The sequence below is a fragment of the Canis lupus genome, chromosome 23 (assembly GCF_011100685.1).
Source record: "Canis lupus familiaris isolate Mischka breed German Shepherd chromosome 23, alternate assembly UU_Cfam_GSD_1.0, whole genome shotgun sequence".
NCBI classification, from domain to species: Eukaryota; Metazoa; Chordata; class Mammalia; order Carnivora; family Canidae; genus Canis; species Canis lupus.
Window position 1 is genome coordinate 33,204,769 of NC_049244.1, and position 1,038,633 is coordinate 34,243,401.

Genomic DNA, 1,038,633 nt, shown 5'->3' on the forward strand with positions numbered 1-1,038,633 from the left:
TGAATAAATAAATAAAATCTTAAAAAAAAATAAATAGAAAACTGATACAACTGGTATGATTTTTGTGACTCCTTTTTTTTAAAATAAAGATTGTATTTATTTATTTGACAGAGAGAGAGAGAAAAAGAGAGCGCGCCCAAGCAGGGGGAGCAGCAGAGGGAGAGAAGAAGCAGGCTCTTCACTGAGCAGGGAGTTTGATGTGGGGCTCCATCCAGAGTCCTGGGATCATGACCCGAGCCAAAGGCAGATGCTTAACCAACTGAGCCACCCAGGCACCCTGATTTTGTGACTTCTGCCAGCAACTGTGGGTGTCTCTGAATAAAATCACAGCAATTCAAAACAAGGGTTGAGCCTTGGCATGGTGATGTTAATGGAAATTCAAAGGATTGAGAGAGGCCAGAGTGCTAGAGTGGGGAGAGTTTAAATACTTAAACTGAGGGGTTTAAAGGGTTATATTGAGGGCCTGGACCTGTGCAGTGGGAAGAAAGGGTGTGGAAACAGTAGGAGGAATGAAGGTGGTAGAGAAGACTGCCAAGTTCTAGCTTGTAGAAGTGGAGCAAGTCTTAGTGATTACAAGGCCCAGTGTGTTGGTGGCTGAAGTAGAACAGAGTTGAAGAACCTTCAACTTGAGAGAGCTGAGGAATTTTGAGGCCACAGAGTCAGGACATACCAGCATGATGGCTTTAGGAGTGGTGGTGGTCATTCATCTTTTCCTGTCCTAGGACATCCGTTCTCCTAATTCTAATACTTTTGGACTCAGATGCAGACTTACACTATTAACCCTCTAGCTGCCCTTTCTCAGACCTTTAGATTCTGACTAAATTGCACCAGAGGCTTTCATGGTGCTTCTTATTTATTTTTTAGATTTTATTTATTTGACTGAGCAAGGACCCTGATGACTTGAGCTGAAGGCAGATGCTTAACTGAGCCACCCAGGTGACCTGGTTCATCTACCTTTTTTTAAAAAATAAAAACATATAATCTTTAATATTATATGAAAACATATGCAGTATATATGAGAAACATGCAATAAAATACAAATATTATAGAGCACTTTAAAATTGAGGTATATTTGACATATTAGTTTCAGGTATACAACATAATAATTTGATATTTATATAAACTGCAAAATGATCACTAAAACAAGTCTAGTCACCAAACATAGTCACAAAATTTTTTTCTTGTGATGAGAATTTTTAGGATTTACTCTCCTGGCAAGCTTCAGTAATGCAATACAGTATCATTAACTATAGTCTGCCTGCTGTAATTACATCCCCATGAGTTACTTATTTTATAACCAAAATTTTTTGCTTTTTGACTCCCTTTGCCAAATTCACCCATTCCTCACCCCCCCACACCTGTAAAAACCATCAGTCTATCTGTATCTATGAGCTTGGTTTCTTTCCTTTCCTGTTTTTTTTTTTTTTTTTTTGATTCCACATATAAGTGAGATCCTATTTTCTCTGTTTAACTTATTTCACTAACATAAGTTGCCACAAATGGCATGTTATTATGTTGTCACAAATGGCAAGATTTCATTCTTTCTCATGGCTGAATAATATTTATCTATCCATCTCCCGCAACTTCTTTATCCGTATATCTGCTAATAGATAGTTAGGTTGTTTCCATGTCTTGGCTATTATAAATAATGCTGCAAGAATATGGGGGTGCACATATCTTCCTGAGTTGATGTTTTCATATTCTTTGGATAAATATCCAGAGAGGGAATTGCTGTATCATATGATAGTTCTATTTTTAATTTTTTTTGAGGATCTTCCATACTGTTTTCCACAGTGGCCCCACCAATTTACACTCCCATTAACAGTGTACAAGAGTTCCCTTTTCTCCACATCCTCACCAGCACTTGTTATCTCTCATCTTTTTGATATTAGCCATTCTTACAGATGGGGGATGATGCCTCATTGTGGTTTTGATCTGCATTTCCCTGATGATGAGTGATGTTGAGCATATTTTCTCATACCTGTTGGTCATCTGTATGTCCTCTTTAGAAAAATGTCTATTCAAATCTTCTGCTCATTTTTATTTTTTTAAGATTTTATTTATTTATTCATGAGACACGCAGAAAGACAGGGGCAGAGACATAGGCAGAGGGAGAGGGAGAAGCAGGCTCTGTGCAGGGAGCCTGATGTGGTGCTAGATCTCGGTACTCCAGGATCATGCCCTGAGCTGAAGGCAGACACGCTTAACTGCTGAACCACCCAGGCATCCCATCAAATCTTCTGTCTTCTGCCCATTTTTAAATAAGATTGGTTTAGGTTTTTTTTTTTTTTTGCTTTTGAGTTGTATGAGTTCTTTATATATTTTGAATATTTGTGCTTTATTAGGTATATGATTTGCAAATATTTTCTTCCATTTAGCAGGTTGCCTTTTCATTTTGTTGATGGTGTCTTTTGCTGCTTGGAAGCCTTTTGTTTTGATGTAGTCCTACTTATTTGTTTTTGCTTTTGTTGCCTTTACACTTGGCATGAATCCAAAAAGTCATCGCCAAGACCTATATCAAAAAGCTTACTGCGTATGTTTTTTTTTTCCTAGGAGTTTTATGGTTTTAGGTCCTACATTCAAGTGTTTAATCCATTCTTAGTTAATTTTTGTGTATGGGTTTATGGAATTAGATAGTGGTCTAGTTTCATTCCTTTGCATGGGCTGTCTAATTTTCCCAACACCATTTACTGAAGATATTATCCTTTTACCATTGTATATTCTTGGGTCTTTTGTCATGAATTAATTGATCATATGTGTTGGGGGTTACTTCTGCGTACTTTATTCTTTTCTACTGAGCTGTTTCTGTGTTTATTCCAGTGCCATACTGTTTTGATTACTATAACTTTGTAATACAGTTTGAACAGGTTTTTTTTTTAAAATTTTTTTTTATTTATTTATGATAGTCACACAGAGAGAGAGAGAGAGGCAGAGACATAGGCAGAGGGAAAAGCAGGCTCCATGCACCAGGAGCCTGACATGGGATTCGATCCAGGATCGCGCCCTGGGCCAATCGCAGGCGCTAAACCGCTGCGCCACCCAGGGATCCCTGTAATACAGTTTAAAATAGAGTATGATGGGATCCCTGGGTGGCGCAGCGGTTTGGCGCCTGCCTTTGGTCCAGGGCGCGATCCTGGAGACCCGGGATCGAATCCCACGTCGGGCTCCCGGTGCATGGAGCCTGCTTCTCCCTCTGCCTGTGTCTCTGCCTCTCTCTCTCTCTCTCTCTGTGACTATCCTAAATAAATAAATAAAATATTAAAAAAAAAATAAAATAAAATAGAGTATGATGCCTCTAGCTTTGTTCATCTTTCTCATGATTGTTTTCACTAGTTTTTTTTAAATGAGTCCACAAAAATTTAGGATTGTTGTATTTCTATGAAAAATGCCATTCAAATATTGATAGGGATTGCACTGAATCTGTATATTGCTTTGAATGGTATGGACATTTTAACAATATTAATTCTTCCAGGGGCACCTGGGTGGCTCAGTCGGTTAAGTGTCTGCCTTCAGCTCAGGACATGATCCCAGAGTCCTGGGATTGAGCCTCACATTGAGCTCCCTGCTCAGCTGGGAGCCTACTTCTCCTTCTCCCTCTGCCCCTCCCCCCACTTGTGTTCTCTCTCACTCTGCTCTCATTCTCAAATAAATAAATTTTAAAAAATCTTTAAAAAAATATTAATTCTTCCAACCTAAGAGCTTGGGATATTGTCCGCTTACTATGTCTCCTTCAATTTTACATTAATCTCTTATAGTTTGAAGTTTACAGGTCTCTTTTCTTGATTAAATTTATTTTTAGGGTGCCTGGCTAGTTCAGTTGGTTGAGCAAACCACCTATTTATTTATTTATTTAGCACACAACTCTTAATCTCAGGGTTGTGAGTTCAAGCCCCACACTGGGTATGGAGCCTACTTAATTTTTTTTTTTTTAATTTTCAGGTATTTTATTCTTTTTGATACAGTTGTAAATGGGATTGTTTTCTTAATTTCTGATAGTTCACTATTAGTATAGAAACACAACAGATTTTGTATATTGATTTTATCCTGCAACTTTACTGAGTTTATTAGTTCTAATGTTTTTTTCAGTGGAGTCTTTAGGGTTTTCTTTTTCTTTTTGCGGGGGGGTTTCTTTATATTATTTCATGTCATCTGCAAGTAGTGACAGTTTCATTTGGATGCCTCTTATATATTTATTTTTTTTCCTGGCTACTTACTCTGGTCTATCTTTCAAATAGCATCTTTCTTAGCCTTCATAAGCACATAAGCCAATTCTTGTAATAAATGTCTTTATATATCTACATATATATCCTAATGTTTTTTCCCCCCTCTGGAGACTCCTGAATAATATAGCAGGGAAGAGGAAGAAAGTAAGCCTGATGTGGAAATCACAGGAGAAGGTGGAGGGGTGTGTTGTGGAGGTCAGAGAATGCTGAAAGGTGGTACCAACCCCACAACAAAAACTTCAAAGGAAGAGCAACTCAGCAAGGATGGAAAAATGGTCTGGAAGTGCTTCTGGAAAAAGGTACAGAAGAGCTCTGCTCATTTATCACAGAGCCAAGGAATCAGAAAAGATGAGGATTTTCCAAGATGGCTTGGAAAATGTGTGTGGTATGGGGAAAACCAGGTTCCAGTTCCTAATAAAAGTTTTAACTGAAATTTAAGACAGTTTAAATGACCCAATGTTATCAATCAAAGAGATTCAGTTGAGGAAAAAAAAGTAAATTTAAAGTAGTTCATTTTTGGGGCGCCTGGGTGACTCAGTTAAGCATCAGCTTTCTTCTCAAATCTGATCTCAGGGGCCTGGAATAGAGCCCCACGTTGGGCTCTCTGCTGAGCGGGAGTCTGCTTCTCCCTCTCTTTCTGTTATCTGCTTTCTGTGCTCACCCTTGCTCTCTCTCAAATCTTTAACATTTTTTTCCATTAAAAAATAAAACATTAAGGAGAGAAGAACATCCATAATGCATAAGAAACATCTTAAAAATCCTCTCTTCTCAGGCGGATGGCAGCTGCTCACCAAAATTTCCTCTCTCTCACACACTTCTAACCACTCCAAACTTAATAAGGTGGCAAGACTCCTGGATTGCATTAAGGGTAGTTGACTGAGAGCCCCAGATGTTCTGAAATTAATTGCCAAATTTTTACTGCACCAGCCAAACAGGAGCAGGAATATTTTGACTCTAGGACTCGTTGATAGCCTTGCTGAACTTTCCTTAAAAGTGCACAGTAGTCTAAGGAGTTCCCAGTCACCTTTCTTCCTTCCCTCTCCTTGAATGAGTTTCAGACTTGCATTGCAATCTGATAGTTCTCCCAGCCTCTCCCAGCTGCTGCCCCATTTTCTTTCACAGGTTGTTTCCCTAATTGATTTCTTGCACACTTAATTCCTCTCTTGGCAGCTGCTTCTCAGAAGATCCAGATAACACACTCTCCCAAATATGTGTGATCTCTTCCAAATTTACTCCTTCCTTCCATTTCACCCAACTTTGCTGACAGTGATCGCTAACTAGGATAGAATAGCCAGATGGGTGACTCCTGTCCCCAAATGGAGAAATAACTCCAGTATAGCAATCCAGCAAGGAGGACTAGGGGCAGGAAACAGCCTGGAGCACGCTAGGATTCCAGAGGACAATTACTGGGTAGTTTAACCCTCCTCCTCCACCTCCACTTCCTATCCCATCTTCACCCATCCTAGGCAGGTACTTGCATCCAAGATAAAGAATAACAGTATAGGGGATCCCTGGGTGGCTCAGTGGTTTGGCGCCCGCCTTCGGCCCAGGGCCCGATCCTGGAGTCCCGGGATGGAGTCCCGCGTCAGGCTCCCAGCATGGACCCTGCTTCTCCCTCTGCCTGTGTCTCTGCTTCTCTCTCTCACTCTCATAAATAAATAAAAATAAAATCTTAAAAGAAAGAATAACAGTATAGATCTCTAGGACTATAAATGGAAGACCCACAATAGGGCACTAGAATGAGGTGGAAGAATGAGAGGAAGGGAAACAGCAAGTAGAGAAAACTACTTGGAAGGAGCACTTAGTTTAGTCTAACAGTTGTTTATAGATCCCTCCTGGGCTTTCTGCTAAGCACTGTTTATTGAAAGTTAAATATGAAAAACTTTCTTGCTTTGCTAAGGGACTGATATTTTCTCTACCCTAGGCAGAAGGAGGATCAGAGTAGATGCCTTGAGGAGATGATACCTGAGCAGAGCCTGGAAGAATGAACAGATGTAGAAGAAAATCTCCTGAGCCACATGCAAGTGCCTATAATATGCTAGCTCAGTTCAATTCCACAAATACATTCTGAAGGCTTCCTATGTATTAGGCCCTGTTCCAGGTGCAGGGGCCACAGTGGTGAGCAGGTCGGCCACCATCTCTGCCCTCTGGCTTGGGAAAGTAACTGAGAAGAGAGCTAAACAGTCTTACTACAGTGTGATATGTGCCACAGAGGAGGGATCTGCAAAGCACTTTAGGACAAAGGGGTCTCAAAGCCCCAAGCCCCAATGAAGCCCCAATTTCTGAACATGGCAAAATCTTTCACACTCTAACTCCATTATTGCTTTGCAGTCTTATTTACCACCATTCCCCAAAAGTTGGGGATACAATCGTGTGTGAATCTGAATATGCCATAAATCCTGTTCCCTGGCATGCAGTTACTTCTTCAGAGATTTTTCCTTGACCCACCTCGCCTTCCCAAAATTCTACCCTGTGCTACCAGGCCAGTTTTTTGTCTCTCTCCAGGTTGATGAATTTCTTAAAACAAGGACCCAAATGCAAGGCCAACAACATCTACCATGCAGTCAGGTGAGCTTTGTTCAGCCACATGACTTCAGGCTTTGGATCCTCAACTTCCCTGGATATTCAGGCAAACAATTCCTACTCCAGGAAATGTAATAAACATGTAATAAACTACTTGTGGTTAGTTCTTGGCACATAGTAGGTGCAAAAATATTTGCTGAACTGAATTGCATTAATATTAAAGTCCCAAGGGCACATGGTGGCTCAGTGTTTGAGCATATATCTGCCTTTGGCTCAGGATGTGATCTCAGGATCCTGGGATGGAGTCCCGTAGCAGGCTCCCTATAGGAGCCCGCTTCTCCCTCTGCCTATGTCTCTGCCTCTCATGAATAAATAAATAAAAGCTTAAAAAAATAAAAGTCCTTTAAAAAATATTAAAGTCCTAGGCCAAAATTTAGACTTTATGAAGCCTCTGGCTGTGAGCTGGAGCTTGGAAGGGTTAAGGATCAATTTCAGCAGTTTTCTGTGGCTAAGAATGCAAAAATATATACCTTGTTCTTTGCTTTGAAGACCTGCTTGTTAGCTTGGGAAACAGACAGACAAGCTCCTAAGAGTTCAGTTCTAAATTCCTAGAGCAGTGGTTCTCAAACTCTAGCAAGCATCAATATCACCTAGAGGTCAAACAGGTTGCTGGCCACATCCCCAGAATTTAATTCTGTAGTTCTCAGGTGGAATATGAGAATTTGAAAGTCCTTGCTGGGCCCATACTTTAAGAACTGCCCACTAAAAAAGAAAAAAAAAAAAAAAAAAAAAGAGAAAAGAACTACCCACTAGAGGCTAAAAGCCCTGTGCTCAACACGCAGCACAAGGCGAGTTTGTGTCTGAATCTGGCCCCACCACATCTTTAGTCTTGGCTCTTGATCAAATCACTCTACCTTTCTGGATTTCATTGGTGTCACCCGTAAAATCAAGATAATAAGGTAACGCAAGTCAGTGCTGAAGGCCACACCAGGCAGAATATTTATCTAGTAAGAGCTCCTATTATCTACGCTTTTTCTGGAGGGGGTGGGACGACCAAAGTAAGGGTCTAGGTAGCCAGAGAAGAGCAAGGACTAAGTTCACATCTTCCGTGCAGCAAAGACAGCACAAGAGCTGAGGGACCAGGGCTATCCCTCTGAGTAACGACCTAGCGCGGTCTGGGGTCTCGAACTCCGGTCCTCAGCGTAAGCGCGTTCAGATGTCCAACCCCTACGCTCCCTACTTCCCACAGATGCTGCGCAGGCGCAGACCCCAGTGTGCCACGCTTGACGCACATGCGTACTCAGGAGAACCGGTTGGGGGCTGGCCGCAGAGCAAAAATGGCGGCGGCGATGCGCGTGGTGGCGGCTGGAGCAAGACTCAGCGTTGTGGTGAGCGGTCTCCGCGCTGCAGTCCGCGGCCTGTGTAGCCAGCCCGTCTCGGTTCATGAACGCATCGAGAACAAGCGCAGCGCCGCGTTGGTGGGAGGAGGCCAGCGCCGCATCGATGCGCAGCATAAACGAGTGAGTCGTGCGGGGGCCCGGCCATCCCCTCAGCATTCGCGACCTATCACAGCGTGCGCAGCTCGCGACGCCCCAGTCCTTTCAGCCAATCAGCGCGATGCCGGGGAGGGGCGGGTTCACCTTGAGTACCTACCTGTTGCCTTTCACCGAGGGGCAGGTAGAACGGGGAGAATAAGTACATTGTGCTTTATTACTCTCCGCTTCCCCTCTGGATTTTTGGTGGGAGCTGCCCGGGTCCCAGACGGCTCACCATTGAACATCTATAAACTTTAGGACTAGTTACTTAATCACTAGGAGTCAGTTTATTGTAAGAAGATAGCAGTACTTCTCCCCTCACAATCTTATCGCTAGAACTACGGAAGTGATGATAGGCCCTTAATTGGGGGGGAAAAAAAATCTGTTTATTCTTCTCATGCCCCGTAAAAAAAAAAAAAAAAAAAAAAAAAAAAAAGGTTTATTCTTCTCATGCCCCGTAAAGTTTAAATTACTATTATTACTTTTTAAGATTTTATTTAATAATGAGAGACACAGAGGCAGAGACCTAGGCAGAGGGAGAAGCAGACTTTGCGGGGAGCCTGACGTCAGACTCGATCCCAGGACCCCAGGATGACGACCTGAGTCAAAGGCAGACGCTCAACCACTGAACCACCCAGGAGCCCCAAGAGTGGTAAATTCTTGCTCCATTATGGAAGCTGGAAAACAGAGGCATATGGCAGGGGAAGTAACTTGGGCAAATTCTCACATTAGTCTGGGACTGGTGTGTGTGGGAAATTTGTGGAACCTCTACCCCACAATGCTGACTGAACGCCTTGAGGGTTTTAGTGTGCAACGATGTGCTGGATAGGAAAGGTGAGCGTTGGAGGCAGGGAGGTTTCGGAGGCGAGACAGCTGGCCTTCAGAGATATGCTGGGTGGACCATTTAGCAGCAGGAGAAACTGAGACCCAGATCCGTGACCCAGGACTTGAAACTAGGCTTAGGCGGTGCATCAACTGACGTGTGTGTGAATCTGGACCAGTGTGCTGGATGAGTTAAATAAGCAAGCTGGAAGGTGCAGAAGTGAAATTCTTAGAGGTGAAGGGCGCCAAGGCACAACTGCCAAGTGTGTGGGGGTGGTGAATGGAGTGGGAGGCTCAGGTCTTCAGTGAGGAGATTTGAACTAGCCCTTTGGTGAAGTCTAAATTGAGTGTTGATTTTGATGTTATAAATTGGAATTTGACAAGAACATGGTGACCGTTCCTTTTTGACAAGTTAATCGCTCGGAATCAGTTTATTCTAAAGAGAAGATAGTAATAATTCTTGACCCTTGGGAGTGAGATATAAATTTTGTTGAGTATGGGGCCACCTGGGTGGCACAGTCCTTGAACCTCGGACTCTTAGTTTCAGCTTAGGTCGTGATCTCTGGTGGTGGGATCAAGCCCCAAGTCTGGCTGCATGCTCAAAGGAGGGACTGCTTGATGTTCTCTCTTCTTCTGCCCCCCACCCCCCACCCCATTGTGTATTCTCTCTCAAATAAATAAATCTTAAAATTTTTTTTTGATTGAGTATGTGGTGCCAGGAGTGCTTTCCTTCCCTCCCCTGGGGTGGTTCTGTCTGGGTTGAAGGAATATTTACATCATCCTTTGGAAATGCCTGTCAGTGCTCTTGTGAGCTCTTTCTATTGGGGCTCATTGCTGAATTCCTCCCTGGAGCATCACCCCACCTCTTCCTGGGTAGACCCTACTGGCTTTAGATGCAGGCTCAAGAAGCTATTTTTCTTCTGCCAGAGCTGACTTAGGAGGCTGACTTTATTTAAATCACTCACTCCACCCCCTTTTAAACAATTTTTTGGCACTACTTCCATAGGACAGATTCCCAGAAATGGAATTACTGGGTCAAAAGATAGGAATATATTTAACACTCTAATATGTATTGCCAGATTGCTTTGGGGAAAACTTAATTCTACTTTACACAACAGTGTATATGATTGTCTATTTGTTTTAAAACAACCTCACTGGCTTTGGCTACTTTCTTATGAGAAAAAAAAGAGCCAATTTGAGGTGGTTTTTCCCAAGGGCAGAAGGAGGGTGGAAGACCGTGGGCCTGGGTGTTTAGCTTGGTCCAAGGGTTTGAGAGTCCAAGCAGCAGAGGCTCCTGATAAGTTGAAGGTTCCAACCTTACCCCCTCTAAGCAACTTTTTTTTTTTTTTTTTTTTTTTTAAACTCCTCTCAAGTGAGCTCTTTACCTCGCTCTGTCCCACTCCTTTTCTACTCAGCCACTACCTGCTGTGGGGCTGTCTTGGTATCATAGTTTCATTGTCAGTGTGGGGACCCTAAGCAGAGCCTCTAATGTGGGATAGTAGGAGAAGCCCTTGGAGGAAGCAGAGAGAAGAACCAGGAAGTAGCCCTGGAAGTGTCCTTGGGGTTGGACACTAGTGAGGTGAGTTTGTATGGAGTTCCCTAGAAGAAGCTTTGTGACTCTGGGGGTGTAGCCTCAGACCCTTCACTAAACCTACTTTAGTTTTCCACCTACTTTTCCATTCTTTTTTTTATTGCTCCTTAAGTCTCCAGTGAGTGTGGAACTAGTTATCTTGTTCCAGGGTCAGGTTCTCCCTACCCCTACTTTTCTCCACCTTTTCCTCCCACTTCTTATTTGCCTTCCCCACTTGGTGACTTTTGGAGCACTCTGCCCTGATTTCCTTACTGACTGAAATCTACCGATCCTGTATTTTGGGCAGGTTGAGGGAATAGAGGCTTTCATGATGGGTGAAGGAGCAAACCCTGTCTTCCTGGCCCTCTCAGCGCTCCTTGCTTACTGACTTTGCCTATAATGACTTCACTGAATGGTTTTTTTTGTTGTTGTTGTTGCATTTTAGGGAAAGCTAACTGCCAGAGAGCGGATCAGTCTCTTGCTGGACCCTGGCAGTTTTGTGGAGAGTGACATGTTTGTGGAACACAGATGTGCAGATTTCGGAATGGCTGCTGAGAAGAATAAGGTATCTTTTCACAGTGGTGGTGTGAGCCTCTAAGTTGCATTTTCCAGCTGTGGACCTACTGGCCTTACCCACTGGATGAATGAAGGCCTTCTGGAACTCAGAGCACATTTAATAATTTTCAAGTCTGGAGTCTGAAGTTGCAGGAGTGCCTTTGGAGAAGCATTATTGGGCCTCCAGGTTCCCCTAGTTACCTTTGTCTACAGAATCACCAACATTTCTTTTTTTTTAATTGGGTGTTCTTCACGGGTATGCAGAATTCTTTGGACTCCCTTGTGATCAGTTTTCCTCAGGTCTGCATATATTCTGTTAGTGATCAAAGATTTATGAACTTGGCAACAAATCAGCTGGCTCCATTTGAGTCATTATGGGCCACACAGTATTCCTGGATTCCAAGCAAAATGATAGGTTTGCCTTAAGCTTTGGGGGTAGGGTATGTGGCTTTGTAAAGTTACCATGTGTCATTCTATGTCCCTTCTCCTTCTCGTGGCATTGGGTATTGGCAGCTCTAAGGGAATCTTGATTATTTTGCTTTTAGGAAGGAAGATGACCTCTAAATATAGTGCCCTTCACTGCTGTTCATGAAGCAGTAGCCTTGTGATTGCTCTTGCATACCTGAGCAGGGAAAGGGGAGATTCCTTCATCTTCCTGATTCATATTGAATTTTAAGAAATTTTGGGTGGGCAGTTGTGTTTTTGTGTTTTTGTTTTTGTCTTTCACTGCCAAATTCGTTAAAAGACATATTTGGGTATTTGTTTTTTTTTTTTTAACTCTTGTTTTTCTATTTTTCTGCTAGTTTCCTGGAGACAGTGTGGTCACTGGACGGGGCCGAATCAATGGAAGATTGGTTTATGTCTTCAGTCAGGTATTTAATAACTCCCAATAGGCTGAGTTTTCCTGGAGGGTAGAGCCAGGAGCAAAAGGCATGAGAAGAATGCAGTTTTGGGGAATGAAAACTTGCTTGTAGTAGGGGCAGATGAGGGATTTACTTTCTATTTTTCAGTGCATATGTCCAGAGTATTATAGTATGTGTTTTTTCTTTTTCTTTTTTTTTTAATTTATTTTTTATTGGTGTTCAATTTACTAACATACAGAATAACCCCCCGTGCCCGTCACCCATTCACTCCCACCCCCCGCCCTTCTCCCCTTCCACCACCCGTAGTTCGTTTCCCAGAGTTAGCAGTCTTTACGTTCTGTCTCCCTTTCTGATATTTCCCACACATTTCTTCTCCCTTCCCTTATATTCCCTTTCACTATTATTTATATTCCCCAAATGAATGAGAACATATAATGTTTGTCCTTCACCGACTGACTTACTTCACTCAGCAGTATGTGTTTTTTCTTAGGGAGAAATAGAATTCTTTCCTTGGAGATGATCACAGGGCAGGAATCATGTAAAGAGTACCAGGAATCAGGAGTTTATTCCAAGTGAGTGAGATTCCTCTTGGCAGGTTGGGTGTGTGCCTGGAAAGGAGCCATGTCCTGGGCAATGTGTGAACTGAGAGAGTGCTGTGAATGTAGCCTGGGTGAAAGGGACTAGACTCCAGGAACTGCAGGTTTTGGGTTTCCATGAAAGTGTTAGAATAAGTTTTCATTAGGCTGCATAAAGACAGATATGGTTCCTTCACACTGAGACCATAGGAGAATATAGTATAGTAGGCAGAATAATTGCTCCCCAAAATTTCCAACTCCTTATTCCTGAAGCCTATGAACATGTTACCTTACATGGCAAAGGGTAATTAAACTGCAGATGGAATTAGGGTTGCTAATTAGCTAGCCTTAAAAGAAAGGAGCCTGAGTTACACAGGTGGGCACAGTATAATCACAGTGGTCCTTAAAAGAAGGAGAGGTAGAAGTGGAGTTCCAAACAATGTTCTGTGGGAAGGGCTTGAGCTGCTGTTGCTGGCTAAGGAGATGGAGGAAGGAGGTCATGAATGAAGGAATGCAGTTGGTCTCCAGAACCTGGAAAAGGCAGGACAAAAGATCCTCCCTTGGAGCCTCCAGAAGGGCGACTACCATGCTAACCTTGCGTGTATCTCAGGAGGCCCATGTAGGACTTCTGAATTACAGAACTGTGAGAGAATAAATCTGTGTGCTTTAAGCCACTGAATTTGTAGTAATTGTTACAGTAGCTAATAGTTAACTAGCACTATACTATTTTGGGTTTAATTGATTACTCTCTGCCCTCCCAGGAGGTGGACATATGCATATAATTCTAAATGTTTAGTTCTTTTTACAGATCTAAATTTATAAAGGTTGTTTAATATTACGGGTTTAATATTAAAATAACTGTTTGGTGAACTTTAAATGTATGGTACTTAGACAATACTCATTTACTTAATGAATTACCTTTGAAATGCTTTAAAACTGTGTTATAAATGGGTCTACCAAATGCTTAACTAGAAGAAATGATCCCTCCTTTTTGTAATTTATGAGAGCTAGGCAAAAACTTGTACAGAAGGAACTATTAATAAGATAGCTAGAACAAAGAAAGTTATTGCGCTTTCTGGACTCAACCTTCTAACTATTGAGCAGATAAAAAAATTCACTAAATTGATACTTTTGATCACCTTTTATGCCCATAGGATAAGGTAGAGTGGGGAGGGGGAGAAGGCTGAGCCAGAGTTTCTGCCCTGAAGGAGCTATCATTTTGTAGATAGAATGGGGCAGGAGTATCTTGAGTAAGATAGGGTAAGAGACGTTCTGGGCAAGTGCTGTGGGTTCAGGACAAGGGATAATCATGTTCAGGCTTGAGGGATGTTTTAGGGGAAAATGGAGCCTTTGAAATAGGCCCTGAAGGATACTAAGGGTGGGGAGTGTTGAGCCAGTTTTCATGTAGTGATCCTCAAAATGTTAATATCCACAGTTACTTTTTCTGGGGAACTTCTGCTTTTCCAGAGAGGCAGCCTCAGTCTTTTGCTTGATAATTGGCCACAGGTATGTTCAGGGCGAGAGGAGTTGGGGGAAAGGAGGGGCCAGTGCTGGCTCATCATTCAGTGTACAGATTCCTCATTTCATCTGTTATTAGCCTTACTTTCATCTTCTTTTGCCGCTGGGGATTGTGAATCAGAGCCCCTCTGGTGAAGTTGCTTTAGAGAATAAACCTTCTTTCCTCTTCTTAAGGTGAAGGAGAGGCCCTGTGGGGTCCAGCTGCTCCTAATTGAGACCTTCCATCAGTCTGCTTTTCACCTCTCCTCACTCCCCATTTTCCATGGTTCCTGGGTTGTCTCCTCCTTGTGGTTACTCCTGCAGTATATAGGCTTCCATTTACTCCCTCTAAGTCATATATTCTTCTTATGCTTTCGTTCCCCCTCGAGATTGTCTAGTCTCTCCTCTGCCATTGTTTCCTCTTTCCTTTTTGTCCTCCTGGGCTAAATCTCTTTTTAATTCCCTGCTATCTTTTTTTTTTCCTCTTTCTTTTTCTTTTTTTTATTCCCCCGCTGTGTTTTTGAGATAGTTAGGAAGAAGGTCCTTCCTACAAGAAGCCCTTTACATCAGAAGGTAATGAAACTCCATAAGCCAGAGGAAGAAGTGAAGGCTCTGATTGACTTTTTTCATCTCCCTTGTCAAATGATAGGTGCTTTCTAGTAATAGAAATGCCTGACTGTTTGACATCTATGTAACCTGATTTTTCTGGTTAATTCTTCATGAAAAATTTTCCTTTCCTTAGAACTGTGACTCATTTTTGTAGAGCAAAGACTGTCTTTTGCTTTTGACAAGATATGAAATCCCTTTAAGATATAAATTATTCCATAGAATAGTGAATAAAAGAAGACTATTTCTAATTTTTTGCACTTCTGAAAATCCTTCAAAAACTTTTGGTTAAGAGTTTCTCATTTCCTCCTCTGCTCTTTGTCCCTGGCAGTCACTGTATTTTATTTGTTGATTTATTTTCTTTTTAGGATTTTACGGTTTTTGGAGGTAGTCTGTCCGGGGCACATGCCCAAAAGATCTGCAAAGTAAGTATTTCATATTGAAAATGTAGTTCTTTCATCAGTCACATGGTATATATCAAGTATTGAGGTGCAAGACACTAAGCTGTGTATGTGGGATGGATGCTAACACAAAGATCCCTTCAGTTCAAGGCAAAAGCCAGTAATATTTTTTTGTATCATGGATCCCTTTGGCAGGCTAGTAATGATTTATGTGCATGAAATATGTAGGATTACAAAGAATTAAAAATATTTTTTAAAAATCACATTTGTAATATACATGCCTTCTAATTCCTCAAATTACAAGATTTAGTTGTGGATCCCAACTGCTATAATTTAGAGTAGGTATGAGTGAAAATGCTATTTCAAGATATCTGCAACAACTTTAATGTGATATAAAAATATCCGTGGTTTCTATGATGAAGTCACAGGTATTTCTAATAATGTGGATTTTTTTGCCTGTATTCATTTTTTAAAAGATTTTATTTATCTATGAGACACACACACACACACACACACACATACACACACACACACACAGTGGCAGAGACACAGGCAGATGGAGAAGCAGGCTCCATGCAGGGAGCCTGATGTGGGACTCCATCCTGGGTCCCTAGGATCATGCCCTGAGCCAAAGGCAGGCGCTAAACTGCTGAGCCACCCAGGGATCCCCTGCCTCTATTCATTTTTAAAGGAAATGCTGAAGATCAGCTAGAGTTAATAAAGATGTAAATTTTTTCCCATTCAATGTATGGATGAAATCTATTCATAGACTTCTTGAGGTTCTGAGGACCCCAGGTAAAGAGCCTATGGTCTCAGTGGAGAATTCAGGTACTAAAAGATACAGAGCAGTGCAAAGATTGATTACATCATGGCATTTTAAAAACACAGCTAGTGATGAAATACTCTGGAGATGAATAAAGGTGTAGATCATATTTGGAGAATTTTGTAATAAAAGGAAGACTTGAGTATTAGTAGCTGGGGAGAGCTTCCCTGTATAATGGAAAACCTGGATTTTAGACATGGTCTTGTCATGTACTTCTGAAACCTTTGTAATTTTTCTTTTTACTGCCTTTGTTATCATGGTTAAATGGATAATATGGAAGTGAAAGTGGTTTGTGAACTGGCAAGAGTTATTAGGAATGTTACTTATTAGGCTCTGAACTACTGACCCATGAGGAAAATATATAGGTCAGGGATCCCTGGGTGGCGCAGCGGTTTGGCGCCTGCCTTTGGCCCAGGGCGCGATCCTGGAGACCCGGGATCGAATCCCACGTCGGGCTCCTGGTGCATGGAGCCTGCTTCTCCCTCTGCCTGTGTCTCTGCCTCTCTCTTTCTCTCTCTGTGACTATCATAAATAAATAAAAATTAAAAAAAAAATTAAAAAGAAAATATATAGGTCATTACAAGTAAAAGCAGGCCTGGGCCTGGCCTCTGGTTAAGAGATGGATCGACATGTACTTTCACAAAAATAATTACTTTGCTATTATGTCTACTGTCAGTTCTTTCAAAAGAGTAATGGGGTCTAGGACGGAGTGGTGGAGGTGGTGGTGGTGGCAGTGGTGGTGGTGGTGGCAGCGGTGGCAGTGACGTCTTGTCTGGCTGGCTCAGTCAGTAGAGCCTGTGCTTCTTGATCTCAGGTTCATGAGTTTTAGCCCTATGTTGGGCATGGAGCCTACTTAAAAAAAATTGGGGAAAAAGTTGGCTACTGGAAAATACTATAGCTGGGCCTGTGGCTCTAGAAATGGTTGTCATGTGCAGTCTTCCCCCTGATAGTGGGAAGTTGTTTGGCTCTTGGATGCCTGAAAGGCTTTAATCGGCCCTTAAAGTTTTGGTTGTCTATCTTCAATGAAGGTACTCATCATGGGAATGAAGCTGGTGTAAATGACTCCTGTTTTGAAAGTGCACTTAGAACATTTACCAGAAAATACCATGGTACTTTATAAATTCTGTTTTTGATAACAGGATTAGTTGTTTCATAAAGGATTTCTTTTTTATCTCAGATCATGGACCAGGCCATGACAGTGGGGGCTCCAGTGATTGGACTGAATGACTCTGGGGGAGCACGGATCCAAGAGGGAGTGGAGTCTTTGGCTGGCTATGCAGACATCTTTCTGGTGAGAAACCTATTAATAGAGTATAGAGACTAAAATAGTACAAGGCTTAGTTTTCTAAGCTGTGTCCTGGCCACAGCTTCCCTATCTCTACTCCTTGTTCTCTGCTGTGTGTCTGTTCTGTGGCTTCTTCCTGTGTCACTGGGGAAGGCATGCAAGGTGGATGAAAGGCAAGAGAGTAGGAGAGGTTTTTTTTTTTTTTTCTCACAACAGAGAGCCACTCCGGGGAAAACAAAATTAAAGATCACTTAGAAATTCACCTGATTTTTTTTTTTTTTTTTTCAAAAGCAAGGGACATGGAATATAAAGTGTTAACATGAATTGATTTGCTAGAATTAGGAATTAAAAAAAATGCAGTGCTTTTTGTTTTGGTTAAAACACAAGGTCATTGTATGAAGTTCAAGTTGTCATACAAAGGAGAAAAATTAGCCAAATCCCACCATTCAGAAACATTTGATGAACATCATTTCAGATATCTTTCTGCTTACTTACAAAAATGAGAAAAAAATGAAAAACAGAAAAGTAAATTAAATGTGTTAATTGAAATAGGAAGTATAAGAAAGTAATTGAGATTGAGGTGAGGGAGAAAGACACTGCCAGATGGAAACTTGAGAAAAAGGACAGATCTGCATTTCTAGGGAGGGGAGGAAAAGGGGGAGAATGCAGGAAAGAGACAAGCAGACGTTTTTTCTAATCAGGCCAGCTATTCTTGTCATCCCCTGACCTGCAGGCTTATCAGTGTTCTATCCCTGTCTGCTACCCTTTACAATCCATCAGAAGAGTGTGTATTTATTTTGTGTAAGATCCTCTGCTAGTTGTGGAAATACTTATATTCACTGGGATGCCACTTTGTAGATCTAAAACCTACTTTTTAATCTTTAATCTTGAGCTCCAGGAATAACCCACCGGGGAGAATTAGCTCTTTGGGTGGCATGGTCAGAACAATTTAGGCTTGGAAGATCTCCATTGGCCCCTGCCTGGAAGTCATGCCCTGTGTTAGAAATGAAGGAAAGGAAGCATGGCGCTAAGAGAAGTCGCAGTAAATCACGTTTTAGTGCTTATCAGGATTTGAGAATATCTCCTACTCTAACCAGTCTTTATGAGTACAGGCTGCAGGAGTTGGGTTTTATTTTGTTTTTAGGAGGTGTAGGCTTCAGTGACTCTAATAAATTATTTACTGAGGTGCCTGGGTGGCTTAGTCTGTTAAGCATCCAACTCTTGATCTAGTTCAGGTCTTGATCTCAGGGGTTGTGAGTTCAAGCATTGTGTTGGCTTTGGAGCCTACTTAAAAAAAATCTGCTGATGCTGCTTGTCATTTCTACACCTACAGCCACCTCCTTCTGCCTGTACTGTTATTTAAAATTTTTTTTGTAACTTTATTTTGATAGAATTTCAAACTTAATATAAAAATTGCAAAATTAAAAAATTAAAAAAAATTGCAAAAATAGTCCATATGTCCTTTACCCAGATTGATCACTTGTTTACATTTTGTCCATTTGCTCTATTATTTCTCTCCATATGTATATATTTGCAGCATATATCCCTTGGATTTAGTGTTTTTGTATTCTTTAGGTAAATACTGGCTAGTATAATTACTAGATCATAGAGTAGTTCTATTTTTAATTTTTTGAAGAACCTCCATACTGTCTTTCACAATGGCTGCACAAGTTTGCATTTCCATCAGTGGTGCACAAGGGTACTTTTTTCTTTATATCTTTGCAAACACTTACTGTTGTGTTTTTGATTCTTTTTAAAAGAGATTTATTTATTAGAGTGTGTGCGTGCATGTGCACAGGCAGGAGGGGCAGAGAGAGAGGGGAAGAGAATCCCAAGCAGACTGTCTGCTGAGTACAGAGCCTGACATGGGGCTTGATCTCATGACCAGAACTCCTGACCTGAGCTGAAACCACGAGTCAGATGCCCAACTGATTGTGCCACCCAGGTGCCCCTGTTGTTTTTTTTTTTTTTTTTTAATTTTCACTACTGGATAGATACAAGGTGGTATCTCATTGTGGTTTTGATTTGTAGTTCCCTGATGAGTGATATTGAGCATCTTTTCATGTGTCTCTTGGCTATCTGGATATCTTCTTTGGAGAAACATCTGTTTATGTCTTCTGTCCAGTTTTTGATTAGATTATTTGTTTTTAGGATGTTGAGTTGTATCAGTTCTTTATATATTTTGGATACTAACCCTTTATTGGATATATCATTTGTAAATATCTTCTCTCATATCTTCTTAGTTTTGTTGGTTTCCTTATTTTGGTATAGTCTCAATAGTTTACTTTTGCTTTTGTTTCCCTAGCCTCAGGAGACCTATCTGGAAAAATGTTTCTATGACCAGTATTGGAGAAATTACTGCCTGTGCTCTTTTCTAGGACTTGTATGGTTTCTGGTCTTAAATTTAGGTATTTAATCCATTTGAGTTTATTTCTATGGATGGTGAGAGAAAGTGATCCAGTTTCATTCTTTTACATGTTGCTGTCCAGTTTTCCTAACCCCATTTGTTAAAGAGACCACCTTTTTCCCAGTGTATATTCTTGCCTTCTTTATTGAAGATTAATCGACCATATTGAGTTTATTTCTGGGGTTTTTGTTGTGTTCCATTGATCTATGTGTCTATTTTTGTGTCAGTAGCATACCATTTTGATTACTACAGCTTTGTAATATAACTTGAAATCTGGGATTGTGATACCTCCAGTTTTGTTTTTCTTTTTTTAAGATTGCTTTGTCTACTTGAGATTTTTATGATTGTATACAAATTTTAGGATTATTTGTTCTAGTTTGGTGAAAAATGCTGTTGGTACTATAATAGGGATTACATTAAATCTGTAGATTGCTTTGGGTAGTATATGGGCATTAACAGTATTTGTTCTCCCAATCTATGAACATAGAATATCTTTCCATTTGTGTTTTCAATTTCTTTCATCGGTGTTTTATTGTTTTTAGAGTATAAGTCTTTTACCTCCTTGGTTAAGGTTATTCTTAGATATTTTATTCTTTCTGGGGCAATTGTAAGTACACTATGTTCTTAATTTCTCTCTCTTTTTTTAAATTTTTTTTTTTTTAAGATTTTACTTATTTATTCACGAGAGACACAGAGAGTGAGTCAGAGACCTAGGCAGAGGGAGAATCAGGCTCCCTATGGGAGTTTGAGAATAGTTACTAACTCCTCTTTCAGTGTTTGTTAGTATTCACCTGTGAAGCCATCTGGTCCTGGACTTTTGTTTGTTGGGAGTTTTTAAAAATTATCTATTTAATTGCATTGCTGGTGACCGGTCTGTTGAAATTTTCTATTTCTTGTTCAGTTTTGGTAGATTATATTTCTAGGAATTTATCTATTACTAAGTTGTCCAGTTAGCATGTAATTTTTCATAATATTTTGTTATAATTGTATTTCTTTGGTGTTGATTATTGTTCATTTCTGATTTTTGAGTCTCTTTCTGATAAGTCTGGCTAATGGTTTACCAATTTTGTTGATTTTTTTTTTTTCCCAAAGAACTAGCTCTTGGTTTTAATGATCTGTTCTTTTTTTTGTTTGTTTGTTTTATTTCATTCATTTCTGCTCTAATCTTTATTTCCTTCTGATTTTGAATTTGTTTTGTTCTTTTCTAGCTCCTTTAGGTATAAGGTTAGGTTATTTGAGATTTTTCTTGTTTCTTGAGGTAGGCCTGTATTGCTATAAACTTCTCTCTTAGAACAGCTTTTGCTGCATCCCAAAGATTTTGGACTATTTTCATTTTCATTTGTCTCCCTGTATTTTTTAAATTTTCTCTTTGAATTCTTGGTTGACCCATTTATTATTTAGTAGCATGTTATTTAACCTCCATGTATTTATGTTCTTTCCAATTTTTTTCTTGTGGTTGATATCTAGTTTAATAGTGTTGTGGTTGGAAAAGACACATGGTCTGACTTCAATCATTTTGAATTTGTTGAGACTTGGGTTTTTTTTTTTTTTAAAGATTTTATTTATTCACGAGAGACACAGAGAGTGAGTCAGAGACATAGGCAGAGGGAGAATTAGGCTCCCTATGGGGAGCCTGATGCAGGACTCGATCCCAGGATCGTAACCTGAGCCCAAGGCAGATGCTCAACCACTGAGCCACCCAGGTGCCCCTCTTGTGACTTGTTTTGTGGCCTAATATGTGATCTGTTCATAGAATGTTCCATGTGTGCTTGGGAGTGCCAAATCCTAGTCAGTAGGCCACAGGGATCCATCCATATGTACTTGAAAAGAAAGTGTACTCCGCGTTTTAGGATGGAATGTTCTGATTATATGTTAGATCCATCTGGTTCAGTGTGTCATTTGAAGCCACTATTTCCTTGTTGATTTTCTGTTTGGATGATCTATCCATTGATGTCAGTGAGGTGTTAAAGTACCCTACTATTATTGTTTTGCTATAGATTATTTCCTTTATGTTTGTTACTAGCTTCTTCATGTATTTGGGTGCTCATGTTGGGTGGGTAAATATTTACAATTGCTATGCCTTCTTGTTGGATTGTTCTATTTATGATTATGTAGTGCCCTTTTTTGTTTCTCTTGTTACATTCTTTTGTTTTATTTTATTTTATTTATTTTTGATTTTTTTTTTCATTCATTCTTTTGTTTTAAAGTCTATTTATAGTGACTGCCACCATGGCTTGCTTTTCACTTCTATTTGCATAATAAATGCCCTTCTATCCCTTTACTTTCAGTCTGCATATGTCTTTACATCTGAAACGAGTCTTTTGAAGGTAGCATATCGACTGTTCTTGCTTTTTTATCCATTCTATCACCCTATGTCTTTCGATTGGAATGTTTTTAGTCCATTTACAAAGTAATTATTGATATGTATTTGTTGCTGTTTTGTTACTGCTTATATGGTTGTTTTTGTAGTTCTCTGTTCTTTCTTGTTCTCTCATGGTTTGCTGGCTTTCTTTAGTGATACTTGGATTCCTTTCTCTTTATTCTTTGTATATCTGTTACTGGTTTTTGATTTGTAGTTACCATTAGGTTTGTATATACCATCTGCATATAGCAGTATATTAAGTTGATGGTTGCTTAAGTTTGAACTCATTCTTTATTCCTCTGCCCCCCATGTTTTGGGTATATGATGTCATACTTTATATCCTTTTATTTTATGAATACCTTGACTGATTTTTTTTTTTTTTTGTAGATATACTTATTTTTACTGCTTTTGTGATTCCTACTTTTCTTACTCTTACTTATGATCTCTCCTTTTTACTGAAAGAGTTCCCTTTAACATTTCTCACTTAGTTTTTAAATTTTCCCAGCTTTGGGGCATCTGACTGGCTCAGTTGTTAGAGCATGTGACTCTTGGTCTTGAGGTGGTGAGTTCAAACCTCATGTTGGATAGAGAGGTTATTAAAAAAATAGGATTAAAAAATATTTTTCCCCACCTTTATTGAGTCTTGTGATGACTGTTACTGTTTTTTTTTTTTAATTTTTTATTTTTATTTATGATAGTCACAGAGAGAGAGAGAGAGAGAGAGAGAGAGAGAGGCAGAGACACAGGCAGAGGGAGAAGCAGGCTCCATGCACCGGGAGCCCGACGTGGGATTCGATCCTGGGTCTCCAGGATCGCGCCCTGGGCCAAAGGCAGGCGCTAAACCGCTGCGCCACCCAGGGATCCCAAGATTTCCATTTTTTATGGCTGAGTAATATTCCATCGATCCTATATATACCATATGTTCTTTATCCATTTATCTGTCGATGATCATCAGGGCTCTTTCCGTCATTTGGCTATTGTGGACATTACTGCATGAACATTGGGGTGCAGGTGCCCCTTCAGATAACATTTGTATATTTGGGTAAACCCTTAGTAGTGTGATTGTTTGGTCATAGGGTAGTTCTATTTTTAACTTTTTGAGGAACCTCTGTATTGTTTTCCAGAGTGGCTGTACCAGCTTGCATGGAATCCTATTGTATTAATTTGTGTTTTTGTGAATGGCTTATTTCACTTTGCTTAAGGTCTTCATGGTTTATCAATGTTGTAACGTGACAGGAAGTTTTTCCTTTTTAAGACTAAATAATATTCCACTGTACAAACCACATTTTGCTTATTCATTCTTCCATTGATGGGTACTTGGGTTGTTTTTGTGTTTCAGTTGTTGTGAGTTATGTTGCTTTGAATGTCAGTGTAAGATATCTCTTTGAGATTTGGCATAAACCAAAAAGAATGGAAACTAATAAGTGGAATTTCTGGATCACATGATAATTTTTAAATTTTTGAGAAACCTCTGTGCTGTTTTCCACAGTGACTATACCAGTTTACATTCCCATCAGCAGTATGCAAAAGTTCCAGTTTCTCCACATTCTCCCTGACATTATTTTCTGTTTGGTAGGAGCCATCCCACTGTTTGTGTTGTGGTACCTCATTCTAGTTATGATTTATATTTCCCTAATAATTAGTGATATTGAACTGGAGGGGCAGGGGCTTGCAACAATGGGATGAGGAGGTACAATAAAAATGGCTGCCTGCCTCTCTATATCTTTGTAACCAGAATCAGCAGTGGGTGATCCCTCACATTCGGAGGACAGAGTGCTTTTCACCTACCCTGGCTCCTGAAAGCTCTATGTAAGCTGCTCTAGGAATATATATGTACAGCTGCCTGCCTTGTGGCTAGGGGGCAGCAGATGAGTAGCTGCTGTTGTGCTAAGAGCTAAAATTGATGGAAATTAGCCACAGTTTATTCTCAGATTTTCTGCTGGGAGTTGGAAGCCTTTAGTAGACTCTAGAATTTCAAAAAGTTTTACCAGACAGATTATGTCAGTGCTGTTGTCTAAGTGAGGGCAGATTCCTGGTGCTTCCTACTCTGCCATCTTCCCAGAATCCTCTACAGATGGCTTTTGTAGTGTCCTCAGCTATGTTCCATGATTTTTAGAAATTGGGCTCAGAGCCAAGACATGGCTAAAAGTGGACATACTTCTCTTACGCTGATGGAACCTAAGGGAAGGAAAAAAGTTGGGGGTTGGGCAAGGAGTCATCGGACTTTATCATCTTGCCTGGGACTTCCAGCCCCCATTTTTTTCTTTCCCGGGAGGTGACCCTTCCCATAGCTCTGTCCCCATGGAGCCATTGTGGCTTCTGCTACCTCCCTTTCCTCATATGCCCTGCCTAGAGGTGGGCAGACATTGAAGACTCAGAGAAAGTAGCACTTGCCTCTTGGCCTTGCCTTGCTGGGTACCCTCTGTGGTGGGTGTGAAGGGACACTAAATAGAGGTCACAGCTCCAGGGTAAGTGTTGGCCTTGTATATTCTGCCTAGGGTTTTCATTCATTGTGTTAGCCAGCTTTGAGGAGATAAGGGTGCTTGGCCTGAGGTGTGTTTGGAGCTGAGGTGAGAGAGAACAGTCTCTCTGAGCTTATGTCCTGATGGAGTTTTTGAGAAACTACTTCCAAGGAGGAGAGAGAGAGTATTTGCCACACAAAGTAATATGCCAACTATGCCACCTGTTATGGGGAGAACTTGCATATGTAATTCTGGAAGAACCTGTACTGATTAGTTTTCTTGCCTCCAGCATAGAATTTCTGTGACTAAAAGCCCAATGTAATTTTATTATTGCCTTTATCTTTCTGTATGTAGTGCCTTGAACACCTCTGTAACCACATGCCTTGCCTTTCTCTTTTGGCAGAGGAACGTCCTGGCATCTGGAGTTATCCCTCAGATTTCTCTGATCATGGGCCCATGTGCTGGTGGGGCTGTGTATTCCCCTGCTCTAACTGATTTCACATTCATGGTAAAGGTAAGAAAGAAGGGCCTGTTTTTCCTGCCCTTTGAGAGTTGTGCAGTAACTCACCTACAATAAAAATAGTTCCTGACCTAGATCTGGTTATCTGCATTATCACTGCTCTCAGCATAGTAATGATAAGGTCTTAGCGGAGAGAATGTTTTGGCATGAAATCTGTAGCTTGTGGGACTTGTGTGGCAGAACGTGCTTGTGTACTTCATTGGTGGGTGATTTTACTTGTCTATTTGAATTGCAAATGATTTTCAAGTAATCAAAGGATTCTGTCTTCTGCCCAGACAGATGATCATTTACTGAATCCTATTAAAAAAGTTTCTTAAATTATTTTTTAAAATATTTTTATTTATTTATGAGAGAGAGAGAGAGAGAGAGAGAGAGAGAGAAAGAGAGAAAGAGAATATGAGCAAGAGGCAGAGACACAGGCAGAGGGAGAAGCAGACTCCATGCAGGGAGCCTGACATGGGACTCGATCCCGGGGTTTCCAGGATCACGCCCTGGGCTGAAGGCGGCGCTAAACCGCTGAGCCACCCGGGCTGCCCCTATTGAAAAAGTTTCTAATGGGGGCACCTGAGTGGCTCAGTTGGTTGTGTCTAACTTGATTTCAGCTGAGTTTGTAGGATCAAGCCCCGTGTTGCACTCTGTGCTGGGCATGGAGCTTGCTTGGGATTCTCTCTCTCTCTCTCTCCTGCTGCCCCTCCCCAAACCCTCCTATTTTCTCTCTTTCCCCTCCCCCTAAAAAAACGTTTCTCATGAGAGTCTTTTTTGTAATCTAGTTTCTTATGTCCCACCTTTATTTCTTCAGCTGTTTGCTTTTTCATTACATATTGTCTATAATGGTAAATCTGATCTCTAACTTCATTTTGAGAGGTGCTTCATCTTTAAGCACACAATTAGTACATAATTTTGGTAGATTTCTCATTTTAAATGAAGCCTACTTGTATTTATACATGGTTTATTATTTGATACTTTTTAAGAAAATTAGTCTTTTCTTCATAAAATATGTTTAATAATAATCAATAAGTGCTAAGACCTATTTGGAGGGGGGTTAGGTAAAAATCCTCCAATATGAGAACACTGTAAACAGGGAATGTAAATAGAGAGCACCTTTTCCTTGAGAATAGTTTGGCAGTACGAATTGAAAAATTTTGAAAAGTGCTTACCCTTTGATCCAGATATCCTGTTCTTTGTGACAGACTGAAAGCCACCTATATGTTCAACAGGGGTGGGTTTTATTTTTTTTTTTAAATCAAAAATACTAAAACATTTTGTTACCTTAAATAATTACCATTTCTGTTTTCATGGCAAGAACATTTAAGAGCTACTCTCCTAGTAATTGTTAATTATATAATATAGCATTAACAATAAGAATCACTGTGTTGTACATGAGATCCCCAGAACTTATTCATCTTACAGCTGAAAGTTTACACCATTCACCAGGACCTCACATTTCATCTGGTCCCCAACCCCTGGTAACCACCATTCTATTCTATTTTTATGAGTTTAGCTTTTTAGATTCCACACATAAGTGAGATCATTATCTGTCTTTCTACCTCTCTTTTCTTCTTTAAGATTTTATTTATTTATTTGAAAGAGAGCTACAGAGGGACACATTTATTTATTCATGAGAGACCACAGAGAGAGAGAGAGAGAGAGAGAGAGAGAGAGGCAGAGACATAGGCAGAGGGAGAAGCAGGTTCCATGCAGGGAGCCCGACGTAGGACTCAATCCCAGGACTCCAGGATCACACCCTGGGCTGAAGGCAGGGGCTAAAACATTGAGCTACCCAGGGATCCCCAAATCCTGCCATTTGTGACAACATGGATGGACCTTGAGAGCATTTCACTCATGGCTAATTATTACCCATGCGTAAATGCATGTGCTAAGTGAAATAAAAATCAGAAAGAGAAAGACCGAGGTGCCTGAGTGGCTCAGTTGGTTAAGTGTCTGCCTTCAGTTCAGGTCTTTCTTTCTGTGTCTCTCATGAATAAATAAAATCTTTAAAAAAACAAAAGAAAGACCCTGAAGATGACAAAAATAAATGGAAGAGATCCCATGTTCCTGGATAAGAATAATGTTAAAATGTCCATACTACCCAAAGCTACCTATATATTCAATGTAATTCTTTTCAAAATTCCAGTGGCATTTTTGACAAAAAAAAAAACAAAAACAAAAAAAAAAACCTAAAATTTGTATAGAACCACAAAAAATCCTGAATAGCCAAAACAATCCTGACAAAGATGAATAAAGTTGGAGATACCATACTTTCTGATCGCAAACTCCACTACAAGGTTATAATAATCAAAACAGCATACTACTGGCATAAAAACAGACATACAAACCAACAGAACAGAATCAAGAGACCAGAAGTAAACTCTCATATATACTGTCAGTATTTGAATATTGGCCAAGAATATTCCATGAGGAAATGCTAAGTCTCTTCAATAAAGGATTTTCAGAAATGGGATCACTACCAGGAAAAGAATGCAATGAGACTCATATATTTGACCAGTCACAAAAATTAACACAAAATAGATTAAAGACTTAAAGACTTGAAGCCATAAAACTCTTAAAAGAAAACATAAGGGGCACCTGGGTGGTTTAGTCAGTTAAGCACCCGCCTTTGGCTCAGGACATGATCTCAGGGTCCTGGGATCAAGCCCCACATCAGGCTCTAGAGCAGGGAGCCTGCTTCTGCTTCTCCCTCTGCCCCCTCCCCTGCTTGGCTCTCTCTCCCTCTCTCTCAAATAAAATCTTTAAAAAATTTGTTTTAATCTTAAAAAAAGAAAACATAGGGAAAATGCTCCTTCATACTGATCTTGGCAACAATTTTATGGATATGACACCAAAAGCACAAACAACAAAAGCAAAAATTAACAAGTAGGACATCAAAGTAAAAGGCTTCTGCACAGCAAAAGAAAATCAACAAAAATGAAAAGGCAACCTACTGAATAAGGGAAAATATTTGCAAATCATATATCTGAAAAGGGGTTAGTATCAAAAATAGAGAGTTCTTACAACTCAATAACTACTACAACAAAAATCTAAAATGGTAATTCTGAGATGAAAAATGTGTTAACCTTATTGTGATAAATATTTCACAATATATGCATGTATCAAGTTATATTGTACACCTTAAACTTACAAAGCATTACATGACGATTTTATCAATAAGGCTAGAAAAAAATTTTATTGAACAGAGGATCTCAAAAGACATTTTTCCAAAGAAAATGGTCAACAAGTGTATGAAAAGATATGCAACATCATTAATTATCAGGGAGATGTAAATCAAAACCAAAAACTATCACCTCAACCTGTTAGAATGCCTATCATCAAAAAGACAAGAAATTAAGTGTTGGCAAGAATGTGAAGAAAAGGGAACTCTTGTGCACCATTGGTAGGAATGTAAATTGATACTATGACTATGGAAAACAGTAGGGAAGTTCCTCAAAAATTAAAAACAGAATTATCATATGATCCAACAGTCCCACTTTTGGATCTATATCAAAGGAAATCATCAACAAAACTAAAAGACAACCTGCTAAATGAGAGAAGATATTTGCAAATGACCTATCTGATAAAGGGCTAGTAACCAAAATATATAAAGAACTGGAACAATTCACCCCCAAAACAACCCAAACAAAAAATGAGAAGACATTAACAGACATATCTCCAAAGAAGACACACAGATGGCTAACAGACACATGAAAAGAAACTCAAAAAAAAAAAAAAAAAAAAAAAAGAAACTCAACATCACTCATCATCAAGGAAAAGCATATCAACTATAATGAAATATCACCTCACGCCTGTCAAAATGGCTGAAATCAAAAACACAAGAAACAAGGGTTGGCAAGGTTGTGGAGATAAAGGAACCCTCATGCACTCACTGTTGGAAGGAATGCAAACTGGTGCAGCCACTATGGAAAACAGTAAGGAGGTTCCTCAAAAAAATTTTTTTAAATACCCTATGATCCAGTAATCATACTACCAAAGAATACCAAAACACTAATTCAAAGGGATACATGCACTCCTATGTTTATTTTTTTTATTTTTATTTTTTTTAAAGGAGATCTTTTTTTTTTTTTTTTAATTTTTATTTATTTATGATAGTCACAGAGAGAGAGAGAGGCAGAGACATAGGCAGAGGGACAAGCAGGCTCCATGCACCAGGAGCCTGATGTGGGATTCGATCCCGGGTCTCCAGGATCGCGCCCTGGGCCAAAGGCAGGCGCCAAACCGCTGCGCCACCCAGGGATCCCCACTCCTATGTTTATTGCAGCATTATCTATAATAGCCAAATTATGGAAGCAGCCCAAGTGTCCATGATTGATGAATGGATAAACAAGATGTGATACACATAACACACAGGAATGTTATTTAGCCATAAAAAAGAATGGAATCTTGCTATTTGCAACAACATGGGTAGAGTTAGAGTATAATGCTAAGTGAAATAAGCCAGAGAAAGACAAATAATGTGATTTCACTCATATGTGGAATTTAAGAAACAAATCAACAAAGGGAAAAAAAGACAAACCAAAAAAACAGACTGTAAACTATAAGGAACAGATAGTTACCAGAGGGGATGCGGGTGGGAGATGGGTGAAATAGGTGAAGGGGATTAAGTGCACTTATCTTGAAGAGCACTGAGTAATTGCTGGAGTCACTATATTATACACCTGAAACTAAGATACTACTGTATATCAACTACACTAGAATTAAAAATTTTTAAAAAGGAATGAAATCAGGATCTCAAAGGATATTTGCACTCCCCTGTTCACTACAGTACTATTTACAAAAGCCAAAATACAAAAACAATCTAAGTGTCCAAAAAACAGATGAATGGATAAAGAAAATGCAACACACATACAATATTCAGTCGTGGCAAAGAAGGAAATCCGCCATTTTTTTTTTTTTTTTAAGATTTTTAATTTATTTATTCATGAGAGACACAGGGAGAGAGAGAGGCAGAGACACAGAGGGAGAAGCAGGCTCCATGCAGGGAGCCCAACGTGGGACTGGATCCCGGGTCTCCAGGTTCACACCCTGGGCTGAAGGCGGCACTAAACTGCTGAGCCACCGGGGCTGCCCTATCTTTAGTGTCTTTCATCAAAGTTTTATAGTTTTCAACGTATAGATCTTTCACCTCCTTTGTTAAATTCATTTGTAATATTTTGTTATGTTTGATGCTTTTGTGAATGGACTGGCTTTTTTAGGTATTTTATTAGTGTATAGAAATGCTACTGATTTCAGTGTTTTTTTGTTTTTTTGTTTTTTTGTATGTTTTCTCATTAGTTACGCCAGATGATAAAATATAAAGTGAAATAACAAACTGTGTCATCAATCTGTAAATAAAGAGACCAGGGGAACAGAATTGAGAAATAGATGTGAATATGCTTGGATATTTAGTTTCTGATGAAATGGATATTATTCTATTCAGGGTCACCCATAATGTCAGTTTTTTGTATCAAAAACGTCAAAGGTTCCAGCATTACTAAAACCAGTTGACATTTCTCAGTCATCATCTTACTTGACCTTTCAACTTTTGACCTACTGATCACTCCTTCCTTTGAAACTTTGAAGCACCATCATTTTGGTTTTCTTCCTCTAGCTCTTCTCTCCTTCCTTGGGTGATTTTCTTATCCCATCTCAAGACTTTAAATATCCATCTATGGGCTGACAGCTCTCAAATCTGTGTCTTTGGGATGGAACACTCCTGAACTCTAGGATTACACATTCAGTTGCCTACCAGTGTTTCCATTTGGACGTTAGTAGGTTTCGGTCTCTTACATGCCTTTTCTAGAGTGCTTTCCTGTAAGCCTTTCCCATCTCAATAAATGGTAAGTCCAGACTTCCAGTGGCTCGGGTAAAAACATTGCACTATTTTAACTGCCCTTTTTTGTCACATGTTAAATTCAGTTCCATATCATATTCACTCTACTTTAGGATGTAATCTAAAATCAAATTGCTGCATACTTCTTACTACTTAACACTGCTACCATTTTGATCCAAGCATCCCACCTGGATAATTGCAGTATCCTGACTGGTCTCCCTGATTCTGTCTTTGCCTCCTCTCATTTAATTTAGAAATTTTGAAGCACTGTTAATTGTCTCATACTCAAGGAAGTATGTAAAATATGTACAGTTTGGCAAAAATTAAGTGCAAATCTGTGTAAATAACATTGTGTTCAAGAAATGGCCTCCAGGAGCCCTGCTCCCATTACCTTTCCCAATCACTATTGCCTTCATTCATCCTATCCAGAATATTTTATGATCTCAACTTTTATGGTATTATTTGTATTTGCTTTGCTTTACAGTTAAAAGCTATGATTTAGTGTCACCTATTTTGACCCTTAATGTAAGGAAAAATCCTATAATATTTATTCTTTTGTTCATTTTTTTTGTGCATGGCTGTGACTCATTATGTTTTTAAGATTTATCCATGTTCTTTGTAAATACAGTTCATTCATTTTAATAGCTCTGTAGTAAATTATCTTAACACATTCATCCATTCTACCACCATTTGTGTTTAAAGATTTTTGTCATTGCTATTGATGCTGTTCTAAGCGTTTTTATACCTTTACCTTTGTTTTAGGTTCTGAGGGTAAGGGCATAGTTATGTCATAGGAGGTACATATCTTCAGCTTTTTTAAAAATTTTTTTTATGATAGTCACAGAGAGAGAGAGAGAGAGAGAGGCAGAGACACAGGCAGAGGGAGAAGCAGGCTCCATGCACCGGGAGCCCGACATGGGATTCGATACCGGGTCTCCAGGATCGCGCCCTGGGCCAAAGGCAGGCGCCAAACCACTGCGCCACCCAGGGATCCCATATCTTCAGCTTTTTTAAATAATGCTTAACTGTTCATTAAAGAGGTTGCAGCAATTTACACTTCTTTTTGCAGTGCATGACAACTTCACTTGTTTCACATCCTTGCCAGCACTTTTTAAAATATAATTTAATTATGCCAATTCACATGTGATATGGTTTCTTATTGCATTTCCATGACTAATGAGGTTTGGCACCTTTTCATATGTTTCTTGTTTTGTGGTATGCCTGTTTATCTATATTGCCCATTTTAAAAATAGTGGTTTTTTCCCCTTGTTTTTAGGAGTTCTTTGTATATTCTGGCTATCAGTTGGATGTTGCACCTGTTTTCTCCCACACTGTGATTTGCAGTTTTCCTCCTCTTAGTGCTACCTTTTGCACAGAGTTTTTGAAAACTCTTTATTTTGAAATCTCCAATTTGCAGAGTTCTTAACCATTTGTGAGTGGATTATGTATATCATGTCTCTTTACACTTAATGCTTCAGGGTATATTTCTTAAGAATTCAGGTGTTTTTTTACACAGTCAGTTGTTAAATTCAAGAAGTTTAGCAATGATGTAGTACTTTAAAAAAAGTGGTAGTAAAATGTACAAAAAAAGTTTGAAATGGTAAATTGCAGTTGTAGTTCTGTGGCGTTAGGTACTTTTACATTTTTGTGCAACCATCACCACCATCTATCTCCAGAACTTTTTCATGTATCCCAGCTGACACTATGTACTTATTAAACACTAGCTTACCATTCCCCACTACTCCTAGCACTGTTCTGTCTCTATGAATTTGTGGAATCATACACTATTTGTCCATTTGTGACTGGCTTATTTCAGTTAGCATAATGTTTTCAGAGTTCACCCATGTTGTAATATGTGTCAGGATTGCCTTCCTTTTTAATGCTGATTAATATCCCTTGTATGTATATACCGCATTACATATCTATTCATCTGTCAGTGAACACTTGAGCTGTTTTCACCTTTGGCTATTGCAAATAATACTACAACAAATATAGTGCACAAGTATCTATTTGTTTTTTTTTTTTTTTTTTTTTTTTCCCCGTGGGGAGGTTTTCCGGTGAGGACCGGAAAACCTGCTAGACAAATTCTAAAAGAGCTGTAACACTCCAAGTATCTATTTGAATCTCTGTTTTAGTTTGTTAAGGCATACACCTAGGAGTGGAATTACTGGGTCAAATGTTACTTCTCTTTAATATTTTTAGGAAGCATCCTACTGTTTTCCTATACTATTTTCCACAGTGGCTGCTCCATCTTACATTTCTCCCAGCAATCCCAGAACAAGGGTTCTGGTTTCTCTATATCATCATCAACACTTATTATTTTGAGTATCTTGAGAATAGCCATCCTAATGGATGTGAAGTAGTAGTTCATCTTAGTTTTCATTTATATTTCCCAAATAACTAGGGATGTTGGGTGTCTTTTTATACTCTTTTTTTTAAATAAAATAATTTTTATTGGTGTTCAATTTACCAACATACAGAATAACACCCAGTGCTCATCCTGTCAAGTGTCCCCCTCAGTGCCCATCACCCACTCACCCCCAACCCCTGCCCTCCTCCCCTTCCACCACCCCCAGTTCGTTTCCCAGAGTTAGGAGTCTTTATGTTCTGTCTCCCTTTCTGATATTTCCCAGACATTTCTTCTCCCTTCCCCTATATTCCCTTTCACTATTATTTATATTCCCCAAATGAATGAGAACATACACTGTTTGTGCTTCTCCGATTGACTTACTTCACTCAGCATAATACCCTCCAGTTCCATCCACTTTGAAGCAAATGGTGGGTATTTGTCGTTTCTAATCGCTGAGTAATATTCCATTGTATACATAAACCACATCTTCTTTATCCATTCATCTTTCGAAGGACACTGAGGCTCCTTCCACAGTTTGGCTATTGTGGACATTGCTGCTATAAACATCGGGGTGCAGGTGTCCCAACGTTTCATTGAATCTGAATTCTGAACCTCCACGTGTTTGAAGTCCTTCCAAACTTCTTGTTGTGATTTAGTTCTAGTTTCAAGGCATTATGGTCTGAGAACATGCAGGGGACGATCCCAATCTTTTGGTATCGGTTCAGACCCGATTTGTGACCCAGTATGTGGTCTATTCTGGAGAAAGTTCCATATGCACTTGAGAAGAATGTGTATTCAGTTGAGTTTGGATGTAAAGTTCTGTAGATATCTGTGAAATCCATCTGGTCCAGTGTATCATTTAATGCTCTCGTTTCTTTGGAGATGTTGTGCTTAGAAGACCTATCGAGGGTAGAAAGAGCTAGATTGAAGTCACCAAGTATACGTGTATTATTATCTAAGTATTTCTTCACTTTGGTTATTAATTGGTTTAAATATTTGGCAGCTCCCACATTCGGGGCATATATATTGAGGATTGTTAAGTCCTCTTGTTGGATAGATCCTTTAAGTTTGAGATAGTGTCCCTCTTCATCTCTCACTACAGTCTTCGGGGTAAATTCTAGTTTATCTGATATAAGGATATAAGGATGGCTACCCCTGCTTTCTTTTGAGGACCATTCGAATGGTAAATGGTTCTCCAACCTTTTATTTTCAGGTTGTAGGTGTTCTTCTGTCTAAAATGAGTCTCTTGTAGACAGCAAATAGATGGGTCCTGCTTTTTTATCCAGTCTGAAACCCTGCGCCTTTTGATGGGGTCATTAAGCCCGTACACGTTCAGAGTTATTATCGACAGATACGAGTTTAGTGTCATCATGATATCTATTCAGTCCTTGTTTTTGTGGACTGTTTCACTGAACTTCTTCTTAAAGGGGAATTTTAAGAGTCCCCCTTAAAATTTCTTGTAGAGCTGGTTTGGAGGTCACATATTCTTTCAGTTCCTGCCTGTCTTGGAAGCTCTTTATCTCTCCTTCCATTTTGAATGAGAGCCTTGCTGGATAAAGTATTCTTGGTTGCATGTTCTTCTCATTTAGGACCTTGAATATATCCTGCCAGCCCTTTCTGGCCTGCCAGGTCTCTGTGGAGAGGTCTGCTGTTACCCTAATACTCCTCCCCATAAAAGTCAGGGATTTCTTGTCTCTTGCTGCTTTAAGGATCTTCTCTTTATCTTTGGAATTTGCAAGCTTCACTATTAAATGTCGAGGTGTTGAACGGTTTTTATTGATTTTAGGGGGGGATCTCTCTATTTCCTGGATCTGAATGCCTGTTTCCCTTCCCAGATTAGGAAAGTTTTCAGCTAGGATTTGTTCAAATACATATTCTGGCCCTCTGTCTCTTTCGGCGCCCTCGGGAACCCCAATTAAACGTATGTTTTTCTTCCTCAGGCTGTTATTTCCCTTAATCTTCATGATCTTTTAATTGTCTTTTTTCCTCAGTTTCCCTCTTTGCTATCAACTTGTCTTCTATGTCACTCACTCGTCCTTCCACCTCGTTAACCCTCGTCGTTAGGACTTCTAGTTTGGATTGCATCTCATTCAATTGATTTTTAATTTCTGCCTGATTGGATCTAAATTCTGCAGTCATGAAGTCTCTTGAGTCCTTTATGCTTTTTTCTAGAGCCACCAGTAGGTGTATAATAGTGCTTCTGAACTGGCTTTCTGACATTGAATTGTAATCCAGATTTTGTAATTCTGTGGGAGAGAGGACTGTTTCTGATTCTTTCTTTTGAGGTGAGGTTTTCCTTCTAGTCATTTTGCTCAGTGCAGAGTGGCCAAAAACAAGTTGTATTGGGAAAAGGAGAAAAAGAGAGAGAAGGAAAGAAAAGAGAAAAAGATAAAAGAAAAAAGAAAAGAAGGAAAAAAGAGAAGAAAAAGAGAAAGAAAAAGAAAGAAAGGTGAGAAAAAGGGTGGGGGAAGCAATCAGAAATCAAAAAGAAAGAAAAAAAAAGGAGGAGGAAAAAAAAAAACGGGGGAGTATCTTCTGATTCTGTATACTTTAAGTCCCTTGACTTCCCCTGGAACTTGGCCGTCTAGCTGGTCTTCTGGGGGAGGGGCCTGTTGTGCTGATTTTCAGGTGTGAGCACTTGGGTGAGCTGCTCTGCCCCCTGCCTGGTGCAGGGTTCAGTGGGGGTTGTTTACCCCGTGAGGCCCCAGGAGGAACAACCCCAGTGGCGGGGCCAGCTCTGCAGCCCTGGATTCAGCTCCCGCAGTAGCTCTGGAGGTCTCCGTCTGCAGGACCTGGAGGCTCCGGGGCGGGGCCGCTGATCTGCTCAGCTCGGGGCAGGAGCGTCCTTGCTCTCCTGGGCCCTCCGGGCCTCTGCCTGTCCCGGGGGGAGGCTGGATCCTGGGCTGTGTCCCAGCGCACTGTACTCCGGGTCAGCGCTGTTGGATTCGCGCTCCCGCCCCGCAGCCCCCTCCGCGGAGCCGCTGCTCGAGCCACTCCGAGCTGCTCCCGCCCCGCAGCCCCCTCCCCGGAGCCGCCCCCCGAGCCCCTCCAAGCTGCTCCGGGTCCCGCCGTGCGCGCTGCAGCCCTTAGGGAGCTCGGCGCACTCTCCCGGGGCGCAGTTGCTCTGGTAGTGTCCCAGGGAGCCCGAGGGCATCCCCCGGGCTCCAACTCCCTGCGAGCCCCTTTCTGCCCGGGAAGGTTGGTGCAGGTCCTGAATCTCCGGGTCGGAGCTTTCCTGTCCTGGGGACACTCGCCCCGGCCTCAGCCCGGCTCCTCGTGGGGCTCCTCCCCCTTGGAGGCCTTTTGTTTCTTTATTTCTTTTTCCCCGTCTTCCTACCTTGATAGAAGAGCGAACTCTTCTCACTGTAGCATTCCAGCTGGGCTCTCTTTAAATCTCAGGCCGAAATTTGTAGATTTTCAGGATAATTTGAAGGTTATCTAGGTAATTTGGTGGGGACAGGTGATTTGGGGACCCTACTCTTCTGCCATCTTGCCCCTCCTCCACCCATCTTGCCCCTCCTCCACCTCTTTTTATACTCTTTTTTTTAACTTTTATTTATTTATGATAGGCACACAGTGAGAGAGAGAGAGGCAGAGACACAGGCAGAGGAAGAAGCAGGCTCCATGCAGGGAGCCCACTTAGCCAGTGAGGAGTCTTTTAAGCTGGCTTCTGTGCCCTTTTGATGGGAGAACCAAAGTGAAATGTATACTTTATGGGTAGTGTGTCTTAGTTAAACTTTTTTCAACCCCCAAAGTCATGAAGATCATTTCTATTTTATAAAAGCTTTATTATTTTAATTTTACCTGTCACTAGGGGTGGTGGAAGGGGAGGAGGGCGGGGGTGTGGGTGAATGGGTCACGGGCACTGAGGGGGGCACTTGACGGGATGAGCACTGGGTGTTATTCTGTATGTTGGTAAATTGAACACCAATAAAAAATTCATTTATTAAAAAAATAATTTTACCTTTCTACACTTACGTTTAAATCTTGTTGGAATTGAAGTTTATACATAGTATGAAATAGAAGCTAGTTTCTTTTCTTTTCTTTTCTTTTTTTCAAGAAAGTTACCTAGTTGACCTAGAGCCTTTTAGTGAAAAAAAAAAAAATTCTTTCCTACTCTGTAATGCCACCTATATCATGAATCAAGTATATATCAAGAATGTTTTACTGAGCTCTTTTGGTCTGTTCACTTATCCTTGCACCAGCGCCACACCGTCTTCATTACAGTGGCTGTATGATGAATGCTGATGGCTGGTATAGCAAGTTGTCCCTCTTTATTCTTCAAGTGGTATGAGATATTCTTGGCTCTTTGCATTTCTACATTTTTTACAACTTTGAGTTAGAATTCTATGATGAACTGCACATATTTAAGTTGTGCAGTTTGAGTTTTGACACATACATACAAATGTGTCATGACCCATTTGTCATGAAGCCATGACCACAGTCAAGATAATGAACATAGGCACCACCCCCAAAAGTTTCCTCATATATCTTTGTAATCCATCCTTCCCTCTCAGCCCTGTCTCTAGGTAAACATTCATCTGCTTTCTATCACAATAAACTAATTTACATTTTCTAGAGTGTTATCTACACAGAATCATTCAAAATGACACTATATAAAACACATACAAAAAGTGTATACTTTTTTTTTTTTTCCTTTTCCATTGGGTGTGGAATGGGTGGATGCTGGCTCCTTTACTTTGAGATAATTATTCTGAGATTCACTTGTTGATGGACATTGGGTTGTTTTCCAGTTTTTGAATATTATGGATAATGCTATTGTGAACATTTATGAGTCTGGATTTGGAAGAAAGACCTTTCTAGCTAGACCTTTCTAGCAGGATTCCAAGCCAAGGACCCATAAAATTGACTGCTAAAACACATATATTAGTCTAAGGACTAATTTCTTCACCACACAAAAATAAATATCCAATAGAAAAATGGGCAAAGAAAATGAACAGTGAGCTGCCAGAGATGACTATAGTAAGATGTTGGCTGCAGAATTGCTTGTTTAGCAAAATACTGAAAATAATCTTAATGCCTATCAGTATGTGACAGTTAAATGATTATATATGACCTACTTATACAGAACGGTCTTCAAGAAGTTTCAGAGCAATGCATGTAGGACACTGCATTAGAAAGAAAATAAGAGGACAGATGTATGTATTAATGCTCACATATGTGTGGATCTCTTGCAAGGAGAGAAATTGACAGTGGTTGCCTTTGGGGAGGGAAATTGGAGGCCTAGAAATAAGGGCTTGGATAGATACTTATGTTCTACTGTCTCTCCTATTTTAAAATTTTTTATGATACGCCTTTATCTTTAAATTACAAACAAAAAAATAAAAACTAAAAATTAAAAGTCTGTCACACTCTTAAAACACTGAAGTATTGATTGTTATGGTCTCCAAACGGCTTAATTTAAGGTGGCTGGTTAATTTTAGGTAAACTATATTTACTGTGTCAGTGACTCACTTTCCCTGTTTATAAATGGGAGTGATAATAGTACTGAGGCTTACTGACACAATCCCATGAAGTAATTTAGAAAAATGCTTGGTGTACAGCAAGCTCTGAATAAGGGCCACCATAATTAAGGTGTTTACAGACGGATGACCCTGAAACATTAGGCACACTGCACATAATTTTGCTGAGGTAGAACCATGCAAGGAAGATTTTCTTAGTAGTGAGTCAGGGAAACCTTGGGTCTTTAGTTTGGATAGGTATCTTTGAGCAGCATCCTAACCTGCTTCTGTTACCACATCACTAACTTCTCTGCATTTGTCTTGGCTGTGTCAACTCTAAGATGCTCTGAGATTGATCCATCTGGAATTCTGATTTCAGGATACTTCTTACCTGTTCATCACCGGCCCAGATGTCGTGAAATCTGTCACCAATGAGGATGTTACTCAGGAGGAGCTTGGTGGTGCCAGAACGCATACCACCATGTCAGGTTAGAGTCCTTCAGGCTCACCTTACTATTTTTATTATTTTTTTATTTTTTTGAAAATTTTATTTATTCATGAGAGACACAGAGAGAGATTGGCAGAGACACAGGCAGAGGGAGAAGCAGGCTCCAATGCAGGGAGCCCAACGCAGGACTCGTTCCCAGGTTTCCAGGATCATGCCCTGGGCCGAAGGCAGTGCTAAACCACTGAGCCTCCCAGGCTGCCCTCACCTTACTATTTTTAAACTCTGAGACCTGGACACTGCCAAAGAGAATGGCAATCTTTTATTAATATCACTTAATTGGCTGAATTTGAGAGGACAGTAATATGGAATATTTACTACAAATGTAATAAGATAGATTTAGTAGCTCAAATTTGTTAAAACAAAAATAGGCTACTACTAAAGTCTCAATGTTCTTTAAATTTTTAAAACCAACTGAAATGATAGTTACAAGAGGTATGATTTATATACACACACACACTCTTTTGAACCTTTAAAAATATGCTATACTGTGACTTTTTTTTAAAGATTTTTTAAGATGGGCTTAATCTCAGGACCCTCAGGATCATGACCTGAGCCAAAGGCAGACACTTAACGTACTGAGTCACCCAGGTGCCCCTGTGAGTTTCTTTTAATCCAAAGTTGAGGTATGTCTTAGATGGCAGTATTAGCAATTGCCATTGGCCAGGTACAGTCATAATATGATGGTCATGGCCCACATTTTCACAAACTTGGTTACAGCTCTTCTTTGAGGTTATGTGCCACACATGCAAAGTTCAGAATGTATAAAGATTATTCTGTACTTTGGACTGAAACAAAGATTATTGTTTTTTTTTTTTTAAATATTTTTTTACTTATTCATGAGAGATACAAAGAGAGAGGGGCAGAGACAGAGGCAGAGGGAGAAGCAGGCTCCCTGTGGGGAGCCTGATGTGGAACTCAATTCCAGGACCTTGGGATCACACCCTGAGCCAAAGAGATGCACAACCACTGAGCCACCCAAGCATCCCAAGGTTATTGTTTATATAGAGAGGCACAGAAATGGGAATAGGGCGTGAATTGACATTAATGAAGACCTTTGTTATTAGAGGAATGATGAGAATTCCATATATTTTTGGAAAGAGACACCAGATTGTGAAAGGATTGACTGTGATAGAATAAACAGTGTAACTGAAGGCAAGAGAAATTGCCTCTCTGAAATTGAAAGATTTTAATTGATTTATACACTGATTTTATATACTTCAGTGTACTGTGATTAAGACATTGAGTCATCACTTAGTTCTCAGCATTTTTTTCTTAGTCACACCTCCATTATATGTGTGAAATCTTCCAATTGATGCAATATCTTTTTGTTTTTGTCTTTTTAGAGATAGAGGGAGAGGAAGAGAGGGAGTCTAAAGCAGGCTCCACACCCAGTGCGGAGCCTGACTCAGCACTTCATCTCGTGACCCTGAGGTCATGACCTGAGCCAAAATCAAGGGTTGGATGCTTAACTGACAGAGCCACCCAGGCGCCCCAGTTTTTTTATTTTTTTTTTAAATCAGGGGTCTTGACCCCACCCAACCCACAAAAGTTGTTCATTTTCACCTTGGGTTGGCATCAGCTTTAACTCATTCCTTGCTCTCAGCTCCATCTCTAGCATACAGCTAGAATAAGAACTCTTCTCATTGCTGACTCCACCACAGTTGGTCCTCACACTCTTATCTCATGGTTTAATTAGCAGCAGTTTTTCTTTTTACTGGAATCTAAAATAATACTGAATATTTGTGACATCTGATGTATTTAGCTCTCCAGAGCAAGACCTAAATGATGCTCTATACATATTTTTCCTTGTTCTTAAAACAGCTTTATTGATATATAATTTATAAGTTATACATGTGATATACTCAGAGTATATAATTCAATGATTTTACGTATTCAGTGTTTTTCAGTTACCACCACAATTTTAGAACCTTTTCATCACTCCCAAGAAGCCCTGCATACATTAGCACCATTTCCCCCAAATAGTCCACCTGTAGCCAGTCAGTGATCTTCCTTCTGTTTTCTGTGGATTTGTCTATTCAAAATATATGTGAAATGGAAATAAATGGAGTCCTGCGATATATGGTCTTTCGTGAGTAGTTTCTTGTACTTAGCATACCATTTTTAAGGTTAATCCATGTTGCAGGAAGGAAAATATTTCAGTGTATGATTGTACCACATTTTATTTATTCATTGATCAGTTGGACATTTGGATTGCTGCAACTTTTTGGCTGCCATTAATATGCTGCTGTAAACATTCATGTACAGGTTTTGTGTTTCATGTTTTTGTTGCCTCTGTATATACCTAGGAGTGGAATTTCTGGGTCAAATGCTAACTCTCAATATTTGAGGAACTGCCACACTGTCCTTCAAAGTGGCTACACCAATTTATAAGTTTTTTTTTTTTTTTTTTAAGATTTTATTTATTCCTGAGAGACACAGAGAGATAGAGACATAGGCAGAGGGAGAAGCAGGCTCCCTCCAGGGAGCCTGATGTAGGACTCGATCCCAAGACCCTAGGATCATTCCCCTGAGCCGAGGGCAGACGCTCAACCACTGAGCCACCCAGGTGTCTCTATAAGTATTTCTTGAACAAAAGAATTCTGTGTTGAGCTGAAACATTTATTCAGTGGATGTTCATCTCATGCCTGTGTGTCAAGCATTGTCCTATGTGCTAGGAATACCTTTGTGAAAGAAAAAAGATCCTGCCTCTGTGGCTCTTATATTCTAGCACAAGAGATAGACCATAAACAACTTGATAAATAAAGACCATTGTATAATATGTTAGAAGGTAATCTGTGCTATGGAAAAAATACAACAGGGTAAAGGGACCTGGGATTTTTATAGTTTGAAGTGGGGTGGTAAGAATAGGCCTCACTCTGAGGGTAGCAGTTGAGCAGATCTGAAGGAATTAACTGCATGACTGTCTAGGGGAGAACATTGCAGGCAGAGAGAGTAGCCAGTGCAAAGGAGGGAGGGAGAATGGCTGGCATGTTCAGTGAACAGCAAGGAGGGTGGCTGGAGACATGACATAATCTGGCTTAAAAAGTTGTTTGGCTGCTGTGTGGAGAAGAGGTGGTAGGAGAAATAGTGGAAGCAGGGAGTCTGGAAGAGAGTTTCTGGCCCTACTTCCTCCATCATGTCTGTGGCGTTGTTTGGCTGTTCTTTGATTTCAGAATATTCTTGAGGAATGATGGCTTTCTTTCTCACCAGGCTCACGTGGTTCTGCTCCTTCCCCTCCACCATTCCTGAGGACCATGACCGGGTCCATTATTCTTTTTTTTTTTTAATTTTTCAGCATTTTTGAAAGCTAAGGGAATCTATAACTAGGTGTGATTCTTGATGTGGGACTATAGTGGTTAAGATGGGCTGGGTTCTACTCTGCTAGAACTGATATTCTAGGGGAGATGTCATGCAGACAGCAGGGAAATGGACAATAGGTATTGTGGAGAAGAGAGTGAAGAAAACGCCCATATAGGATGACGATGGCACATGAGGGCCGTGGGGAATAAAGAAAGGCATGACCTTGCAGAGATGTGTGGGTATAGAGCAGAGGGACCAGGGTGCACAGACGAGGGGGTGTGGTGTGTGCTATCTCATCCTCACAGAGCTATGAGTAGTCTGCAGACACGCCTTAGGAGGGGCAGGTGCATATGAAGCAGCACCTTTAGCCTGACAGGTGGCCAGGCCATCATAGCTTCTCTATTTTCTCAGGTGTTGCCCACAGAGCTTTTGAAAATGATGTTGATGCCTTGTGTAATCTCCGGGAGTTCTTCAACTACCTGCCGCTCAGCAATCAGGACCCAGCTCCCATCTGCGAATGTCATGATCCCAGGTGAGTTGCAGGCAAGCGCACCGACTCTCATTGCCCTTTTCTGGCTTCTCTGCCCTGACAGGACCTCCATGGTCTGCCTTATTGGGCAGCTTGGAGTAGACTGTGGAGTGGAGCCAGTGAGGCTCCCAGGTGTTGGCACGGTGGTGGCATGTTTGAGTACAGGAGCAAAGAAAAATTTTATTTGTATCCACTTTTTTTCCTGTAATATCTGATAAATAGCTTGGGAGTAAAAAGCCTCCTCTCCCCCAATTGACTTCTGTCAGTCCTGATTTGTCCAGAATTGGAAATGAAAATGTATTTTGTTTTGATGTGAAATGGTACAGATAATGCGCCCTTAGGAAACATGCTTGTACACATCTGCTTGTGGCAGCGTAGGGGAAGGGTGAATTGCTGGCTTCCTAGGGAAGACTCTCTCCTTCGTGATATTGGGACTACTGCCTGATGTGGGGGCACCACTTAGTAAGCCAGAGGTTCAGCTGGGGAACTACTGCTTTAGATCTCTGGGTGCTTTCTTCTCCATTTTGTTTCCACTCTGAGATTCAAACTTCAGACTCAAGCTACTTCAAACTCACTTGGCCTGGCCTTTGTTTTGCAGAAGGGATTTAGAATTATATCTCACAGTAAGAAGCCATTAGTAGACATTGCTCCATGGGATGGACCTGGGCTCCCACCTGCTCCAGCCCCACTCCTTAGAGGACCTAAGTACTGGTGTATTATGTATAGTCATGAAAGGGAGGGTGTTCACAGGCCCATAATGATGGACACAGCCTCTTTTTCTGAGAATCTATACTGTTTGGGGTTCTTGAAAAGTTTAGGACACCATTTGAAGGTATTAGAGCCCAGGGGCCTAGGAATGACTGAATAGCCTGCTTAGGCCCAGCCATATCTCCTCTCCATGTGATCCCAGAGTAGCTTGTGTATAGGTTGCAAATGAAAAGTAAGGGGGAGGACTTTATCCAGTAGGGCTATATTCAATACCCTAGTGTAGAGTTCTCTGGGAAGCTGAGCTTAATGGGGCATGTGGCTATACCAAGGCCAAACCTCAGCTCAGGTATATACCTCAGGGCCTGAATAACCCTTGCCTGCCTGTCTGGGCCAGGAGGAGGTGAGAGCATGTGGGAGAACAGCATGTTGCTGCCAAGTCCTCATGTGGTATGGCAGTGGGTCGTGGCGGGCTCCTTCCTCAGCCACGTAGATGCATGAGGAAGCAGAGAGCCATGAGCCTAGCTCTGGTTGGTCCTCAGTGATTCTCCCCACCAGAGGGCCTGGAGTTTACTTTTTTGGTAAAGGAGCTCTAGCAGGTTTATTTTCCAAAAGGAATGTGAACCCACAGTGTTCAGTAGCAGAATTCTGACTTTGCATTTCCAGGTCCTTGTTCTTTTATTTTTAATGTCTCAGGAAGTGAGAGCAGGACTTGCTAGAACAGTATTGTCTTCACTGCAGTCCTGTAGCACCCCACACCGTAGGAGGTGTTCAGAGAGGATAAATGATAGAACCACATTCAGGAGAATAAGCTCATTTTTCCCCAGTAAATCAAAACAAAGATCTTTTGGGTTAATATCAAACTCAAGTTCAGTTTGACATGGTGGTAAGAAAGGAATGCATTTTTCAGGATACTTTGCAAGCCCAATAGGGACAGAATCTGCCTAATCCTCTTGATGTCTCTCCCATCTCCCAGCCACTGGCTCTTCCCATGTTGATTGTATTTGCTTTTTTTTTTCTTTTCAAAGTGACCGTATGGTTCCTGAGCTTGACACAATTGTCCCCTTGGAATCGACCAAAGCCTACAACATGGTGGACATCATCCATTCTGTAAGTGCCACATCTGCTGGCCTTGTCTGTGCTAGCTCAGCCATGACCAAGGTCCTTGTGCTTTGACGTAGGGAGGAAGTGCCAAGCCCACAGGCTTTAATGTTGGGCAACACAAGCAGAGCATGGCGGGCACAGGACAGGGGCCACTCAGTAGTGAGTTCTAGGAAGAGCTGGTGGTGGTAGCCGTGTTACGTGTTACTGGCTCTCCTGGACTTGGCGGGGGAGGGTGGCAAGCCAGTTGAACAAGGAGATTTCAGGGGTCTTTAGACAGGACTGTGAGGTGCATAGAGAAGGGTCTATGTCCCCAAAGTCTGGAGTTTAGGTCAGGGAGACTTTTGGTTAGGAACCTTTGGACCTTATGCTCAGTGGGCATTTGTTTTTCTAGAGAAATGAGAGTACACAAGTTATCCTATGACAAGATAGTAGGGGTATGTATAGGTCTGGAGAGGACAAGAGTCATTTTCATTTTTACCTTTTTTCTCTGTGTAGCAGATTCCTGGATCATTAAGTGAAAAAGTCAGTGTTGGGGCAAGTTGGAGGCATGACCATGTCTCCCACATACTCTCATGTGTACACTGTGCTCTCTGCAGTCCTTGCCTGATTGAACACAGGTGGCTCTGTGGGCACAACCTTTCCCAGAGTCCTGGTTCTCCCAGTGGCCTGTACCCTTCTCCCCTATTCTGGGGAGCCAGCATGAACCAGCAGCCATGGCTAGACTCCGCTCCTCCTCATTGCTGGATTCTGTAGCCTGTTGAATACCATTTGAGCTGTGGAGAATAGATCTTGATAAGTTTGCCTTTCTCTGACCTCAGCTTGAGGGACTCTCTATACCCTCATACTTGTGCCTGTCTCCCACTGCCTCGGCTCCTTGACTCTCCAGCCCTCAATCTTCCCATTCCTCTGGAGCCCTCAGCCCTCCTGGCCTCTACCTTCTTGGCTCAGCTTAGAATCTGCCTTTCTGCCAGGTACCAATGGCCAGGCACTGTTCTTAGTACTGGAACTATGGGATACTGTGACGGAAAATCCCTGCCTCAGGGACCTTTATATTTGGGTGAGAGAGATGGAGAGCAAACGTGTACATGGCATGGGTAGTTTTAGGTCCAAAGAAGGTAAAATAGGGTCTCTGTCGTTAGCTCCCCTGATTCTTTTGCTCTGTAGAGCCTCATCTGCTTCATCTGTGGTTGCTAGAGGAAAGCCCAGAGCCCTACTGTAGCTGGCCTGGGCACTTAGGGTGCCTATCTGGCCTCCCCTCAGCACCTGTTCTTATCTTCTTCACTTCCTAAGGCTAGATCTGACCCTTCCTTTCTCTGCTCCCACTCTGGTCTGATGACTTGGGCATTTTCTCCTTCATGGAGAAAATTGAAAGCATCAGGTTCCTTACTCCCTGTAGGTGAGGATTTCTCCATCTCGCCGTCCCTCCATGTTTCCCCAGACTTGAAGAATGAGGTACCTCTACCTGGGCTTCTGACTCCATCCTTCCCCACCTGGTGTCTTGCTTTCTTGACCGGTTTTTGTAAATCTCTTAATTTCTTCTTCCTTTTACTCCTCCCTCTAGCAATAAATATGTATGAACAAGCTTTGATACATATATATATCAAATATATATATATATAAAATATAGTTATATATATATATATATATTTTTTTTTTGTCTGCTAAAAAAGAAAAAAACTCTTCTTAACCCATATCTCTGTTTAACTGCTGTCCAAATTTTCTCCCTTTCCACTTAAAGCCCTCTTGTCTCTTCTTTCCTCCTCACTGGAATGTGGCCTCTGATTTTCTCTTTCTTGAATGATAGACCTGCTAATGACTTCTCTAGTTGCTAAATCCAGAGGATTAAGTCTTTAAATAGATATAGTTAGAGGTAACCATTATGAAAAAATACTTCCTTAAGTAACAGAAAAACGTATGTAGAACAGATCAAATGAAATGCATCACATAGAGAAACAGAAGCCTGCCTCCCTGGTGATCTCATGCCAGTCACTCTTTCTATGCAAGCCTCTAGAGAAACTACCATACTGACTTTTGACAGTGTAGATTAGGATTTTTTGTTTTTCTCCATTGTATAAACAGAATTCTATGGCTTCCTGTGTCTGGTTTCTTTGACTTAACATTGTGTTTGTGAGATTTGTTCATATTGTTCTCATTGGTCTCTCTTTAGTCTCTTGTATGAACAGACCACAGTTAACCTACTATTGGTGGGCATTTGGGTCATTTTTAGTTTGGGACTGTTAGCGATAATTCTGATATGAACACTTTGTTACGTGATTTATTAAGTAAATTACACATTTCTGTTGGAGCTCTACAGTGAAAGTACCACGTTGTAGGATGTGCTTGTCTTTAGTGGATGTTGCCAAAGTGGCTTCCAAGGGATTATGCCAATTGGCACCCCCACCAGCAGCATCTCAGGGTTCCAGTTGCTTCACAGTCTCTTCAACACTCAGCCACAATCATGGTGCCTTCATTATTGACAGTTTATGGGATGCTTTTACATCTGGCAGGAATAGTTCCTATTGATGACTATTCAGAGTTTTCTTGCCTAGTCTTGCTTGTTTGCTTTTCCACGTGAACTCTAGAGTTTGTCTTGTTTTGGGGGCAGTGACAGTGCAAATAGGGAATCCTGTTGCTTTTATTGAGATCCTGTTAAAATCATGTTAAAAACTAACTTTGGAGAATTGACATCCTTATGTATCTGAAACAATCTAAAAACATAGGTTGCATTTTTGCTTGTTAAAGTGTACTTTCCCCCCCTTAAGAATTCTTCTAAAGATTACCCTGTATAGGTTGTTCATATTTTTTGGTTAAGTTTATTCCTAAGTATCTAACCTTTTTATTGTAAATGGAGTCTTTTCTATCTTCTAATTATTTTTTTAAGGTATATATTGATTTCTGCTGTTTTCTATCCTGTTGCCTATTAACTTCTCATTATTTGTAATTGTTTTTTACTGTTAATTTTTGGGGAGTTTTGAAGTGTAATAGTATACTATCTACATGAAAATAGTTTTTTTTTTTTTTTTAAGGATTTTATTTATTTATTCATGAGAGACAGAGAGAGAGAGAGAGAGGCAGAGACACAGGCAGAGGGAGAAGCAGGCTCCATGCAGGGAGCCCGACGTGGGACTCAATCCCGGGTCCCCGGAATCTGGCCCTGGGCTGAAGGCGGCGATAAACCACTGAGCCACCGGGGCTGCCCTGAAAATAGTTTTTTAAATTAAGTTTAAAATTTTAATTCTAGCATAGTTAACATACATTGTTATTTTTTTTAAAGAATATTTTATTTATTCATGAGAGAGGCAGAGACATAGGCAGAGGGAGAAGCAGGCTCCATACAGGGAGCTCAATGTGGGGTTTGATCTCAGGACCCCAGGATCATGCCCTGAGTCGAAGGCAGATGCTTAACTACTGAGCTACCCAGGCATCCCACAGTGTTATATTAATTTCAGGTGTACAACATAGTCATTCAGGACTTTCATATGTTAACCAGTTCTTATCACAAATGCCTTTCTTAATCCCCATCACCTATTTCACCCATCCCCCACCCACCCCTCCTCTAGTAATCTTCAATTTGTTCTCTACAGTTAATAGTCTGTTTCTTGGCTTCTCTCTCTCTCCCTCCCTCCCTCACTCTCACTCTCTCTCTCTTTTCCCTTTGTTCATTTATTTGCTTTCTTAAATTCCATATATGAGTGAAATTATATGGTATTTGTCTTCTCTTATTTTACTTAGCATTATACTGTCTAGCTCCATCCATGTTGTTGCAAATGACAAGATTCCATTCTTCAATTGATGGACACTTAGGCTGCTTCCATATCTTGGCTATGAGTAAATAGTGCTGCTATAAATAGAGAGGTGTATGTATTCCTTTGAATTAGTGTTTTTGTATTTTTTTGGTAAATACCCTGTAGTGTGATTGCTGGATTGTAGGGTAGTTCTATTTTTAACTTTTTGAGGAAACTGCAGACTGTTCTCCACAGTGGCTTCATCAGTTTGCATTCCCATCAATAGTGCAGGAGGATTCCTTTTTCTCCACATCCTCACCAAAACTTGTTCTTGTGTTGTTGATTTCAGTCATTCTGACAGTTGTGAGGTGATATCACACTGTAGTTTTCATTTGCATTTCCATAATGATGACTGACGTTGGGCGTCTTTTCATGTGTCTGTTAGCTTCTGGATATCTTCTTGGCTTCTTGGTGAAATATCTATTCCTATCTTATGCCCATTTTTGATTGGATTATTTGTTTTTGGAGTGTCTAAGTATATCATTTGGGTACTTACCTTTCTCAGATATGTCATTTGCAAATATCTTTTCCCATTTTGTAGGTTGCCTTTTAGTTTTATTGTTTCCCTTGCTGTGCAGAAGCTTTTTATTTTAATGAAGTTCCAGTAGTTTATTTTTTCTTTTGTTTTCCTTGCCTCTGGAGACCTATCTAGAAAAATGTTGCTATGGCCAATGTCAGAGACATTGCCTGTGGTCTCTTCTAGGATTTTTATGTCAATTTATTTAAGATTAATTGACCATATTGTGAGTTTATTTCTGGTTTTTATATTCCGTTCCATTGATCTATGTGTCTGTTTTTATGCCAGTACCATACTACCAGTGGCATTATGACAAATTTGTAATATAATTTGGTCTGGAATTGTGATATTTCCAGTTCAGTTTTTCAAGATTGCTTTGAATATTTGGGGTCTTTTTTGGATTGTTTGTTCTAGCTCTGAAAAATGCTGTTGGAATTTGTTTGTTCTAGCTCTGAAAAATCTTGATAGGAATTGCATTAAATCTGTAGATTGCTTTGGGTAATATAGAGATTAAAAAACATTTTTTAAAAATATAAATTCAATTAACATACAGTATATTTTTAGTTTCAGAGCTAGAGTTCAGTGATTCATCAATCTTACATAATACCCAGTGCTCATTAAATTATGTGGCCTCCTTAACAGACATTTTAACAATATTTGTTCTTCTAGTCTATGAGCATGGAAGGTCTTTCAATTTCTTTCTATTGTCTTGAATTTCTTTCATCAGTGGTTTATAGTTTTCAGAGTGCAGGTCTTTTACCTCTTTGGTTGAATTTATTCCTAGGTATTTTATTGGTTTTGGTGTAGTTGTAAATGGGATTGTTCTCTTAATTTCACTTTCTGCTGTTTCACTATTAGTGTATTAGAAATGCATCAGACTTCTGTACATTGATTTTGAATCCTGCAATTTTGTTGAAATTGTTTATCAATTCTAGTAGTTTTTCAGTGGAGTCTGTAGGGTTTTCTGTATGAAGTATCATATCATCTGCAAGAGTGAAAATTTACTTCTTGCTTAGCAGTTTGGGTGCCTTTTATTTCTTGTTGTTTGATTGCTATGGCTAGCAGCTCCAGAACTATGTTGAATAAAAGTGGTGAGTGGACATTCCTGTTTGTTCCTGACCTTAGGGAAAAAGCTCTCAGTGTTTCCCCATTGAGTATGATGTTCACTGTGGGTTTTTCATATTAGGCCTTTATTATGTTGAGGTATGTTCCCTCTGAACCTACTTTTTTTTTTTTCCATTTTTCATTTTTGTTTTTATTATTTTTTTTTAGAGAGCATATGCATGAGTGGGGAGGGGCAGAGGGAGAAGGAGAGAGAATCTTAAGCAGGCTTCACACTACTGGATGCTTAATTAACTGAGCCACCTAGGCACCCCTGAACCTACTCTGTTGAGGGTTTTTATCATGAATGCATGTTGTACTTTGTCACATGTTTTTTCCTGCATCTATTGAAAAGATCATATAGTTTTACCCCCCTCCTTTTTTTTTTTTTTTTAAAGATTTTATTTATTCATGAAAGACAGAGAGAGAGAGAGAGAGAGAGAGAGAGAGAGGCAGGCAGAGACACAGGCAGAGGGAGATGCAGACTCCATGCAGGGAGCCTGATGCGGGACTCCATCCCAGCACTCCAGGATCATGCCCTGGGCCAAAGGCAGGTGCCAAACTGCTGAGCCATCCAGGGATCCCCTATCCCCCCCTTTTTTAAAAAATTTTTTTAAATGATTTTATTTATCTATTCATGATAGACATAGAGAGAGAGAGAGAGAGAGAGAGAGAGAGAGAGAGAGACAGGCAGAGACACAGGCAGACGGAGAAGCAAGCTCCATACCAGGAGCCCGACATGGGTCTCGATCCCGTGACCCCAGGACCGCACCCTGGGCCAAAGGCAGGCGCCAAACCGCTGAGCCACTCAGGGATCCCCATCCCCCTTTTTAAAAAGAAGATTTTATTAATTTATTTGTGACAGAGAGAGAGAGAGAGCCTGAGTAGGGGTGTGGGGCAGAGGGAGAAGTAGAAGCAGGCTCCCCATGGAGCAGGGAAGCCTCATGTGGGGCCTGATCCCAGGACCTTGAGATCATGACCTGAGCTGAAGGCAGACACTTCACCTACTGAGCCACCCATCTTTTCTCTTATTGATGTGACGTATCACACTGATTATTCTACAAATATTAAACCAGTCTTGAATCTTGAGAATAAATCCCACTTGACTGTGGTGTTAGATTTTGTTTAATATATTGTTGGATTTGGATTGCTAATGTTTTGTTGAGAATTTTTTTCATCGATGTTCATAAGGGATATTGGCCTATAGTTATCTTTTTCGGTGGTATCTTTAACTGGTTTTGGTATCAGGGTGATACTGGTGTCAAAGAATGAATTTGAGTTTTCCTTCCTCCTCTGTTTTTTGGAATAGTTTGAAAATAGGTATTAACTCTTTTTTAAATGTTTGGTGGAATTCATCTGTGAAGCTCTCTTGTCCTGAATGTTTGTTTTTTGGGATCTTTTTGATTACTGACTCAATTTCTTTGCTGGTAAACAGTCTATTCAAATTTTCTATTTCTTCACTTTTGGTAGGTTATAGGTTTCTAGGAAGTTATTCATTTCTTCTAGGTTGTCCAGTTTGATGGCATCTAATTTTTCATAATATTGTTACAATTACTTGTACCTCTGTGCTGTTGGTTGTTATTTCTCCTCTTTCATTTGTTATTGAGTCCTCCTTTCCTCCTCCCTCCCTCCCTCCCTCCCTCCCTCTCTCTCTCTTTTTGCTTTTTAAAGATTTATTTATTTAAGAGTGAGGAAAACAGTTGAGGGAGAGAGAGAAGGAAAAAGGGAGGCGGAAGGAGAGAATCTCCAGCAGACTCCAGGCTGAGCGTGGGGTGTGATCTCACAACCCTGAGATCGTGACCTAAGCCAAAACCAAGAGTAAGACACTTAACTGACTGAGCCACCCAGGCACCCCTCTCCATTTTTGTTTTTAAAGATTTTTAAAGTTAATCAATTAATTTGAGAGAGAATGCGTGCATGTGCATGAGTTGGGGAGGATCAGAGGGAGAGACAAAAGCAGACTCCACACTGAATGTGGAGCCTTACATGGGGCCAATCCACCACCCTGAGATCATGACCTTAGCCCAAACCAAGAGTTGGATACTCAACTGACTAAGCCACCCAGGTGCGACCCTCCCCCCCCCTTTTAAAAATGAACCTGGCTAGTAGTTTTTGATCTTTTCAAAGAACTGGCTCCTGATTTCAATGATCAGTTCTTTTTTTTTTTTTTATGGTGAAAAAATTTATATTTAGATTTATAGCTGACTGGACTCAGTTTAAATTATCCCAATTTTGTTGGCAACATCCAAAGCATCACAGTCAGGAGCCAGTCGAACATATTCTTTCTTCTCTCCATCAGGCCTGATCAAGATGTTGACCTTGGCCACATCAATGTCATGGAGCTTCTTCACAGTCTGTTTGATCTGGTGCTTATTGGCCTTGACATCCACAATGAACACAAGTGTGTTGTTTTCTATTTTCTTCATGGCTGACTCAGTAGTCGGGGGAACTTGATGATGGCATAGTGATCAAGCTTGTTTCTCCTGGGGACGCTCTTTCGAGGATATTTGAGGTCCCTTTGGAGACACAGGGTCTTGGGTCATCGGAATGTAGGTGACATATGGATCTTTTTTTTTTGTGACTGTGTAGGCCTTTCAGCACCACTTTCTTAGCTTTCAAAGCCTTTGCTTTGGCTTCAGCTTTGGGAGGGGCAGAGGCTTCCTTCTTTGCCTTCGGTGCCATCTTCATGAAAGGCTCAATGATCAGCTCTATTGTTTTAGTTTCTGTATCATTTATTTCTATTCTAATCTTTGTTATTTCTTTCCTTCTGCTGGTTTAGAGTTTTGTTTGTCCTTTTTCTAGCTCCTTCATGTGTAATGTTAGGTTGTTTATTTGTTATTTTTCTTCCTTCTTGAGATATTACTATCAGCTTTCCTCTTGGAACTGCTTTTGTGGTATCCCAGATTTGGAACTGTTGGGTTTTCATTTCCATTTGTTTACATGTAATTTTTTATTTCTTCTTTGATTTCTTGGTTGACTCATTTATTGTTTAGTAGCATATTATTTAACCTTCGTGTATTTGTGTTCCTTCCAGGTTTTTTCTGTGGTTAGTAGCATTGTGGTTGGAAAAGATGCATGGTATGACTTCCATCTTTTTGAATTTGTGAAGACTTGTTTTGTGGCATAAGGAGAGGTCTATTCTGGAGAATATTCCATGTGCACTTGAGAAGAGTGTGTATTCTGTTTTAGGATGGAATGTTCTGAATATGTCTGTTAAATCCATCTGATCTAGTGTGTCATTCAAAGCCACTGTTTACTTGTTGATGTTCTGTTGGGATGATCTGTCCATTGATGTAAGATATTAAAATCTCCTGGTATTATCGTATTACTTTGATTATTTCCTTTAGGTTAGTAACTTTTATGTATTTGGGTGCTCCCATATTGTATGTGTAAATATTTATAGTTGTTAAATCCTCTTGTTGGATTGTTGTTTTAATTATTATAGAGCTGTGCTTCTTTGTCTCTTGTTACAGTCTTTTTTTTAAGTCTGTTTTGTCTGATTTTAAGTATTGCTACCTCAGCTTGCTTTTGATACTTGTTTGCATGATAAGTGTGTTTCTGTCCCCTTACTTTGAATCTGCAGGTGTCTTGAGGTCTGAAATGAATCTCTTGTGGGCAGCACATAGATAGATCTTGCTTTTTTGTCTATTCTGTCACCCTGGTCTTTTGATTAAAATGTTTAAGTCCATTTACAAAGTAATTATTATTATTAGTTTTAAAATTTATTCATGAGAGACCCAGAGAAAGGCAGAGACACAGAGAGAAGCAAGCTCCCTGCGGGGAGATCAATGTGGGACTCGATCCCAGGACCCTGGGATCACAGCTGGAGCTGAAGGCAGATGCTCAACCACTGAGCCACCCAGGTGCCCCAACAAAGTAATTATTGATAGATTTTTTTTTAAGATTTTATTTATTTATTCATGAGAGACATACAGAGAGAGGGAGAGACAAGGGAGAGAGAGAAGCAGGCTCCATGAAGGGAGCCCAGTGTGGGACTCGAGCCCAGGACTCCAGGATCATGCCCTGGGCTGAAGGCACACTCTTGACCGCTGAGACACCCAGGCGTCCCAATAGATATGTATTTATTGTCATTTTGTTTCTTGTTTTATGGTTATTTTTGTAGTTCTTCTCTGTTCCTTTCTTACTTTTTTCTGTCACAGTTTGCTGGCTTTCTTTAGTGATATACTTGGATTCTTTTTTCTTTATTCTGTGCGTATCTATTACTGGTTTCTGATTTGTGTTTACCATAGATTTGTTTATACCACCTGCATAGAACAGTCTATATAAAATTGATGGTTGCTTAAGTTTGAACTCATTGTTTATGCCTCTGCCCCTCATGAGTCAGGTATATGGTGTCATACTTTACATCCTTTTATTTTGTGAATCCCTTGACTGATTTTTGCAGAAGTACTCATTTTTATTGCTTTTCTTTTTTCTCATACTCACTTATGGTCTCTTTTCCATTCAAAGGGTCCCTTTAATATTTCTCGCAGGGCTTGTTTAGTGATCATGAATTCCTTTAGTTTTTGTTTGCTTGAGAAACTCTTGATCTCTCCTTCCATTCTGAGTAATAGCTTTGCTGGATAGATCATTCTTAGCTGCAGATTTTTCCCTTTCAGCACTTTGAATATATGAATATATCATACCACTTCTTGCCTGCAGACTTTCTCCTTAAAAATTCACTGATGGCCTTATGGGGTTTCCCCTTGTTTATAACGGTCTTCTTTTCTCTTGGTGCTTTAAAATTTTTTTTCTTGTCCCTTTTTTTTTTTGTTGTTGTTATTTTTAATTACTATATGTCTTGGTGTGGACTGCCTGGTGTTGATTTTTTGAGGGGAAGGTTCTCTGTACCTCCTGTATCTGGATATCTATTTTCTTCCCCGGATTAGGGAAGTTTTTAGCTATTATTTCTTCAAATAAATTTCCATCACCCTTTTGTCTCTTCTCCTTCTGGATCTCTGTGATGTGAATGTTTTTATGCTTGATGGAGTCACTGAGTTCTCAAAGACTGTCCTCAGTTTATGTATTTTTTTCCTTCTCATTTGCTCTGCTCAGTTACTTTCCATTACTTTGTCTTCCAAGTCATTAGTTCATTCCTCTACTGCATCTAGCTTGCTTTTTGTTCTATCAAGTTTACTTTTAATTTCATGTATTGTGTTCATCATCTCTGATTGGATCTTTTTTATCTCTTTGTTAAAGGTCTCAATGATGTCCTCCACTCTTAGGTCTAGTGAGTATCTTTATGATCTTTACTTTAAATTCTCTATCAGGCATATTAGTTATATCCATTTCGCTTAGGTCTCTTGTTATGGTTTTGTTCTCTTCTTTCATTTGGGACATACTCCCCTGTCTCCTCATTTTGTCTAACTCTGTGTCTATTTCTGTGAGTTTGGAGACAGCTATATCTCATGCTCTTGAAGGTAATGGCCTTATGAAGAAGAGGTTTTGTGGTGTGCCCTGTGATGTAGTGTCCCCCATGCTCCCCAGGGCCTGTGCTTCAGGGAGTATCTCCTATGTGTGCTGCGTGTGCTTTTCTGTTGAGTCCTGACTTTTTCCTTCAGACCAGTTGTCTGCAGAAGCTGTCTTTGTTTATTGTGGGCAGTGGGGGTGTATCTTAACCCACATGTGGACTGATCTGCTTGGAAGACGAGGCCTGCCATTGTTGCCAGAACTGAGGTCCTGCAAAATGTGCTGGTTGGGAGATGAATTGGTGGGGTTTGTGCCAGTATTCTGGGAGACTAAGCAAGCCTGACTGGGATGGGTGGATCTACTGAAGCATAGAGGGGACAAGGCTTGGTGTAAGCACGTTAGTGTTCACTCTGTGCTGGTCCCTGCAGGTGGCCTGGTGTTTATGCTGGGGAGTGGGGGAGGGAAATGGCTCATGATAGCTTCTGTGTTCCTGGAGGAGTCTCTCCTTGATCCCTACCTCTCTGGGCCATGCCCTGAGATGAATAAATCACTCTCCCTCCTGTCTCCCCAGTGTTTTACAAACTTCTGCTACCAGACTGTATCTGCTCTGGTTGTTTGTTGTGCTATCTTGTTAGGTTGGAGACTCTGTTTGCTAAGGCCCTCTGGGCTCTCTAGAGCCCAGTCCTCCAAATTTTTTAAATTCCAGGTTTTAAGTTCTGCTGGTTGTAAGAACTCAAAAAAATTCAGCTCCTCTCAATTTCAGAGCTAAATATTATGGGAATTCATCTTCCCTGTGTGGGCTCCTCAGGGTGAAAATCTGTTTTTTTCCTCCTTCTCTAGCCACTGGCTACCTCCTCACCATGGATGGCCATGGTCTTTCACTTTCAACTGTGTCTTTGCCCTTCCTACCTTCCTTGATGTTCCTCTTCTTTACCTTTAGCTGTATGGTTTGTCTGCCAGTCTTCAGATTGTTCTCTGGGTTACTTATGCTGATATGTTATCTTGTATCCATGGGACAAGGTGAGCTTAGGATCCTTCGACTATGCCATCTTCTCCGAATAATAATTATATGAAAATGGTTCTTTTTCTTTATAGTTGTTTTATGCCCTTTTTTCTCTTGTCCAGCTGCATTGTCTATAGCTCCATATTTTATCAAATGCAGTGATGAGTAATGGTCGTGATAGTGGGCATATTTGTCTTGTTCCTAACTTTAGAGAGACTGCCATTAGTGTTTTCTAATTTTATCTTTTTTTCATGTTAACAAAGCTTCAACTAGTTCCTATTTAAATTTTTTTTTGTTTACTTTTTTTTTAAGATTGTATTTATTTATTTATTCATTAGAAACAGAGAGAGAGAGAGAGAGAGAGGGAGAGAGAGAGGCAAAGACACAGGCAGAGTTGGAGAAGCAGGCTCCACGCAGGGAGCCCGATGCGGGACTGGATCCCGGGACTCCGGGATCACCCCTGGGCCAAAGGCAGGCGCTAAACCACTGAGCCACCCAGGGATCCCCTGTTTACTTTTTTTTTCTGAAATCAAGGATGTATTTTGAATATCTTTAAATGACCTTTAAAAAAATAAATAAATGACCTTTAAACATTTATGGAAATGATTTTTTCCCTGAGTCTGTTTATAAATCTATCTTAATAGATTTACGAATATGAAACTGTACTTACATTCCTGAAGTAAACACTATTTGTTATGTTTTGTTAATATTTTATTTTGGATATTTGCATCATTATCATGTGATATTAGCTGGGTTTTTGTTATGTTTTTGTTTTTTGTTTTGAGGGTATTTTAAACTCAATTTTTTGGTGTCCATGGTGTGCTTGTTTCATGTATTAGTCTGTTAGGGCTACCATAACAATACCAGAGACTGGATTGCTTAAAAAAGAGATATTCATTTTCTTAATTTTCTGGAGGCTAGTAATCCAAGACCAGGGTGCCAACAGGCTTCATTTCTGGTGGAGCTTGTCTTCCTGGTATGCAGAAGACATTCTTGTTGTGTCCTGATATGGCCTTTCTCTTGTGTGTTCAAGGCAAACTCTGTAGTGTCTTATAGAACTGATGTCTTCATAAGAAGAGAAACAGATTAGGGGACCACTCTGTGACCTCAGTTAAATAACTTTAAGTAGATCCTTATAGGCTCTACTACCAAATGTAGTCACACTTGGGGTTAGGCTTCAATCTATGAATTTGGGGTGATAGGTCACAAGTCAAAAAAATTTGCAGGTTTTCTTTTTTTATGCTCTGAAATTGTTTATTTATTTTTAAAGATTTATTTATTCACAAGAGACACAGAGAGAGAGGCAGAGGCATAGGCAGAGGGAGAAGCAGGCTCCCTGCAGGCAGCCTGATGTGGGACTCGATCCCAGACCACAGGGTCATGCCCTGAGCCAGAGGCATATGCTCAATCGCTGAGCCACCTAGGCATCCCTCTCTCAAATAATTTAAATGGCATTAGAATTATTTGCTCTTAAAAGATTTGGTAGAAATTCTCTTGTGCAACTGAAATGTCAGGACCTAGTGTTTTTTTTTTTTTTTGTCTTTTTTTTTGGTCAGGGAGGAATGGCTTTTTGATAGTTTCTTGTTTTTTAATGTTAATGGCTCTTTAAACTTTATCCTTGGAGTCAGATTTGGTAATTTTTTTTTAAATTATCTATTTTTTCCAGGTTTTCAATTTTATTTGCATAGGATTATGTATGGCAGTCTCAAAAGATTAGTGAAATATATTTTACAGTGGTTTTTCTCCTTTGACATTTCTTATTTTAGCTGTTTTTTTTTTAAATGTATTGAAGTATATTTGACACAATGTTACATTAGTTTCAGGTGTACAACAGTGATTGGACCGCTATGTACATTATGCTGTGCTCACCACATGTGTAGCTGCCATCTGTCACCACAGAACACTATTCCAATACTTTTGACTATATTTTCTTTGCTGTACTTTTGATCCTCATGACTTATTCATTTCATATATAAATGGAAGCCTGTACCTCCCACTCCTTTTCACCGATTTGGCCCATTCCATATGCCCCTCCTCTCTGGCAACTACCAGTTCTCTGAATTTATAGTTCTGTTTCTGCTTTTTTGTTTGTTTGCTTTGTTTTTTTGGATTCCACGTGTAAATAAAATCCTATGGTATTTGACTTTCTTTGTCTGACTTAATTCACTTACTTCCTAGGTCCATCCATACTATCATAAATAGCAACACTTCATTCTTTTGTATGACTGAATAATATACCATTGTATGTAACATACCACATCTTTGTCCATTCTTGCTATCAGTGTCTTTGGGTTGCTTCCATATCTTGGTTTTTGTAAATAATGCTGCAATAAACATAGGATTTATCTTTTTTGAATTAGTGTTTTTGTTTACTTTGGGTAGATACCACTAGTGGATTTACTATACTATATGGTATTTCTATTTTTAATTTTTTGAGGAACCTCTATATTTTCTTTTTTTTTAAGATTTAAATTCAGTTAATTAACATATAGTGTATTATTAATTTCAGAGGGTAGAGTTCAGTGATTCATCAGTCTTTTATAACACCCATGGCTCATTATATAACATGCCCTCCTTCATGTCCATCACCTAGTTACTCCATCTCCCACCCTTCTCCCTTTAGCAGCCTTCAATTTGTTTCCTATGATTGAGTCTCTTTTGTTTTGTTTCTTAAATTCCACATATGAGTGAGATCATATAATTGTCTTTCTCTGATGGACTTATTTCACTAAGCATAATATCCTCTAGTTCCATCCACACCATTGCAAATGGCGATATTTCATTTTTTTTTTTGGTAGCTGAGTGTATATATATAGTCCATTGTATGTGTGTGTGTGTGTGTATATATATGTATGTATGTGTATATATATGTATATACATACATATATATCTTCTGTATCCATTCATCTGTCAGTGGACATCTGGGTTCCATCCATAGTTGGGTTATTGTGGAGATTGCTGCTATAAACATTGGGCTGCACGTTCCCCTTTAGATCACTATATTTGTATTGTATCTTTGGGGTAAATCCCCAGTAGTGTAATTGCTGGATCATAGAGTACTCTATTTTTAACTTTTTGAGGAACTTCCATATTGTTTTTGAAAGTAGATGCACCAGCTTGCATTCCCACCAACAGTGTAAGAGGGTTTCCTTTTCTTTTTTTATTTTTTTGAGGGTTTCCTTTTCTCCACAGCTTTGCCAACATCTTGTTTCCTGACTTTTCATTTTAGTCATTCTGACTGTTGTGAGATGGTATCTCATTGTGGTTTTGATTTGTATTTCCCTGATGCTGAGTGATGTGGAACATTTTTTATGTGTCTGTTGTCCATGTGTAGGTCTTTGGAGAAATGTTTGTTCATGTTTTCTCCCCATTTCTTGACTGGCTTATTTGTTCTTTGGGTGTTGAGTTTTATACTAGCCCTTTATCTGATAAGACCTTTGCAAATATCTTCTCCCATTCTGTCGGTTGTCCTTTGGTTTTGTTGATTGTTTCCTTTGCTGTGCAAAGGCTTTTCATCTTGATGAAGTCCCAGTAGTTCATTTTTGCCTTTGTTTCCGTTGCTTTTGGAGACGTGTTTAGCAAGAAGTTGCTGTGGCCAAAGTCACGGAATTTGCTGCCTGTGTTCTCCTTTATAGTTTTGATAGATTCTTGTCTCACATTTAGGTTTTTCATCCATTTTGAGTCTATTTTTATGTATGGTGTAAGAAAATGGCCCAGTTTCATTCTTCTGCATATGGCAGTCCAGTATTCCTAACACCATTTGTTAAAGAGATGATCTTTTGTACTGTTGGATATTCTTTCCTGCTTTGATGAAGATTAGAACTGAAGGTTCATTTCTTGGTTTTCTATTCTATTCCATTGATCTATGTGTCTGTTTTTGTGCTAGTACCATACTGTCTTGATGATCACAGCTTTGTAACAGGTAGAAGTCTGGAGTTGTGATGCCTCCAGCTTTGGTTTTCTTTTTCAACATTTTTTTGGCTATTCAGGGTCTTTTCTGGTTCCATACATTTATTTGTTCCAGCTCTGTGAAAAAAGTAGATGGTATTTTGATAGGGATTGCATTGAATCTTAGATTGCTCTAGATAGTATAGACACTTTAACAATATTTATTCTTCCAATCCATGAACATGGAACCCTTTTTCCATTTCTTGGTGTCTTCCTCAATTTCTTTCATGAGTATTCTATAGTTTTCAGAGTATAGATCCTTTGCGTCTTTGGATAGGTTTATTCCTAGGTATCTTACAGTTTTTGGTGCAGTTGTGAAGGGAATTGACTCCTTAATTTCTCTTTCTTCTGTCTCATTGTTAGTGAATAGAAATGCAGTGGATTTCTATGCATTGGTTTTAAATCCTGCCATTTTTCTGAGTTTCTATGGGAGTTCTAGCAATTCTAGGGTAGATAGAGTCTTCTGGGTTTTCCACATAAAGAATCATGTCATCTGCAGTGAGTGAGAGTTTGACTTCTCCTTTGCCAATGTAGAAACTTTTATTTCTTTTTGCTGTCTGATTGCTAAGGCTAGGACTTCTACTACTATGTTGAACAACAGTAGTTATAGTGGACATCTCTGTTGTGTTCCTGACCTTAGGGGGAAAGCTCTCAGTTTTTCCCAATTGAGAATATTTGCTGTGGGCTTTTCATATATAGCTTTTATGATATCCAGGTATGTTCCCTCCTTCTCTACTATGAAGAGTTTTAATCAAGAAAGAATGCTGTAGTTTGTCAAATGCTTTTTTTGTGTGTGTCTGTTGAGAGGATCACATGGTTCATGTCCTTTCTTTTATTAATGTTGTGTATCACATTGATTGGCAGATATTGAACCACCTGTGTAGCCCAGGAATAAATCCTACTGGGTCATGGTGAATAATCCTTTAAATGTACTGTTGGATCCTATTGGCTAGCATCTTGGTGAGAATTTTGGCATCCACGTTCATCAGGGATATCGATCTGTAATTCTCCTTTTTGGTGGGGTCTTTGGTTTGGGGATCAAGGTAATGTTGATTTCATAGAACGAGTTTGGAAGTTTTCCTTCCATTTCTATTTTCTGAAGCAGTTTCAGAAGAATAGGTATAAATGCTTCTTTAAATGTTTGGTAGAATTCCTCTGGAAGCCATCTGGCCCTGGACTCTTGTTTTTTGAGGGGTTTTTGATTACTACTTTGATTTCCTTGCTGGTTATGGATCTGTTCAGGTTTTCTGTTTCTTCCTGTTTCAGGTTTAGCGGTCCATAATGTTTCTTGGAATTCATCTTGCCTAATTTTTTCCAGATTGCCTAATTTGTTGGCACACAGTTCCTCATAATATATTCTTATAATTGTTTGTATTTCTTAGGTGTTGGTTGTGCGCTCTCCTCTTTCATGATTTCATTTATTTGGGTCCTTTCTGTTTGCTTTTTGATGAGTATGGCAAGGAGTTTATTGATCTTAGTAATTCTTTCAGAGAACCAGCTCTTAGTGCTGTTGATCTGTTCTACTGTTCTTCTGGTCTCTATGTTATTGATTTCTGCTCTAATCTTTATTAAGCTGGGTTAGGCTTAATAAAGATTCTCTTGCTGGGTTTAGACTTTATTTCCTGTTCTTTTTCCAGCTCCTTTAGGTGTAAAGATAGGTTGTGTATTTGAGACATTTCTTGTTTGTTTGTTTGTTTGTTTAAAGATTTTATTTATTTATTCATGAGAGACACAGAGAGAGGGGCAGAGACATAGGCAGAGGGAGAAGCAGGCTCCATGTAGGGAACCTGACGCGGGATTCGATCCCGGATCCCCAGGATCACGCCCTGGGCTGAAGGCAGCGTTAAACCGCTGAGCCACATGGGCTGCCCACCTTTCTTGTTTCTTGAGAAAGGCCTGTATTGCTGTATACTTCCCTCTTAGGACTGCCTTTGCTGCATCCAAACGGTTTTAAATAGTTGTGTTGTCATTTTCATTTGTTTCCATGAAATTTTTTTAGTTCTTCTTCAATTTCCTGGTTGACCCATTCATTCTTTAGTATAGTGCTCTTTAAACTCCAGGTATTTGAGTTCTTTCCAAATTTCCTCTTGTGATTGAGTTTGTGTTTCAAAGCATTGTGGACTGAAAATATTCAGGGAATGATCCCAATTCTTGGTACCATTTGAGACCTGCTTTGTAACTCAGTATATGATTTATTTTCCATGTGCACTTGAGAAGAATGTGTATTTTGTTGCTTTAGGATGGAATGCTCTGAATATATCTGTGAAGTCCATTTGGTCCAGTGTGTAATTCAAAGCCCTTGTTTCCTTGTTGGTATTCTACTTAGATGATCTCCTTATTGCAGTAGGTGAGGTGTTAAAGTCCCCTACTTTACATACCTAACAATGTGTTTCTTTAGTTTTGTTATTAATTGGTTTATATAACTTGCTGCTCCCATGTTTTTGGCATAAATATTTATAATTGTTAGATCTTCTTGTTGGATAGACACTTTAAGTATGATATAGTGTCCTTCTTCATCTCTTACTACAGTCTTTGATTTAAAATCTAATGTGTCTGATATGATGATTGCTACCCCAGCTTTCTTTTGATGTCCATTAGTATGATACATGGTTTTCTCCCCCCTCACTTTCAATCTGGAGGTGTCTTTGGGTCTAAAATGAGTCTCTGGCAGACAGCGTATCAATAGGTCTTGCTTCTTTATCCAATCTGATACCTCATGTCCTTTGATTGGGGCATTTAGCCTTTTTTCATTCAGAGTAACTTGAAAGATATGAATTTAGTGCCATTGTATTACTTGTAAAGTCAGTGTTTCTGTATATTGTCTCTGTTCCTTTCTGGTCTATGCTACTTCTGGGCTCTCTTCACTTAAAAGATTCCATTTAATATTTCTTGCAGGGCTGGTTTAGTGATCACAGGTTCTTTTAATTTCTGTTTGTCCTGGAAGCTCTTTATCTTTCCTTCTATTTTGAACGAGATCTTAGCTGGATAAGGTGTTCTTGGCTGCATATCTTTCTCATTTAGCACCCTAAATATATCATGCCAGTCCTTTCTGGCCTGTGGATAGGTCTTTTGCCAGTCTTATGTTTCTACCCATGTAGGTTATGGACTTCTTGTCTTGAGCTGCTTTCAGGATTTTCTTTTTGTCTCTGAAATTTGCAAGCTTCGCTATTATATGTTGGGATGTTTACCTATTTTTATTGATTTTTGAGGATTCTCTGTGCCTCGTTGAATGCCTATTTCCTTCCCCAGATTAGTGAAGTTCTCAGCTATAATTTGCTCAAATATACCTTCTGCTCCCCCCCCGCCCTTTCTTTTTCTTCTGGGATCCCAATTCTAATATTGTTCATTTTATGGTATCACTCATCTCTTGAATTCTCTCCTCATGATCCAGTATTTGTTCATCTCTCTTTCTCTCAACTTCTTTCCTCTCCACCATTTTGTCTTGTTATGCCTCATTTATCCAAGCAGTTAGAGCTTCCGTTTTTTTAAAGATATTATTTATTTATTATAATAAAGACACAGGAAGAGAGAGAGAGAGAGGCGGAGATACAGGCAGAGGGAGAAGCAGGCTCCATGCAGGGAGCCCGATGTAGGGACCCGATCCTGGGTCTCCAGGATCAGACCCTGGACTGAAGGCGGCTCTAAACCACTGAGTCACCCAGGCTACCCACTTCCATTTTTTAAAATTGCATTTTACTAATAACCTTTTTGATTTTGACTTGATTAGATTTTAGTTCTTTTATTTCTCCAGAACGGGATTCTCTAGTGTCTTATATGCTTTTTTTTCAAGCTCAGCTAGTATCTTTATAATCATTATTCTGAACTCTAGTTCCAATGTCTTTTTTATATCTCTACTGATTAAGTCCCTGGCAGTCAGTACTGCCTCTTGTTCTCTTTTTTGAGGTGGGTTTTTCCATCTTATTCTGTCCAGAGAAGAATAGATGGATGAGAGAATATAATACTAAAATAGCAACAATGACCCCAGAGAAATAGACCCTAAATGGAGCAGAAGAGACTGCTGAAGAAACTGAAAAGAAAATATTCTCTCTCTCTTTTTAAATTATCAGACAGTTGAAGAGAACAGAATAATATGCTAGATCTATTAGAAAGACTAGACCCCAAATTTGTAATGAAAGTTAAAAAAAATGCATATATATTCTTTACTTTCTTTACAATTTACTATATATACATACACACACACAAAATTAAATACAATGAAAGGATACAATGTAACTGTTAAAATGAGAATTAAAGATAAAAAAGAAAAGAAATAATAAAATGAGACAAATGAACGGAACTAAACAATACAATAGGTTCTGAGTATATTTTGATTTGTTTATTAGAAGAAATTACATCCCAAAATTGTAAAGAAAGAAACACACGGTTAAATACAATCAAAGGACGACGGAATGTAATTGTAAAAATGAAAATTAAAAAGGACTTAAGATGGGATCCCTGGGTGGCTCAGCTGTTTAGTGCCGGTCTTTGGCCCAGGGCATGGTCCTAGAGTCCCGGGATCCAGTCCCACATCGGGATCCCTGTGTGGAGCCTGCTTCTAACTCTGCCTGTGTCTCTGCCCCCCCCCCCCCCCCCCCCGTGTGTGTGTGTGTCTCATGAATAAATAAATAAAATCTTAAAAAAAAAACAACTTAAGAGTGGATAAAATAAGAAATTGGTTGAAAAGGAAAAAAAATTGATATAATGAAGATCATGATTAAAAAAAAAACTATGACTTCCATATAGCATTTTACCCTAGTGCTGGGGTTTTGCAGTTCTGATTGGTAAATTTGTTCTTAGCCAGATGTTCTTGTTGATCTTCTTGGGGAGGGGCCTGGTGCACTGATTCTCTGGTATCTTTGCCAGGTATAAGCAGTTCTGGATTGCTCTAGGTGGCTTTTGTTCCCTGAAGGCTTTCTGTGCGCTGTAGAGGATGAGAGTGAAAATGGTGGCCTCCCAATCTCCAGCCTAGAAACTCAAAGCTTGTGCCTCCCACTCTTCAGTGCTCCCTCAGGGGAAAGCAGTCCATTGCTCTTACCTCACTGGTCTCTGTTTGTACTCTATGTTCACCCAGCAGTGACCAAACATGTCTATCTCAGGCACGTGGCCCCGTTTGAGTCTCCCAAGCTTTGCAGAAACCTGTGGTATGCACCCATCCTGCTCCTCCTGGGACATGGGAGAGGGAGGGGTCTCACTGTAGTTCTGCCACTTATTGGGCCCCTGCTCAGAGAATGGCTGCCCAACTGAGCCACAGTTTGAGGTTTATGGCAACCCCTAGCTGAAAGCCCACTCCTGGGTCCCCTGATTACAGCTGGCTTCCCCACTCTGACATCTGGTACTCTGCCACATTGAGGCACCCCCATTCTTTCTGTGACCATGGGGATCCTGAGACTACACTGTCCCACCTAGGATTCTGTCCTATTTCACCACCTGAGCACCTTTGAGGCAGGGATGCCCTCACTGGAGCAGACTTGTAAAAGTTGTGATTTTGTATTCTACTGCTATATCACTTTCTGGTAGCTGGCTGAGAGGCGCTCCCATTCCCTGAGGTTTCTCTTTCCATATCAATTCGGATTCACTTTTCTGCACCTCCTACCTTGCAGAAAGTGGTCATTTTTCTATTTGTAGGACTGCAACAGTTCTTTTCTGAGATCTCTGGTTGAGTTCACAGGTATTCAGAATGATTTGATAGCTATTTAGCTGAATTCTCAGGACCAGACAAAACTAAGATCACCCTACTCCTCTGCCATCTTCCTCCCTCCTCCTCTATACTATTTTCTACAGTGGCTGCACCAATTTACATTTCCATCAACAAAGCACGAGGGTTCCCTTTTCTCCACATCCTTGCCAACACTTGCTATTTCTTGTCTTTTTGATAGTGTCCATTCTGACAAGTGTGAATTGATACCTCATCATGGCTTTGATTAGCATTTCCCCGAATAGTGACATTGAGCATCTTTTCATGTGTCTGTTGACTCTATGTTTTCCTTGGAAAAAATGTTTATTCAGGTCTCTGCCCATTTTTGGATTGTTTGATTTCTTGGTGTTATGTAAGTTCTTTCTAAATTTGCATATTAACCCCTTGTTGGATATATAAATTGCAAATGTCTTTTCCCATTTGGTGGATTGCCTTTTAGTTTACTTGATTGTTTCCCTGGCTGGGCATAAGCTTTTTGTGTGTGTATATGTGTGTATAGTCCCAGTAGTCCCACATAGACAAATGTTGTTAAGGCTGATGTCTAAGAAATTACTGGCTCTATTTTCTTTTAGTAGTTATATAGTTTCAGGTCTCACATTTAGGTCTTTCTTTAAGTTTATTTTTGTCTATGATATAACAAGTGGTCCAGTTCATTCTTTTGGATATAGCTGTTCAGTTTTCCCAGTACCGTTTGTTGAAGAGACTGTCTTTTCCCCATTTATCATAGATTGATTTACCATATAAGTGAGAGCTTAGGGATCCCTGGGTGGCGCGGCGGTTTGGCGCCTGCCTTTGGCCCAGGGCGCGATCCTGGAGACCCGGGATCGAGTCCCACGTCGGGCTACCGGTGCATGGAGCCTGCTTCTCCCTCTGCCTATGTCTCTGCCTCTCTCTCTCTCTCTCTCTGTGTGACTATCATAAATAAATAAAAAATTAAAAAAAAAGAGAGCTTATTTTTATGCCAGTACTGTACTGTTTAGATTATTATAGCGTTGTAGTATAGTTTGAAATCTGGAATTTTGCCACCCCCAGCTTTGGTCTTTTGCAGTTCCATATGAATTTTAGGATGATTAGTTCTAGTATTGTGAAAGCTACTATTGGTATTTTGATAGGGATTGCATTGAAACTGTAGATTGCTTTGGGTAATATGGTCATTTTAACAATATTGATTTATCCAATCCATGGGCATGGGATATCTTTCCATTTGTTTGTGTCATCTTCAATTTCTTTTATCAGTGTTTTAGTTTTCAGGGTACTCATCTTTCACATCCTGCTAAATTTATTCTTGGGCATCGTATTTTTTGTAGTGCAGTTGTAAATGGAATTGTTTTCTTAATTTCATTGCTACTTCATTATTAGTATATAGAAATAGAGATTTCTATATGTTATTTTTGTATTCTACAACTTCACTGAATTCATTCTAATTTTTTTTTTGGATTCTTTAGGATATTATATGTGTAGTATCATTTTATCTGCAAATCACGACCATTTCACTTCTTCCTTACCAATTTTGATGCCTTTTATTTCTTGTCTGATTGCTACAGCTAGTACTTTCAGAATTATATTGAATAAAAGTAAGGTAGAGATCTTTGACTTGTTCCTGATCTTAGAGGAAAAGCTCGCAGTTTTTTACCATTGAGTATGATGGTAGCCATGGGTTTTTCTTATATAGCTTTTATTATTTGAGGTATGGTCCCTCTAAACTCATTTTCTTGAGAGTTTGTATTATGAACAGTTGTTGAATTCTGTCAAATGCCTTTTCAGCATCTGTTGAGATGATCATCTGATTTTTATCCTCTATTTTGTTACAACGGTGTATCATGTTAATTGGCTTTGTGCATATTGAATGATTGTTTGTTCCCAGAATAAATCTCACTTGATTGTGGTGAATGATTCTGTTAATGTATTTTTAAATGAGGTCTCCAAATATTTTGTTGAGAATTTTTCATCCATGTTGATCCGAGATATTGGCCTGTAGTTTTCTTTTTTTTGTGAAGCCTTTGTCTAGTTTTGATATGAGGGTGATGCTGGCTATAGAAAAGGTATTTAGAAGCTTTCCTCTTTTTGGGGGGAGGGGAGTACTTTGTGGAGAATAGGTATTGATTCTTCAAATGTTTGGTAGAATTCACGTGTCAGTCCATTTGGTCCTGGACTTCTCTGTTTGTTGGGAGTTTATTGGTTATCAGTTGTTTTGTTATTAGTAATTGATCTGTTCAGATTTTCATTTTCTTCCTGATTCAGTTTTTAAAGATTGTGTTTTTAGGAATTTACCCATGTTTTTCTAGGTTGTCCAGTTTGTTGGCACGTAATTTTTCCTAGTAGTCTCTTAAAATCCTTTGTATTTCCATGGCATGGGTTGTTACTTATTTCTGATTTTATTTCTTTGGGTACTCTTTTTCTTTTTCCTTGATGACTCTGCTTAAAGTTACCTATTTGTTTATCTGTTCAAAGAATGAGCTCTTGATTTCATTGATCTTTTCAATTTTTTTAAAAGATTATTTTCAAATTTTTCCATTTATTTCTGTCTGATCTTTGTCATTTTTTTTTCCTTCTCTAACCTTGGGCTTTGTTCATTTTTATTTTTTTAAGACCCTTTATGTGTAAGGTTAGAGTGTTTGAGATTTTTTGTTTCTGAGATAGAATGGTATCCCTATAAATTTCCCTCTTAGAATTGCTTTTGCTATGTCCCAAAGATTTTGGACCATTGTATTTTCAGTTTTCTTAATGTATTTTTTGATTTTCTGTTTGTTGTTGTTGACCCATTGGTTGTTTAGCCTCCATGTATTTGTGAATTTTTTCTTCCTTCTTTTTTTTTTTTTTTTTAAAGATTTTATTTATTTATTAGCAACACACAGAGAGAGAGAGAGGCAGAGAGACACAGGCAGAAGGAGAAGCAGGCTCCATGCAGGGAGCCTGACGTGGGACTCGATCCTGGGTCTTCAGGATCACACCCTGGGCTGCAGGCGGCGCCAAACCGCTGCGCCACCGGGGCTGCCCTTTTTTCTTCTGTTCTCCTCTCTTCTCTCCTCTCTCCTCTCTCCTCCTCTCATCTCTCTCCTCCTCTCTCCTCTCTTCTCTTCTCTCCTCTCTTCTCTCTTCTCCTCTCTTCTCTCTTATCCTCTCCCCTCTCCCCTTTCTCCTCTCCTTTCCTTTTCTTCCTGGTAATTGATTGCTAGTTTCATACTGTGGTGGTTGGAAAAGATGAATGATATTTCAATCTTGTTCATTCTTAAAAATGTTCCATGTGGGGGCAGCCCAGGTAGCTCAGCGGTTTAGTGCCGCCTTCATCCCAGGGCGTGATCCTGGAGACCCGGGATCGAGTCCCCCACCTCAGGCTCCCTGCATGGAGCCTGCTTCTCCCTCTGCCTGTGTCTCTGCCTCTCTCTCTCTCTATCTCTGACTATCTTTTATGATAGTCACAGAGAGACTATCATAAAAAAAAAAAAAAAAAAAAAGCTGTGTTACCTACTTTTATATTCTGATTTCTTTCATTTTATCCCCCCCCCTCAAACTTTTGAGTTTATAGTTTAATACATATATTTTATTACATTTCTTTCATTTGTGATATTGTAATTAAGTCCATTATAGAGAACATAGTCAAATAGCCACATCTAACTGCAGGGGAAGGCTGGGAAATGTAGCCATTTGCCCATCATTTGTGGTACAGTAATAGAAATGGAAGTTGGATTTTAGATGGATACTTAGCAGTCTCTGCTATACTCTTAATGCTTTAAAAATAAAAGCAAGTAATATGTATATAGGAAAACTTTAATTACAGAAACATGTAAAATGAAATGTACATCTTTTTCTTTCTCCTTTCTTCATATCAGCCTTCTTTCCCAGATGTAAACGCCATTAAGTTTTGTGTTTTTCCAAAAAAAAATTATTACATTCCAAATAATATATCCATATACTTAACTTCTAACTCAAAAAATTGTATTATATACGCTTTCACATTTTGCTCTTTTTCACTTTCTTTCCCTACCTGGTAATACAGATTTACTTCATTTATTGTAATGATGGTATAGTATTTGTTTTATGGATGGAACATTGCCCTGCTGATAGGCATTTAGATCCTCTAAGTTTTGCTTTTACAAGCAGTGCTGCAATAAACATCTGTGTGTATATTAGTATATTTTTGTGAGTATATCCAGTGGATTGGAGCCCAGCAATGGAATTTGGTCAATCAATATGAATATTTAAAATTTTTGAAAAAAAGTTTTCTGGATAGTCAAGCTTCTAAGTCCAGAACTCCACATATCCTCCAAAAACTGTATAGGTCAATAAGAACAACAATTAAAATTGTCATTTTCTTGGCTTCAGTTTCTAGTAGGTCTGTTTCTTGCATTCCTACTTACAAGTCTCTGTGGAGAATTGGAGTGTTGAGAAATTGCACAGATAAAAGAGAAAGGAATTTGGTAGAATTGCTTTCAGGAAGAGGAAGTCGCCGTTAAGTGAAAATAGTGGAAAAGAGTCCTTTTGAGTCACAGCAGTGACTTCAGGGAAGGGACTTAAACATATAGAAATCAAGAAAGCAGTCATGGAACGGCATTGCTTCTGGGGAAGACCTATTAGAAGGGAGATCATCTTTGAAAATTGTGAAGTGAAGGAAAAATGAAGCAAGGTAGCTTGATATGTCTACAAGATAAAAACAATAAATTTTGAAGGTGGTATTACCCCTTTGCTTGTCCTTTCCAAAAATCAAGATGTGCATTAACTAAATGGCACTTTGCTGTACCGACAGACAACGGGAGCTCTTGAGCTGGGAGTCATGTTTGTCATCTCACTGCCAACTTGGAGCACAAAATGCACAGATACAAGTCGTTTATATAAAGCTTATTAAAATAAAAAGTAAGAATAAAAAACTTCAATTGAGAAAACACCCTTTGCTATAAAGTCAGTCATGAAGTAGATGATCATACTGCAGTCTGAATTCAGTACCTTCAAGTAAGTATTTGAGGTTATACAAATCAGAAATTTAGAAACTCATGACAAAAGCACATGAAATAGAAGTAAAGTTAGAGCTGATTGAATTAAAATAGGGGGGTAAAATTGTTTATCAGAAATGAAGATAGAAGATGTTTTAAGGAGAATTCACTTGAATGAAATTTAATAAGGAACATTGAAGAAAAGTGAGAAAACCAGGAAATTTAAGATAAAAGGGTAAAAAAATGACTTAAGTAGATAAGCAAAGAGTGAATTTACATGTAATTGGAGTGTCTGAAGAAGAAAAACCAAACTTGTATTAATATTTAAAACTGTGTTCTAAAAAAACACATATAAAATAAGACCTAGAGTTAAATAATGAAAAAGCCATTTCCCAGAACACCTGGGAAGATTAACCTAGAATGATCAAAGCTGAGTAAATATTGACTCTTAGATTTTTAAAATAAAAAAAATCTATTTGATTTTTAAATGACTATTAGATTTTTAAAATAAAATCTTCAGGACTTGGAGGCAAAAACTTCCTATAATTTACAAAGATGAGAGACTGAATAGCATCAAATTTCTCAAAAGTAACACATAAAACAGGGCAACAATGGAAAAGTACTTTCAGGAGACTCGAGATTATGAGACTAAGGATTTTATATCTGGCCAAGCTGATGTATTAAGTATTATACTAAAGAAAACCAGTATTAAGTGTTAATACTTAAGTATTAATTAGGTATTCAGACTAAAGAAAACCAGTTTTAACTATGAGACAACTGAGGGAATACTGTGTTCCCAGGCTTTTTTTTTTTTTTTTTTTTTTTTTGAGGAATCTTCTAGCAGATGAACAAGCAAGAGATGACTAGAGAAATTTCAATGAAAGGATTGATGGTGCTTATTTAATAATAATTCTAAGACTAAAACAGAGCTGGAAATGAGGGTGGAAGACCCTGTATAAATGCTATGTTTTTAGTTGCAGAAAAAATGCAACTGAAAAAATGGGAGGAGAAGGAAGAGAAAGAGTAGTAGAATAAGTTCACTGGTGTGAGTCAACAGATATTATTACAAATAGTTTTATTAACCCAGTTAATAAAACGGCAAATAAATAGATGAAGGCCTATTAAATAGGTATAATTATAAAAGTACACACTAGATAAAAATAGAAACTTAGTAAATAACAACATAAACACACAAACAGTAAAATAACATGGTTCACAAGGAGTAATTATAAAGAGTAAAAAACCAAATGTCTTTTATGTGAATAAATATGAATGGCTTAGCTTATTAAACTCCCGTTATCTCCTTTATTAAAAGAAAAAGAGGTTTAATTTGCCTCATAAAGCAAGACCAAGTGCTTTCCGAAGTCATTCAGGAAAGTTAAAAATAAGGGATGGGCAAAAGGTATACCAGAGAATGGAAACAATGTAGTGTTTGTGATCCTAACATCGGATGACATAAAGTATTGATTATGGCAAGTAAAGACATTTTCATTTGCTAAAAGCCACAATTCATAATGATGATAAAAAAAAAAAAAAAATCCGTGTCCCTAGGGCACCTGGCTGGCTCAGTCAGTTAAGCATCTGCCTTCGGCTCAGGCCATGATCTCAGGGTCCTGGGATCGACCCCCACATCAAGCTCTCTGCTTACGGGGAGTCTGCTTCTCTCTCACCACCCTGCTTGTGCTCTCTCTCAAGTAAATAAATCTTTTTTTTTTTTTTTTAAGATTTTATTTATTTATTCATGAGAGGCACACAGAAAGAGGCAGAGAGAAAAGCAGGCTCCCACACATCCCACAAATATTTAACGTAAACACACAATTAAGACAAGTCAAGGGGATCCCTGGGTGGCGCAGCGGTTTAGCGCCTGCCTTTGGCCCAGGGTGTGATCCTGGAGACCCGGGATGGAGTCCCACATCGGGCTCCCTGCATGGAGCCTGCTTCTCCCTCTGCCTGTGTCTCTGCCTCTCTACATATATATCTATCATGAATAAATAAATAAAATCTTAAAAAAAAAAATGACAAGTCAAATGGCCAAAAAAGAAAAAAAAAAATCTAAGAGATCTCAGTCACACTATTGGGTAGATCTTCTAGATGTATTTCAGACTTTACAACCTTGTACTAGGCATTAAATCATCCCTTCCAGTATGCATGGAACATTTACAAAAAGATGATTACATATTAGGTCAGAAAGAGAGCATTGGTAAATTCCATAAAACAAAAATATCACAAACAACACTGATTGAAGCAATCAATTTATAGCCACAGAAACAAAAGCACTGTTTCATTTGAAAATCTATTCTTGACTGAAAGGAGAAAATATAAGTCCAAATGACAGAACTCTTAAAAAAAAAATTACATATTAAAATCTGCGGAATACTTTCAAAACAATGAGCAAAGGAAAATATATGGCTTTAAGTGCTTAGTAAAAATGAAAGAAGGAGAATGAACTAAATTCCCTGCTCAAGAAGCCAGGAGGGAAAAAACAACAAAAACAAAACATTTTGGGCAGCCTGGGTGGCTTAGCGGTTTAGTGCCACCTTCAGCCCAGGGCATGATCCTGGAGACCCAGGATCGAGTCCCACATCAGGCTCCTTGTATGGAGCCTGCTTCTCCCTCTGCCTTTGTCTCTGCCTCTCTCTCTCTGTCTCTATGAATAAATAAATAAAATTAAAAAAATATTTTGAAAGAAATCACAAAGGATTTGAGAAGGATAAAAGCAGGAATTTCATGATTTAGGAAATTTCATATGGATATGAAATTCATATTTCATACAAATATGAAAAGAAGGAATAGCCGTAGAGATATAAACTTAAAAATCATATGAGATAAACTAGATAAATTTGTTTGGAAAACAACATTTTACCAGAAATTGACCCCATTAGAAGTAAAAAGCTTACGTGGACTAAAATCCATTGAAGGAATTACTTCGCAGAGAAAGTGTATGACCCGGATAGTTTCATTTGGGAATTCCATGAAACATTAAAAAACCAGAGTCATAGTGCTACACGTATTGTTTAAGAGCATAGACAGTTAAAACAAAACAAAACAAAAAACCCAAAAACCCAAAAAACCAAAACAGAAAACCTTCCTCTCTCCCAATTCTTTTTATGAAGCAAGTATGACATTAATATCTGGATCTGATAAAGACAACTTAAAAAGACTTCAGATCAGTATCACTTATCAGTATTGGCATTACAACACCAAGTAACTGTTAGCTAGTCGACTCCAACACTATATTAAAATTATACACCATGACCAAGTGGGATTTACTGTAGGAATTCAAGGTCCTAGGACATCTAGCAATGTATTTTATTAATAGATAGAAGGGAGAGAAATCATACGATCATTTATATAGATGCTAAGAAAAGCTTTTAAGAAAGTACACCTGTTCCTAATAGGAGCACTCAGGCAAATAGGAATTGATGGGTACTTTAAAAAAGTTTTTTTAAATTTAAATTCTAGTTAATAATCCAGTATCTTAATAAAGAAAAACCTAGTTCCACTAAGATCAGGAACAAGACAAGGAGGCCTACTGTTTACACTATTAATATTTCATTAGAGATACTAGCCAATGCAATTAGACAAGAAGGAGATCAACTAAAGGCAAAAGCCCTGAAAACGAATTTAAACTGTTTGTATCTGATACAGTGTAGTATGAAATGCTAGAGAGTGGTGAAACAAACAATAAGGAATAAGATATAAAATTAACATAGAAACTGTCATAAACACAATAACCCATTATATTATGGTAACAAACAAAGAAGATAAAATATTTAGTAACACCCTATGGGATGAATTTAAAAACTTATGAAAAAAAAGAAAGGAGGTTTGAATAAATGAAGAGGTATTGTCTATTCTGGTTATTGGGTTAATATCATAAAAACTCTTCCTGAGTTAATTTGTAAATTTAAAGCAATCTCAAAAAATTTTTTAAAAGATTTTATTTATTTGACAGAGCACAAGCAGGGGTAGTGGCAGGCAGAGGGACAGGGATGGGGAGAAGCAGGCTCCCGCAGAGCAGGGAGCCTGATGCGGGACTTGATTGCAGGACCTAGGATCATGACCTGAGCCAAAGACTGACACTTAACCAACTGAGCCACCCAGGTGCCCCTCAAAGAAAATTTTTACGATACTGCTAGACAAGTTTATACAAAGGTTCTTAAAGATTAATCTCAAATTGTTTTTAAACTAGCTTGATTTCAAAAGAAGACTAAAGATTCCCTTAAGTTTAAGAAAAATATGTTCATATGGAAAAATAAAAGTGCAAGAATAACTAGCAATGTACTACAAAAGAAAGACTATGCCATATCCTACAATAAAGCATACTATAGTTAAAATAGTGTGGTGCTATTCCACAAACAGACCAGTGGGATAGAATAGAAAAGCTAGAAGTAGATACATGTATATATAGAATATAGGTAACACGGAAAAGGTTTTACCTCAAATTCTAGGGGTGAAGATAACTTTTAATTTATTTACTATTTATTTATTTATGATTTTATTTATTTATTCATGAGAGACACACACACACAGAGAGGCAGAGACACAGGCAGAGGGAGAAGCAGGCTCCATGCAGGGAGCCCAATGTGGGATTTAATCCCAAGTCTCCAGGATCACGCCCTGGGCTGAAGGCGGTGCTAAACTGCTGAGCTACCCGGGCTGCCCAAAGATAGCTTTTTTTTTTAATAAATGGTGGACAACTGGATAGCTAGCTGGTTAGTACTTTACACAAAAATGAACCACAGTTAGACCAGAGAACTAGATATAGTAAGTAAAATCCATGTAAACACTAAAAGTGTAGATGAATTTCCCTAACTTCAGGGGAAAGTAATGAAGATTTTGGATAGAACTCAAAATCCAGTTTCAGTTTTTAAAAAAATTGGTAAATTTGACTAGGTCAAATGTTTAAAAATCCCATTCTGCATAGCAAAAATTTATAAAGAAAGTCAAAAGCAACAAAGTGGAAGGACATATTTGCAATGTAGATCCCAAATGAGATTAATATCTCTAATATGTTTTTTAAAAACTCTTAAAATTTGAAATAAAGACCAAAATTGATAGAAAAACAAGCAAAACCATGGGTAGCTCACAAAAATATATATAAAATGGACCTTAAACATTTGGAAAGATTTTCAAATGTTTTCATTTGAAAACATTTTCATTGTTTTCATTTTCATTATGTTAGGAATGCAAGATAAATTATACTGAGTCATCTCTCATCTATCAGATTGGCAAAAAATACAAAACTTGAAAACATTTTCCATTGGTAAGTCTAGCAAAGCAAACTCTTATAAATTGCTGGGAAGGGCATATGGTAATTTCTAAGACTAAGTGGATATTTACATGTGAACCCAGCAGTCCCCTTTTCAGGTATTCACACTGAAGATACACTTTTCGTCATCCAAAATTATAGACGTACAAGGTTGTGTTACTTGCAGTTGCAAAATATTCTAGGCAACCTGAACTTAAAATAATGTAAGCAAAGCATAGATTACTTGAGTAAACTTTGGTACATCCACACAGTAGAGTACTAGACAGGAAAAAAAGTGGGCATGATGTCTGTGAACTGATAGGGAGTGATTCTTGAGAAAGATTAAGAAACCTGAAGTGCTAAAGAGTACCAGTAGTAGGGTTACTTTCCTTCTTACAAGTGGGAATTAGAAAGGTATACATGTATCTGTTCATTTCTGTAATACACCCATGAGAGAGAAAATGAGATTAATGACAGGGTGGGTGGAATTAGGGTAGAAGGGATGGGGAGTGGTATTAAACTATGTTGAGTTTATATATTAAAAAAAATAAAATAAAAAAAATCAAGTCTGAGGGAAAACCTTTAAGATGAAATAAAAACAAATGAACCTGCATTTCAAATGAATAACTTTTGAACATGATATTTTGACTATATACCTTTAGTCTAGCAACAAATAGTTGTAAAGCAATACTGAATTTTAGTGTTTTTGTTTTTGCAAATAGGGGTGTGTGTGTGTGTGTGTGTGTGTGTGTGTCTATGTGTATGTATCTGTGGTTTTCTTAACTCTGCTCTCTGAAGGAATCTGAGCCTTTTGGAGAAATGGCCGATTCTGGGCTTGGGCCAAGAAAAAATATAAGATGAGCTTGAAAGTAATATAATTCCAGAATGTAATGTAGTACTCAAAGAGCGATGGAGAAACATCAGAGTGGCACAAGAGCCCTCTTGAATGAGCTCTTACTGGCAACTCTGGGGCAATTTAAACATAAAATAATGGTGGTAAAGATTATAATCCATATAATAAAACAAGAATTGCTAAGTTCATACTTGTGAATGATGTAAAGAAATGGGAAAGGCAGAGACTTTTCTGACAGCAGAATGCTAGCTAATGGGGTGAGGGAAGTCTCCATTCAGCAGCTATGGTGACAATAATTGGGTCAGGCAAGAATTATGAATGCTAAAGTAGTGGGTAAAAGTTCGATGAATAGAATTTTTACATACTCTCTAAGTATTTTCCCGTAGTATACTTATTAAAAATGGAAAAATGGTAATTTTACAGGGAAGAAACCTGGCATATATCACCACCATTAATGGCCAAATTGACATCATGTATCTTTTTTTTTTTTTTAAACCACAACACCGGGCTCGAACCCACCATCCTGAGATCAACACCTGAGCTGAGATCAAGAGTTGGACACTTAAGTGACTGAGCCACCCAGGAGCCTCCATTATGTGCCTTTTGATAGGATTTACTGAGAGGGTCACTTCTGTGATACTATGCCAAAAATACCCTGAAATTAAATATAAAGAAACATTAAACCCAAACAAGGCAAATAACTAAATGACCTGTCTGGTCTTCAAAGATGTCATGATCATGAAGAAAGGGACTGTGGGGGGAAATTAAAGGAGGCTAAGAGATGTGACTGCCAAAAGCACATGGTGCTCTTGGGTTAGATTCTAGAACCAGATTTTTGTTGCTATAAAGGGTATTGAATAAATGGCAAAATTTGAATAAGGTTTTATAGTAGTATTAGTTTCCTGATTTTGATAATCTCACTGTAGTTAGAATGCCCTTGTTCTTAGGCGGTATATACTGAGGTACTTAGCAGTAAAGAGGCATCGTTTTTGTAACTTACTCTCAAACAATTTAGGAGAAAAATTGTGTGTATATACATACATATGTAGAAAGAGAATATATATTTAGTCACAGGTATATGGAGAGGAGAGAGAAAGGGGAGGTGGGTACAGAGAGGGAACCATAAAGCATATATAGTAAAATGTTAAATGGAGAATCTGGCTGAAGGATATATACTCCCCCCACCCCCCACTATTCTGGAAATTTTTATGTACGTTTGAAATGATTTAAAAATAAAGTTATGTGAGTAAAAAATATTGGGAAATTCAAATGGAACCTTTAAAAAGGCTGTACTGGTTTATCCTCCCCAGCTGTGTGCAGGAAGATTTTCCCCTCCCGCAGGGTGGTGGTGCTGCCATTCCAGTTGTCCTGCATCCTTGAAGAACCTGTGGTGAGGTGGGGGCTCTCCAGCTCTGTCATTCTGTAATGGAAATGCCTGGAATTCTGTAATATAGTTGTATCTGGTTCCTTATCATTTTGAGCTCTGGTGTAAATTTATCCCTACAGGTTGTTGATGAGCGAGAATTTTTTGAGATCATGCCCAATTATGCCAAGAACATCATTGTTGGTTTTGCAAGAATGAATGGGAGGACTGTTGGAATTGTTGGCAACCAACCTAAGGTGGCTTCAGGTAGGTGGGAGAAGCTCTCACAAACCTTGGGCGGCGGTTGGGGGCGAGGGCTGCCTGGGTTCATGGTGTCTCCCTTCTGCCTTTTCCTCAGATGAGCCCTCCATTGGCCAGAGAAGAAACTCAGATGTTGCTGTAAAAGCTCTTTTCTCTTTTAATGTTTATATCTCAAACAGCTTCTTTTGTACTTTAATTGTTTAAGGGTTTATAGATAACTTTCCTCAAGTTAAGAAGTTCTTTACTTTTTCAGATGTCTGCTTTCTTTCTCCCCCTAGTTAGATTTATGTCTCACACACTAAAACTATGAGCTCCATGAGGGCAGGGGTGTTGATATTTTAGTCATCATTTTATTTCCAGTGTCAGGTACACAGTTGGTGGGTGATGAGTTAACAGGATCTTCCTGTGTCTGTTTCCCACAGCCTTCTGGTGGTATGGCCAGAGCTGAGCCACGGCCAGCCAGGTCATGGGGACTTGGCCATGGCTGTGCTCTGGGTGCTGTTGGAAGTCTGGCATGAGAATGGTAGACACTGCTTTCCTCTTATTTTCCTTCTTAGGTTTATTTGGAATCCCTGTGTAGGAAAATTGTGCCCTCCCTACAGGCCCAGCCTCATCTTTTATTTCTGTCATGGCAATTTTACCTTGTCTTTAGAAAAGCTTTTTTTTTTTTTTAAACAACATTTTTTATCATGGTAAAAAATATATGTACATATAATGTAAAGTTTGCTGTTTTAACAACTTTTTTAAAGTATATAATGTAGTGGCATTAATTACATTCACACTGTGCAGTCCTTACCACTGTATTCTAGAAATTCTTCAAGTAGAAAAAGACTCCCTTTCTACCTAACCCTTAGACCTTGATGATCTAAATCTACTCTCTACAAATTTACCCATTCTAGATATCCCTTGAAAGTGGAATCATGTAGTAGTAGTCTTTTTGTGTCAAATTTATTTTACTTAGCATAATGTTTTCAAGGTTCATCTATGTTGTAGCATGTAACAGAACTTTATAACTTTTTATGGCTAAGTGATATTCCATTGTAGGTATATGCCACATTTTGTTTAACCATTCTTTTTTTTTTTTAAGTTTTTTTTTATTTATTTGTGATAGTCATACAGAGAGAGAGAGAGAGAGGCAGAGACACAGGCAGAGGGAGAAGCAGGCTCCATGCACCGAGAGCCCGACGTGGGATTCGATCCCGGGTCTCCAGGATCGCGCCCTGGGCCAAAGGCAGGCGCCAAACCGCTGCGCCACCCAGGGATCCCCTCTTTTTTTTTTTTTTATAATTTATTTTTTATTGGTGTTCAATTTACCAACATACAGAATAACACCCAGTGCTCATCCCGTCAAGTGCCCCCTCTCAGTGCCCATCACTCATTCACCCCCATCCCTGCCCTCCTCCCCTTCCACCACCCCTAGTTCGTTTCCTAGAGTTAGGAGTCTTTATGTTCTGTCTCCCTTTCTGATATTTCCTACCCATTTCTTCTCCCTTCCCTTCTATTCCCTTTCACTATTATTTATATTCCCCAAATGAATGAGAACATATAATGTTTGTCCTTCTCTGATTGACTTACTTCACTGAGCATAATACCCTCCAGATCCATCCACATTGAAGCAAAAGGTGGGTATTTGTTGTTTCCAATGGCTGAGTAATATTCCAATGTATACATAAACCACATCTTCTTTATCCATTCATCTTTCGATGGACACTGAGGCTCCTTCCACAGTTTGGCTATTGTGGACATTGCTGCTATAAACATCGGGGTGCAGGTGTCCCGGCGTTTCATTGCATCTGTATCTATGGGGTAAATCCCCAACAGTGCAATTGCTGGGTCATAGGGCAGGTCTATTTTTAACTCTTTGAGGAACCTCCACACAGTTTTCCAGAGTGGCTGCACCAGTTCACATTCCCACCAACAGTGTATGAGGGTTCCCTTTTCTCCACATCCTCTCCAACATTTGTTGTTTCCTGCCTTGTTAATTTTCCCCATTCTCACTGGGTGAGGTGGTGTCTCATTGTGGTTTTGATTTGTATTTCCCTGATGGCAAGTGATGCAGAGCATTTTCTCATGTGCATGTTGGCCATGTCTATGTCTTCCTCTGTGAGAGTTCTCTTCATGTCTTTTGCCCATTTCATGATTGGATTGTTTGTTTCTTTGGTGTTGAGTTTAAGAAGTTCTTTATAGATCTTGGAAACTAGCCCTTTATCTGATATGTCATTTGCAAATATCTTCTCCCATTCTGTAGGTTGTCTTTTAGTTTTGTTGACTGTATCCTTTGCTGTGCAAAAGCTTCTTATCTTGATGAAGTCCCAATAGTTCATTTTTGCTTTTGTTTCTTTTGCCTTCATGGATGTATCTTGTAAGAAGTTACTGTGGCCAAGTTCAAAAAGGGTGTTGCCTGTGTTCTCCTCTAGGATTTTGATGGAATCTTGTCTCACATTTAGATCTTTCATCCATTTTGAATTTATCTTTGTGTGTGGTGAAAGAGAGTGGTCTAGTTTCATTCTTCTGCATGTGGATGTCCAATTTTCCCAGCACCATTTATTGAAGAGACTGTCTTTCTTCCAATGGATAGTCTTTCCTCCTTTATCGAATATTAGTTGCCCATAAAGTTCAGGGTCCACTTCTGGGTTCTCTATTCTGTTCCATTGATCTATGTGTCTGTTTTTGTGCCAGTACCACACTGTCTTGATGACCACAGCTTTGTAGTACAAGCTGAAATCTGGCATTGTGATGCCCCCAGATATGGTTTTCTTTTTTAAAATTCCCCTGGCTATTCGGGGTCTTTTCTGATTCCACACAAATCTTAAAATAATTTGTTCTAACTCTCTGAAGAAAGTCCATGGTATTTTGATAGGGATTGCATTAAACGTGTAAATTGCCCTGGGTAACATTGACATTTTCACAATATTAATTCTGCCAATCCATGAGCATGGAATATTTTTCCATCTCTTTGTGTCTTCCTCAATTTCTTTCAGAAGTGTTCTATAGTTTTGAGGGTATAGATCCTTTACCTCTTTGGTTAGGTTTATTCCTAGGTATCTTATGCTTTTGGGTGCAGTTGTAAATGGGATTGACTGCTTAATTTCTCTTTCTTCATCCTCATTGTTAGTGTATAGAAATGCCATTGATTTCTGGGCATTGATTTTGTATCCTGCCACGCTGCCAAATTGCTGTATGAGTTCTAGCAATCTTGGGGTGGAGGCTTTTGGGTTTTCTATGTGGAATATCATGTCATCGGCGAAGAGGGAGAGTTTGACTTCTTCTTTGCCAATTTGAATGCCTTTAATGTCTTTTTGTTGTCTGATTGCTGAGGCTAGGACTTCCAGTACTATGTTGAATAGCAGTGGTGACAGTGGACATCCCTGTCTTGTTCCTGATGTTAGGGGAAAGGCTCCCAGTGCTTCCCCACTGAGAATGATATTTGCTGTGGGCTTTTCGTAGATGGCTTTTAAGATGTCGAGGAATGTTCCCTGTATCCCTACACTCTGAAGAGTTTTGATCAGGAATGGATGCTGTATTTTGTCAAATGCTTTCTCTGCATCTAATGAGAGGATCATATGGTTCTTGGTTTTTCTCTTGCTGATATGATGAATCACATTGCTTGTTTTACGAGTGTTGAACCAGCCTTGTGTCCCGGGAATAAATCCTACTTGGTCGTGGTGAATAATTTTCTTAATGTACTGTTGGATCCTATTGGCTAGTATGTTGTTGAGAATTTTTGCATCCATGTTCATCAGGGATATTGGTCTGTAATTCTCCTTTTTGGTGGGGTCTTTGTCTGGTTTTGGAATTAAGGTGATGCTGGCCTCATAGAACAAATTTGGAAGTACTCCATCTCTTTCTATCTTTCCAAACAGCTTTAGTAGAATAGGTATGGTTTCTTCTGTAAACGTTTTTTTTTTTTTTTTTTTCTTTAAACGTTTGATCGAATTTCCCTGGGAAGCCATTTGGCCCTGGACTTTTGTGTCTTGGGAGGTTTTTGATGACTGCTTCAATTTCCTCCCTGGTTATTGGTCTGTTCAGGTTTTCTATTTCTTCCTGTTCCAGTTTTGGTAGTTTGTGGCTTTCCAGGAAAGCTTCCATTTCTTCTAGATTGCCTAATTTATTGGCATATAGCTGTTCATAATATGTTTTTAAAATCGTTTGTATTTCCTTGGTGTTGGTAGTGATCTCTCCTTTCTCATTCATGATTTTATTAATTTGAGTCTTCTCTCTCTTCTTTTTAATAAGGCTGGCTAATGGTTTATCTATCTTATTAATTCTTTCAAAGAACCAACTCCTGGTTTTGTTGATCTGTTCCACAGTTCTTCTGGTCTCGATTTTGTTGAGTTCTGCTCGAATCTTAATTAACTCTCTTCTTCTGCTGGGTGTAGGATCTGTCTGCTGTTTTTTCTCTAGCTCCTTTAGGTGTAAGGTTAGCTTTTGTATTTGAGTTCTTTCCAGTTTTTGAATGGATGCTAGTATTGTGATGTATTTCCCCCTCAGGACTGCTTTTGCTGCATCCCAAAGATTTTGAATGGTTGTATCTTCATTCTCATTAGTTTCCATGAATCTTTTTAATTCTTCCTTAATTTCCTGGTTGACCCTTTCATCTTTTAGCAGGATGGTCCTTAACCTCCACGTGTTTGAAGTCCTTCCAAACTTCTTGTTGTGATTTAGTTCTAATTTCAAGGCATTATGGTCTGAGAATATGCAGGGGACGATCCCAATCTTTTGGTATCGGTTCAGACCCGATTTGTGACCCAGTATGTGGTCTATTCTGGAGAAAGTTCCATGTGCACTTGAGAAGAATGTGTATTCAGTTGAGTTTGGATGTAAAGTTCTGTAGATATCTGTGAAATCCATCTGGTCCAGAGTATCATTTAATGCTCTCGTTTCTTTGGAGATGTTGTGCTTAGAAGACCTATCGAGTTAGAAAGAGCTACATTGAAGTCATCAAGTATACGTGTATTATTATCTAAGTATTTCTTCATTTTGGTTATTAATTAATTTAAATATTTGGGAGCTCCCACATTCGGGGCATATATATTGAGGATTGTTAAGTTCTTTTGTAGGATAGATCCTTTAAGTATGATATAGTGTCCCTCTTCATCACTCACTACAGTCTTCGGGGTAAATTTTAGTTTATTTGATATAAGGATGGCTACCCCTCCTTTCTTTTGAGGACCATTCGAATGGTAAATGGTTCTCCAACCTTTTATTTTCAGGTTGTAGGTATCCTTATGTCTAAAATGAGTCTCTTGTAGACAGCAAATAGATGGGTCCTGCTTTTTTATCCAGTCTGAAACCCTGCGCCTTTTGATGGGGTCATTAAGCCCGTTCACGTTCAGAGTTATTATCGACAGATATGAGTTAGTGTCATCATGATATCTATTCAGTCCTTGTTTTTGTGGACTGTTTCACTGAACTTCTTCTTAAAGGGGAATTTTAAGAGTCCCCCTTAAAATTTCTTGTAGAGCTGGTTTGGAGGTCACATATTCTTTCAGTTCCTGCCTGTCTTGGAAGCTCTTTATCTCTCCTTCCATTTTGAATGAGAGCCTTGCTGGATGAAGTATTCTTGGTTGCATGTTCTTCTCATTTAGGACCCTGAATATATCCTGCCAGCGCTTTCTGGCCTGCCAGGTCGCTGTGGAGAGGTCTGCTGTTACCCTAATGCTCCTCCCCATAAAGGTCAGGGATTTCTTGTCTCTTGCTGCTTTAAGGATCTTCTCTTTATCTTTGGAATTTGCAAGCTTCACTATTAAATGTCGAGGTGTTGGACAGTTTTTATTGATTTTAGGGGGGGATCTCTCTATTTCCTGGATCTGAATGCCTGTTTCCCTTCCCAGATTAGGAAAGTTTTCAGCTATGTTTTGTTCAAATACGTATTCTGGCCCTCTGTCTCTTTCGGCGCCCTCGGGAACCCCAATTAAACGTATGTTTTTCTTCCTCAGGCTGTTATTTCCCTTAATCTTCATGATCTTTTAATTGTCTCTTTTCCTCAGTTTCCCTCTTTGCTATCAACTTGTCTTCTATGTCACTCACTCGTCCTTCCACCTTGTTAACCCTCGTCGTTAGGACTTCTAGTTTGGATTGCATCTCATTCAATTGATTTTTAATTTCTGCCTGATTGGATCTAAATTCTGCAGTCATGAAGTCTCTTGAGTCCTTTATGCTTTTTTCTAGAGCCACCAGTAGGTGTATAATAGTGCTTCTGAACTGGCTTTCTGACTCTGAATTGTAATCCAGATTTTGTAATTCTGTGGGAGAGAGGACTGTTTCTGATTCTTTCTTTTGAGGTGAGGTTTTCCTTCTAGTCATTTTGCTCAGTGCAGAGTGGCCAAAAACAAGTTGTATTGGGAAAAGGAGAAAAAGAGAGGAGATAAAGAAGGAAAGAAAAGGGAAAAAGAAGAAAAAAGGTAGAAAAAACGGAAAAAAGAGAAGAAAAAGAGAAAGAAAAAGAAAGAAAGGGCGAAGAAAGGGTGGGGGAAGCAATCAGAAATAAAAAAAAAAAATAAACACAGGGGATTATTTCTGATTCTGTATACTTTAAGTCCCTTGACTTCCCCTGGAACTTGGCCGTCTAGCTGGTCTTCTGGGGAGGGGCCTGTTGTGCTGATTTTCAGGTGTTAGCACTTGGGGGAGCTGCTCTGCCCCCTGCCTGGTGCAGGGCTCAGTGGGGGTTGTTTACCCCGTGAGGCCCCAGGAAGAACAATCACGGTGGCGGTGGCCAGCTCTGGAGCCGTGGATTCAGCCCCTGGAGCTCTCAGCCTGCAGGGCCTGGAGGCTCCGGGGCGGGGCCACTGATCTGCTCAGCTCGGGGCAGGAGCGTCCTTGCAGTCCTGGGCCCTCCCGGCCTCTGCTTGTCCCGGAGGGAGGCCGAATCCTGGGCTGTGTCCCTGCGCCCTGTGCTCCCGGTCTGCGCTGTTGGATTCGCGGTCCTATCCGGGAAGCCCCCTCCGCGGAGCCGCCGCCCGAGCCCCTCCGAGCTGCTCCCGCCCCGCAGCCCCTTCGGCGCAGCCGCCCCCGAGCCCCCCCCAGCTGCTCCCGCCCCGCAGCCCCTCCGCGGAGCCGCCCCCGAGCTGCTCCGGGTCCCGCCGGGCGCGCTGCAGCCCTTAGGGAGCTCGGTGCACTCTCCCGGGGCTCAGGTGTCTGTTAGTGTCCCCGGGAGCCCGAGGGCATCCCCGCCCTCCTGGGTCCTGCTCCAACTCCCTGGGAGCCCCTCTCCGCCCGGGAAGGTCGGTGCAGCTCCTGCTCCTCCGGGACGGGGCTCTCCTGTCCTGGGGACACTCGCCCCGGCCTCAGCCCGGCTCCTCGCGGGGCCCCTCCCCCTTGGAGGCCTTTGTTTCTTTATTTCTTTTTCCCCGTCTTCCTACCTTGATAGAAGCGCGAACTCTTCTCACTGTAGCATTCCAGCTGGTCTCTCTAAATCTCAGGCCGATTTCGTAGATTTTCATGATAATTTGAAGGTTATCTAGGTAATTTGGTGGAGACAGGTGATTTGGGGACCCTACTCTTCAGCCATCTTGCCCCTCCTCCTGTTTTATTCTTTTAGATACTATTGTAAATGGAATTGCTTTTTCAATTTCCTTTTTGGAATGTTCATTATTAGTATATAGAAAAACAACTACACAACTGATTATTGTTTGTTGATTATGTGGCTTACAACTTTTCAGAGTTTATTAGCTTTACTAGCCTTCTTATGGATTCTCTGGAATATTATGTAGAATCGTATTTTTTGCAAAAAATATATTTTTACTTCTTTCTCTCCAATTTGGATATGATTTTTCTTGTCTAGTTGCTCTGGCCAGAACATTCAGCACACTGTTGAATGGTAGCAGTGGTGAAAGCAGGCATCCTTATTTTTAATTTTGGAACGAACATAGATTTTGTCAAATAGCTTTTCTGCAACACTTGATGATATAATTTTTGTCCTTCATTCTATTAATGTGTATTATATTGATTGATTTTTTTATGTTCAACCACTTCTGCGTTACTGGAGTGTATCCGACTTGGTCATGGTATATAATACTTTTTTTAAAAAGAAATTTTATTTTTTAGTTTCACAACAAAATTAAGTGGAAACTACAGAATTCTTATATACACTCTGCTATCACACATGCACAGCTTACTTCACTATCAGTATCCTGAACCAGAGTGGTACATTTGTTACAATTATGAATGAACATTGACACACCAGGAGTTTCTTTTGTTCTACATCCTCACCAGGATTTGGTGGTGTTAGTGTTCTGGATTTTGGCCATTCTCATAGATGTGTAGTATCTTATTTTGATTTGCATTTCCCTGATGACATATGATGTGAAGTATCTTTTCTTTTTCTTTTTAAAGATCTTCATTTATTTATTCATGAGAGACACACACACAGAGAGGCAGAGACACAGGCAGAAGGAGAAGCAGGCTCCATGCAGGGAGCCCTTTGTGGGACTCCATCCAGGGATTCCAGGATAACACCCTGGGCCAAAGGCAGGCCCAAACTGCTGAGCTACCCAGGGATCCCCTGTGAAGTATCTTTTCATGTGCTTATTTTCCATCTGTATGTTTTTGTTTCCTTTGGTGAGGTGTCTGTTTAGATCTTTAGGTTTTCCCCCCTCATTTTTCTTTTATCTTTTGCTATTTTTTTTTGGAGTTTGATTTGCCAACATATAGCGTAACACCCTGTGCTCATCCTGTCGAGTGCCCCCCTCAGTGCCCGTCACCCAGTCACCCCATCCCCTCGCCCGCCTCCCCTTCCGCTACCCCTTGTTCGTTTCCCAGAGTTAGGAGTCTCTCATGTTCTTTCACCTTCTCTGATATTTCCCACTCATTTTCTCTCCTTTCCCCTTTAATCCCTTTCGCTATGTTATATATTCCCCGAATGAATGAGACCATATGTTTGTCCTTCTCCGATTGACTGACTTCACTCAGCAATAATACCCTCCAGTTCTATCAACGTTGAAGCAAATGGTGGGTATTTGTCTTTTCTAATGGCTGAGTAATATTCCATTGTGTATATATATATGACATCTTCGTTGTCCGCTAATTTTTTAACCAGATTGTTTTCTTATTGTTGAGTTTTAAGAGCCTTTTGTATATTTTAGATAGCAGTTCCTTTATCAGATGTATATTTTACAAATATTTTCTCCTGACTGTGGTTGTCTTCTCATTTCTCTAGACAGTGTCTTTTGCACAGCAGAAGTTTTAATGATAATGAGGTCAGCTTATCAATTATTTTTTTCATAGATCATGCCTTTGGTAGTGTACTTAGAAAGATACCACCATACCCAAGGTTATTTGTTTTTCTCCTGTGTTATCTTCTAGGAGTTTTTTAAAGTTTTGTGTTTTACATTCAGGTCTCTTGATCCATTTTGAGTTAATTTTCCTGTAAAGTGTAAGGTCTGTGTCTAGATTGATTTTTTTTTTTTTTTGCTTGTAGATGTCCAGTTATTCCAGCACTGTTTGTTGAAAAGATGATCTTTATTCCATTGTATCGCTTTAGTTTTTTGCTTTTCTGTCAAAAATCAGTTGATTATATTTATGTGGGTCTATTTCTGGTTTCTCTGTTCTATTCTGTTTTTCTGTTTGTTTATTCTTTCACCAGTACCACATGTTTGTTTATTCTTTCCCAGTACCACATGATTACTGTAGCTTTATAGTAAGTCTTGTGGTTAAGTATTGTCAGACCTTCTACTTTATTTTGTTTTTCAATAGTGTGATAGCTGGCCTGGGTTTTTTGCTACTCAATGTACTCTTGAATAAATCAGTTTGTCAACATCCACAAAATAACTTGTTGGGATTGTGATTGAAATTGTGTTAAATGTAGAGATCAAGTTGGAGATACCTGGCCTCTTGAGAATATTGAGTCTTACTCTCCACAAAGGTGGAATATGTCTCCATTTATTTAATTCTTCCATTTTGTTCATCAGAGTTTGTTCATCAGAGTTGTGTAGTTTTCCTCATGTAGATCTTATAATGTGTTTTGTTAGATTTATGCCTGTGTATTTCTTTTTAGGGTAGTGGGTGCTAATGTGAATGGCATTGTGTTCTTAGTTTCAAATTCACTATGTGGTAGATAGGAAAGTGATTAACTTTTGTATATTAGTATTCTGCAACTTGTTATAATTGCTTATTAGTTTCAGCAGTATTTTTGTCTCTTCTTTAGGATTTTCTACATAGATTATTATGTTATCTATGAACAAAGACATTTTGTTTTCTTCCTTCCCAGTCTGGGTACCTTTTGTGTATTTTCTTGTTTTATCAGATAAGCTAGGACTTGCCATACAGTTTTGAAAAGTAATGGTGACAGGACATTTTTGCCTTGTACCTCATCTTAGTGGGAAAGCTTCTAGTTTTTCACCATTATGTATGATGTTAGCTGTAGATTTTTTGTTAGATGTTCTCTATGAAGTTGAGAAGTTGCCCTTGCATTCCTAGTTTACAGAGTTGTGTTTTGTTTTTTACTGTGAATGTTGGATTTTGTGAATGCCTTTTCTGTATCTACTGATATGTCCATGTGATTTTTCTTCTTTAGTCTGTTGGTGCAATGGATTTCATGAATTGATTTTCAAACGTTGAATCTGTTTACCTGTGATAAATCCCACTTGGAAGTGGTATATAATTATTTTTGTAAAATTGCTGATTTGCTAATATTTTGTTAGGTCTGTGTTTAAGAGAGACATCGGTCTGTTTCCTTGTAATGTTTTTTCTGGTTTTGGTAATAGTATAATCCTGGCCTCATAGAATGAGTTAGGAAGTATTCCCTCAGATTCTGTCTTCTGGGAGAGATTGTAGAGAATTGGTATAATTTCTTAAATGTTTTATAGAATTCACCATTTAAACTTTCTGGGCTGTATTTTTTTTAAATCACGTAAGAAATTAAAAAATGGTATTACAAACCAAAAATATAATAAGGCTTTTGCATTTCCTCACGTAGGTGACCTTTACAAGAGGTCTTTACTTCATACAGTCGTGTGGTACTCTAATATCATTTTAATTTCAACCTGAAGGATTCGCTTTACCATTTCTTGTAGGGCAGGCCTAATAGGGCAGGTAATGAACTCATCAGCTTTTATTTGTGATGTCTTAATTTGTTCCTCATTTTTCAAGGACAGTTTGCCAAGCATAGGGTTCTTGGTTGACAGTTTAATTCTTTCGGTGCTCTAAGTCATCCCATTGTCTTTTGGCCTCCATGGTTTTTCTTTTTTAAAGATTTATTTATTTATTTATTTATTTATTTATTTATTTATTCATTCATTCATTCATTCATTCATTCATTCAGAGAGAGCGAAAGAGAGGCAGAGACACAGGCAGAGAGAACGAGAGAGGCAGAGACACAGGCAGAGAGAGAAGCAGGCACCGTGCAGCGAGCCCGACGTGGGACTCGATCCCGTGGCTCCAGGATCACACCCCGGGCTGCAGGCGGCGCTAAACCGCTGCGCCACCGGGGCTGCCCCTCCATGGTTTTTCTACTTAGAAATCAATTGAAAATCTTACTGAGTATCTCTTGTATATGGTGAGTCACTTCTGTCTTGCTCCTTTCAAGGTTCTGTCTTTATCTTTTAATCATTTGATGATATTGTGGCTCAGTGAGGTCTGTTTGTGTTTATCCTCCTTAGTTTCTTAGATTTGTCTCTTCATGTGTTACATTAAATTTGGGAAGTTTGGGATTCCTGGGTGGCATAGCAGTTTGGCGCCTGCCTTTGGCCCAGGGTGCGATCCTGGAGACTCGGGATCGAATCCCACGTCGGGCTCCTGGTGCATGGAGCCTGCTTCTCCCTCTGCCTATGTCTCTGCCTCTCTCTCTGTGTGACTATCATGAATAAATAAAAATTAAAAAAAATAAAGTACCTTATTAACTTAAAAAAAATTTGGGAAGTTTTGGGACATTATTTCTTCAAATAGTCTCTGTCCTTTTTTTTTCTTCCTCCTCCTCCTGGTATTACCTTGGTACATATGTTGGTTCAAATGATGGTATTTCATAGGTCCCTTAGTTTCTATTCACTTTTTTTTTTTTTCTTTGCTTGGACTGGATAATTTAAATTATCTTCAGGTTTCCTGATCCTTTCTTCTGTTTTCTCAAATCTGCTATTGAACTCCTGTAGTGAATTTTAAAATTTCAATTATGGCAGTTTTCAGCCCCAGAATTTGTTCGGTTCCTTTTTATGATTTCTTTCTCTTTATTGATATTCTCATTTTGTTCATACATTGTTTTCCTGATTTTTAAAAATCTTTGTTCATGTTTTTCTTTTACTTCTTTGACTATATTTAAGACAGTTTTTTATTTATTTTATTTTATTTTATTTTATTTATTTTATATTTTATTTTATTTTACTTTATTTTATTTTATTTTTATTTATTTTAGATTTTATTTATTCATGAGAGACACAGAAAGAGAGACAGAGAGAGATGACACAGAGAGGGAGAAGCAGGTTCCATGCAGGAAGCCTGATGTGGGACTCGATCCTGGGACTCCAGGATCACACCCTGAGCCAAAGGCAGATGCTCAACCGCTGAGCCACCCAGGCATCCCAAGACAGTTATTTTAAAGTCTTTGTCTGGGGGTACCTGGGTGATTTAGCTGGTTAAACATCTGCCTTTAGCTCAAGTCATGCTCCCAGGATCCTGAGATCAAGGCCCAAGTTGGGCTCCCTTTTGTGCTCGCTCTCTTGCACTCTCTCTCAAATAAATAAAATCTTTAAAAAAAAAAAGAAAAGTCTTTGTCTAGTAAGTTTAGTGTCTGGGCTTCCTCAGGGACATTGCTGTTTGAGTAGCTATTTTCCAGTTTCTTTGTTAAGCCTTGTTATTTTTTGTTGAAAACTAGATGTTTGAATATTATAATGTGGTAACTCGAAATCATATTCTTTTCCTTTTGTGGGTTTTGTTGTTGTTGATCATTGAATGCTGTAATAGTCCATTTGTCTACTGACTTTTCCCAATTATTTTTTTAGACTACATTCCTTGCTGTATGTGGTCTTAGCTTGTATCCAGCTAGTGTTTTGGCAGAGAGATCCTTGAATACCAGCTGCTAAAACAGACAAACAAGAAAACACCTCTTCTAGTCTTTGAGAATTGGCTCTGTGCTGGAGCTCTCCTTCAGCACTTAGCCAGATTTAAACCGAACTTAGAGATCAGTCCAAGGTTAACTCTTAAGGTCTTCTTAGGTTATTTGTTTTGTAATGTGTTTTCATTTTCATTCATCTCAAAATACTTTCTAATTTCCTTTTCTCAGGTCTTTTCTGAGCATGCATCTGGTTCTAGGCATGTCTATGTCTTTCTGAAATCCCCTATATACACAGGTGTTCTTGAGTGCCCTCATTTCCCAAAGAAACTCAGTTTTTACCTCCTAGGCCTTAGGTGATCTGAAGCATAATCTTTTCCCCAGACATCTGTAGGTTTTGTTTTTGAGCAGTGTCTGCCACTTTTCTGGCCTGAGTGAGTTCCAAGCTAGGTGAAACAGATGCAGGTCAGTCTTTCAGACAAGTTAGAACAGACCTATGTGATAATTTGTGACTAAGATCTTCTTTGTTCTCTCTAGAACTAGAGAGAGTGTGGGGCAAGTGTAATTAAGAACATCAACAAGTCTTTCCTACTATTTTTAAGTTGCCTTTTTCTTTCCTTTTTTTTTTTTTAAGATTTTATTTATTTATTTATTTGACAGATATATATATAGTGCACAAGCAGGGGGAGCAGCAGAGGGAAAGTTTAGAACACCACTGAGCAGGGAGCACGATGTGGGGCTTGATCCCAGGACCCCAGGATCATGACCTGAGCCAAAGGCAGACGCTTAATTGGCTGAGCCACCCAGGCACCCCTCTTCTTTCTTTTATTAAGTAGGCTATCCACTCCCGTTATGGGGCTTGAACTCATGCTCTGGAGATCAAGAGTCAGATGCTTTACTGCCTGAGCCCCCCCCAGGTACCCATTAAGTGTTGCCTTTTCCTTGATTTTGCTTTCTTTTGATTGTTTTAAATGTTCACTTATTCCAGAGTTTCTGCTTGTTTTGTGATGTTTCTTTTGGAGGATAGGAGCTTGGAGCTGCCCACCCCACCATTTTGTTGTTTAGAAAACGTGTATAAAGTCAGGAATTCACACCTATTGAAAATGTATTTTGTTCCTCCAATAAGTTCTTAACTGCTCATATATCCCTTTAGTTTCTCCTTTGAGCTGTGTCAGTCCCTGGCATGGATTTCACATGATTTCTTGTGTCTGCTTTAAGATCTTTCTCATCCCATGACTACCTCTGCAGGTACTATGTTCTACAGCACAGGTTGACTTTTATAAGCTCACTTTTTAAGAAGCTGCTTGTCTTATCCTGGAAATTTTCTCTATAGATATCTAGGATGTCTATCCCAGGGGCCCTCCTCAGCTCTGGCTGGAGTCTCAACACTTGATTCTATTGTGGTTCCTTGACTTCTCTTTTTCTTGGCTTAAAAATTCTTTGTGATGTTTATGGAGTGGTAAGATGTGGAAGTTCAGCAGGTTACTGCTTTTTTGAAGAAAGTTTCATTTTATTGACTTATTCATTCCCTAACCATTACTAAAGGCAGCTTCAGAGGCTCAGATAAGGAGCTTCTGTGTTCTGGTTCTCATTTTTTCTTGTAGGAATTAGCCATAGTTCCTTGGTCACTCTCTGGGTGCCAGGTTCTCTGTATAGCCCTGGGACTAGGCCTAAGATGCGAAGACCAGGCCTCTGGACCTGGAGCCCATTGTGTGGCAGCTCAGGACTGTAGGTTTTCCATGTCTGTGTTCATTTCCCCAGTGATTGCATCTTGTTTTGCTTGTCAGTGCTCATCTTTCTTTTCAGTATGATTTTGAGTGTAGCCTCTGGGTACTTTTTGCAGTTTCTTAATTTAGAATTGTTTTTTTTTTTTTTTTTTTTCTGGGACTTTCACTCAGATTCTTTATTTCAGGTCATTAACATAGATTTTGAGTAGAGTGGAGGGAAGGGAGATTTAAAACATTGTTCTTATATTGAGCTATAATTTACACATAGTAAAATGTACAGTTTTCAAATGCTCATTTTGATAGGTTTTGACAATTTGACAATTTTATATAACCATATCATCGTCCAGAACAAAATATAGAACATTTCTGTCATTTCAGAAAATGCATTTACCAAGAGGGAAATTTTGCCAATTTTTTCTTTTCTGAGTTGTTTCTTTTTCGATGACTTCTTCCTTTTTTTTTTTTTTTTAATTTAAATTCAATTTGCCAACATTGATGATCTCTAGCATTCTTTATACATTTTGGCTGTGAGTCCTTTGTCAGATATGTGTATTGCAAGTATTCTTTTCGTGATTAGTGACTTGCTTATTCGGTAAATTAATGGTGTCTTTTGACTCACGTTATTTTAAATATTTAATGAAGCACCATTTATCAGTGTTTATTTATGATTAATGCTTTTGTGTCCTTTTCAACAAATCTTGCCTACTACAGGTTGCAAAGATAGTTCAATATTATTTCTTAGTTTTATAGTTCTGGGTTTTATATGAAGGTCTGTGATCTATTTTGAATTGACTTTTGTGTATAGTTTAGAGTGAAACAGTCAAATTTCATGATTGTGTGTGCATTTTAATACAGGTAGTTAATTGTCTCATCACCATTTTTTTTTAAAGATTTTATTTATTTATGATAGACAGAGAGAGAGAGAGAGAGAGAGAGAGAGAGGCAAGCTCCATGCCAGGAGCCTGACGTGGGACTCCATCCCGGGGCTCCAGGATTGCGCCCTGGGCCAAAGACAGGCACTAAACCGCTGAGCCACCCAGGGATCCCCTCATCATCATTTGTTAAGAAGACTTCCTTTCCACACTGAATTGTTTTGATCTAAAATCAGTTGTGTGGTTCTATTTCTTCACAGTCTATCCTGTTTCATCATCATTTTATCTACCTTTATGCCTGTGCCATATTGCCTTGATTATTGTAGCCTTATAGCTCTCAGTAGTTCTCAACTTGGCACTTTCAGAATCCTGGAGACATTTGACAACGTCGGAAACATTTTTGGTTGTCACAGGTGTGGATTCTGGGGGGAGTGTGTTCTACCGGCATCTATTGGGTGGAGGCAATAGATGATGTTTAACATCTTACACACACAAGACAAACCCCTACAATGAAGAATTATCCAGTCCAAAATGTTGATAGTGCTGAGGTTGAGAAACCATGTCTAATAACTAAGTTTTGAAAAGTCAAAGTGTAAGTCTTCCAATTAAAAAAAAAAACCACACAAAACTATTTTAACTGTTCTGTCTCCTTTGTATTACCATATGAATTTTAGAATATGCTTATCAATTTCTGTAAGAGAATATCTATGATATTGGTAGTAATATTTTGCTTGAAAATATAGGTCTGTTTAGTATGCTAGCTTAGTAGACTTTAAGATAATTAAATAATATATATAGTTAAAATTGAATAAAACTAGAAACTTAGTTTCTCAGTTGTACTGGCTGTATTACAAGTGTTTAATAGCGGTAGTGGCTACCATGTCAAATAGTGCAGTTGGAGAACATTCATAGAAAGTTCTTTTGGCCAGCAGTGGTGTAGATCACTTTGGGAATTTATCCATTCTTCTGATCCATGAGTGTATAAGGTTTTTAATTTTTTAAACTTTTTTTTTTTTTAATTTTTATTTATTTATGATAGTCACACAGAGATAGAGAGAGAGAGGCAGAGACATAGGCAGAGGGAGAAGCAGGCTCCATGCACCGGGAGCCCGATGTGGGATTCGATCCCGGGTCTCCAGGATCGCGCCCTGGGCCAAAGGCAGGCGCCAAACCGCTGCGCCACCCAGGGATCCCGGTTTTTAATTTTTTTAATAGATTCTCTATCAGATTATGAAAATCCCACTGTACTAGTTTACTGCTAGTTTTTTTTTTAAGATTTATTTATTTTAGAGAGAGAGAGAGAGAGTGTGAGTTGAAGGAGGAACAGAAGGGGAAGGAGAGAGAATCTCAAGCAGACTCCACTCTCAGTATGGAGCCAACAAGGGGCTTGATCTTATAACCCGGAGATCATGACCTCAGCTGAAACCAAGAGTTGGATGCTTAACTGACTGAGCCACCTAGGTATCCCACTACAATTTTTGAGTTATGGTTGTATATTGAATGTTAGGTTTCTCTGTTGAGAAGACTACATGGTTTTTCTCTTCTATTTAGTGTAGTTTTTGTTGGTTTTCATAAGTTAGATCAACCTTGACTTCTTGAGATAAACCCCATTTATTTGGTCAGAAGGCATTTGTATTTTTATACACAAATGCTCTCTAAGAGCAGCCCTTGAATGATACCTCCTCCTACTGGTTCCATGAGGGCAAGTTGGGTTGTTCCCCTGGTGGCAGCAGTCCTTCAGGCAAGACTGCCTGTAATAGGCTGTGCTCCCAGCAAAGAGCTGAGACCACTCCTAGACCCTCTTTGGCCCATGCCAGGTGTGTTCTCCTGTTTTTCCTGGAGTGTAACAGTTCCCCTTTACATTCCCGGATGAGAAGACTGATGCCTCCATAAAAATCAGCCCTGGATGGTTGCTGAGGGTACATTCCATGTGGGTGGAACTAAAAATTGCCCTGAAGCTCTCAGCATGGACAATCTCTCTCATTCTAGGATGTTTGGATATTAATTCATCTGTGAAAGGGGCTCGTTTTGTCCGATTCTGTGATGCGTTCAATATTCCACTCATCACTTTTGTTGATGTCCCTGGCTTCCTGCCTGGTAAGTCATTGACAGAAGTGGGGGCTAAGGGAGATGGTTTTGCCCAGTGAGACACCCACTTTATTTGGAAGTTTTCTTGCAAAATTCTCTAAGGATTTGTGACATCTCTGTATTCTAGGTGTATTTGGAAGATGGGCCTCTCGGGTTGAGGGTGGCTCTCTCCTGGCCCTCTGGGGAGCAGGGGAAGACCTCATAGCTGAGAGTGGCAGTCAAACTTCGTGAGGACTTTTGTATCTAGTAACTCTTCCTCATGACCTAGGCACAGCACAGGAATATGGGGGCATCATCCGACATGGCGCCAAGCTTCTCTACGCATTTGCTGAAGCAACTGTGCCCAAAGTCACAGTCATCACCAGGAAGGTGAGGAACTTGTATCAGAGGCTGTGAGCCCACTCCTAGCAGCATAGCCATGTTTGGAGGTCTGGCCAAGAGTTTCAGGAGGGCTAGGAAGAGGAATACACCATGCTAGCCCTTAAAAAGATCTTTCGAGGATAGCATTTACAGCCCTATAGACACACCCTGCAGATACATTGGGTCATTTCTGGGAACTGAAAGCATCAGTGGGGAAAAAGCCAGGAAAAACCGTTCACGTTAACTGTGAAAGGCCTCTGGGTTGTGTCTAGGTATTCTCTGAGGCCAGGAAGCCTGAGCAGAGACATTGGGCCTTCAGTTTCTTTTTTGTCCTCATTTCACTTGGCTTCCTAGGATGTTTCAGGGACAGATCTGTTTGATTCAGGCTCTAACATTCAGTATTTGGGTCTGTTCTAGGCCTATGGTGGTGCTTATGATGTCATGAGCTCCAAGCACCTTTGTGGTGACATCAACTATGCCTGGCCTACAGCAGAAATCGCAGTCATGGGAGCAAAGGTGAGGCCCTCTAGCTTTCCCTTTGCTTGGGTCCAGGTACCAGACTCTCCCAGCAGGAGCTCATAGGTGGCAAATGTTGGAGAGAGACCAGGATTCCAGAGATTTGGGGCCTTGACTTTGGAAAGTCTCCCACGTGAGCCCCAGGGACAGCTCTGGCTCCTGTCCTGCACTGTCACTTCAGACACATGCTGGTATCTTCATGATAAGTGTGGGAGGGCCCCTGAAGGGGATTTGATGTTATCAGTAAAGGGGAAAGGGTTGAGTCAGCTGAACTAGCCTTTGGGAGGATTGGACATTCCTTGTAACTCCATCTCATCTCCAATGGAGGGCCCTAGAGCCATTCCTTTTAGCCTATAAAATTTGAACTGTAGTTCTGACCCTGGTGACTTTGGGCAAGGTATAGCAGTCCACCCTTTATCCATAGGGGATGTGCTCCAGCACTCTCAGTGGAGGCCTGAAACCAGAATACCCAACCTTATGTGTGCTGTCTTTTCATATGCATACATACTTATGATAAAGTTTAATTTATAAATGAGGCACAGTAAAAGATTAACAATAGAATGATGATAATATGCTGTCATAAAAGTTGTGTGAATGTGCTCTCTCTCTGATAATATCTTGTACTCACCCTTCTTGTGATGTGAGATGATAAGATGAAGTGAGGTGAAGAGCACAGGCATTGATGTCAGATGGAGGTTCACCCATCTGCTTCTGGAGTGTGATAACTGAAGCTGCAAATGAGCAGGGACTATTGTACTTCCTGTTTCTTAGCCTGATCCCCACTCCTTTCCTGCTTTGAAACAGCTATTGGGATTGCACCAGGTAACTAACTCCCTTGACTCTTCCCATAGCTGACTTTTAGGGCTTCTGAGGTCAGGACTCATATTTTAGTTTCCAGTGTTTCTACATTTGCAGTTCAGTCTGCCTGCCTGTGGCCACTGAATTGTGTACTCAGGATAAGAAAAAAAGAAAACAGCATTTTGCTTCCCTTGATGCAGGGAACCACAGATTTAACAGTGGAAAAAGAGGCCAAACATCTCGGTCTCGAAGGATAGATGCAAGTGGAAGGAGTAGGATGGAATGTGGGGACACAAGCTGCTTACTGGCTTTGCCTGAGCTGCCTGTCATTGGGCTCACAGCTGAATGTCCCATCACGTCCCGTGGCTTCATGACGGTTGACCCCAGCAGTGCTTACCTCTGTGCCCTGGCACCTGGAGCTGGCACTTCTCCCCAGGGCACTTTGATTTACCACAGAGTTCACGACCACACACTGTGGTAGTGAGTTGCAGGAGGTCTACCCAGTTGGGATTGTCAGTTGAGTTTGACATTAACCTCTCTCGTGACAGGGTGCTGTGGAGATCATCTTCAAAGGGCACAAGGACGTGGCAGCTGCTCAGGCAGAGTACATTGAGAAGTTTGCCAACCCCTTTCCTGCTGCAGTGAGAGGTAGGAACTGGGGGTGGGGGGTGGGGGCAGCAGGGTCATTCACTGGGTCACTTGCTCATTCTTGTATTTTGCAGTCTCCTATAACTGCCCTTTGCCCTGACAGTTGAATCTGCAGGAATCTGCAGACAAGTGAGGGGTGGTTATGTCCTGGGCGGTCTTCACTTAGGGACCGCATGTGCACTGCTCTGGTGACTAAGATAAAAACAGCATCACTGAAATGGTTGAGTTTCTTAGTGTTGTTCCAGGCACCTAAATATCGTGTAAATACCCAGCCACTTTTTGTTTGTTTGTTTTGCTCATGTTTCTGAGGGTCATCAATGTGGGCTGGGCTCAGTTAGATGGTTCTTCTGGTCTTGCTGGGACCAATCATGCAAAGACAGTCAGTTGGTAGTTTGGGGCTGGATAGTCCAAGATGGCTTCACTTATGTAGCTGCTGTTGGCTGTCTGCTGGACTTTCTGCACATGGGTCCTTATTCTTAAGGAGGCTACTCCACACTTGCTGGTGTCCTGAGGGCAGCAAGAGGGTGGGGGTGGGGGGGCAGGCTGCAAGGCACCTTGAGACCTAGGTTTGGAAATTGCAGTGTCACTTTTACCACATTCTGTTGGCCAAAGCAAGTCATGAGGCCAAGTGAGGACATTTAATCCTTGATGGGGGAGGAGAGGTGAAATTACATTGCAGAAGGACTTGTGTTACAGGGATAGGAGGAAGTATAGTGATTTTTGAAAATACAAATGTATTTTTCTAAATTTTTATTTCCTGTTGAAATCTGGTCCCCTCCCTGTCAAGATGAAGTCATTTTCTTGCCAAGTGCTCCTAGGCCAGAAATTGGGGCCCTGCCAGAGGAACAGGGATGCTCCTAGGATGCAGGGGAAGGCTTACTGGGCCCATGCCCCGTAACTTGGGTTCCTGCTCACACTATCGACCCTAGAGATGGTGCCCAGTCTTAGCACAGATTGGGCGCAGGCATTATCTGGAGATGCCGATGATCTACTTCCTTTTCTGTGCTTCACCAGGATTTGTGGATGACATCATCCAGCCTTCCTCTACACGAGCCCGAATCTGCCGTGACTTGGATGTCTTGGCCAGCAAGAAGGTACAGCGCCCTTGGAGGAAACATGCAAATATTCCATTGTAAACAGATTAAAGGAAAATAAACCAAGAGGCAATTACTGCCTGGCCATTCATACCCATTCCTGCCTTTTGCAATCATGATACTTGGAATTCTAAATACCAGTAATAACTTGAAATGGCTGTTTATTAAATTCTACAAAGATTTCATGTATGCCTTACTGTAAAATTATTTGCTTTATTAAAAACTTGTTTTAACCAGTATTTTTTGAGCACAAAGTTCATTTTTTTATAGTAAAAATCTGAAAAATCAAGAAGATAATACATATAGTAATAGCGTACTGATACTTAAAGCTGACCCTTATTTGACACCTGTGTATTTTTTCTTTTTCCCCCCAATAATTGTTTTCTCTGTAGGTGAGATGATGGGCTTTTAGGGCAAAGTACTTACCATTTAGGCCTCAGTTTCCTTTTTTTTTTTTTTTTTTTTTTTTTATGATTTATTTATTCATGAAAGACAGAGAAGCAGAGACACAGGCAGAGGGAGAAGCAGGCTCCATGTAGGGAGCCTGATGTGGGACTCGATACCGAATCCTGGGATCACTCCCTGAACCAAAGGCAGGTGTTCAACTGCTGAGCCACCCAGGCATCCCAATTCCCTTACTTTTAAATAATATTTAATAATGTGCTCTTAGTTCCTCTAGGAACTGTTGAGGATTAAATGAGACATTTGCAGTTATGTCTGGCAAAGTAGATGCTCAGTAAGGTATAGCACCCTATATTAAGTGCTTTTCAGAAATGTGTTCACATTTTTAAAAACTTATTTTGAAAAATTTCAAACCTATAGAAATGTTGCAAGAGTATGGTATTTGTACACCTTCACTTAGATTTTCTAGTTAATTTTTCTACATTTGGTGCATCTCTTCCATAAATATATAACTATTATTATTTTTATTGACCCACTTGCGAGTAATTTGCAGAATCATGACCCTTTATCCCTGGCACCACTAAACATCAGTGTTTATTTCCTAGGAAACAAGGGTCATTGTCCTACAGTCTTTTATTACATTGACATTTGGAAGAATGGTTGCCAGTTATCTTGTAGAATTATCCCTCCATTTGGGTTTGTCTGATTGTTTTCAGATGTTCAGATCTAGGTAAGTGTAAGACACAATAATGAGTCATGTATCACATTAGGAAGCATCCTATGCTAGTTTTTCCCATTATAGATGACATTGACTCATCACTTGGTTAAGGTGGTGGCTGCAAAGGTTGCCATTTTTTCTTTGTGATTTATAACTGATCTGGGGGCATTCTTTAAAGTTGTCAACAAACTTTCACCTAGTACTTTTAGTGTCCGTTGATGATTCTTGCCTCAATCGGCCATCCTGTGTGGATTCTAAAATGTTGCATTTCTAACCCTATCATTATGTCTGCATTTGTTAGTTGTTACTTTCCTGAAAGAACTTTTTTTCTGTTTTAATTTTTTTAGTATCTGTTTAGATTCATGGATTCATTTTTTTAAAAACAGTTTTTCCTGAAATAGCTTTTCTTACTATGCTGTCACTCTTGTCAAATTTTCAGACACACATTATACTAGTTACATTTTTTTTCCTTCCTGCTCAATCCCAACTCCACCCCCAGGAGATGAGATTGGGAAGTTTATAGTAGTTGAAATCTGGTATATAGTAGGTGTTTCATAAATGTTTATTTTACTGAATGAATACATCAAAGCAAGAAAAAGCAGAGACATGGATTCTTTTAAAATTTAGTGTTAACTTATATTGACACTTAAAATTTCAATGGGAGCTTCTTTAAAGTTGGCTCTTTGATCCTTTTGATACGTCCCAATAGTTTTTGGCACACTTCCTTATTTTTTTTGACACAGAATAATTTACCAGGCTCATCATCTATTTTCCTTGCCCAGCCTGGTTTCTCCCCAGTCCTGGTTTATTTTAATAGATGTCATTTAGAAGCTAAAATTGGCAGATGTTCACATTTATGCTGGGGTGTCATTGCTTTTTGGTATTTTCAGGAGACTAGGAAATAATTATACAAATTTGTGAACATGTGTATATATTATATATGTTCAAAATCATGAATTCATATTGAAACTTTTAATTCTAATCCAACATACAGGTGGTTCTTTGCTTTCCCCTATTCTATATTTATGGATTTCTTCTCTCACAGTGATAAAACTGGCTCCCATTATCTTCAAAATAATTTACTCATATGCTCAATCCTACACTAAATACAAAAGTTTGAGAACTTTTTTTTTTTGCTTTTTTTAAGATTTATTCATGAGAAAGAGAGAGAGAGGCAGAGAACACAGGCAGAAGGAGAAGCAGGCTCCATGCAGGGAGCCTGATGTGGGACTCCAGGATCACGCCCTGAGCTAAAGGCAGACACTCAACTGCTGAGCCACCCAGGCGTCCCAAGTTTGAGAACTTTTAGAAGTTCAAGACTCCTTTGTAATTATGTTATCAGTTTGAAAGAGAGTCCTTTTTTAAGGACTTTGTGGGCCACTGTAGATCTCCCCCCCCCATCTTTGTTGACTTAATGCTTTATGCATTCAGCAAAATAAACAGTTATACTAGAGGGCAGCCTGGGTGGCTTAGCGGTTTAGTGCCGCCTTCAGCCTAGGGCCTGGTCCTGGAGACCCGGGATCGAGTCCCATATCGGGCTCCCTGCATGGAGCCTGCTTCTCCCTCTGCCTGTGTTTCTGCCTCTATCTCCCTGCGTCTCTCATGAATAAAGAAATAAAATCTTTTAAAAAGAAAAGTTATACTAGAAATGGAGATTTTACGTGGTTTCAGCATAAAGGTCAACTACAGAGTGCTATTTCAGAGTGCCCCACAGGGTGTGCTTTTCTCTGTGGTGAGAGCCCTAGGTCCTCCCACTACTGACTTTCCCTTGTCCCAGATCCTTAGCTCCAAAGGAGCTTGAATGTTCTTTCAAGGTCAACTTGAGTTAAATCAGTATGTGACTGTTGTCTACCTTTCCCATTTCTACCAGCCACTCCATCATTCCAGGTAGCCAGACTTATGGCCTTAGTTACTTTTTCTTGGATGTCTCTCTTCCCTCTCCAGATGATTGTGAATCTCCCATTCTAGTCAGACTCTAGGTGCGTCTTCCCACTGGTGTTTCTCTGTGACCTACTCTTAATGCCAGAAATCATGTTCTGAGCTAATAGACTAATTCCCGATCTATATTTTATTGCATTTTTCTGCTTCAGCACTTCCAGTACATAGTACCCTGCTCTCCAAAGTCAAGTCTTTAGCCCACACAGAATGTCCCTCCCATGCTTACCAACTGAGTTTAAGCCTACAGCTCCCTGGAACACACCCTCTTGTTGAATAGCTCCAATTTGCTCATGCTGAAGGAAGGACCTGACTTGGTTCATCTCAACCTGTGGGCTTGAACTGATTTTGCTCACTGCAGCTGTTTTTTTTTTTTTTTTTTTTTTAAAGCATCTGATCATGCATATTCTCCCCCTGTATATATATTTTTGTCTTCCTAAGTAGATGGTGAATTTCTAGGGGGCAGAAACCGGCCAAAGGTTCTTTATACTCCTGTTTGGCACCAGCAGAAAGACTATAAACCAGGGGAAAGGAGTGATGGCAGACTTGTGGGCTTTTAGAGGCCTCTTAATAAGTCATGCGGGTTGATTTGCATGTGACTGAGAATCTTAAAATTGCTTGGCTAGTCCAATTTCTGGGGTCAGCTAACCTAGGATTTGGACTATATGAAGGGTGACTGCTGTAGTCTATATAAAAATACAAGCTTATGAGTTTATTTTTGAGGAAGGGGGTCCAAGATGTGCTTTACCAGGTTGTGAAATCTGGGCACTGAGAAGGGCTTGTTTTGGGACTGCTCTAAGAGGTAGAGGAATAAAGCATTTGGGCAAAGTGACTTCTGGGAAGTCTTGGCATGATAAACCAAGATCTGGTGGCCAAGGAAGCACAGAGCTGCAAGACCTCGCAAAGGAGACCAGCATCTATGGATGACAATGCCTGGAGAATGGCGGCAGATTTATTCTCCGGTGGCTGCTGTTTAGAAAGGCCTTTCCCAACTGGAATTCTTAAAGATGAGCTACCACAGAGACCCTTCCTTATTACCTTCCTCCTTGGCTGCCTGGAGAGTTTATCTTGCATCCCTGCTCTTTCTGCACAGACATCTTAGGCCATGTAATGAACATGGCCCAGAGAACAAGGGCAGGCTCATAAAGTGTAGGGCATGAGTTTTTATGAGTGATGTCTGGCACCAATGTCAAGAGAAACTCTAACATGGCTTTGTAGAATCCAAGTGATCTTTAAAGGGCTGCTATGTTGGTGTAATCATGCATAAGTCTAGGGGCTAGATCTCGGGCAGGAGAAGGATCCAGGCTACAAACTCCAAATACATCCTTCAAAACTCAGCCTGTAAGGGACCTCCTCTCAAACCAGTTTCTCCAGGGAAATCCACAAAACGAGAGAAAATGATTGAACTAGTCCTAAATTTAAAAAAAAAAAAAAAAGTGAGGGGGAACACCTGGGTGGCTCAGTGGTTGAATGTGTCTGCCTTTGGCTTATGGTGTCATCCTGGGGTCCTGGGATCGAGTCCCACATCATGCTTTCACAGGGAGCCTCCTTTTCCCTCTGCCTAGGTCTCGTCTCTCATGAATAAATAAAATCTTAAAAAAAAAAAAACACCTCCCTGATATAGTTAACAAATTATAGGAATAAGCAAGCTCTCAAGAGCAGGGGGACAGAAATCATCTCTTTAACACTTTACCTATTAACAACAATAGGATGACTACCACAGGCCTGATTTTGAATAGTTTATTAAAGGAAAGGTGAAGCATCAGTTTCAAATTGTACAAAAGGAAAAAAACCTCATATTGCAAATGTACAATTTACAGAATTACTAGCAAAACCAATCAAGGAGACACTGAAAATACAAAAATTCGATTGACTTCAAACTGAACTGCAAACCCATTGGAGTAGATATTAAGCCTTTTTTTTGTTGCATGGTAGTCTACAATTCTAAGTCAGCATCTGTTTTCCACATGAAACTGTCAAGCAAAGGATCACTCTGTGCATGTGCCAGGGCACCTCCCAGCTTCCTCCTTGGCCAGAACTGTAGGCAGGGCTGGCAGTGATGGACAGTCCAGTTATTCCTGCCCCTTCATGTCCAGTGAGGCCCACATTTCTGGAAGAAAGTGAGACCCCAGCCCCTCAAACTGGAGCCCAGGAATTGCTAAAATTAGCAGATGTAACATTTTTGGTGACCAGGTTTTTCAGAACTGTACAAATATTGAGAAAATTTCGTTTTGTGTTTACTAAAAGAATGAATAATCCATTTGCTTTCCCAGCAGAAAATAATCATTGGGTGCACAGAGTAGTAAAAAAAAAAAAAAAAAATGCTTTTCATTTTTGGTAAGAAGGGAAAGCCTCATGATTCTGTTGCAGCTACTTTAAAAACCAGCCCAGAAACAGGTGTGGATGGATTAGTTTGGAATTGAGGTTTACTTTGAAAAATCAGAAAGGTAGAAACTAACTGGGCTTTTTAAAACAATAGCAGCAAGTCATAAAAGTCTAAGTAGACTGTAACTCTAAACCATTGAAGGCTGTCCTGAAGATTCATAATTTCTTTCCCCAAAATAATTAATATGCACATTTAACACTGAAATGTAGCTGTATTTCAAGGTAAGCTTAGGAACTTCACCCTCTAAGCACAGACTTCTATGCAGCACATACTTCTATAATTGGTAAACTTAATTCACAAAATTAGCGCATAAGGTATTAAGTGCATGGGAAGTAGACACAGTTATGTTACACTTAAAATTATTTTTGAATGGCAAAGAAGTTCTTCATGATTATCTTTTTAAGAAAACGGAGGTCTATGTAATTTGAATTTGGCAGGGCATGAAATAAGTAGTAAAAACAGCAAACTGATAACTTGAGAACCATTTTTGTTTTTCTGAGAATACTTTATTTGCTGGTAGAAGTTGCTAAAAATGCACAGAACAAATACCAATAGAAAATGTACTGTATCTGAATCTCCCTATTCTATATAAAATGAATGGTGTACAGCATCTGTTGGAAAATGGCTGCATGGACATTTCTTATTTTATGCCCCCTTATAAATAAAAATAAACCTTTTTATTCAAGAGTATATAAAATCAGGGAATCCATATCCACAGAGGGTGTGTGGTTTTTGGCAGAGATGCACTGTCAGAATTTCATCTTAGCTTGTCAATATTCTGCTCCTCCGTATTTCTGTATTCCACAAGGTCAACCAAATCCAGTGAGCTCCAAAACACTCTTCGGCAATTAGGATGAGCTGCTTACTCATAGGTTTAATAAAAATGGTTAGCTTTTAAAACATAAAAAGGCAAAATGTTAAAACGGTTTTTAAATTGTACAACAGGAAAATAAAGTTAAAAATATTTTTTTTTTTTTTTTTTTTTTTTTTTTTTTTTTACTCAATGCTGAGTTTTCATAAAACAGGTGTATAACAGTGTTTATCTTGACAGCGGTTTTAAAAATTTAAAATTTTTTCCTCCCTCCAGAAAAACACACACATCTGTATTGGGATAAGTCCAATATTAGGACACAAATGATTTTTCAGGTCAGTCTTTCTGAGGTGACATTCACCAACATTCCCTTGGGTAATTTACATGCTCCTCTTCTGTCACTACAAAAAGGGATTGACCTCAATCATTTGATTAAAAAACAAATCAGATCACATCAAAAGTGTTTTTTCCCCCATACAAGCTATCACAGTATATAGGCCTCTAGCTCTAAATAATAGAGTTCCAGATTTGTAAATTTTCTTCAGACTTCAGAACATAGGCATTCCAAATCCCTAGAAAAATGAGAAACACAATTAACTTTGTGCATAAACAAGACCCAGAAACCATAAATAAAAAGCAGTATTAATTTAACATTTACTGAATCATCTTCTATGATAGCTGCAGAATCAAAGAAATCTGGCCTCAGCTCAGCTCTCTCTCGCCGATTTCTTGATGGGGGCTGGAAAGAGAAGCCAAAATATATTTTTTTTCAATACATAAAGACAATGAACTGTGATAGTAAGCAGCTAATATTTCTGATGGTATCATAAAATAGAGCTGTTGAAGATCAACTTTTGAAAGAAAAAGAATGTGGCTTTTACATGGAGCATACACTTTAAAAAAAAAAAGGATTTCAAATTACAATGAATAAACAATATGTAGATACATATATATAATTTTGGGGCCTACAAACATAGAACATGCCTTTGAATCATGGAATGATTATAAAATTGATCTCTCAATTCCCCAAAGCAGGTAGATGGAAAGCTACAGATAGGAAGGGAGAGAATGGAGTGACATGATATCCTTTATATTTCTTAGAAAAGCTTTTCATTATAGAAGATTTAAAACCTACAAAGCAGAACATTATGGACTAAATTACATCCCTCCAAATTCACATATTGAAGCCCTAACTCCCAGTACCTCAGAATGTGACCTCAGAATGTTATTTGGACATAGGACCTATAAAAAGATACTGAGTTAAATAAAATGAGGTCATATGAGTGGATTCTAATCTGATTTATATCCTTCTAAGAGGAGACACATAGGAAAGATCATATGAAGACCAAAGAACTGACCATCTACAAGGAGAGAAGTCTCAATGAAATCTCTGAGAAGCCTCAATCTCCCCGATACCATGATCTCAGACTTTTATAGCCTCCAGAAATGTTAGAAAATTTTTATTGTTTAAGCCACCTATTCAGTGGTACTTGTATAGCAGCCCTTGCAAATTAATACATAAAGAAGTTCAATCAACTCCCATGTACCCAGCACCTAGCTTCAACTGTCAAACCTTTGGCTAATCTCATTTCATTGAGTCTCCACACTGTTTTTTCTTATCTATGTCATTTTACCCAAAACCGCTTCAAAATGAATTTCTGATGGAAATTCCAAAACAAAAACAAAAAAACAACCCAAATATAACCACCATGTATTACTATTCCTGACAAAGTCAGTAATTTCTTAATATCACCTATACCTAGTCCATATTCAGGTTTCCTTATTTCAAAGATGTTTTTTCACACTGAACAAATATGGTTCATATTCGGTGCTGGAACACACTGTATCATCAGATTCCAAGTTTAAGAGAACAGATGCACACTCTATATGGAAAGATATAGTGTGAGCCCCTTCTCCAGAAGGTAATAAGGAACTAGTTCCTGTTATTGCCAGAATTTAAAATCTGACTACTAGGAAAGCAGGCTTGAAAAATACAAGCTCATCCAAATGTGCTAAGCATTACACTGGTCCTGCCTGCTGCCATGTTTACAACCTTCACACCTCTCCTTCCCATGGGATTCTGAAAACAAGAGCATCATCTTACACCAACACTTTCACATATTTTAAGAGAATGAAATGTATGGAAATTTCCTTACCAGATCAATAACCATGGTGTCTTCAAACTCTTCATTCATATCTTCTAACTGGCTCCGGGATGACATCATCACATCTTCAAAGATGGGCTCAGCATCTTCCTCCATTAAGCCCCGACTGATAAGGAAAAAGCATGATCAGGAAGATGTTCAGACTCCTGGGATTTGGAGTCCTGGCTCTTTCTTACAGTAGGTCTTCTAACCAATGAAAGCATAGGTCCCAGTCACAACCCATAGGCTGCATAATCTATGAACCTGAACTCCTAAGGTAAATAAGGATCATTTATTTGTTTCATTCAAGATTTTTTTAACATTTACTTAGCTATGTATCAATTCCCACAAAACTCTGATTGGTATCATTATCCCAAATTTACAAATGCAGAACCCGAGGCATTGAGATTTTAGAGCTTGCCAAGGCCATGGAGCTGACAAGTGGCAGCACTAGGATATAAATGGTGAAAGCCTCAAAAGTTCACACCCTCTATTTCTATCCTACATTGCATGGCATATACTGAATTATACTAATTACAATTAACTCCTCTTCTGAGTCCAAATGTCTGAGGAAAGCTGTCATTCCACAAAATGACCAGCATCACATAGTCATGTTCTTGTGATACTTGATGATAGCACTTACACGGCATGCCTTACTCCAGTTCTCACTTTCATGTAGTTCATTCCTGTTCTGTCCTTCCGATTTAAATCTTCTAATTTCGGTTGGCCTAACCAAGAAATCTGCATCTGAGGACTAAGAGAATACATTATTCATTTTGTGACAAAAGATAAATTTAGCTAATCAGTCCCGTGCTAAGAAGGCCATAGTTGGTTGGCCTACTCGCAATGTATGAGGAGTTACCTGGACTTATAGAGTCAAGGGTGAGTCAAATCATTGTTGAAGGATCTACCTTTGCAAAAATGGCAGTAAGTTGCCCAAAGAGATGCCTAAGTCTCCAAGAGATGCTGGTTGTGGCTGCTTGTTAGGTGTAAAGGAAACCAAAGTATGTCACTTCAAAATACTGGCTCTATGGTACAGGTTATTTTGAGCTGAAGGCATTTAAGAAGGAGTGAACACAGAAAAAGCTCCTCCTTTTCTGCCTTAAGGCAGGAAATAAATTCTCATTTTATGGGAGACAGACTCTTACCAATCCAGAGATGGCACAAGAGGAATCTGCAAACAAACCTTGTTAAATCAACCTTATCTTCTTAATTAATTAAAGAAGATATGGACTACATAGTCTCAGTTGAGAGTACTCGTAGTCCAAATCCCCTTGGTCTTATCAGTTCTTCATAAACTTATTCTTTGTTTCAAATGTATAAGAGCTCCCTGCCTTGGTAACTTTGTCAGGTTTTCATTCTATGGTAAAAGCTCCTATGTACATGTAAAGAATTCAATAAAATGTGTATGCTTTTCTCCTCTTGATCTGTCTAAATCTTCAGACCCAGTCAGGGACCCTAAGAGAGGTGGGTAAAATCTTTCCCTCCCCTACCAGTGCTTAATTTATCAGCTTCATTCCCCAAAATCTCTGCCAAACAAGAGTTCCTACTTGGACAGCCAGGCCTCTAAGGGGCAGAAATGATCCTGGTCCTGTGGCTCAGAGCTCTCTAGAGTTGAACAACGAAAATTAACACATTTTTTTCTCGCTCCTTCTTGAACAGATTTGGAGTGAGGTGCATGCTGGATTAAATTTTCACTTGCTCTCTATACTTACTGGCACATGGACACTTGCATAAACACATGCCTCTTGGGGATTTTACAGGATGTAAACCTTAATGGTTTTTGGTAGATAACATCTGCCACATGAAGTTCTCTCTGAGCAGCTGTCTTTATATCATGTGGGGTTAGCACTTTGATTTAATGGATAAACCTATAGCAGGGAAAAGTAGATCACAGAGGGGAGGAACTAATAAGTGGTAAAGTCAGAGAAGTAAGGTAGGGTGCTCAAATAAGGAAAAATCCGGCCTCTAGGAAGTAGGGTGGGAATGCTGGTTATAAGGCAAGTTCTAAGAATGCTGTTATGCAGTGGCTGACAACGACTATCCTTTTAGCTTTGAAGAAATGCAGACGCTCTGAGCAAAGATGCTTTATGAAAACCCAGGATCTGAATAATTCTAACACTGCCTCTTTTCATTTTCAACCTGCTAAATTTGTTGAGTTCAACTGGAAATTCTCCCTCATCCATCAGAGTAATTGAGAGCATTTCCCCAATGTGAACAGAAACACAAGGAGATAGGACAACTTAAAAGTCGGATGGAAAACAACAAAGAAAAAGTTAAGGTTGTTTTTTTTTTTAATGTTTTTTTATAGCAGAAGTCATATCATCATCTTGCCTTCTCCAAAATTTTGGGGGCCCCGGTACTAGAAAACATATTAATTACTAGTGTGGGTAAAGGTAAGGCTTTCTTTCTTAGGGAAAGGGCAACTGTTCTCAGAATTTATCAAATATCTTGACAAATACCTTCATCCATAACAGTTTAAAATATAATCTTGACCCAGACAAAGTACTGTTAATTAAATGGATGATAAAAGCAGTAGTCTATTTATTTGGTGTCCAGACTAGTAACAACCTTAGCAGAGACTCTTAGGGAAATAACCTGCATGTGTCTTTCATAAGTCTCGGAGAAGAAACAGACCAATGAATACCTAAACTTCAACTGAAATCAGCACTTATTGAGGCACCATGTTTAGTTTAAAGGTCTCTGGACTTTGATTAACTGATATCCACAAGTGCTGGCAGACTTATTATGTATCTTCTAATATAAAATACATAGCCTCTGCTTGTGGTTTTTTTTCTCACGAACTAATCAATAATATTTTAACAAATAAAGTTTTTCTTTGATAGCTTTTCTTTAACAATTAAGAATTTTATAACAAGAAAATGAATCTTTACTACTTACTTATGTAAAAAGTCAGGTTCAGAACCATGTTCAGACTCAGGTTCCTGAATCTGCTCTCCCATGGGCCGGCTATTCTCCCGCAGTACAGTGGAAGTGAGCTGTGGTGCTGGCAGAGGGCCAGGAGTCTGAATCATGGTGTCAGTCCTGTTTAGCCATGTATTATCCAGACTTTCATCTGTAAAATTCCAGTTAGAGTCACAAAATGTCGAGTGGAGTGAACTCTGGTAGAAGTCACAGCACAGACTTGCAGAACATGGCTCCTGGGTTAGATTGCCTCATTTGAATTCCACTTATACTACTTACTTGTGTGACTTTATGAAAGTTACTGAGCTTCCAAAACTCAGTTTTCTCATATACAAAAGGAGGATATCAATACTCAACCTTATAGAGTTTTAAGGATTAAATGGACGTAGGATATAATAATCAAACATGTTATCCTTACCTTTTCCTCGCTTTCAAGTCTCTCCATCTCTAAGGATTAATTCACTGCAGAAGGGGAAGAATTAGGCCAGCTAGAGACCCCTCTAACCTCCTTTGCTCAAGCAATAAAGGGCCTATTTGCTAGGCTTTTGCAGGAGCCCCAAGTAGCAGCACTTAAAGTCTGGCAGGCCTTTACTGAGAAATCAGTAAATCCCACTGCACAACTCGGACACTGTCACCAGAGAAATAATTCTTTTTGCTAGGTTGTACATGTGGGGATGGGTTAAGAGGCTGTTTTCATGCTTCTAAGTTCTACATCTTTCAGGAAGCCCTCCTTAATCACCCTGCCCAGCCCCTGCTTCCCATTCTCTTTTAACCTCTAGAGGAAACAATTATTCCTACTTACTTAGGATTTAATTACACCTTGGCTTGGAATGGCAGGTGATTTGTCAAGTGTATAGGTTATCTCTGTAATGAGAATTAAATTTCTTCAAGGGACCAAGAGCTGTTTCTTCCTTCTTCTGAAGATCATTTACAAAGATGTGAATATATTAAAGCAGTATTTATGTATCTAAACTATAGGTGGATATAATCTTACATAATTATAAAGCTCCTACTATAAACATTCTAAGTAATTTTCTTAATATGTAAAGACTTAAAAGTATTACTACTATGCTTACTCTTCTGAAGAATTTAAATGAAAAAAAAATTTAAATCACAAAGTACACATACTTTCATACTGAATCTGTTTTTCTTCCTCCATTAAATCTCAGAGATTTGTGCAGCATGTTAGATTCCTCATTTGCTATCAAACATTTCATCTCTCAGTGTTTCAAAAATTGTCAGACACATGTGTATGTTCTAGATCAGCTTTTTGGTTCCTGGAAATACTTACCTAAGGTCATTCCACTGATCCAAAGATCACTATTTAATCCCTTCTTTAGTTAATCAGCAAAAAGAGGTTTCATCTTCTTTTATTCATATCACTTTTCATTCAATATTTAATTCCTAATTTTTATTTTTTACTACACTTAAAATTTTATAAGAATGGTATCACTTATGCTATTAACTTGGTAAACCTATCTTTCAGCTCTACTACATGTCATCTTTTCTAGAAAATCTTTCCTGATTTGTTAAGAGTTTGATCACTCCCCTTATATTCCAGAAAACCTTTTGGCCCATCAGAGCACTTCCCAATTGGTACTAAAATTGCTTGCTTCTCTGCCTTCCCATGTGCCTATCTGGACTGTGAACATTTTTATTAATACCTAATCTCCAGCATTTCCCACAGATCTTAGAAAGGTGCTTGGTAAAGACTTAATGAATAACTTCAAGAACAACTCACTCTTCTTGAAGAGATCCCCCTAACCCTTCAGGGTACTTCAATAAAAACACTTCTTGCAAAGCTTTCTCATTTTTATTCCAAACAGATAAAACTGCTGCCTAAGGATTCTGGGCACATGACCTACCTTAGTCTCTTGGTAAATTTCAATCTGACAAAAAGCAAGTTTTCTTTTTTGCAATTTAACAACAACCAAATTATCTGGTCCATATATGCTTTTCTTTGTCCTGAAGATAATACTGACTGCCCCATTAGTGAATTTTATATGGTTAAATTCTCTAAGCTTTAGTTTCTTCTGTGTGAAATACAGATAATAGTGTTGAACTCACAGTTCATTCATAAAACATTTATATAGCATTTACTGTGTGGCACGGACTGACCTAAGTGCTTTACAGATGTTAGTTAAGTAAATGATTAAATGCTAACACATTCCTGGTACACAGCAAGAATTTAATGAATGTTGGCTAAAATGAGTATTACCTCTAAGAAAAAGCTAAAGGAATATCTATATATCCAGATTTAAATCCAGATAGATGGGATTGATGGATGGATTGATTGATAGATGGATGGATTGGGTGGGGGGGGGGGCATCCTGATAGATGATGCTCTAGAAGGCATTTTCAAAAGCAAGTGACTGGAGTCATTATTTAGAGAAAAGTTTAGGAACCTATACTACAAAGATAAAGTTTAGTATTTTCATTCTCTGGACCAAAAAGATTTTCAGTCCCAAATGTAAAACTTGAAAGAAAATCTTTAACATTAATTCTGTAAATATTTTCGTATCTTTTATTCTCTTTGAAGTATTGATATTCTGACAATAGTAGCTAACATTTACTGCAAGCTACCTATGTACCAAGCTCTTTGCTAAGTAACCTCTCTGTGTATATACTGTCTTATTTGGAATATCTCATTTAACATTTACAATATTTACAAGATAGGTACTCTGATCATCCCTTATTTGATCAGTGATTGAGGCTTAGGGAGGTTAAATCACATGCTCAAAAGTCATACAGCTTAAAACTAGAAAGCCAAGTATGAATTCTAGAACTCTAATTTCAGAGTTTGTGCTCTTCATCGGTGGTCAGTAGTGCCTCCCTAATGATGAAAGAAACAGATTTAAATTCTAATTAATTTTGCTACAGGTTGTAGCAAAATCCTTCATGAATCACTAGTTTTTAGGAAGCAGAGGTGAGATGCTGAAAGATAAACAGAAGGTTGTAAAAGGAGCAGAGGAATGGGATTCAGATCACTGCCTTCCTCTCTCTTGGTCTGGAGAACATTTATTAAGAAAAGCATGGAGATGGTGGAAGGCTCTTTCAGGGAATAGCATGTTTACTTTGAGTTTTCTTAGTTTAAGAGTAATGCTCTAACAAAGCAATTTTCAGTCTTTTTTGGATACATGAATAACTACCAATGATCACACATTCATGACAACTCAGCTCCCTGTTTCCCACAGTCCGTGAGGGTTATAAAACCAAAGTTGGCTATCATTATTTTAACGCACAAAAATATTCATCCATGGGGTAGAAATTGAAAGTTGTTTTGGTATATTCAATTTGCTGCAGAGGTCTACTCTCAACTTATTAGAATCCCTTCTACATTAGAATGAATTTTGATAACTGACATTATGACTCTCTTCTTTTAAATTTTAATGTATTACAGGGTCTATGACATGGGAATCAATTTTATAAATCTTTAAAACTGTTTGCTCTTTTTCTCTGCACCATCTTCCTCTGTGTTTCATGCTCTTCCAACTTCTTTTTCCTTGACCCTTTTATGTTCCATTTTATGTTTTCCAACTTTTTGCCTTAACCTCTCAGTATGTGTCAAATATACAAGGATATAATCTGCTTAACAGTATTACCCTGCTTCAACAAATCTGCCACTTTACTTACCTCTGCAACAGTAAGCAAACTACTTGTCACACAGAATAAAGGCAGACTTACCTTCTACTCTTTTTTTGTGAAGTGGGGGTCGTCCTTTCTTATTCCTCACTGAGGACGTTTTACTGCTGCTACTTCCACTGTTCACAGACATTCTATCATCTTCACCTCCAGTGACTAATGAATTTCTATAGGAAATGAGTGGAAGCCATACATCTTCTCGCCTTTCCATCATCTGCTCCGTAAGGAATTTTTCTAGGTATGAATGACTAGAAACACAATAAAAGAAACAGTGATTTTCATGATAGCACTTCATGAATCACTAATTTAATTGTTTAATAAAGTGAGGCTCTCTCTTTGAAAGTTCTGAAGAATCCCCAAGGACATACGTTATACTGTTAACAGTAGTTACCTCTCGAAAAGAGGGAGGAGAATGTAAGGTTTTGCTTCACATATTCCTGGAATACGTTTATTGTTCCAATTTTACTATATATGCTGCTGAAGTGAGCACTGGAATGCTTTTGCATAGGTGAATGTATTACTAAGGTTGTGTGTGTTAACAGTGTTGTTTTTTTTTTTTTTTTTAAGATTTTATTTATTTATTCATGAGAGACACAGAGAGAGAGAGACAGGCAGACACAGGCAGAAGGAGAAGCAGGCTCCATGCAGGGAGCTTGACGTGGGACTCAATCCTGAGTCTCCAGGACTAGGCCCTGGGCTTAAGGCGGCACGCTAAACCGCTGAGTCACCCGGACTGCCCTATATCAATGTCAAAAAAAAAAAAAAAAAAAAAAAAAATCAGTTTAGCTCAAAAGATTATTGAATTTTCTTTTAAAGTGTTCAAACCAGGGCCAGATTTCTATAATGGTGGAGGGAGAAGCTTTGCATAACAACTTTTTAACTGGTGAAAACGATAAAAGACAATTATTTAAAGTATTTATAAATTGCCCTAAGGGCATAGAGAAATATGTTCTAAGAGAGAAACATTTATTCAAGAAAATCTACTAAATCTCAGTAAAACAGTTTATAGCACTTTTGAACCCTTCCCTTGTCCATTGTCCCATCCCCCACCACTGCTCTGTGTTATGGAGGTATTATTCCAGGAGCTCTACTCTAGACAGACACAGATAAGATGGGAGCTCCTCATCTAGACCTACCTTGGAAGAAGTAGGAGGCTCCCCCCTTCCCCATTCCCTACTCATCGGGCACTAACTCCCTCTCAGGCAAAACAGGCTAAGGGACAAGCTAAGAGCTAGGGGTTACTCCTCGACACCTGCCCACAGAAAAGGGGTGTTATTCTGGGAGAAGAGGGATGTTGTCACACCCCTAGCTCCTGCTGAGTGGCATAAAAGTTCTACCCATCAACCAAACAAAGAGTAGAGCAGTCAGAAATTTAACAGAGAAAACCAGGGAAAAGATAGCCAAGAAGAGCCCTCCTGGGATCACAGATGATCCTAGATGTTGGCAAGGATCTGCACATATGCTTAAGCTGCACCCACTCATGGGCAAAAAGAACAGTGGATGAGGGCAGTCTTGTTATCATTCCCAATGCCCCACATCGATATATCAACATAGGGAGGAAGCCTCCCTGGCACAAAGGGCTCAAGTACAAACCTCTACCCAAACACTGGTTGAAAAATAAACTATGACCCACAAGCAACTCTTAGAAAGGCAGACTTAAAGATAAAATCATAGTAGACTGGTTTCCAGTTCTTCATGTAAGGAGCCTGGAAGTTGTCACTGCATCCCTATCAAGTAAAGAGCTCAACAGACTAAAAAATCAACAACTTCCTGGATCCACAGAGAGGAAAACAGCTTTCCTCAAGACTGGAAGACACAGGAGGTAACAGCTTATTGGAACAGACAGAAACAGAACTACCTACCTTGAGCACCATGGCTGGGGCAGGAAATTTTGCCATAATTCATAAATTGTTAGAGGTTCTCTGTGGACAAGTCTGAGAGTTCCAAACTCAGGGGACTCAGTGATAGGGAGACCTCTTCATAATGTGAGATTTACCTCCAGAAGCTCAATCAGATTTCCACAATAAAATATCAGAAAAAACTCCCTGAACTTAAGGCAGGGGGAGAGGAAAAGGAACCATTTTGAAATCTGCCAGAGTATATTATTCTTTTTTTTTTTTTAAGATTATTTTTGGATTCACTCATTAGAGAGAGAGCGAGAGTCAGAGAGAGCAGGGGCCTCAGAGGGAGGGGGAGAAGCAGACTCCCTGCTGAGCAAAGAGCCTGATGCAGGACTTGATCCTAGGACCCTAGGACCATGACCTGAGCTGAAGGCAGATGCTTAACTGACTGAGCTACCCACGTGCCCCAGAGTATATTATTCTTAATAAAACCTCTTTTCAGGAGAAACAGGTTAAGTAGAGCACAACTTGCAGGGAAATACCCAACTCCAGCCCACTCTACATTTTGTCCCAACTATGGGTAAAGAAAAAAACTAAGAAACACTTGTGAAATTTATGTCCAGGGGCATAGGTTCACTAACAGATTGAGACCTATAGGACTACAGAGTGCTTCCTCTCTTCCCATGCTTCATCATCATATTACTAAAGGTTTATAGTACATATTACTGCAAATGTTTACAGCAGTTCCTTTTATCCAGTACAGCATGTCTGGCTATCAAGACAAAATTGTAAGGCATACCAAAAGGCAAAGATATATTTTGAAGGACAGAGCAAACACCAGAATCAGACGTGGCAAAAATAATAGAATTATCAGACTGGCAATTTAAAACAACTATCAATATGCTAAAGGGCTCTAATGGAAAGAGTAGACAGCATACGAAGACATGAACAATGAAAGAAGACAGATGGAAATCCTAAGAACCAAAAAGAAATGCTAGAGATGACAACTGTAAAGGAAACAAACAATGCCTCTGGTAAGCTTATTTGTAAGACTAGACACAGCTGAGGAAAAAAACCTCTGCTCTAGGGGACATGGCAAGAGAATCCTTGAAAACTGAAAAGCAAAGAGAATATAGATGGAGAAAAAACATAACATCTGACTACAATAACAACTATAAAAGGTGTGAACATAATGGAATATCAGAAGGAGATACACGACAATAATAACAATAATTTAAAACAAAAATGACAGCGAATTTTCCCAAATTAACATCAGATACCAAACCTTAGATCCAGGAAACTCAGAAAATACCAAAAAGGATAAAAATGACAAAAGTACTACATTTTCATAAGCTCAATCAGATTTCCACAATAAAATATCAGAAAAAACTCCTGAAAGAAGCCAGAAGAAAAAGACATACTTTATGGGGTCTAACTTCTCCTTAAAAACCATGCAAGCAAGAAGACAGTGGAGTAAAGGATTAAGAGAAAAACTCCACCAAACTAGAATTCTGTGCCCTGTAAAATTACCCTTTATTTTTTTTTTTAATTTTTATTTATTTATGATAGTCACACAGAGAGAGAGAGAGAGGCAGAGACATAGGCAGAGGGAGAAGCAGGCTCCATGCACCGGGAGCCCGACGTGGGATTCGATCTCGGGTCTCCAGGATCGCGCCCTGGGCCAAAGGCAGGTGCCAAACCACTGCGCCACCTAGGGATCCCTAAAATTACCCTTTAAAAGTGAAGGAAAAATAAAGACTTTCTCAGACAAATAAAAATTGAGAAAATTCTTGCTAGAAGACCTGCTTTGCATGAAATGTTAAAAGAAGTGCTTTAGAAGGGCACTTAGGTGGTTCAGTCAGTTAAGCATCAGACTTGGTTTCAGGGTTGAGATGAGCCCTGCATTGGGCTCCATACTCTGAACAGTCTGCTTGAGATACTCTCCCTCTCCCTCTGCCTCTTTTCCCACACATGCACTCTCTCTCTCAAATAAATAAAATCTTAAAAAAAAAAAGAAATGCTTTAGAAGGAAAATAATATAGGTCAGAGACAATCTGCATAAAGAACACTGAAGAAAGAAATATAAAAACGTTAATTTTTCTTAACTGATCTAACAAGTTTTTGCTCAAAATAATACCAACAATGTATTTGATTATGTATGCTTTGTATATATCATATATATGCATATATATTTGGATATATATATGAAATGAATGACACCAATGATACAAGAGATAGGAGGAATGAATTAGGATTATTCTGTTATTATAAGGTACTCATACTACCCATGAAATGATAGAGTATTATTTAAACGTGGACTTACATTAGCTGTAAATATATATTGTAAACTCTAAGGCAACCACTTAAAGAGTATCAACATGCTGAGAAAAGAGAGCAAATGGGATCATAAAATGCTCAATTAAAACTTTTTGCAAAAGGCAGAAAAAAGAGTGGAAGACAAAATAAAAGCAAAGAACAGGGCAACAAATAGAAACAGTAAGGAATATGTAGGTGTAATCCAACTATATCAATAATCAATTTGAATATCAATGTTATAAGTGCACCAAGTAGAAGACTGTCAGAGTGGATTAAAAAAACAAGACTCAAGTATAGGCTGTCTACAATAAATCTACTTTAAATGTAAAGACACATATAAATTAAAAGTAAGTAAATGGACAATAATAATTATCAAAAGAGTAGTTACATTTTAGACAGAGCACACTTCAAAGTAAGGAAAGTTATCAGAAATAAAGGGCATTATACAGTGATACAGGAGTCAATTCTCCAAGAGATATAATAATCCTTACCATGTATGTGCTTACAACAGAGCATCAAACTATATGAGGCAAAAACTAACTGCAAACAGAAACTGCAATTAGAAATAGATGAATCCACTATCACAGTTGAAGACTTCAACATCCCTCTAATCAGAAATGAACAGTTTCAGCAGCCAGAAAATCAGTAAGGACATAGTTGAACTCAACAACACCATCAGTCAACTAGATAGAATTAATATCTACAGACTAACTACAACCAAAAGCAGAATACACATTTCTCTCAAGCTCACCTGTTAACATTCATCAAGAGTTTACATTCTAGGTCATAAAACACATCTTAACAAATTTAAAAGAACAAAAATCATACAATGTTTGCTCTTAAAATTAATTAGAAATTTAATTAAAATAGAAATCATTATCAGGAAGATACACAGAGATTAAACATTATGCTTTAAAATAACACATGAGATAAAGAAGAAATCCCAAGGGAAATTTAAAAACATTTGGAACTAAATGAAAATAATAGCATACCAAATTTGTGCAATGCAGTGAAAGCAGTGGTTAAAAAAAAGTTATAGCACTGATGCACATACCAGAAAGGAAAAAGATTCAAAATCAATAATCTAAGCTTCTACTTTAGAAAACTAGAAAAAGATAACCAAAATAGAGTGAAAGAAAATAATAAAAATTGGAGTAGAAATCAATGAAATTAAAAACAGAAAGTAATATAGAAAATCAGCAAAATTAAAAGCTAGTTCTTTGAAAAGAACAGTAAAATTGATTGGTCTCTAGACAGCCCTCAGGGGGTGGTGGAGGGAGGAAGAGAGGGTAACAAACTACTAATACCAGAAATTAAAGAGAACACATCATTACAGATCCTATGGACATTAACAGGAAAGTAAAGGAATACTACAAACAACTCTATGCCCACATCAAAGAGACCAATTACTTGAAATACACAAACTGTCAAATTTCACACAAGAAGAAACAGACAATCTGAATAGGCCTGTATCTATTAAATGAATTGATTCAATAATAAATATAGTCAAACTGATCTCTGACAAAAGGAGCAACGGCAATAAAATGGAAGAAAGGCAGTCTCTTCAGTAAGTGGTGCTAGAACAACTGGATGTTCATAAGCAAATAAATTAATCCAGACAGACCTTTTGTCTTTCACAAAAATCAACTCAAAATGGATTAATAACCTAAATGTAAATCTATAGAAAACAATATAGAAGAAAACCTAGATAACCCAGGGTATGGCAATGACTTTTTCTTTTTTTAAGATTTATTTATTCATGAGAGGGGGAGGAGGAGCGGGGGCAAAGACATAGGCAGAGGGAGAAGCAGACTCCATGCAGGGAGCCTGATGTGGAACTTGATCCTGGGACTCCAGGATCACACCCTGGGTGGAGGGCAGGCACTAAACTGCTGAGCCACCAGGCATCCTGGCAATGACTTTTTAGATACAACACTAAAGGCAAGGTCCCTGGAATAGTAATTGTTGATGTGGGAGTTAAAATTAAAAACTTTCGTTCTGCAAAAGACACTGTCTAGAGAAAGATGATAACTACAGACTGGGAGAAAATATTTGCAAAATACACATATGATAAAGGAACTGCTATCTAACAAAGAATTCTTAAAAACAACCTGATTGAAAAATGGCCTTCAGATATGAATAAATACCTTACCAAAGAAAATATACAGATGGCAAATAAGCACATGAAAAGATACTCCACCTCATATGTTATTAGGGAAATGCAAATTAAAATGAAATACCACAACACAGAATGACACTATCCAATTCTGGTGAGGATGCAGAACAGAAACTCTCATACATTGCTGGTGGGAACAGAAAATGGTATAGCAACTTTGGAAGACAGTTTGGCAGTTTATAACAAAACTAAACATACTCTTACCATGTGATCCAGCAATCACACACCTCAAAAGACCTGACAAATTAAGTCCTCACAATTACTTATACAGGGATGTTCATAGCACTTTTATTCATAACTGCCAAAACTAGAAAGTAACTAATAATGTCCTTCAGTAGGTGAATGGATAAATCATTTGGGGGTACTTCTAGGCAATGGAATATTACTCAACACAAAAAAGAAATGAGCTATTAAGCAATAAAAAGACACTGAGGAACTTTAAATGTATATTACTAAGTGAAAGAAGATTATCTGAAAAGGCTACATACTCTGTGATTCCAACTATATAACATTCTGGAAAAGGCAAAATTATAGAAACAGTAAAATGATCACTGCAAGGGATTAGGGAGGAGAGGAAGGATGCACAAGCAGAACAGGATTTTTAGGGAAGTGAAAAAAATACTCCATGATACCATAATGATGGAGGCATGTCATTAGATATTTGTCTAAACCCACAGAATGTACAACATCAAGAGTGAACTTGATGTAATGTTGAACATGTAATCATGTAATCATGAACATTGGTGATTGTGATGGGTCAAAGGTAGATTGATGAATTGTAACTACAGTATCACTTTGGTGGTAGATGTTGACAATGGGGAGGCTAGGGTAGGGGGATATATGGGAATTCTCTGTATCTTTCCTTTAATTTTGCTGTGAACCACAACTTCTCTAAAAATTAAGCTAAATCAAAAAAAAAATTAAGCTAAATCAAATAAAACCAAATTGAAATACATTAATTTAAATCACATACTTCCCTGGTCTGGAAGACTGCACATACCCAAGGCTGCCCTTCTCAGGAGCAATCAGAGAGGGAATTTCCAAGCTGCTAGTCTGGTTGACCATGGGACAAAGTAAACCCCCTAACTGTGATAGCAGCCTTCAAAAGCCACACATATCTCAAATAGTAAAAAGTAAAAATCTAAATGACCCAGGAGGTTTAAGTGCAACTTTTGATTAATGAGTCTAATGCTGATATAGGGGTGACTCCTAGGTATTTAAGCCAAATGATAAACAAGAGGAAAAAAATCTGAGTAGGGACAGCAGAGACTGCATGCACACTGCAAGAGAAACAGACTTCAAAGAGTTTGTTCATCCAAGTCTTTAAACAAATGATCAAACAACATCAATATCTAGGGGCACAGCAAATCAGTATCATGAGTAGCTAAATTATTTCACAATATATCCTACGTGCAACATTATCAAAACTGTTCAGTTTTCAACAAAAAATTATGAGACATTCAAATAAATAGGGAAGTGTGACCTATATAAAGCAGTAAAAAATGAGCGATAAAAATGGTGGTCCATAAAGGTTATAAAGCTATTATTTAAAAATATTCAAAGAACTAAAAATATATATAAAGAATGAAGAGGGAGGGGCAAGATGGCGAAAGAGTAGGGTCCCCAAGTCACCTGTCCCCACCAAATTACCTAGATAACCTTCAAATCATCCTGAAAATCTACGAATTCGGCCTGAGATTTCAAGAGAGAACACCTGGAATGCTACAGTGAGAAGAGTTCACACTTCTATCAAGGTAGGAAGACGAGGAAAAAGAAATAAAGAAACAAAAGGCATCCAAGGGGGAGGGGCCCCGCAAGGAGCCGGGCTAAGGCCGGGCGAGTGCCCCCAGCAGAGAAAAGCACCGTCCCGGAGAAGCAGGAGCATCACCAATCTTCCCGGACAGAAAGGGGCTCACAGGGAGTTAGAGCAGGACCCAGGAGGGCAGGGATGCCCTCAGGCTCCCTGGGACACTAACAGACACCTTCGCCCCAGGGAGAGTGCACCGAGCTCCTTAAAGGGCTGCAGCAAGCGCATGGCAGGACCTGGGAGCAGCTAGGAGGGGCTCGGGCGGTGGCTCCGCGGGGAGGGGGCTTCCCGGCCGGGAGCGCGAATCCAACAGCGCAGACCCGTGAGCACAGGGCGCCGGGGACAACGCCCAGATCTGGCCTCAACCGGGACAGGCAGAGGCCGGGAGGGCCCAGGACAGCAAGGACGCTCCTGCCCAAGCTGAGCAGATCAGCAGCCCCGACCCCAAAGCATCCAGGCCCTGCAGACGGAGAGATCCGGAGTTACTGCGGGAGCTGAATCCAGGGCTCCAGAGCTGGCCGGTGCCACTGCGGTTGATCCTCCTAGGGCCTAACTGGGTAAACAACCCCCACTGAGCCCTGCACCAGGCAAGAGGCAGAGCAGCTCCCCCATGTGCTAACACCTGAAAATCAGCACAACAGGCCCCTCCCCCAGAAGACCAGCTAGACGGCCAAGTTCCAGGGGAAGTCAAGGGACTTAAAGCATACAGAATCAGAAGATACTCCCCCGTGTTTTGTTTTTGTTTTTTTTTTTGCTTTTTGATTTCTGTTTGCTTCCCCCACCATTTTTCCTTTCTCTTTTTCTTCTTTTTTCTTCCTTTTTTTCTTTTTCTCTTTTTTTCCCTTCTTTCTCTCCTTTTTCTCCTTTTCCCAATACAACTTGTTTTTGGCCACTCTGCACTGAGCAAAATGACAAGAAGAAAAACCTCACCTCAAAAGAAAGAATCAGAAACACTCCTCTCGCCCACAGAGTTACAAAATCTGGATTACAATTCAATGTCAGAAAGCCAGTTCAGAAGCACTATTATACAGCTACTGGTGGCTCTAGAAAAAAGCATAAAGGACTCAAGAGACTTCATGACTGCAGAATTTCGATCCAATCAGGCAGAAATTAAAAATCAATTGAATGAGATGCAATCCAAACTAGAAGTCCTAACGATGAGGGTTAACGAGGTGGAAGAATGGGTGAGTGACATAGAAGACAAGTTGACGGCAAAGAGGGAAAATGAGGAAAAAAGAGACAGACAATTAAAAGACCATGAAGACAGATTAAGGGAAATAAACGACGGCCTGAGGAAGAAAAACCTACGTTTAATTGGGGTTCCCGAGGGCGCCGAAAGGGACAGAGGTCCAGAATATGTATTTTAACAAATCATAGCTGAAAACTTTCCTAATCTGGGAAGGGAAACAGGCATTCAGATCCAGGAAATAGAGAGATCCCCCCTAAAGTCAATAAAAACCGTTCAACACCTCGACATTTAATAGTTAAGCTTGCAAATTCCAAAGATAAAGAGAAGATCCTTAAAGCAGCAAGAGACAAGAAATCCCTGACTTTTATGGGGAGGAGTATTAGAGTAACAGCAGACCTCTCCACAGAGACCTGGCAGGCCAGGGTCCTAAATGAGAAAAACATGCAACCAAGAATACTTTATCCAGCACGGCTCTCATTCAGAATGGAAGGAGAGAGAAAGAGCTTCCAAGACAGGCAGGAATTGAAAGAATATGTGACCCCCAAACCAACTCTGCAAGAAATTTTAAGGCGGACTCTTAAAATTCCCCTTTAAGACGAAGTCCAGTGGAACAATCCACAAAAACAAGGACTGAATAGATATCATGAGGACTCATATGAAACTCATATCTTTCAATAGTAACTCTGAACGTGAATGGGCTTAATGACCCCATCAAAAGGCGCAGGGTTTCAGACTGGATAAAAAAGCAGGACCCATCTATTTGCTGTCTACAAGAGACTCATTTTAGACAGAAGGACACCTACAGCCTGAAAATAAAAGGTTGGAGAACCATTTAATATTCAAATGGTCCTCAAAAGAAAGCAGGGGTAACCATCCTTATATCAGATAAACTAAAATTTACCCCAAAGACTGTAGTGAGAGATGAAGAGGGACACTATAACATACTTAAAGGATCTATCCAACAAGAGGACTTAACAATCCTCAATATATATGCCCCGAATGTGGGAGCTGCCAAATATATCAATCAATTAATAACCAAGGTTAAGACATACTTAGATAATAATACACTTATACTTGGTGACTTCAATCTAGCACTTTCTACACTCGATAGGTCTTCTAAACACAACATCCCCAAAGAAACGAGAGCTTTAAATGATACTCTGGACCAGATGGATTTCACAGATATCTACAGAACTTTACATCCAAACTCAACTGAATACACATTCTTCTCAAGTGTACATGGAACCTTCTCCAGAATAGACCACATACTGGGTCACAAATCGGGTCTGAACCAATACCAAAAGATTGGGATCGTCCCCTGCATATTCTCAGACCATAATGCCTTGAAATTAGAACTAAATCACAACAAGAAGTTTGGAAGGACTTCAAACACGTGGAGGTTAAGGACCATCCTGCTAAAAGATGAAAGGGTCAACCAGGAAATTAAGGAAGAATTAAAAAGATTCATGGAAACTAATGAGAATGAAGATACAACCATTCAAAATCTTTGGGATGCAGCAAAAGCAGTCCTGAGGGGGAAATACATCGCAATACAAGCATCCATTCAAAAACTGGAAAGAACTCAAATACAAAAGCTAACCTTACACCTAAAGGAGCTAGAGAAAAAACAGCAAATAGATCCTACACCCAGCAGAAGAAGAGAGTTAATAAAGATTCAAGCAGAACTCAACGAAATCGAGACCAGACGAATTGTGGAACAGATCAACAAAACCAGGAGTTGGTTCTTTGAAAGAATTAATAAGATAGATAAACCATTAGCCAACCTTATTAAAAAGAAGAGAGAGAAGACTCAAATTAATAAAATCATGAATGAGAAAGGAGAGATCACTACCAACACCAAGGAAATACAAAAGTTTTTAAAAACATATTATGAACAGCTATACGCCAATAAATTAGGCAATCTAGAAGAAATGGACGCATTCCTGGAAAGCCACAAACTACCAAAACTGGAACAGGAAGAAATAGAAAACCTTAACAGGCCAATAACCAGGCAGGAAATTGAAGGAGTCATCAAAAACCTCCCAAGACAAAAAAGTACAGGGCCAGATGGCTTCCCAGGGAAATTCGATCAAACGTTTAAAGAAGAAATCATACCTATTCTACTAAAGCTGTTTGGAAAGATAGAAAGAGATGGAGTACTTCCAAATTCGTTCTATGAGGCCAGCATCACCTTAATTCCAAAACCAGACAAAGACCCCACCAAAAAGGAGAATTACAGACCAATATCCCTGATGAACATTGGATGCAAAAATTCTCAACAACATACTAGCCAATAGGATCCAACAGTACATTAAGAAAATTATTCACCATGACCAAGTAGGATTTATCTCTGGGACACAAGGCTGGTTCAACACCCGTAAAACAATCAATGTGATTCATCATACCAGCAAGAGAAAAACCAAGAACCATATGATCCTTTCATTAGATGCGGAGAAAGCATTTGACAAAATACAGCATCCATTCCTGATCAAAACTCTTCAGAGTGTAGGGATACAGGGAACATTCCTTGACATCTTAAAAGCCATCTACGAAAAGCCCACAGCAAATATCATTCTCAGTGGGGAAGCACTGGGAGCCTTTCCCCTAACATCAGGAACAAGACAGGGATGTCCACTGTCACCACTGCTATTCAACATAGTACTGGAAGTCCTAGCCTCAGCAATCAGACAACAAAAAGACATTAAAGGCATTCAAATTGGCAAAGAAGAAGTCAAACTCTCCCTCTTCGCCGATGACATGATACTCTACATAGAAAACCCAAAAGCCTCCACCCCAAGATTGCTAGAAGTCATACAGCAATTTGGTAGCGTGGCAGGATATAAAATGAATGCCCAGAAATCAGTGGCATTTCTATACACTAACAATGAGACTGAAGAAAGAGAAATTAAGGAGTCAATCCCATTTACAACTGCACCCAAAAGCATAAGATACCTAGGAGTAAACCTAACCAAAGAGGTAAAGGATCTATACCCTCAAAACTATAGAACACTTCTGAAAGAAATTGAGGAAGACATAAAGAGATGGAAAATTATTCCATGCTCATGGATTGGCAGAATTAATATTGTGAAAATGTCAATGTTACCCAGGGCAATTTACACGTTTAATGCAATCCCTATCAAAATACCATGGACTTTCTTCAGAGAGTTAGAACAAATTATTTTAAGATTTGTGTGGAATCAGAAAAGACCCCGAATAGCCAGGGGAATTTTAAAAAAGAAAACCATATCTGGGGGCATCACAATGCCAGATTTCAGCTTATACTACAAAGCTGTGGTCATCAAGACAGTGTGGTACTGGCACAAAAACAGACACATAGATCAATGGAACAGAATAGAGAACCCAGAAGTGGACCCTGAACTTTATGGGCAACTAATATTCGATAAAGGAGGAAAGACTATCCATTGGAAGAAAGACAGTCTCTTCAATAAATGGTGCTGGGAAAATTGGACATCCACATGCAGAAGAATGAAACTAGACCACTCTCTTTCACCATACACAAAGATAAACTCAAAATGGATGAAAGATCTAAATGTGAGACATGATTCCATCAAAATCCTAGAGAAGAACACAGGCAACACCCTTTTTGAACTCGGCCATAGTAACTTCTTGCAAGATACATCCACGAAGGCAAAAGAAACAAAAGCAAAAATGAACTATTGGGACTTAATCAAGATAAGAAGCTTTTGCACAGCAAAGGATACAGTCAACAAAACTCAAAGACAACCTACAGAATGGGAGAAGATATTTGCAAATGACATATCAGATAAAGGGCTAGTTTCCAAGATCTATAAAGAACTTCTTAAACTCAACACCAAAGAAACAAACAATCCAATCATGAAATGGGCAAAAGACATGAACAGAAATCTCACAGAGGAAGACATAGACATGGCCAACATGCACATGAGAAAATGCTCTGCATCACTTGCCATCAGGGAAGTACAAATCAAAACCACAATGAGATACCACCTCACACCAGTGAGAATGGGGAAAATTAACAAGGCAGGAAACAACAAATGTTGGAGAGGATGTGGAGAAAAGGGAACCCTCATACACTGTTGGTGGGAATGTGAACTGGTGCAGCCACTCTGGAAAACTGTGTGGAGGTTCCTCAAAGAGTTAAAAATACACCTGCCCTACGACCCAGCAATTGCACTGCTGGGGATTTACCCCAAAGATACAGATGCAGTGAAACGCCGGGACACCTGCACCCCGATGTTTATAGCAGCAATGGCCACGATAGCCAAACTGTGGAAGGAGCCTTGGTGTCCAACGAAAGATGAATGGATAAAGAAGATGTGGTTTATGTATACAATGGAATATTACTCAGCTATTAGAAATGACAAATACCCACCATTTGCTTCAACGTGGATGGAACTGGAGGGTATTATGCTGAGTGAAGTAAGCCAGTCGGAGAAGGACAAACATTATATGTTCTCATTCATTTGGGGAATATAAATAATAGTGAAATGGAATATAAGGGAAGGGGGAAGAAATGTGTGGGAAATATCAGAAAGGGAGACAGAACGTAAAGACTGCTAACTCTGGGAAACGAACTAGGGGTGTTGGAAGGGGAGGTGGGCGGGGGGTGGGAGTGAATGGGTGACGGGCACTGGGGGTTATTCTGTATGTTAGTAAATTGAACACCAATAAAAAAAAAAAAAAAAAAAAAGGACAATATAATTGCATATTTATTCTTTTCACCAATTTAAATAGCAATTATATAAAACCAATATGTATTACTATATTGTTGAGCTAATAACAGAGAAATGTAATATATTTGACAGTAAACACAAAAGGAAGTAGGTGGGAGCAAAGATGTATTAGCATAAGGAAATGATGTCAGATATTTCAAATCCACAGGAAGAAATGAAGAGAAATGGTAAATAAGAAGGTTATTATAACAAACTCTATAATAAATATATACTTGACTCCATTTCTTCTTTCAGTGTATTTAAAAGACATACAATTATATCAAGTAAAAATTATAATGTATTGTTGGGTATATAACATATTTAGATGTAGTTTGTGTAACAATAATGACACCAAAGGGGGAAAACAGAAATGGAGCTATATAGGAGTAAAGCTTTTATACTTCCTTAGAATAAATTTAAAGAAATTTTGGTAAGATGCACATTTTAAGGCCTACCCCCCCCCCCCCAAAAAAAAAGAAAACAAATACAAAAAACCCACTAAGGAAATAACTAAAAAAGTATAATTAAGTATTTTTTGAAGAAAGTAAAATGTTATGCTAGAAAATATCCACTTCATTTAAAATAAAGCAGGAAAGGAGGAAAAAAACAAAGAGCTATAAAAAACAGTATAATGGCATAAACTGGATTAAAAAAAACACACACAAAAAATGATCCAACTACATGTTATCTATTAGAAACACATTTTAGATTCAAAGATAAAAAGGCAGAAAGTGAAAGGATGGAAAAAAAGGTATGCCATGCAAACAGTAACTGAAATACAGCTGGAATGGTTACAATAGTATCAGACAAATATATATATATATTTTTAAAAGATTTTATTTCTTTGAGAGTGAGTAAGAGAGAGCGAGAGTGATTGGGCATAAGCAGGGGGAAGAGCAGAGAGAGTGGGAGAAGCTGACCCCACTGGGCAGGTAGCCTGATGCCAAGCTTGATCCTGGGACTCTGGGATCGTGACCGGAGCAGGGGAAATCAATAGACTGAGCCACCCAGGCACCCCAAGACAAAATAAGTTTTAAGACCAAAGTTACTAGAGACAGAGAAGGACATTTTATAATGATATCTAAGAGTCAATCCATCAAGAAGACATAACAATTATAAACATGTATACTGAACAACAGAGCTAGCTCCAAAATATACGGAGCAAAAAGTGACAGAATTGAAAGGAAAAATAAAATCTCAGAAATAATAGTTGGGGAGACTCCAATACCCCACTTTCAATAATGGATAGAACAACTAGACAAAATATTAACAAAGAAATAGAAGACTTGAGCAGTATTAAAAAAAACACCAAAATTATAAGCCATGTGACCTAATAGCTATCTCAATACCGTAACTCAACATCAGCCGAAAAATACATATTACCAAGTATACGTGAAACATTCTGCAAATATGTTGGTCTGTAAAACAAGCCTCAATAAATTTGAAAGGACTGAAATTATACAAAGCATGTTCTCAATCACAATGGAATGAAATTAGAAATCAATAATGGAAATAAAATTGGGAAATTCACAAATATGGGGAAACTAAACAAAATATTCCTTAATAACCAATAGATAAAATAATATACAAGGGAAATGAAAAAAAAATACTTTGAGATGAATGAAAACAAAAATGCAAGCTACCAGATCTATGAGATGCAGTTAAGGTAATGCTCAGTGTAAAATGTATACCTGTAAATGCCTATATAAAAAAAGTTTTCAAACCACCTCACCCCCACAAATCCCAATATCACTTGTTCTCTATTACATTATTCTATTTCAGTGCCTGAGACTCTTGTTCCTTTTTTTTTTTTTTTTAATTTTTTTTAAATTTATTTATGATAGTCACAGAGAGAGAGAGAGAGGCAGAGACATACGCAGAGGGAGAAGCAGGCTCCATGCACCAGGAGCCCAATGTGGGATTCGATCCTGGGTCTCCAGGATCAAGCCCTGGGCCAAAGGCAGGCGCCAAACCACTGCGCCACCCAGGGATCCCGAGACTCTTGTTCCTATATTTATGTTGTGTCTCTCTGCATCAAATCAAAAGCTTTCTAGGGGCAGACACTTTGCATTGTTCACTGTCTGGCCTTACTAGAACAACAGCCATAGAACGTTACTTGACCAGATGAGGGGCTTAATAAATATTTTCTGACCAACATGAAGTCGACATCTTTCCTTAGAATTAGCACTCATATTTATAAAATTTTTCACTGTCGCTCCAAATTTCTGTTCATTTAGCTTATTATTACAACTGACTGACCCTCCTACCAATTTTTAAAATTCAGGATCCCATCAATATTTTTTTTAATGAAAAATTGCATATATTATTTAAACTGCTGAAAAAGAAAATCTTCTTGAACCAAGTCAAATAAAAAATGCGGTTTACCTTTGAATGTGAGTTTGAATTGTGCAGGTCCACTTATATGTGGATTTCTTTTGAAAAATACACCATGCTAATATATTTCTTTCTTCATGACTTTAACATTTTCTTTTCTCTAGCTTACTTTATTGTAAGAATATAGCATATAATATGTGTAACATGAAATATGTTGACTGTTATCAATAAGGTTTACAGTCAGTAGTAGGCTATTAAAGGTTAAGTTTTTGGGAAGTCAAAACTTACATGTAGTACAGCAGAGAGGACATAGTCAATAATACTGTAATGATGTTGTATGACGACAGACATAACTATTACACTTATTATGGTGAGCACTGAGTAATGTATAGAACTGTCGAGTCACACTGTGTTGGTACTCCTGAAACTAATATAACATTGTATGTTAACTATACTTCAATAATAAAAATTTAAAAATGAAATAAAAAAAGAAGTTTGAAATTTAAAACCTAATGAATACGCTTTTCATTTATTTTAAATTAAAAAAAAAGTTCTATACGATTTTCGATTGTGAGGGGGTTGATGTCCCTAACCCATGCTGTTCAAGGGTCACTTATAAAATTAAAATATGTTAATATAAAAGGAAGAAAGAATGGGTTACACAAAGGCTAAGTCAATGTCCTTACTTCTTTGAGTTGTAGAGTAAGAAATCATTTCCCTTATTTAATTCCAGAGTACTAAAGGCAAGCAAAAAAAGAACTGTATAAACGCTTGAAAGAAAACTATAGTTCCTTAACTATTAGAGCTTATGCTATCAACAGTAATTACATCTAGATGATTAACATTTTTCAAAAAAAAAGATTAAAATTACAAGGGTATCATGATAAAAACAACTTACACAGTCTTTTTGTCCTGCCGAAGAAGTTTAGAAGAGAATTCACTCAGTACTTCCAGGAAAGCCAGATTAGGAGGCGGATATTCTTGTCCTTTCTGATTTTGGTATTTAAAGGCAAATTCTATGCCATCCCTGAAGTAAAAGATAAGTATCACCTTATTTTTCCAGGTAGGTGGTATAGTTCTCTAAATGGACTAGAATTTCAAAGTTGGGTAGGCAGGAAAATCATCACTGAATATAATAAAATCTAATAAATTTGATAAATTTGAAGTGTAAAACAATGTTAATTTGTAGGACATATGTACCTAATAATATTTCTATTATTTATAGTAAAAAACTTTAAGTTGTTAAACAAAGCTAAATTCTTATGTGCACCTTGTAGGGGTAGCACAATATCCTGGAAAGGTAGTTAGATTATCAGCAAATTTGGTTCTCAGAATTGGTCATGGTATCAAACAGCTGTGTGAGGTATTTAACTTTTTCTGTCATTCAATTTTCAGTTATGAAATAAGTGAAAGACCAAATCAGTATTGCACAGTGTTTTTAAACCCTTGTCTCCCATAACATTCTGACAGCCTAGATAAGAATATTTTGTTAAACTTTAATTTCTTTACTTTGTAAGTTGAAAAAATAGGCAGCAAAGTGTTTTTCAAATTAAAAAGGCCCTCCCAGTTGAGACTCACCAGACTACACAATCTGTAAAGTACTTATAACTTAAAAATTTTATCATTTTCCACTATGGGTCAAATAACAGCTATTTCAGTTAAATTCAGGAAACCAGATTCTCTAAAACAGAAAGTATTTATTCAGCTCACTCACTTGTGAAGTGTGGCAACTGCTTCTCGTGTCTTGATCTGATCCAGTCCAAATGTTAGGGCAAAGCGACGTGCCAACTCTTTAATGCCGCTGACATGGGCAGATGTCCTATCTAGGTTGGGACCTTGCTCTTGAACAAGTTCATTAAACAACTGATTGAAAGAAAAAAAGAGGAAAAAACCTACAGCTAAGAAATATTTTATTTATTATTAAAATAGGTAATATAATTTAAAAATATTTAAAAGGTATATGGTAAAATATTTATTTCCCTTCTAGCATTGAACTGTAGCCACATTGTTCCCTTTCTCCAAAATCTCCAATTTTCTTTTTAACAAAAGATAATATATTTTGGGCTGGGGAAAGGAAATATGTTTATAGAAATATATTTGTATTCATAAACATGTATTCTTTTTATTGTTTTTATAGGGACAGCAATATATGAAATATAGGGTTCAGAACTTTATTTTTTCACTTATTATATCTTAGACAAGAACATTATGTAAAAGAAGACATTTGGATATATGGGGTGGTTTTCCCACCCCAAATCAAAATATACAAAAAAGTTCTTAAGCTGGATGGAGGAGTTTTATAAATTACACACACATTACATATATTGTGTCAAAATAACAACAACTGAATATCCTTAAGTACTAAAGAATATAAAAGCTATCATTCTACCACCAAGGTCAGAAACTTAAATTTATCTGTACACATCTCTCTTCCCTCCTATTATGAGAGATTAATAGTCCAGGCTTTCCTCTAAAGCAACTCCCTCCTTATGTACTAGATCTCATTCCATTTTACGTATTCAGCAATTTAGCTCCTGTGCTTACTGCTCTGCCCTGATCCTTAACTATTCCTTCTACTACATGCATGCATCTTAAACACACCCCCCCAATACAAAAAACTAACTTCTTAACTCAATCTTCTATACCAGCTATCAATACATTGTTTTGAATATTTTTGGCAAAAATCCTGAAAAGTATTCTTTACATTTGTTTTTTTCACTTCCTTATCTTCCATCTCTCAATTCACTTTTATCATACCATTCCATTAAAATAATACTTCTATTAATTATGTTGTTCATCTTTTCAGTTTTCTTCAGCAACATATTGGCCTGAACTACTTACAGTGCTGTAATTAGAAACAGCAGTTCTTCCAAACATTTTCAAATTTATTCACAGGTAATTATAAATTCTTCACCTTCTAAATGTTTTCAGAGATGGTTGTACACAATAGCCTTAAATTTTAAAATTTACACTTACAATGAATACAAAGAAAATATATCTCTGTGCAAAATTAAAGGAATATAAAAAATAAAAGTTCTTCTTCCTCTTTCCCATTAGCATTCTTCTCTCCAAGTAAACAATGTTTAAGTTTCAAGGTTTTCTAGACCAGTTTAGACGTATTAATATATATATGTAAGACTTTTAATATAAATGATACTATACTATGTATTTTGTCCTGAAACTTGCAAATTATTTTCTTTTTCAAAATTTTAATTAAATTCCAGTTAGTTAACATACAGCGCAATATTAGTTTTAGGTGTAGAATTTAGTGATTCATCACTTACATACAACACCCAGTGTTCATTCCAAGAGCCCTTTTTACTACCCATCACACGTTTAGCCCATCCCCCTGTCCACCTCCCCTCCAGTAATTCTCAGTCTGTTCTCTATCGTTAAGAGTTTGTTTTTTGGCTTGCCCTGTTTTTGTTTTTTTCTTTTTTCCCCTCTATATTCATCTGTTTTGTTTAAATTCCATATATGAGAGAAGTCATAGGTATTTGTCCTTCTCTATTTTCACTTAGCACAACAGTCTCTAGGCTCCTTCCACATCATTTTGCAAACAGCAAGATTTCATTCTTTTCGGAGATGAGTAATACTCTGTTGTGTGTGTGTGTGTGTGTGTGTGTGTGTGTGTATACCACATCTTCTTTACCCATTCATCAGTCAATGGACATCTGGGCTCTTTCCATAATTTGGCTGTTATTGATAATAATATATAATATATATAATATAGATATCAGGTTACATGTATCTCTTTGAATTAGTATTTTTATATTCTTTGGTAAATACACAGAAGTACAATCGCTGGGTCATATGGTAGTTCTATTTTTAACTTTTTAAATTTTTAAAAATTTTTAAAAATTTTTAACTTTTTGAAGAATCTCCATAATACTGTTTTTTCAGAGTGGCTGCACCAGTTTACATTCCCACTAAGTGTAAGAAGGTTCCTCTTTCTCTGAAACTTGCTATTTTTCACTTAATATTTTGTTTTGAAAATCTTTTAGCTATTTCAGAGTATCACACTTTAACCATTCCTCTGCTAATGGACATTTAGACTGTCTCCAATTTTTCAACATTACAGACTTCCTGCAATAAAACATCTTTTACATACATATCTCTGTTGTACCTGCATGTACCGATGCAGATACCTAGCAACAAGAATAGTGATTTTTAAAAGGAGTATATATCTTCAATTTTGAAATAGCCTGCAAAATTATATTTCAAGAAGGTAAAAGCAATTTCTTTTACAAATGATCTTTTTCTCCACAATTTTATCAATCATTGGTATTTTTTTTTAAGATTTTATTTATTTATTCATGAGAGACACAGAGAGAGGCAGAGACATAAGCAGAGGGTGAAGCAGGCTCCCTATAAGGAGCTCAGTGCGGGACTCTGATCCCAGACCTCAGGATCACGCCCTGAGCCAGAAGTAGACACTCAACCGCTGAGCCACCCAGGCGTCCCAATCACTGGTTTTAACAATCATCTACATTCATGCTAATCTGCCCATAACTGATAAATATCTTTGTTTCAACTTGTATTTCATTATTAATGAAATTATGCCTCTTTTCATATGGTTATTGGTTTTTAAGGTTTCCTCTTCTGAAAACTGGCTTTTCATATTCCTTTTTTTTTTTTTTTTTAAGATTTTATTTATCTATTCATGAGACAGAGAGAGAGGCAGAGGGAGAAGCAGGCTCCCCACAGGGAGCCTGAAATGGGACTCTCCTGGGACTCCAGGATCATGCCCTGAGCCAAAGGCACTCAACTGCTCAACCGCTGAGCCACCTGGGCATCCCGCTTTTCATATTCCTTGCTTACTTTTCTACAGGATTTATCTTTGTCACTGATTTGTAGGATCTGTTACATAAGATTGAATATTTCCCTGAACTCATTTAACATTTGTTCAGTGTGTTGAAGTATAAATGTATTTAAGTTTATTTTTAAAGATTTATTTATTCATGAGAGAGACACAAGAGAGAGAGAGGCAGAGACATCAGCAGAGGGATAAGCAAGCTTATCCCTGCAGGGAGCCGGATGTGGGGACTCCATCCCTATCCCAGGATCATACCTTGAGGCAAAGGCAGATACACTCAGCCAGAGCCACCCAGGAGTCCCTGTATTTGTTTATATACTCATACCTATAGCCCCACCCATCTCTTGAAATCTCTGTATTAATTCACTAGGCATTTATTAGGGACTCTTATTTACATAACATACGTGACTTATTTTCTTATTTGAATGCTATTTTTGCCCTTTATTCATTAAATATTTTTAAAATAAATATTTAGATTTTTCTATTTAAATGATTACTTTTTAAGTTTGTTTGGCATTTCATCTGGTCCAAGAATAGATCACTTTAGGATTTCACCTATTTGAAATGTGAACTGTAAGATTATCTTTCAACAGAAAAGACCTGTAACACATGTCTTTATATCATAAAGTATCCATAGTAATGTACTGATACAATGACCTAGTTTAAATGAGTAAGACATACTAAACACATAAAAGTGTTAAATAACATTAATTGTACTCGTTAACTCTTTCTTTTCATCAGATTTCTTACCTGCTGTAAACTGAGAATGAGGGTCTTGGCACACTGAATTTTATCAATCTGTCTGGTTTTACTCAGTGTTTCCTTAATAATATCACCATAGTCATTGTAATACTGTGAGAAAAAGAAAGAAAACACAGATTTAAAATTACTGAAATTTCATGAGACAAATAGTGAACTGGTGAAAGAATGTAAAGGGGGAGCTCAGAAGTGTTTAATTTCTTCATCTTAAACATATCAGAGATAAAAGATACTGTCTAAAGTTGAAGGAATACACATTTGATATTTAAGATTATTAAGTAACTAACATTCACTGAAAAACTAGGAATTCCAGGAGGGGAGGAAGTGACATATGTAAATAAAATTCCTTATTCTTTGTAACATGGCTTCAATAGCACTTTAAAGTTGACAAATAAAGAAACCGAATGTGGGTAGAAACTTCATAAAGAACTAAAACCAAAACACTTATTTTTTTTTTTAAAGATTTTATTTATTTATTTATGAGAGACACAGAGAGAGGCAAAGACATAGGCAGAGGGAGAAGCAGCAGGGACTCCAGGATCACGCCCGGAGCCAAAGGCAGACGCTCAACCGCTGAGCCACCCAGGTGTCCCAAACCAAAACACTTAAAATTGCTTGTCTGTGGGTAGTGGACCTAAATAAAGGGGAAAGGTAGATTGGTGTAACAGACCTTTCATTTAATACCTCTGTGTACTATGTCATTCCCTGCTCCCCAATATGTCTATATATTACTATTCTAAGATAAAAAATTAAAACACTGACTTCTTCAATAGTGACTGAGAAGTATTTAATTTCTTTATAATTCAAATTTTTTTTGACACAGGTTTTAAGAATTTTTCTTGTGAGTAAATAATTAGGAAAAACCTTATTTAAAACCACTAAATCTGGATATTATTTCCAAGCTAAAGCCTAAAAACCTATGAACTAGGTGAAGAAGTGAGTATATTAGCTTGGCAATTGGGCTTTTATAATTTTCAAAAAGATGGGTATGTTTCCATGATGTGAGGTGTAAAAAAGAAAACGATATCTTAATATACTGAGGTGGTTCAACAGGCACATCTCCAATAAATTAATATTTGCAGTGGTCACATGGAAAACTGGGGCAAAAAGCCTCATAAACTGAGGATATAAAACAAAGAATAGCAAATAACTATTAGAATATTCTCAAAAAATTAAAGCTTATAATGAGCAGAGGTGCAAAAATTGCTAAGGATGATAATAAGTTTTGGATAAAGCTCATTTCTTGAAACCAACACAGTACTGTTAAGGGATAAAAAGGAAAAACCATTGTAAGGTCATATTCATGCACTCAAACTGTGTTTACACATTACTTTAGGAAGCCTTCTCAGGTGTCTTTCACTTAAGTCTCTCTCTCTGTTTTATGCTTACTTTGTAATTTGTACATCTACTACTATAATAATCATGCTGAGGCTTTATGGTCAAATGGGAAGAGCTAAGCTTTGAAGCTAGACAAACCTAGAATCAAATTTCCGTCTTTGCTACTTATAATAGTTAAATGACCTTTGAAGGTTACTTAACCTCTTGGAGCTTTAATTACCTTATCTGTAAATGATGATATTTCCTACCTAAAAGGATTACTGAAATCAATGAAAATATGTACAAGCCTTAGAACAGTGTCTCAAACATAAATGGCATAGAACACAGGCAGCCACTCATTATTACCATGCTACATAATATTATGTTTGTATTTCAGTTTCTCTATCATTCTATAAGCTCCTTAATGCAGAAATCACATTTTTTAAAGATTTCTATCAGCACAGGGCTCATACTGCAGTTGTTCAGCAAAATATGATGAATTAGTTACTATGTCACAACTAGAACTGGACTGTAACTAAACATGGATAAAGACACAAATGAGTGAATCAATGCGGCTTGCGGGCAATATTCTGAACATGGGCAAAACACTATTTGTGACAGAAGAACAAGGCAAAAACAGATGTGCCTGTCATAAAGATTTTTGAGCACTACTTTTTTGGAGGGTCAGAAACAAAATGGAGCTTAAGGAAAGCAGAGCAAACAGCCAGGAAGGTAGGTACCTATCAAAATCCCGTCCTATAAAGAATGGTTTAAAACCTTCAACACCTTCTTAACGCCCCTCAAGAAAAAATCTAGGCTTCACACAGCATATAGTTTAGCGACACATTCTTTAAATCTCACCTCTGGCTCCAATCTCATAAGCAATCTATCTGGCTACATCAAATTACTTGCATTTACTCCCAAAAATTCACATTCCTTTATGTCTTTGTCCATGAACTTCAATCTGCCCACAAGTCCTCCCACTACTTCTTTGCTTACTAATTTATGCTTATCATCTTGGACTTAGTTCAGAAGTCACTTCTAAGCAGTTTCTATTAATCCTTCTATTTCTTTAGAGTTGGGTGTCTCTTATGTATTTCCCGAAACCCCTATGCATACCTCTATTATACGATATAATACAATTGTCTAATTGTTGACAATCTTCAGCTTTAGACTACTTAAGAGCAGGAATTTTATTATTTTTTTAAAGATTTATTTGAAAGACAGAGAGTGCAAGTAGTGGGAGGGGCAGAGGGAGAGTCTTCAAGCAGACTCCCTAGCCAATTGCAGGGCTCAACTCCAAGACCCAAGAGATCATGACCTGAGGCAAAACTAAGAGTCAGATGCTTAACTGACTGCGCCACCCAGGTGCCCCTAGAGCAGGAATTTTAAAAATCTTTGTAACTTTAGTGCCTGGCAGGCGGCATGGTACTTAGCAGACATATTTATAAAAATGTCTTGAAGAGATGTCATAAGAAAGACTAGGTTTCTTCCATGTTGATCAAGAGGCTTTATACCTCATGAAAATAAGATGTTCTTTCAATAAATGTGAAGATATTCTACTTCATGGGGTTGATATAATAGTATAGACTGACGAAAAGCTTATAAGCTATAAAAGAGAGAAATCTTATATATATCAGAAAATCATCAACAATACATAGTTACCTGTCAATTTAGTTTATTATCTTTTCATTTTTAAGTCCAGATTTCTGTACCACTTAGATGGAAGGAAAAAAATAAGACTATGAAACTATACCTTCATGTAGTGTTTAAAGATGTCTGCAGCTGCATGCATGTCAACAATATCATAAATGATAAGTTTGCTGAAGGCAGCAAGTAGATTCCTTCTTTTATGTAAGGCCTCAATTTTATTAGCTTCATCTTCTTCATCACCCTCTAACCACAGAAAATAAATTGGTTATGAACTTTGGCTCTTCATCCAAGGTAAAACAATGTAGACAATCTGTATAATCAAATACCAACTTATAACTTTACAAACAGTACTATTCAGTTTTAAGTAAGATAAAAACTGTTACCTGAACTGATTATTTTAGGGTGCTATTGTTATACACTTAAAAAAAAAGATTTTTTAATTTACTCATTTGAGAGAGAGAGAAAAAAAGAGAAAGCATAAGCAGGAAGAGGAACAGAGGGAGAGGGAGAAGCAGACTCCCCCACTGAGCAGGGAGCCTGATTCAGGACTCGATCCTAGGACCTTGGGATCATGACCTGAGCTAGAGGCAGACACTTAACCAACTGAGTCACCCAGGTGCCCTAGTTATACACTTATTAAACATTTAGTAGGTACAAAGGTTCTTACCATCTAGGAAACTGTCATAACAAAGACTAAGATAAGCAAACCACAGATAAGTTTTTTTCTTATATTTTTATAATATACTGTTGTCTGTTTACCTTAAAAATGCTATCTCTTCTCATTTCAATATTCTTTATATGCTACTAGCTGTATTTCAACAGAGAAGAAATTTCTGGAAATTTTTAAGATATAGGGAAAGGCTTTCTTTTAGAAGGAAATATGTGGGGAGTGATGGAAATAAATAGAGATGTTAATTTTCAGTGCTTGTCCTTAACATGGTTACATTATCAGCATGATATATTTTGCAAACCATTTATATCTACACACACACACACACACACACATGCACGCACACACACACACATATATTTTAACTGTAGGCTCCACACTGGGTGAGTGGCAAATACAGGGCTTTAATTCATGACCCTGAGATCAAGATCTGAGCTGAAGTCAAGAGTTGGACGCTTAACTGACCAACTGGGATGCTAAACCACCCAAGCTGCCCCTACACATACACAATTTTTAAAACAAAGCTTTCTATTAAATTCTTTCAAAATGAGTAGTGTTTCTTCCTCAGGTGTTTTTTTTTTTTTTTTTTTTTTTTTAATTCTCAGGCCCTACTGGTGTGTCTATTTTAAATCCTAGAAAAAATTTCTTCACAAGGCTTCAGATGTTGACACATTTGTTAAAATGTGCACTTTCTCACGTCTTGGCTTGCCCTTAGTTGCAGAGTGTTCTTTCTTTCCCTCTTCACATGTGTATAATCATGGAAGAACTTACTCAACTTCTCTCTTTCCTTTTTACTAATTGGTCCTGCTGTGAAGCACCATTGCTTTGAGAAGTTGGAAATCTTTTTGCTTAAAACAAGTAGTAAATAAATTTTATCTCCTGAGATTAAAATGGACCCTAAATAGAGACTTTGTTTCACAATTTAGTGTTTTCTAAAATGTTCTGTTAAGTAAAAAATACTCTAATAGCACCAAGTAGATCCACAGATCAGATATGCTACAGATCCTAACTCATCTATTTCACAAATAAGCTAAGCAACACTTATTTACAATTATTTCTATTTGGTCTAATTATGCTACATTATTATTATGCAGGTTTGGCAAAATTTTGACTGGTGAGGTTTGATAACAATCTTTTAATACTTAATATCTTATATTTTGTTAATTTAAGTAATATATGATGACTATTCAGGAATAGAAAGGAACTTGGATGTTTTCCTTTAGAAAAATTATGAACCTGGACATAGTTCAATTAGAAACATAACTATCTGCATATATATTTTACATATGTGGGAAATAACAAATGTACACAATTACTCATTATAGCATAATTTGTAATAGCAGAAGACTGGAAATGAGCCAAACATCAATAGGAGGTGGATAACATAAAATATGCTATAAACAATAAATTACTTTGTAGCTATTGGAAAAAGAATAAAGAAGCTCTATATGTAGTGTCAGGGAAAGACCTCTAAGGTACTGTTCTAAAGGAGGGAGACTTCACTGTGTACATTTTCATTCTTGTTGGTTTCTGAACTACAAGAATGTAGTAACTCTATTTTTATTTATATTTTGAGAAAGAGAGAGAGAAAGAGAGAGAAAGAAAAAGAATCTTAAGCAGAGTCCACGCCAAGCATGGAGCCCGAGGCTTGCCTGATCTCACGATCCTGAGATCTTGACCTGAGCCAAACTTAAGAGTCACTTAATAGACTGAGCAACCCAGGTACCCTTTTAAAAGAGAGAAATTCTACTTTTTTAGAGCTGAATTTAAATTATTTCCTGATATCTTTTGGGGTTGGTAAAAAAAAGGTCAACATTGACAAGATAAGAGCTACAAATACCCATGCTCTGGTTCTCCTCATCTTGGTCAATGAAAACATGATCCATTACAAAACTGAGGAGTTCAGACTGGAGTCCAGTATCTGGATTAAACACCAAAGGCTGAAGACCTTCTCTGCCACCTGTCATTAATTGGTGGCTAAATATCATCAGAAGATCACAGAGTAACATGAATGCCTGCAATGCAAAGGGAATTCATCAGTAATATATAAATACAACTACAAGTCAGATCAATGTTAATGAAAACATACTAAATTAAGTGCACCTCAATAACAATACCATAGCACAAATAGAATACTTAAATTTCAACTATTTAATTTCCAAACTTAATGAAATTACTTTTTCTCATTAAATACTACTAGTCCTATTTAAGACTTTTTCTCCCTAAATATAGTCTATTTCTTTTACTTGGCTGTATTAATTCAAAATAGTCAAGAGATTCTGATTTCAACTTAAAAAATAAATGACTTAAAGCCAACTCTGGAAATATGAAATTAATATAATAAATTATGACAGAGGTTAGAAATCAATCATATATTGCTTAATTAAATAATAAGTATAAAACTTAAGACAAACTGTATTATCCAAACAAATTACAATGCAGTACTCTAAACCTTAAAGCTACTACTTAGGATTCTTCTTCTTCTTCTTTTTTCTTAGGATTCTTCCTTAAAAAAATCGAATGCAAAACAAACAAAACAAAACCCCTCTAACATTTAAAACTGAATTTAAGACCATTCATATAGAAACCAGGATCTGAAAGCTTGCCAACAAATTTAATCACAGAAGGGAACTTTCAAAACATTTCCCTAAAAAAAAAAAAAAAAAAAAAATTTCCCTAAAGAAAAGTATTATAGTTAATGTTGTCAAATTTGCCCTATTTAATGAATAGCATGAAATAAGCCTATGTCATCAGTTTACTATAAATGATTTTGTTGTGGGATAACTGTGGACTCTGATAACTCAAAATCATTCACTTACCCCCTTCTAAATATTGATATCCATGGGAAAACATAATTTTGGTATGTATTTGGAGATGGTTGTATACTAGGCTATCCATCTCCAGTGAGAATCATGGCAGTTCATGCTCTGATTACACAATCATGAATTACATAAAGATACTTAGAAAGAGCCATTTGAAAAGGGGAGCATAAAGAGAATCCAGGAGAAAGTGTATATATATTTTATGGAGGCCACAGTTTGAAGTATCACCAGTGATGATGTAGAAACACTGAATTTTTGGTTTAAATGTCCTGAGCTAGGTACTTTCAGATAGCTCTGATGGGGTTCAGAAGGTTTAGAGAGTAAGATTTAGGGAAGACCATATCTGTTCTCATTTAAAGTTATATCCTGATAACTTTAATAGAGACCTGTGATAACCTACTTGTAAGAAGGGATAGCAAAGGGTAAGTACTACAGTATTCTTTAACTAGACCAACTAGCCATTTTCTATCCCAGTATTATTATAAAAAAAATGAAAAAAAGTATCTTGTTTTATATAATAGTACTTTATATAAAAGTACTTCCAACAGACTAGTATAATTAAACAGCTCACAAAATCACTTCATGGAAATGGTATTGCCTTGGGCTGTGCTGCCCTACCCAAGGAATGAAGAGTCTATTGAATTGATGGGATAAACCTACTTATACCCCTACTTTTCAGGTGCAGGGACTCAGGGATTCCTTGCGCTAAGAGACCTGATTCTGCTACCAAAGCCTGCACAAGTCTCTTCCCTACGCATACTGTATCACCTGTGTGTGTACTTGTTGGCCCCAGGGCAGATGTTTGAGGAGATAATGACAGAGTTTGGACATGTGGGCTGAAGTGTTTACATGTGTGTGTGAGAAGTTCTTCCAGCTCCCCAAACCTCCCTGTTTTAGGACAGAATTCTTAGGAATCTTAGGAATTATGGAACTACATCATTAGTACAGTATACTTGTCTAGGTAAAAAGACCTGTAACAAGTTAGTTAGCTTGCTTTGTTAAATTAAATATTCATTCATCTATACTCTTTTCCAGATTCCATAAATGTTAGGGACAGATTCGTACACTAAACTGCCATTAAAAATTACATCTTATTATTCAGTATATTTGTTTTTTATTGAGAGCTCTTAACTGATAATTTCTTACCTGTTCCTTCACTGGAGTATTAACATTAGATAGGCACTGTTGGCAAACAGCCAAAAAGGATTTCACTGTTTTCCTCAATACCAACAAATCCTCCTGTAAGACACATTCAAATTTGTAAACATGAATTACAATCTCCTAGAAAAATGATCCAGAAGAAATAATAAATGGAAAGTAGCCAATTGGTTTATTGTTAAGGAAATTCATAAAACCAACTTTGTTGTTGGGAACCAAATTATATAGTTATTTCCTAGTTATCCTAATGGAAGGGGCAGCAAAACTGATAATCCCAAACACTCAATTCTATTTAGCTTAGGAACGCTCAGTATAGTTTCTCCCAACATATTTTCCTTTATAAGTATGGTTTACTTGGGTTGATACTAAAATTATTAATCTTCCTAAATACATGTTAGTTGGTAGTATGGTGAGGGAGCACAGCAGCACACTGAAAAAAATCAATTAAGCAACAAATATATATTGAATTTCTCCCATATTCTTAGCACTCTGCAAAATACCAATGGGAGAAAAATAATTTTAAGACCGTCCATGCCTTCAAAGAGTTAACATCCTATCAGGGTATTAGACCAATCAGAGAGTAATTAAGTATTCAAAATTTTTGGTATTTACTGTAGCAAAGAGAGCTGAGATGGAGGGACCTTCATAATAGGATGGGCTCTAATTTAAAATTGAATGAGTGAACAGAATTTAATTAGATAGCCATATAACATTCAATGTGAAACATTTGAAAAGTATAAAAGGAAATTTAAATTTATCAAGCACCTAAATGTGTTGGGCACTGGTTTGAAGGGCTTACTGTTACATAATTTAGTATTTGTATTGATTAGAAGTAGTCATTATTAGCAAGGGTTTGAAACCAGACTGTCTGATGTCAGAGCTCATATTTGTACTAATGAGGAAGACACATGAAGATAATTCAGAATGACATAGATATTTAAAATAGTAATGAAGAGTTATTAAATTAGCAAAGGCGGATGATATAGAAATCACTTTTAAAGAGTACTCTATTAAACTAAAGTTCTTGAAGCTACTTTTTTTTTTTTTTTTAAACAGATGGCAGAACTCACTCCCTTTTGGGATCTTCACATCCCAAATAAAGATACTTAAAAAATTACACACATTTATTTCCTCTTGCTAAAATGAGTGTAGTATTTGGAAGAATAAGCTCATTTTTTTGCAGAACAGTAAAAAGAACACTGTCTTTAAAACCTTTATTGTTCCTGCAGATGAACATCCAACAACCAAAACTCAACATTCTTTGACCTTCTCTAATTTCAAAGATTCATTATACATTAGGGGAAACAGACAAGAGAACAGGCAGCTGCAATAGGATATAAGGAGTACTATGTTGGAAAGCCTAATCCAGAGTTAAAAGTAGTCACAGAAGGGTTCCCAAAGATGGTAACATGTAAGCTGAGTTTTGAACAACTAAAACTTATCTAGCTATAGTGAAAGGTATCTGACGGCACAAAATGTTCAGAAGCCTGAACACACTTTTGAGAGGCTGTTAATTTATTGCAACTAGGGCACAAATAGGGAGGAGAGAGCAAAAGAGAAAGCTGAAGAGGAAAACAGGATCCATTTCCATTTAAATAGAAGATCATTTAAAAACCCTTGTTAAGTCATCTGGGTATTATCCTAATGGCAATAAAGAACTACTATAAAAGAATTCTTTATCAGGAGAGTGCTAGAATTTTGTTTTAAAGAATCATATTCTAAGCAGAATGGAGAATGATGTGGAACAGGGAGGCTACTTAATGGTAAATACAATCTTCTGCTGAATGCTTATTATGTACCAGGTACTGTGTTCCATGGGCCATAAATTTAAATCTCACAATCACTGTATGAAGTGCTACTATTCAGATGAGGCAACTTAACTTCAGAACACCCATAGATTCTAAGTAACAGAGTAAGGATCCAAATATGGGGTTATCTGACTCTTCTGTCTAAAATCCATGCTCTTTAATCACTATTCTATGTTTCCTTACATATTAACAAAAGCCATAGGAATAATTTAGAATAAAGGCCTGAAAATAAAATGTTGGCAGTAAAGATGTGAGACACTTTTTTTTTTTTTTGACGTGAAACAGTTTGAGGAGAAATTAAAACAGCAGCATAGAACTTATGCACTAATCAGAATGGGGGACATTGATTAATCCTAAAGTTCTAGGTAGTTACCTATTAGGTGGATGATGGGTAAATCACCGAAATAGTTAACACACAAAAAAACATTGACCTAACAGTTCAATTTGGAGATGATGATCTGATATTCCTGAAAAATATCCTACTGGAGATGTGTAGTAGGAAGTTCATTACAGGAGTTCAAAGCCCATGGGAAAGAATTTATTAAGCAAGAATTAATATCTGAGAGTCCTCGGCATTTAGATGGCAACAGAAGCGATGGAAGTACACCAGATTACTCAAAGAGATTATGTAGAGAAGGTGGACAAAAGTATCTTGGGAAACAAAAATATATAACATGGCTGAGAAAGAAGAGCATGTGAAGAAATGTAAGAAATGGTCTGAGTAGGAATAAAAACCAGAAGAATATGGCATCTTCTGCAAAGAAAACACTAAAAAATGTTAAGAAAAAAATTAAAAAATGGATGTAGTAATTTAAATGCCACAAAGAAAAGACAAGCTAAGGATTAGAAAGTATCTCATATCAGCAATGATAAGGTTGTGAGTGACCTTGAGGAGAACACTTTCAGTGGAATTAAAAGGGCTGAAGTCAGATTGCAGTGGGTTGAAAGAAAAAGAAGTCAAACTCTTATAAAAAAGTTGGTCAAGACCCCCCCCCCAAAAAAAAAAAAAAAGATGGCTGCTAGAAGGGTCTTTTGAGATTGATGGAGGATTTTTTTTTATCTTTTCAATAGAAAAAACAAATTGAGAATGTTTGCTGAATAACTGAAAGAAAAACAAAAAGCAAGCCAGGCTACTGACTAGTTACGTGACCTTAGAAAACTTACGTCTCAGGATTATAGAGTCAAAAAAACTATAACTGAATCTGAATGATGAGGTTCTATGGCATTCTGTGATTCTGTTGAATTGACTCCTAGGCATTCCAATGAGAACAGATAGGTGCTAACTGGTTAAAACTCCTAGTATTCAAAGGATGAATGTTCACTGTTCCCTTGCTAGTACCTAGAATAGTGCTTGGCACATGGTAGGTGTTTAATAAATATTTACTGAATGAAATGTTAAGTATACATAATATAGATGATACTACAATCCTAGGGTTAAATGTGTAATGTGTTTGTTTTACCAAACTATGAACAGAGTTCTAAAAAATGATGCTAGGAGGTAGTAATGCTTATTTCCTTAAATTTCTTGGTTAGTATGCAAAGAAGCTGTCTAGGGAGCTATCTTTGGAGTTGGAGGCAAGTATTCCTTTAAAGGTCAATCATAAAGCAGATATGTCTTACACAAAATGACAACTTGCAAATTCATTTGAAAAGTTGTATACTTAACATTGCAAATAAGTAAGCAACCTACCAAAACTAATCAGAAGTATTTAAAGAAGAAATGAATGAGAAGGAACCAAAAATTAGAAGCTAAAGGCCTTTAGCTGTAAAGTTTGGACTAGATTTGGATGCAACCTAAATATTATTTGAGTGCTCAAGAAAGTTAATTGTAGTCAGATTCCATTAAAAGAAATACAAGTAACAATAGGTTTAGGTAAATGGAAAGAGAAACTGTATATTTTAACTAATCTTTATATGGTAAATCCCTTTAAGCAGCTGAGAGTAGAATTTAGGTTCTTGTGGATTTCAGAATATAGTGCTTTTTATTCACTGTACAATTTCCCACTTCATTATGCAGGCATCTTACTATATTTCATTTGATTTAAATAGTTGGAATTATGATTCCCAAGACTGTGATTGTGCTCAAGTTAACAGCCACTACTGGGATACATGGTAGTAAAAATCTTTAGAAATTTTCAGGATGTTAAACCAAAATTTTAAGAGGTTCAGAGTCTACGATTTTAAAATTCCAGCATTAAGGTAAGTTTCAGAGTTGGCTTTATTCTTAATGTCCTTTGAAAAGCAAGAATATATGATATTCAAAAGGGTAAGAAAAAGTAAGAAAAAAATATAAGAAGATGCTTAATAGGGCCAATAATGAGAGCTTAAACCACAAAACTTAGCACATTTACTTGAACTCCTTTTAAAATAAACTGTTGGCTGTTAAAAATTTTTTTTGGATAGATTTTATTTATTCATAATGTCCTTTGAAAAGCAAGAATATATGATATTCAAAAGGGTAAGAAAAAGTAAGAAAAAAATATAAGAAGATGCTTAATAGGGCCAATAATGAGAGCTTAAACCACAAAAATTAGCACATTTACTTGAACTCCTTTTAAAATAAACTGTTGGCTGTTAAAAACTTTTTTTTTTTTTTGGAAAGATTTTTGAGAGACACACAGAGAGACGCAGAGATACAGGCAGAGGGAGAAGTAGGCTCCCTGCAGGGAAGCCTGATGTGGGACTCAATCTCAGGACCCAAGGATCACACCCTGAGCCAAAGGCAGATGCTCAACCATTGAGCCACGGTGGTTGAGACACCCAGGTGCACCGCTGTTTTAAAGTTTGAGGAAACTTGTTACATTCCATATATTCTGGAATGAAATACCTTTTCTCCTGCTGTAATAGCTGTAAAGTCATTATGAGAAAAACTAAACATGCTTAACTTACACTGAATAAACAGGAATATTTTTATATGTAGTATTTTTTTATGGGCTAGAATTCAATAATAATAAAGTTAACATTTACTGACACACACTATGTATGTACCAGGCACTATTCTAAGCTTTTTGTGAATTAACTCAACTAATCCTCCAAACTGTGATGGATATTGGTATTATCATCACTCTCCCATTTTACATACAAAGAGGCACAGAGATGTTAAATGCAGTCCCAAAGACCAAAGCAGTTTGCCTCCATTCTGTGCTCTTAACCATTGTACTATAATGACTTTTTTCTAATAAGTGGGTAAATTAATATGTTGAGGAAAAAGACATTATGGATATAAGAAAATTGAAACTCAAAATACTCATATATATTTATATATAAACAAAAAAGATGGTCAACTCAGAGGACACTGAAAAACAACAACCCAAGAGCAAGATATGCTAGTTATCCAGACTGTAATTTTAAGAAACTAGAATGTTTAGGGAGTACCTCTACAACTTTGAACACTTACTTTACTTATAAAATCACCTTTGTAGCCAGAGTACCTAAATTATAGAGGTGAGAACTAAAGGCAGAGAGTGAAAAAAAGAGTAATCTCAGTACAGTATAAGCTATAATATGAACTAACTATATAGTACTTGTTTTCAAATGCTTTTTCCTAAATGGAACCAGTGTTTTCTTTTATTTTCAAAAAGTAGCTTGGCATCAGGACACTTTTCCCAAGTAGCTGTGGAAAGAATTTGAATGGTTTAGGTGATAAGATTATCCTGAGATTTAAGTTTTAATATCTTGGGACTACATTCTTTTTTATCCATTTTGGAAGTTGTCTCACTAGCTGGGCCCAAGTTTTTTGTTTTTGTTTTTCTTCCTGGTAGATTTTTTGAAACCAAGAATTTCAAGTAATTAAGATGTTTTACACTCTGGCTGGCAAAATCTCAACAATGAAAAACCCTGAATAAGGCTGGCATAATGAAGACAGTGAATTTATCATATAACTCATATAAGAAAGGAGTTTTCTCAAAGGCACAAAGGCTCTAACATCCTAGAAAAATAGATCTTAAATGTAGACTGTTCCTTAAGAACCAAGTATCTCAATATGACTACGATCAGTGAAGAAAGGTCAGAGTTTAGGTCCTATACACACACAAACATGTATCTAGTGTAGGTCTGGGATACAGTATACCAGATTTTGTCCTACAGTATAGCAGATTTTGTCCTCCGTCTTTATTTTGGAATAATAATGAAGGAAGTCAAGTTTCTCAGTTTGGTCACTATTTTTCTTCTGTACTGACTTCTTTAGCTTCCTTCATGTTTGTACATTTTTTTTATGTATCACAATTTTGTGTGTCTAGAGAAAAACCTAATTTAGTTGTCTACTTATCTATAGATATGAAATACCATTAAGATAATTACAGCCAGAAAACTGAAGCCACCGAAGAACTAGTAGTACATACACAAAACCAGTTCAACACTATCAATATATAACAAATACATATTTTAGAATGGGCAGCAAAAGAACAGAGAAGTTGTAAAATGAGGACCAAGACCAGGTCAAAGATGTTAGAATATGAAAATAAAGCCTGTGAAGAATTTAGTGATCAATTTTCATGATAAAGAAGGGGCTCAAAACTACTTACCCAGAATAGAAAAACAGGATTATTGACAAAGTCTCGTAAACAAGAGCAAGGGGTTACTTTGTGAGGTCAGGGATTGGCAAACTTTTTGTGTAAAGCGTCAGTCAGACTGTAGTATTTTAGGTTTCATGGGTCGTATAGTCTCTGTCCCAACTATTTTGCTACTGTAAGAAAAGCAGCCCAAGACAGTACATGAATGAACAAGCATGGCTGTGTTCCATTAAAACTTTATTATAAAAACAAAGGTCAGGGTATGGGTCCATGGGCTGTAGTGTGCCCAGTCTATACTGGGCTATAAAGCTCTTTGGAACATAAACTGTGTTATGTTTACTTGTACTTAGTGCCATTACTAACACATAATGAGGCTCATTATATTATTTTTCAGCCCAATTAAGTCATTATCAACATTAAATATGATAAAAACAAATGGAACTAAATTCATTCACTTGGGACACATCAGTAAGCAAAAGATGTAAAAACCATCACCACCGTGGAGAAGTAAACCCTATATAATATTTTAAAAATTGCTTTCTTCAATGAATAGCTGCTACTAGCTTCTCTTTAGGGTGGGGGAGAGGGTGTGCCACTTTTGTCAGTATACATTAAAGTAACTATTGAATATTTAAACCCTAGTTGTAATACCTAGTTTTCAGTGTTGCTGTTCTTGGTAATTTGAATCCCCATCTTCTGACTTTGCCTCAAACTAATCTACTTATGATCCAGGATTCCTTCAGCTGCCTATTGTAGTTCCAAAATATCTGACTTATTTCCTGTAGTGTACAAAGATGAAAGAAGCTTAAGGAGTGAAAGGAGCAGGGGAAAAATAGTGGCTGCTAGGACCAAAGTGAGAGACTTGAATTTCCAAAGATACAGGTGAAGAACAAAAATCTACCATGTTCTTTCTCAAACCTACACTAGCTACTAAGCATGTTTACATACTCCCATAGCCTTAGAGAACAGTTCGTTTAGTATCAATTCTTGATTTTGAAAGGGGAGATTAGGAAGGCATAGGCTAGGACTGCAATTTAATGCCATCAAAACAACAGTTGTTGCTTGCTAAAACATTTCCTTCAATTCAATCTTCCCCAAAACCCTATCCCACAGTGAATATCACATACACAATAGGAAACTGAAGTTCAAAGAGGGAAGTAACTTGCTTCTTTGCCACAGGTGGTAAGAAATGGCACCAAAATTTGAACTTAGATTTAACTCCAAAGATCATGATCTAACACAAAAATGCTGGAAATAAACCCTACTTATAAGCTAGGAGTTTCTTATATATATAAATTGGGTCTGTAACAAGAAGTCCTTTAACAAATACCTGGCAACTTTAGAATGGCTGCTGGAAAAAAAATACATTTTAAAACAAAAAAACCTACTGTAGGAAGGTATGCATTATGTTATCAGAGGTATTTATTTTTTATTTTTTTAATTTTTATTTATTTATGATAGTCACAGAGAGAGAAAGAGAGAGAGGCAGAGACATAGGCAGACGGAGAAGCAGGCTCCATGCACCCGGAGCCCGATGTGGGATTCGATCCCGGGTCTCCAGGATTGCGCCCTGGGCCAAAGGCAGGCGCCAAACCGCTGCGCCACCCAGGGATCCCTATCAGAGGTATTAAGTAGAATATGAAACACCCATTTCCTTTCTATTCAAATAAATGGACAGACAGGAAAGTACACTTTTATCATTAATTCTGGTGAGGCAAATCCCAATCTCTGTACTAGAAAGTGGGAAGTGTTCTGTTTTGTTTAAATATTCTAAATATTGCTTTAGAACTCTGAAAAGCTCAGTTTAAACATACTTTCACATTATAATAATTGGTACTTGGATAGATCTTCTCAGTCCTGGCTTATTTCTTATATCATAAGGTATTAAATATGTTAAGGAGTTTCAGTATTTATAAAATCTGCACCTATAAAATAGGTACTTTAAAGACCACTGTCCCTGTATAAGTAAAAACAGCACCTTACTGAATAGGCTAATAAAACTGAGGAAGCCTTATACTGTCTTTCCTTAACAGACAGCAATTTTTAAGAATGGGGCCCCAGGAATAGGGTTGCAAACAGCATATAATTATTAATGGAATGCTAGACTCATAACTTGTAGGTTCTTTTATAATTGAACATATTTACTTCTGGTTTTCAGAGGCTTTTAGAATGTTAGAGTTAGATAAAATTCTGGAGAAGTTCAGATTTTGGTATGAACCTACTTCAGTATTTCAGATTTTTTTTTTTTAAAAGAACATTCTGAGAGCTGAATAAGAAATGGCTATTAATCAAGATCTGGATCTTTCTCCTTAAACTCTCCTAGACCAGCCAATCAACACTTGAGATAGGACTCTTGAATGACTCTGAAGTCATGGAACAATCAAAAGGAAAGGCTTTAAATAAACTAGATAGTTACTAAGGATAGAATTCTCATAAAATAAAAGGTAGGGGGGAAACATTCAAGAAAAAAAGAATGAAGTAAAATGGTTACACACTACTAAAAATTTGTTCCTAGAGGAAAAGCTATTACTTTTCACTATTGGCCGCATTCCCCTCCCCCCACAAAGTAGTTAATTCTGCAAATAGAGAGGTGCTATCTGTATTTTGTTCTTACAGGAAATTTGGGGTAGGTCCCAGGTGAGCTATCTTTCTTTCTTATTTATTCTAAAGGACTGGGAAGGGAAGAGAAAAGAAAGGTGTAGAAAGCAGCCTGTAGATTTTTACATATTTGAGCCTATTTCTAATACACTTGTAAAAAATGTATATTTCATGAAGAATAGCAAGGTTAAACATGTCTCCTCACTGGGTTGGCCACCACCAGTCCCATCTTCATCCTAACCCTTCCCTTCTTCAGTCTGTTTGGAGGTAAACAAGTTGGAGTTTGTGGAGGAGACCCTTCAGTCAAGAGGGTAATGGAGGAATAAATTTTGCAGCTAAATACTTCAATAATAAATTCACTTGCAGCTACCTGAGGGATGTTGACTTTCTTTTATTTAAAAGACAAGGAATAGGGCCAGGGCCCAGAAGGCAGGGATGTTTTCCCCAGGCCCTCCCTACTGCTATCTATAATAGGAACATGCAGGGTAAGGCTGAGAGCTACAAATTTAAGATTATAGAGAGTAGGACAGCTCCTCCTAGGAGGAAAAAAAAATATTGAGGATAAATTCTACATCCCCAGGCCAAAAAAGGCAACAGGGGCATTATATTAGCCCTAACTCTTATTTACCTGGCTCTTTACATGTCTTTGTATATGTCCAGAAGGAGCTGAAGGAAGAAGGATGTTTTCTGTTAGAGAAGAGAAACTGAAGGCTGCTTCTACAGGACCAGCACTAGGGGGCACCGGAGCAAAGTATACTGAGCATGACCTGTGTGACTGCCAAAGAGCTTCAACTCTGGAAATTAGGGGAACAGAGGAAATACCCATTGGTAAAACCCAATGCACTTCCAATTCAAATAAAGATCTAATCCTGTTCTTGATATATAGTCTTCTCATATACTTTATTTTATGAAAGTGTTCACTGTTGTGTTAAATTATAACTTGAATTTAAACTTCAAATATAACTACCATTCATAATTTTCTGAATGATATATTTATTGTCATAAACAATAGAGAAAAAAATAAATTTTAGAAAGTATTCTCTAAAAAGCAATGTGGCAATATATATCAAGACTAAAAGTATGTACCATCTCTGACCCAACAGTTCCATTTCTAAGAATATAATACAAGATGAAACAGTGTAAAACAGAGAACTTTTGCATCAGAATGCCCATCATGGCATCATCAATTTTATTAACATGCTTAAACAACCTAAAAATCCAAGAGGTAAGAGTGGTAAAATAAATTATGGACTATCATCCATACATTAAAATATTATCTACAAACACTTCTTAGTAGCTAAAGGAAATGCTGATTGAAGAGGAGACACAAAACTTTGTAAACTGTAAATACATTATGATCTCAATAAGGCTGAAATATGTGAGAAGTACTGAAAGAAAATACACCAAAATATTAACAGTGGTTATCCATAAGTGGTAAGATTCAGAAATTTTATTTATATATTTTTTACAATGAACAAATAGTCAAGTAAGAGAGCCTGAATTTATGAAAACCATTCTACTTTATATTTTACATCCCAAACTAATAAGCATAATTGATTAATCAAAAACATGACTTCCTCAGAGATTTAAAGGAATTTCTATAAAAGTGAGTAAAGAAAAACTGGTTAGCCGGCTAGTTCAGCTCGCTAGCAAAATGGTTCATTTCACATTAACATAATAATTGCTCAACAACAAAAACTGAAAATAATTCAAATAAGAACACTTTCAAGTTGTCTCTGAGTGATCAACATTACACATTTTAAATACATAGACCCCAAGGGGCTACAGTATCAAATTTAAGTTTCAGGGAACAAAAAGAAAAAGGATAGATTGCATTACCAAAGTCTTTTGTATACTTCAACTGTAATCCACTGGCATTACAAACTGAGGCATTTAAAATCACAGCAACTTCTCATTAAATATATCCTACTGGGGATACTGAATGATGAAAAAAACCTGGCTATATGACATAACTTACCTAACTTTTTGGTACCCAACTGATTAACATTGTTAGCTTGTGTTCAGAAAGGAGTCAACCAATGTGCCCTTAGAAAATTTATTTATAAAAAACAAAACCTTTTAGAACTAGTTGTTTTAAGAGGAATGAAGAATTTAAAAAGTGCCAACAGAAAAACTTCTAGATTGAGATTCAAAAGACTTGTGCTCTAAGTTCAGATCTTAATCAAGTCCCAATGTTTCTAAGTATCAAGTTCCTTATTTGTACAGTGGGATTATCATAACATCCATTTTATAGAATTATTAGGAATATTTAATTAAGTTAAAGCACTTAATTCAAGTGACTTACAAAATGTAAAATATCAGCAAGGTAAAAATAATAACAATGTCCCTTTCTAGGTCTTACCTAAAACAAGCAGGTCTCATCAGATCACTTGCAAATTTCCTTATAGCTTTAATATCACACTTATAAACAACAGAATAATACTGCTACAGCAAATAAGATACAGAACACACTAGGCATTTTTCTAGTATTTATCCAAGCTCAACAACTCTGAGTTATATGTGATAAATCAAAATCTAAGATTAGGATGAGATAATCAGGATGTTTCTGTACTAGCAGCTTTTGAAAGTTTTTGTGATAAAATTATCACTGTTAGATATAGTCATCAACAAAAACAATCCCTCAGACAGTAACAAAAGCTATAAAGCAAAAATAAGTTTCTCTCCTTCTTATGCTTGACCCCAAAGAATTTCTCTTTCCCAGAGTTAACCACTATTAAGATTCTTGTATACCTACCCAGACATCTACAGGTAAAGCAGTTATTAACCTTAGAAAACTGAAGAATTTTAGAGCTAGAGTTGACTGGCCAAGTACAATTTTTAATTTTACAAATAAGTAATCTGACAATGATAAGTGATTATTTTAGTTGTTACTAATATCTGGAAAGCATTTCACAATAGATAAAATGCTTTGACATACATTATCTGTTCTATCAAGTGGCTTGCCTCAAGGTTATTTGTACAACAAGCTAATGACGTGGTTGAAACTATAGTTAGGGAGTTGATATCTTATCAGATGGGATATTAATAATAGAGATTAAACACATACAAAGCTTATTTATGCGGATCTTCAATTTTCAACAATATCCCACATTACATGGGATTAGAAAACTGGCAATTACTGATCTAGTGATTATTACATACGAGTCATTACAATAATTGCTTTTTAAATTTTTAGAAATTTTTTATAATAATTGTTTTAAAAGGATAAATCTTAGCAATGAGAGATTAATTTTTAAAGTTTGCTTGTGTCTTGAAAATTCATTCTTTTCAAGATTATCACTTAGAGAATAACTTTTAAATGATAGATATAACCAACACTCAATGATTATTGAATATACTTGGGTTAAAAAAATTACCAACAACTTCAAAATGAGAAGAAATAATCTGAGAAACATTTTAGTAAGGAGAATTTCACATACAGTATGTATACACGCAAAACTATAAACAGAAATCAACTGAATAATAATGCACCTAAAAGATGCTGCAGCATTTTCTGGCATAAAGAAAATCAGTGATGACCACAAAAGCTGCACTGCCACCGTGACAATGACAATTACGAAATCTGTATTATGACAAATGATAAAAAAATGAAGATATCTTTTATTAGAAGAATGAGTCAGACCAAAATTAAACAGAAAGCTAAGGAATTTCAAAATAATTTTACTGTAACAGGTTAAAAAATGGAATACCAAAATCAACTAGATGAAAACATCAAAACAAAAGTAACTCTGTTTGCAACATATAAATTCTTGCTATCAAATTTTAACTTATTTTAACTATATTCAATCTCCTTTGTCATATTAAGGAACATTTCAAAAACATGAAAGCATTATACACTTTAAAGTGACTTTTGTTACTAATAAAAGGTTAATTTTGATTTCTGCTTTTCAAGACTAAAACTGTCAATAAAATATAAAAAACACGATGCTAACCAATTATTCTTGCTCTAATTGAGAATAAATAAAAAACCCCAATTTCTTTCTAAAGGCAGAGAAATCTTCAAGTTATTAATTAGGAAAAAAGGAATGCTGTATATCATGCTGTTGGTTCTATAATGTATCATTAACCTTCTTTACTGGTTGAATATCTTCTGTTTTGTTAAGATGAGGATATGTAAACATTGTGGTATTTTGACTTGGTTCTTTATCAAGTGTTTGCTCTTTACAAACATATGTTAAAGCCTCTCTCGCAAAACTGTAATATATTTATTTTATATTTGTATCAGATAATTTCAACGTATAAATAGCATTTTTTTGGTCTGATTCTCTTCATGGTTCTGTTCATGGTTTCTTTTCTTCTGAGTTGTGTAATCTTAACCAGGAGCTAATTTTTCTTAAAATTTTATCTGCCTCTTTGAGGCAAGTTCCTTTAGAAAGGATTTACACTTGATTGTGTTAGGTGCCTGGAGATAATCACCAAGACAGAATATTTTAAATCAAAATCTTAACTTTTTAAATTTTTTAATGGACCACTAAAGTAGTATGAATTTAGGATGGAAATCTACATGAAAGCTCATTCATGGTTATAAACTTTCAATGAAAGACCTACTTTCTCCCTTTTATTCAATGACAAATTTTAAGACAGGCTATTTTCCCTATATTCCCCCATGAATGGAGCTGGCATGGGTTTATTTCTAATTTACCCTTGTGCTGGAAGTAACTCTTTAGAATCCCAACTTGATCAGGGGAGATGTGCTACTTATTAGATAGTCTACGCCGGAGGGCCTTGGGATTTGTCTACATTACAAAATGTCCTCAAGTTTAGTAGGCTTTAGGCTCTGTTTGACTCTCTTGGATCCTAGTTTAATTTAATCTAACTTGTATTTTCCTTTTTGTTTTGAATGGTCATGGCTAGATTAAAATGAAAAAAAAATTACTAGATAATTTTTTTTTAACAAGAGTGTTTAGTTTGGACCCCAAGGTGCTATAATTCCAAAACTAAGACTTACATAGCATTACATTCAATATTATTCTTTTTAATAGCATGTCACCTATCAGAGCTCTTGTGGTTTCTACTATAGTGATTTCTGGTAAGACTTTTAAATTTGTGTATCTATACAGTTCTGCATCTATTGCTTGAAGAACTGGTTCTTTCAAAGAGGTAAAATATACTTACTCATAGGATAAAGCAAGAATTGATAATAATTACTATATACTTCATTAAAAATTATAATTTATTGTAACTGGTAAGAATAAATTAATAAGTAATGATTTAAGCAAGGTATTTTATTTTAGTAATAATAATAACCCTTCTGCCTTCAGAAACTCTTACTTACTTTGGAAGGAGAACCATCAGTAATTTTCACCAACTGCCAAAGAATCGAGTAATGGGAACACTGCAGTGCCTGTACGACTATCTGTATCAAATAAAAAAATTCAAACAAATGAGACATAATTTATGTTTGTACAGTATTAAGAGAACAATGTTTATCATAGTTTTTTCTTATAATAAGTTTTCAAGTCCAAATTTTTGTAGAAAGTTAAAATGTGTAAAATAATATTTAGGTAAAAAAAGACAAACCAACATATCAGTCTAGAGAATAAAAATATAATGTATGTCAATAAATATGGACCCAAATAACACTATGCTTTAAACAAAAATCTGTTGTATTTGCTCAGATTTTTAAAAGGGATATTGAAGAAATTTTTATCCAGATTTTATAATAAATGGTTATTTTGTTTTAAAATATTTCTACTATGAATAGAACATTTATACAGAAATGTGCATAAAAGAAAAATACCTTCATGAACACTACCCAAGTCAAGAAATAGAACATTGCTAGCACCTTCTCCCAATATAATGTCTTCTTGTCTCTTTAAAGGTAATAGCCATTTTGACTAATCAGGCAGTCAGTACATTTTAACTACCTAAGTCTACGTTTCTAAATACTGAGTTTATTAACACCTATTTGTGAACATTATATAAATGAAATCATGCACTATGAATTACTTTGAATCTGACTTTTTTCATTTTAACATTTATAGTTAAGATTTATATATATTGTTGCATGTAGCCGTGGTTCATTATTTTTTGGTCTTGTATCATATTTAGAATATCCTATTTATTCATTCTATCATTGAGCTTTTACAATGCTTCTGATTTTAGGCCATTATGAAGAATGCTGCTATGAACTTTCTTACACATGGCTCCTGCTGTTCATGCATGCACCTGTCTAGCTCAGAGGTTCTTGAAGTTTTTAGTTCTCAGGACCTCTTTACACTCTTAAAAATTACTAAAGGGTGGCTCAGTGGTTGAGCCTGAACCTTCGGCTCAGGGTGTGATCCCAGGGTCCTGGGATCGAGTCCTGAATGAGGCTTCCTGCAGGGAGCCTGCTTCTCCTTCTGTCTATTTCTCTGCCTCTCTGTCTTTCATGAATAAATAAAATCTTTAAAAAAATTCTAAAAGATTACTCTAAAAAAAAACTAAATTGCTTTTTTTTATAAGGGTTATTTAAGAGATTTATCATGTAAGAAATTAAAAATAATAAATGTTACAAATATTTGTTCATTTTAAAATTAAAGTAATTTTAACAAAAAAATGTACTTCTGAAGAAGAACTAAACTTCTAAAATGAAAAATATTTAGTAGGAAGAATTACACTGTTTTACATTTTTACAAATCTCTAAATGTCTGGTTTAATAGAAAACAGTTTCAATGTGTTTCTGCATTTTAGTAAAATATGCTGTTTCGATTGAAGTATATGAAGAAATCCAGTGTCACTAGTCAGTTGGAAAAAGAAGGTATATTTTTAGTGGTCTTTGCAGGTAAATGTGGCTATTCTTTGACATGACACCAATATTCCAATGTACATTTGTGAGAGAACAAATGAAGAAAGCAAATAACATCTTCCTCTTATTATGAAAACAGTCTGGGACACCTGGGTGGCTCAGTGGTTGAGTGTCCACCTTTGGCTCAGGGCATGATCCCAGGATCTGGGATCGAGTCCTATGTCGGGCTCTTTGCATGCAGCCTGCTTCACCCTCTGCCTGTGTCTCTGCCTCTGTCTCTCATGAATAAATAAATAAAATCTTAAAAAAAATTATTAAAAAACAAAACAGTCTGACCTCATAGATGTGCCCTGGAAATCACCAGGGCTCTTCAAACTATACTTTAAGGACCACTGCTCTAGGAAAAGGATTGCTGGATAATATGTAGTATATGTATGTTTAATTTTTTGGTAGATAGTACCAACAGTATTATTTTATTTAAGATTTTATTTATTCATTTGAGAGAGAGAAAGAGAATGAGCAGCTGGAGAGGCAGAGGGAGAAGCAGACTTCCCAGTGATCTGGGAGCCCAGATGTGGGGCTTGATCCCAGGACCCTGATATCATAACCTGAGCCGAAGGCAGACACTTAACCATCTGATCCACCCAGGGACCCCCAAGAATACTATTTTAATGTAGTATTAACCTATACTAACTTCTCTCTATCTCTTACTAATGGAGATGGGCATGTTTTCATTTTTTATTGGCAATGAATTCTCATTTTGTGAAAATTTGTCCCGATTTTTCAGAGACAACAGAATTCAGGAAAACAAAACTGATTAAGAATTTTAACTAAAGGAGAATTTCATTTTGGATAGGCCCTTTATTACATTTTTGTTTGAATACATGGTTTATCTTTATTGCAATAAAGAATAATAACATATTACATTATTATAGTATCTCCATTATCTTCCCCACTTGATAAACTAAAAACCATAAGAATATATGTAGAAAATGAAAAATATATAAAAAATAAATATGTAGATAAAAATAAATATATATAGATAATAAATCAAAAGAAAAATCAGTAAATGCAGAAAGAAGTAGTTAGAATTCTAGCTAGTTTTACTTAAAAAATTTTAGGTTTTAGATCACATAAACAAAAGATATCTCCAATGCTCCTCCTCAGCACTAAAAATAAATCATTAGAGGGATGAGTAGTGCTGCTTTTGATGCAACACCAGTGAGATGATGTCAGGGTTTTACAAACATAATAATTAAATTACTGACTCATGTCAGAATGCCAGAAACAAGACTACTGAAACATTGTCAAGTTATAAATTTTAATGCTGAAGAAATCACCTTACTATACTTAGAAGATGCTCAATATAGTACATGTACTAATCCTGAGACATTTTTTGATAACCTCTAATTTAGTAGATATGAGGTAAAGTGATTTGTGTGGAAGGAAAAGAGAGTATTAAAATTTCTCTCTACTTTGAAACAACCTGAACTGTTAGATTACTAGAAAAGTAATATACAAATTAACATTATCAATGGAAAATTAGGATATAAAAAAAGTAATGTTGAAGAATTGTTTAATTTTAGTTACCATTTCTCCTAATCATCACAAATATAATGTCCTTTCCTAATACATTTCTATTGGCCTATATACTAGGAAGTTATTCAAACTGTTCCAAAGTTTTGCAGAAGTTTCTTGGAGGCCATGGTTATGATGGGAGGAGACACTTGGTCACTCCAATACATATTTCAAATAGAGCATCCCCATTTTAATCTGTCATATATTGACATTCATCATAAATTCACTTTAAGGGATCCACCACATTATTTTAAAATAAAAAGTTTACTTTCATTGACTAGGAAGAATTCTGCCTTCTCATTGGTATAATTATATAACAATACAGCTGACCACATTTCAAAAGAATATTTAGAACACTTCCTTCTGGGCTTTATATCAGTCATACTGATATTTTATCCTGTATAATAAGTGATGTTATCCCAACTTGTCCAGAAGTCATTTATCAGCAACTTCATCTTTCTGTAGTACAGATAAAACAAGGACAAACAATAAAAAAACTGAAAAAGGTAAAAGAGATTGTTTTAACCGATGAGGACCACAGTTCTTCTGCCTTTCCTTGATTAACACTCTGAAACCAGAGAGGACCTTCAAATAACATAACAAGTACTGGGCTGATGACAAAGAATTTCTTCTGACCCTACTCCTCTGTCCTCCTGTTTCCATGAGCTATCACTATTCCTGGGAGGACAACGGTAATGTGTACTGAACATTTCTGGGCAAAGTAGTTAGGAAGCAGGAATGCCTTTTCTATCTTCTACTCTCCTACCTGCCTGCAGGATATCAATAACCCAGGAAGCCTTGGTTTCTTGAATGATTGGGTGGTGCAGTGACACTCCACTCCTCTTAACTGCACTTTATAGTCATGGGGGTGAGAAATAAATTTCTATTGTGTTAAGCCACTAAGGTATTGAGATTAATCTAATTATAGCAGTTAGCATTATCTTAACATAAAAAATTTTAGTCTTTCCCTTAGTAATTACTTTTACCTATTTACAGGAACCATAGCTCTATTTTTGATTAACAGATTGAATTAATGAGAATCATTCAACCTCTAGCTAATGATATCACACATCTTGAAGATGAACTGTAGTATTACATGTAAATAAAGACCAAATGATAAGCTCCTAGAATGCTTATGTTTAGAAAAATTGACTTTTTAAGGAAAATAAGACTATAGAATAAGGAAATATGACTATGCAAATGTAATATATACATGTATAGATACATTACATCTACATATATAGGATATGTTTAAAATACTAAAAATCTATAGAATAGCTGTGGGATAAATTGGGAATCTTTCACTTTTCTGTTTGCAAGAGATGTTAAGGGAATGGAGGATCAATTTTTTAGTGGTTAAGTATATGACAAAAGAGAAGAACTAAACTTAATACTATTCTGCTTCTCACATCCAATATTGACCTATCATGCTTAGAGTAGGTTAATATGAGTGACAATATCCTTTTTAAAAAAAGCCTTTAGATGCAGATTAATGAAGTAATATTAATTATTACCAAGAAGAATGTAAGGCTGGCAAATGAGCACAAGAAAGGATGTTTAACACCATTTGTATCAAGGAAATGTACATTAAAAGCACAATGAGATACAACTGCATACCTACTAAGTTAGCTAAAATAAAAACTACTAATAATATCAAGTATGTGGATATGGAACAACTGGGATTCTCATACTGGTAGCAGGAATGAAGAATGATACACTCTGGAAAATGGTTCGGCAATTAAGTTAAATATACACTTATACCCTAATACCTGCAATTGCAGTTGTGGGTATTTACTTTAGAGAAATGAAAACTTCTGTTGAAACAAAAAGTTGTACACATATGTTTAGAGCAGCTTTAGTAGTGAGAGCCAAAAGATGGGAACAATCCAAATGCCTGTCAATAGGCGAATGGATAAAACAAACAGGTGTATCTACACAATGGAGGAAAGTTGAACCAACTATTAATTTAAAAACAAACAAACTATTGATTCAAACAATTTGGATTAATCTTAAAGGCATTATGGTCAGTGAAGACATTATGCTCACTCAAAGACTTCATGCTCTAAAGGGTTTTACATACTTTATGATTCCATTTATTTGGAAATCTCAAAAAGATAAAATCATAGCAATAAAAAGTAGAGCAGTGGTTTCCAGGAGATGTAGGTAGGGCAAGCATCTAATAATATAGGGACAATATGCAGAAAAAAGGGATAATATGAGGAAATTTTTTTCTTTATAAAATAAAATTTTTTTTCTTAATAAAAAGGAGTATATTTTAAAGGTGGATGGTGAAAGGGGATTTTTTTTTTTTCTTAAAGATTTTATTTATTTATTCATTAGAGACAGAGAGAGGGGCAGAGACACAGGCAGAGGGAGAAGCAGCAGGTTCCATGCAGGGAGCCTGATGTAGGACTCAATCCTGGGACTCTGGGATCATGCCCTGAGCCAAAGGTGGATGCTCAACTGCTGAGCCACCCAGGTGTCCCGAAAGGGGATATTTTAAAAAGGAATGATGAAAACTGTTCCATATCCTGATTGTGGTGGTGATTACATAAATCTAGACACACGTTAAAATTTGTAACTTTACATAAAAGGAAAATAAGTCGGGGATCCCTGGGTGGCTCAGCAGTTTGGCACCTGCCTTTGGCCCAGGGCGCGATCCGGGAGTCCCGGGATCGAGTCCCGTGTCGGGCTCCCGGCATGGAGCCTGCTTATTCCTCTGCCTGTGTCTCTGCCTCTCTCTATGTATATCATAAATAAATTTTAAAAAATCTTTAAAAAGGAAAATAAGTCAATTTTACTGTGTAATAATTAAAAAAATAGTAATATGGCAAAGAGTAGAGATTGTAGTAATATTTTTTTGAGAAAATGCTAAGAAAAGCACAAACCTTAAGGTAAATCATAAGGATAAGGTAACCTCTTTAATAAGAGGAAAGATTCCTAAATTCTACATATGCTTTGGGAATGAAGGATCATCCAATGTGTTGTATTATCAGAAAGCATAGTATATTATAAATTATTATTATTTTTTTTAAATATTTTTTTTAATTTTTTTTTTTATTTATTTATGATAGTCACAGAGAGAGAGAGAGAGGCAGAGACACAGGCAGAGGGAGAAGCAGGCTCCATGCACTGGGAGCCCGACGTGGGAATCGATCCCGGGTCTCCAGGATCGCGCCCTGGGCCAAAGGCAGGCGCCAAACCGCTGCGCCACCCAGGGATCCCTTTTTTTTTTTTTTTTTAAATATTTTATTTATTTATTTATTTATTTATTTTTAAATTTTTTAAATTTATTTACTTATGATAGAGAGAGAGAGAGAGAGAGAGGCAGAGACACAGGCAGAGGGAGAAGCAGGCTCCATGCATCGGGAGCCTGATATGGGATTCGATCTCGGGTCTCCAGGATCACGCCCTGGGCCAAAGGCAGGCGCCAAACCGCTGCGCCACCCAGGGATCCCGTATATTATAAATTAAATAAAAAATCCATTAGAAGGATAAAATACGGAGGTAAAAAAATTCATATAGTTAATTTCTGTAACTAAAAAATTAAAAGACTTCCCAAGGAATGCGTTACATAGCAGGCTAATGCACATTAACCCCTGGCAGTTTTGTACACCAGAATTTTGCTGTTAGGTTTTCACAGAAATTCCAAGCATTTTTTAAAACAAGAATATGAAGAAAAATGCAGTTTGTCAATAGTAAGTCCAGTGTGAAATATTAGGTCTTTTTAGTGATATCTCTTCATACTGATCTCCAAAAGGGGGCTTTGTATATAGTGGAAAGCACACTGGACAGGGAGTTCACATCATACCACTTCAGGCCTACTTTTAAACAGTTCATGTGTACTAGCCTTTTCTCCCCCAAACTATGGAGGCTGTAACATCAAGAAAGAGCTTGCCACTTTCTATCTCAGTGATCTGCCTAAAAGACTCAATGAATAATTTTTGCTAATGACCTTGAAATGCTACAATAATACAAACAGCTGTCCAAACACCGAATATATAGCATCTCAACCATTCCTTACTCATTAAGAAACAATAACCTAATACTTAGTGTTGAGAGAATTATGGTCTTTATGAAAGGGTGAAAGTAGGGGACATCCATAATTCCAAGCAAAGAATAGTCACTTAAAGACATACACAAAGTGAAACATATGGTGAGTATTTAAATGACTTGGAAATGTATGGAAAGGCTTTCTAAGCAAGACATCAAAGAAAAAAAAAACAACAGAAAACAACTAAGAATTCTGATTATATAAAGAATATTTATATTCCAAGCAGCAAGATATATAAAATTTAAAAAGTTCCATTGATAAATTACTGTAACAAATGACATCAGGCTAAGAACATTAATATAGAAAAAAGCTTATAAATTAATATGACCTAGAGATCTACTGTACAACACTGTGCTTATAGTTAACAATTCTGTATTATACACTTAAAAATTTGTTAAGAGAGTAGATCTCATATTATGAGTTTTACTACAACAAAAACATGTAACAACAAAAAGATGGGAAAACATAAAGGTAATTTTATAGAGAGATATAATAATCAGAGATAGAACTGTACAATTTAAAATAGTAACATGAAAAAATAACATTGTTACCAAATGTTCACTACATGAACTCCATTTTTCAAGTAGATGTTTACTCAGTATCCTTTTGTTAGAATAGGAGCTTAAAACAAATATATTCCCTGGATCTCAGAGATGAATCTAATAGGAACATAAGTATCAACTATAACAATTTAATAACTGGTTTGACTAAGAATACATACAGGTGCTGAGGGGCAAGAAGGACTCTGTGTTAGCTAGAAAGGAGTGATAATGGTTAGGGAAAACTTTCTAGGGAAGCAAAAGTGTATTTTAAAAATTAAGAAAGATGTAAGATTTAATCTGGCAACAAAGGGAAAATGTAGGTTGAAGGAATAGAAATTTCAAAAAAAGCTTCACCAATAAACTCAAAAGGCTAGTTCAGTTAAGTGCATACTGAGGCTAGATCCGCAGAAACCAAACCACAGAGGGCCTTCCTTGTAGGAGAGTGACTATACATCCAGCTTTATGCATAAGTCTTGGAATAATTAAGAGTAACTCCTTTCACTTTCAGAAGAACACTTGTTTGGACAATAACAAGGTCACCTCACTATGACAAAAAAAAATATGGATGTTATCCTAAGAGTGCTAGATAATGTGCAGATAATATCATGTTCATATTTGAACAGAAGAGTTGACATGATCAAGTGTTTCAAAAATACCCACTTGTAACAGCAAAGAGAAGTGCTTCTATCTGTTCTTTAAGATGTTTTAAAGTAATATTTGGTACTTCAAAATAGATGTATGAAGTGTAATAATAAAATTAACTTTTGAACAGACAACCAAATTTAAGAACTAGTGTGATACCAATAACTTTGTATCTACCTATGATCTCTTCCCCTATTCCTTAGGACTGATAAAACTTCTACTAAATTTCATATATATAATGTCCTGGCTCTTTAAAAAAAAGTTTTATTATATATACATATCACTGGACAATACACTGTTTAATTTTTCTATTTTTTGGGCTTTTCAAAAAATGGTGTAACACTGATATTGTCCTTTGAGGAAACAGATGTACTTCACCCTATCCATGCCTCTGAAGGATCTAGGAAGATTAAAAAAAAAATACAAATTTTCATGTTCCAATCCTGAAGATTTAGTCAACAGGAATAATTCAACAACCTTTTTAAACAATTAATTTTAAATCATTATATCCAACTTTGCTAGAGAGCTGAAAAATAATAAAGATGATATCAATCGGTGGTTCTTTAGTTCTGAAATTTCTACCATGTGATAAACGTCTTTTGTTCTTGTGGTTTGGTCTGGAGTTTTCTAAACCTCAAAATATACATTGGTCAGGCTTTGAAATATCCTTTAATAAGTATGAGACATACCTACTCTTATTTGTACCCTTTTGCATTTGAAAAAAAAAATCGAAGTATAATTTATATATAAAGAAAAATCTGTTTTCAACACACGTTCTGCAGTTTGACAAATGTGTAGCCAGGTAACCAACAAAACAATTAAGAAATAGAATATTTCCACCATCCCTCCAATTCTCCTTTGCTCTTCTGTAGTGAGGCCCTTGCCCCATTCTGGATACCTGTTTTCTGACATATAGTTTTGCTTTTTCCAGAATGTATAATAAAATTGTACAGCATGTAGCTTTGTGTATCTGGTTTGACTCCATATAATGTTACTGGGGATCATCCATATTGTTACATGTAACTGTAGCACCTTCCATTTTATTGCTGAGAATTATTTAAATTTTTTTAAGATTTTTATTTATTTATGATAGTCACAGAGAGAGAGAGAGAGAGGCAGAGACATAGGCAGAGGGAGAAGCAGGCTCCATGCACCGGGAGCCCGACGTGGGATTCGATCCCGGGTCTCCAGGATTGCGCCCTGGGCCAAAGGCAGGCGCTAAACCACTGCGCCACCCAGGGATCCCTATTGCTGAGAATTATTCTATTGTATGGATGATAACACAGTTGTGTGTGTGTGTTTTTTTTAAAGATTTTATTTATTTATTCATGAAAGACACAGAGAGAGAGGCGGAGACATGGGCAGAGGGAGAGGCAGGCTTCATGCAGGGAGCCCAATGTGGGACTCGATCCCAGAACTCCAGGATCATGCCCTGAGCCAAATGCAGATGCTCAACCGCGGATTTTACTTACTTACTTACTTATTTATTTATTTATTTATGAGCGATAGAGAGCATGAGCAGGGGGAGGGGCAGAGGAAGAGGTAGAGAATCTCAAGCAGGCTTCCTTACCAAGTGCAAAGCCAAACTTGGGGCTTGATCTCATGATCCTGAGATCATGACCTGAGCTGAAATCAAGAGTTTGAAGCTTAACTAATGGAGCCACCTAGGCACCCCTCTCATATAGGTCTTTATGTGAACCAAAGTTTTCATTTTTCTTGGATAAATACTCAGGAAAGGGGCTGCTGGATCAGATAAGTGTCTATTTAACTTCCAAAGAAACTGCCAAACTGCTTTCTGAAGTGACTGTACCATTTTGCATTTCCACCAACAATGTATGAGTTCCACTGCTCTCTAAATGATTTGTAGTATTATCTCATCATGCTTTTCACATTCATTTCACTAATGGCTAATGATAAGTTGTTTTTCATGTGTTTGTCATCTATCTTCTTTAGTGAAGTATCTGTTGCTTTTCTTACCACTGAATTTTGAAAGATCTTTATCTTTTTGAGTACAAGTCTGTTACCAGATATGTGATTTATAATTATTTCCCAGTCTTTATGATTATCTTTTCAATTCTCTTAATACTGTCTTTCAAGGGCAGAAGTACTTAATTTTGCTGAATGCGTACTTTCAAAATTTTTCAATGATGGATCATGCTTCTTATGTATTTAAGAAATCTTTAACTTAAAGGTCACAAAATGTTTAACTCTTGTGTGTTCTTTTAGATGTTTTATACTTTCAGGTTTTGCACTTAGGCTTATAATCTAAATGGTCTACTTTGAGTTACTTTGTATATGTGTGAAGTGTGAAATTGAGGGTTTTTTTCATATGTATACTCAACTATTTCAAAACCATTTGTAAAAAGATTCTTTTTCCCAAAGAACTCCCCAGCATCTTTGTCAAAAATCAACTGACCAGATATATATGAGTGTATTTCTTTCTGGAGTCTCGATATTGCTCCTTTGTATATGTCTATCCTTTCTTTAGTACCACACTATTAAAGCTACAGTTCAGTCTTGAAATCAGGTATTATAAATATTCTAACTTTGTTATTCTTTTTCAAAATTCTTTTGGTTATTTCTTTTGCTCTTCCTTCCATATAAACTTTATGAATTAAGCTGTCAGTTTCTGACAAGAAATCCTGCAGAGATTTTAAATGAAAGTATGTTAATCTAAGATCAGTTTGGGGAAAACTGACATCTTAACAATATTGAGTCTTCTAATTCATGAATATGATATATCTTCATTGATTAAGATCTTCAATTTCTTTCATTAGTTTTCTGTAGCTTTTTGCATACAGATCTTGCACATATTTTGTTAGATTTATACCTAACTATTTCATGTTTTTTGGTGCTATTGTAAATGGCACATGTTTTTAAAATCTCAATTTCCAGTTATTAAACAAGTGATTTTTAAATTTAAAAAGCAATAGTTGTACACAGTACAGTATCCAACAGTATAATGGTGTTCTATTCAAATTAAGCTTCTTGGCCACTAGAGATCTCATCTTCCAATGACAAAGTCACTGTTGAACAGTTCCTTATGTATCATTCCAGAATAATCTGTCAACTAAAAAATATCCATTGATGGAGATTTTATCACTTCTTTAAATTTATATATCATTCTGCTCCTTGCCTTTTCATTAAATTCCTTCTTACACAGAATATTTAACATCAATAATAATAACTTTATTTAAAAATTTATAGTTATATAGCATTGCACAGAATCAAAACTTATACTACCAAAGTGAACAGGTTTTCTACTGATCGACACTTTGGTTATTTTAAGTTTTAAATTATAAATAATGTCACAATGAACATCTTTGTACCTACTTCTTTTTACACATGCCCAAGTATACATCTGTAGTCTAAATTCCTAATTTATAAATGTCAGTTAAGGATATGTTTACTTTTAATTTTGACAGATTGACAAATATCCTTCTAAAGTGATTAACACAATTTATTCTTACAATGGTATTTAAGAGTATGTCAGTATTTAAAAACAAAAAACCCAACAACTCTGTTAGGTTTTCAGATACATACATATAGTTTAAAATTACTGGAACAGAAGCTACATTAGAAAGAGGCTGAAACTAAGAAAAAGGAGATAACCTAGTCCTATGATTCACAAGAGAAAATACGAAGGTTAAACTATGGAAATGATAAGCTGAGGTTAAGGAAATGACAGAAGGGCTAAAAGGATGATGGCAAAAGAAATACTGAGGAGGTAGAATTTGAAAAAAAGATAAGTCTCTTGAGATTAAGGACTGCTTTAATATACTGTTATATCCTCAGGATCTGACACTCAAACACATTTTTGGTTAATTATGAATAGGTAGGTGGTAGTCTAGATGTGTGTGTGTGTGTGTGTGTGTGTGTGTGTGTGTGTGTGGTGGCAAATTTTTGATACACCATCCCAAAAAGAGTCAGAAGTGGATAACTGAAATAATTTCTAAGCTCAATCAAAGAAATAAATATTTAGTCTTCTAAGGAAAGTAGGAAAGTATCAACATGCTTCTAAAGAAAATATGACTGCATTATTTATGTAAGTCATAATCTATCCAAGAGTAATAATGTGACTGAAGTTAAACTTAACCCCTGTATTACAGTCAGTTTCAAGAAATGTGTCGATTGTCAGTTCACAATGACAGATTCAGTACCAGCATTTAATCTCTTCCAATTCCCACTGAAAAAATACAAAAGATGTTTACAAAAAATGCAAAAAAAAAAAAGAGTTTGATGTGGGGCAAAAGGGATGGGATATTGTAAAGAATGGTACCAAATTAGCAGCAAACAATGTGAAGAGACAACAAACAGAATTTAAAAGCTTGGTTTGAGTGGGTATGCAATAGCTATCTGACATTAGGCAAATTATTTATTTATTTATTTTTTTTCTTTAAATTTTTATTTATTTATGATAGTCACAGAGAGAGAGAGACAGAGAGAGAGAGAGAGGCAGAGGGAGAAGCAGGCTCCATGCACCGGGAGCCCGACGCGGGACTCGATCTTGGGTCTCCAGGACGACGCCCTGGGCCAAAGGCAGGCGCTAAACCGCTGCGCCACCCAGGGATCCCGGCAAATTATTTATTATCTGTGTTTCAGTTTCATCATCAATAAAAAAAAAATGAGTAATGATACATATTCCATAGGGTTGTCATAAGCTTAAACAAATGGATACATGTAAAGACTTAAAGTATTACGTGGTATATAAGGAGTACAAAACAAGTTTTCTGTTATTGATGCCTTGAGAGGCCCAAAGTTAGTGATATATGATTACATTTCCTTCTTTATGGGTTTACTCATATGGTTTTGTTATATAGCAAGTATTTACCAAAACAATTTACAAATATAGTTTATTGGTTTTTAATTTTTAGAATCAATTCAGATAACTGATTCTAAAAATGTAATATATAGACAAACTATATATTAAAGCAGAAGTTTAATATTTTATTTCTTCTTAGATATTACCTAACACAAGATATAAACTTTTAAGTATATCAACAGGAAATAGCATAAAATCACAAAAAAGAATAAGGAGAATTTTTTTTTGCCTTTTTTTTTTTTTTTTACAAAAAATGGTATGAAGAAATAATAAGTTCTGAAATGTGGGTTACTAGTTAATAATCACTGAGTTATGGAACTGTAGTAACTTTTAATACCTATCATAGGTTAAAAATTCATTAGCATATGGGAGAGCACAAGCAGATGCCAAATAGCATATTCTTATTCCAGAAAGAAAGGAAATGCTCACAAAAATACTGAAAAGCACACAGGAGAAGTTTGAAAGGAATTCCCTCTGGCTTATTCTACAATAATTTGAGGACCAAAATAAATAACAAAAGGACTCAATTTTAACCAATTAGACAAAATAGGAATAAAGTAGCAATCCATAAGTCCATATGAATTTTAAAAAATGAACGAATAAATGGGGAAGGGCACTATAGCAGAGGGCCAACAAATGACATAAATATATGACAGAATATCACCATTTAATTTACCATTTTGTGACCATGACAGAAATAAATGACTCAGGCAGGAATCAAAAATAGATGCTAACATTATATCAAAGTTTTGTAAGAAATAGGAATATTTACATAGTCTTGAGGAATCTTTCCACATGTAACAAGAAAATGAAAACCACACAGGACAGACTTGATAGACTCTACCTTACTAAAGTGATCAAAGTTAATGTCACCATAACGAACAAATTGGTATCAAGTGCCTCCTGATATGATACATTGAAGACAAATATCATTTGTTATAGCATTCCCATCAAGAATTCCTTATATGGATGAATCTAAACATGTAGATTAGACAGATCTAAGTTAAATACATTCTATAAAATAACTGGCCTGTATTCTTCAAAAAGTCATCAAAGAAAAGCACAAAAAGAAAAAAAAAAAAAAAAAAAAGAAAAGCACAAAAAGTATTCCAGATTAAAGAGACAACAAAGAAAAAGACATAACAACTAAATGTAATGTGTTACTATTCCTTGAATTCTGGGCTAGGGAAAAACTGCTATGAAGAATGTTATTAATATGTTTTACATAGGCATATTTATATAAAATAAAAACATATACACATATAGATAGAGAAAGTGTGCAAGTAGGCAGTTGTGGAAAACTATTATGACAGTGTATGAAGCAGATGAAAGGGGAAGAGTTCATTTTCTACAATAACTTTTCTATAATTTGACTTTAAAAAATTATTAGAAGGGGCAGCCCAGGTGGCTCAACGGTTTAGCGCTGCCTTCAGCCCAGGGCATGATCCTGGAGACCCGGGATCGAGTCCCATGTCAGGCTCCCTGCATGGAGCCTGCTTCTCCCTCTGCCTGTGTCTCTGCCTTTCTCTCTCTCTGTCTTTCATGAATAAATAAAATCTTTTAAAAAAATATTAGAATAGGTAAATTCTTTTAAACATCAGTCATATTCTGAAGTTCTAATAGTTAAAACAGTACTGGCATGAAAAAAGATCAGAAAAGAGGAAAGAAAAAAAAGAATTCAGTTAACTCTGAAGAGTGGGACAAAGAAACTTGTAGATAAATGGTTAGTTACCATGGAAAACAAATAGTCAAGCATATGGACAATAAAAATCAGACATCCAGAAAATAAATTTTAAACTACCTTCAGAATGTGAAACATAACTAAAGGTAAATATTCTGGTAGTTATTTGATATGCTTGCCCTAAAAGAGTATTTTCTTTGAATTTTAATTTAAAGTACAGGCTGGCAATCTAAAGAGTAAGTGTCCATGGTCCTATGAAGAACTGGTCGAATCCTGTATGCTTTTTGGATTTTCAGTATTGTGTATCTAAAGACATGATTCTAAAAGCTGCTAAATAGTTTCTATTTTTTTTAAATTTTTAAAAAATTTTTAATAGTTTCTAATTCGTAAAGTAAACAAGGGTATAATCTAGTAGTGATGCACTAAAACTTCATATACACGACTACAGTTTTAAGGATGCATCTAAGGACACAAATAATAAGATATGATCATGGATTGGAAGAACAAATACTGTTAAAATGTCCATAGTACCCAAAGCAAGCTACAGATTTAATGCAATCCCTATCAAAACATCAACAACATTTTTCACAGAACTGGAACAATCTTAAAATCTGTGTGAAACCACAAAAGACCTTGAATAGCCAAAGCAGTCTTGAAAAAAAGAACAAAACTGGAGGTTATCACAATACCAGATTTCACTATATACCACACAACTGCAGTAATCAAAACAAAAGGATACTGGCACACACACACAAAAAATATATATATATGTGTGTGTGTGTGTATATATATACACCCACACACACACATCAATGTAATAAAACAGAAAGCCTAAAAATAAACCCGAAATTATATGGTCAATTAATCTTCAATAAAGAAGGTAAGAATATGCAATGGGAAAAAAGGCAGTCTCTTCAACTAATGGTGCTGGGAAAGCTGGATAGCAACATGCAAAAGAATGAAACTGGACCATTTTCTTACACCATACACACAAAAATAAACTTAAATGGATTACAGATCTAAATGTGAGACTAGAAACCATAAAATTCCTAGAAAAGAGCAAAGGCAGTAATTTTTCTGACATGGGCCATAGCAACATTTTTCTAGACAGATATTCTATAGCAAAGGAAACAAAAGCAAAAATAAACAACTGAGACCACATCAAAATAATAAGCTTCTGTACAGCAAAGGAAATAATCAACAAAACTTAAAAGGCAACCCACTGAATGGGAGAAGATAATTGTAGTTGACATCTCTGACAAAGGGTTAGTATCTAAAATATGTAAATATCCAAAATATGTAAAGTTGCATATGTAAATATGCAACTCAACACCTTAAAAACAAATAACACAATTAAAAACTAGGCAGAATACAGGAACAGATATTTCTTCAAAGAAAACATACACATGGACAAGACACATAAAAAGTAATCATTATCGCTCATCATCAGGGAAATGCAAATCAAAACTATAGTAAGATATCATCTCACACTTGTCAGAATAGCTAAATTTGAAAATACAAGAAATAAGTGTTGGTGAGGATGTGGGGGGAGAAAAGAAACTGCTATGCACTGCCGGTGGGAGTACAAAGTGGTATAGCCACTGTGGAAAACAGTATGGAGGTTCCTCAAAAAATAACAAATGATCCCGTAATTCTTTTTTTACCCAAAGAGTACAAAGATATTAATTCAAAAAGATATTTGCACCCCTATGTTTATCGCAGCATTATTTACTATAGGAAAATTATGGACGCCACCTGTGTCCTCTGATAAGATGAATGGATAAAGAAGAGGTGACGTTTATGTATGCATATATACACAAAGGATTATTACTTCACCGTAACAAAAATGAAATCTTGCCATTTGCAACAACATGGATGGAGCTACAGAATAGCATGCTAGGAGAAATAGTCAGAAAAAGACAAATTATGTATAATGTGGAATTTAAGAAAAAACCCCAAATGAACAAAGAAAAAGAGACAAACCAAAATATAGATTCTTTAACTATAGAGAACAAACTGATGGTGAGTGGGGAAATGGGTGAAATAGGTGAAGGAGATTAAGAATATACTGATCATGATGAGCACTGAGTAAAGTATAGAATTGATGAATCACTATATTGTAAACCTGAAACTAATGTAATAACATTGCATGTTAACTATAGTGGAATTAAAGAAAAAAGAATATGTGCCTAAGACTAATAGAGTTTAAGCAAATACCACATGTATTGTTCTTTTACTCACAAAAACTAAAATAAAATGGGAGGAAATAATACATATACAGTAAAAATAAGTAGCAGAAAACCAAGATAACCAAAGAAGACAACAATGTAAGACTATTACAAGTTCTATGACAATAAATGATAGTGTAGTAAGTTAAAACAGAAATTTTGACATAGTTACAATTTCCAGATGAAATAGAGATATGCTATTCTCATTATTTTCTTGAGGAAAATGAGGTAACCAAAACAAATGAGTATCTTTATCATGCCCTTTCAACTTTGAAGAACAGGTTGGGAATATTAGTGAATAGTATTTAGGCTACTGAAAAATTTGAGATGAAGAGAGGATGAAAGCTGAGGAGTTAGCAATAAATGAAGTAAAACAATAAAAGTTAAATATTTAGCTACTTTCCAAAAACTACAATAGAAACACCTAACATAATCAAGGACATTTGTTATTATTTCTTATATAGAATTAAATGGACTATTTTAAATCCCCTCTAGACTAAAAATTTGGTGAATGTCTGCTCTTTCCATCCCAAATTGAATTTAAATAGAATACATAAATTAAATAAAATCTGCTAAAAGTCCCAAGTTTACTTAACTATGGTTCTACTACAAAAAGTAAGCCATATCTAAGGCTTACAATTACCAATCTCTAGAACAGTGCCTGGAATACAGCCATAATCAGGAATTTTTTCAAATTGAATTAAACAAGTTCTGAAATTACTACTGCAGTAATTACTGGTATTTTTCCCAAAAGAGTAATAATGCTTACTTTAGTATTAAATGTTTGAAATATATTATAGCAGAGATTTTCCACTTTTTTTTTTCTCAAACCTGAAGATATATCTATCAGTAACATTAATCACTATGGCAATAATTCTCAAAGGAAACAGCTACATTTAAGAATTATCAACTACTTTCTACACAGATAGAAATCCTGTGTGAATCCTGATTATCCTTTGATAATCCTGTGTGATCTCAGAGAACTTTAGCTTTCTAAAATGACAAAGAAGGAGTATCAATAAACTCCTACCTGTTCTGGCATAGCTCCATGTTCAATTCCAGTCTTCAATAATCTGTAGCAATTACCAAATAGATCCCATTTTGTGAGATCATGAGCACTAAAATAAACAAAAATGCATTAACTTTATTCTAGAGTAGAAGAAAATTTAAATTTGAGCTCAGTTTCAGTGGGTGGAAATATAAAATAACTTTGTTTTCTTATAGAATTGAAAAAGATTGATAAAGAAATATTCTAAGTTCACCCAAACTAGAAAGAAAGAAAGAAAGAAAGAAAGAAAGAAAGAAAGAAAGAAAGAAAGAAAGAAAAGAAAAGAAAAGAAAGAAACAAGGAAAGGAAAGGAAAGGAAAGGAAAGGAAAGGAAAAGAGGAAAAATGAAGAAGGGACAGGAAAAATGAGAGGAGGAGAGGAGACAGAGAATACACAAGCAGATACTATGAATTAATGAAAAGAAACCAATTAACAAAAATATTCATACCTTTAAATGAAGATTATTACTACACAGTCAACCTAAGCCTGTATTACATTTCATTCTTCCTAGTATATTTTAAAATACATTTTAACAAATCCATCTACAATTTCAAAATAAATACAGGCATTATTTTTGAAAAGGAGATTGTATTTACAAGAAAGGTAAAACTAGGAGAAAGGAAATATGGCAAAGCTATAGGCTTCTTAATTGAAATAATGCTAACATTTTATTTTCTCATGAGTTCTACAGTTAAAATAGTAGATCAATGGCTGTTAACTTTTATTTTGAAACGTCAAAATATTTTCAAAATGAAGAGTTTATTTTTCCACAGAATTCCAAACAAAGTACTTGTGTATAAAGGAAGGTCTTGAATCTGAAGTATTCATTAATTTAAGGGCTATACTTAAAACATTCTTTTACCAACAAAGATCTCTATTTTCCTTTCTTTATGGAGAAGCATACCTTCTTATTAACAAGGGACATGTTAATTACAATTTTAAAAAGATACTTCATTAATCTGAGTCTTTTTTCCTCATTCAAGCCTAGCTATTCTGTCTACACAATAAGAGCACAATAATAAACAGACAAACAAGAACAATTTAGGACAAAAAGATCAAAATATAACTTTCATGGCCTTTCTCAAAATCTTTTTTCTTATTTAGTAAGATTTCCAAAAGTTATCAACTGAAAATTATACCTATAAAACTCTAAGCCTATAAAATAAGCCCATCTAATTTGTTACTAATACTGATTAACAAATTTGTACATTTGTAATGCTAAATGGTAAATCTTATGATAAATCTTACTCCTTAAGTAATCAATAAAACCTCATTATGTATCTGAAGAAAATCTGAATTTTTCTTTATGAAAAAAAATCACATCTTGTCTAAAATTTCCCATTGCTATAAGGATGTTAAATATCATAACGGTCTACTTTTATGTTGGCAATTATAATGTTATTAACCAAATCTAAGTAAAATGACATACTTATGAAAAGAGGTTAACCGCTTTAATGTGGAAAGAACATTGTAAATGTCATCATCATCAGCTTCTTCTCCCTATAAATAAAAAAACAGACATTATTTCATTACCATAACTTTAATCTCCTGAAATTCACATGAAAGTCTATTAATATTTACTGCCTAAGAGAATTATTTTTTTTTATTATCTAGAGCACATATTCACAATGGTAAATAAGAAGGTACAAATAAGCAAAAAAACACAAAATAAAAAACACCTATAATCATAACACTCAGAAAGAAGAACCATTTTTGCATTTTAAACAATGTTGTAAACATTAACATTGCCCACTTTTCTGATTAATACTTTAGAATAAATTCACTGAAGCTGCTGAGTGAAAAGGTACATACTTCAAAGATTTTACTGACAGTTTGTTACTTTTGCAGCTTAAAATCACAATGAGAAATCAAAAATTGTTGAAAAAAAGTAAAGGTTAAGATTAAAAGTTAGAAGTAGGAAAAAACTGGTTACGTGGATTAAAAAGAAAATCCCATCACCCTGGCCATCAGAACACAGACAACAGTGGAGGTTCCAAATTGCTTCACAGTGATTGGAGGGAGAAGGAATCATAAAAATTATTATAAAAATAATCAGTTGGAGATGTTTGTTGTTATCCTGGGCATACAACTTAAAAGGGGCTGTCCCTTACAAGCACACTTATTTTTATGTTCTATTCATTAGCACATCATAATAGTTTAGTAATATTAAAATGTAAATTAGGTTCCAGGAAAAGAAAGTTAAAAAATGAATTAAGAAAAGCCAGACCTTAAAAAGATTTTTCTTAAAAGAGAAAAAAATTTAACTTTTTTTTTTTTTTTTTAAGGAGGAGGGGAAGGGGTGGGAGGAAGTGAGAGAGAGAGAGAGAGAGAGAATCCTAAGCAGGCTCCATGCATAGCATGGAGCCTGATGCAGGTCTTGATCTCACAAACCTGAGATCATAACCTCAGCTGAAATCAAGAGTCTGACGCTTAATGGATTGAGTCACCCAGACACCACAAAACAGGTTTTTAAAATAAAGTATAATCATGATTAATCATTACAGGATGAACAGTTGTAATAATGCTGCTAAGATGTGAACAAGGTAGAGAATTCCACTAGATTTTACTTTAAAATGGAAATGATTTGCACATTCAACTTTGAATCATTAGCCAAAATTATCACATACACGTGTTAACTTTAAGACAGACCTCTTGCAGCAGATCTTCCACAGAATGATTGAATCGATCTACAAACTCGTCAATCAGCTGACTTCGAGCTATGTCAACTCTGTTTTGAATGGTGTATTCTTCACTGCATAAGATGCTATAGGTTTTACTGCAGGCTTCTAGAACATCTGATTCTACATGTTTCTCCACAACAAACTTGATCTGTTTTAATAAAGCATCCAGATGCTGAGGAGGAAAAAAAGAAACACTATGATATTTAGACTTATAAAAATAAGCATCTGTCAAATAGTAAGCCTAGATTACATGAAAATGAAATAATCCAGTTAATTAAACTGACTATAATAGAATTAATTTCATGGTATCTTACCTTTTCCATTCTACCTGTGCTATAAATTTCTAGATCAAAATACTGTGGGATTTGTAGCAAGTTTGCTACCTTCTCTGCATCTGCAGAATACTAGAAGGAGGAGAAGCAAAGAAAAAAGAAGTAACTACTTTAATAGTTCAGTCTAGTAAGCAAACTTAGTGGCATATTATCAGAGAAACATAAATGAAACTATACCTTTGATAGCAACATAGGAAGTGTGATAATAAAATGCTCAGTCAATTTGTTTCTATCATCAATTTGAGTTTTTCTTTCTTTGGCAGTTAGCACCTAGAAATAAAATGAAATGGGCAAAGAATATAATGTCACATAATAATTTATAAATCTAGAATGTTACACAGAATGATGAAGCATTAGTGAATAATGTATTCGAGAATTTTCAGGAGCTTAACAAACTAATTACGAAAATAAATATCTCTAGTTTTATGCTTATTTCTATCACCACAACATTAGAAATACTGTAATAATTACTTTATTAAATAGCTACTTATTTAAGAATCACCACAGTTTAGATAAATTACTACTTGTTTAAATAAAAACAAAAATAAATATTTCTATAAAACCAGTCATGAATACAAAAATATTGGAACAGTGAAATAATTTTTTCTGGGGTTTTAACCTCAATATGTTAACAGTAATCTCCCCTATGTTAAACACACTTTTCTAAAAATACTTTAGAAAGTAATGCTTTTTTTTATTGTCAGCAGCTAATAAATTTTCACTTATTTTTAAAAGCATAACTAACAATGTCTCTGGACTCATTTATATTTAGTTGTCCTTCTAAGTTCATAAGTCTGTTAGGCAATAATCAAGACATAGGGGTACAGACTGATATCACTGAACAAACTGAAGCTGATAATGCTCCTCACCTTGTCCCATGTTCAAACTAGTTAAACCATAAATGGTTCCAAAAATAAGATATTAAAATGCAAGTTCAGTCAAAATAATCATTTCCCCAAGGTATTTTGCATTTTGTTATTATTTCAAAGAAGAAACTTAGCACCATAATGTTGAACAGTTTATAGAAAAGAAGCATTCCAATATAAATTATCACTTTATAAATATAAGCTCTAATTTTAAAAATCAATATAGCTTTTATTACACCTTTAAGATATCCCAAATAACTGAAAAATCTGGCACCTTGTTTCTGTAGCAGGACAACTTAGATTTTACTCATCAGCCTGCTGAGCTGTTTCTTTTTCAGAAACTGATACCTTTCCCAAATTTTCTGAGATCCTTTTTTACTATTGTGGTTTGCTGAATCAAAATAGCTGAGTTTGATACAAGTTCACGGTCATTTCCTTCAAGAATTAACTCATCTTTCTGGGCCTGAGATAATGAACAAGCAACACCTGGCTTCATCCGAACCCTGTGGATGTATTTTTTACCCAAGAAATTTTGGATTTCAATATGAGAACCACTGTCCTGAATAACAATGTTGATGAGGAAGTGAGCATACACAGACCTCATCTTGTAACAGAAGCCCAGTGCAATGCTCTTGATAATGTTCTGCATGTGGCTATACCTAGCCATTTCTTTTCTATTTCTCTCAAGTTGGAGCCTCTTCTTTTTCATTCCAAGGAGACTTAGTTCTACAATGATGTGATTCAAGTCTCTTCTCAGGTCTCCTTTGGGGCTCTTTACGATAATAGTGCATCCCTTCAGTGGTGATGTTGACATAATAGTCTGATTGCTAAGAATGGTCTTCATCATTCTCACAGATGTTTGAGAATATGTGAAAGAAGTAATAGGGTCTCCTATCTGATTTCTCTTCCAGGAACTTTATTGTTTTTCAACCTCTTAAAACACAAAATAATCACTTTGGAATGATGTACAATATCGCATTTAGTTTTGCACAAAGTAACATAAGGGACTACATATAAAGTGGAATATATGTCTAGGAATATATTCAGGGTATTGCCATATCATGAAATTCATCTGGCAATGTATGAAAGGTCTAAAGATACTGATTTTAGAGAGATAGCTGTCTTTGATTAAGTGATCATATGTTAGGCAGTCTATATGCATGAACTCACTTAATCCTCAAAACCTCTGATGGGATGGTAAAAATGGCATACTACCTATGAAGGAGAAATTTGCCAGTATCTAACAAGTTTGTACACACAATTTTCCTCTGACCTAATGATCCCACTTTTAAGTAATCTACCTCACCAATACAAGTGGTACAGGTACGAAATGATACAATATTACTCACTGTGAATTATTTTTAATAGTACATTATTTCTAGTAGTAAAAGATTGGCAACCCAAAAGACTCTTAATCAGTGTATTCACATAATGGATACTACGCAGCCATAAGAAAAGGAGGATCTCCAAATATCGGCATAGAGTGATATCTAGGATATACTGTTAAATAAAAATGTAAGGTACAGAACTCTATATAAAATAAGCTATCTTTTGAGGGAGAGGAAAGAGGACAGAGTACATGCATTTATCTGTGCTTGTAAAATGAAACACTGGAAGGATATCTGAAAACAAATAAAAATGCTTATTCGTAAGAATGGGGTGTAAAGGGAGAAATAAAAATATGAAAGATTTCTCTGAATGTATGTTTTTACATGGTTTTGACTTTTTAACTATGTAAATATTTTATGTATTTCCAAAAAATAAAAATGGGAAAAAATACAAAATCAAAGATGTAAAATACCTTGTTATGCTAAATTTAAGTCATAAATAACAATATGAATATGTAATTTAAATACAGATATACAGAGAAATATATACATGTTTCTTAGCTCTGAATACTCAAAGTGTCCATCAGAAATAATCAATTGACAATCAATTGAGAATACTCTTAGTGACAAAATTTTAACTTTAAATACTATTCCATTAAAAGGCACCACAGCTTGGAGATTCCTGTGCTAGGGTAATATAAGAATTAGCCTTCAATGTGACTTCCAGGGACCTCTGCCTCCTGGTATTCATGTTCTTATATAGTCTATTCGCATACTGTCTAAGGTTGACATGTATAAACAATAGGAGACCATGGAAATGATGTTAATGTGACTTTTGAGAACTAGCTCATAAAAGAAACAGAGTCTACCTTACTCTCCTTTGGATCACTCATTCTGTTTTATTCTTGCTTGGATCATTTACTCTGAGGGTGGGGGAAAGGGGAAGCAACCATGTCATGAAAATATTCAAAGTTCTACTGAGAGGTCCAGAAGTTGAGGACCTAAGTCTCCCACTAACAATCAACACTAACTTGCCAGTCACAGAAGTAAGCCATTATGGAAGTTTTTTTTTTTTTTTTTTTTTTTATGGAAGTATTATTAACAACCAGATCTTCAGAGGCTAAAGCCCTGGTTAACATCTTAAATGCAACCCTATGAGAACCTTAAGCCAAAAAAACAGCTAAGGCACTCCCAAGTTTCTGACCCACAGAAACTGTAAAATAATGAAAGACTACTGTTTTAAATCTTTAAGTTTTAAAGTAATTTTTTCCATAGCAATAGTCAACTAATATAAACAGTAAAGGTAGAAAGTGAACTTGGTGAGAAAACAAGAAAGCACACAATAAATGATTAAGATATGTCAGAAGAATAAGAAATGTTTAGCCTGGACAGGCTCTCATCTCAGTCAAAGTTGGGACAACACATATTTTCAAAACTTTTATTTTGGAAAATTTAAAAACTAATAATTTATCATTATTGCCTCTTTAAGTCCCTACAGTTCGTTTTTTCTTTAACATTTTAAGGCAAATTCTTGGTATATCATTTCACTTCACCCATAAGTGTATATTTTTAACAATGAAGACTTAAGAATAATAAAACCTGGAACCTCCAACAAAATGAAACAATAACGTCTTAGTATCTTTTCATACCTAGTCCATAGTTTTCTCAATTTCTATTTTTCAGATTTCTGTACATATATACACACACATAGATAATACACATATATGTACACATATATACACATACACACATATGTGTGTATATCTGTCTATCTATCTATCTACCTACCTACCTACCTACCTATCTATATATAGAGAGAGTGCGTGCGTGAGCAAGCGAGTGCATGGGTGCTAGCATGCATGCAAGCTGGAGGAGGAGCAGAGGGAGAGGGGCAGAGAGTATCCTGAAGTAGATTCCCTGCTGAGCATGGAGCTTAACACCAGGACCTTGAGGACACGACACAAGCCGAAACCAAGAATTGGATGCTTAACCAACTGAGGCACCCAGGCACCCCTCTCTATATCCATATTTAATTAAGTTTTGATATGGTTGAATTCATGTCAGCCATTTTGCTATCTTTAATCTCATGGGTTTTTTTTCTTTTTTTCCCTGTTCCTTCTTTACTACTTTCTTTGGGGATTCTAATATACTCTTTAATTTATAATAATCAACTTTAGGCTGATATTTAATTACAGAAAATATATCCATTTTGCTCCAACATAATTCTATTTCTCTTACCCTTTATTTTATTGTTGTCACATAATCTACATATCTTATAATCTTAATACCTGAGTGCTATAATTATTGCTTTAAATGATCTTATGTCCCTTTTAATAAAGAGAAAAAAGAAAAAATGTATTTGTATTCACCCACATATTTATCATTTCTAGTACTTTTCATTCCTTCCTATGGATTAGAATTACCATCTGGTAATTATTCTTTACAGCTTGAAGGGCTCCTTTTAGTATTTCTTTTAAGGCTGGTCTTCTAAGCAACATGTCTGTGAATCTTTGTTTATCTGGGAATGCTTTTAATTCACCTTCATATTTGAAAGATAGTTTTGCTGGATTTAGAATTCTTGGTTGGCGATTCTGTTTTCTTTCAGTGACTATGGTATTCTATCAGTTTTCTGGCCTCCACTGTCTCTGATAAAAAATTAATTGTTAATCTGATTAAAACTGCCCTCTACATGACTTGTTTTCTTTTTGTTGCTTTCAAGATTTTTTGTTTTTGGCATTAGACAGTGACTATCCTGTCTAGAGATGAATCTTTTGTGTTTACCCTACTTGAATTGTGTTAAGTTTCTTGGTTTGTGGATTAATGTTTCTTATCAGATTTGGAAAGTTTTGGCAAATATTTCTTTGAATGTTTTTCTTTCCTGTTTCTTTCTCTCAATTCCTTTCTCTCTGGAACTCTCATTGCACAAATTTAATTAACTTAATGTTGTTTCACAAGTTTCTTGGGCTCTGTTCTTTTCTTCAATCTTCTTTCCTCTTTGTTCTTCAGAATGAATAATTTATATTTAATAATTAATTTAAAAAAAGATTTTATTTATTTATTCACGAGATAGAGAGAGAGAGAGAGAGAGAGAGAGAGAGAGAGATAGGCAGAGGGAGAAGCAGGCTCCATGCAGAGAGCCCAATGTGGGACTCAATCTCAGGTCTCCAGGATCACACCCTGGGTGGGCTGAAGGCACACTAAACCGCTGAGTACCCAGGCTGCCCAAATAATTTTTATTAATCTATCTCCATGTTCAATGTTTCTTTCCTGTCATCTCAAATTTGCTATTAAGCCCATCTAATGAATTTTTAATTTGTCATTGTACTTTTCAACTCCAGAATTTCCATTTTTTCCTTATTTCTGTTATCATATTGTCCTGTAAATCTTTGAACATATTTTCCTTTGATTCTTTCAACATATTTATAAAAAAGGCTCTGAAGTTTTTGCTAAATCCAACAATTAGGCTTACTGAGAAGCCATTTCTACTCTCTGCTTCCTTCTCCCTCCCCCCATGTATGGTCATATTTCATTGTTTCTTTGCATGGCTGTGTTTTTTCTGGAAGAGTCAACATTTTTAGGTAGTATATTATAGTAATTATGAATTTTTAACTTATTTTTCTAAGTTTTATATTTAAAAAAGTAATCTTTAAATTTCAAATCTATAAGGGTTCTCCCCTCTGAGACCAAAGTTAAAAAGCATATTCAAAGTTCAACCAGTTCTTCAAAAAACAAGAAGTGTCAGTGGGAATGTGGAGAAAAAGAAACCCTCGTGCCACTGGTGGAATGCAAACTGGTGCAGCCACTGTGGAAAATAGTATAGTGTTTTCTCAAAAAGTTAAAACTAGAACTATGCCACAATCCAGTACTTACACTACTGGGTAAAATACAAAAAATACAAAAACACTAACTTAAAGGGATACATACACCTTTATGCTCATTGCAACATTATTAAAATAGTCAAATTATGGAAGCAGCCTGGTGTCCATCAATAAATGAATGGATAATGAAGATGTGGTGTTTATATATACATATATATAATGCTCCTATTATATATATATAGATATACTGGTATATTTTCAGCCATAGAAAACAATGAAATCTTGGCAGTTGTAATGATGTGGATGAAGCTAGAGAGTATAATGCTAAGTGAAATAAGTCAAAGAAAGACAAATAGCGTATGATCTTAATCATATGTGGAATTTAAGAAAGAGAGGAGCAAAGGGGGTAAAAAAAAAAAGAAAAAAAAAGACCCACAAACCAAGAAATAGACTCTTAACTATAGAGAACAAACTGATGTTACCAGAGGGGAGGTAGTGGGGGGTTTGGGTGAAATAGGTGATGGGGATTAAAGAGTACACTTATGATGAGCACTGGTAATGTACAGAATTGTTGAATCACTCTATTATATATATGAATGTATATATAAATGTAACAATGTAACATATAAAATAGTGATGTGTGTGTGTATATATGTATCATAATGTTAACTATACTAGAATTAAAAAATAAAAACAAAAATGACAAAGAGAAAACAAAGTCTAGTCAGTTCTTAAGTTTGCTTTTGAATTTTATTTTCCATTGGGTAATCTCAGGTTTCTCAGTAGCCAGTGATGTATGGAGAGCTCATCTAATTCTTTTTATGGCTTTCTCATTCCCAGGATTTCTTAATTAGATTCTTGGTTGGTCTACTGTTCTTCCCATCTGGGACCACAACCTTTGAATATCACAGCTGTGGGTTTTTCCTTGGTTGTTTCTATCATGTTTGCCATTTCTGGTTCACAAAGCTCTGGACTTTTGTCATTTGTACCATGAATCTGCCCCCTATGAGTGCAAAGCTTCTGGTTTCTGCCGATGTACCACTCTTGTAAAATTATATCGAGTCTGCGGGGGTGCTGTGTGGATTATAACCCTAGACACAAAGGCAGTAGACTCGTGTTGCTTTTACCTGAAGCTTTGGTAGTTTTTAAAAAATAAATGCTTCTCGATGTGTTTTTTCATCTTTGGTAAATTTCCAGAGCCCTTTGATATGTTTTTTGGACAAATTCTGAAGTTTCATGCTTGCTTGCTTTCTTTTTTTCGTGCAGAGAGGAATTACCCACCTCTGCATACTACCAGAGTTGGTCTCTGTATAGTGATTATCTCAATTTATCTTTAATAGCACTAAAACCTGTATTAGCCCCATATTACAAATAAGGGAATTAACACACAAAGAAAAATTACCTATCCAAAAAAAAAAAAAAAAAAAAAAAACAGTTGCTAAATGCAGGAGTAAAGATAAGTGTTTGCTTTCAGAACTTTCTGCATTTTTAAAAGATATGAACGTGAAAATTATTATAATACTAGAACAAAAGCAGGTAGAGAGAGGTGCTTTGGGAACATGGAAGAAAAGAATTTATTTCTGAAACCTAAGTAGTAGATAGGATATAAAGACAAAGCACCACAGCATATATCATTTACAAAAATACCATGTTTTATGGATACATATACCACTAAAATTTTGAAATATTTAAGATAGTTAAATACATTAAAAGTCTTTTTGTAGACTTCTCACTAATACAACTTACTCTCTTGCCAGTACCCCTTCCCACTGGAGGATGTGCCTCGGCAGCTTGACGAATTGTACAAACCATTAGCTCTATAAGAGCACTCTCTTGACGGTCAGACATTGCTAAAGTGAAACAAAACGCATTAGTATGAGTAGATAGTTCTACAATAACCATGTATTAAAGAGAACACAATTATAAAAAAGTACAAACATATTCTATTACTGATTAAGGACTGAAGGTAAGCTCTATCTTTTGTATTTATTTTGCTTTTTTATGAAGTAGTATGTACTTATCATAAGTCAAACAAGAAAGAGATATAAAAAGGAAAAAGAGGATACCCTCTGGTTTCTTCTAATACCTAAGTCTTCTCTAAGATCATATTTATGAATTAAGCAGTACCAAGATTTTAACTGTCTTTCCTTCTAGATCATTTTAAGGCTCACAACATAGGATGTCTTTTTTAAATAAAAAAAAGCGCTATACATATTTTTGAAAAGTAATAAATTTTGATTATCTTTCAAGTCACTATATCTACATATGAATAATTTTCTTAAATAATTACAAGTTATTACATGAGTGTTCCTCAATTTAGTTCCACAATTACATGAGTGTTCCACAATTTACTCAAATTGTTTCCATATGTTGTTACTATAAACAAAGCAGTAATAAATATCATTAATACTATATATTTATGTAACTGATATTTTTATTTTTGTAAATAAATTCCAAAGAGGGTAATGGGTCAAAGGTTAAAATTTTGATATTGATAAATATAAAGTTATTTACTGTAATCCAAACCTCCAGCTGCAATGGTGATGTTTGGTTCCTCATATCCCTGGCTAGCAGTAGATGTCATAATCCTTTCTATTTTTGCCAATTCAGTGACTGAAAAATGGTATTTCACTCTTATTTTACTTCTTCCTTCCTACTAATTAGTGAAATGTATTTTCTTGTTTATTGACTCAGAATTTTTTTCTGAGATTTTTCTATTTATTCTTTGCCCATTTTCTACTGTTATTCACCTTTTTTGTACATAAGTAGTAACTTTGTCTCTGGATGAGAGAGAACTCTCCCAGTTTTTCCTTTTGATGTCAGATTCTTCATGGTATCTTTTGTCAGACAGAAATTCTTTTTAATAGAAATTGTTAATTTTTACAAAGTCAAATCTGTACTGAGTTGTTTTATATCTTCTGGCTTTTTTTCCTTTCCAGTTTAAATGAGACATAATTGACATATAACACTTTGTAAATTTAAGTTGTACAGTATAACGATTTGACATATATATTGTGATATGATTATCACAAAGTTAACCAATATCCATCATTTCGTATAGATACAAAAAGACTTCTGGATTTCTTGTATTGATTTCAAAGATTTCCTTTTCTGAGAGATTATAGAAATATATTTTCTAATTTTTTTCTCTTTCTCTAGCTTTTATATCTTTACTCTGGAATTTATTTCTGCTGATAGCACGAAGTTATGGGCCTATTTATTCTTACACCTAAATAGCCAATTAAGCCTCCACCACTGTTAAGTAAACAGGCTTTCCCTGCTGAATTTAAATGTCACATATAAACACTTTAGAAGTGTTTTAGGTTCTCATATATAATTAGATTATTTCTGGATTCTTTATTTAGTTTCACTAATCTATATATCTATTCCTATTATAATGCCACACTTTTGATGATAGCTGCTTTAATCTTGTTCAACTAAATGTTCAAATTAGTTGAATTAAGTTATATATTAGTCTTTTTTCTAAATATTTTCTAATTTCTATATTGCTAGTAGCAAACAATTACGCATTCTTTTATGTGTAAGGTACTGTTATGATTTATATGTATTAACTTGTTTTATCCTCAAAGCAATTCTAAGAGATAAGGGCTAATATTTTCACATTTTATAGGCAGGGAAAATGAGCTACAGAGAGGCTGAATAACTTCTGAAGTACTTAGCTAGTGGTAGAGTCAAGACATGAACCCAGGTAGTCTGATTCAGAGTCTGTGCTCTTAAGCACTATGCTATACTACCTTTTAAACAGAAGGAAAAAAATTCTATATAAACTTTGAAATCATTTTGCTGAGTTCCTCCTCTCACATCACCTCCCAGAACTCTCAAACCCATTGGATTTGAACTGATATTTTATTCATTCATTCATTCATTCATTCACTCAGAAAGAGAATGCAATAGGGAAGTGGGAGAGGCAGAGGAGAGGAAAAGAGAGAATCTTAAGTAGGTTCCATGCCCAGTGCAGAGCCTGATGTGGGGCTGATCTCAAAACCCTGAGATCATGATCAAAGAAAAATCAAGAGTCAGATCCTTAACCCACTGAGCCACCCAGGCACCCCTTGAACTGGTATTTTTAAAAAGTCAGACATTACATGGGAAGAACCGACATTTTAATAACATTTTCAGCCAGCAACAATACATAGCTCTTTATTTTTGAGATTTATCCAATGTCATTAAAAAAAAAAAAATTATGGTTTTCTTCACACTATCTTGTACTTTTCTTATTGAATTCATTCCTATATATTTTTAGAGATAGGTTTTTGGCACTAATTTAAATAGCTTAATTCTATCTCTCTCTCTCTCCCCCTTTCTTTGTATACTTATTTAACATTACAGGCCAATAGATATGGGAATTATAGAACAGATTTAGGTATAAATTAAAGAGATTAAGCTTTAGAAGTTTATGTTATTTAAAAAAATGGGCAACAACAATGAAAAGGCAAAGGCATAATAATACTGTCCTTTTTATTCTAAAATCACCTTGTATAAGAATATTTTTGTTCATCCTAATTCAATCATTTTTGGTTTTAACATTTTAACTGTTTTAAGAGAAACAAATGAACTTCAGCCTTTCTTAGGGAGCCACATGAAACAGTTTCAGCTTTTCCACATTATACTCCCTGGTTAAAAGCCTAATAATAGGAAAAAAGCTTCCTACTCAATGAAACAACTAGGTTTCTATTTTTATAATTCTAGAATTTAATAATTTTTCACATTTGGCTGCAGATAAGGCTCCTTCTAAACCTTCAGAAACCACTGCACATCATCTCCATTTTCTCACTATTGATTTTACTCACATCATCTTGAACTGTGGCTTCTCTCCTTGCCTACCACTGAAAAGAAATGCTTTAAAGTCACCAACAACCTGAGTCATCACTAAAACTAATAATCTTTGCATAGCCCTTCTTCTCCTCTGCAATATGTGATATTATTAGCCATCGATCTCTTGAATATTCTCTTTACTGAGCTTCTAAAGGGTATAATTCTCCCTTATCTTTTTTATTTTTTAAAAAGGATTTATTTATTTATTTACGAGAGACAAAGACTGAGAGAGAGAGAGGCAGAGACATAGGCAGAGGGAGAAGCAAGCTCCTCACAGGGAGCCCAATGTGGGACTGAATCCAGAACCGAGGATCACGACCTGACCCGAAGGCAGGTGCCAACCACTCAGCCACCCAGGCATCCCATCTCTTATCTTTTTATATAGCTTGCTAAGGCTCTTACTCTTTTTCTCTTCCTGCTTTTGTCCCCTATCCATAATCTTTAAAACTTGGCCTAAGTTCTTTTCATAATCCATCTTCCTCTTCCATATTTTTATTGTCATTTCCCATAGAGACCATTGCCACAGTTATCTAACTGGCCTTCTGCCTATTCCAAGCATGTGTATGAATAGCATTTTTCTTAAAATACAAACAGGATCATATCACTCCCTTGTTTAAAATCCTTCCATGTGTTCAAATATAACAATTATAAAGATATTAGCAGACTTGAAAAAAGCATAGAAGACTCTAGAGAATCCCTTAGGGAGAGATAAAAGAATTAAAATCTAACATTCAAAATCAAAAAGGCTATTAATGAGTTGCAATAAAAAATGGAGGCTCTAACTGCTAAGATAAATGAGGCAGAAGAGAGAATTAGTGATCTAGAAGACAAAGTAATGGAGAATAAAGAAGCTGAGGAAAAGAGATTATAAGCTATGGGATCATCATGGGAGAATTTGGGAGATAAATGATACCATAAAGTAAACAATATTAGGATAACTGGGATCCCAGAAGAAGAGGGGTGGGCTGAAGGTATATTGGAGAAAATTATAGCAGAGAATTTCTCTAATTTGGGAAAGGAAACAGGCATCCAAGTCCAGGAGGCACAGAGAACTTTTCTCAAAATCCATAAAATAGGTAAACACCTAGACATATAACAGTGAAACTTGCAAATTTCACAAAGAGAAAACTCTGAAAGAAGCTCAGGATAAGAGGTCTGTAACCTACAAGGGTAGAAATATTAGAATGGCAGAAGATCTATCCACAGAGACCTGGCAGACCAGAAAGGACTGGCATGATATATTCAGGGTGCTAAATGAGAAAAATATGTAGCCAAGAATACCTTATCCAGTTAAGATCTCATTCAAAATAGAAGGAGAGATAAAAAGCTTCCAGGACAAACAGAATTTAAAAGAATTTGTGATCACCAAACCAGCCCTACAAGAAATATTAAAAGGGATGCTTTAAGTGAAGAGAGCCCAAAAGTAATATAGACCAGAAAAGAACAGAGACAATCTCCAGAAACAGTGACTTTACAGGTAATGCAATGGCACTAAATTCATATCTTTCAAGTTACTCTGAATGTAAATGAGCTAAATGCCCAATCAAAAGACATGGGGTATCAGATTGGATAAAGAAGCAAGACCCATTGATATGCTACCTGCCAAAGAATTCAGTCTAGACCCAAAGAGACCTCCAGATTGAAAGTGAGGGGGTGAAAAACCATTTATCATGCTAATGGAGATCAAAAGAAAGCTGGAGTTGCAATCCTTACATCAGACAAATTCGGTATTAAACCAATGACTGTAGTAAGAGATGAGGAAGGACACTATCATAATTAAAAGGGTCTATACAACAAGAAGATCTAACAACTATAAATATTTATGCCAATAACATGGGAGCAGCAGCCAGTCATATAAACCAATTAATAACAAAATTAAACATATTGTTAATAATAAAATAATAGGGGACTTTAACATGCCACTTACAGCAATTGAACAGATCATAAGCAGAAAATCAACATGGAAACTTGGGCTTTGAATGACACACTGGACCAGATAGACATCACAGATATATTCAGAGCATTCCATCCTAGAGCAACAGAAAACACACTCTTCTTGAGTGCATGTGGAACACTCTCCAGAATAGATCATATACTGCACCACAAATCAGGTCCCAACTGGTACCCAAAGACTTGGATCATTCCCTGCATATTTTCAGACCATGATACTTTTTTAAAAAAAGATTTTATTTATTTATTCATAAGAGACACAAAAATATAGGCAGAAGGAGAAGCAGGCTCCCTGTGATGAGCCTGATGTGGGACTTGATCCCAATACCGGGATCATGCCTCAAGCCAAAGGCAGATGCTCAACCACTGAGCCACCCAAGTGTGCCCAAACCACAAAACTTTGAAACAGGAATTCAATCACAAGGGGAAATTTGGAAAGAACTCAAATACGTAGAGGTTAAAGAGCATTCTACTAAAGAATGAATGCACCAATGAGAAAATTAAATAATTTTAAAAATTCATATAAACAAATGAAAACGACAACAGAATTGTTCAAAACCTTTAGGATGCAGCAAAAGCGGTCCTAAGAAGAAAGCATATAGTAATACAAGCCTTTCTCAAGATCTCAAGATCTTAAATATACAACCTAACTTTACACCTAAAGTTGCTGGAGAAAGAACAGCAAATGAAGCCTAAACCCAGCAGGAGAAGAAAATTAATAAAGATTAGAGTAGAAATCAATTACATATAGAAACCAGAAGAACAGAACGGATCAACAAAACTAAGAGTTGGTTCTCTGAAAGAATTAGGATTGATATGCCACTGGCCAGACCTGTCAAAAAGAAAACAGGACTGAAATAAATAAAATCATTAATGAAAGAGGAGAGATCAAACCAACACAGAATACAAACAATTATAAGAATATATTATGAGCAACTATATGCCAACAAATTAGGCAATCTGGAAGAAATGGATAAATTCCTAGAAACACATAAACTACCAAAACTAAAACAGGAAGGAACAGAAAACCTGAACAGAACCATAATCATCAAGGAAATTGACGCAGCAATCAAAAATCCCCCAACAAACAAGAATCCAGGGCCAGATGGCTTCCAGGGGAATACTACCAAACATCTAAGAAGAATTAATACCTATTTTTCTAAAGCTGTTTCAAAAAATAGAAATGGAAAAAAACCTTCCAAACTTGTTATAGGAGGTCAGCATTAGTTTGCTCCCCAAACCAGATAAAGATCCTACCAAAAAGAAAGAATTACAGACCAATATCCCTGATGAACGTGGATGCAAAAATTCTCACAAAGATACCAGCCAACAGGATCCAACAGTACGTTTAAAGAACATAGGCAGCAACCTCTTTGACTTTGGAAGCAGCAAGTTCTTGCTAGACAGGTCTCCAAAGGCAAGGGAAACATAAGCAAAAATGAACTATTGGGACTTCATTAAGATAAAAAACTTTTGCATGGCAAAGCAAACAGTTGACAAAACCAAAAGGCAATCTACAGAATGGGAGAAGAGATTTGTAAATGACACATCAGACAAAGGGCTAGTATCCAAAATCTATAAAGAACTTATCAAACTCAACACCAAAAGAACAAATAATCCAATCAAGAATGGGCAGAAGACATGAACAGACATTTCTCCAAGGCAGACATATAAATGCACAACAGACACATGAAAAAACGCTCAATATCAAACGGCATCAGGGAAATACAAATCAAAACCACAATGAGATACCACCTCATACCAGCCAGGAGCCAGGATGGCTGTAAGTTAACAAGTAAGGAAACAAAATATGTTGACAAGGATGTGGAGAAAGGGGAATCCTCTTATACTTTTGGTTGGAATGCAATATGGTACAGCCATTGTGGAAAACAGTATGGAAGTTCCTCAAAAAGTTGAAAATAGAGCTGCCTTACAATCCAGCAATTGCACTACTGGGTATTTACTCCAAATATACCAATGTAGTGATCTGAAGGGGCACCTGTACCCCAATGTTTATAGCAGCAATGACCACAATAGTCAAACTATGGAAGAAGCCCAGATATCCACTGACAGATGAATGGATAAAGAAGATGTGACATATATAATGGACTACTACTCAGCCATAAAAAAAAAAACAACAACAACAAAAAACAACAACAAAAAACCTCGCCATTTGCAATAATGTGGATGGAACTAGAGAATATTATGTTAAGTGAAATAAGTCAATCAGAGAAAGACATTTATCATATGATGTCGCTCCCATGTGGAATTTAAGAAACAAAACAGATAATCATAGGGGAAAAGAGGAAAAAAATAAAACAAGAGGAAATCAGAGAGGGAGACAAACCGTAAAAGACTCTTAATCATAGGAACAAACTGAAGTTTTCTGGAGGGAAAGGGTGGGGGTACAGGGTGACTGGGTGATGGATATGAAGTAGGGCGCATGATGTAATGAGCACTGGGTATTACAGAAGACTGATGAATCACTGACCTCTATCAATATAATACATTGTATGTTAATTAGTTGCATCTAAATAAAATTTTTTAAAAAAGGAAAATCAAAACAAAACAAAACATTAGACTGGACCTGGCATTAGCATAAGAACAATCTTTAAATTAAATACCTTTAGTTTTTTGGAAAAAAAAAGTCCTTCCATGTCTTCCTATAACTTAGAACAAACTAAATAAATCTACTTACAAATTAAAATGTTCTACATTATCTGGGTTCTGCCTCTATTTCATCTGTGCCACTGGTTCACTGTATTCCAGCTATTGCAGCTCCTGGAACATAACAGTATCATTCATGCTTCATATCCTTTGCAGTCGCTATCTACCTAGATAGCTCTTTAGACACTTTCTACGCCTAGCTTCCTCATTCTTCAGATTCTTGGTGCTCATATGTGGCTTCCTCAGAGAATCTTCCTTTAAGGATTCAATCTAAAGACAGACCCTCTCCTTTCTTATCATTATCATCCATCCCACTTATTAATTCTTGAAATTATTCTGTTTACTTGGTTTTGATCTGCCTCCCAATGAGAAACAGTGAGCTGACCTTATTTAAGACTGAACCCTTAGTGTTTAGTGTGAACAGTCAGCATACAGAAGGTGATCAATACATATTTTTAAATCATAAATAAATTAACGATTCCTTGCTTTGAAGAATTCCACTTATCTGTATTTACTTTATATAGTACTGGATCACAGAAATGACCACAGAAAATTACCTACATTAAATTTTAGGGATTTTCTTTTTCATAGATGCAGAAGCAGAGACTCACATAAATTAAATGGCTTACTTATGGTTTTGTTGCCTGGTTACCTATTACCAAGGCCCTAATATTATACTAAAAATTTACTCAGTAATTTGATTTTGCTATAGCATACACACAATCACCACTACCACCACCACCAGCAAAACCCTGTCCCTTTAAAACACTGAGGCAGTTTTTACGTTGCTACTGGTTAATAAGTCTTTGACAAGGTGTTTCCCCCAGTTTTAGACCTGTTTCCAACTGCTAACTGAACTTTATCCACTGGAATATCTATCATTTTCCACCTACATAAAATATAACTTAATTTCTAATCAAGTCTCAAAAATAAGTCAGTTACTGGCAGCATTTTGTTATGATAAAATTCAGCAAAATAACAGCACAGAAAATTGCTTTAGATGCCTTTCCATGCCAGAGCTAACACGTGGCACAACATGCATATGAACAAATGTGTGAAAAAAGCTGAGTCACAATACAAATACAGTTCTGTACTTGTTATTCTTAATTTTCTCAGTCTTACTTCCCCAGGTTCAATCATATCCTAAAACTATGGTTCACTTAAGAACTTTTTCCCATTTTATTTTATTTTTTTTTCTTTTTCCCATTTTAGAACTCACTTTTCTAGCTAAGATCAAACCAACCAAACCAAATTAAACCAAACCAAATTAACTTCTTCACTGAAGTTAAACCCAATGCCAACTAAATTTGAATCATAACAAAATACCTAATAGTACATAGTTATATCAATAAGGTAAAACCCATGCAAAACACCTTGACAAGACAGACTTAGTAATTACTATTTACTAAGTAATACTAAATAAGTAATACTAAATAGTATTACTATTTACTGTCTGGTACATCTTATTTAAATGAGTAAAAAGTTAACAATACCAAAGCATAGCACTTTGGCTCTTCTACCCTTAATTTATATCCCTTGCCTCCATTCTCCTCCTTGGACATATCCTTTATACAGCATGGGATGACAAAAAAAAAAAAAAAAAAAAAGGCATGGAATCATGACAACAAGCTCTAACTTGCTCTGATAATATGCTGATTCTATGGTGACAGTCAATGGTAAAAAAAATGAATGGAATGTACTACTAAACACTATGCCAGACACTTTGCTCAAGTGTTGAGTGGGCTGTTGTGATCAGAAGGAGAACTGATTTTATTAGAGAAAATATTAAGATTCATTAGAAATAGAATGCATAAAGTCAGTGAACCTAGCAGTGAATATGTGTAAGTAAAATAAGGAGAAAATGTAGAATGTGTGTTCATATTTCTGTGATCACAAAAGTAAAAGAGATTTGGAGTAATGTTGCGAGTTTGACCTAGTGAGCAGGAGGCCCCATCAATTTAGTAATAGAGCCATTTTCTTATCAAGGATATCCAGAGGGAAAAAACACATGCAAGTAAAGTAAAGTGGGGTCAAATATACTCTAATAATCTCAACCTTAAAAGAAAGTCTGGGAAATTTTAGGGAAGAATTTGTGTTACAGATTAAGAATGAGGTTATCAGGCAAATATTTTGAGTTTAAAGGAGGCAATTTGGGCCCCTTTACTGGAGTATATTTGTGTATGACGCATACCTGTTGTTTCTGTCATTGAATTTGTCAAAGCCGGAGTAGATAATACCAATTAGCATCACTGCTTGGAAAGAACATTGGGGGATGATCCCTCTCCTATAGTGACCTGTTTGGTCCACTGCACTTGATGACTCATTTTTGTTCTTATATCCCAGAGGGTTGAATCACACAGAAAAATAGGTGAAACAGAAGAAGGAATCAACAGTATTTTACTTAATCTTTACAAAATCTAAGTAAGATATATAAGGAAAATAACCTTTATATTATAAAGAAAAGGAAGCTAAAGATCAGAAAAATGAGAATAGTATTCACAAAGAATAGAGAGTTAAAAGTCTGAACGTATTTCTTCTGATTCTTAAGTCCAGGTTTAGTTCACAAGTGTTGCTTACATCAAAGTATCATCTATATTACAGGTTTGTTGTATGGATTAAGTGAAATACAAGTTCTTCAAAGTACTACTATGTGTTAGTTTGAAAAACAAACCATTTAGGAAAAAGCATTTCTAGTTTTAAGAAACTAATTTTCAAAAAAAAAAGAAACTAATTTTCACATAAACTTTTAGAATTAGAATATAACTATTTTATTAAATATACATATCCATTTTGCTGCTCATGTTATTATGTAACATGTAATAAGATACATACTTCAGAAATTATCATATAACAATTATTTCTCCCAATTTCTTGAAGCTCAGTAAATAAATTTTTTAATTTTCTGGTTTTAATAATTAAGAAAATATAACAAAAGGGGATGGTTATGGTCTATTAAGTCCTTGAGTGTCAAAGGCTTTCCCAAGTTCACACATAAATATAACAACATTCTGGGTGCATATTATTTTTTACGTTAAGTACATCAGTATTTTGTGTCTCAAATCGGCATAAAGAAAACTTTTTTTGTCATTACATAACACATAGATTTTTAAGAATTTGTGCAGCTGGTAGCATTCCTCATCTAAAAAGATGTAATAGACTCTAAAGATATCCTTACTTATTTCAGGAAACAAACTATTCTCTTTGCAAAAAGACACACAGCATGTTTACATGTATTTAATGTTAAGGAGTGACCTATACAGAATGGTGTGTTTATGGGAACCCCAATCAATATGTAAAAAGCAACTTGTCAAAATACTATACCTTCCTCTCCTTGAACAGGTTCTTCTAAAAGCAACTCTGTCATACATTCCCAATCTTTCAATAGTTCTTGAGAGCTCTCCCACAAACTGTCCACCAAGTAGGCTGCATGTTCGTGTAACTAAAAATAACAAATCAATTATGATTAAAGAATATTTACTGAAGAAATTACTAATATGTCAATTTAATAAACCATTTTCCTTATAAATGAAATGGCTTGGTCACAACATTTAAAAGAGCCACTTAGAAAAGAATAAATATATTTGTATGCCATTGTAAATAATGGGGATGTAATACATAAACTTGATAAATTTTTTTTTTTTTGCAGTAGCAATGTTAAGGATCTCCTAGTCCAATGACATCATTTATAGATGTGGAAAATGAGAATATAACTAGTTAACAAAATTCCCGAAATTACAAATTAGATCAAGGTCACTTTTCATTATTCTTGGTTTGTTTCTATAATTAGCTTTTTTAATTTTTTTAAAGGAAATCAATTCCTTTCTCCCAGAATTCCTTTGAAAATTTGGTACCAGTATTACTTACTTTACATCTCTGTCATCTTGGTCAAGGTCAAGATGTTAAGTTACTCTATTTCTTCTTTTTTGTATTCTCATTTCCATTTAACTCACTGTGTTCCCTATCTTACCCCATATCAACTTTTTGCTGCTCATTACTCTTGCCAATTTCTTTGGCTCATGTTCCTTATCAAACACTTCACACCAAACTCTCTAACACTTGTTAGTTATTACATCATGAAGAATATTATACAAAAAACTTTTCAGAGAAAGTAAATAGAGATGTTGGTACTGTTTTAGTTTCTGAATCAACTAAGTTCTCCACCTTTATATAAAAGTTCTTCTACCTTCGAGGCTTATGACATCTAGATAAACCAGTTTCTAGATTAGTGTTTTTCAAACTATACGTTTCAATCTATTCATTGGTTGTTAAAATAACAATGCATTGAGACCAACGTTTAAAAAAAAGTATATAGCACATAGAAAGTTAAGTACTATTTCATACAACTCTTATTTCAGTTACATGTGCTTATACTTGTGAGAGAAAACACTTTTTGCATCATGAATAGTGGCCCCAAATAAAAGTCTCCTTTCTAGATCTACTGGTTGTTTATCTACTGGCATATTTGATAAGTGAGTTGGTTTTCTTCTTCATTCCTGATTCTATCATTAATTCTTCTATGTGCATTTTGATGATATTTAAAGTTCTGCTTCATCTGCACTCCTAATTCTATGCTTCATTGCATTTTAAATCTTACATTCTAGCTCCTCAAATGTCTCAGGAAAACCACACATACAAGCATATGCACACATAGAGTTTTCCAGTGATTTTCTCCAGAGTAGAAAAGGTTATTAGCATCTCTGCTTAGAAAGAACACAAGCAAAGATTTATAGCAAGATACATTCAAACTTTCCAGATTTACATATCCTACGAAACTACTGTTCTCAGGTCATCAGTAACATCATTCCAACAATGATAGCTACAAGTGATGTACGACCTGGTTTCAAAAATGCAAATTAACAGCAGAAAACAGAAAAACAAATAGTTTCAAAGTTGTAGCTATTAAAACCTATGTTGGAATGGAGTTATTATTTAATGGGTATAGAGTTTCAGTTCAGGAAGGTTTTTAAAGTTCTTGAGTTGGATGGCATTGAAATTTGCATAGTTATGTGATTGTATTTAAGCCAATGAACTGTATACCTCAAAATAGTTAAAATAACTGATTTTGTCATGTCTATTTCACCACAATTAAATTAGCCCCTATGTCAAATGTTAAATAAACTAGCTTTTATGCCTATGTGTACATGTTAAGTATACCTATAAAACAGGTAGAAAAAGGTTCACAATTATATTTTTGGTGGATTAGACTTATACATATAAAATATCTCTTCTCTGTTTCTCTTAATATTTTTGGTTCTCAATTCTGGTTTATCTTACATGATACTGTCTCCTCAGCTTTCTATAAACATCTGTGATCCCTAACACATTTATTTATTTCTCTTCATTTAATTTTACATTCCACTCCTACATTTTAAGAATAATTTTTAGGCATTTGCAGTAAGCTTCACAGCCATATTATGTAGGTTTAGTTTTAAGTTTTTTCAGATTTATTTGTTTGCCAATGTTACTCATATTCCTTGTTTTCCTTTTATGGTATTTTTTTATTTTGCTAGGAAACATCAAGTAGTATTTTCTATAAAGGGTACATGGTGGTAAACATTTTAACTGAATGTCTTTTGTTTAGTTCCTCCTCTCTAAGCTCTCTTTACAGAACTCCTACTAGATAATAAAACTTATTAATCTGTACTTCCTTTTAGTTTCCTTCTCACACTTCTTTTGTACTATCTTTTGGAAAAATCCCTTGGTTTTTAATCTACAACCAATCTTTGGTTGTGTTCAGGCCATTTAATGATCTGCTTCACTCCTAAATTTTGGAAATCATGTTTCTAATTTCTATGAATGCCCTTCCTCTTTCATAATGGCTTCTTACATCTGGGGGAATAAAAAATTTTCACTGATGTTGGATTTTGTGCTTCAAGTTTTAGTGATTCTTGGTTGTTAGTTCATATAATGTTAATATTCTAGATTCAAGAATACTGGTAATGCTAATCCTGATTGCAAGGCCCTGGGTTCCTGGGCTATGCAGGGAAGTGGAAAGAGGGAAATCTATAATCAGGCAGGCTTTTCCTTTTAACATGTAGGTATTCATGTCTTTTGAATGCCTAAGTTCCCTGTACCTCCTGGTGGCCATAAATTATCTGGGGCATTCATCAACTCCTCTGCTCCTCAGACCAATGTCTACATCCTAAATATGTTTCCAAAGGGAAGAATAAACTCAGCTAAAGACAGCCACTTACTTACCTGTAGCTTAATCCTTTTAGCAGCCTGTGCTGCTCAGATATTTGGTTTACTTCAGATTTCTACCAGAAAAATCTGAAAAATGTTCCTGCTATTTTTTTTTTTTTTTTTGCCTTGTATGGATGGTGCTATGGGTTAATTCTAATGGAATTAGAGTTAATCATTTACTTTACAACTTTGACAAATTATCCACAGTTCTCTTTCATTTTGACTTATTCCAGCCTAGGGTTTTTAGGTGAATGAGTTATTGGCACAATTCAAGGCTTTAAGTAGTATAATTTCATGATCATTGGCATTTTTAAAGATGACTTCTGTATGCCTTGAACCAAGGCATATTAAAAATCAGGCATGTTGTCATTTTTCCAGAAATTTTTTGTATGTGATAGCCAATGTTTTCAATGGAGATGCTAATTTCTTTGACAATTTCTTCATCTCTTTGATTAGTTAAGGTGGTAGCTTAGTAGACTCCATTATGTTAATACCAGTAACCAGTTTTTTCAAACTCAATGCTTATACCAGAAGGACATGATTATGTGTTGGTCCATTTTCTGATTATGAGTTTCAAATTCACCAGTATGAGCAACAACAATCAATATTAACAAGGTCAGTCAAGACATGAGCTTGACATAATGTTTATAATACAGTCTTTCTGTCTTGGGGCATATGTGATGACCACATAACTTGCTAGTCTCAAATCTCTACAAGAATATCATGTGAATCCATGTTTCAGAAAAAAAAAATTCTAACATGGCTAAAAAGAGTAAAAGGTAATAAGCATCTTTCAGAAACTTTATACCAATGACCTTCTATTGGTAGTGAAAGATAAAGCTATTGGAAGGAAGGCCCTGAAACATTCTCAATGGCTACAGAAAATCCTGGAATACCTGGAACACTAATAATGAAACAAAAATAAATTTTCTAAGAATAGTTTTTGGTATCATGATTTCATAAAAACAGCATGAAAATCAAGTATCTGCAAGCATTCTTCAGGAATTAGATCGAAAAAAAAAGGTAACCCAATAGATAGTCACTGTAAAATAGATAAAGTTACATTTAAATTTATTTACAAATTTCATATAAAGTTATATGTAACATTATATTTATATCTAGGTGGATTTTACTCTGCTGTATCTGAATGTAATTTATTTTATAGGGTCTCTCCTAAACTTGTATGTAAGGTAAATTAAGCTCATTTTCCTAGAGACTTTAATTACAATTTTCTGGGTACATTCTGATTCATCTTTAACTGGTTTCAAAGTTACTCGTAATATTTTACCTGTTTTTTCTACCTATTGACCTCTTCGTCAAGTAGTTAAATACACTAACAGACTTGACTGCATAATAGAACCTTACTTGATTTTTATGAAAAATTATTTATAATGCAAATAATCACCCTAAGATACTAAGCTTAAAATTCTAAATACTTCTATACTAGGTTTTATTCTCTGCTAAGACAGAGCCAGTTATTGGTGAATTTTGAAGAACATATGAAAGTAAAGGCGAAAAAAGTTATCATTCATATACTATCATTAATGAGCATTATGGGGAGATTTCCTGGATATGTTAATAATGTCTGTTAATCTTCCATCTTAAATGACTATTTTTTTTTAAAATTTATTTATGATAGTCACAGAGAGAGAGAGGCAGAGACATAGGCAGAGGGAGAAGCAGGCTCCATGCACCGGGAGCCCGATGTGGGATTAGATCCCGGGTCTCCAGGATCGCGCCCTGGGCCAAAGGCAGGTGCTAAACCACTGCGCCACCCAGGGATCCCTTAAATGACTATTATAATTAACTCTATCACTTCATATGCCTAGAAGGAAGGTGATCATACTTCTTTATCATCAGCAATGTTTTGGGTTATGCTTATTGCTTTGGAATAATTATTAATAATATCTTTGTCACTCTGAAAAGCATCAGTTTATACAGTAAGTTCTATGGTCACATTAGATATAGGGAAATCTAGGCTCACCACATTCAAATACTATTTATCTTACCAATTGTCACACATTGAAACCACACAAGGCATTTTATCACTGAAATCAATGACTGCTATAAAGATTGTGATGGCTTTAAAATGTTATTTTGGCATAAAAAGGAAAGAAAATTAACTAGTTTAGATATATATCTTAATCTCCATTATTTTACCTATAATTCATATATAAAAGAGAGAAACTATATATCTTAATCTCCATTATTTTACCTGTAATTCATATATAAAAGAGAGAAACTACTCTATTGACTATAAACCTCTTTTGCTACAGTATTTCAGAATTCTATCACTAAAATGTTGTTCTTAACGTCCAGTAAAACAAAGAAAGAAAGATGGATAATCACTTCAGTTAATCCTAGTTAACTGACTGGTAATTTATCTATAAAGCTATACTTATTCTACATTATGACTTCTAAAGTTTCTTGCAATTCAACTTTTTTTTTATGAGTCTATTTACTAAACTATTACTAACATGTGCTATAATAAAGAGGAATTCAGAGTAGGACACAAACAGAATCCCACCATAAGAATATGGCTTTAACAAGCATTCAGCTCTTGGTGTACACTAGTTTTACAGGATAAGAAAAGAGATTTTAACCAAAAATGCTTATTGTGAAATGCTGGTGACTATAAAGAGCAATATTACTATGAATTAACTAAAACCTTTTAAACATGACTTGTAATTGCTTCTGCAGCTGACATGAATGCTATAGAGGGGAACTGGGAAATATATTTTAATATTCTTGTAACACTTTAGTAGATAGCAGCAAACACAAGAATATAGTAATATCACCTGCAAACAGAGTGGCAATACACATTACAAATTACTGCTTTAATTAAAAGATGAAACTGTGTAAAACTAAGTCCTTATGCCTTTTAATATACCAAAAAGAAAAGTCCTCGGGCTTTCAGAGACCCAAAAAGTTTTCTTTCAATGAACAATTTCAATTAGTTTAGATCGCCATATTCCTTAAACTTTTCAACAATCTAAATATTATTTGAATGTCTCATCTCTATCAATTTTTGAAAGTATTGTTGCTATTAAAGTAAAATTTTCATACAGGATTTGACTTTGCATAATACTTTTAATCCTGGTTCCTTTAAAATCTAAGGGGCTAAAGATAGAAGTTGAAATGGTCTATCACAGTATATTTACTGAGTATTTAGTGTTTTATCTTAAACCTCACAAGCATTTTGAATTTTATTCCATAATAATCCATACTTACTTTTTAAGAAAATAATGTTTTAAACCCTTACAACATAAAGTATGGTCGGTCCCTGGGCCAGGGCAGACATAAATACATAAATACACATCTAAGAGCATTTAAAATGCAGCCTCTCTGACCACATCCCAGAAGTACTGAATTAAAATTTGCATGTTATTTAACAAGATCCTCATGTAATCGATACATATTTAAAAATACTATTCCTAAACACATCCTCTACTCAAATGCAACTCCCCAGACAGTTTTGTTCCTGACTTTATTCGTTTTGTTCTTTTCAATTTGCTTAAAAAATAAAGGTGACTCTTTTGCCCTGCTTCGTCCAAACTTCACTTATTCTACTGACACAGCTCCTAATTCTCTGATCTCAATTTTCATATAAGCTGCCTGTTTGTCTATTTCTCATACCTCTAGCACTTTCAAATTTGAGCAGTCAGAATTTTGAAGTTTCTTACCTTCTTGGACATTCTAGCACAAACTAAAAATATTTTTCTGGGTAAAATTAAGGGTCCGAGATCTCTAGATTTTTTCTGGGCAAACCAAAGTTCACTTGTACAAGCAGATTCTGATAGATACTATATTATGAATGTTAACTGAAAAATTATTTAAGTGATAACTAACACCAAGATGTCATATGGAAATATTACTAATGGAGATTGTACATCTATTAATTAAACATTTAAATTCATATTTTATTTCTCCTTAAGAAATGTAATTTTCAAACAAGTCAGAACTAATGGTTTTAACTGCTTGACAAATTTTACAAGCTCTTTATGTAATTTAAAAGTTATCAACAAAAATTCAAGAAAAATAAAAAGCAACAATTATGTAGTATTATGATATTCTAAGTTTAAAAATTGCTAGCCTATATTCAGTGTTGAACTACACCTGCATATATACTCCCATAAAAGGCAGAATACAGATTCTATAATCAGATAGACATGCAGTCAGTTTTGTGAGAAACAGGCTTATTTTCATAGGATTTAAAAATAATCAATTACAATGAATTAAATGACACTTTTATTTAAAATGTAATCTAACACAAAAAAATAAAATAAGGACTTATGTTAAAATTTACCTCACTTTCAAGAAAGAAAAGAACCAGCATCCTAATAAGGTTCCCATTTGGACTATTCCTTCCTCTCCTCTTTGCTAATGCTTCTTCTGCTTGTGGGTCATGTCTGCTAAACAGCCTACAAATTAAGTAAAACAAGAGCATTATGAATTGGCATGGATATCAATTTTAGTCTTTTCCTTCATTGTACAAATTATTTTAGTGTTTAAAAAAACAGTATCAGATATCAGCTTACTGATTTATTTCAAACCATGTGACTGATGCTTTTATAGGTTAAAAAATTATTGGATCTAAAAAATTTTGCATAATTCAATCATATACACAGTGTAAAAGGAGGCTTTTTGACTAATCAATGTTTAAGTATTTACAAAGAATATAAACTATTTTCATCCTATGTGATAAACATTAGAATATATATAATTTTAAAGAGTTCTATTTTCTCTTAAATATTCAGAATGAATTAAAGAATTTAACTATATGTTCTATCAACAATTATAAAAATTCATTCTTTTAATGATTACTTCTAACATTTTCAGCTTATTACCTAAAATCAGTACTCACTAATCAGTACAGAATAAAATGACATAAACACTATATTATTAAAAATATCACTTAATGATAAAACTTCTAAATTATGATGAAGACATGATTCAGAAATTTTAACTTGCTAAGATTTATTCTAAAATATTTTAAGGAATGCTCTAGGTGCTTTATTTCCAGGTATTGCTCTGGGAAAATGGGATGTAACAGTGGACAAAGACAAAATCCCTATTCTCACTGAGCTCTCACTCTAACAGAAATAAATAGTAGATAAATATATACTATCTTGAGTGTTATAAGGAAAAACAAGTAGGAATAGGAATATAGTGTGTGTTGGTTTAGATATGGAAATTACAGTAAGCCTTTCAGATGAGAGGCTAAATAAATGAATAAAGAATAATTTCATATGACATAAAAATAAGCTGATCTCAAGCAGAAAATGAATACAGAAAAGTGGAGTATTTTGGGGGTAGGGGAAATTATATGGCAAGAGGAGAAGATGAGAACATTACTTTGAAGCTACATCAGTATAGCTACTGGACTGGTTTAAGAGAAAATTCTGTTTACTTAGATAGCTTTCAGAGGAAGGAACAAATGGAAAAAAATAAGTGTCCTTTATAACTGAAATGTACAAAACTGGATAATCATACTTACTATATATAAATGTAAGGTACTTAGGAATCAGCCTAAGTTTTCTAAAACTAAACTGTAGATTTTTGATGACTATTAAAATACTCATTTCAGATATATTTTACTATTTTACAGACGTGTGATTGAGCTTGTGTACAGCATATAAATTATACTACAAAGCAGACAACATCTGTATGTGCACCCTTGCATGTTTTTCTTTTAAACTTAATCACAGAACTCCTGAAGCTATTCCAAAACTTACTTGTTAAGATTTTAAAACATGACAATATTAAATGATAGGGGAATGCTCAAAGACATAATTAGGCTTCAAAAGTTCTCAAACTGTGAATCTCCTGGGCAAGGGCATTAAAACAAGCTTATGGAGTGAACCTTCCATTTGAATAGAAATTTATTTCATTTTCACAAAGAAATAAAGGCGTATATTTGTGGATTTTTATGTAAAACATTCCAATTTTAAACTTGCTGAGCAAGTATCTCAAACTTAGAAAAATACAATGTAGATAAAATAAGATATATCCAAGGGTCTTTCTGACCTGACCCCAGTGCTGCCAGTTTATGGCCCCCATTCTATACAAAATCACTCTATGTAATCTTTTTCATTGAAACTATAAAAGTAATAAATTCTAAAAACACAAAGCTTTTTGAAAAGTTAAGTAAAAAACAGAGACTAACTAGAATATAACAGTCCTGGAAAAGGAAAAGACTACAATACACCCTTGATATTTGTGACAGTCAACAACTCCAGATAAATATGGAAACAACACTATTCTATTAGCCACAGATGTCAGAATCAGTGGAAAAGTCAATATATTACTTTAAGAGTCATGCCTGAAAAGTTTGACTTTCTCCCTTACTTTCATTACTAGCATGCACTCACTAGTAATAAAGGTAGCCAGCTTCCTTTATTTTTTAAAATATTTTATTTATTTATTCATGAGAGACAGAGGCAGAGACATAGGCAGAGAGAGAGATGCAAGCTCCCTATGGGGAGCCTGATTTGGGACTCGATCCCAGGACCCCAGGATCACGCCCTGAGCCAAAGGCAGACACTCAACTACTGAGCCACCCAGGTGCCCCAGTCAACTTTCTTTTTAAAGAGATTTTTCACACAGAATCAACATTTCCTACATTGAAAGGTACCACACCAAGTAGAGAACAGTTTGTTGCTGCAGCATGGAGATGCAGATGCTGAATGGAGGGCCAGGCCATTATTAAAGTTAATCACCCATGTACAACCATTATGCTCAATGCATGATTTATGTCTGTGCTGAATAATAATCACAAATTACTACATGTAGTAGACTTCTAGATTCACCTGCCTACAATTAAAGTCACTAAGTTAAATCTATCAACAAAAAAAAAGTAAATCCCCCCAGATGTTTAAACTTTAAGAATGAATTAATTTAATAATAAATTATAGATCATACAAAAGATCAACATCAAAACGTATTTAATAGAATATTTAATTATATTCATAAACTCTCATTAACTCTATGCTTTGTCAAAAAAAAAGAGATGAGGTTTTGCTTTTTAATTAAACTGCAACAGTATATATAGCTTTCAGAATCACTATAGATTACTGCCTAAAACAATCCTCACTCCCCATAAAAAAACCATGAAAAGTTGGGAGGCATTTTGAAGGCGATTTTAGATTACTAATATTGAGAAGTTAATATGAGAACTAAGAATTTTAAAAAGGAAAAAAAATGGTGAAATGAAATACATTATCTGTGGAAACATCTATAAACTTCATGTACTTCCCCAATCTCCACTCACATCCTAGTTGAGAACCATCCTTTTAGATTTCAGGAAAAAGGAGTATGTCATAAAGGACATCGTTCTCAGGGATTTAATTTATGATGTGCACATAGACTAAAAGGATATTACAGCCCCCCAAATTTGAAGTGGCCACTTCTAACACTATTCTTACTATTACTCTCTTCTTCTAACTCTAAAACAACAACAAAACCAAAGTAGAACCTGGTTTCAAAGATAATTAACTCACTTTTTGTGAAGGAATTCTCCAGCTGCCACAGCAACAGGGCGATGTGCTGAGTACACCAAGTGGTAAACATTTTCACAGTCTTCATTGGAAAGAGCTTCTTCACTTCCACTGAAAAATTCACAAAGCAACATCTGAGCCAAAATAAATGTTTACTTTCAGTTCTATCTTTATTTACATTTTATAAAGTTCATTATAAAAGCTCAAGGCATATTGATTTTATTTTCATCTCTATTCAATCTTACTTTAGAAGTAACTTTCTCCAATTATAAAAGATTAATTATTATTTTTTTAATTTTTATTTATTTATGATAGTCACACACACAGAGAGAGAGAGAGGCAGAGACATAGTCAGAGGGAGAAGCAGGCCCCATGCACCGGGAGCCCGACGTGGGATTCGATTCCAGGTTTCCAGGATCGCACCCTGGGCCAAAGGCAGGCGCCAAACTGCTGCGCCACCCAGGGATCCCTAAAAGATTAATTATTATATAAAATTCAGGAAACCGATAAAATGTCCACATTTCTTCCCACACAAAGGACATCCATGGTACCCTGGGATCATATATATAGCCCAAATTAGCTCTATTTCTTTTAAGTGTACAAAACATTTTTGTTGATAGGCACTGGGAATATATCTGTTTCACAGTTAAATTATTATTATAGTAGATAAACTGCTCCTTATAGAATTGTCTTATTGATTTCTTAGCTCTATGCCCAATATGGGGCTTAAACTCAAAACACTCAAGATAAATAGTCACATATTCTACCAACTGGGGCAGTCATGAGCCCTGGACAAATCTGTTTTAAATTTTTAAAAATTTTTTTTGTTTTATTTTACCACTATACTTAGAATACCATTTAGTCTCTTTCTATATAAAGTGGATTCAGAGGTCACAATAATTCCTTTATACTAACACAAATTTCCCATCTTTCCACTCATGTATTCTTAAAGTTTGAGTCATTTCTTACTTTGTTAGAATGTGTTTTTAAGTTTCTTCCCCTCCAAAAGGAACATCTATTTCCTATTAACATGCTTATAAATGTCGGATATGATTAGAGATTAATAATATTAATAATAAGTAGATAAAGTGTAGAATTGTTGGGCTGTACAGGGCTTTTCATTCCTCAGAGTTCAATCCTAGAAATGTCTCAGAGGAGGAGGTTGAGGGATCTCTCAAATAAACATAAAATCAGAGTGACCTCTGCAGCAAAAGAAGACAGTTGCAGCATCACAGTATAAGGGACTATAGTTCTGAAGGAAAGGAACTGGATATCAAGGACTCTTTTTAAAAGAAAAGAGCATTTTTTAAAAGTACACTTTATTCCCCCTCTCAACACTGCTGGTTCTAATTCTGTGAAGCAAAAAAAAAGTAGCCAATATAGTGTGAGAAGGTATCAATAGGGTCTTACTGGAACCAAGAGGCATTGAGAAATTAATAACAAGTGTAGGCAGAATGGCTAGCTCACAACCTACACTGTCCCTGTAATTTCCCTTCCATATCCTGAAGGTCATGAGATTATCAAGACAGTTGTTTTTTTTTTTTTTTTTAAGATTTTATTTATTTATTTGAGAGAGAGAGAGTGAGCGAGAAAGAGAGCATGAGCACAGTGAGGGGTGAAGAGGGAGAGAGCCACAGATTCACTTTGCCTCAATCCCAAGATCTGAGCCAAAGGCAGATGCTTAGCCGACTGAGCTACTCCCTGAAGGAGACAGTTTTAAGACTACTGAAGAAGAATTACAAACTACAACCAGAGGCTTTCTGTCCTAAAGCAGAAGTGTTTTTGCCTATGCCCAATTCTTACCCCTAACAAATTATGAGGCACAAGACTAAGGTCTAAGTTTTATTCCTTCACCTAATTATACAACATCAGCTAAATTAGCTAATACCCCCAAGGAGAAAGCTAAACTCCTAAAGAAACAAAGTTTAACAAGATATTTCAGGAACTCAAACTTATAAGTGAAAAGAAAATAATCTATGCCAAAAGAAGAAAAAGAGAGATGGAACAAGATGTTACACCTGACTTTACCTGTTGTTTTGATAGAGATCACATAAGCCAAGAGAAATAAGGCCAGATCATTTCAAGTAAATGCTGTAAAACACTAGAAAGCTGGTTTTGTGATACTCAGCTCATTAGTCACCAAAAGAATATATAAATTAGGGGACTGAGCAATACAATGGATAGAGAGGATTTGTTTCAAGAGAAAAATGTTAGAGTACTGTGTAACTTTGAAACCTCCGCGAGCAAAACTAGAGCACGAACTTTCAGAGAACCGCTGTAAAAACTTTATAAACATCCCTTTTATGAGGAGGTTTAGGAAAAGTGCAGAGCTTAAAAAAATATAACTGTGAAAAGCTGACTGGAGCTACCCATGGTAATAAATTAAGAAGAGAAGTGGTAGAAGTGTATCATCCATAAATAGGCTGTGTTTTCTGTAGACCAGATATGGAACACTTTAAAAGAGCCAGTCTGAAAAATTTTAAAAGACTTTGTCCAACAAGACTACCTACAGGGCAAGCAATTACAATAGAGGAAACCTGAAGGTCAGGAGCTGAGACCCAAAGTAAACAGAGGAGGCACTGTCTACTCTGTGGAACTGAAGTCACAAATACCTAGAGTGGGGAGAGAACTCTGAGGAATCCACTTAATGAATCAGGAATATCTGACACAACTGGAGGGCCATAACTATACCCTCCTAAAGAAGACATGTTCTGCCCATATCTCCTCCAATGAAAATGTAGAAACGAACCTTAAAAACAGACTTTTGAAACAAGTCAAACCATTTTCTAAACTGTTATGAAAGTAGGATATTTTAGCCAACAAGATCTCAGATGATTTGAAAACACTCTTATAAATTAGCAGTAGAAATAATCTTGGAGAAGTCTATGAGATATTACTCTTACCTTGAAAAAAAGGAAAAAGAAATATCAAAGGAAAGCTTACTCCTCTCTGTATGAGCAAATATTAAAACATAATAAACAAGGACACACATGTGTATCATTAACAATAGAGATCTTAAACACCAGACAATTCTGACAAAACAGATGGGTAAGTGGAGAGTGTCAAGTATTTTTTTTGTTTGAGGGAAAGATACTTGCAAGTTTGTGAAATTTACAAGTAAACATTGACTAGGGGGTCAAATATTTTTAAAAAGACTTGAAAAGGAAAAACTTCAAAGGTATAGTAATTTAAATTCAAAGTAATGAATATAAATACATAACTATATATACAATTAGGGTTTTTAAAAAAGATTTATTTATTTGAGAGAGAGCAAGAGTGCATGAGTGGAAGGAGGAGAAGGAGAGAGAATCTCAAGCAGACTGCTCGGAGTGTGGAGCCCAACATGGGGCCCAATCTCTCAATCCCTTGAGATCACAACCTCTCCAAGAGGCTGGGGATCCCTGCTCAGTGGCTTAGTGCCTGCCTTTGGCCCAGGGCATGATCCTGGAATCCCGGGATCGAGTCCCACATCGGGCTCCCTGCATGGAGTCTGCTTCTCCCTTTGCCTATGTCTCTGCCTCTCTCTCTATGCTTCTCATGAATAAATAAATAAAATCTTAAAGAAAAGAAAAGAAAGAAAAGAAAAGAAAGAAAAGAAAAGAAAAGAAAAGAAAAGAAAAGAAAAGAAAAGAAAAGAAAAGAAAAGAAAAGAAAAGAAAAAAGAAAAGAAAAGAAAAGAAAAGAAACCAAGAGACTTAACCAACTGTGCCACTCAGGTGCTCCTAGTTAATTAAACATATTTAGAAAATTTAGAAAATGACCAAATCAATCAGAACACATTCTCAGACAATACAATAAAAAAAACAACAGCTTGAAAAAATCTGATTTAGAAAGAACAGAAAAATACTACTGAATAATCCATAATTAAACCAGTAACCATAAATGTAATAAAAATATTTATCATTGAATATCTATGAAAACACCTGATGTCCAAATATTTTGGAAAGTAGTAAAGTAGTGCTTAGAAGTATATTTAATATGTTAAGTATAATTATTAGAAAACAAGAAACAAATGAGCCAAAAGACATTTGTTCTCTAAAAAGAGTAGTTAAGACAAACCAAACTTCTGACATGATGATCAAGAAAAAGAGGATACAAAAAAAGAGAAATTAATAAGTAATAGCACAATATTGTGAATAATATCAACTACAAAATTTAAAAACTGTGATGAAATTGATATATTAAAAAATTTATTAAAAGTCAAAATTATTATAGTAAGAAATAAAAGATAATTTAGATAGATAACCAATGAATAAGTAAAAATGGTAATCAAAGACCTTTCCCTTAAAGGAAATTCAAAATTAACATGGCTTTAACAAGACAATTATTTCAAAATTTCAAGAATTAATCTCTGCCACAGAAAATTTGTTTCAGACCAGAAAGATGACAAACTAATGAAGATAATTTTACAAAAAAATATAACCTTGATTTCAAAGTTGGATAAAGGACAAAAAAATTCCATCAAATTTACACATAAGCTACAAATAAGAAAATCCTAAATAAGATCTTAAAATAACATTGTATTCAAGCAAAGCACAATAAAACCAAATGTGTTATGTTCAAATAGGATTTATTCTAGAAATGTAAGTGTGGTTTACCATTAGACAAATAATCAATTTCATTCAAGCTCATCCACAGATGAAAAGAAATTCCCAGAAAACTCAGAATACAAAGGAACTTCTATCTTGTATCAAAAACTGATCTGTCTGGGACACCTGGGTGGCTCAGTGGTTGAGCGTCTGCCTTTGGCTCAGGTTGTGATCCTGGGGTCATGGGACTGAGTCCCGCAACAGGCTCCCCATCTCTGCCTGTGTCTCTCTTGAATAAATTAATAAAATCTTAAAAAAAAAACAAAACAACCTATCTCTGAAATCACAGCAACAGAGAACTTTAATTATCTTCTTAGAATAAGGACAAAAAGATCCATTCTCAATGATAAATTTATAGTGCTAAATGTCTTGCTTAATGCAATTACATAAGAGAATGAAGCAAAAGTTTTAAGGTTAGGCAATGAGGAGACAAAACTGAAATTATTTGCTTGTAACATATAATAATCTACATAGTAAATTCAAGAGAACCAACAAACCATCAGAATATATAAGAGTTCTAATAGGTTGTGCACATATAAGACTAATATATAAACATTTTTATGTCCCAGAAATGATCAAGTAGAAAGTATCCTGAACAGTAAATACTCATCATATAACAAAACCAAGAAGTATTTTAGAATCAACCTAATACATGCCTTTTGAAAAAAATTAAACCTTACATAGAATATCGAATGATATGAATCAAGAAATGCATCATTTAAAAAAACTTTTTTTTTTTTTTATGATAGTCACACAGAGAGAGAGAGCGCGAGAGAGAGAGAGGCAGAGACACAGGCAGAGAGAGAAGCAGGCTCCATGCACTGGGAGCCCGACGTGGGATTCGATCCCGGGTCTCCAGAATCGCGCCCCGGGCCAAAGGCAGGCGCCAAACCGCTGCGCCACCCAGGGATCCTGAAATGCATCATTTTTATGCCTAAATGACATATAATTGTAAAGAATTGAATTCTCTCTTAAATCTATCATAAAATTCAATGCTTTAGTGAGCCCTGTTACTCAGCCATAGACCCCAACAGTTAAAACCAGAAATAGGCAAGATAGCTTAATTCTAACCAAAACTCACTGCCCTGATTTATTGTACTTTCTTGAGGCCCTGATGAAGGTGTTTTGCAATGACTGGAACATCCCTTATAGCCAAACCAAAAAAGCCCTGTTAGCAACAGAATGCCTGGAAGACACCTCTGCCCATGATGAGGGGCTAAACACAAACTGAACTTCACCTGTGATTGCATGCTCTCTTCCTCCCCTCTTGCACATACCCCTCTAACCTCTTTCTATAGGATTCTAGGTGTCCATTAGCTGGGGAGGTTGGCTGTTAAAACTTGTGCCTGCCAGGTCTCCCAGCTCCATTTCTTTTCAAAACCTTCACCTCTTGAGTTACTGGCTTCTCTTGAAATGAATTTATCTGAGTTTGTTCATTAACAGTGTTGCTAAGCCTAGCCAGGAGCTATGCCTTCAATTTGTCCAATCTCTTCATTATTCCCTGGGATGGAGTAGTTTGGCTATGGGAACATACCAAGGTTTACCCATTTGTTCTGAGTTAGAGGCTATGGCAGATCGTTCAGTAACAAATGCATTTTCTAATATTTAAAATCCTAGCCATAGTTTTTGAGAAATTAGATGTACTTCAAAAGATATTCATATGGAAGAAACATAATCCACAAGTAGCTAGTAGGTTTTAAAAAGAAAGGCAAAGAAGAAGGAATCTCCCAGAGGCGTCTGCCTTTGGCTCAGGGTGTGATCCCTGGGTCCTGGGATGGAGTTCCCCTCGGGCTCACTGCAGGGAGCTTGCTTCTTCCCTTGCCTATGTCTCTGCCTCTCTATGTCTCTCATATATAAATAAATAAATTCTTTAAAAAAAAAAGGGGGGGAAGGAATCAACCAAGAAGGAGGGCTATGGATAGCATATACTATATTATAAAGCTACAATGATAAAGAGTAAGTACTAGATTAGGAAGGGGTAAAAAAAGATCAAAACAATGGCCTGACATAGATGGTATCTGGTATATGACAGATATAACATAACAGATTATGAGGAGAATTTTTAATGATTTTGCTAAGGCCTACATTTTTTCATATATATTCTGCCCAGGTTTTAGTCAAAGCTCTATGGATAATTATTGCTATGTTAAATTTCTATCATATGAATGACATAATATAAATACCTTATTTTCTTTCTCATAGTTCTATACCATTCCAAAGAAGCCTATTTGAAAAACCTATCCCTTTAAAGGCCTTCTCTCTTTCTTTAAATAGAAAGGTTAATACTTTCTTGATATTTTCTCTGGACTGCATAAGATAACTTTTACATAGAAGAAACAAACAATAGTCAAAATAAAAAAGCAAAAGAAAGAAAAACAAAACATTGTTTCAAACCTAACCTTAAAAGTAATAGTAGAGCCTAAAGTGATAATATATATTAGGGCTAAATATGTGAAGTACATCAATAATACCAGGAGAAAGATATTAAAATACCAAGATTATTTTAAAAAAATAACTTTTTAAAGTAGGCTCCACACCCAGTATGGCGCCAAATGCAAGGCCTGAGCTCGCGACACTGAGATCAAGATCTGAGCTGAGATCAAGAGTGTGGCAAATATTATACTTACTGAAGTATCAGGGTAACCAATCGAATAGCTTCAACAGCAACGTCATATTCCTTATCAAGTGTCATTGATACAATGCGATCCTGAAAAATAATTAAAAACCAAGCAAATATGAGCAGAAAATAAAATGGGAAGGATCTAAAGCACTATCTTTGGGTAGTATATGCAAGACTAATGGGAGGTTAAATAGAATGCTTTAAACTCATATTATCACAGTCTTACTCAAACAAAGGACGTGTTAGTATAAAGGTTCATAATCTAAAATCTTTCTCTTCTCATTAACTGACGTACCGTAACACTGAGACAAACTTTAACGTGTAAAATTAATATAACTATAAAAAGCTGTATATAGAGAAAATCTTATTTTAAGCAGAAGAACCTTCTGTTGAAGGCAATAAATAACCCATGTTGGTAATATCTTTTGTAAAGCAGGGATTCACTCATCTATTTAATACAGGTTTATTTAAAGAATATGCAGTAAAGAATATGAACTAAATACTTATTATGGTAATGTTATTTACTAAACTAGCTATAACTAGCATTTTAAAAGTAAAAAAATAAACTAAGCATTCTTGATGCTTACCTTGAATCGGTTAGTGAATAACTCCAATTTGGGGAATAATTCTCTATTGGTATATAGACTCTGTAGAGCTTTCAAACATTTCAGTCTGACTTCTCCTTGCTTCAGATATACAAATAAAAACATAACAAAAGTGGTAAGCTTCCATGCCACCAAAGTTGAAAAGAACAGCCTATGTGAAGGCTGAAGTAATGTTCAGCTTATCCATTCAAATTTACATCATATTTTAATTTAACATAGGGTGGAACTAAGCAGTTGTACAGTCTGTGTTGCATTTTATTTAATTAAAAATGCACTGAAAACCCCTTAGTTACTTGAGAGTAAGCTACACCTTTTTCAAATATTTACCAATTCTGATTCAACATTGAGTAATTCTGTGTTGTACAGTGGCATTCTAAGAAAATTTTTAACCTATGATTTTAATTAGAGAAAGGTAAGATAATTTGCCCTTTGTATAGTAACTACTAAATACTCCTGTAGAAAAAACTAATGTCATATGATAGGGTCATCATTTATTCATTTAACAAATATTTTCTGAGTGCCTTTTATATTCCAGAAAGAGGGGTTAGGAAAAAAGGTAAACAAAATATTTAAAACAGGGAAATTAATAGAGTGAAATGGTTTGGCTATTTATTAGTGGAGTATCTTTAATAATGTCATTAATTTAGAGTAGAAAATGTTGGGGATCAAAGTACAGTCAGGATCATCTAGAAATTTAGCCAATTCTCTCAAATTATTCTAAGGACACTGAAATTTCTCTTAAAAAAAAAAAAGTAATGTGCTATAACAGAAGTCTAAGTTCTAGAATCAAACACAACTAGATTTTATTTCCAATTCTATAGCTTATTAGCAATATGAGAGATAGCAAGTATATTAATCATTCTGATACTCAGATTTTTCATTTATAAAGTAGTGATAACCAACTTCATACGGTTGTAGCAAGGATTAAATGCAGACGTATGCTGGTTAAGGTTTATTATTATTTACTTTTTTTATTAAAGGAAGGCGAAGGGGGCAGGGGGGAGAGAGAATCTTAAGCAGGTTCCACATCCAGCAGGGAACCTGAGTCGGGGGGGGGGGGGGGTTGATCTCAAGACCCTGAGATCAAGACCTGAGCTGAAATCAAGAGTCAGACACTTAAGTGACTGAGCCACCCAGGTGCCCCGCTGGTGAGTTTTAACAACCAGTTCTGAGGGATGGGGTCCTGAATAGTTGTATTTGTGTATTTCTGTATTTCTGTGATGTAAATACTCCATCCACAGACAATTTTGAGCTACCAATGAGATATTATTGAATTCATATTACTGAAGTCATATTTGCAAAGGGATGTGCATAATAAGTGTCTTGCAATCTGATTCAAGTTATCTCTAGTATACCACTGAATGAGATGAGATTTGTTGGTAAAGTCACTAGCACATAGGAGGTACCTGGAATACCTATAGTAGATGCTCTTGAGGCCCAATCCAGATCCCCATATTCTAGTATACAAGGCTACTCGGCTACTCTTTCTGCTTGCTCCCATGTTGACTGCCAATGGTTCATACCTGCACCTCTTTCTGAAGAACTGATCATGGTTGAGAAAGAATCACCTGGCACAGAGATTCCTGGAAGGTTGTGCTCCACAATGCCCTCCTGTTTACATCCTTTCCCTCTTCTAGGATGAGGCCCAGAGTGGATAATGATATAGGATAAAACAGCCTAACCTTCTTCTTTCAGATCAGGACAACCCCTAAGATAGCCCTTTAATATGAAATTAGTAAGTGAATATATGTGACAGAGTGCTGTAGGAATGGTAATCTGAACCAGAAAGAACCAGGAGAATATGCTGGTGGCTGCTGAGGATGTGGGAAAAGAAAACAGGGTACGGGAGAGTTCTTGGATATAGGGTACTCTCCTCTGAAATAGGATGTAAGACCCTGTAAAGGCCCCTGGAAATGGCTTAACATCTTGTTGGATAGTTCTAAAAAGCAATGGTGCATATTAAATGAAATAGAGGAGCCAAAATCATTGTGGCAGACTGTGATGGAAGGAATTTAAAGACACATGGAAAGCATGCCAGAAAGGATCTATTATAAAGCTCAGAAGACCTCCCAGTTGAATATGCTCCCCATAAGGGCTCAGAGAATAGTCTGTTTACCAAGGTAATAAGGAAAACACTGGTGATGGGGGTACACACATTACTGAGAAGATCTGTAGTAACTGTATTCTGTAGTCTTAGGCTGACAGGAGACACTCAAAATTTAGTTTCTGACAGCAATGGAGATAAGAATAGGAGCGCAGAATAGCAGAGACAATGTAGAATCTTATAACTATTAGATGCTGGGGGGGTGTGTGTGCTAATAATTTTAATGGGCAGCAAAGTCAAAGGGCAGTCCACGGAAATGCTCACAGGACATCGTCTTACAGGAGGCAAGACTGGGGAAAGGCAACAAAAGTATTATATGATAAAATATACTCACGAGGAATCAATGATGGACGAGCAAAAGACTAAGGACAGCTGTCCCAAAATAAAATCACAATCCCAGATCTAAGACAGCATGTGCAGAGTTTCCTTACTCCTCTCGAATTATAGATTTGAAAATAAGGCTGTCAAAGATGAAATGACTCCATCTATCCAAGTTCACAAAGCCAATTACAGGTAGAGAAAAGACATTAATTGAATTTTATCTTCACTTTGTCCAGTGATCTCTCCCAAGTCTTGGTTCTTTATTTATGATATGCCCTGCCTACACTACAGGAACTTAACAATTAAATAAGATGATACCCATGACAGTACTTCAAAATACTGAAATAACTTAGATGAAAACTCTAGTTGCCTTTTTGGTAAAAAAGTTCTTTCTGGGGGCTCTACTATACACTGTAAGTTATTTCTATTATACTATCTAAAAGCTTTGTTATTTGTCCATTACACAAAATCTTATTCAAAGGTAAATACTGCTTAACACAGTGCCTAACATATAGCTGCTGCTCAATAAATAATTTTTTAAAAGATTTTTACTTACTTAGAGAGAGAGACAAAATGTAGGCAAACTATATTCTGGCTCTTGACTGCCTTTCTGTTCCCATGCCACCTTCCAACTTATGGTGTCTTAGGGGTCACAAATAATTTCTGAGAGAAGGAAAGGGGTCCCATGCAGGAAACTTCTCCTGATCCAAGTTGCCTGCAGGCCTCATGTAAGATTGTTTTCACTCACTGTGAAACCATTGATGGCGTTGCTGAAAACAAAACTGTTGAATGAAGTCCTTCTCTGAAAGTGAAGGACAGATGTGGGCAAAAGTCAAGGGGAGCCTCATGCAGCCTGGCTGATGCATATGTCTGATGAAGGGGGCACTGTAGACTCAAATGTTTATAGCACAGTTACGGATGGGGCTAATGTCTCTGGGTCCCCACTGGAAATTCTATGCCTCTGTCAGATAGAATGTAATGGGGAGGTAGAATTCAGACTTTTATCAGGGCCCTTGAGTATTAGTGCCCCAATAACAATAATTCTAGGGTCCCTTAGGGGTATGATTGAAAAAGTGACTCTGACAGCAACTTCTTGCAAGATACATCCATGAAGGTAAGAGAAACAAAAGCAAAAATGAATTATTTGGACTTCATCAAGATAAAAAGCTTCTGCACAGCAAAAGAAACAGTCAACAAAACTAAAAGACAACCTACAGAATGGGAAAAGATATTTGCAAATGATCTAACATATAAAGGGCTAGTATCCAAGATCTATAAAGAAGTTCTTAAACTCAACAGCAAAAAAACAAACAATCCAATCATGAAATGGGCAAAAGACATGAACAGAAATCTCACAGAGGAAGACACAGACATGGCCAACAAGCACATGAGAAAATGCTCTGCATCACTGGCCATCAGGGAAATACAGATCAAAACCACAATAAGATACCACCTCACACCAGTGAGAATGGGGACAATTAACAAGGCAGGAAACCACAAATGTTGGCGAGGATGTGGAGAAAGGGGAACCCTCTTGCACTGTTGGTGGGAATGTGAACTGGTACAGCCACATTGGAAAACTGTGTGGAGCTTCCTCAAAGAGTTAAAAATAGATCTGCCCTACAACCCAGCAATTGCACTGCTGGGGATTTACCCCAAAGATAGAGATGCAGTGAAACAATGGGACACCTGCACCCCGATGTTTATAGCAGCAATGTCCACAATAGCTAAACTGTGGAAGGAGCCTCGGTGTCCACCAAAAGATGAATGGATAAAGAAGATGTGGTATATGTATACAATGGAATATTACTCAGCCATTAAAAACGACAAATATCCACCATTTGCTTCAATATGGAGGGACCTGGAGGGTATTATGCTGAGTGAAATAAGTCAATCAGAAAAGGACAAACATTATATGGTCTCATTCATTTGGGGAATATAAAAATTAGTGAAAGGGAATAAAGGGAAAGGAGAAAAAATGAGTGAAAATATCAGTGACGGTGACAAAACATGAGAGACACGTAACTCTGGGAAACGAACAAGGGGTAGTGGAAGGGGAGGTGGTGGAGGGTTGGGGTGACTGGGTGATGGGCACTGAGGAGGGCACTTGGCGGGATGAGTACTGGGTGTTATGCTATATGTTGGCAAATTGAACTCCAATAAAAAAATTTAAAAAAAATAAAAATAAAAGTTAAAAAAAATTAAATTAAAAAAAAAGGAAAAAGTGGCTCTGGATGGTTTTGAGGAGGGTAGTTACCCATTAAAGATAAGTTCACATGTGTTTGTGGTTGGGGTACTTTGGACCATTTTGGATGCTGATGATTGTGGTTCCCACTACTGAATACATAAACAGGTATTAACATTTTGGCTGTGTACAGTACTGAAACACCATACTGAACATCATCACTATCTACCTCAAGGGGTATGCACAACAAGGACAGACTCAAGCATAATGGACCAGTTAATTCCTTGCTAACTCCATGTCCAAACCATGGTATACTATTCCAACAAAAATACTGAATCCATTATGGGGGAAATTCTGTTAATTCAAGACTTAAGACAAGCAGAGGTGCTGATAACCATACTGTTATAATTTAATAGCCCAGTCTGGCCAATCAGGAAGGCCTCTGGAGCTTGGAGGCTGACAGATCATCACAGATTAAACGCAGAAGCTCCAGCTTTGGCCCTTGACATTATCATCATTACTGCAATGGTGGCAATCCATATGGGAAACTTGTAAGTTTCTAAGGGAAAAGGCTAATAACTTTTACTTGGTCCCCCTTTTTGTTTTTTTTTTTAAGATTTTTATTTATTTATTCATGAGAGAGAGGCAGAGACAAAGGCAGAGGGAGAAGCAGGCTCCATGCAGGGAGCCTGATGTGGGACTTGATCCCGGGTCTCCAGGATCAGGCCCTGGGCTGAAGACAATGCTAAACCGCTGAGCCCCTTGGCTGCCCTACTTGGTCCCTTTGTAGTATGAGGATCAGGACCAATTTGCATTCACACAAAACAACCTGCAATACACTTTCACTATACTTTTTGCAATATGCCATTACTTCAATAAGCCTAATAATAAGCCTAAGCCCCCACTGACATTTTAGTCATCCATTATATTAATAACATCCTGACAGTAGGGCTAACTGAAAAACATGTTGCTACAGTGCTGTACTTAGTCACTGATGGAATGATTAGTGCCGATTTGACTATAAAACCAGATAGAGTCCTGGACCTGGCAGAGCTGGTCCAATTCCTAGGGGCTACTTGAGTGGCAAACCAAAGAAGTATACCAGAGATATCGAACAAAAAATATAGGCCCTGGCAGCATCTACTAATAAAATGGAAGCCCAACAGCTAGTAGGCCTCTTTGGATAATAAAAATAGCATGTGTCCCTCCAGGTTGCTTTCTTGGTTCCTTTCATTGAGATGACCCACAAAGCAGCCAATTTTAAATGAAGCCCTTTGCTGCAGCAGGCCTTGGAAGCTGTTCAACAAGCCATGGCCCAGGAACAGCTTTGGGACCTTTGAAACTTGCTAGCCCGATGGAACTGCAGGTTTCCACAACCCACCTGTCTGTGGCAGCAGGAAATTGTCACTGGGACTCACAGGCCTTACAGCAATTGTTTTTCGGTTTTTCAAATATTTTATTTATTTATTCATGAGAGATACAGAAAGAGAGAGGCAGAGACATAGGCAGAGGGAGAAATATGTTCCATGCAGGGAGCCCAATGCGGGACTCGATCCCAGGACTCCAGGATCATGCCTTGAGCCGAAGGCAGATGCTCAACTGCTGGGCCAACCAGGCACCCTGCCTCATAGACTTTGAATCTGCAAACCTCCAAAAGCTGAACCCAATACCCACCCCTTTTAAAAGATTCATTTATTTGAGGGGGCAAGGGCAGGACCCCCGCCCCCTACAGACCTTTTAAAATAAAACATAAACAGCACTCTTGTGCCAATCTAGCTTGTGCCTAGAAGGCTTCAACAATTTCCCACTGGGTACATCTACGGATTGGACTTGGGAGTCCATCACAGATGCAAAAAATGTGATAAAGTCCCCCTCCACACCCCAAAATTTGATAAAGCCCAAGGGATGACCTTGGAAGACACTAAGACTAAAGATACAGTGCAATCTTGTGATTCTTCTCAATATACTTAGATCATGCAGGGAGGAGAACTGGACACATTAACCAAGGCCTGGGACTTACCTAGATCTGGCAGAATGATCACACTGTACATCCCACCCACACCCACGGACACAGATGATGCCTCATTGCCATTAACACATACTCAGGCTACACCACTGCTATTCTACTCTGACATTTGGATGCTGGCTGAAACTATATAGCTGGTCCTTGAACAAAATTTATGTTGTATTTTTGGATACCCTATAAGATTTTGCTCTAACCAAGGAATATCCTTCATTACCCAAGTAAGACAACAAATGAGCATATTCTCATGGAATATGTAGTTTCCATGCACACTAGCAGCAGCATACCAATGGAGCCACTCAATGAATGGCTGACTCACACAGCAACTAAAAAAGAATACCAAGGCAGCCTGATAGTGGACTGATACCCTCATCTGACTAGGGTTGTATGGCTACAAACAATACACTGCAGTGCAAGGGAAATATGGCATTACAATGTGTATTGGGAAACACTGAGTTTGGACGGGGTGGAGATGGAGTAGGCAGCGATGTGTTTAGGCTGTGCCTGTAAAATCCCAATCTCAGGATACTAATCATTCTTTTTTTTTCCCTTGGAGTGTATGCCTTTGGGGTGGTTTATCGTTCCGGCTATCATAGCACACTGGACATGGCCCTCTGATGCTTCTCTTGGGCACCTCCCTTCTATGGGAAACCATAAGATGGGAGACAAAACCAAGAAGTACCATGGTGCTAGGGTCCTTCTAGTAGTGCTGGGAACATCTGACCCTTCAAATCAGGTGGGGGACGTTACTGGACATGTCAAGTGTGTGCAGCACATGACCTCCTTTTTGGGACTGGCCAACTGAGGAGAATAAGTCTGCATCAAGCAACAATGCACTGGGTGCTCAAAAAGGCAGTAGCATCAGGACTGGGACAGACAGCCTAGGTTGTAATACCCAGGCAGCTAGCACCCCAAGCAGAAGACCAGGGCATCTCTGGCCTCAGGAGGTTCATGGAGTGAAAGATGGGCAGAAATTTTACTTTCTTCTCATTTCTATAGAATCCTCTGCTATACAATGCCTGGTACAATAACACCTTGATAAAGATTAATACAGCCATAGTGAAAGAAGGCAAACTTAACCAATGCTGGATTTGTCATTCCAGAATAAAGTCCCTCTTATCCTGCACTCCCACTGTAATGGCCTGGTCAATACACAACTATTCAGACTTTCCTCAAGCTATCAATGAATCAAATCACTAGGCAAGTCCTTCAATACAGGTTGAGATGCAGGCATGCTTTGGAGTCCCCTACTTATCTATGATGTGACAGAAAAAGATCCTTATACCAGAATGGTTATCACTAATCTATGCTGACATTTTGGAATTGCAAGTCCAATATGTAACTTTTCTTTCTCTGCAACCACAAGGCAAAAGCAGGCTGGGAACTGTGTATTATCTGACCTAGTCAGCATTATGAGAACAAATCCCTGGCAGATGTCACCTGCACCCTTCTGGGTTATGTATTTCTCTGTGGACTCCAATGGACAACAGAATGTATGCGCCCAAGGGAAAGATTTTATTGCCTCACTATGCCACAGAGGGCTGGAAAGGACCCACTTTGCTAACACACCACAGAGTAGTACCCAGTTCCCTCCTGGGAAGACAAATTAACCAGGCACTAAAAAAAACGGTATACAATCTGTTCTTAACCATGGCAGAAAGTTAATGCTACTGTTTAAGCATACCAGATCAACAAAACTTACTGACTCACTAGCCTATGTGGTATTGGTAAGCCCTCAGCCATCTAGTGGCAGAAGAGGGTGGTGTTTGTGTGACTGCCAGCATTTCTTGCTTTGCATACATCACCAATTCAGGTAAGTTAAAAACTGAGCTGGTGAAATATCCAGACTCAGGTGGGATGGTTATTAACTGTACATTCACAATTCCCTTTGAATCATTTTTTAACCTTTTTAGTTGGCTTAATTCAGGTACGTGGGGTTCCTAGTTGAAGATTATCTTCCAGAGAAGCCTGATCATCCTCCTGGGTCTGGCTCTCTTAATCACCATGGTAAAGTGCCATCTCCAAGTGACAGGGAAGCTTTATGAGCAATCCACATTCCTATAGGTTGTTCAAAGACCCTACTAAAACCAACTCCATCTTAAAGTTTGGGGTGGGCAATGGTCATACAGGATTTGATATGCTTTATTTGCCACTTCAGGGGCCAAGCAGAGGTGAGGTATGGACTGCTGGAAAAGGCAGTCCTCTGCATGTAGTCTTTTGACCTCTACTTAGCTACAAAAGAATGGGCCATGCTCCTGGAACATTTCCTTATCAAGAGATGAGCCTTTGCAATCACAGCTGGGGTAAGTGCCTTGTGTGAACAGCTTTCCTATTTCAGACTCAATGTGGGTCCTCTTGTTCTGCTTAAGCATGTGAATCACATATGGCACTTGGCTAAACTCATTATTAAATCTATCTCCTGAGGGGAGGGGGCAGGGTCCTTAGTTCTGTAGCATAAGAGAGGTGCATGTAGGGAAACTGCCCTGCTGGCCCTGGAGGACCAATGCCCATTAATGAAACCACTCTTGCTCTGTCCATACTTACATGAGTAAAGCATTGTTTCACCCAGTGCTTGACTGTCTTGTGTTTTCCTCCGCAAACCTGTTTTTTTTTTTTTTTTTGCAAACCTGATTTCAAGATTCAGTGGGCACAAGTGTTTGAACTCCTACCTCTGGTGATAGGCATCAGATATCATTTGCTTGGCATATACAGAGCCAAAAAAGTTTTGGGGGAACTTAAAAGAAATAGGATATGGGATGAGTCAACACAGAGAAGAGAAAAGGGGGTGGACTAACAGAAAATAGACTCCACCCAAGCACTACAGAGATTCTGATACCAGGGATCAAGAGAGGAGAAGAACTAGAGGTGCCTGGGTGGCTTAGTCCGTTAAGTGTCTAAATTGTGATTTTAGTTTAGGTCATGATCTCAGGGTCATGAGATCAAGCCCTGTGCTGGGTTCTCATATGGATGAGAATCTCTCTCCTTCTGCCCCTCTTCTCACTCCAAAAAAATAAAAATTTTAAAAGTAGAAGACTGTACACATAAGCTAATAGTGAAAGCAATACAGAGCAATACTGACAAACTAACGAAAGAGAAAGGTAATCAAGCCTCATATGCATAAATATAAAGAGATTAGGATAGTCCAGAGAGAGATTACTATAGTTGTATTTAAATTAGACCTATTATGTGTCATCATCTATGAAAGAATTAAAAAACCAATGGGTAGAGAGTTTAGAAATAAGTTTTGGTCAACAGAAAGACACTGAATTTCTAATAAATAGCTCTTTTAGTTGTTAGAAATTGTTTGTCTTTCTACTGACCAAAACTTATAAAATTTATATAAATTGGCAGTATCAAAAAAACCAACAAAACTGTCTTACTGAGGAGGGGAGACCAATATTCTGAAATCAAGACATGGAGTATCAAATCTTTATGTTGTACACCTTAAACTAATATAATGTTATATCTCAACAAAACTGGGGGAAAAAAGCAATTTACAATTACAATGTAACCTTTAAAAAATATTTTATTTATTTAACAGAGAGAACGTGTGCAAGCAGGGGGAGCAGCAGAGGGAGAAGGAAAAGCAGGCTCTCTGCTGAGCAGGTAGCCAGATGTGGGGCTTGATTCCAGGACTCTGGAATCATGACCTGAGCCAAAGGCAGATGCTTAACTGACTGAGCCATCCAGGTGTCCCACAATGTAATCTTAAGGAAAAAAAGACAGGAATTTCATCAGCTCATTTGAAAAGACACAGGACAGTCTGAAGGCACAGGCCATAGCCTATAGAATAAGTAATTTCAAAAGGATGTTTAAGGAGAGACAGCAATGACTACACCCCTCAGAGGAAAAGAAAAAGTACAAGATTATGGTGACATCAGAATGAGAAAAAGGAAAGCTGAGAAGGGATTAAAACAGCTTTTCTAAATGAAGTAATGGGAGATTATAAAAGAGGTTTAATAAAAACATACTACTGAAAACAGTATCTTCATATCCTTTTATTCACAATGAACAAAACCAACCCCCTTCTTTCTTTATCTGGACAGAAAATTTATATAAACACAGTTTAATGACTTATTTTAAAATAATGGTGGTTTGTTTTTTGATAAGCCACAACAAATGTATGTTTTTCCCAGAGGAGGAAAAATGGTATGGTAGTGGTGGGAAATAAAATGCAGAACTTTAAATGTATTCCTACTAAAAAGTTTGTCTTGTTGGATTTAGGCATGTGTATACACCTCTGAGGACACATTGTTTAATTCTACTTTCTCTCATAATGTATAAAATTTAATTGGATAAACCTGAGATGAGGCTTAGCTGTGAAAGTCCTGAATTTCACATGAGGATTAGAAAAAGAAAACATAGGATCAAGTCTGGGATTTATTAGCACAAAGGAAAGAAGTTTAGATTGCTAGGGAAGATAAATATTCAGGAAAAATTCACCATGAACTAACTGGCTGTTCCTCCAAATAAAGTAGGGAATAAGAGCCCCTTTTAAAAATCATCAATTAAAAATAAGTAATTATGAAGTTAAACAGCCAACTTGTAATGATCTCCCTATACTCTGAACTCTTTCTTGCAGCAAAAATGGCTTGTATAATTCTCCTGGGCTGTTTTATTACATGCAACTTTGTGGTTTTCAAAATATCTTGGTAATACTTAGCATGCTATTTGTTTATTTTTAAAAGATTCATTTATTTATTTTAGAGAGAGAGAGAGAGAGAGAGAGAGCGCGCGCACATGTGCTTTAGGGGGTCTGAGGAGAGGAGCAGAGGGCAAGGGAGAGGAGAATCTCAAGCAGACTCCCTACCAAGTGCTGAGTCTGATGCAAGGTTCCTTCTCACAACCCTGAGATCATGACTCCAGCAAAATCAAGTCAGACACTCAACCAACTGAGCCACCCAGGCGTCACTAGCATGGTGCTATTTAAAAAGTAAATGCTCTACAGGCTGTTAATGGTAATACATAGAAAATAAATCTTAGAATATTATGAAAATTGTCTTAAAAGTCTAAGAATATAATTGCATTAAAAATGTCTTCTAATTGCTATTATACTTTTAACAATTCAAATAATGGAATACAACAATTTAAAATAAATTGTTGTAAGATTTCTATACTTGTGAATATCTGACAATTCAAGTTATAGAATGTCAAGTCATTCAATATAAAAGTTCCAAAGATCTGTCACTCCTACCCTTGGTTATTTTGAGGATACTTATTCAGCATTCAATAATGTGGGATTCCTTTTAAAATCAGAGCCTTTTCTAAGGGCATAGAAATAAAAATAGATTTTTAGATCAAATATTCTAGAATCCAATAAATCTATTCATCTCTGATAAAATACTGTGGCATGACCTTAACAAATTCAAAAGAAAGAAGTTTTTTTGTTGTTCATACTTTTCTAGTTTTGATTCCAAACTAGAAAAAAGATTATAATTAGCTTCTTACGATGTTATATCCTCTTAAAACTTTAGATATGCCAGGTTGCCAACTTGGTTTTAGACATTATTATAACTAAGTAAGATAGAGCTTTCACATGGGCCAATGTTTCAAGTTTTGTCATGGCCATCAAATAAAAAGTTATTCGGGTGGATGGTCTTAAAATTCCATATTATTACAGCTATTAAAAAATCAACCACTGCCATCTTAACTCCTAGCATTCTAGCACGGAGACAAAAATATCTTCTATGAAAGCCTAGAACAGAGTAACTTACCCTATCATGAAGAGTCCAGCCAACATATTTTAGGTAACTGTCATTGAGGAAGGCATCACTATACATTTTCATCCATACTCCAATTTCTTCAATACAAATGGCTCTAATCTCAGCAATAGCATCACTAGAGGAGGGAAAAAAAAAAAAAAAAAAACACCAGGCAAACCTCAGATTAATATCCAAAACTAGAATGTACTTCATACTAATTTTCAGGAAGAAATAAATATTAGTCCTAATACTGTATTTACAGCTACACTCTCAAAAGTCCTCTAATTTGAGTATCTTCTGTCCTTTAGATGTTTCCTATAAAATAAAAATTACCAATACCAAACTGAAAAAAATACATCTGGAAATCATCTAATTTTCACTGGAATAGGAAATGGCACTTAGAACTTTCTGAAAGCCTCACAACTATTATGGAGTCCACAAACATGTTAAATCTGAGGAAAACCAGCATACCACCATCCAAATATAGAATAATGTAGAATTCAAAAATTGTCTCTCTAAATAATTATAAATTTAAGCTAGCATACATCTTTTGAGTTAAGAGAAAATAAATACGATAAAAACACAAATTAGTATCTATAAGGGTAAATGTCAGAAGCTTGTATTATGTGAAAATATACAATAGTTTACAAAACCAAAACTTTGAAGTAATTGTACTAATAATTCACATTTAGTCACACTGGGAACAATCTTGGACTATATTGTTAAGGTACCAAAAGTCAGGTTTTTGGCTCCATGCCCAGATGGCTTTTCATCTCACTATAAGCATCTAATATAACCCTCCTGGGATGATTTTCCTACTCTAAAATATATGAACCATGAACAAATACAATTTTAATATTTTTACCTGATTTTGCAACAGGTTATAACTATAGTTTTTTAAAAAAAATCATATTAAATATAATAAGGTAAACCTTAACTTTCCTTTGTAGATTGATCTTCAAGGTTTCTAATTTACTATATATAAATAAGCTAAAATTTTATGTAATTTTTAATTCTCCAATTTATATAAGGTAATCATCTGTCAATTAATTGTTAATCTCGTAATAATTTAGCTAGAATCTTTTTTTTTTTTAAGATTTTATTTATTCATGACAGGCACAGAGAGAGAGAGGCAGGCTCCATGCAGGGTGCACGATGTGGGACTCGATCCCGGGGCCTCCAGGATCACACCCCAGGCTGAAGGCGACACTAAACCGCTGAGCCACTGGGGGCTGCCCCTTAGCTAGAATCTTAATTAAGGAGCTTTTCTTAGTTTCTCTCTTGTGACAAAATAGGTGAGTTTGTAGCATTCTGGTATTTAATTCTCTATTTTAATAAATTTCAGTTCCTTCTAAGTCCCTGTTATTGCTCAAGAATAAAAATGTGAGTAATTTTCTCTTTCAAAGCCATATTGCTAAGTCATAATCTTTAGATTGCCTACATTTTGAAAATACCTTTTTCTTTTTTCTTTTTTTAAGAAAGAGCACGAGAGAGCAAGCACACAGGAGCTGGGGTAGGGGAAAAGGGCAAGCGGGGAGGGAGAGAGAAAATCTTAAGTAGCATGGAGTCCGATGAGGGACTCGATCTCAGGGCCCTGAGATCATGACCTGACCTGAAATCAAGAGTCAGGGGCTTAACTGACTGAACCACTCAGGTGCCCCAATGCCTTTTCTTATGGAGAGATTCTAAGCATATGAGCTAATGGTATAGGCTCTGGAGCAAAACATACTAAGTTCAAATCCTAGCTCCACTATTTACTAGCTGCGTAGCTTTAGGAAAGTTACTTCCTTCTTTCTTAGATTTTCTCATTTATAAAACAGGAAATAATAACTATACCTAGCCTAGACCTCACAAAGTTACTGTGAGATGAAATCATTTAATAAAAGTAAAATACTTAGAACTATGCCTGGTATCTACTAAACCTTCCATAAATGTTTATTATTATAATCTTTTAAAAAATTATTATAATCTTTTAATTAAGCATCATCAATCTAGACATTTACAAATAATACAGTAGAAAAAGTAGCTTTCCTACAACTGGAAAGGATGTTCCTAAACCATTATAATACTGAATATACAGAAGACAATATAATGAATTTATATGTATGTACTGTTCAGGTAAGAAATAAAATACTATAGTGGAAACTTCCAGTATACCTTTTGTTGATGCATGTCCCTCCCAAATAGTGTATGATTATCCTTGGTTCAATGACTATCATTCTTTTCTGTATCTTTATGCTTTAGCTTCATATGTATAGTTTTACATATCTTAAAACTTTATATATATCTATCTTGTAGATATCCTCTCCAACTTGCTTTTTGTACAAACCATGTACCGCAATTCACACAAACTGATTTATATAGCAGAGCCAATAATTAATTTTAACTGATGTTCAGCTTTCCTCTCTGCATATAGAGAAATTATAAACCATTTACATATTCTTTCACTGGCAGACATTTAGATTGTTTCCATGTTTTTACTATTATTAACAATGAATGTCATGAACATTCTTATCTATGCTTACTTTTGCATATGTATGAAAGTTTACCTAAGCAGTGTTTTCAAATAGTATATCACTATCTATTAGCATATTATGGAATAAAATCATTTAGTGGCAACAAAAAATATTTAGGAGAGAAAATGCAAATAAGCTTTGTGTGTTAAGGCAAGTAAATATATTGTTTTGTTTTTTTAAAGATTTTATTTATTTATTCATGAGAGACACAACACAGAGAGAAAGGCAGAGACATACGCAGAGAGAAGTAGGCTTCCTGTGGGGAGCCCAAAGCAGGACTTGAGCCTGGGACCTTGGGATCACACCCTGAGCTGAAGGCAGACACTCAACCACTGAGCCATCCAGGCAACCTGGTTTTTGCTTGTTTTTTTTTTTTTTTTTTTAAGATTTTATTTATTTATTCATGAGAGACAGAGAGAGAGAGAGAGAGAGAATGGCAGAGACATAGGCAGAGGGAGAAGCAGGCTCCATGCTGGGAGTCTGATGTGGGATTTGATCCTGAGGCTCCAGGATCATGCCCTGGGCCGAAGGCAGGTGCTAAACCGCTGAGCCACCCAGGGATCCCCTGGTTTTTTGTTTTGTTTTGTTTTTTGAACTACTGTGTATCTAATGGTGGGACATGGTCAACTAAGTCTGTAAGACACTATTTTTATACCTAACAGCGAAATTTATAGGTAAGAAGGAATATACATTTTCTGTTTTATTAATTAACAATTTTTTCCATAAATTATTGTGTGCTTCATATCTTTGACCAACATTTGGTATTATTCTGCTATTTAATATGTTTCCGTCTTTGTGAACTAACCACAAGTTCATATACTTTGTTTTTTCTTGAGTTGATCAAATAAAAACAAATGATCACAACAGCAAAAATAAAACAGCCCCCCTCCAAACACAATTACAAAATGCCCCAAATCATATCACTTTAGCTTTACCAGAGACCTGTTAAATTTACTCTCTACTGTATTACCCTTGTAAAAATCAATCCAAAAAAATCCCCCAAACCAAAAAAGCAACAAAGCAAAAAAAAACCCCCAAAACCATAATCCCCAAAATACAAAAAATAAACAAACAAAAAAAACCAAACCCAGGCTTTTTAATTAAACAGCATCAAAAATTAGGCTGAGGACCAAATGAATAGGTACGGTATGTATGTTGATGAAAACTACAGACTACTAAAAAAAAAAAAACAAAAAAAACAAAAACAAAAAACCAAACAAAAACCCCAAAACTACAGACTACTAAGTCTGACAATTGCATATATACACAGTTAAATCATTCTGTTCATTACCACTGGTATTACCACCATTATGAATACCATTACATTGGAATTGAGATTATGAGTCTCTAATTCCTAAGGCTAGAGAATATATAGGCCTAGCTTTCAGTAAAGAAATCTTGTTCAAAACCTTTTTTTTAGGGGATCCCTGGGTGGCGCAGCGGTTTGGCGCCTGCCTTTGGCCCAGGGCGCGATCCTGGAGACCCGGGATCGAATCCCACGTCGGGCTCCCGGTGCATGGAGCCTGCTTCTCCCTCTGCCTGTGTCTCTGCCTCTCTCTCTCTCTCTCTGTGTGACTATCATAAAAAAAAGAAAAAAAAAAAAACACCTTTTTTTTAAATAACCACTTCTATATCCATGCCAAATTTCTAATGACTTTTAGTTTTGCTTAGATTCTGTAAAGCTTATGTTCTTAGAACACAGATCCTCTCTGTTGCACTGCCAAAGTTTTGATACAACTTGTCTTTTGGAATCACATTCCTTGTCTATTTCAGATGTCAATCTGACCCTTAAATTTAAGGGGCATCTTAACTTTAAAATTTTTATATCCTTTTTAGACTTACAATTTGACTATGTGTAGTCAGGTAATAATACATTCTGCTATTATTAAAAGTCCCTAGGTGATTTGTCTTCTGTTTAGATTTTAAAACTCCAATCCCAAAAAAAAAAAACAAAACAAAAAAAAAAAAACTCCAATCCCCTTTGCCTTCATTCTCTACAAGTAATTATATTCTATAATCACAGATCATAAGTACAATTAGAACTACTTTGTGGTAGTTTTAAAATATGTCCACACATTCTTTGTTAATAGTTTTAATGCAGACAAGTTCTTATTTTGTAAAATGTGGCTGTACTTAGTAATTTGTTTCTAACAGACATAATGTAGTAGTAATGATGGATTTTGACTCGAGTTTAGGTCAAAAAAGAGATTGTGACTTATGCTTTGTTTTCTCTCTTGGATCACTCCCTCTGAGCCATGTCTTGAGGACATTCTAGCTGCCCTACAGAGAACTCCATGTGGTAAATAACTGGTACCAGCCATGTGAGTAAGTCATCTTAGAAGCAAATAGTCCAACCCTACTCAAGTTTTCAAAGGCCTGCAGCCTGGACCAAAGTCTTGACTGCAATCTGATGAGACAGCTTATGCTAAATTATGAGATAATAACTGTTCATTGTTTTATATTACCAAGTTTTAGAGTAATTTGTTACATGGCAAAAGATATTTTTACTTTCTACTATTATTGAGGGTCCATACCAGTAACTAATCTTCTTATAGTGTGGTCCATGAATGAGTTCTTCCTTAATCCATATAGCTCAAGCGCATCAGTATCTATGTATCTGTGGTCATCTCTATGCTTACAATGCCTTCTTTCTGCTCTAACAATTATTCTTTCAAGCTCCTATGGTGTTAATTCTGTTATTTATATCTTTTTACTACCAGATATAGCTTTTTTACCCTCTATGAACTAACATTCTATTTCAGTAGATGAAGTATAAAATAAAAATGCAAGATGTTTTGAAATATTCTTCTAATCCTTGATTTTCATATTAAACTTTTTTTTAACACCTTAATCTCTATTTCCAACAGCCTCAGTCCACTTAGAAAAGTAATGTTTACCTGCAGATGTTTGGGAGATTCCAAAGCAAAGATTAAAGTAGGGGATTAAAATGTTAATACAAGGGGAAGGTATAAAGACAATCATTAAGATGAACTAATTTTCATAATTCTGGTAAAGGCCTTGATCTAAACAACTAAATTGAAGTCAAGATACATTTTACTTTTGAAGTCAAAAAGGAAAAAAAAATCCTAGAAAATAATTAACCCTTTGTTATAACTCTATTTTGCAGCATAAAATTGATTATGTTCATTTCTATGAAAAATTTAATTTACTGATTCTCGTAGCTAGTGTTCCCTTTTGGGAGATGTGACCCTTTAATATCTGGACTTAAAATTTTCATTTTGGATCACTTTCATGGCAGATGGAATTCAAATTATTTTCTGCTTACAACAAAATGAAATTTAACTCTAGTGAATTTTAATGAAATGTTTCTTATACTACTCTTACAGATGCTTTCCCAATAAAGAAAGTATACTAAATTAAAATGACTGCAATATAAATTTTGGAGAATAACTCTTGGCTAATATGGGCGTTTTGACACTTACAATTATCTCTCACATACAAGGAATCTCATGAGAGCTCTTGAGTGAGAAATAATTACAAGTGCCAAGAAGGCTGCTATCTAAATTGTAGCACAAAATGAATTCATGTCTCAACCAATTCTGTTATTAATATTTGGCTTAAAAATTATAATTTCCAAAATAGAACTATAGAGAATTTTTAAAAAACAGCCCAAGGGAGAAAAGAACAGCTTAAGAATTACTGAAAAGATACACTGTATCCATTATTAGACTGAGAACAAGAATTTAAGAATAAAGACCTTAACTTATGGAAAGATGATTAAAATAAGTTATCTTAGCAAATGTTAAATGTTAGTAAAGTGAAGTATAGGGAACAGAGGCACATAAAGTGATGGAGGGGAGAAGATGGGGTCAAGGAAGGCTTCTCTGAGGCAGCAATGTTTAAAAGCAGACCTGAATAGCTGAAACTCTCCTGTTTGCTAGTTAAATCCAAGTCTTTCAATTAATTATTCCAGGATGATCAGTTACTTAAAATGGATTAGAAATGTAGTAGCTATATAATAAAAAAATATAATAAAAAATCGGAAATGCTTTCTTTCTTTTTTTTTTTTTTTATTTATCTACGATAGTCACACACACAGGCAGAGGGAGAAGCAGGCTCCATGCACCGGAAGCCCGACGTGGGGTTCGATCCCGGGTCTCCAGGATCGTGCCCTGGGCCAAAGGCAGGCGCCAAACCGCTGTGCCACCCAGGGATCCCCGGAAATGTTTTCTATCTCATTTTTGTTGCATTACCTATTTGTGAAAATAGTAACAAAATACAGAGCAGGTGACATGGCTATCTGCTACCCTGTATTACTCCTTAATATTTTACTATTAACAGAAGTTTAGGCATAAGTTTACAAGTTGAATGTCAAGAATACATTAACTTTTAAAGAACAGTATCTTTAATTTATATTCACATTTTAACAATCAACCTGACACACAGGTTAAGTCAAAAATGAAATATGAGGAAGATGACTAAAATTTAAAAATGGCTATTGGTTCAGAATAAATCATACCACAGTATTGTGTAACAATTGCTCTGAAAACATTCTAAAATGTTTCATTGTAGTATAAAAAGATGAAAGACAACTAGAAAACAACAGACATCCATTTTTCGTTTCAAAATTGTTGAAATCTTTCCTCTTTTACCTCTTCTTCCATTATTTATTTGCTCTTATGGCCTAATAACTTTTTAACTCTTTACCATCACTGAAATAACAGACACTCTTTCCTTTTTGGTTGCTTCTAAGACTTTCTCATAATTTTTGGTGTTTTGTACTTTGACTATGGTATGTCTAGACATGAAATATTTTTCTTATCTTCAATACTCGTTAAGTCTTTCCAATCTGACAATTCTACCTTTTTAAACCAATTTTATAAAATTTCAGTTATCTCATTAACACTACTTCTTTCTAAAACTCCTTCTTCTTTTAAAATCATATGTAAAGACTTATGAAGCCTCTCAAACAATCCCCCATGTATTACAAATGTTCCATACCTCCTTTGCCTCAGTTAATTCCTCAGTATTATATTCTAATTCACTAAATGCCTCTTCAATAGTCTGAGAGTATATCTTGCTGACTAAATATTTATGTACATATCGCAATATATTTTTCATATCCAGTATTTTAAGCTGTGTTTTTATATCTACTTGTTCGTATTATATGCCATTTTCTTGCTGAAGGAATTGGGTCATTTATGGTCTGTAGAATTCATCACATTCTGGCCTAAAACAATACTGTGAAGAGTGAGTCAGACAAAAGGCTGTTCTATTTTCCATATTTCCTATAAACTAGTAGTTAGATCAAATAGCATATAGATTAATATTTAATTATTTATTTGAAATTAAGGTGGCAGGTGAGACTCAGTGTTAAAGCATCATACTGCTGCACAGCACCTCCTACTTCTGGTATGTACATGCAGTAACATCATCCCTTAATCAATAAAGTAGATTAACCAATACTTCTGGAAAAATCAGTGATTGGTATCTCTACTGATAACTTTGGAAGGCAGGTCATATTCTTAACTGTTTGCAATCCTCTTATGACTAGTTGAAATTTTAACGTATCAAAAGTAAGCTGGTGACGGATCCAATAATAGTTTATTTAAGGCTTCATTAAAAAAAATCAATAAAGTAACAGAAAATCAAATAATTGTTTCTATGAGGATAACAAGTTGAAAACTTCAGCTAGACTCAATAAGGTTGAATCTCTAAAATAAGAACTATATTATTTTAGTGTTGAAGACTGAACTAAAATAGCAAGAAAAATGTGTATTTTGCACTCGTTGCATGGCTGAGTCATGATGGGCAGAATTTATATAGCCACTTGAAAAAACTAAAAAATGCATAATATACATAAAATAATGTTTTTTAAAAAAATGTTGGCTATTAGGCAGAGAAGAAAAGTAATCTTTGAGAGGTAATAAGGTAATTCTTAAAACGAATAAGGTTATTCGTATTCGTTTTGGGGCATCTGGGTGGCTCAGTCAGTATCTGACTTCAGCTCAGGTCATGCTACTTGGTGCCTGCCAAGTAGCAGTATCAGCAAAGAAACATAGGCAGAGTTGTGGTATATCCGAGTTGAGGGTAAATAGCTGGAACTCTATAGGACAAAGTGGCTAGACTTTTACAAGGCACAATAAAAAGAAGGGAGAGATGCACAGAGTGAGGAAGCTCTGAGGATCTGCACAAAGACCCTATCACCTCTTCAGCTGAGTACTAAAGAGCGTACACATGTGAACAAGCTACCCAAGCCTAGGGACAGAATGAAAGAGGAGACAGCGCAGAGTGCTTGGAATATTTTGTGTTCCAATGAGCCTGAGCAAAAGAACTCATAATTCATAGGGCATTGAGTAGAATATAGAAAATATTATCTTAGTATCAGGAGGAAATTAGTCTTAGACAAAATGCTGGTCTGGTCTCAAAAAAGTGGATGAATATTTGTAAGAACATTAAAACAGGGGCGCCTGTGTGGCTCAGTGGCTGAATGGCTGCCTTTGGCTCGGGTCATGATCTCAGGGTCCTGGGATTGAGTGCCACATCAGGCTCCCTGCAGGGAGCTTGCTTCTCCCTCAGCCTATGCCTCTGATGAATAAATAATTTTTAAAAAATTTAAAAAGAGTATTAAAATGGTTGTTATAGTAGGTATATACATATGTTCAAGAGGCCAGACGAGAGCATGAAAGAGATAAATGAAACATTAAGCAAATGACACCAAAGAAACTAACAGAATTGGTTAAAACTAGTTGTAGGAACAAAACGCTTAAATGCAACTACAGCAAAAAGATAAATTAACTATAAAGTATATTAGAAAAGAATGACAGATTTCTTTCTAGTTGGAAGCAAGGGAAACTACAGTAAGTGGATCAATTCCTTTAAAGTGCTAAAAAACCCAAAAATGTCAACTTAGAACTCCATACCAAGAGAAAACACCTTTCAGAAATGAAGGTTAGGCAATGGGAGAGTGAAGTGGTTGGGAAACATTCTCCCTCCAAAAACAACTAAAAAAACAAAAACAATCATTTTAGTTTTCTCACAATTAATAAAAAAAAACCGGAGAAGCATTTATTCATAAAAAAGTTAACTTCTGTGTTAAAACAGCAGAAATCTATGGCAGTCTGGCATGGAATTTTTTTTTTCAGTAATGCAACTGGTTGGGGTAAAAATAAGTCCCATTAAAGGTAAAATGACTGAAATCCCTTAAAAGTATGCTTGGTAACCACAACAAAATTAAATTAGAAATTAACAAAAGAAATTAAGGGAAACCTCCAAATATTTGAAAATCAAAAGACTTAACTCCATCAAAGAAATCACAATAAAGAAGTAAGGAAATAATTTGTATGGAATAAAAATTAAAATACAGCGTATCAACAGTCCTGAGATGTCATGAAAGCAGTGCTTTGTGGGAAATTCACAGCTTAAAATGCTAGATAAGAAAGAAAGAAGGATATAAGATCAGTAATCTGAGTTTCTGTCTTAAGAAACTAGAAAGAGATGAATAAATTAAAACGAAAGCAATCAGATTAAAGGAAATAATAAAGATTAAGCAAAAAATCAATGGGAATAAAAAAATATGTAATGTTAACGGAATCAAACATTCAATCTTTTAAAAAGAGCAAAAAAACTGATAAACCTTTAAGTAGACTAACCAAGATAAAAAAAAACACGACACAAATTACAAACAAAAAATAAACAGACATCACTGACAATCCTGCAGAGATGAAAAGGATCATGGGGTTCCTGGGTGGCTTAGTCAGTTAAGTGTCTGAATCACGGTTTGAGCTCAGGCTATGATCTTGTGGTTGTGAGACTGAGCCCCACGGCTGGCTCTGCATTCAATACAGAGTTGGCTTCAGGTCATCTATCCCTCCGCCCCTCCCCCTGCTCATGAGTATGGGCTCTCTCTCTCTAATAAATAAATAAATAAATATACAAATAAAAATCGTTTAAAAAAAGAGATAAAAAGTTTGGTAAGGAAATACCATGAGCAACATTATGCCGTCAAATCTGCAATATATATGTAGTGGACATATTGTCTGAAAGACACAAATTTCTATAATGAATCAACAAACAGAAAAACTGGGATAGATCTGTAATAAGATAATATAATCAATAATTGAAAATCTTCACCCAAAAAAACCCAGAGGTTTAAAAGGCTTCACTGGTGAATCCTATCAAATTATAAAAAAGAAATAGTATCAATCTTTCATAAACTGTTTCAGAAAATAGAGAAGGGAACACTTCACAGAGTATTTTATAAGGCCAGTAACTAGATTAATGCCCTTCCCTATGAAAGTAGACACAAAAATCCTTAACATGGCATTAGCAAACTAAATCCAGCAGCATAAAAATAGGATTATGTATCATGATCATGTAGAATTTTTTCCCAGAAGGTAAAACTGGCTTAATATCTGAAGATCAACTAATAGAATAAAAAAGGAAAAAGTCTGTATTTTCATCTTAACCGAAACAGAAAAAACCCAAACCAATCATGATAAAAACAAGAAAATTAGGCTAGAAGGGAATTTCCTCATCCTGTAAAGGATATCAATACAAAACTTAAAAGCTAGTAACCTTAAAGATTGAATTGTTTTCCCAAGATTAGAGAAAGATCAGAAAAAACAGAACGCTGTCCTCTCTTACTACTTTTATTCAGTTTTGTACTGGAGATTCTACAGCCAGTGCAATAAGGTTATAAAAGGAAAGGAAGGGGAAGGGGAAGGGGACGTAAGCCAAGACACAGAAAAAGTCTTTAGACTTAGAAAGTAAAAATAAAAATGGTCTTTATTCACATATGATATGATCCGTATAGGCAAAATCTTAAATAACTTGTAAAAACAAACAAAATCTCAAAACGACACAACAAATGAAAGTTACTTGTCATTCTGGAGGAATATAAAAAAACCCCTGCAATTTTATATATTAATAAGGAAGAATCTAGAACTGAAATTAAGAAGACAATTTCATGTACAATAGGATAAAAAAATGAAAAGACTTAGAAATAAATTTAACAAAAGGAGTGTAAGACTTGTACCTGGAAAATCATAAAAAACAGCTAAGAGAAATAAAGCATATCTAAACAAATTGAGGTAACAATCTATATTCATAGATTGGAAGAGTCAATACTGTGAACAATGCAATTCTCTCTGAATTGGTCTACAGAGTTATCATATTCTCCATCAGAATTCCAGTAAACTTTTTTTTTTTTTTTTTTTTTTTAAGATTTTACTTATGTATTCATGAGAGACACAGAGAGAGAGGCAGAGACATAGGCAGAGAAAGAAGCAGGCTCCCTGCGGTAAGCCTGATGTGGAACACCATCCCAAGACCCCAGGATCACAACCTGAGCCAAAGGCAGACCCTCAACCACTGAACCACCCAAATGCCCCTCCAGTAAAATTTTATGTAAAAATTGACAAGCTAATCCTAAAATTTATACAGAAATGCAAAGAATCTATAATCGTCATAATTTTGAAAAAGAACAAAGTAGGAGGATTTAACACAATCTAATTTTAAAAACATATCCTAAAAGACAAACACTGTATGTTCTATTTATATGTGGAATCTAAAAAAGCCAAACTCCTAGAAATAGAGTAGAATGGTTTGCCAGAGACTGGGCAGTGAGAGAAATGGGGAGATGTTAGTTAAAGAGTAAAACTTCCAGTTATAAGATGAATAAATTCTGGAGATCTAATGTATAGCATTGTGACTACAGTTAATAAAATTGCATTTACTACATACTTCGAAGTGTCTAAAAGAGTAAATCTTAAAATATAATCACCACCACAAAAACTAGTACTAATGTGAGGTGACTGAGGTGTTAAATAACCTTATAGTGGTAATCACTTCAGAATATATATGTGAATCAAATCATCACACTGTACAACTTTAACTTACATAATCTATGTCAATTATATTTCAAAGACTTAAAAAATTACTCTAAAGCTACTATATAATCAATATAGATGGTCTGGGCATAAGGATAAAGAGATCTGAAATTCCATAAATTAATCTTTGCATTCATCATCATTTGGTTTTAAAGAAAAGCTTCAAGGAGGGGTACCTGGTTGGCTCAGTCAGTAGAGCATGGGACTCTAAACATAGATGTCATGATTTGAGCCCCACACTGGGTGTACAGATTACTTTAAAAAAAAGGGAGGGGGTGGGCCTGGGTGGCTCAGATAGTTAATTATCCCACTCTTTATCACAGCTCAGGTCTTGATCTCAGGTTTGGGAGTTAAAAATCCCTTGTTGGGCTTCATGTTGGATTTGGAGCCTACTTCCAAATAGAAAAAAACCTCCAAGAAAATTCATCAACTGGAGCAAGGGAGCATTTCACCAAATGGTCCTTGGACAAATGAATATACATATGTAAAACATAGAGTATATCCTTGTATCCAAAATACACAAAAATTAACTGAAACAATGGTCCATATACTTTTATTTAAAAGCTATTAAATTTCTAGAATAAAACACAAGGAGAAAACCTGGGTTTAGGCACAATGTTCACAGATATAACATCAAAAAGAAAAAGAGATAAATGACTTAATCAACTGAAAACTTTTGCTCTTCAAAAGGTTGTCATTAAGAAAATGAAAACAGAGCCACAGGCAAGGAAAAAAACCCTGCAAATCATTTACATAATAATGACTTGTATCAAGCACACAAAAGTACTCCCACAAAATCCCTCTCAATAATAGTAAGTATAAATAGACAAAATCAGTAAAGGATAGAAAAGACTTCAACACTACCAAATGATTTTGACCTAAAATCAGCAGCACAGTATGTACTTTTTCCTGAGTAAATAGAATGTTTATCAAGATAGACCCCATTGCCGGTCATAAAACAAATCTTAAAACATTTAAAAGCATTCAAATTATATAATGTACGTTCTCTGACTACAATGAAATTAAATTAAAAATCAGTAACAAACATTCAGATATGTGTAAACTAAATACTACATTTCTAAATAAACCATAGGTCAAAGAAATAAGTCAAATGGAAATAGGAAGCATTTTGAAATGAAAATGGAAACACACCATATCCAAATTTAGGGGAAACAGCTAGAGCAGTACTAACAGACTTATAGGAATAAATTCTAGTATTAGAAGATAGGACTCAAATCAATTGCCACACTTTTCAACTTGAGAAAAAGCAGAGCAAATGAAAACCAGATTAAGCAGGAGAAAGGAAATAATAAATAAAAACAGGAATCAATGAAGCAGTAAACAGAAAAATAAGAGAACTTCATTGTAAACAAAATCTAATTTTTCTTTTTCAAATTTTTATGTAAATTCTAGGTATCATACAGCACAATACTGGCTTCAGGAGTAGAATTCAGTGATTCATCAATTACATATAACTCACAATGTTTATCATAACAAGTACACTTCCTAATACCCATCACTAATCTAGACCATCCTCAACCTACCTCCATCCATCAACCCTCAGGTCTCTTAAAGTCTCTTATGATCTGTTTCCATCTCTCTTTTTGTATTTTTTCCCCACCCATTTGTTCATCTGTTTTGTTTCTTAAATTCCACATATGAGTGAGATCATATATGGTACTTGCCTTTCTCTGACTTATTTCACTTAGTAAAATATACTCTCTAGCTCTATCCATATCTTCCAAATAACAAGATTTCATTCTTTTTATGCTAGAGTGTGTGTGTGTGTGTGTGTGTATATATATATATATATATATATATATATATATATATATATATATACCACATTTTCTTTTATCCCTTTATCAGTCAATGGACAATTGGGCTCTTTCCACAGTTCGGCTACTATTGATAATGCTGCTATAAACGTCAGGGTGCATGTACTCCTTCGAGTCTGTATTTTTATATCATTTGGTTAAATACCTAGTAGTGGTTATTTCTGGATTGTAGATGGTTCTATTTTTAACTTTTTAAGGAACCTACATACTGTTCTCTAGAGTGGCTGCCCCAGTTTGTGTTTCCACCAACAGTGCAAGAGGTCCTCTTTCTTTGCATTCTCATTAACACATGTTGTTTCTTGTGTTGTTAATTTTAGCATTTCTGACAAGTATAAAATGGTATCTCACCATGGTTTTTATTTGTATTTCCCTGATGATGAGTGATGTTCAGCATCTTTTCATTGTCAGTTAGCTATCTGGATGTCTTCTTTGGAAAAACATTTATTCAAGTTTTCTGCCCATTTCTTAAATGGGTTATTTGGCTTTTGGGTGTTGAGCTTGGTAAGTTCTTTGTAGTTTTTGGATACTAACCCTTTAGCAGATATGTTATTTGCAAATATCTTCTCTCCCATTCCATAGGCTTTTAGTTTTGTTGTTTCCCCCATTGTGCAGAAGCTTTTTATCTTGATGAAGTCCCAACAGTTCATTTTGATTCAGTTTCTCTTGTTTCTGGAGATGTGTCTAGTAAAAAGTTGCTACAGCCAAGGTCAAGGTCAAAAAGATCGGTGCCTGTGTTTTCCTCTAGGATTCTGATGGTTTCCTGTCTCACAGTTAGATCTTTCATCCATTTTGGGTTTATGCTCCAGTATGGTATAAGAAAGTGGTCCGGTTTTTTTTTCCATATTGCTGTCCTGTTTTCCCAGCACTGTTTGTTGGAGACTTTTTCCCATTGGAAATATTCTTTTTTGTTTTGTCAAAGATTAACTGACCATATACCTGTGGGTCCATCTCTGGGTTTTCTATTCTGTTCCATTAAACTCTTTTTGTGCCAGTACCATACTATATTGATGACTACAATTTTGTAATATAGCCTGAGGTCCAGAATCATGATGCTTCCAGCTTTGCTTTTCTCTTTCAAGACTGCTTTGGCTATTTGGGACCTTCTATGGTTCCATACAAATTTGAGGTTTGTTCTAGCTCTGTGAAAAATGCTGTCGATAGAGATTGCATTAATTGTGTAGATTGCTTTGAATAGTACAGACATTTTAACAATGTCTGTTCTTGTAATCCATGAGCATAGAAAATTTTTTTCATTTCTTTGTGTCCCCTTCAATTTCTTTCATAAGTGTTCTATAGTCTTCAGAGTACATATCTTTTACCTCTTTGGTTAGATTTATTCCTAAGTATTATATTGTTTTAGGTGCAACTGCAAATGGGATTGATTCTTTTATTTCTTTTTCTCTGTCTTCATAATTAGTATATAGAAATACAACAGATCTCTATACATTGATTTTATATCCTGTGACATTGCTAAATTTGTGTATCGGTTCTAAAAATTTTTTGTTGGAGTTGTTTGGGTTTTCTACATAGACTGTCAAGTCACCTGCAAAGAGTAAGTTTGACTTCTTCCTTGGTATTTGTATGCCTTCTATTTCTTTTTCCTGTCTGACTGCTGAAGCTAAGACTTCCAGTACTATGTTAAATAGTAATGGTGAGAGTGGACATCTCTGTCTTACTCCTGACTATAGAAGAAAAGCTCTCAGTTTTTCCCCATTGAGTATGATATTAGCTGTGAGTCTTTTGTATATGGACTTTATGACAGTTGAGGTATGTTCCATCTACCTCTACTTTGTTGAGGTTTTTTAAAAAACAGTTCACTTTTTTATTAGAGAGAGAGAGAGGGAATCAGCAGGGGGAGAGGGAAAGGGAGAAGCAGATCCTGCTGAGCAGGGAGCCCAATGTGGAATTGATCCTATGATGCTGGGATCATGAACTGAGCTGAAGGAAGATGCTTAACCAACTGAGCAACCCAGGCACTTCTTGTTGAGGGTTTTTAGGAATAGATGCTGTATTTTGTCAAATTCTTTTTCTGCATCCATTGAGAAGATCATATGGTTCTTGTCCTTTCTTTTATTAATGTGGTGTATCACAGTGATTGATTTATGAATATTGAATCATCCTTGCAGCACAAGAGTAAATCCCACTTGAATGTGGTGAATAATTCTTTTGATGTACTGTTGGATTTGATTTCCTAATATCTTGTTGAGAATGTCTGCATCCACTTTAATCAGGGATACTGGCCCAATTCTCCTTTCTAGTGAGGTCTTTGTCTGGTTTTGGAATCAAGGTAATGCTGGCCTTGCAGAAGGAGTTTGGAAGTTTTCCTTCCATTTCTATTTTTTTTTTTTTTAGGATTTATTTATTGATTTTAGAGAGAGAGAGAGAGAGAGAGAGCAAGCATGTGGGGGGGGGAGGACAAAGGGAGAGAGAGAAGCAGACTCCCCATTGAGCATGGAAGCCTGATGCCAGGCTTGATCTCAGGAACCCAAGACCATGATATACAGTGAAACCAACTCAGACTCTTAACCAACAGAGCCACCCTGGTACCCCTTCCATTTCTATTTTTTGAAATAATTTGAGAAGTATTAAATTTGTCTTTAAATGTCTGGTAGAATTTCTCTGTGAAGCCATCTAGTGCCAGACTTTTCTTTGTTGGGAGATTTCTGATTACTGATTCAATTTCTTTGCTGATTATGGATCTGTTCAAATTTTCTATTTCTTCCTTTTTCAGTTTTGGTAGTTTGTATGTTTCTAGCAATTTGTCCACTTCTTTCAGATTGCCCATTGTGTTGGTATATAATTTTTCATAATGTTCTCTTATGATTTATTTGTATTTCTGTGATGTTGGTTGTGATCTTTTCTCTTTCATTCATGATTTTACTTGGATCCATTGTCTTTTCTTTTTTAGTTAGTCTGGCTAGGGGTTTATCAATTTTATTAATTCTTTGAAGAATCAGTTCTTAGTTTCATTGATCTGTTCTACTGCATTTTTTGTTTCTATATCATTTATTTCTGTTCTCATCTTTATTATTTCCCTACTTCTGCAGGCTTTAGGCTTTATTTACTGTTCCTCTTTTAGATTATATATTTGAGACTTTTCTTGCTTTTTGATGTAAGTCTCTATTACAATACACTTCCCTCTTATGATTGCCTTTGCTGTATCCCAAAGGTTTTGGACTGTTGCCCAAATACTTTTTAAAATTTCTTCTTTAATTTCCTGGCTAATCCATTCATCCTTTAGTAGTATGCTCTTTAACCTCCATGTGTCGTGGTCTTTGCAAATTTCTTCTAGTGGTTAACTTCAAGTTTCATAGTGTTTGGTGTGAAAATATGCATAGAATGATCTTGATGAGGGCTGATTTGTGATCCAGTATGTGATCTATTCTGGAGAATGTTCAATATGCATTTGAAAACAATGTGATCTGCTGTTCTAGGATGAATTGTTCTGAAAAATATCTGTTAAGTCCACCTGGTCCAGTGTGGCATTCAAAGCCCTTGTTTCCTTGTTGACTTTTTTCCTCTGCTGCTTTTAGGATCCCTTTGTGTGTTTTCTGAATTTGGCTATGATACGCTTAGGTGAGGGCCAGCTTTTGTTGAATTTAATGGGGGTTCTCTGTGCTTCTTGGATTTTGATGTCTGTGTCCTTCCTCAGATTATGGAAAGTTTTCAGCTGTAATTTGCTCAAATAAACCTTCTGCCCCTTTTGCTCTTTCTTCAGCTTCTGGGAGTTGGAATGTTATTACGTTTTAAGAAGTTGCTAAGTTCCGTAAGTCTACCTTTGTGATCCAATACCTTTCTTTCCCTCTTCATTTCGGCTTCATTATTTCTCATAATTTTATCTTCCATGTCACTCATTCATTCATCTGCTTCATCCATCCCCATTGTTATGATATCCATTTGGATTGGTGTCTCAATTATAGCATTTTTAATTTGGGCCTGACTAGATTTTTGTTCTTTTATCGCTGCAGTAAAGGATTCCCTAGTGTCTTCTATACTTTTTTCCTAGCCAGTTAGTATTCTTATAATTGTTTTAAATTCTAGTTCAGATATCTTACTTGTATCTGTATCGATTAAGTTCCTAGCAATTATTTCTACTTCCTGTTCTTTTTTTGGGGGGTGAATTCTCCATCTTGTCATTTTGTCCAGAAAAAAAAAAAAAAAAAAAAAAAAGAAGGAAAAAAGAAAAAAGAAAAAAGAGCTAGATCCTCGGTGTGTTTTGGTCTGCTTGTTAAAGGAAGCTAGATCCAAAAGATAAAATTAAAAATATATGTATTAATAGGGCAGCCCTGGTGGCTCAGTGGTTTAGCGCTGCCTACAGCCTAAGGTGTGATCCTAGAGACCCAGGATCGAGTCCCACGTTGGGTTCCCTGCATGGAGCCTGCTTCTCCCTCTGCCTGTGTCTCTGTCTCTCTCTCTGTCTCCCATGAATAAATAAATAAAAATCTTTAAAAATAAAAAATAAAAAAATAAAAATATATGTATTAATAAAAATAAAATAAAAAATTAAATTAAGAAAATCATTAAAAGTCAATCTTTCAATCATTTTGAGTCTATTTTTGTGTATGGTGTAAGTGGTCCGGTTTCACTCTTCTGCATGCGGCTATCTAATTTTTCCCAAAACTATCTGTTGAAGAGAGTTTTTTCAATTGGATATTCTTTCTGGTTTTGTCGAAAATTAGCTGACCATAGAGTTGAGGGTCCATTTCTGGGTTCTCTATTCTCCATTGATCTATGTACCTGTTTTTGTGCCAGTACCATAGTGTCTTGATGATTACAGCTTTGTAATATAGCCTGAAGTCCAAAATTGTGATGCCCCCAGCTTTGTTTTTCTTCTTCAACAGTTCTTTGGCTATCTGGGATCTTTTCTAGTTCTATACAAATTTTAGGATTATTTGTTCCAGCTCTATGAAAAAAAGTTGATGGTCTTTTGATAGGGATTGCAGTAAATGTACAGGTTCTTCTACATAGCATAGACATTTTAACAATATTTATTCTTTTCATCCATAAGCATGGGACTTTTCCCATTTCTTTTTGTCTTCCTCAATTTCTTTCATGAGTGTTCTATATAAACCAAAAGACAACCAATAGAATGGGAGAAGATATTTGCAAATGATATATCAGATAAAGGGCTAGTATCCAAAATCTATAAAGAACTTACCAAACTCAACACCAAAAGAACAAATAATCTAGTCAAAAAATGGACAGAAGATATGAACAGACATTTCTCCTTATACAAATGGCCAACAGACATGCAAAAAAATGCTCCACATCACTTGGCATCAGAGAAATACAAATCAAAATCACAATGAGATACCACCTCACATCAAAATGAACAGTTCAGGAAACAACAGATGTTGGCGACTATGTGGAGAAAGGGGAACCTGTTTACACTGTTGGTGGGAATGCAAGCTGGTGCAGTCACTGTGGAAAACAGTATAGAGGTTCCTCAAAAAGTTGAAAATACAGCTACCTTATTACCCTGCAATTGTAACACTACAGATTTACCCCAAAGACACAAATGTAGTGATCCAAAGGGGCACTTGCACTCCAATGTTTAAGCAGTGATATTTATAATAATCAAACTATGGAAAGAGTCTAGATAACCACCAACAGATGAATGGATTAAGAAGATGTAGTATATATACATAATGGAATACTACTCAACCAACAAAAAGAATGAAATCTTGCCATTTCCAACAGCAGGGATGGAACCAGAGGGGATTATGCTAAGCGAAATAAGTCAAAGAGAGACGATCATTATATAATCTCACTCATGTGGAATTTAACAAAACAGAGGATTGTAGGAGAAAGAAGGAAAAATAAGATGAAATCATAGAATGAGACAAATCGTAAGAGAATCATGGGAAACAAACTGAGAGTTGCTGGGTGTGAGGGGCTGCAGAGAGCAGGTAACTGGGGGTAATGGACATTAAGGAGGGCATGTGATGTAATGAGGACCAGGTATTATAAAAGGCTGATGAATCACTGAACTCTATCTTTGCAACTAATAATACACTATATGCTAATTGATTTTAAATTTAAACAAACTTAAAAAGGGAAAAACAATAGAAAAAAATTTAAATAAAAATGTAATGGAAGCTACAGCCAATTTCCCCCAGAGCTGAAACTTTCTAGCACTCTATGATGAGTAGACTTGGTGTGGGCAGGGGTTGTGCTGGTCTTGGGGAGGGGCCTGCTACTCTGATTCTCAGGGGGACCTAACCTAGTAGAGATGCACCTATAGGACACAGGGGACTGCGCTTGGTTTAAGAGGCTCAGGCCTCCCCGGGGTGGCAGTTTTTTTCATTGAAGTAGATCAGTGCTGATGGGTGTGGGGTGCAACTGGGTTCACCCTGCTCTCTTGTTTCAAGAGTAGGGAGCTCATGCCCACCACTCCTCAGTAACTCCTTACAGATGAGCAAAAAATCACCCCTGCTGTGTCCTCAGCTCTGTGAGACCCCTGCCTTCACCCTGTCTATGTCCGAGCTCTCTGCCTGCCAGGTGGCATCACATTCCTGGATTTTACCTCAGGCGGGGCTGTTTTGAAACTCCAAACTTCAGAGACCACCTCCCCACCCCAGGCAGGAACCTGTGCTGATCCTCTGAGGGAGGGTGTCATTGTGCTATGGCCAGTTCTGGCTTGTCCCAGAAAATATCACGCAACCACGCAACAGTTAGGAGTTTACGGTAAATCGGAGCACAAAGCCAGAGCTAAGGTTTGCTGCTCTCACCTGCCATCTTTGTTCCTTTGCTGGGGAAGGTGGCAGCTCATTGGTACCTGCTAGGTCTTTTGCCCCTGAAGAGGGTGATCACCTGTACCAAATGCACTTCAAGTAGGAAAACTTTCTCCCCCCGTGAACCACAGATCCCGAGACCATGCTGCCTGCTCCTCCTGGGTTTCTGCACTCCTTCCTCACAGAGAACCACTAAGGCAGATGACAGCCTCCTAAAATTTCAGATTTTACACTCCACTGCTTTTTATACCTTTCAGTAGTCTCCATAAGCAGGGCTCCCTTTCCTCTGTAGCACCTGTAGTTCTTATCTCCCCCAAATCAACCTTCCATAGCTCCTACCTTCTACAATTCTACTTGTAAGACTTTTAGTTCTGTTCTCTCAGTCCTCAGATTGACTTCTTGGGTGTTCATAATGATTTGGTATTTGTCTAGCTGCATTCAAGGGAGGAGGCAAGCTTAAGGTCTCCATACTCCTCCAGCATCTTAACTCTTCCTCCTCAAATCTCAATTTTTAAGAAACGTAAATACAACTGATACAAGACATGTGAAACCACCAATATTATAACCAACCTTATGCTAATACTTGTGGAATATAATTCAGTAACTTAGATCAATGTATCATTTTCATGTAAGATATAAAATGAACAGACTTGTATCTATTAAAGAAATTTAATTTGCACTTAAAAATATCTTATAAAGAAAATTCTAGGTCTCAATAGAATACCTATCTATCTGAAGAAAAATAGTAATGATACTATTAAACTCTTACAGAAAATTAAAAAGGAGAGACTATATTACAATCCATTCAACAAAGCCAGCATTACCATGGTACCAAAAGCAGTGAGAGCCATTCAGTAAAATAAAGAGATTTATCTCTCTTGAACACAGAACCAAAATTCTTAGGAAAATTCAGGAAATGATATGTAACATTATATAGAAAGAATAATATATCATGACTATGAGGGTTTTATCCCAAGAATTTAAGGCTAATATCTGAATGTCAACCAATTTAATTCATATTAACAGTCTTCCAAAGAAGAAAAACTGCATTTACTGATCTCAACAGATATAGAAAAGCATTTGACAAAATCTAAGATCCAATTCTAATAAAATGTCTTAGAAAACTAAGAAAAGAAGGGAAATTTCCTCAACTTGATAAAGGGCATCTATGAAAACCTTACAATTTAACAGTCTTAATGATGAAAGACAAATTTTGCTTAGTGAAAAAAGTCAGATGAAAAAATAACAAAAACAGCATATACTTTACAATTCCAAATTTATGAAATCCTTAAAAATGAAAACAAATCAGCAAATTAATAGCTGCTTGAGTATGGGGGTGGGGCTGACTGGCGGAAAGCAAGATAGGGAAGAATTACAAAATGGCAAGAGAAAACTTTTGCCATTTATCTCCACCCCTTGCTTTAGATGCCAGTCGCAAGACCTAGGCTTTTTATTACCTGTGCTTCTGACCCACAGGCTACAGATAGGAGGTTCCAATCACCTCCTCCTCCCTTAGGTTCTTTTTAAAAATATATATATACTTCTTTATTTAAAAAGAGTGCGGAAAGGAGAGAAAATCACATGTAGATTCTGTGCTCAGCACAAAGTCTGACACCACGAGATCACAACCTGAGCCAAAACCAAGAGTCAGAAGCTTAATGACTATGTTACGCAAGTGCCCCCTCCTTAGCTTCTTTTAATATGCTAGAGTGGCTCAAAGAACTCAGGGAAACAAATACTTGCATTTACCAATTCATTAAAGGATATGATAAAGGATTTGAATCAACAGCCATATAAAGAGATACAAAGATAAGAGATGGGATAAAGGAAAAAATTTTTTCACGCCCTCTATAGGTGTGCTACTCTCCTTGCATCTCCATGTGTTCAATAACCCAGAAGCTCTCTGAAACTATTCTTTTTAGTTTTTTATGGAAGCTTTACTGCATATTTATGATTAACCAAGTCACTGCCATCAGCTGATTCAACCTCCAGCCCCTCCACCCCTGCCAACTTCCCAGAAGTTGGGGGGTAGGACTGAAAGTTCCAAATGACCAAATATATATTTCTTATAAATCTTTATTGTATGACTGCATGACAGGTATATGGAGGTTCTTAATTTTTTATAAATTAATTTTTTAGGGTGATTATCTGAGTGGCTCAGATGATTAAGCATCTGCCTTCATCTCCGGTCATGATCTCAGGGTCCTGGGATAGAGCTGGTGTTAGGTTCCCTGCTCAGTGGGGAATCGACTTCTCCCTCTCCCTTTTGCCCCTCCCCCTGCTTGTGTGAGCTCATTCTTTTTCAAATACATAAAATCTTTTTAAAAAATTAATTTTTCAATAATTCATTTCAAAAATATGTATTTATGTAAAAAGAAGATATGAAACTTCAAACAATTCATACTTGAAGTAAAAGTCTTGGACCCCCCCCCTTTTTTTTAGGTGAAATAAAGAATTTTTCACATAAAAAATAAAACAGGTTGAAGTAAAATGTTGTAAAATGAAGTAAAATGTAACAGACAGAAACTCAGGAATGAGGAGAGCTGTATATGGTACATTTGTGAGTAAATATAAGCAGTTTTATTCACTTATTTTGAGGTTTCCTAAAAAGATAAGTGGCTTTATTTTTTTATTGGTTGACCTAGTTCCCCAAATCCCAAACTTCTTGAACTTTAGGATTTGTGTGTGTGTGTGTGTGTGTGTGTGTGTGTGTGTAGTGGTTGTGTAGTATGTGTAGTCTGTATCCCTATCAGGTTGCATAGTGTCTCTCACTGTCTTTTTTTAATCAGCTCTTTTTTTTTTTTTTTTAATTTTTATTTATTTATGATAGTCACACAGAGAGAGAGAGAGAGAGAGGCAGAGACATAGGTAGAAGGAGAAGCAGGCTCCATGCACCGGGAGCCCAACGTGGGATTCGATCCCGGGTCTCCAGGATCGCGCCCTGGGCCAAAGGCAGGCGCCAAACCGCTGCGCCACCCAGGGATCCCTTAATCAGCTCTTAAACAGATTTTTCCTGTGCAATTTTATTATTCAGGTTCTAATAGTTCCATTACCCATGAAGGAAGTTAAGTTCAAGTTTATTAAATTTGCCTAAATTTCCTAATAATATAAAAGGCACAATTTACTAGATAACAGTGAACTATTTTCTGGGTTGTTCAGTAGGGCACCGTATTTTTTTCCTTTTTTCTTTTTGACCTCCTTCACTCATTTTTCCTATCTATTCTGCTCTGGCAATCACCAATCCGTTCTCTGCATCTATGAGCTTGGTTTTGTTTTGTTTTTTAAGATTCCACATATATCAGCACAATACTTGTCTTTCTCTGGCTTATTTCACTTAGTATAATGCTCTTGAGGTCCATTTATATTATTACAAATGGTAAGGTTTCAGGATTTTTTAATGGCTGAATAATATTCCATTGTATATATACTACAATTTCTTTATCTATTCATCCATCTACAGGTTGTTTTTATATTTTGGCTATAGTAAGGCTGCAATGAGCATGGGGGTGCATATATCTTTTTGAGTCAGTGTTTTTCTTTGAAAACCAAAAAGATCAAAAGTTATTTTTATATTTTGAATTAATTGAATTCAAATTCAAATTAATTGAAATAACTGAATTGAACAAAATGTTTAAGTTAAAATGTGAAAGTTACGTTTCTTTTTTTAAAAACGGATTTCCCTGTTTTAACTAACTTTTTCAATTAACTGGTCAATTAAAATCTCAAATTTGTCTAAAAACAGTTCTCTATTATCTATCTACCTTAACACATATCATACCATGCGTAATTAACAGAAGGTAACAAGTATATGTATATAATTAATTCTCCATGAAGTACGCTGTTTAATAATGTAGTTGGTAATTTAAAAGTTCACAGAAAGACAAATTAAACTTGTTTGTTATGGAACATACCAAAAATACTTTGCTTCTACTTTCATGTATATAGCTGAAGGTAAAAAAGTGCTGTTGATTATTTACAGAGGTGCCCTTTTCTGTCAACTTTTCTCTTATCTTCACAGAGGTATTTTTAAAAGATTGTTGATTAATCTGACCATGGAACAAGATAAGTATCACAGGGCAAGAAGTAGGACATTAAAATGTTTTCAAATACCAAGACAGTCACATTTTATTAAAGGCCATGTTAACTTAATGATTATCATATTAATTAATATTCCATCAGTACAAATGCAAGTATACTGAATGTCTCTAACAATATATGTTCTGAATTTTTAAAAATGTGGTAATGGTACAACTTCCTTCACAAGAACAGTATGACATTTATTTAGCCTTTTCATTTTTATAATTATCTAGGTCTACACAGAAGCAATAAATTAAGTTAAAAATCTAAAGTGATTTATAAAATTCCTTACCGGTATCTATGAACAAATATACCCTTAAAAATAGAGTTCATCATATTTTCAATTTCATCCTGGTTTTCCTGCAGCTGAAATTAAAAAAAAAAATTAATCTTGATTTTATTTGAAATGCACAGTTTCAGTTATTTTTAATTCCCGGTTCTTCTTATTCTTAGTAATTACCAGTTCTTTTTTCTCACTTATTATTCAACAGATGTCTGAAATTACTTACTTCAACAGCTTTACTACACTGATGTTAGAACCTTTGTCTCTCTTTACAAATACACACAGTGACTAACAGGAGTAGTGTTGCTGTGGTCCCAAATACAACCCGCTTTGGAAAGAAGCCCCTATTTCTATACCTCTTCTAACAAAGTCAGGTCCCTGGCTTGTTTTGCCTCTTTTTGTAACAGATCATCCTTGATTGTAACATTTGCCACAGTAAAAGAAAATATTCTATCTAAAATATCCAAACGTTACTCTCATCTGTTTAGCTCATAAATGAGAGTAGGCCAAGTTTCCAATTTAGAAGGTAGACTAGAAGATAGGAAGGACCCTCATTAGTGGTGGAACGCACGGAAAAAAACAAACAATACAGTAATGATATAAGATTCAGGTAATACTACTGAATAAAGTTTGAGCTTATTCACTGCTCAACAGGAATAAAAGCAATGATATAAAATTACATTCCAAGTGATATTTTTTATAATCTGTTCTGCAGTTAATACTCAGTGAAATATTTGCTTTTATTACATACAAGAATGTGAAAATAAAACTCCTTCTCCTTCAGACTTCTTTCACTATATGCTTTATTTCAGGTTTATGAAAATAAAGTTGGGAATCCTTACACAGTAAAAAATTCAAATTACTGCAACTTATTTTAAGTTTTAAAAATTACTTTTCCTGCATTTATTATATAAGAAATTATAAGAGACATACAGTTTGGTTAGTAGTACTTAGTAATGTACAACTCCAAATTTTACTTTCACAATATTTCAAGTATAGTATTTATTATCATTTTAACTGTGTTCCTTAGAAACTCATATGATGAAGTCCTAATGCCTCAGTACCTCAAATCTTATTTGGAAATACGATTGTGGCAGATGTAATTAGTTAAGATGAGGTCATTCTGGATTAAAGTGGGCCCCAAATCCAATAGGATTGGTTTCTTTATAGAAAGGAGAGAGTTAGAGACAGATACACAAGGAAGTCATAGAAAAAACGGAGTTATCCTCCACTTCTAGCTTATAGAACCATGAGACTATAAATTTCTGTTCTTTTAAGCCACTCAGTTTGCTCTATTTGTAACAGTAGCCCTAACACCCTAATAGACTACAAATGATAACTTAGACATAAGTTTGCTGCTTCCTGTTGCCTGTACAACCCATTATTCATTGATAATTTACTTACAGCAATATATTATTCTTTTTCCAAGTTAAAATACAGACTAATACTGTACATTTAAAATTTTATTTCCTAATGGACAGATTAAAAATGTTATCTACTAAAAAGCCAGTTTAAAACACTTTCAGCATATATATGAAAATCTCAGTGTAAAACTGGGACCAATTTTATTCACAGAAATACTTTATTTATCACCTAGTACGAAGTCTTTGGCTTCCTTCTGGAAATGCGGCTTTGCTGGCCCCCAGCTCTGATCTTAGTATTTATTATGCTTTATGAACTCACAGCTTGATAATCCTTCTGAGTTACCTACCCTCCAGATTACCTTCTTTCAAAAGTAGGATTGTTTTAGGATTTTCTTCTGTCATCAGACAGCATTTAGATAATAACTGGCTGACCATTCCAGGTTAATTTGAAAAGTCTGAGATCACATAATCTAACTTAAATAAATTTAAAAAATGCACATATGCCTTTTTACAGATAGTATGAAACATGAAACTTACCTCTTTGCGTTTCTGAAGAAGTAGCTCCAACCTTTCATTGGCTCTCTTCCCAATCATTTTATTTCTTTCAGCTTCATACTGTCTTTGTGTATTATCTTGATGAATACTGAGGTTTAAGGCAACATTCACCAATGCAGTCATGAGCTTCATGGCTATGAAATTAAGGAAGATGATGGTATTCACCTATTAATCAGATCTTTATCCTAAGATTACAAATTTATAATGGAAATGGATGAAGGAAAGAAACGACTCAGTTTCTATGTTTTATAACTCAGTCATAAATTAAAAAATGAAACTTATTTTACAGAAATAAAGTCATCATCTTAAGCTGTTTTTCTGTGCCTCAGTGTCTCTATAGTGTCTTCATTAATATTTCCCATTTAAAAACAGCCTCAAAAATAAAATAAAATAAAATAAAATAAAATAAAATAAAATAAAATAAAATAAAATAAATAAAATAAAAAAACAGTGTCATCCTAATTATCAGTAAGAAAGATTTACAACTCCTCTTCCCCACCATCAAATATGCATACTTTAGTAAGGGTGTACTAATCATGTCTATTAGAACTCTCTTCTGACCACGAATTCTGTGTATACACAATCGTTTTTTCAATACCTTTATTTAGACACTTCAAAGATGCCTTAGATGTTTACAATCAATTCATGATCTTTACTCAGAAAGATGGGTTTTCTGCTTGCTGTTCCTCACCTCTGTGAATATAGCATAACCTTCAAACCCTGAAATACATATTCTATCAAACTCATTAATTAAAAATTTATCCTGTGAATTTCTGATTGACCTATTTTCCCCACACTGTTAATGTACTTTTATTTTTAAATTTAAATTCAATTAATTAACATATAATGTATTATTGGTTTCAGAGGTAGAGGTCAGTGACTCTCAGTCCTATATAATACTCAGTGCTCATTACATCATGTGCTCTCAATGTTCACTTGTATTCGCAAATCTTTAAACACTTTCAAACTTCTATTTCAAGTCATCTGAGAAACAGGTATGACACAAACCTTAAACTTTTCTCTATTCATATTTATTTTCATTATTGAAATGATGATAGTGTAGAAAATATCGGAAAGGAATAAGAGAGTTTGTGCAGGTAAAGTAACTTCCCTTTTTGTTTCTTCTAGGTTATTTATTTATCTGCAAATATGAATGAATGTACAGTTATAAAAAAATGAACCAGTGTTTTAGAATACTGATCTGATTATCTGCAAACATACCCATCACTATATATATAAGCATGCATTTCTCTTAAAACTTCACTATTTCCCTTTAATTACACATAAATATACATGTTATCTGTATCTATTACCTACACATACACACAATTGTTAACCTGAAACTATCTGTATTTTTGCCAATTCCATATTAATAATGACTGCTGCCCTTCAGCTATAATAGAAGATATAAGCAAATGTATTTAAGTTAGTGACCACTTAGAAATACATTTAATTAAAGTATTTCTTAATATACAGTGTCTCAAATAGTAAACAAGAAATATTCTTGCTTCAAAATACAGTCTACTGATTTTACAATATTTCACACATTGTCAACAGGATATCTGATGATACTATGAAAGTTAAAACCACTTTTTAAACTAATCTGTATGAAAAAGAGAATAGCTCAAAGACAAGAGGGATCTGGGCCATTCACACTACCCAAGTCAGAGATAATAATGTGACAGAGTTTGCCCTGAGGATACAAAATCATACCAATGAAGAAAAAAAAAAAATCATACCAATGGAGCTTAATTCAGTAAATACTTCTAGATCCCCAAAACAAAATGACTTGTAGATGAAGGAGTCAGAAAGCATTAAAATTAACACGAACCCTAGCTGGGATTCACTAGAGGAAACCAAGACACAGAATTCTTCAATTTAAAGACTTTTGCTTTTGGTGTGTCTTGATGAACTCAGTAGGTAAGCATCTGCCTTGGCACAGGTCATGATCTAGAAGTCCTGGGATCAAGCCCTGCATTGGGCTCCCTGCTCAGCAGGAAGTCTGCTTCTCCCTCTCTCTTTGCTCTTCCCCCCAACTTGTGTGTGCGTGTGCACGTGCGCGCGCTCTCTCTTAAATAAATAAATATTTAAAAAAAAAAAAAAAAAGGACTTTTGCTTTTAGCTATTTATCTCCTTGTAATCCCAGATCCCAAACTCCCAATTGCCATTGTGTGTAATGACCCTCCTCCCATCCTAGATACAAATCAACATACTAAAGCAAATAAAAATGCAAAATGATCAATAAATTTTCACAGAAGTATTAGGATAGAACACTATTTACTGAGATAAAATGCTTATTGATCTGTAAAACTTAAGCTTTGGAAATTTTCATTTCACATACCAACATACTAGCAAATAAATAGCTACTGAAGAAAAGACTTCTAATTTAATGACACAGACATCACATGGGGATTGTGATATCTGACTGAGTCCAGTGATAAGACTCCTTCCTGCACGGAGGGAACACTAATTAAATTTTACTGGTATTTCTAAAGGAACTATTTTATAAATTAATAATCCTACAGGAATTCAGCCTGGATTCTGTGACACCGGCTTTGAAATAGTCTCTACTTGTTTACCAAAGAGAAAAAATACTGTTTTAGCCTTTGAATTTTAACTGGTGGCTACAGAATGACAAACTTAAGTGCTGTGCTACTCATAATATGGTCTGGAAATAGGTGCTGACCACAAATACTTTGTTAACAGTTCATTATCAGTGCAAATTTGCAAGTAAGCTTTTAGAAATTTTTATAACAATCTGACAGTGATCTTATGTCCACGGACTCCAATAATAAAATGATACTAAGAAACATATACTTCATTTTATTCCATTTCACAAAAGTATTAGGTTGTAACAGATTGGTAATTAAAAAACTAGTCTTTTACCACAGAGAGTTCAATAAACACTAATTTAATGCTTCCTTACTCATTTATCAATTCAACATGTACTTAGCACTGTTCCATGAATTAGAAGTACAAAAGTGAATGAGACAAGAGTACCTGCCTCATGATTATTATATTGTAGTGTGGAGCAGACAATAAACAGATACAGAATATACAAATGGAAGAAAGTATGTCAGCTAATGAAAAATCTATAAAGAAAAATACGAGATGATTTTTTAAAAGTATAGTAAAAAAATAATTAGAGTAAAAAGGGTAGTCAGGTAGGAAGCCTCTCTGCAGAGCTCACATATCAACATTGAGGAAATGAGCATATGATTATATGACACAAAAGTGTTCCAGGGAGAGGGAGTAAAAAGTATGAAGGTTATGAGATAAATTGTTATGATGAGCGCACTCATAAAAGAGCAAGGGATTTGGTGTGGCTGAAGCACAAAAACAAGTGAGGGTGTAAGGAAGAAATCAAGAGGCCAGGTTACGAGAGTTCTACTAGGATCTAGTTATGACTCAGGAATTAAATTTAAATGAGGTTAAGACCCACTGGAAAATATAGTGTGAGTGGGGAAATAGTCTGATTTACATTTCAAACTGTTGTGTGAACAGATTATAGAAGAGTAAAAGTGGAAAAGAAAAAGGGAGACCAAATAGAAGAACATTGAGAGCTGAAAATATTTTGCCAAAAGTCTGCAATGATGATTCTCAAGTTGTTGGCTTTGAGCAACTCAGTAAAGCAATACTGGCTTAGATTAAAATGGTCTCATTTTGGTAGAGAGATTTTGAAGGTAGAGCTAAAAAAAAAACCATGACAGATTATAATGTAGGAAATAAGATAAAAGAAAAAGCAAGGGTAATTAGAAAGCTTTGTGCTTATTAGGTATCTAAGTGGAATAACATTTGGAAGCCATCATCAAAGTCATTGTTATTGGGGCTCCCAGATGGCTCAGTCTGTTAAGCGTCTGCCTTTGGTTCAGTCATGATCCCAGGGTCCTGAGGTCAAGCCTGAGAACAAGTCCCGAGTATGGCTCCCTGTTAAGGGAGGAGCCTGCTTCTCCCTCTCCCCTCTGCTTGTTCTTGCTATCTTTCTCTCAAATAGAAAAAGTCTTTTAAAAAAAGACATTGTTACTTAGAGCCATAAAACGAGACAGTACATCTGACCAATGAATAAACTATTCAGCCATCAGAAAAAATGAGCCATAATTTATTTGATATTTGTTATATTTGAAGGTATTTGGTTTTTTTCTGTTTTGGGGTGTGTTTTTTTTTTTTTTTTTTTTTTTTAGGATTTTTAAATTTATTTATTCATGAGAGACACAGAGAGAGAGAGAGGCAGAGCAGAGACACAGGCAGAGAGAGAAGTAGGCTCCATGCAGGGAGCCTGATGTGGGTCGATCCTGGGACTCCAGGACCACACCCTAGGCAAAAGACAGGCACTAAACCGCTGAGCCATCCAGTGATCCCCAAGATATTTGTTGATGAATACTTCATTATATACTTCACAATTCTATCAAGTATATTCTAATTATTCCTTTTGTACATAGAAGAAAACTGAGCCCCAGATCAGCTAAGAGACTTGCCAGTTACACAGCCAGTAACTGGCAGAGACAGAATTTGATTACAGGCAGTCATGCTCCATAGTCCAAGTTCTTAAGTACTACATCATACTGCTCTCAATGAATATGTATGTGCCATTATATTCATAATCTCTGGAAAAAAATATATGAGACTGGCAACTTTGGTTGCCTTCAAGGAAGAGAATTTGATGGCTGAGAGCCATGGGTGGCTCTATAGTTTACTATAGAGTTTTTTATTCTAAATAAAAAATGTTTACTATATAGTTTTTTATTCTGAATTTTAAATCATGTGGCTGTATTACCTCTTCCACTGTCATTTTTTGGCAGAAATAGTAAAACTATGGAATTGGTTTTCACTTTATTCAGTAAAGAGTGAGAATAAAAACAAAAGATTAAAGGGCTTAAAACTTGAGTTCTGAGATAATTCAATCTTTACAGTTTAGCTTTCAAAGATCCACTCAGACAGTGTATTCCAGAAAACAAGTGAAGATAGTGATTTCAGATGGAAGCAATAACTATGTCTACTGAGAGAGAAAGATGACGTTTGGGAGCTTCCCAGTGATTTGGACAATAAGAGGTAATTGCTGACTGCAACAAAAGCAGAGGCAGTAATATGGCAGAAAAAGAAAACTAATTGGAGTGGGTTTAAAGAGAACAGGAGGAGAGTAAGTAAAGATATCAATTGATGATGAACAGAAATAGTTAAAGATTTGCCATAAAGAACAGCAGAGAAATGTGAATGTAGCTAGAAGGGAATGGGGAAACAAGGGAGGATGTAATGGTCAGTCTTACTGTCAAATAATTCAGTTATTTAATCAAACACTAATCCAGGTATTATTGTGAAGGTATTTTGTAAATATGGTTAACATCTATAATCAGTTGGTTTTAAGTAGAGGAAATTACCTTCAATAATGTGGTGGGTTTTCTGTAGTCACTTGAAAACTCTAAGAACAAAATACTGAGGTTTCCTAGAGAAGCAATTTCTGCCTCAGGACTGTATAACTCCAGCCTGTTTCTAGCCTGCTGTTCTACCCTATAGATCTCAAATTTGCCAGCTCCCATAACTGTGTGAGCAAACTCCTTCAAATAAAACTTCCTCTCCCCAAATATATCTTGGTATATACATACATACATACATACCAAGATATACATATCTTGATACACATACACATCTTGGTATGTATGTATATACCAGTAGGTAAATATATCTCCTATTGGTTCTGTGTCTCTGGAGCGCCTTAATAGAGAATGTTCCTAAAAGATAAGCGTTTAATGCCATATTAGTATAATGATGAGAATTATCTAATAAAAGTGGGGAAACTGAAGTTGGTAGAGAGAAAACATTGAAGAGCAAAGTTCTTGGGGGTGGAAACCAGGGGTCAGATCCACTTCACCAGGGCAAGGATCGACCTTAGAGGTTAACAGTAGTAAGAGAAAACGTAGGGTATATGGGCAAAGCTGCACCTAGGTAAGTAGGTCTAATCCTTGAAGAATTCTGTTGTCTCTATTAAGCAAGCAAAATAATCAGCTAAGTGTGAAAGTAAGAAAATAGGGGATGTTACAGGTTTGAGAAGAAGGTATGAAATAATTCGTAAGTATGAGTATCTACATAGTAGAATACTCTAATAGGATTGCTAGGCAACATTAAAGGCCCACTTAAGAGAAAAATCTAAAACCCAGCCATTATGATTTTTATGTTTTTCTTAACTTTCAGCTGCTCTGGTACAGATATGGAGGATAGGGTTTTCCAAGGAGGTATGATGGAGGGAAAGAAAGGCAAAGATATTGAGGGTGTGAGAAAGGGACATGACTGTAATAAATCTGGATGAAAGGATCTAAGCTAGGGAAGTGGGGGAGGTGAAGATATGAAGGGTGTGAAGAACACCAAAAATATAGCATCAAAAGATTTAAAGTTTCAACAGAAGAAAAACTATACTGGAATTGGCAGCATAAAAGGAAAACACCAGAACAAAAAGAAGTGGTTACTGGCAAATGGGATGGATGAAATTAAGATTGTAGACTCTTTTAATCAACAATTTACATTTACATGTTCCTAAACATAAAAATGAAAACTAAAAAACACCATTTATATATAATGATACCTACTATACTTCTGAAAACTATCACTGTAATGCCTTAGAAGTATGTTTAATAATGGGACAAACTATATTTTTAAAAGAGGGACGATATACTACTCCTTCTTTAGTTTTATAAAGCTATTTTAACAAACAAAAAGGCTTACAACAAACATCTACTTTATAAATGATCAAGGTTTTTTTTTAATTTTTAATTTAATTTTTAAGTAAACTTTATGCCCAACTTGGGGCTTAAACTCAAAACTCCAAGATCAAGAGTCACATGTTTTACTGACTGAGCCAGCCAGGTATCCCAAAATGGTAAGAGATTTAACTAATCCCTCTCTCTCTTGAAAATCCAATCAAAAGAACAAAGAGAAAACAAATAGAGAAAAATATTTGTAAATCCAAACCACAATATATTAATATATGTGGATGCAAAGGAGAAGGATGAGCAGAGAGCATACAAATCAAACCCAATGGTCAAAAAAGTAATTACAACTATGTATATCTAAAAGAAAAAAAAATAAAAGAAAAAAAAAAGAAAAGAAAAGAAAAGAAAGAAAAGAAAAGAAAAGAAAAGAAAAGAAAAGAAAAGAAAAGAAAAGAAAAGAAAAGAAAAAAGAAAAGAAAGAAAAGAAAAATAGGGGCACCTAAGTGGCTCAGTAAGTTAAGCATCTGCCTTTGGCTCAGGTCATGATTCCAGCATCCTGGGACTGAGCCCTGTATTGGGTTCCCTACTCAGTGGGAAGTCTGCTTCTCCCTCCCTCTGCCCTTGTGCACACAATCACACATGCTCTCTCTCCACATAAACAATAAATTCTTTTAAATCATAAACAAATAAATTCTTTATAAAAAAATAACAGAAAGGAAAAAAAATTTTGTTTTTTAGGAAAAATTTTTTTAAAAAAGAAAAATAAAATAACTATTTTGCTCTGCAGAAGCCAGAGCATTCAGGAATTAGAAGTGCAAAGTTCCACAGAAGATGGAGGGAGGTAAGCTCTAAAAATAGTTTTATTTCAAAGTCTGTATAGTAATTTATTAAATCCCAAAATATCTACTTCAACCTCGGGAGTCAAGCAATTTCTCCATCATACACCCATCTTGGAAATCCAGAAAGTTTATTCCCCCAATGAAATGAACCAGAGATTTGGAATCATCAGATACAGAAGAGGGATATATGTGAATTGCAGAGTGCCCTGGATGCTGCTTCACCCTGCCCAACTCCCAAATGGTACAGAGCAACTGTACTGAAAGATCCTTCTGCAAAGAAGGTGAACTTCTCCATGGAAAATAATTATCTATAGCAACAGTTTAGGGTCTACAGTGAAAATGTTAGCTGACCACAGGACCGTCCTATAGTGATGCTAACTAAAGAAGACAAAACCACTGTCTGTCTCTGTCAAACACAACACATTCTTTTTCTCTCTCACACACACACACCTTCCTTCTCTGGTCAGTGCCTTTTTCATGTCTTACTCTTAGCAATAGTAGAGTACCAAGAAGCAAATATTTGAGGAAAGTCTCCAACATGAAAGAGAGGGATAAGAGTAGAGAATCAGAAGATAAGAGTAGGGTGCAGAAAAAAACTTCAGAATAATAATTAACATTGTCAAAGATATAAGAGAATAATTTACATCAATGAAACAATGTTAAAAAGAAAAGAGATGGAAAATGAGAAACCACAAGAGATTAACAATCCAAGCAATAAATAATGATCAAAGAGTGGTAAGTATAATGTATGGGAAAAAATATATACACACATCAGGGTATATCACCATGATATTTCAGAATACCAGGATAAAGAGAAAATTTAAAAGCTGCCAAAGACAAGAAAAAGTCTCACTATCGAAAATTGAAAAAGCACTGGACTTCTCAACAGAAACACTGGAAGCTAGAGGAAAAATTTTGAAGAAAATTAAAAAGGAGGATAAAATATACTTTTCAGGCATGTAAAGTCTTAAATATTATACTTCCCAAAAAAAACCCTCCTCAAAGCTATCAAAAAAAATAAAATAAAATAAATAAATAAATAACCAAAAAGGAGAGAATAAATTAAGGAAGAAAGCAAAAGATGATAGGGACTCCAATAAAAGACAAAGGATCTGACAATGTAAAAAGTTAAATAACTTAAAAGACATTCAGATTGTGGAAAATGAACCTGCCATATCAGACATGATTATAAAAAATAAAAGCACAGAAAATGCATGCTACAAAATTAATCCTATTATTTGTTTTAAAATAAAACAAAAGTGGGGGTGCCTGGGTGACTCAGTCAGTTAAGTGCCTGACTTCTGCTTGGGTCATGATCTCAGGGTCCTGGGATTGAGCCCCACGTTGGGCTCCCTGCTCAATGGGAGGCCTGCTTCTCCCTGCCGCTCCCTCTGCTGGGTTCTCTCTCCTCTCTCTGTCAAATAAATACATAAAATCTAATTAAGTAATTAAATTTAATTAAAACAAAGTGGCACCTGGGTGGCTCAGTCAGTTAAGTGTCTGACTTCAGCTCAAGTCATGAACCCAGGGACCTGGAATCCAGGCCCACCATCAGGCTCCTGGAGTCTGCTTCTCCCTCTCCCTCTGCATGCTCATGTGCTCTCTTTCTCTCTCTCTCAAATAAGTAAATAAATCTTAAAAGAAAAGGACTCCTGGTGGCTCCGTGGTTGAGTGTCTGCCTTTGGCTGGAGACATGATCCCAGGGTCCAGGGATCAAGTCCCACATTGGGCTCCTCGTGGGGAGCCTGCTTCCCTCTCTGCCTATGTTTCTACCTCTCTCTCTATGACTCTCATGAATAAATAAAATCTTAAAAGAAAAATAAAACAAAAATCCTCATAAATATGCATATGAGAAAAAAAACTTAAAGGAAATACCACATGTTCTGGGTACAATGATGAGGTGATATAATTATGGCTAGTTTTATTTTTCTATCTTCCTCCTTTTCTGAATACTCTATAATCAGTATAGTAATTTTATATGCACAGAAAATGTTTAAATGTACAATAAGGAAATGTCAATGAAAAATACACAAAAAATTTTCTCAATTTCTCTGCCCTCTTTAAAACTAAACCAAGTAAGCTTTGTCATTCTATGGCAGTTATAATATCAGACAACTACTGAGTGACTTGTATATATTAAATACATAATATGAATTCATTTATGCCTTACATTCCTATGGGATGAGACTATTAGTATAGTAGTATACAGATGAGGAAAGTAAGGCACCGAAGTTTTTTGTCTAAATCACCAAGCTAATGAATAAAAGATATGCCATGTTTGTAAAGTGATTTTAAAATCAAGATTTCTTTACTGGTCCCCAAAAGAAAGCAAATTTTCATACTTTGTAACAGAAAGAAATAAATCTAAGAAAATGAAGGTTCTTTAACTAGAAAACACATTACTAAAACACATAACTAGAAAACACATTATATTTACATATTTGAAAGAAATATTTACAAATTTACATGAATAAATTTAAAGCATTTTAAAGTTTATTGTATTTTATGAATACCGTTATAGATATAGTGGCATTCATGAATTTGGTCAATTATTGGGCATTAATCCCATAAGAACACCCAAAGTCTACAATATACAAATCCTGGAAAACTAGAAAGTATTATCTCTAGAGTAGAGATAAGAAAAACAAAGGTAATAAAGTTTTTTAAAAAAGTAAAAGTACAAAGCAATGAGAAATTAAGTCTTTAGAAGAATAAAATAATGAATCATAAGAAAAAAATATGTAAAAGATTATCCTATAATCTGCTTTTTTAAAAAATTTTTATTTATTTATGATAGTCACACACACACAAAGAGAGGCAGAGACATAGGCAGAGGGAGAAGCAGGCTCCAGGCACCGGGAGCCCGATGTGGGATTCGATCCCGGGTCTCCAGGATCGCGCCCTGGGCCAAAGGCAGGTGCCAAACCGCTGCACCACCCAGGGATCCCTATAATCTGCTTTTTGATGATGCCAAACTGACCTAAATTTTTCAGGTCCTAACCATAGAAACCAAAAATATTCTGTCTAGTCAAGAGATTAATTGAATTAATAAAGAGAATTTGGGACCTACAAGCTAAGTAAAATGAAAAAGCATGCTACTAGTTTTCTCAATAGTTTTTGAAAGATCTAATTTGTTTCTGATTTCCCCACCTGCAATGTCTTTTATTACTAAAACAGAGTAGGTCTTCAATATATTCTGAGTAAAAACATGAATGAAGTGAAACATTGCCAATGCTATTAGCTCTTCTTGTCATTACAGAATAATAGGAGCAGCTTACTAAATGTCAGGCACTGGTCCATGCCCTCCTGATCTCTTTTAAAAAGGTAGCTATCATGATCTTCCTCACTTTGCATGTGAAGAAAATGAGGCCAGGTAGATAAAAGGATTTGTCCAAGTTACCCAACTAGTGAAAGACAGCAAGAGATATGGATCCGGACAGTCTGGCACAGAACCCATTTTTTGAACCACTGTATTATACGGTTTCAGCAACTGAAAGCCAAAGAAAAGATGCCTATTTACTGAAGCAAAATGATTTTCAGTCTATGACTGGAGAACAAAGCAATTTCATATACAGTATCTTTCCTCAAACTACATAAGTCCAGAGATTCTGACGTGGTTAAAAATATTAACAATGAATCATATGTCAATATAAAAATCAACTATATGTAAACACAATAATATTAAACAATAAAGAATAAAGAAATGTTTACTTCCTCAAGGGTCTGAGAATGACCTATTGTTAACTACTAGTGAAGCTGGGCCTCTCAGCATACTTAGGCCACTTGACTATTATATGATGATCTTAACTACATTTTCTAATTTTCCCAGAATTCACTTTAGAAAAAATTAGAATCAATTACCATGCTATTATTAACACAAATTTTGTATTCTTAATCTCCCTTTGTTGAAATTATCATTTTCACCTTAACAGTGAGTGGTAGTCAATATTAATCTATTTATAACATCATAGAAAATGATATAGGTGAGGAAACAGCAAAAAATTAAAAAAATTAAATCAACATTACTTAACCTGTAAATTGCCATCTACCAAAAATTTAAAATCAACACTCTGTAAAGTATTGGCAAATATTTTTAAAGCAAATGTCTAAAACTGATTTAACTATAGATCTGAAAAAACAGACTCTGAGAGTAGAATTATCTTCATAATACCAAACAATGAAATGATAAAACAGGAGGAATCCTATCTAATTTTGACCTTGGTGGGGAAAGAAAAGAGATTATTTCCTCATGAAAATTTTATCAAACTGGGGAATAAAGAAATTGTGCCCAGTCTCAGATTCTATATTCACCAAAATAATGACAAAATGTTACTTATATAAATTGTATCCACAGTAAATCCAACTGAGGTGCTATTTAGAACAGAAATAAGGGCACTTAATTCTATAAATTAATAGTTAATGAAAACTGTACAGCAATGTGAAGCACTAGGTCAAATGCAAGAATGTTTTAAAATTCCAATTAAGATAACAGAAAAAAAATACGGAAAATATAAAATGTAATAGCTAGCAATCTGTCTCAATTTAATGACAGAAAGAATTCTAAGAAAAGGGGAAACATGGTTTACTTCCAAAGGAAAAATGAGACTACTGTTAACTGTAGAATAAACAGACCTAAACAACTACCGAATGATGAAAATTTTTAATAAAAATATGATAAAAGTATACAATTAAAAACAATGCATAAACACTGATAATAGGGACACATATTAAACTGAATAAGCAAACGAATTATTTGGAAGATCAATTAAAAGTACTACTAATAGGACCACTCTGATGACTTATGAAGCTCTGGAACTCATCGCATCTGTACCCTACAGAACAACTAACCTGATTGTCTCTCTTCTCAGCTAAGATATAAGCAATGTCAAGGAGCATTTTATTCCAAAGCCGATAATCATATCTGGCCATAACTGCCTTGTAACTGTCCATGCACATAGTCTTTGAAGCAGAGGATTAAATGTTCCTGCCCATTTTATCTAGTCCCCAAGACTCGTCCTGCAAAGTGAATAAAAATGATTATCTTTTAATCTACCCCTTGCATACATATCATTAAAAAGAGAGAGAGAGAGAAAAGATGAGAACAACAACAACAAAAAATTCCTTAAAAATATGGATAATTTATTATCCAGTCAGGTCTTAAGTTCTCAGCAAGATCTCTGTGCTTTGTTAAAGGTGACTGACAAGTCCTACATTTTATGAAACTGAGTCTTGAAAGATATAATAACTGTAGACATAGCAAGTATAGTAATATTTTGAAGTAAATTGGAGAATCACTTGAGAAATGTTTCCACTTTTTAAAAGATCAGTATAAACATGTTGATTTCCTTCCATTTTTCTTGATATGTGATCTAAAAAAATAATTTCAAATTCAAATAGGCTAGATGATGATATACAAAGCAGTTTAAAAAGCTATCATGAACACTGATAAACTGTGGGAAAAAAAGGCAGAAAAATACTGGAAGGAGGAGGAAGCTACTCAAAAGGGATAAGAGGAAAGCTACAATTAAAATATATTTAAGTATATGTAAAATAAGCATATATAGATTGCCAGAAGATAAATATAGGGAAAACAATACAACAATAAAAGTCAGTGAAAATGGGCCAATGGAAAGGAGAGGTGAAATGGACTATTATAAAATCAGTAAAATACAATAATACTTCATTTACATGGCAGTGGAGGACAAATGCAAAAGAATCTTAGAGTGCATTTTTCAGGAAAGACATTTTAAAAGTAAAAATATTCTAATTATTTCTACAATATGTTATTCTTTCTTGTGCATTTACTATCCATCTGACAACCAGCTAAATGGGCATTACTGTACATAGAGGAAAATAAGATGAAAACTCAATGGAATATATGAAGAAAAAGAAAAAAGCAACTCAAATGGAGAAGATACTAAAAAAGTCATGAAATTAGAAAGAAAAAATTGTGTAATTATCATATAATTTAAAATAATAAATAGTGTATTTGCAATACCTTTTAAAGAATCTTGGGTACAAGATCTCTTTTTTTCCTAATAACAAGCAAGAAGATACTCTCAAAACACAGAATTTAAACTGTTTGATGTTTGTTCTGTATAGGAATTTTTTCAGCAATAAACTATTTTTATTTTACCTTTTGAAAAAGATAAAATTGGGTAGATCTTCCTCTTTTCCTAATACTAAGGAAAATGTTACTCTTGAAAATGTGGTTCATGTTTATTTTACATAGACATGTAACTAAGAAGATAATGGATAGGAATATGGATTAAATAAGGGGAAAAAAGGAAATGAAAAAAGTGGAATGGAAGAAAACATGAATGACCATAGGTAATATTATCATATTGGCTTCAGGCAGCAGATTAAGCCAGAAAATGATAAGATTTTTAAACCACGGGTTATCAATGTGTATTCCCCAAAATATCAGGAAACCTAAAATCTGTTAAACTCTGGAGGTAAGGCCATGCAATCTGTTTCAATAAGCCCTGCAGATAATTCTGATACTTGAGAAAGTTTGAGAACCAAAGATTTAAATATATTTGATAAATGAGAAATTTAATTTAAATGCAAAATGAAATACAATTAATGAAATTAAATCTGGTATTTGTCATTGTAATGTGTAAGATGAATACAAAGTTACTGCTACTAAAAAGGATGTATTCTGGGAGTATTTACACAAATGTGCATGTATACACGTGTGTGCTTGCTCTACATCACAGATGAAAAAGAACAGTCATTTTCAGTAAGCACAGTTAAAGCAGTTGAGGGAAACCAGAACAATTGCTAAATTATTGAAATTGACTTGTTATGGAGAAACAAGGAAAAAATACATATACTTGGCTGAGAAGTTCTCTAGATAATTCCAAAATGAAATAATAGTGAAAACTAATCTGTCAATTCTTCAGATTATCTAGCCTATCTAAATGAACTGATTTCAGAGATATTACATCTAGATAAACTTAGGTTATTATTACATCAGTAGGAATAGGAATAATGTTGCTATGTAGCAATTGTAAGTAGGTAGAATTGTTTCAAATATATAAACAAATACTTATACATTTATTTATAATAATGAGCAATAAAACAATATAATAAAGTGAAAAAAACACCACTATGAATTTAGAATTTCAACTACTCATTTTGGGGTTTACCGAAGAATATGGTCTAGTGGACTCCTAAAATCTCTTGGACTATAATATAATGATGTATTAAAATTATTAAACATTAAGAGAGAGATTTGCTGAAATTTGCCAGAAATTTTCAGTTTTCATTCTCAGGCCATAAAATGCCAGTTATCAAAATAGTCATACATCTTACCTAAACAGATAACATAAGCCATTCAGATGAATTTGGGGGAGGGGAGGGATGGTATTTTTCAAGAGCACAGTAAAATTAAATTAATATTTAATCTAAATACATTTTAAGTGCAATAGAACATATTTAACAAAACTAAATAAAACAGAAATAAAACATTGGTTACTTACCAGCAAGGGTACTTGTATGCCTAAAAGCTCTGACCTGGGAGTCTGACAAACCAGTCAAAAGGGAGATTACTGTGTCCATCATATACTCATCATAAATTATGCTATACTGACACTGTCGAATCAGGACTCCAATAAATTCACAGAAGTTTGAACGAAACTTTTTCCATTGAGGTCCAGGCATGGTAAGGGGATAATCACCACTGTCCTAAAAGGAATAAAAAGAACATATTAAATTTGACATATGATATCAATTTGATTAAAGCCTTTTTCCCTACCTACAAAGTAACTTTTTTTTTTTTCAAAAGTAGATGTGGATATTGAAGGTGACTTACATAAGTACACGGATAGTTTTGTATCTATTGTTTCTTTTGATCTTCCACAATTAAATAATTCATGCAGTGCTCATAATTATTATTTAGAACCAAGTATTTAATTCATTATTTTAAGCCAACATTCAAAAAAGAATAGTTCCGATGTTGTTACACTTGGGTCCTAGTTGAGATACTTTGAAGTATAAACAACAACAACAAAAAATTAAAGAAGTTTAGACTAGAAAAGGTATTTGCTACTGAATTCAGATCAAACTAATCAGCTTCTTTCAATTATTTAAAATAGAATTTTTAAGAACTGAGAATTTCAAAAGTGTATTTCATTATGAAATACAAAAATAGTATTTTGTATCTGAAACTGCAACTCTATTTCTTCCAATTTTATGAAAAATGTTCTATTAATTTTCTTTTATAGAGCAGATTTATTAACTTTTCAAAGAAAATAAATCTAATATGGGTTCTTGGTATTATCAGATTGTATCATTTTGTTTAAGCATGAAACTGGATAGGGTAATGGGGTGATGGGCAGTAAGATGGCTACTTGATGTAATGAGCACTGAGTATTACATGCAACAGATGAAACACTAAATTCTACCCTGAAATCAATAATACGCTACGTTAACTAACTTGAATTTAAATTAAAAACAAAAACATAACATGAAACTGACATTGGATCCAACTGGTTAGAGGTGCCCTACTCTAGACTAAAACATCTTGGTAGAAAAATATAAATTGACAAAGCATTGAGAGATTCTTTGAAAATGGTATCTGAATATTCCCAATTTATCGCTATTTGCTTTCTCTAGACCAAAGTGCTTCAAATGAATTAGGTATGAGTAAAGACTTGGGCTGTGTTTATATCTCAGGAAAGAGAACGAGTATGATACTTAGAATAATAGCAGGAAATCCCAAGAGCAAGGAAAAGAAATCAGAAATAAGTAAGAGTTTACTTAGCACTTGGTCAAATACCTGAAAAGGAAGTCAAAATTTTGGTGCTATATGAGTGTTAGAGAGTTAACTAAGCCTCAAAAAGATCAAAAAGGAACTGAAGGGGCTGGCTGAATCCTAGTCCTTGAAAGTGGGAGTGTCAGGGGTAGACTGGAGAGGGTAAAAGAGTGGAAATGTGAGATGCTTCTCAAAGGTATCTCAACAGGCTGCTGTTGCTTCTGTATCATAAAAGCTCATAAGAGTAGAACTTCTCTTGCTTTATATCAACTGTGAGATTCAGTCATTTAATGCTCAACAACAAAGAATATCATTCATCTAAATAATCTAGGAGCGCCTAGGCGGCTTAGTTGGTTATGCATCTGCCTTCACTCAGGTCATGGTCCCATCAAGCCCTGCATTGGGCTCCCTACTCAGTGGGGAGCCTGCTTCTCCCTCTCCCTCTGATATTCCCCCTGCTTGTACACACCCTCTCTGTCAAATAAATAAGTAAAATATCTAAAAAAAATAGATAAATAATCCATCTAAACAAGCCCAACAGCAAGCAAGAGGAAGGGCAGGAAAATAAGCATTTACAAATAAATAATAAAAAACTAAGTATAGGGATCCCTGGGTGGCGCAGCGGTTTGGCGCCTGCCTTTGGCCCAGGGCGCGATCCTGGAGACCCAGGATCGAATCCCACATCAGGCTCCCGGTGCATGGAGCCTGCTTCTCCCTCTGCCTATGTCTCTGCCTCTCTCTCTCTCTCTCTCTCTGTGACTATCATAAATAAATAAAAATTTAAAAATTAAAAAAATAAATAAATAAAAAAAAAAACAAAAAAACTAAGTATACTTCAAAGGATTCAAATGTAGCACAAAACAAATCAAAATTTAAAAACAAACAAACAAAAAACCTTGGGACGCCTGGGTGGCTCAGCAGTTGAGTGTCTGCCTTCGGCCCAGGGCGTGATCCTGGAGTCTCGGGATTGAGTCCCACCTCGGGCACCCTGCATGGAGCCTGCATCTCTCTCTCTGCCTACGTCTGCCTCTCTCTCTGTGTCTCTCATGAATAAATAAAATCTTAAAAAAATAAATAAATAAAATTTAAAAATTAAAAAAACCTCTAGGGAACTAAAATATTTTATTTACTGATTTATAATTCACATATAACATTGTATTAGTTTCAGATATACAACATAATGATTCCATATTTGTATATACTGTGAAATGATCACAATAAGTCTAATTAATATCTGTCACCATACAGTTACAGAAAGTCATTGATTTTTTTTTCTTGTGATTAGAACTTTTAAGAGCAACTCTCTTAGCAACTTTCACATATGCAAAACAGCATTATTTTTTCTTTGCAAAACAGCATTATTAACTATAGTTATCATGCTATACATTATATTTCTAAGACTTACATATTTTATAACTGGAAGTTTGTATCTTTTCACCCCTTTGCCTGCCCCCAAACCTCCTACCAGTGGCAATTACTAATCTGTTCTATGAGTTTGTGTGTGTGTGTGGGGGGGGGGGTACTTTTTTTTTTGATTCCGTAAATAAGTGAAAGCATATGGTATTTGTCCTTTTTTGTCTTATTTCACTTAACATAATACCATCAAGGTCCATCCATGTTGTCACAATGGCAAGATTTCCTTTATTTTTTAACAGCTGAATAATATTCTTTTGTATATATTATTCATATATATACATACATATATATTCTGTTGTATCTCATATATATATATGCGCCACATTTTCTTTAACCACTCATCCAGTGATGAACACTTAGGTTGTTTCTACATCTTGGGTAATATGCAATGAACATGGAACTGCATATATCTAATATTTTCTTTCATATTTAAACAATTCAGTTAATGAATTGAAGGAAAGAACAGTACTACTAATGATAAGAGATACATTAGTAGCCTGGAAAATAATGTGCAAGAAATATCTGAGAAAAAAACTTGTTAGGGATCCCTGGGTGGCTCAGTGGTTTAGCGCCTGCCTTTGGCCCAGGGCGCGATCCTGGAGTCCCGGGATCGAGTCCCACGTCGGGCTCCCAGCATGGAGTCTGCTTCTCCCTCCTCCTGTGTCTCCACCTCTCTCTCTCTCTCTCTCTCTCTCTCTCTCTCTGATAAATAAATAAATAAATCTTAAAAAAAAAAAATAACTTGTAACTTGCTAGGTATAGGGCTTCTGGAGAAGCCTTTTAAAATGGCCAGACTAAACAAGTATGATTTCTTTAGTCTTTGTCACTTCCTCTCTCAGTGACCTAGAACTCATGTGTAGTCCTGGATGCTCAACAGCAATTTTACACCACAAAAGGACAAGAATGCAGATAAAAATTATGGATGGAAGAAGTCTAGGTCTTTGCTCTGCTGAGATGCAGTACCAACCATGTTTTGTCTACTCTGAGATTTATTTTGCTAAGACAAATTTACTCCTGTGAATTCAAGCCATTGTTGGTCAGATTTTCTGCTACTCACAGATAATTTCAGTCCTACTGTTATAGTAGCATTACAAGCAGTGAGGAAAAATAAATTATTCAGTAAATGATTTTGATACAACTGGCAGTTCATTAGAAAGAAAATTAGATTGCACCTTACCCCAAAATTAATTCCTAATGAATCAAAACGCTTAAAAACATTCAGAAAAGTAGCAGAAAACATGGGAAATATTCTCAAGGTGAAGAAGTCTTTTACTAAGTACAATACAAAAAAAAGAAGTCATAGAAGACTAACAGATTGACCTACATAAAAAGTAATTTTTGTATTTAAATAAAATTAAAAGCAAAGTCAAAAGCCTAACAATAGGGTTTGGCTTCCACTTAGAATGTAGTAGGCTACCAACAATGAGAAATAGCTGAATCCACACACACACACACAGAGAACTTTTCTTGAGCCCATCTTGAGCTGAATTAACTATAATTTCTAAAGAGTAAGTCTCTCCAAGAAGAGGTGAAGCAAACAAGCTCTATTGTTTGTGGCAGAGCCTAAGAGGAAAAGGTCTCCACAAAAAATGGGTAAGAAATGAACTTAAAATTTTAATGAACTGTCAAAGATGAAGTGCGGGCTAGTCTGTCAAAGTGTGGACTAGTTTGTCAGCGTGGAAGGACAAGAAGTTTGCACTCATTCAAAAGCTCTTTTACACATATCTCAATTGGGTATTTAAAACAAATTCTGAGAACGGAGAGCATCTCACATGGTGGTGTAATTCTGCAGGGCAGGATCTTCACTTGCTGGGGGAAAGGTAACAACAGTCTAACTCACATCTCCAGACTTTTGTCTCCTGCAAATTAAAAGACTTAATCTGATGGAGATGGGTCAGTAAACTGAGTCACTACCACAGCACAGGCAAAGACCCACTGCAGCTATGAGAAGGTGAAAGAAAAAATCTCCACCTGGAAGCAAGAAAAAGACAAAACATTGTCCTGGACCCTGAATCCTAATACTAATATCAACAGGGATCTGCTAGCATTGGGAGAGACGGAAAACTCTACCTGAAACCAGCCACAGACATAACGGCCAGGAAAGCTGAGAAGGTCCCTCAGTGGCTCCAGGCACAAAAACCATGTTTAAGACTTAGCAGTAGGACAATGAAGAATCGCCCTCATTATATAAGTACCAGGCCATAAGCAACACCACTTGAAAGACGGGCAGGAGCATGGAGTAGGAGTGGTCTCTGCCACACAAGAACAGAGAGAGCTGAGAGTGCAACACGAACACTGAAAAAACCCCTCTGGGTATCCTATGAACAAGACAAAAGTAGCCTACCACTAGAGGAATCTGAACTGTGGTTCACTAAAGACAATGACATCAACAACAGAACACAAAACTAGCTCAATTCCTAATTAAACCGACCTTTTGTCCTTTTACATTTTTGTACCATATGGAAATACTATGATTAAAAGGAAAAATCTCTATGGGGGCACCTGGGTGGCTCAGTCAGTTGAGCAACCAACTCTTGATTTGGTTCAGGTCATGATCTCAAGGTCTTGAGATCTAACCCCAGCCCACCCCAGGCTCCTTGATCAGTGAGGAGTCTGCTTGAGATTCTCTCTCTCCCTCTCTGTCCCTCCCCTCCTGCTCACACTCATGTGCACACATGCATGCACTCTCTCTAAAATAAATAAACCATGGGGCATCTCAGTGGCTCAGTGGTTGAGTGTCTGCCTTTGGCTCAGGGCATGATCCTGGGCCCTGGGATCAAGTCCCACATCAGGCTACCCATAGGGAGCCTGCTTCTCCTGCCTATGTCTCTGCCTCTTTCTGTGTGTCTCTCATGAATAAATAAATAAAATCTAAAATAAATAAAAAATAAAATAAAATAAATAAGCCGTTTTTAAAAAGGGAAGAAATTCTTAAAAAAATCTTGGGGTGCATAGGTGGCTCAGTGGTTGAGTGTCTGCCATCAGCTCAGGTTGTGATCCCGGGGTCCTGAGACCAAGTCCCATATCAGGTTCCCCATGGGAAACCTGCTTCTCCCTCTGACTGTATCTCTGCCTCTCTCTGTGTCTTTCATAAATAAATAAATAAAATCTTTAAAAAGGGGGTTGGGGAGAAAAAAAATCTCCTGTATCTACTTCAAAAGGCAGTTTCCTGCTTTATTCTAATACCAGTTATAAATTTCTATTTGTTAGACACATTCTACATGTCAAGTAAAAGAACGGTGTAGTGGGACACCTGGGTGGTGGAGTTAGTTAAGCAGCTGACTCTTTGTTTCAGTTCAGGTCAGATCTCAGGGTGATAGGGCTCCATGCTAAGCACTTTCTGCTTTAAATTTCTCTCTCCCTCTGCCTCTTCTGCTTGTGTGCTCTCTCAAATAAATAAATACATCTTAAAAAAAAAAAAAAGAAGAAAACTGTCTAGTTAATGAAGGGCAATGTGATATTGAAAACTAACTTTTTTCACAAAACAGTAATTTCTTTTTTTTTTTTTTAGGAGAGCTAAGAAAACAATATAATGATACCAAAATAAAGATAATAATCAAATAGCCTAAATAATCAATTGTCCATAACTAATACTTAAATTCTTTGAGCGCAGTCTTACCATGATGCTTTGCCCAAGAAATTTATTGAATAAACAAATGCAAAGGTAAATCATATCAAATAAATAGGTATAGAAAGGCAGAGAGAAGCTCAGAGTGGGAAGAATATCAGGCAGAAATCTGCAAGGATAATACAGAGCAAACAAAAAAGGTCCAGTAAGAAAGCAATTTCTCCAAATACATTCAGATGAATACAAGGGGAGAAATTCTCATGTACAAGATATAACTAGCATTTATATGGCATGTACTTTTCAAATCCATAATTTTGCATTATTTATATACTGTGGTAACTACTAGTTATGTATAAAGATGAGAAAAATAAGATCTTAAACACACTGTCCTAGATCACAAAGCTACAGGATTCTGGTCCTGGGATTTTAAGTCCATGTATTCTTAACTGTCAGGAAAAAGTTAAATGACACCATGAAGGAAAAAAAAATCTAGGATACTTTAAAAAATAACTAGGTTGTTGTCAACTGAAAGTTAATGTCATGCAAAGAAAAAACTGTGGAGGAAGTATTTCATATTTTGAAAAAGTACTGACAATAAAACAATCAAATGCAATCAATATATAAATCAACATGCTTTAGCCACACTGGCTTCTTTGTTGTCTCTCTAATATCCTAGGTATGTTTCTATCTCAAAGCCATTTATGCAGTTTAAATTTTCTCTTCCCCTAGATATACACATGGTTCTCAATTACTTCCTTCAAGTGTTCACTTAAGGTCACATTCTTAGAGAAGTTTTCCTGACCATCCTATGTAAAATCATCCTTCCATTCCCAATCTCTTTCTCCTTCTCTACTTTATTTTTCTAATATAGCATTCACTGTCATTTATCATATTTATCATACTATAATATTTTGTCTAGGTATTTTATTCACTGGCTTTAACTCCCAAATAAAACATAAATTCCATGAGGGAAGGGATTTTTGGTTATTCATTGCTATGTCCTCAAATGCTTAGAATGTTTAACAGGCACTCAACTATTTCTTCAAACAATGAATGAATCACCATAAAAATGATACTGTCAATATGGGACAAAAATAATGGGAAGGATGATATCTAAATGATCCCTATATTTTTCTCCTTTATCTATCATTAATGTTGACAATCTATGTTTCCTTAGCCACAAATAGAAATGAGGAGAATATGTAAAGTCAAAGCAGCAGTGAGACTGCCAATCAGTCCTTTTAAATATGTTCTGCCCTAAATTGGTATCAAATAACAGTTATGGAGTACCTCCAAATGTCTGGTCCCTACTCATCCATGAGTCCTCACAAACATTTCATTAAGCAGTAAATGATTTATCAGTAAGAAAAGGTTACAAAATTCAAGATAATGATTACCTCTCAGGAGAAGGATTGGAATGGGAGCGTGGAGGAACACATAGGTATTTCAGTAGTATTTCACTGGTATTTGAGTTCTTAAGTTGGGGACGTCAGATTTACATACCTTCTATATAATATGTTACATATATTCTTTATGTGTATCAAATGGCACATAATTTTTTTAAAAAGAGTATATTAAAGTATTTCAAACTACCAAATTTATATCCTTGAGGATACCAAGTTTCTGAAATCACTAGGAGAAATTCCAAATTCTGGAGTACCATTATCTAAATTATCACAATGTTATAGTTAGTATTTATGATGTAAAATCATATTTATGCATTTATATATCACAGTTTTTCATTTTTATTTTCTCTCAAAAAGTCAGAATGCATAAGAACCGTGTGTCAAACAAACAAAGAAAATGGTATTACTTATCCTTGGAAAGATCCAGTGGAAAACATTTTTATAAAACAAAGCTCTGAGTGGGCTAAATAAAATGTATTATTAACTAATATTGTTTGAACTTCTGTTTTTAAGTTTAAAAAGTCATAAAGATTAATTATTTAGATAGAATATTTTGGCTGACTTCCATAAGGCAAACGAGAAAATATTCTTTACTATCAGACCTCTGCTAATTGAGTCTAAGATAATTCTCAATTCTGACAAACCTCAGCCTTAAAGTATTAGGAAATTGAACTTGCATACATACACCAATTAAAGAAATTATGTAAAAATACATCTGGAAAAAAAACTTCCACAAGTGAATGCTATAAAAATTTGTTGTATTTTTCAAACCCCTCTCTTATCTCTTTATCTCCAGCATTTATCTTGGGCACTGTCTAGTACACCTAGGAGAACAATGGTTTGGGGATGGTTTATTTTTAAGTATTAAATACAATATTTTAGTCTAATTTCTCTAGCTTCGTACCTCAGTTTTCTGCTATATATCCTAAACTCTATCTTCTCTATAAACTCCTTCCTGGTTTTTCTGGTGAACTTCTATTCATCTTTAAAAACTTAGTTTTAGGACTAAGTAACTTGTAAAGCTCTCACATCTCAGATAATTACCTCATCCTCTGGGATCTCACGGGGTCTTTTATTTCTCAACTACTGAACTTCTCAAAGCATTACTGCTATTAGTTCATAAAGCTCTTTCCCCATTTAGGATACGAAATCATTTTCTAGAGCTATATAACCTTGTTAATCTCTAAATATATAGTTCTTAAGAAAATGTCAAACAGTAAGTGTTCAATAAATATTTACTGAATAAATACAAAAATAAATCCTGTATAAATAAGTTTGAAAGACTAAATAGTTCATTTGACAGTGGTTAAAATAAAAAGTTATACCTAAAATCAATAATAGAAAACAAATACCTAGCTTTAGCTAGATAATTTAAAAGATCTTAATGATTAGCAAATATAAATAGGATTCATTTATATCATCATAAAATCATGCTTTATAGATATATTTTAAAACTGAAAAATAAAAATCTTGAAATGACCAGGGTATAGCTATAACCTAAATATACAGTTCATCCTATCTAATCAAAATCAGATGGGGATTTAAACCAGTATCCACTGATAAAAATGTTACTTTTGGCTTATGAGTATCTCATTTACACATTTCTCATAAGGAGAGATGTCTCAAATAATATAACTGAATGGGTTAAATCCAAAAAGATTCAACATATGTCAATAGAATATAACTGGTCCTTTAAAAAAGATACTAATTTAATTCCATAACTTATTTGGTTGGCCATAAGACATCTGGTAACAAAAATAGCCAGAAGTGTATTATATGATTGAAGGTGTCTAAGTGGAGTCTAAGTGTAAACAGTACAATTATTACTTGAGTGATTTTCTCCGAGTTACTTCAGATTACAGACTTATATTGTATACTAGGCACAACAGGGTTGTAGTTATGAATATGAACTCAGGAACCAGATGTTCTGGGTGTCATTCCTGACTTTATCATTTACTAATTGTGTGATCTCAGGCAACTTCCTTAATCCCTTTTGCCTCCATTTTCTCATCTGTAAAATGGAGATAATAGTAATATATAAGACCTACTTCATAAAATTAGATATGTGTAAAGAACATACAGTGTCAAGCACACAGTACACATAAGTATTTGCTATTATTACCATTCAACAGGTTTCCTCTGGTCTCCAATATTTTGCACTACAAAGTTCACAGGTGTATTATTTCCTATTTTGTACCTTTTCACATTACAAATGATTACAATTTCTTGAGTCTTCATGAGTTTTTCTATGTGATTATTTTTTTTTTCTTTTCGGCACTTCTTACTCCCAACTTTGCTTCCTTTCTTTAATATTCTTGTTTACCTCCTTCAATTATGAAGTGGTTTCCAAAGTGATATGTACAACACCAACTGAGTGGTGTACTGCAAGAAAATATTAAAACTTCTCTTTATTTTTAATTAAATTAAGAAATAAATTATTACTAATATTTAGTATATAAAATAAGCTTTGTAGGCCTTCACTAGGTTAATATTTCAGATTGTATTGTATCTGAGGTATTTTAAGAGAGTAAGAAGAGCTCAATGCTCAAGGGTGTTGGTAAGTGTATGCATTTAATCTATAAATAAGTATATGCTGCAAATTACACTATAAGTGTAATTTAATAAATATTATAAATATAAATAAATGTAATATGATAATATAATGATTTATATTTTTATTTATTATTTGATCTGATTACCAAAGGTAGAAGGAAAAAAAAACCTTTGTCTATTTTTATTTATCACATATTTAAAAAATAAGACAATTCAAACTAAGAAAGTCTGAAATGATCACCAGGCAGCTACTCCTTAAGCACTCTACCAACATAAGCCTTCTGAGAAGGAGCATAGGGAAGATGAAGAGGAGAAGAGAATTGTTTAGCTTTATCATAGGTATTCACTATTATTAAGACAATAGGCTGAAAAATATTTTATTATGGAATATAACATTTTTAAAAATTTAGACTTTAATTTGAGACTAGAAGTAATTTGAGTTTTCTTCCACCATATCCTTGGCATTTCATTTATATTTTTTCCGTTTGTATAATACTTAATCATTTTTACATTTCTTAAAATTTTTAATCTTTTAACTAATAAATGCTCAAATGGATAAACAAATGAGAAGTTCTATACTTAAGTCTACGTAAACAAATTCATAGAAATGCATATGATTAGAAACAAGAAGAGAAAAAAGCCATTGGGTAAGTTGTAATCATTATAGAAGAGCACAGTGTAAAAAATTCTGTAATTGTGAGCAATACAAAATAACATAGACAAGAATTAAAGGCACTAAGTGAATACATTAATTGTATTGTGTTGCAAAATATCGCTATCTAGATGTCCCATTTCAATGCATGAAAACTATGCAAAGTGACCTTTGGAAAACATACTTAAGAGTTTACATTTGGAGATGTGACTCTAATAACCTGGGGAAGAAATGCTACTACATTTTGCTTTATGTGTCAGGGGCTGTCTCTAACAGGAACTAAATTTATCTACTGACTGAAGAGCCACAGACTGCTCTGAGAATTAATATATTTCTAAATTACGTTGATATTACAATTATGTAGCACTTTTGGCTGTGTGCAGGCCTATAAGGTTTTTTTTGAAAAAGAAACAAACATTAGACTCAGTTTGTAATAAGGAATAGTAGCTACTATACTTTCTCAGGCAATAATATACTCTTGGACCACCTTGTCCTAACATAAACACCTTCAATCTAAGCTACTTCTAACACATCTCACCTTTATTTTGCTATAATACAATGCATCAATTCATCTAACAAAATTTTAATAGTTACTCCTTGTAAACCAGACATTGCTCTAAGCTCTTGGGATCCAATGGATCCTGTCATCAAATCTTTCCGAATTTTACCACAAAATACAATTTACCAAAACTAACCTCCTTCCACTCACAGGGGCTAAAAGACCTATACAGTATTTTGAAGAAACAAAAACAGTAAAAATACTGTACAGGTTTTTGCTAAAGAGCTTACTTAACGATAAAATAGCCTTAGTAATTAATATAATTCTGCTTTAAATGAATATATTCTAATAAAATTGTGTTAGCTGTACTGTCAAATAGGAAAAACAGAATGTTTTATTTTAGAATCATCTATCTATCTATCTATCTATCTATCTATCTATCTATCTATCTATCTATTTATCTGAAGTACAGCTGACACAATGTTACATTAGTTTCAGGTGTACAATACAGTGATTGGACAAGGTCAGACATAATGCTATGCTTACCACAAGTGTAGCGACCAAATGCCGCCATACAACACTATTACAATACCAATGACTATATTCCCCATGCTGTCTGTGTATCTTTTATCCTTATGACTTATTCATTAAATGGTGGTTTTTAAAACATTCTTTTTTGATGTAGTTAGTATTCTCAAATATTGGTAGATAATATTTAAGAATATGAAATAAACACCTGGGATCCCTGGGTGGCGCAGCGGTTTGGCGCCTGCCTTTGGCCCAGGGCGTGATCCTGGAGACCCGGGATCGAATCCCACATCAGGCTCCCATTGCATGGAGCCTGCTTCTCCCTCTGCCTATGTCTCTGCCTCTCTCTCTCTCTCTGTGACTATCATAAATAAAAAAATAAAAAATAAAAAAAAAAACTTGAAAAAAAAAAGAAATAAACACCTTTTTAAATAATTTCATTTCCTATATTTAACTCATTATCAGTTTTGGTACAGTTTACTATTCTTCTAATACACTTGAATATTTGAAAATATTCACAAGAATATTTTCTTAGATATATCATGATCTTCCTTTTACTGAATTCCTCATCTACCCCTACTTATCTCAGAATCTTACTACAAAGCAATGATATCCTGTTTTGAAATTTCACTGTGTATTCACATTGTATTTCCCCTCATTCTATTCTCTCATATAAAGTGTTTTTAAAGCTTAAACCTTGGTTTTCTCTCAAAGTTTCTCCTAAAGTTTGTACATTGGAGTCACCTGGTGAACTTTAAAAATCCCAAGACCAGATTACGTGCCATACAAATTAAATCAGAAAGTCTGGGAATAAGGGAGAGAGCCAAGCATCAGTTTTTAAATATCCCCAAATGATATTAATATGCAACAAAGTCTGGGAAATACCATCTTAAACTCTTAATAGTGTCCTTAAGGTCCAAGATACATACTACTTTTTAATCTGTGACCTCCATCACCTGTGTTGCAAGCCTGACATGGTTTTTAGTACAGTATTTGGTCAGAAAACCTACCACTTGAAGGAGCCTCGGTGTCCATCGGAAGATGAATGGATAAAGAAGATGTGGTTTATTTATACAATGGAATATTACTCAGCCATTAGAAATGACAAATACCTACCATTTGCTTCAACGTGGATGGAACTGGAGGGTATTATGCTGAGTGAAATAAGTCAATCGGAGAAGGACAAACATTATATAGTCTCATTCATTTGGGGAATATAAATAAGAGTGAAAGGGAATAGAAGGGAAGGGAGAAGAAATGGGTAGGAAATATCAGAAAGGGAGACAGAACATGAAGACTCCTAACTCTGGGAAACGAACTAGGGGTGGTAGAAGGGGAGGAGGGCGGGGGGGTGGGGGTGAATGGGTGACGGGCACTGAAGGGGGCACTTGACGGGATGAGCACTGGGTGTTATTCTGTATGTTGGCAAATTGAACACCAATAAAAAATAAATTTATTATTAAAAAAAAAAAGAAAACCTACCACTTGCACCTTTATTTGGCTTTATTTTCTATTTGTCATATATAAACTCATGAAGTTACCAAAAAAAAAAAAAAAAAAAAAAGCCTTTTAAAAGAAATGAAAAGTAATTTCATAGAAATGTTTCAGAATCCATAAATTTTTGAATTTTGGAACCTAATATAGTACATATGCTTTATATTCCATCATAACCCAAAAGAATCTGGGGCAGCCCCCTGTCATCAAGAACATTCATATTTCACCAGCAATACATATAAATATTCACACTGAGATAAATAAAACATTTAATAGCCTCAGGTTAGTCAGGGCCAATTCTGCAACCATTAAATTGAAGGAAAAAATCATCCTTTGGAATTTCAGAATGTTTTGGCCACCAGAAATGAAAACAAGTAATTATGGACATTATATATAGATGGGTCATAATGTAAGGTCTCCCTTATCTCCCATGGAATGTGACTAAATAGTCTGAAAGCCACCGACAGAATGTTTCTGTAAAGATGCTCATGAAAATGCTTTTGTATCACAAGAATAAAGGTGAACACTTCATGAGAATGAAGTGTATTTTACCATGTATTTGTAGTACTTTTTAAAGTCAAATATAAATATTCCTACTACTACAAAAAAAAAAAAAAAAAGGCTATGCCCATCCCACTGAAAGAGTAAACTTGGGAAAAAAAACATCTTTGTCGTTAGTGTTGAAAGTCAAGAAAAAAGAACATCTACAAAAAATAGAAATCTTATTTAAATCAAAAGGCAGAATATTAAACTAAAATTAATGGTCACCTAAAGAATGACATAAAATGAGTTCATCATAAACAGAATACAAAAATAAAATTGTCAAACTGTTTCAAAATTTACAATCAGTGTAAAGCTGATTAATTCATGAAGACTAGCAAAGAAAACATGTATTCTAAGTAGAAATCAGAATATTCTCAAGTAGACTGTCCAAATAGAAACGTATTTATACACGAAATGGGGATGAGGAGGTGGGGAGCGGGCAATAGAGAGAGATCTACATAAAATAATTTTAGGAAACATGGATTAAATGCAGTTAGGCAGGTTATTTTTCCATCAGGATTTCTAAGAACTTTAAATAAGGTAACGTGTTTTGGCCATCTCTAAAACAGAAATAGGTATAATATTCAGCCTACTCACACTTCTTTGACCCCCAAATCCTTTTTACTTTAAAACATTTAACATGACTAACTCTATAGAACATAAAACTACTGGAGATGCATTTTTAATTTGGGGCATTTTAGGTGGTCTTCAAGAATGAATGTCAAGAATCAAATTCTACTTCATACCACTAATTTTATTATCTATATCAGTTACCAGTCTTTATTAAGTGATACCTCCATGCAATGTAATGAAAGTGCCAAAGATCATTAACTTTGGAATTAGTAACATGGATTATCATATAAATGAGGAAATAGTGTATCTTCTTTTAAACTAAATACCAAACTAAAATAAAACTTAAAATAATCAACATATACATCATTTTAAAATAATATAAATATTGTGTATTGTATAAACGTATAAATATTGAAGTCTATACCTCATCAAATTCTTCAGTCATTTTTCTGATGATTTCTGCATTCTGCATATTTCGAAACATCTCTATTCTCACAGTACCTGTGGAACAACAGATTTTACAGTTAATCTTTTTCTATCCCATGCTAAACATTAAATTTAAACTGACCAGTGTTTGAAAATTTTATATCAAAGTTTTTGGGTTTTTTTTCTTCCCCCCGATTCCTAATGGAATCCCTTGTTCAAGAACTTCAAAGTTCTTCAGACATATTTTTTAAAACCTAAATATTCAAATAAATAAATAAACAAACAAACAAATAAAATTGAATAAAACCTAAATATTCTGTGAATTAGCTAAGCAGGGGGAAAAAACTGAGAGGAGTGTTTGGGAAGGAAAAGATGATGAAGACATAAAATAATAAATTTATATTGTAAGGAGGGCCCTAAGGATTGACTGGTGCTATCCAGACACATAGATGATTACCTTAGTATGAATAACACCCAAGTATAGACAATATTATCTCTCTTCATGTCTCTTTCTGATATTCTTTATCATCAGAATATCCTATAAGTTAAAACTAAATGTTCCTTAATCTAATGATACCTGTCAGTTAAATCTGTTCTATCTGAACATGAAAAATAGCTTGATAACTTCAACATAAGTATCAAAAAAAAGTTAACCCCTTTCTCATCTCATTCTTTACTATTACTTTTATATTAGCTACATAATTTTTATCTCAAAAATTATATAAATACCATCACTCTTAAGTGGTTTATATCAAAAACTTGTATTAAAAATTAACATAATTTAAATAAATTAAAATAAAGTTCAAAATCAATCTGGAGTTACAGAGAATACTGGTCTAATAATGTAATTACATGAGATTCAGTTTTAACTGTATACATGTAAAATATTCAAGTTGAAAATCATGAGAATAAGACTCAATGAATCAGTAAGAAAATACATTATAATCTCTGACAGGTTCCTTGCCAGTGATTACCAGCTCCAATTCAAACCGTATTTAGGAATACAAGAGGGAAAAGTTTCTAATGTGTACTATACTCTTACAGGAAAAAGCATGGAGCAGTAGACAGCCCCCAGAAGTAATCAAAGTGTACTCTTAATTCAGAGTCCCAATAAAAAAACTGCAATGACACATTAGGCATATTAAACTTAATTTGACTTAATTTTTATTAACCTGCAAAATGAGAAAAATGATCTCTCCCATATTTTTAATCACAACCATTTCTAAGCATGTTTTAATTACTTGATGTATAGCTCTCTTGTTCATTTTCAGGATGCAGAATTCATTAATTATCACCAACAGGTATCCCCTACATCCAGGTGTAGAGGATAGATTGAAAGGTGAGTAACACAAGGGAAAATATTTTTAGAGTTCCTTTTCAATCTGCAATTTCCTAAACAAAATGGGAAACTTTTATATTGTGACTTCATTTTTTATGGGAAAACTAAACAATATTTATAGCATTGAAGACAGGTTATTTATACTATAATCTGCCTTAATTTTCAGAGTTTTTTTAAAAAAATGCTTTGGATTCTAGTTATAAATTATCTCAAGTAAATATAACTTTCTGCCAAACATTCTTTAAAAATCACTCAAATTAGGAGCACATGGGTGGCTCAGACAGTTGAATATCAAACTCTTGATTTAGGCTTGGGTCATGATCTCAGGGTTGTGGGACCAAACCCTGCATCAGGCTTCATGTCAGGTATGGAGCCTACTTTGGATTCTCTCTCTCTCTCTCTCTGCTCCCCTGTCCTCCCCAAAATAAATGAATAAATAAAAATCACTCAAATCACACACAATTGTTTTAACTATATTTAACCTTGTTTGTGTCATTAACTATTTTTATCAACCTGAAATAGAGTCCTTTATATAAAAAGCATGGAATTTCAGGAGTTTTTTCATGGTACTCTCCATAAGCAAAATTATTTTCATTAAGTACTAATCAAACAAAAGTAAGATTAGATTTTTAAGTTATTAAACGTGAGAAGAATTAGTTGTTCTTAGATGGAAATATTTTATATTTTGCTTGGGGTATCATTAAATGGTTATATGCATTTCTCAGAAGTCATTTATCTGTACATTTAAAACATGTATATTTTAATGCATATAAACTATTATCTTGGTAAAATTGATTTAAAAAAAAATCCGGACGCCTGGGTGGCTCAGCGGTTGAGTGTCTGCCTTTGGCTTAGGGCATGATCCTGGAATCTGGGATCAAGTCCTGCATTGGACTCCTTGCAGGGAGCTTGCTTCTCCCTCAGCCTATATCTCTGCCTCTCTCTCCCTGTGTCTCTCATGAATAAACAAATAAAATCTTAAAAAAAAAAGTCCAGAGAAAGAACAAGACTAAACCCATTGGTTCAGTAAAAAGTTACATGTCAGTAGTGCCTGGCTGGCTCAGTAAATAGAGCATGAGACTCTTGAACTCAAGGTCGTAGGTTTGAGTCCCACACTGGGTGTAGAGATTACTTATAAAGTTACATGTCATTGGTAAATATTAGTATAAATAATGTTCAATTCTACTTCCATGACTGATATGGTGGTTTTCATATACAGTGAAATCTTAACTATAACTTCAATGGACTAGCAAGTTAGTTCAAAAAGGGAAGACTATTTTGCTGCATTAATTTAGTATTATAGTGAAAGGCAACAAAATAGTAACTAGTATTAAAAGCAAAATAAAAACCAGTCCCATGCTTAGCATCTTTAAAATGACTATCATATATAAAATAAAATGAGATGTTTAACGCTGTATTTTTGAAAATGAACAGAAACTTGTCATTGAGGTTTTTTTTTTTTTAAAGAGTTAAATCCTTCTGGTGCCACAATGACTATTCAAAACATTAGCCTATTTACTTTTTGCTTGCTAACTGTTCATTCTTCTTCAGTCTAGTCCCACAACTCTTCTGTAACTGCTTCTTCACACCTATTATCTGCTAATTGTTATATCAAAGTCTTTCTTAGTAATACCCTATTTAAAATATTTGCTTATTATATTGGTTTCTGTAACACTATATCCTTTTACTATATTCTCTGATGACTAACTTTGATTTTTTGCTTACTATTAGTCATTTACCTGAATAAGTATTTATTCTACAGGTAATTTCCAAAGTTCTGTCTCACATATTTTTCTAAAACAAAACAAAACAAAACAAAACAAGAAAAACAACAACATATTTTTCTGTGTCCCTTTCTACATTTTCTAACCTGGATATGGTCTGCATTTAACTCACCCACTAGAAAAAAGTATGGCAGGGACTACTACTTATTAATCTTTGTATTTCCCCCAGTTCCTCAAAAAATGCCTGACACCCTAAATCTTCTGTCTCCTATATTAAGCTTTGACAATGAATAATAAAAGTAAATTAAAGATATGAAATAACCCAGATTCACAGAAACATAATTATCTGAAAATAAGGAATGAAAAGATTATGTTCCACTCTCTGAAATACTATCTGTGAGAATCTTCAGATAACCTACCAATATACATATTCTGTATAAAAAAATAAAAGGTTGTTTAAACAGGCCCTCCTGACAGGATTATACTTCTAATGAATATAATGAACTTTCAAAATGGTCATATTTAACCATGAATAATTCCAGAAACAGAATAACATCAGAAAGCTACCATCAAGCTCTTGATCATTTAAATTATGTCAAACTGCTGGAGAGAACTTGAAACAATTCCTATAATACGCACTTTAGCAAATGTTTACTGAAATTACAAATTTACACACTCCTTGGACTTTATATTCTACTTGTTGCAAAGAATGCATAAACTCACACACATATGAGATAATGAAAGTACAACGTTATTCCCTGAAGCACTGTTTGTGATAGCAGAAGGAAAAATCCATATACCCACAAGATTCTGATTAACAACTCAAAGTGTTGGGATCCCTGGGTGGCGCAGCGGTTTGGCACCTGCCTTTGGCCCAGGGCACGATCCTGGAGACCCGGGATCAAATCCCACGTTGGGCTCCCTGCATGGAGCCTGCTTCTCCCTCTGCCTGTCTCTGCCTCTCTCTCTCTCTCTCTCTCTCTCTCTCTCTGTGTGTGTGTGACTATCATAAATAAATTTAAAAAAAAAAAAAAAAAAAAACAACTCAAAGTGTTGATGATAATGACAGTGGTGGTGGTGTTGGTGGCGGCGGCTAACACTTGAGTGGCTCATTACTTGGCAGGCAGGCACTGTTCTAAAAAATAAGCCCCTTAAGTTTACACATTTAATCTTCACAACAATACCTATGAAGAATGTACTATTTTTCTTTCATTTTACAGAATAGAAAACTGAGGCACCTAAAGATCTAGCAATTTGCAAAAGGGGTTTCCCAGTAGCAGATTCATGGTCTATATGCATGCAGTCTGGCTATAGGGTCCATGACTAACCACTACTGACTAAAATCAGTGGGATCTATGGTGCTGTTGATAATAAACATATCTGTATTTGATATGGAAAGATCTGTAGGATATATTCATACATAAAAAAAGGGATATATATGCATTTGATTGTATGTGCTTTAAATATTTCTGGAAAGACACAAATATCGGTTGCCTCAGAGAAAGAAATATGTGGTTGAGGTTTAGGGATATAATGGAGATACTGAATTGTATAGGCTTTGCATTTCCTGAAATTTGAACTCTGTGTATGTATTACTCAAAATAAGTAATGAATATATTTCAAACAAAAAATGTTAAAAACTAAACTAAAAGACAGATTGCTATTAAACTTTGCCTATTAAGCATTTGTGTAGTCATTACCAATACGGACTCACTGGAGGGTAGTCGAAGAATTCTTGACATAAGTTTGCCAGAAACACAAAATTTTATGTTATTCTTACCAGCTATTATAGAATACAAAAAAAATGGAGTGGAAAATAGGGCTGGAGAACATATCTTTGGTATAATTAGTGATATGGACAACAATGAAAACTGTAATTGTGGTTACAGTAACCACAACAGTTAGCAAAACCCTCAAGAAGTCATCCTAGGTGGTTTAAAATCTTTGGCATCAGATATAGTAGGGTTTAAATCTCAGTTCCAACAGTTACTAAGCTACAGGACAATGAAAAAAATCAATTGTCCTCTATGAAACTCAGATTTCTAATCGTTAATTGGTGAGAATACTACTTTAGACTAGGAATTTTTGTTCCATGCTGTAATTACTAGTGCCTGGAATAGCGCTTGGTACATAGGAGGCACTAAAAAAAATGTGTATTAGACAAATTACGAAGAACAGATGAGAACTAAATAAAATAACAAATGTGGGATCCCTGGGTGGCGCAGCGGTTTGGCGCCTGCCTTTGGCCCAGGGCGCGATCCTGGAGACCCGGGATCGAATCCCACATCAGGCTCCCAGTGCATGGAGCCTGCTTCTCCCTCTGCCTGTGTCTCTGCCTCTCTCTCTCTCTCTGTGACTATCATAAATAAATAAATTTAAAAAAAAATTAAAAAAAAATAAAAAATAAATAAAATAACAAATGTAAAGAATTTAGTATTGTACTGGTAGCATGTACGATGCTCACTTACTATGAGCATTCATTTTTTTGATAGATTATCCTGCCAATTTTGGAGGGAAGCTAAAAGTTCTAGTTTCTTAGTTGAGCTCTACTGAAAGCCATATTCCTAACTATCCATGTTGCCAGGTTAATGCCATTTGAAGAATGAGACAAGTAACCTAGTTTATTCCAAAACCAGGCAGAGTCATTCCAGCAGTTTTCCCATCACCCAGAACAAAGCCTCCACTCCCAGAGTGGAATCAATCACATACATTAACACTAAACATCTATCCAAAATGACTAGAACCCATCACGGAGATGAGTTAAGGTGATAAAGAAGTCATTGTCAAAGAACCAAGAACCCCAAAACTATTTTTCTCCATTTACAAGAACCACATGGTTTAGAGAACTGTCTCACCTCATCTTTCTCATTTTCAATTCTACCCTTCCTCTATTCTATGATGACAGCCTAAGCAAGAACTCTAGCCTTCTCGGTATCCTTCCAAATAGGTACAGAAGACAGAAGAGAAAACTGAAAATATACAAAACTTTATTTACTAGCAAATCAATTTATCCAAATATGACAAAGGCTCTTTTGGGTTTGTATCTTCTATCACATTCTGGCTCCTTCAAAATTACTGAACCTGGCTGTGGGTAAAATATACCAACATTGCCTAAGAACACTTAGCAAAGAACCTTCCTCATAGCTTTCTTACTAACTGTTCCATACAGGAAACAACAGCTTTCTATTTTAAGAATTTTCTTTTAAAGATAGGATTATACAAAAATAAAAAAAAAAAAATAAAGATAGGATTATAAAGTCTTAGTAAATAAAATCTAATCTGGTGATGGATGAGAGAAAATCTAAGCATATAACAGATGATTTTTGGTAGTCTCATTTTCTGTTTTTTACTTTACTGGACAGCAGGTTGTAAATCAAAATAAAGAGAAAGACTGAAAGTAAATACAGACAAATTACTAAAGAAAATCTAAATCAGAAAAGGAGAAGAAATGCTGAGGCTACTCAAACTGAGAAATATTTACTAAAAGAACACTGCATACCAGAATACAGAATTTAACAAGCTATGTAAGACTGCAGTGACTGCATACATTTAAAAGTCCTTCTCAAGATTTGAGAAGAGGGATGAGAGAAAGGTAGAGAAAGAGACAGATACTTTGGCTGCTTTTTAGTGAGCATTTCAAGCTTAGTTATAAATATCTTGTGATACATGCAGTTTGTCTAGCTAGTATGTACACAAATAGAGAAAAATTACCTCATAGGTTATTACAAATATACACGTTTAGAAACTTGTCGACCTTTTAGGATGCCTTAAAAATAGAAATTGTTGAGGTAGGCTGGGTGTCTCAGTTAAGTGTCTAACTCTTCATCTCAGCTCAGGTCTTGACCTCAGCATGAGGAGTTAAAGCCCCACGCTGGGCTCCACGCTGGGCACGGAAACTACTTAAAAAAAAAAAATTTGAAGTTGTTATATAGGTTTCCGCATGCAACCCATATGAATAAAAAAAATAAACTGTTGTGACTATATCTTCAGTGAATAGTCTGTCTCTAGATGGCAGACTGTACTTGGTAACATTCCTTATAAAAAGCTTAAATCCTTCTTCCTCTGTAAAAACAAAAGGTAAGTGAAACATCAAACTAAATGTTCAAAAAGAAAACTCACATTTTGGCACATGATATGGGAGTACCAACTGGCTGCTCTTTCAATGCTGCATAGGCTACACTTCATTTCAAGAACAGATAAATTTACTAAATATTAGAATTTCAAATTTTGGAGCTTGGTTGAGCCCTGCTAGTAGCCCAGTGCCAAATGTAAGCATTGTCCTAGGGCTATAATCTTTCAAAACACTTTCACCAAACCTTCAGCAACTATTAAAATAACCTCATCTTCAGTCCACATAAGACAAGAATTAAAGGATGAAGAGAAAAATAAATTTACTTTTTAAAACGTCCATATCCTCCCTCATCCACTACTACTAATATTAATATGATTCAAGAGAAGCAGGGTTTCTTAATCTGTGGCACAAAGATTCTTAAATATCTATGGACTTTTTGAAACTGCATGAAAATTTAGGTCTATGCACTTTTATGGAGTAAGTCTCAAATTTCCAGGCTATTACTACTAAAGGAATTTGAGAACTCCAAAATGTAAAAATTAAACATTACGGGAAAGATATCAAAGATTTTTAGTCTTGGGGGATCCCTGGGTGGCTCAGCGGTTTAGCGCCTCCCTTTGGCCCAGGGCGCAATCCTGGAGTCCCGGGATCGAATCCTGTCAGGCTCCCTGCATGGAGCCTGCTTCTCCGTCTTCCTGTGTCTCTGCTTCTCTCTCTATGTCTAAAATAAAATTAAAAAATCTTTTTTTAAAAAAAAAAAAAGATTTTTAGTCTCAGAGAATTGAAGAGAAAAAAATGCTACTGGCTCATTGCTAATGGAATTTTATTTCTTTTAGGCCCTCTCAGCTTAAAGAACAGGAAATATATTGGTGTGTATACAAACATAGCTGTAAATATTTCTCCATTACCACATGGAATATTGTAAAGTCTCCCCCTTGTTTTTAACCACAATTTCCTACACTGAAATCTCCAACAGTGAAAACTCTGATTCCCACCATCAACCATCTATTTACTTAATTTTTCAATTCCTGTACACATGTATATAGTGACTTTAGAATTGGTAGCCAATACCCCTGTGGAAAATAACTGCAACTAGAATGCCATGCTTTTATACAGTTCCTTTTGCCTTTAATGTTACAGACTCCACTCTTCAGTTATTTAGAACAGTACTTTTCCCCCAAACCCTTTCAGTAGGGCTATTTCATGTATTTGTAATACAGTTTGATTCTTTTGCCACAGTCTGAATTCATCCTGGAATGACCTCATGAGGAATTTTTTAAAAATGTGTAAATATCATTGTTTATTCTTTGTGCTATAAGTTCCATTTGAAACATGCATAGTATCATATATCTACCATTACAGCACCATACATAATAGCTACACCACCTTAATGCCCTGTGATTCACCTAAAACCCTGTCAAACACTGATTTACCATCTCTACAATTTACCAATTTCCAGAATGTGACATAAACTGGAATCACAGTATGTTGCCTTTCAGACTGGATTTTTTCACTCTGCAATACCTATTAAGATTCATCTATGCTTTTTGCATGGTGTGAATGCTCATTTCTTCTTATCTCCAAATAGTATTCTACTGTATGGATGTACCACAGCTTATCCATTTCATCTACTGAAGGACATCTTGATTTTTTCAGTTTTTGCTAACTAATGAATTACTATAAATATGTGCAGGTGGACATGTTTCAAATTAGTTGGTTAAATACCTAAGAGTGTGATTGCTGGATTTTACAGTAAGGCTACGTTTAATTTTGTAAGAAACTGTCAGACTGCCTTCCAAAGTGGCTATACCATTTTACATTCCCACCGACCATGATTTCCTCCCTTCACAGTGATTGCTACTGTCAGGTTGTTGTGGGGTTTTGTTTTTGTTTTTTAAATTTTAGTCATTCTAATAGTTGTGTAGTACTATCTTTTTGTTCTATTTATTATTTTTAAGATTATTTATTTATTTATTCATGAGAGATAGAGAGAGGCAAAGACATAGGCAGAGGGAGAATCAGGCTCCATACAGGAAGCCCCATGTGGGACTGGATCCTGGGATTACAGGATCACGCCCTGAGCAGACAGACACTCAACCATTGAGCCACCCAGGCGTCCCTCTTTTTGTTGTTTTAATTTGCACTGCCCTTCTGACAAATGATGTGGGTATGTTTTCTTTTTTTTAATTTTTTTTATTTATTTATGATAGTCACACACAGAGAGAGAGAGAGAGGCAGAGACACAGGCAGAAGGAGAAGCAGGCTCCATGCACCAGGAGCCCGACGTGGGATTCGATCCCGGGTCTCCAGGATCGCGCCCTGGGCCAAAGGCAGGCGCCAAACCGCTGCGCCACCCAGGGATCCCATGTGGGTATGTTTTCAAATGTTTATTTGCCATCTGTGTACCCTCTTTTGGTGAAATGTCTGTTTAGGTCTTTGCCCTTTTTTTTAATTGGCTATTTATTTCCTTATCATTCAGCTTACAGAGCTCTTTGTATATTTTGAACACAAGCCCTTTATCATACATGTGTCTTGTAAATATATTCTCCCAGTCTGTGACTTTTCTTTTAATTTTCTTAACAATGTCTTTTGCAGAGCAGAAACATTTAAATTTTTTTATTTCAATTTCAATAAGGTCCAACTTGCCAATTGCTCTTTCATGGTCTTGGTTGTTACAGCTTTAAACCTCAAAACTTCACCACTTCATGCCCTTAAGTTTATAAGGTCATACAGACTTTCTCTTATGCTTTATTTTAGAAATTTAGAGTCTTACATCTTACATGAGTTAAGTTTTGTGCAAAGGGTTAAGATCTGTGTTTAGTTCAGTTTTTCTACATGGATATCCAATTGTTCATGTAACATTTGCTGAAAAGATGATTATTTCTCCATTTAACTGCCCTTGTGTCTTCATAGAAAAAAAAAAACCAGTTGATTATATTTAGGTGATTCTTATAATACTTTTAAAGACTAAGTTAGGGTACATAAATTCGATATATATAAAACTCTTCAGAAACTCACTGGATCTAGAAAAAGAAGGATAAAATATGCCAAAATATTTCATGTTCCACTCTCCTCTTATTTTAATAATTTTTATCCTATACTCTGTACATACAAAAGTTTTTCCTAAATGATAAACCCATCAGGATTATCTGTGGTTATCACTGTCTTCTTCCTAAAATGGATAACTATGTCTCTACATTTGAAAGCCTTTCCAAAAACATTGAGAATACTGAGAATTTGAGACTTTTAATTAGTCCCAAGAGATGATAAATCTATCAAATCTATGAAAGTAGAAATTATCTTACAACAATATAAAAAACCCCCACAAATAAGCAAAATATGTCCAAAGTGTAAAATTTTCAAAATTATGACTTACATTTACACACACACAATTATACAAGGGAAGAAATCACTTTAAATTGATACATAAAGTTCTGATTAGGGTAGTATTATATACAATATTATTTGTATAAACCTTCCTGAAATATGAATGAAAATATGAAAAACATTTTGAAAAGCATTTGAAACCTTATGAAGTAGTGGGAAATCAGTATAATAAAAACAAATTAAAACCAGAAACCAAAATACAGAAAGAGCATTAAAATCACTTTTTCTCTGACAATATTTACCGAGACTATAATATACAAGTTGGGACTTCAGAGGTGAAGAGCCTTAAAGGAAATAACTCTTATGAAGTGGGGGCTCAAAGGATTTCATTTGTAAGTTAAGGTTAAACCAGTAGTAAGTCTAACACCTCATATCCTGTGGTCTATAAAGCAAGCTTTTTTTTTAATATGGTGTAGAAGGAGACAGATACCTGAGAGGTAGTAATCAAACACTGGTGCTCTCACAAATATCCTAAATTCACTTAATCTGATACAGAAAACTTCAGACTGGACTTAGTTGCAAATAGTCCTCAATTGGTAGTACTTCTGGGCACCTGTCAAGCAAATGTTGAATCTTCTCAAGAGGAATGGACCTTTATCCTAGGCTTTATAAATTTGAGAGAAAATGTGGAGCTTAGAATAAAAAGTAAGTAAACATATCAAGAAGAAAGGGGATATGCAAAGGAACAAGCCAAAAAAACAAAACAAAAAAACCCCACAGAAACAGACTCATTAAGACTTGTATTAGAATTATCAGATACAGATAATAAAAAAAATTCATCATGTTAAAAAAGGAAAATACAAGACTAAATGAAAATTCACAGGGAACAATTCCATGGACTTCTTTTTCTGTAAAAGACAGCCACATGGGGCACCTGGGTGGCTCAGTTGATTAAATGCCTGCCTCCAGCTCAAGTCCTGATCTCGGGATCCAGGGATCAAGCCCCAAGTTGGGCTCCCTACTCAACATGGAGTTGGCTCCACCCTCTCCCTCTACTCTTTGCTCCCACTTGTGCATACAAGCGCTCTCCCAATCTCTCTCTCTCAAATAAATAAATATTTAAAAGAATATAGGGTAGTATTATAAACAGTATTATTTATATAAACCTTCCCGAATTGCGAATGAAAATAAGAAAAACATTTTGATAAGCATTTGAGACCTTATGAAGTAGTGGGAAATCAGTGTGTGTGTATGTGTGTATCAGAATAAATATATATATAACCATGTTAAAAAAGAGAGATATCCATGTTAACTATTGTTTCTAGAAAGGACCAATATAGTAACTGAAATAGATTGCCACAGATGAAAAAAAGTAAACAAAGAAAGGAAATATATTACACAGAAAGCTGCCCAGATATTCAAAATGCAAAAATACATAGAAGACCATATGCAAAGTTTAAACAAAGTTACTGGTGGAGAAGAGAAATAAAATGAGAAGGAGCAATATGTAAAAAGGTAACTGATGAAAGAAACCAATCCAAAGAACTATGTTTTTTGAAAAAAGAAAGAGAGAAAAAGCCCATGAACGGGGGGGCGGGGGGGGGGGGCAGAGGGAGAAGGAGAAGCAGACTTCCTGCTGAGTGAGAAGCCTGAGGTAGGGCTGGATCCCAGGGTCCTGGGATCATGACCAGAGCTAAGGCAGCAGCTTAATTGACTGGGCCACCTCAAACAATTATGTTTTATACATAGAATATAATATAGTCAGACAGAATACTAGAAACAAAAAGAAATCTTAAACTTTGGGAAATACAAGTATTGAAAGAGAAAATTATTATTCCTATTTCTCAACAACAATACAAGCCAGAAGACAATAAAATGTCTTCAATGAACTAAAGAAAATAACTCCCAATATACAATATAACCATAAATATATATTTTAAGAAACAGAAGACATGTTATTCAAATCTTCAGACAAAGTTATATAAATCTTCAAAGTCTACAGAATGTCCAATAGAATCTCATTAGATTTTCTAAATGCTGCACTTTAGGCAGATGTGATCTCAGACACATATAACATTTTTTAAAAAGAACAAATAAAATGGCATGTATATGGGTACAGCTAAAACAACAATAACCTTATTTTTTTAAAATAATGACTATGGGAAAATGAAACGGATTTAAATTACAACACAAAGAAGGAAGTAAATGGAAGTCCTTGTACTGTCTGGGGAAAGGGTGAAGATAGTAATTACCTTTGGATTGTGCTACATTAAGTATGATTTTTGTAATCTCTAGGGTAACCATTAAATGCATGTAAAGAGTACAAAAATGTCCAAATAAGTAGGGTGGGGGGATGAATTCTTATGAATTCAAAGAATCTAAAGACAAGAAAGAAAAACAAAACAAGAAAAACATATAAAGCAGTCAGGACAAACAACAAACATCGGTTCAATATAATCCAAACACCCAATATTTACATTAAATGTAAAAATAACTCAATGATACAATTAAAATAGTTTTCAGACATTAAAAAAGTACAATCTGTCTATATGTTGTTTATAAAAGGCATATAAGAGGTGAGGATACAAGAACAATGAAAAGAGAAAAAGAGAAAAGAGTGGGCCACAAAAACCATAAAAGGAGTTTCATTAGTATTCAAATAAATAAAATTTTAGAAAAAGCACTGCCAGAGATAAAGAGGACCATTAAGTAAATGTAAAATATTTGAGTTATAAGAAATATCTGAATATTTTATATGTACCCAATAACAAAGCACGTGATGGGGGAGGGAGAGGACATGAAAAAGAGGATGAGGGAAGGGGAAGGCCTTCAAAGAGAAATCAAGAAGAAATATATAAATCTACAGTCATGATGTAAATTTAAAAACTTTTCTCAGTAACTACTAGAAAAGTAAAGATTAAAAGGATATAAAGTATTCCACACAATTATAGAACGATCTTAACCTGATGGACACAACTGCATTTAGCAAATACATAATACATACAGATTTGAGGCACACATAAAACGTTTGCAAAAACTGACCACATGACCTACACAAACTAAAAAGGACTAAAACCATACAGACCATTTTTTCTGGCATCAAATTCAATTAAGCTAAGAAGAAATCAATAATAAAATTTACCCCAAAGATACAAATGTAGTGAAACAATGGGATACCTGCACCCCAATGTGCATAGCAGCAAGGTCCACAATAGCCAAACTGTGGAAGGTGCCAAGATGTCCTTTGACAGATGGATAAAGATGTAGTGTGTGTGCGTATGCATGCATACATACACAATGTAATATTAGTCAGCAATCAGAAAGGATGAGTACCTACCATTTACATTGATGTGGATGGAACTGGAGTGTATTATGCTAAGTGAAATAGCTCAATCAGAGAATGACAATTACCATATGGTTTTACTTATATGTGGATAATAAGGGAAGGAGGGGAAACTGAATGAGGAAAAATTAGAAAAATTAGAAAGGAAGACAAACCATGAGATACTCTTACTTCTGGAAAACAAAGGATTGCAGAAGGGGAGGTAGGTGCGGGGATGGGATAACTGGGTGATGGGCATTAGGAAGGCACGTAATATGATAAGCACTGGGTGTTATACTATATGTTGGCAAACTGAATTTAAAATTTAAAAAAAGTTAACCAGAAAATTTCATGTTTGGAGGTTAAGAAATAGGCCTTTAAATAATCCATGAATCAAAGAAAAAAAACAATTAGAAAATATTTTGAACTAATGAAAAGAAATATCACAAAAAGATATACACATTAAAATATAAGGGGTGGGTGCCTGGATGGCTCAGTGAGTGAGCATCTGCCTTTGGCTCAGGTCATGACCCCGGGGTCTTGGGATTGAGTCCCAACACCAGGCTCTCCACGGGGAACCTGCTTCCCCCTCTGCCTATGTCTCTGCCTCTCTCTCATGAATAAATAAATAAAATCTTTTTAAAAATAAAATAAAAGGGGCTATTAAAAATAACCATATTAAATAAATTTGAAAATTCAAATGAAATGGATAATTTCCTAAAAAATAAGCTTGTTAGAAGCAAACAAGCCTGCATAGTGCTAAATTAAAGAAATTGAATCAGTAGTTTAAAATCTTCCAATAAATAAAAAAACTAAAAAAATTCAAGTCCATATGGTTTCAAGAGCAAATTCTACCAAATGTTCTGGAAACAATTCCAATCTCATACACTCTTCCAGGAAAACAAAAAACAAAAACAAACAAAAAGAGGATATTTTCCACCATTCATTTAGTAAAGACTTGATAATAAAATCTGAAATGGAAAGAATGGAAAGGGAAAATTACAGGCCAATTTCATTGATGAATACAAATACAAAAAAAAAAAAAAATCCTAAACAAGGTATTAGCCAATCAAACCAAGCAATAATTTTAAAAATATAATGCATCATGATCAAGGTGAATTCATTTCAGGAAGGCATGTTAGATTTAACATTAAAAAATCAGTGGTACCCAGGAATGAGGAGTAGAGAGTTAGGGGTGGGTAGGGATATTCAGAAGGAGCACAGTGGGGATTTTTAGGGCAGTGAAACTATTCAGTTTGATACTATAATGGTGGATACATAACACTATTCATTTGCAGAAACCCATGGAACTTTGAAACACAAAGAGACAACCCTAATGTAAGCTATGAGCTTTAGTTAATAACGAATCAATACTGGTTTACCAATTGTAACAATATACCAAGCTAATGCAAGATGTTATTAACAGGGGAAACTGGCAGAGAGAAAAGGAACTCTCCAAATTTTGGCCCAATTTTTTTGTATACCTAAAACTCCTCTAAAAAATAAAATTTACTTTACAGAAAGACACTGTTTATAATAACTTTTTTAAATGTTTAAGTCCAAAACTACAGATTTTAATAGATGTACAAACCTTTTCACTCATGCACAAAAATACCCTCTGAAACGAGAAAAATAAAGATCTAAATAAATGGAAACATATATACAATGATCATGAACTTGAAGATATGATTTTATAAAGATGCAAATTCACCCCTCCTATCCAGCAGTAGTTCTCAACTTTAGTTTTCCACTCCCCACAGATATGAATAATTGCAGGTTAGGGTGGGACGCTACTGGCATTTAGGGATAGAAGTCAGAGATGCTGCTAAATATTCTACAATGCAGCAAAGCTCCCCTCAACAAGTAATTACCCAGCCTTAATGGCAATATTATGATAGTTAAGAAATTTACAAATTAAATTTTATTCTATTCAAAACTCCAAGTTTTTTTTTTTTTAATGGAACTTGACAATCCAATTCTAAAACATACATGAAAATACAAAAGGACAAGAAATTTCTACAACCACTTCAGAAAACAGTCTGGCATTACCCTAGAAAAGTTCCATCTCTTTTACTTCAGCAATTTCACTTCTCAGTACACAAACTACAGCACCTTGTGTTACATGGATATTGAATTAACATGTACTAAAGACAGCTTAGAGTAACACTGTTCATCCTATTCAAAAGCTGGCAACAACCTAATTTCCTTCAAGTGTGGGTAATTTAAATTAACTTGTATATTCACATAGTAAATACTTGAGGGTAATTCTCACAGAATGGCAATTTTGCACCCACAGGGACATTTAACATTATCTGAAAACATTTTTGGTTGTCAAAACAAGAGAAGGGAGTGTAGGAGGAGAGACAGGAATGTGCAACTGGCATCTGAAGGGTAGAGACCAGAGATGCTGTTAAAAATTCTACAATGCACGGGAAAGACCACCACATCAAAGAATTATTTGCTTTACATCAACAAAAATGAATAAAATATGGCATAGGAAACATTAATGAATCTCAAAGATAGAATATTTGAGCAGAAAAAAGACAAAAGAGTAAGTAGAATTAATTATGTACAAAAGAGAACAATTAATTATCTAAAGAAGAAAGGAAGGCAAAACTAAACTGTTTAAGGATGGATCCACTCATGGTAAAGTTATAAAGAAAGGCAAGGAAATTATTATCACAAAAATCAAACTAGTATTTTTATCTCTGTGGAAAATGGAGGTGGTCATCATGATAGAGAAGTCTTCTGAATTCCTGGCGATGTTATTTTCCTTGAGCTGAGTACTGGTAACACTGGGATTCATAATATAATTACTATTTAACCTGTACATCTACACTTTATGTACTCTTCTGTATACATACCACAATTAAAAAGAATTTAATAAAAATAGTACTGAACTATCAATATATATACACTGTGTTATAAGGAAAGAATTTATGAAAGCAGACTTTGAAACAGTATTAACTGATTAACGATTAACTGATTAAATAATTATTATTAATTAAACCATAATGAACTGTTTCTATCTTCTAAAGAGATTGAGACAGTTATAATATCAGTAAAAGTAGTTTATTTTGGGAAGAGATCCCATATAAAACTGGTAATGGGAGTGAGAAATAAAACAAGTTTAAAAAGCAGATAATAATAAGTGTGTTATGTAGCCAATTACTACCATGGATAACTGGAGCCTAATTAAACTCCTTGGAAAACTCTCAAAGTCTGAGTAGGCCATGCACTTCAAAGTTATCTCACCTGAGCGACAAAGGAGTTGGAGTATCTATATACTAGCTCTCAGTCAGTCAATGGTTAAAGCTATAGTGGCTAAATTGTGTACTGAGATGCTCTTGGCCATGAAGCAAAATCAAAAAGGAACTGTGGGGGATCCCTGGGTGGCGCAGCGGTTTGGCGCCTGCCTTTGGCCCAGGGCGCGATCCTGGAGACCCGGGATCGAATCCCACATCAGGCTCCCGGTGCATGGAGCCTGCTTCTCCCTCTGCCTGTGTCTCTGCCTCTCTCTCTCTCTCTGTGACTATCATAAATAAATAAAAATTTAAAAAAAAAAAAAAAACAACAAAAAGGAACTGTGGGGTTATTTTAAAATTTCAAAGGGAAATACAGCAATGTCAAGTATTTGTCAAGCAAGATAGGAACTATTAGCATGAGGTAATTCACAGTCTCAACATCAGATGATACTTTATTCATTATACTTTGAGTTCTCACAAATACTGCTGGAAAACCAGCATAGAACAGGAAAGGTGAGTGATTCTAAAATTTAAGAAACTGTACAATGTCCAACGGGTATATATACCCTTTAGTAAGTAATTATGGTTATATAAGAATAGCATGCAATGTTTCCAACGAACTCCTAAGTTGTTAGGACATAAATAGATTGGTTGAAACTAACTACCACAAAAAGGAATTGCTAAGTTTTGTTTTGTTTTTGCATACAGATACCATGAAAACATTACTGAGACACTAACTGGCCCACAAAATGGGAAAGTTCAGGAAACCCTAGGAGTAAGCATTCCTTAGGATATGGTCTCTCATAATTCTCCAGCAATCCTGCACTCCTAGAAGACCCTCATGCATTTGGAAGTCCAGTGGTAGTCACAAACACCACAAAACGGAGTCATTACTTGTTACAACCAACTAAAAAAGACGGTGCTTCTAACCTAAATCACGTTTCATAAACGCACCCTTTATTAAGTAAAAACAGGCACATTTGTTAAAAAAAATCTATCAGTACCAATATCTGTGATATGTATTTCTGAAATATGTTATATACTGGCATTAGGGTACACCCAAATATATATGCCCATTATCAAGGATGCATTAAATATTTTAAAATAGGGATAACATATCGTTATTTTGTCATGCAGAATATTATAAAGATATCCTATCATTCCGTTTTGTCTTAGCTTCCTTAGAATTTATTCCTATGAAGTTTATAAAGTTACACAGCATTAGAAAAGCAACTCTTAAGTGAATTTTATGTATGTATGTATGTATGTATTTAATGAGAGTGAGAGTGAGTGTGTAAGCTAAGGTAGGAGCAGAAAGAGAATGACAAGCAAACTCTGTGCACAGAGCACAGATGATGGGTGACATCTCATGACCTGGGCGGAAATCAAGAGTAGGATGCTTAACTGACTAAGCCACCCAGGTGCCCCAAGTCAGTAGTATTTAAACCAACTTTTCCATCCCCATCCTTCCTACTCCACTGATACTGAATCCATCCTTTATTACACAATGAATTAGTCAATTAATTCTAACTGAGGATTCCCAGAAGTAAATACAATTCACTCCAGATGGTTCAAATGAAGAGATTTTTTAATGAGGAGAATACAGATGTGTGGGCAGAGTGAAGGAAACAAATAGGGGTACTGATCCAACTTAAGACAGCTAAAGTAGGAAATCAATAACATCTACTAGACTCCAGGGTAAAGGTAAGAAAATAATGATACGAGAGCTACAAAAAAGAGGAGAGCTGCCCAGACTCTTCACTCACGACAATACAATTCGTCATGTTACTGGAAGAGGTGTCCCTTTTAGCCAGGAACTAGAAAAGAAAGGTTTGTGTTTTTTCATTCCTTCTCTGATTCTCTTCCCTCTTCAGTGGACTGTTTTAATATCATTTTGTTTTTAACTATTACATAGCTTTAGAAAAAATGGGCTGATACAACCAAATAGCAATCTAGATTTGGGAAATGCTTTTGAACACAAGAGGTCTAACACAGGATTTCAACACAAGTCTTACTTCAATATAGAATAGGGAGATTGTAATAAAAAAAATTCACCCCATTTTTCCTATCTTTCAACTTTCCCTATACTCTGCACTCCATGTATAGTTTGAAGTACATTTTTTAGTGTTCTTTTAACTTACTAATTTTATTTATAAATTTTTAATTTTCATTTACAAGTTCTGAGTCAGAATTAATTTTGAGTCACATTAATAAAAGACCTTCCCACTTAGTAAAGGAATTCTTCCATATTTACTTCTAGTGCTTTTATTCTTTCTTACTGGTATTTACTATTTCCTTTTCTGTTTCTGCTATTTGTTGACTTTATACTTAAATTGTTGATGCACTGGAAATTCATCTTCATATATACAATCAAGTGAGGAATACAATGGAGTAATTTCCAACACTTTCCCCATCTTAATCTTATAAAGGGGGTCTGGGGCACCTGGGTGACTCAGTTAAGCATCTGACTGTAGCTCAGGTTGAAATCTCAGGGTCACAGGATCAAGCCCTGCATCAGGCTCCCCCACTCAGCAAGGAGTCTGCCTGTCCCTCTCTGACCAACCCCCCCCCCCCCCCAACCTGGCTCATGCACTCACACACACTCTCTCTCTCAAATAAAATCTTTTAAAAAGGAGGAGGGGTCTATTACCTGTACTCTGAAAATTATAAAACACTGATGAAAGATACTGAACATGACACAAACAAATGGAAAGACATTCCATTCCATGCTCATGGATTAGTGGAACAAATATTAAGGTAACTCCAAAAGTCAGGACTATTCCAAAGTATATTCTGGGAGCTTGAGAAGATGCCAAAGTAAGACAATCCTAAGCTCACTTCCTCCTACAGACATATCAAGGCTAAACTATGTATACTACAACTCACTCTTAAAATGACCTGAAGCCTAAACAGCTAAAGAAATAAAGAAAATGCCACCTTAAGAAGGGTAGGAGGGGCAGAGATTCAATCAGAAATAAACAATAATAAACCAACAAAAAACACAGTGAAAAAGTACAACAAGCAAGAGGGATATCACAAACACAGAGGATTACCTGAGGAGTGAGGAGATCAAGCCCCACATCAGGCACAAGCCCCACCCTGGCAATCTAAACCAAGATGTGGCCCCATTTGTGTCTGGCTTTGAAAATCAACAGGGCTTAATTCTAAAAGAGCTAGAGTGCTACAGGAAATTGAAACAATGCTCTAATGGGCTAGTACACAATATCACTCATTCTGAGATCCAGCAATGAAATAGTTTGCAAAGCACCTGCATCGCAGAAACGACTTATTGACTAATTTTAGGGCATTTGCCAAAACAGCAGGGATCTGGAGTAATTTTCTTCAGAAGTTGAAGTGCTGGCAGGCACCATTTTTCCGGTTCTCCTTCAGCCTAGGTTGACCAATGAGATGACAAGAGCCAGTTCTGACACTCTCCATCTGTCTTGTTGGCACCCCTTGTCATGCCTTGGTGATCCCTTGGGGACCAGCACCAGCTGGCATCTACCAAAGCGGCTCTTGCTCACTCATACCCAGTAAGCAACCTCAATTAAAACCAACATGCCCACAAAGTGACTACTGCCCTGTCACCCTTGACAGGCAGCACTGGCCAGGACTGGCACTCTTCAAAAGGAAATCCTGCAGTCAGAAGGGGGAAACAGCCCCACCCACCACTACTAACACAATACCTATAGCCAGGCCTGTCCGTCAACTATGGCTGGGGGCTAAGCACACCCAACAAAAACAACTGCAGAAGCTTCAGACAGAACACTCAGCCAGCCAAGTCAAGGGACATCCTTATCTACTAGTGTGGCCCACAGTAGCTAAAAATGCTAATTGCAGCCAGCTGGGCTAGAGGCCAGCCACTCCAAAAACAACCACAGCAGACAATACACAGTCACAGTAGGGAGGCAACACACAACCTATGCAGGGGAAACCCCTGAAGTACCTAGTTTTGGTGACCAAAGGAGATTGAGCTAATAAGGCCCACATATATAAGGTCACTATTTTCAAGACCAGAAGATTTCCCTGACCTATACCTAATACATAGAAACAAACACACAGAGTAAGACAAAATGAAGAGACAGAAAAACAAAAAATTAAGATAACATCTCAGAAAAATGACTAAATGAAATTGTGATAAACAATCTACCTGATAAAGAATTCAAAATAATGGTCATAAAGATTCTCACCAGACTTGAGACAAGAGCGGATGAACTCAGTGAGAACTTCAAGAAAGAGATAGAAAGTATAAAAAAGAACCAAAAGAAAAAAGAATTTTAAAAATGAGAATAGGGCAAGCCCAGGTGGCTCAGCGGTTTAGTGCCGCCTTCAGCCCAGGACCTGATCCTGGAGACCTGGTGATCAAGTCCCACGTCAGGCTCCCTGCATGGAGCCTGCTTCTCCCTCTGCCTGTGTCTCTGCCTCTCTCTCTCTCTCTCTCTGCGTCTCTCATGAATAAATAAATAAAATCTTAACAAAAAAGAATAAATTAAGGCAATATCAAACATGGAAGCAGTAGAAATGTAATGCTTTTTGAATGTGTTCAAACTTAAGCAACCATCAATTTAAAATAAATTTATATGCCTAGGATGTTACATATGAACCTCATGATAACCACAAACCAAACTTTAAAAAGATATAAAATAAAGAAAAAGAAAAAAAAGCATAATGCTAAAGAAAGTAATCAAATCAAAAGGAAAGAGAGTAAGACAGGAACAAAGCAGAACTATAAAAACAACCAGAAAATAGTTAATAAAACAGCATTAAGTAGATACTTATCAATAACCACTATGAATGTAAGCAGACTAAAATGATCTAATAGACAAGACAACTCTATACTAAAAAAAGACCCATCCATATGCTGACTACAAGAAACTCACTTCGGACCTAGAAACATCTACACATTCAAAGTGAATGAAAACCTATTCAATGCAAAGAGAAGCCCCCCCCCCCCCACCAAAAAAAAAGCAGCAGTAGCAATACATACATAGATCAAACGAAATAGACTTTAAAACAAAGACTGAAGCAACAAAGAAAGGCAATACCTAATGATTAAGGGAAAAGTCCAGCAAGAAAATATAACAATTTTAAATATCTATGTACTGAACATAGGAGCACCTACATATAAAAGCAAATATTTAGAAACATAAAAGGAGAAAATGACATTGACACAATAATAGTAGAGGACTGTAACACCTCACTTACATAACTGGATAAATCATTCAGCCAGAAACTCAAGAAGGAGACACTGTCTCTGAACAACACAAAAGATGAAATAGACTTAACAGATATATACAGAACATTCCATCAAAATTTAGCAGAATACACAGTTTTCAAGTGCATAATAGAAGATTATCCAGGATAGACAACATGGTAGGCCACAAAACAAGTCTCAATAAATTTATGAAGGTTAAAATCCTATCAAGCATCTTTTTAAAATCCCAACACTATAAAACTAATAGTTTTAAGAAAAAAAACCCACAAACACCTGAAAAAGCTAAAGAATATTCTAATAAACCACCAATGGGGCAACAAAGAAGCCAAAAAGTACATCAGAAAATATCTGAGACAAATGAAATTGGAAACACAGCAGTTCAAAATATTTAAAAAACAAAAATCAGTTGTAAGAGAAGTTTATAGCAATACAAACCTACCTCAAGAAACAAATAAAAAGCTCAAGTAAGCAATTTAACCTTACACCTAAAGGAAACAGAAAAAGAATAAACAAAGCACTAAGTATAAAGAAAAAATAAGAACAAAGTGGAAAAAACCTAATTACAGACTAAATCAACAATAGAAAAGATCAATAAGATCTAGTTCTTCGAAAAGATCAAGAAAATTGATAAGCCTTTAGCCACAGTCATCAAAGGAGAAAGGACATAAAAAACTTACAAATGAAAGACAAATTATAGCCAACACCATAGAAATACAAAGAATAAGAGATTGCTACGACAACATTATACACCAACAAAATGGATTTCTAAGAGGAATGGATAAATTCCTGGAAACACGCAATCTTCCAAGAATGACTAGGGAAGAAAAAGAAAATCTGGACAGGTTACTAAGTAATATAATTCAATCAGTAATCAACAACTTCAACAAACCAAAGGCCAGAATCAGATGGCTTCACAGGGAAATTCTACCAAACATTTTAAAAAGAATTAATAACTATCCTTCCCAAATTACTCCAAAAAACTCAAGAGGAAAAAATGTTTTTAAAGTCATTCTCCAAGATTAGCATTACATATATACCAAAACCAGACAAAGACACTTAAAGACAATTACAGGCCAATATCCCTGAGATATATAAGCAAAAATCCTAAACAAAATATTAGCAAATTGAATTCAACAATATATTAAAAGGATCATTTACTATAATCAAGTGGAATTTATTCCAGGGATGCAAGCATGGTTCAATATCTGCAAATCAATGTGATACACCATATTAACAAAATAAAAGAATAAAAACCCTATGATTATCTCAAGACATGCAGGAAAAGCATTTGGCAAAATCCATCTATGATAAAAATTCTGAACAGAATAGAGAAGAAACACATCTCAATATAATAAAGGTCAAATATGAGAAATCACTTAACGTCACAATGGTAAACAGCTGAAAGCTGTTCCTTCAAGATCAGGAGCAAGACAAGGATGTCTACTCTCACCACCTTTATTCAACATAGACTTGAAGTCCTAGCCACAGCAATCAGACAACAAAAAGAAAGAAAAGGCATCCAAACTGGTAAGACAGGGTTAAAGTGTCATTATTTGCAGATGACATGACACTATATATAGAAAACCCTAAAAACTCCATCAAGAAACTATTAGAACTAATAAACACAATCAGTGTTTACTGATTGTTTACAATCAGTAAAATTACAGGGTATGAAATTAATATAAAGAAACTGGTTATGTTTGTATACACTAAAACTAACTAGCAGAAAAAGAAATTTATAACTGCATCAAAAAGAATAAATATTTAGGAATAAATTTAACCAAGAAAGGTGAAAGACTTGTACTCTAAAAACTATTAAGACACTGATATAAAAGAAACTGAAGACAATAAAAAGATATACCATGCTCACTGATTAAAAGATTGAATATTGTTAAAATGTCCACACTACCCAAAGCAATTCACAGATTCAATACAAACAAAAACAAATACATAGATCAACAGAACAGAGACTCTAGAAATAAACCAATATATGCATATATAGTCAATTAATCTATGATAAAGGAAGCAAGAATATACAATAGTGAAAAGACAGTCTTCAATAAACCATGTTGACAAAACTGGGCAGCTACATGCAAAATAATAAAACTGGACCACGTTCTCTTTTTTAAAAAAAATTTGAAGATACATTTATTTGAGAGAAAGAGAGAGAGAGAAAGAGAGTGAGAGAGAAAAAGCTGGACCACTTTCTTTTACCATATAGAAAAAAAAAACTCAAAATGGATTAAGACTTCAATATAAGACCTAAAAACATAAAACTCCTAAAAGAAAACAGGCAGTAAACCACTGACCACCAGTCTTAACCAATATTTTTTGGGTTCTATCTCCTTGAGTAGGGCAAAAAAAGCAAATATAAACAATTGGGGCTACATCAAACTAAAAAGCTTTTGCACAATGAAGCAAACCATCAATAAAACAAAAAGGAAATGTAACAAACAGGACAAAACATTTGAAATCATCTATCTGATGAAGGATTAATGTCCAAAATACATAAAGAACTCATAAAATTCAACTCCCAAAGAACAAATAATCTGATTTAAAAACGGGCAGAGGGCAGCCCAGGTGGCTCAGCAGTTTAGCGCCACCTTCAACCCAGGGTGTGATCCTGAAGACCCGGGATCGAGTGCCACGTCAGGCTCCCTGCATGGGGCCTGCTTCTCCCTCTGCCTGTGTCCCTGCCTGCCCCCCCCCTCTCTCTCTCTGTCTCTCATGAATAAATAGAATCTTTAAAAAAAAAAAAAAAAAAAAAAAAGGAAAAAAATAAGAGAAAAAAGGGCAGAAAACATAGACATTTTCTGCGAAGATTACATAAAGATGGCCAAAAGACACATGAAAAGAGCTCAACATCACCTATCATCAGGGAAATGCAAATCAGAACCACAATGAGGTATCACTTCACACCAGCCAGAATGGCCAGTAACAAAAAGCAATAAGTATTGAGAAGAGTGTGGAAAAAGGGAGGAAGCTTTATGCACTGTTCGTGAGAAAATAAGTTAGTGAGCCACTAAGGAAAATAGTGTGGAGGTTCCTCAAAAAGATTAATAAAAGAAATACATTATAATCCATTAATTCCACTTCTGGGTATTTACCTAAATAAAATGAAAACACTAATTTGAAAAGATATGCACACCTATGTTTACTGCAGCAATATTTACAATAGGCAAGATATAGAAGCAACTTAAATGTCCATCAATAGAATGTGTGTGTGTAAACACACAGGCATGCACACTTAAATATTACTTGTTCATAAAAAAGAATAAAATCTTGCCATCATCACAGCAAATTGATGGGCATGCATATGACATGGACAGACCTAGAGAATACAATGCTATGTGAAACAAGTCAGACAAAGAGAAATACCACGTTTTCACATGTAAATGTAATCTAAGAAACAAAACAAATGAACAAAGAGAACAGAAACAGACTCATATATACATAGAACTGATGGTTGCCAGAGGAATGGAGGAAGGAACTGGGTGAAATAGGTAAAGGGGGTTAAGACATATAAAGTTCTAGTTATAGGGCAGCCCCAGTGGCACAGTGGTTTAGCACCGCCTGCAGCTCGGGGCGTGATCCTGGAGACCCAAGATCGAGTTCCATGTCAGGCTCCCTGCATAGAGCCTGCTTCTCCCTCTGCCTGTGTCTCTGCCTCTCTCTCTCTCTCTCATGAATAAATAAATAAAATATTTTTTTTAAATGTAGTCAATAATGCTGTAATAACTTTGTATGGGTGAGAAAATCACTGTGAACATTTCATAATGTATATAAATGTGAAACCATTACGTTGTATACGTCAAACTAATACAGTATTGGATGTCAACTATACTTCAATTTAAAAGAAGGTATACTCAAGTATCATCCTTTTACCCCGATTCCTTCTAGACTTTATATCTCATTTATATATACAAACGCACCCTGCAGGTAACCAGCCGATATTCTCTTTTGTCTTTCCTCTTTCCTTTTGCTCAAAAGGGGAAGATATATGTATATAGTCCATTTTCCCCTTCTTCCTTCCCAAGAAAGTTGCATACTGTAGATGCTCTTTTGCACTTTGCATTTCACCGCTAAAAACAAATCCTGAAAATCTCCCTGCATCAGTCCACAGAGATCTTCCTCATTCTTTTTCACAGAATTTTTTACAAAATTCCATTTTGTACCTTTATGATAACTTACTTAATCACTCTCCTATATACAAGTATTTAGATTGTTTCCAATATTTTGTATTAGCAAATAATATCGTACTGAGTAACCCTGTGCCTTCATTTTCTTAATTCTGGAGCTGTATCTTCACGGCAAATTTATAGAAGTACAATGACTGGAATAAAACAAATGTAGTTTTGGGAGATACTGCCAAATCTATTTCCATCAGAGATGTATCAATTTTTATTCTAAGAAACAATGCAACAATGGGGGAAAAAAGAGACAATGTAAGAGTGTCTATTTTCTAATAGCTTAACCAACAGAGTGTTGTTGTAATTTTTGTATTTGTTGTTGTAATTTTTAAATTTACCAATCTGATAAGTGAAAAATGAGATCTCAGTGTAGTTGCAATTTGTCTTTCTCTTCTTTCATGTTTTAAGATATGCTTACTAAAGTTTCATTTGTACTTGGGTATATTTCTGGATTTTTATTATATTCCAATTGTGAAAATGCATTCTTCGTTAATCATATTATAAAAATATCATTCTATAACTTTTATCAAAATGTTTTAAAAATCCATTTTTTCAAATGCCTCTTCAGAAACTAAGAAGATACCAGAAAGGAAAATTGGCAAAGGATAGGAACAGAGAATTCAAGAAAAAAGAAATAGAATTAGCTCTCAAGTCTCACTCCTAACAGAAATACAAATTAAAATCATCCATATACAAAAATTAACCATGATCAACAACCTAATTATACGGTTAAAAGTATAAAACTACAGATTTTCCTTCACTTATGATAGGGTTACATCCAGATCAACCCATCATAATTAACTGAAAATAAGTCAGAAATGCATTTTATACATCCAACCCACTGAATATCATAGCTTAGCCCAGCCTCCCTTACCTGTGCTCAGAACATTTCGTTAGCCTACAGTTGGGTAAAATCATCTACTACAAAGCCTATTTTATAATACAGTGTTGAACACCTCATGTAATTTACTGAATACTGTACTGAAAGTGAAAAGTAGAATGATTATAGAGGTAAAGAATGGTTGTGAGTGTTTTGCTGTTTACCTTCATTATTGTGCGACTGACTGGGAGGTATGGCTCACTGCTTCTGTACAGTATCAGAAGACAGTATCCTATCACATATCTCTAAGCCCAAGAAAAGGTCAAAATTCAAAATGAGAAGTGCAGTTTTTATAGAATGTGTATTATTTTTGTACTACTCTATGTAGAGTTAAAAAAATCACAAGTTGAGGGGCATCTGGATGGTGCAGTTGGTTAAGCATCTGACTCCTGGTTTCAGTTCAGGTCGTGATCTCAGCATAATGAGATCAAGCCCCACTGGGCTCTGTGCTCAGCAGGAAATCTGCTTAAGACTGTTTACCTCTCTCCCTCTGCCTCTCCCTACCCCCCACTCTCTCTAAAATTAAACATATAAATCTTTAAAAATAAATTTTAAAAAATCACAAGTTGAACCATAAGTTGGGGACTGTCTCTATTTGAAAAAAAATACAAATCTTTATTTGTTATTTTTACAAATCTTTATGCCCTTTTATTTAGCAATGGATTCTTAGATTTGAGACTACCAGCATGAGCAAAAAATAAATAACATATAAAATGGACTAAATATCTAATAAGTGTTTAGTATTCAGAATATATACAGAACTCTTAACAATGCACAACAAAAGGAAAACTAATTTAGAAGTGAACAGGGACTTGAATACACATTTTCTTAAGATATACAAATGGTCAAAAAGCACAGGAAAATATGTTCAAGATCACTGATAATTAAGGACACAAATCATACCCACTAGGATACAATGAATAAATGAATGAATGAATGAATGAATGAAAGAAAGAAAGAAAGAAAGAAAGAAAGAAAGAAAGAAAGAAAGAAAGAGAAAGAAAGAAAACAGCAAGTGTTCACAAGGATGTGGAGAAAAGGGAATCCTAGTGCATTGTTGGTGGGAATGTAAACTGGTGTGGTCACTGTGGAAAACAGTACGGAAAGGAGGGAAGAAACATTTTTTGAAGGAATATATGCTACAACTGCTGTAGAAAATAATCTGACAGCTCCCTAAAAAGGAAAATAGAATTACCCCAGGATCCAGCAATTCCTAGGTATTTATCCCCCAAAATCAAGAAACAAGTACTCATACAGAATTTGCTCATAAATGTTTATAGTAGCAATATTCACAACAACCAACAAAAGATGGAAATGATCCAAATATACGTTAACAAATGAATAAATTTAAAAACTGTGATCTACACCACAATGTTATTCAGCTATAAAAAGGAATTAATTATAGATACACGGCACTACCTTGATAAACCTTGAAGACATTTTGGTTAAGTGAAAAAAATCAGACATAAAAGGTCACATGTTATATAACTGCTTTATATAAAAGGACTAAAACAAGCAAATCTATACAAACAGATAGCAGATTAGTATTTGTCAAGGGTTGAAGGAGAAGAATGGGAATGACTACTTAATAAATATAAGATACTCTCCTGGAGTGATAAAAACATTTTGATAATAAGAGAAGTGGTCACACAACATTCAACATTGTGAATGTACTAAAAGTTGCTGAACTGTTACAATTTAAAATGGTTAATTATAAAAGTAAATAGATAAAATGGCTAATTGTACGCTAAGTGAATTTCACCTCAATTTAAAAAAGAAATCACACTGACACATAATTTTTAAATCATTTATAAGGCTGACCTCAAAGTTTGATAAAAACCCTGTTGTAAAGACTGAGAAGAAATACTCATGTACTACTAATGGGATTAAAAATGGGCACAATTCATATAGCAGAAGTTTGGCAGTATCTGATACAATTTTACAAAAACATTTTCCCACATTCTTCCACAAAGAACAAATAAGGTATACACAAAAATACTCATTACAGTACTGTTTGTAATAGCAAAAGATTACAAATAATGTAATGGTCTTAATAGAAGACTAGTTAAACTAAATTATTGTACATACACACAAAGGAATGCTGTATTAAAAAAGCTCCCTATACATCAATAGCTTTTGTGTAACAGTGGTGGGAAAGGATATTCTTACTTATATAAACAAAATTAGATTAAAAATGCTAACAGATGAATATAAAACAAAACAGTTAAACGCGATTAACTCTTTGGAGATAGATGGGAAGGCAGGAAGTGGTAAAGACTTTTTGCTTTATATATTCTAAAGCTTTTGAATCCTGGGAATGAATTACAAAAGGGAAAATTTTAAAGACTATCAGTTGTTTTAAACTCAAAATCGAATCCAACAGAACACTTAGATACATAATACATTTAAAGTATCAGTGATTGCCTTATCCATTTTAAGGCTGCAAAATCAAAGTCACGTTCCTCCAAATAGTACAATCTCCTGTCACTCTTCACCAATCAATGCTCTAGGATTCAGGTTCAAACTCCATTTATGTCCAAGAGTGTACCCTGCTTTCTTGTCTTCAGGTATTTATACATAGTCTGTTAACCTTGGCCCTTCTCATCCTCTTTAACTTTCTTATCCCTCAGCCTCAGTCTCATCACAGTTTCTTCCTCTGAGATGTACTTTCTTACAAATGCTCCAACATTCACAAATACATAGAGATACAAAGCCTGGGCTAGATCAGAAGCCCTTCTCTATTGGTCCCATAATATCTTGTCCTTAGGGACCCAGACTCAGATTAATAAAAGCCGGACTCTGAATCTTGAGTTTGGCACTTAAACTAACTGTATGATGTCCAAAAACTTACCTAAGCTCTTTATTCTTAGTTTCCTGATCTATAAAAATTACAACTGCTTGATCTATTAACCAATAGATTAAAGGGAGCAAATACAAAGTTTAGCACATATTGTTATTAAATTGTAAACAGTATTATTCTTAAGATGGCACTGATGAGCACTTTATTGAACTGGTAAATTTCCCTTTCTGTTCCTTGTATGTAATAAAGCCTCCTTTGAAAATTACACATACTCTAATACTTACTGGGGCAGAGACTATCTTGGTAACGTTTGTATCCTCTGGAAGAGTACTTAGTACAAGATAGGTGTTCTGTAAATATCTGATAAACTACTTGTATCAATACTGTTAGTGACAAATAGAAATAAGAAAGCCTTCAAGAAATCAACTGTAATAGTGATCTCAATAAAAGATCACTGTACTTTCTGTGCTAAAAAGCAAAGGATGCTGATTTATCAATTGGCTGCCCCCATGTAGCACTTTATCATCTGTTAAGATTTATCTATTCCCAAGAAAAATATCAGTTAAATATTAATGTAAAAATAAAATTACATTTTAATTTTTAAGTTTTCTTAAGATTTTATTTATTTACTCATAAGACACAGATAGAGAGGGAAGCAGAAACATGAGGGATAAGCAGGCTCCTGCATGTGGGACTCGATCCCAGGACCCCAGGATCATGACCTGAGCCAAAGGCAGGTAGTCAACCACTGAGCTAGCCAGGTGCCCCTGCATTTTATTTTTAAAAATTGCCTATGGATTTCCAATGGATGATAAACTTAAGAAATCTGATTCTGGTACTTATGTTACCTAAAACAAATTACTGAAGCTTCAAGTACTTCATCTATACAATGAGGACCAAAATACTGACAATGATACAAGATAATGTTAGCAACTAGCAAAATTCTTAATATGGAGCATAGCTACTAATAATATCAGGAAAAGCTTATAATCTAAAATGTCAATTCACAAATTCATTAAATGAATTTTAGATTTCCTTCAAAATTTCATGAAATTTCAGAAATCTGTTATTTCATAGCAAAAGTGAACAGAAAGATGAAGTATCCTTAAATAATATTTTTCTTTATCAGAAAAAGTTTAGCACATAGTTCTAGGATGGATTATATACAACTAAAGAAAGATGAAATAAATTTGACACTGACAGAATCAAAGCACATTATTTATCCCAATATTATGTACCTCGACATCCTGAACACTGGATAAAAAAGTTGATTAAATCCAGAAGTGCGATGTCCCTGTCTTGTTTATATGATTCAATCCAGTCATCCACCACGGACTGTAGGAAAAAAATGTATAAAAATGAAAACTTCAAGAAAACTGAAAATACAGTAAATAAATATTTTTAAAGTTTGTGATTTTATCTGTGTGTCTACTTAAAGAAATTATTTCTCTATAGCCAAATAAAACTAAAGGTTCCTTTATTTTTAAAGGTAATTAGAAGATGAGTTACTAAGTTTCAAAATTTGTTTAGACCAAAATACAAATCTGATTAGTCCAATAATTAAACAATTTTAGACAGTAATATTCAAACCACATTGTGAAAATAACACAAAAGCTAAACTACATTTAAATATAGATAGAAATTAAGTATCAAAAAATCTCTTCTATTAGTAATGCATAAAAAGAGTACACACCATGTATAACCAAATTCATTTTTGTCAGGAATACATAAATGAATCAATACTAGGAAATTTAAAAATTCAATTTATGAATGAAGGAAAGAAATTAAATGATCATATTACTAGATCTCAAAATGGTATCCAATAAAATTGTGCAGCCAAACTTAACAACTTTTAGAAAAACTCAACAGATGAAATGTATATAAGCAAGGTAAAGACAAAGGTATATTTGTTAAAAAAATATATATATATTGTTGAAATGCTCAAGACATTTCAAACCAAACAGGACCAAGGCAAGGATGTATCCCTAACTATCTGACACAGGTTTTAAGTTTTTAGTTAAGAGTAAAAATGAGTAAAGTCTTAATAAGGAAAATTCTCCCTTTCCAACAGTTGAAAAAAAAAACACCTAACAGTCTCTACTAAAGTGACTCAAAAGATTCATGATAGAAAAAATTTGACAAGTAAAAAAAAAAAAAAAGAAAGAAAGAAAGGAAAAATTTGACAAGTGACAAAAGATAAATGTACAAAATAACTTTTAGATATTGGCAATATATAAGAAACATAAATGAAAAAAAAGAAACATAAATGGAGGAGAAGCCTGTTCATAACTATAATTATCTAAGAATAAGCTCAAGAAAGGTATAAGTGTTAATGTAGAAAACTTATAAAAACTCACAGGATGCAGAAAATCACCTAAATAAGTTTCACATAATGAGTTAAAAAAAAAAAAAAGCCTTAGTGCTCTATCAATAAAGTCTTTCCAAATTATTAGGCAATTTTACTGTGATTCCAAATAGCACACTTGAAGGCAATTTTGTTTGAGGTTTCCTCGAGTAGGGTAGGTTATCAGAAAAAAATGTATAAAGATCATTTTAAACACTTTTAAGATAATTTTTACTTTTATGTGGAAAAACAATTCTATACAGCAAGATGTATGAAATTTAAGTTACACCTTGATAAAATTTTACAAATACATAAACCTGTGTAATCATAACCAAGATGAAAATACAAGACCTTTCTTTCTAAAACTGAAACAGCTCCTTGATGCTCCCTTCCAGTCAATAACCATCCCCAGCTAAAACGGTTTACTATTATTCCTTAACACAGGACAATTTTTGAAACTCATATAAATAGCATCATCTTTTATGTTTGACTTCTTTTAATCAAAATTGAACCATTGTTTTGTGTATCAGTACTTCCTTTTTTTGCATTGCTGTGTAGCCTCTAATTGTATTAACATACCACAATTTATTTGTCACTTTACTATTTAAATACATGACTATTATTTTCATTTTAAGGCTATTATGAATAAAATGGCTATTAACATGACTGTATAAATATTTTGATGGACATAAACTTTTTTCTGTTGTATATATACCCAGTAACAAACATATTAACACCTGGAACACATGCGTGTAGATGGGTAGTAGACAAAGTCAAAAACTTTTCCAAAACAGGTGTATTAAATTATACCCCATAAGTAGTATTATGATATTGGGTGTTCCATTTCCTTACCAATACTATATATTATCAGTCCTATTAATTTAACCATTCTGGTTGAACATATGCCTTCTTTAATGACCTCTTCTACTGAAGAGCAATCTTATTCCCTTCTTCCATGAAAAAGAAAGGACTTTTATTATTGTTTTTTTACTTCTGATGTATATAACACTGTTTCTCTGTCTCATCACATTAGTGTCTGGAAGGTTTTACTTTAAAAGTAAACAGAAAATTAGAATATTATGGCTGTATAAGAGGGTAAAAAGAAAAAGAAAGCATGTCATGCTATTTGTTCAAGGTTCAGCTCTGCTGAATAATGTGTCAAGAACATGTTGACTAAGAATGGTGGATAAAGCAGGTCAAGTGATTTTAAGACTCATGGCCCAAGCAGAAAAGTTTTCATGCTTTGTGGCCAAGGTAAGGAAGTATGACACAAAACTAAACAGGCCCAGCACTGTGAAAACACTCTGAAGATGGTGAACAAATTTTAACTCCCAAAGTGACAATATCAATTTTTATTATCCCACTAGTTATGTGTGAGGAACCCAAAAACATTCTGAATAATACGAGTGAACAACAGATTTGCATTATAAATATTAAAATTCAACACAAAGATACTGAAAACAATACAGATTGAAAATAATGCAGGATTATAAAAGTAATATAAGAAAATAGAGCACAGAAATTAATCCAGGTATATATAAAACTTAAGCTGTGACAAAGGAGTTACTTCAATTTCTGAGGAAAAGCAGTAGTTAATTTAATAAATGATTCTGGTATAATTGGTTATTCACCTGAAAGGAAACAAAGTTATACCTTTTAAAAGTTATCAGAGAGGGGTAAAAGCAAAAGAATCTAAAGAACTAAACTCCAGAGAGATAAATCCTTCTTAAATTGGCAGACACTGGTGCTTGTTAGAGGCATTGCCAAGTATGGGCATAGTTGGGTGGATTAAATAGTATTTCATAATATATAAGACCTTGGCCTAGGGGGCAGGATAAAACTACATAAAACACATCAAAATTAAATTGTGGGGGGCAGGCCGGGTGGCTCAGCGGTTTAGCGCCACCGTCAGCCCAGGGCCTGATCCTGGAGACCTGGGATCGAGTCCCATGTCAGGTTCCCTGCATGGAGCCTGCTTCTCCCTCTGCCTGTGTCTCTGCCTCTCTCTCTCAAATAAATAAAATCTTAAAAAAAAAAAAAAATAGTATTTCATAATATATAAGACCTTGGCCTAGGGGGCAGGATAAAACTACATAAAACACATCAAAATTAAATTGTGGGGGGCAGGCCGGGTGGCTCAGCGGTTTAGCGCCACCGTCAGCCCAGGGCCTGATCCTGGAGACCTGGGATCGAGTCCCACGTCGGGCTCCCTGCATGGAGCCTGCTTCTCCCTCTGCCTATGTCTCTGCTTCTCTCTCTCTTTCTGTGTCTCTTATGAATAAATAAAGAAGATCTTTTAAAAAAAATTAAATTGTGGGAAATCTTCACTAGAAAAAATATTTTTAAGTAGCCATAGGGTACATACAAGGGGCCAAAGGATAAGAAATATGGCACACGTCTCATCAAAAAAATGAAAGCCAATGGATATTAGAAAGACATATTTAAAGTATTGAAAGAAAAAAAACCCTACCATCAGTTCCCTGTGGTCCCACAAAGATCACCTTCCTGGACCCACAAAGATCAACAACTGGACAAACAACAGATTCAGGAGACCTCTACAGTCCACTTAGCATGTTTTAACAATAAGTGAAAATCATCACACAAGAGAAGGAAGGCTACTTTACTTTGCCCACATAATCCTATCCTCCATAACACATTTCATGGTGCTCTGAAGGAACTCCCTAGTTAAAAAGAGTTTTTCTTGCTAGGAAAGTAGGAGTGTGGTGAGCAACTGGCTCCCCCCAGCCTTGCAGGGCACTGTGCAGAGGTCCACTTTTGGTTTCACCCCATCTAGATCAGTAGCCCATAGATGTACTGAGCCAGCTAGAACAACAGTAAAAGAGAAGCTATTAATAGCAAACAAGCACCAAGAGCAATCGTGGTTCACAGAGATCTGCTCTATACACAAACTCTGCATATTTTACCACTGACAAAGCCAAAGGTTAGCACAGCCACTGTGGACTCCTGCAGATCTTGCCAGCTTTCTCCCCATAGGTATTTTTGTTAGCTGAAACCAGCTGCCTGAGTCTCTCCCAGAAACCTTCCCCTACCACCAACCTGATCTGCCCCACAGCTGTGCAGGATCTCTATAGCTACATACGCATAAGACACCAGTCCCTTTTACACTCCCACAGGAGGGAGGCAAGGAGCTGCATAAGCAGCCAACTTGAGATTCTACAGCTAGGTGAGTATGAGACACCAGCCTAACACCACTCCCTCATCAATGAACACTGTTGCCCACACAGAAGTAGGCCCTCTCTAACTGTGCACCACTGACCTAACACTTATCACTGGCCTCCAATGCAGCATGCATGCATGCAACAAGGCTAAGGAAATATGCAGCCACTGTTAAGTGTACCAGAAGTCAAGAAATACTGCAGCTGCTGGTAGGCCCAGATCAGGCCCCACCTTCTGTCACTGTCTGGTACCACTTTGCCTACCCATACCTAGCTCCTCCAGGCTGTGTGATTACATACCGACCCCCGACCCCCACCCCCCAACTCAAGCTCCAATCACAGTTGAGTGTGTGCACACCACTGATTCTGGCCACCACCAATGTCTTCCTTGGTCCCTAGCTACCAAACCTGTAGGTATTTCTAAGGACCAAAACAGCCCTTTTAGCCAGTGCAGATCTTCCACAGTCCTCACTAAAGACCACCCAGTGGAAACTGGTAGCCTGAGCCAAAAAGATACCACACCTTCCTGGACCCAGTGCCACCACAAGCCACATTTCTCACCTTACCCCAGCAGACCAAGGGTCACTGCATAATTAAAAGTGTGCCCTCACACACAGGTGAAAGGTTTCTCTTATGGAAGTCAGTCTATGAGTTTGGGAGATGTAACTGATTCTTCATGCACTGAGATGAAAACACAACTTCAGGATTATGAAGAATCAAGGAACTATGTCTCCACAAAAGGAATACAGTTCACCTTCAGTAACTGGCCCAAAGAAATGCAGATCCAGAAACTGCTGGACATAAAATTCAAAATAGTTTTTTGTGCTTGCTTCTGCAGCAAATATATTAAAACTGAAATTATACAGAGAAGATTAGCATGGCCCTTATGCAAGGATGACATGCAAACTCATTAAGCATTCCATATTAAAAAAAAATTATGCAGCTACTCAAGAGAGCTATAAGAGAACACAGATAAACAAAGATATCAGGGGATCCCTGGGTGGCACAGCGGTTTGGTGCCTGCCTTTGGCCCAGGGTGCGATCCTGGAGACCCAGGATCGAATCCCACGTCAGGCTCCCGGTGCATGGAGCCTGCTTCTCCCTCTGCCTATGTCTCTGCCTCTCTCTCCCTCTCTCTCTGTATGACTATCATAAATAAATTTAAAAAAAATTAAAAAAAAAAAGATATCAGAAAAAAATACCTCAGAAAAAAATAACAAAATGAGAAGTCCAACAGAGAAAGAAAACATAAGAAAGAACAACAGAAGTTTTGGAGCTGAACAATACAATGACTATAATGAAGAATTAAATAAGAGTTTCAACAATGAATTTGAATAAGCTGAAAGGAGAATCAGTAAACTAGTATTCAGATCAAATGAAATTATCTAAATACAGGAGGAAAAAGAAGAGTGAAAAGAAATGAAGAAAGCTTATGGGAATTATGGCATACCAACAAAAGAAATAACATACACATCATTGAAGTCCCAAAGAGAAATGAGAAGAAGAAAATGTAGGAAGCTGATTTTAAAAAATCATGGATCAAATTATTTTTCTATTTCTCTTTTGATTTCTTTTGATTGTTAAATAGCATGTTGTTTAATCTCCACAGATTTATGGATTTTTCAGTTTTCTTCGTGTAATTAATTTCTAGTTTCATACTATTGTGGAGGTAAAATAAATATGTTTGCTGTGACTCTGACCCTCATTAAGACTTGTTTTCCAGCCTAACAAAAGATCTATATTGGAACACAGTTCCATGTGAACTTGAGAAGAATGTGTATTCTGTTGTTTTAGATGGAATGTACTGCAAATATCTGTTAGGACCATTTGGTCTAACCTGTCATTTGAGGTTTCCTTATTGACTCTGTATAAATGATCTCTGCATTGATGTAAGTAGGGTATTAAAGTCTGCCATTATTGTACTGCTGTACATTTCTCCTTTAGGTCTCTTAATATTTTCTTTACATATTTAGCTGCTACTATGTTGGGTGCATAAATATTTACAAATGTTATCTTCTTATTGGATTGGCCCCTTTATCATTCTGTAACACGATTTCTTGTCTCGTAACACAATCCTTGTTTTTTTTTATTTTTATTTTTTTTACAATCCTTGTTTTTAAAATCCAATTTGGATGGGATAAGTATAGGTTTCCTCCAGTTTCCATTCGAATGGGATACCTTTTGCCACCCTTTCAGGCCATATGAGTCCTTACATCTAGGGTGAGTCTCTCATGTAGATGGCTCTTCTTTTTGTTATCCATTCAGCCACCTCATGTCTTCTGATTTACAAATTTAGTCCATTTATATTTAAACTAATTAATGATAAGTATGTACTTAATGCCATTTTGTTAATTATTTTCTAGCTATCTTTTTAGTTCTCTATTCCTTTTCTTCTTCCCTTGAGACACAGGAAAATGGAAATTTAATATACCAAAATTTATGGGATGAAGCAAAAGCAGTTCTAAGACAGAAGCTCACAGTGATAAATGCTTACATGAAGAAGCAATATAAAACTTAAACAACCAACTTTATACCTAAAGAAACTAGGAAAAAAAAAAAAGAACAATTACAGCCCAAAGGTAGAAGAAAGAAAATAACAAAGATGAGAGTACAAGTAAGTGAAATAGAAACTAAAGGGATAATAGAAAAGGTCAATGGAACTAAAAGCTGCTTCTTTGAAAAGATAAACAGGATGACAAAATTAGACTCATGTAGATGACTCAAAATCAGAAATAAAATATGTTAAAACTGATATCACAAAAATAGAAAGGATCATAAGATACTACTATAAATAATTATATACAAACAAACTGGACAATTTAGAAGAAATGGATAAATTCTTAGAAAATAAAACCTCCCAAGACTCAATCATTACCTAATGGAAAACCTGAATAGACCACTTACCAGTAAGGGGACTAAATAAGTTACCAAAAGCCTCCTAACAAACGACATTACAGTCAGCTTCACTGATGAATTCTACATTCAAACATTCAAAGAATACATACAAATCCTTTCTAACAGAAGAGGAGGGAACTTTACCAAATTCACTTTATGAGGCAAGCATTACCCTGATGCCAAAACAAGACCAAAATGCCAAAAGAAAAGAAAATTACAGACTAATATCCTTGATAAACACAGATGCAAATTGCTCAAGAAAATATTAGCAAAACTCAACAATATATAAATATATCAAATGAAAGTTACACACTTTAAACTTACAGAATGTAGTATGTCAACTATATCTCAATAAAAGTGGGGGGAAAGAAAAATGCAGAATTTTTAATCTAGAAAAAACTCTTTCAAATAAAAGCAAAATAAAAACTTTTCAGACTAAGGAAACTAAACAAAGCCAAATAAATGGACTAAACATTCCTCCTGAATGACCATTCAGACTGGAAAAAAGACCCAATTACATGATATCTACAAGAGACACACTTTTAAATACAAGAGAACAGATAGGCTGTACTAGAAGAATGAAAAAATGTTACTTGCAAACTTCAACTATAATAAAACTGTTTATGACTAGGTTTGTATCAGACAAAAGTAGAAATCAAGAGAAGGAGTATCAAATATAAAAAAACATTTTATACTAAGGTGATAAATTCATCATGAAGAACACATCATGAAAACACATCAAAATGTGTAGTATATAGCTAAAACAGTGTTTAGAGAGAGGTATATAGCTTTAAATACTTACAAAAGAAAGGTCTAATTCAATGATTTAAACTTTCACCTTAAGAAACTCATATTACATTTCAATATGAGCGGTCCTTATTTAAGTAGTAGGGAAAGATAAGTGCAGTATAATTGCAAGATTAACAGTAAAAACACTTCTTGTTTCTTTAATCTCTACACCCAATGTAGGGCTCAAATTTATAACCCCAAGATCAAGATCTGCATGCTGTATTAACTAAGCCAATCAGGCACTCCCACAAAGAACACTTATGATAACATACCTACAGTCTGTCAAAGAGAATATCACAGCTTCTCAATATCTAAATTACAAGTTATAGTCACACAATCATTGTGGGACCTAAGTTGACGGAAGCTCTATGATCCTCTATAAGAAGCTTCTACGGTTGACCCTGAAAAATCAATATCCAGCTGATGGAAGAAGAACACACAGAAAAGCATAGTAGATTTTTACAATCCAAGCTTGGGAATCATACATATCACTTTGGGTAACATACTTCATTGGCATGAACTTGTTAACTAGCAACATCTCAATGCAAGGGAAGTAGAAACATGGAGTCTCCATTTGCCAGTACCCTCCTTGGACTTTCTCTACTATGAGAAGGGAAAAATAAATTTTCTTAGGTGGCCAGTCATGTCTGCCAAAAGCTGTCCCTCTGGCTACAACTATTTATATATAGGTTTCTTCCTTCATAGAAAAAATACTCACCTGCATGATATTATAGTACTGTTTACTGGAGCAAAAAGGCTAAGTAATCTAAATGACTGCAAATGAATGTTTTGCTTAATTATGATATATACAGTTAAATGAAATACAACTATTAATACAAATGAGCTATATCTATTTTAGCACTGATAAAAGGTTTTTATGAGTAAGTAACAAAAGGAATATGCATAATATGATTCTACATTTAAAATATTTTACATATACATTTATAGTAATATAAAAGGGAAAAGGTGTGAAAAAATTCAAACTGTGACACTGATAGGTTTGCCCTCAATTCATTCCAAAACATTTACATCTAAGCCTTACCTACAAAGAAAATCTCTAAGAACTTAGCCATAAGTTCTCAACAAGAAAACCATATGTAGCATTTGAATCACAGTTTAGAGTAAAGAAAGAAAAATCATTGCATTTGCTATAACGATTTTATCATATTATAATAAAGGAGAGTATAATAAAAATTTGAGGTAGTTAGAAAAATAACATTTTAAAAATTGGGAAAAACTAAAGTGAAAACAATAAAAGGTCAAAGTTCAAAGAGAAAATACAAATATGTGGCACAGAACAGTCAATGTTACAGTTAAAAATGAGTTTTAAATCTTCTAAGCATTTTATAAGCTAAACCTAAAAGAAAGCTCAATCAATTCAATCCGGATCTCTACACAGTACATGAGTGCTTATTATTCAAACTGTAGTAGATAAATATGCTTCTTTCAGCAGGCCATTTGATAAGACCTTGGTTAAGCAGACAAGGACACAGAGAATCAGTATTCTATAGTGTTACTTAAGAGGAGATTCATTTGCTTCAGAGGAAGACAAGCAGATGGCAAAGATAACATGCTACATTACATTGTAAACTAATGACCCTAACTAGAAATCTTTTTTTTTTAAATAGTACACATGCTACACACCAGTTTTTTTTAATATTTTATTTATTTATTCATGATAGACAGAGAGAGAGAGAGAGGCAGAGACATAGGCAGAGGGAGAAGCAGGCTCCATGCAGGGAGCCTGACGTGGGACTTGACCCTGGGACTCCAGGATCACGCCCTGGGCCAAAGGCAGGCGCTAAACTGCTGAGCCACCCAGGAATCCCAACTAACTAGAAATCTTAAATCAAGGGCCTTTCCTCTTTCAAACTGAGAGTGATTATTTAATAATTAATATTTAGATTATTTTTTTCAGTGTAGCTTATAGCAATATCATATACATGTTTTCTGTGAATGTAAATACTCCACAGGTAGACTGAGAGTTCTTTATTACTCCATGAGACTAAACTGTTATTTTACCCTCAGGTATAAGGTAAATTGTTCTTGGTTTTTAGAGCTCTCCAAAGACGGGTTTTTCCCCTGTTGTTGACTTTTTTTTTAAGTTAATACTTCAAGGGAAAAAACTAATCTTACACATGTAATGCTATTTCATTGTTACTCTTATTCCTACTATACTGACTAACTGCAGTTTCTGGCCAATGTGAACCCATGACTGCCCTTTTACTCAACTGCATTATTGCATAAATTCAGAGAAATTTGTTTTTAATCTCAGACAAATGAAGTGACCTTCAAGTAACAGGGTAGATTTTATTCCATAGTTAGGAATGGAATCACAGATTACAGTATCACTTCAATGCTTTTTCAGACAAACACAATGTCGCATACACAGCATATTTAATACTTTCACTTGGTACTAGTTTTTTATCATCTGCTTTTTGAAACTGAAAGACTACCAGCAAGTATATAAGCCTGAGTACTGTAATGGTGATGCCTAAATAAAATGGTACAGAAAAATTAAAATGAAACTTTTAAATATTTCTCTTAACGTCAAGCTTTTATAATATTTCTCTCCAGTTCATAACATGTGATATTTATCTTGCAGAAGCTCTCATCTGAGGGATTCTGGCAAATGATGACCTGAATATGAATTTTTTATATACTGGCCATCACACTTTCATTCAGGACAAAACAACTGCTAGGGCAGGCAAGGCAGCAAAGCCTGCAGGATGCAAGCAAGGCTATGGATTCTTGTAGGGGTTGGTAGAGAAAAGAAATAGAAAATTAAGTACTTTTCTGAGCTAAGCATGAGATGAGTAGATACCAGACCAAAAACAACCAACCAACCCTGGAAAGACTGCTATTTCTTCCTTCAAAAACTGGACCCTTCAGAGATTACTTAATCTTCTTTAGGGTAGGTAGAAGCCCTGAGGCATGTGGTCCAAGGAAGACCCACCATAAATTCTTGGCCTCAGAGAAACTGCAGGGGGACCACTAGGATAAGTTGAGCTGACTCCTATACTCACTGGTTCTTTTTTTTTTTTTTTTTAAGATTTTTATTTATTTATTCATAGAGACACAGAGAGAGAGGCAGAGACACAGGCAGAGGGAGAAGCAGGCTCCATGCAGGGAGCCTGACGTGGGACTTGATCCAGGGTCTCCAGGATCACACCCCGGGCTGCAGGCGGCGCTAAACCGTTGCGTCACCGGGGCTGCCCACTCATCGGTTCTATGAAAGAATAATCACTATGGAAAATGAATTTAACGTCCTAGAAGTTCAGTGGGGGAAATAAACCTCAATATAAAAGAAAAATATAAAAATGAATTCATAAGGAAAGGGGTATAATACTTGGCAGATGTGTATATAGGAGATCTAACATATATAAAAGTGTTTAACAAGGAACAAGAAGGAAAAAACACAATGAAGCTGATCATTCTAAGAGGAAAATCTACCTGATCAATAAAAGACTTAAATCTGAATATAAACATGACTTACTTTCTTCCTGCCAGAATTAATGGGAAATGATATATATAACTACAGCTAGATAAAATTCATGAATTCCAAGGAAAAAGAGAAAATCTTATAAATATCAGGACCAATAATTAAACCCAACATATACAAACTCTACTTCCATATACAAATCACTCATCTGCATTCAATGTCTCTCTCTTAAGATAAGCATATAGCTGCCAACACCAGACATTTGAGGAAAACCTCTGCACATCAATTACCAATTTATTGTGCCTCAGCACCAAAAGTACCCTACCAGTATCTGCTCTATAATAATGGACTAGACTTTACAAGTACCCCTCCTTCACAGTAAACACTAAGTTAAGCTTTATTAGCACAGAGCTCTGGAAGGACACTCAAAGAGGAAAAGGGACTTCTCTTCCTAGTTTTGATATGTTAGATTTTTGTTTTTTTCACTTTTTTTTAATTTTTATTTATTTATGATAGTCACACACACACACACACAGAGAGAGAGAGAGAGAGAGAGAGAGAGAGAGGCAGAGACACAGGCAGAGGGAGAAGCAGGCTCCATGCACCGGGAGCCCGACGTGGGATTCGATCCTGGGTCTCCACGATCGCGCCCCGGGCCAAAGGCAGGCGCCAAACCGCTGCACCACCCAGCGATCCCTGTGTTTTTCACTCTTGCTGCACAGTCGATCAGTAGTAGTTTATCTCATCCTCATGCTAAGAGTGTGCATTTCTTTTTTTTTTTTTTTAAGATTTATTTATTTGAAAGAGAGAGGGCAGGAAAAGAAGCAGAGGGAGAGGGAGAGGAAGAGTGTGCAGTTCTTTGGCATTCTTGTGCTACAGCCTGGGACTGGTGGTTACCCTCTTGATGCAACCCTCCTAACACAGACACTGGCATGCTCCAATTCTCATCTGGCAGCAGTGCCTCATCTTCCTCTGTCTACCACTGGCAACAGAACTAGATCTCAGAATTTGTTTCCTGCTGCCTAGCAAATGTGAACCAGCTCTGGCTAAGACAATCCAGTGAACCTCTCTGCCATTCAACAGGCTGCAAATTCACTTTCTCCAACAAGGTCCAAACCCAAGCCTGGGGAAGAGAATCCCCACATTCAAGTCTCCCTTCCCTTGAGAAATCTCTTTCAACTAGAGAGTCTCTTTAGTGTTATCTTTACATCTTTATAGTTATTCCTTTATCATAATTTATTAATTATATGTGATTTTACCAAATCAAATAACTGTGTGGTTTCTGACTCTGGATTAAATCCATTGGTTCAAAATTGGTCCCAGGAGTGGTTCCAGAAGATAAACCAGTAAAGATTAGATTTGGGAAATGGTTTGGTCATGCTCTTGGGATTAAGCACAGGGCAGAGCTCCTCATCAAAGAAAAGGGATACTAGTAATCTATTACATGGAATAGTTTCAGAAAACCAATCAAGTTATCACCTGTGGCACACTATGATGAAGCATTAAATCAAGCACATTCTTTGAAAGCTTAAGTGGCTACTCTATTTGCCATTACGGCAGTAATGATAACTGTAAGGACAGTAGTATAGTATAAATCCTTTTGTACATACTTGAGCACTTAGAAAATGACAAGCTCAGTCCACAATTTCTCAGCTTAAGTCACAATGAGAGAACCAGATAACTTCCAACATTCCCCAAGAAGAATTATCTTCTTTCTTGTAGGTGTGGGAATGATACTGCTGACAATCAAGGCAAAAATTCAATTGTGTAGGTTGCTGAGTTACAACAACAGTTTAATTCAGTCTCATCAAGTATTTCATTTGAAAATTAGGAAGTGGAACAGGAAAAGAATGGGATTCTGAAGCTAGGAACAGAGATACCTGGTTTATCCTACATGGAACTTAACAATTTTGACCCTGTCCATATTCCCCCCTCCCAAAAACCCCACTCATAATTGGGAGCCTCCAATATTAGTGAAAGTAGCTTGCTTTCCAGTATCTGAGAATACTAGCTAGCCTTCCCTGTCTTGAAAAATCTCTGATAATCTTACATGGGCAGATACCCTGAAAAGGAATGCTCATTTTTAGGACCCACAACCTGCTCTGTTACCACTAGATCCATAACTACAGTCAAATCTCAACATTTGACAGGGAGACAAGTACTCAAAATGTCCCAACAGTGAAGAGCTTTCATACCCAACAGAACCCTGAGGGCCACATGTGGGACTGGATTCTAAAAGTATCTAACTAAGGAGGACGAAATAGAATTCTACCTCAGGGCAAACTAATGGATATAAGCATACTTACTGGAGAATCCAGATTTAACGTGTCAGTTCATATAGCTAGAAATTACTGTAATTTCTTATCTGGTTGGTGAGCTAAGAGTTGCATTTAAAGGTTAAGAAAACAGAGCTTCCCTGGCATTGATATGGATGGAGTAAAGAATCCTAATGATTTAGGGATTTAGGAATATGGGACTGGATTTATCAGGTAAGAACTTCATATCCCTACTCCTCAAATGTCTTGCATAAGAGGGACCAGAAGGCAATGAGAACCACACTGGTAAAGGGAGAATCTACATCCTTATGAAGGTCTGTGGTTAGTCTCCTATGTAAGCCCAATATAAGGTATGTGGCCATTAAGAAAACCTCCGAGGTTTCAATGGACAAGATGGCATCCAAGGTAACACGACTCAAGTGGCCATATTTAATCATGAAAGATAAGGTAGGAACATTATCTGTTAAAGGCAGCAGGGATCTACCGGTAATCAGAAGGTCTTGCCCTATAGAGAGATCTTTGGCAATAGAGTACTCCTAGAAACAATAGAGGACAAAGCCTACCATAACATTATTTGATTTATGCAACAGAAAAAATTCTGGATCTGGTAGCCAGAAATCTAACAAATCAACCAACACATTGGAGAGTTATAGCCTTCACTTGCTGCCAATCCTGAGTTAGTTTACAGACCCAAAGAACATCAAATGATATGGAAACAAGGTAGGTCCCTTGAAGAAGGGACACCTGGGTAACTCAGTGGTTGAGCCTCTGCCTTCAGCTCAGGGCATGATCCTGGAGTCCTGGGATCGAGTCCCCCATCAGGTTCCTACATGGAGCCTGCTTCTCCTCCCTCTGCCTATGTCTCTGCCTCTCTGTGTGTCTCCCATGAATAAATAAATAAAATCTTAAAAAAAAAAAAAAAAGGTAGGTCTCTTGAAGAAAAACCTTGCATAACTATTACAAGCACACACTATACACCCTCTACTCCTTCCTCAATTTGTAGCCATTAATTAGAGGTATGATGCACTGTGAAAAGGAAATATCTAAACATTTCATGTATAAATAGACACTCTCTCTGAACTGATCTTAATTCCTAGGGATTCAAAATGCTACTGTAGTCCACCAGTTAAATTAGAGACTTAACTGTGGTCAGGTGATATATGGAGTTATAAATCAAGTCTGACGGATAGTGAACATAAATAGTTGAGGGACCCCTCTGTGGTTATTTCCTTGGTTTCTAAATATACACTTGGGACAGACATACCTGACAACTGGAAGAACCCCATGTGGACTTTCTGACCCCTGAGGTAAAGGGGCATAATGGCAGGGATGTCTAAAGTTCATGGAACTTCCTCTCCTTATCAAAAACAATAAACTAGAAGCAATGTTATATCCCTGGAGTAAGTGCAGAGTTTAATCAGACTTCAAAGAAGCAGAGGTGGTGAAAACTATTACATCCCAGTTAAACTCAACAGTTTGGTATACATAACAGATCGATCCTAGAGAACCATGGATTATCACAAACTTAATCAGATGGTGACTTGCAACTTAATTGCAACGCCTAGCACTTGATATGCAACTACTGACCAAGCTAATGCCTTTTTCTACAATTAAAAATCATCTCTTAAAGTAAGACATTATTGCCTAGAATAGAAGAAGGATACCTTCCCACTGTTGCTTCTGCACTGTTAATACTCCTGCTCTCTGCCATAATATAGCTGTCTTGGCCATCTATTCTCTCACAATTTCTGTGAGTCAGGAATCTATTTTTTTTAAGATTTTTTTTTTTATTTATTCATGAGACACACAGAGAGAAAGAGAGGCAGAGGCACAGGCAGAAGGAGAAGCAGACTCCATATGCAGGAAGCCCAATGTGGGACTCGATCCCAGGACTCCAGGATCATGCCCTGGGCCGAAGGCAGGTGCTAAACCGCTGAGCCACCCAGGGATCCCTGGAGTCAGGAATCTAGACACACCTCACCTAAATCTGTTTAGGGTCTCACATGACTGCAATCAATGTGTTTACTGTTCTATATTCTTATTTGGAGACTCAAATGTGAAAAGAATCCACTTTCAAGCTCACTTATATTGTTGGAAGAATTTATTTCCTTGTGACTGGTTGTAAAACTGAGGTCCCGGACCTTCTGTTGGAAGTGGCTGGAAAGAACTCTCCAGCCCAAGAAGATATGAACAGTTCCTTGCCACATGGGGTTCCCCAACATCACTTACTTTGTTAAACCAACAAGGAAAAGTCCCTAGAGCAAATGTGCTAATAAAATAACATCTCACATAATATAATGTAATCACAGAATTGCCCCCCCCTCCCCATCATGGTGGCTATAACTGATGGTTAGAAGTAAGCCACAGGTCTCACACAAGGAAGGAGTCAAGAACATGAATACCAGGAACAATTTCTGAGGGGCCACACTTATGTCTGTCCACCACAACAATCCTCAGACACCTTCACCATCTTTACATTACACAAAACATCATCTTACTTCACTATCTGTTTAAAAAGATTTTATTCATTTATTCATGAGAGAGAGACAAAGAGAAGGGCAGAGACATAGGCAGAGGGAGAAGCAGGCTCCCTGTATGGAGACTTAATCCCAGGACCCTGGGATCATGATCTGAGCCAAAGGCAGACACTCAACCACTGAGCGACCCAGGTACTCTCTTATTTCACTATTTTGATGACATGTCCCAGAAAACAGAATGGCCAGATACTTTAGTAATATAACCACTGGCTCCTAAAGTTTTTAGGGGATTATCTCCCAATCTCTATTTCACATATATCTTACTAAGCCTTTAAATGTATCATCCTGTTCTATTACCATAATCCTGTCAAAAAATTACGTAGAGTAAATAACAGAAAAAAAACTGAAATGAAACTACTCTAAGAAGCAAGACGGGGGGTGGGGAAAAAAATAGGGGACTGCTGTTTTGGTCACTATACCATTTGATTTAAAAAAAAAATCATGTGCATGTATTGCTTATATAAAAATAAAATTTAATTTATAAAAATAAAGACGTAGATCAAAAGATAAAAAGAAATGCTAAAATGGCAATATTAACATCAAATTAACATTGAAGTTCAGAAGCACTAAACAGGAAATATTTTATAATGGTAAAAGGGTGAAATATTAATGGTATTGAAAGAAGGAAAATATTTAAATATGCTTTTATAATTTTATAATTCTCAAATCCAACAATATTCCATCTATAATGCTTTCTAATTATTTTATTATATTATTTTTTATTATTTAATTCTTTGCTACATCTAGACTTTGGTATATTGTATGATGCAACAGATCTTTTTCCAAATTGTTAATCAACTGTTAATTATGAAGAGAAAGGACAGAACATAATTTTTAACAATTACTATATATACTTAGGTCTTTTTTTGGTCAACTGATCCATCTGCCAGTTGTTGAATAAATGATTTACATTAATATTATCTGTAGCTTTACGAGATAGTCTACTATTAGAGTGGGCCTCTCATTACTTTTCATTTTGGGAATTTTCTTGGCTAATTAAGTTTAATTTGTACTTTCCAATCACTTTCCAATTGTTCACAAAACAATCCCTAAAATTTTTATTGTTTCTGTATTATATAAATGAATGAATTTTTTTATACTTTTAAAGGAAATGTAACTGGACAATAAATATTTCAGAAAAAAATGTAACCTGAGTTACTTCGAATCAAAGAAAACTTATAATCAAAGAAACATTCAAAATGCCACCATTTTTGTCTTTCAAAATGACAAATACTATTATAAAATGAGAAGTCTTACTGTTACCAGGGCTTTGGTAAATGAATATTTTCTTTAATTTTTAATTCAAGTATAATTAACATAGTGTTATATTGGTTTCAAGATGTAAAATACAATGACTCAAACGTTCTATACATTTCTCAGTGCTTATCAAAACTAAGTATACACTTATTCTCCTATATGTACTTCACACCCCTGATACAATCCAAACCCCCTCTGACAACGACCAGTTTGTTCTGTTTTTAAGTCTTTTCTATTTCTTCACTATTCTTTGTTCACTTGGTTTTTTCATAAATACTACATGACTGAAATCATATTTGTTTTTCTTTGTGTTTTACATAGCATTATACTCTAGGTCTGTCCATGTTGTTGCAAATGGCAAGATTTAACTCTTCTTTATGGCTGAGCAATGGGTGTGCATGTCTGTGTGTGTAGCACATTTTCTTTATTCATTCATCTATCACTGGACATTAAGATTGCTTTCATATCTTGGCTATTGTAAATAAAGCTATAATAAACATAAGGGTATACATATCTCTTCAAAGTAGTCTTTGCATTTTCTTTGGGCAAATACACAGAAATGGAATTACTGAATCATATGAGAATTCTATTTTTAATTTAAGGAATCTCCATACTGCTTTCCATAGTGCTATACCAATTATTTCCTACAAACAGTGCATAAGGGTTCCTTTTCTCTACAATCTTTCCATCACTTATTTTTTTATTTTAGACATTTTGATAGGTAAAAAAGAATATCTCACCGTGATTTTTATTCCATTGCCCTGATAGTGATTTGAGCATCTTTTCATGTGTCTTTTGGTTGTCTGTATGTTTTTTTTTTTTTTTGAAAAATGTCTATTCAGGTCCTCTGCCCATTTTTAATTGGATTTTTTGCTCCTTTACAGTGTAGCTTAATAAATTCTTAATGTATTTTGGATATTGACCCCTAGTTAAGACATATTATTTCCAAGTATCTTCTCTTATTCAGTAGATTCCCTTTTGTATTTTTGTTTCCTTTGCTATGCAAGCACTTTTATTACAGTGTAGTCCCAATAGTTTAGTTTTACTTTTGTTTCCATTGACAGAGTAGACATATCTAGTATTTTTGTAGCCAAGGTCAAAGAAATTACTTCCTGTTTGTCTGCAAATTTTATGATTTCAGGTCTTTAATTCTTTTTGAGTTTATGTGTATGATGTAAAAAAGTGGTCCATTTTCATTCTTTTGCACGTAGTCATCCACTTTTTCCAAAATCATCTGTTGGAAAGATTTTTTTTTGCCACATTGTACATTCTTGCCTCATTTGTCATAGATGACCATATAAGCATGGGCTCATTTCTAGACTCTATTCTGTTTCAATTATCTCTGCATCTATTTTTGTGTCAGTTTTATAGTATACATTTAAATCTGAGATTGGTATCTCTGGCTTTGTTCTTCTTTTTCAATATTGCTTTAGCAATATTGGGTCTTCTGTGTAGAACTGTGGTTCTATACAAATTTTAGGATTATTTGTTCCAGTTCTGTGAAAAATGTTGTTGGCATTTTGATAGGAACAGCATTAAATCTGTAGATGGTTTTGCGTAATATTGACATTTTAAAAATATTAGTTCCTCCAATCCATGAGCATAGACTTATTTTCCCATGTGTTTGTTACCTTCAATTTCTTTCATCAATATTAGTTTCCCAAGTATAGGTCATCTCCTGGTAAAGATTATTTCTAAGTATTTCATTCTTTTTGGTGCAACTGTAAATGGGATGGGGACTGTTTTCTTAATTTCTCTTTCTGCTACTTCATTATTAGTGTATATTTATGCAACAGGTCTGTATACTAAGTTTTAATCCTAGGATTTATTGAATTCCTTTGTCAGTTCTGGTAGTTTTGAGTGGTCTTTAGGATTATGTATATATATATAGGACCATGTTATCTGCAAATACTGAAAGTTTTACTTCTTTGCCAATATGGATGCCTTTAATTTCTTTTTGTTGACTGACTACTCTGGCCAGGATTTCCATTATTATGTAGAAAAAAAGTGGTAAGAGTAGACATTCTTGTCCCGTTTCTTATCTTAGAGGCAAGGGCATCAGTTTTCACCATTGAGTATGATATTGCATGTGAGTTATTCATATATGGGCTTTACTATGTTGAGATATGTTCCCTCTAAATCTGTTTCTCTTGGGTTTTTTTTTTTTAATTTTTATTTATTTATGATAGTCTCACAGAGAGAGAGAGAGGCAGAGACACAGGCAGAGGGAGAAGCAGGCTCCATGCACCAGGAGCCCGACGTGGGATTCGATCCCGGGTCTTCCAGGATCACGCCCTGGGCCAAAGGCAGGCGCCAAACCGCTGCGCCACCCAGGGATCCCTCTCTTGGGTTTTTATCATGACTAGATGTACTTTCTCAAATGCTTTTTCTGGAGATTGTATGGTTTTAACATTTTCTCTTATTAACGTAATGTATCACACTCTTTGCTTGGTAAATACTGAGCTACTATGTATTCCAGGAATAAATTCTTTTTTTTTTTCCAGGAATAAATTCTACTTGACCATGGTGAATGAATTTTTTTAATGTATTGACAGATTCGGCTTGTTAATATTTTTTGAAGATTTTTGCATCTATGTCCATCAGAGATACTGGGATTTAGTTTTCCCTTTTGGGGTAATATCTTACCTGCTTTGTGAATCAGGGTAATGCTAGCACGATACAATTAATTTGGAAGCTTTCCTTCCTCAAAAATTTTTTGGAATAGATTTTAAGAATAGTCATTACCTCTCCTTTAAGTGTTTGGTAGAATTTGCCTGAGAAAACATCTGGTCGTGGACCTGTTGTCATCAGTGGGAATTTATTTATTTTTTAATTACTTATTTTAATTTTATTGCTAGCAAACAGTCTGTTAACATTATCTTATTTCTTCCAGATTCGGTTTTCAATGTTTTATATTTCTAGGAATGTCTCCATTTCTTCTAAGTTGTCCAATTTGTTAGCATTTCAAAATAGATATTTTCAGAGGAGGAATTAAGATAGCTAAGAACTAGGGGACCCAGACCCTAACTGCAGCTAAATAGTTGGTCTCTAGAATTCAGCTAAATAGTTATCAAGTCATTCTGAATGCCTGTGAAATTAACCAGAGATCTGAGAAAAAAATGAATTGCTGCAATTCTACAAATAGAAAAGCAATCACATTTTGCAAGGTACAAGGTGCAGAGATGTGAATCTGAGGTGAAATAGTGGAAATTAAACCACAGGATAAGGGGGGAGAGTCTACGTAAGCCAACTCTTGGAAAGTGTAATAAGCAACGGAATTCAAAATCAAACTTTTAGAAGTCCTCCTGAAAAGTGCTTGGGGGGCAAAGTGAGGTGGAATCCCAGATGGGACCACGTGGATTCAGGATTCTCAAGGTGCCCAAGGGTGGCAGAGTTCCCAAGCATCAAAGCAAAGACACTGCCTGCAAACAGCAAGTGTAGGCACCTCCTTTCTGCTTGGTACTGCCATAAACCATAAACCACAAACCACTGCATGGACAGGCACTTATTCTCCAGAAAGAGGTGGAGCAAAATGCAAAGGTGTTTGGAGATCCCCCCTTCCTCCCCTGGGAGGAACAGCACAGATCTGCATTGCAGGAGTAGATATAGTTTGGAGACTCAAAATGGGTTCTGTGCCTGAGATAAAAATGCTGAGTAACAGGCTAGGTGAACACCCAGGTCAGAGGGATAGAAGGGAGACAAGACTGATTGCTTTTCTGTGAAGGCTCACTGAAGAGTGGGGGACGTGAAATTTCAGCACCCCTGCTAGAAATGGGAGGCTTTGCCATTTTCGTTAGCCCCCCACAAATGGATGTGAAAACCCTCAGGGAGCAGAACAGCGTGACACAGTGAGATCCTGAGCCACTTACACTGACCTCAGCTCCCTGGCAAGGGGGGTGCAATTCCTTCCAGGCAGGGACACTTGGAAAATCATGCAACAGGCCCCTCCAATAGAAGAACAGCAAGAACATCGAGCTAATACAAAGTTTACAGGTCACAGAGAATTACAAAATTTCAGCTCTTGAGGAAAACGAACGGTATCTATGGTTTTTGTCTTATTATCTTTAGTCTAATTTATTTATCTATTATTTACTTATTTATTTTTTACTTTTCAACTATTTTCCTATCAATTCTTAAAGTATTTTGAAATTTTAATTTTATGTTTATGTTATATATTTATTTTCTTAATATTTGGTTTCTTTTCGTTTATTTCAATTTTATGTTTTCTATATATAAAAGTTTTAATTTCTTAGCTATTTTGTATTCTACTTCCTTCTTCTAACAAACAGACCAAAATAAACAAGGATATAGTTAATAGTTGTGTTCTGTTCTACTTATAGTTTGATTTCTTTTTTTTTTCGTTTCTATTATCCTCTGATTAGTGTAGATATTTTTTGTTTTTGTGGTTTCTATTGTTTTATTTTCCCTCTCCTTCATCTGTTCCTTTCTGCACGTAATGACAATGCAAAAGCGATCACCAAAAAAGAAAGAACAGGAGCCAGTACTCACTGCCAGGGATTTAACAATTACAGATATAAGTAAGACGTCAGAACTAGAATTCAAAACAAGGACTATAAAAGATACTAGCTCACACCAGTCAGAATGGCTAAAATTAACTCAGGAAACAACAGATGTTGATGAGAGTGTGGAGAAAGGGAAAACCTCTTATACTGTTGGTGGGAAAGCAAACTGGTGCAGCCATTTTGGAAAACAGTACGGAGGTTGCTCAAAAAGTTAAAAATAGAGCCACTTGAAAACCCAGCAACTGCACTACTAGATATTTATCCAAAAGATAAAAACAATGAAGAGCACATGCACCCCAATGTTTATAGGAGTAATGTCCACAATAGTTAAAATATAGAAAGAGCCCAGATGTCCACCAACAGATAAATGGATAAAGATGTTTCTCTCTCTCTCTCTCTCTCTCTCTCTCTCACACACACACACACACACACACACACACACACAATGGAGTATTACTCTGGCATCAATAACAATGAAATCTTGCCATTTGTAACAAGGTGGGTGGAGCTAGAGGGTATTATGCTAAGTGAAAGAAGTCAGAGAAAGACAAATACTGTATGATTTCACTCATATATGGAATTTAAGAAACAAAACAAGTGAACATAGGGGAAAGGAAGGAAAAACAAGAGGACAACAGAGAGAGGCAAACCATAAGAGATTCTTAACTACAAGAAACAAAATGAGGGTTGCTGGAGGGGAGATGGTTGGGGAGATAGGGTAACTGAGTGATGGGCTAAGGAGGGCACTTAAAGTAATGAGCACTGGCTGTCATATATAACTGATGAATCACCGAATTCTACCTCTGAAGCTAATAATACATATGTTAAGGAAATTTAAATAAAAAACTTTAAAAAGGAAATATGAGTGGATATGATGACAGAGTATTTTGACAACTATAGTGTAAATGTGCTTATCTTGTGGTTGCTGCATGAATTGTCATAAAGTTGGCAAAAACTCTTTCAAAGCATTGAGTTCTCTTTTATGTGTCATCTGAAATCAAGATACCTAAATTACAAAATATTAATATATTCGTAAGAAATAAAGTTAGGCTATGGATATAATAGGTAAATGAGTTCCTATCAGATCATGCACAATAACCTTGTTCAGTCCTATTAACCATATTCTTCCTTGTTAAAATATGGAATAAAATAGGGGCAGCTGGGTGACTTAGTAAATTAAGCATCCAACTCTTGATTCTGTCTGGCTCAGGTCATGATCTCAGGTCGAGATATGGAGCCCCATGTCAAGCTCTGAGATCCGCGCAAAGTCTGCTTGGGATTTTCTCTCACCTTCTCCCTCTACATCTCCTCCTACTCATACTCTCTCTCTCTTTCTCTAAATAAATAAAATGTCTGAAAAAGACATATACAGAGAGAGTAAAATATATTTTTAATAAAAATATAGTTTAATATTTGTCAGATCTACTTACAACACATGAAAAGAAAAAACCTAAGCATAATCAAGTTTAATATCACACGATGATAGAGTTTACAAGAAGCCAGCAAAGAATATAACAAGGTAAGTATCTCTGAGTGATGGGTAAAGGTTGGAATTTTAAGAGGGGATATGGGGTTTTTATCCTTCCTGAAGTAGATTCAGCTGAGTCCTTTCTGCACCCAGTTAAGAGACAGTCATATCCTATCCTAATGATGCTGCCAACAGCACAATATCTACAAGATATTTTCTAAGATTATCTATGTCAGATCAGTCTTTGTTTCAACTAATTCAAAACCCTCAAAAGACTATAACAACTAAAAAGGAAGTCCCTCACACCAATCACAACCTATGTTTCTGTTCTTTATACGGAACAGGAAATTCATATTTCTAATATTTGGTTAAAGAGCTCCAGGAGGAATATCAAACAGTTAAATAATGTGACACTGCTACAAATTTAATCTTAAATGTCATTAACAATTCTTTTAAATATCCTAGATTGGCTTCCTCTTATTTCTTTAAAATCAATTCCAAATCTTTTACTATTTTTTCTCATTTATGTTCATGCCTGCCAAAAATTCTAGCACTGACTCCAGGTTAACAAATCCTATACTAGATCAAAGGTCCTCACCAGAAGGAAAGAGATCTCCTCCATCTTTCTATCTCAAAGTCTTAGGACAAAAGCTTATCAAAATAAGGAACTATATTAACAGATATATATAATTTTCTTCAGCAGGTTGAAAAGAAATTTTAAATATTTTTGGTGCAGGAGAAGGGGTTCTACTTTATATATGATTAAAGTTAGCATACAGAGTAAGAAATTGTACAAGTGCACTCAATCCAAATTTACTGAGGTGAAAAAAGGAAGAAATCTCATTAATACCTCAATTCCTTTATTTAAGCATGTTTTCTGTATTTAAATTACTGAAAGTATAAGTAACGTATTTCAGCCAGAAGCATTAATATAAGTTAGGTTCCCTCTTTAGTAATAAAGCCAGTAAAAAAAACAACCTATTTTATATGTATTTAAATAGTTATAACCAATAAGACAAATATATACAACTATGTATGTACATAAAGGCCATTTTAACTAAAAATGACTTCATAAAATAAACTATTATACTGATATATAATCAAATATATGTATACACAGATAGTAACAGTCATATCTTTACTTACTTGATCAGTCCTTGAACATCTGTATAAAAGATGATATAAGTGGATGATGCCTTTGAAAGATTAGGGGATATCATGAAGAAAATTAATAATATCTGAAACACTCAAAGCCACAGCTTGATATCAGCAAGTACTAGAACAATATAGCAATGTATTTTTCCCAAAGCTAAACATGTGCGTAATTGTAGGTAACTTTGGATATGACTCAATAGAGGTTGTAAAAATTCCTAATTAGAGTTCCTAGCTTCCTTTAGGACTTTAGTTCTAAATAATTTATAGGCAGTTAATGCTCTTATCCTAACACTAAACAGCATCTTTTATAATGTACTGTCTTCTAAAGAAATTAAAAACAAATATATGTAATAATACCTCTGCTCTAATCATCTATAAGTAACTGTGGCATACAAATTTGTGTTCTCCTTTCCACAGTGTGTACTAAAATAGGAAAGCAGGTACCCAGTCACCAACTGTATTACCCAGATCATTTTAGTATGCACTAAGTTCCCATTAATGGAATGTAAACAGAGGGGCCAAAAGCTTCTAAGAAGTAGGTACTGTTCTATGCTCTCTTCTATTCTAACATCCAAATGGAAACTACATTGAAGCTCTAAAGGAAAAAAGAACCAGAAAATGGAAGGAGAGTGATCCCTGAATCATCACATGAAGAAAAGATGAGTACCACTAATTCTGGTATAGAATGGTTAGAGAATGAGAAGTTAAAGTCTATCATGATAAGCCACCAGTATTTGTAATTTAATTTTTAGAGCTACCCTACGTAGCTGCTAAAATTTTTGAGAACAAGTTAAAAGATCCACAGTTAATTTCAGAGAGACACTGTAATTATGTAAAAACCATTAAAAAAATAAAAACCCCAAAACCACTTTTAAGTAAATATTAACCTATCATTTGAAGATTTTCAAATACCTATGAAATACACAATTTATATCTTCTGTCCTAAAACATTCTGTATATTCTATATATTACTACTTTTCATTCTAAGAAAGTGGAGGACTAGAGTGCTTAAAAAAAAACTTAATAATTCAAATACTACATAATCAAACACAAAGAAACTAGGAGAAATGAAGTTTATGTTTAGAACTTCCTTACTCTTCTCAAATAACCTAAAAGTTTTAAAGCACTAAGCTGACTGTGAAATATCCTGGACCAGTTCCAATCTCAATTTAAAATACGCACATGATAAGACGTGACCATGGTACTTAAACAATGAAGGAGTTTAAAGGTAATTCAGCCAAATCTCTAAAAGGGACTAACAATGATTACGGTATAAAAATATATAATCATTTCTATGAAAATCCTAGGCTATAAAATCTGAAGGTTTCTGAAGATCAAATTAAGATGCTATGATTCTAAGGTATGTGCCTTGGTTTGATAATACTTGACTGATGTAATGATTTCATTCATCCAATTATTATTTGTGAAGTTCTATTTATTTCCTTTGCCTCTTACATACATCCTCCTCTAGGATCCAAAAAACAAGCTGTTTGTGGTTTTGGGAGGCATAATCTATACAAATTCAAACTTTTTCCTTATGTCTTCTTCATATTTTATTAAATTCATTATATTAAGAAATTCCCCCAAATTACCAAAGACCAAATATGTACATTTTTATATAATATTACTAATATCAGCTATAATAACGGTGAGCTAAAGAATAAACACTGACAGTTTCTAGACAGTCTGCTTGCTCCCCCCCCCCAAAAAAAAAGTGTTTAGGCCACTAAAATAAGATCCCCTTTAAGCGAGAAATATATCTGGTGGTGGTAATAACAGAGTGTAATATGGCTATTATGTAAGTCCAAATTTTCTGCTTATCAAGAAGACCACATGACCTAGCAGATAATCCAGGGTTAAGCTGCTAATCTTTCCTCTGTAATGAGATATAGCAAATAAAAGTAACCTAAACTCAAAAAAGAAAAACAGTTTCTCACCTAATTTCATTTAAGCCTTCAAAAGGTATTCCATCACTTTTAAACAATCCTGGGATATCATCTTAACCTTTTAAACATAATCAAAGATACCATTCAATGAAAACTTCTTGTGTCTGCCTTTACTTCTCTCTGGACCAGGATTTATTTTCTCTGGACCAAGAGGAAAAAGGAATATTAGAAGAATTCTTCAAAAGAGGATGGGACATAAAGCCAGAAAGAGAGATGGCCCAGGGACCACAACTGTTCAGATGGAGGGGACAAGAGAGAACAAAAAATAGCAGTAGAGGAAGTACCTGCTTTAGGCCAAGAAACAAGTTTTACCCTGATGTGGTCCTGAATCCTATCCTCTTACCCATCCCCACATAGACCTATGTTGGACTATATAGTTAACTCCCCAGTCCTTGATTCCAATCTTCCCCTTCTTCTTATTGATAATGAGCACCAGGATTTCAATATTACCAACAATGGCCAAAAGGACCACCACAATGATAACACGGGGGCTAGTTGTCAAATGTCCATAAGGGATGAGAGGGGATTTCTTATTCATGTAAAAATTACCAGCAAGGGACTTCCACAGAAGTGTATATTGAGAAGGCTATCATCCTGGGAGAGTAATTCATCCCTAGCCCTCATCTCAAAATAGGCAGAGCTGGGGCAGCCCCAGTGGCGCAGTGGTTTAGTGCCGCCTTCAGCCTGGGGTGTGATCCTGGGGACCCGGGATCGAGTCCCGTGTCGGGCTCCCTGCATGGAGCCTGCTTCTCCCTCTGCCTGTGTCTCTGCCTCTCTCTCTTTCTCTGAATAAATAAATAAATATAAATAAATAAAGATTCAAAATAGGCAGAGCTAGCAATGTCCATCTCATCAAGGATTTTCCCAGAGGTGTTCTACTGCTGCTTAATACAGAATGAGCTGCCTATAGTGTACCACCAGCATGTATGTGGAATGTTATCAAATAACAGTCACAAAAGAGCCTCTGCAGCTTAGCTTCCCAGCCTACCTTTAAAAGGCACAGGCATCCTAGCAGGGATGCTATTCCAACAAAGATGCTATGTTGTAGGATCAGGTCTTCTTTTTCCAAATCATGGATGACCATCAGGTTCACCCACTGGCAAAATAACATCTGGTTGTACTACTGGACCTTCAAATACCATTTCTGTCACATTTGAGGTTGTACAGGTAATCAATGTCCACAAAGGTACAATTGTTAGGCATTACCAGGCTCTGGCCACTCTTGTTTGCCTTTATCTGTAGGAACTAAGAGGTCTAGAATGGAGAGTTCACCTCAAGAGCCCAGGGCCTGGCACCAGTAGCACTCCTCCCCTTCCACCTCCACCCCTAAATTATCAACTCAATCATGGGACATGTGAAATGTAATGTGGCTGACTGTCATTATTAATGTAAACTCCTCATTAGGATCAAGACATAGGAGTAAGAACTGGATAGGACAGAAAGATACTCATGGGGCTTTGTAACAGAACCCAAAGTGTGCTGCATGGGTGAGTATCTACAACTGTGCTGCCCACAGCTTCCTTTCATATACAAATTTCATTTTTTAGTAATATCAAAATATATAGCTACTGAAACTGTGATTATGTACATTTTGACTGTTAAAATATTAACAATTTCAATTATTAGACAACTTCCTGCTACCGTGGGAACTATCACGTATCTATGCTATTTTATATATGAGAAAAATAAACTTCTGTCTTGTTTAAACATCTATTTACAGTTTTCTACTTCAGCTAAGCTTATTCTAGATGTTTATGTTAAATTTAAATTTTTCATTATGATGTTAAAAATCAGATTAAATGTATGACTCAGCAATTGCACTACAGGGTATTTACCCCAAAGATACAGATGTAGTGAAATGATGGGACACCTGCACCCCAATATGCATAGCAGCAATGTCCACAATAGCCAAGTTATGGAAGGAGCCAAGATTTCCTTCAACAGATGAATGGAAAAGAAGATGTGGTGTGTGTGTGTAAAGGAATATTACTCAGCCATCAGAAAGGATGAATATCTGCCATTTACACAGACGTGGATAGAACTGGAGGGTATTATGCTGAGTGAAATAAGTCAATCGGAGAAAAACAATTATCATATGGTTTCATTCATCTGTGGGATATAAGAAATAGTGCAAGGGACCATAGGGAAGGTGGAGAAACTGGGGAAAAATTAAGAGAAACCATGAGAGACTCCTAACTCTGGAAACAAAGGGTTGCAGAAGCAGAGACGGGTAGAGGGATAGGGTATCAGGTGACAGGCGTTAAGGAGGGCATGGGACAAGATGAGCACTGGATGCTATACTGTATGTTGGCAAACTGAATTTAAATTTTAAAAATCAGAATAAATGTTTTAGTATTTTTATATGATTTTTATTTTTTTATGATTTTTAAATCCTTTATCCAATATCTTACAGCAGTAGTCATAGATATAAACACGTATTTCTTATGTTATATTTTGACTAATTCTACTAATCATAGCTAGTATTTATATCTGCTTAATTCTCTAAGGTTTTACTCCTCACTATCTTCGTTGTAATATTTCCTTCCTTCAATATCTTCTGGCCATCTTTGTCAGATTCATTTCAGTCAGTGACATACTTGCTCTCTCCTAATATCTCATTAGAATTTCTTTTCTAATTACACTTCTTCAATATTCTCCAGCCATTTTAATACTTATTGAACCTTTTAAGTTTTGCAATGAACATTTAGAAATTCAGTTGTTGTTATGAAACACTTTTATCCATTTTATTAATGGCTCAGTAATGTATGCAATTTCTATGAAATCATAACTATGAGTTCAAACACAAGTTAACAGGTGACATTTAAATAAACTCACAGGTGCTTTTCCACTTTCTTTAGTGTAGTCAGTAAAATGCACACAGCTAAATCTTGAGGAAGAATTTCTCTGTATTTTATATGTTGAGATTTTGGCAACATCATTTGTATGTGGGGGACTAGAAGAAATCAATGGCGTTTAAAAATTCAAGTTTCCTTTACATCAGAACAAAGCTTCCTCTCTAAGGGAGAGAGAATGACTGATCACAGACTATCCCCTAAGACATCTCTCCTTTTCCAATCATACTGAAATGGACAAAACCAGTTTTCCCTTCAGAGTCACATGTCAAAAGCAAACAGAAGACTAAATTGTGTCAGGAGGTACATCTCATTTATAGTCTAACTCCAATTCCTATTCACAGAAGTTATTATTAGTAAGTAGTACACTAAGACAATTAGTATTTATCAATGGTTTGTGATGGTATATTAACAGACCATTTGATTAGTATGGAGGATTTCCTTTCCCTTCTATGATTAGAAAGTTTAGGCAGACAAGGATCAGACAAGTTTAGTTCATCTGTATCTCTTGCACCTAACCCCATGCCTGAAACAATCAGCTTTTAATGAATTTTTGTTAATGAATAACCTATATAATCCAACATTTTAGTTGATATCTGAGGGAACAGAATTCAAATACCAATGGATTACAGAAGTTCACTCAAATGCTAATAAGCTCATAACTACAACAAAAAAAAAATACCAGTTAGATTAAGTAAATAACATGAATGTTCCAAAATTCAACATGCATTCAGTGTCACATATCTAAAAGTAAGAATGTCCAAACCAAATTATTTCCATATCCATCCTCCAACACCTATCGTCATGCAAATTTTCTTTGGTGAACACCACCAAGTCAAACTAGAAATCACCTTAGATTTTTTCCTTTTTCTCATCTTTCAGAATTACGCCATAGCCTTAATATTTGTAGACTCTGTCACTTCCTCTTCATCCTCACTGACACTCTAAATTTAAACATGCATTTCTTCCTAATTGATTAATAAAAATCTGGATCAGTAAAAAGATTCTGATTCCAGTCCTACAACCTCCAAATCATTATCTAAACTGCATCCAGGAAAGTATTTCTAAAAATGCTACCATTCATCAATAAAGTCCTTTTCTTTCTAAAATGCCATCAATTTTACTAAAAGGTCTTCTGTAGCCAATATTTTTGGAAAATTACTACATTCTTTCCCCTGTTGGAGGCACAAAATGTGAAGATTTTGAAAAGATTTGTATTAAAGAACCTGATTTTTTTGTTTGTTTGTTCAGCATCCCACAAACCCTTGATTCCTACAATTATGTATGGCTTTTCTGTCTTCTTGGTTTTTTTGCCTATCAAAACACTCAATGTACAGAATCTAACCTTTCTCTTAGCTCTATTTTTACTAGAGCATTGTATGCCCTCTACAGTAAAAGGTATAGATCTCATCTTTTCATGTCTTGTTTCTACCATAAGAAATACTCTTTGCTGCCTATCTAATTCCCACCCATCATTCAAGTCACAGTACAAACTTTATGTATTTAGGCAAGCCTTCCATAGGCCTAAGTGAATTTTTCATGTTTTCAACCCACCCTGTGTATCTTCTTACTAAAGTATTCTACAATATGCTTCCCTGAGGACAAAACTGTGGTTTTAGTTCTGAATATACAGCCTCTGGTTACAAGAGGTGCATAAGTACCTATTCAGCTAGTGAAATGGATTCTTTACAATTCTGATAGGGAGAAAAGACAGGAAAGCCATAAATAGTTGTAGGAATCAAGGGTTTATGGAATGCTGAATAAACAAAAGTAATCAGGTTCTTCAATACAAATCTAATCAAAGCTTTCACATTTTGTACCTCTCCAAAGGGGAAAGGATGCAGTCATTTTCCAAACATACTGACTAAAGAAGACCTTGTTTGGGGAAGCATTTCAGAAACACTTATTTTTATTTCAGATAACACAATAAACACGATAGACAAGGTAAAGAGGACCCAGCTTCAACAACACTTAATATTTTACGACCACACTTGTTTCTTTTTCCTTCTTCTGCAGTTTCAGTTGCAGCACCCCACATAGACCTATCTGATCCCATTCTCTTTCTGTCTTCTAGGTAAACAATATCATAAACTTGATTTGAACTTATGTGTTTACACTTTACCATAAGTGGTACAATATAGTATGTATCATTCTGTAGCTTTGCTTTGTTCTTTAAAATGCATTTCTGCATTTCTGAAATAATGCATAACAGTACCTACCTATAGCTCTAGTTCACTCATTTCAATCACTACAGAAAACTTAAGTTTCCAAATACCACATTTTATTTATCGATTATCCTATTCATATACATTTAGGTTCTAAATGTATTTTTTGCTATTATATGCAAAACAATAAAAAGAATTGTATTTGCCTCCTTTATATACACAAAAAAATTTCTAGAGGTTACATCTAGGAAATGAATTGCTTTTCTTCAAAGTAGTCACAATTTTTTTAAAAAATCAAAGAAGAATAAAAAGATGGCTTCCACAGTGTAGGCACTCATTAAATATTTACAAAATGAATGAAAAATGGATAGGTCATCCAACTTTTCTTGATAATGCCAAGTTTTTTCCAAAGGGTTTAGACAGATTTGTACTCCCAATAGTTGGCACTCTATAGCTTTACTTACCCTTAGTATCTTCTACTATTTTAATGCTATTCAATCTGATGAGACACAGTATTTTATAGTGTTATAGCCAAAATTTTATTATTTCATCTTTAGCACTTTATTTGAATGAGCTCTTGCCTCCTATTACATATTCTAATAGATTATTACTGCTGCACAGAAGGCTGATTTTTTAATGTCAATTTTCTTTCTAGGAATTTCGCCGAACACTTTCGTTAGTTCTAATAGTCTATAATTTATCCTGAAAAATCTGCAAAGACAGTTCCATATTCTATAAGTATGTATAATTTTATATCTTCCTTACCAAGCTAAGGAAATTCCCTCTTGTTCCTATTTCACTAAGAGTTACTGTTCATCACAAACATCACCTAAACTTTATCAAATGCTTTTTTTCTAAACATTTCACATAAGGATAAGTTCTCCCTTCTAAAACATGTCTATCTGGTATATTATAGTAAAATATTTTTTAATAGTATAATAGTTTACTATTAAAACTATTTTACTATCCTTGGATAGTAAACCACCTTTATGCAGATAAAATTTCTAGGTTTTAAAAATGTATTGACCCCCAATCATTATTATTTTTATTTAATTGGCCTTTTCTACAATTTCTTTCTCTATTTAATTTCCATTTCTACTTTATCCCTTCCTTCCTAATTATTTCTCTTTCTTCTTAATTTCCTTAGGTTTGCTCTTTTTCTAGTTTCAACTGCTTTTGCTAATATTAATACATTTAAGACTGTATATTTATTCAATTAGTGCTTTAACTGGCCTCAATATTTTTACTAACAGTATTTTAATTAACATTCACACATCAACTCTTTATATAACCTCTTAACCATATCTGTAAGTATAATTCAGAAGAATCTATTTTTTGTATTTCAATGTTATTTGCACTGTGGTCAGACAATAGGATCAAATATTCCTTGAAATTATTTAAAGATTCCCTTTTAATCCTTCATGTTCTGCAGCTATACTCTACTATTTAAAAATAAGTAATTATTTTTACTTACATTGCTCACTCCTGAGAACAAACTCTGGATCTGAGGAAATATGCCTAAGAAATTTTTCTAAAATTATCTCCTAAAAACCATGTCTCTTCTATTCCCTTTGATTTCTTCCTCTAGCATATTTTGAGCCCTTCAATACATACCAAAGTCACGCAACTGCTCTTTCACATTTACTTCTTTATTTCTCCGGACTACATTCTAAACGAACGCCTAATAAATGTCAATTTTTGAATTCTCCCTTTGATGGCATCTACTGTAGTTTCTTTCCCTCAGTAAAACTAATTAAATTTATTCCCTTTTTTGTTAGATACCATTTCTCCTTTCATCTCTCTAGTACCTTAAATTGCTATTTATTTCTTTTACTATTCATCCCTCCCCATCTGAAGTTTTGTGATTATCTCTGCTTATCCTGGTCATTCCACTGCAGAACTAGATCATATAATGCAGGTTTAGAGTTTACAGCTTTAAAATAATATGGTGAATTTTTATAGACCCAGTCACCAACTTAGTTAAGCAGACATTTCAATTCTGGTCCTCATTTTAAGAACGATGCCTGTCTTCTCCCTTTTCTCAGCTCTTGATTTCCCATAAATAAAGTTTTAGATTATTATCCAACCAAGGACCCTCTTGAGTATTAAGAGTCTCTATTAATAACTACATAAACAACAAGCATAAACTAGGAGTCTCAAAGGTAACCTGGGATACACAATCCCCTAAACATATGCTTTAGCTTATGCAACAGTTATCAGTGCCTTTCTTCAGTCTCCTTAAAAGTATGGAGACTAATGTTAGGCCCTGGCTTCATGTACTAATAAGCCTGACTCTATTCCTCTGTTTCATGGAACAATTTGAGTCCTTTTAACACACAAAAACCAAATTCTTGGCTGTAAGTACCTTCTTCTCTATGCTAAACCCAATCCTCTTCATCATTGTAGACTATCTTCTACTTTAAGCACACAAACATTTAATTTCTAAACTCATTAATGTCTGTATTTTCTTTTTAATATTCATCTATCATTAGAAATGAGGAGGTAATAAATAGTGAGATTAGTGAGATTAGTGTGCCACCTTCAATAAAAGAAACATCAATTTTTTAAATATGCATTCCCTCTACTCAGCAACTACTTTCAGAAATTTATGTTACAAAAACACTTCCACACATACATTTTAGATAGATATCTGACTATTTAAAGAAATATTATGGTTAATAAAATAAAACTATTCTGGTTTATATGAATAGTAAACTAGTTTTAGTAGTGTAGTTTATATTTTAAGAATAAAGCACGTGAAATAAAAACTGTTTAAATAAATTATGGCCCAGTAATGTTAAGGAATAGTATAAAAACATTAAAAATTAAAAAGTAAATTCAGAGGAAATAATGCCCATAATTAGAATCCTGAATGAAAAAAAATTACAAAATAGTCATTATTTGGTTTCAAATTCTAGACCAGATTTTGTTACATTAAATATTGAAGTTATTTTTCATATTTTAAGAAGCTGGTATTGAGATTTAATACAATATACATTAAAATTACCTTTATAAATACAAAGATCTTATAAAATCTTACATGAAAAAAATGAAAGCAAATACTGAAATGCAATGTTTAAATTTATACATAAAACTAAACCTCCTTGGGGTGTCTGAGAGGCTCAGTCGGTTAAGCATCCGACTCTTGATTTCGGCTCTGGTCATGATCTTGGGATCCTGGGATCAAGCCTCATGTCAGGCTCTGCACTCAGCAGGAAGTCTGTTTGAGGATTCTCTCCCTCTGCCCATTCCCCTGCTCAACACTGGCATGCTCTCTCTAAAATAAATAAATAAATCTATAAAAAAAATAATAAAAATAAAAAATAAATTTCCTTCATTTTTCTGCTTAAGTTTCCACCTAAAAGTGGAAAGCCATAAAATACCCTTCAAAAATAAAATATTTATAGTTTGCTAACAATTTTTCTACTGAAGTATAATAAAGAAACTATCAAGCTTTGTGGCTAAAGGTCATTATTTTAAAATTATACTTATGTATCTTAAGAGTCTGACCATTGCTTCAAATTAACTGGAAATTTTGTATTTCTTTTACCATTAGCATCATCACACTACCCCACCTCCCTCTCTTCCCACATGAATTCCAAGATCCTTGAACATATCAATTTGGTAACATACATAAAAAGGAGTAAACACCAAACTCCCTTAAGGAATGCAAAAGGAAATACAGGTTAAAAAATAAAAAGTATACTAACGAAAAGTTCTAAAAGTAAACCTGTTTCATAAGTTACCTAAATTTTAAAGAAACTGAAAATTAAGTATAAAAAATGAGCAAATAAATAGTGAATAAAAAGGCTGAACTTTTATTATTGGTGATCAAAGAAATGCAGATTAAAATAATGAATTACAGTGACACCTAGGTGGTGCAGTCTGCTGAGCCTCCAACTCTTGGTTTCAGCTCAGGTCATGATCTCAGGGTCATGAGATCAAGCCCTGTGTGGGGCTCTATGATTAGTGTGGAATCTGCTTGGATTTTTCTCTCCCTCGATAAATAAATCAATCTTTAAAAGTAAATAACTAAGTAAATAAATAAAACAATGAAATACAATTTTCACCGATGTTACCAAATAGATTCTAAATATAAAGTATTCAGTTGCTAGGCAGACTCTGGTGAAAGATATACTAGTAAAATTTTTTGGAGAGTAGAATGTATTTATGTATTACACAGTTAAGAAATAACCTTTCACCAAATAGTTTTACCTCAACTATTTTAAAACGAAAATAAGAACTGAAGAAGTAAACATGAATGACTTCTGTTAACAGTAAAAAAAATGTAAAGATGCACTAAAAGAATAGCAAAATAATTATGGTTTACCTTACACTAACTTAGTAAGAAGCCAATAATTATGAGCTCTTGCAAAATATTTAGTAATTATGTTAAGTGAATGAGGAAAGAGAAGGGAGAATAAGAAGTTTATAAAAGATCACATACACAAAATAATTATGGAATATTAATTATGGTTATTCCTAGTTCACTATTTAATCCTTTTTTATACCCTTTCTTATTTGAAATATTCTTCAGTACACATATTACTTATTTTAAGCCTGATTCTAAAAAAAATACTATGGCAATAAAAATTTTCTTAGGTAGCTATTATACAAAAGTCATTTTACTCAGTACACTGTAATCTAAAGTGCCTTTCCTAATACTATTTAGAAAACAAAAGTTTTTAAGATAAATTTCTCAATGTTATACAATCAGCAAGATGTGTAAAATGTCACTTAAAAGGATTCACATAGGTGTACTGCTTTGTAAATAAAAACACTTAAAATTTACCTGCATTGCACTTTTCCCCAATTTCACCACTTCAAATAATGTGACAGGCTCCCCTTCACCATTCTGTTGAGGGTGCCCATTAGCTCTTCCACGACCTGTTCCTCTAACAGTAGATTCAATTCTACTCTTCTCTCCTGGAGATTTTCGAGGTTTCTTATTTGTAGACTGATAAAAAGATGAGGGAAACATTAAATTAAACACAGGTACACTTTGCTTTATGCAGAATACCTCAGTTATGTATGACCCTGTGATAAATACTTAGCACTACCTACAGGTAAGAGATACAATTCCTGACCAAAGGAAGCTTTACAACTTTTAGTAATTAAAAACAAACTGCAAACGGTAAAGTGTAATTTATATAAGACATGAAAATTTAAAAAGAAGTTAGTGTTTTACACAACAATAATGCCAATGCTGAAGATTTTAACCATGCCTCCTTTACATCTCTTTCTTTATACCTTCCTCAATAGTCTATTCCCTCAGAAACCTCATTCAATAAAATTTAACTTGGAAATACTGCATATTCAACTTCTCTATATAGATCCTCAAGTATTTCTTACCACTCATGTAACAAACATACACTGAACATATTTAAAATTGTTCTAGGTTCTAGAAATACAACAATAAACTATACAAACACTCCTGCCTTGACGGAATTGATACTCATCCCATCTCCCCAATTTTTTAAAAAAACTCAACATTAGCTACCACTTTATGTCTAACCTTTAAGCCATGGGCAATTTGATAGAATCACCAGCAGTCACTATTATTATTCCCATAAATTTCATTCATATATAAACTCATCACGGTTGCTGCTTCACCAAACTTACCAATGAAAATAGTGTTGCCAAATATAATACACACGTTTTGAAACTCTATCAATAAGCCACATGGATTTTGTCCTTTCAGATATTTTTTGCCTCCCTATATTTCTTACCTGTTAGGTAGGTCTCTGAGACTCAAGTAATCTTGACAGTTGTGAGGATTTCTGGCCAAGTGTTTTATAGAATGTTCATCAACTAGGTTTTGTCTGATGGTTTTTCTCATCACTACACTGAGATAAGGGTTTGGAGAAGATTTTTTTTCACCTCATATCAAAGGTATACACTACCAACATGATTTATTACTGTAAATGCTGACTTTAATCAATTGACTAAGGTGGTGTTTGTCAGGTTTCTCCATTGTAAAGTTACTTTTCCGCCCCCTTCCATAGTGTACTTTTGGAGGAAAGATACTTCATACATCCCACATTTAAGAGGTGGGGAGTTATTCAACATTTTTTTCAGGCAGAAGTATTTACATATATTTAGAAATTCTTTAGTATGGGAGACATGTCTGTTCTCATTCATTCAATCATTTAAACTAATGTGGATTCATTAGAATTTATTTTATCCTCTGGGTTATAATTCAACACAGTTCTACTATTCAACCTGCTTCAGCTCTGGCCATTGGGAAATCTTTTATTTGGCTCTTACATCCATTTCACATACGCCCATCTGTGTGTGTACTTATGTGTCTTACTAATTACGTTCTGACAGCATAATATTCTGCAGGCTCATCTTATATATTCCCTTCCTCAATTTAAAAACCAGCCAATACTCCAAGGACTCTAGTTCCTTTTATTGGAGAATGATATCAGAAGAAGATCTGGGCAATAGGTTTTGTTTCTTGATATTGAGTGTCCTTTCTTCTAGGCTCTAAAGCAAAGAAATATGTGCTCTCTCTATATACATGTAAATATATTCATTTATATTTTATTTATTTATTTAAATAAATAAATTGGTATGGTCCCAACCCAACAGTGACAAACCTGGCACCCACTAGTATGCAGTATTAGAACTGTTCAATCATACCCCAAAAGAAACAATTTCATTAACCAGATTATATTGCTTATATATACAACGTAGTTTCTTTGATTTTAGTATTACAAATTCATTTCCAAAGTTACTTAAGTCAGCAACTTCCTGCCCAACTCCCTCCAGTGACATGGTTTCAAATACTTCAAAAAGAGGTAGACTGCTTTGTCACGTGCTACATTCCATCCTAGTATCCACCTAACCTCCTAAATGAATTTATAAAATCTATACTTATAAAATTCACTTTTTCAGTGAAGTTCAATGGGTTTTAACAAATGTACAGTGTCATGTATGCACAATATAATATCAAAGAAAAGTTTTCATCATCTGAAAAAAAAATCCCCGTGTTTCTCCTACTCTACCCTCCCACTTCTCTTTGGCAAACAATGAATTCTTTGATCCTAACTATAGTTTTAGTTTTTACAGATTCACATAGTTAAATCACACAATATGTAGCCTCTTTAGGCTGTATCTTTCACTTTAACAATATACATTTGAGTTTCATCTATGTCTTAGTGGCTGAATAGCCAATTTCTTTTCATTCCTAAATAATATTCCATTGTATGAATGCATCACATTTTGCCATTCACTTACCTAATGATGGACATCTTGGTCACCATTTCTTGACAGGAATAAAGCTGCTATACACATTTATATATAGCATTTTGTACAGACATAATTTTCAAATGAGTTACGTAAAAATCTAGGATGATTATTTTTTTTTTAAAGATTTTATTTATTTATTCATGAGAGACAAAGAGAGAGAGGCAGACACATAGGGAGAGCAGGCTTCCCACAAGGAGCCTGATGTGGGACTCGATCCCAGGACCCTGAGATCACAACCTGAGGCAAAGGCAGATGCTCAACCACTGAGCCACCGAGGTGCCCTGGATGATTATTATTGAATCATACGATAAAACTACATTTAGCTTTGTAGAAAAACCTGCCAGAATGTCTTCCAAAGTAGATATAATTTTTGCATTCCCAATGATGAATGAGAGTTCCTAATGCTTTGTAGTCTTGACAGCTTTGTCAGGTTTTTGGATTTCAGCTATTCTAATAGATATACAGTTATTATCTCATTGTTATCTTAATTTGCAATTCCTAAATGACACATGACTAAGGATTTTTAATAATTCTTCACAATAAAGTTTTCTGTTCCAATTACTAGAATAGATACTATTTCCTGACTAGGCCTCGATTGTCTACACTTGCACTAACATGGTAGCCCCTACTCTCATGTAGCTGAGAAGGTGAAATAGGACTAGTCAAAAATAAAATGTCTGGACAGTAAGCATAAAATAGTCACAAGATTGTAAAGATTTAAAATGAAAAATAACATATATAATATCTCACTTATAATGTTATATTAATTACATGAGGAAATAACATATTAGATATATTAATTTTATTACCCATTTTTGGGGGATCTTAGTAGAAAATATGAAGTTGCAGATGTGGCTCACATCTTATTTCTGTTGAACGATCCCACATTATTCCAATACTATACCCACAGTAATTCTTATACTACAAAAGTAATTCCATCACATCTCTAACCTTTAGTGACCCTCCTAACCATCAATTTAAAATCCAAACTCTTCAGCATGGCAAGTAAGGCTATTATTTACTATCTGTTCAGTCACCTACCATACCAAATCCCTCTTTACAGGCTAATAAAGTTGCCTAAAAACATTTCATGCATTCATTCTCTGTAGCTAGACTCTTGATTTTGGCTCCTCCTAATAAGTCTTGTATCTGGGCTCACTCTTCAGAGTAACAAATATTTTCTCAGTATCATGCAAGCACATGTTTCTGTGTGTGTGTGTTGTGTATGCATATATGTATGTTTGAAGAGAGGAAACAAAATGTTATTTTTCCATATTAAATAAGTTATACACTCACATGGCCTAAATCAAAAGGTGATTAACGTTTTATAATGAAAATTTGCCCACCCCTACCCTCAATCCACAATCTACTTTCCTAAGAGACAAACACTACTACTCAGTACTTGTATGTCATATAAACAAAGAAATGCATATGAAATTTAAAAAGAAACCAGGGCACCTGGGTGGCTCAGTTGGTTAAGCGTCTGCCTTCAGCTCAGGTCATGATCTCAGGGTCCTGGGATCAAGCCCCATGTTAGGCTCCCTGCTCCATGGGGAGCCTGCTTCTCCCTTTTTCTCTCTGCCCTGCTCCTGCTCTCTCTCAGTCTCTATCTCTTTCTCAAATAAAATCTTTTATAAAAAAGAAGAAATAAATGGAAATCCATTCTATGTTCATGGGTTGGAAGAATATTCTTTTTTTTTTTTTTTTAAAGATTTTATTTATTTATTCATGATAGTCACAGAGAGAGAGAGAGAGAGAGGCAGAGACACAGGCAGAGGGAGAAGCAGGCTCCATGCAGGGAGCCCGATGCGGGACTCGATCCCGGGTCTCCAGGATCGCGCCCTGGGCCAAAGGCAGGCGCTAAACCGCTGCGCCACCCAGGGATCCCCTGGAAGAATATTCTTAAGAGGTCAATACTTCCCTAAGTAACCTACAGATTCAATGCAATCTCTATCAAAATCTAAATTACCCATTTTGCAGAAATAGAAAAACACTCTATAATTCACAGGGAATCCCAAAAGGAACTAAAATGACCAAAACAATCTTAAGGGGGGAAAAAAAAACAGTGGAAGACTCACACTTCTTGAGTTCAAAACATATTACAAAAATACACTATGAAAACAGTGTGGTGTTGGCATAAAAGCAAACATATAGATCAGTAGAATATAAAAGAGAGCCCAGAAACAAACTCTCATATGTATGGTTTAATGATTTTTGACAAGGGTGTCAAAACCATTCAATGGGTAAAGAGCAAAAGGCAACCCACGGAATGGGAAGAAATATTTACAAATCATATCTGATAAGGGATTAATATCCATAATATATTAAAAACTTATTAACTAGACATTTCTCCAAATAAGATATGTAAATGGCCATTAAGCACAGGGAAAAGATGATCAATCTCACTAATCATTAGGGAACTGCACATTAAAACTACAATGAGATGGAACTCCTCAATTATTAAGATGACTATGGGATGCTTGGGTGGCTCAGCAGATAAGCAGCTCAGGGCGTGATCCTGGAGTCCCAGGATCGAGTCCTACATCAGGCTCCCTGCAGGGAGCCTGCTTCTCTCTCTGCCTGTGTCTCTGCCCCTCTCTCTGTGTGTCTCTCATGAATAAATAAATAAAATATTTTTAAAAATTATTAAGATGGCTACTATCAAAAAAAGAGAAAACATTTCTTGGAGAGGATATGGAGAATTCTGATTTCTCATCAATCAGAATTCTCCACATCCCATCATGCACTGTTGATGGGAATGTAAAATGGTACAGCCATTGTGGGAAACAGTATGTCAGTGCCTCAAAATATTAAAAATAAAAGTACCATAAGATCATCCAATTACACATGTAACTATATAACCAAAAGAACGGAAAGCAGGGTCTCAAAAACTTATTTGTACACCCAGCAACATTATTCACAATAGCCCACACTTAAAAGCAACCCCAGTATCTACTGATGGATGAATGGATAAGCAAATGTGGTATATACACACAATGGAATATTATTCCACTTTAAAAGGGAAGGAAATTCTAACATAATCTACAACATGGGTAAACCTTGAGGACATTATCCTAGGTAAAAGAAGCCAGTCACAAAAGGCAAATACTACTATTATTCCACTTATATAAGGTACTTATTCAAAATCATAGATAGAAACTGGTTCCAGAGGGAAAGCAGAAATAGGGCATTATTGTTTAATGGGTATAGAGTTTTACATTTTTGTTTTTATTAAAGTATATCAATTTTATAATAGTTTCAGGTATACGACATAATGAGTCAATATTAATATATATAATGAAGTGACCACCACAAATAATCTAGTTATGTTACTGTACAAAATTCTTAAAATATTACTAACTATATTTTCTATGCTCAACATTGTATCCTCATGTCTTATTTATTAGAGTTACAGTTTTAAAATAAGAAATTTCTAAAAAAATAAATAAATAAAATAAAATAAAATAAAATAAAATAAGAAATTTCTGGAGATGGTGGTGATGACTGCACAATATTCTGAATGTATTTAATACAATTGAACTGTACACGTGAAAATGGTTAAGTTGGCAGATTTTTAGGTGTATTTCACCAGAATAAAAAAAAATGGGGAAAAACCCAAATATATTATATACATATATATTTCTTATATATTTCTACATATCTATTATACTTTATGTTACTTATGCACAGTTCTGCACCATTCTATTTTCACAGATTTTTAGTCAATCTATAGTCTGTCCTAGAGAATACCTCAATTCTTTTCTGAAAGCTGTAGTGTTGCATTGAACAGACATACAGTAATTTTTTTAGACATTAACTTGCTGATGGGCATTTATTTTATTCTGGATATTTTACAATTACAAATAACACAATGACAAGTAAGCCTGTGTATGTGTAGAAATGTTTCTGCGTGTCACATAGACATACATTATTATACATATATAGTATATAGGTAATATGAGCTAAACTCCCTAAGTAAAGAGGAAATAAGCCAGAATTCTCACACCTGGGATCCTTTAGAATGGATCATAAAGGGGGGAAAGATCACAAAAATCCATTTCATCTAATCTAAGATCCATCAATTTTATTCCCATTATCCCAAGAGTGATTTTCCCATATTCCAAATTCGGACAGTAATAAACAGTAAAAGATGCTCAGAAAGACTGTCCCTAATAAAGGTTAAGAAGAGAGGAGGTAATAATGCAACACAGGATACATACAATCAATCTTCAGGTTATACCCAAAGGATACAATTTTGCAGTCCTGAGAAGAATCCCCATCTCAGACATATAAACTACATTTATCCCACTCAAATCACATGTTTGCTTGGAGTCTGGCAGGGGGCCAGAGATGTAGGGGGAATTTAAGAATTTTGACAGTTATTTTAACAGGTAATACTACATATGTAACCCTTTATTAACTTGTGACTTAACAGGCTCCCTTCCCTACTCATTTTTGCCACAAAGGTGAGACCACCTGTAGGTGTATTCCCATTCCTAAACAAGGATCCAAAGTGCTCAGATGAAAGAAACAGATGATGTTCCACATCAAAGTTGCTTAGTTGTTTCAAGAGTCCTTGCCTTAATTCACAGATTACTAATACCTTAGTAACCTAGCCAGTAAACCAGTTCCTCTGGAACTAGAGTTCCATCCTACCATTATCAGTTTACCCCAGGGACTGACTGAAGTCCTATCCTTGAATCTCAGGCCATTAGGTATGTCTCCCACAAGAGGCTGCCAGACCACAGATACGGCAAAGATCTAGCTAAGAAGACATCTCTAAATGCTTACTGATTCTGGACACACATACACACACATCTTCCTGACAAAACGTGATCCACTAACCCCATCTACCCCAACTACTTCTTGCCTAGGAAATCTTTCTTAAATTTTTAAAAAATATTTATTTATTTATTCATGATATACATAGAGAAAGAGAGAGGCAGAGACACAGGCAGAGGGAGAAGCAGGCTCCATGCCGGGAGTCCAACGTGGGACTCGATCCTGGGACTCCAGGATCGTGCCCTGGGCCGAAGGCAGGCGCCAAACTGCTGAGCCACCCAGGGATGCCCATCTTTCTTAAATTAATAGCAAAGTGGATCTCCTCCCAAATACCTGTCTCAACCCAGGGGGCATGTCTAATTTCTAAGTCACGTCTTACAGAGTCTCACCTACTTTAACCTTCCAGAATTCCTGCTTAAGAGCTCAAGTGATACTTAAGTGGTATTATAGCCAAATATGCAGAACCTGAATCTAACCATTAGCAAAGACAAACTAATTCCATCTACAGAACACAAGGTTCGAGAAGAGAGACTTTTTTTTCACTATTCAACACAACTTTTATTTCTTTATTCATCATGCAGTTACTATGTACCAGATACATTAAAAAGTTTATCCTTCCATACACTACCACACACGGTTTTCAAAGAACTTACAGTATTTAAGATGTATTTTTCAACATCCCAATACAATGCTGTCAACTGGTGGTGGAGGAAGATTCATGCTTCGAATCCCATTAAAAACAGTTTAAATGAGATGTCCATGGTTCATAGGGTTACTACCAAAGAAACCTAGAGTCATGTGTTCATTGCTGGAGCTAATTCAAAGGACACGGGGCGGGGGGTGGAGGGTGGGGAGTGGGATGCTAATAAATAATTACATGTAGGAAAACAAAACTACCCAAAATAAAGCCTGCCTAAAACTATTAAGTAATGACTTTCACAGAAAATATGCTCATGAAATCATTAAGCTACACACTCTTCACTGCATCTTTGCGAAAATGATGTAATCAAATGTCAGAGTTTAGAACAAATGCTTTATGAAAAAGTGTCTGTTACTTAATTTAAATGTGTATCTATACTTCTGGTAAACTGTTTTAAGTTAGCACTGCTGTGCAGGAAAATTAACAACCCTAAACTACGCTATCGCAACAGCTTTGTATAAAATGAACTGCACTCTGAATATGCAATGACTTTTCTAGAAACTTTAAGAGACACAGATTTACCAATATTGTTTTTTAGTTTGGTGCCTTACCTGAATTTATCTGTACTCTGTGCTCTGAATGTGCAGTAACACCGATCCTTTCACAATCGTGTATATAAACATACTTGGAATAACTTAATACAAAATCATTACATAAAAATTATTTTTTAACAACCAGGAATACAAATAACTGCAACATAATACTGCAACTGTACACTACAGTCTATAAAAAATATTTGGCATAGAAATTTGATTTAAGGTAAGTGCTCCAAGTGTTCTATGAACAGACAGAGAATTTCCAGTAACAGATAACCAGAGAAAGTTTCACAGAAGAGATGAGCTGCCAGTTGGAACTTAATGGATTAGTAAAATTGGTATGATTACCATAAATAGAATTCAGGAAACAAGGTTTCTAGAAAGGAAAAACACCATGAAGCACAAGACACCCACACATAGAGAAGGGTAAAGAAATGTATCTGATTGAATGAAAGTTTATAAATAAGGAAACACAATAAAATATTAGGTTGTAAGGCAAAATAGAAGACCATAACTCACAACAAAAAAGCACTTCTTATTATCTGAACAAGTTAAATAAAAAAGTCAACTTGGCACTATTTTTTTTAATGTAATAAAAAAGGGAAAAGACTAAAGGCAGGAAGTTAACAGTTCAAACTCCCTATAAAGTGAAACCTAAAAAAAGGAAATTGGGGAATGTAAAAGAAGAGACAGATGTAGAAGACACTGTGAAATAAAAATTTACCAAATCGGATCTAATTAGATATAGAAGGGAGGGAATGGAATGTGGGATGAGGAAACTGAATGGTGATTCACATTTTAATTGTGAGTTCCTGGAAGAATTATGCTATGCTTTAACTAAATTAAGGAACTCCAAACTAAAAATTAGTCTATAGAATATTAAATGAAAAATTAATAATAAAATAGGAAACAAAGTTGGTTTGAGAAAGGAGATAGAAGTCCAAATGATGAATACATTTCAAAAAGTGATCAGAAAAGTGTGTAGGCTTAAGTTACAAAAAAATCATTTTATAATGAGATTACTGGTTTTAGAAACATAAAAATAGGAAAGTGCTATAGAAAATGATAAATGGGCAATTCAAAAAAGAAACAACGATCAATATTTCAAAACATATTGTTAAAATTTACATCACTTAAAAATAAGCACATTTTTAATAATTAGTATAATCAACAGTAGATGGGCAATGCTATGTATTTTGCTGTGTGAAAGGCAAACCAGCAATACACCTCCAAAGCTTTCAAAACATGGCATACCTTTCTGGCTGACCAACTCCACTTTTAAGAATTTAGGATTTAAAAAAAGATCAATGGATCTATAGCAAAATTTGGGAAATAGTTTGTGTCAGTATGGAAAATTTATTTGTGATAGTTTATGCCAGTATGGTTTAGATTAATGAAGAATTTTTAACATAAATGTTCAATAATAAGGGATTAATTAATGTGGTACAAAGTACATAAAGCCTTTAAAAATTATATAAAATATTAAACGTCAGGAAATTCACAATATTCTACATAAAAGTATCAAGGAATTTAGGAGATCCAACTCTCACAAATTTACCTGTTCTTCCAATGCTTGTTAATATTTTCATGTGTATTCTCCATCTTCTATGGGTATGAATATATATAAATTAAAATAAAAATTGTATCTTTTGATTTAACTTTCCATTTCAGCCAAGGCAAATATAAAAGTTAAATAATTCTGGGAATAGAAGTTCAGTTTTCATTTAAATAGAACAAAGAAAACAAAATCCTTAATAAAACTTTAAACTAGAGACTCAAGATAGGTTAGTTTGCAGATGAGTTCACTTACATGACAAATGAAATTCTGGACTGAATTCTGACCCAAAGGGAAACCATTTTTTTTCCTTTGCTTAGGGAATTACTAGGACAACTGGCAAAAGTGGAAAGAAGGATACAGATAACAGTATTATATCAATATTATTTTCATAATTGTGCTGTGATTGTGTAAGAGAATATCCTTGATTTTAAGGAAATTCATACTAAAGCATTGGGAGTAAAGTACCATGTATGTTCCTCTCAAACAGTTTAAAAGTAATAATGGATAAATAATATAATAGACCTCTTTATCCACAGGTTCACCTTCCTCAGTTTGAGTTACTTATAGTCAACCACAGTCCAGAAGCAGGTGATCCTCCTTCTGAGTTATCATTAGAAGATCAATAGTAGAGTGACACTATGACACAATGCCTACATCATTCACCTCATGTTATCTCATCATATAAGCGTATTCTCATCTCACATCATCACAAGAAGGGTGACTACATAACAATCAGATATGTGAGAGACACCACATTCATGTAATTTTTATTACAGTATACAGTTTTAATTGTTCTTAGTTCTTGTTGTTAATCTCTTAATATGTGTAACTTGTAAATTAAACTTTACTGGGGCACCTGGGTGGCTCAGTCGATTAAGCAATTCAACTCTTGATTTCAGCTCAGGTCATGATCACAGGGTCGTGAGACTGAGCCCCGCATAAGGCTCTGTGCTGAGCATGGAGCCTGCATGCAATTCTGCCTCTCCCTCTGCCCCTCGTCCCCAATTGCATGCACACATGATCTCTCTCAATAACTAAATAAATAAAATTAAACTTTATCATAAGTATGTATATAGAGGGTAAAAATAGTATATATAAAGTTTGTTCCCATCTGCAATTTCAGGTATCCATCAGGAGTCCCTTGTAGATAAGGGGGGAGGGCTACTATACAGGTTTACATATATAAAAATATATATTTACATATATATGTACATATATAGAGAAAATGATAAAAATAAACATCGCAAGATGCTAACATGTGGAAAATCTGTGTGAAGAATCTGCATAGAAATTCTTTGCAGAATTCTTACAAATTTTCTGTATCTGAAATTATTTCAAAATAAAAGAATTTTAAACACCAGGAAAAAAGAGTGACAATTTGACAAAATTAAACACCATTCATGTATTTAATGAACACCTAATGAAAGTCATACACTACTACACAGCACTCCACAAACCAGATAAAAATCCCTATCTTCAGTCCCTATCTTCATGAAGCTTATCTTCTAGTAGGGGGGAGACAGACAGTACATAAGTTAAATGTATACTACATTAGATGGAAATCAAGTATTGTGGAAAGAGGGAAAAAAACACACACATACATACAATCACCTTCTTCCATGTGTATAAGTCTCCTTGGGTAGGAGTGAGGATTTGCAATTTTAAATACCACTTTTAGGGGAGATGTCAATAGGAAGATGAGACACGTCCTAAGACAAGGAACAATCCTGACAGATTTGAGCAAAAGTATCTGACAGTGTCTTAAATCAGTTTTTCAGTAAAAAAAAAAAAAAAAAAAAAGACACAATCTGAAAATCGATTAGACAGCATTTGCTGATATACCGAATACAGGTGAGAAAGAGTCAAAAATGACCACAGGTTTAAAGCCTGAGCAACAGGGAGGGTTGAAGTTGCCATTATACAAAAGAGGTGGGCAGGGGATAGACAGCTTAGCAGTTTGATTTTTTAAACATCATGGCCCCATTAACTATCTAAAGAAAGAAACTCAACAGACATGTTAATGACTTTGGAGTCCAGAGTAGAGTCCAGCCTGGAGATATAAATCTTACTAACATAAACTTAGACGTGGTATTTAAAGTCATGAGACTAGATATCATCACCAAGCGAGTAGTGTGTGTAGACAAAGAAAATGATACTATTATTTGTTAATACAATCATAGTGTCAGTATAAACACGATATAGGGTTTGTTTAGAGATTGTTAATCAATTGGCTAGAGAGTTACAATAAAAAGTACTGATTAGGACAACTACAAAATATAAGTGTTTTAATAACAAACAAGGTCTCTGAAATATTATACCAAAAAGAAATACCAACAATGAGATGCCTTGTAAGAATTTAGAAATGAAAAGAATACTACCCATAACAGAAAGTCCTTATACTATTTGTTTTCATATGGCTGAGTAAACAAAACTAGAGATCATGAAGTCTTCTTTAAAAATATAAATATTAAAACAGCACAAAGTATGTATCAGTCACAACTTAGAATTGTCCAAAATGGAGCCAGCTGACTGAAAATGTCCAAGCAACCTTCAGAACAGGTACTGGAGCATATGTCAAACCTGATCACTCTGACAATTACATCTCTCAATATGAAATAGAAAATATAAAATCTCTCAACATAAAATATAAAATCTCTTAATATAAAATAGTTTGGCACTTTGGCATTCTCGATAGACTTTGGGAGTTTAAAATGCAAGTTCAAAACCTAGCTTTGCCACTTAAATACTGTATGTGACCCTAGGCGGATTAGTACTTCATACTTTTGTTTTCTATTTTGTAAACTGCACATAAGACTATGTCATTATACTGATGTTACAATTAAATGACATAAATACCATCAGGTTACTGCAAAGCCAGAGGAGAAATTCAGGAAGTTGTGTTCTTTCCATGGTCAACAAACAGGCTTAAGTCAAGTGGATGTGAGTATAGATACCAATGTGAACTAATGAGTGTGAAGATATGGACTAAAATCTAACACAAGTCTCTGGAATGCACTATCCTATCCTGGTAAACTCATTTTCAATTTTATTAACATGGGATGAACATGTACTATTTACCTACTAGATTACGGAGTAGCAATTTTAGTACAATTAAATCATATTTTAACCACAAAAGAGCTCAGTTTGAATATGCATACTTCTCAACAAGGAAAACAAAAATATTATACGAATGCAGCTATACACATATCAAAATTAGCCAAGTTCTAAAGAATAACACAACAGCCTGCTGAAGGGATGATAAATTCTCTTCAGGAAAAAAAAAAAAAAGTTTTTGAAGAAGGAAGCACTTAATTGGAGTCTTATAAAGAATTTCAACTGAAGGAAAACAAATTCAAGTAAGCAATCATATAGGCAGTTCATTCTCCAACCTTCAAGCAAGTTTAGTCTTATTTACAATTTGCACCTTTAACTCATTTGGATCCTAGTGAAAACAATGTAACTTGCCTATAGCCTGAGAAATAGTAAGGGGAACTAGATCAGTGTCTAAGTGTAGAGCTCTTGAACTTTTCCCAAAATGCTTCATAAGGAATTCTACCACCAAATATTCTAACAAAATTGAGAAGTATTATAAAGACTAACTTTAGTGTATGTCTTTTCCTCTACATTTTTTTTCCTTTTAAATAAAGGTGGAATATAAGAGTGGAGAAAATGGTAGAAGTCATCCCTCCAACTTTTTTAAAAACTAAGATTATGCTAGAAAATTAAAGGTTATGAAGATTCATTGAAGCTAATTAAAAACTGAAGCAAAGAAACATGGATAGAATACCAATAATACACAAAAAAGTCTTAAGTCACAAGGACATATTTATAATAACTGGTTAATATGACAATCAATTCCAACAAGTAGATTTTATTTGCATCATAATTCAAATCAACAAACTATACTTTAAAAATAGTAACATTTATGAAATAATTATAAACTTTAAAGTAGTTAATTTGATGATGTTTATACAATGTTTTTATTTTGAGATATGATAATGATATGTATTGTTAAATAAAAATAAATCAAGCCTTGGGCAGAGGAACTAAATAGACATTTTTCCTAAGAAAACATACAGATGACCAACAGACCCATGAAAAGATGCTGAACATTAATAATCATCAAGGAAATGCAAATCAAAACCACAATAACATATCACAACAGTTAGAATGTCTAGTATCGAAAAAAAAAAAAGAAACAACAAGTGCTAGCAAGGATGTGGAGAAAGGGAACTTTCATGTACCATTAGTGGGAATGTAATTGGCATAGCTACTATGAAAACCATTACAGAGATTCCTAAAAAAATTAGAAATAGAAATGCCATATGACCTAGTATTTCCTCCACTACTGGGTATTTACCCAAAGCAAACAAAAAGAATAATTCAAAAAGATATATGTACCCCTATGTTCATTGGAGCATTATTTAAAAAGCTAAGATACAGAAAAAATCTAAATTGTCCACTGATAGATGAATCGATTAAAAAAGATGATACACACACACACACACACACACACAAATATTATTCAGCCATAAAGAAAACTGAAATCTTTCTATCAGTATGGCAAATGGATGGACATTCATACATGATTGACCTATAGGGTATTATGCTAAGCAAAATATGTTAGATGGAGGAAAACAAATACCATATGATTTCACTTATATGTGAAACCTAAAAAAAAAAAAAAAAAAAAAAAAAAAGAAAGAAAGAAACAGATTCATAAATACAGGGAACAAAGTAGTGGTTGCCAGAGGGGCAGGGGAAGGGGTGGGGAGGGGTTCGAGGAGCAAAATAAGTACAAGAGATTAAGGGGTACAAATTTCCACTTAGAAACTAAATTAGTAACAAGTATTAAAAAATACAGCATAGGGAATATAGTCAATAATATTATACTAACATGGGACACTTGGGTGGCTCAGCGGGTGAGCATCTGCCTTTGGCTCAGGGTGTGATCCGAGAGTACAGAGATCGAGTTCCGCATCGGGGTCCCTGCAGGGAGCCTGCTTCTCCCTCTGCCTATCTCTGCCTCTCTGTGTCTCTCATGAATAAATAAAATCTTTTTAAAAAAAAATATTGTACTAACACTGTATGGTGACAGGTAGTAATTATACTTATCACGGTGAGCACTGCATCATATACTGAATAGTCAAATCACAATGTTGTGAACCTGAAACTAACAAAACATTTTATGTCAACTATACTTCAATAATAAAAGTTTTTAAAAGAAAAGGCAAGCATGTGTCTTTTAGAAATGCATTCTGAAATTTTTACAGGTGGAATGATGATGACCTTGAAAATAAAATGGGAAGGAAATAAGGGATGGAGAAATGAAACAAGATTAGCAATGACTTGATGGCTGTTATAGCTGGGTAATGATTATACAGAGAGTTCATTATAATATCGTGCCTTTCACAAAAGGAGACTGAAACTTTCCAAAAGAATATTCACAAAATAGAAAAAAAATTGCTAATACCAAATCATATCATAAAAATGAGTGTAGAATAATATAAACCTTAACCCTTGACATGGTGAGTGATACTGTCTCTGAGAGCTTATGCTACCTTAAACTGAATAATGACTGGTGTACACAAAAATATATAAAGATACCCTTCTAGAATAAGGATATCCAGAATTCTTCTTAACTTCTCCATCATGTATCAATGAGAATATATTCTGACACTAGGCCCAAATCCCAAACTAATACTACCAAAATGCATGCTTAGGAGCTCACAAGAAAGCAACAATTCCCTTTAAAAATCAGGGAAGTCATAATTAACTACATCTCATTTCATATTAATCATCTTCTCCATGTCTTTACATGGATGGCAATTTATTTACAAGTGCAGCATGGAGAGCAAAAAAGATGAAAATCAAGCTCCTTTTTCTGATCACTGTCAATCCAATTCATAAAACAAAAGTTTTCAAGAATTTCTAATAAGCCACCAAAATTTTTTAAAAGTATTAACAGAACTAGAATTAACAAGCAGCTTATATGAAGCCCCTTTACTCAGTAAACATTACAAGAACAAAGACAAGTATAATACATACTGGAGGCCGACCAGGACGACCCCTTTTTCTTTTTCCTTTGATCTCTGTCTCTTCAAGTTCGCTGCCAGCATCAGAATGGGCAGTAGTTTCATTAGTTGAATCCCTAGAAAATGTGATATATTATTTTAGCGAACAAATTAATTCATACAAACAATGCAGTTTTGTTCTACTATTTTCCTTACCTCCTGGAACATGGCTGTTAAAAAGGGTTTTTTCTTCCACTTCCAGAAAAAAATCCTGGAAACTGAAAATGTTATCCTTCCTGCCTGTATCACATAACAATGAGTGACAAGAATCCTCAAATTGACAGAGAAACAAAGAGAAAGAAATGATTGTGGAAATGGCAGCTGCTACACAAAATATAAATGAAAATTCAGTTGTAAAAGATGAATTTATCAATACAAAAAAATGAAGTCTTAGGAAGAATATTATTCATTTTATAAAATGAAAGTCAATAGAGTACTAGTAACAGTTTAACAACCGGCTCTTCAAAAAAATATGCACATACATGATGAGAAATGTTACTGATATAAAGGATATATAACAATGTACTGACAATTTAAAAATGTACAGTATTCTTATTGTAAATTCCATATAACTAATCGATTAATATAAAATTATAATTTGTCACTCTTGTATCCATACTTAATGTTTGGTTGAAACCAATGAACACACACAGTTCTGACATGAAAAATCATTGATATTTATGTTCACTTAATGAACAGGAATACATGGAATGACAGACTTTTTTGAGAGCTTCACTCATTAGTCAATGCCTGGGCAATTTCTTACTTAATCAGTAACAGTTCTCAAAATACTGGAAATACAATTCTTAACTATGTGTGTTATTATACTGTAATGGCTATAAATGTGATATACCTTTAATCTACAATATTAACAATAATGTCATCACTTTAAGTCTATAGACAAATGAAAAAACAATAAATTAAGCCCTAATCTGTAGTGTTTGCTGATTTTCTTTTTTTTTTTTTGTTTGCTGATTTTCATAATGTAAATACTCCTACCATAATTTCAAACTACCAAAGGGCTATCAACAGAGTTGAGAAGTAATAAACAGTAGTACACCACTAAAAAGTATTTTTACCATATAGATATAATAGATGTAAATAAAATATTCAAGAGCATAGAAAACAGTAACATGTAAACTAATGATAAAGTGGTGAGTTTTGAGAATTTATTACTTTTATTTTTAATATGATTTATTTAATTTTAAGTATATAAAACTTAACTTTTTATAATGACAAGGTTAATTTAACTGGGTCACAAAATTCCTGGAAATTTAATATTCAGCTCCCCAGGACAGTACAGGTTGGCTCCACCACATCACTGAAAAGATATAAATAGTATGAACAACTTCTTCTCTAAATCTTGTTACTAACAGTATAAAGAATCTGCATTAAAATTGCAAATACAAAAAAGAGAACACAGCAAAGGGGAATATGACACACAACTTACTATTTCTCCATCTGCTTCACTGAAAGCTCTCAGTTCCATTTCCTCTTTGTGTCAATTGCCTAAAGCTCAATTCTTTAATATCTGCCACTCCTCCCTTTATACCATACTCTCTGGAAGATCTAATCCACTTGATGCATAGCTTCTATAACTTCAACATTATCAATAGACCTTTTCACCCATTTCTCCATAGACAGACAAAGGGCTAATAGACACATGAACAAACACTCAACATTACTCAGCATCAGGAAAATACAAATCAAAACTAATGAGATGCCACCTCACACCAGTCAGAATGGCTATAATTAACAACTCAGGAAACAACAAACGTTGGTGAGGATGCGGAGAAAGGGAAACCCTCTTACACTGTTGGTGGGAATACAAACTGGTGCAGCCACTTTGGAAAACAGTATGGAGGTTCCTCAAAAACTTAAAAATATAACTACCCTACAACCCAGCAATTGCACTACAAGGTATTTACCAAAAGGATACTAAAATAGTATCCATGCTGGGGCACATGCAACCCAATGTTTATAGCTGCAATGTTCACAATAGCCAAAATATGGAAAGAGCCCAGATGTCCACCAACAGATGAATGGAAAAGAAGATGTGGTGTGCGTGTGTACACGCACACACACACACACACGCACACACACTATAGAATATTACTTAATTATAAAAAAGAATGAAATCATGCCATTTGCAAAAAGGTGGATAGAACCAGAGGGTATTAATGCAAAGCAAAACAAGTCAGTCAGAGAAAGGCAAATACCATATGATCTCACTCATATGTGGAATTTAAGAAACAAAACAGAGAGGGGAAGGAAAAATAAGATATAAAAACAGAATGAGAGACAAACAATAAAAGACTCTTGATTCTAGGAAACAAACAGGGTTGCTGGAAGGGAAATGGGTAGGAGGATGGGGTAACTGAGTGATGGGCATTAAGGAGGGCACTTGATGGAATGAGCAGTGGGTGTTATATACAACTGATGAATCACTAAATTCTACCCCTGAAACTAATTATACTATATATTTATTAAATTAAATTTTAATCAAAAGATTTTTGAAAATAGACCTGATCATCTATAATTCAATATTTTTAAATCATGTGTAGCAAGCACTCTTCTTTGCATACCACATCAAATTCTCCAAATATCACAAATGAAGTTAACTCCAACACTAATTTATTTCTAGCTGTCTGCTCATGGCAATACAATTAACTGATTTATTTAGTTAATGCACAACTGTACTTTAAGTTGTTATGCATATTTATCATGGCCACCATTACCCTGTCTTATTCATGTACCTAGAAATGTATCAATCTTCCTCTTGTGCCATTAGCTAACAAGTGCTCCCAAGTTGTCCTCAATATAATAATTCTACAATTCTTTCCATGATTATTACCATAGCCATCACTTCCTGAATTAATCTCAACTAATCTATTTCTATTTCCCTCATGCAAGGCATTCTACCATGACATATTGCCAGTAAAATTCTTAACATCACAATACTTCCTTACTGGGCAGCCCGGGTGGCTCAGGGGTTTAGCGGTGCCTTCAGCCCAGGGTGTGATCCTGGAGACCCAGGATAGACTCCCACATTGGGCTCCTTGCGGGGAGCCTGTGTCTCTGCCTCTAACTCTCTGTGTGTCTTCCATGAATAAATAAATAAAAATAAAAATCTTAAAAAAATAAAAAAACAATACTTCCTTACTTGCAAATCATCAAAGGTGATCTGGTGTTTAAAACTGTAAACTGAAAAAAGATTGAGATTTCTGAAGAAGATGGTAGAGTAGAAGGATCCTAGGCTCACACCAACCCATCGATACACTGAGATAACACCCACAACACCATATATAACCCAGAAAATGATCAAAAGACTGTCACAACAGACTCCCTACAAGTAAATGTAGAGAAGAGGCCACAAGGAGGGTAGAAGGGCAGAGATTTGTTGGGAGCTTAACAGACCCACAGGACTGTCCATGGGAGGGCAAGAAGCCACAGATAACAAGAGAGTAGAAGTAAGACCACACCAGGCACCCCAGGCACCCCATGGATGGAGGACCTGCACTAGGAAGACTAATCACCATAACATTTGGCTTTAAAAACCAGAGTGGCTTAATTTTACAAGTCCTTACAATCACTGGAGCTTAACACCAGGAACTTTAAAAATAAACAGGCTGCCTCTGGGAGAGCTAGAGGACAAGAGGAAACAGAATCCCTGCCTTAAAAAGAAAAAAGCATAAAACAGCATTAACAAACAGCCCGGGAAATACATAACAGAAGCAGCAGTCTGAAAGATGACTTGGGTTAAGGGAAGGAAATTTGTTTACTAATCTCAGAGCATATGCTGGAGAGGTAGGGATCTTTGGGAAACTTCTTCAAGAACAAAATAGCTGGCAGGTACCAGCTGCCATGTATCTTATCCTAGATACATGGACACCTACAGATGTGGTACAAACACATTATCTAGCTTGCTAATAGGGTCCTTGCCTCCATGCTCTCCTGTGGAACTGCCCGTCTAACCCGACTCCACAGGAGACTATCCAAAGCTGTACCACAAGCATGGCAGTGTGCAAGCACCTCCAACATAGACTAGTACACCCCAAAGTCACTCCTGCCTGGGGCACAGGGAAGAAAACCACACACGCCAGTTTGACTGCATGCCTGGCAATGGGCAAGATACTCCCCACCAATGAAATGGGTGGGCAAAAGGAGAGTGCCCTGCAGGATGGTGCTACTATAGCTCTGGCAAATGCCTGGTCTGATCTAACTCAGTCCCAAGGACACCCAGACAGGCCCACTAATAACAAAGGAACCAAACAGTGCTCAGAATAGACAAAAAGAGCCATTACAGAGGACTAAAATAAAAGCAAATGAGGCTCAACCACAAAAGCAAGATACATAAGACACTCATAGAAGACACCCCTGAAATGAAAGGTTCAAGTGAACAGGGGACACTGCACTGTAGGGAACTACAGGACCTCTTACTCATAAGGCCATTACTTCCAATGGGAGGAGATGTAGCTGACTTTCCTGAAACAGAGAAACAGACACAGAGAGAAAAAATGAGACAGAGGAATATGTCCCAAATAAAAGAACAGGGCAAAATCACAGCTAGAGAACTAAATGAAATGGAGGTAATATACCTGAGAGAGGATTTAAAGTAATAGTCATAAAGATACTCACTGGACTTGAGAAAAGAGTAGGGGACCTCAGAGAAAGCTTTAACAAAGAGATTAAAAAATATAAAAAAGAACAAAACAGAGACGAAGAACTCAATAATTTAAATTAAAATACCCTAGAGGGCATAAACCGTAGACTAGAGGAAGCAGAAGAATGTATCAGCAACTTGGAGGACAGACTAATGAAAACCAATGAAGCTGAACAAGAGAAAAAAATAATGAAAACAGACTTAAGGAATTCAGTGACACAAGTATAGTAACATTTGCATTATAGGGATCCCAGAAAAAAAAAATGGAGAGAAAAGGGGGTGTGAAATTCATTTGAAAAAATAATAGGTGAAAACTTCCTGAATATGGGGAAGGAAACAGAAATCTACATCCAGAAAACACAGAGAGCCCCCAACAAAATCAAGCCAATGAGGTACATGCCAAGACACCGGGTAATTAAAATGGTAAAAGTAGTGATGAATTTTTAAGAGTAGCAAGAGAAAGGAAAACACATACAAGGAAAACTCCAGAAGGCAATCAGCTGATTTTTCAGCAGAAACTCTGCAGGCCAACAGAGAGTGGCATAATATATTCAAACTGCTGAAAGAAAGAAACCTACAAGCAAGAATACTCAATCCAGCAAGGCTATTGTTCAGAATAAAAGGAGAAAGAAAGAGTTTCCCAGACACACAAATGTTAAAGAAGTTCATGACTACTAAACCAGTCTTACAAAAAATATTAAAGGGGACCCTCTGAATGGAAAAGAAATACCATAGAGCAAGAGTAAGAAAAATAAGCAGTAAAAATAAGTAGGTTTTTAAAATTTAGTCAAGGATTCACAAAAGCATTGAATCACTACACTTAACCCTGAAACTACCATAACAATGTATATTCATTATACTGAAAGTTTTTACAAAACTTATTAAAAAGATAAAATAAAGTTATAAATAATATTGATCTAGTCCAGGGTTACACCGTAAATATATTGGGGTTGGGGATCTGAAAATCTCTCTACCACTCAACTCTAGCATCATAGCCTGAATACAGCCTACCTAATATGTAAGTGAATAGACACGGCTGCAGTCCAATAATATTCATAAAAGCAGGAATCTGAGCCACTAACAGTCAACAATTTCTGATCTAGTTCATCTTATTCATCTCTGCTAAAGAACAAGTCATACTTTCTTCCTCAATATAGACCAAATAGATTATGTTAAGATATACCGTGTGCTACTTGTATCTATAGTGCATATCTAGAATATGCACAAAAACCTTGTAAGAAAACATTATTATATCAATACAGATAAACAAATGAAAGATCTGAAAACGTGATAATCTTGTTCATAGTCACATACCTAGGAGATGGCACAGTCCACTTAGATCTCAAGGTAAACTTGAATTCTCTATCTCCATAACAGAATACTAGACCGCAAATATTGTTTTCCTTTTGCTCATTTGTGGACAAAATCTACTAGTGCTTTTGATACTTTAAATCACAAAGCAACTATAAGAACAGGTTTGTTCTAGCATATAATATGTAATGTGTTAGTGAAATAATTTATCCTTGAGCACTACAGTTTACTGATATGAAAAAGATACAATTTATTTTCTAATTCTGCCAACTGCCGCCAATTTAAAAGTGATGGCTATTACCAACAACTACTAATACATTCCAATTAGTATGAATGTTTATTAGAATATGTAACACATATATAATTTTTTTTAATTTCAAGCAATAGCAAGTACATAAGAATACAAGGAAGAGTTTCACATTACCACAAACTAACTCTGAATCCCAACCTGCAGCATAACATTTTTAACAGTCTGAGCACTACCCTGCCCTATTTATGTTTTTGCATATATAAATACATATCAAAATATTGTATTTTATTGTTTTTACTTTCTTCTAACTATATTTCAGTTTTAAATTTTTTAATTAATAAGAATCTTCCATACCAATACACAGAATTCCTGAATAGTACTCCATGATACATAGGAAATTTATTTAATTACTTCCCTATCAGTGAGCACTTAGACTATCTCTAACTTTATTTTACTTTAAAGATTTTATTTATTTATTTAATAGCGAGCAAGAGAGGGAGAGAGAGCACAAAAGGGGAAGCAGACTCCCAGCTGTGCAGGGAGCCCAGTGCTGGCACCCTGAAATCATGCTCTGAGCTGAAGGCAGACACTTAACTGATTGAGCCACGCAAATGCCCCCCCATCTGTCTCTAGATTTACACTATTACAGAGCTAAAACAATTGTCCTTGTACAGTAACTCTGATTACACAGTAACAAATTTCTCTCTAGAACAGACACAGAATGTTCGATGAAAATTTCAAATTTTCAGGGCGCCTGGGTAGCTCAGTAATTGAATGTCTGCCTTTGGCTCAGGTCATGCTCCCAGAGTCCTGGGATTGCGTTCCGCATTGGGGTCCCTGCTGAGAACCTGCTTCTCCCTCTGCCTATGTCTCTGCCCCTGTGTGTTTCTCATGAGTAAATAAATAAAACCTTTTAAAAAAAAATTCAAACTTTGACCTACTGCCACAAAAAACCTACAAGGTCCTGTTACTGACTAATGTTCACATTTATAAGACTACTAAAGAGTAATTAAAAGAATTGAAGAATCAGATAAAAAAATAAATTTTATTCCCTAAAACTCTCAAATTCTGTCTACATCCCTCCATTTGCACTGTAATTACTTCGGTTCAAGTTGTCAACATAACTGGCTTGCATACTACATATCCTCCTCCTAATAGGTCTCCTTGCTTCAACTATTGCCAAATAATCATTATACTACCCTAGGAGTGATTTTCTAAATCTCTCCATGCATCTCTTTCATGCTTAAAATCCTAAAGTGACTTCTTACTGTCCCTAAAAAGAAAAACTCAAAATTCTTAATATCATTTAAGAAGGTTCCTGTATGATACAGCCCCACTCTACTCACAAGCCTTAATCTCATGTCACTCTCCATCCCCAACCCTGAAGAAAGAAAAGAAAGAAAGAAGAGCTTTGTTTCAGTCTCTCAAACATACCATGGTTTCTCCTAACTCAGGATCTCTATACATGCCATATCTTCAGTCTAAAATTAATACCCTGATCCCTTCTTCTCAAACCTTTCATCTGCTTCAGTTAAGCTCAACTGTCTTTTCCATAGAACAGTAGCTAAATCAAGGCACATGGAAATTTTTCAAAAAATTCTCTAATTTACCTTCCTAGCACCCACAATAGCAGATCTATATATTTATGATTATGTCATTTATACCTATTTATATAAGCTTCATAACACCACAGACTGAATCTCTACTACATGCTCTTTCTCCCCAGAAACTAACATACTTTCAGGTACTATACTATGTAGGAAAATATAAAAATATGTGGTAACTGATAATATTTCACAATGCCTAATAGTAAAAACATCACTAAGGTGACAAATTCATCAGTGATAATAATATCTAAGTAAGCCAAGAAATAACAAGGTCACTCACAGGAATTACCTTTCTTGATCCACTTATAAAAACCATTACTGAACTAAACATTAAGAACTGAGTCAGAATATTTTTGTTTTTAAGGACACTGTAGACATCAATTTCTTTTCTTTTTCTTTTTCTTTAAGTAGGCTCCACGTCCAGCATCGAGCCCAAAATGAGGCTTGAATTAACAACCCTGAGATCAAGAGCTGAGATCAACTGAGCCACCCAGACACCCCAAGACTGATTTCTAATTTATTGTCTTCACTTTACAAATGAAGGAAACTAACATTTACAGACACAAAGAAATACATCTCCGTTCACTTATAATGCAGACACAGTATTGCCGGCTGGATTAAACAAGATAACATATGCTGCTAAAATATCTGTCAAAATCCTCAAAGAACTGTATGCCCTCAATAAATGTTCCCTAGATCTCAACATGGCCAAGAGTACTATCTCCCACTGACAGACTGAAAGCAAAGTTCATTTACCCACCTAACAGATCACAACTACGCACTATCCATAATCATAATACAGGTTTATATTCACAAGAAAATGATGTTAAATACTACTGTGCTGATACATCTCTTTAAATACAGTATTTACTTAAATACAACCTCTGTCCCATATTTAATTAAAGACATATTTTCTAATGGGCCTACCTAATACTCAATGGTATAAGATTAAAAAGTGCAGTTTAGGCAGAAACTAGGGTTATTCTGTTAAGTGTAGTGCTAGAAGAAAAGCAAAGAACATTAGGAAACCGACCCCAACTCTGAGGGGAAAGAGGAGCTTTACTGGAGGCATGGCACATCAGCTAAGACCTACAGGATTAGTGAGCTAGCCAGGTAAGAGTAGAGGTAAGTAGGCACTGCAGGTAGGACAAAGATTAAAAAAAGAAGAAGAAGAAAATATTATGTGGAGATCTCCAAAATTCTTCAAGTTAGAGAGTATTAAAACACGTGAGTTAACTAATTAGAAAGGGCTTAAATTTTATCTCCTATATTTGGGTGGAAAAAGAAACATAGGTATGGATACTTTTTCTTTTTTTTTTCTTTAAAGATTTTATTTATTTATTCATGATAGACACAGAGAGAGAGAGAGAGAGAGAGAGAGAGAAAGGGAGGCAGAGACAGACAGAGGGAGAAGCAGGCTCCCAGCAAGGAGCCCAATGTGGGACTTGATCCCGACCCCAGGATCATGCCCTGAGCCAAAGACAGATGCTCAAGCGCTGAGCCACCCAAGCGTCCCAGGTACTGATAGTTTTTCAAGCAGGTAAAGAAATTTAGACAGCTGTTCTTTGTCTTAGATACCTGGAGGAAAAAAACAAGGCCAGGTAACCAATTAAAAAGGTGCCTATGATCTCTTAGGAAAGAGGTATATAAATGAACTGGGACAAAAAAATATAAATAATTACATAAACTGTTAAATCATTTTCATTATATTTAAACCATTTTTCTCATAGAAGATCACAGTATGCAGATTCCTAATTTGCATCTTGATGAAATCTACAAAAGGAAAAGTATCTGCTACTACACTGAATTTCCCAATGAATACAAAATAAAACCCAATTCTAGATCTGTCCTAGAACTCCAACAAATCTAATGAGATGCTACCAGAAATGCCAATGCAACCAGAACGGCCCAACATCATCAATCTAAGGAAAAGAAGGTGGGAGAGTATGTGTCAGAGAAACAGTATGATGTAGGAGTTAATAAACTTCTATAAACAGTCCAAAAAAATATTTACATTTTGCAGGCAATTCACTCTCTATCACAACTTCTGGCACAAAAGCAGTCAAAGAATTTGTAAAAGAAAGAGAGTAGCTCTGTATTGGTAACACTTTATTTATAAAACAAAGAAAAAAAAAAAAAACAGACAGCATTCCAGATTTGGTCCGTGGGTCATTGTGTGGAGACTCCTGATAAGGACAGTAACATCTTCTTTATTCAATACCACAAAAATACTGCTATTACAATAGCAAGGGTCATGCACAGATATGGTAATTGTACAATCTAATAGCTGTTTGATCTCAGGCATATTGGTCAAATATCAGAGAACCTATTTGATAGGTCTTATTAAAGAAAGCATTTCATACATAAATGTCATATTTTTTAAAACATATGAAAACTGTAATACTTACTGTAACACTGGTAACTCTGAAGTAATCATTGCTGAAGAGGTCTTTCCACAATGGAGCAAAAGAATCAAGGCTGTACAATTCAAAACTTTTTAAATAACCTCAAAGTCAATCCTGTTAATTAAAAAAAGAAAAAGACAATTATTTTATTTCCAGCTTTACTAAGATATAATTGATAAATAAAACCGTACAATATTTAATGCATATGTGATGATTTGATACACGTACACATTGTGAAGGGCTTACCCAACAAATTAATATATCCATCACCTCACATATATACCTTCTTTTCTGACTGTGAAAACACTTAAATTCTACTCTCTTAGCGAATTTCCATTATATAATTCAGTGTTATCAACTGTATATTACCACATTACACATTAGATCTTCAGACCATATTCATCTGAAACTGAAAGCTTTACCCCTTAACCAGTCTCTTACTATTTCAAACACCCCCAGCCCTTGGCAAAGACTTTCTACTCTCTTTCTATGAATTCGACTTATGTAAGTGATGCCATTTGATATTTGTCTTTCTCTGACTTATTTCACTTAGTGTAATGTCCTCCAGGTTCATCCATGTTGTCACAAATGACAAGATTTCCTGTAAGACGAAATAATATTCCATTGTATATAAAATATGCACCAGCTTTTATTTATTCATTCATCAATAACCATTTAAATTTTCTGTAACTTGGCAACTATAATGTTGTCATAAACATGAGAATACAGACATGTTTTCAGGATGATAATTTCACTTTCTTTGGAAATGGACTCAAAGTAAGACTGCTGGATCACATGGTAGTTTTAATTGTTTGAGAAACCTCCATACCATTTCCTATAGAAGCTTTCTTAGTTTATATTCCCACCAACACTGTAAAAGGTTCAGTTTTCTCTACCTCACCAGCATTTATCCCTAACTTTCTGATAACAGACATTCTAACAATTATGAGGTAGTATTTCATTGTGGTTCTGATTGCATTTTGCTGATAATTAGTAATGTTAAACACCGTTTCATCTACCCATTGATCATTTATGTCTTCTTAGAGAAAATGTCTACTTAAATCCTTTGAAAAAAAAATATTTTAAAGTAAAATGAATACAGAATATACAGACTATGATATGATCAATCAGTACCTACTGTCATACACAGTCCTTGATATTTATCCAAATAAATTAAAAGCTTATGTCTACACAAAAATGTACACGAGGATGTTTATAGCAGATTTATTTAAAGTTGCCCCTAGGGGCACCTGGGTGGCTTAGGCAGTTAAGGGTCCAACTCTCAGTTCTGGCTCAGGTCATGAATCTGGGATCTTGGGATCAAGCCCTGCATTGGGTTCTGCGCTAAGCATGGAGTCTGCTTGGGTTTCTCTCTCCTCTCTGTATGCCCCTTTATTAAAACCCATAGACTATACAACGCGAAAAGTGTACCCTAATGTAAACTATGAACTTCAGATGATAATGACATGTCAATGTAGGTTCACTGATTATAACCGATGTACCACTCTGGTATGAAAACTTGAAAGTGAGGGAGGCTGTAGGCATGTAGGAACTAGGGTATAGGGGAAATCTCTCTACCACGTGTTCAAGCCTGTTGTGAACATAAAACTTCCCTAAAAAAATAAAGCCTATCAAAGAAAAAAAAAAAGGGGAGGGAAAGTGGAACAAAACATAGCATCCAAGATGAGCTATGATACAGTATCAAATAGAATAAAATAAATATATATGTTTGGAATCCCAAGAGAGAAAAAAAAACAGAGTAAAAGAGATTAATAGAGAAGAACTTTTCAAAAATAATGTAAGATATTAAAACACAAATGGAATCAGAGAATTCCCAACTAGAATAAATATCCTGAAATATATTTACTGCTAAAATCTGAAGTTAAGGAGACAATTAAAAAGAGAGCTAAAGAAAAAGATTCTCTCACATATAGAAAAACAAAGATAAGAACTTCATGAGACTCTTTTTGAAAACTATATAAACTGAAAGTCAATGGAATAACATCTTTCAAGTGCTGAAAGAAAAAAAGTAAATACTGATTTATATACTTAGTGATAATTAATCTTCAAAAATGGAAGAAAGGATTGATGTTCTGGAAAATGAAGAATAGAAGCTCCAATAACCAGCCTCTCAGTAAAGCAAGTCTCAGGTTTGCAAAACTGACAAAATCAAATTTTACAGACAACATCTGAAATCTAATAAAGACTATAACAAAGTGTACGTAATAAAGAGCCTACTAAGTGTGGAAAGAAAGCACTGTAACATTTTTGTGTATTTATCTACCAACTCCCCTCCCCCAGATCAACAGTGCCCGTAAGGATGACAGACCAAATTCCTGATTCAGCTTAATGGTAGCAAAGAAAGCAACATGGATCTTATTCCCAAAAATTATAGTTGTGTCTTTTGAAGGGCTTCTCAGATGTCATCTTTCCAAAGGAGCTGAAAACATATACTACAAGGCAGCTGCCTGAGGCAACAGACAGTGGGAGTATGAAAAACAGCAGACAATCTGAAAAGCTTTAGAATAAAGAGGATAGAAGGAAGATATGATGGGGCTCAAAAGCTTTAAATCATTAATCACCTATACCAGGGACAGAAGCATATATAACACAAGATATGAGAGTACTACAGGCTTGCAACTCTAGCTAATCACTGGGCCTCTGTGCAAGCATAAGGTGAAGACTAGGGCAAAGAAGTAAGCAGCATGGCTAACCTTTGAGGGAATAACTCAGCAAACACCAAAAGATTGGTTTTTTTTTTTTCCCTTTGACTCCTACTGGCTTAAAAAATCAGTAAGTTAACTGCTGAGTATGGAAATCACAAAATTTCAGTTACCACACACGACACGGAGTACAGTCATTAAAAAAAATACTTTTAAAAAGTCACTAAGCAGATGGCTGCAGATCTCAAGAGGAAATAAACCCTGGGGAAAAAAAATAATCTAGTGTCTAGTATTATCATATTATAATACTGAAAAGGTCCAGTTTTTAACAACAACAAACACAAAACATACAAAGAAAAGGAATTATGGCCCATTAACAAGGAAAGAAGAGGTTGACAGAAACCATCTCTGAATAAGCACAGATATCGGGCTGAGACTTTCAGAAGAAGAAAGGTAGACTTCCAGAAGAACATAAAGAAAGAGGAGTTGAAAGACTGTCTGATAGTGGTGAAAAACTTACCAATTTTCACCAAATATAGAAATCTGCAAAATCAAGAATGTCAACTCTAAGTAGGACAAATGCAAAAGAGATTCACAGATACAAACTACAATCAAATAATAAAAGGTAAAGACAATAAGAAAACATTGAAAGAAGTAAAACAGAAATGACTCATCACATACAACTAATCTTCAGTAAGAATAACAGACAATTTCTCATCAGAAACCTTGTAAACTAGAAGGCAGTTGGATGACAGACCTAAAGTGTTGGAAAAAATCTGCCAAACAAAAAATCTATATCTAGCAAACTATCCCTCATAAGTAGGGAAAAAATGAAGACATTCCTAGAAAAACAAAAGTTCAGGAAACTTTGTTGCTAGACCTCACCTAACCTACAAGAATTGCTAAAGGGAGTCCTTCGCAGAAAAATAAAAAGAAACAGGCAATAACATGAAGCCATCTAAAGAAAAAAGAACACTGGTAAAAATTAACTACAGAGGAAAATACAGAAGCCAATATTACTGAATTTTTAGCCTATAATTTACATTTTTATTTCTTCTAAGACTTATACACACACACACACACACACACACACACACACACACAATAATTATGTAACTATGTTACTAGACATGCAATGTATAAAGATATAATTTACAGTTTTGGGAAAATTGGACAGCTACATACTTAAGAATGAAACTGGACCACATTCTTACATCATACAAAGAAACAAACTCAAATAGATTAAGTACCCAGATGTGAGATCTGAAATTTAAAAGAAAAAAAAAAAAAAAAACCCTAGGACAGCAGACAGGAAATAATTTCTATGACATTAGCTGAAGCAACATTTTTCTAGATGTTCCCTAAGAAAAGGGAAATAAAAGCAAAAACAAACTATTAGACCTATATTAAAAGGAAAAGTTTCTGCACACTGAAGGATTAAAAAACATCTTACTGAATGGGAGAAGATATCTGCAAGTGACGTATCTGTTAAAGGGTTAGCATCTAAACAAAATAAACAGAAGACATGAAGAAACATTTCTCCAAAGACGACATACAGAAGGGCCAAAAGGCACATGAAAAGATGTCCAACGTCACTTATTATCAGGGAAACACAAATCAAAATGACAATGAGATAATACCTCATACCAGTGAAAACAACTAATTCAAAAACACAAGAAACAAGTGTTGGTGAACATGTGGAATGCAAACTGGTGCGGCTGCTGTGGAAAACAGTATGGAGGTTCTGCAAAAAAATTAAAAACAGAACTACCATATGATCCAATAATTCCATACTCAGCATTTACCCGAAGAATATGAAAACATTAACTCAAAAATATATGAGACCTTTGTGTTTACTACAGCATTATTTAAAGTAGCCAAATTATGGAAATAGCCGAAGTGTCCATCAGTAGTTAAATAAATAAAGGGTAAGTGGTATATACAAGTATCACTCAGCCATAAAAAAGAATGAAATCCTACCACTTGCAACAAGGATAGACCTAGAGAATACAAAATAAGTAAGAGAAAGACAAATACCATGTGATTTCAATCATACATAAAAACAAAAAATGTAAAAATAAAGGAAAAAAGAGACTGAAAATAAAGAAAGAAAGAGACAAACCAAAAAAGCAGACTCATAAATGAAGAGGTTTGTTCGTATACAGAACAAACTAATGGTTACCAGAAGAGAGGTGGATGGGGGTGGATAAAATGGGTAAAGGAAATTAAGCGTAACCTTATCACGATGAGCACTGAGCACTGAGAAATGTAGAGAACTGTTTAATCACTATATTGTACACCTGGAGCTAATATAACACTGTATGTTAATAATACTGGAATCACACACAAAAAATAAGATATAATTTATAACAGTAACATAAGGGAGAGGGATGGCTATAGTATCAGAATTTTATGTTATTAAGTCTAAGCTATTATCACTTCAAACTAAATGTGTATAAATTTAGAATATTAATTATAATCACCAGGATAATTATTAAGAAAATAATTTTAAAATATAGTGAAAGTAAAAATGAAAATGGTACATTAGAAAAAGATCAAATACAAAAAAGGGTAGTGATGGAGGCAGTGAGCAGCAAGAAGAAATAATACATAAAGAATACAAACAGTGAAACACAACTGTTTCACTAGCAAAAGTCCTTCCTTATCAGCAATCATTTTAAACATATTTGTGAAATTAATAAAAAGAAACATCATTTAGAATGGAGTTGGGAAACCAGCAAAAGATATTCACACACAGTGCTCAACATTAATTGTAGATCCAACAGAAAGAGATGAACATTACATGTAAATACTGCTTTACTATCCCAGCAGGACAAAGGAAGGTTACTTACTCTACCTGCAATAGACAAGCCAATCAGAGACAACACTCAGCCAATGTGAAGCCACTATACTTAGATTTCTGAGTTTATACCAATGAACTTTCTGTTTATAACCCTCCCAACTTCTCCCTTTCCTCTGTAAAAGGGCATACCTTTTCTTTGTTCTTCCAACTTCCCTATACTTTTGCTATAGCTTGCTCATCCCAAATTACAATTCTCTTGTTACTCCCAAATAAACCTATCTTTTGCTGGTAAAATAACCAGCAGTTTTACTTTCTAGGCTAACATTAAATTCATCCAGAGTTAAGAGACAGATTGGCATAATAGTGATTTTTAAAAATTGATCCAATTATATGCTGTCTACAACAGACTCATTTTAGACTTAGATACACAAAGAAGTTGAAAATAAGAACATGCAAAAAGATATTCTATTCAATTAGTCACCAAAAGAAAGTTGGAGTAGTTATGTGAATGTGAAACAAAATAAAATTTTAGTCCAAATTTTATAAGAGATAAAAGAATATATTTGAGCAAAAATGACCAATTCATCAGAAATATAAAACAATCATAAACATATATATACCAAAGAGCACAGTTCAAAATACGTGAAACAATGACAGAACTGAGGAAGAAACAGTACTATAATAATGATTTCAATAAACCACTTTTAACTAAACACCGTGTCAGACAAAAGAGCAATGAGGAAACAAAGGAAAGGAACAGCACCATAAACCCACTAGACCTAAAATATATGTAACACTATACCCAAAAACAGAATATACATTCTTCTGAAATACAAATACAACATTCTCCAGAATAGCTAATTTTTCACACAGGGTCTCAGTAAATTTTAAATGATAAAATCACAGGATGTGTCTTCCCTGAACATAATGAAAAGGAGTTAGATATCAAAAAGAGGAAAACACTGGAACGTTCACAAATATGTGCAAATAAAACAATATTCTTAATGGGTCAAAGAAAGAATAAAAGAAGACTACTTTGACACATTTGAAAACAAAAACACTGTATGACAAAAAATGAGATGCAAGAGCAGTGCTCTGAGGGCAGTATTAGCTGCACTTTAAAAAAAAGAAAACTGGGATCCCTGGGTGGCGCAGCGGTTTGGCGCCTGCCTTTGGCCCAGGGCGCGATCCTGGAGACCCGGGATCGAATCCCACATCGGGCTCCCAGTGCATGGAGCCTGCTTCTCCCTCTGCCTGTGTCTCTGCCTCTCTCTCTCTCTCTCTCTGTGACTATCATAAATAAATAAAAAAATTTTTAAATAAATAAATAAATAAATAAATAAAAGAAAGAAAGAAAATTAAATTCAACAAGCTAACTCTACAATACAAGGAATGAAAAAATGAAGAGCCAACTAAACCTAAAGTCTGGAAAAGAAAGAAATAAAAATTACAGAAGATAGAAAATAGACACTAGAAAAATTACTGAGGTCAAAAATTGGTTCTTTGAAAAAATCAATAAAGTAGACTTTAAATACACCAGGTACAAAAAATAAAAGATGTGACTGTATGACAAATGCAGGTAGGAATATTGCTATCCACCTTACAGAAATAAAAAGATTACTAGAATGGACAGCTGTATGACAATAAATTACATAACTCACTATGAAATGGACAAATTCCTAGAAACACACAAATTGCCAACAAAACTGGCTCAAGAAAAACAGAAAATCTGAACAGATTATGCTGATGTAAAAAATCCTAACAGCAAAAACAAAAACCAAAACCTAGCAAACAGTATCCAACTGCATACTGAATGTAATAAATGCCATAGACAAGTGAGATTTATTATAGGAATCCAACAGTGGTTCAACTTAGAAACGCTGGTTGATTTAACACATTAATAAGGAAAAAGAAAAAAAGAAAAGAAAGAAAAGAAAAAAGAAAAGAAAAGAAAGAAAAGAGAAGAAAGAAGAAAGAAAGAAGAAAGAAAGAAAGAAAGAACGAAATAAAAAAAGAAGAACGCCGAAGAAAGCAAGAATAAGATGAGGAGTTAGGGATGGCAGGGTTATTTCTTGTCTGTTTGCTTGTTGTTTTTCTTTTTTGTGTTTTTTCCTTTCTTCTTGTCTTTCTTCTTACTTCTTCTCCTTCCTCCTGCCTTCCTGCCAGGAAGGAAGGAAGGAAGGAAGGAAGGAAGGAAGGAAGGAAGAAAAATGAACTACATGATCATCTCAACTTACGACAGAAAGCACCTGGCAAAATCTCAAGGGAAAACAAAAAGCCAAATACTCTTTCATAATAAAAACATTTTAAAAACTAAAAAGGGAACTTTCTTAATATGACAAAGGCACTTATGAAATACACATAGGTAGCTTCATACTAAATAGTGAAAGATTAAAATAAAAGCTTTCCACCTAAAATTAGGAAGAATATAACAATGTCCATTTTCACCAAAGCTTTAAAAATGTACTACAACATGTTCTAGCGAAAGATAAGAGAAAATTAGGCAAGAAAGAGACATGAATAGCATCCCAACAGAAAAAGAATTAAGTTATCTCCATTCACAGACAGCATATTTTATATACAGAAAATAGGGAATCAACAGCAACAAAGTACCAGTAAAGAAAAGTTACAGGGTGAGAATAACACACAAAAAATCAACTGTCTATTAAAATTAATAAATATATCAATGGTGCAGGATACAAAAATTAAGACCAAAAGCTGGTTGTGTTTTTATTCACTAACAATGAACAAATCAAGAAGGAAATAAAGGGAAATTTCCATTTGCAATGCTATCAGAAAGAATAAAACATAAAAATAAACAACCAAGGTAGAACACCTATACACTGAAAACTACAAAACACTGCTGAAAGAAATGAAAGATGACATCAATAAATGGAAAGACATCCATTGTTCATGAATAGGAAAACTTATTACTGTTTTGGATACTGTCAACCTCATAACAATGTACAGATTCAATACAATGCTATCAATAGCCCAATTACATTTCTGCAGAAATAGAAGATTCCATCCAAAATTTGTATGAAATCTCAAGGAAGAAACTCTTCTTTTTTTTATTTTATTTTTTATTGGTGTTCAATTTACTAACATACAGAATAACCCCCAGTGCCCGTCACCCATTCACTCCTACCCCCCGCCCTCCTCCCCTTCTACCACCCCTAGTTCGTTTCCCAGAGTTAGCAGTCTTTACGTTCTGTCTCCCTTTCTGATATTTCCCACACATTTCTTCCCCCTTCCCTTATTTTCCCTTTCACTATTATTTATATTCCCCAAATGAATGAGAACATATAATGTTTGTCCTTCTCCGACTGGCTTACTTCACTCAGCATAATACCCTCCAGTTCCATCCACGTTGAAGCAAATGGTGGGTATTTGTCATTTCTAATAGCTGAGTAATATTCCATTGTATACATAAACCACATCTTCTTTATTCAAGGAAGAAACTCTTAAAAGCCAAAACTATATTTAAAAAGAAGACCAAAACTGAAGGTCTCATACTTCCTGATTTCAAAACATACCACAGAATGACAATAATCAAGACTGTGTTTCTGGCATAAAGAAGGAAAAAAAAAAAAAAAAACACAATAGATGAGAGCCCAGAAATAAATCCTCAAATATAATGTCAAATGAATTTTCACAAGGGTGACAAGACCAAGCAATATGGAAAAGACAGTCTTTTCAACAAATGATACTTGGAACAGTAGACATTCATATACAAAAGAATGAAGTTATAACCTGACCATACATCATACACAAAAATTAACTCAGAACAGATCAAACATCTAAATATAAGAGCTAAAACCATTAAACTCTTTTCAGAAAACATAGACCAAAAGCTTCATGACACTCAATGTGGCACTAATTTCTTACACAGGACACCAAAAGCACAGACAGCAAGAAAAAAAAAATGGATAAGATAGACTTCATCAAAATCAGAAACTTATGGGGCCATTTGCATGGCTCAATCTAGTGACTGGCTCCTGGTTTCAGCTCAGGTCATGATCTCATGGGTCCTGGGATCAAGCCCCCAGTTTGCTCTATGCTCAATGGGAAGTCTACTTGGGATTCTCTCTCTCTCCTCTCCCACTGCCCCTTCCCCTGCTTGCCAGTGTGCTGTTTGTCAAGAGCTAGCTCTCTCTCTCTCTCTCAAATAAATGTTAAAAAAGAAATCAGAAACTTCTGTGCATCAAAGGACACTATCAAAGGAGTAAAAAAACAAGCAAAGGAGGAGCGCCTGGGTGGCACAGTTGATTAAAGCAACCACTTCTTGGTTTCAGCTCAAGTGGTGATCACAGGGTTGTGAGATGGAGCCCCCACAGAGGACTCTGCACTCAGTGAGGAGTCTATTTAAGACGCTCTCCCTCTGCTCCTCTGTTCCCCATGTTCTAGCGTGTGTGTGCACGTGCTTTCTCTCCCTCAAAATAAACAAGGAAATCTTTTAAAAACAAAAGAGAAAGCAAAGGAATGGAGAAAGAATATGTGCAAATCATATATCTGATAAGAATCTATTATCCAGAATATTACTGTTAAAACCTAACAAGAAATAAAATTCCAATTAAAAAATTATCAAAGGGGGATCCCTGGGTGGCTCAGTGGTTTAGTGCCTGCCTTTGGCTCAGAGCGCGATCCTGGAGTCTCAGGATCGAGTCCCATGTCGGGCTCCTAGCATGGAGCCTGCTTTTCTCTCTCTCTATCATGAATAGATAAATAAATCTTAAAAAAAATTATCAAAGGACTTGAGTAGACACTTCTCCAAAGAAAATATGTATCTGGCCAACAAACACATTAAAAGAGGCTCAATATCACTAGTCACCAGAGAAATACTAGAGAAATACAAATCAAAACCATAATGTAATATTTGTACACCCATTAGGATGGCTATAATCACAAAACAGGAAGATAGAAAGTTTGCAAAAATCTGTCTTCTGGGTTAGGTAAAGAGTTCTCATATATGACACCAAAAGCATCATCCATAAACATGTATATACACGTATATGTGTGTGTGTGTGTGTGCACGCGCACACACACATGCATGTGCAGGGCTGCTTCTCTTTTCTCCACAAATAAAAGACAATGCAAAGACAAGTTATAGACCAGGAGAACACACCTGCAGATCACATATCTGACAAACACCTCGAAAAATTATAAAGACCTCTCAGAACTCAAAAATGGAAAAAAAAATCCAAAAATATTTGAATGAGTGCAAGATTTAAATGACATTTTACCAAAGAAGAGAAACAGATGATAAATATTACAATGGATGCTCTTTATTTACAATTAGGGAAATGGAAACTAGAACAAGGAAATAGTACTACATACATATTAGAATATACTAACTTAAAAAGACAGATCATTCCAAATGTTGGTGAGGGGACAGAATAATAGGAAATTTCACATATGGCTAAAGAAAATAAAAAATAGCATAAACCCTTTCAAAAAAGGTTGGCAGTTCCTTAAAAAGTTACACACATTAACCACCACTGCGCATTATCTCTCCTAGGTATTTGTCAAATTGAAAAGAAAGCTTACATTCACACAAAACATGCACTCAAATGTTTATAGCAGCTTTATTCATAATACCCCAAACTAGAAACATTCCCCAAAAGGTCCTAAAGTAAATGACTGGATATATAATATGGTACATCCATACAATGAAATACTATTGAACAATTAAAAGGAAAAGACTACTACTGATTGATACATGCCACAATATTGATGAATCTTTAAGGGCACAGACTACACACATACCATATAATTCCACTTATGAGATATCATGGAAAAGTACAAAGAAAAAGAACAGGTCAGTGGTTATTAGAGGTTGGAGAAGAGGACTGACAAAAAAGAGACGGAAAAACAGAAACTGAAGTTTGTAAATATTGCCTGCAAATGACACTTCTTTTAAATACAACCAGAATTTTTTATAGAAATTACTGAAATAATTCTCAAATGAATAGGAAAAATAAACTATAAGAACCAAAGCTAAAAAAAAAGAACCAAAGTTACTTGGAAAAATAACAAAGAAGATTCATATTACCTGATTCCTAGAAATATGTAAGATTATACAACTTCATTTAAGAAACATAAAAATGACAAAAAAAGAATCACAAAAATGGAATGTTTTACATATTCCCATGGAATTTGCATTTTTTCACTCAGAAAAGCATTGTAGACATACTACCTCATTTGTTTTATTATTTCTTAATACGTAAATGCTTTAAAATGGCCATCTAAAAGTATTTAAGCCATTCCTTAATGAAAATTTAGCATGTCTCTATTTTTTTTTTACTACTGTATACAATGCTGTCATCTATCATTCCTCAACTACACAAACATATTTGTAGGACAGATTCCTTGTGATGAACATTTATAAAACATTCATACAATTTTTTACTGCCAAATTTCCCTCTAAAAATACTGTACCAATATACACTTCTTTTACCAGTATACATTGAATCTGTTTAAATATAAAAATATACTTACTATATATTTAAGCTTATTTAAACTAGTCCAGTTTTAGTTTTACATCAATCCACCTTTAAAGTTAGAACACATGAGTATACCCCTTCCTGCTCTAGCCTGTAACCACCCTGCTTTGAAAACAAAGTCCACAACAGACTTTTAGATCATATAGCAAGATAGCTAATGATGATTTCCAGACATTTTCAAGATTTTTAAAATCTCAATTCATGGATATTTTACTTAAAATAATCTGGTGCATTCTTATTCTCTATATACTTTTTTTCACTGAGTATCTGATCTTACTGAGCACATTCAGTTTTATCTTAGAAATCTGTACATATTTGGGGCACCTGGGTGACTCAATCGGTTGGGCATCTACCTTTGGCTAAGGTCATGGTCCCAACAGTCCTGAGATCAAGCCCCATATTAGGCTCCCTGCTCTACAGGGAACCTATTTCTCCCTCTCCTTCTGCCTGCCACTTGCCCTGCTTGTGCTCTTCTCTCTCTCTCTCTCTCTCTCTCTCTCTGTCAATCTTTTTTTTAAAAAAAAGAAAGAAATCTGTACATTTTGCCTTATGTACTCTGTACAGCTTTAGGATGTATTTCCCTCAGTGAAGAAGATATAAATAAATGAGGGGTTTCAGTCTTTCACTTAATATTATTCCAAACCTTAATCTAATTATTTGTTCTAATCACAGTTTTAAAAGTCTTGTTTGTACTTAATATTTTTCATAAGCCATCCTAACATTATTCCAAAACTTTTATCATTTTTATAAATCATCCTTTGGCCATACATGAATCTATTCCATTTTTATAAGTCAACTTCCTTAAACTCATATTGCTTTGTAACCACTTAGATTTTTTTTCTTAATATTGAGAATACTCAATATTAATAAGTATCTATGGAGTATTGCCTACATGCTAGGCATTGTGTTAATTCTGATTTTCAAAAATAAAAATTCCCCATTTTTTCAGAGTTAGCTGGCTTTTGAAGATACTCTACATAAAAAAAGATCCCTTCCCTCCTCCCCTATCCCCACCTCTTTCTGGAAATTCTTAAAATATCTAAGTATATTTTTCATGATCACAAACGTCCTCTGGCTGACCTCATTACTTCTCAGGGTTCCTGACTCTTCCATTTCTTCAATCAGTTCTCACCCTCAAAATAAAGCCCAAAAGAATTATTTCCCTCATTTTTGTCAGCCAAACTTCTAAAGGATTTTTTTTTAATGGCAACAAAACTAGGAAATATCAGGCAGAAAATCAGTAAGGATATAGGTAAACTCAAGAACTTCACCAATCATCCAGATAAAATTAACATCTATACACTACTTCATCTATTAAAAGCAGTATTCACATTCTTCTCAACCTCATGTAGAACACTGATCAGATAGACCACATTATGAGTCATTAAATACACATTAACAAAAAAAAAAAACACATTAACAAATTTGAAAGAATAAAAATCATGGTGCATACTACACATTACAGTGAAATTAGAAATCAGTTAAACTTAACAATTAACTTAAAATGGATCTAAGACCTAAATGCAAACTCAAAAGTTTAAAACCATTAGAAAATGACATAGGAGAAAATCTAGATGACCTTGGGTATGATAAGGACACAACACCAAAGGCAAAGCTACGAAAAAACTTTTACACAAACTGGACTTCACCAGAATTTTAAAATTCTCCTCCTCAAAGGACACCTATCATGAAAATGAGAAGACAACTCACAAACTGGGAAATAATATTTGCAAAAACATTTTTGTCTTTCTAATTTCTGAAGTCATTCAAAATATACAAAGAACTCTTAAACTCCAAAAATAAAAAAACAATCAATGTATTAAAATATGGCCATAATTTCTGAAACAACACCTCAATGAAGAAAATACACACATGGCAAATAAATAACATGAAAAAATACTCAAACATCTTATGTCACTAAGGAACTGCAAAAAAAAAAAAAAAAAAAAAAAAAACAGTGAGATACCTCTATTCACCAAGTAGAACGGCAAAACTCCAGAACACTGATAAAACCAAATGCTGATAAGAATGTGAAACAGGAATGTAAAATGATATAGTAACTTTGGAAGGCAATTTGGCTGTTTCTTTCAAAACTATAAACATATCTTAAAACATGATCTGGCAATCATGCTCCTAAGGTATTTATCCAAAAGAGATGAAAACATCTTCATACAAAAACCTGCACATCGATGTTTTCAGCAACTTTTTAAATAACTGTCAAAACATGGAAGCAAACAAGTTCTCCTTCAGGAGGTGAATAAACAAACTGTGGTACATGCAGGCAATGGAATATTACTCAGCCCTAAAAGAAATGAACTATCAAGCTATGAAAAGACATGGAGGAATATTAAATGCATGCTATTAACTAAAAGAAGCCAATCTGAAACTGCTACATAGTATATGAGTTCAACTACATAGCATTCCAGAAAAGGCAAGACTATGAAAACAGTAAAAAAGATCAGTATATGCCAGAAGTTAGGGGGCAGGAGGGCAAAAAAAGAGCACAGAGGAATCTTAGGTCAGTGAAAGTTTTCTATATGGTATTATAAAGACATGTCATTATACATCTATCAAAACCCACAAAATATACACTAAGAGTGAATGAGCCCTAATGTAAACTACAGACTTTGGAGGATAATCATGTGTCAGTGTAGGGTACCCTGACTGAACAGATGTATCATTCTGGTGCAAGATATTGATAGTGAGGGAGGCTGTATGTGGGAACAAAAGGTACATGAAGTCCCTGTGTGTTCTGCTCAATTCTGCTGTGATCCTAAAGCTGCTCTTAAAACTAAAGTGTCTTTAAAAAAAAAAAAAAAAAAGTAAATAGCTTATCAACAGTTTAATGTTTTCAACAGATGCTAATTTATGTCCTTATACTGTAATATTAATTTTTCCATGGACAATATTATAATTTTATGTGGACTTAGGCACATGTATGTAAGACTGCATGTGAACTCACAGATACAGAAAAACAATACCCTTTCTACTTCAACATTTGGTATCTCCATCTGTGTGTCATACAGTCACTGCCACAGATGAAGACAGGAAGAAAAATGCATAATATGACTGTTACTCTGTTCATTTCTTAGCATAAAACAGATTGCTATGACCTGAATAAAGAACAAAGGTCAAAGAGAAATATCCAATTTTTTCCAATTACATGCATTTTCATCTGTATAGTACAAATTCCTATTCTTTAATCAGAAGAATTCACTCTGTAGACATATAATACAATCTAATTAATTCAGGCACCTCCTTTATCATCCCTAATTATTTATCTGAGTTGTCTTAAAGAATCTCTTAGCAGTGGGGACACCTGGATGATTCAGTCAGTTAAAGCATTCGACTCGTGATTTTGGTTCAGGTCATAATCTCGAGGTCATGGGATCAAGCCCAACACTGGGCTCCAGGCTGAGCAAAGAGTTGCTTGTCCCTCTCTTCTCTCTCACACACAAATATATAAAATCTTGAGAGAATCTCTTTGCAGTGAATCTGTATGTATATATGGATGCATGCATGCATACACACAACACAGACACAATTTACAAAGCAATGATTAAAATGGCAATTATATTATTTCTAAAACTTCTTTTCAACTATTTCAGTAAGTACTATTCTGTATCAAAATACAAGGAATGGGATGCTTGGGTGGCTCAGCAGTTGAGTGTCTGCCTTAGGCTCAGGGCGTGATCCCGGGTCCAGGGATGGAGTCCCACATTGGGCTTCCTGTGGGGAGCCTGCTTCTCCCTCTGCCTGTGTCTCTCTTTGTCTCTCATGAATAAATAAATAAAATCTTTAAAAAACATATTTAAAAAAAAATAGAAGGAACATATCCATTTACTATTTTTACTAGGATTATGAATCTGTTACCTTTGTTTTTATAAAATTAAAGATATTAAGAGAAAAAATTCTGTCCAATAAACACACATGAATATATATACTTCATACCATATAGAATTTAAGCAGCATTTAATCAAGAAAACAAAGCTCCAATCTCTCTTCCCAGTAGAATTTAGCCTATACAGTTGACACTTGAACAGCACAGGTATGAACTACACAAGTCTATTTACACATGGGATTTTTTTCGATAATTACAGCACAGTACTATAAATCTATCTTCTCTTATGATTTTCCTAATAACACCTTATTTTCTCTAGCTTACTTTATTGTAAGAATATAGTACAGAAAACATGTAACATACAAAATATGTGTCAACAAACTATTTATGTTACCAGAAAGGATTCTGGTCAACAGTAGGCTAATAGTAAAGTTTTAGGGCAGTCTAAAGTTATATGCAGATTTTCAACTATGAGAGGGGTTGCACCCCTAGCTCCCATGTTGCTGAAAGGCCAACTATAAACGAGAAAGATTTTCTACCTCTTTTATTGAATAAAAAGAATGTCATAATAGAATTAATCTTCCAAGGTACACAGCAATTCACACCACAAGATGGCCCAAATAGGAAATAGGCAGCATTAAGACATAAGAAATGGGGAAGTAGTAAGCTTCTGAAAATATTAATCTAAAATCATTCAACTATTAAAGAGAAGGGTAATTTATACCAAAATTGAAATACGTGCTCAATGGGACAGAGATAAAAGGTTCATCAGTAAGGGCAAATTGGTTCATTAGTCTGCTTTCTCTTCTAATAACATACTACAAAAAACTATCCTTCTTAGCATTTCTGAGTAACATAAACTTAAAATCAAAAGGAATATAGCAGAGTGGTTTAAGACATTGAGCTCTGAGGCCAGGTTATCCAGGATCATAGGACAGATATGCTTTCCAACTATAACTTACTATGCCTCAGTGTTCCCATATCTCAAAGAGGAATAAAAGAAGAAAACTTCAGGGGCACCTGCATGGCTCAGTTGCTTTAAGTGGCTGCCTTTGGCCAGGTCATGATCCCATCTTCCTGGGATCAAGTCCCTCATCTGGCAACCTGCTCAGTGGGGAGTCTGCTTCTCCCTCCTCCTGCTCTTCGCTTGTTTTTTTTTTTTTTTTCCTCTCTCTCTCTCCTTCCCTCCCTCTCAAATAAATAGAATCTTTAAGAAAAGAAGAAGAAAACTTCAAATGACTACTGAGAGGAGTAAGTGGAAGAATGCCCATAACTCTTTAATAAATATTAACTCCCAGCTACAGGAGAAAGGAGCAAATAAAAAAGAATGAATGTCAGCTCTGTGAGGGTAACTTTTTTTTTCTTTTTCCTTTTCCTTCCTTCACTGCCATATTTTTTATGCCTGCAGCTTAGCAATTATTTGTTGAATTAACAAGCAGTGTGTATGCATATACATGTGTGCAGGTGTATATGCGCACACATTTTTTTAAAGCAGAGAATGCAACACTGGACATGAAGAAAACCCCCAAAGTTAACAAACCAAAGGCAGGAGCTTTTTCTTTAAAAGAAAAAACCAAGAACAAGTTAGGGCTGAATTCTCAGTAAACTCATTTAGCAGTGACACCTAAAGCTGGTAGAGTGGAAAAGTGAGAGACCAAGCAGGGGCTAGAGGATGAAACCAAAGAATAATGTGTATCAGAATAGAAAATAGGTAAATTTGGAAAAGCCCCTCCAAATATCTTACAAACAGATACAATCCCACAACTCAAATGAAATGCCATTGGATTAAAGGAAAGTAACAAGCTTTTAATTTTTTCTGTATTAACCAGTTTCTCCCAAAACCTTTACACATTAAGCACTGACAATACAATTCCATGATAAACATATTCAACTTCTTCAAGTTGAATCATTCAACTTTGATGATCATTCAAAATGATGCCTTCACATCTCCTTATCTACTCACATTTTTCCTTGACTTTCAGTATTCCCCAAACTTTATCTTCTTACACTCCAATGGTATGAACTTACACCAGAAACTTTAACACTCTCCTAACATCTCAACTTTAGTCTTAATTCCAAAGTGCTTATTTCTCTTCTGCTTCTGTGTTTGTGCACATACTACCCCATGCCACAAAACTCACTCTTCCTGTAGGAAACTGGGCAGCTCTAACCTTGAAACCAAGGCAAAGTTAGTCCTTCTGAGCTTTCACACCACTTTGTACATAAAACTGAGAGAGAGAACTTTTTGCCACATATTTTAGGTATGTATATGTATGATTTTGTAATTAGGAGTGTTACAAATTTTATTTTTTTTTAAAGATTTTATTTACTTGAGACAGAGAGAGCGCAGGTGGGCACACATGAGGAGGGGCAGAGAGAGAGAGAGAGAGGGAGAAGACGAGTACCAACTGGGCAGGAAGCCCAATGTGGGGCTCAATCCCACATGACCCTGAGTTCATGACCTGAGCGGAAAGCAGATGCTTAATCAACTAAGCCATCCACATGCCCCCAGTTCCCTACTTGTATCACTCTGTTATTCCTTTTATAATCAATAAACTATTTTTTAATAGTAGTTTTAAGTTCACAGCAATATGCCACATATTTTTAGTGATTCACTGGCATTTCTAACTCTTCAGGTGATTTATGATCTTTTAGAAAAAATTATCCTCTCTTTCAGTTCCTAAAGAATTCTGAATTCTGTAGTACCTGGCACCCAGAAAAGGGGCTTAATGATAAATAACTGTAAAACATAAAGATACAATTCATTAGTGTGCTCTTGATGCTATTATACATGGGGTCTTTTTTCATTATAATTTCTAATTGGTTACATAGCTATTATATAATTTACCTTTTAACCTAACTGAAATTTCTGATTTTGAGAAATCTGTAAAACACTGGAACTACAAAAGAACTCAGATTATGGCAAGATCCATACTGGTTTCTCTCTACGAATACTGCATCCTGGCCAAGGTAAATAGTTGGGTTTTAGGAGTACAACTAAGGCAGATATACTACGTGAAAAAAGGCAGAAAAATCTAAGAGCATCAGTTGGATAGATTCAAACTAGAGCTTTGATAAGGGATTAGAAATGAGATACAAATTAACAAATCTAACAAACAGGAGTAAAATTTGGGGCACCTGGGTGGCTCATTTGGTTAAGCATCTGCCTTCAGCTCAGGTCATGATCCCAGAGACCTGGGTTCGAGCCCCACATCAGGCTCTTTTGAAGAGCCTGCTTTTCCCTCATCCTCTGTGGCTCCCCCTGCTTGTTCTCTCTCTCTCTCTCTCTCTGTCAAATAAATAAATAAATAAAATTTTTAAAAAATCAAAAAAACAAAATTATAAACACAAAGTAGACTCAAGAGAAAAGAAATCTAAAACGCTATACCAAACCACAGAGTAGGTTGGGAAGGATGAAAGTTCAAAGACTGCAGGGGGCTTAATATATAGATTTGTGGAAGAGTCAACATTTACCCATATCTCTATTATTAGTCCAATTCAATCAAAATTTGGGAAACCATTAAAAATATAAATCCATTAGCATTTTAAAATAAAAATTGTGACTTAAATGTGTTTAAATACAAAGCCTTCCAATGTTATTGTATATAGGTACAAACGTACAAATAATTGATCCCAAATAAATACATCATTGATTGGCATGCTCTAAGCTTAAAGAGTATTAAAAATGCCATCACAGTCTTTTTCCTTGAAAAGAAGTAAGATGGTTGCAGAGGAGTAGGAGGACCCTGGGGTCACCTATTCCCATGAATACAACTAGGTAACTATCAAATGATCCTAAATACCCCAGAAATCATTCTGAGGAGGGGTAGAAGAAATTCCACAACTAAAGAAGAGGGCACATCAAAGAAGGTGGGAAGTTTGGAGACACAGCTTGGGGGAGGAATGGATGGTTGCAGCTGCAATGGCCATGGAGCCACGGAGAAGGAAGAGCGACAAAGGAACACACAGAGGAGCACATGGGGAAAATGAATCCCCATAGCAATTGGCTTGGAAAGTGAGCCGGCAGGAATTTCATGAGTTCTTATAGCCAGCAGGGCTTTAAAGACTAGAGTTTTAAAGGTCACTGGGCTTGGCTCTGAGAAATCCAAGGGCATTGTGCTCTCTTGGAGAAAAGGCAAGGGTGAAATAGCCCATGGACTTACAGCATGGAACCAGTGGGGAGGTTAGCTGCTCATTTCCAAGTGTGCCCCAAAGAGGCAGCATTCACAAAAATAACCCTCTGGAGAAAGAAAAAAAAAGATCTGGTAAGTGCCATTTCCTGCTCTCTGTCCCACAGCAAAAACACAAAACCACCTGTGGGAACCAGCACAGCATGGCCACTTGCTACCTAACTGGATTCCACCAAGCCCCCACCTCTCAGCAGTCCAGAAAATCTACCATTCCAGTCACACTCGCCTCAGTCCCAGCACAGTGGGCTCCCTCCCCCAGAAGACTGGCCCAAGCTCCTGAACACCACATCTCCCAATCCAGAAGTTCTGTGAGGCCTCCATTCCAGTGGCAGCAGCAATAGGTCTCATTTCACAAGCAGATCAGAGTAGACCTACTTAAAACAAGCCACACTGAGGCTAGGAACCAAACACTATCCACAACAGGCTGAGAGAACTGCAGATGACAAGCCTGAGAATAGAGCAGCCAAGACACTGGAATGCTCTGGAAAACAGGTAACACTACTGAGCACTATAGGACCACTTCTTTGTAAGGTCATGACGCTCAAGAGCAGGAGACATAGCTGACTTTCCTAACAGAGAAACAGGCATAGAGACTTAGATGAAAAAAAAAAGATATAGGAATCTCTCCCAAATGAAAAAATAGGACAAGGCACAGCCTGATATCTAAGCAAAACAAATAAAAATAACACGACTGATGGAGAATTTAAAGCAATAATCATAAGGATACTCACTGGGCTTGAGAATAGAGTGGAGGGCATCAGTGAGACCCATTAACACAGAGATAAGGAATAGCATAGAGATAAAGGGTCCATTAAGCAAAATAAGAAATACAACTGACGTAATGAGCAAAAGGCTGGAAGAAGCAGAGGAATGAATTAATAATCTAGAAATCAGAATAATGGAAAGTACTCAAGCTGAATAAAAGAGAAAAAAGAATTATGCAATATAAGCATAGTCTTAGGGAATTCAGTGACTCCATCAAACAGAATGATATTTGTATTTAAAAACTGCCAGAAGAAAAAGAGAGGAAAGGGGGCAGAGAATTTATTTGAAAAAAATTAAACCTGAAAATTTCCTCATTTGGGGAAGGAAACAGATATCCAGATATAGGAGGCACAGAGAACACCCAACAAAATCAACAAAAGCAGATCTATACACAAAGACATACTGTAAATTAAAAAGGAAAAATAATGATCAAGAAAAAAATATTAAAAGCATCAAGAAAACAGAAGACAGTACATGCAAAGGAAACCACAAAAAAATACAAGGAAATCTTTCAGCAGAAACTTTCCAAGTCAGAAAGAAGTAGCTTGATATACTCAAAGCACTGAAAGGGAAAAAACAACAACAAAGAATACTCTATCCAGGAATGCTATCATTCAGAATAGAAGTGATAAAGAGTTTCCCAGACAAACAAAAACTACAGGAATTCATGACCACTAAAGTCCTGCAAGAAATATTAACAGGAACTCTTTCAATAGAAAGACCAAAGATGACAGTATAGAGATAGGAAACAGAAAGCAATAAAAACGTTTCTGTAAAATCATCAGTCAAGGAACTCCAAAAATAAAAGGATATAAAATATGACACCATATACCTTACACACGGGGAGAAGAACAATAAAAAATGGGTTCAAACTTAACCATCAATCTAATATAAACTACTACGTGCAGAAGATGTTATACACAAACCTAATGGAATTTTTTAAAAGCCACTAATGAGTATGCAAATAATAAAGAGAAATCCAAATATATCGCAAACAAAACAGCAAGAGTAAACCTGAGAGAAAGACAAGAAAGGATTAGAGAAAATATCCAAAAACAATGACAAAACAAGTAATAAAATGGCAATAAACACATATCCATCAATAATTACTCTGAATATAAATGGACTAAATGCTCCAAACAAAAGACATAGGTGACAGAATGGATAAAAAAAACAAGAAGCATCCATATGCTGCCTGCAAAAGAGACTCCTTCCAAACCTAAAAATACCTGCCTACTGAAAGTGAGGGGATGAAGAAACATTTCTCATGCAATAGGCTGCAAAAAGAAAGCATAAATGGACATACTTTCATCAAACAAAATAGACTTTAAAACAAAAACTGTGGGGCGCTTGGGTAAGCTCAGTGGTTGAGAGGCTGCCTTTGACTCTGGTCATGATCCCATGATCCTGGGGTCAGGGTCCTGGGATCCAAGTATCAGGCTCCCCAATGGAGCCTGCTTCTCTCTCTGCCTATGTCTCTGCTCTCTCGATGTCTCTCATGAATAAATAAAGTAAATCTTAAAAACACACACACAAAGACTGTAACAACAGACCATATAATAATAAATAGGACAATCTAACAAGAAAATGTAACAATTGTAAATATATCTATACACCCAAATGGAAGTATTCAAATACATAAAACAGTGAATAAAAAACATAAAGGAACTAATCAATAGTAATACAATAACAGTAGGGGACTTTAGACTCCATTTTCATCAATGGACAAATCATCTAAACAGAAAATCAACAAGGAAACAAAGGCTTTTAATGACACACTGGACCAGATGGATTTAACAGATATATGCAGAACACTCCATCTTAAAACAGCTGAATAGGGGTGCCTGGGTGGCTCAGTCAGTTAAGTGTCTACCTTTAGCTCAGGTCATTATCTCTGGGTCCTGGAATCCAGCCCCACTCTGCTCAGCAAGATGTGTGCTTCTCCCTCTCCTTCTGCCTTCTCCCTCCTCCAGCACTGCCCTTGCTCTATCTCAGATAAATAAATAAAATCTTTAAATAAACAGAATACACATTCTTTTCAAGTACACATGGAATATTCTCCAGAACAGATAACATATTAGGTCACAAAACAAGGCTCAACAAATTAAAAAGATCAGAGTTGTATCACACATCTTTTCTGGCCACAATGCTATGAAACTAGAAATCAACCACAAGAAAAAAATACATAAAGACTACAAATACATGGAGGTTAAATAACATGCTACTAAACGATGAACAGATCAACCAGGAAATCAAAGAAACAAAACAGTACATAGAAACAAATGAAAATGAGAATGGTTCCAAACCTTGACACAGCAAAAGTTGTTCTAAAACAGAAGTTTACAGCAATATAAGCCTACCTCAAGAAGCAAGATCCCAAATAAACAACCTAACCTTATACCTAAAGGAGCTAGAAAAAGAACAACAAAACCTAAAGGTAACTGAAGGAATGAAATGATATAGGAACTAGAAACATAATAGAACATACCAATAAAACCAGAAACTGGTTCGTTGAAAAAAAAAATCAATAAAACTGATAAACTTCTAGCCAGACTTATTAAGAATAAAAGAAAAAGGAACCAAATAAATAAAATCACAAGTGAGAGAGGAGACAAAACCACCAACACCACAAAAATACAATTATAAGAGAATACTATGAAAAACTATATGCCAAGAAATTAAACGACCTAGAAAAAATGACGAAATTCCTAGAAACATATCTACCAATACTGAAACAGGAAGAAATAGAAATTTTGAAAAGGATTAACTACCACCAACAAAATTGAATTAGTAATTTAAAAACTCCTAACAAACAAAAATCCAGGACCAAACAGCATCACAAGTGAATTCTATCAAACATCTAAAGAATAACTATACTTCTCAAACTATTCCACAAAATAGAAGAACTTCCAAAATAGAAAACTTCCAAATGCATCCTATGAGGCCAGCATTATCCTGATACCAAAACCAGATAAAGACACCACAAAAAAAAGAGAACTACAGGGTACAATCTCCAATGAACACAGATGCAAAATTTCCCAAAATACTACTAGCAAACTGAAACCAATAATACATTAAAAACATCACTCACCATGATCAAGTGGGTTTTATTCCTGGATTGCAAAGGTGGTTCATTATTCACAAATCAATCAATAATACAATGATGCATCACATCAATAAGAGAAATGGAAAAAAATAAGAGAAATGATAAGAACCATATGATCGTTTCACAAAATGCAGAAAAAGCATCTGACAAAGTATAGCATCTATGCATAATAAAAAACCTCAATAAAATAGGTTTAGAAGGAACACACCTTAATATAATAAAGTCCTAGTCTCAGCAATCAGACAGCAAAAAGAGATAAAAAGATAAAAGGCATCTAAATCCATAAGGAAGAAGTAAAACTTTCACTATTTGTAGATGACACAATATACTATATATAGAAAATCTGTAAGACTTCACCAAAAAAACTACTAGAGTTGATAAACTCAGCAAAGTCGCAGGATACAAAAATCAATGTACAGAAATCTGTTGCATTTCTCTACGTCAATTATGTAGCAGCAGAAAGAAAAATTAAGAAAATAATCTCAGGTGCCTGGATGGCTCAGTCAGTTAAGTGCCTTTGGCTCAGGTCATAATCTCAGGGTGCTGGGATCCAGCCCCACAATGGGCTCCCTGCTCAGCAGGGGGTCTGCTTTTCCCTCTCACTCTGACCCTAATCCCACTTGTGCTAGCTCTCTCTCTCAAATAAATAAAATTTTTTTATAAAAGGAAAATAATATCATTTACAATTGCACAAAAAAATAGTAACATATTTAGGAATAAACCTAACCAAGAAAGACCTGTACTCTGAAAACTATAAAACACTAAAAAAAGAAATTAAAGACAACACAAAGAAATGGAAAAATATTCCATGCTCATGGATCAGAACAACAAATACTGTTAAAATGTCTATACTACCCAGAGCAATCTACACATTTACTGAAATCCCTATCAAATACCATACCATCAGCATTTTTCACAGAAAAAAAAAATCAACAAAACTAAAAGGCAACCTAAGAAATGGAGGAGATATCTGCAAATGACATGTCCAATTAAGGGTTAGTAACCAAAATATAAAAAGAAGTTATAAAATTCAACACCCAAAAATGAATAATCCAACTAAAAGGTGTCAGAAAAGATGAACAGACATTTCTCCAAAGACACAGATTGCCAACAGACATATGCAAACATGTTCAACATTACTCATCATCAGTTAAATGCAAATCAAAACTACAATGAGCTATCACCTCTTATGTGTCTGAATGGCTAAAATACACACATACACACACACAAACACACACACACACGAAACCAAAGGTGTTGGCAAGAATGTGGAGAAAAAGGAACCTCATGCAATGTTGGTGGGAATGCAAATTGGTGTAGCCATTGTGGAAAAGGGTATGGAAGTTCCTCAAAAAGTTAAAAACAGTACTACTTTATGATCCAGTGATCACATTACTGGGGATTTACCCAAAAAATACAAATAACAATATTCAAAGGGATACACAGACCTCTGTTTATGGTAGCACTATTAACAATAGCCAAGATATGGAAGGAGCTCAAATGTTCACGAATTGATAAATGGATAAAGAATGTATTATATATACACAATGGAATATTATATAGTGAAAAAAATGAAATTTTGTCTTTTGCAACATGCATGCAACATGGATGGATGTAGCTAGAGTAAATAATGATAAGTGAAATAAGTCAGATCAAGACAAACACTATATGATTTCACTCATACGTGGAATCTAAGAAACAAAACAAACAAGGAAAAAGAGAGAAAGAGACAAACCAAGAAATAGACTCTTAACTAAAGACAGAAAACTAATGGTTATCAGAGGGGAGGTAGGCAGGGGGATGGATGAAATAGGTGATGAGGATTAAGGAGTGCATCGATGGAGATGAGCACCATATGATTAAAATAAAAACTTTTTTTAAAAAAAGTGCAGTCAGCCTTTCAAATAGCAAGTAAAAAGGAACTCAAAAAAAATAAATAAATAAAATTGCCTCATACAAATCACACTGTACAACATATATAAGAAAGAATATGTGGAAATAGAAAACTGACAGCCTGTTTGTCAAAATTACAGAACCTTACATTTATATTTCCATGTGCTTTATATGAAAATGGGATTGTAATCCTTTAAAATTAAAGTTTTTTTCCACCAGTGAGAATGGTTAAAAATAACAAGACAGGAAACACCAAATGTTAGCGAGGATATGGAGAAAGGGGAACTCCTCTTGCAACATTGGTGGGAATGCAAGCTGGTGCAGCCACTCTGGAAAACAATGTAGAGGTTCCTCAAGAAGTTAAAAATAGAGCTATCATACTACCCAGCAACTGCACTACTGTGTATTTACCACAAAGATACAGATGTAGTAGATTTAAGAACACTTCTCTCAGTAACTGCTAGAAAAGTAAAGATTAAAGCATATAAAATATTTCACACAATTATAGAACAACCTTAAACCTGATGGACACAACTGCATTTAGCAAATATATATATAATACACATAGACTTCAAGCACACATAGAACATTTGCAAAAACTGACCACATGACCTACACAAACTAAAAAGGACTAAAACAATACAGACCATTTTTTCTGGCCTCAAGTTCAGTTAAGCTAAAAAGAAATCAGTAACAAAGTTTACCCCAAAGATAAAAATGTAGTGAAACGATGGGACACCTGTACCCCATATGCAGAGCAACAATGTCCACAGCAGTCAAACTGTGGAAAGATCCAAAATGTCCTTCAACAGATGAATGGATAAAGAAAATGTGTGCGCACGTGCGCACGCACACACACACACACACACACACACACACAAAGGAATATTACTCAGCCATCAGAAAGGATGAATATCTGCCATTTACATTGACATGGATGGAATTGGAGGGTATTACGCTGAGTAAAATAAGTCAATTGGACAAAGACAAATATCATATGGTTTCATGCGTAGAATATAAGAAATAGTGCAAGGGACCATAAGGGAAGGGGGGGGGGCTGAGGGGAAAAATTAGGAAGAAAAACCATGAGAGACTTGTAACTCTGGGAAACTAACGGTTGCAAAAGGGGAGGTGGGTGGAGGGACAGGGTAACTGGATGACAGGATTTAAGCAGGGCACCGGATGAATGAGCACTGGGTGTTATACTATATGTTGGCAAATTGAATGTAAATAAAAAGTATATATAAAATTTTTTAAAATTAAAGTTTTTCCAAAATTCAAACACCACCATTTAACTTCTCCTCATCTAAAAATTACATTAAAATATTTTCCTGATATACTGACTCATACAAATAAGAATCATCTGACAACAACTTCATTATGAAAAACAGTGTATCACCAATTTAGTGACTCCAGATGGGGAACAATAAAAGTATTCCAAATAAGTCATCTGGCTAAAACAAACAAATATCCGCTGTTAAAAAAAACTTCTACAAAAACAAAAACATTTATAAGAAAATAACTTCTTTAAAAAAACCTCATCAAAATAATTAACTTGTATAGCCCCATAATTTTCATATAAAAACTATTTCAAGTAGGGGCACCTGGGTGGCTTAGTCAGTTAAGCATCTCTTTTTTCTTAAGATTTTATTTATCTATTCATGAGAGAGACACACACAGAGAGAGAGAAGCAGAGACACAGGCAGAGGGAAAAACAGACTCCATGAAGGGAGCCTGACATGGGACTCGATCCCAGGTCCCCAGGATCACACCCAGACTGAAGGCGGCACGAAACTGCTGAGTCACCCAGGCTGCCCAGCATCTGACTCTTGGTTTCAGCTGAGGTCATCATCTCAGGGTCATGGGGCCGATCACTGAGTCTGACCATGCACTTAGCAGGAAGTTTGCTTGAAGTTCTCTCCCATTGCCCCTGCCCCCACACTCTCCCCCACCATGCACTCACATGCATACTCTAAAATAATAAATACATCTTTCAAAGAATTATTTCAAGTATGGAAACTACCATTACTTTATTACAGTCCTAAGAAAAAAATTATAAAATTTAACAAAAGCACAAATGGTAATTACTTTTAATCTGGTAAAGAAAACATCACTAAAAATCAAACCTTTTTTTTCAGCTCCCCTCAAAATATATGAGTATATTAATCCAGTTTTAAAAAAAAACTTTTTAAATAAAAGTTAAAAAGTAAAATCTGAACCATAATTTATAGCTCAAGTTTAATGACATCTAATCCATTCTCTGTCCATATAATCATTGTCTCCATCTATTATTAACTCTGTACATTAATTTGCAAAACTGGCTCTATGATACTAATTCTAATTTTGAAACAGAAACAATATAATAAACCTTTCTCAGTGCAGCACACATTTTTTTCTGTTTTCTGGGCTAGGGATGAATCTGTAGTCGTTAGGAAACATTCTCAAAGTTTTCTATAGGCTTAGTTTCATGGGGGAAAAAAATCCACAAACTTAAAAAGCCAAGACCATCTTGACCCTCCATTCTATACCCTCCCTGGTATTTTAAATCTACTAAATGTAAGTTAATGTTACACAGTGTAAGTATCCAAAAATGTTTAAATTATGGTTCCCATTCTTAAGGAACTTAAAATTCAGAAAACAGAAAAATTACACTTAGGCCATAATAGGTAGATTCTAAATATCTTGAAGAATATATGCCTATTAATTTTGACAAAGCAGTGAAAAAACAAATTCTATGGGACCATAATTAGGAAGTAATGGGTTCTTCATTAATCCCTATGACTAAATGAATGTTAAGGAGTGAAGTCAAACCAGATGGAAGATATGAGATTGAAGTGGTTCATTACTTTGTGAACTGGTTCGGAAAGTTCTTTTACAATTGCAAAATCCAAATAAATATTGGTTGGTGAATAATAATTAAAGTATATAATTTTGTGTTATTTTAAATCCAGTGAGAGCTATGTGTAAGTTCTCTTCACATCAATAGATCCACTAAATACCATTTTAAAGATTTTTTTTAAAGATTTACACTTGATAAATATAATTTTTTTCGGGCAGGAATCATTAAAGATACTAAAACTGATAAGCAAAATATAGTAAGAAACTTATACAGTCTGAAAGTATCTCCCTAAAAGATACTAATTAATTACAAAGCAGAAAATTATAATTTACACAGGAGAAAGCTGGCAAACCCTCCTTAACCAAGGGAACACAGTTAACACCACTAAGTAATGACATATATCAGCAGGGGCCTCCCACTAATATAATGAGCAAACAGGAGCACAACTTCAGTTCTGTGGTACTCTTGCCAAAAAAAGAAAAAACTGAATCTAATCACAGGATAATCACATAAACCCAAACTGACGGGCATGCTACAAAATAATAGGCCAGTATTCTCTTAAAGTGTTAAGGTCATGAAAGACTTAGAAATGCTGAGGTGCTGTGCATGTTAGAGAAGAGATATGACAACTAAATGCAAATTGTGATCCTAGCTTGGATCCTGAATCAGAAAACAGACATCAATGGGACAAGTGATAAAATATGAATAAGGTCTGCATATTAGTTAACAGTACGATACCAGTTAATTTTCCGGGGGTTTTTTTATGATTATACTGTGGTTATGAAAGTTACTGGCATTTGGAGAAGTCAGATTAAGGGTACAGAGAAGAAATTTCTGTATTATTTTTACAACTTAAAGACTTAAATTATTTCTGGAGGGAAGAATATTCCAAAATAACTGCCAAACTGTATGCGAAAATGCAACACATTAAAACATCCAACATGAAGGAAAAACCAGGTAACGTATGCTATCAAATCATCCTCCCACTTTCTCCCCAGGTTCAAAACATTTGTTTATTCTTATTAATTCACTTACAAAAACTGGGCATTGGTGTTATGTAGGTTCCTCCTCCTCTTCCCTACTCAATATGGTCTCTATCTCTTGAAGATTGAGACTATGATCATTATTTTTCCTGATTATAATCAAATTATAATACTTAAACAAAATGACTATTATATCCCATACAGTTCCATGAGACTGTTATGTGGAACAAATGGAATTTCAATAAATCCTTGCAGGGGAAAAAAAGAAACCATCTGATAAAAGCAATGATATTTTTACATGCCTCAAAATGCTAAAAATGTTCAAAACCATTAAGACAACTACTAACCAAAGAATGCTGAAAATCAGAGGCTTCAACAATGAGAGTATGTTCTTTTATCCCTTGTGCTTATATTTTGCTTTTCTAAGGCTCTTCCCTTGTATTGGTTCTTTGAGGCTACCATAACAAAGTACCATAAACTAGATGGCTTTAAACAAAAGAAATTTATTATCTCACATTCTGGAGGCCAAGTTCAAATTCAAGATGTTGGCAGAGCCAGGCTCCCTCTGAAAGCCTCTAGGGGAGGGAATCCTTTCTTGCCTCTTCCAGCTTCTGATAGCCTCAGGCATTTCTTGGTTTGCTGAAGCATAACTTCTATCTCTGCCTCCAACCTTAATGGCGTCTTCCCCATATCTGTGTGTTTTTAGGTCTTCACATAGTTCTCCTTCCTAAGTCTCTGTTTTCTCTTTCTATAAGGAGACCAGGCTACTGGATTAGGGCCCACCCTGAGTATGATTTCATGTTAACTTAATTACATCTGCAAAGACTCTATTTCCAAATATGGGCACATTCACAGGACTTGAACATATCTTTTTGGGGTGCACTAAATTAGCCCATAACACTCCTCTATTCCATAAGAGTTCTGTTTAGAAATTACTTATTCAAAACCACTTTAAAATGTATGCTGAGTAACTCCTATATGCTAACATACAGTGCTGAACAGAGCGGTAAAAAAGTGCTGAACAGAGCAGTAAATAAATTAGATGAAATCCCAGTCTTTTAAGAAGATGGCATGGCATGTTCAGGATACCTTGGTAGCTCAGCAGTTGAGCGGTTGAGCATCTGCCTTTGGCTCAGGGCATGATTCCAGATCGGGGGATCGAGTCCCACACATCAGGTGCCTTGTGAGGAGCCTGCTTCTCCCTCTATGTCTCTGCCTCTCTGTCTCTCATGAATAAATAAATAAAATCTTAAAAAAAAAAAAAAGGAGGAGGAGGAGGAGGAGGAGGAATGAATCAGGCAATAAATGAAAGGAGAAACATGACAATTTCAGATTGTGAGAAATGACATGAGGTGATAATGTACTTTAAAAGGAGGTCTTAGAAAGATTCTCTAAGGGAATAATATTGGAGTGACTTGAAGGATGTACAAGTGTAATGGCCAAGGTAGGCTGGGGCAGTGATTATTCTTGGTCATATGGCCATGTGGCAATGATGCTGACAGCCAACAATTTATTAGACATATAACTTTGAAATTATGTGGCTTTTAAATAATTTTTTTACTTTAAGAGAATCTTCTATCAAATTTTGCACATTAAAATATTAGACACTTAATTTATTATGCTATTTCACTGTGGATAATTTAATTTTGTATAGCCCATAATCATACCATAAGAGTTTGCTGATCACACACCAGGAGTTCCCTTTTTTTTTTTTTTAAGATTTTTTAAATTTATTATTTATTCATAGACAGAGAGAGAGAGAGAGAGAGAGAGAGGCAGAGACACAGGCAGAGGGAGAAGCAGGCTCCATGCCGGGAGCCCAACGCGGGACTCGATCCCGGGACTCCAGGATCGCGCCCTGGGCCAAAGGCAGGCGCTAAACCGCGGAGCCACCCAGGGATCCCCACACCAGGAGTTCCAAAGGATACTATCTTAGTAATTGTAAGCTAAGTCAAGATAATGTACTGTTACGATATGAAACTACAGATCATACAGTTGTCTATTTACTGTGAAGTAAATAATATGCTCACAATTAGGAGAAAATTAACTTAAGAAAAAAATCTTACAAGGAGATTGAAGCATTCCAATAAAAAGCTTCTCAAAATGCCATTAACTAAAATTGAGGGTACAACAGAAAGTTAGGTGACATGTATCTATAAAAGTCTCAGACACAGTTTCATCACTACTCACTGGAGCACCATGACTGCCAGCTGCCCCAGGCAATCATCTTGATTAAATATACTCCAGGGATGATGACTCTGGTCAGGTTTCTTCTCTTTATTTCTCTAGCATTCCCCACTGCCAAGCTTACTACCATCAATGACAGTGATTCAGGGAGTTAGTGAAGGTACAAAAAACTATTGTCCTCAATACAAAATTCTAGGATATCATCATTGTTGTAGCTTACTATTTTAACACAATGATCAGGTTTAATGAAGGCTGTTATATTTCATTACCAGTTTACTAGTAAACTGGACACTTCTTGTATCTCAGTACTTACAAACATGAAATATTTCAGTCACATACTCTTATTAAACATTAGGTATTCCAGAGACTAAAGGAAAAACTCTATTAACTAGAATCTGTAGAGTATGAATGATTCCATGTATAAGCGTCTAAGAAAACTGATGTTTTACATTAAATCCCAAAACACTTAAGCATATTGAATGGCAAACCTAAATGATACTAAAGACTCCCCTGATTTCACTTTTTAGAAGTACATTGCTTTATCTCCCCATCCCAAAAGGGCTCTAAGGGATACTCTCTCATGGGAACATGAGGTTTTTACGGAAGACAATCTAGTGAAAAGGTGAAACATATGAAGGTAAGTTTGTTTCTGTGTTAAAACCACTCTCTTCTCCAACTACCTCTAATGACATGCTCTATTATAGGTAAAATGGTAAGTTTTGTTTTCTTCAGCCCAAATTACCTGTGCTCATACCACTCCCCACCTCCCTTTCACCTTTTACATTTGCCTCTTCTTCCATATTTCTGTATCTCTTTAACATTTCAAATGTTATATTCACAGAATGAAGTGATAAAACTTCAAAAGTTTCCTAGAATTTTACTGACCATGGCATTTTGGCACCTATTTACAAAATTGCCCAGTTTTATAATTATACATGACTATTTTGAGCTTTATGACAAGGCCAAGGTCTCAGACATCTTCATATAGAAAAATTTAGCCATTTTGAACAAGCTGAAACTAGAACAAATATTATTCCACACTCTTAATTCTCTTGGTTACCTATTATCTCTCCTAAACCACTACTGCTCCCACCCTCTACCTGTATAGCACCTTCTAATCTTCCTCCTTGGTGTCATCTATTCACTTCCTGATCGCCTAAGTACTGCTCTCCACATTCACTGAAGATATCTGCATCTGAGTCAGATTTCTGTCCTACCATATGTCCTACCACCATGGGCAACATTTATCTAAAAACCCAAGTGTCAAGACTCCTGAATCTTATCAATTCCAAAAACTTCACACAGCTTTTGGTCTTCCATCTATAAACTTTGACAGACACTTAACCAATCTGACCACATCTTCCAATATTCACAACTTCTTGTGCCCACATATTATCCTTGTATCTGTTCCTCAATTTCATACATTCCTTACACTGTCTACTTGTCCCTTTGTCATTTCCTTTCCTTAGTAAGTATATACATGAATGATCTCCTAAACCACTTCCTCACCAACACGTTTTACCCCTGAGTTCTTCTGTAGGACTTGTCACACAAAAGTCTAAGCCTAAAATAACCCCACAAACTATCTTCTCTTAAACAGCCAAGAGACTAAGTGGTGTTGGAAAATGGATCAGCGACTTGAAAATTTATACTATTCTAAATTTTGATCTCCAATTTAAAGTGGAATCTTAATCTTAATCCTTCTAAAGCATTCTTTTTATTTGTCCATGATGGACTTCTTCTCTCATTCTCTTCAACAATTATTACAAACTTTCACCAATCTTAAGAACCTCTCCCATGGCCAACCTCCAGCTTCCCTGAAGTTCATTAAAAAAAAAAAAAAATGAAGTCATTAGTTAAGAACTACCTGTTTACTTCTCTTACTTATTCTTTGTCCTTCAATGTTATCACAGTAGATAAGGTATCCTTCCCCTTGTTTTTGCTCCATCCCCCCATGTAAATAGTTCATTCTCCACTATCTCTTTCCCCAAGCCTACAACCATTCAACAGTCCCCAATCACTTAAAACAGAAACACTGTAACCCCTATCCTTCCAAGGTAGCACACTCTGTTTTCTTTCCTAGAAAAGCAGATTTTCTCATTCCCTCCCCTAGTTTAAAAAAAAAAAAAAAAAAAAAAAAACCAGACTCCCCACTGAGTGCAGAGCCTCATGCAAGGTTTGATCCTAGGACCGAGGGATCACGACCTGAGCTGAAGGCAGACACTTAACCACCTGAGCCACCCAGATACCCATAACTCATTTATTTTATAACTGGAATTGTGTACCTCTTAGTCCCCTTTACTGATTTCACCCATTTTCTCATCCACCTCCTTTCTGACAACCCCAAGTTCTCTGTATTTAAGAATCTGCTTGTTTGTTTGTAGACCAGTTTTTAACCACCACTGATGTTGCTAAGTCATCTAGGTTGGGGGAGCAGACCCCTCTCCCAACCTCCCAAAATATTCCCCAACTCTTGCCCTGACAACATTAAATGGGACATGGATGAGATGAATCCTTTAGGTATGTTAGGCAGTCAAACGTTTGACTCTTGATTTCGGCACGGATCATGATTTCAGGGTCGTAAGACTGAGTCCCTCATCTGGCTCTGCGCTGGGCATGGAGCCTCCTGCTTAAGATTCTCTCTCTCCCTCTTCCTCTGCCCCAACCCCGTGCCAGCTCGTGCACTCTCTCCACACCACCCCCCCAAGAAATAAATAGAAAACAAAAACCTGTAAAATAAAAAAACTGGCTAGCTCAGTTGTGGAACATGTCACTCTTGATCTTGGATTAAGAATTCAAGCTCCCTAATCTTTTTTAAAAAAAAAGGTAGAGAAATTACTTTTTTAAAAAAAGGTTGCTAATGCCAATTTTTTAAAATATCTAAACTAAAAAATCTTTTTTCAGATAAGATTTTACTATTGCTTCATATGTATATTTTCTTGATTGCAAAATGAAGACTTTTGTCATGACGCACCATAAACTGAGCTTTTCTTCTGAATAGTACCTCATCTTCCTTCAAAAAAATAGTAAGACTAAATTTTAAAATTATGTTTTTCCTTAAAATTATTCATCTCACCATCTTCTCACATAAGCTAGAAAATCAGAAATCGGGCAGTCCGGGTGGCTCAGCGGTTTAGCGCCGCCTTCAGCCCTGGGCCAGATCCTGGAGTCCTGGGATCGAGTCCCACGTCAGGCTCCCTGCATGGAGCCTGCTTTTCCCTCTGCCTGTGTCTCTGCCCACCCCCTTTCTCTCTCTCTCTCATGAATAAATAAATAAAAATTTAAAAAATAAAAGTTTTTAAAAAAAAGAAAGAAAATCAGAAATCCTGAGATCAGCCTTGACTCCCTTGAATCTTGCCCACTTTACCAATAAAATGTATCTTAAATCTATGCCTTCCTCTCTAATCCTACTCACACTGTGCTAATAAAGGCTCCCAGTGTCCCCATGATATCTCAATAGTCTTCTAGTCTTCTTATTTCCCTCAAATCAATCCTCCATCCTATAACCAGACTGGATTATTTTAAATATTAATCACACAGGTAAAGAGATAAATTCAAGAAGAAACAATATAAAAACCAAACTGGTAACCCTTAGCAGTGGACTGGATGAAGTGAATCAAAAAGTGCCATTGAAGGCAATATATTTCAAATTCTATACGTGAGAGAATGATGGAAGAACAAAGAGGAAAAAAATTGAAGCAGAATAAAGAATTGAGGATGGAAGCACCCCGCAGGAGAAAGGGTAAAGATAATAGGTTCAGTCTTAGAAGAGGTTAACAGTGGATCATTCAGTCAGAAATGTCCAACACAAAAATAATCTAGGTATGAAGTCTGGAGCCCTGTCCCTTTATCAAGCCCAAACCTCAGTGCCATATCTTCAATGGCCCCTGAGGTACCTCCATAAAATCCTGAGCTCTATGTAAACCAATGGGCATGGGGTAAGGGAACAAAGTACACAAACAAGGATACACTTATCAATCTAGCATTTCAGGAGAAAAAATAACACCTGAAGTCAGGTAAACGATTTAGAACAAAAGAAAAAGGATTGATAAGTATACCCTTGTTTAACCAGGAAAATGTCATAGACAGAAGAAAGTTTCAAGAAATTAAAGATCTTCTTGTGCTTAAAAAGCAATAAAAGATCTTACTGAGGTAAGAAGATTAAACTTTGTTAAATTTCTGCACATCAAAACAATCAAGACAAGGGAACTATCACAAGAAATAGCCAAAGTGTTAACACTTGAATAAGTCATAACTTAGAAAAACACTGAAACCAAAAAACTGGTAAAAGACAAAGATACAGAGAAAAATGACTAAAGCACTTGTAGAAAAATTCTTGATATCATTAGTGATACACAAAGCATCATTTCATTACTGCTTTTTTACATTTCTTTGTGTAATAGTGAAGTTAAGCATTCTTCACTCAAGAACACATCTTAAGTGGTAATAACAATGGCAAGGTAAAATGAGATTTATATCTTCATATTTCTGGTGTTACTTAATGTTAACAAAGTTTAAACACACTCTACAAAGTTGGGAGCAATATAAATATGCTCATTGTCACTGCTATCATTTAACGTAATAGTAAAGGTCTTTATCAATATTATGAGAAGAAAGATGGAGGAGAGGGAAAGGAAGAAAGAGAAATGAGAAGGAGAGACCTTATCATCTACACAGAAAAATTATCCGAGTCTACAAAGAAAAAGTTCAGCTAGACTGCCAGACACAAGGTAACAGAAAATCCCCAAAATTCCCCTCAAATAGCAATAACCATTCACAAAGGCAACAAAACAATATACCTAAATAGGATTTCTAACCTCAGCATTATTAACACTGAGCTGGATAACTGAGGGCTAGCCTCTGCACTACAGGATGCTAAGCAACATCTCTGGCTTGTACCCACTAGGTGCAATGGCATTGCCCAAGTTGTAACAACCAATATCAGATATTACCAAATATCAAATCCAGACAGTATCAAATCCAAAACATCAAATTTTGTCCCAAGACAAAATTAAGAGCTAGCGATCAAGAATAATGAGTGTCATGAAAAAATAAAAGACAATCTAATTTCATTCAAATACACAGAAAGTTTTGATCAACAGAGAGCTATTCATGCTGTTGGATGGGACAGCTTATCATGTGATTTCTCCCTCAAATGTATCAATTCAATGCAATTCCATTCTAAATTTCAGCTGGATTTTTAACTTGGTAACAGTAATCTACTCACAAAGCAGTTACTGTGTGCTCAGCCACTATTCTAACAATATACATATATTCACAAAAGCAGGAAACTTCTCTTACCTTCATTTTACAAATTACAAAACTGAAGCAACCCTATGCAAAGCCCAGGGTCACACAATTACTAAGCAACAAAGCCAAGATTTAACTCCAAGCTGACTAGATCCTGAGTACATGCTCTTAACCACTTCACTAGTCTACCTGACAAAACACTGCAACAATACAAGCCTAGAAAGACGGAAGAGAAGTTACTGGAAAACAGTTACACTTCTGGAACCTGGAGGTAAGCAGCTAGATGAAAAAACTTCTGCCTACCTTTCCTACTAATTGTGATAGGACACACCATACTGGTATTGGGATTTATCTGTAATAGAAATAAAGGACTCCTCATATACCCCTACTGGAAGTAAAGACTGGCACAACTACTCACAGGAGTAATATGGCAGTATTTAGTGAAACTGGGTATATACAGACCTAAGTCAGTTGGGTAATACATATCCATAGGAGTTTATAAGGGATGATCTTTTTCAGAACTATCTGTAATAGCAGGGAGATGGAAGAATTACAGTGTCCATCACTGCACTGGGATAATGGTTAAGTGAAACATGGCAGATATACACATTGGAATACTAATGTACACTATGGAAGTCATTAGATTCAATAAACAAGAACTTGAAAAAAAATCCACACAACATGTTTTTATAAGAATGCATACCAATACATGTATATATATCAAACATATTAAATGAATGCCTATGGGAGAAGACAAAAAAGAGTGGACAATGCAGGGCAGCCCAGGTGGCTCAGCGGTTTAGCGCCGCCTTCAGCCCAGGGCGTGATCCTGGAGATCTGGGATCGAGTTCCATGTCAGGCTCCCCACATGGAGCCTGCTTCTCCCTCTGCCTGTGTCTCTGCCTCTCTCTCTCTCATGAATAAATAAATTAAATCTTAAAAAAAAAAAAAAAAGGTGGATAAAAAAAACAAAAGCAACACCTTGAATGAGTCAGGAATTATCATGTTTCATGAACTGAGGACAAGATTAATTCAACCCTTTGCACATGAAGTCCAACAAGTAAATTTTTTAAAACTTCAAAGTAAAAAATATTACAAGTTCCTCTACAAAAGTAATACATATTGAAACCCTTCAAAATTCAATAATCTTTGATTCGGTGATTCCTATTCTATCATTCTACCCTAAAATAAAAATATAAACATATTTACAGGTAGTAAAGGTGTTTACCTGTCCTGACTAGCAAAAAACAAAAAACCCTCAAAGAACCTAAGCCCTACAAATGGAGAGCATTTACTTCCGATATATATATATAATATATAAATATATATCATTAAAAACAGTATTTGTAGTAAATTAAACACAAAATGTTTGATATATTATAGAAGGAAAATATGGATGGATAAGGTAAGATAAATAGGATAGCCTCTACTGTATATGTTTTATATATGTTATATGTTCATGTGCACAGAAAGACTGAAAGGGAAGTGCACTAAAATGTTGATGGTGGCTATCTATGTTACAAATTTATATGTGACTTCCTTTACTTTTTGTTATACTTCCTGATATTAAATATAAAATGGGAGCACTATCAATAATTACATTAGATAACAGAATAATTCAGTAGTACCAGAACTGCCCAAGGTAGACCAGGATCTATAGTCACCAGACATTTAAAAACAAAATTATTTTTAAAAATATTTTCAAAGGTCATAGTGATCACGAACTTAACAGATTTTAGTGTTTAGAAGGTGTTTACTTAACTTCTAAAGTGTTGTATCAAAACAGAACTGATGGTACTCTATACTTATATATGTAGCCTATCATGAAAAGTTTTCTTTAATATCTCGAAGTTATTTTCTTAATAAAGAAAATAATAAATCAAAAGTAATTTAGGGTGTTTAAAAGTGCTGATTAATTTTTTATCACTGGTTATTTCTGCTAGCAAAATCAGAATATCTAAAAGAACTATACATACCAACAGCTGTAACTTATTTAGTGTATCAATTTTAACACTACCGCCATAATCAGTAATTTTTTTAAAACCCTACCATAAAGTGGAAACAGCAAATACGTAAAATAAGCTGCATGTCCTAGACCTATTTCCTACACTTGCTGAACTAGCCAGCTGACATGGGTTTAACAAAGTAAAATCACTCTAAAGTGAATTTACTATTTTAATGTATTTAAACTTTAAATTCCATAATACAGTTTAATTACATTTGATTTATTTAACTGCCAAAATTAGTAAAACTGTCCTCATTCTAGTACTACTGTTACAGAAGAGGTGGTAGATGCTGACCAAAACTCCATCCTTTAACAAGACAGATAATACTGTGTGTCATTTTCCCTGGCTCTATTAATTTTTACTATGGCAGCTCTCAATTAGACTTCATTTTACCTACTTTACAGGTCTTAAAATCCAAAGTACATACCACCACCACCCTTTTTACATCATTCACATATCCCTGAGAGAGGCAGGTTCATCGGACTACCTTAAGAATTCAAATCAGGGCAGACTCTTAATAGCTTCACCAGAGTAAATTTAGATATGATTCTTGGTTTTACCATTCTTTCTGACCCTGCACAATTAACAACCTTCTCATGCCTCAATCTAATTAACTCCTCTGAGGAAGGTGCTACAAGAGGGTAGAATACAAAACGTAACTGATAGCTGTTAAGAGCATTTCTTTAAACAACAGTAAAATGAAAAAAAGTGACAGCACATGCTTCCAACATTTCTCAAAGTGTTCAAAAAATTATTTTTTCCAAAAATCTGTCCTGTCTCACTTTCATTATTCATAAAACTACTTTCAGTACAATTGTATAAAACAGTAATATAAGTGTTAAATTTTCATGTGCTTTTCAGTTTAACTTCAAGAGGTTTAAGAGGATTCCTTCAAAACCTTCTTTCATTTGCTCAATTCTCTTCTCAAGCATATTAGACTCCATTAACAGCCAATCATGTAAGCTGAGCTGCAAGTGACCCGAGAGTTGCCATAGCAACAGCTGCTTTCTGAAATACGTGTTATGCATTTTAAAAGCTCTCACAGAGAGGATACCACATCTATCAATTAACAACCAAAGCTCAACATAGCCTATTACCCAAAGGAAACAAAAAACTCAACTACCTCAACAGGGCAACTACTTCCTAACAAAAGGGATATTTGATATTCTTGAACCAAATGCTATTGCAGCTGTAATTTTCAAAATCAAGCTTATAATTAATAACAGAGTGATTGAATGCCACGTTTAGTAATGCACAAAACTGACACAGCAAAGAATGATCAGAACTACATTCAGCAATGGACCATCAAGAGTAATGAATGAATGAACATATGCTGTAATAAACTGCCAAATTTTCATGCAATTTTACTAATGAAAAAGTTGGCTCAAATTTGGTAGATCAAAATGTTTTTCAACATACATATGGCATGTCTGTGTGTGTGCATGTGTCAAACACATACTTCACAGGTAATGAGAAGATCTATAGGCAAATACTAAATTCTACTGTTTTCAAGAAAAATCATTATTTTAGCAATTTATCAGAGACAGACATCTCTCTTCTTCCAAGACTATTGTGGGGAAATTCCTTCTCATAAAAAGATAGTACAGTCAGCCAGGGTTAACCAGTGAAGTCATTTGAATAGGGTGCAATTCTGCAATTAAAAAAATCTTGTCTCTGTAATCTCAAAATTGATACTAAATGAATGTTCATAATTAAAGACAAAATAGTAAACAAAACTTAGCAGTCTTGAGAAACCTATTTCTACAACTATACTCAAACATCTAACTCGTGTAATAAAACAGAAGGCATAAAAAGTATTACTCAAAGTGTTATGTAATTAGGAAAAAATTGCTACAGATAGGATTACTAAATAAAACATTGTGAAATGGCTACTAACCTAATTGTCAAAAACTGGAAAAGAAAATATTTTGAGTAATAAACTCTAAAAGAAACTACAAATTGTGTAATATAAGATACTGTTTCTTATATATTTTAACTTTAAATTTTGTACAACTTCAAAGGACGGATTAAAAAACTGAGTACTAACTACTCTTAACTACTAAAGCAGAAATTCAGAAAGTGAGATATAACAAGGATGAAAAACAGAAATTGATTGAAAGGCTGTTCAGTGAGAGAACTAGCAACAAGTCACCATAGCAATGACTGGGTATGGTTCCTAAGACCTCCAAACAAGCCTGGAAGGTCCAATGATTGAAGTATTGTTTTATTAATGAAGTATTTTCTAATCTAAATAATTCCTTTGTCCTAAATGGTATTCCATCCCCAAAGAGTGGAAGTACACAGTACATTTCTCTTTTCAATATAAAAATCTCACCCTTTATTTCAACCCTGCATTCCTAATACTTACATAAACTCTGAACACGACCAAACCCTGAATTCAAAATCCTTACAAAATATTAATACTAATAGCTAAGTACAATTAAGCAATTTGCATGTGTTAATTCATGGGATATTCACAATATCCCTTATTACCTCTACTTTACAGTTAGTGAAACTGAGGCATAGAAAACATAAGTAACTTACCCAAGGTCATATAGCCAGTAAGTTGTAGGATCAGTGTTCTAACCCACTCTGACTCTATACCTGGTAACTTTAACTATGACCCATGAAAAGCCCATGTAAGTGAATAGGGCTTGCAATCTCCAACGCTTTATCCTAACAAACTGGTGTTTCTCTAATCACATCTCACCCTTTCTCTTAGTTTAGCTAACTCACTCTTAGTTATGCCAATATCTTATTATTGGCATAATTATTTTTTAATAATTCCAGCAAAACAATTAGATTTTTTTAAATGAAAATCAAGTAGGTTGAAAACAAAGGAAATGGCTCACCTATGATGTCTGGATAAATAATGTTCAAGAGGATAAAATATATGTAATTTTCTTTTTAAGCAAAAGGATATATATATGTGTGGATCAGTATAGCTATGATGATAATATAGAAAAAAAGAAAAAAACCATTACTAAATGATACATGATAAGCACTGTCCTAAGAGCTTTCTTCACATGCCCTAACATTTAATTCTTACAACATCCCTATGAAGTCAAAACTTTATCCTTGGCTTTAGAATAAGCAAACAGGTACAGAGAAATGAGGTAATTTGCCTAATGGCAAAGAGCTAAAAATGGCAGAACTGGAATTTTAAAAATGTGATAGCTTCACCAGAAACCACCTCACTTAACCATGACCCAACCAGTTAGTACCAGTAAAAAGGGAAATTAAAGATTTTATAGGTAACTAAATATATGGACACAGGTAGTCAACATATTATAATCATTCCTAAAAATAAACATGGCCATGCACGCAGTTTAGTAGTAGCAAGCTTTTAGAAAAATTGGAAAACACCAAAATATAAAACTTGAGAACTGTTAAACTACAGGACTTCCAATTCAAGATAGCAGACTGAGCACAGAAACGTGTCTTTTCTACCACTCCCAGTCTTCAGGTAACAACAGGATGTTGTTTTGTTCCATTTTTAAACAAACTCAAAAAGAAAATAAATCAAACTATAAATGTATGGGAGAAAAAGAAATATACTTCCAGATTAGAAATTGTGGGTAACACCTTGAAAATATAACCAATAAAATGAGATTAAGAAAAAATGAGCAAAGGAAAATGCAACCAAGATAGTGGTTTGGATCTTCCCAACAAAGCCAAAGAGAGGCTCTAAGCTTAAAATAAAAAGAGCAAGAGGTGGAGGTGGGATTTCATCAAGGATATAACTAAGTAAATCAGTAATTAAAGAACTGCATTCCAAATGACTAGGCCTCTCCTCTTCTCCCTGTTTAAAGAGAGCTGAGAGCTATGGCTGTCAGCCTCAGGATTAAGCCAAAGTACTAGTCTAAAGTGTTCTTCAAACTCTAAGTTTGAAATACTTGTGGTGGGTACAACTAGCAATTTAATGATCTAGAATAGAACAGAAAATATGTACAATTTCATGAAACTTTTGCACCATTACATATTTATAAAATTGTATGTATGTACTAAGTTACAGTGTAAAACATTTTATACTATGGATCTCAGTTTTTAAAGTTAGAAAACTAATGTTCTAAATACAATGTACAATTCAGTGGAGGGCTCTACGGTGGATGTTGAGGCCTAAAAGAAAAGCAGAGCAGCACTTGAGACACTAAAGCACTCCCATTCTCCCAAATAAGCCATGATTAGTTTGACAATTTTGGCTACCTATAGCCTGCCTCCCCCTCAATTATACAAGCACTATTTCCCCACCTTTCTTTCCATTACTGACCTCCAAGGAGTTTTGTTTTGTTTTTGTTTTTTTAAGATTTTACTTATTTATTCATGAGAGACACAGAGAAAGAGAGAGAGGCAGAGACACAAGCAGAGGGAGAAGTAGGCTCCATGCAGGGAGCCCAACATGGGACTCGATCCTGGGTCTCCAGGTTCACACCCTGGGCTGAAGGCGACGCTAAACCTCTGAGCCACCGGGACTGCCCTCCAAGGAGTTTTTTTTAGACATTTATCCCCTAAACATAACCTACATGAAATTTTAGTACAACAGATATACTATATATGTTTGTATACTGTAAATATATGTATCTGTGGCTTATCCATTAAAAAATTAACCCCCTAACTAATTTCTACCCCTTTGAGAATGCATGTCTTAGAGTACATTAAAGAAACCTACCACATGCCACAGTCCAAACGAGATCTATGACTGAAACAACCCTGCAGCAAAGAAACTCTGAGTCAGTTACCCTAAACTGACCAACTTAATTTTTCATGACTATGTACAGACAATCAAGAACTAGCAAATCTGAAGAAAAACAAAAGAATAAAAACCTACAAAAATAACCAGGGAGGGCAAGCCCAGAGGGTAAAGCTGCAAACTACAGAGGATTATTCCCAGGCCTTGACATCTAATGTTCTTTCCTAGCTGGTCTTTGAAACTACTAGAAACTTATGACTCCTTTTTTCTATTCTCTCCCTTTTAAACAAAATTGTCTTTAACTATCATCCTAAAGTTGTCCCACCATTGTATCTTTGGAGGAAATGGTTTCTTTAGTTTTACAGGTAAGTCCACAGACAGAAAGTCTCCATCATACTTAGTTTAAATACAAGACTTAGGTAGGGGCTTCGGAGCTGATGAAATTTAGATGAGATTTTTTTTTAAACTCTGAATTGATACTGTAATAGGTTGAAACCTTTGGGGATCTTGGCATGAGGTGAATGTACTTCTTATGAGATAGATATGGCTCACAAAGGCTTGAGGGAGGACTGTGGTAGGCAAGATGTTGGTCCCATCATGATTTTCACTCTCTGCTGTTACTTCTGTGTATGTCTCATTATATGGCAAAAAAAAGTTGGGAACTTAAAAACAGAGATATTATCGTAAATTACACAGGTAAACCCAAATGTAATCACACAAGCCCTTTCTTAAAAGTAAAAGGAGGAGGCAGAAGATCAAGGATCAGCAGAAGAGGCAAGCAAGATTTGAAGCTTAGGAAAAACTCGACCCTTCATGGTTGGTTCAGGGATGAAAGGCACCATAAACCAAGGAATGTGAGTGGTCTCTAGGAGCTGAGAATGACTCCCCTCCCCACAGCAACAGTGAACAAGGAAATGGGAGCTTGGTCCTACAACTGCTTAGAAACCAATTCTGCCAACCATTTGAATGATCAAGGAAAGTTTCTCTCCCAAAGCTTCCAAAAAGGAACCAGCCCTACCAACAGATTTGGGCCTTATAAGACTTTACAGAGACTCAGCCTAACACACTGAATTTCTGACATATGAACACTCAAAGATGCTAAGTTGTGGTAATTTGTTGCAATGGCAATAGAAAACTAATACAAGAACTGCTAAACCAATTGTGCAATTCAGAAATCTTAATACCAAGAGTCTAATTAACTCATTCACAATCACATTACCAGTAGCTATTGATGCTGGGATTCAACCCCAAGAAGTATGGCTTGTGTTATTAACCTACTGAAGAAAACAACATGAACAAAAGGAACAGAAATAGTTGAGTATCTAGAAAGAAATTTGAAGATTTTCCTTGGCAGAGCTAACATACATAGAATTACATTCCTCCTTTATAGTTTCAAACAAATCACTTGGTTCAGGACTAAATTATATTTAAGTAATTATAATATGGTAAATACTACTGTTGATCTTCAGTTTTTAAAATCAATTTATAGTCAAAGTCCAAATTATAGGGGCACCTAGGTGGCTCAGTGGCTGAGCATCTGCCTTTGGCTCAGTTTGTAATCTCAGTGTCCTGGGATTGAGTCCCACATCAGATTCCCCGAGGGGAGCCCACTTCCCCCTCTGCCTATGTCTCTGCCTCTCTGTATCTCTCACAAATAAATCTTTTTTTAAAAAAAGTCCAAATTACAGATATTAAGTATAAACAAACGCTTGACAATGTAAAATCATAACATCATTAGCTAAAAGATGGGGGAGCAAATATAAAAGAAATGCAATGCTAGATACACTAATCCCCTTATATTTCAGAAAGAGTAAGAAAATAGACACTACCTGAAGATGATAAACCAGGAAATAATGATATAAGTGAGAATATGACATAGGTATAAAAATGAAGGTTGGGAGAAAAGAACGGTAATTTTCACTTTGTGCCCTTGTTTGCTTTTCTTAAAACCATGAACATTATTATTTATAACTCTTAAAAATATGTAATAAAAGGGGCACCTGGGTGGCTCAGTCGGTTAAATGTCTGCCTTCAGGTCAGGTAATGATCTCGGAGTTCCAGGATAGACCCCCGCATCAAGTTCCCTGCTCAGTGGGAACTGATTCTGATTCTCCCTCTGCTCCTCACCCCACTTGTGCGTGTGGGCTCTCAAATAAATAAATAAATAAATAAATATATAAATGAATGAATGAATGAATGAATGAATGAATGAATTTAATATATGGAAAAAAAAAAAACACCACATACACATGGATGTATCAAGTCAGGTTGTCTAGGAAGGAGAACCAAGATGGAGTTAGAAGTAAAAGAACTTCTTTTTGAGAAATGCCTATAAAAAAGGAAAGGGAAAGTAAGTTGAATAAGCAGAGAAAGCCTTCTGGCTGCAATGCAGGTCTGATGACTGTGTTAAGCCTCAGATCACTGCAGCTCTGTATGTCAGCTCTCTACAGAATTCAGGTGCAAAGACTGCCCATAGAGAAGTCCCAAATTCAGAAGAAATGGCTAGACTCAGTGTGTCATGCTGTTACTGGCAAGGAGCTGCCTAGGGAGAATATGGCAAGGCTCAGTGCAGCAGCAAATTCCAAAGGCTCTGTAGCTGGAGTCTGTCAGCTAATGACATTCCTCAAGGCAGGTTGCATTCAAGAACCACAGGTGCCACATAAGGTAATATTCTGCAGCCATTAAAAATATTTAGTAGAAATTTTCAACCATATATCCTATAGGAAGCATAGAGTTCTTCAGAGGTACTTCCAAGGCAGACGCTTTGGGCCACTGAAGAAAGCCAAACACTGAGGCTTTATATTTCCGTGCTACCTTCAACCAGAGCAGTTCCACATTTATGTTTTATTTACTTCATTTCTCCCTAAAATCTGTTTGAACTAAGGACCATATTGCTAAAAAGAATCCAAAAATCATCTGTCACAAAAAGTAACTTCTAAATGAAAAAAGTAACAGATGTGCTTAGAATTAACTTTGTGTCTGTATATAATAAGCCTGAACCTGCAACACACACCAAAAGATTAAAAGAATAAACATCAAAATGTTTTAATGATGGTTACCTACTGGTGGTACAAGTTCTTTTTGCCTATTTATATTTTCTATACTATTTACAGCTCACATTATGAGATTCTAGTAATTAGGAAAATTAAACTCTTAAAAATTTATACTTTAAAAAAAAAACCCTGGGGCGCCTGGGTTGTACAGTTGGTTAAGCCACCAACTCTTGTGTCCTGAGATCAAGCCCCTCAATAGGCTCCTCGCTCAGTATGGAGTTTGCTTGAGATTCTCTCTCTCCCTCTGCCCCTCCCATTTGTGCTCTCTAAAATAAAAAATTCTTTAAATTAATTAAAAAATTTAAAAGGCCCTAACTGACAAACTGATTCTTCTCAAAACTTCAGAGCCATATTACTACAGAAAACTGGTTTCTTATTAAGTAGTAACAACAACAACAAAAATTTACAAGTCATAACATTCAAGAGCACTCTGTTAAGACATAATATATATTTATTCCATATAACGTCTTTACATTTGACTAATGAAATTGTGACACTTAGCACAAAAATAACTAAAACATATCACATAATTTTCAGGAAATTTTCAATGATTTCTATATATAAATGTCAGCAACAGTTTACAGTCAAGTTATTCACTAATCATTTCAATTTTATAGAATGACTCAAAATTACCAGCAACGTCTGTGGTTAAAAGCACATGATTATGTATTATCTCTTGGTTTTCCTAGCCCTGCAGCCAAGAAAGCCTCTAATATTACCACTTAATAAATGCAGAATTTGATGTATGAGGTCAAAGTCACCAAGTGAGTAAGTGGCAAAGCCAGGGAAAAACACAGATTCATAATTAAGTAATTTTTAGGCTATACTGCAAAATTTACACATTCTACCAAGACTCTAATTTACCAGAACAAAAGTACATTCACTTTGAAGAGCTAAAAAAAAAAAAAAATCTCAATTTTTTAAAATCAACCTGTATTTTCAAGAAAAAAATCATGTATACATAGTGGCATAAATGTTAATTGACCCATATGAGGGGTTTCAATAATGGATAGATTTTCTAGCTCTTGGTGGATTTTGTATATTCTAGTTTCACATCTATAAAGACTGCCACAAACAACACAAGAACAAAAAGCTCTTGATTTTTAATGATATTTTTTCTCCTTAATATAAATTACAAGAAAAACATATATATACACAGTATAGCTTAATGTCTTTTCTCTTCCAGAAGCTTTATGCCTGCCTATGATAGGCACTACCTCATACTCTATTTAGTTCCTAATACAGCCTACTATCTTCACAAATGCAGACAGGAAATAAATACTAAAAGTTAAACATATCTCTAGATATTTCTTTGATAGCATTAAGAAAAATGTAAAGATAAAATGAGAAACAGTTGAAAAACAAGACATAAAGATTTTAATGAGAAAGTAATATGCTGAAATAATGAGCAGATATAAATGTATATAAATGAGCTCACTGATTTAAGCACAGCACCAAAGAGATAAAAAATAAATAAATAATGTCCTCACCTGAGTGACTTACTTACAGGGTGCTAGAAGTTGAGTTGATGAAACATGGGCTGATTCACATAACCCATTCACCAATAAAACACTTTTCTACAGTTTCAATCAAATAAGTATTCAGAAACACTTCTCTATTTTTGTTGTTGTTGTTATTGCTTACCAAAGCACAGATTCCCTTGAACTATAATATAAGCTAGAGCTACTAGTATTATAGACAACATACTTGTGCCCAACTAAATAGAAATGTCATGAGAATTCAGGCTAGCCCACAAAAATAAAACCTACTAGCTAAAAATTATTGCTCCTGCTACAATGCTTTAGGTAAAGTGGAAACAGTATTTTAAATGGGTGTGTGTGTGCGTGTGTACACAAAGATATGTGTGCTTTGAAGTGACAAAAGATCTATAGTGAAAAGTGAGATTTTTACAATCACCGACCCCAGAGGCAAGTGGACCCACTGTGACCCAATTTTGTATCTTTCCAGATGTATCATACGCCTAAACAGGTGTATATGTATATATAAGATATACTTAAAACAATGCAATTCAGAGAAAGAAAAAGATTAATAAAATCTTGCTATTTTGTATTTTTGACATCCACACATATCCAATGGAAGTTCACAATGAAACTGAAATTACTAAAGCATTGTCATCATGATGTAAAATTAAAAACTAGAGAACTTGGAACAAGGTAAGCATTTAGCAAATGTACTAACCATTCCATTCCAATGCCCCACCCCACCCCCACCCCCACACACACACGCACACTGCGCCCACACACCCACAAGCTAGTCACTAGAATATACAAAGAGAATTAGTATAGCAGGTAGGTAAACTTCAGATCTTGAAAGACACGTGTATTATTAGAAAATGCCACAGTAAAAAGGTGACCTAAACTGGCAGTTCAGATACTGAGAAAAACAATAGACTACACACAACATACCAGCATGGAATATTCAAGCTCATCAGTCCAGAAGAAAGAAAATGTAAGAACACATGACTCCCAAAATCAAAACAAAACTCCCAAAATCTACTCTTATCGTAGATAACCACTGTCATTACACTTTGAGCATTATCCTTATAGATGGTACACCCTGATGAAGAGATGGCTATTTTCTACTGAAGTGGAAAGTGGAATAAGGAAGATAAGATAGAGGGTGACCTTAAAGACAGAGGGTGAACCAGTTTATTCTTAAAACTTCTAAAAACAGCAAAATTAGATTTAGACTAGTTAAAGCTGCATAATTGCGTTGTCAGATATGGGGGGGATCTCAAGAGTTAGTAAAGTATCAAAGGATGAGACAATAAACAGATAATTGCAATAAATGCATTGTATTTACTTATTTTATCTATTTATTATAAATAACTGCAAATAATGCAAAAGTTAAGATGCAATAAAGCTAGTATTAGCCTTCAAACATACTAAATGACTGTGTTTGCTAGAGATTCTTAGTCATAACTAGTTTTTACCTTAAAATCTCTTCACCATGTGATAAAGTTGAGTATGTACCGAGCCCAGGATAAATATTGCCCTTCTTATTTTATATTTTATTTTGGAGAAGGAAAGGGGATACTAATTGTAATACAAATAGGAAATATAAGTGGCAACCATGCCTATTTAAAAAGGCCCTATCTAGGGGGACTCAGGTGGCTCAGTCAGGTAAGCATCTGACTCTTAATTTTGGCTTAGGTCACTATCTCAGGGATATGAGATCAAGCCCCAAGACAGGATCTGCACAAGTGCAGAGTCTGCTTGAGATTTCTTTCTCCCTCTCTCTATGCCCCTCTCCCCACTTGACTGCATGCATGCTCTCTCTCTCTAAAAAATACATTAATCTTTAAAAGACAAAAAAAAGTAAAAAAAAAAAAAAAAAAAAGTCACATCTTGGGATAAGAGAGGGAGTTTCTAATATTAATAGAAAACAAAGATATAACTCTGGGCTGTGACATACAAGTGGGGAGGGGCACTATGAAAGACTTCTGGAATCAACTGGGTAAACATGAATATGGAATAAATGCTATAGTAAAAAATTACCGTAATTTTCCTTAGAGTAATAATGGTAATGTGGTCACATGGAGCCATTTTAGGTAATGTAGACAGATTATTTGTGGATATAAAAACTTTTATCTACACAATGACTTATATAGAAGTTTTCATGAGAAGATTTATTCAAAAGAGCCCTAAACTGATAAGAACCTAAATGTCCAACAATAGGTGAATGAAGAAACAGACTAAGTATATCCATACAATGGAATGCTATACACCAGTAAAGAATGAATGCAACAACATGCATAACTCTTAAAAGACAATGTCTCACTGAAAGAAGCCAGAAGCAAAACAGTACACACGACATAATTCTATCTAAATGAAATTCTATTTAAAAATTCTGTCCCATAATAGTGAGAGAAAGCAGAACTGTGGTTGGCTGAAATAAGGACAGTGGTGGGTAAAGGACTGGAAAGGAGCACGAGGAAACTTTCTGGAGTGCTAGAAATGTTTTTCATCTGACTGTGGTCATGGTGGTTCAAAAATGAATACATCTGTCAAAACTAAAATTATACCTGTACACCTGAAATTAATGTAATAATTCACCTCAAATACACTTTAAAAAAAAAAAACCTCTTAGAATCCACACATTGTACAAACACTATTTCTCTAGTGAAGTTGACTGTAAGAAGTATCAACAACAGAATCCCATTTATAACTACATTAGAAAGAATAAAATACCTAGGAATAAATTTATAATAATTGGGTTACAAAACTTATAGAACTCATCGGCAAAATATAATCTGATTTAAAAATGGGCAGAGGATCTGAGTAGACATTGTTCCAAAAAGACATACAGATAGTCAACTGACACATTAAAAAAAGGCTCAACATCAACAGATCATCAGAGAAATACAAATCAAAACCATAATGAGTTATACCACCCCATACCTGTTAGAACGGCTACCATCAAAAACACTAGAAGTAACAACTGTTGGCAAGGAAGGTTCTAAGAAAAGAGAACCCTTGTACACTGCTGGTAGGAATGTAAATTGGTGTAACCACTATGGAAAATAGTATCTTCAAAAGGCTAAAAGAACTACCATGGGATCCAGCAATTCCACTTCTGGGTATTTATCTGAAGGGAAAAAACACACTATCTCCAAGAGATATCTGCATCCCCAAATTCATGCAGCACAGTTTACCATAGTCAAGACATAGAAACAACCTAAGTCTCCATCCATGGATGAAGAGATTACAAAAAAAAAAAAGTATCACTTACAGGGCACCTGGGTAGCTAGGTCCGTTAAATGCCTGCCTTCAGGTTCAGGTCATGAACCCAGGGCCTTGGGATCAAGCCCGGCATCAGGCTCCCTGCTCATTAGGGAGTCTGTCTCTCCCTCTCCATCTGCCTCTTTCTCCCTCTCCATCTGCCTCCTTCTCAGCTCATACTCTCTTGATCTCTCTCAAATAAATAAATAAAATCTTTAAAAAAAAAAATCACACACACACACAAACACGCTGTTCAGCCTTAAAAAAGAATGGAATTTTGCCATTTGTAACAACATAGATGGACCCTGAGGGCATTATGCTAAGTTATATAAGACAAAATGACAGATACTATATGATCTCACTTATATATGGAATCCTTGAAACAAAAGCAAAAGCAAAACCAACCAACCAAAAAAAAAAAACCCCACTGGATTCATAAACACAGAGAGTGGATTGGTGGTTGCCAGAGACAGGGGTAGGGGTAGGTAAAATAGGTGAAGGTAATCAAAAGGTACAAACTTCAAGTTATAAAATAATGAAGTCCTGGAGACATAATATACAGCTATGTATACAACTATAGTTAATACTACTATATTGCATACCTGAAAGTTGAGTGATTCTTAAAAGTTCTTATCAAAAAAAAAAAAGGATGAATGTTAACTAGACTTACTTGTGATCATCTCACAATATATAGAAATATCAAATCTTATATTGTATACCTGAAACTAACATAATGTTATATGTTAATTATATTTCAATTTAAAAGAGGACACTTATTTTTTATTTCTTTTAAAGATTTTATTTATTTATTTGACAGAGAGAAAGAGAGAGATTGAGAGAGGGCAAAAGCCGGGGGGGGGGGGGGGAGCAGTAAAGGAGAGGGAGAAGAAGTAGGCTCTCCACTGAGCAATGAGCCCAATGCGGGCCTCTATCCAGGATTCTGGAATCATGACCTGAGCTGAAGGCAGGCACCTAACCGACTTAGCTACCCAGGCACCCCAACACTAATTTTTTAAAAAGTATCTTGACTGGGGTGATTCCTGTTTCTGTAGGTGTACACTATGTCAAAACTTAATAAATTATACATTGTAAGTATGTACACTTTATGGTATGTCAATTCTGACTCAACAAAGTTGCTTAAAAAAAAAAAAAAAGCTGAATGGAGTCTTGAATAATTAGTTCCCTCTTCCCTTTTCCATAAATAAATTGCTATAGACAACCCCTGAAAATGTAGAGAACTTTAAAAAAGAAAAAACTGAGTGAGCTGGGAAAAACCACTTACATATAAGACTATGAAACCAACAACAAATTCCTTTCCAACTGTGAAACATTAAATAACATTAGTCAAAATAAGTATCTAGACAGGAAAGCTCACTGTGTCAGGAAGTTTCTGACCTAAATCTTATTCTCCACCCTCTTTTCCCCAACCAACTTCCAACCACAAGTGACCATTTAACATGGTGGAGCCAATGAGAGATGAAGACTGTTTTGCAGTTCCTGGTACAGTTATTGTTGCTTCCTCTATAATCCAGCCCCTGGAGCCATAATAGCCATAGGCCAAAGTTTAATCACAGAAACATCTGTTCTGATATCACTGTACTAGTGAATCAATAAAAATTATGTAAGAAAAAGTCCTATTTTATCAAGCCAGTGCAGTCTAGTTTTCTGTTATCTAACACCAAATTCAACCCTAAAACCCTAACATACAATTACAGTCAATTTCTTTCTAAAAATTGAGATATAATTCACATACCATTAAATCCTTTTATACAATTCAGTAGTTTTTATTCAAAGTTGTAGAATCATCACCATTATCTAATTCCAGAATATTTTCATCATCCCAAATCACTAATCTACTAATATTTCAATCACTAATTTATTTTTTTGGCTCCCTGGGATTTACCTAAAGATTTCACATAACTGGTATTGTATTTTTTTTTCTTTTAATTGGTATTGTATTATATGAACTTCTGGATCTGGCTTCTTTAAGCATAATGCTTTGAAAATTCATCCATGTTACAGCACAAATCAATATTCATTCCTTTTTATGACTAAATAATATTTCATCATATGAATATACCATATATTGTATCCATTCACTAGCTGAAAGCTGGAGAAAAGAGCAATATACAAAATCAATAGGTTTTACATTGGAGAAACAACAATCATAGAAATTGAAGTGAGATTAAAATGTTCTCACTTGGGATCCCTGGGTGGCGCAGCGGTTTGGCGCCTGCCTTTGGCCCAGGGCGCGATCCTGGAGACCCGGGATCGAATCCCACGTCGGGCTCCCGGTGCATGGAGCCTGCTTCTCCCTCTGCCTGTGTCTCTGCCTCTCTCTCTTTCTCTCTCTGTGACTATCATAAATAAATAAAAATTTAAAAAATAAAAAAATAAAAAAATAAAATAAAATAAAATAAAATGTTCTCACTACAGGAGGGGTGGGAATCAAGATAACTGGGTGATGAACATTAAATTAAGGAGGGTACGTGATATAAGCACTGGGTATTATATAAGACTGATGAATTATTGCCCTATACCTCTGAAACCAATAATACATTATATGTTAATTAATTGAATTTAAATAAAAAAATTTTTAATGTTCTCACTACAACAGCCAACAAGACCTATATTAGGCCTTTAAATGACTAAATAATTTGATACTAATATACAGAAACAATACATTGCTTTTTTAAAGATTATTTATTTGAAAGAGAGCACAAATGAGAGAGGAAGAATCTCAAACTGAATCCATGCTGAGTGTGGAGCATGACTCAGGACTCGATCACAGGACCCTGAGATCACACCTGAGCCAAAATCAAGGGTCAGACGCTACTCAACTGTGCCACTCAGGCAGCACTATACATTCTTATTTAAAAAGCATAAACACTACATTTGTAAAGCACCATCGTAGAAATGTCAGTTACCCTCTATGATAGTAAATTTCATGTAATTCAAATTAGAATCCAAAGGGTTTTATGTTTTTAAGAAAGAAATTATCATATATATATATATATAAATAAACTAATGCTATAGACCAACCAAAGATAAAAAAGGGTAAGTTGAACCTACTTAAGAGTATCCAAACAGGTCATCAAAGAAAACAACTCAATACAGTATTGATACACAAACAATACTGCCAATAAAATACCAATTTAGAAAAATACCATAAAAATGAAAATTCTGAATAAAGTAAGGGAAATCAAATGAGTGAGAAATGAATGACTTACTGAATTTTTTTAAAAAGTGCTATAATCTTCTAGGAAAAAACCTGGATGAACTAATGTTATAAGACTTAAAAAATAAACTCAAGGGATACCTGGGTACTCAGCCGTTGAGCATCTGCCTTCCCCGATATGGGGATCAAGTCCTACATCAGGTTCCCTGTGAGGAGCCTGCTTCTCCCTCTGCCTGTGTTGCATCTCTGCCTCTCTGTGTGTGTCTCTAATTAATAAATAAATAAAATCTTTTAAAATACCAATAAAATAGGGATCCCTGGGTGGCACAGCGGTTTAGCGCCTGCCTTTGGCCCAGGGCGCAATCCTGGAGACCTGGGATCAAATCCCACGTCAGGCTCCCGGTGCATGGAGCCTGCTTCTCCCTCTGCCTATGTCTCTGCCTCTCTCTCTCTCTCTCTCTGTGTGTGACTATCATAAATAAATAAAAATTTTAAAAAAATACCAATAAAATAAAATAAATTCATGATGAACACAAATTGTAAAGAAAAGACAAGAAAAATTTGTCAGAAAAGATAGGCAACATCTTATTCACAACTCAAAATAAAGTATAAAGGAATTCATATAAATTAAAAGCTTTTGTACCTGGGGAAAAATAAAAGCATTTGCAACAAAGGTAATGGGTATCAATGTTTTAACACACAGTGAGCTCCTACAATTTGAAAAAGACAAACAACAGAATTTGGGCAAAGGATATGAAAAGAATGACTCACAAAAGAACATACACAAATGTCCACAAACAAGAAAAGAGGCTCAAAATCATTAATACTCAGGAAAATTCAGATTAAGAATTTAACATTATACCTATTAGACTAGCAAATGTTTTAAAAACTATCACCCAATTTCTGGCAGAGAAACACAGAAAAAAGTATTCTCACACTACTACTACTAGAAAATTTTTGTGAAAGCTATTGGGCAACACCTACCTTCAACCCAGCAATTCTACTTCTGCAAATCTACCCCACAGAAACATAAGCACCTGAAATTAAGAACATATTCAAATATGCAACCTCGTTTAAAATACCAAAGACCTGGAAATTATACTCCCATAAATGTGGGAATAATTAAATAAATGTTATATAACACACCATGAAGCAATCATTATGGAATGCTAAAACTCATAAACTAGAGTTATACATTAGACAGACAGCAGAATTATGCCTCAAATAGGGGATTTCTCTGAGGCATTAATGAAAACAAAATTGCAGACAAGTATGTATAATGATCTCATTTTTTTAAACTCATCATGCCAATAAGCCGATATATGTAATTGGGAATACAATTATTTGTATAAGATTATATGAACAGAGAGGAAATATATGGTGCAATATAGAATACTATACTATTTACCAGATTTAGTTTGAGGTGGGGGTAGATCTGATGCAGTAGGAAGCCAAAGTTGAGAATCAGCCAAAAAGAATGGCACAGGGGATAAATTCTCATTTATGTCTTTCTGTATAATTATAAACTCATATTTTTTCATCTTAAACAGGTACATCAAGGTATAAATTTTGCCAAATATAAAAATGAAAGAAATATACTTACATGTAATCTTTTAAAAACACTAAACATTGGTTGTTGTAGCACTCACAAAAAAATTTTGTGTTAATACATAAATATGAAAAATGAATACGAATTATCAACTGAATTATATTGTGGAAAAGCTTTTAAAATTCTGATATCTTAAACTAAAATTATATTAAGAATTATTATTTAAGATTTTATTTAATTCATAATTGGGCAAAGAGACACAGACAGAGAGGCAGAGATATAGGCAGCGGAAGAATTCATGATGAATTCTGCTCTCTGCTTGATACAGGACTTGATCCCAAGACCCCGGGATCACGCCCTGAGCCAAATGCAGATGCTCAACCGCTGCCCACCCAGGTGCCCCTAATCTAAGAATTATAGTTCAGAATGTTATGACAACTTATCTATGCCCAGTTGCAGAATGTGCATCTTTCATACTAGAACTGAAGACTGTATCAAAGTCACCAAGAATTAACTGTATGACTTAAACTAGCATACGTGAAATTAATCCCTGCTGTTCATAGGTGAAATTAAGCCCTTCGTTTATATTATGGATCTGCCTATAACTTTAGGGGAACAATAAACACTCTTAACTCAGGCATAATCCAAGTAAGGCAGTATATAAGCATGAGGTGATAAATAAGAAATACCATGGAATACAAATTCTCCATTTAAAAAAAATGACCATAACCCCTGGCATTTACTAAGACTGGATTATATAAACAAAAATAATTTCATGTTTCAAGACATGGGATGCCTGGGTGGCTCAGTGGTTGATGCCTTTGGCTCAGGGAATGATCCCAGGATCCCAGGATCCCAGGATCGAGTCCCACATTGGGCTTCCTGCATGGAGCCTGCTTCTCCCACTGCCTATGTCTGTGCCTCTCTCTCTGTGTCTCTCATGAATAAATAAATAAAATCTTTTTTATAAAACAAAATAAAATAAAATGTTTCAAGACTCAACTAAACACTAGCAAATTAAACTTAGGAGCATATTAAAAGAACTGCACACCATAATGAAATAGGAATTATTCCTAAAAGTAAAGATGGCTCAACATCTGAAAATCAATGTAATGCACCACAATAAGAGAATGTCATCTCTACACCCAACATAGGGCTTGAACTCACAACCTGAGATCAAGAGTCACATGCTCTACTGAGTCAGCCATGTGCCCCTCCTACACTCCCAGGATGAAAGGAAAGAATTATATGACCATACAAACCGATGGAGTTAAAGAATTTTTAAAAATTCAACACCCTTTCATATTAAAAACACTCAACAGAAGAAGAAAAAAAAAAGGAAAACACTCAACAATAAGGAATAGGAGGAACTACATTAACATAAAAAGACCATATATGAAAAACCCATAGCTAACATCACACTCAATAATGAAAGGCTAAAAATTTATCTAAAATCTGGAAGGTGTTAAGGATGCCTACTTTCATCACTTCTATTTAACACAGTACTAGAAGTTCTAAGTAGCTGAAGCCACAGCAATTAGGCAAGAAAAAGAAATAAATGGCATCCAAATTGGATAAGAATTAAAACTGTTTGTAGATGACATATTATATGTGGAAAATCCTAAAGATCCTACAAAAAAATTTTTACCACTAATAAAAAAAATTAGTAAAGTTGTATGATACAATATCAGTACAGAAATAGCAGCTGTGTTTCTATACACTAAATGTGAATAATTTGAAATTAAACTAAGACAACAATTTCATTAACATCAAAAAGAATACTTAACAATAAATGTAATAAAGGAAGCAAAAGCCTTGTACACTAAAAACTACAAAATGCTGCCAAATGAAATTAAAGGTGGTATAAATTATCCAGCAATTCTACTTTTGAGTATATATCCAAAAGAACTAAGAACAGCGTTACAAAGAGGGATCTGTACACCCAAATTCAGAGCAGCGTTATTCACAATAGCAAAATGCAGAAGCAACACAAATGGATGGATGAATGGATAATGATGTGGTATACACATCAGTGGAATAGTATTCACTCTTAAAAATGAATGAAATACACATGCTACAACATAGACAAACTTTGAGGACATCATGCTAGGTAAAATAAATCAATCTCAAAAATATAAATATTCACAGGATTCTACTTATATAACCTAGGCTGGTTAAATTCATAGAGGCAGAAAGGATGGTGGCTGCCAGTGGCTGCCAATGGCTGCAGGGAGGGGAAAAAAATAATTGTTTAATAGGTATCTAAGTTTCAGTTTTACAACATGAAAAGAATTGAGATTGGTTGTACAAGAATGTATATTTCAGTAGTGTTTCGTATTTTCACATTTCAAAATTAACATGATAAATTCTTTGTTATATGTATTTTAATACAATTAAAGAAAAAACAAGTCTACAGCTAAACTCACACTTAATGGTGAGAAACCAGAAGTTCTCCTGCTAAAATCAGGACAAGGCAGGGATGTCCCTTCTCGTCACTCTTTCTCAACACTGTACTAGAAGTCCTGGTTAATGCAATAAGACCAAAAAAAGGAAATTAAAGGCACATAGAATGGGAAAAATAAAACAAATGTCTTTAACTGCAGATGTCAGGACTGTCTGTATAGAAAACCTGAAAGAATAGGAAAACTCCTAAACTAACAAACAATTACAGCAAGGTTGCAAGAAATAAGGTTAATGTTCAAAAGCCAATCATTTTCCCATATGTCAGTAATGAACAAGTGAAATATAAAATTAAAACACAATACCATCTACATTAGTACCCAGGAAAAAAAAAAGACAGATTTAGGTATAAATCTCAAAAACTTTAGATAAGATCTACGTAAGGAAAACTGTAAGACTCTGATGAAAGAACTCCAAGAACCAAATAAATGAAAAGATAATTCCATGTTTGTGAATAGGAAAACTCAATATTGTCATGATGTTAGCTCTTCTCAACTTAATCTATAAATTCAACACAATCTCAACCAAAATCACAGCAAGTAATCTGGCAAGTATACCACAAACATTCCAAATTTTCCATGGGGAGGCAAAAGACCCTGAATAGCCAACATAACATTTAAAAAGAATAAACTCAGGAAAATGACACTACCAACCTTTAATTAAGATGATATAAATCTACAGTAATCAAGATACTATTTATTGGCAAAAGAACAGTAAACTAGATTAATAAAACAGTATACAGACCCCAGAAAAAGACCAACAAATACAGTCAACCAACCTTTGACAAGAGTAAAGGTTATACAATACAAATGGAGAAAACGAAGCTTGTCAACATTTGGTGCAAGAACAAATTAAAGTACAATTCAGGAAAGAAAACTGATAAATTTGACAACGTTAAATTTAAAACTTCTGCTTTGCATAAGACAGTGTCAAGAGAATAAGCAAAGCCAAAACTGGTAGAAAATATTTGCAAACAAATATCTGATATAGGACTGTATCTAAAATATACAAAGATTTCCTAAAACTCAACAGAAAAATAAACAATCCAATTAAAAATTGTGCAAAAGATCTGATCAGACAGCTCATAAAAGATACAAAGGTGGCATATAAGCATACAAAAAGATACTCAACATCACATAAAACAAGATACTAACACATTTATTAGAATAGCCAAAATATAGAACACTGACAATATCAAATGCTGATGAGAATGTAGAACTATAGGAACTCTCTTACACTGCTGGCAGGAATGCAAAATGGTACAGGCACCTGGAAGACAATTTGGCAGTTTCTTACAAAACTATACATACTCTTACCATACAATCCAGCAACTGAAAGTTATCCGAATGAACTGAAAACTTATGTTCACATAAAAACCTACACATGGATGTTTATAGCAGCTTTATTCATAACTGCTACAACTTGTAAGTAACCACCATGTCCTCAGCAAGTGAATACATAAAGGTATTATTCAACAGTAAAAAGAAATGAGTTATCAAGTCATGAAAAGATATGGAGGAAATTTAAATGCACATTACTGAGAGGAAAAAAGCCAACTGAAAACACTACATACTGTAATTCCAACTACATGGCATCTGGTAAAGACAAAACTATAGAGAACATTAAAAATATCAGTGGTTGTCAAGGGTTAAAGAAGGAGAAGAGATGAATAGGCTAAAGCACAGATTTTTAGGGCAGTGAAACTGTTGTTGTATGTGTATGACACTATAATAGTGGATTCATACCATTATACTTTTGTCAAAACTCACTAAGTACAAGAGCAAGAATGAACTAGGATTCATCCTAATGTAAACTATGGACTTTGGGTGAAAATGACATGTCGGCATAGGTTCACTGAATAGAAACAATGAACCACTGTTGCTAAGGACAAAGCTGTGTATGCATGAGGGAAGAAGGGGTTATATGTGATCTCTGCACTTTCAGCTCAATTTTGCTGTGAATCTAAATTGCTGTGAAAGGGAGGGAGGGAGGATGGACTGATAAACACAACATGAATGAATCTCAAATGCATTATACTTACTAAAAGAAGCCAAAATGAAAAGATTACATATTAGCTGATTCCATTTTTATGACATTCTGGAAGAAGCAGAACTACAAAGTGAGAAAAGACATCAGGGATTGTCAGGAACTTAGTTTGGAAAAGGAGCTGACCACACAGGGACATGACAGAAGTGTTAGGACTCCTACACTGTGATTCTGGTTGATGGTTACACAAACGTTCCATATGTCAAAACTCATGAAAGAGTAAATTTTACTGTTACCTCAATAAACCTGACAGAAACACTTGTTTTCTTTAACATCTCTGAGGATATTCTTTTTGCTAAGTTATTATTTATAGTATTGGGGATTTTTCAGTATAAATGAACTCTAAAGATTTTAGCCTTATGAATATAATGAATATAGTAATATTCTTCTTGCTTTAAAAATTAAGATTCAGAGTTTACCACACTTAACAGTTTTTACTTTGAAATCTATTACATTTTCTATATTCCTTATGGACTTGTTTTTTTAATATTACATAGTCTCCAAATTAAACAGGTGGTTTACATCCTCAGAGTACAGTTCTCAAAGTGTGGCCTCAGGATTAGTAACAACATCATCTGCCAATTTATTAGAACTACAAAATTCTCAGGCTCCAACCCTGACCTACTAAATTACAAACTCTCCATTTGGAGCCCAAAAATCTCCATTTTAAGAAGTTCTCCGGGTAATTTTAATACAGTTTAAAACAGTACCCACAACCCAGACCAATTAAATAAATTCTCTTGGGGTGGGATTCAGCCATCAGTATTTTTTAAACTCTCCAGATAATTCCAGTGTATAACCAAGATTGATTTTTATTCAGTAAGTCTTAGATAAGCATCAGAGATTTTTAACAAGCAGCTGTTGTTTCTAATGGCAGTTACCTAAGGACCTCTGGTTTAGAAAATAAGCATCCAATCACAAATACTGACAACCACCTATGACTGTGATAAACTTCATTTACATGAACTCTTTGAAATTAAACACAACCCAGACACTTTAAAATGTGGAGTTATGCAACTAAGAGGAATAGAAAATGAAGGGACCAAAACTTCCTCAGTTTGACTGCATTCCCTGGATGTGTATCTTGTTTAACAGAAGAGTTATAGCATATATTTATAGAAACTGAACTATATATGAAATGTTTAAATAAACATGGGGTAAATTTAGTGCAAGTAAGATATCTGCAGTCATATATCTTTTATGATATACACATAACTATAGAAATAATCACTAGACATTTAGCACTAATACAAGTCTTGTTTGTTTCAATTTTTTTAAAAACATTTGAAGTATAAATGATCATTGAGCCAAATGTCAACTTTTGCTATAAACAGCTTATCTTGGCATTACTCTTTGCAAACCTTAGAAACTAAGATAAATTTTTATTTGAAATTTTAATATTATAAGAGTCCACTTTTAAATCTTTTTTTAAAGAGAGAAGATGGGAAGGGCAGAGGGAAAGAGGGAGTCTTAAACAGGCTCCACACACTATGCAGAGTCTGATGTGGGACTCAATCTCACGACCCTGAGGTCATGACCTGAGCCAACAAGCCACTGAACTGAATGAGCCTCCCAGGTGCCCCTAAACTTTTTTTTTCTTTTTTCTACTTCCCTCTGGCTTTCCATTTTATGACCTTTAGAAGTGGACTATGTATGTATATATAACAAGCATCTTTACATATGTATCACTTGATAGCTTACAAATCACTTTCAGATACATTCTCTTAGCCCTATTAATACTCATCATTAATCAATTTAGAGAACAGGAAACTAAACGAGCTACATGATTTGCTCAAAAATCAAATAAGCAACAAAGTCGAGGTTTAAGCCTAAACTCTCCTACCTCTCAATGCAATTTTATTAGATTAATTCCTAAAGACCAGTGATTGAGCCCTTACTTTAAGACTTATTCCTGGAATAGGGGATCCCTGGGTGGCTCAGCGGTTTGGCGCCTGCCTTCGGCCCAGGGCGTGATCCTGGAGACCCGGGATCGAGTCCCACATCGGGCTCCCTGCATGGAGCCTGCTTCTCCCTCTGTCTGTGTCTCTGCCTCGCTCTGTGTCTTTCATGAATAAATAAATAAAATTCTTTAAAAAAAAAAAAAAGACTTATTCCTGGAATAATAGTTGCAAAGTAATTCTTAAGGTAAACCCCTACTTCCTGAAGATATAATTTTCTCTTCTTGGAATACGTATATCATAAAATAGTAAATAACTTTGTGGAAAATACACTTTCCTCTTGTTATTGTAACCTACATAAAGCTTGGGAAATCACTACTTCAGGAAATATAGTCTTCTACAGAACTGGGGTTCTTTGTAAAAATCTGTTGGGACGCCTGGGTGGCTCAATGGTTGAGCGTCTGTCTGCCTTTGGCTCAAGGCGTGATCCCGGAGTCCTGGGATCAAGTCCCACATAGGACTCCCTGCAGGGAGTCTGCTTGTCCCTCTACCTGTGTCTCTGCTCTTTCTGTGTCTCTCATGAATAAATAAATAAAATCTTTAAAATAAATTAAAAATAAATAAATAAAAATCTGTTGTGAGGGATCATTTTAGAAGGTTTAAGAATAATAAATGCTAGCAAATATGTTGGTCCCATGGAGACTCAGGTAAAAAAAAAAATCTTCATTCCTAAGCTTCTGTATTTAACAATTTAATTATATGGGCTTTATTTAAGAATCAAGAAACTGTTTCCTATTTTGTTCACTTTAACATCTGAACAGAAGTGAACTACCTATTTTAGAAAATACTTTTGTGTACTTGTGCTTACAGTTTCCACAGCCTCTAGATTTGCTTATCAGTTGTCTTACTACAGAGATCAAACCACATAATTGCTCCTATTTAGAAAATTAGTCAATTGCATTTTCTCATCATACCTTGACTATATTGGTCTGATGCTCTTCAGTGTTTTTCAGTGTCCTTCATAACTATGTTCACATCCAACAAGACAAGAACTTTAATTCCTAAATGCTGTTGACTTGCCTCGTGACCATTTCCAAAATGCCATTTAGCCTTTCCTAATTTTATGAGTTTGCCATTTTTCACCCTATTTCCTGTGGCAGACAAAAAGTAGAAAGAAGGATATAAAAAGTTTTGTAAATCTGAACAAAGTTCACCAAACTTACTAAGTATACTAAATTAAATAAATATATCAGAATAGTTTTAGACCGAGCATGCTAAGTGTGGGCCATCTTTCACAGACCTAGGAATCAACAGATATCAAGTCTATCCCAACAATAGGAGACTTACTAAAAGATGAGCCATGGGATGAATTAAATCTTTGGCGTTGGAAGAGGTAGTTTATATAGGAGTTTCTTAAGTAACTCATTACTTAGTTTCAAAGTAGGTACCAAGTGGCAATTCAATTCAGTACCCATATTTTCTGTTAAGTCTATTCCTATACATAGGAGCAATTTTTTCTTCTTCAGTTAGCTTTCATTTAAAATAACCTACGATGCCCTGAATATATTTTGTTAATTAAGATCATTATGATGATTTCTTTCACTTTCACAAGATACAGGATTTTTATTATGAAAAGTCCCCATCATGGTTTACATCCATACTTTCACTGATAATATAAGCTATAATTTTCCTGAATAAAAAGATAAACGAAAATTTCCCAACATCTTCAGAAAAAGATAAAAGCTACCTTTCAAGCATTAAATCTGCACACACATACAAGAGTGGAGTTTAAAATACAAAAAAAAGGGGTTCCCTGGGTGGCTCAGCGGTTTAGCGTCTGCCTTTGGCCCAGGGCGCGATCCTGGAGTCCCGGGATCAAGTCCCACGTCGGGCTCCCGGCATGGAGCCTGCTTCTCCCTCCTCCTGTCTCTGCCTCTCTCTGTCTCTGTCTCTCTCTCTCTATCATAAATAAATAAATATATATATATATAAATAAATTTTTAAAAAAATAAAATACAAAAAAAAAAAGGAGGAGGAAAGTAAAAAATCTAGGCAGAGTGTTCAAAGAAGAATGGTGTGAGAAGTATCTAGAACTCATGATTTTAAGTGGTAACAGCTGCAGTTCATGCCAAAACTGGCTTTCTAATGGTCACACAGTACCAGTTTTCTGTGAGCTAAACAATTTTATCATTGCACAACTACTTGATATTTTAAGGTCAACATGTCAAATTACATTCACAAGTTCTACTTTTGTCTTCAAAGGTTACAAAGCTCTCTTTTTTATTTCTTCAACATTTTATGTCAGAGTAAACTTATCCTTGAATTTGATTAAACTAATAAAGGAAGGTAACTGTCAACTGCAAAGAAAAGAAAGTTATGAGTGTCACTTAAAATACACTTAAAGTCTATTAAATAACTGGTATTTTCTTTTAAACAATGAGCTTTAGGAAGCTTTACAAATGGTTAAGTATGATGAAATATTTACAAATGGTCAAGTGTGACAAAACAGTAATATACTATTTTTTATCCATCAGATAAATTAAAGATTCATAATAGTGTTGGCAACACTCAAACTAAAGGTGGGAATATAAATTACAATCTTTTATGAGAGCATATTTGGCAGATCTAGGATTTTGACAGGAATATACTTGAGCAACACAAATCTACACCATAACTGTATATTGAAGGAATAGAAACTAGAAATAAACTAAATCTCCATGCTACACAATGCATGGACATGTCAGCCACGCATAATAGATCCATCTGATGGACTTACAATGCAATTGCTATATAAGAACAAAATCCATACACAGTAACATGAAAGATGCTCAAGATTTCAAAGTTAAAAGGTGTAGAAAAAGATGTATAGTATAAGCCTTTACTATACCTAGTCCACAAATTTGGTGGCTTAAAACAACAGAAATTTATTCTTCACAGTTCAGGAGGCAAGAAGTTCAAAATTAAGGTACAGCCAGTGCCCTGCTACCTCCAAAGGCTCTAGAGGAAAATCCTTCCTTGTCTCTTCCAGGTTTTGAGGGGCTCCCAAATGCTCCTTAGCTTCTGGCCTGCCTAATTTCAATCTCTGCTTCCATCTTCACAGCACCTTCTCCCCATGTCTACTGTCATCACATGACCCACTTCTCTGTGTCTTCTAAGGACAACTGTCACTGGATTTGATGCCCACCCTAACCCAAGATGACTTTATCTTCGAATCCTTAATTATATGTGCAGAGCCCCTTCTCCAAAAGTCACGTTCACAGGTTCCAGAAGTTAGGACTTAAACATATTCAAACCTACACGGCCCAGTTATATCTTGTTTTTAATTGTATGTATGTATAAATATACATTTCTAAGTAGCTAGAAAAATTAGTATGGAAGGATACAGACATGCCATTAACAGTAGTTACCTCTTCAGAAAAGAGGTAGATAATAATAATAAAGTGAGTAAAGTGAATCTCATACTCTATTTTATAGATCTCTGGAAAAAAAATAATGACCATCTACTTTTCCATTATCCTAGACAACCATGTCACCCATGGTGAAATTCTTGTCTTCAATCCTCCAACAAAGGGGATCCCTGGGTGGCTCAGCGGTTTAGCGTCTGCCTTTGGCCCAGGGCGCGATCCTGGAGTCCCGGGATCAAGTCCCACGTCGGGCTCCCGGCATGGAGCCTGCTTCTCCCTCCTCCTGTATCTCTGCCTCTCTCTCTCTCTCTCTCTCTCTCTCTCATAAATAAATAAATCTTTTTAAAAAAATTTTTTTAAATCCTCCAACAAATTTTTTCCTATTTTTGCTCAACTTCCTGCTTCACTGAAAAAAAACTTGTCTGGAGCCCATGTTGTACTCTAGATACTACCCTATTTTTATTATCCCATTTGTAACAAAATGCCTCAAAAGAATGGTTTATACTTTTTATTTCCAACATCTGTCATCCCATTCCCTCTTAATCCCACTATAAGGCATTTTCTTCATTATGGCACCAAAAAAGCTACTCAATATCGTCATTAACTTCTTGTTGCTAAACCCAATGATCAATACCCAGTCCTCATCTTAACTTGATCCATCAGTAGTATAGTCAAAACTGAAAACATTTGTTGGCTTCCATTTCTTCTAGCTGTGCTTCTTTGCTGGTACCTTTACTGGATCCTCCTCCTCCTCCTCCTCTCCTCCCCAATCATTTAAGATTGGAGTACAGATCCAAGCGCAAAATAACCCATGGTGGTTATTTTTTTTTTAAATACTTTATTTATTTATTTATTCATGAGAGACTCAGAGAGAAGAGAGAAGGCAGAGAGACATAGGCAGAGGGAGAAGCAGGCTCCATGCAGGAAGCTCAATGTGGGACTTGATCCCAGGACTCCAGGATCATGCCCTGAGCCAAAGCAGTCACTCAACTGCTAAGCCACTCAAGCATCCTCCCATGGTGCTTTTTATACTTACACTCAGTCCCTACAGATAACCCCTAGTCTTACAGTTTTCAATATCATCTAAAATGACGATCTCAATTTTATATGTCTAGCCTAGAAATATTTCCTAAACTCTTGGTTAGTATTATACAACTTCCTACACTGCCATCACCACCTGATACCTGCAAAGCTCTTTTCTCACCACCAGATATCTACATCAGGCATTTACTCCTTCAGGTCTTTGGTTCTCAATGTTTATTGTTATCATTATAATAAAATCTGCAACCTTTCACCACCCAACAATTCTTAATCCTCTTACCTTGTTCTATTTTTTCTTTTACAAGAATACTTATCAATTCTCATTTATTTATGCTTACTTATTGTTTATACTATACCCTCCTCCCCAACCTGAAATGTAATTTCCATTAAGACAGAGATCTTTGCCTTGTTTACTTATGTACAATAGAGCCTGTCATCTGGTTAACACGTTTGAATCAATTTTTTATTTAAAAAATTTTTAAATAAAAAGGTCACTCCTGGGGCACCTGGGTGGCTCAGTGGTTGAGCATCTGCCTTTGGTTCAGGGCATGATCCCAGGGTCCTGGGATTGAGTTCTGCATCGGCTCCCCACAGGAAGCCGGCTTCTCCTTCTGCCTAGGTCTCTGTCCCTCTCTCTCTCATGAAATAAAGAAAGAAAAGAAAGGAAGAAGGGAAGGGGAAGGGGAAGGGGAAAGGGAAAAGGAAAGGGAAAGAGAAAGGGAAAGGGAAGGAAAGGCAAAAGGGCTATACCTCATTCTATCTTTCATAGTTTATTTGCTACCCAGTAAGATTCACTGACCACTTCTATTTTTTTTTCCTAAAGCTAGCGGGTCAAGTCCTTCTCTGTAATACATCGTTCCATGTCACATCTCCTCTCCCAAACAACAATCCATTTCAGTTTTAAGTAAACATATTTTAAAACTCCCATCCTTCACCCTTATTATTTTAAAACACTCTTGCTCAGACTCCAGCCAAATTATTTTCCTCTATTTGACAGATTTTTGTATTAAATACTGTAATGAATAATTATATCAAGTAGTTTAAATTTAATTGAATCATAGTTGACATACACTAATTTCAGGTGTGCAACAGTGATAGAACAAGTATATACATTTTGATATGTTCACTACAAGTGTAGACATAATCTCTGTGACCATACAACACTATTACAATACTATTCACTACATTCCTTATGCTGTACCTTTTATCCCCATAACCTATTCATTCCTTAACTAAAAGTCTGTATCTCCCACTCCCCTTCACCCATTCTGCCCTTCCCCCCACCCCCTTCCCTCTGGCAACTATCAGTTTGCTCTCCATATTTATAGGTCTATTTCTGCTTTTTGTTTGTTCGTTGGTTTTTTGACAAAAGACTTTTTTTTTTTTTAATTTATTCATGAGAGACACAGAGAGAGGGGAGAGGGGGAGAACGGGAGAAAGAGAGAGAGAGAGAGAGAGAGGCAGAGATACAGGCAGAGGGAGAAGCAGGCTCCATGCAGGGAGCCTGATGTGAGACTCAATCCTGGGTCTCCAGGATCAGGCCCTGGGCTGAAGGTGGCACTGAACTGCTGAGCCACCCAAGTTGCCCAACAAAAGACTTTAGTTTGTTTTTTTTTTTTTTTCTTTTTCTTTTTTAACCTCTTTTTTTGGTAAATAGGTAGGAAGCTGATGCAGAATAAGTCCACTGGGTAGTTTTTTTCCAAATTGTAAAATATCTTCCTTTCTATACTGACCATATATGTTTACATATTCTGATTTACCAGAGAGAGGCTATAAATGGACATATGCTTTTCAAAAAACACCCCTAGGCATTTTTGATATAATACAACCCCAATAACCACTGAACTAAAACAGACGAAATAAACAATGATAGCTTGTGATTCATAATCTTTAAGTCTCTACATCTAGGCTTTTCCTTTTTTTTTTTTTTTTTCCATCTAGGCTTTTCTAAATGAAAAATACTTTCAGAGAAGCCAGTAAGGAGTTAATAGCAAATAGGTTTGATTACTCCTAAGAAATAATAAGGACCTATCAAGTAGCCACACTATGTCTACATGTGAGCACCTTCAAAATTCTATGCTTGTTACCATGTTATATCCTCCTCCATTCTTCTCACCTGCTAATGCCTATAAACTTACTTTGGAATATTCAAAATTGCACTGCAATTGCAAAATTTATTCTTCCTTTTCTCAGATATGGTACTATGTTCTTCAACATGCCTATAATATGACAATGCCCTTGTAGGTCCTCTCCTTTTTAGCATACTTCCCAAACTGTTTTTTTCCTCTGTCTAGAATAAACTTTTACTAGAATTGTTATTTATAGAAAATGATTTTTGAGTGCTCACGCTATCTCCACTCCTATCTTGAGCAATTTAGAAGACTTAAGAAGGATCTGTGGGTTTCTAACCTCAATAAACTGTTTTCAATTGAGTTTCAAACTCAGTTTTTCCATCCGTTAAATGGGCATACATAACTAAATTATTTCAAAAGCCCCTTCCAATTATAGAATATATGATTCTGTTACTTATAACAGGATTAATAGCAAGAAATTAAAACAAGAAAAAGTTAAAAAAATAAACGTACTATCTCAAATATTTTAAGTAGACATAACAATCCTTATCTTGAGTGATTACATCTAAAAAGGTTTAAGTATATTTTATTTTTAAAATATTCAAGTTGTCCAGAAAATATATTAAACTTTTTGTGAAAACTGATTTTTCTCCTTTAACGTTTTATTAGTTCCTCATTAAATCCTAACCTCCAGTTCATACCATACCAGTATTCTATCCTCAAATGTCTATGTATGTATACATACAGTTGACCCTTGAACAATTCAAGAATTAGAGACAGCACACCTCTTACCCTCTCTCACAAAGTTAAAAATCCACATATAAACTACTGAAATGAACTGAAGCTTTACCAACAATATAAACAGTTGGTTAACACATATTCTGTACATTATGTGTATTATATTCTGTAGTCTTAAAGCTAAAGAAAGTGCTCGGAAAATCATAAGGAAAATACATTTACAATATTATGTTGTATTCACGGATACTGTAAGTTTATGTCATCTGTTTACAAGATGAATCATCTGTCAGTACCTAAATCAACATCATCTTATATGATACAAAACACTGTTAATGTTTTAGTATTATTAATACTAGACATCAAAATGAAAAGATATTGTGAAAAATAAATTCATATTTTTTATAGATATAACAATTCTTCACTAATAACAAAAAAGCAACAGTATGGTTTCTTCATGATAGCCTAGCATAACCAGTGCAATTGCTTCATGGTAGCTTAGTCTATACATTAGCAAATGAATCATTATAAAACTGTTATGAGGGGGATCCCTGGGTAGCTCAGCGGTTTGGCGCCTGCCTTTGGCCCAGGGCGCGATCCTGGAGTCCCGGGATCGAGTCCCGCGTCGGGCTCCGGGCATGGAGCCTGCTTCTCCCTCCTCCTGTGTCTCTGCCCACCCCCCCCCATCATAAATAAATAAATAAATAAACCTTTAAAAAATAAAACTGTTATGACATACAATATTAGTCATGTGCATAACATATCACTGGAAACATTAAAAAAAAAACTACTTACCTGTGATGATAGGCTGACATGCAATTTCTCCAATTACAAGACAGAAACATATTGTACAGTAATGTAATTCTTTGAAAGAAAGTTTTACAACAGTAGGGAAAGTAACACATTATTAATCTGATATTAAATATCACTAACCTTATACCTATGAAGCACAGACTATCCCTTTCTATACAAGTCTTGTACACAACGTTCTACACAATGAATACCAAGGCAATAAGGATGACACAAAAGCATCTCACACAGTTCCTGCCATCCACTTTCAATGGTCTAGTCTTTCCAGACTTTCATGCTCTTTCAGGATTCTCTTCCACAGTATTAATGATCCATTCTATAAAATGCTGTGAATAATGAGCTTTAAAGGTTCTTATGACTCTCTGATCTAGAGGATGAATTAGAGATGTGTTTGAGGACAAGTAAATCATTCCAATGCCATTGGTGTTCAAGTCATGGCATTCTGGGGTGGCCACAGGCATTGTCCAATATTAAAAGAACTTTAAAAGGCAGTCCCTTACTGGCAAAGGTATATCCTGACTTCAAAAACAAAGCATCAATGAAACCAATCCAGACAAAGGATTCTCACTATCCATACCTTTTCTTTTTTTTTTTTTTTTTTTAAGATTTTATTTATGAAAGACACAGAGAGAGAAGCAGAGAGAGAAAGGCAGAGATGTAGGCAGAGGGAGAAGCAGGCTCCAGGCAGGAAGCGTAATGTGGGACTCAATCCTGAGACTGAGGGATCACGCCCTGAGCAAGGGACAGGTGCTCAACCACTGAGCCACCCAGGCATCCCCTATCCATACCTCTTGTTGTACAACCAAGACTGGCAGCTGATAGCTCTTTCCCCTTCAAGGGTTCACAGGTAAGGACAGTCTTGAGATCAGTTAAGTTAGCCTATCCCCTCCTGCCTTAAATCCTGGTGCTTGTTGCTTTCCTTACTAATAAATGTCCCTTGCAGCTTCCACCACCCCTCCCTGGAGAATAAGGCATTACTGTTTGTATTAAAAATCTGTTCAAGCAGTTTTCTTTCTCCTCAATGATTTTTTTTAACGCATCTGGGAATTCATCTGCTGTCTCTTGGTCAACAGAAGCTGCTTCTCCTATTCTCTTGACATTTCTTAAGGCAACCCATTTTCTTAAATTATCAAACCGTCCTTTGCTGGCACATTAAATTCTCCAACTTCAGATCCTTTACATTCCTTTTGTTTAAAGATGTTATATAATTACTTCACTTTTTCTCAAGTCATATTAGAATCTATATAGATGAATCATTTTTACAATAATAATGCATAAAACTGCATTTTCAATACAAAATATTTTGCAAAAAGTGCAAGATTTTCACACCTGCTGGTGTAAGTACAGCAACAACTTCTGTAAGTTTCCTTTTTACTTCTTTTATTAAACAATGGCCTTTATGCTAGAATCATTTATATTGAAATGGTGGGGAACTCAGATGCAGACTTCAATCTACAGTATATATCAAGCAATTCAAATACTTTTTGTAATATAATAACTCTTCTCTGCTGCTTGGGACCACTTCCAACATCACGAGTGGCACTTTGAATGGGTCCCATGGTGTTATTCAAAGTTTACGGTGTTGCACTGAACACGACAAAAAAACACACGAGAACAGCAAGAGATCACTATTTTTACTACAATATGCAATTTACAGGAAAGATGATCTGCTCACGTAGAGATGATTAATGTCACCTAGTGTTTTAAGTAAATACTCACAACACTTGTGCTCACTACAATAGCAACATGAGGTCATTACGAAATTATTACAATAGAACCGTTATGTACCAGTTAATTTTATGCAGTTATCACTTAATACTGCATTTTTATGTTTGTTTACATTTCTCTTGACTGCAATTGGCACCAACTATGGTCTGTATTTGTGTCCATAAGTTTTGACAAATTTTAACTTTTTATCATAGATTCGTGCATATTTTATGGTAGCAAAAGAAAAAATAGATGAGTATCTACATACACTTTATGCATTCATGACATACCTCACATTTTCTTAACTTTTTCAGTAATTCTAGGCTACATGGTTCAGAAGCAAGCTTTTTTTTTAATTTTCTAATATCCGTATTGGAAAAAAAAATCAGCATATAAGTGGATCTATGCAGTTCAAACCTATGTTGTTCAAAGGTGAACTACGTAAAAAACCTTACCAAAAAAGAAGCGCTACTTCAATGAAAACTTCAGTACCTAATATCTCATCATAGGAAAAAAGTCCTACACAATAAGTAGTTCTTCATTCTACTTTTTCAGGCAAGTCCTAAAAGTCATTATATGTCATTATCAAAAGCAGCTCAGTAAAATAAAAAAGCTGGAAAGACCTGAACTTATTTTCCTACCTCTGTGACTTAACACCTAGTATGGTGTTCACATCCCCTTCCCCCACCAAATTAATACACTTAACCTCCCTGAGCATCAACTTTTTCAAATGAAAAGCGAAAATACCTACCTCACAGGAATGGTATGAGGATAAAAACAGATAATCTAATGCATCTTTTGGTATTCTAAGAATACAGCAGTAGCTCAATAGAAAGTAGCTACCATCGTTTTACAAATCCATTCTTTTTTTAACCCTTTGAAACTTCAAATGCAGTATATTAATTAACATCATAAAAAATGAAGATCTATTTCTTTGCCCTCAATTTTACTACACGAGTTAGGTTTTATGGATTCAAATGTAATATGGCTATTCTTTTACATTAATTTAAAATAAAATTCATTGGGCACCTGGGTTGTTCACAGTGGTTGAGCATCTGACTTTGGCTCGGGTCATGTTCCCAGGGTCCTGGGATCAAGTGCCGCAATCAGACTCCTAGCAGGGAGCCTGCTTCTCCCTCTGTCTATGTCTCTACCTCTCTCTCTGTGTCTCTCATGAATAAATAAAATCTTTAAAATAAATTTAAAAAACAAAATAAAATAAAAATCACTAATAGTTAAAATTATTTCCAACAAATATTGGCCAATATTAAATATTAAATCAGCAAATATAACTTTGTAACTTCAGTTATATGATCACTCAAAATAAAACTTAAAATTCACTTCAAGGGATCCCTGGGTGGCGCAGCGGTTTGGCGCCTGCCTTTGGCCCAGGGCGCGATCCTGGAGACCCGGGATCGAATCCCACATCGGGCTCCCGGTGCGTGGAGCCTGCTTCTCCCTCTGCCTGTGTCTCTGCCTCTCTCTCTCTCTCTCTCTGTGACTATCATAAATAAATAAAAAAATTTAAAAAAATAAAAATAAAAATAAAAAAATAAAATAAAATTCACTTCAATTATTCAGGCTCATTCACAGGCTTTCGCCAGCAAATTGTTTAAATAAAATGTCAATATACTTGACCCTTGAACAACATGGGGGTCAGGGCTCTGACTTGTACAAATATCCACATATAACTCTGACTCCCTAAAACTTGAACTACTAACAGCCTACTATTGACCAGATGCCTCACCAACAACATAAACAGTCAACGAATACATTTTTGTTGTATTATTACCTAGTGTATTCTTACAATTAAAGCCAGAAAAAAAGAAAATACTAAGAGAATCATACTTTAAAAGTAATAGTTAATACATTTACAGTACTGTCTTTATAAAAAAAAATCCACATAAGTGGACTGCACAGTTCAAATTCCTATTGCTCAAGAGTGAACTGCATATAAAAGTAAAAGTTAAGATGACATCACAGAAGATGGCAGAGAAAGAATCTCTAAGAATCAGTCCCACCACTGAAACAATATTGAGCTGGCAAGAACTATGAGAATCAATTATTTTAGAACTCTGGAGTCTAGTCAAACAATTGCCCTAACACAAGAGCGCTTAATGAACAAAGAGGCTAGTAAATTTTGATGAATTTCTATACTTTGTGTAGTAGCCACCATTCCCCCCAACCAGCAGAGAGACAAACACGTATAGGTATGGCAGTTTACATTCCTGGTGAAGCTTACTCATGCTAGGGTGGACAAAAGGGGCTTCATGTCTTCCAAAAAATGGGGTTAAGTGTATCTGCCTGGTAAATAACTGTGGGACTACCACAGAGGCCAGCCACTATTTCAATTCCATTGGCTAAAGTGGCTTCCTGGGCAACATCTGTTAAAGAAATTTAAGACTTTTTTTCCCTTTCTTTTCTAGATCCAAGCACTCAAGGAACTATCAGGTCACTGCCTGACCACAAAGATAATAAAACAGAGGTTTCAGTAACACATACAAACAGTAAAGTGGCAGTAGTTCTTACCAGTAAACACTATACATGTAAAAGGCTTAAACTCATCAGTTAAGACAAAGATTGGCAAAACTGATTTAAAATATGATCTTCTAATATGCTCCTTATAAGGGACTTACCACAGACCCAAAGACACAAATAGCTTGAAAACTTTTAAAAATGACAAAGAGGGATCCCTGGGTGGCGCAGCGGTTTGGCGCCTGCCTTTGGCCCAGGGCACGATCCTGGAGACCCGGGATCGAATCCCACGTCAGGCTCCCGGTGCATGGAGCCTGCTTCTCCCTCTGCCTGTGTCTCTGCCTCTCTCTCTCTCTCCGTGTGACTATCATGAATAAATAAATTTAAAAAAAAATAATAAAAATGAAAAAGATCTTTCATGCAACTAGTAACCAAAAGAGAACTGGTATGTTGATATCAATAGCAAACAAAATACATTTCAAGCTAAAAATTGTTATAAAAAACAGACACTGGATATTGATAAAAGGATTAATTAGACAAGAAAATAACAATTATAAGCAAGCGAAAAGCCCCAAAATACAAACGCAAACAAGGAGAACTGAAAGAAGAAACAGATAGTTGGATAATGATACTTGGAGATTCAAAAGGCACACTCTCAGCAATGGCTGGAACATCTAGATAGAAGACCAGTAAGGAAAGCAAGGACCTGAACAATACTATAAGTTAACTAGATATAACAGACATGTACACAACATCCCACCCGAAAGGAGAATATACACTCTTCTCAAGAATACATTCTCAAAGATTAACTATATGTTAGGCAACAAAATAATCCTAAATAAATTTATATTCACTGAAACCTACAAAGTATTTTCTCCAACCACAATGGAATGAAACTAGAAATAACAGAAGAAAACCTGGAAAATTAGCAATATGAATCCACTCTTTTTTTAAAAAATATTTGTGTGAGAGAGCACACATGCACATGCATGAGCAGGATGGAGGGACAGAGAGAGAGAAGCAGACTCCTTGGCTGAGCAGGGAGCCCAATGTGGGACTCAATCCCAGGGGATCATGACCCGAACCAAAGGCAGAGGCTTAACTGACTGAGCCACCCAGGTGGCTATTAATCTACTTTTAAATAAAAAATAGTTCAAAGAATAAATCTCAAGGAAAATTAGAAAACAAGTTGAAGCTAATGAAAATGAAAATACAAATGTTACCAAAACATTAGGATATAACAAAAACAATGCATTAAAAGTAATTTATAGCTGTAATTGCCTATATTAAAAATGAAGAATTACCTCAAATTGATAGCCTAACTTTATACCTAAAGTAAGTGCAGAAAAGAGCAAACTAAGCCCAAAGCCAGCAAAGAGCAAACTAAGCCCAAAGCCAGCATCAAGAAGGAAATAATAAAAACTAGAGCACAGATTAATAGAAAATAGAAAAATACAATGAAACTAAAAATTAGCCTTTAGTTAATAAAAAAATAAACAAAATGCAAATAAAGAAAATCAGAAATGAAAGTAAAGACATTAGTCCCCCCAACCCCCACACCCTTATTGTTTTCTGCTGTTTCAATTACCTGTGGTCAACCATGGTCCAAAAAAGCAGGTGATCCTCCTTCTGACTTATCAGAAGATAAATCGTAGCCTAATGCTACGTCACAATAACTGTCATTCACCTCACCTTGTCTCATCACTTAGGCATTTTATCATCTCATCATATAGGCATTTTATCATCTTATCGCATAGGTATTTTATCATCTCATATCATTACAAGAAAAAGGTGAGCATAGTACAATAATATATTTTTAGAGACCACATTCTCATACCTTTCATTAGAGTAGATGGTTATAATTGTCCTATTGTACATTTATCATTATTGATCTCTTACTGTGCCTAGTTTATAAACTAGGTATATCACAGCTGTGTATGTATGAGAAAAAACATATTATATGTAGGGTTGACTATAAACTATAATTTCAGGCAGTCACTGGGAGTCCAAGAATGTATTCCCATGGATAAAAAGAAGGACTACTGTACTATCAGTCTCTCATATGGGTATTAAGTCTCTCATATGGATATTAAATTATACAGTTTATAAAAAACTGTAAGAGAATAACACTATGAATGATTATACACTTACAAATTAGATAATCTAAATGAAAAGGACAAATGTGTAAAAACACTGAAATTACCAAAATGATCTCAAGAAGAAAAAAAACCTCAACATGCCTGTAACAGGAAAATCAATAATCAAAAACTTCCAAAGAAAAGCTCAGGTCTAGATGGCTACATTGGTGAATTCTACCAAATATTTTAAAAAGAACATTGGAGGTGGTTCAAGATGCAGCGTGAGAAGATCTTAAATCACCTCCTCCCACAGGTACAAAAAAAATCTACAGCTACATATAAAATTACCTCTGAAAAAGATCTGAAAACTAGCTGAACAGCTCCTCTACAACAAAGGATAAAAGGGCTATGACAAGACCTGAAGGATAGGCATAGTCTCCTCTACAATCCTACCCTGAGCATGACAAAATACAATCAGGAAGGATCCTACAAAGAGAGTTGCTCTCTGAGAAGTGAAGGACTTGTGATCCACAACAGGCACCTCAACTCTAGGGATCTTCACCAGAGATAAGCCCCTAAAATGCCAAGCTTTGAAAACCAATGGGGCTTATATCCAAGAGGACCAGAAGGGCTATAGGGAACAGAGACTTCACTATTAAAGGGCTCACACAAGGATTCATTTGCCCTGGGGGCGAGCATAAAAAGCGGTTTGAAAAAGCTCCTGAATCATAACTGAAGATTCATTTGCTAATATTAAGGCATCTGCCAAAGGAAAAGGAGACTGTTAGAACTCCCTTGACGGTAGAGGCACTGACAGGCATCATTTTTGCATAGTCCTCATACATTGCTAGCACCAGTGCTAGCAGGAGTCATATTTACACTCTCCCTCTAACCTGGTAACATTTCTAAGTGCGCCCTGCTCCCACAAAACCCTCACTACCCTGCCAAAGCCAGTGGCTGTACAAAGCTCACACAGGGTATGCTCTTTAATGGCTTGCCCTAATGGCCAGGGAGAATTGTGCTTCAGGCCTCAGTGGGTCTGAAACAGAAACACAGATCTTGGCACTTTACCAACCACAGAGCACTGCACAGACAACAGAAGAAAACACATCCCCAATCTTCCTGTGCAGAGATCTACTTCCTTATACTGAAGCTTCAGCTAAAGAGCATGACTCAGAATTTCCCCTCACAAGGAGGCTATAAATGTGCTCTCAGGGAACACAGACCAGTGGACACCATCTCTGCATTCTCCCCTGGCCTTTCTACACCTTGCCAGTACTTCCCACAAGAGCTCACATTCTCCAGGAGCCCTGATTTTTACAACTGTCAACCAAGAGGACACATACAGACTCCCTGGTCTGGAGTCCAGCATGACAAATGCCATCCCACTGGACTGTATATATCTCCGATAAATTAAAAGCTGCTGCCTGCCTACAGGTCTAGTTTCTAATTAGCCTGAAACTAGAGGCAGAATGAGATCCCTCCCTCTGGAATACTCGCAGATGTTGGCACTTCCTCAACAACTGGACCTATGAAGAATAAATCAGGCAGCTTAGACAATTACAAAGACTAAAGAAAGCCAAGAGCTAGGGCAAGTTTGTTTAAAGGATAAGATTCATCTCCTACACAAGGCCACTCCTTCAGGACTGTGAGAGATAGCTGTTTTGCTTAATACCCAGACACAAACACAGAGAGTCAGACAACAGAAAGAGGAGGAATATGTTCCCAACAAAAGAACAAGATAAAACCCCAGAGAAAAACACTAATGAAATGGAGATACATAGTTTACCTGATTAAGAGTCCCAAGTAATGGTTATTATGATGCTCAGTGAACTCAGGAAAAGAATCAGTGAAAACAGCAAAAACTTCAGCAACAGACAGAGAACATAAGGAAGTACCAAAGTCCCAAATCTGAAGAATACAATACCAAACTGAAAACTACAGTAGAGAAGTTCAACAGTAGACTAGATGAAGCATAAGAAACAATGAGCAATCAGGAAGTCAGGGCAATGTTAACACACCAAAACAGGGGAGAAAAAAAAAAAGAATTTTAAAAAATGAAGTTAGCTTAAGGTACTTCAGGACAACATTAGGCAGAATAACATTTCACATTATAAGGATTCCATAAAGAAAAGAGAGAAAAGGGCAGAACACTTACTTTAAGAAACAGCTAAAAACTTCCCTAACGTGTGGAAGGAAACAAATACCCAAATCCGGGAAGCCCAGAGTTTCAAAGAAGATAAACCTGAAGAGACCCACAACACAATACATACAATTAAAATGTCAAGACTTAAATATGGAGAGAATTTCAAAGAAGCAAAAACAAAAACTTCTTATATACAAGGGACCCCCCCCCCAATAAGACTATTAACACATTTCTCAGCAGAATCTTAGCATACCAAAAGGGAGATGCATAATGTATTCAAAGCACTGATGGGAGAAAAAACTTCCAAGAATATTTTCCCAGCAAAGTTACCATTCAGAATTGAAAGAGAAGGGGTTTCTGGCTTGCTCAGTCAGTAGAGCAAGTGGCTCCTGATCTCAGGGTTGTTAAGTTCAAGCCCCACACTGGGTAAGGAAATTATTTAACAATATAAAATATTTTTTTAAAGTACTTTCAGAATGAGATAAAAGGCTGTCCAGATAAACAAAAATCAAAGAGTTCATCACAACTAAACCAGCTAGCCATACAAGAAATGTTAAAGGCACTTCAAGTTGGAAAAAACATTATAAGAAAAAGACAGATGAGAGGCACCTGGGTGGTTCACTGGGTTAAGCATCTGCCTTTGGCTCAGATCATGATCTCAGGGTCCTGGAATCTAACCCCACCATCGGGCTCCCTGCTCAGCAGATAGTCTGCTTCTTCCTGCCCTTCCCTACCACTCACACACTCTATCTTTCCCAAATAAACAAAATCTTAAGAAAAAAGAAAAAAGACATATAATAGTAAAGAATCTCACTGATGGGGATCCCTGGGTGGCGCAGCGGTTTGGTGCCTGCCTTTGGCCCAGGGCACAATCCTGGAGACCCGTGATCGAATCCCACGTCGGGCTCCTGGTGCATGGAGCCTGCTTCTCCCTCTGCCTGTGTCTCTGCCTCTCTCTCTCTCTCTCTCTCTCTGTGACTATCATAAATAAAAAAAGAAAAAAGAAAAAAGAATCTCACTGATGAAGGTAAGATAAGGTAGTGGATTAATCACTTATAAAACTAGTATACAGATTAAAAAGCAGAAGTAGTAAAAATAACAATAGTTAATTAGGATAGACACAAAATTTAAAACTACAAAATGTTACATTAAAAACAAAGTGTGGGGAAGAGGAGTAAATAAATGAGCTTTAGAATGCAAACTTTACTTACTATCATTACATTGAAAGTAGAATGTTAAATTGCTGTCCTTAAGTAGAAAGTCATCAAATCAAGAGGGAAGAAAACACAGGAAGAAAAAAATAGGAACTACAAAACAGAGAGAAACAACAAAATGGCAAATACATACCCACTAATAATTAAAGGTAAAAGAACTAAATACTTTAAAAGACACAGAATGCCTGAATAGATTTAAAACAACAAGACCCAGGGTGCCTGGGTAGCTCAGTTGGTTAAGCATTTGAATCTTGATTTCAGCTCAGGTCATGATCTCAGAATCATGGGATTGAGCCCTGCATCAGGCTCCATGCTCAGCAAAAAGTAGGCTTCTCCCTCTCTCTCTGCCCCTCTTTCCGCCTCCACTCATGCTCTCCTATCACTCATGCTTGCCCTCTCAAATAAAATCTTTAAAATATATATAAATAAATAAATGGAAATATTGATAGCAATGCAGTAATAGTGGGGGACTTTAACGCCCCATGTACATCAATGGATAGATCATCCAGTCAAAAAAATCAGAAGGAAACAATGGCACAAAAATTTGTTAATAAACACGTGTAGAAAAGTTTTTTCAAGTGCACATGGAACACTATCCAATACAAATCATGTTAGACTACAAATTAACTGTCAATAAATTTAAGAAGACTGAAATGACATCAAGCATCTTTTCCTATCTCAATGATATAAAACTAGAAATCAACTGCAAGAAAAAAATACAAGAAAAATCACAGATACGTGCAGACTAAACAACAGGCTACTTGAACAGCCAATGGATCAACAAAGAAATCAAGGGAGAAATTAAAAACACCTTGAAACAAATGAAAACCAAATAACATACCAAATCTATGGAATGCAGCAGATGCTATCCTAAGAGGGAAGTTTATAGCAATACAGGCGTACCTCAAAAACAAGAAAAATTTCAAACAATCTAACTTTAAAGTAATCAGAAAATCAGGGGTGCCTGGGTGGCTCAGTAAGTTGAACGACTGCCTTCAGTTCAGGTCATAGTCCCATGGTTCTGGGACTGGGGGCTCCCCATTTGGCTCTCTGCTCAACAGGGGGTATGCTTCCCCCTCTCCCTTTGCCCCTCTCCCCCTAACTCTCTGCATGTGCTCTCTGCTCTACTAAATAAAATCTTAAAAAAAAAAAAAAAAATCAAGTGAAGCCCAATGTTAGTGGAAAGAATGAAATTATAAAGATCAGAGCAGAAATAAATGAAATGGAGACTTAAAAAAAGATAAATGAAACTAAGAGCTGATTCTCTGAAAACATAAAATTCACAAAACTTTAGCAGACTTACCAACCAAAAAAAAAAAGAGGGTTCAAATAAAATCAGAAATGAAAAAAAAAAAAAAGAAATGAAAGAGGAGTTACAACTGATACCAAAGAAATAAAAAGGTAAGAGACTACTGTGAACAATTATACACCAACAAACTGGACACCCTAGAAGAAATGCATAAATTCCTAGAAACAAAATCTTCCAAGACTGAATCATGAAGAAAATGTGAATGGACCAATTTTGGGTAAGGAGATTGGATCAGTAATCAAAAACCTCCTAACAAACCAAACTCCAGAGCCAGACAACTTCACTGGTAAATTCTACAAAACATTCAAAGATTTAATATCTATCCTTCTAACACATTTCCCAAAAATTGAAAAGGAGGAACTATCTCCAAACTAATTTTACTAGGCCAGCATTACCTTAATACCAAAACCAGACAAGAAACCACATTAAAAAAAAAAAAAAGAAAGAAAAGAAAAGAAGAAAAGAAAAGAAAATTACCAGCCGATGTCTCTGATGAATATAGATGAATCAATAATACACTATGATTAAGTGGGTGGGATTTTAGTCCAGGGATGCAAAGACGGTTCAACATTCCCAAATCAATGAGAGATACCATATTAGCAAAATAAAGGATAAAAATCTTATGATCATCTCAACAGATTCAGATAAATAGTTGACAAATTCAAAATCCGTTCATAAGAACTTTTAACTTTTACGTTAGAAGTATGTACAGAGAAAACACATTTCAACATGATAAATGACATATATGACAAGCCCACAGCCAATATCGTAACAGCAAAAAGCTGAAAATCTTTAAGATTAGGAACACATGGTGTCTGGAGGGTTCAGTTGGTTGAGTCTGACTCTTGATTCTGGCTCAAGTCATGATCTCAGGGTCATGAGATGGAGCCCCATGTTAAGCTCCGTGCTTGGCAGGAAGTCTGCTTGAGAGTCTCTCTCTCTCTCTCTCTCTCTCTCTCTCTTCCCCCACCACCCACCCCTACTCGAGCTCTCACTCTCACACTAAAATAAATAAATAGGGGATCCCTGGGTGGCTCAGCGGTTTAGCGCCTGCCTTCAGCCCAGGGCATGATCCTAGAGACCCAGGATCGAGTCCATCATCAGGCTCCCTGTGTGGAGCCTGCTTCTCCCTCTGCCTGTGTCTCTGCCTCTCCATCTGTGTCTCTCATGGATGAATATATAAAATCTTTTAAAATAATAAATAAATAAATAAATAAACAAACAAACCAACCAACCAACCAACCTTAAAAAACATGTGCATCACTGGGCAGCTCTAGTGGCGCAACCCTGGAGACCCTGGATCGAGTCCCACGTCAGGCTCCCTGCGTGGAGCCTGCTTCTCCCTCTGCCTCTCTCTCTCTCTCTCTCTCTGTGTATGTGTGTCTCTCATGAATAAATAAATAAAATCTTAAGAAAAAAAAGAATGTGCATCAACATTAGTACTGGAAGTCCTGGTCAGAGCAATTACACATGAGAAAGACATAAAGGTCATCCAAATTGGAAAAGAAAAGAAAAAGTAAAACTGTAACTATTTGTAGATACTTCATATATAGAAAACCCTAAGGATTCCACCCATAAAACTGTTAAAATTAATAAATGAATTCAATAACATTGCAGAGTACACATGTTGCATTTTTATACACCAATAAACTACCAGAAAGAGAAACTGAGGAAAAACTTCCATTTACAATTATATCAAAAAGAATAAAATAATATAGGAATAAATTTAACTGAAGAGATGAAAAGCACGTACACTGTAAACTCTTAAGAAGTTGATGAATGAAACTAAAGAAAACACAAATAAATGGAAAGATGATCCATGCTCATGCACTGCAAGAATACTGTTAAAATGACCACACTACTCAAAGCAATCTACATATTCAATACATCCCCATCAAAATTCCAGTGACATTTTTCACAACAGAATAAAAAATCCTAAAATTTGTATGGAATCACAAAGACGCTAAATTGCCAAAGCAATCTTGAAAAAGAAGAACAAAGCTAGAGGCATCACATTCCCTCAATTCAAACTATATTACAAAGCTACAGTAATCAAAATAGCAAGATATTCATATAAAAATAGACACACAGAGCAATGGAACAGAATAGAAAGCCCAGAAATCAATCCATACATATATGGTCGATTAATTTATAACAAAGTAGACAAGAATATACAATGGGGAAAGTACAAATCTCTTTAATAAATGCAGCTGAAAAAACTAGACAGCCACTTGCAAAAAGAATGCAACTGGACTACCACCTTACAAACAAAAATCAACTCACATTGATTAAAGATCAGAATGTTAAGACTAAAAACCATAAAACTATAAAGGAAAAGTATGTATTAAGCTCCCTGACATCAATATGCCCAAATTTTTTGTGATCTGACTCCAAAGGCAATGGCAACAAAAGCAAAAATAAATATCAATATTTAGTTTGATATCAATATGATATCAAAATAAAATGCATCTGCATAGCAAAGAAAATTATTGACAAAATAAAAAGGAAACTACAGATCTGGAAAAGATACTTGCAAATCATGTATCTGTTAAAGGGGTTAATTTAATATCCTAAAGAACTCATACGACTCAGTAACAACAATTCAATTAAAAAATAGGCATGGGGGCACCTAAGTGGCTCAGTGGGTTAAGCGGCTACCTGTGGCTCAAGTCATGATCTCAGGGTTCTGAGATCAAGTCTCCCATCAGGCTCCCTGCTTCTCCCTCTGCCCGTCCCGCTACATGTGTTTTCCCTCTCTCTCTAATAAATAAATATCTTTTTTTTAAATGAGTATGGAAAAAATAATTTTTAAAAAATAGGTGGAAGAGCTGATGGGACATTTTTCTGAAGAAGACACACAGATGGCTAAAAGGCACAAGAAATGTTGCTCAAGACATCACTCATCATTAGGGAAATACAAATAAAAACTACAAAGCATGTGTGCAACACTATTCATAACAGCCAAAGGGAAAAATCAGTCTAAATATCCACCAACAAATGAATAAAGAAAATCTGGTATGGGGTGGCTGGCTGGCTGAGCTAGTAGACCATGTGACATTGGAGCTTGGGGTCATGAGTTGGAGCCCCACGTTGGGTGTAGAGATTACACAAAATTATAAAATAAAATTTAAAAAAACAAAAATTTGGTATACACAAACAATGGAACAATATCCATTCTTAAAAAAAAAATCCATTCTTAAAAATGAAGGAAATCTTGCCATATGCTACAACCGGGATAAACCTACAGGATACTAAGCTGAATGAAAACAAAAGACAAATACTCCATGATTCTACTTATAAGAACACTAGTCAAAATCATAGAGAAAATAGAATAGTGGTTGTCAGAAGGGGCTAGGGATAAGAAAAGGGGACACTGTTGTTCAACATGTACAGTTTTAATTTTGCTAGATGAAGAAAGTTCTGAAGATCAGCTACAACACAAGCTGTATATCGTTTTAATATAAATGACCTGGTAAGGTGGTAAAACAAAACAAAAATACTACAATGAGGGGCGCCTGGGTGGGTCAGTCGGTTAAGCATCTGCCTTCAGCTCAGGTCATTAACCCAGAACTCCATATTGGGCTCCCCACTCAGTGAGGAACCGCTTCTCCCTCTCCCTCTGTCTGCCACTCCCCTTGCTTGTGCCATCAAATAATATGTAAAATCTTAAAAAAAAAAAAAAAAATTACAATGAGATACCACTTCACACCTATCAAAATGGCTGTTATTCAGGAAGACAAGAAATAACATGGGTTAGTAAGAAGAAAAGAGACCTTGTTCACTGTTAAGGAAATGCAAACCAGTAAAGTCATTATGGAAAGTAGTATGGAGATTCCTTAAAAAGTTAAAAATAGAACTACCATACAATCCAGCAATTCCACTTCTGTGGAAGATAATGAAACATATTTATCCAAAAGATAATGAAAATTCTAATTGGAAAAAATATATGCATCCATATGTTCACTGCAGCATTATTTACAATAGCCAAGATATGGAAGCAACCTAACATAGATCCACAGATGATGAATGGATAAAGAAAATGTGGTATAAGACCACGTGGGTGGCTCAGGCTGTTAAGCATCCAACTCTTGATTTAGGCTCAGGCCATCATCTGAGGATTGTGAAATCAAGCCCTGCATGGAGCCTGCTTAAGATTCTCTCTCTCCCTCCTCCTCTGACCCTCTCTTACTCTAAAAAAAATAAAGAAATTAAATAAAGAAATAATAAATAATAAAATACACTGGAATATTACTGAGCCACACAAAGAATGGAATCTTGCCATTTGTGACAACATGCATGGACCTGTGGATTATTACACTAAGTGAAATAAGTCAGAGAAAGACAACTACCATATGATTCCACTCATCAGTGGAATATAAAAACAAAACAAAGCAAAACTCATACAAAGAAAAAAACAGACTAGGGGTTGCCAGAGGGAAAGAATGTTGGGGTGTAAAAAAGTGGGTGTAGTGCTCACTTTGGCAGCACATATACTAAAAAAGTGGGTGTAGGAGATCAACAGGTACAAACTTACAGTTATAAAATAAGTCATAGGGATATAATGCACAGCACAGTGACTAGAGTCAATAATACTGTATTACAAATTTAAATGATGCTTAAAAAGTAAATCTTAAAAGTTCTCATCACAAGACAAAAATTTAACTTTGTACGGTAACAGATGGTAGACAGACTTATTGTGATTATTACTTTAAAACCTATATAACTATCTAATCATTTTGTACACCTGATTCTAATATAATGTATATCAATACTTCAATAGGAAATTAATAAGTTTTAAACATTGAAAAAAGAACTAATACCAATCCTACCCAAACTCTTCCATACATCACAAGATGATGTAATACTACAGGCCAATGTTCTTATAAACATACATGCAAAAACATATAATATATATGCAAAAAATATATTTTAAAGTACATAAATACACATGTAAAGATTCTCAACAAAATATTAGCAAACCAAATACAATACCATATTAAAAAAAATTATATACCATGACCAAGTGAGACTTACCCCAGAAATGCAAGAATGGCTCAATATAATATCACCAATGTAATAAACCACATTAACAAAACAAAAGGAAAAAAATTAAACACCTGATCATTTGCCCAAGAAAAGCACTGGACAAAGTTCAACATTCTATCATGCTAAAAACAACACTCAGAAAACCAGGAATCGAAGGAAGCTTCCTTAGCAGTCTCTTCAACAAAAGATGTTGGTATAATTTGATATCCACATGAAATAGAATGAAGAGCTAGACTCTTACTTTATACATCATATATAAACCTTAACTCAAAATAGTTCAAATACCTAAAAATGAGAGCTAAAACTATGAAATTCTTAGCAATTGTTCCTTAGATATGACAGCAAACAGATATACTTAAAGGAAAAAAAAGATGAACTGTACCTCATGAAACTCTAAAACTTTGGAAACTACCAAGTAGGGGATGCCTGAGTGGCTCAGCGGTTCAGCCGTCTGCCTTTGGCTCAGGTCGTGACCCCGGGGTCCTGGGATCAAATCCCACATCAGGCTCCGTACAAGGGGCCTGCTTCTCCCTCTGCCTATGTCTCGGCCTCTCTCTCTGTGTGTCTCTCATGAATAAATTTTTAAAATCTTTTTAAAAAAAGAAAAAGGAAACTACAAAGTGAATTAAAAGATAACTCACAGAATGGGAGAAAATACTTGTAAATCATGTATCTGAGAAGGATCTAGTACCCAAATAAAGAGTTCTTTTAACACAACAACAAGAAGACAAAAAATTCAATTTTTAAAAATAAGCACTGGACTTGAAAAGACATTGTTTTCCAAAAACTATGTACAACTGGCCAACAAGCACATGACAAAATACTCATCACCCTTCATTGGTCATTAAGAAAATTCGAATCAAGACTACACTGAGATACGACGTCACATTCACTAGGATAAGGAAATGGAAAAATCAATCCTCAAATTTCAAATGGAATTGCAAATTCATATGGAATTGGATACCCCTAGTCAAAGCAGTATTAAAGAAAACGTTGGAGAGCTCACACATCTCCATTTCAAAACTTAACTACACTACCATAACCAGAAGAGTTTTTTTCTCATCAAAACAATAAAAACAACAAGCGTTGGCAAGGATGTGGAGCAATAGGATTCCTACACTGCTGGCAAAAATGTAAAATAGTGCACTGTGCAGAACAGTTTGGCAGTTCTCCAAAAACTACACAAAGAATAATATGATCCAGCAATTCCACTCCTAAGTATACACTCAGAAGAAATGAAAAAACATGTTCACACAGAAATTGGTACACAAGGGATCCCTGGGTGGTGCAGTGGTTTGGCGCCTGCCTTTGGCCCAGGGCGCGATCCTGGAGACCCGGGATCGAATCCCACGTCGGGCTCCCGGTGCATGGAGCCTGCTTCTCCCTCTGCCTATGTCTCTGCCTCTCTCTCTTTCTCTGTGACTATCATAAATAAATAAAAAAATTAAAAAAAAAAAAAGGAAATTGGTACACAAATACGTATAGCAGAACTGATGATAGCTAAAATGGGTATTAGATGAACAATAAAATTGTGGTATATTATTTATATATATTAACATATAATATATATGTATTATATTAACTTATTATATATATATATACAAGAGTATCATCCTGCTATGTAAAAGAATAAATACTGATACAAACTGCAACTTGGAGGCATCACTAAAAATTATAGTAAGTGAAAGAAGCCAGATACATATTAACCAATTTATATGAAGTATCACAAATAAGCAAATCCACAAAGAAAGCAGATAAGTGGTTGCCAGAGTATTGATTTTTGATAGGAGTCGGGGGAATACGGAAGTATTCTTCTGGCATAATGGAAACATTCTGAAACTAGAAATAGGTAATGGTTGTACAACAGTACCATTATAATAAATGCCAGGGAACTGTATTCTTTAAAATAGGTAATTGTATGTCATATGAGTTTCACCTCAATTTTTTTTAATTGCTGTAAAACCACTATAAACTATCAAACACTAATATGAAATAAGTTGTTTCATTGTTTTCTATATTACTATTTATATTATTAATTCATCTCTACAATCCCCCCCCCAAATGTGTAGTGAAGAATGCCAGCATCTTTGAAATGCATGATGAATCTTCACAATTATTTTAATCATGTGTAAATTTACTATACCTACTTTATAAGCAACCTGATGGAAAATTTATAATCTAGGGAACTCAGATTACAGTATAATTTACACAGATAAACCATGATTATTTGTTAATTTAAACAAACTTCTCCCTAATTAAACAAGGGATTGAGAACTCCAAATAAGTCATATGCATAAGTCATACACATATATAAAAATATGTATAAATAAATATATATATATATATCTCACAGAATTCTGTTTTTTTTCCTTTCTAACTGAATACTGTTTTCAAGGCATAGAAAAGTTCCCCCGCTCAAGTAAGTTTTTATAAAAATGCTTATTTATAAGGAATCAATTTTCTTATACTATTGAAATATGAATTCATAATGGCTTTCCATAAACAACTAAGCTATTAAAATATTTTTCTCACTCCCTTCTCCAAGGTATTTCATTTTCCCTTCATTCTGATACTTTCTCTTTCTAGTGCTCCAATTCCAATGTTCATGTCTAATTTTTTTCTCTCACACACACACTACTATGTAGAATTAAATCTCTATTGTATTTTGTTCCTCTCCACAGTCCTAGAATGTCGAAATCTTTTTATATTTCATATCCATTGCAATAAGGTTGCAATCTGCATTAGGCACTTCACATTTTAATGTTTATTTAGGTCATAGCCCTTACCCCACTGTAATGCAAAATAAAGTCTGCCAGGAAAAATCTAAAACTAAAAAATAGTAAATAAACCACTTTACTTAATCATAAACTATTTTTATAAATAGCTTAAAAACACAAATACAACTAAAAGCCAAATACAGAAAAATACAATAAACTCATGACATAAACGAAATGGCCATGTGAATTATGTTTCTATTGCAATACACAATAATCACTGTCCAGCTTCTTTGAAAACAAAGGGAAAATGACACTATCAGAAACAATTCTTTTGTGTAGTAGCATCTTGAATCTCTCAGGCTTCATAAATGCTGGACATGACTTGGAACTAGAATGAAACTTGTTCACAAAAAATTTTGCTCACAGAAATTTTGTTATAAAACTGATTAAAGTATCCCAGTTTCTGTGAACCCACTTAAAACAAACTAAAGATACTACTTAAAATGGCATTTAAAAAATCAAATATCCAAGAATAAATCTAAGAAAAGATATGTGTAACTTCTATTTAGAAAGCTATAAAGGATGCCATTTCTCCCTAATCAAAATCCAAAAACACTTTGTGGTTTGGCTAGGGGTTTTATTTGGTCGGTTTGGCGGTGCTGATAGGGTGGTTCTAAAATGTACATTGAAATACAAGAGACTAGGAAATCTTGAAAAAGAAGATAGGAAGATATGCTTTATAGAATAATCACCCTTATCATTAAGGTCAACAAATAAGGCAAGGATAGACTAATGTAACAAAACAGAGGCCCAGAGATAGACCATGCATACATGGACATGTATTATAAAAAGATGACATTGTAGCAGCAATGGGAAAGCTTCTTGATATTGTGTTTGATTATTCATTAATGGTGCTAAGACAACTGGATATCCATCATCCATCCAAAAAAAAAAAAAAAAGTTAAAACTTGATCTAACACTACACACATAAAAAAAAAAGAAAATCATTTCCAGATAAAGTACATACCTAAACGGGAACAGTAAATATTTCTTAATGATATAGGAGAGTAACTTCATGATCTCCAAGTAGGATAAAAAAATCTTTAACAGGGCAAGAAAAAGGACTAAGTATACAGGAAAAGAATGATGCCTGTAAATATGTAAGAACTTCTCTAAACTAAAAGCATTTTAAAAAGCACATTAGGGAACTACAGAAGATAACAGTAATACTGAAACTGACAAAGCATTCACATTCAGAATATATAAGAGCCTCAATAAATCATAATAGACAATCCAACAGAAAAATGGACAAGTGACAACAATTACTTCACAAAACAGGATATCAAAATGGTCAAAGTTGAGGTGCTCAATATCATTAAGAGTCGGTGAAAATGCACATAAAAATGCTCAAAAATGGCTGAAACTTTAGATTGGCAGTAAGTGCTCAGGAGAATATGAAGGAAAGGGAATTCTCATATATTGCTGGCAGATTTAAAATTTCATAAACCTGCGGAGCCTGAGTGGCTCAGTTGGTTAAGGTTAAGCATCTTCATTCAGTTCAGGTCATTCTGGGAGAGCGTGCAGATTCAGGCAACCTGCTCAGTGGGGAGTCTGCTTCTCCCTCTCCCTCTGACCCTAACCACTGCTGCTGCTCTCACTTGCTTGCCCACCCCCATGAATTAAAAAAAAAAAAATTTTAAAAAACAAAATAGTTTGGTAAAACCTCTTTGGAAAACTATCTGTCAGTTTTTACCAATGACATTCCTTAAGACCAGGAGATTTTACTCCTAGACATGCAATCAGCAGAAATGGCTACACATGTATATTAAAAACATACACAGCAGTGTTTTAAGAAGCATTATTTGTAATGGTCCCAAACTAAAAATTATCTAATGCACACCAACAGTAAAATGGATAAACTGTAGTATAGTCACAAAATTGAATACTAAAGTAATAAAAATGAAGTATACGTCCACACAACATGGATAAATCTCACAAATGTGCTACTGAACGAAGGAAACAATACACAAAAAATAGAAGGTAGTTCGTCTACAAAAAATTCTAATAAAGACAAAGCTGAACTATAATATTTAGAGATACACACTTCGGAGGTAGAAATGGTTTTTCAAAATAAGAAAATTATAGCCATAAACTCAAGCTAATGGTTCATTTAGGGGAAAGGGATGGAGCTTTAATGCCAATAGGCATGCAGTGGGAGGAGTTTCTTCATTGCTGACAATGTTCTGGTCCTTAACCAAAGTAGAATTTCACAGTGTTTATTTTATAATTATTTAAATAGTACATTTATGTTTGATGCACTTTACGTGCTTTATTTCACAATTAAAATTATTTCTTCTCAAAAGGCATACAAATGTGAAAGTCTACCAGACATTTCAATTACTATTGCTAAAAGATATGTGAAAGGTATATATAAGTTGACATGAATCACTTATAATGGTTTCCATCACTTAAAGTGGTCACTTTTGGTCTAGTCACAAATGGTTTCTGCTCTAGTCTTCCTCTTGTTTAGCAGTGACGAGGGAAGGTAGTAGAGAAATGTTCACCTTTAGCCCAGAAGGCCGACCTATAGCCTGCAAGTTTCGATAAGGATATATGTCGGTTGCTACATCCTTAAAAGCATCTCATGACTGCCCGTGTATCTCAATGACGGTTAATACCAAACTGAATGATAAGAACCAGAGAAATCATGCTAAATTAGTTTTACCAGTAGAAAATCGAAGAAACATTTATGATCTAATACTCCCTTTCTGACCATGGGTCCTGTCCCCATGCTACTCAAATAAACTTACACCATATAGTGTCTCAAGAATTCTTTCTTGGAAAAAAAAAAAAAAAAGAATTCTTTCTTGAACAATGCAGGAGGATCTGCTACAGTATGAATGCCTGTAACTTCCTTTGATCAATCTTTATCAGTTTGTTTTATCTTGGAAAATGATAAAAAAATCCTTTAAGGATTTTAACTTTAAGTTAAATCTTTCAAATCTGAGTTTTCCAAAGAGTGATAATGCAAACCACTGATGACTAAGTAAAACAGTTTCAGGTGCTACGCTAACCAAGTTTTTAATGTTATAGCCATTTATTGATTTTAACAGTTACTTTCTATTTATGGCAAGTGACATTAGTTTCCCACTCACTACACTACATACTCTAGTTTCTTTTTGAAATGAACTTGGGAAAAACAGCAACTTAAAAAGGCACTAAGTAAACAATAGCAATAGTAGTAAATACATATTGCAAAATTGAGGACATCTGTACCTGAATAACTGAAGTTCTGAAAATACTGCTATGACCCATAACTTTGACCATGTGCTTCTATGATGCTTATCCTACAAACCCAATTTAGCCATGTAGATAACCAAACATGACTCAAACAAGTTCTACTCTTCTGTAAAGCCTAAATACATTACTGTCCATGGGATGCCTGAGTGGCTCAGTGGATGAGCAGCTGCCTTCGGCTCAAGATGTGATCCTGGGGTCCTGAGGTCGAGTCCCAGAGTGGGATCCTCGCGGGGACCTTGCTTCTCCCTCTGCCTATGTCTCTGCCTCTCTGTGTCTTTCATGAATAAATCTTTTTAATCTAAATTACTGACCAAACCCACAAATATGGCTATATTACAACTATCTTCTAATTAGCTAACTGGCCAAAGTAGCTTTCAGTGCTTAAGGAAGAAACAGAGTAAAAACATCTGTTCATTCTCTCCCTTATATACAACTGTCCCTAGTAGAAAACAGCATAAAATTTCAAATTAAAGCTGCCATGAGCTCAAATTCTGACATTAACTAGTTCTAAGACTTTCTCCAAATCATTACACTTTTCCAAGCCTTAGTTTCCTCATATATAAAGTGAGAAAACAACATACAACTTCTGCAAATTATTTCACATTTCTAAGCCTTGATTTGAAAGAAGATAATATATCCCTTCCAGCGTTGTCCTATGGATTAAATGGGAATTTGTTTAAATGGCTTTTCACAATTGTACATAACGGACACCTAATTCATAGTTGCACTCTGTCTCTCCACTTCTCTATGTTTTGTAAATATATGGAGCATAAAGTCACATAGTATTGTTAACTCTGCCCCAACACCTACATCCAAAAAACAATCCACATGCACTTAGTTAACTTTTCATTTTATCCTTCGGATAATCATGAGTGAATAAACAGATATTATAATATCTCCATATCACAAGTAAAGTGAGGCTCAAAAACGCAGAGTAGGCCATACAGGTCAGTAGTGGAACTAAAATGAAAACCCACATTTACCATAAATAGGTACCACTGACTTTGATGTTACGGTCACTTTAGTACTAACAAGAAATCAATTCTACCTATCAGTAAGAGCAAAACTGTAGTGTTTTCAGAAAACAAACAAGCAAACAAAAAAACAATCCATGGATTTGAAGAGTATCCAGCAGATATATAATCCAAATCAGGAATCATGTTATAGAAAGTAACACTTAAGAATTTAATTTTTTAAGGCAACTGAATTTTGAATATAAGTGATAAAAACAATTTCCGTAAAGTAGCAATAAAGTGAATTTCTATTAGTGGCAAATTCCAAGGTCCCTGGCTGGCTCAGTCAGTAGAGCATACAACTTCATCTCAGGGTCAGTAGGTAGTGAATTCAACCCCCATGCCCAGCATAAAGTCTACTTTAAAAAAATTTTTAAAGAAAGTGACACACTCCTTCCAACCTTACCCCATGCTCCAAAGATATTTATTCTCACGTAAGTGGACCAAATGATATTATATATAATACGTAATAACACACCGTTCCTCAGAACTTCATGATTTTTTTCCCCTGGAGAAGAGGAAAATATACAACCTAAAAATCCCCTAAAAAAGGAAGAGATTTTCTTTAAAAAATGTGAAAAACTAACACATATTTATATCAAAACACTCTAAATTCCTGAGACTGAAAATCTATTTTTAAGTATTTCTATTTCTAGATAAAGATAGAAATACTTAAATTTTTCGTTCTCCATTTCACTCTTCAGAAGTAATACATTCTTATTAGTAAATAATTACTAATAGCTTTAGGTATGACAATGGCCATGATTAAGATATCTAGGATTTGCTTCAAAATAATATGGGGGAGTGGGTTGCTGATATGGGTATAGATGAAACAAGACTGGACATGAGAACAATTCTGAAGCTGGATGAGGAGTGAGGATCCACTAAACTTTTCTATCATCATGTCCATGTTTTACGTTTTCTATAATTGAAAGTTGTTTTTTAAAAACTCGTTTTTAATAAACTGATAAATTCTGACCACTGTTCTACAGAGTCCTTTGTCTTTCTGTATTAATTTTTTTTCTGTATTGAAATTTTTCAAGTAATCACATTCACCTAGTAGAAAATCTAGGTTTTTAAATATTCAGCATTATATTCTTGCATTTGATACAAGTAGAATTTTAGGGAGTTTTTTTCCTAGCTGTAAAATCATATGATGCATATTCTTATTCGCTGATAGCAGTTACCATCATGTATGATACTAAAATCTAATCAAATAGACAACCTAAATATTCTGACAAAAAGAATAGGAAATCTGAAACCCTCATTCACTGGTAAGCAGAAATGTAAAGTGATATAACCATTTTAAAAACAGTTTGGCAATTCTTAAACGCCAAACATAAATTTACTATATGATCCAGGAATTCCTTCCACTCCTAGGTAGCAAGGGAAGAGAAATGAAATATGTCTGAACGAAGACTGGTACACAAATGGTCATAGCAACATTACTGCCAAGAGCCAAAAAGTAGAAACTCAAATGTCTGTCAATTCGTGAATGGATAAATGGAATACTCTTCAGCAATAAAAAGTAAAGTCCTGAAACATGCTGTAACTTTTTTTCAAAGATTTTGAGAGAGAGCCCACAAGCACAGTGCATGAATGGGGGGAGGGGTAGAGGGAGAGGGGCAGACTCCCCACTGAGCAGGAAGCCTGATTCAGGGCTGGATTCCAGGACCCGGAGATCATAACCTGAGCCAATGGCAGATGCTTAACCAACTGAGCCACTGAGGTGCCCCTAACATGCTCATCCCTAAAAACACTGTGAAATAAAAGAAGCCAAACACAAAAGACCACATATGGTATGGTTCCATTTACATCGAATGTCCCAAGAAGGCAAACTTATAGATACAAAAAATACCTTAGCAGGAAAGTGGCTGCAAATGGTGCGATTTCTTTTCAGGGTGATGGATATATTATAAAAGTCAATTGTGATGACTGCATAGTTTTGCAAATTAACTAAAATTCCCTAAACTATACACTTAAAAATGAGAGTACTTCATGTTGTGTAAACTACATAACTGTGATGGAGAAGGCGAAAGAGGCGATGAAGAGGAGGAGGACTACAGTGCCTCTGGGATGACAGGTGAATAGACAGACCTTAAATAACTTGACCAAAGGCTCAGCTAAATAGATGGCATAGCCAATACTGAAATCCAGGCTTGACTACAAAATCCATATTCTCCCTACATCCAGAAGTAAGGGTACACTAGAAGCAACATATATCTTACCAATTTTGCAAGAATACATTCAAATCTACTAGTGAAGCAATATATAGACACACAGAAAAAGGTTCCTTTAAAACTGAGATAAAAATTATGGTAAGAATTAGGAAGAATTAAACATAAAATAAATCATCTGTAGAATGAAGAAAGTAAATACACAAAATCCAAACACGGTGGCTTGGGAAGCAGGACCCAGATCTTATCCATGACTTTATGAAAGCTGAAACCGAATTAACTGAATAGTGAAGAGTGTCTAAACAAATTAAATTTGGCAGTTTGTCTCCAACACTGTCCCTGGATAGAGTGTACTGACCCAGATCTGCTGTAGTGCAGACAGATTTGTCAGGCTATCACAGCTCAATAACACTGACAACTAAAATGATCCAACTAGCTTTGGGTTCATTCCAGGTTTGGTGGTCAATCTTCAGATTATAATCTGCATCTGATACAGGTCTTCCTACAAGAGAAGGCAGTGATAGGTGAGCACAGGTGGACTATTTCACTAGAAAATTACATTTATTACATCAATGTGTATCAACAATGTGATACCCTGTGATATAATGTGTTATATAATAATGTATGGTTTATTCTTTGGACTTGAAATCAGCTGAAACCTACATCACTTCTAGATGTAAATAATAAATCGAACTTCTGAACATATCAATTCTGAGAACCAGAGTCTTGTACATAGTTCAACAATACCTACCACACTTAGAATGACTCATCAGGCAGTCAGCCTTCCCTAGAGATACTCTACTGCCCTGCTACATGCCTCTGAAAACTGCAACTTATATTTTGTTTTATAAACTGGATGAATGCTGTTGAGAAATCTGCAATGTACAAAATGCCCCCCCCCCCCAAAACATAGCTGCTTATATTCACATTTCATACTCTATAGAGCACTGTTACATTAGCTCTTTACTAGCCAACATCCTCTGAAATGACCAGGACATACATGTTTATTCCCAATACAAGTAAGGAAATGAGGTAAAAGTAATTTACAAAAGGACATGATACTAATAAACACACTGACCTGGATTAAAATTCAGGTCTTTAGTCTCTGAATCCAACAGTTCTACTGTATTCACTGCAAGTCTCTAAAAGGCCAATCCAATAAAACCAAGAAGGCCAACATTTCTGCCAGAAAAACCAATGATTATTTTCTGGTCTTATGAGTAGTCAGAGAAATCCTCTAATAAACAAGAAAGATAATTTTACAGGGATCAGAACAGACCATAACAGAGAAAAATATTCAAATTTGAATAAAGGAATAAAAGATTTAAAAGCAATACTAAAGGAAGTACTAACAAAAAAAAGTAGTTTAATTTAGAACCAAATGAAGAATTTTAATTTCATAAATAAATGAAAATAAGTGCCTTCTTTTAGAATCTGGCTACAAAATCTACTTAATGCTCTTTTTGTATTCTTTATTAAAAGGAATGACCTGCTTATAGAAAGGCAGGAGTGAAGCTGCTGTTTGGTTGCACTATAAAAGTGGTATTAAAAAGTATACTATGATTCAGCATTCCACTCTAAGTATAATTATCCAAAAGAAATGAGGGTTTATGTTCACCAAGAAACCTGAACAAGAATGTTCACAACCGCTTTATCACAATAGCCAACAAAGAAAAATAGCCCAGATATCCATGCACAAAAGGATAAAGTAATTCATTTTGGTATATTCATACAGAATACTACATAGGAACAAAAAAAGAATTGCTGATACATGACACAATATGGACGAATCTCACAAGAATCATGTTAAGGCCAAAGCAGCTAAAGTACAAACTTAACTGGTAGCTATAAAAGTTGGAACAGGTGTGAGGGATGGGGAAGAGATAACTGAGGAGAAATATAGAAAACCTTCTGGAGTGTTGAAAAATGGTTTATATCTTGATCTAGGAGATTACATGGGTAAAAATTCACCAAGCTTATAAGCAGTGTACTTTATGCATTAATATGTTCTACTGCAATTTTAAAAAGTTAGCATCATACATTTATTTGGAAACTTTTACACACAGAACTTCCTTTAATCTTAAATTTCAAAACATAAATCTACTCTAAGAATGTAACCATAATTGAAAAAAGTGATTTTTTTTACTAAAATTAGCCCACAATAGAATCAACTAAATTACCCCAAAGATACACATTCCAAATTTTATCCTAAAATTTGTATCTTGGTTTGCTGTATGCTTCCATGGAATGGGCACAGCAAATGTAAGGTAATCTCTACCTAGCCTCATTTCAATTATCTCAACATCTTCCAGAACTAAAATAATAATTAAGTCCAAGTTTCTCAATGAATAGATACAGTCATCTACTAAGAAAGAGAGAAATGAAGTAAGGGTGCTATAAGAGTAAAAAACTGTTAATAACTGCTGTGAGACATGAGAAAGAACTAGGAATAAAAAAGGATTATTGGGTAATGCTGAGGATCCAATTAAAATTGAAGAGCATGGGCAGCCTGGGTGGCTCAGCGGTTTAGCGCCGGCTTCAGCCCAGGGTGTGATCCTGGAGACCTGGGATCGAGTCCCACATCGGGCTCCCTGCATGGATCCTGCTTCTCCCTCTGCCTGTGTCTCTGCCTATCCCTCTCTCTCTCTCTCTGTCTCTCACGAATAAATAAATAAAATTAAAAAAAAAAAAAAAGATTGAAGAGCATGAATATTAGTGGCACCAGTCTGCAAAGCTGTGATTTTCTCCAAATGTGCTTAGTAGCTCAGAACCAGGTCCATAAATTTAAGAAATATTAACTGATCTATGGCTATTAGACAAATGCAATAAACAGAGAAAAGTGCAAAGCATCTAAACATATTTCAAAAGTTAGATAAAGTTACAGGCTAGATAAGAAAAATAAGGCAGAAGGGACAAAAACTACCAAAGGACTAAAAGACTCTAAAATACTGAAAAGAAACTCTCAATGTCTACGTTAGGAAAAAAAAAATTCAAGGGGTACCTGGATGGCTCAGTCAGTTAAGCATCCTATTTGTGATTTCAGCTCAGGTCATGATCTCAGGATCTTGAGATCAACCGCCCACCACCACCACTCCAGCCTTGGGCTCTGACGTCATCAGGGGGTGTGGGGGGGGAGGGGTGTACTTAAGATTCTCTCCCTCTGCCCATCTCTCCCCTCTCCCCATTTGTGTGCATGCACTCTCTCTCTCTTTAAATAAATCATTTAAAAATGTTTAAAAAGTTCAGCAACATATGCAAAAATTCATGAAGAAATCTTTCATAGCCAAGTACTATTTCTTATTATTTAGAAAATGAAATGCTCCTAACAATTCAGATTTCCCTTTTTGAGAGAATTAAAAAGGTTCCAAATGGAAAAAAGTTCAAATGTTTAAAGTAGTATAACTGCAAATCTGTATGTTCCTTAACATTTCTCTGTAAATCCAATACTTCTAATCAACAAAAGGAAGCTTCCAAGTTTGTTAGTGAAATAGTGAACCTTTACCAAAACCCTGCTTGTAACCAAACCAGTCATCCCTTACGTCAACATAACACCCTTTAATCGACAAGAATTTGTGCAAGTATGTGTGTCTGCTTAAAGTGGTCATATGACAAGAGTTATTTACTTTTTTAAGATTTTACTTATTTGAGGTGTGGAGGGTAGAGAGATGCGAGGGTGGGAAAGGGCAGAGGGAGAGGGAGAAGCAGACTCCCTGCCAAGCAGGGAGCATGACACAAGGCTCCACCCCAAGACCCTGCAATCATAAACTGAGCCAAAGGCAGAAACTTAACCAACTAAAGCTACCCCCGAAAGAATTATTTTTCTATTTCCAAGTTCTGTCTAACTTGAACTTAGAATGAAACTGGTCAGTAACAGCTTACAATGAATCAATGAATGAATGAATGAAGTAGACAGATAAAAGATGGCTGGAAGATAAAAAAAAAAATCTCAGGAAGAATGATACTAGCATATCTGAAACTATAATGTAATAATCTCTAACTAAAAGGTTTAAAGTGGGGCACCTGAGTGTCTCAGTTAAACATGTGACTTCAGCTCAGGTCATGATCTCAGCGTCCTCAGATAAAGCTCCCCGCAACACCAGGCAGGCTCCCCACTTGGCAAGGGATCTGCTTGTCCCTCTCCCTCTACTCCTTCTCCTACTTGTGCTCTCTCTCAAATAAAAAATAAAATCTTCAAAAAAAAATTTTTAAGCAAAAGATATAAAGTATAACAATCAAGCAGAGTCTTTGATAGAAATCTAAATTAAATTGCTCAATTTGGTTGAATCTAAGTACTATTTATTGAATGTCTATTAGTTTGCCCAGCACTGTGCTCTGCTGCTATGAAGCACAAAAAAGCATGTCCCCTTCCCTGAAGACAAGGAAGAGTAAAGAAAGTTACACCTGGGGATCCCTGGGTGGCGCAGCTGTTTGGCGCCTGCCTTTGGCCCAGGGTGCGATCCTGGGGACCCGGGATCGAATCCCACGTCGGGCTCCTGGTGCATGGAGCCTGCTTCTCCCTCTGCCTGTGCCTCTGCCTCTCTCTCTCTCTGTGTGACTATCATAAATAAATAAAAAAAAATTTAAAAAAAAAAAAAAAAAAAAAAAGAAAGTTACACCTGAATTATCATAATTTCTCACAGTCCAAGTAGTACTTAATTATATGCCAAACAAGTAAAACAAAGTCATAGAAGGGTATTTGCAACTTAACTAATGGATTATTTTCCTCTGAAAAAGTAATCTAAAAAAAAAAAAAATTATGTGGGGAAATTAATAAATTAATTAGAAAAAATAAATCTCCATCAGTCCTGACAGGAGTACTTGATGTTTCTGCGATGTCTGGCTATGGCTTGGACTAAAATGCCACAGCTATGTTTCTGATGAAGGGTAGTAGTGGTAAGAGATTTGGATTTTATACATCAAAGAAATTATACCCACACGTGCATGTATGTACCATTTATACTTTGCTTTGGTTAATAAAACTTTAGTATGTTTGTTTTAGGTGATGGTTATCCCTTTAACATAACGCAGCAAAACTACTAGCAAACTGGTTTTTCAAAGCTATGTAAATTAAACTAGAATGTACAACATAGTGTGAAAAAAATGGCAGTTAGGTTCTCTGGCCAAAATTAAGATGCATTTGCCGCCTACAACTTTATTGTGTACTAATTGTGCTGCTAGTACTGGCATACATCCTCAAAACACACATGTACACAATTCCATTGCTTTAATTTCATCACTTAGCTTACACAACATTGCCTAAGAACTTTACTTCTTGCCCTCTTTACCCATTCAACAAATTCTAACACTGAACAGTTCATTTCAAATGCAAATTTTCACCTCCCAGTGATTTCCTTAAAAGGTAAGCTTTTAAAACACAAAAACCATTCACACTATTAACACTACTATCATCAGTAATGCTATTCAGCCATTTCTACCCATACCATATGTAAAATGGACTGGTATAAGAAGTTTCACACCATCTAGTGTATTTCATTCATTCTACATTTTATATTCTACATTCTACTGTACCTTTTTTGCCTTATTTTAACTTTTTTTTTAAGATTTTATTTATTTATTCTTGAGAGAGAGAGAGAGAGAGAGAGAGAGAGAGGCATAGACATAGGCAGAGGGAGAAGCAGGCTCCATGCAAGAAGCCTGATGTGGGACTCAATCCCGGGACTCCAGGATCACGCCCTAAGCCTAAGGCAGATGCTTAACCACTGAGCCATTTTAACATTTCTGAAGTAAAGATAATCTCACAATCAATAGAATTTATAATTGTGCTGGACAAACAGTAAGGAAACATAGCTGTCATTGTTTAACCATGAATTCAGTCATAGATATTCACCATGTCAACTGACTTATATGCAGTTAGTTTCATGTATGTTGACTTCAAATACCTTTAAAATGTCTTTTAAAATATTCTACAATTTGGCATTGAAATGAAGTTAGCTACTATGCACAAAGGTACAAAAACGGAGCTTATCAAATCAAATATTCATTATTGTTGGTAATAATCCCAAGTTTTCTTGCAAACCAACAATGAAGTGAATTATGGGATATGAGAACAGCCACAAGTAGATGAACTTGATTATGTTTTGTTGCATAATATATACCAAAGGACAAGCTATCACACGCCAAGCAGTGCAATGAAGGCAGAAGAAACTGTCAAATCTCTGACAATAAAAAAATGTCAAAGCAATGTGTGGCTGGCGTGACCAATTATAGGCTGTACAGGCATTATGGCATATGTTTCCTTCTCACTGTATGTAAAATAGTACTGTGTCTTCTATTACTGTTTCTGTGAAGTAAGATTTTAAAAATCAGAACCCTTCATTCTTGGTCTTCCCTCCAGTCTTCCCTATCTTAGAAGAGCACCACCATTCACTCAATTATTAAAGTCAGAAACTTGGAAATCATTTTTGACTCATCCCTTTCCCTCAATGCCTACTTTACCTCCACAACACGTATGGAATCAGAACACATCTCTATAACCCCTATTACAACCATAGTCCAAAGCACTATTACCTGTCACCTGGACACCAATATAATCTAACCATCCCCTCCTCCATTCCGCCCCCACTGCAATCTAATAATATTCACACAGGAGTGGGGCATAAGTTCTCAACCTTGGCACTGTTAACATTATGGGGTAATAATTCCTTGGTATAAGGGGCCATCCTGTGCACTGACAAAGGTTGAGCAGCATCCCTGGCCTCTACCCACTAATGCCAGTAGCATATACCACCAACCCCTGTTGTGACAACCAGAACTGTCTGCAGACATTGCCAAACATCCTCTGGGAAACAAAATATCTGTTGAGAACCACTGAACTAAGGGGAGGTTTTTTTAAATGTTCCTCTGCTGAAAACTCTCTAATGGTTTCTCACCTTACTTATAAAATCTCATTAGAACCCTTACCTAAATACACCCTACGTAATCTGGACTCTGGCCTACCTCTCTAGCCTCATGTGATGCCACTAATACCCTTTCTGCATTATGTTCCTTCTAGTCACTATGATCTCCTCTCACTTCCTAAAACACCACAGCCATTTCTGCTGCAAAGATTTTGCTTATGCTTTTCCTTCTGCCTGGATCATTCTTGCCCAGATTCTGCATATGTCTCGGCTTAAATTTCATATCCTTGAAAATGTCTTTCCTGACTGTATATATGTATGTATCCCATTATTACCCATCATTGTAACATATATTCCCTTTATACCATTTATTAGTATATGTATCAATACAGCATAATCAGTATATGATTATTCTGTTTACCTGATTATTGGCGGTCTCTCACGTGAGGACAAATACCTTGTCTGTTGTATTTCCAGTATCTAGCCAAAACGAAATAAATAAACTTTTAAGTGGAAAACCTTATGAACCAGACGAGTTGGCATCAATGATAACGTCAGCACCACTCCCATCTCATTCCCCATTTGTATTTACCATCATTTCCCCCCTTGAAGTGGAGGGGAGGAGAATGGAAGGGAGAAGAGCCTAACAAAGCCTTCATATGTAAAATATCTTTACCAACATCATATTCTCTGAAGGGTGTGTACAGATTAAATATCAGATATGATGAACCTGAAGCCTGGAAAGGTGATAAATAGCCTGCATTCAATAAATGATGGCTATGTTTATAAAGCACCAAGCACAATGCCTATAGCAGATAAATGAAAAATGCTACTTCGTTTTGTTGTTTTAAGTAGGCTCCATGCCAAATGTCTGGCTTGAACTCACAACCCTGAAATCAAGGGTCACATGTTCTACTGACTGATCCAGTCAGGTGCCACAAAAAAAGCCATTTCTCTTGTCCACTCTACCATCACCTTGCTCTGAATATGGCTAAGAATAGAACTCTGTCCCTAAAAGATACCTTCCCCCTCCTGGATCTCCATAAACATAACATACTGGGTGTAACATATGTTAAGTTATTCATACATGTTGACTAGAGGAAGCCAAATATCCATTAGCCAAAACCAATTCATCATAAAATGACCTCGGAAGTACATTGCAATTAGTGTCAGTAAGCAAAAAAACCATATTAATAATCATTTTTGAACCTGGCTTTAAAAATTAACATAGGTGGGGGGGAATCCAAATTGCTGTTTAATAATATCAATGTTCTTTACTAAAAATACCTGCTGTATCTAACACAAATCTACTTACGGAAAATAAAACAGTAAACTGAATTCATAATTAGACTCAAATAATAACAAAGGGCAAAGACTATAAAGTACTACACAATGTTTAGTTAATAATTAGAACAAAATGACTTATCTTACATTCCCTCTGTCTCTGACAATATTCCGTATACACATCTGGGGGTTTGAGGAAAGAGATAAAGGAGTGAATCACAAAGGGGACATGAAGCCAAGCTGCCAGGTATAAATCTTATTTCTGCTAATTACCAGCTATGTGATCTTTGAAAAATCACTTAACTTCTCTGTGCCTGTTTCCTCATCTACAAGCTGAGACTTAACAATAGTACCCACTTCACATGGTTACCGTAAAAGCTACATATTAAAATGCTTAGAATAGTATCTGATAAATAAAAAAAAACCTGCTAGCTATAATTTATATTATATTGCTGTTAGCTACTACTATACTACTTTGCTTCTTTACATCACTTTTGTTAATAACTATCATACTAGACAGCAATACACAAAACATACACATCGTTGCAAAAAGTTCTATGAACAATACTGTATCAGACCACAGGATAGTTAGAATGCCTGGTGAGATAATGCGTATCATTTTCTTCTATATTTTTTTTTTTAAGAAGTGCTTAGGAAAAAAAAAAACACTCTAGGCCCAAAGCATTTTTTAATCTATTAACTTTGATGTGTAATGAAGAACTTGAGTTTCAGTCCTATTTAACAAGTCAAAGAGTGGAGAAGAAAAGAATATCTCTAAGGATATCATTCTGAAATAACCAAACAAATGGATTTTTCCATTCCCTATTCACCCTACATATCAAGCTATCCACTAAACTCTCTCAGCAAATGGTAACATGCTTAGAAATTAACTAAGAAATTAACTAAATTAAATTAATTGTATTAGTTAACTATTAACAAATTTAAAAAGCAAACTTGTAATATAGTAACATATGTTTCTCTAACACAGTAAACAAAAGATCTAAAGTTGCGTCTAACAATTAGCCTGATTTTAAAGTACATATTACGATAAATGGTATTTGGGACATCTGTGACATCTATAATTTAATATGAAAATATTTCTGATTTCTATTGGTAAAAAAATCACAGGTATTGCTAGTACAACTGTGATTTGCTGTCCACATACAAAATCAAATAAAATGCCAAATCTCACTTATAGGTTAGTGAAGATAACGATGTGATATTTTCCAATCTAAGTTCATGAACCCTGGTTTCAAAAATAAGATTTGCTCTGGGCATGCATAGTAGCACAGTTAGTTGGGCCTCCAACTCTGGGTCTCTCTGCTCAGATCATGATCTCAGGGTCAGAGTCATGGGATCAAGCCCCACAACTGGCTCCATACTCAATGCAGAGTCTACTTGGGATTCTTTCTCTCTCTCTGCCCCTCCTGCTCATTCTCCCCTCTTTCTGAAATAAGTAAATCTTTAAAAAAATAAAAAATAAAAAAAGATTTGCTTTAAGAGATTAGAGTCACAAAACTCTGGACTCAAACTTACCACTTCCTACCTAAGTAATATTGAGAAATGGTACTTAACCTCTCTACCTCATCTGTGAAATGGGAATAATACCAACATGAGACTGCTGTGCTATTTAATTACTTTACGCTACTTGTAGTATTTGACACCTTCTCAATAAACATATATACTATTAAAACCAGTAACCAAAGTCTGACAATTACATAGTTCGCAACCCTTAGGATGCACCAGAAACTCAGAGATTTGGTGTCAGCTGATCTGGGGTAGATCCTAGCCATTGGTATACTTTTAAAGCTCCCAGGTGATTCTAATGTGCAGCCACTGGCCGAAGGACAAAGTTCAAACTCTTTAGCACACTAGGAATGCTACTTACAGCTCTACATTTTAATCACTCCTCCATAGGTAATCAATGCCCTAACTAATGCTTCCTCAACAAGTGGGCTATATAGTAGTACCTCTTAAACTTCAGCCTGCATCAGAAACACCAGAATAACCTGTTAAAAATTGTTGGACTCTGCAAAATTTAATTCAGTTAGACTGGGGAGAAGTCCAAGAACATGCATTTCTTAACAAACTGACACTGCCGGTGCATGGACCACACTTTCAGAAGCCACTGGGCAACACTAGATCACAACCCAATTCCTCTATATTCACCTAAGATGGTGTTCCTATCTCCACCATCCCATTCTTGCTTGGCTTTCACTTTTTGTGAAGGTGAATTATTATTCACCTTTAGGAAGCATTTGCCCACTTAAACCACTTCAAGGCACTTATTACCTACTATTTAACTTGGCTAAGAAAAAACATCAAAACTATGGACTGTTCTTAATGGTACACTAATGGCAGCATACATAGACTCTTTTGTACGAATTAGGGAAAAAGGCCTCCTTTGGACAGGTGAATTAGAAAAGGTGAAAAGAGCAAACCCGAAGTCTATCAAGCAGAATAAAACCTGGATTTCAGCCACAACCTACCCCCTTGGCCAGGTACCTTTATGTAGAGCACCAATTCCACAACCACCAATTCCATGATAGCCCTGGGACAGCATTATTACTAAAACACAAGGGAAGAGCACTCAGACCAACCCTGGATATGAGGAAGGAGGGAGAGGAGAGAAGGAACAATAAAGCTTTTAGGAAAGGACTTTTAGAGAAGACATCACCTAAGTCTGGAGTCCTAAATTGCTTTCTCTGTACATAGAACAACAAAAACTGTGTTTTAATAACTTTAGACCCACAGTATATGGCTCACCATAGATTTCAATAAATGTATAAATGACTCACAATGAATAAAATTATATGAAAACACTTGCTAATCCATATTTCTTTCTCAACAAAGAAGCAAACATACACCAAAAGCTGGCACCAAAAACTATCTTAAGTATTAACATTAACTAACTTATCGGGAGAGAACACAAATTTTTCTAACAACCAATGGCAGATCAGAAGGCAAAAGGAGCCTGCTTAAATATACACCTGGGTTTTTCAAAATTAAAGACTTTGAAATCAAAACCTCTGCATTATCGGATTCAGAGGTGATTTCCTGATTATTTTAGCAGGCACTAAGAAATTTACAGGAATTCTGGAAACTAGGTCCAAGACACTTATTTTACAATGAAGCAACTGAGGTCCAGAGAAGTAATGATTCAAAGATACATGGCTAGGGCAGCCCCGGTGGCCCAGCGGTTTGGCGCCGCTTCGGCCCAAGGTGTGATCCTGGAGACCCAGGATCGAGTACCACGTCGGGCTCCCTGCATGGAGCCTGCTTCTCTCCCTCTCCCTCTGCCTGTGTCTCTGCCTCTCTCTCTCTCTGTGTCATGAATAAATGAGTGGTAAAGCTGTAATTAAAACTCAGGACTCTTCCTGGAGTCCTGGGATCGAGGTCTCTAACCATTCACTAGTCTTCTCTCTCCTACATCATGCCTCCTTTACATTTATAAAATAAAATACTAAATAAGGGTGCCTGGGTTACTCAGTTAAGCGTCTGACTCAATTCAGCTCAGTTCTTGATCTCAGGGTCATAAGTGCTCAGTGTCATGCTAGGCGTGGAGCCTACCTCAAAAATAGAAATAAAAAATAAAATACTAATTATCCGTAACTGAAAAACATAGATTAACCAGAGTTTTGTACTCTGTATTCCACTTTTATGAGATGAAAAAGTAGTCATCTATCATCTTATTTTGTCTAGAAACTTAGAGAGGTAGCTTTAAATGTATGTTCTGCTCTTGGTAAAATGCATTCCTAGTCTCTGTCTGCAAACTTATATGTGCAAAATTAGTATTTATAAATAATTACCCTGGGCAGCCCCGGTGGCCCAGAGGTTTAGCGCCGCCTTCAGCCCAGGTGTGATCCTGGAGACCCAGGATTGAGTCCCACATCAGGCTCCCTGCAAGGAGCCTGCTTCTCTTTCTGTCATGAATAAATAAATAAGATATTTTAAAATAAATAAATAATTATCCTAATACAGACATCAAGATTTCTGTTACCCAGAAAGCACCTTTCCAAGATGCAGCAACATTCTTAAGAAAGAAAAAAAGAGCCCATTTTTCGAAATATGTTTAACAATAAGCAGAAAACTCTAGCTACAACCCTCATCTCAATTAACCAGATTATCTCATCCTCTGACCACTCTCACTACTAAAGTTTTAATCTACTGCTAGTTCTACGCGCTAATAAGAACCAATTAATTAAAATGCTTTGCTTCCAGAAAGTAATTTCATCATTTAACTGTATTATACTTTTATTCACCTCTTAAATATAAGATTAATGTCCTTAGAATTTACGTACCATGTACTACAATCTAATAGTTAAAAGCTAACTTTTTCATTTCTATAGCACCCAAGACCCAAGTATGCTTTTATTCCCATTTTGGAGATGAGAAAACTGAGAGGAAGAGAAGTTCAAGAACTCACCTAGGAAGGGGCTGCATTAGAATTTAACACAGGCAGTGTGACTCCAGTGCCAAGAACTCTCTTGGACAATGGCTTTCTTAGCCATTTAGCATGTGACAGTGCTTCCTTCACAAGTAAACATATTAACTTTTTCACTATCTCTAACAATGCAAGATACACAGTAAGAGATTTTCTTCCCAAAATATAATTTAAGCTCTAACAATAAAGCAGAACACAATTTAAGATGTTTTTAGCTTTTATATCCTGTGTTAGGTCATAAAAATGTCTATACATTTGCTACTTTTTACTATCTCTACTAGAAAACGTAAGAAGCCTATCTCTCTCTCTCTCAGTGCTGTAAATGAGACAGGAAAAATAATAACCTGATTCAGTCATGGTCAACAGACCTTTAAAATAAAGAAGGAATCATTTCCTCAAAAGACACAACCAGGTCATGTTCATGCTTGGCTATGTATACAGCACATTTTGTCTGCCTAAGATTGAAAAGATAGGCAATGGTGTCTCAAACCTCGACCTAGGCCCTTAAATCAATTCAACAACTATGAAGAGAAATTTTGCTAGAGCCTAAAAACAGTACAGATAATATTTAACTATTAACACTACTTTGATTAAAAAAATAGGGCAGCCCGGGTGGCTGAGCGGTTTAGCGCCGCCTTCAGCCCAGGGCCTGATCCTGGAGACCCGGGATCGAGTCCCACGTCGGGCTCCCTGCATGGAGCCTGCTTCTCCCTCTGCCTGCGTCTCTCTCTCTCTCTCTCTCGAATAAATAAGTAAAATATTTAAAAATAAAATAAAATAAAGGGACTCTGCTGAAAAACTCTTCTGATTTTTATCACTTTCAACACATAGTGTGTCTATAATTTGGGATGAAATGACAGGGAGAAGGCCTTAATTTTGCACATTACCCTTCCAAAGTATCTTTAATCTAACCACCTCCACAGTATTTCATGTATTATTCCCATTAGTTTGTCTTGTTGCTTTGGAGTTTTGGGTTTCAATGTCTCCCAAAAGAACAGGAGCTTAAGGGTAAAACCTATGTATTTACGATCTTTATATACTCCCTATTCGTCATGGAGTAGGCACTCAAAAATACTTATTGAAAAAAATCTTAACTGGATTCCCATCACAGAGATGAGACAACTGAGGCCTGCAGAAATTAAATATTCTACCCAAAACCACAGAACCATTATATGATGGAACAGGAAAGAAGAGTAAGTCTCCATAAAATAATCTTGGAAATGCAAAAGATTCCAACATGCAGAAATGAGGCCAAGAAGAAAAAAATAGCCTTTTACAAAATTTAGAGTTCAGGTTCTGAAAATTAGTCTGGGTTTAAATCCTGGCTCTGTCATTTATTAGCTGTACAGCTTTGGGACAATTACTCTACAACACGACACAAGATATTGTGCCATGTGACCACCACCACTCACCAGATCTTATGACAAAAATAAATGCAGCAATAAATACATCTGCAACAAATGAAAATACACAGAGTGATAAACGTTGGCTGAAGCGATCCTACAACTTAGTGCTTATTTGCTTTCTGTTTTCTCTTTGTGAGGTATCTCAAGTAGGCAACACAACACATAAAATCTAGTTAACAGTTTAAAGATTTATAAAATGGGTCTCCTGGGTGGCTCAAATGGTTAAGCGTCTGCTTTGGCTCAGGTCAAGATCCCAGGGTCCTAGGATCAAGCCCTACAGCAGGCTCCCTGCACAACAGGAGCCTCATGACACCTACCAGCATCCACTAAACTGTGGCAGGTTAACTTTTTAGCCTTTGAGTACTGTAAAATCTCAGGCCTTTTAACCACTCATGACAGGCATTAGCACATAATCAAGGTTTATTATAAATGAAGGAAAGATTCCACTTCCATATTATCAGGAAAAAGCAAAACAACTATATGCTGCCTTTAAGAGGTACACATGAAACACAAAGAGTTTTTAAGTAAATCAGTTTAAAAAAGATATACTATAGAAACAGTAAGCTCAAGAAAGTAGGGGATCCCTGGGTGGCTCAATGGTTTAGAGCCTGCCTTCAGCCCAGGGCGTGATCCTGGAGACCCGGGATCGAGTCCCACATCGGGCTCCCTGCATGGAGCCTGCTTCTCTCTCTGCCTGCCTGTGTCTCTGCCTCTATGTCTCTCATAAATAAATAAAATCTTTAAAAAGAAAAAAGAAAGTTGAAGTGGTTATATTAATATCACATAAATAGACCCAAAAACAAAGTTATTACCAGAGATAAAGAAAAATATATAATGACAAAAAGATCAAATAGTATTACATATTTCATATGCTTAATAATAGAGCTCAAAAATGAGACAAAAATTGACAGAATTAAAAGAGAAATAGTTGCATGAAAAAGGCAACTATGATTGAAATCACAGTTGGATATTTTAACCTTTCAGCAACTGATGTAACTACATACCCCTTAAAAAAAAAAAAAAAAAAAAAGCAAATGTACAAATGATTTGAAAATGCTACCAAAACACCTTAATCTAATTGTTATTTACAGAATACTACACCCAACAACTACATAATACATTCTTTTCAACTGTGAAAAGTCCATAAAACAGTCCATAAAATGCAGTGATAAAACAAGTTTCAATAAATTTAAAGGGATTAAAATCATATTTATTTTTGGTATATATTTGGGTATATTCTCTGACCTCTAAAGGAAGTTAGAAATCAATAATGATATCTAAAATCATCCCAAATATTGAAAATTAAACACACTTTTAAGTAGTACACATGTTAAAGAAATTACAAAGCAAATGAGAAATTATTTGAAGTTGAATAACAAAAAAACAACATATCAAAATTTGTGGAATACAACAGTGCTTATAAGGAGAGTGACAGCGTTTTTTTTTTTTTTTTTAAGATTTTATTTATTTATTCATGAGAGACACAGAGACAGAGAGGCAGAGACATAGGCAGAAAGAGAAGCAGGCTCCATGCAGGAAGCTGGATACAGAACTTGATCCTGGGACCCCAGGATCCCGCCCTGAGCCGAAGGGAGACACTCAACCCCTGAGCCACCCAGGTGTGCCAAGAGTGATAGTTTTTAATGTTTAAATTAGAAAACAAGTAGTATCTAAAATTTATGACCTAAGATTCCACTTTAAAGAAGCTAGAAAAAAAAAAAATGTGGAAGGAAAGAAAATTATAAGGAAAAGAACAAATGATAGAGAAAACAAATGGAGAAAACTGGCAATATTATTACTTGAAAAGATAATATTGGTAACCCAAGAATGATACTGGTCAAGAAAAAAAGAAGGGACATACTAACACCACCAGAAATTAAAGAGGAGATAGCACTACAGATCCCACAGACATTAAAAGGATATTAAGGTGGGATGCCTGGGTGGCTCAGCAGTTGAGCATCTGCCTTTGGCTTAGGGCATGATCCTGGAGACCTGGGATCGAGTCCTGCATCGGGCTCCCAGCCCGGAGCCTGCTTCTCCCTCTGCTATTGTATCTCTGCCCCTCTCTCCCTTCTCTCTCTCTCTCTCTCTCTCTCTCTCTGTTTCTCATGAATAAGTAAAGCCTTTTAAATAAACAAATAAATAAATAAATAGGATATCAAGGGAATCTTGTAAATCATTTATATCAATAAATGAAATGAGGTAAATAAATGTCTTTAAAAATACAACTTACCAAAACGGACAAGATGAAACAAAATAAGCCATGTGTCTACTAACAAAATTGAATGTGAATGTTACCAAAAACCTTCCCACAAAGAAAATTCCAAGTCTAGACGGTATCACTGGTGAATTCTAATAGACATTCAATTAAAAATTAGTATCAAAGCTAAAATTCTTTCAGTAAATAAAGGAGCGCCTCCCAACCTATTTTATGAGGCCATCATTATCATTATACTGAAACCTGACAACAACATTGCAACCAAAGAAAACTACAAAGCAATATCCCTCATGAATATCCTCAAATCCCTAACATTAAATAAAAAAAGGAAAATACTCTGTGACTAAGTGAAATTAACCTAGGAATCAAGGCTATTTTAACTTTTGAAAATCACCATTTATTTATCCATTCTATCACTAATAAACATCTTGTTTCTAAATTTTGGCCACTGCAAGCAAGGTTATTACGAACATTTTTATTCACGTTATCTTCGACTAAGTAGATAAAACAAATTTTTCTGCAAAATGACCATGTCAATTTATACTCCTGCGAAGAGGGAGTATACTTTCTCTACACTCTCACCAACACTTGATATTATCAGAATGCTTAATGTTCACCAATTTGATAATATGAAAGTTTCTTCTTAGAGTTTTACTTTGTACTATTCTGATTACCAAGATTTAACTCACTGCTTTTTTTTTTTTTACTCTGAGTCATGGTACACTTAGGTGAGCTCCAACTGACATTCTTAATTTAAAAAACAAAATTAGAAAAAAAAAATTAGAAAATAGAGAACACAACATAAAAGTTAAATGAAATAACATTTAACTTTTATTTCCATTTTATATGTGTTTATACCAGGTCACAGCGTAAAATGTTTTTAACTGTGAGCTCTAGCAACTTAAAAGCCATTATTATAGCTGTTTCATTATGGCAAAACTCTATAGAGACATTTGGGCAAGTTACTAGTGCACCATTCAGGCCCATAACACAAAGGATTGTATTTTATAAAGAAAGTAGGACCTGAGGTGTCCTTCAAGCACAAACTGGAAAAACAGAATTAGAAGAGGGGGAGGTGGGACACCTGGGTGCCTCAGTAGTTGAGTGTCTCTGCCTTGGGCTCAGGTCATGATCCAGGGGTCCTGGGATCGAGTTCCGCATTGGGCTCTGGACAGGGAGCACGCTTCTCTCTCTGACTATGTCTCTGCCTCTCTGTCTCTCATGAATAAAATTTTTTAAAGGGAGGGGAGGAAAAAAACCTGAGGGAAGCAGTAAGGGATGGATTACATGGAGAAAAGATCTATAAAACCAACTGGTCTATGACGTACTTAAAGCTCATTTCAAAAGAATCACATTTGTCAATAAAACAAGGTTTCTCTCAGCACTAAGATAGGAAGTAGGAGCCTATCCTCTTAACTATTGAAAACTGACCCCTCCTTCTCCAGAAATATTATCCTAATTCCTATCTTAAAATTCATCTCATTCTAGAGCTTTGCAGGAGCATTCTTTTAGATCTCTGCTTCCTACTTTTCCCTAAAGAGTCTCAAAGTAGCTGGAGACATCTTAATTCTAAAGACTTATGTTTATTCAGCTAAAAATGACTGACCAAGCCCCTACTATACCCCCTTTCTATTAAGAAATTGTGTACGCCTCACAATTTTAACCCCTTGGTTATATTCTTTAAAGTTTGATATCCTTAACTAAAACTAATTGCCTCCTCTTGAAAATCTTTTTTCAGACTCAAACCATCCCACACACCATGACCCAACTTCTGCTACCTTTTTTGTTCCACCAATAATATCCCTCCTCTGACCCTTCCAAAGAACTATTCTTTTTCCTAAGAATTTCTTCCTCACAAACTACAGACTAATCACACCACAGCAATTGCCTGGTGTAATGAGTTTGAATCTGTCACTTAATAGGAGTGTGATCTTAAGCATTAAAATCTCTTATGAGACTCAATCTCATCTCTAAAATAGGTAAAACAATAGGTATTAAGGAATAATGATAATTACATAATCTCCTATTGCCTTCCTTATTAAAGTTTTTTATTTTTAGTTTTTACTTTTAATTCCCTCTAAACGCAATATAACATTTTTATAGAGAGAGGCACTTAAAGTGAGGTACCAGGAAATGTGGGAAAGGAAAAGGTTTAAAGACAAAAAAATATGAGTAAACTTGTCAAGTGTGTTACTGGTCTCCCTCTGTGCTCTCCTATGTTCAGATTCTAAGGAGGCAAACATAAAAATACTTCTTTCCCAATGGTAAGCAAAAATCTAAGAACTCTCAATGACCCACACCCTTTAAATTCTCCTCCCTTTGACTGTGGGGAGACCTGTCAATATAAGAAGATATCATCACTCCAGTGGTTGTTGTATGGCAAATAGATTTTGTATATGTATTTAAGGTCCCTAATCAGTGGAGTGTCCCAAAAGGAAATTATCCTGGGTGTGTCTGACCAAACTGGATGAGCTTTAAAAAGGGGTCTTAAAGGAGAATCTAGAGGTCACAAAGGAAGTCAAGGGGACTGGGACCTGCTTGTCTGAATAAAAGCAACAGTCATATATGAACTGCTTATGTAGACTGTAAGCTAGCAAAAAGCTAGCAAGAGGGACTTACAACCACAAGGGTGTTAAGTCCAATTTCCACAAGGAAATTAACTATGCCAACAAGTACTGAGTTTGGAAGAACACCCTGAACCTCAGTTAAAAACTATAGCTATAGCTGACATCCTGATGAGATAGGTGAGATGCTGTACAGAGTCTAGCTACAAAGTATCCAGATCTCTCACCTGCAGAAACCTTCAATTACTGGATGTTGTTTAAGCTCCTAAATTTGTTGTACTTTGCTATACATCAAAAGAAAATGAATACACTCCCTCACTCTAGGACTAACCAGCAAAGAAAAAAATGGGAAAAGAAAACACAACTTCAGGTACCTCCATTTTGACCTCAGTCTGTACTTTCTTATGGAATAAACTCCTCTTTCTGGCTCATCTCTTAACTCAGGCAAAACACCCTACTTACTGGCAAAGCATCCCCTGATGGGAACCGAAAACTACACCCACAAGCAATAAGGACTGCCCTGAGCCAGGAAGACCCCATGTGACTGACCCTAAGACAATGACCTGACCTTCACTGCCCACTTGCACGTACCCCACCCATCTCTGATCCACATTTCCCTTACACAAACCTAGAAGTATTTTGAGCATTTTGGGGGAGAGAGTTCTCTCAGCATTGGCCTTACTGAAATAAGCTTCTCCTTTCCTGTTTCACCACCTTTTGCCTCTGCCTTTGGATTTTTGTCAGTAGCAAGTGGCTGGACCTAGTCTGATTAGGATCCCTAGAGCCAGGTGCTCTTGAACCCCTGATCCCAGGCTACAAAAAGATTTATCTTCTTCTTCAAGGTGCATTAGATCTCCTCACAGCACTGATTATGAAGATAAACAGATACAGAATGGAAGTGTTAAAGGCTAAAACTGCATAAAATTTTTAAAGTTTTAACTATTAAAAAGTACTTTTTCGTACACATCTTGTTAAATAACTACCACATAACTTATTACCTTCATTTTAGTGATGAGAAAAAATGAGGTTCAAAGTGTGACATTCCAAAGATGACAAATCTAGGGAATGTTCAAAGTAATTTCAGTTCAGGGTTTTTGCCCCTACACCACAGCCCCCCTTAAGGCTTTAAAAGAGCCATTCAAATCAACGGTAATTGTATTACTGTCTTCAAAGGATGGAATGCCAGTAACGTAACTTCCCACATTTCACATCTATTTCAGTATCTCCTAGCTTTGTCAGAACATCAAAACCGAAGTGGATACTGAGAAATTTCCACTCAAAAGTAGTTTGGTTGTAAAAATGTCCACTGATAAACCACCTGAATAAACTTAAAACACATTTTGAAAAATATAAATAAAAAATTCAGCAAAACACCTGTAGGTTTTCCAGAACTTTATTTAGAAAGCAATTTGTGTTTCAACTGTTCACAAAAACCAAAAGTAGACAATCCTTCCGGATCCTTCAATATTCTCCCCCCCTTCTGCAATTTTAAATCTGAAATCAACACTATAAATATGAAAATACAGCACAATGTATCATACAATAAATCGTTTTTATTTTCATTGTTGTGTATTATTTCCCTAGGTATATTTACCAACAAAATTTGCCATTTTCTTAAACACACGGAAAACTAAAAGGTAGAGTCTTACTCAAACCCCACATAAATCACAAATAACAGAACTTTCCCTATGCCAATTCAAGTACTTTCACACTTTATTTTCCTAAGAAGATGAAAAATAGGGTCCTTTCGAGTCACGACCACGAGAAATAAACTATATTCATCCTCTTAACATGAACTTAACAGCAAATAATTTGCTATCGTCACATTACAAACAGTATTGTTTTGGGTCTAAGCTTCCAAAACCATCCCATGATTTATACGCCCCGGGCACGATTCTCCGCAATGTGAAGAGAATCGAAAACATTTCAAATGTGGGTAGAAAGGGTGACGTGACAATCTTAAAGACCTGAACATTTTTTAAGTCCCTACAGCACACAAGAAACACCCAGCTCGGACCCTCCAATCGAGGCCCAGGACCAACTCCAGGCACTCCGGTTTCCCAGCTCTTCACCCCGCCCCCACCCCGAGAAAGGAGGGAAAACAACTTTTATTGGCCTCTTCTCCCGGGGAATTGGCAAACTAGCGGGGCAGTGCTCCGGCCTGAACACGTTTCACGGGGAGGCCTCCGTCGGGGGCGGGGAGGGCAGATAGCGGGAAAGCCCGGCTTCGACGCCCCTTCTCCCCCAGGCTCCAGCCCCCTGCCCCACCCCGCCAAGAAGACGTCTCGGCCGGCCGCCACGCTGAGCGACCCCCAGGCCCCTCCGCTGAGGCGAGCTCGTTGTCATGTGACGACGCCGCCGCTAAAACACCGCAGAAACGCAGGGCGGCGGGCGGCGGGCGGCTTTCGCACCAGCCCGCCTCGGCCCGGCCCCGCCGGGCGCGGGCGAGTCCCGAGAGTCCGGGCGGGGAGGGGGGGCGGACGGAGGGAGGGCGGAGGGCGGGCTTGGCGGCGGGCCCGAGCGCGCCACAAAGGCTTCCGCGCCCGTCGCTGTAGTGCCCGAGCGGGCGGGGGCACAATTTTCGGGCCCGCGGGAGGGGTGGGGAGGAACGAGGGCTCAGAGGTGCCCGCCGCGCCCACAGGCGCCCCCCCCGGCCGCCCGGTCGGCCAGCGGCTGCCGCGCCCCGCACAGGCCCGCGCGGCCTCCCTCCCCCGCGCGGGGCCCGCGCCCGGCCCGCCCGCCCGCTCCTCGCTCGCGCTCCCTCGCTCTCTCGCTCTCGCCCGGCCTCCATCTTGGATCCGCGCTTCCAGCCCCCGCGCCGCTGCCGCCGCATTCCCCCTTTCCCGCCCCCCGCCGCCGTCGCCGCCGCCCGCACTCACCTCAGCTGCCCATCCGGGCGCCGCCGGCCGTCGACCTAGTTTCCCCCCAAAAGTCTCCGGTGTGTTATTCCCGATGTGGGGGGGTTGTTACGGGGTGGTCGCCGGGGGTTCGGGAGCGGGGGCCGCGCCTTCAACGGAGCTGCAATCCTAACCCGCCATCTGGTGGCATTTTCCACACGCCAATGGCGCCGCTGCAGACTTGGGTCCGGACCGCCCTCTGCTGGCCGCGACGCTTACTGCCTGGCTGACGGGACGGGCCTGCCCGGAAAGGGGAGGGAGCTGAGGCGCGAGCTGGGGGCCGCGGCGGGGACGCGCGCAAACGCTTTCCTGTGGGGATTGCACGCACGCGCACCAGCGGGGCGGGAAACGTGGCTGCTGCGTGGAGGCTCCGCCCCCGCACGGAGCGGGCGCCCCGCTCAGCCAATCGCCATCGGCGGATGCCTCTCGGTGAGGGCGTGGGGCTGGGGCTGGGGCCGCCCGAGGCTGGCGGAAGGACGGCCACGGTGGCGCCTGCGCGCCCCTCTAGCCGAGTAGCTGCCCGCCATTTTCGGAGCTTTTCCGAGACCTGGGAGGGAGACCCGCCCCCGGCGCCTTCACCGAGGCCCCTCCCCGGGTCTGGAGACTGGTGCTTCCCTGCGGCTCCGCCTGACTTCGCGCGGCTCCCTCCCCGCGTCCTGGGCGCGTTCTGCGGCAACGGGAGGGTGTAGCGGAGCCAAAGCCGCCTCCCGCCTCTCCGGGGTGTAAAGAGGGCCTCCGAGCTTAGCACTGTATTAGCTGCTCATTGTTGACTGTTGGCAAGGCGCTTTCGCGAGGGAGGGTGAAAAGGTTTTGAGAACTGTGCAGGCCCTCCCGCGCCGAGGTAAACGCTACAGTGCCTGCCCCGCGCCGATTGGCGTCGTCCCTGCCTCTGTAAAGCGGAGCCTCTCTAGTGCCGGCTTTGCATAAGGCGGCAGCATTGGCTAGTTAGTGAGGAAGGAATGCAGCTAGACCGGGAAAACACCGCCTCGGCTCTGGAATGCGATTTCTCTCCCCCACAGCGGTAAGGACGGCTTTCAGGGGCTCGGAGACGGACGGGAGAAGGTACTAACGTGAGATCGTGACCCAAACCTGCCCTTGAACGGCGCCTCTTCTACCCGCCTTTCCGTGGCTCGCCTCCTCAACTTTGCAATACCAAAAGTGAATTCTTCATCTCCCAGGTCATCAGCCCCATTTACGACTAAATTCTCTGTTGCTAGAGCCCGCTCTGTTTTAATATTGCCTTAGAAGCGCTCAATTCCTTTACAGTCTTCAGAGCCAGTCTCCAGTAAGTTACCCCTATTTCTGGTTTCTTTCCCAAAAGGTCACAAAGTGTGTGGCTGTTTGACTGGAGGAAGTCGCAACCAACCTTGTTGGGTATGAATTCGTGACTGGAGATACACATATATGTGTGTGTATACTAATATATATTAATATTAGTATATATATACACACACACACACTCATCTCTGGTTAATTTATTTTGTATTCTCTGCAAAGATTGTTGGCAGCTTTCCCTGTTATTAAAGATGCTAGTCTCAATCCATGCTTATAGATATGACTTCATTTAGTTTTCCTGGGATCAAAGCTATGAGACTACAAATTCTCCGATTTGATATTCTCTCCATCTTGAAATGTCTGTAGTCCCATGTTGTTTGTGATCTCAAAAATTCTCACCAAATAAACCTGTTCTCCCCGTCTTTCCAAAGCCAGTCCTCCTTGGACTGCCTATGCCATCCCTTCCCACCTCCTTACACCAGTACATTTGTAAGGTCTTGTATCTTCAATGTCCTTATCCACCAGCTGCTTCTGTTTTTCAACACAGTTTCCATTGTCTTTTTAAAAATTTCAGTGCTACTATTCTCTCCAGTTACTGTACTATCAACCTTCCTTTCACGGTCATTTCTGAAAAGAAGCAGTCACCGCCTTCTTTTATACTTTATTCCTTAGCCTGTATCAATCAGACTTCGTAATAGCAAAATGAAATTGCACTTTAAGATCAACAGAGTTCTAATTAACAATCATTTTCTCATTCATCATTTTCTTGACACATCCAATCCCTAAACCCTCCTTAAAGTCCTATTTCCCTTTATTTTAAGGTAATCCCTGGTATCTACAACCTGCCTGATTTACTGGTCTTATACTGTTGCTAGCTCCTACTCCTTCTTCCATCCCACAGTTCAACTCCTCTCTGTCCTTCTCTACTACATTCTTTCACTTCAAAAGTCTCCCAAAATTATGATTTCTGATTTTTCCCTCAACTAAAATTCCTCCTGTTCAGCTTACTTGCCAGGAAGCTCCAGCTTAAAATTTAAACATTTAAAATGATATTTTTAAAAATTCAAATTTCCTATTTTCTCTTTAATAGCATTGTCATCTCAGTTTAATAATTAAAAACAAGGACTCTGGAACCATACTGCTCCGGAAAGCTGTGTGGATAAATCTCTTTGTGCCTCAGTTTCCTCACTTGTTGGAATAACAATAATACCTGTCTCATAGAGTTGCTATGAGTATTAAACAAATTAACGATTATATAGAAATGCCATTGGTGTTATTGAAGTGTTGTTTTTATCTTGTTAAGAACTTTTTGACAATTTTTTTAAATATCCAAGGGCATGCATGAGTAGTCAACTTTCTGAGTTTAGAGAAATCTAAAATGTTCTTTATTTTGCTCTCTCACTTAACTCAATGGTTGAGCTGGTGTTTATAAATAATTACCTAGTCTTCTAGTTTCTAAATTGTAAGGCTAGACTTTATGCTTTTCCTTCAAAATAGCCCAACTCCCATGATATCCTCATTCAGATTTCTTACTTTTTTCTCCCACTGCTTTATCCTCATTCAAGGCTGTTCCTCTCCACCAACTCCCATTGTCTTATGTCCTAACAAGCATAATAATAGCCTTCTGAAAAGTCTTTGTCTTTCATTCACCACCCTTTAAAAAATGCACAAAAGCTTTTTGTGATTCCTTTGGTTTATAAAATATAATCAAAATTACTTAATGGTATTGAAGAAATGACTTGATCTTTTTCCAATTTCTGCCTATTTTCTCACAACTTCTTCATATTAGTTGATTTAGCCTGAAAAAAATCATAAATGTAAGCAAACAAAAGATACATTTAAAGTTTAGCTATTTGGTAAGATAAGGTGATGAGTTATCATAATATGTTGACTATGTTATGGAATCACACATTTCCCAGGAGCCCCTGCTTCTGTGAAATTCTTAATCGAGATTCCAAAATTCTTGGCAAAGATTTTCAAAAACCACAGTTTTCATGAACAGCTTCAAGCCATAGCTATGAACAAAATATCAAAACAGATATCTGAAACTAGTGTGGATATTACTTAAAGATTCTTAAATATTATTTAGGGTAGATTGGGGTGCCTCCATGGCTCAGTTGGTTAAGCTTCTGAATCTCAGGGTTGTGAGTTCAAGCCCTGTGTTGGCTCCACACTGGCCGTGAAGCCTACTTAAAAAAAATATTTTTTTAAAAATTAAGGATAGGGGATCCCTGGATGGCTCAGCAGTTTGGCATCTGCCTTTGGCCCAGGGCGTGATCCTGGAGTCCCACGTCGGGCTCCCGGCATAGAGCCTGCTTCTCCCTCCTCCTGTGTCTCTGCCTCTCTCTCTGTGTCTATCATAAATAAATAAATAAATAAATAAATAATCTTAAAAAAAAAATTAAGGATAGGGAATAAAGTATTGGTTTGTTTAGTCCATGTTCCTTGGTGACCTTGGAATTCTACCTCATTGCTCATTTCAAGTCATTTGAAATGAGCCCTGGCCCACTTTGAAGATTCATCCTTAATAGGTTCGATGTCTAAAAAAGGAAGACACATACCCACTACAGTTTTATTTCAACTCAATTTCTTAGCCAACCTGGTGCAAAAGTAGATATTTAATATTATATATTTAAAAATTGCAGTTACAGAGTTATACATCAATGTATTATAATATAAATGCATTGCAGAATAAATGGTTAACATTAATCAATACCATGAAGAATTTTGCCTTACAATACTAGGAGCTAGTCTGTGACTATTTTTAAAGGATTTTTACTTAAGTAATCTCTACACCCAATGTGGGCTCAAACTCAAAACCCTGAGATTAATAGTCACATGCTCTATTGACAGTCAGCTAGGCACACCTAGTTTGTGACTATTTAGATGGCAGAGTAGGGATCCCTGGGTGGCGCAGCGGTTTGGCGCCTGCATTTGGCCCAGGGCGCGATCCTGGAGACCCGGGATCGAATCCCACGTCGGGCTTCCGGTGCATGGAGCCTGCTTCTCCCTCTGCCTGTGTTGTGTCTCTGCCTCTCTCTCTCTCTCTCTCTCTGTGTGTGACTATCATAAAAAAAAAAAAAAAAAAAGATGGCAGAGTAACTTTAAAATTTGTCTTTTTTCCTATTTGGATAATTTTAACATGAAGATTTCAAAGTGAAACATGTCCAGACAATTTGTTCTCATGACTAGAATGATGGTATTCCTTTCACAAAAGGCTTTTTTCATTTTAGTGGTTTTATATTTCTAGAACGGTTTTAGACACAATAAAGAAGGTATAGAAGGAGGAAGGTATAGAGATTTCCCATACACCCACACATACATAGCCTTCTTCCCTATTATCAACATTACTTACCAGAATGATACATTTGTTGCCAAAGATAAACCTATATTGACACATCATAATCACCCAAAGTCCAGTTTACCTTAAAGTTCACTCTTGGTGGTGTACGTTCTGTGGAATTGGATAAATGTATAATGCTATCTATCTATCATTATAATAACATACTAGTATTTTCATTATCCAAAAAATCTGTACTCTGTATATTCATCCTTCCTTCTCCCTGACCCCTGGCAACCACTGATTTTTTTATTCTTTCCATAGTTTTATCTTTTCCAAAATGTCATGTTGTTATAATCATACAATACGGGCAGCCCCGGTGGCGCAGCGGTTTAGCGCCGCCTGCAGCCCAGGGTGTGATCCTGGAGACCCTGGATCGAGTCCCACGTCAGGCTCTCTGCATGGAGCCTGCTTCTCCCTCTGCCTGTGTCTTTGCCTCTCTCTCTCTCTGTGTCTCTATGAATACATAAATAAAATATTTAAAAAAAAATAATCATACAATACGTAGCCTTTCAGACTGGTTTATTTCACTCAATAATATGCTTTAAGTTTCCTCTATGTCAGGGGATCCCTGGGTGGCTCAGCAGTTTAGCTCCGGCCTTTGGCCCAGGGTGTGATCCTGGGGTCCCAGGATCGAGTCCCACGTCGGGCTCCCTGCATGGAGCCTACTTCTCCCTCTGCCTGTGTCTCTGCCTCTGTGTGTGTGTGTGTGTGTGTGTGTGTGTGTGTGTCTCATGAATAAATAAAATCTTTTTTTAAAATGTTTCTTCTATGTCTTTTCATGACTTGATTGTTCATGTTTTTTATTAGTGCTGAATAATAATCCATTATCCAGATGTACCACAATTAATTTATCCATTCATCTACTGAGGGATATATTGGTTGCTTCCAAGTTTTGGAAATTATGAATAACGCTGCTGTCAGGATTCCTATGCAAGTTTTTTGTGAACATGTTTTCAACTCATTTGGATAAATACCAAGGAGTGTGATTGCTGGATCATATGGTAAGAGTATATTTAGTTTTGTAAGAAACTGCCAAATTGTCTTCCAAAGTGGCTGAACCAGGGTGCCTGGGTGGCTCACTCAGTTTGGCATCTGCCTTCAGCTTAGGTCATGCTTCCAGAGTCCTGGGATCAGGCCCTACATCCTGCTCCCTGCTTGGCAGGGAGCCTACTTCTCCCTCTGCTCCTCCCACAGATTCTCTCTCTCTCTCTCTCTCTCTCTCTCTCACTTTTTCTCAAATGAATAAAAAAGTCTTTAAAACACACACACACACAAAGTCACTAAGCCATTTTACATTCTAACCAGCAACATAGGAGTGTTCCTATTGCTCCACATCCTTGACAGCATGTGGTATTGTCAGTGTAGTGTTCCACATTTAGGCCATTCCAGTCGGTGTATAGTGGGATCTCATTGTTATTTCAGTTTGCATTTCCCTGGTGACATATGATGTAGGGCATCTTTTCATATGCTTGTTTGCCACTATATATCTTCTTTGGTGAGATATCTGTTAAGGTCTTTGGCCTATTTCTTATTTGAGTTGTTTGTTTTCTTACCATTGCATTTTAAGAATTCTCTGTATATTTTGGATAACAGTCCTTTATCAGATGTGTCTTTTGCATGTATTTTGTCCCAGTCTGTGGCTTGTCTTCTAATTCTTTTGATGTTGCCTTTTGCTGAGCAGAAGTTTTTAATCTTGATGAAGTTCAGCTTATCAATTATTTATTTCATAGATTTATCTTTGCTGTTGTATCTAAAAAGATGTCACTATACCCAAGTCATCTAGGTTTTTTTCCTCTATTATCATCTAGGAGTTATATAGTTTTGCATTTCACATTTAGGTCTGTGATCCATGTTGAGTTAATTTTTTATGAGGGATGTAAGATCTATAGTTTTTTGGTTGTGTTTTGTTTTGTTTTGTTTGCCTATAGATGTCCAGTTGTTCCAGAACCATTTATTGAAAGACTATCTTTTCTCTATTTTACCACCTTTCCTCCTTTGTCAGAGAACAGTTGACTATATTTATGAGATTTTATTTCTGGACTCTCTATTCCATTGACCTGTCTGTTCTTTTGCCAAGTATCACACTATCTTGATACTGTAACTTAATGGTAAGTCTTGAAGTCAGGTAGCATCAGTCCACCAACTTTGTTCTTCTCCTTTAATATTGTGCTGGCTATTCTGGGTCTTTTGTTTCTCCATATAAACTTTATTCTTTTTATTGAAGTATAATTAACATTTAGTGTTTCTGGTGTACAATATAATGATTCAACAATTCTGCACATTACTCAATGCTTTTTTTTTTTTAAGATTTTATTTATTCATGAGAGACACACAGAGAGAAAGAGAGAAAGGCAGAGACATAGGCAGAGGGAGAAGCAGGCTCCATGTAGGGAGCCCGATGTAGAACTTGATCCTGGGACTCCAGGATCACACCTGGGCTGAAGGCAGGCAATAAACCACTAAGCCACCCAGGGATCCCCTACTCAATGCTTATTAAGGAAATGTACTCTTGATCCCTTTTATCTATTTCATCCCTCCATCACCTTGCTTCTCCATATACACTTTAGATCATTTTTGTTGGGATCCCTGGGTGGCTCAGCGGTTTAGCACCTGCCTTCGGCCCAGGGCGCAATCCTGGAGTCCTGGGATCGAGTCCCACGTCGGGCTCCCTGCATGTAGCCTGCTTCTCCCTCTGCCTGTGTCTCTGCCTCTCTCTCTCTCTCTCTTTCTCTATGTCTATCATGAATAAATAAATAAAATCTTTAAAAAAAAAAAAAGAATCATTTTGTTGATGTCCATAAAATAACTTGCTGGGACTTTTATTTGAATGGCATTATCAATAAATCAAGTGGGAAGAACTGACATCTTGATGATACTGAGTTTTCTTATCCATGAACATGGACTGTCTTTCCATTTATGTAGTTCTTATCTGATTGCTTTCATCAGAGTTTTGTAGTTTTCTTCATATAGATCTTATAAAAATGACTTTTCAAAGTAACATTTTATTCATGATTCTTCCCTTCTTGACCCTTTTTACAGAGTTCTAGGTGCAGCTATTAGATATTTAGACCAAAGAGGTTTCCTGATTATGCTTTCTCATTCTTCACTTTCACTACTTTTATAAACTGCATGAATATCTGTAATATAGTATTTTAGGGATCATGACCAGTCTTATTTTACTCTCCCAAAATGAAGTATTCTTCTTCACATTTTCACTTAGTTATAGGACATTTGCTGTTGTTTGTACTGTTAGATCTTTGCAAAAATCAGAAATTATTTTCCTTTCTCACTCTTGCAGTTAAGGTTAAGTTAAGGTGTGCCACCAACTGGTAGTGCTATGTCAGGCCTTAACTATCAGATTAACCTGTGGTTATTCCATTCCTTTTTTTTTTTTTTAACTTTTTTTTTTTAAGATTTTATTTATTTATTCACAAGAGACACAGAGAGAGAGAGACAGGCAGAGACACAGGCAGAGGGAGAGGCAGGCTCCATGCAGGGAGCCTGACATGGGACTCGATCCCAGGTCTCCAGGATCATGCCTGGACTGAAGGCAGCACTAAGCCACTGAGCCACCTGGGCTGCCTTTTTTTTTTTTTTTTTTTTTTTAATGTAGGCTCTATACCCAGAATGGAGATTGACACAGGACTTACGAGATCAAACCCTGAGATCAAGAGTCAGACACTAAACCAACTGAGCCACCCAGGCACCCCTTCCATTCCTTTTTTAATACTAACAACACAATTCCTTCTAAATATGAGCAATTACCAATGTTGGTAATAAGAGGGACTACAATACCTAGTATAAGAATACTTTCAGAATCAGTAACCTGGTTGCAGGCAAAACCCTATCCCCCTAAAATGGAGGACAAGAACTACTCAGACAGGTAAGAAAGAAAATTCATAAGTAGAGGGCTAAAACTAGTGTGGAAAGGAACTAGGGATTCTTATATATTCCTTAAGTTAGAGAATAAAATATCAGTAGAACAATCATTTGCTTACTCCAAGTTTCTTGGTGTCCTTGGAATTTCCACCTCATTGCTTCATCTGGCATGAAGCCTGCCCAAATTTAGGGAGTCCTCTTTGATAGGATAGATACAAAACAAAATATTGTTTCTATATAAACAGGAAAAAAAAACCAGTATCTATGTTTTTGCAAAAAAAATGCACACATGGCAATAAATAAGAAACAAATTAAATTATAACAAATAGCACAAAATAATTTATGATGAAAAGCAACAAATATTATAACCCTTCTTTTTTAAAGATTTTTTTAAATTTATTCATGAGAGACATAGGCAGAGGGAGAAGCAGGCTCACCACCCAAATCCTGCTGTGGGACTTGATCCCAGGACCCCAGGATCATGCCCTGAGCTAAAGGCAGATGCTCAACCAGTGAGCTGCCCAGGAGTCCCTATTATAACCCTTTCTACTTCTTGGATCAATCCCCAGGAGGAATCTCTTTCACATGTTTTTGTTTGATTGTGATTACTTAAATATTTCTAAATATGTTTATAATAGCTTTATGCAATATCTAATAACTCCCTGCTATAAAAGGTAAGGATTATGCTAACATCCACTTCAACATTTAACAATTACATTCATTTAACTATTTTGTTGGTTATCTTTGTAACTTTTAATAATATAATGTAAAACTCTAAATAATATTTCAACCTTAGATAGAAAGTATTTCAACTCTCCAATTTTACTACTGCCATTCTTCCTTCTCACCTTCCACTCACCTCCCTTAAACATAGTAAGTCTTTTCTATTCTGTCCTTTGGTTGACTCAAAGTTAACAGCCAACTTCCAGGCTAAGAAGAGTGTCAAGATTACATTTTCTTCTCCACAGCACTTCTGTCAGAACCAATAGAAAGTCATCAAAGGAGAATGTGCAGAACATGAAGATCAAATGGATTCTCTTTCCTTATCATCAACTGCCCAAATATTTATGCTTCATATTTGGGCCACAGACTGCTTATATGGCTTTATTTTTCCTAGAGTTTCAAATTGCCTTTCTTTTCCTCACTGTGTATTTTACCTAATTTATCATATCAAGTTTTTTCATTTGCTTTACTCTTTTACAGAAGAGTCTCTTTCTTTTCTTTTTTTTTAATTTTTATTTATTTATGATTGTCAGAGAGAGAGAGAGGGAGAGAGAGAGAGGCAGAGAGACAGGCAGAGGGAAAAGCAGGCTCCATGCACTGGGAGCCCGACGTGGGACTCGATCCCGGGTCTCCAGGATCGCGCCCTAGGCCAAAGGCAGGCGCCAAACCGCTGCGCCACCCAGGGATCCTCGAGTCTCTTTCTTTTGTCCCTGGTGTTTGCCCCTAATCACCTAATGAAACTTTGGCCTTCTGCCTCCACTTAACCTCATTGTTCTTTAACCCTGCTACCGACCTTTACTTCTCTTTACCCTGCTCCACAGTTGGAGCCACTCTTTTTCTAGAAACCATGTCTACTTTTTTGGTTTATCTTCTTGGTTTTTTTTGAAAATATTGTCAATAAGTAGTTTATGGAAGAGTGGGAGGAAACCTTTCAGATTTTTTAAAAGATTATTTATTTTAGAGAGAGAGAAAGCATGCAGGGCAGGGGCAGGGGCAGAGGGAGAGAGTCTTAAGCACACTCCTGGCTGAGTACATAGCCTGCCTTGGGGCTTGATCCCATGACCCTAAAATCACAACCTGAGCTGTAACCAAGAGTTGGACACGGACTGTACCACTCAGGTGCCCCACTTTCAGTTTTTTAATATTTGAAAGCATTTTTATTCAGCTAAGTCTATATAGCTGATTTACTTTCCCTAAGAACTCTGAAGGCATTGTCTGATGTATTCTAGTATTCAGTGGTATTAATACATTAGATGGAAGTATAGTCTTATTCTTAATAAATGACTAGTTTCTTATTTCTTTCATCATCATCAGAAGTTTATACATGTTTAATTTACTTTATTAGCTCTAAATCATCTCCTGGTTAAAATATTTTATGAAAACAGGGGCTTCTGGGTGGCTCAGTTGATTAGGTGTCTGACTCTTGATTTTGACTCCAGTCATGATCTCAGGGTCATTGTGATGAGGGTATACACCTTTCCTTTTCCCTTGACATCTTATTTCCCCTTTCCAGAGGCAATCACTGTTATCCATTTCCAGAAGCCTTTGGACTTTCTCTTTAATCTGAGGGTTATGACATTTCTAGGGATAAAAATTTAATAGCAAGCTATTAGGATCAGAATTGCAGATTTTTCTTTCCGAATCAATGTAAGCAATCAATGACTACAAATATCTTCTGTTAATGACACCTTTGTAGACATTTATTGAGCACCTACTAGTATATATGGCAAATAGTTGATACGTTTTTTTGTTTGTGTTTTGAATTTTTTGTTTGCTTAGGTTTGGTTTGGTTTAGTTTGGTTAGAGCTTTATTGAGGTGTGACAACATATAATAAACTGCACAAATTCAAGGTATATGATTTAATGGGCTATGACACATATATAAATCCATAGAACCATCACCACAATCAGAATAATCAATATACTCATCAACTCCAAAAGTTCCGTCATAGCCCTTTGTAATTTATTTTCCCCTGCCCCACTTATTCATCCCATCCCCAGGCAGCCACTATTCTGCTTTCTGTCTACTGGTTTGCTTTCTATCACTATAAGTTATTTGCATTTTCTGGAATTTTATATAAATGGAATAATAGGTACTCATTTTTGTTTTATTTCTTTACTCAGCATAATTGAGATTCAACCATGTTGTTGCATTTATCAATCATTCATTCCATTTTAGTGCTGCTATAGTATTGCATTGTATGATTATATTATAATTTATCCACTTATCTGCTGATGGATATTTTGTACATACTTTTTGCTGAAAACTCAGACATTGTGATTATGTTTCACTGGATTTGGTCTTTAGGGAGACTATAAAAAGGCTGTAGAGCAAGGGCCAGTAATTCAAATGCCTGCAGGAGCCAGGCAGATAACATAAGTAAGTAGAGGGAAGAGGGAAACTCAGTGTAATAAAAGCAACAGTTTAAGCCTTATGATGAATGACAAACTGACACTTGGCCCCCGTGTTGGGAGGGGTGGAGATTGTGACTTATGGAGGAGTTGGAGCCCAGTTGAAAGCAGGTAGCTGCTTCTCAGAGCCAGCTGATTGTTGCAATGTTGTCCAATGTTGCCAGGTTTTCTTTATTCTTCTTTTTTCTTGTCCTTAGGGACAGTCACAAATCCAGATTTTGTGTAAAGTTTCATGATTTTTTGTTTAATCTTTAAAATGGCCCTATTTTCTTCCCTTCCCAAATATGGAAACAAATGAGAAATAAGATTCAGTAATCAAACAGAAGAAAATTAAAATACTGGCTTGACTAAAAATCCTAACATTTGTTTAAATGGGTATTGAATATATTTTTATTCACTGTATTATTCTCTCTCCTTTTGGTCATGTTTGAAATTTTCATAATACAATTTATAAAAATCAGCTTGGATAAAGTCAATTAGAGAAAGAGGTTTGGTTTGGCCAGTGGGCTTGCTATTGGTCTCCTCACTACAACCCACATCTGAATACATTACCTAGTTCCAAAGGGAGAACTGGACAACCTCAGGCCTTCCCATGGAATTCAGGCCTGCTCTATACATTTATAACACTAAAGAACACAGAATTTGTTGAATCCTACTGACAAGCCAGAGGATAAAGAAAGAGAGAAAGAGTGCGACAAAGAGAGAAACAGAGAAAGCCTAGAAAGGGTTTAGTCTTTCAAGCTTAAACCCTTCTCATAATCTCATCCATCAGAGAAATCATCCCCACTTCTGTGGGGAGTAACTGAGTAGTACTTCTCATTCTTTTTCTTCATGGAGAATGGAAATTCTTTCCCGTCTATGAAAACAGAGGGAGTGAGAGATTTAAACGCTTCACCCCTGTGATGAACATTGTGATGCACTGCCCAGATTCCCCTACAATAAGGACTTGTTGTCTGAGTATACTGAATGTACTGTTGGCAGTCTTTGGTATCTTCAGGATTGCTACAATTGCAGAAAGCTACATTACTCAAGTTTAGGCCCTTCCCAGGGTGTCCCACATTCAATTACTGAACAAAGTTGGGGCATAAGAGCCTGACCATTTTAGCCAATCTGGGACAACTCTGAAGGTCAAGTCTAATCTCCCAAACTTCCTATGGAACCTGCATACAAGTCCTTTTCTCCCTTTGCTCATTCCTGTTTCTTTCCCCTCCCTTCTATAACTATTAATTACAAGGGCATTCCCTAACAAATATTGAGCCTGTTAAATTGTATCTCATAGTCTCTTCCCTGAGAACTCAAGCAATGACAGTTGGTGCCAGGACTGAGATCTTAAAAAACAGGCACTCAGATGGGGTTTCAGAGCTTGATCATTACCTGCTAATGGTAATGACAGGTACCTGTCAATAAGGACCCTTATCATAAGATTACAGTTCACTTGTGAAACTTTCATGGGTGTTGAATCAGGTTAGTATACCAGTGGAAGGGTAAGTATTTCAGAAATATAGGGAAAATAGCAACTATAAGGACAATGAAATTGAGTAGTGCTATGTATCCCCCCAAATTTATATGTTGAAGTCATAATCCCTAATGTGATTGTATCTGGAGATAAAACTTTTAAGAGGTAATTAAGGCTAGGGGCACCTGAATGGCACAGTTAGTTAAGCCTCCAGATCTTGGTTTCAGCTCAGGTTATGATCTCAGGGTCATAAGATTAAGCCCTGCTTCAGGCTCCATGCTCAGCTCAGAGTCTGCCTGAATTTCTCTCTCCCTCTCCCTATGCCCTTTCCTCCATGTTCTCTCTCTCTCTCTCTCTCAAATAAACACATCTTTTTTAAGAAGAGGTAATTAAGGCTAAATGAAGTCATGGGTAGGATCCTCATCTGATAGGATTAATGATCTTATAAGAAGAGAAATAGAGATCTCTTTCTCTTCCTCTCCCTCCATTCTTTCCTTCCCCTCTTCCTTTCTCTCTCTTTTCCTCTCTCTCCCTCTTGCTTCCTCTCTCCCTCTCTCTCCATGCATGCCAAAGAAAAGGCCACTGTGAGGACATTTGAGAAGGTAGGTATCTGCCTGCCAAGAAGAGAGCTCTAACCAGAAACCGAACAGACCAGCAGGTACCTTGATCTCCGACTTCCCAGAGCTGTAAGAAATAAATTTGTTCAAGCCATTTATCTACGGTATTTTGTTATAGTAGCCCAAGCTGACTAAAACAGGTGGCTGTTCCTTAGCCAGATTGATGCGCTAGAAAAAGACAGTGAAAAGCTAAGAGTGATTAATCATCAATTGAAAGTTAAAAATAAAGACAACAGTCTTTTCAATAGCATACAAAGTGGCTCTCATCTCCTGAAGTGGGAGACTAAAGTAAGCTGAAGAATAAACTCAGTCATAGTGGCTAAGCTCCAAAGATTAAATTTCTAATCAAGACAAGTGTACTAAGCCAAGGTCAAGGCCCTGGTTGAGGGGAAAAATGAGACTTAACACATTAGATGAGGATATTCCTAAAAGTAGCTCAAAGTTCTCTATTAAGACCTATCTCTTCCCCATTTGTTCAGAGATGATGCAGAGACCTCTTCCCCTCAAGACAACAAATTACCTCCCTCAAAAAGATTTACTCTCAGGATGTCTCCTGTCCAGTGGCTCTTAATGATGTTCAGTCTCAATGTGCTGGATATGATAATGGATAAAAGGAACTACCCCAAAGGAACTTGAGTATCTAGTCAGGTTGAACTGAGATTGTATGTGTAGGATTGACTTTTGAAGGTACTTGATGAAAATGTAAAGAACATAAGGTAGATAACAGAGAAACTAGATTTGGGAGCACTTTCCCAGTACTCAAGATTTAACATCATAAATAGAACCACAGGAGACCATGTGAATTTGCTATTAGGATGGTTTCTAGAAACATGGAAAAAGTGATGGCCCCATAGGGGTTTATGCCATGAGGTTAAAATGCCAGAGTTGCCATGGCAAACAGTGGAAGAAAGATTGAAAAGATTAGACAATTGGTAATGCTGGAGACCATATACTATGTAAAAATGAAAAATCTGCCAGATGCTTCACTTACAGAAGGTCAGGAGGCTACGCCATATGTCAAGGACATAAGAAATGTACTGCTGTGAGGGGCACCTGTCTAATTAAGAGGCTTAGTGGTGACTTTCTATAGGCCAGGTCTGAAAGTAAAGGAAGCCATTAAAGAACTGCGTTTATTGATAGCAATAGGTATAATAGGACCTCAAAATTATAGAGGCTGGATTGTGGTGTTTAGTTGTCAGAAGCCAAGGTGGACAATTATTGTAATATAAAATCAGAGGAGCAGTCAGGGGGAAGTGATCCATAAAGAATTATAAAGATAATAAATAGAACATGGTGTCCCTAGGGAAAAAAAATAGATGGTTAGCCAATGAGGGTATTACTTAGTTTGTATAATCAGATGAATTAAAAAATATATTACCAGGAGTCTGAGTCAGTCACCCCAATTAACATCACAATTCCTTGCCAAGTTTTAAAATGTGAATCTGTTTTTAGACCTGGAGCCTATTAACTCAAGAAGAAAGCATGTCCCCATGAGGAAGGAACCTGCAACACTATGGCAAATGTACACAGTAATGATTTCCTCAGTATTTCCCCAAAGATTGTTCTAAAACCTTTGTACCTAAGGCCATTTACTCAGAGAACTGTGCATTGGGAAAATGGGAATATGTAAATATTTCAAGGACTGTGATCACAGATTCTGAATTGACTTTGATCCTTGGAGACCCAAAGAATCACCATGGTCCCCTTCTTTGAGTAGGTGCATATGGGGGTCAGGTAATAAATGAAATCCTATCCAAAGTCCAGGTTACAGTAGGCCCACTGGTCTGTAGACCCACATGTTAGTTATTTCTTCTCAAATATATAATCAGAATATGTATACTTCATAGGTAACACAGACCTCTCATTGAGTCCTTGGCCTATGAAGTAATAGCTGCCATAATGGGGAAGGCCAAATGGAAGACTCTGAAACTGCCCCCTCCCCTAGCCAAAACACAAATAAAAAACAGCATTGCTGGGGGGAATGGTGGAAAATAGTGCTACTTTTAAAGAGCTAAAGGAATAAAGGTGGTGAATCCCCATCATACCTCCATTTTGCTCACTGGTCTGGTCCCTGCAAAAATCATTGATTCTGAAGAAAGACATGGGATGTGGTGTCATTGCCAGAACAGAGTAACATGGACACAGACACATGATATGTGACTTTTAATCTGACAAATATGTTCTTTTCCATCTATCTAAGAAAGGAGAATCAGAAATAATTTGCATTAAAGCAGGCAAGACAGCAGAAGAGTAGGGGACCCTGTTTCATCTGATCCACTGAATTCAGCTAGATATCTATCAAATCATTCTAAACACCTGTGAATTCAACCTGAGATGTAAGAATTGCTGAAATTCTACAAAGCAACCATTTTTCATAAGGTAGGAAGTGTGGAAAAGCGAATTTGAGGAGATATATTGGAAGATAAACACTGGGGGAAGGTAGGAAGCCTCTGAAAGTCGACTATCAGAAAGTGATATAGCCCCTGAACACAAAATCAGTACTTTTAGAATGTTATTCCAGTAAGAGATGTCCCTGCCTGAAGGGGCTCAGGTGGGAAAGTGGGACAAAATTCTAGGTAAGATAGTGTGGACTCAGTATCCCCAGGGTCAGAAAGAATGGGGGGTGCCTGGGCCGGCAGAGTTCCCAAGTACTGGAGCAGGGAAACTACCTGTAGCTAGCCCGGGGGGTGGGCCCTTAGTTCAATTTGGCATAAACCTCGGAAATGCGCATCATTGGTGGACTGCCCTCCTTGGAGGGCCTTGCTAGCCACAGGCCTCCAGCCACCCACCTCCCTCCTCCCAGAACGATCCACCAGGGCACACACACAGCAGGAGTGTGAAGAGTTTGGTGCACAAAAAGTAAAGACTGCTTTTCCCTGAGGGTTCACTGAAGAGTGGGGGCTGAGATCTTTCAGCTTCGGGTCTGGAGATTGGGATGCCACCATTTTTATTTTCATCCTCTGAAGTGGCATAGGAAAGCCTTCAGGGAAGGAAAGCCACATAGAGCAACCGGAAGTAGCTTACACTGGCCCCTGACAACTCCGCCCTGGCAAAGACACCGGAGAATCCGTGCAACAGGCCCCTCCCAGAGAAGACCAGCTGGAACATCAGGCTAATACCAAGTCTACAGAGCATACAGAACTGCAAAACTCCAGCACTTGGGGAAAATAGAATTCAAGGTTTTTTCCCATAATTCTTGTATGTTTCGTTTGAAATATTCCTTTTCTTTTTTTCCTTTTTACCTTGTTTCTTATTTTATCAATGCTTTGTTTTAAAGTCTTTTTTTAATTTTTATATTTACATTTTATAGATATACTCTTCATTTTTGGCTTCCTTTCACTGCATTCAATTTTATTTCTTTTTTTTAATTTTTATTTATTTATGATAGTCACAGAGAGAGAGAGAGGCAGAGACATAGGCAAAGGGAGAAGCAGGCTCCATGCACCGGGAGCCCAACGTGGGATTCGATCCCAGGTCTCCAGGATCACGCCCTGGGCCAAAGGCAGGCGCCAAACCGCTGCACCACCCAGGGTTCCTCAATTTTATTTCTGTATATATGTAACTTTTTCTTTCTTTACAATTGTGGGGTCAAGTGTCTACTAACGAAGGGACCAAAATACACCCAGGACCAAGTGCATTACTCAGTTCTGAATATCTGTTTTATTATATTCTTTCTCTTTCCCTTTTTTTTTCTTTCTTTCTTGGCTTCTGACCTATTCTGACTTGATTAGTGTATATCTCTCTGGGGTTGTAGCTGATATCTTTATTTTTAATTTTTTCTTTTTTATTCTCTTGCTTATCTGCTCTTCTCTGGACAAAATGACTAGAAGGAGGAATTCACCACAATACTTTCTTCCATAGATTTAATCAATATGTGTATAAGTAAAATGTCAGACCTGGAATTCAGAATAACAATTATGAAGACACTAGCTGGGCTTGAAAAAAGCATAAAGGACACTAGAGAATCGCTTAGTGCAGAAATAAAAGAACTAAAATCTAATTAAGCTGAAATTTAAAATGATTTAACTGAGATGCAGTCTAAAATGGACACTCTAACAGCTAGGGTAAATGAGGCAGAAGAGAGAATCAGTTACATAGAAGACAAAATGTTGGAATGTAAGGAAGCTGAGGAAAACAGAGAAAAACAACTAAGGGATCATGAGGGGAGGCTTAGAGAAATCAGTCATACAATAAAGCAAATCAGTATTAGATTGACTGGGGTCCCCGAGGAACAGAAAAGAGAGAGAGAGGGATAGAAGGTATATTGGAGCAAATCATAGCTGAGACCTTCCCTAATCTGTGGGAGGAAACAGGCATCAAGGCCAGGAGGCACAGAGAACCCCCCTCAAAATCAACAAAAATACATCAAACCCTTGGCATATAATACTGAAGCTTGCAAATTTCAGAGATAGATAAAGAGAAAAATCCTGAAAGCAACTTGAGACAAGAAATTCTTAATCTACAAGGATAGGACCATTAGACTGGCAACATACCTATCCACAGAGACCTGGCAGGCCAGAAAGGGCTGGCATGATATATCCAGGGTACTACATGAGAAAAAAATGCAGCCAAGAATACTTCATCCAGCAAGGCTGTCATTCAGAATGGAAGGAGAGATAAAGAGCTTCCAAGATAAGTAGAAACTTAAGGAATTTGTGATCTCTAAACCAGCCCTGCAAAAACAATATTAAAGGGGATCTTGTAAGCGAAGAGAGAGCCCAAAAGTAACATAAACCAGAAAGGAACAGAGACAATCTACAGAAATAGTAACTTTACAAGTAATAAAATGGCACTAGATTCATATCTTTCAATAGTTACTCTGAATGTAAATGGGCTAAATGCTCCAAACAAAAGACACAGGGTATAAGATTAGATAAAAAAACAAGACCCATTCATATGCTGTCTACAAGAGACTCATTTTAGAGCCAGAGACACCTCCAGATTGAACATAAGTGGGTAGAGAACCATGTGACGTGCTAATGGACATCAAAAGAAAGCTGGAGTAGCAAACCCTATATCAGATAAATTAGATTTTATTTTATTTTTTTTAAGATTTTATTTATTTATTCATGAGAGACACAGACAGAGAGAGAGAGGCAGAGACACAGGCAGAGGGAGAAGCAGGCTCCATGCAGGGAGCCCAAATTAGATTTTAAACCAAAGACTGTAGTAAGAGATGAAGAAGGAAACTTCATACTTGAAGGGTCTATCTAAGAAGAAGATCTAGGGCAGCCCGGGTGACTTAGTGGTTTAGCGCTGCCTTCAGCCCAGAGTGTGGTCCTGGAGACTCAGGATCGAGTCCCACATCGGGCTCCCTGCATGGAATGGAGGGAGCCCGACGTGGCTGTGTCTCTGCCTATGTCTGTGCCTCTGCCTGTGTCGGTGCCTCTCTCTCTCTCTGTCTCTGTCTCTCATGAATAAATAAATATTTCAAAAAAAAAAAAAAGAAGAAGAAGAAGAAGATCTAACAATTGTAAATATTTGTGTCCCTAACTTGGGAGCAGCCAATTATATTAACCAATTAATAACAAAATTAGAGAAATGCATTGATAATAATACAATAATACTAGGGGACTTTCAGACCCCACTCACTAAAATGGACAGATTACCAAAGCAGAAGATCAACAAAGAAACAGGAATTTTGAATGACACACTGGACCAGATGGACTTCACAGATATATTCAGAGCATTTCATCCTAAAGCAACAGAATACACATTCTTCTTTTTTTTTTTTAACACATTCTTCTTGAGTGCACATGGAATATTCTCCAGAATAGATCACATACTGGGTGACAAATCAGGTCTTAATTTGTACCAAAAGATTGCGATCATTCCCTGCATGTTTTCAGACCATAATGCTTTGAAACAGGAATTTAATCACAAGAGGAAATTTGGAAAGAACTCAAGAACATAGAGGTTAAAGAGCCTCCTACGAAAGAATGAATGGGTCAACTAGGAAATTAAAGAAGAATTTAAGAAAATCCATGGAAACAAATGAAAATTAAAACACAACTATCCAAAACCTTTGAGATGCAGCAAGAGAATCATAAGAGGGAAGTATATAGCAATACAAACCCTTCTCAAGAAACAAGAAAGTTCTCAAATACACAAGCTAAGCTTACTCTTAAAGGAGATGGAGAAAGAACAGCAAATAGAACATAAACCAATCAGAATATGAGAAATAATAAAAGATTAGAGCAAAAATCCATGAAATTGAAACCAAAAGTACAGTAGAACAGGTCAACAAAACTAGGAGCTGATTCATTAGAAGAATTAATAAGATTGATAAACCCCTAACCAGACATATCAAAAAGAACAGAAAGGACTCAAATTAATAAAATCATGAATGAAAGAGGAGAGAGGCTATGACTGACACCAAGGAAATACACACAATTTTAAGAACATATTATGAGCAACTTTTTGCCAACAAATTAAGCAATCTAGAAGAAATAGATGCATTCCTACAAACTTATAAACTACCAAAACTGAAACAGGAATAAATAAAAAACTTGAACAGATCCATAACCAGCAAGGAAATTGAAGAAGTAATCAAAAGTCTCCCAACAGGGGTGCCTGGGTGGCTCAGTCATTTAAGTGTTTGCCTTCAGCTCAGGTCATGATCCCAAGGTCCTGGAATTGAGCCCCATGTTGGGCTCCCTGCTCAGCAAGAAGCTTGCTTTTCTCCCTCTCCCTTTGCCACTCCCCCAGCTTGTGCTCTCTGACTCTTTTATCTCTCTGTTAAATAAATTAATTAATTAAATCTTAAAAAAAAAAAAATCTCCCAGGGGTGCCTGGGTGGCTCAATTGGTTAAGTGCCTGCTTTCAGCTCAGGTCATGATCTCAGAATCCTGGGATTTGGCCCCGTGTCAGGCTCCTTGCTCCACAGGGAGCCTGCTTCTCCCTCTCCTTCCCACTCTCAGGTTCTCTCTATATCTCTGTTGCTATCTCTTATCTCTCAAATAAATAAATAAAATCTTTTAAAAAAAATCTCTCAACAAACAAGAGTTTAGGGCTGGAGGCTTCCCAGAGGAATTCTACCAAACTTATAAAGAAGAATTAATAACTATTTTTCTGAAGATGTTTCAAAAAGTAGAAACGAAAGGAAGACTTCCAAACTCATTTTATGAGGCCAGCATTACCTTGATCCCAAAACAAGACAAAGACTCCACCAAAAAGAATTACAGACCAATATCCCTGATGAACACAAATGTCAAAATTCTCACCAAGATACTAGCTAACAGGCTCCAATGTAACATTAAAAGAATTATTCACCACAATCAGGGAAGATTTATTCCTGAACTGCAAGGGTGGTTCAACACCCGGAAATCAATCAATGTGATACATTACATTAACAAAAGAAAGGACAAGAGCCATATGATCCTCTCAATTGATGCAGAAAAAGCATTTGGCAAAATATAGCATCCTTTCTTGATTGAAACTCTCCACAGTATAGGGATATAGGGAACATACCTCAATATCATAAAAGCCATATATGAAAGGCCCACAGCAAATATCATTCTCAATGGGGAAAAACTGAGAGCTTTTTCTCTAAGGTCAAGAACACAACAGGGATGTCCACTCTCACCACTGTTGTTCAACATAGCCTCAGCAATCAGATGAAAAAAAGAAATAAAAGGCATTCAACTTGTCAAAAAAAGAAGTCAAACTCTCACTCTTTGCAGATGATATGATACTCTATGTGCAAAACCCAAAAGAATCCATCCCAAAATTGCTAGAATTCATACAGGAATTCAGCAAAGTGGCAGGATATAAAATCAATGCACAGAAATCAGTTATATTTCTATACACTAACAGTGAGACAGAAGGAAGAGAAATTAAGAAATCAATCCCATTTATAATCATACCCCAAACCTAGGAATAAACCTAACCAAAGAGGTGAAGGGTCTGTACTCTAAAAACTACAGAACACTCATGAAAGAAATTGAAGAAGACACAAAGAAATAGAAAAACATTCCATGCTCATAGATTGGAAGAATAAATATTATTCAAAAGCTTATGCTACCCAGAGCAATGTACACATTCAATGCAATCCCTAGCAAATATCATCAACTTTTTTCACAGAGCTGGAACAAATCATCCTAATATTGGTATGGAACCAGGAAAACCCTGAATAGCCAAAGAAATGTTGAAAAAGAAAACCAAAGCTGGAGGCACACAATGCCAGACTTCAAGCTATATTACAAAGCTGTAATCATCAAGACAGTACTGTATTGGCACAAAACAGAGACATAGATTAATGGAACAGAACAGAGATCTCAGGAGTGGACCCTCAACTCTATGGTTAACTGAGCAGAAAAGAAGATCCAGGGGAAAAAAAAGACAGTCTCTTCAACAACGAGTGTTGGGAAAACTGGATAGCCACATGTAGAAGAATGAAACTGGATTACTTTCTTACTCCATATGCAAAGATAAACTCAAAATGGATGAAAGACCTAAATGTGAGACAGGAATCCATCAAAATCCTACAGGAGAACACAAGCAGCAACATTTTCAACCTCAGCCACAGCAACTTCTTCTAGACACTTCTCCAAAGGCAACGGAAACAAAAGCAAAAATGAACTATTGTACTTCATCCAGATAAAAAGCTTCTGCACAGCGGAGGAAACAGTCAACAAAACTAAAAGGCAACATTTGGAATGGGAGAAGATGCTTGCCAATGACATCAGATAAAGGGCTAGTATCCAATATCAATAAAGAACTTATCAAACTCAACACCCAAAAAACAAATAATCAAGTCAAGATATGGGCAGAAGACATGAACAGACTTTTCTCCAGAGAAGACATACAAATGGACAACAGATACATGAAAATATGTTCCACATCACTCAGCATCAGGGAAATACAAATCAAAACCACAATGAGATACCACCTCATACCAGTCAGAATGGTTTAAATTAAAAAGTCAGGAAACAATTGATGTTGCTAAGGATGTGGAGAAAGAGGAACCCTCTACACTATTGGTGGGAATGCAAGCTGGTATAGCCACTCTGGAAAATAGTACAGAGATTCCTCAAGAAGTTAAAAATAGAGCAACCTTACAACCCAGCAATTACACTACTAGGGATTTACCCCAAAGATACAAATGTAGTGATATGAAGGGTACCTGTACACCAATGTTTATAACAGCTATGTCCACAATAGTCAAACTATGGAAAGAGCCCAGATGTCCATCTACAGATGAATGCATAAAGAAGATGTGGTATGTATGTACAATTGAATATTGCTCAGCCATCAGAAAGGATGAACACTGACCATTTATATAGATGTGGATGGAACTGGAGGGTATTATGCTGAGCAAAATTAATCAGAGAAAGACCATTTTCATATGGCTTCACTCACATGTGTAATATAAGACACAGTGAAGAGGATCATAGGGGAAGGGAGGTAAAACTGAATGGGAAGACATCAGAGAGGGACACAAACCATGAAAGACTTTTAACTACGGGAAATAAACTGAGGGCTGCGGGAGGGGAGGTGGGTAGAGGGAGGGATGGGGTAACTGAGTGATGGGAATGAAGGAGGGCCCTTCACGTGATGGGACATGATGGGATGAGCACAGTGTTACATGCAATTGATTAATTACTGAACTCTACATCTGAAACTAGTAATGTACTATATGTTGGTTAATTTAATTTAAATTAAAAATAATAATTTTTTAAAAGGAGAAACGGTTCTCAGTTATGCAGAAGGGATAGTAGTATACATTTACATTTTTGCCCCAAGGCTATATTAATTCTTCTGCTCTTAGTAATATAGTTGTTGAGAACCGTGAAAGGTCTGAGATTTTACCCTATTTACAATCTAAGAAGTTAGTCTGCCACTTTTTTTTAAACTTATTTATTTATTCATGAGAGAAACGGGGGAGAGAGAGAGAGAGAGAGAGAGAGAGAGGCAGAAACCATAGGCAGAGGCAGAGGCTCCCTCCATGCAGGGAGCCTGAGGCGCGACTGGATCCCAGGTCTTCAGGATCACACCCTGGGCTGAAGACGGCGCTAAACCACCGAGCTACCCAGGCTGCCCAAGTCGGCCACTTTTGAATGCTGGCAGAAGACCTGAGACTCTTGGGTCAGAGTCAGAAGACTGTATTGCTCACAGCATAGCAAGCTGCACATGACTTATGTTTGCATTGGTTTTCCTTATTCCCCAAGTACCATTAGGAAGATGTGGAGTGGCCTAGACAGACACTGTGCATACAGTGGGTTTATATCATGGCTGAGGTACTCTGATCTTTTATCAAACAATGTTCCCAAATGTTTCCCCAGAGGGAGACGCAGTCTTTATCACACTAGAAAGTGAACAAAGCTGTCTTTTGTTCTGAAGAGAAACAAAATCTCCACCTCTATCTTCTAAAGCTGTTCAGTATACAAACATCCCTGAAAAGATGGCTCTGAACAAAAGGTATCAGTGTCTGTTTGGAGAAATGTAAGAGACTCATGGTAAATTGTCTCCCAACATTGAGCTTCGTAGGGTTGAAGGTACAGGTCTCCAAAGACAGCAGAATTTTACCAAGGAACACAGCAAGACTTCCACAGAGCTACAAGATATAGCTGTCAACCTGAGGATGTTCTTTGAGTCCAGGGATCAGCAGGCAAAAATAGGAGTCACCATTCTGGCATGAGAAAGTTATACAACAGAGGCACGGAGCAATATGTTTGGCATTCAGGTGACCCAGCTGGACACCTCTTGGTATACCCTTGCCCAGTTTTGACCAGAAATGGACAACTGTGGCAATCTCAGCCCAAGACAGCATAGTGACCAGGAGCTCATACCATTCAAGAATGAGGGTCTGGGGATCCCTGGATGGCTCAGCGGTTCAGCGCCTGCCTTTGGCCCAGGGCATGATCCTGGAGTCCTGGGATTGAGTCCCACAACGGGCTCCTGGCATGGAGCCTGCTTCTCCCTCTGCCTGTGTCTCTGCCTCTCTTTCTCTTTCTCTCTCTGTGTCTATCATGAATGAATAAATAAAATCTTAAAAAAAAAAAAAAAAAGAATGAGGGTCTGAGTCATGTTGCTAGGTATGCCACTGAGACCAGCAAGGGTAATAGCTGAGGTAAGAGGAATCTCGAATGGACGGAACAAGAGGGAGATAATGACTATCAGTTATAACCCTGAGACTAGCTGCATGGCCAGGAATAGACTTCAGTGGATACTCACCATCATATGCTGCCCACATCCCTTTTGAGTGAAGGATTTGTTACTTTAGTTTCTGGGAATGCTGTTAGCAGCTTCAGGGATTGCCTCTGGTGCAGAGAGGCATGTGTGTTTCTGGGATGGCCCATATCTAACTACTGACTGATCAGTACCAGAGTATAAAAAGGCTTCCCATCTCAATCCAATTCGGGATAACTCTGAGAAGAGTTTGGAATAACTCTGAGAAGCCATTCTAGCACCAGAATTCCTTATGATGTCACCTGAAGCTCTCATTTGGCATGCATCCCATTTTATAGATGCATATACATTTTTATAGAACTTTAAAATATTCTTGTTTTCAAATAATATTCATTGACATAAAAATATCACAATGTAATTATAGCATATTATAGAAATTAATATACAAGATTATAGTACAGTTTTATACAAATTTTGACGTTACTTGGGGGATTGTTTATTAGCATATCCATGCATACCCCCCAATATATACTCACACAAAGAAAAAGACTGGGAGAAAATATATTAAAATGTTAACAGTGGATATTTCTGAATATTAGAATTGCAGGTCCTTTTAAACATTTTTAATCTTTTCTAACTAAAAAAAGTAACATACATGTACGTGGTTTTAAAAAAAGAAACTTACACTGCAAGAGAAACTAAGCATCCCTCATGTTCCAGATGCCAGATCCCTCTGCAGAGGAACGATTTTTATAGATTTCTTATGTCTGGTTCCTGAAATACTCTGTGTGTATATTAGCATAAAGGTATATAATCTCCCTTTTATACTTTTTTATTTCTTACATGGATGAGAGCATACTGTTAACATTGTTCTACATCTTTTTTCTCTAACAACTGGACTTGGGGGTTATTTATATAGCTACAGTCGACCCTTGAACAACACAGGTTCAAACTGTGTGGATTCACTTATGTGTGGATTTTTTACAGTTCAGTACTATAAATGTATTTCTCTTTCTTATGATTTTCTTTTCTCTAGCTTAATTATAGGAATACAGTATGTAATATATATAGCATACAAAATATGAATTAATTGACTATTTATATTATCAGTCAGGCTTCCAGTTGACAGTAGGATATTAGTAGTTAAATTAGGGGAAATTGAAATGTATATTTGATTTTTTAACTGCATGGGAGGTCAGGACCCCCAATCCTATGTTGTTCAAGGGTCAACTGTACTTTCTTTCTAATAGCTGAATAGTATTTCATCATATGGATATATCATGTGGACATTCAGGTTGTTTTTAGTCTTTTACTGTTAAAACATTCTTATACATCCACATTTTTATGCATATGGGGTATACTTGCAGAATAAATAGGATTGCTGGATCAAAATGTATGTGTATTTTAAATTTGTATCATTATTTTTATTTTTATTTATTTTTATTTATTTTTAAATTTATTTATGATAGTCACAGAGAGAGAGAGAGAGGCAGAGACACAGGCAGAGGGAGAAACAGGCTCCATGCACCGGGAGCCCGATGTGGGATTCGATCCCGGGTCTCCAGGATCGCGCCCTGGGTCAAAGGCAGGCGCTAAACCGCTGCGCCACCCAGGGATCCCCTGTATCATTATTTTTAATTGGCCTTCAAGGACAGAGTACCAATTGATATCCACAATTTACAAAAAACCCAAGCAGGATAACAAATTACAAATGCACACAATTTAATTTTTCCTAAAAACTGAGCCTTATGATATAGATAACAAAAACACTAGAAGAAACTACACAAAAATGTTAATAGATTTCTTATAGCCATAGAATTACAGATAATTTTTATTTTCTTCCTGTATTTTTGTGCCTTTTCCAAATTTTCTATAGCAAACATAGACTATTATAATAAATAAATAATATACATATATAAATAATATATAAATAAACATGTTTTAAAAACTAAACATTGAGTTTTTACAAATTTTGGTATATTCATTTCTAGACACCATATAATGTTGCACACATCATTTTGTATTTTACCTCCAAGTGTATAAAATAATTGCATGTAATTTATCACAACATATCAAAAATGAGATGACTTATTAAAAACACAAATATTGATATTTAAATAATGAAAGTTATTAAAATAATTACATCTAATTTTCACTACTGAAAATACACTTTTAACTTAGGGCTAAAGTACCAAATGATTCTTTTATTTTGTTTTAAAGATTTTATTTATTTATTTGAGGAAGATAGCATGAGTGGGGTGCGTGGTGAGTAGAGGTAAAGGGAGAAGCAGGCTCCCCGCCCAGCAGGGAGCCTGACTCAGGGCTGGGTCCCAGGACCCTGAGATCATGACTTGAGCCAAAGGCAGACACTTAACCAACCAAGCCACCCAGACGCCCCTGAATGATTCTTTAAAATGAATGGTCTCTGAGCACATGTGCTATAAACAGACATTTAGAATTAGAAAGAGACCATGAGACCAAAGTCCATAGACCCCCCACTAGAAAGAGTGAGGCCCAGGGAATCTGCATGTGCCTCCCAGAGGCTGAGACCAAGATGGATTATGAGCCCTGAAAAAGAGGTTTCCCTTCTGACAGAAGGCAGGGAAAATCTGATAAAGGAGCAGTTCCTATAAGTTATGCTTTTATTCATTTGACAAAAATATTTGAGTGTCTTTTCTATGTAAAGCACCATGTTGAATGTTGGGGAGACAGTGATGAACGAGACAGATATAGTTCCTGCCCTCTTAGGGATTTACATTCTAGCAGAAGATGAAAGCATTAAATAGCTAATTATATAATAACTACTTGTTTAAAAAATAAAAAAATAACTACTTGTTTAATAGACAACTAATTATATAACAACTAAGTATATAATAAGTATTCTAATTAACTGTTATAAGTGTTATGGAAAAGTATAAAGTACTATAAAGCTACCTGACTTTTTAACAGGGACACTTGACTGGTGTGAGAATTAATCAGAAAGGCAACTTTGAAGAAATGGAGATTTAGCTGGGACCTGAAGAGAATGGGTTGCTTGTAAGTTATTTGTACCTGTTTCTTCCCAATTGTATTCTGTGATATCAAGTTCAAATTGGGATTTACACCACGTATATTGGCAAATGCTACAATCAGTGATTTTCCCCCACTCCAGCCCTGAGAGCCAGTTTTTAAATACTTACCCACATGCCATTGCTATTAATGCATTTTGCCAAGGCAAGGACTCAGTTGCAGGGCAGCAGATGCTTTCTGTACCTGAGAGGAGAGGTAGAATGAGAGCAGCAGTAGAATTGATTATGTCTCTGAGGTTTTTTTGTTTTGTTTTGTTTTTTAAGATTTTTATTTATTTATTCATGAGACACACACAGAGACAAAAAGAGGCAGAGACACAGGCAGAGGCAGAAGCAGGTTCCATGCAGGGAGCCCGATGTGAAACTCGATTCCAGGACTCCAGGATCACGCCCTGGGCCAAAGGCAGACGCTCAACCACTGAGCCACCCAGGCATCCTGCCAGTCCTGTTTCAATATTATATTGGCTACCCTGGGTGATTATCTTTCTACATAAACTCCATTTGTTTATGGCTTTAAATTCTTAATTGGGGCAGCCTGGGTGGCTCAGCGGTTTAGCGCCGACTTCGGTCCCATGTCGGGCTTCCTGCATGAAGCCTGCTTCTCCCTCTCTCTGCCTGTGTCTCTGCCTCTCTGTCTGTGTGTGTCTCTCATGAATAAATAAATAAAATCTAAAAAAAAAAATCTTAATTGTATTTTTCCAGCTTTATTGAGGTATAATTGACATAAAACATAGTATAAGTTTAAGGTGTACAATTTACCTACTTGGGTGCTTTCCCTAGCCAGATCCATTTTCTAGGGCTATTTCTTGGCCTATTCTTGCCTGACTGGTTTACAGATGGCTTTCAACAATGATTCTACCCATGATACTATTACCATCTTTATTCATGAGATGTCCTAAGCATCTTACCAGAGGGTGGGACTGTCTTGTAAGCTCAGAATTCAGGCTGTCTTAGAGGCTTCAGTGGGCAAGGTCATGGCTCCCCCCTTAAAAGCTCTGGCTAATGTCCTCTTCAGTTTAGGGAGTTTCCCAGGATCCTCTCCTCTCCCGTGCTTCAAATTGTCCTGCTTTTATTTGATTTTTTTATTCTGCCTATTATCTTTATCATTCTCTCTCTCTCTCATTTTCTCTCTCTCTCCCTTATTCCTTTAGAAAGACTTTGATGATCCATCTAGCTGTTAACTGTTTCCCATTAAAAATTTTTATCACGGGGGCGCCTGGGTGGCCCAGTCAGTTAAGCATCTAACTCTTGATCTAAGCTCAGGTCTTGATCTCGGGTCATGAGTTCAAGCCCCATGTTGGGCTCCATGCTGGGCATAGAGCCTACTTAAAGAAATAAAATTTACTTTGGAAAATTTCAAACATGTATACATTTTGAGAAAATTATATAATACAGAGTTTATCTTCATGTACCCATGACCCAGCTTCAGAATTATTTTATATATACCCTTAACATTTTCCAAACAGATCTGCTTTTAAATGGATAAGGGAAATCTGAAACCAAGCTCTTTTCTAGGGTTACCTGTGTGGCTCAGTCAAACATCTGCCTTCAGGTCAGGTCATGATCCCAGGGTCCTGAGATTGAGTCCCATGATGGGGGCTCCCTGCTCAGCAGAGAGACTACTTCTCCTGTTCCTTCTGTTTCCTACTCCCTCTACTTGTGCTCTCATTCTGTCAAATAAATAAAATCTTCAAAAAAACAAAAACAAAAACAAAAAAAACCAAACTTTTTCTAGCTTGAGGACTGATCAAAATATGCAAAACTCTCTATCATCTCATCCTTTGTGTACCACTCCCTAGTGGATAGCCCCATTCTCCACCTGGGAAGCCAAGTTGACTCCTCTCCTTTTTTGTTTTTGTTTTTGTTTTTGTTTTTGTTTTTGTTTTTGTTTTTAAGAGACGAGAGAGAGAGACAGAAACATAGGCAGAGAGAGAAACAGGCAGGGTCCTGGGATCATTCCCTGAGCTGAAGGCAGATGCTCAACCACTGAGCCACCCAGGTACCCAGACTCTTCTCTTTAATTTCCCACCTTCCAGCTGATCAAGTCCAATTGGTCCTGTCCATACAGAACTCTTCTCCTATACACTACTCTTCTCTATTCCCCCTATCACTAGTATTCCTACACTCCTGGAAATAGACACTTGACATTTGGGACACTTCTTAGACAACCAGAATTAGAGGTTTGGTGTGTTTATTATTTATCTGTTGCCATATAAAAATTACCCCATACTGGGGAGCCTGGCTAGCTAAATTGGTGAAGCATGCAACACTTGATCTCAGGGTTGTGAATCTGAGCCCCACATTGCAGATTACTTAAAAATAAAAAATCTTAAGGGCACCTATGTGGCTCAGTTGTTTAAACATCCTACTCTTGATCTCAGCTCAGATCCTGATTCAAACCTTGCATTGGGCTCCATGTTGGGTGTGGAACCTGCTTTAAAAAAAATAAAAAATAAAATAAATCTTTTTAAAAATTGCCCCAAAACTTAATGGCTTCAAATAACACACATATAGGCTACAATCATGCTGCTGGCTCACTCAATGATTATTAGCAACATTCATTATCCATGGATTGTTGGACTGAGGGCTCCAATTCCTTGCTGGCTGTTAGCTGAAAGTTGCCCTTAGTTTCTTGTTACACGGGTTTCTACTACATGGCTGCTTACTTCAAAGAGTTCAAGCCCAGAGGCAATAGAATCTACTAGCAAGGCAGAAGTTACAATATTTTATAATTTAATCATGGTAGTGTCATCCTATCATCTATGCCACAGAATAAACTCACTAGGTCTAGCTCACTCTCAAGGGGAAGGAATTATGCAAGAGTATAAATACCAGGAGTTGGGGATCATGAAGGCCACCTTAGAAGTTTGACAACCCCAATGAGACAGGAGGGAAGTTTTTACAACTGCTGAGAGCAGAACTGAAAAGAAAGCTGAAACATGGGGAGAGCTTGTGGTCCCCACATGTCAGGAAATAAGAGGTCCAAAGCCTAGCATGTAGAAACTTAGAATAGGAGATTGGTAAACAAGAGTAAACAACAGGAAGTTCTGCAATAAAATACAGCACAGACTGTAGTTATGCTTGCTGTAAGTCTTCTCATCAGTAGGTATATTGGCTGCATTGGTTATATTGCATTTTCACAGGGAAACAGAGTTTACATGTCAGTAAAACTCAAGAGCATTTCTCAACTTTTCTTACCTCGCTTACTGTTGTTTTTGTCTCCTTCAAGTGCCTTACTTTCTATTGGCCATTCTGAAATGCCCATGTTGCCTATGGTTGAGAATTGTGCTCTGTATTTTTCCCCCTACCTCTCATTTCTCTCCCTCACAGTTCTCTCACTTTCACACCATTAACAATGCAAGAAGAAAAATCCCAGATCTACCTCATTAGCTCTCACTTCTCCAACTGCCTATTTAAAATATCCAGCTGTTTCTTGGAACATTGCCACCAAGTTGTAAGATCATAATCCTCAACAAAATGTGTCTCAAGCCAGAGTCATCGTCTTTCTCTTAAAACCAATCCTTTAAATATACAAGCAGAGGAAATTACCCAACCATGGTTATGATTAACTGTGGGGTAAATATTAGGGCTTCAGAGCAGGGGAGATTCTTACTTTTCATATTAAACTTAACTATGCTATTTTTACTTTTCACAAGGAGCACATTTAATATAAAAATAAAATAAATAAAAAAGAGATAATATTTTAAAACCACACAGCTCTTCTTTCTGATTTAAGCTGTTATGTTTCTGGCCATGGTTTCCCATCCTTGGTCACCTAGATTCTGCTTCCTCTGTGATTTTCCCTCTTTCAAGGTCTATTCAAGTATCTAGAATTATAAACGGAGGTTGACACTTCCTATAGTGACAATAGTGAGGGGAGAGCAGAATGCAAACTAAAGAGACTCAAGAAGAACACAATAAACCTAATCAGAACAGGGCTTTGGGCACAGACAGAGGGCAGAAATTCTTGAAGTATCTGTTGATTTCAATATTGTTATAGTGGGATTTTGCACTAATCTGAGAGAGAAAAGACCAGAAAATTAGGTAGGCAGTAGGAGCGGGTAGGTCAGAGGGCCATTTGATGAGCTCCTGATCAGCATTAGGATCAAGGCCTTCACAATGGCAGGCAGATTTATTGTGAAATCATTAGAACTTAAGCTTCAGAGATCCTGACATACACAGGCCTCTTTCAGAGCTCTAGGAAGGACCCTAGCAGTATATTTTTATAGAGATATATTTTTGTAAACCTTGTAAAAATAAGAGATTGATTTTCCATTTTTGATTCTCCTATGTCATACTTCTTGAATTGTGTAGTGTGGAATGATTATGAGTATTTTGGGGATCTAGTTAAGAGGAGGTTGACTTGGTGAAATAGTTTGAATTTAGTGAAGTGTATTTATATGCTCGTTAGTCAATTTCATATATAGCAACTTATTAACTTGCTATCCTGGGTTAGAAATAGCTTCCAAAAAACTCCTGTTTGCCTGATATGCTGACTTACTTGGGATCATGATATGAAAGTGCAGTTAGAGGATGGATTGCCATATGAAGTTGTATATAGAACCTGGCAATAGAAGTATGTGGGTAGTGGAAAAAATGATTTGAAAGATATAGATCTGTAGGTTAGTCTGTTGAATATTTTAGCCATCATTACATATGAATAATTATAAGCAGGTAATTTTATTCTCATCCATGCCTTTAGGGAATATACTTAGTAACACAATGTTTATAGTTATAACTGCTTAGTACATTTAAAAACTTTTTTTGATGGAATTTTTATGAACTAGAATTTGTCAGAATTTCTGTATTTAACTTTCTGGCTGATTGAATATCGGATATTGATATAGACAAGGACAATTTAAGACTCAAAATATACCACACTATAACTGGAACATTGATAATTTACCAGTGAGTGAGGGTCATTCAAAAGGTATTTAATACTAGCCCATATGTTAGTTTACTTGGACTGCAAATGGAGTGGCTTAAACAACAGAAATTTATTTTCTCACAATTCTGGTGGCTAGAAGTCCAAGATTAAGGTATCAGTAAAGTGGTTTTTGTTTTGTTTTGTTTTGTTTTGTTTGTTTGTTTGTTTGTTTCCCTCCAAGAGACATCTCTTTGGCCTACAGATGGCCATAGATGAAGAAAAAACATACGACAAAATCCAGTACCTGTTGATGATAAAAACTCTCAGTAGGTTAGGAATAGTGAGAAAACTTCCTTAATTTGATAAAGAACATCTATAAAAACCTTACACAGGATATTAAAGATGAGAAACTAAAAGTTTTCCCATTAAAATCAGCAACAAGACAAATATGTTCCCTTTTCATCACTGGTTTTTGAAACCATATTGAATGAAGCCCTAGCTAATGCAGTAAGACAAGAAAGAAATAAAAGACATGTCTTGGTAAGGGAAAAATAAAACTGTCTTTGTTCACAGATGACATGATTACCTATATAGAAAACCTGGAAGAATCAATAACAGAAGTTCTCTTAGAACTAATAAGCAATTAAAATAAGGATACAAGGTCAATACACAAAAGTCAATTGCTTTTTTATCTAGTGGTGACAAACAAGTGGAATTTGACATTAAAAACATAATATCATTTATATTAGGACCCCCAAAATGAAATAATTAAGAATAAATCTAACAAAATATGGATAACATCTATATGAGAAAAACTACAAAACTCTAATGAAAGAAATCCACAAAGAACTAAATAAATGAAGAGCTAGTTCATGTTCAAGATGACAGTTCTTCCCAAATTGCTCTATAGAGTCAACACAATCCCAATAAAAATTCCAGCAAGTTATTTGGTAAATATTGACAAACTGATTCTAAATAGTATAAGGGGTGATGTCACCAAGATAGCAGTGTAGACCACAGCATTGAAATCCCCTACTCCCAAATTGACAATTAAACAAGTATCCACAAACAGAAATAGCTCTGGGAGAGCTCAGGAGTCCACTTAAGAAACTTTAGCAAGAGTGGAACAAAAAACCTGAGGACAACTGTACAAAAAGAGAAGAAAGAACAGTTTCATTTTGCCTACATTATCCCACTGCCTAGGCCAGCACTGCTTAGTGCCAGGAGCAAACTCCCCAGCTAGAAAGGGTGTAACTCTTCAGTAAAGGGAGAGTGGAATGAATAACCAGCATCCTCAGCCTTTGGGGGCAATGCATAAATGACCCACTTCACTTTCACCCCATCCAGAGCCTGGCAAAACTGAGACATACATAGATGGCTAGGAAAAAGAAAAAGAGCAAGGGCTACCAGTAACAGCCATGCAGTGGGAACCATGTGGTTCCCAGTGACCTGCTCTGCAGAAGACTTCAGTAGCTTTTGCAACTGCAGAAACCAATGCCCAGCATAGCCACTGAGATGTCTTGCAGATTCCAGTGGCTTTTGCCCCACAGGTTTTCACACTCGAAGGCATCCCTTCTGATTCCTTCCCTTGCCCCTGGCTAAAGCCTGCCAGCCCAAGATTCACACTGGTAGTCAGCCTCTGTTTCTAAAGCTTCATGAGTATAAGATGCCAGTCTGGACCCTGGGGTTGACTTCCACAGCTGTTCATGTGCCTATGGCAAACTCCTGTAGCCACAGGAGTGTATGCTGACAAGGCCAAGGTCCCCAAAGCTGCTTGTGGACATAGACCTGGCCCTATCTCCTGTCACTGGCTGATGCTGCTGGACTCATCTGCAGCTAGCCCCTCCAGCTAGGTGCCTGCACCCTGCTGGTCTGTGTTCCGTCATCAGTCTCCACTGGCATGCACCTGCAGCAATACCCTGCAGCTGCAAGAATCCAGGCCAAAAGCAAGAGCCTCCAAAGCTGCATGTTGGTACAGATCAAACCCTGTCTCTTGTCACTGGTCTGCACTACTGGAATCACCTACAGCTAGTTCCTCCAGCTGTGCAATTGTACACCACTGATTCAACTCCTGTCACCAGCATCCACTGTTGTGTGCATGTTTGTGGTTAGACCCTGTGGCCACAGAAGTGCATACTGACAGCCATTGCTCCCCAGCTGCTAATATGCCTGAAGTTTGCTCTGGTCCTTGCTGCTGGCTCTGGCCCTAGCCACTATCAATGTGTCTGCCACCAGCCTCTGACACTACACAGGCACCTATAGCTGGCCCCTACAAGATGTGTGCATACCAACTGGCTCTAGCCATTACCAGTGATCTTTAATTAGTGGGCCTAGAAGTACCCAATAGTCCTTACAGACATTGTAGACTCTTCATGGCATTCACCAAAGATCAGACAGTTGTTGATGCTATGGATCTCAGCTGCCTGAGCCATTGTCATTGTGTCACCCTGGACTTGGGACTGCTACATGCCCCCACACATGGCACCCCTCACCACTAGACCTGAGATCACAGCATGCCTCAGTGTGCCCCTATCCACAAGTGAAGGTATTTCCTTGCCAAAGTCAGTCCATAAAGTCTAGAAAAGGTGACTTCTTCAAATGTGCAGACACCTATGCAAGGTCATGAATGAAGATCATGAAGAATCAGGGACATATGGCACCATCAAAGAAACATTAAACTTCTAGTAACTGAAAACAAAGAAATAGAGATATATGAATTTCCTGATAAATAATTCAAAATAACTGTTCTAAAGATGCTCAGAGAGCTGCAAGAGAGCACAGAGACAATTTAATGAGATCAGGAAAACAATACAAAATAAGAAGTTCTACAAAAAGAAAACATAAAAAATTCCCACAAATTTTGGAGTTGAAGAAAACAATGAAGGAATTGAAAAAATCAATAGAAAGCTCCAACAGAAGACTGGACCAAGCAGAAAGAAAAACCACAATCTCAAAGATAGATCATCTGACATTTTCCTGTTAGAAGAACAATGACAATTTTAAAAAGGTAATGTAGAAAGCCTATGGGACCCCTCGGATATCATTAAGATAAACAATCTATGCATTGTTGGAATCCCAGAAATAGAAGAGAAAGAGAAACGGGTAGAAAGCTTATTCAAATCATGACTGAGAACTTCCCACACCTGGAGAGAAATTTGGACATCCAAGTTTATGAAGCTAATAGGTCGTCTCAAAATTTCAATCCAAAACAACTTTCTCAAAGACACATTATTAAAAAACTCGTTTAAACACAAATACAAAGAAAAGATTTTTAAAGGAGCAAGAGAAAAAATAATTCTCTTCTGTAAGAGAATCTCCATGAAGCTATAGATGGATTTCTCAGAAGAAATCTTACAGGCCAATAGAGTAGGATGATATATTTATAGTGATGGGAAAAGAAAAAATTAAAAAAACAAAAAACAGCTTGATACCAAGAATACTTTACCTGGTAAAGTTGTCTTTCAGAAATGAAAGCAAGGTAAAAACTTTCCCAAACAAACAAACAAAAAAATTTGAGGGGGTTCATCACCACTAGGCCTGCAAAAAGTGATTAAAGGAGTTCTTAAAACTGATACAAAAGGATTCTGATTAGTAGCATGAAAATATACAATAAACTGGAAAGGTAAGTAAACATACAGTCAGATTCAGAATACTTTAATACTGTACTATGGTGATTTGCAACTACTTAACTCTAGAATAAAGGCTAGAGAACAAAAGTATTAGAAATAGTTATAGCGGGGATCCCTGGGTGGCTCAGCAGTTTAGCGCCTGCCTTTGGCCCAGGGCGCCATCCTGGAGTCCCCGGATTGAGTCCCACGTCGGGCTCCCGGCATGGAGCCTGCTTCTCCCTCTGCCTGTGTCTCTGCCTCTCTCTCTCTCTATGTCTATCATAAATAAATAAATAAATCTTTAAAAATATATATATATAAAAAAGAAATAGCTATAGCTACAATAATTTATTAATGGATACACAATGTAAAAAGATGTTAAGTTGTCACATTAAAAACATAAAATGGAAGGAGGTAGTAAAAAGATAGAGATTTTGTATATGGTTGAAGTTGTCACCAACTTAAAATAGATTATTATAGATATGAGATAGTTCAAGTAAGCCTCAGAGTAACCACAAAACAAAAACCTATAGTAGATATACATGAGATAAAGATAAGAGAACCAAAGTACACCACTATGTAAAATCATTAATTCATAAAGGAAGGCTGCAAAAAAGGAAGAAAGAACAAAGGAACTACAAAGGAAACAACTAATAAGATGGGAATACTAAGTCATTACTTATCAATAATTACTTTAAATGGAAATACGTAAAATGCTTTTATCAAAAAGCATGGAATGGCTGAATAGAGTTTTAAGGATTGTATTCATTTATTTGAGAGAAAGAAAGTACGAATGGGGCAGGAAGGAGCAGAGGGAAACGAAGAAGCAGCCTCTGAACCTAATGTGGGACTCAAACCCAGGGTTCATGACCTGAGCCAAAGATAGACACTTAACCAACTGAGCCACCCAGGCACCCATGAAGAGATTTTTAAAAACCAACTATACGCAGCCTATAAGAGACTCACTTCAGCTTCAAGGTCACATGTAAACTCAAAGTGAAGGGATGGAAAGAGATATTCCATGCAAATGGAAACAAAAAGAGAGCAGGGATAGCTATGCTGATATCAGATTAAATATATTTTAAATCAAAAACTGTAACAAGAGGGGTGCCTGGGTGGCTCAGGTGCTTAACTGTCGGGACTCTTGCTTTCAGCTCAGATCATATTCTCAGGGTGGTGAGATCAAGCCCCACCTGGGGCTCTGCCCTAGGCATGGAGCCTACTTCAGATTCTCTCTCCCTCTGCCCCTTCCACTCGCTCACTCTATATATGCATCAAATATTGGAGCACCTAAGTGCATTAAGCAATTGCTAACAGGTATGAAGGGAGAACTAGATAATGATACAATAGTGATAGGAAACTCCAGTACCCCATTTTCAACAATGGAAAGATCATCCAAAAAAAAAAAAAAAAAAGAAAGATCATCCAAACAGAAAAATAATAAGGAAACATTGGATGTTTCCATTGGATGGAAATATACTTTAGAACAAATGGATCTAACAGGCATATACAAAATATGCCACCTAATAGCAGTAGAATACACATTCTTCTCAAGAGCACATAGAACATTTTTCCAGGAGAGATCATATGTTAGGTCATAAAACAAATCTTAGCAAATTTAAAAAGACTGAAATCAGCCAAAAAAAAAAAAAAAAGATTGAAATCATACAAAGTATCTTTTCTGACCACAATAGTATGAAGCTAGAAATAAATAACAAGAGGAAAACTGGAAAATTCACAAAAATGTGAAAATTAAACAACATACTCCTGAACAACTAATGGGCCAAAGATGGAAACAAAAGGGAAGTAAAAAGATACCTAGAGACAGGGGTGCCTGGGTGGCTCAGTGGTTGAGTGTCTGCCTTTGGATCAGGGAATGATCCTGGGGTCCTGGGATCAAGTCCCACATCAGGCTCCCTGCAGAGAGCCTGCTTCTCCCTCTGCCTATGTCTCTACCTCTCTCTGTGTGTCTCTCATGAATAAATAAATAAATAAAATTAAAAAAAAAAAGAGACCCAGAGACAAATGAAAACAGAAACACAACATACCAAAATTTATGGTATATAGCAAAAGCTGTGATAGGAAGAAAGTTTACAGTGATAAATGCCTACATTAAGAAAAAAAGAGAAAGATTTCCAATAAACAACATAATTTTACACCTAAAGAAACTAGAAAAAGAAGCACAAAGTAAGGCCAAGGTTAGCGGAATGAAGGAGATGACAAAGATCAGGACAGATACAAATGAAATAGAAAGCATAAAAATAAAATAAATAAATAAATAAAAATAAAATTAAAAAAGAAAAAAAGAAAGCAGAAAAATAATAGAAAAGATCAATAAAACTAAGAGTTGGTTTTTGAAAAGATAACCAAAATTGAGAAACCTTAGCTAGATTTACCAAGAGAAAAAGAGAGAACTCAAATAAAATTATCAATGAATGAGGAGACATTAAAATTGATATCAAAGAAATACAAAGAATCAAAGGAGACTACTATGAAAAATTATACATCAACAAATTGGACAACTAAGAAAAAATAGACACATTCCTAAAAACAGCCTATCAAGATTGAACCATGAAGAAATAGAAAATTTGAGCAGACTAATAATAAGGAAAGAGATTGAATATATAATCAAATCCTCCCAACAAAGAAAAGCCCAGGACCAGAAGGTTTCATGAATGAATACAATAAAATATTTAAAGAATTAATGTCACTGCTTCTCAAATTCTTCCAAAAAATTGAAGAAGAAGGAATATTCTCAGACTCGTTTTACAAGGCCAGTATTCATCTGATTCTACAACCAGGCAAAAACACTGCAAGAAAAGAAAACTATAGGCCAATATCCCTGATGAATATAGATGTAAAAATTCTCAGCAAAATATTAGCAAACTAAATTCCACAGCACACTAAAAAGATCATACATCATGATCAAGTGGGATTTATCTCTAGATACAAAGAATGTTCAGCATATACAAATAAAAAAATATGATAGACCACATCGATAAAATGAAAGATAATAATTTTACAATGATCTCAATAGACGCAGAAAAAGCATTTGGCAAATTTCAGTATATTTTTATGATTAAAACTTCTAGGAAATTGAGTATAGAAGAAAAATATCTCGGGGATCCCTGGGTGGCTCAGTGGTTTGGCTCCTGCCTTTGGCCCAGGGCATGATCCTGGAGTCCTGGGATCGAGTCCCACGTCGGGCCCCCTGCATGGAGCTTGCTTCTCCCTCTGCCTGTGTCTCTGACTCTCTCTCTGTGTCTCTCATGAATAAATAAATAAAATCTTAAAAAAAAAAGAAGAAAAATATCTCAACAATGTAAAGGTTATAAATTACAAACCTACAGCTAACCACAAACTTAGTGATAAAAAGGTTGAAGCTTTCCCTCTAAGATCAGGAACAAGACAAGGGTGTCCAGTCTTACCATTCCTATTTAACACAATCCTAGAAGTCTTAGCCAGAGCAATCAGGCAAGAAAAAGAAATAAAAGAAATCCAAATTGGAAGGGAAGGAGTAAACCTGTCATTATTTTCTGATGATATAATCTTATATATAGAAAACCCTAAAGATTCCACCAAAATCTTTAGGAACTAATAAACTAATTCAATAATATCTCAAAAAGCAACTTACAAAAATCAGCTGCATTTCTATATACTAACAATGAACTATCTGAAAAATAAAGAAAGAAAACAATCCCATTTACAATAGCACAAAAAAATTAAACACTTAAGAATAAATTTAGCCAAGGAAATAAGAATTCTATCCACCAAAAACTATGAGATATTGATGAAAGAAATTGAAGATATAAACAAATGGAAAGATCTCTTATGTTCATGGATTTAAAAAGTTAATATTAAAATGTCCATACTATCCAAAGCCGTTTATAGACTTAAAGCAATCTCTATCAAAATTCCAATGGTATTTTCACAGAAATAGCAAAACAACCCTAAAATTAATTTGAAACTACTAAAACTCCATAACAGCCAAGGCAATCTTGAGAAAGAACAAAGCTTAAGGATCACAGTTCCTGATTTCAAACTATAATACAAAGTTCTAGTAATCAAAACAATATGATACTGGCATAGAAACAGACACATGAGCTAGTGGAACAGAATTCAGAGTCCAGAAATAAACCTACACATATAGTGTCAACTACTGTTTGACAAGGGAGCCAAGAATATGCAATGGCAAAAGGATAATCTCTTCAATTAAAGATGCTAGGAAAACTGAATATTCACATAAAAAAAGGGTGAAGTTGGATCCCTATCTTACGTCACTCACAAAAACTGCTTTACAATGGATTAAAGATTTATACATAAGCTTTGAAACTATGAAAATCCTAGAAGAATTCCTAGAATACAGGAAAAAGCTTATTGACATCAGTCTTGGCACTGATTTTTAGGATATGACACCAAAAGCAAAAGGAACAAAAGCAAAAATAAAAAAGTGGCACTACATCAAATGAAAAAAAACTTCTGCAGGGGCACCTGGCTGGCTCAGTTGGTTGGGTGTGTGACTCTTGATCTCTGGGTTGTGTGTTTGAGCCCCACATTTGGTGTAGAGAATACTTAAAAATAAAATCTTAAAAAAAGAAAAGGAAAACCTTTGTACAGCATAAATAAATAAATAAATAAAATCAATAAATGAAAAGGTAACCTAAAAAATGGAAGAAAGTACTATGTCAGATTAGGGGTTAATATCCAAAATATATAAGGAATTCATACAACTCATAGGAAAAAAAAAACAACTAATCTAATTTAAAAATGATCAAGGAGATGAAATCACTATCTTGAGAAGATATCTGCACTCCCATGATCATTACACCTTTATTCAGAGTAACCAAGACATGGAAACAACCTAAGTGTTCATCAACATATGAATGAAAATATGTGTGTATGCACATACATATACAACTATATAAAATATTACTCAACCATAAAATTTCTGCCATTTGCAACAACATAGATGAATACTTAGTGAAATAAGTCAGACAGATAAAGACAAATACTATATGACCTCACTTATATGTGAAATCTAAAAACATCAATATCGTAGAAATAGAGAGTAGATTGATGGTTGCCAGGGGGTGGAGTGAGGGAAGCACAGAAAAATGTTGGTCAAAGAGTATAAACTTATAAGATGAATTAGTTTTAGGTATCTAATGTACAACCATAGTGACCATAGTTAACAATGAACTTTCAAGTTAACTTGAAAGATACAGTGAGGGGATCCCTGTGTGGCGCAGCGGTTTGGCGCCTGCCTTTGGCCCAGGGTGCGATCCTGGAGACCCGGGATCGAATCCCACATCGGGCTCCCAGTGCATGGAGCCTGCTTCTCCCTCTGCCTGTGTCTCTGCCTCTCTCTCTCTCTCTCTCTCTCTCTGTGACTATCATAAATAAATAAAAAATTAAAAAATATTAAAAAAAAAGAAAGATACAGTGAGAATAAATCTTAAATGTTCTCATCATAAGAACAACAACAAGAAGCCATAGGTAAAATGAAAAGGCAAACTACTGAATGGGAGAAGATAATTGCAAATGATATATCCAATAAGAGGCTAATATTCAAAATATGTAGAGAACTTATACAACTCAACACCAAAATAACAAATAATCCAATTGGAAAATGGGCAGAGGACCTGAATAGACATTTTTCCAAAGAGGACATACAGATGGCCAACAAACACATGAAAAGATGCTTAACACACTAATTACCAGGGGAGCACAAATGAAAATCACAATGAAATATGCCTCATGCCTGTCAGAATGACTAGGATCAAGAAGACAAGAAATAACAAGTATTAACAAGGATGAGGAAAAAAGGGAACCCTCGTGCACTGTTGGTGGGAATATAAATTGGTACCGCCACTGTGGAAAACATGGAGGTTCCTCAAAAAACTAGGAATGCCATAGAGTCTGTTAATTTCACTACTGGGTATTTACCCAAAGAAATCAAAAACACTTATTCAAAAAGATACAAGCACTGGTATGTTTATTGCAGCATTATTTACAAGTGCCAAGATGTGGAAGCAACCCAAGTGTCCAATGATAGATGAATGGATAAAGAAGATGTGGGGTGTCACTGGAATATCCCTCAGCCATAAAAAGGATGAGATCTTGTCATGTGTGACAACACAGATGGATCTAGACAGTTTTATGTTAAGTAAAATCAGAGAAAGACAAATACCATGCAATTTCACTCCTATGTGAATCTGAAAAACAAAACAAAAGCAGAAAAAGATCCTTAGATACAGAGAACAAAATGAACAAACTGATGATTGCCAGAGAGGAAGGCAATGGGGATGGGTAAAATGGGTGAAGGAGACTGGGAGATACAGGCTTTAAGTTATGGAATGAGTAAGTCATGGTAATAAAATGTACAGCATAGAGAATATAGTCAGTGATACTGTAACAGCATTGTATGGTTAGAGATGGTAGCTACATTTGTAGTGAGGATAGCATAATGTATAAATGTGTCACATCATTATGTTGTACACTGAAATTAATGTGATATTGTGTATCAATCATATTTCAACAAACAATAACAACAAAACAGTAATTATGTAAGGCAAAGGGTGTGTTGACTAACCTTATTGTGGCACACATTTTGCAATATGTATGTATATCAAATCATCAAATTGTACACCTTAAACTTACACAGTTTTATGTCAATTATACCTCAATAAAGCTATAAAAATACAATTAAGAATTTAAAGCCATAAACAAATGGAGTTTATGTGGAAAGACAAACACCCAGGGTAGCCAATATAATATTGAAACAGGACTGACAGGATGCCTGGGTGGCTCAGTGGTTGAGCGTCTGGCTTTGGCTCAAAGGGTGATCCTGGAGTCCTGGGATCGAGTTCCGCATCAGGCTCCCTGCATGGATCCTGCTTCTCCCTCTGCCTGTGTCTCTACCTCTCTTTCTCTGTCTCTCATGAATAAATAAAACCTTAAAAAAAAAAAAAAAAAGAAAGAAATTAAGAGGACTGACATCACCCAACCTAAAGACCTAACAGTAAAGCTGTGACAAATCTCATAGACAGTGTGATATCAGCAAAAGAAAGACAAATAGGTCAGAATAGAGAGACTCTCATATTGTCAACTGATCTTTGACATGAAGCCAAGGTGGTAAAATAAACAAAATATAGTCTTTTCAGTAAATGGTCTGGAACAACTGGACATCCATAGGTTAAGAAAAATCTAGACACAGATCTTATATCCTTCATAAAAAATTAACTCAACATGGATCACAGAAGTAAATGTGAAATGCAAAAGTATATAACTCTTGGATCATAACAGACGAGAAAACCTAGATGACCTTGAGTATAGGTGATGTCTTTTTAGGTACAACACCAAAAATATAATCCATGAAAGAAATAATTGATAAGCTGAACTTCATCAAGATTAAAAACTTCTGCTCAGCAAAAAACATCAAAAGAATTAGAAGACAAGCCACAGACGGGGACAAAATATTTGCAAAAGACGCATCTGATAAAGGACTATTATCCAAAATATACAGAGAATTCTTAAAATGCAAAGATAAGAAAACAAACAACTCAAATAAGAAATAGGCCAAAGACCTTAACAGATACCTCACCAAAGAAGATATATAGTGGCAAACAAACATATGAAAAAATGCTCCAAGGCAGCCTGGGTAGCTCAGCGGTTTAGCACTGATCAGGGCCTGATCCGACCTGGAATCAAGTCCCATGTCGGGCTCCCTGCATGGAGCCTGCTCCTCCCGCTGCCTGTGTCTCTGCCTCTGTCTCTCTGTCTCTGTCTCTCTCTTTCTCTGTGTGTGTCTCTCATGAATAAATAAATAAAATCTTAAAAAAAAAAAAAAGATGCTCTACATCAGGTGTCACCAGGGAAATGCAAACTGAAACAACAATGAGATCCCACTATACACCTATTGGAATGGCCAAAATCTGGAACACTGACAATACCAAATGCTGACAAGGATGTGGAGCAACAGGAACACTCTTACATTGCTGGTTAGAATGCAAAATGGTTCAGCCACTTTGGAAGACAATTTGGCAGTTTCTTACAAAACTAAATATACTCTTACCATATGATCCAGCAATCACACTCCTTGGTATTTATCCAAATGAGTTGAAAACTTATGTTCACAAAAAACCTCCATAGGAATGCTGACAGCAGCGTTATTTATAATTTCTAAAACTTGGAAGCAATCAAGATATTCCTCAGGAGATGAATGGATAAATAAACTGTAGTACATCCAGACAGTGGATTATTATTCAATACTAAAAAACATTAGCTCAAGCCATGAAAAGACCTGGAAATAGCTTAAAGCATATTATTGAGTGAAAGAAGCTATATCTGCATGACCAACTATCTCACATTATTTATGGAAAAAGTAAAACTATGGAGGCAGTAAAAGATCAGTGGTAGCCAGAGATAAAGGATGGAGGAGGGCTGAATAGGCAGAGCACAAAGGCTTTTTTAAGGCAATGAAACTGTTTTGTATGACAATAAAATTGTAGATATTGTCATTAAACATTTGTCAAAACCTACAGAACCCTGATATAAACTATGGACTTTGAGTGATGATGATATGTCAGTATAGCTTTATCATTTGCAGCAAATGAACCAACCTACTATGGGATTTTGATAGTGGGGAAGCTACATGTGTGGTGGGCTAAGAGTATATGGGAAATCCCTCTTCCTTCCGCTCAATTTTGCTGTCAACCTATACCTACTCTAAAAAAATGTCTACTTAAAAGTTGAAAAAATATAGAAACAGTTTACTATCTCAAATATATTTTCTAGGAAGTGGATCTAAGAGGGAATTCAATGTGCTGGATGTTTACTGGCAAGTGCCCTTGGGATCAATTCCTGCTAAAGGAAAGGGAAGGAAACTGACAGAGGGAGAAATCAAGCTACAATGCCAGCCCAATCGTAGCCTTGGCTCCCTCAAAGGAGTTTCAGTGAAAATGGCCCTTCAGAGTTTTCCAAAGTTAGGTTGAAGTGGCCAGAATTTTATTTTCAGCATCTTTATTTACTGGGTATGGCCAGGTCTGAAAAATTGATCTTGGTTGAGGCTAATCTCTACAGAGGAGACAATCGCTGAAGGGACTGATCGCTAAAGACTGCCAATAGCAGTTCTAGCAGTTGGGGAAGCAATCTTACATTGAAGGGGATCTCCGACTAGTATTCACCATGGTATATCCATGACATTTACAAAGGAGAAACTCATCAGAACTGAATGGCCCAGCTGTCCAGGTGTATTTAAGAACAGCAAACCATGAGACATGGAAGGGATAAATGGGTGTTGGGCATTAAGGAGACCATTTGGTGTAATGAGGACTGGGTGTTATATGCAACAGATGAATCACTAAAATCTCCCCCTGAAACTAATAATTAAAAAAAAGAAGAAGAGTAAAAATACAGTTGGAGAATCTTAACTTCAACTTTTTAAAGTTCTATTGGAATTTCTCATACATCACTAACTAGTCTTGCAAAAATATTGTTAATATTTGGAGGATATGACTAAAAAATAGCATTTTCTTTTTTTTTTTTTTTAATAGCATTTTCAAACTTTGGAGTATGAAGAAGGGAGAGAGAAGTCATTGCAAGTTAGCCAGTTGCTCAACAGCTTGAAAGCTTTACAATTGCTTCAAGTTTGGATTTTGTAATTCTTTTAATTGGTGTTTCCTCTTGCACTTTTGATTCTGGTACTATGCTTGTTCACTTCCAGAAATTCACTTATGGTTAATTCTTCAGTCTTCTTAACAGCAACAAAGGAACAGTGAAGCATATGTTTCCTATTCCTTAATGGGATCTTCTTCTGGCCCTCAGCCTGCTGGCAGCTCCTTGAAATGCCAGAAAGAGCCAACAGAGGCTGAGTGCAGCCCAGCCGGCACGCAGAGTGCAGCTGCAGCTTCTGAGAAGGGGCCTCTCTCAGCTTGCATGTAGCCAAGAGGCAGAACTGACGGTCAGCACAAAAGCTGGCCCTCATCCTGTCTCAATTCTGTTTTGAATGGGCCACTCAATCACTTTGAGAGTCCAGGGAGAATTGGTACAGGGCACAGGAATTGGTAATCTCCAGGGCTGGGGGAGTCTCCAAGGATATATCTTAGATGTGAAAATGCTCCAAAAACTGGAATACACTGGACAATCACCAGACAATTTTTGTGTGTCTCTTATATAGTGTGGCTGACCTTATTAAATAAGGTTGTTAAATAAGGTTTTTCCTTGGCAATGGAATTTTAGTCCTTTCCAAGAGCTGGGGCAGCCCAGTGCCCTGAACATGTCCTCAATTTTAGTCATGAGGTTTGGATTCTAATTCCCAATCTTCTGCCACCTTAATCTCACTTAATCTTTCTTCTGAAGTAAGAAAATCAGAATCCACAACTACTGGGTCCCCTCCTAGCTAGGTTAAATTGATCTATACTGAAGGGCACTAGATACACTGGGATTTAGGACCTATGCAGAGGAAAGAACATAAACTAGGATGTAGAAGGCTGAGTCCTGATTCCTTCTTCCATTAACCAGCTAGATGACCTTGGACACACCACTCGAGTTCTCTCAATCTCTATTGGAAAATGGAGATAACATATCATTTTACAATACATATTTTAAGACTTACTATGAGGATTAAATGAAATAATTTATGTAAATTACCTAATAGTGTCTAGTAGCCGTCTTAACTATCTCTTCTTGGCTGTGGCAGAAAGAAGGTAGCTGGCACTGCTTTACAGTTAGGCTTCAAAATTTAGCACCTGCTATAGATGAGGGCTTGTTAGGGTTGAGCCATGAGCTTGAAGAATGCTGTGGGGTTTTGTTTGTTTGTTTATTTTTAAAGATTTTATTGATTTATATGAGAGAGAGAAAGAGAGCAGGGGGAGGAGCACAGGGAGAGTGACAAAGAGACTGTGTGCTGAGCACGAACCCGATGCAGGCTTGATCCCATGACTCTGAGCATCACCTGAGCTGAAATCAAGACTTGGATGGTTAACCAACTGAGCCACCCAGGCTCCCTAAGAATGATGTTTTTAGAGTGAGCCCTGAGGAGAACCAAAGTTCATGTGTCCAGTGGAGCCTCATGACAGCTGGAATACTATGAGGCCTGATGTACAAAGCTGGCCCACCACACGGGTCCCCTAGTGAACTGAGGGGAAGGCCAAGGAAATTTCAGTAACTGTAGGAAAGGTATAATAGCATTGCGGGGCTGGAATATTCCAGGAATTGTCAGTGTACCTATCAGTGGGCTATAGTCACAATAATTCTGTGTAGCAAATCATCCCAAATTCATTTATTCTCAGGTGTGTGTCTGGAAGTTGACTGATCAAGACTGGATATGGTCAGCTGGCTCTGCTTCAAGCTGTGGGTTCACCTGTGCTTGGCTGCTTATTAAGAGTAAGACTCAGATATGCTACATATGTCTTCTCTCTGGGGCTCAGGCTGATGGGCCAAAAGCTGCCTGGGGACAGTTTTTCTCATGGTGATGGCAGAGGTATAAGAGGGCAGGCCCAACAGCATAAACATATTTGAAGCTTCTGCTTGTATAATACCTACTAATGTACTTTTGACCAAAACAAGTTATGAGGCTTTTCACACAGTAAGGGGAAATACATTCTGCCTCTAATGAGAGGAACTTCAAAGTCACATGGCAAAGTGTGTGGATACAGGCAAAGGTAAAGAATTGGTACCAATAAATCAATCTATGATATGGTCTAAATGTAATGCACAACCATTTAACAGGCCACATAGATGCGATGAGCATTCGGTCTCATATTTCAGAAAGGACTTGTAATAGAACAGAAGGCCACTTGAGTTAGCTTCCGTGAAGGACACATTATTATAAGAGGTCAGTGGACAATGTCTTAAGCAGATGGGGGCAGGAAATGAAGCTGTGCAGGTGATACAGGATTGAAAATAGAAAAGTCAGGACAGGAAGCTACCCTTCTAGTTCTCATGAAGTTGCATGACTCTTGGTTTCTGCTGCTTTTGTAGTTGCTTTATTAACCCATTTTCTCTGTGAGGATCAATTTCTTCTGTCTTTCCAAGAGGTCTCTTCTGCCATTGTTTTGCCCTCCTACTGGTTATGGTGCTGGCTTGTCCCTGTGCTGAGTTAGGCCCACACTGTATGACTTTTTTAGTTAAAATGTCTATCAGAGACAATCTCTGGGCTTTTCAGCTCAAATAATCCTGAGAATTTGGTTGCCTTAGGTTAGTTTCCATTGGTTTTTAAAAAGATTTTATTTATCCATTTGAGATAGAGATAGAGATAGAGATAAAGAGCATGCACAGGAGTGGAGGGGGCAGATGTAGAGGGAGAAGCAGGCACCCCATGGGGCAGGGAGACCGATGTGGGGCTTGATCCCAGGACCCCGACTGAGCTCATTGTCTGAGCTGAAGACACAAGCTTAACCAGCTGAGCCACCCAGGTGCCCCTAGTTTTCATTGGTTCTAAGAAAATTAACCCAGAAGAGGTAGGATTATAGGATGAGCAGGAGCTATACAAGGCATCAGAATCTCCAAGAAGGGGATATTGGCATGAAGACAAGAATACACACATGTCCATTTCACAGTTCCAAAAGATCTAGAAAAAGGGGAATGTGCCACCCGAAAACATTTCTCAAAACTAATTTCACAAAGGAATTTATGCAAGCCATACTGACATAGGCTCAAAACCCCATCTTGTATTTGGCTCCTACTTCTCTGACCTCTCAACATCCTCCATAAGAGCTTCTTTGCTCTTCCGTTTTTTGTGGGCTTCTTCTTCTTTTTTTTTTTCGAAGATTTGATTTACTTATTTGACAGGAAGAGCACAAGTAGGCAGAGCAGCAAGCATAGGGAGAGGGAGCAGTAGGCTCCCCACTGAGCAGAGAGCCTGATGTGGGTCCCAGATGTGCCAGAGACCATGACATGAGCCAAAGGCAGATGCTTAACCAACTCAGCCACCCAGGCACCTGTTGGCCCTTCCTTCAAATATTTGTGCTCCTGGAACTCATCATCCTTCACACTTTGCCTAAATGGGCATCACCTGCTGCCAAGGCCATGTGCCTGATTGTATGGCTGGTTGTGAGGTTCAAACAATGTCATTAGAATCGTCTCTATTTCTTTTTTTTTTTTTTTTTAAGATTTTATTTATTTATTCATGAGAGACAGGCAGAGATACAGGCAGAGGGAGAAGCAGTCTCCATGCAGGGAGCCTGATGTGGGACTTGATCCCGGGACTCCAGGATCACGCCCTGGGCCGAAGGCGGTACTAAACCACTGAGCCACCCAGGCTGCCCTGTCTCTATTTCTTTAAACTTGTTTCCTCTCAGTTGACTCATTGTGGGCTTAAGCAGCTGCAGGCATGCATCATACTAATTTCATAATGAGCAAAAGGAGAGATTATTTTCCCAATGGTTCCAACAGAAGTTCCAGAACAGACTCTCACTGTATAAGGTTAGCCTGATTGGGACACATGCAGTAGTAGATTCTTTTAGTGCTCTACTCAGATTCACTCTGTCAGCTGGTGTACTCCTTCCCTTCCTTACACTTCTTCAGACCACCTACAGCTGTTTCAAAGTTGTGGCCAGCAGCTTAAACCTGTGAACTTAACTTAATGAAAGTTGTCCTAGGCTGACAAGAACCTCTTAGCTCAGGGATGCCTGGAAGGTAACACAGCCTCTATCTCTAGACCAACAACTAACAGATAACAAGTTATAAAAAGGGCAACTCCCTTGCCTCAAGGCAGAAAAACTGTAACATAATTTGTATTCCAGAGGCAAGCCTCTCCTTCCATATACAAAATCAGGCCAAACATGGGCTTTACCTGAAACCAGCTCTCTGCTTGTCTTCTTTCTCTTCCTTTTATCCCACTTCCTTCACTCCCTTGCAAGTTTCCCATGAGAACACTCCCTGTCTTTCTTACATCTGAATACTTGCCTCAGGCTCTGCTTCTAGGGAACCCCATCTAAGACACATGCACATTTCTGAACCAGTTACTGAATGAATGCTTAAGGGAAGAGATTCTACTAAGGGATAATCCAGACCACATACTTACCTATACCACATAAACTTGAATTCCTGAATACGTTTCATCAAGGACTTTGATTTGTTCACTGCTGTAAACCCCTATCCAGAATAGCACAGCCTATAATTAAATTGAGTGGACTGTGTGTGTATTTATTATTTCCCAAGAAAAATTAGGGGTGAGGGTGGGGGCCGGGGTGGTTTTTGGTAACTGTTACCAGATGAAAGGGATTGAGTGTAGGAATGTGAAATGATAACTATGTACTACAGAGATGAACAAACAAGCAGCGCTAGACTTCAAAACCAAACCCTCTTTCACTCTGCCAAAGGCCAAGTTCCTCTCAATGACCAAATCTTCCAAGCACTTGTGATCCTAAGCAGTGCTTTCATTTTAGGATTTAAAATATATTCTAAGAAATGTGTTTTTTGCTTATTTTCCATCTGGTGAGTTGTAGAATTACTTTAAGTGGATAATGAGAATCTGCTTTTTTATTTAATATAGGAATTGCAGAGAGCAGTAACTAACATCCAGGAAACAGGTTTCTTGCTGAGTCATTTACCCTTGCTCAAGATAAGCTTTCACTTTGCATTGAATTTTAATGTGATATTTCTTCATTGTCCCCCACCCCTTCTCCCCCCGTCAGCTAGTCAGTAATTTCTCTGTGGCTGAAATGACATTGCCCTTCCAGAAGGGTCAGGCAAAGTCTGCTGAGACACTTCCAGGGATCCTCACGCCTTTTCACTTCCAAGTGCATATTCATGATTTCTCCCCCGGAGGGACTGTGTGAAAGACCTCATTGCAACACAAACTATGCATCTGGAAGAAAAACCCACTTGTTTTCTCAAAATATATTAATTGTACCAAGCATGTTGATACAATTCCAGCCCGAACTATAACAGGCTTTAGTTCGTTTATTTTACTTGCCCTGAGTAAAACTGGGATTTCCATCAAGATTCGTGACATAATTAAAATTTTGGGAGTCCCTGAATAATCTTATTCCAGAGAAATATATATTTACAAAGGTCATAGTGGGTTGGATGGGAGCAAAGTCAAGTCAGAAATGGCCACTAGAAGACTGTTTTGCCAGTCCCAGAAAGAGATTGTTAATTTTTATTTATTTATTATTATTATTTTTTAAGGATTTCATTTATCCATTCATGAGAGACAGAGAGGCAGAGACACAAGCAGGCTCCATGCCGGGAGCCTGAGGTGGGACTCCATCCCAGGTCTCCAGGATCACGCCCCAGGCTGAAGGCGGCGCTAAACCACTGAACCACCGGGGCTGCCCGGTTGTTAATTTTTAAATGCCCTTTGGAGTAAAATTGTTCGTCTCCAACTATCTGTCTTGACAGTGCTAAGATGTGAGAGAACTACATTGGAGACTGGAGCTAATAAGGCTCTAGGAGCACTGCGCTCAGTATTTCACCTGAACGAGCTCTGTAGCTGTCACCAGGTGGCAGGTGTTGGGAACCTGGATCATAGTGTATAACCTTTGTGATTAGGCCCTGGAAACCATTGACCAGTGAAAGAAGTTCAGTCCGTATGATTTGGTCCTTAAATACTAACTCATCATTGATATGAATTAGCCAACTACTCACTACTAGCAGGACTGACATGATTTTCGTGAGCCCTGGGCACTTTTCAATTTTAGGGCCCTTCCCTCCATTAAAAAATAAATAAAAAATTATATTTTAAGACTGTGTTGTCAAAAGAGCAGAAACAGACAAATACAGAGAACAAACTGCTAGTTGCCAGAGGAAAGGGAGAGGTACAGGCTTCTAGTTATAGAATTAGTAAGTCACAGGGATGAAGGGTACAGAATAGGGCATATATTGTAATAGCATTGTGTGGTGACAGATGGTTACACTTGCGGTAAGCATAGCATAGCATATAGAGTTGTTCAATTACTATGTTGTATAATTGAAACTTAATGCTGTATGTCTAGTATATCCCCCAAAAAAAGACTGTATTGGTAAAAAAGCGGTATAATCCAGGCTGGATTCACATTTTTTATTGTGGTAAAATATACATAACATGAAATTTACCATTTTAGTTGTTTTTAAGTATACAGTTCAGGGGCATTATGTATGTTTATATATTCATTATTTTTATATTTTGTTTTTATTCTGGGTTTAAAAGAAAATTAAAATTTTCATGGACCCTAAACATTAGCTTGGGCCCTATAGACTGTATCTGCTGTGCCTAATGAGTAAGGCCTGGGTTGGCCCTGAATATGAGATGGCAAAAAAAGGCAAAAAAGAACAAAACTGAAATGCTCACAAATTTGCTTTATAGTTCACAGACAGAAACTGACATTCAGATTTACCTTGTCTTTCTGCAGGAAAATACTAATCCTGGGACGTAGTGTATTTGCGTGGATGGAACACTGGACTCAGGCAGATTGAATTCAAGGCCTATTTGTGGCCCTTACTAGCTGTGTGTCACAGCCAGCACAGGTGGGGCTTAAGACAGGCCCAGCCAGAAGCCTTGGGATTGGGTGGAGGAGAACAGTGCCAGCGGGCTTAGAAATAGCACCAACTCCTGGTCAAGAAGCCAGGGCAGAGACTCCAGGTGGAGCCCAGGACAGTCCCCAGGGATCCAATGGGGGGAGTTTAGAGTTCAGTAGAGGACATATGTATCAGTCACAGCTGCAAACTAGAGAACAGAAACATAGAAGCAAAAGAGAGACCTAGGAGAGAGGAGTGAATGTCAGTCAGGCCCACTGCTTTTCCATTTGCCTCTTTCTAATTTCCTAAAGGCACCACACCTTCTTTCCTGTCCTAGGTCTTACTGAATCTCAAAGCTTAATGTCCAAGTTTCAGAGCAGAGGTTGTAAATTGTTAACTACTGAGCCAAATCTGGCCCAAAGGTGAGCTTTGTTTGGCCCGCTCAATGATTTTAAAGCTTGACTTAAATGCCAGCACCCCGTAATCAGGAGATGCCTCATAGAACTCTGAACTGCTTTCTCTTGAAAACTTGGCAGCACTCCCTTGCCACCACCAAGTCCTGATTCTCTCTCGTCTTTCTGTCGACTGTGTGTTATAAGGTGAGGCTGTGTACCATGCTTTCTGAATAGAGAGGGGGAGACAGAGAGAAAGAGGAGGCAATTGTATTTGCATCCTGCTAGTAGAACCCTGTATCTTTTTCTGTATCCAAATAATTCAGAACCAAGGCAGAAGCTTGTAAAAAGCTTCCTAGAGAGTTCCACTATACTCAGGCAGTTTTCCCCCTACCCCCACCGCTTGGCCCCTCTATCCTTTGTATGAGCTTCAGTTGTAGCACATGGCACACAAGTATACCAATTTTTTTCAGTTCCAAAAACTTATAGATTGTAAGAGGTCTTTTAATCTTTTAAGTTAATAATCGATATCTAGGTTGGGGGACTCCATAACATTAAATGAACTCATCCATCAACACATGATTTCAGAAGCTTTAAAATGTGAAGGGAAAAAAAGGTAGTGATTATTTTACACTCTTTTACTCCAACAGATTTGTGAGCTTGGTTGAGTCAAGGACAGTACATTTTTGTCCTCCCACCCCTCCGCACTCCCCTCAGGCCATGCCTGTTGATACCCTGAATGAATGTTTCATTTGGAGAATTTTCTAGACGTTCCCTTAGTTACCATGGTAATCCAAAATTGGTTTCACAGTCCTGTGTACCAGGGAGAGCCCTGCTGAGGAAGGCTGCCTGCTGATCTGGACCCAGAACTGTGCTGGATATGCTTGCTTTCAGTCTTGGGCAAGCAGAACACTGACCAAAATAAAATACTTGCAATGAAAACTTCAGGAAGAGCCTTGTGCATATAAAACAATTTATTTGAAATAATTCTGTTGTCAATTGTCAGATTTTCTTATCAATGCAAAAAACAAAAATAAAAACAAAACTGTCCTCTCAAAGTCTTTTCTCAGTGAGCCCTAAATAATTTGAACAAAGGACTCTCATTGGAGAGTTAGAAAATCTATTCTCATGGTTCAGTAATCTGTTGAACTTCTGTTGAATCCAGTTATTCTAAGAAAGAATGTCTATAAATACTGTAATAGCTTCTGTTTCCTAGGTGCCTATTAATGTTCCAGGCACTTCACACACATTTGAAAACACTTACGTGTCACTTATCATGTGCCAGGCACTGTTCTAAGTACTTTGTACGTATTAATTCCTTTAATTCTCATAACAAGCCTATGAAGCAGCTTCTTTTTTTCAAAAAAGACTTTTTTTTTTAAAACAGATTTTATTTATTTATTCATGAGAGATATGCAGAGAGAGGCGGAGACATGGGCAGAGGAAGAAGCAGGCTCCCTGCAGGGGCTGGATGTGGGGCTGGATCCCATGACCCCAGGATCACAACCTGAGCCAAAGGTGAATGCTCAACCACTCAGCCACCCATGTGCTCCTATGAAGCAACTTCTATTGTTATCCTTATCTTACAGATAAAGAAATTGAGGTACAGAGATGTTAAGTGACTTGGCCATGGTCACACAGTGGAGTGGGTAAGCTTATAAAGACAAAATTCAAACCCAGACTGCTAAACTCCAGAATCTGCTCCTAACCAACTTGCTACACTGCCTTTCTTAATCCTTTTGATAATCCAATAAGATAAGTGTTATTATGGTTACTGTACAGATTGAATACTGAGGCTCAGTTAGGTAACATGTCTCTATGGCTTCTCTGTGCCTGACCACATTCTGGTCTGGGGTAATTCTGGAAACTCTCCTGAGGGTTAGACTCAAACAACAACAACTTCTTCTTCTTCTTCTTCTTCTTCTTCTTCTTCTTCTTCTTCTTCTTCTTCTTCTTCTTCTTCTTCTTCTTCTTCTTCTTCTTCTTCTTTTTAAGATTTATTTATTTATGATAGAGACAGAGAGAGAGAGAGAGAGAGGCAGAGACACAGGAGGAGGGAGAAGCAGGCTCCATGCCGGGAGCCTGACGTGGGACTCGATCCCGGGACTCCAGGATCACACCCTGGGCCAAAGGCAGGCTCTAAACCGCTGAGCCACCCAGGGATCCCCTAAACTCAAACTTCTATCTTCCACATCTCCAAATACACATTCATACATTCACAGAAAATTTATAATGTTTCTCTTGAACTTATTTTTAGGAGATTGGGAGCCTCAATCTTTGTAGATGAATTATTTTGAAGTAAAGATCTAAGGCATGCACTGGTAGGAATTAAATATGCATGTTTAATGAGTTTAATTAATTAGAAGAGAGTGTTTCTTTTAAGATCACAAAATAACTGCTTTCTGAAGTGTGAGTTGGTAATTGGGAATAGAGTAACTTAAATGCTTAAAGCACTTGAATTGTATTATCCTGAGAAAGTGCTCTTGGAATATGGAAGAATGATTGTCTTCCCCAGGTGAGAAATCTATCAGAAGGGAAAAGACATAGACCAACAACCTAAAGTTGGGTCACTTTTCCCAAGTCAGATTGTGAGTCCTTTGAACATGTAATAGGAGAGTGGCCAACTAGGATGGGACTTTCCTGGCTTCAGCACTGAATGTCCCTCACTCCAAGGAAATCTCTCAGTCCCAAGCAAACAGGGTGGTAGGTCACCCTAAATTAAGGGCCAGTTATGGATGACAGTTTGTGGGAGAAATTTACTGTTAGATGGAGAAGAGGAAGTGAGGGAAGAGGTGAAAGTCATCCCAGGCAGAGAGAACAGGTTGAGCAAAGGCCTGACGTATAAAATGTGATGGAAGTTTTGGGGAGATGCATGGTTTCCTTACAGCTCTGGTTAAGAGATGCCAAAAACTAACAGTATAATATAAAACATTATTTTTGTTGAGAGCATCAGCTGATAACTTGATTAGATCCTCCAATTTTGTTGAAGAAAGAACAGAAAGTTTTCTTACCCAGTGGTTCACTTTCTCAGCACCAGCACCACAATATCAAGTCCTCCACAACACATGCACACTCTTTTTTGGTACACCATGGTGAGATCCGGGATGGGTGAGGAGTGTCTTTCTTTCAGAAATAGGGAGAAGGATAACTGTAAAGTGGTAGGAAGGATAGGAGAACCTACAGGATACTAATCCACAGCAATCATTTAAAACAAAAGAAGTAAGAAAGTTGATCTGAATATTGATTCTCCTAGAATCATCTTGACTTTGAACCCCTTAGAAAGTCTTCATGGGCCCGTAGGACTGCTCATGCCTCAGATTGAAGATCACTATCTTGGCAGATGTTATTGCTGACCGGTGTGGGAGCTGGGATGAGAATGCTTCCCTCCTCAATCTGGAACAAACTTTCTTTTTAAAAAAAATTTTTTTTTCAGAACAAACTTTCTAAATAAGAATTTTCTAAGAGAAAAAAAATCCCCTCTTGTGGCTTGCCATGTTGGCCTTTGCCTTAAACTTGAAGATGTTTGTCTTAGAAGGACCCCTGTACCTTGACCTTTTGGTCTATATCATGACCTTCATTCAGCTCTACTTCTTAACCTTGGACCTTCTGCTGGTGGCTGTCACCAATAGATGAAAAATATGGGGGGATGTTTTTCCTATCTCTATCCTGATTCACAGGGGCTGACCCCAAGGAAAGATTCTAGTGGAGTCACTATCTTTCATGATGGTGGGCAGATTCTTATTTTAAACCTACTACAAACAGACCCAGAAGTCTGATATTTTTCAGGCTGGGTCCTCAGCACAATTTTCTCCAGCTCTGACCATAACCCCTCTAAAGAGTCTCTTTCTTCTTTCTTTCTTTCTTTAGGGAGGGGGGGGAGGGAGAGGGCGGGAGGGAGGGAGGAGGGTGGGGAGGCGGGAGGCAGGGGAAGGAAGGAGGTCAAGGAATGCATTCCTTCCTTTTTCCTTCGTCCTTCCTCCTTCTCTTTCCTTCTCTTTCTCTCTCTCTCTCTCTCTCGCCTCTCACACACACACACACACACACACACACACACTCACACACACCAGGAAGGCCTGGAAATGTTTTAAGCAGCAGGAAATCTATTTGGCAGGAGTGTAAAGAATGTACTGAAGGGGTCAAGGCTAAAAGCAGTGAGGCCCCTTAGGAGATCCTTATAGTCCATGCAAGATATGACAATGGCCACAACTCAGGCAGGAACAGTGGAGATGGAAGGCATGGGTAGTCTTGGGAGATGTTATAGAAAAGGAAATGACTTATTCAACTTAATGACTGACGGGATGAAGGTGATGAGAGAGTCAGGTTCAGGATGAGTCTCACTTTGTATTTGATTGATATGCGTAACTGAATACATGGTAGTACCTCAATTAAATATAAGGAAAAAATGAATTTGAGGAGAAGATAGCAAGTTCAATTTTTGCATGATTAATTTGAGGTGCCGGCTGGATAGATAGGAAAATTATAAAGTAGGCTGTTGAACACATGGATCTGGAGCCCAGGAAAGGGGTTAAAGATACAGATTTAGGAAATCAGTACTGTATAGGGGGACGTTTAAGTCATGGTAGAGATTTAGGTTGTTAGAGAGGGTGTAGAAAGAAATGAAGAGGGGGCCAAATGTAGAATCCTTAGGAAAACAAACATTTAAGTCTGGGCAAAGAAGAGGAGCTAAAGAGATGATAAAAATAGAAGAGAGGTAGAAAGCGAAACTAGAAAGGGAGGGGCGCTTCCAGGAATACATAAATGGCCCTAGAGTTAAATGTCTAAAAAATATGCATTGGATCTCTCCTAGATAGACACAAACACCAATTTTTTTGGCCCACTCCCATTGCCCCATTAATTTCTCCATTTCCTTTCCTCATTTAAATGCTAAGCTTCTGGAAGGAGTTGTTTTCTATTTCCATCTCAGATTCCTCATTTCCAACTGTCCCCTTAGAATCCATCTGTATGACTTTTGCCTATTCCATTCTACTGACCTTGATCTTTCAAAGACATACATGCTATCTTATCAATGGCCTTTTCTCATTCCAGTCTTTTGGAGAGGATGCCAGAAAGGACCAGTAAGAGTATAGGGAAGTGGGTAGGAAAAAGGAAGGAAGCTGATAAATGGTGCCCTATCGATTCAGTTAACCACTGCGAGTAACTGAACTTGATCCTGCCTGGGCACTGTGAGACTCAGCATTGAGCATGCGCTCAGAGTTATCAAAGAGATGTGGTATCTGGGATGTTTATACATCAACTCTAGTTAGTCATTGGTTGGGGGTTGCTGGAATGAGGAGAGGGGAGCATAAATTCCCGGGTGTTTCTAGCTTGACAGTGTTGGGGCAGACAAAGGCCCTGAGACAATTGGAGTCAGGAGTCCTATCCTATAAGACCTGAGACTTTCTGGATAGAGCACTGACTGGTCTGCTACATCCCTTCATCCCTCAACATATTTTACTCTGTCCTCCACCCTTTCTCCACATAATCTCTTTAATTTCTGTCCTGGTACTTATTCTCATCTTTGCCCTCTTTCTGTGAGCGGTTATTACTTTCTTCTGTCTCTTAAATAAGAGCAAACTGGAAGGTGAAACTCTAGTCCTCAGTCTTCTGTTTTTTGTTTCTTCACACACTTACTTGATATTTTTCTGGCCTCATTACCTCAACTCTTGCTTCAATGCAGATTACTCCCAGTGTGTTGCATATAATTATGTTCAATGACTTAGCTGTTGAGATCAAAATTTATTTAAAGGTCTTCAGGAAAAAAAAAAAGACTTTGGGTATCTTTTATAACTCAACAGACTGAAAAATCTATAAATGTCTGCTGGGAGTCATTCAGGAATTACACTTCCCGCTGACAGTGTGAGAAGCAGGCCCAATATATGACTCAGCTTGCAATCAATGGAGCATTATGTTTCAAGGAAATGGGGAAGTCTTATACAAATTTAGATTTTGTCATTAAATCTAGTCTGATTCTTTGTCCACAAAGAAATGCAGCTCTATACTGTCAAGGCCTGAACTCGGGATCTTTGTCTATTTCCTAGATAGCCATAATTAATAATGTTGCTATCAAGAAAAGCAGCATGATTGAACCCCTCACATCAAGCTAGTGAGAGAGAGAGAGACAGAGACAGAGACAATGAACATAGAAGGGTGGCTATTGCAGAGGTGGAGCCTAGGGGAAAAGAAAGAGAAGGCTCCCAGGAGGTCTCTGGCTCTGGCTCCATCTATTCCAGTGGTTGCTCAGGGAGTGGTGGAGAGGAGAGGGAATTTTAGACTTTTAGATTGGGCTCAGTCTCTTGCTATTATTATTTACAATTTTTCCTTTGGCTTCTGTCTTTAACTCATATTTTAGAGTGGAGCACTGAAGATTTGGTTGGAAGCTCTGAGCACATCAGAGGGGCTTTTTAAGAAGCCCAAGATTCTGATTCTGATTTTTTTTTTTTATATGGTCTCTATGAAAATTTTGTTCACTTCTTTCTGGAAGCTAGAAGATGTTCTGTTTGTCCCCAGGGTTCTGAAATTTCACTAAGATATGCCTTGATGAAGGCCTATTTTTTAAAAAATTTTATTTATTCATGACAGACACAGAGAGAGGCAGAGACACAGGCAGAAGGAGAAGCAGGCTCCATGCAGGGAGCCCGATGTGGGACTTGATCCTGGGACTCCAGGATCACGCCCTAGGCCGAAGGCAGGTGCTAAACCACTGGGCCACCCAGGGATCCCCCATGAAGGCCTATTTTAGAGTACTGTGCTGGCTACTCTATAGGCCCTTTCAATCTGTAAACTAGAATATCGTCCTGAATTATTTCAAGAATTATTTCCTTCCCTCTGTGCTCTCTGTTCTCTCTTTTTGGACTCTTTTTATTTTTTTTTTATTTTTTTTTATTTTTTATTTTTTTCTTTCTTTTTGGACTCTTTATCTGGATCTTGGACTTCCTGAGCAGGTCTTCTAATTTTCTTACTTTTCCAATTGCCTTACCTTCTAATCTTCTTATCTTTTCTTACCAATATTCCACCTTTTTTTCCTTTTACTTTCATATTATGGGGGACTGGCTCTTTCAATATTTTTATTAAGTTTAAAAAAATGCAAAAGTGCAAAAATAAAAAAATAAAAAATAAAAAATGCTACTATCAAGTTTTAAATTTTAAGGTTCTCTTTGTATAAATATGCCCTTTTCCTTTTGATAAATCCCCCCTTTTAAAAGATTTATTTATTTATTTTAGAGAGTGAGAGAATATGTGAGTGGGGAGGGGCAGAGGAAGAGAATCCTCAAGCAGACTTGATCTTGGAGCAGAACACGGGACTCAATCCCAGGACCCTGAGATCATGCCCTGAGCCAAAATCAAGAGTTGGACACTTAACCAACTGAGCCACTCAGGGGCCCTTAAATCCCTTTTTATAAATATATCCGTTTCTTCTTTCATTGATATAATATCCATCTGAGAACTTTGATAATAAAAAAACATTTTTTTTTCTTTCCTGAATAGGCTCTGTTTCCTTGGACTCTGCTCACATTTAAGGATGGGGCATAAAAAGCTGACTGAAGTCTTTGAAAACATGGATTGGGGCTTGTCAATGGTGGATTTCACCATACAGTGGTCTAGCAGGGCCAGTTGGTTAGCAAATCCCCAGGTCAAAATTTTGAAGTATTTCTCTGGAGCTTGTCAAAATGATCAGAGAAAGATGTTCCAGTCTCTTGGACAGTACAGGCCTGGCTGTCAATATTCTGGGATCCAGGACAGAGAGGAGGGCTGGTGGTTTCGATATTCAGTATGTAACCATCCATATCCTCCTGTTTCCCATATGGATTTCCCTAACCTCAGTTGTGCCCAATTCTGCCAGTGTTGATACTCAGATTTTCCTTCTCCAAAGAACATTCCTCATCACTCTCAGAAGGAAGGCCTCCAGCCTCCCACTAGGGGTGGACAGAGGGTAGTTTCCCTGCTGTGTGGATCAGAAGGGGCATCTGAAGACTAACAGCTTCTTTAAAAAAAAAAAAAAAAAGATTTTATTTATTTATTTGAGAGCATGAGAGAGAGCACACAAGAAAGCATGAGCAGGTGGGGAGGGGCAGAGAGAGAGGGAGAAGCAGATTCCTCACTCAGCAGGGCACCCAACTCGGGGCTCCAGCCCAGGGCTCCAGGATCATGACCTAAACCAAAGGCAGATGCTTCACTGACTGAGCCAACCAGGTACCCCAATTAAGATGTTTCTGTTTTGCATTAAAAAATATTTTGTTCAATAAATACCTGTTGAGTAGCAGGTCAAATCAGATCTAGTAGACATCAGTGGTAGTGGACATTGATGTCTCTGGTCACTTAACACACATTCCCTCTTTTCTTGGTAATAGTATCTAACGTTGATTCCCATGGTCCACAGGCTTCAGGAGAACCCGACGCTATCCCTTTTCTGGTTTAAGAATGGGATATAGGATATGTGATATGGTGGTTTTTTTTTTTAAAGATTTATTTATCTATTCATGATAGACATAGAGAGAGAAGAAAGAGAGAGAGAGAGAGAATGGTAGAGACACAGGAGGAGGGAGAAGCAGGCTCCATGCAGGCTCCATGCTCCATCCCGGGACTCCAGGATAGCGCCTTGGGCCAAAGGCAGGTGCCAAACCACCGAGCCACCCAGGGATCCCCTGGTGTTTATCTTAAGCTAATAAACACAGGTCCAACCAGACTAAGATCAGGACTTTGGTTCAACAAGTTGGAGAGGGAAAGTGCTCTTCCTCTCTTCACACGAACAGGGAAGCATATGGGTTCCAGAGTCTCTGCTGGTCATCTTGAAACTGCAGGGGGAAGAAGCCTGTCAAAAGTAGAGTCAGTGATGAAGTGGATTTGAGAAACAGTGAGAAACTGAGACCTGACCCCATTATTTCAGCATTTGGATTTAGCCTGGCCTAAAACTCCAGACTGTTCAGTTACATGAGCAATTATATTCCCTTATTGCCCAAATCACCTGTTTTACTTAATTTAAAAGAATATACCAAAATGCTTTTTTTTTTTTTTTTCATTTCTATGTATGTGACCTCTCTAGTCAATCAAAGGTATCTACCAACCATGAGGGTGGGGAGGATTAGGACTCCTAAAAAAAGGAATTCAATGAGAAAAGAAAAAAGAGAGTCAAAGTTCAATTTTCTACTTGAGTGCACAAAAGAGAAGAAAGAGAGAGAGTGGGAGTAAGCAGGCAGATTCTTGTGACTTTGACCTTCCTGGTAGAAATTCCAGTAAGGCTTTTATTTTATTTTATTTTATTTTATTTTATTTTATTTTATTTATTTATTTTATTTTATTTTATTTTTTTCCAGTAAGGCTTTTAAATAGATGTGGAGAAAGCTGAAAGTAGAAGGGGCTTGGGTTCTATACCAATTTCAAAATATGGGAGCAGAAGGCTTTACGGGGTGGCTCTGAACCAACATAGGATGGTAAAAGCGGAATGAAATCCAAATGCAGTGTGACATAGACAAGATAGGCAGAGAACTAAGTTGACACTTGTGACTCTACTGATACTCCTGTATGGAATGGAAGGGATGCAGAGGTTCCTGCAAGCACTGTGAGGGATACAGAAAGTAGCTGATGGCGCTAGTTGGTCTGGCTAGAGCATTGTCATGGTGGTGGCAAAGTAGCCTTGTGGCCAAAAGCATCAGGCAAATCACCTGGACTGTGGTGATCCACAGTGGGGATTACCCACTGTGGGGATCCACAGTGCCTGTGAGAACCAACTAAGGCTGGAAATAATCTTTCCTGTTGCATCTGCTTGTTCTCCCTATTGGTGATTCCTCCCGTGATTTTTAATTTTTTGTTTGGCATTAAGTATAGTCACATTATTGTGCAACCACCAATGGTCCAATTCCAGAACTTCTTATCTTCCCCAACTGAAATTCTGTACCCTTTAAATATTAAGTCCTCATTCGCCCACCCACCCAGCCTTGGTATGGCCATTCTATTTTCAGTCTCTACAAATTCGACTACTCTAGATACCTCAAGTAAGTAGATTTATACAATGTTTATCTTTTGTGACTCGTTTATTTTACTTAGCCTAGGGCCCTTAGGGCTCATCTATGCTGTAGCAAGAGTCAGAATTTCCTTCACTTTAAAGGCTGAGCAAAATTCTATTATATGTATATACCATATTTTGTTTATCCATTCATCTGTCACTGCACATTTGGATTGCTTCTACATTTTAGCTATTGTGAATAGTACTGCTATAAACATGGGTGTACAAATATTTGTTCAAGTTCCTGCTTTCATTTCTTTTGGGTATGTACCCAGAAGTAGAATTGCTGAATCATATGGTAATTCTATTTTTAATCTTTTGGGTAATTGCCACACTGTTTTCCATAGTGGGTTTTCCACTTTACATTCCTACCAGCAATGCACAAGGGTTCCAATTTCTACACATCCTTGTCAACACTTGGTATTTTCTGTTTTTCTTTTTTTATGATAACTAATAGATATGAAGTGGTACCTCATCGTGGTTTTGATTTGCATTTCCCAATGACTAGTGATTTTGAACATTTTTTCATGTATAAATTAGCCATTTGTATATTTTCTTTGAAAAAAAATGTTTACCCAAGCCTTTTGATAATTTTTTGATCAGTTTTTTATTTTGTTGTTGAGTTAAAAACACTTATCAGACAAATGATCTGCAAATACTTCCTCCCATTCCATGAGTTGTCTTGGTTCACTCTGTTGATAGGTTCTTTTGATGCACAAAAGACATTTAATTTTGACTTGTTTCTTTGGTCATCCAAGAAATCATTGCCAAATCATATGTGATCAGGCTTTTGCCCTATGTTTACTTCTAAGAGCTTTGGCCCTTACATTTAGGTCTTTGACCAATTTTGAATTAATTTTTGTATATGGTGTAATGCCATGTTTGCATGTGGATATCCATGTTGTTTTCTCAACATCATTTGTTAAAAAGATTATCCTTTCCCCATTGCATGGTCTTGGTACATTTCTCTTGACTGTATATATAAGAGTTTATTTCTGGGCTCTATTCTATTCTATTGGTCTATAGGTCTCTCTTATGCTACTACTACACTATTTTGATTACTGCAGCTTTTTAAAGATTTTATTTATTTATTCATGAGAGACACACAGAGACAGACAGAGACATAGGCAGAGGGAGAAGCATGCTTCCCGTGGGGACTCCACCCAGGACCCTGGGATCATGCCCTGAGCCAAAAGCAGATGCTCAATCACTGAGCCACCCAGGGGTCCTGATTAGTTTAGCTTTGTGGTAAGTTTTTAAATTAGGATACAAAAGACCTCCAATTTTGTTCTTCATTTTCTTTTTTTAAAGATTTTATTTATTTATTCATAAGAGACACAGATAGAGAGAGGCAGAGACATAGGCAGTGGGAGAAGCAGGCTCCATGCAGGGAGCCTGATGCAGGACTTGATCCTGGGACTCCTGAGCCAAAAGCAGACACTCAACCGCTGAGCCACCCAGGTGTCCCTGTTCTTCATTTTCAAGATTGTTTTGGTTATTTAGGATCCCTTAAGTTTCCACATGAATTTCAGGATAGATTATTCTATTTTTGCAAAAACATCATTGGGATTTTGATAGGGGTTGCATTCAATTTGTAGATCACTTTGGGTTGTATTGACATCTTAGTAAATTTAAGTCTTTTAGTCCATCAACATAGGATATTTTTCCATTTGTGTCTTTCTTTCAGCAATATTTTATAATTTTCAGTGTATAAGTTTTTTGTGTCTGTTAAGTTTACTCTTAAGTATTTTATTCTTTTTGAAACTATTGTAAATAGAATTTTCTTAATTTCCCTTTTAAATAGTTTATTATTACTATATAGAAATGCAACTGATTTTTTTTAGATTTTTTATTGGTGTTCAATTTACTAACATACAGAATAACCCCCAGTGCCCGTCACCCATTCACTCCCACCCCCCGCCCTCCTCCCCTTCTACCACCCCTAGTTCGTTTCCCAGAGTTAGCAGTCTTTACGTTCTGTCTCCCTTTCTGATATTTCCCACACATTTCTTCTCCCTTCCCTTATATTCCCTTTCACTATTATTTATATTCCCCAAATGAATGAGAACATATAATGTTTGTCCTTCTCCGACTGACTTACTTCACTCAGCATAATACCCTCCAGTTCCATCCACGTTGAAGCAAATGGTGGGTATTTGTCATTTCTAATAGCTGAGTAATATTCCATTGTATACATAAACCACATCTTCTTTATCCATTCATCTTTCGTTGGACACCGAGGCTCCTTCCACAGTTGGGCTATCGTGGCCATTGCTGCTATAAACATCGGGGTGCAGGTATCCCGGCGTTTCATTGCATTTGTATCTTTGGGGTAAATCCCCAACAGTGCAATTGCTGGGTCGTAGGGCAGGTATATTTTTAACTCTTTGAGGAACCTCCACACAGTTTTCCAGAGTGGCTGCACCAGTTCACATTCCCACCAACAGTGTAAGAGGGTTCCCTTTTCTCCGCATCCTCTCCAACATTTGTTGTTTCCTGCCTTGTTAATTTGCCCCATTCTCACTGGTGTGAGGTGGTGTCTCATTGTGGTTTTGATTTGTATTTCCCTGATGGCAAGTGATGCATAGCATTTTCTCATGTGCATGTTGGCCATGTCTATGTCTTCCTCTGTGAGATTTCTGTTCATGTCTTTTGCCCATTTCATGATTGGATTGTTTGTTTCTTTGGTGTTGAGTTTAAGAAGTTCTTTATAGATCTTGGAAACTAGCCCTTTATCTGATATGTCATTTGCAAATATCTTCTCCCATTCTGCAGGTTGTCTTTTAGTTTTGTTGACGGTATCCTTTGCTGTGCAAAAGCTTCTTATCTTTATGAAGTCCCAATAGTTCATTTTTGCTTTTGTTTCTTTTGCCTTCGTGGATGTATCTTGCAAGAAGTTACTGTGGCAGAGTTCAAAAAGGGTGTTGCCTGTGTTCTTCTCTAGGATTTTGATGGAATCTTGTCTCACATTTAGATCTTTCATCCATTTTGAGTTTATCTTTGTGTGTGGTGAAAGAGAGTGGTCTAGTTTCATTCTTCTGCATTTGGATGTCCAATTTTCCCAGCACCATTTATTGAAGAGACTATCTTTCTTCCAATGGATAGTCTTTCCTCCTTTATCGAATATTAGTTGACCTGCAACTGATTTTTAAAAATTTTTTATTTATTCATGAGAGACACACAGAGAGAGGCAGAGACATAGGCAGAGGAAGAAGCAGGCTCCCTGTGGGGATCCAGATGTGGGACTCCATTCCAGAACCCCAGGATCATGAGCCTGAGCCGAAGGCAGACACTTAACCACTGAGCCACCCAGGCCTTCCAAATGCAACTGATTTTTATTTTTTTAAATTTATTTTATTTTATTTTAAAAAAGATTTCATTTATTCATGAGATACACACACACACACACACACACACACACACACACACACACAGAGGCAGAGACACAGGCAGAGGGAGAAGCAGGCTCCATGCAGGGAGCCTGATGTGGGACTCGATCCCGGGTCTCCAGGATCACACGCTGGGCCAAAGGCAGGCACTAAACCGCTGAGCCACCTGGGTTGCCCACAACTGATTTTTAAACATTGGTTTTGTAGTCTTCAATTTTGCTGAATTGATTTATCAGTTCTATCAGTTTTCTTTGGTAGAGCATTTAGGGTTTTATAGATATAAACTCATGTCTGAACAGAGTTCATTTTACTTCTTTCTAGTTTGGACACTGTTTCTTTTTCTTGCCTAATTGCTCTGGCTAAAATTGTAGTATTATGTTGAATAGAAGTGATGACAGTGGCCATTCTTGTCTTATTCCTGAGGAAAAGCTTTCAATCTTTCACTGTTGAAATATAATGTTAACTATGGGTTTTTCATATATGGCCCTTATTTTGTTGAGATTGTTTCCTCCTATTCCTAGTTTGTTGGGTGTTTCTTTTTAATTATGAATGTATTTGCATTTTTAATTTTGTACATAATTTGGAGACTAAGGCAAGTACTTATACTTTGTGATAGCAAGTTGCCTCACTTATTTCAAATTTGTGGTTACATGCCAGGTACCTGAGGCTGATAAAAGTCTGAATGCGCCTGAAATGGGGTGTTGCTGTATGCCTTCCTGTATGGGTATACAAACCAAATCTTAGTTGTTTAGGCCAAAGTGCTACAAGTACTGAACTTTGTGTCGAGTTATAAAAGTGAAGTTGTAGTGGTGGTAATAGGAGAAGCAAGTATTTCCACAATGGTAATCAGAAACTCTAGTAACTTCTTTGGGCTTTGAAGGATCTGAATTGTTTACTGGGACTAGAAAAGGGGCCTGTTTACTTAAATAAAGGTTGTGTGTATATAGAAAGTCAGAACAAAATATATTTAAAAAATCTTTTCTGGTACTTCTTTCTATAAGAACAGCAAGACATTTCACTTTATTTTTTAGATTGAAAGAACATTTCAGCTGCTTTGCTGTTCCTGTCAACATGATGTCATTTTCAAAAGAAGCACTTGTCTAGTATAAAAAAAATTGAAAAATATTATAAGTCTTAACTGAAGTTTGAGAGATATGTATACATGTCCTTTTTTCACCTGTCCATCACTATATGCTTTCTTCTGATAATAGAACCTTGATTTTCCTTTGAAGAATGAGCTCTTCTCCATTCTTTGTTCCCAGACTAAGGAATATGGTTAAGTATATAATCCAGAATTTGTTAATGAGACATAATCCCAAGATTTTATTGGAACTACCTAGAAGTAGATGCTCCATTTCTACTGGAATGGTCAGCTGTAAGGATGACATAAATTGAACACTGGAGAAAGGTGGGGAGGTGGGAAGAAATCACTAAATCTCTTTCGAAATCAAAGTGAATAGAGGCCATATCCTGAAGACATTGTTTGTACTCTGAATCCAGCCATACCTGAAATCCAGATATGGATTTTTCAATTATTAAGCTACAAATATTCCTTTTCTTAAGTCAGTTTCATTTTGAGGTTTTGACACTTGCAAGAAAAATCTCTCAATGCACAAAAGAATTCCGTTCATTACATATAACAAAACATCTAAAAATCCTTTCCCCTGTTTCTCAATATCTATGTCATCAGAATGGTAGCTGTGCTAACTCCCTAGTCTTACTTTTTCAAATCTCTCAGAAACCTTCTCTCTTAAACTTGGCTCACTCTACATCTTTGTTTTTCTCACTTTCAGACTCAAAACGTTTCTCTTACCCTCCCCCACTTCTTCCAAGAGAAACATAAAATCTAGCTGAGTTTTGTAGATAAGTCTAGCCTTCTGAGGCTCCTGTGCTTCTGTACCTCTTCTTATCTAGATCAGTGCAATTAATGCCCAGCCTGCTTTCTGAACAACAAAGCAGTTTTTCTCTTCAAAAGGATGAGAGGCTGAAAATACATGTTAGATTTTTCTGTTCTGGTGTTATTTGTATTCAGCACAAATAGTGTGTTTGCTTGGATATTAATTCTGTTTGCAAACAGCTACCCCTGGGGTTCCTTTTGGGTAAGTTTTGCCACAATAGTGCCTTGTTTTGTTGTGTGTGTGTGTGTGTGTGTGTGTGTATGTGTGTGTGTTGCAGGAGAGTGGAGAAAGAAACTAGTTAAACCAATTTGGTTTTTTTTGTTTGTTTTCCAAGCCATAGAAATGGTCAGGTCCTGGATTTAGACCAAGGTGATATGGAATGCTAGGGGAATGTAATAACTATTACTCTATTGCCTTTTATATCCCCCCACTTTGGGAACATTCTTTGGGTTTTCTACAGAAACAGCCAGACTCTCATCAACAGCTGCTTTACTCAGCAACTCTTTCATAAACACATTTTTTAGACACTGTGTCCAGGACTCTTTTAAGTATCCTAAGATATTCACTTATTCAAAATCACCCCAGCTGTAGTTGGAGAGCACCAGCACTTGTTCCATAAAGATCTAGATTGTCTCTTCACTATCAAGAGGCATCCAAAAGTTCTATTATACTGGACACTCAGATGATCTCCAGTTTCTTTGTGAATACATCAGTTATGAGTGGTCTGAATTCCTTTCTTGAGTCTATTCAAACTGTCCTTGGTGCCCTCACACTGGAGGATCCATTGAGGAGACCATCTAGTATGATGGTTGCCTAGCGCCCAGGGAATTGTCATGATGACTCTGGGAGACATCTCACTCTTTTAAAACCCCATTTTTCTTTTACATTTTTTTTGTTTTCTCATGAATTTTCCCAATCACTGTGAAGTAAAATCTATTATAGTGTGCTGGAATGGTAGGCAAAAGATGGTGGGGAAAAGATGTTGTGGCACACCCAGGGATAGTTGAGAATTTAAGGAAGGGACTTTTTAAAAGGTGTGGGAAGGGTTAAAGGAAACTTCTGTGATCCATTACAGCCCCATTCCCAAGGGGCAAGGGCAGTGAATGGTACAGAACCAGAGAGAACTGTAGGAGAGGGCTGCAGGATTGGAGTAATGGCTGTCAGATAAAGAGCATAGCCACTGCTAACAGAGTGGCCCTCGGTGGGCGTCGGGGGAGGTCTTGAATGCTATCCTGCCTTGTGATGTCCTGCAGATGCCTCCCATTGGCCAAAACCAAGTGAAAGTCATAGAACAACTGATGGAGTCCATTAAGATCAGCCCTGAGTCACAGAGGAAGGTGTAGAGTGGATCTGGAGAGACAGAGGAAAACCCAGCAGTCCCGTTCTATCTTTTCCCACAGCTAGCACCTTGGTTCAGGCCTCACTCTTTCTTGCCTGGCCTAGGAAAGTAATAGCCTTCCTGTCTGTCCTCTTGACCCATCTAGACCGTTGCTTTTATGATCCAGTCTGTTTCCAAGAGACTATATTCATTCAGCAGGGGATTAGGGTCTGTAAACCTGAGTCCAGGACCCAGCTCTGCAATGTCAAGACCCTTCCATGACACTTTCATCGGTAAAATGCCAGGTGGACTTGGGGATGCCCAAAGCCCTTCGCCGACCACGATTTACGAATGCTAAACATATTTTAAATATCGAGGCATCGACCTGCGACTTTACACACGAACAGACCGTTTGAAATGGACTGAGGCTGCCTCCCTGCCCCCTTCCAGAAGACCACGTCACCCTGGCTGACAGCTCATTGCCTCAATCCTGCTGTCTGCAGGGGCGGCGGCTGCAGGGGTCCCGGGCAGGCAGTCTCCCGGCGCCTCGGGCCCTCCCCTGGCGCGGGTAGGGGGCACTGGCTCAGCTCGGGCGCACGTCCCGGGCGTCCCCAGCGGTCTTCCAGGCTGGCCGGGGCAGCGTTGGGGGGCGGGCAGCAGGAGGCGCAGGCGCAGTGTCCGCGCCCGCGGCGCCCCCTCCACGCCCCGCCTGGCGGCCTCGGCAGCCCTGGCCGCCAATTCTCCGGCGAAGCCCACGGCGGCCACGATCCGCTTAACAGCTGGACCCGGCGCGTGGCGGCGAGCATTCCCGGCCAGAGGGTCCCGCGCACCTTCCTCGCGGTGACGCACAGGTAACCGGGCCCCGGGTCAGGCGGCAGCGGCAGATTGGCACCTGGACTCTGCCTGCCAGGCCGCCCCGCCCGAAAGGAGCGAGAGCGGACCCCGAACCCCACGCACCCACTTTTAGCTGTGGCACCTAAGGGGCAGAGCCCCTTTTGGGGGGTTGGGCGGGGCCTGAGGCGAAGCACCCCGCCCCCTTCACCAACCTCCGTAGCGGGTGGGGGTGTGGATCTGTTGGACGTCAGAAGCGCCGCGGTCCCCGCCGTTCCCTGCACGGGTTTCTTGGAGAACCGGGACACTGGCAGCAGGGTGAGCATCGACCAGGGCCCCTGCGCCCCGGGTTTCTGCCGCCCTAGCACCTGTGGGCCCTTCGCCAGTCTCCACAATAAAGGCTAGGGGCGTTGCTTTCCTCTGGCCCGGGAGCTACCTAAACAAGCATGAGTCCTGCGGCATCAGGAGATGGCTTTACATCCAAACTTTAAAAATTGCTGGTTTTAGAAACGTGGCCAAGAATTGGTATTCTTCTTCTCTTATGTCTGTGACTCTTGTAAGCCGGCATCTGGGTTGAGGTTTTCATGGAGAATAAATGGTTTGTAGAAATCTGCCCCCCACCCCCACCCCCCGGACCGAAAGGCGAGGGCAGGGAATAGTGGAGAAGGGCCGGCTACGGCCATGTGTGCTGGCTGGAGGCGCAAGGCAAGTCCGCTCAGCTTCCCCGGGCCTGGGGAGGGAAACACGAGCCTTCTCTGATCGGTCTCTGGGCGCTGAAGAATTTCTATACTGCGTGCACCCCTTTGGTTTCTTTTAAGAGGAGGAAAGGGATGGAAGAAGGGTCGCGCGGGCCAGCGGGAAGGAGACTCGTGTTGGGGTGAGCGGGGCCCTGCATCTCCGTCCAGGCTTCCGCCGGGCTTGGCGAAAAGCGAGATGGAAAGATTGCATCCAATTAACCACTGAGGGTCCCGAGATAGTGACGCACTGCGTGGAGAGGGCTGGGGGCGGCTGGAGAGAGGCAATTTCCGAGGGCAATTCCGCCTTAAATAGCTTTGATTGGGGTTGTCGGTGTCCTTGGTGCTGACGTAAGTGCCTCGAGCTCTTTCGGAGGCTCACTTACTGGGGCTGGGGCCTGCCCCTGCCCTTCTACTCTGCACCTTTGCCAAAAATATCCCATGTCCAAAGCAGGTGCCAGAGTGGAGCCTGTCAGATACTGAAGCCCTTTGTAGATGGGTTAGATGCTGGTTTCCTGAAGATAAGGTAAAGGCAAATGTAGCTCCCTTTGGGGGTGGAAATAAAGCATATGTATAACAGGTTTGATTGCCTACATGAAAGTACTCATGGTGACAAACATGAACTCTCACGTATGCATCTGTAGGATACGTGTATGTGTATATGCACACAAATATAAGGTACATGCAAATACACTCATCCATTTTCAACACCATCATGTGCTACAAGTTATACTTTTTTTCTAGAGCCTTTTTGTAATCCATCTTTTTATCTTGACACCTCTGGTCTTTCTGAACCATGCAGAACCATTAATTTTCACAACTATCTGTTCCAAAGTCACAGAGCCTGTGGATTAAAGTGTTTAGTATTATGCTGAGCAATTGTTTGTACATATTTTAATTCCAAAGATAGTTTAGATAAAGGTAAAATTTATATTGAAAAAAAGTCCTTTTTTTAAAAAAAGCTTTTATTTATTTATTTGAGAGAGAGAGAAAGAAAGTGAAAAAAAAAGAAAGAAAGAGTGAGTGTGAGAGACAGGGATGGGTGGGTGGGGAGAGACAGAAGGGGAGGGAAAAACAGACTACCTGCTGAGGCTGAGCCTGATCCCCAAAACCTAGGATCATGACCTGAGGGGAAGTCAGATGCTTAATCCAGTGAGCCATCCAGGCATGGGGATAAAAAAAAAAAAAAAAAAAATGTTCTTGAAGTTTAAACAGAAAGAATTAATGAAAAATTTTATAGAGAACAATATCTAGATAACAATCTTGTAGAAAATTATAATCTTAAGATTATTTTATTTTTAAGCTTTATGGTATTTTGTGTTGTATAGAAATTTTTGATTTTTATATGGTCAAATATATATTTTTTCCTTTAACTTCTGGCACTTATATCAGTATTTAACCTCTCTATATTAAGAGATAATCTGCCATATTTTATGGTTTTATGAAAGATTATATTTTATATAGTAGGTTATTCTCCCATCTTCCTTTTTAGTAAATTCATTGCTAGATGTAAAATTCCATTGAAGATTGCTTTGTAAGAAGTAGTTATTTTTAACTCATATTTACAGAGGTTTGTCCTCTATGAGAGGTAACATGTTACTCAGTTTGAACCATTTAACATGGTGTATTTAATTTCTAAATACTTAATGAAAGTTTTTTTCCTGGGATGCCTGGGTGGATCAGTGGTTGAGCCTCTGCCTTTGGCCCAGGGGTTCTGGGATCAAGTCCCGCATTTGGCTCCCTGCGAGAAGTCGGCTTCTCCCTCTGTCTATGTCTCTGTGTTTCTCATGAATAGACAAATAAAATCTTTAAAAAAAATAAAGTGTTTTTTCTTAAAATACTGTTTAGTGTGTAGCATTTTAAAACTGTTAGCATGTAATCTTTTTAAAAAGAAACAATTCTTTTGTAGAGTATTTTTGTGTAAGAAAGAAAATATGACAAAGTCTACTTTTTAGCCAAATTAGGAGTTCATGTCATTGAAGTTCATAAGAATGTGCACATTTAAGGTTGAAGTTCATAAGAATGTGCACACATAAGATTGAATACCTTAAAGAGAACAAAAAAAACCCATATACTACTTTTTTGTATCCATTATGGATCAAAATAACTTTTTCCAAAAAATAAAAAAATAGTTATTGGGGCATTGATGAACTATTCTATACTACTTTCTTCCTGGGGTTTAAAAACATTTTTAAACAACCAAATGGAAATAATTTTATTGTTTTTAGATAATAAATTCTAAAATACAGCTGATTATAAAAAATGGGATCAACGCCAATGTAGAAAATAAAGCCCTCTAGTAGGCCACTCTTCATAGGTAATCATAAATATTAGATTGGAATAAAGACTTCCAGATTACTGGGGCATCTGGGTGGTTCAGTCAAGTAAGTGTCTCCCTTCAGTTTAGGTCATGATCTCCAGGTCCTGGGATTGAGCAATACCTGGGGCTCCCTCCTCAGTGGGGAAACCGCTTATCCCTCTCTCTCTGTGCACCTCCCTCACTTGTGCATACTCTCTTTCATATAAATAAATACAATAGAAAAGACTGCCAGATTATTAAATTCATAAGTAAAGATACATTTCATTGAATGTAAGATGTTGTCAATTGTAAGATACATTTTAATTTTAGAAATGTGAAAAAATATGCACTTTAAGTTTGGTGTATAGAATATTGTATCTATTTTTCTGTTATTTTTCCACACAAGATATAGATATCATCCCATCTGATACATGGAAGTATTGAATCAATATCACATTTAAGTACAGGCCCATTACAACTTTTGGATAATCAAAACAATGCCATATGGAATATTATTTTAATATACCTCTTCGTAATGGTATTGTTTCCTTAGAATAAAGTCCTAAATAAAATTGATAGGTTAGGGAGAACGCACACTTTGCATTTTGGTGCATGATGTCTGTTCTCCAAAATTCCTGTAAAAATCAGCCTGGCAAAAAATAGTGCATGTTGTTCTAGATTCTTCATTCGTGCTAGACATAATAAGCCTTTTCCATTTCCTCACTCTTAAGAGGCAAGACAAATATCTCATTCTTTTATATTCTTGTGTCTGTGGCTTTTATAGAAATTCTGCATCTTTCCATATGTCTATTGAATATTTGTATTTTTTTTGTGAACTACCTATTCATGGCCTTTGCCCAATTTGAGTTTTTAAGAGCCCATTTTTAAAAATATTTTATAAATTTATTTTTTATTGGTGTTCAATTTGCCAACTTCCCATCAAGTGCCCCCCTCAGTGCCCATCACCCAGTCACCCCCACCCCCCGCCCACCTCCTCTTCCACCACCACTAGTTCATTTCCCAGAGTTAGGGTCTCTCATGTTCTGTCTCCCTCCCTGATATTTCCCACTCATTCTTTCTCCTTTAGAATTGTGGGAATATTATTATCACAACTCTATGTTTTAAGAGCCCATTTTATATGAAAGATATTGACCCTTTGTAGCTATTGTTGTTTTTAGTCTCTTAAATTTTTTTACGGTTTCTTTCTTAGTACAAAAGGTTTAAATTTTCATGGAGTCAAATCTGTCCATCTTTTCTTTGTGATTTTTCACCTTGATGTTACACTTAGAACACTACCTTAGTTTCTTATCCCAATATCATAAAAATATTCTCTAGTGAAAGAGCACAATTAAGTTTACTAAGGAGAGCTTAGAACCATGCTGTATTTAGATAGTCACCAATTCTGCTTCTAATAGGATCTAATGGGTTTTGTCTATTTGTGTTGGTAGATCTATCAATCAGCTCCAGCAGGAGGTGGGTAGTTCTAAGTAGAGGGGCTGAAGGAACTGAAGAGGGACAATGATCACACTGCTTTCATTTAATTAATACGTCTAACATTTTTGTTTTACTTATTAGAAATGGAAGTTAGTGAATTCATTATAAGAGAAAATAGTATTGGGGAGATAAAGAGGGAGATTGAGTGATTAATCATACTTTTAAAATACTTTTATATAAATTAGTCTTTTCAAAGATACAAAATTAATGAGATACGTAAAGATGTAAATAATCCAGTTATTAAATATAAGTTTGATTGGAGCTCGTAAAGTTAATTTTCACAATATTTTTAATTCAAAGCTGAATTCCCCACTACCTTTTAACTTGGACAGTGTTGCTATCCATGCTTCAGACCTACTAGCTAATCTCAGCAGTTTTTGATTTATCTAGCAATCTGACAGTTTTTGATTATCATGAGGATTAAACATCCCTCTCACTCCCAATTGTTAGATGCTTAAAGAGTCTTTGCTTCCTGGAGACCTAAGTAGAAATATAAGTTTCCAGCTTCGCATTGGAATTTGTTGGGAGGAAAAAGATGTTGGCGTTAATTATGCTCTAACCAGTCCTTTTTTCCTGAGCACTTTTAAACATTTCACTGGTGATGAGAGTCTTGTTTCATTTTCCTTACTGAGGCCACCTCGTACTATGGATGGTGTTTCTTAAACACTTGGATAAATCATAGTTTCAGAATGTTATGGGTCACTATATCTTCTTTCTTACTTCATGTTTCTCCTGCATAATTTTGATTATAAAATCAGGCAAAGTACCCTTCTTATCACACATGTATTTTTTTCTGCCATTCTGCCCTTAGCAATAATTCTCCAAGTAACTAAAATGTTACATCAACAGTCACTGTCTGCTGGCCACTGTTTTGGACGTAAGAGGGAGAATGATAGTCACTCCAGTATCTCTCCTTTCTTACTTTTCATCCATCTACCTTCTAGTCTAGAGACAGGTAATAGCCTCTACTTGATAGGAAATGTCAGAGATGACCTGAAGTCACAGAGGTTTTTTCTCCTGTGGACCAACTGTACATATATAATTTTAAAATTTTGGCTTGTATTACATTACCACAGGTTTAATAGTTTATTCATTCTTTCTCTTATAGTCATTGCAGTAATAGAATTATATATGACCAATGGGCATATATAATACTTTATGTGCACTTAACACTATTCGATAGTTATATAGGAACTCAATTCATATGCCTGTCATCTTTACTAAAGTTCATTTAATCATTTCCTGACTGTATCAAAATTGTTTGGTTTGTATCTCTTTCCTTTTATTTAAGACCCCAAAGTATTAGCAGCTTTACTGAACTCTTTTATTTTAAGAACTTGATGAAGGAAAGTAGAAATATTAGGTAATCTCCCATTTATTTTGCCCTGGTCTCTGTGTAATTCTGGCTGAGCCATTGCTCTAAATAGGGGCGAGAATCCCAATGGTGAGTAAGACTTCTGAAGCTGGTGGCTAACCAAAGCCAGATACTCACATTACTCCTTGGATTCTCTTAAATTAAGCTCATTAGGAGGTAGAAGATAGAGTCAGGTTACAGAAGTGTGATAACCAAAGCTCAGCACCACAGCTAATTAGACCTAGAATTAGAGGTCTCTGGTTAAGAGGGTGACTGTCTCCAAAGCAGGCCACCAGCTATGCCTGAGAACTTGCAGCATTTGTTGAATCCAGTATTGCCTTGAGGACTTGGGGATACCCAGGAAAAGATAAGGACATATCTCTGCTCTTGGAGTGGTAACTTTATCAGGGGTTAGTGTTATACAACTCACAGTGATACCATATGCCAAGGACTGTAGCAGAGTCCTGTACAAAGTGTTCTTAAAGCCAGAGGAGGAACAGATTGTTCAGTGAGAGGCTTCTCCAAATAAGTCACTAAGAATATTATGAGGATGTGTTTGAGATTTGCCAGAAGTTTCTTTATGGAGTAGTTGATGGCCTCAAGTTGGGGTGGAAGCTGAGGGTTTGGATTTGAAGCTTGGCTGCCATGTTTATTTAGCACCTTTGTAAGCTTGGGCAAGTCACTGTACCTGGGTGAGTTTCACTTAATTTTTTTTTTAAGTGCAAATAATATTAGTGCCTTCCTTGTTAGGGTTGTTGTGGGATTAAGTAAAACATTACGTGTAAAGCACTTGGTATAAGCCTAGTGTATAGTAGTTTAGTTTGTTTATTTTGCCTTTCTAGAGTTGCATGTAAATCATTCTGGACAAATGATTATTCGTTATATTGTCAGAGCTTTCAGGAGTAAATGCACTATATAAACTCCTGTGTCTTCTGAATCTATATAATTCCCCTAATTTGGAATTTTCTCTTTTAATGTAGCTTAAATTCCAGCCTTCTGCTTTTATAAATTTTCATACTCTCCAAACACAAAATAGGCCTAGTCTATTTTTTTTAAGATTTTATTTATTTATTCATGAGAGATAGAGAGAAAGAGAGAGAGAGAGAGAGAGAGAGAGAGAGAGAGAGAGAGGCAGAGACATAGGCAGAGGGAGAAGCAGGCTCCATGCAGGGAGCCTGACGTGGGACTCAATCCTGGGTCCCCAAGATCAGGCCTTGGGCTGAAGGCAGCGCTAAACCACCGAGCCACCTGGGCTGCCCCCCCCCCCCCCCCGTCTCTTAATTATAGGAAACAAACTGAAGTTACTGGATGGGAGAAGGGTGGGGGCAGTGGGGTACCTATGTGATATACTACATGTTAATTAATTGAATTTAAATAAGAAAATAAAAACCAAAAAACCCTCAACAAAATAGGCCTAGTCTGGCATTGTCACGACTTTAGCTTTGTTCTTTAGTACTTTGATGTTAGAGCAAATGTATATTTAATTGTAAAATTTCCTTCCTTATTTAAAAAAATGTTTTTAATTAAAAAAATTGTTTTAAAATCTCCTTCCTTTAATGTGTATAGAACTTGTGTCTGTTTTGTGGCACCATAGATTGTTGCTCTCAAATGAACATGTATGTTACTTATTTATGTATTTATTTATTATTTGAGAGAGAAAGAGAGCACGCATGCGCTCAAAGGGAGAGGGGCAAAGGGAGAGGGAGAGAGTCTTAAGCAGGCTCTGTGCTGAGTGCATGTACATTTTTTAAGAGAAAGCTTATGTCATCCTAATCTTATCTCTCATAATGTCTTAGATAGTACCTTCCACATGTTGGGCACTCAGTAAATATTGACTGAATGAAGAAACAAATGTGAATGCACGAGGCTGCCAGAATAGTTGGTGTGATCTTAGGCTGCTCCCAAAGAAACAGAATCTCCTGAAGAGGAAAGATTATACAATCTAGTATATGGTCAGAGAAGAGTGGTTAAGATGGTGAGAAGACCGAAAACCAGGATTATGTATGGCATTATTAAAAAAAAAAAGAGAGAAGGTTTTCAGTGTGGAGAACAAGAAACTCATATGGGGTGGAATAATTGAAAAAACAAAAAAGAGAAGGTTCTCAGTTTGGAGAAGAAAAATACTCACAATGGGGGACCCTCAATGTGGAAGGTAGGAAATAGTCGTGATATTGAAATGTTGTTGGGGCACCTGGTAGCTCAGTGGATCAGCGTCTGCCTTTGGCTCAGGTCATGATCCCAGGGTCCTGGGATCAAGTCCCGCATCATGCTCTCCGTAGGGAGCCTGCTTCTCCCTCTGCCTATGTCCCTGTCTCTCTCTCTCTCTGTGTCTCTCATGAATAAATTAAAAAAAAAAAAAAAGAAATGTTGTCATGTGGAAGAGGGAATTAGTGATCCCAGAGGAAATACATAGGAACAGCCTCTAGAAATTATATGGAGAAAGATTCTGACAGAATGTTAAAAAATAATTTTTTAACAATCAGAATGACTCCCAGGTGGCTGCCTTGAGAAGTAAGCTGTCATTGTAGGTGTTCAAACAGAACCAGTGCTATCCGTTGGGGATGCTGTAGAGGTTATACAGATAGCTCCTAACTTAACAATGATTTGACTTATGATTTTTCAACTGTACGATGGTGCAAAAGCCATGTGGATTCAGTAGAAAGATACATCCAATTTTGAATTTTGATCTTTTCCCGAGCTAGCGATATGCAGTATATTTTTCTCCCATGATGCTAGGCAGCAGCAATGAGCTGCTCCTGGTCAGCTACATGATCATTAGAGTGAACAACTGATAACTATTCTGTTTTTCATTTTCAATATAGTATTCAATAAGTTACATGAGATATTCAACACTTTATTATAAAATAGATTTTGTATTAAATGATTTTACCAAAACTGTAGGCTAACACAGGAACATTTAAGGTAGGCTAGGCTAAGCTATAATGTTTGGTAGGTTAGGTGTATTAAGCACAGTTTTAGCTTACAATATTTTCAAACTATGATAGTTTTATTGGGATGTAACACCATTGTAAGTGCAGAAAGATGTATAGTTACCTGCAAAAGAATTGAAGTAGATGAAGTAGATGACTCCCAAAATCTTTTTCAACTCTCATGGTCTTTAATTCTATGTATATTATTATAATATCATATATGGTTACCCTATACTAAATATATGCATGTTAAATATATATACACTATAATATATGTAAAGACATTTATATATATACACTATAATATATGTAAAGACATATGTTCTTATTATCACAATAGTACCTAAATTAATGAAGACTGAAAATGACTTTTCAAAACCTTGATCTTGATTACTTAAAAAATATTACTAACATGTTTTTTGCCTGAGGACACCAATTTGTAAAATATTATTCTACATGAATGCTGTGTGCTTAAACTACAATTAAACAAGTTTAATAATGTTTTTGGCATCTTGGGGTACCAGGGTAGTGCAGTCAGTTAAGCATCTGACTCTTGGTTTTAGCTCAGGTTATGATCTCAGGGTTGTGAGATTGAGCCCCATATGGGGCTCTGTGCTCAGCAGTCTGCTGAAGATTCTCTCTTCCTCTCCCTTTGCCCCTCCCACTCGTGCTCATGCTCTCTAAAATAAATACATAAATCTTTAAAAAAATAATGTTGTTAGCATCTCAAAAGCACAGAAGTATTTAAGTTTCTAAATTAAATCTAAAGAGAAAAGAAATAAGTGGCCCAAAGTCAACTTGTCTTGATTGTGACAAGTTGATCAGGACTACATCAGCACTATCACCACAACCATCATTACTAACATTTAACATTTACTATGTACCTAGCTGTTTTAAGCATGCCACATGTATTAACTCATGTACTTCTCCCAACATCTATGAAATAGATGCTGTAATCCCAATATATTTTTTTTACATTTTACTTTAAAGTAAATTAAAACTTATAAGGAAGTTGCACATGTAGCCCATATATCCTTCACCCTGTTTTCTCCACTTGTAAGCATTTTACAATGTTTGTTTTGCTATTCATTTATATTCTTTTTCTCTGAACTTACTGAAATTTGCAGATGTGATGCCTAATTAACCCTAAGTACTAATTTTCCCTAAAGACCTTCTTTTGTATAACCACAATATTATAACCAAAATGAGGAATGTAACAATTATAATTCTACCATCACATCCACAGATCTGGGGCACCTGGGTCGCTAAGCAGTTGAGTGTCTGCCTTTGGCTCAGGTTGTGATCCCTGGGGTCCTGGGATCAAGTCCTATATCATGCTCCCTGCAGGGAGCCTGCTTCTCCTATGCCTCTGTCTGTGCCTCTCTCTGTGTCTCTCATGAATAAATAAATAAAAACCTTTTAAAAAAATCCAGAGACCTTATTGAGAATTTACTATTTGTTCCAATAATTCACTTTGTTTTAAATGATTTAATTATTTATTTTAGAGAGAAAGAGACAATGTGCACACGCATGTACAAGTGGGGGATGGAGGGGCACAGGGGAAGGGAGAAAATCCTCAAGCTGACTCCCTGCTGAGTGTGGAGCCTGGGCAGGACTCCATCCCATGACCCTGAGATCATAACCTCAGCTGAAAACGAGTCTAACGCATAATCAACTAAGCCACCAAGGTGCCCCTTCAATAATTTACTCTTAGAAAAAAATATATATATATATTTTAAAGATTTTATTTATTTATTCATGAGAGATAGAGAGAGAGAGGCAGAGACATAGGCAGAGAAAGAAGCAGGCTCCCTGCCAAGGAGCCTGATGTAGGATTCAATCCCAGACCCTGGGATCACGACCTGAGCCAAAGGCAGACGCTCAACCATTGAGCAACCGAGGCATCCCTAGAAAAATATTTTTTATATCTGGTCTAGAATCAAATCCAGGATTATGAGTTGCTTTAATTGTCATGTCTCTTTAATCTTAAATTTGTGACAGTTCCTGATTCCTTCCTTGTCATTAATGACCTTGACATTTTTGAAAGTTCAGGCCATTTTGTTTGCCTCAGGTCATGATCCCTGGCTTCTGGATTCAAGCCCAGCATCAGGCTCCTTGCTCAGTGGGGAGTCTACTTCTCCTCCCCTCTGCCTCCCCCGGCTCATACTCGCACTCCCCTCTCACTCTCTCAAATAAATAAAATATTAAAAAAGAAAGAAAGAAAGAAAGTTCAGGCCATTTTGTAGAATGTCCCTCACTTTAGGTATGTCTGCATTTCTTCATGATTAGATGCAAGTTATGCAATTTTGGTAGGAATATGATAGAAGAGCTATTGTGTTCTCAGTGTATCTTATTAAGAGACACAATAATGATTTGCAGTTGATGTTAATTTTGATGATTTGGTTAAGGTGATAACTTCTTCACTGTAATATTATTTTCCCCTTTGTAATTAATAAGTATTGTGTGGGGAGATTCTTTAAAATTTATATAAACATCCTGTTCTTCAACAAACTTTCAGCCACTTATTTAATGATTCTTGCTTGAATAAATTATTACTGTGATGATTGCCAAATGGCAATTTTTCTAGTTCCGACATTTATTTTATATTTATTAGTTGGTATTTTATTCTAAGAAAGAGTTTTCTCTTTTTATTTGTTGATTCATTTATTTATATCAGCACAGACTTGTAGATTTCTGTTTTATTCAGTGGATTTTAACCCAGTGTCATTATTGATTTGGATGCTAAAATTGTAAGAGATTTGGCTGTTCAAATCTTGTTTAAGCTGGTTCTTGTACTCTTTTGACATTTCTATTTTACTCTTGGAGTACTTTCTGATACAAGCTGTGTCAGGCTTATCTTGTTTATCTTATTCTTACCCAACCATTGCACTCATTTCAAAAGCTATTTTTTTCCAGGGAGCCATAGTTCCTTTTAGTAGACAATGGAAGATCTGGGTACTAGGTGTTTATTTATACTGAGGTGTCATTGCTCTTCAACCGTTTTAGCAGACAGGGCCAGGAAACTCACAAACACATATGCACATACATCTATATCTATTTTTTTTGCATCTTTTTAAAAACTTAAACTCAATGAATTAACATATAGTGTATTATTAGTTTCAGAGATAGAGTTCACTGTTTCCTATAACTAAGAGTCTCTTATGGTTTGTCTTCCTCTCTGATTTCATCTTATTTTATTTTTCCCTCCCTTCCCCCGTGATCCTGTTTTGTTTCTTAAATTCCACGTATTATATTTGTCATATGATACATGTCATATGATATGATAATTATCTTTCTCTGATTGACTTATTTTGCTTAGCATAATACCCTCCAGTTCCATCCACATCATTGCAAATGGCAAGATTTCATTTTTTAAATGACTGTGTAGTATTCCATTGTGTGTGTGTGTGTGTGTGTGTGTATATATGTATATATATCACATCTTCTTTATCAATTCATCTGTAGATGGACATCTAGGCTCTTTCCATAGTTTGACTATTGTGGACATTGCTGCTATAAACATTGGTATACAGGTGCCCTTCATATCACTACATTTGTATCTTTGGGGTAAGTCCCTAGTAATGTAATTGCTGGGTCATAGGATAGCTCTATTTTTAACTTTTTAAGGAGCCTCCTTACTGTTTTCCAGAATGGCTATACCAGTTTGCATACCCACCAACAGTGTAGGGGGTTCCTCTTTCTTGACACCCTAACCAACATCTGTTGTTTCCTGACTTTTTAAGTTTAACCATTCTGATTGGTATGAGGTGGTATCTCATTGTGGTTTCAATTTGTATTTCCCTGATGCTGAGTGATGTGGAACATATTTTCATGTATCTGTTGTCCATTTGTATGTCTTCTCCGGAGAAATGTCTGTTCATGTCTTCTGCCCATTTCTTGACTTGATTATTTGTTTTTTGGGAGTTGAGTTTGATAAGTTTTTTTTTTTTGATATGTTCTTTATAGATACTGGATACTAGCCCTTTATCTGATATGTCACTGGCAAGTATCTTCTCCCATTCTGAATGTTGCCTTTTAGTTTTGTTGGCTATTTGGGGTCTTTCCTGATTCCGTACCAATATTAGGATGATTTGTTCCAGCTCTGAAAAAAGTTGATGGTATTTTGATAGGGATTGCATTTAATGTATAGATTGCTTTAGGTAGCATAGACCTTTCAATAGTATGTGTTCTTCCAATTCATGAGCATGGAACATTTTTTGATTTCTTTGTGTCTTCCTCAATTTCTTTCATGAGTGTTTTATTTTCTGAGTACAAATCCTTTGCATCTTTGGTTCAATTTATTCCTAGATATCTTCTGGCTTTGGGTACAATTATAAATGGGATTGATTTCTTAATTTCTCTTTCTTCTGTTTCATTGTTAGTGTATAGAAATGCAACTGGTTTCTGTGCATTGATTTTATATCTTGATACTTTGCTGAATTTCTGTGTGTGTTCTAGCAATTTTGAGATGGCATCTTTTGGGTTTTCCACATAGAGTATCATGTCATCTGCAAAGAGTGAGATTTTCTTCAGTTTCCTTGCTAGTTATAGGTCTTCTCAGGTTTTGTTTCTTTCTCTTTTAGTTTTGGCAGTTTATAGGAATACATTCATTTCTTCCAGATTGCCTAATTTATTGGCATAATAGTTGTTCATAATATGTGCTCATAATTGTATTTCTTCAGTGTTGGTTGTAATATCTACTTTTTAATTCATGATTTTATATGCCCCAGCTCTCTTTTGATGTCCATTAGTATGATACATGGTTCTCCAACTCCTCATGTTCAATCTGGAGGTGTCTTTGGGTCTAAAATAAGTCTATTACAGACAGCATATCAATGGGTCTTGGTTTTTTATCCAGTCTGATACCCTGTGTCTTTTGATTGGGGTATTTAGCCCATTTACATTCAGAGTAACTACTGAAAGATAAGAATTTAGTGCCACTGTATTACGTGTAAAATCACTGTTTCTGTAGAATGTCTTTGTTCCTTTATGGTTTATGCTACTTCTGGGTTCTCTCTTTGCTTAAAGGATCCCCTTTAATGTTTCTTGCAGGGCTGGCTTAGTGATCACATATTCTTTTAGTTTCTATTTGTCTTGTAAGCTTTTGATCTCTCCTATTTTGAATGACAGCCTTGCTGGATAAAGTATTCTTGGCTGCATTTTTTTTCTCATTTAGAACCCTAAATATATCATGCCAGCCCTTTCTGGCCTTCCAGGTCTCTGTGGATAGGTCTACTGCCAGTCTAATGTTTCTACCCTTGTAGGTTATGGACCTCTTGTCCTGAGCTGTTTTCAGGATTTTCTTTTTGTCTCTGAGATTTGCAAGTTTCACTATTATATGTCGAGGTGTTAATCTTTTTTTTTTTAATTTTGAGGAAAGTTCTTTGTGCCTCCTGGACTTAAATGCCTGTTTCTTTCCCCAGTTTAGGGACGTTCTCAGCTATGATTTCTCCAATATACCTTCTGCCCCTTCTCTCTCTTTTCTCTTTTTCTGCGATCCCAATTATTCTAATATTGTTTTGCTTTATGGTATAACTTAATCTCTTGAATTCTCCCCTCTTGATCCAGTGGTTATTTATCTTTTTCTCAGCTTCTTGATTTTCCATAATTCTGTCTTCTATATCACTAACTCTCTCTTCTGCCTCATTTATCCTAGCAATTAGAGACGCCATTTTTTTTAATTTCATCTCATTAAAACCTTTTTTTTTATTTCAACTTGATTAGATTTTAGTTCTTTTATTTCTCCAGAAAGGGATTCTCTAGTGTCTTCTATGCTTTTCTCAAGCTTAGCTAGTTTCTTAATAATTAATATTCTGAACTCTAGTTCTGACATCTTACTTACATCCATAATGATTGGGTCTCTGGTAGTCCGTGCTGCCTCTTGTTCTTTTTTGAGGTGAGTTTTTCCATCTTGTCATTCTTGCAGAAAGTGGCCACTTTTCTATTTGTTGAGTTGTTTCAATTCTTTTTTTAGATCTCCATTGAGTTTGCAGGTGTTCAGAATGATTTGATAGCTATCTAGCTGAATTCCTGGGGCCAGACAAAACTTAAGGTCTCCTATTTCTCTGCCATTTTGGCTCCTTCTCTGCCATCTTGGCTCCTCCTTCATCTATATCTATTTCTATACCTAGTCATGTATTCATATTAAAACCCATGAGCTTACTGTAATATCTTCAACTTCACTCTATTACCATAGAGTTCCTTCTAGTCTTACTCTTTTTCTATTTGTAATTTCCTTTCTGATGATGAGAAATTTGGAACCCATTATCCTTAATACTTAATTATTGGTTCATTCTCTCTTTATTTATTTTTAAATATATTTATTTATTCATGAGAGACACACACAGAGGGAGGCAGAGACATAGGCAGAGGGAGAAGCAGGCTCCATGCAGGGAGCCCAATGTGGGTCTCCAGGATTAGACCCTGGGCTGAAGGTGGTGCTAAACCACTGAGCCACCCGAGCTGTCCTCATTCTCCCTTTATATACACCTTGGCCATTGGGCCACCTCTGTGGCCTCAATTCCTCCTCAGACTCAGTCCTGCTGGTCCCACCTCCTCCCAGCCTTAAGTCACACAGCTAGAAAGTGGTAGAACTGGAAAAAAACCTTGCCATGCTGCTAATGATTTGACAGAGGGAGGGCCCTTTATTGGGTCTTCAAGCCAAGGGGATCTATTTCTGAAAATGCTTCTGTTTAGATGTGTAAGGAAAAGGGGTCCTTGAGAAACCTGGGTGGCTCAGCGGTTGAGCATCTGCCTTTGGCCCAGAGTGTGATCCTGGAGTCCTGGGATCAAGTCCCATGTCAGGCTTCCTGCGTGGAGCCTGCTCCTCCTTCTGCCTTTGTCTCTACCTCTCTCTCTCTGTCTCTCATGAATAAATAAAATCTTAAAAAAAAAAAAAAAAAAAAAGGAAAAGGGGTCCTTGGGCTAATGAGATGAAAATTTAGCCAGGCAGAGTGGCAATCCTCAGGGATGTCCCATCTGTGAGAAATGTGGAGATTGAAGAGTAGAGGCAGCCAAATGCTGTCACCCGCCAAGAACCACAATGAAGGAATTCTCCAAAATCAGTGTGGTTTAGGGTTTAGTCTCCCACCTTCTCCAGTGCTACTAATATCCCACTGTATTTTATTACTATGTCTAGAGTACATTCCATTAATATAGAAACTTATCACTGTGCTGGATTTCTCCAGAGGGAAATACTGCTTTTATTAGCAGCTTCTTAAATTGAAATTTTAGGAGACGGATAATAGTGTCTGTTGTTTTGGTGCTGACTTCATTTCCTGGTCTAGAAGATCAGAAATCTGTTTGTGTTTTAGAACAGCATGAGGTCCATCTGTTCAGGTCACATTTTCCCACATTAACACAAAGATTTATGGAGTGGTAAACTTATGTAAGAAAAACCATTGGTAGTTATATTATTTGCTGCCATTTGGAATTGACATTTTTTTGTTAGCCATGGAAATATAATAAACACACATGTACATAATGAATTGATTCTTTCAAACACTATGTATGATAAGATTCCTCCTTAGTTTTTTTTTTTTTTCTCCTTAGTTTATATAATATTTCACCTCTGTTTTGGTTTGTATTCTAGACATCATCCATTCAAATTCTCTCCATGATACTGTTTATCCACAGATTTTCTTCCAGCAGAAGGTACAGACAGACATATTAAGAGCTATATTTGGCTTCTGGTGACTATTCTGGTCTGACTGAAATACAGTGTAATGATTTTTTCCCTCTCTGATGAAAATAGCTTGATTTCCCCCCACCACACACTCATGTATGTGAGGTAAACACATAGGTAGAAAATGAAACAAAAAGTAGTAAGTAGAAAGTACCGAAAAACTGAAATGCTACTATCCACAGTATAAATTGTTTTATATTTACAAAATCATACTATGAATACTCTTTTATTCCTTTCTTTTACTTAGCAATATGGCATTAAATTTTTTTTGACATTAAATTTTTTTATGTCATCATGTATACATACGGCTTTTTGGCTGACCGCATAATATTACATTGATGTTTTCATTTTACCAGTCCTCCATTAAAGGATAATCAGGCTATTTTCAATATTTTTATCGTATAAAGAAAGCCATGATGAATATCCTTGCATGCTATCTTTATGTACTTTATTAGTGATCTCTTGGGATATATTCCTGGAAGTGGCATTGCTGGGTCAGAGTTCACACATTTAACATTTTGATACATGTTGCTGGTAAAAGTAACTCTTAATGCAATGGATTTATATATACTATGTTTATCCTTCATATACAGTGTCCCTGCCAGTGATGGGACTCTTTTCAACTTTATAGTAGCCTTATGTTTGTGTGTATATATTCTCTAATAAACATTTAAGGGCATGCTTTTAATAAATCTAGGTATGCAACTTAACCAAGCAGGTGTTCTCAAATTTCACTCAAAACATGATTTATGTTTTGGTTTGAAACAAGATGACATTTGGTTCATTTCTTAATTGTTTTTCTTATTTGAGTTTAATGAATTATAGTATATAGTATATGTGACTGAGTTGTAATTTCATTGATTGACGTCTATAGTGTGAAGAATCAGTTATGATTAAATGAAACCAAATTTATAAAATTTTGATCTAATTTATTTGGCATTTCCATAAGTCTTAGTCTCAAGAGGGATTTTAGGTTTGGCTTTCTTGTGGATAAATAGCAGCAAGAACAGGGTAAATGTGAGCAGGTGGTATATGTAATATTTGAGGGATTTGAGATTAGACTCTATTGATCCTTGGTGTTCCTTTTGTTTTTTTTTTTTTTCAGGGACTGGGGGACTGGGGCAAGTCTTGGGAGGGTTGGTGTGCTTCTTTGAACTTACCTGGGCTGTTTGATCCTTTCTTATGAGAATTAGGTAAGAGATAAGCAACCAATCATACTTTAACAAGCATATCAGAATAGCCCTATAATCTGTTTTTTTTTTTTTTTTTTAAGATTTTATTTATTCATTCATTCATGAAAGACACAGAAAGAGAGAGAGGCAGAGACAGGCAGAGGGAGAAGCAGGCTCCACGCAGGGAGCCCAATGTAGGACTCGATCCTGAGTCTCCAGAATCACACCCTGGGCTAAAGGCAGGTGCTAAACCGCTGAGCCACCCAGGGATTCCTAATCTGTTTTATATTTAATTAGCATCTAACCTAGTTGGTGGCTTAATCATTTATGTACATACAAAAAAGATCATGGAAATTGAAAAGGATCATTTTATTCCTGCTCCTCCCCCTTCTAACAATGGCTCCCTGCCACTCTTAACAGATTCACTCAGCATAGTTGATTTTAAAGGTGCTGATTCACTGCCGACTGATTCTGCCTTTTTTTTTTTTTTTAAGACGGTAGAAAGTAAGTGGTAGATGATAAATATGTGTTCACGGAGACTGTCATACTTTATGCAAATTGATAGGTCCACTGCCTCAGAGATTAGAAAAGCTCTTTCCAGGAAAGGGAAGTGTAGATTATAAATGGTGAAAGACTCTTACATTCCAGCAAGTTCTTAGCTGCCAGCCGACATATTCATCACAGTGTGCCAGAATAGATTTTAAAACGGTACAACATAAATTGCTCTGCTCCAAATCAGGCATCATTGCCTTCTCACAAGCCAAATCAACCTGCTTGTTTGAAAACTGCCAAATAAGGCTTTCTTTCAACCTCAGTTAACTTTTTCCTTTCCTGGTATCTATGGTTCATTAGAGTCTACTAAAGTTATAAACAGCAACTAAGTATAGAGAAGCCGGGCTTCTCCCCTTGATTTTACCTACACGGCAACAGGCACAGTTGCTTTCAGGCTGATAGCAGGAGAAATGTTCACCCTAGCTCTAACCAAATTGATTACTCCTTTCTCTATTCTCCTTTTCTACTCCTTTCCCCTTTCTACTTTTTGTTTTTATTTAGTTCTTTCCTTTTTCCCATTCTTTGTTCCTCCCAGAGCTAGCTGTTGATTCCTAGCAGCTCTCACAAAGCTGATAACCCCCGATACTTCACTAACTTTCTGCCCTAGAACTGTTGGCTGAGTCTCCAGCTCAGACTTCGGCAAAGCCTCCTGTTTGGTGCATTTCGTCCATTTCTCCTTCCTACCTCTCTTCCCACCCCACACCCATCCCAACAAATCTGTCTTCTTACCTCACTTCATCTCCATGTCTCTTAGCTATAATTTTCTCCTCTTCTATAACCCAGACTGGCAAGCCCAGCAAAATCTTCAAGTCTCTCTTTTATTCTCTTGTATCTCATCTTAGCCCAACTCTTTCTGGCTCCTTTGCTTCTCCCAGACTGGCTACTCTGGAATCCAGTATTCACTGGCTTTCCTAGTTCAACTAAGCAGACTTCATCCCTAACCCAGCCTGCTATACCCCAGGCTGCAGCCTGGCTCAGCCCTATCAGAGCAGCCTTGACATATACCCTCTTGGGCAGCTTCTGCTTTTCAGTTCAGAATAAGGATTCTTTCTCACCGAAGTTTTCCTCTTTTAAGCTTAAGTTAGCTAACATGCCGAAGAGCTTATCATTCAGCCTATGTAGCCCAAATCTCTTCTAGCCTGGAATGGGTAAGCTGCCATGCAGTTCTGGTGCTCTTGTGCATTTATTAGCATTACAGGGAATGACTCTTACAGAGGATGTTACCTCATTGACCTGTCATCAGCAAAGTACAGTGATGATGGTAGATTTGGACTTATTCTTTCACATTCCTCCCTTGATTTTTCTAAGCAAGTAGATGAATTTGTGAGATGGTTAGCAAGGTTGGGAGGTGCAGTCCATAGCCACAGAAATAAAAGCTAGCTGTTTCTACAGTGATACAGAATTGACCCCTATCTAAGGCTGGACTATCAGGGTCAGAGCACCAATACCAGATTCCAGAGTACAACAAACTTGCCATTCCTCAGTCTCTCAGAGTAAATTATTTTTCCTCAAGAACAAGATGCCTATGGGTAGAGTGAAAGACATCATATCCTACTAATTTTTGAGCTGAGGTGTTTCTTACTGGTCAATAATGTGAAACGAAAAGGGTAGAACTCATCCCCAGCACCCACCTAAATAACATTTTTAGGGTAAATACCTGAGTTTCTACCTGCAATCATGTCTACAAATCACAAGAGGAAAACTCAAGTTTATAGCCAATTTAAAAGTCTATTCTAAAATTATAACATGGTTGCTGGCAGAGATGGGGGTAGGGATGGGCTAAATGTGGGATGGATATTAAGGAGGGCAGTTACTGTGATGAGCACTGGGCATTACATATAAATGATGAATCACTAAATTCTACTCCTGAAACTAATATTACATTATATGTTAAGTAATTATTTAGTTTTACATAAAGATTTGTAACATTATAAAAAATAAAATTGTATCTTTTGACTCCAAAAAATCTAAAACATGGAAGGTAATCACTTCTACCTTATAAATGAAAAGTACTAAGTAATTAAGCAATCATATTTAACACAGAGTTTAATAAAATATCATAGTATTTCTGAATAAATATTCAGATGATGACTTTAGGTGTTTTTAAATAAATGGAGATACTACCCTTATTTCATAAAGCTATGTCTAATATATTGTTTATTGCTTTTTTTTAAATATTTATTTATTCATGAGGGACACAGCGAGAGAGAATGGCAGAGACATAGGCAGAGGGGGAAGCAGGCTCCTTTCAGGGAGCCGGATGTGGGACTTGATACCGGATCCTGGGATCATGCCCTGAGCCGAAGGCAGATGCTCAACCACTAAGGCACCCAGGCATCCTCTCATTTTATTGCTCTTAAGAGAATTCAAAGTATGGCTTATTCTAGCCACCAAAACATTTTGAGAATGGAAAAAATGGTAACACCAATATTTTTTTGGTCTTTTATATTCTAAATACTCAATGCCAACCTTTCAGTAAATACTCTTACTCCATTCATTCAGTCTGATTTTATTGCCACTTCCTTATTTCTTCCTTGCTGGATGGTTCAGGATCAGCTTCAAATGACAAGGAGATATGAAAAATGAGGTTCATGAGCTTTTCTATTTTTAGATTAAAAATTCTTCAATAATATAACACAAATGAAAGTTCTCTAAACCCAAGAACTTTGCAGAGATGTTGATTCCTTTTCCAGGTGAATCCTTACTGGGTTGTTTTGTTCTGACAATTCTGGGCCAGCATGGGGCCAACATAGACTACAGGGGCAGCCCACACCAGGATGGATTCCTAAGAGATCTGGAACCAGTGTCCCCAGCACAGAGAGTCAGAATTGCAGCTGAGTGATAAAGATAACAGTCTAAGAACCATCTCAAAAGTGAAATCAGGACAGAAATAGGAGAATGGACACCAGAACCTGTGAGAACTAACAAGATGGGACAAATTTCGAGGAACAGTTGTAGATTGCAGTTCAGGACTGAGGTTTTTTTGCTTTTTTTTTTGTACTATCACTATTTATTAAATGTGTTTTATGTGCCAAGAACATAAATATAAATGAGAACTCTCTTGCCTTCATGGAACTCACAGGCCACAAAGGAGATTCTGACTTTGGCATCTTCCCTTTAGATGGTGCCTGGACTTGAAGGAGTGAACATGGCAGGTTAAAGGAGTCACCTTGGGCTGTGCACAAACCGGAAAACTTGGGATGTTTGACAAGACTTGCCCAGCATGAATGTATGAGGAGGTGGAGTCATACAGTGGCAGCTTCCCACTTCTCTGTGGTTCTTGGTCTTCTCAGAAACAGCACTTTAAAAATAGGTCTGAGTGAATTTTACTACTTGCCCCTTGTCCTGGAATTTGCTAGCTGGGCTTAGATAAAGATTTGAGTAGAAGTGTTTGGGAGAGTAGACAGAATGTGCAAGGGAGTTATAAGAAAACAAACTGCCTTGATAATTGCATTTCCAAAGAACTATTTAAGAAATCACATAAATTAAAAGGTCCCCAGTAGAAAATGGCTTGAAGGAATGATTCAGATTCCATTCTAATTAGCAACCTTAGGTCCTTATGTACCACAATTGATATGTATTTCTTCAATAAGAGCTCAAAGTGTTGTCTACTCATCTTTAAAGAAATCTTAAGATATTATTACCCTAGACTGCCAACCAATTCTGGTTGATTCTTTAAAAAAAATCTACTCTAGCTTTCTTGATAAATTGTAGGCTATTTTCCCCAAACAACAACTACACGAGGAACAAAATATAGGCAAACTGTCTGCTATGAATTACTGTTATATACTGTCCTATCCCATCAAGAAAAGAATTAATAGCAATTCAAGGGATTATCTTCAGTTTTTGATTCATTACACCAGCATTGTGTGAATACTTTTCCATAAATTTCAAAACAATAATTCTTTATTAGCATCTGTATTAAAATAATATTGTGAAAAGCAGGAAAGTTTTCTTGAATGATGGGATTCAATTTTAAACATTACATAGTACACTAATGTAGTTATATCAGACAAGGCTTAATTATAGATACCAAAAAATCATTCTACGTCTTTGAATCAGAAAGAGATATAATACAAGAAATCAGAAGTTTCTAAAATCATTAGAAGGGCTGGAGGAACAGATTTCAAGTTGGGCTTCCAGGCATACGTCCTTGAATGCATGATTTTTTTATGCTTTAAAAAATTCCTAATCTAGCAATTCATAAGCTGTATATAATAATTTTCTTGCTATAGAAACAGCAGAGAGGGGACACCTGGGTGGCTCAGTGGTTGAGTGTCTGCCTTCGGCTCAGGGCATGATCCCAGGTCTGGGGATCTAGTCCCACATCGGGCTCCCTGCGAGGAGCCTGCTTCTCCCTCTATGTCTCTGACTCTCTCTGTGTATCTCTCATGAATAAATAAATAAAATATTAAAAAAAAACAGCAGAGAGGAAAACAAGTCTACGCTAATGTCAAAGTCTCCATGGTATTTGACCAATAGGAAGCAAGCAAGCTAGTATTTACTGAGCACCTGCTACGTACTTTTGATCTATATTTTCATTAAGTCCTTATTAATAACCTCTTAAGTTGGTGATATCAGCTGATCTTGCAGATGGAGAAAGTAATGTTTAGAAAGCCTAGGTAATGTATGCACAGGTAGAAGATGATGGAGGCAAAATTCAAATTCAGATCTGCTGCCTCCAGAATTGGTTAAATTTATTGCCCAATATTGGTTATTAATCCAAAATCCTATTTGACGACATCCAACCAAAGTTCTGATTCAATATCTAATAACTATATCTAGCAGGGCAGTTAGCTCAGTTAGCTCAGCCATTAAGAGATGTTTTATAATTCAGTTTTTTTCTAGATGATTCATGAGCATGTGGTTCTTAAAAGCAGACATTTCAAGTGGTATTTCAGAGGGCAAGCAAGCCCGCAAGTAGTTTCTATCTTAGGCCAAAATAACCTTGTCCATGTCACTTGACCTAGAACTTTGTAGTCTTATCCAACATTTTTCTAGATCTTAAGAAGAGCAAAAATTATTTTCTAGGAAAATTCATGGTTTTACATGCAGGTATTTTGTCCATTTTTGTACTATGTGGGTCTTCTAAGAAATTTGATCTTTAGACATTCACAGAATGAGGGTGTATGAGTTTTCTTTTTGCTGCTATAACAAATTACCACAAACTTGATGGTTTAAAACAAGAGGAATATTATATTACAGTTTTGTAAGTCAGATGTCCACCACAGATATCATATGGTGTTGGCAGGGTATATTTGTTTCTGCAAGCTCTAGGGAAGATCTATTTCCTTGCCTTTCGAGGCTGTCCATATTCCTGGGTTTATGATCCCCTTCTGTTTTCAATACTAGCAACAGCAGGCTGAGTCCTCACATTGCATCACTCTGACCTTGCTTCTGTTGTCACATCTCTGACTTCTGTCTCTGTCTTCCACTTTTAATCACTTATGATTACATTAGGCCCAATCAGATAATCCAGGAAAGTCTCCCTATTTTAAGGTCAGTTGATTAGAAGCTTAATTACATTTGCAACCTTAATTCCCCTTTGTCCTATAAGGTAATGTATTGACAACTTCCCGGAATTAGGATGTGGATATTTTGGTAGGAGTGTCGGGGGGTGGGGGGCATTATTCTGCCTACCATAGATGGTTACTTTGCAGTATAGTATAGAAGAAAGGGCTTAGGAAGGCAGATCTGGATCTGCATTTTGTCTATGCCATTAACTGGTTATGTCACTCACTAACTGGCAAGTTACCCAAACTCTCAGAACGTATTTCCTCATTTTACAATGTAAAATGGAGATTATAATACCTACTTCACACAGAGTTGTTTTATACCTTTAAGTGAGAAAACAAAATTCTTAGTACATGCCTGGCACAGAGATGGAGCTAAATAAAATAGCTATCATTATAATTAGAGAATCTAGAGCTATATTCAGAGACAAACAATCCAAAAGAGTATGTCCCAGATGCACAGAAGCATCTGTGCCTGATATTTCCTGTGGACTCATTTTTTCTTTAACTCTAATTGAGTGGTTGCTTCAGATCCTTTCAAAACTAAACAGTGTATTGATCCTAATACAAAATATGAATGAAGACACACTTGATTTTACTCTTAGTCTCCGCTTTCTTTCCATAGATGATGTTCTGAATGAAGAACAAAGAAACAAACATGAATAGTTTTGATTTATCTATTTGTTTTGTTTTGTTTTACAATTTTTCCCTGGCCACCAAAACCCATTTCTTCATTTATATTCAGTGGGAAAAGTTCAAGATTTTAAATTTGTTCATCTTCACATATGTGGCTTTTCCCATGGTGGTTATGGATCTATCTCTGCACAAAGGATCAATGACAGCTGGTCATCCCATTTGCCTTTTAGCTCTCAGAAAGCTAATGAGTGACTTATTGTGTTCAAAGCCATTAAAAATGATGTCATAGAATATTTAGTGACATGGAAAAATATTTACAATGTATTGATAAATAGAACAGGGAAGTTAGAAATGGATATGGTGTTTGATGACATTTTTGGCAAAAACTATTCACAAATAGGAAAAGACTTGGAAGTATCAGTAGTTATCTCTGGGTGGTAGGATTATGAATGGTTTTTACTTTACTTCTTTGCTTTTCCACATTTCTGAATTTTCTATAATAAAATTATGTTGTTTTTGTACTAGGAATAAACAAAAATATTATTTTTTTAATGTAGTGATCTGATGGTGGTAAATAGCTCCTGAGTCAGAAGCTTGTTCTGAGCAGGCCCAGGGAAGCTTGATGAGGGACTGCTGTGACTTTGTGGTGGTGGGATTCACCTGACTTGGCTAAGCTGTGAGGTGTGTATTGGGAAGCAGGGACATAGCAACTAAGTTCAGTCTGGAAATGCTGAGAGACATGTATCTCCAATACCTTTCCTGTTTGATTGACAATGGTTTAATTAAGAAAAGGGGATACACATTACTTAAGGAATACCTCCAGTTATACCTGAGAAATTCAATATTAAAAGAAATATGGGAGACCTATCAGCAGAAATAGAGCCAGAGGTAGAGATGCTAAATATACAAATTATCTTAATAGCCAACCTGTACACTATAATGTTTTATTATTCCCGAAATATTATTAAGGAATTAAACTTTTTTAGTGGAAAAGTTTCCTTACTTGAGTTCCTTGAGCCCTTTAAGTTCCTTTATATAAATAGTCCAATTCAACAAATACTTACTAAACACCTATCTCATGCCAAGCACTGCAATAGGTGCTGAAAATATAAAAATTAATAATACCTAGTTTTATTTTTTTTAAGATTTTATTTATTTATTCAAACACACACACAGAGAGAGAGAGAGGCAGAGACATAGTCAGAGGGAGAAGCAGGCTCCCCACGGGGAGCCCGATGTAGGACTTGATCTTAGGACCTCAAGATCATGACTGAGCTGAAGGCAGACACTCAACCACTGAGCCACCCAGGCATCCCAGTAATACCTAATTTACAACCTGTGGGGTTAAAACTCTCACAGGTCCAGTGGAAGAGAAAGATAAAAACATAGTTGTAGCTCAAAGCAAATTCTATGATTGAAGGTATAATCAAAGAATGAGGGTGGGCATCTAAATTAGATGGAGGTAAGAGGAAGGCCTTGGGAAATTTTCCAGAGAAGGTGATATTTAATTTGAGCCTTGAAGAATGAGAAGGAATTTACGAGGTGAAAAGCAGAAAAGAGTATCCCACAAAGAAGGAATAGCATATGTAAAAACCCAGAGGCATGAAACAGCATGACATTTTGAAGGAGTTTCTTATAGTTTGAAATAGCCAGAATTTTTGTGCATGTGGAAGACATGCAGAGGATGAGGCTGTGGTAATTAATTTTATGTGTCAGCTTGTCTGGTCAAAGACAATTTTACATGTTTCTGCGAAGGGGTCTTTGGAGGAGATTTATGTTTAAATTCCTGGAATTGAGAAATTGGAAAGATTGCTTTCCACAGTGTGGGTGGGTCTCATCCAATCAGTTGAAGGCCTTAATAGAAAAGAGTACTATCTGCTGAGAAGAAGGGAATTCAGACTATTTGAACTTGAACTGCAAACAATCTTCCCCGGGGTTTTCAGCCTGCTGGCCTACCCTGAAGATATTGGTCTTGTCAGGCACCAAAATCACGTGAATTAATTTCTTTAAAAAAAACTCTATATATGTATACCTCACTTATTGCACATTGCTTTAGTATGCTTCACAGATAGTGTTTTTTGTTTTTTATAAATTGAGGTTTGCAGCAACCCTGTGTCTATTGGTGTCATTTTCCATACAATATTTGCTCACTTCATGTCTGTGTCACATTTTGGTGATTTTCACAATATCTCATTTTCATTATGGATATATTTGTTATGGTGATCTGCGATCAGTGATCTTTGATGTTACTATTGCAACTGTCTCGGGGTTCTATAAACTGTGTCCACATAAGATGGCAAATGTAATCAGTAAATGTCGTTTGGCTTCTGACTGCTCCATTTACTAGTTGTTCCCCCCATCTTTTTCTCCTCAGGCCTCCCTATTCCCCGAGATACAACATTAAAATTAGGTTAACTAATGACCCTACAATGGCCTGTAAGTGTTCATGTGAAAGGAAGAGTCACATGTCTTTTACTTAAAGGCTGTGAGTGATTAAGCTTAATGAGGAAGGGATGTTGAAAGCCAAAGTAGACTGTAAGCTAGGCCCCCTGTGCCAAAAAGTTAGCAGAGTGGAGAATGTAGAGGAAAAGTTCTTGAAGGAAATTAAAAGAGCTACTCCAATGAACACACAATGATAACAAGGCAAGACAGCCTTATTGAAGGAGAAAAAAAGAGGGAGGACTAGGTCATTCTGGGCAAATAGAATAATGTGAAAAAACCCTAGCATGTATTGAGCAGTTGATAGGTGCCAGATACTAAGTGTTTTGTGTGTACTAACAGATTTATTTATTTACTTACTTACTTATTTGAGGGAGAGAGAGAGAGAGAAAGAGAGAGCGAGCGCGTGCATGTGAGCAGGAGCAGGGGCAGATGGAGAGAGGAGAGGCAAAGAATCTCAAGCAGACTCTGTCCTGAGTGCAAAGCCTGATGCAGGGCTTGATCCTATGACTCTAGATCATGACCCAAGCTGAAACCAAGAGTCAGACACCCAACCGACTGAGCCACCCAGGCTCTCCCATATTAACTGATTTAATATTCTCATTCTACCCTACCAGGTAATAATATCATTATTGCAATTTTCAGAAGAGGAAATAAGTGAAGAAGTTACATAAGCTGCCCAAGGTCACATATTTATTAAGTTCTGTAGCTAAGATTCAAATCCAGGCAGTCTGGCTTCAGTATCCATTTTATTTTGTTTTAAATGTCCAACCCTATGCTTCTCTCTCTTCTTTAGTCATGCAGCAGTGCATGGATTCATTAAATCGTGAAGCCAGAAAGGCCCTTATATAATCCATCAGGTGGTTCTTGTACATGAAAATTACACATTAGGATTACTAGAGAGGTTTTACTTATTTTAGAGATTTTATTTATTTATTCACGAGAGACACACAGAGAGAGAGGCAGAGACATAGACAGAGGGAAAAAGCAGACTCCCTGCAGGGAGCTCAATGTGGGACTCGATCCCTGGACCTGGGATCACACCCTGAGCTAAAGACAGATGCTCAACCACTGAGCCACCCAGGCATCCCTACTAGGGAGGTTTTAAAAAATGCTAGTGCTTGGGGTGCTTTTTCTAAAACTTAAGATTTGTGGTAAAATATGCATAACACAAAAATTACCATATTTGCCTTGTTTAAGTGTATAATTCAATGTCATTAATTACATTCACAGTGTTGTATGACATCACTATGATTTCCATTTTCCTTACCCCAAACAGAAATAATTCCCCATTTCCCCTCCTCCCAGCACCTGGTAACTTCTAATCTATTTCCTCTTTTTATGAACTTGCCTATTCTAAATACTCACTTAAGTGGATTATACAATAGCTATCTTTTTGTGTCTGGCTTAATTAGCATACTTTCTTTAAGATATGTTCGGATTACAGTATATATTAGAACTTCATTCCTTTTTATGGCTGAATAATATTTGTATGAATGTACTACATTTTCTTTATTCATTCATCTCTTGGGGCACATTAGTTGTCCTCCCCTACTCCCAATCCTTGCCCACCAAACATGCTGGAGGAACCACTACTTTTTTTTTTTTTTTTTTTTTTTTTAAGAGACGGGGTGGATGGGCACACGCGGGCAGCAGGGGGAGATAAAGAGACAAGGAGAGGGGCAGAGGGAGAGAGAGAATCCCAAGCAGGCTCTGTACCCAGTATAGAGCACAATGCAGGGCTCATCTCACAACCCTGAGATCATGACTTGAGCCTGAACTGAAATCAAGAGTTGGATGCTTAACTGACTGAGCCACCCAGGCACCCCAGGAGCCACTACTTTTTAAAACCTAGTATTGTCACACACAAAGAGAGTAAAATGACAAGAAGAGGCAGAAGCTGAGTATCAAGTGGCACAGGGAAAAGGCCCAGAGGAGTGAAAATATGTACAATTAGCTTGGATGACAGGAAGCCAGGTTTTAGGGTGAGATTCTCAGTGGCCGGAGTGGTCATGCGATTGAGATTTTTTTTAAAAAAAGATTTTAGGGATCCCTGGGTGGCGCAGCGGTTTAGCGCCTGCCTTTGGCCCAGGGCGCGAACCTGGAGATCCAGGATCGAATCCCACGTCGGGCTCCCGGTGCATGGAGCCTGCTTCTCCCTCTGCCTGTGTCTCTGCCTCTCTCTCTCTGTGACTATCATAAATAAATAAAAATTAAAAAAAAGGGATCCCTGGGTGGCGCAGCGGTTTGGCGCCTGCCTTTGGCCCAGGGCGCGATCCTGGAGACCCGGGATCGAGTCCCACGTCAGGCTCCCGGTGCATGGAGCCTGCTTCTCCCTCTGCCTGTGTCTCTGCCTCATTCTCTCTCTCTGTGTGTGTGACTATCACAAATAAAAAAAAAAAAAAAAAAAAAAATTTAAAAAAAAAAAAATTAAAAAAAAAAAGATTTTATTTATTCATATGAGAGAGAGAGAGAGAGAGAGAGCGCGCGAAGCAGAGAGAGAAGCAGGCTCCATGCAGGAAGCCCGATGTGGGACTCGATCCTGGGATTCCAGGATCATGCCCTGGGCCGAAGGCAGGCACTCAACCGCTGAGCCACCCAGGTGTCTCGAGATTTTTCTCCTCCTTTCCATACAGATATTTTGTCATCATCACCCCTATTATCTGTCAGAGAACTTATGATTTCAGGAAAGTGAAAATAGTCTTGTCTATTCTGAGGGCAGAATGTGATTCTGGGAGTGATGATGCTTCATTTAAGGCAACAAAATAAGTATTTTTCATGAGATCATTTACATGAATTAAGTGGTAGCTACTCCTGGGCTAGAATGTCAGACAGGGCTCCTGTGGGGGATAGGAGTAAAGTTAAGAAGCTAAGGTAGGGAAAGAGGGAGGGGATTGTGAAGAGGAAAAGAGAGAAAAGTAAGGAGGAGAGACTCATTTTGGGTGCTGTGTGACAAAGTTCTAGACAACCCCCTGGGACAAATTCAACAATAGAACCTACTGACCTGGGATCCCTGGGTGGCACAGCGGTTTGGCGCCTGCCTTTGGCCCAGGGCGCGATCCTGGAGACCCGGGATCGAATCCCACGTCGGGCTCCCTGCATGGAGCCTGCCTCTCTCTCTGTGACTATCATAAATAAATAATAAATAAAAATGAAAAAAAAAAAAAAAAAAAAAGAACCTACTGACCTGGCTCTACATCTCCTACCTGGTGCCCTTCACATAGAATGTGTTCAGTAATGTCTACCAAATTAGTTTCCTCGAGTACCTTCTTTTACCTCCTTTTATCTTTTGATTTAAAGTGAGGGAGGCCATTAGTTTTCTCCAAATTTTTAATGCTCCACCCCTCCCCAATGCTCCCCTACTGCTAAACTTCCTAAGGTTTCACTTCCTCTCAAAGCTGGGTTGAGCCATGTTTAGTGCTTAGCACATTATCTGTGAGATGTAAATATCAATATGTCTGGCTATTGGGGATCCCTGGTGGCTCAGCGGATTGGCGCCTGCCTTCGGCCCAGGGCGTGATCCTGGAGACCCGGGATCGAGTCCTGCATCAGGCTCCCTGCATAGAGCCTGCTTCTCCCTCTGCCTGTGTCTCTGCCTTTCTCTGTGTGTCTTTCATGAATAAATAAATAAAATCTTAAAAAAATATATGTCTGGCTATTGAAACTTCCATCTTCCCTTCTGTTTTCACTGAATTTTAGAGCCATTCATTTTGCCTTTCTTTATTCTATTTGATTTCCCATTCTTGCTTTTTTATCCTATTTGATTGTTTCTGTTAGACTGCTGAAAATATTGTCATGATGTCTGGCTAAATCAAGGTCTTCTTTGTCTTCCTAGTCTCTCTCTGATAGCTTATTGCAAAGATGCTTTAATCTAAATGTTACAAAAGGGGACATAATTATTTGCCTTATTATTTTTTTTCCTAAGAGAGATGTGGTGGACTGTTGTTTGTCAAGCAATAATCTGATGCAGTATGAGTGGTATTTTTATTGAAAGTTCTACCGTTACATGTGGTATATATGTCCTAAGTAATACATCTGACTTAGAATGATTCTGTCTAGAATTTGCCTTGAAATTTAATTTTATATTTTTATAGAGGTAATATTCAATTGGCTTACCATAGGAGACTACTAGGCTGCATGTCTCTTCTTTTATTATTTATTCTTCTGTTGAATTTGCCTATGAGGAGTTCCTATATAATCTGAGTATTTGATTGAACTTTTGTACCATTAACGTTACTTATAGCCCCTACTTTACATCTTCATAAACTGTTCAGATTCATGATTTGATTATTAACTTGGTTCATTTTGATTATTTACCACCCACATGCAACATTCTGATTATCTCACCTTCTAAGAAAGACAAACATTCAACTCCTCATGATAAATTCTTCACTTCCTAAGTATGCCTGATTTAAGAAAGGGCATGTCCTTTACTTTCTACTCTGTTTTTTTCTCCCTTATTATAAATGTTCTCGTCTTTCAAGCTCTATTAGTTTACTTAAGAATTTTCTGGTTTGAGAGGTGGGAGCTCAGAAGCACGTTCTTTTTCCCCTAGAGCAGTGTACCTTTATGCAAAGATACAGGCTCAAAGAGTATTTTTTTTTTTTAATCAAAGAGTATTGAAGTACAAGCAAACTTAAATACTTCCTCTATCTTCCTGATCTTTAATTGTTGCAGTGGGGAAGAAATAAGAATCCCTACTCAAAGAGGAGTGTTAAGGGGTATGTCAGCCAGGGTTCAGCCTAAGGATGGGTAGAATCATGCAGATAGTCTTTTTTTTTTTTTAAATTGGAGTTCTATTTGCCAACCTATAGCATATCACCCAGTGCTCATCCCATCAAGTGCTCGTCACCCAGTCACCCCATCACCCCGCCCACCTCCCCTTCCACTACACCTTGTTCATGTCCCAGAGTAGGAGTCTCTCCTGTTCTGTCACCCTCATTGATATTTCCCACTCATTTTCTCTCCTTTCCCTTTTGTTCCCTTTCACTATTTTTTATATTCCCCAAATGAATGAAACCATATAATGTTTGTCCTTCTCTGATTGACTTACTTCACTCAGCATAATACCCTCCGGTTCCATCCATGTTGAAGCAAATGGTGGGTTATTCATCATTTCTAATGACAGAGTAATATTCCATTGTATACATAGACCACATTTTCTTTATCCTTTTATCTTTCGATGGGCACCGAGGCTCCTTCCACAGTTTGGCTATTGTGGACATTGCTGCTATAAACATTGGGGTACAGGTGTCCCGGCGTTTCACTGCATCTGTATCTTTGGGATAAATCCCCAGTAGTGCAATTGCTGGGTTGTAGGGTAGCTCTATTGTTAGCTCTTTGAGGAACCTCCACACGGTTTTCCAGAGTGCATGCTGATAGTCTTTGGGGCCTCAGAATATGGGCCCCTTTTCATCAACTTGGAGGGAAGAGTGGCTTCTCTCAACAGGTCTCAGGAGGTGTATTATTTAATAGCACAGAACCTGTGCAGTCCTGATGTCTCATGATATCCTGGAAAGGTGGTTGTTGTGTCCTCCCTTTTAGGTGATCAATTAGGTATAATCTTTCCATTTTTACTCAGGGACAACACTGTCCAAGCAAATTGGGGTATTAAGGTATCTTAGGGCTAGACTGCTCAGGTATAATGTAGTAACCTATCAGTGCTTTATAAATATTTATTTAAAAGCCAATTTTATTCATAGGTTTTAAGTATCACATTAGTACTTACAGTTATAATCAAGTTGTAGTAGCTAGATTTTTAGCTAAGACATTAAAAAAAAAAAGATTTTATTTATTTACTTGAGAGAGACAGGCAGAGAGCACCAGCAGGGGGGCAGGACAGAGGGAAAGGGACCAGCTGACTCCTTAATAAGTGGGGAGCCTGACACCGGCCTCAATCCCAGGACCCTGAGATCATGACCTAAGCTGAAGTCAGAAGCCTAACAGCCTGAGCCACCCAGCTGCCCCTATAGCTAGGACTTGTTACCATTACAGGGATCATTCTGGTAACTAAAGAACTCCCACTGTCAAGTAACATTTGCTTTAGGTACCATAAAGGAATTGTCCCAAGAATTCCTACCTAGACAGTAGGGATGTCAGTGTTAATTTTCATAACCGTAGGAGAGAGCTGACTGTGGGCCTTATGATGGAGAATGTAACTTAAGAAACATTGCCTCTTTTGGATAAAAATATTGGTTTCAGGCTTGCCACACTGAATTATCCCCATTGTTCAAGCAGACATCAAATTGTGTATCCTTTTAATCCATTTGTGTTGAGCATTTCAGGTTGATACATTTGTAGCCAGGCAGGCTGGTCCTCTGGTCCTATTGTTTCATATTCTCTCTACTTAGCTGAGTTGTTCTACACAACTGAAACATACACCTCTGCCTTGGAGGGCACTTTCTCACATAAATCTTTGTCAGAGGAGCTTGGAGTGATGAGATTAGTTCAGACCCTTTGTCTCTGGGAGGAAGGAGTAGAGTTGGCACATGGTCAGAACGAATAACTTTGAACAGGTGGTAGAAAGTTGTGATCACTGAACTGCAGTGTCTTACATGGGAGATATCAAAATAGTAGAAGTGTGAAATCATTAAAAAGACATTGAGTTTGAAGAGGGTTGAATCAAAAGATCCCAATAATTACCCTCTAAAACTCTATATCTTAAAATAAATATAATTATTACTCTAGTTGGCAGAGCCAGAATCCAAAACCAACATTCCTGACTTCTAAATTTCTTTTTTTGTTGTTGTTAAATATTTTATTTATTTACTCTTGAGAGAGACAGAGAGAGAGAGAGGCAGAGGGAGAAGCAGGCTCCCTGTGGGAAGCCTGATGTGGGACTCAATCCGAGGACCCCAGGATCACGATCTGAGCCAGAGGCAGATGTTCAACCACTGAGCCACCCAGGCACCCCTGACTTCTAAATTTCTTATCTCTAGAAAATATTTTTTCTTCTCCTCTTTACTTGATAAATTGTTACATATGCATAAAGTTAATTCAGGTATTCTTTTCACTGGGAAACTTGCTAAGACTGCCTCATATTTGGGTTAGGTGTTTTTTGTAAGTGCTCCAGCAGCTCCTTGAACTTCATGTAGCTTGCATTATTAACTTCCTAAAATATTACATTTGACTTTACTTGTTTCTTCCATAGTCTGTGAGCTCTATGAGAGCAGAGACCACTCCTGTTTTATCTTCATATTTATAGAGCCTAGCATGGTACTGGGCTTATGATACCTCATAATTCTTTGAAATGAATACATGTTGACTTAAATGTGCAAAAATGTAGGAACTAGTCAGGATTTCAGGTTCTGTTTAATAAGTTGTATTCATGAAACCTGAAATTAAATGAAAACTAGAGAGACTGGAGAAGATTTTTATGTATCTCTTTAGTATAACATGGTTTTGGGATCAGTGGGACACAATATAATATTAATAGTGTTGAGAAATACCTGGAATATGTCTATCATAGACTAATCCATTGACAGAAAAAAACAAAAATTACACAGTGCAAAAAATAATTTAAAGTATGCAGTTGGAGGGGCACCTGGGTGGCTTAGTGGTTGAGTGTCTGCCTTCGGCTCAGCTCATGATCCTGGGGTCCTGGGATCAAGGCCCATATCAGGCTCCCCACAGGAACCCTGCTTCTCTCTCTATGTCTCTGCCTCTGTGTGTCTCTTATGAATAAATAAAATCTAAAAATAAAGTATGCAGTTGGACTAGGATTAAATACACTAATATATGCATAACAGGATGTAGAATAAAGCTTTGGAATTAGCATCCATGATCCTAAAATGGAGAGTAAAATGTTCCTCTCCCTCACCCTCCCTACTTTTTTATTAAGTAGGCTCTATGCTGATTGTGGAACCCAATGTGGTACTTGGACTCATAACCCTGAGATCAAGACCTGAGTAGAGATTAAGAGTTGAACACTTAGCCATTTGAGCCACCCAGATGCCCCAAAATGTTCCACTTTCAAAAGTCCATCAATTAAGGCCAGATACAAGAGGCTTTTAACTTTCACTGAGATCACTATTCCTTCCTATACTATACTGGGGAGGTCAGTGGGGTGTTCCAGTTATCTACTGCAGGTACCAAATCACTCCAAAGCTGAGTAGCTTAAAACAATAATCATTTTATTGTCTATCATAGTTTCTGTAGATCAGGAATTTGGAAAGGACTCAGCAGGGAGATTCTGACTCAGTGTCTCTTAACTTGAAGTCACATGAGTGGCTACAATTGGAACAGCAGGGGGCTGGAGCAGCTGGAGGGGGTATGCCCAGGCATTTTTTTTCTCTTAATGTAGTCTCAGGACCATTCCATATGGTTTCTATACATGGGCTAGTTTGAGCTTCCTCATACCTTGGACTCAGAGCAGTCAGACTGCTTATCTGTTGGCTCAGAGCTCCAAGCACAAGTATTGCAACTAGGAAGGCATAGCTACGTTACTTTTTATGACCCAGCCTCAGAAGTCACAATGTCACTTCTTCCATACTCTATTGGTTAAAACTGTTACAAAAGCCAACCTATTTTTAATGGTATGGGATATAGACTCCACCTCTCTATTTAATAATGTCAAATTCACATTTAAGAAAATCCCAAACACGTAGTATGGGAGATACTGGATTTGTGGTTCTCTTTGGAAAATACAATCTCTTCACAGGGGTCATGTTATCTGTTATGGGTCTTTGGTTTAAGAAAAATGTCAGGGCATCCCTGGGTGGCTCAGCGGTTTAGTGCCTGCATGGAGCCTGCTTCTCCCTCTGCCTGTGTCTCTGCCTCTCTCTCTCTCTCTCTCTCTCTCTCATCTGTGTCTATCATAAATAAATAAATAAATAAATAAATATTTTTTTAAAAAAAAGAATTTACCTTTAAAAAAAAAAAAGAAAAATGTCATACTTTTTCCTTATGGGAAAAGGGAGGGGCAAGTCCTCCCTTATAGCTGAGTGTGAAGGATACCAGATCATTATGTGCAATAATTGAGTGTGCCTTCTCATTCTCCATTTGGAAATTGTTTAGACAGCACATTTTAATTTGCCCTTTGCTTGCTTCAATAAAGAAAAATACAATTGGAGAGAAGGGGCAGTGGCAAATTGTTTGTACACTCACTGGAGTGATAAGGATATGTGAGTTTCCTGGGGCCAAGTGGATACTATTGGTGCCTGCCCAAGAGAGCTGTCTACCAGGCAAGAGGACCAAGCTGCAAAAATCTGTGGGCCATAAGCCCTAGGGCAGAAGGCACTCTTACATCAGTGATTTATGCATTGGGGAGGCCTTATAAAATTTACCCAAGATAGCCTACATTTGGATATGTACAACCTAGAGAGTATCAGTGATCTATCAGAGTTAACAGAGAAACAAAGACAATAATCAAGGAGTTAATTCCAGTGTTATCAGAGTCAGGGTTCAACCTAAGACCCAGAACCAGTAAGAGATTTATTACAAGAAATTGGCTAATATAATTGTGGGGGCTGAATAAATGAGTCTGAAGTCTTTAAGGCAGGCAGTTAGGAAGAGAAGATTCAAGAGCATGTTGGAACCCCATGACCACAGGCAGAAGCTTGTTGCCCACAGGTAGTAAGGAAAAGATCATGAGTAGGCTGGAACACCAAGGGCAACTTGTTTGGAATTTCCAATCCCAAGAAAAGCCCATGCCCTCTTTTAAAGGGCTCACTCAATCAGGTCAGGTCCATACAAAATAGAGTTCCTTTTGATTAACTTAAAGTCAACTGATTAGGGCCTTTTTTTTTTTTTTTTTAAGAGACAGAAAGGTTGCATGTGAATGGTGGTGGGGCAGGGGTGTGAGGCAGAGGTAACAGCAGAGTCTTATGCAGCCTCCAGCATAGAGCCAGATATGGGGCTTGATCTCAGGACTCTGAAATCATGAGTTGAGCCGAAAATGAGAGCTGGAGGCTTAACAAACTAAGCTACCCAGGTGCCTCTGATTAGGGACTTTTATCATATCTGCAAAATACCACCATAGCAACACCTGGATTAGTGTTTGATTAAATGACTAGGGAATGTCGTTCAGCTCAGCCAAGTTTATACATCAAAAAGCTATCACACAACAGCAGCCATTATAAAACGTGTCTGTTTCCTTTTCCTTTCTCCCTGTGCTAAAACACTGGAGGAGCTAGAGCCTAAAATAGGGAGATGAAGGAGGGATCCCAGAGGCAGATTGCATTGCCCTTGTGCAGATTCCAAAGGGAGGGAATGAGAGGAGTAAAATGGCAGACCACATCCTCTCTCTATCCATGTCCCTAGAGCTACAAATCTGGCCTGCGATAGGGAAGGGGAAAGCTTTGAATGGATAGAAGACAAAATTTTAACAATAGATAGCACATGAGAAGTTATGGGTTCTTTTTTTCTTTTTTAAGATTTTATTTTTTTGTTCATGAGAGACACAGAAAGAAGGCAGAGACATAGGGCAGAGGGAGAAGCAGAGGGAGCCCAATGGGAGACTGAGCCCAAGGCAGATGCTCAACTGCTGAGCCACCCAGGTGTCCTGAAAAGTTATGTATTCTAACAGAGATGTCAGCAAGACACTTGCTGACTAGCAGAAAGGAGATTTTAACATAGCAAATTTGGGTACAACCCCACTGAGTTGAGACAGCTAAATAATAAAATGATTAGATTATAAAATTAGGGGAACTACTGCAGATGTTAGACAAAGAAGAAAAAAAAAAAGGCTATAGAGTGGCCAGGGAAAGCTTCTTTCTCAAGGGCAAAATTTGGACTGGCCCTTCTTAAAAGATGAGCAATGTTTAGAAAGTTGGAGTAGAGAAAACTAGTGAGAATAAAGACTTGGAGAAATGACATGTACGTGTGGGGAGTGACGTCAGGGAGGGCACTGGACTGATCACAGCCAAATATTAAGGAGCCAAATATTGAAAGGGGCTAGATGTGAGGCAAAGTCTGGAGAGCCAGGCACGAGAGCTGACATTCAGTGAGGTTGCCAGGAGGAAATCACTATAAATTCTTAAATTGGGAAAGCTTAAGGGAAGTTTTTGTTTTGTTTTGAATCTTTTGAAAACAGATTAAATAATAATATAGATAATATATCTATCTATATATTCCTATATAGGAATAATATATTATATTATAAATAATATATTAATTATAATTATATTATAATATATAATCATATATAATTATGTATATATATGATTATATAATAATAATATTCATATATTGGAATAATATAGACAGACTTTATGGCAGAAGGATTGGGGCTAGTTAGGATGCTGTTGCAATATTCTATATAGGAATTCACAATAAGAAAGGAAAAATCTGAGAAATATCCCAAAGACAAGAACAGTAAGACTGATGACCAAATGAAAATGTGACAGCAGAAAAGACAATTCAGAGTATTCCTTGGTTTCTAGCTTGGGGAACTAGAGAAATGAAGGTATTGCAAACATAAATGAGGAGGTTAGGGAAGGCAAATCTATTTGGGAGACCAAGACTATTTAATCTGGGATTATTGAAGCTGAAGTCAAATTTGATACAAATTGGAAGAAAAGAGTATCAATTAGCTTCATAGTAATATTCAGGAAGGACTGCAAGTAGGAGGTCCAGGCTAGGAAAATGAAGAACTTGAGGCACAGGCAGTGTTTTTTTAAATGGCTTTTTCCAACTGAAGATGGTGTCATTTAGCAGAGAAAAGAGTAAAGAGGAATGAAACAGTTGGCTACCCAGCTGGTGTCAAAGAACAAAATAGGATTTGATTTGTAGACCATGGTTTAAGATCCTAGAACTGGTGAGTTTTTGGCAAGGATGGGGGTATGTCATAAGGAGGAAAAAATAAAAAATAAAAAGGTTTACTCTTTTTTTTTTTTTTTTAATGGGAGGAATCATTGGGAAGAAAGGAAATTGTTCTTAGAAAAAAAGAAAACACACAGGAAAGATAACTGAATGAACAAATACAAGTTTTGGAGACAGAATAACAGTGTAGAAGACACCTAGTGTTTTAAGAAAGGTCAAAGGTGAAAGGATGCTGGATTCTGTTAACATTTACTGAGGTTCTTTATATGTATCATCTCATTTAATCCATACAACAAAGCTTTTTTCTCACTTAACAAAATGTCATGGACATCTTTCTGTGTCAATAAAGATTTGCATCGTCATTTTTAATGGATATATATAGCATAGTATTCCATTGTATGGAATTATGGTAAGCTGCAATGAACCCTTCTATTCATACATTTTTTCTACACTTTTTTGTATGCTCTTTTTCTTAGCAGATGAACACCTTGTTTTAGTTTGCAATTTAATTTTTTCAATATCGTGATTCAAAAATAAAAATACAAAAATGTACATAGTACAAATGTTTTCTTCCATTCTTGTTCCCTATTCCACCCTTACTTTGTATCTTTCCATAATTCCTTTATGTTATATAAGCATATACAAATACATATTATTTTTTCCTTTTTTAAACACATAAGTGATCATATCTTTAGGATAAAATCTCAAGTGATATTGCTGAATTAAAGGGTAATTTTAGTTAAAATCTTAATTTTTCTAATTTTGGTCTATCTATATACCTGAACATGTATGGTTTGGTATTATTGTACGGAGAGTCCAGAATAAATATTTAAAAGACTATACTTTGTGCAATAAAGCTAATTGTGATATTATACAGACTTTGGACTTCTTCATTTAAAATTCATAATATAAACAAAGGAACACAGTGAAAAGGAAAGTTCTTATCTAAGTTATTTACTTTTCTGTGTTTTTCTTATTGGATGAGTAGAGAAACATAGGAATGAAAAGATGGAAAAATATGAGTTGTTGGTGGTGTAAAGATAAGAAACAGAGCTGAATGAGATACAAAGAATAAGCTGAATGAGGGGCAGACAATTTCATTGGGCCTCCTACATCTGATAAGGCATATTGCTAGATCTCTTCTTACTCCTTTTTTTAAAACTACTATTACAACCTCTATGTGATTAGAATAGAAATTAAAACTAAATTTCAACTGAATGAATATGTACATTTGTCTCTTTTTTTTTTCTTAAATAGAATTGATTATCTGAAGAAATGGATACTTCTCCCTCCAAAAAATATCCAGTTAAAAAACGGGTGAAAATACATCCCAACACGGTGATGGTGAAATATACTTCTCATTATCCCCAGCCTGGGGATGATGGATATGAAGAAATCAATGAAGACTATGGAAATTTTATGGAAGAAAATCCAAAGAAAGGCCTGCTGAGTGAAATGAAAAGAAAAGGAAGAACTTTCTTTGGAACCATGGACACTCGACCTCCACTAACAGAAGACCCAATGACCAATGATATTGGACAATTCCAGAGCTTTGCAGAAAAAAATATTTTTCAATCCAGAAAAATGTGGATAGTGCTGTTTGGATCTGCTTTGGCTCATGGATGTGTAGCTCTTATCACTAGGCTTGTTTCTGATCGTTCTAAAGTTCCATCTTTAGAGTTGATTTTTATCCGTTCTGTCTTGCAGGTCTTATCTGTGTTAGTTGTGTGTTACTACCAGGAGGCCCCCTTTGGACCCAGTGGATACAGATTACGACTCTTCTTTTATGGTGTATGCAATGTTATCTCTATCACCTGTGCTTATACATCATTTTCAATAGTTCCTCCCAGCAATGGGACCACTATGTGGAGAGCTACAACCACAGTTTTCAGTGCCATTTTGGCTTTTTTACTTGTAGATGAGAAAATGGCTTATGTTGACATGGCTACAGTTGTTTGCAGCATCTTAGGTGTTTGTCTTGTCATGATCCCCAACATTGTTGATGAAGACAATTCTTTATTAAATGCCTGGAAAGAAGCCTTTGGGTACACTATGACAGTGATGGCTGGACTGACCACTGCTCTTTCTATGATAGTGTACAGATCTATTAAAGAAAAGATCAGCATGTGGACTGCACTGTTTACCTTTGGTTGGACTGGGACAATCTGGGGAATATCTACTATGTTTGTTCTTCAAGAACCCATCATCCCATTAGATGGAGAAACCTGGAGCTATCTCATTGCCATATGCGTCTGTTCCACTGCTGCATTCTTAGGAGTTTACTATGCCTTGGACAAATTCCATCCAGCTTTGGTCAGCACAGTACAACACCTAGAGATTGTAGTAGCTATGGTCTTGCAGCTTCTAGTGTTACACATATTTCCGAGTGTCTATGATGTTTTTGGAGGGGTAATTATTATGATTAGTGTTTTTGTCCTTGCTGGTTATAAACTTTATTGGAGGAATTTAAGAAGGCAGGATTATCAGGAAATACTAGACTCTCCCATTAAATGAATGCTTGATTATTATCTTGTTAACATTTAGTTATTAATAGGTACACTGCCATTTTAATGTTTACCTATAAATGTCTTGTGTTGTATAATTGACAGAGTGCTATATAATATATAATTATGCAGATGTAGACATTTGTTCTACTCTAATATGTTAAAAAACAAATATTAAATATGTGAAACATGATGAAACTGTGTCTTTATTGTAAATAACAAAAGGTAATTGTCGTAGGAGAAATGTTAACTTTCATCACTAAAGAATATAATACTTGAGGAAATGACCTCTTTCAGATGGAACTCCTGTGGCCCTATACAAATGTTCATGCCCAGTGTTCTACAAATGTTTAATAAGAATTCTTCAATATTCAAAAATCTTCATTGGTGAAAAGTACATGATAAGGTGAAATGCTTAATACCTAGCCCTGTTTTGTCACCCACTTACATTAGAAACTAGAGGTGACTGGGTTGGGTAAGGGAGCTTGAGTTGAAGCAAGGAAGAGGGAACAAAGGAAAACAGCTGTTTTTTCAATGACTATAGTGGTTGTCCTACTTTCAAATAGGCAAGTGGTCTTTCCTTTGCTATGGCTACATTAGGTAATGTGTAGGAAATGGAAGTAGGGAGAAGACTGGATTCTTGACAGCTCTACTTGGTCTATGGCACGTTGTTCATGATGTTGGGAAACTTAATATTGGGGCAGGGTCTGTTTATCCTTAGTTTTACAGATCTTTTCCAAAACTGCCCTTGTTTATGATTTTGTAGCAAGTACACGTGTGAGCTATATAGTAAAGGTACTCCTTACCCCTGGCAAAAGACACTAACAGGAATCACAGTATAACAGAAAACTGATACAACATGGTAACTTGAAATTCTTTTCAAAAGGGCATAAAAACCAGTAAAACCATATAAAGTAGCATTGATTTGGATCTAATTTTGGCAATTTTTACTAGTTTAGTACCACAAATGTTGATTATGGTTATTAAGCTATTGTTGTTGTTATTGAGCTATTGTAGCTCCAAATTCAGTCTTCTATACTTTCTTCTGTGATGCTATGGTTCAGACCCCGCGAACTACATTTTTCCTATGCTGGCTGGTCTCCTACTACATTCTACCAAAAAAGGGCATTAGAGGGAGACTGGAAGACAGAGAAGGAGGGAAAGGATTTTGTCCTTTCCATTTTTTGCAGTTTCTGTCACTGTTACCCCAGCAATAAGCAACAATAGCCCTTTGGTCCAGCAGCAGTAACTGATACCAGCCTTGAGCTTCTTTTGGCAGTCCTCTATCCCCTAACCAGCCTCATCATGGCCCTCTCAGTAGGAGGACCAGCTAAACAGCATCCTTTCTGGGATCTGAGCCATAGCTCAGCTGGGTCATTCTTCTGAGCTTCTGAGACTTTATAGTCCAACCTTGACCTCTCTTTTTCACTTACCGTAACGGTGGTAGCTGCTCCATACAGTTACCACCTCTGGGCTACTACAGTGTTCCCTTTTTGCTTTTTTAGTCTATCAATACCCAATACTAGAATCTTTCTGTTGTAATATCCTGTGGTTTCTAGTTTCTGTCATCTTGACTAATATGTCTCTAAACCTTCCCCAAAAGAGCCCATAATCATTAGTAGGGTATCTGGGCTTTTGGGAAGAAGTTAATATTTAGATTTTCCAGGAATTACCAGACACTGGCTCTCAATTATCTAAATTGAGGAAATTATCCAAATTGAAACACAGAAAGCAAAATATTTGAAAAAAAAAAAATATGAACAGAGTCTGGAATGACCTGTACTAGCAACCAAGAAGTCTAGCATAAGAGTAAATGTAGTCTCAGAGGAGGAAAGGAAAAGGGGCATAAAAAAATATTCGAAGAAATGTTGGCCAAAACATTTCTAAATTTGATAAAAGGAAACTACAATATCAATCAGCGATCCACAGATCCAGGGAAATAAGTGAACCCCAAGCAGCATAAATACAAAGAAAACCACACCTATAAACATAGTACAACTGCTGATAAAGAAAACTTTAAAAGCAGCAAGAAAAAACACATATGACATATAAGAAAACAGTAAGACTTAACAGCTAGCTTCTCATCAGAAACATTGGAAGCCAAAAAATTACAGAATGACATCTTAAAGTGCTGAAAAAACCCCTTGATGGCTTCTTACTGCCTATAGGATAAAGGATAAAGTCCTTAACTTCTATAAGCTGCTATTGCTTACATTTCTAATCATCATCTGCTCTAGCAATATTGTGTAATAAAACTTTTTAATTGTGTAATACTATTTTAAATGCAGGCCCCTCTATGTGGAAAACCTATCTCTTCTTTGCTTATTTGCCTGACTAGCCTGACCACACAACTCCCCCTGTAATTTACTATCCCCCTGTATATATCTATGTAGCTGTATTAACTATATTAACAATAAATATATTTAAATCTCATTTTCTGACACTGGATTGAGCTCTTTTCAGTTAAGATTGATCTTTAGACCTATTATAGTGCCTACCACAGAGTGGACTCAATAAATTTTTGTTGAATTAATTCCCATAAAGGCATAACAGTACTTAGTCCAGAAATTAAATTTAGTTACCACTGATTTTTATACTTCATAGTCAAGCTTGTGATTAGTTACTTCTTGTTGATTAGTAAGTAGGGCTTTTTTGTTGTTGCCCTGAACAGTTCTACCTGGCAGTGATGCTAAACCAGATCATTCTTTAATCATTTCTAACTATAAGCTATCAAGTTTCCTAGGAAAGATTGGAGGCTCATTTTCCCCATTTCATATCTTCCCAAATCCTTTCCTTTGGGATTAATGAAATGAGCTGCCTGCGTGTGTTTATCCCAGACAGATTAGCTATCCCTATTCAAAGCCCCATTTCCAGTCCATAGGTTGTAAGTTTTGGTCTAAATATTATTGTCACCTGATTCTGGCTAGTCTCTGGTCCACTCAGCACTAATTAGCAGGGTTTGAGCACTAATTAATTTGGTTTGAGTTCTATTAAAAGAAAGGAAGAAGAAGCCATGTGTTTATTTATGTTTGGAAGTTGGGGAGACAGGGTGTATAAAAGGAAGTCTCTGGGACAACTCCCACCCCATAAAAACATGTACTCCATTCCTTCTAAGTCACTATCCTACAATTTCATACATGACTTTTGCATACTACCCTTCTACCCAATGTTTTGTTTCATTGCTATTTCTTTTTTATCTTCAATTACTTCTCCTTTTCATATTTTTGAGCTTTTTTTTTTTTAAGATTTCCTGGTAAGAATGATGATGAGGAAACTTGAAGGAAAACTAAAAAGAAAAAAAAAATGTTTATTGGGAACTAAAAACCCATTTAAAAGAAAACTCCCTTATTTCTTCTATTGCATAAGTAGGTGGCACACAGTAGTCAAGAGAGCTAGATCAAAATCTTGTGAAGGGTCTGTTCAGACCATTGGTCCATTCAAAATACATACTCCCTTACAAAATAAAATTTAAACTTATGACTTCAGCATATTTTTCTGGGTTTATTTTCCCCACTTAAGGCAGTGGTATGGGCTACCTGATGGCAAGAACCACTTTCCCTGTCATATTCATATTAATACTCCCTAAACCATTATATGTTAAATATGTAAGTAGAATTGAACTGAGCCAGGTTTTGCTAACAGTTTGTTGTATGATTTTGGAGAAACCGTTTTCACCTCTGGACAATCATTTCTCCAGCTTAAAAAAAAAAAAGGAATATAATAGCATCTCAATCAACAAACTTTATAAGATGTATCAACAAATAAAACTACTGTATTAGCTTGAGCTGCCAACAACAGAAATTTAATTTCTCCTGATAATGGAAGTTGCACCTCTGGACAATCATTTCTCCAGCTTAAAAAAAAAAAAAGGAATATAATAGCATCTCAAATCAACAAACTTTATAAGATGTATCAACAAATAAAACTACTGTATTAGCTTGAGCTACCAACAACAGAAATTTAATTTCTCCTGATAATGGAAGTTGAAGCCCCATATCAGCGTGCCAGCGTGGTCAATTACACGCGAGAGCTCTCTTCCAGGTTTCTCACTGTCCTTTAGGATTAAGGCCTCACTCTTACCTCAGCTGATCTTAAGTACCTCCTAAAGGCCGTATCTTCAAATACAGTCACATTAGGAGTCAGAGCTTCAGCACATGAATTTTGGGAGGGGACAAACTCAGTTCATAGCAGTTCATGATAAAATATGCAAAGGTATTTAGACCCTTAGAGTAAATCTGAAGTTCACTTACATTATTCGCTTTGGATGCTAATAATGGGATGCAGACATAGGGTAGCTGTGGCCCAGAGTTTCGTGGTTTACTTGGCCAGTTAACTTGAAGCCAGGAGGGGGTCCTAGGTGATTTGTGCTTGACCTTGTGATCCCAAATAATGGCAACCAAACCACATTCATCAGCACTGAAATGAATAATATCGAAGTTAAAAGCAAAAAAAGTGTGAATCCTTGGGACTTCCAGTCAGGGTCAGGGTTAGAGAAGGGAAAGGATGATTGATGTATTAACGCCTTAAAACGATATTTACTAAACACCTATTATGTAGTAGGTAGTGGGGGAAAAATAATACTGACATGGTTCCTGACTTGAGGAATTTACCATCTAGGTAGGGGTGCGTACAAACTCCACAGCTCGTTTGGGAAAAACACCTCCGCTCCAGGAAAGGGATCTAACTCAGCAGGCTTTCCTGACAAGGGGACGCCTAAGGGGAGCGGAGCCACAGACATGGTTCAGAAGAAGGAGGCAGGTCGGGGTAAGGGGCTGTGGTACTAGCGCGGGGAGAACCCACTCCTTGATGACCCGGCAGGTGGCTGGGGCTGGGCCGCTAAGAACGCGGGCGGGCACACTTGGCACCGCAGGTCATTGTCCTCCTCACAGCACGGCCAACGCAGCCGAGACTGGAAGCTCTCCACGCACCCAGGCACTTGGAAGGCCCCCAGGCTCAGCTTATTCCGGGCTGTGGCTCAAATTAACCACACATCTTACATTTTTTCTCTCAGGTTCCCATTTCCAGGCCTTTTGGTTTGTTTTTCGTTTTCTCCCCGTCCGTAAAAACCTTTCGTTGGCAAGAACCTCTTCGAGTGCAGAAACCAGGAGGAAGCTCCCAGAACAGCTGGGGCTGAACCAGGGAGGCGGCAATGTCTGCCGTGGAGTCTCTACCGTGCGCTGGGGAGGAAGGCCCAAAGTAACCGGCTAGAGCTGCCGGAGACAGAAACCACCACAGCGAGGGTCAGGCCAGGCGCTTCCCAGCCTCTCGCTCGCTCTCCGCAAACCGCCTCAGCTTGCTCCACGCCCAGCCCAGCCCAGCGCTTGATTGACAGGCGGACCCGCCCAATCCGAGCGCGGCGCAGACAGGTCTCGCTTCAGGGATAGGAGGGCAGGGAGCAAGGGAACCAATCGGATTGTGCCGGGAGGGGGTTTCCTGCCCGCGCGGGTCCGCCCACGGCCTCCCGGCCAGTCGGCGTCGGAGCCCCACCCGCCCGCCGCGCGCGTCCCGCCCCTCTCCTGAGAGCTACGCGGCGGCGGAGCGGAGGCCTCGTGCCGTAACGGCCATCGCGGCGGCCGCGGCGGTCTCCCTGTCCCCTCCTCAGGTGAGCTGGGGCCGCACGGGCCCGGCAGAGGGAAGGTGGGACGCTCCTGCCGGGAGGCAGACGCACAGCCAGCCTTCCGTCTCCCCGTGCGTCCACACAGCCTGCTACTGGCTGCGTCGCTTCTTCCTCTTCTCTGGTGAAGTTAGCCCCCCGGGCGCCGTCTGCCGGCCCAGAGCTGAGCCGGAGGGGGCGGGGAGGCCGCTCGGCCGGGCCTGGGCGTTTGCATCGTGGCTCCGCGCGACCCTCTGGCCGGTGCCCCGGGCGGCGCAGCCCCAGGCCTCGCTCTGGCCGGCAGCTCCTGCCGGGCTGGGAGGTCGAGTGCGCGGCGCTCGAGCCCCCCTGCTTTTCCTCCCTAAAAAAGTCCTGTCGCCTGTTGTGGCGTAATCCGAGGCCGGGAAGGTAGGGACGTGGTAGAGGAGGGAAGGGGTGCGCTCACTTCCAGCTCTGCTGGAGGGGAGGGAGCCGCAACCGGTGCTGAGGGTGGACATCCTTGGGATGTGCCCTGTGCCCCTCCCCCCACCCCCCAGCAGTTTCTCTCATTCTCGGGAAATCTGGGTTATTTTAATCGTAGGGACCTGCTGTAGTGTTTCGTACGTTTGCTTGTTGCTTTGGCTGTGAGCTTTTGACTTAAGTAGAATATATCTGGTAAAAAAAAAAAAAATCTCAATAGTTGGTTTTGTGACTTTTTTTTTTAGGTGTTTCCATAAAAAGTTAAATTTGCCTTTCGAAGCTCGGGAAGCTGGATTTTGTTTAGGGCTGAGAACTGGAACATCATAGGCGCTCAGTTAAGGTCGAACGGATGAGCTGGTCACCTAAAAATAATTCTACCCGTTAGATTTGGTAAGGAAACAGGAGTTAGGGAAGAATGAAGTTGAGAATTTTTCGAATCCTGTCAGATTGGTGAGCAAAGAAGCTCGGTGTCTGGTCAAAACGGGTAAACGTTGCAAGAGGTATTCATTTTTTAAAAGTCTTACTTTGGTAGATTTATGAAAAACCAGCCTTACAATTTACTAAGCACCTGGAGAGCACTATTCCTAAAATCTCAATCTTCAGCGAGGTCACAAAGTAAATGAGGGAAATTATCCAAGAAGAAAAGGTTTTGTTTGTTTGAGAACTGTCAGTTAATATTCGGTTCTTAAATAGGCTCTCTTCCACAATTTGATAGTATCTCAAGAAATATGCATTGGTTGGTTGATAGTAAGTTTCATTCCATCTTGATCATAGACTCTGGAATTTTCTTTTTTGGGAAAATTGTGATCTGGAGAAATTAGCTATAATATCTGCAGACATTCGCAGAGTGCTCAAGACTCAGCTGTGTTTGTTCACATATTAAACTTTAAATTGTTCGCTTTATTTTTCTACACATTATCTTTTAGTCCGGATTTTACTAGTGCTTTCAGGTCCATGTAAATAACATTAAAAGCATACACAGAATGTTTTGTTAGATACTGAATGGTACTTTCTGGGTTTTTTTTTTTTCTTTTGGACCTTTGAGAATTTTCTTGCCAAAAAGCTCAAGGTAGATTTAATGTGATTATTGTAATAAATCACTTGTCAGGAAGACTTTAATAAATAGAGTATACAGTCCATTTTTTTACATCATAGTGTCATCGTTCAATAACTTTTACTATTTACTTACCTTCATAATATGGAAAAATACCAAATATTTTCTACATCAGAAGACTAAATGATTAGTTATTTAGTCGATGAGTAAAATTGGAGGAAATTCATGAAATCACTAAGCATTTGAGAAATTCTTAATAAATACTTGAGTGTGCTGTTTTAGGAAGACAACTGATATTTATTTATTTAAAAAGTTTGTTTAGAGAGAGCGCTGGCCTGCACACATGGATGAGAGAGAGGGAGGGGTATAGGGAGAGGGGGAAAAGAGAAAATCTCAAGCAGATTCCCTACTGAGCACAGAGCAAGATTGGGGCTGGATCTCATGACCCTGAGTTCTTTTTTTTTTTTCCTTAAATGACCCTGAGTTCTTGACCTGAGCTGAAACCAAGAGTGGTCACTCAATTGACTGAGCCAGGGCACCTAAGGAAGACAGCTGATATTTAAAGATTATTTAATTAAAGCAATAATTCTATCTGGATGATCCTCATTTTACTGATTCCATAGGCTGACTTTGTTTTAGTAGTATTACGCTTGCAGGTACCCAGACACAAACCTTGATTTCTGTCTTTGACATCCTTTATCCACAAAGCATTGGCTAATTTTTGTCAGCAAGTTTTTGGAAATTTTTTTGAGATACTTTTCCACTAGATTGTAATTGTATTTTCTGCCTACCTTTTCTCCCTACTTAGTATGTCCTGCCTTCCGTCTTCATCTTAAAATCACATTTCCCCATCTGCCTCACTGTGAAACCAGCGGTAGCGCCCTGTTATCTACAAAATATACTTCAGAATTCCTACTCTTCTAATATTCTGCTCAAAACTTTTTTTCTTATGACCGCACTATTTCTCTATGGGAGCTGTCCATTCTAAACCAATCTCTCATTCTTATTTAGACTTTGTGTTTTTCTACGTATGCATCTGTTGAGAATTTGATTGCCTCTTGGTAGCCTGCCTATTCATTAAAAGAAATCTCGGACACACAAACCCTCTCCCTGCCCCAAATTACCAAAGTAGCAAATGAAGTCATTTTATCGAGGTTTCATTTTTGGTCCTGAATTCAGTGCAGCCTTCCAGATCTTTCTGTTTTGTGTATTGTTGCTTTCCTTTGAACCCATACCCCTTACTGTTTCATCATTCCTTTGGTTTTTTTAAGCTTATGTGGGCTTGTGTCATTATATTATGGAACAATGCTGTGGGAACATTGGAATTACAACTTTTCGTTTTATAGGTAAGGAAAATGAAATCCATATAGAATAACTACTCTGAAATTCACACATCTAATGATAGTGGGCAGACCTGGAATTCACACCTTGATTTTCTAACTCAAGGTCTGTGTATTCTTTAAAAAACTTTTTTTAATGTGTATTTCTTAGGAAGCTATACTACTTTTCATCTCTTGGAACGCAGTTTTGTATTGTTTGGTTCACATTACTTTGCATTTTTGTGTCTATGCCTTCTATAGATTCAAAACTTCTATGTAAGGGCAGTGGGATCTTCATGACTTGGATTGTTTAAATCATTAAAACTGATTTAAAGTCTTTTTCTATGGTTGTTAGATGCATTAAAAAAACATTTACAAAAATAATATTGTCATCTCTATAGTTGAGACTGATTCATTAAAAAGTAAATGGAAAAAAATGTAAATGGATCTCTTAGAATTTTTACTACTGGAGTTTTAGTTTGTTTGAATCTCTTGATTTAAAGAGTGAATATTTGGGTGCTTTCAAAGTAGACGGGAAAATTGCAGTGGTTTGGAGGAAACTGGTAGGGTTTATCACATAACTAAATTTAATCATCTAGCTAAATGTTCTTTTTCTCTTTTAAGTTCTTAGAACAGCAACACTTTTTTACATTTTGCTACTTTGTCCTCTTGTTCATCTGTCAGAAACCCGATTATTGAGCAATCTGTTTGTTGAGCAAAATATTCTGAAAACATTTGTTCCATTTCAGGAGTCAGAGAGCTTTTATATATTTGCTCTTGACATTTTTTTTCTTAACTCTTAAGTTTCTGTTACTAGCAGCAGCATAGGGTTGCCTCCCCCCTCCCCCTTTTCTGTAGCAAGAGTTGGCTATGTAGGTATCAGGTGAAATATTTCTGGAAGGAATGTTTTACTCTTTTGGCTTTAAACAGATTGGAAGCTCTTTTTTTTTTTTTTTTTTTTTGGTTGTTTATAATGACTTGGTTTTTGTTTAAATAAATCTAAAATAAACTGTGGAAACACTTTTTTTTGAAATTGTATTTAAGTACTGCTGAAATGGACATAAGTATGGTATGAATAATTTCTGCTTTTGTTGAAACCGACCAATTGAATAAAGCAGTGAGAATAGGTTTTTAAAAAACAGATGCATCTGAAAAGCTTTTTTGTTGTTGTTTTTTTAAGACTCAGCCTTCTAAAAATTTCAGTATGTACTTATATCGTGTTGTATTTAGATCAACATAGATAATTGATATAACAAAGAATTTAATATGCCCATATTTTTTGAGCATTCCAGCAAAACAAAAATTTATATTTACTACAAAAACATTCTATTAATTAAACAAGACATTGGAGATTTTTCCTTAGAAATTCTTGATTGCTTCCGGGTACTACATGTTCTTGTATAACTTTTTGTTTGTTTGTTTTAAGATTTTAATTTATTTGAGGGATCCCTGGGTGGCGCAGCGGTTTGGCGCCTGCCTTTGGCCCAGGGCGCAATCCTGGAGACCCGGGATCGAATCCCACGTCGGGCTCCTGGTGCATGGAGCCTGCTTCTCCCTCTGCCTGTGTCTCTGCCTCTCTCTCTCTCTGTAACTATCATAAATAAATAAAAATTAAAAAAAAATTAAAAAAAAAGATTTTAATTTATTTGAGAGAGACAGAGATAGTGAGAGCATGAGCAGGGAGGAGAGGGAGAAACTGCAGGGAGCAGGACTGGGAGCTCCATCCCAGGACTCCTGAATCATGACCGGAGCCAACGGCATGCACTTAACTGACTGGCATGCACTTAACTGACTGAGCCACCTGGATGCCCCAACATTTTTTATTTTTAGAAACGTTTAGAATACTTTGTGTACAGACCCTTCTCCCCAGAATTCTGCTGCCCTGGAAGTCAGTTACTTGAATTTTCCTATCCATCCCCCCATTTATTTTCCATTATTTTTTTTCTTTTAAAGATTTTTTTTTTTTAAGATTTTATTTAGAGAAAGAGAGAGGCAGAGACACAGGCAGAGGGAGAAGCAGGCTCCATGCAGGGAGCCCAACAAGGGACTCGATCTCGGGACTCCAGGATCATACCCCGGGCTGAAGGCGGTGCTAAACTGCTGAGCCACCAGGGCTGCCCTAAAGATTTTATTTTTAAGTAATATCTGCACACAGTGTGGGGCTCAAACTCATGACCCTGAGAACAAGAGTTACCTGCTCTAAGACTGACTGAACTATCCAGGCACCCCTCCATATTCTTAAAAAGACCTATAAGGAGGCCATCCACAACTTGAGTTTTACCTACTTCAGTTGCATCTCTTGCCATTTTCCCTTTCCCCTACTTTTGCCTTCAATAGCCAGGTGTTTTTCTTTCTTTCTTTTTTTTTTTTTTTAAACCTTGGAACGTGGGAACATGCTCTTTCCTCTGGGCAGATGGCTCCCTTAGGTTAATTAGTATTAAGTTTGGCTGCTGGTAATAAAAAAAAAAGCCAACTAATTTCTCACACCAGAGAAATCCAGATTTTGCATGGTACCCATTTACTTAAATTTATTCCAGGTGTTATTTTTCCCCTAGTAAAAATAATTCTGAAATAAAGATCTTTGTGTATAAGGCCTTAGATTTTTTTTCCCTTTGATTGATTCCTGTTTTGAGATGGTACAATTGAAAATGTCATCAATTTATTTAAAAACTCGTTAGAGAAAGTTTCATTAAATTTTTTAAAATAGCAAAGTACACAAATTTCATTGTATAGCTCAGTGAGTTTTTATATTTGTCAACATACCCATCACCCACATCAAGGTAAAGAACATTTCCAGTGCTCCAGAAAGCTCTGTTTCCTCTCAATCCCTGTTTCCTATCCTCAAAAGTTAATCACTGTTCTGACCTATATTACTATAAGTTATTTTTGCCTGTTTTTGAGCTTAATGGAACCATACAGTATATACTTTTGTGGGTAACTATGTTTGCTTAATATTGTGTTTGTTAGATTCACCTATGATGTTGGGTGTAGAAGTTGGTCTTTTTTACTGATAGTAGTAGTCTCTTGGGTGAAATAGACAATTAAAAAAGACTTCATTAATGAATATTTGGTTTGTAGTTTTTTAGCTATTGTGAATAAAGCTGCTATATACATTTACTTACAAGTCTTCCAGTGAACATACACATTCATTTCTTTTGGGTATGTATACCTGAGAGTATAGTTAATTGTTTCTTTGTCTATCAATTTTAAACCTGCTAGGAGCAGCTGTCTTGTCCATAGTACTTTTCTGGGATTTCTCTCTTTACTATAAGACTAAGTGACTCCCCTTGCCTTTCTTCTGTGTTAAATCTCTTATTTCCTGTGAATCATGTAGGTTTTGTTTGTTTATTTGTTTTTAGTTTGACCCCTCCTTTGGCAGAATATATCCCATAGTAGATTCCTGTGAAAGGCTGAGATCTTAGATTAATAAAATGCCCTCTTTTTTTGGAGGGGAGCTCTTTTCATGTTATTTTGCTGGGTAATGAATTCTAGGTTGGAAATAATTTACTTTCAGAATTCTGAAGGCATTTCTATTGTTTCTGGTTTGTGATCCTTTTGAAAATTTTGAAAACATTCTGATTCCTGATCCTGATTTTTTTTTTTTTTTTTTTTGCTTTTTTGGAATTTTGTATCTCATATTGTGAAATTTCATGATGGTACATCTGTTATTGTGCGTTTTCCTGGATATTCATTGTGCCCTCCAGAGCTGCAAAATTATGTTGGTCCGTTCTGGGAAATTTTCTTGAATTATTTCATTGATGGTTATATTAGTCTGCTAGGGCTGCCATAACACAATACCACAGGCTGGGTGGCTTAAACAATAGAAATTTATTTTCTGACAGTTCTGAATGCTAAGAAGTTTGAGATCAAGGTCCTATTGGGGTTGGTTCCTGATGAGATCTCTCCCTGGCTCGTAGACAGCTGCTTTTTCATTGTGTCCTTACAAAGCCTTTCTGTATAGAGTTACCTCTCTTCCTCCTCCTTTCCTTATGAGGATACCAGTTCAATTGGATTAGGGCCCCACCCTTATGACACCTCATTTAACCTCACCTCCTAAAGTCCCCGTCCTTAAATACAATCACCTTGGGGATTGGAGCTTCAACGTGACTGGGATGGTCAGGGAGATACAGTTCAGTCTATGACAATAGTTTCTTCTCCTTCCTTTTGTTTCTTCCTCTGAAGATTTTCTGTTATTTCTGCTAGTTCTGTTTGTATCTCAGACTATCCCTTTGGTATTTATTTTTCGTCTTTGTTTTTCATCTCCTAGTCTTTTTGCTCCATATCATATGAGAGGTTTTGTTAATTTTATTTCCTAAGCCTTCTGTTGAATTTTTCATTTTTGCCAGCAAGATTTTGATTTCCCAAGAACTCCTTTTGTTCTCTAAAAATTCTTTTTTATAGAGAGCATCCTTTCCTAGTTTCAGAGATACATTTTCTTCTCTAATTTTTGAGGGTATAAAAATGTCTTTTTTTTTTTTAACCCTTGTTTCTTAAAGATTCTCTTTCTAAATTGGTTGCTAGTTTTTATGTTGGAGGCTTACTTCAGGGGTCAGTAATTCTTGGATGTTATCTTAAGATTGAAAGCTTGACTTGACGGGGTCTTAAGGACTTGGAACTTCATTGCATGGTGGTCCAAGTGAGCTATTTTTTTGAGAAAACTGTTGTTTGGGAGTTATTTCCTCTTGCGGGAAAACACAGTCTTTTTGAGGGCTGAAGGTTTGATTGCCCCCCCCCCCCCCCCGTGTGTGTGTGTGTGTGTGTGTGTGTGTGTGTGTGTGTGTATATGAGTATGTGAGGGACTGGATTTCTCATTCCCCACTTTTTTTTAGGGTACACAGATTTTTGGTTATATCTGGTGACCCCCAGTTCAGATTTGTGTAGCCAACTATCAGGAAGATTTGGAGAGGAAACTTCTAAGGTTTTAACCACTTAACTTTCACCTAGTCTTCTTTATTTAACCCCTCCTTTTCTCAATTTAAGCAGTAGCAGGTGCTGCCAGTTCCTGACTCTTGAAGATTCCAGGATATAAATTGGGTTTTTCAACTCCTGAGTTAGGCGTCACCTTTCTGGAAATCACTGAGGTAGTTACCAGTTGTCTATCTTTTTAGGTTACAAAAATTTGTTGCTATTGTTTGCTTTCCTGTATATATTGCCTTCTGGGTTAATTTCCTTAAAAAACAAACAAAAAAACAAAGTTTAAATCCACTATTTTAATTGGACCATCCCCAAAACCTTATTTGTACTGCCCTGAGCTAAGAATGATTTTACAATTTTAAAGAGTTATAAGAAGAATATGTGACAGAGGTGTGTGGCCCACAAAGCCTAAAAGAGTTATAAGAAGAATATGTGACAGAGGTGTGTGGCCCACAAAGCCTAAAATATTTACTATCTGACCTTTTAGAGAAAAAGGTGCCTAACTCTGTCCTTGTTATTAAGTTTCTGATTTCTTTTAATAAAGCTGTTTCTGGACTACTACTTTACTCCCACTCAAGCTTCAGTTTGTAATCTTGGAACTTCCTGAAGCTCTTTGTTTTAATTTAGACATATTGTGGAAGTTATGACTAAGAATTAGTAGGTTATACTCAATTATAAGAAATATGAAATATTTTTAATATAAAACCTCAAAGAGGGGCAGCCCGGGTGGCTCAGCGGTTTAGCGCCGCCTTCAGCTCAGGGCCTGATCATGGAGACCCGGGATTGAGGCCCACTCCCTACATAGAGCCTGCTTCTGTCTCTGCTTCTCTCTCTCTCTCTCTCTCTGTGTCTCTATGAATAAAATAAACAGAATCTTTAAAAAACCAAAAAAACCTCAAAGAGTAGGATAAGCAAAATGTTGAAGAAATAAGTCATGGAACATACTATATATATGGTTGCATTGTTCTTTGTCTTGTCATGTAAGTGCAGAATTTAGGCATGTGTACTGTGAAGAATGAGCAAAGGGGCAGTTGTCATACTGACAACTGAGTCATTTTCATCAGCCCTCTCTAGTTAGTAAATCATATCTGGCAGAATAATTTGGTTCTAGGCAGGAAGTTGTTCTAGGCAGTAATACATATACAAATATATCTGTATAAGTGTGTGTTTATACATATATACAGATACATGTGAAATTGTATTTTTCTACCTGATGTCAGAAATGTGAGGGAGAATTAAGCCACATACCAGAGTGGGAGAAATGGGATTACATTGTTAGAAGAAAAAAATAAAATGTCTTTTCCTTTTAGTTCTAGCTGCCAAAAAACTCAAGTTATGTTTAGTCTTAATTGTATGAACAGTCTCATCACAGATTTTTTTGTAAAATTATCTTTCATTTCTCTAAATGATGTCTTTAGTATTTATCACTGTTATTTTTTAATATGTGTATTCCAGAATTGTTTCTGTGGCTATACAGGCTCATGCTCACTTTAAAAAGAATAAGATCATATGCTACATTTATTTTCTAATTTAGAGATTGTGGAGTCAGCTTAAATTCCAGTATAGGCCTCATCACTGTTTGGACTTAGCCTTAATAAGCCTCATTTTTCTCCTTTGTAATATGGGGATGATACCTAATCAAAGGATTATTGTAAGGTTTAAATGAGGATTTATAAATCCATTTGACTGCTAAGTAGTGTTGGTGCACAAAGAACTTTGGAGTCACTTTTATTTATTTTTTTTAAATTTTTATTTATTTATGATAGTCACACAGAGAGAGAGAGAGAGAGAGAGAGAGGCAGAGACACAGGCAGAGGGAGAAGCAGGCTCCATGCACCGGGAGCCCGACGTGGGATTCGATCCCAGGTCTCCAGGATCGCGCCCTGGGCCAAAGGCAGGCGCCAAACCGCTGCGCCACCCAGGGATCCCTGGAGTCACTTTTAGATGTAAAATAACCGGTTTCGAAATCATTTTTTTTTTTTAAGATTTTATTTTTTTCATGAGAGAGATAGAGAGAGAGGTAGAGATATAGGCAGAGGGAGCAGCAGGCTCCCTGTAGGGAACCTGATGTGGAACTCCATCCCAGGACTCCGGGATCACAACCTAAGCCAAAGGCAGTGCCTGTGTCTCTGCCTCTCTCTCTGTCTCTCTCATGAAATAAATAAAGAAAATCTTAAACACACACATACAGAAACAAAGCCAGTTGCTCAACCACTGAGCCACCCAGGTGCCCCTCAAAATACTGTTTTTAATGTTGCTGTCTCCAGAGTGCTGTTTAGAAAAACATCAGTTTATACTTTTACCAACAAATCGTGTTCCTTAACAGCATTATTATTCTAATTTTTGCCAACCTGGTAAGCAAAAAACTGACAGAACTAAAAGAATTCGATAAATCCATAAGCTAACATATGAGATATTTTAGCATACCCTCTCTGTATAATCAGTAGAACACTAAGACAAAAAATCAAAAGATTTGAACAATATAAGTAAAACATAACATAACTAAACTAACATAACTAAACTAAACATAACATAACATAACTAAACATAACATAACTATGTTGTTACATAAGTAACAACTAACATAACTAAACTAAACATAACATAACATAACTAAACATAACATAACTATGTTGTTACATAAGTAACAACATAACTAAAAGAATTCGATAAATCCATAAGCTAACATATGAGATATTTTAGCATACCCTCTCTGTATAATCAGTAGAACACTAAGACAAAAAATCAAAAGATTTGAACAACATAAGTAACAAATGAGTCTAATTGATATGCATAGAACATTTCACCCAGCACTTGCAGAATACAGATTTTTTTTTCCATTGCCTGTGGAAATTTTCCCCAATTGACATATGCTGGACCTTAAAAAAACATGGAAATAATTAATTCTAGAGTATGTGCTCTGATATGTTGGAGTTAAGCCCGAAATTAATTATAAAAAATAACTAGAAAATTGTTAGTGGAAACTAAATAATATACTCCTAAGTAAGTAACCCAAGAATTAAAGTAATAACATGCACGAAGCTATTTTGAACTGAGTGATGAAAATATGATATAACAAGGGATATATAGATAAGTCGTAGTTAAAGCAAAGTGCAGAGCTTAAGACATATGTGTTAGAATAAAGGATAAAAATAATTGAAAGGAGGGATGCCTGGGTGGCTCAGTGGTTGAGCATCTTCCTTTGGCTCAGGGCGTGATCCTGGAGTCCTGGGATTGAGTTCCGCATCAGAGTCCCCACAGGGAGCCTGCTTCTCCCTCTGCCTATGTGTCTGCCCCTCTCTCTGTGTCTCTTATGAATAAATAAAATCTTAAAAAAAAAAAAAGTTCAGTCCTAAACTGGAAGTAGGATAAATGGAAATGAATCCTCAGGCTCTTGGATTGGCAGCATCAGGTACTTTTGTTGAAGAAGGGGTGAGAATGGTGCTAAAAATAAATTGCTTGAAAGTCTGTTTAAGTAGCAGCTCAATCATAATAGCCAAAAGGTAGAAACACACAAATGTCCATCAGTTGATAAATGGGTAAATGAAATGCAAATCCACATAATAGAATACTATTTGGAATACATGGAATGAAGTTTTGATACTATTTTAACATGAATGAACCTTGAAAACATGCTAAATGAAAGAAGCCAGGCCACAAGACAATATATTTATGATTCTATCTGTATGAAATGTCCAGAAAAAGCAAATATATAGAGACAGTAAAGTAATGGTTGCCTAGGGCTGGGAGTAGGGGAGATTAGAAGGAGATTGGAAATGACTGCTCAAGGGTATGGGTTTCTTTTTGGTAGGATGAAGATGTTCTAAAATTCATTGTAGTGATGTTTGCACAACTCTTTAAATATACTAAAAACCATTGACTTGTACACTTTAAATGGGTCAGTTGTATGGTATGTGAGTTATATCTTAATAAGCTTTTACAAATAAAAAAGGGATAAAAGGTTGCTCAAACCTAGATCTCTTCATCAATTTGTATAGCTGAGTCCTTGGCCTCTTTACTGTGTTAGCAGAAGACTGAAGATTTATTCTCTGTAGAGGACAAACCAGAGTGTCTCTGAGACAGGGGTGGGCACTAAATATAATTGAAGACCAGGTGTTCTACAAAAAACTTGTGAATTAGGTAAATATACTCAAAGTTGAGACCCTTACCAAGGCCTCTTCTCCTATATTGCTCCCAGGATTCTGACAATCAAGTAGCAACTTAGAGGATGTTTCTCTTAAATAGTCCAAGGGGAGAAATTACGTTATCTACAATCAGCTTTTAGAGCTCTACTTTTATTTTTTAATCCATAAGCATTTATTTAGCAACTATGAAATGTAAACTTTATGCTCAGTGATCTGGGGAATATCAAAGACATAGAAGGCTCTTGTTTTGCAGGACAGATTTTGTCCCCCGATGAAAGGTTTGACCAGCATAGCTACTCTGCTAGTGGATTGATAACAGCCTTTTCTCCAACTAAAGGCAGTGCCTAATAACATTTCCTTCAGTGGCTAGTGATTTGAAATGGCTGCTGTTATAGACCAGCAGAACTTCTGAGATCTTGTTTCCAATTCCTCTTGAGTCTGCTGATCAATCACATGCAACTTCTACACACTGTCCAAGAGCACAACTGTATGTAAGTTTATCCAAGTAAAGTTAATGAGGTGAAGATGATTTTGGTTATAAGTAACGTGTATTACTCCCAATTAATCTTTTACCCAATAGCACATGAGTAACATCTCCTCTGCAGAATTCAAGCATGGTATTCACGTAATTTTGTATTGCCACAAAGTGCCAGGCCAGCAAGGGAACACGGGAAAAATCTGTCCGTAGGAAAGAGTCATCCATACTTTCAGAGATTGTTTCAATCCAGTGACCAGTATCTTTGTTAAGAATGCCGAGACCAAGGAAAACTGTGATGGGCAGATCTGTATTGAGTGGCTCAATACACCAAACCTCACCCTTGGAACCACTGAACAGATCCTAGATTCACATGTTCTCACTCTCATCATTCTATTAAATGTCAATTCAAGGGATACCTTGTTGGCTTAGTTGGTTAAGCGTCTGCCTTCAGCTCAGATCATGATCCTGGAGTCCTGGGATTGAGCTCTGCATTGGACTCCCTGCTCAGCAGGGAATTTGCTTCTCCCTCTGCCCCTCCCCCATCTCCTGCTCTTTCTCATTCACTCACTCTCTCTCAAATAATTAAAAAAAAAGAATCTTTAAATGTCAATTCAAAAACAGCCTCTGCTGTCATTGCAAATTGTTAAGAATTGCATCATCTATAAACTTAATATACAATGTTGTTCCTGGAGGATGAACATCCATTATTGATCTTAGAAGTTTTCCACTGGCCAGATCCCACATTATGATACGTCCTTTAGCAAAGCCACAGAGACGTCTTGAGTAGTCATTGTTACTGAGGACAGAGATGGCTCCATACAGACCTCCAACACCTGTGTTACCCAGGCAGTCACAAAGCTTGATTCTGATCACATATTAAAGCCAATCCATGAAATGTACTTATGGCTATCAGATTGGATTCTGCAGTTGCAGTAGGCAAGCCAGCATCCACTTTTTCAACTAGAGACATTATCTGGGCAGAAATTCCCCTCAAAAGTGAATGTTATATAACTGACACATGGAGTGAAAAAGAATCTGGTAATTTCTTCTTTTTAAGTTCATGCTGTCACCACTATCTAGAATTGCCACAGGGGAAGTATCATAGGAGTGAGAATCTATAGTATCAATGTTTAACAATGATCCTCAAGAACGAAAGGCTCCTCTTCATCATCAGTCTTACTGAGTATCCTTTCCAGTGTTGGAGGAGTATCAGCTTGAGGAATATCAAACTCCTTGTCATCAGTCAGATCCTTTTTGAACTCTAGTTCCTTGTCCAGATCTATGTAAGAGAATTTTGAAAGCAAAGCTTCAAGATTGAAAGACTTATTCACCTCTTAAGTAGTCTTGGTGTAGAGGCTCTGTTCCACATTTTCACAGTCTGGTTCATTTTCAATATTTACTTTTAATAGTAATTCAATCCAAGCAAGTTTTTGTTTGCTTTGTTTTGTTTTGATATTTGGCTTTAGATCATGACGACCTGAATGATGATCTCTGAGCTTGCAGTCATTCTATCCCAGGACTTTTTATTTTATTTTATTTGTTTTAAATAATCTCTGTGCCAGGTGTGGAGCTTAAACTCCCCACCCTGAGATCAGAAGTCACATGCTCTACCAGGTAGGCTGCCCTTAGGGCACTACTTTTAAATATGAGCGGACAATCAAGGATTACCAGGGTTCACAAAGGAAAGCTTTTAATATAAGAAACCAAAAAAGAAAAATTCATTATAAAGAATTCTTGAAAATTAGAACATAATAGTATAAAACACTCCATAGAAGAAAGGAAGTTGAAGTAGAGGAAAATAGGTTATAAAAAGATAGAAGGTCAGTCCAGGAGGTCAACTTACATCTAAGAAGTGCCAGTGAAAACAGAGAAAAGAGTGAAGAAGAAATATAAGTGAAAGAAGAAAAAGCCCCAGAGTTGATGAACCATCATTTTGCATATTGAGAGGCCCTTGGGTACTCAGGAAAATGGAGGAAAATAAATACATTCTTTCAGTCTGGGACTAGTCAGAAAAATGGAGACCATACCACTTATTATAACAATTTAATACAATGAATTGTTTAGCCATGTTATGGCTTGAATTGTGTCATCCTCAAAAAGATATGTTGAAGTCCTAGCCTTCAAGCACCTCAGAATGTGACCTTGCTTGGAAATAGATCCTTTACAGAGGTAATTAAGTTAAAGGGAGAACAGTAGAGTGTGCCCTAATCCAATATGAGTGGTAGGAATTTACACACAAATTTGGACACAGACAGAAGATGGCCATCTGTAAGCCAAGGAATGCCTAAGGCTACCAGAGGCTAGGAGAGAGGCCTGGAACAGATACTTTCCTAGTATCCAATTTCCTAGTATTGCAATTCTTCCTCACAACTATGAGATGAATTTTTATGCTAAGCCACCACAGGTTGTGTTTCTTTGTTACAGCAGCCCTCAGAAACCAATACACCAGATAATTGGGAGAACTGAAAAGGCAATAAGGGAGCACTCAGGTATCATAGAGATAGTAACTATGGGAAGTAAATACTAGCCCCAAGGGCTGGGAGAGCAAAGAGGGATATTGGGATTATTTAGAAATATGAAGAGTGGCCCGGAGGAGCTGAAACTCAGGCTTCTGAGGAGTTGTTGCATGCTCAGAAAGTAAAGGTATTTTAGGAAATGTGATGATGGTGCTCTGTGAATGGCAGGAAAAACATAAAAGCAAAACATTACAACTGGAGCCAACTGTTGTTGCTGGAATCTTTGCAATTGCCAGTGAAGGTTGTTGGCTGATGGTTGATGCTGACCTGAAGGAGTTTCTCCCTGTTCCTCCTTTAGTCTTCTAGTGTCTTTCTTGTGACCTTTATTGACTCTCCACATCTAATAGGGAGTCAGCCAGCAAAGGAGAAATGTGATTTATAGAGTTCCAGTCCCCCACTGTTACAAAGCAGAGTAGAGAAGTGGGTTTGAAGCCAGGGACAATAACTTACTAGTACACATAGACACTGAGGTATGTCAGTGTCTATGTGTACTAGAAATTTTGAAATAACATAAGACAAAGAAGATCCTGTAAACTTCCAGGAGTGGGGGAAATGGGTCACATTACAGAGATTGAGTATTCTCAATTGCAGCCTCACAAGCTGGGAAGAACCTATGTGTTTTGTGGTTTCCTTTGTTTGGACCACTGTTTTCCAAGGTGGCTGTACCATTTTACATTCCATCAGCAGTGTATGAGGGTTCTGGTTTTTCTCTTGCTTTTTGAATCTAGACCACATTACTTTCTGACTGACTTCAAAAATTTCCGTGGCTGGCCTTTTTGGGGATAATCTCACAACTGTGTCTTTCTCCAGTCTTCTTTCACCAATTCTTGCTATTCATTGTGTCACAAAAGATTAGAGATGAAAGGATGAAAGGAGCTACAATTATGGAAGTTAAGCCATTAATCAGTTTTGCAACTGATAAATAAAATGTGAGGGAGATTTGACCCAGTTATAGAGTGACATTGTCAACATTAGATACCTTCCTATGAATATAACTTTCATTTTATTAAGTCATTGTGTTTCCCATTTATGTATCCAAAACTCTTTACCTGTCTTAACTAGGTCTTCTCCCCATCATGTACTCTAAATTAGTCTAAAAGCAAGGAGTTGTGTGCAACTTTATTGCACACAACTTTATCATTTAACAGGTGGTCCTAGGGAACAAGAATAAGGGACCAGAGTAAATGGAGTAGGAAAAGAAAAAAAGCCAGTATAAGAATGTATTATTGGGATGCCTGAGTAGCTCAGTGGTTGAGCATCTGCTTTTGGCTCAGGGCCTGATCTCTGGGTCCTGGGATTGAATCCCACATTGAGCTCCTCTCAGGGAGCCTGCTTCTACCTCTGCCTATGGTCTCTGCCTCTCTCTCTGTGTCTCTCATAAATAAATAAATCTTTAAAAAAATGTATTATTTAGTTACTGCTATGGCAACAAGGGTTCAATTCTCGTGGAACTTCTGAGGATCTAGATGCTCCTCAAATTGTCTTATGGATGGACAGGAGTAAACTGTTATCTGCTCTTGTTTTCTATCAGTTCGCAGTTGCCCTAGTGGTGTAAATTCTTTCACCCTCCCTTCACCACTTTAGGACTCCACAGAAGAGTCAGTCAAGTGTGTTGGTTCCCCGTGGTGCCTTACTTCATTGCCTCAAGAAAGCCCAGGGCAGAAAGCAAATTAATCATAGTGAATTTTGCTTGGGAAGTAAGTCAAAACTTACCTGGAACCATTAACCTAGGTTAGCACAAGTGTGGTAGTCAGAATAATGGTCTCTCAAAGATCCTAATCCTCTAAACCCATTAATATGTTAACTTTGCATCACAAAAGGGATTTTGTAGATAGTGAGATTTTCCTGGATTATTTTTTCCTAGATTATCTAAGTGGGCCCTGTGTAATCACAAAGAGCTTTATTTTAAAAGAGGGAGGTAGGAATGTCAGTCCAAAAAAGAGATTTGATGATAGAAGCAGAGATCATGATGTGGCATGGGGTCAAGGGATACAGGCAAGGCAGCCTCTAGAGGTTGGAATAGGTAAGGAATGGATTTTCCCCTAAAGCTGAAGGAATGCAGGCTTTGGTTTTTAGTTCTATGAAACCTGTTTTGAAATTCTTATTTCTAGAACTTTTAGATAACAAATTTCTGGTGTTCTAAGCCACTAAATATGTGGCAATTTGTTACACAGCAGTAGGAAACTACTGTTACAGCTAGCATCAAAGGAGGGATGCACAGCATGACAGTGAAATATAAGAGATTTTTGATAGGATCTACCTCTTGCTGTTGGCCTCTCCTTTGATAGCTGTAATAGCTTCCTACTGCTGTTCAGCAAATTACTACAAATCTACTTCTTGCTCTGCTCAGATCTGCTTGGACCCTACATTAATTCTAATCCATCATTGAGTCACTGCAGGATGAAATTTAAGAAGGGTTAATGGTGCAAGCTAGTGCTGTCTGCTGCTGCAACTGGTATTGAAGTTGGGATAAATATTCATCATTTCCTTCTTTTACCACCATTCTAGATTTCCCTTATGCTAGGTCAGCAGTGCAGCTGCTTTAGGTTGCTTGTGATTTCTAGACTTTCATCCTTGAGGGATTTTAGCCCTTAGTTCCCTTGCCCTTTTTTGGGCCATGGTTGCTCCAACTTCCTGTTTATTATAGTACCAAGCATGGAAACATCCTAAGTTCCAGACAGACTGCTCTTTACCCCAAATGTGTACAATTCCTAATGATAAGCAGAGTCAGTTACCACTACTAGTATAGTTTTTCCTTTCTTTTCCTGCTTGCCTGTCAGCATGAGGAACCCAAGGTGACCAAGTAGTGGTCATAGCTTTTAGGCTCAGTGGAACCCTCAGTGTGTCCTTTGGTGAAAGCATTACCTTCAGGACCTCTAATACAGGAGAGGTTTTAAATGGTTGGAATGGGAAACCCAAATTCCACAAGTGAGTTACTGGGATTGATGGTGCCGAGTCAGTCCAACTAATGCACCTTGGTTTCTGGACTCATGCTTTCTGGATATTACAGATATAACACCATAGCCATTGGTTCAGTACCTATACAGCATCCTAGGAGACCAACAGAGTGACTGTGTAGCGGGATTTTTAGTATAACATTCCATCATTTTGTTAGTCTGACAGTTTCCTGGTAATGGTAATGTGATATGTGGTAGGATCCCTGTGGATGCCGTGATCGAATGCTTCACCATTAAATAAGTAGATCTTTTGGTTTGGGGTGATGTTGAGATGGATTTTGATAGAGCAAGCATTTTGAAGCTATTGGATGATGGGCTGGGCAGAGGTATTATAAATGTTGAAGGACATTTTGGACAGAGAATGCAGCCCCATTTAAATAAGTATAAATTCTGCCACCTTCCAGAATGTAAGAGTCCCAATCCCATCATGCCACCCCTTCAGCTCTATGATAAATTGCTATTGGTGTTCTGCAGTGATCCTAATCCTGCTATAATTTAGTTATAGTAAGACTTTTTAAATTATATTTTTCAAAAGTAAGTTGATGTTTTTGATGACAGGGGATTTGATAAAGTTCAAAACAGGAGTTTTGTAGATAGATTTTCCTGAATTATCTGGGTGGATTATATGGTTAACTATATTCCATTTATAAGGAATTCAAGAAAAGGCAAACTATAGTGACAGAAAGCCCATGAGTAGTTGCCAGGTGGGAAGAGAATTGACTTTAAAGGGTCACAAGAGAACTTTTTTGGGATGATAAAAATGTTTTAGAGCTTGATTCTGGTACAGGTTACACAATTTTATACATTTACCAATACTCATTAAACTCTATACTTTAAACCAGTATAGATTACATCTCACAATTTAAGGTAAAAAGAAGATTTAATGTACTTGTTTGTTAACCTTTTCCATATTAGTTTAATTTTTCCTTTATAGTTAATAAATTTTGATTTCTAGGTTTGAGAACCTTGTTTTCCCTTCTTTTTTTTTTTTTTTTAATTTTTATTTATTTATGATAGTCACAGAGAGAGAGAGAGAGAGGCAGAGACACAGGCAGAGGGAGAAGCAGGCTCCATGCACCGGGAGCCTGACGTGGGATTCGATCCCGGGTCTCCAGGATCGCGCCCTGGGCCAAAGGCAGGCGCCAAACCGCTGCGCCACCCAGGGATCCCCCTTGTTTTCCCTTCTCTGGGATTTTTTTTTCCCCCGATTTTCCCATTTTATTAATTTCTGTTCTATATTTCTCTTATTGTCTTGAAATATACACAGGATTTATTTTAATCAGGTAGAATAAGACACAGAATGGAAATGACTGGTCCGAAGGAAAAGATTTTACTCACAGTTCCACTGGGGTAGCACAAAGGTTGAGGGAGCAGAAGGAGCAAGGGGAAGGCATGTCCAGAGCCTTTATTGTGGTTAAGTGGAAAGGAATTGATGAGTCAGGATAGGCAAACCTGAGCAAGTTTGGATAGTTTGAATAATTTGTAGTTCTGGGTGATAGAGGTGGTCTTTAGTTTTCTAGTACCTGGCCCCAGGTGAGTTAGAGCAATGGGCATACCTGTATGGTATGTGAAAAATTTTGAAAGGAGGTGTTGGTTAGGGGATATAGGCTTTGGATAGGTTGATTATTGTACATCAGAGTTGTGCTTTCAGGCAAGTTGTTTGCCATATCTAGGAATTAGGTAATCCTGGGAAGGACAGACCCTCCCTGCGTCCAAAGAGCCCTGCCATGTCAGATCATTATAAATACAGAAAAAAATTTAAAAACATGATTAATACACTTATGCTTTCTTTTGGTTTACTTAGTTCTTTTCTATTTTTTTTCTTTGTTTCTTTCTTTTTTAAAAATTTATCTATTTATTTGTCAGAGAGAGAACATAAGCAGGGGGAGCAGTATGCAGAGGGATCATGACCTGAGCCAAAGGCAAACACCTGACTGAGATACCGAGGTGCCATTTTTTTCTAGTTTCTTGATTAGAAATGTTAATTAAGGGGTGCTTGGTGGCTCAGTTGGCTAAGGGTCTGATCTGTCTCTTGATTTTGGCTCAGGTCATGATCTTAGGTTGTAAGGTCGAGCCCTGTGTCAGACTCATGGGGAGTCGCTTGAGATTCTCTCCTTCCTCTATAGCCCCCCAAACCCTCCCTGCAATCATATGTTCATGCTCTCTCTCTTCCTTTCAAATAAATAAATAAATCTTTAAAAAATTGTATTAGTTAAGCATATTCGTTCTTACTGTTTAGTTATAAGTGTAACAAGGTTATAATTTGAGCTTAACTCCACATTTTCATAGTATTAGTACTTTTATTGTCACTCAGTTCTTTACAATTTTTTCTGTGATTTTCTTTTTTGTTTGTTTAGGAATCCACTTTTAAGTTTTTAAACATTTAAAAATGTTTTATTGGTGATTTCAGCATTAAATTGTGGAGAGTGCAGTATTAGGTATAAGTTCTTTGAAATTATTTTGTGTCTTTGTGACTCTTAATACGTTATCAATTTTTGAAAATGTTCCAAGTGTACTTGAAAATAATTATTTTTTTTTTGCTTGTTTGTTGGAAAGTTCTTTATGTAACTGTCATATTAAGCTTATTAATTTTGCTGGTCAAGTATTCATATCCTTATTTATGTTTTGACTTCTTGATCTATCAGCTTTTTTTTTTCCTTAAGATTTTATTTATTCATTCAGAAGATTTTTTTTTAATTAAGGCAGGTGCCAAACCGCTGCGCCACCCAGGGATCCCCTCATTCAGAAGAAATACACAGAGAAAGGTAGAGACATAGGCAAAGGGAGAAGCAGGCTCCCTGCAGGGAGCCCAATGTGGGACTTGATCCTGGGACTCTGGGAACATGCCTGGAGCCAAAGGCAGATGGTCAACCACTGAGCCATCCAGGCATCTCGATCTATCTATCTGTTTTTAATATAGCTTAATTAGAGACTCATGTAGTGGTTGAAGTTTAATTTTTTAATTTTTTTCTTGTAGTTTTAGGGATTGTATTGAATCTGTAGATTGCTTTGGATGGTATTGCATCATAACATCCATAACAGTTTTAAGTCTTCCAGACTATAAGCATGGGATGTTTTTCCAATTAGTTATGCCTTCTTTTCTTTTCTTTTCTTTTTTCTTTTCTTTTCTTTTCTTTTCTTTTCTTTTCTTTTCTTTTCTTTTCTTTTCTTTTCTTTTCTTTCTTTCTTTCTTTCTTTCTTTCTTTCTTTCTTTCTTTCTTTCTTTCTTTCTTTCTTTCTTTCTTTCTTTCTTTCTCTTTTTTTTGAGATTGGTTGGTTGGTTTTTAGGTTGGTTTTAGGTTCATAGCAACATTGAGGGGAAGATATTCTCTCATTATTAAGGTTCCCCACCAAGGGAAAAGAAATGTGTGGGAAAGATCAGAAAGGGAGACATAACGTAAAGACTGCTAACTCTGGGAAACCAACTAGGGGTGCTAGAAGGGGAGGAGGGCGGGGGGTGGGAGTGATTGGGTGATGGGCACTGGGGGTTATTCTGTATGTTGGTAAATTGAACACCAATTAAAAAAAGAAAAAAAAAAAAGGTTCCCCACCAGAGTGGTACATTTGTAACAATTGATGAACCTGTGTTAACACATCATAATACTCAAAAGTCCATAGTTTACATTATGGTTCATTCTTGGTATTGTATACTCATGACTTTATTTTAGCAATGCTTTGTAGTTTTCATTGTACAAATCTTTCCCTTCCTTAATTAAGGTTATTCCTAAGTATTTTATCCTTTCTGATGCTCTTGTAAACAAATAAGTGGTTTAATTAATCTCTTTTTCAGATTGTTCATTGACAGTGTTTTTTTTTTTAAGATTATTTATTTATGATAGAGAGAGAGAGAGAGGCAGAGACACAGGAGGAGGGAGAAGCAGCCTGATGGGGGACTCCATCCCATGACTCCAGGATCGCGCCCTGGGCCAAAGGCAGGCGTCAAACCGCTGAGCCACCCAGGGATCCCTGACAGTGTTTACTTACATTGTTAGTGTTAGAAATACAATTGATTTTTGTGTGTTGATTTTATATCTGCTACTTTTGCCGAATTTACATCAGCTTAACTTTGCTTCTATACAGCTCCATTCTCAACCTCTTAACAGAAAAACTTTGTTCCTAAACAGCTCCATTCTCATTCTCTTTCAGTTATTGATGTCACAGAAATACATCTTTAAATATTTATGTTTTCAAACACCTAGACTAATAATTATGTTTTTTTAAAGGTTTTATTTATTTATTTATTTGAGAGAGCAAATGTGCATGTTGAGTGTGGTGGGGAGGGAGCAGAGGGGGAGGGCTGAACGTGGAGCCTGATGCAGAGCTTTATCTCATAACCTTGAGATCATGACCTGAGCTAAAATCAAGAGTCAGATGCTCAACCGACTAAGCCACCCAAGTGCCCCAGTAATTGATTTTTTTTTGTTAGTCTCCTACATTGTATAGAAAGCAAAATGTAGAATTACAGACTCCAGTTACAGTAATTGTAGCTTTATACCAGTCATTTTTAAAAGTTGTTTATTAGTGTCTTAAGTCATATAGAAAACACAAAATAGTCACAAACTGAATTTTCAGTTATTCCATCTTTTATAATTCCTCATGTATTTACCTGTATGGAGATCTATATTTCTTAATATGACTGAATTATTGCCTAGTATCCTTTCATTTCAACTCAGGAAGTACTTCCTTTACATTTTTTGTAGGGCAGGTCTAGAGGTAACAAACTTCCTCTAATTTTGTTTATCTGGGAATGTCTTAATCTCTTCTCTCACTTTTTAAGGACAGTTTTCTTGAACATTGGATTTTAGTGGATAGTTTCTTCTTTCAGTATTTTGAATATGTCAACCTACAGTTGACCCTTGAACAACATGGTTTTGAACTATGTGGGTCAACTTATATGCAGGTTTTTTTGTAGTATAGTACTATAAGTATATTTTCTCTTCCTTATGATTTTTTTTTTTTTTTTTTAAAGAAAAGGAGAGTAGGGGGAAGAGCAGAGCAAGGAGAGAGAAGTATAAGCTGGGCTTGGAACCTGACACAGGGTTCAGTCTTGCAAGCCTAATATGACCTAAGCCAAAATCAAGAGTCAGACATTTAACAGACTGAGGCACCCAGGCACCCCCCCTTATGATTTTCTTAATAACATTTTCTTTCATCTAGTTTACTTTAAGAATACAGTCTATAATACATGTAATATACAACATATGTGTTAACGGTTTATGTTATCAGTAAGGCTTCTGATCAGCAATAGACTATTAGTTGTTAAGTTTAGGGGAATCAGAAGTTATACATGGGTTTTTGACTGTGTAGGGGTCAGGACCCCAATTCCTGTGTTGTTCAAGGGTCAACTGGATTGTCTTCTGTCCAAAGGACTGTCTTTGTCCATTCAAAATGCTGTGTTTGATGAAAACTGGATGTTTTAATCTAATAATGTGGTATATCTGAAAATCAGATCGTCCCTCTTTCCCAAGGTTTGCTGGGGTTTTGTTCTTATTGTCGTAGGCTGTCTCTGTGCTAGGAATCCCTTTAAGGCATAAACAAGCTTTTCTCTGATCTTCACTAAGCTTGCTTCTTTTTCTGGATATGTGTGGTGATTTTCTTTTCTTTCTTTTACTTTTCTTTTCTTTTCTTTTCTTTTCTTTTCTTTTCTTTTCTTTTCTTTTCTTTTCTTTTCTTTTCTTTTCCTTTCTCTTTTCTTCCTTCCTTCCTTCCTTCCTTCCTTCCTTCCTTCCTTCCTTCCTTCCTTCCTTCCTTCCTTCCTTCCTTCCTTCCTTCCTTCCTTCCTTCCTTTCGATTTTATTTATTCATGAGAGACGCAGAGAGAGAGAGGCAGGGAGAGGGAGGAACAGGCTCCACCCAGGGAGCCTGATGTGGGGACTCAATCCCGGGGTCTCCAAGATCACGCCCTGGGCTCAAGGTGGCGCTAAACCGCTGAGCCACACAGGCTGCCGTGACTTAACTATTTTAGAACTCTGGAGTCCACTCCTAGGCTTGAAACTTCCAGAGGAAGTCTTGGACTGTAAATTTTGTTTAATTTCAGCTCTTAGCAATGGCTACACATCTTCCACTCCCCAGGAACATGCCAGGCAGTTATGCATTAGTTAGAAGAGCAGCCTGCAACAGCTAAAGAGAGCAATAAATATCCTGTCATCCAAATATCAGGGATCTATGTTCTGACACCTGAATGATGCGTCTGATCACTGAGGTGCTGACAAGGAGGAAGGCAGTCATTGGTGTGTCTGCACACACACATACAGACTCCAATTATGTAAGCTCCTCTCCCTCAGGCTGAGGAAAATCTAAATGGCTGGTGCCTTTTTTAACTTTCTCCTTTTGGGAGCTAGACATTAAAGAATTAGTAATAAGGGAATTAAGAGAATCACCACCTGGGGATCCCTGGGTGGCTCAGTGGTTTGGCGTCTGCCTTCGGCCCATGGCGTGATCCTAGAGTCCTGGGATTGAGTCCCACATCGGGCTCCCTGCATAGAGCCTGCTTTCTACTCTACCATCTTCCCAGGATCTTCTTGTAACTTTACAAAAGAAAGTTTCATTATAGTTTGAAGAGTCTAATCTTTTTCTCCTTGTTTTCCAGATTATACCTCAAAGCAAATACATTCAAGACCTTTTACTTAATTTTTAAGTTAGATAGCAAACACTTAAAGGGGGAATTTTAATTTTTTTGTTTTTCCCTAAGAAGAAAACTAAATGCTTCCAATTAGAAGAGCATGACACTGGAAACAGAGCCCTTAAGGAGGCAGATGCCTTCAGTACTACTAAGGTAGTGGAGATACATGGATTCATTTGAGTCCTATGAGGTAGGTGAAAAAGGTTATGACTTAAGATTTGGGGATTGACAGGGTAGGGATTAATTAATCCAGATAACTGTTTACTAAATTATAGAACACAGAAGCAGAAACTCCATAGGGAAATGTAGTTCACTGTGAGGTGTGCCTATGGGGTAAAGAGAGTATTTTACTATTTATTTTTTTTAATTATTATTAAGATTTTATTTGTTCATGAGAGACACACAGAGAGAGAGAGATTGAGAGAGAGAGAGGCAGAGACACAGGCAGAGAGAGAAGCAGGTTCCATGCAGGGAGCCTGATATGGGACTCGACCCCAGGTCTCCAGGATCAGGCCCTGGGCTGAAGGCAGCACTAAACTGCTGAGCCACCCGGGCTGCCCAGTAGAGTATTTTAGAAAGCAGTTTCATACCTAGGAATTTTAAGTAGTGGCATACTGGTTCCCTGTAACTCTCCTAGGTCCTTTTGCATACATAAGCCAAAAAATTATAGGAGGTACAATAACATGAAGGGCATGAGGGGGAATTAGAATTAAGCACAGCAGTTAATGTGAAAATACTCAAATGTTATGATTAATTGCATATTAAATATGTCTGGAAGTTCAGGTTACCACAAGTTTAGTGTATGTTAGAATATGGTTGCTAAATATGATGATACAGTCTAAAACCTTACTTATACTGTATAGCATGGGGAAATGATAGTTCTGCTATCCCTCGTGCTGTGTGTTTTCTTTTGCAAATATGTACAACTTGGAGCAACTCATGGGAGCAACTCCTGGGTCTCCAGGATCATGCCCTGGGCCGAAGGCAGGCGCCAAACTGCTGAGCCACACAGGGATCCCTTTATCCAGATAATTTAAGGAGAAATTTAGTTAATAGTTTTGATTGTAGTTTTGATATAACTCAATAGACTTTTTTGATACAATCTGATTCAGGTCTCTTTTTATAAATAAGAAAATGGAGTTTGAGGGAAGTTAATATGACATTTCCTGACTCATGGTTACTGAGTGGTAAGGCAGTTTAATGGTAACCCCAGTTTGTCATACATTTTATTTATAGGAGCAGTGAAACGGGGCTTGGACTAGAGTGAGGCCAGCAAGTTGTCTAAGGTACAAAATTGAAAGAAGCAGTCACTCTTAGATGCAGATCCTGCACTTGCAAGACCTTATTTATCAGAGTAATAATTTGAACATGTTTTAAAATGTCAAATAATTTTAGAAGGTACCTCCCAGTCCTGTGGATTTAGGATAGTCTGAGGAAGCTAGATGGAGTGATGATGGTAGAAGAGAATTACCCCTTGAGACCTAGCCCTCTTTATGTGGTAATTTGACAGTTTGCAGCAGAACAGTGTGGAGTGTTGTGTCCTCAGGTAGAGAGGTCCCTGTACTTTTCTCTTGAATCAGATCTTAGAGGCTGTAGTTTCCTCCATGCTTTTAAAGTTGTTTTCACCCACAACTCCTTGGGCGTTCTCTCAACTTGGCCTGGTAAGTTTGAGAATATAGACATTCCTTTTTTATAGTTCACATAGCCAAATACGAAAGCATTTTAGAGGTAATAGTAACAAAGATGTAGGAGATTAACCCAAATCTTCTACTTTTACTGTCGTGGCTTCTTTTCTCTAGTTTCTGACTTCCATTTTGTTTTTGAGGGTGCAATCACCTAGTTGAGCTCTATTCCCCTTAAGTAAAGGACATGTTTGTTTATGAGGGTCTTTTCTCCCACCACTTGATGGTGAGGCAATCTAGGCTGAATAAAATCCCTGCTTCCATGTCTCAGGAAGATACTTTGTATTTCCCAGAAACTCAGTGGATGACACGAGTATGCAAGCTGTTCTCTAAATATTAGTGGTTCCCTTTTTGGCATTACCCTATGTGAGGACAATAAAACCAGAAAGTGCAGCCTTTGTCTTAGAATGAATGGGTATAAAGTTGTCATGCTGCTTCTCTGGATCTATCCTTTTTATACCCGGTATCTAGTTTGCATCCTCTGGACCATTATATTATTTGTTTTTTAGGCCTTTGGAGTTCAAGGCAGGCCATTTGTTCTTATACTACATCTTAAAATAGGTGAATTCGGGCAGCCCCGGTGGCGCAGCGGTTTAGCGCTGCCTGCAGCCCGGGGTGTGATCCTGGAGCCACAGGATCGAGTTCTGCGTTGGGCTCTCTGCGTGAAGCCTGCTTCTCCCTCTGCCTGTCTCTGCCTCTCTCTCTCTCTCTCTGTCTCTATGAATAAATAAATAAAATCTTAAAATAAAATAGGTGAATTCTTGGAGCCAAGAGTTTATAAAGTGAAAAGATGGGTGGTTTTATTGGCTCAGAGATAGCTAAACATATATAAATAGTAGCAGTACATTGGATCTAGTTTATAGATGCAGTTGGCATAGTTTATGATGCAGAATAAGTTTAATATAAGTCAGCATTACAGTTGGAGTAATTAACAATAAATAGTACTTTTAGTAATAATTAGCAAGAAATAGAACTTTTCCCAATAGACTGTAAGCTGTGTTTCAGGACAGATTTGGCTTTGTAAGCTGGATAGCTCCTACTGTGCCGCACATGTAGTAGGGCCCAAAGATAAATAATGAACAAGTTGAAAACTTGGTTAAATCAGTGATTTGGTTGTTAATAAGCTCCACATAGTGTTCAGTGTTAGCTTTCATTTAAACCTATTCCAGGGTGTTTACAACACACACACACACAGAGTTGTTAAATTTGGGAATATCTATACTTGCTGGTATAACTTCCTTAATCTTCATTTTTTATTCTTTTATTATTATTATTTTAATATATTATAATTGCATTTTTCTTATGTCTGAAGTCTCTCTTACAGAATTTTCATTTTCTTTTAAATTTGATACCCTAGGGGCATCTGGCTGATACAGTTGGAAGAGCATGAGACTCTTGATCTCAGGATTGTGGGTTGGAGCCCCATGTTGGGTATAGAGATTACTTAAATAAATTTAAAATATATATATTTGATACTCTGTCAGGTACCTGTTATCATATAATGACTCTATTTGTTTATTTTAACAGAAAAGTAATTTTGGTTTATGAAATAAAATAGGGATAGATTCTGGATTGAGGAATAATTAGATTTGGAGGCTTGAAAAATGGAATCTAATCTCTCTGCAACTCTCACTTTCATTGTCAGGTTCTATACTGTTATATTTACTCTGCTTTCAGGCTTAAGTCTGTTGGGAAAAGCTAAAGTACCTTCCCAGTAACTCCTGTTGACATCCCAGGAGTCTTTCTGAATGAACAACTTAGGTTTTAAGCCCATTCTTCACTAGTCACAGCAATTAAGGAAATTTAATATTCTGATTGGCTAGGCATGAATTGCATATACTACCCCTGAGTTGTTGGAACTCCATCTAGAGTGTCAAAATAGAATTGGGAACGGGGATGGAGAGGATAGTTTCTGAGAAAGAAGTTGAGATACTGTTATGAAAAGAGAAAAAATGGATGCTGATACAGCTTAAAAGTCAGCTAGCTATTCATCATTTTGATTGACTTAATTTTAATTTTTAAGGAATCAGTGAGGTTTTCTAAATTTTTTAAATTATCAAAGTAATATATGAATGTAGATTAAAGTGTCAGTGCTAAAAGACCTAATTACAAAAATACCAGTCTTGCTCTCCTTTTTCTACCAGAAGTAATCACTTTCAACTTTTTAAGCTGTTGCTTCTGAAACAGCTCAAAGAAGTTGAAAGTGATTACTTCTTGAGACAAACAGGAGGAAAAGGGGGGAGGAGAACAAAGGACTATTACTTCTGTTAGAGGCCTTACAGCACTATTTGACATTTTAAACTATGCTCATGTATTACTTTGATGAATAAAAAAACATAAAATTGTTAGCATTATCTCCTGATTCATTAATTTTAAACATCTGTTAATTTTCTGTTAAGGTAAACGAGGGTATATATGTATGTATGTATGTATTTATTAAGTAATCTCTGCACCCAACGTGGGTCTTGAATTTCCAACCCTGAGATTAAGAGTCACATACTCTACCTACTGAGCCAACCAGGTGCCCCCATTTATTTTTTTCATCTATATTTCTTAGCCCCATTGTTTTGAAAAACTGTATATTCATATTCAGCATTTTCATCATTATGATTATATATTCATTGTTTATAGCTGTCCCAACCTCCTATGATTAAATTGTCTTTCTTGTGTAATTTATTTTTTCTGAAATTTTTAAGAAATTTATATGGTTCACATTTAAAATTTTGTTCATTGTCTTTGAATTTATAGTTAAGCCTTCCCACCCTCTCCAATAGGTCTATAAAATACATATTTGTATATAATTGTTCACATAGTCCTATCTGTCAGATAATCTTACCAATTTTTTTTCTGGAATCTTACTCCAATTTGGACTGTTAAATTTTAATCTTCTGATCCTAATTTACTTTTGCTAGCATTCGGGAAATTCCTTTTGCCTTTCTTCATTGGTTTTCGAACTTCCTACATCCTTCCTGGATCTTTTTTCTTGCTTTACTCTAGTTTTTCTGGAACATATCCTCTGATTGTTTCTTAAATCAGAGTGAATTGGAATTAAATTTTTTGAAAATGCCCAAAAATGATGATTCTTCTTTTATACTTAATTTTAATTGGTAGTTTGGCTGTATTGGGGAGTTATTGTCTAAAGTGTAATAGAATTTCAGTTTTGCAAAATGAAAATTGTTCTTGAGATGGGTAGTGGTAGTGGCTGTACAGCATCATGAACGTATTTAAACTGGACATTTAAAAATGGTTCATTTGGTAAGTTTTATGTGTATTGTATTATTAGCTAGGGCTGCCATAACAAAGTATCACGGATTGGGTGGCTTAAACAACAGAAATTTATTGTCTAAAAATTCTGGTTGCTGGAGTCTAAGATCAAGTTGTCTTCAGGGTTGGTTTCTTCTGAGGGCTTCTCTCTTTGACTTGTAGATGGTTGTCTTCTTCCAGTGTCTCCATATGGTCTTCCCACAGAGTATGTCTGTGTTCTGATCAACTTGTCTTATAAAATGATCCCAGTCATACTGGATTAGCCCTAATGACCTTATTTTACCTAATTACCTCTATAAAGACCTCTATCTCCAAATTATAGTCACATTATAAGGTACTAGAGGATAGGAGGTGAGTATCTGAATTTTGGAGGAGAAAAAAAAAATCAGTCCATCACATGTATTGTACCACAGTTTAAAAAATATACGTTAAAAACATGATTATAGTCAATTTTCAAGCCATTTATGTTTAATTGCCATGTAATACACTAAGGGTTAAATCAGTTAATGTGTTTACATTTGTTATATTAATTATGACATTAAATTCTTATGTTTTTTTTTATGTAGTTGGTAGTTTATACCATAATTGCTCATTTAGCAATTTTAGCAAGGTTATTACACTCCTTTTACATTAGTGGTAACATAATGGCCTCTTTATATAAAATGTAATATTCTTCACATTATAGAATGGTGATATGTTCTTAAGGTGATCTTGGTACAGCTTATTGTAAATCAAAGTAATAAGTAAAATTTTGTGATACCTGACAAAATCATATAAGGAGTAATGCCTTGTATGTATGTAAGGCATTAATTAAATAAGTTATTGAAAAGTAGAATTACAGATGATATTTTAAAAAAGATTTATGTATTTATTTTAGAGGGGAGAGGGGCAGAGGGAGAAAGAATCCAGAAGCAGACTTCTTGCTGAGCGGGGAGCCTTAAAAGGGGCTGCATCCAGGACCCTGATAGGACCTGAACTGACATCAAGAGCCAGCCACTTTTAACCAACTCTGCCCCTACAGTTGATATTTTTTGAGAGCATGTTTTCCTTGATATGCCTTTCTTTACTCTCAGGCCTTAGCTCTGTGTCTTCCTAGTCTTTAATAACTACTCAGTAAACATTTGTCAAATGAATGAATTTTGATATGCACCGGACTTTTGCTTGTATTGTATTTTGTGTTTGCTTATATTGGGGATATTTTCAAAGTGCTATTTCCAAAAGTAAATAGAATAAGATGGCATTTTATTTGACTTATTCTTTAAAAAAGGGGGGGGGGTTGATTTTTTAAGGAGTCTTTATTTCAGACTAGCCTATAATTTTTATTTTTCCCATGATGGGATTCTTACCCATGTTTCATTCTAAGAGTGTTTAACAATCAAAATTACTTGACAAGATAGTAGGGTTTAAAAATAGAGTAAAATCATCTTATGAATTGTTTTGTCTTTTTTTCATTACTTATAGCACATTGAAATTAGTTATTTGGGGATTTTTTTCCCCCTTCATTGTTTACCGAAAGATCTGTAGCCCAACCAAACTTCCGGAGTTAGTCACTTGGGTATTGTCACTCTGCTGATTTTTATCAGAAACAGGAAATTGTCAAGTTATGTGTTAAACTATAAGAGAATCTAAAATTGCATTTGTATTAGCATGAGAGATTTCTCTTTAGAATTTTTTTCACTAGCTGGTTCCTTACTTTTTCCTCAGAATATAACAACAGGCTTGCCAAAAATGGTCATATTTATCATGGCCTATATACATACAAAGGGACATGAACTGTACCTTTCCTCATAGTTTACATATCATACACAGTATCATTTGGTAAAATGATTTGACAAACTTAGTGTCATTTAATATATAGATATACCCAATGAATTTGTAAAAGGTTGGGGAAGAATAGGTGTTTTTTAGGTGTTTGGCCTGATGTTATTATTTCTCTATTTAGATTAACAGTTCTCTAGAGCTCTTAAAATACCTTTTAAAGAGTCTACAAGACCAGACTATTTTCATTATACTGAGATATTAATTTCCATTGTCACTCTGGAGTTTCCAGAGGCTATATGAATGCAATGATACTTTATAATAAGATGTCAGTATTTGAAGATCTGTAAAACTTAGTGAACGTATATTGCATGATGATACAAAACCATACGTGAGTAAACACAGGTCCATTTAAAGTGTAAGATTGAGCGGTGAATATTTTCTGCTATATATTTTAGTTTACATTCAGTAAGATTGACACTTTTTGGAGTGTGATTGAGATTTGACGCAGTTATGTAATCTCTACCACAGTCTTAATTCAGAACAATTCTTTACCCCTTCATGCTTTGTAGTCCAGAATGTCATACATAACTTTTTGAGTCTGGTTCAGTGAGATCATCATATATGGTTAATGTATGTCTGACTTTATAAGAAGCTGCTAAACTGTTACGCTTAGTAACTATATAAAACAGTAGCTTTACTGTTTTGCATCCCCACAAGCAATATATGATTTCCTGTTGCTTTGCATCCTCACTGGCACCTAGTACTGTTTGTGTTTCCTTCTCTCTCTTTTCTCCTTTACCTCTTTCCCTTCCTTTCCTTGTCCTTTTTCATTACTACCTCCCTTATCTTTTTGAGCCATTTAGTTTGCTGTGTTGTGATATCATTTTGTGGCTTTAATTTGCATTTCTCTAATGACTTATGATATTGAAGATCTTCACATATGCTTATATATCGTCATTGTACAGTATGCCCTCTTTCCAAAAGTTCATGTTATGCCACTTAAGACCCACATTAGTACAGTAATGGCCTTTTTTTTTGTAAAAGTGAAAATCCTTTTCAGATTTCTTTTGGTTGGTGAAAGCAGGTACTAATGTAGATCTTTAGTAAAAGCAAAATGATGAGACTTGAACTTTCAGAAAGCAGGAGATATACTTCATTTTATGTAATTTTGGCTTCTGAAAGGTTTCATAGGAATGCTCTACTCTCAGATAGTGGGAGAAACTTCTATCTTCTATCTTCTTTGGTGAAGTATCTGTTCAAGTATTTGACCTTTTAAAAATGTTAAATATTTAAATATTTTTGTTCTGGGACTTATCTGGGTGCAACCTGAGGCATTCTCCCTATGCCATTGGCTCTACTGGCCTGGCCTCCACAGCTTTGGGCTGGGATTCTTCTAGCTTGAAACCCAGGTGATGGCCTCTTTTGAAATGGGGGAGGCAGCGTTTTAATAATCACTGAGTCACCTTTTAGGTCCTTCTTCCCTTGTCTTGAGGAATATCTTACATTTGCAGTGGAATAATTCTATGGTTATATCCTATAAAATCTAAGAAGGCTTGAAAATCTTTCTTCATTCCTTCTTGCCTTTTTCTCGTTCTAACTGGCTGCTTCCTGCTGGAGTGGCTGATTGAATCTGATTTTCACACCCATACTAATCTCTATCAAAGGATCCCTTTCCCCTTAGAACACTCGTAGTGTTCTGTTCTGAATGTGTTTTCTTGCTTTCTCTCTCTCTCTCTCTCTTTTTTTTTTTTTGCGCTACAGCAGGCTGAGAATTTTCTGCCTTTTAAATTAATTTCCCCTTTTAACAGTTCCATCTTTAAGGTATTTTTCTTTTTCTTTTCTTTTTTTTTAAGATTTTATTTATTTATTCATGAGAGACACAGATAGAGAGAGAGGCAGAAACACAGGCAGAGGGAGAAGCAGGCTCCAGGCGGGGAGCCCGATGTGGGACTCGATCCCCGGATTCCAGGATCACACCCTGGGCCGAAGGCAGGCCAAACCGCTGAGCCACTCAGGGATCCCAAGGTATTTTTCTTTCCGTGTTTACTATAAGCATTCAAGAGAATCCAAGCCACAGTTTCAACACTTTGCTTAGAAATGGTCTCAGATAGATAGCCAGTTTCATCTTCACGAGTTCTACCCTTCCATGAAACATTAGGACGTGACTATGGTTCAGCCAAGTGTCTTGTCATAACAAGGATCACCTTTCTTTCTGTTTCCAATAACATGTACCTCATTTCTGTCTGAGGCGTCATCAGCTTGGGTTTTATTGTTGTTAAAAAAACAAAATTCAACTGAGTAAATTTAAAGATCTTACTGGCTTATTTGACAACTCATGAACTGGACAGCATCTCATCTAGCAGATAGAAAGGAGCTCCAAAGAGCTATACAGAATTAAAAGCTTTTATAGGCAGGGGCAGGAAAAGGAAGTTTGTAGCAAAGAGTGGATTATTTCAGATACAATCAACTTCCGATGGAGGACAGATGGGGTCTGTTGGATGTATTACCTCACTGGTGCTGACCAGGTAATTCCAGATGGACTGGTTAAAGGTTACATTTCTGGGAGAGCCTGAAACTGCAATTATGTCAGGTATTGAGTCTTAGTCTTAATTTTTTTTGACGTGGTGCTTAGCATGAGCAACTCCAATTTGGGCCTGATGTCTCTTTCTTAACGCTCTGTATTTTAGCCAACATTCTGTTCATGACCACTTAGGATCGAAACTGGGGCATCCAGTGGCTCAGTTGGTTAAGCATCTGACTGTGGCTCAGATCCTGATCCTGATCCTAAGATTGAGCCCCACATCAGGCTCTGTGCTCAGCAAGGAGTCTGCTTTTCCCATTCCCTCTACCCCTCCATGACTCGTGCATGCAGGTGTGTGTGTGCACTCTCTCTCTAAAATAAATAAAATAAAATAAAATAATAAAATAAAATAAAATAAAATAAAATAAATAAAATATAAAATAAAATATAAATAAAAAAATAAATAAATAAAATAAAATAAAATAAGGATTTAGGCTTTGCTTACAGCTCTCCCCTTCTGAGCCTTCAGAAGAATTTGACCTTAACAGTCTATTCATGGAAATGTAGAATTTTTCTGGCATGCACCCTAAGGTTCTACCCATTATCCATTTGAAAGCCACTCCCACATTTTTAGATATCTGTCAGAAACACAGCCTCCATTCTTGGTACCAATTTTCTGTCTTATTGTTTGGGCTGCTAAAACAAAATAGCACAGGCTGGGTGGCTTATAAACAGCAGAAACTTATTTCTCACAGGTCTGGAAGATGGAAGTCTGAGATCAGGGTGCCAGCATGGTCAGGTGAGTCCCTCCCTCCTCCATGTGCAGGCTTCTTGTATCTTCACATGGTAGAAGGGGCTAGGGATCTCTGTGGGATTTCTTTAATGAAAGTACTAATCCCATTCGTGAGAATTCCATCCTTAGGGCCTAATGAGCTCCCAAAGGCCCTACTTATAATAATTATGGTGGTTAAGATTTCAACATTAGTTTTGAGGAGACATAAACATTCAGACCATAGCAATAGTATTCTCTTGTTTTTATGTTTTGTGTTTCTTTCATTTCAGTAATTTGTCTTTTTAGTTATTCTTGCTAGAGAGTTATCAATTTTCTTGATCTTTTCAGAGAACCATCTTTTGGCTTCAGTGGTTTTTTTCTAATTTTTTTTTTAGTCTCACTGATTTCTGGTCTTTATTATGTCCTTTTTGTTTCCTTTGGGCTTGATGTGCTATTCTTCTAGTTCCTTATGGCAGAAGCTTACATTATTAGTAGTGTTTATTATTATTATTATTATTACTACTACTACTACTACTACTACTACTACTACTACTACTATTATTTTGGAGTCCAACATGGGGCTTGAACTCATGACCCTGAGATCAAGACCTGAACTGAGGTCACTGGCTGGCTCAGTGAGTGTCTGCCTTTGGCTCAGGTTGTGATTCTGGAGTCCTGGGAATGAGACCTGCATTGAGTTCCTCACAAGGAGCTCTGCCTAGGTCTCTGTGTATCTCATGAATAAATAAATAAAATCTTAAAAAGAAAAGAGAGAGACCTGAACTGAAATCAGGAGTCAGATGCTTGACTGACTGAATGACCCAGGTGCCTAGAAACTTACATTATTTTTGATTTGGGACTTGTTTTCTAACATTTTATTAATGGCAATTAATACCATGAATTTCCTTATAATAAAATACTACTTTAGGTGCATCTAACAAATTTTTATATGTTGTGTTTTCATTTTTACTTAGTTCAAAATATTTTCTAATTTCCCTCTTTGATATATGAGTTGTTTAGAAGTGTATTGTCTAATTTCCAAATACTTAGAGATTTTCTAGTTATCTTTCTAATACTCCTAGTTTAAGTCTGTCATGGTCAGAGATCATATGCTGTGCAGTATCAGTTCTTTCACATTTATTAACGTTTATTTTATGGTCCAGAATGTGATCTGTCTTGAATATTACACGTGCACTTGAAAAAGATGTCTATGCTGCTTTAGAATGTAATGTTGTATAAAGGTCAATTAGATTCATTCAGTTGGTTGATGATATTTAAATCTTCGATTTTTTTGATGCTTTTCTGCCTGTTTTATGGATTACTGAAAGTAGTTGCAATTTTCAAGAATAATGGATTTATTTACTTCTTTTCCATTCTAATCACTTTTGCTTAATGTATTTTACAACTCTATTATATATATATATTTTTTAAATTGTGATTTTGATGAATTAACCTTTTTCTCATTATCTTGTGTCTCTCTACCCAGCAGTTTTCCTTGTTCAGAAATCTACTTTCTTAGGCATTTATATAGCAACTCCAGCTTTCTTTTGATTCCTGTTTGCATGATCCTTTCCTTTTATGCCATCTATCATTATATTCAAAGTGGTTATCTGATAACACTTGAATCTTGTTTTTTAATTTCATCTGATCACCTCTGTCTTTTAATTAGTTTAAGGCCACTTATTTAATGTAATTACTGATGTATTTGAGCTTAATTATGTGTTATCTATTTCTTGTGGGTTTTTTTTTTGTTCCTCTGTTTTTTTCTTCTTTTGGATTATTAGAGTACTTTTTAGTATCCATTTTATTGTATGTACTAGTTTTTGGTTGTATTTCTTTGTCCTATTTTTTTAGTGATGGCCTTAAAGATTATAATGCACTTTATATACTAATTTTTCAAAGTATATCTAGAATTTATATTTTACCACTTAAAATAGAACATAAAACCTTACAATCATATAGGTCCCATTGCCCTCCCCACTTTATATAATTGTCATATGAATTATACATATGTGAAACCCCTGTGTTAGTATTATATTCCCTTTCAAAAGCTATGCGTGTTTTAAAGAGTTTAAGAGATGGAAAAAATATTACTGTATTCACCCAGATATATACCATTTTTTTGTTCTTCCTTCATTGCTGAAATTTCATGTTTTCCTCTGATAATTTCTTTTAGCCTTAAGACCTTTGATTACATTTCTATTAGAGGCCATCTGCTGGCAACAAAATAGCTTTAGTTTTTTCTTCACCTGAGAATGTCTTTTTTTCATTTCATTACTAAAGGATATTTTCACTGAGTATAGAATTCTGTGTTGTTGGTTGCTTGCTTTCAGCATTTTTAAGATGTGGGTCCTGTTTTCTGGTGAGAAATTCTTAGTCATTCAAATTGTCTCCTATATCAGGTTTTCTCAATCTTAGCACATTGGATTGGATAATTTGTTACTGTGGACGGCTGTCCTATTTATTGTAGGATGTTTAGCATATTCCTGCCCTCTCCTAGTAGCACCATTCTGTCCCCCTCTTTCCAGTTGTGACAATAAAAAGTGACTTCAGACATTGTTAAATATCCCCTTGGATATGAAATAATCCCCAATTAAGAACCACTGCCACATATGTAATTTGTCATTCTTTTGTGGCTTTCAAGATTTTCTTTTTAGTGGTCAGATTATGATGTACCTGGACATGGTCTGAGTTTATCCTATTTGGAGTTTGTCTTAGTTTTTTGAATCTATAAATTTAAGTCCTTTGCATACTTTTAGAAAATTTCCACCTTTTCTTCAAGTATTTTTTTCTGCACCATTACCTTTTCTTTCGGGACTCCAAAGAACGAATAGTAGTTCTTTTGATGTTGTCTCATTAGTCCTTGAAGCCCTGTTCCTTTTCAAAATATTTTCCCTACTCTGTTCTTCAGCTTGGATAATTTGTATTGATCTGTCTTCAGGTTCACCTTATCTTTCCTCTATTGTAGTGTGCTGAATAGCAACATCCAAAAAGATGTAAATATTTCTTAATCCCTGGAATTTATGAACATTACCTCACATGGCAAAAGGTGTGATTAATGGTGGTAAGGATTTTGAGAGGTTGAATTTATACTGGATTATCTGATGAGCCCCAAATTCAGTGATATGTGGCTTTATGAGGCAGGGGAAGATTTAATAGAAGAGGAAGAAGAGGCATGACCACAGAGGCAGAGTGATGTAGCCACAAGCAATGCTGACAGCCACCAGAAGCTGGACAAGGTAAAGTGTACTTTCTCCTCTAGAGTCTTCAGAGATAGTTTATATAGCCCTGTCAACACCTTTATTTCAGAATCCTTGATTGAGTCCTTGATTAATATCTGGATCTATGACAGAATTAATTTTTATTATTTTAAATCACCTGGTTTGTGGTAATTTGTCACAGCAGCCATAGGAAATTAATGCATCTATCATCTTGATTCTGCTACTCAGCCTCTCCAATGAAGTTTTTATTTCAAATATTGTGATTTTTTTAGTTATAAAATTTCCATTTGATCCTATTTAATAACTACTCCTTCTCAGATGAGATCTTTCTGTTTCTTTTGAGAGTGTTCACATTTACCTTATGGAGCATGGTCATAACAGCTGCTTTTAAGTCTTAATAATTCCAACATTTGGGTCATTTCTTGGTTGGCACCTATTGGTTATCTTTTTCTTTGACCTTTTGACCAGATTTTCCTACTTTGTATTTTGAATAATTTTAGATTGTATACTGGATATTTTAAGTATTATTTTGTGAGGCTTTGGATCCTGTTAAAATTTCTAAGAGAATTTTTATTTTGCTGTTGTTTTAGCACACATCAATCTGATTAGAGTCAAACCCATCTTTTTGCTTTTTGTGGGTAGTAGTGCCAGCATCAGTTTAATTTTCTAGATCTTTGCTGTACTGTTTGAGTCTTTGTGCTATCTCTAACAGTCAGGGATGGTCTGGAACTTGGGTGATATTTTGCTGTTATCACTTGGGTGATAGCTATTATGTACTTAAGTTTTCAATGCCTTTTTAATTGGTCTACCTGACTAGGCCATCTGGATTTGTAATTGATACTTACCCAGAGGAGAAGCAAACATCTTTATGACAAGAGGCCCTTACCCTCCTACAGGGACTGAGAGCAAGAATGAGTTGTATCTCACTGAAAGTTTACATTTTATTGATTGATTGATAGGTGGATCGATGGGAGTGTGTGTGTACAGGGCAGGCAGAGAGAGAGAAGGAATCCCAAGAAGGTTCCATCCACATCCAGCACGGAGCGTAGTTTGGGGCTTGATCCTACGACCCTGAGATCATGACCTGAGCTGAAACCAACAGTTGGACGCCTAACCAACTGAGCCACATAGGTGCCACATTGAATGTTTACATTTTAAAGAGATGGCTCTCTGTTCTGAGAAAACACTTCGAGGTGGTTGAAGATTTATATTTTAAAGGTGCAGTGGAAATATTTATAATTGCAAGCTTTCTAAAGTAACTAAGAGGGGCCTCTCGTCACCAACTTCAGGTAGAACACATAGTAAATTCTTGCAATATCAAGCTTCCTCATGCAGGAACTTTTAGGGGATGGAACTGTCATCCTTGGGATGTGGCCTTAAGCCATTAGAAATGACTAGTGTTGGGCAGCCCCGGTGGCTTAGCAATTTAGCGCCACCTTCAGCCCAGGGCGTGATCCTGGAGACCCGGGATCGATTCCCATGTCAGGCTCCCAGCATGGAGCCTGCTTCTCCCTCTGCCTGTGTCTCTGCCTCTCTCTCTTTGTATGTATGTCTCTCATGAATAAATAAAACCTTTAAAAAAAATGAAATGACTAGTGTTTTTTTAAGTCTTTTAGTGTGAGAGCATGGACAAAATCATTGATGTTAAGAGTCTGCAGTTTTTATAGGCCAAGATTGAGGCCTAGTCAAGAAGAGGACTCAGAAGAGCTTGACTAGTCAAGAAGAGAGTCTTTGTTATAGATTGCCTTCATCAGCTCTCTTCTCATGAGAGTTTTCCTCATATTTACCTATCCTCAGCAATCCCTTCCTGGTTCCTTTTACCAGAAAGGTTGGCTTCTCTTATTATGAGTTTTAGTCTTTCATGTTGTTACTCAGTTCTGGATATGGCTGTGCTTGACTTAAGGGTGAAGTGGTGAGATAGTGGGTATTTCCCCCATATTCTTTGCACCAGCTGGTTACTTTTTCTCTTCCTTTACCTGGAGGGATAGGTTTTCCCTTGGGGTCTTATTGTGTGTGCCATAGCCACCATTGTGGCAGTGGTGCAGATCCACAACTGAGGCTGGCCTTGAGACAGCACTGGGAGAGGGGGAAAAAAGAAGAAATAAAGCCTCAGAGATTTAACCCACAGTCTTCTGGCTTTCAAGAACCTTTCCACCCGTCCTTTTTGGCCAAATGAGCTTCTCTTGAGTTTTTTCCTGATGCACCCGTTATGGCACCCGTTATGTTTCCTGTTGTGCCTACCTTTGGGTCAAAGCCAGAAAATAAAGCAGAAGGGGGGGTGGGAACCAAAAGGAAATTTATTGTTGATGTATTGTTTTTTTTTTTCAGATTGATTTCCCTTTGTAGTCTGCCTGATATTATTTTTCAGAGTCAGGAACTGATTCTTTGTATTTTTTTCTGGAGATTTTAGTTGTAATTAGTTGGAGAGAGAAGCTGCTTATACCCATTTTCCCTGGAATTAAAAATATTTAGGCCGATGAATTTTAATATAACTGAGTGTAGTTTCAGATTCCACATAACAAACGAGTATTTAAGAAACTCTACCACTTGTCAAGTTTTAGTGTAGTACCAATAAAGAATATCCACAAATATCTGTGAAGACTCTTAAAAGTACTCTTCTTTTTCCAACTACATATCTGTGTAACACCAAGTTTTCTTTTCAACCAGAACAGTATGTTGCGGTACATTAAAAGCAGAAACAGAAGAGTCTATTAAGTCAGACATTAAAAAGATTCGCAAAAATATAAAATAACACCACTCTTTTCACTGATATTTTTGTTTGGGAAATATTTTTTTTAAATATTTTATTTATTTATACATGAGAGACACAGAGAGAGGCAGAGAGAGAGAGGCAGAGACCGGGGAAGCAGGCTCCATGCAAGGAGCTTGATATGGGACTCTATCCCAGGACTCCGGGATCACGGCCCAAGCCCGAAGCAGACGCTCAACCACTGAACCATCCAGGCGTTGCGTCTCAAGGAAACGAGAATTTTCATTAAAATGTTCTGTATTAAGATGCCTAGGTGGCTCAGCGGTTGAGCATCTGCCTTTGGCTCAGGGCATGATCCTGGAGTCCCAGGATCTAGTTGCATGTCATACTCCCTGCATGGAGTCTCTCATGAATAAATAAATAAAATCTTAAAAAAAAATGTTCTGTATTGGATTAAGTACCATATTTAGTTGAATTTAAAAATAACATTTTCTCACTTTTAATTCCCAATGTGGTAAATTTTGATCGATGCAATCAACATAAACAAAACCATTTTGAGTCTTCATTAATTTTAAGTATGTAAAGGGGTTTTGAGACTAAATAGTTTAAGAATTGCTAATTTAGTAGGTAGTTGGTTTCCATGCATTTATAACTTTATACTCTCATTTTCTGGTCTTTACAAGGCAGCATGGTACTACACATTGTTAGAGGTTGGAGTTGAGGGTACTGGCTGGCTGATGAACTCAGTGTAGGTATTGTGCTACATGAGAGACAAGACTTTAATACCACAGGAGTCTCTGGCCCAATGAGTGGAGTTTGATGGTAATTCTTGCTACAAGTATTTAAAGGGGGGGGGCAACGTGGGAATCAAAAGTACATCAACTTGTACAGTTATCATGATGAGCACTGAGTAATGTATAGAACTGTTGAATCACTATATTGTATACCTGAAACTAATGTAACGCTATCTACTGGAATTAAAATTTTTTAAAAAGTGTATGAACCTTGAGGAGGTCAAAAGAACATGCATTTGTCTTCCAGTTTCCACCACTTATTTTCTAAAGGTTAAAAGCCATTTAACTTCTTTGTATCCTGTTTTGTAAAGTGAGGATTATACTTCAAAGGATTATTGTAAGGGAAATGTTAGGTTAAATACCTGACTTATCTACATTCGATAAACATTCCTTGGTGTAGAGTTACATATTTTTAACAACTCCCAACCTTTGTGAAAGGGTATAAAAACCTCTGATTGTAAGCCAGTAGGTGTTCTCCAATTTAGTCTACTGATCCCTTTCTAATAATAAAGAATGATCATTTATTGCAGATCTCTAGAATAGTAAATTCTGTATTGTCTGTAGTGACATTGAAGTAATTGAGTTCTTTAATGTCAATTTAGTCCTATTCTTGTAACAACCAGATCAGGAAAGTCCAGGAGTATGATCAGCAAATGTGTATATATAGGTCTAGTTTGGGAATGAGATTGGAGGTGAAGTTGAAAAACAAAATGAGATCAGGAAATTAACCCAGGAAGAAAAGGCAAGCAGGATGTGAGTACTATAAACAGTGACTGATGTCAGTTCCAGGGTCCATGATAATTTGTATTATCAGAGCAAGGCAGGCAATCAGTGGGGATCAAAATAGGCAGTTGAGATTCTATCAAGGAAAGCCGATACTTGATGTCAGGCAGGAATTGGACACTGGTTAGTAAAGGCTCCTGGGTTCAAGTGCCATGTATATGGACACAGACCAAAGGACAGGAACCCAGTTCCTGAAAGTAAGAGTAGGGGCCTAGAAGATCCAAGTATAAATATCATGAATGTAGTTGGAAACATGGAGCTGAACCTTTTTTATTTTTTTAAGATTTTATTTATTTATTCACGACACAGAGAGAGAGAGAGAGAGAGAGAGAGAGAGAGAGGCAGAGACACAGGCAGAGGGAGAAGCAGGCTCCATGCAGGGAATCCAACGTGGGACTCGATCCCTGGTCCCCAGGATCATGCCCTAGGCTGAAGGTAGCACCAAACCGCTGAACCACCAGGGCTGCCCTGAGCTGAAGCTTTTGTAGGAGAATATAGAATGTTAAGTGACCAGCTTTACAACCAGGCCTCTTGGCTGGATCAAAGAAGAGTGGAGTCATACCATATTCAGTAATATAATTTGAACTAAATTTGGCTAAAAGAGATCAAGAGGGAAATGTTTCAACCCATCTTCTCTTAGTTTTGCTTCAGAGTAGGCATGAGATCAGAGTAAGCACGAAATAGGAAACATTACTTTGTTTTCTCATTTGGCCTCAGTTGCTGTCCCTCTTGTAGTGAAAGCAGGTCCTATCACTATTTCTTGTGTTTAAAGATAGTTTTCCCTATTATCTGGACTCTAAAATCACATTAGCTCTTTTATCTGCTACTTAACTGAAGAAATGGTCATCAAAGGAAAGTTAACTTATTAGTGTTTTTTTGTTTTATTTTTGTATGTTTTTGTTTCTTGTGCGTTTTTTCTTTATATTCTAATTGTTTAGGTTTTAGTCGTGATTCTACAATAAAACAGATTTACTTTATACCCTTATTTCTCGTTTCTTTTTCTTCATACTTTCTCCATGTTTCCTCACCCCTACTTTGTGTTTTGGCTGCCAATTCCTATTGTTCTGTAGCTTTCAGTTTTTTCTTTTTATGGTACACTTTTAAAAAATAGAGTAGGGACGCCTGGGTGGCTCAGCAGTGGTTAAACGTCTGCCTCTGGCTCAGGGCGTGATCCTGGGGTCCTGGGATTGAGTCCCACATCAGGCTCCCGGTGTGGAGCCTGCTTCTCCCTTTGCCTATGCTTTTGCCTCTCTCTCTCTCTGTGTCTCTCATGAATAAATAAATAAAATCTTTAAAAAATAATAGAGTAATATGTAATTATTTGTAAAATATTCAAAGCATACATATCTGTGGAGTATGAACCAATAAGCTTTACCAATCTTCCCATTCACTTAGGCCATCGCTTTTATAATTTGATGTATATCCTCCTAGAACTTTTTAATACATGTACAAACATATATAATGGGAGTTTTTAAAAAAATAGAATTATAATCCTATTGTTTTGGAATTTGCATTTTTGCTTAATATTTATTGACCATTTTACCCTGCCACTCTTGGTGTACATTTTATTCCTTATTTTTCACAGTTAATAGCAATGCCATAGCAAACATTCTTATGACTTTGGATACTTGCATTACTTTTTTCTTGTGTGTAGATTGCTGACTCAAAGAAATATGCACTTAAAATTTTGGCAAGTGTTGTCAAATTCTTCAAAAATTTTATTTTTAAAAAATGTTTGTTTGTTTGTTTATTTATTTATTTATTTATTTATTTATTTGTTTATTTGGGGCTGGGGCATGAGTGGAAGAAGAGGAAGAGTCAGACTTCTCACTGAGCAGGAAGCCCATGTGGAGCTCCATCCCAGGACCCTGGGGTCATGATGCTCAACCAACTGAGCCACCCCCATTGCCCCTTCTTAAAAACTTTTATACCTAAAATATAATAACCAAGTTAAAAAGACCCATGACTGGAAACAATTTATATCAAAGACAAAGGGCAAATATTCCTACTATATAAAGTGTTTCTAAAAATTGGAAAAGAAAAAAAAGCTATACCTTGAGAAAATGGGCAAAAGATGTAAACAAGTAGTCCACACAGAAAAACAAAAGTAAATCCTTTAAATTTGGGAAAAGTTGCTTAATTTCACTGTAATGGAGAAATATAAATAAAAACTGCTTGAAATGCCCCTCACTTTTTTTTTTTTTTGTAAGATTTTATTTATCCATTCGTGAGAGACACAGAGAGGCAGAGACACAGGCAGAGAGAGAAGCAGTCTTCCCACAGGGAGCCCGATGTGGGACTTGATCCTGGGACCCCGGTACCACACCCTGAGATGAAGGCAGACATTCAACCACTGAGCCACCCAGGTGTCCCTGAAATGCCATTTCTTACCTATCTGGCAAAAAATCCAAAATCCACAGTTTGTTGGTGATACTGTGAGGAAATAATCACTCCCATAGATTGTGGAGAATACAAAAGGAAAAAGAACCTATGGTGGGGCAGCCCCGGTGGCTCAGTGGTTTACCACCGCCTTCAGTCCAGGGTGTGATCCTGGAGACCTGGGATTGAGTCCCACGTTGGGCTCCCTGCATGGAGCCTGCTCCTCCCTCTGCCTGTGTCTCTGCCTCTCTCTCTCTCTCTCTCTCTCTCTCTCTCATAAATAAATAAAATCTTTTTAAAAAAAAAAAAAAAAAAAGAACCTATGGATAGGGAATTTGACACTATCTCCCAAAATTATGTAAACCTTAAGCTTCAATTCAGCATTCTTACTTCTATGACTAACCCAAAAGTACCCTAACAGAAAAACAAATGACATGTGTATTAGACTTCATTGCAGCACTATTTAATATCAGAAGGCTGGAAACAACTCCTTGTCCATCAGTAAGATCTAGTTGAGGAAACTGAGATACTTCTATACTGATGAAGTACTGTGTAATACTTAGAAAAGAACTTTGATACTGCTTTGGAATGGTGTTCAGGATATATTGTTAAACTGAAAAAAGTAAGGTTCAGACAGTCCATAGTGTGCCCCTCCCTTTGTGTGTATACATGTTGTGAGGGGACATGAAAATTAGAATTTCCAATTTACATATGTTTTCTCTTATATATTCAAACAATAGAAAGATAAACCAAAACCAATAAAAAATGGTTATCCCATAGGGAAAAGGAGACACAAGAGAGAAAAGGTGAATATGGAAGCAGAACTCTGAATGTACCTTATTTGGTTGTTATACTTTTAGAACCATCTAAATGCTTTATATAATAATGAATTAAAATTAAATTCTAAGGGTACCTGGCTGGCTCATTCAGAAAACCTGCAACTCTTGAACTTGGAGTCGTGAAGTCAGCATTGGGTATAGAGGTAACCTGTATAAATAAATAAACTTTAAAAATAACTAAATTTTTAAAAGGAAAACTAAAGTGTTCTCTAAAAAATGGAAACAAATGAACTCTGCCGTTTATCTAGTTGGTGTTCTAACCACACAGAAGCATCTATTTTGCCTTTCTTGTAGAGCCTGTGTATTAGTGTAATCATTCATTTTAAATATCAGCCAGACATAGGGTGCCTCCTGTATTATGGCAATAAGTAGTTCTCAGGAATTATCTGTGAACTATTCTTGCATCAGCAACAACAAAAGAACCTGGGTTGGGGGGATGGGGCAATAAAGTTTCTAGATAAAATTATCAATTTACAGGAGATAGAGGAGATAAAGGAACACCATGAACATGCACCTCAATCAAATCCACAATGTAGGGATCCCTGGGTGGCGCAGCGGTTTGGCGCCTGCCTTTGGCCCAGGGTGCGATCCTAGAGACCCGGGATCGAATCCCACATCGGGCTCCCGGTGCATGGAGCCTGCTTCTCCCTCTGTCTGTGTCTCTGCCTCTCTCTCTCTGTGACTATCATAAATAATTTAAAAAAAAAAAAAAAAAAGGAACTAGACTGCCTTAAAAAAAAAAAAAAAAAAATCCACAATGTAGGGAGTACTACAGGTCAAATGAAGCCGAGTCCTTTGATAAATCATGTGGAAATAGTGGGGAAAGAGAACTGTTATATAGACGAAGGAGATAGGAAACATTAACTAAAGAGTAATGTATAGACTTAGTTTAGATCCTGGCTCAAACCAACTATAAAAGACTATTTAAATATACTTAGTAAAACTTGAACATTAGTATTGGATAAAAGGAAAGAATTGTTGCAGGTGCTCTTAGCCTTAATGAAGAAGCACTTACATTTTTAACAGTACAAGTTTTTTTTTAAAAAATATGTTGATAACTGAATTTCTGTATACTTTATTTGCCATGTCATGCATTTTTATGCATTTAAAACCTTATTCTTACTTGGGGTTATAGGTTTTACCAGACTTCTTTTTGCTATGAGGTGGGGGGCCCATGACAAAAAAGGTAAAAGAGCACTTGATTCATTGCTAACTTTTGTGGGTTATGTGTTCTTAACTATCAGGATTTGTAGGTGAAATCCTAGGATCCCAACACCATCACCAATAATTGGGGGGATAGATGAACTGCAAAGGCAGAATACTGATAATTTAAGTTAGGTGATACATATGGGGTTCATTATACTATTCCTTACTTTGTATGTGTTGAAAATTTACATAATTAAAAACTTAAGCTGTATATCAATTTTTAATTATAATGCCAGTAATGTAGTGGAAGGCATATCTTGTACATTCTGGGGAGCATTAAATCAACTTGGTTTTTTTTGTTTGTTTTCTGTTTTTTACAATACTTTTGGACTGTCCCTTCTCTTACATAATTGCTCTTTGTCCTTTGCCAATTTTTAAACTTAGTCTCTTTGTTTTTTGGTGTTGGCAGTGGGTACGATAATGGCTCCCCTAAAGATGTACAAATCCTAATGTCCAGAATCTGTGAATGTCACCTTACGTAAAGAGAATTTGCATATGTTAAGGATTTTGAAATGGGGAGATTATCTTAGATTATTGTTGTGGGCTACTGTAAATTATAAAGGTCCTTATGAGAGGGAGGCAGAAGAGGGTTCAAGTAAGGGAAACAGATGTGAGGATCACACTGAAGGTCAGAGTGGTGCAGTCATGAGCCAAGGAATGCAGGCAGCATCTAGAAGATGGAAATGACAAAGTAGATTTTCCCCTACAGCCACCAGAAGGAGCACAACTGCTGACACTTTGATTTTAGCCCCCAAGATCCATTTCATACCTCTAACCTTCAGAGCTATTAGATAATTTGTATTAAGTCACTAACTTTGTGATAATTTGTTAACAGCAGCAGTAGGTACTAATGTCCTTTGCTGTATAAAAGTTAAAACATTTTTCATTTTATGGTTTCTTACACTGAAATCATGGTATTAAAAGACTTCCTTACATTAGGAATGTGAAAATATTATTTCTATATTTTATTTTTTGTTTTGCTTTTTTATCTTTAATCAATGTATTTTAAATTTTTAATTTTGAGATACAGATCCACGTGCAGTCATAAGAAATCTTACAATTTACTGAACGATTCAGTAGCTCCTTTACTTAGTTTCTCCCAGTGATGACATTTGGGAAAAGTATAGTACAGTACAACAACCAGAATATTATATTTATACAGTCAAGATACAGAATATTTTCATCACCACAAGAATTGATGTTGCCCTTTTATAACCATACCTACTCCCCTCCAACTCCTACTCCTTCCTTAATCCCAGGTAACCAAAATCATTTTGTCATCTCAAGAATGTCATATAAACGGAGTTACACAGTGTATAAACTTTGGGATTGGTGTTTTGTTTTTGATTATTTTGTTTTTTTTTTTTTTTTGTCAGCATAATTCCTTGGAGATACATTCAGGTTATTGCATCTATTTATTATTTTTTCCCTTTTTATTGCTAAATGGTATTCCTTGGTATGGAGTATATGTACCATAATATGTTTAACCATTCTCTTGTTGAAGGACACCTGAGTGGTTTACCATTTTTGGTTATCACAGATAAAGTGTCTATCAACATTTATGTAAAAGTTTTTGTGTGAATAGAAGTCTTCATTTCTCTGCAATAAATGCCAGGCGTACAGTTGCTTGGTATGGTAGAGAAGCTACCAAACTGTTTTTTTTTGTTTTGTTTTTTTTCAGAGCATCTGTGTCATTTAACATATTCTCATCAGCAGCGCATGAGTGATCCAGTTTCAAAATAATCTTTATCAGCATTTGGTATTGTTACTCTTTTATTTTAGCCATTCTAATAGGTGTTTAGTGACATTTCACTATGGTTTTATTATTTTATTTTTTACTTTTTTTTCACCATGGTTTTGATTTGCATTTTCTTAATAGCTAATGATGATGAACATCTTTTTTTGTGCTTGCCATCTGTATATCTTCTTCAGTGAATATCTCTTCATGTCTTTTGCTCATTTTCTAACTGAATTTATTTTTCTACTGTTGAGCTTTTCCAAGAGTTTTAGATCTTGCTTTTGGTGTCAAGTCTAAGAACTCTTTGCCTAGCTGTATCCTGAAGAATTTCCCCTATATATTTTTCTTAAAGTTTCATAGTTTTACATTTAAGGTTGTTATTCATGTTGAATATGTTTGTATGAGGTATGAGATTAGGTCTTGTACTTTTTTGCTGGCGCAGGAGCTTTTGATGTCCTTTTGCTTTAGCAACATTTCTTGAGAAAGCTTCCCTCACCCCCATTGAATTACTTTTTGTACCTTGATCAAAACCACTTGGGCTTATTTGTGTGGGTCTGTTTTTGGGTTCTCTTTCTTTTCTATTAATATACTTGTCTATTTCTTTGCTGATACCATACATCTTGCCTACTCTAGCTATATAATGAGCTTTCCGCCCGTTTATTTTGACTTTAAAACATTTTAGCTAGTTTAGTTATTTTACCTTTCCACCTAAATTATAGAATAATATTGTCTATATATACAAAAACTTTTGCTAGGACTTTGGTAAGAATTATGTAAACCTGTGTATCAATTTGGGAAAAAATAGCATCCTTACAGTGTTGGAGTCTTACATTTCAGTAGCACTTTTATTTAGATCTTCTTTAATTGCTTTCATCTGCATTTTGTAGTTTTCAACATACAGTCTCCATGTTTTGTTAGCCTCGCACCTCTTTCATTTTTTTTTTTTAGTAATTATAAATGGTCTTGCATTTTATTTTAAAGATTTTATTTATTCGTGAGAGACAGAGAGAGAGAGTTAGAGAGAGAAGCAGGCTCCATGCAGGGAGCCCGACATGGGACTCGGGACTTGATCCCAGGTCCCCAGGATCATACCCTGGGCCGAAGGCGGCGCTAAACCGCTGAGCCACCTGGGCTGCCCTGGTATTGCATTTTTAATTTGCTGTCATGTGTTCATAGACAGCATCTAGAAATACAACTGATTTTGCCTGTTGATCTTGTGTCCTGCGACTTTGCTAAATTCACTAGTTGGTTAGTACTGGGAGAGTTTTTGGGTTGTTTTTTGGGATTTTTTTGTTTGTTTGTTTGTTTTGTAGCTTTTAGAATTGTTTCTGTAATCAGTCATGTCATCTGCAGATAAGGAGAGTTTTATTTCTTTTCTGATCTATGTGCAGTTTATATCCTTTTCTTGCCTTGCTGAACTGGCTAAAACTTGTAGCGCTTTGTTGAGTAAGGATAGTGAGAGCGGATATCTGCCTTGTTCAGGATTGTAGGAGGAAGGCATCTGTCTTTCACCATTAAGTATGTTGTTAGCTATAGGGTTTTTGTAGGTCCTATTTATCAGGTTGAGGAAGTTCCCTTTTATTTCTGTTTTTCTGACAACTTTATCATGGGTGTTGAATTTTGTCAGATGCTTTTTCTGCATTGAGTAATAAACTCGTATGATTTTTCTTAGCTTGTTAATGTGCTGAATTATACTGATAAATTTTTGAATGTTGAACCAACTTTGCGTCCCTAGAAAAATCCTACTTGGTCATGGAGTATTAATTCTTATCATATACTGCTGAATTCTATTTGCTAATATTTTGTTAAAAATTTTTGCATCTATATTAATGAGGGATATTGTTTGGTAGTTTCCTGTTTTTATACTATTGTCTAGTTGGGACGTCAGGTAATATCAGTTTTGAAGATAAATTGGGAAATATTTCCCCTCTACTATTTTCTAGAAAGGATTATGTAGAATTGGTGTAAATTATTTAAATAATAAAATAATAATAATAATAATTCTTTAAACAATAAATTTAATTAATTAAATTTAAATTAAATTTAAATTTTTTGGGGGTAGAGTTTTTAAGTTATGAATTTAATTTCCTGAATAGATTAGGGCTATTCAAATTATTTCATATTGAGTGTGTTTCGGTAATTTGTATTTTTTGAAGAATTGGTCCATTTCCTCTAAGTTGTCAAATTTATGTGTGTAGATTTGTTTGTAGCATTCCCTTACTATCCTTTTGATGGGAAGGAGCAGCTTTGACTAACTCAAATACAGTTTAGAAACTAGAGTCAATCCCCAGTAATCACATGGCTAGTGCAATAATAGTAAGGTGGTAACTAGAAGGATAATTGGCATATTGTTAGGAAACTAGAAAGTTCTAGGTACACAACCTAATGTCATGTCAACTCTAATTTTCTATAGAATGTCATTTGTTGGTTTTACATGATTATTCTTCTAGATAAATTTTAAAGTCAGTTTGTCAAGTTTCAAAATTAATTCCATTGGGGCCCAGGATTAAATTTTATTTAATTTGTAGATTTTATTTAATTTGTGCAGGTTCCCACAGGGAAGGAATTAGAATCAGTCTGCAAATATGCTTGAAAAAAAAACCCTCTCTGCCTTCTATTGCCTCAGAAGGCCTATCACTCATTGTTGAAAATTTTTTGCATCATGTGCTAGTAATTAATTAGACTTGGTTACAACTTTTTATTTGCAAGTAATTTTAAACAGAAAGGTTACAAGGATACAAACTGATTTTTCTGGTTTCTCTGTTCATTGTTTTTTGAATACCACATCATTCTCCTATTTTAGCATTATTAATTATTCACTGCTGTACATATTAGAGTCATTCTTTCAGAAGAATGTGCAGTAGGTTTTGAGGCCTTGTAGTGCCCCACCCCCCCCAAAGGCATCTGCGTTTTAAACGCAAACGTTATCTACACTTGAATGCTATTGGATGTTGAATTCAAGATTAAAATGCATTTCTTGGGATGCCTTCAGCTCAGTCAGTTAATCTTTTGCCTTTAGCTCAGGTCATGATCCCAGGGTCCTGGGATCGAGTCCTGAATCTGGCTCCTTGCTCCTTGCTCAGTGGGGAATCTGATTCTCCCTCTGCCCCTCCTCTTGCTTGTGCTCTCTTTTTAACATTAAAAAAAAAAAAAAAAAAAAACTTAAAATGCATTTCTTTGAGGATATTGAACACCTTGCTTTGTTGTTGAGAAAAGAGAATGCTATTCAATATCCAAAACTAAAAGCTGAATTTATTTGCTTGGTAAGCCAGAGGTAACTGTTTATGTAAAATAATTTCTGAAGAAAGCAGGGATCTCATCTAATAAATACAGGAATGAGTTAGATTTGTAGTTTTCCTTTCTTTGTTCTGAAAGTTTGTATAAATTGGAATTACTTGTTTTTTGGATTTTAATAGAACTTTCCTGTAAAACCATATCCTAATGTTCATTATGGGAAGATTTCTTAAATGACTGATTAAATGTTAGTACTTTTTTAATTTTTATTTTTCTATGAATTTGTACATTTCAGCTCATATTTATTGATAAAGTTGTTTGTAATATTGCCAGGTATTTTGAATGTGTGCAGAATTCTAATCATGACTCCCTTTTCATTCCTGATATTTGGGTGTGCTTTTTCCTTTGTTGCCAGAACTATGTCCATTTTGTTAGTCATAATAAAGAACTACCTTTTTGTTCTGTTGAGCCTTTCTTCTGTATCATTTCTTTCTGTTTAATGAAACTCTACTCTTATTTGTATTATTTCATTTTTTCTGCTTTATATTCTACTTTTCTACCTGTTTAAGACACACTCAGTTCATTATAACTTACTTTAAGGTTTTCTTATTTTTCTGCTGTAACTATTTACAACTAGAATCTCTTATACTCCTTTTGCTGTATCCCACAAGTTTGGTTATATATAGTCTTTTTATTATTTGACTCCTCTACATATTTTCACAATTCTATTATAATTTCTTCTTTGATACATGAAGTTTTTAAAAAGCTTTTTGTAATGATTGGCAGAATATGGTTGTAGGATACCAAGTACATGAAAGTTATTGAGACTTTTTCTCTATTGCTTAATGTTTGATAATTTTCACATATGTTTCATTTATATTCTTTTGGAAGTAATATTTGTATATGTTTATTAGATCAGACTTAATGGTTTTGATGTCAGTTCTTATTGAGCTTTAATAATTTTTTTGTCTCCTTGATTTATTACTGAGATAAGTATGTTAAAAATTGTCCACTGTGACAATGGATTTGTCCAAAAAAATTTTTTTTTTGTGGTTCTGTCAGTCCATTTTGGAACTATGTTAATAGACAGAGGTTTGGCTGTTATGTATATTTAATAAAGCCTTCTATTGTGTAGTGAAATTCTTTATTACTGATAATGGTTTGCCTTAATGGTTTGTCCTTTTTGTGTGTTATTAATATAGCTACACCATGTTTGTCTTAATTAGTATTTGATTAGTTTTAGTATTGCCTGTTTTTTTGTTTTTGTTTTTTCATATTTTTTCTTTCAACCTTTTAGTTCTCTTAGGTTTTTACACGTATCTTTTTTGAAAAGTATGTAGACTACTATTAAACCTTGTAAAAATATTGTATATGTTATTACAGTGCTGAAGCTGCTGAAAGATGGCAGAAGAAGTGGTAGTAGTAGCCAAATTTGATTATGTGGCCCAACAAGAACAAGAGCTGGACATCAAGAAGAATGAGAGATTATGGCTTCTAGATGACTCTAAATCCTGGTGGCGAGTTCGAAACTCCATGAATAAAACAGGTTTTGTGCCTTCTAACTATGTGGAGAGGAAAAACAGTGCTCGGAAAGCATCTATTGTAAAAAACCTAAAGGATACCTTAGGTAAGTTATTTTTGTGTTAAAACACCAACAATACTTTATTTAAAGTGGATGTTAGAGCTTGGTTCTTTGTATAGAATTTTGGCAGCATTGGGCAGAATTGAGTAGAGAAGGCCAAGACTAGAATTTCAGCTAGGCTAGGTACATTTGGCACATAGCACATTTTCAAGTCAGAAGAGCGTAAGTGTTAGTGAGCATTTTCTATAAATCTAGCTGCTGTTCAAGGGCCAAACTATAGTGGTGCTGATGAGCAGGACTGAGTCTGATCCTTTAGCCAGGACCTGTTGAACTGTGTGAATGCCTATAGGAGTTGAGGCGCAAATTCTGCATCTCATTGAGGCAAATAAATGAGGGAGATTCAGAATTGCCAAGGAGGCATTAAGGCAACTTATGACACATTGCTATATTTTACATTTAACAGCCTACATTTTGAATTTTGCTTTTAAAAATAAACCATCATTTTGTTCTTGTATTTGATAAAAGAGTTTCAAATTGTGGATCGATCATTACTGTAGATTAGCATCTACAAAGCCGATTTCTTTCTTATTTTTCTCCCCCCTCCCCCATCCCTTTTTCTTCCTTTAACTGTAAAGTTTGTTTTTACTAGCTCTCCATTAGGGCCAGAGATAATGGAACTTGCTTCACACCGGGCTTGGCTGAGCTGATAGGAAGGAAATATGCACAGATGAGGACTGGCCTCTTTCTTTTTTCTTTTAATTAAACTCTCCTTAGCTGACAGGAAGGAATGGGAGGGACAGAATTTCATTTTTGGTATTCAGGCAAACATGCTCTTACTTAATGGTTCTTTGTATATATGTAGACGAGAAAGTAAAATTTCTGCTTGCAAAGATAGTTTGGCAATGAGTAATATGGCATGATTGACAAATATGAAATATTATTGACTAACTGCTTTATATTAGCTTTATTTTTTATTTGACCTTGTTATCTAGAGTGCTCTCTCCGTTATCAGCAACAGAAGACAAATCTTTTATTTTTGACACTGTAAAATAGCCAAAACTAAAATATAATACAACTCAAAGTAAATATAAAATATTGGGATATTGTTTTGTGAGCAAATAACAATTCTAATATTCTAAAGGAGTTATTAATCTGAATTTTCATCATGACATCTAACTGCTATATCTGAGGATACCTTTTATTAAGATTTTAAGGTGTTGCAAATAAGACCAGTATTATTAGTTTTTAATACTAGTTTTTAAGTGAAGGACAAATCAGATTTTCCTCTAGCAGAAGAGACCATAGTTAGAACCAGGAATACTTGTGATTTTGTAAATATTGGACACTTACTTAAAGCATGTACATCAGAGGTACTGGGGAAAATTAAGGTAACTTCTATCAAGAAAGTATGCCTCATAGGAATGCAGGCACAGAAAGGATTAGGGTTACACCTAGATAGACTTTTTATTCCTTTTTAAAAGGATACTGGTATCCTGGGCAAATGTTTAAACAGAAGATGGTGAAAAACCTAATATCATAGAGCAAAATGGAAATATATCCCAGTTTTAGATACTACTGAATATAAACTTTAAAAAGCCCAACTAGAGAGAATTTTTATTATTTGTTGATATTCCTGGGAAACCTTTCATACTATTTTCTGATATAATTGAGACAGTTTTGGCAAGATTTTATATCTAAGTCATAGAGTATCTCTGCTAACTTTACTACTGTATTACAGTTATTGCTGCTTGTATTGCAGGATACTTGAAAACATTCTGTTTTAAGTTAATGATTGTTAGTTCTGTATAATGATGTAATTCTAGCTTTTGTATCAGAAAGCTGCCTCTTTCTCAGAATTTCTGAACTCCTTTTGGTAACTTAAATGTCCCATGTGGCTAAATGGATTTGTTTCACAGTGATTGTGCTGGTGGAGACAATGTTTGAAAGATAGAAAAGGGGAAACAAAGGAGAGAGTGAATGTATGAATATATATTCATTGAAAATGTATACTTTAAAGCTTTTTCCAAAATACGTCTGAATAATAAGGTAACATTCGTGGCCATGATGATATACTTGTTTTACAGATTCTGTTAGATTTCAGGGGGGAAAATGTTTTAGAAAGAGAGAAGCCTCAGAAAAATTCTCCCAGAAAAACTTTCTATTGCCTGGGTGTAGGCCAAGTCACATGGATTGGGTGTGGGGAGTTTCAGTGTTGCAGAACAGACCAGGAAGCTCACTGAGAATTATTCTGAGCTGTGTTAACTGACAAGAGAATACGGGATTTTTGTTCAAAATGGATTGGTTAAACGTCTTTAAAGACTTTTTCAGTAAGTTCATCTGTTTATTAAATCCATAGTTTTCTTGTAGTTTTTAAAGTAGATTTTTCGGTTTTGTGAATTTAAAGAAAACTGTATGGAACCTGGTGTGTTTATATAATAGGCTGGTGCTTTATATTGTTTATGAAACATAAGCTAAATGATTGGTGATAGTTCAGGTAATACTAGTTTTGACCTGATAAGTAATATAGTTTTGAAATGTTTTAGTATCAGTGTTTAAATAATAAAGAAAAAGATATAAATGAGTTCGCAGTTAGTTTTAATTTGGTAACTCTGAACTTAGCATAGACATTTGAAGTGAATTAAATTATAAACATTAAAAATATGAGGAAAAGAAAGGATTAGATGAACAAGTTCCTTCATCTTCAGTTTTGAATTAACATAATATTGTTTTAGTAGTTTTTACTTAGATTTTAGAGGAATAATGTAGAAATAACATTTAATAAAGCAGGAAAGAGAATGTTTTGATTTAATCAACGTAGGATTGGTAGAAATTGCTCTTTTGGTAAATGTGAGATTTGATATTTTGAAATGAGTCTTGAGAGCAACTACATACAAAGAAAATGAAAACAGTGAAAGGAAGTAGTGAATTACTGGGATTGTTTTGAGTTCAGGTCATAATGTAATACTGATACTAATTTACCAGAACCCAATGTGTATATTTGCTCTTGGCCTTTTTATGATCTTATGATAGTGAACTTGATTTGATCTTTTTGAACATTTGTTTAGTGTTTCTAGAAAAATGAACAGAGGAGTTGTTGTAGAAGTCTCATGCATAAGGAATTTAAGGAAACAAAGAGTAACCTGTTGAGAGATTTCATTTTCTTTTTTTTTTTTTTTTTTTTTTGAGAGATTTCATTTTCAAGCAGAATTGTAAAGGAGTAAGTAATTTGTTGAGAAAGAATGTCATAATTGTAATATTAAGACTCATTTGTTTCTTTAGTTAATTTTGATGACCAAGTGAAATTCTTCTGGAATATATCTCTTGTGTTTACTTTTAGGAAAGTTAATGCATTTTTAGATCCACTTTTTGGGGTAGTTTTCCTTTTGGAAATTTATTTATTCATTTGTTTATCAACATATTTTTCTTGAGAGCCTACTGCAAGCCAGATAAAAATCATAGGGTGAAAAACTAGTACTTTCATAGAACTTATATGGTGAGGAGGTAGATGAGGGTTGTTATTTAGTATTAAAATACTAAATAAATGAATTTCATATCTCATTTTGGTCATAAGTGATGTTGACTGTAAATCAACCAGAAATGGTGTAAAAAGAATATATCATTGATATGATGATTCATTATATACCATCGATAGAATAATAAAATTATTCTTTCTATTGTCTTGCAAAGTTGGTAATCTTCAATATATTTGTAGACCTGAGGGTCAGGGTATGAGATTTGTAACCAAAATACTCCTTTTTTCATTACCTGCAGGAAGCCCAAGTTTGTATTTATTTTGCTTTGAAGTAAAGGTACACTATATGTGCTCCTTATGTGGTGGCTAAAATAAACAAAGAGGGTACAGTATTTTAGGTAAAACAGAAAAATCAAAAATAATAACTTATTTTGTATAGATGAAATAACATAAAAATCAAAATTTAAATAAAGACTTGTAATGGAAAAAACATTGTATATTTGCATTTAGAATTCCCTAGTTTTGCTCCTAGATATACCATTTATTTAACTATGTGATCAAGAGTATATACCTAAACTTTCCTGATCTCTTATTCTTTATTTGTGAAGGAGATTTGGGTAAGACTAGATGATCTGGAAAGTCCCTTCTAACTCTAAAAATCTTATGGTCCTGGTAAAACAACTGATCAGTTTACATGTGATAGAAATCAGGGGAAAATCCATGAGGGAGAAACTGGTTTTGAAGAAGTAGAAACATAAAACCATAACTATATTTCCTTAAAGAACTAGAATCAGTAATACTTTCTTTGGTCTAATTCTGTTGAACGTTTATGTAGTCAGTGAATTAGATGGAGTGAAGATGGCATGTTTAAAGTAAAGAAGACCTAAGGCCAGAAGAATAACTAATACATTGAGTTCATTGAAAGCTAAAAATGAGAAATAAACAATGTGAATAGGGACAATGTAAAATTTTACATTAAGTTTTTATAACGAGAATTGTTTTTATAAGAATTGAAGAGCTTGCTGAGAACCTGGCCTGGCAGAATTATGTAAAATTCTTACATGAGTTAAGAGACTTATTAAAGAGCTGCTGTGAGGTCATGATCTCAGGCTCATGGGATTGAGCCCCTGCATCAAAGCTCCACACTGGGTGTGGAGTCTGCTTAAGATTCTTTCTCCTTCTCCCTTTGCCCCTCCCCACTCTAAAATATTTTAAAAAGAGCTGCTATGATATTGTGGGCGCCTCAGAATTTTAATGCAGTTCATGATAGCATTGATTCAAATCTGTAGTTCAAGTGAAAGGATGCAAATAGCTGGCTACCTTATCTGTGTGCTGGCCAAATGAAACATGATACAGTTTATCCATTTTGGGTAGATATACTTTAACAGTGGTATTGAGAAACTTGGATGCTTCTAAATATTGGCATCCAGCATATCAAGGATTTGGAAACCAGGTTACATAAAAACAGTTAATGTGTACAAAGATTTGCCTTAGGAAAAGGACAACTGTCTTGTGACTGGAATATTCGCAATGCTTAACCAGATTCTTAAAAACTTGGAGGAGGTGATAATATATTGTTTTGGTCAAGAAATAGTACTGTAGGAAGAGAGAAGTAAGACCAGTGGGTAGGAGTGAGGGGAACATTGCAAGCTATGCTAACACTTTTGGTTTTAATTTGAACAAAGCTAATGATAAAAATGCCTCAGAGTTGTGCATATCCTCAGTGCTCAGACCTAGGCATTTGTCCAGCTATTAAATGCAATAATAAAGACTTTAAGTGTTTTTGAAAATTAAATGCCAGAAGCACTAGGAATAATAATTACCGTTGATTAATGGAGTGCCTGCTATGTGCTGTGTACTGTGCTGAGTGCTTTACATACAAACTTTTAAAAAACATGTTGGAAGGTAGGGAATTAACTACACACTACCATTTCACAAACCTGGAAACTGGAGTTTAAAAAAGATTAAATAACTCAGGATCAAATTAACCAATAACTAGCAGGACTAAAATTTAAATTTAGAGTTTTTTGTTGTTGTTAGGGTTTTCCTAGTGTACTCATGACTAAGTAGAGAAAGAATTACAGTCAGGTAAGCAATGAATTAGAAAGATTTGATGCCAAAGGGACTAAGATTAAGAGGTTTGCGGAGAACTGACTATGAAGTTGAGCAGAATTTAGAAAAGTTAATACCTTGATCCAAGGGAACTTGGTTATTGTGGATGATCTCATTGTTGCTGATTATAACATAATTGAGAAATTAAAATATTTTACATTCGTATAATTTTATAAGTACTTTTCTATGTATTCTCTCACTGGTAACAGGAGATCGGAAAGACCATTTTTTTTTTTTTTTTTTAGCAGCGGAGACAAAGGGCAATGAACAGGTTCTTCCCAAAGAATTTTAAGCAGAGGAGGAAAAAACAGGCTATCCATTATGCATGCATTTGTCAGTCACTCACATGATAAACACTAATGGAACACTTAATATGGTCCAGGCAGTGGGGCTAGAGAAGTGATTAAAAAAGGTGTTTATTTTCAAACAAGTAAATATTGGTATACAGAGAGTTGAACATTAGATTAAAAGTATTTACAAAGAATGGTAGTGGCACAAAAAAAATACCTCCATTCTGTTTGAGGGGAGAGGGATATCTCCATTGAGAAGATACTTTGTTTGAATCTTGAAGAATGAGGGTGGCATGTGTTTGAGATTTAAAAAAAAAAAAAAACCATCATGGACAAAGGAACTCAGAGACTTAGAAAAGCCTGGGTTTTTTGGGTACTGAGGAGCTTATATGCCTTAGCGTTAGTATGAAGTTGAAGACATGCTCACCTAAAGAGATCCTAGAGGGCTTTGTGTTGGATAGGAAACATATTTTAAGTGTATTTTTTTTTCTCCTGAAATATTTCTGGCCTCTGAGAGTTAAAATAAGTTGTTTTTGGTGTTTTCCCACTTGGAACTTTAATTGGTGGGTCTGTCCAAAAATTCTTCATTCTTTTTTTGACAACGTATAATTAGCCTTAGACATCTTTTTCAAAATTAAAAAAAAAAATCATTTTGGAATAGCCTTTAGCTTCAAGTTTAAAATTTGTATTTGCTTACGTCACTCTTCAATTTTAATCAATCTAACAAATATTTATTGAGCATCTGGTACGTACACAGTTCTAAGTAGTATAGGAAATGCGAAAGATCAATGGGACATGGAATATTCCTCCTTTCTGGAAGCTGATGGCTGTAGTAGATGAGCTTAAAAAAACAAACGCAAAAACTGCTGGGATACGAGTACCTCAACAAGTACAAGGTGCTAGGGTGCTATAAAAAGAAGAGCTTACATCATTGGGGGTTGGTGGAGGGAAATGAAGGTTGTTGGAAAACAGAAAATGGGAAGTGAATTGTTACTTGAAAAGGCACTTCTTGAATGGGCAGAAGTTTGTGGGTTTTTTAAAGATTTTATTTGTTTGTTTGTTTATTTGAGGGGTGGGTATTGGAGAGCAAACAAGCAAGGGGAGCAACAGAGGGAGAGGGAGAAGCAAGTTTCCCACTCATCAGGGAGCTGGATGCCTGGCTCAATCCCAGGACCCCAGGATCATGACCTGAGTTGAAAGTAGACACCTTAACTAAGCCACCCAGGTGCCCTGAGAGGCAGAAATTTTAGTAAGGTTTTGGAAAGAAACTAGCACACAAGGAAAACAAAATCCTGAAGATTGAAATTATTTATTCAGGGGATTTAAGTGGCCCATTTTTATGAAGATTTAGGAAGTTTCATTGCAGGGCATATGGAAGGAATCTTTTATTTAACAATTACTATATGTATTGTGCTATTTACATTATTTACTTTTTTCAAAAGATTTTATTTATTCATGAGAGACACAGAGAGAGAGAGGCAGAGACACAGGCAGAGAGAGAAGCAGGCTCCATGTAGGGAGCCCGATGTGGGACTTGATCCTGGGACTCCAGGATCACGCCCTGGGCCAAAGGCAAGCGCTTAACTGCTGAGCCACCCAGGTGTCCCTTTTATTCACTTTTTAAACATTTATTCACTTCTTACAACACTGTGGTAGTAAGTGGTGTTTTCTACATTTCTAAGTTCAGAAAAGTGAAATTGTTTGCTCAAGTTACTACAGTAAGTGGTATAGCTGGGATTTGAACCCAAAGGCTCATTCATAGTCTATACTGTTTTCAGTACTCTACACCATAAGCCTAGAAAGGAAGAGTGAGGACATTCTAGAGAAGGCTATATAGATTCTAGGAAGAGTATTTCTCTTAATTTGATAGGCAATAAAGAGCCACACTGTTGACTGTTGAGCAATAATGTCATGTGATTGCAACTGTATTTATGGATGATGGGTTGGAGTGACACAGATTGGATTAGTAAGGAAACCAGTTTAGAGGGTATTGAAGATTCAAACACAACAAAATGGCCTGAAAAAGCATAGGGATAGTGGGAATGGAAAGTGTTGGCAGAAAGGAAATAAGGATTTGATGGTGGGAATCTTTTAAGAAAAAAGATATTTATGAGGTAAAATTCATATAGCAAAATCATTTTAAAGTATATAATGCAGTGGCATTTAGTATGCTGACAGTGTTGTGTGACCATCACATTTGTCAAATTCCAAACCGTTTTACCCCAAAATAAAACCCCATTTCCTATTAAGCAGTCACTCCCCATTATACCTTCCCTTCATCCCCTGGCAATTGCTAATCTGCTGTCTATATGAATTTACCCATTGTGGCTATTTCATGTAAATGGAATTATATAGCATGTGATTGTGATCTCTTGTGTCAGGTTTATTTCACATGACATCCTATTTTTAAGGTTTTTCTGTGTGGTAGTATTATGGCTGAATAATATTCCATTATATGGATGTATGCCTTATTTTGTTTCTCCATTACTCTGTTGCTGGACATTGGGTTGTTTCTACCTTTTGGCTATTGTGTATAGTGAAACTATGAACATTTGTGTGTAAGTATTTGAATATGTGTTTTCAGTTCTTTTGAGTATATACCTGGGAGTGGAATTATCATATGGTAATTAAATTTTTAACATTTTGAGGGACCATTGTTTTCCATAGCAGTAGTACCATTTTACATTTTTTTTTAGAATAACAAAAAATATTTTACTAAAACATAAGATTTACAGAAGTTTCCAGACAAGCCATACAAAATGCTCACAAGCTTTTTCTTGAAGGAAGGATTCTACACTTGACAGCAAAGTCACAATGTTATTAGGGCTGTGATGTTTGTTTAATGTTCCCATTTTGGTTCAAACAATCAAGCTTGTCCATCTACAGCGTCTAAATAAAGTTAGACTTGGCTAGAGAGCATATTAGCTGCTTTTAACCAATGCAATTAGATCACCATAAAAAGGGGGAAAGGAGCCCATAAAATTAAAATAAAACTACCTCTCCCCCTCAAAAATAATAATAAAGAAAAACACCCACACCCCTGCAGCTAACCCTGACAACTACCTTCATTCACAGTGCTTTATACTTAAACAATGATGGGGGAAATGAATAAAAGCAGAGAGGGGCCACTGCTTTTAAACGTTTCACAACAATCCAAATAGTACTTCTAGCCTCTGCTCATGCTTTACAACAGTGAATCAGGAAAAGACATAGATTTGCTAGTGTGCATTTAATCACCAAAGGACTGAAGATGTCTGGGCTTTTATTCTGTAACGTTTCTAAGACTGTGTCCATTAAATGCAAACAAAAAAGGAAGAAGTCTTGGCAGAACAGGAGAAGTGATGCACACTTGATAATCAGATGGATTTTAAATATTATTCATGGCATATAGCCTAGTCCATGCTCTAGCTGTTTCTATGGCTTGGGCTTCGTTGGTCTTCCACTGCTCCGCTACATCATTTGCTAACGGATCATCTGGAGTGGGAGCACTTAACAAAGCCTGGATCGATAGCAGAACTGTGCGGATCTGCAGTGCTGGGGACCACTTATCTTTCAAAATATCTAAACATATTCTTCCCAACTTGTCTACATTAGGATGATAAATTTTGGTCATGAAACGTACTTTAGGGGCTGCCATCGGGTATTCTTCTGGAAGGAATAGTTCCAGTTTAAAAGTCCCTCCCTCAAAGGGGGAATCCTGGGGGCCAGCAATGACCACATGAAAATAACGGGCGTTGCTCTCATCTGGTTCTGCTTTAATGCCAGGAACTGGTTCTGCCAGCAAACGCTGGGTTTCCTTGATAATCCTGCGGGGCAGCCCGGCCATCTTGTCAGATCCTGAGTTCGGCCTCTGCTCTCGACCCTGGCTCCGCTCGCCTCACCCCATTTTACATTTTGATCAACAGTGTTGGAGGGGTTCGTTTTTTCCATATCTTCATGGACACTTGTTATTTTCCCTGTTTTGGTTTAGTTTTGTTTTGTTATAGCTATCTTAATAGGTGTGAAAATGTATTTCATTGTACTTAGATTTGCATTTCCCTAAAGACTAATGATGTTGAACATCTTTGCATCTGTTTTTGGGCATTTTATATCTTTGTTGGGGAAATGTTTGTTCAAGTCCTTTGCTTGTTATTGAAATAGGTTCTTTTGCTGCTGGGTTCCAAGAGTTCCTTATGTGTTCTGGATTTAGACTGTAGACTGTATGTAATCTTTTTTTTTTTTTTTTTTTTTGCTTCTGCGTTTGGGGTCAAATCTAAGAATTCATTGCTACTCCCAGGTCATAAAGATTTTCCCTTATGTTTTCTTCCAGTAGTTTTAAAGTCCTCACTCTTATATTTCAGTAATTGATCCATTTTGAGTTAATTTTTGTTTGTTGTGCAAATTAGGAGTCTGACTTCATTCTTTTGCATATGGATATCCATTTCTCCTAGCACTACTTGTTGAAGAGACTGTTCTTTCCCCCCATTAAATGGTCTGGCACCCTTGTCTAAAATCTGTTGACCATAGATGTATGAGTTTATCTCAGAACGCTCAGCTCTGTTCTGTTGGTCTGTATGTCCTTTTATGCTAGTACTGTACTGTTTTGATTACTATGTGGCTTAGAAGTGAATTTTGAAATTGTGAAGTGAAAATCCCCCATTTTTCTTTTCAGCTTTTTTTGGGGGGTGGTGGCAAAGGGAGATGGAGAGAGGGAATCTTAAGCAGGCTTCATGTCCAGCGTGGAGTCCAACATGGGCTTGATCTCATGACCTTAAGATCATGACCTGGGCTGGAATTAAGAGTTGGACACAACCAACTGAGCCATCCAGGCTACCCATTGTTTTCATTTCTTTAAGATTTTTTTTGATAATTTGGGTCCCTTGCAATTCCATATGAATTTTAGAATCAGCATTTCTATTTCTGCAAAAAAAGGAATATTAGAACTTTGAAAAGAATTACATGGAATCTATGGATCACTTTGGATAGTGTTACCATCTAAAAATATTGAGCCCTCAAATCCATAAACACAGAATGTCTTTTCTTAGATCTGCTTTAATTTTAGTAGTATTTTGTAGTGTTTGGTATACTGGTCTTGTACCTCCTTGATCAATAAGTTTAACCTATGTATTTGATTATGTATGCTATCATAAATGGAATTGTTTTCTCATTTTCCTCTTAGAACTGTTCTCTGCTAGTATATAGAAATGCAGTTGGTTTTTGTGTGTTGATTTTTGTATCTTGCAAATTTGCTTATTATAACATTTTTGGTGTTACACACATACAGAAATAAACATTTTCTGTATTTATGATCATGTCATCTGCAAATAAAGATTATTTTACTTCTTCCTTTCTTGTTTGGATCTCTTTTCTTTTTCTTACGTAATTGTCCTAGCTACTGCTTCCAGTACATTGTTGAATAGAAGTGGGTGAAAGGGCATCCATGTCTTGTTCCTGATCTTAGCTTTCAGTCTTTTACTTTTGAATGTGATGGTAACTGCAGGTTGTTGTTGTTGTTTTTAGTAAATGCCCTTTATGATGTTGAGGAAATTCCTTTATATTCCTAGTTGGCTGGTACTTTTATCATGAAATGATATTAGATTTTATCCCGTGCTTTTTCTGCATCAGTTGAGATAATTTGGGGTTTTTTCTTTATATTAATGTGGTATGTAATAATACTGATTTTCATATTGTTAACTGTTGAATTACTCTTCTATTCCTGGGACAAATATCCCTTTATCATGATGTACGTTCCTATTAATATATTGCTATGTTGTTTGCTAGTATAGATAATCCCTGTTTTTAGCAGATTCCATATTTGTGAATTTGCCTACTTGCTAAAATTTTATTTGGAAGTCCCAAATTGATCATTGTGATGCTTTTGTGGACATGTGCAGAGTAGCATAAATTTTGAGTTGTCTGATGCACATATTGCCAGCTGAGGTTGAACAAGGAGATGGTCTGCCTTTTTGTTTCAGCTCTCGTATTGTGAATAAGGAGTCTATTTAGTGCCATGACTTTCTCATTGTTATGCCTTTTTTTTTTTTAAGATTTTGTTTATTTATTCATGAGAGAGACAGAGAGAGAGAGAGAGAGAGGCAGAGACACAGGAGAGGGAGAAGCAGACTCCATGCTGGGAGCCTGACATGGGACTTGATCCCCGGTCTCCAGGGCCACACTCTGGGCTGAAGGTGGCGCTAAACCACTGAGCCATTGTTACCCTTTTTTTGGTTTGTTTATGATTTTGCTGTTTAAAATGCCCCCGTCCCCCAAGCACAGCCCTAAAGTATTGCCTAGTATTCCTAAGTGCAAGAAAGATGTGATTTGCCTCATGGAAAAAATATGTGTCAGGTAAGCTTCATTTAGGTATGAGTTACAGTGATGTGGGCCAAAGTTCATTGTTAATATTTTACATTAAATAAAGTGTGAAGCAAGGTTATATATTGCTTGGTTGATACAAATGTTGTGAACAGAGAGGTTTGTAGGTATTTCATGGTAACTTTATTGAATGTAACTACCACGAATAGCAAGAATTGATTATTTTGTTGAGGAATTTTTAAAAATTTTTTATTTACTTGACAGAGCACAAGCAGGGAGAGGGGCAGGCAGAGGGAGAGGAAGAAGGAGGCTTTCCACCAGGCAGAGAGCCCAATGTGGGAAGCTTGATCCCAGGACCCTTGGGATCATGACCCAAGCTAAAGGCAGATGCTTAACAGACTGAGCCACCCAGGCACCCTGAGGAATTTTCAATCTATATTCATAAGGTATATTGGTCAATACTTTTCTTGTGATAACTTTATCTGGCTTTGATACCAGGGTAGTGCTGACCTCAATAGAATGAGTTACGAAATGTTTCCTTCTATCTCTTTTGTAGAAATTTGAGAAGGAAATGTTTGGTAGAATTGATAAGTTACTCAGTCCTGGACTTTTCCTTATTGTGAAGTTTTTGGTTACTGATTTACTCTTTTACTTGTGACAGATCTGTCCAATTTTTCTATTGGTTCTTGAGTTTGTGTGTTTAGCAATTTGTTCTTTTCATCTAGGTTATCTAATTTATTAGTGTACAAGTGTTCATAGTGTTTTTTTTTTCTTATTTTATTTCTGTTAGGTTTCTAGTAAATCCCACTTTATTTCTGATTTTAGTAATTTGAGTCTTGTCAATTTTGCTATTTTCAAAAACAACTTTTTCATTGTTTTGTATTTCATGTAGTTTCATTGACTCTTTGTTTTTGTATTCTTTTGTATTCTTGTGTTTATCTCTGCTCTGATCTTTATTATTATTTTTTTCTTCTTCTAGCTTTGGGTTAGTTTGATCTTTCTCTAGTTCTCTAAGGGATAAAGTTAGGTTATTGATTTGAGTGAGATCAATTTCTTCTTTAGAGTGAATGGGTGACGGGCACTGGGGGTTATTCTGTATGTTAGTAAATTGAACACCAATAAAAAATAAATTAAAAAAAATTTCTTCTTTAAAAAAATTTTCCTTTTTTATCATAAGCTTTTAGAGCTATAAATTTCCTTCTGAGGGGCACCTGGGTAGCTCAGTGGTTGAGCATCTGCCTTTGGCTTGGGTCGTGATCCCTGGATCAAGCCTGTTTCTCCTTCTGCTTATGTCTCTGTCTCTCTCTCTCTGTGTTTCTCATGAATAACTAAATAAATAAAATTTTTAAAAAATTTCCTTCTGAGCACTGCTTTTGCTGCAGCTTGTAGATTTTGGTATGTTGTGTTTTTATTGCCGTATGTCTCAGAGTATTTTTAAATCTCACCTGTAATTTTTTCTTTGACCTACCAGTTGTTTTAGTGTGTTAATTTACATATATTTGTGAATTTTCCAGTTTTGCTTTCTGTTAATTTTTAGTTTCATTCCATTATGGTCAGAGAAGATATTTTGTATGATTTCAGTCTCTTTAAATGTATTTAGATTTGTCTTGTGGCCTAACATATGGTTTATCTTGGAGAGTGTTCTATGTGCACTGGAGAAAACTGTATATTCTGTTGTTGTTTATCGGTGTTCTAGGGATCCCTGGGTGGCGCAGCAGTTTGGCGCCTGCCTTTGGCCCAGGGCGCGATCCTGGAGACCCGGGATCGAATCCCACGTCGGGCTCCCGGTGCATGGAGCCTGCTTCTCCCTCTGCCTGTGTCTCTGCCTCTCTCTCTCTCTCTCTCTCTCTCTCTCTCTCTCTCTGACTATCATAAATAAATAAAATTTAAAAAAATATATATCAGTGTTCTATATGTCTGTTAGGTCTAATTAACTTATAGTATTTTTCAGGTCCTCTATTTCCTTAATAAATTTTTGTCTAGATCTACTCATTATTGAAAAGTATTAAAGTCTCTAACTATATTGTAGAACTGTCAGTTTCTCCCTTTAATTCTGTCAGTTTTGCTTTATATATCCTGAAGCTCTCTTACTAGGTGTGTATAATGTTTGTATCCTCTTGATGGATTGACCCTTTTATCAATACATAATAATGTCTTTTGTCTCCTTTAACAACCTGTGTCTTAAGGACTGTGTTGTCTGTTATTAATACAACCATTCTCTTGGTTACTATTTTCATGGAATATGTTGTTCTGTCCTTTTGCTTTACCTGTTTGTATCTCTGGATCTCAAGTGAGTGCTTATAGATAGCATGGAGTTGGATCTTGTTTTTAAATCCATTCTGCCAACCTTTGTCCCTTTAGTCCATTATTTTAATTCACTTATATTTTAAAGTAATTACAGGTAAGGAAAGCTGCCTACTGTTTGTTTTTTTTTTTTTTGAAGATTTTATTTATTCATGAGAGACAGAGCGAGAGCGAGGGGGGGGCGGTCAGAGACATAGGCAGAGAGAAGCAGGCTCCATGTGGGGAGCCTGATATGGGATTCGATCCAGAGACTCCAGGATCACACCCTAGGCCGAAGGCAGGCGCTCAACCGCTGAGCCACCCAGGCGCCCCATGCCTACTGTTTTGCTATTTGTTTCCTGTATGTTGCATGCCTTTTCTCCCCTCAATTCTTCTACTACTGACTTCTTTTGTAATTGATTTTTCTCCTGATGTACCATTTTCCCTTCTCGTTTCTTTCTTTTTTTATTTTTAGCTTTTCCTTAGTGATTACCCTGAGGATTATAATTAACATTTTAACTTTTTAACAGTCATTTTTGAAATGATGTAAATTTAGCTGGTATATAAAACTACTCCTTTACAGTTCATCTTTTTTTTTTTTTAAGATTTATTATTTTATTTTAGAAAGGGGGGTAGGGATGGAGGGAGAAGGAGAGAGATTTTTTTTTTTTGAGAATTTTTTTTTAAAGATTTTATTTATTTGAGAGAGAGAGTGCATGAGCGAGCACAGAGGGAGAGGGAGAAACAGACTCCCTGCTGAGCAGAGAGCCCCACATAGGGCTCCATCTTACGATCCTGAGAGTCTGAAGCTTATGAAACCAGAGTCTGAAGCTTAACCAACTGCCCCATAAAGTTCTGTTTTTATACATTGTTTGCCCATTAACCTCGATTTGAAATTACTGTTTTATAAATTTGTATCTTAATCATATAGGAAAAAAAAAAAAGAGGATTTACGAACCAAAAAAATAAGAATACTGGCTTTTATATTTATGAACGAAGCTACCTTTACTATTACTTCCTCATATGGCTTTAAGTTACTGTTTAGTGTCCTTTCATTTCAGCCTAGAGGACTTTCTTCAGCATTTATTTAGCATGAACCTAGTGTGACAAACTCCTTCAGTTTCTGTTTACCTAGGAGTGTCTTAATTTTTCCTTCAAATTTGAAGGACAATATTGCTGGGTATAGAATTCTTGATTGACAGTTTTTTCTTCTATCATCAGATTCTACCCCCGCTATGGTTTGTTGTTGCTTCTTATTATAGGTTGTTTACTTGTTTAGTGAGTTTTCTAAACTATTTTTGTAAAGTCTATATTCTTTGTCCTGTGTGGCCTCTGAAGTTGGTGTTCTGTCTTTTCCTTGCTGGGGTTTTCAGTCTGTGCCTTGTCCTAGTTTTTGCCCCTTTCTCCAGGCTGCTACATCAATTAAATGATTTCAGGAAAAGAATGAGAACGTTCCAGGTCCAGTAAAACCAAGGCAAGCTTTTATGCCTATCCTTCACATGGCCGCCAAACAGCTTGAAACCCACAGTCATAATTCTTTGAGAATAAGATCTGTATTGCTCCCTCTGGCATTAGGAGTGCCAGTTACTGTCCTCAAAGCCACTACTGATTTGGGATGTAAAAGATGATCGGCAAGTGATTTAAAATGCCATAGCATTCTTACTACAAAGCAGCAGCTTCTTTTTTCACTAATCTTTGCCCTAGTTTTGTAAAATTTTTTTACTAGATTCCAGAGTTCTGCAAAAGTTGATTTTGACATCATCTGTCAGCTCATTAGTTGCCTTTCTGGGCAAATGGAGCCATAGAATTCCCTACTCTGCCAGAAATTCCTGATGTGGGGATTTTTTGGGATGATATTAACTACAAGTAAAGAAGCTGAGAGGCAGGGAACTGATTTATTGGCATGGGAGAGGTTATTTTTATTTAGAGATGTCTTGTATTTGTTGTATTTGAAGTGCAAATATCTACAATCTGTAGGCGTCTAGTGACAGTTGGAATCATAGTTCTTGAATTCCAGACAGAGCTTAGACCTGCAGAGAGACCTTATTAGAACCTTCTATACAGAAGTTACAAAAAACAAAAGTATAAGATATCCTTGAAGTAGAGAGGAAGTTCAGGCATCATATTTTGGGAAACGCTTTTAACTGAGGAATCTCTTCACTTTTTCATTCAGCAAACATTTATTTTGTTCCTATTATGTGGGTGCTGAAAATACAAAGGTATTTTTTCCTGCCTTCAGGAAACTCGTATTAAAGAAGGAAGACAGAAAATACAGTACAATTTTATAACAAGGTTTAGGGGAGCCCAGACAGAGATAAATAAAAATATTTAAACAGGTCAGTAGGTAAGACAGGAGACTCTCAGGGAAGTTAAAGGAGAAAAACAATAGAATAATCTGTGATCTTAGTTGCTGCCTTGAGAGTTTGAAAAGAATGAGGGCTCTAAAAGTTATTGATTGGCAGTAAAGAGATGACACAATTTTTATAAGAATGGTTTTTATTGAGTAGTTTGGTAGAATGGTAGAGATTAAAGGATCAGATCATAAGAAGTTAGGAATGAGTGAGTGAATGGTGAAGAAGTTGAAGGGAAAAAGAGTCTTTTTACCATGTTTAAAGAATGGTATAGTTCAAAAGGAGTAGCAGGATTGAAGTAACTTTATTTTGGAATGGAAATGATCTGAGTATGTTTTTAGACAGTAGAAGGATCTGAGTAGGAGGGAAACAGGGATGGCCAAGAGTCCCAAAAGAGGCAGGAAAAATGGTATTTAAAATCCTGGGAGGATCAGAGATTGAAAATTTGCATGAAGAAAAAGATTGAGGGTAATAAGGAGTTTTGAGATAGTGAGAAGGTTTGAGGAGTTTTATCTAGGAGTGCCTCCATTTTCTCAGTAAAAGCAGAACACACACACAAAAAAAACCAACAAAACAAACAAACAAAAAAAAAAGCAGAACACAAAATCATGTGCTAAGAAATGATCAGCAGTGAAAACACATGATCAAAGTTGACATAGCATACATTTATGATGGTAGTACCATGTGGTTCTTTTCTCATTTCTTTCAACAAATATGTATTAAGCATCTACTATGTACTAAGCACTGTCTGAGATTTTTGGTTTTGTATCTGTGAACAAAGTAAACAAAAATCCCTGCTCTTCTGGAGCTCGCATGTGAAGAGGGTGAGGGGAGAAAAACAAGGAAATAATGTATTACTTTAAAATAAACAGGGCAAAAATAAATAAAATAAAATAAAATAAACAGGGCAGCCCGGGTGGCTCAGTGGTTTAGCACCACCTTCGGCCCAGGGCGTGATCCTGGAGGCCCCGGGATCAAGTCCCACGTCGGGCTCCGTGCATGGAACCTGCTTCTCCCTCTGCCTGTGTCTCTGACTCTCTCTCTCTCTCTGATGAATAAATAAATAGAATCTTTAAAATAAAATAAACATAATGAGGTAAATAGAGCAGCATGGATATGGGAACTACGAAAGCAAATGAAAGGATTACCCAGACAGACCTACAACTTATATTGCATATCAAGTTGTAATTTGTTGTTTTATTTTTATACAGCTAATTATAGAATTTAGATTGATAAAGTAAGACAAGCATAGGGGTTTGGTGAACCTATGTACTTAGGTTGTAGATATGAGAGAAATAATCTATATTTGGAAGAAATTTTGTTAAATTTAGGGAAATTGTCATTATGTTATACAATTATTTCAGCACCTTTGAAAGAAAAGATGAGAGGATAAACTGTCATATAATAACTGATTTATATGTTTGGTTGTGAAAAAAATTTGTGAAGGAAGTCAAAAGGTACAAACTTCCAGTTATAAAATAAACAAGTCATGAAGATGTAAAGAAAGGAAAAAAAGAAGAAATTTGTTATCTAAATTTAAAGGCTTAAAAAAACTACAGAGGTAAAGATCCTTTTTTAATAATGAAAAATTGTATTTTTTGGTTATCATTATCTTATATTCTTTTATTACTCTTTTTATGTGAACAGGCATTGGAAAAGTGAAAAGAAAACACAGTGTGCCAGATTCTGCATCACCTGCTGATGATAGCTTTGTTGACCCAGGGGAACGTCTGTATGATCTCAACATGCCTGCTTATGTAAAATTTAACTACATGGCAGAGAGAGAGGATGAATTGTCATTGATAAAAGGGACAAAGGTGATCGTCATGGAGAAATGCAGTGATGGGTGGTGGCGAGGTAGCTACAATGGACAAGTTGGATGGTTCCCTTCAAACTATGTAACTGAGGAAGGTGACAGTCCTTTGGGTGACCATGTGGGTTCTCTGTCAGAAAAATTAGCAGCAGTTGTCAATAACCTAAATACTGGCCAAGTGTTGCATGTGGTACAGGCTCTTTACCCATTCAGTTCGTCCAATGATGAAGAACTTAATTTTGAGAAAGGAGATGTAATGGATGTTATTGAAAAGCCTGAAAATGACCCTGAATGGTGGAAATGCAGGAAGATCAATGGAATGGTTGGTCTGGTGCCAAAAAACTATGTTACCATTATGCAGAACAATCCATTAACCTCAGGTTTGGAACCATCACCTCCTCAGTGTGATTACATTAGGCCTTCACTCACTGGAAAGTTTGCTGGCAATCCATGGTATTATGGGAAAGTCACCAGGCATCAAGCAGAAATGGCATTAAATGAAAGAGGGCATGAAGGTGATTTCCTCATTCGTGATAGTGAATCTTCGGTAAGTTGATTTTCAAATAAATAGAAATAGAGCTCTGAGTATTAAAAAAAAAATAAATAGAAGATTGGAAAGAGTAAGTTGCTGCTTTAAAATTAATCAGGTGATAAGTTGGGATGTATACTTACATTTTCTGAAGCTAAAGTCAATGTTCTTTCCAACCATATTTATTTTGAATAAAATACAGCCCTAGCAGTGATTAAACTATGCTGGATTATTTGGCCTTTTGAATTCTTTTGGTCTTGCATTTCTGAAATATCTTCTGTTGCATTACACTGAAAAATGGAGAAAACTGAACTGTGACTTCTCTGTTCAGAGTTAAAACAATGCAATGGACTAAACTGGGGGAAATTTTTTTTTTTTTTCTTGAGAGGAAGAGAGTATGTGCACCCACATGTGTGTGGGGAGGGGCAGAGGAGAAAAGAGAATCTCAAGCAGGTTCCACACTCAATGCAGCGCCTGACTCGGGGCTCAATCTCACGACCATGATATCATGACCTGAGCTGAAATCGAGAGTCAGAAGATTGACTGACTGAGCCACCTAGGTGCACCTGAGAAAACATTTTTTAAATTGCATATTGGATGTGCTGTCATCCTTATAAAAGGAAATCCCTAAATTAAAGAAATTGAGATTTAAGTTTGTTCATAGATTGGTTGTTTGGAAGTTGGAATACACTTTTATTATTTACCTCAGAAACCTATTTTAATACTCACTGTTTTTGAAATGTATTTGCAATAAAAGATATTTTTTCTAATATTAGTAAAACTATGAAACCATAAAAATGGAATAATAGTTATGTAGGCTCTTTTGATTACTGTTTAGAATATTAGAATTTGGTCCTATTCATTTAACTGGTCTTTATTTTTCCTTTTAAAAGGATACCACTACTTTTCCAGTTTTCAGATCATTAGTATTGGCTTTGTTTCTGTGTATGTAGTTCTATAAATGTGAATGTGTGATTGTAGAAAAGATTTAAAGTCAGAAGAAAACTTATCTGGTGTGTGTATGTGCACTTGCGTATAGCGTGTATATGTTTATAAAAGGGAGGGAAGAAAAGAGAGGTAATTGAACTGCTTGATATGAAGTTCAGGAAATGAGGCCTGTACATAACCCCTCAGGAAGAGCAGGATCAATGATAGGGAACAGTGGTGGGATTTGTTTTCTGTTAGATGCCTGACTTGATCTATCTTTCTAGGACAAGCAGTGAGCAAGAAGCATTAGGAAATGAGTGACCTTAGAGCAGGTGATAAGAGTAACCATAGGTATAGGATGTTTCCAAGAAGCCCACTATTTGAAACTTTGTCAGTAACTATATAAAACTTTTAGACTGTTCAGAAAAGTGTTTAGGTTAAAAAAAACAACAAAAAGTAAGAAAGTAGCTTGGTTACAAAACACTGTTTTCTTGGTGGGTAATTGAGCATGGATATTAGCCAACATGCACCATCATTTTTAGCAGTAGGATTTTTTTTTTTAAGATTTTATTTATTCATGAGAAACAGAGAATGGCAGACATTGGCAGAAGGAGAAACAGGCTCCCTGCGGGGAGCCCAATGCAGGACTCAGTCCTGAGACCCCAGGATCAGGCCCTGAGCTGAAGGGATGCTCAACCACTGAGCCACCCAAGCATCCCTAGAATTTTTAAAGTAAAGATTTCAAACAGGATATTTTGTTTGACATGAACAATGTTTTTTAAACATTTGAATTTGTTACCAGTATTTAAATATTGGGAAATTTACTATAAAAAGTCAGGTGACAGACTTCCTTTTAAAATTGGAAGACCTGGGCAGCCCCGGGGTGCAGCGGTTTAGCGCCGCCTGCAGCACGGGGTGTGATCCTGGAGACCCGGGATCCAGTCCCGTGTCAGGCTTCCTGCATGGAGCCTGCTTCTCCCTCTGCCTGTGTCTCTACTATCTCTCTCCCCCCCCCTCCCTCCCTCCCCCTGAATGAATGAATGAATGAATGAATAAATAAATCTTTTTTTTAAATAAATAAATAAAAATAAAATTGGAAGGCCTGCCAACCTTGCCTGTATTTCTACAAGACAACAATCACCACTAAGTGGCCACTTTCTTTAAATTGGCCATGCACTGTTCCTTCTCTCTGTCCACCCTGTCATTTGTTTATATGTCTTTTGACCCTTGTAGGCATTTGAGTTTATGACCTCTCATTAGTGTCTATTGTCTTTAAGAATTCAGCCGAATATCTGAGCTAGTCTATGAGATAGCTACTGTTAGCTCACATTAACTCATGTTTTCTCATGTGTTTCTCCAGTTGTCTGAAGGAGAGAAGATAGCTCTTGTGCTTCAGATGTTAAACTAAAGGATTTGCCATGGGTGTTAGAGCATATTATTTAAGAGACTTTGGAGTCTGGCTGCTTGGGTTTGCATCCTGGCTGTCTTGTTAACTACATGGATGATTTTGAGCAACTTAGCTTTTCTTGGCCTTGATTTTGTCATCTCTAAAAAGGGTTGGTTAGAGGTGTAAAGGAGATAATCTATGTAAATAGCATAGTGCCTAGTACTTAGCTAAGATTTGAGCACTTTATTATTATTAGTGTAATATAAAAATGCTAATAGATATCTTTCAAAATGTTTACCCTATGTATTTTTTTCTCTTTTAGCCAAATGATTTCTCTGTATCACTAAAAGCACAAGGGAAAAACAAGCATTTTAAAGTCCAACTAAAAGAGACTGTCTACTGCATTGGGCAGCGTAAATTCAGCACCATGGAAGAACTTGTAGAACATTACAAAAAGGCACCAATTTTTACAAGTGAACAAGGAGAAAAACTGTATCTTATCAAGCATTTGTCATGATAATGCTGACCAGAAGTGACTGCTATAAAGCTATAACTCATCATGTAATTGAAGACTGAGAAAATGTCAATCCAATCATATTTGATTGGAAATTGATTTCTGACTCTACATGAGAATTGAGTGTGATACATAAGTATTTTTATTATAACTCAGCCCATACATATATACTACATATGCAAAGCATCTGCATAAAGCAGTTCCTTATCCTTGGTCTTCTGTTTTATTGTTTCTTGTCTGTTTTTCTCTTTGCTTCTAATATTAAGGTTTTATATTTTCTAAAGATGATGCAGATCGAAAGTCTTTACATGGAAGAATTTATTGGTTTTTTTCTTTATTTCCTTGTAAGGGCACCATATTTAGGTCACTTCTGCAATGGTTTCTCTTCATATAAAATTATTATATCAGTATATGGCATATGCTAAAATAAATTTCTTGGACAATGTTCTTTTCTGTGACTAAATAGCAATAATAAATGGATAATTAGAAATTATTTTCAGGTATTTGTTGCAAGCCATTGTAAATATCAAGTATGTTGTGTCTGCCATTTTTAAAAAATATTCATTGTCTTCATTGTAAAGCAAAACAAATGGGACATAGGTTTGAAAACGTATCTTGTACACTTTTAATTTGCAACTGTTGGAAACAAAAATCTAAACTTCTAGGACTTTTTTGTGGGGTTGCTTCTTACCTGGTTATTTAAGAGAATAAAGCAGTCTCTGAGATATTTAGCTTTTTAAACTATAAATGGATGCCCTAGTGTTATGTTTTTTTTTTTCCCCTAGTGTTATTTTGACAAAGCATCTTGTATTGGGGCATGTTGTATCTGTGTCAGTGTGAAAAAAGCTGCAGCCAAATGTTGGGGAAGTAGGAGGCAGTGAGATACTTGTCTCCCCTCCCCAAACATGTCTATCAGTATTAGGTATAGTATTTCTGCTATTTTCTTTTCCTCCTTTCAGCTTTGAGTTTTGTTGACTGAGACACTAAAATTGATCATACCTGAGGAAAAGATGGGATGTGCCAAATGGTTAGAGAAGGTTATTTTTGAAATCTTACTTTTGGAGAGTTTCTATTGTTTTTGTTTACTAAACAGAAGCTTGGGTGTATGAATGAGAGGCTACTATAGAGTATTGAATCTACTTCTGCAGGTCACAGAAGAAAACAGCTGTATTTTGTGGTCTTAGCTATCCTCTCCGACATAATTTGTTCTGGAATTTAAATTTAAGCAAAATTACTTTCAGTATTAGGAAATCTTATGGTATTTTTAAAAATTTCCCCAGTGCGGCCTAAGCAAATGAATGTTTCTATTCTTTAATGTGTTATAGATAAGTATTTAATACACCAAAATTACTGATGTTAAAATTGAAATTGTCTAATTCCTGAGGTTTTTGGATTATTTTTTTTAATTATTTTAAGTAATTTTTATTCTTTAACTCTTAAAATCATTTGAAGACTTACATTGCCACTGGGTGGCAGCCCTGGCTTCTCCCACTAAGCAATAGGAGTCAGCAAATACAATTAAAGCATTGATGTACAATTTTTTATTTTCACCACATCTACTTTTAAAGCCTTTTAGTTCATATTTCATTATCTTTGTCAGTCTCTCTTTGTTTATTGAGATGATTATTAGTAGACAATTGTAATAGAAATAAAAGTCATGTGCTTACCTGTTTTTGCTGTAAAATCACTTGAATATAAGTTGAAGAAAATAGTTTCAAAGTGTTATAAATATGATTAGGTAGTAAACACCTTTTTATTTGATTTTAAACAGCTGATGATGCTTTCTTTTTCTCCATTTTTTGTTTTTCCCCCCAGTCTTCTTTTTAAAAAGATATTTCTTAAAAAAAAAAAAGAAGCAATTAATACTTTGTAATCACAATGTAATTGATGCATTAATCATGTATCACATGAGCTATATTTATAGCAAACCCCACTGAACTTATGTTAAGGATTTTAAGAAAGCAGCTAGGAATGGAGAAGACTGGAAGTAGATTGCACATTCTCTGACATAATTAGATTTATAATAACTAGAGAGTTCCCAGATAGGCCACATGACCTGCACCTGCATATAACAAGCACTGCATATACTCATCTTCCACAAGGCAAAAGACTTGGGTATCTGATTGTTCAACAAAACAAAGCTTGAACAGCATCCAGGAGGTGAGGCAGGCAAACCAGGCTGTAGAACTCTTCCATTTGTTAAATCACACAAGAGAAAACCTATTCCGTGCAAATGTAAAAGGTGTCATCATTTGTCTTTTTCTTTTTTTCTTTTTTAAAAGATTCTATTTATTCATTCATGAGAGACACACAGAGAGCGAGAGGCAGAGACACAGGCAGAGGGAGAAGCAGGTTCCATGCAGGGAGCCTGACATGGGACTCAATCCCGGGACGCCAGGATCAGGCCCCGGGCTGAAGGCGGCGCTAAACCGCTGAGCCACCCAGTCTGCCCTCTTTTCTTTTTCTGTTGCTACATTTTTCTTCTTTCAAGTATCCTGTAGTTTCTCAAGTCCTTTAGTTCCTCTCCTATGCATGCACAGCTGGGCTGCAAAATGCCAGGGAGTTGATGAGCCAATAATACCTATTGTGTGCTGTTATTCTGGAATGAAAACCTCACTAGAAACTATGGAATTTTGTACTTAAATATTTTATCAATTTTTAAAAGTCTTAAGCCAATCCTTATATCAATGACTGTCTTTATAAGCATAAATTTTATTTGAAGCAATTTTCTTAAGAATTAGAACAACCTTAGAAAACATCTACATAGCTAGCTAGTAGCCCGACTTGTATTAGAAACCAGGTTTCCTTTTTCCCAGTCTGGTACATTCTGTTTGGTGACACACTGCCATCTGTGTGTTTGTTTTAGCCTAAGAGTTCTGGGAGTAGCCTGGGTGGCTTAGTCAAATGAGCATCTAACTCTTGGTTTCTGCTCAAGTTGTGAGCTCAGGGTCATGGGCTCGAGCCGTGCATTGGACTCTGTGCTCAGCTTGGGATTCTCTCCATCTTGCTCTCTTGTTCTTTCTCTCGCACTCCTTAAAATAAATAAATAAATCTTACATAAAAAGAAATAGGTGAAATGTTCTATCTTAACGGAAATTTTCTTCCACATATGAGGGGACACTTAGCCATCAATTTAAACAGATAACACTGCCCGATCCACATCTGTAAATAACTTCTCCAAAATCTTGGAAGAAGTTATTTGAGAACTTCATCTAAGTTCAATAATCAAAAGCTGTTGTTGCGATATTTGTTAATTGGTCATAGGTCCTTAGGATTCAGTAAAATATGTATGAACACATACGTAAGATACATATTGAATGTATCTTTTACTATACACAGTAACACAGATGTATAGCACAATAAAAGTGTCACAGATATATCACTAAAAACAGGAAGGCTAGCTAATCCATTGCTATTGCTGGAAGAATAAAAAGGCCTAGCAGATGAGCAACTTGGGTTGGTTGGAAAAGGCCATCCTTGTAGGTACATGGCACATAAATTATCTCATTTTAATGCTCTCATCCTGTCTTCTAATCCAGAGATTGAAAGAAGCAGGGGCACTGCTGTCAGTGTAGGTACTTTTGTGAGAATTAGGAAAAGGTACCTTTTACCTTCTACCCCTTGCCTCAACTCAAGACCAGCCTTTTTCCTTGTAGAAAAGTCCAAATTTCACCATGCCTCTCTCCCACATCTTGGCCAGGTGCCTTCTTCAGAGTACAGCTCAGCCTACACAGTACAAAAAAAGTAATTGTTCACATTTTAAAATTGGGGAATTTCACATAAAGTTTAGAGTTCTGGTTTCCCGTAAATAATATGGCAGTTCTGCAGTTGAATTCCCACAAGGTGACTATTGGATGGAATCTAAGTTGAATAGTCCCCTTATGTTTACTAAAGTACATCGTTAAAAAAAAAAAAAATTGTAAAAGTCCCCTTCCCAACCCTTATCTCCATAGTTCACATCTCCAAATATACTTGTTAGTCCCTATTTTTCCTATAACATAGAGTTTCTGGTTTAGAATCTGAAAACTATTATTTTTCAGAAACACCTCAGAATGTAATGTCCAAATCAACAAATTTAGGAATGTAGCATTATAACACATTTTAACCTTTCCACTTTAATATTTTGCTCTAAGGGGGCCCTTTGTATTTTTGTGTATATAGATACATATATAGAGAGAAATCTTTTAACTTTCCAAATGGCTTCACAACTGTAGTCCCTTCTTCAAGGACATTTGATACAAGATGACGTCCATTTTATGTTCTGAACAGCATCCAGGGGACTTCTTAAAAAATGCAGCATTGGGATCCCTGGGTGGCGCAGCGGTTTGGCGCCTGCCTTTGGCCCAGGGCGCGATCCTGGAGACCCGGGATCGAGTCCCACGTCGGGCTCCCGGTGCATGGAGCCTGCTTCTCCCTCTGCCTGTGTCTCTGCCTCTCTCTCTCTCTCTGTGACTATCATGAATAAATAAATAAAATCTTTAAAAAAAAAATGCAGCATTACTGCTAAGGAAAACCATTATTTGATTCTACTGTGAAGCAAGGTAGGAAGCTCTCTCTTCTGATAAGCTGGTTCTGTTGGTTTAGCAAGTTTATATGACTCAACTCTGTCATCCTCTAAACACGTGCAGACCAGCATACTATGCCTAATCCACACCCTAATTTCTTGCTGTTACATGACTTAAACCAAGTGACTGAGCAACCAAGTTTGCCAGCAACGTGTTTCTTGATCTGAAAGTATACAGTTTGCCAAGACTTTTTTGTTTAATGGGTAGAACCTAAATTGAGTGTTGTGAGTTTTGATGAACAGGAGTTTCAGTTATAATTGGCCACATAGAGGTACTTATTTTATTTTATTTTATTTTATTATTTTATTTGAAAGATTTTTTATTCATTCATGAAAGACAGAGAGAGGCAGAGACACAGGCAGAGGGAGAAGCAGTCTCCATGCCAGGAGCCTGATGTGGGACTCGATCCCAGGACTCCAGGATCACGCCCTGAGCTGAAGGCAGGCGCTAAACCGCTAAGCCACCCAGGGTCCCCAAGGTACATTTTTTAAACCAAAGTGTCTTTTAAAGAATATGTCTGCTGGCCAGAGCACTTTCATTATCAAATATTTCAAAATTGACCTATTGCCTAAAGTGGCTTAGCACAGATATTTAATTTACCTACTGGTCTGGCTGATTTTTAAATATTTCACTCAAATTACTTTTTAAGCTATTTTTAAGGCTACGTAAAGCTGGGCTCAGTATTTTGGAATAATGGAAATTTCATTTGTAGTTATAACTACAGAAGACAAAGTAGTCAATTTCCTTTTTTCCACGTTTCCTGGTAGCTTTTGAATAATAATGACTTTCAAACAGGAAAACAAATAGACAATTAACAATAGACATCTAAAGTAAAAATAACTAGTTGCTTTAAATAAATCTCTGGGCTAAGAAAATTTATATCTGAGCCTACATGGAAAAGTTGCAGATAGCCCTTGGGTAATTATGGAGACATGTGAAGACCTGAGTTCCAGAATGAGACTGAAGTGTTGTCTATTTTAGAGGAATGATTATTGAATTGATTTTCTTGAGCTCTTAGGGAAGAAATTTGTAATCCCTGAATAAGCGTGTTGTGTCTAGGAGCATGTAATGCCATATTTTGCTTGTTCTGAAATGTTTTCTAGACTATAGATAAGGGGGGATGTTAAAACAGATTTCCTGATTTTCTCAGGGCATATGCTAATCACTTGGTGCCAAAATGAAAAAAAAAATATTTGAACTGTTATATATGTGTGTGTATGATTGTGTGTCTGTGTTTAGCTTTTGGAGATGTTTATCCATCATCCAGCCATCCAACCAACTCACCTCAAATATTTGAATGCCCAGGTGTCAGAGTTCTGAGCTAGCAATATGATACTGAAGAAAATAGACAAAGGTGTCCAAAAGCTGTCATAAAATTTATATTTCTACTGGTGAAACGCCTAATGGAGAAGTGCTCTAAAGAAAGAATAGAGCAGTAGGTTGAGGGGGGTGAGAGTGAGAAGTGGAATGTTTATATTGGGTGATCAAAGGAGGCCTCTAATTAAAAAATTGACCGTTGAGTATATTGTGTGCTCCAATTAATAGAATCACTGATGACTATTACAGTCTTCACTATTACAGAGCATTGTTTCTGGTTTTCATTTTTTTTAATTGAATAAACTAGTATGTTATTAGGCATAGAACTTTTAACTACAAAGGGCTATTGTGAATAAAGCTTGATTCTCCACCTTTAGAGTTGTTGGGGCATGTCACATTGAAAAAAAATCAGTTATAACTACAGAAGAAGAACTATTTGACAGACATAAGGCTTTTAATTGATCACACCCTAAGGAAAAATTTAACCCTAAGTAAGGTTAAATTCCTGGTGCTCTACACTGGTGGCCAGACAATAAACTACAGAGGAAATTGAAAAGTATATTCAGAGGAGGTGAAAAAGGGCTACAAGAACCCTGAAAACTAGAGCTTGAAAGTGTGGAAATTATATCTGAAGCAGATTCAGTGGAAGCAGGAATTCAAAGAATATAAGACAAGGGGAATTCCACTGTTTAATTAATTCCACTTTTACTTCCAAAAGAAAGAGGGAAAGAGGAAAGAAGAGAAAGAAATTGAGACTGGATTACAACTGTCAGCTGTGCTGAAAATACTGGACATAGATATCTAGGAACCTTGGTAAAGGAAAGGGAAGTCATCTAAGTAGGGCAAGGAGTGGTTATTGGAATAGAGTAATTGACCATGTCGTCCATGCAGGGCATCAGGACCTATCCTGCACTTGTATAACCCTAAGAGTGATGGCCTCAAATTTTGTGCCCTACTGTCTGCTCCCCTTGCTTCATTCTAGTGTCAGCCTTACAGAGCTCAGTCTTTTTGACCATCAACCTCCTTATCCCTCCCCACTGCCTCTTTACCTTTATCCACAAAAACCTTTTCTCTCTTTGCTTTTTCTTGTAAAATTAAATATCAAATACTTAAATGGCAGATAGTGTAATATGAAAAAAAAAACCCTCCTATTTTAGACTATACTTGCTTATAATAGGAAATAGACTCATTCTCCTAGCAGTTCATCTTCAGATATAGATGATCCTTCAACTCTGGAAAGCGGTAGAAATTGAACTGAAAAGTGCAGGAGACAAATTAGGGGATAGTTTGGTTTGGGTACGTTGCATGGACAAGAGGCTACAAAGATATACCTCAAAGCCAGAAGACGAAGGCAAGATCAGAGTGGGGATGTCTAAGCAAGGGTAGGAGGTGGAAGGTGAGGCACAACCCTCCAGAAGTTCTCACCCAATGGCAGGCCCAAGTGGAGGTGGATGGTAAGAATTCCTGGAGTCATGAAGCAGTCCTGACAGGAACTGTCATTCAAAAGCTGTGGCAGGCAGATAATATTACCCCTTCAGTGTCCCTTGAGATGTGCTGAGCCCAAGAGAGAGACTCTCCTTAGGAGACAGGAATTCATGCCCAAGTACAGCTAACTATCTTAAGACCCAAGTTCTGCTAACAACTCTCCTTCTCCCACAGCATGAGTAAATGAGTGTTCCATCATTTTCTGTTTCCGTACCATTTCCTTTCTATCCTCAGTGTGTATTCCCTTCAACTTTTTGGTCCTTGGGCCTGGCTCATGCCACTCACCCAGTTGAATCCTAAACTGAATGCATCTCTCCTACCCAAATCTAAATTGATAGATCCTTAGTATTCCATATTGAGATTTGTCAGTTCTCTAAAACCTTTGCTAATCTCCAAGATCACTCACCTCACTCTGCTCTTCAGACACTCGGGGCAATAAGGTAAGTGAAAAAAGACTTGGAGTTAGGTAAACTTCAGGTGGAATTCCAGTTTCCATCCCTGACTAGCTCTGTGATCTACAGTAAATAAATTTCTCTGAGCCCTATGTCCTCATCTGAAAAGTTGGAAATCAAATCTTACCTTGTAAGTCTGTTATACAATATATGGAAATCCTTATAATTATGGAAAGCTTTTAGGGACAATTCCTGGCACGTAGTAGATAGCCAGTACACTTTGACTTTTATTGTTAACTTTTAACATGTGGAAATTGTGGGCAGAAGTGGACTTAGGATAGAGGAATTAGGAAGCCAGGACTGGGAGAACAAAGGTAAAAGTGGGGACAGGTATTGAGTCTAGTATGTATGAAGCACTCCCAAGCTGAGGTGTGTCCAGACCCAAAGGCAAAGGAGGCCAGGATCGGACGCTAGGGAAGCAGTGAGACGGTACAAGCAGCTGGTGACCAGAGGTCAGGGCATAGACGTGGCCATACTCAGTGCTGGGATCAAGGAGAGCATGCAGCAAGTGTTCTTGACCATGATGTAGTAAAAAATCTATATAACTAATACAACTGGTAAGTGGCAGAGCCCAGATGCCAGCCCAGACAGTCTCCAGAGCCCGTTCTTTTAACTACCCTCTAATAGATATCTTCAACTGGAAGCCTTTCTTTGCTGATCCAGGGGCCAAACCATAAGATGGGGAGCCTGCGAAAGAGCAGCCAGTCAAAGTGAGTAATCCCCCAATGTATTGGGGTACTTGGATGGCACAGCAGGTTAAGCATTTGCCTTAATCAGAGTCCTGGATCAAACCCTGTATCAGGCTCCCTGCTCAGCAGGGAGTCTGTTTCTCCCTCACCCTCTGCTGCTCCCCCTCTTTGTGCTTTCTCTCTCTCTCTGTGTGTGTGTGTGTGTGTGTGTGTGTGTGTGTGTCGGATAAATAAAATCTTAAAATAAATTTATTTTTAAGTGATCTCTACACCCAGTGTGGGGCTCGAACCCACAACCTCAAGATCAAGGGCTGCATCCTCCACTGACTGAGCCAGCCAAGTGCCCCTGTATTTATTGTTAACATTATTAATATAACAAATGGTCAATACAGCATTTGTGAAGACTACTGTGTTCCTGGCCCTGGGCTAATTGTGCTTTGCCTGTATTCTTTAATCCCACAACTATTACGTAAGACATTATTTTGTAAACGAAAAAATGAAGCTCACGGAGTTGCTTGCCTCCCATTCATATCAAAGGAGTACTACTTTTTCCGTCCAATCCTCCACTTACAATATCTACTGATTCAAGCTCTCCACTAACTTCTTTTACTGAGATTACTAATGGCTTTCGAGATGCTAAATCTAGGGGACATTTTTCAATAATCAACTCAATGACTCTTCCACACTCCTCCTTGGTGATTTATCCATCCTTTGGCATTTCCAGGACCACAGTTTGTTTCAGGGTCATCTCTCTGACATATTTTTTTCTCCCTCTATCTCTTTTATTTTTCTGGTGCTGGTCCTTATATGTAGGTCTTCTCCAGGTGCACGTCCGCATGTCTCTTTAATGTACATACTCTTCCTTGAATGTTCTCACCCACTTCCTGGTCTCTGCTACTACTGGAATGCTGAAGGTAGGGGAAATGGTGTCATACTTTGACATCCATAGATTTGAGACAAAGATACATATTAGAAACATACTAGAGACAGCTGCTGCCCACATAACCATCTCAAATTGAAGTGTATCAAGGTGAACACACGCAACCTTTTTCCATACCACCCCCAACCCTGCCTAGCCTGACCCCACCTCTCCCTCCTCCTTTCCATTATTTTGATTGAGGCGCTGCAGTCCACCCAGTTACTCAAACCAAGAACCTGAAAGTCATGTTTTCCTCTTCCTCCACCCTCCTAATCCACTCTAAGTGCTGTGGGTTCTGCCTCCTTCATCTTTTGAATTCAGTCACTTCTCTCTACGGACCTGGGAAAACCTAGTGGAAGCCAACGATATCTCTCACCTCACTTACCAATAGTTTATTCCTTACCCTCCTGCCTCCAGTTTAGCTCTTTCCACTGTTTTCTCCATTCAAATCATAAACTTTTGAAAGCACCAATGCAGGGAATAATATCAGATTTGAGCTTTTAACCCCTCCTTTGACCTTCATTGCTCTCAGGATAAAGTCTAACGTCCTCAGCAAAGTATTCAAAGCTATCTGGAATCCTGGTTCTGTCTGCCTTAGAGCTTCATTTCTTGCCACTCAACCTTGCTCTCCAGTTGAATAAAATTTCTTGTGGTTTCCTAAGTACACCATGCCTGGCTAATTTTTTTCAGCATTTAACAGCTTAAAAGTCACCTCTTCCAGGGAGCCTTCCCTAATCCCTGAGGCTAGGTTAGATATTTCTCCTTAATGCTCCTATATTCCCTTGTGGATATTTCTGTCACTTTATCCTCAGTATTGATTTATGATTATTCCCATACCTAACTTCTCCACTAGTTGAGAAGTTCTTGGTTTAGGGCAGGAGCTATTGAATTCCCAGATTCTAGTATACAGTAGGCCCTTAGTGAATGAATGAATGAATGAATGAATGAATGACTACTTTTTCCAAGGTTATAATGCAAATAATTTCTGAAATTAAAGCCAAAATCTGTGGCCCTCTAAAACCCATGTTCTCCCATTCATGCTTCCCACTAATGCTTACACCAAACAGTGCAAAAAGATATATAGCACCCAAAAAATTGAAAGCAAGGTCTCAAGATGTTTTTACACCTATATTCATAGCAGCATTATTTATATTAGCTAAAAAGTGGAAGCAACTCAAATGTTCATTGATAGACGAATGAATGCATAAGCAAAATGTGGTATGTACATACAATGGAATATTATTTAGCTTTAGAAAAGAAGGAAATTCTGCAATATGCTACAGCATGGTGAACCTTGAGGACATTATGCTAAGTGAAATAAATCAGTCACAGAAAGCCAAGTAATTGCATGATTCCATTGATATAAGTGTAGTAATATAAGATATTCAGTGTAGTCAAAATCATAAAGGCATAAAGTATAATGGTGGTTACCAGGAGCTATGGGGAGGAGAGAATGGGGGGAATTGTTTAATTGGTATGGAGTTCCAGTTTTACAAGATGAAAAGATTTATAGGGACAGATGGTGGTGATGGTTGCACAACAATTTAAATGTATTAATACCACTGAACTGTACATTTAAAAAAGGTTAAGAAGGAAGTCAGTCATAAAGACAAATACCTTATGATTTTACTCATATGTGGAATTTAAGAAACAAAACAGATGAACATAGGGTAAGGGAAAGAGAAATAAAATAAGATGAAAACAGAGAGGGAAGCAAACCATAAGAGACTTTTAACTCTAGTAAACAAACTAAGGTTTACTGGAGAGAAGATGAGTGGGGGGATGTGGTAACTGGGTGATGGGTATTAGGGAGGGCACTTGAAGTAATGAGCCCTGAGTGTCATATGCAACTGATGAATCATGAAATTCTACTTCTGAAATCAATAATACAGTATATGTTCATTAAATTGAATTTAAATGTAAAAATAATTTTAAATGGTTAAGAAGATAAATTTTATGTGTATTTTACCAAAATAAAAAAATCTCAAAAAAGCCCCTGAACAAAAATATATTTCAAGGAGTCTTGGTCCCAATTTTCCTCCTCCATCTTCCCAATTCTCTCTCTGCTCCAACATAACCAATTTTGTTAGTTTCTTTTTTTTTTTTTTTTTTTAATTTTGTTAGTTTCTATATCTCCTTCCAGGTTTTCTTTTTTTGAAATATAAGCAAACATAAAGCTAAATTCTTCACCTTCTGACTTTTTGAAAGATATTAAATTTTTTTTTTAACTTCTTTACTTTTTCTGGAGTATGTACCAAAAGGAGCTAGTAAATACCCAGCTTGAATGAACTCACAAGATGGAGACTTAGAAGAGGATAGGTAAAATTTGAGAAAGTAAAATCTTGCTTGCTCACCACCAGTGAGGCCTCTAGGGACATCCAGGGTCCCCCCCACAGAGCAGAGCCTGTGGTCAAGTATCTCTCCTAGGAAGATTCTCAAGCTCCTCAGAGTTAGTACCTTTTCTCTGGAAGTCTCCTATGCCACTCCCTCTGATGCAATATCTGGGTTTGGACAGAAAGGAGGGAGCTGCACAGCCCGCCCCTCTGAGCTGTCTGGGCTGGTTTGTCTTTCTCAAACAATTCAGTCTCAGTCTTCACGGCAACTCAGACCCCAGCTCCAGCATCTGCATTCTGAAGTAAGAATGGCTGATATGGACAGAATGCTTCATTCTGGAGGGAAACAATGTTCCAGGTTGAGCTGAGTCGCCAAACACAGACCCTCTCTGTGGTTCTAGAAGAAATCTTGACAAGTCCTATCATGTGGTTTTTCTGCGCCTTGATTCCATGTTTACTCATAGGTAAGTATGGATTAGAGTATAACCAATAGCTTGGATTCAAACATAGGTTAAGAAGGTGAAAAATACTTTAGCAGAGTTTGGAGTTGCAATAGATACATAGAACATCTTATGTCTGTTTTTAAAAAGGTTTCTCACCTCCTAAACCTTCATCCCCATGTCACAAAGCAAGCCTGCATTCTGTTTGGAAATCTCTTTCCTAATGATCACAGAACAATCTGGAAAGATAAAATATCAAAACAAATAGTCTAAAGGTTAGCAGAGCTCTATGCATTTTATTACTTTTCTCATCTGATTTTAAAAGGCACCACATGGTTATCTCAGGCATTCTGTGTGTGCCTCCGAGATGTTAACTGTAGATGTTAACTGTAAAATAAAGATTCTGAGAAAATATACATGAATAAAAAAGCTTAATTTGCAACCTTAATATTGGGTATAAGACTTATTAAAATGGCTTTCTCCTGGTCACTGCAGAAAAAGAAGCAGTTAGGTACTCCATAGCATTTTTGAAAGTGTGGTTTGGGGCATTTTCCCTACCAGTAAGATTATATAATTTTCTCTGCTTCACTCCTGGCTGCTTGTACCTACATGCTTTGTTGTTCCAAAATTGAAGCTTCCTTAGTTTTGATGTTTCTTCATGCCAAACACCTTTAAGAGAAATTTCTAATTTTAATGCTCCAAAATACTGACACTTTGCAGTGTTGGTGGGAACCTTGAGTTCGTTCTTTCTTTCTTTCTTGTTTCTTTCTTCTTTAGGGGGGGGGCGTTTTGGCGGGGCGGGGGGGGATGGGTGAGGGGGAGGAGGCTGGAGGGGGGAGGGTGGGGAGTTATGAGTGATGCGGGAGGTAGTAGGAGAGGAAGAGTTTTCGGGTCTTTTTTGATTTTTTCTTTATCTTTTCTCTTTCTTTCTTTCGCTTTCTTTCTTCTTCGTTAGTTATGTTCTTTCTTTCTTTCTTTCTTTCTTTCTTTCTTTCTTTCTTTCTTTCTTTCTTTCTTTCTTTCTCTTTCTTTCTTTCTTCTTTCTTTCTTTCTTTCTTTCTTTCTTTCTTTCTTTCTTTCTTTCTTTCTTTCCTTCCATTGAGAACTAATTGTTTTAGTTTAAGTCAGGCAACAAATTAGTCTAAAGTGATTTGCAAATGTTTAGAATTGGCTTTAACATCAAATTCATGGTGTCCTTTCCTAGCTGAAAAACCTTTGCAGCTCCCAAATGCTTACTTAGCACATGGTGTTCAAGTCTGCTGTTTGTTTCATGACCCAGCATATTCAGGTCTCAACTCTATTTCTCACTGTTCTTTGACAACAAATACAAACCACAGGTGGCTGCTGTCTTCACAATTGGCTTGTAATGCCCTCATTTCCTCCTCCCAGCTTTTATGATTGTTATTTCCCACCAGAATCACCATCTCCAGTTCCTTTCCCCATCTCAAGCCTATGCTCCCATCATCATTCCCTTCTCCTTCAGATTTCTCCCCAGACTTCTCTCTCCTTTCACCCTTGACCTCACATACTCTGCTTAAGTGGATTGCTTCTATTTCCTACACTGCTCTGAGGGATGGGCCTAGACATCTTTTCTGGTGTCCTCACAGCTCCCAGCATAGGCTAATCATGTTAGTTATTTGGTTAGTTAACTGAGTGATTAGTTGATGGAACAAGTTGCCAGAAAAACATGCCCCCATTAAGCCAGAGGGAGAAGATGGGGAGGCCAATTGAGAAGGGAAATGCTCAGCACTTTTTTTCCAGATTCTTTTTCCTTTATTGAAGTATAATCGACATATAGCATTATATAACTTTCAGGTATACACCATAACGATTTGGTATTTATATATATTGCAAAATGACAACCATAATAAATGTAGTTAACGTCCATCACCATACATAGTTAAGTAACTGAATCAATGTGAGTTGGCTCCTTGATGAGAGAGAAACTGTATACCACATTAATTTCTTGCACAAAGAAAACTTTTATTTGCAGCAAATGAGGAGGTCACAGAGAATGGCTTCCAAAGTGGTAACTCCCTGAGGGTGGATAGGTTCCTTTTATTTAGAGTTAGGATGAATATTTTAGATAGGGAAGCTCTGTTATAGTATGTAGAGGTGGGCATAGGGTCACATATATGCCTTACGGCAGCATGCCTAGGCACACATTGTATGTTATGTAAATGAGGCTTGTGCTCCTCCTTAGGAGGAGATTTTAGTATTATAATGAGGTAAAGGTAATTGCCCGTCATTCCAGAAGTCACTCAATGGTCCGTCTGTGCAAGCACTAGCCTGGCATTTATTTTATTTCATTTTTTTAAAGATTTTTATTTATTTATTCATGAGAGACACACACACAGAGAGAGAGAGATCTCGAGAGGCAGAGACCCAGGCAGAGGGAGAAGCAGGCTCCATGCAGGGAGCCCGACGTGGGACTCTATCCCAGGTCTCCAGGCTCAGGCCCTGGGCTGAAGGTGGCACTAAACCCCTGAGCCACCTGGACTGCCCCTAGCTAGCCTGGCATTTAGTTCAAATTGTCTGGGTGGTCTGGGGCAATGGGAGGTGTTGTCAGGGCAGTCGCCATGATCTGGGAATAATTTTGGTTTTCGTTTGCCTGAATTAAGAGGTAAGCCAGAAAAAAAAAAAAAAAAAAAAGAAGAGGTAAGCCAGAAAGAGAGCTTAAGGAAAAATATAAGACAAAGGTTAGTGAGCATAAGCATATGGGCAGTAAATGTCAGGTATTGGAGTCTAGCTGGTGAGAGTTACACATTTTTTTTCTTGTGATGACTTTTAAATATGCAATACAGTGTTATTAACTATAGTCACCATGCTATACATTACATTCCCCAGGACTTACCTATCACACTTAAAACTGGAAATGTGTGCCTTTTGACTCCTTTCACCCATTTTTAAATTCAGTATTTTCTTCAGTTAGGCAGTCCAATCTTTCAAGCCTTTCCTGAAAACTAGTTTCAAAAGACCTGGAAGTGAGTGTATTCTTCTGCCACCTATAAACTTATACAGAAAAAAAACAAAAACAGACCAGTAGTGGAAACAACAAGGATGTCAGAGCCAGAGAGACCTGTGTGGGTTTTGACTCCATCACTTGCTAGCTCATTGACTATATCATATAACTTCATTTTCCTCATCAGTAAAATGGAAAAAAAAAAAAAAAAAAAGCCTCCTTGAGATTGGGAGGTGTTTTAATTAAATGAGATGATGCAAACAAAACCATTCTGAAAACATCACTGTGTGCCACCCCCTATGTTAATTATTATTATCTGTATGTTACATAAACAGATAGTGTTGTCAGAAAATCATTGCTTTAGCTGAGGTTGCTTTTATGCAAGTTTGACCACTTCCTCTGGATGGTGTAGGTAATTGCAATTAATTCTGCAAATTCTAAACAAACTTCTATTAGTTACTTGAGATCTCTGGATAGTTGGGTAGAAGTTCTTGCTCACTTTTATAGAATTCATTTGCCTTGCCCTGTCCCTTCCAAATAATAGTGTGTGATTCAGGAAACTGATCATACTACTACTACTACTACTACTACTACTACTGCTACCACAACCACTCCCACTGCTGCTACAGCTGCTACTACTACTACCACCACCACCACTACTACTACCAACAGCAACAATGACAATAACAGCAACAACAATCACGGTGGCCATTTCTGAGCTCACACTGTGCTCTAAATTAGCAAAAATGTTCTCTTGACTTCTTACATCAATCCTGCAAAGTAGTGGTATTATTCTCATTTTATGCATACCATGAAACAGAGATTCAGAGAAGTTCAGTAATTTGCCCAAGTATATACATCTAGTAAGTGAGAAAATTGGGATTTGATTCTGGTTTGGCTGGTTCCAGAGCCTATGCCCTCTGTACCTCTCTGCAGAAGAAGCTGAGACACTGAAGCCTAGGAAAAGGGAAGACAGATGAAGTAAAGGGAATAAAGAAGATGGTGCTACCTTTTCTGAGCATTGCTTGCTCTAAAGGCTGTTGGAAAAGTGGCAGAAAGGGACCCAAATGAGGGAAGCTGACAGTAGACCCAGAGAGAGGAAGCCAGCAAGGCATCATTCTAGGGAGGAAATACGAGGATTTCTGTCTGGAAATTTTGCCCAAGGGCGGCCTTTTCTTAGCAGCAAAAAGATCTGATGTAAGATAGATAGGGGATTAGGAAAAAGGAAATCAAGCGGAGGCTAATTTTACTAAGGGAGCCAAGGCTTGGTTCACTTAGTTTTCATTCATTTGGCATTTCTGGTATCTTCTATGTATTAGGTTCTGAGCTAGATGCTGATTATAGAAGAACAAATTGGAGTCCCTTGTCTTCAGGGAACATAAGAGCCTTCCGGGAAATACATTTAAGTCTTTGGCATTTGGGAATTTATAGTTTCAACTATTCTTTGGCAATGAGAGGGAAGGTCTGCATTAGTGGTACTCAGTCTCAAATGCACATTGCAATCACCTAGGAAACTTTTAAAGCTATAAATACCTGGATTTCATGGCCTGAGATTCTGATTTAATTAATCTAGGATGTTTCCTGGACATTGGAATTTTTCAAAACTCCCTAGCGGGGCTCCAGAAGTTGTGTATTCCAGAACTGGGCAGAGTAAAGACAAGTCTGAAGCATTTGTGTAAGTAAGAAAGTACTCAAAGAAGGATGGAGTCCTAAATGAAATGAGTATCCTGGATTGGATCCTGGATTGGAAAAAAGAACATTGATGGGAAAACAGACAAAATTCAAATAAGTGTAGAGTTTAGTTAATGGTAACGTACCAATGTTGGTTTCTTAGTTTTGACAAATACAAACACAAATAATGTAAGATGTTAGTATTAGAGGAAGCTGGGTGAAGGATATGTAGAAACTTGTCTGCAGTTTATTCTGTAAATCTAAAATTATTACAAAAATAAAAATAACATGAAAAAAGAGAGTGAGAAGTGGGAGTAAGTAAAAAAGGAGACAAGAACCAATCTGAAGGAGCTCCCAATGGCCAGAGTTGGAATAATTTAAGTAACAAAGTAGCAATAGATTAAAATAAATATTCATGACTCCATACTAATATAAATAGTGAAATGAATGAATGAATGAATGGTGGAGAAGGAACAGCTCTTCCTTGCAGAATTCCAATTAATAAACTGAAAATCACTGTTAATTAGAATATCACAGCAATAATTGTTGCAAATAATAGCAACTAGTAAGTGCTAAAATTAATGGATGAAAGTTTGAGAAGCAGAATATTCACATGGTGTCGAAGTATGTCCTAAGTTATTTATTAATTACAGAGAGGGGGAGCACCTGGTGGCTCAGTTGGTTGAGTGTCTGCCTTCAGCTCAGGTCATGATCCTGGGGTCCTGGGATCAAACCCCTTGGTGGGGTCCCTGCTCAGTGGGCTCCCTGTTCAGTGGGGAGCCTGCTTCTCCTTCATTTTCTGCCCCTCTCCCAGCTTGTGCTTGCTCACTCTTGCTGTCTCTCATAAATAAATAAAAAATCTTTTAAAAAAGATTATAAAGGGGAAAATGGTACCTTTATGGTAAAGACACCCTTAACCAAGTGACCAAGTTTAACATCACTGGAAATAAGACACTAACATCATGTACTCCCTGTGAATACATGCCAAAAATGTATTGCCCCAGTGAAATTATGGGAAAACATCAGATAAACTCAAACTGAGGAATATTATACAAAATAACTGGCTAGTACTCTTAAAAAAAGATAAGATCGTAAAGACAGAACAGATTGGAAGAGACTAGATATGGTAACTAAATGTGGGATCCTGGGTTAGTTCCTGGGAAAAAAGAAAGGATATGGGGGAAAAATTGGCCACATTTAAATAAAGGCCAAAGCTTCATTAATGATATTGTACCAATGTTAATATCTTAATTTTCATAATTATACTATGATTATGTACATATAGAAGGCTAAAGTAGAGGGTTATGGGAGCTCTCTGTACTATTTTTACAACTCCAAGTCTGAAATTATTTTTTTAAAGATTTTATTCATTTATTCATGAGAGACACAGAGACAGAGGCCTAGGCAGAGGGAGAAGCAGGCTCCCTGCAGGGAGCCTGATGCAAGACTCAATCCTAGGACTCACGGATCATGCTCTGAGCAGAAGGCAGACATTCAACCACTGAGCCACCCAGTCATCCTGAAATTATTTTTTTTAAAGATTTATTTATGAGAGAGAGAACACACGAGTGAGTGGGGGGAGGGGCAGAGGGAAAGAATCTTTAAGCAGACTCCTCCGCTGAGCAGGGAGCCCATTATGGGGTTCCATGCCACTACACAGAGATCATGACTCGAGTTGAAATCAAGAGCCAGATGCCCAACCAATTGAGCCACCGAGGTGCCCCTAAATCTGAAATTATTTTAAAATTAATCCTAAAAGGGGCACCTGGGTGGCTCAGTCTATTAAGCAACCGACTCTTGATTTTACCTCTGGTCATGATCTTGGGGTCCTGGGATTAAGCCACTCATGGAGCTCCGCACTCAGTGTGGGGTCTTCTTGAGATTTTCTCTCTGCCTCTGTCCCTCACCCTGCTTACTCTCTCTCTAAATAAATAAGTAGAGGCTTTAAAAAAATAAAATTTAACAAACAAAACCATTTCCTTAGTGATTGTAATGGGCAGCCAAGATTAAGAATGACCCCTAGACCCATGTTTCTCAAACTTTAATGTGCAGGTGAATTACCTGAGGATCTTGTTAAATGCAGATTCTGGTTCGGTAAGACATTGGTTGCCGCCTGTATTTCTTTTCTTTTCTCTTTAAGATTTATTTAATTGAGAGAATGAGAGGGGCAGAGGGAAAGGGAGAGAAGCAGACTCCCCGCTGAGCATGGAGCTCGACTTGGGGCTGGGCACAGGGCTTGATCTCACAACCCTGAGATCATGACCTTAGCTGAAACTAAGAGTGAGGTTGGTTTGTGCACTGTGCCACCCAGGCAACCTGAGACTTTGCATTTCTTATAAGTCTTCTGGGTAATGTGATGCTGCTGATCCAAAGATGATCCACAGTGATAGAAGATCCAAAGTGATAGATGAAGTAATTTATCACTTTCCTGAGGCATGAATTTATTTACATACCTTTTGAAGCTGGGATATAGGCACTAGTTACTCAAGCAGCAAGTGATGCCAGCAGCCTGCTTAGCCATGTCCTAGCTCAGCATTGGTCTTTTCTTCTTCTTGTCACATACAAAGTAATTCTCTTACAATAATTGACTATATTTGAGGAAGGAACTTTAGAGCATAGTATCAGTTTATTATGCCTATATCCTTTATAGGGCAAGCCCAATGATGTAGGCAAAAAAAAAAAAAAAAGGTCCTCCAAAGATATACATGTTCTAATTACTGGAACCTGTGATATGTTACCTTCAATGGAAAAAAGAACTTTATTGAGAAAGAGAGCACAAGCTGTGGTGGGTTGAGGAGGATGGCAGTGGTGGTGCATAGAGGTAAGGGAAAAGGAGGACCCGCTGAACAGGGAGCCTGATGTGGGTCTCGATCCCAGGACCCTGAGATCGTGACCTGAGCTGAAGGCAGATGCCTAACCCACTGAGTCACCCAGGCACGGCTGGAAAAAAGGAATTTAAAGATGTGATTAATATTATGTGTGGGACCTTGAGATTGGGAGATGATCCTGGATTTTTAGGATAGGCCCATTACAAGATTCCTTAAAAACTGAGAATCTTTTCTGGATTCAGTGAGAGAGAGAGATGGGAAGACAGAAGAGAAGGCAGGAGAAATTTGAAGCGTGAAAGGGACCTAATTAGCCATTGTTGATTTTGAAGATGGAGAAAGGGAGCCTTGAGCAGAATGTAGGCAGCCTCTAGAAGCTGGAATGGCAAAGAAACAGATTCTCCACTGAAGCTTCTAGAACAAATGCAGTCCTACCAACTCACAGGCCCCTGGAGACTTCTGATCTACCGAACTGCAATATAATAAATCTGTGTTGTTTTACAAGAGGCTAAATTTGTAGTAATTTGTTACAAAAGCAATAGAACACTTAATAGGCTGTGTGTGTGTGTGTGAGAGAGAGAGAGAGAGAGAGAAAGAGAGAGGAATCAGCATTGTGAATGAAGCTCTGTGCAAAATATGTTGCTTAGTTTTGCCCATTCTGAATCTTAATAGTCAGGTCATGGTCACCAGGCTCAAGACTCTATTGGAAACATCACCAAAGAGGCTCCACCCAGTGGTCTTTCTTAAGACACTTAAGTGAGACTGCTAGAATGAGAACAATACAATTTTCTATAGAAATAAAAGCATAAATATTTACAAGGAATCAAAAGATGATACAGGGAGTTTCAGCATCTCTCCCCAACCCTCATCCAACGTGGCTGAAGATACAATTCTTTCAGATTTTGCACCCTCCTCACTGTGGCTAATCTGTCTTTCCTGTCCACACCTCAAATTTACTCGCCTCTGGCTCCTTGACTGTACAGTTGAGCATTAAACAACACACCAATCCCAATGCAGTAGAAAACCCAGTATAACTTTTTATTTTTTAAGATTTTGTTTAAAAATACTTTATTTATTTTAGAAAGAGAGCATGAGAGGGGGTAGAAGCAGAGATGAGAGAAGCAGACTCCCTGCTGAGCGTGAAGCCCAACTCAGGGCTTGATCTCACCACCCTGAGATCATGATCTAAGCCCAAGTCAGGAGTCTAATGCTTAACCAATGAGCCACCCAGGCGCCCCAGCCCCCATATAACTCTTGACTTCTCCAAAATTTAATTACTAATAGGCTACTATTGACCAGAAGTCTTTTTTTTTTTTTTAAGATTTATTTATTTTTATGATAGACACACACACACACACAGAGAAAGAGAAAGAGGAAGGAGAAGCAGGTTCCTTACCGGGGGCCAGATGTGGGACTCGATCCCGGGACTCCAGGATCGCACACTGGGCCAAAGACAGGCGCCAAACCGCTGAGCCACCCAGGCATCCCCTATTGATCAGAAGTCTTACCAAACCTTATCATTAACATAATTTGTATGCTATATATATTATACTCTATTCTTTTAATAAAGTAAGCTACAGAAAAGAAAATGTTGTTAAGAAAATCAAACGGAAGGCCACCTGGGTGGCTCAGTGGTTGAGCATCTGCCTTTGGCTCAGGTCGTGATCCTGCGGTCCTGGGATTGAGACCTGCATCAGGCTCCCCATGGGGAGTCTGCTTCTTCCTTTGCCTCTATCTCTGCCTCTCTCTCTGTGTCTCTCATGAATAAATAAATAAATAAAAATCTTAAAAAACAAAAGAAAATCATAAGGAAGAGATAACACATTTATAGTAGTGTATTTATAAAAAAAAGATCTGTGGGTAAGTGGATCTGCAGAGTTCAACCCCTTGTTGTTCAAGGATCAGTTGTATTCTTTGTTTTTGCATTTGCCAATTTACATCAGGTAGAGTCTTTATTAACTGGTTTCTTCAGAGACTTCAATACACATTGCTCCTGGCTGATTGATGACACTTCTTGTTAATGAGAATGCTGTGTGGATAACAAAGTTTTGTGTGTTTTTTTCTCTCTTTGTCTTCTCAAGTCCAGAGTCAGCATTCTGTAGCAGTGGGACAGGATTTTTTTAACCCTTTGACAGTAGAAAGAGTCACTACCAGTTTGAGTTCCCATTTCATAGAGTCATTTCCTATATCCTATTTCGTGTCCTAGCAGAAAACAAATCCTTCCTCATGCAGTGCCATGATACTTCCTAGGTAACTCTTTTAAATGGCATCAGTAGTTCATGGGCATTATTGTTTTTCCATCTCATACCCAGTGTATATGTGCTACATAAACATGAGTAAAACAAAGATGAAATTCAGAATACACTATAGAAATAACAGGATATTAAGGATGTTGCCTTTAGGGCTCAGAAAGAAGCAGTAGTTTTTTTTTTTAATATTTTATCTATTTATTTGTTTGAGAGAGAGAGAGAGCCCACAAGCAAGGGGGAGGGGAGGAGTTGGAGAGAGGATAGGGAGAAGGGAGGAGATAGGGGGAAGGGAGAGGATGGGGTAGGAGTAGGGACAAGCAGACTCCCCACTGAGCAGGGAGCCTGACTCTGGGCTTGATCCCTGGAACCTGGGATCATGATGAGAGTTGAAGGCAGATGCTTAACTGATAGAGCTGCCCAGGTGCCCCAAGAAGCAGCAGTTTTCATCTTGATACAGTAATGACACTGAGTGTTTTGTTCATAATCAAGTTAGATTTGGAAATTCACAAGTAGAAGGGAGTCACACAAGTGCAAATTATTGCACTAACATAATGGAGCCACTTAAAGGTTGGGACATCTTTTGCTGTTTTCCTGCCTAGGTGCCCCCTCATGAAGAAAGATATACCCAGTAATTCAACCTCAGGGTGTGTTGCTTAAATCCTGAGTGCCCTAATCATCAAATCACCCTCCGTAAACAGGTCTCTTTCACTGATTTAATTGACTAGATCTAATTTAATTGACTAGATCTAATTGTAATTGAAAAGAGCTTTACATTTTTTCCTAGGTTCATTTTCATACTGAGTTTATCTCATCATGATCTTTAATTTATTCTATTTTTATTTTTTTAAGATTTTATTTATTTATTAATGAGAGACACAGAGAGAGGCAGAGACACAGGCAGAGGGAGAAGTCGGCTCCATGCAGGAAGTCCAGTGCGGTACTCGATCTCAGGACTCCAGGATCATGCCCTGGGCCAAAGGCAGATGCTCAACCACTGAGCCACCCAGGCGTCCCCATCATGATCTTTTAAAATGTATCCCATTGGGATCCCTGGGTGGCGCAGCGGTTTGGCGCCTGCCTTTGGCCCAGGGCGCGATCCTGGAGACCCAGGATGGAGTCCCGCGTCGGGCTCCCGGTGCATGGAGCCTGCTTCTCCCTCTGCCTGTGTCTCTGCCTCTCTCTCTCTCTCTCTCTGTGTGACTATCATAAAACTAAAATAAAATGTATCCCATCATTCAGATAATCAGAATTAATACTATATTTTTTAGGTATGATGACATCATAGTTGTATTTTTTTAACTGAAAATTTGTTGAGGAAATTCTAGATTCACATGCAATTATAAGAAATAATACAGGGAGCCCAGGTTCCCCTCAAGTGGCATTTTGCAGAAGGATAGCACAATATCACAACCAGAATTTTGACATCATTGATACAATCCCATCTTATTCTGATTTCTCCAGATTTACTTGTACTCATTTGTGTATGTATGTGCAAGTGCACAAATGTGTGTATCTTTGTGTATTTACCACCACAGTCAAGATACTGAACTATCCCAACATCACAATGATACCTCCTATTGCCTTTTATAACTATACCTCCTTCCTCTTCCTCCCTTCCCTGTTTCTAACCCCTAGCAATCACTAATCTGTTCTCCATTTACAAACTTTTATCATTTCAAAAATGTTATATAAATAGAATCATATAATATGTAGCTTTTTGGGATTGGCTTTTTTCAGTCAGCAAAGTTCCCTGAGATTTCCTAAATTATTTTGTGTATCATTAGTTTGTTCCTTTTAATTGCTGAATAGTATTCCATGGGTGGATATAGCATAGTTTGTTTAAGCATTTAGCTCTTTTTTTAAAAAAAAAATTTAAATTCAGTTTGCCAACATATAGTATAATGCCCAGTGCTCATCCCATCAAGTGCCCTCCTTAGTGCCTGTCACCCAGTCACCCTATCCCCCCCCACCTTACTCCCCTTCTGCAATCCTTTGTTTGTTTCACAATTAGGAGTCTCTCATGGTTTGTCTTCTTCTCTAATTTTTCCCCACTGAGTTTCCCCCCCTTCCCTTATGGTCCCTTTCACTATTTCTTATACCCCACATATGAATGAAACCATATGATGATTGCTCTTTTTCTGACTGATGTATTTCACTCAGCATAATACCCTCCAGTTTCATCCACATCCGAGGCAAATGTTAGGTATTTTCCTTTCTGATCGCTGAGTAATACTCCATTGTATATATATATATATATACCACATCTTCTTTATCCATTCATTTGTTGAAGGACGTCATGGCTCCTTCAACAATTTGGTTATTGTGGACTTTGCTGCTATGAATATTGGGGTGCAGGTGTTCTGATGTTTCACTACATCAGTATCTTTGGGGGTAAATACCCAGTAGTGCAATCACTGGGTCATAAGGTAGCTCTATTTTTAACTTCTTGAGGAACTTCCACACCGTTTTCTAGAGTGGCTGTACCAGTTTGCATTCCCACCAACAGTGCAAGAGGGTTCTCCTTACTCCACATCCTCTCCAATATTTGTTGTTTCTTGTCTTATTAATTTTAGCCATTCTCACTAGTGTGAGGTGGTATCCTTAACCATTTAATTCTTGAAGGACATATGGGTTGATTCCAGTTTGTCTGTGGATATTCATGTGCAGATCTTTTGTGATATAAGTTTTCATTTCTTTGGGATAAATGCCCAAGAGTGAAATTGCTGGGTTATATAGTAATTACAAGTTTAGTTTTACATGAAACTGCAAATATATTTTCTAGAGTGGCTAATACCATTTTACATTCCTGCCTGCGATGTATGAATGATTCAGTTTCTCTGCATCCTCACCAGGATTTGGTTTTGTTGTTTTTAAAGATTTTAGCCATTCTAATAGCTGTGTAGTGCTGTTTTATTGTGGTTTTAATTTGCGTTTTCCTAATAGCTAATGATGTTCATGTACTTTTTTGCCATCTGTATGTGCTCTTCAGTGAAATGTCTCTTCATGTCTTTTGCCTATTTTCTAATTCTGCTTTTATACTATTGAATTTTGAGAGTTCTTTATACGTTCTAGACAGGAGTCCTTTGTGAAGATACACAGCTTGCAAATATTTTCTCCCATTCTGTAGCTTGTCTTCTCTTTTTTAAATAGGTTCTTTTGCAGAGCAAAGGGTTAATTTTGATGATGTTCAATTATAAACTTTTCTTTTTTTTTTAAAGATTTTATTTATTTATTTATTCATGATAGACACACAGAGAGAGGCAGAGACATAGGCAGAGGGAGAAGCAGGCTCCATGCAAGGAGCCCGACATGGGACTTGATCCCAGGACTCCAGGATCATGCCCTGGGCCGAAGGCAGACTCCAAACTGCTGAGCCACCGAGGGATCCCCTCAATTATAAACTTTTCTTTTTATGAATATTGCTTTTGGTGTTTACTCTTTGCTTAGACCTGAAGATTTTTTAAATGTTTTTTTCTTATAAGTCTTAGAATTTTACATTAAGTCTATGATCTACTTTGAGTGAGGAATTTAGGCTGAGATTTATTATTATTGTCTTGCAGATGTCCTATTGCTCTAGTATTGTTTGTTGAAAAGCTATCCCTTCCTCTACTGAATTGCTTTTGTACCTTAGTCAAAAATCAGTTGAACATATTTGTGTGGGTCTATTTCTGGGATCTCTATTCTGTTTCGTTAATCTGTGTCTTTTTAGTTTAGTCTTTTTAGTTTTTCCCAATTACTATAAGTCTTGAAATTGGGTAGATTTATTCCTCTCATTTTGTTATTTTTCAAAGTTGTCTTAGTTATTCTAGTTCCTTTACTTTTTCTTATTCATTTTAGAAAAAAACTTGTCTATATCTATAAAAAACCCTTGATGGGCTTTGATAGGAATTACATTAAATCTGTTTATCAATTTGGGGAAAATTACCATTTTAATTATGTTGAATTGTCCAATGCATTAACTCAGTATATATCTCCATTTTTTAAGATTTCCTTTGAAATCTTTTACCAGCACTGTAGAGTTTTCACCATATAAATCCTAGATGTGTTTTGCTAGGTTTATGCCTAAGAATTTTTTTTTTCAGTGATTGTAAATAGTATTTTAAATTTTGGTATATAAGTGTTCATTGCTAATATGTAGAAGTATAATTTTTTTGTTTCTCTTGTATGCTATGAACTTGCTGAACTCATTTATTAGTTTTAGGAGGTTTTTTTTTGGTTTGGTTTTTTGTAGATTCAATGGGATTTTCTTTCTTTCTTTTTTAAAGATTTGAATTTTTTAAGTATTCTCTACACCCAATGTGGGGCTCAACTCACAATCCTGAGATTGAGAGTTGCATGATCTCAACTGAGTCAGCCAGGTGCCCCAATTTCATGTGATTTTCTGTATAGCCTATCATGTCACCTGCAGACACGAGTTTCATTACTTCACCCAATCTGTAATGCCTTTTACTTCTTTTGTTTGCCTTATGGCAGTTGCTAGAACTTGCAGTACTATGTTGAATAAAAGTGGTGAGAGTGAACATCCTTGCCTTGTTCCTGGTTTTAGGGGGAAAGCATTTAGTCTTTTGTCATTAAGATATTGGCTCTAGGGTTTTTGTAAATGGTTTTTATCAAAATGAGACAACTACCTGCTGTTCTTAACTTGAAGAGAGATGATTTCTTTTTTACATTAAGAATGAGTGTTAGATTTTATAGGTACTTTTTCTGTGTCAGTTGATATGACTGATTTTTTTTTCATTTATTGATATGGTGGATTGCATTAATTGATTTTCAAATGTTGAACTAACCTTGCACCTGGAATAAATCCTACTTGGTCGTGATGTATGATCTTTTTTATATATTATTGAATTTGGATTGCTAGCATTTTGTTGAAGATTTTTGCATCTAAGTGCATGAGATATATTATTTTGTTGGATTTTGTTTTTGTTTTAAAAATATGTACTATCTTTGTCTGATTATGATTTCAGGGTAATATTGGCTTTGTAGGATAAGTTACAGAATTTTTCTCTTCTATTTTTTTGAAGAGATTGTATAAAATTGGTGTTAAATTTTTAAAAAATATTTGGTGGCCTTCTTCAGTGAAACCATCTGGGCCTGAAGATTTCATTCTTAAGATTTAAAAAATTACTAATTATAGTTGTATATTTACATTGCTATGTAATACCCACATTTCTGACTATAGAAATGTGTTGTATACTTTACCAGAGGAAAGATGTTGGAGAGGACCATGCCCCACTCCCCTGAGCCATCCCCCCTGCATCTGGCTCTTTTCCTTTTCATCCTTTGGGTGATTACAAAGTTAAGTGAGGCAGGCAGGAAGCTTCCCTGTGGGTAACCCAGGTGTTTCCTTGCAGGGCTGGCTGGGGATACTGTGAATGAGATGGACATAGATCACCAGGGTTCTACATCAGAGAAGGAAGGGCATAGGCGGGATATCCCCAGCAGCCCCTCATCCCCTTGTGGTCACAAGGCTTGATAACGAACAACAGGTGCCAATCTGGAGACAGGCACAGAGATGAAAAGGCTCTGGGTGAGGGCCCCAGTTCCTCCCCCACTGTGTTACCGATGTTATCACTGCAGTTGTAACAGCAAAGGAGGCAGGTGTTAGGCATTAAAACAGAAGTGTGTAAAAGTGGGAGGAGAAGGACCATAGAAGAAGATCCAGGCTGCACCCTGGGCTGCATGCAAAGATGAGCCCCAGGACGGCTCATCTCCTTAGTACAGGTTCAGTTTCACAGGTCTCTTTGATTCTGCATGAAAACCACAGACCCACTGTGTGCACACTCTGGGCACACCACACACACCTATGCGGGAGTTACTTGGATCCCAACTGGCTCAGGGGTCTACGGTCTGCCTGGGGTGGAATCTCTAACTTGGCTTGGTGCCCTTTGGGATTGTATTCCTTCCACAGCAGGCCTAAGCCTGCACTTCCCAGCAGGCAGCTGATACGCCATTTGGCTTCTTGGGGAATGTGAAGGAATATGTTTTGGCACCCGATGATGGCAAAGCAGGAGGAGAAAGTGGCAGGAGTCTGCATGGGTTTGGTCACATGGTTAGCAAGTGGCAGAGTCAAGGCCTACATCTAGGTGGATCAGACATAAAAGCTGTAAGTAATGTGCTTCAGTTTTCTCATTTGTACAATGGAGAAACCAATGGTCTGTACATCCCAGTATGATCATGAGGATTACATGAGATAATCAGGTAATAATCTAACACATGGCCTAGATAGAACACAGTGAGTACTCACAATACTAGCCATTATTATTATTAATGTTAATATGCCATTTATCATGAAAGGCAGAATTACAATTATGGCAGCAAAAATTTAGCGTCAACACAAGTATGATGACATTAGAATTGTTTCTGGTTCATTAACACGTAAGGCCTTTCATTAGAAACTAATTTGAAGCTGTGACATTCCTCTGATACGAGTCCAAATGTCAGTCCGTCTAAATGCCTCAATCCCAGATGGAGTGGCTGTCCTGCCTGCCCCTCAGAACCTCTCTGTACAATCAACCAACATGAAGCATCTCTTGACATGGAGCCCAGTGATTGTGCCTGGAGAAATAATATACTATTTTGTTGAGTACCAGGGGTGAGTTTTTTTGTTTCTATTTTTTCTTCCTTTAATGAGTATTTGATTCCTGGAGGTAGAGTCTTCATTCCAAAGCTTAAGGAGACTTTGTGAGCCCAGGGATAGATTATTTCCCATGATCTGCCTCCTCTGTCTGCATGGACATCAGGACAGTTGAAGAAGCAAAGGAAATAGTCCTATGGATTTGACAGTGAACTGTCTGGGAATGTAAGTGTATATAAACACATTTTGGTAGAGCTTCTTTTCAACAATGAGCCAACTGTCCAATACTAAAGTAAATCTTAAGAAATGTATTTGACTCTGATCAAAGTGGATTAATCATTGGAGATGCATATCCTTTGGAGGTGAGAGGAGACCTCAGTTTTCCTGACTCTGGGCATGCCCACAGGAGCCAAAATAAATCATGACCCTAAAGGTTAGCTGGACCTGGGGTCAAGCAGGTCTGCTTTTCTCCAGGTGTCCAGGTTCTGAGAGTTGTTGAGGAGGGACAGGGACATAGAAGGCACTCAGTCTGTTTCATTAACAGTAAATACAAACTGAGCACTTAAGTGTGTAGACATTCTTCTAGGCTTGGGGTACAGTTGACAGGGTTTCTAGATATGGGAAACTTATATTTAGAAGAGGAGACAGACAGTAAAAAGGTAAATAAATAAATATACTGGGTCTACATTGTCCAGTGTGGTAGCACTAGACACAGATAGCTATTTAAATTGAAATTAATTAAAATTACACTAAAGTGTCTGTTTTTCAGTCATACTAGTCACAAATCAAGTTCTTGATAGCCATATATGGCTAGTGACTACCATAATGAACAACACAGATATAGAACATGTTCTACTGGGCAGCACTGCTCTAGGTGACTTCAGATAGTATTCTGTGCTAGGAGGAAACCTGAAAGGCTGATGCCATAGAGAGTGGACTCTGAGGTGCCTTTTAATTAGGTGGTCAGGGGAGGTCTTTCTGAGCAGGTGATATTTAAGCTGGCATCTGAAGGATAGGAGGAGCCAACCAATGTGAATAGTGGGATACAACTTTTGAGACACAGTGAACAGGTAATCAAAGATCCTAAGGTAACAAGAGCTCAGCATGTGGGAAGAGTGAAAAGAAGGCCAGTGTAGAGGGAATATCATGTTTAGGGACAGAGTGAGAGAGAAGGCCAGAGAGTCTTACAGACCACAGGGAAGAGTTTGGATTCCATTCTGAGTGCTTTGGAAGCCATTAAGAAGAGAAATGTCACAATCTGTTGAGTGATGAATGGTTTGAAGGACAGCAGAAGTGGAAGCTGGAAGATCAATCAGGAGACCATAGCAAGGTCAGGGATGACAGCAACTGAGACTGGGAGGGGGGTTGCTGTAGAGATGGAGAGGCCAGGACAGACTGGAGTTTACACCTCCATTTCCCTTGTTTAGTGATAAAAGGACTAAGAAAGAATGGATGGTTGGTGAGGAAATAGAGTGAAGGAACTGGAGTGTGGAGAAAATGCTTGTTTTGCTGACCCAAAGTAGGTGAATGAGGCAGTTACTTGCACCTGTCATTGTGCCTGGGTAAAAGGGGCTGGAATGACACTGTGCCCTCCTCTCCTTGGCCAGGGAGTATGAAAGCCTGTACATGAGCCACATCTGGATTCCCAGCAGCTGGTGCTCACCCACTGAAGGTCCTGCATGTGACATCACTGATGACATCACTGCCACAGTGCCATACAACCTCCGCGTCAGGGCCACCTTAGGCTCACAGACCTCAGCCTGGAGCACTCTGCAGCATCCCTTTAATCGAAACTCAAGTAAGGCACTTCTCTCCTTACTCCCCTACTTCCATTGGCCTTACCTTCAGGAACCACATTCACTGCGACTTTCAGGATTCTTGTTAGCATCAAACTAGACTTGAAAAGCCAGAGCACCATGAACAAAAACAGTCCTAACTGGCCCATTTCAAAAATTACCAACTACTTGGCACATGCCCTCTCATTCTGAAAGAGACTTTCAAACTCATTCCTGGCTGTCTCCGTCAGAGTCTGCAGATGGTGGGGAACATGGAAGGAGAGCTGTTCTGAAGTGAGGACATGGAGCTGGGATTGCTTCTTTCTGTCTAGATAGCACCTCAATAAATCTTACATTGCTTTCCATCTAGTGCCTCATTAACCTGATATTTGTTCCCTGCATGCGCAGCTTCTTTGTGCAATAGGATCTATAGATTTATCAGACTCACCAGAAACAGTAACTGGGAAATAAATAACTTTTCTATAGTGATAGTACCGGAAAATGATTGAGAAAAAAGTATGGCAAAAATCCAGATGGGTGGCCAAATATGGCAGAGTGCAAACAATGGCCAGTGTGTAAAAAGGGTGTGTTTGTTTGGAGAACAGCAGGAGCAAAGGCTGGTCACATGGTAAAGGGCTTTCCATGAAACCTGTTGAAATCAGCAGAGGGGAGTCATGGATGAAGAGAGGGTGTAGGCCAGGTCTATCTTATACACTAATCACTCTGAATGCTGTGTGGAAAGTGAACTGAAGTAGGACAAGTCTGCAGGGCAGGGGAAGAGTGAGAAGGGGGTTGTCACTCCAGCTGAGCCAAAATTGGTCTTGATCCCAGGAGTGAGTAAGGGGACAGGAAGGAGAGGGCACATTCCAGAGACATGGCTGAGTTAGAAAGGACAGAGCTTGAGTTATTGGAAGATGAAGTGGGGAGAGACAATGATGGTGTCCAGCTTCCAGTTGGGGTTGATGAGAACATCATCCAAGGCAGAGAACCCAGGAGGAACAGGAGACACTCCTGGCTTTGGGCTCTTTGAGATGGAGGCTCCTACAAGATAGCATGCTACAGATGTCTGATTGGCAGCTAGAAATCAGGCCCTTGGGCTCAGACAGGCCAAGTTCAGGCACAACACAAAATTTTTTCTTAAAGATTTTATTTATTTATTTGACAGAGTGGAGAGAGAGCACAAGCAGGGGGAGCGACAGGCAGAGGGAGAAGGAGGAACAGGCTCCCCGTCGAGCAAGGAGCCAGGTTCCGGGCTCCATCCCAGGACCCTGGGATCATGACCTGAGCCGAAGGCAGACACTTAAATAGCTGAGCCACCCAGGCACCCCAGAATTAATAGTTAAAGGCTTGGGAGCAAATGAGATTGTCCAGGGACAAGATATGAGGACAAAGAGAAACCAGGACAGGATCCTGGAAGCTTTGGGGTTTAAAAAGTGAATAGAGGGAAGGGCACCCATAGGTGGCCAGGCAGGTAGTGCCCTGGAAAAGAGCTGCTGATAGCCTGAAGGAGGGCCCTAAATGGGTCCTTGGGAAAATGGCTTCATGGAATATTTGGGATGGTGATGAGGCTGCTAGGTGAAGGATTGAGTGGAGGGGCGGGGAAGGAGCAAGGCAGCTCCGCCCCTGAGAACAGGCAAAGGCAATAATGTGACCAGGCTGTAGCTATGGGAAAGGCAGGGGAAAGGCCTTTGGTGAATTCTGCTTTCTTGATGTAGCAGAAGATCCTGTGCTGTGAGTGAGGACAAAAGAAGGTTTAGGGCAGCATCTATAGCAATAGGATAAGTCAAAGGTTACTGAGGAGTGTATAAGATTGGGTAGAAATCAGGAGGATTTAGAAGATCAGGGGGCCCAAGCTGGAAGGGGCTGAGGAAGGTTAAGATAGATTTGAAGGGGAATTTGGCCCTCTAGAGTCAGGTATGATTCAAATCCCAGCTCAGCCATTGATAGCTGACACCCTGCCTGCCTCCTCACCCGCAGAAAGGGCAACAGTTTGCCTGGCTGGGTAGTGACGGGGACTATATAAGATGAAATATGTAAATAGTCAGGGCAGTGCCATCCTATCATAGCACTCAGCTATTGGTAAGTGTTATATTATTGTTGCCCAAGGGATGCTTAGAGCTTAGAGCCAGAGAGTAGAGTAGGGAAGAGGTGGGGGCAAGAATGGGACCACCAGAATGGGACACCAATAAGAATTTTGGTGCAAAATGTGACTTTCTCTGCCCAGGCCTCTTTCCCCAGGCACTGAGAGGATACAGCAGACTCAGTGTGATCCCAGTGCGAGGCACTGGAGGAGACTGAGGGACACTGGAGGGTGCAGTGCCCAGGCAAGACCCAGAACTACCTCTCTTCAGCATCTAAGAGCCTGGGGCTCCAGCCAAGACCATTGCTAAGGACTGGCAGCTATTGTTGGAAAGGAAGGTACAGGTCAGATGGAGGTCAAGTGCTTATAAAACTACATGGGCAGGGGTGCGCAGTAACAACTTGTGCTTGAGAAGACCAGTATAAACAGGAAAGGATCTTACTGCTGGAGAAGCTGAGGAACAGGAAGGAGCCTCTGTACCTGCACCAGAAGGTAAAAGATGTCATCCCATGTGATCCCTGTGGAGGTAGAGTAAGCTACAGAGTGAGGATGGAATTGTCACACTTAAAGGGACATTAAATCTGTTCCTTTGCCTTTGAAAAAGGCCATCCCAACTTCTCCCCAGGCATGTGAAAAATCTTGTTTTAAGGCTCTTCTGAAAAGGTTCTCCTACTCCTAAGGGGACACCTTGTTGAGAGCAGAGGTTCTTTTTTTTAAAGATTTTACTTATTTAATCATGAGAGACAGAGAGAGAGAGAGAGAGAGAGAGAGAGGCAGAGACACAGGCAGAGGGAGAAGCAGGCCCCATGCAGGGAGCCCAACGTGGGACTCGATCCCAGGTAACCAGGATCATGCCCTAAGCTAAACCGCTGAGCTACTTGGGCTGCCTGAGAGTGGAGGTTCTTAACCTTGATGACACATTCCAGTCATGGCAGAGATTTAGAGCCATGTGTCCAGGGCCTATCCACAGAGAGTCTGATTTAAGTGATCTATGTGCGTTCTGTTCCTGGGAGTTTACGATTTCCCCAGGTTGTTCTCATGGATAGCTGGATTTGAGGTCCACTCATAGGGAGGCTAATACCCCACCAGCAGAGGCTAGAAATGTGGAAAGACATGGGCTCAAATTCTGGCCATTAACTGTGTGACAAGTCACGTAGCTTCTCTGAGGCTCAGTTACATCATCTGAACAACAGGAATCATGTTTGTCTTCCTATGCTTGCTGGATGGATGAAATGAGCTAAGTATATAGAATGCATAGGGCAGAGGTTCCTGTCCCAACACTGTCAAGAATGTTCCTCTGAACTAAAATGACTTTAGGTCATTTTCTCTAATTCTATTCTCAATCAATTTGGAGAAGAGAGGATCCAATTTTATAATGTTTACTTAAAACCGAAGCTTCTGAACTGGTTATGTTTTGCACAGTTGGTCCCTGACTTCCTCACTTCTCCTGTCCCCTATCGAGGTAGCTCTTCAAATGCCAGGAAATGCTTTGCTCTCCAAAAACTTCCTCCAGGAACTGCTTTTCCTCTGAGTATCCACGGACCCCAGTGCAGGGGGATTTAGCTCAGAACTCACTCCACTGTACTTCCCAAGCCAAGGCCAACCATTGGGGTGGCTCTTCTGGTCCTGCAGTGTCTAGATCTGACAGGCAAGTGTGGATCCATCATCTGTAGCCAGGGACTGGAGGTTGCCTGTGTATGCCCTCTGTTCTTGGTCTGCTGATGGGAAAGAATCCACAGGGGCTGCTGGCCTCCCTGTTTGGGATCCAACAATGTGAAAGATGCGTGTTTGTGCTTAAGGTGTAATTTCTAGAGTTGACTACTGGAATTTGTAAAATCCTCTGACTTTCCAACATTCCCATTAAAAATAGGAAGTGAAGAATTCTTGGACCAAGAATAGAATCCAACCCATTCACAGGCTGCTGATTTCCTAATGCTTGAAAGTCATCAACAGCCAGTATATATCACTCTTTGAGCTACAGTGATACACATGGCCCTGCAGGTATGTTCATTCCTGATGAGCAAGGAATGGACCCAACTGTTCTGTATAGACCTGAGCTCATGCAGGTGTTTGGCAAGCATTAAGAAATGACATCTGCTCACTTAGATGAGTCAAGGTGAGGAGCACTTTCTGCCCCTCCACCAAATAAAGAAAGAAAGAAAAAGAGGAACTGGGCTATAAAATTTTAAAACAGAGAAGTTTACCTGAGTACTCTGTCACTTTTCTTGAGTGTGTGTGCCTCCTGAAGAAGGAGCAGAGGACTTTATCATGGTCAAGGAGAGGAGTGAAAAAAGAATTGTAGTTAAGTCTTTGTCATTTAAAACAATTTGCTCATCATTCAAAATGCATTTACTGAGTATGCTCAATACAAGAAAGTATTGGTATACAGTAGTCCCCCTTATTTGTAGGGGATATGTTCTAGGACCCCCAGTGGATGCCTGAAACTGAGAATAGTACCAAATCCTACATATACTGAGTTTTTTCTTATACAGACATACTTATGATAAAGTCAAATTTATAAATTAGGCACAGTAAGAGATTAGCAACAACAATAATAGAAGAACAATGATAACAATATACTGTAATAAAAGTTATGTGAATGTGGTCTCCTCTCTCAAAGTTATCTTATTGTGCTGTACTGGCCCTCCTTCTTCTTGTGATGATGTGAGATGATAAAATGCCTCGGGAGGAGTGAGGGGAATGACACAGGCACTGGGTATTGTTAGGCTACTATTGACCTTCCGATCATATATCAGAGGGAGGATCATCTGTTTCTCTCCCCATCACAGGTAACTGAAACCACAGCAAGCAAAGTCTCAGATAAGGGGGATGACAGTCCAGCTTCTGCATGCTGGGAAGTTACACACACCCCCTTCCCTACAACCCCAGCATGTCTCTACTGATAATTTGGTTCTGGTCTCTCAGGATGGAAACCAGTCCTGCCTGGGACTGGCTTTGATTCTCCCTTCATCTTGCCAACAGCCATCCTCACCCCACCCGTGATGGAGGTCACCAAGGATGGCTTCCACCTGGTTATTAAGCTGGAAGACCTGGGACCCCAATTTGAGTTCCTTGTGGCTTACTGGAGGAGGGAGCCTGATGCCAAGGTAAGACTTCCAGTCTTGGCCTTGGAGTCCGGCCTCAGGGAAGGAGTCAGACCACTGAGGGGTGGGTAAGGAAAGCTGTCCCCTGAAGCGTTCACCTGTCCAGGGGTGGCCTGAGCATGAGCAGGCCTGAGTGCAGGGTGGGAAAGGAGAAATGAGAGCAGCTGACAATCCTAGAGCCTCCCCTTCAGAGAATTGCCTTGGTCCACCCCAAGTTCAGGCCAGATTTGCTGAAGTATGGGGGGTTGCCTCTTTGCCCTAAACTCAAACAGTATGATCCATAGTACCTTTCAGGGCATTCCTTTCTTCCTCCTCATCAGCCTGTCTTTTCGGCCATTCTCCCTGGCATGTTTAGGTGCAGGAGGCCAGGGTGTTCCAGATAATCTAGATGATTTCAAAAGCATGTGAAACTGGGACAAGCCTCTCAAGGGTGTGTATCAGGGTAGGGTGCAGAAGTCAGGGCAGAGAGCCAGGGTCTGGCTTGTGAATAAACCTGTCTAATTATCAGCTAGTTGGCCATTCAGAATGCCTAGATGGGGCACTGCCTCATCCTACTGTGGGATAGTTACTGCAGAGTGGGTTGGGTGGGATGTCAGCACTCCCAGAGTGAATGAAGAGCTGGAGCTTGAGCAGGAACTGAGGGATAGTCAGACCCTGAGACTCTGTCCAAGATGCTTTGTGCTTGTGCCAGTCAGCACAAGGAAAATGAGCTTTATTGTAAGTCTGGATAGGATGCAGTAAGGGGTTTTCTCAGATTTATGGGCAGAGCTGGCCTAGGCTACCTCTGACCTCACAGCAATATCTAAGGGGCAAAACACATGTCCTATCACCTACTGAACAGGGGCTATAGTTTGGCTAGTTTCCCCTGAAAGGTGGTATGTAGGTGGGGCAAGCAATAATAATGGCTTCCAGTATTTACTCCTGCTGGGTGAGGGCCCAGTAGTAGGACATGACATTGCCAGCCAGGCAGATGGCATAGTATGGGGGACAGACCAGGACCTGGGCAAGAAGGAGCATGCAGCTCCCTTAGATTCCTTGGGATGGAGCCCACTCCCCACCCTTGGTAACAGGCAGGGCCAGTGCTGAGAGAGGAGCAGTTACCCTGAGTCACTGGGGCTTGGCCCAGATAAGCCTCCACAGGTTCAAATGTGTAGCACAGGGTTCAGTGGGTGGGTGGAGGTAGAGAGGTACACAGATGGACAGACAGATGGGTAAATGGATGAATGTGTGAGAAGACATATCCTACTGGCTCCATTGCTCCCGTGCACTAATCCCCCTGGCAGCACTGGCCCTGCCAAGCCCCCAGGCTCAGTCAGATTTCTCACCTTCAGGTGTCTGTGTAAATGTTACCCTATCAGGGAGGACTTGTTTTAATCACTCTGCTTAATGCCTACTCATCATCCTACCTCCTTGCTCTGCTTCCTTCTGTTTCATAGCCCCTGCACCACCTGATGTGTCACACAATTGTCTGTGTCCCCTGGCGTGAGCTCCATGAGAGCAGGACCTTGTTTTGTTCAGTACTCTATCTCAGGGCCTATAATAGTAACTGCCATGTAGGAGGTGCTTAATAAAGAAATAAGAATGAATGAACAAGGGGTGCCTGGGTGAGCTCGGTCAGTTGAGCATCTGCCTTCGGCTCAAGTCATGATCCCAGATCCCAGGACCCTGGGATTGAGCCCTAGGTCGGGCTCCCTGTTCAGCAAGGAGTCTGCTTCTCCTTCTCCTTTTGCCTCTCCCCCTGCCTGTGCTCTTTGTCTCTCTGTCAAATAAGTAAATAAATAAATAAATAAATAAATAAATAAATAAATAAAACCTTAAACCCTAAAAAAAAAGTGAATGAATGAGAGGGAACCTTCTTTTTTTTTTAATTTTTATTTATTATTTAAGATAGTCACAGAGAGAGAGAGAGAGAGAGAGGCAGAGACATAGGCAGAGGGAGAAGCAGGCTCCATGCACCGGGAGCCCAACGTGGGATTCCATCCTGGGTCTCCAGGATCGCCCCTGGGCCAAAGGCAGGCGCCAAACCGCTGCGCCACCCAGGGATCCCAAGAGGGAACCTTCTATATGCATCCCAGAAAGGAAATATCTAGAACTTTTCTTCCTTGGCTCCTCTTGCCCTTTCCTGTCCTGTTTCCCTCACTCAGGGTGTAACTGTTTTCTGATTTCCTAAAGGAACACGTCAAAGTGGTGAGGAGCAGGGGCATTCCGGTGCACCTGGAAACCATGGAACCAGGTGCTGCATATTGTGTGAAAGTCCGGACGTTTGTGAAGGCCATCGGGAGGCACAGCCCTTTCAGCCAGGCAGAGTGTGTCAAGGTGCAAGGTACGACGGCCTGCCTCTTCCCTGGAGTCCTGCCTGCACAGGCAACAGCCCCTCCTGGTGGCTGCCTGGCTGCCTGGCTGCCTGCTGGGTTCCTCTTGTTCTGAATTTCCCCTGGGTTTCACTGACCTGCCTGCCAGCCGGGTGCATATCTGTGCTTTCCTCTAATTTCCCTAGAGGCAAGAGTTCACCCTAGGGCTGGTTGGGGTAACTTGAGCAGCTGAGTGGAACACTTTCTTCCTGAAAGTCTCCTAGGCTTGAGGCCAAATGTTGCAAGGCTGGTTTACCCTGATGGCAATAGCCTGGGAACCAGAGTGGGCTTGGGGTGCCAGAGAAGCAGCCTGGAGTATGAGACTCAGTCCTTGCAAGAAGCTCCCCCACACCACTGTATATCATCGCTGCTTTCTGCTGGAAGGGACCCAATGCATGTAGAGTTCTTCTGTTTGACTTAATTTTTCTCCCTTGAATTTTATTTATTTATTTATTTATAAGATTTATTTATTTGAGAGAGAAAGAGAGAGAGAGAGAGAGAGAGAGAGAGAGAAAGAGCGCACAAGTGGGAAGGACAGAGGGAAAGGGATAGAGAATCCTAAGCAGACCCTGCACTCAGAGCAGAGCCTGATATGGGGCTCTATCCCAGTACCCTGAGATCATGACCTGACCTCAGATGCTCAATTGACTGAGCCACCCAGATGCCCCATCCCTTGAATTTTTTTTTATAGTCTAAAACCCTACAGTGTTAAGAAATCCTTTGAAAAGAAACAGAACAAAACTCCACATCCCACAATTCTGCTGCTAATAATACCACTAAGTGACATTTTTGTGTATAATTTTTAAAAAATTATTCTAAAAATTTAATACTTTCACATGATTCAAAAAGTATAAGATACATTGGAAACTCTCCTTTCTATTCTTTCCCATCTTTGCAATTCCAGCCCCTCCCCCATAGGTATTAGTTTTTTGTAAATCCTAAAGATTTTAAAATGAATAACAAGTAAATGAGAATATTTATATATATTTCTCTTCTTTTTAGCACAAATAGTAGCATACTCTATGCATTGTTTTGGATCTTGTCTTTTTTACTTTATGTATCTTATAGATTTTTCCATTTTGATAAAGAACTTTCTCATCCTTCCTTACAACCTCATAGTATGTTGTTGTGTGTAAATATAACAAATTTAACCAGTCTTTCATTGATGGGCATTTTGTTTTTTTCCCAATATTTTACTTTTATAGCCAATGCTTTAATTAATTACCATGTACATGAACATTTTGCTGGTGTGAATATATATATAGGATAAATTCCTGGGAGTAGAGCTGCTTGGTCAGAGGCATACACATTAGAATTTGGACCGCCATTCCCAAATTACTCTGAAGGTGGTGTGACTGGTCCATCGCTATGCATGTGTAGGCACACGTTGTAGTCGTGTTGCACACACACTCTGTGCTTGCTCTTTCCACGAACATCACATTCAGCACGTTTTCCATGTGAATTTTCTGATTACTGTTTTATGCAACTTTAAAAATTATTTAAGTAAAAAAAATCATTTAAGTCTAGTTTGTTAAAGAATTCAAACAACACAGAAATATGTAAAGTGAGAGGTACATGTTCTCTGCTCTCACCCATGTCACTCAGGAGGTTTCCTCTGGCGGGTTTGACATTTAATCTTCCAGTCATTGTGTGATACCAATGCTCAGAGGCACAATGGAACTGTACTGTGCTTACCATTCTGCATGTGGCTTGTCTTCACTGAGAAGTATATTGAGACATCTTTTCATATTAGTACATGGGGATCTACTTCATTTTTAAAGAAGATGCATAATAAGTGAATTTATTGATGTGCCAAAATATATGTAACCATTCTCCTACTAATAGATATATTCTTTGCTTTCCAGACTTACCACTACAAATCATGCTGTAGTGAACAAATCTGTGTATATCCCAATTCCCATTTTAATAGCTGAATTCCTAAGCTACCATACTGATGTCTTATAATATATTAAATCATCTCCTATTTTGGGGTAATTAGATCATTTCTATTTTTAGGCTGTTTCCACTTGTTTTTGATGATGATGTTCATTGATTCATTCATTCATTCAGTGAATACTTATTGAACATTGACTATGTGCCAGTGCTGGCCTCATTGCTGGAATGTAGCAGGGAAGTCCCTGTCCTCATAGAAGCATATCCTCTAGCTGGGGAGACAGGCTATAAACAAGTAAACAAATGAGATATTTTCAGTTGGTGGTATGTGTTATGAACAAAGCACACTAGAGCATACATGGACATGGAGGTGGAGGTATGTCACTTTAGGTGGAGAGAGAGGCTGGGGGCAGCCCAGGTGGCTCAGCAGTTTAGTGCCACCTTCAGCCCAGGGCGTGATCCTGGAGACCTGGGATCAAGTCCCATGTTGGGCTCTCTGCATGGAGCCTGCTTCTCCCTCTGCCTGTGTCTCTGCCTCTCTATCTCTGGTCTCTCATGAATAAATAGATAAAATCTTTAAAAAACAGAGAGAGAGACAGAGAGAGAGAGAGAGAGAGAGACTGATTATGAGGCTGTTGCCCTAGTCCAGATGTTGCTATGAACTGTTTTACGTATATAATTGTTTTCTTCCTTGAAATTATTTTTTGGAATCCATTCAGAGGAATAAATGAAAGGGTATGAACGTTTTGTTTATCTCTTGAGGGTGTACTGCCAAAGTATTTTCCAAAAGCTTTGAAACAAAGTACAGTTTCCACAGCCACATATGTGAGACCACCATTTTCCCTGCAGCCTCATTGGCTGTGCTGCCCTTCACAAGATGGGTGAGTTGTCTGACCTAGAGGGGTACATGAGTTGCTCTACATTACATAGAACAGAAAGAGGGGAACAGAACCTATTACCCCTTCTACATCTCCAGATGCTCACACTTGGCACTTTCTGATACATTTACTTCATAGAATGGCCCTGGGCTTTGGAGCCAGCCCTACCGTGTGAACTGGGGTAAGTTACAGAACGCTAGCAGGGACTCAATATATCGCAATTATAACGTGACTGTTTTCTGAAGTCAGTACTTTCCTCCATAATGTGAGCCAATGCCAAGAGCAAATTGTGAAACACATTTTGTTTCCAGTTACCACCCAGATCCCTTCTGTGCTGTTCTCTTCCGGCACCTCCCCCTCATCCTGCCGGGGTCCTGGCACTCTGCCTTCCTCCTGGCAGCTGCGCCAAGGTACGTGCTAACATAGCTAGTGGCTTAACACATGAGGCTCCTCCCTTTCCCTTCCCAAGAAAAAGATTTTAATCTTCCCTGAGGCTTTCTGGAAACAATGCCGTAATCTGGACTCTAAAAAGAATGATTTTAATGGTGGTAATTTTAGTCACTAAGGCATACATCAAATCTCAGGATGTTGGCATCTGCCGTCTTGGCCAACGTGCAAAGCCAACGCCAGGAAAGCAAGAGAGGCCAGAATTGGTGATTTCATCTTCACTGTTGTCTCCTAAGCTTGTCCTTATATTTTCATTTCCAGGAGAGGCCCTCCCTCTGGCACTGGCCCTGTTTGCATTTTTTGGCTTCACGCTGATGCTTGTGGTTATGCCCCTTTCCGTCTGGAAAATGGGCCGGCTACTCCGGTACTCCTGTTGCCCCGTGGTGGTGCTCCCTGACACCTTGGTAATGCTATTTTTTTCTCCATTCAGCATGACACTTACCAGATGTACTTTGAGCCTTAGCCTGGCATGGGTACACATTCTATGGCTTTATAAGCATTTGCACAAAGAGAAGAGGAGTCATAGGAATCACTTCTAATTAGAGGGGCTGGGAGATAACCCCTTTCTCTGGGGAGTGGTACCCTTCCTCAGGCTCCCGTCAGGCCACTGATGCTTGCCCTTAGGACCTGGCACAGGCAAGAGAGCAGGTGTGTTACACCACCCAGGATGTTCAACATTTCGAGTCATGCACAGTCTTACTCTTCTAGACTGGCCTGCGAGGATTCTTGGTCCCTTGCCGTAATTAAAACAGCAGCTACATCCAATAATATGTCCCAACCCAACATATTCAGTTCATGTGCCAGGAGCATCATTGGTTCTCAGGGCAAAGTACATGTGTGTGAAGCATGGACAGTGGACACTAGGCCACAGGTTTGAGTCTCCTGGTCACTAGGTCCTATGCCCATCCCAGGGTGGGAGAAAAGCAAAAGCAGGCCTCCAGCAGCTACCTTTGTTCTATTTTTCTACCTCCTGGGCCCTCCATCCACCCCAGACCTCAATACACAAGGCAGCACAAAACAAAACAAAGCAAAGCAACAACAAATGAAAACAAACCCATTCTTGTCACCTCAGGGATTTCTCACAGTTCTCTCCTGGGAAGAGGGAGTTAGCAGTCAGTTTCTCCAAGACAACTAGAACCAGAACTGCCTGTAGTTCCTTATCAGCCTGGAGTCACTCTTGTGATATCTGCATGGCTCTGAGAGTACAGGCTATGTTCTCCCTACACAGGGAAGTAATCCTCCCTGGGACCTACTCTCCAGGACACCCCTTCACCTTGTTATCCTAACACTAGCTCTCTTTATCTTTCCAGCACTTCTACATAGTCCTAACTTTATCTGACACTAGTGCAGAGTTAAACAACAGGCACTGATCTAAGGCTTTATGTATATTGACTCATTTCATTTTCCCTCTTCCATAATTGCTTACCAATGTGCGTTTCATCAGCACCCTGCTAGCCCACTCTGAATGACTAAATGGTTAACCATGAAGGCACCGTAGTGTGGTGAACACCGGGGGTATGGCAGGCCTTTCCCCTTCAGCAAGAACCTGAGGGGTTCAGAGTTTCCAGGACCATTAAAGGACTCATATTCTGCATTTGTTGGAGTAGTGTTTTATAAATATCAGTTGTGTTAAAATGTTTGATAATCCTGTTCAGATATTTTGGTGTAGTTTTATTAGTTATTAAGGCAAGACAACAAAATCTCTAACTAGGAGTGTGGATGTGTCTGTTTCTATGTTTGTTAACTTTTCCTTCATATATTTTGATGCTCTGTTTCAGTTGCCTACATATTTGACATGTCTTCTTCAGTAATTGAGTCCTTTATCATCACGAAATATCCCTCTTTATCTCTAGCAATATTCCTTATCCTGATAACAATATTGCTCTTCATCGTTTACTGTTTGTACGGCATATCTTCCATATTTTTACTTTACACGTATCTGTGTCCTCGTATTTATTTATTTTAAAGATTTTATTTATTTATTCATGACAGACACACAGAGAGAGGCAGAGGGAGAAGCAGGTTCCTTGCAAGAAGCCCGATACGGGACTCGATCCCAGATCCTGGGATCACTCCCTGAGCCCAAGGCAGGCACTCAACTGCTGAGCTTCCCAGGTGTCCCCTGTGTCCTCATATTTAAAGTATGTCTCGGGATCCCTGGGTGGCGCAGCGGTTTGGCGCCTGCCTTTGGCCCAGGGCGCGATCCTGGAGACCCGGGATCGAATCCCACATCGGGCTCCCAGAGCATGGAGCCTGCTTCTCCCTCTGCCTGTGTCTCTGCCTCTCTCTCTCTCTCTGTGACTATCATAAATAAATTTAAAAAAAAATTTAATAAAGTATGTCTCTTATAGCTGTATATGTTGGTCTTAAAATTTTTTTAAATCCATTCCAATAATGTCTTCCATTTAATTGGAATGTTTAGTCCATTAACACTTAACCCTGAAACTCTCACTTTCTAACTTTTGTGTTTGTACCCATATCTGTCACTGTTTGTGGCACCAAGAGAGACTTGCCCTCAGACAAGGAGCTGTGAAACTCACCAGTGATGTTACCTTCTTCCAAGTGTCAACTTTTGGTTGCTTACCAGTGACTTAGGGAAGTTGATTTTATATTATATATATATATATATATATAATATAAAATCAACTTATATTTTGATCAGGTTTTTAAAGTTGTTATCTGTAGGAGGATTGGCCTGATTGGTGCTCCTCCACCATAAGCAGAAGTAGCACCTTGCAATAAAAGAAGATGTCCTGGACCAATCCAAAATGATAACGGTAGGGAAGCATCCCTGGCTGAGATGGTCACAAGCTCTTTCCCACACGTGGTAAAAAATTCAGCCTTCCTCAACTGAACTCCATCAAATTAGTCACCTTTTGTGCTATTCCTCTCCATTCTGTTACTCATGCTTACCTTCTACTCACAGGGTATTCCATTTCTAACCCTCTTTCATTTTTCTTCTTCTGGGTCTACATTCAGCAGCCCAGTAGAAGTTCTTCCCTATGTCAGGATCAGGGGACTAGGACCCTGCCAGGACCTATAGTGAGTGATGGCTAAGGGCCAGGGAGAGAACCATATAAAGTGTCCATTACTTATAGAATTTCAAGTGCACAGAAGAGCCCTCAAATGGCAAGAAATCCTAAGGATCCTAATGCATTATGAGCCACACTCTAAACATAGCTCTTGGAGAAAACCAGACAACTTTAAAGGAGACTAGAAACAGGGATATTCTGTAACAGTATGACCACTTTCATCCATGGAAGATTGGTACAACTACCCTTGACTATCTTTTGCTTCTCTGTTCTCCTTACCCTCCTCCTTACACTGTTGTAGTGTCTTTCCTATGTACATTTCTTTCCATAAAGTTTTAAATTTTTATTATTTCTCCCTCGATTTTTTTAAGTGGACAATTTCTCTGAGTATATGCATTTCCCATAGTGCTGTACGAGAAATTGGTCACTAGTGTCCATTAAATCCCACACAGATTCTGGAACTATATGTTACCACTGCCCTCTACTCCGCCTCAGCCTTGGCTTTAGCTCAGCCTAGCTGCACTTCAATGTTTGCCTTAGTTATAGATAATCCTCTAAAGTATTAAAAAGCAACTTCTAGCCATCCTTGCAAGACCCACGCATCTTTCCAATTAAACCATGGAAAATTACCAAGTAGAAATCCTTGACAATTCTTCAAAAATCCCTATTGAGTTCATAAGTGTTTAATTTATCTGTTTGGATTAAACATTTCATGTCTACATCTATAATTTCACGGTCGGTGATGGTTGCACTCAGAAATACACCATTAAGATTTTCTTTCCATTCAAATTTATATCACCAAGTAACAGTCTAAAGCAAAAATATATATGCAAAGAAAATTATATCAAGAATGCTCAGTGTACAGTCCCTATTTTAAAGTGTTATTTCTTTTCCTTTTCTTTTATCCATAATTGCTTTATGGGAATGGAGGCTTTGCTGCTAAAGGGTCTTCCTTTCTTTTCTGTGACTCACTTTATTCTTTCTCTTTTTGCTGTCACATTCCACTGTAATGTAGGTAGCAAGCATAAAGATGGCCCCAAGTTAGTCATTCTTCAATGCATCATCCCGTTTGGCTTTGTGTACTTCATAGAAAGTAGAGTTTGTGAGCTCAGATAAATCTGGGGACCAGACAGGTACCAAAAGAAAAAGTGTGCGCCACAGTGAATATAATTCTATAGGGAGAGATGGTAGGGACCATGGCAAACATGTTATAGCTAAAGAAGGCAGCTGTTTTTTGGCTCTAGCATGTTGTTGCTGAGAGGAAATGTGAGCCAATGCTACCAGAGCTCCAAGTTTTGTTTTGTTTTGTTTTTTTCTTTTTTAAAAAAGAAAGTTTTATTATAATTACAACTAGATGAATTGCCTGAATCACCTGCAATATCTGGCCATGATTGCGTACGGTAGTGTAGAGTCTAAAATCAGAGGTGATTCATAAATCCTAGATTCATAAGTTTTTTTTTTAAAGAGGTTTATCTATTTATTTTAGAGAGAGTGGAAGAGAGTGCATGTGCATGGCGAGGGGGCGGGGTGCAGAGGGAGAGAGAGAGAATGCCAAGCAGACTTCCCACTGACTGCAGAGCCTGGCATGGGGCCTGATCTCACAACTCCAAGATCATGACCTGAGCCAAAATCAAGAGCCAGATTCCCAATGGACTGAGCCATCTAGGTGCCCCGCCAGATCTCCACATTTTATTTTTATTTTATTTATTTTTTAAGTTTATTTTTTTAAAAGATTTTATTTATTGATTGATTCATGAGAGACACACAGAGAGAGGCAGAGACATAGGCAGAAGGAGAAGCAGGCTCCCTGCAGAGAGCCTGACATGGGACTCGATCCCAGGACCCCAGGACCATGACCTGAGCCAAAGGCAGACATTCAACCACTGAGCCACCAGGCATCCCAAGATCTCCACCTTTTAAATGAGAAACCAGAGATCCAAATGTTTATGTGAAATCTCCTGATTTTTAAATGTTGAAAAGTAATTCAAATAAAAAAAATCAATTGAATCTTGCTTGAAAGTTTATTCTAACCTATGGGATAGCAGTTTTATACCTTCTGAACTTCTGAGATTATATATTTTACTTTCATGTTCTAAAACTACACTGTCTAATATGGTAGCCACTATCCATATGTGACTATTAAGCACTTGAAATGTAGCTAGTCCAAATTGAGATGTACTGTAAATATAAAATACGCAATGGATTTTGAAAAACTCATTTCATTAATATTTTTATATAGATTGTAAGTTACAATAATACTTTATTTATTTTTAAAAAATATTCTATTTATTTATTTGACAGAGAGAGAGAAAGCGTGCACAAGCAGGGGGAGGGAGAGGGAGAAGCAGGCTCCTTGCTGAGCAGAGAGCCAGATGCGGGGCTCCCAGCACCCCGGGATCACGACCCGAGCTGAAGGCAGATTCTTAATGGACTGAGCCATCCAGGTGCCCCTAAAATAATATTTTAATAATAAAATACATTATTAAAATTAATTTCACCTGTTTCTTTTTACTTTTTAAAATGTACTACTGGAGAATTTTAAATCATCTATAGAGTTCAAATTATGTTCCCACTGGACAGCATTTCTCTAGAGTTAAAAAAAAATCAAATATAAACACCGCAGATTTAGGTAGCTAGTATCCTAAGAACCTGACTGGACCAGCAGCAATGAATTGGTGGTTGGCTCCCCACTGAAACTCCCCATTAGTGACTCCTGCATGTACATTGTCCTCCCCTGTTACTTGCTCATGAACACCACAGCTGCCTCTTTACAAACAGGGAACAAGGGCACCTGGCTCCATGAAGCTAATATCTCCCAGGACTGAGGTGGAGAACCCATTGGGCCTATTTGCTGTGTCCATGTGCCCCTCTTTGGAGAATTGACAGGAAGGGCCATGGAAAATAAGAACCTAATGAGTTTGGTGGAAGTGGGCAGGCTAGTAACAGTGGGGAGAGTCCCTCTGAAATGCTGACACCTGCATTTTTATAGTCAGTTAGGGTTACATATTGCCATTGTTGGGAGAAGACGGTAGGAACATGAATATGAGTGGGAAGGGGCTCCTGTTTGTGGTGTGTCACCTCTGGACTGGGCCCCCTTCCATGTGTTATACACTGAGCATCTCATTGCAGGTCATTATTTTCAGAGTTCTCTGCTGGAAGGTTAGACTTTTGGCCAGAATTAAATTCTGGGCTTTTGTGGGGCAACTGATATAGCACGGCCCCCAGAGATCTGCTGGTCAGTAAACTGGAGAATAATTAGAGTAAATATTGGAAGCTCCTGAACCAGTGGTTAGAATCATCTTTGTTTTTTTTTTTTTTTTTTTTCTCCTCCGTGGCTTAAAAATTAATCAAGTAGCTGGGATTTCTGCAACATTCTCTGTAATTGTGACTACTACTTTACTGCTACTACCATTCCGCTAATGAATTTTAATGAAAATTATTTTTTTTTTTCAGAAAATAACCAATTCACCCCAGAAGTTAATCAGCTGCAGAAAGGAAGAGGTGGAAGCCTGTGCCACAGCTGTGCTGTCTTCTGAGGAGCCTTTCAGGTCCTGGATCTAGCAGGCTGGGAGAGGGCCCAGTTGAAACTGAGAATCCAGTTGGCATGGCACAGAAGCTGTGAGGGGAAAGACCCAGTATCTGTTTACCTCCATGGACAAAGGACAAGAAAACAAGCAGAGCCTGCTGTGTCCATGTCTAGAAGCAACTGTCAGAGGCAGAGTGGTTTGGTGGACAGAGTGCTGAGTTGGGGGTGGGTCAGGAGATGTGACCTCTAGAACTAGGTTGCTCTGCCATTCACCGACTGAATGACCCTGGAGAAAGTGGCTTGGTTTCTTTGGTCTTCAGTTTTCTCATCTATGAAATAGGAGAATTAACCATACAACTGTTAAACCACACACACACACACACACACACACACACACACACACACACACACAGCTCTTGCAGAGCTTTGGGAAACTGGCAGCACTGTATATTGTTATTAGTTCAACTTTTCTGCAGAGCAATATATAAATTGTAACAAGAATGATAAAAACTCTTTCCACCAGTTGGCTTGGAGACCCCACTTCCCTAGAGTAAACCTTGATGAGGAAAGGAATGATGGGTATGAAGTGTTGACTTCACTTCGACCCAAAATGCCTGTGCAGAGGCAAATGGCTCGGCCAGCTCTATAATACATGACCTAGAAGGAGGCCACAGGCTCATGGAAGATGGGACATGCTGTGCATACATAAGATGTTGTAAAGGGCAAATAATGTGTGCACACTCAAGGCAGCAGGTAACATGTATGTGTATGAGGAGAGGAGAATGCAGAAGGATGTCAATAATAAACGTGGTGTTTGCTGTGTTCCTTTTACCTGCAGCATTGTTAAAGTATAGAATGAAAAATAAAAAGGGGTCACCTTCGGTAAGCTTTTTGGTTTCTTCCAAAAATGTGGTCTTTAGTTACATCATCAACCGTACGTCCAAAGAGGCTCCTGAAGGCCACCATTGGTCAGGAGTTGTTGGGTGACCCCAGGTAGGGGATGGGGAAGGGAAAGAGTGGCAGGCAGATTCCTGAGAACCCTGACCAATGCAGTAGTCAAAGCCTCACCTGGTCAGAGTGCCCCTGGATCTTCCTAGAGGCCTTGCTCCACAAGAAATCCCTTTGGGTACCTCTCCTCTTTAAGACCGCTCACTCAGGGTGTCCTCAGCCCCTTCTAGCATGTTCATCCAGGATCCACCTCTGGAAGCCTCTTCCCACCCCTCTCCCTACCAGGTGAGGAAGAGTCAGGGTTGGAGAGAGAAATTTCTTGAGAAGTGAAGGGATTGATGGGCAAGGCCTTTGCCTCCATTTTTTAGACCCCAGCCTTGGAGCCTCTGAGTTGGTTTGTCTCCACCAACTTCCTGGACCCCTTCCAGCCAGCCCAGAGCTGGGGACAATCTAACTTCTTCAACCATGTGTTTCTCCTACAAGATTTGGGTCTTTACCCCCCTCCCTACCCAGTGGGGCCTCAAGGAGCCAGATGGTGTAGACTCTCTAGGAGGATGATATTGCTGAAAATCTTTTTCTTTGTACCATTTTGTATGCTTCTGTGTTGTTCGACTCTTTTATGAAGAGTATATGTTAATTTTATATTTAGCCTGAACTGGAAACATTTTCAGTTTGCAAAAATAAAGGCCATGCTACTATACTGGTCATCACTCTCCCTTGTCCCATTTCCTTGCTGCTCCATGCGGGGGCTGCAGTCCTTCTGCCACCTGTCCAGGCCTAGAACCCAGAAATCACTCTTTGTTTCCCTCTGTTTGAGTCCCTCTCACAATTTGTCCCAGAGCCCATCCATTCCTGTTGACATTTTTTGTTTGTAAACACTTCTCTGGATTATTCTGTTGTCTTCTCAGTTCCCACACATGCATTTAACTGAGGTCCAGCCATGCATCAGACACTGAGCTTGTTCCCCATAGTAGGAGGGCTACCTCTGTAGCTGGAGTGCTTATATCTTGACTCCTCGGGCCTTCTCTCCTTTTATCCCCATCACCTAGCTCTTTAAACTGTGACACTTTAAGAAGTGAAAAGGAGCCCAGTTAGTAACTACAACAGAACAGGAAGACCAACCATGTTTGCACTCAACCCCATAGAGTGCCCTCACCCCCAGAATCAAGCCCAGCTTCCTTAGCCCTGCCCTCAGGGAACAAATGCCAGAGTCCAGTGAACAAAACCACCTATTTTATGAGGTTTACATTTCCACAGGGGAAAGGGAAAATAATAATAACAAAATAATACAAAATCAAATAATGGTAGTAATTCTTATTTGTAAGTGAATTATCTGGTATATTAGGAGTGTATCAGACCCATGAAAAATGAAAAGGTAGAGCAGAAAATGGGGGTGGGGGCAGGTTGCAGCCTCCTCTAAATAAACAACTGGACCACAACTATGTCAGTTATATTCTTATATAGCTGCACAGGGTGGGGAGGTTACCAGTGGCTCTAGAAGAGATGAATTTGGCAAAAAATTGGCAGTCTAAAACAAAAACTTAATTTAGTATTTGTACTGTTTGTATGGATAGTGTATTTTTGAGAGGGGAGGATTTGGTTTCAGAGCTGTTCTCTTAAGTTGTCAGTTAGAATAAGTAAATAATTATGTTTATTTTGATAGGAACCTAGATTTCAGGATTAGTGAAAGGGAAGGCCAATTGGACTAAAAAATTTGAGTAGGAGCCATGTATTGTTAGAACTGAATTGAACATATTAATATGAAGTCATGCCTTTGTAAAACATTTACTTTAAAGTATATTTCTTTTCTGGCTTCCCCCCATCTAAATGGCTCAGTAGCAACGTTACCTCAATGCATATAATGCACCCTAATGCCTACATTATGGTTTCTAATGTTATTTTTCTCCCAAAAGGAGCCAGGGTTTCTTGGAACAATGTCTGATTCCATGTCTGGTCTGGGGCAAAAGAGTATGAGGCAATCTCATAACACCTAACGCCTTACTGGGCCAGAAGCAAAGCTTAAAATAACCAGGGCATTTGAAATCTAAAAGGGTCCCCACCACCGAAAGTTGGCACAGTGTGAGAGCATCAAAATGAGAATATCGACTGACATTAGTACATTTGAAATGTCACGAATCCATAACAACACATAAAAAGAGCAAAGCTAATACAGTGAATTCTCAGAAAACATGAATAGAATGCATTTCAACTCAGTCTCGTTATGCAGTCGTGTTGGGCTTTATTGACTCACCACACCAATGAAGAATACTATGAAGAATAGTGAATGTACACACCTCAATCAGAAGGCATCTTTCTCCACTGCCACCAGTCCTTGGCTCAAGCAGCAACCCTTGGAGACCTGCAACAGCCTCTTTACTGGTTGCCCTCTACTTCCAGTCCTTTCTCACTTGCCTAACTCCTTGCCTATCTCCCGTCCTGCCAGGGGTTCCCAGTGATGTGCCTTTATTTTCCTTTTACAGAGGTTTTGTAGATTCAGTTTGCGTGTCTAGCCTCTGTGCTACCCTTCCCCATCTTATATATATATGTATGTATATATATAATACATCTCATATATATGTATATTTTCTGTATGCCTTTTTTTTTTTTTTTTTAATCCTTAGGCTAATTCTCTGTGGATGCAGAGCTCTCAGTTTCCTTTGAATCTGGCCGGACTTGATTGATCCCTTCAGGGAACTTTTCGCAAAGCTTCTGGAGCCCCTTTGGAAGGGGGACCTCATTAAGTCCGCGGGTGTCTGGCGCCACCTTGTGTTGAGTGGTGGAAAAGGTCCTTCTGTTCCCACGGAGCCAAGGGATCTTAGTTTCCTGGATGGAGAAAGGAAAATTCAGACAAGTTTCCTAGAATGAGAACTCAACTACAAAATCTCCATGGGCTTCGCCCCTAACAAACATCCACTACTACTAGTGGATTCAGAATTTAGTGGCCGCCATATCCGCACTCGGGCCCTGTCTCCAGCATCATTAGGGGCTTCTTTGGGCCTGCCTGGCTCTGCCTCCCTACTGGGCCCTTGGCCTCTGCCTCACTCTTTCCTGTGTCCAGCTTTCCTCTGCGCTGTCCTTCCTTATCTATTAAAAAAAAAGAGTTTTTGAATTTTTGTTTTTCCTGTCATTTCTAGCCTATCCCTGGACTAGACTGACTTTCTAGGGTGTTCCTCAGGCCACATGAGGGGGTAGTTCATGAGAGGGTAGTCATATTAAACCACTGTGGCACCTACTCTGTGAAATTTGAAACTGGCATACAAGAGTTGACCCCAATTACAGTTTTGTCTTGTGGGTTCCAGGGACCATCAGGTTCTCATGCATCTAACAAAAAAAAACAAAAAACAAAAAACAAAACAAAACAAACATTCTTGCCTGAAGTGGGAGAATGCACATGTGGGAGCAGGAGGCTCCCAAAAGGAAGATGCAGCCCCTCTTGCCTCCCTCAGTGAGGAGCTGCAAGCCCAAGAGGGGTTGCAAAACCCCATTAAGGATCCTGGAGGAAAAACTGAGCAGGAGTGTTCTTGGGTATCTGCAAAGAGCCCCAGGAGCAAAAGCACAAACCCTCTTACTGTGAAGGAGGTACATGCCTCTGGTTCCTCCATTGGACTCCTTTTGGGAAATTTTAAAAACTACTTAAAAAGGGGGATCCCTGGATGGCTCAGCGGTTTAGCGCCGCCTTCAGCCCGGGGCGTGATCCTGGCTCCCTGCATGGAGCCTACTTCTCCCTCTGCCTGTGTCTCTGCCTCTTTCTCTCTCTCTCTCTCATGAATAAATAAATAAATAAAATCTTAAAAAAAAAAAAACTACTTAAAAAGTCTTGGCTGTTAAAAAAAAAAGAGTGTCTGTACAAACCTCAGTAACTTCTACATTTTGCTCCTGTACTTTAAGCCACTCGTCTATGAAGTGGCCCCCATGCCTCCTCATTTCCTGGAGATGCCAGCATATCTCTACCAAAGTGCCTTGGTATAAGATTAAGCCTACAGATGACATCTTAGGTTTCTAGCCTTAGGAAATCATACCCCAGAACTAGGGCCTTCTGATGTCATCACACCGACAGTATCAAGGCTAAAGGGCCTTCACAGGTGAAGCTCATGTCACGAAGTTAACTCTCCATTCTCTCCTTTCACGTTTGAGTCTTGCTGTTGGGAATAGATCAAAATGGAATAGCTCCCTCTCCTCAGATTAAGCCTAGATTATGGAGGATTGCCAATGGGGTGAAGAATTACTGTATTTTAAATGAAGAGTTTTAAGTTAGCAGATGGCAGCAGATTACAGCAGATGCTGTAATTTAAATACATGTAACTGTAAGCAGTTCCATTTCAGTTCAGGAGAGAAAACTGTCAGGAAAAAGGATTTGTCTCCTTCCTTCCTTTCCCTCATCTTTCCCCCTTATTTCTTCCTTCTTTCCTTCCTTCCTTTTCTCCCTCCCTCTCTTTCTTCCTTTTATTCTTTTTTTCTAACAAAGTTTTAAACTCTGAAGGAGAAGTTTAATCTGGGGTTGGCAAAGATAAGGCACAAGTTGAAGAACTGATAGGTAGGAGCTTGGTCCTGAGGTGTGGTTCTGAACATGCAGGTGCTAGAGATGTGTGTTAGCAGGGTGTATGCCAGAGGTGGAGCCCACTCTTTCCTTTGGCTAATGACTCATTTAAAAAAAAAATCACATCCTCCAAAAACATTTATTACAAAATCAGAGTTTTTGATTAGGTACCATTTTTTAAAAAGATTTTTATTTATTTGAAGGGGGGAGAGAAAAAAAATAAAAGTAAAAGAAGGGGAGAGAGAGAGAGAGCAAGAGAGAGAGAGAGAAAGAACAAGAGCAGGGGTAGGAGAAGCAGACTCCTCACGGAGGAGGGAGCCCCATGTGGGCTCAATCCCAGGCCGCTGAGATGGTGACCTGATTGGAAGGCAGACACTTAACTGACTGGGCTGCCCAGGTGCCTGAATTAGATACCATTTAAGACTTTAAAAAGGTATTAACAATATTGAAAATTGAAACCAGATAATGCATATTTTTACCTTAAATTCAAAGAATGCGGTTTTGTGACTTACTTGAAGTCATAAATGCAGCTACAACAGAATGCAAAGTCAGGAATTTAGAGCATGATATATTTGATTCTGGGGCAGAATTTGGATATCTCCTGTTACATTAACTAGTTGTGTCCTATGAGGCAGTGTACTATGATTTTTAAACACTGATAGCTTTTATGAACCAGTTCTATGAGAAAATAATCTGGAAATTTTATGAATTTGTAAAATTTTCTACTTGAAATTTCTGAGAATGGTTAGAAGTGAAATAATCTGATAACATTTTTTCAGTCATGAAAAGATTGTGATATAATTTGATATATCTGGTAATATATTTTTATTTTTATTTTATTTTATTTTTATTTTTAAAAAAGATTTATTTATTTATTTGAGAGAGAGAGAGAGAGAGAGAGAGAGAGGTGGGGGGGGGGGGGCAGAAGGAGAGAGAGTCCTAAGTGGACTCCACGCTAGGCTCAAAGCAAAGCACAGGGCTAGATCTCCCAACTCTGAGATCATGACCTGAGCCTAAACCAAGAGTCAGCCACTTAACTGTGCCACCCAGGCATCCCTGGTTATGTATTTTAAATTTAAACTTATTGAAGTATATCTATGTTGCATTTTATGACCTTCTTATTTGGCTTTGGCAAGTTTGAGTTTTATATAGAATGAAGGTAATTGGTAACTGTGTTTTCCAAAGACTTCAGAGAATTTGGAGTTCTAGTCTCTGTTGATCAATAATTAAAATAAGGACAGTATAATGTATATGAAGCCAAACCTGAATTTTGACCCCTAAGTCAAAGAGATTTCTAGTAAAATCTTAAGGTACTGCATTTAGAGGTAATGTTCTTGGATAATCGTAAAGAATTTGATCCCCAGGCAGCCCGGGTGGCTCAGTGGTTTAGCACTGCCTTTGGTCCAGGGCATGATCCTGGAGACCTGGAATCAAGAGCCACATCAAGCTCCCTGCATGGAGCCTGCTTCTCCCTCTGCCTGTGTCTCTGCCTCTCTCTCTCTCTCTCTCTCTGCGTCTCTCATGAATAAAAAAAAAAAAAAGAATTTGATCCCCTTGTGAGAAAATTAAAAGCTTTGACTAAATCTGGACTTAAGATACTGCTAATTGATTTTGATTCTTCACTGAAACCTTGAGGAAATAACATGTAACACAGTATATTAGGCCGGTAAGGGAATGTTGAACATTATAAAAGAAGGGAGAGTTTATAGTTCATAGAAGGAACAAGATAAATGAAAAAGCTTAGAAGATTAGAACAAGACTTTACAAAAAAAGAAAAGAAAAGAAAAACCAACCAAATGTGTGACAGTAATATAGATTGGATAGGTTCGTTAACAAGAGGCAGAATTGGTTCTTTCAGCCAGAAATCATGTGTACCAATCCTGATTATTGTACCTATAGGTTAAACCATTGTAGGTGGACAGATAATGGTGAAATGCAACCGTCATGCAGAATTTTGGCCACTATACTGTTGGGGTTCTCTCCATCATCTTGAGGAGAAGACCTTCTTTCTCCTAGTGTCTCCTAGTCTCTACCTCCTAAGAGGTTTGGTCTCTTGGCTGTTCTGATGCTAGGGCTCTCAGATTGAAAATGAAGGAAAGCAGGTGAACCAAAACTCAATGCCAGACAAGGATTCACAAGAGTGAGACAAGACAAGAGTGAGAGATTATAAATGACTCTAGAGCGAAGACTTTTTTTTCTTTTTCTTTTTCTTTCTTTTCTTTTCTTTCTTTCTTTTCTTTCTTTCTTTCTTTCTTTCTTTCTTTCTTTCTTTCTTTTTTTTTGGCAAATCTTTAGTGGAATGCAGCCTAAAAACAAACAAAAAGTAAGCATTAGAAAAATTGAACTTTATTAGTTTGCATTGCTACTAGTTTGCATTATGTTTTAGAGCTACTATTTAGGCTATTTTAGAGCCTTTCTCTCTGTGTGTCTTATGAATAAATAAATTTTAAAAAATCTTAAAAAAAAGAACAAAAATAGTAAACTAAAAATATATACCTTTTGTTTCTTTGTTGAAGTGGCCAGGGAGATGTGTCACCAGATGGTGCATCTCGGCATGCACATTCTGGTCTACAGTTCTCTTTTCCCACAGAAAACACTTTGGGAGAAATGGCAGATTTTGTACTTTGATTCTGTACTCTGAAAGTTCAAGATGAAGCTGAACAACTAACAAGACCAGGAAGTAGGAGAGTTTAAATAGATTAATGGAATCAAAAGGACTTAAAGGCAATCTAAAAGGGGCGCCCACTGGCAAAGTTGAGACAACTTGAACATCAGATATAAGAGAATGGGCTGAGGTCAGTTGACATATAGTAAATCTGAAGTCATTGGTCTAAGATGATATGCAGAGTGCATCTAAATCATGTAGACTACAAGAAAGTTAAAAAAAAGTGTATTTTGTTGGATTACTGTCTTCTTCGCGTAGATGAAGAAAACAGAAACTAGTAAACATGAATACCTCAGTCAGAAGGAATTTTTATGTTTCAAGGGAACATAAGTGGATTAACCGTGTAAGTGGTAACCCCGAGTTAGACAAAGCCACATAAAAATATCAAAATTCAATTGAAGTGTCTTTGATTATACTCAGGTTTTAAGAAGACCCATAAAATTGATGCTTAGGAGTTAAGGTTTAATGGATCCTGGCCTTCCAAACTTCCTGTGTTTGGCTTGTGTTTGCCTCTTCTGGCCAGCTTGTGGCACCCTCTGGGGACAAGGCAGGAAATAGGAATTATGTAATTTTGGTGACAGTGCAACATCCAAATGCTCTGATATTTGTTTTGCAAAAATGAGAAGTAAAATTTGTACTAATTAAAAATTTTAATTTTTTCTTTTTTACTTAGAACACATTAAACAACAAATAAAAACCTCCATGACAAGCGTAGAAAAAGATCACAGAAGAAAGGAAAAAGCTTTTTATGTGCCTTTAATGACATTTTTCTGCTTCATGCACAAGGGGCCCCAAACATTACGCAGTTGACCCTGTTTATAGTCAATGTGCATAGCTGATGAAGGAGGCAGAGGAAGTAGGAATGATTCCTGAGTCCAGGGCTAAGAGACTAGGAGAATGACAGACTGGGAAGGGGGAGTAGCTTGTGCTTGGGGCAAGGATAACAAGGTTGTTTTGGAATATTTGAGGTTTGGGATGACACGTGTCCAGAAGGCAGTGGGAGCAGCAGTGGGAGGGCACAGGACCCATCCCTGCAGAGCAAGCTGAGGAGGGAGGGGCTGTATGGAGGGAGGTCGGGAGGTGTGGGTAGAGAACTTGAGGTCAGTTTGAGCTTGCTGAACTGCAAGGGGTGGATGACAATCAGCATCCCATACTGTTGAGAGAAGAGGCCATTGAGTTTGGCAGGAGGGCTGTGTCAAATGCAGGGGCTGAGGGTTCCACTGGCCAAAGCTTTTAAGGGAACTGGAAGGAGTGGAAGAGGCACCCTACTTCTTCCAAAAGAGTGGGTACAGCAGGAAAGTTTCAAGGACAGCAAGTCAGGAGTGGCTGGTGTTAGCAGATCCCAGTATGCCAGAGTCACTTGGGGAATGTCAAAAAGGACACATATACGGTCCTCAGACTATTTGAAGAGGGATCTCCAGGGGCAGGTTAGGGGGAGAAGTTGTAATCTGGTATTCAGAAAACAAACAAACAAACAAACAACAACACAAGAAAATGAGAACAAAACACTGCACTTATTCAGAAGGTGGCTAGGATTCAGAACACTGAGCTGAGCCAGCTCCTGTTTAGAGATGCATTTTTGTCCTAATGTAGGACAGGCCTGGAGTGCCCAGCCTACCCAAGGCAGATGGGTGGGAATGAGGATGTGAGGCCCTGCAGGTCAGGGGAACCAATCACCTGGCACAGGGCAGCTGCAGGGAGAGGCTGGGTCACAGGAGCAGGTACTCATTCCAAGCCTTAATCTACATAAATGTGCATATACCCCTGAAGGCAGAGCCGGAGGCATCTGGACCATCTTGCTGGGGTGGGGCTGTGCTGGACACTTGGGGCGCCCTCCAACAAGAGATACCTGGAAGCCTTGAATGTGGGCAAACCCCTGAGCCTCATCAGGCTGTCCAAATGGGGTCTGACTATTGCAAGTTTAAGGCTGCTGCCTCTGAAAGATATTGGGGGGTGGCATCCCTCCACGAAGGAGGCTGTGCAGGTGGTTTGGGACCTGCCTGGGCTCCACAGGCCTGAAGGGCCCGGGATGCACTGGGTGGGTTGATGGGGTGTGTACTGCGCATGCGGGAGCCGCACAGGCCTGCGGAGCCCGCCCTGGAAACTCAGCAGCTGTAAGAAGCGGCTAGGTTCCGGGGGGAGCCACAGGGGTTACCCGACATCTGCCTGGTTCCAAGCCGTAGCTACAGAAATGCACATGTTTCTCTTGAAAGAGAAGCTGGAGGAATCTGGACTGCCTGGCCAGGACGAGGCTTGGTGGGCTGCCGGGTACCATTCCCCAAGAGAGACACCTGGGAGCCTCGATGATGGGTAAGCCGGGGACTCTAGCAGGCAGCCAGTGGGGACTGATGTCACCCCTTTTAGAAGCCGCCTCAGAGAAATTTTGGAGGGTTGGGCTCCCTTCATCCAGGAAGCTGTGCAGGAGGATTGGGACCGGCCTGAAGCCACAGGCCTGGAGGGCCTGAGGTGCCCTGGAAAGGCTGACAGAGTGTGTGCTGGGCATGCATGAGCCGTGCAGGTCAGGGGAGCCTGGAACAGGGCAAGTGCCTGGAGAGGCCCTGACAGGGTTGCTATGGGGGGTACAAGGCTCCAAGCTCTCACCTACACAAATGTGCATGCTACCCCAGAGGCAGAGCTGGAGCTGTATGGGCTGCCTTGCCGGGGTGGGGCTGCGTGGGAGGGTGAGAGTAACCTCCAGCAAGAGACACCTGGGAGCCTTGCCTGGGGGAGGAGGCCGGGACACCCTGAGGCAGCTGGGCCAAGCAGGGACTGGCAGTCCCCAGCTTTAAATGCAATGTCAGAAATATCTTTGGGATGTGGGCTCTCTATTCAGTTGGTGGCATCCTGCCAGAGTCCCATGGGGCCTGGGGTTGTCCCCGGCAGCCCCAGGCCCGCTAACAAGGTGTGGGGTGTGAACTGGGACTGTGTATGTAGGGACAGTGTGGGGGAGCCAGGGCCCTGGAACAAAACAATGTCAAGTCAGGTCTGCTTACAGGAAAAGCTGTCAGGGACTACCTACCTAGCAGCTGCCTAGTTCCAGGCCTTCACCTACACCTACCTTCAAAAGTGCATATTTCCTGGGAGGTGGAGCTGAAGGCCAGTGGGCTGTTTGGTCAGGGTGGGGCCCCACACCGGTTGGTTGGGAATCCTCCACGGATGGATACTTGGGAGCCTTGCTTTCTGGAGAAGCCTAGAACCAATCAGGGAGCCATTCCGAGTGGGGACTGACTGTTGCTGGTAAAGGCTACTACCTAGAAAAGATTTTCAGAGAGTGGCTGACTCTCTGAAACATGGATGGCTGAGGAACTACATTTGCTTGGCATAGAAGCAGCCCATACAGCCACACCCCTCATCACCTCCCTTTCTGGGGTTGGCCTGAATGCAAAAGGCCTGGAGGCCCCAGCAGTCAAAGGCTGCCTGGCACAGTGCGAGCTGTGCATATGCCAGCAGTGCAGGTCAGAGGAGCTCGAGACCTGCAACCAGGCAACGATAAGGAGAAGCTGGGTCATGGAAGTGCACTACTGGGGTTACTTGGCATCTGCCTAATTCCAATCCCTAAATGACACAAATGCCCATATTCTTCCTCAAGGCAGAGCGGGAGGCATCTGGACTGCCTTTCCAGGGTGGGGCTCTACGAGACTGTTGGGGTACCCTCCTGTAAGAGACACCTGGGAGCTTTGATTGCAGGCAAACCCTGGGACACCATCAGACAGTAGGTCCAAATGGGATCCTTGAGGGTCCTCTTGCTGAGATCTGTGTGGTTGGGGGATTGCTCTTTTCTTTCATGGTATAGCCTTCCTTCACTCCTCATTCTAGACTGAGGTTCATGCTCTTCTTGTCCCTCCCAGAAAGGTGGATACCTCTCTGTGGGAGCTGCTGTAGGGTGAACCAATTCAACATCCTGGAGAACCCCATTGCCAGAGGCAGTGAGAACGGAGGGACCAATAGTGCTTCTTTTGGCTTTAGACTCCCCGGGTTTGAATTATGACTCTGTCACTTAACAGCTGTGTGATCTTTGGCAAATTACTTAACCTCTTTGAGCTTCAATTACTCATCTGAAAAATGGAACTGACATTATTTCCCACATGAGAATGGGTAGATGAATAAATGAGAAAATGTATGTAAAGTTTTTAGTGGTGTCTGGTGTACAGTTGGTATGCAGTGATTCTAGTCAGCTGAACTTCTTGCTGATTGACCACTTGCTCAGCTCTCAGGGAAGGTGATGTATGGCTGTAGAGGTCTGAGGGGTGTGGCTATAGGGGCTGCTTCTATGCTAAACAAATGTAGTTCCTGAGCCATCCATGTTGCCTCTCTGGGTCTAGACTCTCCACCAGCCCCAGTGGGAGTGCTTAGGTCCCTCTTCTTGTTTTTCTTACCCTAACTGGTTGTTGGAGCTTTAAGGCTTGGGCTGATCAGCCAGGCTGGGCTGATGATGCAGTCCCAGGAAAGAATAGGATTCTGGTGAGAGCAGCACATTGGAGGCCTGGAGCCTTCTGAGCCTGTTTGAGTAGGAGGCTGACTATGTGATATCAGCATCTGCACCTGAGATTTTATCTGAAAACTCTGAGTCATCTCTGAAGTTCTTATTGTGAGAGGGAGGGCTTGGGGAAGCTCCTGACACTGTGGCTGTCTAGAATGTGGAATAATCTGTCTTACATCAGCTCTCATGGAGTGGTGTCTACTTTTCTGGGCAGACAGGACAAGAGAGGGAGGGATTTCTCTTACAAAGCTAGTAATAAGCAAGCAAATTCTTCCCATCACTGAGGGAAAATAGACTTGTTCATTCTATTGCAAAACTGGGGTGACTTGGGACTGAGGCATATATCCTGCTCATCTAGCTCAGTAGTGTCTGAGGCATGACTGGAAGACATCTGATCAAGATGATGGAGTGAGCACACATCAAACCCTTTTTGTAAACTTCTCCAAACACAGAGGAACGATAGATATCACACACACACACACACACACACACACACACACACACACACACACAATCTTTATGGTCAATAGTGTTAAGAGTAAGCTGATGAAATAGAGCCCAAGGGTAGAAGGAATTGGGTATATATAGGTTGGACTTCAAAGCTCATGTGGGAATGGAAATGAGTGTACCCCAAGTTTGGCAGGAGAGTGGACCCATGTTCATTGCATGAAGCTGGGGTTGGGGCTTGTCTATTTAGTGACCCAGGACTGAAAACACTCAGAAATGTGCTGCTTGCCCATGGTGCAGGAAGAAAAGGGGACATCTTTGTCTGGACTGGTCCTGTACAGGGGTACAGCATCGGGAATTTTGTTGGCTTAGAGCAAACACTTGAAAATCTCTAACACTGGGGATCCCTGGGTGGCACAGCGGTTTAGCGCCTGCCTTTGGCCCAGGGCGCGATCCTGGAGACCCGGGATTGAATCCCACGTCGGGCTCCCGGTGCATGGAGCCTGCTTCTCCCTCTGCCTATGTCTCTGCCTCTCTCTCTCTCTCTCTCTGCGTGACTATCATAAATAAATAAAAAAAATTAAAAGAAAAATCTCTAACACCTAGTCCTAAGTGTGTAAACTAGGAAGAATGGGCTAAGGCAAAAGTATCTACCACAGAAGGACTTGTTTGTGGAAAACACTACCATGCAGAATGAGCTATAAAAAAACAATGACAAAAGACATGAAATGCGTTATGAGGCATATTTCAGACTGAGCAAACAGAAAAATTAATAACACAGAGATGGAAATAATGGATACTTTGAAAATTTACTGACTCATGGGGGGTCTCCCACCCTCTCTTAAAAATTACTTGGTGGGGGCAGTTTTTTCCTTGTCAGTGATGACTTTTTGGGTCACTCTTAGGTGATAGAAAACTCTGTAGTTATTTTAACTCAGTCACTTTAATTCAATTCGTAATTAAAATTGCCTATTCCCAGATAGTAATAAAAACATTAAACTCTTATGAGAGAGAAAACTTCTTTTGTCTTTAATAAGTTGGTTGGCTTCCTTACTTCAGGGAAGTGCAGGGTCTGTTTCCATCTCTCTTTTACCTCCTCCTCCTTCACCTGCTGCCATGGTGGACCCATCTGAGATTGGATTTCAAGGATAGAATGGAAAGGGGGCTCAGGAAGGGACTTACCTGATTGGAACAGTTGAAAGCTGGATTTGGGTTCCCTGGGACTGGCTGAGATTTAAAGCTGATTTCCTTCTCCTATGGACACTTTCATGGCTCTTTATAAGCTTTTCTGTTGAAATTCTCAGACTGTAATTCCATGATGTAGGCAATTAATTTAATTCTTCCAGTTTTTAATGGTTACTTTTATGTGTCAACTTGACTGGAACATGAGAATGCCCAGATATTTGGATAAACATTATTCTGGGTGTGTGTGTGAGGATTTTTCTGGATGAGATTAACATTTGAATAGGAAAAAAAAAAAAAAAACATTTGAATAGGTAGAGTGAGTAAAGCAGATTGCCCTCTCCAGTGTTGGTGAGCCTTATCCAATCTACTGAAGTCCTGAATAGAGTAAGAAGGCTGGATGAGAAAGAAGTCTCTCTATGCTTGACTGTTTTCAAGCTGGAATATTAGTCTCCTCCTGCCTTCAGGCTCAGACTAGAATTTACATCATTGCTCTCCTGGGTCTCTAGTTTGCCAAGTACAGATCCTGGGACTTCTTAGCCTTCATAATCACATGAGCCAATTCCTTATTATCTATCTATCCATCTCTAACTCCCAGACTAATATAGATTTTGGTTATTGAGAGTGGTTCTAGAAGAACAGAATTTTAGGGATGAATTTTCTGAATTGGTTCAGGGGTTTCTGGAATTGATTCTCTAATCTAATTAGATTTATTTTATTTTATTTTTTAAAAGATTTTATTTATTTATTTATTCATGAGATACACAGAGAGAGAGAGAGAGAGAGAGAGAGAAAGAGAGAGAGAGGCAGAGGGAGAAGCAGGCTCCATGTAGGAAGCCTGATGCGGGACTTGATCCCAGGACTCCAGGATCATGCCCTGAGCCAATGGCAGGCGCTAAACCGCTGAGCCACCCAGGGATCTCCTCTAATTAGATTTAATGTATTTTTTAAAAATTTTTATTTATTTATGATAGTCACACACACACAGAGAGAGAGAGAGAGAGAGAGGGGCAGAGACACAGGCAGAGGGAGAAGCAGGCTCCATGCACCGGGAGCCCGACGTGGGATTCAATCCCGGGTCTCCAGGATCGCGCCCTGGGCCAAAGGCAGGCGCTAAACCGGTGCGCCACCCAGGGATCCCCCCTCTAATTAGATTTAAACATGCTAATGACTCTATTTCCTCTAGTAAAGAGGACATTGATAATCTATGGTATAATTTGGCAATAAAGATGTACAAAATATCATTATTGGATATTCTTAATTAACCACCAATAAGCAAGGAGTTGGGTAACTGTGTATTTAATATTTTCTAACATTTTTTGAAAAATCACAAATGAAGTTGGCTGGTTGCTTCTAATGCTTCTGGACAAAGTGTCAAAAAAAAGGATGAGCTCGGGGATTTGAATTCCCAGTTCAAATGCCACATGAATCAACTGAAAGTGTCTATGTGTGCCCTGAAGGAGACTCTTATCTACTATAGGTGAAGAGTTGAAATTGCTGAAAATCAAATGCAGACTCTTACCCTGCAATTGGCTGAATTATATAATGTGTATTAAACATCCAGCCTTGCAGGGTATTAGAGTTAGGGCATAGATTGGGGAAGAACGGGATTCTATAAGTTCAATTGGAGGTGTGTAGGAAGTCCCTGATGAAGCTGAGAGCCTTGAGCCCCTTAATTTTGATGAATTTTTTTTTGCACATGGAAGAGGCCTCCTTACCCACAGTAGAAACTGACTTCCTACCCCTAGTGGTAGTGATTCCCTACTGAGAGAATTAACTCTGCATTGGCTGAAGAAGCTATAAGGACACCCCTGAGGCAGTAACCATGCAAGACGATGGTGAGTTTCCTCAGGCCTCACATCCACTTGCTATCTTTGCTTCTAGACTCAAATCCCAACAGTCCTTAAAGGTGAGGTATCAGATGTGACCCCTAAGGAGCTGTACTACATTCCAAAAGACTATTTGAGTTTTCTGATTTGTGCGGACAGAAATCTGGGGAACATGTGTAGGAATAGATATTGAGGATGTGAGGTAATAGTGGAGAGGATGTTCATTTGGATCATGTTGAAATTATTGATATAGATTCACTAAACAGATTCTGCATTTATACTGCAGCTCAAGGAGTTCGGAAGGACTCTAACAGTTTGTCTGGTTAACATAAACATGGACCAAAAGGTGGCTCACAGTGAACAAATTAGAAATGATTGACATGCCTTGGTTTAAAGTAGAAGAAAGGATTCAAAGACTTAGGGAGATTAGAATATTGGAATGGATTTATCATTTAAGATTTGCCCACTCTGGGAGGTACAGAAAACATACATTTTACTATTCCCGCGAGAACTAAATTTGTGAAGAGTCCCTATATACTTGCAGAGCTCTATGATTGCTCTTTTCTGTAGATCAGACCTTATAGTGAGGAGCTGCAGTCATTGAACTGGGAAACCAAAATACAGTGGGAACAATTGGATCTTGGGGTGGCAGGGGTAAAGGGGTGGCACTCAACTGCCAAAGGCAAGGTGAGTGTAGTTACTGTAGTAGACACCAGAGTCAGTGCAGCAATCAGACTGACCTATGGCATTGGCTAGTTGCTTATGGTATTCCTAGAAGTGAAAGTAGGTAGGAAGCCTACTAAAATTTTACATGATCTGTATACGAAAAGTTCTAAGTCAAGGGAACAAGTTTAACCTGAACCATAAAAACGGAGTCAGAGCTCCTCAATCAGTTCCTAAACTTGAGCCAGCTTATAAACCCAGATCCCTTTGAATGGAGAGGGGACTACATCCCCTTTAGGAAGGACCCTGGTACACAATTAAAAATTTACACTATTAATCTTCATCCCAGTCTTCCCCAAAGGGACTTACAGCTTTTAGGAAGGCAACTGTCCATTGGGGAAAAGGAAATAATCAGAGGTGTTGGGGACTACTGGACACTATCTGTGAATTGACATTAACTCCAGGAGACCCAAAATGTCACTGTGGTTTACCAGTCAAGAATAAAGTGTTATGAAGAAAAAAAAAAAAAAAAAAAGAAAAAAAGATTAGAGTGTTATGGAAGTCAGGTGATTAATGAAGTTTTAATTTAGATTTGACTCATAGTGGGCCCATTGGGTCCCTCAGCACATCCTGTGTTATTTCCCTGTTCTAGAATGAATAATTGGAATAGATATACTTAGCGACTAGTAGAATCCCCACGCTGGTTCCCTAATTGGTGGAATGAGGACTATTAGGATGGGAAAGACCAAGTAGAACTGTTCCTACTTAGGAAAACAGTAAATCAAAAGCAATACCAAGTACCTGGAGGGATTGCAGAGGTTAGTGCTACCATCAAGGACAAAAGATGCAGGGATGGTGATTCCAACTATATCCTCATTTCACTCACCTATTTGGAAGACAGATGGATCTTGGAGAATGGCAATGGATTATGGATTATCATAAACTTAACCAGTGGTGACTCCAGTTGCAGATGCTATACCAGATATGGTTTCGTTGCTTGAGCAAAACAACCCATCCCCTGGTACCTAGCTTTTGATCTTCCCATTGCTTTTTTCTCAATACCTGTTAGTCAGGATCACCAAAGCAGTTTGCTTTTGCCTAGGAAAGCCAGAAATACACCTTCACTGTCCTACCTCAGGGGTATATCAACTCTTTAGCCCTGGGTTATAATTTAATTTACAGAGATCTTGGTCACCTTTTTCTTCTGTAAGATACGGTGTTGGTCCATTATATGGTTGACATTATGCTGATTGAATCTAGTGAACAAGAAGTAGCATTTACTTTAGACTTATTGGTAAAATATATGTGTATTAGAGGGTGGGAAACAAATCTGATTAAAATTCAAGGGCCTTCTATCTCAGTAAAATTTCTAGGGGTCCAGTGTGTAGGGACTATTGAGATATCTTTTCCAAGGTGGAAGGATACACTGTTGCATCTGGCCTGTCCTACAACCAAAAATGTGGTATAATACCTAATGGGCCTCTTTGGACTTTGGAGGCAACATATTCATCATTTGAGTGTGTTACTCTAGTCCATTTACAGTGGCCTAAAAAGCTGCTAGTTATGAGTGGGGCCCAAAGAAGAGAAAGCTCTGCAATAGGTCCAGTCCACCGTGCAAACTGCTCTGCTGCTTAGGCCATATGCTTCAGCAAATCCAATGGGGCTTAAACTGTCAGTGGCAGATAGAGATGATATTTGGAGCCTTTGACACACCCCTGTAGGTAAATCATACACAGGCCCTTAGGATTTTGGAGTAAAACTCTGGAATCTTCAGTAGATAACTACATTCTTTTTGAGAAACAGCTCTCGGCCTGCTACTGGGCCTTAGTAGAGACTGAACGCTTAACTATGGGCAAAAAAATTACCACGTGACCAAGTTGCCAATCATGAACTGGGTGTTATCTGATATACCAAACCATAAAGTTGGATATAGCAACACTCCATCATCAAAGGGAAGTGGAATATATATGTGATTGGGCCCAAACAGGCCCTGAAGGAAAAACTAAGTTATGTGAGGAAGTAGCACAAATGTCCAGGATCCCCACTTTTGCTACATTGACTTCTCCCTTTCAGCCTGCACCTTTGGTCTCATGGGGAGTTTCCTATGATCAATTGACAGAGGAAGAGAAGACTTGGGCCTGGTTTATAATTATACAGGCACTATCCAAAAGTGGACAGCTTTACTGTAGCACAATAGCTCCTCTTTGGGACATCCCTGATGGACAGTGGTGTAGAGAAACCCTCCCAGTGGGCAAAACTTTGAACAATATGCCTGGTGGTTGACTTTACTTGCGAGGAGAAGTGAACAGATATGCTGTTGTATGCTGATTCATGGGCTGTGGCCTGTGGTTTGGCTGGATTGTTTAGGGACTTGGAAAGAACATGATTGAAAAATTGGTGACAAAAAATTTGGGGAAGAAATGTGTGGATAGATTCCTCTGAATGGGCAAATATTTGTGTCCCATTGAACGCACCTCTTCTAAAGGATGACTTTAGAAGAGGTGTATTTTAATAATCAAGTTGATGGGATGATGCATTCTGTGGATTCTATTCAGCCTCTTTCTCCAGTCACCTCTGTCATCATTCAATGAACCCATGTTTGAGGTGGCCATGGTGGCTAGGATAGAGGTTATGTATAGACTCAATAACATGGATCTCCATTCACCAAGGTCAGCCTTGCTGTGGCCACTGCTAGTGCTCAGTCTTCCAGAAGAGACCAACATTGAGTCCCCCATATGGCACTATTCCTGGGGTAATTAGCTTGTGACCTGGTGGCAGGTTAACTACTGGAATAGACATTTATTCTGGATATGGATTTGCCTTTCCTGTATACAGTGCTTCTGCCAAAACCACCACCCATGGACTTACAGAATGCCTTATCCACTGTCATAATATTCTACACAGTGCTGTTGCTGCTGCTGCTGCTCCTTTTAAAGAATTTATTTATTTATTAGAGAGAGAGAGAGAGAGAAATCATGAACATGGGGAGGAGCAGAGGGAGAGGGAGAGAGAATCTCAAGCAGACTCCATGCTGAGTGTAGAGCCTTACTTAGGGATCCATCTCACTTCTCTGAGATCATGATCATGATCTGAACTGAATTCAAGAGTTGGCTCTTGATTAACTGACTGAATCACTTTGAGGCCCCCAGAATTGCTTTTGATTAAGGAACTTCACAGCATAAGAAGTGCTGCAATGAACCCATGCTTATGTAGACTTCATTGATCTTACAATGTTCTACACCATCCCAAGGCATATGATTTGGTGGAACTATGGAGTGATCTTTTGAACACTCAATTATATGGTACCAACCAGATGGCAGTACCTTTGCTGGGTTAGAGCATCAGTCTTAACAAGAAAATTTATGCTCTGAATCAGTGTCTGATATAAAGTAGTACCCTTTTTCCTAAGCCGAAATTCATGGGTCCAAGAATCAAGAGGTGGAAATGGGAATGGTACCACTCATTATTACCTCTAGTTACCTGCTAGCAAAATTTTTGGCTTCTTTTTCTTCCTTATGCTCTGTAGGCCTAGAGGTCTTAGTTACAGAGGAGGAAAGCCTCCACCAAGAGACACAATTCCATTGAACTGGAAGTTAAGACTACCATTTGGCTACTTTAGAGTCTTCATGTCTCTGAGTCAACAGGCAAAGAAAGGAGTTAGTGTGCTAGCAGAGGTGATTAATCTTGACTACCAAGGGATATTGGACTCCTGTTCCACAGTGAAGATAACAAGGTGTATATAATACAGGAGATCCCTTAGGGTGTCTCCTACTATTAAAATGTGCTGTGATTAAGCTCAATGGAAAACCACAACAGTCCAATCCAGGCAGGACCACTAATGGCCCAGACCTTTCAAGAATGAGGATTTGAGTCACGTCAGCAGGTAAAGAACTAGCTGAGGTGCTTATTGCAGGCAAAGGAAATGGGTAGCAGAAAAAGATGGTTATAAATACCACATGACCAGATACAGAAATGAGGAGTCTGTCACAAGCATTCCTCCTTACTGTGTTATGAATATGTTTATAGGTGTGTGTATAAAGCAAATATCTTTGTTTTCTTCCTTTATCATGCAACATGAGATATATTGACTTTATATCCTAATATTTATTTATTTATTTATTTAAACTTATATTTATTTATTTATTTATTTATATCCTAATATTTAAGAATTGTTAACTTAACATCATAGAATTTAAGTTATGGGATATCAAAGAGAAGTAAACATTACTCAAGGACTTTACCTCTTTTGGGGAAAGAGTGTGGTTTTAATTGTATGTAGGATATATCATGTTGGGTGGCATTATGATTTTGTTATTATCTTTATTTAGAGATATTCCCCATTCTATTTCCCTTCCTTCCCATATGGTCCTTCCCTATTACTTTTAAGTTTAACATCATGTTACAGACTGAAGAGGTAAGGAGGGAATAGCATCTTTGTAATGAGACCAAGAGATGATTAAACATCAACAGGTAATTATGAAAAATAATGCTATTGGAAATAAAAAGACTGACAAATAGAATCAATAACCAAGTAGACCTCAGTGGCTCAGCGGTTGAGCACCTGCCTTCAGCCCAAGGCATGATCCTGGAGTTCTGGGATTGAGACCCACATCGGGCTCCCTGCATGAAGCCTGCTTCTCTCTCTGTCTATGTCTCTGCCTCTCTCTCTCTGTGTCTCTCATGAATAAGTAAATAAAATCTTAAAAAAACCCAAGTAGAATAGCTAATGAAAGATGAGTTAATCAAAAGATAGAAAAAATTACATAAGACAGCACCAAAAGATGAATAAATGAAAAATATGAATGAGATGTTGAGAATCATGGAAGATAGTTGAGAGATTCCAAAACACATTCAAGAGGAGTTCCTGAATGAGAAAACAAAACTAAAGAGAACATAGAGGAGTAAATGGCTGAAAAATTTCCATAATTGTGATAAAATTCCAGCTTAGAAAAGTACATGGATTGTGATGAGGGTAAAGTAATAAAAAAACCCAAACAATCCTCCCAAGCACCACTATGACCCACTGGGAACAGGAAAAGGAGATCCAGCACCAGTGAAGTTGTGAGACAGTGTTGCACCTGATTACATTTCTACCAAAGGAAACATCTGTCATGAGTATGAGTGTCTTTTGTCTTCCTTGGCCCAGGGTAGGAGAATAGGGGACATGTGACTAGAGTCTTCCTGACTTCCTACAACTTCCTTCTTTCTCTGCAAACTGTTTAATAGGTCTTTCTTTCCCCATGGTGGGGAGTGGGGAGGAGCAAGACTTTTGCTGCTTCTGGTACTCAGATAGCTTGTGATAAGCTCAAGGCACTTGTTATCTAGGGCTCAGGGGCATGGTGCTATACACAGAAGGGGCTCATTCCAGGGGTTTTTCTAAGTGTTGCAATCTGGCTCTGTGACTGGAGCCCCACTGATTCAAGTCTTCTAGAAGAGGCAGTGAGGTTCTGCTAATTTTGGTGTTTCTCCTTCCAAGATCCTTCTCCCTCTCTGAGATGGGATGATATGAGAAGTATCACCAGTTATAGTTCTTTGACCCCACACTCCCTTTCTGGATCCCTCCTCCATTCACAATTTGGGAAGGTAGATGGGAAATACTCAATGCTCTAAGGAAGCTGTCATGGTGGAATTAGAGACGAATTATGCCAAATTCTTGGGTTTTAAGCTAAAAAGTTCTCATCTCAGATATAAAATAGAAAAAGATTAATCAGGGGATCCCTGGGTGGCTCAGTGGTTTGGCGCCTGCCTTCGGCCCAGGGCATAATCCTGAAGACCCAGGATTGAGTCCCAGGTCTAGCTCCCTGCATGGAGCCTGCTTCTCCCTCTGCCTCTCTCTCTCTGTGTCTCTCATGAATAAATACATAAATTCTTAAAAAAGAGAAAAGATTAATCAGATTATGTATTAGCAGTTTTCCCTCCTTTTCCTAACCCCAGACTAGATCAAACTGAGGAGGAGATAGAGGGAAGATGGGGAGGAAGTAACAGAAAATCAGGCTTTAAAAAGGAGGCCTTCTGTGCCCTCCCCTGGGGGATTAGATATCACATATGAGGGTGTTATAGAACTCTCCAGATAAAGTTTGAGGGCTCAGGAACTGAGAGGTCAGTGATAAACTTTCATTTGGAGACTTGGGGAGCAGACACCTCCCCCTTAAAATGTGATGAGATAGGCCCCTAAACCTAAGGGCCAAGGTAAGGCAAGAAAACTTATGCATTGACTAAGTGTAAATATAAAATGCCTGACTTCATCCGGGACAGACTATAATTATATTTTCTGCCATCAGGAGGAAAAGAGACTCCAAATAACAAAACAATAACAAAAAAGTTATGTGTGTAACAATAACAAAAAAGTCATCTCATGTATACTGTAAATATATACACACATATACACATATGCGTATATATATGCCTGACTTCAGAGTGTTGTTAAATACACATTGTTATGTATATATATGTATGGCCTTTTTATTTTTATTTTTATTATTTATTTATTTATTTTAATAAATTAATTTTTTACTGGTGTTCAATTTACCAACATAAGAATAACGCCCAGTGCTCATCCCGTCAAGTGTCCCCCTCAGTGTGTATGGCCTTTTTAGATTCTGTTCTCTCTTTTCTTTTTTAAAATGCCAACACTGCTGCAACCATTATCTTTACACATTTGTGTAACTATATGTAGGGCAGATTCCTAAGTCAGAGGGATATGCGACATAAGGTTGGATTCCACTTATGTGTTGAATTCCTCAATTTCTCTTTTTCAGTGACCTGGCTTTCTCCTGAGATGGGTTGAGGGAGTTATGGCTTCACTTTCTCCCTCTCCTTGCCGAATTAGGATATTTAAAGGTGAAGTGTGGGTCTGTCTGTCACCAAAGAGGTGTTGAAAGGGACTATTTGTTTCCCGTTCAGGCTTCTTCCTGGATGTTAATATCTGGACCAGGGGCCTTGCGGAGCTTTCGGAACTTTCAGGGCAACCCGCCAGAGTGGCTGTAGTTCCCAGAGCGGCCACGAGGTGTCAATGTAGGTCTTGGTTGCGGCCAACTGGCGGCTGCGCTTAATTTGCTTGGGTCTCGGTGGAGCCTCGAGTCCTCACCCGCAAAATAACAAATGTCCGAGGAGCAGGGCACTTTCCTCGGGAAGGGCCCCGGGGAGCTCGGGAGTTTGCAGACGAAGCCGAGGGAGCGAGGGGGCTGGGATAATGATATTCAGCGTCGCTCACAGGCAGAGCCGGGGTCTCTCCCAGCTTTGATATATGAGATTATTACGGAGAGCTAATGCAGACCGAGGGATGCTGGGCGCGGGATCGGGCGCCGGCTGCGGAGCTGGGGGCCCGGCGGGGGGGGGGGGGGCAGTCTCTCCCCGCGTTCTCAGCAGCCCCGGCCTGGGCCTGCCGCCTGCCTGGAGAAGCATCTCTCCTGGTCCTGCGGCAAGTCAGTGGGGGCCGAGGGGCTCTGCAAGTGCTTGCGAGCGACTCCTGCAGAATCTTGGCTGAATCAGTGTTAAACTTACTTAGGGGAGCTCTTAGATCCAGGACTTGATGCCAGTGACAAGAGCAAATGGAGGAGCGGGCTGGCTCGCTGGAATGCCGCCCTCATCCTCGGCCGTTGACCTCTAAGCGGTTGACCTCTAAGCGGTGGGCCCCCGGGGGGGGGGGGGGGGAAGCGCTCCTGGGAACTGGTAGAGAGCCCTGCCCCCCCGCAAGGGTTGCCAATAAAATAGTCTTTCTTTTCTCCTCCAGCTTGTGCCAAGCCTCTTTCGCGGTTCACTCTATTTAGACTGAAATGTTGATTTTTTTTTTTTTTTAATTTTAAGATTCTTATGTTTGAGCCCGAGTACCATCTTGAAATAAAAATTTAATCCTCTTGCTTTAATGTGTCTACCTATCCTGGTGGGTCCACCTTCCTTCTGAGCGCTGCAGATCTAGTGGTCTTTAGCGGGGACGTGCCTTCATTGCACCATACAGCCCTGTTATTCTCCTTCGGGGCATCAGGCACTATATACCTTATACCTTTTTTTTTTTTTTTTTAAAGATTTTATTTATTTGATAAAGGTAGAGCACAAGCAAAGGGAGTGGCAGAAGGAGAGGGAGAAGCAGGCTCCCCACAGAGCAGGATGCCCAATGTGGACCTCCATCCCAGGACCCTGGGATCAGGACCTGAGCCAAAGGCAGGCGCTTACCTGACTGAGCCACCCAGGTGCCCCCTTACACTTTATACCTTATATCCCTATGGGGCCTTAACATCTTCTTCCCAAATATAAAATATTATATTATATAAAGCCTTAATTTGCTAACTAAGAAGGGGCCCCCTAGGGCCCCAAGGTGACTTGCTATCCTTACCCAATGGACTAAGAGGCAGTTGGTATAATTTGTCCAATTTTGGACTCACTTTGGACCTAGTTACTTTTATTGTTGACAGAAAACTTCTTTGTAGATACTCAAATCTGTAAATATTGACACTTTATTTGTAGATTTCTATGGATAGGCTCATAAGCAATTACCCTATTTTCAAATGAGCGAATGCAGGATTCTTGCTTCTAGACACGGTGGAATGAATGGTTGCCAGCCTGACAGGAGTGGTGAGTGGAGGGGATGTGTGTGCCTTGCTCACTCCCATGCTCTCATTTTTGTGCTTTCTCTCATTCATAGCCTCTCCCCTTAAATGAGCACTCAGCCTGTTTCTGGTATCTGGATGCTGGATACCTTGCCCTGCTTACTGTTCTTTGCTGCTACAATCTGTGATGGGAGGGACATTTTAATTACATTGGGTAGAGTTTTCCTCTTGGTCTGGGACAAAACACAGGTACCATGGCACTTTCTGTGTGAGAGACACTGTTAAATATGCCTCTGCCTGGCGCTGGCAGTTGAGGGTAAGGAAGAGGGTGTGTGTGTGTGTGTGTGTGTGGCTGGTGGTGGGGATATTGGGGTTCCTGATTTAACCGTTTTGTGTTCAGTGTTTTGCAGAAGGCAACATAAATATGGTTCACTGATTGGCAGTCAGTGGCAATGGTATCACCAAAGAGGTGAGGTGGTTAGAGATTGCTGGGAATACACAAGTTATAGACTAGAGAGTGTTCTGGTGGTCTGGATCCAGCTCTGGAAAATACCTAAGACTCTTTCCTAGCATTCAGTCCTGTCTAGGACTTGTAGACTGATGTTTGTTTGAAGGGTCTGAATTCTAGAAGTACAATGCTGCCCATTAGGGCAAAAGCATAGTGAAACCAGGAGAGAGGTACACAGAAATGGTGAAAGAGATCCTACAGGATCTGGGCGGAGCATTGAGAGTGTCCCCTCCACATGTCCTCCCGCAGCCCTTGTGCATGTTTGAAACTGGAGCCATCAGTGCCCACCCTCTTGCACAAATGATGAGCAAAATTCTCAGCCATTCTACACTGAAGATTCACATTCCTTTTGGAGGCTTGACTCTCCAGTCTCTACCCCTGTCCTCAGAACCAACTTTTTGGAGCTTCTATGCTTATGATTGCCTGAACACCCTCAAACAGTTTCCCACAACTCTGAACCCCTACCTCCCTCCCCACCGCTAGGCAGGTTAGGGTCTTCAGAGGAGGGTCAGGAGTTCCCTAATAATGCAGTTGGGGCTCATTCTGCTGTAGAGTTGGCTTCTATTTGAACAGATGTCAGGTTGAGCTGCCTCAGTTTCTTTAGACTGATCAGTTCTTGGATGTTAAAGAAGAAATGGCCCAGATTTCACACTGAGCCCCCATTTCTCTTCCTCCATTCTCTCAGTTAAGAGTGCATTATTAGGGGCACCTGGGTAGCTCAGTAGGTTAAACAGCCAATTCTTGATTTTGGCTCAGGTAATGATCCCAGGATCCTGGGATTGAGCCCCATGTGTCTGGGAGTCTGCTTAAGGATTCTTTCTCTCCTTCTGTGCTGCTCCTGCCCCCAACCTCACTTGCTTGCATGGACGTGGCCACGCTAGTTCTCTCTCTTTCAAATAAATAATCAATCTTAGAAAAAAAAAGAAAAAAGAGTGCATTGCCAAATTTTATTTTATTTAATTAATTATTCTTTGGCAGAGGGGAGGAAATTATTCGGCACATTTTAAAACAGTAATGAAGAGGCAAAATCATAAACAGGTAACATTTAACAAGTTCATTCAACTTGGGCATAATGCCCTACAAGTACCTGCTGAATCACACTACACTGCGGAGAAGTCCATTCTGAAAAACCCACAAATTTGATTAATTCATGTTTGATGTTCCAGTTTTATTCATCGGGGATAATATGTGGTATGGGTTGAATCTGTAGCAAAATTTTTTTCTTTTTTTAAAAATAACAAATGACATCCTGTGGTCTCTTTTCCTTTTTTATTTATTTATTTTTTTACCACAAGTACAATGCACACCGATAAAAAAGATGTACGTCGTATGTATCCGTGATAATAGCCATGGCAAAGGCAGTCTGAGGCATATTAACAACAGACTTATCTATGGAGCAGCACCTTATGTAAGATGCATTTTCCTCTAGAGCCAAGCAGCAAAGAATCCACCTACACAAGCAGATAAGTGGCCCCTGGGCCCACGTGCAGCCCAGCGCCAGGCCCACGGCAGGGGGAGTTTTCTCACCTACATAATTGACACAACAAGGGTACAATTTCTTTCATTTAGCACAACAGAAGCTAACATGTAAATTGGCACTTGATGCTCTGCAGTCTGGCTGTACTAATGTCACCTATGGAGTCCAAGATAATTTTAGTGACATCTTTCTTTTCTCTGGGGAAGAAGTGTGCTTTCTGCCAACGTCCATCTGACAGGCCTGGATAAACATTTGCATGGCAAGTGGAGATGGTGTATTTCAGGTTTTCTTGAATTTAGTCATTCAAGATGTCTTTTATAATCACCCTCTGCCCCAACAAAGAAAGATATAGGGCTCAATAATGTTAGAAAACTTGATTGAAGCTGATGAAATAACCTTGAGTTCTTTCTTTCCTGGAGTCCAGGGGCCCATTAAACTTTGGTAAGCAAATAGATCATCCAAGAAAGCCAGTAACTTTCATCCGTGCAACTATATGTGTCTTAGGGATGTGGCATGACTAGTGATGTGACACCGTTCATCTCCAGCCTCCCTCATCTAATCATAGCCACCTCTTCAGCCCCATGTCCTACATTACACTCAGTAGACTAGCTGCTTTGTGACTATGGATTGACTGTTCATTCCTCCATGCATTCCATCACTTAATGAGTGTTGATGGAACCTTATATATGCTGCTATCTCCCCGCTCACTTCAGTTCTCTATTCCCCAGCCTTCCTTCACGTCTCTGCCTTTTCTACCCTTGCTCTCTCTAGCAGTCCTGCATTGTTCACTTTCCAGATCCCCCATTGAAACCATCCTGCCAAGCCTCCAACCCAACCATCTCTAGACTGTTTGCTTTCTTGTTCCTTAACCAGAACTCTGGGCCTTTTCATGAGAGTCAAGGAGGTTGAGTCAACATCTCATCTCAGGTGGATATGATAAGAGTCATGTTGAACTTCTCTTCCTCTTGGGGCTCGTCCATGGCATTTCTGTGGAGGTGCCTTTGAGCCTGGACACCCGAAGGCTTAGTCTGTTTCTGTGTCCCCATGACTCAGAAGGGTCTTTGCTTGCAACTTTCATATTTCAATGACTCTGTCATTCCTTATCCTCTTTTGGCCTGATTCTCCCTCAGACAATAGTTGTCTCTTCATCTTCCATTGCTGGACTTTTCTGAAGAGTGAGTAGCATTTCTACCCCCTTTTCTCTAACATCTTCACACCTCTAATCTCTTCACATTTAATTTCCATTCCTTCTATTTTGTGAAAACCAGTTTTTTGAAGGATACAGATGAGGCTGTATCTAGACTCAGTGGCTTTTCCTCAGACTAGTGGCAGGGTTGGTTCTCTGTGACCATCATATCCTTCGTGTGGTAGACAGAATAATGACCTTCCAAAGATATCCCATGTCCTAATCCTTGGAACCTTAAATATATTACCTTACATGGCAAAAGGGACTTTGTGAATGGTGATTAAGGATCTTGAGATGGGGGAGATTATCCTGGGTTATCTGGGTGGTCCCAATGTAATTACGAGGTCCTTATAAGGAGACAGAAGAATCCAATTCAGGGAAGGAGCTGTAATGATGGAACAAGAGGCCAGAGTAATGTCTAGTCATGAGCCAAGGAATGCTGGCAGCCTCCAGAAGCTAGAAAAGGCAAGGGATGGAGTTTTTTTGTAGATCCTTCAAAAGGAACACAGTTCTGAAAATAGTTTAATTTTAGCTCCATAAGACCCATTTCAGACTTCTGACTTCTAGGACTGTATGAGAATAAATTTGCATTGTTTTAAGCCACTAAGTTCTTGGTAATTTGTTACAGCATCAGTAAAAAACCAATATACTTCTCAAAACTCTCTTCTCCCTCAGTGGAAACTTCTGTTTCTTCTGCTGGTTCTGTTGAGTCTATCCCCTCCAAAATGGTAGAGCTATAAGCCTTAACCATCTTATTTAGCTGTGCATTTAGCATTTTCACATGAATATTTGTAGAATTAGTCTCTCTGTTTAATGGTACCACTATATTTGGCACATTTGGGGATAACTGTCTCACTAACACTCTCTTCTTAGAGAAACTTCCTCCACCCACAGTCTCTGCTACATAGACAGTAGGCCATCTGACACTGCCCCAGTCATAGCTGATTGGCACAGGGATGCAGGGAGATGCACCTCTTCTAAGGAGGAGCTAACTGATAAGTTTGCCTGGAACACAAAAGGTGACTTGGTCTGCTTAGATGCCACTCAGGGGAATCTAAGTGATACCAAGGAAGTTTTTAGTTCATGGTAGACACTAGAGCAGAAAGACTGCAGGAGGGTTGCATATGGAGTGGCAATAAAGGACTAGATGAAGCTTGGGAAGGGGGCAACTTAGAGGTAGCTGATTACAGGACAGGAAGGGAGTGGAGGTATTCAGAAAAGCTGAGAAGCCACTAATGGGACAGGAGGTGAATGAGACTTGTAGTGGCCTTGGTTTCAGCTTCCCTTTTCTGCATTTCTCTGAGATGCTTTGTGTCCTCAAAAAAAAATCCTTTTCTTGAGCTAGTTTGCATGGATTTCTGTTCCTTGCAACTAAAGATGCCTAACTAGAAGGATTTGTATTTGTCTAGTTGCTAAAGCCAAAAATCTAGGGATCTGCTTTGACTCTGACTCTCCTTGCCTTTTTTTTTCTTTCTTTCTTTCTTTCTTTCTTTCTTTCTTTCTTTCTTTCTTTCTCTCTCTCTCTCTCTCTTTCTTTCTTTCTTTTCTTTCTTTTTCTTCTTCTTTCTTTCTTTTCCTTTCTTTTCTTTTCCTTTCCTTTCCTTTCCTTTCCTTTCCTTTCCTTTCCTTTCCTTTCCTTTCCTTTCCTTTCCTTTCCTTTCCTTTCCTTTCCTTTCCTTTCTTTTCTTTTTAAAAAGATTTTATTCATTCATTCATGAGAGACACAGAAAGAGGCAGAGACACAGGCAGAGGGAGAAGCAGGCTCCCTGTGGGGAGCCTGATGCGGGACTTGATCCCAGGACGCTGGGATCATGACCCAAGCTGAAGTCAGCCGCTCAAGCACTGAGACACCCAGGTACCCTTTTCCCCCCTTTCTCTTCTTTTCTTTCTATTCTTTCTTTTCTTTCCTTCTTCCTTTCTTTTTAAAGTATTTATTTATTTATTTGAGAGAGAGAGTGTGCACGCGAGGGGAGGGGCAGAGGAAGAGAGAATCCTGAAGCAGGTTCCCTACTGATCATGGAGAGACACTGTGGGGCTCTATCCCAGGACTCTGAGATCATGACATAAGCCAAAATCAAGAGTTGGCCATTTAACTGAGTGAGCCACCCATGCGCCCCTCTTCTTGCCTTTTCTGTTGTCCTAGGGTCTGAATACATGAGGAGAACCTGGGGCAGACCCAGAGGCATACCAGTATTTAATAAATGGAAGAATCTTCAAAAGAAGATGATAAGGAGCAGTCAGAGAAGTAGAAGGAAAACTAGAAATGCATCCTGAAGCATCCTTGAAGTGAAGTGGTTAGAAGCATTAAATGTCATCAGATCCTAAGCCAAATTGCTTTTGTTTCAATGTCAAGAGCACTCTGGGTAATAAAAATGTAAATAGCTTTTTGTAAATCTGTTAACTCAAAACTGGGAGCTTGAAGAAGAGCATTTGGGTGAGGCAACATATAAGCCATCCTCTGGTGGAAGCCAAGGAAACTCATTTGTTAACACCAACTACAAAATACATGTGGGGACAGGAAATGAGTGATGAGGAATTTCAGCTAGGTCTGATCTTGAGCTCCTCAAGGTCAAGATATGTGTCTTCACCAACCTATTTACAGTGTATACCTGAGTTCCTGGCATTCATTCCTTCATTGTTTTCACAAGATGTGAAGAACATTGTAGGAATTAAATTGGACAAATTAAGCTGTTTTTACATCCTGTTCTGAAAATTATGCATTTAAAAAAACTCCAGATTGTCCCGGGTGACAATTTCAGCTCCCAGAATACATGGGAGGGAGAGACAATTTGTTTAGAAGTAAAGATAATTTCTAATTGCCAATGAAGGAATCCAGATTTTGAGCAAGTTTGATAACAAAAATATGTAATGAAACATAGTATTGTTGTTGGATGGATCCATACAATTAGACTTTGAATACAGAGATACCCCTCACTAAAATTTTTATGGATAGGTTGGATGTGTCCCTGAATGAAGGGGGTGCCCTGAATTTTCCAGGCCATTATGCTGAGGTCACAGGATCCAGATGGATTCCATTGTCCTACCAAATGAGATTCTACATGGACCCCTGACCTTTGACAGTGGAAAAGAAACTCCTTCCCTCTGTGACTCACTTTGGAAAAAAAGAGAAGAGGAATTATAATAAAATTTGCTCTTTTGGAGATTCTGGGAACATAAGGACAGAAACCTTGTGGGCAGCATGCTTAGGTTGGGTTGAAAGCACACCGGAGTGATTCTGTGTCCATAGGAAGCCCTCCAGGTTGGCCGCAGCCTGGCTTTGTGAGAGCTTATTAGGATGCAAAGCAGTCATGCAGGCTTGTTCGTGGAGCTTGTCTCACCTCTGTCCTCTCAACTCTGTCTAGGCCCATTCCTAAGTGTGAAAGTTCCGATTGTTATCTTGGTTAGAGAATCCCATTCCTTGTCTGTTTTCTTTTGCCCTTATCCTCACATTTCTTTGAATGTCCTTTCATGGGACGCCTTGATCTGCTCCCAAAGAAATGCAATTATCAGAAATCAACCTCTCTCACCCATTTCTGCCCTAAGCAGCTTTTGCCCACTAGTGAATTTCACATTGTACTGAGAAAGTCAGCAACTAATACTAATAACAATAAAATATGTTTGTATTTTTTAGATGACTTTTTCCACTGGGGACTCCCTAGTGAGAGCCAGGCGCGGAGCAGAGTGAGAGTGTATATGAGCTGGAAATAGAGAGCAAGAAAGAGACCTGGCCGGCTGAAGCCTTTCCTTGACAGCTAATTTCCATTTTTTGGTATCAAGGGGTCTGTGCCAGTAATTGGCATGCAGATTGTGTCTGATGGGCCTGTTATACAGAATAAAGGAATCTGCTAGTTAGAATAAGCCAACCCCAGGCTGATGGATGGGGCATAAGGAGGTCATTGCAAAAGAGAAATATTGTGTGTGTGTGTGTGTGTGTGTGTGTCCCTGTGCGTGCGTGTGTTTCACAAGAATTCCTACCCCCTCCCTTCTCCCTCTTTATCCAGCAAACTCTAATCTTTCATATTGCATTGAGACAAATGTTGCTCCATTTCTCTGCCTCTCTCTGTTTTTCCCTTGAAGGGATGTTTGATGGAACCCACTCCAGGTTTTAATAAAGTGTGGGGGCAAAGGAGAAATTAAAGCAGTGTCATGGTTTGTTAGCAGCCTAGGATCTTCCAGGATGGGCCCAGGCTACAAATTATACTCTGGAATTAATTGGCAGAAGGTAGTTCTCCTGTCCATCATTCTTAATCCAAAGGCGTGGTGGAAGCAGCTATGGGTTATCCACAGGAAAATGTGTGCTGCTGTCCATTCCCCCTCTGCTTTGTCTAAGTCATTAGTTCCATTAGGCAGCTGTTTAATTGACACCCTCCCTCCCCATGCCTTGGTTAGACAGAAGTTGTGTTATTTGCTATTAACTTTTAGGTTAGGCAATTCTAGGCATCCTCGTAAGCTGGGTGCTTCCAGTTCAGCTACACACTGGGGGTTGTAGGTGTTCACGGCTGGGCTTCCCATAGCCATGGGAAGCTGAAAGAGAATTTAGCTTCCTTTTCTGAAGCTGCATTAAATCCAGAAACCCTATAGAGTTAACTCCTATTAATATGACATATGTATATTAGACTACCATATTTAGGGTAGGATTTAAAGAAACACAAAAATATAGGAAGAACCAACGTGCTTCTGTTTACCCATTCCTGGTTCTCCCCCCTGCCCCCCGATTGGAATAGATGAAATTGACTCTTGCTTGCTTTGTCTTTGGATGTGCCAAAACATTGGTCTATAGCATTTAGACAGCTTGGGAAGTTTCATGCTGTCAGCCAGGGCTTAGGTTTCCCTAAGAGCCCAGATCCCTGCCTCTTCATATAAGGGAGAAAATAACTCTATGCTCTGTAGGCCTGAATCTGTCTTCCCTGGCACAAAAGAGAAGTACTCCTCTATACTGACCTCAGAAATCCTTAGGATGGACCTTTCCCAGTTAGAAAGGAGTAATTTCCTAATATCTAGCTCCCTTCTGTCTGAATATAAAACTTAAGTTTATCACATTTGTTGAATGAATTTTTAAACTCCTATTTATAATATTTGTGGTCTTCCTTATAGTTTTTGGCCTTGTATTTGACAGTAAGGTGGGTGAAGCTTTTAAAAAGATTTTTCTTAAAAAATAAATAAGAAAAACTTTTCTTTAAAAACATTCAAACAGGACACTAATATTTAAAAAAAAGAAATAAATAAAATAAAATAAAAAAAAAGAAATAGATGAGTCCCTTATAGATAATTCTTTGCCACCTTTTTTATTAGATAAGTTCAGTTGTGTCACTGAGCAGATATCAACTAGTGTTCTAAAATTCTTCCTTTGTCTGCTGAACTGATCCAGAAGGGTCCCACGCTGTCTCTTTTGGCCATGTCTTCCCCCAAGTCTGTCTTAACAGGTGAATGCCGAAGAATGGCCAAAGCCATTTTTGACCCAGTCCTACCGTTTTGCTTGGTACTGTAAACAGAAAATTTCCCCCTTTGCTAATCTTGCTAACTCCTAAGAGTGGGACCAGTGTCTTATAATTCTTTTTCACTTTCAACATCATATAGAAAATTGCTCTGCCCAGCAGGGGAACTTGAGAGAAGGGGGAATGAGAAGGGAGGTAGAGAAGCTAAGGAGCAGGAAGTGGGGGGGGGGGGGGGGAGGCAGGTGAAAATGAATGCAGAGGAAAGGAGGAGGGAGAAAGAGAAGAGAGACAGGAGCAGAAAGGGGAGGGAGCTGGATACCACCTCTCAGACTCCATTCTCTCTGTAGAGGCTGTCTGCCTCTCTGCCACCTGCCAGAGAGTACCCTCTAGGACATTGCTGCTGCAATGCCTACAGGCCTGCAGGTCAAACAAGAGACAGTAAATGCCCATATTTCTTTTAACTTTGTATAGCCCCTGCTTAATGCCCTCCCCTGCTGAGGAAAGACCTCCCTGGTATACTTCTCCCAAGTATACCAGAGTGTCTTCTGTCAGCTGCTGACGTAGACAGCATTCTCTGTCTCTTTCTCAGACATGTCAGTATCTGGGAATTTTTGCTCTGTAACTGGAAGATCATGGAGTTTTGTTTTGTTTTGTTTTGGTAGCAGGAGATGTAAAAAGCAAGAGGAGGAGACTGGGTGGGTGGTTTGGTGTCTGCTCAAAGTTCAGCTCAGTGAGTTAGGCATGAGGCCCTGTGGGCTGAGAGTGAGGGACCCTTTGGTGAGGGATAGAGAAGTCCCTGCTGGTGCCCAGACTCCTCCAAGTTGCCCAGGCTCCAGGGGGTGGGGGTGGAGGTGTTCTAGGAGCAGAGGGGGCCACTTGGTGATCTCTTGAGTGCTGACGGAGCTGCTGTAGGACCCAGGTGATAAGGAGAAGCATAGAACTGGGAGGAACCCATTTCCCCATTATGGGATCACCTGTTAGAGCCCCGGTGGCATGGATGGAGGCATTCCCCCATGGGCCAGCAGAGGTGATGCTCCTGAAAGCAACTTTGTGGGCAAGGGGAAATGGACAAATGAGATGTGGGGTCCAGAGGAAAGGAGGGCTGATGCTCCGTGGCAGCTGATTAAACCAACTTACAAGTACCTGGCAGCTCCATTTGAGGATGCCCACAAATAACTGTGTGTACTTTAGTCTGTCCCAGTCTCTGGAGTCCTGTTGTTTTATAGGGGGAATTATTAAGGCCATCTGAGGTCAAAGTTGATTTTCTAAGTGCTGAGGTCACCCTCTCAAATGACAGAAAGGAAAAGAAGGCTGCAGCTCTGGAGAACGGCCAACTTATTGAAAGTGCATCTCTTTTTATTTAACAAGGTGTCTTCCAGCAGGGCATGGTCACTGCCTCTCTCTGCTCCTCCAGAGGATGGGCTTTACACATTTTAATACCCCAGTCTTGCCTCTGGATGGGGAGCTTCCTTCTTAAAAGCCCCCTCTCCTTGTGTTCTTTAGAACACTAAAAACCTTAAACAAAGCTCTTTAGGGTTCAATTGGGCCTTGTTTTATGTATGCTCTGTTGATATTTCTTGTGTTCCTCTTCCTTGTCCTGCTGGCCATAGTTTTGGCAACTCTGGAAAGCACCAAGGCTAACCAGTGAAAATTAGGGAAACTTTTGTGCAAGGTATAAAAAAGTACCCTTTCCTTGGGAGAAGAGCCCCATGTGGGGGGCATAGAACAGTGAATGAAGCATGTGCTGTGTTTGAGCCATACTCCTTCCTTGCTTGTCCCAGTGCCCTGTATGGAATGAGCTAGAAGGGGTGCTGGCCTCTTCTCACTTGTTGAGGTTGTTACCATGGTCAGATGATTACGTGCCTCATTTTCAATATTACTATCTTATTGCCTACTCTGAGTTTCGTTAGCTTTTACTAAAGACTGTCTTCATTTTTCTCCATAAGTGTGTAGTTTTAAAGTGTTGCTTCTTAGAGATATGAGTTTGTTACTGCTAACTACCTGAGCAGTCAAGTTTTAATTGAGAAGACAAAATCACTTGTGTCATTGCAACAGAAAGAATATAATGCAGGTAATTTTTTCAGCAACAGGTTGAGTTGTTGAAAAGACAAGCAGTGGATGGAAGAAACAATCCAGAAATGAGCAATAGCAGGAAGCTGCTCCCACTCCTTGGTTGGAGAGACAGAGGGAGGAGGTGGTGTTACCAGGGACAGTCATCTTGCAACTGTCAGGCTGTAAGCATGAAAGCCAAAAGCCAAACAAGCCAAAGACAGGAGCATGGAAAAACAGATATTCTTGGTTCCTTGATGGCATCATTAGATTGCCAAGCCAACTCCACAATCACCTTTTTCTCCATTTTCTTGTTAGCAAAAAATAATTGCCTGTATTTGTTTGAATCAGTTAGATACATCTGATGCAAAATTTATCCAAGTCTTAAATAACCTGTTTACATTAATAACTGTATTCAGTTAAATAACTGCATTTACATTCACCCAGCTTCTTGGAGCAGTAGCTGGATGGCTGAGGCAACAATGACTGCCAGGCCTGGCCTGTGGGTGCAGGCACCACCTCAGGTCCACAGGGGCAAATTACAAGTGCTGGTCAGTGATTGGAAGTGGAGCTGGGGATGATGCACACTGGAATTCAGCTCAGGGATCTTCCACCAGACACCACTGTGGTTCATTCAGCAAGCCTAGCCATTGTGTTCCTGCCAGGCGTCTTGGAAGAAGTAATTTCCATTTCCTTCTGGCCAGCAGTGGAGATAGGGCTTCCTGATCAGCCCACACATTATGAACATACCATTATAGTATTTATCCGGGAAGCTCCCCTGAGCCTGAAACTCAACAATGAAGTCAAAGATCTCTTCTCTTTTCTCTTGGGTTCTGTGATCTCAGGGCTATAAAAAATGAAACATTTTTAATGAAAAAAAAAAAAAAGAGATGTCTTGAGGCAAGGACCCTTTTTCTGTCCCTTTACTGATGATTTTCAGTCGGGGTTGATTTTGTTTACCTTGAGCAGCTGTGGGAAAGTGTACCTTGTAGTGGTGATAGTATAAGCATTTGTTTTAAGAGTTCTTGGACAGTGCCCACCCTGGAAAGTTCAGTTTTGTGGCACATAAACTAGGCTCAAATACTCCAAAAACTGTTGGGAATTGGTTTCATAGTAACCAGAGTACACTCTTTCCGATGAATTTTGTTTTTTCTTTCACTTTTTGTGCATTATAAAGCTTTTTATTTTATCTCACAACCATTATGCAGCCACTTTTACATCTTATTATTACAGGGCACAGAAGTTTTGAAGTTGATATAATTCATCATAATTATTATAGCAAAATGTATCATTGGGCTTACTGTATGCCAGGCACTGAGCTAAGCACTTTCCAAAAACTAACTCATCTTAACCTCATAACAACCTTATAAGGTAAATGTTAGGGTTTAGACTTCCTATTATTTGGAGATAGGGTCTTTCCAGAGATAATCAAGCTACCTAGTTTGTGGTATGTTGTTCTGGAAGCCATAATAAATGAGTACAGTAAGAATACTATTATTACCTAATGATGCTGCCATTCTCCTCATTTTCAGATGAGGGAGCTAAGGCACAGAGAGGATGAGAAACTTGCTTAGGTTTACAAAACTAAGTGGGAAATGGTATGTCAAGCCCTTTGGGAGGGTGTGGGGGTGGACCCAGCTTCCCAGGCACCCAGTTGTACTGAAAGTAGTCAAATACAGTAGGTCTCTTCAGTCCTAGGGGTCCATGTTTCATTTTTCCCCTCTTCCCCAAGTCTTTCACTGATGTGTCAGTGGGCTTTGTGTGGAAGTGGATCTGATGTTTGCTTAACTGAGAACAGAGGCTGTGTTTCTGGATATTTCAAAGGACTCAAGATCCAGCTGTTTGCTTGCCTGTTAGAAGGATGTGGGTTCTGATGGCTGTGGAGATGTTCAGATGTTTCAAATTACTTCTGCTTGTAACCCCCCCACCCAGGAGGAGAGCTAGACACAAGTGCACAAATATGTACACATACCCTTACCACGTCTTGTATGCACACATATTGGTATACACACACACTCCTCAGCTACATCCACATTTGTGGGCAGAAACACACACACACATATCTGTACACACATATAAATACAGGCAAATACACTTGTCCCCCAGAATACACCTATACACTTAATGTACTTCCACGCCAACATAGCTGTTCTCATGCTCCCACATGAATATGCATATGTATGCATATACACATGACTTGTAGCAGAGCCTTGGAGTCAGCTGTAACTTTGTGCACCTAGGAGGAGAGGTGAATTGCAGGGAAGTCAGACAAACCAGGTTACAGACACAGTGCAAAATCCCTCTGCTATGGATCCTCTGAGGCTCTCCCCACACTTAGCAGTTTCTAGGTGGCTGTTGCAGAGAACTGGTTCTGCTGGTGTACCCAGGGGGAGGTGGAGTAGGAGGGATCATTTCTCTTGTTCATCCCCTTTGGCCAAGTGGATTTCAGCTTCTATGTACAGAATGGCAGAGCACCCTCCTCCAATCCAGGGTGGGGGACAGGGGGAGGAAACTAGTAGGTCTTCCTTTTCTTACATTGTGATAATGAAGAAACTGAGTCAGGAGAAGTTAAAGTGAGTTGCCCAAAGTCACACAGGGGTACAGCGGTGGAATTGGGGTTCAAACCCAGACCTGTGCTCCTGATGGCTGGATTGTTTCAGGGCCAGGGGCCTTCGGGAAAGAGGCTGCAATAGCAGCAGGGGCAGAGCCCCAGCTGTAGGCTTCGACCTGGCTAGACTGGGAGCAGTTGCCAAGCTCAGCCCAGGTCTGCTTTCCTCACTGTGAGAAGACCATCATGCCTGATGTTTCTCTGGCATGAGCTGGTCTGGCAATCTACTGGGACAAAAAACCAAAACACTGGAGATAGCTAAAAAAGGAAAGATCTCTCACGAACAAGCAATAATTTTCAGAGACAGGAGAGTTTAAATTTATATTTTAAAATAATTTATTTGTAAAGGCACAGTCCTGCTAAAATGTAAACCAAATTTTTATTAGTGAACAGAACACTTAACATCTGAAGCCCTGACTAGTTCAGGGATGTTTGCAGAAAAAAGGGTTAGAAATTGCTTTATCTCTGTCTGCATGCCTAAAAAGGTCACCATAGAAAGAAGAAAGGGAAGACCTGCCCAAGGACCAATTCCAGCTTAAACTTGAGGATGCAAAATCCACTTGGTTACCAAAATGACACTTCCCTAGCTTCAAAAATGAAGCCTCATCTGGAGCAGTGGGAAGAAGCTGTTGGCAGCTTTAATATATTAATTTTTTCTACTACAGGTTGTTTACATGAGAGCTGGTGCCCAACTTTCAAGCAAGATTGCTATGATCCTTAATAAATATTTGGCAATTTTTTGTTAAAAAACCAGCACTGTTAAGCATGCCTTTGGCCTTAACATTGCAGTGTTTGAGAGCTGATTCTTCAAATAGTGGGGGGTTAAGGATAAAGACCCCACCACTTGGCAGTTCTTGCCCAGAATATTGAAACTGATAAAGAATAATCATGTTTTAAGCTTCTAGACTTTTGTTGAGAGTCAGGGTGTGAATCTGGAAATTTATTTATTTAAAAGAAAATATCTTCCTAAATTTTCATGAATTTTAGAAGTTTTTTTTTTCAGTTAAGCTTTTGCTTTGAGATAATTATAGAGCCACATGCAGTTGTAAGAAATATGCAGAAAGACATGCATTAAAACATGTGTGCGTGCATGCATTTTTTTCATCCCAAGACGCTTATGAACACCATTTTACTTTTTCTGGTTCGTAAGGCATCCTATATGGTACTGTAGCATCCTGAACTCTGAGTTGCTCTGTACCAACCCACCACACACAGAACTAAATGGTTGGGTGTTCTTATCCTCAGTTAATGTTGTAAGGAAAAAATTCAGCCATGTATGTCAGAAGTCCAGACAGTATGAAATTTACCTCAGGTTTGCATCTTACAAATGACCATGAAACAAGCCATAAAAAAATCAAAAGAGGATGAAATAGCTGTATTTATTTCTACAATGGAGAAGAAATATATTTGTGATATTTAAAGCAATAGAAGATATCATCAGAAACAAGGCAAATCAAATCAATTACAAAAGAGTTTTAACTTTTGGTATCAAAGGAAAATCTAAATGAAATAACTTAGAAAATTATTTTAATTATTATGAATAAAGCTTATGGTCCAAAAGAGATACAGAATTATGTAAATTTATAGTTAAGACCTAGACTCTACTTGAAAATTTATCAGAAAATATGAAGATACTTTTTACATGTAAAGAATGACAAGTAACATCTTTCATTAGTATTGCCTTTACAATTTATAATGTCTTCATATCATCCTAGTGGATAGATTTGCTCTATCAAAATGTCTTTTTGTTTGTCTACAAATAGAAAAGAACATGAAAAATGTTTAGCCTGAATAATAACTGAAGAAATGCAGATTTGAACAGCTATGGAATGCCAATATTAAATTAACAATAAAAGATAAGATTGATAAAACTTGTTACATTAGATTCTGCATTGAAAACCTACACACATTACTGGTCTATCTGTAATTTGTTCCTATTTTTCTGAAGTGCAAGTTGGCAATTTGTATTAGAAACTATGAAAGCATTCATACCCTTTAAGTCGGTAATCCCACTTTTGGGAATACACACTAAGGTAGTAATCCGAATGAAAAGGAAAGTTGTTTATACAAAGATATTTAGGACGTCAAGTTCATAATATGGAAAGATGGAAAGTGACCAAAATGCCTAGTATGTGGGAATGCTTAAGAGAACCATAGTGTATCAGATTCTCCATGGCCACCAAAACTGAGACATATGTAAACAGAATCATATGTAAAACTGTGCATACATCATAATGCTAGGTGCAAGCAAAACAGAATGCAGAATAGAATAGCCACTCTTACAAACTTCATATACATGGTGTCTGTGCTTTGATGAGTCTGGAAAAAACATAGATGGATGTAAATAGCTGGGTGTTTTAAACGCATGGGATATTTTTTCCTATAAAATTATTTATTTAAACTTTTGTCAAACATCTACTACTTGACAAAACAAAAAAATGTGGTTAAAACTTCATTACATGTGTAATCTATGTAGTAAATTCTTTTCTAACACATAATGTACTTCTATCTTTCCTTGGAGACCTGACTTAGTATTTCTGTACTCCTGCTATTACTATGGTTGGGTTATCACCTATGGTAGGGCCTGCACAAAAATCCAATATAGGGAAGTTGCAAATATCTGAGAATGGCTGGGGAGAGTGAGGGGTTCCCCCCTCTGTTCCAGATACAGACTTCTTGCTTCCCATGAAGTTGTATATCCTCTGAACCTTGAGGAAGATTAAGTACTGCTCTGCATCCTGGGTTCAGAGAATGAACCTAAAACCATACAAGATGAGAGCAGGTTTGGGTGAGGATCTGACTTTATGCCCTGGTGTAGCTAGCAATCTTTTTCGCCATGTATGTATCTTATGTTACTCTTAGGTAACTTGACTGCAAGTTCCAGAAAAATCTTGCCTCAGTTTACTCAAAAAACAGAAAAACTTATTATTCCTTATAAGAAGAAGTCCAAGGGCAGGACAGTTCCAGACTAGTTAATTCCATGACTGAAGGTTCTTTCCATTTTTCATTCTGCCAATCTCAGAGTGTCAGCTTTAATAGTGGTTCCAACATAGCTGCGGTGGCTCTAGTCCATGGACATGACACCTAGGATCAGGACTTTTTCTTTCTTCTTTGAAGAGAAACCTTAACCAAACCCTGCCTTCTGCCCTCACTGTGGGCAGCCTTCCTTTCATTTCTCATTGGCCAGAATTGCATTCCACATCATTCCTAAGCCATTTACTGTCAAGGGGAATGAGACCAATGGCTTGCTGAAGTTAGGCCTATCAGGACTTGTCCCTGTGGCTGGGTGTTGGGTCTCCTTAGACACTTGTTGGCTCCTAAGGTCCTCCCCGTCTGGTTCTCTGGCTAGAAAGCTGGGCTACTCTGCCATGTACTTCCTGAGGATGTGTCTACCCAGAGCCATGAAATAAGTGAATAGGTAGAGAAAAAAAAGCAGTGGGGATTCTCCCCATCCTATGAAGACCTCAGTTTTTCTGGCCAGAGAGAAGGGCTCCCTCTCAGAGTTCTAGGTGCCTACTTGGCTGCTGCTCCCATTAGTATTGCCATAAAATTGCTTAGGACCTAGGGGGTGAGAGAGTGGAAAAAACAAAGCCCACTGACCCAGGGGTTTCTCCCACTCTATCAGATCCATAGGGGCTTGCTTTCTCATTCATACCTCAGAACAGAAATATAGATGGTTTCTCTTTGGAGTTCTTTCTGTCCTCATCTGGTGCACAGTTCCAGGCTTCAGACTGCCTTTGAATCAGGCTAAGTGATACTAAGTGTAAAACCAGAAAACTCACCGTTCTTTTTGGTGGTTCTTTGAATTCTTCTTTCCTTCCCCAGTCTATCTGCCAGTATTTACTTTCCAGAGTTCTCAAACAATAGCTCCTCCATGCATTCTGTCCAGGATTTTTTTATTGCATTTAGTAAGAGAGAGAGGCTGGAACATGTTTATTCTATCTTGCCTGAAACTGGAAACATCCCTTTTTAACTTCCAGATATTTGGAAGACATGATGAGTATCAGTCTATGAGAAGGAATAGTCTTCAAAACTTGTAGAATCTGGAAGTGATTATCTCTTTGGACATAGTGTCAAAGAGGAGGAAAGAAACGATATCTCTCCAAAGTTTGAATTGGTGGTACAAGAGGCTGTATGGTTTGAACTGGTGGTACAGGAGACTGAAGTAGGGGTTAACGGGAAGGAAAGACAGTCTGAAGTTGGAAACATGGACTTTCAGAGGAAGGATTTTTGCTATGTTTAATTTCCTGAGAGTCACTGGTAACAAACACAGATAAGTAGCATCTTTTTTCTAGGCCTGCTTTAATGACTTAGCAAGATTGAAGATATTTGCACATGTATAAAAATTTTTAAGTATATGAACAGTACATGCTTTTATTATAGTCTTTCTTCACATATGTCTTATTAACTAGGACCATTTTGGTTATAAGTGATGGGGACTTATCTTGAGCAGACTTTGGGAAAAGGAGGGATTTATTGGCTCATGTACATCAATTAAGATTAAACTATTATACTGTGAAAGGGGAAGGGGAACAGTGGGGTTTCAGCAACTATTCAATCTGTGGTCTTGGACATGGCCAGTGTTCCTTTTGTGCTTCCCTCTGCAGATAGGCCTTCTCCACATGGTGAGAAACAGCTTCTGAGAGCTCCTGAGTTTTGTTTCTTTAAGTATACACTAATGAAAAACATTCTGAAAAAGGGCAATCATTGGCCTAGACCATGGATACCTACCACGAATTCAATCAACTGTGGTAGAGATAAGAAAGTAAATTCATGGAAGGAAATGGCAGCAATTGAGGAAACCTCATGGGTGGAATGTGGGATTAGACCATCTAACTGAAAAGGAGAGTTTTGGGCAAAACCAATATGACAGCATAAAGGAGAATCTTGCTTTCAGTCAACCTAGGATATTACAGCCTTGTAATCATATAGTTCTATTACATTCTATTTTTCTTTTCCTTTCCAGAATTCCAGATTTACCTGAATCCCCTGTCCTTCTTTGCCCCCAATCCTCCTTCACTTTTTTTTTTTTAATCATGGCTTGGCCTGTGCTAAATTTTGTCTTTTCTTCTTAAGTTTCTTCCAGTTGGTTGCCTCTTCCTTTCAGTCTATCACCTCCTCTCCATTTTTCTTCTTAATCTTCTTCCTGTGCTCTATAGACATTCTTTACATATAAGTAAACTTAAAAATCAAGCCTTACAAAGAGATTCTGGTCCTTAGTTCATAGGGGGAAATAAAAGGGAAGAGAAAGAACACTGATCCAATAGTCCACAATCTTGGGCTGCCTAGTAGCCTAAGTGATAATGACACAGGCCCTGTTATCCATGAGTGTATGATCAGCATAGGGTGAGAGGCAACTAAGCAAACAGTCATGGTATGGATTAGGTTAATGGCAGAGGAAGTCTGGGGTTCTGGGGGACAATTGGATTGACTCTCAACCTGGATTTCCAAAAGAAAAATTAATGCTTGGAGAGACTAAGTAATTTGCCTTGCTTTACATGTCTGGAAAGTGGCTAAAATAGTAATCACCCTTTTTCTGTGCAGCCAAGACCTGATTTTCTCCCCACTACACCATCGTGTTGCTACAGGGGGAACATGCATGAACTAGAGTTCAAATAAGTATTGGTTTCTCATCACAGATGCCATGCAGAAGGCTCCATCTTTCCTTTCTCTAGGCTCATTTTGTCATGTGGTATGACTCCACAGAGATGAGATGTATTCTTACATCCTTAACACCTTTTTGGGATTTGCCTGTTCTTACATCCTTATCACCTTTTTGGGATTTGCCATTGATTGGATAATACATTCTACAGGTACATAGAAGGAAGAGAACATCACAGGTCATTAAATTCAGCCTCTGCATTCAGTCAGCTATCTCAGATATGGTATCTATAAAATAGCATGTGTTAGGGATATACAAAATTTCAGAATGTAAATTTAGTAGATAAGTGGAAAGACTTAAAGACACTTAAACCAGGGTCCTCTGAAAAACAGCCCAGCCAGATCACCCTACTATGAAGATGAGAGTTCAGGAACTCTGCCACATACTTGGGGACTTCCACTTACCTTTTTAGAGTCGCACTCTTAAGCATATAGTCTAGGATATGCGTACTATAAAGAAATCTTACATGTGAGAGAGACTAAAACAAATATTATGAAAAACAAGTACCTCTCATATCTTCAGAGAGCTAAAAGCTTATTTCATTCATGAAATTAAAAATTACTATTAAACAACTATTAGAAATTTAAAATAGGAGAGATGAAATTATAAACTCAATAGAAGAGTTAGAAGAAAAATATGGTGAAATCTCTCAAAAGTAGAAGAGAAAGGCTGGTGATAGAAAACAGGAGGGATGATTGGAGAAAGAGGACCAGTAGAGGAGGTCCAACATCCAAATGCTAAAAGTTCCTGAAAAAGAAAACAGAGACAACAAAGAAGAATGCATCATTAAAGAAACAACTCAAGAGAATTTTGAAGAATTAAAAATTTAAGTATCCAAATTGAGAAGCCCTGCTGAGTGTTGAACACAATGAGAGAAAATCAGTGGACTCTAAGACAGATCGTGACATTTCAGAACAGTAAGGATGAAGAAAGATTCAGAGAGAAGAATCAGGTTCTATAGTGAGAATTAGGAACTGAAAATATTGGACTTCTCAACATCGGCCCTCGGAGGTAGCATAGGATGCTAAAGTAACACCATCAAAATTAGAATGAGATGACTCTGCTGCCCAATGGTATCAGAGTTCTCTAGAGCAATAGACTCAATGGGCCCTATTAGGTATAGAAGTGTATAGTTGCACATATTTGTGAAAATATAAAAATGGATTTTTTTCCAAGGAATTGGCTCAGGTGACTGTGGGGGAGCTGGTAAGTCTGAAATCTGTAGGGCAGGCTGGAGATGCAGGCAGTAATTAATGTTGCATTCTTGTGGCAGAATTTCTTCCTCGGGAAACCTGTTTTTACTCTTAAGGCCTTTCTGGTGATTGAATGGGGCTCACCCACATTATTGAGGGCAATCTCTTTAATCTAAAGTCAAAGGATTGTAGATGTTAACCACATCTAGAAAATATTTTCACAGCAACATCTAGATTAACATTTGATTAAGTAACTGAGTACCACAGTGTAGCCTTGTTGACACATAAAACTAACACAGCAGTCAAACCATCAGTTAAGTGTGCCAGTAGAAGAAGACATTTTCAAACAGAGAAGATCAAAAAATGTTTATTCACCATATGTTCTTCCTCAGGAAGCTACTGGATGGTGTGCTTCAACAAACTAAGGGATTAAACCAAGCAAAAGGAGGACATGCCTTTCAGGTTGGCCTGCCTTCAAGGCTCAGAGGTGTGGATTCTTGTGCAAATGATTTATTAAGGAGATTTAGAAGGGAATGGAAGAAACAGGACAAGGAAATAGAGGAAGTCAAGCAAGGTATGATTCCAGGCAGAATTCAGTCTGACCCTGCTGGGGAATGCTGGAGTATAAATTACTTTAGAGTTGTCCCAACCTGAACAAAAGAGGGGGCTTGCTTGTTCCTGTACATGCCCACCAATAGATAAGAGCTGCTTTGGGGGATGTTGGGTGAGGGATGAAAATTCCAAGGCACTTGGTTCTTTGGCTTTAGGCAAAGCACCTCCAGTAGCCCAAGTGTAGTCCTCTTTCGAAAAGATACAGGTGTTGGTTGTTAGAAGCAAAAGCACCCCGAAGCCGAGAAGTGTGTGTGTGTGTGTGTGTGTGTGTGTGTATACAAAAGATAGTGAAATGGTATATGGCATTACAAACTGGGATATAGGAAACAGAATCCAATACAGGAGAGAAATAAAGGAATCCCCAGGTTGATGGTGAAGGAAAATCCCTAAACAAGTCATGCCAACAGTTCAGATTGCTGGAGTGGGTCAGGAGACTGGGAGAGAATTATTTAAGAAGATAAAAATGATAAAATGCCTAATGAACTTGAACATATTGAGAAGATATTTACATATATGAAGAAGAGTTCACAGTGAAGTTAACGATAAGGGTATAGAAAACTTACAAATGAAAGACCAAGACAATCATAAACTCCAGGAAAGACAAAATATATTAGAAAGTAAAGTAACCACATTTTATAAGCCTGATGACTCAGTTGTGATTGGTGTTACATGATCATAATAAAGTAAACGCTGAATGTATTGAATTTAAAACTATATATATAAAAAAATAATATTAACACTATTGGGTAAATGGGGATAGGAAGTAGGTGTGTGTGGTGAGATGGAAGAGAGTGGCAGAAAAATCTCAGTTTCCATATTTGGAAGTAGTGGATAGAGCCTCTAAAAAATCAAGAAGTAGCAACATCAGTATATTACTTATAGATGGAGAGGAAAAAAATTCTAAAACAGTCTTCTAAAAGTTGAAAGTGAGTTCCCTGAGGGGGGCACTTGACGGGATGAGCACTGGGTGTTATTCTGTATGTTGGCATATTGAACACCAATAAAAAATTTATTATTAAAAAAAAAAAGAAAGTGAGTTCCCCTGGGTGGTGGGAAAGGGGATGGGGTGGGGCAGTGTGTGCAACTGTTATTCTCATACAAGTCTTACAAAAATGATTTGACTCTTGAAATTGTGTGCATGTGAAACTTTTATTAAAATAAAAAGAGTAAATTAAAAAAGGAGGAAAGCCCTACAGGCAGAGATGACGGAGATGTGGGAAATTAGGAGGAATGGAAGTCGTCTGATTCAGATACATTTCAGATATATTAGTTTGTGTTTCCCCCAATCCCAAGCAGGGCCCAGGAGATAACAGTGCCAGCAGGGAGCCTTTGATCTTCAGACTTTAGCAAAAAAGAATCTTAGAACTTTAAAGACTTAAATTCATAGAACCATCAACGTTTGGAATCCTATATTCTTAGAATCTCACTTTAATTTATCCTTTAAATCTCAACTCAGGTGTCACTTCCTCCAGGAAGCCTTTACTGACCTTTCCCATACATCCCCTGGTAGGCTTTTCTGCTATCCCAGCACTCCTCAGGCTGCAGTGTCAGGTTGCTTACCTGTCCTCCTCCTCCACTGTTGGTAGAACATGCATTCCTAGTCATTTCCAGGTAAATGCAGCCATTTCCAGTTTGAACAAAGTTGTTCATTCAGCATTCTTGCCCCAACTCCTACCCTGTCCTATCAAGTCCAGGCTGTTGAGATGTCTCAGCTTGATGGAGAGCACCTGGTCTCTGGTCACAGCAGGAGTTCATGCTGGTGGCTGGGGTATGTAACTCTACCCCTCTGGTGTGGTTTTTGGCATCCTGAACTACTGGCACTTGCAGAGATCTCTCTGTCATTGGCCTATGCCTTCTTTGTTCTGATCACAAAGCTCCTCCTTGTCTGCTCTTCCTCCTGGAGCTTCTTAGATGAACTCTGGAGCTCCTGTGGGGCTGAGGAAGACTCAGGGGCATCCCTGCCAGGCCCTTTGCTCAGACATGCCCTCCACCATTTCATTCCGCTGGGTCTGGCCCACACTGGGACTGTGAAACTCTCAAGGACCTCACTTACCCTGTTGGGCCTTAGCTGAGAGTGACATGCATCCTTTCCCCTCCCACAGATCCCTGAACTAATCTGTGTTAGTTTTCTGTTGCTGCACAACAAATATTACCACAAACCTAGAGGCTTAAAACAAGACACAGGCATTATCCCCTGATTTCTGCGGGTCAGGAGTCTGGCTAAGGCTTAGCTGAGTCCTTACAAAAGCTGCAGTTTGAGGCACTGCCAGGGCTGGGTTTTCACTCACCTGAGGCTCAGTCGGGGGGAACATCTGTTCCAAGCTCACAGTGTCGTTGGCAGCACTCAGTTCCTTGTCATATGGTCCTCTGCATAGGGAAGCTCACAGCGTGGCAGTTGGCTTTTCCGTTAGTAAGGGAGAGTCTCCTTACAAGATCGGCACTAAAATTGTATGCTGTGCAGTCACATACGCATAATCACATTCATTCTGTCACCTTTGCCATGTTCTGTTAGTTGGAAGCAAGTCACAGGTCCTGCCCACACTCAAGGGGAGGGGATTCTGCAAAGGCATGAGTGCCAGGAGGTAGAGATTACGGGGAGGGGGGGGAGTGGGGGTGCACCTCAGAGTCTATCCACTGCAAGGCCTAGCGTCCAGAACACCCACCTGGGGGGCTGGGCCCACGCTTCTGCATTAATCTGGGACTCTCCCTCCGTCTTTACCTCCTTTTGGCCGGCGGGGTTTTGGGTAGGGAACTGAATTACTCTTCCTCAGGCATGTCTTCTTAATTCTACTGTTTACAGAACACTGCCTTTTTGTACTCAGAAGCCAAGATTTTGAGATCGTAAGCTATTTTTTTCTGCCAGAAGTTCCAAAATTCTATTTTCAACTGAAAAGCTGGAAACTCACTTTTTTGTTCTTTGCTTTTTATGCCCTTTCTTTCCAATGCAGTAAGCCCAGACTGCCCTAACTGCTGCCTGAAATTTGGGGAAGGTCACGGGCAAAAGAAAATTACTGGGAATAGTATCACGATGCCCTGGAACAATCCACAGGGCTCTGCTAGAACAAATGCAGATATAGCATCAGAGACCTGGGTGCAAATTCTGGTTCTACCACTTACTAACTCTGTAACCTAACTTATTTTCAATGAGCCCTGGTTTCCTCGCCTATAAAACAGGGATAATGATGTCTATTTTTATAATATTGTGAGGATTAATTGGAATAAAATTGGGAAAAGCACCTTTGTGAATTATAATGTACTGTATATGAGAGCATCACCATTATAGTTGCACAAGTGCACCAGAAAGCCCTTTAACATATTGAAGATAGCAGTCCGTGTAGACCTGGCTTCTTTGTAGTTCTGGATCTGGGACCAAAGCCTTTGATATATTATATCTGTAATAGTAGGTGCTGACCACAGGCTTGTTTTGTGTCTCGGGCAAGGGCTGGTTTGACGTGAAATTTTACCAAATCATTGTCATAATAACCAGATGGTAATATTATGTGTGTGGATGCTTCTGGTAAATCACAGAGGTGGAATGATTCTAAAACTGGGAGTGTTTATTCCAAAAGGCTATTTGGACAGAGTTTATTCATGCTTGGCACAATGTTCTTTCCATCACAACAGCATTATAACCCATCGTGTGATTCTATCGTGTATGGTACCAGGCTCTGTGCAGGGGAGAGTTATGTTATGCATAGACTTGCAGAAGTGTTTTCTTCTCTTTTGACTTGCTCAAACAATATTAATTTTAATAAGTATTTATGGAGGCCAGCTGTCATCGGGTGGTATGGATGACAAAAGCATGCTATAAAATTCCTTTAAATTTTTCCTGAAAATCTCATCTTCTGCTGCCTAGTAGCTCATCTTTTCCTAGAAGAAAGAAATTGATACGTCAGATTGCAGACCCAGCCGAAGACCTGTAAAATGAGGGAAGCAACCTGTTACGTGGGTATGAAATTAGGGCCCTCCCGATGGTAGAAGGAACTTCTCAACAAGACTGGTTCATTCGGGCCACAGATGTTTTGAAAAATTTGTCATTCTGCAGTTAGGGTCTTTCCATATCATCTCTCTTTAAAGAAAGCTGAATTGAACATACAGCATCTGAGTAAACTGCATTATTTATCTAACATTCTTAGAGTGACTGTGGGTGTACCATAGGCTTCATATTGAAATGGGAAAAAAGAGGGGAGGTTCAGTGATCCTAAATGGTGGTCTTCTGGGCAGATTGAGAATTCAGAGTGTGGTTGGCAGAGGGAAAGCAGTAGTTTATAGGGGTCAGAGCCACAAGCCCAGCTTGGTCTGCACTGCAGAAAAGAAATATAGGGACAGGGGAATCAGTATCTAGGAAGCTTCTCTGGCCTGGGGGACCCACGTAAGCAGGGTTAAGTATTGCTCCCAGGCTCAGAGTGTTTGCTCCCTGCATTATTTTTCTAGGTGCTCTAGTCTTAACCCTGGAAGGGGTAGGCAAAGGCTAATGAATGTTACTAACAGTTTTGGTTTCTTTTTATGTGCCAAGCCTGGTGTTAGGGACTTCATGGGCAGAACGCGCTTAATCACAATTCGAACTACATAAAGCAAATACAACCATGATGACTCTTATAGTCATAATAGCTTCTTCTCAGATGAGAAGAAATGACACTTTATTTTTTTTTATTTTTTTTAATTTTTATTTATTTATGATAGTCACAGAGAGAGAGAGAGAGGCAGAGACACAGGCAGAGGGAGAAGCAGGCTCCATGCACCGGGAGCCCGACGTGGGATTCGATCCCAGGTCTCCAGGATCACGCCCTGGACCAAAGGCAGGCGCCAAACCGCTGCGCCACCCAGGGATCCCAGAAATGACACTTTAAACATTTCTCTAACATTGAACTCAGTTTCCAAATCCCTATTCCGGCTGCTAAAAAAAAAAAAAAAGAAAAAAAAAAAGTAATCTAGCATAGTTTTAAGTCTTTTCAACCCAATATATTCATTTTTCTTGTCACTTCTGGTTTAAAATGTAAACATTTCAAGGTCTATAGTTCTCCCTGCCCCCATTACTCCTGTGTTTTGTTCAAAGGAGCCTTTAGGACCTGGTGGCATTGCACTGGTGGGCATTGGCCTGTGGTTGCCTCACTGATGAGATATCTCTTGCAGTTGCTTCTCTTTATATTTCTTCCCATCTTGGTTTGTGCTTCGTCTGGGAGTAGGGATAACTTCTTCTGTTGATTTGGCCCTACTCCTGGTCTTGTCACCTCTGATCTGCCCTCCCCAGCCTCAGCTATGGGGCCCCCTTGCCTGTACTATGGTTATTTCCAGGCTGGCTCACAGGCGCTCATTCTCAACAAGCTTCTGCTTTCCCTTCATGCCCATGGAAACTCTTGAGACTTCTACAGCCACAACCACAACTTGTCACTGTCACCTCTGTAAGGCTGCTGGCCAACTTTCAGAGCTCTAGGATGAGCAGGGTACAGCCCTCTCCACTCTCAGAGCCTCTCCACCCAGCCTGGGCCTGTCCCAGGGAATGAGAGGCAGGGAGTTAGGTTCCTAAAGAGTGTCTTCTTTCTTTCCAAACTCTTTTCCTTCTCCTACATCTTGGAGTGCTTTCATTTGCTATGAAGTCCAAGGCCAAATCTCTGCTTCTTCTATCTATTGCATCTCTGTTTGCATGTGCTCTTGTCTTAAACCCAGGAAGTGTCCACTGACCTTAAAAGATAAAGAATGGAGCACATTTGTTCCCAAAGGTTGCTGTGTCAGTGGATGTCCTTCTCTTTAGTTGCAGAACATGGGTAGGAGAGTAGTCCCTGTATACTATATAGCCACATATCAACTAAGGCTTTGAAATATTATTTCACTATATTTATATTATCTCCATTTCACACATGAAAAAATTAAGTCTCAGAGAGGTTGAATATTTGATCAAGCTGGGGCAAAACCCAGAGTTGTCTTAAAGCAGATGCTTCTCATCCCCCACTCCCAAATCACACTACTGCCCACAGGAAGCCCATGCTCCATGCCAGATTCTGGGTGGCAGCAAAGAAGGGCCCCACAGGGTGTGATAGGCCTAGAGTCACTCTGGATTGGTAGCTAGATGGGGCTGTGAGAACCATGTTAATTATATAGGCAATAAATAGGTGTGTTCTGGCAAGCAGATCCCTGCTGCTTCCGCTAAAGCAGGAAGCAGGAAGAGATGGTGAGTTACTTCCCTAAAATGCTGACTGTTTTCTGCATTCAAGAAATTAGAGAAACCAGTGAGAACCCACAAATGGGTTGTGAACCCAGTGAGATGGGTGCAGTGACACAGGAGGAAAAGATAAAGGGGACATCCTCAACTTCTGAGGACTGATTCACCAGCAGGCAGAAAGATGGTATTAGAGACACACAGGAGACATGTGAACTCCTATTTCCTCGAAAGAGACATTAATGGTTGGAAATCTAATAGAGCACTTTCAACTCAAGGTAGTGGGTCTGTATGCTTATTTCTTTTCCTTTCTCAAATCTCACTGAAATGCCAGAAGGGATGAAAAAAGTACAAACCCCCAAGGACAAAGAATACAAGAGAGAACAGATCTCCAGACATTGGTATTTGGAATCCCACACACAAAGTGCCTGGGTAACCACCTGATCCCCTGCGGTAAAGCCCAGAAGCCAACAAGATGCACCTAAACCTTCCAGTCAGCTTTTTAAGGACTTCACTTTTAGACGGACAACCGGAGGTCATCAGATATTTGTAAAAAAATCTCTCATAGTCAAGATAGTGACCCACATGAGGAAAAAGTAACTCTGAAGAAACACAAATGAGAAAGAAGAAAGCTTAAAAAAAACTTCAAACATTCCCTGTAATTAAACATCCTTAGAGAGGTAAGAGGTAATGTTATGTGAGGTATCCTTAGAGAGAGAAGAGGGGATATGACATGGATGTGCCCCTGGGATTTAAAATATGATAAAAATGGGGATACCTGGGTGGCTCAGTCAGGTAAGCATCTGCCTTTGGCTTGGGTCATGATCCCGGGGTCCTGGAATTGAGCCTTGTGTAGGGCTCCTTGCTCTGCGAGGGGCCTGCTTCTCCCTCTCTTCCCTGCTCGTGTTCTCTCTCACTCTCTCTGTCTCTCAAATAAATAAATAAAATCTTTAAAAAGAAAAAAATATGATAAAATGATATATTCAATAAGTGAGTTTGAAGACAACACTGCGGAAGATAATGTGGAAGATAGTCTCTCAGGAATAGAAGAAAAAAAAGAGAAAATAGGAAAGAAAGTGGAACTGGAGAACCAGTTCAAGATGTCAATATTTGATTAAATCGAGCCCCAAAGAGGGAAGAGAGAAACTGGAGGAAAGGAAACTATGAAAGAAATAATATAAGAGAAACTTACCAAAATAATACAAGATAGTTTTCAGGACAGGGACTTCTGGATTTAAAGGCCCAGCAAAATGAAGGAACAGAATTTGACTATAAACTACAACCTCAAGTAATTTCAGAGCACCAGGGGTACAGAGAAAGATTTCAAATCATCTTAGGAGGGACGTCTGAGTGGCTCAGTGGTTGAGCATCTGCCTTTTGCTTAGGGCGTGATCCCACGGTCCCTGGATCGAGTCCCACATCGGGCTCCTGCATGGAGCCTCCTTCTCCCTCTGCCTGTGTCTCTGCCTCTCTGTGTGTGTGTGTCTCTCATGAATAAATAAATAAAATCTTAAAAAAGTCATCTTAGGAGAATAAGCAGGTTTATATAACATATCAGGAATCAGAGTGGCATGGAACTTATCAATACAAACTGTGGAAAAAGGAAGATAGTGCTTTTAGAATTCTAGGACAGATACATTTCAATCTAGAATTCCATTTTCTGCCAAACCATCAATCAAGATTGAAGGTAGAAGGACATTTGCAGACATACAAGTTCTTATGAATGAATTCCTTTGCATGATGTTCAAAGTATTATTGGGTGTGTGTTCCACAGAGTGAGATTGCAAACCAAGAAAGAAGAGAATATCAGGTCAATGCAGGGAGAGGCAACACAGGAGAGAGGCAAAAGGAGTTCCCAAGATGATGAAGAAGAGAAGTTCCTGCAATCAGCTGGTTTGTAGGTCTAGAGAGCACCAGGTGAAATTTGAGCAGGAGGTTGGAAGTCTCTGGTAGGAATGTTTCTAAGAAAACTACTGGAACTGGTATATTATCTGATATGTTCGATGGCATTGAGATGGTTCATATCATCCATAGGAGGAAGTTGACATATAAAGTATAAAATAGAAATATCAAGAAATCAGAACCTGTTAATATTATTTAGAAATAAGCAATCAGGGGCACATGGGTGGTTCAGCGGTTGAGCATCTGCGTTTGGCTCAGGGTGTGATTCTGGAGTCCTGGAATCGAGTCCACAGAGAGCCTGCTTCTCCCTCTGCCTATGTCTCTGCCTCTCTCTGTGTGTTTCTCATGAATAAATAAATAAAATCTTTTTAAAAAAAAGCAATCAGAAGAAATGGTCGTAAGAGCTGAAAATGGTTGTCTCCCAGAAGCCAGAATCAGGGGTGCAGCGAGTAGTCCCAAGGACTGATAAGTCTATAGTTCTGTTTAAAAGGACGTATATGATATTTTGAAAAATGTTACTTTGAAATTGCTGATATTTGTCAGCTTTGGCTTATGAAAATGGCAATTATACATGGTTCAGCTTAATTAAAATAGAAATATGAAACAATCTTAACAGTAGTTCTATATATATCAGAGTTTATTGGTTCTATAGTATTATGAAAATTAAGAATTTTTCACCAAGGTAGAAAAAAGAAAACAAAATTATAAGCACTTTTGTATAACTCAGTGGATGAAAACTTCAGTCATATCATCTCTGCCCTTCTAATGTTTTGCATGTCTGTGTGTGAATTGTTTCTTCACCAGAGTACTGCATCTCCCTTCTTTGTTAGCTGTCTAAAATTTCAGCCATGGTTGTGGTTTCTTTCTTGATAAATGATTATTTTAAAACCATGCCAAAATACTTGTCTTGCTTTTTCATTCCTTGACATCTTTTGATGCCTATACTTTATTTATCTATTTCTATCTATCTCTTGAATCCCTATTCCAAACACCTTCTCTTTGCTCACTTGGTTCAGATTTCTGGGCAGATTGGACAGGATTCACACTGTGTTAGGGTTAAGTGAGACACAGTGGTCCACTTAACCCTAACAGTGCTGCTTCTGTACCTTAGTGCACAAACTCCTCTACCCTGGGAACTGCTTCCAGATGCTCTGGGTGAGCCCAAGGCAACTGTATGCACTGCAGGATGTATCCCCTTAGCCACAGTTGACTGGGACAGAGATGGCACCTAACTCAAGGTAGGCCAATCAGATTCCCTTCTCCAGGAATTCGGAATTGAACCTGAGCGGGGGAGGTACAGACAGCCAGTTATTTAGTTTCCTTGTGGAGCTATAACATGGTGCCTTATGTGCTGTGGGTTACAAAATCTGCCCTGTGGGCTAAGGATCAGGAAATGGTAGTCTGCAGAAGCAGGACAGTGAAGCAGATTTGCAGAGAGAATCAGGGATGAGAGATGGAAAAGAAATCATGATGACTTCCAGTTTCACCTTCCAGTTTCACCTTCCAGTTGTTTCCTGAGAAAGGCTACATTTTCCCTCTTGGGTTCTCTTAGACAGCTTAGTGACCTTATAATAAAGAAATTCTCCCCCTTGTTTTTCTTTGCTTAAATGAGTTTGAGTAGGCTACAGTTACTTGCAATCAAGAGAATACTAATGGGGACATGTCAACCACTAGAATTCTATAATTCAGTGACACATAGGACTGCTTATGATTTCGGGGAGGGGGAGGCGTGGGAACCGGAGTCTTAGGCAATGGGGAAGCTAAAGTAGGGACTCAGAGGGGTCCTGGGTGAATGAATTTTACTGGGTTTAGTGAATATGATAAGGAACCCCCCTACTTCACAAGCATAGCTGTGAGGGGGCGGGGAAGCTTGACTAGACTCGCTAAATATTCTTTTCCTTCAAGTTTTGATGTTAGTATTTGAAGTATAGCAGATAGCTAAAAACCCTAAGTAAATCCAGCTAGTATTTAACTGTGGTAAGGGGAGACACCTTTTTTGATGAAGATTTTTCTTTCTGGTCTTTAGTGTGTGTGGTGTGGAATCCATTCTAGAAAGCTCCTGTCTGTATTAAATCCTTCTCATGCTCAGTATTTTTTTTCCTTCCTTCTGCTCTGTCTGACCTGATATGATGTCATTTGGGCTGTATTAAACATTTTTTTTGAAAAAGAGTGAACATTATACATTTCATCCAAAAAATGCTATTTCTGGGTCTACAATTCATCTCTGCCACGGCATTTTCCTGGTTCCTAAAGGACTCTGGTACAGACGTACCTTCTCCCCCTCCTCCCTTTCACCTTGGATTCAGCGCTAAAAAATGTAAAAGACGTTAATAAGGCAGGAGGTGCTTTATGCCACAGGGTATAGATGATACTATTGGAAATGAGGAATCTTCTTCCTGAATGTTGTCAATTTGTTACTTTTCTGAGTCAGCTGGTGGCAGCTCAGCATGGGGCCCCGTTATCTCCCCGCCCAAGCAGCTGGCTTTGGGCACAAGTCTGGACTAGGAGAGATTGCTTCCTGGCCCCAGTGGGGCATTTCACAATTTTCTTTTCCTTGAGAAACTTTAAAAAGCCATCTAGGCTACACTACCTGTGTACTTCATTTAAAGCAGCTATCATGTGATTCAGTTCAGGAAAGGCAGCAGCCAGACACCCTGCTGTGGAGAGGGTGAAACTTGTCACCCTGCTGGAGGCTGGTGCCTGGGATACAGAGTACAGTGGGCCTGCGAATCAGTCCAGTTTGGCTCAACCAACACTTATTTGACACCTACTCTATGTGAGCAATTAATTATGTTAGGCGGGGGGGTGGGTGGGTACAGCGGTCAGTAAGAGGTGGTCTGTGCCCTCAAAGAGCTCATAGTTTAGTGACGAAGATGAAAAAAATAAACAAATACTTAATATATAATGGGTAAAGTCAGAGAAGGACATACAGGAGCAGGAGGGGGAGGTAGCTAGAGCTGCTGTGAGGGATGCAATATGGAGGAAGGTAGTCATCTGATCTGAAGCTCAAGGAACAAATTGGAAGAAGCCAGGAGTAAAAGTGGAGGGAAAGCATTGGAGGCAGAGGGGAGGGGACAGCATGAATGAAACATGGAAGTATGAAACTGAGTTGCCTATTTGGGAGACAAGTAGATTGCTAGAGTATTGAAGAGAGGAGGGGGAGTATAGAAGACAGGGCTGGTGAGGTAAACAGGGTCCAGGTGGTTGTGTACTGGGTTGCAGGGGAGCGCATTGGTCTTTCTTTTATAGGGGTTGGAGAACCATCAGCTTAGGGGCATTCCCTGCATAGATGGAAGGGCTGAGCCTGAGGAGCATCCTGAGGGTTAAGGCTCAGGCCCAGAAGCTCTTGGAAAGAGCTGGTGGTAGGGGCAGAACTGAAGGGCTGGTAGCAGGGCTGCTGGACACCTTCAAGTGCTGAAGGTCTGAGCGAACCAGGACAGTAGCGGGCAGACAGATAGGCAGATGGGCAAGGAAGAACCAACGGGTACACGGGACTTGAGGGCCCTGGATCTGAAGTCTGCCCTGTGAGGTCAAGCCCAAATAATGAGGCAGGTGATGAGGGTCAGAGTAAATCTAAAAAGGTCAGAATTGTCAAAAGCCAGAGGTCCACTCAGCTATTGGCACAGGACCTGTCAAAAGTTGTGGCCCCTGCCTCTTTACCTTCTGTTCCCTAACCACCCCAATCCTGTTTAGCTAGCATTAGGCAATTTTAAGTTTCCATTCAAAAATCCATTCCTACTATGCTAGAGGTGACGGACAAGAATCATGCTTAGTCATCAGGTTGCTTGGGCCAGGTGGTGGCAATGGAGAGCAGTAGACAGATTGAAGTATATTTTGTAGGTTGACACACAGGACTTGGTTATAGATTTGATCTGAGGGTGAGCAAGAGGCATTTCAGGACTGTCAGATTCCTGGCTTTTAGCTACTAGAGGTTGGTGGTACCAACTGCATATATGGTATATTAGTTTGCTAGGGCTGCTATAACAAAGTTCCAAAGACTGGATGGTTTAAACAACAGAAATTTATTTTCTTATAGTTTTAGAGGCTGGATATCCAAGATAAAGGTATTGGCAGGGTTGGTTCTTTCTGAGGGAAGAATCTGTTCCAGGTCTCTCCTTGCTTTGTGGATGGCCATATACTCCCAGGTCTTTACATCGTCTTTCCTTTGTAAGTGTTGGTGTTCACATTTCCTTTTCTTATGAAGATACCAGTCATATTGGATTAGGGCCCACCCTAATAATGTTACCTTAACTTAATTATCTCTTTAAAAATCCTATCTCCAAATATGGTCCCATATGAAGATACTGTGTGTTAAGGACTTCAACATTAAGAACCTGATGGGGGGTGGGTACAGTTCAGCCCATAACAATGAAGATGATCAAGAAAGGATCAATTTTGTGAAGAAATTAGGAATGCATATATTAAGACATCTATAGAGTTGTTTTTTTTTAAATTTACTCATGAGAGACACAGAGTGAGAGGCAGAGACATAGGCAGAGGGAGAAGCAGGCTCCCAGTGGGGAGCCTGACGCAGAACTCGATCCCAGAACCCTGGGATCACAACCTGAGCCAAAGACAGGTTCAACCACAGCCACCCAGGTTCACAACCTGAACCAAAAGCAGGTTCAACCACTGAGCCACCCAGCTTCCCCAACTCATGCTTATTATTAAAAAAAAAATCCTGGCAAATTAAATGGTATGATAAAGGAAAGTGAAAAAAAGCTATCCCATTTTGGACACTTCATATTCTCTTACTTTAATTTCTTATTATAGGATCAACCACAGCAAATGGCTTTGTACAGGTTTGACTTCCTTCCTTTGATAGTACCTTGGCTCAAGCAACATGCTGAGTATTTTTGCTACTTTTACCTTGGGGTTTCTATGTACATACACAAGACTGATGAAAAGTAGAAATAAATTTATAGGAATGAGATAATTTTTTCTCTTTTTATTGAGGTATATTTGATACACAACATTGTGTAAGTTTAAGGTATACAACATGGTGATTTGATCAACTTCTATATTGTGAAATGATTACCAAATTAGGATTAGTTAACACCTCCATTACCTTACGTGATTAACCATTTCTTTTTGTGGTGAGAATATTTAAGATTATTCTTATAGCAACTTTCAGTGTATAATACAGTATTGTTAACTATAGCCACCAACTTACTCGTCTTATAACTGGAAGTTTATACCCTTTGATCACCATCTCTTCATTTTCCCCACTCCCTAGCCCCTGGCAACCATCATTCTAATCTCTGTTTCTATGGGTTTGGCTTTTTTGGATTCCACATATAAGTGAGAACATATAGTATTTGTCATTCTGTCTCTGATTTATTTCACTTAGCGTAATGCTGTCAAGGTCCATCCATGTTGTAGCAAATGGCAGGATTTCCTTCCTTCCTTCATGGCTGAATTTTATATCTCTACTATTTCTGTCTGTCTGTCTTTCTCTATCTAAATCTAGTTATCTAGAACTATCTCTATCTCTATCTATCTCTATCTCTATCTCTATCTCTATCTCTGTCTCTGTCTCTTTGTCTCTTCCTCTTCCTCTTCCTCCTTCTCTTCCTCTTTCTCTTTCTCTCTTTCAAGATCCAGTCATCTGTACATGAATGTACATGAAACAACTTAGGTTGTTTCCATATCTTGGCTATTGTGGTAATGTAATGAACACAGGGGTGCAGGTATCTCTTTGTGATATTGATTTCATTTCCTTTGAATATATATCCAGAAGTGATATTTCTGGATCATATCCCACTATTTCTATAGTGGCTATACCAATTTACATTCCCACTACCACTGCACAAAAACTCCCTTTTTCTCCACATCTTTGCTAACTCTTATCTACTGTGTATCTCTTGTCTTTTTGATGACAGCCATTGTAGCAGATGTGAGTTGATATTTCATTATGGTTTTGGTTTCTATTAACTGATGATTAATGATGTTGAGCATCTTTTTAAGTACCTGATGGCCATTTGTATGTCTTCTTGGGAAAATGTCTCTTCAGATGCTCTGCTCATTTTTAAATTGGATTATTATTATTGCTATTGAGTTATATTAGTCCTTATATATTTTTGATATTAACTCCTTATCAGATACATGATTTGCAGATATACTTTAGGTTGCCTTTTCATTTTGTTGGTTGTTGTTTTTTTCTGTGCAGAAGTTTTCAGTTTGATATAGTCCCACTTATTTATTTTTGCTTTTGTTGCTTGTGCTTTTTGTGTCATATCAAAAAAAATTGTTGTCAAGACCAATATGAAGAAGATTTTCCCTTATGTTTTCTTCTAGGAGTTTTGTGGTTTCAGATTTTAAATCCATCTTGAGTTATTTTTTGTGAGAGGCATAAGATTGGGGTTTAGTTTTATTCTTTTGCATATAATTATCCAGTTTCTCCAACTCCATTTAAGGGACTATTTTTTCCTCATTGAGAATTTTTTTCCTGGTTTCATTGAATTGTCTTCCTGTGTTTTCTAGTAGCTTATTGAGCTTCCTTAAAACAGCTGTTTTGAATTCTTTATTGAACAAATTGCAGATGTCCATGTCTTTGGGGTTGATTACCAGAAGATTATTGTGACTCTTTGGTGGTGTCATGTTTAACTGATTTTTGTGTTCCTTGAATTCTTGAGTTGCTGTCTTTGCATTGAGGTAGCCGTCACTTCCTCCTGTCTTTACTGACTTCAGGAGAGGAATACATTTCATTAGTCCTGCTAGGGATTCTGAGGCTTTCTTAGACCTTCTATGGATACACCTATTCCACACTTCTTGCTCCCTCTTGTGGCAGAATTCTAAACCTTGTATGCCTTCCCTCTGCAACAGATAAGATTAAGTGCTAACAGCTTCCCTTTTGTTTTCCTGAAGGTGGCATGAAATGTTAAGTTTATGGACTCTCGGGATCCCTGGGTGGCGCAGCAGTTTGGCGCCTGCCTTTGGCCCAGGGCGCGATCCTGGAGACCCGGGATCGAATCCCATATCAGGCTCCCGGTGCATGGAGCCTGCTTCTCCCTCTGCCTATGTCTCTGCCTCTCTCTCTCTCTCTGTGTGACTATCATAAATAAATAAAAATAAAAAAAAATTAAAAAAAAAGTTTATGGACTCTCCCTGGCCTGTAGGTTGGAATGACTTTCTGTGCCTACTCACTAGGCTTCTGCCGAAGCTTGTTCTCACTGCCATTGGTAGCATGCCCTGAGAACTGGCCACTGGGTAGGATTATGTGTGGGTGAGGCACACAAAACACTGAGGATGCCCAGGTGCCAGTTGTGGGGATGTGTGGGCCAGGTGTTGAGGGTGGGTTTGATGGAGTCTTTGACATTGTTAATAGGATCACATCCTTTTAGAGCTCTCCAGGATTCCTATCTGCTGCTTACCTCTTGTCTTTGTGCCCCTTACTCATGAAGCTCATGACTCAAGGTTCTGGATGAAGTGAGAGAGGAATGGGCCTACTTGGCAGCATCCTGCACAGCTAGTGAAGCCAGGTGTTTATTCCCACGCTCTCATTTCTTCCCACAGGAGAAATCATAGACTGAGATGGCTGTTGGCCCTGAACTGTGCTGTCTTGGGGAAAGGATGATATAGGTAAAGCAAACTGTTCCTCTTACTCTTTCTAATGCATTTAAACTAGTATTTTTTTTTTTTTTCCTCCAATGGTATGTTGGAACATCTTAATTGGAAACCTGGACTTCCATAAAGGCTCTTTGATCCCTGGATAATTGTCTATGACTGTTTTCCTCTCAGACCACAGCTGAGAGGGACTGGAGCTGGTTATGGGTCACTGTAGGGTACACAGTTAAGAAAGAGGTCTCTATGCCTATTATATGATGCATGGATGTGCCCCTCTCAGGTTCCTTGGCAAATGGATGCTAGATCGGACAGCTCCCACAAGGACACTTTTGTTTGTGGATGAGTGCCAAATTATTGTTGTTGAGGTAGAGAGGACAAAAATGAGGAGTGTCTTAGTCATGTGGGTGATGTCACTCCAGAAATGAGATAATTTTATATATCTTCAAATAATATTTTAAAAAGATATACAAAGGAGATCCTTAAGAGAATCTAGGGTTCTAGAATGGCTAGAGTGGCTGAACCTTCTATGGTGCAAAATTTAAGGAAGCACTTATTTACAGGGTCATGCACATGCCAGGTCAGACTCATCTTACCTTAGTCCCAGGCCTAGGCAGATCAGTGGAGTCTTTTGATGACTGTAGTCCTGAGAGCTTCTTTAGGGACAGGGCATAATGCCTGCTGAGTATGGGAGGTCTTTGGGGGCAGAACATTCTCCTCTGTGTACTATATCACGTAGATGAACGAAGGCAGCACAATCTGTAAGAATTGAAGAGAACAGGCTTTGGGGCCAGATGAGCTAGGACCAAATCCTGGCTCTGTCATATACTAGTTGAGTGGCTGTGGGTACCTACATGAAAATTCATCTGTTGGAGAGTGGTGAGCTATGCATGCCACCTTGTTGGGAGGGAAGTCTGATCCAGCAGAGGTCTAGTTATAGGAAATGGGTGCCCTGAGCATCCTAGGACAATGTGAATCACTTCTGTCTGGTGAGTTGGAAGAAAATTCAGTAAAGGAGAGGACCACCAAGTAATTTCAATTTACTTATTTATTTAAGATTTTATTTATTTATTCACAAGAGACACACAGAGAGAGGCAGAGACATAGGCAGAGGGAGAAGCAGGCTCCCTGCAGGGAGCCTGATGCAGGACTCAATCTCAGGACCCCAGGAACATGACCTGAGCCAAAGGCAGATGTTCAACCACTGAGCCACTCAAGTGCCCCAGTAATTTCTTTTGTTTTTTTTAAGATTTTATTTATTTCTTCATAGAGATGCAGAGAGAGAGAGAGAGTAGCAGAGACACAGGCAGAGGGAGAAGCAGGCTCCATGCAGAGAGCCTGTCGTGGGACTTGATTCCAGGTCTCCAGGATCACGCCCCAGGCTACAGGCGGCGCTCAACCGCTGCACCACCGGGGCTGCCCGTAATTTCAATTTAATAAACAATTATCAAGGACCCATTGGTATAAGACATTGTGCTGAACTTTAGGGCACATAGGGGTACAGGTATAGTTAGGATAATATATACCCTTAAGCTCTCTCACCCCCTTTCCTGATGGGGGCTGTGCCTGGTCTGGCTAGGGGTGTGCTCTGGTTGTGTGGAGGTAATGGGCCAGGGAGTTTGTCCTTTACCTGGAGTTGATTTGGTTGTTGAACTTAAGAATGTTTTAAAAACTGGAGGTACAGTAAAGGTAGGAGTGAGGAGGTGAAAAATGGGGTCTGAATGGGTCCACAAAAATAAGGAGGGTGAGAGACACTTACTGGAGCCAGGGAGAAAGATTGCTGGTAGATGAGAGTGGGAGATAGAGCAAGAGAATAAATGTGAAGAGGGTCGTGAGTGAATACTCGGCAGAGAAGTGGCTCTCCAGAGCTGGCTTTTACCTTCATGGCATGGCCTGTGGCAAAGCGATGGGGCAAATGCCTATCACCTAATGTGTGAGTTGTCTTCCTACTTCCTTCTCCAGGCTTGAACGTTAGTATTCTTAAGGAGGCATGGCTACATTTTCTAGAGACATGAACTCTGGAAGCCCTGAGTTTAGAGGCAGTACCCTGAAAATTAGCAGTATTTTTGTTTTCCTACAAGTCAGCATCAAGTCAAAGCTCAGTCTTCCATTGCTCCAAATCATCTTATCATTCTTGACTTTGCTGTGACTGATGTCTGTCAGTCACAAAGGTTCAGCCATAAATATATATGAACTCATGAGAAGTATTGGCCATGGCTGCTGGTATCAACTTCACAGTAAACTGAGCTCATTTTTCACTGATATTAAAAATATTCTTCCTGGGGCCCATGTGGCTCAATTGGTTAAGTGTCTGACTCTTGATTTCGGCTCAGGTCATGATCTCAGTTGGTGAGATCCAGCCCTGTGTCAGGCTCCTTGCTCAGTGGGGAATCTGCTCGAATTTCTCTCTCCTACTCCCTCTGCCCTTCCCCCTGCTCATGCACACTATCTCTAAATAAATAAAAACATTTTTTTCTTTAAAATCAGTTAATTAACATATAGTATATTTCTAGTTTTAGAGGTAGAGCTTAATGATTCATCAGTTGCATATAATACCCAGTGCTCATTTCTTCATGTGCCCTCCTTAATGCCCATCACCCAGTTACCCCATCCCCACCCTCTCCCCTCTAGCAACCCTCAGTTTGTTTCCTATAGTCTCTTATAGTTTGTCTCCCTCTCTGATTTCATCTTATTTTATTTTTCTCTCCCTTCCCTTATGTTCATCTGTTTTGTTTCTTAAATCCTACAGGAGTGAGGGCAGCCTGGGTGGCTCAGCGGTTTAGCGCCGCCTTCAGCTCAGGGCATGATCCTGGAGATCTGGGATGGAGTACCATGTCGGGCTCCCTGCATGGAGCCTGCTTCTCCCTCTGCCTGTGTCTCTGCCTCTCTCTCTCTCTCTGTGTCTCTCATGAATAAATGAATAAAATCTTAAAAAAATAAATTCTACATGAGTAAAATCATATGATATTTGTCTTTCTCTGACTTATTTTGCTTAGCATAATACCCTCTAGATCCATCCACATCATTGCAAATGGGAAGATTTCATTCTTTTTGATGGCGAGTAATATTCCATTGCATATCACATCTTCTTTATCCATTCATCTGTTGATGGACATCTGGGTGCTGTCTCTCTGTAAATAAAATATTTTAGATTGGAGGAGGGGCAAGATGGTGGAAGAGTAGGGTCTCCAAATCACCTGTCTCCACCAAATTACCTAGAAAACCTTCAAATTATCCTGAAAATCTATGAATTCGGCCTGAGAATTTTTTTTTTTTTTTTTTTTTTACGGCCTGAGAATTAAAGAGAGAACACCTGGAATGCTACAGTGAGAAGAGTTCGCGCTTCTATCAAGGTAGGAAGACGGGGAAAAAGAAATAAAGAAACAGAAGGCCTCCAAGGGGGAGGGGCCCCGCGAGGAGCCGGGCTGAGGCCGGGGCGAGTGTCCCCAGGACAGGAGAGCCCCGTCCCGGAGGAGCAGGAGCTGCACCAACCTTCCCGGGCGGAAAGGGGCTCGCGGGGAGTTGGAGCAGGACCCAGGAGGGCGAGGATGCCCTCGGGCTCCCCGGGACAGTAACAGACACCTGCGCCCCAGGAGAGTGCGCCGAGCTCCCTAAGGGCTGCAGCGCGCACGGCGGGACCGGAGCAGCTCGGAGGGGCTCGGGCGGTGGCTCCGCGGAGGGGGCTGCGCGGCCCCGGGAGCAGCTCGGACGGGCTCGGGCAGAGGAAGAGGCTCCGTGCAGAGGGGGCTGCGCGGTTCCAGGAGCAGCTCGGAGGGGCTCGGGCGGCAGCTCCGCGGAGGGGGTTGCGCGGCCCGGGAGCGTGAATCCAACAGCGCAGGCTCCGGAGCACAGGGCGCCGGGACACAGCCCAGGATCCGGCCTCCCCCGGGACAGGCAGAGGCCGGGAGGGCCCAGGACAGCGAGGACGCTCCTGCCCCAGCTGAGCAGATCAGCGGCCCCGCCCCGGAGCCTCCAGGCCCTGCAGACCGAGTAGTTCCTGCCGGAGCTGAATCCAGGGCTGCAGAGCTGGCCCCGCCACTAGGGCTGCTGCTCCTGGGGCCTCACCGGGTAAACAACCCCCACTGAGCCCTGCACCAGGCAGGGGCACAGCAGCTCCCCCAACTGCTAACACCTGAAAATCAGCACAACAGGCCCCTCCCCCAGAAGACCAGCTAGACGGACAAGTTCCAGGGGGAACCAAGGGACTTAAAGTACACAGAATCAGAAGATACTCCCCGGTGGTTCTTTTTTTTTGTTTTTTGTTTTGTTTTGTTTTTTGTTTTGTTTTGTTTTGTTTTGCTTTTTGATTTGTTGATTTGGGAAGGCCCCCACCCCCCTTTTTTCTCCTTTCTTTCTTTTTCTTTCTCTTTTTCTTCTTTTTTTTTTCGTTTTTTTCTTCCTTTTTTTTTCTCTTTCTCTTTTCTTTCCTTCTTTCTCTCCTCTCTTTTTCTCCTTTTCCCAATACAACTTGCTTTTGGCCACTCTGCACTGAGCAAAATGACTAGAAGGAAAACCTCACCTCAAAAGAAAGAATCAGAAACAGTCCTCTCTCCCACAGAGTTACAAAATCTGGATTACAATTCAATGTCAGAAAGCCAGTTCAGAAGCACTATTATACAGCTACTGGTGGCTCTAGAAAAAAGCATAAAGGACTCAAGAGACTTCATGACTGCAGAATTTAGAGCTAATCAGGCAGAAATTAAAAATCAATTGAATGAGATGCAATCCAAACTAGAAGTCCTAACGATGAGGGTTAACGAGGTGGAAGAACGAGTGAGTGACATAGAAGACAAGTTGATAGCAAAGAGGGAAACTGAGGAAAAAAGAGACAAACAATTAAAAGACCATGAAGATAGATTAAGGGAAATAAATGACAGCCTGAGGAAGAAAAACTTACGTTTAATTGGTGTTCCCGAGGGCGCTGAAAGGGCCAGAGGGCCAGAATATGTATTTGAACAAATTCTAGCTGAAAACTGTCCTAATCTGGGAAGGGAAACAGGCATTCAGATCCAGGAAATAGAGAGATTCCCCCCTAAAATCAATAAAAACCGTACAACACCTCGACATTTAATAGTGAAGCTTGCAAATTCCAAAGATAAAGAGAAGATCCTTAAAGCAGCAAGAGACAAGAAATCCCTGACTTTTATGGGGAGGAGTATTAGGGTAACAGCAGACCTCTCCACAGAGACCTGGCAGGCCAGAAAGGGCTGGCAGGATATATTCAGGGTCCTAAATGAGAAGAACATGCAACCAAGAATCCTTTATCCAGCAAGGCTCTCATTCAAAATGGAAGGAGAGATAAAGAGCTTCCAAGACAGGCAGCAACTAAAAGAATATGTGACCTCCAAACCAGCTCTGCAAGAAATTTTAAGGGGGACTCTTAAAATTCCCCTTTAAGAAGAAGTTCAGTGGAACATTCCACAAAAACAAGGACTGAATAGACATCATGATGACACTAAACTCATGTCTCTCAATAGTAACTCTGAATGTGAACGGGCTTAATGACCCCATCAAAAGGCGCAGGGTCTCAGACTGGATAAAAAAGCAGGACCCATCTATTTTCTGTCTACAAGAGACTCATTTTAGACAGAAGGACACCTACAGCCTGAAAATAAAAGGTTGCAGAACCAGTTACCATTCAAATGGTCCTCAAAAGAAAGCAGGGGTAGCCATCCTTATATCAGATAAACTAAAATTTACCCCGAAGACTGTAGTGAGAGATGAAGAGGGACACTATATCATACTTAAAGGATTTATTAAAAAAGAGGACTTAACAATCCTCAATATATATGCCCCGAATGTGGGAGCTGCCAAATATATCTATCAATTATTAACCAAAGTGAAGAAATACTTAGATAATAATACACTTATACTTGGTGACTTCAATCTAGCTCTTTCTATACTCGATAGGTCTTCTAAGCACAACATCTCCAAAGAAACGAGAGCTTTAAATGATACGCTGGACCAGATGGATTTCACAGATATCTACAGAACTTTACATCCAAACTCAACTGAATACACATTCTTCTCAAGTGCACATGGAACTTTCTCCAGAATAGACCACATATTGGGTCACAAATCGGGTCTGAACCGATACCAAAAGATTGGGATCTTCCCCTGCATATTCTCAGACCATAATGCCTTGAAATTAGAACTAAATCACAAGAAGTTTGGAAGGACCTCAAACACGTGGAGGTTAAGGACCATCCTGCTAAAAGATGAAAGGGTCAACCAGGAAATTAAGGAAGAATTAAAAAGATTCATGGAAACTAATGAGAATGAAGATACAACCATTCAAGATCTTTGGGACGCAGCAAAAGCAGTCCTAAGGGGGAAATACATCGCAATACAAGCATCCATTCAAAAACTGGAAAGAACTCAAATACAAAAGCTAACCTTATACATAAAGGAGCTAGAGAAAAAACAGCAAATAGATCCTACACCCAGGAGAAGAAGGGAGTTAATAAAGATTCGAGCAGAACTTAACGAAATCGAGACCAGAAGAACTGTGGAACAGATCAACAGAACCAGGAGTTCGTTCTTTGAAAGAATTAATAAGATAGATAAACCATTAGCCAACCTTATTAAAAAGAACAGATAGAAGACTCAAATTAATAAAATCATGAATGAGAAAGGAGAGATCACTACCAACACCAAGGAAATACAAACGTTTTTAAAAACATATTATGAACAGCTATACGCCAATAAATTAGGCAATCTAGAAGAAATGGACGCATTCCTGGAAAGCCACAAACTACCAAAACTGGAACAGGAAGAAATAGAAAACCTTAACAGGCCAATAACCAGGGAGGAAATTGAAGCAGTCATCAAAAACCTCCCAGGACACAAGAGTCCAGGGCCAGATGGCTTCCCAGGGGGAATTTTATCAAACGTTTAAAGAAGAAACCATACCTATTCTCCTAAAGCTGTTTGGAAAGATAGAAAGAGATGGAGTACTTCCAAATTCATTCTATGAGGCCAGCATCACCTAATTCCAAAACCAGACAAAGACCCCACCAAAAAGGAGAATTACAGACCAATATCCCTGATGAACATGGATGCAAAAATTCTCAACAAGATACTGGCCAATAGGATCCAACAGTACATTAAGAAAATTATTCACCATGACCAAGTAGGATTTATCCCCGGGACACAAGGCTGGTTCAACACCCGTAAAACAATCAATGTGATTCATCATATCAGCAAGAGAAAAACCAAGAATCATATGATCCTCTCATTAGATGCAGAGAAAGCATTTGACAAAGTACAGCATCCATTTCTGATCAAAACTCTTCAGAGTGTAGGGATAGAGGGAACATTCCTCAACATCTTAAAAGCCATCTACGAAAAGCCCACAGCAAATATCATTCTCAATGGGGAAGCACTGGGAGCCTTTCCCCTAAGATCAGGAACAAGACAGGGATGTCCACTCTCACCACTGCTATTCAACATAGTACTGGAAGTCCTAGCCTCAGCAATCAGACAACAAAAAGACATTAAAGGCATTCAAATTGGCAAAGAAGAAGTCAAACTCTCCCTCTTCGCCGATGACATGATACTCTACATAGAAAACCCAAAAGTCTCCACCCCAAGATTGCTAGAACTCATACAGCAATTCGGTAGCGTGGCAGGATACAAAATCAATGCCCAGAAGTCAGTGGCATTTCTATACACTAACAATGAGACTGAAGAAAGAGAAATTAAGGAGTCAATCCCATTTACAATTGCACCCAAAAGCATAAGATACCTAGGAATAAACCTCACCAAAGATGTAAAGGATCTATACCCTCAAAACTATAGAACACTTCTGAAAGAAATTGAGGAAGACACAAAGAGATGGAAAAATATTCCATGCTCATGGATTGGCAGAATTAATATTGTGAAAATGTCAATGTTACCCAGGGCAATTTACACGTTTAATGCAATCCCTATCAAAATATCATGGACTTTCTTCAGAGAGTTAGAACAAATTATTTTAAGATTTGTGTGGAATCAGAAAAGACCCCGAATAGCCAGGGGAATTTTAAAAAAGAAAACCATATCTGGGGGCATCACAATGCCAGATTTCAGGTTGTACTACAAAGCTGTGGTCATCAAGACAGTCTGGTACTGGCACAAAAACAGACACATAGATCAGTGGAACAGAATAGAGAACCCAGAAGTGGACCCTGAACTTTATGGTCAACTAATATTCGATAAAGGAGGAAAGACTATCCATTGGAAGAAAGACAGTCTCTTCAATAAATGGTGCTGGGGAAATTGGACATCCACATGCAGAAGAATGAATCTAGACCACTCTCTTTCACCATACACAAAGATAAACTCAAAATGGATGAAAGATCTAAATGTGAGACAAGATTCCATCAAAATCCTAGAGAAGAACACAGGCAACACCCTTTTTGAACTCGGCCACAGTAACTTCTTGCAAGATACATCCACGAAGGCAAAAGAAACAAAAGCAAAAATGAACTATTGGGACTTCATCAAGATAAGAAGCTTTTGCACAGCAAAGGATACCGTCAACAAAACTAAAAGACAACCTACAGAATGGGAGAAGATATTTGCAAATGACATATCAGATAAAGGGCTAGTTTCCAAGATCTATAAAGAACTTATTAAACCCAACACCAAAGAAACAAACAATCCAATCATGAAATGGGCAAAAGACATGAAGAGAAATCTCACAGAGGAAGACATAGACATGGCCAACATGCATATGAGAAAATGCTCCGCATCACTTGCCATCAGGGAAATACAAATCAAAACCACAATGAGACACCACCTCACACCAGTGAGAATGGGGCAAATTAACAAGGCAGGAAACAACAAATGTTGGAGAGGATGCGGAGAAAAGGGAACCCTCTTACACTGTTGGTGGGAATGTGAACTGGGGCAGCCACTCTGGAAAACTGTGTGGAGGTTCCTCAAAGAGTTAAAAATAGACCTGCCCTACGACCCAGCAATTGCACTGTTGGGGATTTACCCCAATGATTCAGATGCAATGAAACTCAGGGACACCTGCACCCCAATGTTTATAGCAGCAATGGCCACGATAGCCAAACTGTGGAAGGAGCCTCGGTGTCCATCGAAAGATGAATGGATAAAGAAGATGTGGTTTATGTATACAATGGAATATTCCTCAGCTATTAGAAATGACAAATACCCACCATTTGCTTCAACGTGGATGGAACTGGAGGGTATTATGCTGAGTGAAGTAAGTCAGTCGGAGAAGGACAAACATTATATGTTCTCATTCATTTGGGGAATATAAATAATAGTGAAAGGGAATATAAGGGAAGGGAGAAGAAATGTGTGGGAAATATCAGAAAGGGAGACAGAACGTAAAGACTGCTAACTCTGGGAAACGAACTGGGGGTGGTAGAAGGGGAGGAGGGCGGGGGGTGGGAGTGAATGGGTGACGGGCACTGGGGGTTATTCTGTATGTTAGTAAATTGAACACCAATAAAAAATAAATTAAAAAAAAAGAATTATTAGCAGTGGCGTGCCTGGCTCAATCCAAAGAGCATACAACTTTTGGTCTCTGGGTCATGAGTTAGAGCCCCAAGCTGGGTGTAGAAGTTACTAAATAAAATAAATAAACTTTATAGAAAATTATTAGGAGTAAAAATAATTAAAAATAATAACAATTGGGGCTTTGCAGAGATAGACCTCCATGGCATTTCTTTCTTTCTTTCTTTTTAAAAGACTTTATTTGATAGAAATAGAGCTCATACTCGCATGTGTTGAGGTAGGGGCGGAGAGAGAGGAAGAAGGAAACTCTCCACTGAGCAGAAAGCCCAATGCAGGGCTTGATCCCAGGACCCTGAGATCATGATCTGAGCTGAAGGCAGACACTTAACCAACTGAGCCACCCAGGTGCCCCTCATGAACCTCTTTAAATCAATATACATTTAAATCAATATGCAATGCTATGCTCTGGGAAATACTACACTAGCTCAAGTGATGGTCACAATCATGGAGAGAGGTACATGAATACCCCCAGAGCACCCTCAAAAATGTTAGTTATTTGATTTGATACCTCACTATTTCTTCTAACATTTGTAAGATGACTAAGTGGCAGAATTAGAATCTTTCCTTCTTCAATGTGGCAATTTTTCTTAAACCTGAATTTCCATGAGAAATTGCACCCGCTTTATTATTTTTTTTGCACCCACTTTATTATTCAAATTTCCAATAGTTTCAGAGAATTCAACTGTTGTCCCAACCGCCCATCAGATGAAGAAGGTATAAATCCACATTTGTTTCTTGAGAGATGCTTCAGAACTCCAGCTAAAAGAGAGAGCTCCTGTTTTGGATATACTTTATTTTTAATTTATCTGAGTAGGGAACTCTGAATGAATTGATCACAGAAGATGGTATTTTGTTTCTGAATGCAGTCATGTAAAAATCAATGTACAGATAAATGTGGCAAACCATTTCAACTGTACCTAGAGTTTGGTTTCTCTTTTATCTCTTAGATTGAGTTTTCTCTCATTGGATCAGTGCCTTAGAGACCGTGAGTTGGGGGCGGGTCAGATAGAAGAAAGTGTCATTTCGGCTTTGATTAAATCTTATAGAACTTGAAAAATTAAAAAAAAATTTAAAAATCATTCTTCCTTGACCTATTCTATCTATTCCTATCTCTCTATTCCTTCCAAGCTCTTTGAAGTTAGTATGCTTTATCTCCAGTTTTTTATTCCCTCCTTTCTTCACATGGCTCAACTACCAGTTTTTACCACATTTACACCACAAACACTTTCTCATAAGATCCTCTCTGGATTGCCACATCCAGTAGGCTTCCTTTAGTATGTACTTGAAGTCCTCACTGTGGCACTAGGAACTGTTGACCATACCCCTCTTCTGGGTTTTCTTCTTTAGCTTTTGTTCTCTCCCATGTCTTCTTCCATCTCTTCAGCTGTCCTTGGTAGATTCCTTTTGGTTCCTCTGCCCTTCTGATGTTGGTGTTCCTCAGAGTTGTGTCCTGGTCTTCTTCTTTCCTCTCTCACCCTAGGTGTATTTTTTTCATTCCTATAATAATGGAATTATTATCCTATATTTAGGATTCGTAATTACTCCTGTAATAGCTATAATGTATAAATCCTTGACTCCCACGTCTATATCTATAGTTCATATTGTACTCCTGAGATTTCAGACCTATGTATTCAGCTGCCTATGGAAGGTTCTAGAAGTGTGTCAAACTTAACATGCCCAAATTGGACTGATTATTTCCTAGAAAACCTGATACTCTCTAAGTATTACCTTTATCAGTAAATGTCAACCCTTTGTTCAGCTGCCAGGGCCTTGGACATCACCCCAGACACCTCCTTTCCTTTATCCCTCACATGCAACTGATGATGAAGTCCTGTTCTTTCCATCGTTTTTACATCTCTCCTCCTGTTCATTCTTCTCTATAACTTTCTAATTAGTTTCCTTGGCTCCAAGTCTCACCACAAGCAATGTATTCTTCAAACTCTTGTCAGTGTGATATTATAAAATACAAATCTGACCATTTCACTCTCTGGTTTGGAACTAGTCAAAGGCCTCCAACTACCCAAGAATAAAGCTTAGACCTCTTGGTCTGGCTTACCTGAGTTGCACAGCCCAGCTTCTGTCCATTTTGCCAGGCTTTTCTTTAGCAGAGCTCTCCTCCCATATTCTGCCAAGTGAGAGAATGAATAAATGAATGAATCCATCATTGAAGTCACTAACAGACACAAAAAAGTGTACCAAGGAGTTTAAGATCTGCTCCTGTTTGAAGCCCACTTCTTGAATTGATAAGCTTGTAGGATGTCCTGCATTAAAAACGTCTAGATTATAGGCAGGATTTATTCTCTGTGACTCAGGAGGGCAGTAACATGTAATTTCAGAGAGATAGGTTTCAACTTTCAGCATAGCTTTCTATCACTGAGAGCTGGCCACAAAGCAGAGGATTTCCCTGAAGTAGGGAGGTCCTCATATCTGGAGGTGACCAGAGAGGTGCTGAGTCATTACAACAGGCAGGTTGGAAGAGAGACTCCTGCACTGTGTGGAGAATTGGATTATAGGACCCCTCATCTCCCTTCCATGAGGAGAAGAGGAATGGAAAAGAATATTTGTTGAGGACTTACTGTGTGCCTGGTATTGTTCTTGGTGCTCTATATTTATTGGTTCATTTTCTCTAACAATTGCTCCAGAGGAAAGTCCCATTACAATCTCCATTTTATTGATGAGGACTCTTTTTTTTTTTTTTTTTTTTTTTGATGAGGACTCTTAAATCTCAGAGAGGTGAAGTGACTTTCCCAAGACCACTCAAGATAAATGACAGAGCTGGGCTTATAACCTCAAAGTGGTTCTCAAAGCGTATTTCCTGATCAGTAGCTCCAGCATCAACTGGGATCTTGTTAGAAATACAAATTCTCAGCTCTTATCTCATACCTACTGAATCAGAAACTCTGGGGGTGAGACTCAACTATGAGTAGTTTAACAAGCGCTCCAGGTGCTTCTGATGCCCACTAAAGTTTGAGAATCACTGCTCCAAAGAACATTCATTAACTCTCGTTATGTATTTGGGAAAATATTAGGAAGAATATTCACTGCACATTTTGGGAGAATTTTGAAAAAAAAAAAACTATTCTCAGTGTATAAGGCATCCATCCACCTTTAGACTGCTGCCTTCAAACGTGGGGGCAGATCAGGGGACTTCATGGTGGGTCTGAGCAGCCAGCAGCTCCTAGCACATTACAAGGTAATTCAGAACCACATTTTTCCCTGAGAATAGCTCTTGTAGCTTCTCAGATTGTTTCACGTAAGGAACAGTGTGAACCTGGGTAAAAGAAAAAAAAAAAACACATCTAAAAACAATACCTTCCATTTTAAAAAACGAAGATGCCACAAATCTTCCAACCCCCTTTTATAGAATGAGTTCAATAAAAGCAAGAGAAATTTTGTGTTAAAAATAAGCCAGATAGCACTGTTGGTAGTATGCTATCATTTATTTTGTTAATTCAGCAACATTTCGAGTGAGACCCAGACAACTATAGCATTTAAAAATAATGCAACCTTGCTCCTGATGCAAGTGGCAAAAGCGAGGGGTCTCCACGGAGCTTTGCTAAAGGGGAAAAAAAAAGAAATTAAAAACCATCCACTAATGTGCCGGCGAGTAATGAAATAAGAATCTGACACTTGGTGCATTGAAATGCAAACAAGATGTCCCTGTGTTACCCTGGCAATTCATCATAAAGGCTGGTGCATTTCTGCTTATTATACATGAGGTGCAGTGAATTATTACCAGGCTGGTTCTTCTAACAAACTTTTCAAAGTGTGTACACGATAGGGTCAAAGGAGATTTATATGTGTGTTTGTGTGTGTACTCATGCTAGGATGTGCACATAGAATTGTGTTTCTCTGCCTGTGAAGACATGGAGCCAAATATATCTGGATTATAAAGAAGAAATTCAGATGATGACCCAAGTATTTGGAAGCATTCTTTCTCTTTCTTTTATTGTACCCTCTCCCCTCTGTCTACCTATGTATCTGTTCATCCATCCATCCATCTATCCATCTCTCCATCTATCTTATAGGTTCTGAGGAGAGACCTAGAAAGAAACATGGATCTGTGGGCTGTGAAAAAAAAAAGCAGTAATCACTCCCAGGCAGGTAGATTGGAATTTAAGGGGCCACCTTGTTTGCCATGGGAGAAGCAGGGAGATGGTGGGAGTGAGAGAAACAGGAGGAAGGTTGGTGAGGGCATTGAAATGATTTCCCTGTGAAAAATTTCCAGGCACATCTCCCAAACCAGTTTCATTACAGGATCTGGCATAAAGTTGGCACATGAGTGGAATAAAAAAATGGGATTTATATAGGGTACACAGAAAAATATCTAGAAGGATACACAGCAACTTATAACAGTTATTATTAGAGAATGAGATTATGAGAGGGGAGAAGCAGGAGGCTTTACTCCTTCACATATCTCAGTTTTATTTGTAAAAACTTCTTGTCATGGAACATTTCAAATATATAAGGAAGGACAGAGAATAAAAACAAAATAGAATACCTGTATTATGTCCCAGGTTCAACAATTATAAACTCATGACCCATATGTTTCTTTTTTCCTTTTTTTTAAAAGATTATTTTTATTTTTATTTATTAGAGAGAGAGAGAGAGAGAGAGAGAGAGAGAGAAGCAGGCTCCATGCAGGGAGCCTTACGTGGGACTCGATCCCTCCAGGATCATGGCCAGGGCTGAAGGCAGCACTAAACAGCTAAGCCACCAGGGCTGCCCGACCCAAATTGTTTCATTTTACCCTACTCCCCCAGCCTATTTCTCAACTCTCCAGCTAATTTTAAAACAACTCCCAGACACAGCATTCACTAGTAGTATAGCAGTTGAAAAAAGAAAAAAAGAAACATGTTCTAATATAAAATAAAAAAGAGAAATTAATTTGGAATCTATAATAATTCAAATATGGTTGAAGTTTCCATTGTCTAGTTAATTTTCTTTTTAAAGCAGTAATTATTATACCTGGCTGATCATTGGAATTTCCTGGGAAACTTTTTAAGCATTTAGGTTCCAGAGCCCACCAGGACCCATAGAATTGAAATCTCCATGGTAGGCCCAGGGATATCTGTGATTAAAAAGTTCCATATATGATTCTGATGATGAGCCAGGTTTGGGAACAGTTGGTCTACTTAAGATAAACTGTTTCAAGTACCTTCAAGCACTTTGGAAAGACTTAATTCCATATAAGCAGTTGATACACTAATTACAAATTTGCCTTATCTAGTCATTAAATTAGGTTCCCTAAGGACTACTCTGAATCCTTTGGATTAAAGGAGTAGTTGAATCTAGTTAACCCAGTTCTGATTAGTATATAGCTATAAAATAGAAAACACATTTTCTTAAAATATTCTACAATTCATACTTATTATCAATGTAATACTAGTCATTGCTATAATTGGTGAAAACATGTACTTTATTTTTGCCAGTAGATTCCCTAATTTTAAGGTAAGTGGGATCTCAAAGCAATTAGACAATTTTCCTAAGGATATATAACTGTTCAACGGCTGATCCAAGGCAAATGCAAAACCTGTTCTGTGATAGGCACTGGTGGTTCAATACAAATAATATGGGGTTCTAATGTTCCAAGGACTTAGAGTTTAGAGAGGAAGACAGACAAGTTTTGTGCACATGACTTTAAGTCCAGAGGCTCAAAATACCTGCAGCCTAGAGCAGTGATAATAAAGTAGTGAGTTGATCTCATTAAACAAACTCAGGTGCCCAGAAGTGAAACTGTTTAAATTTTTTCAAGAATGGAACTGTTGAAATTTTTCTATTTTGAACTTTTAGTCTAACAACAAATGACACTGTATTTTAGTCAATGTAAATGATCGTGGTCACTTCAGGATTTCCTGGACTGTCTCCTTCCACGGAGTTCTGGGGAGAACTTAATATCATCTTCCGCCCTACAATTACTGAGCATTTTATCTCACTTCTATCTGGTCCATAAGGGCTGGTCCACATAGCTGTAGTTCTTTATTCTAACCACAAGGCCTTTTCAGATCTGGGTCTCAGCTGCTCCCACAATAGTCTTGATTATCCCCAGACAGTTGGCTGTTCCATACACTGTGCTGGTATGGTATAATAAGAAGTATATATTTTATCTTTTTCCTGGTTCTTGGCTCCTTAGAATTTCCTGAGAGATAAAAGTGATAGGAGCATCTTTTGTTATTCATAGGCCCTTAGGGTTTTAGGATGGGGACTGGTCACCAAAAGACCAAACCTTGATACTTTCAGGTCCACTGCTCTACTCAGACCTCTGGGCTGAAGATTGATTTCAATCACTAATGGTCAATAATTTTACCAATCACCTATATATTGAAATCTACATAAGAATCCCTAAATGGCTGGGTTCAGAGAGCCCTGATACTGGACTTTAGGAAATTCCATGGTTTTTGTCAATTACTGGACTTTATCTGGGAACTGAGCATAGATCCTTCTTACTCTTGGATCTTCAGATTGATCTGGTGATTCTGTTATGGACACTACCTCCAAAAGACTTGGCTTGGTATGTGTGGGGGTTGATGGAGGTAGGTGGGGGAGAGATGGGAGAATAAATGGCATGGGTATCCCTCTTAGGGATACACCAGGGTCCACATTTCTTCTCCCTACTTAGTGATTGCACTACTGGTTTGTGATATCCCAGTATTCCCATAGAGTGTACTTATTTTTCAGTAGCATTATGCCAGTGTGTTTCCCTTTGATCTTTTCTCCTCTTTGACTCAGCTCCCCAGATTATAGAATATTATGCAGTCTACTATGAGTGGGGATTGGGAAAAAACTATCTTTGAATGTCTTTGACCACACACATTCTTTCAAATCTTTTAATTTATGGCATAAACTATGACTTGACTTCTTCAGAGCTTAGAATGTCAATGCCCTCCAGCCAAGACCAGCAGGAATATACTTACAGTGGAACAAACTTGGCATATTATTTGGTGCAGTGAGGGAGAACATATACCATAAAGAATCAAGGTGTTGTCTGTAAGAGGGTGTTAGAAAGGACTTATTATAGAATTTGGGCTTGTGTTAAGAGATTTTAAAAGGGTTTAAGAAAATGGGGTTTTGCTCTGGATTGGATGCTGTCAGGAAGTAGGGTAATTCTATGATGGGGTATCTTAATACATTTTATCTAGCAGGAGGAAAGATTAGACAGAGGCTAAAGCTATAATTGGTAAAGAAGCTGCAGTCATTCATATTAACTGCGGGTGGGGGGTGTTGGGTATTTTTGTAGCTTGGAAAGGTTTGCGTTTTGACTGTGTTCAGACATGATTATGGACTGGTTCTTGTTTTTTTTTTTTTCTTGATCCATTATGGTTTCATAGTAGCCTTGTCTGATATTGACATTCTATGAAACTTTTTATGATTAACAGGAGAATACCTAGACCTATCTGTGGGTGCTGAGCCAGCTCCTAGCAAAACCAGGCCCAGCTGATAGTATTCAGCCAGCTCCCAAGTGTCAGGAGCTGCTTTTTTCTTTCTCAGTATATGAAATCCAGATTTATGACCTCTAAATGGATTTTTGAAGCACTAAAGCCAAGAGCACATTATTTATGTTTTCCTGTGTTCCTGAAGTCTAGCTCACCAAAGAGAGGGGGAGCCTTGAGATATCAGGTAATCCTAGAGAAAATGATGTCAATTACAATGTTAAATCATTATTCTGTTATCTGTAAAATAACATTAGCACATGATTGCTACTATGGTGGAGGTAGCATTGTACAATGAGAACCTAATGCAGCCTCTTCTTGGAAGATGTAATCTTTGAGATGACTTTTTCACCAAAAAGAGGAAGAGGGAAGAAAAGTTATCCTAGGTAGAAAGAAAAGCACGCATTGGCAGAGCTGGGGGAGGAAAGAATATACTAGAGCAGTCAGTCATGGTACTTGCCTTGCTCACAGTTCCTTCTACGTAAAAGCCAACATATTCCACTCCTGTCCAAAGCTGACTGGATCAGAACTGCTTACTTATCCAAAAGAGCAGCCACTCTTTAGGCTGGACAGCAACTGATGAGGTTTCTCTGTACAAAAAGAGGAGCTGGGTCAATCCGATTTTCTTTCTTTTTTAGGATTGTAGACCAGGAAATGCCAAGAGAAAGAGGCTTTGAGGGGCCCAAGTTGAAGTTTAAGGGCTGTGTGAAGAGGAGCCTTGAGGAAAACTGATAGTCAAGAGGGATCATGAACAAAGTTGTGGGGAACAGTGATTCAAGCCAGAGAAATGACAGGTTGAAAGAATAAGCAGTGGGATGACTGCAGCAGACAAACCCCAGCTATAGAAGATACCTGATGATAGCTGAATCCGCTTAGGGCAGAGTGACAAAGTGGAAATCATTCATTCTTGTGATTCCTCTTTTTCTGTGGGTGGAGACTGATTCTACCAGTCTTTGTTCTTGGAGTTCGGGTCCTTTCCTCCTCCTTAGCACTCCACAGATAGCCTTATAGTGCTCCTCCTCTGACTCAAACCTATCTCAATGTAATACTCCTCCTTTGAACTGAAAGAACCCAACTAAAGCAGGTACAGAGGGAAGTAGGGACCAGATCCTGGTAGGTGCTGTCTGCTAAGACTTGGGGCTTATAAACAAACATCCTGTCAGAGCTCATTCAATGGTGAATGACAGAAAACTGTTTGGTTTAAGACCAAATGGCATTGTGTTATATAACTGTAAAGTCCAGGGGTAGTGTGAGGCAAGCTGGCTTCGGGGCCTTGGACAAGTCATCAGGACTGTCTCCCCAGGTCTCTGCACTGTCCTTCTCTGTGTAGTCCTCAGGCAGGCTCCTCTCTAGGTTTATGTCCCATGGACATAGAGTGTCCTTTTCTTGGTTGCTTTGGAAAAAGTCCTGGGAAAGTGGATTAGGCCAACTTGAATTAGGGATCTGTCCCTGAATAAATCCCCATGGCTGTTAACACCTGGTGGATTAGTGGGACTGGCCGTATTCAACTTCAAGGATGAAACTGAGGGTAGATGCTAGACAGGCAAATTTAGCAATCTGTCAGTGTGTCTTCATGTTTTTGTGCTTGTGCACTTATACACCTTTGTAAGTTGTAGCCACTAGGAGATGAGGAGCTTAGACAAGAAGGAAAAAACAAAACACGGCCATGATGTGGATGCAAATACACCTTTTAATTTCAGTAAGAATTAGTTCAGAAACCAGTATACATTCAATGTTTTCATTACTTTTTTTTTTTTTATATATTTCAAAATAGCTTTGGGATTTGATGTAGTTGGTGGCACCACGATTCAGGGGTCATAGAACCTGCAGAAAATGAGGTTCGTGATGAGCCTAGAAGGAAACCAGCAGTGTGTAACAGAAGAAAGCATAGTTTCTGGAGTTCAAAGGGTTGAATCTGGTTCTGTCATTTATTGACTTGAGTCATTTACCCCCTCTGAGCTTCAGGATCTGTAATTGGGGATGGTGAAAGACATCCTATAATGTTGTTGGTGAGGGTTTAATGCAAGATAAAATATCTGGCACATGGGAGTCGCTGACCAATGGTAGCTATTGTTATCAGGAGCCTGCTTCCAGGCTAAGTGGCTCAGCTTCCAAGATTGTCCTGCCTTTAGACAACACACCCAATCATCACAAACTCCCTGTTGGGTGGTTTTGCCTGAGTCTACACCCAGCCAACTCCAGGTAAAGAAAAACCCTGGTTGAAATCAGTTGACAAGAAACACTTTGAAATCCATTAGTTGAATTCGGCTGATAGCAGGTTAACAATTAGCCAAAATAGCCTGATTATGATTAGAGAAAACATGTCAGAATTCAGTCTTTGTATTTTCTAAATTAGCTTGTGCATGTGGTTATCGATTCCTGTTATAAATGATGTTCTAAAACCTTCTACCCAGCAGTTTGTAAAGCAGCCCTAGAAAGAGTGTGTATGTGTATGTATGCATTTGTGTGCACATGTGTTTTGTGTGAATAAGAGGAACAGTGGTGTTGCTGAAGGGACCATGCATCTGGAACAGAGGCTGATGAAGAGCCTGGCAGGTGGTAGGATCCTTGCCAAAGCTGTGACTGGTTTTTGGGGAATGACTGAGGGGCCTCTCACTTGAGGCTGCTGTTGCTGTGGCTGTCTTCTGTAGAGAGTAGGCCCAGAGAAAATGTCTCAATGGAGAATTCAAAAGCTGGTTTTGAATAGAACTTTGCAGCAGCCAGTGCAATAAGAGGCCGTCATTGGGAACCTGGCTTTGTGGCTCACGAGCTAAGTACTGGGCCAGAGCTATGTCATCGATGCATTAATGCATCATCTGCCTCATTCTTGGAAGCCAGGCCAGGTGTGTGATTGGCAGGGTGAACTGGCTCCAAATCAAAGCCCACGTGGACATCCTGAACTTTTTTCATTGGTCCTTTCTCTAGCTTATTGGAGGGGAATAGTGGAAGCGTGTGGGACAGTTGCTTGGCAGTTGGAGTTTTATGAAGGTAATATCAAGTTTTAAGGCTTATAGTTAGTGAGTACTGCTGGCTTCCAAGTCCTATTTTCTAGCCCAAAAATAAAGTTCAATGAGAGTTTGTTTGTTCACTCATTTGTTCATTCATTCTACCCTGTCTTCTTAAAAGAACCAGATTTTTCAATAAAAAGAGAAGCCACTGAAGGGCAGGAATATAGATGTACCTCAAACTTCAGTTGATATTTCAATATAATTGATCTTAAAAATATAGTTCTGAGCTTCCTGGAAGAAAGGGAAACACATTGTATCTGATAAAGGGAAGCATACCAGCACATCTCCAGAGAAACTTTTTCTTGTTATAATTTCCTTAAGTACCAAACAGGTGCGTAAATTCCTCTACTCAGTGGCTCTGCAAGTGTGGTCCCTGGGCTAGCAGCATCTGGGAACTTGTTAGAAATGCAGACTCTCAGGCCCTACCCCAGACCTAGGAATCAGATACACCTGGGATGGGGCCCAGCAATCAGAGCTTTATTTACCAAACCCACTAGGCATTTCCGGAGGGATCCTGAAATTTGAGAACCACTGTTTCAAATGTGCTTAAGGCTTAAAGAGCGGCCTTTGATGCCTGCCTGCCTTGTTTAGCAAGGCCTTAGCAACCTGCAAATCAGGTGATCCATTTCTTGGCCTTCCCCAGACCTTTGTGTAACACGGGAGTAGGGAGGCCAGACGGTCTGTCACCAGGTTTCTTCAATCCCAGCTTGTTTTTAGAAAAATGATAGCTATTTTTGAAAGACAAATTTCTCAATTTTATCAGTTTTCTTTTTTCTTTCTCTTTCTCCCTCCCTCCCCCTTTTTTACAAAAGTAAACACTTTATTTTTTGTATACGAATCAGGTTGGTCTGAGGACACAGGAGCATCTGGCTAACTCCTGTAAGTAGCTTTAAGCAACGGGAGGGTGTTTGTGGTTATTTACATTTACTGTAGCATCATTTTTATTATTTACTTGCTAAGCAGGGGGAGGCCCAGAATGCACACATCAGACTCACAAGCAACATGCTGGGGGTGTCAGAAGTAGGGAATACAGAGCAGCCATGGCCTCTGTTTGAAAGGCCTCTGTCTGTGGAAGTTTCAGGCAGGAAGAGTCCTCTGCAGTGCAGGCCTTCTGGGGGGCTGGGGAGGAACCCTCTGAGGGGGCCTGGAAACGGGACAGCTTCTGCTGGAAGAGTGCTTGCCAGGACAGCTCCCTCCCAGCTCCCATGGCAAGGCCCTAGGGGTCTGGGGAAGGTGGACAGAGGCCCCCAGGGAGGGGCTGTGTATTCTTCCTCTCTGAGCAGCTGCAGCAGGATGTTTTTCTTATTCTTGAGCCAGCTGTAGACCTGAGTATTCTGAAGCCAGGTGGGCACATGCTCCTTCTTAGTGTTCGGGAAGAGCACAGGGATGAATCTGAAACTCATGCTTCTTTGTTTTATGAACTCAATCTGCATCATTCGATGAATATATTTAGTATGTAAGCCATGCTCATCCTTGCCCAGCTGTAACTCAGCATCTCCTACATCGTGTTTATATTTGGGGCTGGTTGCTATAATTGTTATCATTAAGGAGGTGTTCCACCCACTAAATGATATCAATGCCTTGGATTCTGTCCTCAAATATGTCAAAAGCAGTTTGGAAGCCATTTACCAATAAAAAATTCACGAATTTCATCACCTCCATGGCTGTATCCATAAAATAAGTGGTAAAGACTTTCTGTAATTCTTCCGGCGAATTGCTTGTTTTCAGAGTTCCTCTGGCTGGAAGGTTACTAGAGGGTCTAGGGACAGCAGCTGGAGATGGAACCTGGGGATCTGGTGATCTCAGCTCTGCAGGACATGCCAAGGACTCCTTAGGAACTCTAGCTTGATTACATGGCTGTTTTACAGTTTATCCCTTGGGAGCACTGGGGAGGAGGGGTCTCTTTGTGTGGGCCTCTCATCTTGGTCCCAGGGGCTGGGGTAGTTGAGGCTGGCCTTCTGCACTGGGTGTGGGGTCCTCATGCCTGAGTACAGCCAGCTGGACCGGCTGCTGGTAAGCTGCTCGAGGGTAGTCATGGCCACATGGCACCTGGTAACAGGGATCTCAAGAATGGTGGTAATGACAGTTCCTCTGAGCATGTGGGGGAGGGTTGGGAGGCAGCATCTGTGCACTTGCTGGGTACCTCTGAGGTTCAAACTGAGGGAATTCCCTGGACCTGAGAGTTCTGGGGAGGTCCTGGGGATAACAAACAGAGGTGAGGGGCACAGAGGCCTTTCCAGCTGCCTGATGCCCAGGATATCCTGGGGCTGGGAATCATACTCTGTGTCATTGTAGTTAGATCTGGAGCTACTCGGTTCTTGTGGGGCTGGGGCTATTGTGCCATCTCTTGGCTACTGCCCCAGGTGTCTGCTGAGGCATTAGGTAAGCTTTGGTCTGATTTGTCTGAGTCATGGCCAGTGTCAGGAGAAGGTGCTGAAAGCTGAGATCTATCCTTTGATTCCATTTTTCCATAAGTGAAAACTGATGCTCTGGAGGGAGGGCTCCAACCACAGACTAAGGCTCATGGCTATAGAAGAGTCTGAGGGAAAGTCTTTGTCTGGGTCTTGGTTTCTCCTCCAGAAGCTGTCTTCACTGTCCTCCAGGATTTTAGTGTGCAGGCAGGTGACCTGCTGGGACACAGGCCATAGGTGCTTTGAAAGTTTCAGGGGTAGGTGAGTCTGAGAAAAGCCTCCTGAGGAACAGTGAGGGGTTTGGGTCATAAACAAGCTGTTGGGTGCCATGTTCCTTAGATTTGGAGCAGATGGTTCTGATTCTTCCTTCAGGGAATAATCTAGGATTGATTATCTGACGTGGGTATGGTTCTGATTTATCAACCTCCACAAGAATGCTTCGGTTCCTTCTAGTTTCTTAGCGCCACCAAGTACAGACAGACTGGCCCTCTATCAGCTCTTCTCATCTTCAGACTTGTAGTGAGGTAACATAAATGCGCTTTTGCATTTTCTTCAGCTGCAAATCTTTGTCAGTACTGTTAGGGAAAAAACCCTATAAAATATAACCAGTGTAATTTCTTTGCAGTTTCTCCCTTAATATGTGCCTTACCATCTTATTAGAGGTAGAAATTTAATTTACATCTAGTAAATCTAATCAAATTTCTAATTCCCCACAAGGTACATTTATATTTGTCTTCTCTATTGAAATCAGCATACTCATCCATCTGGATATTTGTAGAACAACTAGCTTTTTCATTTCTATGGAATTCATGCTTCTACTATTTTTTTCCTAAAGCAAACTTAATGAACAATTTAAGAGCAAATGAAAAATACAGATATTTGTTCTTTAGTTTCAAAGACAAATGAGAGACTTGATGTTTTGTTTTTTATTCAGGTATACCATGTTATGTAAACTCACTGAATGTATATCACACTGTTGAAATATCCAGGGATCCCTGGATGGCTCAGCGGTTGAGCATCTGCCTTCTACCCAGGGCGTAGTCCTGGAGTCCTGGGATCGAGTCCCACATTGGGCTCCCTGCATGGAGCCTGCTTCTCTCTCTGCCTATGTCTCTGCCTCTCTCTCTCTGTGTCTCTCATGAATAAATAAATAAAATATTAAAAAAAAGAAATATCTCCAAGGTTTCTGCATTTAGAGCATCTCAAACTTTTGGCCAAGGTCAAGTAGCATATCATGTGTGTGATCTCTCTTCTTTCATCCACCCTATCTAGGACAAAGCTGAATCTTTTTCTGTATAAAAGCACATGGTCTTGATTATTGTAGATATATATATTAGTCTTGAAATTGGGTAGACTGATTCTTACCAATTTCTTCTTTTTTTCAAAAATAGTTTTAGGAGCATCTGGGTGGCTCAGCCAGTTAGGCGTCTATCTGCCTCAGGTCGTGGTCCCAGGGTCCTGGGATGGAACCCTTTGTCCAGCTTCCTGCTTAGTGGGGAGTCTGCTTCTCCCTCTTCCTCTACCCCTTCCCTCATTTGTGCATTTGTGCTCTTTCTCTCACTCACTCTCTCTCTAAAATAAATAAATAAAAGAAATATATTTAAAAAATTAGTTCTAATTATTCTAGTTCTTTTGCTTTTCTATAAAAATTTTATAATCTGGCTTATATCTGCAAAAAATATTGCCAGGATTCTGGTAGGAATTACATTAAACTATATGTCAACTTGGAGAGAGTTGACATCTTTATCATGCTGAGTGTTCCAATCCATAAATTATTGTATGCCTCTCCATTTATTTAGACTTCTTTGATTTCTTTTATTAGCATTGTGTATTTTTGAGCATTCAAGTCCTTTATGTTTTATTAGATTTATACCTCAGTATTAATTTTTTTGAGAGATTTTAAATGGCATTGTATTTTTAAATTCGGTATTCATGTGTTCATTGGTGTATGTGGAACCATAATTGAGATTTTTGTTTATCTAGTATCCGCTCATCTTGTTGAATTAATCTATTAGTTCTTGGAGGGTTTTTTCTTTTTTTTTAATTCCTTGGGTTTTTCTACATAGGTAATCATGTGATCTGCAAATAGGGTTAGTTTTAATTCTTCCTTTTTCATAGGTATGCCTTTTCTTGCCTTACTGCACTGGTTAGAACCTATAGCATTATTTTGAGTTAGAGTGCCAAGAGCAGACATCCTCATCTCATTCCTGATCTGAGGGAGAATGCACATTCAATTTTTTCCCAGTAAATATGATGTTAGCTATAGTTTTTTTTTTTAATATGATCTTTACCAATTTGAGGAAGTTTTCCTCTATTCTTAGTTTTCTGAGATTTAAAAAAAAAATCATGACTGGGTATTAGATTTTGCCCAATGCCTTTTCTGCGCTGATTGATCATATTATTTACCTTCTTTAACCTGCTAATGTGTGGATTACATTGATTTTTGAATATTGAAACAGCTTTGCATCCCTGGAAAAAAATCCTGCTTAATCATGGTATATCATTCTTTTAACAAACTGCTGAATTCTGTTTGCTAATATTATGTTAAAGGTTTTTGCATCTGTTCTCATAAGGGATATAGGTTGGCAGTTTTATTTTTTTGTATTGTTTTGTCTGGATTTGGCAGTAGAGTAATACTGGCTTCATAAAATGAATTAGAAAGTGTATCTTCCTATTTTCTAGAAGAGATTGTGTACAATTGGTATTAATTCTTCCTTAAATATTTGGTAGGATTCTCCAGTGAAACCCTCTGGGCCTGGATATTCCTTTTTATTTTTGTAGTTTTTAAATTATGAATTCAATTTTCTCAACAATTACAAGGGTATTCAATTACTTATTTTGTATTGGGTGAATTGTCACAGTTTGTGTTTCTTGAAAAAGTGGGCCATTTTACCTATTATGTATGTATGAGGAGTTTTTTTTTTTTAATTTTTATTTATTTATGATAGTCACACACAGAGAGAGAGAGAGAGAGAGAGGCAGAGACACAGGCAGAGGGAGAAGCAGGCTCCATGCACCGGGAGCCCGACGTGGGATTCGATCCCGGGTCTCCAGGATCACACCCTGGGCCAAAGGCAGGCGCCAAACCGCTGCGCCACCCAGGGATCCCGTATGTATGTGGAGTTCTTTGTGTGTTCCTTTACTTTTCTTTTGATGTTTGCATGGTCTGCAGTGATCTCCCCTATTTAATTGCTGATATTGGTAACTTGTGTGTTGTCTTTTTTTCCTTCTTAGTTTTGTTAGAAATTTATCAGTTTTATCAACTATTTAAAGAAACAGCTGTTTGTTTCATTGATTTTTCCTTAATGTTTTACTGGTTTCAATGTCATTGATTTCTGCTCTGTATTATGTCATTCCTTCCACTTGCCTTGGGATTATTTTAGTTTACTTGTTTTGGTTCTTGAGTTGGGAGCCTAGATTATTGATTTTATACTGTTACTTTTAGTGCTATAAAATTTCCTCTAAACACTGTTCTAGCCGTGCTCCATACATTTTAATAGTTTGTGTTTTTATTTTCATTCAGTTCAATTAATTTTTTTATTTCCTTGAGATTTCTTTTTTTTTTTTTTTTTTTGAGATTTAATCTTTGACCTAAGGATTATTTGGAAGTGTGTTGTTTAGTTTCTGAGTATTTTAGGATTTTTCCTTTATCTTTCTGTTATTGAACTTTAGTTTTATTCCATTATAGTTGTTGAGTACACTTGTAAGATATTAATTCTCTTAAATTTTTTGAGGTTTATTTTATAGCTCAAACATGATCTGTCTTGGAATTTGTTCCATGAGCCCTTGAAAAACGTGCATTCTGCCATTATTGGGTGGAGTGTTCCATAAATATTGATTAGATCTTTTGGGTTCTTTTTTTTAAAAAATATTTTACTTATTTATTCATGAAAGAGAGAGAGAGAGAGAGAGAGAGAGAGAGGCAGAGACACAGGCAGAGAGAGAAGCAGGCTCCATGCAGGGAGCCCGTTGTGGGACTCGATCCCGGTTCTCCGGGATCACGCCCTGGGCTAATGGCAGATGCTCAACCGCTGAGCCACCCAGGTGTCCGGTGGAGTTCTTTTATATCATATTTTCTGTCTAGTTCTATAAATTGCTGAGAGAGGGGAGAGTTGAAGTCTCCAACTATGATTGAAAATTTGTCTCTTTCTCTTTTCAGATTTTGTTGTGCACATCTTGCAGCTCTCCTGTTTTGTGTATACGCATTTAGAATTGCTGTCTTCTGGGTGAATTGACCCTTTTATCATTATATAATGTCCTTCCCCAACTCTGGCAATTTTATTTGCCCTAAAGTCTACCCCTGCTTTCCTTGGTTACTGTTCATGATATATAGTTTTCTATTATTTTACTTTCAATCTGCCAATATCATTACATTTGCAGTGAATTTCTTGTAGATAATATATAGTTGGGTCGGGTTTCAAAATCCACTCTGCCAATCTTAGTCTTTTAATTAGTACATTAAAATAATTTACATTTAATGTAATTATTGATATGTAAATATTGACATGTTGATATGTTAATAAGCCTGCCATTTTATTTTTGTTTCCTCTTTATTCTGTTTTCTTTTTCCTGCCTTCCTATGGGTTGCTTGAACATTTTAGAGAATTCCATTTTGATTTATGTATGTGTTTTTGACTGTATCTTGTATAGATTTTTTTTTAGTGGCTGCTCTAGATATTACATTATGTATACACATAACTTATTGCAGTCTATTGATGTTATTTTACTAGTTTGAGGGCACTATAGAAACCTTACCTCTTTTTATGTCTCTTTATTCTCTCCTATTTATAATGTAGTTGTCTTAAATATTTCCTCTACATTAGTAGAATCTATATCAGAACCACAAGATTCTATAACTTTTGCTTCCGTATCAATTATAATTTAGACCACTTCAGTGGAGAAGTAGTCTATATACCATAATTTAGCTGGTAGTTCTTTCTTCTTTCTTCATGTTCAAAGGTTCCTTCTTTTCTTATTTCCCTTTTGTTTGGAGAGTTTTCCCTAGCCTTTTTTTATTCTAAAAGAAGTGTGTGGATGGGGTGCCTAGGTGGCTCATTCGGTTAACTGTTAGACTCTTGATTTCAGTTCAGGTCATGATTTTGGGATTGTGAGGTAGAGCCCCATGTTGGGCTCTATGCTTAGTGGGGAGTCTGCCTGAGATTCTCTCTCTCCTTTTCCACTCTTTCTCCCTGCTTGTGCTTTCTCTTTCTCTCTCTCTAAAAATAAATAATTTTTTTTTAAAAGGAGAGGTCTGTGGTGATAAATTCTTAGGTTTCCTTCTTCTCAAGCCTTCTGCCTCATATCCTTTCCTCCTTGGTTGGTCAGTGACCTTACTGCATCCTTCAGGAACACTATTATTTCTCCAGAGCCAAATATTCAAGTTTCTCTGCCCATGTACTGACATTCTGTCTTTTGTTACAGTGGAAGAAGCATCCTTCAATGTGTGCTAGAATCCTTTCCCCTTCTCATCTTCGTTAGACCTCTGTTCCTGCAGCCATCTTTTTTTTCCTTCCTATATCTTCAGTCTGTCCTATACTCTGGATCATTCCTGAAGGCCTACAAGCACATGCTCAAATATCTTCCATCTAGAAATGAAGCAGAGCAAACCAAACACCACATCTTCCTTGACACCAATTTCCTCTGTAGTCACAACCCCATCTGTACTCGTTTTCTGAGTAAAACTTCTTGAGTTGTCTATTCCCGCTGTCTCCATTTTCTTATTTCCCATCTAAGAGTTAATATTTAAATAAAAATTAAGTTATATTATGAAACTTTTCAAATAAATGGAAAAGTTCATTCATTCATCATTCTACTGGTTTTGCCTCTACTCTGCTGTTATATACTGTTCTTGTCAAAGTCACCATGACTATGTTGCCAAATCAATTTACCTTTATCTTCATTTAACTTATTCCTATATTTATATCAATGATACCACACTTTCCTGGTTTTACTTCTAGATTTTCCACCTTTTCTTCACTAACTTCTCTAGACCTACTAGGAGAGTGTAGGAATGCCTTGGGTTCATTCCTGCTTTTCTCCTTTTCCATATTTTCTCTCTTAACCTCATCTAGTCTTATAGCTTAGATACCACTATAAATGGATAACTTCCCAGTTTGATCTCCAGCCCTGACCTCTCCCTTGAACACCAGGCTCAGATATGCATGCTTGACACTTCCACTTAGTCTAATTGGCTCCTCAGACTTACTAGGTACAGTTTAGTTAAACTCTGGGTTTTTAATCATCCTTCCCTACCACCCCTTTCTCCTTAGGCTTTCTGAATCCTCATAAATGTCATCCTCTCAGCTGTTTCAGCTCTAAACATAGGAGTCATTTCAAGTCTTATCTGTCCCTCATCCCTATCCAAACCATTAGAAAATCATCTAAAATGCATCTGGAGTGCTTTGGCTTCTCTCTGTCTTTAATGTGCCCACCCTAATCCAAGGCACCCTCACTTTTTTGTGGACTACTGTTAAAACCTTCTTTGTGTCCTCTGTTTCTACTCTTGCTCTTTTATGAAACCAGAGTCTTAGGTTTAATATAAAATAAGACTGAAACTACAGTATAGTATGGCAACTTGGCACCACTCTAATGAATAAAAGTTAATGTTAACAAAAGCTTGGGCATTTTTTACTTCAAATCTTATTTTTTAAAAGAAGTAAAATAATATTAATTAAGTTAAACTTCATGTCTTCTTCCTAATGCCATCCTGGCTTTCCTTCCTTTTCTTAAAAAATTTTTAGGTGATAGGGTTAAGATGGAGGAGTAAGGTAACCTTAAGCTTGCCTCCTCCCTTGAACACTGATACATAAATATCAAATCAAATCATTCTAAACAAGAAATTGGTCTAAGGACTGAGAGAACAAAGCTGCATATCTACAAGCAGAAAAAATGACTACTACACAGAAGGTAGGAGCTGTGGAGAGTTGATTTGGGAGAGAAAAGAGCCATGGGCCCTGTGGAGGGAAGGATGCCCTGATCATAGAGAGGGGAGTGAGGGAGAGAGAGAAAAAAAAGTGAAAAAAGAGTGAAAACATGTGTAGGGATCACACAAGGAAAACTCTTCCCCAAAACCATTGACTTGAAAAATAAGATAGTTTAAATACTGCAAGTTTTTGTTTTTATAAACAGCAGAATGCAGAGCCTCAAGTTTCAGAGGTCAGTGCCATCACCAGGGTTGCTGGCAGGCTTGGTGGTGCTCTGGTCGGGGAGGAGGGCAGAGACCTGGGAATGGACAGCCCAGCTTAAGGATCCTCTGGGTTGATGAAGAAGGGCATTATATCATAATTAAGGGGTTATCCACCCAGAAGATTTAACCAAAGAGGTAAAAGATGTATACTCTGAAAACTATAGAACACTTAGGAAGGAAATTGAAGAGGACACAAAGAAATGGAAAAATTTTCCATGCTCATGGATTGGAAGAACAAACATTGTTAAAATGTCTATATCACCTAAGGAATCTACACATATAATGTGATCCCTATCAAAGTATCACCAGCATTTTTCACAGAGCTAGAACAAACAATCCTAAAATTTGTATGAAATCACAAAAGACACCAAATAGCCAAAGTAATCTTGAAAAAGAAAAGTAGATCTGGAGGCATCACAATTCTGGCCTTCAAGCTATAGTACAATGCTGTAGTCACCAAGATAGTATGGTACTGGCACAAAGACGCATAGATCAATGGAACAGAATAGAAAACCAATGGGATGCCTGGGTGGCTCAGCGGTTAAGCATCTGCCTTTGGCTCAGGGTGTGATCCTGGAGTCCCAGGGTCGAGTCCCACATCGGGCTCCCTGCGTGGAGCCTGCTTCTCCTCCTGCCTCTCTCTCTCTGTGTGTCTCTCATGAATAAATAAATAAAATCTTAAAAAAAGAATAGAAAACCCAGAAATAGACCCACAACTCTATGGTCAACTAATCTTTGACAAAGCAGGAAAGAATATCTAATGGAAAAAAAGACAGTCTTTAACAAGTGGTGTTGGGAAAACTGGACAGCCACATGCAGAAGAATGAAACTCACCACTAGCTTATACCATACACAAAAATAAAATCAAAATGGATGAAAGACCTAAATGTGAGACAAGAAACCATCAAAATCCTAGAGGACAACACAGGCAGCAGCCTTTCTGACATGGGCTATAGCAACTTCTTACTAGACACATCACCATAGGCAAGTGAAACAAAAGCAAAAATGAACTATTGGGACTTCATCCAGATAAAAAGATTCTGCACGGCAAAGGAAACAACCAATAAAACTAAAACGTAGCTTATGAAATGGGAGAAGATATTTGTAAGCAACATATCTGATAAAAAGTTAGTATCCAAATCTACAAAGAATTTATCAAGCCAACTCCCAAAAACCAATCCAGTTAAGAAATGGACAGAAGACATGAATAAACACTTTTCCAAAGAAGACATCCAGATGGCTAACGGACACATAAAAAAGTTCTCAACATCATTCATCATCAGGGAAATATAAATCAAAACCATGATGAGATACCACCCCATGCCCGTCAGAATGGCTAAAATTAACAACACAAGAAACAACAGATATTGGCAAGGATGTGGAGAAAGGGGAACCCTCTTGCACTGTTGGTGGGAATGCAAATTGGTACAGCCACTCTGGAAAGTAGTATGGAAGTTCCTCAAAAAGTTAAAAATAGAACTACTAGCAATTGCACTATTAGGTATTTACCCAGAGGATACCAAAATACAGATTCAAAGAGGTACACGCATCCCAATGTTTATAGCAGTGTTATAAACATTAGCCAAATTAGGGAAAGAGCCCAAATGTTCACTGACTAATGAATGGATAAAGATGTGGGGTGTGTGCGAGCGTGTGTGTATGTGTGTGTGTGTGTGTGTGTGTGTGTATGTATATGATGGAATATTACTCAGCCACCAAAAAGAATGAAATATTGCCATTTGCAATAATGTAGATGGAGTTAGAATGTATTATGCTAAGTGAAAAAAGCCAGAGAAAGACAAATACAATATGATTTCACTTATATGTGGAATTTAAGAAACAAAATAGATGAACATACAGGAAAGGGAAAAAAGAGCAAGAGAGGGAAACAAACATAAGACTCTTTTTTAAATAAAGATTTTTTTGAAAGAGAGAGTGCGAGTGAGGGGAGGGGAAAAAAGGAGAGGGAGAGAGCCAAAGAAACAAGCATACTCTGCTGAAAGTGTAACCCATTGTGGGCTCAATCTTACGACCCTGAGATCATGACTCTAGCCAAATAAAAAAAACTTAAATAAATTAAATTAATAAATTTATTAATAAATTAATAAATTAAATTTATATAAATTTATTACTATTTCATATATTCTGTTGTTAGTGTGTAGAGATGCATCTGATATTTCAATGTTGATGTTGTTTTCTATAACTTTACTGAAATCATTCATGAGTCTTTTTTTTTTTTTTCCGGTTTTATTTTTTTTATTTTTTTTTCTGCCTTATTTATTTCTTTTTTTAGATTTATTTTTTATTGGTGTTCAATTTACTAACATACAAAATAGCCCCCAGTGCCCGTCACCCATTCACTCCCACCCCCTGCCCCCCTCCCCTTCTACCACCCCTAGTTCGTTTCCCAGAGTTCGCAGTCTTTACGTTCTGTCTCCCTTTCTGATATTTCCCACACATTTCTTCTCCCTTCCCTTATATTCCCTTTCACTATACAATGGAATATTACTCAGCTATTAGAAATGACAAATACCCACCATTTGCTTCAACGTGGATGGAACTGGAGGGTATTATGCTGAGTGAAGTAAGTCAGTCGGAGAAGGACAAACATTATATGTTCTCATTCATTTGGGGCATTCATGAGTCTTAATAGTTCTTTTGTAGTCTCTAGGGGTTTCTCTCTGTATATATCTCTTGTCATCTGCAAACAAAGACAATTTTACTCCTCTGAATTGAGTACTCCCAAAGGTACTTTTGTCTATGAATTGTTGCCAAATTATTGTTTTTTAAAAAAATATTTTATTTATTCATTCATGAGAAACACACAGGGAGAGAAGCAGAGACACAGGCAGAGGGAGAAGCAGGCTCCACGCAGGAAGCCCGATGTGGGACTTGATCCCAGTTCTCCAGGATCAAGCCCTGGGCCAAAGGCAGCCTTAAACCGCTGAGCCACCCAGGCTGCCCAAATTATCGTTGATGTGGGATACAAGTGAGGGATATCTTATTTGGCATTTCTTGCTGATGTCACTTATCCTCCTTTTCTCCCTTTGTTAATATTGCCACTATGATGAACTTGTTATATGTCTTCCTTGTCTGTATTTTCCTATGTTTATTTCCCATATTTGTATACAAAGTCTAGCATGTCTATGTTTAGTATGGCTTTGTATGTTTTATTAAAAATTTTTTTTTGCTTTTTTCTTTGCATATTTTAAGCATTTACATATTGATAGAAAGCAAATTCATTTGACTATTGAATAGAATAAAATTTCACTGGCTGGATATGCTTCATTTTATTTATTCATTGATCAATAGTTCACTGCCTTTAATATTTGGTTATTATCAAGAGAGCTATTATATGCAGCCTTGGACATGTCTTCTTGTGCAATAGTCAAGAATTTCTCTGTCAGATTCCAGGAATGAGAGTGAAAATATCAGAGAGGGTGACAGCACATGAGAGACTCCTAACTCTGGGAAACGAATAAGGGGTAGTGGAAGGGGAGGTGGGTGGGGGGGCTGGGGTGACTGGGTGACGGGCACTGAGGGGGGCACTTGACGGGATGAGCACTGGGTGATACGCTATATGTTGGCAAATTGAACTCCAATAAAAAAAAAAAGATTCCAGGAATGAATGTAAGTGCTGGATCATATAGTACTACATTTTTAATTTTACCTGAAACTATCAAACTTCTCTCTAAAATGACAGAACATTCCCACCAGTTCTATGAGTGTTCTTGTTTTCTTATATTCTCTAACACTTGATATTTATTATTCAACCTAAAAAATATTTGGCAGTTTAAAAGATATGAAACAAGTGATCTTTCAAAAAACATTAAAAGGATTATGTCACATTATGCCATCCCTATCCCCAACCCATCAGGGATCTTTACATATAGAATAAAATCCTAAACAAACAAACAACCAAAACAGAACAAGTCTCTCTCTCAAAAAAAAAAAAAAAAAAAAAAAGAGTAAAATCTTCCATCATGGTAAACACCATCCTCAGTGTGACTCACGTAGCTCAGATCTGCCTGGGGGAGTCCACCGCCATTCGCCACCGCGGTGAACTTCACAGTAGACCAGATGTAGGCCATCATGGATAAGAAGGCCAACATTTGAAACAAGTCCATCATCGCTTACAAGGACCATGGCAAATCTGCACTGATGGACTCGCTGGTGTGCAAGGCCGGTATCCTGTGCTGGGGAGACCTGCTTCACTAACATCTGGAAGGACGAGCAGGAGCGCCACATCACCATAAAGTCAATGGCTATCTCCCTCTTCTATTAGTCTCGGAGATCGACTTGAACTTTATCAAACAGAGCAAGGATGGCTCTGGCTCTCTCACCAACCTCATGAACTCCCCTGGGCACGTGGACTTCTCCTCAGAGGTGACCAAGTCCACCAAGGCATGGTGGTGGTGGACTGCGTGTCCAGTGTATGTGTGCAGACAGAGATGGTGCTGCAGCAGGCCATTGCTGAGCATATAAAACCTATGCTGATGATGAATAAGATGGACTTGGCTCTGGTGGAGCTGCAGCTGGAGCCTGAGAAGCTCTGCCAGACCTTCCAGCATATTATGGAGGATGTCAGTATCATCATTTCCACCTACAGGAAGGGTGAGAGTGGCCTCCTGGGAAGCATTATTATTTTTTTTTAAAGATTTTATTTATTTATTCATAGATACACACACAGAGAGAGAGAGAGAGAGAGAGGCAGAGACACAGGCAGAGGGAGAAGCAGGCTCTATGCAGGGAGCCCGATGTGGGACTCGATCCAGGGTCTCCAGGATCACACCCCAGGCTGCAGGCGGTGCCAGACCACTGCGCCACCTGGGCTGCCCCCTGGGCAGCATTATGATTGACTCTGTACTTGAGACTGTTGGCTTTAGGTCTGGACTCCATGGTTGGACCTTCATCTTGAAGCAGTTTGCAGAGATATATGTGGCCAAATTTGCTGCTAAGGGTGAGGGCCAGCTGGGTCCCACTGAGTTAGCCAAGAAAGTGAAGAACATGATGAAGAAGCTACAAGATGACCAGTATTTTGATCCAGCCAATAGCAAATTCAGCAAATCATCCACCAGCTCTGATGGCAAGAAGGTACCATCAACATTCTGTAGGCTCATCTTGGACCCTGTTTTCAAGGTGTTTGATGCTATCTTGAATTTCAAGAAAGAGGAGAAGGTAAAGCTGATTAAAAAGCTGGACATCAGGATGCCTGGGTGGTTCAGTGGTTGAGTGTCTGCCTTTGGCTCAGGGCATGATCCCTGGTTGAGGATCGAGTCCCACATCGGGCTCCCTGAGAGGAACCTGGTTCTCCCTCTGCGTATGTCTCTGCCTCTCTCTCCCTGTGTCTCTCATGAATAAATAAATAAAATCTTTTTAAAAAAAGCTGGACATCAAGCTGGACAGTGAAGACAAAGACAAAGAAGGCAAACCATTTTTGAAGGCTGTGATGTACCACAGGCTACCAGCCAAGGTTGCGTTGCTGCAGATGATCACCATCCATTTGGCTTTTCCTATAACAGCCCAGAAATACTGCTGTGAGCTCCTGTATTAAGGGGCCCCAGATGAAGAGGCAGCCATGGGCATTAAAACTGTGACCCCAAATGCCCCCTTATGATGTACATTGCCAAAATGGTGCTGACCTCTAACAACAGTTGGTTCTGTGCCTTCAGCTATGTGTTCTTGGGAATGGTGTCCACTGGCCTGAAGGTCCAGATTGTGGGGTCCAACTACACCCTTGGGAAGAAGGAGGACCTGTACCTGAAGCCCATCTAGAGGACAATTCTGATGATGGACCATTATGTGGACCCCATTGAAGATGTGCCTGGTAGGAATGTTGTGGCTCTGGTGGGTGTGGACTAGTTCCTGGTGAAGACCAGCGCCATTACCACCTTTGAGCATGCCCACAATGTGTAGGTTATGAAGTTCAGCATAAGCTTTGTTGTTCAGGTTGCTGTGAAGGCCAAGAATTCAGCCGACCTTCTCGAGCTAGTGGAGGGTCTAAAACACTGGCCAACTTGGACCCCATGGTGCAGTGCATTATTGAGGAATCAGAGGAGCACATCATCTTGGGGGCTGGGGAGCTGCACCTGGAGGAGGCCCTGGAGGAGGAGGACCATGTGTTTATTCCCATCAAGAAATCTCATTCTATAGTCTCATATCACAAGACCACCAGTGAGGAGTTGAATGTGCTCTGCCTGTCCAAGTCCCCCAAGAATCACAACCCTCTGTACATGAAGGCATGGCCCTTCCCTGACAGCCTGGACAAAGACATTGACAAGGGTGAGGTGTCTACGTACCAGGAGCTCAAGCCTGCTATCTGCTGAGAAGTATGAGTGCGATGTGGCTGAGGCATTCAAGATCTGGTGCTTCGGGCCTGACAGCACTGGCCCCAACGTCCTCGCTGACATTACCAAGGGTGTGCCGTATATCAACAATATCAAGGATAGTGTGGTAGCTGGAGCTGGCTTCCAGTGGGTCACCAAAGACGGGGCTCTGTGTTTTCCTCAAAACATGCATGGTATGCAGTTTGATGTCCACGATGTGATCCTGCATGTGGACGCCATCTACCTTGGAGGTGGCTGGATGGATCATCCCTGCAGCCAGGTGCTGCCTCTTTGCCAGTGTGCTGACTGCCCAGCCCCGGCTTATGGAGCCTATTTACCTTGTGGAGATTCAATGTCTGAAACAAGTGGCTGGTGGTCTCTCTGGTGTCCTGAAAAGAAAGTGGGTTCATGTTTTTGAGGAGTCCCAGGTGGCCAGCATCCCCATGTTTGTTGTGAAAGCCTGTCTGTGAATGAGTCCTTTGGCTTCACTGCTGACCTGAGGTCCAACACTGGTAGCCAGGTCTTTTCCCAGTGCATTTTTGACTACTGGCAGATCCTGCTTGGGGATCCCTTTGGCAAGACCAGCCACCCCAGCCAGATAGTGGCTGAAACACAAAAGGACAAAGGCCTGAAAGAAGCCTTCCTGGCCCTGGACAACTTCCTGGACAAAGTGTAGGCAGCCCTCCTCTGCAGCCCGACACCTGGGTGGGACTCAGCATAGCTGCTGCACCCACGTGAGGATCGACCACAGTGATAAGCCCTTGCATTCTCCATGACACCTCAACACTGTCCAGACAATGATGCTCCTCCACCTGTCGGGTTCTGGGGCCCACTAAGTGCCATCACTCAACATGAACACTTGATGCCATTTCTTTCAATACTTATTTTAAGATTTCAGAGGCAACAGAAATGCCCTGGCAGCAGGGACTAATTTGGCCAGTGGAGGTGGGGGAGGTGGGATGGGACTTTCAACACTTCTTTTTTCTGTTTCAGAAACTCAAATGTCCACAAAAAAAATTTTTTTTTAACACATTAGGAGGTTTATTTGGGTAAATGGCCTGTAGTTGATTTTCTCCCAGAAAGGGGGAAGAAACAAGTGGGTAGACCTTTCTCTTTGGATAGAAGCTAGAAGGCAGGAAGTTTTGTGCAATGTCACTGTGAGCACTCCCAGCTATATTAGTGTCATTGGAACAATAAATTTGATATAGTCTGAAAAAAGAATAAAATCCATGCTTTTAAAAAAAGTCACAGGCTATTAAAGATCTAATGGCCTGGCTTCTGCCCAAATCTGTACCATCACCTAGTGCCATTCTGTTTTACTTCAGATGCTGGGACCATACTGGGTCCTTTTCTGTTTCTTAAGCCAGCCAAGGTCTGACCTGCCTTTTAGTCTTTATATTTACAGGTCTGTCTGTCTGGGCCATTTTGTTCCCAGTTTGACCGTCAGCTTATCCTTGAGGCATCAGGATGAGGGGATAAATGTTACTTCCTTAAAGTGGTCTTCCTAGGCCATCCTGTGTAAGGTAGCAATTCCATACTCTATCACATTGCCCTCTTTCACTTACCACAATATAGCTTCTTCTCTCCCATCCTCTAAATCTCCAGCCAAATGTCTCTTGAATTCAAGTTAATTTAGGATTATGCAGGAAAAGGGATTTTGGGGAATGTAGTTCTAGTTCAAGTAGGTTGACACAACAGAAATCTGCAAATCCAGCACTCTTCTAATTGGTTGGGAAAGGAGCAGATATTTATTGGATACCTTTGATGGGCCAGAGACCATGCTAGGTAATTTAAACATATTTTCACTTAATCCTCAGAACAGTTCTGTGACATAAATGGTACTCTTATCATTTTACTCTTCTTAGTTAATCTCTTACAGCTCTAAGAGGTTAAATAGCTTGCTGTATGTCATATATTTACTAAATGATAATCATTGGTATTTAAATCCAAGTCTTTCCAATTCCCAAGTCCATTCATTTCAATGACATAATCCCAGTTTTTAAATTCTTAGATAATTTTATTGTTATTTACATCATTTTGGTAGATTAATTTTGTCTTAAAAAAAATAAGGCTGACAGTGACCATTAGGTTTTTATTTGTGTAAGTATTCAGTGGGGAGATGATGGCTTGAATTGCCCACTTAAGCCAAGATAACTATCTGGGGCAGAGGGTATCAATTATTTAATTTTAATTTTTCTCTCTACGAGTTATTTTATTGATTTACCATTAATTTTTTAACATTCAGAGCTTTTATTGCCTCTCTTGTTTTCCAGTTTTATTTAGGTAGAATTGACATACAGCACTGTATAAGTTTCAACTATACAGCATAATGACTTGACTTATATATATTGTGAAATGATTACCACAATAAGTTTCATCAACATTGGGTCTTAATTTTAAATGAGCATAGGAATCACCCATAGAATGTGTGGTCCTTACAATACTATCCCAAGCTTATCTGAGCATTAGAATCACCTTGCTTATAAAAAGTACAGATTTCTACAGCAGGAGATTTGAATCATGAGGTTTACAAAGGAGTTGGGAAACTGCTTTTAAACAAATGTCCTAAGCAATTTGTATCATAGGACAACATTGGGAAAAACTGCCTTAGTTTCCACTTCAAGAACTTTTGATGGAGTGGCAGCTAACTTGATTTTGGAAGAAGGTTTCTGGAGTGTTAGTAAGAATGGCAGGGGTGCAAGATATGCTTTACAGATGTAACTAAATTTCATGACCAAATGTTACTTATACAACTAAATGTAAATGGAAATATGTGAGTACTTGAATAGTCAGGCTTGACACAGGAAAAAAATTCTCAGACATTTCAAAAGAGAAAATTACCTAGGAATTGGTAATAAGGGTGTTGGAAGGGCTGGAAAAACAAAATAGGGAGGGGAAGTTGTGGCTACTCAAACAGGCATGGCTGGAGGAAAAAAGGGGAAATAGGGTGATCTGGAACCAGGAGACCACTGAGGCTCCTGCTTTGAAGTTGATCCCTGGGCTTAGCTACTCTGAGGCTTACTCACTGCTAAAAGTGGTGGTCTGGAGAGGGGAACAGGTGCAGAGGGAGTGAAGGAGTGAATGAGGGAGGGAGAGGGAGAGAGAGAGAGAGAGAGAGAGAAAATGAACACTGGCTTCTGTGTTCTTCAGTCTCTTCTAGTGCTTCCTGTTGGGTGAACATGACTGGAATTCAGCTGGGAAATGAGTGTGGGAATTGTAGTCTGCAGATATTCATTCCTCTACGATATGAAGCAAAGATATTAAAATTCTTAGTATCACTAATCATCAGGGAAATGCAAATCAAAGCCATAATCAGATATCACTTCACATCATAAGTCACTAGTCAGAATGGCTAGTATCCAAAAGACAAGAAATAACAAGTGTAGGGATGCCTAAGTGGCTCGGTTGATTAAGAATCTGACTCTTGGTTTTGGCTTAGGTTGTGATCTCAGGGTCATGAGATTGAGCCTTGTATTGGGCTCTGCGCTCAGAACAGATTCTGCTTGAGATTCTTTCCCTCTTCCTCCCCCCCCTTTGCTCTTCCTCCTGCTCACACACTCTCTCATTCATATAAGTAAATAAACAAAATGTTAAAAAGAAAAACAAAACAAAAACAAACAAGTGTTGGTGAGGATATGGAGAAAAGGGGTCCCTCATGCATCATTGATGGGAATGCAAACTGGTGCAGCCACTGCGGAAAACAATATAGAGGTTCCTCAGAAAATTGAAAATAGAAATACCAGTATGATCCAGTAATTCCACTTCTGAGTCTTTACCTGAAGATAAAGAAAACACCAATTCAGAAAGATATATGCAACCTTATGTTTATTGCAGCATTATTTACAATAGCTAAGATATGGAAGTGAGACCTATTCATTGACGGTTGAATAGATAAAGATGTAGCTGGAATATTACTAATTCATTAAAAGAATGACATCTTGTCATTTACCACAATGTGGATTGACCTTGAGGGTGTTATGCTAAGTAAAATAAGCCAGACAGAGAAAGATATATGACTTCACTTTTTATGTGGAATCTAAAAAACAAAACAATTAACCAAAGAGAGAGAGGGAGAGAGGGAGAGAGAGAGAGACAGAGAAAGACAGAGAAAGAACAAACTAGTGGTTGTCAAAGCGGCAGGGGAGGGGAAATGGGGGAAATGGGTGAGGGGATTAAGAGTTACAAACTTCCAGTTATAAAATAAATAAGCCACAATGATGAAAAGTACAGCATAGGGAATATAGTTAATAATTTTGTAATACACTTATCATGGTGAGCATTTCATATTATATAGAATTGTACACTTGAAACTAATTTAATATGCCAACTGCACCACAGTTAAAAAAATCCTCTCTAGCCCCTCAAAATTAGCTCTCGCCTATAAACAAAATATCATATTAGTTGAGCTTTTGTTTGTTTCTAAAAAATTTGGGTCTAATGTTCAACTCATGGACATTTAATATCTTAGTTCCTGCACATCTTTACAGGAAAGAGAAGGATCACAGATATGTGTAATCCTCTATCCTATTTCTTCAGTAAACGAGTAACTATAGAAACACTTAGCAATAGCTTGGTGACCATCCTGAATTCTAAGAAACTTCAAGAATCAACTTGCAGCTGGGCAGGAGCTTTGATTAGAAACTGTTTCAAAGATGCTTTCCTTCACATCAGCATAAAGTTATTTTCTGGTTCTGCTACTAAGATTTTAAGAACTGTTTGAGCATAATTCTATAAAGAATTTTTTCCCCAGCTGGCCCTGGGTCAGTACTTTGCCTTTATATTTGCATGTGAGTGTTATAAAGGAGCTGAAAGGATCATTCATTGTATCATTTGTGTAAAAATGGGCATTAATATTGGAATCTCAAAGCTGTATGATTTACCAAAACTAGGAGAGATGGATGATTACAGACCTTCCTTGACTTAAGCAGTGGATTCCAGAGACTGTCCTCACCTGCACCCCCACTTTGCTGGCGTCTCTGTTTCAGTGATGAAAGGCTCGGAAATTTTAGTCTGTGTTGGGAATCTGAAGTGGATAAAGGGAAAAGGCGCTCCCAGGTAAGATCAGCCTTCCTAAGTGTCTTCCCTATCATTCTCTGGAAAAAAAAAAAAAAAAAAAAAAAAAAAAAAGGAAGAGAAAAACCATTTCATTAGGAAACATTTATATCAGGAAAACATAAAACATTTACTTATTATAAACTTATGAGAACAATGAGTCTTCATGAACACATACATATGAAATCAGCTGCTGGGTGCTCAGTGTGGGTCTACAAACTCAAAATCCAATTCATTTCTGAATTTTGTTTTGGCTGCAAATATTGAGAAAATTTCAACTCACACAAATAAGTAGTTGTGAATAGTAGATTTTAAATGGCAGCTTTTGCAACTTAGAATGAGTTTCAATTAAACAGAAGTGAAAAGAGATTATTCTGAATTTACACACAAATCAATTGACACAGTAGCGTGAGTCTATGTTTCAGCGACCTCCCAAATGTGTTAAAATTTGAGTTGTTTAAAAGCTAAACTTCAAATTATTTTTTAACTACAGTCATATCTTCACATAGTTAAAACATTAAATAGTAAAAATGCTTGTAATAAAATATAGTAGTTCCTTTCTCCAGCCCTCTTCACCCTGATTCCTTCTCACCAAATATAGCCACTTTCAACCACTTGAGCTATTTGAGTGTTTACCTTCACATCTCTCAATAATCTTGTTCATCTATTTCTTGAATAACCCGTTTGGAATGTTATCTGTCATCTTTCCTGTGTGTCCAATGAGGATTTTGTAAGTCCCTACTTTCTCCCATCTCCTACACTTTTGTCACCCCTCATTCTCTTAATAGTACAAACTTTGGTTTAGTCAGTGTTAACATTATATGTCAAGTATGCTTCAATAATTAAAAAAAGAACTTAGTGTTTACACTGTACTGACAATATAAATACGGTTTGCTATTGACCAGATAGTCTACTATGATCGTTTCTGCTACGACTTAATTTTTCTTGAATTAATAGCTGTTTAACTTTTTTCATTTGTTTAGTTTACTGTGTGACTGTTATGGGCTGAATTATCGCCCCCTCCCCAAATTCATACGTTGAAGCCCTCATCCTCAGTACCATAGAATATGGCTGTGTTTGGAGATAGGGCCTTTAGAGAGATGATTAAGTAAAAATGAGGTCATTAAGGTAGGTCCTAATCCAATATGACTGGTGTCTATATAAAAAGAAATTAGGATACAGAGGGAAGACAATGTGAGGACACAGTGAGAAAGCAGGCATCAGTAAGCCAAGGAGAGGCCTTAGAAGAAACCAACCCTACTGACACCTTGATCTCAAACTTCTAGCCTCCAGAACTGAGAGAAAATAAATTTCTGTAGTTTTAAGTCATCCAAATGGTCCAACAAATTTACCAATAATTTTTTCCAAACCCTTAAGATTTCCAAGCGTTCTGTCAATTCCACTTCTCTTCCCCTCTTCTCCCACAGCCTCTGTCAGGGATGCCACAAGCTAATATAGAATTTGGGTGCTCAGCTCTCCTCTGAATGGCTGACTTGGAGAGTCAAGCATGGACAGGATTTCAGCCTCATTGATCTTCTGGGTGGAGTGCTTGTGGGTGGACACAACCTGTAGGACTGTACTCAGTGCCCTCCTGTCTCTCTTCCTGGCTCTAGTCTGTACTCTTGCTTTCCAGTCTGCGTCCTTTGTTTTCTGGATCCTGTGTTATCCTCTTTTTGGTTTACTCCTTCCTTTTACCAAAGCAAAATTTCTAGTAATTTTTAAGAACAGTATTTGAGAAAACAAATCTTGAAACTTTAAATATCTGAAAATGTCTTTATTGTACCTTCTAGCTCGACCAGTAGTTTGGTCAAGTAGAAATAATTTGAGATTAAGAATAATTTTTCCTGAACTTTTGAAGTTATTCGTCTACCACATTCTGTCACCTAGTGTTGAAAGCTCCAGGGTCTTTCTGATTGACCTGAATTGGTATGGATGAGGAATCATTTTGAGATCTATAGAGAAATCCACTTAAAAACAGTAGCTGGCATTTGTGCATATAAAATTATGCAGGAATAATGTATTTTACATTGTCCAATAATATATGTAAAAGCACTTAAACTCTGAAATGTTAGATATGAGAAATGTTCTTGTCACACCTTTGACCTTGACTGGAGGGGTGTTAGATAATATGGAAGAGAAAGATCATTTTGCTGATGTAGAATTCAGTTAATTTTAGGCTTGACTCAAATTTGGGACATTTTAAGAAAAAGATTTATTTATTTATTTGAGAGAGAGAGTGAGTCAGGAGAGATGGAGAGAATCCTGAAGCAGACTCCCTGCTGAGTGCAGAGCCTGATATGACCCGTGAGATTACAGCCTGAGCCGAAACCAAGAATTGGATGCTCAACTGACTGAGCCACCCAGGCGCCCCTGGCACAAAGAAATGGCCTTCTTTGTATGATGTCTAAGGAGGCTTCACACTGAAATAGGCCATAAAATTACTGTTTTGGGTAAAATGCATGTTCTGTGGCTACCTGGAAATTGTGTGGTCCAGAATTCACAAATCAACAAATTTCCATTGACCACTCTCATGTGACAGGTTCTGTGCTGGGTTCTGGGGATGGAGCAGTGAGCCAGACAGACCTGGCCTCTGCCCTCTTGGTGTCTGTTCTGAGTGGGGGAGATGGAGGTTAACAAATTAGAATACATTAAGCTGTTGCTTAACGTGAGATGAGTTTTATAACAGAGTGCAAGGGGCAATAGGAAGGTGTGGGGTGAGGGCAATCAGACCCTAATCCAGGGAGCATATGAGTCAGGTCACTAGGGGAGGTGAGGTTCAGGCAAGAGTAAAGAATGGGTGGGATGAGGCATGTGGAATGCCTAGAAGGGAAGAGAGCTCCAGACCGAGTAGTGTCAGCTGGGCATGGGGGAAAAGTGGTATTTTAGGGACCTAAACAGTGGCTGTACCATGTGGGACAAGAGCTGGCGGAACAAAGCTGAGGAGTTCAGCAGGATTTCAACCACGGAGAGATTGGGTCTTGATCCTGATAGCAGCAGGAAGTCATGGCAAAGTTTTGTGAAGGGGAAATGACATGATTGGATTTGCCTTTCAAAAAGAATACTTTGAATGAATAGTGGAAAGTGTGGAAGCAGGCAACCAGCTTGTAGCATTCAGGGGAGAGATGAGGTGGCCTGAATATGTGCTGGTGGGGTCAGAAGGAAGTGGGAAGATTCTGGAGATACAGGAAAATAAAATTGACTAAATGCCATTTTGTTTTCCTGAGTGTTTTCTATAGGGGGTGAGTGGGCGAGACTTGCAGAAGGAGATAGGACAGGGATGGTGGGACAGTGGCCAGGCAGAGGGAATCACTGGAGTCACACAGTTCCCTTAGGTCAAGGCCTGTAGGATTCCCCACCCAGGCAAATGGAAGAATCAGGAAGTTTCGTGTCAAAGGCCCAAGGTTGAACAAGTTTCTGATGCCTGGGTAGACAGCCCTGGGGTGGAGAGGTAGAGTGTCAGGAGTTCAGGTGATTGGCAAGAAAATCAGCCACAGGCTACTCAGAAGCATGTGGTAGCCTTAGTGCTGATTCATGATTCTGACTTAGCAGGGCTATCTGAGCTCTCTGGGAAAGGAGGAATGCCCCATAGGGTGCTGGTCTTCTACTGAGGACAGGCCACAGTAGGCAAGTAAAGACTCCCAACTGTTTTTCCAGTTATGCCCTCAGGATGCAGATGTGGGTGGTGGGTCAGACATGGCTCTTCAGAGGTGACTCTGGTGTGCCAGTATGATAAAAAAAGCAGTGTTTCCCAAAGCATAGTTCTGTGCATACTATTCAGAAGAAGGGGACATAGTATATATCCCATTGCTCAAACGCATTTGTTCACAGAACACTTTTCTCATGGAAAACCTACCAGAATGGGAAGTAATTTCTGTAGAACTCACTTTGAGAAATGTGCAATTGGTTCATAACCATCATGGAGCTATGTATGAATTTTGAAGCAACTGTGGGATAAGGTGCAGCCAACCCCATTCTGGGAGGTCAGAGAAGATGGCTTTTCAACTGCAACTTGAGAAGTGTGTTGGAGTCTGCTGGATGGACAAGCAGAAGCTGGGGGAAGTTTGGGAAAGGGTAAAGTGTGCTCCAGTTGCCATGATTGGCTCAGAGAGATGAGCACGCTCACTCATCACATAGGATTTTAACCGGGATAAGAATCACTACTGTGAATGAAAAGGCTTTGGTCCTGTTGAAGAAAATGTCAGGGACAGGAATGAGTGAAAAATGTGGAGGTGTGAAGCTAGGATTAGTCTATGGGACTTGGCTAACAGCTAACAATATGGAATTCTCACATCCTTTGCGTGCCAGGGGAGAAGGAGCATTACCTAAGAATGGAAGGAGTATCCCTTGGGCCTATTTGGATTTGAGGTTTTGTCCTTGACTAGTCGGATGAGTGGTTTATTGGCATTCTGTACAAACAGATTAAAGTGAATTTGTTTATGGCTTTTCAGCCTTAAAATGGCAAAGTTCCTTGTTGGGGATTTACTCTTCCCTAAAATGCTGCAACACGCTGTTATAATAATGAAGTGACCATAAGAGGGCGCCAAAGACAAAAGTATGTTGCTACTTTCTGGCGGCAGGAATTCAGCAGACTGCGCTATGAAAATAGGGCATGAAAGGGAAGGAGAGGGATCTGAAGAGGGCAAGGAGAGGGAGAAAGGAGAAACTCACTGACAGAGGGCTACAGATTCATTTATAGTCTTGGTAGCAAAGTATGAAATTAGAGAACAAAACAAAATCACCCACTATTGAGCTAGCGTCTGCTTTAAAATATTTTAAAAAGGAACTTTTTTTTTTTTTTTTAAATCCTAGAGTACAGTTTGTGTTTTGCCTCCAGACGCTGAAAGCGTTAGTAGGCTTCTCCTCTTTGAAGACAACGTCTGTCTTTCTCCAAGCTATAGGCCCTCCAGGTGATGGGTCAGGAAGGGTTGAAATAGAGGAATAGGACATTTCTTCCTGCAGTCTCATCCTGGGCTGCTTCTAGGGGAAAGATGAGATTCCATTTCAATATATTTAGATTGTCCTGGAGCCACTTAAAGGATCATACTTGTTTTATGTTTTTCGAATTACTGAAGCATGTCTAGGGCTTCTCTGCTTTTATTTCTGTGGTGCTAACATGTATAAGCAATGCCCCAGAGTTGAATGCTTTAATAGAATCATAGAGATTTTAAGACTTATTTGAATTATTTAAAAATGCCCGTTTGGATGGTGAAAAATGAAATGTTTTACCTCTCCTTTCCCAGTTGTTTATATTTATGAACAACTAAAATGCTAACCTTCATTAAAATAAATGAATTTCAAAGAATTGTGTGATTTATGATAAACTATTTAGAATGTTTATTAAATAACACAGGAATTTAGCTTGAAAAAAAAATTTTAAACCAGGATAATAAAGTAAGAATTGCTCCTTTAAGGAAATGGAGCTCGTTCTCTGATGCCACATCTCCCAATGAAAGCAGAGGAATTCAGCTTATAAATAATCATACCTATGAAAGTCCAAAAGACCCTGAAAACCTTTTGCTGGCTGGTCTTCCTTGGATACTCAGAAAACTTGAAATAGATTCAGGAGAGAATGTAAACTAATTTATCAGATTGGGAGACTGGTTTCTAGAGTGAAAGCTTGTCCCTCACTGACCATATTTATGTATTTTTTTTTTCCTTTTTCCTTTTTGGTGAGGGTGTCGGGAAAAGTTGTATAGTGTGATAATTGCTTAAGCTTAAAAAGAGCCCACTAAACAATAAAGCTCTGATAGTATTTAACATTTGATGCTGTTTCCATGGGACTGAAGAAGCCGTTTTTATCCAAGAGAAGAACCAGGCACAGAGATAATAAACAAGGTTAGAGATAAATGGGGACCTCATGGATGCAGAAGTGCTAAACGTGGGGGCCTCATGGGGTCAGTGTTTTGATGCATCTGTAATAGATGACCAGGAAGAGATGAAGGATAGTGAACTCTTCTGTGCACCAAATGCACAGAATCCTTGCTGGGCTGAGAGTCAAACATGCTCAGCGGGGAGGAGAGGAAGAAGAATCAAATGGGGGAGAAAGAGGAAGAGGATGAGAGAGGGTGGAGGAGAGAGGGTGAGAGAGAGAGAGAGAGAAGAGAGAGAGAGGGAGAGAAAAGGAGGAGAAGAAAAGAGGTTTATAGACATCTATTGTGGACCAGGAGAAGATGTGCCAAGTGCAAAGTTACGAATGAGGGAGGTACAGAGTGGTACGATAAAGCCAGGGAGTGGCTGTGTGGCTGTGTGAACACCTAATTCATCAGTCAGACATTACCAAATAGGGGATCTGCTTAGCCTGAGTTCCAGAGGGCTGAGGGTTAAGTTAACCCTTTTATGTGCTGAAAGTTCTGTGTAAATCTTTTATCATAGATTCCTTAAAAAAAAAATGCTTTTCTGCCTTGTTAGAGTGTATAAAAAATGGGAGAGTATTTTCTTTCTCACTAGGTTCACCAGCGTCTCTGAATGCCCAGCTCCATTTGCACTTGGCTGGAGTGCAACAAATACTTGGCATCATCAGTGAAGGTCAAATGGGTCCTGCTGTCTGCAGGAGGCAGTTAGAATGTGACCCTGAATCCTATGCTGGTTTGCTCAAACTATTTTGTCTCTTTGTTGTGGGGGTTGTGATCATGTGTCCCCTCCCCCCTTCTTTTTTTCTTCTTTCACAAAATATATGAAACTTACAGAAAATAACTGAAATTAATTTAAGAGTGTTTTTGCACCTATCACTGAAATTTAGCAATTTAACATTTTGTTATGTTTGTGCCAGATTATTTTTTAAATATATAAAACATTACACATTCAGTGGAGGACTCTTTTAGCTGTCTTAAAACCCCTTTCTCTCTCTCCCTCTTTCCTTCCTTTTTCTTTTCCCAGAACTAAAGACTTTCTCAAAGTCTGTGCGCATTCCTTCTGATATTATATTTTCACTGCATTATATGGGTTTCTTTCAAAAAGTAATATATTGCTTTTGTGGGGGATATTTCTCTTTTTTTATCAAAAGCATAAGGTAATTATTTTTTATTGTTTTATCTTCAATAATTTTTTTTTTTATTTTTTATTTATTTGTGATAGTCACACACAGAGAGAGAGAGAGGCAGAGACACAGGCAGAGGGAGAAGCAGGCTCCATGCACCGGGAGCCCGACGTGGGATTCGATCCCGTGTCTCCAGGATCGCGCCCTGGGCCAAAGGCAGGCGCCAAACCGCTGCGCCACCCAGGGATCCCCAATAATTTTTTTTAAATTTAAATTTTAGGTAGTTAACATACAGTGCAGTATTGGTTTCTGGAATAGCATTCAGTGATTCATCACTTACATACAGCACACAGTGCTCATTGTAACAACTGCTGTCCTTAATATCCATCATGTAGGGGTGTTTCTAAAACTTTACCTAAAGGTAAATATGCATGATTCTGCAGACTGCTTTGTCATTCAGTATTATGTTTTGGAGCAATGTCATGGTGATATATTTAGATTCAATTTGTTCATTTTAATGACTCCTTTGTATTTCATTATTTAATATAGTAAAATTAGGCAATCAAGTCATCTTTTGATGAACATTTAGAGTCTTTACAATTTTTTATTACTTACATGCAATGCTGCAATGAAATGTCCTTGTATTACCCATCGTGATTCCCTTGAGCATATGGCTAAGAATTTCCTCCAGTATATCAGACACTAGCCACATAGCATTACTGAGCACTTGCAGTGTGGTTAGTCCGAATTGGGCCATCCTGTGAGTGTAAAATACATACTGAATTTTGAAGTTTTAGTATAAAAAAAGGAATGTAAAATCTATAAAGATATTGATTATATATTGGAATGATATCTTGGATATGTTGGACTAAGTAAAGTAAGGCATTAAAATTAATTTTACCTGTTCCTTTTTATTTTTAGCATAGCTATTAGGAAATTTAAAATTATACATGGGGCTTGTTTGTGGCTCACACACTTCTATTGGGCACTGTCACTCTTAGTATGTGTCTAGGATTTTGGTTTTGTATATTCTCATTTTCTTTACCATTCCTTCTTTTTGCTCTTATTGGCACTTGGTTTTTAGAGCCAATGTTTACCCATGAAGGAGCGCCTTTCATTGCAAACTCACCAGTCATGTCATTCTTTCAGTAATCTTTCCTCCCAAGCTCTCTCTGGCTTTTAATTTTTGTCTGTGCAGGGTGACTGCTAGGGATACTTGGTGTTTTTAGATGCTCTGGATGGCTGAGGGTGTTTGATGTTTGACTCTCGGATAAGAGGGGTGTGACTTCATTATTTATGGAGTTTTGGGGTTATCACAGCACTCCATTATGCCTTCTTAAAATTATTGGTTTTAGATTCTGCTTAAGGGCACAGATTTAGCTCTAAGCTATCACACCCAAACTTATAGTATCTGTGAGTCAGCTTCTCTACCCAAGAAACTGAATAAATCTCTGAAATGCTAATCCATCTTTAAGGAGCCCAATAGTCAGAGTTTCAAGGGAGAGGTTCCCCTCCCTTTCTCCCCCACGAACCCTTGCCATTATTCTCTCTAAGAAGGCAGGGATTTGAGACACTCTCAATCCTGCTTGAGACAGGGATTGGGTATGCACCATTCTCGCTGCTATCACAGCAGCCTAAAAGATGGCAGCTAAACCAAGCTGGAAGGAGCTTCTGTTCCCTATAGTGGTGGCTCCCCCATGTGTGACACGGCTCTGCTCTCTCAGCTTCACCATTTCCAATGAGAAAATAAATTGCCTCTGTGCAGTCGCATGCAAAGTAGAGTCCTCTTAGCTGGCTGGAGCTGGGAGGTTGATAGAGAGCTGGAGTTGTGCGTACCAATTGTTAGGGGGTAGAGCTAGGGATGATTTTTCATTGTCTGCTGAACTCTGAGCACACCCTTTTGGAGTGGGTCTCAAATTCGAAAACAAATCTTCTCAGTGGCTTTTCCAACCTGCTTGATTTTAGAAGGATGGAGCTGCTGTTCAGATTTTTCAAAAATCCACAAAGTTGAGTGACACAGCTTATATTTTAGCAGAAATATTTAACAGTTCTATCTGCCAAGGCTTTGTCTACACAAAGGCAGAGACTGTGCTGTGGTTAAATGTGGACTTTGTGGTTAAGTAGAACTAGATTTGAACTGCAACTTAATCATTCTATTTAGCCCTGTGGGCTTGGACAAGGTATAATCACCATAAGTCTCATTTTCTACAGCTGTAAAATGGGGACAACAGCGTATAACTTCTCTGTTACTGGAATGATGGTAACTATTATTACAACTATTATCATGCAGACTAATTTGGAAAGATACAGTTGAATCAAGCAAGTGGATCCTTTGGGAGCCAATTGATTATGTAGTTGACTTTAACCAGTTGTTTTTGGGCTTACTCTGAGATGTTTGCCTTATGTTCATTAAGTCAATTTTTCCAGAAGAGTGATTGTCACATGAGTACCCTGCTCCCATCACTGGAAATGCTATATCAAGATTTTGAGAAAATATGGTACCCCCAAATCATATTAATTTTTATATTATGACTTAAATTTGGAAAATTTTATAAAAATGAAACTTCTTTTTTTTTTTTGAAACTTCTTTTTATTCCACATTCCTTTTTTTTTTTTTTTAAATTCCACATTCCTAATTGTGGTCAGAATGTATGACAAAATCTGGCTGGGAGGGCTATGTAGAATATAGACTGTAAGAGTGATTTTCAAGGTGGGGTGAGATAGCCATGTGTGAGATTTTTGTGATAAATGCAAAACTGCTTTAAAGCTGATTGATTCTGCATTTCACCTGTATTTCTGCAATTTGGTTACCTGCCACTAAATGCATGTGAGTGTCATTAAATATCGCAACGATTAGATCAGAATAATAAATCTATTCCTGGCTAATTTGCTTATTGTACTTGTTCTATAAAAATATAATTTAATTTAGCCTATTGATTGTGGTTATAAGAAAATTCTATCCAAAGCATGATGGAGGAAAAGAGTTGGGACTAGGCCACACATTCTCTGAAAGCATGGTGTTGTTTCGAAGAGGATGAAAATCAGTAGCCAAAAATTGGTAGCCAAAAAATAAAAAATAAAAAATAAAAATAAAATAAAAATAAAGAAAAAAGAAAGAAAGAAAGAAAAAAGAAAAAATCTAACTCTTTGTATGTATACAGTACAGAGATGTATGTATTACATACATACATTACATAAACGTATCCTATCTGTGGTATTAAACTCTAATGGGGCAGCAATTAGGGAAAAAATACCTAAAATGGCTGCTTAGATGGATGGTAATGGAAAAAGGCTAAGGAACATGGCCTCACTTCATGTGGTTCATCTGGGCTGATTCTGGTTTGGTGAAGTGATGGGCTCTCTGGGCCCACATATTCTCAGCGTTCCTCAGGAGCCCCCTAAATGTACTCAACTCCCCACCAGCCTTGTTTGAAGGGGCCTGAAGAGAAAATCCTCCAGCAGCTTTTATACTTCATAAACACATTACCTTAATGAGCCTGCTTGCAACAGCTGCCTTACCTCATTTTCTTTCTGCTCTTCAACTTGGCCTTCAAAACCCATCCCTTTTATATTTCTCCTGCTGTTGCTATTTACTTCTAAAATAAGAGTGAGAGAGAGAGAGTCCTACTGATGGATGAATCTCAGTTTTGCCCCTGACCCTCTGACTCTTAACTTCCAAGCAAGAGATAATTAGTTAGGTGGGTGAGTTCCTGTGTTAATCCACATTATATGCTGTTCTTTCCATTCATACAATCAACTTTGCCCATGGTTGGGCTCTGCAGGCAGAGGAGCCAGTTGCTGCCTGTGGGGCTGGTGCTGGGTGTTCCTTCCTTCCCCTTGGCCATACTGACCCTGCTCTCCTTCCTTCCATCACAGGATTTTATTTAGGCCTCTGATGTTTTTGTCCTTATCTCACTGTATGCAAGTGACACCAAAAATTACACATGGGGCCTAAATCTTTATTTCTTGGGTTAAAACATTTCCATTTCCATGATTACCTGTATTTTTTTTTTTTAACTAGAAAAGTTTCAGTGAAGTTTAGAAAACCTGCAATTACCAAATAAATAGAGACGATATCATGATGAACAGGTAGATAATGAAAGGATTTTTTTAGTTTGGCAACACATTGGGGATATATAATTTTACTTTCCCCTGGATACTTTCTACTTTCTTCATAAGTCATTTTTGTCTGTGTTTTGGACTTCTGAGGTAAGACAGCCTTAGCTATAATATACTGCTAATGCCAGGGAAGGTCAGCACAGGACATGGCATGAGGTTCCTCCTGAGGTCAGATGTTCCTGGAGCTAGGCCAGGAAGGGGGGCAGCCTTTGCAAGATGAAGGCAAGAAGTAATCCCATGTGCTGGTTGTGTCTGATTCAGGCACAACCCCTGGAGTCCTTTCATCCAACAGAATAAATGGATGAATGGCTTGGAACTCATTCATTAATATAGAAAGAGGTAGCTGTAACCCATGAGACAGACCTCCAGAACCCTAGGAATACTTGTGATTGCAGAGCCTCTGTTAGCTGAGCCACTAGACTTCCACTTGGCTTTGTCCTAGGAATGCAGAGAAAGGTACTTCTTTGTCCAGACTTGATGTTTACTTGCATGTAAAATTTTTGCTGCTCTCTTTAGACAGAAACATAAGTGGAGGTATAAATGTGTTTTCATAGTGTTAGATGCTTTTTCACATACTGTTTCTTTTACCTGGAATGGGCTAGTCCCACTTGTGCAATTGACAATTTGATTATTTGGGAAGTTTGTTGTTTTAATTTACATTTTCCTAATAGTAAATATATTTATTGGCCATTTGCTTTTCCTTTTATAGAATTGACTTTTCCTCTATTTCTATTAGATTACTCTTGTATTTTTTCTTTACATATCCTGATAATATTCATCAGTTGGTTATTTATATTGCAACAATTTATATTTTTCTCTAAACTATGATATATTAAAATGAATATTTAGATTATTTTATAATAAATTATGTTAATTATGTAATTGTGACATGAGACATAATTCTGGCCTATGAAATATATTTAATTTTATAAGAAAGTGCCAAACATCCTTTCAAAGTAGTTTTAACACTTTTCACTTTCATCCACAACAAATGAGAATTCCAGTTGCTTCACATCCTTGTCAACACATGGTATTGTTAGTCTTTAATTTTAGTCTTTCTCCTGAATATGAAGTGATATCTCATTGTGATTTTACTTTGCATTTTTCTGATGACTAATATTAAGCACCATTTTATATGCTTACTGGCCATTTGGATAACTTATTTGGCGAAGTAGCTAAAGGATTTTTGACTATTAGAACATTCTTGTGTACTGGAATGAACTACTTATTTATCACCTAAGTTTTTCATACTTTTATTTATTCACTTAGCCAATATTTTATTTACTCTTTAAGTCTTTGTTCAAAAGAGAGAGATCAAATTTTTCTTCCTTGAAATCTCCTTGTTCTGTTGTATCAAGGTTATCCAGCTTCATTAAATGAGTTGAAAATTCTTCCCCTTTTTCTATTCTTTGAGACTTTTTAAAGAAAGATTTAATTAATTTATTTGAGAGACCATGAGAGAGAGAGAGCATGCCTAAGCAGGGGGGAGGGGTGGAAGGAGAAGCAGATTCTCTGCTGAGCAGGGAGCCTTCTGTAGGACTTGATCCCAGGACCCTGGGATCATGACCTGAGCCAAAGGCAGATGCTTAACCGATTGAGCCAACCATGCACTCTCTTTGGGACATTTTGATAAGGTAGGAATTATTTGCTTCTTTTTTTTTCTTTTTAAGATTTATTTATTTATTCATGACAGAAAGAGGCAGAGACACAGGCAGAGGAAGAAGCAGGCTCCACGCAAGGAGCCCGACAGGGGACTCGATCCTGGGTCTCCAGGATCACACCCTGGGCGGAAGATGGCGCCAAACCGCTGGGCCACCAGGGCTGCTGAATTATCTGCTTCTTGAAAGTTTGGTCAAACTTAACTGTAGAACTGTCAGGGCTTGATGATTTTACTGACTATGGTTCTATTTCAGTATTCTGTTTCTTCCTTAGACAATTTTGGCCACTTATCTTTTTTCATGTCCTCTCAATATTCAGCTGACTGGCATAAAGTTTTCAGTAGCACTTCCTTTTGATTTGTAAATATCTACTGAATCTCTGTGTTTTTTTTTTTTTTTTTTTGTTTTGTTTTGTTTTGTTTTTTTTGTTTTTTCTTTTTTTTTCCCCTAAGAATTTCTAGTAATATGTTTGGAGGCTTTCTTTTTGTTTTTAGTTCCTTGGTCAGTCTTGCCAGAGATTTGTTTTATTTTATTGCTTGTTCTTTCTTTCTTTTTCTTTCTTTCTTTCTTTCTTTCTTTCTTTCTTTCTTTCTTTCTTTCTTTCTTTCTTTCTTTCTTTCTTTTTCTTCTTCTTCTTCTTCTTCTTCTTCTTCTTCTTCTTCTTCTTCTTCTTTCTTTCTTTCTTTCTTTCTTTCTTTTTTTTTTTTTTTTAGAGAGGGAGATAGAAAAAGCATGTGAGAGCCTGCAAGAATGGGAATAGGGGTGAGGAAGGGGCAGGGGTAGGGGGAGAGAGAATCCCAAGCAGGCTCCATACTCAGCACAGAGCCCTACATGGGGCTTGATCTTACAACTCTGAGATCATGACCAGAGCAGAAATCGTTTAACCGACTAAACCATTCAGGTATACCCTAGCTTGGTCTACTTTCTTTTGTTGTCAATTTCATTAATCTCTTATTTTACTTATTACTATTTTATTATTTTTTATTTCTGTCCTTCTACTCTTTGATTTAACTTGTTTCTCCTATCTTCTTGTGGTGGATGCCTACTTTGTTACTTTTCTATTTTTTAAAAATATGCATTCAAGACTACAAATTTTCCTCTAAGTACCTCTTTAGATATATCTCACAAATTTTTATGTGGAGCTTTTCCATCATTCAATTACAACTGTTCTATACTATGTTGTGACTTCTTTGTTCCACAGCTTATTTGGAAGTATTTTTTATAAATTTCCAAATTCATGGGTGTTTTTTGGGTGAGGTCATCTTTTTTTTTTTTAAGATTTTATTTATTTATTCATGAGAGACACAGAGAGAGAGAGAGAGAGAGGCAGAGACACAGGCAGAGGGAGAAGCAGGCTCCAGACAGGGAGCCCGACATGGGACTCGATCCTGGGTCTCCAGGATCACACCCTGGGCTGAAGGTGGCGCTAAACCGCTGAGCCACCAGGGCTGCCCTGGGTGAGGTCATCTTTTATTATGAGTTCTAATCTTATTGCATTGCAGTCAGAACACATGCTCTGAGTTGGTTAATTTCAATGACACTGGTATCATCAGCCCTTGACTTTAGAATCCAAACACTTAAGAAATCAGGATTGGTGAGACCAAAGAGAGTAAAGAGACCAGACAGAATTAGTTATTTGAGTGAAGCCCCACAAAAGAAGAGGAGTTAATTTAGTAGTGAACCTGGGTTCAGGTTTCATGGGGAGTTTTATTTGAAACACCTGGCTTCCTGGTACGGTTCTTCAGGGATGCAGGCAATTCTACTCACCATAGTAACTGAATATTAAATTGTAGTTTTAGCTGAAACTCAAAGATAATGAGTGATAGATAACCATAGCAAGGGGCCATGATGCAAATTTTCAGAGAAAATATTAAAAACTAGTTTACTGTCTCTTAAATATACATTAGGGATGAAAACATTAGGATTTTGGGAGACTAGAGAGAATTTGTGAAGAGAATTTCTTTGATAAGAACTTTATTGTGAGTAGCCCCTCTCCCTACCATGGTAGAAGTGATTTATGCCTGACTTTGCCTCAAGCCTAGAAAGACGCATGTCAATGGACTAATCAGAGTTCCTATGACCCAATGACAGTAGCTTCCATGAGGTAAATCTTAAAAAAGTGAGAGATGTCTGGCTAACTACTGGTGGTTGATTTGAGGCAGTTTCTGTGTTGGGATCACCCTGTGTCAGGGCAGAGGGGCATGAGTGGTTCCTAAGGGCTAGATGACTATGTATGAAAGAGCTGAGTTCTATCCAATAGGGGCTTCTGGAAGGGTCAATGTGACTCAAGTGACAGAAACTGTAGGTAGACTGCCCAGGGTTTGTAGACACAGGAAACTGACCAACTGGATTAGAGATGGATTTGCCTGGGTCAAGGACATTGTAAGTAGGAAATCAATGGGAAACTCTGAATATGTAAGTCAGTGCCATGAGTAATAACTATAGAGCTTAGGATAGTGCTAGTCAAGTAATAGCTTTCCTGTTCCCCTCACCCCTCTCTCCCTGTGCGTCCAGTCTTGGAAAGTCAGAAACAGCAGCTGTTTCTGACAGAGATGTGAGCAAGAAAGATGGAAGTCAACTATCCCCTCTCCCCAGGTAGCAAGACAGTGCTAGGGAGAGAAAGAGCAGCTGTAACTTTGAATGAAATGAGAAGTTTTGACTATACATGGGACTAGATTTTCTAACTCCCCTTTTGAAACTGTGCCTGTAGGCCTTTTTTTCTTACGAGTCATTAGAAAAGTCATGGAACCAGAATGAGTTTTACATAGGGGCAGAAGTACTTACTCTACTGAATAAATTTTAAAGGGGGGATACAGAAAGACAAAATAGAAATGCTTTGTGATTGCATTCCATGAATTGTGCTTATTCAGTATATTGCTTTTATCCAATATAAAGTGGAATTCTTGAGTCTCTCAGAGAATGATTGCTTCTATAGGGCTGCAGTATGAAGAGGCTGATGACCAAAGAGGATAATGGGGCAGCAGGTAATAGTATCAGCTTTGGCACATTCCCTTTCATGCTTATCCTTACGGAAGTAAACTTTTGGACATCTTTTTAAGAATCTTTCTGCATAGTGCTTGCCTTGAGTCACATGAGGACCTGCTAGACCATGATTAGTTTTTGAAGCTATCTCATGCTCCTGAATCTTTATCTCCAAGTAGAGGCAAGGCTCTGCCCCTGGGCTCTCTGTGAGGATATAGGATCAGAGTGACCTCTGATTATGGTGAAATAGCATTGTCATCACTGAAGGCACCTTTCCCCCTACATGCCCACATGTGTATATGGATCATTATACTTACCACATCACATTATAATTATCTGCTTATGCACTATATTAGTCTAGTTGGCTGCCATAACAGAGTATCACAGACTGAGTAGATTAAACAACAGAAATTAATTTTCTCACAGTTTTGGAGGCTGGAAGTCCATTGAGGCACCAGGATTGGTTTCTGGCAAAACTTTTCTCTTTGGTTTGCAGATGGCCACTTTCTCACTGTCCTTACATGATGTTTCCTCTGTGTGCACTGAGAGCAAGAGAGCTCTGGTGTCTCTTTCTCTTCTTATAAGGACACCATGTTTATTGGATTAGGGCCCCATTCTTGTTACCTAATGTAACTTAATTATTACTTTACTTATTTATTTTTATTTTTATTTATTTTTTTAAAGATTTATTTATTTATTCATTCAGAGAGAGAGAGAGAGACAGGCAGAGAGACAGGCTTAAAAAAAGATTTTATTTATTTATTTATGAGATAGAGAGAGGGAGAGAAAGACAGAGACACAGGCAGAGGGAGAAACAGGCTCCATGCAGGGAGCCTGACGTGGGACTCTATCCTGGGACTCCAGGATCACGCCCTGGGCCAAAGGCAGGCACTAAATCACTGAGCCACCCAAGGATCCCCTAATTATTACTTTAAAGGCCCTATCTCCAGATATAATCACTTTGGGGCTAGCTTCAATATATGAATTTTGCGGGAACACAATTCAGTCCACCACATGCATCATTCACTACCATAAGATTGTGAGCTCCTTGAAGACAGAGATACTAATATTATTCACCTTTGAATCCCCAGTGATTATGATAATACTTAACATGTAATAGGGCTTAATCAATGTTTGTATGTTTGCTGGTTTGGTTTCTAGACCCTCTGTTTTGTTCTCCATGTGGCTATCCTCTCATATCCTTGCCTTGTGTGAACCCTGTCATGGACACGCATCTAAACCAAGTGTGGCAGTCATTCCTATTGTTCACCAAATATCTCTGGCTCTCTATTTTATGGGAACCTGTTAGGGTTGTATTAAAAAAATTTTTTTTTTTATTATTTGAGCGAAAGCAAGAGCAAGAACGAATATGAGTAGGGTGAGGGACAGGGGGAGAAGCAGACTCCCTGCTGAGCAGGGAGCCCAATGTGGGGCTTGATCCCTGGTCTCTGGGGTCATGACCTGAACTAAAGGCAGACACTCAACTGACTGAGCCACCCAGGCACCCTGAGGGTTGAATTTATTGAGCCCCTTGTGATTGGATGGAGCGTTGGATTAGTACTGGACAATGAGTTTTGAACAAAAGTGATAGGAGTTACTTCCAAGCTGGAACATTTAATTGATGGCATGAAACCCTCCAAAGATCTCTTGCCCTCTCTCATAGGGCCAGCAACATTCCTGATAGGGGCTGCGTCACCAGCCTGTATCCTAGACTGAAAGAGACATAAAGTAGAGTCTCTAGCCAACAAAGGTGAACATGTAGTTGAATAAGATATGTGTTATTGTTTCAAGCTACTGAGATTTTGGGGTTGTTACTATAGCATAAACTAGCCCATTCTGGTCAATACATTGTTTCATCCCCTTCAGCCCCTTGTATACCATAGATTGTGAAAGGGTGCATTTAGCCAACTTCATATGATGTTTTAGTCAAAGGAGAAAGCCTTCCTCTTTCAGCCTATTGAAATCCCACTCATTCTTAAGTTCCGGTTAAATTCCTTCTCCCTAAAGTATTCCTTTGCCATACCCAGTTGGAATTTGTCTTTCTTTATTCAGGATCCCACATGACTTCACACTCATTCACACTTGAAGTGCAGTAGTTTGTGTAATGATCTGTTTCCTGTACAATATTGCATTCTCCATGAGGGTAGTGATCCCTTTTTTTTTTTTGTATATTTTTTTTATTGGAGTTCGATTTGCTAACATATAGTATAACACCCAGTGCTCATCCCATCAAGTGCCCCCCTCAGTGCCTGTCACCCAGTGACCCCATCCCCCCGCCCACCTCCCCTTCCACTACCCCTTGTTCATTTCCCAGAGTTAGGAGTCTCTCATGTTCTGTCACCCTCTCTGATTTTTCCCACTCATTTTCTCTTCTTTCCCCTATAATCCATTTCACTATTTTTTATATTCCCCGTATGAGTGAAACCATATAATATTTGTCCTTCTCCGATTGATTTACTTTACTTAGCATAATACCCTCCAGTTCCATCCATGTCAAAGCAAATGGTGGGTATTCGTCGTTTCTAATGACTGAGTAATGTTCCATTGTATAATAGACCACATCTTCTTAATCCTTTCATCTTTTGATGGATGCCAAGGCTCCTTCCACAGTTTGGCTATTGTGGACATTGCTGCTAAAACATTGGGGTGCAGGTGTCTCAGTTTTTCACTGCATTTGTATCATTGGGGTAAATCCCCAGCAGTGCAATTGCTGGGTCATAGGGCAGATCTATTTTAACTCTTTGAGGAACCTCCACACAGTTTTCCAGAGTGGCTGCACCACTTCACATTCCCACCAAAAGTGCTAGAGGGTTCCCCTTTCTCCACATCCTCTGAAACATTTGTTGTTTCCTGTCTTGTTAATCTTCGCCATTCTCACTGGTGTGAGGTGGTATTTGATTGTGGTTTCCCTGATGGCAAGTGATGCAGAGCATTTTCTCATGTGCTTGTTGGCCATGTGTATGTTTTCTTTGGAGAAATTTCTGTTCATGTCTTTTGCCCATTTCATGATTGGATTGTTTGTTTCTTTGCTGTTGAGTTTAATAAGTTCTTTGTAGATCTTGGATACTAGCCCTTTATCTGAGATGTCATTTGCAAATATCTTCTCCCATTCTGTAGGTTACCTTTTAGTTTTGTTGACTGTTTCTTTTGCTGTGCAGAAGGTTTTTATCTTGATGAAGTCCCAAGAGTTCATTTTTGCGTTTGTTTCCCTTGCCTTCATAGATGTATCTTACACAAAGTCGCTGTGGCCAAGTTCAAAAAGGGTGTTGCCTGTGTTCTCCTCTAGGGTTTTGATGGATTCTTGTCTCACATTTAGATCTTTCACCCATTTTGAGTTTATCTTTGTGTATGGTGTAAGAGAATAGTCTAGTTTCATTCTTCTGCATGGGGCTGTCCAATTTTCCCAACACCATTTATAAAAAGGAAAGACTGTCCTTTTTCCAGTGGATATTCTTTCCTGCTTTGTCGAATATTAGTTGGCCATAGAGTTGAGTGCCCATTTCTGGGTTCTCTGTTCTGTTCCATTGATCTATGTGTCTGTTTTTGTACCAGTACCACACTGTCTTGATGATCACAGCTTTGTAGTACAACTTGAAATCTGGCATTGTGATGCCCCCAGCTCTGGTTTACTTTTCAATATTCCAAATATTCAGGGTCTTTTCTGATTCCATACAAATCTCAAGATTATTTGTTCCAACTCTCTGAAGAAAGTCCATGGTATTTTGATAGAGATTGCATTGAATGTGTAAATTGCCCTGGGTAACATCGACGTTTTCACAATATTAATTCTTCCAATCCATGAGCATGGAATATTTTTCCATCTCTTTGTGTCTTCCTCAATTTCTTTCAGAAGTGTTCTGTAGTTTTTAGGGTATAGATCCTTTACCTCTTTGGTTAGGTTTCTTCCTAGGTATCTTATGCTTTTGGGTACAATTATAAATGGGATTGACTCCTTAATTTCTCTTTCTTCAGTTTCATTGTTAGTGTATAGAAATGCCACTGATTTCTGGGCATTGATTTTGTATCCTGCCACATTGCCAAATTGCTATGAGTTCTAGCAATCTTGGCGGGGAGTCTTTGGGGTTTTCTATGTACAGTATCATGTCATCTGTGAAGAGGGAGAGTTTGACTTCTTTGCCAATTTGAATGCCTTTTATTTCTTTTTGTTCTCTGATTGTTGAGGCTAGGACTTCTAGTACTATGTTGAGTAGCAGTGGTGAGAGTGGACATCCCTGTCGTGTTCCTGATTTTAGAGGAAAGCTCTCATTTTGCCCCATTAAGAATGATATCTGCTGTGGGCTTTTCGTAGGTGGCTTTTAAGATGCTGAGGAATGTTCGCTCTATCCCTACACTCTGAAGAGTTTTGATCAGAAATGGATGTTATATTTTGTCAAATGCTGTCTCTGCATCTATTGAGAGGATCATATGGTTCTTGTTTTTTCTCTTGTTGATATGATCTATCACGTTTATTGTTTTACGAGTGTTGAACCACCCTTGCATCCCAGGGATAAATCAAATCCCGCTTGGTCATGGTGAATAATCTTCTTAATGTATTGTTGGGTCCTATTGGCTAGTATTTTGTTGAAAATTTTTGCATCTGTGCTCATCAGGGATATTGGTCTAGAATTCTCCTTTTTGGTGGGATCTTTGTCTGGTTTTGGAATGAAGGTGATGCTAGCCTCATAAAACGAGTCTGGAAGTATTCTGTCCCTTTCTATCCTTTGGAATAGCTTTAGTTGAATAAGTATTATTTCTTCTTTAAACATTTGATAGAATTCCCCTGGGAAGCCATCTGGCCCTGGACTTTTGTATCTTGGGAGGTTTTTGATGACTGCTTCAATTTCCTTCCTGGTTATTGGCCTCTTCAGGTTTTCTATTTCTTCCTCTTCCAGTTTTGGTTATTTGTGGTTTTCCAGAAATACATCTATTTCTTCTAGATTGCCTAATTTATTGGTGTATAGCTGCTCATAATATGTTTTAAAAATTGTTTGTATTTCCTTGGTATTGGTTGTGATCTTTCCTCTTTCATTCATGATTTTATTAATTTGAGTCTTTTTTCTTTTTAATAAGACTGACTAATGGTTTATCTGTCTTATTCTTTCAAAGAACCAACTCCTAGTTTTGTTGATCTGTTCTACAGTTCTTCTGGTCTCTATTTCATGGAGTTCTGCTCAAATCTTTATTAACTCTCTTCTTCTGCTTGGTGTAGGTTTTATTTGCTGTTCTTTCTCCAGTTCCTTTAGGTGTGAGGTTATCTTGTGTATTTGAGTTTTTTCCAACTTTTTGAAGGATGCTTGTATTGTGATGTATTTCCCTCTTAAGACTGCTTTTGCTGTATCCCAAAGATTTTGAATGATGGTATCTTTTTCATAATTTCCATGAATCTTTTTAATTCTTCTCTAATTTCCTGGTTGACCCATTCATCTTTTAGCAGGATGCTCTTTATTTATTTATTTAATTATTTTTTTAAAAAAGACTTTACTTATTTATTCATGAGAGACACAGAGAGATAGAGAGGCAGAGACACAGGCAGAGGGAGAAGCAGGCTCCATGCAGGGAGCCTGATGTGGGACTCCATCTCAGGACTCCAGGACCATGCCCTGAGCCAAAGGCAGATGCTCAACCTCTGAGCCATCCAGGCGTCCCTAGCATGATGCTTTTTAACCTCCATGTGTTTGAGAGTCTTCCAAATTTCTTCTTGTGATTGAGTTCTAATTTCAAAGCATTGTGGTCTGAAAATATGTAGGGGACAATCCCAATCTTTTGGTATCTGTTGAGACCTGATTTGTGACCCAGTATGTGGTCTATTCTGGAGAAAGTTCCACGTGAACTTGAGAAGAATGTGTATTCAGTTGCATTTGGATGCAAAGTTCTGTATATATCTGTGAAATGCATCTGGTCCAGTATATCATTTAAAGCTCTTGTTTCTTTGGTGATGTTGTGTTTAGAAAATATGTCATTTGCAGAAAGTGCCGTGTTGAAGTCTCCTACTATTTGTGTATTATTATCTAAGTATGTCTTTACTTTGGTTATGAATTGATTGATATTCTTGGCAGCTCCCACATTAGGGGAATACATATTCATGATTGTTAGTTCTTGTTGAATAGATGAGGGTCGTGATCCTGATGCATGTGTCTTTCCCCAGAACAACTGGCAAACCTGACAAATGATGGGTCAACTGAATTGAGGCTTTTCTTCTACATACATCATCATGCTTATTGTGTCCTCCAAGAAATGGTAGTGGTAGTGGGTATTCTATCTTCCTGAACTGGAAAGAACATGGGATTTGGATTCATACAGATACAAATTTTAATTTTTGGCTTTGCCATGTAATAGCTGTGTAGCCTTAGGCATGTCACTAAACCTTTGAGACTTGGTTTCCTTTGCAAAATGGGTAATTTTTATCCTATAGGGTTGCTATGAAGACTAGAAGGTATGTGTTAAATACTCAGCAGTATTTGGCATAGTTCAGGTGACAATTAGTGCTAGCTCCTTTTGTTCTTTAATTAGTCCATTTGGGAAAGCAGGATTAGAAGCTGAGCGCAAGTGGTCTCTCAGGTTGTAGAGGAGACATTCTAGAACACCCAACCCTTGCAGTTTTTTTCCCCTAGAAGGATATTTGGAGATTCTGTAGAACCCTTTTCCATTTTTTTTCTCTATTTTAGGCAACCCTAAACTGCACACCTAAGTCCATTCGTGAGAAGTAATATATGACAATAAGATGTTTAGGTGGGTTGCATTAGACTTCTATAAAAGGTGATTTATTGCTATTTTAATAGGACATTTTATCCAGAAAATTCCTGGATGTGGGGTCTTTCTTGTCCTGATAAATTCATCTTTGAATGGTAGCAGAAAGGCCCTTGTATTAGCCAGCAGTCTTTCAGTTATAAGTGGAGGAGGCCACTATCAAATTGCTTATGCAGACAAGGGAGTTTATTGGCCCATAGAACTGAGAAGTCCAGAGTTATTTCTGGATAAGAGGCTCACTTGGATCCAGGTGACCATTAGCTGTCAACAGAACTTTCTCAGATGCAGTTTCTTAGTTTTGATTTTATCTTTTGACCTCATTTCCCCCCCCCTTATCATGATAGAGATGTTTTTTTTTCCTTTCCTCCTCTCAGGTAAGGTGGTGAAGATTCCAATCTTACTTCCTTACAAGCATGATGACTCTCAAGGCAAGAAACATTCCTTCTGGCTCTACCAGAAAAGTCCTGGTGAAGAATCTGATTGATCTGACCTGTGTCACATGCATGTCCCTGAGCAAATCACAATTGTGGGTTGGGAAGTAGGTGGGCTATGTTTCAAGCCCATGCCTGTGCAGATGGGGGAGGGAGAGGGAGTTCCCTGTGACTGACAGCCTCTCAGGTCCACATAGACTAAGGAAGGGGTGTCTCCAGAGGATAAGACTGGCCAGGCAAATAAATATGGTGATTTATTATACAGAATGTCTCAGTTTCCACAGTCCTTGCCCTTTATTATTATTATTTTCTCTAGAGGGCTCCTTTCATTAAGTGTTTTCTTCATGCGTAATACAGTTTCTTCCACTGTTGTTTTCTACTCAGAGTTTACTGATTGTTTAATTAGAATTAAAAGACCTCTTAACCTTTCTCCAATATGAAGGTTCAAATGGTGAACACTCAGCGGATTCCTTGGGAATGTTTTTGTAAGGAAATAATGAATATGATAACATCATCTGAACTATTAGGATGATTAGTTGCTCATTTCCTAAGCATTTTCTCTAGGGTTGAGAAAGTATGTTGGGTGGTGAAGCTTCGGCCTGCACACAGGTAGTGAGAGAGGCAAGCACTGCTGCTTCTGGGGAACTTATGTTGAGGCTATGACTTTAAAGACGTGCTGTTGTGTTTTCGTAACCTAGCTGGAGGGCCAGTAATATATACATATCATTCTATAATGCTGAGCTCCAGTCTTGTGTTTGTTGTTATGGGTCATAGTTTGTGGTATATATTCATATCATGTCTAGAGACCTAAATGTGCCTGAATCCTGCCCTACCAGTCACTTCCTGTGATGGTAAATTTAGTGTGTCAGCTGGGCAAACAGTGCCCAACTGAAACATTATTTCTGGGTATGAATGTGAGGGTGTTTCTGGATAAGATTAACATTGACATTTGAATCAGTAGATTCAGTAAAGTACATTGCTTTCCCCAGTGTGGATGGGTATCATCCAATCCACTGAGGACTCAGAAAAAAAAACATGGAGGAGGGAGGGGTTTGCCCCTTTCTGCTTCCTGCCTCACTGTTGAGTTGGGACATCTCTTATCTTCTTTAGTCCTTAGACTAGGTTTTAAACCTATTGACTCCACTGGTTCTCAGGCCTTTGGACTCAAATTGAATTATATTACTGGCTTTCCTGGTTCTCTAGCTTATAAAAAGCATATTGTGGGACTTCTCAGCTTCCATAATCATGAGCCAATTCCTTATAATCTCTGTCTTTATCTATTTACACCTCTCTCTCTCTCTCTCTCCAGATCTCTATCCTGCTGGTTCCATTCCTCTGGAGAACCTTGAGTAATATGCACTCCTTACCCCCCAGTCCCTTAGGACAGCACAAATAGCTGATATTTCAGATTCTCTGGAAACAGCTGATATTTCAGGTTCTGTGGCAAAGGCTGGGTTAAAGCATATTGCATGGGCCTGAGACCTAAGTGGCTTTTCCCATATCTTCCAAGAATCAAAGTTTTGGAGTTCTTACTGTCATCTCGTTGACCATGTGGAGAAACAAAATGGAAGATGTATTGAGGGATGGATATAGTCAGATCTGTAGAACAGGCTGGACCTTAACTTCCTCTTCCAGCTGTGTATGTGAGGAAGAGGAGACGAAGAAGTGATAAGGCTCCTCTGTGACCCTGGCAGGATTTTTGGTTCTTCTGCATCAGGAGGAGGAGGATGCAGGAAAGTGAGTGCAGCCCTATAAGACTCAGTGGCCTCACCTTGGTATTTATGGCCTAATCAGTGTCTGGACTGGTGGCAGACCATCTTGCTACCACCTTCTTGGAGAACAGATAACTGAGACTCCACAAAGATAGAATTAGATCTGACAAGGGAGAAGCATTTGAAATAATTTTTCCTGAAGATTTTATTTTGTTCCATCTTCTGGCTTAATTAAAAAATCTAAAAACATTGGCTTATTGGTCATTTCAGACCATTAAAAACTAAACTAAAGGAGTGCTTGGGTGGTTCAGTCTGTTAAGTATCCAACTATTATTTTCAGCTCAGGTCATGATTTCAGAGGTTGTGGAATTGAGACCTGCCTTGTTGGGCTCTGTGCTCAGTAGGGAGTCTGTCTGAGATTCTCTCTGCTTCTTCCTCTCCCCCTGCTCATGTGTGAGTGCAAGCTCTCTCTCTCTCTCAAATCAATCTTAAAAAATACTTAACTACAAAACATACCCACTGCTGTTGTTGATTAGAATATGACATATATACAAAAGACAATGATGAGCTAGTTCAAACGTTTTATCTTATACAGGCATTTCTGTAATAACATGATGTGAGCATTCTCGAAAAAAACCTACATTTTACAAAATCATGTACTAGAAATAACAAGGATTGTGGGAAAATGAGGTAAGAAACAGACTACTCACAACTTTGTCCCCATAACACTGAAAACCAACTGCAACTCTAGTAAAAATATTAGCACAGTAAAAAAGACATGTTAAATCCCTGATAGATGAAAAATACTGCAGCAAATCTGGGCCTTACCCTAAAAAATTGCTCAATGGAAGTACAGATAAGGAAGTGTTGATGATGACGAGTTGCAGAAACAAGGGAAAATAAAGCTGGAAAGAAGCATGCAATAGCACATCTGACACAGTGAAGGTAGAAAGAACTTTGGATGAATTGTGGATATCATATGAGATAGCATATTTCTTTCTAGCTTACTATATTTGCTGAGAAACATGAAAATGTTGGCAAAAATTGTACATGAAGTAACATGACTTCTATGTTAAATTAACATCATTTTTCTATTTTCCAGTCTTGTATGAACTAATTTGCATTACAGAAACATGAGTTGTAGAGGAATATACTGTATTTTTGACACATGCTAATACATGTGTCATAGTTACCTTGAGGTTCATCTATAAAGAACATTTGTCTCATATTTGTTAAATGAGATAATTCAGTGAAAAATTGTCATGTATATATTTGGTAATGAGGATAAGGTTAAAAAATATTCACTTTTAACTTGCTTACCAGCCTTGGGAAGCTTACCTAACTGCTCTGTGCCCCAGTCTCCTCATCTGTAAAATGAGGATAATAATGTCTACCTTGTAGAACTGTTGTAAGATCAGGTGAGATGATATATAAAGTTTTCAGAACAACTTTGGTATAGTGTTTCTTCTTATTAGATTATCATTCTATCACTGAAAAATAACATTTTTTTAGTAGACTTAAGCATCTTTGACCACTTCTAAAGAAAAACAAATCCCTTGACCAGATGCCCCTCCAGATCTTCTGAATTCTGTCAGTGGCATTTGTCATCTTTTGAGGGAGGGACCAATCCTATTTCCTTCATCCTCCTTCCACCCTGTCATCTGCAGCTCTCAGGCTCTCTTTTCCTTGCTCAAAAATAGTAACTATCTTTTATTGTGTGCAACTGTGTTTCCTCAGTTATTTAATCTATCAAATACTTAGTGTTTACTAGGTACTGGGCACTATTCTAAGAACAACCCTTAATTTGTTTAATTCTCTGTTGGTAGGTATATTGTTATCTCCAATTTATAAATGGTCAGGAGACTGAAGCATAGAGAGATTAGGAAACTTGCTGAAGGCGTCCAGTTTGTGAGTGAGAGTGAGGGCAGGTCTGTCTACTGCCAAGGATGGGGGTCATAACCTGACCCTATGCTGTGGGGCCAGTTTGGTCAGCACTACTAATTGGTTTGAGTCACCTTTCTATCTTTGGTGGTGTTCTTGAGGTTTTTGGGTAAATGCATCTGGCTGACTTCTGTTTTCCAGAAACTTCTTCAGGGAACTCTGGGAAATGGAGTTTGACTTTGTAGGAGAGAAATACAGAGACAGCCTCTGAAATGTTTCCTCTCACAAAACAACACTTACATGGGCTAATAAAATCATTTCTAGGAAACATGATATCTATTAAGTTTTAGGTATAGTCATTTAATTCATATCCTCCTTTCTGTGAAAGGATGATTCCCAATCCTAGTTTTCTTTTTTTTCTCTTATCCTCAAAAGTTGGTTTCTTTACCTCCAAAGAAAAAATTTATTATGCATTTTCCTTCATTTAAAAAATATTTAACAACTGATTTGTGTGTTGCATGAAAGTTACACATTTCCTAAGATGCATTTGCTATTTTATTTTCTTTCATTCAAAAATGTGTCAGTAATCTTTTTGTTAACATGAAGATAAAGGATTAGTAATGCAAGATGCAGTTTTCTTGTAACCTTCTTGAAAGCAGACTATAGTTTCTTATCTGGCTCCAACATTCATTTTCCTGAATTGAAAAAAAAAGCGACTTAAAATGAAATAAACCACATTTGATTCCTAAGAGCATTGCTAGCAGGGAAATGTACTGAGAGAGGCAGACTTGGTTGGATTCCAGAAAGCCCCACTGTTCCCCAAGTGAGAGAGTTGACTAATTTTGCATTTTAAAGTATAATTTTAATGCGGGAAGGAATTGTGAATTGTCTGTCATTAATCACTAATCAAAAGATATGTATGATTTTATTCCCTGAAAGTTTAGCTCTTAGGAGAAAAAAACCCCAAAACAATGAGGTGTACATCTTCATGATTTTGGTTTAAATTTCATTTTATTAAAAAAAATAAATTTCATTTTATTTATTGAGTGCCTCTTCTGAGCCAAGGAGCTAAGCAAGTTGCTGAGAGCATTCGGAGAGGAAGAAGAAAAGCCCCTGCCCTGGATAGGTTATATCCATTCCCCTTGACCCTTGATAGTAGAGGAGGCATATGTGGTAGAAGAAAGTACACTTGGTTTTTACTCTCAACTGCAATGTCCAGGACACAAGTAGAGGAGATTGATAGGCCTTTTATGTTCCTTTTATATGTGGTCTAAGTGAGATTGCCTCAACCTTCCTTGCCTTATCACACATACACTCTTGGTGAGTGTATATGTGGAGATGGGGACTCAAGCTATTTGAAATGTCACCTGAGGACAGATGGAGACTTGTTTCTTTCAAAATCTCTTAGGTCAATGGATCACATTGAAGAGTTCCTGAAGTCTGTAATGACCCTTCACAGGTGCCAGTACCAAACTGTGAATATCTAACTTCGGTAGAAACTTGTGGTTGTGTCACCACAAAGTGTCCAGAGCAAGCCAGCACATTTTTGAGTGTGTTGCCTTCAGACATTCAGCTCAGCCCAGCCCAGCAAACACCTGGCCTACCCTGTGCCAGACAGACCCTGGGCTGGGTCCTGGGGGAACACAGGTGAATGAGATCTGGTCTCTGCCCTCCATGAGATTCTTTTAACATATGATAAATGTTAAGATGGGGTGAATGCCAGTCCTGGGAGTGCCAGAGGAGGGGCACACAGATGAACCTGAGGGTTCAGGGAAAGCTTCTAGGAGTGTTGGGGGCAGGAGGGAAGAGAGAAGTGGCCATGGAGGGAAATGTGAGGGAGCATTGCAGGAAAACATACACGAAACTTGGTAGTAAGGTCTACTTTGTCATCACTCAGGGTTCTGGCAGTCAAGGTCATTGGTGTGCTTTGTAAGAGCAGCTCTGAGACACCATGGTAGAGGAAACCAGGTTTGAGTGTAAATGGGGAGCAAGTAAAAACAAATGGGGAGTCTGATTGGGCTAAGGGAGGGGGAAGCCATGAGGGTAGCTTAAGTGGGAAGAGGAACTAGGGAGAGGGCACAGAGGGAGCGAGACCTTTAGTGCAGCTGGAGATAAACAAAGGGAAGGGTTCTAGAGGGGAAGGTGTTAGACCCAGGTTTGGGGAGGGGATTGGCTTTGTTCAGGAGGAAGGGCTCCTCTGTCCATCTGGTCCCATCTGGAGTTCTGGAGTTGGGCACTGAGCTTATTCTCTCTGGGTTAGCTCCATCTTCTCCACTAGGGAGGCGAGGCTTTCCCTGGAGAGGTGCCAGACAGGGACACTGCTGATGGAGTGCGTGAAGGAGTGCAGACCAGGAAGGGGAGTATTTTAGCTGCAAATACTTCTGTATGCAATCTTCTAAAATAAAAGACTGCTTTAGAGAACATAACTCTGAGCATTACATCTAAATATAATTAATAATTCCCTAATTACTATGTATACATTTCCTTGATTACCTTATACATTTTAAACAATTCATTTGAAACTCCTCTTTATAAGTGGTAGATTGTAAAATCCCCCTTATTATCCTGAAATAAAATGATAGGCAAGGACCTCCTACTACAGAATACAAAAAGGAAAAACCAATACAACACCCTAACTGAATGCAAAGGAGAAATAAAGTCAAAGCAAAGGAATGTGCGTTTCAACATTTAAGTGCTTGGACACTACTACACTAGAGGATGTCCTAAGGATGTAGTAGTTGGATGCTTGACCTTGAAAATAGAACTGCTGTGAAAGTGACAGACTTGAACACAGACTGATATAGAGGTATCATGTGGTGACTTAATTACTATGAATGACACTACCATGATAGTGACACACTTTTTGGAAACAAACTCTTGAAAAAATTCCTAACAAAATAGGGTACAGCCCTCCCTTAATTTATATTGTTGCTATTCCTGAAAATTCAGTGTCTATTCAAAGTGTATAAAAATTACTTTGTGTTTGTATGTAAAATGGAATTAGGATCTAAGTGCAGATAATTATAAATTATTTGTTACTTTCTTAAAAAATTTTCATTTACATTTTATTATTATTTGCCTAAAACACACTTTATTGAGGTATGATTGACATACAAAAAGCTGTATGTATTTAATATGTATAATTTTATAAGTTTGCAGTTAAGTATAAACTCCTAAAAACATCACCATAGTCTATGCCATAACCATATTCATCATATCCAAAAGCTTCCTCCCACCATATAAGTGATTTAAAAAAATTTTTTAAAAAAATTTATTTATGATAGTCACAAAGAGAGAGAGAGAGAGAGGCAGAGACACAGGCAGAGGGAGAAGCAGGCTCCATGCACTGGGAGCCTGATGTGGGATTCGATCCGGGGTCTCCAGGATCGCGCCCTGGGCCAAAGGTAGGCGCCAAACCACTGCACCACCCAGGGATCCCCATATAAGTGATTTTAAAAACTGACATGAACGTCTGGCAGAAATGTTCAAAAGTCATGTGGGATGTAGAACAATTCTTTATTGGTGGGACCATCCCGTGCATTGTGAGGTGACTATTTTTCATGCCTCCTGCCCACTAAGTGCCAGAACTATTTTGGATTAAAGGAGATGAAACAGACTTGATAACTCAATTCGGTATGATCTTTAATTGAATCCTGGATGGAATCAAAACCAACTACAAAGAGCATTATTGGATTAATTGAGGATATTTAAATAACAAATTGTAGAATAAGTAATAGTATTAATGTTATATTTCTTGTTCATCAGGATAACTATTGTTCTATTCTTGCAATTCTCTCACAGACTTGAAAGCTTTCAAGATAAAATGTTCTTGGGGAAATGCCCTCACAGATTTTCAAAATTGCCAGGGGGATAGTACCACTCTTATTGAGAACTGGTGCCCTAGGCGATAGGGGTCCAGAGGGAAGGAGATGGAGTTGAGAAAGAGTGAAGAAGTTAGAAGTGGGAATGAGATTCCTTCCCTATGCACTGCCTTGGGGGTGGACCTAGGAGGGGTAAATTTGGTTTTCCAAATTTGGATTTCCAAGAAATTACCTATTTATCATCTGGAACTTTAGAAATGGCAGCCTTGCTAATATTCCCTAGGCCACAATGGCATCAGAACATGTTTGTTTGGGGAGAGAGCATCAGAAAGCCCCCATGTGCCCAGGAGAAGTATATGAATGGGTGATAAAAGGTGAAGAGCTCATGTGGGTGCTGACAGATGGATGATGGTGGCTATGGTCCAGAGGTCCTCTCCATGCTCACTACCACATCCTGAACTCTGGGACTATCTCTGGAACTTAGCACCTACCCTCAGTAAAAAGGGGATACACAAGGGGGTTAGGGTGGGATGGAGGACAAGGTACCCACAAAATTCGACTGAGTTAAACTTAAAATGTGTGAGTGATCACTAATTTGAATTTACTTGGATGTGACTAAATTGTTTGCTGCTGTCAGATGGAAATGGGAGATCAAATTGAATGGAGTCAGAAAATGAAGTTACATTTCTTTTGGTAACTATAATTTTGTGTCTTGTAAAAACTTGAATCTGCTAAAGTAGTTAGATGAGATGTGTCCATGGAGTAGCGTATTCACTTCCTAAATTCTATAGGATGGTTTTATTTATTTTATTTCATGTTTTACAGTTTGAAATTATTTGAATTCTCAGAGAAGTCACTGTACATATAGTATGTAGTATTAGAGAAATGACAAAGGAGTGGACAAAGGATTGTGCAAACATGGAAACACCATTTTGGCAGAGATAGGGAGCTGCTGGGAGGAAGTCATGTCTAATTGTGAGTATGGAAAATACCAGAAGTCTTGGGAGTCTCTTTTCCAGCTCTCTAATCAAGAGGAGATGAGGAAGAAAATTTGTTCATTTAGTTAAAAAAAAAATCAATTTGAAAAAAATCTCCTATTCCTCAGTGAGGCCTGTGGAGGATATATGGGCTCCTGTAAAATAAAACCTTGGCACCATCAGCTGGCCCCCTTTGTTTAATCAGAGGATGCCATAGGAACCAGCAAGGGCAGATGGCTGAGATCCTATCTCGGCAGCCTCAGGAATTAGGAACATTAATTTTAAAGGGGGATTAAAACACAGAAGAACATTTTTAAAACATCATGCATTTTCATAAGCATCTAGGCATGCTCCCTGGCTAGATGTTTATGTGATGGGTCTTTGGAACAAAAACTGTGACAGAAGCAGGGGAGCTCTATGTGGGGAGAAAATGTCAATATTTGTCTTGCTAAAGTACCAGGCAGGATTCTTCTTTTGTCTCAGTATTGGTTGCTTGGCCCATGGGATGGAGGGAGAACCTGGCATTATTTCAGCTTGGTGGATCACAGTGTTTCTGGGAATTGAGGCCTCTCAAGACATTGTGGCTTTCCTGAGGGAGTCCTAGGGTGTCCTAGGCATGTAGGAGCAAGGAGTCAGTCCACCCATTCCAGGCCAGACCTCTAAGAGGTTTCACTGTTTTACACTTTAGACATCAAGTCCCCTTGGTGTTATAGTCTTCAGACCAGTGAATGCATACTCCTGGGGATAGTTGGTGACTTTCCATGCAGCAAAAGGGCACATAGAGAGGTTAGGTGCCCCGACTCCTTATGTCTTCTTTCCTAATGTTTATCTGCCTGGGAACATACTTGAGGTCTGTAGATTCTCCTTTCTCATTTCCTCTTACTTTAAAAACATAGGTATACTTTGTTTGTTTCATGATGGATAAATATCTGGTGGTGGCAACAAACAAGGTTTTGGATTGAGAAAGTGACTAGCTTTAATGACTGGGTTAAAAATCCTTTCACTACTAAGTTTGTTAATGACTCTTCACTTTCATCAAAATTGATGTGTGTCCCTTGTCCCTGGCGTGCAGCTTCTTTTTTACCCAGGGTAGCATTACAGACATAATCATTATGTCTATTAGAGTATTGATTGTGTCCGAAATCAAGATGTGTCTCATAGTCAATGGCATCTTCTAATTTTTTCAATTAGGTATCAGTCATGAAGTTGTTTTATAGTGTGACAATTCTAAGTAAGAAAGCTCCAGAATAAAAACTTACAGAATGGTGTCTGTGGCTTAGAAGAAAATCCCAGAGACAATAGTGGAGCATTTTTATGGGAAATGTTGCTTTTCCAATGTTCTTGGTAGCGCAGAGGATGATAATGGGTAGAAAACTGTGATCATTAATATCTCAGTTGCAAATTGATTCAGAAGACCTAGACTAAGACTGTGAAGATGTTGTAGGAGTACTGTAGCCAATTTATTTCACTTATATTATCCTTTTTATGAATGCATAAGAATGATATATAATTAAAATCTATGTTTAAAGTTAAAAGAGAAAAAAATAAAGTTAAAAGAGCTCTTCTGATAAATCTAAAAAAAATCCAAAGTGGTAAGAAAATATTACATCATGCTTTAATTGGCAGAAATTTTTCCCTCTAGAGGTACATAAAAAATGTGTTTTAAAATCAGCTATGTAGTAGATTCATTGAAATGCAGTATGTTTAATAATCATATGTCAAATATATGCTAATTTAGATTGCTTCAAATAATTGTGTAATGATAAATGCAATGATAATGTAGTTCATAAGAAAAATGTTAACACTTAGAACTGTAGGGATATAAGAAATAAAACTCTCTCTTTCTATCTATCTATCTATCTATCTATCTATCTATCTATCTATCTATCATCTATCTATATACATATATATATGAATTTGTAGTAGTTTGCACAGGGTCTAACACATATGGATGTGTTTCCCTTGAAAATTTAAGCTATCCATGTGCGTTTATTATAGCATCCTGGGGTACCCCAGCACACAGTTTGGGAAACAACTATAGGCCATATTCTTTATCTTCTTTGCTGCCTTAATGAAGTTCAGGCTCTCTGGTTTCCCTGAGGTGGTTAGGACTCTGGCAGCAGCTGGGGATGAAAACTTAATGAAACTGGGCAAAGAAGTAGCCAAAAACAGACCAAGGAAAAACTCTGGGTTCACTGACAGCCTTTCACTGGAACAAGTAGACATTTGTGTATCTAATTTTGAGAGGTCACTAATCCTGACTGGCTGCTAAGGATTTTCTCATTGCCTCATGCAACATTCTTTCTTCTAATGCAGTCTGAGATGATAAACTCTGAGGGGGCAAAGGCCATGTCTTCTTCAAAATTATATAGGACACCTAAAATTATATATAATTTTATATTATGCCCAACACAGTGCCTGGACTTTAGAAGGTACTTAATAAATATTTATTGCTCTAAAAATCAGTAAATCAATGGAAGAAAGGAAAATATATTTCATGCAGTATTAAATACAATTCTTTGAACTTTTCTTTGTTGAAGAAAAGTGTTTAAACATAGTGGTAGGTTTTCTTATGACAGATATTCTTCTACATCAATGGGAGTATCAAATTTGGAACCCAGGCATGGTTTAAGAAGAGTAGTAAGCTCTGTAGGGTGTGAATGAGGCCAGCGCACGTCCCCTTCCATCACAGAGGAACACTGGGCAATCCTGCTTCCATACCAAAAATTTGTGTTTTTCAAATTCTATTTTTCCTTTGCCTACTAAGTAAGAAAAAAACACTTTTTAGGTTTTTAATTTTTTTAATTTTTTAAAAGATTTTTTATTTATTCGTGGCAGAGAGCAAGAGAGAGAGAGAGAGAGAGAGAGAGAAAGCAGAGACGCAGGCAGAGGGAGAGGGAGAGAAGCAGGCTCCATGTAGGGAGCCTGACGTGGGACTTAATCCCAGGTCTCCAGGATCACACCCCAGGCCGAAGGCGGCGCCAAACCGCTGGGCCACTGGGGCTGCCCAACTTTTTTGGTTTTTTGAAGAGAGAATAAAACACTCTTTTGGTACAAAAATCTGCTCTCTATATTAACATAGAGTTTTTTATTTTATTTTATTTTATTTTATTTTATTATTATTTTTTTTGCCAAGCTGCATCACTCCACCCACTTTCTTTAAAAATACAATTAAAAGTTTGCAGTTGTTAGTTCTTTAAGGCCATTTGCAGTTCTGGGTTCCTGGAATTCCCTGAGTTTTCTGTGAACCCTTGAATCTCTGGCCTGCGCTCCTGCCATCTGTGTCTCCAGTACTGGCTGCTCCCGCCAGCCTTCGGCCCTCTCTGCTGTTACTGCACACCCTGCTATTGCCCTGGATTCTGCAGTTCAAGGTGGGGAGCAGGTGGATGTAGGTACCAGAGATGAAAAACGGAGGCCTTTCACAAATGCTAGAACATCAAACAACAAGGCTTCTTTTAAGGGAAAGGAAGGGCTGTGGTGAAGTAAAAATGATGAAGAGGTGTTTTTTGCAACAAACGGTGACCCTGATGATTATTTCAAAGTCAGTTCTTTTGAATAGTTTAAGGTATTAACCTTGGCCCAGACCGGCTGCCTTTAGCCACTGAGGCTGAAGGTGTCCAAAGTGAATTATACAGAAGGCCATTTAGGCTGAGCCTCTTGGCATTCTGAATCGGATGCCATTTTTAATTTTTATTTTCTCATGGTTGCTGTGTGTGTGTGTGTGTGTGTGTGTGTGTGTGTTTGCAAAAGCAGTTTAGGCTCTGGAATTGCAAGCTGTTAAGACCAGGGCTGCTTTGCTATCTCCTATCTTTGTTCCTCACCTCATTTTGAAGGATTGTTACACATTTGTAAGTACAATGGGATTATTTATTCATTGTGTCTGTCCACTCTTTTCTGTGCCACAAAAGGAGAAATAGCCTGCACTGCGACTTAAGAGCTTTCTGACCGCTCCAAAGTCATGACATTTCCTTTGCTTTTTGACGGCTGGCTTTGAAAGGCGAGGGAAGCTGGGTGACAAACTCTGTTGGCTCCAGGAGGGAGATGACTTGTCGTTGTTGTGAAAAAGCATATTTAGTCACTTTTAAAAAGCAAATTGTGGACTTAATAGAGCCACACAGTCTTCTTTGGAGATTGCTACAAGGTGGATTGTCTTGATAAAACATTTGAAGCCAGAAATCCATCAAGCGTCAGTGAATATAAGCACTGACCTGAACCCAAGCACACAACATTCTCACCAAACTTCAAAGTTATTTTTTTTAATAGAGAAAGGATAACTGTCCAGTACCTTTCATTTTGTCTTCTTTGCAATTCTTCCAGTTCCAAATCAAATGAAAGAGTATGATGATGAACTATTTCGAGTATATCTGAGACCATACGCACTGGTATCTGTAGGCTCAGCTTTTTGGCTTTCTGCAGAAACTGTGAACATGCACTTGAAGTTGAGTATTTAGCAGACCCTTTCATGGCCAAGGGCAAATCTCTATGTTAACTGAACAAATGCCTTCTTTGCATTACCCTCTCCCAAGCCCCTTGATCACTATGTTTCCTATCATTTTTTTAGGGGATATTGACAGAGCAACCTCAAGTCATATTGCTTTCCTCCTAGGTACTTGTCTTTGAGGTAGCTGCCACCAGGTGAGGGTAGGATATTTAAGCATGGCAGCACTTTGCCAGATGTAGATGAGAGCAAGCGAGAGTTGGTGGCTAATCATATTTTTCCATCAAAGTAACAGCTATACTAAGTAATAATATGAATGGTAAACTATGTTTTATTTGCCAAGCCCTCTCTCAAACCATCTTTTCAGGGTCTCAGTGTTCTGCTATTAAAGGGAGTGACACAGCCTTTCTACTCATGGGTTGTTGATGAAGCACAATTCAATGGCTATGTTGAGGGGAAAAAAAGCCGAGATTTTAAAAGGGGATTTTATTTGAAAAATGAAACATGCACCTTGCAGAACAGTTGTGTTCTGTTGTAAGCAAGATACTGAACACGATGAAGAGAAGACTTAGGCTAGCAGGAGCAATGGGAATGGGCCCATATTATCTGGCCCCTGGTTCCTGGCCCTTCAGCCCAGGCCCTTGGAAAGGCTGTGATCATAGCACTTATCTTTCTTTTTAGTCCCTTCCTCCTTTCCTTTCTGGAAGAGGAAAATACAGAAAAGTAGGAAGATCAATGTAAGATCAATACTTGTATACTCACTACCCAGAATTAACTAATATTAACACAGACATTTTTGCTTTAGATTTTAAAACCATTTAAAAGCAATAGTACCTTACAGTTAAAATTGAAGTCCCCTTTATTCTTCCTCTCAGGTGCCATTCATGTTCTCCTTCCCACAGAAAAGTGAAAGAAAGTGAACTTTCACAGAAAAGTGAACTTTATGACCTTGGTTCTCCCCAACCCCCCCACAAAAGCCTACAGTGTTTCTAGTACCATGAATTATTTTAAAAATACAAATAGTGTCACAATGTTCATAGTACTCTCATTGTTTTTTTGCTCAATGCTTTGTCTTCCAAATCTGCCATGTTGAGATGTGTGTGTGTGTGTTGATTCATCTAAATTTTTATATAGTATTTAATTGTGTGAGTATATAAAACTCTCCTCTCAGTATGTTCAAATATATCAGATATTCTGCCAAAGTCATCTTCTTGAAGAAGTGTCACTGGGGGGCCTCTAACCTCCTTCAGTCAGAACTACTTACCTTTACACTGGCAGCACATCTGTTATCCTAAGAATTTTCCTTTTGCCTTTCCTATATTGGATTTCCCCTTTCCTATATCCCTATCTTCCTCTTCCTTTCTTTACTCCTTTGTTTTGGAAAAGACTATGTTACAGTAGCTTCCTGAAAAGTAATTCATGGGAGAGAAATTTTTTGAGAACTTGAATGCTAAAAATGGCCTATCGTGCCCTCACACTTACACTACTTTTGTTGGATATATTATTTTATTTTTTATTTTTTATTTTTTTTTAAGGAAAAGGGTGGAATTTAATCTTTATTTACTGGGCACTGCAAGAGAGGAGATTTCACATAGAAATAAGAACCCTACTGAGAGGAGGAGCTTCATACAGTTTGTACAGTTTGGAACTGCTCAAGTGTAGTCTCATTGTAAAAAGTGCTGCAATAACGAAACACATTTAAAAAGAGTTCTTCGTAGAGAAACAGTAGACAAACTTCTACCAAACAGGGTACACAACAAACAACTTTCTGCCTCAGCTGTATAATTGAAAAGTTAAAGGCCCCAAGAGTACCATCCGAACTTGGAATGTATAGCCTTCAGAAGTGGTTTCTGGCACAACATTCTGATCCTCCTTTTCCACTAGAGAGAAATACTTCTCAGTCAAGTTTAATGAAGCTTTGTACAAAGACTCATTTTCATGGTTTTGTAGAGCTTCTGTTTTGTCCAAATTTCCACAGTCGTCAGTCATTATACCAAATTTCTCAGTTTCACCTTGTTTTTCAGCAGTCTGAAAGGTGTTTGAAAAGGCATCCAGAATAACCAGAATGGTTTTGGTATCTTTTGCAGTTAAGAGGTTCATCAATAGTTCTATTATGCCACAATGAATGAGGTATACAATTTTTTAACTGTTCTACCACTTGTATAGTTGGTCACAGCCTATATAGCTTCTTTTTGTGTCTTAAAGTCTGTTTTAGAATAGCAACAGGGAATGGGACTAATCCATGATTCACAACTTTCTGTATCTGGTCCTGGTGACCAGCTGTGATGTTTGACATTGTCCATGTAGCTTTCTTATAAATATTAGTTTTGGGATTCATTAGTAGGCTGGGTGGGACAGCAAGTGCTCCTGCATCTATTACAATCTGAGTCTGTTTATCTGTCCCAATGATAGTATTTCCTATGGCTCTTAGTGCAGGAGTCACAACAGGCAATTCAGTAACTCCTAGAAGCTTCACAAGTTGGGACACAACTCCTGTTTTCAAACCATTTCAATCCATTCATTTGGACCATCATCAGTAAGGTAGGAAATGGCTTAGTAGGTATCTGCTAATACTTCTGGATCATCACGATGCAGGAGACGAACTATGGTAGGAACAGCATCTACCAGGGGTGCAGGATTCTTGTTGTGACAAAGGTTTTAAAGGGCACATAAGTAACCCTAAAGATGGGATATCAGGAATTTCAAGGAGCGCCAACAGTGGGTCAACTGCCCCATACTTGATAACCAAGTCTTGAAAAACTGAACTATCACCTGCAATGTTTCCTAGAGCCCATATAGCTTGTTCACTGATGTGGGCATGGAAGATGGCAACAGAGAAGTGAATGCCGGGTTGGCACCTCCATCTACCACAGCTGTCTTGGTCTATTTTGATGTCCCAGAAGCAGTGTTAGTGAGGACCCAAGCAGATTCAAACTGAATAGGACGACAATCAGTTCTGCCCAAGAAGGACACAAATTTTGGAATCAAACCAGCCCAGATCATGTTGTGATGGGGGTCTGTTTTTCCTTAAAAAAGCAGTTTTCTAGCAGCTTGAGTAGCCTGGAACTGGCTTTCCAAATTATTGCTACTTATGCTGTTACAATGTCATCAACAGACCAATTTATAGTGTCCTGGTTGTTGCAGTTTTCCTGCAGGGGAGAGGTAGTATCATCAGGAAATGACCTTAAATTTCTCCTTTTCAGCATCTAGTCATCATTCTTAGCTTTTCCTCAAGCTCCATGTTAACTTCTATTCCATGCTGCCTTATTTCTGTATTATCTTTCCCCTTGTTCTTGAGTCTAGTAAGGTGGGCAGCTGGTGAATTAGCTTTCTCGTTGGTGGACATGGTTATGAGACAGAGGGAGAAAGCTACACAACTGGCTCAGGCTTCCTCAGGAGGTGGTGTGGGGTGCATAGGTTGTAGGTCAGCTGGCCTCAAAACGTCCACCATGGATCAGCCTTTGGATATATAATTTTAGATTGAAAATCATTTTCCTCCAGAAAAAATTTAAAAGTATTGCTCCACTCTCTTTTAGAGTGTTGTTATTTGTGCCTGAGAAGCTATTCTGATAATTGTTCTTTGTTTGACACCTCTCGCTATTGTATTTCCTTTTTTGGAAGCTTGGAAGATCTTTTAGTGTTCTGAAATTTCATGATAGTGTGTCTTGATGCATGTTAATTGTCATCATTGTTGTGGGCAGTTACTGAGCCCATTTATTTATTTTATTTTTTTATTTATTTCTTTTTTACTGAGCCCATTTAGTCTGAAAAAGTATGTTCTTCAGTTCTGGAAAAAATTTTAAATTATTTCTGCAATAATTTCCTCTTAAGGTTTTATAGTTTCTCTTTTATCTTCCATTTCTTTAGTTCTTTGTTTTACTTTAAGGGAAAATCTTTCAACTTTATCTTTTAACCCTCAAAATGAGATTTTTAATTTTTTTTCTATCAGCTTTCTAATATCCAAGGGTCTTAAAAAAACTTTTCATTTAAAAAAGTAACTTGTTATTAGTTCATAGGTATATAGTATCTTCTCATGTCTGTAGTGATACTAATAAGAGTTTTAAACGTTTTTTTCTTCTGACATGGAGTCTGTTTCTTTCAAATTGGCTTTTTAGCTTTGGTCTTTCAATTAGATCTTCTTTAAAAAGTTGGGGATCCTTGGCTGTACTCTTGTAGTTGAGTGGGGCACTAAACCTGATTGGGACTTGCTAACTGTAGGTGTCATTATAGAGGAAGATCAGGCTGGGAAATTATATTTAGAAACTCCCAGTATAATATTCTTTAGATCTTTTTTGCAAGACTTTTCCTTAGAAGAGCTTTTTATGTTCTTGATTGGAACATATACAAAGCTTGGCTATCAGAATTCTGGGAACTACGTGGAGAAAATAAGTCAAGAATTTCAACCTTCAGAATTAAAATGTTTACTTTAATCCTTCTATATTCATAAGGTACCCTTTCCCTCAGCGAGGCTAGTGTCCCCCAATCCATAGACTTTTAATTTTATCATCTGCATAAGTAAACCACAAAGTCAGGGATGGGCAGTTTCCCTTGCTGACAGAGTGAGGATGATGATTTGGGGGTCTAACTGCTTCTTTAAAAGACTTTAACCAATTTTCTTGTTTATAAACTATTGTTACTCTTCATATCCAGTGGTACTGGAAAAGCCAATTGATAATTGAAATTCTATCCAGTAAATCAGGTTCCTTGATGTTTTCACTGCCAGTTTAGAATTTGGCATCTTGGGGGTCTGTCAATTATTGCTCACTCATCTGCTTTTCAGATTGCAAATTATGCTACTGCTGTTAATCTTTCCATTCCTTTTGTTTTTGTGGTTTCATGTCTTGGAGGACCATTGATTATTATTTTACTAGAATTTAAGGAGGAAGCAAATACTAATGTATGCATTTGACTTTCTATCTTTAATTGGAAGCTAATTTTGCTTTATTTTTTCTCTGCAGTTTAAATTTTGATTTTCACATTTTTTAAATTCATCTGGAATTCATTTTTATGTGTAGTGTAATGTTATTATTTGTTTTTGTTTTCCAGATAGAAAGCCACATTTTCCAACATTTTTAACTCAATATTTTATCCTTTCCCTCCTACCATGTAAGCCAATCTCTATCATTTGCCATATTTATGGGCTTCCTATTTTGTTTCATTAATCTCTTTATCTTTTCACTAGGACCACCTGTTTTAATTACTATAAAGTCTATGATATCTTGGTATCTGCCAGAGCACTACCCTTGCTCTTTTTTAGAATTGTATTGACTCTTAGAAATTTACTTTTCTATATGAACTTCAAAATCAATTTGCTAAGTTCCACTCTGTCATTGGGATTACAATCACGTTGATCTTATTGGAAAAAAAATTACATCTTTATTCAGTCTCCCGTCCATGAACAAGGTATATCTTATTTATCCAAGACTTCTTTTATGCTTTCATAACATTTTATAATTGTTTCTTAAAACATTTTGTGAGATTTATTCCTAGTTTCTTTAAAATTCTTGCTGCTATTGTGAATTGCAAGTGCATATACACCATATTGTATTGTATTGATTTATTTTTTATTTTTTAAAGATTTATTTATTTATTTATTTATTTATTTATTTATTTATTTATGATAGACGCACAGAGAGAGAGAGACACACACACACACACACAGGAGGAGGGAGAAGCAGGCTCCATGCCGGGAGCCCGATGCGGGATTTGATCCTGGAACTCCAGGATCGCGCCCAGGGCTAAAGGGAGGCGCTAAACCGCTGCGCCACCCAGGGATCCCCACCATATTGTATTTAAAAGTTGTTATTGGTTGCTGGTTATTGTTATTGCTAGGAATATTACTGATTTTATTATATTGATTTTGTAGCCAGCAAAAACTCTCTTCCTGCTTCTAATATTTGGTCTATAGATTATCCCACATTTATACGTGGAAAATAATAGTTGCAAATAGTGGCAATATAGCGTCTTTCTTTCCAAACTTTTTGTTTTTCTCTCCTTTGTCTTCCTGCATTGCCTAGCACCTCCACAACAATGTTCAACAAAAGCAGGGAAAGCAGAGGTATCTTTATTATATTTCTAACCTTAACGACAGTGTTTTCATTTTTATTTTATTTTATTTTATTTTATTTTATTTTAAATTTATTTATTTATGATAGTCACAGAGAGAGAGAGAGAGAGGCAGAGACACAGGCAGAGGGAGAAGCAGGCTCCATGAACCGGGAGCCCGATGTGGGATTCGATCCCAGGTCTCCAGGATCGTGCCCTGGGCCAAAGGCAGGCGCAAACCGCTGCGCCACCCAGGGATCCCACGACAGTGTTTTTAAATTTCTATCATTATATGTTATATCTGCTCTTAGTTTTTGGTGGATACTTTTTTTCTTATATTAAGAAAATTCCCTCCTATGAAAATTCATAGTTCACTAAAAGCACTTGATAAGTCATGAATGAATGTTTAATATTGACAAATGACTTGTCAGCACCTATTGAGGTTCCCCCCTCTTTACTTCATTAACGAGAGTTACATCTTAATAGATTTTCTGATGTTGAACTTACTTTACGTCTTGGGCTAAACCCCAAATGATTATGATGTAATTAAGAAAATATACTATTGGGTTTAACTTATTAATATTTAGGACTCTTCCATCTATATTAATAATTATGTAGGATTAGTTTATAATTATCTTTTATTGCACTGCACTTCTCTATTTTTGTTATCAAATTTGTTATAAACTTAGAAAAATTAGTTGGTGGCTTTCCTTTCTTCCCTCCTTAAAACATTTTCTATAAGAGTATCCTTTCCTTGAAGTTTTGGTAAAAATAATTTATAAACCAAAATGGAACCTGGTGGTTTTTGTAGGCCAAAAGTTTTGATAGCTGATTCCATTTCTTGTTTTTAGTTTCTGGCAATACTCTGAAAGGACTGCTTTGTGATGTACTGAGGCCAATTTATCATCTGAGTTGTCTAAACTAGAATAGGTCTGTAGCCAGGCATAAAGGGGAAGATGCTCTTTACCAGGTAGTCCTGTACATCTTTTTCAAGTATATTGGCTTTAATGTACTACAAAACAAGTATTGCCATCGAAAAGGGAAGAAGAAAGATACTAATAAATGTCAGGTACTTACAGTGGGCCCCAAATGATGATGTTTGTTCTCTAATTTAAATGTACATTATTAAAAAAAAAAAACACTGTGTATCATCTGGACATCTCTAGTTCCGCAACCTTTAAGGTACAAAATGGAACATCCTATGCAGTCTTGGGAGAAGATTATCTGTCTTCCAAAGTTGATTCCAGAGCTGTGATTATGCAAGGACATAGCGTTGGGTCAGAGGGTTGTTTTTGAAAACGATCTCAAGAAAAGCTACATTTTTCTGGGATCATCTTTTTTTTTTTTAATTTGCGAAATAAAATTTAAAACACTTTAAACAACCTTCATTTTTAATCATGTGGCTTCCGGTGCTTAAGTAAAATTTTCACTTGAAATGAATACAGGCCTATCTCAGTAATTACTTTCCAAATCTTAAAGAACTTAGATAAGCTTCCTTCTTAAATTCAATTCTCTTTTGAAGAGAAACAAGTAATGACTTTCAAAGTACTTAATGTATTATAAAGGAGTGGCAATGGGACATAAATTTCCTTTAATATAACCTCTTATTTTAGAAACATAGGTACAGATCTGATTGAAGGAAAGTCTTTTTAAGTATATCAGTTGTCTTATCTCAAAACAAGGTATGCACTGAAAATTGGGTCATAAAAACACAAACTTTATCTCCTGTTGTTAGTTCAGTATGCTAAAAACACCTGCTGGAGGAAGGGCATCCTTTCAAGTCCCATTAGTTAATTGCCAAGGAAAGCTGGATTTTGTCTTAGTTTGTCATTTTAACCAAAGGAGAACTAATTCTTATAAGCAAATAAGTTAATTCTTAGTCTTTTTTTTTCTTCTTCTTCTTCTTACTGCTTTCAGTGTAAAGTGACATGATTGAGTTTTTTTGGATCTTGTTTCAGGACAAAAAGAAGAATCTTACCTTCTGTGGGATAGACACCAGAGTAGCAAAGTGGGGACAATGATACCTTAGTAATAGCCGGGCATTGCTCCCGAACCCCAATATGGATTGCCAATTCCCATAGGGGAACTCTATTACTGTATACTAGGTATGCATAAGAGGCCTCAAATGAAAGCACTCTTCCTCAGAATGATAATGATAATGATAATGACATCCTTCTGTTCAGATAAACAAATACTTCCTCTTGAATGGCTCATTCAGAGACAACCATAAATCTCATGCTGAGTGAAAGGGAACAGGAGGTATTTGCACAGTTCATTACAAGAGGTTCCAGTGTCCTCCCTTGGACCAAGTTAGCTTTTGCAGCTAACATTAGTGTAATCTGTATCCATGCTTTTTTGTGTTCTATTCTAGGCACATAAGACAGCATCCTTTCCATTAAGTATGACTCTAGTATTCAATGGTTGTGTTAGTATGCCAGTTATTTAACTCTTTCTCCAATGTCTGGCATTTCCCCCTACTTTTCCACTTTTCAATTGTGTGTATATGTGCACACCTAGGTGTGTGTGTGTGTGTGTGTGTGTGTGAAAAAGAGAGACAGAAGGTCATAGCATCATTTTATGGTAAGGCTTAGAAATGTGATGTGAAGAAGGATTTCATATTGGAAGCATTGGAGTTGGGTGGCTAGGGCACTGATATAAGCAAGGCGGTAATTACTGAAGACATTTTATGGCTTGTCCATCATGGGAGCTGTACATCAGAGCAGTTCTGCAAAATTTAGCTCAGTGCTGTACCCTTTGAGAACAAGCCCTAATCTTCCTTTTTTAATAGTATGAGTATAGTGCTTGTACCTAGTAGGTAACCAATACGTTTTTGGTTATTGGTTGATTGACTCTGATTTAAAGATGCCCCAATATAAATGTAAACACTCCAGCTTTCTGAATCTTAGTGTAGGTCACAGGGAGAGTCCTGCCCCATGTTTTTGTCATGTGGAGTGAGTGACTGGGCTGCACCACAGGATGCTGCATGAGGATGAAATGATCTTTATTATTCTGATGCTGTAAGATGTGTCTACCTGCTTAATAAGCTGCCATTGACATTTTTTGAGATGTTCCACAGTGGTGCCAAAACAACCATCCATAAAGGAACAAATTCTGTCAATCTTGCAGTTTTGGGGTTTATATTATTCCAACATTATTTTTTGTGAGTGCTCCTGTCCCCTGACCTCTTAGTGGATTGCACAATATTTTAAGAAAATAAAATCAACAGAAGCTTTAGCTTGTTGGAACTACAGCCCTAGCAGCAGAGAAAGGAGAATGAGTCTACCTAGAATAGAGGAGTTGTTTTAAATTTAATTTTCTAGTGTCTAGCTGCTATGGCTAGTCTGGGTAAATGGATGAACAGTGAATAAAGAGAATGAACAGATAAATCAATATTAATGTTTTCCTTTCTGTGCTGCAGAATCAATCATAAGACCATGGCTGGGTCCCAATTTTTGGCACCAATCAAAATGACAATGGTTGTGGGGACCATTCCTTGATGCATTTGTTTTTGGAGGGCAGAAATAAACTAAGGAAAGATGGAATGCTATATTTTTCCACCAGAGACATTGTTTGTGTTGTCGTTGTCCTTTTTTCTTTTAAAGAGGCCAAGAAGGCTCTTTGGTCTAGGGCTGTGTGCTAATGTTCCTGGAGTTGCTGGTGTGCTGCTCAGAGCACAGACCAATATAGCATTTCCTTTCCTGGGAGTTTCCAAAAGGTTTTTCAACATGATCATCTCACTTTTCCCACAAAATGTCACACTTGGAGACTATATTTGTGAATGGAGAGCACTGTTAGAAGAACTGGCTGCATAATATGCAAGGCCCAGTGCAATATGGAAATATGGGGTTCCTTATTAAAATTATCATGAGGGGGCAGCCCAGGTGGCTCAGTGGTTTATCGCCTGCCTTCAGCCCAGGGCGTGATCCTGGAGACCCAGAATCGAGTCCCACATCGGGCTCCCTGCATGGAGCCTGCTTCTCCCTCTGCCTGTGTATCTGCCTCTCTCTCTTTCTGTGTGTGTCTCTCATGAATAAATAAATTAAAATCTTTTAAAAAAATAAAATTATCATGAATTTCAGGACAGTGACTGCAGAGTGTTAAATCAAGTCCAGGGCCCCTTCTAAGTGGGGGTCCCTGTGAGGCTACACAGATCACATGCCCATGAAGTTAGCTTTGAATGTCAGCGTGTTCACCTTCTCAAAAGGATGCTTTCGAGACACAGCTTCTCTGAGGAAGCAGCTGCTAGAAAGGCTTTTTCCATGCCTCTTTCTCCCCACCTTCTTTATCTTGTCTGGTGGTGCTGTGTTTCCCCATCTGCCTCTGGGGTTCCTTCCCTTAATCCCAATCCCATCTTTCTCTATCTGCTCCTTTCCCCCACTGGCAAGTCTAGTTCTTCTTGCTCCTAAGCCTGTGTCATTTTTAGCAAAAAGGTTCAAAAGCATGCCTGCTAATTGTTACTGTCTTCTTTTTCTCTCTCCATATCTGTTTGTTGGCTCTGATTTCAGAGGCTCAGAATTCTACTATTTTTCTCTACATCCACCCCTATCACTCTGGTCCCAGCTGCCAGGATCTCTTGCTTGTATTATTGCAATGCATAGTCTCTGAGCTACTCTGTGTGCTTCAGCTCTCCTTTGCTGTTCCCTTCTATGCTCTGAGAGCAGAGCACATCTCTCCTCTTCTCAAATCCTTCTAGTGGTTCCCATCTCATTCAGGGTTGCCTTGTGTCCTACTCTTCTATTACACTTCCACTCTAGCTTCCTTGCTTTTCCTTGAACATACCAGGCATATTTGCATCAAGGTCTTTGTGCTTGCTGTCCCCTCCATGTGGAGTGTTTTTTCTTCAGACACACCGTGACTCCCAGCCTCCAGGGCTTTAAATGACTCCTCTGCTTAGTGCTATACACTCCTAGGACCCCTATGCTTCCTAATTCTGCTTCATATTTTATTTTTGTCTTTAGCACTTGTCACCATCTGGCATGTGATATGTTTTACTCATGTGTATACTTATTACCTGAATTCCCCTACTAGAAAAACTTCGTGAAGGTGGGGATTTTTGCCTGTTTCCTTCTGTTTCCCCAGTACTTAGGGTGGTACCTGGCACAAGGCAGGTACTCACTTAACACTGGAAAGAGGATGAAACTCTGCCAGAATTTTTTGGGTGTTTTTTGCTGTATTTCAAAAATGTCTGGGCTTGGCCTGCTTTAACTAGTGGGCTATCACTTTCTGAATATCCATAATTGCTCCTCATTCGTGTATTCAGAAATGTGCTAGGAGCTGTGGGTACAGGATGAAAAGGAGAGACTGGTCCCTGGCTTCATGGTATTTATAATGTAGTGAGGGTGAAGCAAAACAAAGAACAAAAAACAAACAATAATTCTTCAGATGATTGTGAGAAGGGTGTGGTGATTGGGAGAAGAGCAGTCTTAGGTGTGGTGGCCTGAGAAGTCCTCTCTGAGGAGGTGATTTTCTGATGTGACCTGAATGATGAGAAGTCAGAATGTGAGAGTCTGCTGAAAGAGCTTTCCAAGCCATAGAAACCAAGTATGGCCAAGGGACAGAAAGAAGCCACTGCAGCTGGGGTTTGCAGAAAGAGGTAGTGATGAAGTCAAGGAGATGGGATGGGATGATGGGTGAGACTTGTAAGCCAGGTATGCAGTTAGAATTCTCCTCTAGGTTCTTGAGTCTGTGGTAAACAGTTAGCTCTGTTCTGGCTCTCCGGCTTCAAGTTCCTCAGAAACTGATGCTTATGGGTGGCTCTGTCACAGGCCATGGGCTTTGGAATCAGGTAGATCAGGGTCTGAATCCAATTTTTACTATTTACCAAGGACATGACTTTTGGTTTGATTTCCTGAGCTCCACTCACTTATGAAGTGTCTATTGTTATTTCCTGCGCAGGGTGACATATTAAATATTTGTTCTGAATCTAGACATTGTTTGCTGGATAAGGGATTAACCCTGTAGTTTCTGGATCTGAGGAGATTAGGGGAAATCTTGGGAAAGGGCTTGAGGCAGTGACTTGTTACCAACTATGCAGAAGTATTTTAGTGGTGTAGTATTTTTTTAAAAAGACTTTATTTATTTATTCATGAGAGACACAGATTGAGAGAGGCAAAGACACAGGCAGAGGGAGAAGCAGACTCCATGCTGGGAACCCGACATGGGACTCCATCCTGGGCCTCCAGGATCAGGTCCTGGGCTGAAGGCGGCATCAAACCACTGAGCCACCGGGGCTGCCCGGTGGTGTAGTATTTTAACTGAGTATGGTCAGAGACCAAGCCCAGTGAAGAAGATACAAGGTTGTAAATCACAATCCCTTTCTACTTGGCACTTATAGTTTGGGAGTTGGGCAGGGAAATGACACACTATCTTACTTTGTGTACAGTCTCAATTAGGAGGCAGCACAAAGTGTAGTGGGCAAGGGTATAGGCTCCAAACAGCTTTCTGTGTTAAAATCCAGGCATCCAGGCAGGGTTACCTATTTAGATATGTGACCTTGGGCACGTTATTTATCCTTTCTATTCCTCAGTTAGCCTCTTCTGTAAAAAGGAGATAATTATCTGGAGATGGTATCAGCTTCCTAGGATTGGTGTAGGAATTGAATGAGTTTATACAGATAACATAATTACAGATAACATAATTACAACAGTGCCTTAGGTATATCACACTATCCCCATTTACAGATGAGAAAACTGAGGTTTAGCAATTAATGAGGCTTCTTTCAGCTCACATTGATATGAGTGGAAAAGCCAGAACTGAAACCTAGATCCTTAGTTTTAATCCTGTATTCTTTCTATCTCAAACTAATACTTCCTAAAGAGGCTACTCATGAGATTTTATGTGGATGTCTATTTAGAGTAATAGTCCTTAACTCAAAACTGTACTAAGATTAAGTTTTTAAAATACTTAAAATTTTTATTATAAAACAAATATAACCCTATCAAAGAAAACTAAGAAAGTACTTTATTAGGTCTATTGCTTCAGGCAGGTGAGATGAGGCCTGAGAAAGAGCAGGATGTCCAGAAATGCTGCTGCGATGGGACAGACTCTGTCACTGGGAACCAAAGGTCCTATTTGGGAATGTCTCCAGCATTGGGAAACATCCAAGGGGAAGATATTCCCTAGAATCTTTAAATAAGTTCCATTCTTGATGGTTATCACCACCTGGAGAAGAGAGGGTGCCCTGGGTGTAAGGGAGTGTGAATGGTAGGAGTTCAGACATCAGATCCCATTCTAAAAGATTCTCAATGCCCACTGTCATGTGAAGAGCTCCAGGGTCCAGTGGTAAGGCAGTCAAGACATGAGCAAACTGTTTCCAGACTTATTTCATAATGGATTAAGAACTCTAATACCCAGAAACACCCCCAAGCATTTGGATTCTGTAGAACATACTTTGGGAAATGCTTCATTAGAGCAGTAAGAAGAAAATATGTTCTTTTGAGAAAATGTTAGGAGATAATGAGCCAGAGACTTGGATTGAAAAAAATAAGATGCTTTCTAAGATGCTGACTTAAGGACCCAGAATGGGACTAAAGGATTCACCTGAAAGCAAAAGACCTGGTAATCAAACAAGGGCACAAATGAAATGAACAGCCCCCTTACTTGTACATGTGTCTGTGGGCCTGTGTGGCACACTGTGAGTACTTTGTACCAACAACATCCATGATCCTCTTATCACTAAGGATGTCGGTTTTATTAAGACTGGTTTATAGCATGTGTGGTGAACTTTTTTTTTTCTCCTCTTGGCATCCATTACGCTTTTCTGTTTATTGTTGCCTCTTTTTCCTCTTTGGGGATTTCCCTTCCCACTCTCAATCCTTGTGGCTTAATTGGGGCTGACTCTTCTCTGGATCTAGGGGTGGTACCATGACACATAAGCCATCAGATCCACAAATAGTGCAGACCACAGCAATTGGTCCAGGAGAACCAGTGAGAAACAATGATACTTTTATTGGCAATGTAAGAATTCTTACGTTATCCAAACATATGCAGGGGCTGTTTCTGGGTTTTCTATGCTGTTCTATCAATCACTTTTTTGATTCCTGTGCCAACACTGCCCTGTCTTCAGTACTGTGGTTTATGAGATGTCATGATATTTGACAGCACAATTTCCTCAAATTTATTCTTTAGGAGTGTCTTGAGACACAGTACCCTGTCATATAAATTTAAGCAATTCAAGTGGCCATCAACAGATGAATGAATAAAGAAGATGTATATATACACACACATACACACACACACAGAAATATTATGTAACCATAAAAAAGGATGAGACCTTGCCATTTGTGACAGTGTGGTTGGATCCAGAGAGTATAATGCTAAGTGAAATAACTCAGACAAAGAAAGACAAATACCATCTGATTTCACTTATCTGTGGAATCTAAAAAACAAAATGAATGAACAAACAAAAAAAAAAAGCAGAAGCAGACCCATAAATACAGAGAAAAAAACTAATGGTTACCAGAGGGGTGGGGGTGTGGAATGGGCAAAATGAATGAAGGGTAGTGAGTGATACTTCCAGTTATGGAATGAATAAGTCACAGGAATAAAAGGTACAGCATAGAGAATATAGTCAATAGTACTATAATATGTTGTATGGTGATAGGTGGCAGCTATACTTGTGATGACCATAGCATAACATACAGAGTTGTTGAATCACTGTTATACACCTGAAACTAATCTAACATTGTGTGTCAAATAAAAACTCAGATAAAAACTAACTAAAAAGAGTAAACATAAAAACCTCCCAAAACCTGATTTGAATTTACGGTGAATCCATAGATCTTTTTGGAGATAATTATCATTAAGGTTTTGAGCTTTCTTAAATACAAACATGGGTGTCTCTCCATTTTTCAAGCTTGTTTTTAATGACTTTCAATAAAGTTTTGTACACTTCTCCATCAATTTTTTACATACACTTTATTAGTTATATTTTTTAAAGTTACATTTTCTAATTTCTTGTGGTAGTATATTGAAATATGACTGGTTTTCTTATATTGATCTTAAACATAGCCACCTTAAGAAATTCTCTTTTAGGGCAGCCTGGGTGGCTCAGCGGTTTAAGCGCCTGCCTTCATCCCAGGGCATGATCCTGGAATCCTGGGATCGAGTCCCATGTTGGGCTCCCTACATGGGGCCTGCTTCTCCCTCTGCCTGTGTCTCTGCCTCTCTCTCTCTCTGTGTCTATCATGGATAGATAGATAAATAAATAAATAAATAAATAAATAAATAAATAAATAAAATCTTAAAAAAAAAAGAAATTCTCTTTTAATTCTAAAACTTTGAATTCTCAACCCTCTTTTCATTATTATCCCCATTCCCAAGGAGACTTTTGAGATTTTTTTTCTTATTGTTCCCTCTCCCTCCCCAAATCAACTTTATTTTTTTATTTTATTATTTATTTATTTATTTATTTATTTATTTATTTATTTATTTTCCAAATCAACTTTAATACTGTAGGTATAACTGTGTATTTGTCTGTTTTTAGGTATACCTTTGCTTTATACATAGAATAAGATTAATTTTTTGTTTTTTCCTGCTAAGAACACATTTTATCTCCCTAGAGGGTGTTATAACCTCACTGAGAAAGCATTCCCTGGATAAAACACCATTTAAGGCCTGAAGTACATGTTTTAGAAGTTCTTACTGGAATTCTCTTGGTAGTACACTCTCAATTTTTGTTTATCTGAATGATAGTCTTGCTGATCATAGCTCCAGGTTGACAGTCATTTTCTCTCAGCACTTTGAAGACATTATTCCACTGACTTCAAGGTTTCATTGTTGCAGTTGGGAAATCAGTATTGTCCATTTTCTGTTTTTTTGTTGACTTATTTTTCTGATCTTTGAATGCCTTTAAGATCTTCTTGTCTTTGGTGGTCTGAGTCTCACCATTATGTTTCTGTGGATTTATTTTTATTTATCCTGCTTAGTATATGGTATGTTTCCTAATTCTGAAGGATAGTGTTTTTCATCAGTTCTAGAAAATTATTAGTTATTTTCTCCTCAATATTTCTTTCCTCCCATTCTCTCTGTTCTTTTATTCTGGTATTCTCTGATTGGATGCCTATTACTGTCTTGCCCACATCTCTTTACCATGTATGTTTTCATCTCCTTTTTTGTGATATAACAGATTATTTTTTCAGCTCCATGTTTCAGTTCATTGTTGTTTTTTCAGATGTGATTAATCCAATGTTTAACCCATCCATTAAATTTTTATATCAACGATTACATTTTTTAGTTCTTGAAGTAATAAAATTGGCCTTTAAAAATCTATTAGGTCATTTTTGATACCTTTTAGTTCTACCTTTTACTTCTTCCAAAATTTCATAATAGTACTTCAAATTCTATTTTTGAGAATACTTGAAGTACTTGGGTAACAACTATGTTTTTGGTTTTCTGCTGATTCTTACTTATACATGCTTGTTTCTTTGTGTGAATTTTGAAATTTTGTATTATAAGCTTATATTTTGTTGTCTTTAATCTGTGAGACTTCTGAAGGCCCAATATATGGGAAGTATTTTTTTTTTTCATAAAGGATTTTTTTTCCCTTTCTATCTTCTGGGAGTCAAGGAGAATTACCAAACTGAAAACAGTTTAACCACCTTTGAGTGTCCTGGAATAATGCTAGAATACAGGTTCAGCACTTCAATGAGGGCCAAGGCTCAGTTCCAATAGCAGATATATGTTAGTAATGTGAACATTTTCAATAAGAGAAATCCTTTTGTGTTTGCTTACTGTCCAAGTTCCCAATATTAGGTTTGATTTGCTGTCTTTTTTCCTTCTCATTGAGATTTTCCTATGTTTCTACAGAGTCTAGTAATTCATTTAAAAATGTGTTTGTTATAGTTTATTCAGGATCTAGTTGTATTTTAGAATGAGAGAACTTCAAATATGTACTGTGCTGTGTATCTGGAAATTGAAACCTGAAATGCCATATATGTCTCTCATGCATTGCAATTTACAATGCATTTTCACATGTGATATCTATTTTGATCCTTACAACTTTTAAAATAAAAACACTCAATTTCATCCATATTAAAGATACATGTTTTAAGATTCTGGCTACAAAGCAATTCTTTCATGCTCGGAATTTTTTTTAACTAAATATTCAAAAGGAAGCATCCATATCTCTTAAGATGTAGAGATTTTATGAGCATAGTTAGTTAAAAATGATTTTGAGCTGTCTATGTGAATCATTTTGTTTTCATATAGGAATCTGGAAAGGATGTGAAACAGTCAGTTAGAGGAGGTAGCAGTGTAAAACTATGGTTGCCAAGTCTTACCTTTTACCTGACTGGAGGAAAGACAAATGTAGATTTTAAGAAATCAGAGAGAATGGCAGGATTATCCTTCTGCTCTACTTTCATCTACTAATCTCCAGAGTGGAAGGAAGGAGAAAATGGTTGCCCTTAGACAAAATGTTCTTGAGAGAGACTAGTAGAGATAGCGCTTGGATTTATGATTTACAGATGAAGTTAGAATGGAGGGTTCTTGGGTCTGAGAGTGAAAGTTGAAGTTTACCAAGAAAAAGTACCTGTAGAAAAAAATAGGATTTTTTTTGAAGCTTTAAAAATTATCTCTCTTTTTTGATTTTCTTTGATGAGTGAATTAACAAATTTTGATGAGGAACAATCATTGATTTTTTTTTTCTTCTATGACAAATGCTTTTTTATCTTATTCAAGGTTATGAAGATTTCTTTCCTTTTTTTAAACTGTTGTAGTTTAAAGGTTTTACTTTTAGAGCTATTATCCATTTGTAATTTTTATCTATGTTGTGAGGTAGGGGTTGAGTTCATTTTTCCCCCCATATATTCAATTGCTCTAACATCATTTGTTGAAAAGATTTTCTTTCCCTGTTGAAGCACTTTGGCATCCCTGTCAAAAATTAATTGCCCATGTATGTGAGCCTATTTCTTGATATTTTACCTTGTTCCATTGATCTATTTGTCAATATTCCTTGAACTATAAACCTAAAACTTTGCATTTTTGTTATGTAAATTATACCACAATAAGAAATTTATACTTATAAATCTTATTCCATATCTGGATCATGTTTGCCAAATAAACATAGTAATTAGTGAATTAGAAAATATATCTTTTAGTACAACTATTCGTTATTATACAAAAGTCCATCTACCCATACATTCATTTAATTATTAGGAGCTCTTACCTGCTAGATGCTGTGGTGGTCTTTGGGCATACAGAGAAATAATCCATGGTCACTGTTCTTGGGAAGCTCATAGTTGAGTGAGAGGAGTTAGACACGAGAACAAAAATGTTGTATAAACCATTGTTATGAGGACTGTGTGGTAGGCAAGTGTAGGGCACCATGGGTGCCAGAGAGGATTATCCAACTCAGTTTAACTTAGGGAAGGATTTATCAAAAAGCTTGTGAACTGGTTAGGTGTTCAAAGTAAGTGGGAGTTGGCCTGGCATAGAGGATGTGCCTGCTTGTGGTCCTGATGTCAAGGAGGGGTGCAGGAGAGGGAGTTAGGAAATGAAAGGCTCTATGACTAATGATTTTTAAATGTTTAAAGTAGGGAAGTACACGTGGTCACTTAACTAGTTGAAAGAATAGCACCTTAATAAAAATTCATATTCTTTATGAAAGAAGAAGTGAGTAGGCCTGTTGGGGAGAAAGGCAAGCAAACACATAATGCCATGGAGAACAGGGTCAGGGACTGTTTCTGGTGCTGGGAGTGGCAAAAAAGTAGCCTAGGGCTAGGAAATGGGTGGGATAGAATGAAAGATAAGATAGCAACACAGATGGTATACCGTGACAACAAAACACTTGGTTTGTTTCATAACTAAATTTAGCCCATTAATGACACCTGTTCCTACTATGGATAGAAAAATATAATAAACTAAAAAAAGAAAAAGCAAATTATAGCTATACTAGTGCCCCTTATCTGCATTTTTACTTTCTGCAGTTTCTGTTACCCATGATCAATCATAGTCTGGAAGCAGATGGTCCTCCATCTGACATCACAATGCCAATCATTCCCTTTACTTCATCTCATCATATAGGCATTTTGTCATCTCACCTCGTCACAAGGGTGAGTACAGTAAGATATTTTGAGAGACAGAGACCACAATCACATAGCTTTTGTTACAGTATAGGCATAGCTCAAAGACATTGTGGGTTTGGTTCCAGACTACCACAATAAAATAAATAACACAATAAAACAAGTGAGATGAATTTTTTGGTTTCCCAGTGCATATGAACATTATGTCTACATTATACTGTAGTTTATAAAATGTGTATTAGCATTATATCTAAAAACAATGTACATACCTTAATTAAAAGATATTTTATTTATTGCTAAAAATATGGTAATCCTCATGTGAGCTTTCAGTGAGTAGTAACCACTGATCACAGATCTTCATAATAAATATAATGATGAAAAAGTTTGAAATATTGTGAGAATTACCAAAATGTGATACAGAGACATGAAATGAGCAAATGCTGTTGGAAACATGGTGCCAATAGATTTGCTCAAACCTTTAGTTTGTAAAAAACTCAGTATCTGTGGAATATAATAAAGTGCAATAAAATGAGATATATCTGTTTATTATTATAATTGTCCTATTCTATTATTATTATTGTTAATCTCTTACTGTGCCTAATTTATAAATTAGACTTTATCATAGGTTTGTATGTATAGAAAAAAATCTTAGTATATATAGGGTATGGTATTTGTGATTTCAGGAATCCATTGGAGGTCTTGGAACATATCCCCAAAGGAGAAGGGGGGGGACTTCTGTTCTATTAATTAAATGCCACTGTGTGTGGGTGTTACACCCTGTTCTTTATGTATATTAAATGCAATCCTCTCCATGTAGAATCACTTTTTTTTTTTTTTTTTTTTACAAATAAGGGCACTGTGGTCAGAAGCTTAAGTCATTAGCTTGCCAAGTTCACTCAGCTAGTAAGTGTAAAGTTAAGATTTGAACACAAGGCATTCCAAAGACTGGATTCCTGTCATTATTTAATGTAGCTTATCTCTATAATTATTTATCTGAATTTCAGATACAATTAATTATTTTCCCTCAGGAAATTGTGCTATTTATTTATTTATGGTTTCATCATTTTATTCAATAGAGTTTCTGTATTTAAAATAGTATAGAGATACAGATTTAGAAAGTAAAAGTATCCATTCTCTCTCACCAATGGGTACCATGGCTGTTTATTTGTAATCAGCAAAACAAACTTCACTAGTGAACATTCCTCTCAGTTCTGGAAGTAGCTGATGGCTGGACTAGGGCAGAGATGATCTGAGCAGACTGTTTCATGAGTATTCACCATAAGCAGGAGGGCTATGTGGACAGAAAGGTGGTGTAGTGGTGATGGTTTGAGAGGGACTAGCAATGACCTCTATGGGAGCCTTGGCCAATGAGTCACAAACCTTCTCAGTGGTTTTCTTTGAGATCCTTAACCCTATTTATGAAAACTGGGAAATGTCAATAAAGGTAGGATTTTCAATATAATATTTCAAAACAAGGTACATTTTGATCATTCTGAGCAAAATGGTCAATGAATATTATTGAATAAACTATTTATAAAAGGACCAATCAAATATATATATAATCTCAGTGGTATTACATTCTGATAGCTGCTTTCAAGGAAGACTTTTTCTTTCGTTGGCCATTTAGCCAAATATATACTTAATAACATTATTTGTTAGGTTTTCTCATTTGCTTTTGATTTTATGCTTACTATTTTCATTTTAAGTATTATATTTCTAAGGCTTTGATTTTTAAGAAATTACCACCTTTTGTAATACCATATGTTCTAAAATATCTGTCCAGTAACACTGATTTTGAATTCTCTATAGTTGGAATATGTACTTTTACGTGAGTTTTCTTCTATTTTGAAATGTGACTGTCTTATTAGCAGAGTTCAGACAATTGGAAAGGGCTGAAACTTAGCTTGAGACCTGCCTCCTGAGGGAGAGCAGGTACTAAGTGTGGCCCCACCTGCATTGGCTAAGAAATGTCAGTTGTGCAAAGAATATTGGGTTCTGGATATTGGCCTGATTAGAAGACCATTCCAGTATCAAGGCACTGGATGGGTAAGGCATGTGTCCACCTAACTAGAAATCACAGTTCTGAGAGGCATGTCTCTGCATTTCTGTCTTTTTCTTCATTCTGCTTTTCTGGCATGCCACCATTATCCTGAGACAGGTGATGAGGTGACTAACCACTCCCAGGTATTGTGTATGGATATGATAATGTCCAGAGGGAGAGTGAGAGTGTCCCTTTTGGATGGTCTCCCAGAAAAGCAAGGAAGCACTTTCCTAGAAGCCTCTAGCAAGTTGATCCTTATTGGCTCATTCTTGAATCGATCAGTAGCAAGGAGGATGAGATTTCCTTTGGATTCTTAGGCTTATTACTGGAATTGGGGGAGCCATTTGCTTCCCCTGATCATTGTAGGCTATGTGGGAGAGGGGCTTTTGTCGGGGATGACATGGGGAGTAGATTCTGTGTAGACTATGTGGTATCCACAACAGTGAGGAATCCAGAAACAAGTGGTCCTTAAAAATGTAGGTATAGTGTGAGCACCAGAGAAGCGTGAGAGCAGCTAGCAAAGTCCTAGACACCAGAAGACGGCTGGCATTATTCAAGGAATGGGAGATAGATAAGATATAAAAACCATGCTCCATGGACAGGGTGATCATCCAGAAGCCTAGATAAGAGAACCAAGACTTAAGACTGGGTACAGATCAGCACAGTGTGAACTGATAGCTGAGGTCAGGATTGGCCTCAGATAATGTATCTTTTATAAGGGCCTTGGTGGGACAGTAGAGTTTAGGAACATCACTTCATGGATTAGACAAGTGTGAATAAGAGGAAGAAATGGGGCTGATTCAGCAAGGTGAGCTGCTGCCCAAGTGGCAGACCAAGGGGTAGGACTATCCCTTTGACTGGGTAGAGTCACGCAGTGAGAAGAGCAGGCCAGTTTGGGGGTAGGGTTGGGATGAAGGAAAGGGTAGTTTGAGAGCAGGGGAGGGTGTCATTATTACTTACTGGCTCTTTGGTTGTGTGCTGGCCATATTTGTGTTTAAATGATTGCTGTTGGCAACCAAGTGGCCTCATTAGAGGGGTGAGGAAGAAAGCGGAGGCTGGGGAACTAGTTCTGTGTGTGAAAACTGAGAAATTTGATGTTGTTGATGCATTCCTGGGTGTCGTTGCCACTCAGTGTTCTTAATGAAGTGAAAAAAATCTTCAAGCTGAAAATCTGTTCTGAGGTCAATGAGAAAGGTGACAGATAATATGTTACTAGCTTTTCTGTCGATTATCCATTATGTTACGAGGATTGTATGTTGAAACACTGCAGATAAAGTGTCTCAATTAAGACTTTAATTTAGATTTAATAAGAGTTATTATATGTTAATAAAAGATCAATTAGCAGTTAAAGAGCCATTGATCCAGGTACAATAAGTATGTCAGAAAGACATCAAGTTGTCATTGAAATAACTAGAGATTGCATGGGCAACATGTGAGCAATTAGATTCTCAATATATTCAGGCTATAATGAATGTCAATGCATTTAATTGCCATTTAACAAGAAAGCTTAATGTAAAGTCCCATGCTTATTAACTCACATACCTGTTCACAGTTCTCCAATAGGTTCATTTATTAATTGGTTCATTCACCAAATATTTAATTAAGCACACTCCAGGTACAGTGAGGGAAGCATAAGGAATAAGCATTTTTGAATCCCTGCCTTCAAACAACTTAAAATCTAGTACTGAAATAAACTTACTTATAGGGAGGAATAAAGTGACAAGGTAGATAGTACCATGTATTTCATATATTTTCTGATTGAGTTCCAACTATCGCCACCATCAACTGAAATTTCTCCCATGTTGAAAGAAAATTTCTTGATGAATTGCTGAGTTTAGAGGCTGTTACTGAAGCATGATGTAGCAAAGCTGATTAATATAGTGAATAGAAGAAGGGTTGGCGGAGTCAGGCCCAAGATAGGCATTTTGATGTGATGTCACAAGAGAAGCTAAAGCCTTATTATCCTGGGTATTTGGTGAGAGGTACTGGAGAAATGCATTAGCTCTCACTAGGGCAAGTGGGCATCGATACATAGAAATTACTTTCAGTGTTCTTGTGCCTAGTGTCCAAGAATCTCAATTTCCCTGGGATCATATAAGGATCTGGGAGGGAGGTAGTCACCAATGTCTGATAAAAATGGTTAAAGTGGTGACTTTATGTTATATGAATTTTATCTCAGTGAAAAAAAGGGTCATCGATTGATTGATTGTAACTGAGGTGGGCACATTTTGGAGTGCCTGTAAACACAAGCTCTTGTATATCTGAGAATTGTATTCCTCCTTCTAAGGAAGTCCTTGCAGCCATATTCCCACCTTGTAATATGGCTCTCCTGGTCATGCTAAGGCCTTTCAAATGTAGAACCTCTCTATGAGGCTGCAGTCTCTCCCAGACCCTCCTCTGGAAAGTGTAGTAGTACTGGTCCCTTTATCTTTTGGGGCTCCTTCTTTCTCCAGGCTCTTTTCCCCGAAACCAGAAAGGTATTTTTTTTTTTTTAATTTTACTGTCAGGCAGGAAAATGGCTCTTATGTCATTACTGCATTTTACCCCCTTCCTCCTTTCTTGAATTTATTTCACAAATAGTATTGAAGTGCTCTAAGCTCTAGATCTTGGAAATCACAATTCCTTTTCCTTTCCAGAAAGCTCAGCTCTTTCTTTCTTTCTTTCTTTCTTTCTTTCTTTCTTTCTTTCTTTCTTTCTTTCTTTCTTTCTTTCTTTCTTTCTTTCTTTCTCTCTTTCTAGAAACTTCTATATCTTCTGTAGTCGCTCAAAAGACAATCTGCCTCTCTCTCCAGCCCTTCCCTGAGTGCATATGGAGGGCTGGAACTGCCTCAGTGCTCCAGGGTGGGTCAGCTAATTGTCCCTGGGAAGCAAAGGAGTGAGAAGTATTTGTTGTATATGCTGTGACCTAGCAGACACCAAGCCTGAGCTTCTCTAAGTCTCCTGTATATACTAGTCTTGGTGCTTAGCTTGGGGGAAGTAAAGATAAAGAGCCTATGCTCCACCTTTAAATCACCTGGAAGCTTAGATAGACCTACCGCCCTACCGCCGGAGATAGAGAGATGGACCGGTAGACATTGAGAATTCAGCTGAGTGCGGGATGGGGAGCGGGGGGGGGGGGGGGGGGGGGGCATTGTCCTAGAAATCACTGCTAAATATATTCTGGATATGAGAAAGGAAACTCCAGAGGTTAGAAATATGGGGACATCTCTGGAGGTGACTCCTGAAATTACAATTGTAAAATAAACGAATAAGCAAAGTAACAATCTGCTTGAAAAGTGAAAGATTTAGACAAGTAAGGTATTTTGAAGATGTGTTAAAAATTGTTTCTAAACTCAATATTCTTTCTCCATCTCAATTTAAATTTAGTGAGGTGAGTTTGCATCAACAGAGTTAAACTTTAGCTTTTGAAAACTACCGTTAAGTAATTGTGTCTTAAGAAATGACTTTCTAGGATCTACTGTGTGTATCCATTTACTTCTGCAGCAGGAGGAGCTCTCTGCTGGGCACTCACTATGTAAGGGGGAAAATTAACTCAAGGGGGGCAAAGGTAGAAAACAGATGTTAGACCTCAAGGGGAGCAGCTGAGGGTGGTGTGGGGGAGGGAGGGAGCTCAGGCAAATAAGCAAAGGGTTATTTTAGTATTACAGACAACTCAGTGTGGAGGTAGCCAATGAGAGTTTTGTTTATGTCTATTCTTATTTTATCTGATAACCAAATAGATAAAGGCACTGCAGAGTAATTATTTTAAAGTTAAGCTGCCTCCCCACTTTTGGCAAGAGGATGAAAGAGAAAATAAAGGAACTGGGGTGATGGGTACTTTGTGTGCTGCTTGTCCCCAGACCTTCCTTTCCCTTAAAGGAGTCTAGGCTGGAATACACAGGACATCACGGAGTAAATTAATCCTGACCGTAGGCAGCAAGGGAAGCTTCCACCAGTGCCCTACCCAGTACAAATGATGGGCTTAAAGGAAGTAAAAAGGCGATTTGAATAGCAAGCACTTAAAAAGACTCCCTTGTTCTCCGCCTTCAGGTCTAATAGCCCTCCTTAGAGCAGACACAGAGTGTTCTAAGAGAAATGAAAATATCCCTCCTAAACACACGCAAGCACATAACAAAAGCCAAGTTAAGAAGGTTAGCGACTTAGTTGTCTCAGCAACATGTCATCAAGTTGAGATGAGCAGGAAACACAGATAACAGGAGGAAGAAGGAAAACATCATAAGCTCACAAAGAGAGGAAAGCCGGGATGCTGAGAGAAGAAAAGCAAAGCCTTTTTCTTGCTGTTTCATTAAGGGGAACTTAACTTTTAAACAGCCTCTCAAAAAAGCTAAAATAGAATCTGCTTTTGTGTAACCTGTGTACTTGGTGTGTGTTAAAAAATTGTGTTATCAGCATTTCCTGTGTGGCACACTGTTCAAAAGCAAAATTGTTATGAATGTTCATATAATTCCACAGGGAAGCAAAATGGTGTCATGTTAAAATGGGATTTGATTTTTTATTAGAAATTAGCAGTATGGTATAAACATACAGAAATGGCCAAATGTAGATGGCTTTGCTTACCTGAGCCAAAACTCATCATAGTATTACAGCACAAAATGAGACAAATGGAATTATAGAGCCCGATTCTTTCTCTCTTCTCATAAGATTGCATTCAGAAAATTGCTGACATTTGGTTCCTGGGAGAGGGACATTTCCAATTGTGGAAATGCGAGATCCTCTCTCAGCCAGGGCTATAAACTTGCTATTGGAACAGGAGTATGGTAGTAGGAGGAAAGTTAGAGGAAGGCAGGGAAAGAGGCAGGACAGGATGGGGAGGGCCATTCCATTGTTATGCAACTCTAGTTATTAGAAAACATGTTCTAATGTTGAATCAAAATCTACCCGCAGTTAACTTTCCAAATCCTATACTCTGGAGCCATGCAGAACAAGTCAGCCTTTTCTGGGCCACAGCAATTCTTCAGATATTTGAATGATAGTATGTCTTCCCTCCTTCTCTTCTCTGGGCCAGGGATTCTGAAAGTGTGGTCCCCATTTGCCATGTCAGCATCACCTAGAAACTTGCTAGAAATGACGGCACTGGGGGTTATTCTGTATGTTAGTAAATTGAACACCAATAAAAAATAAATTAAAAAAAAAAAGAAATGTAAATTCTCAGCCTTCCTTCTCCCATCTAGGACTTGAGTTCCTGAAATCTGCTAGTAAACAAGTCCTACAGGTGCTTCTGACTAATGCTTAAATGTGAGAACCACTGCTCTGGCTAAGAATCCATGCAGTGCTCCCACTTTAACTCATCTATCCATCCATCCATCCATTCATACATCAAGTATTTATAGACCTAACACACTGTAGACTGGGACTAGGGATAAAGACATCAAGGATAGTTTGTGCACTCAGACAAGAGTTGGTTTTGAGATCCCTCCCCACCCTGTCTCCTGGTGGTTTGGTTGGTTATAATTCTCAGATGTGATCAATGAATAGCAGTAACACAGCAGGACTGTTTCTTCCGTAAATGTAACATTTATTCCATATTTTATCCACAGGGTGGGTTTGAGAGAAGTTGTTTAATGCCTCATTGAATCTAAGAGAGGATTGAGCAAGAGCATGGAATAATGAACAGGTGTTTGGGGAAGATTAATCTAGAAATGCTGGTTAGGACTGTGTTAAGAGGTGTGGTAGTCTGTTCTTCTGAAATAACCTCCAGTGATTAATTTGCTTCCCTGTGCCCCCCAGCCACTACCCATGCTCCTATAATTCCCTCCCACATGTAGGCTGGGCTTGGTCATGTGACTTGCTTTGGCCAATGGGACATCAGCATTCATAAAGTAGTCAGAAACTTGATAAAACGCTTGTGTATTGGGGTTTCCCTTCCCAAAGTGCTGCCTTCTTCTTGTGTGCAAGCCCTGCTTGGTATGGTCTCCTTGAGGCTAAGAAACATGTGAAGAGAACAGCCCAGAAATCCCAGCTGCCCTCACTGACCCATTTGAGTTGAGTATCAAGCAGACCCTTCAGCTGCCTGAATTAGTCCAGGTAAGACCAGCAAGGAACTGCCCCACCAACTCACAGGATTGTGGAAAAAAATACATTAATGGTGTATTAAGCCATTAATACACCATTAATGGGGTGGTTTGCTACACAGTAATAGATAACTGACACTGGAGAGTACTAAAGAAATCAGGGGCTTTGGAGGTGGGGTGATCAGTATTCCAGTGGGGCAGCAGTATGGAGATGGGAAAAAGGAAGAGACCTCACATGAGAGGCAATTTCCACATGAGAGGTAGTGTTTGGATGCTGGGTAAGATGGTTCGGAGAATTTAGATACATGGAAAATGACAGAGCTTAAGCTAAGTATATTTCTACCCTTAGAAAGTATCTCTTATGTATTTTTAAGAGGGAAAAATGGTATTCTGGAGATTATCTGTAATACTAAAGGGCTATCATCAGGGGAGTCCAGCGAACCCCTTTGTTGAGATGCTTTGTCAGAGCCTGTTAGAACTGTGATACCAGGTGTAATTTGTTAACTATCACTATGTTAAAAACCATCCCAAATTTAGTAACATAAGAAATGCTTATTGTCCCACAGTTTATGTGAGTCATCCACAGGTGATTTTCCAGGGTTTGGGGTCTCTTACCAGGTGGCAATTAGTGTTGACTGAGACTGCAGTAATCTCAAGGCTAGACTGGGGAAGAATTCACTTCTAAGCTTGCACACAAGACTTTTGGCAGTATTAATTTCCTCATGGGTTGTTGGGCTGAGCGATCTCAGTTCCTTGCTCCCTGTTGTCTGAAACCTTCCCTTAGTCTCTTGCCATGTGGTCTTTCCCTTAGGGCAGATAAGAATGTGGTATCTGGTTTCCTCGGAATAAGTACGACGACAAGCATAACAGGAAGCCAAAGTCTTTTTTAACCAAATCTCGGAAGTGACATCTCATCACTTTTGTCATATTTTATTAATAAGGAGTAAGTCAGTAGGTTAGCCCACACTCAAGGGGAGGGCATTAGGTAAGGGCTTTCATCTTAGGAGGTGAATATGGAGGTTACAAGACTACTTATTTAGACACTTTGGGGGGTGAAGATCACTGGAACCATTTTAGTTTTCCTACTTTGGAATTGGGATAGGTAATATCTCTGGTTGCGCAATGCTAGGTGGTCACAACCTGTTAGCCTGGATCAGATTTTCTATCTACTTGGATGAGGAAGGTGGAAAACATCCAAGAGCCACTCTCTAGGCTTTAGATTTTCTGCATTGGTCCCACAGAGGAATCTATCGCCTGAAATAGATCATTCCTCCTTTGCCGAGAGATATGAACCATTCTAATGAGATGGCCCTGTTTCCTCTCCATTTCACCTCAACACATCACAGTCTTTATAGACAACTGCTTGTTTTTCCCTCTATTCAAACTCAAGTTCTCTCTTCAACAAATCTGCTACCTTGATTTACTTGATTCAGCTGCTCACTATGATTGCTATCCTAAGTAGTCTTCTAACCTCCATATTCACTTTCTCCCCATAACTTTTGCTATCTTCATCCACCTTCAACTCTTTACTAAAATTGCACTCTCTTAGAGTAATCAAGGGCTCCCATCCTTCATTGTAGCTGCTGGCCCTTTGTCAGACCTCATGTTCTTTGAGTTCTTTACAGCATTTGACAACCTTAGCACTGTCTTTTCCTTGCAGTGTTTTCCTTCGGTTTGTGTGTGTGTATAGTGTCCACATAGTAGACACTCAATAAATACTTGTGGTTGAATGAATACACTGCTAGTCTCTTCTGTTTTTATGATAATTCCATATATCTCTTTTCTTGGCCTCCTTTCCACTTTCCCCTATAAATATTGATTTGATATTTGAGTCTATGTGAAGTACATCTTCTCAGGGTTCAACTATTACTTAGAAAAATATTTTGGTGGAATATGGCTTTCCTGATACTGGTTGGTAGATGTGAGTGACCCTCATATTTCCATTCTGGAAGACCTCTAATATTTTGAGTACTTAGCATCTGCCAAGCCCTATGCTGATCCTCTCTCAGACCTAGGGGGTAAATCATGCAATATGAGCCAATTACTATGGCTTCATTCTCTTTGCCAAGGATTGGGTTATTCCCAAGCATATGACTTAGTCTTATCCATTTGGAATTTGTTATGACTTTATTCCTTTTGTATTAATTTAATGTTGGCTCAGTGGACTTGGGGAGACAAATATGTGCTTAGTCTTCCATTTAAATTGAAAGCCTGACCATGTTTTAACACACTGAGCCTATGTTAACATGTATCAGGTATCTATTGATACATAACAAACCACCTCAAAATTAGCAGCTTAAAACAATAACTTTTATTTGCTCACAGTTTGGTGGGGCAGCAATTTGTGTTGGGCTCAGCTGGGGAGCATTTCTGTTAGCCTCATTTGGGGTCACTCAGTGGCCTTACTCATCTGCTAGCTCCTACTGGGGGGTATCTGGTCCTAGATGCCCTCATTCCCACATGTTAGTGCTGGTGGTTAGCTGGCTGGTCTGGGAGGTTTTGACTGTCGCATGGCTCCTCCTTCAGTAAGTTAGTTTAGGCTTCTTCACCTGGGAGTTTCAGGGAATTAATCAATCTAATAAGGTGAGAGAAGAAGCTGCAAGACTTTGTGAAGCCTATGTTCAGAAGTCATGTGTTATTTCTGCCACAGTTTACTGGATTAGAACAAGTCAAATCACAAGTCAAATCATAAAAGCAGATCAGATTCAAGGATACCGAAGTAGATTCTTCCCCTAATGATGGAGCTACAAAGTCCTATTGCAAAGGGGCATGCAGCTAGGTAGAGATGGCAGGATTTTGTGACCAATTTTGCAATATAGTATCTAAGTGCTTAAGATTAAATGACTTTGTTGTTCTTACCCAAATAATATATGTTAAATATAAAATATATAAGCAAAAAAATAAAAGAAAAAAGAAAAATGTCTCATCCTGTCAAGAGGTAACCTAGTAACTTTAGGTGAATATCAATCCATTTAGCCCTTTGTGTGTAAGTGGAATGAAAAATGCCAAATAGTTTTGTAAAAATTGGGTCTTACTATATGTTTTTAGGAAAAAAAGCATTAAATTGAATTTTTGTTGCATTTAACAGAAGAAAAAGAAACCAAAGAGAAGCTGAAGGAATTACGGAAACTTCAGATAATGTTTTTTTCACCACAGAGATATTAGATCCTAAAAGTTCTCCCTAAGGTTACAAAGAAAGATTATAAAAAAAAAAATTAAGAAAGCTAGAGTTTTTTTTCTTTTAAAGATCCATGTTTAATTTTAGACATATTGATTGACTCTCTGCTATGAAAGATAAGGAAATTAAAACTTTTAATCTTCCTCTCACCTCATTTCCCACTCCCCTCATCTTATGAGTTTTTAGTGACATTATTTTAACAAAATGTCAGAGTATAAAGCATTTATATTCTACATTTATAATTCCTTAATTCCATAATTATCATGGTTTAGTCTTACATCTATAATTAAATGAGTTTGCTGCTTCTCCCTGCCCCACCTGTCCTTATACCAGTTTCTGCTTTTATGAATTATTTTTTAAAAATTGTATTGCATTTTTGATAAGCTGGATTTCCTTGTCAAGTTTTTTTCAAGATGAACTCCTGGTACTTGCTCTCTGTGTTCTTGAATCCTTGAAAGTTTCCGTTGGTTGCCTTCACATTGACCTGACTAGTGTCCCAGTTTCTTTCTCATAGGGCTGTGGGCATAGTTCCACTGTCTTTAGGTACTGGATTTTGCATTATTCCCTCCAGTCATTCTTGGTTGGCTAAATTCATTATGAGGTTTTTCGAGAAGGATTCTTAGATGCTTTATTCTTCGAGTTCTTTCATGCTGAAAATATTTGTTATCTTTACCTGTTTGGTATTTGCTCTCTTTATAGGTGATCTATATTTCTTTGGAGAGTTCTGGATGCCTGCATAGTTCTTTCATACTGTTTGAATATTAGTGCAAGAAAGTGATATCTTGTTGAGAATCTCATACTGGAATTTTCTGGCTCATGATATGAGTTCTTTATAGCAGGGAATTTTTCTTGTGTTATATCTCTACATTTCTACTCTGTTTTTGGGCTTTTCTTCAGGGACAGTTCCTATGTTGAATGGCTTTTGTCCTTCATATGTATTATCTTCTAAGTGCTTTTAAAACTGTTTATTTTTTCCCCCCAAGATTTATTATCTCATGTCATTCCTCAGTCAGCAAGGCCTGGATTGTTCACTGGTGTTTCTAATTTGATTATTAGTTCTTTAATGATGTGATTTTGGTCTTTGCATTATTTCATTAACTATGTAATCTCTCTTATGGTCTCATTCTGTTATTTTTTTATAATAAATTTATTTTTATTGGTGTTCCATTTGCCAACATACAGAATAACATCCAGTGCTCATCCCGTCAAGTGCCCCCCTCAGTGCCCGTCACCCATTCACCCCCACCCCCCGCCCTCCTCCCCTTCCACCACCCCTAGTTCGTTTCCCAGAGCCCCTAGTTTGTTTCCCAGATCATTCTGTTATTTTATAATTTTGCCTTCCTATTCTTGATTATTGATTTTATGTGTTTATGAATTTTCTCTATAGTCCAAATCAGATGCATGAAGTTTTCTTATAAAACAAGTACTTTGTCATTAGCATCCTATATTTCTTTAGATGTGGTATATTTGCATAATTGTCCTCTTATTTTTTTGTATCTTGTTCATATTAATATGGGCAGCTCTGTTCTCCTTTTTATTTTCCCTTATTGTGAATGTATTTTCTTGGCTCTTTTTCCTCTATAACCGAGATCTGTATTTCTTAACTACAGTTTAAGGTTGAGCTATTGCAGTTTTATTCACTTTTCAATTTCCCTGAGGGCACAGGGTAGGAGCTGGGGTAGGAAGTAGAAAAGAAGTCTTCTGAAGGCATTGGTTGGCTTTGCTGCATGGCCTGGGCTCTGGGCTGTCTTCTGGCATTTTATTAAAGGCCCTGTTCTGAATTTATATCTCCTAGTCAGGGTGTGTCTGTTTACTGGGGAGGATATCCACAAGCTTCAGACTATCCTCACAATTCAGTCTGGTGTCTTAAAAGGCTATTTTACTGCTTCTTGCTAAGAAGAATCCCCAAGATTCTTCTGTGAGTGATAGGGGGATTTTATCTCGAGTCTTAACTATGATGTTTACTTGGCTCAGCCCCTAGTCTTCTCTCCAGACTAGAGGCAAGTTAGAGGAAGTCTCAAGATTTTGTTGACTCACCTTTTTTGCCGGTTTAGTTTCTGGGTGCTGAGGCCAATGTTAGGACCTTACAGAGCCACACCATAAACATGATCCATTTCTTGTGTTACATCTCTTATATATCTGTTATTTATATATATATATATATATATATATATATATATATATTATATCTGTTACCACTTTTGAAGTTTTGCAGATGTTTGGATTGTTGGTGATGAATTTTTTTGCTGGTATCATTATTTACTAACTGGATTAGTACATCAGATATGGGAGAAGATTATGTTTAGTTTCTTTTTGCCCCCTTTGCCCTGAAGCCCTGACATACTTTATTTTTATATAGTTATATATGTTGATTGCTTACTTTGAAATTTTTTTTTTTACTTTGAAATTTTGAAGTAGAATATAAGGCATTTTTTTTTTTCAAATGTACTTTTCTGGAAAGTGTAGGGAGTCCTCTTCTTACTTCTTTAGTTCTGATAATTCCCCAGATACAGTAAAGAATGGTGATAGCTAAGAATAGAAAACAAAAAACACAAATTAACAACAGGCACAAAAACTTCAAAGCTAAGAATATCCTACAACTTTTATCGGATCCTGCAATTGAGCCCAAAGCTGAGATTTTTGCAGATATTATTTAGTTTGAGATGAATAATAGTCTTAGTTTCAAATGAGTAAAATGAGATTCAGAGACTGTAAATCACCTTAAAGCTCAAGGTCACACAGCTAATAAACCTGAGAGTCATGTTTTAAGGGTAGGCCTGTGTTGTTCTAAAGCCTAAGTTCCCTTTCAGGGCTCCTCCAAGAAGAGTCCCGTACTATTTGGCTGGAGGGAGTACAGAAAGCAGCTGAGACAACAGCTTCCCCAAAGAAAGCACAGAGGAACTGCTCAGTTTGTTAGTAAAAATATCCCATTTGTGATAGTTCCCTAAAGGATGGAGTTCCCTCAAACTCTTACAGCATGGTCATTTTTTAGTTTGGGTTTCCAGAGGAAAACTAACAGAGTTAAAGTGGGGAGGGACTTAGGCACCAATTGTAGACTGCATTAATCACCTGTTGCTTTGTAACAAAATAGGTTGGGGATGAACCAGAATCCAGTATTAAGTGTGGGTTCAAAATGTAACTTCACTCTTAGATCAGGAACCTCACAATTTGCTAAGCGTTAATCAAGAAATAAGCTGGAGAAAATGTATGGGGAAGGTGTGGCTTCAAACTGATTCAGTGAACAGTTAAAAAGAGGAAATTGACAGCAAATACTTTTCCAGATTGAAGAAAGAACCATTGAGGGACTTCCCTTCACAAACCAGATGGCAGCCTCCAGCTGGCTGCCTGAGAGATACTGAAATTGGAAGTCCTCAGTAGCCAGACAGACCTGCCCTCTTTCAGGTCTGCAGGAGGCCCGGGATTCTATGGTTTGTAATTACCTCCCAACTGAGCCTTTGTGTGGTAACATAGCTGGCAGAGTGGAAGCTACTGCAACATTTTCTGTATTAATTTGAAATTGCCTCAAGTCATATTATTTTATGGATGTAAAGACATAGTACTGGTTAAATCAACAGTCCCTGGGAGTTTTTTTGGTGTAGGATAGTGGTGATGATGGGGTGGAGGTGGGGGAATTTAAAAGCATCTCTTTCTTACACTTTCAAGTACCATTGGTGATGATGTAACTTTGCTCGGGGTTTTGGAAAGATTGATGATGATTACCAAAATTTTAAATGTGCATGATCTTTTGCTTCAGCAGGGGCCATCCCAAGAGGGTGTTTTGGGCATCTTTTCCAGATCTCAAGAACAAAGGGAAGCTATGACCATGCTTTTTAAAACCAGGGGTACTGATATTGGGGTTGATCTGATCATATTTATAATTTGAAAAGGTACCTATTGAGAGATAATTGCAGAAGTTTAGGGGAGAGAAGATGGTAGCTTGGACTTAAGTGGTAGTGATAGAGAAGAGAGGATGGGTGAATTTGAGTGAATTCGGGAAGCAAATACACTAAGACTTAGTTAAGTGACTGGCTTTGGCCAGATCATGGGGGAAAGGTGTGTCAGGGAAGACAGCCATATTTTAATCTGGATGGATAGTGATTCTCTTCACTAGGATACATTTATTTTGACTGTGAACTACTATGCAGGATTAATAAGGATAGAATAGACCAATAATTCAAATTATCCAGACATAGACAAATGTTATGGACATTTGTTATGGACAAATGTTATGGACATAACAAATGTTATGGACATAACATGTTATTGGGTAGGAAAACTAGATTACAAGTAGTAGAAATAATGTCTTATAATTTGTTAATATTTATCTATCAATTTTTAGGTGCTTTGTGAATATAGGCACAAGCTGATAACAATGGTCATCTTTAGGTGACCAATGGTATGGGTGGAATGATTGGGGCCTTTCACCTTCTCCTTAATATACTTTAATGTCATTTGATGTTTCTCTAATAAACTTGTTATAATTTGGGAATACCTTAGTCACTGCCTGGAGGAAGGTCAGAAAGACGAGGAGCTAAGTATTTAAAGATCTAGGGACCTAGAGGAGAAGCTCTGCTGCCTGAGGGCAGAAATTAGACCATGTGCTTCTGCTCAGAAGTCAGTGTATCAGGAGGAGCCATGAAAGGAAGGGCAGCTTTGGAAGAGACCCTGATGCTTTACCTGTGCCAAATAAACCTGAGGATGTGAATGATACTGTCTCTAGACTGTATAGAGCCCAGTGCAATGTGGTACAAACTATATAGATGCTGTGCTGTAGCCAGTCTTCAGGGAGACAGAGGAAGGAAGGTGCATGAAATGTTCAAAAAAGGGAATATAATCTGAGGCGGAAGGGAAAACTTGAAAGGTTTCTGCAGTTTATTTTTGCTTTTCTATTTTTCTGATGTTCTATCCATCTCTACATGGGGCTACAAAACACAGAGACATCCGTACCCATCAGTAAGACTGATGCTTGTCAAGGATGCCCGCAGCCCAAATGTGAGATGGTTTAATCCTCTAATTATAGATGACTCCGGTAGCAACAGGAGCTCTGAGCCCCCAGCCAGGATCACAAGAGACACAATCCTGGCTCCTCCAGGTAAATCCTGTGATTACCCAGCACAGAAAAAAGGTGGGATCTGAAGGGTTCTTTATTGGAAGCCCACATGAGCACTGGCTTTCTGAAGCCTGGCTTCACAGGCCCCCTGTAGAGCCTATCAGGTTAGTCTTCTCTTCACCACACAACCCAGACCATGCTGTTCAACTTGCTGCCAATTTGTGATGTGAGCTACAATTAATAATACTCTTAGTTATAACACTGAATATTTGATGCAGCATAGCACAGTGTGGCCAATTAGGTTCAAATCCAACTCTACTACTTACCTAGCTGTATGAGTCTTAAAAAGTTACTATTTGCCTCAGTTTTCCCACCTGCAAAGTGGTGATAATACTAGTACCTACCTCATATGATTGAGACTCTTAGGGTTATAGTGGAATTAACATTCAATAAATGCTAATACTGTTGATTTGCTATATTCTGACTGATGATAGATACCTAGAGTCCTCAGAGTAAATCAATTCCACATCAGTCATTGCCTATGTTTGAAGGTCCTCCAGGATTTTGGAAGTGAGGAAAATCAGGTTTTCCTCTGAGGACAAAACAAAGAGTTAAATATATAGTAGATCATGACAAATTCATCTCAAAGTGCCAGAATTGTTCCTAGGCAAGCAGGGCTCAGCCGTAACCACTCTTTATTCATCATGCATGCATGCATAAAATGACTTCTGAGTGTCTACCGTGTCTCAGGCACCAGCCTAGGGGCTAAATATGAATTGGGACTTGATGTTTACCTTCACAGAGCTTATCAACCAGTGCGGAAAACGGGCAATAAATAAGAGTAAGCAAATGGACGCATATAACAAATTGCAATAGGTGTTATAAAGAAAGAGGGTGCTGTTAGAAGGGGGTTTGGCTGTAATGTATTCTAGATATGACTGTACCATACACTATCCATCCTATTGTTGATGGACATTAAAGTTGTTTTGTTTTTCTCTTTTGGCAGTCATGATCACTGCTGCAAGGGATAGTTTTACACATGTGTTCTGGTGACAAAGAGTTTTGATAAGTTATAACTTTCTAGGAATTTGTCCATTTACTACCAAGACAAGGGTGATGGAAGCATTGCACCATAGATGTGTATAATAACGGGATGTATTGTCTGTAGAGAATCCAAAAACAATAATAAAATCAATGAAAATGTCAGAAATCTTAACCCCTCCCAATCTTTTGTTGGTATAAAAAAATGGCTGAGATTTCTGTTGCATTTAAATAATATTTTATTTATTTATTTTTTTATTTAAATTCAATTTGCCAACATATAGTATAACACCCAGTGCTCATCCCATCAAGTGCCCTCCTCACCCAGCTATCCCATTCCCCCCCCGCCCATCTCCCCATCCACAACCCTTTGTTTGTTTCCCAGAGTTAGGAGTCTCTCATGGTTTGTCTCCCTCTCTAATTTTTCCCATTCAGTTCCCCTCCTTTCCCTTATGGTCTCTTTCACTATTTCTTATATTCCATGTATGAATGAAACCATATGATGATTGTCCTTCTCTGACTGACTTATTTCACTGAGCATAATACCCTCCAGTTCCATCCACGTCAAAGCAAATGGTGGGTATTTGTCCTTTCTGATGGCTGAGTAATATTCTGTTGTATGTGTGTATATATATATACCACATCTTCTTTATTTCGTCTATTGAAGGACATTGTGGCTCCTCTCACAGTTTGGCTATTGTGGACATTGCTGCTATAAACATTGGGGTGCAGGCGTCCTGATGTTTCACTACATCAATGTCTTTGGGGTAAATACCCAGTAGTGCAGTTGCTGGGTGGTAGGGTAGCTCTATTTTTAACTTCTTGAGGAACCTCCACACAGTTTTCCAGAGTGGGTGTACCGGTTTGCATTCCCAGCCACAGTTCAAGAGGGTTCCCCTTTCTCCACATCCTCTCCAACATTTGTTGTTTCCTGTCTTGTTAATTTTCACCATTCTCACTGGTGTGAGGTGGTATCTCATTGTGGTTTTGATTTGTATTTCCCTGATGGCAAGTGATGCAGAGCATTTTCTCATGTGCTTGTTGGCCACGTGTATGTTGTTTTTGGTGAAATTTCTGTTCATGTCTTTTGCCCATTTCATGAGTAGATTGTTTGTTTCTTGGGTACTGAGTTTGATAAGTTCTTTATAGATCTTGGATACTAGCCCTTTATCGGATAGGTCACTTGCAAATATCTTCTCCCATTCTGTAGTTTGTCTTTTAGTTTTGTTGACTGTTTCTTTTGCTGTGCAGAAGCTTTTTATCTTGATGAAGTCTCAAAAGTTCATTTTTGCTTTCGTTTCCCTTGCCTTCATTGATGTATCTTGCAAGAAGTTGCTGTGGTCAAGTTCAAAAAGGGTGTTGCCTGTGTTCTCCTCTAGGGTTTTGATGGATTCTTGTCTCACATTTAGATCTTTCATCCATTTTGAGTTTATCTTTGTGTATGGTATAAGAGAATAGTCTAGTTTCATTCTTCTGCATGTGGCTGTCCAATTTTCCCAACACCATTTATAAAAAGGAAAAACTGTCCTTTTTCCAGTGGATATTCTTTCCTGCTTTGTCGAATATTAGTTGGCCATAGAGTTGAGTGCCCATTTCTGGGTTCTCTGTTCTGTTCCATTGATCTATGTGTCCATTTTTTCTAGAGATTATTTATTCATTAAAGACACAGGCTGAGAGAGAGAGAGAGAGAGGCAGAAACATAGGCAGAGGGAGAAGCAGGCTCCTCACGGGGAGCCTGATGCAGGACTGGATTCCGGATCCTGGTATCACAACCTGAACTGAAGGCAGGCACCCAACTGCTGAGCCACCCAGGCATCCCTATGTGTCTGTTATTGTGCCAGTACCATACTGTCTTGATGGTCACAGCTTGAAATCTGGCATTGTGATACTCCCAGCATTGGTTTTCTTTTTCAATATTCCCCTGGCTATTCGAGGTCTTTTCTGATTCCATACAAATCTTAAGATGATTTGTTCCAACTCTGTCAAGAAAGTCTATGGTATTTTGATAGGGATTGCATTGAACGTGTAAATTGTCCTGGGTAGCAGAGACATTTTCACAATATTAATTCTTCCAATCCATAAGCATGGAATGTTTTTCCATCTCTTTATGTCTTCCTCAATTTCTTTCATAAGTGTTCTGTATTTTTTAGAGTAAAGAATATTGATATGTGAGCTTCAAATTGGCACTTTAAAAACTTAAAGATTTTTTTTTTTTTATTTGAGAGAAAGAAGTCAAGTGTGGGGAGAAGCAGAGGGAAAGGGAGAAGCAGACTCCTGACTAAGCAGAGAGCCCAATGCAGGGCTTGATCATGACCTGAGCCAAAGGCAGATGCTTAACTGACTGAGCCACCCAGGCATCATAACAGTTTGGAATTATTTAAGCTTGTTTGCTTTGGGTGCAGTTTATGTTTCCAACTATACTACATGTAATATACTACATGTGTCTGAGTTTAAATAGTCAATTAGAAATTAACGCTGATAGTTCAGTGACTGGAAATGCAAAGAAATGGAACTTGAGTTACATAAATTCTATCATTCTTGTGACCACTTTGGAGATTACAAACATCTGTAGAGATGTCTGAAAGGGACTAGAGTGGATACCAAAGAACAAAGGCATGGATGATTTTGATAATTCTAAAATTTATTGTGGAGTGATATTTTTATCACTTATATATCTGTACCTTCATATGAAAGATAATTTTCAAAATTAAAATTAATGAAGTGTTTTTTGCTCAACTTTGAAGATAATTTGACATATTTGTCTTTAATTGCCTATGTGTATGTATATGTGAAGATCAATTTTGGTAAAGTCATTAAAAAACTTGCAAAAGTTTTGACACAAAAATAGGAATTATTTCTATTCACTAAAGTGATAGATTACTATTTAAGTATAAATATTTTTTCTTTGAAAATATATTAGCACAATTCAAAAGTATTACTCCATTACTTTTTTCATCCTTTTTTCCTGTAATATTTTATTGAAAAAAAATTTTTTGGTATGTGTCTATGTGTGTTTATTGGCATACAAAGTTCAGTAAAAGAAATTTTCACTGTGTTTCTGGCCACTATTATTTGTTTGATTACATGATTATTCCTGCCAACAATTTTGTTGAATAGAAATTAGAGTGTTAAAAATGATCTGAGTATCAAATATACCAACTATGCCATCATGTCTATTTCATTTGTTTTTTAAGTTTATAGCCATTATGTTGCTCATCATTTCTTTCTACCTGTTTGATTCTTTAGCACCTGAACTGATTTCTTCCTTTTCATTCCTGTTGTTAGTCATCTGTGCCATTACTTATTCCAGAGAATGACTTTGGCTTTGTTTTCTACTCCTCCTTTCCTTCCACAGTCTTTTTTATATTTACCTTCTGTTTCATTGATTTCTGCTATTCTCTCTTTTCTAGGTTTCTTTCCCACCCCTTTTTCTAACATTTTGTGAGGGATGCTTAACTCACCTTTTTTTTTTCCCCTAAGTAATAGATGCATTTTAAGGCTAATGTTTTCTATAGGTTTCAGTGTACAGTGTTCACTGTATAGAATTTCCTTGTTGGGATCCCTGGGTGGCTCAGTGGTTGAGCGCCTGCCTTTGGCCCAGGGCATGATCCTGGTTTGGGGATAGAGTCCCATGTCAGGCTCCCTGTAGGGAGCCTGCTTCTCCCTCTGCCTGTGTCTCTGCCTCTGTCTCTCTGTCTCTCATGAATGAATAAATAAATAAAATCTTAAAAAAAAAAAAAGAATTTCCTTGTTATTTAGCTTGAAGTGTTTGAAATTTCCCCTATTTCTTCTGTGACCCATGTTTATCAATATAACTTTAATTCCCAAATATCTGAGAATTTAAAAATTGTTTTATTATTTATTTATTTATTTATTTATTTATTTATTTATTTATATTTTTAAAATTGTTTTAATATTGTTTCTGGTTTAATTGCATTGTGGTCAGAGAATATACTCTCAGTCCCTAGAAATTTGTTGAGACTTGCTTTATGGTCCATTATATGGTCTAATTTTGTAAATCTAGGTATAAGTTTGCAAAAAGTGGCATATTCTGTAGTTGTTGGGTATACCGTTCTCTATATATTCATTTGGTCAGGTTTGTCAATCTTGTTTTTCAGATCTATATCCTTACTGATTTTTATCAGCATATTCTATGAAACATTTGAAAGAGTGTTGAAATCTACATAATCGATGGGTACTTATGTATCTGTTATATATTTCTGCATTATATATTTTAGGCCACACTTTAAATGTACTTGAACTTAACATTTTTGTTTTCTTCATGAATTGAAACTTTTTACTATTATGAAGTGATTGTATGTCCAGGAATGATTTTTGGACCTAAACTGTATTTTGTCTGATATTAATATAACTACCCCATCTTTAGTATTTTTATGTTACCGTTTACTTTGAACTTTTCTGTAGCCTTATATTTTATGTGTCTTTTGAAAATTATATATAATTGGATTTTGTTTTTTTTTAACTTCATTTTCTTAATTGAAAAATTATTGGTTTATTTTTAAAAATTTTTTGAAATGTAAATTCAATTTGCCAACATACAGTATAAGATCCAGTGCTCATCCCAGCAAGTGAATTTTTGGTTTATATTCATCTTGATTACTGATACTTTTGGAATTTATTTTAAAAGTAGGCTCATGGCCAGCATGGAGCCCAACACCAGGCTTGAACTCATAACCCTGAGATCAGGACCTGAACTGAGATCAAGAGTCTGATGCTTAACCAAATGAGCCATCCAGGTGCCCAAATTTTTTGGAACTTTTGTGCTGTGTTTTTTTCTTTATTTTTTTAAAGATTTATATATTTATTCTAAGAGAGAGTGAGAGCACTTGTGAGCAGAGGGAAGGAGCAGAGGGAGAAGGAGAGAGAATCCATAAGCAGACTCCCTGCTGAGCACAGTCTCACATGTGTCTTGATCATCAGGGTCTCATGACCCTGAGATCATGACCTGAGTCAAAATCAAGAGCCAGCCACTTAACTGATTGAGCCACTCAGGTGCCCCTGTGCTATAAATTTTCTGTATCAATTTTATGTTTGTTCCTCTATTTAAGTTTTTACTGTTTTTTTTTTTTTTTAATTCCACCCCTTCTCATTTTGGTGGGGAGGTATTACTTTCATTTTATTCTTTTAGAAGTTCCTCTGGAAAGTACAAAATGCATATTTGCACTGTAAAAGAAAAATGTTAATAACATTTCTGTCTTCCAAGTAACCCCTTAGAGCACTGTAATTCCATTCACCATAACTTTGACTGTTACTCTCTGGTAATAATGCCTTTAAAAATTTTAACCCTATGGGCGTTGTTATTATTACTGATTTATATCTGTGTTTATTTATAATTCTTCACCTATTTCCACATGGTTTTCACTTTTTACCTCCTGTGTTCAGACCTTCATCTGGGATTATTGCTCACAGCATGTCCTTCACAATTTTTTCAGTAAGGATCTGCTGATTATGAAATGTTTCAATACTTTTCTGAAATATATTTTATCTGCTCTCTTAAAAGATATTTTTGTTGGATATAGTATTCTAGGTTGAAGGGTTTTTTTTTTTCCCCTTCAGGATTTAGAAAGTTCTCTGTTGTTGTTTAGTTTTGATTTTTGTTCCACATTTCGTTGTCTAAATATCATTTCTTTGAAGGTAATCTCTTCATTTTCAGTGACTGAATTAAAAACTTTTGATTTATCTTTAGCTTTTTGCATTTTCTATGATTTGTCTAAGGGATGAATTTCTTTTTATTTGTCTTGCTAGGGATTTTCTGGGATTCTTGAATCTGTGGATATAAAATCTTTAATCAGTTTTGAAAATTCTTAGCCATTTTTTCTTTACAAATTACCTCTGTCCCTTTCTTCTTCTCTTCTGAGTTTTAAATTCTGGTTATTATGTGTTTTACTTCTACCAGTTCTTCCACATCTAAACCTTCTGATTTATGAAGTCATTCACTTTAACATTTATTGGTGCCAGCCACATTCTAGGAATTGATCATGCAACAGTGAATGAAAAACAGTCCCTCTTCTCATGGAACTTTCAATCCATAGGGCCATTTCTTTGCTGTGGTGGAATCTTTTCTTATTATCCTATCAACACTGAACAAATTTATTAGCCAATGAAGTGATATCTTTCTTTTTTGATTTGGTTATTTACTTCCATCTATTACATTTTTCCCCTTCCAATTTTAGCGACTTTTATTTTATTTTTTTTATTTTTATTTTTTTTAATTTTAATTTTATTTTATTTATGATAGGCACACAGTGAGAGAGAGAGAGAGAGAGGCAGAGACACAGGCAGAGGGAGAAGCAGGCTCCATGCACCGGGAGCCCAACGTGGGATTTGATCCCAGGTCTCCAGGATCACGCCCTGGGCCAAAGGCAGGCGCCAAACCTCTGCGCCACCCAGGGATCCCTAGCGACTTTTAAATTATGCAGGGAGGCTAATTTCAGAATAGTCTGTTTCTCTCGTTTTACCTCACTGAGGATGAACTGACTTCAATATACCCCCATTTGTTTCTTTCTTATCCCTGTCAACTATATGATCTCTGAACTTTACACTTTTCTCTCTTTCTCTCTTTTTCTTTCTCTCCCTCCTTCCCTCTCTCTCCTCCCCCCTCCCTTCCTGCCCCCTCTCTCCTTTCCTTCCTCCCTCTCTTTGACTTTGCTGTGCTTTAACACAATTCTATAGGCTTTGACATTAGAAGGTACCACCTGCCCTGTATAGCTTACTTATTTTATTGTCACTTATTTTTTCCCTTCTAAATACACTTTATTTTTTAGAATAGTTTTAAGATTTACAGAAATATTGAGCGGGAAGCACAGAGAGTTTTCACATAACCCTTGTCTCCACATGTGCATAGCTTCCCCAACCAATAGTTGGTAAAATTCTGAACCAGTAGTATACTTGTTACAATTAATGAACCCATACATCATTATCACCCAACTAGATTACATTAGGGTACATTCTTGGTGTTGTACATTCTGTGGGTTTTAACCAAAGTATAAAGGCTTGTAGTATCATACAGAATAGTTTCTCTGTCCTAAAAATCCTTTGTGCTCTTCTTATTTTACTCCCCTTTCCCTGGCAACCACTGATGATTTTACTGTCTCCATTGTTTTGCCTTTTCCAGAATGTTATATGGTTGTAATAATAAGAGTATATAGTCTTTTCAGATTGGCTTCTTTTACTTAGTGATATAGATTAAAATTCTTCTATATTTTTTTCATGGCTTGATAGTTCATTTCTTTTTAGCATTGAATAATATTCCATTGTCTGGATGTATCACAGTTTGTTTATACATTCACCTACTGAATGACTTAGTTGCTATCAAGTTTTGGCAATTATATAAAGCTATGAAGCTGCTATAAGCATCTGTGTACAGGTTTTTGTGCATACAGGAGTTTTCAACTCATGTAGGTAAACTCCAAGGAGTACAATTGCTAAATCTTATGGTAAGAACATGTTACTTTTTTTAAAAACTGCCAAACTGTCTTTTAAAGCAGCTGTACCATTTTGCATTCCCATCAACAATGAATGAAAGTTCCTACTGCTCCACATTGTCACCAGCACTTGGTAGTGGCAGTGTTCTGGATTTTGGCCATTCTAATAGATAAATAGTGGCATTTTATTATTATTTTGATTTGCATTTCCCCCGTGACATGATATATACCATCTTTTCGTATGCATATTTGCCTTCTGTATTATCTTCTTTGGTGAAGTGTCCGTTCAGGTCTTTTACTCATTTTTAAAACTGAGCCATTCATTTTCTTATTGTTGAACTTTAAGGGTTCTTTATGTTTTGAATAACACTCTTTTATCAGATATATCTTTTGCAAATATTTTCTCCCAGTCTATGGCTTATCTTCTTGTTCTCTTAATAATGTCTTTTGGAGATCTGATCTGTTTTTGTATATCGTACTCTGACACCAAATTTGTGGGTTTTCCACAGTAAATGATTTTCTGCTAACACCAACTTAGTGTCCTGTGGTTTCATTAAATTCTGACACTGAGTACCTGGAATTTTAATGCAGACTTTACAAGTTAAGCTCAGTCCCACAAGACTGTTTTCACCTTCAGATGCTAATTGTAAGTCCAGGCTACCTGTACTTCTGGCCAACTGGCTATAAAGTTGGAGGGTTCCCACAAGCCCCTCTCAAGTTTGGTAGTTTCTCGCATAGGTCACAGAACTTAGTCAAGTTTGGTAGTTTCTAGCATAGCTCACAGAACTTAGGAAAGAGCTTTACTTGCTATTATTTTATAAAGGGTAGAACTCAGTAATAGCCCAGTGGAAGAGATGCATAGGGCTAGATATGAGCAGGATGGGACATGGAGCTTTCTTGTCCTATGTGTGCTGCCATCCCAGTACCTTCATGTATTCACCAACTGGAAACTCTCCAAATACCGTTGTTTAGGGTTTTTATGGAGGTTCCATCAAGAAGACATGATTGATTAAATCCATTGACCATTGATGATTATTTTCAGCCCTTTTCTCATCTCCAGAGGTCAGAGGATGGGGCTGAAACTTTCAACCCTCTGATCACCTGGTTGGCTCCTCAGGCAACTAGCTCCCATCCTGAAGTTATCTTGGGGCCCAACAGAGTCCTCTCATTAGCAGAAACTCAGGTATGGTTGAAAGGGGGCTTATTTTGAAAAACAAAGGATGCTTCTTCTCACTCCCATCAGGAAATTCAAAGGGCATTAGAAGTGCTTGTGCCAGGAACCAGGGATGAAGACCTAATATATATATCTTATTATAGCACAATATTAGAGCAGATATTTTTAATTTTAATGAAATCTAGCTTATCAATTATTTCTTTCATGGATAATGCCTTTGGTGTTGTGTCTAAAAAGTCATTGCCATACCCAAGGTCATCTAGATTTTCTCGTGTTATTGTTCTTTTCTTTTTTTAAGTTATTTTTATTTTTTTAAAGATTTTATTTATTCATGAGAGACAGAGAGAGAGAGAGAGAGAGGCAGAGACACAGACACAGGCAGAGGGAGAAGCAGGCTCCACGCAGGGAGCCCAACATGGGACTTGATCCCAGGTCTCCAGGATCAGGCCCCTGGGCCGAAGGCGGTGCTAAACTGCTGAGCCACCTGGGGTGCCCCTCATGTTATTTTTCTAGGAGTTTTATATTTTATATTTAGTTCTATGATCCATTCAGAGTTATTTTTTTAAAGATTTTATTTATTTATTCATGAGAGAGACACACAGAGAGAGAGAGAGAGAGAGAGAGACAGAGACACAGAGGGAGAAGCTGGCTCCATGCAGGGAGCCTGATGTGGACTCGATCCTGAGACTCCAGGATCAGGCCCTGGGCTGAAGGCAGGCGCTAAGCCACTAAGCCACCCAGGGATCCCTGATCAGAGTTAATTTTTGTAAAGGGTATAAAACATGTGCCTATATTTTTTTCACATGTGAATGTCCGGTTGTACCAGCACCATTTGTTGAAAAGACTATCTTTTCTCCATAGTATTGCCAATTCATTTATATTTAATTTCCATGCAGCAATCTCTTTGTTTAAAGGAAACAGGTAGTATAAGAATAATGACTCTATAAGGATTGTTTGGGGATGCAAATATGAGTGACCAGCTCAAAGATTTTCCTTTAAATGACACTATCTCCACATTCAAGTAAAGTTCACCTTCCTCCTTGGGTGCTGGGGAGACATGAGTCCTGATTACATCTTGTTAGCTCTCACTCAACCTAACTTGAAGACTCCAGTAAGGTGGCTTATTAAGTCTTCTTGCTAAAGCTGGTCTGGAAAGGTAATGACAGCACCTGCCCCTTTCTAACTGTGCCTCACTGTGTTACTTCTCTTAAGTTAGGAGAGCATAGACAATGTTCAGGATAAATAACTTTTAGGGGAAACTGTGTGGCTGTAAAGCCCTCACTCACCTAGATGCATTATTTATATACTGTCAAGAAGTTACCAATTTGGAAATATATGAACCAGGAATAAAATTCGATCAGGTCCTGGTTCTGTCCCTCACTGGCTATGCAGCTGAGGCCAGTTCCTTTTCCTCTAAAGCCCTCAGTATCTTCACCTGCAAAATAGAGGTTCTTACAATTATACATCCAAGTTCATGTCCTCTCTTAAATTGCAAAACTTTTCTGAATATCTGCACTGTAAATTTTTCTTGATAGATTCATAGCTTCCATATGACTCTTAAATTTGGAGATTGTGACTTCAGACTTAAACTCCAGAATATGGACTCTTCATTCTCTCAGTACATCAACAAATGTTTTGGAAATTTATAGACAATATCAGAGTCCTTTTTTCCCCCCTGTATAATGTTGAATATATTTTTTAAAGAAAAAGTGCTTTAATTCTCTTAAAGTTTTCTTAGTGTTTGGTTCTTTTTGGTAAGTTTTCTTGGGGAGTGGATCATAGGGAAAGCCAAGGTGCTTGTGCAGCAGGGAAAAAGTCCAACTGTTCCCTGAGGGAGAGTGGCACCTGACTGATACCTTCACAGCATACAGTAAGAGTGTAAAGCTGAAATTGAAGATAGTCAGGAGAGCCTCAAATTTCCAGAATGCTTGTGAATAAGTGGGTCTTTTTAAAAAAAGTGTGTAAATTTAGCAAAACCCCAGGTAGATGCTGTGTTGCCCTTCACTCTTCTGGTAATAGGTAGCCCAGTGTGAACTTTTCTGGGTACATGAAATCCAATGTCTTAAGAGAACACGCTAAATATAATGCTTGTAGCTCTGATCACAGCCTCTGCTCCAGATCTGACAGGTGTATCATGAGAGTTGGGTCAGGATTTTGCTGCTGAAATCTTCACCTAGATATGATTGATCCAGCCAACTCTAGGAAAAAAGATATCTTTTATTTGTATTTCTAAAACTATCCAAAAGTGGGTAGATATTTGAAGAATCACTCTATTTTTTTTTTCTCCTGAAGCTCCTCCTTATTACTGCCTATAAGACTGGGGGGTTGGGTGGGGAAGGAGGTGAGAGAGAACACGAAAGAGCACACTCACTTATCAAGAGGTTTGGACCATGGCCGATTTGAAATATTACTAACCTTGCATTTTCAAATTTGATGCACAACAACCAAGATGCTAATACTTTCCTTAGTTTAGAAAAAAAAATCCTTTCACCCATCTCTTCTAGCCGAAGATTAGGAAAGAGGCTTTAAGAAGATTTAAAAAAAAAAAAAAACCCAACTTCTGAGCAGCGGAAAAAATGGTTTGTGATTCAGGGGCTTCGGGCAATTCATCATGGAAATTGGGTTTCTTAGCAGACATCGTGTGAATCCTTTCGTCCCTGTCAACTTTTTAATACATTACATTGAGAATGTAAATCGTGTTGGTGAGGGGGAGCGGAGAAAAAAAGGGAGCGAGAGAAAAGAGAAAGCTTCCTCATTTTGGATTTAGAAGGGAGGAAGCATGAGGCCTGTAATTCATATTAACTAAATAATAAAAAACTGTATAAATATATAGATATGCAGGTATATCTGGGGAAGAAGTGGGGAGAAGTGACTGAGACAGAGTAAAATTGAAATAATTTTATCCTTTTGAAGGGTCTTTAATGGGTGCTTCTTATAATTTATTTCCTTTAGTTTTTATTGCTTTAGAATTGTTTCTATGGCTATATGAATCAACTCCCTTACCCCGAAGAGCAGAGGACAAAGGCTTGAGGTCAAAGGGGAACAGAAGCCAATGCATTATTAATAGGGAATAGTGCTGAGAGAGCTGGTGCCTCTGCCCTATCTCTGTCACCATCAGGGCTGGGCACAACCCTTGGCTGGCCTCCTCACTACAGAAGTGTCATCCAACTTCATTCATTTCTTGTTTTGAAGGTGTTTCATTCCCTCCAACTTAGGAGTTCATGTCTACTCAGGGCTATTGGGGGGTAAGATGAGCAGGTACATTGCATGCTAGCTCTGTAGAATGTTCTTCTATCGTTCCCTCAGTGTAAATTCTTAATCATTTTGGTCCCTATAGGGGTTTATCCCCAAAATTCATTGTGGTGGTCCTTTTGTGTTCTTTCTGTTTTTTCTGGGTGACATGTCTCTTAGGCCTTCTGGAGGCTGAGGAAGTTTCAGTCCAACAAATTTCTTCTATGGTTGTAAAGGTTCAAATGTTGGGCCCAACCAGAATGAGAACTGGGGACTTCTAGGGCCATTTCCCTGTAGGCATTCTCGGCAAAGGGAAAGATAAGAGGAAGGGGGTTTAGTTAGATTCTATGGCTCCTTTTTAAAAATGCTCCCATCACCATTTCAGTCACCTACACACAGGCAATTATGCATTAGTCATAAGTCTAGTCTACTCCTGACATGGGGTTGAAGATTTGCTTCCTATTGATTTTTGTTGTACACAATCAGGTAGGAAGATGGGGTAGAGGCCAGGAATCCTGCTTTTGAGTTAGACATCAAATATTTCAACTAAAATTCCTTTTCCTCTCACCACTGAAAAAAAGCCAAAAAATAAAAAAAGTTCTTCCTAGAAGCCCATATGGAATCTTATAGGGTGGGTGACCATCAGAAAATTGTGAAAAAGGAGAGGTACCACCTCTTTTGTTATATTCAGGGATCAAAATAGAATTAAATGGAGGCTTTCAATCATTCTTATGTATATGAAAATGGACTGGAGTTTGAATTAACTTTAAAAAATTAATTTAGATTTCATTTTTATTGATGTAATATAGTTACATATTACCAAATATTAAAAAAGTCTCCTACATGTACCTCCCAGTCCCTGTCCATTCTTGAATTGTTTCTCTTGATATTTTCTTCCATGTATGCAAATACTGTGATTATTCTCCTCTTTCTTCACTGATCCATTTTGCATGGTATTTTCTCTCTTGTTTTGGTTGTTGAAGATTTAGCTCTCTTAACTTACTCTCTATATCACCACCCCTCACCCTTCCAAAATACTTGTAATGCAGTATTTATATTATGATGAATATGTAGATACTGTTCATAGCTGAGCAAAGTAGGGTGCTATTGTTATCAGTTCCTCAGTCCTCTCTCTTTTTTTTGCATTATTTTCTTATTTAAAAAACTCAAGTCTAATTAATATACAGTATATTTCAGATGTACAATGTAATGAGTCAACACTTTTATACATTACTCTGCTCATCATAAGTATACCTCCTTCCCTTCTCCTCTTTGACAACCACTAGTTTATTCTCTATATTTAAGAGTATGTGTTTTTTGTTGTCTGTCTCCATTTTTCTTTGTTCATTTGTTTTGTTTCTTAAATTCCACATACCTCAACATAATAAAGTCCGTATTATGAAAAACTCACATACTCCAGGGTGAAAAACAGAGATTTTTCCCCTGAGGTCAGGAATAAGGCAAGGATATCCTCTCTTACCACTTTTATTTAACATAGAGTACTGGCCAAGAGTCCTAGAAGTCCTGGCCACAGAAATAAGGGAACAAGAAACAAGATTGGTAAGGAAGAAGCACTATTTGCAGATGACATACTATATATAGAAACCCCTTAAGACTTGACTCAAAAGTTGATAGAACTGGTAAACGAATTCAGTAAAGTTGCAGCATATAAAATTAAGATGCAGAAATCTGTTACATTTCTATACACTAATAATGAAGTAGCTGAAAGAGAAATTAAGAAAACAATCCTATTTACAATTGCACCAATAAAGATCAAAATACCCAGGAGTAAACTTAACCGAGGAGGTGAAAAGACTGGTACTCTAAAAACTAGGAAATATTGATGAAAGAAATTGAAGATAACACAAACAAATGGAAAGATATGCCATGTTCATGGATTGGGAAATCCTCAGCTCTGTCTCGTGCTCCGTCAAAACTCACTGTTAATAAGGCTACTAAGGGAGATTGTTTTGGGATTTTTCTTTCCCATTATCTCTAGGCTGGGTCCCCCCTTCTCTGGATTTCTATTGTCTTCCTTTTTGGTTTTATATTTGGGTTTCCTCCTATAATTAGCTAAAATATGTCCTCTAGGAGCTTTCCAAGAGAAACTGTAAATGAAAAAAATTTGGGGCTCTGTGCCTGATATTTTTATCTTACCCTTGTGATTCATTGATTATTTATAGAATTCTAGATTGAAAACCTTTTCCCCTCAGACTTTTGAAAGCATTGCCCTATTGTTCTCTGGCACTTAGTTGTGTTGTTGGGGTACAGGGTATCTTGGATTTTTATGCCTCTGAGTGTGATTTTTTTTTTTTTTTTTTTTTTTTAGTATGGTCCATTTAACCCAGTATTCTAAAATGTCACAGTGAAGTGTGCTCTTTATTTCCTCATTGTGCTAAGTCCTCAGTGGACTTTTTAAATTTGGAAAGTCAAACCCTCTAGTTCTTCTATACTTTCATTGAGAACATCTTTTGTAGTTTTAATTTTGTTCTATCTGGGTATCCTGAGTGGCTTCTCTAGTTTTCTCATTAGTTCTTTTAAGCTTTTTATCTTTCACTTTGTTTTCTGGTTGAGTTTTTTAACTTTATATCTATTCCTGTGCTGACTTTTTAAATTTTTGATTGTCATAAATTTTTTTTTCCTCTCCCCAATACTTGCTAGTTTTTTGTCCCTCTGAGATTACTTTTTTCAAGTTTTCATTTGTACTAGTGCTGTTATTGTTTTGGTTCTGAGATTGTTTTTCCTCTTTTTTTCTCTCTCTCTTTCTCTCAGTCTTTGCTTGCTTTGGTGTCTCTGTTTTGAATTGGAACAAAGAAGCAAGGCAATTGAGGGTGCCTGGGTGGCTTAGATGCTTAAGCGTCTGCCTTGGGCTCAGGTCGTGATCACCGGGTTCTGGGATGGGGCCCCATGTCAGGCTCCCAGCTCAACAGGGAGTCTGCTTCTCTTCCCTCTTCCTCTCTCCCTGCTCATGCTCTCTCTCCTCTCTCTTTCTCTCTCTCTATATGTATATATCTGTCTCAAATGAATAAATAAAATCTTTAAAAAAAAAATAAGGCCATTGAAAAGCCCCATAGGGGTAGGGGCAAGGTTTTTCTGCTTATTCTTCCTGAGGTCTGAGCAGAGGGTGACCAGCCCACCTTATGGAGGGGTCCCCAAACATTAATAACTGGAGTACTTTCTCTGGACTTGTTTTAGTTTCCTCTAGAGAATAAACCTTTTTTCTTTTTCTTTTCTTTTCTTTTCTTTTTTTTAGGAGACCTACTCCTAAGAGTCATGTAGGGGAGAGTAGGGGAAGATTCTGGGGCCCCACAGTTCAGTATCTATCTAATCCCCTGTTTTTAGCTTTGCACCTAATTCCTGACCTGTGAGCTGAAGGCTCTGCTTTATCTTTTCCAGAGAATAAACCTCTTGTCTCCTGCAGAAGGGAGGAGATCCAGATGGTGCCTGGCTGCTGGAGATGGCTGTATGGGCTTGGAAGATCTAGTTTCTCTTTATCTAGATTTTCAATAGCTTCCATAGTTTTCAGCCCCACATCTCCTTAGCTTCCAAAGTTCTTGGTGCTTCTGAGGCCTAAATCTCTTAATCTGACTCTGCAGGACAAAGAACTTTGCTTCCCATCTATGTGGCTGCTCTGCAGGTTGCAAAGTTTTTATTTACACTTTAAGGAAAGTTACCGTTCATTTATCTGCTTTCTGGCCTCCAAAATCTACTGAAACTGATTTTGCTGTCCTCTACCTTTCCATTCTTCTGGTCTTGGTTGGCTGATGCTCTTTTATTCCTTCACTTCCACTTGGATAGATACAGAGAGGGGAGGAGGTCAGTGTGTATGGTTAATCTGCCACATTTGACCACAGCTGAGTTTGGGCTCATTCTCTCCTAGATCTCCAAGATCTGTCTCCTTGTTTCTGACCAGGCTGATGGGTGAGTACCCTGGTGACTAGAATGAGGTGGCCTCAGTTTCAAGGACTCTTCCAATGTTTCAAGCCCAGAGCAGAGAGCACCTGGGGGAAAAGCCTTGGAGCAAGTCACAATCCCCCCGCCCCATCCCCCATGAGTCAACCTCTTTCTTAGGGCTGTGGAGCTTCAGTTCCCACAGTTAAGACCAAAACCACCTGGTGGGATATTTGTGGGTAAGCTGAAGAACTTGGCAGAGATGAGCAATTTCAGAACTTGTCTTCCTTTTCATTAGTGGGATTTCTGCACAGCCTAGGCCCTGCCCAGAGTTTTGATGAAAAACAGACAATGACAACAAACCCTAAGATTGGAGACCTTTTTATTCAATACAAATAATTGCATGAGAAACTTAAAAACTACCCAGTTTACAGGCTGAAAACATTCTGAATACCGTCCTTCCATATAACCTCAACTGATAAAGTGAATAGGGGAGGGAAGGAGCCCATGAAGGAGAAAAGTAAGGGAAGAAGGGATTGTATTAGCTCCCAGCAGCAGCCATCCAGAATAGCATCTTGATTTCACAAACACCATTTTAGCATAAATTATCTCATTTTTAGCTTGTCAATTTGGATAATCTTGGCCCCAGAATGGATTCAGGGGGTCTTAAATGATCTGGTTTGGCTCTTCACGGATTCTGAATTTGCAGATAATTGCCAGAGCTCTTTTGGCTGGGTAAACTTGTTATCAATTGCCTTTTTAAAAGTCAGCACTAAAATAATCATTCCCGTGAGCAAAACCCATTACAAACCTTAACTTTGGAGCATAAACACATTTCAGGCTGGGGGACAAATGTGTAAGATTTCATCATGGCTGCATCAGGAAAGGCTTGTGAAAAGTTGGACATGCAGCAGGAGAGTCCCTTTGGGGCTGAGCCTCAGGCCTGAACTGAGGATCAGATACTTAGAGAGGGCTCTGGACTGGGTCCACTGGGGGCCTCTTATGTGCTCCACCCTGGGCACACAAGATTTCTGGGCAGAGATGCTGTGGCCTTATGACTAACCATCAGCTCAAGGACATCCCTGTCTTACTTGCCACAGTATTGCCCCAAGTCAATTCCTTCCTTATGCCAGTCAGCTTCACTCTCTTTGGCAGGGACCCCCTTGGAAGGGGTCCCTCAGAGAAGAACCTCAAGATTAAGCTGAAAAAGCAATGAGTGGGTTAGTGGAAAGTAGTGGCCAAACCAGCTGGATAGAGCCTGGGTTCTGGCCTCCTGTCACCGACCTTGGGCAGCTCAACGGCTCTAGACTGAGTTTCCCAACTGCCCCAACAGAGGGGTATTAATACCTATTCCAGTGCCTCTCAGGGCAGTTGTAAAAAGACTTTATAAATATGTATATATTTCAATATTTACATTATGTATAAAGTATTTTTATATACAAGGACAATATTGTTCTTTTCACAGGGCAATTAAAGGAGTCTCCATTCTGGTTTTCTCACTTTTAGTCTTTATACTATAAAACATTTATAATACTTATAAATGCAAATTATTATGTCAAGACAGGAATGGGCCTAATCTCAGACCAAAATTTGATTTCTTGAGTCTTCTAGCTACCTAGAGTATGTGTAATTAGTATGTACATCAAAAGCTTTTGAAGTCAACTTAAATTTCTCATACTAAAGTTTGTCCATTTTTTTGGCTTTGGTCTCAGTATTTATGGGCAATGGGTAATTTTTCATACCTTAGGATAATTTGATTTATTAAATGTAAAGGCAGTCCATGTTATTCATCTTTGTTTTTCTCTAAATGAGACAGTGGATTTGCTGTGTAATCTATGTTTATCATTTAGTAGCAGCTGAGAGAGATCCCACCAGCTCCCTTCTCACATCCCAAAGGCAGCTATTTCAGATTCCCACCTTTACTGCCTTCTTCATGGTCATTATCCTTCCATCTTCCAAAATACAGAGAGATGATCCTCCTCCTAACTCTCAGGGAAACAAGGACCTCCAAGAGGAAATTCTCTTAGTGCCCCTTCATTCTGCAAAGGACTCAGAGAGGAGCAGTGAGGATGCAAAATGGTTGGAATGGAGTAGAGAAGAGAGGTCCTACATTGGGGCCCTGGTTGGGCACAGTAAAGACTATAGCTGCAACTCAGCATTATGGGAACCCTTGGGAAGTTCTAAGCAGAGAAGCACCACATTCCAACTCAGGTTTTATTACATCACACTGGCTGCTGTGCTGAGACTGGAGTGACAGGAGATCAGGCAGAAACAGTGGATCCCTTGGAGGCTTATACTCTAATCCAGAAGATATATGGTAGTCAATATCTCTAGCGCAATCTGTATATTACTTGCTGCCCATGTTCACCAGCAAGTTCTACAGATAATTCAGAATTATCATATCCCTAACAAGATTGTTCCTGAAACTGTCCTGTTATATGTTCCTTGTTTCAGTGGGGGAGGCTATGTCCTCTGGGTTTCCTAGATGCATCCTTGGTTCCTCCTTTCTTAACTCTTACATCTGGTTAGCAACAAGATCCTAGAGCTTCCATTTCCTGGATATCATTCAGTTCTACTCCTTTCCATTCTCATGGTCACTCCCTTAGGTCTTTTCACAGGACAGCTATAGGAGTCTCCATTCTGCTTTCCTCACTTTCGGTCTCAGACTGCCATCTACTCCAGTCCATCCTCTAGGCTCTCACCTGAGTGACCTTATTATAATTTGAAGGTAACTAAACTCCCTTCAGTCACTCTTTTTTTTAAATAACTTTATTTGTTCACGAGAGACACACAGAGAGAGGCAGAGACATAGGCAGAGGGAGAAGCAGGCTCCCTGTAGGAAGCCTGATGCGAGACTATCCTAGGACCCACACCCTGAGCCAAAGGAAGGACACTCAGCCACTGAGCCACCCAGTTGTCCCTCAGTTACTCTTGATCTAGCCCCACCCATGCAATGAAACTCGTCTTTGCACTTGTCACATCTGCTCCCAAACACAATCCTTCTGAAAGCCTTGATGTTAACAGGAGGTTTCATGGGGAGAAGGGGAGAGGGTTACATCACACCCAGCTGAGCAAATCTTCCTAAAAGATCTGTAAACACGTGGCTCTGTTGCTACATTCCTCTCCTCATCTGTATCACCTGCCTCAAATCTCCTCTAAGCTGTTAACAAATCAAAGCTAACTTAAAAACCAGAGCTCAAGTGTAGCCCCTTTCCCACCTTCATCCCCCAACCCAACCTGCAGACAGTGTGTGTCCCTGTGCATCACAAATCGGATCAGAACAAAAGAAAATGCTTTGCTAGTTTCCTTCTACTCTCTGAATAAAGACCAAACTTGCTTGGCTCAGGAGATCCTGTCTACCTTGCCCTGTCCTTTTCCTCATTTCCTACACACCAGGATCTTGGGTGAGGAAGCACCTACATCCCCGGAAACACACCAAGTTCTTCCCCATCTATACCCGAAACTGCTGATATTTTCCCAAAAGAATCTTTTCCTCTGCTTGTTCTTCAAAACTCTGCTCAGATATTCTTTCATCCAGGATGTTGTCTTCTCCCTCCTTTTACTCCTGTACTATTGTTTTAGCCCCTTATGAGCTGTGTGAGAACAGAAACAGTGTCATCCTTATCCCTGGGTCCCCTGCTGGCAAAGGGCAGGCCACAGTTTGAATGGATGACTGATATGGAGACCCAGTAGTTAACAGCTCATCTAGGAGTCTCACCCTTACACTCTTCAAGCAAAGGAGCTGTTCTAAATGTCCCACACTTTATTTTTTTTTTTTTTATTGGTGTTCAATTTACTAACATACAGAATAATACCCAGTGCCCGTCACCCATTCACTCCCACCCCCCGCCCTCCTCCCCTTCTACCACCCCTAGTTCGTTTCCCAGAGTTAGCAGTCTTTACGTTCTGTCTCCCTTTCTGATATTTCCCACACATTTCTTCTCCCTTCCCTTATTTTCCCTTTCACTATTATTTATATTCCCCAAATGAATGAGAACATATAATGTTTGTCCTTCTCCGACTGACTTACTTCACTCAGCATAATACCCTCCAGTTCCATCCACGTTGAAGCAAATGGTGGGTATTTGTCATTTCTAATAGCTGAGTAATATTCCATTGTATACATAAACCACATCTTCTTTATCCATTCATCTTTCGTTGGACACCGAGGCTCCTTCCACAGTTTGGCTATAGTGGCCATTGCTGCTAGAAACATCGGGGTGCAGGTGTCCCGGCGTTTCATTGCATTTGTATCTTTGGGGTAAATCCCCAACAGTGCAATTGCTGGGTCAGACAACAAAAAGACATTAAAGGCATTCAAATTGGCAAAGAAGAAGTCAAACTCTCTCTCTTCGCCGATGACATGATACTCTACATAGAAAACCCAAAAGTCTCCACCCCAAGATTGCTAGAACTCATACAGCAATTCGGTAGCGTGGCAGGATACAAAATCAATGCCCAGAAGTCAGTGGCATTTCTATACACTAACAATGAGACTGAAGAAAGAGAAATTAAGGAGTCAATCCCATTTACAATTGCACCCAAAAGCATAAGATACCTAGGAATAAACCTCACCAAAGATGTAAAGGATCTATACCCTCAAAACTATAGAACACTTCTGAATGTCCCACACTTTAAAAAGTCATTCATATCATTGTGAAGTGTGATTTGCTCCAGTCACAGCTTGTGACAGTGTAATGGGCAGAACTGCAAAATTAGAAGTAACTGGTTTGTGAGATTGACTCAGCAAGGAAGGATGTTGTGGACTGAGGCTGCTAGTCTCAGTGATGCTACAGAGTGCTGGTTCTGATATGGAATGCCTGGTAATACGCAAGCTGTGAAGGTTGGGGGGCATGTGTTTTAAGAGGAAGAAATAATTTTAAAATATAGACTTGTGATTGTGGAAGTATATGCGTTATATTTGTCATTTCTTAGTCAATATAATAGAAGCAAAACCAGGAGCCAGCATCCAGAAAATGTTGGGACTGAACTGGCTTTTCTTTCCTATTATTTTGATCTCTTGGAGTTAAGGCTTGTAAACTCTGGAAATATTATTGATTAAGAACAGGTGGGGTCTCAGACATTTTTGGTAAACATTCCTCCAATGTGTGGCAAATGTGGGGACTGGCAAAAACTCAGGATATGAACTGTTGCTGGATCCACTGAAGACTTTTGTATTCTGGAGAGGAAATACTTGGTGAGGAAATACACATTAACTCTTAATAGCCTCTCTGCAGATTTCTTGTCTCCCCTAATTATTCCTGCTTTAGTTTCCTCCTCACATCTTCCTTACAACTGTAGCCTCACTCAGAACTGGCTATATAATTTATGGGGCCCTGAGCAAGTGAAAATATGGAGTCCCTTGTTCACAAATTAAGAATTTCAAGATGGCCACAGCAAAGCATTAAACCAAGCATGGCTTAATGGGCATGGGTAATGTCCTGGGCAATTCCACAGGTTGTATGCCCCTGAAGCCAGCCCTGCCTTCAGTTGTTTCACACATTTTCTGAAAGAATTTTATATGTCTGGGTCTATGCTCAGCACTGGAGATCGAATAGGAATGAGATGCAGTCCTGCTCTCTAATAATAATAATAACAATAAATGTAGTGATAATGACAATGAGGACAAAACTAGCAAACACTTATTGAGCACTTATGTGCCAGGTACTACACTAAGTGCTTTCTATGAATCACCTCCATTTTTCACCACACTAGTTTACAGATGTGGAAACTGACTCAGAGAAGCTAAGTGGCTTGTTTTTTTTTTCTTCTTCAATTTCTAGGAATTTGTGTATTTTTCTTAGGTCATCCAATTTGTTGGTATACTACTGTTCATAGTATTCTCATTATAATTATTTCTATGTGATCAGTGTCTCCTCTTTCATTTCTTTTTTAGTTTTTATTTAAATTCCTGTTAGCATATGCTGTAATATTAGTTTGAGGTATATAATTTAGTGATTCATCTCTATCTTCTTTCCCCCTATGCTTGTTTGTTTCTTAAATTCCACATATGAGTGAAATCATATGGTATTTGTCTTTTCCTGACTTATTTTGCTTAGAATAATATCCTGTAGTTCTAGTCACGTCATCAAAAATGGAAACACTTCGCTCTTTGGCTGAGTAATATTTCATTATATGTCTGACATTTTCTTTATTCATCAGTTGATGGACACTTGGGCTGTTTCCATAGCTTGGCTATTGTAGAAAATGCTCTTTAAACATAGGGGTGCATATATCCCTTTTAATTAATATTTTTATATTATTTGGGTAAACACTAGTGCAACTGCTAGATTGTAGGGTGGTTCTATTTTTAACTTTTTGTGAAAACTCCATACTGTCCCCAGAGCAGCTGCACCAGTTTACATTCCTACCAACAGTGTAAGAGGGTTCCCCTTTCTCTACATCCTCACCAACACTGTTTCTTGTGTTGATTTTAGCCATTCTGACAGGTGTGATGTGATATCTCCTTGTAGTGTTGCTTTGTATTTTCCTGATAATGAGTGATTTGAGCATTTTTTCATATGTCAGTTGGCCATCTGTATGTCTTCTTTGGAAAAATGTCTATTCATGTCTTCTTCCCATTTGTTGTTTCCTTTGCTCTACAGAAGCTTTTTATTTTGAGGAAGTCTCAGTAGTTTATTTTTGCTTTTGTGTCCTTGCCTCAGTAGATATATATAGTAAAAAGTTGCTGTGGCTGATATCAAAGATGTTACTGCCTGTGTTCTGTTCTAGGATTTTTATGACTTCCAGTCTCACATTTAGGTCTTTAATCCATTTTGAATTATTTTTGTGTATAGTGTAAGAAAGTGCACTTTCCAGTTTGGAACTTGATCCAGTTTCAATCTTTTGCATGCTGCTGTCCAGTTTTCCCAACACCATTTGTTGAAGAGACTATCTTTTTATCATTGGGTATTTTTTCCTGCTTTGTCAAAGATTAATTGACTTTGTAATCATGGGTTTATTTCTGGGTTTTCTATTCTGTTCCATTGATCTATGCGTCTGTTTTTTGTGACAGTACCAAACTGTTTTGATTACTACAGCTTTGTAATATAGCTTCAAGTTCAGAATTGTGGTGCCTTCAGCTTTACTTTTCTTATTCAAGGTTGCTTTGGCTATTTGGAGTCTTTTGTGGTTCCATACAAATTTTTGAACTGTTCCAGCTCTGAAAACTGCTGGTGGCATTTTGATAGGGATTACATTAAATGTGTAGATTGCTTTGGGTAGTATAGACATTTTAATAATATTTGTTCTTCCAATCCATGAGCATGGAATGTTTTTCCATTTCTTTGTGTTGTCTTCAATTTCTGTCATTAGTGTTTTATAGTTTTCAGAATGTAGGCCTTTCATTTCTTTGGTTAGGTTTATTCCTAGGTATCTTATGATTTTTGGTGCAATTGTAAATGGGATTGATTTTTTAATTTCTCTTTCTGCTGCTTCATTATTAGCATATGGAAATGCAACAGATCTCTGATGTTGATTTTGTGTCCTGTGACTTTACCAAATGCATGTATCAGTTCTAGCAGGTTTTTTGTTTTTTAATGTGGATTCTTTTGCATTTTCTACATACAGTATCATGTCATCTGCGAACAGTGAAAGTTTGACTTCTTCCTTGCCAATTTGGATGCCTTTTCTTTCTTTCTGTGGTTTGATTGCTGTAGCTAGGACTTCCAATACTATGTTAAAGAACAGTGGTGAGAGTGGACATCCTTCTTGTTCCTGACTGTAGAGGAAAAGCTCAGTTTTTTCCCATTGAGGATGATATTAGCTGTGGGTCTTTCATATATGGCCTGTATGATGTTGAGGTATGTTCCCTCTAAACCACCTTGTTGAAGGTTTTAATCATGAATGGATGTTGTAGTTTGTCAAATGCTTTTTCTGCATTTATTGATATGATCATATGGTTCTTATCCTTTCTTTTATTAGTGTGGTATTTCATGTTAATTGATTTGCAGATATTGAACAACCCTTGCATCCTAGGAATAAATCCCATGTGATCATGGTGAATGATTCTTTTAATGTGTTGTTGGATTCAGTTTGCTTATATTTTATTGAGGATTTTTGCATCCATATTCATCAGGGATATTGGCTTGTAGTTCTGTTTTAGTGAGTCCTTATTTGGTTTTGGTATCAGAGTAATACTGGCCTCATAGGATGAATTTGGAATTTTTCCTTCTTTTTCTACTTTTTAGAATAATTTGAGAATAGGTATTAACTCTTCTTTAAGTGTATAGTAGAATTTGCCTATGGGTTTCTGGAGGATTCGGGATATTTTCTTTCAAGGCTGCCCTCTGCTGCAGAGAACATCTGGCCTGGTCAATGTTCATGCATCACAGCCACTACTCAGGGTCCCATTCTTTGCCTTTTTCCAGATTCTGAATGCCTTGTAAATGTGGCTTTATCAGACTGAGTCTGAGAATAGCTGCTGCCTCATTCATAGCTTCACTTCATCCAGGAATCCTTTCTTAAGCCATGCCCAAACTTCTTAAAAATTTCTCTATCTGATTTCAGGGACAGGTGGAGCCCACTTGTTGCATTCTTCTAGATCTGTGCCTTCTGGTCCCGACTTCATCCCCCCACTCTTTTTTGCACACTCCAAGGATGTGTCTGTGTGAGGAGATCACTTTACATTTATAGTGTAAAACCTATGTTTAAATATTGGGATAAAATATTTCATGGTGAGGGAGATGCTTTATAAAAGACTTTTGGGAATGACTTATGTCAGAAACAGCTTAAAATGTGTAGGTTGTGTGGGTGGCAAAGAATGCAAATTTCAAATAATACCTAGCCAGCAGCTACTGCTGGAAACACCTAACTGGAGGGAAGATATCTCTAGGAGTTGAGAAGAAAGCTACTTTCACTGAAGAATAGTACGAGTCATGGAATTTTCACACTTAAGCGGCATGATTTTTCTTCTTTCTTGGCTTCTGCCAAATGAAAGAAAGAGAAGAATGAGAGGGAAGTAGAGAGGACACACTTCTCCATCCTTCCGATGATTCCTTCTCATGGCTGACAAAGAAGCTTTGAATGCAGAAAAGTCACCAGCAACTGTAGACCTGGCTGAGAGGGGCTTTTTATGTCACACTGTTCTGAATTCTTAGGGATGTTTCTTAGGCCTTGATGGGTCTTGATATCATAATAAAATTTAAGGTGAGTTAGAAAAGGGGCTATGCCAATATATCTTCTGCTATTGTGATCTCACTACCCTTTCCTCAGGTATAGTCACTTACCTGGTTTTACCTGAAGACCCTGTGCTGCTTGAGACTCTGGGTTTGGTCCACCTCTAATAGGAAGTATATAAGAATCTTCAGGTTAGGTCAGAAATTTCCTTTATGACCTAAAGGAAATTTGAGTTGTTCTTAATGTTGCTGCTTCTTTCTGACCACCAACTGTTCTGACTTGCTGCCTGTTCTGATCTCTGGGTCCTGCTTGTTTCTTAAGCTCTATTGGGCCCATCTGAATCTCTATCTGCTTTGACCTCAAGTCCTCCTCATCAAAGTGCCAAGGGTCAGGCTCTGCCTTAGTCAATTGCAGAGTTAACACAGAAATGCACTGGAAGACCTTGGAATTGATTTCTTAACTACTTGATTAATTATCATGCATTTATATAAGCTATATTCAGCTATTTAATATGTGTACTTAAAGAGGAGAATGGAAAATTTGTTGTCTAGTTCTTGATCTCAGTAAGCCTTGTGATCAAAGTACCCTACTAGAGGATATTGAGAGGCCAAAGTCCAGCCTTTCAAATAATTCCTTACACAACCAGTGTTTGGAGATGTGGTTGACATTGCTACTACTACCTGTCCAAGACACTTACTCCGCATGTCCCTTCCAGCCAGTGCTTTCCTTCCTGTTCTTCATGTCTTCAGTCTCTCCTCTCTTGTTTACCCACAGATCAGACTTCCTAAAATATCACTTTTCCCCTAGTTATCCCTCATGAACATTAGCTTATGTGGATTCCCCTGCCTAAGAGATGGAACTGAGCTTTCCAGTCTGTGGCCAGGCCTTGTTGTGTGTCTAAACCAATTATATCTTCTTTCATTATAGACATACAGCTTCTAAGAGCTTCAAGGAACTCCAGGATTTCACCAGGTCCTACTGTTTGTCCTTAGGAATTTATGGACTCCATGTCTTTTTAAAAAATATTGCTGAATGAAGCCCAGGATGTTGAGTGACTTACTTGGTTGAGGGGGGCAAAGCATGGGGCTGGAGGTTTTCTCCAAAGGAGGCTCAATGCTCACATATATATTCATAGTTACTTGAGTGGCTGTGGTTTCCTACAGTCAGTGCTCTGGGACTTCTTATCCAGGATTCTGCCTCTGGCCTAAGCTATCAGCAGATGGCAGAGGTCCTATTTGTCCTGACATCAATTTGAAAGCATGAGGAAAACCTGGAAGGTGCCAGCTTTCCTCATCAGATCTGTTGAATCTCTTTGAGCCACTGCTGTGGTCTGCCTAGTTGTCTTCACCTACCATAACACTCCTGCCTTCCTGCCTTGATTCTGAATTACCCTTTGTGGTCTGAGTGTCTCTTCTCAACTCAGCAAATTCAGATCTGACAGGTCTGGTTCAGGCTCTGCCTGGGAGTATCTCCTCAACCATGTTAGGCCACACTGCTTACTCCTGGTTCCAAATTTATATAGCAGATCATTTTGTGCTCTAGGATCAGTATGCTGGGTGAGAGGGCTCTGGGGAGCAAAGGAATGGGCCACTAGTTTCCTCCTGCTACTGTAACGAATTCCTACAAATTTAGTGCCTAGAACAACACAAATTTATTCTATTAGAGTTCTAGAAGTCAGAAATCTAAAATCAAGGTGTTAGTAGGGTTGTGCTGCTTCTGGGTGCCCCAATAAAGAATATATTTTGACTTTATAGAGGCCACCTGTAGAAGGAATGCTGAAGTTGGTGAAAACTTGGTCTTGAAGACTTTGGGGGTCTTTGGTCCCCCAAAGAGTTGAGTTTTAAATTGGAAGTCACTGGTACCTTGAATTGACAGGTATAATTTTCCCCATCTTGAATGGAAGTAGGTGCCCAGAAGCCAGGTTAAAATATAGATAAATGAAGGAGATTACAGTATTATACACTTGATTTTCTTTATTGTTGTGACTTTTAAAAAATCTGCTACATGCATAGTTTCAAACTTCCCTGCAGAGAGATTGTACTAATTAATGCTTTCTGCAGTTGCAGTGCTTTTTTTGGATACTTGCCAACAATAACTTATTTTTTCTTTATTTTTAGCATTTAATAGGGGAAACGATACTTCATTATTGCTATTATTAGCACTTATTGAATTACAAGTAAGATATTTGAAATATTTTTGAGTATGATAGGGATTTCCTAGTTTCTCTTTTCTTTTTTTAGAAAACTTTGTTCATATCTTTGTTATTGTCAGAGATGGCTTGTTTTCCAAATTCTGCTCTTTCCCTCTTTCTTGGCAATAGGATTTTAGCACTGCACATGGGTGCCCCAGTACACTACATTTCCCAGATTCCTTTGAAGTAGGTGTGAACACACAGTTAAAAACCCTCCAGTGGATGTAAGTGATGTGTGCCACTTCCAGGTCTGGTCCATGAAGCCGCCTATAGAATAGCAACCAGTGTCATGGCAGCCATATATTAAAGATGATAGACTCTCTTGTCAGTATGGTAGGGGACCACTAGTCTGAGACTATTGCGTGAACAAAAGTTAGCTTTTATTTTATTTGAGCCACTACAGTTTTACTTTGCCTTCTACAGTTCTAAAACATTTACATCTTTTATTTATTATTTGTTTTAAATCAAGTTCTTCTCCTTCATTGAACCGCGAATAGAGTCTTTATTTAGTCATTTTTATAGCCCCATGGCACAGAGTAGGTTTTCAATAAATAGAAATGAAATTAAATGAATTAGTGAATGAGTTGCATGTTTACTTGAAAAGACTCTTGCTGCTTCCCCTGGTTCAGTTCTCAAGAACTGAACTGTTCTCGTTATCAAGAGAAAAAGGGGATTTCATACATGTGAATTATATGTTAATACTCAAGCCAATTCCAGGACACATTTTCATTTATAAAACATGATATATTTTCTTGATAAGTCAGAAATCAGAAGGTGCTGATTTGTACAGTCTCCTGATCTCCCAGATGATGAGGAAGAAAATGAGTCTGGAATGGTTGTTTATTGTGGTGTGACCATTACCACTTCAAACTGAGTTCATGTGAAACTTCAGGCCACCTGTCTGGAGAAGAGTAATTTTTTATCCCACACTAGAAGTTAAATGGGCCCACTGAGATCCAAAGAGCTTAACAAATCCTCTGCTTTGTCACAGTGAAGACCTTTGCCTAATGCAAGGTCTTATCCTGCAGATTGCTTGGGGCCAGAAGATAGCCTGGTTAATCTAAACTGCTCCTACTTTCCTACAGTGTTCCCTGAACTGGTTTTTTTTTTTTTTGTCTGTGAATAAAATGGACCAGATTTGGGCTGGTTGCCATGGTGACTGTATCAAGAGCCTCTGGGCTCTCTATCTTCCTCTGCTGACAGTTCCCATGCAATGAACCCCCTGTGGGCCATGGGTGCCTCCATCTACAGCCTTACAGAATTACCTTCCAAAGAACGTAAAGTTTATTATAAAGAGATGGACCAGTTTGCAAGAGAAATAGGTTCCTGGTTGCCCCTTCTGGGACATGGTTGTCTTACTGCACATAGCTTGCCTAGATTATGATCTTAGGATCATTCATTAATTAGCTTTCCAACCCACATCCCTCTTGACCAGAGATGGTGGCCTTTAACCTCCTCATCTTCTTCAGCCAGGACCAGTTAAAGCTTTCTGAGTTTGCAATTTGTTATTCCTTAGTAGGTTTGAAATTACAAATATAGCTAAATGAAGGCGAATTTCTTCCTCTTGAGCTTGAGGGCAGCATCTCTGCAGCTGTCCCAGGGTGAGAAATGTGGCCTGGTTCACTGGCTCCTTCCCAGCATCAACTTGCTACTTACCAATGATACTCTGAAGGGGCTTCTGGAGCTCTTGGCTCAACCTTGTCCAGATGGATGGCCTCACTCAAAATGATGGTCTAAGAAGGTAGAATTGAAACTGCTGATTCTAAGTTAAAGTGTCAAAAGCAATCTATTTAGTTTTCCCTTTCCAAATATACCTGAGTATCTATATAACATTAATTAAATAGTATATGGCCCACAAATAGTCACTATCTCAAATTCAATTCTCTTTTGCACTTGGCACCTCAAATTTTGTATGTTCAAGACTAAACTTGGCCATATCTGGTCTGGACCACTTTAGTAACAACCTAAGTGGTTCATCTATATCCATTCTCATCCCTCCAATCCATTTTCCACTTAACAGCCAGAGGGGTTTTTAAAACTTCATAACTGATCATCTCAGAGCCTAGAAGCATCCCAAGGACCTCCCCCTCCTTGGGATGAGGACTTGGTTGGCAGTGCCCTGACTGCCTTTCTGGTCTGTGCTGCACACTATCCCTCTTCTCTGCGCTGCAGGCACACTAGCCTGCTTTTGGTTGATCTCTGCACTGGCTTTGCTTCTGCTAGAGGGGCTTCTCCCAGGCTTCCCATTGCCTAGTTTCTCTTCTTTCCTTATCTTGTTTTCTTTTAGACATCTTTCAGATCTCATCCTAAGTGCTTCTTTTTCGGGGATGCCTTTCCTGATTTCCTAGACCAGGCCAGGTTTCCCTTTTAGATGCTCTTGTGGCATTAAGTGATACATGTTTCCTTCACAGGACTCTCTAGGTAATTACACAAGGATTTGCATGATTATTTCCTCAGTGTCTGTTTCCCTTGCTAGACTGTGAGGTCCATGAGAACAGAATCTGGATCTGTAATTGTTCATCATTGTATCTGTGTACCTAGGACCATGCCTGGAATACAGAGTGGCTCAATAAATGTTTATTGAATAAATATGTGAATTTTCATAATCTGTGGAAAAGTATGGATTATTATACTTATTTCACAGGTGAACAAATTTAGGGCAAAATCTCTCAATCTCCATTGATGGTTGACCAAAAGTTCCAAAAAGTTTTAAATCTAATGTTAAATCCCAAGGACTAATACTTAATAGTTGCCATTTCCATTCTATTTATGAGATTCAAAGAGGTTCAGAGTGACTCAGGGGTCTCTGAAAGGCAGTTGCAGCTACTGCCAGAGATAGGGAGCATTTGGGAATGTGCAGAGGGAGGACATCAGAGGTTATGGAGGTCTAACCTTCTGCTCTAGGAAAGCATGTATTTCAACCTAATACCTCTACCCAGTCCAGCATCTCATTATGTAAACATACCTACCTCATTCATCTGCATCATCTAATCCTGCCTCCTAAAAATTTCTAGTGAGAGTAGGTACTCCTCCTCTGAGATCCCTCGGTGGCCTCTGGTTATTTCTGTTTGAGCACTTCATGATGTATATTTATAATTTTTCCATGATGTTTTAAGTTATAATTGCTTCTGTGACTCTCCTACTATTCCACAAACTTCCTTTTTCACACTTACATCTCTGTGACCCAGCTCCTGGCACACAGTGCCTGGCATGGATTTTAGTGGCTCTTTACCTCAACTGCACATCAGAATTGCACAGATGATTGTTAATGCATCCCAGTATTTGGACTCTGCGTCCATTGGTTTGGGGTGGGGCCCAGACCTCAACAGTTTTTAAGGTCAACAGATGATTGTGATGTGAAGCCAAGTTTGTGGATTTCTGGGCTAAATACTCAGTAAATACTTAAGTAAACTAACTAGAATCATCTTTCTCTGAGTGTATCTGAGTGAATATATGCATGTGGGCCGTGTTGGATTTAGAGAAGAATTAGTTTGGGTGGTGGCAAACTTCTGTGCTATTCCCTTTTCTTCCCGTGAAACTTGTGGATTTTGAGGATCTGTATAGACTTGGGGGATTGGAGGGCTTCCAGGGACAAAGCTGAGGGATGTCATGGTTGTTCACAGAGACCTATTCCCCCTCTCCAGTTCTGCACTAGCACAAGGGGAGCGAGTCAGCAATTTATGTTTTCTGCTGCCAAATGTAGTAACAGGAACACTTTTTCCCTGATTCTGCATGCTGTTTGGAAGTCCAAATCAATTAATTTTTCTTGGGTTTTGCAGCTGGTGCATTGATTTTTCTATTCACTTATTAATTCATTTACTCCCTCAATAAGTATTGATTGTTTATGAGTATAGCATAATGCCAGCTCTATGGGTCATGTGAAGAAAATGGCATACAGGTGTCCTGAGGAGCCTAAAATGTAGCCGGGTAGACAGTATATGCACATCCAAAAAGCAGCTATACTTTTTACCATTAAGAGAGCAGGCTTTGAGCCAGACAACCTGATTGATTGCCTGGCCCACTATTTATTGGTTGCGGACCCTGAGAAAGTTACTTTACCTCTCTAAGCCTTAGTTTCCTCATATGAACATTTCTCTTCTGTGAATGATAATAAAAACTATATCATAGGGTTGCTGTGAGGATTAAATGAGGTCATTCCTGTAAAGCATTTAGCATAGTGCCTGGCACATAGTAAAAATTCAAGTAAGTGTTAGCTGTTATGATAGGAAAGATAGCAACCAGAGTTAGCAAGTGAGCAGGATTGGGAATAGAGGATATACAAAAATTTAGGGAAGGTAGAGATCGATGTGGTTGTGGGGAGTTGGGGGAAGAAAGCCTCAGAAAGGTAGAAATTGAGTTGATTTTGGGGATGTGTATGCTCTGGAATAGTGGTGAGAAGCAAAGACCTGCTTGATGTGGGGGGTGAGGGGAGGGTGGGAAGTCTGTCTAGAGTTGAGAGCACTTGCTATTTGAAGTGGGGCAAAACAGTTCATTATTGGCCTGGACCCTCACCTCTGCTCTAGGAATGCTTAGGAGGCTAATATATTAATTGGTTATGTCTGCTAGTCCCCTTCTAACCCCATATTCAGCAAGTGTGGTGATTTATCGTTATGGACCAAACATTCCAAAATGCCATTCGCAGAGCTGGGAAGGCTAAATTTAGCGTAACAGTCCTGGGTGTTTAGAACTTCAAGTGAAATTCTAGATTTTGAGATCAGGTTAAGACCACTTGGCCCTTTAACTGCAGTTAACATTTTCCTTGAAAAATTCCAACCTTTAAAAGCCTCTATTTGACAACTAGCTTGCCAATATTTATGTTCCACTCCATTAGCATCACCAGGGCTGACTCTCCACTTTCAAAGATATGCATTCGGCTGGAAGAAATCACTGCTGTTTGCTCATTTCACATGCTCATACAAATATGGGTGTGCACGCGCACACACACAGACACACACACACATAGCATGCCCCTGGTCTGTGTGTATGTGTATTTGGTCCACTGGGAAAGTTGTGCTAAATGTCTTGTGTTTGACTTCATCTGTCCTTATTTTCCTTAAGTCTTTCTTTTTCTTTATTAGCTGTGAGTCTTCTGGAGAACTGAAAGGCAATGTATTATGATACTCTAATGTCTGGTTCAAAGGCTAATTATTTTAAGTACATTTTGCCAGCATAGGATCCCTAATAAGTATCTCATGAATTTCAGGGTTAGGACTGCTAGGATTGCCTTGTGCCTCAGAGATATGGACATGGACTTTGAGGACCATGAGGAAAAAGAAAAGAACAAGAACTTCATTTTAACCCAGATCCATAGACTGTTGATAAGAAAATGTCCTTTACATGACTTTGGGTTTGCTCCTTTTACTAGTTCAGAGCCCATCAGAAATATACATTTAACTAGTCAGTGATTCTTAATCATTTTTAGGTGTATATGTGATGGGTGGGTAGTCTTTAGGAATGTGACAGAAGCTACAGATGCTTTCTCCAGAAAAATGCATATAAACACATTACACACATTTTCTGCATACAATTTATTTTGCTGCATTGCAGACATACTTTTCACATAGTCAAAATGTTAAAACAATACTTTAAAAGTCTTGTGATCCTCTTAATCTCATTTTTGCATGGAAAAATTCACGGCCATTTCCTGAGAAACCTTAGTAAGTCATAACGTGCAAATTTAAGTAAAACCTAGTTTAGCTCAAAAGTGAGTTTCACAAGACTGTTTGGTTAGAATAAGAGATTAAAATTACAGAGTGCTTTTTTGACATGATAATGCAAATATCTTTCATATGCAATCAGCTTAGACTTTTCATTTTAGTGGTAACAAGGATAGCAAATTCTAATTTATAGTAGTATTTGCTAGCAAAAGAGTTTTCATAGGTTATTCTGATAGATGATGATAGGCTTATGTCAAGGAATGGAGAATTCTCTAAAACACTTTGAGTTGAATTTATGTAATAGCATTTTCTTTGTCTTCATTTCAATGAGATCAACTTCGTCAGTGTTTGAATCATAAATGTTGCCTTCGTCGTCAGAAAGAACCAGGATTATACATTTCAATTTTAAGGTCACCCAAAGAAGTATTCTTCAAGGATTTCTTTGCCCATTTGCACCTGCACAAGAGCCAGCAGAGCCTTTTCAATCTGGCTCCAGCCTCCAGATACCCTTTCTCCAACAATGCAAGGAGCACACAGCTGTCTTTCTCCAAACACCTCTCCACAATGGTAGCTTGGTCAGGAGACTTTAAATTTTTTCTACAGCATCTATAATGGAATGAGCTGGACCTCGAGTCAAGAGTTATGGCTCATTCAGATGGCCCAAGATGTCAATCAAGTCACTCAAGTCATGAGTGGGAACTCTTTGTCAAATCAATCTAAGAATGGACTTTGCTAGTCACTTAAGGTAAAGCTTTCTGCCTGAAGTTAATACATTTCTTCAAAATTTGTACTTTAGAAAGCCCGTGAACTCCAGCGTTTCTTTTTTAAGTTGAAGTATAAAAATTGACATATGATACTACAGATGACTCTTGAACCACAGGGGGGCTGGGGTGCCAACCCCTGTGCAGTAAAAAAATCTCCCTCTTAAGTTTTGACTCCCTGAAAACTTAATTACTAATAGCCTACTGTTGACTGGAAGCCTTATGTTAATAACATACCCAATCAACACATATTTTGTATGTTATATGTATTATATACTATATTCTTACAATAAAGTAATCTAGAGTGAATAAAACGTAATTAAGAAAATGTTAAGGAAGAGAAAGTACAGTTAAAGTACTGTGCTGTAAAAAAAAAAATCCTTGTATCAGCAGACTTATGCAGTTCAAATCTATGTTCAAGGGTCAACTGTATATTAATTTCAGGTGTACAACACGTGATTTAGCATTTGTATATGTTGTGAAACAATCACCACAATAAGAAGTCTAGTCAACATCTGTCATAATACAAAGTTCCTTACTATATTTCCCATGATGTACATTATATCCCATGACTTACTTTAAAACTGGAAGTTTGTACCTCTTTATCCCTTTCACCCATTTCATCCCTCCCAACCCTACTCCTTCTGGCAATTACCAATCTCTTCTCTGTATCTATGAGTCTAGGTTTTATTTTGTTTTGTTTGTTTTGTTTTTTAGATTCCATGTATAAGTGAAATCATATGGTATTTGTCTTTCTCTGACTTATTTCACTTAGCATAACACTCTCTAGGTCCATTTGTATTATCCAGATGGAAAGGTTTCATTCTTTTTTATGGCAGACTGGCATTCCCTTGTATGTATATACCACCTCTTCTTCATCCATTCATCCACTGATGGACACCTAGGTTGTTTCCATATCTTACCTATTGTAAATAATGCTGCAGTTAACATAGGGTGCATATATCTTTTATAATTAGTGTTTCTGTTTTCTTCAGATAGAAACCCAGTAGTGGAATTGCTAATTCCATACTGTTTTCCATAATGACAGCCAATTTAACCCCCCACCAATAGTGTAAAAGGGAACATTTTTCTCCATATTCTCACTAACCTTTATTGTCTCTCGTCTTTTGATAATAACTACTGTGACAAGTATAGTGTGATATCTCACTGTGGTTTGATTTGTATTTCCCTGATGATTAGTGATACTAAACATTTTTTCATGTATCTGTTGGCCATATACACATCTTCTTTGAAAAATGTCTAATCAGATCCTTTGTCCTTTTTTAAACTGGATTTTTAAAATTACTGAATTGTGTGAGTTCTTTATATATTTTGGATATTAACCCCTTATTGAATGTATGATTTGCAAATATTTCCTCCCATTTAATAGGTTGACTTTTCCTTTTGTTGATGGTTTCCTTCAATGTGTAGAAACTTTTTAGTTTGATATAGTCTCATTTGTCAATTTTGGCTTTTGTTTTCCTTCCTTTTGGAGTCAGGTTAAAAAAAAACATCATTAAGATCAATGTAAAGGAACTTACTGCTATATGTTCTAGATTTTTTTTTGGTTTCAGGTCTTACATTTAAGGCTTTAATCCATTTTGATTTTTTAAAAGATTTTATTTACTTATTTAAGAGTGAGTGAGCAAGAGAGAGAGAGAGAAGGAGCAGGGGGAGGAGCAGAGGGAGAGGGAGAGGGAGAAGCAGACTCCCTACTGAGCAGGGAGTCTGATGCAGGGCTGGATCCCAGGACCCTGAGATCATGAATTGAGCTGAAATCAGATGCTTAACTGACTGAGCCACCAAGGGACCTCTCTTTAATCCATTTTGGGTTAATTTTATATATGATATAAGATGATGGTTAAGTTTCATTCTTTTGCATGGAATTGTCCATTTTTCTCAATACCACTCACTAAAGGTACTATTCTTTCCCATTGTATATTCTTACCTCCTTTATTGAAAATTAATTAATCATATATATACATGGGTTTATTTCTGTGTTCTCTATTCTTTTCTATTGATCTCTGTGTTGTTTGTGTGCCAGTACCATATTGTTTTACAATAGCTTTGTAGTATAATTTGAAATCAAGGAATATGATACCTCTGGCTTTGTTCTTTCTCAAGATTGTTTTGGTTATTCGGAGTTTTTTTGTGGTTTCATATAAATTTTAGAATTATTTTATATAGTTTTGTGAAAAATGCCACTGGAATTTTGATAGTTATTACAGTGAATTGCTAGATCATTTTGGATAGCATGGACATCTTAACAATATTAATTCTAATCCATAAGCATGGAATATCTTTCCATGTATTTGTTTCTTCTTCATTTTCTCTCGTCAATGTCTCATAGTTTGTGCAATGTACAGGTCTTTCACCTCTGTGATTAAATTTATTCCTAGGTATTTCATTTTTTTTAATAATAAATTTATTTTTTATTGGTGTTCAATTGGTATTTCATTTTTTGAGGCAATTGTAAATGGGACTATTTTCTTGATTTCTCTTTCTGATAGTTTGTTATTGTATAGAAACACAATAGATTTTTACATATTAATTTTGTATCCTGCAACTTTCCTGAATTCATTGGTTAGTTCTAATAGTTTTTTTTTTTTTTTTGTGGAGTTTTTAAGATTTTCTATATATGGTGTTATGGCATTTGCAAATAATGACAGTTTTTCTTCTTCCTTTTTAATTTGCATACCTTTTATTTCTTTTTCTTGTCTAATTGCTATGGCTAGGACTTCAGTAGTATGTTGAATAAAAATTGGTGAGACTGGGCATCCTTGTCTTGTTCCTGATTTTAGAGAGAAAGTATTCAGCTTTTCTCTATTGATTATTAAATTAGTTGTGGCTTTGTCATAAGCCTTTATTATGTTGAGGTATAGTCCCTCTATCTCCACTGAGTGTTTTTTGAGCACTTTTATCATAAATGTATGTGGAATTTGACAAATCAAGACCTTGTTTTGCCTCTATTGAGATGTTCATGACTTTTATCTTTCATTTTGCTAATGTATATCAAATTGATTTGCAGATGTTGAATCATCCTTGTATCTCTGGAATAAATTCCACTTGAGAAGGATAGGTATTGAATTATCTTTGAATGTTGACTGAATTCACCAGTGGAGCCATCTGATTCTGGACTTTTGTCAGGAGTTTTTTTTTTTTTTTTTTTTTTTTAAGAATTTATTTATTTATTTATTTATTTATTTATTTATTTATTTATTTATCAGCACGTGAGCTAGGGGAGGAACAGAGGGAGATGGACAAGCAGACTCCACACTGATTGTGAAGCCCAGTGCAGGGCTCTATCTCATGACCCCAAGATCATTATATGAGCTGAAATCAAGAGTCAGATGCTTAACTGACTGTGCCACCCAGGTACCCCAGGAAGTTTTTTTTATTACTAGTGCAATCTTTTTATTTGCAGTATCTATTCAATAGAATTTTCTATTTCTTTCTAATTCAATCTTGGAAGTTTGTCAGTTTCTAGGAATTCATCCAGTTGTTCTAGGTTATCAAATATGTTCATGTACAATTGTTCATAGTAGTCTCTTATGATCCTTTACATTTCTATGGTATCAGTTATAACTTCTCCCTTTTCATTTCTGATTTTATTTACTTGAACTCTCCTTTTTCTTGGTGAGTCTTGCTAAATGTTTATCTATTTATCTTTTCAAAGAACTAGTTCTTCATTTCATTGATTTTTTTTTCTATTGTCTTTTTAGTCTCTATTTCTTTTATTTCTGCTCTGATCTTTATTGGTTCCTTCCTTCTACTAACTTTGGATTTCATTTGTTCTTTTTCTAGTTCCTTAGGTATAGGGTTAAATTATTTGATATTTAAAAAAAATTTCTTTGAACCACTTTTGCTATGTCCCATTGATTTTGGTATGTTTTATTTCTGTTTTCATTTGTCTCTAGATATTTTTAAAATTTCTACTTTGGTTTCTTCTGTGGCTAAGTAGTTGTTCAGAGACATGTTTAATTTCCCTGTATTTTCAGTTTTCCCTAATTATTTTCTTATAATTGATTTCTAGTTTCATACCAGTGTGATCAGAAAAGATACTCGATATGATTTTAATTTTCTTGAATTATTGAGACTTGTTTTGTGGCCTAATATATGATCTATCCTGGAGAATATTCCATGTGCACTTGAAAAAAATGTGTATTCTACTGCTTTTGGATGGAATGTTCTGTGTATGTTTATTAAATGCATTTGGTCTGATGTGTTGTTTAGACTAATATTTCCTTATTGATTTTATGTTTGAACAATCTATCCAATGATATAAGTGAGATGTTAAAAATCCTCTACTAGTACTGTATTACTGTCAGTTTCTCCCTTTATGTCTGTTTATATTTGATGTACATATTTTGGTGCTTCTGTGTTGAGTGCATATATTTTTAAATGTTACATATTTTTACACACTTTGTTTTAAACTCTATTTTGTCTGATATGAGTAGTCACACTAGCTTTCTTTTCCATTTACACGAGATATCTTTTAATATCCCTTTACTTTCCATCTGTGTGTAGACATCTTTACTTATGAAGTGAGTCTCTTGTAGGTAGTATATAGAATACTTATGAAGTGAGTTTCTTGTAGACAGTATATAGATGTGTTTATTTGTTTATCAATTTAGCCACTCCATGTCTTTTGAGTGGAGAGTTTAGTACATTTACACTGAAATTATTGATGGGTATGTACTTATTGCATTTTATTAATTGTTTTCTGGCTTCTTATTTTCTTTAGTTTCTCTCTGTTTCTTTTTTCTCTTGCAGTTTAATGAATTTTTTTAGTGTTATGTTTAGATTCTTTTTTCATTTTCCTTTGTGTATTTATTATAAGGTTTTAATTTGTGGTTACTGTGAAGCTCACATATATTATCCTAGATTTATAATAGTCTATTTTAAGTTGATAGCAACTTAAAGTTGAACATGTTACAAACATTTTCACTGTCCTCCCTTTTGTGTTTTTGATGTCATATTTTATGCTTCTCTTAACTAATTAGTTTTAGTTAATTTTTACTATCTTTGTATTTTAATTTTAATAGTATTTTTAGAAGTGACTAATCTACTACCTTTTCTATATATTTGCCTTTTTTTCCCATAAGCTTTTCGCTTTTGTATATTTTTTTGTTATTGATTAGTACCATTATTTTTTCATCATTATTTTTTCATCTTAGTACCATTATCTTTTCATCATCATGAAATAATATTTTTTCATATTTAAAGTTCCTTTAAATTTCTTGCAAGGTCAGTTTAATATTGATGAGCTGCTTTAGCTTTTGCTTGTGTGGAAAACCCTATCTCTTCTTCAATTCTGAATGATAACCTTGATGGGTAAAATATTATTGGTTGGAAGTTTTTTCCTTTCAGGACTTTTAATGTCATGCCTACTCCCTTCTGGCCTGCAAAGTGTCTGCTGAGAAATCTGCTGATAGCCTTATGGGATTTCCCTTGTTGTATGTAACAATTTGTTTTTCTCTTGCTGCCTTTAAGATTCTATAACTTTTGAGATTTTTAATTATAATGTGTCTTAGTGTAGATCTCTTTGGATTCATCTTGTTTGGAACTCTGGGTTTCCTGGTCCTGTATGTCTGGTTCCCCAGGTTTGGGAAGTTTTCATCCATTATTTCTTCAAATAAGTTTTCTGCCTCTTTCTCTCTTTTATCTCATTCTGGGACCCCTATAATGCAAATATTATTTCACTTGATATTGTCTCAGAGGTCCCTTAAGCTATTTTCACTTTTTAAAAATTCTTTTTTCTTTGGGCGAGTTTCACTCCATTTTCCAGCTTGCTGATCCATTCTTCTACTTTATCCAGTCTGCTGTTGGAACCCTCTAGTATATTTTTCAGTTCAGTTGTATTCTCTAGCTCTGTGACTTCTGTTTGGTATTTATATTTTCTCCTTCTTTGTTGGAGTTCTTACTGCGTTCATTCATTCTTCTACTGAGTTTGGTGAACATTTTTAAAATTTAAATTCAATTAGCCAACATATAGTACATCATTAGTTTCAGATGTAGTGTTCAATAATTCATCAGTTGCATATAACACCTAGTGCTCATCACATCATGTGCCCTCCTTAATGCCCATCACCTAATTACCCCATTCCCCCCATCTTCCTCCCCTTCAGCAACCTTCAGTTTGTTTCCTATAATTAAGAGTCTTTCATGGTTTTTCTCCCTTTCTGATGACTTCCCATTCAGTTTTCCCTCCTTTCTCCTATGATCCTGTTTTGTTTCTTAAATTTCACATATGAGTAAAGCCATGATAATTGTCTTTCTCTGACTGACTTATTTAGCTCAGCATGATATCCCCCAGTTCCATCCACATTTATATAAATGGTTAGTATTCATCCTTTCTGATGGCTGAATAATATTCCATTGTATATATACACCACATTTTCTTTATCCATTCATCTGTTGATGGACATCTTGGCTCTTTCCACAGTTTGGATATTGTGGATGTTGCTCTTATAAACATTGGGGTGTAGGTGCCCCTTCGGATCACCACATTTGTATCTTTGAGGTAAATACCCAGTAGTGCAATTGCTGGGTTGTAGCATAGCTCTAATTTTAACTTCTTCAGGAACCTCTGTACTGTTTTCCAGAGTGGTTGTACCAGCTTGTATTCCCACCAACAATGTAAGAGGGATCCCCTTTCTCTGCATCCTTGCCAACATTTGTTGTTTCCTATCTTGTTAATTTTAGCCATTCTGACTGGTGTGAGGTGGTATTTCATTGTGGTTTTGATTTGTGTTTCCCTGATGCCAAGGGATGTGGAGCATTTTTTTTCATGTGTCTGTTGACTATTTGTATGTCTTTGGAGAAATGTCTGTTCATGCTTCTGCCCATTTCTTGATGGGATTATTTGTTTTTTGGGTATTGAATTTGATAAGTTCTTTTTTTTCTTTAAGATTTTATTTATTTATCCATGAGAGACACACAGAGAGAGGCAGAGACATGGGCAGAGGGAGAAACAGGCTCTCTGTGGGGAGCCCCATGTAGGACTTGCTTCCATGACCCTGGGATCATGCCCTGAGCAGAAGGCAGATACTCAACCACTGAGCCACCCAGGCATCCCAATAACTTCTTTATAGATCTTGAATGCTAGTCCTTTATTTGATATGTCATTGACAAATATCTTCTTCCATTTGGAGGGTTGCCTTTAATTTTGTTAACTATTTCCTTTGCTGTGCAGAAGCTTTTTATCTGGATGAAGTCCCAATAGTACATTTTTGATTCCCTTGCCTTTGGAGACATGTTTAGCAAGGGATTGCTTCAGTTGATGTTGAAGTGGTTGTATCTATGTTCTCTAGGATTTTTTTGGATTCCTGTCTCACATTTACATGAGCAACTTTATGATCATTACTTTGAATTCTTTATCATGTAGATTACTTATCTCTGTATCATTAAGGTATTTTTTTTTTTTGAGGTTTTCTCTTGGTCTTTTATTTGGAATGTATTTCTCTGTTTCCTATTTTTGCTTCACTATCTGTGTTTGTTTCTATATATTAGGAAAAGGATCTACCTTTCTCAGTCATGAAGGGGTGGCTCTGTGTAGGTGATAATCCTTCTTGTTCAACCGTGTCCTAGTTCTTGGTTGCCTCTCAAACCTTTGTGATTGTCTAAACTATCTGATTTATTTTTGACATGTCTCCATTGCTGAGGGTGTGCCAAGACCTGTCAGTGATCCAAGGGGAGGAATCTCATTTAGCACCCAGTTTCAGGCTGATTGGATGTCAGACCCTCAGGCAGCAGCTTTTAAAGTATGCAAATATATATAGTCCTGTGGGGCTGCATTTGAAATCCCTGTTGGGCTCCAGACCAGGAGTTCTGGAGGTGTCCCCCGGGGTGACAGTTGCAAAAATTGGACCTCCTGATGAGAGGCACCTGGGTGACTCACTTGGTTAAGCATCCAGCTCTTGGTTTTGGCTCAGGTCATGATCTCATGGGTTGTGGGATGGAGCCCCGCATCAGACTCTGCACTCAGCAGGGAGTCTGCTTGAGATTCTCTTTTTTCCTCTCTCCCTGCCCTTCCCCCCTCACTCTCTAAATAAATAAATAAATGAATCTTTTAAAAAATTGGGGTTCCACATGAGTGTATAAACTCCTTTCCTGGGAAGTGTTGATGAGCTGTAGTGAGGTCAAGAGATTGCACAAGGATGGTGTCTCCTTGCTTTATGTTCCCTGGTAGAGCCTTTATAGCCTCTAGATATGTGGGAAGTCTGAAGCCTATCCCTGAAGCTGAAGCTCCAGGCTAAGTAAATAGGCCTTTTTCAGAGAAAGACTAAGGGTTGTGTCTCAGTCTGCTGCCTGTACAGTGCCCTAGGAGTGGTTGCATGCCAGGAACTGCCTTTACAATTGTTATCTTCCTGTGGAATTCAAGAACCAAGCTCCCTTGGCCACCAGGACTAGGTGATCAAAGAGTACCCCTATGCGGACTGTGTACCTGCTGGCTTTGCTAGGCCCCTGCAGAATATAGGGGTCTGGGCACACTCACTGGCTTCAGAAAGGTAGTGGGAAAATGTCTGGACTGCATATACCTGCAGGCTTTAGGAATGCAGCAGGAAAGTGCCTTGTCCATGCATGTGTACCAGCTTTAGGCTGGGTAGTAGAATACCACAACCCAGTATGCTTGCCAGCCCCAGCCAGGGAGTAGGGGAGTGTCACAATCCCCATAATAATTGCTGACTTTAGCTAGGGAGTTGAAGAACTCCATGATCCTTGGTGCTCATCTGCCCAAGCAAAGAAGGAAGAGTACTGCAACCACTCATACTCCCTGACTTCAACATGGCAGTGGGATAGGTCTGTGACTGCTTACTCCCTCCTGTCTTAGCAGGGCAGGGAGGGTGCCACCTTGGAGCTCACTTATCTGTGTGAGCCAAGTAGGTGTAGTGTGGAAAATTAGCATCTGCCAGTACTTCTTCTCCAGGAAGGATTTCAGATGCCTCTCTAGCAGGAGCTTTTAGATCAGTAAATAAATTTCCTTCACATATAGTCTAGGCACTTTTCAAATTGCTGTTTTTTTGCTTGCTCTTAGAGCAAGTGAGATCAAATACAATCCCTTTAAAAGGGGAATGTCAGTTTCTTATAGCATTTTGGGTCCCTTGAATTTTAGCTCCATTGATTTTTCTAAGCCAGATGTTTTGGGGGTTCATCTTTCTAGTGCAGAACCCAGGGGTTGGGGTACCTGATGTGAGGCATCAATCCCTCACTCTTCCAGAAGTACTGGGCTAGTGAGAGCCTTCTCTGTTGTGCATTTCTGCACTGGAGAGTGGGGTTTTGTTGAGATTGTGTCTCTGCCTCTTCTACCCATCTCGATGAGGTCTTTTTATCCTTCATATAAAGAGGTACTTCACCTAATTTTCAGATCTTTTTCAGAGGAAAATGATCCATATGTAGCTATAGATTTGGTGTGTCCATGGGAGGTGAGTTCATAATTTTCCCGTATACCATCTTACAGAAGTCACAGCATTTATTTCTTGACAAGTATTAATAAAGCATGATTCAAGGTCTTGACTCTGTTAAGCTGAGGTAGACATGACTTATTTGAGAATTATTATTTATATCACATGGATCTAGGAAAAAAGTCAGTGTGGAGTTTCTTTTTCAGCAACATGGTGAAGCTGGAGGATTTGTGGAACAGTAATGTTCTCCATCTGTACCCATGACACTAATATTCTTCTTTCAAGGTGTTGGTTGGCAAAGAAAATTTTCATTATTTCAAAGTTGTCTAAGAATCTGTTGTTTCGGAAGGGGTCTCACCAAATGAACATCTGCATATATGTTACAGGAAATCTAGGAACTGGCTATATGAAAATCATCAATGCATTTAGTCAAATGCTTAAGGGAACTTGTCTAGCTCAGATTCCCTAAGACCTTCTTCAAACAGAAGAAAAAATAGATAGGGTGATACTTCTTAACAGAGGCACTACTTCAGTGTTTTTTCACTTCTCAGACTACAGATCCACTTGATTGCTTTAGGGCAAATGACTCCAGAGTCCGTCCAATTGCAAGACTTCTTTTGGTTGGCTATGTGAAAAACATTGTTGAAGGATGCTCTCTAAGTCCAGACTGTTGAGTTGGTGTAAATTTCCCTAATTTTTTCTAGCTGACCTCATGTCTCATAAAAATGACCTATTCTCAACCAGGCATTCTAACAATGGGCAGATACCAGTTGTTCCTTTGGTTTTGCTGGCTCTGTGCTTCCACTGAGGAAGAAATTTGCTGTACAAGAGGGATCATTGTTTTTGGTGCCCATCACATTTGGGATAAAACTAAAAGACACACACTTTGTTCTACTCTATTTTCTTTTTTTTTTTTTTTATTTTTTTATTTTTTCAACTCAAACCAGGCCACATGCTAAGGATTAATGCTCATAATTATAATGGAGGCTTATCTAAAAATATATATCAATAGGAAAGCACTTTGATGATGACGATTGTTTGTTACTTGCAGTATATTATATTCCATGTTGCTCTACACTTGGGAGGTAGGAAACAATTCCTTAAAAACAAAATTTGGCTAAAATTAATTTTTCCCACAGAGACAAGTTTCAAATTTGGAAGAGTTCAGGTATGACAAATCTCCCCCCTTACCTCACTGATTCCTTAAAATCCATTTAAAGACTCCTGAACTCTTAAATGTAGAAAAGACCTGTTTTGCTGAGAAAATCCTGAAAAGGTTGAAACTGAAAGTGTATTCTTCCATTATTATTTGGCTAAAACACAGAACTTTCACTTAGAGTCCCTTAAAGTCAGTAATTTGGCCCATCTTTGGACACTCTGCTCCTAATAAGGCTGCCTTGGAAACATATACGTACTTATATAAAGCACTTTTTAGGTTCTGTTGAATTTTCATCTTGTTCCCAGACTAGATGGGGAGCTCCTTGAGAGCAGGAACAATTTTTTTTCATTATTTAGGGATTAGTATTTTCATGGTACTTGGCACATGGCAAGCTCCTATAAATGCTTGAGTGATAACCATCAAATGTTCTCAAATCATTTAACATTTAATATAGTTTAAATACTCCTAAGATAGAGTTCATCACCAATACTTGATACATCTGACACTTAAAACTATGCTTGCTTGTGGCCTTTGTCTAGTGTTAGTTTTACCATTTTTGATACACTAAGATTCTGTAATAAGAGCCTCAATCCCTCTTAAGAAATATAGAAAAAAAAAAAAGAAAAAGAAAAAAGAAGGGTAGCTAGGGGTAGTCATATAGGATGCCTCATAAGGAGATAGGTGTAAAATGTGCATGTATTGCTGCCACGCTGCCAGGGTTCACAGTGAGGGTGTCTTGCCCAGTCTAACCAGTCCAGAATATATGAAGAAGAGCTTTTAACAGTCAGTGTCCTAATTGCTACTGAGATGCTCATTGCCCAAGCTCTTGTGTTTCCTCAAAGGCAGGTGTCTCAGCTGCTTCTGTGCTACATTCAGTTGAGAGTGCTCTCCATAGAAACACTACCATCCTGGCCAGCTTCTTTTAGCTCTACTAGAGGCAAGGCCAGGTTCTAATACCAGGGGAAGGTATGGGCTGAGGTTCTCAGCAGTACTCCAGAGCCCAGTAGAGGCCTCTGCCTCCAAGATCTGCTGGAGAGTCATCATACAAACTGGAAAAGCTCCTCCCTGAGACTTCTTTCTTTGTGGGTCTGACTGTTAATATTTTCATGGCATATTTCACAAGTTTTTTACTACAACTTTTTACCATATATATATATATATATATATATATATAATATATATGTATGTGTGTGTGTGTGTATATATATATATATATATATATATATATATATATTTATGAGAGTGTTTGAATGGGGGGAGGGGCAGAGGGGGAAAGAGAGAGAGACAATCTTAAGCAGACTCCACACTGAACATGGAGCCTGATGCGGGTCTCAATCTCACGACTCTAAGATCATGATCTGACTGAGCCGAAACCAAGGGTGGGATGCTTAACTGACTGAGCCACCCAGGTACCCCTCTTTTCATCACTTTCTCAACACCAATTCTGTCAACATATTTCCCTAATGAAAATACTTGTAAAAGCTGTGATTTTTGGAGAATGTTCTCAGTCCTGGCCCCCATTGCTAGTGGGTACTCTGGCTGTACCCCCTCCCACTGCCCCCCCCCCCCCAGGAGCAGCAGCTTTTATATCCTTACTCCCTAGGAAGTCAGGGAGCATAATCTCTTCAAAGAGTTTTGGCTTTTGGAACAAAAGCTAGGAGGAGGGACTTTTCAGTTAACTTCAGCTTTCTGCCTTTAACACAAACACCCCTGAGACAAAAGAACACAAACATGGTCTTCTTTGTGGCATAAGAAGAGAAATACACAATGTGAACGGATTAATACTTCACTAGTTATTTTGCTACACACTCTTATTGAATATCCTTAATTGGATATCAGAGACTCTCAAAAGTCTAGGATTTCAGGAATCACTCAGTGTTAGGTCCATACTATACATCTTCAAAATCAGGATTATTAGTAAGTACCTTTCTTTTTCCTACAGCTTGAGTATGCTTAGATTTGAAATACTACTACTAAAGAAAAATGTACATCATTGGAAAGGCAGATGCTAATTTCCCTGAAATGTAGTTTCTAGAATCCTTCCTGATTTATTCTAATTTTAGTTACTAAATAATTGACAGTATTCTGAATCATAATCCTAAACTTACATTCAAAATATAATCAGAGATTTCATTCTTTTAAAAAGCTGTCAAGCTGGCTATATTTAAACTAGAACGGGGTTAGCTATTTTTAATACTTTTATTATAGTCATGTGTTTGAAAGGACACACATTTCTAATTTCCACAAATTCCTGTGGGATTGATTGCTTTAACTTTCAGATGCTAGATGTTGGATCCAGACTGTAGCCCATAACACAATGTATCTTGTGGGATTATGGCTTTAATTTTGGCAGGAAGGTTGCTTGTCTGATGGGAGCACACAGACAGGAGAGATGAGTCCACCTGGAAGGGAAAAAGAGCAGTTGTAAGAACAGAAGATGGCATCGCCTACATTGGAAGCAAATCACACCAGAGTGATCTCAGCACCCCTGGCCATCTCTGTCAGGCCATTGTGATTAAGGGCAGACATATTTCATGGAAATATGAGGGATGAACTTCAAACAGTGCAAAATAAACACTAATTTTCACATTACATATAAAATGTAAAGTAATTCAACTCCCCCTAAATGAAAAGCAGCAACAACCCAAACCAAAGTGCTTATCACAAAAAAACCCCAAAACTCTAAAATAGTAGAGAGTTGGAATAATAAAGATTAGAGCAGAAATAAAATAGAAACTAAAAAACAGTAGAGCAGATCAATGAAACTAGGAGCTGGTTCTTTGAAAAGAACGACAAAATTGATAAAGTTTTAGCTAGATTCTTCCTTAAAAGAAAAAGAGAATAAGGGGAGAGGACTCAAAATCAGAAATGAAAGACAAGAGATAACAACACCACAGAAATACAAAAGATATAAGAGAGTATTATGAAAGATTATATGCCAACAAATTGGACAATCTAGAAGAAATGGATGAATACCTAGAAACATATAGCCTTCCAAAACTGAATCAGGAAGAAATAGAAAGTTTAACAGGCTGGTTACCAGCAATGAAATTGAACCAGCAGTCAAAGGCTTCCAACACACAAAAGTCAAAGACCAGATGGCTTCACATGTAAATCCTACCAAAGATTTCAAGAGGAGTTGGTACCTATTCTTTCAAAATACTCCAAAAATAGGGGGGGAAGGAAAGCTTCCAGATTCATTCTACGAGGTCAGCATAGGAAAACCAGGTAAAAACATTACAGAAAAAGAGAACTACAGGCCAGTATCTCTGATGAACATAGATGCAAAAATCCTCAACGAATATTAGCAAACTGAATTCCACAATACATTAAAACAAAACGCCCACCACAATTAAGTGGAATTCATTTGTGGTATGCAATTTATTTCAGTACTCACAAATTCAATCAACATGATACATCAACAAGAGAAATGTTAAAAACTATGTGATCATTTCAATAGATGCAGGAAAAGCATTTGACTAAGTGCAACATCCATTCATGATAAAAGCTCTTAATATAGTAGATTTAGGGGGAATATACCTTAACATCATAAAGGCCATAGATGAAAACCCACAGTGAACATCATACTCAATGGTGAAAAGCTGAAAGCTTTTCCCTTAAGGTCAGGAATAAGATAGGGATGTCCACTCTCACAACTTTTATTCAACATAGTACTGGAAGTTCTAGCTATAGCAATCAAGCAACAAAAAGAAAGCCATCCAAATTGGCAAGGAAAAAGTCAAAATTTCACTATTTGCAGATGACATACTATATATAGAAAACCAAAAGACTCCACCAAAAAATTACTGGAACTGACACATGCATTTGGTAAAGTCATAGGATACAAAATCAATGTACAGAAATCTGTTGCATTTCCATATGCTAATAATAAAGCAGCAGAAAGAGAAATTGAAGAATTCGATTTACAATTGCACCAAAAATCATAAGATACCTAGGAATAAACCTAACCAAAGAGGTGAAAAACCTGTACTCTGAAAACTATAAGACATTAATGACAGAAATTGGAGATGACACAAAGAAACAGAAAAATATTCCATGCTCATGGATTAGAAGAACAAATATTGTTAAAATGTCTATACTACCCAAAGCAATCTACATATTTAATGTAATCCCTTTCAAAACATCACCAGCATTTTTCATTGAACTAGAACAAACAATCCTAAAATTTGTATGGAACCAGAAAAGACCCCCAAATAGCCAAAGCAACCTTGAATAAGAAAAGTAAAGCTGGAGGCACCACAATTCTGAACTTGAAGCTGTATTACAAAGCTGTAGTAATCAAAACAGTTTGGTACTGGCACAAAAATAGACACAGAGATCAATAGAATAGAAAATCCAGAAACAAACCCATGAATACATGGTCAATGAATCTTCAAAAACAAAAACAAAACAAAAAACCCAGGAATACGCAACAGGAAAAAGTCTCCTCAACAAATGGTGTTGGGAAAACTGGACAGCAACATGCAAAAGACTGAAACTGGACTACTATCTTATACCATACACAAAAATAAATTCAGAATGGATTAAGGACTTAAATGTGAGACCTGAAATGATAAAAATCCTGAAAGAGAGTGCAGGCAGTAATTTCTCTGACATCAACCATTGCAACCTTTTTTTCTAGATATGTCTCCTGAGGCAAGGGAAACAAAAATGAAAGTAAACTGTTGGGACTGCATGAAAGTAAAAATCTGTACAGCAAAGGAAACAATCAACCAAGCTAAAATAAAAAATGCTGAAAGGGAGAAGATGTTTGCAAATGACATATTTGTTAAAGGGTTAGTATCCACAATACATAAAGAACTTATACAACTCAACACCAAGAAACCCCCAACAACAACACAATTAAAAATGGGCAGAAGACATAACAGACATTTCTCTAAAGAAGTCCAGATGGCCAAACAGACACATGGAAAGATGCTCAACATCAGCCATTGTCAGGGAAATGTAAATTAAAACCACGATGAAATGTCACTTCACACCTGTCTTACTAGCTAAAATAAAAAACACAAGAAGCAATAGGTATTGATGAGGATGTGGAGGAAATTGATCCCTTGTGCACTGCTGATGGGAATGCAAACTGATCCAGCTACTGTGGAGAACAATATGGAGGTTCCATAAAAAATAAAAATAGAATTACCATATGATCCTGTAATTGCACTACTGGATATTTACCCAAAGAATATGAAAACACTAGTTCAAAAGGATACATGCACCCCTATGTTTATTGCAGCATTATTTACAATAGCCAAACTATAGAAGCAGCCCAAATGTCCACTGATAGATGAATGCATAATGAAGAGGTGGTTTATGTATGTATGTATACACACACACACACAAACACACCTACAGACACAATGGGATATTATGCAGCTATAAAAAAGAATGAAATCTTGCCATTTACAACAACGTTGTTGGGGCTAGAAAGTAAAATGCTAGGTAAAATAAGAGAAAGATAAATGCTGCATGATTTCACTCATATGTGGAATTTATGAAACAAAACAAATGAACAAAGAAAAACTAAGAAACAGACTCTTATCTATAGAGAACAAACTGATGGTTAAAGATGGGAGGTGATTCAGGGGGATGAATAAAATAGGTGAAGGAGATTAAAAGTACATTAATTTGAGCACTGAGTAATGTATAGAATTATTGAAATACTATATTGTACACCTGACACTGATATAACATTATATATTAACTATAACTGGAGTTAAAATTTAAAAAATTAAAATAACTGTCATATAGAAACAAAACAAAAAAACAAAATGCTCGTCACAGACTTGTAGGACCCAAGGAATGGGAAATGTGTTTTGTTGTTGCCACAAGGCGACACCACCACAGCTGATCTCTGGCATCTGCAATCTGTGGCCCTTCTGTTGTTTTCAAGCACCTGAACTTCTGTGAGTAATTTTTTGACTATTGTCCTGTTATTTTAACACTCAGCTGTTATAATTTAAGCAAAGTCATCTAAGCATTCATTAGGTGATATTTGTACAAGTGATGAAAAACGCACTAGAAAGATCAATAACTTGGGATAGAAGTTAGAAGTGATAAAATACTATGAGGAAGTCTCACAACTGCCACGATACACTATTAATGTAAGAACAAGCCCTCTGCAAAATATTAGAGCTAATGCTAAGAAAATAAAAAGCTGCATTAGAACACATTATTCTACAATGTTTGTAGATTTATGTGCCCCGAGAATGCATTTCCCATTTAACTTTTATTTCTAAGAGGAATTAGTCTTGAATTATGAGAGGGCTTCAAGAGCTCATCTGTAGCATAAACTTGGCAACCTGTGTTTGTTTACTCTCCTTCTCTTCTCCTATTATGTAGCTTCATCTCTCATTCCAGTGCCCAGCAGGGTACCTGAAATACTGGGCTTGGTCAAGGTTTGTGAAACTAACATATAGGAAGTATTATTTATACACATTTATGTGCATTAACTCTGTTAGTACCTGTACAGCTCTAAGCAGTAAGCATTATCTTCTGTAGTTTTACACACGAGGAGATCAGGCTCAGAGACATTAAATAGCATGGCCAAGGTTACACAACTAGTGACTGGTAGAGTCAGCTCTAAGCCAGTGTGACTAATTTATATTGCTTCTCAAACAAATTGGAGGGGAAAATTACTGTAATTAAGACCATAAACTGACTTCTACAACAGAAGTGATTTCTGGATACTTTCAAATATCCTCTGGAAGGCAGCTAACTTGGTGTATGCTCTTTTATGATCAGCTAATAAGCAAAGGTAGACCTGAGCTAGACCTGAGAGGGCTAGAGGGAAGTGTACCAGTACTTCTCAAGGTGTGGTCCTCAGACTAGCAGCATCAGTATCACTTGAGGACTTGTTATAAATAAAACTTCTTAGGTCCTCTCCCAAACCTACTAAATCAGCAATTCTGAGATAAGGCCCAGAAATCTGTGTTTTATAAGCTGTCTATTTGATTCTAATCTGTGGTCAAATTTGAGAGCTACTGACCTACCCAGTAGAAAGAAAAGTACCATGTTTGGACATGGAAATGAGGAAGAAGGCAGTGAGGAATAAAACATGTTAAAAGTGGAAATTGAGGAAGGAGGCAGTGAGGAGTAAAACATGTTAAAGGTGAGAGTGGAGAGATAGAAATCTGAATCTGGAGAGATTCAGGTCTCTGTATGCCTGAGGTGGCCAGGATGGGTGCCTGAAAGAAACCTATTTCTAGGTTTCAGCTCTGGCTGTCTGAAATTTAATTTCTATTTCTGGTGTATAAATCACCTTAGTTTGCCCAAATACCCAGTAACGTCTGATTCACAGACCAAGACTTATGGAACTAATTTTTGTAAACATCAGAGAAAGGTTAACTTTTATTAGTTTTATCAGAGAAATGACCCACTGATGGAACTAATTCTGCAAAAACAGAAGCATAAAGCCAGAAAGACTATGAAAAAGAAGGTTGTATGGAACTTCATGAAAGTCTTAGGAAAGACACTGGAACCACTCATATCTGACTTTTAAGGGTTTATCCCATCTAGCATAGGTTGGAGAATGATCAAGTGAGGTTCTAGCCCTTGTATTTCCAGGGCTGGGACATGTTCTGGTATTGGAATGCTGACTCCTAACTCCCAGGACTGGTCGGTGCCTAACCAATTGGTATTGAAGTATGGAATATCAACATTTATATAATTGATAGGCATACTTTGTCTGGTTATCTAATGTTGCAAAATAAACCACTCTAAAACTCAGTGGCTTAAACCATGGACAACATTTATTTTGCTTATGAATCAAACTGGGATGGGGTTTGGCAGGAATAGCTCTTTTCTCTACTTGGCATCAGTTGGGGCAACTTGAAGAGATGGGCTGAGACCAACTGAAGACTTCCTCACTCATGTCTGGCTGCTGATGCTGGCTGTTGACTAGGATTTCAGCTGGGTTGGTTGGCCACAACACCTACACATGGCCTCTCTAAGTAGCCTGAGCTTCTTTACAACATGGTAGCTGGATTCCAAGATTGAGAATTCTGGTTATAAGAGCCATAAAGACATCACATTGCCTTCTATGACTTGTCTTAAAAGTCATGTGGTGTCACTTCTGCTGAGTATTCTATTGCTGAGATGGTCATAATGGCTTGTCTAATTTCTTTTTTTTTAAAATATCTTAGTTATTTATGATAGGCACACACAGAGAGAGAGAGAGAGGCAGAGACAGAGACAGAGGGAGAAGCAGGCTCCATGCACCAGGAGCCCGACGTGGGATTCGATCCCGGGTCTCCAGGATCCCACCCTGGGCCAAAGGCAGGCGCTAAACCGCTGCGCCACCCAGGGATCCCGGCTTGTCTAATTTCAAGGAGAGGGAAAGTCTTCATTTCCTTGTGGGGAGTGGCATAGGTCAAGGGGAGTATGTGGAACCAATAACATTTAGGAAGTCATGGGGTGGATGGGTGGAAACCCAACCCTTTCATCTTGAGAGAAAGTGGCTTTCAACGATGCTCAGGCTCTGTGCAGGTTGCAAGTAGGTGGAGGTGGGGAAATGGTGGATTCAACTTTATCAGTTTACGTAAGAGAAATCTAAAAGAAATCTAAAAAGTTCAGAATGGCTGAACTGCCACATTGGGGTCAGTCTATATTCCCACAGGCTGTCATGGCTTAAAAGGTGTGAGCATGTATTACAGATTAGATGTGGATGACACAGGAAAGACTTTTGGTGGGAGATTGCTTTATGTCCTGTACTCTAGGATGTGTAGGGGATGGCGCTTAGCACACAGAGGCTGGAAATGGATAACTATATTCCTGGAAATGGATAACTATATTCCTGGAGAATGCAGCCGGTATCAGTGACAAACTGGAAGAGACAGTCTCTTCTGTTCCCAGAAGCTTTTTTTGGAATGAACACACACACACACACACACACACACACACACACACACACACAGGTTTTTTTTGGCAGATGAGAAAGGAGCTAGCTAGGCTTGTTGCTTGGCTGAAGGGATTTTGAACAGTCTATGTGTGAGGTCATAGGAGACCAGGAGGGAAGAGAGGTCCTTAGACTGAGCCCAAGCCTCTGGAATCCACGGAACCTGTGGGAAGGGCTTTGGGTTTCCAAAGGCTATGGCTATGCAAAGTAAAGCTCATATTAATTTTGCCTAAATCCCAAAGGATAGGGAGGCCCTGGGTGACTCTAGATTTCAGGAGAAACTGTTCAATATCAATAACATGGTGGGTTAGGGTACTTTTAAAAATTCAGGTGGAGACTTTGTTGAAATACCTACATCTATCATTTACTCAAGTTAAATTAGCACTTACTGAATGTCTATTCATTCTGGGTATGTGTGAGGTCTTTTATGATGTTTTATTTGATATTAATAATAATCATATGAAGAAATTGCTGCAAAACATCTTCTTTTTATAGATGAGGCAATGGACTCACCAGGGTCAGAGAGCTGGAATGTGGCGAATTCAAAGTGAGGTCCTTAGACTCCCAGGCTGAGCCCATTTCCTATGTCACTTTAGTTGTTACCTATTGCTCTATTGTCCTGTTTGCCCTTCATGTTATAACAGTGTATATCAATATGCTCATGAGTAGCTTGCTCCATTTTATGGATATAGCCAGTAGATTTCATGTACTTCCTAGAGAGTTGTGTTGAGAAGGATTCTGAGGCTCAGTTCTAACTCAGTGCTAAAGTTCTGTGATTATGGAGCGATGTCTGCCACAGGTAAGGGAAAACAGAGGGGCATAAATGTTGCTTATTTATCACTCCTGCATATAACAGCCTTGCTTTTTAGCTTTCATTTCTGTATACAAAAGTCGCTTCATGTTCTTCTAGCTTTCACCCAGAAATCTTTGTAGCCTTTTTGAGGTTATTATATATAATATATATACATTATTTTTAAATAAATAAATAATTTTAAAATTATTTAAATTTAAAATTTAAAAATAATTTTTTAAATATATTATATATATAATATATATATAAAATATATATAATATATTTTCTTATATATTCTCATATCAACATCAAAGTCTTTGTGCCTATTTACAAACAAGAATGAAAAAAAAAAAAACAAGAATGACATACTAATCTGTTTCTTGCGGGGGCGGGGGGAGGGCCACCTACATGAAGAAACAGAAAACAGACCCACCGTCCTCCTCATGCTCATTATGGCAGCTCTCACTGCCACTGGCCTTCACCAAACAGCCCTCTCTTGCCTTCTGAAAAGTATGGTGCAGAGCCTCTTTATTTCTTAAAGTACATTGACACTTATTTAGTTTTGAGATTTTTAAAGAATTTTTCAAAATCCCTTATGGTGACTGGAAATACCCTGGGGTGTTGCAAATTCAGAGTTGGGGATTATTGTGGAAAAGCTAAAGCTATGCCTGTGTTCTCAACAACCGGTGGAAAACTGCTGCTCTGGTTGTTTTGTCTGTCGAATAGCTGATGGTGGTTATTTTTGCATCAGATAGAATAAGTGGATCAGACAGAGAGCACGCACACGACAGATGGTGCTTGTATTTACATGACATCAAAATATATTTGTCTTAAAGACAACATCCTGGAACAACAGAATTGAGCCTGACTCGTTTTATGTTTTTCCCTGATTTAACTGTTTGGCTCAGCCCCAGTCAGGCAGCTTAGAATGGTAGGGAGAGAGTGGGCTTTCGAGTGGACAGAGCTGGATTGGAATCTTGGTTCTCTTCTTTGTGTTCTAGGTTGGAAGACGAGATCAATGGCATAATGGTACTAATTTTCGCCCTATGTACATGAGAGTTAACCAGGAAAATATACATGAAACCAGGTACTGCATATTCAGTAAATGTTTATTCTCCTTTTTATTCTTCCCTCTCAGCAAAAGATAAGAAGTGTGACGGTGGCCGTGACCACCATAATTACAGATGTGGGAAGTTGACTTCCTAAGATCCCAGACACCAGTGGAGAACAGAGTGGCCTGGAGGCCGAGGCAATTCCTAGCTAGCTATCTGAGTCTTGGCCTTCATTCCAGAGAATCTGGGAGTCCAGGTAAGGCATGGGGCTGAATACCTCAAGGCTCTAAGTCTACTCATCTACAGAGGAAGGCTGCCTCTCTCCTCATAGCTGAGGAAGGACAAGAATAAAGAAGGGGAGCCAGATTGTGTGAACCAAGGTAAAGACAAAGCTTGAGGCACGAAGAGAAGCCATAAGCTTCAGTTTGTCCACCTTTTATGTGAAGAAGAAAATAGCGGGCTCCTTGGGAGTAGAAGTCCAGAAAGAATGTGTATCTTCCTTTAGGCTTAAGGAGGAGGAAAAGCTAGAGATCTCAGAGGGAGAGATATGATTGGGAAAGGAGACATTTTTAGGGTTTAAGAAAGGAAGCAAAGGCAGGTGGGAGGTATGGTAGTTGCCAGCTTCAGTCTGAAAATCATGGATGATTCTGGTATCTGTATAATTCTTAACTCTGTGTGTTGTGTGTGTGTATTGTGTGTGTGTGTGTGTGTGTGTGTGTGTGTGTGTGTGTATCTTAGATCCTGTTTTAGTTTCCCAGGTTTGCTGTAACAAAGTATCACAAATAATTAGGTGACTCAAAACAACAGGAATCTGACAGTTCTGGAGGTTAGAAGTCCAAGATTAAGATGTCGGTAAAGCCATGCTCCTTCTGAAACTTGCAAGGAACAACTCTTCCTTGCCTCTTCCTAGCTTCTAGTGATTTGCTGGTGATCCTTAGAGTTCCTTGACTTGCTGCTGTGTCAGTATCTCTACTTCTATTGTCACACATTATTCTCTGGTGGGGGTCTGTGTGTCTCTTCTTACAAAGACATCAGTCACACTGGATTAGGGCCCACTCTAATGATCTCATCTTAACTTGATTATACCTGCAAAGACCCTATATCTAAAGAAAGTCACATTCATAGAATTATTTTTCTAAAATATATTTAATGAATGTGAATTTTGTTGAATAGTTTATTAATATTTTCCTGAATATATTAATATAGTTTTCCTGAATTACCTGTCCAACTCCCTTTTCCCCTTCTGTATTTGGTTCCCTTACCCCTATACATTTTCTTTGTTTTCCCATTGCACTTATTTTCTTCCGCACACCATAGCATTTATTATGTTTATTATCCTATAAAGGCAGGAATGTTCACTGATGTTTCCCAACTTCCTAGAATAAGGCCTGACTCATAAAAGGTACCCAGTAATATTGTTGAATAAATGGAAATATACTTTTTCTGAATATAATTAAAATTTATGCATTTATTTTTTTGAGATTTACTTATTTGTTATTTGAGAGAGAGAGAGTGCAAGCCTGGTGGAGGGGGGAGGGGCTGAGAGAGAGGGAGAGAGACTCTCAAGCAAACTTCTTGCTGAGTGCAGAGCCCAGAGCAGGGCTCTATCTCATGACACCAAGATCGTGACCTGAGCAGAAATCAAAAGTTGGACATTCAATGGCCTAAGCCATCCAAGAGCCACTATACATTTCATATAAAATTTTCTTAGGTTATACTATTTATTTTAGATATTATTCTAATTTATAAGTCTTTTTACTATTGACAACATTTTAATATTTATAGATTGTTTTACAGATTTCTTCAAATGACCAATTTGTTAAATTTACCAAATGACAAATGTACTGATTTATAAGAAGTTTTTACTATGATGTTTACACTAATTTGAGATGGTTTTATTTTATTTATTTATTATTTTTTGAGATGGTTTTAATAACTAGAAAGATTCTATGAAGTGTTAGCTTACAGGTTTTCATTTTGTCTTCCTAACAGTGTTTTAAAAAATGTTCCCTCCATTTCTGATGTCCCAGCTGGAAGGAGTTAGAGCAGAAGGAGGGTCTATTCTACAGGAGGAAGTTAGCAAGGGTGTGTTGGTGCCCAGCCCAGCATGGGCTGCTGATCCTGAGGGAGTGGAGACTGCAGGACAGGCTGGGAGTGAGGTGGGTGGGGGTGGTGGAACACAGGGCACAGGGATGGAAAGCTAAGGACAAATGACAGTCTGAAGACACTGGGTCATAGCTCCCAACAACCTCTTAGGTCCTGCCAATTCTTCCAACACAGATTTTCAAATTTGCTTTCAGTGAATTGATCTGCAGTACCCATTGTTGTAGAGAGAAACTATGAATTCTCCAAAAATCTGATTATAGTTGCTTTAGTCTGAGATATTAGGTGCCCTAATTATTAATTCTAATTGGATAAAATATGCATAGGAACGTGGTCTTGAATCTTTAAAGAAATGCTTTTTACTTCTCTCTAAATGTAGATACATTTTAAACTGTTCTTTTGGGTCCCATACCTCATGCTATTTAAGCTTGACTGGCTCACACTCTATGAAACATGCTGCCCCTTGTGTCTGGACCATGTGTGGAATTTCCCCTTAAGGGTATAATTGTTCCTCCATAGAAGCTCCTCATGGGCTTGGATTAGAAAAGGGGAATCTTTGTCTCTCTTAAGGGTAGGGAGAGCAGGGCACTGGACTCAGGTGAGGAGGGGCTGGAGATTTCTATGGATGCCTGTTCTAGTACTTGATGTGTAAGAACTAGTCAGGGGGATCCCTGGGTGGCGCAGCGGTTTGGTGCCTGCCTTTGGCCCAGGGCGCGATCCTGGAGACCCGGGATTGAGTCCCACGTCGGGCTCCTGGTGCATGGAGCCTGCTTCTCCCTCTGCGCCTCTCTCTCTCTCTCTCTCTCTCTCTGTGACTATCATAAATAAATTAAAAAAAAAAAAAAAAAAAAAAAAGAACTAGTCAGGATCCCTGAGGCAGATTTGCCTTAGTGAGTCCCAGGGTTACTTCTTATGAGAGCAGTGGAGGAGCCTGTGTCCCTGTTTGGATGGAATTGGGGCAACAGAATTGTGTTGCCTGGAGAAGCCACCAAGTGAGTGTTGTGAGGAAATGGCAGAGTTGAAGAACACCAGTGGGTGAGAGAAATGTTATCTGTCAGAGGCAACAGATGAGCTTGGAGACAGATCTAGGGGATACGTGAGTCCTCCATGGGGATGGGCAGTAGTGGCAGCTGAGACTGAAGAGGCAATTTGTCTCCATGCCACAGCCTCCAAGAGGAGGACTCAAGATGGACCCCAAGGCTCATGTCATAATTTATTTATTGGTGTACCAGACAATGAATTTAAAGAATAGAAATGTAGAGAGATGAGCTAATGATAAGTAGGACGAGATCTGTGATGGCACCCTGTACTTAGCTGGGTTAATTCTTGAGAGACAGTGATAATGGGGACCATTAGACCTCTGGATTCGAAGGCCACCTCTATCACTCACTAAACTTTGCTTTGCTCAGCTGTCTGTACTCATCCTAGTGTTATTGTGAAGATAAAATGTAATTAAGTTAAATGTTGTGCAGCTCTTGGATCAATTTCTGGCCCCTGAAAGCCTCCATTATTAGCTATTGTTGCTGTTCCTACTCTTTCTAGGTTTTCCTTGTAGAAACCAGCATGAATTTTGGAAACAAACTACTACTTCAACAATACATATTTCATTAAGTTTTCATGGGAGCCTGTGAAGTAGGATGAAAGAATTGACAGAGAAATACACTCAAATCCACTTTCTTGTGGGGAGCCTTTCAGTAAACTGCCCCCCTCCTCCCAGGCAGCTTTTACAATCCCTCCCAGGACCACAAGAAACCTGTGAGTCCTAGGTCACATTAAGGGACTTCATTCTCTCTCTCTCTCTCTCTCTCTCTTTTTTTTGTATAATTTTTTATTGGAGTTTGATTTACCAACATAAAGTGTAACACCCAATGCTCATGCCATCAAGTGCCCCCCTCAGTGTCCATCACCTAGTCACCCCATCCCCCTGCCCACCTCCCCTTCCACTACCCCTTGTTCATTTCCCAGAGTTAAGAGACTCTCATGTTCTCTCACTCTCTCTGATTTTTCCCACTCATTGTCTCTCCTTTCCCCTATGATCCCTTTCACTATTTTTTATATACCCCGTATGAGTGAAACCATATAATGTTTGTCCTCCGATTGACTTACTTCACTCAGCATAATACCCTCCAGTTCCATCCACGTTGAAGCAAATGGTGGGTATTTGTCATCTCTAATGGCTGAGTAATATTCCATTGTATACATAAACCACATCTTCTTTATCCATTCATCTTTCAATGGACACCGAGGCTCCTTCCGCAGTGTGGCTATCGTGGCCATTGCTGCTATAAACATCGGGGTGCAGGTGTCCTGGTGTTTCATTGCATCTGTATCTTTGGGGTAAATCCCCAGCAGTGCAATTGCTGGGTCATAGGGTAGCTCTATTTTTAACTCTTTGAGGAACCTCCACACAGTTTTCCAGAGTGGCTGCACCATTTCACATTCTCACCAACAGTGCAAGAGGGTTCCCCTTTCTCCACATCCTCTCCAACATTTGTTGTTTCCTGTTTTGTTAATTTTCCCCGTTCTCACTGTTGCAGGTGGTATCTCATTGTGGTTTTGATTTGTATTTCCCTGATGGCAAGTGATGCAGAGCATTTTCTCACGTCCTTGTTGGCCATGTGTATGTCTTCTTCGGAGAAATTTCTGTTCATGTCTCTTGCCCATTTAATGATTGGATTGTTTGTTTCTTGGGTGTTGAGTTTGATAAGTTCTTTATAGATCTTGGATACTAGCCCTTTATCTGAGATGTCATTTGCAAATATCTTCTCCCATTCCGTAGGTTGTCTTTTAGTTTTGTTGACTGTTTTGTTGTGCAGAAGGTTTTTATCTTGATGAAGTCCCAAGAGTTCATTTTTGCGTTTGTTTCCCTTGCCTTCATAGATGTATCTTACACGAAGTCACTGTGGCCAAGTTCAAAAAGGGTGTTGCCTGTGTTCTCCTCTAGGGTTTTGATGGATTCTTGTCTCACATTTAGATCTTTCATCCATTTTGAGTTTATCTTTGTGTATAGTGTAAGATAATGGTCTAGTTTCATTCTTCTGCATGCAGCTGAAGGGGCTTCACTCTCATAAACATACACTTCTCTGCCGGACTGGTGCTATCTGCGGACTTTTATGGAACCTGGATCAGGTCTTGTTAATTTTATATTATTCCCAGCATTGATCCCAAGCTTCATCATATCTATTTAGTGACTACATGAATCAGCAGACTTTTTAACTCTTACTCCTGATTAAGATCATATTGTAACATAGAGAGGAGAAAAATTAACTGAGCTTTTTCAAATCTCACTCAAAGTCTTATCTGTTCTTTCTGAATGTTTAGCTAAATCTGCTTCACAAAGCTTAACAGGTACCGCTCCTCTAGTTTTAAAGAAGTGCTCTCCTGGAGGCTGACTTGGAAGGCCTGGCTGATTCCCCAACCTGTAATAAAGTGTATGTATAAAGATAGCAGTGTTGTCATACAATTTAATTAGTACATCATTCAGACATTTGGACCAATGCCTGGTTCTTTTTTTGTATGTTCATTTAGCTTTTAGTCTAACTCCCACATGAAATAAACAAAAAGGCTAATTGCTTTTGGATTTTAGCACTGGGTGAAATACCTGGATTCATTATGTGAATCATATTTTATAGGTGGATTAAGGGTTATATTGGTAAATGAAAAATTCTAGGATGACAGCTGTAATACTTAAAGCAAGGCAATTGAAAGGTTTGGTCTCCCAAAGGTAGCATATGACTCCATCTGACATGTACCTAGTTTTCATAGCAACATAAAATGTTTGTACATTGATGAGAACATTGTCTCAGGATGGTAAGATTTTATATCTCATCGCTCTGAACAGTTGTGTGCTGGTAAATGTTTAAAAACTAGCTCTCCAGGAAAAAAGAAGAAATCCCGATTTGTAGTGTTTACCAATTTCCAAGGTGTAAATATTCCTGCAGTGGTTAATTTCAAATCACTAATGGGGAGTTGGAAAGAGATGCACATAATTGGCTCTCATCAACCCATCTGAGCTCCTTTTTTTTTTTCTAATGATACAAGGGGGAGGTAGGTGTGGAGCTCAAAGCCTAGGGTGGGTTTTCCAGTAGTTTCTGCAAGATACCTGGTGGGATAAAGTGACAATATGTGACTGCCACATATTTTCCACATCCATATAATGAAGGACCAGCTGGGGAATTGACAGAGTGTAATGGGCTTTGAAAGCATTTGCACAGTGCATGGTATTCAATAAATGGCAGTTGTTATTATGTGAGGACTGAGGTAGTAAGAAAGAAGATGGGACTTATCCCCAGTCAATGATCTTTGTACCTTTTGTGCATCAAATGTTCTGCTTAGTGCTGGATTAGAGAAAATTCAGGCCTAGGCCCTCTATTTGGGGGACTGGCTGCATATGGGAGATCTCTGTGGAGTGTGGTTTGGATTAGTCACAGAACCTGCCTCTTTCTCATTTCCCATGACAGTAACTGCATGATTATTATACTCCAATCAGAATTTTGGCTCCAGCTGCCTCGCAGCAGATGTACAGACCACCTGGGACAAACAGGAGTTTTTCTGGTGGTCCTCCAGGCATGGCTGGTCCTCCAGGGTGCTAGAAGTTTGAGTCCCTCAGCTACAGAACCGGCACTGTCATCTGGCAGCTTCCCTAAGAAATGATTGCAGCATATGAATGAAGAGTGAAGTTGGGGCCATACCTAAAGTCTCAAAGAGAATTTGTGAAGATGACAATAACTAGTATGGTTTATCCCTTATCCTTGCCAGGCATTGTGTTGAGCCCTTTGCAGCTATTATTCATTTAGCCCTCACAATACCCCTATGAGGTTAAGCTTCTTGCTCAAGATCACACTGTAGGGTCAATGATGGGATACCATTCAGATGGTTTGACTCCCAAATTTAAGCTGTTTACTCCTAAAGTATATAATCTCTCTCTCTCAACCTGGAAAATGGACATTATAACTCAATTCTTGATGAGGCACAGGCACAAACCATGAATGTCTTCAAGTCCTTCATCCAGCTCTTCTATCCACTGACCCAGAAGGCCTGGTTCTGAAAGTGCCCTTCATGGCCCTGCTCGGGGGGGGTGGGGAATTCGGATAACTCCTCCTCAACCCCATCTGACCACGTCCTGCCATCTGCCAGTTAAATTCCAGGACCTGGTCTCACTCCCACATATTACACTGATGGAATATGTCTTCTACGAGTTTCCCAAGGGGGTCCATGAATTTGGTCCCAAAACCTCCATAACCCAGGCCTGCCCATATGGAGCTGGCTTAAGATTCAAGTTATGATTTTCTTGTCAAACACCCAATTGAATTAGTGAGCATTTGCAAAAATATCATGACTGAGAAAAACCCAAATCTTCCATGGAGGAGAACAAAGTGTGCATTTTGCATGTGAGGAGTCACGAATGACTAGAGGCCTGAGGACAGACTGTGGTAGATAGCCTTCCATGACCTCATGTCTTTTTTTTTTTTCCCCTTCTCCAATCATTTCTTAAGTATGAACTGGACCTAGTAACTCACTTCTAATTAATACAATCCTGCAGGAGTGATGGGATATCACTTCTGAGGTTAGTTTACCAAAACACTGACTTTAACTGCTAAGTCTCTCCTGTTCTCTCAGAGCTCTCACTGCAGAGAGAGCAAGTTTCCATGTTACAAGTAGCCCTATGGAGACACCCACATAGCCACCATCAGCCATCAAGCATTTACAGTCAACCCCCATATGAAAGGGCTTCAAAAGAGGTCCTTCCCCCACAAAAATTCTCTCTTTTTCAAACTGGATTTAGGATGGCCGTGCCACAGATATGTGATACTTGCTGGATAAAAACCATAGAATTTCATTTCCTGAAAATTGTAAGCTTTTACTTATAATATAAGCTAAGGAAGCCTTTCTATAATTAGTAACTATTTCAAACCAAGGCCTCAAAAAATTAAATTTTCTTTCACAGTCCTTTTAACAATACTTAGTGGTTGAGGCAGGGCATGACTTATAAATGGTATCTCCTTACAGCTAAGTTTTTAATGGGTACTGGAACTCAGAAAGCACTACAATTAAAATCCTTTAAACACATTCCAGAATCCAGGCTTGTCATAGAGTCTGCCTGGCTGTATGACTAATTAATAAAATTATCAAAGTTTTACGTTGTAGAATTCAATTTTGCAATAAGTATTCTTTCCAAATTATTATTATTTCTCTCTGTCAAGGTTGATATTCAAAGCTATTCCCAAACTTTTCATACCCCTGGCTGATGGCCCAGCTGAAATTTGCTATGTGTTAGCAGTAGATATCCCAGTGTCTTGCCTGGTGGGTAGAACGTCTTTGAGGTGTGTTGTATCCTGCTTCCACAGATGACCCTGCTCAATTCAGCCCCAGTGGACCACTCTGGTAACCTTTATGTGAACACACCCTGTACTGGCTTCATTCCCCCTCCCTGTCTTATTCTCTACATCTCTACCCGTCTTCTTTCTGGAACCACTTCTCAAACTACCAGCATTTGAATGTTTTTGGGTGCTTACCTCTGTGGACCCCAACCTAAGATCATATTTAATGTTGTCCATGGTCCTGGTGCTCAGTAACAATAACTTTGAGAACTTGCTATGTACTAAGCACTAAGCTGTTTTCTTGTTTCCTAGCTGATATTACTGCTGCCTCAGTTCTGAGGTGTTAGTGAGAAAGCAGAGATGCTCAGCCTACCACCCCTACCATATGAAGTTCACTTGGAGGGTCCATCCTTGCCTCCAGCCACAGGGCAGACCCTTGTCTTTCTCACTGTGAATGAATAATCCTGGAAGCCGGGGGTGCCACTGGTGAGGTTGCAGTGTGAAGGACAAGGCTTGGCACTTGTAATTGAGAGATGGATCCTGTGGCCCTAGCCCTAACATCGATCAGTTGTAAGTTGGGCACTTCATTAAAACTCTGTGAGAACTCATTTCTTCATCTAGAAAGTAAAAGGGCTAGGCAAGGTCAGCATTTCTTAAAATGTGTTCTGTAGAAACAATGGCTTCTCTAGACATTTTCTGAAATAAAATTCCTTGCTTAAAGAAATGTGGGAGATGTTCCTTACCAAGCCGCCTCTGGTAGATTCACAATACACATGTACATGTTAAAGACTGTGAGGCGTCTTGCATGAAATAAATGTTTTTAGCATTGTTTAACCTGGTGTTTCCTACATGGGTTTCTCCCACAGAATTCCTTTTAGGCACAGCACCTATTAATATCCTGCAGAATTGCTATTAGAAAGAATGGAGATTCCTGGACTCATAGCCAGAGGTCTTGCCAGGGCTGGCGTTTGACTGATTGGAATACTTGTTAAAGGTATGAGAAGAATGCATGGTGGTATGACTAGCTTGTAAATTTATGGAAGAATAGTTCTAGGGAGAGACTAAAGACTCTGTGGGCACACTGGGTTATTCTGTCTTTCTGAGTACCGTTCTCCTCCTGAGATCAGCAAGGGGGTTTTCAGTCATTTTGTATAAATAGTGAGGTGGGGAGGTAAATGGTAGAGAGAAGCAGGTGCAGAGCAGTGTTTTCAGTGCAGAGGCCCAGGGACCCACACTCTCCTTATCCACTTTGACCAATGGGGATGCAGATGTGCTGTCTGCTTGTTTCGTGGGTTCTGCTTTTACTAGTGTTTCGAGCTTTGAGTCTTCAGAAGAGGCTAATGACATCTCTTATTTTTGTTGGCTTCCAGTCTATTCCCTTCATATTAGAAATAATCGTTCCATTGTCCTGGGGTAACTCTTCCCCAAAATTCAAGTCATGTGTTAAGCCTCATTCTCTAACTATAGGGCCATAGTATGACACAATCCTGGGGAAATTGACATATTTCATTCAAGAATCAGCAAGCCAACCAAGCTGGTCCAATGGGACTCAATTATGGGACCTTTTTATTTTGAATGATTTGGGACAAAAAGCTCTTTGTCCTCAGAATGTAAGCTGGAGATGCTGTGGGCTGTACCTGGAGATACCAGCCAAAGGAAAAAGTCAGTACAGAGGCAAGAGGGTCAGAGGGAGGGGCTGAGTTCTGTACATGGGCCAATAAATATGCTTAAGCTAATTAAAAGTCTTCAACTTATCTTAAAAAAATGTTGTGTGGTTAGCATTAGGATTTTTTTTTTTAAATGAAGATTGGTCTCTGACTTAATGAGGTATAAACATAAGGCAACTTTTCAGATTTCTTCAAGTATCTAGGGAGTTGTTGTTACTCCGGTCAGGGCTCAGTGAGTCTCAAAATTCAAAGAGGAAAAAAGAGACGAGAACTTCCTATAGGAAAGCTTTCCACTGTGCAGGATATTAAGTCATACTACTCAGCACTTTTATTTTTTGGTCATGGTCTTAGCTTGGACTGCTGTAACAAAGTCACACAAACTGAGCAGTCACACAAACTGACAACTAAAATTTATTTCATGCCGTTCTGGAGGCTGCAAGTCCAAGATCAGGATGCCAGCATGGTCAGGTTCCAGTGAGGGCCCTCTTCTGAGTTGCAGATGGCTTCTTATATTCTTATATAGTAGAAAGAGGAATCTGACTCTCTGGCCTCTTCTTATAAGGGCACTAATCTCATTCATAAGGCCCCGCCTCATAATCTTATCACTGTCCAGAGGCCCCACCTCTAAACACTATTACTTTGGAGGTTAGATATAAACATGAATTGTGGCCGTGGTGGGGTGTGGGGAAAGGGAACACAGACACTCAGTTCACAATAGTAACTCTTCTTGGAAGTTTAAACAAGAGAATTTCAGCTGACCTAAAACTCTAGCTCTCTTAACAAGTCAGGAAGAAATTAAGACATGATATCTTCTGAAATTATTTCTTCTGTTTGCTCCTCATTAAGCCACTTTCTTTTCTTCTTCATCCACTTCTCTGCCCTTGTTTTTGTTGATATTATCTACTATGCAACTTGTACTTCAACTTTTATCACTAATTGAATTAATTTGGAGTTTAAAATGGAGAGACCCCAGCTATTTTTTTTTTGTTTTGTTTTAAATCAGCAGTGTTATATATTTTAGTGTTGTTCATTTAATGGTCTATTGTAAATTCACTACTTGTCATATAGTAGCACAATTATTTCCCATTCTTTTGAAAGAGAATTTGGCACTTTACCTTGGATCCTTTCATACTTCTTAGAAGGATGTTAGCACACAAGAAGACTCAGCTTTGACTGCCGTTGATTGTGTGTACATGTGTGCACATGCACATTTGTGTTTGTTGATCACTTCACATCTCTCAGTATAGACAAAAGTGATTGTAGTGTAACTGGCCACATTAGAATATAATATATCAGAATCCAGGTTTTCCCAGTCTGGCCTCTCCAGTTCTCCTTAATCCCTGAGGCTCTCATGCTGTGAGTGGAGGAAGAGCTGGAGGCCAGCCTCTCTCCAGGGCTCCTTGCCTGGATTTGGCAGTGTGTGGATGCTCTGTTCTGTCTGGCAGTTAGCTGGAGCCTCCATGGCCATTGGGGTCCAGCAGTCTGGATTATTGACTGGAATTTTCCATAATTTAACACCTAATACTAAAATGTTTGTCTATCACCAGAGCCTCCATGTTAGGTAGTCCCTTTCTTCATCCCTTTCGATGTGAAAATGGAGTGAACTTTACCCAGGTCACCTTAGCTCAGGTGTCTAGCAGGCTCCTCTTCAACTTCCCATCTCTTTCTGGATAATAGCTCAACCCTTTAGCAGTACATTCAAGGCCCTCCTGGACCTGGCTCTTGCAGCATTTCCAACCTTATTCCCATTCCTTCCTCCTATATTTAAGCCATGTCAGATGCCATAAAGGGTCATGGACTTCTGGCTGCTTGTACTCACATCCCTGGATATCTGAGACTTCCTTCTCATCTTTTAAAATGTTCACTGTGAAGCCCTTCTTGATCCAGCTCAGGTGTGTTGGCTGACCCCTTCTCTATGTGAATAAATTTTAACAGCAACTGTGGCTATTTAGATAAATTCATTAACTAATTAATTCAAATGTCTCTTTAAACTGGTGCAGCCACTCTGGAAAACTGTGTGGAGGTTCCTCAAAGAGTTAAAAATAGACCTGCCCTACGACCCAGCAATTGCACTGTTGGGGATTTACCCCAAAGATACAGATGCAATGAAACGCCGGGACACCTGCACCCCGATGTTTATAGCAGCAATGGCCACGATAGCCAAACTGTGGAAGGAGCCTCGGTGTCCAACGAAAGATGAATGGATAAAGAAGATGTGGTTTATGTATACAATGGAATATTACTCAGCTATTAGAAATGATAAACCGTCAGCTTCTATAGAGATCTACATCTCCTTTTCCTCTCTGTCTTTAACATGTGGCATAATACCTGAATCATATAGGAGCTCAGAAAATATTTGTTGGATAAATGAATGCAATAGACAAATAGCACTACTGATAGTTCATGTTAGAAATAAATCACCATGACAATGTTCTATGTCTTGACACGGGTTTTCTTTTTACAGGCATGTACATTTGTCAATATTTACAGAATAAAATTAAATAAAATTAAAATTCATACAAAATTCATACAATTCTCTTTATATAAAATTTCATTAGGAAAAAAAATATTGTCAATAAACCTTGAACTCTGGTTAATTATCAGTGTGATGAAGTGTGTTTAGAGGGTAGTATACTGGTGTCTGCAACTTAAGTTGAAATGCACCAAAGGATGTGATGGATTGGTAAATGGATAGGGAAGGTAGAAAATGTATAGCAAATATAGAAAACTGCTGATCATAGAGTCTAGATAGTGGATATACATGAGGTGTACACGTCACAATTTATTCAGCTTTTCTACTTATTTGAAAATGCTCATAATAAAATATTGGAAATAAAGAATTCACCAAAGGATGTACTTATTGCTTACAGAACCAAGAAACCCAGGGTTTAGTTCTGGAGCAATATTGTATTTAAAGATAATTCAAAGCTTTACAGGTTAACCAACTACTTAAAATCCCCTGTGCATGCCTGTTCCTTAGTACGGGAAACTCCCAGGAGGCTTTCAGTCTCTTACCTGCAAAGCTTGCTGTCTATCATTCACGGCCTCTGGTCCCATCAGCTTCATCCCTCCTTTATCCCTGCCTTCTGTGTAAGGAGCAGCCCATAGGCAGGAATTATGGATGTACCCTCTTCCCCTACCGAGACAGCTTTTTACTTCTTTGCTTCTTTTTCTTACAAGGGGGCTCTTGTCCTTTGTCTTTTAGAATCAAGGTGAGGGAAGAAGGTAGGGACAAAAGGTTCATTGCTTTGGACCATGGCTATGAAAGGGAAAGTTGGGAGGCTTGCACATGAAAGATGTTTACAAGAGGGAATAAATTATTGCTTTCTCCTCTAAAACAGAAGTGAGGAAACTGAAGGCCATGCTTTCTTTGGAAAAGGGGTATGGTTTCTTTTTTCAACATTTTTTCTTCCTCATCTTTTATTATTGGCAGAAAATACATTATCAAAAATAAAAAGTCTGAAAATCTATTTCCCTTAAAACATGTGAAGTACATATATTTGGCTGTCTTTGGGCAGCAATATTTTGAAAAAAAATTAGGTGGCAACAGAATACATCCTTTCCATCCCTATAAACTTCAAGTAAGCACTCTTTCAGCCTCCAGTCAGTGTTTAATCAGCATACCATAACTTTTATGGGACTGAAATGAAATGCTTCTGAGACACTAAATTTCAAAATGTTGCTGTAAACTTTGGTCATCTGAGTTTGATTTACATATGATGGCCTCATCGACTGTGATCATGGGGATAATGATGATTGTTGGTGTTGATCATTTGAGAAAATATACATACATAGACACATACCACCATACCCTCCATCTGCTTGGTGTCTTTAGCATATTGGACAGGGAGTAAGTAGCAAAGGTGAATCACAGCTATTGTTATATATCAAAAAACAAGCATACTTTACATGAATTTTAAGATAACATCAGTGCATTAGTTAGGAAGCTTTTATCTGGAAGTAACACGTGAGCTTAAATAATAAAGAAAATTTATTAATTCATGTAGCCATAAAGTATAAGTTTAGGTAAAGCCTAATCTAGAGGTTCATGATGTCATCAGGGCCCTGGCTTCATTTCTTTGCAGTTTTTTCTATATTTTGGCTTCATCATCTATTTGGTCTGCTTTGTCATAGTAAAATATTTGGAGGAGTTTTAAACTTCCTATTTCCAGAGGAGGCAAGAGAGCATTTGATTAGCTAGGGGATGGAATGTGATGATTTGGTTAGATTTAAGACATGTGCCTACCTTTGGCACCAGAGAGCAGAGTTAGTTTCCTTGGAGTCACGTGGATCCCCAAATGGATCCCCAAATGTATCCCCAGATGTAAAAAGGATGGGAGGGAGGAACAGATATTGAAGAAAGTTACCTTAAATGTCCACTACAAATCATCAACTTCCCTCTTGTGACCTTATTGAAGTTTCTTCAATAAAAATCAAGCAATGAAGACCAGACAGATATCATTTTCCCTATACAAAACAAACATCAAATATGCTGAGGATATGAAAAGACATTGGAAACAGCAAGGGCTTTTTGATATCCAATTTAATAGACTGTCACCTTTTTTATTTCTATTTTTCTCACCAGAATAGTACTGACATGAGTCTATTCTCTCTCTGCTGGTTCATTTGGCAGAGTTCACAGGTCAATGTATATAGAAAGGTGTAACTAAAGGAATAGAGCAGAGAATAAGGGAGAGGAGCATTTAAATATATGTTGAAGTGCGTAGAGGAAGAGCATGCACATTTATTGAGTACCTATGGCAGCAGGCCAGATAGGCATTTATGAGTATTGTGGTTTTGTTTTTTTAACAGAGAAAATGCTGAAAGTGAAGGTTTGAAAATGGAAAGAAAGTACTGTTAAACATAAAAATGTTCAAGGAAAAGATAAGGGAAGGAAAAATCTCTGACCCAGTAAAGGATGGAGATAGGGTGAGAACAGAACTAAAAAAAAAAAAAAAATGTGATTAGTTTGAACTCTGGATTTAACTGTGGGCTTTCCATATGGTAAACTGCATGCAAAGCAAAGCAATGCTATGGAAAGATCATTAGGCTGGAAAACAGGAAACCTGGGTCAGCCCAACCTAGACCACTGCCACAACATGTGATAGGCTGTGTGCCCTCTTTGCTTTAAAGAACAATATTCCTTCTGATTGTGACTTCCTGAGGGGGAAAGCATAGTCCAGAGTGAGGACAAAAACTGAAGAAAAGAATTTACTACTCAGAAGATCATGGACACTCAGTAAAGAAATCTGGTTGAATAGATGACTAGTGAGTTGGAAATTTCTTTTGATCTATTAATATCTATTATCTCTCTCCACCTGGTTAGTTATCCATGTATCATCTACATTCCTTTCTGGGTTCTGTAAGAGTTGAGGATGCATATAGAAACTTGTATAATAAAATAGTGAAATATATATAAAAAGTTTTGGATGAAACATGTAGATATGTGGGCCCAACTTAGTTTCCATAATTGATCTGTTTGGCTCTGAGCTTTCTGGCAGATAAAGAAGAAAAAGGAAAAATCACCTGGTTTATAATTTTCAATATCTATCTATGAACATTACAAATACTAGTTCCTTAGTGTGGGAAACCAAACCTTTTATAGAAATAAGGTCCATAAGGAAATATTTTTTGCACAGAATATGGAGGACTCGAAGGGAAGAGTATTGGGTGAAAGGACCTTGTAGCTCAACAGAATGGAAGAAAAGAACCCAAGAGTAGTGTGAAAACTCTGTTTTCATACAACCTAGCTCAGATTAGTACAGAAAGTAGGAGCATTCTAAAGAGATGGTAACATGAAGAAACAATGGGCTGATGATGACAGGGAATAAGTCTTTCTGGGGAGAATTCCCGTCAGAGAAATGGTTTGGGTTTTGGAGGAGACTATGATGAAGTAATTTGTGAAACGAGGAGTGCTGCTAGCTGCTGCTAAGTGTTACTGAGTGTCCTATCTCAGTGTCAAAATGGGCAATGCTGGGAGGACATGCCTTCACTTCTCTCCTGTGTATTTCCAATCTAGTTGGCTGCAAGCAGCCCCAGGTGGCTAGCCTGGGTGCCTCTAAGCTGGGCTCCTTGGTCATAGCCAGAAAAGACCAGGAGGGTGGGGGTGGGGTGGGGGTGGGGGAAGGATCTTTGGCCTAGAGTTGATCTTCCCATTGGTATGTCTACTGGAGTGGAACAAGGTAAGTTGTTTCCTTGAGGAGCCTGTGGCTTTTTGTATATGTTGGGGACAGGGCTCCTGGGGAGCAGCAGCAGTAATAAGGGTGAGAAATTATCTCCACAGGCTTTCCTAAGACTGGGCCCCCACTGAGAATGAATGGGATATACATTAGCACTGGGGTATCTTTATACAAATCATGGGGAAAAATTTTTATAATATTCAATTCCTATTTTTTTCTAAGTGACAAGTGCTTTATATGCAGTCTTAATATACAACAAATCTTTTTTTAAAAGATTTATTTATTTTAGAGCACGCATGTGTACAGGGGGTGGGGAGGGGCACAGGGAGAGGTCGAGAAAGTCTCAAGCCAACTCCACACTGAGTCTAGAGCCCCTTGTGGAGCTCTATCCCACGACCTGAGATGGCAACTTGAGCCTAAACCAAGAGTTGGACTCCTAACTGTGTCACCCAGTTACCTCAATATAATAACTCTTTATATGATATATTATAATCCTTGTTTTAAAATTTGGAAGTAAGTTTGGCCGATTTGGCTTGTATTAAATTCAGGTCTGGTTCTAAGACCCAACTTCCTGTATGGTACCACATCACTTCCTATTTAAACTACAAAGAGTCATTTGTCAGCTAGCCTCAATGTTCAGTTCTTCGAATCAGTCAGAATAGGTCAGGTCTTATTGTGGGATGTTGTGGTAACAAACGCCCTCTAAATCTCAGTGGCTTAAAACAACTTGGTGCCATTTCCTGATCATGCTACATGTCAATTCTGCTTCATGCTGTCATTCTTTCGGGATCCAGCAGACAGGGCAGCCTTTCTTTGGAGAGGTGCCCAATCTTTAGGCAGAAGGCAAAGGAGAGTATGAAGATTGCACATTAGCTCTTAAAGTTTCTACCTGGAAGTTTTAAATCACCTGAGTCAAATGTCACTGGTCAAAGCTAATCATCTGGCCAAATGAGACTCTATGGTACTAGGGTAAGGCAATTCCCAAGAGCAGAGCTTCAAGTATCCCTCCCCTTTCCTAAATTCAGTTGTAGATAAAATATATATGCACAATCCAACCCCTTTACATGCATTATGACCTTGGGCAGTACATATAACAGTACAGCTCTGGGCAAATTATTTAATAATTCCACGTAATAATACCACAGAGTTGTTGTGAAGATTAAATGAGAAAACTGCCTTTCTTTATTCTATGTACATTTTTCATTGAAAAGTATAGAATTGAGGACATACTGTATATATAATTTCACATTCTGCTTTCAAAGTTAATGTTATTTCATAAACATTTCCCCAAGTTATTATAAACCCCTTGTAGGAATCCTTATTATATTAGAATAATATTATAGGACACATTCTAAAGTAAGATATACATTTCTATATAAAAGGGTATTTTGCATTTGTAAGATGTTCCCAATTTTCAGTGGCTCCTTATCATCCAAATAGGTGCCACTTCATTAAAGGAAGGAGTGGAAGCCCAGGCTGGAATAGCCCCCAACCGTTCCCCGGTGAGATGAATCAAACCTCCCACTGAGGACAACAGGCTCCAGTACATATTCGCTTTTCCAAATAAAGGCTCTGGAGAACGTCTCCCCAAAGAACACAGAGTGCACAGTGCTGTTTTGTAGGTCAAGGAGAAAGCCCTAAGGTATATATATATTTTTAAAAAGGTAGTTACCAAAGGAAGTGGATAAATTGAAATTGCTGCATAGAAAACACTTGGTCACTGCAGCTTGAATATTAGCGACCTGGTAAGGAATGGAAAGAAGATAATTCACTGTCCTTAAACAATTTAGAGAATCATGAATATGAGAGAACATTAGCACATCTCACTTCTCTGGCCATGCTTTGTGCCATGGGCCATCTATTCTGGATCCTTTAAGAGCTTGGACCTTGAAAACAAAACTTTCTATCAAAGGTACTTTTTAAAATATTATTTCTCTGGATTTAATTGCCATGACTCCAGCCCCCCCCCCCCCCCGCCTCCCTCTTTCCTCTGACATACAGGAGAAGGAGTAGAGGAGCACTTAAGAGTGGGGGGATGTAAAGAAACTTCCATAAATTCATTCATTGTTTTGCTCACTCACCTCTGAAGCATTTATCCAGGGTCCTATGCTGGGGGAGATGGAGATGGCCTAGTTATAGTCACTGGTCTCAGTTGTTCCCTGTCTAGAAGAGAAGTCATGCAAGCAACTCACATTCACCATAGAATGATTGAGCTCATTCCTGGGCACGGTGGGGACATCTTGAAAAGGGATGTCTTGACTACCTTGGTGGAGTCGAGGGAGGCTTCCAGAAAGGTGTAGTTGGGCTACGAATTGAAGAACAAGTGGAGGTTGTCAGCATTCTCCATGACAGCCCCCTAGCCACCTGTCCACCTAAAGGGAGCTTCTGGCTTTCTGGCCCACTGTGTGGAGGGGAATCCTACATCTGAGCTTATGTGAGGTGAACTGAACATATCAGAATACATTGAGCTGGAACAGGGAAAGGGAGACCAGGCATCTTTAACTATTAGGCCCTATTGATGCTGTGTTTAGGGGCTGATGGGGTTTTCAAAGGTCTTCCAAAGTGTTTGAATAAATGTCCCCAATTTGAGATTAAAGCAAAAATCTGCAAAATAAGAATTAATATATGCTTAATTTATATAATTTACACATTATTATGCCTTTATACAGAATTTATAGAAAATTATAGATTTACATAATGCATCATTATGTCACCCAGCCTACAGTGCATGCTGAGTGCAGTATGAAGCTGTGATGAAGCTGTGCTGTGGACCCCAGGCCCGCTGCTAAAAGCTGGAGGCATCTGTGGGCCAGGAGACCTAAGACCTAGTATATGAGCTCAGCTCTCTATTCAGTAATTATGTGACTTTGGACAACTTATTAACCTCTCTGAAGACCACCTTTTTTCTTTTGACCAGCAGGGATAATGCTGTCCACCTGCCTGCCTCATAGGGTGGTTGTGAAGCAACCAGATGACAGATGCTCATGTACTTTGTAAACTGCAAAGCCCCATACAAACTCAAGCCGTCTTGTGTGACCCAGACTTCGGCAGGCAGGCGGTTCTGCTCACAGCCAACCTCTGATGGATGTCCAGACTTCCCTGTCCACAGTTTCATCTCCCCTAATGTGGAGGGAGCAACACAGAGGACAGTTATTCTGGACTCAATCCTGACTGATGAGGGAGAATGGGTTGGCGGTGTGGAATAGATACATAGGGCTTTCCAGTTCACAAAGTGTTTCACATGCATCATTGCACTTGGTTTTCCCAGTATCCCTAAGAGGAAATTGAGGCTTGCTCGTCATCTTACATTCGTAAGCTGAGGAGCCATGACTCTTAACCCAGGCTTCCTGATTCCGTATCTTGTGCCTATTCCCAAGTGACCTTGCGCCTTGGGAGTTCATGAAAGGGAATATCCAGACAAGGTCATGGATTGAGGAAAACCATCTCAACCTATGGGTCCAGGGACTTATAGGTTACTTTCTTTTTAATGGGGGCATGGGGAAGGAGGAGGGTTAGGAAGGGTATTGCTGACAAACCTAAGTGAGGGACAGCTTAGCCTTCCTTCCTTGATGGGAGAGGATCCTTCTCTGGGGAAATAGAGAAGGAAGGTGAAGGAACCAAAGACTAGAACCTGAAGTATTATCATCAGTGGAGTGGACAGGGAACTGATGGCCTTTGGGGTCAGCCTTTTCCTGAGTTCAAATCTTGGAGCTCTCATAGCTGCATGCTGTAGGCAAGTCCCATTACCTCTTGGAGCCTCAATTTTTTTCATCTATAAAATAGAAATTAAAATAGTTTTCCCATGAGAAGTGAATAGGATAATAGATGTCAAGCTGCTAGTTCAGTGCCTGGCATATATCTGGTGTTCAATAAGGGAACTATGAATAATGTCCTCAAACGTTAGTGGTACTGAATCCAACAGCAGCCCTGCCCAGGAATCCAATGAGTTGCAGAAGGGAGGCCATGCTGCCAGGTGCATGATGACAGTGGTTCCAACATACCACACATTTCTTACCTCTTGACTCTGGCCTTTGCCATCTCAGAAAATTTTCTGAGAAGCAGTCTTTATTCCTTTTCTTTCCTCTGCATGCCCCAGAACACAGACTGTGTGCACAGTGACTGCTGCATGCTCTGTCTTTACATGACCACAACTGCCACCACAGTCAAGGTCTGTCGTCACGATGGTGTCCAGCATAGGGGCTAAGCACTTGGGCTTGAATCCTTGCCCTGATACTTACCAGCTGTGGAGCTTTAGGCAAGTAACTTAACCTCCTTGTTTCCCAGTTTCTTTATCTACAAGATGAGGTCACAGCAATGCCTACAACATACACCTGGGCCAGTTTTTTTTTTTTAAAGATTATTTATTTATTCATGAGAAAAACAGAGAGAGAGAGAGAGAGAGAGAGAGGCAGAGACACAGGCAGAGGGAGAAGCAGGCTCCATGCAGGAAGCCTGATGCAGGACTTGATCCTGGGACTCCAGGATCATGCCCTGGGCCGAAGGCAGGTGCAAAACCATTGAGCCACCCAGGCATCCCCTGGGCCAGTTCTTAAATGAGTTAAGACAGGTGAGACACTTAACATGGTGTCTGACCTACAGATACATACTTAAATATTAGCTGTTACTGTTGCTGTAGTTTAATGACTGATTTTTCTGTTCCTGGTTTCTCTCTCCCACAATTTATCAAGCCCACATTAACTGGAATAATCTTCAAACACTGGCTTCTGTACCATATCCTTTCACCTGAAACTCTCGAGTGGTGGCCCACGTGCTGCCTTTAGATACAATGAGAGACTGCTCATCTGGCAGGCAAAATCTCCCGCTGCCCTCCCACTCCACCATCTCAATCATCTCATTTCCCAGCACCAAGACTTCCCATGAACTCCCCTCAGGCTCTCTCCTGAAAGCCCAATGCCACTGACTGAAAGGAATATTCCCAGTGCTTCATATTTGGCTCAGAGTTACCTAGGAGGAAGGTCCTCCTTCTCTCTCTCGATGGGCAAGTTTAGCCAAGTCTGTGGCTTCAGTAGCTTTCCCTTCCTATGGACTTAAAGCAAATCTCTCTTTCTCTGGTTGATTTTTTTGTTAGTTTTGTGACTTCCACCATTAATGATTTATTCTTTTGAGTTTAAGTATTGTTCCTTCTCCAGGATCCTCTTTTAAAATGCAAGTAATTGGGGTGCCTGGGTGGCTCAGTCAGTTAAGCCACTGTCTTCAGCTCAGGTCATGACCTTGGGGGTCCTGGAATTGAGTCCCAGGATTGAGTTCCTCATGATCTCAGTTGGGGTCTAGGATCAAGCCCAGCTTTGGGCTCCTTGCTCAGCGGGGAGTCTGCTTCTCAGGCTCCTTCTACCCCTTTTCCCTGCTCATGGTCTCTCTTGCAGTCTTTCTCCCAAATAAATAAATAAAATCTTCTAAAAAACTAAAATGCAAGTAATTGTTGAAGTCCTGATTAACTCTTTACATACTCTGGGAAAAAGGAGTTAAGCAGTTAACACCTTAGTTATAGTCGATCCTATCTTTGGGCACTGGAGTCTATGCAGAGAAGGCACTGAAGTGGAGGTGCAAGGGTGAACATGGAGGAAGGGAGGACAGGCATGAATTGCCCCACTTTGTTTCAGAATGGTCTGAGCTGGGCATGGGGAGAGAATGGATAAAGAGGAAAACTCGAAAAGCTATTGTCTATAAGGGGATGAAAGGGAAATGGTTGTTAAGACTGTTAGATTGAATTAGATGCTTTAGGGAATCACACAATCTCAAGTTTATTTATTTTTTTAAAAAGATTTTATTTATTCATGAGAGACACAGAGAGAGAGAGGAGAGAGAGGCAGAGACACAGGCAGAGGCTCCATGCAGGGAGCCCGATGTGGGACTCAATCCCAGGTCTCCAGGATCACACTCTGGGCTGAAGGCGGCGCTAAACTGCTGAGCCACCTGAGCTGCCCCCAATCCCAAGTTTAAACCCAAAGATAACACTTGGACAGACTAAGGCTTTAAAGAAGCAGTCTTCTCTGCAAATGCTAGATCCCTTTGAATCAAAGAGAAAATCCTATAAAAATCTACTAGGTCTCATTCCTAGTTTGTCCTAAATAAATAATCAGAGATGTGATCAAAGATTTATATATGTGTGTACTATATAAATTAGTTTTATATCATTGTAATATTAAAAAATAGCTTTAAAAACCTAAAAATATCCTGTTGAGTAAGAAACTATTTCAATGAAATATTGAATAGACTATCTTTACATTGAAATATTTCACATTCATTAAACTCAGACTTTAAAGAATATTTAATGATGGGGAAATGCTAATGGCATAGCATGAATTATGTTATGATATAATAGGATATATCCTAAGAAATTAGGATATACTATTTAAGCAGTAAGTATTATAGGTGAGAGTGATGCCTGTAACTTGCTCCCAATTTTCCCATGAAAAACTTGATCTCTAAGAAATATAAAGCTGTCAAAGTATGCAAGATCAGCTTAGCAAACTGTTATTACATAAATGCAAAAAATGGAAATATTTTATTCAGATATAACATTAAACTATTGCCAATTCTAAGCTCCTACAACTATATGCATTCAATGTTCATGGAAAAAGGATTGGAAGGAAATACAGGAAAATGTTAACCATGGTCATCTCTGAAAGGTAAAATGGGCGATTTCAATTTTCACCTTTAAAAATATTTTTCATATTTTATACAATGAACAAGTACCGCTTTGTAATTAAATTATTATTTTTTAATCTGCTGAGTTAAAGGTTATGTAACCTGGGGCTGTTTCCATCTTTGTTCCTGGCATGGGTTCAGTTTTTAATAAAAACACTAGTTCTTTTTTTTTTTTTTTTTAAGATTTTATTTATTTATTCATGAGAGACACAGAGAGAGAGAGAGAGAGGCAGAGGGAGAAGCAGGCTCCATGTAGGGAGCCCAATGTGGGACTCTATCCGGGGGTCTCCAGGATCATGCCCTGGGCTGAAGGCGGCGCTCAACATCTGAGTCACCCGGGCTGCCCAAACACTAGTTATTTCACCTGTGTCTGAGTGATGCTGGGCAACTGTTGTTCTTTTGGAATAATCTATAGGCATGTGTAACCTGTTCTTAGTTTTGGAGTTAGGGAGAAACTTCCTACCTGCTCTCTCTGACTCAGGAAACCCTGGAGCCATGTCTTTGTCACAGCAATGTGTTAAACAGCCTAAAAGGCTTTGCAAACACATAGGTCACTTTCCAAACCAGGAAGGCCCTGCCAGGAGGTGTCTCCTCCCAGGACAAAACTGTTTTCTTAACTAAATCCAGGAATAGAATAGCAAGACCTCTGGTTCTAAGGACTCTTTGCTCAAATTTATGTCTTATCTAATAATACTCAGGCAAAAGTACTCGTGTGTGTGTGTGTGTGTGTGTGTGTGTGTGTTTTAAACTGGGTATCAGTATCCTGAACTATAATCAAATTAATTTGTAGAGAAATCCCCACCCCCATCCTGTCACATTCCTCAGTGACTCTTTGTGGCTTTGGACATGCTTTCAAACTCCTTATCTTAGTATATTGGCTCTCCCTAACACCCAGTCTGGTTTCCAACATCTTTAGCCTCCTCTTTCTACCAATCTCAGGAAAAAACAGAATTCTTTATATTTCTTCAGCTACACTAGGCTGTTTTGTGCCTCTGGGCCTCTACATGTGATACTTCCTTTGCATAACACACCATATTTCTTTTTTTTTTAATCTCTTATTTGACTTTAAAACTTAGTTCAGGTATTACTAGCTCAGGAAGGTTTTCTTCGGTCATCCCTCATCCTCCATACTGCTAAGGATGGAGGCTTACACTTCAGTCCAATGTTTCCTGATGGTGAGCCTCTTGAGGGCAAAGATGGTGCCTTCCTTATCTCTGAACACAGGCCCCCTGAAGGCACTTGGCCCACAGCAGTCCATCGAGAGATACTTGTTGAATAAAGGGATAGTTAAAGGTATAGATGTGCAGCCATTCTTTGGACAAGGCAAGCAGAAAGCTGAGCTGACCTCTCGTCATTCTTCCAACTCTTAATGCACTGTGCTATCCCCATCCTTAGGGAATCAGCCTGGTCAGCAGAAACTCCACGCAGATTCAGCAGACCATTGTAGGGTCCTGGACCCCAGCTTCTGGTCTCAGGAAGGTGAAGGTGAAGAACCAGCACTTGCCCAGTTTTTTTCTGAAGATTTTAGGAGACAAGGATGATAGAGTCTCCCTCAAGAAGCTTCCTCATGTGAGGTACTTCCCTACACTTATGTTGAGAGGAGGGCTCCTTTCACTTCCCAAACACATTCTGGGCTTTGTAGAGAACTTGCCTCAGGATTGACCTTTTTCCTTTCTCAGGTAGCTTTTGTAGATATCACAGGGACTCCTGGGAAAGGCTGGGCCTGCACTGACCCTTCCTTCCATTGACTTAGGGAGCTAAAGAGTGCTGCAAAGTCAGGTGTGGTCTTTGCCTGTCTGGCTTCCTCTGCAAGGGAACTCCTACAACAGGCCAAGGACCGAGCAGCCTGGGGCCTGGGCTACCTGGGCAAGAGCTCCTGCTGCAGCCCTGGGGCCTTGGCTACCTGGGCAAGAGCTCCTGCTGCAGCGTAGTAGGAGAGAGGCAGAGAGGGAGGGAGGGAGAAGCCAGAATAACAGAGATATGTTCTACATGGCCCACTTTCCACAGACGCCAGGCACAGCAACTCTTTCAAATCAGGGCCTGCCCTTGGCTGTGCTCCAAGCAGGCTTCAGGCCCAACGAGTGTGCAGCCCCGATGATGCCAGAAACTCCCTGAGTGAGCTCCTGGTGCAGAGTTCTTGCTCCCATGCACCCCTCGCCCCGCCCCCAGCCCCCTCCCAGCCCCCTCCCACCCTCCTGCTCCCCCTGTCGCATAGCAGCAAATCCTCCCCGTGCAGGCTTGATTCTAATTGCAGGAACATCTGTTTCCATAATGGCTAGCAAGCGCATTGTTGTCCTGTGTGTTATTCAGGCCACTACAAGCACCTCTTATCACAACGCCTTGCCAGAACATGACACAGAATCTGTCAAATTTCATTTCTTAGTCCCTCAAATCCCTATGTAAGTATTTATTCCTGCAGTAAGCTCCGAGCTCCGGCTGCTTGGCCCTCCTCCCTTGACTCGGCTCGCTCTCCCTCTGTCTCCGGCTCTCTCCCTGCTGGATCCCCCCCTCTGCCTCTCTCCCTCTCTCTCTTCCTCTCTCTCTCTCTTGCTCGCTCTCTCTTTTTCTCCTTTTATTCTCCCCCTTTCTGTTTGCTAAACGTTTTGACAGAAGTGCCCGATGCTGGCAGCTATTGACTGAAAAGGGGTAGCTGCCAGGCGCTCTTGATGGATGGGCTCATTTTCCAGCCTGCAGCTAGTCTCACTGAAGCATCCGTGTCATTTGTAATGTCAGCCAACAAAATGTAATCAAACATTCCAGCAGTTTAATCACTGAGGGCTGCTCAAGAGATGATTGTAGTGTCAATATAATGCTATTTCATTATCTGTTTGTATTTTATATTGACAGTGTCAGATAAACAGTGTGGAAAATTAAGATTAAAAATATGGTAATTTCATTTCAATCACCCAGCTACAGTTGCTGGCCCATTATGCGATTGATTACTTGTGAATTAAATTTTGGGCTGAATGTAAAGTTTAATCTTCTTTCTTCTCTGCAATTCAGTTCCCCAAAGGCCTCTTAGTAAGTAAGTACCCATTCCATTTGATCTTTAATGAAAACTAATGGCCCGAATGGATTGTGTAAATCAGCCAGCCTGTGTGTGGAGCTGACAGTGTTTTCTTCCACCTCTCAAAACCTGCTTTTAATTCTCTCTTCAAATAAGAAAGAGGGGGGAGAAGTGTTTTAATAGCTGTAATCCACACCTCAGTCAAAATTTCCGCTTGCAAACTTTATTATTCTTTCTATGGGGATCAGGTGGCTCGATCCATCTTTCCCTTCCTCCTTCCCCTCCTCCTCTTGTGACATCCCTGGATGGTAATCCTAATGGTTTCCATGATTATTATGGTTGCTGGAGTATGTAACTCCTGTTGACATCACTTGGGCAAGCTCACCTTGTTAGTCTTGTGTGGTGACCAGGGGCTGCATCAAACCTAGAATCCTGATTGGCGGCTCTGACATGTGCCTACAAAGTTGCCCAGTCTCCTAGAGTTGCCTATCCCTGAGTTCCTAAGAGCTAGGAAAGGAAAGGGGCAGGCCTGAAAGCTTCCTGCCTCCCTGACATATCAACTCCCCAGGTTCTGGAAGAAAGGGACACTCCTTTCTCACGCTCATTGAGGTGACAATGTTTTAAAGGCTGCTAGGAAATAGGACATGAAGCTGGGGCATAATGATACTTTGGTAGTATTTACCTACAGAAAGTGAAGCCATCTTCCATTAAAAGTGAAGTTGATTCTATTTCGTTCCTTGTATGAACATGTGTTAAGTACCGTGCAGCCTCTTGAGGTCATCCCTCAAGAAAGACCACCTGTTCCAACCATGAGCTAACGAGTCACACCTTGGCAGGAGCTCTCCATGCCAGACAGTTCCCTCTCTGGTAGCCTTGTGGTTCTGATGGCTGGGTAGGAGAAGGATGTGGTATAGACATGAGGATGAGCTCCATGGTGGTGAATGCTAATAAACAATAAGAACCTTTACTGAGGAGGGTGCCACATAAAAGGAAACCTATATGCCAACATTTAGAAACTGATGGAGCTTTAAGGCAGAGCCATTCAATGATCTGCAAGAGACCTAAAGGAAAACAAACAGAGACAACAAAATAAAAAACCCCAATAGGCAAGTAGAGACGCCTCCTGGAATGTTTCACAAGGGAACAATCAAAGTTAAAAAGTGCCTGCTCAGGCTAAAGGTGGGAACCAGGGGACAGAGTAACACTTGATGACTGAATGCATCATCCTGAAGGACTTGGGAGGGAAGTGGCAAAGATAATGGAAGAGAAAGAATAACTATCAGGGCCTTGATTAAAGAAAGGAGCAAAAGGAAGAACAAAAATCATGATGTTGGACACAGATCTTTGAGGCAACAAGGAAAGCAGATGGAGATATACCCATTAAGGGAGAAACCCTCTGGATAGACAAGTTTGTTAAAGGCAAAAGGGGGAAGAGGCAAGTGAAAAACAGTATCCTGAGGTACAGAGCCAGCATATAATAAGTCCCAGTGTTTATTAGTGAACAAATGAATGAGTTTAGAAGAAGCTTCTCTATGATTAAATACTTATAGGGATATTGTTTTGGCTTGTTTGATGTTAGGAAAGGAATAGCAAAAATATATAGCTTGTAAACACCGTTTACAATGAAAATAACCGATGACTTCTCCTTTCTTGAAGGAAGATGTTAAAAAACAGCCATCTTTTGAAGAAAGATGGGAGAGTTCCCGCGTTTGGGAGAAAATGGCTTCTTTCAAAGCTATATTTCACAGAGTACCCAGGGCTTGGCTTTGAATTAAGCTTAAACCCAGTGCGAGTTTGTGTCATTATCAAGAAGAGCACACTGCAGTGTTTGTGACCTGTCATCCCCAGGACTGACTTAGCCCCTCAGCTATTCGCATGTGTTCAGGAGTGCTGTTAGCCCCAATTTTTAAAAATTTGCATTTATCTTCAATTTTTTTTCCTTGACAGATATTTAAAAGTTAAAGCAAGAATACCCTTTCCAAAACTATAAGTCTTTGAGCCATGTGCCAGCATCAAGATATTTCCTCCATCAGTGGTGTGGTTTTGTTTTGTGTTGCCAAGATCAGGAACAAAATCGCATTTTCACAAATACCTCTCTCGTTTTGGTGCCCAACTTCACTGCTCACAGATCACATTGAAGTTAAAGATGCCTTCGATGAGTTTCCTCTGTGATTCCAAACTGCTTCCATGAGGTCTTCTGTTGTGGAAACACCTCTAGAAATGCCTCTTCAATGATGAGGGAAAGAGCAGAAACTGTTAGCCATAAAACTGAGGGACAGGACACTGCACTTGTATGAAGCTTTCAGCAGATCAGCACTAGTTGCCCTTGGGACTTGGTGTAGAGATGCACAACTCTTCTTTAGAGAGCTTTAGTTTTCAGATATGAAGGAGCATAAATAGAGATTGTGCTGTTGGTGAGGGCTGCCAGGAGGAACATGACCTGTAGGCATAGGGCAGTGACAGGGACATCATAGATGCCTCTTTGAAGCAATTCCAGTACTTTTAGAAATAGAAAAATATTGGAATTGGGACTATAGGTAGCTAAAAATCCATCAAGATTTGTTGGGTGCGCATTTTAATCATTTCTCTTTTGAGGATAATGCTCCTTTAATTGTTATATGTTTGGTTAGCAGTTGAAACATGATACAGATGTCCAATTCCACCTGCCTTGCTTTCTATAGAATACTGGTTGGCTGCACATTAGCATCACTTGGTCAGATTTTAAATATACCAATATCAGATAGTCCATTCTAGACTAATTAAATGATGATTTCTGAGGGTAGTACATGGCAGACCTATGTCTTAAAAAGGTTTTCAGGTGCTGATGAGCAATTAGGGTCCAGTAGTCAGTGTCATGCTGTTGAAGGAGACAATGGCATAAGTAAATAAAGTATAAGGAGGGAATAAACTAAATGGTAAATAAAGTTCCCCACAGATTTCACATTTTCCTCTAGAATGGCACACCAGAAGCATCGCTGGTATTCTCTTCTTTCCTGGTTCTTTCCATTCTTTGCTGGATGAGATGCCAAAGGTGACTGGCACAATGGACACTATGTATAGATCTGTTGAAAATTGATAGGTATGTGACTTAATGAGTATTAAAATGGCCTAAAGATGGGTTGAGCTGAGAGAGATTGAGGTAAATGGAATGAAGTTGGATAAAAACTATCTGAATCACCAGGACTTAAAAAAATAGAATATAATTCCATCTTTGCAAAATATATTATTAGGTTTCTGGTAAGTTTAAATTCAAATTATTTCCATAGACAAACCCTTTTCATACAGTTAAACCAAATATTACACCATTAGATAAGCTCAAAGTAATGATAGCTTCCCAACAATAGTATTTTAGAGTCATGGCAACCCAGAGTTATTCAGTGTGCCCACTGTGTACCGAAGAATGTTCTACTAGGAATACAGAAAAGAATTTAACTAGAAGAAGACAGATAAGAAGTAAAAATTAAGGTGTCTGTAACTTTCAGCTGTTCTGGAAGTCTAAGCCACTTTCTAGTGGAGGTTAGTGAGAGGTTGCCAGGTACTGCAAGAGAAGGGGAGGGCCTTGATTTCCTTATCATTACATCATACTCACCAATGCTTTATCTTTGTTGCAGTACAAAGGACTTTGCAAATTTAGTTGACTCGTCACTTTTCCCAGCATTTCCTTGAATAAGAAAATTTAAAAATTAAAATATATACATGGCATGACTCCTCCCCAACTTTTACAAAATAACTCTATATTTTGAGGTGCTTTGGGCATTATATTTTTTACATTTAGCAATTTTGTTATTGTTAATATATGTAGTAAATTTACCACCTAATTTACTTATTGGTGTACTTGCACTGGATTGTATCTATGTTTTCTTGCCAATTATTCACTGTTTGATTCACTGAGAGAGGTGGCAGGTTGTTGAGGCCTGGCACTTGCTCCTCTTTCCCTGGCTGGATGTTTTGGGCCTTCACCTGTCCAGCACTAGTGAGTATGAGGAGGCAGGCTGAGATGATGAAATACGCATCAGGGAACTCTGTTCTCTGTTAGGTAGCCATGCTGGCTAAAACAATTTGGCTTATTTATGAATTTCTGTTGTCCAAGCTGGCCACTGCCACTCCTCCTGAAGCTGGTTCCTGGCCCTTTTTCTCTCTCCTTCCCTCTCTCTCTCTCTCTCTCTTTTTTTCAATAGGCCTAAAATGTCTAATCTTGACCCTAATTTTGGAGGTGCTGTAGCTGCATGAACCACTAGGATCCTGTTGCCAGCTCTTGTGTCTCTGGCTGGCCTGGCCTGCTGTGAGCCAAACTGGAGCAAGGCCTAGGGCAGGAAGAGATCATTTCCTTGTTTCCCTGATCCTGGCAGCACCAGGCCTGGCAGGTTCTTACTGGGAAAGTGAACAACTGAGGAGGGGGAAAAATATGGGAGACACATGTCAGAAAGTTCTATTTTTTTTCTACTGTAGTTTGTGCCTTGAAAACCAGTCTTGAGAGGCATCCAAACCCTCTGAGATGAAAACTCACATTATTTTGCATGTCCTAGTGATGGGGGTAGGGGTAGTGGGAGGTAGGGAATTAATATTTTGGATCAGTCAGCTCCTTGCTTGTCCAGGTGTCTTTGGAAACCACCTCTTGTCAAGGAAAGGAACAAATAAAAAGGAAGAAAGTAGGGGGTGGGGGAGGGAGAAACAGAAACAGAGAAAGGCCTTTGCTGAGCCCATGCCTTTGTGCACCGCATTCAAACTGATTTGTACCCTTTGTAGTCTTAATTATTTGTGAGAGCGGGATAACAGGAGTACCCAGCTCACCCATTATTTCCTGCATAAAAAAAGGCACACAGAAGCCGCTGATCATTTTTGAATTAGCAAACATGATACTAAAAAAAAAAAAAAGCATAAAAAAATTCATTAATACCATCAGGGATTAGGAGGCTGATTAAAGTGTAGCTGTTAGCGTATGCAAATGAGCGATAGGCATTTATCGGGGCCTGTGCAAGCTGTCTCGGAGCTGTAAAGCCCATGTATGTTTTTCAGCTGATTAAAATAGTTTTAAGTTCTGGAGAATTTTTTTTTTTTTTTTTTTTTTTGTAGGGAATTTAAAAAAGAGACCATCATCTCTACTTTCCCTTTTGGCAAAATTTCTCTAAAGTATACTCCAACCATTCCACTTGACTGCACTCTCTCTTGCAGCCTCGTATCCTTTGAGTGATGAGGATGCTGCATCCCAGTTACAACAAGCTGAGCCCTATTCCATGTTTCTTTCTCTAGGAGTTTTCCAGAACTCTTGTGGCAAGCCAAATGGGTCTCTTAACAATGGCCCAAGAGGCTGCCAGGACTCCAGGTTTTCCCCCAAGATGACCATCTCTCCTCCCCAGGTTAAAGGTGAATGAAAAGGTATTTTTCACTCAAGTGCTCCCATACAGCAGAGGAGTCTACACTTGCTCACTCCAGAGTCTTAGTTCTGTGAAGCAAGGAAGGGTGGAGTGAGTGAGAAAGTGAGGGCTGGCAGATTAGGAAAGATAGATACTAACAGACATAGATGAGAGCTGGGTGGTCCTGGCTGCCCTTGGCTTTGAAGCAAAAGCCTTGTGATGATAAGAAAGGAGAGAGGGACTTCTCTACTTTGGGTCCAAATCCAAATCCCATTTTTAAGACTTTCTATTAGCATTGAAGAGAATTATTTTCACTTCCAGGACTACAGAGGACCACCTACTGACTAATGGCCTATGGATAATAGTCATAATCATTATTGTTGCTTATTAAGCAATGACAATGTGCTAGGCACTGTCATAAAGTCTTTTCATGTTTAATCTCATTTGATCCCCACTGCAAATATAGGAGGTAAGACAGATCCTATTCTCTATGAGGAATAAAATAAATCCAGAATTTGACCCCTTCTTAGTGTCTATACTGCTAGCTTACTGGTTTAAGCCACTACCTTCTCTAATTTGGGTCCTGCAGTATTTTTCCCAACTAGCTTCTTGCTTCTATCATGCTTCTCCCATCTGTCTAGTCTATTCCAAGGATAGTAGCCAGAGGGATACTTTTAGTATACAGTCACATCATGTCATCCCTCCACTCAAAACTCTCAGCAATTCTTTCCACACAGAGTAAAGGCCAAAGTCTTTTCGGTGACCCACATGGCTGCACAATCTGCCCTCTTACTTCTCTCATCTTATTTTTAATATCTCCCTTACCACACTCCAGCTATGATTGGGTTTTTCAAACGCTCCAGACATGTTCCTATCTTGCTTGACTTTTTCTTTCTTCTGTAGCAGTTAGTTCTCCTGATACAGTTTGTATTTATTATGTTTATTGTCTATTGAACTCAGCTAGACTATAAACTCTTGGAGGGAAGGGAATTTGTCTGTTTTATTCACCAGTGTATCCCACATATCTAGATTATGTATTTATCATATGCTCAATAGTTACTTGTTGATTTAAAGAACTCCAAAGTATTTTGTAACAATTCTCATAAATAATAAAATGTATGGTAAAGTTAAGAGGCCAGGGACCATGTCTTTCTTGATTATGACACTATCCCTATGACACTTAGACTATGGTAAACAATAAATAAATATTCACTTAGTAAATAAATAATTGGGGCTAAACGTGGCAAATGATATTTCTCTGGAAAAATATCCATTTTTCAGTTTGATCACACATTTAAAAATAAGTAAGGCCAGCCAGTTATATGTAAAGAATGATTCTTTTTAGATCCAAATATTTATTTAAAACTTTGTTTTTTTAGCCTGACAGGTTTTCCCTGAAAAGTGTTTTCATTCTCTATTTTGAGCTGAATGAGAACCATCCGAGCTTTGTTTGGGGTGAGTAGTCTTTAAGACTCAAGATTATATGAGAAGCAAAATCAGAGTAAGTGCTAGTCCCATAATTTCCTGAGGGGCCCTGAGCCCAAGCCCAGGTTCTGAGAGAAGTGGCTCTTTGTTTTGCTACCTCAGAAGTCCATCTTCCTATCTTCTGAGGAGCTTCAATGTGAAGTCTAGGAAGAAGACTTCCCTGGCTCAGTGAGCCATGGCCCAAGGAATAATCTATCTGGCAGATGGAAATAAACTAGAGTCTGTTGAAACATCAAACAAAGGAGTTGATTTATTGAGCATTAACTTTGTTGCCCAGTAGTAGCTGTGGGAGTGAGGAATGGCAATGATTTGGTCTTCACGCTTTAAAATGTTGTTCCTGAATTCAGGCAGGCTCACAGGACACCTGAGCCAATGTGAAAGCTGGCCCAAGGAGAGGGAGGGGCATCAGTAAAGGGTTAGGAGGTGGCCTTTGAAGGAAAGGATAGATTAAAGTCTTCTGTGTTGGGGAGCCATTGCACAGAGCAGGAAAGAGGAGAGAAGAATGATGAGTAAAATGGTTAGTGTGTTGGAGTAGAGACTGGAAATCAAGTTAGAAGGGTAAATGTAAAAAAAAAAAAAAAAAAAAAAAAAAAAAGAAGGGTAAATATAAGTCATTTGGTAGAAGACCTGAACGTCATGCAAAGTGTTGCAGGTTTTGTTCTATGGGTAATAGGGATCTCCTGAAGCACGGTCAGGAATGGTGAGGAAAGGAAGGCATCTGTCTCATGTGCAAAATTTAAGAGGGTGGCAAAATCCTCAGTAATCGAGATAAATAATACCTTAATGAAATATTTTAAAAACCCTAAATCAACAAACTAAAGCCATACTTTTTGTAAATCAAGTTTTACCTGAATGAAGAGTTTGAGTTGGAGAATGGCATGCTGAAAGGTTCCCATTTGGGAAAGTTTATCAGGTGGTGGAGAGCTCATCTGGGAAGACTGGTTTGAAACCAGGTCCTGCCTCTGCCTCAGTGGAAGGAGAAACAGTAGGTGCTGGGACAGCAAGTGGTTCAGGAGATGTCCTTCATCTGGCTCCTAGCCTATCTTGCTGTTTTTTTTTCCCTATCTTTCTGGTGTCTACATTCTGCTGTTGTCCCCAGAGATGCTAAGACTATCAGAATTAACTAGGAGACAGGTATGTAAACCATTACCCAAATCAGAACAAAATAAGGGCTGTAAGAGATACATCAAATACTGTGGAGGAGTTGACTGATTCCAGTTGTAATGCTTCTAGAAGGTGGTGGCAACTAAACTGGGCTTTGAAACATGATCTGATTTGGTTCCAATTCTAGCTCTGTCACTTACTAGCTTTGTTATTTTGGGTAGGTCATTTGACTTTTTCGAACCGTATTTTCTATATCTGTAAAATAGGTATAATAATATTTTCCTCACAGGGCTGTCATGAAGTTTACTTGAGATATTTTAGTATAGTACTGTTGAGGATTGTTATTATTAGTAATATTTCACAATTCAGTCACGGCATTGTTCATTTGTCAAGTAAAAGATAGTTCTGTGAGTAAAGATAGCACTGGAAACTCTAGTTTTCTTGAATGAAGTACAGCCATTGTTAAGTAGTAGAAAGGTTTGAGCAAAAGCCAGAGTGATTTTTAATGTTATGTTTCTCAATTTGATGAATCTGTAGATCAATTATTACATGCTTATCGAATACCTGTTATTTGTAAACTAGGCATTGTGACTGACCCAGAGAAATACGAGACATAGCCTCTATTCCCAGTGAGCCTAGAATTTAGTAGGTAAGATTTGATATATTGGACATGCAATGTTTTGCAGTCTCATATGCATTTTTTTCCCCTAGTATCTGGATTTTTCTGTGGGAAACCACAGAAAACCACACTCTCTGTCCAAAACAGTGTATATTGTGTTAGAACCAATATCAGTCCAAGTCCTGGGTAGACCTTTGGCTCAGTCTCAGCCAATCAGTGCATTGCCTTTCCCCAGCCACCGTGACTGGTTCAGGGATGGGCACATGACCCAATTAAAGCCAATGGGACTCAATGAGAATTTTGCTGCTCCTGCTGTTTTTTTCACTTAACTCGAACCCAAGAAGAGGTAAGACTGAAGCTGTACTAAGCATCTTGCCACTACAGAGAAAAGCCATTCCAAAATGGAATCCAACTGCAGAGCCATGAGAAGGTAAGAGAGAAAAATATCTTAGTGATTATTTGAGCCACAGAGCCACACCATATTTGAACTCATATTTTTTTCAGTTATTGGACCAACAAATTCCCTTCTTGCCTAAGCCAATTTGGATTCAATGTTCTGTTTCTTGTGACACCAAAAGCATCGTAACGAATGCAGTTAATGCTATTTCATGACAAGGTTTATCACCAAAAAATAAACAAATCCCCTTTTCCCTCCCCAAATAAAATACTGATAAATAACAAACAGAAATTTATCATAGTTGGCTAATGAGCAGTGTGGCTACAACAACGATTGTGAGTGAAGGGGGAGGTCTCTATTCCAGGAATTGGTGGCTGCAGGTGCAGCTCCTCTCACGTTATCTTCCTCTGCAGCTCCCATTGACTCTTGTAACTGGCATGAAGGGCTGACATTCAGCTTTGGGAACCAGGTGGTTGGTCACATAGGCTTATACCAGCTCTCAAGTGCTATTCCTTACCAGTGGGAAAGACATTGATCCAGACTGTCTAGAGTGATGGACAATCCAAACATAATTTAAAGTTGGCTTAAAATAGAGTCTTATGAGATGGTGAAACTGCAATAAGTTTTACCCAGTCTCCACCATTCCTGACTTCTCTATGTATATCCTGTTCCCAACCGCTATTAGCATATGTTGTTTACATAAGCCTCATGCATAGCTCCCTAGTATTCTTCAGCAAACTACACAGAAAGAGCAAAAGACCTTGAAAAATATATACTCCACCTCTTTGACTTGCTCCCAATGAGGGGACTTCTGGTTCTATTCAGCACAAATACCTAAATTACTAATTCATACTAAGGACAAAATATAGCCATTGGCCTATGACAAACTTAACATTTATAAGATACCAATATATATCACCTTGAAAAGCCTTATGAGGTACTTCTGTATCTCATCTTCATTTTAAGATTGCTCACACAGGTTTGTGTATTAGTTTTATCCTCTTTTTCAAATCAGAGATAATGGTGGTGTTGTGTTTAATTAGTGTGTCTTCCTTTCCTGCTTATTGCCTGGATGTTATCTATTTTTCATAATTTGGTGAATTAAATACCAGAAAAACACATTTCTCTATCACTATTCTTATGGATTATATCTTGTTAGTACCACTGATTAGCTGTGTTGTTTCAGAATGGCCAAATCTCTTGTTCACATTTTTATTTGTCTCCTTTTAGAGATTGTCTGCATTATACAAATTGCATCTTTTTAGCAAAAGTATAGTAGGTACAGGATGGAATTATTGACCCAGGGAAAGGAATTGATAGCAAATACCTTTTCTGATAATAGGGCTCATATGAATAGTCAGCATGTTGGTACAACTGAGCCTAGCATCATTCCAGAGCATACTCTTCGAAAATTGAATGAATTTTTGTTTATGGCAAACCTACTGTCTTTTTGTCAGTACTTATATAGCAGGTGAATTTGAACCTGTTTTGGTTTTAAAATGTCAAGAGAAACTATCATGAATGTTTTGTCAAGATATTTGATATCAGTTCCCTTCCTTCGGCCAATAGTTCTGTTCCTACACCTTACTATATACTTACTAAAAAGACGTATTGTTTGTATGATGTATACCATGTCTAAAGGGTGACAAATAAGGATGTGAACAAGAGATTTGGCTGTTTTGAGCTAGCACAACTAGTGAAGCCTGCTTTGCCTGAGGTGAAGGCTGAGGCTCCCACATTTGCTGGCCATGACAAATCGAAATGAGAGAACCTGTCCTTTGTGTCCAATTCAGTGGCATAGATTAAGACCTAGCCATAAACCAGCACTGGTTTCTGCTCCTGATGACACCATTATCATTTTTAAACTTATCATTTATTCATTAAAGCAGCCCCAGAGCTTATGGGGTTGTTGACAGAACATAAATACAAACATAAAAATAAATCACAATTGAAGTTCTTTAGAGCTGCCTGGGACTTCAAGGTCAACTGGTCCAATCCCCTGTTGAAGTGATGTAGTCATCAGATTCTTTACTTCTGTCCCAAGTCTTCATTTCTAAAGTCTTCTCTGAGATGAAAGACCTCCATGAAGGGCTCACTAGGTTTTATTCTTTTATCTGGCTCAAGATATAATGTGTCTTAAGTTTGCCTTGAGTAATATTAGTTAAGTAAAGTTAAGTTGGCTGATGTTTGTCACACCTCAGCTGAGACGTCTCTGTTTTAGGCTGTGGACATGCCTTCCTGTAGACCTTACATCCTCTGGTCTTTTCAGGCCCAGGTTGAATATGATGACTTCTCCTTAACTCTCTTCCTACATTGAGTTTGCTAGCTCTCTGGTTATTGATGTCACCTAGCTCGGCACCTTTTCCAAAATATCCATGCTTACCTTTAATTGATATGTAATGCTGGGTAAAATGATAGCATATCGCTGTTTTAAATAGTAAGATAAAAATCCTTTCATGCATACACACCTTAACACACACATATGAATATTCCTTCATATTACATAATCTTGCACACATTACTTCTCTGAGCTTCAATTATTTTCTGTAAAATGATGGGCTGGACTAAATGGGATCTATGAACCTTTCATGGATGGGTTCTGATAGATGAAGACTAAACACTTACACTCTCAAAGTGAATATAGAAAGTAATTGTACTCAGATATTCCCTGACAAATTGAACCATTTGAGTAGGATGGAAGAAAAAAGATTTGTTATAAATCTCTTCCCTAGAAGCAATTTGCCTGTGTACAGGCTGTACCTGATTTCTACTCTTTTAGGATGCCTTACTTATAGACCTTGGATGTGCTTAATTGGTAAAATAAAAGCTCCTAATGAGCTGGATAGCATGTTAATGAATGGTCTCCTTTAAGTACTTTAAAACTGGAAGCTTGATTGTAGTTCCTGCTGCCAATGTTATCTTTAGTGCAATTCATTTCTCTTTGCTCATTTTTTCTACCTATAAAAGTGCCCATGGTATTTTACAGTAAGTTTGTAAACCAAATGATGTACTACATTTGAGTTCAACCACATGTATAGTTCTGAAAGCTTTGAGGTACCTGGATGACTCAATAAGTTAAGCATTTGACTCTTGGTTTCAGCTCAGGCCATGATATCAGGGTTTTGAGATCGACCCCTGCATCAGGCTCTTTGCTCAGCACAGAGTCTGCTTGAGATTCTCTCCCTTTCTCTTTGCCCCTCCCCTCACTCATTCTCTCTCTCAAATAAATAAATAAATAAATAAATAAATAAATAAATAAACAAAATCTTTAAGAAAAGGAGAAAAACTTTGTAGGTCAGTTTTTTACATGCATGTAGATATTCTGAACTAGACTATATCCTCTTGAAAGAAGTAGTTAAAGGGCCAGCATTCCCTTCTGACCTTTACCTTAGCATGTAGTAGGATTCAGTAAGGCTTGGTGAGAGGTTAGCAGTATACCAGAAACCTTTTTCCAGCATCAACCTTAAAAGAAAGAAAGAAACAAACAAGGTTTCTGATAAGGAGAGTTTTATCTCATTTTTAACTTTTTTCCCCACCTTTTTCCTATCAACAATCATGGTGAACAAACTTAACATTCTACAATGTTTAAAGGGAGAGAAAAAGGGGGAAACAAGATGGATAAGCTGCAGAGCAGCATTTATGAAATATAAATGAGTAGCACTTGTTCTTCCAGCAAATTCTAAGATGTGGTTTCCTAGCTATTTATATTTTGTGACTATAAAAAAGAATAAAGTTTTAGGGGGAAAATGAACAATGAGGTTATGGAAGATGCTTACAACATTATTTTCATTGTTCAAAAAAACAAAATCAGCCTAAGCTAAAATGTCTTGCTGATGTCCCTAAAATATTCCATCTTTGGACAGAACCATTAACTATTTTTAAAAAGCCAATAATCAATAAGTCTTAATTTGTTGCACTGACATTTGTGCAGGTTTCATCTAGATGAAATTAATTAGAAAGAAAATGGTTTCTCAGCGATTGGCGAGAGGAAGGGAGTCCGTGGCAAGATAAGTTTGACCCTGTGTCGTAGAAACATTTTAATGAGGTTAAGCTTCAGCATATTTGGATCTGGCTGCTTGTTGAGTGTGCACTGACATTTCTAATGGGCTACTAGAAGCTTCTGAAATGGTCCAATGACTTTGAAGGCATTTTGTGGGTCACTGAAGCTCTAGGTAAATAAATTGTAGTAAGACTGAATGAAATGTATATAGTTTGTGAAATGAACATCTGGGAGAAAGAGTTGTGAAAAATGATCTCACCAAGAATACGGCAGGCCTCCCTCCACATTTCTCAGCTGATATACTTTAGTTTCTGATGATCATTAATTGAAGTGACGTCAGATTCTAATTTGTTGGCACCAACAGACACCATTCCTGTATGCGGTGTCCTCTGCCCAGCCCTGCCTATGCTATTCACCATGGGAAACCAGGTTCTGAGAAGAGTAGGGAAGAGATATTCATCCCAGAGCTCTCAGGGGACAGCACTTGCTTTAATTGCTTTAGGAACCTTTTGTATCAATGAGACTAATGGAATTAGACAAGGAAAATACTAGCAAGACTTGATCAAATACATTGGATTTCCCCCTTGGCATATAATTAGGTCAAGAGGAGTGATTTAGAGTAAACCCAAGGTAATGGCTCATCATTAACCTAAGTCTCCAGAGTAGAGCATAAGGGCATGGACACTACAGTTTTTAGCTTTGAGGTTTCATGTCACTTGGAAGAAATGCTAAGCAGCCTGGCAGGTCAGTTCTGCTCAAATCCAGGGCCTGCAGAGAGGTGGTAGAGATTGAACTTGGGGAGATCTCTAATGTCAACATGACTACTCTCTTTTAAATGTCTCTTCTAATGTGGGGCTCTTTTTCCCTCCTTGTGTGACTTTGATTTTCCTCTTGGGCAGACTCAGAAGGTTACTTTCTGTTGGGCAAGGGCTTTCCCAGCAGTTAGAAGATGATGGCAGTCAAGTGGACAAGGAGGAGACAAGAAGACTAAAAAAAAGTTGTGTACAACATATGTTTATTAAAGTATCTGGGATTTATGTGGAGCTTAAAAGAGGGTGTGGGCATCAGCAGGATGTGTACTGCCTTTGAGTTGCCTTTGTTTAGAATAACAATGAGAGCAAACAATTATTTTGCAATCATATACCAATTGTATACCAAGTGCTGTTTTACATGCATTATTTAATGCTCACAGCAGCCCTACGAGACACTTTACAGAAAAGGAACTAAGGCACAGAGAATTTAAGGAGGTTACTGAAGGTCACAGAGTTGGCAAGTGGATTAAACCAGTCTGACTGCATTTTGCTCACCAATTACATCTGCTGTGAGTCATCCAAGTTGGCCTCACTGCTAGAGAACATCTTTCTGTAGTAGAGTATTGAAGGGGTGAATAATGGCTTCCGAGAGGGGATGGTAGATAAAATTGAATAAGAAAGTTAAAAAGAAAGAGTCCATAAAAATGAAAGGAAATCAACATTTTGGTGGTGACATATGACACCATGGAGAAAGGAGAATTTCTGCATCATTAGAGCTACACAAGTATGAGATTCTTCACACAGAGGGTGAATCTGTGTTTCTCGAGTCACATGGGGTGGGGGTGATAGGAATGCAGATAATCCCCCAGGAAAGAGGAGTATCTTGCAGGTTGGGAGAAGAAGGAAGGCAATGACATAGGCAACCAAGTATGGTTCAGTCAGAGGTGGGATGCCATCTGGGATCATAAACTTAAAACATGGCAAAATAGACTACAAGACTGAAAACACTCAGTTTTGCTGATTTGCATACCTTCTTCAAAAATATGGAGTTAGCATCCATTGTGTGTCAGGACTAGGGAGACAAAAGTAAATGAGATAGCAACTTTGCCTTCAAGGAGCTCAAGGTTGAAAGGACATAAAAGCAAATATTGCAGCAGAAGGAAACCTGTGATGGATACTAAAAACAGTAATAGAAATGTCACAGTTTAGACCTGTAAGAGAGGGTCAGCCCTATATGGAGTAGTGTTTTAAGTCTCAGAACAAGTAATATTACAAATGAAGAGAAGCACTAAGTAGAAGTAGGGAAGAAGGGAGAGATTTTGGGAAGAGAAAAGGAGAAATGGGGCTTCTAAATGATTTTCAGTTTTGGATACGAAGTTTAAAGTCTTGAGTAGAGAGAGAATTTTCTTCTTCCCTGTTAGTCTGTTAAAAGACAAGTTCATAGTCAGTGAAGAATAGATTATGGATGATATTCAAGAGAAGGATTTGTCTTCCTAACCTACCTAAGAACTCATGGATGATGACCAAGGACACATTCCAAGGCTGTATTTGATTAAAGACCCACAAGCTTGCTATAGAGCATTTTAGCCAGAGTAGATAGAAGAGAGAAACATAAGCTTAGGAAGTTGGGCACTTGGAAGGATGATGTGTATGATTTGTGAAGAAAAAGCATCATGGTTCACCTGCAGGAGTATATGATAGGGAATTGGATGTGGGATTTTAACTCAGGTTTTGTAATGAATAAATTACGTGACCTTAGATGACTGACTTCCCCCTCTGGATCTCAGTTTCGCTTCACTCTGTAAAATAAAGAGGTTGGAATGGATGGCCATTAAGTTTCTTTGTTTCCTTTTATTCTAATTCTCTGGGAAATGGGTCAGGAATAACGTAGCTTCCTAGGGTGTGGGCAAGAGATTATGTACAATAAAAAATAACATAGCATATAGTGCCCACACTATACCAAATACATTGTTCAATGAATTCATGAACTGCTTCAATTGGTAATAAGCCCTTTGTCCTTGAAAATATTTGAACAGAGGCTGGATTACCCCTGAAGAAAAGAATTGAGGAGGAGATGTGGTATTGAAAAGAAGTCTTCTCGTTTGTCTCTGGTGGGTTTCCTGGAGAGGTTTTTCTCTCATATTTCCAGTTAGAATGTAACCTAAACATGACTTTTGGAATTTTTACCATCTTTCTCTCTCCCTTTGAGTTCTTCATCTCTTTTGCCAGTTTCTTAGTTGCAAACTTCTTAGGACTTCACAAGTCTTTCAGCCTGTAATACCAAGAGTGCCCCACTCATGCTTTTTGGAACCAGTGGGGTGTTGAGCTGTCCCAGGGAAAACCAGACAACAGACTCCATGTAGGGAAAAGCTTTTTGTTCTAGAAAACTATTTCAGGACACCCAAGTGTCCTCTCTCAGCCAAGGCACATGAAGAGTCCCCAAAGTGGTGAGGTGGTATGAGGAAGCCACCTACACCTGCTTTCTTAAGAGGTTGCTCCTACCACATTTCTTGTATCACAAATCTGTACTCTGGGTTGCCTTTAGTTTTCAAAGGGTCATTTGGGAGTTTGTGCCTCTACATGGTGCACAGAAAGAATAGCTTCCATCCACTCGTGTGGGGCTGTTGCATTATTCCGCTGACTTTTTTTTTTCCCTGGGCTTGCCTGGGTAATGTTCTTCCCTTACAAATTTCATCTCACTGCACTGTGCATCGAAACGACGCAGTTATGGAGCGCACAGGGAAAAAAATTATAATGCCATTAAAAGTTATCATAAATTTCAGATCAGCATCACTTCTAATCCGATACACAATTTTACTGCCTCTATAAAGTAGGTGATTTGCAGTGGTCTGAGGCGTCTCCTGGAGCGTTTTACTTCTTTTTAAATTAAACACACCAACTTTGTGCTGAATTCAGAGTGTGGACATAAAAAAGGGGGTAAAAAGGAGAGGGAAGGGACATCAGATGGGAATTGCAATTGAATCTTTATATATGCCATCTTGGCACTGTGGTACTAAATATAGTGCCAGGTAAATAGATGTGCTGAAATATTCAGAATAAAAAACAAATGTTCCAATAGCAGAAGCAGTGAGCCCTGAGAATGTTTCCACAGTGGGTGTGCTTAAAATAATAAAATACTGTTGTTTAAAACTACTCAATCCTAGAAAACCCTATGTTGTAAAAAAATATATAGTGCTGGTATATGTGTGAGGGGCTATGTATGTTGAACATATATATGTATATAAAAACTCCTAGGAAATTAAATAGAATATAAGAGGCTTGATTTTACTGGTTGGAAAGTTACACTGATTATAATTTTTTTTTTGAGGTACATTAACTCTTTCTGAAAGCTTAGGACATCAGAAGTTGTCGTTTACTAAATGGCTATGGAGTATTTTAAAATGTAATGTCCCCAGCAAAGGCTGATCCATTAGCCATCCATGTGAAATGGGTATACTTGTGTACATAGAGAGAAGTGGTGTACACCCAGTACTAGTACAAAAAAAAAAAATACATTCATGAGGTTTCTGGTTGAAAGGATTTGACTGAATGGTGACATTTTTTTCTCCTCAATACCCAAAGGCAATTGGTCATTCTTAACTACTAAAAAAAATTTTCTAAGTGCATACTTTATGCAATGCTCTGCATTAAAAAACTCCATAGGTCCTACCCTCAAGAAGCTCACAGTCTAGAAGGGGGACTTTATGGGAAGTAAACTCAATTATAGTCGAGTGTTTCAATGCTATGATAGATGTAAATGCTTACCAGGAGGGCGCAGAGAGAAAGACACATGTCTGTTATGATAAAATGCAATATGGTATCTTGTATCTATCTCAAGTTGAGGCTAAGTTCTCTAGTCCAGATATTTTTTAGCAATGTTAATTGATCAGTTAACAAATAATATATCAAACAAATATATTTTCACCTCTGGCTACTGTATGTTATTTATTTCCATGTCCCTAGAGCTTAGCACAGTGTCTGGAGCAGTCAGAAATGAACTAAGCATATTTTGGATTAATGAAGCTGGTGATACAAAGATGAATAATAGTACCCAGCATACAACACACTTTACATTTGAAAGATATTCTTTAGGTTATGCCATTTAGTCCTCTATAAGAAGGTAGATATATTATTTCTACTTTATAAATGAAGAAACAGAGATTCTGTGAGGAGCAGTGATTTCCCCTAAATACAGTTAGTTCATCCAGCTGAACTAAATCCAGACCAATCTCATTGCAAGTTCTACCCTGTTCTACACCAGCTGGGTTGTGATGCACACTCACAGATGTTGGCATGGATAAATCATGTGTTGGGCCCCTTAGAGGGCTATGTTGTATTATAATGGCTACGCCTAGTAGGGCGAGATCACCTGGACACAGTTGCCTATAAACTGTAGTGACTAATAATTGCTACTGTAATGTCCTGTGAATTTGCTGTAACAGATCAGAAGTTAATACATTTTATCGTGATGCAATGACTAGAATCAGTTAACTGGGCATAATATTTATTGGACATGTAGTACCTATCAGCACACAGTCCTCACTATAATCCTATAGGTAGATACTATGATCATCATCATCATCATCCCTATTTTACGGATGAAGAAATCAAGGCAGAAGGAGGTTAAGAAATTTGTTACATAGAAGGACACGCTGGAGTCAGGATTCTAATCCAGACAGTCTACAGAGTTTGTTGCCAGGATGTCATTTATTTATCTAGCTTGTGTTGATTGTGCTGGGTGTCCTCACTATTACTGAAAACAGTGTGCTATGCTAAGAGTTGATGGAGGTGAAACATGACCTAATATAAAGAATAGTCATTTTATTATGTAGAAATGAATGAATAAATGAAGTTGTTTCTAGATATATCACCAGAGAATGATGTATTGCTGATTTTAGGAAGGATAATCATACATATATTTTGTATTTTGAAAACAGGTTATATTTGTATAGCAGCATTCACAAACTTGGAGCTCCTGATGTGAAATACAATTTATTGTGTACTCTAAATGGCTATTAACTACCTAATTAATTAATTACCAAACATTTATTAAGTGCCTACTAATCTACTAGATACTCTAATGGGTATTTATCATAGTACTTTTGCCTTTAATTAAGTCAGACCATCTTAGCTGAAAGGTACAGATGTTTAACCTTTAAGTGAAAATAGGTGCCAATAAATTGATAATTGCTCTTCATTCCCATGAATACTGGATGATATTTAGTTTTGACCTGTACCTAAGATTCAGTTTAAACACAAGCTGGAACTGGTTGAATATGGGATAGATGTACAGTCTTTCATCTTGCCTAATTTGGGGGTACTTCTTGAAGGGGATGAAGGTTTGACAATAGGTGTTAGCTGGCTGTAGGGGAAGAAGAGCTGTTTTGGCTGTGGGACTGTATCCTGTCTGACATCTCCTCAGAGCCTTTGACACATGCACATTTACCATCTATCTAAAGGAGGCTGGGATTTGTGACACCCTGAAGCCAAGAGCTTAAATAAAAGTACAATTGGCAGTGATGAAATTAGGGCCAGGAAAATAATATATCATTAATTAGCCATTAATTAATGAATATATTGATTAATAATTCATTTCACTTTGAAATGATTACTTTAAAACTTTTAAATAGCTTTAAGATACTTGGTGAGATGATCCAACTAGGTTTAGAGAGTAGGAGTAGAGTTTCTTTTTTTTAATTTTAAACTTTGTTATTCAATTCAAATTAGTGAAATTGTTTAGTAGCAATAGATATTAGCATTGCTTCATTGTGGAGGCCAGAGATTTTATTATATAAGAAAATCTCTATAATAGATTGGATCAGTTAGGAAGGTATTTAGTTGCAAGTAACAGGAAGCCTGACTTATAGTGATTTAAAAAAATATTTACATTTAACATAAATAGATGTCTCAGGTGCCCAAAGATGGGTAGCTGATGGTTTTGGTTTAATGTTTCAGTGAAAAAAAGGCCTGGTGCTTATATTTCAATTTAGTTTTCCCATGGTTATAATCTGGCTTCATTGAGTCAGAACTTAGGTTCCCTTCAAAGATGGGAAAAGAGAGGTGGAAGCCAGCTACACTGTCTATTTTTATATAAAAGAGCAAAAATTTTCTGAGAAATCCCAGCAGCCTTCAGCTGCATCTCTTTGTCCAAAGTTGTGTCATATGGCAACTCCTGGCTTCAAAGAATGTTGGGAAAATGAACATTCACATGTTCTAGTCTTTGTACAGAGTCAAGCAAGAAGGGGATTGGGAATAGAGTAGCCTCCAGTGAGGCCTCATAGATGCATGAACAAATCTTATTCCAAAAGGAGTTAATGTATGTAATTAACATATTATCTCTAAAATATATTATGCAAAGTTTCAAACACATCCAAAAGTAGAGACAATGATATAATAAATCTTCAGGAACCCATCACCCATCTTCGATTCATATTAACTCATGGCCAGTATTGTTTCATATATATCCCTACCATAAAAAATATCTTTGGTTATTTTAAAGCAAATCCTAGACATTATATCATTTTATCCATACATATTTCAGTAGATATCTCCAATAGTTAAAACAATCATATTATCACAATCACCCCAAAATTAAATTAATCAAAATCTTTAATATTATCAAATATATAATTAGTATTCACATTTCCCCAACCATATCATATTTTATAGCTTGTTTGGATCAATATATAATGTTTCCTTTTCTCTATATTATTATTTTCATGACTTTAGAAAGTTTTAAATTTATATATTTAATAGTGATATTTTTTCTCAGTATAGACAAATGCTTATGCACTCATGTGTTTGAAATACTTAAAAAGTCAAGATTTATTATGGCTGCCTTTTACACAAAGAATCATACTTTATAGGGTCTACTAGATTTTTAATATTGCTTCCTAAAGTCTAACTTGAGGGTTGGGATATTGGAAAGTAGGCATATTCCTTTGGAGCAGCTTTGTGCGTTAAGACAACTTAGACTCTAAGCTGTACATAAACTTCCAATTTCAGGGATAAACATGAAGTATGTGTTGGAGGTGGTAGCACAGATGTAATGCCCTTTCTAAATCTTACTCAGGCTTATATAAGTCTGTTTATTCAAAATCGAGAGTTAGGCCTTTCTAAATATGACTTGAAGTTTTGAAGTCATATGAACCATTAAGAAACTGATAAATTTGAGTACGTAAAAATAAAACACTTGATATGAATAGAAAGAAAGAAAACCTCAAAACATAAACACATTTAAAGACAAATGACAAATTTTTTTTAATTTATTTTTTATTGGTGTTCAATGACAAATTAGGGGAAAATGTGCCACTCATATCATAGACAAAAGGCAGTCATCTGGCAAGAGATAACGGTGCTTGCAACTGGGGTTGTGTGGTGGAGACAGAGAGCAGTGAATTGACTTGGGGTATATTGTGGAAGTGGTTACAACAGGACTTGCTGATGGGTTGGAATTAAGAGATGAGGGGGAGGGATCCCTGGGTGGCGCAGGGGTTTGGCGCCTGCCTTTGGCCCAGGGCGCGATCCTGGAGACCCGGGATCGAATCCCACATCGGGCTCCCGGTGCATGGAGCCTGCTTCTCCCTCTGCCTGTGTCTCTGCCTCTCTCTCTCTCTCTCTGTGACTATCATAAATAAATTAAAAAAAAAAAAAAAAGAGATGAGGGGGAAAACAAATAAGGGATGAATTCTAGGAAAATGGTTGGAAAATAGGCAATTCTCCAAATAAGAGAAATGAGGCCTGTACGATGGTCCTGACTCTGCCTTTTATTACCTATGTGATCCTGGGCTAACGTGCCATGTCAGCCTCTCTTAGCCTCTATTTCCTCATAGGTAGAATCAGTCTAATAATACCCTAATCATGAATTTGTTTCAGAGTACAAGTATAGACTTTTGTTTTGCTTCCTAATTTATCTGGTGATTTATTTCAGCCAAGAATTTGGTTTAAAAAAATCCTCTATTTATAGAATTAGGATTGCATGCCTAAAAATAGGCATGCAATAAAATTTATATGAATAAAAAATTTTATGTCTACCTTTCAAGAAAGCAGGATTCCTTAGAGTAGCCATTTGTCAGGGATCTTGCATGATGATATGCTTCCATCATTAATGCCAATTTTGATTATCCTCAATGTCAGTGTTTTACTAACTAGGAAAGAATAAGGAAACACCCTCAATGGGAAATATCAGATCTCTCTATTTAAAAATAGATTTATTGAGGTTTAACTTACATACAATATTTAAAGTTTACTGCACATAATTAAAGTTTATAATTTGATAAGTTAAATATATGCATAAACTCATGAAACCATCATCACAATTAAAATAATAAATCTATTCATTGCCCCCCATAAGTTTCTTTTTGCCTCCTTGTAATTCTTCCATTTCACTTCTCTCCATATCACTGCCCCCATCTCTAGTAAACTATTGATTTTCTGTCCCTATATTACCTACAATTTTAAGTAAATGTAATCATATAGTATTTACTCTTTTATTATCTTGCTTCTTTCACTTAGTATGATTATTTTGAGATTCGTTCATGTTGTTGCATGTTTTGTTCATTTTATTACTGAGTAGTATTTCATTGCATGGATATATCAGAAAGTATTTATCTGTTCATCTTCCATGGGCATATGAGTTGTTTCTAGTTTTTAGCTTTATGAATAAAGCTACTGTGAACATTTATATACAAATGTTTGAATGGAAATATGTTATTTCTTTATTTATTTTTTGTATATTTTTTAATTGAAGTTCGATTTGCCAACATATAGTATAACACCCAGTGCTCATCCCATCAAGTGCCCCCTCAGTGCCCGTCACCCAGTCACCCCATCCCCCCACCCACCTCCCCTTCCACTACCCCTTGTTCGTTTCCCAGAGTTAGGAGTCTCTCCTGTTCTGTCTCCCTCTCTGATATTTCCCACTCATTTTCTCTCCTTTCCCCTTTATTCCCTTTCACTATTTTTTATATTCCCTGAATGAATGAGACCATATAATGTTTGTCCTTGGGATTCCTGGGTGTCTTAGCAGTTTAGCACCTGCCTTCCACCCAGGGCATGATCCTGGAGTCCCAGGATCGAGTCCCACATTGGGCTCCCTGCATGGAGCCTGCTTCTCTCTCTGCCTGCGTCTCTGCCTCTCTCTCTCTCTGCGTCACTTATGAATAAATAAATAAAATCTTTTAAAAAAAGGATATATGTTCTTTATTTCTTTGTGTAGATCCTTATTTCCATCCGGTATCATTTTTCTCCAGTGTCAAGGATCTCTTTTAATTTTTTTCTGTAGTGCAAGTCTCTTGGTGATCAGTTCTTTTAGCTTTTCTCAAAACATCAATTTCTCCCCCTTTTTTCTCCTTCAAATTTGTTTTTTGTAAGATATATCTGCTGGGTAGAGAATTCTAGATTAATTTTTTACTTTAGTACTTCACAGATTGATCTGTCTTCTTGCTTGTATTGTTTCTGATAAGAAATATTCTGTAATCTTATCTTAATCCTTTGTACATTTCTTTTTTTCCTCTGGCTATTTCTATGGCTTTTATTTATCACTGATTATCTGCCATTTGTTTTTTTTTTTTTTTTTTATTATCTGCCATTTGATTATGTGTGGCTTAGTTTAGTTTTCTTCATTTCTTTCTTTTTCCTTTTCTTTCTTTTTTTTTTTTTTTGTCCTTGGGGTCATTGAGCTTTTGAATCTGTAAGTTTACGGCTTTCATCAAATGTAGAAATTTTCAACCATTATATATTTAAACTTTTTTTTCTTTCTCATCTCTGCCTTAGGGACTCCGATAACATGTATAAATAAACTCTTGAACTTATTGTTCTGTGCACTGATGCTCTGTTCTTTTTCATTATTGTTTTCTCTTTGTACTTAATTTGGGATAGTTTGTATTGCTTTGTCTAAGTCTACTATTTTTTTTCTTCTGCAGTGTCTAATCTGCTGTTAATCCCTTCTGTGTGTGTGCATTTGTGTGATTTTTATCTGGAGAAATCTGATTTGGGTTTTTAAAAAATTCTTTCATATTTCTACTTAAGTTTTTGAACATACAGAATAAAGTTGTAATAGTTGTTTTTATATACTTGACTGCTAACTGATATCTGTGACCAACTTGATGTAGATGAACATTTCATTGTATTTTCCTGTTTGTTTACATGCATGGCATTTTTTAAAGATTTTATTTATTTATGAGAGACACACAGAGAGAGACAGAGACATAGAGGGAGAAACAGGCTCCTCACAGGGACCCCGATATGGGACTCAATCCCAGGACCCCAGGATCATTACCTGAGCCAAAAACAGATGCTCAACCACTGAGCCACCCAGGTACCCTCATGCATGGTATTTTTTTTCTAATATTTTCTTTCTTTATTTATTTGAAAAAGAGACAGAGCATGAGCAGTGGTCTGGGCAGAGGGAGAGGGACAAGCATACTCCCTGTTGAGTGGAGAGCCCAACAGAGGGCTTGATTCCAGGAGCCTGAGATCATGACTGAGCCAAAGTCAGATGCTTAACTGAGCCACCCAGGAGTCTTCATGCATGGTAATTTTTGATCTGATGATGGCCATCATGAATTTTTCTTTGCTGGGTGCTGGATATATTCCTGAATTTTGTTCTGGGATTCAGAACACAGTTTGATCCTTTTGGGTCTTGTTTTTATTTTTATTTTTATTTTTATTTATTTTATTTTATTTTTATTTTTATTTTTATTTTTATTTTTATTTTTATTTTTATTTTTATTTTTATTTTTAATTTATTTTTTAAATAAAGAAAACACTGGGGAAAAGCCCAAAGTGGCATGAATGACAGCGGGATGGGATTAAGGAGGTGTGGGGAAGCGAGGTCCCCACAAAGGGGCTTTTTCATTAGCATCATTGACGTTTTAATTGTTTCATTGTTCCCTCACTACGTGACAGGGTCTTGTTTTTAGAGTTTGTTAAGTGAGACTAGAGTAACTGGCCAACTTATGAGTGTCTTTCTGGACTCTTCATTCTGTTTTATTGATTTATAAGTCTATCCTTTTGCCAATTTATGTTGTCTTGACTTCTATATTTTTATAGCAAAACTTAACTAGTATGAGTCCTAAAAAATGTATTATTCTTTTAAAAATTGTTTTAATTTTGCTGATTCCTTTGCCTTTCTACATTTTAGAATCAGCTTCTCTGTATATACAAAGACTACTATTGGGATTATGTTAAATCTGTAGATTAATTTGGGTAAGGATTGAGAGCTTTACTATTTGAATCTTCCAATCCGTGAACATCGTATGTCTGTCCATTTATTTTGGTCCTCTTTGATTCCTTCGTTAGCACTGTACTCTTTCTCTTCTTCTAGGACTTGGATGACATTTTGTTATTATCCCTCAGATCCCAAAGTGCTTTTCATTTATTTTTTCAGACTTTACTCTCTCTTTTTTTTTTTTTTTTTAAGATTGGATGATTTCTTTTGAAGTTTAGTGATCAAGTTTAGTGATCATTTTGTCTTTCATCTCCATTCTGCTATTGAGTCAATCCATTGAGTTTTAAATTTAACTTATATTATTTTTAAATTCTAAAATTTCCATTTGTTTCTTCTTCATGTCTTATGTTTCTTTGCTGATACTTTTTATTTTTCCATTTGTTTCTGTCCATAATATTTTTTGAGCATTTAAAAAATTTGTTACCTCAAAGTCATTGTAAGATAATTCTAACATCTGTATCATTTTGGTTGTGGTATCATGTGAGGTGATACTTTCCTTGTTTATCACATGCTGAGTAGTTTTGCATTGTTTCCTGGTTATTTTGATTACTATGAGACTCAGTCTTGTTAAAGACTGAAGAATATTGATATTTTTGTTTAACAGAAAATTGACCTGGTTACCTTCAGGCTGCTGGTTTCAATCTGTTTTCTGTGAGCAGTGTTTCCAGTATCTGTTAAATTTTCAGAGCCTTAGCAGTACTCTGGCCCATGTGTTATGCCACCTAATGGCCAATCTGGAAGCTGAGTGACAGTAAGTTTACTTGTTTTCAAAATATTGGTACACTATTTAGGACTAGACCCAAGTATGATCAGGGTGAAATCAGGAGTGTATAAATAACTATGGGTTTGCATTCCTAAGCTCCTCCTTTGCCATCTTCCAAATACTTTTTTGTTTCCTGCAGCTCCCCTTTTCAGCCTTCTATCCAGAAATCTGGGGGCATTAGTTACTCTGCCTGCTGCCTCTGTTACTATGTCCAAAATCAAGTGACAAGGACAGGAGAGAAAGAGAAAGAGAAAGAGAGAGAGAGAAGTGAGCACATAAGAGCAAGAGTATGAGAGCAAGTGAGCAGCCCCATTGATAGAAAACACTTAATCTCCCCTCAGAGTTTGGCTCCTGAGGACTTCTGTTGCTGCTACTACTGTGGGCTTGTTTGGAGGATGGGGTACTCAAGAATGGAGCAAAGGAAAAAGAATTGGGATTATTATACTCCAGCTGAGCATGAAGAGTTCCATCTCCCATTCTTGAAGCCAGAACTCCTAAAGCTATTCCTGAGCATTCTCTGTACCTAGGTGCCAACTTTTGGGTTTGAGGTTACATTGAGATAAAGTTGGAAAATATTGGTGGGAAAAAAGGGTAACATTTAGTGATACTTTGAATTCTCTTCTGCTTGCTACTATTTAATTTTCAGCTTTCAGACAGCTTTATCATTTATTCTGTCCAGGTTTTAAAGCTACATTCATTGGGAGAGCAAGATAGTGTGTGCCTCTTCACTTTACCCAAACTGAAATCTTCAACCCTATTTTTATAAGGTCTGGTCCTATAATTTCTAAAACATTTATAACTCTAAGATTGTTTATCTCCTCTCCAGCTTTAAAGTAGTACTTATTTTCTCCTTTTTCTTTATTGTTGTCCATTTCCTCTACATTTTAAGAGAGCTTCCTAAGTTTTCCTCCTACATGAAAGATTTAATATTTTAAAAGTAGTTTTATTTTTTACTGTGTCAAAGGAGATTTTAGTACTAATTAATATTTGGTCTCTTTTCAATAATTCCTTACCCCACCTATCTCCCTTTTGGTCTCTTCCAGATTCACTTGTATCTCATGGGTTTCTGTTCCTGTTCTATAGAGGGCCAATCTTCTTGTATCCAATTAAGAATGCAGAACAATTTTCTAGGAATGTATTCTAGGTCCTACAGGAAATCATTTTTATAGTCTTCTCTTTGGATCTTCAGGATACTTTTTTTTTTTTAAGTTTCCTCCTTTAATAAAGGAAGAGCATTTCAAATCTAGTCTTGTGGATAGATACAATACATAAATTTCAAATGGCCTTTGTACTCACTCATCAGTCAAATTCTCTTCTTAAATCTGTACCAGAGAAGAAGTTGATGTAGGCACTTTCTATAAAGTTCCTAGTTCCCAGTGGGCTTTTATCCAGGAGTTGCCAGATTTAGCAAATAAAAATACAATGCATTTAAATTTGAACTTCAAAAGCATAGGACAAACTTCTATTAAAAGTTATTCATCCTTTATCTGAAATTCAGATTTGGCTGAATGTCCTGTATATTTTTTGGCAACCACAATCCAGAGTGATTGGGACAGAATGAATAGCATCATCTCCTATTCCTTCTATTTACCTCCATAACAAGGGGATCAGAGAGAGTTTATGAAAAGCCACAATCTTCAAGTTGTTCCTTTCTCCTTCTCTACAGGAGAGAAAAACCTCTATCATATCGCTTCAGAGCAGTCACAGGTGGTCCAATTTATGCTAACAAAGAAAGAAGTGTTAGGCTCCATTTACATTGACTATGCTTATATTTTTTATGGCCTTGGTGCCATTCTTAAAAGATCCTAATTTAAAATTGTCTATTAGGCACAAATCAGAGACAAGGTTTTGAAAGAGTGTTTAGAAATCATGGTCTCTGGTATCTAGGTTAGAGAGGAAACAGGGTGAAGACAAATAAGTGGTTGTTTGGTAAATACAGGTATGCCTTGCTTTTGAAAGTTCATGTTATGCCACTTCGCTTTTATGAAAGACCTACATTAGTGCCTGTTTTCACTAACCTGAAAGAAATTCAAAGAAGATTTTTGTGTTTATGGAAAAAAGATAAAAAAAAATAGTATTCAGTATTTGTTTTGCCCTGAGCTGTTACAGAGGCAGCCTATATCCTGAGCACCGACAGTGGTACCACTAAACTCATTCCCCAGGAGCTATACTTAGCATCTCAGCACCAAGTTACCATAACCTTAAATTGTGTCTGTTAGCTTGTGTGATTTATTCCCATTTATTTTGTGCATTTGTTAGCAAGATGTATCCAGAGGTATCAGAAGAGCTTAAGAGAGGTTATTTTTTGGGTCTGAGAATGCCCTCTCCCCATTTTTCCATATAAATTAATGGTAATTGCTTCTTCACTTTGTACTATTTCAGTTTATGAAAGATATCATACGAACATTACTTTCAGATAGTGGGATAAACCTGTAATAGAGATAGCAAGGAGATAGACACAGAGAAGCTTTATATAGTTTATTATCTTCAATAAACTTTCCAAGCAGTTTGGGAGGGGTAGGATGGGGACAAGCTTAGCACAAATTAAACAATTAGCAGACTAAATGCAAATCATTATATGCTCCTGAGCTGTAAGTGCAGGCTAGGAAAGCTACAGAAAGAATAGGGTTTGTGGACTTTGGAGTCAGGACACAGGCTGTGGCTAGCTTATTTAGGTTTGGGAAAGTCAGAGTTGAACTTTAAAGAATAGAAAACATGTGCATGAGCTAGTATTTAAGTCTGTGTCAGCATTTCTGACAAACAAAGGGTTAATATCCTTAATCTATAAGGAACGCCTACCAATCAATAAGAAAGAGATAAGCCCAGCAATTGAAAAATGGGCACAGGACATGAATAAATGACAAAAGAAGAAATACAAGAGGATAATAAATGTATGAAAAATGTCTAACCTCATCAGTATTCAGTGATAAGCAAATAAAAACAAGATACAATTTTCTGCCTACTCAATTGGGAAATACTTTTAAAGTGGTTTAGATGGGAATACCCGGTATTGGTGAGAATGCAAGAATGGGCATCCTTACACACTGCTTTTGGGAAGGAAAATTCATTCTATATTTCTGAAGCTGTATTTAGAAATATATATCAAGAACTTTAAAATGATTTCAAGTTTTTATGATTAGGAAACAATTTATCATTAGGAATTCATTAGGAAATAATTATAGATGCACACAAGGATCTGTATATAAGGATATCTGTTGCAGTGTAATTTACAATACAACAAAAACAAAAAGGTAAGTACCTACATGTTTTACAGACCAGAGATGGAATGGAGCATAGAGTGGATGAATCTTAGAGAACCATTAGAAACTATACTGTCAGAGAATGTTTAATCACTTAGGAAAATGCTAAAGGTTCATTGTAAAGAGAGGAATGTGGCTAAAAACATTAAATGCAGTATACCTATTATAAATCTAGTTCTGTGAATGAAATAGGGAACTGTATGGAAATATACTTGAAGGAAATATACTACAGGATGTTAACCCTGAGTAGTAAGATTATGAGTGATTTAAATTTTCATATATATCCGTATAAATAGACACTTATTAATATACATTCTATTAATTTTCCATCCTTTTTTTGAAGAACATTAGAAAGCATACATGCTATTTGAAAAATGTATATATACTGTTAAACTTCGTTTCAGTAAGAAAAAGCAACAAGTAAATAATTACTTGCATTGGTAAAATAACCATCTAAGTTAATATTCAATTTTTCAACTGGTTGCTAAGGTATTGTGTATACATGATACATGGCTCAATAGGATTTCTATTCTTTGGGAATTTTGAGGCTGCTGATTAGAGCCAGCCAAAAAAAATTGCTTACTATGACATATATATTCTATGCATTCATATTCAGTCTCCAAGTTTGGGTAGTACTCTATCTTTGTGAAAGTACTATCCAAGTTATTTTCTCTTCTGTGCTATCCTTGGTTTAGTCTCCTCCACATGGCTCTAAACACTTTGCATCAGGGACCTTGACTGATTTTTCCTTGAAGTAAGTGGCCTACATCTGTGGATGACATATAGCAGATACCCCAGCAATGCCGATTGGATGGTGAGTGAATGAATAAATGAATATGGAGAAGTGGCTCTCATTAGATAGTTCTCAGCAAGTAAAAATTTAATATCCTTAAAGGAAAGGTGATGACTACACTAAATTAATAGTGTCATTAAAGCTAGACATTGGAATCATCTAGATTTAAGGTTAAATACAAGCTTCATTCCTTTGATGCTGTGTGATGTTGGGCACGTCACTTAACTCATCTGAGCTTAAGTTTCCTTATCTGAAGATGTAAAATAGACATTCTTTTGTCTATTCTTATCTTCTTTTGTGAAGATGAAAAGAATGAGTACATAGATGGGACTTTATACAGTTCCTGATGCATAATTCTTATTCAGTTAATGGTAGCCGATAATGATAATTACGATAAACGATTTAATAATTGATAAAATAATTTGCTAAGTAATATCCTCAATCAACTGGTTCAATGAGTTTCCTCCTTAAAGTGATTTGTTTCTCTTTTCTCCCCACTTGTATTGATTTAGATATGTATCCGACCCAAGGAGACATCAAAGAGAACCACCTCTCACTACCCTTTCCTCTACTTCTTTCCTCCAGAAAATCTCTTATTTCTAAATTGTTGAGCCTCGAAATCTAACTTATGTGATTGACCTGATATGTTGACCTCACACTGCTTTACTAGGTGTGCTTTCAAAGTAGCTCAAAGGCATGAAGGAAGCCCACTTTTTGCCCCCTGCTTCTTCCTCTTTGCTTTTAGCACCAGAAACTGCTGGGCTGTGTCTCATCCCGTTTGTCTTTGTGTTTGGCACATTTGGGGAAGAAGGCAGACACTCAACCCCCTGGCTGGGATGTGAAGACTTCCACTAGCTATTTTAAAGGAGACACTTCGGTTGAGAATTGGAGAAACTGACTTTTATTTTGGTTTCCTGTGAACTTAGTCTCAGAGAAATAGAGTTCTGGGGGTGTGAGTCTGGCGGGGCCCACTGCCATCTTTCTCTGAGACACTTCTTTCCTTTGTTTGAATTTCAAGGTTACAAAAGTCAGGATTCAAGGATAACTATGAAAGATCAGCTGGTAAATGTGTTCACAAGTGAAAGAAAAAGAAAGCCAAATGAATGTTAAAACCTTTTTTGAAGCAGAACAGAAACAGAGCTTTTGATCCTTTATCACGGAACAACAAAACATTCACATGATCTCCATGTGTCTGAGCAGTCCTGTGTCCCTCTATGGGCACATGTGTGTCCATGTGCCCACACACACAGACATGCATGGGCAAATTCACACACACTTCCTTTTTTCTAAAAGCTGTATTCCCCCCTGCCACAGATTTCATTCTTTTCCCGTTTCTTTCTTTTCTTTTTCTTCTCTCTCTCTCTCTCTCTCTCTCTCTCTCTCTCTCTATTTTTTGATATTTCAAAGCTGGCAGTTCAGGAAATGGCTGGAACTGCCACATCTCTGTTCTTGCTAAAGAAATCAATGCTAATCCTATTACTGGCAGTTATCACCTATCCCAGAACTCACAGCTAAAAGAAAAAAACACACTGAGATGTCAAAGTAAGGGAAAAAAAAGAGGGCTGGGGAGGAGGGGGGCGCCCTTCATTCACTTTCAAATAGTGATTGTTTTCTCTCTCTTCTTTTTGATCATCTTTTTTTTCTCATGTTAGCAGAGAAACCAAACTACAAAACACCTGTGCTCATACAGCATTACGGGTCTGATTTTAAACCACATGAGTCCGAGTATGGGCTCTAATTTAGACTTATCTTTCTCCAGTGTGCCTCTGACAAAGCACTGATAAAGAATATTTATCATGGCTCCCAGTTTTATTAATAGCAATAATAAGGACACATAGCATTTAATGATCACTGAAGACACTGTGCTAGGTGCTCTGTGCAAGTCACCTTATGAAATACAATAAGCCTCTGATGTAAGTGCGATAAGCATTCCCATTTTAGAGATTTAGAGATTAAAGCATGACGTTTCTAATTTGAGCTGAGTGACCTAGCTAGGAAGAGACAGAGCCTGGTTCTGCATCTAATTGGCTTCAGTATGGTATCCATGCTCTCCCCACCGTCTTCCTCCACCTCTAGCCTTCCTTAGCAAGGTAGCCCATGAAGAGACAGGGAAATATTTAGAATTGGGAATTCACCATTTCTGAGTTTTGGGGAAGTTTTTCAGAAAGTCAAACCTGATACGATTGGGTTCCTCCCTCCTTACAATAAGAGCCATTCTCACATACGCATTCTCCCTCTGTTACATACAATCAGATAAACTATGCGTGCTTGGGAATCTTCACAAAATGACAGAAGGGAGCTAATTCAACTGGATTAATTGGCAGCCCTGTGGCCTTAAATGGACAACCTACACATGCTAGCTGGTCTGAGAATTACACCTTTGAGTAGCAAACTTATTGTGCAGTGTACGTATCATCTGGGAGCTTATTAAAAATGTGGAATTCCAGGCCCCACTGCAGAGCTACTAAATCAAAACCTGCATTTTAACAAATCCCTAGGTTATTTGTAAGTATATTCACATTGGAGAAGCACTGGTCTATGATACCTCTGGCCTGCTGAAGAAGACTTCACTAATGTTTGGACCCTACCCTTTTGTATGTGAGTCCTTCACCTAGCAAAAGGTTTTGCACACAATGGGAACTCAAAAATGTCCAATGAATGAAAGACCAAATGAACAACCTGTTTTGCCAATTGATGGGGAAGGACAACACATATGAGTTATTCATAATCAAACAACTGTGACAGAGATGGTCCGAAAGTGACCAAAGACATACACATTCCATCAACAGGCATACTTTCAGGCTCTTTGCTATTGGTTCTTATCCAGTGTCCCTGAGATATTTGCTGCTTCAACAGTCCATTAGTCAATCCACTGATGTATATTGAGTTACAAGAAACAGTACTGAGTCTGTGACCATAAGAAAATGGTGACAAAGGGAAACATGGCATTTACTTCTCTAGCATTGAGGATGGAAAATAACTTGTTTTCTGGATTGTTAAATGTCTTGTGCCAATGGGAAGGACTGTTCTAGACTGAATTCCTGTTCCCTGTGGACATTTTGCCCCCAAGATAATAATGAATAATCATAAAATATTCATAATTTTCATATGAACAATTATAATATTCATAACATTCATTATTCAAAAATTATAATAAAGGTTTCTAGGAACTTTATTGAATGTTTTACATGAATTATCATTTTCAATCCTAAGACACCCATTCTATTGCCATTTTGCATATGTGGATACTGAAGCCTAGGGAAGGAGTAAATGGCAGAATCAGAATTTGAACACAGCCTTTTCTGATTCTGAAGCTCATGTTCCTAACCACTGCTTAATTCTGATGTAGTCAATTAGCAATATATTTCATATTCTTGGTTTCTCCTATACCAGGGATAAAATATCAATGTATAAGAGGGTCAAACATGATCACTGTTTGATCTCCCCTTCCGCCTTTTTTCCTTCTGAGAAGAATTTTCTTTGTTGTACGGAATCCAGGTAAAAAATAAAGCAGAAGAATGTTCTAAATGAAAGAAACCAGAGAAGCTAGAGGAAATGCATAATAAGCTAAAAGAAATGGTAATTAGAGAGGGGGAGAGGTGAGATGGAGGTGGGGGAGCAGAGAGACTGGGCACATGATAGCAGCCAGCATGTTTGAGGGTTGGGTATTGAAAGGGGGAAGGAGAAATATTTGAGGACAGGCTGTGTTCTATGTGGAGAACACTGAAACAGGCAGTCCAGGAGAGAGAAGTTTCAAGATTTTTTACTTTAAATAAATTGCAGGGGCACCTGGGTGGCTCAGTGGTTGAGTGTCTGCCTTCAGCTCAGGTTGTGATCCCGAAGTCCTGGGATCAAGTCCTGCATCAGGCTCCTCCCAGGGAGCCTCCTTCTACTTCTGCCTATGTCTCTGCCCCTCTCTGTGTCTTTCATGAATACTTTTTTAAAAAAAAAATTGCAGATTTTCCTTTGACACCTAGTTTTTTGAGATACCTAGTAAAATTTCAAATAGTTTGTATCGTACAAAGAATGAACCACATAGGACTATGGGATTTATTTGTTATATTCCTAATTATTTATTATGAATTTATTATCCCTGATTTAGATTGTCCAATATTTAATACATATGTATATAGGTGAGGCCTCTGTGGACTCTAGTGGCTTTTTCTCTTTTACATTTTTTGCTCTGCAATTGCTTTAGGGCTAATATTTTAAATCTAATTTATTTTATATTATAAAATTGTCTTGAGAGTTTAAGTGCTGGAAAACAAAAAATTGTCCTATGGGACTTTTAACTGCAGCTTCTTCTGCCCAGCTGTACTGATTTTAGATGCCCAAGAACCTCACCAGTAACAAGGTAGAATGGGAGTCAGGGGTGGGAGAAAATGAGCCAGAGCCCACAAGGCCAATCATTATCACATTTCCTCACACAATCTGGAATTGCTGCCTTGCTCAGTTCTCTTAATTTTAAAAACCAAATAAGAAAGAATTTATCATACCAGTGTTAAATGCATATGATTGCCTCCATGGGGAAGATCTAATTCTCAGGACAGAGAGGTAGGAAATGCTGTTAAGTGTGACAAGCCCAAAGGCCATGCTGATCACTGTGATGCATTTGATTTAATCCTGGATGTTGGGGGACTTAGGAAGCTCAGCCTCAGCTCATGGCCCAAGTTCTCCCAACAGCTTATGAAATGCTAATACCGTTAGCAACCTTGGATGATCTCATCTCAATCAAGAGGGCAGAGAAGACGCCGGCTATTATATCTTCATCATCCCAACAATAGTATCAGCTGGGATTTACATAGTTTCAAAATTGCTAACTTAGATCATATATTCAACCACCACCACTACTACCACCAAAACATTTCTTGAAAAGTAGATACTGCTCAGTTCCTCTTCATCATCTCTTATTTTCACTATCAAGACAGCTTCCTGCCTAGCTTCCCTGTCTCTGGTCTGCTACTGCCACATCTTTCCACCCCAGGAATGCTTCCTACACTAATATCAAAGTGAAGACGGTAACAATAAATCCTACATGTCATTCCTTTGCTAAACCTTCTATGGCTTCCCATTGTCTGCAGGATAAAAGTCAGAATTCTTTAAATAGCATTACTGGGCCTCCATAACCTGGGTCCAACGTCGCTTCAACAATAAACTGTTGGCTGTGCCTTCCTGTAGGCAAGGACTAGCCTTATGAATGCTAAAGTAAGGGAGTGACCTTTTGTCACCCAGGTTTTAGATGGCGCACTCTGAAGGATTGAGGAGAAGATAAGTTGGAGGAGGTGAAGTAGAGACAAGGAGAATAGTTAAGGAGAAACTAGTAAAATACCCTAGTTGAGAAAGACCCAGGACTCCCTTTTCTGTAGTTGGAAAACTTACAGAAAAATCTGGCTTCTGCAATCTGGGAGATTTGTATACTTTTTCTTGGTTAGACATCATAGGCATTAAAGCACTGATGCCTCCAGCCTAATTTTGCAAAGGTAAGTCTGAATCAGCTTTGTATGAGGGTTAGCCCCCCGTCAACACTGTAACAACCCTTGCAATATGGTAGAAGGTAGAGTACAATTATAAGAAATGACAGGAGAAATTGGTTCCCTAGTTCAACCTTCACCTTTAAACTTAGAAGAGCCCTTCTATCTGTTCCCTGGCATCTTATGATACTTCACCCACAGACTTTATTGAACACCTTGATTCCAGGGGCAAAACTAGTTTCCTCTACCTTATAATTGGCTGGGTGAATGACAAAATTACATTATCCTTTGCATCAATCATGGGAAATGAGGATACAAAGTATTTTAAAGGTAAAAGGTATTTGAGGTTATCACCAGGTGGTTCTGTTCAATAGACAATGAAATTGATAAGATCTGAAGTCATTTGGGAAATCAGGAAGAAAGAGTAACCATAATAATTTGATCCATACTTGCACTGCTTAGCATCCTTAATTCCAATTCATTTATAGTTTTGTCAGCTGGATCAGTGCCATTGCCCATTATATGAAATTCAGAAAGAAGGTCTTGGAAGAGGAGTGGTTGGTTTTTGCACAAGTTAAACTGAAGTGCCTTTCTAGGCTAGTGGTTCTTCAGACTGGTGTGATCTTCAGGCCAGCACTATCAGCATCACCTGGGAATGTAGTAAAAATTCAAATTCTCAGATCCCACCCCAAATCTACTTGATTATAACTCTGGGGTGGGTCCTAGCAATCAGGGTTTTAACATGCCTTCCAGGTGAATCTGGTAAATGCTAACAATTGAGAACCTCTGCTCTAGGATATCCAAGCAGAGCTGAATATCAGGCAGTAGGCAAATGAGTCTGAATGGGAGAGGATAGAAATGGATGTGCAGATTTGGGTTTTATCAGTGTGTTGCAGTTGATATGAAGTCTGGACCCTCACTGAGGAGGGTAGTGCAGAATGAAAAAGGGCTGAACAGAGGAAGAGGAGCCACTATTTCCAGCTGTATAGAAGTCTATGTTGCTCTTTATTTGTATCTTACAGAGAGCATATATGATTTTTTAAGTCAGAATTTCCCTTTAATGAACAATTTCAAAGCAGCAAAAGAGAGAGATTGTAACAAGGTGAAATCTTGAGGCAGAGGTAGGGTCAGTACAAAAATAATTTTTTGGATAGGGTCAACTAAAGCATATTGGGGCAGAAACCTACATTATTTAAACTTTACAACAATCCCATGAAACACTTATTCTCCGTGATGGAACTAAAGCCTAGAGAGGGTAGCCTTATCCTTTATCTAAGATCACATACAGGTGGATCCAGATTTCCACCAAACTCTTGCTTGTATAAAGCAAAGCTACCAATTGCTCAGCTCTTGGGCCCTGAGGTACCTAGATTGGTTCAGTAACACCCCATAGGGGATCACACCTGCCTGTATTTGAACTTCTATGAAGTCTCCTCCCACACTGACTCTGGGTTTGGTCATGTGTCTTGCTTTGGCTGGTGGGACATAAGTGAATGTAAAGCAAGCAGAGGCTTGAAAAACACTCATTGGTGGCACTTGCCCCTCTTGCTTGCTGATTCTGAAACCTACCCACATGTGAAGAGTTAGGGTTAGTAGACTGGAAGACTGTCTACCATTCTTATGAGTGATGCCATCTTAGACTAGCCAGTATGAGCCTGTGCCTGATGATAGTAGCCACCTGAATGACTCTAGATGAGACCAGCATAACTGCCCCACTGAGCCAATATAGTGATCCACAGAAATGTGAGTAAAAAAAATAATTCTTAAGTTATAGGGCAATAGGTATCTGATCTGGGCCCATTTCTGTGAGGTGGGTGGAGGGGCAAAGTATACTCCAATAAGACTTGATGAGACTTGTGCAGTTTTGTTTCTTAACTCTTCCACTAGGAGACCATTTTCCCTGTGATCTTTAAAATGGCCAATCCAGGTTCTTAGGGATTCTTCAAAATTCTTCAGGATTCTTGCCCAGCCTCCTAAGCATTTCTAAATTCAGGTGAACATGAAGAACTCAGTCATGACCTTTCTGTGTCTACTTTTCTTTCCAAAAAAAGACTCAATTACACAGTATGTTCAGTAGATTCTGGTAATGATTGTTGTATTAAAATAGAGTGAAAATAGGGGCACCTGGGTAGCTCAGTGTTTGTGTGTCTGCCTTTGGCTCAGGTCGTGATCCTGGGGTCCTGGGATAGAAGTCCACCATCAGGCTCCCTGTACGAAGCCTGCTTCTCTCTCTACCTCTCTCTCTCTCTGTCACTCACTCACTCATGAATGAATAAATAAACAAATTCTTTAAAAAAAAGAGTGAAAATAGATACTGTTTGAGCAGATTTGAAATTATGATAAATCCTTTCAATACAAAATACCTAAACTTATTTAAATATAGAGAGCCTTTATTTTTAAGGATTTGAGAGAGCATGCACATGTGTGTGTACGTGGGCATGCTGTGGGGGGAGGGGATAGGGAGAAAGAGAATCTTAAGCAGACTACCCCCACTGAGCAGGGAGCCAGTCATGGGCTTGACCTGGGGCTCATCCCATGACCAATCATGGCCTGAGCCAAAATCGAAAGTTGGATGCTTAACTAGTGACTGAGCCACCCAGATGCCCAAATAGCCTTTCAAATGCATACTTGAAATTCAGTAAAAGAAATAAGGTAAAATAAGAGAAGGAAAAATAAGGTAAAAGCAAATTGTATAGGTCAAAAATCAGGAAGAAAATAGAAACCAGAAGAGTATCTGGGCTCTATGAGAACAGCTCTTTGGTTTTGTGTAGAGTGAGGAGTAACAGCTGAGAAGCCTGCAAAGTGTGGGGCCCTCAAAATGCCATCTCTGTGGTCAAAGGGAAGACTAGAAAAGAGAAATCTTTCCATATCCAAGGGAATGTAGGCTTGTTAATTTTGATGTAGACTTTAGGTGGGAAAAAGTCTCCCCTAAGTGTTTTTAACTACCAGCAAAAAGTAACTATTGTTTTAAGCCACCAAGTTTTGAGATGTTTGGGATACAACTTTATACTCCTACATGGTCCAAGAAATCCAAGTTGAGAAATTAGCTTAAAGTGGTCCTGTATTGGTATATTGTTCTAAAATTAAAAGATACATGGAATTATGACTGTGAAAGCATCATGCAAATATATAAGCAGAGTCCTTTTATCCTAAGAAACTGGAGTATATAATTTAAATTAAAATTTTTTTTAATTGGTGATTCAGCTTGCTGTGTGATCCTGATCAAGGATCTACCCATCTCTGGATTTTTCCTTCTTTATTAGGTAAAAGAGGAGTCAAACCCTTGCTTTGCATGGTTCTATAATTCTATGAAATTATTAGTTCATGAATATATGATACAGTACTGCAAGGTCTAGGGAAAAGAAAATTAAGATCTTATCTTGGTCACTGTTTCTGATTAGTAAAACCATTAGTGCTGGCTCATTTTCACTAGCCTGAGGCTCTACCAACCTGAAATAGTTAGTGATAAAGGGTTCTTTTCTTTCTTCTCTGATGTCTCTCAGTGTCTAGGCTATACAGATTTGCTTGCTATAGTGTCCCTGCTGATGGCCATCCAAAAGGCCCTCATAGGCTTTGGGGATGAGGAGCACCTGAGCTGACTTAGGAAGGTACATTCCCATGTACTTTTCACCAAATAACCTCCATTCAGGCTGTTAGGGTACCTTCTCTGGGTGTGGAAGTTAGAGGACAAGGGACAATGTCATAGGAAGGACTTTTGTTTCAGGTTTGATTTGTTTTATTTTAGAATAATTAGGTAATGTGATGTTTGCTGTACTCAAATATAATTGAAAATAATTCATGGACATTATATATTGACATAGGTATTCCCATATTTCTTATAATAAATATGTATTTTAGAAATGAATATGAATAAGACTTTAAGAACTAAGTATTTTCTCTTGCCCTAAGAAAAGTAACGTGCCTAGAGTCATACATCAGGAAAGCTGCAATTAAATAGTTTAAGAGACATAATTTTGAGTAAAATAAATATCTCCTTCCTGCTCTAATTTTATAAAGCTATTAGAATGACTTTTTAAAAACATACCCCAGATTAACGTTTTTACTCTCCAATGACATCCTATTGTACTTAAAAGCAAAACTCTTTAAAAACCTATAAGGCTTTTCATAATCTTGCTTCTCTTATCTTCCCAACATTATTTCAAGCCATTTCCCAGTCCCTAACCCTGCCCTGGCCTGCCGGCCTTCTCTCAGGTCCTTTAATACAGAAGCCTTCTCTACCTCAGGTCAGTTCTGCATGTACTATTTCTGCTTGTAAGTGTATGGTCTTCTTAATGAGGAAGCTGGCCAGGTACCACGGAATCCTCTCTAGCCTTTAACCAGTGGTTAGCATTGTGGACAACATCTAGCATCTCTGATTTTTGGTAGAAACCCCTACCTCTGTCCCAAATGGGACTCTATCCTTAACTCTAGAGCAGAAGTGATTCAGGACCAAGTTAACACATAATGTTGCTCTGGACTGAATAGTTGGCAGCAGGGTTGAGCATATGATTTGGATCTAAACTAATAAGTGTATCCCATTTGCCTGGCCATGGCAGTTGGGTCAAGAATGGGCATGTGTGGGATGAGTGTACTCTTTCCACTGAATTGAAAGTATATAGATAGAACTACTATAGTCAATGGTTATTCCCCATTGACAACTTTGAGCCAATGGGGAATAACCTCTCTGAGATCTGTGCTAAAAGAGAGCTGACCTAGGAGACAGAAACTAAGTCCTAAAAATATCCTTTGAGCCCCTATCTAGTGACACATGGACTTCAATTAATGAGCCAATAAATTCCTGTTTTGTTAGTGCTTTTCATTTGGATTCTGCTTCTTGCAACCTAGAGAGTTCTGAATGGTAGAGGAAACTACATCTTTCTGCATCACCACTCCCCAGTTCCTACTACTGCCCTCAGACTGCTTCATCCCTGGTCCCCTTGGTTTCTTGATTGCTGGAAGTGGCCCAGAATAGCTCTATGAATTCATTTGCTACAGAGGAGTTTCTGTACCTAGTGCATAGAGAACTAGCGTGTCACAAAACTCAGTAAAGGTATCCCTCCAACAACTCCTGGTCAAGGGCTCTTTCTATTCCAGAATCTAGCTGCATGATGATGGAAGATGAGTGGAGACTAGAGGCAGAAGATAACCTAAAGCCCAAGAAACCAACAAGATGACTATTGTAGAAATGAGGGAAAGTTGGAAATCATTATTGCAGATGGACTACAGTCCACAAATGTAATTCCATTTAATCTCCCTGAATACTCTGCTTCTGTCCACACTTTGCAAATAAGGCTCTGAGGGGTAACTAATTTGTCCAAAGATAGAGACTTCATTTAATGCAGATGTGCCAGTCTTATGCTCCTGGTTTTCTCACATTTATTATAAGTGAGGTAGAGGGGAACTAGATTAGGCTAATGGTTGTCCCATGAGGGGTGATGGTAGGTAAAGGATATCATAGCTGTTTCAAATAAAGTGTTTCCCCAAACTTTGAACTCAATCTCAATGTAATTTAGCCTTCCATATTCATACAACATGATTTGAGTGCTACACCCCAGGCTTTGGAGAAGGAAATGTCTGGATTTCTGTCTTTGCAATCCCTTATAGCAGTGACACTGAGGGAAATTATGTGTTTCTCCATATGTCATTTGTCTGCTTCTTAGTATCACAAGGGTTGGAGGGAGTACTTAAAACTCAAATACTGAGGACATCACAAGTAGGAATTTACTACATCTAACTATTTTAATATTATGTAACCCAGAAAATTATTAATGCTTAAGTATGATTTCCTTTGAGTACATTTCAAATGTTTCTCTATATTACTCTGATCTGTCTTGAGATCATCAGCTCTGTCTTTGTGGAGCTACTTATCTTTGAGGAATCAGAGAAAGTGCCTTCAAAATGTTGACATAGGAAAGGTCAGAGATAGCATGTGAGGAATTTCAAAGGTAATCCTGTCCTTCCCTTTCCTCTTCCAGACTCTGTTTTCAGTTGGTTCAGAGTAATTTATATCTGTGGTTCAGTTAAAGTATGTGGCATCATTTAGACACTGCAAATATAATACCAATTTTACTGCAACCTAATTGTAGAGTGACAAGAGATAAATCTAGAAGATACATATAGTATGAAATAGCCAAGTGTGCTTCACTTATAAGAACCACACATAGAGGAACATTATGCTGGAAGTGAGGAATAGCCGGAGTTGTAATTCATGCAGATGCATATATAAATAATACTGAGTACTCCTAGGACATCTGCAACTTAATCAGTTGCCCATTAACATATTGTAGGATAAATGTAGATCTGTAATTATTGTATGCTGCTAAAACCACTTTTATTTTCATTTAAAATCCTGGTTAAATGATCTGTGGTATATCTTTGGAGACTTTGTCAACCTTTTGAATTGAGGATAATATATAGGAAATTATGTTTCAGATAAATAAATAAAAGTGCAATATTCTAAGCTCTTAATGGAGCTTGAAAAAACCTACAAAACAACCCAGCTTAAAAATCAAGAGACCACAACTAAATTTAAATTAAGGAAGGAAAAGATCACAATGAAACAAAAATCCTGTATATTAGATTTATTTTAAAATTCCAAACCTGAAACACAGAACATCATGATTGTCAACCAACATTTATTGAGTACTGTAGTAGGAATGTTGAACTTTGAATAATTGAATTGCACATTTAAAAAATAATCTGTCTTTTATGACAGAAATCAGGCAGTTCCTGGCATTATTTGACAGGAATGTTCTGCATTTTCCCTGTCAGCATGGCGTGAGGCAATGCAATTAAAATCTAACTGTGATTTGTTTTGACTGGTGAGATTTTTCTCTTTTCTTTCTAATGTAGAATACATATTTATTCATATGGTAACTTTTATTAAAGCAGTATCATATGTATCTTAAGTAATTTAGTGTTATTAGTGTCAAGAAAATACCTTTTGAGGATTGGACCCTTACGTTTTGGGTGTAGTGACACCTAATATCCTGCCTGCTATTCCCAATTGCTCTCTGAAGCAACTTTAATTTTTCCTATCCCAAACTGTCCAGACTACCAATGCCTCTTCCTGGCAGCAGCCTGGCCTTGGGCTTCCTACCTCTTTCTCCCCCCTTGCTAAGGCCAGCTCAGCACCTTCCTTCCATGGTTCAATTTAGCCCCAGACAGTATCTTTCCTTCATATTGATATATTTTCTGCAGTCATGAACCATACTACTGCATCCCAACTACATACACATTTCCTTCTTTTCGTTTATTTTCCAATTGTTACACAGTAATATTAAGACTCTCCTCTCTTCTTTTATCCTTCTTTCTTTTCATGGTTGGTTCAAAATCACCCCAAGGGAAACTTCTGTACACAGAAGGTAAGAAAAGGAAGCACAAGTAGGTATAAAAGTAAAAACTTACAGAAATAGGAATATTTAAACTTTTACAGTTAACACACACAATTACCTTTAGAATTTTTCTAAGTCTGTTTATCTTTATATCTTCCTCATAAAATTTTGTTTCTTCTAAGTCAGAATCCTCTTATAGTTTTCACTTGTATTATTTCTAATTATGAGTAGAAATAAGCTTTCTTTCTTTTCATAGTTAAGTCCTTTGACTCCCTTTTCTGCAGACTGCCTGTCCTTCTTTGCCCATTCTATGTTAACAGTTTTTTTTCTCACTGATTTCTAGGAGTACATGAATGAATAGTTTAGCTCTATTACTAATATTTTGGTAAGATATTTTTCTCACTTGTCCTTTGTCTTTTGGCTTTATAATTTTCTTGCCGAAATTTTTTTATTTTGTGGAGTAAATTTTTCTCTCTCTCTTTTTGGCTTTTGGATTTTGAGTCTTAGAAAGTCATCCTTACTCCAAAATAATAAATTCTCCTGCATTTTCTTCTAGTACCTTTATGATTTCACTTTTTTATGCTTAAATCTTTGATACATTTGGAATTTATTATAATACACAATGTGGGATATAAATAAAACTTAATTTTTTCCCCAGATGACTACCCAGTTAGTCAAGTACCATTTATTGAATAATGCATTTTTGCTCCCCACTGAAATGCCACCTTTATTGATAATAAATTTCTGTGTATATTTGGGTCCCATTCTGGAGTCTTTTCAGTTCCATGGGTTAGTCTGCTTATGCATGCACTATATAGTTTTAATCTTGAGGCTTTATTATATGTTTTAATAGGTTAATTATTCATGAGAGAGGGGAGGGGCAGAGGGAGAAGCAGGCTCCCCATGGAGCAGGGAGCCTGATGTGGGACTCAATCCCAGGATCCTGGGTTCAAGACCTGAGCCAAAGCAGACACTTAACTGATTGAGCCACCCAGGTGCCCTTAGTTCTTTTAATATATAGAATTGCGGTTTTATCCTGATGGCTATCTTTATAACCTTATATAATATCTTCATTTCCATAATTCAGTGCTTCCCAACCTAGTTTACATCATCTAGGAAGATGGTGATGTGTGCCCTCTTTGGGTTAATGGATGAGACACCTAGATGGGACTGTTCCTGTGGTGGAGTGGGGCATATTTCATTGCCTCTAGCTCTCTAGCTGAGCTAGGGGATCACTATCTCAGCACACCAGAGCATTTTCAGTGCACTTGTTGGTAAGCTTTACTGTTTCTTGATATCAGAAGGATAAAATTAGCTCCTTCCCTCTTCTTTCTTTTTCTCTCTAGTCTTCCTCATGTTTACATTTGTATTGCTATATGTGCTTACATTCTCTTACTGATCTGCCAGCTTGAAATAATATCCTTCGACTCTCTGTAATTACAGATTCAGCAATCAAGAGATTTACCTCTTACCATCTACTCACTGTCACTCCCCTTTTGTTACCTATATCTTTTGTATTTTATGTAGATATAGATTTCCAGAGACCTTAGTTCCCATATTTGCTGTAGTTTTTATTTGGTTTTATTTGTAGGATAGATTTGTTTTTCTCTTCTGCTTCTATCATTTTTATCTCTAAAAAAAACCCTCTTTCTCTATTTCCGCAAATTTAGTTTCTTATTCCTTTCTTCCTGTATCCCTTAGGGCTTCATCACTTGAAAGTGAGTTTCTGTACTCAGTTTTTGCAAACAAAGGATGTACATATTATTCTTCCATATAAGTTTTCCTCCCTAGAGTGTACTTTTGCTTTCATTTTTTGAGATCTGTGTCTGGACCTTCCTGCCGTTCTCCATGCTTCTTCTCTATACCTGTTTTTATGAGACTTGGTTTTGGGCAACCCTTAGACATATTTTGGAGGCCGCAGATTACATCTGTCTCTTTTACACGTGCAGATAGTTTTCAGGTCTTGTTTTCTTTTGGATTTGGATGTGTTCCAGCAGAGAAGGAAGAAATACTTGCCTACATAACCATAATCATACTAGAAGTGAAACATTTCTCTCAATTTCAAGAAAATTGCTTTAATGTATTCCTTCAGTTTCCTCATACAGACACAACTTCATCATCCCATCATAAGTAGCTGTGTGTGTGTGTGTGTGTGTGTGTGTATTAACCTAGTTGCAAAAGGAATTGAAAGAATCGTGTAAGGTTGAATTGAATTGATAAATGCTCACTGGTCAAACAGGCTTTGGCCAGATGATATATTTTCAAACTTACCCATGAAGATATGGTAATGATCAATAAACAGCAAATGAAACAATAGTAAGAAAACCCCCAGAGAATATAAAAAATAGTGAAAGGGATTATAGGGGAAAGGAAAAAAAATAGGTGGGAAAAATCAGAGAGGGTCACAGAACATGAGAGACTCCTAACTCTGGGAAATGAACAAGGGGTAGTGGAAGGGGGGGTGGGTAGAGGGATGGGGTGACTGGGTGATGGGCACTGAGGAGGGCACTTGATGGGATGAGCACTGGGTGTTATATGTTGGCAAATCGAACTCCAATAAAAAAAATACAAATAAAGAATGTAAGCGGAAGGAAGGAAGGAAGGAAGGAAAGAAAAAAGAAAGAAAAGAAATAAAGAAATAAAGAAATAAAGAAAGAAAGAAAGAAAGAAAGAAAGAAAGAAAGAAAGAAAAGAAAAAGAAAGAAGAAAGAAAACCCCCAGAGTATCATAAGTAAGTGATCTTCTATTTGGAAGGTTTCTAGCCACAATGGAAGCATTTCTAATCATTAAAAAGTGTGAATGGCTTCTCCATTCAGTATGGCATTTATCTTTCTCCTTTCCCTCCTTTATACCAACTAACTACTTTTGAACTTTGGTCTTTTACTATTGTGATA

The 1,038,633-nt window shown here is 37.6% G+C and overlaps 6 protein-coding genes, 4 long non-coding RNA genes, 2 other non-coding genes and 5 pseudogenes across 39 annotated transcripts; 8 read left to right on the plus strand and 9 right to left on the minus strand.

Moving 5' to 3' along the window:
• The first annotated feature begins 8,032 nt into the window (after positions 1-8,032).
• On the plus strand, positions 8,033-100,246 carry PCCB (propionyl-CoA carboxylase subunit beta). The gene is made up of 15 exons (XM_038570966.1): positions 8,033-8,266; positions 11,119-11,238; positions 12,032-12,100; positions 15,138-15,194; positions 17,171-17,284; positions 24,913-25,023; positions 39,045-39,153; positions 42,885-43,005; positions 44,736-44,817; positions 78,808-78,931; positions 96,493-96,600; positions 96,860-96,960; positions 97,369-97,467; positions 98,814-98,913; positions 99,928-100,246. The coding sequence occupies exons 1-15, from the start codon at positions 8,039-8,041 to the stop codon at positions 100,047-100,049; spliced, it is 1,665 nt and encodes a 554-aa protein (XP_038426894.1). The 5' UTR covers positions 8,033-8,038; the 3' UTR covers positions 100,050-100,246.
• Positions 32,899-32,960, minus strand: LOC119865510. The gene has a single exon (XR_005377332.1). It is a non-coding gene; the product is annotated as a U7 small nuclear RNA (small nuclear RNA).
• Positions 100,247-104,787: 4,541 nt separating the features above from the next.
• STAG1 (stromal antigen 1) lies at positions 104,788-498,149 on the minus strand. Of its 4 annotated transcripts, none has more exons than XM_038570961.1 (34): positions 497,901-498,148; positions 380,363-380,473; positions 370,098-370,200; positions 354,012-354,176; positions 317,633-317,729; positions 286,279-286,355; positions 271,349-271,553; positions 256,307-256,458; positions 254,415-254,488; positions 229,119-229,242; positions 216,754-216,852; positions 216,174-216,253; positions 208,961-209,068; positions 205,768-205,882; positions 198,600-198,717; positions 187,572-187,675; positions 179,991-180,083; positions 179,796-179,885; positions 179,450-179,653; positions 178,230-178,300; positions 176,783-176,870; positions 158,754-158,834; positions 144,529-144,621; positions 142,401-142,575; positions 139,994-140,133; positions 136,912-137,013; positions 133,060-133,208; positions 132,244-132,372; positions 115,013-115,218; positions 111,305-111,479; positions 109,047-109,157; positions 108,416-108,530; positions 106,918-106,998; positions 104,788-106,831 (listed from the first exon to the last, which is right to left on the minus strand). In XM_038570961.1, the coding sequence occupies exons 2-34, from the start codon at positions 380,389-380,391 to the stop codon at positions 106,808-106,810; spliced, it is 3,777 nt and encodes a 1,258-aa protein (XP_038426889.1). In that variant the 5' UTR covers positions 380,392-380,473; positions 497,901-498,148; the 3' UTR covers positions 104,788-106,807. The 4 variants fall into 4 exon arrangements, with proteins under 4 accessions (XP_038426889.1, XP_038426890.1, XP_038426892.1 ...); XM_038570962.1 differs by lacking the exon at positions 497,901-498,148 and adding an exon at positions 459,116-459,261; XM_038570964.1 differs by lacking the exon at positions 497,901-498,148 and adding an exon at positions 443,979-444,172.
• Positions 181,014-181,582, minus strand: LOC100682831 (60S ribosomal protein L9-like). The gene has a single exon (XM_038570975.1). The coding sequence runs from the start codon at positions 181,524-181,526 to the stop codon at positions 181,014-181,016; it is 513 nt and encodes a 170-aa protein (XP_038426903.1). The 5' UTR covers positions 181,527-181,582.
• Positions 322,741-322,843, plus strand: LOC119865488. Its single transcript, XR_005377315.1, has one exon. It is a non-coding gene; the product is annotated as a U6 spliceosomal RNA (small nuclear RNA).
• Positions 498,150-499,834: 1,685 nt separating the features above from the next.
• Positions 499,835-614,971, minus strand: LOC100686256. Of its 9 annotated transcripts, none has more exons than XR_005377059.1 (5): positions 614,636-614,971; positions 613,889-614,054; positions 525,933-526,005; positions 506,535-506,648; positions 499,835-500,992 (listed from the first exon to the last, which is right to left on the minus strand). It is a non-coding gene; the product is annotated as an uncharacterized LOC100686256 (long non-coding RNA). The 9 variants fall into 9 exon arrangements; XR_005377057.1 differs by lacking the exon at positions 506,535-506,648 and adding an exon at positions 589,256-589,342 and having other exon boundaries at positions 499,839-500,992; positions 614,636-614,969; XR_005377062.1 differs by lacking the exons at positions 499,835-500,992; positions 506,535-506,648 and adding exons at positions 502,214-502,256; positions 589,256-589,342 and having other exon boundaries at positions 614,636-614,970.
• On the plus strand, positions 568,414-609,831 carry SLC35G2 (solute carrier family 35 member G2). 3 transcript variants are annotated; one of them, XM_038570967.1, is made up of 2 exons: positions 568,414-568,587; positions 608,392-609,831. In XM_038570967.1, exon 2 carries the CDS (start codon positions 608,410-608,412, stop codon positions 609,646-609,648), a length of 1,239 nt encoding a protein of 412 aa, XP_038426895.1. In that variant the 5' UTR covers positions 568,414-568,587; positions 608,392-608,409; the 3' UTR covers positions 609,649-609,831. The 3 variants fall into 3 exon arrangements, with proteins under 3 accessions (XP_038426895.1, XP_038426896.1, XP_038426897.1); XM_038570968.1 differs by lacking the exon at positions 568,414-568,587 and adding an exon at positions 568,757-568,885; XM_038570969.1 differs by lacking the exon at positions 568,414-568,587 and adding an exon at positions 575,006-575,140.
• Positions 614,972-615,097: 126 nt separating the features above from the next.
• NCK1 (NCK adaptor protein 1) lies at positions 615,098-691,825 on the plus strand. Of its 5 annotated transcripts, XM_038570971.1 has the most exons (5): positions 615,144-615,240; positions 615,936-616,080; positions 667,983-668,226; positions 686,631-687,343; positions 689,962-691,825. In XM_038570971.1, the coding sequence occupies exons 3-5, from the start codon at positions 668,001-668,003 to the stop codon at positions 690,154-690,156; spliced, it is 1,134 nt and encodes a 377-aa protein (XP_038426899.1). In that variant the 5' UTR covers positions 615,144-615,240; positions 615,936-616,080; positions 667,983-668,000; the 3' UTR covers positions 690,157-691,825. The 5 variants fall into 5 exon arrangements, with proteins under 5 accessions (XP_038426898.1, XP_038426899.1, XP_038426900.1 ...); XM_038570970.1 differs by lacking the exon at positions 615,936-616,080 and having other exon boundaries at positions 615,098-615,240; XM_038570972.1 differs by lacking the exons at positions 615,144-615,240; positions 615,936-616,080 and adding an exon at positions 639,780-639,885.
• On the plus strand, positions 656,320-656,466 carry LOC119865460 (annotated as a pseudogene).
• LOC609136 (ubiquitin-conjugating enzyme E2N pseudogene) lies at positions 677,278-677,938 on the minus strand (annotated as a pseudogene).
• On the minus strand, positions 686,609-692,526 carry LOC119865398. Its single transcript, XR_005377065.1, has 3 exons — positions 691,821-692,526; positions 687,469-687,615; positions 686,609-687,377 (listed from the first exon to the last, which is right to left on the minus strand). It is a non-coding gene; the product is annotated as an uncharacterized LOC119865398 (long non-coding RNA).
• Positions 692,527-702,108: 9,582 nt separating this feature from the next.
• Positions 702,109-739,381, plus strand: IL20RB (interleukin 20 receptor subunit beta). Of its 6 annotated transcripts, XM_038570976.1 has the most exons (8): positions 702,110-702,377; positions 706,889-706,990; positions 718,529-718,655; positions 720,245-720,435; positions 725,475-725,599; positions 727,769-727,919; positions 731,427-731,569; positions 737,651-739,381. In XM_038570976.1, exons 1-8 carry the CDS (start codon positions 702,263-702,265, stop codon positions 737,756-737,758), a joined length of 1,062 nt encoding a protein of 353 aa, XP_038426904.1. In that variant the 5' UTR covers positions 702,110-702,262; the 3' UTR covers positions 737,759-739,381. The 6 variants fall into 6 exon arrangements, with proteins under 6 accessions (XP_038426907.1, XP_038426904.1, XP_038426905.1 ...); XM_038570979.1 differs by lacking the exon at positions 731,427-731,569 and having other exon boundaries at positions 702,109-702,377; XM_038570977.1 differs by lacking the exon at positions 706,889-706,990 and having other exon boundaries at positions 702,111-702,377; positions 718,505-718,655.
• A 79,745-nt stretch (positions 739,382-819,126) lies between these two features.
• On the minus strand, positions 819,127-829,353 carry LOC100686350 (annotated as a pseudogene).
• Positions 829,354-832,562: 3,209 nt separating this feature from the next.
• LOC100686434 lies at positions 832,563-835,940 on the plus strand (annotated as a pseudogene).
• Positions 835,941-877,831: 41,891 nt separating this feature from the next.
• Positions 877,832-879,404, minus strand: LOC100686515 (annotated as a pseudogene).
• Positions 879,405-930,408: 51,004 nt separating this feature from the next.
• LOC111091952 lies at positions 930,409-985,237 on the plus strand. Of its 5 annotated transcripts, none has more exons than XR_005377068.1 (3): positions 930,409-930,504; positions 967,319-967,488; positions 984,942-985,237. It is a non-coding gene; the product is annotated as an uncharacterized LOC111091952 (long non-coding RNA). The 5 variants fall into 5 exon arrangements; XR_005377067.1 differs by lacking the exon at positions 930,409-930,504 and adding an exon at positions 930,776-930,915; XR_005377070.1 differs by lacking the exon at positions 930,409-930,504 and adding an exon at positions 945,489-945,897.
• Positions 985,238-994,668: 9,431 nt separating this feature from the next.
• LOC119877422 lies at positions 994,669-1,008,606 on the minus strand. Of its 2 annotated transcripts, XR_005376726.1 has the most exons (4): positions 1,005,524-1,008,606; positions 996,767-996,838; positions 996,142-996,239; positions 994,669-996,034 (listed from the first exon to the last, which is right to left on the minus strand). It is a non-coding gene; the product is annotated as an uncharacterized LOC119877422 (long non-coding RNA). The 2 variants fall into 2 exon arrangements; XR_005376725.1 differs by having other exon boundaries at positions 994,669-996,239.
• Between the last annotated feature and the right edge of the window lie 30,027 nt (positions 1,008,607-1,038,633).

Bases quoted from the DNA above. Each gene is read 5' to 3' on its own strand.
- NCK1 (XM_038570970.1), top strand. From the start codon at position 668,001: ATGGCAGAAGAAGTGGTAGTAGTAGCCAAATTTGATTATGTGGCCCAA. The intron at 668,227-686,630 runs GTAAGTTATTTT...TTATGTGAACAG, and splicing joins AAACCTAAAGGATACCTTAG to GCATTGGAAAAGTGAAAAGA. The intron at 687,344-689,961 runs GTAAGTTGATTT...TTTCTCTTTTAG, and splicing joins TTCGTGATAGTGAATCTTCG to CCAAATGATTTCTCTGTATC.
- IL20RB (XM_038570976.1), top strand. From the start codon at position 702,263: ATGTTCCAGGTTGAGCTGAGTCGCCAAACACAGACCCTCTCTGTGGTT. The intron at 706,991-718,528 runs GTAAGTAAGAAA...CCTCAATCCCAG, and splicing joins GACAAGTCTGAAGCATTTGT to ATGGAGTGGCTGTCCTGCCT. The intron at 727,920-731,426 runs GTACGACGGCCT...TTTCATTTCCAG, and splicing joins AGAGTGTGTCAAGGTGCAAG to GAGAGGCCCTCCCTCTGGCA.
- PCCB (XM_038570966.1), top strand. From the start codon at position 8,039: ATGCGTACTCAGGAGAACCGGTTGGGGGCTGGCCGCAGAGCAAAAATG. The intron at 96,961-97,368 runs GTGAGGAACTTG...GGTCTGTTCTAG, and splicing joins TCACAGTCATCACCAGGAAG to GCCTATGGTGGTGCTTATGA. The intron at 98,914-99,927 runs GTAGGAACTGGG...GTGCTTCACCAG, and splicing joins CTTTCCTGCTGCAGTGAGAG to GATTTGTGGATGACATCATC.
- SLC35G2 (XM_038570967.1), top strand. From the start codon at position 608,410: ATGGATACTTCTCCCTCCAAAAAATATCCAGTTAAAAAACGGGTGAAA.
- LOC100682831 (XM_038570975.1), bottom strand. From the start codon at position 181,526: ATGATGAAGACCATTCTTAGCAATCAGACTATTATGTCAACATCACCA.
- STAG1 (XM_038570961.1), bottom strand. From the start codon at position 380,391: ATGATTACTTCAGAGTTACCAGTGTTACA. The intron at 198,718-205,767 runs GTAAATTTTAAC...TGTTATTTTTAG, and splicing joins TTTTCTTTCTTGAAAGTGAG to TTACACGAACATGCAGCCTA. The intron at 179,886-179,990 runs GTATAGTTTCAT...TCCTCCTTCTAG, and splicing joins TTCCTATGTTGCTATCAAAG to TATTCTGCAGATGCAGAGAA.